This window comes from Peromyscus maniculatus, chromosome 18, assembly GCF_049852395.1.
Source record: "Peromyscus maniculatus bairdii isolate BWxNUB_F1_BW_parent chromosome 18, HU_Pman_BW_mat_3.1, whole genome shotgun sequence".
Classification (NCBI taxonomy): Eukaryota; Metazoa; Chordata; class Mammalia; order Rodentia; family Cricetidae; genus Peromyscus; species Peromyscus maniculatus.
The window spans coordinates 4,353,516-5,506,948 of record NC_134869.1 but is presented as its reverse complement, the minus strand read 5'-3'; the positions used below and the strand labels follow the sequence as shown (position 1 = coordinate 5,506,948).

The 1,153,433-nt window shown below is 43.8% G+C and overlaps 15 protein-coding genes, 3 long non-coding RNA genes, 2 other non-coding genes and 6 pseudogenes across 76 annotated transcripts; 20 read left to right on the top strand and 6 right to left on the bottom strand.

Moving 5' to 3' along the window:
- The first annotated feature begins 350,550 nt into the window (after positions 1-350,550).
- On the top strand, positions 350,551-353,405 carry LOC143269319 (uncharacterized). Its single transcript, XR_013045710.1, has 3 exons — positions 350,551-350,718; positions 351,884-351,999; positions 353,108-353,405. It is a non-coding gene; the product is annotated as an uncharacterized LOC143269319 (long non-coding RNA).
- A 14,568-nt stretch (positions 353,406-367,973) lies between these two features.
- On the top strand, positions 367,974-368,426 carry LOC143269229 (SIN3-HDAC complex-associated factor pseudogene; annotated as a pseudogene).
- A 2,690-nt stretch (positions 368,427-371,116) lies between these two features.
- LOC143269227 (disks large homolog 5-like) lies at positions 371,117-552,373 on the bottom strand. Of its 13 annotated transcripts, XM_076554285.1 has the most exons (9): positions 547,259-547,386; positions 537,839-538,021; positions 500,665-500,734; positions 499,206-499,279; positions 489,967-490,126; positions 488,700-488,831; positions 487,879-488,062; positions 479,043-479,158; positions 476,939-477,823 (listed from the first exon to the last, which is right to left on the bottom strand). In XM_076554285.1, exons 5-9 carry the CDS (start codon positions 490,071-490,073, stop codon positions 477,814-477,816), a joined length of 549 nt encoding a protein of 182 aa, XP_076410400.1. In that variant the 5' UTR covers positions 490,074-490,126; positions 499,206-499,279; positions 500,665-500,734; positions 537,839-538,021; positions 547,259-547,386; the 3' UTR covers positions 476,939-477,813. The 13 variants fall into 13 exon arrangements, with proteins under 13 accessions (XP_076410404.1, XP_076410396.1, XP_076410394.1 ...); XM_076554286.1 differs by lacking the exons at positions 537,839-538,021; positions 547,259-547,386 and adding an exon at positions 525,312-525,467; XM_076554287.1 differs by lacking the exons at positions 499,206-499,279; positions 500,665-500,734; positions 547,259-547,386 and adding an exon at positions 552,325-552,373.
- On the top strand, positions 402,859-413,962 carry LOC143269370 (disks large homolog 5-like). 2 transcript variants are annotated; one of them, XR_013045781.1, is made up of 6 exons: positions 402,859-403,052; positions 405,044-405,206; positions 406,696-406,827; positions 407,894-408,077; positions 413,000-413,094; positions 413,261-413,962. XR_013045781.1 is itself a non-coding variant. In XM_076554472.1 (5 exons), the coding sequence occupies exons 1-5, from the start codon at positions 402,920-402,922 to the stop codon at positions 412,048-412,050; spliced, it is 729 nt and encodes a 242-aa protein (XP_076410587.1). In that variant the 5' UTR covers positions 402,859-402,919; the 3' UTR covers positions 412,051-412,164. The 2 variants fall into 2 exon arrangements, 1 of the variants encoding a protein (XP_076410587.1); XM_076554472.1 differs by lacking the exons at positions 413,000-413,094; positions 413,261-413,962 and adding an exon at positions 411,934-412,164.
- Positions 450,083-463,382, bottom strand: LOC143269368 (uncharacterized). Of its 3 annotated transcripts, none has more exons than XM_076554470.1 (4): positions 463,099-463,382; positions 462,720-462,861; positions 462,484-462,635; positions 450,083-458,149 (listed from the first exon to the last, which is right to left on the bottom strand). In XM_076554470.1, the coding sequence occupies exons 1-4, from the start codon at positions 463,173-463,175 to the stop codon at positions 458,122-458,124; spliced, it is 399 nt and encodes a 132-aa protein (XP_076410585.1). In that variant the 5' UTR covers positions 463,176-463,382; the 3' UTR covers positions 450,083-458,121. The 3 variants fall into 3 exon arrangements, 2 of the variants coding, with proteins under 2 accessions (XP_076410585.1, XP_076410583.1); XM_076554468.1 differs by lacking the exon at positions 450,083-458,149 and adding an exon at positions 460,158-460,569; XR_013045780.1 differs by lacking the exons at positions 450,083-458,149; positions 462,720-462,861 and adding an exon at positions 460,158-460,569 and having other exon boundaries at positions 463,099-463,381.
- Positions 459,042-459,931, top strand: LOC143269369 (serine/threonine-protein kinase PLK1-like). Its single transcript, XM_076554471.1, has 3 exons — positions 459,042-459,287; positions 459,385-459,585; positions 459,724-459,931. The coding sequence occupies exons 1-3, from the start codon at positions 459,237-459,239 to the stop codon at positions 459,928-459,930; spliced, it is 459 nt and encodes a 152-aa protein (XP_076410586.1). The 5' UTR covers positions 459,042-459,236; the 3' UTR covers position 459,931.
- LOC143269318 (nitric oxide synthase-interacting protein pseudogene) lies at positions 468,404-469,834 on the top strand (annotated as a pseudogene).
- On the top strand, positions 473,603-474,343 carry LOC143269228 (SIN3-HDAC complex-associated factor pseudogene; annotated as a pseudogene).
- Positions 519,377-530,030, top strand: LOC143269226 (disks large homolog 5-like). 2 transcript variants are annotated; one of them, XM_076554274.1, is made up of 7 exons: positions 519,377-519,571; positions 522,056-522,218; positions 523,678-523,809; positions 524,878-525,061; positions 527,999-528,114; positions 529,070-529,164; positions 529,332-530,030. In XM_076554274.1, exons 1-7 carry the CDS (start codon positions 519,439-519,441, stop codon positions 529,478-529,480), a joined length of 972 nt encoding a protein of 323 aa, XP_076410389.1. In that variant the 5' UTR covers positions 519,377-519,438; the 3' UTR covers positions 529,481-530,030. The 2 variants fall into 2 exon arrangements, with proteins under 2 accessions (XP_076410389.1, XP_076410390.1); XM_076554275.1 differs by having other exon boundaries at positions 519,386-519,571; positions 529,346-530,030.
- A 21,830-nt stretch (positions 552,374-574,203) lies between the features above and the next one.
- On the top strand, positions 574,204-797,240 carry LOC143269222 (zinc finger protein 431-like). The gene is made up of 3 exons (XM_076554273.1): positions 574,204-574,302; positions 796,812-796,938; positions 797,142-797,240. Exons 1-3 carry the CDS (start codon positions 574,300-574,302, stop codon positions 797,201-797,203), a joined length of 192 nt encoding a protein of 63 aa, XP_076410388.1. The 5' UTR covers positions 574,204-574,299; the 3' UTR covers positions 797,204-797,240.
- On the top strand, positions 584,490-584,596 carry LOC143269449 (U6 spliceosomal RNA). The gene has a single exon (XR_013045872.1). It is a non-coding gene; the product is annotated as a U6 spliceosomal RNA (small nuclear RNA).
- Positions 632,181-748,081, bottom strand: LOC143269225 (uncharacterized). Its single transcript, XR_013045657.1, has 3 exons — positions 747,998-748,081; positions 735,575-735,757; positions 632,181-634,540 (listed from the first exon to the last, which is right to left on the bottom strand). It is a non-coding gene; the product is annotated as an uncharacterized LOC143269225 (long non-coding RNA).
- On the top strand, positions 661,506-672,074 carry LOC143269210 (disks large homolog 5-like). Its single transcript, XM_076554231.1, has 7 exons — positions 661,506-661,700; positions 663,688-663,850; positions 664,691-664,822; positions 665,878-666,061; positions 670,048-670,163; positions 671,108-671,202; positions 671,370-672,074. The coding sequence occupies exons 1-7, from the start codon at positions 661,568-661,570 to the stop codon at positions 671,516-671,518; spliced, it is 972 nt and encodes a 323-aa protein (XP_076410346.1). The 5' UTR covers positions 661,506-661,567; the 3' UTR covers positions 671,519-672,074.
- On the bottom strand, positions 675,212-686,661 carry LOC143269224 (uncharacterized). The gene is made up of 2 exons (XR_013045656.1): positions 686,528-686,661; positions 675,212-675,365 (listed from the first exon to the last, which is right to left on the bottom strand). It is a non-coding gene; the product is annotated as an uncharacterized LOC143269224 (long non-coding RNA).
- Positions 689,917-693,644, top strand: LOC121832542 (adiponectin receptor protein 1 pseudogene; annotated as a pseudogene). The gene has a single exon (XR_013045626.1). The product of XR_013045626.1 is annotated as an adiponectin receptor protein 1 pseudogene (transcript).
- LOC143269219 (disks large homolog 5-like) lies at positions 698,816-707,558 on the top strand. The gene is made up of 5 exons (XM_076554258.1): positions 698,816-699,023; positions 700,097-700,280; positions 705,539-705,654; positions 706,593-706,687; positions 706,855-707,558. Exons 1-4 carry the CDS (start codon positions 698,830-698,832, stop codon positions 706,618-706,620), a joined length of 522 nt encoding a protein of 173 aa, XP_076410373.1. The 5' UTR covers positions 698,816-698,829; the 3' UTR covers positions 706,621-706,687; positions 706,855-707,558.
- LOC143269441 (U6 spliceosomal RNA) lies at positions 784,826-784,932 on the top strand. Its single transcript, XR_013045864.1, has one exon. It is a non-coding gene; the product is annotated as a U6 spliceosomal RNA (small nuclear RNA).
- Positions 797,241-798,589: 1,349 nt separating the features above from the next.
- On the top strand, positions 798,590-802,111 carry LOC143269207 (uncharacterized). Its single transcript, XM_076554226.1, has 2 exons — positions 798,590-799,750; positions 799,836-802,111. The coding sequence occupies exons 1-2, from the start codon at positions 798,753-798,755 to the stop codon at positions 800,014-800,016; spliced, it is 1,179 nt and encodes a 392-aa protein (XP_076410341.1). The 5' UTR covers positions 798,590-798,752; the 3' UTR covers positions 800,017-802,111.
- Positions 802,112-807,105: 4,994 nt separating this feature from the next.
- LOC143269220 (uncharacterized) lies at positions 807,106-1,111,983 on the bottom strand. 31 transcript variants are annotated; one of them, XR_013045632.1, is made up of 13 exons: positions 1,086,036-1,086,108; positions 1,085,642-1,085,681; positions 1,081,197-1,081,293; positions 1,002,815-1,002,997; positions 992,862-993,016; positions 953,459-953,661; positions 942,929-943,217; positions 932,613-932,709; positions 923,397-923,579; positions 890,267-890,369; positions 809,018-809,133; positions 807,977-808,071; positions 807,106-807,813 (listed from the first exon to the last, which is right to left on the bottom strand). XR_013045632.1 is itself a non-coding variant. In XM_076554267.1 (11 exons), the coding sequence occupies exons 1-4, from the start codon at positions 1,111,476-1,111,478 to the stop codon at positions 1,002,949-1,002,951; spliced, it is 420 nt and encodes a 139-aa protein (XP_076410382.1). In that variant the 5' UTR covers positions 1,111,479-1,111,977; the 3' UTR covers positions 807,977-808,071; positions 809,018-809,133; positions 890,267-890,317; positions 899,810-899,965; positions 923,397-923,579; positions 932,613-932,709; positions 992,862-993,016; positions 1,002,815-1,002,948. The 31 variants fall into 31 exon arrangements, 7 of the variants coding, with proteins under 7 accessions (XP_076410382.1, XP_076410383.1, XP_076410384.1 ...); XR_013045633.1 differs by lacking the exons at positions 807,977-808,071; positions 1,085,642-1,085,681 and adding an exon at positions 899,810-899,965 and having other exon boundaries at positions 1,085,922-1,086,108; XR_013045634.1 differs by lacking the exons at positions 890,267-890,369; positions 953,459-953,661; positions 1,085,642-1,085,681 and adding an exon at positions 899,810-899,965 and having other exon boundaries at positions 1,085,922-1,086,108.
- On the top strand, positions 891,502-915,705 carry LOC121826614 (disks large homolog 5-like). Of its 2 annotated transcripts, none has more exons than XM_076554233.1 (7): positions 891,502-891,699; positions 893,681-893,843; positions 898,179-898,310; positions 899,377-899,560; positions 902,557-902,672; positions 914,723-914,834; positions 915,004-915,705. In XM_076554233.1, the coding sequence occupies exons 1-6, from the start codon at positions 891,567-891,569 to the stop codon at positions 914,811-914,813; spliced, it is 819 nt and encodes a 272-aa protein (XP_076410348.1). In that variant the 5' UTR covers positions 891,502-891,566; the 3' UTR covers positions 914,814-914,834; positions 915,004-915,705. The 2 variants fall into 2 exon arrangements, with proteins under 2 accessions (XP_076410348.1, XP_076410347.1); XM_076554232.1 differs by lacking the exons at positions 914,723-914,834; positions 915,004-915,705 and adding exons at positions 903,625-903,719; positions 903,888-904,593.
- LOC143269211 (disks large homolog 5-like) lies at positions 965,397-975,877 on the top strand. The gene is made up of 7 exons (XM_076554234.1): positions 965,397-965,601; positions 967,598-967,760; positions 968,601-968,729; positions 969,796-969,979; positions 973,831-973,946; positions 974,894-974,988; positions 975,156-975,877. The coding sequence occupies exons 1-7, from the start codon at positions 965,469-965,471 to the stop codon at positions 975,302-975,304; spliced, it is 969 nt and encodes a 322-aa protein (XP_076410349.1). The 5' UTR covers positions 965,397-965,468; the 3' UTR covers positions 975,305-975,877.
- On the top strand, positions 1,038,388-1,048,734 carry LOC143269217 (disks large homolog 5-like). The gene is made up of 6 exons (XM_076554255.1): positions 1,038,388-1,038,585; positions 1,040,582-1,040,666; positions 1,041,507-1,041,635; positions 1,042,702-1,042,885; positions 1,046,691-1,047,898; positions 1,048,015-1,048,734. Exons 1-5 carry the CDS (start codon positions 1,038,453-1,038,455, stop codon positions 1,046,808-1,046,810), a joined length of 651 nt encoding a protein of 216 aa, XP_076410370.1. The 5' UTR covers positions 1,038,388-1,038,452; the 3' UTR covers positions 1,046,811-1,047,898; positions 1,048,015-1,048,734.
- Positions 1,106,628-1,108,511, top strand: LOC143269216 (serine/threonine-protein kinase PLK1-like). 2 transcript variants are annotated; one of them, XM_076554254.1, is made up of 4 exons: positions 1,106,628-1,107,212; positions 1,107,437-1,107,591; positions 1,107,689-1,107,889; positions 1,108,028-1,108,511. In XM_076554254.1, the coding sequence occupies exons 1-4, from the start codon at positions 1,107,197-1,107,199 to the stop codon at positions 1,108,232-1,108,234; spliced, it is 579 nt and encodes a 192-aa protein (XP_076410369.1). In that variant the 5' UTR covers positions 1,106,628-1,107,196; the 3' UTR covers positions 1,108,235-1,108,511. The 2 variants fall into 2 exon arrangements, with proteins under 2 accessions (XP_076410369.1, XP_076410368.1); XM_076554253.1 differs by having other exon boundaries at positions 1,107,689-1,108,511.
- Positions 1,111,984-1,116,506: 4,523 nt separating the features above from the next.
- LOC143269212 (nitric oxide synthase-interacting protein pseudogene) lies at positions 1,116,507-1,118,147 on the top strand (annotated as a pseudogene).
- Positions 1,118,148-1,121,685: 3,538 nt separating this feature from the next.
- LOC143269218 (SIN3-HDAC complex-associated factor-like) lies at positions 1,121,686-1,122,366 on the top strand (annotated as a pseudogene).
- Positions 1,122,367-1,125,036: 2,670 nt separating this feature from the next.
- Positions 1,125,037-1,152,765, bottom strand: LOC143269215 (disks large homolog 5-like). 8 transcript variants are annotated; one of them, XM_076554239.1, is made up of 8 exons: positions 1,152,617-1,152,765; positions 1,149,546-1,149,615; positions 1,148,095-1,148,168; positions 1,136,148-1,136,307; positions 1,135,243-1,135,374; positions 1,134,409-1,134,592; positions 1,127,160-1,127,275; positions 1,126,390-1,126,880 (listed from the first exon to the last, which is right to left on the bottom strand). In XM_076554239.1, exons 4-8 carry the CDS (start codon positions 1,136,252-1,136,254, stop codon positions 1,126,799-1,126,801), a joined length of 621 nt encoding a protein of 206 aa, XP_076410354.1. In that variant the 5' UTR covers positions 1,136,255-1,136,307; positions 1,148,095-1,148,168; positions 1,149,546-1,149,615; positions 1,152,617-1,152,765; the 3' UTR covers positions 1,126,390-1,126,798. The 8 variants fall into 8 exon arrangements, 7 of the variants coding, with proteins under 7 accessions (XP_076410351.1, XP_076410352.1, XP_076410353.1 ...); XM_076554240.1 differs by lacking the exon at positions 1,152,617-1,152,765 and adding an exon at positions 1,151,246-1,151,322; XR_013045628.1 differs by lacking the exons at positions 1,126,390-1,126,880; positions 1,148,095-1,148,168; positions 1,149,546-1,149,615; positions 1,152,617-1,152,765 and adding exons at positions 1,125,037-1,125,919; positions 1,126,280-1,126,367; positions 1,138,285-1,138,469.
- Between the last annotated feature and the right edge of the window lie 668 nt (positions 1,152,766-1,153,433).

Genomic DNA, 1,153,433 nt, shown 5'->3' with positions numbered 1-1,153,433 from the left:
TTTAATTATTTTGGGACAAGGTGTTAGATTTATGAGCACAGAACATAAAGACAGAAGGCAGGAAAGAGTCCAGAGTCTACGCTCAGCAGATGAGGCTGTGTTTGTTAACACACTCAGCAAGAGAAGGGGCACCAACTCTCCCATGAGGGAGAGGAGTTGAGGTGATAAGGAACTTTTTGTTTGTTTTTCCAGATAGGGCTTCTTGGTATAACCCATCTGTCCTGGAGCTCACTCTGTAGACCCGGCTGTCCTGGAGCTCACTCTGTAGACCCGGCTGTCCTGGAGCTCACTCTGTAGACCCGGCTGTCCTGGAGCTCACTCTGTAGACCCGGCTGTCCTGGAGCTCACTCTGTAGACCCGGCTGTCCTGGAGCTCACTCTGTAGACCCGGCTGTCCTGGAGCTCACTCTGTAGACCCGGCTGTCCTGGAGCTCACTCTGTAGACCCGGCTGTCCTGGAGCTCACTCTGTAGACCTGGCTGTCCTGGAGCTCACTCTGTAGTCCTGGCTGTCCTGGAGCTCAGGCATCTGCCTGCTTCTGCCTCCTGCATGCTGGTGTGCACTACCACCACCTGGCAGCTTTGGCCTTTTATAGAGACAATAAAGGGACTGAGAATGAGGGAGCTGATGCAGCTTCAGGGGGCTCTGTGGGAGTCTGCAATCTCCATCCTGGTCTTGTCTGCTCAGGCAAGACAGGTTATCTTGGGAGCTGCTCTGTCCCAGCAAACAGTCCACTCTGCTCTGCTGCTGACTGATAAGGTTGAACTAGGTCAGCTGTAATCCCAAGGAATCCTGTTTTACAACTGACTCACCATTCCAAGCCCTGAAAACAGGGAAAATGGACAAGGGTGACTTGAACCAGCAGGAAGAAGGGCACCAAACAATGGAGTGTCAAGTGGGAGGACCAGGGATGAGACATGAAGTCAAAGGCAATAGCTAGGACCAGAGGTCTTGCATAAGCTGATGACTTATACCAAGTAAGTTTGATAAGAAGTACAGCACCTCATACACTATTCGCAGGAGGAAGAATGGGCAATGTGAGCGTGGAGCTTAGTCAGTCTTGGCAAAGAGAACACAGCTGCCTGAGGACTGATTACCACAACCCAGGGGCAAGAGGCAGGTCCCCAGACACCTCAGCCCTGACTCCTCTGTGGCACTAGCCCCAGTGTCAGACTGTCCATGATAATTCTGGCATGCACAAGGACACAGAACTAAAGTTCCCTCTGTCCTTTCATCAGGACCTCGAAGAATGTCTTGGGTCGATCTGGATTTCCACAGAACGGGGCATCAATTCTTTCTTAACTGCAACTAGCTGAGGAGGGCCATTGCCAGAGGGGGTTAGTTCTGGTCCTTTGACCTCGGTCCTCTGTTCATCTAGAAGGACAGGATTTTATCTTGGTCTGCTATGATGGATCATGAGAGAGGCCAGAATGGGGGTGGGGGGCAGAAGCCCATACATAGGAGGAGTCTTGTGGTTGACTTTTTTGTCTGGTCCTTGTGTCTTTGGGCCCCATCTCAAACCAGTTAGGATTTGTTGGTTTGGAAGCAGCACTGCTCATGGAGGAGGGACAAATTCCATTGTTAATAGATGTCAGATCTAGTATGCTTCATTTTGGAGTTCTGCCACAGCTAAAGAATCAAGTTAGTCTTGAAGGATGTGAAGCTAATCTGACATTTAGTTTTGAGTCCTGGAAAATGTCTAGAGTAGCAATAAAAGGGATGGATTGGATGGTCCAACAGTCCCTCTCAGAGGTCACCCAAAGTGTTTTCAAGGGGTTGGGGTTGGGGTTACCAACCTCTCTTAACTGCTCCAAACATAACCAAGGGGTGAGATAAACAGGGCAGCAGATGGAGTGCCTCAGAGAAGGCTTTGGACTTCTGACGCTCCTGCATTTGGAGAACTTACATTACAGGCATGTAGCACTATATCTAAAATTCTCAATCTTTTTCTTAAGACAGGTTCTAGCTCTGTAACCCTGGGTGGCCTCGAACTCTGTATGTAAAGGCTAGCTTTAGACTTGTGATAATCTTCCTCTAGTTACACACACACACACACACACACACATACACTGTGCTGGGATGACAGGTATACATCACCACACACAGTGTGGTTCACAGCAGAATTGAATAGAAAGTAGTTTCTACGTCTTTCTGTGACACTGGGAGCTGAAGTGCTGAAGAAGCTGCATCAGTGTTAAAGATCCCATGGACGGGTTGGCGTTGGCTGACTATGATCGGGGAGAAAGACTGTTGTGGGTCCAAAGACAAAGTCACCTTGGGCTGTCTTTAGCCTCTCCTTCCCCTGGCCTTGAACTTTTATACAGGTAAGTGTGAGCCTGGATTATTAATGGCTCTGTCTCCATCTCCGAAGTTCTGGGGTTACCACTTTCTGTGGTACTGGAGCTCAAACTCAAGGTGAACCCATGGTCTCTTGCATGCTGGACAAGCACTCTACCAATTGAATTACAGCCCTAGCCCTCATCAGCCCTTTTTGATAGACATCTACTATCACCCTTTGTTTCTCACTTAAAATTTTCTTGACCTTAATGTAAAACCCTTTATTCCAGATATCAGGAGCTGAAGGAAGGGTGAAATAGTAATCCAGGGCCCCCATCACAAACAATCAAGAAGCTCTTGGAATGTATTGATAAATTGGACACACTTCTAGCCTCCATCAGTCCTAAGCTAAGAATGTCAGAATGATAACTTCAGGGGCTGAAGAGATGGCTCAGAGGTTAAGAGTACTGTCTGTTCTTCCAGAGGTCAGGAGTTCAAATTCCAGCAACCAAATGGTAGCTCACAACCATCTGTAACAAGATCTGGTGCCCTTTTTTGGACTGCAATCATATATTGCATAATAAATACATTAATCTTAAAAAAAAAAGAAAGATATCCTCAGTCCAAGGCAATGGTTCTCAAACTTCGTAGTGCTGGGAAACTTTAATACAGTTCCGCATGTTGTGTGGAACCAAAAAATTATTTTTATAGCTGCTTTATAACTGTAATTTGGCAGGAGTACTCAGACAAGAATTGGATGGGTCCTGCCCGTGTCTTCTTCCATGGATAGTTTCTCAAAACTCCCTGGACGCTGGAGGTCCACTTCAGGGTTCCTTTCACAAAGGTGGCATGCTCTGCACCTGTGGAGATCCCAGGTGAACTCTTGGCACACCAATCGGGCTGAGGCCCCCTACTCAACCCCAAGCCCTGCCCAACCCTAGAGTTGCGATCCCAGGCTGCGCCAGGTACCAGGGATCAGGTTAATGGGCTGGGCTGTGAACAAGTCGATAAGTCCCACGGACCATACATGGAGGAACTCACTCAATGCTGGAGCTTTCCTCCTGAGCAGCCCTGCTTAGACTTGCCAGCGGCAGGAGAGTCCTGGCAAGGATACCTTGGCCAAATGGTAGATGGCAGAGCAATCTGGGGGACAGCAAGGGACCCTGGCATCCCGGCGCCAAAGGACTGTTTGGAAAGCCAAGCAGCAGGATGCCCTGCTGACAGCTTTTGCAAACAACCTTTACCCAAGCTTCAGGGCCAGACAGGCCCTGGTCAGGGAAACGAGGCTGCCTAAGTCCCACATCTGCATGTGGTTTCAGAACCGCCGAAATGGCATGAGGGAGGTGCGCTTAGGCAATGAGGGCTCAGTGGCACCAAGCAGACCAACATCCCCACAGCAACCCAAAGAGACTCTTGCCAGGGCATCAGATGCAAGAAGGCTCACTCAGGAGGGACACACCAGGCTTTGCACTCAACTCAGCATGGCACAGTTGTCCATCCTACTCCAAGCGATTGGAAGGACCCATGCCCGAAATATTCTTCCAGGATGAAGCTCGCCCAAGAGACCGTTTTGCATGAGAACGCCATCCACATCTAGTGCCAGAACCAGAGAGCATGCTACCCTGGCATGGCAGGGGCACAGTTCGAGTACAAGACTCACTGGTTTAGCTTCCACCTCGGGAGCCTTAGCCGCTTTCAACTGTGTCCAATGTAGAGACTGAAGGTCCACCGTTCTGCACAAGGGAGGTTGAGCAGCATGCTCTAGACAGACTTTTGTCACCAGGTGTTGCACTAGGCATGGGAAACAGACTTTGAGTCTGCGCTCCTTACCAGCCTCCTTCCCTGTATCCTCGCCTGCAGCGGCACAGCCCTCTGGACCATTCCAACAAGTCCACAGCGGCAACCCGCAACCCCACCCTGTTGCAAATAACAACTACACTCTGGAGGATGTCCAGCTCATGCTTGACCACCTGCTGACCCAACTCCAGGCTGACCAGCAGGCCCAGGACACTCTGGATCCCCATGTCCTCTAGAAGGACATTAATCCAACACTTGAGCTCCCTCTGGACCCAAAAGAATACCAGACCCTCCTGCTGGATCTCTTCTAAAATACAGCAAGGCTTCATTGAACCTCGTGCCCCATTCCTTTCATCACTTGACCTGTGTTCCAGCTGGCTTCACCAAGCACCTACTACCTATGTTCCCCAGTGGGAGGCCACGGTTGAGTGCCTGGCAAGAGAAGTGGCAGCACCCAAGCCAACAAAGGCCTTCTAAGGCCTGCATGCAACTCAGTAGAGGGGAAGTCTGTCTGTTACACAGTCACCACCATGTCAGAGCTTCGGAAACCACACACTCTTCCAGAAGCTCTGCTCCACAGCACAGTGTAAATTCCCAAAATCTCTGGAATCTTCAACACTCAGATCTAAAGACCTGATACCACAGACCTCCCCCTCCCACAGTCTATCCTATGCACACAAAACAAACAACCGATATTTGTGTTTTATGTTCCTTCCCCATTTCTCTTCTTTCTACCAATTACACCTGTCCTACCAACATTTTTTTTACTTTTTTTTGGAGGCAGTGTCCTGGAAATCCTTAGGTACACCCGTCCAACCACCATAGGGCAGGCAGTCACCTGCTTCTGCCTCCCTAAATCTTGGATGAAATGAAAGTGCACATAGGGCAAGCATGCCACCTATGTTCTCCACACATGGACCCAGTAGCTCCTGTGATCTCCACAGTCTCTAGAACCCTGATAGCTGCCATTTGGAGGTCATTCTTGTAACTTTTGAAAAACAACCACTTAGGGATCCGTCTCTCCCTCTCAACTCTTGGCCACCCCAGTCTCTCCACACTAACTCCCTCCTCTCTCTGGCCCTCCTCTTTTGGTGTACCTCTGAGACTGAGTATGTGCCTGTTTGCAGGGGTCTCTCTGTGTGCTTCTCGACTCCTCTTTACTGTGGAATTTTTCTCCAAGGATAGGTTCATTCTCTGGGAGGTTTCCAACTCCTCCAATGTCAGCCAGACTCAGAAAGCCACTGAAAGGATAGGGAATCCCGTCGCCAGTCTGAGGATGTGCTCTTTTCTGTGGAGCTCAAGATCGAGGAAGATATATCACCAGGGACCATTCTACACGTACTCTATCTAATACCCTACCTGTGGAAATCAACATGGCTTCCACCCTGCTACGAGGGCATGTAAGGAAATCTCATCAGACTAGCACCCTGCTCTGAACACTGGACACCGTCACTATGAACAGCTAGCTTGGACAAAACTGTGATTACTAACTCTTAGGGATTTCTTTGGCTTCCCAAGTCCCTCCTACAATCAACTCACCACTTAAAGCACAAGAGCTTTCAGTGGGTTCTCCTATGCTCCTGAAAAGCTCCAGGCTGGAGAAATGGAGACTACCAGGCATGCCTTAGGGTCCCACAGCCAAATGTCCACTCACCTACTCACCTTGATTTGACATGAGCCCCTACTTCACCAGTCCTTGCAAAAGTTTACCTTTTTCTTCCTGGAGTACTGGTGTGGGAGGTTTTTTTTTTTTTTTTTTTTTGTGTGTGTGTGTGTGTGTGTGTGTGTCTGTGTGTGTGTCTGTGTGTGTGTCTGTGTGCCTTCCTGCTAGCCTATCTGAAGCCTTGTTCTGGCTCCCTCCTGCTCCACCTCCTCCTCCTCTCCCTCCACCTCCTCCTTGCCATCCCACTTATTCATCTCCATCTAAGTCAATTTCCACCCAGGCAGAATCTGCATGGTTTGTTTCTCACGGCAGAGCAGGTCAACTTGGGCAGAGAAAGGCCACTGGTTTCATGCAAAGCAGCCTTAGGGTGGGGTTAATCTGCTATAGGGTGGGCTTTAACAAAATCGATAGGCAGGAGTGCTCAGGCAAGAATTGAATGGGTCCTTTCGGTGTCTTTTCCATGGAGCGTTTCTCAAAACTCCCTGACACTGGAGGTCCCCTTCAGGGTTCCTTTCACAAAGGTGGCGTGCTCTGCACCTGTGGAGAACCCAGGTGACCTCCTGATACACCAAGCGGACTGAGGACCCCTATTCAACCCTATCCCCTGCCCAACTCTGGAGGCTGCAATCCCAGACTGCACCAGGTGCCAGGGATCAGGTGAGTGGGCTGAGACATGACCAAGTCTATAAGCCCAAAGGACTATGCCTGGGGGCACTCACTCCATGCTGTAGCTTTCCTCCTTAGCGGACCTGGTAAGACTCGCCAGTAGACTGGCAGGAGTCCTGGCAAGGCTACCTTGGCGGAATGGAAGAGGGAAGCAGCAATCTGTGGGATGGCGCTGGGACCCTGGCATCCCGGTGCCAAAGGACTGTTTGGAAAGCCAGGCATCGGGACGACATGCTGACAGCTTTCGCCAAGAGCCTTTACCCAAACATCAGGGCCAGACAGGCCCTGGCCAGGGAAATGGGGTTGCCTGAGTCCCACATCCGCGTGTGGTTTCAGAACCACCGAAATCGCATGAGGGAGGTGCACTGAGGCAATGAAGGTTCAGTGGAACAAAGCAGACCAGCACCCACACAGCGACCCAAAGAGCCTGTTGCCAGGGCACCAGGTGCAAGAAGCCTCTACGAGGAAGGACACACCAGGCTTTGCACTCAACTCAGCTCGGCACAGTTGACCATCCTGCTCTAGGCGTTTGAGAAGGACCCATGCCCGAAATATGCTTCCAGGATGAAGCTCAACCAAGGGATCGGTTTGCCTGAGATCACCATCCACATCTGGTACGAGAACCGGAGAGCGTGTCACCCTGGCCATGGCAAGGCCAGAGTTCGAGTTCAAGACTCACTGGTTTAGCTTCCAACTCGGGAGCCTTAGCCGCTTTCACCTGTGTCCAAAGTAGAGCCTGAAGGACCACCATGCTGCAACGGGGAGGTTGAGCAGCATGTTCAAGACAGCCTTTTGTCACCAGCTGCTACACTGGGCATGGGCAGACAGACTTTGAGTCTGCCCTCCTTCCCAGTGTCCTCGCCTGCAGCAGAAGAGCCCTCTGGACCATACCACGAAGGTGACCCGGAACCCCACCCGGTCGCCAATAACAACTATACTGTGAACGATGTCGAGCTCATGCTCGACCAAATGCTGATACAACTGCAGGCTGACCAGCAGGCCCAGGACACTCTGGATCCACACGTCCTGTGGGAGGACATTAATCCAAACCTTGAGCTCCCTCTGGACCCACAAGAATACCGGACCCTCCTGCTGGATCTCTTCTAAAATACAGCAAGACTTCATTGAACCTCCTGCCCCATTCCTTTCATCACTTGACATGTGTTTAAGCACATGCTAACTTGTTTCCCAGTGGTAGGATACAGCTGAGAGCCTGGCAAGAAGAGCGGGCAGCACCCAAGCCAACAGAGGCCTTCTGAGCCCTGCATGCAAATCAGTAGAGGGGAAGTCTGTCTGTTACACAGTCACCACCATGTCAGAGCTTCGGAAACAACAAATTCTTCCAGAAGCTCTGCTTCACGGCCCAGTGTAACTTCCCGAAATTTCTGGACTCTTCAAGACTCAGCTCTGAAGACCTGAGACCACAGACCATCCCCTCACACATTGCACCCTATGCACAGAAAACAAACAACCGATATTTGTGTTTCATGTTCTTTCCTCTTTTCTTTCTCTCTCTTGCCACTGTCCTACCAACATTTTTTTTTTACTTTTTTTTTTTGAGGCAGTGTCCTGGAAATTCTTTTGAACACCCGACGAACCCCCATATGGCAGGCATGCAACTGCTTCTGCCTCTCTAAATCTTGGATGAAATGAAAGTGCACCTATGGCAACCATTTCACCTATGTTCCCCATACATGGACACAGTAGCTCCTGTGATCTCCACAGTTTCTAGAACCCTGATAGCTGCCATTTGGAGGCCATTCTTGTAGCTTCTGGAAAACAACCACTTAGGGATCCGTCTCTCCCTCTCACCTCTTGGCCACCCCAGTCTCTCTCCACACTAACTCCCTCCTCTCTCTGGCCCTCCTCTTTTGGTGTGCCTCTGAGACTGAGTATGTGCCTGTTTGCAAGGGTCTCTCTGTGTGCTTCTCGACTTCTCTTTACTGTGGAATTTTTCTCGAAGGATAGGTTCATCCTCTGGGAGTTTTCCTACTCCTCCAAAGTCAGCCAGACTCAGAAAGCCACTAAAAGGATAGGGAATCCCGTCGCCAGTCTGAGGAGGTGCTCCTTTCTGTGGAGCTCATGAGCAAGGTAGATACATCACCAGGGACCCTTCTCCACATACTCTATCTAAATCCCTACAAGTGGAAATCAACATGGCTTCCACCTGGCTACGAGGGCCTGTAAGGAAATCTCATCAGACTAGCACCCTTCTCTGAACCCTGGACACCTTCAATATGAACAGCTAGCTTGGAGAAAACTGTGCTTATTAACTCTTAGTGATTTCTTTGGCTTTCCAAGTCCCTCCTGCTATGAAGTCACGACTTAAAGCACAAGAGATCACGCAGCTTTCAGTGGGTTCTCCTGTCCTTCTGAAAGGCTCCAGGTTGCAGAAATGGAGACTACCAGGCATACCTTAGGGTCCCCCTGCCAATTGTCCAATCATCTACTCACCTTGACTTGACATGAGCCCCTACTTCACCAGTACTTTCAAATGTTTCCCTTTTTCTTCCTGGAGTACTGGGGAGGGAGTTTCTTTGTGTGTTTGTGTGTGTGTGTGTGTGTGCCTTCAAGCTAGCCTATCTGAATCCTTGGTCTGGCTCACTTTTGCTCCACCTCCTCCTTCTCCTCCTTCTCCTCCTCCTCCTTCTTCTCCTCCTCCTCCATCTCCTCCTTCTCCTCCTCCTCCAATTCTTCCTCCTCTTCCTCCAATTCCTCCTCCTCTTCTTCCTCCATATCCTCCTCCTCCTCCTTGCCATCCCACTCTTTCATCTCCATCTAAGTCAATTTCCGCCCAGGCAGAATCTGCATTGTTTCTCATGGCAGAGCAGGTCAACTTGGGCAGAGAAAGGCCATTGGTTTCATGCAAAGCAGACTTAGGGTGGGGTTAACCTGCTTTAGAGTGGGCTTTAACAAAATCGATAGGCAAGAATTGGATGGGTCCTGCCCGTGTCTTCTTCCATGGAGAGTTTCTCAACACTCTCTGGACGCTGGAGGTCCCCTTCAGGGTTCCTTTTAAAAAGTTGGCAGGCTCTGCACCTGTGGAGATCCCAGGTGACCTCTAGGCACACCAAGTGGGCTGAGGGCCCCCTACTCAAACCCATCCCCTGCCCAACCCTGGAGGCTGATATCCCAGGCTGCATCAGGTACCAGTGATCAGGTTAATGGGCTGAGCTATGACCAAGTCGATAAGTACCAGAGAGCCTGCCACCCTGGCCTTGGCAGGGGCAGAGATGGAGTTAAGGACTGAATGGTTCAGCTGCCACCTGGGCAGCCTTAGCCGCTTTCATCTGTGTCCAATATAGAGCCTGATGGACCACCGTTCTGCAGCAGGGAGGTTGAGAGGCATGCTCAAGACAACCTTTTGTCACCAGCTGCTGCACTAGGCATGGGCAGACAGACTTTGAGTCTGCGCTCCCCACCAGCCTCCTTCCCTGTATCCTCGCCTGCAGCTGCACAGCACTCTGGACCATGCCACCAAGCCCACTGCGGTGACCCGGAACCCCACCCTGTCCCAAATAACAGCTACACTCTGGGCGAAGTCTAGCTCATGCTTGACCAACTGCTGATACAACTCCAGGCTGACCAGCAGGCCCAGGACACTCTGGATCCCCATGTCCTCTGGGAGGACATTAATCCAACCCTTGAGCTCCCTCTGGACCCACAAGAATACCAGACCCTCCTGCTGGATCTCTTCTAAAATACAGCAAGGCTTCATTGAACCTCCTGCCCCATTCCTTTCATCACTTGACCTGTGTTCCAGCTGGCTTCACCAAGCACCTACTACCTATGTTCCCCAGTGGAAGGCCACAGCTGAGAGCCTGCAAGGCGAGCAGGTAGCACTCAAGCCAACAAAGGCCTTCTGAGGCCTGCATGCAACTCAGTAGAGGGGAAGTTTGTCTGTTACACAGTCAGCACCATGTCAGAGCTTCGGAAACCACACACTCTTCCAGACACTCTGCTCCACGGCACAGTGTAACTTCCTGAAATCTCTGGACTCCTCAAGACTCAGCTCTGAAGACCTGATACCACAGACCTCCCCATCCCACAGTCTATCCTATGCACACAAAACAAACAACCGATATTTGTGTTTCAGGTTCCTTCCTCTTTTCTCTTCTTTCTCCATCTTACCCCTGCCATACCATAATTTTTTTTACTTTTTTTTTTTTGAGGCAGTGTCCTGGCAATCCTTAGGTACACCCATCCAATCCCCATATGGCAGCCATGCACCTGCTTCTGCCTCCCAAATTCTTCGATGAAATGAATGTGCACCTAGGGCAAGCATGCCACCTATGTTCTCCACACATGGACCCAGTAGCTCCTGTGATCTTCACAGTCTCTACAACCCTGATAGCTGCCATTTGGAGGCCATTCTTGTAGCTTTTGGAAAACAACCATTTAGGGATCCATCTCTCCCTCTCACTTCTTGTCCACCCCAGTCTCTCTCCACCCTCTCTCCCTCTCTCTGGCCCTCCTCTTTTGATGTGCCTCTGAGACTGAGTATGTGCCTGTTTGCAGGGGTCACTCTGTGTGCTTCTCGACTCCTCTTTACTGTGGAATTTTTCTCCAAGGATAGGTTCATCCTCTGGGAGTTTACCTACACCTCCAAAGTCACCCAGACTCAGAAAGCCACTGAAAGGATAGGGAATCCCTTTGACAGTTGGAGCTGGTGCTCATTTCTGTGGGACTCAAAAGAGGAAGTGGACACATCACCAGAGTCCATTCTCCACAGAGTCTATCTAATGCCCAACCTGTGGAAATCAACATGTCTTCCACCAGCCTACAAGGGCCTGTAAGGAAATCTCATCAGACTAGCACCCTGCTTTGAACCCTGGACACCTTCACTATGAACAGGTACCTTGGAGAAAACTGATTATTAACTCTTGGGTATTTCTTTGGCTTCCTGGGTCATTGTGCTATAAAATCTTCACTTAAAGCACAAGAGCTCACGCTGCTTTCAGTGAGTTCTGCTATCCTCCTGAAAGGCTCCAGGCTGGAGAAATGGATACTACCAGGCAAGCCTTAGGGTCCCCCTGCCAGTTCTCCACTCACCTGCTCACATTTCATGAGGCCCTGCTTCACAGGTCCTTGCAAAATTTTCCCATTTTCTTCCTGGAGTACTGGGGTAGTAGTTGTGTATTTGTGTGTGTGTGTGTGTGTGTGTGTGTATGTGTGTGTGTGTGTGTATGTGTGTGTGTGTGTGTCTGTGTGTCTGTGTGTCTGTGTGTCTGTGTGTGCATGTGTGCACGCTCCATCCTGCTAGCCTATCTGAAGCCATGGTCATGCTTCCTTCTCCTCCTCTTCCTCCATCTCCTCCTCGCAATCCCACTGCTTCATCTCCATCTATGTCAATTTCCCCCCAGGCATAGTCTGCATGGTTTGTTTCTCATGGAAGAACAGGTCAACATGGGCAGAGAAAGGCCACTGGTTTCATGCAAAGCAGACTTAGGGTGAGTTTAACCTGCTTTAGGTTAGCAAAATCGATAGGCAGGAGTGCTCAGGCAAGAATTGGATGGGTCCTGCCCATGTCTTCTTCCATGGAGATTTTCTCAAAACTCTTTGGACGCTGGAGGTCCCCTTCAGGGTTCCTTTCACAAAGGTGGCATGCTCTGGACCTGTGGAGATCCCAGGTGACCTCCAGGCACACCAAGCGGGCTGAGGTCCCCCTACACAACCCCATCCCCTGCCCAACCCTGGAGGCTGATATCCCAGGCTGTACCAGGTACCAGTGATCAGGTTAATGGGCTGAGCTGTGACCAAGTTGATAATACCAGGGACCATGCCTGGAGGCACTCATTCCATGCTGGAGCATTCCTCCTGAGTGGCCCAGCTGAGACTTGCCAGTGGACTGGCAGGAGTCCTGGCAATGATACCTTGGCTAAATGGAAGATGGCAGCAGCAATCTGGGGGACAGCACTGAAACGCTTGCATCCCAACGCCAAAGGACTGTTTGGAAAGCCAGGCAGCAGGAAGACCTGCTGACAGCTTTTGCAAAAAACCTTTATCCAAGCTTCAGGGCCAGACAGGCCCTGGCCAGAGAAATGGGGTTGCCTGAGTCTCACATCCGTATGTGATTTCAGATCCACCGAAATTGCATGAGGGAGTTGTCCAGAGGCAATGATGGCTCAATGGAACCAAGGAGACCAGCACCCCCACAGCGACCCAAAGAGCCTGTTTTCAAGGCACCAGGTGCAAGAAGCCTCTACGAGGAAGGACACACCAGGCTTTGCACTCAACTCAGCTCGGCACAGTTAACCATCCTGCTCCAAGCGTTTGAGAAAGAACCATGCCCGAAATATACTTCCAGGATGAAGCTCGCCCAAGAGACCGGTTTGACTGAGAACGCCATCCACATCTGGTACCAGAACCAGAGAGCGAGCCACCCTGGCCGTGGCAGGGGCAGAGATGGAGTTCAGGACTCAATGGTTCAGCTGCCACCTTGGCAGCCTTAGCCGCTTTCACCTGTGTCCAATGGAGAGCCTGAAGGACCACCGTTCTGTAGCAGGGAGGTTGAGCAGAATGCTCAAGACAACCTTTTGTCACCAGCTGCTGCACTAGGCATGGGCAGCCAGAATTTGAGTCTGTGCTCCCCACCAGCCTCCTTCCCTGTATCCTCGCCTGCAGCTGCACAGCACTCTGGACCATGCCACCAAGCCCACAGCAGTGACCCGGAACCCCACTCTGTACCAAATAACAGCTACACTCTGGATGAAGTCGAGCTCACCCTTGACCAACTGCTGATACAACTCCAGGCTGACCAGCAGGCCCAGGACACTCTGGATCCCCATGTCCTCTGGGAGGACATTAATCCAACCCTTGAGCTCCCTCTGGATCCACAAGAATACCAGACCCTCCGGCTGGATCTCTTCTAAAATACAGCAAGGCTTCATTGAACTTCCTGCCCCATTCCTTTCATCATCTGACCTGTGTTCCAGCTGGCTTCACCAAGCACCTACTACCTATGTTCCCCAGTGGAAGGCCACAACTAAAAGCCTGCAAGGGGAGCGTGTAGCACTAAAGTCAACAAAGGCCTTCTGAGGCCTGCATGCAACTCAGTAGAGGGGAAGTCTGTCTGTTACACAGTCAGCACCATGCCAGAGCTTTGGAAAAGACACACTCTTCCAGAAACTCTGCTCCACGGGACAGTGTAACTTCCTGAAATCTCTTGAATCCTCAAGACTCAGATTTGAAGACCTGATACCACAGACGTCCCCCTCCCACAGTCTATCCTATGCACACAAAACAAACAACCGATATTTGTGTTTCATGTTCCTTCCTCTTTTCTCTTCTTTCTCCATCTTATCCCTGTCATACCACTGTTTTTTTTTTTTACTTTTTTTTTGAGGCACTGTCCTGGCAATCCTTAGGTACACCCATCCAATCCCCATATGGCAGCCATGCACCTGCTTCTGCCTCCCAAATTCTTCGATGAAATGAATGTGCACCTAGGGCAAGCATGCCACCTATGTTCTCCACACATGGACCCAGTAGCTCCTGTGATCTTCACAGTCTCTACAACCCTGATAGCTGCCATTTGGAGGCCATTCTTGTAGCTTCTGTAAAACAACCACTTAGGGATCTGTCTCTCCCTCTCATTTCTTGGCCACCCCAGTCTCTCTCCACCCTCTCTCCCTCTCTCTGGCCCTCCTCTTTTAGTGTGACTCTGAGACTGAGTATGTGCCTGTTTGCAGGGGTCTCTCTGTGTGCTTCTCGACTCCTCTTTACTGTGGAATTTTTCTCCAAGGATGGGTTCATCCTCTGGGAGTTTTCCTACTCCTCCAAAGTCAGCCAGACTCAGAAAGCCACTGAAAGGATAGGGAATCCCTTTGCCAGTTGGAGCTTGTGCTCATTTCTGTGGGGCTCAAAAGAGGAAGTGGACACATCACGAGGGACCATTCTCCACGGAGTCTATCTGATACCCTACCTGTGGAAATCAACATATCTTCCACCAGGATACAAGGGCCTGTAAGGAAATCCCATCAGACTAGCACCCTGCTTTGAACCCTGGACACCTTCACTATGAACAGGTACCTTGGAGAAAACTGATTATTAACTCTTGGGTATTTCTTTGGCTTCCTGGGTCCCTCGTGATATCAAGTCTCCACTTAAAGCACAAGAGCTCACGCTGCTTTCAGTGGGTTCTCCTATGCTCCTGAAAGGCTCCAGGCTGGAGAAATGGATACTGCCAGGCAAGCCTTAGGGACCTCTGCCAGTTCTCCACTCACCTGCTCACCTTGACATGAGGCCCTACTTCACAGGTCCTTGCAAAAGTTTCCCATTTTCTTCCTGGAGTACTGGGGTGGTAGTTGTGTATTTTTGTGTGTGTGTGTGTATATGTGTGTGTGTGTGTGTGTGTGTGTGTGTGTGTGTGTGTGCCCGTGTCCGCTTCTGCACGCCTTCCTGCTAGCCTATCTGAATCCTTGGTCTTGCTTCCTTTTCCTCCTCTTCCTCCTGCTCCTCTTACTCCATCTCCTCCTTGCCATCCCACTCCTTCATCTCCATCAATGTCAATTTCCCCCCAGGCAGAATCTGCATGGTTTGTTTCTCATGGCAGAGCAGGTCAACATGGGCAGAGAAAGGCGACTGGTTTCATGCAAAGCAGACGTAGGGTGAGTTTAACCTGCTTTAGGTTAGCAAAATCGATAGGCAGGAGTGCTCAGGCAAGAATTGGATGGGTCCTGCCCGTGTCTTCTTCCATGGAGAGTTTCTCAAACCTCCCCGGACGCTGGAGGTCCCCTTCAGGGTTCCTTTCACAAAGGTGGCATGCTCTGCACCTGTGGAGATCCCAGGTGACCTCCAGGCACACCAAGCGGGCTGAGGTCCCCCTACACAACCCCATCCCCTGCCCAACACTGGAGGCTGATATCCCAGGCTGTACCAGGTACCAGTGATCAGGTTAATAGGCTGAGCTGTGACCAAGTCGATAAGTACCAGGGATCATGCCTGGAGGCACTCATTCCATGCTGGAGCATTCCTCCTGAGTGGCCCTGCTGAGACTTGCCAGTGGACTGGCAGGTGTCCTGGCAAGGATACCTTGGCTAAATGGAAGATGGCAGCAGCAATCTGGGGGACAGCACTGAAACGCTGGCATCCAAGCACCAAAGGACTGTTTGGGAAGCCAGGCAGCAGGACGACCTGCTGACAGCTTTTGCAAACAACCTTTATCCAAGCTTCAGGGCCAGACAGGCCCTGGCCAGAGAAATGGGGTTGCCTGTGTCCCACATCCGCAAGTCGTTTCAGAACCACCGAAATTGCATGAGGGAGGTGCACTGAGCCAATGATGGCTCAGTGGAACCAAGGAGACCAGCATCCCCACAGTGACCCAAAGAACCTGTTTCCAGGGCACCAGGTGCAAGAAGCCTCTACGAGGAAGGACACACCAGGCTTTGCACTCAACTCAGCTTGGAACAGTTAACCATCCTGCTCCAAGCGTTTGAGAAGGACCCATGCCCGAAATATACTTCCAGGATGAAGCTCGCCCAAGAGACCGGTTTGCCTGAGAACGCCATCCACATCTGGTACCAGAACTCGAGTGTGTGCCACCCTGGCCGTTGCAGGGGCAGAGTTCGAGTTCAAGACTCACTGGTTCAGCTGCCACCTCGGCAACCTTAGCCGCTTTCACCTGTGTCCAATGGAGAGCCTGAAGGACCACCGTTCTGCAGCAGGGAGGTTGAGCAGCATGCACAAGACAACCTTTTGTCACCAGCTGCTGCACTAGGCATGGGCAGACAGACTTTGAGTCTGCGCTTCCCACCAGCCTCCTTCCCTGTATCCTCCGCTGCAGCAGCACAGCACTCTGGACCATGCCACCAAGCCCACTGCTGCGAAGCGGAACCCCACTCTGTCGCAAATAACAGCTACACTCTGGACAAAGTCGAGCTCACGCTTGACCAACTGCTGATACAACTCCAGGCTGACCAGCGTGCCCAGGACACTCTGGATCCCCATGTCCTCTGGGAGGACATTAATCCAACCCTTGAGCTCCCTCTGGACCCACAAGAATACCAGACCCTCCTGCTGGATCTCTTCTAAAATACAGCAAGGCTTCATTGAACCTCCTGCCCCATTCCTTTCACCACTTGACCTGTGTTCCAGCTGGCTTCACCAAGCACCTACTACCTATGTTCCCCAGTGCAAGGCCACAGCTGAGAGCCTGCAAGGGGAGCGTGTAGCACTCAAGCCAACAAAGGCCTTCTGAGGCCTGCATGCAAATCAGTAGAGGGGAAGTCTGTCTGTTACACAGTCAGCACCATGTCAGAGCTTCGGAAACCACACACTCTTCCAGAAACTCTGCTCCACGGCACAGTGTAACTTCCTGAAATCTCTGGACTCCTCAAGACTCAGCTCTGAAGACCTGATACCACAGACCTCCCCCTCCCACAGTCTATCCTATGCACACAAAACAAACAACCGATATTTGTGTTTCACGTTCCTTCCTCTTTTCTCTTCTTTCTCCATCTTACCCCTGTCATACCACCATTTTTTTTACTTTTTTTTTGAGGCAGTGTCCTGGCAATCCTTAGGTACACCCATCCAATCCCCATATGGCAGCCATGCACCTGCTTCTGCCTCCCAAATTCTTCGATGAAATGAATGTGCACCTAGGGCAAGCATGCCACCTATGTTTTCCACTCATGGACCCAGTAGCTCCTGTGATCTTCACAGTCTCTACAACCCTGATAGCTGCCATTTGGAGGCCATTCTTGTAGCTTCTGTAAAACAACCACTTAGGGATCCGTCTCTCCCTCTCACTTCTTGTCCACCCCAGTCTCTCTCCACCCTCTCTCCCTCTCTCTGGCCCTCCTCTTTTAGTGTGACTCTGAGACTGAGTATGTGCCTGATTGCAGGGGTCTCTCTGTGTGCTTCTCGACTCCTCTTTACTGTGGAATTTTTCTCCAAGGATAGGTTCATCCTCTGGGAGTTTTCCTACTCCTCCAAAGTCAGCCAGACTCAGAAAGCCACTGAAAGGATAGGGAATCCCTTTGACAGTTGGAGCTTGTGCTCATTTCTGTGGGGCTCAAATGAGGAAGTAAACATCACCAGGGACCATTCTCCTCGGAGTCTATCTGATACCCTACCTGTGGAAATCAACATGTCTTCCACCAGCCTACAAGGGCCTGTAAGGAAATCTCATCAGACTAGCACCCTGCTTTGAACCCTGGACACCTTCACTATGAACAGGTACCTTGGAGAAAACTGATTATTAACTCTTGGGTATTTCTGTGCCTTCCTGGGTCCCTCGTGCTATCAAGTCTCCACTTAAAGCACAAGAGCTCACGCTGCTTTCAGTGGGTTCTCCTATCCTCCTGAAAGGCTCCAGGCTGGAGAAATGGATACTGCCAGGCAAGCCTTAGGGTCCCCCTGCCAGTTCTCCACTCACCTGCTCACCTTCACATGAGGCCCTACTTCACAGGTCCTTGCAAAAGTTTCCCATTTTCTTCCTGGAGTACTGGGGTGGTAGTTGTGTATTTGTGTGTGTGTGTGTATATATGTGTGTGTGTGTGTGTGTGTGTGTGTGTATGAGTGTGTGTGTGTGTGTGTGTGTGTGTGTGTGTGTGTGTGTGTGTGCCCGTGTCTGCTTCTGTGCGCCTTCCTGCTAGCCTATCTGAAGCCTTGTTCTGGCTTCCTTTTCCTCCTCTTCCTCCTGCTCCTCTTACTCCATCTCCTCCTTGCCAATCCACTCCTTCATCTCCATCAATGTCAATTTCCCCCCAGGCAGAATCTGCATGGTTTGTTTCTCATGGCAGAGCAGGTCAACATGGGCAGAGAAAGGCGACTGGTTTCATGCAAAGCAGACTTAGGGTGAGTTTAACCTGCTTTAGGTTAGCAAAATCGATAGGCAGGAGTGCTCAGGCAAGAATTGGATGGGTCCTGCCGGTGTCTTCTTCCATGGAGAGTTTCTCAAACCTCCCCGGACGCTGGAGGTCCCCTTCAGGGTTCCTTTCACAAAGGTGGCATGCTCTGGACCTGTGGAGATCCCAGGTGACCTCCAGGCACACCAAGCGGGCTGAGGCCCCCCTACTCTACCCCATCCCCTGCCCAACCCTGGAGGCTGATATCCCAGGCTGTACCAGGTACCAGTGATCAGGTTAATGGGCTGAGCTTTGACCAAGTCGATAAGTACCAGGGATCATGCCTGGAGGCACTCATTCCATGCTGGAGCATTCCTCCTGAGTGGCCCTGCTGAGACTTGCCAGTGGACTGGCAGGAGTCCTGGCAATGATACCTTGGCTAAATGGAAGATGGCAGCAGCAATCTGGGGGACAGCACTGAAACGCTGGCAACCCAGCGCCAAAGGACTGTTTGGAAAGCCAGTCAGCAGGAAGACCTGCTGACAGCTTTTGCAAACAACCTTTATCCAAGCTTCAGGGCCACACAGGCCCTGGCCAGAGAAATGGGGTTGCCTGAGTCCCACATCCGTATGTGGTTTCAGAACCACCGAAATTGCATGAGGGAGTTGTCCAGAGGCAATGATGGCTCAATGGAACCAAGGAGACCAGCACCCCCACAGCGACCCAAAGAGCCTGTTTCCAGGGCACCAGGTGCAAGAAGCCTCTACGAGGAAGGACACACCAGGCTTTGCACTCAACTCAGCTCGGCACAGTTAACCATCCTTCTCCAAGCGTTTGAGAAAGAACCATGCGCGAAATATACTTCCAGGATGAAGCTCGCCCAAGAGACTGGTTTGACTGAGAACGCCATCCACATCTGGTACCAGAACTGGAGTGTGTGCCACACTGGCCGTGGCATGGGCAGAGTTCGATTTCAAGACTCCCTGGTTCAGCTGCCACCTCGGCATCCTTAGCCGCTTTCACCTGTGTCAAATGGAGAGCCTGAAGGACCACCGTTCTGCAGTAGGGAGGTTGAGCAGCATGCTCAAGACAACCTTTTGTCACCAGCTGCTGCACTAGGCATGGGCAGACAGACTTTGAGTCTGTGCTCCCCACCAGCCTCGTTCCCTGTATCCTCCGCTGCAGCAGCACAGCACTCTGGACCATGCAACCAAGCCCACTGCTGCGACGCGGAACCCCACTCTGTCGCAAATAACAGCTACACTCTGGACAAAGTCGAACTCACGCTTGACCAACTGCTGATACAACTCCAGGCTGACCAGCGGGCCCAGGACACTCTGGATCCCCATGTCCTCGGGGAGGACATTAATCCAACCCTTGAGCTCCCTCTGGACCCACAAGAATACCAGACCCTCCTGCTGGATCTCTTCTAAAATACAGCAAGGCTTCATTGAACCTCCTGCCCCATTCCTTTCACCACTTGACCTGTGTTCCAGCTGGCTTCACCAAGCACCTACTACCTATGTTCCCCAGTGCAAGGCCACAGCTGAGAGCCTGCAAGGGGAGCGTGTAGCACTCAAGCCAACAAAGGCCTTCTGAGGCCTGCATGCAAATCAGTAGAGGGGAAGTCTGTCTGTTACACAGTCAGCACCATGCCAGAGCTTCGGAAACCACACACTCTTCCAGAAACTCTGCTCCACGGCACAGTGTAACTTCCTGAAATCTCTGGACTCCTCAAGACTCAGCTCTGAAGACCTGATACCACAGACCTCCCCCTCCCACAGTCTATCCTATGCACACAAAACAAACAACCGATATTTGTGTTTCACGTTCCTTCCTCTTTTCTCTTCTTTCTCCATCTTACCCCTGTCATACCACCATTTTTTTTACTTTTTTTTTTGAGGCAGTGTCCTGGCAATCCTTAGGTACACCCATCCAATCCCCATATGGCAGCCATGCACCTGCTTCTGCCTCCCAAATTCTTCGATGAAATGAATGTGCACCTAGGGCAAGCATGCCACCTATGTTTTCCACTCATGGACCCAGTAGCTCCTGTGATCTTCACAGTCTCTACAACCCTGATAGCTGCCATTTGGAGGCCATTCTTGTAGCTTCTGTAAAACAACCACTTAGGGATCCGTCTCTCCCTCTCACTTCTTGTCCACCCCAGTCTCTCTCCACCCTCTCTCCCTCTCTCTGGCCCTCCTCTTTTAGTGTGACTCTGAGACTGAGTATGTGCCTGATTGCAGGGGTCTCTCTGTGTGCTTCTCGACTCCTCTTTACTGTGGAATTTTTCTCCAAGGATAGGTTCATCCTCTGGGAGTTTTCCTACTCCTCCAAAGTCAGCCAGACTCAGAAAGCCACTGAAAGGATAGGGAATCCCTTTGACAGTTGGAGCTTGTGCTCATTTCTGTGGGGCTCAAATGAGGAAGTAAACATCACCAGGGACCATTCTCCTCGGAGTCTATCTGATACCCTACCTGTGGAAATCAACATGTCTTCCACCAGCCTACAAGGGCCTGTAAGGAAATCTCATCAGACTAGCACCCTGCTTTGAACCCTGGACACCTTCACTATGAACAGGTACCTTGGAGAAAACTGATTATTAACTCTTGGGTATTTCTGTGCCTTCCTGGGTCCCTCGTGCTATCAAGTCTCCACTTAAAGCACAAGAGCTCACGCTGCTTTCAGTGGGTTCTCCTATCCTCCTGAAAGGCTCCAGGCTGGAGAAATGGATACTGCCAGGCAAGCCTTAGGGACCCCTGCCAGTTCTCCACTCACCTGCTCACCTTGACATGAGGCCCTACTTCACAGGTCCTTGCAAAAGTTTCCCATTTTCTTCCTGGAGTACTGGGGTGGTAGTTGTGTATTTGTGTGTGTGTGTGTATATGTGTGTGTGTGTGTGTGTGTGTGTGTGTGTGTGTGTGTATGAGTGTGTGTGTGTGTGTGTGTGTGTATGAGTGTGTGTGTGTGTGTGTGTGTGTGTGTGTGTGTGTGTGTGTGTGTGCCCGTGTCTGCTTCTGCGCGCCTTCCTGCTAGCCTATCTGAAGCCTTGTTCTGGCTTCCTTTTCCTCCTCTTCCTCCTGCTCCTCTTACTCCATCTCCTCCTTGCCAATCCACTCCTTCATCTCCATCAATGTCAATTTCCCCCCAGGCAGAATCTGCATGGTTTGTTTCTCATGGCAGAGCAGGTCAACATGGGCAGAGAAAGGCGACTGGTTTCATGCAAAGCAGACTTAGGGTGAGTTTAACCTGCTTTAGGTTAGCAAAATCGATAGGCAGGAGTGCTCAGGCAAGAATTGGATGGGTCCTGCCGGTGTCTTCTTCCATGGAGAGTTTCTCAAACCTCCCCGGACGCTGGAGGTCCCCTTCAGGGTTCCTTTCACAAAGGTGGCATGCTCTGGACCTGTGGAGATCCCAGGTGACCTCCAGGCACACCAAGCGGGCTGAGGCCCCCCTACTCTACCCCATCCCCTGCCCAACCCTGGAGGCTGATATCCCAGGCTGTACCAGGTACCAGTGATCAGGTTAATGGGCTGAGCTTTGACCAAGTCGATAAGTACCAGGGATCATGCCTGGAGGCACTCATTCCATGCTGGAGCATTCCTCCTGAGTGGCCCTGCTGAGACTTGCCAGTGGACTGGCAGGAGTCCTGGCAATGATACCTTGGCTAAATGGAAGATGGCAGCAGCAATCTGGGGGACAGCACTGAAACGCTGGCAACCCAGCGCCAAAGGACTGTTTGGAAAGCCAGTCAGCAGGAAGACCTGCTGACAGCTTTTGCAAACAACCTTTATCCAAGCTTCAGGGCCACACAGGCCCTGGCCAGAGAAATGGGGTTGCCTGAGTCCCACATCCGTATGTGGTTTCAGAACCACCGAAATTGCATGAGGGAGTTGTCCAGAGGCAATGATGGCTCAATGGAACCAAGGAGACCAGCACCCCCACAGCGACCCAAAGAGCCTGTTTCCAGGGCACCAGGTGCAAGAAGCCTCTACGAGGAAGGACACACCAGGCTTTGCACTCAACTCAGCTCGGCACAGTTAACCATCCTTCTCCAAGCGTTTGAGAAAGAACCATGCGCGAAATATACTTCCAGGATGAAGCTCGCCCAAGAGACTGGTTTGACTGAGAACGCCATCCACATCTGGTACCAGAACTGGAGTGTGTGCCACACTGGCCGTGGCATGGGCAGAGTTCGATTTCAAGACTCCCTGGTTCAGCTGCCACCTCGGCATCCTTAGCCGCTTTCACCTGTGTCAAATGGAGAGCCTGAAGGACCACCGTTCTGCAGTAGGGAGGTTGAGCAGCATGCTCAAGACAACCTTTTGTCACCAGCTGCTGCACTAGGCATGGGCAGACAGACTTTGAGTCTGTGCTCCCCACCAGCCTCGTTCCCTGTATCCTCCGCTGCAGCAGCACAGCACTCTGGACCATGCAACCAAGCCCACTGCTGCGACGCGGAACCCCACTCTGTCGCAAATAACAGCTACACTCTGGACAAAGTCGAACTCACGCTTGACCAACTGCTGATACAACTCCAGGCTGACCAGCGGGCCCAGGACACTCTGGATCCCCATGTCCTCGGGGAGGACATTAATCCAACCCTTGAGCTCCCTCTGGACCCACAAGAATACCAGACCCTCCTGCTGGATCTCTTCTAAAATACAGCAAGGCTTCATTGAACCTCCTGCCCCATTCCTTTCACCACTTGACCTGTGTTCCAGCTGGCTTCACCAAGCACCTACTACCTATGTTCCCCAGTGCAAGGCCACAGCTGAGAGCCTGCAAGGGGAGCGTGTAGCACTCAAGCCAACAAAGGCCTTCTGAGGCCTGCATGCAAATCAGTAGAGGGGAAGTCTGTCTGTTACACAGTCAGCACCATGTCAGAGCTTCGGAAACCACACACTCTTCCAGAAACTCTGCTCCACGGCACAGTGTAACTTCCTGAAATCTCTGGACTCCTCAAGACTCAGCTCTGAAGACCTGATACCACAGACCTCCCCCTCCCACAGTCTATCCTATGCACACAAAACAAACAACCGATATTTGTGTTTCACGTTCCTTCCTCTTTTCTCTTCTTTCTCCATCTTACCCCTGTCATACCACCATTTTTTTTACTTTTTTTTTTGAGGCAGTGTCCTGGCAATCCTTAGGTACACCCATCCAATCCCCATATGGCAGCCATGCACCTGCTTCTGCCTCCCAAATTCTTCGATGAAATGAATGTGCACCTAGGGCAAGCATGCCACCTATGTTTTCCACTCATGGACCCAGTAGCTCCTGTGATCTTCACAGTCTCTACAACCCTGATAGCTGCCATTTGGAGGCCATTCTTGTAGCTTCTGTAAAACAACCACTTAGGGATCCGTCTCTCCCTCTCACTTCTTGTCCACCCCAGTCTCTCTCCACCCTCTCTCCCTCTCTCTGGCCCTCCTCTTTTAGTGTGACTCTGAGACTGAGTATGTGCCTGATTGCAGGGGTCTCTCTGTGTGCTTCTCGACTCCTCTTTACTGTGGAATTTTTCTCCAAGGATAGGTTCATCCTCTGGGAGTTTTCCTACTCCTCCAAAGTCAGCCAGACTCAGAAAGCCACTGAAAGGATAGGGAATCCCTTTGACAGTTGGAGCTTGTGCTCATTTCTGTGGGGCTCAAATGAGGAAGTAAACATCACCAGGGACCATTCTCCTCGGAGTCTATCTGATACCCTACCTGTGGAAATCAACATGTCTTCCACCAGCCTACAAGGGCCTGTAAGGAAATCTCATCAGACTAGCACCCTGCTTTGAACCCTGGACACCTTCACTATGAACAGGTACCTTGGAGAAGACTGATTATTAACTCTTGGGTATTTCTGTGCCTTCCTGGGTCCCTCGTGCTATCAAGTCTCCACTTAAAGCACAAGAGCTCACGCTGCTTTCAGTGGGTTCTCCTATCCTCCTGAAAGGCTCCAGGCTGGAGAAATGGATACTGCCAGGCAAGCCTTAGGGACCCCTGCCAGTTCTCCACTCACCTGCTCACCTTCACATGAGGCCCTACTTCACAGGTCCTTGCAAAAGTTTCCCATTTTCTTCCTGGAGTACTGGGGTGGTAGTTGTGTATTTGTGTGTGTGTGTGTATATATGTGTGTGTGTGTGTGTGTGTGTGTGTGTGTGTGTGTGTATGAGTGTGTGTGTGTGTGTGTGTGTGTATGAGTGTGTGTGTGTGTGTGTGTGTGTGTGTGTGTGTGTGTGTGTGCCCGTGTCTGCTTCTGCGCGCCTTCCTGCTAGCCTATCTGAAGCCTTGTTCTGGCTTCCTTTTCCTCCTCTTCCTCCTGCTCCTCTTACTCCATCTCCTCCTTGCCAATCCACTCCTTCATCTCCATCAATGTCAATTTCCCCCCAGGCAGAATCTGCATGGTTTGTTTCTCATGGCAGAGCAGGTCAACATGGGCAGAGAAAGGCGACTGGTTTCATGCAAAGCAGACTTAGGGTGAGTTTAACCTGCTTTAGGTTAGCAAAATCGATAGGCAGGAGTGCTCAGGCAAGAATTGGATGGGTCCTGCCGGTGTCTTCTTCCATGGAGAGTTTCTCAAACCTCCCCGGACGCTGGAGGTCCCCTTCAGGGTTCCTTTCACAAAGGTGGCATGCTCTGGACCTGTGGAGATCCCAGGTGACCTCCAGGCACACCAAGCGGGCTGAGGCCCCCCTACTCTACCCCATCCCCTGCCCAACCCTGGAGGCTGATATCCCAGGCTGTACCAGGTACCAGTGATCAGGTTAATGGGCTGAGCTTTGACCAAGTCGATAAGTACCAGGGATCATGCCTGGAGGCACTCATTCCATGCTGGAGCATTCCTCCTGAGTGGCCCTGCTGAGACTTGCCAGTGGACTGGCAGGAGTCCTGGCAATGATACCTTGGCTAAATGGAAGATGGCAGCAGCAATCTGGGGGACAGCACTGAAACGCTGGCAACCCAGCGCCAAAGGACTGTTTGGAAAGCCAGTCAGCAGGAAGACCTGCTGACAGCTTTTGCAAACAACCTTTATCCAAGCTTCAGGGCCACACAGGCCCTGGCCAGAGAAATGGGGTTGCCTGAGTCCCACATCCGTATGTGGTTTCAGAACCACCGAAATTGCATGAGGGAGTTGTCCAGAGGCAATGATGGCTCAATGGAACCAAGGAGACCAGCACCCCCACAGCGACCCAAAGAGCCTGTTTCCAGGGCACCAGGTGCAAGAAGCCTCTACGAGGAAGGACACACCAGGCTTTGCACTCAACTCAGCTCGGCACAGTTAACCATCCTTCTCCAAGCGTTTGAGAAAGAACCATGCGCGAAATATACTTCCAGGATGAAGCTCGCCCAAGAGACTGGTTTGACTGAGAACGCCATCCACATCTGGTACCAGAACTGGAGTGTGTGCCACACTGGCCGTGGCAAGGGCAGAGTTCGATTTCAAGACTCCCTGGTTCAGCTGCCACCTCGGCATCCTTAGCCGCTTTCACCTGTGTCAAATGGAGAGCCTGAAGGACCACCGTTCTGCAGTAGGGAGGTTGAGCAGCATGCTCAAGACAACCTTTTGTCACCAGCTGCTGCACTAGGCATGGGCAGACAGACTTTGAGTCTGCGCTTCCCACCAGCCTCCTTCCCTGTATCCTCCGCTGCAGCAGCACAGCACTCTGGACCATGCAACCAAGCCCACTGCTGCGACGCGGAACCCCACTCTGTTGCAAATAACAGCTACACTCTGGACAAAGTCGAACTCACGCTTGACCAACTGCTGATACAACTCCAGGCTGACCAGCGGGCCCAGGACACTCTGGATCCCCATGTCCTCGGGGAGGACATTAATCCAACCCTTGAGCTCCCTCTGGACCCACAAGAATACCAGACCCTCCTGCTGGATCTCTTCTAAAATACAGCAAGGCTTCATTGAACCTCCTGCCCCATTCCTTTCATCACTTGACCTGTGTTCCAGCTTGCTTCACCAAGCACCTACTACCTATGTTCCCCAGTGGAAGGCCACAGCTGAGATCCTGCAAGGGGAGCGTGCAGCTCTCAAGCCAACAAAGGCCTTCTGAGGCCTGCATGCAACTCAGTAGAGGGGAAGTCTGTCTATTACACAGTCAGCACCATGTCAGAGCTTCGGAAACCACACACTCTTCCAGAAACTCTGCTCCACGGCACAGTGTAACTTCCTGAAATCTCTGGACTCCTCAAGACTCAGCTCTGAAGACCTGATACCACAGACCTCCCCCTCCCACAGTCTATCCTATGCACACAAAACAAACAACCGATATTTGTGTTTCATGTTCTTTCCTCTTTTCTCTTCTTTCTCCATGTTAGCCCTGTCATACCACCATTTTTTTTACTTTATTTTTGAGGCAGTGTCCTGGCAATCCTTAGGTACACCCATCCAATCCCCATATGGCAGCCATGCACCTGCTTCTGCCTCCCAAATTCTTCGATGAAATGAATGTGCACCTAGGGCAAGCATGCCACCTATGTTCTCCACACATGCACCCAGTAGCTCCTGTGACCTTCACAGTCTCTACAACCCTGATAGCTGCCATTTGGAGGCCATTCTTGTAGCTTCTGTAAAACAACCACTTAGGGATCCGCCTCTCCCTCTCACTTCTTGGCCACCCCAGTCTCTCTCCAACATCTCCCCTCTCTCTGGCCCTCCTCTTTTAGTGTGACTCTGAGACTGAGTATGTGCCTGTTTGCAGTGGTCTCTCTGTGTGCTTCTCGACTCCTCTTTACTGTGGAATTTTTCTCCAAGGATAGGTTCATCCTCTGGGAGTTTTCCTACTCCTCCAAAGTCAGCCAGACTCAGAAAGCCACTGAAAGGATAGGGAATCCCTTTGACAGTTGGAGCTTGTGCTCATTTCTGTGGGGCTCAAAAGAGGAAGTGGACACATCACCAGGGACCATTCTCCACGGAGTCTATCTGATACCCTACCTGTGGAAATCAACATGTCTTCCACCAGCCTACAAGTGCCTGTAAGGAAATCCCATCAGACTAGCACCCTGCTTTGAACCCTGGACACCTTCACTATGAACAGGTACCTTGGAGAAAACTGATTATTAACTCTTGGGTATTTCTTTGGCTTCCTGGGTCCCTCGTGCTATCAAGTCTCCACTTAAAGCACAAGAGCTCACGATGATTTCAGTGGGTTCTCCTATGCTCCTGAAAGGCTCCAGGCTGGAAATGGATACTGCCAGGCAAGCCTTAGTGACCCCTGCCAGTTCTCCACTCACCTGCTCAACTTGACATGAGGCCCTACTTCACAGTTCCTTGCAAAAGTTTCCCATTTTCTTCCTAGAGTACTGGGGTGGTAGTTCTGTATTTTTGTGTGTGTGTGTGTATATATGTGTGTGTGTGTGTGTGTGTGTGTGTGTGTGTGTGTGTGTGTGTGTGTGTGTGCCCGTGTCTGCTTCTGCGTGCCTTCCTGCTAGCCTATCTGAAGCCTTGGTCTTGCTTCCTTTTCCTCCTCTTCCTCCTGCTCCTCTTACTCCATCTCCTCCTTGCCATCCCACTCCTTCATCTCCATCAATGTCAATTTCCCCCCAGGCAGAATCTGCATGGTTTGTTTCTCATAGCAGAGCAGGTCAACATGGGCAGAGAAAGGCGACTGGTTTCATGCAAAGCAGTCGTAGGGTGAGTTTAACCTGCTTTAGGTTACCAAAATCGATAGGCAGGAGTGCTCAGGCAAGAATTGGATGGGTCCTGCCCGTGTCTTCTTCCATGGAGAGTTTCTCAAACCTCCCTGGACGCTGGAGGTCCCCTTCAGGGTTCCTTTCACAAAGGTGGCATGCTCTGCACCTGTGGAGATCCCAGGTGACCTCCAGGCACACCAAGCGGGCTGAGGCCCCCCTACTCAACCCCATCCCCTGCCCAACCCTGGAGGCTGATATCCCAGGCTGTACCAGGTACCAGTGATCAGGTTAATAGGCTGAGCTGTGACCAAGTCGATAAGTACCAGGGATCATGCCTGGAGGCACTCATTCCATGCTGGAGCATTCCTCCTGAGTGGCCCTGCTGAGACTTGCCAGTGGACTGGCAGGTGTCCTGGCAAGGATACCTTGGCTAAATGGAAGATGGCAGCAGCAATCTGGGGGACAGCACTGAAACGCTGGCATCCCAGCACCAAAGGACTGTTTGGGAAGCCAGGCAGCAGGACAACCTGCTGACAGCTTTTGCAAACAACCTTTATCCAAGCTTCAGGGACAGACAGGCCCTGGCCAGAGAAATGGGGTTGACTGTGTCCCACATCCCCAAGTCGTTTCAGAACCACCGAAATTGCATGAGGGAGGTGCACTGAGCCAATGATGGCTCAGTGGAACCAAGGAGACCAGCATCCCCACAGCGACCCAAAGAACCTGTTTCCAGGGCACCAGGTGCAAGAAGCCTCTACAAGGAAGGACACACCAGGCTTTGCACTCAACTCAGCTCGGCACAGTTAACCATCCTGCTCCAAGCGTTTGAGAAGGACCCATGCCCGAAATATACTTCCAGGATGAAGCTCGCCCAAGAGACCGGTTTGCCTGAGAACGCCATCCACATCTGGTACCAGAACTGGAGTGTGTGCCACCCTGGCCATTGCAGGGGCTGAGTTCGAGTTCAAGACTCACTGGTTCAGCTGCCACCTCGGCAACCTTAGCCGCTTTCACCTGTGTCCAATGGAGAGCCTGAAGGACCACCGTTCTGCAGCAGGGAGGTTGAGCAGCATGCTCAAGACAAACTTTTGTCACCAGCTGCTGCACTAGGCATGGGCAGACAGACTTTGAGTCTGCGCTTCCCACCAGCCTCCTTCCCTGTACCCTCCGCTGCAGCAGCACAGCACTCTGGACCATGCCACCAAGCCCACTGCTGCGACGCGGAACCCCACTCTGTCGCAAATAACAGCTACACTCTGGACAAAGTCGAGCTCACGCTTGACCAACTGCTGATACAACTCCAGGCTGACCAGCGTGCCCAGGACACTCTGGATCCCCATGTTCTCTGGGAGGACATTAATCCAACCCTTGAGCTCCCTCTGGACCCACAAGAATACCAGACCCTCCTGCTGGATCTCTTCTAAAATACAGCAAGGCTTCATTGAACCTCCTGCCCCATTCCTTTCACCACTTGACCTGTGTTCCAGCTGGCTTCACCAAGCACCTACTACCTATGTTCCCCAGTGCAAGGCCACAGCTGAGAGCCTGCAAGGGGAGCGTGTAGCACTCAAGCCAACAAAGGCCTTCTGAGGCCTGCATGCAAATCAGTAGAGGGGAAGTCTGTCTGTTACACAGTCAGCACCATGTCAGAGCTTCGGAAACCACACACTCTTCCAGAAACTCTGCTCCACGGCACAGTGTAACTTCCTGAAATCTCTGGACTCCTCAAGACTCAGCTCTGAAGACCTGATACCACAGACCTCCCCCTCCCACAGTCTATCCTATGCACACAAAACAAACAACCGATATTTGTGTTTCACGTTCCTTCCTCTTTTCTCTTCTTTCTCCATCTTACCCCTGTCATACCACCATTTTTTTTTACTTTTTTTTTTTGAGGCACTGTACTGGCAATCCTTAGGTACACCCATCCAATCCCCATATGGCAGCCATGCACCTGCTTCTGCCTCCCAAATTCTTCGATGAAATGAATGTGCACCTAGGGCAAGCATGCCACCTATGTTCTCCACACATGGACCCAGTAGCTCCTGTGATCTTCACAGTCTCTACAACCATGATAGCTCCTGATAGCTGCCATTTGGAGGCCATTCTTGTAGCTTCTGTAAAACAACCACTTAGGGATCCGTCTCTCCCTCTCACTTCTTGGCCACCCCAGTCTCTCTCCACCATCTCCCCTCTCTCTGGCCCTCCTCTTTTAGTGTGACTCTGAGACTGAGTATGTGCCTGTTTGCAGTGGTCTCTCTGTGTGCTTCTCGACTCCTCTTTACTGTGGAATTTTTCTCCAAGGATAGGTTCATCCTCTGGGAGTTTTCCTAGTCCTCCAAAGTCAGCCAGACTCAGAAAGCCACTGAAAGGATAGGGAATCCCTTTGCCAGTTGGAGCTTGTGCTCATTTCTGTGGGGCTCAAAAGAGGAAGTGGACACATCACCAGGGACCATTCTCCACGGAGTCTATCTGATACCCTACCTGTGGAAATCAACATGTCTTCCACCAGCCCACAAGTGCCTGTAAGGAAATCTCATCAGACTAGCACCCTGCTTTGAACCCTGGACACCTTCACTATGAACAGGTACCTTGGAGAAAACTGATTATTAACTCTTGGGTATTTCTGTGCCTTCCTGGGTCCCTCGTGCTATCAAGTCTCCACTTAAAGCACAAGAGCTCACGCTGCTTTCAGTGGGTTCTCCTATGCTCCTGAAAGGCTCCAGGCTGGAGAAATGGATACTACCAGGCAAGCCTTAGGGACCCCTGCCAGTTCTCCACTCACCTGCTCACCTTGACATGAGGCCCTACTTCACAGGTCCTTGCAAAAGTTTCCCATTTTCTTCCTGGAGTACTGGGGTGGAAGTTGTGTATTTGTGTGTGTGTGTGTGTATGTGTATGTGTGTGTGTGTGTGTGTGTGTGTGTGTGTGTGTGTGTGTGGCCGTGTCTGCTTCTGCGCGCCTTCCTGCTAGCCTATCAGAAGCCTTGGTCTGGCTTCCTTTTCCTCCTCTTCCTCCTGCTCCTCTTACTCCATCTCCTCCTTGCCATCCCACTCCTTCATCTCCATCTATGTCAATTTCCCCCCAGGCAGAATCTGCATGGTTTGTTTCTCATGGCAGAGCAGGTCAACATGGGCAGAGAAAGGCGACTGGTTTCATGTAAAGCAGACTTAGGGTGAGTTTAACCTGCTTTAGGTTAGCAAAATCGATAGGCAGGAGTGCTCAGGCAAGAATTGGATGGGTCCTGCCCGTGTCTTCTTCCATGGAGAGTTTCTCAAACCTCCCTGGACGCTGGAGGTCCCCTTCAGGGTTCCTTTCACAAAGGTGGCATGCGCTGCACCTGTGGAGATCCCAGGTGACCTCCAGGCACACCAAGTGGGCTGAGGCCCCCCTACTCAACCCCATCCCCTGCCCAACCCTGGAGGCTGATATCCCAGGCTGTACCAGGTACCAGTGATCAGGTTAATGGGCTGAGCTGTGACCAAGTCGATAAGTACCAGGGATCATGCCTGGAGGCACTCATTCCATGCTGGAGCATTCCTCCTGAGTGGCCCTGCTGAGACTTGCCATTGGACTGGCAGGTGTCCTGGCAAGGATACCTTGGCTAAATGGAAGATTGCAGCAGCAATCTTGGGGACAGCACTGAAACGCTGGCATCCCAGCACCAATGGACTGTTTGGAAAGCCAGGCAGCAGGACGACCTGCTGACAGCTTTTGCAAACAACCTTTATCCAAGCTTCAGGGCCACACAGGCCCTGGCCAGAGAAATGGGTTTGCCTGTGTCCCACATCCACAAGTCGTTTCAGAACCACCGAAATTGCATGAGGGAGGTGCACTGAGCCAATGATGGCTCAGTGGAACCAAGGAGACCAGCATCCCCACAGTGACCCAAAGAGCCTGTTTCCATGGCACCAGGTACAAGCAGCCTCTATGAGGAAGCACACACCAGGCTTTGCACTCAACTCAGCTCGGCACAGTTAACCATCCTGCTCCAAGCGATTGAGAAGGACCCATGCCTGAAATATACTTCCAGGATGAAGCTCGCCCAAGAGACCGGTTTGCCTGAGAACGCCATCCACATCTGGTACCAGAACTGGAGTGTGTGCCACCCTGGCCTTGGCAGGGGCAGAGTTCAATTTCAAGACTCTCTGGTTCAGCTGCCACCTCGGCAGCCTTAGCCGCTTTCACCTGTGTCCAATGGAGAGCCTGAAGGACCACCGTTCTGCAGCAGGGAGGTTGAGCAGCATGCTCAAGACAACCTTTTGTCACCAGCTGCTGCACTAGGCATGGGCAGACAGACTTTGAGTCTGTGCTCCCCACCAGCCTCCTTCCCTGTATCCTCCGCTGCAGCAGCACAGCACTCTGGACCATGCAACCAAGCCCACTGCAGTGACCCGGAACCCCACTCTGTCGCAAATAACAGCTACACTCTGGACGAAGTCGAGCTCACGCTTGACCAACTGCTGATACAACTCCAGGCTGACCAGCAGGCCCAGGACACTCTGGATCCCCATGTCCTCTAGGAGGACATTAATCCAACCCTTGAGCTCCCTCTGGACCCACAAGAATACCAGACCCTCCTGCTGGATCTCTTCTAAAATACAGCAAGGCTTCATTGAACCTCCTGCCCCATTCCTTTCACCACTTGACCTGTGTTCCAGCTGGCTTCACCAAGCACCTACTACCTATGTTCCCCAGTGCAAGGCCACAGCTGAGAGCTGGTAAGGGGAGCGTGTAGCACTCAAGCCAACAAAGGCCTTCTGAGGCCTGCATGCAACTCAGTAGAGGGGAAGTCTGTCTGTTACACAGTCAGCACCATGTCAGAGCTTCGGAAACCACACACTCTTCCAGAAACTCTGCTCCATGGCACAGTGTAACTTCCTGAAATCTCTGGACTCCTCAAGACTCAGCTCTGAAGACCTGATACCACAGACCTCCCCCTCCCACAGTCTATCCTATGCACACAAAACAAACAACCGATATTTGTGTTTCACGTTCCTTCCTCTTTTCTCTTCTTTCTCCATCTTACCCCTGTCATACCACCGTTTTTTTTTTTTTTTACTTTTTTTTTGAGGCACTGTCCTGGCAATCCTTAGGTACACCCATCCAATCCCCATATGGCAGCCATGTACCTGCTTCTGCCTCCCAAATTCTTCGATGAAATGAATGTGCCCCTAGGGCAAGCATGCCACCTATGTTCTCCACACATGGACCCAGTAGCTCCTGTGATCTTCACAGTCTCTACAACCCTGATAGCTGCCATTTGGAGGCCATTCTTGTAGCTTCTGTAAAACAACCACTTAGGGATCCGTCTCTCCCTCTCACTTCTTGGCCACCCCAGTCTCTCTCCACCCTCTCCCCTATCTCTGGCCCTCCTCTTTTAGTGTGACTCTGAGACTGAGTATGTGCCTGTTTTCAGGGGTCTCTCTGTGTGCTTCTCGACTCCTCTTTACTGTGGAATTTTTCTCCAAGGATAGGTTCATCCTCTGGGAGTTTTCCTACTCCTCCAAAGTCAGCCAGACTCAGAAAGCCACTGAAAGGATAGGGAATCCCTTTGCCAGTTGGAGCTTGTGCTCATTTCTGTGGGGCTCAAAAGAGGAAGTGGACACATCACCAGGCACCATTCTCCACGGAGTCTATCTGATACCCTACCTGTGGAAATCAACATGTCTTCCACCAGCCTACAAGTGCCTGTAAGGAAATCTCTTCAGACTAGCACCCTGATTTGAACCCTGGACACCTTCACTATGAACAGGTACCTTGGAGAAAACTGATTATTAACTCTTGGGTATTTCTTTGGCTTCCTGGGTCCCTCGTGCTATCAAGTCTCCACTTAAAGCACAAGAGCTCACGCTGCTTTCAGTGGGTTCTCCTATGCTCCTGAAAGGCTCCAGGCTGGAGAAATGGATACTACCAGGCAAGCCTTTGGGACCCCTGCCAGTTCTCCACTCACCTGCTCACCTGGACATGAGGCCCTACTTCACAGTTCCTTGCAAAAGTTTCCCATTTTCTTCCTAGAGTACTGGGGTGGTAGTTTTGTATTTGTGTGTGTGTGTGTGTGTGTGTGTGTGTGTGTGTGTGTGTGGCCGTGTCTGCTTCTGCACGCCTTCCTGCTAGCCTATCTGAAGCCTTGGTCTGGCTTCCTTTTCCTCCTCTTCCTCCTGCTCCTCTTACTCCATCTCCTCCTTGCCATCCCACTCCTTCATCTCCATCTATGTCAATTTCCCCCCAGGCAGAATCTGCATGGTTTGTTTCTCATGGCAGAGCAGGTCAACATGGGCAGAGAAAGGCGACTGGTTTCATGCAAAGCAGACTTAGGGTGAGTTTAACCTGCTTTAGGTTAGCAAAATCGATAGGCAGGAGTGCTCAGGCAAGAATTGGATGGGTCCTGCCCGTGTCTTCTTCCATGGAGAGTTTCTCAAACCTCCCTGGACGCTGGAGGTCCCCTTCAGGGTTCCTTTCACAAAGGTGGCATGCTCTGCACCTGTGGAGATCCCAGGTGACCTCCAGGCACACCAAGCGGGCTGAGGCCCCCCTACTCAACCCCATCACCTGCCCAACCCTGGAGGCTGATATCCCAGGCTGTACCAGGTACCAGTGATCAGGTTAATGGGCTGAGCTGTGACCAAGTCGATAAGTACCAGGGATCATGCCTGGAGGCACTCATTCCATGCTGGAGCATTCCTCCTGAGTGGCCCTGCTGAGACTTGCCATTGGACTGGCAGGTGTCCTGGCAAGGATACCTTGGCTAAATGGAAGATGGCAGCAGCAATCTTGGGGACAGCACTGAAACGCTGGCATCCCAGCACCAATGGACTGTTTGGAAAGCCAGGCAGCAGGACGACCTGCTGACAACTTTTGCAAACAACCTTTATCCAAGCTTCAGGGCCAGACAGGCCCTGGCCAGAGAAATGGGGTTGCCTGTGACCCACATGCGCATGTGGTTTCAGAACCACCGAAATTGCATGAGGGAGGTGCACTGAGCCAATGATGGCTCATCCCCACAGCGACCCAAAGAGCCTGTTGCCAGGGCACCAGGTGCAAGAAGCCTCTATGAGGAAGCACACACCAGGCTTTGCACTCAACTCAGCTCGGTACAGTTAACCATCCTGCTCCAAGCGTTTGAGAAGGACCCATGCCTGAAATATACTTCCAGGATGAAGCTCGCCCAAGAGACCGGTTTGCCTGAGAATGCCATCCACATCTGGTACCAGAACTGGAGTGTGTGCCACCCTGGCCGTGGCAGGGGCAGAGTTTGATTTCAAGACTCCCTGGTTCAGCTGCCACCTTGGCAGCCTTAGCCGCTTTCACCTGTGTCCAATGTAGAGCCTGAAGAACCACCGTTCTGCAGCAGGGAGGTTGAGCAGCATGCTCAAGACAACCTTTTGTCACCAGCTGCTGCACTAGGAATGGGCAGCCAAAATTTGAGTCTGCTATCCCACCAGCCTCCTTCCCTGTATCCTTGCCTGCAGCTGCACAGCACTCTGGACCATGCCACCAAGCCCACTGCAGTGACCCGGAACCCCACTTTGTCCCAAATAACAGCTACACTCTGGACAAAGTCGAGCTCACGCTTGACCAACTTCTGATACAACTCCAGGCTGACCAGCAGGCCCAGGACACTCTGGATCCCCATGTCCTCTGGGAGGACATTAATCCAACCCTTGAGCTCCATCTGTACCTACAAGAATACCAGACCCTCCTGCTGGATCTCTCCTAAAATACAGCAAGGCTTCATTGAACCTCCTGCCCCATTCCTTTCATTATCTGACCTGTGTTTCAGCTGGCTTCACCAAGCACCTTCTACTTATGTTCCCCAGTGGAAGGCCACAACTGAGAGCCTGCAAGGGGAGCAGGTAGCATTCAAGCCAACAAAGGCCTTCTGAGGCCTGCATGCAACTCAGTAGAGGGGAAGTCTGTCTGTTACACAGTCAGCACCATGTCAGAGCTTCGGAAACCACACACTCTTCCAGAAACTCTGCTCCACGGCACAGTGTAACTTCCTGAAATCTCTGGACTCCTCAAGACTCAGCTCTGAAGACCTGATACCACAGACCGCCCCCTCCCACAGTCTATCCTATGCAGACAAAACAAACGATATTTGTGTTTCACGTTCCTTCCTCTTATCTCTTCTTTCTCCATCTTACCCCTGTCATACCACCATTTTTTTTTTACTTTTTTTTTTGAGGCACTGTCCTGGCAATCCTTAGGTACACCCATCCAATCCCCATATGGCAGCCATGCACCTGCTTCTGCCTCCCAAATTCTTCGATGAAATGAAAGTGCACCTAGGGCAAGCATGCCACCTATGTTCTCCACACATGGACCCAGTAGCTCCTGTGATCTTCACAGTCTCTACAACCCTGACAGCTGCCATTTGGAGGCCATTCTTGTAGCTTCTGTAAAACAACCACTTAGGGATCCGTCTCTCCCTCTCACTTCTTGGCCACCCCAGTCTCTCTCCACCCTCTCCCCTATCTCTGGCCCTCCTCTTTTAGTGTGACTCTGAGACTGAGTATGTGCCTGTTTTCAGGGGTCTCTCTGTGTGCTTCTCGACTCCTCTTTACTGTGGAATTTTTCTCCAAGGATAGGTTCATCCTCTGGGAGTTTTCCTACTCCTCCAAAGTCAGCCAGACTCAGAAAGCCACTGAAAGGATAGGGAATCCCTTTGCCAGTTGGAGCTTGTGCTCATTTCTGTGGGGCTCAAAAGAGGAAGTGGACACATCACCAGGGACCATTCTCCACGGAGTCTATCTGATACCCTACCTGTGGAAATCAACATGTCTTCCACCAGCCTACAAGTGCCTGTAAGGAAATCTCATCAGACTAGCACCCTGATTTGAACCCTGGACACCTTCACTATGAACAGGTACCTTGGAGAAAACTGATTATTAACTCTTGGGTATTTCTTTGGCTTAATGGGTCCCTCGTGCTATCAAGTCTCCACTTAAAGCACAAGAGCTCACGCTGCTTTCAGTGGGTTCTCCTATGCTCCTGAAAGGCTCCAGGCTGGAGAAATGGATACTGCCAGGCAAGTCTTAGGGACCCCTGCCAGTTCTCCACTCACCTGCTCACCTTGACATGAGGCCCTACTTCACAGGTCCTTACAAAAGTTTCCCATTTTCTTCCTGGAGTACTGGGGTGGTAGTTGTGTATTTGTGTGTGTGTGTGTGTGTGTGTGTGTGTGTGTGTGTGTGTGTGCCCGTGTCTGCTTCTGCACGCCTTCCTGCTAGCCTATCTGAAGCCTTAGTCTTGCTTCCTTTTCCTCCTCTTCCTCCTGCTGCTTTAACTCCATCTCCTTCTTGCCATCCCACTCCTTCATCTCCATCTATGTCAATTTGCCCCCAGGCAGAATCTGCATGGTTTGTTTCCCAAGGCAGAGCAGGTCAACATGGGCAGAGAATGGCGAATGGTTTCTTGCAAAGCAGACTTAGGGTGAGTTTAACCAGCTTTAGGTTAGCAAAATCGATAGGCAGGAGTGCTCAGGCAAGAATTGGATGGGTCCTGCCCGTGTCTTCTTCCATGGAGAGTTTCTCAATCCTCCCTGGACGCTGGAGGTCCCCTTCAGGGTTCCTTTCACAAAGGTGGCATGCTCTGCACCTGTGGAGATCCCAGGTGACCTCCAGGCACACCAAGCGGGCTGAGGCTCCCCTACTCAACCCCATCCCCTGCCCAACCCTGGAGGATGATATCCCAGGCTGTACCAGGTACCAGTGATCAGGTTAATGGGATGAGCTGTGACCAAGTCGATAAGTACCAGGGATCATGCCTGGAGGCACTCATTCCATGCTGGACCATTCCTCCTGAGTGGCCCTGCTGAGACTTGCCAGTGGACTGGCAGGTGTCCTGGCAAGGATACCTTGGCTAAATGGAAGATGGCAGCAGCAATCTGGGGGACAGCACAGAAACGCTGGCATCCCAGCACCAAAGACTATTTGGAAAGCAAGGCAGCAGGACGACCTGCTGACAGCTTTTGCAAACAACCTTTATCCAAGCTTCTGGGCCAGACAGGCCCTGGCCAGAGAAATGGGGTTGCCTGTGTCCCACATGCCCATGTGGTTTCAGAACCACCGAAATTGCATGAGGGAGGTGCCCTGAGCCAATGATGGCTCAGTGGAACCAAGGAGACCAGCATCCCCACAGCGACCCAAAGAGCCTGTTTCCAGGGCACCAGGTGCAAGAAGCCTCTACGAGGAAGGACACACCAGGCTTTGCATTCAACTCAGATCGGCACAGTTAACCATCCTGCTCCAAGCGTTTGAGAAGGACCCATGCCCGAAATATACTTCCAGGATGAAGCTCGCCCAAGAGACTGGTTTGCCTGAGAATGCCATCCACATCTGGTACCAGAACTGGAGTGTGTGCCACTCTGGCCGGGGCAGGGGCAGAGTTCGATTTCAAGACTCCCTGGTTCAGCTGCCACCTCGGCAGCCTTAGCCGCTTTCACCTGTGTCCAATGGAGAGCCTGAAGGACCACCGTTCTGCAGCAGGGAGGTTGAGCAGCATGCTCAAGACAACCTTTTGTCACCAGCTGCTGCACTTGGCATGGGCAGACAGACTTTGAGTCTGCTTTCCCCACCAGCCTCCTTTCCTGTATCCTCCACTGCAGCAGCACAGCACTCTGGACCATGTCACCAAGCCCACTGCTGCGACTTGGAACCCCACTCTGTCGCAAATAACAGCTACACTCTGGACGAAGTCGAGCTCACACTTGACCAACTGCTGATACAACTCCAGGCTGACCAGCAGGCCCAGGACACTCTGGATCCCCATGTCCTCTGGGAGGACATTAATCCAACCCTTGAGCTCCCTCTGGACCCACAAGTATACCAGACCCTCCTGCTGGATCTCTTCTAAAATACAGCAAGGCTTCATTGAACCTACTGCCCCATTCCTTTCATCACTTGACCTGTGTTCCAGCTGGCTTCACCAAGCACCTACTACCTATGTTCCCCAGTGGAAGGCCACAGCTGAGAGCCTGCAAGGGGAGCATGTAGCACTCAAGCCAACAAAGGCCTTCTGAGGCCTGCATGCAACTCAGTAGAGGGGAAGTCTGTCTGTTACACAGTCAGCACCATGTCAGAGCTTCGGAAACCACACACTCTTCCAGAAACTCTGCTCCACGGCACAGTATAACTTCCTGAAATCTCTGGACTCCTCAAGACTCAGCTCTGAAGACCTGATACCACAGACCTCCCCCTCCCACAGTCTATCCTATGCACACAAAACTACAACCGATATTTGTGTTTCACGTTCCTTCTTCTTTTCTCTTCTTTCTCCACCTTTCCCCTGTCATACCACCATTTTTTTACTTTTTTTTTGAGGTACTGTCCTGGAAATCCTTAGGTACACCCATCCAATCCCCATATGGCAGCCATGCACCTGCTTCTGCCTCCCAAATTCTTCGATGAAATGAATGTGCACCTAGGGCAAGCATGCCACCTATGTTCTCCACACATGGACCCAGTAGCTCCTGTGATCTTCACAGTCTCTACAACCCTGATAGCTGCCATTTGGAGGCCATTCTTGTAGCTTCTGTAAAACAACCACTTAGGGATCCGACTCTCCTTCTCACTTCTTGGCCACCCCAGTCTCTCTCCACCCTCTCTCCCTCTCTCTGGCCCTCCTCTTTTAGTGTGACTCTGAGACTGAGTATGTGCCTGTTTGCAGGGGTCTCTCTGTGTGCTTCTCGACTCCTCTTTACTGTGGAATTTTTCTCCAAGGATAGGTTCATCCTCTGGGTGTTTTCCTACTCCTCCAAAGTCAGTCAGACTCAGAAAGCCACTGAAAGGATAGGGAATCCCTTTGACAGTTGGAGCTGGTGCTCATTTCTGTGGGGCTCAAAAGAGGAAGTGGACACATCACCAGGGACCATTCTCCACGGAGTCTGATACCCTACCTGTGGAAATCAACATGTCTTCCACCAGCCTACAAGGGCCTGTAAGGAAATCTCATCAGACTAGCACCCTGATTTGAACCCTGGACACCTTCACTATGAACAGGTACCTTGGAGAAAACTGATTATTAACTCTTGGGTATTTCTTTGGCTTCCTGGGTCCCTCGTGCTATCAAGTCTCCACTTAAAGCACAAGAGCTCACGATGCTTTCAGTGGGTTCTCCTATGCTCCTGAAAGGTTCCAGGCTGGAGAAATGGATACGGCCAGGCAAACCTCAGGGAACCCTGCCAGTTCTCCACTCACCTGCTCACCTTGACATGAGGCCCTACTTCACAGGTCCTTGCAAAAGTTTCCCATTTTATTCCTGGAGTACTGGGGTGGTAGTTGTGTATTTGTGTGTGTGTGTGTGTGTGTGTGTGTGTGTGTGTGTGTGTGTGTGTGAATGTGTGCCCGAGTCCGCTCCTGCGCACGTTCCTGCTAGCCTATCTGAAACCTTAGTCTTGCTTCCTTTTCCTCCTCTTCCTCCTGCTCCTTTAACTCCATCTCCTCCTTGCCATCCCACTGCTTCATCTCCATCTATGTCAATTTCCCCCCAGGCAGAATCTGCATGGTTTGTTTCCCAAGGCAGAGCAGGTCAACATGGGCAGAGAAAGGCAACTGGTTTCATGCAAAGCAGACTTAGGGTGAGTTTAACCTGCTTTAGGTTAGCAAAATCGATAGGCAGGAGTGCTCAGGCAAGAATTGGATGGGTCCTGCCGGTGTCTTCTTCCATGGAGAGTTTCTCAAAACTCCCTGGACGCTGGAGGTCCCCTTCAGGGTTCCTTTCACAAAGGTGGCATGCTCTGCACCTGTGGAGATCCCAGGTGACCTCCAGGCACACCAAGCGGGCTGAGGCTCCCCTACTCAACCCCATCCCCTGCCCAACCCTGGAGGCTGATATCCCAGGCTGTACCAGGTACCAGTGATCAGGTTAAAGGGCTGAGCTGTGACCAAGTTGATAAGTACCAGGGATCATGCCTGGAGGCACTCATTCCATGCTGGAGCATTCCTCCTGAGTGGCCCTGCTGAGACTTGCCAGTGGACTGGCAGGTGTCCTGGCAAGGATACCTTGGCTAAATGGAAGATGGCAGCAGCAATCTTGGGGGCAGCACTGAAACGCTGGCATCCCAGCACCAATGGACTGTTTGGAAAGCCAGGCAGCAGGACGACCTGCTGACAGCTTTTGCAAACAACCTTTATCCAAGCTTCTGGGCCAGACAGGCCCTGGCCAGAGAAATGGGGTTGCCTGTGACCCACATGCGCATGTGGTTTCAGAACCACCGAAATTGCATGAGGGAGGTGCACTGAGCCAATGATGGCTCATCCCCACAGCGACCCAAAGAGCCTGTTGCCAGGGCACCAGGTGCAAGAAGCCTCTATGAGGAAGCACACACCAGGCTTTGCACTTAGCTCAGCTCGGCACAGTTAACCATCCTGCTCCAAGCGTTTGAGAAGGACCCATGCCCGAAATACACTTCCAGGACGAAGCTCGCCCAAGAGACCGGTTTGCCTGAGAACGCCATCCACATCTGGTACCAGAACTGGAGTTTGTGCCACCCTGGCCATGGCAGGGGCAGAGTTCGATTTCAAGACTCCCTAGTTCAGCTGCCACCTTGGCAGCCTTAGCCGCTTTCACCTGTGTCCAATGTAGAGCCTGAAGGAACACCGTTCTGCAGCAGGGAGGTTGAGCAGCATCTCAAGACAACCTTTTGGCACCAGCTGCTGCACTAGGCATGGGCAGCCAGAATTTGAGTCTGCTTTCCCCACCAGCCTCCTTCCCTGTATCCTCCACTGCAGCAGCACAGCACTCTGGACCATGTCACCAAGCCCACTGCTGCGACTTGGAACCCCACTCTGTCGCAAATAACAGCTACACTCTGGACGAAGTCGAGCTCACACTTGACCAACTGCTGATACAACTCCAGGCTGACCAGCAGGCCCAGGACACTCTGGATCCCCATGTCCTCTGGGAGGACATTAATCCAACCCTTGAGCTCCCTCTGGACCCACAAGTATACCAGACCCTCCTGCTGGATCTCTTCTAAAATACAGCAAGGCTTCATTGAACCTACTGCCCCATTCCTTTCATCACTTGACCTGTGTTCCAGCTGGCTTCACCAAGCACCTACTACCTATGTTCCCCAGTGGAAGGCCACAGCTGAGATCCTGCAAGGGGAGCATGTAGCACTCAAGCCAACAAAGGCCTTCTGAGGCCTGCATGCAACTCAGTAGAGGGGAAGTCTGGCTGTTACACAGTCAGCACCATGTCAGAGCTTCGGAAACCACACACTCTTCCAGAAACTCTGCTCCACGGCACAGTATAACTTCCTGAAATCTCTGGACTCCTCAAGACTCAGCTCTGAAGACCTGATACCACAGACCTCCCCCTCCCACAGTCTATCCTATGCACACAAAACAACAACCGATATTTGTGTTTCACGTTCCTTCCTCTTTTCTCTTCTTTCTCCACCTTTCCCCTGTCATACCACCATTTTTTTACTTTTTTTTTGAGGTACTGTCCTGGCAATCCTTAGGTACACCCATCCAATCCCCATATGGCAGCCATGCACCTGCTTCTGCCTCCCAAATTCTTCGATGAAATGAATGTGCACCTAGGGCAAGCATGCCACCTATGTTCTCCACACATGGACCCAGTAGCTCCTGTGATCTTCACAGTCTCTACAACCCTGATAGCTGCCATTTGGAGGCCATTCTTGTAGCTTCTGTAAAACAAACACTTAGGGATCCGTCTCTCCCTCTCACTTCTTGGCCACCCCAGTCTCTCTCCACCCTCTCTCCCTCTCTCTGGCCCTCCTCTTTTAGTGTGACTCTGAGACTGAGTATGTGCCTGTTTGCAGGGGTCTCTCTGTGTGCTTCTCGACTCCTCTTTACTGTGGAATTTTTCTCCAAGGATAGGTTCATCCTCTGGGTGTTTTCCTACTTCTCCAAAGTCAGTCAGACTCAGAAAGCCACTGAAAGGATAGGGAATCCCTTTGACAGTTGGAGCTGGTGCTCATTTCTGTGGGGCTCAAAAGAGGAAGTGGACACATCACCAGGGACCATTCTCCACGGAGTCTGATACCCTACCTGTGGAAATCAACATGTCTTCCACCAGCCTACAAGGGCCTGTAAGGAAATCTCATCAGACTAGCACCCTGATTTGAACCCTGGACACCTTCACTATGAACAGGTACCTTGGAGAAAACTGATTATTAACTCTTGGGTATTTCTGTGCCTTCCTGGGTCCCTCTTGCTATCAAGTCTCCACTTAAAGCACAAGAGCTCACGCTGCTTTCAGTGGGTTCTCCTATCCTCCTGAAAGGCTGCAGGATGGAGAAATGGATACTGCCAGGCAAGCCTTAGGGACCCCTGCCAGTTCTCCACTCACCTGCTCAACTTGACATGAGGCCCTACTTCACAGGTCCTTGCAAAAGTTTCCCAATTTCTTCCTGGAGTACTGGGGTGGTAGTTGTGTATTTGTATGTGTGTGTGTGTGTGTATGTGTGTGTGTGTGTGTGTGTGTGTGTGTGTGTTTGTGTGCCCGTGTCCGCTTCTGCGCGCCTTCCTGCTAGCCTATCTGAATCCTTGGTCTTGCTTCCTTTTCCTCCTCTTCCTCCTGCTCCTCTTACTCCATCTCCTCCTTGCCATCCCACTGCTTCATCTCCATCAATGTCAATTTCCCCCCAGGCAGAATCTGTGTGGTTTGTTTCTCATGGCAGAGCAGGTCAACATGGGCAGAGAAAGGCGACTGGTTTCATGCAAAGCAGACTTAGGGTGAGTTTAACCTGCTTTAGGTTAGCAAAATCGATGGGCAGGAGTGCTCAGGCAAGAATTGGATGGGTCCTGCCCGTGTCTTCTTCCATGGAGAGTTTCTCAAACCTCCCTGGACGCTGGAGGTCCCCTTCAGGGTTCCTTTCACAAAGGTGGCATGCTGTGCACCTGTGGAGATCCCAGGTGACCTCCAGGCACACCAAGCGGGCTGAGGCCTCCCTACACAACCCCATCCCCTGCCCAACCCTGGAGGCTGATATCCCAGGCTGTACCAGGTACCAGTGATCAGGTTAATAGGCTGAGCTGTGACCAAGTCGATAAGTACCAGGGATCATGCCTGGAGGCACTCATTCCATGCTGGAGCATTCCTCCTGAGTGGCCCTGCTGAGACTTGCCAGTGGACTGGCAGGTGTCCTGGCAAGGATACCTTGGCTAAATGGAAGATGGCAGCAGCAATCTGGGGGACAGCACAGAAACGCTGGCATCCCAGCACCAAAGACTATTTGGAAAGCAAGGCAGCAGGACGACCTGCTGACAGCTTTTGCAAACAACCTTTATCCAAGCTTCTGGGCCAGACAGGCCCTGGCCAGAGAAATGGGGTTGCCTGTGACCCACATGCGCATGTGGTTTCAGAACCACCGAAATTGCATGAGGGAGGTGCACTGAGCCAATGATGGCTCATCCCCACAGCGACCCAAAGAGCCTGTTGCCAGGGCACCAGGTGCAAGAAGCCTCTATGAGGAAGCACACACCAGGCTTTGCACTTAACTCAGCTCGGCACAGTTAACCATCCTGCTCCAAGCGTTTGAGAAGGACCCATGCCCGAAATACACTTCCAGGACGAAGCTCGCCCAAGAGACCGGTTTGCCTGAGAACGCCATCCACATCTGGTACCAGAACTGGAGTTTGTGCCACCCTGGCCATGGCAGGGGCAGAGTTCGATTTCAAGACTCCCTAGTTCAGCTGCCACCTTGGCAGCCTTAGCCGCTTTCACCTGTGTCCAATGTAGAGCCTGAAGGAACACCGTTCTGCAGCAGGGAGGTTGAGCAGCATCTCAAGACAACCTTTTGGCACCAGCTGCTGCACTAGGCATGGGCAGCCAGAATTTGAGTCTGCTTTCCCCACCAGCCTCCTTCCCTGTATCCTCCACTGCAGCAGCACAGCACTCTGGACCATGTCACCAAGCCCACTGCTGCGACTTGGAACCCCACTCTGTCGCAAATAACAGCTACACTCTGGACGAAGTCGAGCTCACACTTGACCAACTGCTGATACAACTCCAGGCTGACCAGCAGGCCCAGGTCACTCTGGATCCCCATGTCCTCTGGGAGGACATTAATCCAACCCTTGAGCTCCCTCTGGACCCACAAGTATACCAGACCCTCCTGCTGGATCTCTTCTAAAATACAGCAAGGCTTCATTGAACCTCCTGCCCCATTCCTTTCATTATCTGACCTGTGTTTCAGCTGGCTTCACCAAGCACCTTCTACTTATGTTCACCAGTGGAAGGCCACAACTGAGAGCATGCAAGGGGAGCAGGTAGCACTCAAGCCAACAAAGGCCTTCTGAGGCCTGCATGCAACTCAGTAGAGGGGAAGTCTGTCTGTTACACAGTCAGCACCATGCCAGAGCTTCGGGAACCACACACTCTTCCAGAAACTCTGCTCCACGGCACAGTGTAACTTCCTGAAATCTCTGGACTCCTCAAGACTCAGCTCTGAAGACCTGATACCACAGACCTCCCCCTCCCACAGTCTATCCTATGCACACAAAACAAACAACCGATATTTGTGTTTCATGTTCCTTCCTCTTTTCTCTTCTTTCTCCATCTTACCCCTGTCATAACACTATTTTTATTTACTTTTTTTTTGAGGTACTGTCCTGGAAATCCTTAGGTACACCCATCCAATCCCCATATGGCAGACATGCACCTGCTTCTGCCTCCCAAATTCTTCGATGAAATGAAAGTGCACCTAGGGCAAGCATGCCACCTATGTTCTCCACACATGGACCCAGTAGCTCCTGTGATCTTCACAGTCTCTACAACCCTGATAGCTGCCATTTGGAGGCCATTCTTGTAGCTTCTGTAAAACAACCACTTAGGGATCCGTCTCTCCCTCTCACTTCTTGGCCACCCCAGTCTCTCTCCACCCTCTCCCCTATCTCTGGCCCTCCTCTTTTAGTGTGACTCTGAGACTGAGTATGTGCCTGTTTGCAGGGGTCTCTCTGTGTGCTTCTCGACTCCTCTTTACTGTGGAATTTTTCTCCAAGGATAGGTTCATCCTCTGGGAGTTTTCCTACTCCTCCAAAGTCAGCCAGACTCAGAAAGCCACTGAAAGGATAGGGAATCCCTTTGACAGTTGGAGCTTGTGCTCATTTCTGTGGGGCTCAAAAGAGGAAGTGGACACATCACCAGGGACCATTCTCCACGGAGTCTATCTGATACCCTACCTGTGGAAATCAACATGTCTTCCACCAGCCTACAAGGGCCTGTAAGGAAATCTCATCAGACTAGCACCCTGCTTTGAACCCTGGACACCTTCACTATGAACAGGTACCTTGGAGAAAACTGATTATTAACTCTTGGGTATTTCTGTGCCTTCCTGGGTCCCTCTTGCTATCAAGTCTCCACTTAAAGCACAAGAGCTCACGCTGCTTTCAGTGGGTTCTCCTATCCTCCTGAAAGGCTGCAGGATGGAGAAATGGATACTGCCAGGCAAGCCTTAGGGACCCCTGCCAGTTCTCCACTCACCTGCTCAACTTGACATGAGGCCCTACTTCACAGGTCCTTGCAAAAGTTTCCCAATTTCTTCCTGGAGTACTGGGGTGGTAGTTGTGTATTTGTATGTGTGTGTGTGTGTGTATGTGTGTGTGTGTGTGTGTGTGTGTGTGTGTGTTTGTGTGCCCGTGTCCGCTTCTGCGCGCCTTCCTGCTAGCCTATCTGAATCCTTGGTCTTGCTTCCTTTTCCTCCTCTTCCTCCTGCTCCTCTTACTCCATCTCCTCCTTGCCATCCCACTGCTTCATCTCCATCAATGTCAATTTCCCCCCAGGCAGAATCTGTGTGGTTTGTTTCTCATGGCAGAGCAGGTCAACATGGGCAGAGAAAGGCGACTGGTTTCATGCAAAGCAGACTTAGGGTGAGTTTAACCTGCTTTAGGTTAGCAAAATCGATGGGCAGGAGTGCTCAGGCAAGAATTGGATGGGTCCTGCCCGTGTCTTCTTCCATGGAGAGTTTCTCAAACCTCCCTGGACGCTGGAGGTCCCCTTCAGGGTTCCTTTCACAAAGGTGGCATGCTGTGCACCTGTGGAGATCCCAGGTGACCTCCAGGCACACCAAGCGGGCTGAGGCCTCCCTACACAACCCCATCCCCTGCCCAACCCTGGAGGCTGATATCCCAGGCTGTACCAGGTACCAGTGATCAGGTTAATAGGCTGAGCTGTGACCAAGTCGATAAGTACCAGGGATCATGCCTGGAGGCACTCATTCCATGCTGGAGCATTCCTCCTGAGTGGCCCTGCTGAGACTTGCCAGTGGACTGGCAGGTGTCCTGGCAAGGATACCTTGGCTAAATGGAAGATGGCAGCAGCAATCTGGGGGACAGCACAGAAACGCTGGCATCCCAGCACCAAAGACTATTTGGAAAGCAAGGCAGCAGGACGACCTGCTGACAGCTTTTGCAAACAACCTTTATCCAAGCTTCTGGGCCAGACAGGCCCTGGCCAGAGAAATGGGGTTGCCTGTGACCCACATGCGCATGTGGTTTCAGAACCACCGAAATTGCATGAGGGAGGTGCACTGAGCCAATGATGGCTCATCCCCACAGCGACCCAAAGAGCCTGTTGCCAGGGCACCAGGTGCAAGAAGCCTCTATGAGGAAGCACACACCAGGCTTTGCACTTAACTCAGCTCGGCACAGTTAACCATCCTGCTCCAAGCGTTTGAGAAGGACCCATGCCCGAAATACACTTCCAGGACGAAGCTCGCCCAAGAGACCGGTTTGCCTGAGAACGCCATCCACATCTGGTACCAGAACTGGAGTTTGTGCCACCCTGGCCATGGCAGGGGCAGAGTTCGATTTCAAGACTCCCTAGTTCAGCTGCCACCTTGGCAGCCTTAGCCGCTTTCACCTGTGTCCAATGTAGAGCCTGAAGGAACACCGTTCTGCAGCAGGGAGGTTGAGCAGCATCTCAAGACAACCTTTTGGCACCAGCTGCTGCACTAGGCATGGGCAGCCAGAATTTGAGTCTGCTTTCCCCACCAGCCTCCTTCCCTGTATCCTCCACTGCAGCAGCACAGCACTCTGGACCATGTCACCAAGCCCACTGCTGCGACTTGGAACCCCACTCTGTCGCAAATAACAGCTACACTCTGGACGAAGTCGAGCTCACACTTGACCAACTGCTGATACAACTCCAGGCTGACCAGCAGGCCCAGGTCACTCTGGATCCCCATGTCCTCTGGGAGGACATTAATCCAACCCTTGAGCTCCCTCTGGACCCACAAGTATACCAGACCCTCCTGCTGGATCTCTTCTAAAATACAGCAAGGCTTCATTGAACCTCCTGCCCCATTCCTTTCATTATCTGACCTGTGTTTCAGCTGGCTTCACCAAGCACCTTCTACTTATGTTCACCAGTGGAAGGCCACAACTGAGAGCATGCAAGGGGAGCAGGTAGCACTCAAGCCAACAAAGGCCTTCTGAGGCCTGCATGCAACTCAGTAGAGGGGAAGTCTGTCTGTTACACAGTCAGCACCATGCCAGAGCTTCGGGAACCACACACTCTTCCAGAAACTCTGCTCCACGGCACAGTGTAACTTCCTGAAATCTCTGGACTCCTCAAGACTCAGCTCTGAAGACCTGATACCACAGACCTCCCCCTCCCACAGTCTATCCTATGCACACAAAACAAACAACCGATATTTGTGTTTCATGTTCCTTCCTCTTTTCTCTTCTTTCTCCATCTTACCCCTGTCATAACACTATTTTTATTTACTTTTTTTTTGAGGTACTGTCCTGGAAATCCTTAGGTACACCCATCCAATCCCCATATGGCAGACATGCACCTGCTTCTGCCTCCCAAATTCTTCGATGAAATGAAAGTGCACCTAGGGCAAGCATGCCACCTATGTTCTCCACACATGGACCCAGTAGCTCCTGTGATCTTCACAGTCTCTACAACCCTGATAGCTGCCATTTGGAGGCCATTCTTGTAGCTTCTGTAAAACAACCACTTAGGGATCCGTCTCTCCCTCTCACTTCTTGGCCACCCCAGTCTCTCTCCACCCTCTCCCCTATCTCTGGCCCTCCTCTTTTAGTGTGACTCTGAGACTGAGTATGTGCCTGTTTGCAGGGGTCTCTCTGTGTGCTTCTCGACTCCTCTTTACTGTGGAATTTTTCTCCAAGGATAGGTTCATCCTCTGGGAGTTTTCCTACTCCTCCAAAGTCAGCCAGACTCAGAAAGCCACTGAAAGGATAGGGAATCCCTTTGACAGTTGGAGCTTGTGCTCATTTCTGTGGGGCTCAAAAGAGGAAGTGGACACATCACCAGGGACCATTCTCCACGGAGTCTATCTGATACCCTACCTGTGGAAATCAACATGTCTTCCACCAGCCTACAAGGGCCTGTAAGGAAATCTCATCAGACTAGCACCCTGCTTTGAACCCTGGACACCTTCACTATGAACAGGTACCTTGGAGAAAACTGATTATTAACTCTTGGGTATTTCTGTGCCTTCCTGGGTCCCTCTTGCTATCAAGTCTCCACTTAAAGCACAAGAGCTCACGCTGCTTTCAGTGGGTTCTCCTATCCTCCTGAAAGGCTGCAGGATGGAGAAATGGATACTGCCAGGCAAGCCTTAGGGACCCCTGCCAGTTCTCCACTCACCTGCTCAACTTGACATGAGGCCCTACTTCACAGGTCCTTGCAAAAGTTTCCCAATTTCTTCCTGGAGTACTGGGGTGGTAGTTGTGTATTTGTATGTGTGTGTGTGTGTGTATGTGTGTGTGTGTGTGTGTGTGTGTGTGTGTGTGTTTGTGTGCCCGTGTCCGCTTCTGCGCGCCTTCCTGCTAGCCTATCTGAATCCTTGGTCTTGCTTCCTTTTCCTCCTCTTCCTCCTGCTCCTCTTACTCCATCTCCTCCTTGCCATCCCACTGCTTCATCTCCATCAATGTCAATTTCCCCCCAGGCAGAATCTGTGTGGTTTGTTTCTCATGGCAGAGCAGGTCAACATGGGCAGAGAAAGGCGACTGGTTTCATGCAAAGCAGACTTAGGGTGAGTTTAACCTGCTTTAGGTTAGCAAAATCGATGGGCAGGAGTGCTCAGGCAAGAATTGGATGGGTCCTGCCCGTGTCTTCTTCCATGGAGAGTTTCTCAAACCTCCCTGGACGCTGGAGGTCCCCTTCAGGGTTCCTTTCACAAAGGTGGCATGCTGTGCACCTGTGGAGATCCCAGGTGACCTCCAGGCACACCAAGCGGGCTGAGGCCTCCCTACACAACCCCATCCCCTGCCCAACCCTGGAGGCTGATATCCCAGGCTGTACCAGGTACCAGTGATCAGGTTAATAGGCTGAGCTGTGACCAAGTCGATAAGTACCAGGGATCATGCCTGGAGGCACTCATTCCATGCTGGAGCATTCCTCCTGAGTGGCCCTGCTGAGACTTGCCAGTGGACTGGCAGGTGTCCTGGCAAGGATACCTTGGCTAAATGGAAGATGGCAGCAGCAATCTGGGGGACAGCACTGAAACGCTGGCATCCCAGCACCAAAGGACTGTTTGGAAAGCCAGGCAGCAGGACGACCTGCTGACAGCTTTTGCAAACAACCTTTATCCAAGCTTCAGGGCCAGACAGGCCCTGGCCAGAGTAATGGGGTTGCCTGTGTCCCACATCCGCAAGTCGTTTCAGAACCACCGAAATTGCATGAGGGAGGTGCACTGAGCCAATGATGGCTCAGTGGAACCAAGGAGACCAGCATCCTCACAGCGACCCAAAGAGCCTGTTTCCAGGGCTCCAGGTGCAAGAAGCCTCTACGAGGAAGGACACACCAGGCTTTGCACTCAACTCAGCTTGGAACAGTTAACCATCCTGCTCCAAGCGTTTGAGAAGGACCCATGCCCGAAATATACTTCCAGGATGAAGCTCGCCCAAGAGACCGGTTTGACTGAGAACGCCATCCACATCTGGTACCAGAACTGGAGTGTGTGCCACCCTGGCCGTGGCAGGGGCAGAGTTCGAGTTCAAGACTCACTGGTTCCGCTGCCACCTCCGCAACCTTAGCCGCTTTCACCTGTGTCCAATGGAGAGCCTGAAGGACCACCGTTCTGCAGCAGGGAGGTTGAGCAGCATGCTCAAGACAAACTTTTGTCACCAGCTGCTGCACTATGCATGGGCAGACAGACTTTGAGTCTGTGCTTCCCACCAGCCTCCTTCCCTGTATCCTCCGCTGCAGCAGCACAGCACTCTGGACCATGCCACCAAGCCCACTGCTGCGACTCGGAACCCCACTCTGTCGCAAATAACAGCTACACTCTGGACAAAGTCGAGCTCACGCTTGACCAACTGCTGATACAACTCCAGGCTGACCAGCGGGCCCAGGACACTCTGGATCCCCATGTCCTCTGGGAGGACATTAATCCAACCCTTGAGCTCCCTCTGGACCCACAAGAATACCAGACCCTCCTGCTGGATCTCTTCTAAAATACAGCAAGGCTTCATTGAACCTCCTGCCCCATTCCTTTCACCACTTGACCTGTGTTCCAGCTGGCTTCACCAAGCACCTACTACCTATATTCCCCAGTGCAAGGCCACAGCTGAGAGCCTGCAAGGGGAGCGTGTAGCACTCAAGCCAACAAAGGCCTTCTGAGGCCTGCATGCAAATCAGTAGAGGGGAAGTCTGTCTGTTACACAGTCAGCACCATGTCAGAGCTTCGGAAACCACACACTCTTCCAGAAACTCTGCTCCACGGCACAGTGTAACTTCCTGAAATCTCTGGACTCCTCAAGACTCAGCTCTGAAGACCTGATACTACAGACCTCCCCCTCCCACAGTCTATCCTATGCAGACAAAACAAACAACCGATATTTGTGTTTCACGTTCCTTCCACTTTTCTCTTCTTTCTCCATCTTACCCCTGGTCATACCACCATTTTTTTTTACTTTTTTTTTTTGAGGCACTGTACTGGCAATCCTTAGGTACACCCATCCAATCCCCATATGGCAGTCATGCACCTGCTTCTGCCTCCCAAATTCTTCGATGAAATGAATGTGCACCTAGGGCAAGCATGCCACCTATGTTCTCCACACATGGACCCAGTAGCTCCTGTGATCTTCACAGTCTCTACAACCATTATAGCTCCTGATAGCTGCCATTTGGAGGCCATTCTTGTAGCTTCTGTAAAACAACCACTTAGGGATCCGTCTCTCCCTCTCACTTCTTGGCCACCCCAGTCTCTCTCCAACATCTCCCCTCTCTCTGGCCCTACTCTTTTAGTGTGACTCTGAGACTGAGTATGTGCCTGTTTGCAGTGGTCTCTCTGTGTGCTTCTCGACTCCTCTTTACTGTGGAATTTTTCTCCAAGGATAGGTTCATCCTCTGGGAGTTTTCCTACTCCTCCAAAGTCAGCCAGACTCAGAAAGCCACTGAAAGGATAGGGAATCCCTTTGCCAGTTGGAGCTTGTGCTCATTTCTGTGGAGCTCAAAAGAGGAAGTGGACACATCACCAGGGACCATTCTCCACGGAGTCTATCTGATACCCTACCTGTGGAAATCAACATGTCTTCCACCAGCCCACAAGTGCCTGTAAGGAAATCTCATCAGACTAGCACCCTGCTTTGAACCCTGGACACCTTCACTATGAACAGGTACCTTGGAGAAAACTGATTATTAATCTTGGGTATTTCTGTGCATTCCTGGGTCCCTCGTGCTATCAAGTCTCCACTTAAAGCACAAGACCTCACGCTGCTTTCAGTGGGTTCTCCTATCCTCCTGAAAGGCTCCAGGCTGGAGAAATGGATACTGCCAGGCAAGCCTTAGGGAACCCTGCCAGTTCTCCACTCACCTGCTCACCTTGACATGAGGCCCTACTTCACAGTTCCTTGCAAAAGTTTCCCATTTTCTTCCTGGAGTACTGGGGTGTAGTTGTGTATTTGTGTGTGTGTGTGTGTGTGTGTGTGTGTGTGTGTGTGTGTGTGTGTGTGTGTGGCCTTGTCTGCTTCTGCACGCCTTCCTGCTAGCCTATCTGAAGCCTTGGTCTGGCTTCCTTTTCCTCCTCTTCCTCCTGCTCCTCTTACTCCATCTGCTCCTTGCCATCCACTCCTTCATCTCCATCTATGTCAATTTCCCCCCAGGCAGAATCTGCATGGTTTGGTTCTCATGGCAGAGCAGGTCAACATGGGCAGAGAAAGGCGACTGGTTTCATGCAAAGCAGACTTAGGGTGAGTTTAACCTGCTTTAGGTTAGCAAAATCGATAGGCAGGAGTGCTCAGGCAAGAATTGGATGGGTCCTGCCCGTGTCTTCTTCCATGGAGGGTTTCTCAAACCTCCCTGGACGCTGGAGGTCCCCTTCAGGGTGCCTTTCACAAAGGTGGCATGCTGTGCACCTGTGGAGATCCAAGGTGACCTCCAGGCACACCAAGCGGGCTGAGGCCTCCCTACTCAACCCCGTCCCCTGCCCAACTCTGGAGGCTGATATCCCAGGCTGTACCAGGTACCAGTGATCAGGTTAATGGGCTGAGCTGTGACCAAGTCGATAAGTACCAGGGATCATGCCTGGTGGCACTCATTCCATGCTGGAGCATTCCTCCTGAGTGGCCCTGCTGAGATTTGCCAGTGGACTGGCAGGTGTCCTGGCAAGGATACCTTGGCTAAATGGAAGATGGCAGCAGCAATCTGGGGGACAGCACTGCAACGCTGGCATCCCAGCGCCAAAGGACTGTTTGGAGAGCCAGGCAGCAGGAAAAACTCCTGACTGCTTTTGCAAAGAACCTTTATCCAAGCTTCAGGGCCAGACAGGCCCTGGCCAGAGAAATGGGGTTGCCTGAGTCCCACATCCGCATGTGGTTTCAGAACCACCGAAATTTCATGAGTGAGGTGCACTGAGACAATGATGGCTCAGTGGAACCAAGGAGACCAGCACCCCCACAGCTACCCAAAGAGCCTCTTGCCAGGGCACCAGGTGCAAGAAGCCTCTACGAGGAAGGACACACCAGGCTTTGCACTCAACTCAGCTCGGAACAGTTAACCATCCTGCTCCAAGCTTTTGAGAAGGACCCAGCCCGAAATATACTTCCAGGATGAAGCTCGCCCAAGAGACCGGTTTGACTGAGAACGCCATCCACATCTGGTACCAGAACTGGAGAGCGTGCCTCCCTGGCCGTGGCAGGGGCAGAGTTCGAGTTCAAGACTCACTGGTTCAGCTGCCACCTTGGCAGCCTTAGCCGCTTTCACCTGTGTCCAATGGAGAGCCTGAAGGACCACTGTTCTGCACCAGGGAGGTTGAACAGCATGCTCAAGACAAACTTTTGACACCAGCTGCTGCACTAGGCATGGGCAGACAGACTTTGAGTCTGTGCTCCCCACCAGCCTCCTTCCCTGTATCCTCCGCTGCAGCAGCACAGCACTCTGGACCATGCAACCAAGCCCACTGCTGCGACGCGGAACCCCACTCTGTCGCAAATAACAGCTACACTCTGGACGAAGTCGAGCTCACGCTTGACCAACTGCTGATACAACTCCAGGCTGACCAGCAGGCCCAGGACACTCTGGATCCCCATGTCCTCGGGGAGGACATTAATCCAACCCTTGAGCTCCCTCTGGACCCACAAGAATACCAGACCCTCCTGCTGGATCTCTTCTAAAATACAGCAAGGCTTCATTGAACCTCCTGCCCCATTCCTTTCATCACCTGACCTGTGTTCCAGCTTGCTTCACCAAGCACCTACTACCTATGTTCCCCAGTGGAAGGCCACAGCTGAGAGCCTGCAAGGGGAGCGTGTAGCACTCAAGCCAACAAAGGCCTTCTGAGGCCTGCATGCAACTCAGTAGAGGGGAAGTCTGTCTGTTACACAGTCAGCACCATGTCAGAGCTTAGGAAACCACACACTCTTCCAGAAACTCTGCTCCACAGCACAGTGTAACTTCCTGAAATCTCTGGACTCCTCAAGACTCAGCTCTGAAGACCTGATACCACAGACCTCCCCCTCCCACAGTCTATCCTATGCACACAAAACAAACAACCGATATTTGTGTTTCACGTTCCTTCCTCTTTTCTCTTCTTTCTCCATCATACCCCTGTCATGCCACCATTTTTTTTACTTTTGTTTTTGAGGTACTGTCCTGGCAATCCTTAGGTACACCCATCCAATCCCCATATGGCAGCCATGCACCTGCTTCTGCCTCCCAAATTCTTCGATGAAATGAATGTGCACCTAGGGCAAGCATGCCACCTATGTTCTCCACACATGGACCCAGTAGCTCCTGTGATCTTCACAGTCTCTACAACCCTGATAGCTGCCATTTGGAGGCCATTCTTGTAGCTTCTGTAAAACAACCACTTAGGGATCCCTCTCTCCCTCTCACTTCTTGGCCACCCCAGTCTCTCTCCACCCTCTCTCCCTCTCTCTGGCCCTCCTCTTTTAGTGTGACTCTGAGACTGAGTATGTGCCTGTTTGCAGGGGTCTCTCTGTGTGCTTCTCGACTCCTCTTTACTGTGGGATTTTTCTCCAAGGATAGGTTCATCCTCTGGGAGTTTTCCTACTCCTCCAAAGTCAGCCAGACTCAGAGAGCCACTGAAAGGATAGGGAATCCCTTTGAGATTTGGAGCTGGTGCTCATTTCTGTGGGGCTCAAAAGAGGAAGTGGACACATCACCAGGGACCATTCTCCACGGAGTCTATCTGATACCCTATCTGTGGAAATCAACATGTCTTCCACCAGCCTACAAGGGCCTGTAAGGAAATCTCATCAGACTAGCACCCTGATTTGAACCCTGGACACCTTCACTATGAACAGGTACCTGGGAGAAAACTGATTATTAACTCTTGGGTATTTCTTTGGCTTCCTGGGTCCCTTGTGCTATCAAGTCTCCACTTAAAGCACAAGACCTCACGCTGCTTTCAGTGGGTTCTCCTATCCTCCTGAAAGGCTCCAGGCTGGAGAAATGTATACTGCCAGGCAAGCCTTAGGGACCCCTGCCAGTTCTCCACTCACCTGCTCACCTTGACATGAAGCCCTACTTCACAGGTCCTTGCAAAAGTTTCCCATTTTCTTCCTGGAGTACTGGGGTGGTAGTTGTGTATTTGTGTGTGTGTGTGTGTGTGTGTGTGTGTGTGTGTGTGTGTGTATGTGTGTGTGTGCCCGAGTCCGCTGCTGTGCGCGTCCCTGCTAGCCTATCTGAAGCCTTAGTCTTGCTTCCTTTTCCTCTTCTTCCTCCTGCTCCTTTAACTCCATCTCCTCCTTGCCATCCCACTCCTTCATCTCCATCTATGTCAATTTCCCCCCAGGCAGAATCTGCATGGTTTGTTTCCCAAGGCAGAGCAGGTCAACAGGGGCAGAGAAAGGCGAATGGTTTCTTACAAAGCAGACTTAGGGTGAGTTTAACCTGCTTTAGGTTAGCAAAATCGATATGTAGGAGTGCTCAGGCAAGAATTGGATGGGTCCTGCCCGTGTCTTCTTCCATGGAGAGTTTCTCAAACCTCCCTGGATGCTGGAGGACACCTTCAGGGTTCCTTTCACAAAGGTGGCATGCTCTGCACCTGTGGAGATCCCAGGTGACCTCCAGGCACACCAAGTGGGCTGAGGCTCCCCTACTCAACCCCATCCCCTGCCCAACCCTGGAGGCTGATATCCCAGGCTGTACCAGGTACCAGTGATCAGGTTAATGGGCTGAGCTGTGACCAAGTCGATAAGTACCAGGGATCATGCCTGGAGGCACTCATTCCATGCTGGAGCATTCCTCCTGAGTGGCCCTGCTGTGACTTGCCAGTGGACTGGCAGGTGTCCTGGCAAGGATACCTTGGCTAAATGGAAGATGGCAGCAGCAATCTGGGGGACAGCACTGAAACGCTGGCATCCCAGCACCAAAGGACTGTTTGGAAAGCCAGGCAGCAGGACGACCTGCTGACAGCTTTTGCAAACAACCTTTATCCAAGCTTCTGGGCCAGACAGGCCCTGGCCAGAGAAATGGGGTTGCCTGTGTCCCACATGCGCATGTGGTTTCAGAACCACCGAAATTGCATGAGGGAGGTGCACTGAGCCAATGATGGCTCAGTGGAACCAAGGAGACCAGCATCCCCACAGCGACCCAAAGAGCCTGTTTCCAGGGCACCAGGTGCAAGAAGCCTCTACGAGGAAGGACACACCAGGCTTTGCACTCAACTCAGCTCGGAACAGTTAACCATCCTGCTCCAAGCGTTTGATAAGGACCCATGCCCGAAATATACTTCCAGGATGAAACTCGCCCAAGAGACCGGTTTGCCTGAGAATGCCATCCACATCTGGTACCAGAACTGGAGTGTGTGCCACCCTGGCCGTGGCAGGGGCAGAGTTCGAGTTCAAGACTCAATGGTTCAGCTGCCACCTCGGCAGCCTTAGCCGCTTTCACCTGTGTCCAATGGAGAGCCTGAAGGACCACCGTTCTGCAGCAGGGAGGTTGAGCAGCATGCTCAAGACAACCTTTTGTCACCAGCTGCTGCACTAGGCATGGGCAGACAGACTTTGAGTCTGCACTCCCCACCAGCGTCCTTCCCTGTATCCTCCGCTGCAGCAGCACAGCACTCTGGACCATGCCACCAAGCCCACTGCTGTGACTTGGAACCCCACTCTGTCGCAAATAACAGCTACACTCTGGACGAAGTCCAGCTCACGCTTGACCAACTGCTGATACAACTCCAGGCTGACCAGCAGGCCCAGGACACTCTGGATCCCCATGTCCTCTGGGAGGACATTAATCCAACCCTTGAGCTCCCTCTGTACCTACAAGAATACCAGACCCTCCTGCTGGATCTCTTCTAAAATACAGCAGGGCTTCATTGAACCTCCTGCCCCATTCCTTTCATTATCTGACCTGTGTTTCAGCTGGCTTCACCAAGCACCTTCTACTTATGTTCCCCTGTGGAAGGCCACAACTGAGAGCCTGCAAGGGGAGCAGGTAGCACTCAAGCCAACAAAGGCCTTCTGAGGCCTGCATGCAACTCAGTAGAGGGGAAGTCTGTCTGTTACACAGTCAGCACCATGCCAGAGCTTCGGAAACCACACACTCTTCCAGAAACTCTGCTCCATGGCACAGTGTAACTTCCTGAAATCTCTGGACTCCTCAAGACTCAGCTCTGAAGACCTGATACCACAGACCTCCCCCTCCCACAGTCTATCCTATGCACACAAAACAAACAACCGATATTTGTGTTTCATGTTCCTTCCTCTTTTCTCTTCTTTCTCCATCTTACACCTGTCATACCACCATTTTTTTTTTTTTACTTTTTTTTTTGAGGCAGTGTCCTGGCAATCCATAGGTACACCCATCCAATCCCCATATGGCAGCCATGCACCTGCTTCTGCCTCCCAAATTCTTCGATGAAATGAAAGTGCACCTAGGGCAAGCATGCCACCTATGTTCTCCACACATGGACCCAGTAGCTCCTGTGATCTTCACAGTCTCTACAACCCTGATAGCTGCCATTTGGAGGCCATTCTTGTAGCTTCTGTAAAACAACCACTTAGGGATCCGTCTCTCCCTCTCACTTCTTGTCCACCCCAGTCTCTCTCCACCCTCTCCCCTATCTCTGGCCCTCCTCTTTTAGTGTGACTCTGAGACTGAGTATGTGCCTGTTTGCAGGGGTCTCTCTGTGTGCTTCTCGACTCCTCTTTACTGTGGAATTTTTCTCCAAGGATAGGTTCATCCTCTGGGAGTTTTCCTACTCCTCCAAAGTCAGCCAGACTCAGAAAGCCACTGAAAGGATGGGGAATCCTGTCAACAGTCTGAGGAGGTGCTTCTTTCTGTGGAGCTCAAGATCGAATTAGATACATCACCAGCGACCCTTCTCCATGGAGTCTATCTGATACCCTACCTGTGGAATTCAACATGGCTTCCACATGGCTACCAGGACCTGTAAGGAAATCTCAGAACAATACCCTGCTCTGAACCCTGGACAACTTCACAATGAACAGCTGGATTGGAGAAAACTGTGATTATTAACTCTTAGGGATTTCTTACACTTCTGGAGCCCCTGGTGCTATCAAGTCAACACTTAAAGCACAAGAGCTCACGCTGCTTTCAGTGGGTTCTCCTATCCTCCTGAAAGGCTCCAGGCTGGAGAAATGGAGACTGCCAGGCCACCCTTAGGGTCCCACTGGCAATTATCCACTCACCTGCTCACCGTGACGTGACATTATCCCCATATTTCACCAGTCCTTGCCAAAGTTTCCCCATTTCTCCCTGGAGTAATGGGGTGGGAAGTGTGTGTGTGTGTGTGTGTGTGTGTGTGTGTGTGTGTGTGTGTGTGTTTGTGTTTGTGTGTGTGCCTTCCTGCTAGCCTATCTGAAGCCTTGGTCTGGCTCTCTTCTGCTCCTCCTCCTCCTCTTTCTCCAACTCCTCGCCATCCCACTCTTTCATCTCCATCTATGTCAATTTCCACCCAGGCAGGCTCTGCACCGTTTGTTTCTCATGGCATAGCAGGTAAACTTGGGCAGAGAAAGGCCACTGGTTTCATGCAAAGCAGCCTTATGCTGGGGTTAACCTGCTTTAGGGTGGGCTTTAGCAATATGGATAGGCATGAGTGCTCAGGCAAGAATTGGATGGATCCTGCCCGTGTCTTCTTTCATGGAGGGTTTCTCAAATCTCCCTGGACTCTGGAGGTCCCCTTCAGGTTCCCTTCACAATGGTGCCATGCTCTGCACCTTTGGAGATCCCAGGTGACCTCCTGGCACACCAAGGGGGCTGAGGCCCCTCTACTCAACCCCACACTGCTGCCCAACCCGGGGGGCTGCAATCCCAGGTTGCACCAGGTGCCAGGGATCAGGTTAGTGGGCTGGGCCAGGACCAAGTCTATAAATCCCAGGGACCATGCCTGGAGGCACTCACTCCGTGCTGGAGCTTTCCTCCTGAGCGGCCCTGCTTAGACTCGCCACTGGACTGGCAGGGTCTTGTGAATGCTACCTTGGCCGAATGGAAGATGGCAGCAGCAATCTGGGGGACAGCGCTGGGACCCTGGTATCCCGGCCTCAAAGGACTGTTTGGAAAGCCAGGCAGCAGGACGACCTGCTGACAGCTTTCACAAAGAACCTTTACCCAAGCTTCAGGGCCAAACAACCCTGGACAGGGAAATGGGGCTGCCTGAGTCCCAAATCTGCCTGTGGTTTCAGAACCGCCAAAATCGCATGAGGGAGGTGCGCAGAGGCAATGAGGGTTCAGGGGAACAAAGCAGACCAGCATGCCCACAGCGACCCAAAGAGCCTGTTGCCAGGGCACCAGGTGCAAGAAGCCTCCCTGAGGAGGGACACACCAGGCTTTGCACTCAACTCAGCTTGGCACAGTTGACCATCCTGCTCCAAGCGTTTGAGAAGGACCCATGCCCAAAATATACTTCCAGGATGAAGCTCGCCCAAGAGACCGGATTGTCTGAGATTGCCATCCACATCTGTTACCAGAACTGGAGAGCGTGCCTCCCTGGCCGTGGCAGGGGCAGAGTTCGAGTTCAAGACTCACTGGTTTAGCTGCCACCTGGGCAGCCTTAGCCGCTTTCACCTGTGTCCAATGGAGAGCCTGAAGGACCACCGTTCTACAGCAGGGAGGTTGAGCAGCATGCTCAAGACAACCTTTTGTCACCAGCTGCTGCACTAGGCATGGGCAGACAGACTTTGAGTCTGCGCTCCCCACCAGCCTCCTTCCCTGTATCCTCCGCTGCAGCAGCACAGCACTCTGGACCATGCCACGACGACCACGGCGGTGACCTGGAACCTCTCCCAGTCGCAAATAACAATACGTCTGGGTTTCCAGTTTTTGAAGACCCACAAACAACAGATATCATGAACCTGTACCTTATAAACAATTAAAAGACCTGGTAGAGGCTCCTCGAACCTATGGAGTAACAGCCAGTTATACCTTAGCATTGTTGAATAGGCTTACTACTCAGGCTATGATCCGAACTGATTGGTTTGAAGTAGCCAGAGCATGTTTAACTACAGGGCAGTTCTTTGCTTTTAAATCTGTAGTTACAGATAGAGCTCAGGTACAAGCTAGAATTAATCTTCAGAATAATCGACCCCAGTGGATGGCTTACATGCTACTGGGTCAAGGACAATGGACTATGAATCAGACTGCCCTCCTATTGAAGTTTATCAACAAATAAATGAGATTTATTGTAAAGCTTGGAAATCATTACCAAATAAAGGAGAAGTATCAGGGAATTTAACTAAGATCATTCAGGGACCGAACGAACCTTTTTCAGATTTCGTAGCTAGAATGATGGAGGCGGCAGGTAAAATATTTGGAGATGTAGAGACAGCCATGCCTCTGGTTCAACAATTAGTGTATGAGCAAAGCACAAAAGAATGTCGTAGGACCATTACCCCATGGAAAGGAAAGGTATTAGATGCTTGGCTAAAAGCCTCCTGAGAAATTGGGGAACCGCTAAGTAATGCTGACCTAGGGGCAGCAGTCCTTGGGGCCACATGAGCTGCACAAGGGAGAAAGAATGAAGGATGTTTTCACTGCGGGCAAAAGGGACACTTTAAGAGGCAGTGCCCTAAGTCCAGGAAACGCTTATCTATGCCTCAATTTCCCACAATGAGGCAGCCTGGCCTGTGTCCTAAGTGCAAAAAGGGGAAACATTGGGCAAATGAATGTAGGTCGGTCAAGGACATTAATGGTCAACCCATCCCTCAGTCTACTGACCAAGAGCCAAAAAACGGGGTGAGGAGCCCATGTCCCCAGGGCCCGAAAATTTTGGGGGCAATACAGGGTCCCAGCATGAGGCCCCCTCCTCAGCAAGGAGAGCAACCCCAGGCTCCGCAGGGCTGGACCTCTGTGCCACCACCGGATTGGTACTAATGCAGAAAATGGGAGTACAAGCAATTGAAACCGTTATGTCCGGACCACTAGAGAAGGGAACTGTAGGAATACTACTGGGATGGTCTTCCTCCACCATGAGAGGATTGTTTGTATTTCCTGGAGTTATAGACTCAGACTATACAGGAGTAATCAAAGTATTGTGACACTCCCCTCACGGTATTATATCCATAGCTCCGGGAGATAGAATTGCTCAATTGCTTATCTTACCTTCCATGCATGAGCGATTTCCAGCTAAGGACAAAGAGAGGAAAGATGGTGGTTTTGGTTCCACAGGTGTAGACTTGCCATGTTTATCCATGGATTTGGATCAAAGACCCATGTTGGAATTGAAAATAGAAGGAAAGGTATTTTCAGGACTGTTAGATTCAGGTGCAGACCGAAGTATTATCCAGTCCAATGCCTGGCCTAAGCATTGGCCTTTACAGAGCTCTTCTCAAACATTGCAAGGACTAGGTTATGCTCATACTCCCTCCATTAGTGCAAAAGAGTTAATCTGGAGGACAGAAGATCAACAAGGAACTGTTCAACCTTTTGTAGTAGATATCCCCATTAATTTGTGGGGCAGAGACATCCAGCAACAGCTACAATTAAGATTAACTAATGATTACTCAGAGGCAAGCAAAAATATTATGAAGCTTCAGGGATATGTCCCCTCAAAAGGTTTAGGAAAGCATTTACAAGGTAGACATGTTCCTGTAGAACCCGTGATCAAGCAAGTTAGGAAAGGATTGGGTTTTTCCTAGGGGCCACTGAGGATGCAATTTTAATACCATGGCTGACAGAAAAAGCAGTGTGGGTTCCTCAGTGGCCCTTATTACAAGAAATATTAACTGGGTTCGAGGATATTTGCATATCACTCGAGCAGAATTATTACCACTCTATGCAATTTTAGAAGGTAATCCTGATGTAAATTCTCTTGGGGAGTTAACCCCTGGGGCTAAGGCGGCCCTGGAAAAGGTTGAGAAGGCCATTATGAAAGCTCAATTGTGCAGGTTTGACCCTGCTCGGCCTTTGGTTCTGTGTATATTACAGACAAAGAATTATCCTACAGGTGTGTTGTGGCAAGATGGTCCTTTATGGTGGTTACATGGCAATTCCTTGGGTGCAAGGACTATCCAGCATTACCCCACTTTTGTTGAGCTCTCGTTGCTCGAGTGACTCGATGGATTCCAGTGCCAGTGGAAGTGCCCAGTACAATGACACTCTTAGGCCAAAGAGAGATTTTGGCATAACTGCAGCAATTCTAGTTGCCATTTCCATTGCTACAACCGCTGCCACTGTTGCTGGTATAGCCATGTCCACTGTGCAAACAGCTGCTACCTTAAATAATTTGTCTGCTGCAGTGGCCCAAGCCCTGGATACTCAAACTTCTTTAAATGCACAGTTGAAAGGCAGCCTTATGGTGCTTAACCAGCACATTGACTTGGTACAAGAACAAGTTGACATCCTTTGGCAGCTGGCCCAATTGGGCTGTGAGTGGAGAATGCCTGGTTTATGTGTCAGTAGTGTGCAGTTTCAGAATGGTTCCTGAGCAGCGAATTTGTCTAAACAACTGTCCAGTTATCTTATAGGAAATTGTTCTGGAGAATTTAAAGAGACGCTAGAAAAACTGAGAGTGGCAGTGGTGACCATCAACTCTACATGAGTGGATATCAGCCTGGTGGAGGGACTGTCCTCCTGGATTGCTTCTACCTTTTCCCTGTTTAAAGAATGGGTGGGGGTGGGCACATTTTTGGCATGCTACCTTGGGGGGGGGTGTATTTCGTCTGTGGTTGGTCTGCCGTTTGCGAGCACGCACTAAGATGGACAAGGTCATTATCACTCAAGCATTAGCTGCTCTGGAGTATGGTTCCTCCCCTCAGATTTGGCTCTCTGCCTTAAAGAGCACATAATGTCCACATAGCCTTTGCACCCATAGGACTGGTTGGTCCATTGCACATGGGAAGGTATGTGGACAGCTGTCATATTATCTGCATAGCCTTTGCACCCCTAGGACTGGTTAGTCCATTGCACATGGGAAGGTGTGTAGACAATTGTCACTTTAATTCATCTTCAATCGGTCAACACATCATGAGGTGGGGACCTGATTGGATGAAATACTTGTGTTTTGGCACAGTGCTATTGCCCAGTTATCATATTTTAATACATCTTCGATTGGTCAACACATCATGAGGTGGGGACCTGATTGGATGTAATAGTTGTTATGGGCATGAGATGCCATTGCTTAATCAATAAAAAAGGGGGAGATGAAGGGAGCCACCATTCTAAGATGGCTCTGACTTCCTGACAGCCTAGCTGTAAACAACTCCATATATGGCTATGCTCCTAGGACTACGTGTCCTAAGGTCTGCGCATGCGTGAGTATGGTAATTGACTTTATGTCCTCAGCCTATCCCGTGGCTCCCCGTGCTAGCATTATGGCAGGATCCAATCACAGAATGACCCGTCTGCTTGAAACCCCATATAAGCAGCTGCATTCTGGCTCTCAGGGCCCCTCACCTCCCGCTCTCCCTTAATCAAGAGGTGCTCTAATAAAGTGTGATCTGAGAAGAATCCTCGAAGGTGGTCGTTCTTCCTCACTGGCCGAGGAGATCGCCGCACAGCATAAATACCAAAATGTGCTAGTTCCAGAAGTAAACTTTTCCTACTAAATCACTCAAGGCCAAATAAAACTGTCTAGGTAACAATCATTGCTAAGCAACACTGGCAAATACAAGCATGCCCATTCTTTCCACACACATCATGGACAGCCCTTGTAACAAACAACATCAATGCACATATGCAGTGGAGGCCTGCCTGTCTCGCTTGGCCTTAGTTTGTTCTTATTTGCCAGTTCTTTTCAGTATTCTGTAGTTTCTGTCCCAACTCTCAAATACCTGGCAGCCACTTCCCAAATAGTTGACTCAGGGGCTTAATATTACTTATTAATGTTCAGCTGTTAGCTGAAGTTTATTAATAACTAGCTCTTATACTGAAATTAACCCATAATTCTTATCTGTGTTTAGCCATGTGGCTTGGTACCTTTTCTCAGTTGAGCATTCTCATCTTGTTTGTGTGTGTGTGTGTGTGTGTGTGTGTGTGTGTGTGTGTGTGTGTGTGTGTGTGTGTGTGTGTCTGGCTGGTGACTCCCCACTCTGCCCTTCCTCTTCCCAGAATTCTCCTGGTCTGGTCACCCCACCTATTCTTCCTGCCTGGCTACTGGCCAATCAGCATTTTATTAAACAAATTTGAGTGACAAATCTTTACAGTATACAAGAGCATTATCTCGCATCACTTTCCTTCTTCAAAATTGAAGAGGCCAGCCAGAGATTCACAGTGAGATTCCATCTCAATGGCCAGTGAAAGAACACTCTGGCCCTGAGCTCAGAGCCAAGGAGAAACACCCTGGTCCCCTCTAAGCTGAGGACTTGAAATCCCACCAGTCCCTATGCTTACCCCAAGATCAGGTCACAAATTCCCACCCATCCCTACACATGAATTCCAATCAATTCCTAAGTATGAAACCCAACAATTCCCTGAGCTTGGTCCAGAGTCTCACCACAGAATCCCACCAAGATTGGGACTTGAAATCCCACCAATCTCTGGCCTTGTCCAAGCTTAGAACTTGAGATCCCACTAGTCCCCATCTTGGAAAGCTCCATTCTGCCAGTAGCTGTGTATTAGTCCTATATACTGTTCAGTTTGCTGTTACTTCTCACTGTAGCTAAGGCAGCCACCCTCCTGGATTTTCCCTTCCCAATAACTCTTAAATTTTGTTATAAGGACTTCTACAAGAGCACGATTCTGAGTACTTTGCCACAGCAGAGCAGAGCTATTAACACTTCTGAAAGGGGAAGTTTCTCTTAGGGGAGCAGAGATGTAAGTTCACTAGAGCAGAGCAGCGCTGTAACTGTAGGGTGAAAAGGGCCAAGGAAAAACACCCCACCCCTTACTAGACCTGAGACCTAGGCCATGAGAAACACTCTGACCATTATTTGACCCCAAGACCAACGGTGGAAATTGTACCCTGAGGTCCCTGAAATCAAAATGCCACCAATCCCTGAGCACGAAATGCCACAAATCTGAGTTTGCCCCAGAATCAGAGCACAAAATCCACCAATCCCAAGCCACCCTGGAAAGCTCAGCCCTCCCCCAGGAAATCCTGTATAATGCCTGTACCCTGTTCAGTTTACTGTTTTCCCCCTGGGGCAACCATCCTCCTGGATTCTTCTTTCTCCATAAATCTCCAACTCAGAGCAGGGGAGAGCTGATCAGAGCAGAGCTCTAACAACTTTTGCCAGCGCAAAGCAGAGATGTAATGACTTTCTCCGGAGCATAGCAGAGCAGAACTATAAGGAGTTTACCCAGAGCAGCCATCTACTTTCCACTGAGAAGAGCAGAACTGTAACACTTTTGCTGTGGAAAGCCCCTCTTGCCAGAGTACAGTTGTTACACTTGCATTAGCGAAACCTTTCCTAGAGCAAGAGCTGTAACACTTTCCTGGGGAAAACCTCCCCACAGGAACACAGCTGAAACACGTCTGCTGAGAAAATTTTCCCTTCAGAGCAGCAGACATTCTTTGGCTCCTGACTGCAAGGATACCTTTCTCTTCAGAGCTGTAACACTTAAAATTCCTCCATTTCTTCTTTTCCAAGGAGAGATTGGACCATACGCCTGCAAGTATACTTTCTTAGCATGATCCAGTATCTTGTAATTAATGCAGTCTCATATGAAAAAATATCAATCTTAGGGGATTGGGGGCTGAATGGGGAGAAGGACTGGGAGTAGGAGGCTGCAGCTGGGATATAAAATAAATAGATGAATTAAAACAATTTAAAAAATAGCAATCTGTTTGGAAAATACAGTTGAGCCTGAAAAAACAAAATGTTTCACAAAGTTTCTTGTTGAAGAAGTAAAAAGAATGAAGTGAAATGGTATTGATTCAAGGACAATCCAGTTCAAACAATATAATTTATTTTGACATTCTAATATCCTGATACTATAAGGAGCCCTAAACTTCCTTGTTTTTGAACCGAGCTTCTCCTAGACTTCAAACTCTAAATTTCAGGATTTTACTACTTCAGTTCACCAGGTGACTATTAACATGTAGACAGAAAGTAAAACTGTACAATTTGCTTCTCAGTCTTGAAATGTTTAGAATCCCAAGAGAAAACCACTGTGTAATTCATCAATGGGGATAATTTATAATGCTGCAGATATCAGAAATTGTTACTACTGAACTAAAGAGTCAGCCCAGTTGACAACACTAATAAATTCTAAGGCATGTGTTGGTCTATTGCTGTTCTTCCTTTGCCCATCAATGAAACATTGATCTAGTTGAGTTTTTTCATGATGATTCTAGATTTGCAAGCTTATCACCAAGTGACATTGAAAAGAAGCATAGGCACACTGGTGAGATGGGATAGGATTTATCTATTAACTATAGTTAATATAAATTAAATTCAATGTCTTCCTGCTGAGGCAGAGTGGGAAAATACCATGAACTCTGAGGCACAGACACAAGTGTCTTGGGAAATGTTCCTTAATATGGTTCCTGGGACTTGAACTCAGGACCTCAGGAAAAGGAGCCAGTGCTCTTAATGTCTGAGCCATCTCTCCAGACCATTTTTAAAAAATATTTTATTTATTGTTTACTTATTTTTATTTCGTGTGCATTGATGTTTTGCTTGCATGTATATCTATGTGAGGATCTCAGATTCCCTGGAACTGGAGTTAACAGGCAGTGGTGAGCTGCCATGTGGGTGCTGGAATTAAACACAGGTCCTCTGGCAAGCGTTCAGTGCTCTTTACTGCTGAGCCATCTCGCCGGCCCAATGTTCCTTAATATGGAAGAAGCACTTGGTAGGCCAATCACTTCCTGACACCTTCCCTGAGTAAGGTGATAGAGATCTGTCCCAACCACAGATTGTGCTACAGAGAATGATGTACAGGAACCCTTGTCTCCTGGTTACTTTCAAACAGGGAATGCGTCCCTGACCTCTTTCTGCAAGTGTTTGGATCTATGTAATAATTTAGTGTATTCACAAACCCATTTGATGGCAGGAAAAAGCAACTCCTCCAAAGTAACATACTTAGGTTTGTTTTCATTAACATTTTAATGAGTACACTTACACATTACATTTTCCTTCTCTAGCATAGTACAATGTATTCCACCCAAATGTTTCACTTGGGAAGTGACCAATTCCCTCTTTCAAAAGAAGTTCAACGGTGACTTCAGAATCCCATTTAGTGGTATACATGAGTGTTGTTCTAGAATGACAGAAATGATCAAATGACAGGAAGAGATCAATTTTATGTTTTCAACTAGTTCCACAATCACTTCAGAATCATATTTTATTCCATATACAAGTGTTCTACAATGACAGAAATATGATCAACTGATTTAAACGGTTAATGGAATATATTTGAGCACTTAAATATCTTGTCTATTTGTGCATAATTGATCATTTATTAACAGACTTTAGTATCTTGACAGCACAAGTTCACACGTGTGTCTATAAATAAGGATGTATATATGCCTAATTTAATGCCCTCTTAATGGGGAATGAGTGTGCTCATGATATCATTTATTAGATGTACAAAAGGCTTACATGAAGATTCTATTTTCTTCTTGTCAAGTAACAAATAGCCATTGTAATAGTTTAATGGCAGAGTGTAACCTTGGCAGGTTGGACTCATGGAGCACCAGAAAGTCACACCATGAAACAGAGCTCACATGTGAGGTTTATAAGAGGGTGTTCACAGGTGGATGCTGAGCAAGAGTGGAAGGAAGAGAGAGGGGTGAGTATGGCATGCTTTTTATAAGGGAATATGGTGCATGTGCATGGGGAGGTTGCTCTACTCAGTGGCTACAGTAGTCACAATGTTACAACTTGGTTGCTGCTGCTGCTGCTGCTGCTGCTGCTGCTGTGTCCTGCTACATTCCCAAGTGCAGGCCCATGGAAAGAACTGAATGCTTACATTCCTTCCTTTGGTTTATTTTAAGTGATGAGAGAAAATAGGAAGGGGTGGTGAGGCAGGGATAGGGGCATCATGTTCTTTTAGACATCTTCCTGGTGTCTGGGGGTATAGATATCTCTGGGGTGTTTGTTGGTTCTCATCATCTGGGCAAATTTGGTGGTCATGCACCTTCAGCTCTGTGACTAGTGGTTGGTAGTCCTGTGACACTAGCTGATTAATTGTTCAATTAGATTTTTAAATACATCATTGGAGAAACATAGAAAAGAAATTGATAATGCAGGGTGTGATTGGTAGAGACAGGAGAATGGGAAGGAAAGAGGTCAGGAAGGGAAGTATCCACTTGTATATGGGTTCTCAATCCAGTAGAGTTGAGCATGGCTGCTGAGGTGAAGCCTTATTTTTCTGGAACCGGGGAGAGTTGATCTTGGTGTTTTTGAAAACTTAAAGGAGCAGGATCCTCTTTGGGTTGATGTGTAGGAAGATGGGGTATTGAGAAGGTAAGAAGGAAAGAGGTCACTTGGGTAGAGCCTATAGCCTGAGAAGAGCCAAAGGATGAAGCTTTACCCAATCAAGGTGAAGTGCTGTTAGCCATAAGAAGTTGAAGCAGGCATTCAGCTGACAATGGCAAAACCTAATACCTGGAAGAGCAGGGCTGTTCCAGAGGATAAAGCCAAGACTCAAGGAGTGTTGATAATATTGTCTTTTGAATATGCTAGCTGTCGCCTACAATGAATTTCTTGTGTGCTATTTTAGCTTTCCCATTTGACTGATCATTCATTGAGCACAATTTTTCCTTATACAGCTTGGGGTATTTGGATAACATCTCCCAACTGGGGGTCTTTCTCTAATTATCTCCATTAGCAAGTATCCAGCCAGGGTCGTCTCCAAACAATATTTTATCTGAGATACTCCTCAAACATCCAAGGACAACTGCAGATAGAGAAGCATTCAGACCCCCTGCGAGTTTCCCGAGACAAGGTAAATATATTACTGAGACAGCCACCAAAACCAGGCAGACATTAGGAGCAAAGCTTTGTTTCTTGTGCAAATTAGGCTCAAACCCTCCTTTCTCCCATAGCTCAAGTCCCCCTTTAAAAATTAACTCAGAACAAAGGGGGTTTTACATACCAGGCACATCAAGCTGTGACACACGCTATCCAGCTACCAAGTATTCCTCCCCATCCCTGCCAGAAAATGGCACAGACAAGATAGGCTGAGACAGATACAGCTCCAAGGGGGAAAAGGCAGTTTTATTTCACTCATGACTTATAGTGACATAAAACTTCCAACATTTTACCTAACCACTTCTAAGAATATAGTTTGAGCACATGAATTTCATTTTTTGATCTACTAATCAATTTTAGCCCTTGGTTGACCCCAACTCCTTTAATCACTCCCCTTTGGGGTTGTAAATGAAGCTGCCAATCACTGCTCCTTGTGTTGTTCTTATCACCTCTCCTTATGACCCTGAATTCCTCTAATTGCATTGTAAATGTATCACTGCTTCTAAGTATATATTATACCGGTACCCCACAGCACTGGGAGACTTGGACTTAGAGGAGGAGGAAGATGGAAAGAACTTAAAATGATGAGAGAGTTCCTCTCTGTCTCTTCTCCTGCTAAGTATGAGAACAGAATTGAAGCTGTATAGATAGATTTTTGACTTAGAACAAAGGGCAGAGACTAAAGACCTCTGTGTACTTAGGTTCATTCAAGACTCCGTGTATTAATTTCTTCACCACTGGTAGTGTCTCTTTTGGAACTCTGCTAATAGACTATAAGGGGCTAGACCCCTCAATATTTTTTGTTTGTGAAGTTCATATGATAGTTTGACAAGGGTGTTCTTTAATGAGCAGTTAGTTACTGGGGATGTTATGGGATATGAAAATGCCAAAGAATGCTGGAGGTTTTAGATTGGATTTGGGAAATCTGGGAGGTAAAATCAGGATCATTGTCTTACTAGAGGAAGGTGAGGATTCTAAATCAGAGAATGGTCTCCTAGAGGAGGAGTTCAGAGACCATCTAAGCCCTTTTGTTGGTGGTGCAGAAGTTATCCACCCACCTTGAGAAGGTGACCACCAAGACTAGGAGGTACCTAACTTGTTTGACTGTGGGCATGTGTTTAAAGTCAAGGTGCCAGGTGGTCCCTGAGAGGGAACCTCTGGTCTGGTGAGTAGGAAAAGGAGGGTTGTGGTATCTTGCGGGGTGTTTCCCCACCAACCCCACAGCTCCCCAGAGTTTTCTTGAGTGTGAGCAGCAGGAAATATTAGATAAAAGGATTTATATTGTGGAGATAAACAGAAAATAAAGGATAGCCTTGAGAGGGCCTAGAACCTTTTCCAACAGGCCCAGACTGTCTCTGCCCCAGGGTATTTATAGAGACACCAAGGGGTGGAGCAAAAGAACTCTCCCAGCACAGCCAAGTGCATACCATTTCAGACACCTGCACTCAGGCCCGTGGTCCTAATCATCCTCTCTATGCGGACATGCAGGGTAAAGCCATGAGGAACCTGAAAACAGGCTCCCACAGGTACCCCCTGCTTAATATATAAAAAATAACTCATGAATGGCTTACAGCAATCTCCATAGCTGTTACACATTCCACTATGGAGTACAGGATGATAAAGATGGCATTTCTCTTTTGAATTAGGTCCAAGGTGACTACAGCAGTCTTTAGCTGCATCACGCCCTTTCTAAACCAAAAACTTAATGCAATTGCAAAAAATCCCTTAGCTTCATCATTACCATTAACAGGTTAACAAATATTGCTATACATAGTCACAATTCTCCCAGTCTTACAACTCAAACTCTTAACAGAACCACTTGAATTAGCATATATGGTGCTATATATAGTGAATTTTCTCAGTCTTACAATTTAAACTCTTAATCATTTGAATGTTCTTGCTAACAGAACATAGGAAAAACTTCGATGTATTCACAAACTTAAATATTTCCTTAACTCCACAAAACCAGGGTACATTAATGCCAATAGGTTAAACATAATTTCTGCAAACATAATTCAACCTTAATTCACTCCTAACTCCTCCTTTTCTTTATAACTTTTTAAACAAAGTCTCAAACCTAGTTAGAAAAAACCCAAACTTAATTACTACAAACCCATATTGAAAAGCAATATTCTCAATCTAACCATTAATACTTTGAAAATTTTAAGCAAAACCTAAAAAGCAGTTACTTAATAAAACTCTTTACTCTTTAAAAGTAGTCTCTTGGTATACCCTATTTGCATTTCTTACTAACAAAACATGACATTAATCCACTCAAACAATTTTTGAAATTAGACTAAGGAATATTAACTCTCCCTTTTCTTTATAAGTTTTTAAGCAAAATCTCAAGCCTAGTTAGAAAACCCAAACTTTTCCATTTAAAGAGTTCCATTTGTAACACAAAACCAGTTCTGTATGTAATTCCATTTTTACATAAACAGTTCCACAAAACAATTGCATCTTTAACACAGAATACATGAATCACCAGCATATATGCATACACAAAACCATCTTGAGTCAAGGTAGAAACAATAAATTTCTTCATTTAAACAGTTCCATTTTTAACCCAATTCCAGAAAACAGTTCCTAGGTCATTACTAGAAGTAATCTCAAAATTGTCCCATTGCAATGAAATCTCTATTCATTTCATTTAAGTCCCAAAATTCAAATGATAAATTCTGGTACTAGCTTTCCAAATATGAAGAAATCCATAACCAAAATCTTTTTGTAGTTTTATCTCATTTTAAGTTCAAAAAGTTCAAACAAGAAATAAATTCTGGTATCAGGCTTTCACTTCCAAATATGAAGAGACATTTTACAACCAAAACTTTTTGCAGTTAACAATTTTAGTTCAAACAAGCATCTCTGCAACTTTTGTTCTCACAGACAGAGACCTTTTTAGGTAGAGTATTCTAAACCACACCGTTTTTGATGTTAGCTCAGGTTTTTCTATGTCGCATTGATTTACCATGGATCTCAGCTGCAGATGCCTTGTTGTGCTGGTTCTGGCGTCAGCAATTCTTAGCCTCTTAGCGGCTTCTGGAGCTTTTGAAACCATTTGGACTGCCTGCTTTGCCATCTGCTAGGACACTACACCTTCTGTGTCTCGGGTTCTTTTACCATATACATGAAGCATAGATTCAGACTCAATGTTTACACTTTCACAAACTCACATAACATGTGCTTAAGCATAAACTCACACTCAACACTTACATATTTTTACAAACTCACATATAACATTAACATCTACTTATTTATACTCTTTAAGGAAGCTATAGAACTACTTTAGCAAATATATTTCTTATTACTTCTTATATACTTATATTCATTCCATCTTATTTCTTATTTAAACTTACATTTACACCTAGCATCTTACAAGCTTATTACTTCATGTCTTAAGACTGCCTTGGATACTTCTTGCAAGTATATATTCTTAAAGAAACTCTATTGATCTATTTTACAAACTTATATAGGGCTACCATTAGCATATATTTACCTTAGCAAACACCCAAAGATTTCTCAACACAGATCTAATAGGAGAATTCTACAAACTCACATATCTTATTTTCATCTTTTTCTAGTTCTTACTCTTAATCATCATCACTATCTCTATTAGATTCTCTTAACTAGACAGGAAGTACGTACATCATTTCTAAAGTTTAGAGTTTATAGTCAGCTTTGCTATAAAACACAGATTTAGTGAGTGTTGTCTTTATAGAGTTGTGATACTTGGTGCTAGGGGACTAACATTCTCAGGGTGAAGCCACACCCCAAAGTTGCCAAGTTCTCTCAGCCATTCTGGAACTGGCAGAGATGCACTGTCAGCAGTAAACAGTTTTTAACTACAGGCTGGCCCTTCACCCAAATTCATAATAGCTCCCCTAAGTATTTCAATTCAGACAAATGTTTCTATTACAGCAGTACTATTGGTTCATTCTACCAAAAAAAATTAACGCTGAGCGAGAAATTACCCTATTTAGCTGCTGTAAAGCTCTTTGCCAAATATTGCACAGCTATTAGGTGATATAAAGTATTTTTCTAAAGGAACTAGTAAAGCCAAAAGCAGCAGGGCTCCGAACTCTATTTCCTCACTGTTTGCATTAACCAGTGACAAAACCTCAGAAACACTAATCAAGCCACTTTCATTCTGGTTCCTTTATAGGAACGTCATTGGAGCTGACCTTTCCTTAGTTCCACACTCCTTACCAAATGCTCCGGTAACCACAGAGCTTCATTCTCCTCTTGTGAAAAAACACAAACATGTTCTCGACCCCATATTAAAACAGGATGGAGACCCTTCCATAATCCCAAGCAGGGATCTTTCAATTTCACTTGAGCAAAAGTCGCTTGGATGCCACTGTGCCAAAATCTATCTGTGGCAGACTGCTCACAGACATCCACATTCTAAAAGTTCTGAACAAAAAGAGCATGATGATTTAATGTATTATGTGGTGATTGAGGGTAAATTTCTTCATTTTTATTTTTCAAAGTTGTATTTTAAGACTGCTATGAGCCCTTTCTACAATACCTTATCCCTGAGGATTATAAGGAATACCTGTCTTATGTATGATTTCCCATGTTGAAACGCCTTACTACTGTATCCAGAACCATTATCAGTTTTAATAATTTTTGTTATATCCATATACGAAAAGCACTTCAAGCAGTGCATAATTATATGTTTTATAGCTTCCCCAGGTTGTGCACTAGCCATTAAAAATCCTGAATAAGTGTCAATGGTCACATGTACATATTTTAATTTGACAAATTCTGCAATATGGGTAACATCCATTTACCATAGATGATTGGGAAGAAGACCTCGAGGGTTTACCCCTAAGTGAGGGATAGGAAAATATTTTGGACATATCCCACATCGTTTAACTGTTTGACGAGCTGCTTCTTTGGTGAGATTGAATTGCTTTCTTAAACTTTTGCTATTTTGATGAGGAGCATGTGACTGTTGAGCCATTTCCACTTGGGATAATGCTACTAATCTTTGTTAACTTATCAGCCATTGCATTATCCTTAGCTAAAGGACAAGGAAGATGAGACTGAGCTCTAATATGGCCCACAAAGCATGGCAGCTTTTTTTATGAATAGTGTCTTGAATTTGTTGAAGCAATTTGACTTGATTGTTGTTAATTCCAATATTTTCACCAAAACTGTTACTATTCAAAGGAGTCAAGAACATAGATGTTCTTTCATGAAACGTATCCTTCATTAGCTTACTTTGAGAAAAAGCGTTTTCAGCATTTAATATTTCCATTGCATTAGCTTTAACTCCTGATGTTGTTAGTAGCTGTAATATTTAGCATTGATTTTTTATAAGGAACTTTCAGGTGAAGCAACTATTTTTTAAGACAGATTTTCTGAAGTTTCTTTCCCATCTATAAAGCAGTCATTTCTTTTTGAATGCCTGTTTCCTTGTATCTTTATTAGATTCGCAAAGGAATTACTCATTGCAGGCAGTTTGTTCAAAAGGCAAAGAACTTTTTTAATTTCAACATGAGTTTCTTCATATCTAAGACAACATTTCAGTGTATAAACTGCTTTCTCTTGCTTTAAGGATTTTAAAGTGGCTTGATTGCTCTTAAAGGTAGCTTTTTGTCATCCAACTACAGGTATTAGGTTAAATAAGGCATTTTACCATGGGAGCCCCAAACTGCAAAGCACCTAGTTCCTTCCGTGTCTTTTCAATTTTTTCATTGGAATGGACACTTAAACTCTCAGACGATTTTCCTCCTTATTCTTTTAAAGCTGTATTTTAAGTTTACCATGAACGTATTTCAAGCTGACAAGTGTTTCAGGGCAATGTCACTATCTTTAGCGGAAAAACTACCTTTCCCAGAGTGCATTTCCCTTATATCAGTCCATAATAATATCAGTCTCTTATATCATTTCCTTTATATCAGTCATTTCCCACAGTTCTTTTTGGCTCTGAGCGTCAACTGGTTCTCTTATACCAGACTTGCTTACAAATTCTTCCCTGGGAGGTTTGAACAAAGTTTTTTGCTTTTGCAATGGGAGATTTGAACAAGCATTTTACATTTTCAGCTATGGCACATTGGGAGATTTCTATTCTCGCCTCAGCTGGCTTCAACAGGTGTCTCTCCTTCATTTGACACTGGCCCCCGAATCCAAACTGCACCTGCCTCATCAGCACGCATTGAGGCTGGCATTTCTGATACCAACTTTCCTTGGGGCTTGTGCTTGCCTTAGCCAGTCAGTGAAAAACAAACATTTACAACAGCTTTTCCATAGCTCCTTCAGAGAGATTTTCTTCCGCTGATTTATCTCATTTTGTTTGTCTCTCCCCCCCTCCCAGATGCAGAGCTTCAGGTATCTATCTGCGGCTCTGTACCTCTGCTAGCTGTTTTTGGAGGTAGGGGCTTTTTTCTCCCCCCAAATCTGCCTCAAATTCTAGCAGCTTTTTCAGGTCATATATTTTTCTGGGGAGGATTATGTCCCTTCTGTTTCTTCAGAGTCTTTCTTCCAGATAGTTCTCAGGTTGGTCTCAATTTATTCCTTCTACCCCAGAAACATTTCCGAACTACAGTGGTGACTTTTCCTGTTACTGAAGGTAGGGGCTTTTTGTCCGTTTCTATTTTCAGGGTCTGTGGAGTTTGTGTTCATAAATCAAGCTTCTGTTTTTCTAACAAGGGAGGTTTTTGCCATCGCTAAACTCCCATTAGGAAAGGTGCTTTGCCTCATCAGGTCTTCACCTGGCACAGAGTCCTGCAGTGGGTTGCATTTGCTTGTCTGGGTGCTCAAGGACAGAGCTTATGCCAGAGGTAATCACCCCTTAGGGCTAAACTCCCTCATCTTACTGGGAGTCAGTTGAAACAGTTTTTTTCAAAGAGATGCTTTCTCTGCCAAAAATAAAGCTTTACTCCTGGGTAGTTCTGTCCTGCCCTGGCTGGGCTTTTTCCCCAGACAGTGTTCTGACTCAGCAGCACAACTGCTTCAGACACAGTTCAGCTTTACTGTTTTCCCAGAAAGGTCCTTACTCTGATAGGAAACCTTTTTCTCAGATTTCTTTTTGCAGCTGTGGACCTATCAACCCAGGACTTGGAGGAAAGTGGGCAACTGTGCTGTTCTCACTGGCTTTAGTTTTGTTTGTTCATTGGCAATCTTCCCCTGGGTCCTGCAACTCCCTGCCTCAGCTGTGTGCTCCAGGAAGTTTACAACTACAGGAACCCTAGTATCCCCAAAATGCATTTCAACTCAAAGATGCTGGCCAGTCACCTCTGGGTTCTTGGTCAGAAGCGAGGACACAATGCTAACAGAGTTTCAGGGGATCTTTGCATTAGGATGATTAGGAGCACCTTTTCATAGCTCAGACAAAACCCTTGGTGCCTCAGCTCAGCTGTAACTGAAACACTTGGCTTTTTTGCTTTTCTCAGGTAAAGTTTCCTGCCCTTTTGGGATCTCTGTAGCTCTTTACCCACATTCTCCCAAGTGTTTCCCTCAGGGGACTTTGGCCCACTGTCTGTTACTAGCTTGAGGCAGAGCTTAGAAGAGAGGTTTTTAGGAACTCCATCCGGGTCTCCTTCATTGCAGGGAGGATTTTTTTAAATATGTTTGTAAATTTTATTACTGTTTAGCAATGGGAAAATGCAATTTATTTACACCAGCAGCCATATGGGCAGGAGAACACACAGAGTTAGCTATTTGTATAGGATGGATTGCTTATTAAAAAATAAGAATCTCCAAAAAAAGGACATAAATTTCACACTACCCTCCCCTAATGATCCCAGCATGCAATAATGCCAGGCAGTGGACCCTGGGGATGTGGTGGTGGGAATTAATTTATGGAAGAAAAAAAACCACAAACCACAGAAATGTTAAAGAACCCCTTTCCCCCATACACACTCAGATATGTAATAGGATTACAGAGTGGTCAATACAATTAATCGAAGAGGAAAGATAGGATTCTGCTGTTATAGGAAAAGCAGGGAAGGAAGAGTTCCTAACCACTGTCAACTATATGGTGGAGAACATTAGCTCCCCAGAAAGTAATTGTTCCCCAGGGCAATAATAGCTGAACTGAGCCCACGTATCTATACAGGGTGGGGAGCTATGGCCCTAATGGAAATGATGGAGACAGGAAAAAAAACAAAAATGCGAAGTCATATGAGCAAACCATTATCACACACTACCACCCACTTCTTATGTTCTATCCAGAACAGACAAGAAAGGAAATACTAAAGTCACATTGGAACTTCGTATCTGAAGGCAAGAGTGAGTGGGTCATGGCCGTCCTCCCTGTCATCATGTTTCCAAGTACTTTAATAGACAGGAACATTAAGACTGCTTTTTCTTGAATTTACTGAGAATGCTGAAAGAGCTCATGGAGCAAGCTATCTTTTAAAAGTATTTTTACTTCCTAGCCAAGGGTTCATTGTTTCCTAAGTTCTCACATTTCTTGGACTGAGGATCCATCAAACTGTAACTAGGCCCCAACCCTGAGAGAACTTAGAGAGACTTTGCTCTCTTAAGTAGTTTGTTGTTTTTCCTTAGAGCTAATCACAGGTGGTCCCCATACCAATATCTTCAGGGGATTCTAATTTTTGTCCTGAGAGAGTTCTGAAAGGCTTTAGTTTTTAAGTTTAAGAGAGCTTTTAGTTTGAGAAAGAAAAAAGCTTTTTAGAGAGATTTCTTTCCCCAAATTTTCCAAGAAAAGCTTTATAGTTTGAGAGATTCCCCGCCCCCCCCAAGAGAAAAAGACCAACTTTTCCCAAAACTTTTGAACTTTAAACTTTTTGACTTCTTACACCCACATTTTTGCCTCAGGGAGAAAACACTTTCTCCTGTGCTTGGACTTAGCATTTCAGCTGTCCGCAGGTCAAAAGCTTCCATGGGAAACTTTTTCTTCCCCATAAGCTCAAAGAAGAGCTTTTTTACTACCCGTAAAGCCCAAAGAAAGATTTTCCCCCCAGTTTGCATTCATAGTCCCCCCTTTTTTTTCTTTTTCTTTAGTCCCTGTTCATGGCCCCATTCCTTGGGATATTTACCCACCAACCCCACAGTTCCCCAGAGTTTTCTTGAGTGTGAGCAGCAGGATATATTAGATAGAAGGATTTATAGTGTGGAGATAAACAGATAGAAAATACAGGATAGCCTCAAGAGGGCCTGGAACCTTTTCCAACAGGCCCGGACTGTCTCTGCGCCAGGGTATTTATAGAGACTCCAAGGGGTGGAGCAAAAGACCTCCTCCCCCAGTACAGCCAAGTGCAGACTATCTCAGACACCTGCGCTCTGGCCTGTTATCCTAATCATCCTCTCTATGCGGACCTGCTGGGTAAAGCCATGAGGAACCTGAAAACAGGCTCCTACAGTATCTAAAGTTGAGGTAATGATTAGTCCCAAGTAGGTGACCTGAGGAGTGAACAGTTGGACAGAGGTGAGGCTGTATATCCCTGGCTGTACAAAAAATTTAGAAGAGCAGAGGTGTCAGTTTGGCTAATTTATAGGGACAGACTGCAGTGGAGAAGGTCATCTACATACTTTATGAGTTTAGATTGGGGGAGAAACAAAGAGAGTAGATCAGAGGCCAGGTTCTGGCCAAATAGTTGTGGGCTTTCCCAGAAACCCTGGGGTGGGACAGTACAGGTGAGTTAGGTAGAGAGGAGAGTGTCAGAATCAGTCCAGGTAAAAGCAAAAATGTTTCATGAGTTGGTGTTGAGAGAGATACAGAAGAAGGTGACCTTGAGGTTCAGGACTGAGAAATGGGGGGTCGCTGAGGGGTAGGGGAAAGCACTGTGTAAGGTTTGGCACAACAGAGTAGAGTGAGTCCACTCAAGTGTGTATCTATCTATGTCTGGGTTTCTTTCTCTCTCTCTCAATTTCTATCTATTAAACTTAGGGAAAATATAGGAATAGTAATATAATGTAGAAAAAACTTAGATTAAGGTAGAAAAACAACAAGACAGAGGAGCTGTGTTCTTGGGAAGAATCAGATTAATATAAAATACTGTGAGAATAATGGGCAGAAAAAGATTCCAGTGGAAACTTTTGGCCTTTGGACAGCTTAGATATGAGTCCTGAGTGGCAGGAAAACATTTTCCCTGAGGCATATGCATGTGAGACAAACCCTCTGCTCCAGTGCTGCTAGATAAAAACATTGTCTGATTACCTTGTTCCATCATGGTCAGTTCATTCTTGGCCATGAAGCAGAATTTAAGGGAACAGAAGTCTTGGGATAAGACAAAGGAGGAACTGAAGGGCTTGAAAAATGTTGTAATTTCTCTCACTCCAGAAAAAAAATCCTTGAAGCTCTATGGTGATATTTTTTTGTACTGAAATGTGATTTTATTTTTATGTTAATAAATAAAGTTGCCTGGGGGTCAGAGCTAATAGCAAGTCATCGCAGAAGCTGGGTGGTGGTGGTGCACTCCTTTAACCCCAGCACTTGGTAGGCAGAGCTAGGTAGATCTCTGTGTGTTCAAGGATACAGCCAGCATGGAGACACACGCCTTTAATCTCAATACCAACCATAGAAGACCTGGAGGTCTGTACAGACAGACAGTGACAACGCAGTCATGTGGTTGAGTTTACAATCAAGGAGAAGGCAGAACAGAAAGTCTTTATAAAGACAGACACACAGGAAATAGATCTCTTTTGGAGATGTAGGACCACCGCGAGAGGAAGGGTAAGGTTTTTAGCTCTTAGCTATTGCTCTGACCTCTTGGCTTTTATCTCTGTATTGGCTCTGCGTTTCTTATTTAATAAGACAGTTGGTTACATCTATAAAGCTCTTTAATTCTCATATTCTTTCTGTAAGGGCAGAACATCTATCAGAATGGGAAAGCTGCTCATAATTTCCCTAGCACAAAAATCCCCTAGAGCATTGTAAACCCTCAATGTTAGTGCTGTGTCTCCTCTTCTAACCTGCACTTGAGAAGCAACTAGTGGAACGCCAGATAGCAAGCACTTCTTTGAGTGTGTTCCAGGGATACTGGTTTCCTAGCAGTTTCCAGATAGCATCTCCAAGGGTAGAACCAGAGGAGAAGCAGTGTGGGACCTGAGGGAAAACTACTGTTGTGGAGAAAACAGTGGAGGCTGTGAAACTCTCCCTGCAATGAAAAAAGCAGGGTCTAAGTACCTAGCAGTAGCTGCAATCACAGCATGGGAAACGTTGAGGCAGAATTTGGCTATACAAATGAGGCAGAAACAGGGACTCAAGTCCCTACCCCTAGAAAAGAAAGTGGTCAGCAGAGAGCCTGAGCAGAAACAGTGGTGTCAACGACTCTATGTCTAGAGGGAGGAGACAAGCAGGGACAAGTAGGAGATCTGTTGGGAAAGGGGTCTTTCTGGAGAAGTCTCTTGTTTCAAGTGCTGTCATCATTTTTTCACTGACCTGGTGAGGCATGCAGGGGGCAATCCCTGAAGTTTTTTGCTTCTGGCACCAAGTGCTGGTCTGCGTGCACATGAGCAGATTGGCATGACCTACTCCGGGGACAGTGCCAGGTGAAAAGTCTGATTAGGGAGGTACATCTGTCAAACGGTAACAAAGGTGTTCTAATGTAAGCTTAGGGAAGACAAAAACCTACCATGGCAAAAAAGCTAAAGCTTAATCTTGACTTCAGTGTGAATACAGATCATGTGAATGGAACCGGGAGTGTAGTGGCCACAATTGGTTGCAGCTGGGTTTTCTCCAGAACCTGGAAGGGCTGCTTGTGACCTGTAGCTCATAAAAGTGAGGCTGCAAGATGGCCCAGAGGGAAGCACAAACAGGCAAGGACAAAAGTTTTCAAATGTTCCTGGTTATTGAGAAGCAAGATGCTCAGGAACGTATGCAAATGCTTATTCTAATTCCTTTTAAAGAGCTTAAGGAGTTAAAAACAGCTTACTGTCAATGTAGACCAAAAACTCTAAAATACTGTTGTTCCACAAGTCTTGTTATCCATACCTCCTGAAAAGGAGAAACAGATAATCAAAGGTTTCTTGTGAGGAGGCAATTAAAATACAAATGACATTTCTCAAGATGCCTTGAAACCCTTTAGAAAGCAAGGAAAAGCACTCCAAACACCAGTAAGTTGCTTTGGGTATGAAAAAAATACTTAGGAGCAAGTAAATAACTTGGGTTGTGCTTGAGAGGCAAAAGGGAAATATTGGACTAATAAAAAGACAAGACATAATTGAAAGAGTTCATGGCAATCTTAAAATTCAGCTTCAAAAATTAAGGGGGAAATTTTACCCTCAGCCACCAAATGAAGCTTGCTGACTACCTGAGTTTGGTACTATGTGTGGAACAGAGAAATGTCAGCTCTAATGATACCATATCTGCTGACATTCCTCCAGAAAAGCTAGAATGATATGGAACCTGGAGGCACACCACACTTAGTAGCAAATGAAAGTGTGGCCCCTTTAAAAAACAGTTTGAGGGGTTGTGGATTTAGCCCAGTGGTAGAGTGCTTGACTAGCAAGCTCAAGGCCCTGGGTATGGTCCTCAGCTCCAGAAAAAAAAAGACAAGAAAAAGTTTGAGTCTCACCAGTTGAACAGAAAAGCAGCTCAGTTACTATGGCAACCATTCCTGCCCTGAGGCAAGGCTTCCTGGAAAAGCTAACCAAAAGGGCAACTGTAACTGGATGAAGTTTCAGCAATGTTTGTTTGAATTGTGGCCCACAGGGGAGCTGCAATAAGTAAAGGGCCAGCCCCCTGGCTGGTGACCATCTGCTGCTGGATGCACTTTTGTTGCTTCTGGAACAGCTGAGAGGGTGCAGCAGGAAAGGTGGCTTTGGGGCAGTGGTGTCATCCTGAGTGCTACAGTACCCTAGCAATGGCACTCACTGAATTCTGGGGTTTAGGGAGCTGAATACAAAGACTCTAGAGCCACTGACTTCAATCTATCATGAAAACTTTCAAGATGATATCAAAGCTGAATGTAAAGTCTGAACTTCAGGAATGAAGCCATTTTGAGTTCACCTACAATTTTAACTGTGGTAACTCATGATTTGCATACTCTCAGTTTCATTGGGAGAAAAAATGTAAACCATTCTGTTAAGAGATCTTTTTTAGAGGCTTGCTAAAATTTGTAAAGTAGTCATATAGAGTTTGCTTTTAAATGTAAGTTTGTAAAAAGGGTAAATATGTATCATGATATTCATCCTGCTTGTAAATATATAAGGTTCACACTAGATTTATGTTAATTCTTTAATGAACCATGCTTTAGTGAAGCTAATGGAATCTTTTTTTTTCAGAGCTGAGGACCGAACCCAGAGCCTTGTGCTTGCTAGGCAAGTGCTCTACCACTGATCTAAATCTCCAACCCCACTAAGGGTATCTTTAAGTTGATAGTTTATTAGTATCAAGAGTTTTGATTTAGAAAAGGGATTGGCACAGCTAAGGCTGTTATATACCTCTTAGATCCATTCACAAAGAACATTCCATCTTCATTATCCTCTACTCCTTTCCTGGCATGTGTGTAGCAACTTAGGTATTGCTGTGGATGTTCCAGCTACATGCAAGCTCTTAGTAGGGACCTGAGTCAGAGCTGAATTGGGCTCTGTAGCCCCTCTTGCCAGAGGTTGGTAGTCAAAATAGGGAACTCTCTTCTTGCTAGCTTCCAACCTAAACCAACATATGCTTGATGGAAAGTGTATCCATGAAGGGTAAGGAAGATTAGTAAAGAACGACCTAAGACAGGCACAGCCTATATGTAGGGCCTAAGGAGTCCTTTATTATATAAAGAAGGGGGAACTGTGGAGGCCCACAAAAGTTTCCTAGTGAAATCAGAGCTTGCTTTACCCAGCAGGGCTACTTTAAGGGATGGCTTGACCAGGTGCATAGTTACCAAGTGTTTGGAAGTGTCTGCACTTGACTGTGCTAGGGAGAGGTTCTTTGCCCCACCCCTTGGCATTCCTATAAAAAGCTCCTTTAAAGAGACAGAAGGGACCAGGGGATATTGATTCATGTCCTCCTGAAGCTATTCTGTGTTTTTGTCTTTCTTCTCTTATCTTTTCTTATCTGAAACTTTCTTATCTCTCTCTTCTCAACAGTACCCTGGGAAAAAGTGGGAGCTGGCCTCCCACAGGAGAGAGGACCCTGAGGCATGAAAGCAGGAAAACCAGTTCTAACTTCTGCTCATTGCTGCAAGAGAAAACATACTGTGGGCAATGCTTCAGAGCTCACCTTGGTAATGAGGACAGGGAAGAAATGGCAGGCAGACCAATGAAGACCTGCCCGGGTCCAAAACAGGGTTGTAACTTGGCTCACCTAATATCCAACCCATCTATTATCTACTAGAACACCTGAAGAGACCTGACCCACAGACCCAAAGCTGCTGGATCTCCACAACACAGGGCTACAATAGGATATTCAAGAAGAGTCCTAGTGAGGGCCCAGCATCAATAGTGTAGTAGCAACCAGAGGCCTTGAACTACACCAATGACTCTTTGCAATGAACACTTGCAAGTAAAACTATATGGACAAAGGAAGTTACTGCATGATTCACTGTATCACACTGTAGCTTCTATGATGAGATTTTTAATTTTTACCCTTTACCTCCTTTTTTCTCTTAAATTTTGTTTTATTTTGGGGGTGTGCAGGAATGAAGGGCAGATGCAAAGTGATGGGGGAATGAATGGGATTAAGATGCATGATGTAAAAGATGAATAGAATAAGAAAGGACTGTGTCTGGGGGTTCCTCCAAGAATACCAGTGGCATAGCAGTTGTTCAGTGGTCAGTCTCATGTATCCAGGCAAGTGTTTACACTGACCAGGAGAAAGGGGACTTACCAATCACTGCCTGTGTTGAGTAAAGTGTCCTGTGATCAGTTAGTTGCAAGTAATCCTGTTGAAGGTGCACTGGGTACAGTGTGTGCCTCAGACTTCCTGTGGGCAGAAGAAGCCTCCATCAGGGCCTGACAGAGTCAGGACACCAATGTAATAGTTTAACATCAGAAGGTGACCTTGGTGGGTTGGAATCAAGAAGCACCACAAAGTCACTCCATGTAACAAAACTCATGTGGGAGCTTTACTGGGGTGTGTGCAGAGGCAGCCTCTGGGTGAGAATAGAGTAGGGCAAGGATGGCTTACATTTTATAAGCAGATACAGTGCATGTGCATAGGGAGAGTGCAGTACTCAGTGGCTACAGAAGTCACAGCATCACATCTTGGCTGCTGCTGCTGGTGCTGCTGGGCCCTGCTAGGTTCTCAAGGGCATGCAGCTAGAGCTTTCCTGCTTGGCCCACAGTCAGGACAAATCTCTCTCACCCTCCAAGCCCACAGCTGCTCAGACCCAACCAAGTAAACATACAGAGACTTACATTGCTATAAACTGTATGGCTGTGGCAGGCTTCTTTCTAACTGTTCTTACATCTTAAATTAACCCATTTCTATTAATCTATAAGTTGCCACATGGTTGTGGCTTACAGGTACTTTACATCTCACTTGTCATGGCAGTATCTGGCAGTGTCTCTCTGCCTCAGCCTTCCTTTTCCCAGAATTCTCTTCTCTGCTTGTCCAGCCTATACTTGCTGCCTGGCTACTGGCCAATCAGCATTTTATTTATACAGAGCGATATCCACAGCAAGGTCAGTGTAAATGCTGGAATAGTAACATATAATCCTGCCACATCTAGTACCCCTTCCTATTTCCTCACCTTTTCATAATAAACAAAAGGGAGGAATGCTACTTTCTGCCATGGCAGTAGCCTGCCTCTGCCTCCAGAGCAGGAAAATCATCACTTGTCACCAGGTGCTTTTCCACCATCAGCTATTCAGCATGTGACACCCTTAAAAGTGACCACCATGCACAGCTCTCTTGACTCTGCTTTTCTCTTACCTCTATTGCCTCTTCTTTCCTCTTTTGCCTCCTTCTCTTCTCTTGCCTCTCTTCTGCCTCTTTTTCTTCCATCTCTCAATCTGTGCTTGCCTGCCTCTCTCATGTCCCCATTCCTACATGGCTTTTCACTCACTCTCCCCTTCCCACTTCCCCCAATAAACCTCTTGCACTAACTCTATTGTGCATGGAGTGTTTGCTTAGTGGCAAACACCTGGGTGGGCCCATCAAAAAGTACCCACATCACCTTTGTTTTTCCTTCTTACAGTCATTTGTATGATTAAAGTGATATGAATGATTTTCAAAAAAAATAATGTTGGTTTAGAGAATCCATGGAAGTTTCAGCTATTGGCACTAATAGGCATTTGTTCAGCACTGAAGTGTGCTATATATAAGTAGTAAATTTACCACCATCCTTCTCTGCTATTAAAAAGCATACATGTTATTACATAATATTTATAAGGTTACACAACTAGAAAGTATGAACTTCAGAACTTATACCATCTGTCACTCTAAAGCTTCTCTGTCACTCACCTGTCATTCATCTTCACTAAAGTTTAGTCAAAAGTTTTTCTTTCAAATGAGTAATAAAACTCTTAAAAAGTTATTGGGGAAAAAAAAACAGAAAATCACCCTGAACAGCATCTGGTAAGAGTAGTAGTCACTTAAGGAAACATGACATCAGTATTCTTCAAGGAAAGCAATCTGAAGAGTCACCCAACAGCTTAAGATTTTAACTTCTACTCATGCTGAATATACTAAAATATGAAGAAACACTATTTAGTGACTCAAATTTTCTGATGAATCAATTATAAAATACTGCATAGTTTATAAAAACTCATATGAAACCTCTTAACTCATATAAGATTATATGACTATCAAAATGATATTCTAAATAACAAAAAACAGTTGTAATCCAAGGACACATAAACAGATTGTATCTCTCAACCTCCATGGAATACTTTTGGCTTCAGGTGCTCCATTGTAGCAGCTGTTTCCTATGATCTTGAGTCCGACTTGGTGTGTTACAGAGTACTGTGATTAGTTTTCAAGATTCCTTGTGATCTCAAAATCTTTAGAATGAGAGATTTTATACAGAAAAGAGGAATACTTGGCTCACAGAAATTGTAAAACACATGAAAAGACACACAAATAAAATAAAAAGTACAATAAATATTTCAAGAAGCCTAGTGTCATGGTAAACAAACACTCAATTAAATGCAAAATTTCCTGCACTCCAGTAGAGGTAGTTGGAAGAGAAAACAAAATGGAGAGTAAGTAAATTAATAATACCCTTCAAATATGCTGAAAGTGTTAGTGTAACACTATGTGCATGCACATGGTCTACAATTCATGTAAAAACAATTTCTCTCCAAGACTTCTCTCATCTTGCTCTTTTCAAAAGTATGATACCATGTACATTGTTAAGTGAAGTTTACTCTCTAATCTCTGATGGTAGTACCATGTAGCAATGTATTGACTAACAGCAGCTATCAAAAACCTTAACACAAACTGTTAAACTTAGCTATAAATCTCAAGAAAGCTCTAAGCCAGAGTTGACACATAGGAAAATTGGCTTTCAACATGGGACACTCTCAATGCAGTTAGAGGGGCAAAAGAATGTGCACGCTAACATTTTCGTCATGAGCTGGCTACTTGTTAACTATGGGAACATGGGATTAAATTCTCTGGATTGCAGTTGCTAAATTAGCAAGACACTGAGTTACAGTGCCATAAGCATTTGAAAACTGTAATGCTTCCTGTACTGTCTGGTTTTGTGTGTCCACTTGACACAAGCTGGAGTCATCAGAGAGGTAGCAGGCCCAGCTGAGGAAATGAATCCATGAAATCCAGCTGTAAGGCATTTACCCAATTAGTGATCAATGGTGGAGGGCACAGCCAATAGTGGGTGGTGCATCTATGGGCTGGTGGTCCTGTGTTCTAGAAGAAAGCAGACTGAGCAAGTCAGGGAGAGAAAACCAGTAAGCCACACATTCCATTACATCAGCTCCTGCCTCCAGGATCCTTCTCTGAGTTCTTGTCCTGACTTCCTTCAATAATGAACAGCAATATTGAAGTGCAAGCCAAATAAAACCCCTTCCCCCCCAACTTGCATTTTGGTCATGGTGTTTCATCACAGCAATAGAATCCTTAACTAAGACAAAATGTGCATTTAGGGAAGCATATGGATTCCAATTCAGATTAGAGCATTCAACAATCAGTAGCTTCCTTCCCTGGTTCAAACAATCAGTTAGCATTCATTTTGAAGAACTTTAAAATCCTATGCTGTCAGAGATATGTTTTCAGTATGACTTTCTGTTATTGAAGAACAAGTAAAACATATTTTATTAGATGACATTAATCTATAAAATATAATACATGTACCCAAAGAAGCTTTGGAAGTAAATAATAACTATGCTACTGATAAGTAATTAATACATTTAGAAAGCTTCACCTTCTTTGAGTTTGTTGAATGAAAACAATATAAGAAAATATCAGAAATTAATATATAAAATGAAGTATCAATTTGCAATGACTATTTCCTGACTGAAGAACAAGACTGGTAGAAAATTATGCCATTACCAGATTCGGTACCCATCACAACTAACAAGCAGGGAGCAATTTGTCTGGAATTATCACACTAGGAATGATTTGTAGATAGTATAAATACTTTGTTATGACACAACAAAGTTTTTGCAGTCATCCATATGCATCTATCCAATTAAGGATGAAACAGCCTATCACAAAGAACCAGAGTCAATGGGCATTGTGCTTTTCAATCTTCCACTAAATGATGGAAACTTAGCAGGACAATGTTACTCACAAATACTTAAAGGAATAGAGAAGAGAGCTAAGGTGGAATCAGTGTGGTTCACTCTCCCTGATATCCTCAGGTTAGGTGAGGATGAGCTCTTTTAGATCTGACTATAATTCTTCTTTTTCTTTTGATTTTTCTTTATTAAGAAATTTCTACTCACTCTACATCCCACCCACAGTTCCCCCTTCTCCCTCCTCCCACTCTCCATCCCTCCCCCCAAGCCACCCCCAAATCCCCACATCTTCCAAAATCAAGGTCTCCCATGGGGACTCAGCAGAGTCCAGCACACTGAGCCTAGGCAGGTCCAAGCCCCTCCCCACTGCACTAAGGTTGTGCAAGGCGTCACACCACAAGCACCAGGTTCCCAAAAGCCTGTCATGCACCAGGGACAGTTCCCGATCCCCCTGCCTGGGTGACCCCAAACAGTTCGAGCCAAATAATCTTCTTTCATATCCATAGGGCCTAGTTCAGTCCCATGGGGGCTCCACGGCCACTAGTCTACAGTTCATGGGCTTCCACTAGTGTGGCCGGTCATCACTGCACGTCTTCCCCTCATGATCTCGATGTCTCCTACCTGCAGAATCCCTCCTTTCTCTCATCAATTGGATTCAGCCTGGCAACTGGCCATCTACCTCTGCATCTGCCTCCATCTGTCACTGGACAAAGGCTCTATGATGACGGTTAGGGTATTCACTAAATGGGTCACTGGAACCTCAATTCAAAATCATTGTTTTTATGGCTAAACCCAACAGGGATGGAACATAAAATCATAGTAATGCAAAATCTACCAACTTATTGAAAACTGTTAAAGATAATTAAAAATACAAATTAATGGTTAGTCACATTATAAATGATCAGATTGCTAAGTATTAATATAATCGATTCCTTACTTCTGCCCCTGGCATTTAAAATGATTATGCTTCTCACAATAGACAAAACTGCCCATGCCTTGCTTGCTGCTAAGGCTCTTTTCAAACTATATACATTTTTGGGACAGTTACCCTGCTTTGCCTGGTCAAGTCAGGGTCAATTTCCCAAGTTGCTCCTTTACAGAAAAATCTCAGACTTGTTTCTGACAGCCAAAGGCCTATGATGCTCTGTATGACAGCTGAAGATCTGTAACCACTGTCCCCAACAAAACTATGGAGGCCATTGGAGCCTACGGTAACCTGTCTGGGTAATGGAGCTCTGTCATTTTAACTGATTATATTTCCAGTCATCATTTATCCTTTTCAGATCTCTAATGATATTGGCTGGCTATAGCTTTAAATATAACTTTAAATATAATTCCCGAGGCTTAAGCTACCTTCTCTGTTTTCTACATAAGGAAAATTCCTGACACTGGCATCACTTCCTAAGGTTAACACGATGTCTAAAAAGAATTTGCCTTACTACCAGATTCCAAATAAGAAATAAACTCGCTGGGCAGTGGTGGCCCACACCTTTAATCCCAGCACTCGGGAGGCAGAGCCAGGTGGATCTCTGTGAGTTCAAGGCCAGCCTGGTCTATAGACCGAGATCCAGGAAAGGCGCAAAGCTACAGAGAAACCCTGTCTCGAAAAACAAAAACAAAAACAAAAACAAAAACAAAAAAAAAGAAAAGAAAACAAAAGATAGAAATAAACTCAACCAGGCTTCATAGTAACTTTTTACTGTTCCTTTGTTTAAAGGATCTTGTTTTACAATGACTACTTCAGTAAATAACCACCTATATCTTCTGATAAATAACTGGATTAAAAGGCGGTATAAAGTATAAAGTTTAAGCTATAAGGATTCAAAAAGTACTTTAAGCTATAAAAAGGTGTTTTAAGATATATTAGTACAAGTTTATATAAGATCTGAGGAAATAAAAGCAAAGTTATGATAAAAATTATTTAAATACTGACTATTGTTATCATAGTCACTCATAGTTTTTTGTTTGTTTGTTTGTTTGTTTTTTGAGACAGGGTTTCTCAGTGTAGTTTTGGAGCCTGTTCTCAATCTTGCTCTGTAGACCAGGTTGGCCTCAAACTCACAGAGATCTGAGTGCCTCTGCCTCCCGAGTGCTGGGATTAAAGGCGTGCACCACCACCACCCGGCCAGCTCAAGGTTTTCATATGCATTTGGTTATTTTCTTAGGGTTAAAAATGTTTCTCATTGTGCTAAAAACATCTGCCTAATCTATATACACCTAATCTTCTGGATAAAGGAAAAAATGTTCATGCTCTTACCCAAAATAATTTTTAGGATTTCAAACTTTTACTATGACTCAAAGGCATGAGTCTACTGCCTCTTCTACAATATAGATTTCAGTGCAGACTTCAAAATACATTAATGCTAACATATTTGGAACTTTTGCCTCTTAAAAAGTTCTTATAAGCTTCAGGAAATCAACATGGAACTACCATCTCTCACAGGACAAAATGGAGTCCAGATAAGTACCACCCATCAACAGTCTGTTTCCCCACCTGCCTGCTATTTGGGGGTGAGACCTCTTCCCCTTTCCCTGATTTGGTGACACTCCTCTCCCATCTGCCATGGACCTAAAAATTTCAAATGTACATTGCTGTGGGATGTTAATGTATGTCCTGTGGGAGCCCTTCTTGGATTCCTTGTGGCGTTACTCAGTGGGTTTGCATAGAGGATGATTAGGACCATGGGCCTGAGTGCAGGTGTCTGAGATGGTCTGCACTTGGCTGTACTGGGGGATGGTTTGTATGTCAAGTTGCTCTGATTGGTCAATAAATAAAACCTGATTGGTCGTGGCTAGGCAGGAAGTATAGGCGGGACTAACAGAGGAGAAATAAAAGAACAGGAAGGCAGAAGGAGACGCTGCCAGCCACTGCCAGGATAAGCAGCATGTGAAGATGCTGGTAAGCCACGAGCCGCGTGGCAAGGTATAGATTTGTAGAAATGCGTTACTTTAAGATGTAAGAACAGTTAACAAGAAGCCTGCCACAGCCATACAGTTTGTAAGCAATATAAGTCTCTGTGTTTACTTGGTTGGGTCTGAGCGGCTGTGGGACTGGCGGGTGACAGAGATTTGTCCTGACTGTGGGCAAGGCAGGAAAACTCTAGCTACAGTACATCTAAGAGAAAAAATTCCCTTTTAAAATTCCTTAACTTCATTTTCTGCCCACTAATATATATTTGCTTCACCAAATTTCTAATTAATTAAAGGCTACAGACTGCTCCAACTGTGGTCTGAACTTCCCAAGGCCCAGATGGTCCTGCAGAGCCTTGACAACAAAAGAAATAATATGCTCTTCCTGACTTGGTCAATATTCCAGCCTTTCTGTGTTCCCTGCAATGCCCCGATATCAGTAGGAAGTAGTCATGGATGATTTCAGCACCCCCTGTCACTCATTGATTATAAAAAAAAAAGGCTGCGATGTTAAGTTTCAGACCTTGGACACATGACAGAGGTACCTATTCATCACATGAAAGCTGGACCTGGCTGCCAAGTTATTCCAACTTCCCTGAGACCCTACATGCTACAGTGTGTGGCTCACATACCTGTCCTCTACCCTGAACTCTCCAGCCCAAGGCCTGGACTTATTTTTTAAATATTTTGTTACTAATTGTATAAATTCTTCCCATGATCATGGTCTGTATATTGTAATCAGACAGTATCCCTATGTACTATTGCTAGTTAATCTGATAAGAAGATCTTGCTATGTATGCATTGAAACAGGTTGCTACTTCCCTCTCATAGCCAAAAGGGTTCATTAATTACTTTGATTGCAATGTTGAGATCTATCTCAGCTTCAAATACAGTTGTGGTTCAGCAAGTGCACACTGCTAATCATGTGAACTCTATATCTAGAAATGTTTCATTGGCATTAATTATTCAGGAAGGGATTGATCAAGGACTTACAGAGTCCTTTAGTGGAAGTTACTCTTTACATGGGAACTAAAATCCAAAATATTAAGACACATTTAAGCATTCCATAACATGCTAAATATACTTGATTTATGTACTCTTCTGCCTTACAATAGATCAGAGATGTCATGGGATCAAGTTCAGCTACACCTACAAGATGTCTGGAATAGTTCTCATCTTGCTATTAGTATAGATACTCTCCTTTCTCAGATTAGTGCCATTAGTCATTGTAGGCTACAGATAACCTCGGCAGAAGGGCTGGCTAGTTACTTCATCAATTCAGTTAAAATTTTTGTTCAAAATAGTTTTTTATGGAATTTTCTTATTAATTTGGGAATCATTGGAGGATTAAATATTTTTCTACTTCCAGTCATCTTTAAATGTTTAAGATCTAAAGTACAATCTGCCCAGAGGGAGGTTAACATGCTTAATTTAATTTAAATTTCTTTTAATTTAATTTAAAGTGAGGAGATTCTAGTAGCCGCGTCAGAGGAGCAGTAGGTGGCAATTGAAGTTCAAGGTGTCAGACCACCAGGAGGCAACTCCCTGATGGGTCAATCTGGGACAAGCAATGCCCAAGAGCACAGACACCAGAATATCTTTTGCTACTGTTGTGCCTGTACATGTTTGCTTCTGCCACCTTTCTCTGGTATCTGGCATGGTGTAAATGGGTTGGCAAGATCCCCACTGCCTGTAATGTAGTGTGTTTATCTCATGGAAACATCTCATTCTACTGGGCATTTTTATCTGTGGATTATTATGCAGGTAATTCCTTCCTAAACTGTACTGTCTAATTGATAATGATAATAATAATAAAGATTTTGATAAATAAAATATATACAAGGAAATGTTACACAGCTAGTATCTGTGAGTTTCACTTAAGGAGCTGCATATATCATAGCTCAAGTTAATGATTAAGAAAAACAATTGAGTCCCAGGAGCCAAGCTGGCTTGAATTCCTTTAATCTTAATGCTGAAAGATTCAGTCACAGATTTTGATGTGCATCAGCTCAAACAAAGCCTTGTAATAATTTCGGGTTAGATCAGATGTTTTGATAATTGCATTGAGGTGAAAAACCCAAGATGCAATCTAAAATTTTAGAAAGTCACATAGTTGAGTGAGGAACTCTTTAAGGTCAAGGAACAAGAGCAAAGCAACCCAATCATTACTAGTTGATGGACTTTTCTTGCTAGGATTGTTTGATGACCAAAGGTGAGGATTACTACCTTAGACCCATTTCTGTCCTCAATATCCTGATATAAAATCTATTGATGAGTGGGTATGGACCCTAATGGTTTAAAGGAGAAGTGACTGGTTCTTTTTTAAACATAAAAGTTTAATTTTGTGTTTCCTTTAAGTTTCCTTATAATTTCTTTCTTCAGGTACTTAAAGTTATTTTCATACAGGTCCTTCACTTGCTTAATTAGAGTTACCCCAAGGTATTTTATATCATTTGTGGCTATTGTAAAGGGTGATGTATCTCTGATTTCTTTCTCAGCCCATTTGCCATTTGTATATAGGAGGGCTATTTTTTTTAGTTAATCTTGTATCCTGCTACATCACTGAAGGTATTTACAAGATGTATGAGTCCCTTTGTCAAATTTTTAGGGTTACTTATGTATACTAGCATGTCATCTACAAATAGGGAAAGCTTGACTTCTTCCTTTCTATTTTGTATCACCTTGATCTTCTTATGTTGTCTTATTGCTCTGGCTAGAACTTCAAGTACTACATTGAATAAGTATGGGGAGAGCAGACAGCCTTGCCTTGTTCCTGATTTTAGGAGTTTGTCTCCATTTACTTTGATGTTGGCTGTTTGCTTGCTGTAAATTGCCTTTATCATGTTTAGGTATGTTCCTTGTATTCCTGATCGCTCCAAGACTTTTATCATGAAGGGTTATGAATTTTGTCAAATGCCGTTTCTGCATCTAGTGAGATGATCATGTGGTTTTTTCTTTGAGTTTGTTTATATGGTGTATTACATTGATGGACTTTCATATGTTGAACCACCCTTGCATTTCTGGGATAAAGCCTACTTGATCATGGTGGATAATTGTTTTGATGTGTTCTTGGAGTCTGTTTGCCAATATTTTATTGAGTATTTTGGCATCAATGTTCATGAGGGAGATTGTTATGTAGTTCTCTTTCTTTGTTGCATCTTTGTTTGGCTTGAGAATCAGCATAATTGTAACTTCATAGAAGGAGTTTGGGAACGTTCCCTCTCTTTCTATTGTGTGGAACAATTTAGAGAGTATTGGTATTATCTCTTCTTTGAAGATCTGGTAGAATTCTGAGCAAAAACCATCTGGTCCTTACTTTTTTTGCTTGGGAGACTTTTAATGACTGTTTCTGAGTGAGGTAACCCAGACTCAAAAAGACATACATGATATGTACTCACTCATAAGTGGATACTAGATGTAAAGCTAAGGATAACCAGACTGCAACTCACAACTTTAATATACTAGGTATAGTAAAGAGGACCCTGAGAAAGACACAGAGATCACCCAATGACAAAGAAATGGATGAGATCTACATGAGCAAACTGGGGGGGGGGTAATGTAGGGCAAGGGTCAGGGGAAAGAGAGCTTAGGGGAGCAGGAGGGCCCAGCTGGATCAGGAGCAGAGTGGGAAAATGGGGAGGGAGATTCTGTGATAAATGAAGACCCCAGGGGGATAGCAAGAAGCAGAGTGCTAGAGAGGTCCCCAGAAATCCACACAGATACCTCCACTGTAGACTATTGGCAATGGTCGAGAGAGCGCCTGAGCTGACCTGTTCTGGCTATCTGGTGACTGAACAACCTGGCTATCATGATAGAACTCTCATCCAGTGTCTGATGGAAGCAGATGCAGAGATCCACTGCCGAATCCCAGGCGGAGCTCCGGGAGCCCAATCAGTGCGAGATAGGAGGGATTGTATGAGCCAGAGACATTGAGACCATGACTGGAAAAAGCACAGGGACAAATAGCCAAACTAGTGGAAATGCATAAACTGTGAACAAATGGCTGAAGAGCCCTCATGGAAATGGACAGCACCCTCTGGATAAGTGGGACAGTTGATTAGCTTGAACTGTTTGGGAGGCCCCCAAGCAGTGGAGCTGTGACCTGTCCTTGGTGCATGGGCTGGCTTTTTGGAGCCTGGGGCCTATGCTGGGACACTTTGCTCAGCCTTGGTGTAGGGAGGAGGGGATAGGACCTGCCTAGGCTGAGTCTACCAGGCTGGGCTGGCTCCCCAGGGGAGACCTTGCCTTGGAGAAGGTGGGAATGGGGGGTGGATTGGGTGGCAGGGCTGGGGTAGGAGGAGGTAGGATGGGAGAATCAGTGGCTGATATGTGAAATTAAGTTAATTATAAATTTAAAATAAAAAACAAAAACAAAACAAGAAACAAAAACAAACAAACAAAAAAGATTCCTTATAAGATTACCTTTAAAGGTAAGTAATAAAGTAATTGAACCTTTTTTTGTAACTGCAAAATACAGTCTGCCAATAAAAGACCTGACAGAGAAGAATTATCTTGCTTGTCTACATGGGTAATCTATAACAAGTTGCTTGGGTATGAATGTATGTGGTTTCTTTGGATAATTTGATTTTCACCTTTAATATGTAAAATGTTTAATCATGTAAGTGATATGGAAAACATGTTGTTTTTTTTACTTGTATTCATTATAATCATTCACTTGAAAAACAGAATGTAACTATGTTGTAATTTTTTTTATTGCCTGAAAGATTTTGCTTGGGTATATAAGCTATAATGGAAAGAATAAAGATAGAGTTAAAATGGGTTAGGAAGAAAACATCAAGAAAAAGAGAGTTAGAAGGAAAACATCAAGAATGAGAAAATTAGGATGAGAACATCAAGAGAGTTTGAAAGAGAAGGAAAACAAAAGAGACAGAAGGGACATTTCTGGATGGAGATAAGAAAAGAGACCATAGAGCACAGAATGAAGGATACAGAGAATAGAGAATTAAAGAAGGAAACCGTCAAGAGTGTGTGTGTCTTTCCCCTAATCCCCTCATATACAAATGTCAAGTACATGATGACTCCATGGATTCACTTTGAGCCCTGGTGCTAATGGGGGCTCTCTACCCCTCAGGCAGCAAAAATACAGCTAATAACATTTGGATTCAAAAATTACACTCAATGTCTTCCTTCTGAGGTAGAGTTGGAAAATGCCCTCAACACTGAGGCACAGACTCAAGTGTCTTGGAAAATGTTCCTTAATATGGAAAGAGCACATAGCAGGCCAATCACTTCCTGACACCTTCCCTGAGAAAGGTGATAGAGATCTGTTCCAACCACAGATTGTGCTACAGAGGATGATCTACAGGAACCCTTGTCTCCTGGTTATTTTCAAAGAGGCAATGGGTCCCTGACCTCTTTCTGCAAGTGTTTGGATTCATGTGATAATTTAGTATATTCACAAACCCATTTGATGGCAGGAAGGAGAGACTCCTCCACAGTAACGAACTGTGATGATCTTCTAGGATACTTGATTGCTTTGAATACATGATAAGGTTCTGATGCCTAGCAATGACTGTGGAGAAATCTTAAGAGATTTGGTTGCCATAGAAGAGTACTATTATAATGGACTGATTCTGAATTCACAGACAGAAGGGCAAGTGGACTTCCAGCTTTCACAGCTCCATTAGTGCTATGATAGAGATCATAATCAGCCTGATAGTCATGATTAACCCACATTGGACTGAAGGACGGGCTTATTGGCACCAAATCACCATGAAAAATGCTAACTAGCTTTCTTCATGTCTGTCACATCCATCTGACATATGCAAGACATTTGACTTCTTTGGACTTAGAGGACCTCTTAAGTTCCTGGGTACTTAAGAAGTGGGATGGATGACATAATTCCAAGAGGAAAACAATAGTCGTTTCTGTGGAACTGTATATTTTGATACTCAAAAAATATTAGAAAAGTGGGAACACAACACCAATTTTATCCCATGCATGGGGCCTCCGGACTAGGGACAAGACAGTAGTTATGAGAGACCTGGTCATTGATGACAAAGACACCATTCAAGGCCTTGAGGAGACCCCAAGCTTGGAGCACATCTTGTTCACCTGCTCCCACAATCAGCACCTGGCCCTGCCACACACCAGGAGACAGCTGCTTTCCTGGAGTGATAACTGGAGGGGCATCATAGATAGCAAACAAACTGGCCTGTGAAGGACGCTGAGGTGTGTCAAGGGGGACCTGCATGCACAAGTAACTTTCTCCAAGCAGGGAGCTACTGTAACCTCCACTTGAACAAACTCTGCCATGTGGCCTTTCTCAAGATGGCTGCACCCAGAAGGAGCAGGACTGGCACAGAAATACGTTGGGAAAATCAGGATTTTTTTTAAATAAAAATAAAAACAAAAAAAAATGTTTTGGTTGGACAGCTTCTCCCAGTCATTGAACCTTTGAGCAGTTGGTACATTAAGTAGAAATGAAAAATTAAGTAAAAACACCTGCCACGGTGCAAGCATTGGCATTCTAGAGCTTTAAAAAGGTTGAATGAAGTTTCTGGTCAGACAAACATCCAAAAGGCCTGAGTTTCATGCATGGCTTTCTTGACCCCAGAAGTGGGCAGATCCAGCTGAGAGCTGCACAGGAGACCCTAAGTGTAGGTTAGAAGTTTAAAGGTTTGCTTGTGCAGTCCAAAAAAGACTAAGAGATATGCAGAAAAAGACATCCAGACAGAAAAACCTCTAAACAGGTTCCAGTATGTTTTACAATATGCATAGACTTAAGAAAGGGAAAAAAGGGGTATAGACAGTCATAGAAAGAAATAGTTTAAAAATATTAAAGTCTTTAAAGAGACAAGTACAATAATAAAAAATAAGCCAGGTAGAGATGGGAATTACACAGGGAGTTTGGATCCTGTATGTTGTGTGAATTTTGAATTTTTGAATGGTCGTAAGCAAACAAGAGCTGCTAAGAGACAAGAGGGACTGGTGGAATAAATCAGTCTATATACTTTAGGAATGCCTAAGCTTTTACAAAGTCAAAAAATATATTTCTCAAATGGAAGTAAAAAAATGCTTTGGAGTTTTGTTCCCTCAGGAGATGAGAGGCTGTGGATTACTCCAGGGTTAAAATGGATCAGGTTTGATCAGACGAGACCTCCTGAAACTTGATAGGTGATGCCTATTAGCAGAGATTAGTGATGGCCTTCCCAGGATTTTGCCAGTATCTCAAATATTCTCTCTATGACCTTGAAGATTCTTCATTCACAGACAGCAGGAAGAAGTATGGAGAAACTATACCAGCATTCCCAAGAATTGTGGTGTGTGGGTGGCTTTTGGTTATTTGGTGAGTTAGGAATGTTTGTTAACATTCAGGAGGATGTAGTATAGTGATACAAATGTAAAGTTAATTTTGTTTCACTGTATATATGTTTCTACTCTTGTTTAAATGATTTTTGTATATTGATAGAAATTTAAGGTTATTTTTATTACACCATATTGTATATATGTTTCTATTCTTGTTTAAGGTATTATACCTATGCAGTTTATTTAAAACTGTAGGGTGAAATTCTAGTTTTTGAGAGCTATTATAAACTATATAGGATAAGCAGGAAACATAGGTTAGTGGCCAGTCATTTATAACAATCAAATTTGTAGATATGTTAGGTATGCTTTCCAGATCATATAGAAATATATTTTAGATAGATATATGGTCTTCAAAACTTTCAAAGACATATAGAATATGGCATTTAAAATGTTTTCTTAACTTATGGATTTTCATGACAGTGAGACACATGTGCACCTGACAGCTCCAATTTACTTCAGAGAAGATGATGGGCATTAAAAAACTCCTTATGGAATTTGCTTTCATTGTGGCAAGGTTAGCCACAAAGGCAAAGAAACTGCTCTTGACTTTGATTGCTGATAATGTGCTGTGCAGACTGGACTTGCAGGACACAGAGGAAAGTAATTGTTGAGCTTTGCCAAAACAAGGCAGGACAATCTTTCAAAATTCTTATTTCACAGAAGAATCTGTCAGATATTCTTCAGGACACAGAGGAAAGGGACTGAAGAACTTTGTTAAAACAAGTCAGAACAGTCCAAAATTCCTGCTTCATAGAAAAGTCTGTCAGATATTCTTGGCTGGTAGGCTGAAGATGGATGCCCCAACATTGCAGAGGAACTTTGAATGACTCTCCAGGCAGCCATACGGGTCTGTTGTTAGATAATATTATATCCTTCCGGGTCGTTGAAGGAGTTTAAGACTAGATAGTTTTAGTAGCACTTTTTATTAGTTATGATACAAAGTAAGTTAGGTGTAAAACTTTGAATTCAATAAGATAGGATAGATAATGCATTATATATTTTCTCTGCATTATTTTCTCTGAATATGCTAAATATAATTAGACAAAAAATTCTGAATGTAATCCTTACTTGATAATCGTTAATGTATATAGTCTTATTATGTATAAGTTAAAACCCTTTCATTTTTATTTAGACAAAAGGGGGAAATGTAGTAGAATATTATTTTAAGGGCTGTTACTTTTGTTTATGTTGCATTTGTTTAACTCTGTAAAACTGTGTTTTTGTGCCTATGCAAAATACCTGATGGTCTAATAAAGAACTGGCAAATAATAAGGAAGGAGAAAGAATGGTAGGGCTGGCAGGCAGAGAGAAAATATATAGAGAGAATATGGAATGGAGATGAAGAAGGAGCCAGAGAAGGGGAGGACATCAGGGGCCAACCACCCAGCTACACAACCAGCAAGCCATGGAGTAAGAAGGGGAAGAATTACAGCAGTAAGAGAATGGGAAAAGCTCAGACGCAAAAGGTAGATGGGATAAGTTAAGATAAGGAAAGCTGGCTAGAAACTATGCCAAGCTAAGGCCTGCATACATAATTAAAAATAAGCCGAATGTGTGTGAATTATTTGGGAGTGGGGTGGTGGGCACCCTAAAAGAGCCAAAAAACCCTTCAACATGTTTATACATGTGTGGTGATACTTTATTTGTGCTCTAACAAATAAAGCTTGCCTAAAAATCAGAAGGAGCTCACTACTAGTTAACCATAGAGGTCTAGAGGTCTGTACAGACAGACAGAAAGTAATAGAGCTGGGCAGAGAGAGGAAGTGATAAGGTGGACTAGAGAGAAGCTTACTCTCTTGAAGCTGAGGGTTTTTTTAGAGGTAAGAACATGGCTGGCTTATTCTTTTTCTCTGATCTTTCAACCTTCACCTCATATCTGGCTCAGCAGTTTCCTTTTTATAATTAATAAGACCTTTCAAGATTTGTGTTACATCTGCTTACTCAATGTTTGTGGCACAAACTCACTAGAAAGCCGCTTGTGGCCTTGCAAGCCCCCAGCTCAGGCCTGAGCTGCGGGACTTGCAGGATTCTCCACCCCACATGGGTTGGAGTCTCTTTGGTTTCTTCTCTTCTAGTAGGTTGTGGGTTCTCTCTGTATCCCCATCTCAGACTCCCACCACACCAGGTAGCTGCCTTGAAACTTGTTCAGGCTTCCACTGCTCAATGCAGAAGCAGTCAGCCTCACATCTGAATCACTATTGTCATCAAATTTGTGAGTCAATTACGTTTTCTTAAAGGGAGGAATGAGTTAAAAGGGAATTTTTTCCCACACTAAAAAATGGGAAACATTTTTAATGGAGGGAGTTTGGTCTCTGTTTGATAACATATTAGGCAGTGTGAAAATGGAACAATTAAATGAGAGAATAATTAATGTTGATGGGATATATATAACATCAATTATAAATATTATTTGTTTGATCATTTTTGTTTTATCATTAAAAAGCTTAGTGCCAAGATAAGTTTTAGAAGAAATTGTTAAAATAGATCATAGACATATTCAGACCCAGACAGAGGAATTTAAAGGTAAACCTATCTCAGCATTGCATTATATAGTTACAGAGAAAGAGCCTAAGGCTTCGAAACAGCCAACCGTAATCTATCTGGTAACCTTACAGGAACTGCCAAATGCTCAAGGCTGTGTATGAGATGCTTGGACTCCTGCACAAATGTTAGATTTGAGGAGCTTCAAAGAAGCTATAGTGTCATATGATATGCATTCTCCATATGTGAAGTAAATGTTAAACTCATGGTCAACTTGTAATAGAATTATCCCTCAAGACTGGAAAGATTTGGTTACAGCTATTTTAGAGGCTGGCCCCCAGGTACAATGGAGGACCTGAGGGAAAGATGAGGCTCATACCATTGGACAATGATTAGGGCTAGAGGTATGGAAATTTCTCAAGATCAACTTCTTGGATAAAGTGATAAACAAAGACAATCATCATATGATGACCACACCCTAATTTTATGCCAAAGGTTAGCCTTGAATGTTTAAGGCACAGTTGAAGAAGGAAAAAACCTGAGACATTTACAGAAGTTATAAAAAGCCCAAAGAAACCTTCATAGATTTATTACACAGAATGTAAAAATTACATTAGCAGTAATTAGAATGATGATACCAAATTCAGAAGCTGGGCAGATAATAATTGAATGTCTGGCTTTTGAAAATTCTAATGTACAACGTTAAAGGATAATTAGGCCATTAAAGGCAAGATCAGAACCTTTGGAGGAATGGATCTGAGGTACAATTCATATTGAATCTCATGATCATGATGTTACTTGTATAGGAGAGGTGATTTACAGAGGTCTGAAGAAAAATAGTAATGTCAGGCCATCCAATCATGGCAAGCAAGGTCACCTAAAAAGGGACTGTAAACAGGACATTCCTATAAACAATGTTTTTTCAAGGAATAATCCCAAAAGAATACCCCTCCCTTCTGGAATATGCAGACATTTTGGTAAAGGCAAACAATGGACTAACAGATATAGATCAACAAGTGACAGACAAGGTACTCCTTCCCCTTTGCTGTCAGAAAACTCCCTGAGTGGCCTCTTGCCAGCCCCATGACAAAAAATTCAGGCCTTTCCTGCCACCATGGAAGAAACTCTGTCCCAGAGAAATTAAGTAACCTAATGTGTATTGTAAAAAAAATACAGCTCTCAATGACGAACAGCTATAGAAGAGAGAACAAAAAATCAAAATTGACGAAAGTTAGATTGGGAACCTCCCAAAGTTATGGTTGAGGAAGTGTTTTGATTTCATCTTTCAAGAGAATGAAGGCTTAGGAATCTGAAGAACACTGGACAAATGAGACATCCAAAGCAAAAGGACAAATCATTCAGAAAAAAAAAAAAAACGTCCCAAGAAAAAGAATAAATTGGCCTATTTGTATATCACATACCTAATGTGATAAAATTTCATAAGTCTTCCTAAATGTTTGTTTCTGCTGTTCTCTTCAGACACATAACACAAATGCTCTTTATGCAGTCCTAGTTCAATTAAAACTTAAAGCTGGCCTCCAATTCTTTGTTCTCCCTCTCTGTTCTTGATCCAGCTGGGATCTCCCACTCTCTTTCCCTCGACCCTCGCCCTTCATTGCTCCCACTCATGCCCAGGTTGTTCATGTAGATCTCAGCCATTTCTCCATCATTGGGCGAACCTCGTGTCTATCTTGGGGTTCTGTTTTCCAGGTAGCCTCACTGGTGATGTGATTAGCAGTCCATGGTAAATGAAGACCACTTGAGTAAAGGAAGAAACAAAGTGCTAAAGAGGCCCACAGAAATCCACAAAGATACCCGCACAGAATAATGCTGGCAATGGCTGAGAGACAGCCGGGACTGACCTACTCTGGTGATGGGATGGCCAAACACCCTAATAGTTGTGCCGGAAACCCCATCAAAGGACTGAGGAATCTGGACGTAGACATCCATGGCTAGGCCAGGGTTGAGCTCCGGGAGTCTAATTAGTGAGAAAGAGGAGGGTTTATATGAGTGAGAATTGTTGAAACGAAGGTTGGATAAAGCACAGGGACAAATAGCCAAAGGAATGGAAACACATGACCTATGAACCAAAGGATGAGGGGCCCACAACTGGATCAGGCCTTCTGAATAGATGAGACAGTTGATTGGCTTGATCTGTTTGGGAGGCATCTAGGCAGGGGTAATAGGTCCTGGGCTCATTGCATAAGTTAGCTGTTTGAAACCTGGGACTTATGCAGGGATGCTTGGCTCAACCTGGGAGAAGGGGGAGGGGACTGGACCTGCCTGGACTGAGTCTATCAGGTCGATCTCAGTCCTCGGGGGAGGCCTTGCTCTGGAGAAGGTGGGAATGGGGGGTGGGCTGGGGGCGAAGGGGAGGTGGGCAGGAAGGGGGAGATCAAGGGAATCTGTGGCTGTTATGTAGAACTGAAAAGTATTGTAAAATAAAATAATAAAAAAAATATTAAAGCTGGCTTTGGAATTGAAGCTTGGCCCTCTCCTTCTCTAAACCCAAGCATGCTTGTTAAAAGGAAAATCCAAAATCTCTGTATCATGTCAGAAAAGCCACCTGATATGGGACAGAAAAAAATTAAGGGACTATTTGATTGCCACTAATTTCATAATTCTTTGGTTTTATTATGACTCTTCAAAACTTTTCTTAAGGTATGAATTTTATATCAAAATTTATAAGATATATATAAAACTTTTGTCATGATATTAATGGTCATATAGAGTATTAACTAATCCTAGAAAAAAGGCTTCATCTAGCTGCGTGTACAGGATTTCGGGTTTGAGGCTCTATCAGTATTTTTTTCAGTGAAACATGATCATTCCTAACAGTGACTTTGAAGTCTCCAAAGAGATGGAGTCCCACATCAATGATTCTATCAGGACGATGATAATATGACTAAGGATGACAAACACCACCCAAAGATCGGCTTTGGACTACAAACTGCTCGGGACAATTTTGAGATGGCTAGCTGATATGATCCAGCCTCACAGACTACTCGAACAATGACTTGAGACAAGCCATGCCTTTTCCCATCATGCAGAGACTGGACAACAAATGATACAGCTACCACTCCCAGGACTTGACAATTAACCCAAAATTTTCTTTTCAGGATCCCCTAAAGATACTTCTGGGTGATTGCAGGTGAAAGTAATTTTAAGAACCCAACAGCCATACTCCCAAGAGGTGAGTTGGGTGGTTTGGGGGTTGTTCAGTGGGCTATGGATAATTGTTATTGTTTAGGGTGTTTGGTTATGAAGGAGATTAAATTCAGGGTTCTTATTTTGAAAAAAAAAGAAAAAGATGATATATTTAAGAGGTAGATTATTGAATCTACTCTGAAAAAAATATAGAAATGATAGGATAAAAGAGTAGATTACTGGATATACTCTAAAAATAAAAAAGACAGACTATGGATATGACAAGATAAAAAGGTAGATTATTGAATCTACTTTGAAAAAGCAATGACTAATTTTAAATATTTTACTTTGGATTAGATTGTTTTATATTGTATACAAATTATGTATATTGAAACAAATTTGAGATTGATTTTGTTAGAAAATACTGTACAAATTTTTCTAATTTTGTTTAAGGTATTGTACCTATACAGTTCATTTAACTATGTAATGTAATTTTATAGTCCCTGAAAGTTATTACTAAATATTTAGGATGATAAAGAAATGCAGGTTAGTAGTTTCTCACTACAATCAAACTTGTAGTCATATTAGGTATGTTTTTAAAGCCAAGCAGAAATATATTTTAGAAAGACAGGTATCTTCAAACACTTCAGATATCTACAAAATATGCATTTAAGATATTTTAACAACAGATATTTTTCAATTCTTATGACTATGAGATGTGTCTGCTTCTGGCAGCACCAATATACTTCAGGGAAGATGATGGGCATTGAAGAAACTCCATATGGAGTTTACTTTCTTTGTGGCAAAAGTTAGCCATTGGGCAAGCCATGTGCCCTTACATTGACTGCTGAGAGCATGCTATCCAAAATTGACAAGCAGGATACAAAAGAAAGCACTGTCGATCCATGCCAAGACAAGTAGGAAGGTCCTTTTGGAAATCCTGCTTCACACATGAGTCTGTCAGATATGGTAGGCTGTTGCTGGAGGGCATCTCTCCAGATTCCACCAAACCCCGGAGTCCCACAATCCACGTATAAAATAATCACTCAGACGCTTATAATACTAATAAACTGTATGGCATCACAGTCTTCTTGCTAACTGTTCTTATATCTTAAATTAACCCATTTTTATAAATCTATACCTTGCCACGTGGCTGGTGGCTTACTGGCGTCTTTACATGCTGCTTGTACTGGCTGTGGCTGCAGTGTCTCTCCTTCCTTCTTCCTGTTTTTCCAATTCTCCTCTCTCCTTGTCCCGCCTATACTTCCTGTCTGGTCACTGGCCATCAGTGTTTTATTTATATAAAATGATATCCACAGCACTTCCCCTTTTCTTTTTTTAAAAAGGAAGGTTTTAACTTTAACATGGTAAAAGTACATATAACAAAACAATAATGGAGCAAGAATTACAGTTACAATATTAAAGAAGATGTCCTATCTATCTTATATTTGTGAGTTTAAGTTTTTATATCTAACTTATATTTTATCATAACTGAGGAAATTACAACTATCTAGTCTTCAACCACCTCAAAGACCTGAGAAGGATCATAATGGTACCTGAGAAATGGTAGATGGATGCAAGCAACTTTCAGGAATCTTGCAAGAGTAGACCAAGACAGCTGGCAGCCTAGACAGTCACCTAATGTTTCTCAGAACTGTTGGTGCATTTAAAGTGGCTACAGGCCTAGTGTATATGACAGATCATGTTTAGAAGCAGGAATTCTGAAAGACCATCTTACCCTGTCTTGGCAGAGTACAGTGGTCACTTTCTTTGTGTGCCGCTTGGCAAGAATGGACAGCATTGCATTCGTACTGTTAGCCATCAAGGCAAGGGCAGTTCTTTGTCCGGCAGGCTATTTTGTGCCAAGAAGACAAACTTCCAAATGAAAATGTCTTAGAAGCCCAACATTCTCTCAGGAATAATTGGTGCAGCCAGGAGCAATTGTGTCTCACGTCAACAGAATTCTAAGTTATTTAAATGCCATATTCTCTAGGTCTATGAAGTGTTTGAAGATTACCTATCTATCTGAAATATATCTATGTATACCTAGAAGACTTAACTAACATGGCTACAAATATGATTATCATAGATGACTAATTATTAATCTATTTTTAATTATCCATTACAATTTTAAATGAGTTACATAAACATAATATCTCAAACAAGAATAGAAATATATATATATATATATATACAGTATAACAAAATTAACTTCAAGCTTGTATCAATAAACTAAAATTTATACCAATGTAAAACATATTAAATGTAAACTAAAATTTATACCAATGTAAAACATTTTAAACAAGTTGTTCTTTAAAAGTAGGTTCATTAATCTACCCTTTTATCTTATCATCTCTATATCCTCCTATATATCTGTATCATATCCCCTTTTCTTTTTCAGAAAGAGATCACATTTATAATCAACCTGTTTTAAATAAAAATATTGGTTTTTCTCAGTTCCACACCAGAGGGATCTTCTGATTTGGGACACACAAATCTCTTAACCATTTTTTAAAGCAATATGTCTGGGTTTAGATGGGGAGTGAGCCAATTCGACCTCTAAAGCCAGCTTGGTATATTTGGGAATTTGGGTGTAGCATCTCTTACTACTTCCTGCTGGAGGGGGGCGCTGTACCTTATGGGGACGCAAAGAAAATTTTAGGCCTATGGGGTAGTCTGTGAGGCTGTATTGTGTGAACCAGTTGCCTTGAAACCACTCTGGATGTTAGATCATCTGGACCATGGTGTCATCGAAGACCTTTCAGGGGGTCTTGGCTGGTGAAAACTGATGTATCTTAATCTGGAACAAATCCATAGCCTCTGGCTTTCTGTGGAAACAAAAGCAGAACCTATTTTCCAAAGCAACATATCCTTAAATCAAAATTTTGAAGTTAAGGTACCTTTAAAATATACATATTGGTTTAATTGAACATCTTTTTCGATCAAATATTTTTTTGCAGTTAAAAATCCCAAAGACAACACAATTCAGGTTGTCTGTGTAATATTCATCTTTACGTGGCTTTTTTATATTAATTTATCTTTTTTTTGTCTCTTTCAAGCCTACATATTGTGAATCTATTGCTTTAAACTGTAGTATTTTAAGACTGAAATGGCACTGTGGCTGCTGGATCTGCCCATTTCAGCTTACCAACGTGGCGTTTTCCGCCAGTTCTGTGAGTCATCAAGTCTCAGAAATAGTGAGTCAAAGCTTTTATCAAAGCAGCGTGTAGCCCAGAAACCTCTTTTTTTTTTTTACTAGTAAAGACTAAATCTACCACACAGCATAATGTGCCACTGGCAGACGCCTCATTCCCGCCATACTGCTGGTCAAACGCAAACGCCAGGAACCCGCCAGCGTTCAAACCCACGTTTTGTGGCGTCTACCTGCCGATATGAGACATGAAGCAGGAACCTGGTTTTGGCTCTGTTTAGAATTGGTTATTAAATATTCTCAGGTTTAAGGTGGAAACTCAAGCTGTTGGGTGCGATTTGTTGCTGGAGGGCTTCCCTCCAGGTTCCACCAAACCCCGGAGTCCCACAATCCACGTATAAAATAATCACTCAGACACTTATAATACTTATAAACTGTATGGTCATGGCAGGCTTCTTGCTAACTGTTCTTATATCTTAAATTAACCCATTTTTATAAATCTATACCTTGCCACGTGGCTGGTGGCTTACCGGATTCTTTACATGCTGCTTGTCCTGGCGGTGGCTGCAGTGTATCTCCTTCCTTCTTCCTGTTTTCCCAATTCTCCTCTCTCCTTGTCCCACCTATACTTCCTGTCTGGTCCTTGTCCATCAGTGTTTTATTTATTTAGAACGATATCCACAGCAGTAGGCCTATAGGCCAAAGATGGATAACCCAACATTGCAGATAAATCTTGGGTGACTGTCCAGGCAGCCACCTATTTCTGTCATTTCTCACATTTTTTGGAGGTCAAATGTTTGTACTTCCTGTTTACTCAGTTAATATTATTTTCTTCTTGGGTCTCTGAGGGAGTTGAAGATATTATAGTTATAGTTTTCCTTGTTAAGAAAGTCAGAAAAGTAACTCACTAAAGAGGTGTAAAGTATATAAGTTTGAAAGACATAAAAATATAGTTTTTGGTTGGTGATACAAATTAGGATGGAAAGTGAGTTGGGTACAACACTTTGGACGCACAAAACTAGAATACATAAAAGAGTATTTTCTGAATTTTTCAAATGTTCATGGACTAGACATTATTAATTCTTGACTATATATTGTATATTTTGAGGCGTTTACTCACCAACACCGCAGATCTTCAGCGTTTTCTTGAGTGTGAGCAGCAGGAAATGTAAGATAGAAGGATTTATATTGTGGAGATAAAGAGATAGAAAATAAAGGATAGCTTCAAGAGGGCCTGGAACCTTTTCCAATGGGTCCTGACTGTCTCTGCCTAAGGGTATTTATAGAGACACCAAGGGATGAAGCAAAAGTCCTCCCCCAGAACAGCCAAGTGCAGACCATCTCAGACACCTGCACTCAGGTCCGTGGTCCTAATCATCCTTCTCTATGGGGAACTGCTGGGTAAAACCATGAGGAACCTGAAAATGGGCTCCCAAAGATGCCCCTTTCTTTATATATATATATATATATATATATATATATATATATATATATATATATATATATATATATATATATACACATACATGTGTGTGTATGTATGTGTATGTATGTATATATATATGTATATATATGTATATATATATATATATATATATATATATATGCTCATTATTAATGGCTTACAGCAATCTCCATAGCTGTTACACCTCCCAGTATGGGAGCAGAGGATGATAAAGATGGCATTTCTCTTTTGAATTAGTTCCAAGGTGACTACAGCAGTTTTAGCTGCATCAAGCCCTTTCTAAACCTAAAACTTAATGCAATTGCAAACTTAAAGAATCCCTTAGCTTCATCATTACCATCAACAGATTAACATAAATATTGCTATACATAGTACAATTCTTCCAATCATACTACTCAAAGCAAACTCTTAACAGAACCATTTGAATTTACATATGGTGCTATATATAGTTACCAATTTTCTCAGTCTTACAACTTTACCTCTTAATCATTTGAATTTTCTTGCTAACAGAACACTAGAAAAAATTCAATGTATTCACATCAAACTTAAATATTTCCTTAACTTCACAAAACCAGGGTGCATTAATATCAATAGGTTAACATAATTTGGGCAAACATACTTCAAACTTAATTCACTCATAACTCCTCCTTTTCTTGATAATATTTTTAAACAACATCTTGAACCTAGTTAGAAAACCCAAACTTTTCTGTTTAAACAGTTCTATTTGTAACACAAAACCAGTTTGGTAAGTAATTCAATTTTTACATAAACATTTCCATAAAACAATTCATGAATCACCAGTTAATAAAGCATATATGCATATATAAAATTGCATCTTGATTCTAGGTAGAAATAAATTTTTTCATTTAAACAGTTCCATTTTTAACACAACTAACTCCAGAAAACAGTTCCTAGGTCATTACCATAAGTAAATTAAAAACTGTCCCATTGCAATGAAATCACTATTGTTCATTTCATTAAGTCCTAAAATTCAAATGATAAATTCTGGTACTAGCCATCCAAAGGTGAAGAAATCCATAACCAAAATCTTTTTGTAGTTTTATCTCTTTAAGTTCAAAAAATAAATTCTGGTATCAGGCTTCCACTTCCAAATATGAAGAGATGTTTTACAACCAAAACTTTTTGCAGTTAACAATTTTAGTTCAAACAAGCGTCTCTGCAACTTTCATTCTCAAGCCAGAGACCTTCTTAGTTACAGTAATATTTTAAACTGTACCGTTTTTGCTGTTAGCTCAGGTTTTTCTATGTTGCATTGATTTTCCACGGATCTCAGCTGCCTTGTTATTGTTCTGGTGTCTGCCATTCTTAGTTTCTTAGCGGCTTCTGGAACTTTTGAAAATCACTCAGACTGCCTGCTTTACAGTCTTCTAGGACACTAACTTCTGTATCTCAGGTTCTTTCACCATATACATTAAGCATAGTTTCACAATCAACATTTACACTTTTTTTTACAGACTCACATATAGCATGTGCTTAAGTATAAACTCACACTCAACATTTACACATTTTTACAAACTCACATATAGCATATTAACATCTACTTATTTATATTCCTTAAGGAAACTAGAGCTACTTTAGCAAATATATTCATTCTATCTTATTTAAACTTCTTAGGACTACCTTAGATTTACAACTAGCATCTTTACTACATGTCTTTTCAATTTTTTCTACTTCTTACTCTTGTCATCACTATCTCTATTAGATTCTCTTAACTAGACAGGAAGTATGTAATTCACTTCTAAAGTTTACAGTTTATAGTCAGCTTTGTTATACAACACTGGGATTTAGTGAGTGTTGTTGTTAAGAGTTGTGATACTTGCCTTCTTCTCCACGCACGTGTCTCTCCAACAGGCCTGAGCACTCTCTGTCCCTTTAACTCTAATAAACTCTTATAAGTGGATTCTGTCATGTTTCATGACATTTCCTGGCAGTGTAAGAACACAACACAGCTAAATAACTAACATTTTGGTTTGGTGCTGAAACCGAGCAGGCGCTTCTGGGCACCCTGCGCCTGGAAGCCCGCGAACCGGGTAATCTGCTCCATACGCGACAGACCGCTCTCCATTCACCTGAACTGCATCCAAATTGCATCCAACACCACTTTCTTTGATTGGTGAGTTCCCCCATTTTTCGGCCAGTGTAAACGGTTTCCTGAATCTGTGAGAATGACCGTTGATCGTCCGGCGCCTCACGCATATTCTTGAGACCCGGGGTACCCCCGACCACAGTCTTCATTGGCTATGGTTGGCCCCTGTCGCAGGCCTAACTTTTCTAGCCATCTCCCACATCTGCAGCCTGAGATATTTCTCGCATTGGGGCCACCGTCGGGGTGCATCCCTGGAGCCATGTGGGGTCAACAGGTTCCATCCTCCCGACGGGGAGGCAAACGCCGTCCGAAATCTCGGAGATACTTTTTCCTCACCGTGGAGGGGGCCACTGCTTCTAGCTGATGAGTGGAGAAGCAGGCCGTGCCCAGTATCCGCCCTGGACCCTGGGGATGCCTGAGGTCTTGGCTCCGGATCACGTTTACTTTTTATTTTTTTATTATTTTTCTGCCTCCGCTGCAGACATGGGAAACAAGGCTTCCAACCCTGTTAGTCCTTCCTCTCCGTTCGGCTGTCTTGTTGAAGTTTTAAAACCTCTCAGTTTAATGCCTTACATAAAGATTTCTAAGCTAACTCGTCTATGTTCAAAAAAGTGGCCAAAGTATGCTTTAGAGAATAACAAAAATGGCCACCTAGCGGCTCCTTGGATCCTGATATTTTGCAGGAGCTATTCAATTACTGTCAGCATCCAGGCAAATGGAAAGAGTTGCTTTCTTCCTTCTCAATGCTAAACTGTCTCTTCTTGTTTCCTTCTCTCCTGCTCATATGCTCCTAGCTATACGTAAACCAGAGGATTCTCTGTCTCCGGAATCTCTGACTCTAGATCTTGCCAAGGAACCAATAATTAAAATTCATGTTCCATCCTCTCTCTATCAGAACTCTCAGATAGAAAGTAAGCTGGGTTCTTATATGTCTAATTCTGCTTCCTTTATTAAACAGTTTCAATATATAACTCAATCTTATAGTCTCACCTTTCATGACTTCCTGAGGAGCTCAGGCGAGTATGGGAGCAGGCTAGGACTCATGCAGACGAAATTCATCAAATTAACCTTTCACATCCCCCAGGAGCTGGGGTGGTTCCTGACTGAGAGCCACACTGGGACTACAACACCCAGAGTGGCTGTCTAGCCAGAGATAGGTTTATTTCCTGTCTCCTGACAGGCCTCCGTAAGGCTGCCCTAAAACCAGTAAATAGTTCAGGATATATACAAAAATCCGTCTCTTGTTACCCAGACCTCCCCGACTAAAACTGAAGCATCTGGAGAGCAAGGCTCCTGACCCCACAGGCAAAAGAGTCATCTGTGGCACTTAAGGTGTGCCAGGGAAAAGATAAAAGCCTGAAAACAAAATTGCCAAGTGCTGGCACTCGCTGACTTCCAAAAGCTGTTGGGTCCCTGTTTTAAGTGAGGAAACAGCCACGGGCTAGCAAATGCCCTGCCAGGCCATTAACAGCCTTGTTAAAAGTGCTGCCTAGAAAGACAGAGTCAGCTGACTGCCCCCAGGCACCAAAATGCATGGGTACATCAAGCTAAGTCCTCCAACAGACCTAGGCTTGGCTACAGACATGGCAGGGAACCCAGAACGCAGCAGGAAAGTGATCCGTTTCTTTCCTTCTGGACACCAGAGCCATTGACTCAGTCCTGGGACTTTTGAGATGCCACCTCCTTTATTGTCAGGTACAGGGGACAGCCTTATCCACCTCAGCAGACACCGCCACTTAATTGTATTTTCAGAGGCATCCCTCTCACACACACATTCTTAGTGGTGCCAAGTTGCCCTGTACCTTTAATGGGGAGGGATCTCCTAGCTAAGGTGGAGCATACCAACCGGTCTGTAAAAACTATTCTTACTAAGATGTCACAGGAACATCATCTCGACTGGGTAAAATTATTGCCTCTAGCTCTCCTCAGGCTCAGGGCTCTTCCTAAAAAGCCTCTTTCAATCTCTCCATTTGAACTAATGTAGGGAAGGGCAGTTCTAACACCAGGTCTTTTTCCCAAACCTCCAATTGTTCCAGATAGCCTGTTAACTCCTCTTTTATGTCACCTAAGGTCTATTCTATGGAGCTATGCGGACTGTTCACTGCCTCAGCCTTGTGACAATCCTTGCCCATCTCCAATACACATTCGGGATCAGGTTCTTCTCTTTCCTCCAGGCCAGCGCCCTTCACCCCTTTCCCCTAAGTGGCAGGGACCCTTCAAAGTAATTCTTGTAACCCCCACAGCTGATAAACTCGAGGTTTTTCCTCACTGGGTCCACCTGTCTCACCTAAAACCTTTTATCTCACCTCCATCCCAGAAAAATCTCTCTTCATATACAGTGAAACAAACAGGGCCTCTCACTCTCAAGCTCCAGAGGACATCAGGATCCACCGCCTTGTCACCAATTCCAGAGGAATAAGGTATCACCCCTTCCTTTCCCAACCAGGGCCACACAGAGCCAGAGGCAAAAGGACCATCAAAAATATCCAGGCAGTAAGGAATAATGTAATGCAACAATTTATCATTGTTCAATACTCAGCAACTGATCACCTGTGTTTCCTAAGTGCTAACCTAATAAGGGAAACAGGTGCCTTAAATGAACTACCTCCAACAAGGCTTGCCTAAGGAAAACAGGTGCCTTAATGAACTACCTCTAATGAGGCTTGTCTCAGATAGAAATTAAGCAGAGTACTAAGACCAGATCTACCTCAGGTAAATGTCACGTGCCTCTATCTGGGCAGGCCAAATCTACCTCAGACAAATGCCAACTCCAAAATAAAATAATAATGACTCTTTCTCTCTAAGCTCTTTCTATGTCAACAGTATCTTGTTAAACAGAAGGTCCCCAGCAGCAGCACGGATGGACAGCCGCAGAACCAGGAGACGGCAGAACGTCATTCCAGGACCTCCACCATCATCCCCGGACTTCACAAGATACCCCTCATCCCCCCAAGAGCCAACCAACACCCACTATTCAGCTGGAAGCAGTCTTTGAGAGAAACGTCACCCCCGTACCCAGTCAACCACAATTTTTTCTTTTTTAAAAAAGAAAAGAGATGGGAATGAAGGGTTCACAACACGCCCCCATGGTCACATATACCGGGCGGACACTTCCACCTAGCCAATTCCAGGTCAGGATAGGCATTTCCAGGTCAGGGCGTCTCTCGTAACCAGAATACCTGGCGGACCCGGACACCTCTGCCTAGCAAGTTCCAGGTCAAGACATCTCGCGTAACCAGGATCCGTGATGTTACATGGCCACATAAGCACGAAACGAGACCATGTGTTCTACGCACATGCGTGGAGTAGTGACATGACCTGGCCATGCCCCCAGCCGGTTTTAAAGTGGAGCGTCATGATTCCCAGCCCCCCTTCTTCTCCACGCACGTATCTCTCCCACAGGCCTGAGCACTCTCTGTCCCTTTAACTCTAATGAACTCTTATAAGCGAGGGAAAAAAAGAGTTGTGATACTTGATGCTAGGGGACTGTAACATTTTCCGCATGAAGCCACACCCCAAAGTTGCCAAGTTCTCTCAGCCATTTGAGAAAAGGCAGAGATGCACTGTCAGCAGTAAATGGTTTTTTAACTAGAGGCTGTCCCTTCACCCAAATTCATAATAGCTCCCCTAAGTACTACAATTCAGACAAACATTTCTATTACAGCAGTACTTTTGGTTTGCTGTACCGAAAAATTTTACTTTACGCTGAGGGTGAAGTCACCATATTTAGCTGCTGTACAGCTCTTCACAAATTACTGTACAGCTATTAGGTGATATAAAGTATTTTTCTAAAGAAACTAGTAAAGCCAAAAGCAGCACAGCTCCAAACTCTATTTCCACAGTTTGCATTAACCAGTGACAAAACCTCAGAAACACTAATTGAGACACTTTCATTCTGTTTCCTTCATAGGAACATCATTGGAGCTGACCTTTCCTTAGTTCCATGCTCCTTAGCAAACACTCCTGTAACAACGGAGCTTCATTCTCCTTTTGGGAAAAAACACAAACATGTCCTTGACCCCATATTAAAACAGGATCGGGACCCTTCCATAATCCCGAGCAGGGATCATTCCATTTCACTTGAGCAAAAGTCATTTGGATGCTACTGTGCCAAAATCTATCTGTGGCAGACTGCTCAGGGACATCCACATTCAAAAAGTTCAGAACAAAAAGAGCATGATTTTTTTTTTCCGGTTTTTCGAGACAGGGTTTCTCTGTGTAGCTTTGCGCCTTTCCTGGGACTCACTTGGTAGTCCAGGCTGGCCTCGAACTCACAGAGATCCGCCTGCCTCTGCCTCCCGAGTGCTGGGATTAAAGGCGTGCGCCACCACCGCCCGGCTAAGAGCATGATTTAATGCATTCTGTGGCTATTAAGGGTAAATTTCTTCCTTTTATTTTTATTTTTTGAAGTTGTATTTTAAGCTGCTATGAACCCTTTCCACAGTGCCTTGTCCCTGAGGATGATAAGGAATACCTGTTTTATATATGATTTCCCATTGGGTACAAAAATTGTTGAAATGCCTTACTGTATCCAGAACCATTATTAGTTTTAATTTTTGGTATACCCATATACGAAGAACATTTCAAGCAGTGCATAATTTCATGTTTTGTAGCTTCCCTAGATTGTACAGTAGTCATTAAAATCCTGAATAAGTGTCATTGGTCACATGTACATATTTTAATTTGCCAAATTCTACAATATGAGTAACATCCATTTGCCACAGATGATTAGGAAGAAGACCTCGAGGGTTTACTTCTAAGTGAGAGACAGGAAAATATTTTGGACATACCCCACATCATTTTACTTTTTGACAAGCTGCTTCTTTGGTAAGATTGAATTGCTTTCTCTTAAAGCTTATGCTATTCTGACGAACATGTGACTGTTGAGCCATTTCCACTTGGGATAATGCTCAGCCATTGCATTACCCTCAGCTAAAGGACCAGGAAGATTGGAGTGAGCTCTAATATGGCCCACAAAGCATGGCAGCTTTCTTTTGTGAATAGCGTCTTGACTTTGTTGAAACATTTTGACTTGATTGTTGTTAGTTGCAATATTTCCAAAAGTTTTAGTATTCAAAAGAGTCGAGAACATAGATGTTCTTTCATGAAACATATCCTTCATTAGCTTACTTTGAGAAAAAACATTTTCAAGATTTAGTATTTTCACTTCATTAACTTTAACTCCTAATGTTATCATTAGCGGTATTAGTGATATTTAGCATTGATTTCTTATAAGGAACTTCTAGGTGAAGCAACACTTTTGTAAGACAGTTAGATTTTCTGAAGTTTGTTCCAGTCTATAAAGCAGTCATTTTTTTTGAATGCCTGTTTCCTTGTCTCCTTATTAGATTTGCAAAGGAATTACTCATTGCAGACTGTTCTTTCAAGGAAAAGAACTTTTTTAAATTTTAACATAAGTTTTTTTTTTTCATATCTAAGACAACGTTCAGTGTAAAAACTGCTTTCCTTTGTTTTAAGGATTTCAAAGTGGCTTGTTTGCTCTTAAAGGTAGCTTTTTGTCATCCAACTACTGTAAAAGCTTTGCACAACTATTAGGGTAGATAAGGCACTTTACCATAAGAGCCCCAAACCGCAAAGCACCTAGTTCCATATCCTCTAAATTTTTCATTGGAACGGACACATAAACTCTTAGACGATTTTCTTTCTCCTTTTTCCTTAAAAGCTGTATTTTGAGTTTACCATGCACGTATTTTCCAGCTGACAAAAGTATTTCAGGGCAATGTCGCCATCTTTAGCAGAAAAACTACCTTTCCCAGAATGCATTTCCCTTATATCAGTCCCTTATTGCAAGCCAGCTTTTGGACTTCATTTCCCATAGTTCTTTTCTGGTCTGAGAGTCAACTAGTTCTCTTTTACCAGACTTGCTTACAAATTTCTCCCCGGGAGGTTTGAACAAATTTTTTTGCTTTTGCAATGGGAGATTTGAACAAGCATTTTACATTTTCAGCTATGGCACATTGGGAGATTTCTATTCTGTCTTCAGCTGGCTTCAACAGGTGTCCCTTTCATTTGACACTCGCCCCCAAATCAGAACTGCACCTGCATCCTTAGAGTGCATTGAGGTGGGTAATTTCTGATAACAACTTTCCTCGGGGCTTGTGCTTGCCTTAGCCAGTCAGTGAAAAACAAATATTTACAACAGAGCTTTTCCATAGCTCCTTTAGAGATTTTCTCCCACTGATTTTATTCTCATTTTGCTTGTGTCTCCCCCTCCCCCCGCCCCGATGCTGAGCTTGGGGTATCTGTCTGCAGGCCTATACCTCTGCTAGCTGCCTTTGGAGGTGGGGTTTCTTTTTCTCCCCACTGCCGCTGCCACCCCCCCCCCCCCCCCCGCCGAATCTGCCTCAAATTCTAGCAGCTTTTTCGGATCATACATTTTCTGGGGAGGATTTTGTCCCTGCTGTTTCTTCAGTCTTTCTCCCGGACAGTTCCCAGTTTGTTCTCAATTTCTCCCCTCTACCCCAGAAACAGTTCAACACCACAGTGACAGCTTTTTTGCTTCTGAAGGTAGAGGCTTTAGTCTGTTTCTGTTTGGGGGGTCTGATGTTTGTGTTCATAAATCAAGCTTAGCCAGGGAGGTTTTTTGCCATATCTAAGCTTGCATTAGGACAGGTGTTTTTCCCTCAGGCCTTTCACCTGACCCAGTCCCCAGTGGGTTGTATTTGTTTGTCTGGGTACTCAAGGACAGAGCTTATGGCAGAGGCAATCACCCCTCAGGGATACACTCCCTCATCTCACTGGGAGTCAGTTGAAACAAAGCTTTTTCAAAGAGATGCTTTCTCTGACAGAAAAGAAAGCTTTACCCCTGGATAATTCTGTCCTGCCCTGGCTGGGCTTTTTCCCCAGACAGTGTTGCTGACTCGGCAGCACAAGTGCTTCAGACACAGTTCAGCTTTACTGTTTTCCAAGAAAGGTCCTTACTCTGATAGGAAAGCGTTTTTTCAGATTTCTTTTTGCAGCTGTGGACCTATCAACCCAGGACTTGGAGGAAAGTGGGCAACTGTGCTGTTCTCACTGGCTTTAGTTTTGTTTGTTCATTGGCAATCTTCCCCTGGGTCCTGCACCTCCCTGCCTCAGCTGTGTGCTCCAGGAAGTTTACAACTGCAGGGACCCTATTATCCCCAAAATGCATTTCAACTCAAAGATGCTGGCCAGTTGCATCTGGGTTTTTGGTCAGAAGCGAGGACACAATGCTAAAAGAGTTTCAGGGGATCTTTGCATTAGGATGATTAGGAGCACCTTTTCATAGCTCACACAAAACCCTTGGTGTCTCAGCTCAGCTGTAACTGAAAAGCTTGGCTTTTTTGCTTTTCTCAGGTAAAGTTTCCTACCCTTTTGGGCTCTCTGTAGCTCTTTACCCACACTCTCCCAAGTGTTTCCCTTAGGGGACTTTGACCCACTGTCTGTTACTAGCTTGAAACAGAGCTTAGAAGAGAGGTTTTTAGAAACTCCATCCGGGTCTCCTTCATTGCAGGGAGGATATTTTTTTTATATTTTTTTTTAAATTTTGTTATTACTGTTTAGCAATGGAAAAATGCAATTTATTTACACCAGCAGCCATATGGGCAGGAGAACACACAGAGTTAATTAGCTATTTGTATAGGATGGATTGCTTATTAAAAAATAAGAATCTCCAAAACAAAGGACAGTGGTAAATTTCACACTACCCTCCCCTAATGATCCCAGCATTCGATAATGCCGGGCAGTGGACCCTGGGGATGTGGTGGTGGGAACTAATTTATGGAAGAAAACACAAACCACAGAAATGTTAAAGAACCCCTTTCCCCCATACACACTCAGATACATAGTAGGATTACAGAGTGGTCAATACAATTAATCGAAGAAGAAGGATAGGATTCTGCTGTTACAGGAAAAGCAGGGAAGGGAGAGTTCCTAACCACTGTCAACTATATGGTGGAGAACATTAGCTCCCCAAAAAGTAGTTGTTCCCTAGGGCAATAATAGCTGAACTGAGCCCACTTTCTATCTACACAGGGTGGGGAGCTATGGCCCTAATGGAAATGATGGAGACAGGAACAAAAACAAAAATGCGAAGTCATATGAGCAAACCATTATCCCACACTACCACCCACTTCTTATGTTCTATCCAGAACAGACAAGAAAGGAAATACTAAAGTCACATTGGAGCTTCCTATCTGAAGGCAAGAGTGAGTGGGTCATGGCCTTCCTCCCTGTCATCATGTTTCCAAGTACTTTAATAGGCAGGAGCCTTAAGACTGTTTTTTCTGGAATTTACTGAGAATGCTGAAAGAACTCATGGAGCAAGCTATCTTTTAAAAGTATTTTTAGTTCCTAGCCAAGGGTTCATTGTTTGCTAAGTTCTCATATTTCTTGAACTGAGGATCCATCAAACTGTAACTAGGCCCCAACCCTGAGAGAACTTAGAGATTTTGCTCTCTTAAGTAGTTTGTTGTTTTTCCTTAGAGCTAATCACAGGTGGTCCCCATACCAATATCTTCAGGGGATTCTAATTTTTGTCCTTCTGAGAGAGTTCTGAAAGGCTTTAGTTTTTAAGTTTAAGAGAGCTTTTAGTTTGAGAAAGAAAAAAGCTTTTTAGAGAGATTTCTTTCCCCAAATTTTCTAAGAAAAGCTTTATAGTTTAAGAGAGATTCCCCCACCCCAGGAGAGAAAAAGACCAACTTTTGCCAAAACTTTTGAACTTTAACTATTTTGACTTCTTACATCCACATTTTTGCCTCAGGGAGAAAACACTTTCTCCTGAGCTTGGACTTAGCATTTCAGCTTATCCCCAGGTCAAAAGCTTCCATGGGAAACTTTTTCTTCCCCATAAGCTTAAAGAAGAGCTTTTTTATTACCCGAAAAGCCCAAATGTAGGGAGCCGCTATTCAAAGATGGCACTGGCTTCCCGGTAGCCTAGCTGTAAACAACGCCATATTTGGCTATGATGCACGAGTATGGTAATTGGCCTTATGTCCTCAGCCTATCCCGTGGCTCCCCGTGCTAGCATGCTGGCGGGACCCAATCACAGTACAGCACGTTTGCCTGATTCCCTATATAAGCAGCAGCAGTTTAGTCCTTGCCGCCCCTCACCTTCAGCTCTCCCTTAACCAAGAGGCGCTCCAATAAAGTGTGATCTGAGAAGAATCCTCGCGTGGTGGTCGTTCTTCCTCGCTGGCCGAGGAGCACGCCACACCCAAAGAAAGATTTCCCCCCAGTTTGCATTCATATAGCACCCCCTTTTTTTCTTTTTCTTTAGTCCTTGTTCATGGCGCCATTCGGTAGGGCATTTACCCAGCAACCCCACAGTTCCCCAGAGTTTTCTTGAGTGCGAGCAGCAGGAAATGTTAGATAGAAGGATTTATATTGCAGAGATAAACAAATAGAAAATAAAGGATAGCCTCAAGAGGGGCTGGAACCTTTTCCAATGGGCCCTGACTATCTCGGTCTCAGGGTATTTATAGAGACACCAAGGGGTGGAGCAAAAGACCTCCTCCCCCAGAACAGCCAAGTGCAGACCATCTCAGACACCTGCACTCAGTCCCGTGATCCTAATCATCCTCCTCTATGGGGACCTGCTGGGTAAAACCACGAGGAACATGAAAACGATCTCCCACAGTATATATGTTATAACCTTCTTTTATTATTTTAGACAAAAAAGGAGAAATGTGGTGTATTTTATTTCTGCTCTAACAAATAAAGCTTGCCTGAAAATCAGAAGGAGAAACTAGCCACTAGTTAACTATAGAGGATGGAGGTCTATACAGAAAAGAAAAAAGAGAGAATATGGATATGATAAGATAAAAAGGGAGATTATGGAATCTACTTTTAAAAAGGAACTACTTGTTTTAAATAAGATAAGTAATGAAAATTTTTTGGTCTGAGTTTATCAGATGTTACTGGACTGGACATTGTTAATATATATAATGGAGTTTTTTGTCTGGATCTGTCAAATGTTAATGGACTAGACATTGTTAATGTAATCTTGACTGTATATTGCATATAATTATTGAAGATAGTTTTTCTTGTATTATTTATAAGCTTTTTTTAATTTTAGACAAAAAGAGAGGAAATGTGGTGGTATTGTGTTCCCCAAAATATTGTGTACTCTAATAAATTTATCTGGGGATAGATAGAACTGGGAAGAGAGAGATATAAGGTAGGTTGGAGAGAAGAGCTTGCTCTCTTGAGGTTGAGGATTTCATAGAGGTAAGAACATGGCTGGCTTGTTCTCTTCCTCTGATCTTTCAGCTTTCACCCCAATATCTCGCTCCAGGTTTTTTTTTATTAATAAAACCTTTTAAGATTCATGTTACATACATGAAATAGCCTTATACTACAAAGGATCATTTATTGAATTGAGCAGTCATAAGGACCGTTTACTTATGTGATTAGACAGAGGGAACTACAGGATTGTTTGGGAAAAGGCAACTGAAGTTAGAGAATCTTGATGTAGACATCATACTGACCAGAGCCTCACAATATTTGATAAACCACTTGTTTGAGACCCTGTAACATGAGTTCCCATGTTCAAGGTCTGGGGTTCTGCATTTCTAGGAAGTTGTGCAGGACACTGATGTTGCAGGTTCTTCGTCCACCACTTTCATTAGAAAACACTTTCCATCAGCAAATACATTCATGTTGTAACCAAATCACGAAAGGATACACATACGTGACCTTTGGAGCATAACCATGAGTGAAATATTAATCACACCATTAGTGCGGCATATGTTCTTAACTTCCCTTCAGGGAATTTTATTAGGCTTCTGTCCTCACCAGTAAACTAATAAATGGTTATTTTGCAAGAAGATCATAGAAGTTTGTTTACATCCACAGCGTTCAAAAAATGTAGTTGTAGTCCTCTTTGTTCATAGGATTGTTTATATACTTTTCCCTTTTCATGTGGTCTGTGAAATGTGCACACTCAGAGGTAATTGCCTTTTAACTTTTATATTTGAAAATTACATATTGATTGCATAACAAAACACTGATTAGATAGATCCTATCAAAATTCATTCAGCACATGGATAATTCTCCTTAATATAATGCCCAGGATCCAAACAAACAGTATTTGAAGCAGAGAAAATTGGTGAGTAATAACCTCTGAATAAAGTACTTTAAATCATTTCACATGCTCGCAATCTTCCCCAGTGCTAGACATTTCTCCACAGTGATATTGGTAGGATATCACATGAGAATCATAATTTTCTTGAGAACATTCTTTTTTCCAAACAAACGCAGTAGAAGTAAATATAAAGTATTTTTAAATGCCAGCTCATCTTGGATGTTTTTACCTCCAGTTCCATTTCCTGAACATTTCCAAGGTGCCTGTGGAACCAGATTTGACTTATAGAATCTCTCTGATAGTGACTTGTTGAATGTGATTTATGTAGACCTGTGACTCAGAATGCAGACAAACTCAAAAATTATTGAAAGGCTGAAGCAAATATGGTGTTTGAGCTCAATGATTCTGCTCTAGCCTAGACATCCAGTGACATGCCACATCTCAAACAGAGAAAATGAAGTTTTCATTGAGGTTTAGTGAAAACAATATATCTGTCATCTCCATTTATAGTGCATTCTAAATTGTGTACTATGACAATCTGTCATATTCATTTATAAGTCTATAATCTTCCAAAGAAGCGGAATTAACCATTCAACAGTGGGGTCTACTTTGCAATTCTAGCCCCTTCTCATACCCACTTCCTGTTTGCTTTTACATCTTTTTATTTGTCTGCAATTTATTTGTATAAACTCATTCTCATTTTGTCAGAATAAGGATGACAGTAAGAAAGTCATATTTAGCATGAATTTTTTCACCATTGTTCTTATATTTTTGAGATCATAACTGCCTTGGTTCTCCATTCCCTTTCTTGCATTAATCCTGCCTATAGATCCCTCCTTGTTTTCTTCCAACTTCATACTTTCTCTGTCCAATAATTGGTCTTACCTTTAGATATGTAATGCACATATAATCCTAAATATTAACTTCTCAGTGTGTATAATAATTCTCATATATATATTTTTTCATGATGACCATTTGGTAACAGATAACAAATTCCTGTGCTCTTCCCTAGAGAGGACTCTTTCTCCTCCTTGCAGCATTTCTTACTTTTCCATAGTTCTTTGAGTAGGATTAAGGCCTCATGGGCTTTACCAATCCACTTTGGCATATCAACTCTTTTTGTACTTGTTGCTAAGACTTAATGGACACAGTGTCTGTCATTACCAGGAGACACAATCTGTGTAGTAAACTCCTCTGGCTTTTGTATTCTTTCCACCCCATATTCCACAATGTTCTCTGAGCCTTCATTGGTCACATGCCTTAGTTATTCCTTCTAAAACACAATCACAGGACCTATCAGGAATACAGAAGCTAATTAGTAGATATAACAAATGGGAACCGGTGTTTTAAGGATGATACAAAAATATATTTCACTTTTTCAAACAGAAAAATGGATACACCTGTAAAGAAATTAATTGAGGTCAAGTAATAATAAGGAAGAATTTAAAAGGTCACAAAGAAACACCAAAGAAAAAGATACCTGTTTTATATAGAAGTAGGCATATGCTCAAGAATGGCTTCTAAAGCTAGGATGAGCTATAAAAAGTCAATTTGTTAGAATGGGGGATGGTAGGGATGGTAGTTTTACAAATGTAATAAGAAGAATGTTCACAGATATATGTGTGATGTAGTGAGAATAATGTTTCTCAAATTATTAATGACTTCTCTAAAGGTTACCAACATTAAGCAGATAATAGTGCAAAGGATAAATATGCTCTTCTCCATGATATATTCAAATGTGGATCCTGAATGTATGCATGAAGTTCATGAATTTCTAGACAAATTATTCAATGTTTCATATGTCTCAAGCCTGGTAACACATAGGTTCTATACAAATAAAGTATAGATGTTTCTATAAGTTTTTCTAAGAATATAAATATATAGTGACTCTACATGTTTAGTTGAAATTGTGAATTGGAAAATAACACTTTGAAAAGCATTTGATTTTAAATTACTTATATGCATTGTAAAGTACCATGTTGTTATAAAATAAATTTTACAATAATTGATGTAGATCTATCAGCAGACCACAAGGAACTGGGAATGAATTTGAACAAGAAATGGAAAAAAGATGAGGTTTCTTTAATTTCTTTCTCATCCCTTTTATCATTTGTATATAGGAGGGCTACTGATTTTTTTTAGTTAGTCTTGTACCTGCTACCTTACTGAAGGAGTTTATGAGCTGAAGTAGTCCCCTGGTAGAATTTTGGGGGCCACCTATATATACTACCATATCGTTTGCAAATAAGGAAAGTTTGACTTCTTCCTTTCCAGTTTGTATCCTCTTGATCTCTCTCCTTTTGTTGTCTTATTGCTCTAGCTAGAACTTCAAATACTACATTGAATAAATGGGGGGGGTGTACAGCGTTGTTTTGTTTCTGATTTTAGTGGGATCTCTTTGAGTTTCTCTCCATGTAATTTGATGTTGGCTGTTGGCTTGTTGTAAATTGCCTTTATTAAGTTTAGGTATGTTCCTTGTATTCCTAATCTCTCTAGGACCTTTATTGTGAAGGGGTCCTGGATTTTGTCAAAGGGTTTTTAAGCATCTAATGAGAAGATCATGGGTTTTTTTCTTTCAGTTTGTTTATATGGTGTATTACATTGACAGATTTTCATATATTGAACCACCCTTGCATCCCTGGGATGAAGCCTAGTTGGTCATTGTGGATATATTTTTTGATGTCTTCTTGGATTCAGTTTTCCAGTATTTATTTACAAATGGTAAATGGTCTGAGAAAGAAATCAGAGAAACATCACCCTTTACAATAGCCACAAATAATATAAAATACCTTGGGGTAACTCTAACTAAGCAATTGAAGGATCTGTATGCAAAGAACTTTAATTCTCTGAAGAAAGAAATTGAAGAAGATATCAGAAAATGGAGAGCTCCCCCATACACATGGATAAGTAGGAATAACATAGTAAAAATTACAACCTTACCAAAAGCAATCTACAGATTCAATGCAATCCACATCAAAATCCCAACACAATTATTCACAGACTTGGAAAGATCAATACTCAACTTCATATGGAAAAACAAAAAACCCAGGATAGCTAAAAGAATCCTGTATAATAAAGCAACCTCTGGAGGCATCACGATCCCTGACTTCAAGCCCTACTATAGAGATATAGTAATAAAAACAGCCTGGTACTGGCATCAAAACCAACATGTGAACCAATGGAATTGAATTAAAGACCCTGACATTAATCCACACACCTATGAACACCTGATTTTTGACAAAGAAGCCAAAACTGTACAATGGAAAAAAAAGAAAGCATCTTCAACAAATGGTGGTGTCATAACTGTATGTCATGATGTAGAAAATCACAAATGGCTCCCTAACTGTCATGATGCACAAAACTCAAGTCCAAGTGGATCAAAGACCTCAACATAAATCCAATTACATTGAACCTTATAGAAGAGAAAGTAGGAAGTAGTCTTGAATGCATTGGCACTAGAGATCACATCCTAAATGTAACACCGGTATCACAGACTCTGAAAGCAACAATTAATAAATGGGACCTCTAGAAACTGAGAAGCTTTTGTAGGGCAAAACACATGGTCAATAAGACAAAATGACAGTCCACAGAATGGAAAAAGATCTTCACCAACCCCACATCTGACAGAGGGCTGATGTCCAGAATATATAAAGAACTCAAGAAACTAGACATCAAAATACCTAATAGTCCAATTAAAAAATGATCTATAGAGCTAAACAGAGAATTTTCAACAGAAGAATCTCAAATTACTGAAAGACATTTAAGAAATTGCTCAACATCCTTAGTCATCAGGTAAATGCAAACCAAAATGCAAGATACCAACTTACACCTGTCAGAATGGCTAAGATCAAAAACACTGAAAACAGCTTATGTTGGAGAGGATGTGGAACAAGGGGAAACTACTCCAATGTTGGTGGGAATGCATACTTGAACAGCCACTTTGGCAATCAGTATGGTGTTTTCTCAGAAAATTGGAAATCAATCTTCCTCAAGACACAGCTATATCACCCTTGGCCATATACCCAAGGAATGCTCAATCATACGACAAGGATACATGCTCAACTATGTTGATAACAACATTATTTATAAAAGCCAGTACCAGGAAACAACTTAGAGGCCCTTCAAACAAAGAATGGAGAAATAAAATGTGGCACATATACTCAATAGAGTACTATTCAGCAGTAAAAAACTGATATCATGAAATTTGCAGGCAAATGGATGGAACTAGAAAATATCATCCTGAGTGAGGATATCCAAACTACAACTCACAGCTCCAGAAGCTAGCTAACAAGGAGGCCTCTAAGAAGGACACATAGATTGCCCTGCAAATGAGAAATAGATGAGATCTACATGAGCAAACTGGGGGTGGAGAGGGATAATGGAGGACAAATAAAGGGGGTTGAGAACATAAGGAAATGGGAGGTTTGAGTGTGGGAGAGCAAGGAAAGAGATATCATGACAAATGAAGACATTTGTCTGGCAATAGTCAAGGGCTTGCCTGAAGTGGCCTACTCTGGTGATCAGATGGCTGAATACCCTAACTGTTATCATAGAGCCCTCATCCAATGACTGACAGAAGCAGACGCAGACAGATATCCATGGGCAGGCACAAGGTTGAGCTGCTGGAATCCAATTGATGGGAGAGAGGAGGGATTCTGTGGGCAGGGATGCTGAGATCATGATGGGAAAACGGGCAGAAACAAGCATCCACACCAGTGGAAACCCATGAACTTTGGACTAATAGCTGTGGAGTTCCCATAGGACTGGACAAGGCCCTCTAGATATGGGAGACAGTTGTTTAGCTTGAACTGTTTGGAGGGGCATGCAGTGAGATTGGGATTGATCCCTGGTATGTGAGTGGGCCTTTTGGAGTCCAGTGCTTAGAATGTGACACCATGCAGGCCTTGGTGCAGGGGAGAGGGACTTGGACCTACCTCAGCTAAGTGTGCCAGGATCTGCTGGTTCCCTATGGGAGACACTTACTTGGAAAATGTGGAGATGAGAGGTGGGTTGAGGGGTAGGCAGGGGGGCTGGTAAGAGGGAAGATATGGGGATCTGGCATTGGTATGTAAAATGAATAAAAATTCTTAATAAAAAAGGGAAAAAAATAACAGCTGCAAAGCTGGAAATAAAAAAGCAAGTATGTATGGAACTGAGAACCCATCACATTTGGACATCTTTATCAGGTGAGAGGCCTTTGCTTCCACCCTGTTCCAGAACCTCTAGAATCAGGTATAAGACCCTGTTGTCCCTGGCTTATGATCAATTAATTTGCTCATGAATTCATCCTGGTCCATGGACTTCTTCACCAACATATTGTCCCCGAAGTTGACTCTACAGAAAATCTAGTTAGAAGGAATTTTATAACAAGTAAACACTTCAGTTATAGTTTTTACTTAATTGAAATTATTACCTGGGAAATAAATATTATCTCATCTATAGTTTTCAACATTCTTTATCACTATAACAACAAATAGCTTTTTGTCTACATGTTAACTGTGGTTAAGTTAGTAAAATATGTAGACTTGTCAACAGAATCTGTGTTTGAAGGCCAAAACCAGACTTCAGAAGGAAAGCAGAAACAGCACCATGGTGGAAAAATTAAGTGGCTATTGGTAAGTAAAATTTAAATTTCAATTAGATATTGTGTGCTGTTTTCATAATAATGTTCAACATGTAAACATGATAAAATTTAACATTCTTTTTACCATTGATCACTGACATTACTCACCCATTTGAAAATAGTATTTTATTTATTCTTTGAAGTGTTCATACTAACATAAAATATTTTATTTAGCTTTGAAAATATATTTCATCTACTTCCCACATGACTTGGTACTCATCACCATGACTTCCTGGAATTTAATGTCCCTTTTAAAATCTATTAATAGCCCGATAGGTCCAATTAGTGCTGCCCATGTGAGAATGTTTATGAAGCCATCTCCTGGGACATGAGCTACTTGCTACCAGCCACAACCTCAGAGATAAATTAGTTCCCTCCTGTCATAGCCATCAGTTGCCAGTTGCTCCTCAGCTAGTGCTGAGGCCTTGGGAGGTCCATTCCCATTCACACTGAAACTTTCAATGGCAAGATCTGGTGCAAGTCTAGTGTAAAAATACAGTTTCTATGAGCTGATTGTGCTTCAGTTATGTCATGCCCCAAAGAACAGACCACAATCCTTCTCTCCAGATTCAGACTCACATTTTTTTCCAACCATGTTTCTTGAGCCAAACCTATGGATATAAATGTAAACAAAGTGCCAGTAGATTTTCGCCCACCAGCCTTCAACTTACACAAACAAGTTTTTTACACAGTTTGCATTATGAGACATTAAGTCTTACCCTCTTCCATTCTCACTTGTCCTCTTACCCTCATCAACACTTATACCTCCACCCAAGTATTCTTTCAGGGTTACTTTAATTTCTGTGTCCAAACTGCCCCTCCAATTATGTATACTCAGATTGTAAGGTCATTGATTTCTGTGTAGCGTTTCATAGCCGTTTGGGTTTCTTAAGCATCCTGCCCTTTTGTTCTCATCTCCTCAGTGATTCTTGTTAGGACCCTTCATCCCAGAGTCTTCCCCTATTTTATTTTACTCCCTCCCTCCCTAATGGTTCTGTCCACAATATTTCATTTCTAAGTGTGTCTTCTATATGTATTTCAAGTTAAATCTTCAAAAAAGTCGAAGTTAGAATCCACCGATGAGGAGACTATATGGTAATTGTTTTTCTGAGCGTAGTTGGCCTCAGTAAGTAGCATTTTTTAACAAGTGCTATCTATTTACTTGATATTGCCATTATTCCATTTTCATTATAGCTGAGTAATTTTCCAATGTATATGGACAACATATTCACCTCATCTGTTCATCAGCTGATGGATATTTAGGTTGAATCTATTATCTAGTGTTTATGAATGGATTTTTTCTTGGTTTCTTTTCCAGTGTGTTTGCCTTTAGTATATTAGGTAGCTATTGTCTTGTGTGTTTAGTATGCCATCTGATAATCTGATGAAGTGTTTATCATCACTAATATTTTTGGTGGAGTAATTACCATTTTTCTGGTGATAAAATCATATTATCTGTAAATAAAGACATTATGTTATCCTTTGCAATTTTATCCTTCAATTTCTTTCTTGTCTTATTGCACTAGCCAGGGCTTCAGCTCATTATTGAAAATTGACATGAAGTAAATACCCCTTTCTTTTTCTCATCACAACTGGAATAATTTGATTTTTGTTTCCATTTACTAACATGTTGGTGACTGGTGTGTTGTATATAGTTTTTGTAATGTTGTATGGTATGCCCTCACCATCCCTAGATTTATATTTATCTTATTGTGTCTTTCACTTTTAGCATGACTCCAATTAAGTTTTTTTTGGTGCTGAGGTAGATAAGCCTAGTGGATGCTAGTTGGTCACCTGGAGCAATGGTCCCAGGCAAAGTGAAGAGGACTAATCAGGGGATTGAGTCTGTCACCTGGTCTTAGAGCCTCCAAAGTGTCATAGGTGGGCCTAACCTGGAGACAACAGGTTCCTACACTTGGTGTAGGAATTCATGCTGCCTGGCTCCTGGAAGTATTGCCAGTTCTCTAGGGATTCCTACATGAAGCACAGATGACTGCATTCTGAGAGAGATTTCTGGGTCAAGTATGTAGGGTAAATGAGGAGGTTTTTAGACAGCCTCGGCAGCTGAAACCTGTGCAGCTGGGATTCCTCATTTGGTAGAGAAAACTGTGCTGGCAGGGGTTGTAGAGTCAAATTCTGGGGCAATGTGTTAGTGAAGAAGTCCATGGAACAGGGTGAGTTCATGAGTAAGTTAATTGACTCTAAGCAAGGGACAGCAGGATCTTATACCTGATTCTCGAGGTTCTAGATCAGGGTGGAAGTCAAGGCCCCTCACCTGATGAATGTGTCCAAGTTGGATGGGTTCTCAGTTCCATATATACTTGCTTTTAGTAATGTTGCAAGTTATTTTAAATTTGTGGATTTACATAAAATATCCAATAGTTCAGAGTTGTGCTTTTTACTTGATGAATGATTCAAAACTTCATATTATTATTTTAATATTAATTTTATAAATCCTGACTTCATACAATATCTTTCAGATAAATTCTGTAAGGGAATATTTCTGTATATGTCACACCAAAAATGTAGGTCTTCTCTTAGCCATAAATAATAAAAGAGAAAAACATAGAGAATGAAAGGTAGGTGTTACATTTCCATATGAATTTATTAGAAAGAGTTTTTATCTAAATTATATAACAGATATTCTTCTAAATCAGCAATATTAATATTTAAATACTCCATTAGGAAAAAATTAACTATTAAAAGGATATTTATTTTCATTAAAATGACTACATCAAAGTACTATATATGGCTATAGATAGATGAAAGCTAGATAGATGATAGATAGACAGGAACATGCATGGATAGGTGGATAGATAGATAGATAGATAGATTATAGATATGCATATAAATAAACCTTATGAGTTACATTTAAGCAGCTCATAAATATAAGGAAATAAGAATAAGAATAAGAAGGGAGGAGGGGACTGGACCTGCCTTGACTGAATCTACCAGGCTGAGCTGAATCCCCTGTGGAAACCTTGCCATGAAGGAGATCGGAATGGGGGATGGGATGAAGGGAGGGTAGGGGGAGCAGGAGGAGGGAGGACAGGGGAATCCATGGCTGATTTGTAAAATTAAATTATAAAACAAACAAAAAAACAAATAAGTAAGTAATTAAAACAAATGTGAGTGCCCTTGTATTTAGAGCATAAATGTTGAGAATTGCGACTTCATCTTGATGGAATTTCCCATGGCCTTCCTGATCACTTTCTATTGATTTTAGTTTGAAGTCTATTTTATTAGATAGTAGGATGGCTACACCAGCTTGCTTCTTATGTCCATTTGATTAGAAAGTTCTTTCCCAGCCTTTTACTCTGACATAGAGTCTGTCTTTGAAGTTGAGGTGTGTTTCTTGTATGCAGCAGAAGGATGAATCTTGTTTTCATATCCATTCTGTTAGGCTGTGTCTTTTTATAAGCAAATTGAGACCATTGATATTAATTGATATTAATGAGCAGTGATTGTTAATTCCTGTTATTTTTTGGTGGTAGGGTTGTGTGTTTCCCTTCTTTGGTATTTTTGGTGTGGTGTATGTTTTCGTGGGTGTATGTAACTTCCTTAGGTTGGATTTTTTCTTCAAGTGCTTTCTGTAGGGCTGGATTTGTGGAAATATATTATTTAAATATGGTTTTACCATGGAATATTTTATTTACTCCATCTACAGTGATTGAGAGTTTTGCTGGCTATAATAATCTGGGTTGGCATCCATGTTTCCTTGGTGTCTGCATAACATCTGTCCAGGATCTTCTGGCTTTTAGAGTCTCCAGAGATATCAGGTATTATTCTCATGTGTTTGCCTTTATATGTTACTTGGGCTTTCTCCTTTGTAGCTCTTAAGAGTTTTTCTTTATTCTGTATGTTTATTGGTTTGATTATTATGTGGCAAGGGAACTTTTTTTTTGTTCCAGTCTATTTGGTGTTCTGTAAATGTCTTGTATTCTTGTAGGCATTTCCTTCTTTAGGTTTGGAAAGTTTTCTTCTATGATTTTGTTGAATATATTTTCTGTGTCTTTGAGTTGGCATTCTTCTCCTTCTAACTCTATTTTTCTTAGGTTTGGTCTTTTCATGGTGTCCCAAATTTCCTGGACGTTTTGTGTTATGACTTTGTTGGCTTTAATGTTTTTTGTGACTGCCGAATCTATTTCCTCTATTATATCTTCAATGCCAGAGATTCTCTTCCATCTCTTGCATTCTGTTGACTATGCTTGCATCTGTAGTTTCTATTTGTTTACTCAGAATTTCCACTTCCAGAATTCCCTTAGTTTGTGTCTTCTTTATTGTGTTAATATCAGTTTTCAAATCTTGAACTGTTGATGTCACCTGTTTTAATGCTTTCTCTTGGCTTTCTTTAAGGAATTTACTGATTTCTTCCAACATTTTGTTTGTCACACAGACAAAAAGACAAGCACACAGGAAGTAGGTCTCTTTCTCAGGGGAAGGACGACAGTGACAGTGAGGGGTAAGAAGGCGGTTTTGGTCTTAGCTCTTGGGTGCTGCTCTGACCTCTTGGGGTTTTAACTCTACATTTGATGCCCACATGGCAAGAATTCATTATAAATTGCCTGGATCCCCAGCGCCCTGGCAGGCTGAAGGCTTGGCTTCCCAGTGGTCCAGTGGCCAGGCTTTCAGTCTTCCCAACTTCCCAGCTTGCACAGGAGATGGCTACAGCTGGAGCTGCTTACTGCCCATCACCAACTTACGTTGTCAAACTTAAGGAAGCTGGCAGCTCAGGCTAGATTTGGCTCAAGAGCATGTGGCTGGATTTCAGCTTTTAGTCAGAACACATGACTATGCTTTCTTTCACTCTCTCTCCTCTTTCTCTCTCTCTCTCTCTTTCTCTCTCTCTCTCTCTCTTTCTCTCTCTCTCTCTCTCTCTCTCTCTCTCTCTCTCTCTCTCTCTCCCTCCCCCCTCTGTCTCCTCTCTTTCTCTCTGGATTTGCATCTCAGACACTAGGTAGCTGTTTTGAAAATGCCTAGGATTTCTACTGTTCTATGAAGACTTGGTAAGTCAATTAAGACATCAGATATTTTAAAGGAAAAACCTACTTAAAAGAGAAAAATGTTTCCACATTAAAAATGGATATTATGTGTACAATAGAAGAGAATTGGACTTTGTTTGTTAAAATTTTAGGCAGTCTGAAAATGGAACAACTATATGATAAGATTAATGTTGATGGGTTGCACATTACACAAATTATGCCCATTATTACTTTCCTTATCCTTTATTTTACTATTTAAAAAAATAGTCAATTTAAGTGCCAGAATAAAAGCTTTAGAAAACCCTGTTAAAATGAATTATGGAGAAGTTCAGATTCAGACAGAAGAAATTGACAGTGAAATTGTTTCAGGATTGGATTATAAGGTTACAGAAAGAAAGCCTGTTTTCACACAATCACCCTTAATTTATCCAGTAACCCTACAGGAGCTACCTGGTCAGGTGAATGCACAAAATAATTTGACTCTATTTGAAATGTTAGATTTAAGAAGGTTTAAGGAGGCAATAGTATCTTATGTCATGCATTCCACATTTGTAAAGCAAATGTTAAAGTCCTGCTCAACTTATAATAAATTATATCACAGGACTGGTGAGAGCTGGTAAATGCTATCCTGGAACCTGGGACCCAGTTGCAGTGGCATATATGGTTCAAATATGAAGCTAAAAACATAGAAAGTCAGTGGAGGGCTAGAGGTGTGCAAATGTCCCAGGATGAGCTTGCTAGAGAAGGCCAATATGCTGAAATACAAACACAATGTTTATATGATAACCAAACCCTAATTCTATGTCAAATGGCAGCCTTGACTGCATGGGACAGAATTGAGAAAGCAGGAAAGAAAACTGAGTTATAAAAGTTATACAGGGCTCAAAATAATCCTTCACACATTTCTTACAAAGACTGGCTTCAGCAATAAATAGAATGGTCCTGAATTCAGAAGCTAGCCAGATAATAATTGAATCTTTGGCTTTTGAGAACTCGAATGCAGTATGCAAAAGAATAATCAGGCCCTTAAAGGCAAGATCTGCAATCTTGGAAGAATGGATTAGAGACATGTTTAATGTGTCATGGCCATGATGACATGTGTATAGGAGAAGTAATTTCAAGAGGTTTGAGGAATGTCAGATATTTTGCATGTGGAAAGCAAGGATATTTGAAAAGAAACTGTATTCAGGGCACTCCTAGAAACAATATTTCTTTAAGGAACAATGGCAACAGAATGCCCCTTCCTTCTGGAGTATGCAGATGGTGTGTTAAGGGTAAACATTGGACCAAGGGATGTAGATCAACAAGGGACAGACAAGGTAATCCTTTGCCATGGTCTTTGGGAAACTCCCAGAGGGGTCTCAGGCAGGCCCCCACAGCAAATCCAGTTAAGACCTTTTTTGCAGTTGTAGAAGAAACCCCTAAACAGAGCAATTAAATATCCAAATGCCTTATTGGAATAAACCAGGCTGCTCATGGTGCTGGAACAGCTGAGACAGAGAGAACAAAAATTGAGGAGAAACCATAAAGAAAAAAATTTGGCAAACTTCTATAAATGAACAAAGACCAAAATTAACAATAAGAATAAATGATGTTTTGTTGTCTGGTCTGGTAGATACAGATGCTGACATGACCATAATTGCACCAGAATTTTGGCATCCAACTTGGCCTCTTCGGGAGGTAAACGTTCAGCTGTTAGGAATTGGAACATTGTCTTAAGTGAAACAGAGTGAGAGTTGGCTCGAATGTATAGGTCCAGAAGGACAGAGAGGAAAATTAAAACCATATGTTGCTAACATAGCTATGAACCTATGGAGTCAAGACCTGTTGCAACAATGGAATGCTCAGATTAACATCCCTCCTACCTCAGAAACAAATCATAAACTGACACATGTTTCTGAGAGAAATATTAGAAGGTATTATTCTAATGAGTGGTCACCAGCCATCCATATTATACAAGAACAGGGCAAAACAACTGATGATCTCCCAAAGACACCAACAGCTCTCCATTTAAAATTGTTAACAGACAAGCCTATATGGGTCCAGCAATGGCCTTTAACAACAGAGAAACTCCAGGCTTTAGAAGAGTTGGTAGAAGAGCAGTTAAATGCTCAGCATATTGAAGAATCAACCAGCCCTTGGAATTCTCCTGTATTTATTATTAAAAAGAAATCTGGTAAATGGAGAATGGTAACAGATCTTAGAGCAATTAACAAAGTAATTCAGCCAATGGGCTCTCTACATTCTGGAATTCCTTTGCCTAATTTGTTACCAAAAGGATAGCCTCTTTAGTTAATGATTTAAAAGACTGTTTCTTTTCAATACCCTTACAAGAAAAAGACAGAGAAAGATTTGCCTTCATGGTGCCTACTTATACTCCTTCTCAACTGGTTAAGAAATATCAATGAAGGGTGTGCCACTATTTTGTACAACAGCCATTGGAACTGATATGTAAAAAAATTTATCATTAAATGGATATTTCACTAGCTGGCTCAAATGAAAGAACATTTGAAGAAGTAAAGAAAAAATTGCCTTGCTGGGGATTACAAATTGCTCCTCAAAAGATACTAAGTGGAGATTCTATTAATTATTTAGGATATAAAATGTCTACAAAAAATTAGACCCCAAATGTGCAAATTAGTAGAGATCAATTACGGACTCTTAATGATTTTACAAGATTATTTGGAGACATTTCTCATCTAAGAACTATTGTTCTGGTAAAAAAAAATGATGAACTGAATAATTTGTTCAAAATCTTAGAAGATGACAAGGACTTAAATAGTCCAAGAGAATTATCACTTGAAGCTGAGAAAGAATTGGCATTGGAAGAAAAGAAAGTGGATGAAGGGCACGTGGATTGTATTGATCCAAAGCTGGATTGCACTTTGGTTATTTTACCTTCTAGGCATTTTCCTACAGGAATGTTAATGCAGAGGGAAGATATTATATTGGAATGAGTATTTTTAGCAAATAAACCAAAAAGAAATTTTAACACTTATATGGAAAAAAAATTTCTGACTTTATTTTGAAAGGAAAATTGAGACTTTGTCAATTAGCAGGAATAGACCCAGAAGAAATTGTCATACCTTTAATTAAGGAGGACATTGAAAAATTGTGGGGAGAAAGTGAGCGTTGGCAAAGAACTCACAGTAATTTTTTTGGGAAAATTAATAGCAAATATCCTCAAAGTGATAGAATTGATCTTATAAAGAGAGCTGATTGGATTTTGCCTCAAATTGTATGGGAAACACCAATATCTGGAGTTCATAAATATTATTCAGATGCAAAGAAACAAGGAAAAGCAGGGTACAAATCAGAAAATTTAGGTAAAGTGGTTCAAAGTCCTTATAATTCAGTTCAAAAATCAGAATTGTATGCTATTCTGTTGGTAATAATGGATTTTTCAGAACATCTCAACATAGTTACTGACTCTCAGTATGATTTACTGAGTGGTATTATATATTGAGACTGCAGAATTTATCCATGATGAGTCAGAATTAACTTCACTATTTATTCAATTACAAGATATAATGAGGAAAAGGAGTCATCTTTATATATAACTTACATCTGATCCCATATGAGTTTGCCAGGTCCCCTAGCACAAGGCAATGGTGAGATTGATAAATTATTGATAGGAAAGGTGCTGGAAGTCTGTGAATTTCATTTAAAAAATCATGTCAAGAGTAAAGATTTGCAACAGGATTTTTCCATAACCTGGCAACAAGACAAGGAAATTGTAAGAAAATGTCCTACCTGTTTCTGTTACATACAGACAACAATACCAGCAGGATATTCCAAAGTGGGAGGCCTCCACCTAGAGCCTGGTAGCAGGCTCAGACCCCCACCATGTCAGAACTTCCAAGCCAGCAAGCAGCTAGCAGGCTAGCGGGCTGCGCCCCCAGCCCTCCCCAACCCCACCCCCAACCCCCCCTCTCCCCCTCACCCTCCCCCATCGGGTGGGCCTGCAATCCCAGGCTGCTGCCATGGCCAGGCGCCAGGGATCAGGGGCTTAGTGGGCAGGGCCGCCGGCGGGCAAGGAGACAGGTATAAAAGTCCCTGGGACCACGCCTGGAGGCACTCACTCCATGCTGGAGCTCTCCTCCTGAGCGGTCCTGCTTAGACTCGCCAGTGGCAGGAGAGTCCTGGCAAGGCTACCTTAGCCCGATGGAAGTGGAAGATGGCCGCAGCAGCAATCTGGGGAACAGCACTGGGGCCCTGGCGTCCAGGCGCCCAAGGCCTGTTTGGACAGCCAGGCAGCAGGCCGCCCTGCTGACAGCTTTCGCACGCGACCCTTACCCCAGCTTCAGGGTCAGGCAGGACCTGGCCAGGGAAATGGGGCTGCCTGAGTCCCGCATCCGCGTGTGGTTTCAGAACCGCAGAAACCGCACGAGGGAGGTGCCCCGCCGAGGCGCCCAGGGGTCGGCGCCGGCGGCGGGACCAAGCGGGCTAGCTTCCCCGCAGCGACCCAGAGAGCCTGGTGCCAGGGCACGAGCTGGAAGAAGCAGCCCCGAGGAGGGACGCACCAGGCCTCGCACTCGACTCAGCCCGGCACAGTTGATGATCCTGATCCAGGCGTTTGAGGTCGAACCAGAGCCGGGATATGATGCCAGGGTGAAGCTCGCCGAAGAGACCGCTTTGCCTCAGGACACCGTCCACATCTGGTTCCAAAACCGGAGATCGCGACACCCTGGCGGTGGCAGGGGCAGAGTTCCAGGTCAAGGCTCCCTGGCTTCGCAGCCACCACCGCCTATGCAGCCACCGCCGCCACCGCCACAGCCTTCACCTGCGCCCAATGGGGAGCCCAGTGGACCACCTTGCAACCCCAGGGAGAGTGAGCAGCATGCCCACGACGGCCTGTTGCCACCGGCCGCTGCTGCACTTGGCCTGGGCGTCCAGACTCTGAGTCTGCCCTCCCCACCGCCCTCCTCCCCAGTGTCCTCGCCTGCGGCGGCACAGCCCTCCGAGTCTGGACCATACCACGAAGGCGACCCGGAACCCCGCCCGGTCGCCAATCACTATACTGTGGACGATGTCGAGCTCACGCTCGACCACCTGCTGATGCAACTCCAGGCTGACCAGCAGGCCCTGGACACTCTGGATCCCCACGTGCCGTTGGAGGACATCAACCCAACCCTTGAGCTCCCTCTGGACCCACAAGAATACCGGACCCTCCTGCTGGATCTCTTCTAAAAGAGATACAGCAAGGCTTCAATGGACCTCGTGCCCCATTCCATTCAGCACTTTGACCTGTGTTCAAGTTGACTGCACCTGGCACCTGCTACCTATGTTCCCCAGTGGGAGGCCACGGCCGAGAGCCTGGCAGGAGGCTCGGACCACCACCATGTCAGAGCTTCCAAAACCACACACTCTGTCACAAGTTCTGCTCCAGAGCACACTGGAACCTCCCGAAATCTCTTGACTCTGCTTTCAAGACTCAGCTCTGAAGACCTGATACCACAGACCATCCCCTCACACAGTCCACCCTATGCACAGGAAACCAACAACCCAGAAATAAATATTTATTTATTTATTTATTTATTTATTTATTCATTTATTTATTTATTTATTTACTTTGTGTGTGGCAGTGTCCTGGAAATCCTAAGGTACACCTGTCCCGCCCCCAAATCACAGGGATGCACCTGCTTCTGCCTCCCTAGGTCTGGGATGAAATGAATACAAGTGCACCTAGGGCAAGCATTCCACTCATGTTCTCCCCACAGGGACCCAGTAGCTCCTCTGATCTTCACAGTCTCTAGAACCCTGACAGCTGCCATTTGCAGGCCATTCTGGTAGCTTTTGGAAAACAAGCACTTAGGGATCCATCTCTCCCTCTCACTCCTCGGCCACCCCAGTCTCTCTCCACCCTCTCTCCCTCTCTCTGGCCCTCCTCTTTGTGGTGTGCCTCTGAGTCTGAGGATGGGCCTGTTTGCAGGGATCTCTCTGCAGGGTGCTTCTCCACTCCTCTTTACTGTGGAATTTTGCTCCAAGGAACGGTGTGGTGTATTCATTCTCTGGGAGTTTTCCTACTCTCCCAAACTCAGCCAGACTCAGAACGCCAGCGAAAGGATAGGGAATCCCGTCGACAGACAGACAGACGGACAGACGGACAGATAGACGGAGGAGGTGCTTGTTTCTGTGGAGCTCCAATAGGAGGAGGCGGACATATCACCAGAGCCCCTTCTCCACGGAGTCTATCTAAATGCCTACGTGTGGCAATCAACATGGCTTCCTCACAGCTAGGCTCTGAGGACCTGGAAGGCAATCTCATCGGATTAGCGGCCTGCCTGCTCTGAACCCTGGACACCTTCAATGTGAACTGCTAGCTTGGAGATAACTGTGATTATTAGGTCTTAGGATTTTCTTTGGCTTCCCGAGTGCCTCGTGCCATCAGGATGCCACCACTCAAAGCACAAGAGCTCACGCTGCTTTCAGTGGGTTCTCCTAGCCTCCCTGAAGGCTCCAGGCTGGAGAAAAGGAGACTGCCAGGCATGCCTTAGGGTCGGTCGCCCTGCCCATTCTCCCTGCACTCGCCTGCTGACCCTGACTTGACCTGAGCCCCTCCTTCTACCAGTGCCTGGCAAAGGGTTTCCGTTTGCTTCCTGGAGGACTGGGGTGGGATGTCTGTGTTTGTGTGTGTGTGTGTGTGTGTGTGTGTGTGTGTGTGTGTGTGCTTGCGCGCGCGCGTGTGCTTCCCTGGCAGCCTGTCTGAAGCCTTGGTCTGGCTCCCTTCTCCTCCTCCTCGTTCTCCTAGTCCTCCTGGTCCTCCTCATCTTCGTCCTCATCCTCGTGCTCCTCCTCAGCGTTGTCGTTGTCGTCGTCTTCCTCCTCCTCCTCCTCCTCCTCCTCTTCCTCCTCCTCCTCGGCCCCCTCCTAGTCCTCCTCGCCCTCCTCGATGGTTTCAAGCAAAGCAGTCTTAGGGTGGGGTTAATCTGCTTTAGGGTGGGGTTAACCTGCTTTAGGGTGGGTTTTAGCCAAAATCCATAGGCAGGAAGGAGTTGCGCTTGGAGTCGGAGTGCTCAGGCAAGAAGTGGAGGGCAACTGCCTGTGTCTTGCACGGAGAGGTTCTCAACCCTCCCTGGAGCCTGGATGGAGGTCCCCTTCAGGGTCCCTTTGGCGAAGGTGGTGGCATGCTCTGCACCTGTGGAGATCCGGGCTGACCTCCTGGCAAGCGAGCAAGCTAGCGAGCAAGCTTGCTGGCGAGCAAGCAAGCGAGCGAGCGAGCGAGCGAGCAGCCAGCAGGCTAGCGGGCTGCGCCCCCGGCCCTCCCCAACCCCACCCCCAATCCCCCCTCTCCCCCTCCCCCTCCCCCATCGGGTGGGCCTGCAATCCCAGGCTGCTGCCAGGCCAGGCGCCAGGGATCAGGGGCTTAGTGGGTGGGGCCGCCGGCGGGAGAGGAGGCAGGTATAAAAGTCCCAGGGACCAAGCCTGGAGGCACTCACTCCATGCTGGAGCTCTCCTCCTGAGCGGTCCTGCTTAGACTCGCCAGTGGCAGGAGAGTCCTGGCAAGGCTACCTTAGCCCGATGGAAGTGGAAGATGGCCGCAGCAGCAATCTGGGGGACAGCACTGGGGCCCTGGCGTCCAGGCGCCCAAGGACTGTTTGGACAGCCGGGCAGCGGGCCGCCCTGCTGACAGCTTTCGCACGCGACCCTTACCCCAGCTTCAGGGTCAGGCAGGACCTGGCCAGGGAAATGGGGCTGCCTGAGTCCCGCATCCGCGTGTGGTTTCAGAACCGCAGAAACCGCACGAGGGAGGTGCCCCGCCGAGGCGCCCAGGGGTCGGCGGCGGCGGCCGGACCAAGCGGGCTAGCTTCCCCGCAGCGACCCAGAGAGCCTGGTGCCAGGGCACGAGCTGGAAGAAGCAGCCCCGAGGAGGGACGCACCAGGCCTCGCACTCGACTCAGCCCGGCACAGTTGATGATCCTGATCCAGGCGTTTGAGGTCGAACCAGAGCCGGGATATGATGCCAGGGTGAAGCTCGCCGAAGAGACCGCTTTGCCTCAGGACACCGTCCACATCTGGTTCCAAAACCGGAGATCGCGACACCCTGGCGGTGGCAGGGGCAGAGTTCCAGGTCAAGGCTCCCTGGCTTCGCAGCCACCACCGCCTATGCAGCCACCGCCGCCACCGCCACAGCCTTCACCTGCGCCCAATGGGGAGCCCAGTGGACCACCTTGCAACCCCAGGGAGAGTGAGCAGCATGCCCACGACGGCCTGTTGCCACCGGCCGCTGCTGCACTTGGCCTGGGCGTCCAGACTCTGAGTCTGCCCTCCCCACCGCCCTCCTCCCCAGTGTCCTCGCCTGCGGCGGCACAGCCCTCCGAGTCTGGACCATACCACGAAGGCGACCCGGAACCCCGCCCGGTCGCCAATCACTATACTGTGGACGATGTCGAGCTCACGCTCGACCACCTGCTGATGCAACTCCAGGCTGACCAGCAGGCCCAGGACACTCTGGATCCCCACGTGCCGTTGGAGGACATCAACCCAACCCTTGAGCTCCCTCTGGACCCACAAGAATACCGGACCCTCCTGCTGGATCTCTTCTAAAAGAGATACAGCAAGGCTTCAATGGACCTCGTGCCCCATTCCATTCAGCACTTTGACCTGTGTTCAAGTTGACTGCACCTGGCACCTGCTACCTATGTTCCCCAGTGGGAGGCCACGGCCGAGAGCCTGGCAGGAGGCTCGGACCACCACCATGTCAGAGCTTCCAAAACCACACACTCTGTCACAAGTTCTGCTCCAGAGCACACTGGAACCTCCCGAAATCTCTTGACTCTGCTTTCAAGACTCAGCTCTGAAGACCTGATACCACAGACCATCCCCTCACACAGTCCACCCTATGCACAGGAAACCAACAACCCAGAAATAAATATTTATTTATTTATTTATTTATTTATTTATTTATTTATTTATTTATTTATTCATTTATTCATTTATTCATTTATTTATTCATTCATTTATTTATTTATTTACTTTGTGTGTGGCAGTGTCCTGGAAATCCTAAGGTACACCTGTCCCGCCCCCAAATCACAGGGATGCACCTGCTTCTGCCTCCCTAGGTCTGGGATGAAATGAATACAAGTGCACCTAGGGCAAGCATTCCACTCATGTTCTCCCCACAGGGACCCAGTAGCTCCTCTGATCTTCACAGTCTCTAGAACCCTGACAGCTGCCATTTGCAGGCCATTCTGGTAGCTTTTGGAAAACAAGCACTTAGGGATCCATCTCTCCCTCTCACTCCTCGGCCACCCCAGTCTCTCTCCACCCTCTCTCCCTCTCTCTGGCCCTCCTCTTTGTGGTGTGCCTCTGAGTCTGAGGATGGGCCTGTTTGCAGGGATCTCTCTGCAGGGTGCTTCTCCACTCCTCTTTACTGTGGAATTTTGCTCCAAGGAACGGTGTGGTGTATTCATTCTCTGGGAGTTTTCCTACTCTCCCAAACTCAGCCAGACTCAGAACGCCAGCGAAAGGATAGGGAATCCCGTCGACAGACAGACAGACGGACAGACGGACAGATAGACGGAGGAGGTGCTTGTTTCTGTGGAGCTCCAATAGGAGGAGGCGGACATATCACCAGAGCCCCTTCTCCACGGAGTCTATCTAAATGCCTACGTGTGGCAATCAACATGGCTTCCTCACAGCTAGGCTCTGAGGACCTGGAAGGCAATCTCATCGGATTAGCGGCCTGCCTGCTCTGAACCCTGGACACCTTCAATGTGAACTGCTAGCTTGGAGATAACTGTGATTATTAGGTCTTAGGATTTTCTTTGGCTTCCCGAGTGCCTCGTGCCATCAGGATGCCACCACTCAAAGCACAAGAGCTCACGCTGCTTTCAGTGGGTTCTCCTAGCCTCCCTGAAGGCTCCAGGCTGGAGAAAAGGAGACTGCCAGGCATGCCTTAGGGTCGGTCGCCCTGCCCATTCTCCCTGCACTCGCCTGCTGACCCTGACTTGACCTGAGCCCCTCCTTCTACCAGTGCCTGGCAAAGGGTTTCCGTTTGCTTCCTGGAGGACTGGGGTGGGATGTCTGTGTTTGTGTGTGTGTGTGTGTGTGTGTGTGTGTGTGTGTGTGTGTGTGTGCTTGCGCGCGCGCGTGTGCTTCCCTGGCAGCCTGTCTGAAGCCTTGGTCTGGCTCCCTTCTCCTCCTCCTCGTTCTCCTAGTCCTCCTGGTCCTCCTCATCTTCGTCCTCATCCTCGTGCTCCTCCTCAGCGTTGTCGTTGTCGTCGTCTTCCTCCTCCTCCTCCTCCTCCTCCTCTTCCTCCTCCTCCTCGGCCCCCTCCTAGTCCTCCTCGCCCTCCTCGATGGTTTCAAGCAAAGCAGTCTTAGGGTGGGGTTAATCTGCTTTAGGGTGGGGTTAACCTGCTTTAGGGTGGGTTTTAGCCAAAATCCATAGGCAGGAAGGAGTTGCGCTTGGAGTCGGAGTGCTCAGGCAAGAAGTGGAGGGCAACTGCCTGTGTCTTGCACGGAGAGGTTCTCAACCCTCCCTGGAGCCTGGATGGAGGTCCCCTTCAGGGTCCCTTTGGCGAAGGTGGTGGCATGCTCTGCACCTGTGGAGATCCGGGCTGACCTCCTGGCAAGCGAGCAAGCTAGCGAGCAAGCTTGCTGGCGAGCAAGCAAGCGAGCGAGCGAGCGAGCGAGCAGCCAGCAGGCTAGCGGGCTGCGCCCCCGGCCCTCCCCAACCCCACCCCCAATCCCCCCTCTCCCCCTCCCCCTCCCCCATCGGGTGGGCCTGCAATCCCAGGCTGCTGCCAGGCCAGGCGCCAGGGATCAGGGGCTTAGTGGGTGGGGCCGCCGGCGGGAGAGGAGGCAGGTATAAAAGTCCCAGGGACCAAGCCTGGAGGCACTCACTCCATGCTGGAGCTCTCCTCCTGAGCGGTCCTGCTTAGACTCGCCAGTGGCAGGAGAGTCCTGGCAAGGCTACCTTAGCCCGATGGAAGTGGAAGATGGCCGCAGCAGCAATCTGGGGGACAGCACTGGGGCCCTGGCGTCCAGGCGCCCAAGGACTGTTTGGACAGCCGGGCAGCGGGCCGCCCTGCTGACAGCTTTCGCACGCGACCCTTACCCCAGCTTCAGGGTCAGGCAGGACCTGGCCAGGGAAATGGGGCTGCCTGAGTCCCGCATCCGCGTGTGGTTTCAGAACCGCAGAAACCGCACGAGGGAGGTGCCCCGCCGAGGCGCCCAGGGGTCGGCGGCGGCGGCCGGACCAAGCGGGCTAGCTTCCCCGCAGCGACCCAGAGAGCCTGGTGCCAGGGCACGAGCTGGAAGAAGCAGCCCCGAGGAGGGACGCACCAGGCCTCGCACTCGACTCAGCCCGGCACAGTTGATGATCCTGATCCAGGCGTTTGAGGTCGAACCAGAGCCGGGATATGATGCCAGGGTGAAGCTCGCCGAAGAGACCGCTTTGCCTCAGGACACCGTCCACATCTGGTTCCAAAACCGGAGATCGCGACACCCTGGCGGTGGCAGGGGCAGAGTTCCAGGTCAAGGCTCCCTGGCTTCGCAGCCACCACCGCCTATGCAGCCACCGCCGCCACCGCCACAGCCTTCACCTGCGCCCAATGGGGAGCCCAGTGGACCACCTTGCAACCCCAGGGAGAGTGAGCAGCATGCCCACGACGGCCTGTTGCCACCGGCCGCTGCTGCACTTGGCCTGGGCGTCCAGACTCTGAGTCTGCCCTCCCCACCGCCCTCCTCCCCAGTGTCCTCGCCTGCGGCGGCACAGCCCTCCGAGTCTGGACCATACCACGAAGGCGACCCGGAACCCCGCCCGGTCGCCAATCACTATACTGTGGACGATGTCGAGCTCACGCTCGACCACCTGCTGATGCAACTCCAGGCTGACCAGCAGGCCCAGGACACTCTGGATCCCCACGTGCCGTTGGAGGACATCAACCCAACCCTTGAGCTCCCTCTGGACCCACAAGAATACCGGACCCTCCTGCTGGATCTCTTCTAAAAGAGATACAGCAAGGCTTCAATGGACCTCGTGCCCCATTCCATTCAGCACTTTGACCTGTGTTCAAGTTGACTGCACCTGGCACCTGCTACCTATGTTCCCCAGTGGGAGGCCACGGCCGAGAGCCTGGCAGGAGGCTCGGACCACCACCATGTCAGAGCTTCCAAAACCACACACTCTGTCACAAGTTCTGCTCCAGAGCACACTGGAACCTCCCGAAATCTCTTGACTCTGCTTTCAAGACTCAGCTCTGAAGACCTGATACCACAGACCATCCCCTCACACAGTCCACCCTATGCACAGGAAACCAACAACCCAGAAATAAATATTTATTTATTTATTTATTTATTTATTTATTTATTTATTCATTTATTCATTTATTTATTCATTTATTTATTTATTTATTTATTTATTTATTTATTTACTTTGTGTGTGGCAGTGTCCTGGAAATCCTAAGGTACACCTGTCCCGCCCCCAAATCACAGGGATGCACCTGCTTCTGCCTCCCTAGGTCTGGGATGAAATGAATACAAGTGCACCTAGGGCAAGCATTCCACTCATGTTCTCCCCACAGGGACCCTGTAGCTCCTGTGATCTTCACAGTCTCTAGAACCCTGACAGCTGCCATTTGCAGGCCATTCTGGTAGCTTTTGGAAAACAAGCACTTAGGGATCCATCTCTCCCTCTCACTCCTCGGCCACCCCAGTCTCTCTCCACCCTCTCTCCCTCTCTCTGGCCCTCCTCTTTGTGGTGTGCCTCTGAGTCTGAGGATGGGCCTGTTTGCAGGGATCTCTCTGCAGGGTGCTTCTCCACTCCTCTTTACTGTGGAATTTTGCTCCAAGGAACGGTGTGGTGTATTCATTCTCTGGGAGTTTTCCTACTCTCCCAAACTCAGCCAGACTCAGAACGCCAGCGAAAGGATAGGGAATCCCGTCGACAGACAGACAGACGGACAGACGGACAGATAGACGGAGGAGGTGCTTGTTTCTGTGGAGCTCCAATAGGAGGAGGCGGACATATCACCAGAGCCCCTTCTCCACGGAGTCTATCTAAATGCCTACGTGTGGCAATCAACATGGCTTCCTCACAGCTAGGCTCTGAGGACCTGGAAGGCAATCTCATCGGATTAGCGGCCTGCCTGCTCTGAACCCTGGACACCTTCAATGTGAACTGCTAGCTTGGAGATAACTGTGATTATTAGGTCTTAGGATTTTCTTTGGCTTCCCGAGTGCCTCGTGCCATCAGGATGCCACCACTCAAAGCACAAGAGCTCACGCTGCTTTCAGTGGGTTCTCCTAGCCTCCCTGAAGGCTCCAGGCTGGAGAAAAGGAGACTGCCAGGCATGCCTTAGGGTCGGTCGCCCTGCCCATTCTCCCTGCACTCGCCTGCTGACCCTGACTTGACCTGAGCCCCTCCTTCTACCAGTGCCTGGCAAAGGGTTTCCGTTTGCTTCCTGGAGGACTGGGGTGGGATGTCTGTGTTTGTGTGTGTGTGTGTGTGTGTGTGTGTGTGTGTGTGTGTGTGTGTGTGCTTGCGCGCGCGCGTGTGCTTCCCTGGAAGCCTGTCTGAAGCCTTGGTCTGGCTCCCTTCTCCTCCTCCTCGTTCTCCTAGTCCTCCTGGTCCTCCTCATCTTCGTCCTCATCCTCGTGCTCCTCCTCAGCGTTGTCGTCGTCGTCTTCCTCCTCCTCCTCCTCCTCCTCCTCCTCCTCCTCCTCCTCCTCGGCCCCCTCCTAGTCCTCCTCACCCTCCTGGATGGTTTCAAGCAAAGCAGTCTTAGGGTGGGGTTAATCTGCTTTAGGGTGGGGTTAACCTGCTTTAGGGTGGGTTTTAGCCAAAATCCATAGGCAGGAAGGAGTTGCGCTTGGAGTCGGAGTGCTCAGGCAAGAAGTGGAGGGCAACTGCCTGTGTCTTGCACGGAGAGGTTCTCAACCCTCCCTGGAGCCTGGATGGAGGTCCCCTTCAGGGTACCTTTGGCGAAGGTGGTGGCATGCTCTGCACCTGTGGAGATCCGGGCTGACCTCCTGGCAAGCAAGCGAGCTAGCGAGCAAGCTTGCTGGCAAGCAAGCAAGCGAGCGAGCGAGCTAGCAGCCAGCAGGCTAGCGGGCTGCGCCCCCGGCCCTCCCCAACCCCACCCCCAACCCCCCCTCTCCCCCTCCCCCTCCCCCATCGGGGGGGCCTGCAATCCCAGGCTGCTGCCAGGCCAGGCGCCAGGGATCAAGGGCTTAGTGGGCGGGGCCGCCGGCGGGAGAGGAGGCAGGTATAAAAGTCCCAGGGACCAAGCCTGGAGGCACTCACTCCATGCTGGAGCTCTCCTCCTGAGCGGTCCTGCTTAGACTCGCCAGTGGCAGGAGAGTCCTGGCAAGGCTACCTTAGCCCGATGGAAGTGGAAGATGGCCGCAGCAGCAATCTGGGGGACAGCACTGGGGCCCTGGCGTCCAGGCGCCCAAGGACTGTTTGGACAGCCGGGCAGCGGGCCGCCCTGCTGACAGCTTTCGCACGCGACCCTTACCCCAGCTTCAGGGTCAGGCAGGACCTGGCCAGGGAAATGGGGCTGCCTGAGTCCCGCATCCGCGTATGGTTTCAGAACCGCAGAAACCGCACGAGGGAGGTGCCCCGCCGAGGCGCCCAGGGGTCGGCGGCGGCGGCGGCGGGACCAAGCAGGCTAGCTTCCCCGCAGCGACCCAGAGAGCCTGGTGCCAGGGCACGAGCTGGAAGAAGCAGCCCCGAGGAGGGACGCACCAGGCCTCGCACTCGACTCAGCCCGGCACAGTTGATGATCCTGATCCAGGCGTTTGAGGTCGAACCAGAGCCGGGATATGATGCCAGGGTGAAGCTCGCCGAAGAGACCGCTTTGCCTCAGGACACCGTCCACATCTGGTTCCAAAACCGGAGATCGCGACACCCTGGCGGTGGCAGGGGCAGAGTTCCAGGTCAAGGCTCCCTGGCTTCGCAGCCACCACCGCCTATGCAGCCACCGCCGCCACCGCCACAGCCTTCACCTGCGCCCAATGGGGAGCCCAGTGGACCACCTTGCAACCCCAGGGAGAGTGAGCAGCATGCCCACGACGGCCTGTTGCCACCGGCCGCTGCTGCACTTGGCCTGGGCGTCCAGACTCTGAGTCTGCCCTCCCCACCGCCCTCCTCCCCAGTGTCCTCGCCTGCGGCGGCACAGCCCTCCGAGTCTGGACCATACCACGAAGGCGACCCGGAACCCCGCCCGGTCGCCAATCACTATACTGTGGACGATGTCGAGCTCACGCTCGACCACCTGCTGATGCAACTCCAGGCTGACCAGCAGGCCCAGGACACTCTGGATCCCCACGTGCCGTTGGAGGACATCAACCCAACCCTTGAGCTCCCTCTGGACCCACAAGAATACCGGACCCTCCTGCTGGATCTCTTCTAAAAGAGATACAGCAAGGCTTCAATGGACCTCGTGCCCCATTCCATTCAGCACTTTGACCTGTGTTCAAGTTGACTGCACCTGGCACCTGCTACCTATGTTCCCCAGTGGGAGGCCACGGCCGAGAGCCTGGCAGGAGGCTCGGACCACCACCATGTCAGAGCTTCCAAAACCACACACTCTGTCACAAGTTCTGCTCCAGAGCACACTGGAACCTCCCGAAATCTCTTGACTCTGCTTTCAAGACTCAGCTCTGAAGACCTGATACCACAGACCATCCCCTCACACAGTCCACCCTATGCACAGGAAACCAACAACCCAGAAATAAATATTTATTTATTTATTTATTTATTTATTTATTTATTCATTTATTCATTTATTTATTCATTTATTTATTTATTTATTTATTTATTTATTTATTTATTTATTTATTTATTTACTTTGTGTGTGGCAGTGTCCTGGAAATCCTAAGGTACACCTGTCCCGCCCCCAAATCACAGGGATGCACCTGCTTCTGCCTCCCTAGGTCTGGGATGAAATGAATACAAGTGCACCTAGGGCAAGCATTCCACTCATGTTCTCCCCACAGGGACCCAGTAGCTCCTGTGATCTTCACAGTCTCTAGAACCCTGACAGCTGCCATTTGCAGGCCATTCTGGTAGCTTTTGGAAAACAAGCACTTAGGGATCCATCTCTCCCTCTCACTCCTCGGCCACCCCAGTCTCTCTCCACCCTCTCTCCCTCTCTCTGGCCCTCCTCTTTGTGGTGTGCCTCTGAGTCTGAGGATGGGCCTGTTTGCAGGGATCTCTCTGCAGGGTGCTTCTCCACTCCTCTTTACTGTGGAATTTTGCTCCAAGGAACGGTGTGGTGTATTCATTCTCTGGGAGTTTTCCTACTCTCCCAAACTCAGCCAGACTCAGAACGCCAGCGAAAGGATAGGGAATCCCGTCGACAGACAGACAGACGGACAGACGGACAGATAGACGGAGGAGGTGCTTGTTTCTGTGGAGCTCCAATAGGAGGAGGCGGACATATCACCAGAGCCCCTTCTCCACGGAGTCTATCTAAATGCCTACGTGTGGCAATCAACATGGCTTCCTCACAGCTAGGCTCTGAGGACCTGGAAGGCAATCTCATCGGATTAGCGGCCTGCCTGCTCTGAACCCTGGACACCTTCAATGTGAACTGCTAGCTTGGAGATAACTGTGATTATTAGGTCTTAGGATTTTCTTTGGCTTCCCGAGTGCCTCGTGCCATCAGGATGCCACCACTCAAAGCACAAGAGCTCACGCTGCTTTCAGTGGGTTCTCCTAGCCTCCCTGAAGGCTCCAGGCTGGAGAAAAGGAGACTGCCAGGCATGCCTTAGGGTCGGTAGCCCTGCCCATTCTCCCTGCACTCGCCTGCTGACCCTGACTTGACCTGAGCCCCTCCTTCTACCAGTGCCTGGCAAAGGGTTTCCGTTTGCTTCCTGGAGGACTGGGGTGGGATGTCTGTGTTTGTGTGTGTGTGTGTGTGTGTGTGTGTGTGTGTGTGTGTGTGTGTGCTTGCGCGCGCGCGTGTGCTTCCCTGGCAGCCTGTCTGAAGCCTTGGTCTGGCTCCCTTCTCCTCCTCCTCGTTCTCCTAGTCCTCCTGGTCCTCCTCATCTTCGTCCTCATCCTCGTGCTCCTCCTCAGCGTTGTCGTCGTCGTCTTCCTCCTCCTCCTCCTCCTCCTCCTCCTCCTCCTCCTCCTCGGCCCCCTCCTAGTCCTCCTCGCCCTCCTCGATGGTTTCAAGCAAAGCAGTCTTAGGGTGGGGTTAATCTGCTTTAGGGTGGGGTTAACCTGCTTTAGGGTGGGTTTTAGCCAAAATCCATAGGCAGGAAGGAGTTGCGCTTGGAGTCGGAGTGCTCAGGCAAGAAGTGGAGGGCAACTGCCTGTGTCTTGCACGGAGAGGTTCTCAACCCTCCCTGGAGCCTGGATGGAGGTCCCCTTCAGGGTCCCTTTGGCGAAGGTGGTGGCATGCTCTGCACCTGTGGAGATCCGGGCTGACCTCCTGGCAAGCGAGCAAGCTAGCGAGCAAGCTTGCTGGCGAGCAAGCAAGCGAGCGAGCGAGCGAGCGAGCAGCCAGCAGGCTAGCGGGCTGCGCCCCCGGCCCTCCCCAACCCCACCCCCAATCCCCCCTCTCCCCCTCCCCCTCCCCCATCGGGTGGGCCTGCAATCCCAGGCTGCTGCCAGGCCAGGCGCCAGGGATCAGGGGCTTAGTGGGTGGGGCCGCCGGCGGGAGAGGAGGCAGGTATAAAAGTCCCGGGGAGCACGCCTGGAGGCACTCACTCCATGCTGGAGCTCTCCTCCTGAGCGGTCCTGCTTAGACTCGCCAGTGGCAGGAGAGTCCTGGCAAGGCTACCTTAGCCCGATGGAAGTGGAAGATGGCCGCAGCAGCAATCTGGGGGACAGCACTGGGGCCCTGGCGTCCAGGCGCCCAAGGACTGTTTGGACAGCCGGGCAGCGGGCCGCCCTGCTGACAGCTTTCGCACGCGACCCTTACCCCAGCTTCAGGGTCAGGCAGGACCTGGCCAGGGAAATGGGGCTGCCTGAGTCCCGCATCCGCGTGTGGTTTCAGAACCGCAGAAACCGCACGAGGGAGGTGCCCCGCCGAGGCGCCCAGGGGTCGGCGGCGGCGGCCGGACCAAGCGGGCTAGCTTCCCCGCAGCGACCCAGAGAGCCTGGTGCCAGGGCACGAGCTGGAAGAAGCAGCCCCGAGGAGGGACGCACCAGGCCTCGCACTCGACTCAGCCCGGCACAGTTGATGATCCTGATCCAGGCGTTTGAGGTCGAACCAGAGCCGGGATATGATGCCAGGGTGAAGCTCGCCGAAGAGACCGCTTTGCCTCAGGACACCGTCCACATCTGGTTCCAAAACCGGAGATCGCGACACCCTGGCGGTGGCAGGGGCAGAGTTCCAGGTCAAGGCTCCCTGGCTTCGCAGCCACCACCGCCTATGCAGCCACCGCCGCCACCGCCACAGCCTTCACCTGCGCCCAATGGGGAGCCCAGTGGACCACCTTGCAACCCCAGGGAGAGTGAGCAGCATGCCCACGACGGCCTGTTGCCACCGGCCGCTGCTGCACTTGGCCTGGGCGTCCAGACTCTGAGTCTGCCCTCCCCACCGCCCTCCTCCCCAGTGTCCTCGCCTGCGGCGGCACAGCCCTCCGAGTCTGGACCATACCACGAAGGCGACCCGGAACCCCGCCCGGTCGCCAATCACTATACTGTGGACGATGTCGAGCTCACGCTCGACCACCTGCTGATGCAACTCCAGGCTGACCAGCAGGCCCAGGACACTCTGGATCCCCACGTGCCGTTGGAGGACATCAACCCAACCCTTGAGCTCCCTCTGGACCCACAAGAATACCGGACCCTCCTGCTGGATCTCTTCTAAAAGAGATACAGCAAGGCTTCAATGGACCTCGTGCCCCATTCCATTCAGCACTTTGACCTGTGTTCAAGTTGACTGCACCTGGCACCTGCTACCTATGTTCCCCAGTGGGAGGCCACGGCCGAGAGCCTGGCAGGAGGCTCGGACCACCACCATGTCAGAGCTTCCAAAACCACACACTCTGTCACAAGTTCTGCTCCAGAGCACACTGGAACCTCCCGAAATCTCTTGACTCTGCTTTCAAGACTCAGCTCTGAAGACCTGATACCACAGACCATCCCCTCACACAGTCCACCCTATGCACAGGAAACCAACAACCCAGAAATAAATATTTATTTATTTATTTATTTATTTATTTATTTATTTATTTATTTATTTATTCATTTATTCATTTATTTATTCATTTATTTATTTATTTATTTACTTTGTGTGTGGCAGTGTCCTGGAAATCCTAAGGTACACCTGTCCCGCCCCCAAATCACAGGGATGCACCTGCTTCTGCCTCCCTAGGTCTGGGATGAAATGAATACAAGTGCACCTAGGGCAAGCATTCCACTCATGTTCTCCCCACAGGGACCCTGTAGCTCCTCTGATCTTCACAGTCTCTAGAACCCTGACAGCTGCCATTTGCAGGCCATTCTGGTAGCTTTTGGAAAACAAGCACTTAGGGATCCATCTCTCCCTCTCACTCCTCGGCCACCCCAGTCTCTCTCCACCCTCTCTCCCTCTCTCTGGCCCTCCTCTTTGTGGTGTGCCTCTGAGTCTGAGGATGGGCCTGTTTGCAGGGATCTCTCTGCAGGGTGCTTCTCCACTCCTCTTTACTGTGGAATTTTGCTCCAAGGAACGGTGTGGTGTATTCATTCTCTGGGAGTTTTCCTACTCTCCCAAACTCAGCCAGACTCAGAACGCCAGCGAAAGGATAGGGAATCCCGTCGACAGACAGACAGACGGACAGACGGACAGATAGACGGAGGAGGTGCTTGTTTCTGTGGAGCTCCAATAGGAGGAGGCGGACATATCACCAGAGCCCCTTCTCCACGGAGTCTATCTAAATGCCTACGTGTGGCAATCAACATGGCTTCCTCACAGCTAGGCTCTGAGGACCTGGAAGGCAATCTCATCGGATTAGCGGCCTGCCTGCTCTGAACCCTGGACACCTTCAATGTGAACTGCTAGCTTGGAGATAACTGTGATTATTAGGTCTTAGGATTTTCTTTGGCTTCCCGAGTGCCTCGTGCCATCAGGATGCCACCACTCAAAGCACAAGAGCTCACGCTGCTTTCAGTGGGTTCTCCTAGCCTCCCTGAAGGCTCCAGGCTGGAGAAAAGGAGACTGCCAGGCATGCCTTAGGGTCGGTAGCCCTGCCCATTCTCCCTGCACTCGCCTGCTGACCCTGACTTGACCTGAGCCCCTCCTTCTACCAGTGCCTGGCAAAGGGTTTCCGTTTGCTTCCTGGAGGACTGGGGTGGGATGTCTGTGTTTGTGTGTGTGTGTGTGTGTGTGTGTGTGTGTGTGTGTGTGTGTGTGTGCTTGCGCGCGCGCGTGTGCTTCCCTGGCAGCCTGTCTGAAGCCTTGGTCTGGCTCCCTTCTCCTCCTCCTCGTTCTCCTAGTCCTCCTGGTCCTCCTCATCTTCGTCCTCATCCTCGTGCTCCTCCTCAGCGTTGTCGTTGTCGTCGTCTTCCTCCTCCTCCTCCTCCTCCTCCTCTTCCTCCTCCTCCTCGGCCCCCTCCTAGTCCTCCTCGCCCTCCTCGATGGTTTCAAGCAAAGCAGTCTTAGGGTGGGGTTAATCTGCTTTAGGGTGGGGTTAACCTGCTTTAGGGTGGGTTTTAGCCAAAATCCATAGGCAGGAAGGAGTTGCGCTTGGAGTCGGAGTGCTCAGGCAAGAAGTGGAGGGCAACTGCCTGTGTCTTGCACGGAGAGGTTCTCAACCCTCCCTGGAGCCTGGATGGAGGTCCCCTTCAGGGTCCCTTTGGCGAAGGTGGTGGCATGCTCTGCACCTGTGGAGATCCGGGCTGACCTCCTGGCAAGCGAGCAAGCTAGCGAGCAAGCTTGCTGGCGAGCAAGCAAGCGAGCGAGCGAGCGAGCGAGCAGCCAGCAGGCTAGCGGGCTGCGCCCCCGGCCCTCCCCAACCCCACCCCCAATCCCCCCTCTCCCCCTCCCCCTCCCCCATCGGGTGGGCCTGCAATCCCAGGCTGCTGCCAGGCCAGGCGCCAGGGATCAGGGGCTTAGTGGGTGGGGCCGCCGGCGGGAGAGGAGGCAGGTATAAAAGTCCCAGGGACCAAGCCTGGAGGCACTCACTCCATGCTGGAGCTCTCCTCCTGAGCGGTCCTGCTTAGACTCGCCAGTGGCAGGAGAGTCCTGGCAAGGCTACCTTAGCCCGATGGAAGTGGAAGATGGCCGCAGCAGCAATCTGGGGGACAGCACTGGGGCCCTGGCGTCCAGGCGCCCAAGGACTGTTTGGACAGCCGGGCAGCGGGCCGCCCTGCTGACAGCTTTCGCACGCGACCCTTACCCCAGCTTCAGGGTCAGGCAGGACCTGGCCAGGGAAATGGGGCTGCCTGAGTCCCGCATCCGCGTGTGGTTTCAGAACCGCAGAAACCGCACGAGGGAGGTGCCCCGCCGAGGCGCCCAGGGGTCGGCGGCGGCGGCCGGACCAAGCGGGCTAGCTTCCCCGCAGCGACCCAGAGAGCCTGGTGCCAGGGCACGAGCTGGAAGAAGCAGCCCCGAGGAGGGACGCACCAGGCCTCGCACTCGACTCAGCCCGGCACAGTTGATGATCCTGATCCAGGCGTTTGAGGTCGAACCAGAGCCGGGATATGATGCCAGGGTGAAGCTCGCCGAAGAGACCGCTTTGCCTCAGGACACCGTCCACATCTGGTTCCAAAACCGGAGATCGCGACACCCTGGCGGTGGCAGGGGCAGAGTTCCAGGTCAAGGCTCCCTGGCTTCGCAGCCACCACCGCCTATGCAGCCACCGCCGCCACCGCCACAGCCTTCACCTGCGCCCAATGGGGAGCCCAGTGGACCACCTTGCAACCCCAGGGAGAGTGAGCAGCATGCCCACGACGGCCTGTTGCCACCGGCCGCTGCTGCACTTGGCCTGGGCGTCCAGACTCTGAGTCTGCCCTCCCCACCGCCCTCCTCCCCAGTGTCCTCGCCTGCGGCGGCACAGCCCTCCGAGTCTGGACCATACCACGAAGGCGACCCGGAACCCCGCCCGGTCGCCAATCACTATACTGTGGACGATGTCGAGCTCACGCTCGACCACCTGCTGATGCAACTCCAGGCTGACCAGCAGGCCCAGGACACTCTGGATCCCCACGTGCCGTTGGAGGACATCAACCCAACCCTTGAGCTCCCTCTGGACCCACAAGAATACCGGACCCTCCTGCTGGATCTCTTCTAAAAGAGATACAGCAAGGCTTCAATGGACCTCGTGCCCCATTCCATTCAGCACTTTGACCTGTGTTCAAGTTGACTGCACCTGGCACCTGCTACCTATGTTCCCCAGTGGGAGGCCACGGCCGAGAGCCTGGCAGGAGGCTCGGACCACCACCATGTCAGAGCTTCCAAAACCACACACTCTGTCACAAGTTCTGCTCCAGAGCACACTGGAACCTCCCGAAATCTCTTGACTCTGCTTTCAAGACTCAGCTCTGAAGACCTGATACCACAGACCATCCCCTCACACAGTCCACCCTATGCACAGGAAACCAACAACCCAGAAATAAATATTTATTTATTTATTTATTTATTTATTTATTTATTCATTTATTCATTTATTTATTCATTTATTTATTTATTTATTTACTTTGTGTGTGGCAGTGTCCTGGAAATCCTAAGGTACACCTGTCCCGCCCCCAAATCACAGGGATGCACCTGCTTCTGCCTCCCTAGGTCTGGGATGAAATGAATACAAGTGCACCTAGGGCAAGCATTCCACTCATGTTCTCCCCACAGGGACCCTGTAGCTCCTCTGATCTTCACAGTCTCTAGAACCCTGACAGCTGCCATTTGCAGGCCATTCTGGTAGCTTTTGGAAAACAAGCACTTAGGGATCCATCTCTCCCTCTCACTCCTCGGCCACCCCAGTCTCTCTCCACCCTCTCTCCCTCTCTCTGGCCCTCCTCTTTGTGGTGTGCCTCTGAGTCTGAGGATGGGCCTGTTTGCAGGGATCTCTCTGCAGGGTGCTTCTCCACTCCTCTTTACTGTGGAATTTTGCTCCAAGGAACGGTGTGGTGTATTCATTCTCTGGGAGTTTTCCTACTCTCCCAAACTCAGCCAGACTCAGAACGCCAGCGAAAGGATAGGGAATCCCGTCGACAGACAGACAGACGGACAGACAGACAGATAGACGGAGGAGGTGCTTGTTTCTGTGGAGCTCCAATAGGAGGAGGCGGACATATCACCAGAGCCCCTTCTCCACGGAGTCTATCTAAATGCCTACGTGTGGCAATCAACATGGCTTCCTCACAGCTAGGCTCTGAGGACCTGGAAGGCAATCTCATCGGATTAGCGGCCTGCCTGCTCTGAACCCTGGACACCTTCAATGTGAACTGCTAGCTTGGAGATAACTGTGATTATTAGGTCTTAGGATTTTCTTTGGCTTCCCGAGTGCCTCGTGCCATCAGGATGCCACCACTCAAAGCACAAGAGCTCACGCTGCTTTCAGTGGGTTCTCCTAGCCTCCCTGAAGGCTCCAGGCTGGAGAAAAGGAGACTGCCAGGCATGCCTTAGGGTCGGTAGCCCTGCCCATTCTCCCTGCACTCGCCTGCTGACCCTGACTTGACCTGAGCCCCTCCTTCTACCAGTGCCTGGCAAAGGGTTTCCGTTTGCTTCCTGGAGGACTGGGGTGGGATGTCTGTGTTTGTGTGTGTGTGTGTGTGTGTGTGTGTGTGTGTGTGTGTGTGTGCTTGCGCGCGCGCGTGTGCTTCCCTGGCAGCCTGTCTGAAGCCTTGGTCTGGCTCCCTTCTCCTCCTCCTCGTTCTCCTAGTCCTCCTGGTCCTCCTCATCTTCGTCCTCATCCTCGTGCTCCTCCTCAGCGTTGTCGTCGTCGTCTTCCTCCTCCTCCTCCTCCTCCTCCTCCTCCTCCTCCTCCTCCTCCTCGGCCCCCTCCTAGTCCTCCTCGCCCTCCTCGATGGTTTCAAGCAAAGCAGTCTTAGGGTGGGGTTAATCTGCTTTAGGGTGGGGTTAACCTGCTTTAGGGTGGGTTTTAGCCAAAATCCATAGGCAGGAAGGAGTTGCGCTTGGAGTCGGAGTGCTCAGGCAAGAAGTGGAGGGCAACTGCCTGTGTCTTGCACGGAGAGGTTCTCAACCCTCCCTGGAGCCTGGATGGAGGTCCCCTTCAGGGTCCCTTTGGCGAAGGTGGTGGCATGCTCTGCACCTGTGGAGATCCGGGCTGACCTCCTGGCAAGCGAGCAAGCTAGCGAGCAAGCTTGCTGGCGAGCAAGCAAGCGAGCGAGCGAGCGAGCGAGCAGCCAGCAGGCTAGCGGGCTGCGCCCCCGGCCCTCCCCAACCCCACCCCCAATCCCCCCTCTCCCCCTCCCCCTCCCCCATCGGGTGGGCCTGCAATCCCAGGCTGCTGCCAGGCCAGGCGCCAGGGATCAGGGGCTTAGTGGGTGGGGCCGCCGGCGGGAGAGGAGGCAGGTATAAAAGTCCCGGGGAGCACGCCTGGAGGCACTCACTCCATGCTGGAGCTCTCCTCCTGAGCGGTCCTGCTTAGACTCGCCAGTGGCAGGAGAGTCCTGGCAAGGCTACCTTAGCCCGATGGAAGTGGAAGATGGCCGCAGCAGCAATCTGGGGGACAGCACTGGGGCCCTGGCGTCCAGGCGCCCAAGGACTGTTTGGACAGCCGGGCAGCGGGCCGCCCTGCTGACAGCTTTCGCACGCGACCCTTACCCCAGCTTCAGGGTCAGGCAGGACCTGGCCAGGGAAATGGGGCTGCCTGAGTCCCGCATCCGCGTGTGGTTTCAGAACCGCAGAAACCGCACGAGGGAGGTGCCCCGCCGAGGCGCCCAGGGGTCGGCGGCGGCGGCCGGACCAAGCGGGCTAGCTTCCCCGCAGCGACCCAGAGAGCCTGGTGCCAGGGCACGAGCTGGAAGAAGCAGCCCCGAGGAGGGACGCACCAGGCCTCGCACTCGACTCAGCCCGGCACAGTTGATGATCCTGATCCAGGCGTTTGAGGTCGAACCAGAGCCGGGATATGATGCCAGGGTGAAGCTCGCCGAAGAGACCGCTTTGCCTCAGGACACCGTCCACATCTGGTTCCAAAACCGGAGATCGCGACACCCTGGCGGTGGCAGGGGCAGAGTTCCAGGTCAAGGCTCCCTGGCTTCGCAGCCACCACCGCCTATGCAGCCACCGCCGCCACCGCCACAGCCTTCACCTGCGCCCAATGGGGAGCCCAGTGGACCACCTTGCAACCCCAGGGAGAGTGAGCAGCATGCCCACGACGGCCTGTTGCCACCGGCCGCTGCTGCACTTGGCCTGGGCGTCCAGACTCTGAGTCTGCCCTCCCCACCGCCCTCCTCCCCAGTGTCCTCGCCTGCGGCGGCACAGCCCTCCGAGTCTGGACCATACCACGAAGGCGACCCGGAACCCCGCCCGGTCGCCAATCACTATACTGTGGACGATGTCGAGCTCACGCTCGACCACCTGCTGATGCAACTCCAGGCTGACCAGCAGGCCCAGGACACTCTGGATCCCCACGTGCCGTTGGAGGACATCAACCCAACCCTTGAGCTCCCTCTGGACCCACAAGAATACCGGACCCTCCTGCTGGATCTCTTCTAAAAGAGATACAGCAAGGCTTCAATGGACCTCGTGCCCCATTCCATTCAGCACTTTGACCTGTGTTCAAGTTGACTGCACCTGGCACCTGCTACCTATGTTCCCCAGTGGGAGGCCACGGCCGAGAGCCTGGCAGGAGGCTCGGACCACCACCATGTCAGAGCTTCCAAAACCACACACTCTGTCACAAGTTCTGCTCCAGAGCACACTGGAACCTCCCGAAATCTCTTGACTCTGCTTTCAAGACTCAGCTCTGAAGACCTGATACCACAGACCATCCCCTCACACAGTCCACCCTATGCACAGGAAACCAACAACCCAGAAATAAATATTTATTTATTTATTTATTTATTTATTTATTTATTCATTTATTCATTTATTTATTCATTTATTTATTTATTTATTTACTTTGTGTGTGGCAGTGTCCTGGAAATCCTAAGGTACACCTGTCCCGCCCCCAAATCACAGGGATGCACCTGCTTCTGCCTCCCTAGGTCTGGGATGAAATGAATACAAGTGCACCTAGGGCAAGCATTCCACTCATGTTCTCCCCACAGGGACCCTGTAGCTCCTCTGATCTTCACAGTCTCTAGAACCCTGACAGCTGCCATTTGCAGGCCATTCTGGTAGCTTTTGGAAAACAAGCACTTAGGGATCCATCTCTCCCTCTCACTCCTCGGCCACCCCAGTCTCTCTCCACCCTCTCTCCCTCTCTCTGGCCCTCCTCTTTGTGGTGTGCCTCTGAGTCTGAGGATGGGCCTGTTTGCAGGGATCTCTCTGCAGGGTGCTTCTCCACTCCTCTTTACTGTGGAATTTTGCTCCAAGGAACGGTGTGGTGTATTCATTCTCTGGGAGTTTTCCTACTCTCCCAAACTCAGCCAGACTCAGAACGCCAGCGAAAGGATAGGGAATCCCGTCGACAGACAGACAGACGGACAGACGGACAGATAGACGGAGGAGGTGCTTGTTTCTGTGGAGCTCCAATAGGAGGAGGCGGACATATCACCAGAGCCCCTTCTCCACGGAGTCTATCTAAATGCCTACGTGTGGCAATCAACATGGCTTCCTCACAGCTAGGCTCTGAGGACCTGGAAGGCAATCTCATCGGATTAGCGGCCTGCCTGCTCTGAACCCTGGACACCTTCAATGTGAACTGCTAGCTTGGAGATAACTGTGATTATTAGGTCTTAGGATTTTCTTTGGCTTCCCGAGTGCCTCGTGCCATCAGGATGCCACCACTCAAAGCACAAGAGCTCACGCTGCTTTCAGTGGGTTCTCCTAGCCTCCCTGAAGGCTCCAGGCTGGAGAAAAGGAGACTGCCAGGCATGCCTTAGGGTCGGTAGCCCTGCCCATTCTCCCTGCACTCGCCTGCTGACCCTGACTTGACCTGAGCCCCTCCTTCTACCAGTGCCTGGCAAAGGGTTTCCGTTTGCTTCCTGGAGGACTGGGGTGGGATGTCTGTGTTTGTGTGTGTGTGTGTGTGTGTGTGTGTGTGTGTGTGTGTGTGTGTGTGCTTGCGCGCGCGCGTGTGCTTCCCTGGCAGCCTGTCTGAAGCCTTGGTCTGGCTCCCTTCTCCTCCTCCTCGTTCTCCTAGTCCTCCTGGTCCTCCTCATCTTCGTCCTCATCCTCGTGCTCCTCCTCAGCGTTGTCGTTGTCGTCGTCTTCCTCCTCCTCCTCCTCCTCCTCCTCTTCCTCCTCCTCCTCGGCCCCCTCCTAGTCCTCCTCGCCCTCCTCGATGGTTTCAAGCAAAGCAGTCTTAGGGTGGGGTTAATCTGCTTTAGGGTGGGGTTAACCTGCTTTAGGGTGGGTTTTAGCCAAAATCCATAGGCAGGAAGGAGTTGCGCTTGGAGTCGGAGTGCTCAGGCAAGAAGTGGAGGGCAACTGCCTGTGTCTTGCACGGAGAGGTTCTCAACCCTCCCTGGAGCCTGGATGGAGGTCCCCTTCAGGGTCCCTTTGGCGAAGGTGGTGGCATGCTCTGCACCTGTGGAGATCCGGGCTGACCTCCTGGCAAGCGAGCAAGCTAGCGAGCAAGCTTGCTGGCGAGCAAGCAAGCGAGCGAGCGAGCGAGCGAGCAGCCAGCAGGCTAGCGGGCTGCGCCCCCGGCCCTCCCCAACCCCACCCCCAATCCCCCCTCTCCCCCTCCCCCTCCCCCATCGGGTGGGCCTGCAATCCCAGGCTGCTGCCAGGCCAGGCGCCAGGGATCAGGGGCTTAGTGGGTGGGGCCGCCGGCTGGAGAGGAGGCAGGTATAAAAGTCCCAGGGACCAAGCCTGGAGGCACTCACTCCATGCTGGAGCTCTCCTCCTGAGCGGTCCTGCTTAGACTCGCCAGTGGCAGGAGAGTCCTGGCAAGGCTACCTTAGCCCGATGGAAGTGGAAGATGGCCGCAGCAGCAATCTGGGGGACAGCACTGGGGCCCTGGCGTCCAGGCGCCCAAGGACTGTTTGGACAGCCGGGCAGCGGGCCGCCCTGCTGACAGCTTTCGCACGCGACCCTTACCCCAGCTTCAGGGTCAGGCAGGACCTGGCCAGGGAAATGGGGCTGCCTGAGTCCCGCATCCGCGTGTGGTTTCAGAACCGCAGAAACCGCACGAGGGAGGTGCCCCGCCGAGGCGCCCAGGGGTCGGCGGCGGCGGCCGGACCAAGCGGGCTAGCTTCCCCGCAGCGACCCAGAGAGCCTGGTGCCAGGGCACGAGCTGGAAGAAGCAGCCCCGAGGAGGGACGCACCAGGCCTCGCACTCGACTCAGCCCGGCACAGTTGATGATCCTGATCCAGGCGTTTGAGGTCGAACCAGAGCCGGGATATGATGCCAGGGTGAAGCTCGCCGAAGAGACCGCTTTGCCTCAGGACACCGTCCACATCTGGTTCCAAAACCGGAGATCGCGACACCCTGGCGGTGGCAGGGGCAGAGTTCCAGGTCAAGGCTCCCTGGCTTCGCAGCCACCACCGCCTATGCAGCCACCGCCGCCACCGCCACAGCCTTCACCTGCGCCCAATGGGGAGCCCAGTGGACCACCTTGCAACCCCAGGGAGAGTGAGCAGCATGCCCACGACGGCCTGTTGCCACCGGCCGCTGCTGCACTTGGCCTGGGCGTCCAGACTCTGAGTCTGCCCTCCCCACCGCCCTCCTCCCCAGTGTCCTCGCCTGCGGCGGCACAGCCCTCCGAGTCTGGACCATACCACGAAGGCGACCCGGAACCCCGCCCGGTCGCCAATCACTATACTGTGGACGATGTCGAGCTCACGCTCGACCACCTGCTGATGCAACTCCAGGCTGACCAGCAGGCCCAGGACACTCTGGATCCCCACGTGCCGTTGGAGGACATCAACCCAACCCTTGAGCTCCCTCTGGACCCACAAGAATACCGGACCCTCCTGCTGGATCTCTTCTAAAAGAGATACAGCAAGGCTTCAATGGACCTCGTGCCCCATTCCATTCAGCACTTTGACCTGTGTTCAAGTTGACTGCACCTGGCACCTGCTACCTATGTTCCCCAGTGGGAGGCCACGGCCGAGAGCCTGGCAGGAGGCTCGGACCACCACCATGTCAGAGCTTCCAAAACCACACACTCTGTCACAAGTTCTGCTCCAGAGCACACTGGAACCTCCCGAAATCTCTTGACTCTGCTTTCAAGACTCAGCTCTGAAGACCTGATACCACAGACCATCCCCTCACACAGTCCACCCTATGCACAGGAAACCAACAACCCAGAAATAAATATTTATTTATTTATTTATTTATTTATTTATTTATTTATTTATTTATTCATTTATTCATTTATTTATTCATTTATTTATTTATTTATTTACTTTGTGTGTGGCAGTGTCCTGGAAATCCTAAGGTACACCTGTCCCGCCCCCAAATCACAGGGATGCACCTGCTTCTGCCTCCCTAGGTCTGGGATGAAATGAATACAAGTGCACCTAGGGCAAGCATTCCACTCATGTTCTCCCCACAGGGACCCTGTAGCTCCTCTGATCTTCACAGTCTCTAGAACCCTGACAGCTGCCATTTGCAGGCCATTCTGGTAGCTTTTGGAAAACAAGCACTTAGGGATCCATCTCTCCCTCTCACTCCTCGGCCACCCCAGTCTCTCTCCACCCTCTCTCCCTCTCTCTGGCCCTCCTCTTTGTGGTGTGCCTCTGAGTCTGAGGATGGGCCTGTTTGCAGGGATCTCTCTGCAGGGTGCTTCTCCACTCCTCTTTACTGTGGAATTTTGCTCCAAGGAACGGTGTGGTGTATTCATTCTCTGGGAGTTTTCCTACTCTCCCAAACTCAGCCAGACTCAGAACGCCAGCGAAAGGATAGGGAATCCCGTCGACAGACAGACAGACGGACAGACGGACAGATAGACGGAGGAGGTGCTTGTTTCTGTGGAGCTCCAATAGGAGGAGGCGGACATATCACCAGAGCCCCTTCTCCACGGAGTCTATCTAAATGCCTACGTGTGGCAATCAACATGGCTTCCTCACAGCTAGGCTCTGAGGACCTGGAAGGCAATCTCATCGGATTAGCGGCCTGCCTGCTCTGAACCCTGGACACCTTCAATGTGAACTGCTAGCTTGGAGATAACTGTGATTATTAGGTCTTAGGATTTTCTTTGGCTTCCCGAGTGCCTCGTGCCATCAGGATGCCACCACTCAAAGCACAAGAGCTCACGCTGCTTTCAGTGGGTTCTCCTAGCCTCCCTGAAGGCTCCAGGCTGGAGAAAAGGAGACTGCCAGGCATGCCTTAGGGTCGGTAGCCCTGCCCATTCTCCCTGCACTCGCCTGCTGACCCTGACTTGACCTGAGCCCCTCCTTCTACCAGTGCCTGGCAAAGGGTTTCCGTTTGCTTCCTGGAGGACTGGGGTGGGATGTCTGTGTTTGTGTGTGTGTGTGTGTGTGTGTGTGTGTGTGTGTGTGTGTGTGTGTGCTTGCGCGCGCGCGTGTGCTTCCCTGGCAGCCTGTCTGAAGCCTTGGTCTGGCTCCCTTCTCCTCCTCCTCGTTCTCCTAGTCCTCCTGGTCCTCCTCATCTTCGTCCTCATCCTCGTGCTCCTCCTCAGCGTTGTCGTCGTCGTCTTCCTCCTCCTCCTCCTCCTCCTCCTCCTCCTCCTCCTCCTCCTCCTCGGCCCCCTCCTAGTCCTCCTCGCCCTCCTCGATGGTTTCAAGCAAAGCAGTCTTAGGGTGGGGTTAATCTGCTTTAGGGTGGGGTTAACCTGCTTTAGGGTGGGTTTTAGCCAAAATCCATAGGCAGGAAGGAGTTGCGCTTGGAGTCGGAGTGCTCAGGCAAGAAGTGGAGGGCAACTGCCTGTGTCTTGCACGGAGAGGTTCTCAACCCTCCCTGGAGCCTGGATGGAGGTCCCCTTCAGGGTCCCTTTGGCGAAGGTGGTGGCATGCTCTGCACCTGTGGAGATCCGGGCTGACCTCCTGGCAAGCGAGCAAGCTAGCGAGCAAGCTTGCTGGCGAGCAAGCAAGCGAGCGAGCGAGCGAGCGAGCAGCCAGCAGGCTAGCGGGCTGCGCCCCCGGCCCTCCCCAACCCCACCCCCAATCCCCCCTCTCCCCCTCCCCCTCCCCCATCGGGTGGGCCTGCAATCCCAGGCTGCTGCCAGGCCAGGCGCCAGGGATCAGGGGCTTAGTGGGTGGGGCCGCCGGCGGGAGAGGAGGCAGGTATAAAAGTCCCGGGGAGCACGCCTGGAGGCACTCACTCCATGCTGGAGCTCTCCTCCTGAGCGGTCCTGCTTAGACTCGCCAGTGGCAGGAGAGTCCTGGCAAGGCTACCTTAGCCCGATGGAAGTGGAAGATGGCCGCAGCAGCAATCTGGGGGACAGCACTGGGGCCCTGGCGTCCAGGCGCCCAAGGACTGTTTGGACAGCCGGGCAGCGGGCCGCCCTGCTGACAGCTTTCGCACGCGACCCTTACCCCAGCTTCAGGGTCAGGCAGGACCTGGCCAGGGAAATGGGGCTGCCTGAGTCCCGCATCCGCGTGTGGTTTCAGAACCGCAGAAACCGCACGAGGGAGGTGCCCCGCCGAGGCGCCCAGGGGTCGGCGGCGGCGGCCGGACCAAGCGGGCTAGCTTCCCCGCAGCGACCCAGAGAGCCTGGTGCCAGGGCACGAGCTGGAAGAAGCAGCCCCGAGGAGGGACGCACCAGGCCTCGCACTCGACTCAGCCCGGCACAGTTGATGATCCTGATCCAGGCGTTTGAGGTCGAACCAGAGCCGGGATATGATGCCAGGGTGAAGCTCGCCGAAGAGACCGCTTTGCCTCAGGACACCGTCCACATCTGGTTCCAAAACCGGAGATCGCGACACCCTGGCGGTGGCAGGGGCAGAGTTCCAGGTCAAGGCTCCCTGGCTTCGCAGCCACCACCGCCTATGCAGCCACCGCCGCCACCGCCACAGCCTTCACCTGCGCCCAATGGGGAGCCCAGTGGACCACCTTGCAACCCCAGGGAGAGTGAGCAGCATGCCCACGACGGCCTGTTGCCACCGGCCGCTGCTGCACTTGGCCTGGGCGTCCAGACTCTGAGTCTGCCCTCCCCACCGCCCTCCTCCCCAGTGTCCTCGCCTGCGGCGGCACAGCCCTCCGAGTCTGGACCATACCACGAAGGCGACCCGGAACCCCGCCCGGTCGCCAATCACTATACTGTGGACGATGTCGAGCTCACGCTCGACCACCTGCTGATGCAACTCCAGGCTGACCAGCAGGCCCAGGACACTCTGGATCCCCACGTGCCGTTGGAGGACATCAACCCAACCCTTGAGCTCCCTCTGGACCCACAAGAATACCGGACCCTCCTGCTGGATCTCTTCTAAAAGAGATACAGCAAGGCTTCAATGGACCTCGTGCCCCATTCCATTCAGCACTTTGACCTGTGTTCAAGTTGACTGCACCTGGCACCTGCTACCTATGTTCCCCAGTGGGAGGCCACGGCCGAGAGCCTGGCAGGAGGCTCGGACCACCACCATGTCAGAGCTTCCAAAACCACACACTCTGTCACAAGTTCTGCTCCAGAGCACACTGGAACCTCCCGAAATCTCTTGACTCTGCTTTCAAGACTCAGCTCTGAAGACCTGATACCACAGACCATCCCCTCACACAGTCCACCCTATGCACAGGAAACCAACAACCCAGAAATAAATATTTATTTATTTATTTATTTATTTATTTATTTATTTATTTATTCATTTATTCATTTATTTATTCATTTATTTATTTATTTATTTACTTTGTGTGTGGCAGTGTCCTGGAAATCCTAAGGTACACCTGTCCCGCCCCCAAATCACAGGGATGCACCTGCTTCTGCCTCCCTAGGTCTGGGATGAAATGAATACAAGTGCACCTAGGGCAAGCATTCCACTCATGTTCTCCCCACAGGGACCCTGTAGCTCCTCTGATCTTCACAGTCTCTAGAACCCTGACAGCTGCCATTTGCAGGCCATTCTGGTAGCTTTTGGAAAACAAGCACTTAGGGATCCATCTCTCCCTCTCACTCCTCGGCCACCCCAGTCTCTCTCCACCCTCTCTCCCTCTCTCTGGCCCTCCTCTTTGTGGTGTGCCTCTGAGTCTGAGGATGGGCCTGTTTGCAGGGATCTCTCTGCAGGGTGCTTCTCCACTCCTCTTTACTGTGGAATTTTGCTCCAAGGAACGGTGTGGTGTATTCATTCTCTGGGAGTTTTCCTACTCTCCCAAACTCAGCCAGACTCAGAACGCCAGCGAAAGGATAGGGAATCCCGTCGACAGACAGACAGACGGACAGACGGACAGATAGACGGAGGAGGTGCTTGTTTCTGTGGAGCTCCAATAGGAGGAGGCGGACATATCACCAGAGCCCCTTCTCCACGGAGTCTATCTAAATGCCTACGTGTGGCAATCAACATGGCTTCCTCACAGCTAGGCTCTGAGGACCTGGAAGGCAATCTCATCGGATTAGCGGCCTGCCTGCTCTGAACCCTGGACACCTTCAATGTGAACTGCTAGCTTGGAGATAACTGTGATTATTAGGTCTTAGGATTTTCTTTGGCTTCCCGAGTGCCTCGTGCCATCAGGATGCCACCACTCAAAGCACAAGAGCTCACGCTGCTTTCAGTGGGTTCTCCTAGCCTCCCTGAAGGCTCCAGGCTGGAGAAAAGGAGACTGCCAGGCATGCCTTAGGGTCGGTAGCCCTGCCCATTCTCCCTGCACTCGCCTGCTGACCCTGACTTGACCTGAGCCCCTCCTTCTACCAGTGCCTGGCAAAGGGTTTCCGTTTGCTTCCTGGAGGACTGGGGTGGGATGTCTGTGTTTGTGTGTGTGTGTGTGTGTGTGTGTGTGTGTGTGTGTGTGTGTGTGCTTGCACGCGCGCGTGTGCTTCCCTGGCAGCCTGTCTGAAGCCTTGGTCTGGCTCCCTTCTCCTCCTCCTCGTTCTCCTAGTCCTCCTGGTCCTCCTCATCTTCGTCCTCATCCTCGTGCTCCTCCTCAGCGTTGTCGTTGTCGTCGTCTTCCTCCTCCTCCTCCTCCTCCTCCTCTTCCTCCTCCTCCTCGGCCCCCTCCTAGTCCTCCTCGCCCTCCTCGATGGTTTCAAGCAAAGCAGTCTTAGGGTGGGGTTAATCTGCTTTAGGGTGGGGTTAACCTGCTTTAGGGTGGGTTTTAGCCAAAATCCATAGGCAGGAAGGAGTTGCGCTTGGAGTCGGAGTGCTCAGGCAAGAAGTGGAGGGCAACTGCCTGTGTCTTGCACGGAGAGGTTCTCAACCCTCCCTGGAGCCTGGATGGAGGTCCCCTTCAGGGTCCCTTTGGCGAAGGTGGTGGCATGCTCTGCACCTGTGGAGATCCGGGCTGACCTCCTGGCAAGCGAGCAAGCTAGCGAGCAAGCTTGCTGGCGAGCAAGCAAGCGAGCGAGCGAGCGAGCGAGCAGCCAGCAGGCTAGCGGGCTGCGCCCCCGGCCCTCCCCAACCCCACCCCCCAATCCCCCCTCTCCCCCTCCCCCTCCCCCATCGGGTGGGCCTGCAATCCCAGGCTGCTGCCAGGCCAGGCGCCAGGGATCAGGGGCTTAGTGGGTGGGGCCGCCGGCTGGAGAGGAGGCAGGTATAAAAGTCCCAGGGACCAAGCCTGGAGGCACTCACTCCATGCTGGAGCTCTCCTCCTGAGCGGTCCTGCTTAGACTCGCCAGTGGCAGGAGAGTCCTGGCAAGGCTACCTTAGCCCGATGGAAGTGGAAGATGGCCGCAGCAGCAATCTGGGGGACAGCACTGGGGCCCTGGCGTCCAGGCGCCCAAGGACTGTTTGGACAGCCGGGCAGCGGGCCGCCCTGCTGACAGCTTTCGCACGCGACCCTTACCCCAGCTTCAGGGTCAGGCAGGACCTGGCCAGGGAAATGGGGCTGCCTGAGTCCCGCATCCGCGTGTGGTTTCAGAACCGCAGAAACCGCACGAGGGAGGTGCCCCGCCGAGGCGCCCAGGGGTCGGCGGCGGCGGCCGGACCAAGCGGGCTAGCTTCCCCGCAGCGACCCAGAGAGCCTGGTGCCAGGGCACGAGCTGGAAGAAGCAGCCCCGAGGAGGGACGCACCAGGCCTCGCACTCGACTCAGCCCGGCACAGTTGATGATCCTGATCCAGGCGTTTGAGGTCGAACCAGAGCCGGGATATGATGCCAGGGTGAAGCTCGCCGAAGAGACCGCTTTGCCTCAGGACACCGTCCACATCTGGTTCCAAAACCGGAGATCGCGACACCCTGGCGGTGGCAGGGGCAGAGTTCCAGGTCAAGGCTCCCTGGCTTCGCAGCCACCACCGCCTATGCAGCCACCGCCGCCACCGCCACAGCCTTCACCTGCGCCCAATGGGGAGCCCAGTGGACCACCTTGCAACCCCAGGGAGAGTGAGCAGCATGCCCACGACGGCCTGTTGCCACCGGCCGCTGCTGCACTTGGCCTGGGCGTCCAGACTCTGAGTCTGCCCTCCCCACCGCCCTCCTCCCCAGTGTCCTCGCCTGCGGCGGCACAGCCCTCCGAGTCTGGACCATACCACGAAGGCGACCCGGAACCCCGCCCGGTCGCCAATCACTATACTGTGGACGATGTCGAGCTCACGCTCGACCACCTGCTGATGCAACTCCAGGCTGACCAGCAGGCCCAGGACACTCTGGATCCCCACGTGCCGTTGGAGGACATCAACCCAACCCTTGAGCTCCCTCTGGACCCACAAGAATACCGGACCCTCCTGCTGGATCTCTTCTAAAAGAGATACAGCAAGGCTTCAATGGACCTCGTGCCCCATTCCATTCAGCACTTTGACCTGTGTTCAAGTTGACTGCACCTGGCACCTGCTACCTATGTTCCCCAGTGGGAGGCCACGGCCGAGAGCCTGGCAGGAGGCTCGGACCACCACCATGTCAGAGCTTCCAAAACCACACACTCTGTCACAAGTTCTGCTCCAGAGCACACTGGAACCTCCCGAAATCTCTTGACTCTGCTTTCAAGACTCAGCTCTGAAGACCTGATACCACAGACCATCCCCTCACACAGTCCACCCTATGCACAGGAAACCAACAACCCAGAAATAAATATTTATTTATTTATTTATTTATTTATTTATTTATTTATTTATTCATTTATTCATTTATTTATTCATTTATTTATTTATTTATTTACTTTGTGTGTGGCAGTGTCCTGGAAATCCTAAGGTACACCTGTCCCGCCCCCAAATCACAGGGATGCACCTGCTTCTGCCTCCCTAGGTCTGGGATGAAATGAATACAAGTGCACCTAGGGCAAGCATTCCACTCATGTTCTCCCCACAGGGACCCTGTAGCTCCTCTGATCTTCACAGTCTCTAGAACCCTGACAGCTGCCATTTGCAGGCCATTCTGGTAGCTTTTGGAAAACAAGCACTTAGGGATCCATCTCTCCCTCTCACTCCTCGGCCACCCCAGTCTCTCTCCACCCTCTCTCCCTCTCTCTGGCCCTCCTCTTTGTGGTGTGCCTCTGAGTCTGAGGATGGGCCTGTTTGCAGGGATCTCTCTGCAGGGTGCTTCTCCACTCCTCTTTACTGTGGAATTTTGCTCCAAGGAACGGTGTGGTGTATTCATTCTCTGGGAGTTTTCCTACTCTCCCAAACTCAGCCAGACTCAGAACGCCAGCGAAAGGATAGGGAATCCCGTCGACAGACAGACAGACGGACAGACGGACAGATAGACGGAGGAGGTGCTTGTTTCTGTGGAGCTCCAATAGGAGGAGGCGGACATATCACCAGAGCCCCTTCTCCACGGAGTCTATCTAAATGCCTACGTGTGGCAATCAACATGGCTTCCTCACAGCTAGGCTCTGAGGACCTGGAAGGCAATCTCATCGGATTAGCGGCCTGCCTGCTCTGAACCCTGGACACCTTCAATGTGAACTGCTAGCTTGGAGATAACTGTGATTATTAGGTCTTAGGATTTTCTTTGGCTTCCCGAGTGCCTCGTGCCATCAGGATGCCACCACTCAAAGCACAAGAGCTCACGCTGCTTTCAGTGGGTTCTCCTAGCCTCCCTGAAGGCTCCAGGCTGGAGAAAAGGAGACTGCCAGGCATGCCTTAGGGTCGGTAGCCCTGCCCATTCTCCCTGCACTCGCCTGCTGACCCTGACTTGACCTGAGCCCCTCCTTCTACCAGTGCCTGGCAAAGGGTTTCCGTTTGCTTCCTGGAGGACTGGGGTGGGATGTCTGTGTTTGTGTGTGTGTGTGTGTGTGTGTGTGTGTGTGTGTGTGTGTGTGTGCTTGCGCGCGCGCGTGTGCTTCCCTGGCAGCCTGTCTGAAGCCTTGGTCTGGCTCCCTTCTCCTCCTCCTCGTTCTCCTAGTCCTCCTGGTCCTCCTCATCTTCGTCCTCATCCTCGTGCTCCTCCTCAGCGTTGTCGTCGTCGTCTTCCTCCTCCTCCTCCTCCTCCTCCTCCTCCTCCTCCTCCTCCTCCTCGGCCCCCTCCTAGTCCTCCTCGCCCTCCTCGATGGTTTCAAGCAAAGCAGTCTTAGGGTGGGGTTAATCTGCTTTAGGGTGGGGTTAACCTGCTTTAGGGTGGGTTTTAGCCAAAATCCATAGGCAGGAAGGAGTTGCGCTTGGAGTCGGAGTGCTCAGGCAAGAAGTGGAGGGCAACTGCCTGTGTCTTGCACGGAGAGGTTCTCAACCCTCCCTGGAGCCTGGATGGAGGTCCCCTTCAGGGTCCCTTTGGCGAAGGTGGTGGCATGCTCTGCACCTGTGGAGATCCGGGCTGACCTCCTGGCAAGCGAGCAAGCTAGCGAGCAAGCTTGCTGGCGAGCAAGCAAGCGAGCGAGCGAGCGAGCGAGCAGCCAGCAGGCTAGCGGGCTGCGCCCCCGGCCCTCCCCAACCCCACCCCCAATCCCCCCTCTCCCCCTCCCCCTCCCCCATCGGGTGGGCCTGCAATCCCAGGCTGCTGCCAGGCCAGGCGCCAGGGATCAGGGGCTTAGTGGGTGGGGCCGCCGGCGGGAGAGGAGGCAGGTATAAAAGTCCCGGGGAGCACGCCTGGAGGCACTCACTCCATGCTGGAGCTCTCCTCCTGAGCGGTCCTGCTTAGACTCGCCAGTGGCAGGAGAGTCCTGGCAAGGCTACCTTAGCCCGATGGAAGTGGAAGATGGCCGCAGCAGCAATCTGGGGGACAGCACTGGGGCCCTGGCGTCCAGGCGCCCAAGGACTGTTTGGACAGCCGGGCAGCGGGCCGCCCTGCTGACAGCTTTCGCACGCGACCCTTACCCCAGCTTCAGGGTCAGGCAGGACCTGGCCAGGGAAATGGGGCTGCCTGAGTCCCGCATCCGCGTGTGGTTTCAGAACCGCAGAAACCGCACGAGGGAGGTGCCCCGCCGAGGCGCCCAGGGGTCGGCGGCGGCGGCCGGACCAAGCGGGCTAGCTTCCCCGCAGCGACCCAGAGAGCCTGGTGCCAGGGCACGAGCTGGAAGAAGCAGCCCCGAGGAGGGACGCACCAGGCCTCGCACTCGACTCAGCCCGGCACAGTTGATGATCCTGATCCAGGCGTTTGAGGTCGAACCAGAGCCGGGATATGATGCCAGGGTGAAGCTCGCCGAAGAGACCGCTTTGCCTCAGGACACCGTCCACATCTGGTTCCAAAACCGGAGATCGCGACACCCTGGCGGTGGCAGGGGCAGAGTTCCAGGTCAAGGCTCCCTGGCTTCGCAGCCACCACCGCCTATGCAGCCACCGCCGCCACCGCCACAGCCTTCACCTGCGCCCAATGGGGAGCCCAGTGGACCACCTTGCAACCCCAGGGAGAGTGAGCAGCATGCCCACGACGGCCTGTTGCCACCGGCCGCTGCTGCACTTGGCCTGGGCGTCCAGACTCTGAGTCTGCCCTCCCCACCGCCCTCCTCCCCAGTGTCCTCGCCTGCGGCGGCACAGCCCTCCGAGTCTGGACCATACCACGAAGGCGACCCGGAACCCCGCCCGGTCGCCAATCACTATACTGTGGACGATGTCGAGCTCACGCTCGACCACCTGCTGATGCAACTCCAGGCTGACCAGCAGGCCCAGGACACTCTGGATCCCCACGTGCCGTTGGAGGACATCAACCCAACCCTTGAGCTCCCTCTGGACCCACAAGAATACCGGACCCTCCTGCTGGATCTCTTCTAAAAGAGATACAGCAAGGCTTCAATGGACCTCGTGCCCCATTCCATTCAGCACTTTGACCTGTGTTCAAGTTGACTGCACCTGGCACCTGCTACCTATGTTCCCCAGTGGGAGGCCACGGCCGAGAGCCTGGCAGGAGGCTCGGACCACCACCATGTCAGAGCTTCCAAAACCACACACTCTGTCACAAGTTCTGCTCCAGAGCACACTGGAACCTCCCGAAATCTCTTGACTCTGCTTTCAAGACTCAGCTCTGAAGACCTGATACCACAGACCATCCCCTCACACAGTCCACCCTATGCACAGGAAACCAACAACCCAGAAATAAATATTTATTTATTTATTTATTTATTTATTTATTTATTTATTTATTTATTCATTTATTCATTTATTTATTCATTTATTTATTTATTTATTTACTTTGTGTGTGGCAGTGTCCTGGAAATCCTAAGGTACACCTGTCCCGCCCCCAAATCACAGGGATGCACCTGCTTCTGCCTCCCTAGGTCTGGGATGAAATGAATACAAGTGCACCTAGGGCAAGCATTCCACTCATGTTCTCCCCACAGGGACCCTGTAGCTCCTCTGATCTTCACAGTCTCTAGAACCCTGACAGCTGCCATTTGCAGGCCATTCTGGTAGCTTTTGGAAAACAAGCACTTAGGGATCCATCTCTCCCTCTCACTCCTCGGCCACCCCAGTCTCTCTCCACCCTCTCTCCCTCTCTCTGGCCCTCCTCTTTGTGGTGTGCCTCTGAGTCTGAGGATGGGCCTGTTTGCAGGGATCTCTCTGCAGGGTGCTTCTCCACTCCTCTTTACTGTGGAATTTTGCTCCAAGGAACGGTGTGGTGTATTCATTCTCTGGGAGTTTTCCTACTCTCCCAAACTCAGCCAGACTCAGAACGCCAGCGAAAGGATAGGGAATCCCGTCGACAGACAGACAGACGGACAGACGGACAGATAGACGGAGGAGGTGCTTGTTTCTGTGGAGCTCCAATAGGAGGAGGCGGACATATCACCAGAGCCCCTTCTCCACGGAGTCTATCTAAATGCCTACGTGTGGCAATCAACATGGCTTCCTCACAGCTAGGCTCTGAGGACCTGGAAGGCAATCTCATCGGATTAGCGGCCTGCCTGCTCTGAACCCTGGACACCTTCAATGTGAACTGCTAGCTTGGAGATAACTGTGATTATTAGGTCTTAGGATTTTCTTTGGCTTCCCGAGTGCCTCGTGCCATCAGGATGCCACCACTCAAAGCACAAGAGCTCACGCTGCTTTCAGTGGGTTCTCCTAGCCTCCCTGAAGGCTCCAGGCTGGAGAAAAGGAGACTGCCAGGCATGCCTTAGGGTCGGTAGCCCTGCCCATTCTCCCTGCACTCGCCTGCTGACCCTGACTTGACCTGAGCCCCTCCTTCTACCAGTGCCTGGCAAAGGGTTTCCGTTTGCTTCCTGGAGGACTGGGGTGGGATGTCTGTGTTTGTGTGTGTGTGTGTGTGTGTGTGTGTGTGTGTGTGTGTGTGTGTGTGCTTGCGCGCGCGCGTGTGCTTCCCTGGCAGCCTGTCTGAAGCCTTGGTCTGGCTCCCTTCTCCTCCTCCTCGTTCTCCTAGTCCTCCTGGTCCTCCTCATCTTCGTCCTCATCCTCGTGCTCCTCCTCAGCGTTGTCGTCGTCGTCTTCCTCCTCCTCCTCCTCCTCCTCCTCCTCCTCCTCCTCCTCCTCCTCGGCCCCCTCCTAGTCCTCCTCGCCCTCCTCGATGGTTTCAAGCAAAGCAGTCTTAGGGTGGGGTTAATCTGCTTTAGGGTGGGGTTAACCTGCTTTAGGGTGGGTTTTAGCCAAAATCCATAGGCAGGAAGGAGTTGCGCTTGGAGTCGGAGTGCTCAGGCAAGAAGTGGAGGGCAACTGCCTGTGTCTTGCACGGAGAGGTTCTCAACCCTCCCTGGAGCCTGGATGGAGGTCCCCTTCAGGGTCCCTTTGGCGAAGGTGGTGGCATGCTCTGCACCTGTGGAGATCCGGGCTGACCTCCTGGCAAGCGAGCAAGCTAGCGAGCAAGCTTGCTGGCGAGCAAGCAAGCGAGCGAGCGAGCGAGCGAGCAGCCAGCAGGCTAGCGGGCTGCGCCCCCGGCCCTCCCCAACCCCACCCCCAATCCCCCCTCTCCCCCTCCCCCTCCCCCATCGGGTGGGCCTGCAATCCCAGGCTGCTGCCAGGCCAGGCGCCAGGGATCAGGGGCTTAGTGGGTGGGGCCGCCGGCGGGAGAGGAGGCAGGTATAAAAGTCCCGGGGAGCACGCCTGGAGGCACTCACTCCATGCTGGAGCTCTCCTCCTGAGCGGTCCTGCTTAGACTCGCCAGTGGCAGGAGAGTCCTGGCAAGGCTACCTTAGCCCGATGGAAGTGGAAGATGGCCGCAGCAGCAATCTGGGGGACAGCACTGGGGCCCTGGCGTCCAGGCGCCCAAGGACTGTTTGGACAGCCGGGCAGCGGGCCGCCCTGCTGACAGCTTTCGCACGCGACCCTTACCCCAGCTTCAGGGTCAGGCAGGACCTGGCCAGGGAAATGGGGCTGCCTGAGTCCCGCATCCGCGTGTGGTTTCAGAACCGCAGAAACCGCACGAGGGAGGTGCCCCGCCGAGGCGCCCAGGGGTCGGCGGCGGCGGCCGGACCAAGCGGGCTAGCTTCCCCGCAGCGACCCAGAGAGCCTGGTGCCAGGGCACGAGCTGGAAGAAGCAGCCCCGAGGAGGGACGCACCAGGCCTCGCACTCGACTCAGCCCGGCACAGTTGATGATCCTGATCCAGGCGTTTGAGGTCGAACCAGAGCCGGGATATGATGCCAGGGTGAAGCTCGCCGAAGAGACCGCTTTGCCTCAGGACACCGTCCACATCTGGTTCCAAAACCGGAGATCGCGACACCCTGGCGGTGGCAGGGGCAGAGTTCCAGGTCAAGGCTCCCTGGCTTCGCAGCCACCACCGCCTATGCAGCCACCGCCGCCACCGCCACAGCCTTCACCTGCGCCCAATGGGGAGCCCAGTGGACCACCTTGCAACCCCAGGGAGAGTGAGCAGCATGCCCACGACGGCCTGTTGCCACCGGCCGCTGCTGCACTTGGCCTGGGCGTCCAGACTCTGAGTCTGCCCTCCCCACCGCCCTCCTCCCCAGTGTCCTCGCCTGCGGCGGCACAGCCCTCCGAGTCTGGACCATACCACGAAGGCGACCCGGAACCCCGCCCGGTCGCCAATCACTATACTGTGGACGATGTCGAGCTCACGCTCGACCACCTGCTGATGCAACTCCAGGCTGACCAGCAGGCCCAGGACACTCTGGATCCCCACGTGCCGTTGGAGGACATCAACCCAACCCTTGAGCTCCCTCTGGACCCACAAGAATACCGGACCCTCCTGCTGGATCTCTTCTAAAAGAGATACAGCAAGGCTTCAATGGACCTCGTGCCCCATTCCATTCAGCACTTTGACCTGTGTTCAAGTTGACTGCACCTGGCACCTGCTACCTATGTTCCCCAGTGGGAGGCCACGGCCGAGAGCCTGGCAGGAGGCTCGGACCACCACCATGTCAGAGCTTCCAAAACCACACACTCTGTCACAAGTTCTGCTCCAGAGCACACTGGAACCTCCCGAAATCTCTTGACTCTGCTTTCAAGACTCAGCTCTGAAGACCTGATACCACAGACCATCCCCTCACACAGTCCACCCTATGCACAGGAAACCAACAACCCAGAAATAAATATTTATTTATTTATTTATTTATTTATTTATTTATTCATTTATTCATTTATTTATTCATTTATTTATTTATTTATTTACTTTGTGTGTGGCAGTGTCCTGGAAATCCTAAGGTACACCTGTCCCGCCCCCAAATCACAGGGATGCACCTGCTTCTGCCTCCCTAGGTCTGGGATGAAATGAATACAAGTGCACCTAGGGCAAGCATTCCACTCATGTTCTCCCCACAGGGACCCTGTAGCTCCTCTGATCTTCACAGTCTCTAGAACCCTGACAGCTGCCATTTGCAGGCCATTCTGGTAGCTTTTGGAAAACAAGCACTTAGGGATCCATCTCTCCCTCTCACTCCTCGGCCACCCCAGTCTCTCTCCACCCTCTCTCCCTCTCTCTGGCCCTCCTCTTTGTGGTGTGCCTCTGAGTCTGAGGATGGGCCTGTTTGCAGGGATCTCTCTGCAGGGTGCTTCTCCACTCCTCTTTACTGTGGAATTTTGCTCCAAGGAACGGTGTGGTGTATTCATTCTCTGGGAGTTTTCCTACTCTCCCAAACTCAGCCAGACTCAGAACGCCAGCGAAAGGATAGGGAATCCCGTCGACAGACAGACAGACGGACAGACGGACAGATAGACGGAGGAGGTGCTTGTTTCTGTGGAGCTCCAATAGGAGGAGGCGGACATATCACCAGAGCCCCTTCTCCACGGAGTCTATCTAAATGCCTACGTGTGGCAATCAACATGGCTTCCTCACAGCTAGGCTCTGAGGACCTGGAAGGCAATCTCATCGGATTAGCGGCCTGCCTGCTCTGAACCCTGGACACCTTCAATGTGAACTGCTAGCTTGGAGATAACTGTGATTATTAGGTCTTAGGATTTTCTTTGGCTTCCCGAGTGCCTCGTGCCATCAGGATGCCACCACTCAAAGCACAAGAGCTCACGCTGCTTTCAGTGGGTTCTCCTAGCCTCCCTGAAGGCTCCAGGCTGGAGAAAAGGAGACTGCCAGGCATGCCTTAGGGTCGGTAGCCCTGCCCATTCTCCCTGCACTCGCCTGCTGACCCTGACTTGACCTGAGCCCCTCCTTCTACCAGTGCCTGGCAAAGGGTTTCCGTTTGCTTCCTGGAGGACTGGGGTGGGATGTCTGTGTTTGTGTGTGTGTGTGTGTGTGTGTGTGTGTGTGTGTGTGTGTGTGTGTGCTTGCGCGCGCGCGTGTGCTTCCCTGGCAGCCTGTCTGAAGCCTTGGTCTGGCTCCCTTCTCCTCCTCCTCGTTCTCCTAGTCCTCCTGGTCCTCCTCATCTTCGTCCTCATCCTCGTGCTCCTCCTCAGCGTTGTCGTTGTCGTCGTCTTCCTCCTCCTCCTCCTCCTCCTCCTCTTCCTCCTCCTCCTCGGCCCCCTCCTAGTCCTCCTCGCCCTCCTCGATGGTTTCAAGCAAAGCAGTCTTAGGGTGGGGTTAATCTGCTTTAGGGTGGGGTTAACCTGCTTTAGGGTGGGTTTTAGCCAAAATCCATAGGCAGGAAGGAGTTGCGCTTGGAGTCGGAGTGCTCAGGCAAGAAGTGGAGGGCAACTGCCTGTGTCTTGCACGGAGAGGTTCTCAACCCTCCCTGGAGCCTGGATGGAGGTCCCCTTCAGGGTCCCTTTGGCGAAGGTGGTGGCATGCTCTGCACCTGTGGAGATCCGGGCTGACCTCCTGGCAAGCGAGCAAGCTAGCGAGCAAGCTTGCTGGCGAGCAAGCAAGCGAGCGAGCGAGCGAGCGAGCAGCCAGCAGGCTAGCGGGCTGCGCCCCCGGCCCTCCCCAACCCCACCCCCAATCCCCCCTCTCCCCCTCCCCCTCCCCCATCGGGTGGGCCTGCAATCCCAGGCTGCTGCCAGGCCAGGCGCCAGGGATCAGGGGCTTAGTGGGTGGGGCCGCCGGCTGGAGAGGAGGCAGGTATAAAAGTCCCAGGGACCAAGCCTGGAGGCACTCACTCCATGCTGGAGCTCTCCTCCTGAGCGGTCCTGCTTAGACTCGCCAGTGGCAGGAGAGTCCTGGCAAGGCTACCTTAGCCCGATGGAAGTGGAAGATGGCCGCAGCAGCAATCTGGGGGACAGCACTGGGGCCCTGGCGTCCAGGCGCCCAAGGACTGTTTGGACAGCCGGGCAGCGGGCCGCCCTGCTGACAGCTTTCGCACGCGACCCTTACCCCAGCTTCAGGGTCAGGCAGGACCTGGCCAGGGAAATGGGGCTGCCTGAGTCCCGCATCCGCGTGTGGTTTCAGAACCGCAGAAACCGCACGAGGGAGGTGCCCCGCCGAGGCGCCCAGGGGTCGGCGGCGGCGGCCGGACCAAGCGGGCTAGCTTCCCCGCAGCGACCCAGAGAGCCTGGTGCCAGGGCACGAGCTGGAAGAAGCAGCCCCGAGGAGGGACGCACCAGGCCTCGCACTCGACTCAGCCCGGCACAGTTGATGATCCTGATCCAGGCGTTTGAGGTCGAACCAGAGCCGGGATATGATGCCAGGGTGAAGCTCGCCGAAGAGACCGCTTTGCCTCAGGACACCGTCCACATCTGGTTCCAAAACCGGAGATCGCGACACCCTGGCGGTGGCAGGGGCAGAGTTCCAGGTCAAGGCTCCCTGGCTTCGCAGCCACCACCGCCTATGCAGCCACCGCCGCCACCGCCACAGCCTTCACCTGCGCCCAATGGGGAGCCCAGTGGACCACCTTGCAACCCCAGGGAGAGTGAGCAGCATGCCCACGACGGCCTGTTGCCACCGGCCGCTGCTGCACTTGGCCTGGGCGTCCAGACTCTGAGTCTGCCCTCCCCACCGCCCTCCTCCCCAGTGTCCTCGCCTGCGGCGGCACAGCCCTCCGAGTCTGGACCATACCACGAAGGCGACCCGGAACCCCGCCCGGTCGCCAATCACTATACTGTGGACGATGTCGAGCTCACGCTCGACCACCTGCTGATGCAACTCCAGGCTGACCAGCAGGCCCAGGACACTCTGGATCCCCACGTGCCGTTGGAGGACATCAACCCAACCCTTGAGCTCCCTCTGGACCCACAAGAATACCGGACCCTCCTGCTGGATCTCTTCTAAAAGAGATACAGCAAGGCTTCAATGGACCTCGTGCCCCATTCCATTCAGCACTTTGACCTGTGTTCAAGTTGACTGCACCTGGCACCTGCTACCTATGTTCCCCAGTGGGAGGCCACGGCCGAGAGCCTGGCAGGAGGCTCGGACCACCACCATGTCAGAGCTTCCAAAACCACACACTCTGTCACAAGTTCTGCTCCAGAGCACACTGGAACCTCCCGAAATCTCTTGACTCTGCTTTCAAGACTCAGCTCTGAAGACCTGATACCACAGACCATCCCCTCACACAGTCCACCCTATGCACAGGAAACCAACAACCCAGAAATAAATAAATATTTATTTATTTATTTATTTATTTATTTATTCATTTATTCATTTATTCATTTATTTATTCATTTATTTATTTATTTATTTATTTACTTTGTGTGTGGCAGTGTCCTGGAAATCCTAAGGTACACCTGTCCCGCCCCCAAATCACAGGGATGCACCTGCTTCTGCCTCCCTAGGTCTGGGATGAAATGAATACAAGTGCACCTAGGGCAAGCATTCCACTCATGTTCTCCCCACAGGGACCCAGTAGCTCCTCTGATCTTCACAGTCTCTAGAACCCTGACAGCTGCCATTTGCAGGCCATTCTGGTAGCTTTTGGAAAACAAGCACTTAGGGATCCATCTCTCCCTCTCACTCCTCGGCCACCCCAGTCTCTCTCCACCCTCTCTCCCTCTCTCTGGCCCTCCTCTTTGTGGTGTGCCTCTGAGTCTGAGGATGGGCCTGTTTGCAGGGATCTCTCTGCAGGGTGCTTCTCCACTCCTCTTTACTGTGGAATTTTGCTCCAAGGAACGGTGTGGTGTATTCATTCTCTGGGAGTTTTCCTACTCTCCCAAACTCAGCCAGACTCAGAACGCCAGCGAAAGGATAGGGAATCCCGTCGACAGACAGACAGACGGACAGACGGACAGATAGACGGAGGAGGTGCTTGTTTCTGTGGAGCTCCAATAGGAGGAGGCGGACATATCACCAGAGCCCCTTCTCCACGGAGTCTATCTAAATGCCTACGTGTGGCAATCAACATGGCTTCCTCACAGCTAGGCTCTGAGGACCTGGAAGGCAATCTCATCGGATTAGCGGCCTGCCTGCTCTGAACCCTGGACACCTTCAATGTGAACTGCTAGCTTGGAGATAACTGTGATTATTAGGTCTTAGGATTTTCTTTGGCTTCCCGAGTGCCTCGTGCCATCAGGATGCCACCACTCAAAGCACAAGAGCTCACGCTGCTTTCAGTGGGTTCTCCTAGCCTCCCTGAAGGCTCCAGGCTGGAGAAAAGGAGACTGCCAGGCATGCCTTAGGGTCGGTCGCCCTGCCCATTCTCCCTGCACTCGCCTGCTGACCCTGACTTGACCTGAGCCCCTCCTTCTACCAGTGCCTGGCAAAGGGTTTCCGTTTGCTTCCTGGAGGACTGGGGTGGGATGTCTGTGTTTGTGTGTGTGTGTGTGTGTGTGTGTGTGTGTGTGTGTGTGTGTGCTTGCGCGCGCGCGTGTGCTTCCCTGGCAGCCTGTCTGAAGCCTTGGTCTGGCTCCCTTCTCCTCCTCCTCGTTCTCCTAGTCCTCCTGGTCCTCCTCATCTTCGTCCTCATCCTCGTGCTCCTCCTCAGCGTTGTCGTCGTCGTCTTCCTCCTCCTCCTCCTCCTCCTCCTCCTCCTCCTCCTCCTCGGCCCCCTCCTAGTCCTCCTCACCCTCCTGGATGGTTTCAAGCAAAGCAGTCTTAGGGTGGGGTTAATCTGCTTTAGGGTGGGGTTAACCTGCTTTAGGGTGGGTTTTAGCCAAAATCCATAGGCAGGAAGGAGTTGCGCTTGGAGTCGGAGTGCTCAGGCAAGAAGTGGAGGGCAACTGCCTGTGTCTTGCACAGAGAGGTTCTCAACCCTCCCTGGAGCCTGGATGGAGGTCCCCTTCAGGGTACCTTTGGCGAAGGTGGTGGCATGCTCTGCACCTGTGGAGATCCGGGCTGACCTCCTGGCAAGCAAGCGAGCTAGCGAGCAAGCTTGCTGGCAAGCAAGCAAGCGAGCGAGCGAGCTAGCAGCCAGCAGGCTAGCGGGCTGCGCCCCCGGCCCTCCCCAACCCCACCCCCAACCCCCCCTCTCCCCCTCCCCCTCCCCCATCGGGGGGGCCTGCAATCCCAGGCTGCTGCCAGGCCAGGCGCCAGGGATCAGGGGCTTAGTGGGTGGGGCCGCCGGCGGGAGAGGAGGCAGGTATAAAAGTCCCAGGGACCAAGCCTGGAGGCACTCACTCCATGCTGGAGCTCTCCTCCTGAGCGGTCCTGCTTAGACTCGCCAGTGGCAGGAGAGTCCTGGCAAGGCTACCTTAGCCCGATGGAAGTGGAAGATGGCCGCAGCAGCAATCTGGGGGACAGCACTGGGGCCCTGGCGTCCAGGCGCCCAAGGACTGTTTGGACAGCCGGGCAGCGGGCCGCCCTGCTGACAGCTTTCGCACGCGACCCTTACCCCAGCTTCAGGGTCAGGCAGGACCTGGCCAGGGAAATGGGGCTGCCTGAGTCCCGCATCCGCGTATGGTTTCAGAACCGCAGAAACCGCACGAGGGAGGTGCCCCGCCGAGGCGCCCAGGGGTCGGCGGCGGCGGCGGCGGGACCAAGCAGGCTAGCTTCCCCGCAGCGACCCAGAGAGCCTGGTGCCAGGGCACGAGCTGGAAGAAGCAGCCCCGAGGAGGGACGCACCAGGCCTCGCACTCGACTCAGCCCGGCACAGTTGATGATCCTGATCCAGGCGTTTGAGGTCGAACCAGAGCCGGGATATGATGCCAGGGTGAAGCTCGCCGAAGAGACCGCTTTGCCTCAGGACACCGTCCACATCTGGTTCCAAAACCGGAGATCGCGACACCCTGGCGGTGGCAGGGGCAGAGTTCCAGGTCAAGGCTCCCTGGCTTCGCAGCCACCACCGCCTATGCAGCCACCGCCGCCACCGCCACAGCCTTCACCTGCGCCCAATGGGGAGCCCAGTGGACCACCTTGCAACCCCAGGGAGAGTGAGCAGCATGCCCACGACGGCCTGTTGCCACCGGCCGCTGCTGCACTTGGCCTGGGCGTCCAGACTCTGAGTCTGCCCTCCCCACCGCCCTCCTCCCCAGTGTCCTCGCCTGCGGCGGCACAGCCCTCCGAGTCTGGACCATACCACGAAGGCGACCCGGAACCCCGCCCGGTCGCCAATCACTATACTGTGGACGATGTCGAGCTCACGCTCGACCACCTGCTGATGCAACTCCAGGCTGACCAGCAGGCCCAGGACACTCTGGATCCCCACGTGCCGTTGGAGGACATCAACCCAACCCTTGAGCTCCCTCTGGACCCACAAGAATACCGGACCCTCCTGCTGGATCTCTTCTAAAAGAGATACAGCAAGGCTTCAATGGACCTCGTGCCCCATTCCATTCAGCACTTTGACCTGTGTTCAAGTTGACTGCACCTGGCACCTGCTACCTATGTTCCCCAGTGGGAGGCCACGGCCGAGAGCCTGGCAGGAGGCTCGGACCACCACCATGTCAGAGCTTCCAAAACCACACACTCTGTCACAAGTTCTGCTCCAGAGCACACTGGAACCTCCCGAAATCTCTTGACTCTGCTTTCAAGACTCAGCTCTGAAGACCTGATACCACAGACCATCCCCTCACACAGTCCACCCTATGCACAGGAAACCAACAACCCAGAAATAAATAAATATTTATTTATTTATTTATTTATTTATTTATTCATTTATTCATTTATTCATTTATTTATTCATTTATTTATTTATTTATTTATTTACTTTGTGTGTGGCAGTGTCCTGGAAATCCTAAGGTACACCTGTCCCGCCCCCAAATCACAGGGATGCACCTGCTTCTGCCTCCCTAGGTCTGGGATGAAATGAATACAAGTGCACCTAGGGCAAGCATTCCACTCATGTTCTCCCCACAGGGACCCAGTAGCTCCTCTGATCTTCACAGTCTCTAGAACCCTGACAGCTGCCATTTGCAGGCCATTCTGGTAGCTTTTGGAAAACAAGCACTTAGGGATCCATCTCTCCCTCTCACTCCTCGGCCACCCCAGTCTCTCTCCACCCTCTCTCCCTCTCTCTGGCCCTCCTCTTTGTGGTGTGCCTCTGAGTCTGAGGATGGGCCTGTTTGCAGGGATCTCTCTGCAGGGTGCTTCTCCACTCCTCTTTACTGTGGAATTTTGCTCCAAGGAACGGTGTGGTGTATTCATTCTCTGGGAGTTTTCCTACTCTCCCAAACTCAGCCAGACTCAGAACGCCAGCGAAAGGATAGGGAATCCCGTCGACAGACAGACAGACGGACAGACGGACAGATAGACGGAGGAGGTGCTTGTTTCTGTGGAGCTCCAATAGGAGGAGGCGGACATATCACCAGAGCCCCTTCTCCACGGAGTCTATCTAAATGCCTACGTGTGGCAATCAACATGGCTTCCTCACAGCTAGGCTCTGAGGACCTGGAAGGCAATCTCATCGGATTAGCGGCCTGCCTGCTCTGAACCCTGGACACCTTCAATGTGAACTGCTAGCTTGGAGATAACTGTGATTATTAGGTCTTAGGATTTTCTTTGGCTTCCCGAGTGCCTCGTGCCATCAGGATGCCACCACTCAAAGCACAAGAGCTCACGCTGCTTTCAGTGGGTTCTCCTAGCCTCCCTGAAGGCTCCAGGCTGGAGAAAAGGAGACTGCCAGGCATGCCTTAGGGTCGGTCGCCCTGCCCATTCTCCCTGCACTCGCCTGCTGACCCTGACTTGACCTGAGCCCCTCCTTCTACCAGTGCCTGGCAAAGGGTTTCCGTTTGCTTCCTGGAGGACTGGGGTGGGATGTCTGTGTTTGTGTGTGTGTGTGTGTGTGTGTGTGTGTGTGTGTGTGTGTGTGTGCTTGCGCGCGCGCGTGTGCTTCCCTGGCAGCCTGTCTGAAGCCTTGGTCTGGCTCCCTTCTCCTCCTCCTCGTTCTCCTAGTCCTCCTGGTCCTCCTCATCTTCGTCCTCATCCTCGTGCTCCTCCTCAGCGTTGTCGTCGTCGTCTTCCTCCTCCTCCTCCTCCTCCTCCTCCTCCTCCTCCTCCTCCTCCTCCTCGGCCCCCTCCTAGTCCTCCTCACCCTCCTGGATGGTTTCAAGCAAAGCAGTCTTAGGGTGGGGTTAATCTGCTTTAGGGTGGGGTTAACCTGCTTTAGGGTGGGTTTTAGCCAAAATCCATAGGCAGGAAGGAGTTGCGCTTGGAGTCGGAGTGCTCAGGCAAGAAGTGGAGGGCAACTGCCTGTGTCTTGCACGGAGAGGTTCTCAACCCTCCCTGGAGCCTGGATGGAGGTCCCCTTCAGGGTACCTTTGGCGAAGGTGGTGGCATGCTCTGCACCTGTGGAGATCCGGGCTGACCTCCTGGCAAGCAAGCGAGCTAGCGAGCAAGCTTGCTGGCAAGCAAGCAAGCGAGCGAGCCAGCTAGCAGCCAGCAGGCTAGCGGGCTGCGCCCCCGGCCCTCCCCAACCCCACCCCCAACCCCCCCTCTCCCCCTCCCCCTCCCCCATCGGGGGGGCCTGCAATCCCAGGCTGCTGCCAGGCCAGGCGCCAGGGATCAGGGGCTTAGTGGGCGGGGCCGCCGGCGGGAGAGGAGGCAGGTATAAAAGTCCCAGGGACCAAGCCTGGAGGCACTCACTCCATGCTGGAGCTCTCCTCCTGAGCGGTCCTGCTTAGACTCGCCAGTGGCAGGAGAGTCCTGGCAAGGCTACCTTAGCCCGATGGAAGTGGAAGATGGCCGCAGCAGCAATCTGGGGGACAGCACTGGGGCCCTGGCGTCCAGGCGCCCAAGGACTGTTTGGACAGCCGGGCAGCGGGCCGCCCTGCTGACAGCTTTCGCACGCGACCCTTACCCCAGCTTCAGGGTCAGGCAGGACCTGGCCAGGGAAATGGGGCTGCCTGAGTCCCGCATCCGCGTATGGTTTCAGAACCGCACGAGGGAGGTGCCCCGCCGAGGCGCCCAGGGGTCGGCGGCGGCGGCGGCGGGACCAAGCAGGCTAGCTTCCCCGCAGCGACCCAGAGAGCCTGGTGCCAGGGCACGAGCTGGAAGAAGCAGCCCCGAGGAGGGACGCACCAGGCCTCGCACTCGACTCAGCCCGGCACAGTTGATGATCCTGATCCAGGCGTTTGAGGTCGAACCAGAGCCGGGATATGATGCCAGGGTGAAGCTCGCCGAAGAGACCGCTTTGCCTCAGGACACCGTCCACATCTGGTTCCAAAACCGGAGATCGCGACACCCTGGCGGTGGCAGGGGCAGAGTTCCAGGTCAAGGCTCCCTGGCTTCGCAGCCACCACCGCCTATGCAGCCACCGCCGCCACCGCCACAGCCTTCACCTGCGCCCAATGGGGAGCCCAGTGGACCACCTTGCAACCCCAGGGAGAGTGAGCAGCATGCCCACGACGGCCTGTTGCCACCGGCCGCTGCTGCACTTGGCCTGGGCGTCCAGACTCTGAGTCTGCCCTCCCCACCGCCCTCCTCCCCAGTGTCCTCGCCTGCGGCGGCACAGCCCTCCGAGTCTGGACCATACCACGAAGGCGACCCGGAACCCCGCCCGGTCGCCAATCACTATACTGTGGACGATGTCGAGCTCACGCTCGACCACCTGCTGATGCAACTCCAGGCTGACCAGCAGGCCCAGGACACTCTGGATCCCCACGTGCCGTTGGAGGACATCAACCCAACCCTTGAGCTCCCTCTGGACCCACAAGAATACCGGACCCTCCTGCTGGATCTCTTCTAAAAGAGATACAGCAAGGCTTCAATGGACCTCGTGCCCCATTCCATTCAGCACTTTGACCTGTGTTCAAGTTGACTGCACCTGGCACCTGCTACCTATGTTCCCCAGTGGGAGGCCACGGCCGAGAGCCTGGCAGGAGGCTCGGACCACCACCATGTCAGAGCTTCCAAAACCACACACTCTGTCACAAGTTCTGCTCCAGAGCACACTGGAACCTCCCGAAATCTCTTGACTCTGCTTTCAAGACTCAGCTCTGAAGACCTGATACCACAGACCATCCCCTCACACAGTCCACCCTATGCACAGGAAACCAACAACCCAGAAATAAATATTTATTTATTTATTTATTTATTTATTTATTTATTTATTTATTCATTTATTCATTTATTTATTCATTTATTTATTTATTTATTTACTTTGTGTGTGGCAGTGTCCTGGAAATCCTAAGGTACACCTGTCCCGCCCCCAAATCACAGGGATGCACCTGCTTCTGCCTCCCTAGGTCTGGGATGAAATGAATACAAGTGCACCTAGGGCAAGCATTCCACTCATGTTCTCCCCACAGGGACCCTGTAGCTCCTCTGATCTTCACAGTCTCTAGAACCCTGACAGCTGCCATTTGCAGGCCATTCTGGTAGCTTTTGGAAAACAAGCACTTAGGGATCCATCTCTCCCTCTCACTCCTCGGCCACCCCAGTCTCTCTCCACCCTCTCTCCCTCTCTCTGGCCCTCCTCTTTGTGGTGTGCCTCTGAGTCTGAGGATGGGCCTGTTTGCAGGGATCTCTCTGCAGGGTGCTTCTCCACTCCTCTTTACTGTGGAATTTTGCTCCAAGGAACGGTGTGGTGTATTCATTCTCTGGGAGTTTTCCTACTCTCCCAAACTCAGCCAGACTCAGAACGCCAGCGAAAGGATAGGGAATCCCGTCGACAGACAGACAGACGGACAGACGGACAGATAGACGGAGGAGGTGCTTGTTTCTGTGGAGCTCCAATAGGAGGAGGCGGACATATCACCAGAGCCCCTTCTCCACGGAGTCTATCTAAATGCCTACGTGTGGCAATCAACATGGCTTCCTCACAGCTAGGCTCTGAGGACCTGGAAGGCAATCTCATCGGATTAGCGGCCTGCCTGCTCTGAACCCTGGACACCTTCAATGTGAACTGCTAGCTTGGAGATAACTGTGATTATTAGGTCTTAGGATTTTCTTTGGCTTCCCGAGTGCCTCGTGCCATCAGGATGCCACCACTCAAAGCACAAGAGCTCACGCTGCTTTCAGTGGGTTCTCCTAGCCTCCCTGAAGGCTCCAGGCTGGAGAAAAGGAGACTGCCAGGCATGCCTTAGGGTCGGTAGCCCTGCCCATTCTCCCTGCACTCGCCTGCTGACCCTGACTTGACCTGAGCCCCTCCTTCTACCAGTGCCTGGCAAAGGGTTTCCGTTTGCTTCCTGGAGGACTGGGGTGGGATGTCTGTGTTTGTGTGTGTGTGTGTGTGTGTGTGTGTGTGTGTGTGTGTGTGTGTGTGTGTGCTTGCGCGCGCGCGTGTGCTTCCCTGGCAGCCTGTCTGAAGCCTTGGTCTGGCTCCCTTCTCCTCCTCCTCGTTCTCCTAGTCCTCCTGGTCCTCCTCATCTTCGTCCTCATCCTCGTGCTCCTCCTCAGCGTTGTCGTCGTCGTCTTCCTCCTCCTCCTCCTCCTCCTCCTCCTCCTCCTCCTCCTCCTCCTCGGCCCCCTCCTAGTCCTCCTCGCCCTCCTCGATGGTTTCAAGCAAAGCAGTCTTAGGGTGGGGTTAATCTGCTTTAGGGTGGGGTTAACCTGCTTTAGGGTGGGTTTTAGCCAAAATCCATAGGCAGGAAGGAGTTGCGCTTGGAGTCGGAGTGCTCAGGCAAGAAGTGGAGGGCAACTGCCTGTGTCTTGCACGGAGAGGTTCTCAACCCTCCCTGGAGCCTGGATGGAGGTCCCCTTCAGGGTCCCTTTGGCGAAGGTGGTGGCATGCTCTGCACCTGTGGAGATCCGGGCTGACCTCCTGGCAAGCGAGCAAGCTAGCGAGCAAGCTTGCTGGCGAGCAAGCAAGCGAGCGAGCGAGCGAGCGAGCAGCCAGCAGGCTAGCGGGCTGCGCCCCCGGCCCTCCCCAACCCCACCCCCAATCCCCCCTCTCCCCCTCCCCCTCCCCCATCGGGTGGGCCTGCAATCCCAGGCTGCTGCCAGGCCAGGCGCCAGGGATCAGGGGCTTAGTGGGTGGGGCCGCCGGCGGGAGAGGAGGCAGGTATAAAAGTCCCGGGGAGCACGCCTGGAGGCACTCACTCCATGCTGGAGCTCTCCTCCTGAGCGGTCCTGCTTAGACTCGCCAGTGGCAGGAGAGTCCTGGCAAGGCTACCTTAGCCCGATGGAAGTGGAAGATGGCCGCAGCAGCAATCTGGGGGACAGCACTGGGGCCCTGGCGTCCAGGCGCCCAAGGACTGTTTGGACAGCCGGGCAGCGGGCCGCCCTGCTGACAGCTTTCGCACGCGACCCTTACCCCAGCTTCAGGGTCAGGCAGGACCTGGCCAGGGAAATGGGGCTGCCTGAGTCCCGCATCCGCGTGTGGTTTCAGAACCGCAGAAACCGCACGAGGGAGGTGCCCCGCCGAGGCGCCCAGGGGTCGGCGGCGGCGGCCGGACCAAGCGGGCTAGCTTCCCCGCAGCGACCCAGAGAGCCTGGTGCCAGGGCACGAGCTGGAAGAAGCAGCCCCGAGGAGGGACGCACCAGGCCTCGCACTCGACTCAGCCCGGCACAGTTGATGATCCTGATCCAGGCGTTTGAGGTCGAACCAGAGCCGGGATATGATGCCAGGGTGAAGCTCGCCGAAGAGACCGCTTTGCCTCAGGACACCGTCCACATCTGGTTCCAAAACCGGAGATCGCGACACCCTGGCGGTGGCAGGGGCAGAGTTCCAGGTCAAGGCTCCCTGGCTTCGCAGCCACCACCGCCTATGCAGCCACCGCCGCCACCGCCACAGCCTTCACCTGCGCCCAATGGGGAGCCCAGTGGACCACCTTGCAACCCCAGGGAGAGTGAGCAGCATGCCCACGACGGCCTGTTGCCACCGGCCGCTGCTGCACTTGGCCTGGGCGTCCAGACTCTGAGTCTGCCCTCCCCACCGCCCTCCTCCCCAGTGTCCTCGCCTGCGGCGGCACAGCCCTCCGAGTCTGGACCATACCACGAAGGCGACCCGGAACCCCGCCCGGTCGCCAATCACTATACTGTGGACGATGTCGAGCTCACGCTCGACCACCTGCTGATGCAACTCCAGGCTGACCAGCAGGCCCAGGACACTCTGGATCCCCACGTGCCGTTGGAGGACATCAACCCAACCCTTGAGCTCCCTCTGGACCCACAAGAATACCGGACCCTCCTGCTGGATCTCTTCTAAAAGAGATACAGCAAGGCTTCAATGGACCTCGTGCCCCATTCCATTCAGCACTTTGACCTGTGTTCAAGTTGACTGCACCTGGCACCTGCTACCTATGTTCCCCAGTGGGAGGCCACGGCCGAGAGCCTGGCAGGAGGCTCGGACCACCACCATGTCAGAGCTTCCAAAACCACACACTCTGTCACAAGTTCTGCTCCAGAGCACACTGGAACCTCCCGAAATCTCTTGACTCTGCTTTCAAGACTCAGCTCTGAAGACCTGATACCACAGACCATCCCCTCACACAGTCCACCCTATGCACAGGAAACCAACAACCCAGAAATAAATATTTATTTATTTATTTATTTATTTATTTATTTATTTATTTATTTATTTATTCATTTATTCATTTATTTATTCATTTATTTATTTATTTATTTACTTTGTGTGTGGCAGTGTCCTGGAAATCCTAAGGTACACCTGTCCCGCCCCCAAATCACAGGGATGCACCTGCTTCTGCCTCCCTAGGTCTGGGATGAAATGAATACAAGTGCACCTAGGGCAAGCATTCCACTCATGTTCTCCCCACAGGGACCCTGTAGCTCCTCTGATCTTCACAGTCTCTAGAACCCTGACAGCTGCCATTTGCAGGCCATTCTGGTAGCTTTTGGAAAACAAGCACTTAGGGATCCATCTCTCCCTCTCACTCCTCGGCCACCCCAGTCTCTCTCCACCCTCTCTCCCTCTCTCTGGCCCTCCTCTTTGTGGTGTGCCTCTGAGTCTGAGGATGGGCCTGTTTGCAGGGATCTCTCTGCAGGGTGCTTCTCCACTCCTCTTTACTGTGGAATTTTGCTCCAAGGAACGGTGTGGTGTATTCATTCTCTGGGAGTTTTCCTACTCTCCCAAACTCAGCCAGACTCAGAACGCCAGCGAAAGGATAGGGAATCCCGTCGACAGACAGACAGACGGACAGACGGACAGATAGACGGAGGAGGTGCTTGTTTCTGTGGAGCTCCAATAGGAGGAGGCGGACATATCACCAGAGCCCCTTCTCCACGGAGTCTATCTAAATGCCTACGTGTGGCAATCAACATGGCTTCCTCACAGCTAGGCTCTGAGGACCTGGAAGGCAATCTCATCGGATTAGCGGCCTGCCTGCTCTGAACCCTGGACACCTTCAATGTGAACTGCTAGCTTGGAGATAACTGTGATTATTAGGTCTTAGGATTTTCTTTGGCTTCCCGAGTGCCTCGTGCCATCAGGATGCCACCACTCAAAGCACAAGAGCTCACGCTGCTTTCAGTGGGTTCTCCTAGCCTCCCTGAAGGCTCCAGGCTGGAGAAAAGGAGACTGCCAGGCATGCCTTAGGGTCGGTAGCCCTGCCCATTCTCCCTGCACTCGCCTGCTGACCCTGACTTGACCTGAGCCCCTCCTTCTACCAGTGCCTGGCAAAGGGTTTCCGTTTGCTTCCTGGAGGACTGGGGTGGGATGTCTGTGTTTGTGTGTGTGTGTGTGTGTGTGTGTGTGTGTGTGTGTGTGTGTGTGTGTGTGTGTGTGCTTGCGCGCGCGCGTGTGCTTCCCTGGCAGCCTGTCTGAAGCCTTGGTCTGGCTCCCTTCTCCTCCTCCTCGTTCTCCTAGTCCTCCTGGTCCTCCTCATCTTCGTCCTCATCCTCGTGCTCCTCCTCAGCGTTGTCGTCGTCGTCTTCCTCCTCCTCCTCCTCCTCCTCCTCCTCCTCCTCCTCCTCCTCGGCCCCCTCCTAGTCCTCCTCGCCCTCCTCGATGGTTTCAAGCAAAGCAGTCTTAGGGTGGGGTTAATCTGCTTTAGGGTGGGGTTAACCTGCTTTAGGGTGGGTTTTAGCCAAAATCCATAGGCAGGAAGGAGTTGCGCTTGGAGTCGGAGTGCTCAGGCAAGAAGTGGAGGGCAACTGCCTGTGTCTTGCACGGAGAGGTTCTCAACCCTCCCTGGAGCCTGGATGGAGGTCCCCTTCAGGGTCCCTTTGGCGAAGGTGGTGGCATGCTCTGCACCTGTGGAGATCCGGGCTGACCTCCTGGCAAGCGAGCAAGCTAGCGAGCAAGCTTGCTGGCGAGCAAGCAAGCGAGCGAGCGAGCGAGCGAGCAGCCAGCAGGCTAGCGGGCTGCGCCCCCGGCCCTCCCCAACCCCACCCCCAATCCCCCCTCTCCCCCTCCCCCTCCCCCATCGGGTGGGCCTGCAATCCCAGGCTGCTGCCAGGCCAGGCGCCAGGGATCAGGGGCTTAGTGGGTGGGGCCGCCGGCGGGAGAGGAGGCAGGTATAAAAGTCCCGGGGAGCACGCCTGGAGGCACTCACTCCATGCTGGAGCTCTCCTCCTGAGCGGTCCTGCTTAGACTCGCCAGTGGCAGGAGAGTCCTGGCAAGGCTACCTTAGCCCGATGGAAGTGGAAGATGGCCGCAGCAGCAATCTGGGGGACAGCACTGGGGCCCTGGCGTCCAGGCGCCCAAGGACTGTTTGGACAGCCGGGCAGCGGGCCGCCCTGCTGACAGCTTTCGCACGCGACCCTTACCCCAGCTTCAGGGTCAGGCAGGACCTGGCCAGGGAAATGGGGCTGCCTGAGTCCCGCATCCGCGTGTGGTTTCAGAACCGCAGAAACCGCACGAGGGAGGTGCCCCGCCGAGGCGCCCAGGGGTCGGCGGCGGCGGCCGGACCAAGCGGGCTAGCTTCCCCGCAGCGACCCAGAGAGCCTGGTGCCAGGGCACGAGCTGGAAGAAGCAGCCCCGAGGAGGGACGCACCAGGCCTCGCACTCGACTCAGCCCGGCACAGTTGATGATCCTGATCCAGGCGTTTGAGGTCGAACCAGAGCCGGGATATGATGCCAGGGTGAAGCTCGCCGAAGAGACCGCTTTGCCTCAGGACACCGTCCACATCTGGTTCCAAAACCGGAGATCGCGACACCCTGGCGGTGGCAGGGGCAGAGTTCCAGGTCAAGGCTCCCTGGCTTCGCAGCCACCACCGCCTATGCAGCCACCGCCGCCACCGCCACAGCCTTCACCTGCGCCCAATGGGGAGCCCAGTGGACCACCTTGCAACCCCAGGGAGAGTGAGCAGCATGCCCACGACGGCCTGTTGCCACCGGCCGCTGCTGCACTTGGCCTGGGCGTCCAGACTCTGAGTCTGCCCTCCCCACCGCCCTCCTCCCCAGTGTCCTCGCCTGCGGCGGCACAGCCCTCCGAGTCTGGACCATACCACGAAGGCGACCCGGAACCCCGCCCGGTCGCCAATCACTATACTGTGGACGATGTCGAGCTCACGCTCGACCACCTGCTGATGCAACTCCAGGCTGACCAGCAGGCCCAGGACACTCTGGATCCCCACGTGCCGTTGGAGGACATCAACCCAACCCTTGAGCTCCCTCTGGACCCACAAGAATACCGGACCCTCCTGCTGGATCTCTTCTAAAAGAGATACAGCAAGGCTTCAATGGACCTCGTGCCCCATTCCATTCAGCACTTTGACCTGTGTTCAAGTTGACTGCACCTGGCACCTGCTACCTATGTTCCCCAGTGGGAGGCCACGGCCGAGAGCCTGGCAGGAGGCTCGGACCACCACCATGTCAGAGCTTCCAAAACCACACACTCTGTCACAAGTTCTGCTCCAGAGCACACTGGAACCTCCCGAAATCTCTTGACTCTGCTTTCAAGACTCAGCTCTGAAGACCTGATACCACAGACCATCCCCTCACACAGTCCACCCTATGCACAGGAAACCAACAACCCAGAAATAAATATTTATTTATTTATTTATTTATTTATTTATTTATTCATTTATTCATTTATTTATTCATTTATTTATTTATTTATTTACTTTGTGTGTGGCAGTGTCCTGGAAATCCTAAGGTACACCTGTCCCGCCCCCAAATCACAGGGATGCACCTGCTTCTGCCTCCCTAGGTCTGGGATGAAATGAATACAAGTGCACCTAGGGCAAGCATTCCACTCATGTTCTCCCCACAGGGACCCTGTAGCTCCTCTGATCTTCACAGTCTCTAGAACCCTGACAGCTGCCATTTGCAGGCCATTCTGGTAGCTTTTGGAAAACAAGCACTTAGGGATCCATCTCTCCCTCTCACTCCTCGGCCACCCCAGTCTCTCTCCACCCTCTCTCCCTCTCTCTGGCCCTCCTCTTTGTGGTGTGCCTCTGAGTCTGAGGATGGGCCTGTTTGCAGGGATCTCTCTGCAGGGTGCTTCTCCACTCCTCTTTACTGTGGAATTTTGCTCCAAGGAACGGTGTGGTGTATTCATTCTCTGGGAGTTTTCCTACTCTCCCAAACTCAGCCAGACTCAGAACGCCAGCGAAAGGATAGGGAATCCCGTCGACAGACAGACAGACGGACAGACGGACAGATAGACGGAGGAGGTGCTTGTTTCTGTGGAGCTCCAATAGGAGGAGGCGGACATATCACCAGAGCCCCTTCTCCACGGAGTCTATCTAAATGCCTACGTGTGGCAATCAACATGGCTTCCTCACAGCTAGGCTCTGAGGACCTGGAAGGCAATCTCATCGGATTAGCGGCCTGCCTGCTCTGAACCCTGGACACCTTCAATGTGAACTGCTAGCTTGGAGATAACTGTGATTATTACGTCTTAGGATTTTCTTTGGCTTCCCGAGTGCCTCGTGCCATCAGGATGCCACCACTCAAAGCACAAGAGCTCACGCTGCTTTCAGTGGGTTCTCCTAGCCTCCCTGAAGGCTCCAGGCTGGAGAAAAGGAGACTGCCAGGCATGCCTTAGGGTCGGTAGCCCTGCCCATTCTCCCTGCACTCGCCTGCTGACCCTGACTTGACCTGAGCCCCTCCTTCTACCAGTGCCTGGCAAAGGGTTTCCGTTTGCTTCCTGGAGGACTGGGGTGGGATGTCTGTGTTTGTGTGTGTGTGTGTGTGTGTGTGTGTGTGTGTGTGTGTGTGTGTGTGTGTGTGCTTGCGCGCGCGCGTGTGCTTCCCTGGCAGCCTGTCTGAAGCCTTGGTCTGGCTCCCTTCTCCTCCTCCTCGTTCTCCTAGTCCTCCTGGTCCTCCTCATCTTCGTCCTCATCCTCGTGCTCCTCCTCAGCGTTGTCGTTGTCGTCGTCTTCCTCCTCCTCCTCCTCCTCCTCCTCCTCCTCCTCCTCCTCGGCCCCCTCCTAGTCCTCCTCGCCCTCCTCGATGGTTTCAAGCAAAGCAGTCTTAGGGTGGGGTTAATCTGCTTTAGGGTGGGGTTAACCTGCTTTAGGGTGGGTTTTAGCCAAAATCCATAGGCAGGAAGGAGTTGCGCTTGGAGTCGGAGTGCTCAGGCAAGAAGTGGAGGGCAACTGCCTGTGTCTTGCACGGAGAGGTTCTCAACCCTCCCTGGAGCCTGGATGGAGGTCCCCTTCAGGGTCCCTTTGGCGAAGGTGGTGGCATGCTCTGCACCTGTGGAGATCCGGGCTGACCTCCTGGCAAGCGAGCAAGCTAGCGAGCAAGCTTGCTGGCGAGCAAGCAAGCGAGCGAGCGAGCGAGCGAGCAGCCAGCAGGCTAGCGGGCTGCGCCCCCGGCCCTCCCCAACCCCACCCCCAATCCCCCCTCTCCCCCTCCCCCTCCCCCATCGGGTGGGCCTGCAATCCCAGGCTGCTGCCAGGCCAGGCGCCAGGGATCAGGGGCTTAGTGGGTGGGGCCGCCGGCGGGAGAGGAGGCAGGTATAAAAGTCCCAGGGACCAAGCCTGGAGGCACTCACTCCATGCTGGAGCTCTCCTCCTGAGCGGTCCTGCTTAGACTCGCCAGTGGCAGGAGAGTCCTGGCAAGGCTACCTTAGCCCGATGGAAGTGGAAGATGGCCGCAGCAGCAATCTGGGGGACAGCACTGGGGCCCTGGCGTCCAGGCGCCCAAGGACTGTTTGGACAGCCGGGCAGCGGGCCGCCCTGCTGACAGCTTTCGCACGCGACCCTTACCCCAGCTTCAGGGTCAGGCAGGACCTGGCCAGGGAAATGGGGCTGCCTGAGTCCCGCATCCGCGTGTGGTTTCAGAACCGCAGAAACCGCACGAGGGAGGTGCCCCGCCGAGGCGCCCAGGGGTCGGCGGCGGCGGCCGGACCAAGCGGGCTAGCTTCCCCGCAGCGACCCAGAGAGCCTGGTGCCAGGGCACGAGCTGGAAGAAGCAGCCCCGAGGAGGGACGCACCAGGCCTCGCACTCGACTCAGCCCGGCACAGTTGATGATCCTGATCCAGGCGTTTGAGGTCGAACCAGAGCCGGGATATGATGCCAGGGTGAAGCTCGCCGAAGAGACCGCTTTGCCTCAGGACACCGTCCACATCTGGTTCCAAAACCGGAGATCGCGACACCCTGGCGGTGGCAGGGGCAGAGTTCCAGGTCAAGGCTCCCTGGCTTCGCAGCCACCACCGCCTATGCAGCCACCGCCGCCACCGCCACAGCCTTCACCTGCGCCCAATGGGGAGCCCAGTGGACCACCTTGCAACCCCAGGGAGAGTGAGCAGCATGCCCACGACGGCCTGTTGCCACCGGCCGCTGCTGCACTTGGCCTGGGCGTCCAGACTCTGAGTCTGCCCTCCCCACCGCCCTCCTCCCCAGTGTCCTCGCCTGCGGCGGCACAGCCCTCCGAGTCTGGACCATACCACGAAGGCGACCCGGAACCCCGCCCGGTCGCCAATCACTATACTGTGGACGATGTCGAGCTCACGCTCGACCACCTGCTGATGCAACTCCAGGCTGACCAGCAGGCCCAGGACACTCTGGATCCCCACGTGCCGTTGGAGGACATCAACCCAACCCTTGAGCTCCCTCTGGACCCACAAGAATACCGGACCCTCCTGCTGGATCTCTTCTAAAAGAGATACAGCAAGGCTTCAATGGACCTCGTGCCCCATTCCATTCAGCACTTTGACCTGTGTTCAAGTTGACTGCACCTGGCACCTGCTACCTATGTTCCCCAGTGGGAGGCCACGGCCGAGAGCCTGGCAGGAGGCTCGGACCACCACCATGTCAGAGCTTCCAAAACCACACACTCTGTCACAAGTTCTGCTCCAGAGCACACTGGAACCTCCCGAAATCTCTTGACTCTGCTTTCAAGACTCAGCTCTGAAGACCTGATACCACAGACCATCCCCTCACACAGTCCACCCTATGCACAGGAAACCAACAACCCAGAAATAAATATTTATTTATTTATTTATTTATTTATTTATTTATTTATTCATTTATTCATTTATTTATTCATTTATTTATTTATTTATTTACTTTGTGTGTGGCAGTGTCCTGGAAATCCTAAGGTACACCTGTCCCGCCCCCAAATCACAGGGATGCACCTGCTTCTGCCTCCCTAGGTCTGGGATGAAATGAATACAAGTGCACCTAGGGCAAGCATTCCACTCATGTTCTCCCCACAGGGACCCTGTAGCTCCTCTGATCTTCACAGTCTCTAGAACCCTGACAGCTGCCATTTGCAGGCCATTCTGGTAGCTTTTGGAAAACAAGCACTTAGGGATCCATCTCTCCCTCTCACTCCTCGGCCACCCCAGTCTCTCTCCACCCTCTCTCCCTCTCTCTGGCCCTCCTCTTTGTGGTGTGCCTCTGAGTCTGAGGATGGGCCTGTTTGCAGGGATCTCTCTGCAGGGTGCTTCTCCACTCCTCTTTACTGTGGAATTTTGCTCCAAGGAACGGTGTGGTGTATTCATTCTCTGGGAGTTTTCCTACTCTCCCAAACTCAGCCAGACTCAGAACGCCAGCGAAAGGATAGGGAATCCCGTCGACAGACAGACAGACGGACAGACGGACAGATAGACGGAGGAGGTGCTTGTTTCTGTGGAGCTCCAATAGGAGGAGGCGGACATATCACCAGAGCCCCTTCTCCACGGAGTCTATCTAAATGCCTACGTGTGGCAATCAACATGGCTTCCTCACAGCTAGGCTCTGAGGACCTGGAAGGCAATCTCATCGGATTAGCGGCCTGCCTGCTCTGAACCCTGGACACCTTCAATGTGAACTGCTAGCTTGGAGATAACTGTGATTATTACGTCTTAGGATTTTCTTTGGCTTCCCGAGTGCCTCGTGCCATCAGGATGCCACCACTCAAAGCACAAGAGCTCACGCTGCTTTCAGTGGGTTCTCCTAGCCTCCCTGAAGGCTCCAGGCTGGAGAAAAGGAGACTGCCAGGCATGCCTTAGGGTCGGTAGCCCTGCCCATTCTCCCTGCACTCGCCTGCTGACCCTGACTTGACCTGAGCCCCTCCTTCTACCAGTGCCTGGCAAAGGGTTTCCGTTTGCTTCCTGGAGGACTGGGGTGGGATGTCTGTGTTTGTGTGTGTGTGTGTGTGTGTGTGTGTGTGTGTGTGTGTGTGTGTGTGTGCTTGCGCGCGCGCGTGTGCTTCCCTGGCAGCCTGTCTGAAGCCTTGGTCTGGCTCCCTTCTCCTCCTCCTCGTTCTCCTAGTCCTCCTGGTCCTCCTCATCTTCGTCCTCATCCTCGTGCTCCTCCTCAGCGTTGTCGTTGTCGTCGTCTTCCTCCTCCTCCTCCTCCTCCTCCTCTTCCTCCTCCTCCTCGGCCCCCTCCTAGTCCTCCTCGCCCTCCTCGATGGTTTCAAGCAAAGCAGTCTTAGGGTGGGGTTAATCTGCTTTAGGGTGGGGTTAACCTGCTTTAGGGTGGGTTTTAGCCAAAATCCATAGGCAGGAAGGAGTTGCGCTTGGAGTCGGAGTGCTCAGGCAAGAAGTGGAGGGCAACTGCCTGTGTCTTGCACGGAGAGGTTCTCAACCCTCCCTGGAGCCTGGATGGAGGTCCCCTTCAGGGTCCCTTTGGCGAAGGTGGTGGCATGCTCTGCACCTGTGGAGATCCGGGCTGACCTCCTGGCAAGCGAGCAAGCTAGCGAGCAAGCTTGCTGGCGAGCAAGCAAGCGAGCGAGCGAGCGAGCGAGCAGCCAGCAGGCTAGCGGGCTGCGCCCCCGGCCCTCCCCAACCCCACCCCCAATCCCCCCTCTCCCCCTCCCCCTCCCCCATCGGGTGGGCCTGCAATCCCAGGCTGCTGCCAGGCCAGGCGCCAGGGATCAGGGGCTTAGTGGGTGGGGCCGCCGGCGGGAGAGGAGGCAGGTATAAAAGTCCCAGGGACCAAGCCTGGAGGCACTCACTCCATGCTGGAGCTCTCCTCCTGAGCGGTCCTGCTTAGACTCGCCAGTGGCAGGAGAGTCCTGGCAAGGCTACCTTAGCCCGATGGAAGTGGAAGATGGCCGCAGCAGCAATCTGGGGGACAGCACTGGGGCCCTGGCGTCCAGGCGCCCAAGGACTGTTTGGACAGCCGGGCAGCGGGCCGCCCTGCTGACAGCTTTCGCACGCGACCCTTACCCCAGCTTCAGGGTCAGGCAGGACCTGGCCAGGGAAATGGGGCTGCCTGAGTCCCGCATCCGCGTGTGGTTTCAGAACCGCAGAAACCGCACGAGGGAGGTGCCCCGCCGAGGCGCCCAGGGGTCGGCGGCGGCGGCCGGACCAAGCGGGCTAGCTTCCCCGCAGCGACCCAGAGAGCCTGGTGCCAGGGCACGAGCTGGAAGAAGCAGCCCCGAGGAGGGACGCACCAGGCCTCGCACTCGACTCAGCCCGGCACAGTTGATGATCCTGATCCAGGCGTTTGAGGTCGAACCAGAGCCGGGATATGATGCCAGGGTGAAGCTCGCCGAAGAGACCGCTTTGCCTCAGGACACCGTCCACATCTGGTTCCAAAACCGGAGATCGCGACACCCTGGCGGTGGCAGGGGCAGAGTTCCAGGTCAAGGCTCCCTGGCTTCGCAGCCACCACCGCCTATGCAGCCACCGCCGCCACCGCCACAGCCTTCACCTGCGCCCAATGGGGAGCCCAGTGGACCACCTTGCAACCCCAGGGAGAGTGAGCAGCATGCCCACGACGGCCTGTTGCCACCGGCCGCTGCTGCACTTGGCCTGGGCGTCCAGACTCTGAGTCTGCCCTCCCCACCGCCCTCCTCCCCAGTGTCCTCGCCTGCGGCGGCACAGCCCTCCGAGTCTGGACCATACCACGAAGGCGACCCGGAACCCCGCCCGGTCGCCAATCACTATACTGTGGACGATGTCGAGCTCACGCTCGACCACCTGCTGATGCAACTCCAGGCTGACCAGCAGGCCCAGGACACTCTGGATCCCCACGTGCCGTTGGAGGACATCAACCCAACCCTTGAGCTCCCTCTGGACCCACAAGAATACCGGACCCTCCTGCTGGATCTCTTCTAAAAGAGATACAGCAAGGCTTCAATGGACCTCGTGCCCCATTCCATTCAGCACTTTGACCTGTGTTCAAGTTGACTGCACCTGGCACCTGCTACCTATGTTCCCCAGTGGGAGGCCACGGCCGAGAGCCTGGCAGGAGGCTCGGACCACCACCATGTCAGAGCTTCCAAAACCACACACTCTGTCACAAGTTCTGCTCCAGAGCACACTGGAACCTCCCGAAATCTCTTGACTCTGCTTTCAAGACTCAGCTCTGAAGACCTGATACCACAGACCATCCCCTCACACAGTCCACCCTATGCACAGGAAACCAACAACCCAGAAATAAATATTTATTTATTTATTTATTTATTTATTTATTTATTTATTTATTTATTCATTTATTCATTTATTTATTCATTTATTTATTTATTTATTTACTTTGTGTGTGGCAGTGTCCTGGAAATCCTAAGGTACACCTGTCCCGCCCCCAAATCACAGGGATGCACCTGCTTCTGCCTCCCTAGGTCTGGGATGAAATGAATACAAGTGCACCTAGGGCAAGCATTCCACTCATGTTCTCCCCACAGGGACCCTGTAGCTCCTCTGATCTTCACAGTCTCTAGAACCCTGACAGCTGCCATTTGCAGGCCATTCTGGTAGCTTTTGGAAAACAAGCACTTAGGGATCCATCTCTCCCTCTCACTCCTCGGCCACCCCAGTCTCTCTCCACCCTCTCTCCCTCTCTCTGGCCCTCCTCTTTGTGGTGTGCCTCTGAGTCTGAGGATGGGCCTGTTTGCAGGGATCTCTCTGCAGGGTGCTTCTCCACTCCTCTTTACTGTGGAATTTTGCTCCAAGGAACGGTGTGGTGTATTCATTCTCTGGGAGTTTTCCTACTCTCCCAAACTCAGCCAGACTCAGAACGCCAGCGAAAGGATAGGGAATCCCGTCGACAGACAGACAGACGGACAGACGGACAGATAGACGGAGGAGGTGCTTGTTTCTGTGGAGCTCCAATAGGAGGAGGCGGACATATCACCAGAGCCCCTTCTCCACGGAGTCTATCTAAATGCCTACGTGTGGCAATCAACATGGCTTCCTCACAGCTAGGCTCTGAGGACCTGGAAGGCAATCTCATCGGATTAGCGGCCTGCCTGCTCTGAACCCTGGACACCTTCAATGTGAACTGCTAGCTTGGAGATAACTGTGATTATTAGGTCTTAGGATTTTCTTTGGCTTCCCGAGTGCCTCGTGCCATCAGGATGCCACCACTCAAAGCACAAGAGCTCACGCTGCTTTCAGTGGGTTCTCCTAGCCTCCCTGAAGGCTCCAGGCTGGAGAAAAGGAGACTGCCAGGCATGCCTTAGGGTCGGTAGCCCTGCCCATTCTCCCTGCACTCGCCTGCTGACCCTGACTTGACCTGAGCCCCTCCTTCTACCAGTGCCTGGCAAAGGGTTTCCGTTTGCTTCCTGGAGGACTGGGGTGGGATGTCTGTGTTTGTGTGTGTGTGTGTGTGTGTGTGTGTGTGTGTGTGTGTGTGTGTGTGCTTGCGCGCGCGCGTGTGCTTCCCTGGCAGCCTGTCTGAAGCCTTGGTCTGGCTCCCTTCTCCTCCTCCTCGTTCTCCTAGTCCTCCTGGTCCTCCTCATCTTCGTCCTCATCCTCGTGCTCCTCCTCAGCGTTGTCGTCGTCGTCTTCCTCCTCCTCCTCCTCCTCCTCCTCCTCCTCCTCCTCGGCCCCCTCCTAGTCCTCCTCGCCCTCCTCGATGGTTTCAAGCAAAGCAGTCTTAGGGTGGGGTTAATCTGCTTTAGGGTGGGGTTAACCTGCTTTAGGGTGGGTTTTAGCCAAAATCCATAGGCAGGAAGGAGTTGCGCTTGGAGTCGGAGTGCTCAGGCAAGAAGTGGAGGGCAACTGCCTGTGTCTTGCACGGAGAGGTTCTCAACCCTCCCTGGAGCCTGGATGGAGGTCCCCTTCAGGGTCCCTTTGGCGAAGGTGGTGGCATGCTCTGCACCTGTGGAGATCCGGGCTGACCTCCTGGCAAGCGAGCAAGCTAGCGAGCAAGCTTGCTGGCGAGCAAGCAAGCGAGCGAGCGAGCGAGCGAGCAGCCAGCAGGCTAGCGGGCTGCGCCCCCGGCCCTCCCCAACCCCACCCCCAATCCCCCCTCTCCCCCTCCCCCTCCCCCATCGGGTGGGCCTGCAATCCCAGGCTGCTGCCAGGCCAGGCGCCAGGGATCAGGGGCTTAGTGGGTGGGGCCGCCGGCGGGAGAGGAGGCAGGTATAAAAGTCCCGGGGAGCACGCCTGGAGGCACTCACTCCATGCTGGAGCTCTCCTCCTGAGCGGTCCTGCTTAGACTCGCCAGTGGCAGGAGAGTCCTGGCAAGGCTACCTTAGCCCGATGGAAGTGGAAGATGGCCGCAGCAGCAATCTGGGGGACAGCACTGGGGCCCTGGCGTCCAGGCGCCCAAGGACTGTTTGGACAGCCGGGCAGCGGGCCGCCCTGCTGACAGCTTTCGCACGCGACCCTTACCCCAGCTTCAGGGTCAGGCAGGACCTGGCCAGGGAAATGGGGCTGCCTGAGTCCCGCATCCGCGTGTGGTTTCAGAACCGCAGAAACCGCACGAGGGAGGTGCCCCGCCGAGGCGCCCAGGGGTCGGCGGCGGCGGCCGGACCAAGCGGGCTAGCTTCCCCGCAGCGACCCAGAGAGCCTGGTGCCAGGGCACGAGCTGGAAGAAGCAGCCCCGAGGAGGGACGCACCAGGCCTCGCACTCGACTCAGCCCGGCACAGTTGATGATCCTGATCCAGGCGTTTGAGGTCGAACCAGAGCCGGGATATGATGCCAGGGTGAAGCTCGCCGAAGAGACCGCTTTGCCTCAGGACACCGTCCACATCTGGTTCCAAAACCGGAGATCGCGACACCCTGGCGGTGGCAGGGGCAGAGTTCCAGGTCAAGGCTCCCTGGCTTCGCAGCCACCACCGCCTATGCAGCCACCGCCGCCACCGCCACAGCCTTCACCTGCGCCCAATGGGGAGCCCAGTGGACCACCTTGCAACCCCAGGGAGAGTGAGCAGCATGCCCACGACGGCCTGTTGCCACCGGCCGCTGCTGCACTTGGCCTGGGCGTCCAGACTCTGAGTCTGCCCTCCCCACCGCCCTCCTCCCCAGTGTCCTCGCCTGCGGCGGCACAGCCCTCCGAGTCTGGACCATACCACGAAGGCGACCCGGAACCCCGCCCGGTCGCCAATCACTATACTGTGGACGATGTCGAGCTCACGCTCGACCACCTGCTGATGCAACTCCAGGCTGACCAGCAGGCCCAGGACACTCTGGATCCCCACGTGCCGTTGGAGGACATCAACCCAACCCTTGAGCTCCCTCTGGACCCACAAGAATACCGGACCCTCCTGCTGGATCTCTTCTAAAAGAGATACAGCAAGGCTTCAATGGACCTCGTGCCCCATTCCATTCAGCACTTTGACCTGTGTTCAAGTTGACTGCACCTGGCACCTGCTACCTATGTTCCCCAGTGGGAGGCCACGGCCGAGAGCCTGGCAGGAGGCTCGGACCACCACCATGTCAGAGCTTCCAAAACCACACACTCTGTCACAAGTTCTGCTCCAGAGCACACTGGAACCTCCCGAAATCTCTTGACTCTGCTTTCAAGACTCAGCTCTGAAGACCTGATACCACAGACCATCCCCTCACACAGTCCACCCTATGCACAGGAAACCAACAACCCAGAAATAAATATTTATTTATTTATTTATTTATTTATTTATTTATTCATTTATTCATTTATTTATTCATTTATTTATTTATTTATTTACTTTGTGTGTGGCAGTGTCCTGGAAATCCTAAGGTACACCTGTCCCGCCCCCAAATCACAGGGATGCACCTGCTTCTGCCTCCCTAGGTCTGGGATGAAATGAATACAAGTGCACCTAGGGCAAGCATTCCACTCATGTTCTCCCCACAGGGACCCTGTAGCTCCTCTGATCTTCACAGTCTCTAGAACCCTGACAGCTGCCATTTGCAGGCCATTCTGGTAGCTTTTGGAAAACAAGCACTTAGGGATCCATCTCTCCCTCTCACTCCTCGGCCACCCCAGTCTCTCTCCACCCTCTCTCCCTCTCTCTGGCCCTCCTCTTTGTGGTGTGCCTCTGAGTCTGAGGATGGGCCTGTTTGCAGGGATCTCTCTGCAGGGTGCTTCTCCACTCCTCTTTACTGTGGAATTTTGCTCCAAGGAACGGTGTGGTGTATTCATTCTCTGGGAGTTTTCCTACTCTCCCAAACTCAGCCAGACTCAGAACGCCAGCGAAAGGATAGGGAATCCCGTCGACAGACAGACAGACGGACAGACGGACAGATAGACGGAGGAGGTGCTTGTTTCTGTGGAGCTCCAATAGGAGGAGGCGGACATATCACCAGAGCCCCTTCTCCACGGAGTCTATCTAAATGCCTACGTGTGGCAATCAACATGGCTTCCTCACAGCTAGGCTCTGAGGACCTGGAAGGCAATCTCATCGGATTAGCGGCCTGCCTGCTCTGAACCCTGGACACCTTCAATGTGAACTGCTAGCTTGGAGATAACTGTGATTATTAGGTCTTAGGATTTTCTTTGGCTTCCCGAGTGCCTCGTGCCATCAGGATGCCACCACTCAAAGCACAAGAGCTCACGCTGCTTTCAGTGGGTTCTCCTAGCCTCCCTGAAGGCTCCAGGCTGGAGAAAAGGAGACTGCCAGGCATGCCTTAGGGTCGGTAGCCCTGCCCATTCTCCCTGCACTCGCCTGCTGACCCTGACTTGACCTGAGCCCCTCCTTCTACCAGTGCCTGGCAAAGGGTTTCCGTTTGCTTCCTGGAGGACTGGGGTGGGATGTCTGTGTTTGTGTGTGTGTGTGTGTGTGTGTGTGTGTGTGTGTGTGTGTGTGTGTGTGCTTGCGCGCGCGCGTGTGCTTCCCTGGCAGCCTGTCTGAAGCCTTGGTCTGGCTCCCTTCTCCTCCTCCTCGTTCTCCTAGTCCTCCTGGTCCTCCTCATCTTCGTCCTCATCCTCGTGCTCCTCCTCAGCGTTGTCGTTGTCGTCGTCTTCCTCCTCCTCCTCCTCCTCCTCCTCTTCCTCCTCCTCCTCGGCCCCCTCCTAGTCCTCCTCGCCCTCCTCGATGGTTTCAAGCAAAGCAGTCTTAGGGTGGGGTTAATCTGCTTTAGGGTGGGGTTAACCTGCTTTAGGGTGGGTTTTAGCCAAAATCCATAGGCAGGAAGGAGTTGCGCTTGGAGTCGGAGTGCTCAGGCAAGAAGTGGAGGGCAACTGCCTGTGTCTTGCACGGAGAGGTTCTCAACCCTCCCTGGAGCCTGGATGGAGGTCCCCTTCAGGGTCCCTTTGGCGAAGGTGGTGGCATGCTCTGCACCTGTGGAGATCCGGGCTGACCTCCTGGCAAGCGAGCAAGCTAGCGAGCAAGCTTGCTGGCGAGCAAGCAAGCGAGCGAGCGAGCGAGCGAGCAGCCAGCAGGCTAGCGGGCTGCGCCCCCGGCCCTCCCCAACCCCACCCCCAATCCCCCCTCTCCCCCTCCCCCTCCCCCATCGGGTGGGCCTGCAATCCCAGGCTGCTGCCAGGCCAGGCGCCAGGGATCAGGGGCTTAGTGGGTGGGGCCGCCGGCGGGAGAGGAGGCAGGTATAAAAGTCCCAGGGACCAAGCCTGGAGGCACTCACTCCATGCTGGAGCTCTCCTCCTGAGCGGTCCTGCTTAGACTCGCCAGTGGCAGGAGAGTCCTGGCAAGGCTACCTTAGCCCGATGGAAGTGGAAGATGGCCGCAGCAGCAATCTGGGGGACAGCACTGGGGCCCTGGCGTCCAGGCGCCCAAGGACTGTTTGGACAGCCGGGCAGCGGGCCGCCCTGCTGACAGCTTTCGCACGCGACCCTTACCCCAGCTTCAGGGTCAGGCAGGACCTGGCCAGGGAAATGGGGCTGCCTGAGTCCCGCATCCGCGTGTGGTTTCAGAACCGCAGAAACCGCACGAGGGAGGTGCCCCGCCGAGGCGCCCAGGGGTCGGCGGCGGCGGCCGGACCAAGCGGGCTAGCTTCCCCGCAGCGACCCAGAGAGCCTGGTGCCAGGGCACGAGCTGGAAGAAGCAGCCCCGAGGAGGGACGCACCAGGCCTCGCACTCGACTCAGCCCGGCACAGTTGATGATCCTGATCCAGGCGTTTGAGGTCGAACCAGAGCCGGGATATGATGCCAGGGTGAAGCTCGCCGAAGAGACCGCTTTGCCTCAGGACACCGTCCACATCTGGTTCCAAAACCGGAGATCGCGACACCCTGGCGGTGGCAGGGGCAGAGTTCCAGGTCAAGGCTCCCTGGCTTCGCAGCCACCACCGCCTATGCAGCCACCGCCGCCACCGCCACAGCCTTCACCTGCGCCCAATGGGGAGCCCAGTGGACCACCTTGCAACCCCAGGGAGAGTGAGCAGCATGCCCACGACGGCCTGTTGCCACCGGCCGCTGCTGCACTTGGCCTGGGCGTCCAGACTCTGAGTCTGCCCTCCCCACCGCCCTCCTCCCCAGTGTCCTCGCCTGCGGCGGCACAGCCCTCCGAGTCTGGACCATACCACGAAGGCGACCCGGAACCCCGCCCGGTCGCCAATCACTATACTGTGGACGATGTCGAGCTCACGCTCGACCACCTGCTGATGCAACTCCAGGCTGACCAGCAGGCCCAGGACACTCTGGATCCCCACGTGCCGTTGGAGGACATCAACCCAACCCTTGAGCTCCCTCTGGACCCACAAGAATACCGGACCCTCCTGCTGGATCTCTTCTAAAAGAGATACAGCAAGGCTTCAATGGACCTCGTGCCCCATTCCATTCAGCACTTTGACCTGTGTTCAAGTTGACTGCACCTGGCACCTGCTACCTATGTTCCCCAGTGGGAGGCCACGGCCGAGAGCCTGGCAGGAGGCTCGGACCACCACCATGTCAGAGCTTCCAAAACCACACACTCTGTCACAAGTTCTGCTCCAGAGCACACTGGAACCTCCCGAAATCTCTTGACTCTGCTTTCAAGACTCAGCTCTGAAGACCTGATACCACAGACCATCCCCTCACACAGTCCACCCTATGCACAGGAAACCAACAACCCAGAAATAAATATTTATTTATTTATTTATTTATTTATTTATTTATTCATTTATTCATTTATTTATTCATTTATTTATTTATTTATTTACTTTGTGTGTGGCAGTGTCCTGGAAATCCTAAGGTACACCTGTCCCGCCCCCAAATCACAGGGATGCACCTGCTTCTGCCTCCCTAGGTCTGGGATGAAATGAATACAAGTGCACCTAGGGCAAGCATTCCACTCATGTTCTCCCCACAGGGACCCTGTAGCTCCTCTGATCTTCACAGTCTCTAGAACCCTGACAGCTGCCATTTGCAGGCCATTCTGGTAGCTTTTGGAAAACAAGCACTTAGGGATCCATCTCTCCCTCTCACTCCTCGGCCACCCCAGTCTCTCTCCACCCTCTCTCCCTCTCTCTGGCCCTCCTCTTTGTGGTGTGCCTCTGAGTCTGAGGATGGGCCTGTTTGCAGGGATCTCTCTGCAGGGTGCTTCTCCACTCCTCTTTACTGTGGAATTTTGCTCCAAGGAACGGTGTGGTGTATTCATTCTCTGGGAGTTTTCCTACTCTCCCAAACTCAGCCAGACTCAGAACGCCAGCGAAAGGATAGGGAATCCCGTCGACAGACAGACAGACGGACAGACGGACAGATAGACGGAGGAGGTGCTTGTTTCTGTGGAGCTCCAATAGGAGGAGGCGGACATATCACCAGAGCCCCTTCTCCACGGAGTCTATCTAAATGCCTACGTGTGGCAATCAACATGGCTTCCTCACAGCTAGGCTCTGAGGACCTGGAAGGCAATCTCATCGGATTAGCGGCCTGCCTGCTCTGAACCCTGGACACCTTCAATGTGAACTGCTAGCTTGGAGATAACTGTGATTATTACGTCTTAGGATTTTCTTTGGCTTCCCGAGTGCCTCGTGCCATCAGGATGCCACCACTCAAAGCACAAGAGCTCACGCTGCTTTCAGTGGGTTCTCCTAGCCTCCCTGAAGGCTCCAGGCTGGAGAAAAGGAGACTGCCAGGCATGCCTTAGGGTCGGTAGCCCTGCCCATTCTCCCTGCACTCGCCTGCTGACCCTGACTTGACCTGAGCCCCTCCTTCTACCAGTGCCTGGCAAAGGGTTTCCGTTTGCTTCCTGGAGGACTGGGGTGGGATGTCTGTGTTTGTGTGTGTGTGTGTGTGTGTGTGTGTGTGTGTGTGTGTGTGTGTGTGCTTGCGCGCGCGCGTGTGCTTCCCTGGCAGCCTGTCTGAAGCCTTGGTCTGGCTCCCTTCTCCTCCTCCTCGTTCTCCTAGTCCTCCTGGTCCTCCTCATCTTCGTCCTCATCCTCGTGCTCCTCCTCAGCGTTGTCGTTGTCGTCGTCTTCCTCCTCCTCCTCCTCCTCCTCCTCTTCCTCCTCCTCCTCGGCCCCCTCCTAGTCCTCCTCGCCCTCCTCGATGGTTTCAAGCAAAGCAGTCTTAGGGTGGGGTTAATCTGCTTTAGGGTGGGGTTAACCTGCTTTAGGGTGGGTTTTAGCCAAAATCCATAGGCAGGAAGGAGTTGCGCTTGGAGTCGGAGTGCTCAGGCAAGAAGTGGAGGGCAACTGCCTGTGTCTTGCACGGAGAGGTTCTCAACCCTCCCTGGAGCCTGGATGGAGGTCCCCTTCAGGGTCCCTTTGGCGAAGGTGGTGGCATGCTCTGCACCTGTGGAGATCCGGGCTGACCTCCTGGCAAGCGAGCAAGCTAGCGAGCAAGCTTGCTGGCGAGCAAGCAAGCGAGCGAGCGAGCGAGCGAGCAGCCAGCAGGCTAGCGGGCTGCGCCCCCGGCCCTCCCCAACCCCACCCCCAATCCCCCCTCTCCCCCTCCCCCTCCCCCATCGGGTGGGCCTGCAATCCCAGGCTGCTGCCAGGCCAGGCGCCAGGGATCAGGGGCTTAGTGGGTGGGGCCGCCGGCGGGAGAGGAGGCAGGTATAAAAGTCCCAGGGACCAAGCCTGGAGGCACTCACTCCATGCTGGAGCTCTCCTCCTGAGCGGTCCTGCTTAGACTCGCCAGTGGCAGGAGAGTCCTGGCAAGGCTACCTTAGCCCGATGGAAGTGGAAGATGGCCGCAGCAGCAATCTGGGGGACAGCACTGGGGCCCTGGCGTCCAGGCGCCCAAGGACTGTTTGGACAGCCGGGCAGCGGGCCGCCCTGCTGACAGCTTTCGCACGCGACCCTTACCCCAGCTTCAGGGTCAGGCAGGACCTGGCCAGGGAAATGGGGCTGCCTGAGTCCCGCATCCGCGTGTGGTTTCAGAACCGCAGAAACCGCACGAGGGAGGTGCCCCGCCGAGGCGCCCAGGGGTCGGCGGCGGCGGCCGGACCAAGCGGGCTAGCTTCCCCGCAGCGACCCAGAGAGCCTGGTGCCAGGGCACGAGCTGGAAGAAGCAGCCCCGAGGAGGGACGCACCAGGCCTCGCACTCGACTCAGCCCGGCACAGTTGATGATCCTGATCCAGGCGTTTGAGGTCGAACCAGAGCCGGGATATGATGCCAGGGTGAAGCTCGCCGAAGAGACCGCTTTGCCTCAGGACACCGTCCACATCTGGTTCCAAAACCGGAGATCGCGACACCCTGGCGGTGGCAGGGGCAGAGTTCCAGGTCAAGGCTCCCTGGCTTCGCAGCCACCACCGCCTATGCAGCCACCGCCGCCACCGCCACAGCCTTCACCTGCGCCCAATGGGGAGCCCAGTGGACCACCTTGCAACCCCAGGGAGAGTGAGCAGCATGCCCACGACGGCCTGTTGCCACCGGCCGCTGCTGCACTTGGCCTGGGCGTCCAGACTCTGAGTCTGCCCTCCCCACCGCCCTCCTCCCCAGTGTCCTCGCCTGCGGCGGCACAGCCCTCCGAGTCTGGACCATACCACGAAGGCGACCCGGAACCCCGCCCGGTCGCCAATCACTATACTGTGGACGATGTCGAGCTCACGCTCGACCACCTGCTGATGCAACTCCAGGCTGACCAGCAGGCCCAGGACACTCTGGATCCCCACGTGCCGTTGGAGGACATCAACCCAACCCTTGAGCTCCCTCTGGACCCACAAGAATACCGGACCCTCCTGCTGGATCTCTTCTAAAAGAGATACAGCAAGGCTTCAATGGACCTCGTGCCCCATTCCATTCAGCACTTTGACCTGTGTTCAAGTTGACTGCACCTGGCACCTGCTACCTATGTTCCCCAGTGGGAGGCCACGGCCGAGAGCCTGGCAGGAGGCTCGGACCACCACCATGTCAGAGCTTCCAAAACCACACACTCTGTCACAAGTTCTGCTCCAGAGCACACTGGAACCTCCCGAAATCTCTTGACTCTGCTTTCAAGACTCAGCTCTGAAGACCTGATACCACAGACCATCCCCTCACACAGTCCACCCTATGCACAGGAAACCAACAACCCAGAAATAAATATTTATTTATTTATTTATTTATTTATTTATTTATTTATTTATTTATTTATTTATTCATTTATTCATTTATTTATTCATTTATTTATTTATTTATTTACTTTGTGTGTGGCAGTGTCCTGGAAATCCTAAGGTACACCTGTCCCGCCCCCAAATCACAGGGATGCACCTGCTTCTGCCTCCCTAGGTCTGGGATGAAATGAATACAAGTGCACCTAGGGCAAGCATTCCACTCATGTTCTCCCCACAGGGACCCTGTAGCTCCTCTGATCTTCACAGTCTCTAGAACCCTGACAGCTGCCATTTGCAGGCCATTCTGGTAGCTTTTGGAAAACAAGCACTTAGGGATCCATCTCTCCCTCTCACTCCTCGGCCACCCCAGTCTCTCTCCACCCTCTCTCCCTCTCTCTGGCCCTCCTCTTTGTGGTGTGCCTCTGAGTCTGAGGATGGGCCTGTTTGCAGGGATCTCTCTGCAGGGTGCTTCTCCACTCCTCTTTACTGTGGAATTTTGCTCCAAGGAACGGTGTGGTGTATTCATTCTCTGGGAGTTTTCCTACTCTCCCAAACTCAGCCAGACTCAGAACGCCAGCGAAAGGATAGGGAATCCCGTCGACAGACAGACAGACGGACAGACGGACAGATAGACGGAGGAGGTGCTTGTTTCTGTGGAGCTCCAATAGGAGGAGGCGGACATATCACCAGAGCCCCTTCTCCACGGAGTCTATCTAAATGCCTACGTGTGGCAATCAACATGGCTTCCTCACAGCTAGGCTCTGAGGACCTGGAAGGCAATCTCATCGGATTAGCGGCCTGCCTGCTCTGAACCCTGGACACCTTCAATGTGAACTGCTAGCTTGGAGATAACTGTGATTATTAGGTCTTAGGATTTTCTTTGGCTTCCCGAGTGCCTCGTGCCATCAGGATGCCACCACTCAAAGCACAAGAGCTCACGCTGCTTTCAGTGGGTTCTCCTAGCCTCCCTGAAGGCTCCAGGCTGGAGAAAAGGAGACTGCCAGGCATGCCTTAGGGTCGGTAGCCCTGCCCATTCTCCCTGCACTCGCCTGCTGACCCTGACTTGACCTGAGCCCCTCCTTCTACCAGTGCCTGGCAAAGGGTTTCCGTTTGCTTCCTGGAGGACTGGGGTGGGATGTCTGTGTTTGTGTGTGTGTGTGTGTGTGTGTGTGTGTGTGTGTGTGTGTGTGTGTGTGTGCTTGCGCGCGCGCGTGTGCTTCCCTGGCAGCCTGTCTGAAGCCTTGGTCTGGCTCCCTTCTCCTCCTCCTCGTTCTCCTAGTCCTCCTGGTCCTCCTCATCTTCGTCCTCATCCTCGTGCTCCTCCTCAGCGTTGTCGTCGTCGTCTTCCTCCTCCTCCTCCTCCTCCTCCTCCTCCTCCTCCTCCTCGGCCCCCTCCTAGTCCTCCTCGCCCTCCTCGATGGTTTCAAGCAAAGCAGTCTTAGGGTGGGGTTAATCTGCTTTAGGGTGGGGTTAACCTGCTTTAGGGTGGGTTTTAGCCAAAATCCATAGGCAGGAAGGAGTTGCGCTTGGAGTCGGAGTGCTCAGGCAAGAAGTGGAGGGCAACTGCCTGTGTCTTGCACGGAGAGGTTCTCAACCCTCCCTGGAGCCTGGATGGAGGTCCCCTTCAGGGTCCCTTTGGCGAAGGTGGTGGCATGCTCTGCACCTGTGGAGATCCGGGCTGACCTCCTGGCAAGCGAGCAAGCTAGCGAGCAAGCTTGCTGGCGAGCAAGCAAGCGAGCGAGCGAGCGAGCGAGCAGCCAGCAGGCTAGCGGGCTGCGCCCCCGGCCCTCCCCAACCCCACCCCCAATCCCCCCTCTCCCCCTCCCCCTCCCCCATCGGGTGGGCCTGCAATCCCAGGCTGCTGCCAGGCCAGGCGCCAGGGATCAGGGGCTTAGTGGGTGGGGCCGCCGGCGGGAGAGGAGGCAGGTATAAAAGTCCCGGGGAGCACGCCTGGAGGCACTCACTCCATGCTGGAGCTCTCCTCCTGAGCGGTCCTGCTTAGACTCGCCAGTGGCAGGAGAGTCCTGGCAAGGCTACCTTAGCCCGATGGAAGTGGAAGATGGCCGCAGCAGCAATCTGGGGGACAGCACTGGGGCCCTGGCGTCCAGGCGCCCAAGGACTGTTTGGACAGCCGGGCAGCGGGCCGCCCTGCTGACAGCTTTCGCACGCGACCCTTACCCCAGCTTCAGGGTCAGGCAGGACCTGGCCAGGGAAATGGGGCTGCCTGAGTCCCGCATCCGCGTGTGGTTTCAGAACCGCAGAAACCGCACGAGGGAGGTGCCCCGCCGAGGCGCCCAGGGGTCGGCGGCGGCGGCCGGACCAAGCGGGCTAGCTTCCCCGCAGCGACCCAGAGAGCCTGGTGCCAGGGCACGAGCTGGAAGAAGCAGCCCCGAGGAGGGACGCACCAGGCCTCGCACTCGACTCAGCCCGGCACAGTTGATGATCCTGATCCAGGCGTTTGAGGTCGAACCAGAGCCGGGATATGATGCCAGGGTGAAGCTCGCCGAAGAGACCGCTTTGCCTCAGGACACCGTCCACATCTGGTTCCAAAACCGGAGATCGCGACACCCTGGCGGTGGCAGGGGCAGAGTTCCAGGTCAAGGCTCCCTGGCTTCGCAGCCACCACCGCCTATGCAGCCACCGCCGCCACCGCCACAGCCTTCACCTGCGCCCAATGGGGAGCCCAGTGGACCACCTTGCAACCCCAGGGAGAGTGAGCAGCATGCCCACGACGGCCTGTTGCCACCGGCCGCTGCTGCACTTGGCCTGGGCGTCCAGACTCTGAGTCTGCCCTCCCCACCGCCCTCCTCCCCAGTGTCCTCGCCTGCGGCGGCACAGCCCTCCGAGTCTGGACCATACCACGAAGGCGACCCGGAACCCCGCCCGGTCGCCAATCACTATACTGTGGACGATGTCGAGCTCACGCTCGACCACCTGCTGATGCAACTCCAGGCTGACCAGCAGGCCCAGGACACTCTGGATCCCCACGTGCCGTTGGAGGACATCAACCCAACCCTTGAGCTCCCTCTGGACCCACAAGAATACCGGACCCTCCTGCTGGATCTCTTCTAAAAGAGATACAGCAAGGCTTCAATGGACCTCGTGCCCCATTCCATTCAGCACTTTGACCTGTGTTCAAGTTGACTGCACCTGGCACCTGCTACCTATGTTCCCCAGTGGGAGGCCACGGCCGAGAGCCTGGCAGGAGGCTCGGACCACCACCATGTCAGAGCTTCCAAAACCACACACTCTGTCACAAGTTCTGCTCCAGAGCACACTGGAACCTCCCGAAATCTCTTGACTCTGCTTTCAAGACTCAGCTCTGAAGACCTGATACCACAGACCATCCCCTCACACAGTCCACCCTATGCACAGGAAACCAACAACCCAGAAATAAATATTTATTTATTTATTTATTTATTTATTTATTTATTTATTCATTTATTCATTTATTTATTCATTTATTTATTTATTTATTTACTTTGTGTGTGGCAGTGTCCTGGAAATCCTAAGGTACACCTGTCCCGCCCCCAAATCACAGGGATGCACCTGCTTCTGCCTCCCTAGGTCTGGGATGAAATGAATACAAGTGCACCTAGGGCAAGCATTCCACTCATGTTCTCCCCACAGGGACCCTGTAGCTCCTCTGATCTTCACAGTCTCTAGAACCCTGACAGCTGCCATTTGCAGGCCATTCTGGTAGCTTTTGGAAAACAAGCACTTAGGGATCCATCTCTCCCTCTCACTCCTCGGCCACCCCAGTCTCTCTCCACCCTCTCTCCCTCTCTCTGGCCCTCCTCTTTGTGGTGTGCCTCTGAGTCTGAGGATGGGCCTGTTTGCAGGGATCTCTCTGCAGGGTGCTTCTCCACTCCTCTTTACTGTGGAATTTTGCTCCAAGGAACGGTGTGGTGTATTCATTCTCTGGGAGTTTTCCTACTCTCCCAAACTCAGCCAGACTCAGAACGCCAGCGAAAGGATAGGGAATCCCGTCGACAGACAGACAGACGGACAGACGGACAGATAGACGGAGGAGGTGCTTGTTTCTGTGGAGCTCCAATAGGAGGAGGCGGACATATCACCAGAGCCCCTTCTCCACGGAGTCTATCTAAATGCCTACGTGTGGCAATCAACATGGCTTCCTCACAGCTAGGCTCTGAGGACCTGGAAGGCAATCTCATCGGATTAGCGGCCTGCCTGCTCTGAACCCTGGACACCTTCAATGTGAACTGCTAGCTTGGAGATAACTGTGATTATTAGGTCTTAGGATTTTCTTTGGCTTCCCGAGTGCCTCGTGCCATCAGGATGCCACCACTCAAAGCACAAGAGCTCACGCTGCTTTCAGTGGGTTCTCCTAGCCTCCCTGAAGGCTCCAGGCTGGAGAAAAGGAGACTGCCAGGCATGCCTTAGGGTCGGTAGCCCTGCCCATTCTCCCTGCACTCGCCTGCTGACCCTGACTTGACCTGAGCCCCTCCTTCTACCAGTGCCTGGCAAAGGGTTTCCGTTTGCTTCCTGGAGGACTGGGGTGGGATGTCTGTGTTTGTGTGTGTGTGTGTGTGTGTGTGTGTGTGTGTGTGTGTGTGTGTGTGCTTGCGCGCGCGCGTGTGCTTCCCTGGCAGCCTGTCTGAAGCCTTGGTCTGGCTCCCTTCTCCTCCTCCTCGTTCTCCTAGTCCTCCTGGTCCTCCTCATCTTCGTCCTCATCCTCGTGCTCCTCCTCAGCGTTGTCGTTGTCGTCGTCTTCCTCCTCCTCCTCCTCCTCCTCCTCTTCCTCCTCCTCCTCGGCCCCCTCCTAGTCCTCCTCGCCCTCCTCGATGGTTTCAAGCAAAGCAGTCTTAGGGTGGGGTTAATCTGCTTTAGGGTGGGGTTAACCTGCTTTAGGGTGGGTTTTAGCCAAAATCCATAGGCAGGAAGGAGTTGCGCTTGGAGTCGGAGTGCTCAGGCAAGAAGTGGAGGGCAACTGCCTGTGTCTTGCACGGAGAGGTTCTCAACCCTCCCTGGAGCCTGGATGGAGGTCCCCTTCAGGGTCCCTTTGGCGAAGGTGGTGGCATGCTCTGCACCTGTGGAGATCCGGGCTGACCTCCTGGCAAGCGAGCAAGCTAGCGAGCAAGCTTGCTGGCGAGCAAGCAAGCGAGCGAGCGAGCGAGCGAGCAGCCAGCAGGCTAGCGGGCTGCGCCCCCGGCCCTCCCCAACCCCACCCCCAATCCCCCCTCTCCCCCTCCCCCTCCCCCATCGGGTGGGCCTGCAATCCCAGGCTGCTGCCAGGCCAGGCGCCAGGGATCAGGGGCTTAGTGGGTGGGGCCGCCGGCGGGAGAGGAGGCAGGTATAAAAGTCCCAGGGACCAAGCCTGGAGGCACTCACTCCATGCTGGAGCTCTCCTCCTGAGCGGTCCTGCTTAGACTCGCCAGTGGCAGGAGAGTCCTGGCAAGGCTACCTTAGCCCGATGGAAGTGGAAGATGGCCGCAGCAGCAATCTGGGGGACAGCACTGGGGCCCTGGCGTCCAGGCGCCCAAGGACTGTTTGGACAGCCGGGCAGCGGGCCGCCCTGCTGACAGCTTTCGCACGCGACCCTTACCCCAGCTTCAGGGTCAGGCAGGACCTGGCCAGGGAAATGGGGCTGCCTGAGTCCCGCATCCGCGTGTGGTTTCAGAACCGCAGAAACCGCACGAGGGAGGTGCCCCGCCGAGGCGCCCAGGGGTCGGCGGCGGCGGCCGGACCAAGCGGGCTAGCTTCCCCGCAGCGACCCAGAGAGCCTGGTGCCAGGGCACGAGCTGGAAGAAGCAGCCCCGAGGAGGGACGCACCAGGCCTCGCACTCGACTCAGCCCGGCACAGTTGATGATCCTGATCCAGGCGTTTGAGGTCGAACCAGAGCCGGGATATGATGCCAGGGTGAAGCTCGCCGAAGAGACCGCTTTGCCTCAGGACACCGTCCACATCTGGTTCCAAAACCGGAGATCGCGACACCCTGGCGGTGGCAGGGGCAGAGTTCCAGGTCAAGGCTCCCTGGCTTCGCAGCCACCACCGCCTATGCAGCCACCGCCGCCACCGCCACAGCCTTCACCTGCGCCCAATGGGGAGCCCAGTGGACCACCTTGCAACCCCAGGGAGAGTGAGCAGCATGCCCACGACGGCCTGTTGCCACCGGCCGCTGCTGCACTTGGCCTGGGCGTCCAGACTCTGAGTCTGCCCTCCCCACCGCCCTCCTCCCCAGTGTCCTCGCCTGCGGCGGCACAGCCCTCCGAGTCTGGACCATACCACGAAGGCGACCCGGAACCCCGCCCGGTCGCCAATCACTATACTGTGGACGATGTCGAGCTCACGCTCGACCACCTGCTGATGCAACTCCAGGCTGACCAGCAGGCCCAGGACACTCTGGATCCCCACGTGCCGTTGGAGGACATCAACCCAACCCTTGAGCTCCCTCTGGACCCACAAGAATACCGGACCCTCCTGCTGGATCTCTTCTAAAAGAGATACAGCAAGGCTTCAATGGACCTCGTGCCCCATTCCATTCAGCACTTTGACCTGTGTTCAAGTTGACTGCACCTGGCACCTGCTACCTATGTTCCCCAGTGGGAGGCCACGGCCGAGAGCCTGGCAGGAGGCTCGGACCACCACCATGTCAGAGCTTCCAAAACCACACACTCTGTCACAAGTTCTGCTCCAGAGCACACTGGAACCTCCCGAAATCTCTTGACTCTGCTTTCAAGACTCAGCTCTGAAGACCTGATACCACAGACCATCCCCTCACACAGTCCACCCTATGCACAGGAAACCAACAACCCAGAAATAAATATTTATTTATTTATTTATTTATTTATTTATTTATTTATTTATTTATTTATTTATTCATTTATTCATTTATTTATTCATTTATTTATTTATTTATTTACTTTGTGTGTGGCAGTGTCCTGGAAATCCTAAGGTACACCTGTCCCGCCCCCAAATCACAGGGATGCACCTGCTTCTGCCTCCCTAGGTCTGGGATGAAATGAATACAAGTGCACCTAGGGCAAGCATTCCACTCATGTTCTCCCCACAGGGACCCTGTAGCTCCTCTGATCTTCACAGTCTCTAGAACCCTGACAGCTGCCATTTGCAGGCCATTCTGGTAGCTTTTGGAAAACAAGCACTTAGGGATCCATCTCTCCCTCTCACTCCTCGGCCACCCCAGTCTCTCTCCACCCTCTCTCCCTCTCTCTGGCCCTCCTCTTTGTGGTGTGCCTCTGAGTCTGAGGATGGGCCTGTTTGCAGGGATCTCTCTGCAGGGTGCTTCTCCACTCCTCTTTACTGTGGAATTTTGCTCCAAGGAACGGTGTGGTGTATTCATTCTCTGGGAGTTTTCCTACTCTCCCAAACTCAGCCAGACTCAGAACGCCAGCGAAAGGATAGGGAATCCCGTCGACAGACAGACAGACGGACAGACGGACAGATAGACGGAGGAGGTGCTTGTTTCTGTGGAGCTCCAATAGGAGGAGGCGGACATATCACCAGAGCCCCTTCTCCACGGAGTCTATCTAAATGCCTACGTGTGGCAATCAACATGGCTTCCTCACAGCTAGGCTCTGAGGACCTGGAAGGCAATCTCATCGGATTAGCGGCCTGCCTGCTCTGAACCCTGGACACCTTCAATGTGAACTGCTAGCTTGGAGATAACTGTGATTATTAGGTCTTAGGATTTTCTTTGGCTTCCCGAGTGCCTCGTGCCATCAGGATGCCACCACTCAAAGCACAAGAGCTCACGCTGCTTTCAGTGGGTTCTCCTAGCCTCCCTGAAGGCTCCAGGCTGGAGAAAAGGAGACTGCCAGGCATGCCTTAGGGTCGGTAGCCCTGCCCATTCTCCCTGCACTCGCCTGCTGACCCTGACTTGACCTGAGCCCCTCCTTCTACCAGTGCCTGGCAAAGGGTTTCCGTTTGCTTCCTGGAGGACTGGGGTGGGATGTCTGTGTTTGTGTGTGTGTGTGTGTGTGTGTGTGTGTGTGTGTGTGTGTGTGTGTGCTTGCGCGCGCGCGTGTGCTTCCCTGGCAGCCTGTCTGAAGCCTTGGTCTGGCTCCCTTCTCCTCCTCCTCGTTCTCCTAGTCCTCCTGGTCCTCCTCATCTTCGTCCTCATCCTCGTGCTCCTCCTCAGCGTTGTCGTCGTCGTCTTCCTCCTCCTCCTCCTCCTCCTCCTCCTCCTCCTCCTCCTCGGCCCCCTCCTAGTCCTCCTCGCCCTCCTCGATGGTTTCAAGCAAAGCAGTCTTAGGGTGGGGTTAATCTGCTTTAGGGTGGGGTTAACCTGCTTTAGGGTGGGTTTTAGCCAAAATCCATAGGCAGGAAGGAGTTGCGCTTGGAGTCGGAGTGCTCAGGCAAGAAGTGGAGGGCAACTGCCTGTGTCTTGCACGGAGAGGTTCTCAACCCTCCCTGGAGCCTGGATGGAGGTCCCCTTCAGGGTCCCTTTGGCGAAGGTGGTGGCATGCTCTGCACCTGTGGAGATCCGGGCTGACCTCCTGGCAAGCGAGCAAGCTAGCGAGCAAGCTTGCTGGCGAGCAAGCAAGCGAGCGAGCGAGCGAGCGAGCAGCCAGCAGGCTAGCGGGCTGCGCCCCCGGCCCTCCCCAACCCCACCCCCAATCCCCCCTCTCCCCCTCCCCCTCCCCCATCGGGTGGGCCTGCAATCCCAGGCTGCTGCCAGGCCAGGCGCCAGGGATCAGGGGCTTAGTGGGTGGGGCCGCCGGCGGGAGAGGAGGCAGGTATAAAAGTCCCGGGGAGCACGCCTGGAGGCACTCACTCCATGCTGGAGCTCTCCTCCTGAGCGGTCCTGCTTAGACTCGCCAGTGGCAGGAGAGTCCTGGCAAGGCTACCTTAGCCCGATGGAAGTGGAAGATGGCCGCAGCAGCAATCTGGGGGACAGCACTGGGGCCCTGGCGTCCAGGCGCCCAAGGACTGTTTGGACAGCCGGGCAGCGGGCCGCCCTGCTGACAGCTTTCGCACGCGACCCTTACCCCAGCTTCAGGGTCAGGCAGGACCTGGCCAGGGAAATGGGGCTGCCTGAGTCCCGCATCCGCGTGTGGTTTCAGAACCGCAGAAACCGCACGAGGGAGGTGCCCCGCCGAGGCGCCCAGGGGTCGGCGGCGGCGGCCGGACCAAGCGGGCTAGCTTCCCCGCAGCGACCCAGAGAGCCTGGTGCCAGGGCACGAGCTGGAAGAAGCAGCCCCGAGGAGGGACGCACCAGGCCTCGCACTCGACTCAGCCCGGCACAGTTGATGATCCTGATCCAGGCGTTTGAGGTCGAACCAGAGCCGGGATATGATGCCAGGGTGAAGCTCGCCGAAGAGACCGCTTTGCCTCAGGACACCGTCCACATCTGGTTCCAAAACCGGAGATCGCGACACCCTGGCGGTGGCAGGGGCAGAGTTCCAGGTCAAGGCTCCCTGGCTTCGCAGCCACCACCGCCTATGCAGCCACCGCCGCCACCGCCACAGCCTTCACCTGCGCCCAATGGGGAGCCCAGTGGACCACCTTGCAACCCCAGGGAGAGTGAGCAGCATGCCCACGACGGCCTGTTGCCACCGGCCGCTGCTGCACTTGGCCTGGGCGTCCAGACTCTGAGTCTGCCCTCCCCACCGCCCTCCTCCCCAGTGTCCTCGCCTGCGGCGGCACAGCCCTCCGAGTCTGGACCATACCACGAAGGCGACCCGGAACCCCGCCCGGTCGCCAATCACTATACTGTGGACGATGTCGAGCTCACGCTCGACCACCTGCTGATGCAACTCCAGGCTGACCAGCAGGCCCAGGACACTCTGGATCCCCACGTGCCGTTGGAGGACATCAACCCAACCCTTGAGCTCCCTCTGGACCCACAAGAATACCGGACCCTCCTGCTGGATCTCTTCTAAAAGAGATACAGCAAGGCTTCAATGGACCTCGTGCCCCATTCCATTCAGCACTTTGACCTGTGTTCAAGTTGACTGCACCTGGCACCTGCTACCTATGTTCCCCAGTGGGAGGCCACGGCCGAGAGCCTGGCAGGAGGCTCGGACCACCACCATGTCAGAGCTTCCAAAACCACACACTCTGTCACAAGTTCTGCTCCAGAGCACACTGGAACCTCCCGAAATCTCTTGACTCTGCTTTCAAGACTCAGCTCTGAAGACCTGATACCACAGACCATCCCCTCACACAGTCCACCCTATGCACAGGAAACCAACAACCCAGAAATAAATATTTATTTATTTATTTATTTATTTATTTATTTATTTATTCATTTATTCATTTATTTATTCATTCATTTATTTATTTATTTACTTTGTGTGTGGCAGTGTCCTGGAAATCCTAAGGTACACCTGTCCCGCCCCCAAATCACAGGGATGCACCTGCTTCTGCCTCCCTAGGTCTGGGATGAAATGAATACAAGTGCACCTAGGGCAAGCATTCCACTCATGTTCTCCCCACAGGGACCCAGTAGCTCCTCTGATCTTCACAGTCTCTAGAACCCTGACAGCTGCCATTTGCAGGCCATTCTGGTAGCTTTTGGAAAACAAGCACTTAGGGATCCATCTCTCCCTCTCACTCCTCGGCCACCCCAGTCTCTCTCCACCCTCTCTCCCTCTCTCTGGCCCTCCTCTTTGTGGTGTGCCTCTGAGTCTGAGGATGGGCCTGTTTGCAGGGATCTCTCTGCAGGGTGCTTCTCCACTCCTCTTTACTGTGGAATTTTGCTCCAAGGAACGGTGTGGTGTATTCATTCTCTGGGAGTTTTCCTACTCTCCCAAACTCAGCCAGACTCAGAACGCCAGCGAAAGGATAGGGAATCCCGTCGACAGACAGACAGACGGACAGACGGACAGATAGACGGAGGAGGTGCTTGTTTCTGTGGAGCTCCAATAGGAGGAGGCGGACATATCACCAGAGCCCCTTCTCCACGGAGTCTATCTAAATGCCTACGTGTGGCAATCAACATGGCTTCCTCACAGCTAGGCTCTGAGGACCTGGAAGGCAATCTCATCGGATTAGCGGCCTGCCTGCTCTGAACCCTGGACACCTTCAATGTGAACTGCTAGCTTGGAGATAACTGTGATTATTAGGTCTTAGGATTTTCTTTGGCTTCCCGAGTGCCTCGTGCCATCAGGATGCCACCACTCAAAGCACAAGAGCTCACGCTGCTTTCAGTGGGTTCTCCTAGCCTCCCTGAAGGCTCCAGGCTGGAGAAAAGGAGACTGCCAGGCATGCCTTAGGGTCGGTCGCCCTGCCCATTCTCCCTGCACTCGCCTGCTGACCCTGACTTGACCTGAGCCCCTCCTTCTACCAGTGCCTGGCAAAGGGTTTCCGTTTGCTTCCTGGAGGACTGGGGTGGGATGTCTGTGTTTGTGTGTGTGTGTGTGTGTGTGTGCTTGCGCGCGCGCGTGTGCTTCCCTGGCAGCCTGTCTGAAGCCTTGGTCTGGCTCCCTTCTCCTCCTCCTCGTTCTCCTAGTCCTCCTGGTCCTCCTCATCTTCGTCCTCATCCTCGTGCTCCTCCTCAGCGTTGTCGTTGTCGTCGTCTTCCTCCTCCTCCTCCTCCTCCTCCTCTTCCTCCTCCTCCTCGGCCCCCTCCTAGTCCTCCTCGCCCTCCTCGATGGTTTCAAGCAAAGCAGTCTTAGGGTGGGGTTAATCTGCTTTAGGGTGGGGTTAACCTGCTTTAGGGTGGGTTTTAGCCAAAATCCATAGGCAGGAAGGAGTTGCGCTTGGAGTCGGAGTGCTCAGGCAAGAAGTGGAGGGCAACTGCCTGTGTCTTGCACGGAGAGGTTCTCAACCCTCCCTGGAGCCTGGATGGAGGTCCCCTTCAGGGTCCCTTTGGCGAAGGTGGTGGCATGCTCTGCACCTGTGGAGATCCGGGCTGACCTCCTGGCAAGCGAGCAAGCTAGCGAGCAAGCTTGCTGGCGAGCAAGCAAGCGAGCGAGCGAGCGAGCGAGCAGCCAGCAGGCTAGCGGGCTGCGCCCCCGGCCCTCCCCAACCCCACCCCCAATCCCCCCTCTCCCGCTCCCCCTCCCCCATCGGGTGGGCCTGCAATCCCAGGCTGCTGCCAGGCCAGGCGCCAGGGATCAGGGGCTTAGTGGGTGGGGCCGCCGGCGGGAGAGGAGGCAGGTATAAAAGTCCCAGGGACCAAGCCTGGAGGCACTCACTCCATGCTGGAGCTCTCCTCCTGAGCGGTCCTGCTTAGACTCGCCAGTGGCAGGAGAGTCCTGGCAAGGCTACCTTAGCCCGATGGAAGTGGAAGATGGCCGCAGCAGCAATCTGGGGGACAGCACTGGGGCCCTGGCGTCCAGGCGCCCAAGGACTGTTTGGACAGCCGGGCAGCGGGCCGCCCTGCTGACAGCTTTCGCACGCGACCCTTACCCCAGCTTCAGGGTCAGGCAGGACCTGGCCAGGGAAATGGGGCTGCCTGAGTCCCGCATCCGCGTGTGGTTTCAGAACCGCAGAAACCGCACGAGGGAGGTGCCCCGCCGAGGCGCCCAGGGGTCGGCGGCGGCGGCCGGACCAAGCGGGCTAGCTTCCCCGCAGCGACCCAGAGAGCCTGGTGCCAGGGCACGAGCTGGAAGAAGCAGCCCCGAGGAGGGACGCACCAGGCCTCGCACTCGACTCAGCCCGGCACAGTTGATGATCCTGATCCAGGCGTTTGAGGTCGAACCAGAGCCGGGATATGATGCCAGGGTGAAGCTCGCCGAAGAGACCGCTTTGCCTCAGGACACCGTCCACATCTGGTTCCAAAACCGGAGATCGCGACACCCTGGCGGTGGCAGGGGCAGAGTTCCAGGTCAAGGCTCCCTGGCTTCGCAGCCACCACCGCCTATGCAGCCACCGCCGCCACCGCCACAGCCTTCACCTGCGCCCAATGGGGAGCCCAGTGGACCACCTTGCAACCCCAGGGAGAGTGAGCAGCATGCCCACGACGGCCTGTTGCCACCGGCCGCTGCTGCACTTGGCCTGGGCGTCCAGACTCTGAGTCTGCCCTCCCCACCGCCCTCCTCCCCAGTGTCCTCGCCTGCGGCGGCACAGCCCTCCGAGTCTGGACCATACCACGAAGGCGACCCGGAACCCCGCCCGGTCGCCAATCACTATACTGTGGACGATGTCGAGCTCACGCTCGACCACCTGCTGATGCAACTCCAGGCTGACCAGCAGGCCCAGGACACTCTGGATCCCCACGTGCCGTTGGAGGACATCAACCCAACCCTTGAGCTCCCTCTGGACCCACAAGAATACCGGACCCTCCTGCTGGATCTCTTCTAAAAGAGATACAGCAAGGCTTCAATGGACCTCGTGCCCCATTCCATTCAGCACTTTGACCTGTGTTCAAGTTGACTGCACCTGGCACCTGCTACCTATGTTCCCCAGTGGGAGGCCACGGCCGAGAGCCTGGCAGGAGGCTCGGACCACCACCATGTCAGAGCTTCCAAAACCACACACTCTGTCACAAGTTCTGCTCCAGAGCACACTGGAACCTCCCGAAATCTCTTGACTCTGCTTTCAAGACTCAGCTCTGAAGACCTGATACCACAGACCATCCCCTCACACAGTCCACCCTATGCACAGGAAACCAACAACCCAGAAATAAATATTTATTTATTTATTTATTTATTTATTTATTTATTCATTTATTCATTTATTTATTCATTTATTTATTTATTTATTTACTTTGTGTGTGGCAGTGTCCTGGAAATCCTAAGGTACACCTGTCCCGCCCCCAAATCACAGGGATGCACCTGCTTCTGCCTCCCTAGGTCTGGGATGAAATGAATACAAGTGCACCTAGGGCAAGCATTCCACTCATGTTCTCCCCACAGGGACCCTGTAGCTCCTCTGATCTTCACAGTCTCTAGAACCCTGACAGCTGCCATTTGCAGGCCATTCTGGTAGCTTTTGGAAAACAAGCACTTAGGGATCCATCTCTCCCTCTCACTCCTCGGCCACCCCAGTCTCTCTCCACCCTCTCTCCCTCTCTCTGGCCCTCCTCTTTGTGGTGTGCCTCTGAGTCTGAGGATGGGCCTGTTTGCAGGGATCTCTCTGCAGGGTGCTTCTCCACTCCTCTTTACTGTGGAATTTTGCTCCAAGGAACGGTGTGGTGTATTCATTCTCTGGGAGTTTTCCTACTCTCCCAAACTCAGCCAGACTCAGAACGCCAGCGAAAGGATAGGGAATCCCGTCGACAGACAGACAGACGGACAGACGGACAGATAGACGGAGGAGGTGCTTGTTTCTGTGGAGCTCCAATAGGAGGAGGCGGACATATCACCAGAGCCCCTTCTCCACGGAGTCTATCTAAATGCCTACGTGTGGCAATCAACATGGCTTCCTCACAGCTAGGCTCTGAGGACCTGGAAGGCAATCTCATCGGATTAGCGGCCTGCCTGCTCTGAACCCTGGACACCTTCAATGTGAACTGCTAGCTTGGAGATAACTGTGATTATTAGGTCTTAGGATTTTCTTTGGCTTCCCGAGTGCCTCGTGCCATCAGGATGCCACCACTCAAAGCACAAGAGCTCACGCTGCTTTCAGTGGGTTCTCCTAGCCTCCCTGAAGGCTCCAGGCTGGAGAAAAGGAGACTGCCAGGCATGCCTTAGGGTCGGTCGCCCTGCCCATTCTCCCTGCACTCGCCTGCTGACCCTGACTTGACCTGAGCCCCTCCTTCTACCAGTGCCTGGCAAAGGGTTTCCGTTTGCTTCCTGGAGGACTGGGGTGGGATGTCTGTGTTTGTGTGTGTGTGTGTGTGTGTGTGTGTGTGTGTGTGTGTGTGTGTGCTTGCGCGCGCGCGTGTGCTTCCCTGGCAGCCTGTCTGAAGCCTTGGTCTGGCTCCCTTCTCCTCCTCCTCGTTCTCCTAGTCCTCCTGGTCCTCCTCATCTTCGTCCTCATCCTCGTGCTCCTCCTCAGCGTTGTCGTTGTCGTCGTCTTCCTCCTCCTCCTCCTCCTCCTCCTCTTCCTCCTCCTCCTCGGCCCCCTCCTAGTCCTCCTCGCCCTCCTCGATGGTTTCAAGCAAAGCAGTCTTAGGGTGGGGTTAATCTGCTTTAGGGTGGGGTTAACCTGCTTTAGGGTGGGTTTTAGCCAAAATCCATAGGCAGGAAGGAGTTGCGCTTGGAGTCGGAGTGCTCAGGCAAGAAGTGGAGGGCAACTGCCTGTGTCTTGCACGGAGAGGTTCTCAACCCTCCCTGGAGCCTGGATGGAGGTCCCCTTCAGGGTCCCTTTGGCGAAGGTGGTGGCATGCTCTGCACCTGTGGAGATCCGGGCTGACCTCCTGGCAAGCGAGCAAGCTAGCGAGCAAGCTTGCTGGCGAGCAAGCAAGCGAGCGAGCGAGCGAGCGAGCAGCCAGCAGGCTAGCGGGCTGCGCCCCCGGCCCTCCCCAACCCCACCCCCAATCCCCCCTCTCCCGCTCCCCCTCCCCCATCGGGTGGGCCTGCAATCCCAGGCTGCTGCCAGGCCAGGCGCCAGGGATCAGGGGCTTAGTGGGTGGGGCCGCCGGCGGGAGAGGAGGCAGGTATAAAAGTCCCAGGGACCAAGCCTGGAGGCACTCACTCCATGCTGGAGCTCTCCTCCTGAGCGGTCCTGCTTAGACTCGCCAGTGGCAGGAGAGTCCTGGCAAGGCTACCTTAGCCCGATGGAAGTGGAAGATGGCCGCAGCAGCAATCTGGGGGACAGCACTGGGGCCCTGGCGTCCAGGCGCCCAAGGACTGTTTGGACAGCCGGGCAGCGGGCCGCCCTGCTGACAGCTTTCGCACGCGACCCTTACCCCAGCTTCAGGGTCAGGCAGGACCTGGCCAGGGAAATGGGGCTGCCTGAGTCCCGCATCCGCGTGTGGTTTCAGAACCGCAGAAACCGCACGAGGGAGGTGCCCCGCCGAGGCGCCCAGGGGTCGTCGTCGTCGGCGGGACCAAGCGGGCTAGCTTCCCCGCAGCGACCCAGAGAGCCTGGTGCCAGGGCACGAGCTGGAAGAAGCAGCCCCGAGGAGGGACGCACCAGGCCTCGCACTCGACTCAGCCCGGCACAGTTGATGATCCTGATCCAGGCGTTTGAGGTCGAACCAGAGCCGGGATATGATGCCAGGGTGAAGCTCGCCGAAGAGACCGCTTTGCCTCAGGACACCGTCCACATCTGGTTCCAAAACCGGAGATCGCGACACCCTGGCGGTGGCAGGGGCAGAGTTCCAGGTCAAGGCTCCCTGGCTTCGCAGCCACCACCGCCTATGCAGCCACCGCCGCCACCGCCACAGCCTTCACCTGCGCCCAATGGGGAGCCCAGTGGACCACCTTGCAACCCCAGGGAGAGTGAGCAGCATGCCCACGACGGCCTGTTGCCACCGGCCGCTGCTGCACTTGGCCTGGGCGTCCAGACTCTGAGTCTGCCCTCCCCACCGCCCTCCTCCCCAGTGTCCTCGCCTGCGGCGGCACAGCCCTCCGAGTCTGGACCATACCACGAAGGCGACCCGGAACCCCGCCCGGTCGCCAATCACTATACTGTGGACGATGTCGAGCTCACGCTCGACCACCTGCTGATGCAACTCCAGGCTGACCAGCAGGCCCAGGACACTCTGGATCCCCACGTGCCGTTGGAGGACATCAACCCAACCCTTGAGCTCCCTCTGGACCCACAAGAATACCGGACCCTCCTGCTGGATCTCTTCTAAAAGAGATACAGCAAGGCTTCAATGGACCTCGTGCCCCATTCCATTCAGCACTTTGACCTGTGTTCAAGTTGACTGCACCTGGCACCTGCTACCTATGTTCCCCAGTGGGAGGCCACGGCCGAGAGCCTGGCAGGAGGCTCGGACCACCACCATGTCAGAGCTTCCAAAACCACACACTCTGTCACAAGTTCTGCTCCAGAGCACACTGGAACCTCCCGAAATCTCTTGACTCTGCTTTCAAGACTCAGCTCTGAAGACCTGATACCACAGACCATCCCCTCACACAGTCCACCCTATGCACAGGAAACCAACAACCCAGAAATAAATATTTATTTATTTATTTATTTATTTATTTATTTATTTATTTATTTATTTATTTATTCATTTATTCATTTATTCATTTATTCATTTATTTATTCATTCATTTATTTATTTATTTACTTTGTGTGTGGCAGTGTCCTGGAAATCCTAAGGTACACCTGTCCCGCCCCCAAATCACAGGGATGCACCTGCTTCTGCCTCCCTAGGTCTGGGATGAAATGAATACAAGTGCACCTAGGGCAAGCATTCCACTCATGTTCTCCCCACAGGGACCCAGTAGCTCCTCTGATCTTCACAGTCTCTAGAACCCTGACAGCTGCCATTTGCAGGCCATTCTGGTAGCTTTTGGAAAACAAGCACTTAGGGATCCATCTCTCCCTCTCACTCCTCGGCCACCCCAGTCTCTCTCCACCCTCTCTCCCTCTCTCTGGCCCTCCTCTTTGTGGTGTGCCTCTGAGTCTGAGGATGGGCCTGTTTGCAGGGATCTCTCTGCAGGGTGCTTCTCCACTCCTCTTTACTGTGGAATTTTGCTCCAAGGAACGGTGTGGTGTATTCATTCTCTGGGAGTTTTCCTACTCTCCCAAACTCAGCCAGACTCAGAACGCCAGCGAAAGGATAGGGAATCCCGTCGACAGACAGACAGACGGACAGACGGACAGATAGACGGAGGAGGTGCTTGTTTCTGTGGAGCTCCAATAGGAGGAGGCGGACATATCACCAGAGCCCCTTCTCCACGGAGTCTATCTAAATGCCTACGTGTGGCAATCAACATGGCTTCCTCACAGCTAGGCTCTGAGGACCTGGAAGGCAATCTCATCGGATTAGCGGCCTGCCTGCTCTGAACCCTGGACACCTTCAATGTGAACTGCTAGCTTGGAGATAACTGTGATTATTAGGTCTTAGGATTTTCTTTGGCTTCCCGAGTGCCTCGTGCCATCAGGATGCCACCACTCAAAGCACAAGAGCTCACGCTGCTTTCAGTGGGTTCTCCTAGCCTCCCTGAAGGCTCCAGGCTGGAGAAAAGGAGACTGCCAGGCATGCCTTAGGGTCGGTCGCCCTGCCCATTCTCCCTGCACTCGCCTGCTGACCCTGACTTGACCTGAGCCCCTCCTTCTACCAGTGCCTGGCAAAGGGTTTCCGTTTGCTTCCTGGAGGACTGGGGTGGGATGTCTGTGTTTGTGTGTGTGTGTGTGTGTGTGTGCTTGCGCGCGCGCGTGTGCTTCCCTGGCAGCCTGTCTGAAGCCTTGGTCTGGCTCCCTTCTCCTCCTCCTCGTTCTCCTAGTCCTCCTGGTCCTCCTCATCTTCGTCCTCATCCTCGTGCTCCTCCTCAGCGTTGTCGTTGTCGTCGTCTTCCTCCTCCTCCTCCTCCTCCTCCTCTTCCTCCTCCTCCTCGGCCCCCTCCTAGTCCTCCTCGCCCTCCTCGATGGTTTCAAGCAAAGCAGTCTTAGGGTGGGGTTAATCTGCTTTAGGGTGGGGTTAACCTGCTTTAGGGTGGGTTTTAGCCAAAATCCATAGGCAGGAAGGAGTTGCGCTTGGAGTCGGAGTGCTCAGGCAAGAAGTGGAGGGCAACTGCCTGTGTCTTGCACGGAGAGGTTCTCAACCCTCCCTGGAGCCTGGATGGAGGTCCCCTTCAGGGTCCCTTTGGCGAAGGTGGTGGCATGCTCTGCACCTGTGGAGATCCGGGCTGACCTCCTGGCAAGCGAGCAAGCTAGCGAGCAAGCTTGCTGGCGAGCAAGCAAGCGAGCGAGCGAGCGAGCGAGCAGCCAGCAGGCTAGCGGGCTGCGCCCCCGGCCCTCCCCAACCCCACCCCCAATCCCCCCTCTCCCGCTCCCCCTCCCCCATCGGGTGGGCCTGCAATCCCAGGCTGCTGCCAGGCCAGGCGCCAGGGATCAGGGGCTTAGTGGGTGGGGCCGCCGGCGGGAGAGGAGGCAGGTATAAAAGTCCCAGGGACCAAGCCTGGAGGCACTCACTCCATGCTGGAGCTCTCCTCCTGAGCGGTCCTGCTTAGACTCGCCAGTGGCAGGAGAGTCCTGGCAAGGCTACCTTAGCCCGATGGAAGTGGAAGATGGCCGCAGCAGCAATCTGGGGGACAGCACTGGGGCCCTGGCGTCCAGGCGCCCAAGGACTGTTTGGACAGCCGGGCAGCGGGCCGCCCTGCTGACAGCTTTCGCACGCGACCCTTACCCCAGCTTCAGGGTCAGGCAGGACCTGGCCAGGGAAATGGGGCTGCCTGAGTCCCGCATCCGCGTGTGGTTTCAGAACCGCAGAAACCGCACGAGGGAGGTGCCCCGCCGAGGCGCCCAGGGGTCGGCGGCGGCGGCCAGACCAAGCGGGCTAGCTTCCCCGCAGCGACCCAGAGAGCCTGGTGCCAGGGCACGAGCTGGAAGAAGCAGCCCCGAGGAGGGACGCACCAGGCCTCGCACTCGACTCAGCCCGGCACAGTTGATGATCCTGATCCAGGCGTTTGAGGTCGAACCAGAGCCGGGATATGATGCCAGGGTGAAGCTCGCCGAAGAGACCGCTTTGCCTCAGGACACCGTCCACATCTGGTTCCAAAACCGGAGATCGCGACACCCTGGCGGTGGCAGGGGCAGAGTTCCAGGTCAAGGCTCCCTGGCTTCGCAGCCACCACCGCCTATGCAGCCACCGCCGCCACCGCCACAGCCTTCACCTGCGCCCAATGGGGAGCCCAGTGGACCACCTTGCAACCCCAGGGAGAGTGAGCAGCATGCCCACGACGGCCTGTTGCCACCGGCCGCTGCTGCACTTGGCCTGGGCGTCCAGACTCTGAGTCTGCCCTCCCCACCGCCCTCCTCCCCAGTGTCCTCGCCTGCGGCGGCACAGCCCTCCGAGTCTGGACCATACCACGAAGGCGACCCGGAACCCCGCCCGGTCGCCAATCACTATACTGTGGACGATGTCGAGCTCACGCTCGACCACCTGCTGATGCAACTCCAGGCTGACCAGCAGGCCCAGGACACTCTGGATCCCCACGTGCCGTTGGAGGACATCAACCCAACCCTTGAGCTCCCTCTGGACCCACAAGAATACCGGACCCTCCTGCTGGATCTCTTCTAAAAGAGATACAGCAAGGCTTCAATGGACCTCGTGCCCCATTCCATTCAGCACTTTGACCTGTGTTCAAGTTGACTGCACCTGGCACCTGCTACCTATGTTCCCCAGTGGGAGGCCACGGCCGAGAGCCTGGCAGGAGGCTCGGACCACCACCATGTCAGAGCTTCCAAAACCACACACTCTGTCACAAGTTCTGCTCCAGAGCACACTGGAACCTCCCGAAATCTCTTGACTCTGCTTTCAAGACTCAGCTCTGAAGACCTGATACCACAGACCATCCCCTCACACAGTCCACCCTATGCACAGGAAACCAACAACCCAGAAATAAATATTTATTTATTTATTTATTTATTTATTTATTTATTTATTTATTTATTCATTTATTCATTTATTTATTCATTTATTTATTTATTTATTTACTTTGTGTGTGGCAGTGTCCTGGAAATCCTAAGGTACACCTGTCCCGCCCCCAAATCACAGGGATGCACCTGCTTCTGCCTCCCTAGGTCTGGGATGAAATGAATACAAGTGCACCTAGGGCAAGCATTCCACTCATGTTCTCCCCACAGGGACCCTGTAGCTCCTCTGATCTTCACAGTCTCTAGAACCCTGACAGCTGCCATTTGCAGGCCATTCTGGTAGCTTTTGGAAAACAAGCACTTAGGGATCCATCTCTCCCTCTCACTCCTCGGCCACCCCAGTCTCTCTCCACCCTCTCTCCCTCTCTCTGGCCCTCCTCTTTGTGGTGTGCCTCTGAGTCTGAGGATGGGCCTGTTTGCAGGGATCTCTCTGCAGGGTGCTTCTCCACTCCTCTTTACTGTGGAATTTTGCTCCAAGGAACGGTGTGGTGTATTCATTCTCTGGGAGTTTTCCTACTCTCCCAAACTCAGCCAGACTCAGAACGCCAGCGAAAGGATAGGGAATCCCGTCGACAGACAGACAGACGGACAGACGGACAGATAGACGGAGGAGGTGCTTGTTTCTGTGGAGCTCCAATAGGAGGAGGCGGACATATCACCAGAGCCCCTTCTCCACGGAGTCTATCTAAATGCCTACGTGTGGCAATCAACATGGCTTCCTCACAGCTAGGCTCTGAGGACCTGGAAGGCAATCTCATCGGATTAGCGGCCTGCCTGCTCTGAACCCTGGACACCTTCAATGTGAACTGCTAGCTTGGAGATAACTGTGATTATTAGGTCTTAGGATTTTCTTTGGCTTCCCGAGTGCCTCGTGCCATCAGGATGCCACCACTCAAAGCACAAGAGCTCACGCTGCTTTCAGTGGGTTCTCCTAGCCTCCCTGAAGGCTCCAGGCTGGAGAAAAGGAGACTGCCAGGCATGCCTTAGGGTCGGTCGCCCTGCCCATTCTCCCTGCACTCGCCTGCTGACCCTGACTTGACCTGAGCCCCTCCTTCTACCAGTGCCTGGCAAAGGGTTTCCGTTTGCTTCCTGGAGGACTGGGGTGGGATGTCTGTGTTTGTGTGTGTGTGTGTGTGTGTGTGTGTGTGTGTGTGTGTGTGTGTGCTTGCGCGCGCGCGTGTGCTTCCCTGGCAGCCTGTCTGAAGCCTTGGTCTGGCTCCCTTCTCCTCCTCCTCGTTCTCCTAGTCCTCCTGGTCCTCCTCATCTTCGTCCTCATCCTCGTGCTCCTCCTCAGCGTTGTCGTTGTCGTCGTCTTCCTCCTCCTCCTCCTCCTCCTCCTCTTCCTCCTCCTCCTCGGCCCCCTCCTAGTCCTCCTCGCCCTCCTCGATGGTTTCAAGCAAAGCAGTCTTAGGGTGGGGTTAATCTGCTTTAGGGTGGGGTTAACCTGCTTTAGGGTGGGTTTTAGCCAAAATCCATAGGCAGGAAGGAGTTGCGCTTGGAGTCGGAGTGCTCAGGCAAGAAGTGGAGGGCAACTGCCTGTGTCTTGCACGGAGAGGTTCTCAACCCTCCCTGGAGCCTGGATGGAGGTCCCCTTCAGGGTCCCTTTGGCGAAGGTGGTGGCATGCTCTGCACCTGTGGAGATCCGGGCTGACCTCCTGGCAAGCGAGCAAGCTAGCGAGCAAGCTTGCTGGCGAGCAAGCAAGCGAGCGAGCGAGCGAGCGAGCAGCCAGCAGGCTAGCGGGCTGCGCCCCCGGCCCTCCCCAACCCCACCCCCAATCCCCCCTCTCCCGCTCCCCCTCCCCCATCGGGTGGGCCTGCAATCCCAGGCTGCTGCCAGGCCAGGCGCCAGGGATCAGGGGCTTAGTGGGTGGGGCCGCCGGCGGGAGAGGAGGCAGGTATAAAAGTCCCAGGGACCAAGCCTGGAGGCACTCACTCCATGCTGGAGCTCTCCTCCTGAGCGGTCCTGCTTAGACTCGCCAGTGGCAGGAGAGTCCTGGCAAGGCTACCTTAGCCCGATGGAAGTGGAAGATGGCCGCAGCAGCAATCTGGGGGACAGCACTGGGGCCCTGGCGTCCAGGCGCCCAAGGACTGTTTGGACAGCCGGGCAGCGGGCCGCCCTGCTGACAGCTTTCGCACGCGACCCTTACCCCAGCTTCAGGGTCAGGCAGGACCTGGCCAGGGAAATGGGGCTGCCTGAGTCCCGCATCCGCGTGTGGTTTCAGAACCGCAGAAACCGCACGAGGGAGGTGCCCCGCCGAGGCGCCCAGGGGTCGTCGTCGTCGGCGGGACCAAGCGGGCTAGCTTCCCCGCAGCGACCCAGAGAGCCTGGTGCCAGGGCACGAGCTGGAAGAAGCAGCCCCGAGGAGGGACGCACCAGGCCTCGCACTCGACTCAGCCCGGCACAGTTGATGATCCTGATCCAGGCGTTTGAGGTCGAACCAGAGCCGGGATATGATGCCAGGGTGAAGCTCGCCGAAGAGACCGCTTTGCCTCAGGACACCGTCCACATCTGGTTCCAAAACCGGAGATCGCGACACCCTGGCGGTGGCAGGGGCAGAGTTCCAGGTCAAGGCTCCCTGGCTTCGCAGCCACCACCGCCTATGCAGCCACCGCCGCCACCGCCACAGCCTTCACCTGCGCCCAATGGGGAGCCCAGTGGACCACCTTGCAACCCCAGGGAGAGTGAGCAGCATGCCCACGACGGCCTGTTGCCACCGGCCGCTGCTGCACTTGGCCTGGGCGTCCAGACTCTGAGTCTGCCCTCCCCACCGCCCTCCTCCCCAGTGTCCTCGCCTGCGGCGGCACAGCCCTCCGAGTCTGGACCATACCACGAAGGCGACCCGGAACCCCGCCCGGTCGCCAATCACTATACTGTGGACGATGTCGAGCTCACGCTCGACCACCTGCTGATGCAACTCCAGGCTGACCAGCAGGCCCAGGACACTCTGGATCCCCACGTGCCGTTGGAGGACATCAACCCAACCCTTGAGCTCCCTCTGGACCCACAAGAATACCGGACCCTCCTGCTGGATCTCTTCTAAAAGAGATACAGCAAGGCTTCAATGGACCTCGTGCCCCATTCCATTCAGCACTTTGACCTGTGTTCAAGTTGACTGCACCTGGCACCTGCTACCTATGTTCCCCAGTGGGAGGCCACGGCCGAGAGCCTGGCAGGAGGCTCGGACCACCACCATGTCAGAGCTTCCAAAACCACACACTCTGTCACAAGTTCTGCTCCAGAGCACACTGGAACCTCCCGAAATCTCTTGACTCTGCTTTCAAGACTCAGCTCTGAAGACCTGATACCACAGACCATCCCCTCACACAGTCCACCCTATGCACAGGAAACCAACAACCCAGAAATAAATATTTATTTATTTATTTATTTATTTATTTATTTATTTATTCATTTATTCATTTATTCATTTATTTATTCATTCATTTATTTATTTATTTACTTTGTGTGTGGCAGTGTCCTGGAAATCCTAAGGTACACCTGTCCCGCCCCCAAATCACAGGGATGCACCTGCTTCTGCCTCCCTAGGTCTGGGATGAAATGAATACAAGTGCACCTAGGGCAAGCATTCCACTCATGTTCTCCCCACAGGGACCCTGTAGCTCCTCTGATCTTCACAGTCTCTAGAACCCTGACAGCTGCCATTTGCAGGCCATTCTGGTAGCTTTTGGAAAACAAGCACTTAGGGATCCATCTCTCCCTCTCACTCCTCGGCCACCCCAGTCTCTCTCCACCCTCTCTCCCTCTCTCTGGCCCTCCTCTTTGTGGTGTGCCTCTGAGTCTGAGGATGGGCCTGTTTGCAGGGATCTCTCTGCAGGGTGCTTCTCCACTCCTCTTTACTGTGGAATTTTGCTCCAAGGAACGGTGTGGTGTATTCATTCTCTGGGAGTTTTCCTACTCTCCCAAACTCAGCCAGACTCAGAACGCCAGCGAAAGGATAGGGAATCCCGTCGACAGACAGACAGACGGACAGACGGACAGATAGACGGAGGAGGTGCTTGTTTCTGTGGAGCTCCAATAGGAGGAGGCGGACATATCACCAGAGCCCCTTCTCCACGGAGTCTATCTAAATGCCTACGTGTGGCAATCAACATGGCTTCCTCACAGCTAGGCTCTGAGGACCTGGAAGGCAATCTCATCGGATTAGCGGCCTGCCTGCTCTGAACCCTGGACACCTTCAATGTGAACTGCTAGCTTGGAGATAACTGTGATTATTACGTCTTAGGATTTTCTTTGGCTTCCCGAGTGCCTCGTGCCATCAGGATGCCACCACTCAAAGCACAAGAGCTCACGCTGCTTTCAGTGGGTTCTCCTAGCCTCCCTGAAGGCTCCAGGCTGGAGAAAAGGAGACTGCCAGGCATGCCTTAGGGTCGGTCGCCCTGCCCATTCTCCCTGCACTCGCCTGCTGACCCTGACTTGACCTGAGCCCCTCCTTCTACCAGTGCCTGGCAAAGGGTTTCCGTTTGCTTCCTGGAGGACTGGGGTGGGATGTCTGTGTTTGTGTGTGTGTGTGTGTGTGTGTGTGTGTGTGTGTGTGCTTGCGCGCGCGCGTGTGCTTCCCTGGAAGCCTGTCTGAAGCCTTGGTCTGGCTCCCTTCTCCTCCTCCTCGTTCTCCTAGTCCTCCTGGTCCTCCTCATCTTCGTCCTCATCCTCGTGCTCCTCCTCAGCGTTGTCGTCGTCGTCTTCCTCCTCCTCCTCCTCCTCCTCCTCCTCCTCCTCCTCCTCCTCCTCGGCCCCCTCCTAGTCCTCCTCACCCTCCTGGATGGTTTCAAGCAAAGCAGTCTTAGGGTGGGGTTAATCTGCTTTAGGGTGGGGTTAACCTGCTTTAGGGTGGGTTTTAGCCAAAATCCATAGGCAGGAAGGAGTTGCGCTTGGAGTCGGAGTGCTCAGGCAAGAAGTGGAGGGCAACTGCCTGTGTCTTGCACGGAGAGGTTCTCAACCCTCCCTGGAGCCTGGATGGAGGTCCCCTTCAGGGTACCTTTGGCGAAGGTGGTGGCATGCTCTGCACCTGTGGAGATCCGGGCTGACCTCCTGGCAAGCAAGCGAGCTAGCGAGCAAGCTTGCTGGCAAGCAAGCAAGCGAGCGAGCGAGCTAGCAGCCAGCAGGCTAGCGGGCTGCGCCCCCGGCCCTCCCCAACCCCACCCCCAACCCCCCCTCTCCCCCTCCCCCTCCCCCATCGGGGGGGCCTGCAATCCCAGGCTGCTGCCAGGCCAGGCGCCAGGGATCAAGGGCTTAGTGGGCGGGGCCGCCGGCGGGAGAGGAGGCAGGTATAAAAGTCCCAGGGACCAAGCCTGGAGGCACTCACTCCATGCTGGAGCTCTCCTCCTGAGCGGTCCTGCTTAGACTCGCCAGTGGCAGGAGAGTCCTGGCAAGGCTACCTTAGCCCGATGGAAGTGGAAGATGGCCGCAGCAGCAATCTGGGGGACAGCACTGGGGCCCTGGCGTCCAGGCGCCCAAGGACTGTTTGGACAGCCGGGCAGCGGGCCGCCCTGCTGACAGCTTTCGCACGCGACCCTTACCCCAGCTTCAGGGTCAGGCAGGACCTGGCCAGGGAAATGGGGCTGCCTGAGTCCCGCATCCGCGTATGGTTTCAGAACCGCAGAAACCGCACGAGGGAGGTGCCCCGCCGAGGCGCCCAGGGGTCGGCGGCGGCGGCGGCGGGACCAAGCAGGCTAGCTTCCCCGCAGCGACCCAGAGAGCCTGGTGCCAGGGCACGAGCTGGAAGAAGCAGCCCCGAGGAGGGACGCACCAGGCCTCGCACTCGACTCAGCCCGGCACAGTTGATGATCCTGATCCAGGCGTTTGAGGTCGAACCAGAGCCGGGATATGATGCCAGGGTGAAGCTCGCCGAAGAGACCGCTTTGCCTCAGGACACCGTCCACATCTGGTTCCAAAACCGGAGATCGCGACACCCTGGCGGTGGCAGGGGCAGAGTTCCAGGTCAAGGCTCCCTGGCTTCGCAGCCACCACCGCCTATGCAGCCACCGCCGCCACCGCCACAGCCTTCACCTGCGCCCAATGGGGAGCCCAGTGGACCACCTTGCAACCCCAGGGAGAGTGAGCAGCATGCCCACGACGGCCTGTTGCCACCGGCCGCTGCTGCACTTGGCCTGGGCGTCCAGACTCTGAGTCTGCCCTCCCCACCGCCCTCCTCCCCAGTGTCCTCGCCTGCGGCGGCACAGCCCTCCGAGTCTGGACCATACCACGAAGGCGACCCGGAACCCCGCCCGGTCGCCAATCACTATACTGTGGACGATGTCGAGCTCACGCTCGACCACCTGCTGATGCAACTCCAGGCTGACCAGCAGGCCCAGGACACTCTGGATCCCCACGTGCCGTTGGAGGACATCAACCCAACCCTTGAGCTCCCTCTGGACCCACAAGAATACCGGACCCTCCTGCTGGATCTCTTCTAAAAGAGATACAGCAAGGCTTCAATGGACCTCGTGCCCCATTCCATTCAGCACTTTGACCTGTGTTCAAGTTGACTGCACCTGGCACCTGCTACCTATGTTCCCCAGTGGGAGGCCACGGCCGAGAGCCTGGCAGGAGGCTCGGACCACCACCATGTCAGAGCTTCCAAAACCACACACTCTGTCACAAGTTCTGCTCCAGAGCACACTGGAACCTCCCGAAATCTCTTGACTCTGCTTTCAAGACTCAGCTCTGAAGACCTGATACCACAGACCATCCCCTCACACAGTCCACCCTATGCACAGGAAACCAACAACCCAGAAATAAATATTTATTTATTTATTTATTTATTTATTTATTTATTTATTCATTTATTCATTTATTTATTCATTTATTTATTTATTTATTTACTTTGTGTGTGGCAGTGTCCTGGAAATCCTAAGGTACACCTGTCCCGCCCCCAAATCACAGGGATGCACCTGCTTCTGCCTCCCTAGGTCTGGGATGAAATGAATACAAGTGCACCTAGGGCAAGCATTCCACTCATGTTCTCCCCACAGGGACCCTGTAGCTCCTCTGATCTTCACAGTCTCTAGAACCCTGACAGCTGCCATTTGCAGGCCATTCTGGTAGCTTTTGGAAAACAAGCACTTAGGGATCCATCTCTCCCTCTCACTCCTCGGCCACCCCAGTCTCTCTCCACCCTCTCTCCCTCTCTCTGGCCCTCCTCTTTGTGGTGTGCCTCTGAGTCTGAGGATGGGCCTGTTTGCAGGGATCTCTCTGCAGGGTGCTTCTCCACTCCTCTTTACTGTGGAATTTTGCTCCAAGGAACGGTGTGGTGTATTCATTCTCTGGGAGTTTTCCTACTCTCCCAAACTCAGCCAGACTCAGAACGCCAGCGAAAGGATAGGGAATCCCGTCGACAGACAGACAGACGGACAGACGGACAGATAGACGGAGGAGGTGCTTGTTTCTGTGGAGCTCCAATAGGAGGAGGCGGACATATCACCAGAGCCCCTTCTCCACGGAGTCTATCTAAATGCCTACGTGTGGCAATCAACATGGCTTCCTCACAGCTAGGCTCTGAGGACCTGGAAGGCAATCTCATCGGATTAGCGGCCTGCCTGCTCTGAACCCTGGACACCTTCAATGTGAACTGCTAGCTTGGAGATAACTGTGATTATTAGGTCTTAGGATTTTCTTTGGCTTCCCGAGTGCCTCGTGCCATCAGGATGCCACCACTCAAAGCACAAGAGCTCACGCTGCTTTCAGTGGGTTCTCCTAGCCTCCCTGAAGGCTCCAGGCTGGAGAAAAGGAGACTGCCAGGCATGCCTTAGGGTCGGTCGCCCTGCCCATTCTCCCTGCACTCGCCTGCTGACCCTGACTTGACCTGAGCCCCTCCTTCTACCAGTGCCTGGCAAAGGGTTTCCGTTTGCTTCCTGGAGGACTGGGGTGGGATGTCTGTGTTTGTGTGTGTGTGTGTGTGTGTGTGTGTGTGTGTGTGTGTGTGTGTGCTTGCGCGCGCGCGTGTGCTTCCCTGGAAGCCTGTCTGAAGCCTTGGTCTGGCTCCCTTCTCCTCCTCCTCGTTCTCCTAGTCCTCCTGGTCCTCCTCATCTTCGTCCTCATCCTCGTGCTCCTCCTCAGCGTTGTCGTCGTCGTCTTCCTCCTCCTCCTCCTCCTCCTCCTCCTCCTCCTCCTCCTCCTCGGCCCCCTCCTAGTCCTCCTCACCCTCCTGGATGGTTTCAAGCAAAGCAGTCTTAGGGTGGGGTTAATCTGCTTTAGGGTGGGGTTAACCTGCTTTAGGGTGGGTTTTAGCCAAAATCCATAGGCAGGAAGGAGTTGCGCTTGGAGTCGGAGTGCTCAGGCAAGAAGTGGAGGGCAACTGCCTGTGTCTTGCACGGAGAGGTTCTCAACCCTCCCTGGAGCCTGGATGGAGGTCCCCTTCAGGGTACCTTTGGCGAAGGTGGTGGCATGCTCTGCACCTGTGGAGATCCGGGCTGACCTCCTGGCAAGCAAGCGAGCTAGCGAGCAAGCTTGCTGGCAAGCAAGCAAGCGAGCGAGCGAGCTAGCAGCCAGCAGGCTAGCGGGCTGCGCCCCCGGCCCTCCCCAACCCCACCCCCAACCCCCCCTCTCCCCCTCCCCCTCCCCCATCGGGGGGGCCTGCAATCCCAGGCTGCTGCCAGGCCAGGCGCCAGGGATCAAGGGCTTAGTGGGCGGGGCCGCCGGCGGGAGAGGAGGCAGGTATAAAAGTCCCAGGGACCAAGCCTGGAGGCACTCACTCCATGCTGGAGCTCTCCTCCTGAGCGGTCCTGCTTAGACTCGCCAGTGGCAGGAGAGTCCTGGCAAGGCTACCTTAGCCCGATGGAAGTGGAAGATGGCCGCAGCAGCAATCTGGGGGACAGCACTGGGGCCCTGGCGTCCAGGCGCCCAAGGACTGTTTGGACAGCCGGGCAGCGGGCCGCCCTGCTGACAGCTTTCGCACGCGACCCTTACCCCAGCTTCAGGGTCAGGCAGGACCTGGCCAGGGAAATGGGGCTGCCTGAGTCCCGCATCCGCGTATGGTTTCAGAACCGCAGAAACCGCACGAGGGAGGTGCCCCGCCGAGGCGCCCAGGGGTCGGCGGCGGCGGCGGCGGGACCAAGCAGGCTAGCTTCCCCGCAGCGACCCAGAGAGCCTGGTGCCAGGGCACGAGCTGGAAGAAGCAGCCCCGAGGAGGGACGCACCAGGCCTCGCACTCGACTCAGCCCGGCACAGTTGATGATCCTGATCCAGGCGTTTGAGGTCGAACCAGAGCCGGGATATGATGCCAGGGTGAAGCTCGCCGAAGAGACCGCTTTGCCTCAGGACACCGTCCACATCTGGTTCCAAAACCGGAGATCGCGACACCCTGGCGGTGGCAGGGGCAGAGTTCCAGGTCAAGGCTCCCTGGCTTCGCAGCCACCACCGCCTATGCAGCCACCGCCGCCACCGCCACAGCCTTCACCTGCGCCCAATGGGGAGCCCAGTGGACCACCTTGCAACCCCAGGGAGAGTGAGCAGCATGCCCACGACGGCCTGTTGCCACCGGCCGCTGCTGCACTTGGCCTGGGCGTCCAGACTCTGAGTCTGCCCTCCCCACCGCCCTCCTCCCCAGTGTCCTCGCCTGCGGCGGCACAGCCCTCCGAGTCTGGACCATACCACGAAGGCGACCCGGAACCCCGCCCGGTCGCCAATCACTATACTGTGGACGATGTCGAGCTCACGCTCGACCACCTGCTGATGCAACTCCAGGCTGACCAGCAGGCCCAGGACACTCTGGATCCCCACGTGCCGTTGGAGGACATCAACCCAACCCTTGAGCTCCCTCTGGACCCACAAGAATACCGGACCCTCCTGCTGGATCTCTTCTAAAAGAGATACAGCAAGGCTTCAATGGACCTCGTGCCCCATTCCATTCAGCACTTTGACCTGTGTTCAAGTTGACTGCACCTGGCACCTGCTACCTATGTTCCCCAGTGGGAGGCCACGGCCGAGAGCCTGGCAGGAGGCTCGGACCACCACCATGTCAGAGCTTCCAAAACCACACACTCTGTCACAAGTTCTGCTCCAGAGCACACTGGAACCTCCCGAAATCTCTTGACTCTGCTTTCAAGACTCAGCTCTGAAGACCTGATACCACAGACCATCCCCTCACACAGTCCACCCTATGCACAGGAAACCAACAACCCAGAAATAAATATTTATTTATTTATTTATTTATTTATTTATTTATTTATTCATTTATTCATTTATTTATTCATTTATTTATTTATTTATTTACTTTGTGTGTGGCAGTGTCCTGGAAATCCTAAGGTACACCTGTCCCGCCCCCAAATCACAGGGATGCACCTGCTTCTGCCTCCCTAGGTCTGGGATGAAATGAATACAAGTGCACCTAGGGCAAGCATTCCACTCATGTTCTCCCCACAGGGACCCTGTAGCTCCTCTGATCTTCACAGTCTCTAGAACCCTGACAGCTGCCATTTGCAGGCCATTCTGGTAGCTTTTGGAAAACAAGCACTTAGGGATCCATCTCTCCCTCTCACTCCTCGGCCACCCCAGTCTCTCTCCACCCTCTCTCCCTCTCTCTGGCCCTCCTCTTTGTGGTGTGCCTCTGAGTCTGAGGATGGGCCTGTTTGCAGGGATCTCTCTGCAGGGTGCTTCTCCACTCCTCTTTACTGTGGAATTTTGCTCCAAGGAACGGTGTGGTGTATTCATTCTCTGGGAGTTTTCCTACTCTCCCAAACTCAGCCAGACTCAGAACGCCAGCGAAAGGATAGGGAATCCCGTCGACAGACAGACAGACGGACAGACGGACAGATAGACGGAGGAGGTGCTTGTTTCTGTGGAGCTCCAATAGGAGGAGGCGGACATATCACCAGAGCCCCTTCTCCACGGAGTCTATCTAAATGCCTACGTGTGGCAATCAACATGGCTTCCTCACAGCTAGGCTCTGAGGACCTGGAAGGCAATCTCATCGGATTAGCGGCCTGCCTGCTCTGAACCCTGGACACCTTCAATGTGAACTGCTAGCTTGGAGATAACTGTGATTATTAGGTCTTAGGATTTTCTTTGGCTTCCCGAGTGCCTCGTGCCATCAGGATGCCACCACTCAAAGCACAAGAGCTCACGCTGCTTTCAGTGGGTTCTCCTAGCCTCCCTGAAGGCTCCAGGCTGGAGAAAAGGAGACTGCCAGGCATGCCTTAGGGTCGGTCGCCCTGCCCATTCTCCCTGCACTCGCCTGCTGACCCTGACTTGACCTGAGCCCCTCCTTCTACCAGTGCCTGGCAAAGGGTTTCCGTTTGCTTCCTGGAGGACTGGGGTGGGATGTCTGTGTTTGTGTGTGTGTGTGTGTGTGTGTGTGTGTGTGTGTGTGTGTGTGTGTGCTTGCGCGCGCGCGTGTGCTTCCCTGGCAGCCTGTCTGAAGCCTTGGTCTGGCTCCCTTCTCCTCCTCCTCATTCTCCTAGTCCTCCTGGTCCTCCTCATCTTCGTCCTCATCCTCGTGCTCCTCCTCAGCGTTGTCGTCGTCGTCTTCCTCCTCCTCCTCCTCCTCCTCCTCCTCCTCCTCCTCCTCCTCCTCGGCCCCCTCCTAGTCCTCCTCACCCTCCTGGATGGTTTCAAGCAAAGCAGTCTTAGGGTGGGGTTAATCTGCTTTAGGGTGGGGTTAACCTGCTTTAGGGTGGGTTTTAGCCAAAATCCATAGGCAGGAAGGAGTTGCGCTTGGAGTCGGAGTGCTCAGGCAAGAAGTGGAGGGCAACTGCCTGTGTCTTGCACGGAGAGGTTCTCAACCCTCCCTGGAGCCTGGATGGAGGTCCCCTTCAGGGTACCTTTGGCGAAGGTGGTGGCATGCTCTGCACCTGTGGAGATCCGGGCTGACCTCCTGGCAAGCAAGCGAGCTAGCGAGCAAGCTTGCTGGCAAGCAAGCAAGCGAGCGAGCGAGCTAGCAGCCAGCAGGCTAGCGGGCTGCGCCCCCGGCCCTCCCCAACCCCACCCCCAACCCCCCCTCTCCCCCTCCCCCTCCCCCATCGGGGGGGCCTGCAATCCCAGGCTGCTGCCAGGCCAGGCGCCAGGGATCAGGGGCTTAGTGGGCGGGGCCGCCGGCGGGAGAGGAGGCAGGTATAAAAGTCCCAGGGACCAAGCCTGGAGGCACTCACTCCATGCTGGAGCTCTCCTCCTGAGCGGTCCTGCTTAGACTCGCCAGTGGCAGGAGAGTCCTGGCAAGGCTACCTTAGCCCGATGGAAGTGGAAGATGGCCGCAGCAGCAATCTGGGGGACAGCACTGGGGCCCTGGCGTCCAGGCGCCCAAGGACTGTTTGGACAGCCGGGCAGCGGGCCGCCCTGCTGACAGCTTTCGCACGCGACCCTTACCCCAGCTTCAGGGTCAGGCAGGACCTGGCCAGGGAAATGGGGCTGCCTGAGTCCCGCATCCGCGTATGGTTTCAGAACCGCAGAAACCGCACGAGGGAGGTGCCCCGCCGAGGCGCCCAGGGGTCGGCGGCGGCGGCGGCGGGACCAAGCAGGCTAGCTTCCCCGCAGCGACCCAGAGAGCCTGGTGCCAGGGCACGAGCTGGAAGAAGCAGCCCCGAGGAGGGACGCACCAGGCCTCGCACTCGACTCAGCCCGGCACAGTTGATGATCCTGATCCAGGCGTTTGAGGTCGAACCAGAGCCGGGATATGATGCCAGGGTGAAGCTCGCCGAAGAGACCGCTTTGCCTCAGGACACCGTCCACATCTGGTTCCAAAACCGGAGATCGCGACACCCTGGCGGTGGCAGGGGCAGAGTTCCAGGTCAAGGCTCCCTGGCTTCGCAGCCACCACCGCCTATGCAGCCACCGCCGCCACCGCCACAGCCTTCACCTGCGCCCAATGGGGAGCCCAGTGGACCACCTTGCAACCCCAGGGAGAGTGAGCAGCATGCCCACGACGGCCTGTTGCCACCGGCCGCTGCTGCACTTGGCCTGGGCGTCCAGACTCTGAGTCTGCCCTCCCCACCGCCCTCCTCCCCAGTGTCCTCGCCTGCGGCGGCACAGCCCTCCGAGTCTGGACCATACCACGAAGGCGACCCGGAACCCCGCCCGGTCGCCAATCACTATACTGTGGACGATGTCGAGCTCACGCTCGACCACCTGCTGATGCAACTCCAGGCTGACCAGCAGGCCCAGGACACTCTGGATCCCCACGTGCCGTTGGAGGACATCAACCCAACCCTTGAGCTCCCTCTGGACCCACAAGAATACCGGACCCTCCTGCTGGATCTCTTCTAAAAGAGATACAGCAAGGCTTCAATGGACCTCGTGCCCCATTCCATTCAGCACTTTGACCTGTGTTCAAGTTGACTGCACCTGGCACCTGCTACCTATGTTCCCCAGTGGGAGGCCACGGCCGAGAGCCTGGCAGGAGGCTCGGACCACCACCATGTCAGAGCTTCCAAAACCACACACTCTGTCACAAGTTCTGCTCCAGAGCACACTGGAACCTCCCGAAATCTCTTGACTCTGCTTTCAAGACTCAGCTCTGAAGACCTGATACCACAGACCATCCCCTCACACAGTCCACCCTATGCACAGGAAACCAACAACCCAGAAATAAATAAATATTTATTTATTTATTTATTTATTTATTTATTCATTTATTCATTTATTCATTTATTTATTCATTTATTTATTTATTTATTTATTTACTTTGTGTGTGGCAGTGTCCTGGAAATCCTAAGGTACACCTGTCCCGCCCCCAAATCACAGGGATGCACCTGCTTCTGCCTCCCTAGGTCTGGGATGAAATGAATACAAGTGCACCTAGGGCAAGCATTCCACTCATGTTCTCCCCACAGGGACCCAGTAGCTCCTCTGATCTTCACAGTCTCTAGAACCCTGACAGCTGCCATTTGCAGGCCATTCTGGTAGCTTTTGGAAAACAAGCACTTAGGGATCCATCTCTCCCTCTCACTCCTCGGCCACCCCAGTCTCTCTCCACCCTCTCTCCCTCTCTCTGGCCCTCCTCTTTGTGGTGTGCCTCTGAGTCTGAGGATGGGCCTGTTTGCAGGGATCTCTCTGCAGGGTGCTTCTCCACTCCTCTTTACTGTGGAATTTTGCTCCAAGGAACGGTGTGGTGTATTCATTCTCTGGGAGTTTTCCTACTCTCCCAAACTCAGCCAGACTCAGAACGCCAGCGAAAGGATAGGGAATCCCGTCGACAGACAGACAGACGGACAGACGGACAGATAGACGGAGGAGGTGCTTGTTTCTGTGGAGCTCCAATAGGAGGAGGCGGACATATCACCAGAGCCCCTTCTCCACGGAGTCTATCTAAATGCCTACGTGTGGCAATCAACATGGCTTCCTCACAGCTAGGCTCTGAGGACCTGGAAGGCAATCTCATCGGATTAGCGGCCTGCCTGCTCTGAACCCTGGACACCTTCAATGTGAACTGCTAGCTTGGAGATAACTGTGATTATTAGGTCTTAGGATTTTCTTTGGCTTCCCGAGTGCCTCGTGCCATCAGGATGCCACCACTCAAAGCACAAGAGCTCACGCTGCTTTCAGTGGGTTCTCCTAGCCTCCCTGAAGGCTCCAGGCTGGAGAAAAGGAGACTGCCAGGCATGCCTTAGGGTCGGTCGCCCTGCCCATTCTCCCTGCACTCGCCTGCTGACCCTGACTTGACCTGAGCCCCTCCTTCTACCAGTGCCTGGCAAAGGGTTTCCCTTTGCTTCCTGGAGGACTGGGGTGGGATGTCTGTGTTTGTGTGTGTGTGTGTGTGTGTGTGTGTGTGTGTGTGTGTGTGTGCTTGCGCGCGCGCGTGTGCTTCCCTGGCAGCCTGTCTGAAGCCTTGGTCTGGCTCCCTTCTCCTCCTCCTCGTTCTCCTAGTCCTCCTGGTCCTCCTCATCTTCGTCCTCATCCTCGTGCTCCTCCTCAGCGTTGTCGTCGTCGTCGTCTTCCTCCTCCTCCTCCTCCTCCTCCTCTTCCTCCTCCTCCTCGGCCCCCTCCTAGTCCTCCTCGCCCTCCTCGATGGTTTCAAGCAAAGCAGTCTTAGGGTGGGGTTAATCTGCTTTAGGGTGGGGTTAACCTGCTTTAGGGTGGGTTTTAGCCAAAATCCATAGGCAGGAAGGAGTTGCGCTTGGAGTCGGAGTGCTCAGGCAAGAAGTGGAGGGCAACTGCCTGTGTCTTGCACGGAGAGGTTCTCAACCCTCCCTGGAGCCTGGATGGAGGTCCCCTTCAGGGTCCCTTTGGCGAAGGTGGTGGCATGCTCTGCACCTGTGGAGATCCGGGCTGACCTCCTGGCAAGCGAGCAAGCTAGCGAGCAAGCTTGCTGGCGAGCAAGCAAGCGAGCGAGCGAGCGAGCGAGCAGCCAGCAGGCTAGCGGGCTGCGCCCCCGGCCCTCCCCAACCCCACCCCCAATCCCCCCTCTCCCGCTCCCCCTCCCCCATCGGGTGGGCCTGCAATCCCAGGCTGCTGCCAGGCCAGGCGCCAGGGATCAGGGGCTTAGTGGGTGGGGCCGCCGGCGGGAGAGGAGGCAGGTATAAAAGTCCCGGGGAGCACGCCTGGAGGCACTCACTCCATGCTGGAGCTCTCCTCCTGAGCGGTCCTGCTTAGACTCGCCAGTGGCAGGAGAGTCCTGGCAAGGCTACCTTAGCCCGATGGAAGTGGAAGATGGCCGCAGCAGCAATCTGGGGGACAGCACTGGGGCCCTGGCGTCCAGGCGCCCAAGGACTGTTTGGACAGCCGGGCAGCGGGCCGCCCTGCTGACAGCTTTCGCACGCGACCCTTACCCCAGCTTCAGGGTCAGGCAGGACCTGGCCAGGGAAATGGGGCTGCCTGAGTCCCGCATCCGCGTGTGGTTTCAGAACCGCAGAAACCGCACGAGGGAGGTGCCCCGCCGAGGCGCCCAGGGGTCGGCGGCGGCGGCCGGACCAAGCGGGCTAGCTTCCCCGCAGCGACCCAGAGAGCCTGGTGCCAGGGCACGAGCTGGAAGAAGCAGCCCCGAGGAGGGACGCACCAGGCCTCGCACTCGACTCAGCCCGGCACAGTTGATGATCCTGATCCAGGCGTTTGAGGTCGAACCAGAGCCGGGATATGATGCCAGGGTGAAGCTCGCCGAAGAGACCGCTTTGCCTCAGGACACCGTCCACATCTGGTTCCAAAACCGGAGATCGCGACACCCTGGCGGTGGCAGGGGCAGAGTTCCAGGTCAAGGCTCCCTGGCTTCGCAGCCACCACCGCCTATGCAGCCACCGCCGCCACCGCCACAGCCTTCACCTGCGCCCAATGGGGAGCCCAGTGGACCACCTTGCAACCCCAGGGAGAGTGAGCAGCATGCCCACGACGGCCTGTTGCCACCGGCCGCTGCTGCACTTGGCCTGGGCGTCCAGACTCTGAGTCTGCCCTCCCCACCGCCCTCCTCCCCAGTGTCCTCGCCTGCGGCGGCACAGCCCTCCGAGTCTGGACCATACCACGAAGGCGACCCGGAACCCCGCCCGGTCGCCAATCACTATACTGTGGACGATGTCGAGCTCACGCTCGACCACCTGCTGATGCAACTCCAGGCTGACCAGCAGGCCCAGGACACTCTGGATCCCCACGTGCCGTTGGAGGACATCAACCCAACCCTTGAGCTCCCTCTGGACCCACAAGAATACCGGACCCTCCTGCTGGATCTCTTCTAAAAGAGATACAGCAAGGCTTCAATGGACCTCGTGCCCCATTCCATTCAGCACTTTGACCTGTGTTCAAGTTGACTGCACCTGGCACCTGCTACCTATGTTCCCCAGTGGGAGGCCACGGCCGAGAGCCTGGCAGGAGGCTCGGACCACCACCATGTCAGAGCTTCCAAAACCACACACTCTGTCACAAGTTCTGCTCCAGAGCACACTGGAACCTCCCGAAATCTCTTGACTCTGCTTTCAAGACTCAGCTCTGAAGACCTGATACCACAGACCATCCCCTCACACAGTCCACCCTATGCACAGGAAACCAACAACCCAGAAATAAATAAATATTTATTTATTTATTTATTTATTTATTTATTTATTTATTTATTTATTTATTTATTTATTTATTCATTTATTTATTTATTCATTTATTCATTTATTCATTTATTTATTCATTCATTTATTTATTTATTTATTTACTTTGTGTGTGGCAGTGTCCTGGAAATTCTAAGGTACACCTGTCCCGCCCCCAAATCACGGGGATGCACCTGCTTCTGCCTCCCTAGGTCTGGGATGTAATGAATACAAGTGCACCTAGGGCAAGCATTCCACTCATGTTCTCCCCACAGGGACCCAGTAGCTCCTGTGATCTTCACAGTCTCTAGAACCCTGACAGCTGCCATTTGCAGGCCATTCTGGTAGCTTTTGGAAAACAAGCACTTAGGGATCCATCTCTCCCTCTCACTCCTCGGCCACCCCAGTCTCTCTCCACCCTCTCTCCCTCTCTCTGGCCCTCCTCTTTGTGGTGTGCCTCTGAGTCTGAGGATGGGCCTGTTTGCAGGGATCTCTCTGCAGGGTGCTTCTCCACTCCTCTTTACTGTGGAATTTTGCTCCAAGGAACGGTGTGGTGTATTCATTCTCTGGGAGTTTTCCTACTCTCCCAAACTCAGCCAGACTCAGAACGCCAGCGAAAGGATAGGGAATCCCGTCGACAGACAGACAGACGGACAGACGGACAGATAGACGGAGGAGGTGCTTGTTTCTGTGGAGCTCCAATAGGAGGAGGCGGACATATCACCAGAGCCCCTTCTCCACGGAGTCTATCTAAATGCCTACGTGTGGCAATCAACATGGCTTCCTCACAGCTAGGCTCTGAGGACCTGGAAGGCAATCTCATCGGATTAGCGGCCTGCCTGCTCTGAACCCTGGACACCTTCAATGTGAACTGCTAGCTTGGAGATAACTGTGATTATTAGGTCTTAGGATTTTCTTTGGCTTCCCGAGTGCCTCGTGCCATCAGGATGCCACCACTCAAAGCACAAGAGCTCACGCTGCTTTCAGTGGGTTCTCCTAGCCTCCCTGAAGGCTCCAGGCTGGAGAAAAGGAGACTGCCAGGCATGCCTTAGGGTCGGTCGCCCTGCCCATTCTCCCTGCACTCGCCTGCTGACCCTGACTTGACCTGAGCCCCTCCTTCTACCAGTGCCTGGCAAAGGGTTTCCGTTTGCTTCCTGGAGGACTGGGGTGGGATGTCTGTGTTTGTGTGTGTGTGTGTGTGTGTGTGTGTGTGTGTGTGTGTGTGTGCTTGCGCGCGCGCGTGTGCTTCCCTGGAAGCCTGTCTGAAGCCTTGGTCTGGCTCCCTTCTCCTCCTCCTCGTTCTCCTAGTCCTCCTGGTCCTCCTCATCTTCGTCCTCATCCTCGTGCTCCTCCTCAGCGTTGTCGTCGTCGTCTTCCTCCTCCTCCTCCTCCTCCTCCTCCTCCTCCTCCTCCTCCTCGGCCCCCTCCTAGTCCTCCTCACCCTCCTGGATGGTTTCAAGCAAAGCAGTCTTAGGGTGGGGTTAATCTGCTTTAGGGTGGGGTTAACCTGCTTTAGGGTGGGTTTTAGCCAAAATCCATAGGCAGGAAGGAGTTGCGCTTGGAGTCGGAGTGCTCAGGCAAGAAGTGGAGGGCAACTGCCTGTGTCTTGCACGGAGAGGTTCTCAACCCTCCCTGGAGCCTGGATGGAGGTCCCCTTCAGGGTACCTTTGGCGAAGGTGGTGGCATGCTCTGCACCTGTGGAGATCCGGGCTGACCTCCTGGCAAGCAAGCGAGCTAGCGAGCAAGCTTGCTGGCAAGCAAGCAAGCGAGCGAGCGAGCTAGCAGCCAGCAGGCTAGCGGGCTGCGCCCCCGGCCCTCCCCAACCCCACCCCCAACCCCCCCTCTCCCCCTCCCCCTCCCCCATCGGGGGGGCCTGCAATCCCAGGCTGCTGCCAGGCCAGGCGCCAGGGATCAAGGGCTTAGTGGGCGGGGCCGCCGGCGGGAGAGGAGGCAGGTATAAAAGTCCCAGGGACCAAGCCTGGAGGCACTCACTCCATGCTGGAGCTCTCCTCCTGAGCGGTCCTGCTTAGACTCGCCAGTGGCAGGAGAGTCCTGGCAAGGCTACCTTAGCCCGATGGAAGTGGAAGATGGCCGCAGCAGCAATCTGGGGGACAGCACTGGGGCCCTGGCGTCCAGGCGCCCAAGGACTGTTTGGACAGCCGGGCAGCGGGCCGCCCTGCTGACAGCTTTCGCACGCGACCCTTACCCCAGCTTCAGGGTCAGGCAGGACCTGGCCAGGGAAATGGGGCTGCCTGAGTCCCGCATCCGCGTATGGTTTCAGAACCGCAGAAACCGCACGAGGGAGGTGCCCCGCCGAGGCGCCCAGGGGTCGGCGGCGGCGGCGGCGGGACCAAGCAGGCTAGCTTCCCCGCAGCGACCCAGAGAGCCTGGTGCCAGGGCACGAGCTGGAAGAAGCAGCCCCGAGGAGGGACGCACCAGGCCTCGCACTCGACTCAGCCCGGCACAGTTGATGATCCTGATCCAGGCGTTTGAGGTCGAACCAGAGCCGGGATATGATGCCAGGGTGAAGCTCGCCGAAGAGACCGCTTTGCCTCAGGACACCGTCCACATCTGGTTCCAAAACCGGAGATCGCGACACCCTGGCGGTGGCAGGGGCAGAGTTCCAGGTCAAGGCTCCCTGGCTTCGCAGCCACCACCGCCTATGCAGCCACCGCCGCCACCGCCACAGCCTTCACCTGCGCCCAATGGGGAGCCCAGTGGACCACCTTGCAACCCCAGGGAGAGTGAGCAGCATGCCCACGACGGCCTGTTGCCACCGGCCGCTGCTGCACTTGGCCTGGGCGTCCAGACTCTGAGTCTGCCCTCCCCACCGCCCTCCTCCCCAGTGTCCTCGCCTGCGGCGGCACAGCCCTCCGAGTCTGGACCATACCACGAAGGCGACCCGGAACCCCGCCCGGTCGCCAATCACTATACTGTGGACGATGTCGAGCTCACGCTCGACCACCTGCTGATGCAACTCCAGGCTGACCAGCAGGCCCAGGACACTCTGGATCCCCACGTGCCGTTGGAGGACATCAACCCAACCCTTGAGCTCCCTCTGGACCCACAAGAATACCGGACCCTCCTGCTGGATCTCTTCTAAAAGAGATACAGCAAGGCTTCAATGGACCTCGTGCCCCATTCCATTCAGCACTTTGACCTGTGTTCAAGTTGACTGCACCTGGCACCTGCTACCTATGTTCCCCAGTGGGAGGCCACGGCCGAGAGCCTGGCAGGAGGCTCGGACCACCACCATGTCAGAGCTTCCAAAACCACACACTCTGTCACAAGTTCTGCTCCAGAGCACACTGGAACCTCCCGAAATCTCTTGACTCTGCTTTCAAGACTCAGCTCTGAAGACCTGATACCACAGACCATCCCCTCACACAGTCCACCCTATGCACAGGAAACCAACAACCCAGAAATAAATATTTATTTATTTATTTATTTATTTATTTATTTATTTATTCATTTATTCATTTATTTATTCATTTATTTATTTATTTATTTACTTTGTGTGTGGCAGTGTCCTGGAAATCCTAAGGTACACCTGTCCCGCCCCCAAATCACAGGGATGCACCTGCTTCTGCCTCCCTAGGTCTGGGATGAAATGAATACAAGTGCACCTAGGGCAAGCATTCCACTCATGTTCTCCCCACAGGGACCCTGTAGCTCCTCTGATCTTCACAGTCTCTAGAACCCTGACAGCTGCCATTTGCAGGCCATTCTGGTAGCTTTTGGAAAACAAGCACTTAGGGATCCATCTCTCCCTCTCACTCCTCGGCCACCCCAGTCTCTCTCCACCCTCTCTCCCTCTCTCTGGCCCTCCTCTTTGTGGTGTGCCTCTGAGTCTGAGGATGGGCCTGTTTGCAGGGATCTCTCTGCAGGGTGCTTCTCCACTCCTCTTTACTGTGGAATTTTGCTCCAAGGAACGGTGTGGTGTATTCATTCTCTGGGAGTTTTCCTACTCTCCCAAACTCAGCCAGACTCAGAACGCCAGCGAAAGGATAGGGAATCCCGTCGACAGACAGACAGACGGACAGACGGACAGATAGACGGAGGAGGTGCTTGTTTCTGTGGAGCTCCAATAGGAGGAGGCGGACATATCACCAGAGCCCCTTCTCCACGGAGTCTATCTAAATGCCTACGTGTGGCAATCAACATGGCTTCCTCACAGCTAGGCTCTGAGGACCTGGAAGGCAATCTCATCGGATTAGCGGCCTGCCTGCTCTGAACCCTGGACACCTTCAATGTGAACTGCTAGCTTGGAGATAACTGTGATTATTAGGTCTTAGGATTTTCTTTGGCTTCCCGAGTGCCTCGTGCCATCAGGATGCCACCACTCAAAGCACAAGAGCTCACGCTGCTTTCAGTGGGTTCTCCTAGCCTCCCTGAAGGCTCCAGGCTGGAGAAAAGGAGACTGCCAGGCATGCCTTAGGGTCGGTCGCCCTGCCCATTCTCCCTGCACTCGCCTGCTGACCCTGACTTGACCTGAGCCCCTCCTTCTACCAGTGCCTGGCAAAGGGTTTCCGTTTGCTTCCTGGAGGACTGGGGTGGGATGTCTGTGTTTGTGTGTGTGTGTGTGTGTGTGTGTGTGTGTGTGTGTGTGTGTGTGCTTGCGCGCGCGCGTGTGCTTCCCTGGCAGCCTGTCTGAAGCCTTGGTCTGGCTCCCTTCTCCTCCTCCTCGTTCTCCTAGTCCTCCTGGTCCTCCTCATCTTCGTCCTCATCCTCGTGCTCCTCCTCAGCGTTGTCGTCGTCGTCTTCCTCCTCCTCCTCCTCCTCCTCCTCCTCCTCCTCCTCCTCCTCCTCGGCCCCCTCCTAGTCCTCCTCACCCTCCTGGATGGTTTCAAGCAAAGCAGTCTTAGGGTGGGGTTAATCTGCTTTAGGGTGGGGTTAACCTGCTTTAGGGTGGGTTTTAGCCAAAATCCATAGGCAGGAAGGAGTTGCGCTTGGAGTCGGAGTGCTCAGGCAAGAAGTGGAGGGCAACTGCCTGTGTCTTGCACGGAGAGGTTCTCAACCCTCCCTGGAGCCTGGATGGAGGTCCCCTTCAGGGTACCTTTGGCGAAGGTGGTGGCATGCTCTGCACCTGTGGAGATCCGGGCTGACCTCCTGGCAAGCAAGCGAGCTAGCGAGCAAGCTTGCTGGCAAGCAAGCAAGCGAGCGAGCGAGCTAGCAGCCAGCAGGCTAGCGGGCTGCGCCCCCGGCCCTCCCCAACCCCACCCCCAACCCCCCCTCTCCCCCTCCCCCTCCCCCATCGGGGGGGCCTGCAATCCCAGGCTGCTGCCAGGCCAGGCGCCAGGGATCAGGGGCTTAGTGGGCGGGGCCGCCGGCGGGAGAGGAGGCAGGTATAAAAGTCCCAGGGACCAAGCCTGGAGGCACTCACTCCATGCTGGAGCTCTCCTCCTGAGCGGTCCTGCTTAGACTCGCCAGTGGCAGGAGAGTCCTGGCAAGGCTACCTTAGCCCGATGGAAGTGGAAGATGGCCGCAGCAGCAATCTGGGGGACAGCACTGGGGCCCTGGCGTCCAGGCGCCCAAGGACTGTTTGGACAGCCGGGCAGCGGGCCGCCCTGCTGACAGCTTTCGCACGCGACCCTTACCCCAGCTTCAGGGTCAGGCAGGACCTGGCCAGGGAAATGGGGCTGCCTGAGTCCCGCATCCGCGTATGGTTTCAGAACCGCACGAGGGAGGTGCCCCGCCGAGGCGCCCAGGGGTCGGCGGCGGCGGCGGCGGGACCAAGCAGGCTAGCTTCCCCGCAGCGACCCAGAGAGCCTGGTGCCAGGGCACGAGCTGGAAGAAGCAGCCCCGAGGAGGGACGCACCAGGCCTCGCACTCGACTCAGCCCGGCACAGTTGATGATCCTGATCCAGGCGTTTGAGGTCGAACCAGAGCCGGGATATGATGCCAGGGTGAAGCTCGCCGAAGAGACCGCTTTGCCTCAGGACACCGTCCACATCTGGTTCCAAAACCGGAGATCGCGACACCCTGGCGGTGGCAGGGGCAGAGTTCCAGGTCAAGGCTCCCTGGCTTCGCAGCCACCACCGCCTATGCAGCCACCGCCGCCACCGCCACAGCCTTCACCTGCGCCCAATGGGGAGCCCAGTGGACCACCTTGCAACCCCAGGGAGAGTGAGCAGCATGCCCACGACGGCCTGTTGCCACCGGCCGCTGCTGCACTTGGCCTGGGCGTCCAGACTCTGAGTCTGCCCTCCCCACCGCCCTCCTCCCCAGTGTCCTCGCCTGCGGCGGCACAGCCCTCCGAGTCTGGACCATACCACGAAGGCGACCCGGAACCCCGCCCGGTCGCCAATCACTATACTGTGGACGATGTCGAGCTCACGCTCGACCACCTGCTGATGCAACTCCAGGCTGACCAGCAGGCCCAGGACACTCTGGATCCCCACGTGCCGTTGGAGGACATCAACCCAACCCTTGAGCTCCCTCTGGACCCACAAGAATACCGGACCCTCCTGCTGGATCTCTTCTAAAAGAGATACAGCAAGGCTTCAATGGACCTCGTGCCCCATTCCATTCAGCACTTTGACCTGTGTTCAAGTTGACTGCACCTGGCACCTGCTACCTATGTTCCCCAGTGGGAGGCCACGGCCGAGAGCCTGGCAGGAGGCTCGGACCACCACCATGTCAGAGCTTCCAAAACCACACACTCTGTCACAAGTTCTGCTCCAGAGCACACTGGAACCTCCCGAAATCTCTTGACTCTGCTTTCAAGACTCAGCTCTGAAGACCTGATACCACAGACCATCCCCTCACACAGTCCACCCTATGCACAGGAAACCAACAACCCAGAAATAAATAAATATTTATTTATTTATTTATTTATTTATTTATTCATTTATTCATTTATTCATTTATTTATTCATTTATTTATTTATTTATTTATTTACTTTGTGTGTGGCAGTGTCCTGGAAATCCTAAGGTACACCTGTCCCGCCCCCAAATCACAGGGATGCACCTGCTTCTGCCTCCCTAGGTCTGGGATGAAATGAATACAAGTGCACCTAGGGCAAGCATTCCACTCATGTTCTCCCCACAGGGACCCAGTAGCTCCTCTGATCTTCACAGTCTCTAGAACCCTGACAGCTGCCATTTGCAGGCCATTCTGGTAGCTTTTGGAAAACAAGCACTTAGGGATCCATCTCTCCCTCTCACTCCTCGGCCACCCCAGTCTCTCTCCACCCTCTCTCCCTCTCTCTGGCCCTCCTCTTTGTGGTGTGCCTCTGAGTCTGAGGATGGGCCTGTTTGCAGGGATCTCTCTGCAGGGTGCTTCTCCACTCCTCTTTACTGTGGAATTTTGCTCCAAGGAACGGTGTGGTGTATTCATTCTCTGGGAGTTTTCCTACTCTCCCAAACTCAGCCAGACTCAGAACGCCAGCGAAAGGATAGGGAATCCCGTCGACAGACAGACAGACGGACAGACGGACAGATAGACGGAGGAGGTGCTTGTTTCTGTGGAGCTCCAATAGGAGGAGGCGGACATATCACCAGAGCCCCTTCTCCACGGAGTCTATCTAAATGCCTACGTGTGGCAATCAACATGGCTTCCTCACAGCTAGGCTCTGAGGACCTGGAAGGCAATCTCATCGGATTAGCGGCCTGCCTGCTCTGAACCCTGGACACCTTCAATGTGAACTGCTAGCTTGGAGATAACTGTGATTATTAGGTCTTAGGATTTTCTTTGGCTTCCCGAGTGCCTCGTGCCATCAGGATGCCACCACTCAAAGCACAAGAGCTCACGCTGCTTTCAGTGGGTTCTCCTAGCCTCCCTGAAGGCTCCAGGCTGGAGAAAAGGAGACTGCCAGGCATGCCTTAGGGTCGGTCGCCCTGCCCATTCTCCCTGCACTCGCCTGCTGACCCTGACTTGACCTGAGCCCCTCCTTCTACCAGTGCCTGGCAAAGGGTTTCCGTTTGCTTCCTGGAGGACTGGGGTGGGATGTCTGTGTTTGTGTGTGTGTGTGTGTGTGTGTGTGTGTGTGTGTGTGTGTGTGCTTGCGCGCGCGCGTGTGCTTCCCTGGCAGCCTGTCTGAAGCCTTGGTCTGGCTCCCTTCTCCTCCTCCTCGTTCTCCTAGTCCTCCTGGTCCTCCTCATCTTCGTCCTCATCCTCGTGCTCCTCCTCAGCGTTGTCGTCGTCGTCTTCCTCCTCCTCCTCCTCCTCCTCCTCCTCCTCCTCCTCCTCGGCCCCCTCCTAGTCCTCCTCACCCTCCTGGATGGTTTCAAGCAAAGCAGTCTTAGGGTGGGGTTAATCTGCTTTAGGGTGGGGTTAACCTGCTTTAGGGTGGGTTTTAGCCAAAATCCATAGGCAGGAAGGAGTTGCGCTTGGAGTCGGAGTGCTCAGGCAAGAAGTGGAGGGCAACTGCCTGTGTCTTGCACAGAGAGGTTCTCAACCCTCCCTGGAGCCTGGATGGAGGTCCCCTTCAGGGTACCTTTGGCGAAGGTGGTGGCATGCTCTGCACCTGTGGAGATCCAGGCTGACCTCCTGGCAAGCAAGCGAGCTAGCGAGCAAGCTTGCTGGCAAGCAAGCAAGCGAGCGAGCGAGCTAGCAGCCAGCAGGCTAGCGGGCTGCGCCCCCGGCCCTCCCCAACCCCACCCCCAACCCCCCCTCTCCCCCTCCCCCTCCCCCATCGGGGGGGCCTGCAATCCCAGGCTGCTGCCAGGCCAGGCGCCAGGGATCAGGGGCTTAGTGGGTGGGGCCGCCGGCGGGAGAGGAGGCAGGTATAAAAGTCCCAGGGACCAAGCCTGGAGGCACTCACTCCATGCTGGAGCTCTCCTCCTGAGCGGTCCTGCTTAGACTCGCCAGTGGCAGGAGAGTCCTGGCAAGGCTACCTTAGCCCGATGGAAGTGGAAGATGGCCGCAGCAGCAATCTGGGGGACAGCACTGGGGCCCTGGCGTCCAGGCGCCCAAGGACTGTTTGGACAGCCGGGCAGCGGGCCGCCCTGCTGACAGCTTTCGCACGCGACCCTTACCCCAGCTTCAGGGTCAGGCAGGACCTGGCCAGGGAAATGGGGCTGCCTGAGTCCCGCATCCGCGTATGGTTTCAGAACCGCAGAAACCGCACGAGGGAGGTGCCCCGCCGAGGCGCCCAGGGGTCGGCGGCGGCGGCGGCGGGACCAAGCAGGCTAGCTTCCCCGCAGCGACCCAGAGAGCCTGGTGCCAGGGCACGAGCTGGAAGAAGCAGCCCCGAGGAGGGACGCACCAGGCCTCGCACTCGACTCAGCCCGGCACAGTTGATGATCCTGATCCAGGCGTTTGAGGTCGAACCAGAGCCGGGATATGATGCCAGGGTGAAGCTCGCCGAAGAGACCGCTTTGCCTCAGGACACCGTCCACATCTGGTTCCAAAACCGGAGATCGCGACACCCTGGCGGTGGCAGGGGCAGAGTTCCAGGTCAAGGCTCCCTGGCTTCGCAGCCACCACCGCCTATGCAGCCACCGCCGCCACCGCCACAGCCTTCACCTGCGCCCAATGGGGAGCCCAGTGGACCACCTTGCAACCCCAGGGAGAGTGAGCAGCATGCCCACGACGGCCTGTTGCCACCGGCCGCTGCTGCACTTGGCCTGGGCGTCCAGACTCTGAGTCTGCCCTCCCCACCGCCCTCCTCCCCAGTGTCCTCGCCTGCGGCGGCACAGCCCTCCGAGTCTGGACCATACCACGAAGGCGACCCGGAACCCCGCCCGGTCGCCAATCACTATACTGTGGACGATGTCGAGCTCACGCTCGACCACCTGCTGATGCAACTCCAGGCTGACCAGCAGGCCCAGGACACTCTGGATCCCCACGTGCCGTTGGAGGACATCAACCCAACCCTTGAGCTCCCTCTGGACCCACAAGAATACCGGACCCTCCTGCTGGATCTCTTCTAAAAGAGATACAGCAAGGCTTCAATGGACCTCGTGCCCCATTCCATTCAGCACTTTGACCTGTGTTCAAGTTGACTGCACCTGGCACCTGCTACCTATGTTCCCCAGTGGGAGGCCACGGCCGAGAGCCTGGCAGGAGGCTCGGACCACCACCATGTCAGAGCTTCCAAAACCACACACTCTGTCACAAGTTCTGCTCCAGAGCACACTGGAACCTCCCGAAATCTCTTGACTCTGCTTTCAAGACTCAGCTCTGAAGACCTGATACCACAGACCATCCCCTCACACAGTCCACCCTATGCACAGGAAACCAACAACCCAGAAATAAATAAATATTTATTTATTTATTTATTTATTTATTTATTCATTTATTCATTTATTCATTTATTTATTCATTTATTTATTTATTTATTTATTTACTTTGTGTGTGGCAGTGTCCTGGAAATCCTAAGGTACACCTGTCCCGCCCCCAAATCACAGGGATGCACCTGCTTCTGCCTCCCTAGGTCTGGGATGAAATGAATACAAGTGCACCTAGGGCAAGCATTCCACTCATGTTCTCCCCACAGGGACCCAGTAGCTCCTCTGATCTTCACAGTCTCTAGAACCCTGACAGCTGCCATTTGCAGGCCATTCTGGTAGCTTTTGGAAAACAAGCACTTAGGGATCCATCTCTCCCTCTCACTCCTCGGCCACCCCAGTCTCTCTCCACCCTCTCTCCCTCTCTCTGGCCCTCCTCTTTGTGGTGTGCCTCTGAGTCTGAGGATGGGCCTGTTTGCAGGGATCTCTCTGCAGGGTGCTTCTCCACTCCTCTTTACTGTGGAATTTTGCTCCAAGGAACGGTGTGGTGTATTCATTCTCTGGGAGTTTTCCTACTCTCCCAAACTCAGCCAGACTCAGAACGCCAGCGAAAGGATAGGGAATCCCGTCGACAGACAGACAGACGGACAGACGGACAGATAGACGGAGGAGGTGCTTGTTTCTGTGGAGCTCCAATAGGAGGAGGCGGACATATCACCAGAGCCCCTTCTCCACGGAGTCTATCTAAATGCCTACGTGTGGCAATCAACATGGCTTCCTCACAGCTAGGCTCTGAGGACCTGGAAGGCAATCTCATCGGATTAGCGGCCTGCCTGCTCTGAACCCTGGACACCTTCAATGTGAACTGCTAGCTTGGAGATAACTGTGATTATTAGGTCTTAGGATTTTCTTTGGCTTCCCGAGTGCCTCGTGCCATCAGGATGCCACCACTCAAAGCACAAGAGCTCACGCTGCTTTCAGTGGGTTCTCCTAGCCTCCCTGAAGGCTCCAGGCTGGAGAAAAGGAGACTGCCAGGCATGCCTTAGGGTCGGTCGCCCTGCCCATTCTCCCTGCACTCGCCTGCTGACCCTGACTTGACCTGAGCCCCTCCTTCTACCAGTGCCTGGCAAAGGGTTTCCGTTTGCTTCCTGGAGGACTGGGGTGGGATGTCTGTGTTTGTGTGTGTGTGTGTGTGTGTGTGTGTGTGTGTGTGTGTGTGTGTGCTTGCGCGCGCGCGTGTGCTTCCCTGGCAGCCTGTCTGAAGCCTTGGTCTGGCTCCCTTCTCCTCCTCCTCGTTCTCCTAGTCCTCCTGGTCCTCCTCATCTTCGTCCTCATCCTCGTGCTCCTCCTCAGCGTTGTCGTCGTCGTCTTCCTCCTCCTCCTCCTCCTCCTCCTCCTCCTCCTCCTCCTCCTCCTCCTCGGCCCCCTCCTAGTCCTCCTCACCCTCCTGGATGGTTTCAAGCAAAGCAGTCTTAGGGTGGGGTTAATCTGCTTTAGGGTGGGGTTAACCTGCTTTAGGGTGGGTTTTAGCCAAAATCCATAGGCAGGAAGGAGTTGCGCTTGGAGTCGGAGTGCTCAGGCAAGAAGTGGAGGGCAACTGCCTGTGTCTTGCACGGAGAGGTTCTCAACCCTCCCTGGAGCCTGGATGGAGGTCCCCTTCAGGGTACCTTTGGCGAAGGTGGTGGCATGCTCTGCACCTGTGGAGATCCGGGCTGACCTCCTGGCAAGCAAGCGAGCTAGCGAGCAAGCTTGCTGGCAAGCAAGCAAGCGAGCGAGCGAGCTAGCAGCCAGCAGGCTAGCGGGCTGCGCCCCCGGCCCTCCCCAACCCCACCCCCAACCCCCCCTCTCCCCCTCCCCCTCCCCCATCGGGGGGGCCTGCAATCCCAGGCTGCTGCCAGGCCAGGCGCCAGGGATCAGGGGCTTAGTGGGCGGGGCCGCCGGCGGGAGAGGAGGCAGGTATAAAAGTCCCAGGGACCAAGCCTGGAGGCACTCACTCCATGCTGGAGCTCTCCTCCTGAGCGGTCCTGCTTAGACTCGCCAGTGGCAGGAGAGTCCTGGCAAGGCTACCTTAGCCCGATGGAAGTGGAAGATGGCCGCAGCAGCAATCTGGGGGACAGCACTGGGGCCCTGGCGTCCAGGCGCCCAAGGACTGTTTGGACAGCCGGGCAGCGGGCCGCCCTGCTGACAGCTTTCGCACGCGACCCTTACCCCAGCTTCAGGGTCAGGCAGGACCTGGCCAGGGAAATGGGGCTGCCTGAGTCCCGCATCCGCGTATGGTTTCAGAACCGCACGAGGGAGGTGCCCCGCCGAGGCGCCCAGGGGTCGGCGGCGGCGGCGGCGGGACCAAGCAGGCTAGCTTCCCCGCAGCGACCCAGAGAGCCTGGTGCCAGGGCACGAGCTGGAAGAAGCAGCCCCGAGGAGGGACGCACCAGGCCTCGCACTCGACTCAGCCCGGCACAGTTGATGATCCTGATCCAGGCGTTTGAGGTCGAACCAGAGCCGGGATATGATGCCAGGGTGAAGCTCGCCGAAGAGACCGCTTTGCCTCAGGACACCGTCCACATCTGGTTCCAAAACCGGAGATCGCGACACCCTGGCGGTGGCAGGGGCAGAGTTCCAGGTCAAGGCTCCCTGGCTTCGCAGCCACCACCGCCTATGCAGCCACCGCCGCCACCGCCACAGCCTTCACCTGCGCCCAATGGGGAGCCCAGTGGACCACCTTGCAACCCCAGGGAGAGTGAGCAGCATGCCCACGACGGCCTGTTGCCACCGGCCGCTGCTGCACTTGGCCTGGGCGTCCAGACTCTGAGTCTGCCCTCCCCACCGCCCTCCTCCCCAGTGTCCTCGCCTGCGGCGGCACAGCCCTCCGAGTCTGGACCATACCACGAAGGCGACCCGGAACCCCGCCCGGTCGCCAATCACTATACTGTGGACGATGTCGAGCTCACGCTCGACCACCTGCTGATGCAACTCCAGGCTGACCAGCAGGCCCAGGACACTCTGGATCCCCACGTGCCGTTGGAGGACATCAACCCAACCCTTGAGCTCCCTCTGGACCCACAAGAATACCGGACCCTCCTGCTGGATCTCTTCTAAAAGAGATACAGCAAGGCTTCAATGGACCTCGTGCCCCATTCCATTCAGCACTTTGACCTGTGTTCAAGTTGACTGCACCTGGCACCTGCTACCTATGTTCCCCAGTGGGAGGCCACGGCCGAGAGCCTGGCAGGAGGCTCGGACCACCACCATGTCAGAGCTTCCAAAACCACACACTCTGTCACAAGTTCTGCTCCAGAGCACACTGGAACCTCCCGAAATCTCTTGACTCTGCTTTCAAGACTCAGCTCTGAAGACCTGATACCACAGACCATCCCCTCACACAGTCCACCCTATGCACAGGAAACCAACAACCCAGAAATAAATAAATATTTATTTATTTATTTATTTATTTATTTATTCATTTATTCATTTATTCATTTATTTATTCATTTATTTATTTATTTATTTATTTACTTTGTGTGTGGCAGTGTCCTGGAAATCCTAAGGTACACCTGTCCCGCCCCCAAATCACAGGGATGCACCTGCTTCTGCCTCCCTAGGTCTGGGATGAAATGAATACAAGTGCACCTAGGGCAAGCATTCCACTCATGTTCTCCCCACAGGGACCCAGTAGCTCCTCTGATCTTCACAGTCTCTAGAACCCTGACAGCTGCCATTTGCAGGCCATTCTGGTAGCTTTTGGAAAACAAGCACTTAGGGATCCATCTCTCCCTCTCACTCCTCGGCCACCCCAGTCTCTCTCCACCCTCTCTCCCTCTCTCTGGCCCTCCTCTTTGTGGTGTGCCTCTGAGTCTGAGGATGGGCCTGTTTGCAGGGATCTCTCTGCAGGGTGCTTCTCCACTCCTCTTTACTGTGGAATTTTGCTCCAAGGAACGGTGTGGTGTATTCATTCTCTGGGAGTTTTCCTACTCTCCCAAACTCAGCCAGACTCAGAACGCCAGCGAAAGGATAGGGAATCCCGTCGACAGACAGACAGACGGACAGACGGACAGATAGACGGAGGAGGTGCTTGTTTCTGTGGAGCTCCAATAGGAGGAGGCGGACATATCACCAGAGCCCCTTCTCCACGGAGTCTATCTAAATGCCTACGTGTGGCAATCAACATGGCTTCCTCACAGCTAGGCTCTGAGGACCTGGAAGGCAATCTCATCGGATTAGCGGCCTGCCTGCTCTGAACCCTGGACACCTTCAATGTGAACTGCTAGCTTGGAGATAACTGTGATTATTAGGTCTTAGGATTTTCTTTGGCTTCCCGAGTGCCTCGTGCCATCAGGATGCCACCACTCAAAGCACAAGAGCTCACGCTGCTTTCAGTGGGTTCTCCTAGCCTCCCTGAAGGCTCCAGGCTGGAGAAAAGGAGACTGCCAGGCATGCCTTAGGGTCGGTCGCCCTGCCCATTCTCCCTGCACTCGCCTGCTGACCCTGACTTGACCTGAGCCCCTCCTTCTACCAGTGCCTGGCAAAGGGTTTCCGTTTGCTTCCTGGAGGACTGGGGTGGGATGTCTGTGTTTGTGTGTGTGTGTGTGTGTGTGTGTGTGTGTGTGTGTGTGTGTGCTTGCGCGCGCGCGTGTGCTTCCCTGGCAGCCTGTCTGAAGCCTTGGTCTGGCTCCCTTCTCCTCCTCCTCGTTCTCCTAGTCCTCCTGGTCCTCCTCATCTTCGTCCTCATCCTCGTGCTCCTCCTCAGCGTTGTCGTCGTCGTCTTCCTCCTCCTCCTCCTCCTCCTCCTCCTCCTCCTCCTCCTCGGCCCCCTCCTAGTCCTCCTCACCCTCCTGGATGGTTTCAAGCAAAGCAGTCTTAGGGTGGGGTTAATCTGCTTTAGGGTGGGGTTAACCTGCTTTAGGGTGGGTTTTAGCCAAAATCCATAGGCAGGAAGGAGTTGCGCTTGGAGTCGGAGTGCTCAGGCAAGAAGTGGAGGGCAACTGCCTGTGTCTTGCACAGAGAGGTTCTCAACCCTCCCTGGAGCCTGGATGGAGGTCCCCTTCAGGGTACCTTTGGCGAAGGTGGTGGCATGCTCTGCACCTGTGGAGATCCGGGCTGACCTCCTGGCAAGCAAGCGAGCTAGCGAGCAAGCTTGCTGGCAAGCAAGCAAGCGAGCGAGCGAGCTAGCAGCCAGCAGGCTAGCGGGCTGCGCCCCCGGCCCTCCCCAACCCCACCCCCAACCCCCCCTCTCCCCCTCCCCCTCCCCCATCGGGGGGGCCTGCAATCCCAGGCTGCTGCCAGGCCAGGCGCCAGGGATCAGGGGCTTAGTGGGTGGGGCCGCCGGCGGGAGAGGAGGCAGGTATAAAAGTCCCAGGGACCAAGCCTGGAGGCACTCACTCCATGCTGGAGCTCTCCTCCTGAGCGGTCCTGCTTAGACTCGCCAGTGGCAGGAGAGTCCTGGCAAGGCTACCTTAGCCCGATGGAAGTGGAAGATGGCCGCAGCAGCAATCTGGGGGACAGCACTGGGGCCCTGGCGTCCAGGCGCCCAAGGACTGTTTGGACAGCCGGGCAGCGGGCCGCCCTGCTGACAGCTTTCGCACGCGACCCTTACCCCAGCTTCAGGGTCAGGCAGGACCTGGCCAGGGAAATGGGGCTGCCTGAGTCCCGCATCCGCGTATGGTTTCAGAACCGCAGAAACCGCACGAGGGAGGTGCCCCGCCGAGGCGCCCAGGGGTCGGCGGCGGCGGCCGGACCAAGCGGGCTAGCTTCCCCGCAGCGACCCAGAGAGCCTGGTGCCAGGGCACGAGCTGGAAGAAGCAGCCCCGAGGAGGGACGCACCAGGCCTCGCACTCGACTCAGCCCGGCACAGTTGATGATCCTGATCCAGGCGTTTGAGGTCGAACCAGAGCCGGGATATGATGCCAGGGTGAAGCTCGCCGAAGAGACCGCTTTGCCTCAGGACACCGTCCACATCTGGTTCCAAAACCGGAGATCGCGACACCCTGGCGGTGGCAGGGGCAGAGTTCCAGGTCAAGGCTCCCTGGCTTCGCAGCCACCACCGCCTATGCAGCCACCGCCGCCACCGCCACAGCCTTCACCTGCGCCCAATGGGGAGCCCAGTGGACCACCTTGCAACCCCAGGGAGAGTGAGCAGCATGCCCACGACGGCCTGTTGCCACCGGCCGCTGCTGCACTTGGCCTGGGCGTCCAGACTCTGAGTCTGCCCTCCCCACCGCCCTCCTCCCCAGTGTCCTCGCCTGCGGCGGCACAGCCCTCCGAGTCTGGACCATACCACGAAGGCGACCCGGAACCCCGCCCGGTCGCCAATCACTATACTGTGGACGATGTCGAGCTCACGCTCGACCACCTGCTGATGCAACTCCAGGCTGACCAGCAGGCCCAGGACACTCTGGATCCCCACGTGCCGTTGGAGGACATCAACCCAACCCTTGAGCTCCCTCTGGACCCACAAGAATACCGGACCCTCCTGCTGGATCTCTTCTAAAAGAGATACAGCAAGGCTTCAATGGACCTCGTGCCCCATTCCATTCAGCACTTTGACCTGTGTTCAAGTTGACTGCACCTGGCACCTGCTACCTATGTTCCCCAGTGGGAGGCCACGGCCGAGAGCCTGGCAGGAGGCTCGGACCACCACCATGTCAGAGCTTCCAAAACCACACACTCTGTCACAAGTTCTGCTCCAGAGCACACTGGAACCTCCCGAAATCTCTTGACTCTGCTTTCAAGACTCAGCTCTGAAGACCTGATACCACAGACCATCCCCTCACACAGTCCACCCTATGCACAGGAAACCAACAACCCAGAAATAAATAAATATTTATTTATTTATTTATTTATTTATTTATTCATTTATTCATTTATTCATTTATTTATTCATTTATTTATTTATTTATTTATTTACTTTGTGTGTGGCAGTGTCCTGGAAATCCTAAGGTACACCTGTCCCGCCCCCAAATCACAGGGATGCACCTGCTTCTGCCTCCCTAGGTCTGGGATGAAATGAATACAAGTGCACCTAGGGCAAGCATTCCACTCATGTTCTCCCCACAGGGACCCAGTAGCTCCTCTGATCTTCACAGTCTCTAGAACCCTGACAGCTGCCATTTGCAGGCCATTCTGGTAGCTTTTGGAAAACAAGCACTTAGGGATCCATCTCTCCCTCTCACTCCTCGGCCACCCCAGTCTCTCTCCACCCTCTCTCCCTCTCTCTGGCCCTCCTCTTTGTGGTGTGCCTCTGAGTCTGAGGATGGGCCTGTTTGCAGGGATCTCTCTGCAGGGTGCTTCTCCACTCCTCTTTACTGTGGAATTTTGCTCCAAGGAACGGTGTGGTGTATTCATTCTCTGGGAGTTTTCCTACTCTCCCAAACTCAGCCAGACTCAGAACGCCAGCGAAAGGATAGGGAATCCCGTCGACAGACAGACAGACGGACAGACGGACAGATAGACGGAGGAGGTGCTTGTTTCTGTGGAGCTCCAATAGGAGGAGGCGGACATATCACCAGAGCCCCTTCTCCACGGAGTCTATCTAAATGCCTACGTGTGGCAATCAACATGGCTTCCTCACAGCTAGGCTCTGAGGACCTGGAAGGCAATCTCATCGGATTAGCGGCCTGCCTGCTCTGAACCCTGGACACCTTCAATGTGAACTGCTAGCTTGGAGATAACTGTGATTATTAGGTCTTAGGATTTTCTTTGGCTTCCCGAGTGCCTCGTGCCATCAGGATGCCACCACTCAAAGCACAAGAGCTCACGCTGCTTTCAGTGGGTTCTCCTAGCCTCCCTGAAGGCTCCAGGCTGGAGAAAAGGAGACTGCCAGGCATGCCTTAGGGTCGGTCGCCCTGCCCATTCTCCCTGCACTCGCCTGCTGACCCTGACTTGACCTGAGCCCCTCCTTCTACCAGTGCCTGGCAAAGGGTTTCCGTTTGCTTCCTGGAGGACTGGGGTGGGATGTCTGTGTTTGTGTGTGTGTGTGTGTGTGTGTGTGTGTGTGTGTGTGTGTGTGTGCTTGCGCGCGCGCGTGTGCTTCCCTGGCAGCCTGTCTGAAGCCTTGGTCTGGCTCCCTTCTCCTCCTCCTCGTTCTCCTAGTCCTCCTGGTCCTCCTCATCTTCGTCCTCATCCTCGTGCTCCTCCTCAGCGTTGTCGTCGTCGTCGTCTTCCTCCTCCTCCTCCTCCTCCTCCTCTTCCTCCTCCTCCTCGGCCCCCTCCTAGTCCTCCTCGCCCTCCTCGATGGTTTCAAGCAAAGCAGTCTTAGGGTGGGGTTAATCTGCTTTAGGGTGGGGTTAACCTGCTTTAGGGTGGGTTTTAGCCAAAATCCATAGGCAGGAAGGAGTTGCGCTTGGAGTCGGAGTGCTCAGGCAAGAAGTGGAGGGCAACTGCCTGTGTCTTGCACGGAGAGGTTCTCAACCCTCCCTGGAGCCTGGATGGAGGTCCCCTTCAGGGTCCCTTTGGCGAAGGTGGTGGCATGCTCTGCACCTGTGGAGATCCGGGCTGACCTCCTGGCAAGCGAGCAAGCTAGCGAGCAAGCTTGCTGGCGAGCAAGCAAGCGAGCGAGCGAGCGAGCAGCCAGCAGGCTAGCGGGCTGCGCCCCCGGCCCTCCCCAACCCCACCCCCAACCCCCCCTCTCCCCCTCCCCCTCCCCCATCGGGGGGGCCTGCAATCCCAGGCTGCTGCCAGGCCAGGCGCCAGGGATCAGGGGCTTAGTGGGCGGGGCCGCCGGCGGGAGAGGAGGCAGGTATAAAAGTCCCAGGGACCAAGCCTGGAGGCACTCACTCCATGCTGGAGCTCTCCTCCTGAGCGGTCCTGCTTAGACTCGCCAGTGGCAGGAGAGTCCTGGCAAGGCTACCTTAGCCCGATGGAAGTGGAAGATGGCCGCAGCAGCAATCTGGGGGACAGCACTGGGGCCCTGGCGTCCAGGCGCCCAAGGACTGTTTGGACAGCCGGGCAGCGGGCCGCCCTGCTGACAGCTTTCGCACGCGACCCTTACCCCAGCTTCAGGGTCAGGCAGGACCTGGCCAGGGAAATGGGGCTGCCTGAGTCCCGCATCCGCGTGTGGTTTCAGAACCGCAGAAACCGCACGAGGGAGGTGCCCCGCCGAGGCGCCCAGGGGTCGGCGGCGGCGGCCGGACCAAGCGGGCTAGCTTCCCCGCAGCGACCCAGAGAGCCTGGTGCCAGGGCACGAGCTGGAAGAAGCAGCCCCGAGGAGGGACGCACCAGGCCTCGCACTCGACTCAGCCCGGCACAGTTGATGATCCTGATCCAGGCGTTTGAGGTCGAACCAGAGCCGGGATATGATGCCAGGGTGAAGCTCGCCGAAGAGACCGCTTTGCCTCAGGACACCGTCCACATCTGGTTCCAAAACCGGAGATCGCGACACCCTGGCGGTGGCAGGGGCAGAGTTCCAGGTCAAGGCTCCCTGGCTTCGCAGCCACCACCGCCTATGCAGCCACCGCCGCCACCGCCACAGCCTTCACCTGCGCCCAATGGGGAGCCCAGTGGACCACCTTGCAACCCCAGGGAGAGTGAGCAGCATGCCCACGACGGCCTGTTGCCACCGGCCGCTGCTGCACTTGGCCTGGGCGTCCAGACTCTGAGTCTGCCCTCCCCACCGCCCTCCTCCCCAGTGTCCTCGCCTGCGGCGGCACAGCCCTCCGAGTCTGGACCATACCACGAAGGCGACCCGGAACCCCGCCCGGTCGCCAATCACTATACTGTGGACGATGTCGAGCTCACGCTCGACCACCTGCTGATGCAACTCCAGGCTGACCAGCAGGCCCAGGACACTCTGGATCCCCACGTGCCGTTGGAGGACATCAACCCAACCCTTGAGCTCCCTCTGGACCCACAAGAATACCGGACCCTCCTGCTGGATCTCTTCTAAAAGAGATACAGCAAGGCTTCAATGGACCTCGTGCCCCATTCCATTCAGCACTTTGACCTGTGTTCAAGTTGACTGCACCTGGCACCTGCTACCTATGTTCCCCAGTGGGAGGCCACGGCCGAGAGCCTGGCAGGAGGCTCGGACCACCACCATGTCAGAGCTTCCAAAACCACACACTCTGTCACAAGTTCTGCTCCAGAGCACACTGGAACCTCCCGAAATCTCTTGACTCTGCTTTCAAGACTCAGCTCTGAAGACCTGATACCACAGACCATCCCCTCACACAGTCCACCCTATGCACAGGAAACCAACAACCCAGAAATAAATAAATATTTATTTATTTATTTATTTATTTATTTATTTATTTATTTATTCATTTATTTATTTATTCATTTATTCATTTATTCATTTATTTATTCATTCATTTATTTATTTATTTATTTACTTTGTGTGTGGCAGTGTCCTGGAAATCCTAAGGTACACCTGTCCCGCCCCCAAATCACGGGGATGCACCTGCTTCTGCCTCCCTAGGTCTGGGATGTAATGAATACAAGTGCACCTAGGGCAAGCATTCCACTCATGTTCTCCCCACAGGGACCCAGTAGCTCCTGTGATCTTCACAGTCTCTAGAACCCTGACAGCTGCCATTTGCAGGCCATTCTGGTAGCTTTTGGAAAACAAGCACTTAGGGATCCATCTCTCCCTCTCACTCCTCGGCCACCCCAGTCTCTCTCCACCCTCTCTCCCTCTCTCTGGCCCTCCTCTTTGTGGTGTGCCTCTGAGTCTGAGGATGGGCCTGTTTGCAGGGATCTCTCTGCAGGGTGCTTCTCCACTCCTCTTTACTGTGGAATTTTGCTCCAAGGAACGGTGTGGTGTATTCATTCTCTGGGAGTTTTCCTACTCTCCCAAACTCAGCCAGACTCAGAACGCCAGCGAAAGGATAGGGAATCCCGTCGACAGACAGACAGACGGACAGACGGACAGATAGACGGAGGAGGTGCTTGTTTCTGTGGAGCTCCAATAGGAGGAGGCGGACATATCACCAGAGCCCCTTCTCCACGGAGTCTATCTAAATGCCTACGTGTGGCAATCAACATGGCTTCCTCACAGCTAGGCTCTGAGGACCTGGAAGGCAATCTCATCGGATTAGCGGCCTGCCTGCTCTGAACCCTGGACACCTTCAATGTGAACTGCTAGCTTGGAGATAACTGTGATTATTAGGTCTTAGGATTTTCTTTGGCTTCCCGAGTGCCTCGTGCCATCAGGATGCCACCACTCAAAGCACAAGAGCTCACGCTGCTTTCAGTGGGTTCTCCTAGCCTCCCTGAAGGCTCCAGGCTGGAGAAAAGGAGACTGCCAGGCATGCCTTAGGGTCGGTCGCCCTGCCCATTCTCCCTGCACTCGCCTGCTGACCCTGACTTGACCTGAGCCCCTCCTTCTACCAGTGCCTGGCAAAGGGTTTCCGTTTGCTTCCTGGAGGACTGGGGTGGGATGTCTGTGTTTGTGTGTGTGTGTGTGTGTGTGTGTGTGTGTGTGTGTGTGTGTGCTTGCGCGCGCGCGTGTGCTTCCCTGGCAGCCTGTCTGAAGCCTTGGTCTGGCTCCCTTCTCCTCCTCCTCGTTCTCCTAGTCCTCCTGGTCCTCCTCATCTTCGTCCTCATCCTCGTGCTCCTCCTCAGCGTTGTCGTCGTCGTCTTCCTCCTCCTCCTCCTCCTCCTCCTCCTCCTCCTCCTCCTCCTCCTCCTCCTCGGCCCCCTCCTAGTCCTCCTCGCCCTCCTCGATGGTTTCAAGCAAAGCAGTCTTAGGGTGGGGTTAATCTGCTTTAGGGTGGGGTTAACCTGCTTTAGGGTGGGTTTTAGCCAAAATCCATAGGCAGGAAGGAGTTGCGCTTGGAGTCGGAGTGCTCAGGCAAGAAGTGGAGGGCAACTGCCTGTGTCTTGCACGGAGAGGTTCTCAACCCTCCCTGGAGCCTGGATGGAGGTCCCCTTCAGGGTCCCTTTGGCGAAGGTGGTGGCATGCTCTGCACCTGTGGAGATCCGGGCTGACCTCCTGGCAAGCGAGCAAGCTAGCGAGCAAGCTTGCTGGCGAGCAAGCAAGCGAGCGAGCGAGCGAGCGAGCAGCCAGCAGGCTAGCGGGCTGCGCCCCCGGCCCTCCCCAACCCCACCCCCAATCCCCCCTCTCCCCCTCCCCCTCCCCCATCGGGTGGGCCTGCAATCCCAGGCTGCTGCCAGGCCAGGCGCCAGGGATCAGGGGCTTAGTGGGTGGGGCCGCCGGCGGGAGAGGAGGCAGGTATAAAAGTCCCGGGGAGCACGCCTGGAGGCACTCACTCCATGCTGGAGCTCTCCTCCTGAGCGGTCCTGCTTAGACTCGCCAGTGGCAGGAGAGTCCTGGCAAGGCTACCTTAGCCCGATGGAAGTGGAAGATGGCCGCAGCAGCAATCTGGGGGACAGCACTGGGGCCCTGGCGTCCAGGCGCCCAAGGACTGTTTGGACAGCCGGGCAGCGGGCCGCCCTGCTGACAGCTTTCGCACGCGACCCTTACCCCAGCTTCAGGGTCAGGCAGGACCTGGCCAGGGAAATGGGGCTGCCTGAGTCCCGCATCCGCGTGTGGTTTCAGAACCGCAGAAACCGCACGAGGGAGGTGCCCCGCCGAGGCGCCCAGGGGTCGGCGGCGGCGGCCGGACCAAGCGGGCTAGCTTCCCCGCAGCGACCCAGAGAGCCTGGTGCCAGGGCACGAGCTGGAAGAAGCAGCCCCGAGGAGGGACGCACCAGGCCTCGCACTCGACTCAGCCCGGCACAGTTGATGATCCTGATCCAGGCGTTTGAGGTCGAACCAGAGCCGGGATATGATGCCAGGGTGAAGCTCGCCGAAGAGACCGCTTTGCCTCAGGACACCGTCCACATCTGGTTCCAAAACCGGAGATCGCGACACCCTGGCGGTGGCAGGGGCAGAGTTCCAGGTCAAGGCTCCCTGGCTTCGCAGCCACCACCGCCTATGCAGCCACCGCCGCCACCGCCACAGCCTTCACCTGCGCCCAATGGGGAGCCCAGTGGACCACCTTGCAACCCCAGGGAGAGTGAGCAGCATGCCCACGACGGCCTGTTGCCACCGGCCGCTGCTGCACTTGGCCTGGGCGTCCAGACTCTGAGTCTGCCCTCCCCACCGCCCTCCTCCCCAGTGTCCTCGCCTGCGGCGGCACAGCCCTCCGAGTCTGGACCATACCACGAAGGCGACCCGGAACCCCGCCCGGTCGCCAATCACTATACTGTGGACGATGTCGAGCTCACGCTCGACCACCTGCTGATGCAACTCCAGGCTGACCAGCAGGCCCAGGACACTCTGGATCCCCACGTGCCGTTGGAGGACATCAACCCAACCCTTGAGCTCCCTCTGGACCCACAAGAATACCGGACCCTCCTGCTGGATCTCTTCTAAAAGAGATACAGCAAGGCTTCAATGGACCTCGTGCCCCATTCCATTCAGCACTTTGACCTGTGTTCAAGTTGACTGCACCTGGCACCTGCTACCTATGTTCCCCAGTGGGAGGCCACGGCCGAGAGCCTGGCAGGAGGCTCGGACCACCACCATGTCAGAGCTTCCAAAACCACACACTCTGTCACAAGTTCTGCTCCAGAGCACACTGGAACCTCCCGAAATCTCTTGACTCTGCTTTCAAGACTCAGCTCTGAAGACCTGATACCACAGACCATCCCCTCACACAGTCCACCCTATGCACAGGAAACCAACAACCCAGAAATAAATAAATATTTATTTATTTATTTATTTATTTATTTATTTATTTATTTATTTATTTATTCATTTATTTATTTATTCATTTATTCATTTATTCATTTATTTATTCATTCATTTATTTATTTATTTATTTACTTTGTGTGTGGCAGTGTCCTGGAAATCCTAAGGTACACCTGTCCCGCCCCCAAATCACGGGGATGCACCTGCTTCTGCCTCCCTAGGTCTGGGATGTAATGAATACAAGTGCACCTAGGGCAAGCATTCCACTCATGTTCTCCCCACAGGGACCCAGTAGCTCCTGTGATCTTCACAGTCTCTAGAACCCTGACAGCTGCCATTTGCAGGCCATTCTGGTAGCTTTTGGAAAACAAGCACTTAGGGATCCATCTCTCCCTCTCACTCCTCGGCCACCCCAGTCTCTCTCCACCCTCTCTCCCTCTCTCTGGCCCTCCTCTTTGTGGTGTGCCTCTGAGTCTGAGGATGGGCCTGTTTGCAGGGATCTCTCTGCAGGGTGCTTCTCCACTCCTCTTTACTGTGGAATTTTGCTCCAAGGAACGGTGTGGTGTATTCATTCTCTGGGAGTTTTCCTACTCTCCCAAACTCAGCCAGACTCAGAACGCCAGCGAAAGGATAGGGAATCCCGTCGACAGACAGACAGACGGACAGACGGACAGATAGACGGAGGAGGTGCTTGTTTCTGTGGAGCTCCAATAGGAGGAGGCGGACATATCACCAGAGCCCCTTCTCCACGGAGTCTATCTAAATGCCTACGTGTGGCAATCAACATGGCTTCCTCACAGCTAGGCTCTGAGGACCTGGAAGGCAATCTCATCGGATTAGCGGCCTGCCTGCTCTGAACCCTGGACACCTTCAATGTGAACTGCTAGCTTGGAGATAACTGTGATTATTAGGTCTTAGGATTTTCTTTGGCTTCCCGAGTGCCTCGTGCCATCAGGATGCCACCACTCAAAGCACAAGAGCTCACGCTGCTTTCAGTGGGTTCTCCTAGCCTCCCTGAAGGCTCCAGGCTGGAGAAAAGGAGACTGCCAGGCATGCCTTAGGGTCGGTCGCCCTGCCCATTCTCCCTGCACTCGCCTGCTGACCCTGACTTGACCTGAGCCCCTCCTTCTACCAGTGCCTGGCAAAGGGTTTCCGTTTGCTTCCTGGAGGACTGGGGTGGGATGTCTGTGTTTGTGTGTGTGTGTGTGTGTGTGTGTGTGTGTGTGTGTGTGTGTGCTTGCGCGCGCGCGTGTGCTTCCCTGGCAGCCTGTCTGAAGCCTTGGTCTGGCTCCCTTCTCCTCCTCCTCGTTCTCCTAGTCCTCCTGGTCCTCCTCATCTTCGTCCTCATCCTCGTGCTCCTCCTCAGCGTTGTCGTCGTCGTCTTCCTCCTCCTCCTCCTCCTCCTCCTCCTCCTCCTCCTCCTCCTCCTCGGCCCCCTCCTAGTCCTCCTCGCCCTCCTCGATGGTTTCAAGCAAAGCAGTCTTAGGGTGGGGTTAATCTGCTTTAGGGTGGGGTTAACCTGCTTTAGGGTGGGTTTTAGCCAAAATCCATAGGCAGGAAGGAGTTGCGCTTGGAGTCGGAGTGCTCAGGCAAGAAGTGGAGGGCAACTGCCTGTGTCTTGCACGGAGAGGTTCTCAACCCTCCCTGGAGCCTGGATGGAGGTCCCCTTCAGGGTCCCTTTGGCGAAGGTGGTGGCATGCTCTGCACCTGTGGAGATCCGGGCTGACCTCCTGGCAAGCGAGCAAGCTAGCGAGCAAGCTTGCTGGCGAGCAAGCAAGCGAGCGAGCGAGCGAGCGAGCAGCCAGCAGGCTAGCGGGCTGCGCCCCCGGCCCTCCCCAACCCCACCCCCAATCCCCCCTCTCCCCCTCCCCCTCCCCCATCGGGTGGGCCTGCAATCCCAGGCTGCTGCCAGGCCAGGCGCCAGGGATCAGGGGCTTAGTGGGTGGGGCCGCCGGCGGGAGAGGAGGCAGGTATAAAAGTCCCGGGGAGCACGCCTGGAGGCACTCACTCCATGCTGGAGCTCTCCTCCTGAGCGGTCCTGCTTAGACTCGCCAGTGGCAGGAGAGTCCTGGCAAGGCTACCTTAGCCCGATGGAAGTGGAAGATGGCCGCAGCAGCAATCTGGGGGACAGCACTGGGGCCCTGGCGTCCAGGCGCCCAAGGACTGTTTGGACAGCCGGGCAGCGGGCCGCCCTGCTGACAGCTTTCGCACGCGACCCTTACCCCAGCTTCAGGGTCAGGCAGGACCTGGCCAGGGAAATGGGGCTGCCTGAGTCCCGCATCCGCGTGTGGTTTCAGAACCGCAGAAACCGCACGAGGGAGGTGCCCCGCCGAGGCGCCCAGGGGTCGGCGGCGGCGGCCGGACCAAGCGGGCTAGCTTCCCCGCAGCGACCCAGAGAGCCTGGTGCCAGGGCACGAGCTGGAAGAAGCAGCCCCGAGGAGGGACGCACCAGGCCTCGCACTCGACTCAGCCCGGCACAGTTGATGATCCTGATCCAGGCGTTTGAGGTCGAACCAGAGCCGGGATATGATGCCAGGGTGAAGCTCGCCGAAGAGACCGCTTTGCCTCAGGACACCGTCCACATCTGGTTCCAAAACCGGAGATCGCGACACCCTGGCGGTGGCAGGGGCAGAGTTCCAGGTCAAGGCTCCCTGGCTTCGCAGCCACCACCGCCTATGCAGCCACCGCCGCCACCGCCACAGCCTTCACCTGCGCCCAATGGGGAGCCCAGTGGACCACCTTGCAACCCCAGGGAGAGTGAGCAGCATGCCCACGACGGCCTGTTGCCACCGGCCGCTGCTGCACTTGGCCTGGGCGTCCAGACTCTGAGTCTGCCCTCCCCACCGCCCTCCTCCCCAGTGTCCTCGCCTGCGGCGGCACAGCCCTCCGAGTCTGGACCATACCACGAAGGCGACCCGGAACCCCGCCCGGTCGCCAATCACTATACTGTGGACGATGTCGAGCTCACGCTCGACCACCTGCTGATGCAACTCCAGGCTGACCAGCAGGCCCAGGACACTCTGGATCCCCACGTGCCGTTGGAGGACATCAACCCAACCCTTGAGCTCCCTCTGGACCCACAAGAATACCGGACCCTCCTGCTGGATCTCTTCTAAAAGAGATACAGCAAGGCTTCAATGGACCTCGTGCCCCATTCCATTCAGCACTTTGACCTGTGTTCAAGTTGACTGCACCTGGCACCTGCTACCTATGTTCCCCAGTGGGAGGCCACGGCCGAGAGCCTGGCAGGAGGCTCGGACCACCACCATGTCAGAGCTTCCAAAACCACACACTCTGTCACAAGTTCTGCTCCAGAGCACACTGGAACCTCCCGAAATCTCTTGACTCTGCTTTCAAGACTCAGCTCTGAAGACCTGATACCACAGACCATCCCCTCACACAGTCCACCCTATGCACAGGAAACCAACAACCCAGAAATAAATAAATATTTATTTATTTATTTATTTATTTATTTATTTATTTATTTATTTATTTATTTATTCATTTATTTATTTATTCATTTATTCATTTATTCATTTATTTATTCATTCATTTATTTATTTATTTATTTACTTTGTGTGTGGCAGTGTCCTGGAAATCCTAAGGTACACCTGTCCCGCCCCCAAATCACGGGGATGCACCTGCTTCTGCCTCCCTAGGTCTGGGATGTAATGAATACAAGTGCACCTAGGGCAAGCATTCCACTCATGTTCTCCCCACAGGGACCCAGTAGCTCCTGTGATCTTCACAGTCTCTAGAACCCTGACAGCTGCCATTTGCAGGCCATTCTGGTAGCTTTTGGAAAACAAGCACTTAGGGATCCATCTCTCCCTCTCACTCCTCGGCCACCCCAGTCTCTCTCCACCCTCTCTCCCTCTCTCTGGCCCTCCTCTTTGTGGTGTGCCTCTGAGTCTGAGGATGGGCCTGTTTGCAGGGATCTCTCTGCAGGGTGCTTCTCCACTCCTCTTTACTGTGGAATTTTGCTCCAAGGAACGGTGTGGTGTATTCATTCTCTGGGAGTTTTCCTACTCTCCCAAACTCAGCCAGACTCAGAACGCCAGCGAAAGGATAGGGAATCCCGTCGACAGACAGACAGACGGACAGACGGACAGATAGACGGAGGAGGTGCTTGTTTCTGTGGAGCTCCAATAGGAGGAGGCGGACATATCACCAGAGCCCCTTCTCCACGGAGTCTATCTAAATGCCTACGTGTGGCAATCAACATGGCTTCCTCACAGCTAGGCTCTGAGGACCTGGAAGGCAATCTCATCGGATTAGCGGCCTGCCTGCTCTGAACCCTGGACACCTTCAATGTGAACTGCTAGCTTGGAGATAACTGTGATTATTAGGTCTTAGGATTTTCTTTGGCTTCCCGAGTGCCTCGTGCCATCAGGATGCCACCACTCAAAGCACAAGAGCTCACGCTGCTTTCAGTGGGTTCTCCTAGCCTCCCTGAAGGCTCCAGGCTGGAGAAAAGGAGACTGCCAGGCATGCCTTAGGGTCGGTCGCCCTGCCCATTCTCCCTGCACTCGCCTGCTGACCCTGACTTGACCTGAGCCCCTCCTTCTACCAGTGCCTGGCAAAGGGTTTCCGTTTGCTTCCTGGAGGACTGGGGTGGGATGTCTGTGTTTGTGTGTGTGTGTGTGTGTGTGTGTGTGTGTGTGTGTGTGTGTGTGTGCTTGCGCGCGCGCGTGTGCTTCCCTGGCAGCCTGTCTGAAGCCTTGGTCTGGCTCCCTTCTCCTCCTCCTCGTTCTCCTAGTCCTCCTGGTCCTCCTCATCTTCGTCCTCATCCTCGTGCTCCTCCTCAGCGTTGTCGTTGTCGTCGTCTTCCTCCTCCTCCTCCTCCTCCTCCTCCTCTTCCTCCTCCTCCTCGGCCCCCTCCTAGTCCTCCTCGCCCTCCTCGATGGTTTCAAGCAAAGCAGTCTTAGGGTGGGGTTAATCTGCTTTAGGGTGGGGTTAACCTGCTTTAGGGTGGGTTTTAGCCAAAATCCATAGGCAGGAAGGAGTTGCGCTTGGAGTCGGAGTGCTCAGGCAAGAAGTGGAGGGCAACTGCCTGTGTCTTGCACGGAGAGGTTCTCAACCCTCCCTGGAGCCTGGATGGAGGTCCCCTTCAGGGTCCCTTTGGCGAAGGTGGTGGCATGCTCTGCACCTGTGGAGATCCGGGCTGACCTCCTGGCAAGCGAGCAAGCTAGCGAGCAAGCTTGCTGGCGAGCAAGCAAGCGAGCGAGCGAGCGAGCGAGCAGCCAGCAGGCTAGCGGGCTGCGCCCCTGGCCCTCCCCAACCCCACCCCCAATCCCCCCTCTCCCCCTCCCCCTCCCCCATCGGGTGGGCCTGCAATCCCAGGCTGCTGCCAGGCCAGGCGCCAGGGATCAGGGGCTTAGTGGGTGGGGCCGCCGGCGGGAGAGGAGGCAGGTATAAAAGTCCCAGGGACCAAGCCTGGAGGCACTCACTCCATGCTGGAGCTCTCCTCCTGAGCGGTCCTGCTTAGACTCGCCAGTGGCAGGAGAGTCCTGGCAAGGCTACCTTAGCCCGATGGAAGTGGAAGATGGCCGCAGCAGCAATCTGGGGGACAGCACTGGGGCCCTGGCGTCCAGGCGCCCAAGGACTGTTTGGACAGCCGGGCAGCGGGCCGCCCTGCTGACAGCTTTCGCACGCGACCCTTACCCCAGCTTCAGGGTCAGGCAGGACCTGGCCAGGGAAATGGGGCTGCCTGAGTCCCGCATCCGCGTGTGGTTTCAGAACCGCAGAAACCGCACGAGGGAGGTGCCCCGCCGAGGCGCCCAGGGGTCGGCGGCGGCGGCCGGACCAAGCGGGCTAGCTTCCCCGCAGCGACCCAGAGAGCCTGGTGCCAGGGCACGAGCTGGAAGAAGCAGCCCCGAGGAGGGACGCACCAGGCCTCGCACTCGACTCAGCCCGGCACAGTTGATGATCCTGATCCAGGCGTTTGAGGTCGAACCAGAGCCGGGATATGATGCCAGGGTGAAGCTCGCCGAAGAGACCGCTTTGCCTCAGGACACCGTCCACATCTGGTACATTAGTACATTTAGTACAACTCAGTATTGGAAACTAAGTAAAACAGGAGCTTCTCTTCAGTCCAGTACACTGTAATTGCTGGAAACAGACGAGAATGCTATTTGCACTGTGTATGGCCAGAATAGCACGAGAGTGGTATTCTTACCCTGAATTAACACTTGCTGCTAGCACTTGATACTGAAGGTGATTCAACTCCGATTAGGAAGTTTAATTGAAGCCTAGTTTGCCATACAAGAAAAACACTCTGCTTTTGAGAAAAGGGCTTTCTTGCACTCTACTTGTTTCCTATAGGGCCAGTAGAGTGAGCTAGCTGAAAACAAATGAAGTGTGCTTCGTACACAAACAGGGCATACCTAGTTCAACTCAGTATTGTTAACTAAGTAAAACAGGATCTTCTCTTCAGTCCAATACAGTGTACTGACTGGCAACAGACGTAAATGCTATTTGAACTGTGTATGGCCAGAATAGCACAAGTGGTGTTCTTACCCTGAATTAACACTTGATGCTAGCACTTGAAATGAATGTGATTCAACTCTGTTTGGAAGTTTATTTGAACCCTAGTTTGCCATACAAGAAAAACACTCTGCTTTTGAGAAAATGGCATTCTTGCACTCTAATGTGTTTTGTATAAGGCAAGTACAATGAGCTAACTCAAAACAAAGAACTGTGCTTCCTACAAAAACGGGGCATATCTAGGTCCATTCACTTTTGGAATCTAAGTAAAACAGGAGCTTCTCTTAAGTCCTATACACTGTTGTTGCTGCTAACACACGCGAATGCTATTTGCACTGTGTATGGCCAGAATAGCACAAGAGTGGTGTACTTACCCTGAATTAACACTTGCTGCTAGCACTTGATAATGAATGTGATTCAACTCCGTTTAGGAAGGTTAATTGATCCGTACTTTGCCATACAAGAAAGACACTCTGCTTTTGAGAAAAGGGCATTCTTGCACTGTTCTCTGTTTCCTATAGAACCAGTACAGTGAGATACTTCAAAACAAAGAACTGTGCTTCCTACACAAACGTGGAATATCTAGTTCAACTCAGTAATGGAAACTAAGTAAAACAGAATCTTCTCTTCAGTCCAATACACTGTACTTTCTGGGAAAGACGCAAATGCTATTTGTACTGTGTATGGCCAGAATAAGACAAGAGTGGTGTACTAACCTTGAAATAACACTTGCTGCTAGAAATTGAAACTGAATGTGATTCAACTCCGTTAAGAAGTTTAATTGAACCCTAGTTTGCCATACAAGAAAAACACCCTGATTTTCAGAAAAGGGTATTCTTGCACTCTAATGTGTTTTCTATAGGGCCAGTACAGTGAGCTAGGTCAAAACAAAAGAACAGTGCTTCCTACACAAACGGGGTATATCTAGTTCAACTGACTATTGGAAACTAAGTAAAACAGGAGCTTCTCTTCAGTCCAATACACTGTACTTGCTGGGAACAGACGCGAATGCTATTTGCACTGTGTATGGCCAGAATAGCACAAGAGTGGTGTAATTACCCTGAACTAACACTTGTTGCTAGCACTTGAAACTGAGTGTGATTCAACTCCATTTAGGAAGTTTAATTGAACCCTAGATTGCCATACAAGAAAAACACTCTGCCTTTGAGAAAAGGGCATTCTTGCACTCTACTGTGTTTCCTAAGGACCAATACAGTGAGGTAGCTCAAAACCACAGAACTGTGCTTCCTACAGAAACGGGGCATATTTAGTACAACTCAGTATTGGAAACTAAGTAAAACAGGAGCTTCTCTTCAGTCCAGTACACTGTAATTGCTGGAAACAGACGAGAATGCTATTTGCACTGTTTATGGCCAGAATAGCACAACAGTAGTGTACTTACCCTGAATTAACACTTGCTGCTAGCACTTGATACTGAATGTGATTCAACTCCGTTTAGGGAGTTTAATTGATTCCTAGTTTGCCATACAAGAAAACACTCTGCTTTTAAGAAAAGGGAATTCTTGCACTCTACTCTGTTTTCTATAGGGCAAGTACAGTAATCTAGGTCAAAACAAAAGAACTGTGCTTCCTATACAAACGGGGCATATTTAATTCAACTCAGTTTTGGAAACTAAGTAACACAGGAGCTTTTCTTCTGTTCAATACACTGTACTTGCTGTGAATAGGCACGAATGCTCTTTGCACTGTTTATGGCCAGAATAGCACAAGACTGGTGTTCTTACCCTGAATTAACACTTGCTGCTAGCACTTGAAACTGAATGTAATTCAACTCCATTTAGGAAGTTTAATTGAACCCTAGATTGCCATACAAGAAAAACACTCTGCTTATGAGTAAAGGGAATTCTTGAACTCTAATGTGTTTCCTCTAGGGCCAGTACAGTGAGCTAGCTCAGAACAAAAGAACTGTGCTTCCTACACAAACGGGGCATATCTAGTTCAACTCAGTATTGGAAACTAAGTAAAACGAGAGCTTCTCTTCAGTCCAATACACTGTACTTTCTTGGAACACACGCAAATGCTATTTGCACTATGTATGGCCAGAATAGCACATTCGTGGTATACTTACCCTGAATTAACACTTGCTGCTAGCACTGATTCTGAATGTGATTCAACTCCTTTTAGGAAGTTTAATTGATCCCTAGTTTGCCATACAAGAAAACACTCTGCTCTTGAGAAAAGGGCATTCTTGCAGTTTAATTTGTTTCCAATAGTGCCAGTACTGTGAGCTAGCTAAAACCAAAAGAACTGTGCTTTCTACACAAACGGGGCATATCTAGTTCAACTCAGTATTGGAAACTAAGTAAAACAGGAGCTTCTCTTCAGTCCAATACACTGTACTTGCTGGGAACACCCACGAATGCTATTTGCACTGTGTATGGCCAGAATAGCACAAGAGCGGTGTACTTACCCTCAATTAACACTTGCTGCTGGCACATGAAACTGAATGTGATTCAATTCCGTTTAGGAAGTTTAATTGATCCATAGTTTGCCATACAAGAAAAACACTCAGCTTTTGAGAAAAGGGTATTCTTGCAGTTATATGTGTTTCCTATAGGTGAAACAGAGAGCTAGCTCAAAACAAAAGAAATGTGCTTCCTACACAAACGGAGCATATGTAGCTCAACTCAGTATTGGAAACTAAGTGAAACAGGAGCTTCTCTTCAGTCCAATACACTGTACTTGCTGGGAACAGGAGTGAATGCTTTTTGCACTGTGTATGGCCAAATAGCACAAGAGTGGTGTTCTTAACCTGAATTAACACTTGTTGCTAGCACTTGAAACTGAATGTGATTCAACTCCGTTTAGGATTTTATTGAACCCTAGATTGCCATACAAGAAAAACACTCTGCTTTTGAGAAAAGGGCATTCTTGCACTCTACTCTCTTTCATCTAGGGCCAATACAGTGAGCTAGCTCAAAACAAAAGAACTGTGCGTTCCTACAAAAACGGGGCATAACTAGTTCAACTCAGTTTGGACACTAAGTAAAACAGGAGCTTCTCTTCAGTCCAATGCACTGCACATGCTTTGAACAGACATGAATGCTATTTGCACTATGTATGGCCAGAATAGCACATGAGTGGTATTCTTACCCTGATATAACACTTGCTGCTAGCACTTGAAACTGAGTGCGATTCAACTCCGTTTAGGAAGTTTAATTGAACCCTAGATTGTCATACAAGAAAAACCCTCTGCTTTTGAGAAAAGGGCATTCTTGCACTCTGTTGTGTTTCCTATAGGGCCAGTACAGTAAGCTATCTCAAATCAAAGAACTGTGCTTCCTACACAAATGGGGCATATCTAGATCAACTCAATATTTGAAACTAAGTAAAACAGGACCTTCTCTTCAGTCCAATACACTGTACTTGCTGGGAAGAAACGCGAATGCTATTTGAACTGTATATGGCCAGAATAGCACAACATTGGTTTACTTACACTGAATTAACACTTGCTGCTGGCACTTCAAAACTGAATGCGATTCAACTCCATTTAGGAAGTTTAATTGAACCCTAGTTTGCCATACACGAAAAACACTCTGCTTTTGAGAAAAGGGCATTCATGCATTATAATGTGTATTCTTTTTTTTTTTTTTTTTTTTTTTTGATTTTTCGAGACAGGGTTTCTCTGTGTAGCTTTTGCGCCTTTCCTGGAACTCACTTGGTAGCCAAGGCTGGCCTCGAACTCACAGAGATCCGCCTGGCTCTGCCTCCCGAGTGCTGGGATTGAAGGCCTGCGCCACCACCGCCCGGCACTATAATGTGTATTCTATAGGGCCAGTACAGTGAGCTAGCTCAAAACAAATGAACTGTGCTTCCTACACAAACGGGGCATATCTAGTTGAACTCAGTTTTGGAAACTAAGGAAAACAGGAGCTTCTCTTCTGTCAAATACACTGTACTTGCTGGGAAGAGGCACGAATGCTATTGGCACTGTATATGGCCAGAATAGCACAAAAATAGTCTTCTTACCCTGACTTAACACTTGCTGCTAGCACTTGAAACTGGATGTGATTCAACTCCGATCAGCAAGTTTAAATCAACCCTAGTTTGCCATACAAGAAAAACACTCTGCTTTTGAGAAAAGGGCATTGTTGCACTGTACTGTGTTATTTATAGGGCCAGTACAGGGAGGTAGCTCAAAAAAAAAAAAAAGAACTGTGATTCCTACACAAACGGGGCATGTCTAGTTCAACTCAATATTGGGAACTAAGTAAAACAGGAGCTTCTCTCAGTCCAATACACTGTACTTGCTTTGAACAGACGCAGATGCTATTTGCACTGTTTATGGCCAGAATACCACAAGAGTGGTGTTCTTACCCTGAATTAACACTTGCTGTTAGAACTTGAAACTTAATGTGATTCAACTCAATTTAGGATGTGTAATTGAACCCTAGATTGCCATAAAAAAAAAAAAACATTCTGCTTTTGAGAAAAGGGCATCCTTGCACTCTACTGTGTTTCATATAGGACCAATACAGTGAGCTAGCTCAAAACAAAAGATCTGTGCTTCCTACACAAACGGGGCATATCGAGTACAACTCAGTATTGGAAACTAAGTAAAACAGGAGCTTCTCTTCAGTCCAATACACAGTAATTGCTGCGAACAGACGCGGATGCTATTGGCACTGTGTATGACCAGAATAGCACAAGAGTGGTATTCCTACCCTGAATTAACACTTGCTGCTAGAATTTGAAACTGAATGTGATTCAACTCCGATGAGGAAGTTTAATTCATCCCTAGTTTGCCATACAAAAAAAAAAATAACCTCTGCTTTTGATAAAAGGGCATTCTTACACTCTAATCTGTTTCCTCTAGGGCCGGTACAGTGAGCTAGCTCAAAACAAAGAACTTTGCTTCCTACACAAACGGGGCATATCTAGTTCAACTCACTATTGGAAACTAAGTAAAATAGGAGCTTTTCTTCAGTCCAATACACTATACTTGCTGGGAACAGAGACGAATGCTATTTGTACTGTTTATGGCCAGAAAAACACAAGCGTGGTTTACTTACCCTGAATTAACACTTACTGCGTGAATTTGAAAATGAATGTGATTCAACTCCGTTTAGGAAGTTTAATTGATCCCTAGTTTGCCATGCAAGAAAAACACTCTGCTTTTGAGAAAAGGGCATTCTTGCACTCTCCTGTGTTTCCTATAGGGCCAGTAGAGTGAGCTAGCTCAAAACAAAAGACCTGTGCTTCCAACACAAACGGGGAATATCTAGTTCAAATCAGTATTGGAAGCTAAGTAAAACAGGAACTTCTCTTCAATCCAATACACTGTACTTTCTGGGAACATACGCTAATGCTATTTGCACTGCAGATGGCCAGTATGCCACAACAGTTGTGTTCTTACCCTGAATTAACACTTGCTGCTAGCACTTGAAACTGAATGTGATTCAAATCCGATTAGGAAGCTTAATTGATCCCTAGTTTGCCATAATAGAAAAACACTCTGCTTTTGAGAAAATTGTATTCATGCACTATAATGTGTATTCTTTTTTTTTTTTTTTTTTTTTGATTTTTCGAGACAGGGTTTCTCTGTGTAGCTTTTGCGCCTTTCCTGGAACTCACTTGGTAGCCAAGGCTGGCCTCGAACTCACAGAGATCCGCCTGGCTCTGCCTCCCGAGTGCTGGGATTAAAGGCCAGCGACACCACCGCCCGGCACTATAATGTGTATTCTATAGGGCCAGTACAGTGAGCTAGCTCAAAACTAAAGAACTGTGCTTCGTACACAAACGGGGCATATCTAGTTCAACTCAGTTTTGGAAACTAAGGAAAACAGGAGCTTCTCTTCTGTCCAATACACTGTACTTGCTGGGAACAGGCGCGAATGCTATTTGCACTGTTTATGGCCAGAATAGCACAAGAGTGGTGTTCTTTCCCTGAATTAACACTGCTGCTAAAACTTGAAACTGAATGTGATTCAACTCGGTTTAGGAAGTTTAATTGAACCCTAGATTGCCATACAAGAATAACACTCTGCTTTTGAGAAAAGCGCATTCTTGCAGTTTAATGTGTTTCCTATAGGGCCAGTACAGTGAGCTAGCTCAAAACAAAAGAACTGTGCTTCCTACACAAATAGGGCATATCTAGTTCAACTTAGTATTGGAAACTAAGTAAAATACGAGCTTTTCTTCAGTCCAATACACTGTACTTCCTGGGAACAGAGACGAATGCTATTTGCACTGTTTAAGGCGAGATAAACACAAGCGTGGATTACTTACCCTGAATTAACACTTACTGCGAGAACTTGAAACTGAATGTGATTCAACTCCATTTAGGAAGTTTAATTGATCCCTAGTTTGCCATACAAGAAAAAAACTCTGCTTTTGAGAAAAGAGCATTCTTGCACTCTACTGTGTTTACTATAGGGCCAGTAGAGTGAGCTAGCTCAAAAAAAAAGACCTGTGCTTCCAACACAAACGGGAATATCTAGTTCAACTCACTATTGGAAATTAAGTAAAACAGGAACTTCTCTTCAGTCCAATACACTGTACTTTCTGGGATCAGACGCTAATGCTATTTGCATTGCGTATGGCCAGTAAGGCACAACAGTGGTGTTCTTACCCAGAATTAACACTTGATGCTAGCACTTGAATCTGAATGTGATTCAACTCCGTTTAGGAAGCTTAATTGCTCCCTAGTGTGCCATACAATAAAAACACTCTGCTTTTGAGAAAAGGGCATTCTTGCACTCTACTGTGTTTATAATAGGACCAGTACAGTGAGCTAGCTCAAAAAAAAACTGTGCTTCCTACACCAACGGGGACTATCTAGTTCAACTCAGCATTGGAAACAAAGTAAAACAGGAGCTTCTCTTCAGTCCAATACACTGTACTTGCTGGGAACAGGCGTGAATGCTTTTTGCACTGTGTATGGCCAAATAGCACAAGAGTGGTGTTCTTAACCTGAATTAACACTTATTGCTAGCACTTGAAACTGAATGGGATTCAACTCCCTTTAGGATTTTATTGAACCCTAGATTGCCATACAAGAAAAACACTCTGCTTTTGAGAAAAGGGCATTCTTTCACTCTACTCTGTTTCCTCTAGGGCCAGTACAGTGAGCTAGCACAAAACAAAAGAACTGTGCTTCCTACACAAACGGGGCATACCTAGTTCAACTTAGTTATTGAAATTAAGTAAAACAGGAGCTTCTCTTAAATCCAATACACTATACTTGCTGGGAACACACGCGAATGCTATTTGCACAGTATATGGCCAGAATAGCACAAGAGTGGTTTACTTATCCTGAACTAATACTTGATGCTAGCACTTGAAACTGAATGTGATTTAACTCCGTTTAGGAAATTTAAATGATCCGTAGTTTGCCATACAAGAAAAACACTCAGCTTTTGAGAAACGGGCATTCTTGCACTCTAATGTGTTGCCTACAGGGCCAGCACAGTGAGCTAGCTCAAAACAAAAGAACTGTGCTTCCTACACAAACCAGAATAGCACTACAGTAGTGTACTTACCCTGAATTAACACTTGCTGCTAGCACATGATACTGAATGTGATTCAACTCCGTTCAGGGAGTTTAATTGATTCCTATTTTGCCATACAAGAAAAACACTCTGCTTTTGAGAAAAGGGAATTCTTGCACTCTACTCTATTTTCTATAGGGCAAGTACAGTAATCTAGCTCAAAACAAAAGAACTGTGCTTCCTACACAAACGGGGCATATCTAATTCAACTCAGTTTTGGAAACTAAATAAAACAGGGGCTTTTCTTCTGCTCAATACACTGTACTTGCTGGGAACAGGCACGAATGCTCTTTGCACTGTTTATGGCCAGAATAGCACAAGAGGGGTGTTCTTACCCTGAATTAACACTTGCTGTTAGCACTTGAAACTGAATGTGATTCAACTCCGTTTCGGAAGTTTAATTGAACCCTAGATTTCCATACAAGAAAAACACTCTGCTTTTGAGAAAAGGGCATTCTTGCAATTTATTGTGTTTCCTACAAGCCAACAGTGAGGTAGCTCAAAACCAAAGAACTGTGCTTCCTACACAAACGGGGCATATCTAGTACAACTCAGTATTGGAAACTAAGTAAAACAGGAGCTTCTCTTCAGGCCAATACACTGTACGTTCTGGGAACACACACGAATGCAATTTGCACTATGTATGGCCAGAATAGCACATTCGTGGTATACTTACCCTGAATTAACACTTGCTGCTAGCACATGATACTGAATGTGATTCAACTTCGTTTAGGAATTTTAATTGAACCCTAGTTTTCCATACAAGAAAAACACTCTGCTTTTGAGAAAAGGGCATTCTTGCACTCTAATGTGTTTTCTACAGGGCCAGTACAGTGAGCTAGGTCAAAACAAAAGAACTGTGCTTCCTACACAAACGGGGCATATCTAGTTCAACTCAGTTTTGGAAACTAAGGAAAACAGGAGCTTCTCTTCTGTCCAATACACTGTACTTGCTGGGAACAGGCACGAATGCTCTTTGCACTGTGTATGGCCAGAATAGCACAAGAGTGGTGATCTTACCCTGAATTAACACTTGCTGCTAGAACTTGAAACTGAATGTGATTCAACTCCGTTTAGGAAGTTTAATTGATCCCTAGTTTGCCATACAAGAAAAACTCTCTGCTTTTGAGAAAAGGGCATTCTTGCACTCTACTGTGTTTCCTATAGGGCCAGTACAGTGACCTAGCTCAAAACAGAAGAACTGTGCTTCCTACACAAACGGGGCATATCTAGTTCAACTCAGTATTGGAAAATAAGTAAAACAGGAGCTTCTATTCAGTCCAATACACTGTACTTGCTCGGAACAGACGCGAAAGATGTATGCACTGTGTATGCCCAGAATAGCACAACAGTGGTGTACTTACACTGAATTAACACTTGCTGCTAGCACTTGATACTGAATGTGATTCCACTCTGTTTAGGGAGTTTAATTGAAGCCTACTTTGCCATAGAAGAAAAACACACTGCTTTTGAGAAAAGGGGATTCTTGCACTCTACTGTGTTTACTATAATGCCAGTAGAGTGAGCTAGCTCAAAACAAAAGAACTGTGCTTCCTACACAAACGGGGCATATCTAGTTCAATTCACTATTGGAAACTAAGTAAAACAGGAGCTTCTCTTCAGTCCAATACACTGTACTTGCTGGGAATAGACGCGAATTCTATTTGCACTGTGTATGGCCAGAATAGCACAAGAGTGGTGTACTTACCCTGAATTAACACTGGCTGCTAGCACTTGAAACTGAATGTGATTCAACTCCGTTTAGGAAGTTTAATTGATACGTAGTTTGCCATAGAATAAAAACACTCTGCTTTGAGAAAAGGGCATTCTTGCACTCTACTGTGTTTCCTACAGGGACAGTACACTGATCTAGCTCAAAACAAAATAACTGTGCTTCCTACACAAACGGGGCATATCTAATTCAACTCAGTTTTGGAAACTAAGTAAAACAGGAGCTTTTCTTCTGTTCAATACACTGTACTTGCTGGGAACAGGCACGAATGCTATTTGCACTGTGTATGGCCAGAATAGCACAAGACTGGTGTTCTTACCCTGAATTTTCACTTGCTGCTAGCACTTGAAACTTAATGTGATTCAACTCCGTTTTGGAAGTTTAATTGAATCCTAGAATGCCACACAAGGAAAACACTATTCTTTTGAGAAAAGGCATTCTTGCAGTTTAGTGTGTTTCCTAGAGGGCCAACAGTGAGATAGCTCAAAACAAAAGAACTGTGCTTCCTACACAAACGGAGCATATCTAGTTCAACTCAGTATTGGAAACTAAGTAAAACAAGAGCTTCTCTTCAGTCCAATACACTGTACTTTCTGGGAACACATGCAAATGCTATTTGCACTATGTATGGCCAGAATAGCACATTCGTGGTATACTTACACTGAATTAACACTTGCTGCTAGCACTTGATACTGAATGTGATTCAACTCCGTTTAGGAAGTTTAATTCATCCCTAGTTTTCCATACAAGAAAAACACTCTGCTTTTGAGAAAATGGCATTCTTGCAGTTTATTGTGTTTCCAATTGTGCCAGTACAGTGAGCTAGCTAAAACCAAAAGAACTGTGCTTCCTACACAAACGTGGCATATCTAGTTCAACTCAGTATTGGCAACTAAGTAAAACAAGAGTTTCTCTTCACTCCAATACACTGTACTTGCTGGGACAGACGTGAAGTCTATTTGCACTGTGAATGGCCAGAATAGCACAAGAGTGGGATTCTTACCGGAAATAACACTTACTGCTAGAATTTGAAGCTGAATGTGATTAAACTCCGTTTAGGAAGTTTAATTGATCCCTAGTTTGCCATACAAGAAAAAAAAAACTCTACTTTTGAGAAAAGGGCATTCTTGCACTCTACTGTTTTTCATTTAGGGCCAGTACAGTGAGGTAGCTCAAAACAAATGAACTGTGATTCCTACACAAACGGGGCATATCTAGTTCAAATCAGTATTGGAAACTAAGTGAAACAAGAGCTTCTCTTCAGTCCAATACACTGTACTTGCTGGAAACAGACGTGAATGCTATTTGCACTATGTATGTCCAGAATAGCACATGAGTGGTATTCTTACCCTGAATTAACACTTGCTGCTAGCACTTGAAACTGAGTGTGATTCAACTCCGTTTAGGAAGTTAAATTGAACCCTAGTTTGCCATACAAGAAAAACACTCTGCTTTTGAGAAAAGGGCATTCTTGCACTCTACTGTGTTTCCTATAGGGCCAGTACAGTGAGCTGGCTCAAAACAAGGAACTGTGCTTCCTACACAAACGGAGCATATCTAGTTCAACTCAGTTTTGAAAACTATGGAAAACAGGAGCTTCTCTTCTGTCAAATACACTGTACTTGCTGGGAAGAGGCACGAATGCTATTGGCACTGTGTATGGCAAGAATAGCACAAGAATGGTGTTCTTACCCTGACTTAACACTTGCTGCTAGCACTTGAAACTGGATGTGATTCAACTCCGATCAGGAAGTTTATGTAAACCCTAGTTTGCCATACAAGAAGAACACTCTGCTTTTGAGAAAAGGGCATTGTTGCACTCCATTGTGTTATTTATAGGGCCAGTACAGTGAGGTAGCTCAAAAAAAAAAAAAAGAACTGTGATTCCTACACAAACTGGGCATAACTAGTTCAACTCAATATTGGGAACTAAGTAAAACAGGAGCTTCTCTCAGTCCAATACTCTGTACTTGCTGGGAACAGACGCGGATGCTATTTGCACTGTTTATGGCCAGAATAGCACAAGAGTGGTGTTCTTACCCTGAATTAACACTTGCTGGTAGAACTTGAAACTGAATGTGATTCAACTCAATTTAGGATGTTTAATTGAACCCTAGAATGCCATAAAAAAAAAACACTCTGCTTTTGAAAAAAGGGCATCCTTGCACTCTACTGTGGTTCATATAGGACCACTTGCTGCTAGAATTTGAAACTGAATGTGATTCAACTCCGTTGCGGAAGTTTAATTGAACCCTAGTTTGCCACACAAAAAAAAAAAAAAACCTCTACTTTTGATAAAAGGGCATTCTTGCACTATAATCTGTTTCCTATAGGGCCGGTACAGTGAGCTAACTCAAAACAAAGAACTTTGCTTCCTACACAAACGGGGCATATCTAGTTCACTCACTATTGGAAACTAAGTAAAACAGGAACTTCTCTTCAGTCCAATACACTGTACTTGCTGGGATCAGACGTGAATGCTATTTGAACTGTGTATGGCCAGAATAGCACAAGAGTGGTGTACTTACCCTGAATTAACACTTGCTGCTAGCACTTGAAACTGAATGTGATTCAACTCCCTCTAGGAAGTTTAATTAAACCCTAGTTTTCCATACAAGAGAAACACTCTGCTTTTGAGAAATGACATTCTTGCACTCTACTGTGTTTCCTATAGGGCCAGTACAGTGAGCTAGCTCAAAACAAAAGAACTGTGTTTCCTATCAAACGGGGCATATCTAGTTCAACTCAGTATTGGAAACTAAGTAAAACAGGATCTCCTCTTCAGTCCAATACAGTGTAGTTGCTGGGAACAGACGCGTATGTAATTTGCACTGTGTATGACCAGAATAGCACAAGAGTGGTGTTCTTACCCTGAGTTACAACTTGCTGCTAGAACTTGAAACTGAATGTGATTCAACTCTGTTTAGGAAGTTTAATTGAAACCTAGTTTAACATACAAGAAAAACACTCTGCTTTTGAGAAACGCACATTCATGTACTCTACTCTGTTTCCAATAGGGCTAGTACAGTGAGCTAGCTCAAAACAAAAGAACTGTGCTTCCTCCACAAACGGGGCATATCTATTTCAACTCTGTATTGGAAACTAAGTAAAACAGGAGCTTCTATTCAGTCCAATACACTGTACTTGCTCGGAACAGACGCGAAAGATTTATGCACTGTGTATGCCCAGAATAGCACAACAGTGGTGTACTAACACTGAATTAACACTTGCTGATAGCACTTGATACTGAATGTGATTCCACTCTGTTTAGGGAGTTTAATTGAAGCCTACTTTGCCATAGAAGAAGAACACACTGCTTTTGAGAAAAGGGGATTCTTGCACTCTACTGTGTTTACTATAGGGCCAGTAAAGTGAGCTAGCTGAAAACAAAAGAACTGTGCTTCCTACACAAACGGGGCATATCTAGTTCAATTCACTATTGGAAACTAAGTAAAACAGGAGCTTCTCTTCAGTCCAATACACTGTACTTGCTGGGAACACACGCGAATGCTATTTGCACTGTGTATGGCCAGAATAGCACAAGAGTGGTGTACTTACCCTGAATTAACACTGGCTGCTAGCACTTGAAACTGAATGTGATTCAACTCAGTTTAGGAAGTTTAATTGATCCGTAGTTTGTCATAGAAGAAAAACACTCTGCTTTGAGAAAAGGGCATTCTTGCACTCTACTGTGTTTCCTATAGGGACAGTACAGTGATCTAGCTCAAAACAAAATAACTGTGCTTCCTACACAAACGGGGCATATCTAATTCAACTCAGTTTTGGAAACTAAGTAAAACAGGAGCTTTTCTTCTGTTCAATACACTGTACTTGCTTGGAACAGGCACGAATGCTATTTGCACTGTGTATGGCCAGAATAGCACAAGAGTGGTGTTCTTACCCTGAATTAACACTTGCTGCTAGCACTTGAAACTGAATGTGATTCAACTCCGTTTAGGAAGTTTAATTGAACCCTAGAATGCCACACAAGGAAAACACTCTGCTTTTGATAAAAGGGCATTCTTGCAGTTTAGTGTGTTTCCTAGAGGGCCAACAGTGAGATAGCTCAAAACAAAAGAACTGTGCTTCCTACACAAACGGGGCATATCTAGTTCAACTCAGTATTGGAAACTAAGTAAAACAGGAGCATCTCTGCAGTCCAATACACTGTATTTTTTGGGAACACATGCAAATGCTGTTTGCACTATGTATGGCCAGAATAGCACATTCGTGGTATACTTACCCTAAATTAACACTTGCTGCTAGCACTTGATACTGAATGTGATTCAACTCGGTTTAGGATGTTTAATTGATCCGTAGTTTTCCATACAAGAAAAACACTCTGCTTTTGAGAAAATGGCATTCTTGAAGTTTAATGTGTTTCCAATAGTGCCAGTACAGTGAGCTAGCTAAAACCAAAAGAACTGTGCTTCCTACACCAACGTGGCATATCAAGTTCAACTCAGTATTGACAACTAAGTAAAACAAGAGTTTCTCTTCACTCCAATACACTGTACTTGCTGGGACAGACATGAAGTCTATTTGCACTGTGTATGGCCAGAATAGCACAAGAGTGGTGTTCTTAGCCTGAATGAACACTTGCTGCTAGAATTTGAAACTGAATGTGATTAAACTCCGTTGAGGAAGTTTAATTGAACCCTAGTTTGCCATACAAAAAAAAAAAAAAAAAAAAAACCTCTGCTTTTGATAAAAGGGCATTCTTGCACTCTAATCTGTTTCCTATAGGGCCGGTACAGTGAGCTAGCTCAAAACAAAGAACTTTGCTTCCTACACAAACGGGGCATATCTAGTTCAACTCACTATTGGAAACTAAGTAAAACAGGAACTTCTCTTCAGTCCAATACACTGTACTTGCTGGGATCAGACGTGAATGCTATTTGAACTGTGTATGGCCAGAATAGCACAAGAGTGGTGTACTTACCCTGAATTAACACTTGCTGCTAGCACTTGAAACTGAATGTGATTCAACTCCCTTTAGGAAGTTTAATTAAACCCTAGTTTTCCATACAAGAGAAACACTCTGCTTTTGAGAAAAGGGCATTCTTGCACTCTTCTGGGTTTTCTATAGGGCCAGTCAGTGAGCTACCTCAAAACAAAAGAACTGTGCGTCCTACACAAACGCGGTATATCTAGTTCAACTCAGTATTGGAAACTAAGTAAAACAGGAGCTTTTCTTCAGTCCAATACACTGTACTTGCTGGGAACAGACACGAATGCTCTTTGCACTGTTTATGGCCAGAATAGCACAAGTGTGGTATTCTTAACCTGAATTAACACTTGCTGATAGAACATGAAACTGAATGTGATTCAACTCACTTTAGAAATTTTATTTGAACCCTAGTTTGCCATACAAGAAAAACAGTCTGCTTTTTAGAAAATGGCATTCTTGCACTCTACACTGTTTCCTATAGTAGCAGTACAGTGAGCTAGGTCAAAACAAAAGAACTGTGTTTCCTATCAAACGGGGCATATCTAGTTCAACTCAGTATTGGAAACTAAGTAAAACAGGATCTCCTCTTCAGTCCAATACAGTGTAGTTGCTAGGAACAGACGCGAATATAATTTGCACTGTGTTTGACCAGAATACCACAAGAGTGGTGTTCTTATCCATTGTTACAACTTTCTGCTATAACTTGAAACTGAATGTGATTCAACTCTGTTTAGGAAGTTTAATTGAAACCTAGTTTAACACACAAGAAAAACACTCAGCTTTTGAGAAACGCGCATTCATGTACTCTACTCGGTTTCTAATAGGGCTAGTACAGTGAGCTAGCTCAAAACAAAAGAACTGTGCTTCCTCCACAAACGGGGCATATCTAGTTCAACTCTGTATTGGAAACTAAGTCAAACAGGAGTTTCTCTTCGGTCCAATCGACTATACTTGAGGGAATAGACATGAATGCTATTTATACTGTGTAGGGCAAAATTAGCACAAGAGTGCTAGTCTTACCTTGAATTAACATTTGCTGCTAGCACTTGAAACTGAATGTGATTCAACTCCGTTTAATAAGTTTAATTGAACCCTATTTTGCAATACAAGAAAAACACTCTGCTTTTGAGAAACGCGCATTCATGTACTCTACTCGGTTTCCAATAGGGCTAGTACAGTGAGCTAGCTCAAAACAAAGGAACTGTGCTTCCTCGACAAACGGGGCATATCTAGTTCGACTCAGTATTGGAAACTAAGTCAAACACTCGCTTCTCTTCAGTCCAATACACTGTACTTGCTTTGAACAGACGCGAATGCTATTTGCACTGTGTAAGGCCAGAATAGCACAAGAGTGGTGTTCTTACAATGCACTAACACTTGCTGCTAGAACATGAAACTGAATGTGATTCAACTCCCTTTAGGAAGTTTATTTGAACCCTAGTTTGCTACCAAGAAAAACAGTCTGCTTTTTAGAAAATGGCATTCTTGCACTCTACTGTGTTTCCGATAGGGCCAGTATAGTGAGCTAGCTCAAAACAAAAGAACAGTGCTTCCTACACAAACGGGGCATATCTAGTTCAACTCAGTATTGGAAAATAAGTCAAACAGGAGCTTCTGAATAGCACAAGAGTGGTGTTCTTTCCCTTAATTAACACTTGCTATTAGCACTTGAAACTGAATGAGAATCAACTCTGTTTAGGAAGTTTAATGGAACCCTAGTTTGCCATACAAAAAAAGCACTCTCTTTTTGAGAAAAGGGCATTCTTTCACTCTACTCTGTTTCCTACAGTAGCAGTACAGTGAACTAGCTAAAAACAAAAGAACTGTGCTTCCTATTAAACGGGACATATCTACTTCAACTCAGTATTGGAAACTAAGTAAAACAGGAGCTTCTCTTCAGTCCAATACACTGTACTTGCTGGGGACAGGAACGAATGCTATTTGCACTGAGTATGGCCAGAATAGCACAAGAGTGGAGTTCTTACCTGAATTACAACTTGCTGCTAGAACTTGAAACTGAATGTGATTCAACTCTGTTTAGGAAGTTTTAATAAACCCTAGTTTAGCATACAAGAAAAACACTGTGTTTTTGAGAAACTGGCATTCTTGTACTCTACTATGTTTCCAATAGGGCCAGTACAGTGAGCTAGCTCAAAACAAAAGAACTGTGCTTCCTTCACAAACGGGGCATATCTAGTTCAACTCAGTAATGAAAAGTAAGGCAAACCAGAGCTTCTCTTCAGTCCAATACACATACTTGCTGGGAAGAGAGGCAAATGCTATTTGCACTGTGTATGGCCAGAATAGCACAAGAGTGGTGTTCTTACCCTGAATTACACTTGCTACTTGAAATTAAAACTCAATGTGATTCAACTACGTTTAGAAAGTTTAATTGAACCCTAGTTTGCCATACAAGAAAAACACTCTGCTTTTGAGAAATGGGAATTCTTGCACTCTACTCTGTTTCCTATAGTAGCAGTACAGTGAGCTAGCTCAAAACAAAATAACTGTGCTTCCTATCAAACAGGGCATATCAAGTTCAACTCAGTATTGAAAAACTAATTAAAACAGGAGCTTCTCTTCAGTCCAATACACTGTACTTGCTGGGAACAGGAACGAATGCTATTTGCACTGTGTATGGCCAGAATAGCACAAGAGTGGAGTTCTTACCTGAATTACAACTTGCTGCTAGAACTTGAAACTGAATGTGATTCAACTCTGTTTAGGAAGTGTTATTAAACCGTAGTTTAGCATACAAGAAAAACACTCTGTTTTTGAGAAACTGGCATTCTTGTACTCTACTATGTTTCCAATAGGGCCAGTACAGTGAGCTAGCTCAAAACAAAAGAACTGTGCTTCCTGCACAAATGGGGCATATCTAGTTCAACTCAGTATTGGAAACTAATTAAAACAGGAGCTTCTCTTCAGTCCAATACACTGTACTTGCTGGGAACACAGGCGAATGCTCTTTGCACTGTGTATGGCCAGAATAGCACAACAGTTGTGTTCTTTCCCTGAATTAACACTTGCTACTAGAAATTAAAACTCAATGTGATTCAACTCCGTTTAGGAAGTTGAATTGAACCCTAGTTTGTCATACAAGAAAAACACTCTGCTTTTGAGAAAAGGGTATTCTTGTAGTCTAATGTGTTTCCTGTAGGGCCAGTACAGTGAGGTAGCTAAAAACAAAAGAACAGTGCTTCCTACACAAACATGGCATCTAGTTCAACTCAGTATTGGAAAATAAGTCAAACAGGAGCTTCTCTTCGATCCAAATCGACTGTACTTGAGGGAATAGACATGAATGCTATTTGTACTGTGTAGGGCCAAATTAGCACAAGAGTGGTAGTCTTACCTTGAATTAACATTTGCTGCTAGCACTTGAAACTGAATGTGATTCAACTCCGTTTATTAAGTTTAATTGAACCCTATTTTGCAATACAAGAAAAACACTCTGCTTTTGAGAAAAGGGCTTTCTAGCACTATACTGTGTTTCCTATGGGGCCAGTATACTGAGGTAGCTCAAAACAAAAGAACTGTGCTTCCTACACATTCGGGGCCTATCTATTTCAACTCAGTATTGGAAAATAAGTAAAACAGGAGCTTCTCTTCAGTCCAATACACTGTACTTGCTGGGAACGGACGAGAATGCTACTTGCACTGTATATGGCCAGGAGAACACAACAGTGGTGTACTTACCCTAAATAATACTTGCTGCTAGCACGTGACACTGAATGTGATTCAACTCCGTTTAGGAAGTTTATTTGAACCCTAGATTGCCATACAAAAAAAACACTCTGCTTTTGAGAAAAGGGCATTGTTGCAGTTTAATTTGATTCCTATAGAGCCAGTACAGTAAGCTAGATCAAAACAAAATAACTGTGCTTCCTACACAAACGGGGCATACCTAGTTCAACCTAGTTTTGGAAAATAAGTAAAACAGGAGCTTCTCTTCAGTCTAATACACTGTACTTGCTGGGAACAGGTGCGACAGCTATTTTACTGTGTAGGGCCTGAATAGCACAAGAGTGGTGTTCTTACCCTGAATGAACACTGGCTGCTAGACTTGAAACTTAAAGTGATTCAACTCCGTTTAGGAAGTTAAAGTGAACCCTAGTTTGCCATACAAGAAAAACACTCTGCTTTTGAGAAAAGGGAATTCTTGCAGTCTAATGTGTTTCCTATAGGTCCAGTACAGTGAAATAGCTCAAAACAAAAGAACTGTGCTTCCTACACAAACAGGGCATATCTACTTCAACTCAGAATTGGAAACTAATTAAAACAGGAGCTTCTCTTCAGTCCAATACACTGTACTTGCTGTGAACACAGGCGAAAGCTATTTGCACTGTGTATGGCCAGAATAGCACAACAGTGGTGTACTTACCCTGAATTAACACTTGCAGCTAGCACTTAAAACTTAATGTGATTCAACACCGTTTAGGAAGTTTAATTGAACCCTAGATTGCCATACAACAAATGCACTCTGCTTATGAGAAAAGGGCATTCTTGCACTCTACTGTGTTTCCTATAGGGCCAGTACAGTGAGCTAGCTCAAAACAAAAGAACTGTGCTTCCAACACAAACGGGGCATATCTAGTTCAACTCAGTATTGGAAACTAAGTAAAACAGGAGCTACTCTTCAGTACAAAACACTGTACTTGCTGGGAACAGACGTGAATGTTATTTGCACTGTGTATGGCCAGAATAGCACAAGAGTGGTGTTCTTACCCTGAATTAACACTTACTGCTAGCACTTGAAACTGAATGTGATTCAACTCCGTTTAGGAAGTTTAATGGAACCAAAGATTGCCATAAAAGAAAAACACTTTGCTTTTTAGAAAAGGGCATTTTGCAGTTTAATGTGTTTCCTATAGGACCAGTACACTGAGCTAGCTCTAAACAAAAGAACTGTGCTTCCTACAGAAACGGGGCATATCTAGTTCATCTCAATATTGGAAACTAAGTAAAACAGGAGCTTCTGTTCAGTCCAATACACTGTACTTGCTGGGAACAGGCGCGAAGGCTATTTGCATTGTGTATGGCCAGAATAGCAAAGAGTTTTGTACTTACCCTGAATGGACACTTGCTGGTAGCACTTGAAACTGAATGTGATTCAACTCCGTTTAGGAAGTTTAATTGAACCCTAGATTGCCGTATAAGAAAAACACTCTGCTTTTGAGAAAAGGGCATTCTTGCAGTTTAATGTGTTTCCTAAAGGGCCAGTACAGTGAGCTAGCTCAAAACAAAAGAACTGTGCATTTTACACAAACGGGGCATATCTAGTTCAACTCAGTATTGGAAACAAAGTAAAACAGGAGCTTCTCTTCAGTCCAATACACTGTACTTGCTGGGAACAAAGGCGGATGCTCTTGGCACTGTGTATGGCCAGATTAGCACAACAGTGGTGTACTTGCCCTAAATTAACACTTGCTGCTAGCACTTGAAACTTAATGTGATTCAACTCCGTTTATGAAGTTTAATTGAACCCTAGATTGCCATACAAGAAAAACACTCTGTTTTTGAGAAAAGCGCATTCTTGTAGTTTAATGTTTGTCCTATAGGACCAGTACAGTGAGATAGCTCAAAACAAATGAACTGTAATTCCTATAGAAACGGGGCATATTATAGTTCAACTCAGTATTGGAAACTAAGTGAAACAGGAGCTTCTCTTCAGTCCAATACACTGTACTTGCTGAGAACAGACGCGAAATCTATTTGCACTGTGTATGGCCAGAATAGCACAAGAGTGATATTCTTATGCTGAATTAACACTAGCTGCTATTACTTGAAACTGGATGTGATTCAACTCCGTTTAGGAAGTTTAATTGAACCCTAGCTTGCCATACAAGAAAAACACTCTGTTTTTTAGAAAAGGGCAATCTTGCACTCTACTGTGTTTCCTATAGGGCCAGTACAGTGAGCTAGCTCAAAACAAAAGAAATGTGCTTCCTACACAAACGAGGCATATCTAGTTCAACTCAGTATTTGAAACTAAGTAAAACAGGAGCTTCTCTTCAGTCCAATACACTTTACTTGCTGGGAACAGGCGCGAATGCTATTTGCACTGTGTTTTGCCAGAATAGCACAAGAGTAGTGTTCTTACCCTGAATTAACACTTGCTGCTAGCACTTGAAACTAAAGTGATTCAACTCCGTTTAGGAAGTTTAAGTGAAACCTAATTTGCCATACAAGAAAAACACTCTGCTTTTGAGAAAAGAGAATTCTTGCAGTCTAATGAGTTTCCTATAGGGCCAGAAAAGTTAGGTAGCTCAAAACAAAAGAACTGTTCTTCCTCCACAAACGAGGCATATCTAGTTCAACTCAGTATTGGAAACTAAGTAATAAAGGTGCTTCTCTTCAGTCCAATACACTGTACTTGCTGGGAAGAGGCGCGAATGCTATTTGCACTGTATGGCTGGAAAGCAGAGGAGTGGTGTTCTTTCACTGATATAACACTTGCTGCTAGCACTTGAAACTGAATGTGATTCAACTACGTTTAGGAAGTTTAATTGAACCCTAGATTGCCATACAAGAAAAACACTCTGCTTTTGAGAAAAGGGCATTCTTGCACAATATTGTGTTTCCTATAGAGCCACTACAGTGAGCTAGCTCAAAACAAAAGAACTGTACTTCCTACACAAACGGGGACTATCTAGTTCAACTCAGTATTGGAAACTAAGTAAAACAGTAGCTTCTCTTTAGTCCAATACACTGTACGTGCTGGCAATTGACACGAAATCTATTTGCACTGTGTATGGCCAGAATAGCACAAAAGTGGTATTCTTACCCTGAATTCACACTTGCTGCTAGAACTTGAAACTGAATGTGATTCAACTCCGTTTAGGAAGTTTAATTGAACCCTAGATAGCCATACAAGAAAAAACTCTTTTGAGAAAAGGTCATTCGTGCACTCTACTGTGTTTCCTATAGGGCCAGTACAGTGAGCTCTCTCAAAAAAAAAGAACTGTGCTTCCTACACAAACGGGACATATCTAGTTCAACTCAGTATTGGAAACTAAGTAAAACAGGAACTTCTCTTCAGTCCAATACACTGTACTTGCTGGGAACAGGCGATTATGCTATTTGCACTGTGTGTGGCCAGAATAGCCAAGAGTGGTATTCTTACCCTGAAATAACACTTGCTGCTAGCACTTGAAACTGAATGTGATCAACTACGTTTAGGAAGTTTAATTCCACCCTAGATTGCCATACAAGAAAAACACTCTGCTTTTGAGAAAAGGGCATTCTTTCAGTTTAATGTGTTTCCTATAGGGCCAGTACAGTGATTTAACTCAAAACAAAATATCTGTGCTTCCTACACCAACGGGGCATATCTAGTTCAACTCAGTATTGGAATCTAAGTAAAACAGGAACTTCTCTTCAGTCCAATACACTGTACTTGCTGGGAACAGGCACGAATGCTATTTGCACTATTTTGGCCAGAATACCACAAGAGTGGTGTTCTTACCCTGAAATAATAATTGCTGCTAGCATTTGAAACTGAATGTGATTCATATCCGTTTAGGAAGTTTAATTCAACCCTAGATTGCCATACAAGAAAAACACTCTGCTTTTGAGGAAAGGGCATTCTGGCACAATATTGTGTTTCCTATAGAGCCAGTACAGTGAGCTAGCTCAAAACAAAAGAACTGTGCTTCCTACACAAACGGGGCGTATCTATTTCAACTCAGTATTAGAAACTGAGTAAAACAGGAGCTTCTCTTCTGTCCAATGCACTGTACTTGCTGGGAAAGACTCGAAAGCTATTTTACTGTGTAGGGCCTGAATAGCACAAGAGTGGTGTTCTCATCCTGAATTAACACTTGCTGCTAGCACTTGAAACTGAATGTGATTCAACTCAGTTTAGGAAGTTTAATTCAACCCTAGATTGCCATACAAGACAAACACTCTGGTTTTGAGAAAAGGTTATTCTAACACTCTACTGGGTTTAATATAGTTCCAGTACAGTGAACTAGCTAAAAACAAAAGAATGGTGCTTCCTACACAAACGGTGCATATCTTGGTCAACTCAGTATTCGAAAGTAAGTTAAACAGGAGCTTCTCTCCATTCCAAGACACTGTACTTCATGGGAACAGACTCGAATGCTATTTTTACTGTGTATGGCCAGAATAGCATATGAGTTGTGTTCCTACCCTGAATTAACACTTGCTGCTAGCACTTGAAACTGAATGTGATTCAACTCCGTTTAGGAAGTTTAATTGAACCCTAGTATGTCATACAAGAAAAACACTCTGCTTTTGTGAAAAGGGTAATCTTGCACTCTTCTGTGTTTCCTATAAGAAAGTACAGTTAGCTAGCTCAAAACAAAAGAACTGTGCTTCCTACCCAAATGGGGCATATCTAGTTCAACTCAGTATTGGAAACTATGTAAAACAGGAGCTTCTCTTCAGTCCAATAAAATGTACTTGCTGGAAACAGCCGCGATTGCTATTGGCACTGTGTATGGCCAGAAAGCACAACAGTGGTGTACTTACCCTGAATTAACACTTGCTGCCAGCACTTGAAACTGAATGTGATTCAACTCCATTTAGGAAGTTTAATTAAACCCTAATTTGCCATATTAAAAAAAAACACTATGGTTTTTCGATAAGGGCATTCTTGCACTGTACTGTGTTTCTTATAGGGCCAGTACAGTCATTTAGCTCAAAACAAAAGATCTGTGCTTCCTACACCAACGGGGCATATTTAGTTCAACTAAGTATGGGAAACTAAGTAAAACAGGAGCTTCTCTTCAGTCCAATACACTGTACTTGCTGGGAACAGGCACGAATGGTATTTGCACTATTTTGGCCAGAATACCACAAGAGTGGTGTTCTTACCCTGAAATAACACTTGCTGCTAGCATTTGAAACTGAATGTGATTCATATCCGTTTAGGAAGTTTAATTCAACCCTAGATTGCCATACAAGAAAAACACTCTGCTTTTGAGAAAAGGGCATTCTTGCACAATATTGTGTTTCCTATAGAGCCTGTACAGTGAGCTAGCTCAAAACAAAAGAACTGTGCTTCCTACACAAACGGGTACTATCTAGTTCAACTCAGTTTTGGAAACTAAGTAAAACAGTAGCTTCTCTTTAGTCCAATACACTGTACCTGCTGGCAATTGACACGAAATCTATTTGCACTGGGTATGGCCAGAATAGCACAAAAGTGGTATTCTTACCGTAAATTCACACTTGCTGCTAGAACTTGAAACTGAATGTTATTCAACTACGTTTAGGAAGATTAATTGAACCATAGTTTGCCATACAAGAAAAACACTCTGCTTTTGAGAAAAGGGCATTCTTGCACTCTACTGTGTTTCCTATAGGGCCAGTACAGTGAGCTATCTAAAAAAAAAAAAAGAACTGTGCTTCCTACACAAACGGGACATATCTAGTTCAACTCAGTATTGGAAACTAAGTAAAACAGGAACTTCTCTTCAGTCCAATACACTGTACTTGCTGGGAACACGCGATTATGCTATTTGCACTGTGTGTGGCCAGAATAGCAAAGAGTGGTATTCTTACCCTGACATAACACTTGCTGCTAGCACTTGCAACTGAATGTGATTCAACTACGTTTAGGAAGTTTAATTCCACCCTAGATTGCCATACAAGAAATACACTCTGCTTTTGAGAAAAGGGCATTCTTGCAGTTTAATGTGTTTCCTATAGGGCCAGTATAGTGAACTAGATCAAAACAAAAGAAATATGCTTCCTACACAAACAGGGCTTATCTAGTTCAACTCAGTATTGGAAACTAAGTAAAGCAGGAGCTTCTCTTCTGTCCAATACACTGTAATTTCTGGGAAAGACTCGATTGCTATTTGTACTGTGTATGGCAAGAATAGCACAAGAGTGGTGTTCTTACCCTGAATTAACACTTGCTGCTAGTACTTGAAACTGAATGTGATTCAACTCCATTTAGAAAGTTTAATTGAACCCTGGATAGCAATACAGAAAAAACTCTGCTTTGAGAAAAGGGCATTCGTGCACTCTACTGTGTTTCCTATAGGGCCAGTATAGTGAACTAGCTCAAAACAAAAGAACTGTGCTTCCTACACAAACGGGGCACATCTAGTTCAACTCAGTATTGGAAACTAAGTAAAACAGGAGCTTCTCTTCTATCCAATACACTGTACCTCTGGGAACAGGCGCGAATGCTATTGGCACTGCGTATGGCCAAAAGAGCACAAGAGTGGTATTCTTACCCTGAATTAAAACTTGGTGCTAGCACTTGAAACTGAATGTGATTCGTCTCCGTTTAGGAAGTTTAATTGAACCCTAGATCGCCATACAAGAAAAACACTCTGCTTTTGTGAAAAGGGAATTCTTGCAGTTTAATGTGTTTCCTATAGGGTCAGTACAGTGAGCCAGCTCAAAACAAATGAACTGTGCTTCCTATACAAACAGGGCATATATAGTTACACTCAGTATTGGAATCTAAGTAAAACATTAGCTGCTCTTCAGTCCAATACACTGTACTTGCTGGGAACAGGCACGAATGCTATTTGCACTGTGTATGGCCAGAATAGCACAAGAATGGTGTTCTTACCCTGAATTAACCCTTCCTGCTAGCACTAGAAACTGAATGTGATTCAACTCCGTTTAGGAAGATTAATTGAACCATTGTTTGCCCTACAAGAAAAACACTCTGCTTTTGTGAAAAGGGCATTCGTGCAGTTTAATTGAACCCTAGTGTCTCATGCAAGAAAAACACTCTGTTTTTGAGAAAGGGGCATTCTTGCACTCTACTGTGTTTCCTATAGGGCCAGTACAGTGAGCTAGTCAGAACAAAAGACCTGTGCTTCCTACACAAACGGGGCTTTTCTTGTTCAACTCAGTATTGGAAACGAAGTAAAACAGGAGCTTCTCTTCATCCAATACACTGTACGTGCTGGGAAATGACGCGAAATCTATTTGCACTGTGTATGACCAGAATAGCACAAGAGTGGTATTCTTACCCGGAACTCACACTTGCTGCAAGCACTTGAAACTGAATGTGAATCAACTCCGTTTAGAAAGTTTAATTGAACCCTAGATAGCAATACAAGAAAAACACTCTGCTTTGAGAAAAGGGCATTCGTGCACTCTACTGTGTTTCCTATAGGGCCAATACAGTGAGCTAGCTCAAAACAAAAGAATTGTGCTTCCTACACATACGGGGCATATCTAGCTCAAGTCAGTATTGGAAACTAAGTAATTTCCCCGTTTTTGTAGGAAGCACAGTTCTTTTGTTCTGACCTACCTCACTGTACTGGCCCTGTAATAAACAAAGTAGAGTGCAAGAATGCCCGTTTCTCAAAAGCAGAGTCTTTTTCTTACAAGGCACACTAGGGTTCAATTAAACCTCCTAAAGGGAGTTGAATCACGTTCAGTTTCAAGTTCTAGCAGCAAGTGTTCATTCAGTCTAAGAACACCACTCTTCTGCTATTCTGGCCATACTCAGTGCAAATAGCATTCGCCGATGTTCCCAGCCACTACAGTGTATTGGACTGAAGAGAAGCTCCTGTTTTACTTTGTTTCCAATACTTAGTTGAACTAGATATGCCCAGTTTGTGTAGGAAGCACAGTTCTTTTTTTCTGAGATAGCTCACTCTACTGGCCCTATAGGAAACACAGTAGAGTGCAAGAATGCCCCTTTCTCAAAAGCAGAGTGTTTTTCTTGCAGTACACACTAGGGTTCAATTAAACGTCCTAAACGGAGTTGAATCACGTTCAGTTTCAAGTTCTAGCAGCAAGTGTTCATTCAGGATAAGAACACGACTCTTGTGCTATTCCGGCAATACAAACTGCAATAACATCCGCGTCTGTTCCCAGACACTACAGTGTATTGGACTGAAGACAAGCTCCTGTTTTACTTAGTTTCCAATATGGAGTTGAACTAGATATGCCCCGTTTGTGTAGGAAGCACAGTTCTTTTGTTCTGAGCTAGCTCACTGTACTGGCCCTATAGGAAACACAGTAGAGTTCAAGAATGCCCGTTTCTCAAAAGCAGAGTGTTTTTCTTGCAATACACACTAGGGTTCAAATAAACATCCTAAGCGGAGTTGAATCCCGTTCAGTTTCAAGTTCTAGCAGAAAGTGTTCATTCAGGCTAAGAACACCACTCTTGTGCTATTCTGGTCATACACAGTGCAAATAGTATTCGCGTATGTTCCCAGCCACTACAGTGTATTGGACTGAAGAGAAGCTCCTGTTTTACTTAGTTTCCAAAACTGAGTTGAACTAGATATGCCCCGTTTTTTAGGAAGCACAGTTCTTTTGTTCTCAGCTAGCTCACTGTACTGGCCCTATAGTAAACACAGTAGAGTGCAAGAATGCCCCTTTCTCAAAAGCAGAGTGTTTTTCTTGCATGGCACACTAGGGTTCAATTAAACTTCCTAAAAGGAGTTGAATCACGTTCAGTTTCAAGTTCTAGCAGCAAGTGTTCATTCAGGTTAAGAACACCACTCTTGTGATATTCTGGCCATATACAGTGCAAAAAGCATTCGCATCTGTTTCCAGCCACTACACTGTATTGGACTGATGAGAAGAGCCTGTTTTACTTAGTTTCCAATACTGAGTTGAACTAGATATGCCCCGTTTGTGTAGGAAGCACAGTTCTTTTGTTCTGAGCTAGCTCACTCTACTGGCAATATAGGAAACACAGTAGAATGCAAGAATGCCCGTTTCTCAAAAGCAGAGTGTTTTTCTTGCATGGCACACTAGGGTTGAATTAAAATTCCTAAACGGAGTTGAATCACCTTCAATTCCAAGTTCTAGCAGCAAGTGTTCATTCAGGCTAAGAATACCACTCTTGTGCTATTCTGGCCGTACACAGTGCAAATATCTTTCCTTTCCGTTCCCAGCCACTACAGTGTATTGGACTGAAGAGAAGCTCCCTTTTTACTTAGATTCCAATAATGAGTTGAACTAGATATGCCACGTTTGTGTAGGAAGCACAGTTCTTTTGTTCTGGGCTAGCTCACTGTACTGGCCCTATAGGAAACACAGTAGAGTGCAAGAATGCCCCTTTCTCAAAAGCAGAGTGTTTTTCTTGCAGTACACACTAGGGTTCAATTAAACGTCCTAAACGGAGTTGAATCACGTTCAGTTTCAAGTTCTAGCAGCAAGTGTTCATTCAGGATAAGAACACGACTCTTGTGCTATTCCGGCAATACAAACTGCAATAACATCCGCGTCTGTTCCCAGACACTACAGTGTATTGGACTGAAGACAAGCTCCTGTTTTACTTAGTTTCCAATATGGAGTTGAACTAGATATGCCCCGTTTGTGTAGGAAGCACAGTTCTTTTGTTCTGAGCTAGCTCACTGTACTGGCCCTATAGGAAACACAGTAGAGTTCAAGAATGCCCGTTTCTCAAAAGCAGAGTGTTTTTCTTGCAATACACACTAGGGTTCAAATAAACATCCTAAGCGGAGTTGAATCCCGTTCAGTTTCAAGTTCTAGCAGAAAGTGTTCATTCAGGCTAAGAACACCACTCTTGTGCTATTCTGGTCATACACAGTGCAAATAGTATTCGCGTATGTTCCCAGCCACTACAGTGTATTGGACTGAAGAGAAGCTCCTGTTTTACTTAGTTTCCAAAACTGAGTTGAACTAGATATGCCCCGTTTTTTAGGAAGCACAGTTCTTTTGTTCTCCGCTAGCTCACTGTACTGGCCCTATAGTAAACACAGTAGAGTGCAAGAATGCCCCTTTCTCAAAAGCAGAGTGTTTTTCTTGCATGGCACACTAGGGTTCAATTAAACTTCCTAAAAGGAGTTGAATCACGTTCAGTTTCAAGTTCTAGCAGCAAGTGTTCATTCAGGTTAAGAACACCACTCTTGTGATATTCTGGCCATATACAGTGCAAAAAGCATTCGCATCTGTTTCCAGCCACTACACTGTATTGGACTGATGAGAAGAGCCTGTTTTACTTAGTTTCCAATACTGAGTTGAACTAGATATGCCCCGTTTGTGTAGGAAGCACAGTTCTTTTGTTCTGAGCTAGCTCACTCTACTGGCAATATAGGAAACACAGTAGAATGCAAGAATGCCCGTTTCTCAAAAGCAGAGTGTTTTTCTTGCATGGCACACTAGGGTTGAATTAAAATTCCTAAACGGAGTTGAATCACCTTCAATTCCAAGTTCTAGCAGCAAGTGTTCATTCAGGCTAAGAATACCACTCTTGTGCTATTCTGGCCGTACACAGTGCAAATATCTTTCCTTTCCGTTCCCAGCCACTACAGTGTATTGGACTGAAGAGAAGCTCCCTTTTTACTTAGATTCCAATAATGAGTTGAACTAGATATGCCACGTTTGTGTAGGAAGCACAGTTCTTTTGTTCTGGGCTAGCTCACTGTACTGGCCCTATAGGAAACACAGTAGAGTGCAAGAATGTCCGTTTCTCAAAAGCAGAGTGCTTTTCTTACATGACACACTAGGGTTCAATTAAACTTCCTAAACGGAGTTGAATCACGTTCAGTTTCAATTTCTAGCAGTAAGTGTTCATTCAGGCTAAGAACACCGCTCTTGTACTATTCTGGCCATACACACTACAAATAGCATTCGCTTCTGTTCCCAGCCAATACAGTGCATTAGACTGAGGAGAAGCTCCTGTTTTACTTAGTTTCCAGTACTGAGTTGAACTAGATATGTCCCGTTTGTGTAGGAAGCACAGTTCTTTTGTTCTGAGCTAGCTCATTGTACTGGCCCTATAGGAAACATATGAGAGTGCAAGAATGCCCGTTTCTCAAAAGCAGAGTGTTTTTCTTGCATGGCTCACTAGGGTTCAATTAAACATCCTAAACGGAGTTGAATCACGAACAGTTTCAAGTTCTTGCAGCTGGTGTTCGTTCAGGCTAAGGACTCCACTCTTGTGCTATTCTGGCCGAACACAGTGCAAATAGCATTTGCGTCTGTTCTATGCCACTACAGTGTATTGGACTGAGGAGAAGCTCCTGTTTTACTTAGATTACAATACTAAGTTAAATTAGATATGCTCAGTTTGTGTAGGAAGCACAGTTCATTTGTTCTGCGCTAGTTCAGTGTACTGGCCATATAGGAAACACAGTAGAGTGTAAGAATGCCCGTTTCTCAAAAGCAGAGTGTTTTTCTTGCATGGCACCCTAGGGTTCAATGAAACTTCCTAAGCTGATTTGAATCCCGTTCAGTTTCAAGTTCTAGCAGCAAGTGATCATTCAGGCTAGGAACACCACTCTTGTGCTATTCTGGCCATACACAGTGCAAATAGCATTCGCGTCTGTTCCCAGCCACTACAGTGTATTGGACTGAAGAGAAGCTCCTTTTTTACTTACTTTCTAATACTAAATTGAACTAGATATGCCCCGTTTGTGTAGGAAGCACAGTTCTTTTGTTTTGAGCTACCTCACTGTACTGGCCCTATAGGAAACACAGTAGAGTGCAAGAATGCCCGTTTCTCAAAAGCAGTGTATTTTTCTTGCATGGCACACTAGGGTTCAATTAAACTTCCGAAAAGGAGATGAATCACGTTCAGTTTCAAGTTCTAGCAGCAAGTGTTCATTCAGGCTAGGAACACCACTCTTGGGCTATTCTGGCCATACACAGTACAAATAGCATTCGCGTCTGTTCCCAGCCTATACAGTGTATTAGACTGAGGAGAAGCTCCTGTTTTACTTAGTTTCCAGTACTGAGTTGAACTAGATATGTCCCGTTTGTATAGGAAGCACAGTTCTTTTGTTCTGAGCTAGCTCACTGTACTGGCCATATAGGAAACACAGTAGAGTGCAAGAATGCCCATTTCTCAAAGGCAGAGTGTTTTTCTTGCATGGCACACTAGGGTTCAATTAAACATCCTAAACGCAGTGGAATTATGCTCAGTTTCAAGTTCTAGCAGCAAGTTTCATTCAGGTTAAGAACACCATTCTTGTGCTATTCTGGCCATACACAGTGCAAATAGCATTTGCGTCTGTTCCCAGCCACTACAGTGTAATGGACTGAAGAGAAGCTCCCTTTTTACTTAGATTCTAATACTGAGTTGAAATAGATATGCCACATTTGTGTGGGAAGCACAGTTCTTTTATTCGGGGCTAGCTCACTGTACTGGCCCTATAGGTAACACAGTAGAGTGTAAGAATGCCCGTTTCTCAAAAGCAGAGTGTTTTACCTGCATGGCACACTGGGATTCTATTAAACTTCGTAAAAGGAGTTGAATCACATTCAGTTTCAAGTTCTAGCAGCAAGTGTTCTTTCAGGCTAAGAACAGAAATCTTGTGCTATTATGGCAATACACAATGCAAATAGCATTCGAGTCTGTTCCGAGCGAGTACAGTGTATTGGACTGAAGAGAAGCTCCTGTTTTACTTAGTTTCTAATACTGAGTTGAACTACGTATGCCCCGTTTGTGTAGGAAGCACAGTTCTTTTTATCTGAGCTAGCTCTCTGTACTGGCCCTATTGGAAATACAGTAGAGTGAAGAATGCCCGTTTCTCAAAAGCAGAGTGTTTTTCTTGCATGGCTCACTAGGGTTCAATTAAACTTCCTAAACGGAGTTGAATCACGTTCAGTTTCAAGTTTTAGCAGCATGTGTTCATTCAGGCAAAGAACACCACTCTTGTGCTATTCTGGCCATACACAGTGCAAATAGCATTCGCGTCTGTTCCCAGCCACTACAGTCTATTGGACTGAAGAGAAGCTCCTGTTTTACTTACTTTCTAATACTGAATTGAACTAGATATGCCCCGTTTGTGTAGGAAGCACAGTTCTTTTGTTTTGAGCTAGCTCACTCTACTGGCCCTATAGGAAACACAGTAGAGTGCAAGAATGCCCATTTCTCAAAGGCAGAGTGTTTTTCTTGCATGGCACACTAGGGTTCAATTAAACATCCTAAACGCAGTGGAATTATGCTCAGTTTCAAGTTCTAGCAGCAAGTTTCATTCAGGTTAAGAACACCATTCTTGTGCTATTCTGGCCATACACAGTGCAAATAGCATTTGCGTCTGTTCCCAGCCACTACAGTGTAATGGACTGAAGAGAAGCTCCCTTTTTACTTAGATTCTAATACTGAGTTGAAATAGATATGCCACATTTGTGTGGGAAGCACAGTTCTTTTATTCGGGGCTAGCTCACTGTACTGGCCCTATAGGTAACACAGTAGAGTGTAAGAATGCCCGTTTCTCAAAAGCAGAGTGTTTTACCTGCATGGCACACTGGGATTCTATTAAACTTCGTAAAAGGAGTTGAATCACATTCAGTTTCAAGTTCTAGCAGCAAGTGTTCTTTCAGGCTAAGAACAGAAATCTTGTGCTATTATGGCAATACACAATGCAAATAGCATTCGAGTCTGTTCCGAGCGAGTACAGTGTATTGGACTGAAGAGAAGCTCCTGTTTTACTTAGTTTCTAATACTGAGTTGAACTACGTATGCCCCGTTTGTGTAGGAAGCACAGTTCTTTTTATCTGAGCTAGCTCTCTGTACTGGCCCTATTGGAAATACAGTAGAGTGAAGAATGCCCGTTTCTCAAAAGCAGAGTGTTTTTCTTGCATGGCTCACTAGGGTTCAATTAAACTTCCTAAACGGAGTTGAATCACGTTCAGTTTCAAGTTTTAGCAGCATGTGTTCATTCAGGCAAAGAACACCACTCTTGTGCTATTCTGGCCATACACAGTGCAAATAGCATTCGCGTCTGTTCCCAGCCACTACAGTCTATTGGACTGAAGAGAAGCTCCTGTTTTACTTACTTTCTAATACTGAATTGAACTAGATATGCCCCGTTTGTGTAGGAAGCACAGTTCTTTTGTTTTGAGCTAGCTCACTCTACTGGCCCTATAGGAAACACAGAAGAGTGCGAGAATGCCCGTTTCTCAAAAGCAGTGTATTTTTCTTGCATGGCACACTAGGGTTCAATTAAACTTCCTAAAAGGAGTTGAATCACGTTCAGTTTCAAGTTCTAGCAGCAAGTGTTCATTCAGGCTAAGAACACCACTCTTGGGCTATTCTGGCCATACACAGTGCAAATAGTATTCGTGTCTGTTCCCAGGCACTACAGTGTATTGGACTTTAGAGAAGCTCCTGTTTTACTTAGTTTCCAATACTGAGTTGAACTAGATATGCCCCGTTTGTGTAGGAAGCACAGTTCTTTTGTTCTGACCTACCTCACTGTACTGGCCCTAAGGGAAACAAAGTAGAGTGCAAGAATGCCCGTTTCTCAAAAGCAGAGTGTTTTTCTTGCACGGCACAATACGTTTCAATTAAACTTCCTAAATGGAGTTGAGTCATGATCAGTTTCCAGTTCTAGCAGTAAGTGTTCATTCAGGCTAAGAACACCACTCTTGTGCTATTCTGGCCATACACACTGCAAATAGCATTCGCTTCTATTCCCAGCCACTACAGTGTATTGGACAGAAGAGTAGCTCCTTTTTTCCTTAGTTTCCTATACTGAGTTGAACTAGATATGCCCCGTTTGTGTAGGAAGCACAGTTCTTTTGTTCTGAGCTAGCTCACTGTACTGGCCCTAGAGGAAACACAGTAGAGTTCAAGAATTCCCTTTACTCATAAGCAGAGTGTTTTTCTTGTATGGCAAACTAGGGTTCAATTAAACTTCCTAAACGGAGATGAATCACGTTCAGTTTCATGTTCTAGCAGCAAGTGTTCATTCAGGCTAAGAACACCACTCTTGTGCTATTCTGGCCATACACAGTGCAAATAGCATTTGCGTCTGTTCCGGCTACTACAGTGTATTGGACTGAAGAGAAGCTCCTTTTTTACGTAGTTTCCAATAATGCGTTGAACTAGATATGCCCAGTTTGTGTAGGAAGCACAGTTCTTTTTTTCTGAGATAGCTCACTCTACTGGCCCTATAAGAAACACAGTAGAGTGCAAGAATGCCCCTTTCTCAAAAGCAGAGTGTTTTTCTTGAAATACACACTAGGGTTCACTTAAACTTCCTAAACGGAGTTGAATCACGTTCAGTTTCAAGTTCTAGCTGCAAGTGTTCATTCAGGATAAGAACACGACTCTTGTGCTATTCCGGCAATACACACTGCAATAACATCCGCGTCTGTTCCCAGACAATACAGTGTATTGGTCTGAAGACAAGCTCCTGTTTTACTTAGTTTCCAATACGGAGTTGAACTAGATATGCCCCGTTTGCGTAGGAAGCACAGTTCTTTTGTTCTGAGCTAGCTCACTGTACTGGCCCTATAGGAAACACAGTAGAGTTCAAGAATGCCCGTTTCTCAAAAGCAGAGTGTTTTTCTTGCAATACACACTAGGGTTCAATTAAACATCCTAAGCGGAGTTGAATCACGTTCAGTTTCAAGTTCTAGCAGAAAGTGTTCATTCAGGCTAAGAACACCACTCTTGTGCTATTCTGGTCATACACAGTGCAAATAGTATTCGCGTATGTTCCCAGCCACTACAGTGTATTGGACTGAAGAGAAGCTCCTGTTTTACTTAGTTTCCAAAACTGAGTTGAACTAGATATGCCCCGTTTTTTAGGAAGCACAGTTCATTTGTTCTGAGCTAGCTCACTGTACTGGCCCTATAGTAAACACAGTAGAGTGCAAGAATGCCCGTTTCTCAAAAGCAGAGTGTTTTTCTTGCATGGCACACTAGGGTTCAATTAAACTTCCTAAACGGAGTTGAATCACGTTCAGTTTCAAGTTCTAGCAGCAAGTGTTCATTCAGGTTAAGAACACCACTCTTGTGATATTCTGGCCATACACAGTTCAAAAAGCATTCACATCTGTTTCCAGCCACTACACTGTATTGGACTGATGAGAAGAGCCTGTTTTACTTAGTTTCCAATACTGAGTTGAACTAGATATGCCCCGTTTGTGTAGGAAGCACAGTTCTTTTGTTCTGAGCTAGCTCACTCTACTGGCACTATAGGAAACACAGTAGAATGCAAGAATGACCGTTTCTCAAAAGCAGAGTGTTTATCTTGCATGGCACACTAGGGTTCAATTAAAATTCCTAAACGGAGTTGAATCACCTTCAGTTCCAAGTTCTAGCAGCAAGTGTTCATTCAGGCTAAGAATACCACTCTTGTGCTATTCTGGCCGTACACAGTGCAAATAACTTTCCCGACCATTCCCAGCCACTACAGTGTATTGGACTGAAGACAAGCTCCTGTTTTACTTAGTTTCCAATACTGAGTTGAAGTAGATATGACCCTTTTGTGTAGGAAGCATAGTTCTTTTGTTCTGAGCTAGCTCACTTTACTGGCCCTATAGGAAACACAGTAGAGTTCAAGAATGCCCATTTCTCAAAATCAGAGTGTTTTTCTTGCATGGCACACTAGGGTTCAATTAAACATCCTAAACGGAGTGGAATTATGCTCACTTTCAAGTTCTAGCAGCAAGTGTTCATTCAGGCTAAGAACACCGCTCTTGTGCTATTCTGGCCATACACAGTGCAAATGGCATTCACTTCTGTTCCCAGCCACTACAGTGTATTGGACTGAAGAGAAGCTCCCATTTTACTTAGATTCCAATAATGAGTTGAACTAGATATGCCACGTTTGTGTAAGAAGCACAGTTCTTTTGTTCGGGGCTAGCTCACTGTACTGGCCCTATTGGAAACACAGTAGAGTGCAAAAATGCACGTTTCTCAAAAGCAGAGTGCTTTTCTTACATGGCACACTAGGGTTCAATTAAACTTCCTAAACGGAGTTGAATCACGTTCAGTTTGAATTTCTAGCAGTAAGTGTTCATTCAGGCTAAGAACACCACTCTTGTACTATTCTGGCCATACACACTACAAATAGCATTCGCTTCTGTTCCCAGCCAATACAGTGCATTAGACTGAGGAGAAGCTCCTGTTTTACTTAGTTTCCAGTACTGAGTTGAACTAGATATGTCCCGTTTGTGTAGGAAGCACAGTTCTTTTGTTCTGAGCTAGCTCATTGTACTGGCCCTATAGGAAACATATGAGAGTGCAAGAATGCCCGTTTCACAAAAGCAGAGTGTTTTTCTTGCATGGCACACTAGGGTTCAATTAAACATCCTAAACGGAGTGGAATTATGCTCAGTTTCAAGTTCTAGCAGCAAGTTTCATTCAGGTTAAGAACACCACTCTTGTGCTATTCTGGCCATACACAGTGCAAATAGCATTTGTGTCTGTTCCCAGCCACTACAGTGTATTGGACTGAAGAGAAGCTCCCTTTTTACGTAGATTCCAATACTGAGTTGAAATAGATATGCCATGTTTGTGTGGGAAGCACAGTTCTTTTGTTCGGGGCTAGCTCACTGTACTGGCCCTATAGGAAACACAGTAGAGTGCAAGAATGCCCGTTTTTCAAAAGCAGAGTGTTTTACCTGCATGGCACACTGGGGTTCTATTAAACTTCGTAAAAGGAGTTGAATCACGTTCAGTTTCAAGTTCTAGCAGCAAGTGTTCATTCAGGCTAAGAACAGAAATCATGTGCTATTATGGCAATACACAATGCAAATAGCATTCGAGTCTGTTCCGAGCGAGTACAGTGTATTGGACTGAAGAGAAGCTCCTGTTTTACTTAGTTTCTAATACTGAGTTGAACTACGTATGCCCCGTTTGTGTAGGAAGCACAGTTCTTTTTATCTGAGCTAGCTCTCTGTACTGGCCCTATTGGAAATACAGTAGAGTGAAGAATGCCCGTTTCCAAAAGCAGAGTGTTTTTCTTGCATGGCTCACTAGGGTTCAATTAAAATTCCTAAACGGAGTTGAATCACGTTCAGTTTCAAGTTCTAGCAGCAAGTGATCATTCAGGCTAAGAACACCACTCTTGTGCTATTCTGGCCTTACACAGGGCAAATAGCATTTGTGTCTGTTCCCAGCAACTACAGTGTATTGGACTGAAGAGAAGCTCCTGTTTTACTTAGTTTCCAATACTGAGTTGAACTAGATATGCCCCGTTTGTGTAGGAAGCACAGTTCTTTTGTTCTGAGCTACCTCACTGTACTGGCCCTATAAGAAACACAGAAGAGTGCAAGAATGCCTGTTTCTCAAAAGCAGAGTGTTTTTCTTGCATGGCACACTAGGGTTCAATTAAACTTCCTAAACGGAGTTGAATCACGTTCAGTTTCAAGTTTTAGCAGCATGTGTTCATTCAGGCAAAGAACACCACTCTTGTGCTATTCTGGCCATACACAGTGCAAATAGCATTCGCGTCTGTTCCCAGCCACTACAGTGTATTGGACTGAAGAGAAGCTCCTGTTTTACTTAGTTTCCAATAGTGAATTGAACTAGATATGCCCCGTTTGTGTAGGAAGCACATTTCTTTTGTTCTGAGCTAGCTCACTGTACTGGCCCTATAGGAAACACAGTAGAGTTCAAGAATGCCCGTTTCTCAAAAGCAGAGTGTTTTTCTTGCATGGCACACTAGGGTTCAATGAAACTTCCTAAGCTGAGTTGAATCTCGTTCAGTTTCAAGTTCTAGCAGCAAGTGATCATTCAGGCTAGGAACACCACTCTTGTGCTATTCTGGCCATACACAGTGCAAATAGCATTCGCGTCTGTTCCCAGCCACTACAGTGGATTGGAGTGAAGAGAAGCTCCTGTTTTACTTACTTTCTAATACTGAATTGAACTAGATATGCCCCGTTTGTGTAGGAAGCACAGTTCTTTTGTTTTGAGCTAGCTCACTCTACTGGCCCTATAGGAAACACAGAAGAGTGCAAGAATGCCCGTTTCTCAAAAGCAGTGTATTTTTCTTGCATGGCACACTAGGGTTCAATTAAACTTCCTAAAAGGAGTTGAATCACGTTCAGTTTCAAGTTCTAGCAGCAAGTGTTCATTCAGGCTAAGAACACCACTCTTGGGCTATTCTGGCCATACACAGTGCAAATAGTATTCGTGTCTGTTCCCAGGCACTACAGTGTATTGGACTTTAGAGAAGCTCCTGTTTTACTTAGTTTCCAATACTGAGTTGAACTAGATATGCCCCGTTTGTGTAGGAAGCACAGTTCTTTTGTTCTGAGCTAGCTCACTACTGGCCCTAGAGGAAACACACTAGAGGGTAAGAATGCCTGCTTGTCAAAAGCAGAGTGTTTTTCTTGCATGGCCCACTAGGGTTCAATTAAACTTCCTAAACGGGGTTGAAACACATTCAGTTTCAAGTTCTAGCAGCATGTGTTCATTCAGGAAAAGAACACCACTCTTGTGCTATTCTGGCCATACACAGTGCAAATAGCATTCGCGTCTGTTCCCAGCCAATACAGTGTATTAGACTGAGGAGAAGCTCCTGTTTTACTTAGTTTCCAGTACTGAGTTGAACTAGATATGTCCCGTTTGTATAAGAAGCACAGTTCTTTTGTTCTGAGCTAGCTCACTGTACTGGCCCTATAGGAAACATATGAGAGTGCAAGAATGCCCGTTTCACAAAAGCAGAGTGTTTTTCTTGCATGGCCCACTACGTTCAATTAAACATCGTAAACGGAGTTGAATCACGTTCAGTTTCAAGTTTTAGCAGCTGGTGTTCATTCAGGCTAAGAACTCCACTCTTGTGCTATTCTGGCCATACACAGTGCAAATAGCATTTGCGTCTGTTCCCAGTCACTACAGTGTATTGGACTGAAGAGAAGCTCCTGTTTTACTCAGTTTCCAATACTGTGTTGAACTAGAAGAGGCCCGTTTGTGTAGGAAGCACAGTTCTTTTGTTCTGAGCTAGCTCACTGTACTGGCCCTAAGGGAAACAAAGTAGAGTGCAAGAATGCCCGTTTCTCAAAAGCAGAGTGTTTTTCTTGCACGGCACACTACGTTTCAATTAAACTTCCTAAACGGAGTTGAGTCATGATCAGTTTCCAGTTCTAGCAGTAAGTGTTCATTCAGGCTAAGAACACCACTCTTGTGCTATTCTGGCCATACACACTGCAAATAGCATTCGCTTCTATTCCCAGCCACTACAGTGTATTGGACAGAAGAGAAGTTCCTTTTTTCCTTAGTTTCCTATACTGAGTTGAACTAGATATGCCACGTTTGTGTAGGAAGCACAGTTCTTTTGTTCTGAGCTAGCTCACTGTACTGGCCCTAGAGGAAACACAGTAGAGTTCAAGAATTCCCTTTACTCATAAGCAGAGTGTTTTTCTTGTATGGTAAACTAGGGTTCAATTAAACTTCCTAAACGGAGATGAATCACGTTCAGTTTCCAGTTCTAGCAGCAAGTGTTCATTCAGGCTAAGAACACCACTCTTGTGCTATTCTGGCCATACACAGTGCAAATAGCATTCGCGTCTGTTTCCAGCTACTAAAGTTTATTGGACTGAAGAGAAGCCCCAGTTTTACGTAGTTTCCAATACTGAGTTGAACTAGATATGCCCCGTTTTGTAGGAAGCACAGTTCTTTTGTTCTGAGCTAGCTCACTGTACTGGCCTAATAGGAAACACAGTAGAGTGCAAGAATGCCCTTTTCTCAAAAGCAGAGTGTTTTTCTTGCATGGCACACTAGGGTTCAATTAAACTTCCTAAACAGAGTTGAATCATGTTCAGTTTCAAATTCTAGCAGCAAGTGTTCATTTAGGCAAAGAACACCACTCTTGTGCTATTCTGGCCATACACAGTGCAATTAGCATTCGTGTCTGTTTTCAGGCACTACAGTGTATTGGACTAAAGAGAAGCTCCTGTTTTACTTTGTTTCCAATACTGAGTTGAACTAGATATGCCCCGTTTGTGTAGGAAGCACAGTTCTTTTGTTCTGAGCTAGCTCACTGTACTGGCCCTATAGGAAACACAGTAGAGTGCAAGAATGCCCGTTTCTCAAAGCAGAGTGTTTTTCTTGCATGGCACACTAGGGTTCAGTTAAACTTCCTAAGTGGAGTTGAATCACGTTCAGTTTCAAGTTCTAGCAGCAAGTGTTCATTCAGGCTAAGAACACCACTCTTGGGCTATTCTGGCCATACACAGTGCAAATAGTATTCCTGTCTGTTCCCAGGCACTACAATGTATTGGACTTTAGAGAAGCTCCTGTTTTACTTATTTTCCAATACTGAGTTGAACTAGATGTGCCCGGTTTGTGTAGGAAGCACAGTTCTTTTGGTTTGAGCTAGATCACTGTACTGGCACTATAGGAAACACAGTAGTTTCCAAGAATGAGCTTTTCTAATAAGTAGAGTGTTTTTCTTGTATGGCAAAATAGGGTTCAATTAAACTTCCTAACGGGAGTTGAAATACATTCAGTTTCAAGTTATAGCAGCAAGTGTTAATTTATGGTAAGAATACCACTCTTGTGCTATTCAGGCAATACACAGTACAAATAGCATTCGCATCTGTTAGAGCAAGTAGAGTGTATTGGACTGAAGAGAAGCTCCTTTTTTGCTTAGTTTCCAATACTGAGTTCAACTAGATATGCCCCATTCGTGTAGGAAGCACAGTTCTTTTGTTTTGAGCTAGCTCACTGTACTGGCCCTATAGGAAACACAGTCGAGTGCAAGAATGCCCTTTTCTCAAAAGTAGAGTGTTTTTCTGGTATGGCAAACTAGGGTTGAATTATACTTCCTAAACGGAGTTGAATCACATTCTATTTCAAGTTCTCGCAGCAAGTGTTAATTCATGGTAAGAATACCACTCTTGTGCTATTCTGGCAATACACAGTACAAATAGCATTCGCATCTGTTAGAGCAAGTAGAGTGTATTGGACTGAAGAGAAGCTCCTGTTTGACTTAGTTTACAATACTGAGTTGAACTAGATATGCCCTGTTTGTGTAGGATGCACAATTCTTTTGTTTTGAGCTAGCTCACTGTACTGGCCCTGTAATAAACACAGTAGTGTGCAAGAATGGCCTTTTCTCAAAAGCAGAGTGTTTTTCTTGTATGGCAAACTAGGGTTCAATTAAACTTTCAAAACGGAGTTGAATCACATTCATTTTCAAGTTGTAGCAGCAAGTGTTCATTCAGGATAAGAATACCACTCTTGTGCTATTATAGCCATACACAGTGCAAATATCTTTCCTGTCTGTTCCCAGGAAGAACAGTGCATTGGACTGAAGAGAAGCTCCTGTTTGACTTAGACTCCAATACTGAGTAGAACTACATATGCTCCGTATGTATAGGAATCACAGTTCTTTTTTTCTGAGCTTGCTCACTATACTGGCCCTATAGGAAATAAAGAAGAGTAAAAGAACACCGGTTTATCAAAAGCAGAGTATGTTTCATGTATGGCAAACTAGGATTCAATTAAACTTCCTAAACGGAGTTGAATCACATTCAGTTTCCAGTTCTAGCAGGAAGTGTTCTTTCAGTCTAAGAACACCACTCTTGTGCTATTCTGGCGATACACAGTGCAAATAGCATTTGTGTCTGTTGCCAGCAGTACAGTATATTGGACTGAAGAGAAGCTCCTGTTTTACTTAGTTTCCAATACTGAGCTGAACTACATATGCCCCGTTTTTGTAGGAAGCACAGTTCTTTTGTTTGGAGCTAGTTAACTCTACAGTCCCTAGGAAACACAGTAGAGTGCAAGAATGCTGTTTTCTCAAAAGCAAAGTGCTTTCTTGTATGGCATGCAAGGGTTCGTTTAAACTTCCTAAATGGAGTTAAATCACATTCAGGTTCAACTTCTAGCAGCAAGTGTTAATTCAGGGTAAGAACACCACTCTTGTGGTATTCTGGACATAAACAGTGCTGATAGCATTCGAGTCTGTTCCCGGCAAGTACAGTGTGTTGGACTGAAGAGAAGCTCCTGTTTTAATTAGTTTCCAATACTGAGTTGAACTAGATATGTCGCGTTTGTGTAGGAAACACAGTTCTTTTGTTTTGAGCTAGCTGACTTTACTGGCCCAATAGGAAACAGAGTAGAGTGCAAGAATACCCTCTTCTCAAAAGCAGAGTGTTTTTCTCGTATGGCAAACTAGGGTTCAATTAAACTTCCTAAACGGAGTTGAATTACATTCAGTTTCAAGCTCTAGCAGGAAGTGTTAACTCAGGGCAAGAACACCACTCTTGTGCTATTGTGGCCATACACAGTGCAAATAGCTTTGGCGTCTTTTCCCTGCAAGAACAGTGCATTGGACTGAAGAGAAGCTCCTGTTTGACTTAGACTCCAATACTGAGTAGAACTACATATGCCCCGTATGTGTCGGAAGCACAGTTCTTTTTTTTCTGAGCTTGCTCACTACACTGGCCCTATAGGAAATAAAGGAGAGTGCAAGAACACCGGTTTATCAAAAGGAGACTAACTATTTTTAATGTATGGCAAACTAGGATTCAATTAAACTTCCTAAACGGAGTTGAATCATATTCAGTTTCAAGTTCTAGCAGCAAGTGTTTATTCAGTCTATGAAGACCACTCTTGTGCTATTCTGGCCATACAGAGTGCAAATAGCATTCGTGTCTGTTGCCAGCAAGTACAGTGTTTTGCACTGAAGAGAAGCTCCTGTTTGACGTAGTTTCTAATACTGAGTTGAACAAGATATGCCCCGTTTGTGTAGGTTGCACAGTTCTTTTGTTTTGAGCTAGCTCATTGTACTGGACATATAGGAAACACAGTAGAGTGCAAGAATGCCCTTTTCTCAAAAGCAGAGTGTTTATCTTGTATGGCAAACTAGGGTTCAATTAAACTTCCTAAACGGAGTTGAATCACATTCAGTTTCAAGTGCTAGCATCAAGTGTTAATTCAGCGTAAGAACAACACTCTTGTGCTATTCTGGCTATGCACAGTGCAAATAGAATTCTCGTCTGTTGCCAGCAAGTACAGTATATTGGACTGAAGAGAAGCTACTGTTTTACATAGTCTCCAATACTGAGTTGAACTACATATGCCCCCTTTGTGTAGGAAGCACAGTTCTTTTTTTCTGAGCTAGCTATATGTTCTGGTCCTAAGGGAAATACAGGGGAGTACATGAATGCCGGTTTCTCAAAAGCAGAGTGTTTATCTTGTGTGGCAAACTAGGCTTTAATTAAAATTTCTAAACGGAGTTCAATCACATTCAGTTTCAAGTTCTAGCAGCAAGTGTTCATTCAGGATAAGAACACCACTCTTGTGGAATTCTGGCCATACACAGTGGAAATTGCATTTACGCCTGTTGCCAGCAAGTACAGAATATTGGACTGAACAGAAGCTCCTTTTATACTTAGTTTCCAGTACTGAGCTGAACTACATATGTCTCATTTTTTGTAGGAAGCACAGTTCTTTTGTTTTGAGATAGCTCATTGTACTGACCCTATAGGAAACACAGTAGTATGCAAGAATGCCCTTTTCTCAAAAGCAGAGTGTTTTTCTTTTATATCAAACTAGGGTTCAATTAAACTTTTAAAGGGAGTTGAATCACATTCTTTTCAAGTTCTCGCAGCAAGTGTTAATTCAGGGTAAGAACAGCACTCTTGTGCTATTCTGGCCATACACAGTGCATATAGCATTCACGTCTATTCCCAGCAAATACAGTGTATTGGACTGAAGAGAAGCTCCTGTTTGACTTAGTTTCCAATACTGAGTTGAACTAGATATGCCCCGTTTGTGTAGGAAGCACAGTTCTTTTGTTTTGAGATAGCTCACTGTACCGGCCCTTTAGGAAACACAGGAGAGTCCAAGAATGCACTTTTCTCAAAAGCAGAGTGTTTTCCTTGTGTGGCAAACTAGGGATCAATTAAACTTCCTAAGCGGGTTTGAATCACATTCATTTTCAAGTTCTAGAAGCAAGTGTTCATTCAGGATAAGAACGCCACTCTTGTGCTATTATGGCCATACACAGTGCAAATAGCTTTCGCGTCTGTTCCCAGCGTGTACAGTGTATTGGACTGAAGACAATCTCCTATTCCAGTCAGTTTCCAGTGCTTAGTTGAACTAGATATGCCTGGTGTGTGTTGGAAGCACAGTTATTTTGTTCTGAGCAGGCTCACTCTTCTGTCCCTATAGGAAACAAAGTAGAGTACAAAAGTGCCCTTATCTTAAAAGCAGAGTGTTTTCCTTGTAAGGCAAGCTAGGGTTCAATTAACTTTCCTAAACGGAGTTGAATTACATTCAGTTTCATGTTTTAGCAGTAAGTGTTAATGTAGGGTAAGAACAGCCACTCTTTTGCTCTTCTGGGCATACACATTGCAAATAGCACTCACGGCCGTTCCCAGCAACTAAAAGAGTACCCGTTTCTCAAAAGCAGAGTGTTTTTCTTGAAAGGCAAGCTAGGGTTCAATTAACCTTCCTAAATGGAGTTGAATTACATTCTCTTTCACATTCTAGCAGAAAGTCTTTATATAATTTAAGAAAATCCACTGTTGTGCTTCTCTGGGCATACACAGTGCAAATAGCACTCCCGTCTCTTCCCAGCAAGTACAGTGTATTAGTCTGAAGAGATGCTCCAATTCTAGGCACTTTCCAATGCTGAGTTGAACTAATATGCCTCATGTGTGTTGGAAGCACAGTTCTTTTGTTATGAGCCAGCTCACTGTTCTAGCCCTATTGGAAACACAGTAGAGTACAAGCGTGCCCGTTTCTGAAAAGCAGATTATTTTCCTTCTAAGGCAAAATAGGGTTCAATTAACCTTCCTAAAGAGTGTTGAATTACATTGAGTTTCATGTCCTAGCAGCATGTGTTAATATAGTGTTAGAACAGCCACTCTTGTGCTCTTCTAGGCATACACATTGCAAATAGCACTCATATCGGTTGCCAGCAAGTACATTGTATTGGACTGAAGAGAAGCACTTATGCTAGTCAGTTTCCAATGCTGAGATGAACTAGGTATAGGCCTCCTGTGTGTTGGAATCACAGTTCTTTTGTTCTGAGCCTGCTCACTCTTCTGGCCCTTTAGGAAACACAGTAGCGAACAAGAGTGTCCATTTCTCAAATCAGAGTGGTTTTTTTGTAAGACAAGCTTGGGTTCAATTAACGTTCCTAAACGGAGCTGAATTACATTCAGTTTCACGTTCTAGCTGCAAGTGTTAATGTAGGGTAAGATCAGCCACTCTTGTGCTCTTCTGGGCATTCAGAGTGTAAATAGCACTCCTGTCTGTTCCCAGCAAGTACAGTGTATTGGACTAAAGTGAAGCTCCAATTCTAGTCAGTTTCCAATGCTGAGTTGAACTAATATGCCTCGTGTGTGTTGGAAGCACAGTTCTTTTATTCTGAGCCAGCTCATTGTTCTGGCCCTATAGGAAACACAGTAGAGACCAAGAGTGTCTGTTTCTCAAAGGCATAGTGTTTTTCTTGTAAGGCAAGCTAGGGTTCAATAACCTTCCTAAACAGAGTTGAATTACATTCAGTTTCACACTCTAGCAGCAGGTGTTAATATAAGGTAAGAAAAGCCACTGTTGTGTTCCTCTGGGCATATCCAGTGCAAATAGCACTAACATCCTTTCCAAGCAAGTACAGTGTATTGGACTGAAGAGAAGCTCTTATTCTAGTCACTTTCCAATGCTGAGTTGAACTAGGCATGCCTAGTGTTTGTTGGAATCACAGTTCTATTGTTATGAGCCAGCTGACTCTTCTGGATCTATCTGAAACACAAAAGAGTACTAGAGTGCACATTTCTGAAAATCAGAGTGTTTTTCTTGTAAGGCAATCTAGGGTTCAATTAACGTTCCTAAATAGAGTTGATTTACATTCAGTTTCACGTTCTAGCAGGAAGTGTAAATTTAGGGTAAGAACAGCCACTCTTGTGCTCTCTGGACATACATACTGCAAATAGCACTTGTGTCTTTTCACAGCAAGTACAGTGTTTTCGACTGAAGAGAAGCTCCAATTCTAGTCAGTTTCCAATGCTAAGTTGAACTAGGTATGCCTCATGGGTGTTGGAAGCACAGTTCTTTTTTTGTAAACCAGCTCACCCTTCTGGCCCTAATGAAAACACAGTAGAGTACAAGAGTGCCAGTTTCTCAAAATAGAGTGTTTTTCTTGTAAGGCAAGCTAGGGTTCAATTAACATTCCTAAACGGAGTTGAATTACATTCAGTTTCACGTTCTAGCAGCAAGTGTTAATTTAGCGTAAGAACAGCCACACTTGGGCTCTTCTGGGCATGCACAGTGCCAATAGCACTCAAGACTGTTCCCAGCAAGTTCAGTGTATTGGGCTGAACAGGACCTCCTATTCTATTCAGTTTCAAAAGCTGGGTTGAACTAGGTATGCCTCGTGGGTGTTGGAAGTACAGTTCTTTTGTTCTGAGCCAGCTCACTGTTCTGGCACTATAGGAAACACAGTAGAGTCCAAGAGTGCCCATTTCTCAAAAGCAGAGTGTTTTCTTGTAAGGCAAGCTAGGGTTCAACCAACTTTCCAAAACGGAGTTGCATTACATTCAGTTTCACTTTCTAGCAGCAAGTGTAAATTTAGGGTGAGAACAGCCACTCTTGTGCTCTTCTTGGCATACACAGTGCAAATAGCACTCTCATCTGTTCCCAGCAAGTGCAGTGAATTAAACTCAAGAAAAGCTCCTATTTAGTCAGTTTGCAATGCTGAGTTGAACTAGGTATGCCGCGTAGATGTTTTAATCACAGTTCTTTTGTTCTGAGCCAGCTCACTCTTCTGGCCCTTTAGATAACACAGTAGAGTACAAGAGTGCCCATTTCTCAAAAGCAGAGTGTTTTTCCTGTAAGGCAAGCTAGGGATCAATTAACGTTCCTAAACGGAGTTGAATTACATTCAGTTTCACTTTCTAGCAGCAAGTGTTAATTTAGGGTAAGAACAGCCACTCTTGTGCTCCTGTGGGCATACACAGTGCCAAGAGCACTCGCGTCCATTCCCAGCAAGTACAGTGTATTGGACTGAAGAGAAGCTCCTGTTCTAGTCAGTTTCCAGTGCTGAGTTGAACTAGGTTTGCCTCTTGTGTGTTGGAAGCACAGTTCTTTTGTTCTGAGCCAGATCACTCTTTTGGCCCTATTGGAAACAAGGTAGAATACTAGAGTGCCCGTTTCTCAAAATAGAGTGGTTTTCTTGTAAGGCAAGCTAAGGTTCAATTAACTTTCCTAAACGGAGTTCAATTACATTCAGTTTCGCGTTGTAACAGCAATTGTTAATTCAGGGTAAGAACAGCCACTCTTGTGCTCTTCTGGACATGCACAGTGCAAATAGCACTCGATTCTGTTCCCAGAAAAGTACAGTGTATTGGACTGAAGAGAAGCTCCTATTCTAGTCAGTTTCCAATTCTGAGTTGATCTAGGTTTGCCTCGTGTGTGTTGGAAGCACAGTTCTTTTTTTCTGATCCAGATCACTCTTCTGGCCCTTTAGGAAGACAGTAGAGTCCAAGAGTGCCCGTTTCTCAAAAGCAGAGTGTTTTTCTTGTAAGGCAAACTAGGGTTCAATTAACTTTCTAAAATGGAGTTGAAATACATTCAGTTTCAGGTTCTAGCAGCAAGTTTTATTATAGGGTCAGAACAGCCACTCTTGTGCTCTTCTGGGCATATAGTGTACAAAAATCACTCACATCTATTCCCAGCAATTACAGTGTATTGGACTGAAGACAAGCTCCTATTCAAGTCAGTTTCCAATGCGGAGTTGAACTAGGTATGCCTCGTGTGTTTTGGAAACACAGTTATTTTGTTCTGAGCCAGCTTACTGTTCCTGCCTTATATGAAAGACAGTAGAGGACAAGAGTGGCAGTTTCTCAAAAGCAGACTGTTTTTCTTGTAATGCATGCTATGTTTAAATTTTCCTTCCTAAATAGAGTTGAGTCCCCTTCAGTTTCAAATTCTAGCAGTTAGAGTTAGTATGGGGTAAGTACAGCCACTCTTGTGCTCTCCTGGCCATACACAGTGCAAATAGCACTCACGACTGTTCCTAGAAAGTCCAGTGTATTGGACTTACGAGAAGCTCCTATTCTAGTCAGTTACCAATGCTGAGTTGAACTAGGTATTCCCCGTGTGTGTTGGAAGCACAGTTCTTTTGTTCAGAGCCAGATCACTCTTCTGGCCCTATAAGAAACACAGAAGAGTACAAGAGTGCCCGTTTCGCAAAAGCAGAGTGTTTTTCTTGTAAGGCAAACTAGGGTTCAATTCCCATTTCTAAACAGAGTTGAATCCCATTGAATTTCAAGTTCTAGCAGATGTCTTAATTTGGGGTAAGTGCAGCCACTCTTCTGCTCTCCTGGCCATACAGACTGAAAATAGCACTAGAGACTTTCCCAGCAAGTCCAGTGTATTGGACAGAAGAATAGCTCCTGTTTTTCTTTGTTTCCAATACTGAGTTGAACTAGATATGCCATGTTTGTGTAGGAAGCACAGTTCTTTTGTTCTGAGCCAGCTGTCTGTTCTGGCAGTATAGGAAACACAGTAGAGTACAAGAGTGCCCCTTTCTCAAAAGCAGAGTGTTTTTCATGTAAGACAATCTATGGTTCAATTTTCCTTCCTAACCAGAGTTGAATCCCATTCAGTTTCAAATTCTAGCAGCAAGAGTTAGTATGGGGAAAGTACAGCCACTCTTGTGCTCTACTGGCCATACATAGGACAAATAGCACTCGCGACTGTTCCCAGAAGTCCAGTGTATGGGACTGAAGAAAAGCTACTAATCTAGTCAGTGTCCAATGCTGAGTTTAACTAGGTATGCCCCGTGTGTGTTAGAAGCACAGTTCTTTTTTTCTGAGCCAGCTCACTGTTCTGACCTTATAGTAAACACAGTAGAGTACAAGAGTGCCCCTTTCTCAAAAGCAGAGTGTTTTTCTGTAAGCCAAGCTAGCATTCAATTCCCACTCCTAAACAGAGTTGAATCCCATTCAATTTCAAGTTTTATCGCAAATCTTAATTTAGGGTAAGAACAGCCACTCTTTTGTACCTCTGGCCATACACAGTTCAAATAGCACTCGCGATTGTTCCAAGGAAATACAGTGTATTGGACTGAAGAGGACCTCCTGTTTTACTTAGTTTCCAGTAATGAGTTGAACTGGATATGCCCCATTTGTGTAGGAAGCACAGATCTTTTGTTCTGATCCAGCTGTCTGTTCTGGACCTATAGTAAACACAGTTGAGTACAAGAGTGCCCCTTTCTCAAAAGCAGAGTGTTTTTCTTGTAAGACCAGTTAGGGTTCAATTCCCATTCTTAAATACAGTTGAATCCCTTACAATTTTGAGTTCTAGCAGCAAGTCTTAAGTTGGGGTAAGAACAGCCTCGGTTGTGCTCTCCTAGCCATACACAGAGCAAATAGCACTCGAGTCTGTTCCGAGGAAGTCCATATTTTGGAATGAAGAGAAGCTCCTATTCTAGTTATTATTCAATGCTGAGTTGAACTAGGTATGCCATTTGTGTGTTGGAAGCACATATCTTTTGTTCTCTGCCAGCTCACTGCTCTGGCCCTTTAGGAAACACAGTAGAGTACAAGAGTGCCCCTTTCTCAAAAGCAGAGTGTTTTTCTTGTGAGTCAATCTAGGTTTCAATCCCCCTTACTAAATGCAGTTGAATCACATTTCGTTTCAAGTTCTAGCAGCAAGTGTTAATTCGGGGTAAGAAACGCCACTCTTGTGCTCTCCTGGCCATACACAGTGCAAATAGCACTCTCGACTGTTCCCAGTATGTACAGTGTATTGGACTGAAGAGGACATCCTGTTTTAGTTAGTTTCCTATCCTGAGATGACCTAGATATGCCCCATGTGTGTACGAAGCACAGATTTTTGTTCTGAGCCAGCTCACTTTTCTGGCAGTATAGGAAATATATTAGGGTACCATTGTGCCCTTTTCTCAAAATCAGGGTGTTTTTCTTGTAAGGCAAGCTAGGGTTCAATTCCCCTTCCTAAACGGAGTTGAATCATATTCAGTTTTGAGGTCTAGCAGCAAGTGTTAATTTGGGGTAAGAATAGCCACTCTTGTGCTCCCCTGGCCATAATATTTGCACTGTGTATGGCCAGGAGAACACAAGAGTGGCTGTACTTAACCCATTCTAACTCTTGCTGCTAGACATTGAAACTTAAAGGGATACAACTCCGTTTAGGAAGGAAAATTGAACCATTGCTTGCCTTACAATAAAAACACTCTGCTTTTGAGAAACGGGCACTCTTGTACTCTACTGTGTTTCCGATAGGGCCAGAACAGTGAGCTGGCTCAGAACAAAGGAACTGAGCTAACTATACACACTGGGCATATCTAGTTCATCTCAATATTGGAAACTAAGTAATCAGAAGCTCCTCTTCAGTCTAATACACTGTTCTTGCAGGGTACAGACTCCAGTGCTTTTAGCACTGTGTTTGATTAGGGGAGCACAAGAGTGGCTGTTCTTACCCCAAATTCACACTTGCTTCTAGAACTTGAAACTGTATGTGATTCAAATCCATATAGGAATGGAAATTAAACCATAGCTTGTCTTACAAGAAAAAAAAACTCTCCTTTTGGAAAAGGGGCACTCTTCTACTCTACTGTGTTTCCTAAATGGCCAAAACAGTGAGCTGGAACTGAACAAAAGATCTGTGTTTCCTACACACATGGGGCATATCTCGGTCATTTCAGCATCTGAAACTGACTAGAATAGGAGCTTCTCTTCAGTCCAATACACTGTATATGCTGGGATCAGTTGCGAGTGCTATTTGCTTGTGTATGGACAGGAGAGTACAAGAGTGGCTGTTTTTACCGCTAATTAAAACTTGCTGCTAAAAAGTGAAACCAAATGGGATTCAACTCCATTTAGGAAGGGCAATTGAACCGTAACTTGCCTTACAAGAAAAACACTCTACTTTTGAGAAAAGGGCACTCTTGTATTCTACTGTGTTTCCTACAGGGCAAGAACAGTAAGCTGGCTCAGATCAAAAGAACTGTGCTTCTTACACACACCGGGCATACCTAGTTCTACTCAACATTGGAAACTGACTAGAATAGGAGCTTCTCTTCAGTCTAATATACTGTACTTACTGGGAACAGACTCGAGTGCTATTTGCAGTCTGTATGGACAGGAGAGCACAAGAGTGGCTGTACTTACTCCATACTAACTCTTGCTGCTAGAACTTTAAAATGAATGAGATTCAACTCCGTTTCAGAATGGGAATTGAACCGTACCTTGCCTTACAAGAAAAACACTCTGCAGATGAGATAAGGGAAGTCTTGTACTCCTCTGTGTTTCCTATAGGGCCAGAACACTGAGCTGGCTCAGAAAAAAAGAACTGTGCTTCCTACACAAACGGGACATATCTACTTCAACTCCACATTGGAAACTGCCTAGAATAGGAGCTATTCTTCAATCCAATACCCTCGACTTGCTGGTTACAGACGCAAGGGCTATTTGCACTGTGTATTGCCAGGAGAGCACAAGAGTGGCTATACTTACCCCTGATTAACACTTGCTGCTAGAACTTGAAATTGAATGTGATTCCACTCCATTCAGGAATTGGAATTGAACCCTAGCTTGCCTTACAAGGAAAATACTCTGCTTTTGAAATGGGACACTCTTGTACTCTACTGTGTATAGGGCCTATAGGGCCAGAACTGTAAGCTGGCTCAGAACAAAAGAACTGTGCTTCCTACACACACGGGGCATATCTAGTTCCTCTCCAGATTGCAGACAGAGTAGAATAGGAGCTTCTCTTCAGCCTAATACACTGTACTTGCTGGGCACAGACGCTATTGCTATTTGCACTGTATATGGACAAGAGAGCACAAAAGTGTCTGTTCTTAACCCAAATTAAGGCTTGTTGCTAGCACTTGTAATTGAATAGGATTCAACTCCATTTAGGAAGGTGAAGTGAACCCTAGATTACCTTACGAGAAAAACTCTATGCTTTGAGAATGGGGCACTCTTGTACTCTACTGTGTTTCCTATAAGGCCAGAATAGTGAGCTGGCGCAGAACAAAAGAATTGTGCTTCCTACACACACCGGGCATACCTAGTTCAATTTCCCATTGGAAACTGACTAGAATAGGAGCTTCTCTTCAGTCTAATACACTGTATATGCCTGGAACAGACTCGAGTGCTATTTGCACTGTGTATGGCCAGGAGAGCACAAGAGTGGCTATATTTACCCCAATTTAACACTTGCTGCTAGAACTTGAAACTGAATGTGATTCAACTATGTTTAGGATGGGGAATTGAACCCTAGCTTGCCCTACAAGAAAAACACTCTGCTTTTGAAATTGGGCACTCTTGAACTCTACTGTGTTTACTATAGGGCCAGAACAGTGTCCTGACTCAGAACAAAAGAACTGTGCAGGTAGACAGGCCCGGTGGCGGAAACAAGCAGACACAGGGAGGCCTGTGGCAGTGGCCTGCGGAGGTAGATGGTCCCGATGGCAGCAGCCGACAGGGACATTCATGCCTGGTGGCAGCTGGCAGAGACATTCAGGCCCAATGGCGGCACAGGGAGGTAGACAGGCCCAGGGACGGAGATGAGCAGATGCAGCTTGGAACAGGGATGCCCCTAACCCCAACACCTGGGGAAGAAGCTATCTCCATGGGTTGGAACCAGAACAAATCTAAACACTCCGTCTGAGGACAACCCAGGGCCCAGCTGCTGATCCTGTGAAACCCAACAACTTGGAGGTGTTGGTGAGACTACCCTGCTCAGCTGAAACCCATCTGGGAGAGGATTCAAATGCCTACAGTTTGCAGTCTGAAGAAACAAGATCAGCTGAGGAGTTGACAAATGAACAAAATGTGACCTGGGAACACAGAAGAAGGCACTACCCAGATACCAAACCAGATCACCAAAATCATAAGCATATAATTCACCGATCGAAATCAGCTGTCCCTGAAAAACAGCCCAACAGCACCAATTTAACCAAGAACCCCTACTAAACCAAGACTAAAAATTAGAACAAGAGAGGCACTCTCAGACACAGACACCACCTGCACCGCACAGAGGAAGAGATGAGCAGACACCAGTGCAAAAAATACAGGCAACAACATAAAGACCTATATGGCAACATCAGAACCTAGTGATTCTTCATCTGCAAGACCTAAACATACCAGGACAAAAGAAACAGAAGAAATCAACCCTAAAAATGACTTTAAGAACATGATAGAGGCCCTTAGAGAAGAAATAAAACATTCCCTCAAAGAGGAAATAAAAACTTTCCTTAAAGAGGAAATGAAAAACTACCTTAAAGAGGTAATAAAAACTTTCCTTAAAGAGGAAATGAAAAACTCCCTTAAAGGGGAAATAAAAACTTCCCTTAAAGAGGAAATGAAAAACTCCATTAAAGAGGAAATTAAAAACTCCCTTAAAGAAATGGAAGAAAAAACGAACAAAAAATGGGAAGAAATCAAATCAAGCCAAGAAAAAGCAATTAAACAGATGAAAGAAACATTCCAAGATCTGAAAAATGAATTTGAGACAATAAAGAAATCACATGCTGAGGGAATGCTGGAAATAGAAATCCTGACTAAACGAACAGGAACTACAGAAACAAGCATAACCAACCGATTGCAAGAGATGGAACAGAGAATCTCTGACACTGAAGACACGATAGAGAAAATAGATTCGTCAGTCAAAGAAAACAATAAAGACAAAAAAGTCGTAACACAAAACGTCCAGGAAATTTGGGACACCATGTAAAGACCAAACCTAAGAATAATAGGGCTAGAAGAAGGAGAAGAATACCAACTCAAAGGCACAGAAAATATATTCAACAAAATCATAGAAAAAAAAACTTTTCCAACCTAAAGAAAGAAATACCTATGAAGATACAAGAAGCTTACAGAACACCAAATAGGCTGGATCCAAAAAAAAGTCCCCTTGCCTCATAATAATCAAAACACTAAACGCACAGAACAAAGAAAAAATATTAAGAGCCGCAAAGGAAAAAGACCAAGTAACATATAAAGGCAAACCCATCAGAATAACACCAGACTACTCAATAGAGACTATGAAAGCTAGAAGATCATGGACAAATCTCATGCAGACACTAAGAGACCATGGATGCCAACCCAGACTATTATACCCAGCAAAACTCTCAATCACCATAGGTGGAGTAAACAAAATATTCCAGGATAAAACCAGATTTAATCAATACCTGTCCACAAACCCAGCCCTACAGAAAGCACTAGAAGGGAAAATTCAACTCAAAAAAGCTAAACACATCCATGAAAAATCAAGCAATCGATAATCCCACACCAACATACACCACAGAAGGACAACACAACACAACCACAAAAAAATAACAGGAATTAACAATCACTTGTAACTAATATCCATCAATATCAATAGTCTCAACTCACCTATAAAAAGACACAGGCTAACAGAATGGATAAGAAAACAGAACCCATCCATCTGCTGCATACAAGAAACACACCTTAACTTCAAAGACAGACACTACCACCGAGTAAAGGGCTTGGAAAAGGCTTTCCAAGCAAATGAACCTAAGAAACAAGCTGGTGTAGCTATCCTAATATGTAGAGGAAAAGGATGTTTCAAAAAAGAAGAAGTCTTGTGGCAATGCCTCACTGGTCCAGGTAACTACCAGAACTCGGAAATCCGAGACAGAGACTAAGGCAGCAGAGATGAAACACATAGATGTACATACTGGAAATAATAAAGAAAAAGTCAGTAAAGCCAAGAAGAACAAAAGAAAGGTGGATGCTGGAGCCCATCCATCAGATGAGCCTGTGAACGAGGAACCAGTGACAAAAAAGAAAAAAAAGATGGAAAGCAAATCCAAAAATAGTACCGAGGTGCCAAAGGATGACAGCAAGACAGAGGAGACTAACGGGGACAATAAAAAGCAAATTACTTCCAATAAAAAAGGTGCAAAGAAGAAACCTCAAAAAGGTAAATCAAGTAAGAAAGGCAGCAGACCTGCTCAGGAGACGCAGAAGGAGATGGCTCCGGCAGAGCTTCCTTCCATGGAGCTGGCTCAGGAGGATGTCTCTTCCGCTACTGCGCTCACTCAGGTGGTGGTCACCCCTATAGGCTCTACTCAGCCCGGGCTTCCTTCTCCCATGGATATTGCTCAGATTGGGCCTGCTCAGATGGAGCTGCCTTCTCCCATGGAGCCTGATCAGATGGAGCCACCTCCTCCCATGGAGCCTGATCAGATGGAGCCACCTCCTCCCATGGAGTCTCAGCAGGGACATTGTCAGAAGAGGCTGCTTTGTCCTTTGGACCATGCTCATGTGGAGGTTGCTCAGACAGGGCCTCCTCACATGGGATCTGTTCAGAAAGAGCCTCCTGCTGTCATGGAGCCACCTCTTCAAGTGAAACCAGTCACCAAAAGGTCTTCTCCCTGAAAAGAGAGTACCAAGGAGAAGTCAGGCATGCGGAGTGAGGTGGTGCGGCAGGAGCAAGTCCTTAATGAACTTGGCTTAGTGCCTGTTAGAGATAACCAGCTTCTGAAGGGAAGCAGGCATGCACAGGATCTGCCAAAGGGAAACTCAAGAAGAGATGAGACACCTAAGGACCAAGAAATTGGCTCTGATGGGGAAGGAAATAAAATGGCCCCTCTCAAGAAATTGGGAACAGAGGAAGCTGGCAAGAGTCTAGCTACGCTTGCTGCTCCCAAGGAATCCACCAGTGTCTTATCCTCGGAACAAAACTCAAATGGGTCAGGTGGTGAAACGTTACAAGCTAAGTGTCAGACTGGCTCAGCTGGGCTTTGTAAATGGAAGTGGACACTGAGCAGAACCCAGACAGTGTCCCTGTGAAAGCCTCAGCACCTGAACCGGCATCACCATTGCCTCCTGTCCCATCACCAACCGTAACAGCCTCGCCTCCTATCACTTTGGCTGAAAACGAATCACCGGACATTGATGAAGACGAAGGCATCCACAGCCATGATGGAAGTGACCTGAGTGATAATATGTCCAAGGGAAGTGATGATTCTGGGCTGCATGGGGCTCGGCCAGTGCCACAAGAAACAAGTTTAAAAAGTGGGAAGGAGGAGTTGGCAGTTAAAATAACTGAGGGAGAGTTTGTTTGTATTTTCTGTGATCGGTCTTTCAGAAAGGAAAAGGATTACAGCAAGCACCTCAATCGCCATCTGGTTAATGTATATACTTCCTTGAAAAAGCAGCCGAGGGGCAGGAGTAGTGAGGCGGCCGGTGGAGGGCGGTTTGTCACAGTTTGTAAGCAATGCCTCACTTTTAGTTTAAGGCAGTAGACACACAAGCTCGCTTTAATTAGTGTCCAGTGCTGATTTTTAAGTGACATTATTTCCTTAGGACTGTATGTGTTGCCTAGTAACTTGCAAAGGCCTTGGCAGGTCCTAGGGAGTTAATGTGGGAAAACAGATACTTGGTCTGTTGGCTTGTGCAGTGCGGTGAGGAGGGGTGGGATGGTGGGTGGCATTCTCCGGGGTGTCTACCTGTGTGGAACCGGTCGGGTGTTCTGCCCTTTTCACTTCACTTGCTATTTTTAGTTCCTTGTTTAGGCTGATAAAAATTGGCGTAGCAAATTACTTGAAGAATTTGCCTGCTTTATATAAGTAAAGTTAGCACTTTAAGGTTTCTTTAGAGATGAGAAAAGAAATTTAAATTGAAGAAAAATTCTTTCAACAGTGGACATTGTATCTGTCCAGGTAATTGCTTCCTGATTTATGGTCAATATTTTGTGCTTCTGTTAATCATTATGAAAAGTGATTTTTGGTGGGTTTTTAATTCTTTTTTATTTTGGTGCTTTACTGGCTTAAGATGTTGCACATGGTTTTTTGTTTTTCTTTTTTAACCTATGCAGTTAATTCCCCCCTAGAGTTAGCATTGTGTTTAATAGTAACACTTTATACATATATGCATGTTATTTTTTTTTCTTTTTGGGGGTTACTTTTAGGCTTGTTTGCAAAAGGACCTTTTTTCTTTGCTGCAGTTGTCTTTTTTGCAGAACAATAGTGTGTGCAAGTTTATGAGCAATGGAACATGCAGGTTCAATCCATTGTTTTTATTTTTTTAATCTTAACCTCTTGATCTATGCCAGAAGCAGTTTCATAGAAGTTATTTTGATGGTGAGCATATGTGTAATTCTACAGCTCTCCGGGTCTGGTTTTTGCAGTAAGCCACTAGATCCCATATTGAACACAATTTAATCTCAGTATCAGCCATTAGAGTTTTTTTACTTTGCTGTTTATAGCTTATTTCTTACAGAGTGAGAAGTCATTCTTTGAAGAGTTTCTTTTTTCAATAGATGGTTGATGTTGGGATGGTTACTCAAATCAAATGATGAGTGATGAACTCCAAGTCATCCTTGGAAATAGCAAATCTGTTGCCCAACATAATTATCCTTTAAACTAGAGAATATCACTTGTGAGAAAACCATCATGGCCACATGGCTGATCTAGAGTGGAGTGCTGAGTTCTGGCAAACAGCTGCATCTTTCTTCCAGTGAGTACCTGAACAGGGCTGATGTGAATTATGTACAGTCCAGATTTTAAGAATCATACTTTCTCAGGGATCTCCACAAACTAGTGGGTGTCCTCGATGCCCCTGTGAGACAGCCTCTGTATGGGAGAGGCCTCACGTGACTTTGCCCCTGGTGTTCCTCTGGGGACACCTGTGTGAGAAACTGCATGCTCCAGAACCAGCTCTCATGTCCTTTGGCCAATGCCGGAGTGTGAAATAGTCCAACGTGGGATTTTTCTTACTAGTAGTAAACAAAGGATGATCCCAATCGGGAATCGTGACATTTTTTTTTTTTTTGATGATGGTCATGTTCTGTTTTGAAATAACCTCTGTGTATTTCATTTATTTTCTTTTACTTGGCGATCTCTGAGTAAGCTTCAGATTTTGACAGTTGATGAACGATACGACAAGTATTAATGTGTGGGTGAAAGGCTTGGTGAAATTCTGAGTGAAGTTTTAGTTAAAGTTGGTTGACCTTGGGATTGACAGGGAGGCCAAATATTTAAAAATCAGAAGATTCTCTCAAGACACAAGTTGTGTGATAATAGTGTGTTTTGTGTGTGTGAATGAGAATTTGTAAATGTTGAATTCTAGGCTCCGACAATCATTGTCAGTGCAGATCAAGCTGCAAGTATTTATGTTTTAAAACTTAAATTATAAAGCTAGTTACGTCTTTCTAACAACTAGTTTTAATGTTTATGAGCATATTTTACCTACATTACCTTTTCAGGATGTTGAGAAAGATGCATCACAAGCACAGGCTGGAGGCTGGGGGCTAGATGGTTTTGAGGAAGAGGTCTTGGTGGACTCTTTCATAGAGCAAAGGGAAGCAATGCCTTCTGGGAAATGAGCTAAGTTTGAATCTAGTCTTTAAGATTAGAAGTCAAAAACAAAAATATTAAGGAAAGGAAAACCTAATTGATCTTTGAAGTATTGTTATGTGGAACTGAGTGGGACTTTTGAGGCCTTTCTTCCAGAAAACAAGGACTTGGTTGTCAGGCCTATATTAGGCCTAAACCTTGGTGCCATGTATTTGTACTTAAATCATTTCAACGGAAAGTGTCTTAGTGATTGGAACTTCTAGTGCAGTTTGGAGTTCTTCCAAATGTGATATTTGCATGGGATTGTTTGAATCTTGTTTTCTAGTCCCTCCCCATCACCACCCTCATAGTCTGAAGGTAGATTTTTCTCTTGATAAAGGAACAAAAAAAGTGAACATCTTGTTTGTAAATAGGATCTAGTAACTAGTGGTAAACTTGAAATGGTAGAATTCTTTTTTTAATTTATTTTATTTATATTTTTTTTATTTATTTATTATGTATACAGTATTCTGCCTGCCTATATGCTTGGACGCCAGAAGAGAGCACCAGATCTCATTACAGATGGTTGTGGGCCACCATGTGGTTACTGGGAATTGAACTCAGGACCTCTGGAAGAGCAGTCAGTGCTCTTAACCGCTGAGCCATCTCTCCAGCCCCCGAAATGGTAGAATTCTTTAAAGCCTAATTCTAGGTAGCCTTAGGAAAATGTATCTTAATTATTTTTGAACCTGTATCCACCTTGTTTTTTTCAAATATCTTAAGTTATATTTTCTTTTTCAGAGCTTCTTCTTATTTGGGGCTACTTTTTTTTTTTTTAATTGAGGCGTAATTCATAAAAGGGTACATTGTTTTGATGAGACTTTTTACAACTGTGGCTGGATGTCTTTTTTTAGTCTTCCAAGAAGGGCCATTTTACTTTTTTAGAGTTACTTTTTAAAGTCATGAGGTCAACAACTTGGACTACTATGCATGTAAGTGCTAATGCAAATTAAAGCCCAAGTTGACCTCCAGCAGCAGTTCATTCTATGTTGACAGTGAGAGAACACTTTGCCTGTTAGGATACTGTTACTCGTAGACTGAAATGCTGAAGGAACCCCTCCCCCTATTTTGTTTTTTGCAAAAATCAAGGTATATTCTAGGGTTTCCTGGTTGACCTCAACAGATAAACTGAGATGATAGTCTTAGTTGAGAAATGATCTGAATGTAGATTTACAGTCTACGTGTACAGCTGGCTAAGTGAGATTGCTTTCACAGTTCTGCATGTATCCCATTAGCTCCCCATTAGTCACTGAAGTCTTAAAACTGGTATTGTAACATTATCACAATGTTTTGCACCAATTTTATAAACTTTAGTGCAATATGTGTTCCTTTTCTGAGGCAAACCAAAGGTATATTTCTCAAGGTTCTGCTGCTATCAGCAGCGTTAATGGAGGATTTTTTTATACATTTGTAATAGATAGAAATAAACCAGAAAAAAAGAAGAAAAAAAGTGGTGGAGGAAAAAGTGAACACTGCAAGAATACTCAAAAGGGCTGAGAGTTGCAAACACCAAGAATGGCTTTGCATAGTAAAAGGAATAGAACAGCTCTGAACTATAGCTTACTTTTCCTGGTTTGGTCTGACAGAATGATTGAATGCTTTTGTACAAAATCAGAGCCTTAAAAACAAGGATTTGGTGAGATTGTAAAATGGTGTGCCACTTTGGCAAAACAGTTTGGTGGTTGGTCAAAATGCAAAACATTGTTACTCTGTTACTCAACAATTCTACCCTTAGGAATATATCCTCAAACTACTGAAAATGTGTACCTATAAAACATGTACATGAAGGTTTACAGCAGTGTGTTGCTAATAGTAAAAAAGTTAAAACAACTCAAATAGCTATCAAATACTGGAGAGAAATAAAATGTGGCTTATTCATACAATAGAATATTATTAAGACATAAAAATGAATGAGAAACTGACAGATTAAATGACTTTGGTGAACCTTCATAATTTCATTTGTAGATCTTTCCATTTCTAATTTATAAATACATTTGGGGTTATAAATTATAAATGTACTGTCTCCTGTCAACGTTGTATACTTCTATTTGATGATTTCTGTGTCAAACATTATATGGAAATGTTTCCAAGTTAAAAAAAAAAAGTCTGTTATTTGATCTAGGGATGGGCCTAGTGGCTGGTTGTAAATCAGGGGTTTCTCTCCATCATGGTTTGGATCCAAGTGTTGGGAAATCCTGGTGAATAAATATATATCATAGCATCTTAACCTCTAGCAGTTTACATTAACATACTACTTATCTTTGGGGTGTTTCAGAGGCAGCTTTCACTCACCTAAAATATAATTTATGAGACTTATCATCCCCTAAGCATTGGAAACTCCTCTATATCACCAAATCTACTCTTCTATATCACAGCTTAGTAGTGAAGTGCTACCCAACACATGATATTTTTTTTACAACCTTCACAAAATTAACTATAAATATGTTTTACACACAAAGGTCAAATGCCTAATATCTAAAAGATACTGGAGAAACTAGAACTCTCCAAATTTGGCAACCTGCCTTCCATGGATGTGTCAAAAGCATGTTGACCTTGAGTACAAAGATGTTTCTACATACAGGTCCCTGATCCCAATGTTCTTTATAGATGTATCCCACATAGTATTCAGGGGCAGGCACCTGCACTCCGGGAGGTGCAATGACCATGTGGGACCTCACAAAACACTGAATCTGGCCACAGGGTTCCACTAAGACCCAGGGAAGACCACATACTTACCACTAAGCTCACCAGTTCACCTTCCCCATCTGGGGACAGAAGCTCCTCACTCTCCATGTAGTGGCTTCCCAGTAAATCTAGGCTCCCTTTACACTTAACTGTAGCAGTGCTCACAGAACAGTACATAATACCGCTGGTGCCTGTTCTACTACAAAGCCAAGGCTGCTGCATGATACCCAAAAGAGTCCTGCAACACTTCTCACTGGCAGGTCAGACTGGAGTCCCTAACTGACTACTGAGGTCTAAGTGACAAGAGCACATCCCTGAGGGTTACAGTGTGCTTACAGAACCTGTTATCTTCCTGCACTCCATAGGCACTTCCCCTTCTTCCTCTGAGAAACAATGTGGTTAGCTTACACAGCACATTGCACAATGTGGAGTAGAATGAGTCCCCCTCTCCCAGGTAGAAGAGTGTCCAAAATATTAACAATTAAGAGAGATTTTGGACACAACATAAGGTGTTTGTTTTGTGGCTTCACATTGAGGAGTGGTGAACTGAAGGTACTTTTAACCTAGTTGTCACAGGGACTTCAGAAAACCAGGAGAGAAAAGCAGAAACCAGATCATAAACAAAATAATCAGTCCTTCTCCTGCCAGAAGGCTGGATCATGGCTCCATTGCTTTAGGGATTTTCTCAGGAAATTCAATTCTTTTGCAATTTAATAATAAGAATAAGTGAAATCTTCAGAGTAAGTTAAATACTTACAGAGAAGCGGAGCAAGAAATAATGCATCTGTGAACACTATTGTTAACTAGTACAATTCCTACAGTGGACAGGTGAAAAACAACAAAACACAGCAGTACTAGTCAAGGGATATTATTACCTCAAAGTCATACAGGTACAAATATAAATTATAAAATGATGGAAAGTGCTGGGCAGTGGTGGTGCACACCTTTAATTCCAGCACTCAGGAGGCAGAGGCAGGCGGATCTTTGTGAGTTCAAGGCCAGCCTGGTCTACAGAGTGAGATCCCGGAAAGGCACAAAGCTACACAGAGAAACCCTGTCTCAAAAAAACCAAAAAAAAAAAAAAAAAAAACCCAAAAAAAAAAAAAACGATGGAAAGAAATGCCTCTGGCATGTTCATCTTGTACCAAAAAGGCCTTAGCTGAAATTTGAGGAAATGACACTGTGAAAGTACACTTTTTTGGAGCATATGATGCCTGTTAATCTTGGTATTTGATCTAAAAGATTACTGTACCAATGTAACAATTCTCACAGACAGAAAAGCCAGAGAACACAAATACAGAAAAGTTCAAGGAAAAGTCACCTATCAGCACTGTGGTCACTGCTCTTAGTTGGATGGCTCTGCTGAGCTATTTCAGCTCAGAGCAAGGCTGCTTTTGCTTTGTGGAGGCTGGCTCTGAAGAAGACCACAGCTCCTTCCATTCAAGACAAAAAGGAGTTCATTCTAACTATCTCTGTCTGCTGTCTGTCTTGGGACTGTGACACCACTGAAGAGAAATCCATTCTTTTCTCTTTTTTTGTTGCTGTTTTTTACTTTAGTTAAGTGGGAGTTTTGCCTACATGTGTCTATGCACAGTACCTACAGAGTCCAGAAAGCAGGAGATGCCCAGGACTGGAATTAGAGCAAATGGTTAGCTACCATGTCGATTCTGGCAATAGAACCTGGGTCCTCCCTGACAACCCCCAGTGCTACTAATTGCTCAGCCATCTCTCTAGCCCCTCTTTTTATTTAAAATGTATTGATATACATTTTATTTAAAAGTTATTAAACCACTTTCCCCTTTTTTCTCTTCATTCATTCCCTTCTCTAATACTTCATTCCAACATCTTCCTTGTAAATTATATGTGAATCAGTATGCTGATATATATGAAGACAATCTACTAAGTCTGTTTTTTGGAGCTTTTATGTACATGGTTGCAGGGATGAGAGCAATAAGGAATTATACATTAGTGACACAGAAAAAGACTCAAACTTGTATGTCAAGGACAACAATTAAAAATGTGTTTCAAGTTGGAGGCCTGGTAGATGTCCATGAATTGTCAATCTGGGTTCTTTTCATTTTGAGCAGCAAACAGAGTAGTTGAGTAGTCTCATTTCTATTAAATGGATAAGATAACCTGACCCAAAGTAACTTTATGGGAAAATATTTAATTGACTCATATTTTACAGTACATCCCAATCAAGCAAAATATTTTTATCCATGGTTCAAAGTGTCTCATGTTAATCATAACATTAAACACTTCCAAATTTTTAAATCCCATAGTCTTTAAAAACTCCAACATATAAACAGTCTACAGTCTCCTAAATATATATTCTGTGAAAAAAAATGAGTCACTGCCCACTGTTTTCAAAATGGGAAAAACAGGAGCATAGTAAATAATTTATCACATTTAAGGAAATCAAAACAGGAAGCAATGTTCCTGTTCTTCCTTTTTTGAATAGCTTCCTGTATCACACTGTGCAAATTCTGAGACTGTTATGATATTCTGGGATCTCAGGGACAAGGGAAGCTCCATGTTTCAGGCTTTGCCATCCATGACACATACAACTTTCCTACAATGCCAATACTATTCCACACCTGCACCTCTCCTTAGTTATTCTATGTTTCTAGAATCTATCACAGCTTCGGGTGTCTGCTGTAAGCAGTGTCCTCTCAGATCTCTCTGTAGGTGTTTCAAATCTGTGACATGGTCATCAGCTTTCCACGATCCCTCTTAGATTAGCAATACAGACACCAAGATTCTCAGCAAACTCCCAAAATCTGTGTTCTTTCCAAATAGCAAGCAAGGGTAGTTTTTATTTCTTCAATCTTCTGTATGTTAATTATACTATTATCCTGAGCATAGTGTATCCACAATCAGAAGCCAGAGAATGATAAATGTTGGTTCTTATTATGTAATCCAATACCAAGAACATGGAATGGAATGGTGTTATCACTTCTGGAATGGAGAAATGTCTTCTCATCTCAATGAATTTCATATACAAGATAATCAGTCAAAAGCACAGCCCAGAGAATAACATAATCCAGATAAGCCCGCACAGATTTGCATGGAGAAGTGTCCCTTGGCTGATTCTAGATCTTATCAAATTGAAAATCAATATTAACCATCACAGAAAATTAATAAAATTTGCTGTGTTGACCGAAAACTTTCTTTTTTTAATGATATCTCAAATACAAATGAGCCATGTTTGAGGCCAAAGTATATAAAACCTTCTTAAATATGGACTTACTCCTTTCCTAGATGTAAGCAACAATTGTCTGAGTATTGCAGGGCAGAATTATGAACCTCATGTAGAGTAAGACACAGTGCAGAAATCTTCTGATCTTTGCTTTTACCTTATTAAATCACAATCCCACCCAGACTTCCTTAGGAACTGACCTATGATCTTGTTTCCAAAGAAAAGGAAAGAGAGAGAGAGAGAGAGAGAGAGAGAGAGAGAGAGAGAGAGGGAGAGGGAGAGAGAGAGATGCTGAGAAGACAGATACACAGAGAGAGGCTCCCTAAGAACCAATTAAAATCGATCTTACAAAGGCACCAAAACTGTAACATGGCTTTCTATCAATTAAATATGGCTCTCCCTCACAAGACCACACTTCTCCAAACTTCTTTCTTTCTACAAATTTCTGTGCTAAATCCATGATAAACAAATCTTTTTATTCAGGTGTGGTCATGTGAGGCAGAGGCAGGCAGATCTCTTCAAGTTCCAAGCCTAGCCTATCTACTATATAGTGAGTTCCATGCCAGACAGGATTACAAAGTAAGACTGTCTCAAAATAGAATCAGTGCAAAATTCTCTACTGAGTAAACCTTAGGGCTGTGAAAATGGTTTAACAGATAAAATACTCACATTGAAACTATCCCTTTACTTCCGTATTATAGACACAAAAGAGTGCATGCCTATAATCCAGTGTTTTTAAGGCAAGAGAAAATGCAGACAGGAGAAATTTTTCAAGCCTATTTACATGTAATAGCAAATGAGAGACCCTGTCTCAAACATGCTGAAGGGAAAGAATGATACTGACAGTTAAACTTTGACTTTTACACACAAACCATGACACACACATACATTTCCACACATAAGTGAACACATGCATACAAACATTTTATACAAAATTTTACACAGATCTATGTTAATTGAACTACTGTAACTATAGCAATTCAGTATCAAGAGGTCAGTTCATTATCCAGATTCTTGATTGCCCTGGTCTGTGGAGCCCCAAAAATGGGTAATCAGGACATTTATGAAGCATCTCAAATTGATTACCTAATTCCACATTGCTAATCTCAACTACTGTTGAAGTAGCAATGCTGTCAATGACCATCCTCCCTCTCCTTTTATGCACCTTGACTCGCCTAGCTTCAAAGTTGGTCTATAAACTCAACTCGTGCATAGCTTCCTCTCCATTATAAGTCCCAACTAAAAGCCTGAGAGATTGGATGTCACTGATTAACTGGTTTATTTTTTCTTCTCACTGACCAGTCAAGGCCCAGACTGGTAGGAGTTTCAGGACTGTCTACTTAGCACTTGGCAACAGAGGCAAGATTAGGTGTTAAGCAACTTTCCATTATAGAAATAAAGTAGTGATATTACATGCACATAGTCTCCCATGCCAGAATGACAGAGCCTCCCTCTCTGCAAGGAATCTACAATCAATAAAGCTTAGAGGCCAAGACCCACTACACAGGATACCACAGGATAAACAGACCCACCATATGGCTCATGATCCATCACAATGAAACAGCTCTAACAGTTCAGCAGACCTACTCTTCTTGGTCTGGGGACAGTGACCCCCACACTCATCATGGCACAGGTCCGTTTTTCCTTCCCACCGACCTGTCAAGTCCAGCCTGGAAGGAATTGCAGGACTGTCTTTCTAGCACTGGGCAGCAGAGACAGGATTAGATTTTCAAAGCAATTCTCAATTTTATAGTGTGAGGCAAGCCTGAGCTACAGGAGACACTGATCTAAAACAGTGGTCTCAAACTTCCTAATACTGTGACCTTTTTATACAGTTCCTCATGATGTAGTGACCCCCCCCCCAGTATAAAATTATTTTCACTGACACTTTATAACTACTTTTGGTACTGTTATGAACAATAATATAAATATCTGTGCTTCCCGATGGTCTTAGGGGAGCCTTTGATAGGGTCATTTGATCCTCCAAAGGGAGCCTTCACCCCCAAGGTTGAGAACCTGCTCCAAACTGATATAAGTAAATAAACAGCACTTAAGAAAAAATGGAGTGGAATTCTTAAACTGACAAACACTGAAAGATAGGAAAAACTAGTAGTAATTCATTTACAGAAAATGTATTTTAAAAATGTTACCAATAATAAGCACAGTCCCAATCCCAATGCTCTGCACAGATGCAGCCAGCAGAGTGAAGTAACACAGAGGCTGCAAGTCAGCCCTGAGAATTGCAAAGACAACACAGGACCACAGAGAACCACACTGGAGCACGCAGGACCAGGCAGGAACTTGCCAAACTCTGCCTCTGGCCACTGGCTTCCACCCAGCCAGGGAAGGACCCACCACACTGGCTCCCATGGCTCAATTGGCCATTTCTCCCAGTGTGGGAGCCTTTTGCTTACCATGTTGTGGTTTTCTAGCTCACCCATGCTCTCTGCTCAGCCTTCTGCAACAGCACTTGCAGCACCACACACAAAACCACTGGCGCCAGATGCTTCTCAAACCCAAGCCTAAAGCTGGCGGCAGGAAGGACCCTGCACATCTTCTGACTGGCAGGGCGCCTAGTGGGCCTGATTGGCTAGTGAGGCCTGAGTGACAAGAGCAAGTCCAATAAGATTACATTGTGCTTAAAGGCACAGTACAATGGTCCCTGATCCTGTCTTTCACCTCAGACAAAGACCTTCTCTAGGTCAGCAGAGTTATGCATATCAATAGCACTTGCCTTGGCTCCAATAGCAGACCCTGCTATCTTCCTGCTCCCCATAGGCACTTCCCATTCTTCCTCCTGGACCTGGATGGAGTGTGGCTAGCATGTACAATATGGGGTAGACTGATTCCCTATCATACAGGTGGAAGGTTGCCCAGAATATTAACAACTGAAAAGAGACGTAAAGAAACAAAAGGAGAGATTTGTTCTGTGGCTTTACACTGAGGTCAAGTGAACTGAAGGTACTTTTTAACCTGGTTGTCACAAAGACTTCAGACAACCAGCAAAGAAAAGCAGAAACAAAATCTCAAACAAGATGATAGATCTTTGTCCCATCACAAAGCTGGATGTTGGCTCTGTTTCTTTAGGAGTTTTATTCCTGAAATTCAGAACAACCTGTTGGCAAATGAATAATAATAAAAAGAGTAGGCTTTACAGTAAGTTGAATGCATAGAGAGAACTGGAGCTAGGAAGAATGTGTTTATGAGCACTATTGTTAGTCAGCACATTCTTCTCCATGGGCAGATTGAAAAATAATAATAATTGAATTATTCAAGCTTCTCTACATGAACAAGACTGGTAGAATGACTCTCTCCATGTGTGTAGAAAGCAGATTTATTACAGTGTCTCACAAGCTGTGGTTGAGCTAACCCAAGAATGGCGGTCTACTAATGGAAATTTTAAGAATCCAATATTCAGTCCATGAGACTGAATATGTGTCAGCTTCTCTTCAGTATTCACCAAAATTCCAAAGAAGTGGGCTCTAGTGTTAGTAAAGGAAAGAACTTGGTAACCAGAACTAGGGGAAGCAGACAAAGACAGAGCTTCCTCCTTCAGTGTCTTTTATTGTGTAGGCTGCTACCAAAAGGTACAATCCAAATTAAAGGTGGATTTTATTCTTTGTTTGATTTTGTAGTTGGGGAATGTTTTCGAGACAATGTTTATCTCTATAGCCCTGATACTCATTTTGTAGACCACACTGGCCTCAAACTCAGAAAATATAACTGCTTCTGCCTCCTGAGTGCGGGGGTTAAAGGTGTTCACTGACACCAAGCAGCTAAAGGTGGATCCTATCACCTCAAATGATCCAGAGTAAAGATGGATATTTAACTTTAAATCCTTTAAGAAAAATCCCTCACAGGTGTTGTGCCCAGATCGTAACCCCCAGAGAGACCACCAAGGACGAGCATACCAGAATGCAAAAGCAAGGTTTATCTGTTACAAGTCATGACAGGGAACTCATCTCAAGCCATATCAAGTGAGGCAGGGAAGAGTTACTCTTTCTTGGAGAAGTTAGTTTTTATAGGCAAAACCCATAAAATTTCTTAGAGGGGAGGGGTTAGTAAGGGTCCATCCTTGATTGGTCCAGTTTTTCCCAGGCCTGGACTTTATCTTATTCTAGCTTATCTGTTTGCCCTGTCAGGAGTTTTACAACTCATCTCCGGGGTCTGGTCATGTTATCTCCAGAGAGGGGCATTTTGTGGTTAATTGGTTACCATCAGACATCCTGACTCTGTTCTTTTGTTCCTGGGGCTGGTGCCATCATTTCTGGGGACTTGAAACTGGCCTGGGTCTATCTATATTGAGATATCTTTGTCTAAGGCCCCCTTTTTGAGACAATAGAGTGAGGGTCTTGTTGTGCCTAGATCGCGTCCCCAAAACCACCACTGGAGACTTTAGGTATAGAATGCAAAAATAAAGTGTATTCTAAGTTTACAAGCCTCCAGGGAGGCTCTTCCAAATCTCTCACTCACAGCAGGGAGGTTGGAAGGAGCGGAGCGCTCCCCTTTCTTTGTGAGGCTAGTTCTTAAAGGCACAGACCATATAATTTATTTTAACCCACCTCCTTTTTTTTAAGTCTTTTGGTACAATATCCTGACTCTGTGTTTTCCAAAGTCCCTGTAGCAGATACAGCCACCTGGGGAAAAGGGGTCTAAGTTCTTATCTACACTTAGGAATCCTGGTTTAAGCTTCTCTTTGTCTGTAGGGGATAGAGTGGGGGGTTTTATTGAGGTATCACAGTGTCTTGTCTGTCTTGAGCATGTCCATGGTGCTTGTGGGAACTGTTGGTGTCCCCTTCTCATGGGGAGCTTCTTTCAGTCTTGTTCCTCTTGCTACTTCATGGCTCAGGATCCCAGAGCTGATGTCATCCTTTGGCTGCTAGACTTTTAGGTGTATAGTGCTGAGTCACATTTCTGCAAAGTCAGAAGCCAGCAAATGTCTGGAAGTGACTGTGAGGTAAATACCATAGCCTTGTTAGCTCTTGGTCTCTGGCTGGACACCCCAGCCCTCAAGAGCTAACAAGGCTATGGTATTTACCTCACAGTCACTTCCAGACATTTGCTGGGCCATGACCTTACAGAAGTGTGACTGGGCCCCACAAGCCTACAGGGTTTCAACAGCCAGTATTTCAAAACGGGAGGAAACAAACAGTCAAAACCCAGCCCCCTATCCAGATCCACAAAGATCAGAAGAAAAATTCACACATGAAAATCCCACATAGACACTTTTTTCTTTACTCCCTGAGTCCACACACAACCCTAACACTGCTTTTGGTATTTAGGACAGTTAGAGTTGGAGGCCACAGAGCTGGCTCAGCAGCTAAGAACACTGGCTGCTCTTCCTTCCAGAGGATCCAGATTCAGTTCCCAGCACTACATGGTGGTTCTCAACCATCTGCCACCCCAGTTCCAGGGGACCAGCATCCTCTTGTGGCCTGCTTGGGCACTAAGCATGCATGTGGTGCACAGCTCAGACACATATACAGGCAAAATACCCATACACGTAAAATAAATCAAAAAATTAAAAAATGAAAGCATCTAGACATGGCTTACTGTCGTCAAGACAAACAGCTGATAACCCTGAGGGTAGAAGTGCCTGCCAACACCTGACAACTGGGTTGGACCTTTGGAACCCACAGAGAACCAGGTATGTTGGACACTCGTAGTTCAGAGTCCCATAGGAAGATAAAAGCCACAAAGAAGCAGAAGTTCCAGTGCTGCAGAAAGGGAGACAGTGCCTCAGAAAAAAAGGTAGAGGAGGGTAGGGGTGACACACGCTTGTCATCCTGGCATCTATAAGGATAGAGAAGCAGGAGGATCAGAGTCCAAAGCCAGCCCCAGATACATAGCAAGTTGGAGGCAAGCCTGGGCTACATGAAACCCTGTCTCAAGGAAATCAAAGCAAAAAAAAAAGAGGAAGGAGAGAAAACTGACTCCCCAAAAGCCCTCTGATCTCTGACTGTGCACCATGGCAAGAGTGAGCACAAGTACACACACACACACACACACACACACACACACACACACACACACACAGAGAGAGAGAGAGAGGCACATGATGTACTGTGTTACTGGCTGACTCCAGGGCACACACTTTTGTGGTTGCTGCTTTGGCCTTGTCTTTTCAGACAGGGTCTCACTATGGGGCCCTGGGTGCCCTTGTACCTGCTATGTACACCAGGCTGGCTCAATTCACAGGCCTGCCTCTTCCTCCTGTGTGCTGGGATCACAGTGGTGTATCTTTTCCTACTGTGTGTGCACCTGTGCCATGTGCACATGTGGAGGTCAGAGGACCTCCTGCAGTAATCAGCTCTTACCCTCCTCTATGTGTGTCCTGGGGATGGAACTCAGGTCATCAGGTTTAACTACCAGCATCTTTACCTGCTGAGCCATTTCACTGGCCCCTGTAAGTCTGTGTAAATGTTAACCATTACTCCAGCAGACCCCAGGCATTCCCACTCCCATAAATCTCTCTGGAGAGACAAAGTAGAGGCAGGTGCATGTCACAGCACCATGGTCCTCAGGACCCTGAACTAGAGATCACAGCCACAGAGGAACAACTGCAACATGGCACAACCTCAAAAATGAGCCATCCTCTGCCACTTACTAAGACAGAGCCACTGAACTGTAAAAAACCTGCCCCAAGTGTACACACTGACATGGCAATTATGCTCTTGGTTCTAGCCCCAAAAGCACTGAACAAAGCAACTCAAATCCCAGTACACAAATGCATACAGTATGGTTGGCATTGCAAGCCAGAAACCACCAAATGTTCACCAATGGATAAAGACTAAGTTAAATGTGGAAAACCACTCAACCATGAAAAGGAAGTCGGCATTGGGACAGAACACAACATGGGTGAAGCCAGGAAACATGATGGGGCATTGCTGAGTTGGCAGGTCCTGGGTTTCATCCCCTAAAGTGTAACCTGGAGGTGGTTGTACCTGTCATCCGAACACTGGGGCAGTGCAAGCAGGAAGACCAAGACTATCCTCGGGAATGTAGGAAGTTTGAAGCCAGCCTGGTCTGCATGGCAAAAACAAAGATGTAGACAACACCGATACTCAGTAGTGGCCCCACTGAAAAGAAATGTCTGGAACAAGCCAATCACGATGGCACGAAGCAGAGCAGAGGCTGCCAGGGGCAGGAGTGCTGGGTCTTCCAGAGCAATGGACAGGTTCCAGAACGGACAGCTGGGAGGATTGCACGACACTGAACCACTACCCACCGAGGAACTGTCCGCTTTCAGGTGGTGAATTTTACATGACTTCACTTCAATAAAATGGAAGGTCTCAGGCCACATACTCTGCATAGAGAGCATTCTCTAAAATGTAGCTTGTCTGACAGGAAGCTGGCTACCTCAGGATGTGGTGATAAGGAGGGTCAAGAGATTCACAGCATCAGGCTCAGACCACAACCATTCAAATGTCACACATGACTTCCTGGGAAGCAATCACACCTTTATAGACTGTTTGAGAATTAGGTGATGTGAGTTTGAAGATGGCCTGTGTTCTGCAGATGAAGGTGCTTACTAACAAGCCTGACAAATGGACTAAGTCTGCAGGACCCATGCCTGGTTGAAGCAGAGAACTTATTCCCAGAGGATCCACAAGTTGTCCTGTGACCTCCACAAGATACCAACACACACAACAAATACAATGGAAAACTAAACAGAAACTCACAGAAGAATAAAAAAACAGACTTGCCAATGCACACCCATCATCCCAGCACTTTTGAGGCTGAGGCAAGAGGATACTGAGTTCCAGGCCAGCCTGGAATACAGCTAGAGACCCTGTTTCATGCAGCATGGACAGGTTGGGAGGCTGTGAGCACAACAGGGGCTCTGGGTAAGGCCTGCAGCCATGCTCACCTGGCACTGTAGGTCACTCTCACTGTCAATCATAGAATGTTCTAGATGGTGCCACCAGGGGGACAGTATGTAATTTTGTCAAGACTTACTACTTTGACACAACATGAATTTTGAATTTCATCCAAGTTCTAGAATCAATCTGCCATTAGTTCATTTTCATCACTGCTGAATTCAAACTTCTAAGGGGACAGAAGAAAGCAATCAAACTATCAACTAATATTTAATTACAGTGCTAAATCTACCTAAAGAGTCAGGTAAAGATACATCATGTGATTTATAGACAACTCAAACAATACCACACCTAGATTTTCTTTAGGGAGCCATATAAGCTCATGTTTTAGTTTGTGGAAAATGAACATTATCAGATCATCTCAAGAGCACCTCATAGCCTCACTTCGTATCTCTAATTTATCCTTAACTAATCTAGTTGGCAACAGGAGATGCCACTGATTGTTTCTTTCCACCTATCCTTTTCACACAAAGTGGATGAGAGGCTCTATAAACCCCATGCTCCTTTTAAGCAAACTGTAACCTTTGGCAACATCCTCACCCTCACTGGTACTGCCACCGCCTTTGTGACAAGTCAAAGACAAGCCCTCAGCTTAGACCTGGCACCTGTTTCCTCTGCCCTATCCCTCAGGACATCATTCTGGCCCTCACCACCTGTGGTCAGTTTCAGCCCTGCCCTCTTGAGAGGGAATCACTAAGGTTAGCTGAATCTACTTAATGCTGCCAGTGGGCTGAGCGAGGACTCTTAAGGGGAAGGCTGGAGAGCACAGAGCCAAGGCTGCTCAGCTCTAGCAGGTAAGAGGTAAACTGTTGTCTTTATTTTCCCAGTATCCTTTCTTTTCCCCCAAGAGGCACAATCTCACTGTAACTCAGAGATGCCTGTGACTACTCCAGTTTTGGTATCTTTGGTGCAGAGTGGGGAGCACCACACTCAGTCTGAGGGCTTTTTCTCATGGTAGATCCACTCTTTCAGTTTCCTGAGCCAGTGGATCATCAGACTTGTGCCAGCACCTTGATGGCTACATTCTCTATCTGCTAAAAACTCCTGGGGCAACTTTCTAAAGCTAAGCACATGGCTTCCATGACTGTATCCTTTTGCTAACGCCGACACTGTAACCAGCCCTGCTGGTTCTTCCTGTGTGCTTTCAAACACTTGAGGAAAGTGATCTTTCCTCATCTAAATTCACCCTAACATGGCTTCTCAGTAATATTTAATTGCTCATATTGATGGAGAGAGAGAGACTTTGAGGAAGGAATAATGCATTCTTGGGCAATGTTTGGAAAGTATAGCTCAGTTCTCAACCTGGAAAGAACTATGGGGCTTCCAATCAAGCTAAGGGAACTCTGGCTTTGGAAGGAGAAGGTGTTGATATGGCCTCCCCTATGTTCCAAGAGAGACCCCTGGAAATGGAACCTGGGCTTCTGGTCAGTTCAGGGGAAACCAATTAGCAGGGTGGCAAAGGCTATTCCCCATGACATCAGCAGTCTCTTCTCCAGGCATTCTCTTGTATCCTGGAGAGATCTTGGCATCCCCTGTGATGTCACCAGTTTTTGAGCAACACCAACAGCCCTTAAGGCACTCCTTAAATGCCTATAGGGTACAACATTAGGCATGTTGTCAAGACTGAGGGGTGTCCTTGAGAGAGAATGGAGAATGTCTAGAGACTAGAGACAGGCAGATGAAAGCTGGCATTCAGTCTCAGAGTAAAACCAGGATCAAAAAGATGGTTCTGGCCTAGGCAAAAGAGTGCTAGGCAGCACATGGGCAGCTTCCTAGAGGAGGTGGGCTTGAGTTTGGCCCTCTCTCTGTGTCTCTATATCTCCCCTCTCCCCCCCCCCCCGTATGTGCGTGTGTGCGCATGTATGCACGCGCACATGCAAGCACATGCAAGCACATACAAGCTTTTGCAGGTTTGTGTGTCCCTGCAGACTCTAGAAGCCAGGAATCTGTGGTGGGGCTTGAGGCTTTGCCTGTCTCAGTTTGCAGGTGATGCCAGTGCTGAGGTATGGGAGCCCCACTTTAAGCAACACTGCTCTTGTCCTATGTGCTCACCTTGGTGGCACCTAGGAATCACTTGGGGGAATTTATATAGCTATCTTGATGTTGGGTCTCAACCCCAGAAATAAGTGCTCTATCTAACCTTTAGTAATAGTCACCTAGGACCTAGAATCACTGTTCTGAAAAGGGAGAAATGTCCTTGCATTTTCTGATGTGCCAAGACCTGTGGCATAGACTCTTGGTAACACGTGGTGACATAGAGAGCTATGTTGACCCTCCAAACCTACTGGGTGAGCTCATACAACCAGGGCACCCTCCACCTCACCCAGCCTCTGCTGACCGGGGACTAGGATAAAAACTTTATAAGCCTCTAGATAAGCGTTTTGCACCGTGAGGGGAATGCCAGGCAGCCCTGGGAGTCTGGAGCTCAGACCCAGGCTTTACATGTCTGGTTGCTGTGGAACCTGTATATAGAATATACAAATGTTGGTTCGCCTGTCCTCCCTCAGAGGATATTTGCCCACCTCTTGCTGTTGTTTCCCCATTCCCAGGACAGTTAAGGACAGTTTGGGGACTCTTCCTTTTATTGAAGGTAAATGGACCTCTTTTGGTGTAGGGGTTTTCCATGGTATTTTGATTCTTTCTTCCATAAGCTGTTGTCTCATTTTGGCCTTCTGAGTACAGTTGTCATGGCTGTGTGGAACTCTAGGCTATATTTTCCTGGACACCTGGGGCCTTTTGGGTTCTTGTTCCTAGAGGCTCCGATGGCAGGAGGAAACTGCCAGGACCTTATTATTCAGTGTATCTCTACTGCTCTGCACAGCAGGCTCCTGATGGAACAGACTCAGCTGGAGAAGAAGGTGGACATGCAGAGGCAGGAAACAAAGGAACTGCTAGATGAATGGGACCAGCTGATACACGTGTTTGAGCAAATGAAAGTTTTCTGTAAGGACCTGAAGGAAGAGATCAATTACCAACAAACCCAGATACAACAGGTAGGGATAGGCAGGTGGGTCAGGCTGAGGTCTGGCACCATTTGTCCATTTGACTGCCTGTCTGCTCAAACAGCCATCTGTGCATCCACCCATCCCTTTACTCATGCATGCTCCCATCCAGCCACCTACCTCCTGCCACCAGGGTGCTCACTTCAGTGTTCATGCACAAGTACTTCTGGGAAGAAGTTATCCTCCTCTGAGAAACTGAATTATTGGCAGGCCATCCCTTCTACTCTGCTTGAAGCTGCAGTCCAGTGTAGGAGATGGGCTGATTATCTATCATACACCTGCATGTCATCATGATAGCTAGGGTTCTATGCCCAAAGCCCTGAGTGAGTGAGTTCTGGGTCCTGGGACTCATTTGCCTGGCAGGTCTCACATGAGATCACAAGTGGGAAGCAATTTCCAAGGAGGAGATCCCTGTGCAAGTGCCAAATGGGTGCTTCTCATAGTCATGGACTTGGGTGGCCTGTGGCCTTCTTTCTTTCTGCATCCCAATGTTTTCTCTTCACTTTCCCAGCACTTTGTTCACAGTGACAGAAGCCTGAGTAGCAGCTTATCCAGCTCTGTTTTCTGTGCATGATACTGGGCAGTTCTCCCATCTAGGAGAATATAGTCTGGAGTTCTTTATATGATCTGCTGGAGGCTTTTGACAAGATGGTATTGGAAGGTTGGAGATTTGGGGCTACAGGGGCAAAATATCATTAGCCAGCTTAACATAGTATTAGTCCTCAAGGAATGATGGCTGAGCTGTGAGATTCTTCTGAAAGAGCTAGTATGGTTAGTCTAACCTCAAGAGTTCCTCTGCCATGATGATTTGTTCTCTCTCTCTCTCTCTCTCTCTCTCTCTCTCTCTCTCTCTCTCTCCATTTCTCTCCTCTCACTCTCATCTGTGTGTGTGTGTGTGTGTGTGTGTGTGTGTGTGTGTGTGTGTGTGTGTATTTAAAGCATGTGGGTGTTATGGTGTATCATGCATGTGTGCATTTAGAGGAGACCACTGGGTTTCTTTTCAGTCTCTACCTTGAATCAGGGTTTGTTCCTTTTCTGGATGCTTATTATTTTGCCTACCTGGCTGACCAACAAGCTATTGGGATCCTTTGTAACTGCCTGCATTTGTATGACAGTGTGTAACCCTCTACTAAGAACACAATCTTCTAATGAACAGGGGATCCAAAGATTGGATGAAAGTCGTCAGTTGCTGCTGAAGCAGAGAAAGATACTCATGCAGGAAAAGGACTTGGCAGAAAAGCTGCACCATTAATTTGAAGGCTCCCAGATGAGGTAGGAGCCCAAGCTGAAGGGAGGAGGTACAGGCAAATGGGTCCCCTGTACCTGGGATCTCTGTCTTCTATGGGCTTCTGCTCAAGTGCATGGGGCTCAGCTATAACCAGGAAAGGACATGCTGGTCTGGTCAATAAAAACTTCTGTCCAGAAAACAATGTGATTGATACTCAGTATGTCTGAAGAATTGAGTCTGCCTTCCTCCCTTTTTAACTCTTTCTGTACTGAGAAGGATTTTCTTGAACTGATAGAGATCTGCCTGCCTCAGCCTCCCACGTAATGGGATTTAAAGGTGCGTACCACCATACCTGGCTGAAATTACATTTTTATTTAGGAGCATCCCCCATGGAAAAGAGATTCCTACCTTTGAACACTGCTCTCTTCAAAATTTACCCATTTCCTGTGCAAAGTGTTCTCTGGATAGAATAAGTTAAGGACTTTTCAGGATGAACCCAGGCAGATGCCTCAGCTGCATGGAAGATCAGAACCTTCTTGAGAGCCTTCTATAACAGACTCCTAAAGAGCCAGGATGCAGATTCCCAGCTCTGGTCCTAATGAGTTTCTGTTTGGTCCCAGACAACAAGTTTCTGTTTGGTCCCAGAGCCCAGACAGGGCCAGTGTTCTCAGTCACACATCTCATGAAATGCAGTTCTAGCATGACAGAATCTATATTGTATGTTTCTCATGTTTAAGGTGCCTCCTGGGCATGAGGGCCGATTTAGTCTCATCACCTTGTTCAGGTGCCCATATGGCAGTGCTGTATTATGACTATCAATAAAATGATGTGGTTGATCAGTAAGTCATCATTAATAACAAGTGTATTGCTCTTATACTGTTGGATATGGCATTAATATGCTGTTGCTATTTACAAAATGTTGTCACTGAACTGTAGAAGAATGTCCTATTCTTTCTAGTAGAAAGGACATCATACAGTGTTCAGCTTAAGTTATGACAGGAACTCTGATTTTTATTCCTTGGGAATTCAAACAATGACATCAGTCACAATATCAATGTTGTCTGTCCAGCACACATACCTGAGGGAAGAAGTAGCTAGACAATAGACATGGCAGGTCCTCTTCTGACTGTCTTAACTGATTTCCTCTCTTAGGTCCAAGAGCAAGGTCTATGAGCAAGATGTATCAAGATCATGATGCAGAAACCTACAAAGCTATTCAAACCAAACTTATGGGAATTCATTACCTTTATCAACAGCTGTGGAGCCTGTCTGGGACTGGGCTAGGCCCTCTGCATATTGAGACAGTTGTTTAGCATAATTTGTTGAATGGAATACCTAGCACAGCCTTGAGGTAGGAGGAGGAGCTTAGACCTGCCTCTATTAAATGTACCTCTCTATAAGGTAATGGGGAGTGGGTTGGGAGGAGGAGGCTGGAGAGGCAGAAGGAAAGAGGTGGTTCTTTGGTATGTAAAATGAATAAAAAATCTTAATAAAAAATAAGGTACTCTATAGACACACTTTCATGAATTTGTCATAAATACCAAAATATTGAGAAACACAACTTTATTGCTCTATAGACTCTCAAGCAATAAAAATATTCATTATGGGAAGTATAAAAGAAATCAGGAAACCCAGAGCTATCTGCCTCAGTTTTTCTTGCAATGCAACAACAGTGATAACCACACAACAGAGAAAAGGACCCTTTATGTCACTTTGGGAAACAGCTTTTTAGAAAGGCTGTTGAACTAGATCTAGCATTAGTCCCACATGCGTGCAGTTCCCGTGGAGGCCAGAAGAGGGAAATGGATTTTCTCTGTCCTAGATGGTTGTTAGGTGCCATGTGAGAGAGCACCAAATGGTCTTAACCTATGAGCCATCTCTCCAGCTTCTGCTCATGGTTTTGGACATTCAAGCCCTTTGTGCTGTATTAGAGACATGATAACCTCTACCAAAGAGAGATGTTTCTCAAGACATGTAGTAACAGCGACATGAGGTAAGTATGCTAATTGTCTTAGTCTGCCAGGCTTCTATGCCAGGCTCTGGTGTCCGCACTGATGTCTCTGGGTTCAGCATTGTACCCCAGCATCACTTATTGTCAGGTTGGAGCAGATCTGTCATCTCTCATCTAGGACAGCAAGGTAGATTAGGCACACATGATGAAAGGCAGAATTGAGATGTCCCTCCTTGGGGCTGGATGTGGGGTAAGGAATCTTTAATAGCAAGAAAGATCTCCAGCTAAGCAGTGTTGAGAGGAAGCTCAAGAGCAGGCACAGAGCATGGAACCTGCAGCAGACGGCACATGCTTCTGGTGGAAAGCATGCCCTTTCAAGCCTGGGACATGAGAGGGGCAGTTGAAGCTGCCTTTGGCCTTGGCAGATCTCAGCATACTGAAGGAGGATCTTCCAGGTAACTGTTTTATAAATGTAGAGGTCCTGGGAGCGGATTTGACTTCTTAGACTAAAGATGAGTCAGAGAGTTCAAGTGTGGAGGAAGCAATCCTGTGGGTCCCCAGACAGGTACCGACCAACCTGGGCTTTTACAAGCTCTGTAGCCAGAAAATTATGGTAGAATGTGGGGCATTTACTCACCAACCCCACAGTTCCCCAGAGTTTTCTTGAGTGTGAGCAGCAGGAAATATTAGATAGAAGGATTTATTGCAGAGAATATCGTGGAGATAAACAGATAGAAAATAAAGGATAGCCTCAAGAAGGCATGGAACCTTTTCCAATGGGCCCCACTGTCTCTGCCCCAGGGTATTTATAGAGATGCCAAGGGGTGGAGCAAAAGACCTCCTCCCCCAGCACAGCCAAGTGCAGACCATCTCAGACACCTGCACTCAGGCCCGTGGCCCTAATCATCCTCTATGGAGACATGCTGGGTAAAGCCATGAGAAACCTGAAAACGGGCTCCCACAGGTCCCCCTTTCTTAATATATAAAAAATAACTATTAACGGCTTACAACAATCTCCATAGCTGTTACACGTCCCAGTATTGGAGTAGAGGATGATAAAAATGGCATTTCTCTTTTGAATTAGGTCCAAGGTGACTACAGCAGTCTTAGCTGCCTCAAGCCCTTTCTAAATCAAAAACTCTTAAGGTAACTACAAACTTAAAGAATACCTTAGCTTCATCATTACCATTAACAGGTTAACATAAATATTGCTCTACATAGTCACAATTCTCCCAATCTTACAACACAAAGCAAACTCTTAACAGAACCATTTGAATTAGCATATATGGTGCTATATATAGTTAACAATTTTCTCCGTCTTACAACTTTAACTCAATCATTTGAATTTTCTTGCTAACAGAACATAGGAAAAAATTTGATGCATTCACATCAAACTTAAACATTTCCTTAACTCCACAAAACCAGCATGTATTAATATCAATAGGTTAAACATTTCTGCAAACACACATTCATCCTTAACTCACTCATAACTCCTCCTTTTCTTTATAATTTTTTAAACAAAATCTCAAACCTTGTTAGAGGAACCCAAACTTCCAGTTCCTACAAACCCATACTGAAATGCAGTATTCTCAATCTAACCATTAACACTTTGAAAACTTTTAGCGAAACATCCATCCAAAAGCAGTTTCATAATAAAACTCTTTACACTTTAAAAGTAGTCTTAGTATACTCCATTTGCATTTATTACTAACAAAACATGTCATTAATCCACTCAAACAATTTTTTAAATTAAGTAGACTAAGGAATATTAACTCTCCCTTTTCTTTATAATTTTTTAAACAAAATCTGAAGCCTAGTTAGAAAACCCAAACTTTTCCATTTAAACAGTTCCATTTGTAACACAAAATGTTCTGTACATAATTCCATTTTTACATAAACAGTTCCACAAAACAATTGCATTTTTAACACAGAACAATACATGAATCACCAGCATAGATGCATACACAAAACTGCATCTTGAGTCAAGGTAGAAACAATAAATTTCTTCATTTCAACAGTTCCATTTTTAACCCAATTCCAGAAAATAGTTCCTAGGTCATTAGTATAAGTAAACTCAAAATTGTCCCATTGCAATGAAATCTATTGTTCAGTTCATTAAGTCCTAAAATTCAAATGATAAATTCTGGTACTAACCTTCCAAATTTGAAGAAATCCATAACCAAAATCTTTTTGTAGTTTTATCTCATTTTAAGTTCAAAAACTTCAAAAAAGTAAATTCTGGTATCAGGCTTTCACTTCCAAATATGAAGAGACATTTTACAACCAAAACTTTTTGCAGTTAACAATTTTAGTTCAAACAAGCATCTCTGCAACTTTTATTCTCAAGTCAGAGACCTTTTTAGTTATAGTAATATTTTAAACTGCACCATTTTTTGCTGTTAGCTCAGGTTTTTCTGTGTTGGGTCAATTTTCCATGGATCCCAGCTGCGGATGCCTTGTGCTGGTTCTGGTGTCCACCATTCTTAGCTTCTTAGCACATTCTGAAGCTTTTGAAACCATTCAGACTGCCTACTTTGCAGTCTACTAGGACACTATCTTCTGTGTCTCAGATTCTTTTACCATATACATTAAGCATAGATTCACACTCAATATTTACACTTTCACAAACTCACATATAATATGTGCTCAAGCATAAACTCACTCAACATTTACACATTTTTACAAACTGATATATAACATATTAACATCTACTTATTTATATACTAATCTTATTTCTTATTTAAACTTACATTTACAACTAGTATCTTTTCTTACAAGCTTATTACCACATGTCTTAAGACTACATTAGATATTTCTTGCAAGCTTATATTCAAGGAACTCTATAGATCTATTTTTAGCATATATTTAACTTAGCAAACACCTAAAGATTTCTTAACATAGAGATCTAACAAGACAGTAATTTCTAGAAACTCACATCACTTATTTTCATCTTTTTCTACTTCTTACTTTTAAATATTATCACTATCTCTATTAGATTCTCTTATCTAGACAGGAAGTACATACATCATTTCTAAAGTTTAGAGTTTATAGTCAGCTTTGCTATACAACACTGGGATTTAGTGAATGTTGTCATCATAGTTGTGATACTTGTTGCTAGAGGACTGTAACCTTTCCAGGATGAAGCCACACTCCAAAGTTGCTGAGTTCTCTCAGTCTTTCCGGAACCAGCAGAGATGCACTGTCAGTGGTAGACAGTTTTTAACTAGAGGCTGTCCCTTTACCCAAATTCATAATAGCTCCCCTAAGTGCTTCAATTCAGACAAATGTTTCTATTACAGTAGTACTCTCGGTTTGCTCTACCGAAAAACACTTAATGTTGAGGGTGAAATTACCGTATTTAGCTGCCATAAAGCTCTTCACCAAATACTGCACAGCTATTAGGTGATATAAAGTATTTTTCTAAAGGAGCTAGTAAAGCCAAAAGCAGCACAGCTCCGAACTCTATTTCCTCACTGTTTGCATTAACCAGTGATAAAACCTCAGAAATACTAATTGGGCCACTTTCATTCTGGTTCCTTTATAGGAACGTCATTGAAGCTGAACTTCCTTAGTTCCATGCTCCTTATCAGATGCTCCAGTAACCACTGAGCTTCATTCTCCTCTTGTGAAAAAACACAAACATGTCCTCGACCCCATATTAAAACAGGATCAGGACCCTTCCATAATCCCGAGCAGGGATCTTTCCACTTGAGCAGAAGTGGCTTGGGTGCCACTATGTCAAAATCTATCTGTGGCAGACTGCTCATGGACATCCATATTCAAAAAGTTCAGAACAAAAAGAACATGTTTTAATACATTATGTGGTGATTGAGGATAAAGTTCTTTTTTATTTTTATTTTTTGAAGTTGTATTTTAAGATTGCTATGAGTCCTTTCCACAATACCTTGTCCCTGAGGGTTATAAGGAATACCTGTTTTATGTATGATTTCCCATTGGGTATAAAATTGTTGAAATGCCTTACTGCTATATCTAGAACAATTATCAGTTTTAATAATTTTTGGTATACCCATATACTAAAAACACTTCAAGCAGTGCATAATTACTACTTCCACACATAGCTTATGGCTTATCACTACTCCATTCATGGTTTCCTTACATCATTCTATTGCTTATCACTCCTGACCAGGGTTGTTTACCCTAGGCCTTACATGTGTTCCTTACATTTTCCATAACACTGGCACGCCTTTCCACTGGCAGGGCTGACCCACACTTTCACCAAAAACTCTGTAATAAAACTATTATTTTCCTTTATCTTTGGTCTCTATTACTTTCTTTAGTCCCTGTTCATTTGTCTTTAGTCCCCCCTTTTTTTAGTCTTTAGTTCCCCCCACACACTATTTTCTTTAGTCCCCTTTTTTCTTTAGTCCCTGTTCATGGCACCATTCTGTGGGGCATTTACCCACAAAGCCCACAGTTCCCCAGAGTTTTGAGTGTGGGCAGCAGGAAATATTAGATAGAAGGATTTATTGCAGAGAATCTTGCGGAGATAAACAGATAGAAAATAAAGAATAGCCTCGAGAGGTCCTGGAACCTTTTTCAGCCCCGAATGTCTCTGCCACAGGGTATTTATAGAGACACCAAGGGGTGGAGCAAAAGACCTCCCCCCCCCAGCACAGCCAAGTGCAGACCATCTCAGACACCTGCACTCAGGTCGGTGGTCCTAATCATCCTCTATGTGGAACTGCTGGGTAAAGCCACAAGGAACCTGAAAACGGGCTCCCACAGACCTGTACCATTCAAACTCTGTACACTTAGGGGTAACCATGCTGAAGGTGTAATAGTGAGGTGCAGATTGCTTTGGGAACCTTGGCCTACTGTGTTTACTAGTTCATGCCCTATGGAGCTAGGTGTTATCATAGAAGCCAGTAGGGCTAAGTTGTCAGGAAGGCAGGTCTTCAGGAGAGAGAAGTGATAACCAAAGCCACTGAGACAGAAATCCCTGAATTATAGATCTCTTAGCCCCATATTTTTATTTACTTAATGTGTCCAAGTGTTTTACCTAATGTGTGTCTGTGCACCATGTGCATGCTCGGTGCCTATGAAGTCCAGAACAATGCTCCTGGAACTGGAGTTAGAGGCAGTTATGAGCCATCAGGAACTGAACCTGGGTCTTCTGCAGAGCAGCCAGCGCTTTTAGCCACTGAGCCATCTCTTCAGCCCCCCATTAGCTCTGTTATAATTGATATTTAATTATTTTTGCCTTCTGTAGTTGATATAACACTGATCTAACAAATGTTAGTGTGATGGTGTGTATACCCACATGACCTGTCCAGCAGGCCAGGTTTTTAGGTGTGACTCAAGGAGGCACCTCCTGAAAGACCAATGGGGGCAAGAGAGAGAAAGGAGACCAAGTGCGTAAAAAGGACAGAGTCAGTCTGAGTTGCATCAAGGTCTCCTTGGTCCAAAGCTTGTGCAACCGACCAACCTGAACATGTTCAAGGAAGTTATTCTAAAGTATATTAATCTAAAGGTACATTTTGTGGTTTTTTCCGGGAGTTATTGTTTTTTGTAACTTAGTAACAGTTGTCAAGGGTGTAGTTATGTCAGATCATCTAAGCAAGAAAGGTCAGAGCGCAGTCATCCATTTTTTGGCTCCCAACATCCACATGCAGGCAATACTTTGTACACATAAAATAAATCTTTTTCCTTTTTTTTTTTTTTTAAGAAAAATGTGATCCAACATGGTGGCATGACTCTAGTCCTAGCACATGCTACGCCCACAGCTGTGACACCTGTGTAGCTGTAGCAAAGCATGCCGCTGTGCTGGAGTCCGGCAGCTGAAGGGCTGAGGTGGAAGCTTCCTGGAGCGGGGCCTCAGGCAGTTTCCCCGCAATCAACGGTCGTCATGCAGCCTGAGGATCTCAGGGCAACAGTCCTTGTTTGCACTAATCATGCTTTTTCTCTGTGTGTCTTTTCTGTGTCGGGGGGTGTTGGTGGACAGCCTCTAGGTGGACCCCTGAGAGTGGAAATTACCTAGAGTCGCTCCCATATACAGGAAGCTATGATGAGGTTGGGAATAGATGGGTGAATCATTAAGGAAAAAAACAACTTTGGAGTGATTTGTCTTTTATGGAAAGGCTAGCCAGGACTAGAAAGCCTTGGTGCCTTTATAGTAAGGAAGAAAGACAGCAGATCATAGAAAATATGAAGCCAGCCCTAAGGTATTGGTATAGAAGTGTATATGACAACTGGAAGGATAAGTGGATATATAGGAGTGAGGAAGAAATAAATAAAATTATACAAAAAGTATATAGAGGGTGAGTTAAACCTTGGCTGGTAAAAATCTGGTTCCCACAGATGTGGTCTTTGGCGTGAGACAGATTTCACAAAATTCTGAGATCATGCCCTTAAGCAACAACCGCAATGAACTCCAAGCTGCGGAAGTGATACACAGAAATAGATACTGATGTACTTTGTTATTGTCTCTTGCACTACACAGAAATAGATACTGATGTATTTTGCTATTGTTTTTTGCTGATTCTGAGTAATTGTAAAAGTTAACAGTCTGATGTAACCCCCTGCCAAGTTCCTTGATTGTAAAAGAATATAAGCACTGATTTTGCAGAAGTAAATCTGCAGCAGCACATCAACACATTGTGTGTCTGTCTGTCATTTTCCTCGTGGATTCCTGACTTCTCCTCGAGCCTTCTCCCTGGTTCTCCCGCAGTGGTGGTCTCCCTCTGGGTGGTCTGCGGCAAGCACAGACCTTTTCCCAGACCTCAGGGAGCTCTATGGTTGCTTGGGTGGTTTCTGCAAGGAGTAGGTTTTAGTTTTAGTTTCTTCTTTTACCCTGCTGTCCCTTTATTTCCTAGGGAGGGTCCCCTGCTCCAGTGGTGAATGAGAAGGGCATGGACCACAACATCGCCCCACCGTGCTCCTTCTTGCTTTACCTGGGGTCACTGGCAGCCTGGCACCCACTGTTGCTGTTTGTAGGCTTTGAAGACTTACGCCAGTGTACAAATTTGGTGTCCTCTTAAGTCTAAAGCAACAGGTATAGAAAACAAGCACATCTTGAGAATGCCATAGGAAGTTAGTTGCCAGCACCTCCACAGCACGCAGGAGCACAGGCCCATCGAGATGGCTGGGTGTTGAAGGCAGTCCAGCAGATGTGCCATTAATTTCCCATGTCTGATGACTGTCCCTGTTACACAAATCCTGCTTGTCCTGTATACACAGTTTCAAGACTCCTGCATCTCTCTCTGACCTCTAAGCAAGTACATCAAAGGTCAAGTGGCCTGACCTCTGACTGTTCCATAATAGGTTTCTGTACCGGTTGCTGGGAAGCCACCTGAAGGAAGGACCAGTGCATTGCCAAGGACCAATAGCAGGGCCTGGCTGGGGCTTGGGGGTTGGCATTCTGGCATCAGGGAAGGAGCTGCCAGGCCTCCCCCAGAGCAATCAAGACAACCTCTCACAGACATGCCCACAGTCCAGCCTGATCCAGACAACCCCTCACTTCCCAGGTGATCCTAGATTGTGTCAGGTGGGCAGTGAAAACTGACCACCAAGGGGTCTCTGTCAGAAAGGATATGATTCAAGTGTTTATGATGGGAGCATGGGGCAGTTTGTCTGAGGGCACAGCCATATGTCCAAGGAACTGCTTGCAGATCCAGGGAGCAGGTGGGGATTGGCTACTGCATTCTGTTGGTTTAGGGGCTCTGTAGAAATTAGAGCCCACTGGGTGCCTGGCATCTGGGCACTTAGGAGCTGGAGATAGGAAGATCAGGAGTTCAAAGTCATCCTTGGCCACACTGGGGAGATTGAAGCCAGTCTGGGCTACATGAGACCCTACCTCAAAAGGAAAAAAAGGCAACAAAAAATTCTTCAGGTGGGGATGAGAGCAGCACACGAGTCTGGCTAGAATTTTCTCATGTCACTGAGTGAGGGCTGTGATTAAAGCTGGGCCAGTCAGGGGCCAGGACCTGCCTGGATTAAACAGAGTGCTCATCTAACAGTGATGATGACTGGTTAGGGATGTATGCAAACATTTTATTTGGATTTTTGTCATTGGTGGATGGAACTACAGCTGCTTGTTGAGCCCTTGGTGCACACAGTAACCCTAGATAGGACCTGACTAGCCCAGAGGTCAGCAGTATCAAAGCTGAGGAACTATTTTTATTTTATTTCATTTTGTCTTCATTGGTAGTTGTTCCTGGCACCTTGGCACATGTGGCATCAGAGGAAGTTCTGTGGAGTTCTTTTTTCCTTCTAGCTTCCTGTGCATTCCCCAGATTGAGTCCATCACCAGGCTTACCAGGCAAAGAAGGGCCTTTATGGGCTGAGTCAGCCAACCCATTCCAGTGTTTTTTGTTTTTTGTTTTCATACAGAGTCTCATGTAGCCCAGACTGGCCCAGAAGTTGCCTTGCATCTGAGGGCAGCTCTGAATTCCTGAGTGCTGGGTTGGGTCTTGAGCACAGGACCTACTAACTTCATAGCTCCAGAAGTCAGTAGCTCCTGTGGTGCTGTGAAGTTTCTTAACTGTTTCCCTGCACACCACTGTTGTTAAAGCAGTAAAATAGAGCCCCTCCCTACCTCTCTTATAGGTCACCACTTTGAACAGATTTATGTTTATCTCTAGGAATTACTTATTGTGGTTTGTGGATTATGATAATCCCAAGACTTGCTCAGCAGGGCTCCATCTTCAGCACCACAAAGAAGAAACACTAAGCCTAATGGCACCCATGGTCCTGTTAGTCTATTTAGAATGCCTGGGGATTTGTCAACATGGGGAGTTGACAGGGTTTCTTTGTTTTTGAGACAAGGTCTCACTGTGTGGCCCTGGCTTTCCTGTAACCCATAGAGATCCAACTGCCTTTGCCTTCTGAGTCCTCTAAAAGTAAAGGTGTGGGCCACTAAATTATCCTTGGCGGTAATTTGCTCTTCTGAGAAAGAATTTGGTGGGGCTAGAGAGAAGGCTCAGCAAGATACTGAGATTAGACAGATTACTTCACCATCTCCTCCATCTTTAAAAGATGAAAGAGTTATACAGAGAATAGTAAGTACTTTTCATTAGAAAAAAATGGTAGATGAAGCTTGGAGATAGGGCATGTTTCTGTTTTCTTTGTTAAGACAGGGTCTCATGTCTTCCAAACTGTCCTCACACTGGCTTTGCAGGTTCACCTTGAGCTTAGAGCACCATGCTTCTACATCACAAGTGCTACTATAACAGATGGGACTACCTGGGTGGTGAGGACAGCAGTAGGCATTGAACCCAGGACTTTCTACATGCTAAGCAGTCACTCTGCCAACAGAGGTATGTCTATAGCTGTTGTCTATATTTTTCCAGTATTCTTTCTTTTTCCCTTAAGAGGCAGAATCTCACTGTAACTCAGAGATGCCTATAACTACTCACGTTTTGATGTCTTTGGTGCAGAATGGGGAGCACCACACTCAGTCTGAGGACTTTTTTTCATGGTGGGTCCACTATTTCAGTTTCCTGTGCCAATGGATCATCAGACTTGTGCCAGCACTCTAATGGCTGCATTCTCTGCTAAACTCCTGGGGTGATTTTCTAAAGCTAAGCACATGGCTTCCACGACTCTACTATTAACCAAACTACCACACTGTATCCAGCCCTACAGGTTCTTCCTGAATGTGCTTTCAAACACTTCTACTTGAGGAAGGTGATCTTTCCTCATCTACATTCACCCTAACATAGCTTCTCGGTAGTATTTTATTGCTCATATTGATGAATAAAGGGATTTTAAGGAAGGAATGAGACATTCTTGGGCAATCTTGTTATCCTGGGAATAAAGACTTGGGCAAACACCACCCAGATTCAGTTCAAGTCTTAAAAGCTCTAAGGCTCTGTACTAGGACTCTGATTCTACAGGAAGGAAGCAAGAGGTGGATGAATTCTATGTTGATGCCAAAGACAAATGAGCAGAGCACCAAACAGCCAAACTAACCCCAACACACAGTGAGAGCTAATATTTGGCTAAAGTGTTCCTCTTTAGAAATGGGCATCATTTCCATGTAGGGTGGGGGACAGAGACGGTGCCAAGGCTGCAAAGGTTAGTGTTGGAAGCTAGGTTTCTGTCCTGATGTGTGACTTCTATACTCTGGCTTGTGCATGGGCTTCTCTCATTCTAACACTCCTCACTCTCTTTTACTCACCTTGATGTCATTTTTGTAACGAATGTTTTCTCTGGTCCTGCTCAGCCTCACGGACCCCACAGCCACTTATAAAATAATCACTCAAAAGCTTATAGTAATTAAAACCACTCAGCCATTAGCTCAGGCCTACCACTGACTAGCTCTTACATTTAAACTCAGCCCATTTCTGTTAATCTATATGTTGCCATGTGTTCTGTGGCTTTACCTCTGTGCTGTTACATGCTGCTACCTGGATGGCAGACTGGTGTCTGCTCACTCTGCCTTCCTGTTCCTAGAATTCTCCTTGTCTGTTTATCCTGCCTGTACTTCCTGCCTGGCTACTGGCCAATCAGCATTTTTATTAAACCAGTGTACAAAAGCATTATTTCTGTTTAATTAAAAAGGAAGGTTTTATCTTTAACATAGTAAAATTACATATAACAAACTAGAGTTACAATTACAATATCTAGTCTATTTGTATTTTGTAAAATTAAAGAAAATATTCTATCTATCCTATGTTTGTGAGTCTAAAGTTTCATATCTAATTTATCTTTTATCATAATGAAGGAAAATTATAAATATCTAGAAGGACACAATATTACCTAAGTAAACAGGAATAGCATTGTAAGCAACTTCCAAAAATCTGGAATGACAGCAACAGCTGGCAGCCTGGACAGTCATCCAAAGTTCCTCTGCAATGTTGGGGCATCCATCTTCAGCATATAGGCCTTGAGTGATTGAGAGCAATCACTTTTCCCTGTGTCCTGTAGAATATCTGGCAGTTTCTTCTGTGAAGCAGGAACCTGAAGGACCATCTTGCCTTGCAAAGTTCAGTGGTTACCTTCCTGTGGGTCTTGCATGTCCAGTCGATACAACATTTTGTCAAGCAGTCCAGGCAAAAACAGTTTCTTGCCCAAATGGCTATTTTTTTCCAAGAAGAAGATAAACTCCATATGGAGTATCTTCAACACCCATCTTTCTCTCTGAAGTAAATTGGTGCTGCCAGGAGCAGACATGTCTGATTATCCAGAAAGTCTAACTCTTTGAAACATTTTAAATGCCATATTCTGTAGGTCTTTGAAGTGTTTGAAGATTACCTACCTAACTGAATTATATCTATGTATACCTAGAAAACTTAACAAGACTATAAGATTGATTATCATAGAAGATTAATTATTAATCTGTATTTCTTAATTATAAGTTACAATTTCAAATGAGCTGCACAAACATAATATCTTAAACAAGAGTAGAAATATACATACAGCATAACAAAATTAACTTTAAATTTGTATCAATAAACTAAAATCCATAGCAATGTAAAACATTTCAAACAAGTTGTTGCTCTATAGATGTAGGTTCAAAAATCCATTCTTTCAACCTATCATATCTATATCCTATCCCTCATTCTTTTTAAAAAAGATTATACTTATAATCAACCCTCTTTAAATAAAAATAAACATTTATAAACAATATTGTGGGAATTTGGGTGTAGCTTCTCATACTACTTCCTGCTGGATGAGAGTGCTGGCAATCTTATGGGGACCCTGAGAAAATTAAGAATTATGGTCAAGTCCTGACTAGAATAGTTTGTGAGGCTGCATGTCTGAACCAGTTGCCTTGAAACCATTCTGGATGTTGGATCATCTAGGCCATGGTGTCATCAGAGACCTTTCAGGGGGTCTTAGCTGGTCAAACTTGATGTATCTTAATCTGGAACAAATCCATAGCCCCGTGCTTTCTGGAGAAACAAAAGCAGAGCCTCCTTTCCAAAGCAACATATCATTAGATCCAAATTTTGAAGTCAAAATACCTTTAAAATATACATATTGGTTTAACTAAGCATTCTTTACAATCAAATGTCTTTCTGCAGTTAAAAATCCCAAAGGCAACACAATCCAGATTCTCTGTGTGATATTCATCTTTACATGGCTTATTTTTTTTGTATTACTTTTAATTTTTTAAAAGACTTTATTTTTTAAAACTTTCTATTTCTTTAATATAACTCTATATTCCTTTCTCTCTTTCAAGCCTACATACATTTTTACACACATTGTAAACCATTTATAGTCTTGTTCCATCTGTATCCGTCTTATTGTGAAACTATTGCTTTAAACTGCAATGGCTAGTACTGAAGCAGAAACCTTGGCTGCTGGCTCTGCCCAACTCAGCTTCCCAACATGGCAGTGGTATGTTTACTGCCAGCTCTGGGTCTGGAAGCCATGTGTACCTTTTTTTGTACTAGTAAATGCTAAAGTTGTCACAGTGCTCTGTGCTGCTTGGATACTCCTCATTCCCACCACACTACAGGTCCAGTGCATACGCCACAAACCCACCATAGAGTAACTCAAGCCCAAAGGCTAACTTGAGAGAGACAACTAGGAAGCTGTTTTTAGCTCCATTTTAGAATCTTTTTTTCTCAGGTTTTAGGTGGAAAATCCTGCCTAATGTTGGGTGCCAATAAGAGGAATTTCTACACCACCTTATTAAATAAGAAACACAGAGCCAAATACAGAGGTAATAGTCAAAGAGATCAGAGAACTATCGGAGAGCCATGACTACCTTATCTTACCACCTCACTGCCATTACTTCCCCAGAGAGATTCTTCCTGTCTGACTTGTGTTTTTATTTCCTTTCTGTTCTGCCTTGTCACTGGCTCTAAGTCCAGCCACATGACTTCCTCTTCATTGCCTGTCTATACACACCTCCAGGTCTCTATAGTTGGTACTGGGATTAAAGGCTCATGTCGCCATGCTTGGCTGTGTCCTTGACCACACAGAGACTCTGCCTGCCATGTGATTGGATTAAGGGCATGTGCTACCACCACCTGACTTGTTTATGGCTCGCTGACCTCTGATCCTCAGGCAAACTTTATTTATTAACATACAAATAAAATCACAATTCAGCACAATTAAAATATTACCACATATATGTGATGTAGCTGAGGGTGGAAAGAACCTGATGACAAGTGATGATGTAACTGCTGTGGTGGCAGCAGCAGATGCAAGCTGCTGCGGCATGGCAGAAACTAACAATTGGGGTGTGTGACAAACACTGCCTCCTGCCTCTACCTCCCTAGTGCTAGGATTAAAGACAGGCACCACCACACCTCATGATATGGATTGTTTTTGATGTCTAAATAGGAGCTGATGAAAACATTTTCATATCTTTGTTCCTCAATCATCTTCATTGTTTCTATTTTCCACATGGTCCATATCATGGTAAAGTAACCATTGGTCTCTACCATAGGACATTCTGACTATAACATGGAGGGAGATAATAAAAGTGTTATAAACATGAGGGGTTGTTTTTGTTCTCTTAAATTAAATTGTATAATGAGGAGCAAACAATGAATGAGAACAATGAAATATATCTAAGGTTAACAATTTCCCCATCAATCTCATTTTTTTCCATGTGGTTTGACTCTATCTCTTTTGCTACAACCATTAAAATAGCTCCACACTACCACTTTAAGAACTTTTGACAAGTATATACAATTTTACATTTTTTGATTATTAATCTGCCTTAACATTTTTGTTTCATTACCACTCTAGGCTATACCATTTGGGTAGGTTTTAGAATTTTTTTTAACTTAGGCAGCATATAAAATCAGCAAACTTACTGGATTCACTGTGTGCACAGTGAGTGCTTGCAGGGATTATCTTTGTGCAGCCTGCCCTGTGTGGATGCTGCTGCACATGGAAGCTATTGCCCAGAAGGAAATATGTTTTGGTTCACAAGCCAAAGATGCACTGAAGAACAGAGGACTGCTGTATATGCAGAGCCAAGTCTTCCAGCTCTTGGTTCATGGACAGTAAACATTACAAAAAGGATTTTCAGAGCTATTTTGGATTGCACAAGACATCTGCAGTGTCTGTGTGCTTCTTGTGAAAAGATGGAAGAAGTTGCCAGCAGATCCAGAAAAACAAAGCAAAACAAAAACAAAATAACAACAAACAACAAAACTGGAATCATGTGGTAGACGCAAGGGCAGGACCCAGTCTAAAGACAACATTTTTTTTAAAAAAAAGTGAGAAATCTATCTGGAAACAGGATGAAAAGCAACCAGATCAGTAAACTGCAGAAGGAATTTCAACGCCACAATCCTGATGCTCATAGCACTTCAAGTGCCTCTCCAGCCCAGTCTCTCTGCTTCAGTAACCATCAGATCAAGGCTCAGATATAGAGATGGCTTCCAGCTCTAAGAGGACTCCAGTTTTTCCTTTTTAGATGTTACCTACTGGAAAAGACAGTAAATACATTGTGGGATCATCTCTAAGGGCAGTTTTGGCCAAGTCCTCATTGACACCCATCTCTTCCAGCCTTGCTGCAGCAGAAAGAAAGCAGGTGCTGAGAAGCCTGAGGAGGAGGGGCTGACACCTCTCCCTGTCTCCACTCAGGAGTAGTGACTAAGGTTCAGTAGAAGGGATTTAAATCAAAGATTGATTTAAACTTTGAAAAGACCACAAAGCAACAAACTGACCCTCCTATTTTTAACTTGGGTACCTATTATTCTTCCAAAAGACATTTTATATAAAAGTTTTAATGTGTTACCCATTCCACATCCAACAAACTCAGAAGCCAGTGTCTAGCTTACTACAAGAAAAAAAGGTGTACATAATATTTAAGATGCTGAGTATTTCATTGGAAAGCTGAGTGCTGTTGTAAAGTACTATTTAAGTGGTTTTGCTTATTACCCCCTGAATGAATGAAATTAGGGGATTTCAGGGGCTAGAGGGGCCATTGTTCTATGATAAACCATATGTAGTTTAGTCTTTCTGTGGAAAGGTTGTGGTTGAGGCATTTTAAAATGTCTGGCTACACTTATTTTTCCTCATGATAATTTGTCATAATTCAGTAGCATGATCTGCCTCTAGAGACAGTTAAGAATTTTGGAATGTTTCAGCATTGCCAAACTTCTGATGATTCAGACCTGTACTACTTACTGACTATTAAGCAGGTGAGACTGAGATTTCTCCAAATAGCTTGGAATAGGAAGCAATTTCTGAACATACAGGTAGCATTGTGCAACCTCCCTTCATCTTAATATTTGATAAGAAGACTTTATGTGAATCTTCTAAAACAGAACCGGAGCTCCTTCTGGGGAAGGCAAGCCTGTAGGGTGGGCCAGGTTCTATATGGATAGTATCAAAACATCACCATACAGTAGAGAACACATGGTTAGAAGCACTTATTAATATGTGTAAGTCCTGGGGATGCACTGGGCATAGATGATGCTGCTTGAGGCACATTTCTTAGAGAACTTGCAGTGTGTAAATAATTGACATTGCTGCTACATGGCTGTCTGGGACTCACTGAAATCCATATGAATCAGTTCTAGCTCTGGATTTCCTCAGTTGACCTTTGTGGAGGTTTTATCTATAGAGTAGCCCTTTGCCTTGTTTTGACCTTATTAGGATTTGGGCTTTTGTTGCTTTTCTCCCACTGTTTATAGTAGGCTAAAGAGAAGAGTTGTATATTGAGATTAAGTTGGTTAGCTGAGTTGGTTTCTTGGAGTTGGGCTTCTGAACACCCAGGTAGCTGAATGGAATGCCTCACATTAAGATCTCAGAGAGGGTTTCTCCTTAGAATGCTCCTGAAGCTGTCCATTGGCTTCTTCTCAAAATTCAGGAAAAAACAATACTACCATGTCAGACATCTCTTAGAGGGAAGGGTACATGCTGCCTTAGTATTCTGTCACTTGTGATTATTTTGAAAACTGGATTTTTAAAGTCTGTTAGTGTTTCACAACAAGGAGAGCCACAGTTTATGACAACCTGTAGTTTTATAGTTTTACCTTGTGTGCTTCTTCCTTTTGTGAAAAGCCTACCTAGTACAAGCCAACATATGCACAGAGTGCCCAATGGCTGATCATCTCTATTTCTGCATCTACATATTTATTATTAGACCTCAATTGCAGTCTCCTCCCATTCAACCCTCTGCCTGTAAACAAATTGTATTTAGGCATGCACTTTGTATTAATATGCTATAAATCTACAAATATGTCTTATACTTTTTATACTCTTGGATAGTTATTATCAAAACCATTACTCTAGGGTATTGAATAAATTTAGTTTTATTAGAAAAAAAAATTTTAAAAACTTGGTATCTGATGCCAAAGTAGGATACTGAATTCTGATATAGCCTGAGAAAAATCTGGAGATAATATTTAAAAGAAGTAGATGAAGCTTTTCACCTGCCAAGTAGCATTAAGTTAGTTGGTAATACTCACCTATTTTACTTTTATACTTGTGTGTGAATGTTTTGCTTGCATGTATATCTGAGTACCAGAGGCATGCTTGGTACATAGGTCAGAAGAAGTCATTGGGTCCTCTAGAATTAGAATTTCAGATGGATATCAGCCCCCTTATGTGTGCTGGGAAACAAACCCAAGTGCTCTTAACTACTGAACCATCTCCCCAAGCCCCAAACTCATACTTCTTAAATTTAGCAGATGGAATTGGTATTCTGAGTAACCTATCTGAGACAGCCTTATGGAATTTTATCAAATGTTTTGTGTCATAAACCAACGGGAAACACCATTTCAGAGATTTGAATGAATCCTTCAGGCTTTGCTCACAGTATTCCTAATGGAAGCAGATGACAGCGCCAGAGCAGGTCATTACTCTACATCTCCCCAATGTAACAGTCATGCTTAAGGAGTGAGAGGTCAGAAGGCATCTCCAGTATTCACACTTGCAGCTCAGCAGCTCCCCTCTGCTGTGGGTAGTGGTAAACTTTGTTCATGCATTTCAAGGCCATTTTCACTGTTTTGCTATCCCAGAACCACAATGGGCAGTTGTGAAAGGGCATGGGGAAAGGACTAATGTAGTGCAGAAGGGAGATTCCTTTCTTTCCAGAAGCTCATCATTGTTACATTCTCTAAATCTGGCTGTTAACATAACGGCTAGGTCATGAAGACTGGAGGTGACCATGCCATCCACATTCAAGGTGTCAACCCCCTATGTGGCCCTGGTTAGATGGGAATTCACTTTGTAGCCAAGGCTCCTGGAACTTGCAGAGATTCATCTCTGCCTCTGAGTTCTGAAGTTACAGGAGTGCAACACCATGCCTGAGTAAAGAAGAGTTGGAAAAGTGAAGAGTTGAAAATTGCTTTTTTATTCATAAAAAGTCTTCAGTGGGGACTTTTAAAAGGCAGTCAGTAAATGCAGTGTATATATTTAGCCAACTATTGAAACACTGACAAGAATAAAAGAATTAAGAAAAAATAACAAAATTTCTAACTAAACTAAACAAAAAAACACCAAGCAAACAAAACCCCAGCAAAGAAAAGACCTCTCCAAAAAACTTAAGCTACAAATCTTCTTCTACTCTAGACCCAACGAATCAATGGAGCACATTTGGCTTTCCAAAGCACAAAGATGACTCAGACCTCCTCCTCTATAAGTGCGTTCTCAGGACCAGTCATGCCAGTCCAGGCTGTGAAGCTGAAGAATCCCTAGTCCTTTTCTTTATGGAAGACCCGATAACTGACTCACATAGGTGTGAGGGAGTGCTGTAGTCTCTGCAGTGCATCATCTTCAGCAACACTTTCACGTGACATGGAGTTGGCTTCAGCATTGCCCTGGGGAGGGAATCCTATTCTTCTCCATGTGGTATGTATAGATAACAGCAGGCCAGCCATGCCGGCTTTCTTGTCAGATTTCTCACCACATGTGGAGGACACAGACAGCTTACTAAAGACATGGAGAGTACACGGACAGAGTAACTGGCTCACCAACATACCCTCCCCATGCTGCTGTGCCCCATTTGAGGACCACTTGTTAATAGATGTCTGGGTTCTGAATAATCTTGGCAGGTCCTCTGTAGCTCAAGCTTCTTTCTGATGATTTATCTTCTCCTGGAATAAGGCACCAACAGACCCATGGATCCCCTGCTGGTAGGTTGGGATTTTCCTCACTGGTTAGTTCACAGCTACAAGATGTCTTTTGTTGAGGAGGTGTTGTTGCTAGAGTGGAGTTCTCTTAAATGGTGCTGTCAGAGAAAGAATGGCAATTATTCCCATAAGCATCCTAACTCTGCTATGGCCTAGACAAAACCAGGGCCCATTCACTCACAGGACACCAATGTGAAGGAAGAAAGACCACCCCATGAATGCCATGGTTGCAGGGGATAGGAGTCAATGGTGGCTCTTTTGCCTGGCACACTTAGTGTCCCTGCTGAAGTAGGTTTGTCTGCAGCAGGCTCTGACCCTGGACTGTGGCCTGTTCTAGATCATGATTTTTAGACCTGGGAGAGGAAGGCAGCTGAAACACAGGCCTGGTGGAGACCTGCCATGCCAGCATTTGAGTCCCCACTGGCTCCATTCAGCTGGACAATCAGCATTACCTTTCAGCTGAGCTTATTCCTTTCTTCCTCAAGAGAGAAGGGCCAGAGAGCAGCTGGCCCTGGATTTTTTCTCAGCCTTTAAAAATTGCTAGAGATTGAACTGAGAAATACACATTGGTGAACAAAAAACACACACACACACACACACACACACACACACACACACACAACACCAACAAATTTCTCCAATAGTCCAGATACATTATTTTGAGGAAAAAAAAAAGGCAGCATAGCAATGTCAGAGTCACAGTTCAGGAGAGCTATGCATGGCCTTGAACAGATGCCAGGCAACTCAGAGACCTTGGAACCTAACTAGTGGTGTCTACACAACACTGCAGTGTGCAGGCTCTGTTTACTCCTGCAGTACAGAAACTTCCTTGGCTTCAACCTGTCAAACTCTAAACCTGCTTATTTCCAGAGAAACTTTCTCACAGCAAACAGATGCACACTGCAGAAAGCCTGTAATCAGTAAGAAGGGGCTCCATGCAAATCTGCACCTTACCTCTAAGGGTGCCATCCTGAAGGAAAATGAAGAGGCAGGAGGGCACACTGTCTTCCATCTAACACTCTCCCTGTTAGGTTTGGGGCTGCCATAGGAACATGTGTGGGGAGACATAAAGATCAATGAACTCAGGACATATGAGAGCTCAGAAACGAAGAAGGGGACACAATCTCTAGCAAGATTAAGGATAATACGTATTTTTCCCGGACAGACATTTCTGTTGACTGAACCAGCTCATACACTCAGATGTTCTTTCCCTGGCTGTGACTGAAAGGCCATGCAGATGGGAAGAAATCCAAATAGGACAGAGATTCAGGTAGAGGGGAACTACTGAGTGCCACTCCCTCCTGGCCTGGGGTCCTACCTCATCTGGGAGACAGTGAAGTAATGCTGCAGCTTTTCTGCCAAGACCTTGTGCTTGGTGACCAGATCTCTCTGCTTCAGCAGGTATTGCAGTCTCTCCTCCAATCTTTCCTGCTTCTGTTTAGTAGAAGATTATGTTCTTAGTGCAGGGTTGAACACTCAAACGCACACAGACACACACACACTCCTAAACACACACACTCTTGAACACACACGTACAAGTGTGTACACATACAAGCATACTACATTGCATTCACATGTTTAGTTTCCCAGATAATGCTAATATAAGAAAAGATCACCCAGGACATTTAAGAAGAAACTGAACATTCCTTCGATGGAAGAACACAGTGGGCAGGACAGATGGACAGACCAGTCAATGAAGTGCACAAACCTTGTAAACCCAGTGCACAAAAAAATGGACTTGTGGGGTGTTTGGCCTATAAGCCGTGCCTGTTCATCAAGTTCCCCATCCATGCACTAAAGGCTTGGATCCCCAGCACTGGACAACAGGATGGTGGTGAAGCAGCCAATAGCTTCACCCAGTGCTTCCCAGTGTCTCCAAGGTAAACAGCTTCCTCCAAAAGGAGCTCTCTAAACCACAGGCTGCCTCACTTCAGACACAAAGCAATGAGCCCAGGAAACTAGAAAATCCTCAACCAGGTGCCAACATAATCCTTTCCTCCCTGTAAGGTGATTGTGTCAGGGATTTGTTTGTATAAGAGAAGGTTGACTAAGTCACAAATGATCGCATGTGTTATTTCTTACTGAACAAGATTCCATGGACAGCCCGGACCACATTGTACTTTTACACTCACAGATGATGGGTATCTGAAGAGTTCTGACTTCAGGGCTGCTCTGAAGATGACTGCTACAACCCTGGTGTCAGCTAGTTTCTCTGTGAACAATTGATTTCCTATTCCAGAATCACTGGGTTACTTGGGGACTGCAGTTCAACTTTCTGAAAAATTATACATAGCTTCTCATGGGGCTACACCATTTTACAACACCAGCAATGTCTGAGACTCTTTATTTCTCCTAACCCTCCATAAGGCCCATTTTAACTCAGACTTAACAACTTTGGAATAAAATCAGTTATTGAATACTGCAGACACAGCAGAGGGTGAATGCCTTAGACTGCAATGAGCGTGGGATGCACTGAGACAGCCCTATTTTCAAACCTCAGCATGGCTATGGAACTTCTGCTCAGCTGAGATAAAACCACAAAACCCCTACAATTCAGAATCTCTCAGGGAATAAAATTCAGGCCAAGCTTCAAGGCCAAGGTCAACTCAGCAATGGTGAGGCCAAGGTGGAAAGAAAATGGTAGTAGGCCATGAGACTGAGAATAAAGCAGGGTGAGGGACGGCACCTGGCCATCCAGTGGGCAGTCACCATTCACTAAGAACAGAGAAGGGACACAAACCCTCATCCAGCCTTTCCTACCTCTCAGGCACCGTGATATGCCTCACCACTCTTTCCTCAACATCATCTACTGTAGAGAGCAAAAAGCCTTGTGCACACAGGTAAGTACTGGAGAAGTCAGGAAACTTAAACACACAGCTTACATCTTCAATGGAATGAGGAGCACAGCTGCTCTTCCTGGAATGCTAGGAATGATGTCATTTTATAACCTGGTGACCCTTTGCTGTCTGTTGAGACAGGCTCTGCCATATCTCACAGAATCAATGTTATTACTAATCCAAGACCTAGTCCCCTGAATATTGAGCTTTTAGACCATAAACCTACCCTTATGACTGAAGTCACTTGTGCATTACAGCAGCTTAAGTGACTTCTATGTTATCTTACTGGTGGCTAATCCTGATGCCCATAGGTATTATGTTTACCTCAGTCATGCTCCCTACAGCCTAAATTGTGGGCACCATCTATGTGTCAACTGTACCCATTCTTGTGAAAGAAGTCCAATATACTTTGTAAGGAATCTCAATGTAAACTTACCTTAAATTGTTGTGGACTTGGGACTGAGTTAATTGTTATCTGAATACTTTTTTCAAAAATTGAGCTGTGCTTACATATGGCTAAAGTTAAATGATCTGGTCCAGACTCTTGGAGTCCTGTTCCAGCACTGGTCGCAATAAAATTGGGCTGAGCCAAGTTTCATTATTGTCTTTTCATGGATCATTTTCCCCTCCCTGTTGTAAAGCCTGCAAGGGAATCACCACAATGTACCCCATTCCTTTGGTTTTCTCCAAAGGATTTCTTTTCTGACTTTTTAAATTTTTTGTTTTTAATATTTATAAATATTTGTGACTCTGAGAACATTTGAAAGACTTTTAATTACAGCAGTTTTTATGTGTTTGTTCTAGGGTGCTGTGTGGACATGCAGAAAGATGGGCAGCTCCATGTGATGTTTGATTACATGGTTTCCAACAAAGCTGGCACAGGATTTTCTCATTAAAGTTAGTCTTTATCAGTGTTAAAGATGTTCCATGAGCAGGTGAACGTACACATAGAGGTGCACACACATTCTAAAGTGCACAAATATATACACAAACTCAACATGAATATAAACAACACACACACACACACACCCCACCACCACTGCCACCACCACCACCAACAACAACAACATAACAGGAATTAATCATGTGATATCTCTCTGTATCAGTGGTCTCATTTCCCAAATAAAAAGACAAACACTAACAGAATGGATTAAAAAAAAAACAGGAATCAGTTTTTTTTTTGCTTCATACAAGAGACAAACTTCACCATCAAGTATAGACATTATGTCAGAGGATAGGATTGGAAAAAGATATTTCAAGCATATGGACCTAAAAGGCAAGCTGGTGTAGCCATTTTAATATTTAACAAAAAGGACTTCAATTCAAAATTAATCAAAAGAGATCGGGAAGTATACACCACCAAGATGACATTTTAATTCTTAAAGGCTTGCCCTAAGCACAAGGGCACCCACTTTTGTAAAAGAAACACTACCACAGCTTAAAGCACACACTGACCCTCACACACTGATATTAGGGAACTTAAATACTCCAATCTCACCAATGTTCATGTAACCAGTGTGCAGGTCATATAGACAAAATTAATAGAGAAATGTTGGAGTAACTGAAGTTATAAATCAAATAAACCTAACAGGTATCTACAGAACATTCTACCCAAACACAAAAGAGTATACCTTCTGAACAGCACCTCATGGAACTTCTTCCAAAACTGACCACATATGCAAACATAAAGCAAGTCTCATCAGACACAAGAAAATTGAAATAACTCCCTGTATCCCAGCAGACCACCATGATTAAAGCTGGATATCAACAACAGAAAGAACAGAAAGCGTATAAGCTCATGGAAACTGAAGAACTCTATACTGAATGAAAAGTGGGAAAACAGAAATGAATAAGAAATTAAACACTTTCTAGAATTCAATGAAAATGAATACATAACATACCCAAACTTATAGGACACAATGAAAGTGGTGCTAAGAGGAAAGTTCATAGCACAAAGTGCCTACATTAAAAAATTAGAGAGATTTCTTACTAGCAACTTAATAGCACACCTCAAAGCTATAGAACAAAAAGAAGTACATCCAAGAAGAGTAGACTGCAAGAAATAATCAAACTCATAGCTGAAATCAGTAAAATAGACACAAAGAGAACAACACAAGAAAATCAATAAAACAAAGAATTGGTTCTTTGAGAAAATCAACAAGATAGATAAATCCTTATCCAAACTAAATAAAGATGGACAGAGGATATCCAAATTGATAAAATCAGAAACAAAAATGGGAACATAACAAGAGACACTGAGGAAACCCAGAGAATCACAAGGACATACTTTAAATCCTGTACTTCATCAAATTGGAAAATCTAAAAGAAATGGATAATTTTCTCAATAGGTACCACTTACCAAAGTTAAAGCAAGATCAGATAAACAATTTAAATAGACCTATAGCACCTAGTGAAATAGAAGCAGTCATTAAAACTCTCCCATCCAGAAAAAGAAGAGATAATGCCAATATCCTCAAATTAGTTCACAAAATAAACATAGAAGGAACATTACCCAATTCATTTTATGAGGCCACAGTTACCTTGAACGCCAAACCGCAGAAAGACTCAACATAGAGAATTACAGACCATTTTCCGTCACAAACATAGATGCAAAAGTACTCAATAAAAATACTTGCAAACCAAATCCAAGAACATATCAAAGAGATCATCTATCATGACCAAGTAGGCTTCAACCCAGAGATGTAAGAACAGTACAACATGAAAATTAGTCAATGTAATCCACCATATAAATAAACTGAAAGAAAAAAATGATCATTTTAATTAATGCCAAAAAAAAAGCCTTTGACAAAATCCAATACCCTTTCATGATAAAAGTCCTGGAGATATGTTACATGAATCTGAAAAGGTCTTATAATAAATAAAAAGCCTGGAGCCAGAATGATCAGAGAGACAGAACAAGCCATAGCCAACCTCACCTCGCCAACTACTGAGCTGATCCTGTTTCCTCAGATTGAAAGCTTCTGAGTCCTCACTCAAAAGAGTCTTAGCTGAACTGCTTAAAAGTGTCTAGTTCCTGGTCCTCATGCCTTATATACCTTTCTTCTTCCTGCCTTCACTTCCTGGGATTAAAGGCGAGTGTCCTTCCGAAGTAAAGACATGAGATCTCAAGCCTTGGGTTTAAAGGTGTGTGCCACCACTGCCTAGCTGTTTCCAGTGTGGCATTGAACTCACACAGATCCAGACAAATCTCTACCTCCTAAGTGATAGAATTAAAGTAAGGAGTGTGTGCCACCATAGTCTGGCCTCTATGTCTAATCCAGTGGCTGTCTTGTTCTCTGATTTCCTGGAAAGTTTTATTAGGGTATACCACAGAGATATTATAGACACAAGGGATATACCCGAATATAACAAAGATAATTTACAGCAAGCATATAACCTACTTCAAATTAAATGGAGAGAAATTCAAAGCAATTTTACTAAAATGAGGAACAAGGCAAGGCTGTCCACTTTATCCATATCTATTCAATAGAGAACTTGAAGATATAGCTAGAGCAATAACACAAATGAAGGAGATCATGAGGATACAAATTGGAAAGGATGAATACAAATATCATTATTTACAGATGATATGATAGTATATATAAGTGCCCTAAAAAATCTACCAGGGAACTCCTACAGTTGAAAAACATTTTCAGCAAAGTGGCTGGATACAAGATTATCTTTAAAAATTCATTAGCACAAATACATACAAATAATAAACATACTGAAAAAAAATCAGTGAAACAACACTCTTTACAACAGCCAAAAATACTATAACATGTTTTGTGGTCACTCTAACCAAGTAAGTAAAAGACTCGTATGTTTAAAAACTCTAGGTCTTTGAAGAAAGAAAATGAAGATATCAAAAAGTGGAAAGCTCTCTGATGCTCGTGGATCAGAAGGATCAATATAGTAAAAATGGCCATTCTAGCAAAAGAAATTTCAGATTGAACACAATCCCCATCAAAATTCCAACTATTCTTTAAAGACCTTGAAAAGACAATTCTCAACTTCATGTGGAAAAACAAAATAACTAGGATACTCCTAAAAGTAGGAGTGGGTTTGTCTCTGACTCTTCTGCCTCCTCTCTGGACATCTTTCCTCCTATTGGATTGCTTTGTCCAGTCTATATGATGGCTTTTGTCTTGTCTTATTTTTGTTTGGTCTTATCTTGTTTTGTCATGTTTGGCTGTTGTCTCTTGGAGGCCTGTTCTTTTCTGGAAAGAAGCCAAGGGGGAGCAGATCTGAAGAGGAGGGGAGGTTTGTGGGCACTGGGAGGAGTGGAGGGAGGGGAAACTACTGTTGGGAACTATTGTATGAGAGAATGATCAATTTTCAGTAAAAAAGAGAATATTCACTCAATAAAAATAAAAATAAATTGTTTAATAGTTATAACACTCTAAAATAGTTATTAACTATGTAGTATCTACCCAAGGGAAAGCTTAAAATTTCCTTCCACTAAAATATTAACAAGGAGCCGAAATTCCTATGATTTGATGGCATATAATCATTTTCATATGTAGCAGTGAGTTGCAGGCTGTGAATAATGGGCAGGAGGTAAGATTGCCATTCCTGTGGAGACTGAATTTCATGGACAAATCAACAGGAGGGTTTGGATGCTGCCTCCTGCAGGAAAATCCTCTTCTATTAGAGGTCTCAGACACAAGAAGAGCCGGAGGATTGGTTGCTCAGAGCAAAAAGCAGCTGGAATGTACGAGATGGATAAAAGGTAATAACTTCCTCAGTTCCTTCAGGACAGACATCTTATCTGTTTGTTCCAAGTATAGCTTACTTCCTGGCATTTATGTGACTCCCAAGAAATATTCCTGAAAAGCAACCATTATGTTATTTTTTTAAAGCTACCTGTCTACTAATGATGACACATCTAAATTATATTTTCACTGATGTTTTTGAGATTACTAATAATTTAGCACCTATGTCTTAAAAACACGTATTTGTAATCCATTGACCTTTGACATTTGGTTTAACTATTAATTTTAATTGAAGTATTTAGACTAGGTTTGAGTTTGTGATGCACACCCGTCATCCTAGCTACTCAGAGGCTGAGACAGAAGAACTGAATATTAAAGGCGAGTCTGAACTCTACTGTGAGTTCAAAGTTAATCTGTGCAACTTGGTGTGACCATTAATCAAGATTTTAAAAGACGGGGGATATAGCTCATTGTTAGAATATGTAACAAGCATTTGCAAAGCCTGGGGTTCAATGTTATTTTAATAATTAAATAAAATCATGGGAGGCCTGCAACTTTTTGAAGGGAAATTAAGGAGGAGTGGACCTGGGTTAGGAGGGATCTGGGGGTGAAGGAGTGGGAGGAGGGGTGGAGGGGGAACTGATGTTGAGATGTAACAGATGAGAGAAGACAAAAAGGGTGACAATGAGAACCACTCCTTTGGCATTTTCACAGGGCACTGCTCCTTCAAAGCTGTTTCCAACCTGTGATCTCACAAGAGGCTAACTCTCCAGAAAGACTTAGGAACGATCACAGAAACCAACAATTGGATGAGATGTTGGTGATCTGATGGATAAGTGGGTAGATGGTCCCATGAATGTGTGTGTGTGTGTGTGTGTGTGTGTGTGTGTGTGTGTGTGTGTGTGTTTGCGTGTGAATGCACATCTGTATGATTAAAAATGGTGGGCAGCCTGCACACAATACCTCAGCCTACCTGCTTTTCCTTGGCCCAGAGGTCATAGATCTTCTCATGGGCCTCCCCACAGAGCCTCCTCATCTCCTCACAGGACTCTTGTAGTGAAATCTGCTCCCCCCTCAGCTTTCGGTTCTCCTCTCTCAAGATGCTCACTTTTTCCTTCAGATGAGTCCACTCACTCAGGAGCTGGCTGTGAAGGATGCTGAACCACCACAAAGAACAAGGTGAGCCCCATCCAGCCTCCATATGCCACTCCCACATCATCCATGCAAGGTCCCATGCCCAGACTAGAGTCCTCTGTAGCCATGCCAGCATAACCTAGTAGCTGGCAAAGCCAGAGAAGAGCCAAATTCCAGAGAGACTCAGACTGTTTCTGAAAACCCTGAAACTGAAAGGGATCCATGTACTTCTGAGAGCATGGTTTGCCTCCCCCAACATGTGCTTAACTGTTCATGGTATTGGGAAAACAACAGCAGGTAGAGGGTAAACATTCTTGATGGAGAACAGAAGATCCAATGGGAATAGATTCCACCTGTGGGTCCCATGGGAACCAGCTCTGTAAGCCCTGCCAGAGCCCCAGAGACACACAAATGCCTGGTACCCCATCATGGTGCTAATAGTTTTTCTATCTAGAGGCCTCTGAGGCTGGCAGGACAATGATGGGAGTGGCTCACAGACACTTCACTCTTAGCAAAACTGGTCCAAGAGGCCCAAGTCAAGAGCACCAGGCAGACTGCTTGCTATGGGGCTCACAGGCGAGAACAAAAGGCCTCACTTTGGTTCAAAGACAAAACATGGTAAAAAGCAGTCACTCCCAAGTAATTGGGTTGCAGTGAAGTCAGTTACTCACCTGCGGGAGACAGTTTCCTCTGTCAACTCCTTGCACTTGTTCAAGGCCTCACTTATCTCATTAGGGAATTTCTCCAGGTCCACCATCACTTTTTTATGTTCCATATTCAGCATCTCCAGCTCGAAATTGAGCCTGTGGTAGGGCATGGCCCAGGAACAAAGAACCCCATGAACACAGGACCCAATGACCATATGAATTCAGGTGGTGCCCTCAACTACCCCAGCACAGTTAATGTCACATTATAGAACCTATAAATTAAGACAATGTGGTGCTTATTAAACTCGCTGTCCTGGCCTTAGACCAGCAGTCAGGTGGTGCTAAGAGAGTGAGCCAGGGCTGCATGAGTGCCATCACTGGGTCTGGAGGAAATGATTAGCTCTCCAAGAAGTCCTCAGGGGTCTGTGTCACAAGTCTGGGCCCACCAGAAATGTATGATAATGTTGTTTGTGTCTTCAGAATGGGGATTTTTGATCCCAGGTTCCTATTGCTATATGGATGCCCAGATCACATAATCAATATTTTCAGGGAGTAGACCCAACTTAAGGATAAATTTATAAGTCTCCAGTGGATTCCAATGGGCTGCCAACATGAGCACACAGGCCAAGAACACTGTTGCTCACAGTGAGTTATTGACATTGCCTGGAAACTTCCTGACACAGGAAGAACCACATGTCCTGCCAGAGACCTCCAACTGCCAGGATTGGGTACACATGAACACACACACACACACACACACACACACACACACACACACACACACACGGTGCCAAATAAATGTAGGGAGGTAGCATTGTCTCAGAGTATAAGGATCAAGACCAGAGAGGAGCAGTGAAGAAGTTCAGCCTTCAAGCACACACTGAGATGGCACCTGGCCCCTCCTGCTGCTTCCAACAGCCACCAGCACCCAAGCACCTGCTGGTCAGAACAAAGAGTCACCATAAACTCACAGCACATAGCATCTCCCATAAGCCAACACCTGTCAAAGACTCTTGAAATGCATGTAAGAGCTCACACACTACTGCCCTTATCCCCAGACTGTGATTCAGGCCACAAGCTCTGCTTTTCATTTGGAGAAAGTAGGGCAGCCTGTATCCCCATCTCACTCCCAACTAGGCTTCTGTTCTGCCTCTCAGATGCACTCAGAAAAATTAGCCTGGGCATGAGGATACCCTGAAGGCACAGCCTCCAATGACCTGAGGATTGCTGGAGTGGACTCAGTAAGATCAAGATAGTCACCATAGAACTGGACATAATGACTACCTGTTGTTCAAATCATTGTTGGTGAAATTGGCCAGGATTATAGAGAGTTCATTCCTTTCATTGGTCATCATCTGTAGCTGACGGGTCAGTTTATCCACCTTGTTCATCTGCTGTTCTTGCTCAGTGAGGGAGGTTGGAGTCGATGCCTTTCCAGTAGTCTCTGTATAAAGATGAACATAAGTGAATTTGTATGGCTGTATGGCACAGGTCCAGGAGAGATCATGTTGAGTCCCAAGAAGAGGCCTGAGAAAGAGGGAATGCATGGAACCCAGTGAAGACCCAAAGAGCAGGACAGCTGTCCTCAAGTTGGGGCTCATAAGCCATGTCTCTGTCCCCAGTCACTTTGGCTAGATATGTGCACCAGCCCCTACTGCAGCTCCACTGTCCCTGGAAGGCATATGTTACCCAGCCATGCAGCTCTGAAAATATCAGCTCATATCTGACGTGAGACAGGAAAGTCCTGAAGTCCCTAGTGCTTAGCACCACCAATCCCTTTTCACCTGTGTCCAGGACTAAAAGTAACTGAATGTCTAAGACCTTAGTGCATGCATAGGGAGTTTCCCTCCTTGGTACCCACATCAGATACCCATGGAACCTAAAGGAATCCACTGACAATGAACTGTAGGAACACCCTACCCTGACACCTCCTTAGTCTGTGACTCCTGCTGGCCTTCTTTGCCACTCAAAATGAAATTAAGGAACTCCCAGAACAGCAGCTGCAGCCTTGACAACTCCTGGCTCTCTGCCAACTAACCATCAAGAATCCTTGACTCTGAGTCTACCCTTTCAGGAATCTAGAGAAACAGCATAGACCTATCTCTTTTTAAGACCCCAGCTACTAAACCCTATTTTTGGAAGGTCCACCTCAAGCCTCACTTCCTCCTTAGAAAGCCAGATCTCCCTGCCAACCACTGTGTTCAGTCTTGCCAACATGTCTTCTGGTGAGCCCTATAAGCACTTAATGTATGCCCCAAGGACGGATGGTGTTACCACAACCATGGTGAATTCACAGATCTTGTCAAGTGCTCTCCAGGAGACAATAGAATGTTTGAGGAGGGACTGTTAGAGTCACTGCCAACTGTCATCACTTATTTGATAACTATCTCTTCCTCAATTCACTAAAAGCCAAGCTTCCCTTTCCAGTAGCCTTCCTTGAGACACAGGGGAAGGCCTTCAGCACCTTCAGCATCAAGAGATCTCTGATTCATTAGAAACTTTTCACTAGGTCAACCAGTGGAGGTGAAGACTCACTTTCCAAACACTCTCCAGGAATGGGCTCGTCCCTTCCTTAAGATCTCTAATCAATAAGATGAGAAGTAAAGGATACTAAGAAATCAGCTCAGGATGATGAGGGAGGAAGATAAGTTCCATGAAGTGAATGAAGATATCAGGAAAGATGATCAGGGATGTTACACTGTGGGTGAGTGGTGGGAGATTATGAGTGTCCTGTCAGACCAAAAATAAGTCACATAGGTAATGATGAAAATTTCTCCAAAACTTCAGCAGAGTACAGTCCATCCATCATGATGTTAGAAAAGGTGTGATCACCTAGTGACAGGACAGACTGGAGATACCTAAGGACTGGGCATCTTCAGGTGAGCCCTCAGACACCAAGAACAAACACCTGCAGGAAGAGTGATGGCCCATTCCTGCACCCAAGTTAGAGAAAAGTTGACTGGCTAGTGAGCGGGCAGGAACTCAGGATCCTTAGGGGTCACTGAAATGCAACAATGCTTGGTGGCTCCTGCCCTGCAAGTGGCTATGAGGTAAAATGAGAACCTCCAACTCTGGCCAAGGGACTTTACTCTGCCTGTTATTAGCATCACACAACCAAACAATGTCCACTGAGGGTGAAGTTCAGTGCTGTAACTGAAGCCTCATTCTCCCTCCTATGCTTCTTCCCACTCGGAGTGAAAGCAGAGGCCCTGAGCAGAGCAGCTGCAGGCTTGACCATTCCTGGATCTCTGCCAAACTAACCACCAGAAATCCTCAACTCCAGGTCAGCTTTTTAGGAACTCAGAGAAACATAATAGGTCCATTACTTCCAAACAGCTCCAAGATCCTGAGTCCCATTGTGAAAAACCCAGCTGAAGCCTTTCCTCCTTCAGGAAGCTCCCCATCCCTTGTTCAGGACTCACTGTACTTTCCCCAGAACGATTTATTTCTTGATGTGTGGCTCTGATAATGAAGGCCAGCTTCCTTCCTCCTCTCTCTAGTCTCGTTATGTTCTGCCTTCCGTCTCCCAAGGAGCCTGCTCAGTCTTGCCAGCATGGCTGCAAGTGAAACATTTAGGCAATGAACAGATGCCCCAATGGCAGTTGGTGTTGCCACAACACTGGTGACATCACATGGAATGCCAGGGCTCTCCAGGATACAGGAGAATGTCCAGGGAGGAGTTGGCTGATGTCCACAGTACAGCCTTTATCTCCCTGATAACTACTTCACTCCAAAATGATCTGAAACCAAGGTGCCATATCAGAAGTCCCTCGGGGGGGGGGGTCACACAGAAACTTCTTTGGCACACTCTCCTTCCAAAGTCAGAGATCTAGCTCTCTGCTTCATTAGAAACTATCTACGGGGAGTTGAAGGCTCACTTTCAAAACACTGTACAGGAATGGCTCTTCCCCTGCTTCAGATCCATACTCAGAATGATGAGAAATATATGATGCTAAGAAATTGTGTCAGGATGATGGGGAGTAGGAGTGATGAGTCCTCTGAAGTAAACATCATGGGGGAAGATCTTCAGACTTTTAGAGATTCGTGAGTTCAAAACAAAGATAAGTCACATAGATAGTAATAAAAATTTCCGACGGGCGGTGGTGGCTCACGCCTTTAATCCCAGCACTCAGGAGGCAGAGCCAGGCGGATCTCTGTGAGTTCAAGGCCAGCCTGGGCTACCAAGTGAGTCCCAGGAAAGGCGCAAAGCTACACAGAGAAACCCTGTCTCGAAAAAAAAAAAATTTCCCCTTGAGAGTAAACAGCTCACTCAAGCTATGAGGCTGTGAGTGAAGATGTGATTAGCTGGCTAAGTCATATCTGAATGGAATGGCAGAAGTTATAAAGTCAGCTGTGTGACAAAGATCCGGCAAAACTGAGCCATATCATGGCTGCCATGCCACCTTTGGTTTTCATCTCCACCTGTTACATACTTGGGCACTTTTAATATTTGTACAATTTGAGGATATTGGGTTGATGGAAAATTCCGTATGAATCATTTATACCTTCTCCCAGGAATGCTGCTTCTGAGCTCACCCAGGAAAGTCCTGAACATACTATTTCAGCCCCTGCTTTTAGGGAGATATCCTTATCTACTTGAAGGTCTTCCTTACACCTTGTAGGCTGTGACATATAAAGAAGCCAGAGGTTTCTTCATGAGGCTATGAGACACTCTTGAAACATGTGTCCCTATACTTACACTGGAACAAGATATTCAAAACAAAGTAAATTCAAAAAGTCAAAAGGATTTGGCCACAGTTCATATTACAAGGCTCTTTCCACTGTACACTCATCAATTATGTGGCATACAACTCTGCCCTACACAGAGACATACTGATGAGCAAAGTACAGAGTGGAAAGATGATAAAAGTATGAGGACATCCCTCTCTTAGACGTTAGCTCATGTAGAGCCACTATAATGTCATACGACCAAGGAACAACAGAATGCCAGGATTAGACATATAGACAAATTCTATAAAGTTATAAATGTGAACATTGATTGTATTATGCCAGAATTTGAATAATAACTGCAGCAGCTTTATAGCCTGAGGATTTTTCCTGGGCACTCTGACCAGTGAGAGTTAATAATGCACTGCTTGAGACATAGCAAAATGCCCAGAGTGGCATTTTGTTTTGTTTTGGTCTAGTGTCCTTGAAGCAACCAAAGCAACCAGCCTGAGAACAGGCTGTCAAATGCCTCTAGATTCTCAAAAAATTGGGCTATGGGGTTAATGAGTAAGAATGATAACTCTGTTTATTAATGATGTCAAAACTTGAGGGAAAATGATTTGAAATAATAACTCTATTCTGTCATAGTTTATTAATGATGACTAAAAGATGAGCAAAAGGAAGTGAAAAAATGAGTTCAAAACAAAAAATGATATGTTCTAGTTCCTGATAACTAAATTCTGTATAAATAAAGAAACACTCTGGCTGCTAGTCAGTCAGGCTGCAAGATTCTCTCGACCACCATGGCCTGGCTCACTTCCTTCCCCTCTGATGCCTTACATCCTCTGTTGGACCCATCCACCACCGGGGATGACTCCTGGCAATTAGCTCTTTACAGGTCTGGCTGTAGACACATGCGCCCAGTTAAGCCCTCAGATCTTTAGAACAAACAGTCCTAGGAAGTATATGATGGTCCAAATCTTGAATCAATAGACAAAGGAAAGGTCAGTGGCAAGGCAATGCTCAGTCTAGGCTATGTAGAGGCACCTTGAGTGGGAAACACACATGCACATGCATATGCACTCACACTCTCTCTCTCACACACACACACACACACACACACACACACACACACACACACACACACACCAGGCATTCAATAATCATGGGATAGAACATGATGTACATCATTATTATGGTGTTTCAACCAGCAAACAAAAGTTAAATTCCTTGGTCTGGAGCCACCTGCTACACTCTACATGCTTGGGAATGGTTGGTACAGCTATCTTTGGGTCTAATACACATAGGAGATCATGAGAAGGACCGGCAAGGGGAGAGATTCAGGGTTGTTGAATCAAAGAGCTTTGTTATAGCCTAACCTCACCTCTCTTCTTTTGACAGTCCCTGTAAAGAGGAGCCACCCCACTGTCAGCCTGGAATGCACGTTCTCCAAATCTCTGGACTTTCTCCACCAAAGCATGGAACCAAGGGCTGTAAATGTGATTATTAACGTTATTTCTAAATAGGTCTTGTACAGACCAAGTCGAGGACCTATTGAAATTTAAGAGCAAAGCATGTGCCAAAACTGGTATGAAAATTTTTATGAACACGCAGAGCAGTGCTGGGGTAAAGAAACAGAGGAGAGAAGCGAGATAGAGAGAAAATGTGAGAGATATGACTTTGCAAATCAATCTGAGATGTGAAAAGATCTAGAAAGCAAGGTATAATGGATTGCCTGCAAATTCCAGCAACTAAGGAGGAGGCCTGGTGCAGCAGAATTGTTAGAAGGTCTTATTAATAAAATCAAACCTGGGAGCCAGGTATTGGGGTGAATGCTGGAAGGTCAGAGAGACAGAACAAGCCACAGCTACCTCATCTTGCCAATTCCTCAGCTGATCCTGTTTCCTGAGACTGGAAGCTTCTGAGTCCTCATCCAAATGGATCTCTGCTGAACTGCTGCTCAAAAGCCTAAAAGCTTAACCAGCCAAATGCTTCTAGTTCTCTAGGGTCTCATTGGTCAGATAGCTTTTTTCCTTCCTTTTACATCTTCCAGGTAACCAGGGGACAGCCTCCTCAAGCTCATTTAGAGTGGCACAGGATACAGCTTAGTTTCACAACCCTCAAGTCTGACCTCAGAAGCCAAGAGAAAATTGGCACAGTTCACAAACACTCATGTGAATGGAGATGCCCAGGTCATCTGCCTGATCACTCTAGAACCTTGCTGATGCTGGAAGTGAGATGCAGGGACAGCACATGGTCATCATACTAAGCAAGCCATCTTCTCTAATATCATCCCAGGACACTCAAAGCTTGCAGGAATGACCCAGTTCTGTTTTTGTCCACTGCCTCTTAAAGCCCTTAATATTGTGAGGTATGTAAATGTATTATTTTGGCTTAGACATTTGCCTAGAAAAGAAAACTGATGTACCCAAAACATAATGACTTCTGATCTCTCTGGATCCAAGAGAGTGTTTTTCTAAGTGTGTACTCTTTAGTAAAATGCAACTTGTGTCTTCTATTGCTTAACTCTGGTGAACATGTAGGCTGTAGCCCACTCCAAGGACAAGGACCATAATGAAATCTAGAGTAAGGGCCCATCAGTTCTGGGGCCATGTGCACCTCTGTCCCTACACATTGTAGCATTTGGGGACAGAAACCTGATATGAGATCAGAGGAGTGTTTGGAAGACTCCCTTTCTTTGGTAGCCTTGTTCAGGTCTCTAGCTGCCTGCAGGGTCAGTAATTCCTCTTGAGATGATCTCCACAGAAGGATTGATGCCCATTCTCCATCTCCATGTGCTCCATGGGTCATTCTGACCTGCGCCTGGGATGGTACCCCACACTAAACTAAGGAGTGTTTTGGGGCTGCTGGGTGTCACTTGGGACAGTTTTTTGGCAGGAGTCTGTGAAGCTTGTGGTGATATTCATTTCTAGATACTGATAGCAAAGAATATTTCTCATATTTCTGTTTTTTGAAAGTTACATTTTGCATATTTTCTTATAAGGCAAATGCAGTTTCGCTGTTGTGAATTAAAAAGTTATGCCTTTCAAAAAAAACATAACAGCCACTCAGAGTTGAAGGCAGAAAACAGCTAACACAGCAAGCTGGCCACTCAGAAAGTTCTGCTGCCTCCTTGGCTGCTGTCTGGGAGTTGGGATTTCAGTATATCTTTATATTTATATACACATGAATATGCAGTTAGATATGGTTGTCCATATTATCTATACCATATAGATACTTACAAAAACATGCACATAACTATACCCATAGTTCTGCATATAAGATGCTTACCATAGCCGGGCAGTGGTGGCGCATGCCTTTAATCCCAGCACTCGGTAGGCAGAGCCAGGCGGATCTCTGTGAGTTAGAGGCCAGCCTGGGCTACCAAGTGAGCTCCAGGAAAGGCGCAAAGCTACACAGAGAAACCCTGTCTCAAAAAACCAAAAAAAAAAAAAAAAGATGCTTACCATATACATGCCTACCAATACTCAAAGGTTATTTGTTTCTATTTAATTTCTTGATATGCCAATTTATTGTACATCAAATTTAATTTCAAATTAGATTGCTATGAGTGTATGTGTGTGTGCATGCAAAGATGTAGAAAAATACGTGTTTTTAAATATATGAATGTGGGCACATGTATGTGGGTATTGTGTAGGAACAAGCATGTGTGTATTTTGGCACAACAATGATGGTGCCCTGATCCTTTATGATGGGCTAGTGGCAGTATTACTTTGGGTGGGGCATGCTTGATCATGCTGCATTCTGTGCATGGAACTTCCATGCTTCTAGAGCACTGATGTTGTCTACGATGTTGTTAACAATGTGTAGATGTTTCAGGATCTTTCTTAAATGGATATCTACAATCTTTGTCATGTGTTAAATCCCTAGATACCATTTGACAACAAGCACATGTGAGTTTTCAGTTTTTCCTTCCTCTTCCACTACACTTACAGATTAGTAAATCACTACCATCAAGTAAGCCCAAGAACACTTACTGGTTAACCAGAACTTGGTGAAAAGCAGAAAATTTTGGGTGCCTAAAATACAATGATTTCGACTGGAAGACTTCCAGATGGGGTGTTCCTACTGCAACTGTTACCACAGGCCTCTAGGCTGAGACAGCAAAAAGTCATCCCTGCTGGGCAACTGTATAACTTTTCTTCTTCTAGATTCTGATGCTGCACACAGGAAAAGTACTTCAAGGTCTGTGATTAGATAGCTGCTTTAATTGAGGCCATCTTCCCCAAATCCTGTTTGGGTTGAGGATAGCACAATGCTTACACTTCATTTAGAAATAACAGGAAGAAATTCTGCACAGTTTTTCTTTTATAACTGAGATAGCACATCAGTGAGTGGACATGACAAGGAGCTTTCTTGAAAGGGATCACTAAGGCATGGTTCATTGTTCCAAAGGTTTTCAAGGTAGAAGACAAATGACATTTTGAGAAGTGTTTCCATAGCAAGGACCAAAGGAACAGCCTCATAGTGCATGCCATGAATGACATACAGGAGGGGACACTATGCCCACACTGCATAAGAGGCCCCATGAAGATCTGCACAACCCTCATGTGCCCAACAAGGCAGCCACTAGATCAATGGAGGACCATCCTCTGCTGTTATATTAACTGCCTGTGATATGCCTTCATGGGAGCAGATCACAGAAGAAAGGAAATGCAGCAGAGACCTTGTTGGGACTCTATTTTGGTATCTTTAATGAGAAGCAAAAATTTTCCATGTGAGCTCATGGTGCCTCTTTACCATGGGCACAGTCACCAATACAGCAGCAAGGAGTCTCCCAAGCACCACTGTGTCCTCCCTACTTCACCTTCCTATTTTTGTAATATGTAGTTCATTTCTTCTGGAGTCTGGGCTGTGTGTGTTGGTGTCTGTGCCCATTTCCCTTGGAAAGAGCCAATGTTCCTCAGAATATACTTGAGATGTAAGAGAAGGGCTGTAAATGCTGTCCTCTATCAATATCCACATGTTATTTTTTTTTCAGAATGACGAACATAATCCAAGGCTAATTACAAATTACAAACTAGCTTCAGAGAAACCTGGACTCAAAAGTATCTACTGCTTCAATCCTAAAAGAGAAAAATGTACCACACAGTCCCAGAATTTCAATGTAACCAGGCTGAATTCTAACACAAAAACTGCCTGGATAGAGCCATACCCTGAAAGTAGCCCAGGCCAACATGGTCCCTGAAAAAGCCCATGCTAAGCCCCTAAAATGAAAGTAGACCAGGATTCAACATTAAACAAAAGACGTCAAGACAGAGTATTCCAAGGCCTAAGGATGGACCCGATGATGACCAGGAATAAAGCCTAAATTAACAATGGCTTTCACTCACCCAGAAAATCAGGGACCAACCTTAATGAAAAGGCCAAACCATGGCCTAAAAGAGGCCTGCACCAAAACCTGAAGCTGAGTAAGCTCTGACCCAGAGAAAAAACAGAGGTATCCCTGGGCCAGTCCATTAAATGGATAAGCTAAGGGCAAAGGAGAAGAAGGAAAAGTAACAAAATTAAATGCAACAAAAAGAAAAGAAAAGAATGCCCATGCCTAACCTTGACCATGAAGGAGACTGGCCCAACCAAGAGGGGAATGAGTCCTTCCCTATCTCTCAGAAGAAAAATACCTGGCTAGAAGAAAGAAAAGGAGAATAGCCATGTATAAACTCTACCTGGACTGAAGCCAGGGCCCTCACCAAGATGAGAAGTTGGCCTCAGCATAACTCTGACCCTGAAGAAGACTGGGCCAAAACTAAGAAAGGAAGTGGGCCCAGACTAATCCCTCAAATGAAAGAGGCCAGGGCAAAGCAGGAAAACGAGAACACAGGGGCCTAATACTTACCCTGAAAAAAGCCTGAGAAAAAACAAGGAGAGAAGAAGACCTGGGACATTCTCTTAAATGAAAGAGCCCAAGGACAAAGCAAAAAAAAATTGTTTGCCTATAATCCTTACCCTGATGAAATATGGACCTAAGGAAGAAGAGATGTGGGCCATATCATAACTTTAATGACCAGGCCAAAACCAAGAAAATTAGTGGGCCTGAGTCCAGTCCTAAGTATGAATATGCCTAGGCCCTAATTAAGAAGAAAGGTGGGACTAGGCCATCCCCTTAAAGAAAGAACAACCAGAGAAAACCAAGAAAACATCTATGCCCAGCTCTAGTCCTTAATCTGAATACACCAAGGACCCAATGAAGAAGGAGGACTGGGGCGAATATTGACAGGGAAGAATTAAGAGCTAATACAAAGCTCATTGAACAAACCAGGCAAAATCAAAAGTGGAAATGTTACAGGCCAACCATAGACCTTGATGAAGATTAACCACAAACACTAAAATCAAGGGAGCTCCTGCCAACCCAATGAGAGATACATGACCACAATAAATGTTGATGGTAAGAAGTCCAGTTTCAAGAGACAATTCAAATGGAGCCTGATCCAATCACAATGAAGAACTCTTCCTAGACCAAACACTGATCAAGTAGCCAAGGATTAAGTCCTATGTGAAAAGAGTTCAGGCAATCTAAGAAGAGAAACATGCCTGACCATAAACTGCTATCAGTGGAGACCTGCAGCCTACTGAGCAAGAATTAAACCCAGAAGCCCTGAACTTTAGGATGTGTGGGCAGAATATTTTCTTCTTCATCCAACTCTAACCAAAAGGGATCCAGAAATACCATGTTCTCAATGGAGCCAATGGCTCCCTTACAGATGAAAGCAAATGGACATCATTAACATATTTGGTAGTTAGAGGGAACCTTGAGACACTCTGATCCCAGACCTGGATTTCACTTGATATTTTACAGTCAATCAGGGCCTCAAAAAAGACACAAAGAAGAATCTTTGTTGAAAATCTTAGACTTGCCGGCGGTGGTGGTGCACGCCTTTAGTCCCAGCACTTGGGAGGTTGGGGCATGCAGATCTCTGTGAGTTCGAGGCCAGCCTGGGCTACCAAGTGAGTTCCAGGAAAGGCTCAAAGCTACACAGAGAAACCCTGTCTTGAAAAACCAAAAAAAAAAAAAAAAAAAAAAAAGAAAGAAAGAGAAAGAAAATCTTAGACTCAAAGACTTCATCTACAGATATAAGTTGACCTCCTGAGTACCAACAACTGTGTGGATCACATACATTTCATTTATAATACGAACTATCCTCAATACATGCATGCCAGGATGTGCCACTCACCATATGATCCAAGCTCTCATCTGAGTAACCAATGAATATGGACATAGTATAATATAAATGGCGTTATAATGCATCTTGTTGTGGCGTGATATAACTTCAAATCTTGACTTGGGCTGATATTTTTAGGAAAAAACAAGTCTCAAAATTAACACAGGAGTAACCCTTCCTACCAAGGAGCTTGGACTAACCCAAAATCTGCTTTAGTAATTCTTTTCTACTTCTTTTAACAGAAACATGGTCCATAATGTTTGTTTTCCTTACAAGATTTCAGAGAGTTGAACTTAATAGAAAATATTACATCAAGTGTGGAAATGATTTCTCAAAGAAGGATCCCATTGTATTATATTTTAAATTTCAAGGATGATGTGTAATGCCAATCACTCAAGCATTAACAAGTAAAGACTTTTCTCACACATTGTCAGACTTCCTCCTATATTTAATTTTCCTTATTCTGACTTTTCAGATTACCATTCTAGAATGAACCATCTCATCCTGACCTTTCAACTACAGGCACTTCTACATTTCATTTCATCAACTTGCTGCATCTCCACTTTACTTAAAAGATTCCAGACTAGTTATTTAATGGGGTATCCTTGTGCTGCTGAGCTCAATGCTAGGAACCCCCTACTAAGTTTGCTGTCTTGATAAAAATAACATCCCCAAAGACAAACTCAATCATTCCACCAGATTCTAAAAAGTCTATGAGATGGCATCAGGCATTGGTAGTCTTAAGTCCTCCCTTTCCCTTTGATTTTTCTCTAAAATATGTGCTTAAAAATTAGGCAATGATGATTTAGCTCAGTGGTAGAGTGCTTGTCTAGTAAACACAAGGCCTTGGGCTTGGTCCTCAGCTCTGAGAAAAAGGTGGTCTAAATGTAATTTTCAGAGTATCTAGCCTGTTACATATTTCTGAACCAGAAACTCTTGCCTCTCCATCACAATAATCCATATCATCATTCTAGAACTTAACCTGTTTTGTCACAACATCTCTGTATCATTTACTGTATCCAGGATTCCTTGTTCCTTTTCTAGAGTTCTACAAAAAGCCTAGAGCATTTATTTAAAAAGGTTCTTGGGGGACTAGAATGCCAGGTCTCCCCAGATTACCAGGATTTGTCCCACATCATCTCACACATCAGCATAAAGAAAAAGTGGGACCGCTGTGATACAATTGTGATACAATCGAAATTTGAGAGCTATTTCTGGGTAACAAAAGTCATAGAATTGTCCAGATTCAAAGAGCTATAGATGCTGAAAGAAAAAATTCTGAGTTCTTCACCCAGATCTAGTTCTTTGATCAATATCGAAAAAAGGACAAATGTTCTGAGTCCATTCTCTCTTTGGTGGACTCAGTAACTACTGTATTGCATAGACTGAAAAACTGTATATACTCCTGTCTATGTACGTATGTAGATACGTACATATGGATCTATCTATCTGTCTGTCTGTCTGCCTGTCTGTCTAACTTTCCAACACCTATCTCTATCTATCAATCCATCCATCTATCTACCCCTATCCATCCATCCAACCTTGGATCCATCTTCTACAACTACTACTCTTCCTCTTCTATTTCTCCTTCTTCTTGTTCTTCCTTTATTCATCCAGGATATTATAACCACTTTGCCTCCCTGAGTTTGTACAGTGCCTTAGTAAATATTAATTACATCATAACAAATAAAAACTTTTCTCTGTGGGTTTCTTTCTCCATATTTCTCCACCCCAAGTCTTTGTAATCCCTGTCTTCCACAACACTTGCTAAAATGTGACATTCCTTAGATCTCTGACACTGTGACACTAAAAATCTTGTGTAAAAGAATGTTTGTTTAAAAATGCGAGTTGTGCTTAAAACAAGCCCAAAACCAACATCTAACAACTTTATACTTTAGTAACTTGAAAACAAACCATCTAAGTTTGTTTCTTTATATGACAAATGCAATTTACATATAATGAATTCAATGAGTTGAGATATTCAATGTATATTAGTACTCTGTCATGAAGTTCACAAAAATGTTTTCTAACTAAATAAATTTTTGTTAAGAGGTAAAATCCATAGAATTTTCTAAATGGAAATGGAAAGATGTAAAAAATAAAGCTAGAAAATAGAGTTAATCATAAGTTAGAAGTTTTATGGAAGATAAAAAATCAAGGTCATATATGAAACTGCTGTATTCATTAAAATTCCTTAGGTCAAAATTCAGTACACTTGTATACAATTAGAATGTAATTCTCTGTTGGGAATAACAGTGACAGAAGATGCCACTTAGATTCAACCCTTTATACAGAGAAAAGGAAAATCCATGCTAGAACTCTCTTTTGGGAGCCTTAAAATGGCCTGCAAAAAGAGCCTGTCTTAGTCAGGGAGTATTGTGTCTCTCAACTACTTGAATTAGAAAAGACTTTCAAAAGATCAATGAAACATCCTGTCAAAGCTTGCCTCATGGGATTGTAGGCTATGAGAATAGATGAGATCAATCTGAGTGCAATAGAAGTGGGAAAGTAGGTCATGCACTTACTTAAACCTCCTTGAAATACAGACTATGTAATCTACTGATATCTGAAAGAAATTATTTCCTGATGTACTAGCTCACAGGAAGCATTGGTGATGCTTGGTTATCACAAGCAGAGGTCTCACACACATACTGGAAAATGATGAAGGAAGGATGGGTTTTTTCCTGATAAAATATACATGAGAGAAGTAGTGCTTTGCAGCCAATTCACTGGGCATGATAAAGCACTGGGCTGTGCTTACAGAAGAGGTCAAACATAAAATGGTTGATTCACCAGGAACTTCAGGACTGGTGTTTGCCTTCAGTGCCTTTGCAGAGCTCTAAGGGAGAATGTGAACTTGTAGAAACAAGTAACATTTTTAATGAAAGGGTGAAATGTTGTCTAACAATTTTCCTTTTTATGAAATACTTTTCTATCATTTTTGAGATTATAACTGCATTATTTTCCCTTCTTTTTCATCCTTCCAAGCCCTCACTACACTACTTCTTGCTGTGCTTCTAATTTATGACCTCTATTTTCATTAATTGTTGCTACATGCATATACATATATGTGTATTAAGATATATATATATACATATATATATACATATTTGTATATTTCCTAAATGTAAACCAATCATTCTGTATACCTAGCATGTTTTCAGGACTGACCATTTGATAGTGAGTATCCAACTGGTGTGTTCTTCCCTGGGTAGGACTATTTCCTTAAGTCTCAGGAAGTTCTGTGGAAAGAGACAGGAGGTTCATAATACTTAGCAATTAAACCATGGCTGGGAAAGCTGAAACTTACAGGATTAACAAGGCCCTTCTGCTCCCAAGGTTAAATAGGCAGTAACTAAGGAGAACTGAAGAAATGAGACCCTCTGTCTCATTCAGCTGGAAACAAGTCATGTAGACACATTCAGAGTTCAAGTCTTCATGAGTCACCCATTCTAATGTAAGCCTTTGTGATGTCACACATTAGAGTTATTCATATTCCTATAAGTAATCCCATACCTATACTCCTGTATTAACCTCAAAAAACTGATTAATTTGAGGGAAAAGGAATTACACAGTCTTCCCTGAGAGGCAGATACATAAAGGGGAACTGATAAGTAATACAAATGGCCAACTTCTGGCTTCCTTTTTATTTTCTGTACTGAGACAAAGGTTTAGTAGGCTTTGTCTTCCACCAACAGGCTGCCTCTTCCAGCTGTCTGGTTCAGGACAGATAGGTATGTTCACAGTCAGTCCTGAACATGGTCACTTGAAGCTGCAGATGATCACCCAGAGTCAGATATTGGGGCAAAACCTGAAAAATCAGAGATGCAGAGTAGGAAGCCAATTATTCTATCTATCTATGTATCTATCTATCTATGTATCTATCTATGTATCTATCTATCTATCTATCTATCTATATCTATCTATCTATCTATCAATCTTCCTTCCTTCCTTCCTCTCTCCCTCCCTCCCTCCCTCCCTCCCTCCCTCCCTCCCTCCCTTCTTTCTTTTCTTTCTTTGGTTTTTTCTAGACAGTGTTTCTGTGTGTAGCTTTGCGCCTTTCCTGGAAATTGCTTTGCAGACCACGCTGGCCTCGAAGTCACAGAGATCCGCCTGCCTCTGCCTCCTGAGTGCTCAGGCTGGCCTCGAACTCACAGACATCTGACTGCCTCTGCCTCCTGGGTGCTGGGATTAAAGATGTGCACCACCACCGCCCAGCTCTTTCTTTCTATTTATTTTATGTACATTGGTGTTTTGCCTGTGTGTGTCTGTGCAAAGGTCCCCTGGAACTAGAGTTACAAACAGTTGTCAGCTGCCATGTGGGTGCTGGGAATTGAACCTGGGTCCTCTGGAAGAGCAGTCACTGTTCTTCACTCCTGAGTCATCTGTCCAGCCCCAGCCAATAATTCTTAACCCTATGAAATACTCCACCAAAAGAGAGTAAGTATCTCTCTCACCCCACCTTATCACACTCTCTATTCGCCCAGCTCTATCACTTCCTTTCTGTCTGTACAGACCTCCAGACCTCTATGGTTAACTAATGGCTAGCTCCTCCTTCTGATTTTCAGGCAAGCTTTGTTAGAGCACAATAAAATATCACCACATTTCCCCTTTTTTTGTCTAAAGTAAAAAAGTGTTATAACTAATATAAGAAAAACTACATACAATAAATTCAATAACTACATAAATATATACAGGCAATAAATACATTAAGTACAATAACTATATACAATATACACAGGCAGTAAATGCATCAACAATGTCTAGTCCATTTGGACATGACAAAATCAGAAAAATACTCCATTATCTATCCTATCTTTGTGAATCCAAAGGGCTGTGTCTAATTATCCTTCTATCCAAATTTGTATTACCAACCAAAAACTATCTTTTGATGTCTTTCAATCTTATACACTTTACACCTCTTTAGTGAGTTTCTTTTCCAAATTTCTTCAACAAGGAAAACTATAACTATCTAATGTTCAACTCCTTCAGAGACCTGAGAAGGAAATAATATTAACTGAGTAAACAGGAACTATAACTAAGTGACTTCCACAAAATGTGAGAAATAACAGAAACAGCTGGTTGCCTGGATAGTCACTCAAGATTTCTCCGCACCATTGGGACATCCATCTTTGGCCTACAGGCCTAGCATATCTGTCAGACTCATTGCGAAGCAGGATTTTCTGAAGGGCCTTTCTACTTTGTCTTTGCAAGGTGCAGCAGTCCTTTTTTTGTGTCCTGCTTGTCCATTTTGGACAGCATACTGTCAGCAGTTGATGTAAGGTCACTTTCTTACCCAGTGGCTAACTTTGCCACAAATAAAGTAAACACTATATTGACTTTCATCAATGCCCATTGTCTTCTTGAAGAAGATTGATACTGTGAGGAGCAGACATGTCTCTTAGTCAAAAAAAAAAAGCTTTCTCTCTCCTCTCCCCTCCCCTCCCCTCCCCCCCCTCCCCTCTCCTCCTCCTCCTCCTCCTCCTCCTCCTCTTCTTCTTCTTCTTCTCTCTCTCTCTCTCTCTCTCTCTCTCTCTCTCTCTCTCTCTCTGCTGGCAGATCAGGATGAAGCTCTCAGTTACTGCTCCAGCATCATGCGTACCACCATGCTCCCCATCATGATGGAATGGACTAAACCTCTGAAACTGTTTAGGTATTACATTAAGGTCTAGTAGGAGTTGATCTTTGAACCAAGTGAGAGGGAAGAATGGGACAGAGTCAGCAGAAGACTGTCGTACAATGGGACGAGGCACGCAGGAGGCTAACCAAGCCTTTTGCACAAGGGGAACACAGGCCATTTCAAGAGCACCGTTTACGGAGCACACAACAGCCTTGAGACTGATAAGTCCAGCCTCTTCAGGAGAAAAAGCCAAGTTCTTAGGAACCAAAACCTTAACCCCTTCAAGGCCCTGGCCACCAGCCCTAGACTGGCCTTGCCAAGTCTGACCCTGGGTGAAGACACAGAACAATGTTCCTTTTGTACTTTCATCAGGGCCTCTGCAGTCTTGGATGAGTCAAGCTTTCAACAGGAAGTAAAAAATTTCTGCACACCAAAGGAAACAGTCAGATAGAATAAAATCTGAAGAGCTAAATATCTGACAAAGCACTAATTTCTAAAAACATAAAGAACTAAAAAAATGAAAAGAAATCCTAAATAAGTCAAGTAACCTAATGAATGGGCTAATAAAATGAACAGACAGTCCCCATAAGATAAAACAAAAATGACCAATAAACACATGAAGATGGCATTTAACCTCACTAACCATGGAGAAGTGCAAATTACAACTACATTCAAGGATTGGAGGTATGTCTCAGTGGGTAGAGTGCTTGGCTAGCATGGACAAAGCTCTGAATTCAATCCCCAGCACCACATAAATCAAGTGTCATGGCACATGCCTATAATCCCCAAAATTGGGATGTTAGAGGCAAGAATTTAAGAAGTTCAAGGTCATGGATATAGAGAGAGTCCAGCCTTGCATGCGTGAGACCTTGTTGTCTCAAAAACAACAACAACAAAATATTATGTTTTATCTCACTCTGATCAGAGTGGCAATTATTAGCAAAGTGATAAATAAAATAATAATGAATATTGATGAGGCTATGGACAAAGGGAACCTTATTTACTGCAGGTGGGAATGTAAACTAGTCCAACCACTATGGAAACTGGTATGGAAGTTCGCCAAAACATTTGAAATCTACCACATGCACTGACTGTATCATTCCTAGGTATTTACCTAAAATTCTCCAAGTCAGCAGATTACAGAGATACTTGTATGGTAATGTTTATTGCAGCATCATTCCCAATAGCTGAGTTATAGACAAACATAGATGTCCAACAGCAGAGGACTGGGTAAAGAAAATGTGGCATGGATACATAGTCAATTTTTTTTTCAGGCATAAAGAGGAAAAATGTTATGTCATTTGCAATAAAATGGATATAGCTGGACATGACCATATAAGTGAATTAAGCCAGTCCCAAATATGTAGTTCAGATATTTTATATAGAAAAATAAAATCATGTATGTATATATGGCGTGAAAATAGAAGCAAAACCATCTAGGAGAGTAACGGGGTCTAGTGGGAGGGGAGGGGTGAAGAAATGGAAGGGAGGGAGAATGCACTCGGTACAACAATGTGCAGTATAGACTTGGGTGAAAATGTCCTTATGTAAGCAGTACCATGTACAATGAATATACACAATGAAAATATTTTAAACAGAATTAAATTGTTAATCTTTAAAAAAAGAAAAAAATCTATGTTATCATTTTCAATGCCATATTCTGAAGATCTGTGAAGTGCTTTTAAGATGACCTGTCTATCTAAAATATATTTCTGCTTGACCTTGAGAACAGACCTAATATGACTACAGGTTTGATTGTAATGACTAAGTACTAACCTGCATTTCTTTATTATCCTAAATAGTTGGCAATAACTTTTAAGGACTGAAAACTGCACTGCATTGTGAAATGAACTGTATAGGAATGATACATTGGACAAGACTAGAAATATATATAGAAGTATTTTCTAACAAAATCAATCTCAAATTTGTATCAATATACATAATTTATATACAATATACAAAAATCCAATCCAATGTGTAATATTTAAAACTAGTAGTTCCATTCTAAAAGTAGATTCAAAAATCTAACTTTCTGTATTACCATATCTATATCCTCTCTTTTTTCTTTTCAGAGTAGATTCAATACTCCACCCTTTCACCTACCTTTTCTATATCCCTTTCAACATATGAAAGTCTGTAAATGGAATCCACCATAAATATAACTGAAAGAAAAAATACCCACATGATCATCTCATTAAATGCTGAAAAGGCCTTGGACAAAATTCAACATCCCTTCACGATACAAGTCTTGGAGTGATCAGAGATACAACAAACATACCTAAACGAAAAAAAGGCAAAATACAGCAAGCCTACAGCCAACATCAAACTAAATGAAGAGAAACTCAAAGGGATTCTACTAAATCCAGAAATAACACAAGGCTGCTCACTCTCTCTATATCTATCAACATTGGACTTGAAGTTCTAGCTAGAGCAATAAGACAACAAAAGGCGAACAAGGTGGTACAAATTGGAAAGGAATAAGTCAAACATTCACTGTTTTCAGATGATATGATAGTATACATAAGTGACCCCAAAAATTCCACCAGGGAACTCCTTCAGCTGATAAACACTTTCAGTAATGTGACAGGATACAAGATTAACACACTCAAAAAAATCAGTAGCCCTCCTATATACAAATGATAAATGGGCTGAGAATAAAATCAGAGAAACATCCACCTTTACAATAGCCAAAGACAACAAAAATTCATTGGGGCAACCTATCTGATAAGAACTTTAAGTTTTAAAAAAAGAAATTGAAGAAGATATCAGAAAATAGAAAGCTCTCATATGCTCTTGTATAGGTAGAATCAACATAGTAAAAATGGCAATCTTACCAAAGGCAATCTTCAGATTCAATTTAATCCCCATCAAAATCCCAACAAAAGTCTTCACAGACCTTCTAAGAACAATTTTCAACTTCATATGAAAACCAAAACCCAGGATAGACAAAACAATCCTGTACAATGAAGGAATGCCTTGCAATATCATCCCTGACCTCATGGACCCCTATAGAGCTATATTTAACAACAACTTGGTATTGGCATAAAAATAGACACATAGATCAATGGAATTGAATCAAAGACCATGACTTTAATCTAAAGACATATGAACACCTGATTTTTGACAAAGAAGCTAAAATTATACAATGAAAAAAAGAAAGCGTTTTTGACAAATGGTGCTGGCATTCACACATGCTAGAATGCAAATTGATCCATTATCTGTGCCCATGCACAAAACTCAAGTCCAAATGGATCAAACACCTGAACATAAATCCAATTACACTGAACCTGATAGAAGAGAAGTACCACAGACTCTGAGAGCAACACCTAATACATGGGACCTCCTGCAACTGAGAAGCTTCTGTAAGGCAAAGAACAGGGTCAACAGGACACAATGACAGCCTACAGAATGGGAAAATATCTTCACCAACCCACATCTGACAGAGGGCTGATCTCCAAAATATATATAGAACTCAAGAAACTAGACATCAAATTATGAAATAATTCAACTTAAAAAATGCGGTACAGATCTAAACAGAATTCACAACAGAAGAATATTAAATGGCCAAAAGACATTTAAGGAATTGCTTAAAATCCTTAGCCAAGAGGGAAATGCAAATCAAATGGCACTAAGATACCATCTCACTAACAACCTCATAGCTTGATGAGCTCTACTGACCCTGGGGGAATCTTCATAACTAACTATGTAACTTTTTTTGAGCCCACCAATCTCTAAAATTCTGAGGATCTTCCCTGGGTGAATATTCACTTCAGAGGTCTCATCCCTACTACTTCCCTTTATCCTGACCTCATTTCTAAGCATCCTTTCTTTCTCAAATTATTAATTATTAATCTTAAGGAGGGGAAAATCTAACTGTGGACAGTGCATGGGAAGTGAGCTTTCAACTTCACTTAGATAAAGTTTCTAATGAAGCAGAGGCCTAGATTTCTGGCTTTGGGAGGAGGATCTACCTAAAGGCTTCCATTGTGAATCCAGAGCCTCCTGAAAATGGCACCTTGGTTTCAAGTCACTTTTGGGTGAGGTATGTAACAGGGATGAAATAGCTATACCAGGTGACATCAGCACATGGACATTCTACTGTATCCTGGAGAGCCCTGGCATTCCATGTGATGTCACCAGTGTTGTGGCAACACCAACTGTCATTGGGGCATTTGTGCAGTGTTGTGTGTTTCACATACAGACATGCTGTCTAGACTGAACAGGATTGTTGGGGGACAGGATGGAGAGCACAGGGAAACCAAAGGGAGGCAGAAGGAAGATGGCCTTCAGTCTCCATGTCACACATCAAGAAATAAATGGTTCTGGGGAAAGCACAGTGAGTCCTGGGAAAGGGATGGGGAGCTTCCTGAAGGAGGAAGGCTTGAGCTGCTCCTTCCAGGAGTGGGGCTAAGCAGGTAAGAGTTTCTGAGAAGCAATGGGCCTACCTGCTCCTCTGAGTTCTTCCAGAGCAGAACAAAGTTGAGGATTTTCAAGGTTAGTTGGGCAGAGAGCCAGGAATATTCATGGCTGCAGCTGTTCTGTTGAGGGCCCTCTGCTTTCACTCTGAGTGGGAAGAAAGCACATGGGGACTAAAGAGGTTTCAGTACCAGCCCAGCAACTCACACACACTGGATGTCTTTTGGTGTGTGTCACTAATAACAGAGAGAGTAATGTCCCCTGGCCAGAGCTAGAGGCTCTCACATTTTAAATAACAACCACTAGCAGGGCAGTAACCATCAAGTATTGCTTCATGTCAGTGATCCCTAAGGTTTCTGAGTTCCTGCCCTCTCACTAGCCAGTCATCTTCCCTCTACATTGAGTGTAGGACTGGGATATCACTCTTCCTGTAAGTATTTGTTCTTGGTGTCAGAGGGCTCACCTGTGGATGCCCAGTTCATAGGTATTTTCAGTCACACCTTTCAATGGTTGATAACATCTTTGCTAACATCATTATGGATGGAATGTATTCTCCTGAAGCATTTGGCAAAAGTTTCATCTTTACCTATGTGACTTATCATTGCTCTGACAGGACCCACATAATCCTCCACCATCCTCATACATTGTAACTGCCCTGTGGATCTTCTCTGATGTGCTTATTCACCTCGTGGAACTGATCTTCCTTCCCCATTATACTGAGATAATTTCTTAGCAATCTTTATTTCTCATCTTGCTAGAGATCATCAGGAAGAGAAGAGTCATTCCTGGGCACAGTTTGGAAAATGAGTCTTGCCCTCCATACATGATGAACTATTGAATTAGAATGAACTAGATTCTAATGAATCAGAGAGATCTCTGGATTGGAAGGAGAAGGTGCTGAAGGCCTCCCCTGTGTCTCAGGGAAGACTCCTGGACAGGGCAGCTTGGCTTTTGGTGAATTGGGGAAGAGTTTGTTATAAGATAGGTGAACGCTGTTGGCAGTGACCCTAACAGTCCCTTCTCTGGAAATTCTATTTTATCCTGGAGAGCCCTTGGCATCTTTTGTGAAATCACCAGTGTTGTGGCAATGCCGAATGCCCTTGAGGCATTCATTAAGTGCATATAGGGTTCACCAATCAACATGTTGACTAGATTGAGCATAATGACTGGAACAGAGATCTCTGGTTTTTTAGGGAGGAGTTGAGGCCAGAACTGGACCTTCTAGTAATGGGGTTCAGTAGCGATAATCATCTGAAGCCATGCACCTATGCTGCTTCTCTGGGTCCCTAATGAGCAGATCCAAAGTGGAGGTTTCTGATGGTTAGGTGGCAGAGGGCCAGGAATGGTCAAGGATGCAGTGCTGTGCTAGGACCTTTTTCAGTTCATTCTGACTGTCAAAGAATGCCAAAGGAGGCACAGAACCCTAATGAGGTATCAGGGTAGCATGTTGCTGCACTTTATTCTCAGTGGTTTCTGTAGATTTCATGGATATCTGATATAAATACCAGAGAGCAAAACTTTCCATCCATGTACCCAGGTCTGAGACATTCAGTGTCTTTTAGTCCTGCACACAGGTTATCGGGCAGGGAGGTACAAATCACCAGGCAGTCCAGGACTTTCTTGGATCATAACAGGTATCTGGAGACAACTCCAAGCCAACATGACTGGCCTTGCTTATGCCTTTCAGGGACAGTGGGGCTGCAGTAGGGCCTGAGGCATATATCTATCCTCAGAGATTGGAGACAGACACATCGCTTATGGTCCCCAGTTTAAGGATATCTGCTCTGAATTTTGGGCCTTCTTTGGGTTCCATGCATTTCCTCTCCCTCAGGCCTCCTCTTGGGACTCCACATGATCTCTTGGCTCTATGCCATTCGTCTGTACAAATTCACTGTGTTTATGTACCTACAGGGACTACTAGGAAGGCATCATCCACACCTGTCTTCCTCACTGAGCAGGAGCAGCAGCTGAACCAGGTGGATAAACTGACCCTCCAGCTACAGATGATGACCAATGAGAGGAATGAACTGCTGGAACTCCTGGCCCTTTATAACAACAATGAGTTGAACAACAGGTATTCATCATGCCCTTTTCTCTGGTAACTGTCTTGACCCTACTGTGTCCTGAGTGCATTTGAGAGGCAGAACTGAAACCTGTAGGAGTGAGATTTGACACAGGCTGTTCTGATTCCTCCAAATGAGAAAGCAGAGCCTGTGGCCTGAATCACTATCTACAGATGGGCAGGAAGGTGTAAGATCACAACATGCATTTCAAGAGGCCTTGACAGACATCGGCTTTTAGGAGATGCTTGGTGTTCTGGGTTGAGTGTTTATATTTATTTTTGCTTTTTGCTCTGGGAATAGGCTGAAAGGCCTTGTGGTCCTACTCGTCCATCTGTGTGTCTGGAAGGCTTGGAGTTCATCCCTGCTCCTCTCTGGTCTTGTTCCTTATACTCTGAGGCAATACTCCCTACCTGCATTTCTTTGACATCCTGTGTGTGGGTTCATGTGTGTGAAGTGCTCTCTAAGGGGCCCAAACATTGCAAACAAAGCAGTGGCCGGTTTGGCCCTTTTCACTTCCTTCTCCCTTGATAAACCATTAGAATACATTACTAAATTTAGTCCCCAAAGTCCATTCCCTTTTGTGGACACTGACTCATTCTTGAAACTAAACACCAAAGTTCAACAATCAAAATTCATTACTTGGTTAAACTGGCTATCCTGTCCCATCAGAGCTCAACAATTTACCCAGCACAGACTTAAACTATTCTACTTAAAAACCCACTATTAAAAAAGCCTGCTGCTTGCTGTGTGCCTTCGCCTGCTCAAGAGACAGGCTCCCAAGCTATGCTTGCACTGCTAGGTTAATAAATCTCCTTGTGCTGAGGATTGTGTGTCTGAGTGTGTTCTGTACTGTCTCTGAGAGGCTCACTTACAGTGTGAGTGTGTGTGTGTGTGTGTGTGTGTGTGTGTGTGTGTGTGTGTGTGTCCTTTCAGATCCCGAGAGTCAGAGATTGATAGTAGGTCTGAATATTCACATGTCTCAAAGATTTCTGGTGATGGAAGTGCTGAGGCCAGGGAGCCCCACATTGAACATCACTGCTCTCAGCCTTTGTGCTCATCCTGGTCCCTCATTGGAATCCCCTTGGGTGTTTATAAAGCCATCTGAATGTAGTGCCTCCCCATGGCAATACAGATCATGAGTTCTGGGTATCCTTGTAAGGAGAAAGAATCTCTGTTCTCAAGACAGTGGGAATGTCATTGCAGATTTCAGATACACCCCCATCTGTGGCACAGACTGCTCAGACCTTCATAGCCAGCTAGTCTGCTCCCAGAGGTCTACTGAGGGAGCTCATGTAGCCCTGTCTCCTTCCCTATTAACACCCAGCCTTTCCTGGCCATGGGACAGTAAGGCAAGTCTAATGCACATCAGGAGGTCCAGTATAGAATTCAGGGTGTGACATCCAATGGGCTATGGTAGTATAAAACAGAACCTTAATTCATGTGGTCCCTGAGGCCTGTATTCATGGGGTTCTTTGCTCCTGGGGCCATGCCCTACCACAGGCTGAAATCTGAGCTGGAGATGCTGAAAACACAGCATAAAAAGGAGATGTCAGATATAAAGAAATTCCCCAAGGAGATTTGTGAGGCTTCGTACAAGTGCAAGGAGCTGAGTGAGCAGACCAACTCCTACCGGTGAGTGCCTAATTTAGATGGGACCCCTGAAATTGTTAATGACTGCTTCAGGTAGTCTGACGTTTGTCCAGTCCTGCCTGACCCAGCTGTCAGGAGGAATCTGTCCCACCTCCTGCATCCAAATGGTCCCAAAGAAACACACAGAGGCTTATATTACTTACAAACTGTATGGCCAATGGCTAACGTTTCTGGCTAGCTAGCTCTATCATCTTAAATTAAACCATTTCTATTAGTCTATGTTTGCCACATGGCTGCTGCATGGCCAAGCTGCTGGCATGTTGCTCCTTGGGTGGCAGCTGGCATCTCCTCCACCTCTGACTTTCTTCTCTGTCTTTTCTGGATTTTTCTGCCTGGCTCCATGCTGCCTTGTCATAGGCCAAAGCAGCTTCCTTATTAATCAATGGGAGCAACACATATTCACAGCATACAGAAAGACATCCCACAGCAGCTTCTCCCCTTCTTCACCTTTGAACAAAGTTGGGCTGTGGTTCTAGCCTGTTTACCTTTTAGCAAGCCGCCTGTCTGATAGCTCTTGGACTTGTGCCTCCTAGACTGAGTTCTCCTAAGAGTGAAAAGTCTGACAGCCCCTCCCAACATTTTCCCGTCAGCTTCTGGAACTTCTAGACATAAAACACAGTTTTCACCATGAAAGTTTCTGTGGCTCTGGAAGGAGCTTACAGAGCTGGTTTCTATGGAAAACATGAAATGCATTCCCACTGGGTCTTCTGCCCCACCCCACCCCCTGAGCATGGTTTCCCTCTTCCTGCTCATGTTTGCTCAATACTGTGAACAGTTAAACACCAGGGTGTGTGGTGGAGAGGTAGGGGATCTAGGTTTGAGAGTTACATGGATCTCTTTTGCTGTCAGGATATTCAGAAATAGTTTGAATCTTTCTGGAATTTGGCTATTCTCTGTCTTTTGTCTGCACCTCAGTCATGCTGGCATGGCTAATGTGGCTTCATCCCAGGGATCTGGGGTTGGGGAGATGACACCTTGCAGGAATGATGGTATTGGGAGGCAGGAGTGCAGACGGAGGTGGAGCTCATCATTTTTGCTGATATTTCAGCACCCTCTACAGTCAGCTACTGAGTGAATGGACTCGGCTGATGGAAAAAGTGAGCATGTTGAAAGAGGACAACAGAAAGCTGCAGGGGGAGCAGATTTTACTACAAGAGTCCTGTGAGGAGGCCAGGAGGCTCTGGGAGGAGGCTCATGAGAAGATCTATGACCTCTGGACAAAGCAGCAGCAGGTAGGTTGAAGTAGCAGGGCCAAGCTGCCCACCTGTCTAACCATACACATACATATACACACACCCATGTAACCCTCAACTCACTTATCCAACTGACCCATCCCATCCAATAGTTCATTTCTGTGATCATTCACAAGTCTTTCTGGGGAGTTAGCCTCTTGGAAGGCACTGCATGACTGCCAAGGAAAGCCTACTGCTCTGCTAGATGCTGCAGTCCATCTAGGGAGACGGGTCAATCACTTGTCACTTACTGATATGTTAGCACGGAAGGAGCGGTGTTATGATGGGAGCCACATGGGGATTAGCACAGAGATCTGATTGATTGAGTTCAAGAATCAGGATCTCATTTGCTTGCAGAGGTCATATGAGATCAGAGGGAGAAACAGTATGGAAGGAGGAACGTCCCCTACAAACGCCAAATGACTGGGTCTTGTGGACATCTTTTTGGGTGTCATATGGCATTTTACCCTCTTGTCCCAGACTGCCATGGCGTTCTCTTTACCTGGTTAACCTCTTGGTTCACACTGACAGAAACTAAGTAACAGCTTGTCAATACTGTTTCCTGTGACTGGCATTGGCCAGTTCTACCATCCTGGATCTTACACTCGGAAGCTCACTGGATGACCAGGGATGTGGCCAGGGCTTATGACAGGCAGTGGTGAGGGTGGCAGATTTGAGATTTTAAGAGAATAATTTCTCCAACTACACCGACATAGCCTGCAGAAGCACAGCATGTTTGCCCAGGCATGTTTAGTCTCAAAATGATGGAAAGCAGAACTGTGGGTCTCACTTGAAACAGCTAGCGTGAGGAGTCTAAATTCAACTGGTAATGCCATCCTCATTCAGTTGATGTCCTCCTCATTGCGTTCTGTTCACTTATGATTTGTGGTGAGTGTGTGTGTGTGTGTGTGTGTGTGTGTGTGTGTGTGTGTGTGTGTGTGTATGTGTGTGTGTGTGTGTGTGGTGTATGCATGTGTGAGGGTGCACACATTTGTTTGTTTGTTGGAAGGCCACATCAAGTGACCTCTGTTGCTTTCTCCCTTATTCCCCTTAGCCCAGGTCTCTCACTGAACCTGAAATTTTCTCTTCTGGCTAAGCTGGACAGCCACAGATCTTTGGATCTCCCGACTCCTCACAGTAGAGCTTCCTGTCTTTTTCTGTCTCATCTCATTACTAAATGATTCATTTGGTCAGAAAAAGAACTGACTTGTTGGTTTCTCTTAATGTTTACACACTTTTATTACTTTGGAATTCATTCATTTTGTAATAAATAGCAAAAATCAAACAATGGAGCTCTTTGAAAAATCAACATAGACTTTTCTTTCACAGCATAGAGGTAACATCCCAGGGTATTTCTAGTTTGTCTTACTGGCTACACAATACGGAACCTGACATTTTGATGCTCACTCTATCATGTATAGGACTGTGTCTTAGGACAGATTCCTCCTCATAGTTGTATAGAGTGCGCATTTCAGAAAAGTGCTGTAGGTGACCTAAGTAGCCTCCTAGTGACTTCCTTGGGGCTGTTTTCATATAATATGCACTGTAATCTGGTCAAAAGTTATTGGGTAATGACAATGGGTGACTTCCATTCTCTGGTCTATCACTGTCTTCTGTGGAAAAGTCTGGGCAGGTTTAGTGAGGAGTCCATGATGGGTCAACTTGGATCTGTCGGGAGGCTTCATGTCCAGCCCTCTTCCATGGGTACTTGGTCTTGTGTAGTCAAACTCAGTTGTGCAGAGGTTGTTACTTTTCTGTACAACAGTGATTCTGGTGATAAAAAACTTTCCTAGGAGGGGAAATAAGTTCAGACCAGGGCAGAAGAGCCTGGATGGGTCTGAGTCTTTTAGATAGCGGGGAGGACCCACTACCTCCCCCTAGAGTAGAAAAGATGCTGCAACATTCTAGTCTTTTGCCTTGCTCTTCTGGGTACAAGAAAGGTGTGTGTGTTTGTGTGTGTGTGTGTGTGTGTGTGTGTGTGTGTGTGTGTGTGTGTGTGTTGTATGTGTGTGTGTGTGTGTTGTCTTTATGTGCATCTTTGTGTGTATGGGAATATGGGTTTGAGCCTCTATGTGTATCTTCACTCACTCACGGAGCAATGGAACATCTTTAAGAATGACGGAGACAGACTTCAATGAGAAAGTACTATGCCTAACCTGGTTAGTACCACTTTGCATCAATCAAAGAACTAATGGAGCTGCCCATAATTCTGCGTGTCCATAAAGCTAACAACAACAAAAGACAGAAAATTGATGCAAGGTAAAAGTTTTTCAGGTATTTGTAGAGGCAGAATTATTTATCTGCAAAGAAATCCTTGGGAGAAAAACAAAGTAGTGGGGTCAATGAAGGTGAGAAAGAGGCTACTGAGAGGCAGGAAAGGTGCCTGAGAGTTTGTGTCCTCTGTTCTGGGTGAATGGTGGCTGACCACTGATGACTTCCCTGCATCCTGTTTTGTTTTTCTCCTCATTGTCTGCTGCCATTTTCCTTGCACCTTTCCCTAACCTTGGTTCAGCTAACCTTGTCCTTGGAGCTTGGCCTGGATTTTATTCCCTGAGAAATTCTGCACAGCAGAGGTGCTTGCGACTGCATCTCAGCCCAGCAGAAGTCCCACAGCTATGCTGAGGTGTGAGAAGAGGCTGTCTCAGTGCACCCCTTAGGCTCATCACACTCTAAAGCACTTACTCCATGTTGGTCTGCAGCACTCAGAAACTGCTTTTATTTTGAACTTCTTCACACTGAGTTAAAATTCATCCTGATGGAGGGTTCGCAGAAATGAGAATTCTCAGATATTGCTAGTAGTGAAAAATGGTGTAGCCCTGTGAGAAGCTATGTACAATTATTCAGAAAGTTGAACTGCAGACTCTAGGTGGACCATTGATTCTAGAATGGAAAGTAGGTGTCCACAGAGAATAGGGGACAATAGGGTTACAGCAGGACTCATCACAGCACTCCCAACTAGAAACTATTCAGATGCCCATCACTGATGAGTGAAAACATGCAATCTGGTCCACGGAATATTGTGAACCTTGAAATAATACATGCAATCATTTGGCTGAGTTAGTCAACCTTCTGTTACTCAAAGAAATCCCTGACACAATCATGTTACTTGGAGGAAAGGTTAATATAAACTCCTGATTTTAGAAGTTTTCTAGTTTTCTGAGCTCATTGCTTTGGGCCTAAGGCAACCTGTGGTTTAGAGAGCTTCTTTGGGAGAAAGATGCCCTTGAGGAAGCATTGTGTGAGAGCAAGTGGCTGGTCCACTGCCATCCAGTGGTCTTGTGCTGGGAAACTAACCCTTCAGTGCACAGACTGGGAACTTGCTAGGAGAGCTTGGATTACCGGTCAAAAAAGCCTGGGGTTCACCTCTCTGTGTACAGGTTTATAAAGTAAGTACTACACTGACTGATCCCAGGTCACCAGGCATGCATGTGTTATACAGACACACAGGCAGGCAGAACACCCGCACATATAAAGTAAAATGAAATGAAAAAATATCAAAACAGGGTAAAAGTACACAATCTTCTCCACATCCCTGTGTTCTGAGCATCCTCTCTTTTCCTGCCTCTGGGATGGACGATCGGTAAAGAGGATGTGGGTTAATGAAAGGTAACTTTCTTCTCCATGCTATCACACATGATCTCTTCATACAATAGTGTTATCTGGGAAACTAAACATGGATGCAATGTAGTGTACTTGTATGTGTGCATCCATTCACATGTTCAAGAGTGTGTACGTGCATGCATGCATATGTTCGTGCGTATGTGTGTGTGTGTGTGTGTGTGTGTGTGCTTTCATGTGTGTGTATTTAAATGGTGCACACAATCCTTTCCTAAAAACACAATCTTCTAATGAACAGGAACATCAAAGACTTGAGGAAAATCTTCAGCACCTGTTGAAGCAGGAGCTGCTCATCCGGCAAAGGGACTTGGCAGCAAAGCTGCAGTATCACTTCACTGTGTCCCAGATGAGGTAGGAGCCCAGGATTCCAGAAGCAGATGGATCCAAGTGGGTCCACTGTACCTGGATCTCTGTCCTCCTTGAGTTTGTGTTCAATTGGCAAAGCTCCCAGGCACAGCCAGGAAAAGAACACCTCAGAGTGTCATTGCTGACTCAGTCAATAGGAACTTATGTCCAGGAAGCAATATGCTTTCTCCTTGGTCTTATGGAGATTGTGTCCTCTTCTTCCCTTCTGAGACCTCTAGTATCCTCTGAGTATCTCATCTCTAACATTATATCTCCTCACACATATTCACACGGCAGCCAGAAACCTAGAGGGGATCATCAATCATGAAGGAAAGTATGTCCTCCTGCAACTTTATTTTCCATCATGAATGTTATGTTTAGAGATAAGTGTCTACACGTTGGCAGATTTGCATACAGCAGCCCAGTGCTGATTGCAGGCTCTCTGCACTATTTATCAGTTTCTCATGAGAAGATTTACTCTGGTCATAAACAGACTTGGAGTTGACAAGTTAAGCCCATGCAGGGTTCTGAGATGTGGGAATAATCAGAGCCTTCTCTGCATTGCTGTGTAGGCTCCACTAGAGGGCAGGCATAGAGTTTTCCAGGAGGTTCACATTCACCTGGTATCTAATGAAGGCCAGGTACATCTTCCCTGACCTGTGCCTCAGACCTTCTCATACTGATATTTCTCCAAAATGATGTCTTTGGACTGTTGGAGAAACATGCTGTTTTTCTAATCCAGCACAGTGTGTATTTTCCAGTTCAATGTCTACTAGTTTTTAAAAGTTGAGAAAAAAATCCTGCCCAGGACCTCTCTGACCCTTTTGCCTTGGGGAAGCAGAGATGAACTCAGCTGAAAGGTAATGCTCGATTGTCTAGCTGAGTAGATCTGATGAGGGCTCAAAAGCTGACATGCAGGTCCTCACCAGGCTTGTGCCCCAGCTGTCTTCTTCCCCTAGGTTTGAAAACCTCCAGCAGGAACTGGAGCAGACCACAGCCCAGGATGAGAGCCTCCTGCAGATGAAGCTGCTGAAGCAGAAACACTATGTCCCAGGCAAGTCAGCCACCATTGAGCCCCATCCACAGCAGTCAGGGATCATGGGGTGTGTTTCCTTCCTTAACTTTTGTCTACTAGGGATGAATAGGCCCTGATTTTTCATGCCACTGGCAGAGCAAAACTGTTTCTAAATCATAATTTCTTTACTGATTTTCCCTGACAGCACCTGATAAGAAAACTGAGAAGGCTGGAAGAAGCCAGAGACACCTGAAGGCATGAAATTCTACACTCCAGGTTCAAGGCCTCCTCAGAAAATGCTACCTCTTTTCAGCTTTGAACTCAATAGTGAGGCAAATATCAACCTACCATCACGCAATACAGCCACAATATCATCTACATCTGTTGGCTCACTATCCCCAGAAAAAAGTTTGTGTCAGAAATAAGTCTAAGATACAGAGAACACACAACAAGTTACTAAAAGCCCTGACTCCATATGTGATGGGAAATCTGACAAGGAAGACTGTGTTTATGTCACACTGCCATCTAGACAGACCATACCAAAATCACAAGATTCTCTCTACTGCAGTGCTAAAGCTGACGCCATGTCATGGGCAAGTGTAGCTGAAGATAATTCACTACAGAGAATAAGCCAGTTCCTCACCTCATTTGCGCTTCCATAGTGAAATTACAAAGAAAACTGTAATTTCCTTAATATTTTTGTTTTATATCTTGGGATATTTATGCATTGGTTTTTGGTTTTCTTCATTTTCATTTAAGGTTTTTTAACTTTTGTTATTACTCTTATTCTTGTCATTGTTTTAATAGTTTGCTAAGGCTATACACTGTATATAATGATACTGTTTTGAAGGCCCCATTGAGTAAAATGAATGTATTTTATGAATAAAATACAATTTCAAACTTTTTACTCTGAGATTCTTCTTTAGTCAGGTGAGGTTTCACACTCCTGTAAACCTAGAACTCACAGGCTTGGATGTATCTCAGTAAGATCCAGGAAGCTCGGGCTGCACAAGGATTTTCCATTCATGGGTCTCAGGGCTACACAGGGGGGTGGCACCTTGGATGTGGATGGCATAGCCTACTCCATGGATACCAACTACATACGAAAAGAACTAGACATATTGTATCTTTGAGGTCATATATTTAGCTACCAGTAAAATGTGGTACACTGCACACACATGTTCACAAAATCATCATTTAGACGAAATTAAGGGAAACAAAAATATATTGCTCCAGCCCTCTCAGGAAATAAAAATGTTCATTAAAATTGTATAAAAGAAATCAGGAAATGAAAAGGAATATGCCTCTGGGTTTCTTGAAATATATCATGAGTGATAACAGATCAGTAGAGATAATTTCCTGCAAGACATGTTGGGATATTTTGTGGTGTTTTCTTTATACTTAGGGGTGTTTTACCACCACATACATGCAATTCCCACAGAGGCCAGGTGAGGGCAGAGTCCACGTGGAATTTAAGTTAAAGAGGTTTGTTAGCTGTCCTGTGGGTCTTCTGAGACAGCAATAAATGCTCTTAATGGATGAGCCATCTCCCTAGTCCCTGCATTGACTCTTGTCCTCCCAGCCATGTGTGCTGTATTAGGTGGATTGGATCACTCCCAACCAAAGACTGAAGTTTATTGAAAACTGTAGGGACAGGCATGCTAATTGTCTTAGACTGCCACACATCCATTCAGGGCTCTCATAGGTTCAGGATCCTGCCCCAGTCACTGACTGTGAGAATGGAACAGATTTGCTAGATCTCTTCTAGGTTGACAACACCTATTAAGCCTGACTGATGAAATGCAGAATTGAGAAGACCCTCCTGGGGGTGGAGGTAGGATGAGGAATCCCTCTTGATGGTCCAGAAAAGCAATGATGGGAGGAAACTCATGACTAGAGGGAGTGGATAGAGTTTGCGTCAGGGCCACATGTCTCTGGTGCAGAGTGATTCTGGGCAAAGCTAAAAAAGGAGAGAAGTGGTTGAAGCTGCTCTTTTACCACAGCAGATCTCAGATTCTATTGAGAAAGTTCTTCCAGAGACTGATTTACTCTGGTGAAGCTCCTCTGGAATAGATCTGACTCCTGAGACTGACAGTGAGGCAGAGATTTAATGTGTAAAGAAATTTATCCCCTGGGTCTCCAGACTGGAGCTGTCACAACAAGGGTAAAAAGAACTTACTGTCCTCTGATCTTCCTGTGTGTGTGGCGGAGGGGGTGCCAGGTCTTACCCCACTGAAGCTAAGACATCTGGTTTTTTTTTTGGGTTTTTCGAGACAGGGTTTCTCTGTGTAGCTTTGCACCTTTCCTGGAACTCACTTGGTAGCCCAGGCTGGCCTCGAACTGACAGAGATCTGCCTGCCTCTGCCTCCCGAGTGCTGGGATTAAAGGCGTGCGCCACCACCGCCCGGCTGACATCTGGCTTTTAATTCTCACTTAAGCTAGAATCTCTCCATCTCATATAATTACTCGTTTAATTAGATTACTGTGTGTTCCGTTTGAGAAATTTCAGACTTGTGTTATTTTACTTTCTTGCCCAGAAGGTATAGAAACCTAATAAGCCAGCATCAAATCATCACCTAAAACACTGGTTAAGGGAATGTGACCGTGTGGATTTATAACTGAGATAAGGCTGTTGTGAGACCCAAACTACTCTAAAAGTTCTCTACCTGGCTGGTGCATTGGTCATGGTTCCATTGGGATAACAACTTATTGAATGAATTTCTATATATACAGAAGACTATTTTTTAGAATGACTTAGAGGCTGTGCTCCAGCTATTTGAACATTGGCCGGCTATGATGACAAAGTCCAAGAATCCAGCAGTTTCTCAGTCCACTACACTTGATGTCTCACCCATCAGTAGTATAGTCTGGAATCCCAAAGAAGTTGGCTCCAATACCAGTGACGGAATGAACTTGCTAGCAAGGTGAGACCAAGCAGCTAAAGAGCAAAAGCTCCCTTCTTCCATTTCTTTATATGGGCTTTCAGCACAAGGCCTGGCTGATTACAGATGAGGTTTTTGGGCTCAAAACATCTGAGGTAAAGGTGTTTCTTTCTCCATCAATATCTAGATTAAGGGAATGTCTTCCTTATGCAAAGATCTGATTACGTGTGTATCTTCTCTCTTCAAATTAAGCAAAAATACCTCACAGGTGTGCCCCTCAATATTTGGGTTTTGCTTAATTGCAGATGTAGTAAATTTCACAACCAAAAAGAGCCATCACAACTTCACCCCATGTCAACTTGACACATAATTATATCTTTCTATGTCACGATTAATTTCCAAATGTAAAACAATAACCTGGTCATAATAATGCCTAAACATGATAATATTATTCCAAGTACAAGGCAAACATATTATGTATTAGACCAGCTCAAAATTATGCCTAGCATGATTTAACTATCCCTGTACAACTGCAAGCACATTATAAAGTTAGAGTAAGTAGCAATGTCAATATTCTCCCTTCTTTTGTAATAAATGTTTTTATTTACTTGTTTATTTTTATTTTTACATCCTAACCAAAATTTCACCTCCATCCTCTCCTCTCAACCCTCCACCCACCTCCACTCATCCTGATCCACATCCATTCCTCCTTCTCTTTTTTCTCTTCAGAAATGGGCAGGCCTCCTATGAATATCTGTCTGCCATGTTATATCAAGTTGTGGTGGGACTAGGCATGACCTCTTCTATTAAGGCTGGATGTAGCAATTCAGTAGGAGGAATGGGGTCCAAAAGCAGGAATTAGAGACAAGCTGTGCTCCCACTGTTAGGAGTCTCACAAGAAAACCAAGTTATACACCTGTAAAATATCTGCAGAATGCCTAGGTCAGTCCCAAGCAAGCTACGTGGTTGGTGGTTCACTATGAGCCTAGGTTAGTTAGTTCTGTGGGATGCTTCTGGGGCTCCTGACACCACTATCAAATACAAATTTTAATTGTTTATTCACTAATGTACATGCATTGGTGTTTTTTCTTCATGTATGCCTGTGTGAGGGTGTTGATTCCTCTAGAAATGGAGTTACAAACAGTTATGAGCTGCATCGATTTTTTCATTATTTTAAAAATTAATTATTTCATATGATGAGTGTATGGAAATCTACCAATCAAATATAAAATAATAACATCTATCATTTACTTATTTTGAGAGGGAGAAATACATACATACATATGATAGAGAATGAACATACACAACACATCATACCATTCTGTCATTCTGTTTATATAGAGGTAAATGAACTAATTAGGAGGAGTAAGCTCTTTCCTTCCACCCAACTGGGCATCTCATTGGCCCTTCCCTGGTACTTTCCATGATCAACTCGTGGCTTTCTGCCTTAGAGGGTTTTCTAGAGGTTCTGAAACTTAGAGAATATTATTATTAAAGTGCATTGTGAAAAATTTGAGCTGAATTTTGTTTAAAATGAATGACACTCTTAATAAAAGCTCACTGTAGTGGGAAGAATTCTTGATGGGAAGAGGGTTGCTGTGTGTCTAGCTTGAAGAAACTGCTTGTCCAGAGTAATTCATGGGAAAAGGCAAAAGTGAAGTTACTCTGACATGCAGGTGAGTGAGTTCACTGGAAATAACCAGTGAAAAAGCACCAAGGAAGATTCCGGGGTGAGTCATTGAAATGCCATGTTTCTTCTTGGCATTGTGCCTTTGAGAGTCTGTCCTTTGTGCCCTGTACACTTCCCTGGTCTAAGGCTATTGGTCATTTGTGCTGTGCAGGCCCCTGTGGACAGTTCAGGTTTCAGCATTTAACCAGGTACAGCAATAATTACATACTTATCTCAATATAACATTCTTACAAAAGTCAAAATTTCCAAGGCACTTCAGAAGTTAAATAGCATGTTTTAGGATACGAATGTCTCAGCCAGGCGGTGGTGGCACACGCATTCAATCCCAGCACTCGGGAGGCAGAGGTAAGTGGATCTCTGTGAGTTCGAGGCCAGCCTGGACTACCAAGTGAGTTCAAGGAAAGGCGCAACGCTGCACAGAGAAACCCTGTCTCAGAAAAAAAAAAAAAAAAGACTAATGTTTCAAAGACTTAGTGAAAAAATATTCCAGGTAAATGAAGTACCTTGTATATTTCAATCTCTAGATACTTTTAAAACAAGAATTACTGAAAAGATGATGCAAAATTACATGAACAGAACAAGATATACATAGGTTCACCTTTAAATTTATATAATTGCTGCACTTCAGGATCAAATATGAACACATTTCATTAATTACAGCCAGACAAATGACATTTTGAGAAGTGTTTCCATAGCAAGGACCAAAGGAACAGCCTCATAGTGCATGCCATGAATGACATACAGGAGGGGACACCATGCCCACACTGCATAAGAGGCCCCATGAAGATCTGCACAACCCTCATGTGCCTAACAAGGCAGCCACTAGATCAATGGAGGACCATCCTCTGCTGTTATATTAACTGCCTGTGATATGCCTTCATGGGAGTAGATCACAGAAGAAAGGAAAGGCAGCAGGGACCTTGTTGGGACTCTAGTTTGTTATCTTTACTGAGAAGCAACAATTTTCCACATGAGCTCAGGGTGCCTCTTTACCATGACCACAGTCACCAATGCAGCAGCAAGGACTCTCCCAAGCACCACTGTCTCCTCCCTACTTCACCTTTCTGTTTGTGTAATATGTAGTTTATTTCATCTGGAGTCTGTGCTGTGTGTGTTGGTGTCTGTGCCAACTTCCCTTGGAAAGAGCCAATGTTCCTCAGAATATACATGAGATATAAGAGAAGGGCTGTAAATACTGTCCTCTATCAATATCCACATGTTAATTTTTTCAGAAAGGCTGAGCATAATCCAAGGCTAATTACAAATTACAAAGTAGCTTCAGACAAACCTGGACTCAAATGTATCCACTGCTTCAAACCTAAAGAGAAACAGGTACTACACAGTCCCAGAATATCAATGTAAACAGGCTTAACTCTAACACAAAAACTGCCTGGATAGAGCCATACCCTGAAAATAGCTCATGCCAATATTGTCCCTGAAAAAGCCCATGCTAAGTACCTAAAGTGAAAGTAGACCAGGATTCAACATTAACCAAGATGTCAAGACAAAAGTATTCCAAGACCTGAGGATGAACCTGATGAAGACCAGGAATAAAGCCTAAATTAACAAAGTCTTTCCCTCACCCAGAAAAGCCAGAGACCAACCCTAAGAATAAAATTTCCAAACCCTGACCTAAAAGAGGCCTGCACCAAAACCTGAAGCTGAATAAGCTCTGACCCAAAGGAAAAACAGAGGTATCCCTGGGCCAGTCCATTAAATGGAAGAGCCAAGGCCAAAGGAGAAGGAAAAGTAACACAATGAAATGCAACAAAAAGAAAAGAAAAGAATGGCCATGCCTAACCTTGACCCTGAAGGAGGCTGGCCCCAACCAAAAGGAAAATGAGTACTACCATATCCCTCAGAAGAAAAAGACTTGGCTGGAAGAAAGAAAAGGAGAATATCCATGCCTCAAATTTACCTGGACTGAAGCCAGGGCCCTCACCAAGATGAGAAGTTGGCTTCAGCATAACTCTGACCCTGAAGAAGACTGGGCCAAACTAAGAAAGGACATGGGCCCAGACCAATCCCTCAAATGAAAGAGGCCGGGACAAAGCAGGAAAAGGGAACACAGGGGCCTAACACTAACCCTGACAAAAGCCTGAGAAAAAACAAGGAGAGAAGAAGACCTGGGACATTCTCTTAAATGAAAGAGGCCAAGAAAAAAAAACTGTCTGTCTACAATCCTTACCCTGATGAAGTATGGGCCTAAGCAAGAAGAGATGTGGGCCACTTCATAAGCTTAAGGCTGAAAAAGACCAGGCCAAAACCAAGAAAATTAGTGGGCCTGAGTCCAGTCCTCACTATGAATATGTCTGGGCCCTAATAAAGAAGAGAAGTGGGACTGGGCCATCCCCTTAAAGAAAGAACACCCAGAGAAAACCAGGAAAACATCTATGCCCAGGTCTAATCCTTATTCTGAAAACACCAAGGACCAAATGAAGAAGGAGGTCTGGGGCAAATATTGACTGGGAAGAATTCAGAACTCATACAAAGCTCATAGAACAAACTAGGCAAAATCAAATGTTACAAGCCAACCACAGACCTTGATGAAGAGAAACCACAAACCCTAAAGTCAAGGGAGCTCCTGCCAACCCAATGAGAGATATGTGGCAAGACTTAATGTTGACCCTAGGAAGTCCAGTTTGAAGAAATAATTTAAATGGAGCCTGATCCAATCACAATGGAGAACTCTTCCTAGAACAAACACTGATCAAGTAGCCAAAAACCAAGACCTGTGTGAAAGGAGTCCAGGCAATGCAAGAAGAGAAACATGCCTGACCATAAACTGCTTTCAGTGGAGACCTGCAGCCTACTGAGCAAGAACTAAGCCCAAAAGCCCTGAACTTGAAGGATGTGTGAGCAGAATATTTTCTTCTTCATCCAACGCCCTAATCAAATGGGAGCCAGAAATACCATGTTCTCAATAGAGCCAATGGTTCCATTACAGATGAAAGCAAATGGACATCATTAACATATTTGGTAGTTAGAGGGAACTCTGATCCCAGACCTTGATATTTTATAGTCAATCAAGGCCTCAAAAGAGACACACTGAAGAATGTTTATTGAAAATCTTAGACACTCAAACTTCATATACAGATATAAGTTGATATCCTGAGTACCACTGTGTGGAACACATACATTTCATTTACAAGACATACCATCCTCAACACATGCGTGCCAGGATGTGCTACTCACCATATGATCCAAGCTCTCATCTGGGTAACCAATGAATATGAACATAGCATAATACAAATGGTGTTATACTGCACGCTGTTGTAGCCTGATAAAACTCCAAATCTTGATTTCAACTGATATTTTTAGGAACAATCAAGTCTCAAAAGTAACACCCCTTCATGATAAAGGTCTTGGAGAGATCAGAAATACAAGGAACATACTTAAAACTAATAGAGGCAGTTTACAACAAGCCAACAGCCAACATATAATTAAATGAAGAGAAACTCTAAGTGATTCCACTGAAATCAAGGACAAGACAAGGCTATCCACTCTCCCCATATCTATTCAATATGTACTCAAAGTCCTAGCTAGAGCAAAAAGACAACAAAAGGAGAGCAAGGGGATACAAATTGGAAAGAAAGAAGTCAAACTTTTTCTATTTCCAGATGATATGATAGTCTACATAAGTAACCCCCAAAACTGTATCAGGGAATGCCTGCAGCTGATAAACCCCTTCAGTAATGTGGCAGGATACAAGATAACTAAAAAAAAAAAAAAAAAAAAAAAAAAAAAAAAAAAAAAACAAAAAAAAAAAAAAAAAAAAAAGTAGCTCTCCTATATACAAATGATAAATGGGCTGAAAAAGAAATCAGAAAAACATCACCTTTACAATAGCCACAAATAATATAAAACACCTTGGGGTAACTCTAACTAAGCAAGTGAAAGAGCTGTATGATGAGAATTTTAAGTATCTGTAGAAAGGAAATGAAGAAGATATCACAAAATGGACAAATCTCCCATGCTCATGGATAGGTAATATTAACATAGTAAAATGGCAATCTTACCAAAAGCAAACTACAGATTCAATGTGTTCCCCATCAAAATCCCAACACAATTCTTCACAGACCTGGAAAGAACAATACTCAACTTCATATAAAAAAACAAATAACCCAGAATAGCTTAAACAATCCTGTACAATAAAGCAACCACTGGAGGTAACGCCATCCCTGACCTCAAGTTTTGCTATAGAGCTACAGTAATAAAAACAACTTAGTATTGGCATAAAATTGACATGTGGACCAATCAATTGAATTGAAGACCCTGACATTGATCTGCATACCTATGAACACCTGATTTTTGACAAAGAAGCCAAACCTATACAATGGAAAAAAAGAAATCGTGCCGGCATAACTGGATGTCAATATGTAGAAGGCTGCAAATAGATCTATATCTGTCACCTTGCACAAAATGCAAGTCCAAGTGGATGAAAGACCTCAACATAAATCCAGTTACATTGAACCTAATAGAAGAGAAAGTAGAAGTAGCCTTGAATGCATTAGCACAGGAATCCACTTCCTAAATCTAACACCAGTAGCACAGACACTGAGAGCAACAATTAATAAATGGGACCTCCTGAAACTGAGATGCTTCTGTAAGGCAAAGGACACGGTAAATAAGACAAAATGAGACCCTACAGAATCGGAAAAAATCTTCACCAACCCCACATCTGACAGAGGGATGATCTAAAAAATATGTAAAGAACCCAGGAAACTAGACATCAAAATACTGAACAATCAAAATAAAAATGAGGTGCAGATCAAAACAGAATTCTCAACAGAAGAATCTCAAGTGGCCAAAAGACTATTAAGGAAATGTTCACCATCCTTAGCCATCATGAAAATACAAATCAAAATAACCCTGAGATATCATCTTATACCTGTCAGAATGGCTAAGCTAAAAACACTGATATAAGCTTATGTTGGAGAGAATGCGGAGCAAGGGCAACACTCTTCGAATGTTGGTGGGAATGCAAACTTGTACAGCCACTTTGGAAATCAGTATGGAGGTTTCTCAGAAAATTGGGAATCAATCCACCTCAAGAAGCAGCTATACCACTCTTGGGCATACACCCAAGTAATGCTCAGTCATACTACAAGGATACATGCTCAAGTATGTTCACATCAGCATTATTTGTAATAGCAAGAACCTGGAAACAACCTAGAAGACCCTCAACTGAAGAGAAAATGTGGTACATATACACAATGGAATAATATGCAACAGTAACAAACAATGACATCATGAAGTTTTCAGGCAAATGGATAAAACTAGAAAATGTCATCCTGAGTGACGTAACCCAGACTCAGAAGGACAAACATGATATGTACTCACTCATAAGTGGATACTAGATGTAAAGCAAAGGATAACCAGACTACAACCCACAGCTCCAGAGAAGCTAGGTAACAAGGTAGACCCTAAGAGGGACACATGGATCACCCTGGGAGGGGAAATAGATGAGATCTCCATGAGTAAACTGGGGAGGAGGGGGGTGATGGAGGGTAGGGGGTTGGGGATGAGAAAATAAGGGAACAGGATGGTCGATCTGGAACAGGGACATAGTGGAAGAGCAATGAGATACCATGATAGAGGGAGAAATCATGGGGATAGGGTATAACTGGGTGCTAGGGAAGTTCCCAGGACTCCATCAGGATGACCTAAGCTTAGATGACTAGCAATAGTGGAGAGAGTGTCTGAACTGTCTTAGTCCAGTAATCAGATTGGTGAATACCCTGTCATCATAGAGCCTTCATCCAGTAACTGATGGAAGCAGATCCAGAGATTCACTGCAGAACACCAGGCTAAACTCTGGGAGTCCAGTCAAAGAGAGAGAAGAGGATTCTGTGAGCAAGGAGGCATCAAGATCATGATGGGGAAACCTACAAAACAACCAAATCAAACTACAGGGAACTCATGAACTTTAGACCAACAGCTATGGAGCCTCTGTGGGACTGGACTAGGCACTCTGCATAATCAAGACAGTTGTTTAGCTTGATCTGCTTAAGGAGCCCTCTGGCAGTAGTATCAGAATCCATCCCTGGTGCACAGGCTGGTTTTTGGAGCTCACTACCTATGGTGGTACACCTTGCACAGCCTTGATGCAGAGGGAGGGGCTTGGACCTGCCTCGACTGAATGGACCAGTCTCTGCTGACTCCCCATGAGAGGCCTTACCTTGTTGGAGGAGGGAGTACGGGGTGGGTTGAAGGGGGAAATGCTGGAAAAGCAGGAGGAGGGAAGAGAGGGGTATCTGTGCTTGTTATATAAAATGAAAAAATTCTTAATGAAAAAAAGAAAGAAAAATATATGTATGAGAGAAGCAGTACATTATGGCCAATTCACTGGGCATGATGGAGCTGTGTTTACAGAAGAGATGAAAATTAAATGGTTGCTTCATCAGGGACTTCAGGACCTGTGTGTGGCTCTCCAGCCTTTGCAGAGCCCAATGGAAGAAAGTGATCTTGTGGAAACAATTAACAGTTTAAGGAAAGGATGAAGTGTTGTATAACAATTTTCCTTATTATGACATGATATTCTTTACTGTTATTTTTGAGATTATAATCACATTATTTTCTCTTTTCATTCATCCTTCTAAACCTTCCCTATACTCTTCCTTGCTCTCTTTCTAATTTATGACCTGCCTTTTCATTAATTGCTGTTATAAGCTTGTGTGTGTGTGTATGTGTGTGTGTGTGTGTGTGTGTGTGTGTATGTATGCATGTAGTTATATATTCTTAAATGTAAACCAATCATTTTGTATAGCTAGAATATATGTTTTCACGACTGACCATTTGATATTGAGTATCCAAGTAGTGTGCTCTTCCCTGGGTAGGGCTATTTCCTTAAGTCTCAGAAAGTTCTATGAAGTTCATAATACCCAGCAATTAAACTATGGCTGGGAAAGCTGAAACTTACAGGATTAACAAGGCCCTTCCACTCCCAAGGTTAAATAGGTGGTAACTAAGGAGAACTGAAGAAATGAGACCCTCTGTCTCATTCAGCTGCAAACAAGTCATGCAGACACATTCAGAATTCTAGTCTTCATGAGTCACCCATTCTAATATGAGACTTTGTGATGCCACACATTACAGATATTCATATTCTTATAATTATTTCCGTACCTATTCTCCTGTATTAACCTCAATAAATGCATTCATTTGAGGGAATAGGAATTACACAGTCTTCTCTGGGAGGCAGACAGATAAAGGGGAACTGATAAGTAATACAAATAGCCAACTTCTGGCTTCCTTTTTATTTTCTGTACTGAGATTCAAAGGCTTAGTAAGCTTTGTCTTCCACCAGCAGACTGCCTCTTCCAGCTGTCTGGTTCAGGACAGATTGGTATGTTCACAGTCAGTCCTGAACATGGTCACCTGAAGCTGCAGGTGATCACAGTTCTTGTGAGTGAGCTATGGCTTATGTCATGTCCAAAAGACAGCATGTCACAGCATTTCCCCTCACGCTCAGTCAGGACACTCGGGGCCCATTTCCATGAGGTTTCCTATGTCTAACAGAAGCGGTTAATCTACAGGTTCCATTTAGCAATGAGCATTCATGGTCACTTCAACATTCTAATGTTATGAGGCTGTGCATTCACTGATGCCTGCTACCGAAAGAAGGACCTCTGATCAAGACTGAGAGCTGAAGAGATCTAGATGTAGAAACAGAAATATTTACAAAGCAGTTGCTATTACACAAAGTAACAATAGTAGCATCATCGTAAAGGTTATGATCTGTGAAGCCAGTGACTTTTGACCAGGTACACAGTACTAGGTATTAATTCCTTCCTATAGTGCAGGCCTCACGAGATCAGAAGGAAGTTAATTAAACAGTGACTCCCATGTCACTATTGCACCAGTGATTTTCTCATATTCTGTGGGCCACCACTTCAATTATATTTGCTTATGCTAAAATAAAAACTCATAATTTCATAAGATCCTATTTGTGGATTTTTGGTCTCATTTACTATTGGATGAGAGTCCTACTCAGAAATCCCTTACCTGTTCGTGGAAGTGGGACTATTTTCTCTACTGTGACCTTTGACAATTTCAGGGTATCAGGTCTTATTTTGACATCTATGATGCATTTGGTGCAGAGCTTGTGTACGGTAGAAGATAAAGAGCAGAGTTTCATTTTCTGCATGCTGAAAACAATTTTTCATAATGACCATATCTGAGACAGTATCTCAAATGCCAACATATATGTGAGATACAAATATGTGTGCAAAGTTATACTAGGTACTCACAAGTGCATTCTGCTTACCAAGTGGACCACTTTGAGGGAACCAACCATGCAGTAATATGAGGTCAAGCTCTGACCACTCAGAGTAAGAAAGGCATGGCAATCACTTGCATTAAAATAAATTTGCAGCAGGACTTACAGCCTGGCTCAAACACTACAAATTATGTGGTCATTTTCTTGGGCCCCCAAACCCATTCTCACACTAGTAAAATATAAACAACGTAAATACAGAAGAGGACAAATGATCCTTTGGTGATGAGTAATATTTAGATTGCCCCATAATTCCAGCTTTAAGTGTCTTTTTAATGATTACAATTTTTACCAAATCTAATTTTTTAATGCTGCACAGGGAGTGTAAAAAAGAGCATATATGCTGTGTTTATTGTAAAATAAAACATGCTGGGTACTGTGGATGCTATAATGATGGTTATGAATGAAAATTTAACATAGACATACCAGCTGAGTCACTCCTGGGTGTGCCTACTTCTAAAAGTGCACTCACTATACTGAATCATGTATATGTGTGTATGTGAGTTTGTGTGTAATTTTTATCATTGTGCTACCTACAACACAGATGATTTATGGAATGAGCTTAGAAGACCACCAATATACTAATGGATAAACAAAGTATGATATACATAAATAATGCAAGATAATTCAATAAAGAAAGAAAACCTATAGAAAAAAATTAATTATATAATTATCAAGAAAAATGCTGCAACTACGTATCATCAAAATTAAAAAAATAGACAGTTCTCCAAAATACAAATATCCCATATGGATCTAGAAAAAATATCAAAGTAGGAGGAAAATTTTTGAGGAAGCATGAAGGCACATATTTTAGATGGAGGGAGTATAACAGGGTAGTGAGGGGATGTATATGAGCAAATTAGTGACTCTGTATAATTAATATGTACAGAATAACAAGATTAATTTTAGAAGTAACAAAACAAAAAAGAATTACTTATATGCATAAGGGCTTATAGATTTTAATAAAACTAAACAAAATGACTACATTTTTACTATCCTCTAAACTTCTCTTAAAATGTTTGAATGATGGGGCTAGAGTTGGCCTCACAGAAAAACACACACTGTACTCTTTCAAAGAACCTGAGTTCAGTTTCCATCACCCATCACAGTGATTCATAATCAAACACCAATGTCCCTAGTTCCAGGAAATCTGGAGCCTCTCCTTATCTCTGTGGGAACTGCTCTCCTATGCACATACCTCCCCCTATAAACACATATGTGGAATTTTAAAAGTATTCTCTCCAAATTTCCCTATTGAGTTTTCTGGAACCAGAGAGGCAGAGAGGGTTGCATGGATGCTGTACATGACGTCAGTTCATTCTCACACTCTCAGTTGTAAGAATAAAGGAGTGTAATTAATAAATTATAAGTACTATAAGGTCATTCTGGAACCCAGAATCCTAAAAGATTTACACCAGTATATAAAATTATTGGACCACGTAAGAAATCTGAGTTGGATAAAGTTGATGCAAATAAATCTGCATAAAAATTAAACATTATAGCTTGGCAGTGGTGGTGCATGCCTTTAGTGCCAGCACTCGGGAGGCAGAGCCAGGCGGATCTCTGTGAGTTCAAGGCCAGCCTGGTCTACAAACTGAGTTTTAGGACAGCCAGGACCACACAGAGAAACCCTGTCTCAAAAAAAATAAAAAAAGAATTTGCCGGGCAGAGGAGGCGCAAGCCTTTAATCCCAGCACTTGGGAGGCAGAGGCAGGTGGATCTCTGTGAGTTGGAGGCCAGTCTGGTCTACAGAGCGAGATCCACGGAAGACTCAAAGCTACACAAAGAAACACTGTTTCAAAAAAAAAAAAAAAGTAATGCATATCCCTGCCCTTCCACCTTTCAAGTGAAGATGCAGAGGATTGAAAAGGGTTAAAAAAAATTTAAATATTATAAGGGCTTTCTTGGCATTTCATTACTTCTAGTCAATGAAAGTTACAGTGTGCTTAAATTCCATCACCATATTGTCATACATCATGTTTATTTAATTAAGAAGGATTACAAAAGCTTTGAAGTCCACCATAACAAAAGACAGAAATTTTGGCATCAATAATCTGTAAACTATAAACTACTATTTGATCTGGCTGACACAACACACAATGGATGAGCTCCAAAGGTCTGGCAGCTTCTAACATAAGTCACCAAGGAACGAGCTCTGAGTTTAGTAGCCCATGGGCCTTCAGTGCCTGAAAAATAGCTATTAATTTTTTTAAAAAGACTTCTGAATAAGAAACTAGGTGAGGGGATAAATAGAAAAAAAACCCAAAAGCAGACACAGAAAGACATTTTGGACAGAACCCATGAAGTTAAAACTATCAAGATAGAAGACTCAAACTAACCATGTAATTGCATTAAACATACAAGTCTAGATGGGAGAAATTGCCAGACTAGATAAACATACACAAAGGATTTCACTCTATGATGAATAGAAAACAAATGTATGGGCAGAGTGTCAGAGTAAGGAGGCAGGAAAAGGCAGAGTTCTTTAAAATGTCCTAGTACCCATGTTACTACCAAAGTAAACTGCTGAACAATAAATTTTACTAGGGAAAGTATCTATTATGAATAACACAAATATTATAATATACATGTGTGTGGTGAAAAGGGATCAATTTTCCAGGCAGACAGAACACTCTACTTAAAAAGAATTTAACTACGAATCCTCCAACCTGGTTGAGAAAGTGGATGGAAACTGAAAAATCCACAATTAAAGTTGGAGATGGGAGTTGACAGAACAAAAGGAGGGAAAGTCCAACGCCTTTACTTGCAAATGTTCATTGTGTAAAGCGATGTTGGTCAGATTCAAGGCCCGTGGCTTAGGTACACCATCAATACTAGACCTGAATGATACACAGCAGCTCCTAATGCCACTAAGATGATGGAGAGATGATGGAGAGGTGGGAAAGATGGGGGTCGGGGGAGTGAAGTGCTTTACTTTTTCTTCTTTTTAATTATTGTTTATTTTGTCTCATTTATATTCCCCTTTTCTTTCCTTTGTGTGGGGACTCTAAAAGAGTGAGAGGCAGATATGGAGGGACTGGGAGATGGGTACGATTGGGGTACATGGTATGAAATTCCCAAAGAATCAATAAAAAAAGAAAAATGCATAGGTTAAAAAAATCAAATTTCACTTTCTACCATTTGTTAATATGAACTAAACAATAAGAATTCAAATGAATGAGGTTTTTGACTTTTAAAAAATATGAACATATGGAGTAATTCAGGGCAATTTTGACATAGGAACAAAAGTTCCTATCTAAAAAGGGTTAAAGATGATGCATTTAGAACAGAAAATTCCATTTTACTCTTGATATATCCACAGGATAAGATTGGGTAATAAGAAAAAATTAAAATTATAACTAAGTTCTTATACTATAAAAAGAGAAAATAAGAAAGAAGCAGGCAAGGAGAACATGAACACTGCTGTCAATCAATTTCACCTAACAGACATTTACAGAACACCTCCTCAAACGACAGCTTAAGACAACGTTTCCAGAACACACAAGTCACTTTTCAACACACTCCGTGTTACAAGATACTAAACAGGTTTAAATAAACATAAAGTGATGTGTGCAATGTGACTACAGGGAAATTAAAATATAAGTTAATAACAGAATAGTATCTTAATAATCCCCAGTAAATGAAAATTAAACATTTCATTCTTAAAATAATCAATAGATTAAAAGAGAAAGTCATAGTAAGAGTAAAAGTATCAAAGTGGAAATAAAAGATAACAAAATTTATGGAATAAAGCTAAACCATAATTAGAAAAAAACTAAAACATTAAATGATTTTATATGAATGTGAATACATTTGGATTTTGTGATCTCACTCTGTAGCATAGCCCCAGTGTAGAGCTCTGTGTGGAGCCCAGTCTGTTCTCCAACTAATGGAATCCTGTTTCCCAAGGGCTTTGATTATAGGTATGAAATACTTAACACCTGACTTAAGTAATTTATAATCTGTGACATAAATTTTATATAAATACTAAAAAGAAAGTAAGAAGCCCCTAATCAATTTTTAAAATTCAATAAATTGAAAATAAATATGACAAGAAGTAAGAGAAAGATACCTATCTACATAACACTGATAAATCTCTAGGCACACTAGCGAAGAAAAATGAAAGAATACAAGTTACTCACATAAGGAGTGAGAAAAGGGATATCGCAGATCCCACAGGCACTAAGATGCAGTAAAGAAATACAGAAAAGGTTAATCCTATAGCAATTTGGATGAAAGCCTATAATCATTCTTTCAGAACTGCATCCTGCCATCCTGGATGTTCACAGCAGGCATCGCGGCCTCAGGAGAACTGGGCTGTGAGGAGTCTCCAGGCTCTGAGAAGACTGCCCCAGCCCTCACTACACCTGGCCTAAGAGGAGACTGCTGCCAAGAAGGCCTTTGCCTTCACCTCAGCCTCACCAGAACCGGGGCTGTGAGGAATTCCAGACTCTGAGGAGATGGTGGTCTCCCACCCGTGTGGTCCACCCCTCAGAGACCCTGAGCCTGGCCACCCTGGCCTGGGACGGCCTTCACCAGAATGATCTCCACAGACCTCCTCCACAACGGTTCAGCAGCTCCTCAGTAGTTCCTTCACCTCCTCAAGTCTGAGCATGCTCAATGCACCAGGCCGGAAGAACAAGGTGGAATGGGGGAGGTTTAGAGTCTCTGTCCAGATGCTCATTGGGCCAGAGTGCTTCAGGGGTGGGCTTAAGCCTCACATGCCATTTATGATTGGATGTGTTGCATGTGGCTCTATTTGGAGGCTGGCCTTTACTGGTGGGATGTGGCTTTGGTGGGAATGGTCTGCAGTGTCTCAAGAGACAAAGGTTGTGGAGCCTCTCAACACTGGGGGTCTGCACATCGCAGGCTTCCAGCTCAGCACAGGACAAGTGGGTGCTCAGGCCTCCATGGTCTGCTCATAAGTTACAGAGGGAGGCCTTGTGGCCAGAGCTGCACACCTACCATCCCACAGTTCTTGTTCTGTCTCACCTTGCCTCATCTTATCTGACCTAGCCTCACATCCTCTTACCTGGAGCAGAAGACCCATTTGGCCATCTGGGAGGCCACCAGATAGGGCTGCTTTATTGGAAACAGGAGAAAATTAAAATGACAACCAGAGAGTCACTTTCACAAAATCACACAGCTGCTTGTATGTGACAGGGACCCTAGTCAAGTCAATTCCACAGATGGCTAGATTAGAGTTGACTTCTATTCCGCAGAAGTGGCTGTGTTTAGTCCCAGTGAGGAAGTGGTATCTAACAATGTTGACATTGTATCAGGTCATCAGCTTGGCGTTCCTGTGACTCAGCATGGACAGGGAGCTTGCATCAGTCGGACTATGCTCTTATCATTCACCTCTCCAAGTGATTTGGTAAATTTTCGGCATGTCAAATGACTTAGTGGCTCATGGCTGAGAAATGACAAAAGCATAAGTTTGAGTGATTTCATGATCTTTAAGATGAGAGCTGTCATGCAGAAGGGAAAGGAGGAAAACAGTTTGTGTCCCGGGAAACAGATTTTGTTTTAGTGTCACTGTGGGGCTTCTCAAGTTGTGCCTCCTTCCAACAGGGTCACTTTGGGGAATGCAAGTGTTGTTGAATCAGTTGGCAAGATAGAGAAATATTTTGGGGCTGGAGATAATGTTGAAAGGAGGCAGAAATTTCCACCTTCATCAAAGTATCTCATCCAGAGCTTTGTTCTTGCCAACTTCCACTCAATATTGGTAGGACCGTGTGAAAGACACAAGTGCAAGGTTTGAGACAGGAAACTGGAAAATAGACTATGTTACATTTTGAGCTCTGCAGATGCTTTTAGAGAGAGCAACCTGGCAGTAGCTATATAAACTCCAATTTCATATGCCTTATACAAGCAAATACATAGATCTCACTTCCCAGTTTGAGAAATACATTTTATCAGGGAATAGTGGTGCATGTTTCTAAACCTAGCAACTTGGGAAGCTGAGGCAGGAGGATCATGAATCTGAGACTGGCCCTAGAGAGTGCCCTTCAGCTTTAAAAAATATAAAATTATTATATTCAACATAAATGGTCTTTTTCTATTTGTTAATAAAATAAGTATGCCTACATTAAAGAGACTTTATTGTTTTCTTATTTCTATTTATAATTTAATTCAATATTGAATGAGATACTATTATCAGTCAAATGTTATGAATCCATATTATCAAAGATAAGTTATGAGACACTAAAACAATTATTCTCCAAAGAAATTTGCTAGACAGTCTATTTCTGAGTTCATAATATTACATTCCAAATTCATTAGAACACCAGGTTTTGAGTTTTTTCTGCTGGATGTCTTGTAGCTTGGTTTGATTGCCTATTTGCTATGGCATTTATTTTTTCAGGATTGGAATTATAATAGACACTATTAACATAATGTGCTAGATGTATGTACACAGTTTCTTTATTGCTGCAAGCCACAAAAATATACAAAGTAGGATTTCACCTGATTATGACAAAGTTAACACCTGCAAGAAGCCAAAGGCCTTCCAGAGGTCAAGCTGAGGCTCAGGGAGCCTTGGTGATATTTGGCTTTTGATTATCAGTTGTTTTCTGCTATGAGTTTCTTGTGTGCTATTGTAGATTTTCTATCATTTGTGGGCACCATTTCCCCTCTACTAAAGGAATATTTATATAACCTTCTGTGCTGACAGCTATGCACAGCCAGAACCCTAGCTCAAGCCTCCCTGTAATTATCGTAATTGGCAGCATCTGGCCAGGTCCATCCCCAGATGGAGGAAAGTAGCTTATCAGAGATACCTCTGTACTCTCTAAGAACAGACTTAAGTGTCCAGACTACCTGTTTGAGAAGACCTGGTGGATGTGCCAATTAAGCTTAACTACCTCCTTTCCCAAATCTTACCTATCTCCCTTTTACTGTCACCAGAGGCATCTAGCTGTACACAGGTTGCCTAGTGACCGAGCACACTATCCCTTACCCTCCAGAAAAAATGGCAGGTAACTTGAATAGATAAGTACCACAGGAAAAAAGAAGACAGTTTTATTTTCTCCCATTGACCTAGCAACTTATAGAGTCTTAACATTTTCCACCAATCACGTTTAAGACTATAGTGGAGCACATAAAATTTCTCTTCTTAGATACTACCCAAATTTAGCCTTTAGTTAATTCATTTCCCCATTAGTCACTTCCCTTTTGGGTTGCAAATGATAATTAAGTACTACTGCCTCTCTATGTGATTCTTATCACCCCTCCATTTGAGCCTGGAAACCTGGCTTTCCTCTGCCAAGGGATTACTGCTTGTAAGTGTATATTTACTGGGACTTCCAGGGCACAGGGGGATGGAGAAGAGAAAAGAGAATGGAAGAACTAGATGGGTAAGAGCTTGAGAGGAACAAACTGAGATAGGGAAGAACTAGATTGAAGGGCTAGAAGAGAGTACTAGAGGAACGAGATGGAAGAGCCAGATGGGAAAGAACAAGATGAGGAAGAAACAGATGAGAGAAGATGAGATGGGAGAGGAGATGTTATGGGAAAGAACCAGATGAATGAGAACCTACAAGGAACAGAACTAAGATGAAGATAGAACCTAGAGGGGACAGCAGATAAATGTAGAGAGAAATCAGGCAAGAAAGGAGCTAAAATGAGAGCAGAATATAAGCTGTGTAGAGAGAGAACTGACCCAGAATAATAAAGTGTATGGACTAAGGAGTTTCATGTACATAGATTCATTTATTTTCATCAAAGATTAATTATCAGCTGGTTGTAGATTCTTCCCAAACCCTGGGAGGGGACCATCGAGGGGCTGGACCCCCTTAGTCCCTGATACTTCATATGAGACTTTTAAAGGATTTGAATTTGGATTTTTAGGATATTAGAATATAGGACATCTAAAAGAGGATTGTATTATACTGTGAACTAAATATGAGGCTTGAGGGATAAAAGATTATATTGTATTTACAATTTAATTTGAATATCATTTTCTAAATATATCCTTTTTTTCTTCCTGTTTTTTTGTTTCCTTGCTGTGATGTGTGTATGTTTATGTCTGCATAAGCATATGGATTTTAAGGTGGCCAGTGAGCAATGGTAGAATGTGAAGATTGGTTTTAATGTCAATTTGCCACAAATTAGAATTGCCTCAGTAGGGAACCGAACTAAAAACTTGACCTGGTTGCCTTAATTTATGTGGAAAGAACCCACCCCATAAGTGTGGGTGAAACCTTCTGTTAGCAGCCTAGATTAAAAAGGGCAGAGTAGGATGCAGGCTGTTAACCTTGTGCCTGCCTGGCCGTTCCTCTTGCTGATGAATTGATTTAACCTGCTGCTGTTGCAGAGGATTGCTCTGCTGATACCAGAAACATCTTTGCAGTATCTGTCCATTGACTAGAGACTATCACCTCTCCAGGAAACTTCTAAAGTTCTAGTACCACATTCAGACTGCTCAGGTAGACAGATTCATGCTCTGAGCAACCACTGGGTTGTGGGTCTCTCCGATGTGAGACAGCCACTGTGGGACTACTCTATCTGCTGAGGTGCCCAGCCTCAACTTACCAGAATCTCAGGCTATCAGATAACTATTGTTACTATTCTAACATAACCTGATTTGATACATTCTTTTAAAGAAGTAAGCTATGCTCGACAATCATATCCAGAATTGAGTGAACATCTAGCATTACTAAACCCTTCAGGAGACTGCAATCTGGTTTCATAATGAAAACAATCTGTATTTTCAGATGTGAACTGCTGTTTTCAACTGCTTCTTTCCCAGAAACAGTTTGGAGCACGGTACTTCTCATTAAGATAAAGATGTTGAAACCAATCCTTTCATCAACAAATACTTAGTGATAGCATAAAATATTTTTAAGGTTTGTAATTTTTACATATCTTATGGGTGATGGGAGAGTAGGAGAGTTTAGAAACTATGTGGAAGAATAATGATTCTAGGCACAAATATAAATCTAGCCCAATAGAAATATTGGTTATAATTAGGAATTTTTTTCATTTTACATACCAATCAAAGATTCCCCTCTTCCCTTTTCCTGCCCCTTCCAACCCTATACATATTCTTATCTACATGTATGTACTTGTATAAAACACAATTTGAGGGGACGTGACCTACATGAGTGGCACTTCCTCTTTCTTTGTGGATAGATTTCCACAACCTATCAAATGAAAGGGCCAGTGAAAGGCATGGCTTACTTCTTTTTGAGTATGTGGGCTTCCCACTGAATTGCCCCCATAGGCTCATTCATTTGACCGCTTTTCTCTTAGTAGGTGGTCTCTTTAGGAAAGAATTAGAAGTTTTGCCTTCATAAAGGACGTTGTTCAACTTGGATGAGTTTTGAGCTATGAAGGACTCATTTCAGGCATGAGTAAGCAACACAAATGTAAAGGCATAGAACTTAGGCCTGCTTCAGCATCTCTGCCTTTAACAGCTATAGTGCGTGTACAGAATGTTGGAACATTCCTCCTGTGTCACAGGGAGTAAAGATGATACCTGAAGAGAAACTTCAGTTTCTACATTAATTCTGATTAAATTTTCACATTCCTCTGTAAATTTCCTCAGAGCTGTCACTAGTGCTAAAGAGAAGACAGTGAAGTCTAAGTGATGAAGGCAAATGTGACTCTGCTCAACCAGGGCAAGAAAATCAGCCTCAGCCCCTGTGGGAGAGATTGGTAGCAGGTGTCAGTACAACTGAAGGGGAGTGCAGGTTGACAAGGAGGTGAGTAGCTAACAAAAAGAAATGGTGGAATAGATTCTTTAATTCTAGTCAAAAACAGAAAAGTAAAAAGAACAAAAGACTCTTGTTAGGATAATTTCCCACCACCTTATGACTGACAAATTCCATTTGGAAGTTTGTATCACATTTAAATACTTCATCTTAGTATATGACACAGTATGTCTTTTATAGCAATTCCACTTTAAACATTAATTTTTCAGGGCATACATTCCTTCCTGTTTCTTTTTGCCTCTTTCTTTGATTTTTATATAATGAGCAATTGATTCCTGCTTGGAAGGGTCATATAACATGTCTCCTTCCTAACTGATTTAAATGACCCAATTACATTCTAAGGAGGAAGTGAGTATCCATGTTTGTGTGTAATATAAAAAAAATACATTATGTATTAATTGAGAGAATTTATCTAGAAAATCTAAAACAGTGAGAGAACTGTGAAAAGTGGGGAAACACATATAGGTGACATGTGTTCAAAAGTGTTTACTTCCACAGCCACTTGAGAAAAAGAAAAAGAAAGCCATGTCAAAAGTAAGGGGGATATTAAACATTCAGGGCTCCAGCATATGAAGCATTTCTGTAACAACAGTCTACACATGTCATCTCCATTTATATGTTTACCAGAGACTATGTCATCTCTCTTTCCCTTATATGTGGATCCTCTCAGGAAACTTTATTTTAAAATTTCATCTTCCTGATAATATTTCAGATTCCCAAACACCAATAACCCCCTATGCTTGCTACCACACACAGAGACTGGATGCCAAGGATCACAAACCGCATTCCCTGTTGTATAGCAGAGCCAAGATAAAGAGCACTATTGGCTCTCAGAGGCAGAACAAACTGAAGCTTCTCTTCCCATGCATTCATTAAGAGCAGCATCATGAAGGACTTTAGTATAGATATGGGAATGTGATTGAATTAACCTGCTACACCCAGCAGAGCCAGCTGGGTATTTCAAATGGAGGTTCAGCACAGGGGTTATTCGGAAGCCTTAAGGACCCTCACATTCTCTTTCTCTTTGGTGGTTGACTAAAACAACATAGATGCTTCCATTGAGGATGACAAATTCTGTGGAGTAGATGCAGAAGAAAGTATTTCAACAGAGAGAAAAACCTAGGTGTTTGGGGCCAAGAAGCATGAGGGCAAGCCATGCCTCTCTAAGGTCTTCAGTGATTTTTTTCCCATGGTCTCCCATGACCTAGTTTATTATAATTACTTAAGTAGTATAATTAATATTATTTTTTTCTTTTAGTTTTTAAAGACAGGGTTTTTCTGTGTGATCAACTTGGCTGTCCTGGAACTCACTGTATATAACATAGTGTTCTCAAACTGACAGAGAGTGTACCACAAGGTCTTAGCTGAAAATTGCAGAAAAGACACTATGAAAGTAGATTGCTTTGGAGCCTATGACATCTGTTAATCTTGATGTTTGAACTCAAAGATATCTGTACCTGTGAAACTGAAAGACCCTAGCCCTTCAGGCTTACACCCCCAAGCCTCAGGAAAGGAGAAACTTGAAGCACCAGGAAATGAGAAACTAAAAGAACTAGTTTTGAGGACCACCTGACTCAGCCATTATTCAACCACCCTTACAATGTAACAATGTAAAGAGATTTCTGTTAAGAGATGTGCTCAACTGGGACCTGGATAGTTGCAAGTGTTCCAGGAGGATCACTGTGACCTTTTTGTAAACTCCACTCCCGCCCTGTTACCCCCTTGAGGTTTCAGGAAAAAATGTACCTGTTGACGTAACTGTCCCCCCGCTGTGATCACTCTGTAACCAGACCTTGTAAAACAAAACTATATGGGAATTGTAATCTTGTGAGGTTTCTGTGTTTTTCCCAGACCACGGCTCCTTCCATTCAGGACAAAAAGGAGTTCATTCTAACTATCTCTGTCTGCTGTCTGTCTTGGGACTTTGAAACCACTGAAGAGAATTTTATTTTTTTATTTTTTTCTGTTTTTAACTTTTTTTTCAAGATAAGGTTTCTCTGTGTAGCTTTGTGCCTCTCTGGGAACTCATGATGTAGCCCGGGCTGGTCTTGAACTCACAGAGATCCTCCTGGCTCTGCCTCCTGAGTGCTGGGAGGCACCACCACCCGGCTTTAACTGGTTTTTAAATTTAGTTATGTGAGAGTTTTGCCTACATGTGTCTGTGAACAATATCTACAGAGTCCAGAAAAAAACAAAAAACAAGAAACAGGAGGTGCCCAGGATTGGAGTTACAGCAAATGGTTAGCTACCATGTGGGTTCTGGGAATAGAACTTTGGTCTTCTGTAATAACCCCCAATACTACTAATTGCTGAACCATCTCTCTACCCCACTTTTTATTTAAAATATATTGCTATACATTTTATTTAAAAGATATTACACCACTTTCCCCTGTTCTCTCTTCATTCCATCACTTTCCTTTCCACTCCATTCTTCCTTGTAAACTAAGTATGAATTTCCATTCCAACTTCTTCCTTGTAAACTATGTCTGAATCAGTATGCTGATATATGTGAAGACAATCTACTAAGTCCACTTTTTGGAGCTTTTATGTAAATGGTTGCAGGGATGAAAGCACTAAGGAATTATACATTAGTGACACAGAAAAAGACTCAAAGTTGTGTCTCATAGATCACCATTAAAAATGTATTTCAAGTTAAAGGTCTGGTAGATGTCCATGAATTGTCAATCTGGATTCTTTTCATTTTGAGCAGCAAACAGGGTGGTAGAGTAGTCTCTGTTCTGTTAAGTGGATAAAATAACCTGACCCAAAGTAACTTTGGGGGGGAATATTCATTTGACTCATAATTTTTTTTTGTGTGTGTGATATATATTTTTTATTTTACAATACCATTCAGCTCTACATATCAGCCATGGGTTCCCCTATTCTCCCCCCTCCCACGCCCTCCCCTTACCCCCAGCCCACCCTCCATTCCCACCTCCTCCAGGACAAGTCCTCCCCCGAGGACTGTGATCGACTTGGTAGACTCAGTCCAGGGAGGTCCAGTCCCTTCCTCCCAGACTGAGCCAAGTGTCCCTGCATAAGTTCCTGGTTTCAAACAGCCAACTCATGGAATGAGCACAGGACTTGGTCCCACTGCCTAGATGCCTCCCAAACTGATCAAGCCAATCAACTGTCTCACCTATTCAGAGGGCCTGATCCAGCTGGGAGCCCCTCAGTCTTTGGTTCATAGTTCATGTGTTTCCATTCATTTGGCTATTTTTTTTCAATAATTGAGTAAAACTGAAATTTATTATATGCCACAGTCGTCCTAGGGACCTCCATGCTATATATATAGCCTCTATGGTTCTATGGGTTGTGGTCTGATTGTTCTTTATTTTATATCTAGAATCCACCAATGAGTGAGTACATACCGTAACTGTCTTTCTGGGTTTGGGTTACCTCACTCAGGATGATTTTTTCTAGTTCCATCCATTTGCCTGCAAATTTCATGCTTTCATTGTTTTTCTCTGCTGAGTAGTATTCCATTGTGTATATGTACCACATTTTTTTCATCCATTCTTCCGTTGATGGGCATCTAGGTTGTTTCCAGGTTCTGGCTATTACAAATAGTGCTGCTATGAACATAGCTGAGCATGTATCTTTATGGTATGTATCAGCATTCTTTGGGTATATGCCCAAGAGTGGGATGGCTGGGTCTTGAGGTAGTTTGATTCCTAATTTTCTGAGAAACAGCCATACTGATTTCCATAGTGGTTGTACAAGTTTACATTCCCACCAACAGTGGAGGAGTGTTCCCTTTGCTCCACATCCTCTCCAACATTGGTTGTCATTGGTGTTTTTGATCTTAGCCATTCTAACAGGTGTAAGGTGGTATCTCAGAGTCGTTTTGATTTGCATTTCTCTGATGATTAAGGATGTTGAGCATTTCTTTAAATGTCTTTCAGCCATTTGTAGTTCTTGTTTTGTGAATTCTCTGTTTAGCTCTTTAGCCCATTTTTTAATTGGACTGTTCAGTGCTTTAATGTCTAGTTTCTTGAGTTCTTTATATATTGTGGAGATCAAACCTCTGTCAGATGTGGGGTTGGTGAAGATCTTTTCCCAATCTGTTGGCTGTCTTTTTGTCTTATTGACTGTGTCTTTTGCCCTGCAAAAGCTTCTCAGTTTTGAGAGGTCCCATTTATTAATGGTTGTGCTCAGGGTCTGTGCTGTCGGTGTTTTATTTAGGAAATGGTCTCCAGTGCCAATGCGTTCAAGAGTGCTTCCTATCTTCTTTTCTATTAAGTTTAGTGTAACTGGATTTATGTTTAGGTCTTTGATCCACTTGGACTTGAGTTTTGTGCATGGTGACAGATATGGATCTATTTGTAATCTTTTACATATTGACATCCAGTTATGCCAGCACCATTTGTTAAAGATACTTTCTTTGTTCCATTGTATAGTTTTGGCTCCTTTGTCAAAAACCAGGTGTTCATATGTGCATGGATTAATGTCAGGGTCTTCAATTCGATTCCATTGGTCCGTATGTCGGTTTTTATACCAGTACCAAGCTGTTTTTATTACTATAGCTCTATAGTAGAGTTTGAGGTCCGGGATGGTGATGCCTCCAAGGGTTGCTTTATCGTATAGGATTCTTTTAGCTATCCTGGGTCTTTTGTTTTTCCATATAAAGTTGAGTATTTTTCTTTCCAAGTCTGTGAAGAATTGTGTTGGGATTTTGATGGGGATTGCATTGAATCTGTAGATTGCTTTTGGTAAGATTGTCATTTTTACTATGTTAATCCTACCTATCCATGAGCATGGGAGATCCTTCCATTTTCTGATATCTTCTTCAATTTCTTTCTTTAGAGATTTAAAGTTCTTATCAAAAAGGTCTTTCACTTGTTTAGTTAGTGTTATCCCAAGGTATTTTATATTATTTGTGGCTATTGTAAAGGGTGATGTTTCTCTGACTTCTTTCTCAGCCCTTTTATCATTTGTGTATAGGAGGGCTACTGATTTTTTTGAGTTGATCTTGTATCCTGCCACTTTACTGAAGGAGTTTATCAGCTGTAGAAGTTCCCTGGTAGAGTTTTTGGGGTCACTTATGTATACTATCATATCATCTGCAAATAGTGAAAGTTTGACTTCTTCCTTGCCAATTTGTATCCCTTTGATCTCCTTTTGTCGTCTTATTGCTCTAGCTAGAACTTCTAGTACTATATTGAATAAATATGGGGAGAGTGGACAGCCTTGTCTTGTTCCTGAATTTAGTGGTATCGCTTTGAGTTTCTCTCCATTTAATTTGATGTTTGCTGTTGGCTTGCTATAAATTGCTTTTATTATGTTTAGAAATGTTCCTTGTATTCCTATTCTTTCTAAGACCTTTATCATGAAGGGGTGTTGGATTTTGTCAAAGGCTTTTTCAGCATCTAGGGAGATGATCATGTGGTTTTTTTCTTTCAGTTTGTTTATATGGTGTATTACATTGACTGATTTCCGTATGTTGAACCATCCTTGCATCCCTGGGATGAATCCTACTTGGTCGTGATGGATGATTGTTTTGATGTATTCTTGGATTCGGTTTGCCAATATTTTGTTGAGTATTTTTGCATCAATGTTCATGAGGGAGATTGGTCTGTAGTTCTCTTTCTTTGTTGCATCTTTGTGTGGTTTGGGTATCAGGGTAATTGTAGCCTCATAAAAAGAGTTTGGTAGTGTTCCTTCTGTTTCTATTGTGTGGAACACTTTGAAGAGGATTGGTATTAGTTCTTCTTTGAAAGTCAGGTAGAATTCTGCACTGAAACCATCTGGTCCTGGGCTTTTTTTAGTTGGGAGACTTTTGATGACTGTTTCTATTTCTTTAGGGGTTATTGGTCTATTTAAATGGTTTATCTGGTCTTGATTTAATTTTGGTATTTGGTATTTATCCAGAAAATTGTCCATTTCTTCCTGGTTTTCCATTTTTGTGGAGTACAGGTTTTTGAAGTATGATCTGATGATTCTCTGGATTTCATCATTGTCTGTTGTTATGTCTCCCTTTTCATTTCTGATTTTGTGAATTTGGGTGTTCTCTCTTTGCCTTTTGGTTAATTTGGCTAGTGGTTTGTCTATCTTGTTGATTTTTTCAAAGAACCAACTCTTTGTTTCATTGATTTTTTGTATTGTTCTCTTGTTTTCTATTTCATTGATTTCAGCCTTCAATTTGATTATTTCCTGGCGTCTATTTCTCCTGGGTGAGTTTGTTTCTTTTTGTTCTAGAGCTTTCAGTTGTGCTGTTAATTCATTGGTATGGGATTGCTCCATCTTCTTTATGTGTGCATTTAGAGCTATGAATTTTCCTCTTAGCACTGCTTTCATAGTGTCCCATAAGTTTGGGTATGTTGTACTTTCATTTTCATTGAATTCTAGGAACTCTTTAATTTCTGTCTTTATTTCTTCCTTGACCCATTGATGTTTCAGGTGGGTATTATTCAGTTTCCATGAGTTTGTGGGTTTTCTATAATTTTTGTTGTTATTGAGTTCTAACTTTAAGGCATGGTGGTCTGATAAAATACAGGAGGTTATTCCAATTTTTTTGTATCTGTTGAGATTTGTTTTGTGTCCAAGCATGTGGTCAATTTTTGAGAAGGTTCCATGGGGTGCTGAGAAGAAGGTATATTCTTTTGTGTTAGGATGGAATATTCTGTAGATATCTATTAGGTCCATTTGAGTCATAACATCTGTTAGGTCCTTTATTTCTTTGTTAAGTTTCAGTCTGGTAGATCTATCTTTTGCTGAGAGTGGTGTGTTAAAATCTCCCACTACTAATGTGTGGGGTTTGATGTGCGTTTTAAACTTTAGTAGTGTTTCTTTTATGAATGTGGGTGCTTTTGTATTTGGAGCATAAATGTTTAGAATCGAGACTTCATCTTGGTGGATTTTTCCTGTGATGAATATGTAATGTCCATCCTGGTCTCTTTTGATTGATTTTAGTTTGAAGTCTATTTTATTAGATATTAGGATAGCTACACCAGCTTGTTTCTTAGGTCCATTTGCTTGGAAAACCTTTTCCCAGCCCTTTACTCGGAGGTAGTGTCTGTCTTTGGAGTTAAGGTGTGTTTCTTGTATGCAGCATATGGATGGGTCCTGTTTTCTAATCCATTCTGTTAGCCTGTGTCTTTTTATAGGTGAGTTGAGACCATTGATATTGATGGATATTAATGACCAGTGATTGTTAATTCCTGTTATTTTTTTGGTTGTGTTGTGTTGTCCTTCTGTGGTGTATGTTGGTGTAGGATTATCTATTGCTTGATTTTTCATGGATGTGTTTAGCTTCTTTGGGTTGAATTTTCCCTTCTAGTGCTTTCTGTAGGGCTGGGTTTGTGGACAGGTATTGATTAAATCTGGTTTTATCCTGGAATATTTTGTTTACTCCGCCTATGGTGATTAAGAGTTTTGCTGGGTATAATAGTCTGGGTTGGCATCCATGGTCTCTTAGTGTCTGCATGAGGTTTGTCCATGATCTTCTATCTTTCATAGTCTCTATTGAGTAGTCTGGTGTTATTCTGATGGGTTTGCCTTTATATGTTACTTGGTCCTTTTCCTTTGCAGCTCTTAATATTTTTTCTTTATTCTGTGTGTTTAGTGTTTTGATTATTATGTGGCGAGGGGACTTTTTTTTTGGATCCAGCCTATTCGGTGTTCTGTAAGCTTCTTGTATCTTCATAGGTATTTCTTTCTTTAGATTAGGAAAGTTTTCTTCTATGATTTTGTTGAATATATTTTCTGTGCCTTTGAGTTGGTATTCTTCTCCTTCTTCTATCCCTATTATTCTTAGGTTTGGTCTTTTCATGGTGTCCCAAATTTCCTGGACGTTTTGTGTTAGGACTTTTTTGTCTTTAGTGTTTTCTTTGACTGACGAATCTATTTTCTCTATCGTGTCTTCAGTGTCAGAGATTCTCTGTTCCATCTCTTGCAATCGGTTAGTTATGCTTGTTTCTGTAGTTCCTGTTCGTTTTGTCAGGATTTCTATTTCCAGCATTCCCTCAGCATGTGTTTTCTTTATTGTCTCAAATTCATTTTTCAGATGTTGGAATGTTTCTTTCATCTGTTTAATTGCTTTTTCTTGGCTTTCTTTGATTTCTTCCCTTTTTTTGTTCGTTTTTTCTTCCATTTCTTTAAGGGAGTTTTTTATTTCCTCTTTAATGGAGTTTTTCATTTCCTCTTTAAGGGAAGTTTTTATTTCCTCTTTAAGGGAGTTTTTTATTTCCTCTTTAAGGAAAGTTTTTATTTCCTCTTTAAGGTAGTTTTTCAATTCCTCTTTAAGGAAAGTTTTTATTTCCTCATTGAGGGAATGTTTTATTTCTTCTTTAAGGGCCTCTATCATCTTCTTAATGTCATTTTTAGGGTTGATTTCTTCTGTTTCTTCTGTCATGGTATGTTTAGGTCTTGCAGGTGTAGAATCACTAGGTTCTGATGTTGCCATATAGGTCTTTATGTTGTTGCCTGTATTTTTGCACTGGCGCCTGCTCATCTCTTCCTCTGTGAGGTGCAGGTGGTGTCTGTGTCTGAGAGTGCCTCTCTTGTTCTAATTTTTAGTCTTGGTTTAGTAGGGGTTCTTGGTTAAATTGGTGCTTTTGGACTATTTCTTCAGGGGCAGCTGATTTCGATCGGTGAATTATATACTTATGATTCTGGTGATCTGGTTTGGTGTCTGTCTGGGTAGCGCCTTCTTCTGTGTTCTCAGGTCACTTTTTGTTCATTTGTCAACTCCTCAGCTGATCTTGTTTCTTCAGACTTTAAACTGTAGGCATCTGAATCCTCTCCCAGATGGGTTTCAGCTGAGCAGGGTAGTCTCACCAACACCTCCAAGTTGTTGGGTTTCACAGGATCAGCAGCTGGGCCCTGGGTTGTCCTCAGACGGAGTGTTCAGATTTGTTCTGGTTCTGACCCACGGAGATAGCTTCTTCCCCAGATGTTGGGGTTAGGGGCGTCCCTGTTCCAAGCTGTGTCTGCTTGTCTCCGTCCCTGGGCCTGTTTACCTCTGCGGTCCACCGCCGGGCCTGTATGTCCCTGTCAGCTGCCGCTGGGTCTGTCTGCCTCTGGGGGCCACCACCGGGCCTGAATGTCCCTGTCGGCCGCTGCACGTCTACCTCAGCGGGCTGCCGCTGGGCCCGTCTTCCTCCACAGGCCGCCGCCACAGTCCTAACTGCGTCTGCTTGTCTTCGCCGCCGGGCCTGTCTACCTCTGTGGACCGCCGCTGGGCCTGAATGTCTCTGCCGGCTGCCGCCGGGCCTGAATATCTCTGTCAGCTGCCGCCGCTGGGCCCGTCTACCTCAGCGGGCTGCTGCTGGGCCCGTCTACCTCCGCGGGCCGCCGCCGCAGGCCTACCTGCGTCTGCTTGTCTCTGCCGCCGGGCCTGTCTACCTCTGTGGGCCGCCGCTGGGCCTGAATGTCTCTGCCGGCTGCTGCCGGGCCTGAATGTCCCTGTCGGCCACTGCCGCCGGGCCCGTTTACCTCAGCGGGCCGCCGCTGGGCCCGTCTACTTCTGTGGGCCGCCGCTGGGCCTGAATGTCTCTGCCGGCTGCCGCTGGGTCTGAATATCCCTGTCGGCTGCCGCTGCTGGGCCTGTCTACCTCCACCGGCCCCCGCCGCAGGCTTACCTGCGTCTGCTTGTCTCTGCCGCCGGGCCTGTCTACCTCTGTGGGCCGCCGCTGGGACTGAATGTCTCTGCCGGCTGCCTCCGGGCCTGAATATCCCTGTAGGCTGTCGCTGCTGGGCACGTCTACCTCAGCGGGCTGTTGCTGGGCCCTTCTACCTCCGCGGGCCGCCGCTGCAGGCCTACCTGCATCTGCTTGTCTCTGCCGCCGGGCCTGTCTACCTCTATGGACTGCCGCTGGGCCTGAATGTCTCTGCCGGCTGCCGCCGGGGCTGAATGTCCCTGTCGGCCGCTGCCGCCGGCCCGTTTACCTCAGCGGGCCGCCGCTGGGCCCGTCTACTTCTGTGGGCCGCCGCTGGGCCTGAATGTCTCTGCCGGCTGCCGCTGGGTCTGAATATCCCTGTCGGCTGCCGCCGCTGGGCCCGTCTACCTCCACCGGCCCCCGCCGCAGGCCTACCTGCGTCTCTGACTCATAATTTTATAATACATCCCTATCAAACAAAATGTTTCTATCCATGTTCCCCAGAGTCTCATGTTAATCATAACATAAACACTTTCAAATTCTTAAATCCCATAGCCTTTAAAAATTCCAACATTTAAAAAGTCTACAGTCTCTTAAATGTATATTCTGTGAAAAAATAAATAACATCCCACTGTTTTCAAAGAGGGAAGAACAGGAGCATAGCAAATAATCAATCACATTTAAGGAAAACAAATTAGGAAGCAATACTTCTGTTCTTTCCTTTTTGAACAGCTTCCTGTATCACATTGTGCAAATTCTGAGCCTGTTAATGATATTCTGGGATCTCATGGACTAGGGAAGCTCCGTGTTTTAGATTTTGCCATCCCTAGTACACACAACTTTCCTTCAGTGCCAATACTATTCCACACTGGCAAGTCTCCTTATTTATCCTATGGTTCTAGAATCTACCACAGGTTCGGGTGTCTGCTGTAAGCAGTGTCCTCTCGGGCCCTTTCTGCAGGTGTTTTGAATCTCGACATGGTCATCAGCTCTCCATGAGCCCTTCAATCTTGGATTGGCAGTCAAGACACCAAGGTAGAAAAATCTCAGCAAACTCCCAAATAAATGGGCTCTAGCCAGATAGCAAGCAAGGGTAGTTTCTATTCCTTCAACCTATTGTATGTTAATTCTCCTATTAACCTGATCACCTTGTATCCATAGTCAGGAGTCAGAGAATGGTAAATGTTGGTTCTTATTACATAATCCAGTAACAAGACAATGGGATGAAATGGTACTATCACTCCTGGAAGGGACAAAAGATTTCTCATCTCAATGAACTTCCTATACAAGATAATCTCTCATAACCACACCCCAGAGAAAAACATGATCTAGATAAGTCCTCAAATATGGGCCTGGAGGAGTCTCCCTTGGCTGATTTTAGATCTTATCAAATTGAAAAATCAATATTAACTGTCACACAAAATTAATAAAATTTGCTGTGTAGATAGAAAATTTTCCTTTTTAAAGTGATATCTCAAATACAAATGAGCCATATTTAAGGCCAAAGTATGTAAAACCTTTTGAATAAGGACTTACTCCTTTCCCAGATGTGAGCAGCAATTGTCTGAGGATTGCAGGGCAGAATTATGAACCTCATGTAGCGTAAGGCACAGTGCAGAACTCTTCTGACCCATGTTTTTACCTCATTAAAACAGAATCACACGCAAACATCCTCAGGAACAGAACTATGATCTTGTTTCCAAAGAGAAGGAGACAGAAAGACACCGAGAAGAGAGACACACAGAGAGAAACTCCCTAAGAACCCATTGAAATGGATCTTAGAAAGGCACACACTGTCACATGGCTTTCTATCAATTAAGTGTGGCTCTCCCTCACAAGACTACACTTTCCCAAACTTATTTCTACTAATATCTGTGCTAAATCCATAAGAAAAATTTCTTTTTACCCAGGTATCATCACATGAGGCAGAGGCAGGTGGACCTCTTCAAGTTCCAGGCCTAGCCCATCTACTACATAGTGAATTCCAGGCCAGACAAGGTTAGAATGTGAGACTGTCTCAAAACAGACTCACTCCAAAATTCTCTGTTTCATAAACTTTAGGGCTGTGAAAATGGTTCAACACATGAAGTGCTCACTTTGCAACCATCCCTTTACTTGTGTATTACAAATACAGTTTCAAGAGTGCATGCCTATAATCCAGTGTTTTTAAGGCAAGAGAAAAGGCAGACAAGAGAAATCCTGCAAGCCTATTTACATGAGATAGCAAACTAGAGACCCCATCTCAAACATGCTGAGGGGAAGGGACCAGCACTCCAAATTGTTCTCTGACTATAACACCCAAACCATGACACATATGCACACCTTTCCACAAATAAATGAGCACATACATACAAACAATCATAAGTAAATAGATAATAAAATTAAAATTGGACAATGTGGCAAATAACTTTTATTCCAATACCTGTACAGCAGAGGCAGGCAGAGTTCTGTGAGTTTTGGGCCAATCTTGCCTACATTCTGAATTCAGTAACAGCTAGAGATACATAGAGAAACCCTGTCTCAAAATAAAATTCCAACTCTGATTTGTTTTGACTCACCCTGAAAACATTTTCCAATATGCACTCAAGGGTCCCAGCTTAACCACTGCAGAGGTCCTCAGGTTAAGGACAATATATGAAATTCATTTTAGGTGTGAGCCATTGATCCCTGAAAAATCATTTTCATAAATGAATATATTTGAGTATGTTAGCAGAGTCAGGTAGATCTCCTTGAATATGGTCTACATAGTGCTCACGTGTGCATGAGCACACACACACACACACACACACACACACACACACACACACACACATAGTTGAATATAATCTTACTTTGTTGTTTGAGACAAGGTCCCATTAGAAAATTCCAGCTAGTCTAAAACTCACACTGTATAGTTTAATGAATAATACGTATTGAAAATATGGAATATATAAAACAGATATAAAATAATATATATTGAACATTAGACAAATTTGCCATGTGGTGATGATACATGTCTTTAATCCAGGCACTCAGGAGGCAGAGGCAGGCAGATCTCTGTGAGTTCAAGGCCAGCCTGGTCTAGAGTGAGTTCCAGGATATCCAGGACTGTTTCACAGAGAAACCCTCTCAAAAAACAAACAAACCAAAAATTCCAATAAACATTTTATTCTATATCATTGACTCATTATTCAAAATATGACAGTTTCCTATATAAGAGGGAGCTTCCAAACAATTGTCTAACGCTGACTTGTCAATCTATAGGAAGAGCAGCAATTTATAATATCAACAAGCTCCATAATTTTGATAATAGCAAATATAACTAGATTTTTAAATACAAAATTAATAATGCTTCAAAATATAGTTATGAGTGTGTTTAGCTTATAACATTTCCAGTTTTACCAAGTAGCTTACCTATGAATATCACCCATGCTGTCTCTGGAACATTCCAAGACTCTTGCAGTACCTGAAGTCTCAGAAGGCATTGGGGCCACCCTGGAAGGCTCTGTAAAGCGGCTGGGCACCAGGAAGTATTTGGAATGGTTTTGGACTCAAAGAAAGGTCTGTAGAGTGCTTTGGGACTAAAGAATCAGAAGGTAACCTGGTGGCAAGAAGGTCCTGAATAAGACTAGTTGTATACCTGCCTCACTTTTCCTCCATCAGGTTCTCACCTATATGACCATGGCCAGCTATTCCTGTGATGTTTTCAGCTTCCTGCTATCCCAAACAGATACAGTAGCAGCACTATGACCTCCACCTATCTGGGTTTCATCAGAAGCTTTGGTTGGACTCCTTTTTCAGCTAGATCCAGTTTCCTGGAGTTTCCAGGGACTAGTTCGAGGGCTGCAAATGATCAGGGCAGGTGACACTCCATGAACACCCCACTCAGCTTCACAGATATTTGAGATAGGCAAGGCAAGAACTGGGTTGGTGCACAGGGCCTGTGAGCTTGTGCATCCCTGCCTCCCTGCCTCCCTGCCTCCCTGCCTCCCTGCCTCCCTGCCTCCCTGCCTCCCTGCCTCCCTGCCTCCCTGCCTCCCTGCCTCCCTGGGCCAAGCCTGCCAATCACTTGGGAAAAACATCTTCTCCCTGAGGCAAACCCAACAGCAATCATCAAATGCACCTCCAGGCAAGTCCTTCACAGACACACCCATAAAACATGCTCACAAATATTCACTATCTCTGGAAATGCCCTTCCAGACATCATTTTTAGCCTGACTTGGAGAACCTGGGAATCCTGTGGTGACCTCAGATTTGAGGAAAGAGGTCCAGTGTGGAGTGATTGGAAGCTAAACTGGAGAGCTCCTTTAAGATCAAGGCCTGAGGAGACAGCATGGCAGCCCATCCACTACAACCACAGAGCTCTGGAAGAGGAGACCTGGACCTCCAGAGCTACATTCATACAGGAGCTGGGAAGCCAAAGACACTGCTAACAAAATAGACAGGCCCTGAACCATGCAAGAAGATATCATGTGGAAGAGAAAACATGGCCAGTACACATACTAACACAGAAGGTGTGAGGGGATCTAATGAGACCCTCTCCCTAGATCAAATACTACAGGAAACTACAGACTATTGAGGGGGATGAGTCCCCTAGTTGGTTATTCAAAACAAAGTTGTCTGCCCTATAATCATATAAATAGAAGAAACAGCAAATGGCCAGTAGCTCATATTTATTTATGTGTACAGACATATAAAGATATATGCCATAGTAATAGCAAAAGATAACAACCAGTTTCAGATGTAGTAAGTGTGGACATGTAGCAAGCTTTCTTTTGAGCCACTTTTCAGAATTCTCTTCTCTGCTTATCCTTCCTATACTTCCTGCCTGGCTACTGGACAATCAGCATTTTATTTGTACAGAGTGATATTCACAGCACTTCCCATTTTCTTTTTTTTTTAAAAGGAAGGTTTCAACTTTCACATAGTAAAATTACAGATAACAAAACAATTATCAAGCAAGAATTACAGTTCTAATATCTAGTCTGTTTATAATAACTAGTCTATTTGTGTTTGGCAAAATTTAGAAGATATCCTATCTATCTTATATTTGTGAGTTCAAGGTTTTATATCTAACTTATCTCTTATCATAACTAAATAAAATTATAACTATCTAGTTTTCAACTCCATCAAAGACCTCAGAAGGATATAAAATTACCTGAGAAACGGGAGAAGGATCCAAGCAACTTTCAAGAGTCTTGCAGTGTAGACAGAGATAGCGGGCAGCCTGGACAGTCACCCAAAGTTCCCCTTTAAAGTCGGTGCATCTGTCTTCAGCCCACAGGCCTTGAGTCTCTCAGCCACTTCTCTCTGTGTCCTGTAAAATGTCTGGCAGTTTCCTCTGTGAAGCAGGAACCTGAAGGACCATTTTGCCAAGCAAAGTTCAGTGGTCACCTTGCTACGGGAACTGCATATCCAGTCAATCAAGCAGTCCAGGTACAACAGTTTCTTTCCCAAATGGCTATTTTTGCCAAGGTGAAGATAAACTCCATATAGAGTGTCTTTGATGACCATCTTCGTCTCTGAAGTAAATCGGTGCTACCAAGAGCTGACATGTCTCATTGTCCAGAAAGTCTACATTTTTAAAAACATTTTAAATGCCATATTCTGCAGGTCTTTGAAGTATTTGAAAATTATCTATCTATTTGAATCATATCTATGTATACCTAGAAAACTTAAAATGACTATAAGTTTGACTATCATGGAAGATTAATTATTAATCTATTTCTTAATTATCCATTACAATTTTAAATGAGCTGTACAAACATACCTTAAACAAGAGTAAAAATATACACACAGTATAACAAAATTAACTTTAAATTTGTATCAATAAACTAAAATCCATAGCAATGTAAAACATTTTTAAACAAGTTGTTGCTCTTTAAAAGGAGGGTCAACAATATAACCTTTTATCCTATCGTGTATATATATCATATATATCTGTATCAGCTGGTTAATCCTGGGAACAAACATTTATATCTTATCATACTAATTTCTAACTGACATGGTTAGCATATTACTTATCTTTCAGGTATTTGTGATGCAGTCCTCTCTTACCTAAATTTTACTTTGTGAATTAATGTCTCCTAAGGACTGTAAAGACCTTGTACCATCAATTCTGTTACCATTGATTCTACTCTTCTCCATCACAGTTTAACATGGGAGTGCAAATCTACAAAGAAAATACTGTATACAAGGTGCTAGAAGTAATTCCAGTTGGATCCTAAACCTTAATGTTAAATGTTCAAAGTGTAGAACTTCTGGAAGAAAAGGGAGGGACCAGGCCTCTTTGAATTTGGCAAATATGTGTTCCATAGAAACAACACAAGCATGGTGGTGCCAGTACTTCACAGTGATGTCACCGAGGACATTTCAAAGCACAGTCCCACTCCCAATGCTCTGCAGCAGCAGACTGAAGTTATTCAGAAGCTGCCAGCCAGCCCCAAGAATTGCAAAGACTATGCAGGACCATGCAGGACCACAAAGATCCACACTGTCGCATGCAGGATGAGCGGGATCATGCTGGACAATGCAGAATCATGCAGGAACATGCAGAACTCTGCATCTGACCACTTCCTTCCACCCAGCAAGTGGAGGACCCACCACACTGTCTCCCATGACTCAACAGCATGTCCCTCACTCACCATATCTTGCTTTTCAGCTCAGCCTTGCCCTCTGCTCAGCTCCCTGCAGCAATACTACCAGCACAGCAAACAAAACTACTGGTGACAGAGTCTCTCAAAGACAATTCTGAAGCTGGCAGATGGAAGGACCCTGCACACCTTCTGACTAGCAGGGCACCTGGAGGCCTGATTGGCTAGTGAGACCTGAGTGACAAGAGCACCCCCATATGGTTAAACTGTGCTTAAAGACATAGCACAATGATTCCTGATCCTACTTTCCATTGCAGACCCAGAACTTTTGTGAACCAGCAGAGATTTGCATTTCAATAGCATGTGCCCCTGGCTCTAATAACAGACCATGTGATCTTCCTGATCTCCACAGGCACTTCCCCTTCATCCTCCTGGAAACAATGTGGCTAACATGTGTACTAGTCCCACATAGTATAGTATTATTCCTAAAATTCAGAGCAAACTGTTGGCAAAAGAATAATAATAAAGAGTAGTCTTCATGGATAGGTGAATATTTAGAGAATAATGGAGCTAGGGAGAATGTGTTTATGAACACTATTGTTAGTCAGCACATATCCCTCAGTGGGCAGGTGAAAAAAACTGCATTATTCAAGGTTCTTTACATTATCAGAACTGGTAGAATGAATCTCTCCCTGTAGGAAGAAAGTGGAACTATTAGAATGTTGTACAAGCTGTGTCCATCTTTAATCTGAAGTGCTCTTAACTAGTAAGGTGTTTTTCTACCCTAAGTTTTCTATTCTTGATCATGTTTCCTATCCAAGGCAGCCTAGTCAGGGGCACAAACCTGGTGCTGACAAAAAAGTAGAATTTTCTTCCATTTGAGAGAATAAGGCAGAGATGAGCTCCCTAATTATTTGTCCAATACAACATGATCAGCCAACTATCCATATAGGTACAACCAAAAAACCTGGATGCAACAAGTTGTGTTCATGTATTTCAGCATACTTATTCACCCATAATTAAAAAGGAAGAATTTAGAAGGGGTTTGGGAAGGGATGGAATGAAGAGATAAAAGGGAAAAGGAATGTAATATCTTTTAATTAACAATTTAGGAAAATAAACTTTAAATAAAAAGAGGGGCTGGAGAGATGGCTCAGCAATTAAGAGCACTGGGTGTTGTTACAGAGGACCTGTGTTCCATTTCTAGAACCCATGTGGTAGCTAACCCTTTTCTGTAACTCCAGTTCCAGACATCTCCTGCCTTCTTCTGACCCCTGTAAGCACTGTGCAATGATGCATGCATGCAAAATACTCACATAATTTAATTTTTTTTAATGTGAGAAAGAGGGAAGAATGAAATTTTCTACAGTGATATCACAGCCCAGAGACAGACAGCAGCCAGGATATCCCTATGTTCTTGCATGGAAGGAGCTTTTCACTTCCACCGAGTCAGCCTGTTAAGAGGCAAAAGCTGCTTCATTCTGAGGTTAATATAGTTCATGGTAACCACTCATCTAAGAGCAGAGTGTACAGTGATGTAAAATGTCTTTTCCTTGAAGTCCTCTGTATTTTTGTTCTCTCTTTTTTCCATCTGTGGCAATGGCATTGGTACAGTTATCCTTTAGACTGAACAACAAGATTGACAGGTTGCATAGTTTCCAAAGCAATATTTTTTCCACTGTGTCATTTATCAATTTTCAGCTAAGACCTTGTGGTACAAAATGAACCTGCCAAGGGATTTCTTTCCATCATTTTTATAATTTACATAAGTTTCTGCATGACATTGCACTAAGAATATCCCTAAATATCTCTGCTTTTACATTCTGATTATGATCAGAAGTGGTTTTCTTTACCTGCCTGTTTAGGAATAGGGAGAATTCTACATGAACATGTTCAGACTTCCTAAGTAAAATCCACATACTTCCTTTGTTTAGGAAAAGCATGCTTTCCCTGCCTCCTGCAGGTAAGAAATTTTTCTCATTTCTTCTTTGTTGGCTATTGTGATGGCTATTGTTGGTAGTCAAACTGACTACTTCTGAAATTAACTAAAACCCAAAGAGTTGATATACCTGTGAGAGATTATTTTTCTGTTTTGAAATTAAAGACCCATCTTTAATTTGGGTCATTTGAGGGGAAATCCAAAATTAGCTGCTTGCTGGTTGTGTACACCTTTAACTCAAGCACTCAGGAGGCAGAAACAGTTGGACTTTCCTGAGTTTGAGGCTCTCCTGGTCTACAGAATGAATTCCAGGGTCACACAGATAAACCCTGTCTTGAAAACACACACACACACAAAAAAAAAAAAATCAAAGGTTAAGATCCACCTTTAATCTGGATTGTACCTCTGGAAGCTGCCTACATATATAAAGTATACTGAAGGAGGAAGCTCTGTCTCTCTCTTTGGCTCCTTGCCCTAGCACCAAGTTCATTCCTTTACTAGCATTAGAGCCTACTTCCTTGGTATTTTGGTGTATAGTTAAGACCAGCTAAAATATTTAGCCTCATGAACTGAACAAGTACTGTACTCTTCAAATTTTCATTGGTAGGCAGCCATTGTTAGACTTCCTGGAACACAGCTTGTAAGACATTCTATGAAATCAACTTTCTACATACATGGAGAGATTCATTTTCCCAGTCCTGATCATGTAAAGAACCTTGAATAATACAGTTGATTTTTTTTTCATCTGCCCACTGAGTAAGATGTTCTGGTTAACAATGGTGCTCATAACCACATTCTTCCTAGCTCCATTAGTCTCTAAGTATTCAACTTTCCATGAAGACTACTCTTTATTAGTATTTAATTTGCCTACAGTTTGCTCTGAATTTCAGAAATTAAACTCCTGAAGCAATAGAGCCCTCATTCAGTTTTCTGATGGGAGAAAGAGCTATTATCAAGTTTGTGGTCTAGCCATTTTATACTTAAACAAAAGTACATCTGTGAGTTCGAGGCCCGCATGGTCTATAAAGCGAGTACCAGGACAGCCAGAGCTGTTAGAGAAACTGTCTGAAAAAGAAAACAAAGGATTAAATAGATAGAAGAATGAACAAGAAGCATCTGACCCTCTTTTCCCAGTCTGTTTACATTTCTTTTGATGTTTTCATCATCAATCCTCTATGCGTTTCTCTTAACTGATTGAGAGCAAACTTTTTTTTTTTTTTTTAAAGATTTATTTATTTATTATGAGGACACCAGATCTCATTACAGGTGGCTATGAGCCACCATGTGGTTGTTGGGAATTGAACTCAGACCCTCTGGAAGAGCAGTCAGTGTTCTTAATCACTGAGTCATCTCTCCTGCCCTAAGAGCAAACTTTTTTCTGTTAATGCTTCTGTGTATACTTCTTGAAAACAGACATGACAGACACCAGCACAACCTTCAGGACTGTGAGCATTAATCTAATCCCATTTTGTCTTCACAGTTTCTTTTTCTTGTTTGTTTGTTTGTTTGTTTGTTTCTCTTTCTTTCTTTCTTTCTTTCTTTCTTTCTTTCTTTCTTTCTTTCTTTCTTTCTTTCTTTCTTTCTTTCTTTCTTTCTTCTTTTCTTTCTTTCTCTCTTTCTCTCACTCCCTTTCTCTCTCTCTTTCCTTCCTTCCCTTCCTTCCTTCCTTCCTTCCTTCCTTCCTTCCTTCCTTCCTTCCTTCCTTCCTTCCTTCTTTTTTGAGACAAGATCTCACTATGTAGCTCAAGCTGGCCTCCAACTCACAGACATCCACCTGTTTCTGCCTTCCAAGTGCTAGGATCAAAGGCATGAGACACCTCACCTGGTAGCATTCCTTTTTTTTTTTTTTTGACTCCCTCCCTTCCTCTTTCCTTCAATTTATTTATTTGTTTGTTTATTTATTTATTTATTTATTGAAACAGACTATGAAGCCAAGACTGGCCTCAGGTTTGAAATCTCTGGCCTCACTACCCCCTCTCCTCCCAGATGCTGGGCTTATAGGAATGTGCCACTGTATTTAGAATTACTAATTTTTTCTTGCAGCTTTGTTTGACCTTAATATATTTCATTAAGGGTTGTAGTCTTTGAGAAGTAGCTTGAAGGACTTTGTTTCTCTGTGTGGATATACCTCCAATTTAATACAGAGTTCTCAGTTAGTTCAATTAGATTTACATTTTTAGGCAAATGACTTGCGATGATTTAGTTTTGGTTTTGGTGCTTTGAGACAGAGTCTCATGTTGTTCAGGCTAGCTTTGAACTGCCAAAATGCTGGCATTACCAATGTGTGCCTCACCCCTGACTCAATGACTTTGGTTTTTTGGAATAATTTTAGGGCTATACAAAGTGTTATAAACAAAACAGAGCTGACTTCCTATGTGCCCTTCCCCCAGCGTCCTCCATTATCAGCATCTCTCTACTATAGAATAATTACCAAAACTAAAAAGTTAACCACAAGATAATCCTGTCAACAAACTCCAGTCCTCATGTCAATCAAACAGATCCCCCATTAACATCACCTTGTTCTGTACCAGGGTGCAAGTCAGTACTGCACATGGCATTTAGAGACCTCAGCTTCTTAGTTCCTCCAGCCTGTGACAGTCTCTGGGTTTTTCCTTGTGTCTTGTGACCTTGACACTTTCAGAGGGTGCTGATGAGTGTCTTTCCTGTTGGGTTTGTTGCTTCCTCGTGATTTAGGGAAGATTCTACATTCTGAGCAGGAATGCTGCAGAGGGAATGTGCTCTTTTCAATGTGTCGGGGAGACAAGGCTGTCTCTGCTACAGATACTGTTTTTTTCGGTCATTGGTAAGTATCTTGCAGGAAGTTGTTTGAAAAACTGCTGCCCATCAAATTTGGCACCCACATGTGGGTCTTGGTGCAGTAATTATTGCTGTAATTTTTATTTTCCCTTTTAAATTTTTGAGAGAGTGTCTCATGTGGCCCAGTCTGCTTAGAATTCCCAGTAGCCAAGGATGACCTTGAGCTTCTGTTCCTTCTGCCTCTGTCTCCCAAGTGCTAGGATTACAGGCGTGGACCACCACGGCCAGTTTATAAGGAGCTGAGAATGTTAATTCAGGGCTTCACACTAGACAAGCACTCTGTTAATTGAGCTATTGCTGAGCTCCCTTTTCTGTTTCCCTTTCCTGTAGTGCTGGACTTGTGGATCCTATCTTATGGGGAGGTATTAAAATACTGCTCCTTTAGGAGTCTTTTTTTCTTAGTAAAGTAGCAATAAATGAAAATGTTTTATAGACATTTTCCAGATTATCCAAAGGTAGAGGATTGTATCATGTGTTATGTGATCCTGGAGTAGTCGTCCTCCATTTTCAATAGTTTTATTTGGACAAGTTTGATTTTACATATTCTGCAAACCGTCTCATTTTGTTTTTCCTGTGAATGGGTGTTTTACATGCATATACGAATGTGTAGCACATGAATGCCTGGTGACCACAAAGGCCAGAAGACGGTCTTGGATCCCCTGGAACTGGAGTTACAGGTAGTTGTGAGCCTCCATAAGAATGCTGGGAACCAAAGCCAGGTTCTTGACAAGAATAGCCAGTGCTCTTAGTGGCTGAGCCATCTCTCCACCCCTTTTTGTCTAGTTTTAAAATCAGAGCTTAGATATTTTATTTTACACTTAAGTTCTTAATACAGCATGGTGGGATTGTTGTTGCTGTTTTTAATTGAAAATTTAGGGAATGTCCTGTTTCACGGGAGAACTGACACGTGCTGGTTTGGGGAAGTGAATTTGTTCAAGCATAAAGACAGCAACAGTGACCAATGCAGCCCCATCAACATAGGCCAACTAATGTTTCAGTGTGGATTTCATTAGACTCAGTTATGTTTAGGCAAACAATGCATAAGGATTACACTGAGCTTCATCCATCCTTCCGCCTTCCTGGATGCACAAGGTGCCCTTCGTTCTTTGCTTCACTCAGTCCCTTCAGGCTCCCTCCCTGAGGGACAGCAACAGCAAGGTGTCCTGGAAGGGCAGCCTGGAGCAGAGGCCTGAGCTCTTAAAGCTTTGTGGCCTCTCAGTAAGCACCATATACCTGACACACCAACCGAGTCCTGACTCAGTTCCCAACAGCAGTGAGAGCCAATGGTACTGTGGGAAGAGTGCTAGCTGTGGCAGGCCGGCCTGTGCTCCCTCCAGTGGTTTTGTGCCTGGCTAATGACCATGTCACCTTCTTAGGTGTAGAGAGACCCTTACCTGACCATCCCTGGGAAAAGGAGGAACCAGTGGTTTGGGGGACAAGTGAGGCCATCAAGTGCCACCTCAGTGACATGCTGTAGCAGCTGACCAGGGTCAATGCCTCCAAGCCCTCAGAGCGAAGGCTGGTGCGGCAAGGTGAGTCCTGTAGGGAGCTTCCCATCTGGAGAAGGCAGGGTATCTCAGTCAGCAAGCAGAGCCCCCCATTTCCTGGAGATCAAAATCCAGATGAGTTAGCCTGACACCCAAGGCCCTCCTGGTGTGCCTTCTGCCTGCTTCTGCCCCATCTCACTCTGTAGGTGACTGATAGGTCACCTCTGCACAGCTGCATCTTCTGTCTCCTTTCTGCCAGGGAATTAATCCCTTGGTTCTCAAGAGACTCAGGTCAGCTCCAGCCTCAGGGTTTTGTGCCCACTGTCACCACCCTGACTCCCACTGCCAGCACTTCCTAACCTGACTTAATTCTCCATAACATTTCTTCCCGACACGTTCATGTATCTGCAGTTGGGACTCGTGTGCACTGAGGTGGTTCCAGCATTGCAGGAATGGTTGGGTCTGCTCAGTTTCTTCAGCACTTTAATCTGAGGCACTAGGCTTTCCACCAGCCCTGATGTTAATGACTTTGATTACTCTTCATCCCTCTGGTCAGTATGTGGGTCCTTCTAGAAGCCTAGGGTTTTCTTTTCCTATCCACACCTACCACAGTTCCTGAGACACAGTAAAGGGGCCCACTTAACGAATTGGGACTTAACGTCCTGGGCTGCAATTTGGGTGTCTGGGTTTGTGCTGTCACAGCCCTCCACAGGCTTCGTGGGGTGCCCCCCCCCAGCTCTGGGCAGGATTATCTGAGAAGACAGAAGAAGGGACTGGCCTAACAAGTCCTCTGTTTCTATCCCAGAGGAGGCTGAGGATCCTGCATGTATCCCCATCTTCTGGGTCAGCCAGTGGGTAGATCAATCAATGAAGTATGGACTTGGTAGGTGTCTCCAGAATGTGCGATGGGCAGGGGATGGTGCTGCCATAGTAGCCTTTGAGTGAACAAGTGAGTGATGTCCGTAATTGTGTGGCTGTGTTACCAAGAATTGTTAAGGCCTAATACATTCAAGCACTCTACTACTGAGCTATTTCCAGCCTTTGTCCACCTCCTCCTGCCTTTCTAAGACAGCCCTCCCCCCCCCCCCCCCCGCCATTAGGGTATCAGCTCTGTGACAACAGCACAGGGGCACTCTTTAATGACTCAACATGCCTTGTCCTCTACAATGATGGTGACAGCCTCCAGTACATAGACCATGATGGAATGGAGTCTTACCCCACCATGAGCTCCCACCCTGACTCCTTGATGAAGAAGGTGGGAACTGGCTGCTGTAAGAGGGTGTGGCAGGGTATGAGGTCTGCCTCAGGGTCAGGCTCTCATTCTGCAATCCCTGCCTCAACTTTCCAACCAGATCACTCTCCTCCAGCATTTCCGAAGTTACGTGAATGAACACCTGCAGAAGGCAGGGGCCACCATGACGGCAGGGGCCAACACCACAGCCCGGGAAGGTGATGAGCTGGCCTGGCTGCCCTACCTGAAAAAATGGCTCCACACAAGCTGCGCCATCGTCCTGCACCTCAGCAATGGCACTATACAGATTAATTTCTTCCAGGTGTGCAGGGGCCTGTACTTGAGGTGGCTGGGTGGGGTGGAAGTGCTGTCCCTTTCACCAGGTGGGGGGCCTTCCTCCCCTTTGCCTCAAACTCAGGCCCCAGCTGAGCTTTTCACTCACTCCCTTCTTCCCTCCAAGGACCACACCAAATTTATCCTGTGCCCCATGATGGCAGCTGGGACCTCCATCAACAAGAACCGGGACTTCCACACATACAGCCTGAGCCTTCTGGAGGAATATGGCTGCTGCGAGGAACTGGGCAGACAGCTATGCTATGCCCACACCATGGTAGACAGGATGCTGAGCTCAAAGTCTCCCAGCAGCAGACTGGAGGACAACACCTAGGCCTCTGTCCTTTGGGCTGGTGTCCTTTCACTCTGCAAGCTCTGCCTGGGACTGCGTTGCTCGGGTTCCGGGACTGCTGTTCAGTGCCCGTGGCCTTGGGGCTGGGTGGGGAAGGGGTTGCTGTGTGAGTTATTTCTGTATATGTTTGGATCTGAGTTTATAACCTCTTCCCCTGCCTTCAGTCTAATGTGTAACTTGTATAGATATATTTCTATTGGATTTGACTGTTCTTTCCTTGGCTTTATATTTATTCAATATATGTGCATATCTTTTCTTATCCTGTGTTTTTGTGAGTACCCAGAACCCAGAGTATTCCTCTGTTCCAACAGCCTCAGGCTGCTAAACTGCTGTTCAATATTTTGATGCTCCCTAGACAAGGTTGAGCCATAGCCTTAACTCCTTGGTCCACCTTTGGGGCACCTGGTTGTCTCAGATCTTTGACATCTGGCAGGACCTCCCAGCATCCAAAGTTGGTGACTAGTAGGGCAGGAAGAAGCTCTCAGAAGCACAGGTTCTCAGGGCATGGTGAGTGTGTAGCAGCAGCCTTGGGAAGCGGTGTGTGAAGTAAGGGATGTAGCCAGCAGGGACTTGGCCCAGAGCCTGGTGTACTTCAGTTGGGAGCTTCCTGTAGTGGTGCTTCTGGCGATGGACAGGACAAGAACACTGACTCAGTTATGGCAGGCCATCCCTGATCTATGTCCCACCCAGGCTCTAGAACACAATTTATTCTTCATGACATGGAGCAGGTCTTACACTGATAATCCTTTTAGGACTGGAACATCTTCAGAGATGTGAATGGAGAAATGGGCTGTAGGGATAACCCTCTGTGTCCCTTCTCTCAGGAAGAGGCCCCTCCAAGCCTGCTCATCTATTCCCAGGGGATAAACCACTCCCTCTTCCCCAAGGCAGTCTCCATCAGGGCTGATCTGCAGCTGAGAGGACATTAGACAATGTCTGGAGGCATTTTGGCTGGCTTGCCTTGGGAAGAAAGTACCTCTATCAACCTGTGAGGCCAGGGATGCTGCTAAGCATGCCACAGTATAACATGGCATAGGATACAGGGCACCACCCACCCTTTCCCTGACAGTTTTCTCTTCTGAATCAGTACTGCCAAGGTTGAGAAACCATGACTTAGAAAAGGATTTTGTTGACATGGGGTCTTACTCCCTAGTTTAGGCCGGCCTTGAATTCTCTCCTTCCCACTTCCTGAGGGCCAGGGTTACAAGCATCATGCCGGGTTTAGAAAAGGACTCATTAACCTTCACTATGCTTCACATGATTGTAACTGAATAGGTAGCCTGTAATTGTGGCACTCAAGAAGGTGAGGCAGGAGGATCCTGTGTTCAAGCTACACAGAAAAAAAAGGTGCTGGTTCTCATCTGTTCTGACCTAATGAGCTAGGTAGGATACAGTGTCAGTGTTTACCTAAAGTTAAGAATGTGGGGAAGTGAACTAACATCACAGCAGTACAAAGGACAAAGCAGCACCTTCTGATCCTCCTGCCTCTGCTTCTCATGTTCTGAAGTACAGACATGCACCACCATGTGAGGTTCTGTGCAGTGCTGGGAATAAACCCAGGGCATCATTTACACTAGGCAAGAACACTACCAAGAGGATTACTTTCCCAGTCGGGCTGTGGCACACCCATTTAATACCAGTGCTTAGGAAGCAGAGGCAGGGGTATCTCTGGATTTGAGGCCAGCCTGGTCTATAGAGTGAATTCCATGGCAACCAAGACTAGAGAGAAGCCCTTTTTCAAAAAACCAAATGTCTCAGAAAATGATTACGAAATACAAAGAAAACTTCAGAACTAAGCTTCTACACTGAAGTCACTCAATTCCAACAAGTTTATGTATAATTTCACTAGATTTTTATAAAACTTGAGAGAAAATTGTCAGATATTCATGCATACAAGCACTTGCAGATTGGAAATACTCAGTTTGCGACCCATAGGCTTCACATCCCTGAAAGACACCCAGTCATCAAACACTCTAAAATTGCTCTGTAGGCTGGGCTAACAATCTGAATACAGGTTCTCACATGTTTTGGAGGGAGGCTATTGCCAAGTGGTAGTGACACATGCCTTTAATCCGACATTCAGAAAATGGAGATGGTTACACTGGCATTTGTGTTAAGGGTACAGTCATGGAAGCTATGTGCTTAGCTTTAGAAAATTGCCCCAGGATTCCCTAGCAGATTGAGAATGCAGCCAACAGGGTGTTGGCAGCCTCCAGCCTCAGGTTTCCTGGCTATAGGAAAGTCACAAGGTTGGAGGCTGACTTAGCCATCTCATCCAGGAAACAGGAACCCCTCTTATCTGCCCTTGATAGGATACTGTTGCTGTGCTAGACACCAGGGTGGGATGGCAGCTGACATTGCTGCCATCAGCTGGCAGGTGCCAAGGATTCTGCATGTCTTGTGGCAGACACAGGTGTCCATACCCAGTCTATGCTAACATCAGGAGCCTAAGCAGAGTGGGCAGAATGCAAGAGGTGACACCCTGACCCTTGTTCCCTCATGCATCCCTGTCCTCAGGAGCATTCTCAGACCCACCTGGGCATCCAGGATGGCATTCTGCTCCTGGTCTTTCTGCTGGAGCAGCAGCTGGTGCTGCATCTCTGGCACCCGTCCTGTAGCCTCTCCTCACAGCACATGACTGCCAATTCCTTCTCATCCTTCTCCAGCAGAATCATGTTCTCTTCCACCTGTGGGTGCAAGACCAACTCAGGTCGGGTGGGGAGATGACAGAAGACACACTGGTGCTCATGAGGTCCAGCTAAGCTACCCACACAGACAGCAGGGTCAGCAGCATCTGCTACTCCATCATGTCCATGGTCTGCTGCAGATCTTGCAGTGTCCAGCGGTTCAGTTCTCAGTAAACCACGTTCACCTGGTTCTTCTGGGTATGGCAGAACCCCCAACCTCTGTGTACTTCATAGGTTCAAATGGAAATAGTGTCAGAGGGGCTGGGGGTGGAGCCAGGACTATACTTGCCTGGAAATTGTATGGGTGTCCCCTACCCCACTCAGTATATGAACACTCACCTGAGCAGCTCTCATGGGCAGCACAGTCCTGGCCTCTGTCCTAGAGGAGGACTGAATGCCTCTGACCTGAAGCCTTAGGTGCTGGGAGTCAGAACTACCCACCACCCAATACCTCTGTACTTACCTGTCTCTTCTTGTGAAGGACTTGGAGTTGGCTTTCTTTGACATTGTCCTGTCTAGCTGGGGAGCCTCCCTGAACATGCTTTTGTCTAAAATAGACCATTTTATTTATTTAAAAAAGAGTCTTTCACTTGGTTTTTGGAGATGTAGTCCAGGTTGGCCTAAGACTTAATAATCCTCCTCCTGCCCCAGCTTGGGGGTTCAGGCTTGTGCCACCATAAGTGACCAAGAACATAACAGGTGCCTCTTGACTCATGACTCAGACTGTCACAAGAGGAAGACGTCACCCTCAACCGCAGCACCCAGGCCCTCATGCCCTTTATGACAGAGGCACTGTCTAGGACCTGTACCTGCTGCTGTCACTCTGCCTGGGACCTGTGCTTGCTACCTCCATCCTGCCTGGGACCTGCACCTGCTGATGCCACCTCATCTGAGACTCACACCTGCTGCTTTCATCCCACCTGGGACCCACACCTGTTACCACCACCCAGTCTGTGACTGCACAGTGAGATCTTGTCTCAAAAACAAACAACAACAAACCCTGTCAACTCCCCAAGCACAGGCATTCTAGACAGACTAAAGTGACCATGGGTGCCATTAGGCTAAGTGTTTCTTCTTTGTGGTGCTGAAGATGGAGCCCTGCTGAGCAAGTCTTGGGATGATCATAACCCACAAACCACAATAAGTAATTCTTTTTTTTTTTTTTTTTTGGTTTTTCGAGACAGGGTTTCTCTGTGTAGCTTTGCGCCTTTCCTGGGACTCACTTGGTAGTCCAGGCTGGCCTCGAACTCACAGAGATCCACCTGGCTCTGCCTCCCGAGTGCTGGGATTAAAGGCGTGAGCCACCACCGCCCGGCTACAATAAGTAATTCTTAGAGATAAACATAAATCTGTTCAAAGTGGTGACCTATAAGAGAGGTAGGGAGGGGCTCTATTTTCCTGCTTTAACAACCGTGCTATGCAGGGAAACAGTTAAGAAACTTCACAGCACCACAGGAGCTACTGACTTCTGGAGCTATGGAGTTAGTAGGTCCTGTGCTCAAGACCCAACCCAGCCCTCAGGAATTCAGAGCTGTCCCTCAGATGCAAGGCAACTTCTGGGCCAGTCTGGGCTACATGAGACCCTGTATCAAACAACAACAACAAACCCAAAAACAAACAAAAAACCCCAAACAACAAAGACAAAACAAATAAACAAACAACCCCCCCCCCAAAAAAAAAGAAAAAAGAAAAAACACTGGAATGGGTTGGCTGGCTCAGCCCATAAAGGCTCTTCCTTGCATAGTAAGCCTGATGATGGACTCAATCTGGGGAATGCACAGGAAGCTAGAAGGAGAGAAGAACTCCACAGAGCTGTCCTCTGATGCCACATGTGCCAAGGTGCCAGGCACAACTACCTATGATGACAAAATGAAATAAAATAAAAGTAGTTCCTCAGCTTTGATACTGCTGACCTCTGGGCTAGTCAGGGCCTATCTAGGGTTACTGTGTGCATCAAGGGCTCAACCAGCAGCTGTAGTTCCATCCACCAATGACAAAAATCCAAATAAAATGTCTGCATACATCCCTAACCAGTCATCATCACTGTTAGATGAGCACTCTGTTTAATCCAGGCAGGTCCTGGACCCTGACTGGCCCAGCTTTAATCACAGCCTTCACTCAGTCACATGAGAAAACCCTAGCCAGACTCGTGAGCTGCTCTCATCCCCACCTGGAGAATGTTTTGTTGCTTTTTTTTTTTTTTTCTGAAGTAGGGTCTCATGTAGCCCAGACTGGCTTCAATCTCCCCAGTGTGGCCAAGGTGACTTTGAACTCCTGATCTTCCTATCTCCAGCTCCTAAGTGCCCAGATGTCAGGCACCCAGTGGGGTCTAATTCTGCAGAGCCCCTAAACCAACAGCAAACAGTAGCTCCTGGCGAATCCCCACATGGTCCCTGGATCTGCAAGCAGTTCCTTGGACATATGGCTGTGCCCTCAGACACACTGCCCCATGCTCCCATCACAAACTCTTGAATCATATCCTTTCTGACAGAGACCCCTTGGTGGTCAGTTTTCATTGCCAACCTGACACAATCTAGGATCACCTGGGAAGTGAGGGGTTGTCTGGATCAGGCTGGACTGCGGGCATGTCTGTGAGAGGTTGTCTTGATTGCTCTGGGGGAGGCCTGGCAGCTCCTTCCCTGATGCCAGAATGCCAACCCCCAAGCCCCAGCCAGGCCCTGCTTTTGGTCCTTGGCAATGCATTGGTCCTTCCTTCAGGTGGCTTCCCAGCAGCCGGTACAGAACCCTGTTATGGAACAGTCAGAGGTCAGGCCACTTGACCTTTGATGTACTTGCTTAGAGGTCAGAGAGAGATGCAGGAGTCTTGAAACTGTGTATACAGGACAAGCAGGATTTGTTTAACAGGGACATTCATCAGACATGGGAAATTAATGGCACATCTTCTGGACTGCCTTCAACACCCAGCCATCTCGATGGGCCTGTGCTCCTGCGTGCTGTGGAGGTGCTGGCAACTGACTTCCTATGGCATTCTCAAGATGTGCTTGTTTTCTATACCTGTTGCTTTAGACTTAAGAAGACACCAAATTTCTACACTGGCGTAAGTCTTCAAAGCTTACAAACAGCAACAGTGGGTGCCAGGCTGCCAGTGACCCCAGGTAAAGCAAGAAGGAGCACGGTGGGGCAATGTGTGGTCCATGCCCTTCTCATTCACCACTGGAGCCAGGGACCCTCCCTAGGAAATAAAGGGACAGCAGGGTGTATCGATGTAACGGTCTTATTAAATAAGAATCACAGAGCCAAATGCAGAGTTAAAAGCCCAAGAGGTCAGAGCAGTAGCTAAGAGCTGAGACTAAAACAGTCTTCTTACCCCTTGCTGCCACTGCATCCTTCTCCTGAGAAAGAGACCTACTTCCTGTCTGTCTGTCTACTTCTGTTCTGCCTTCTCATTGGTTGTAAACCCAACCACATGACCTTCTCGTCACTACCTGTCTGTACAGACCTCCAGGTCTTCTATGGTTGGTATTGAAATTAAAGGTGTGTGTCTCCATGCTGGTAGTGTCCTTGAACACTCAGAGATCTGCCTGTCATGTGATCGGGGATTAAGGGCGTGTGCTACCACTGCCAGACTTCTGCCATGGCTTGCTATTTGCTCTGACCCCCAGGCAACTTTATTTATTAACATACAAATAAAATCACATTTCAGCACAAATAAAATATCACCATAAGGATGGAAGAGGAAAATGTAAACCTATTCCTTGCAGAAGCTACCCAAGCAACCATAGAACTCCCTGAGGTCTGGGAAAAGGTCTGTGCTAGGACTAAAGTCATGTCACCATGTTGGATCGTGTTTTTCTTTAAAAAAAAAAAAAAAAAAGAAGGAAAAAGATTTATGTGTACAAAGTGTTGCCTGCATGTGTATCTACACACCATCACACTAACATTAGTTAGATCAGGGTTACATCGAATGCAGAAGACAAAAATAATTAAATCTCAATTATAATAGAGTTAATGGGGGGACTGAAGAGATGGCTTAGTGGCTAAAAGCACTGGCTGCTCTTGCAGAAGACCCAGGTTCAGTTCCTGATGGCTCATAACTGCCTCTAACTCCAGTTCCGGGGGCATTGCTCTGGACTTCATAGGCACCAAGCATGCACATGGCGCACAGACACACATAAGGTAAAACACTAGTAAATAAATAAATAAAAGTAAATAAAAATATGGGGCTAACAGATCTATAATTTAGGGATTTCTGTCTCAGTGGCTTTGGTTATCACTTCTCTCTCCTGAAGACCTGCTTTCCTGACAATTCAGCCCTACTGGCTTCTACGATAACACCTACCTGCATAGGGCATGAACTAGTAAACAGTAGGCCAAGGTTTCCAAAGCAATCTGCACCTCACTATTACACCTTCAGTATGGTCGTCCCTAAGTGTACAGAGTTGGAAGGGTACAGGTCCAAAGCCATAGTCAAATCTATTACTGTCCTCAGTATACAACATGAGGGATTCTGTTTTGTTTTTCTGAGACAGTGTTTCTCTGTGTAACAGCCTGGTTGTCCTGGAACTCTATCTGTAATCCAGGCTGGCCTCAAACTCAGAGATCTGCCTGCCTCTGCCTCCTGAGTGCTTGGGGCTGTAACTCCGTGGTGTCTGCCCAGTGCTGAGGTCCTGGGTTCCATTCCCAGTGCTGAAAAGAAAACAAAAACAAATCCCCAAAACTCTAGTGCTGTGTACACAGGAGTATGCCACCATGCTAGTCTTGTATCTTCTAAGAGTGGCAGACATTGCATTTAGGGCTTGTTCTAATTTCCTACGATATGTGCTCTACTCTCAGTTTCTCTCAAAACCCTCATCCCAAGAAACCAAGGCTCTCAGTGGGTGCGGATGCCAGCAAGCAGCCCAGACAACTTCCTGCCTGGCTAATGGTGCCCTCTATGTGGGCTCACATTGAGAGTTCTGGCTAGAAGTTTCAGACTCCTGCTTTGCTCCTAGCCTTGTGGCACTTCAGCATTCTGGAATGTAGCCCTTCAGCAGTGTGTGGGCCTCTAGACACCCACAGTTCTCTTGGTTTTCCACGTTAGACTTTGGCTGGAGTCCAGTCAACCCATGATGCATTCCTGGGGCCACCTACACTGTTGTTGTTATTTTCTTTATTATTTTCAGTGCTGGGAATGGAAGCCAGGGCCTTCTGCAAGGTAGCCAAGTGCTATAGCACTAAGCCAGGCCTGCAGGCCCCTGCTGGGGGATTCTAGGCAAGGGCCCCACTAGTGAACCATACTGGCACCCAGCCACTCACTGTGAGGTTTTAGGCAGGGACTCCACCCATAAGCCACATTACTTCCACTTGGGAGAGGGAGTTCTGTGGTTGATATATTTGTACCTTAATAAACTTATCTGAGGGCCAGAGAATAGAACAGCCAATAGATTAGACATAGAGGCCAGAAAATGGAGATACACACACCTTTAATCCTATCACTTGGGAGGCAGAGATCCATCTGGATCTCTGTGAGTTCAAGGCCACACTGGAAACAGCCAGGCATGGTGACACACCCCTTTAATTCCAGCACTTGAGATCTCAAGTCTTGCTTGGGAAAGACACACGCCTTTAACCCAGGAAGTGATGGCAGGAAACAGAAAGGTATATAAGGTGTGAGGACCAGGAACTAGTGCCTTTTCAGCTTTAAGACCTTTAGCAGCAGTTTAGCTGAGATCCATTCCGGCGAGGACTCACTAGCTTCAGTATGAAGATTCGTGGAAACAGGATCTGATCAGGAGTTGTAGAGGAAACAATTACTCTTTAATACAGTAGAAGCAGCGACGGGTCGGATAACCGTTTGTGAGGATGACGCGGCACAGTAAGAACTGTACCACAGGGGCTGTCTACACCTACCATGAGAAGAAGAAGGATGCATCGGCCTCAGGCTATGGGACCCGGAACATCCGACTGAGCTGGGACGCTGTGAAGGACTTTGACTGCTGCTGTCTCTCACTGCAGCCCTGCCATGATCCTGTGGTCACCCCAGATGGCTACCTGTACGAACGGGAGGCGATCCTGGAGTACATCCTACACCAGAAGAAAGAGATTGCCCGGCAGATGAAGGCCTATGAGAAGCAGCGAGCAGCCCGGAGGGAAGAGCAGAAACAGCTTCAGGGAGCTGCAGCCCAGGACCAAGTTCGAGGCTTCCTGGAAAAGGAGGCAGCCATCGTAAGCCGGCCCCTCAACCCCTTCATGCCCAAAGCTGCCACCTCACCCAACACAGATGGTGAGCAGCCAGGGGCCAGTGCGGTTGCCCCAGGAAAGGACAAGAACAAAGCGCTGCCCAGCTTTTGGATTCCCTCACTGACGCCTGAGGCAAAGGCCACCAAGCTGGAAAAACCATCTCGCACTGTGACCTGCCCCATGTCTGGGAAGCCTCTACGCATATCGGACCTGACGCCAGTGCGCTTCATGCAGCTGGACGACTCTGGAGACCGCGTGGGACTCATCACATGCAGTGAGCGCTACGTGTGTGCTGTGACCCGAGACAGCCTGAGCAATGCCACACCATGTGCAGTGCTGCGGCCCTCTGGGGCTGTAGTCACTCTGGAGTGTGTAGAGAAACTGATCCGGAAGGACATGGTGGACCCGGTGAACGGGGATCCGCTGACAGAACGTGATATCATCATGCTGCAGCGCGGCGGTACAGGTTTCGCAGGCTCAGGAGTGAAGCTACAGGCAGAGCTGTCCCGGCCAGTGATGCAAGCTTGAGCTGAGACCTAATAAACCTGCCTGTGAATGGAAAAAAAAAAAGAAATACAATTTAATGCCAGGTGGTGGGAAAGCATGCCCCTAATCTCAGCACTTGTGCGGACAGGCAGATCTCTGTGAGTTCAAGGCCAGCCTGGGCTACAGAGCGAGTTCCAGGAAAACTAGAGCTGTTGTTACACATAAGTTAAAGTTCATCAACACAGTAATGTCATTAAGAACCAGGAATGGAAGTAGTCGTAAGAAGATCCTGGCTTCTTCTGGGCATTTGAGTTGTTCTTCTCCTCAGGAAGGGCATCCTTCAAAACCTAAGGATTTCATAAGAATCTATTGGATAGGTCTTAGGACTCTCCAAGATTTTCACTGCCAAAGGGCAAATACTGGAATTATCTGGAAATATAAGCTCCAGAGAACAGCAAGGACCCCATTGGTAAATAATTATCAGGAATAGAAGTGGCCAAGATGAGAAGATTTTAATCTTTCATTTTATCTATCATCTATCTATCTATCTATCATCTATCTATCATCTATCTATCTATCTATCTATCTATCTATCTATCTATCTATCTATCTATCTATCTATCTATATCTATCTATCTATGTGTCTATCTCGTCCTCTTTCTTTTTCTTTTAAGTCTAGCTACCCAGGCTGATCTCAAACTTGAGTATTTCTTTTTTTCATGTGTGCTACTGTGCTTGGCAAAGAAGATTCCATACCCTGAAGCATGTCTGAAACCTGTTAAATAAATCTCGTCAAAAATGAGTACTGACATAATTCAATACACTCTATATATATATAATTATATTTACCACCACCACAACCACTACCACCACCACCACCACCCCGTGTACCCCATGCTTACCTTGCACTGGTTGATTGGGCATTTCACATCTAAAAACATCTGAAATACAAAATGCTATGAAATCTGAAACTGTTGATCCCAAGCATTTCATATAAGGGACATTCAGCCTGCATTTAGCATGTAATTAAGAATTAACAATGGCGGTCATTTGCTGTTAGAACTCTTAATGCTCTTCACAATCACAAAGAAGGAAGGTGGCCAACTCCAGTAGTTCTCATCTCACCATCTGAAATGAAAGCTGGGAGGTTGAGTGAATGTCTGAGAACAAGGCTAGCAAAGCCCTGGCTCTGGAGACCCTGTCTTGCCTCCAGGCTCTGAGTTCTGTGCCATCAATCACGCTGTGCTGCCTTCATAAGACCCAGTGACCTTGACCTCACCTTGAGTTCAAAGCATTTTTGTATACTTGCTCTAGTTAGCTCCTGGGCCTTAATGGATTCTTTGGAAAGATGCTGGATTTTTGTTTGGCCTTAGTTTCTGACTGCACCCTGCAAGTCATCTGATAAAAACATGTTTGTTTTAGAGACAAGTGTTAGTACTGCATTATAATCTCTGTAAGTAAAGTCTGGTGCTCTTTTTCATGTTTAGACATAGGCAGCTAATAACAGAGCACAACTGAGTTAAATAAATTTAGAAACATATTTGTTATTTTTAATCTTAATACAAAGTTAACACAGATTTTGGGTTTATAAAATATAGAAATCAACATAATTTTTATTGACATACAGCTCCAGTAAAACTTAAAATTCTGTGAGATAGGCATAACAATATTCTCCATCAATTTTAAATTAGATTTATTATTGCTACTATTATTTCTGTGCACTTGTGTGACATGCATGCACAGTACATGTATTGAGGTCAGAAACTAATGTAAGGGATTGGTAATCTGCCCCCCAATATGTGGGTCCGAGATCATCAGTCTTGGTGGCAAGTGCCTAATTTACCAGCTGAACCATCTTGTCAGCTCCACTACCAAGTCTGAAATTTAACAGTAAGGCAGAAAAACTTTACTTGGAATTTAAATAAAATTGGGGGGGTTCTTCTTCAAGAAACTGAGGACTAGCAATGCTCATTGGGAAGAGGCATTTCCAATCAGACCAGAGAATTTATGTTCAACCCTAAAATCCCACAAGGTAGCAGGATGGAACATATTGTACCCGAGTCCCCCAAAGACCTCCAAGAGACCAAATTCTGCAAAGTCTATTTATTGCTGCCAGTTAACTTGGGCATCTCCATCCATCTGATGCAGCAGAGCAGGAGAGACCCTGAGTAGCACTCAAGCAGGGTTTTTCTAATGGTTTGGGTAGAAGATCTAGGGGAATTCCAACTCTATATTATTACAAGCTCAAGACTGGTGCTTACGTCAGGTTAGAGATGCTTGGTTTGAACTGATTAGAGAGTTGCAACTGAAAGGAAATCGCCCTATCCTCTAGCAATCTATGTTATTGTATCCATTTTACCAGCAGATCCATTTCCTCTGATAGCTAGGCATCCCATTTTTATCTGCAGGAAACTCATTCCCTATGACAGCTATGGTATACAATCTATAACAAAGAAAACATCTCAGAGGACATATCTGGTGCTTTATTATTCCAGTTATGTTATAGCATATCCTTTAGGTTATGGCAGGAAATGCCTGGTGTGCAGCTCCTAATTGTCTAGGGGTGATGGGGCAGCAGATCATCTGGTGGGCTTTTTAAGAACAATTTATCCAAGGGCCTGTTGTCCCCTGTCTGACCCTTCTCTAACCCTGGCATCCTCTCAAAAAGACTTCCAAAGAGTTGTCCTCTTAACTCCACATGCATACCTCTCCCTATCCCACACCCCAAAGCACATAAATTAAATTAAATTAAGTAATTGGTGAAATGATAAATAAAAAAGAAAGCGAGGTGATACTGAGTACCTTTCAGCAGGTCCTGCCAAGGTATGCCACTAAGCAACACACACCACCAGCAACAGTTAGTGCAAAGAGGTTCATTGGGGAAAGGTGAGTGGAAGTGTGAAGGGCTGTGTTGGAGTGGAGACTTAGAGAAACAGAATGACAAGAGGAAGAAGAGATGCAAGAGAGAAAAGAAGAGGCAAGAGAGAGGAGAAGCAAAGAGATGTGAAAAAGGCAGAGGGATGGAAAGGGAGTGAGCTGTGTCTGGCGGGCATTTTTAAGGCTGCACATGTGGCAGAGCTGAGGGTGGACAGAACCTGATGACAAGTGATGATGTAACTGCTGTGGTGGCAGCAGCAGATGCAGGCTGCTGCGGCATGGCAGAAACTAACAATTGGGGTGTGTGTCAAACACTGCATCCTGCCTCTACCTCCCTAGTGCTAGGATTAAAGACAGGCATCACCACACCTCATGATATGGATTATTTTTGATGTCTAAATAGGAGTTGATGAAAACATGTTCATATCTTTGTTCCTCAATCACCTTCATTTTATTTTCCACATGGTCCATATCATGGTAAAGTAACCATAGGTATATACCATAGGACCTTCTGACTACAAAACAGAGGGAGATAATAAAAGTTCTATAAACATGGGGGGTTGTTTTCGTTCTCTTAAAATAAATTGCATAATGAGGGGCAAACAATGAATGAGAACAATGAAGTATATCTAAGGTTGACAAATTTCCCATCAAACTCATTTTTTTTTTCATATGGTTCAATTCCATCTCTTTTGCTACAACCATTAAAATAGCTCCACACTACCACTTTAAGAACTTTTGACAAGTATATACACATTTACTTTTTTTTTTTTTGTTTTTTTTGAGACAGGGTTTCTCTGTGTAGCTTTGCACCTTTCCTGGGACTCACTTGGTAGCCCAGCTGGCCTCGAACTCACAGAGATCCGCCTGGCTCTGCCTCCCACATTTACATTTTTTTTAATCATTAATCTGCCTCAACATTTTGTTTCATTACCCCTCTAGCCTATACTATTTGGGTAGGTTTTAGAATTTTTTTTAACTTAGGTAGCATATAAAATCAGCAAACTTGCTGGATTCACTGTGGGCACCGTATAAATAAACACTGATTGGCTGGTAGCCAGACAGGAAGTATAGGCAGGACTTACAGAGTGAAGAATTGAGGGAACAGGAAGGCAGAGGGAGATACTGCCTGGAGCCACCACCAGGACAAGCAAGATGTAAGGTACAGTAAGCCACGAGCCACATGGCAAAGTATAGATTAATAGAAATGGGCTAAAGTAAGAGCTAGATAAATGATAGGCCTGAGCTAATGGCCAAGCAGTTTAAATAATGTAAGTGTCTGTGTGTTTATTTTATAAGTGGGCTCCGGGACTGGTGAGACTTGGTGGGACCCGGAGAGAAAAGCTCTCCAGCTACAGTTGGCTTGGTGCAGCCTGCCCTGTGTGGATGCTGATGCACACGGAAGCTATTGCCCAGAAGGAAATATGTCTGGTTTTCACAAGCCAAAGATATGCTGAAGAACAGAGGAATGCTGTATCTGCAGAGCCAAGTCCTCTAGCTCTTGGTTCATGGACAGGAAACATTACAAAAAGGATTTTTAGAGCTATTTTTGGTTGCACAAGACATCTGCAGTGTGTGTGTGCTTCTTGTGAAAAGATGGAAGAAGTTGCCAGCAGATCCAGAAAAACAAAGCAAAAACAACAACAACAAAACTGGAATCATGTTGTAGACACAAGGGCAGGACCCAGTCTAAAGACATTTAAATTAAAAAAGTGAGAACTCTATCTGGAAACAGGATGAAAAGCAATCACATCAGTAAACTGCAGAAGGAATTTAAACACCACAATCCTGATGCTCATAGCACCTCAAGTGCCTTTCCGGCCCAGTCTCTCTGCTTCAGTAACCATCAGATCAAGGCTCTAAGAGGACTCCAGTTTTTCCTTTTCATATATTACCTACTGGAAAAGGCAGAAAATACGTTGTGGGATCATCTCTAAGGGCAGTTTTGGCCAAGTCCTCACTGACACCCATCTCTTCCAGCCTTGCTGCAGCACAAAGCAAGCAGCTGCCGAGAAGCCTGAGGAGGAGGGACTGGCACCTCGCCCCATCTCCCCTCAGGAGTAGTGACTGAGGTTCATGTAGAAGGGAACAAAGATTGATTTAAACTTTGAAAAGAACATAAAGCAACAAACTGACCCTCCTATTTTTAACTTGGATACCTATTATTCTGCCAAAAGACATTTTATATAACAGTTTTAATGTGTTACCCATTCCCCATCCAACAAACTCAGAAGCCAGTGTCTAGCTTACTGCAAGAAAAAAAAGTGTACATAAAATTTAAGATGCTGAGTATTTCATAGGAAAGCTGGATGCTGTTGTAAAGTACTCTTCAAGTGTTTTTTTTTTTTTGCTTGTTTAATAACCCCAAATCAATGAAATAAGGGGATTTCAGGGGCTAGAGGTGCGATTGTTCTATGATAAACCATATGTAGTTTAGTCTTTCTGTGGAAAGATTGTGGTTGAGGCATTTTTAAATGTGTGGCTACACTTATTTTCCTCATTATAATTTGTCATAATTCAGTAGCATGATCTGCCTCTAGAGACAGTTAAAAATTTTGGAATGCTTCAGCATTACCAAACTTCTAATGATTCAGGCCTGTATCACTGACTATTAAGCAGAGGAGACTGAGATTTCTCCAAATAGCTTGGAAGAGGAAGCAATTTCTGAACATACAGGTAGCATTGTGTCACCTCCCTTCATCTTAATATTTGAGAAGAAGACTTTATGTGAATCTTCTAAAACAGAACCGGAGCTCCTTCTGGGCAAGGCAAGCCTGTAGGATGGGCAAGGTCCTATATGGATAGTATCAAAACATCACCATACAGTAGAGAACACATGGTTAGAAACATTTATTAATATGTGTAAGTCCTGGGGATGCACTGGGCATAGCTGATGCTGCTTGAGGCACATTTCTTAGAGAACTTGCAGTGTGTAAATAATTGACATTGCTGTTAAATGACTATCTGGGACTCACTGAAATCTATATGATTCAGTTCTAGCTCTGGATTTCCTCAGTTGACCTTTGTGGAGGTTTTATCTATAGAGTAGCCCTTTGCCTTGTCTTGACCTTATTACGATTTGGGCTTTTGTTGCTTTTCTCCCACTATTTAAAGTAGACTTAAGAGAAGAGTTGTATATTGAGATTAAGTTGGCTAGTTGAGTTGGTTTCTTGGTGTTGGGCTTCTGAACATCCAGGTAGCTGAATTGAATGCCTCACATTAAGATCTCAGAGAGGGTTTCTCCACAGAACGCTCCTGAAGCTGTTCAATGGCTTCTTCTCAAAATTCAGGAAAAAACAACACTGCCATGTCAGACATCTCTTAGAGGGAAGGGTACATGCTGCCTTAGTATTCTGTCACTCATGATTATTTTGAAAACTGGAATTTTAAAGTCTGTTAGTGTTTCACAACAAGGAGAGCCACGGTTTATGACAACCTGTAGTTTTATAGTTTTACCTTGTGTGCTTCTTCCTTTTGTGAAAAACCTACCTAGTACAAGCCACCATATGCAGACTGCCTAATGATTGATCATCTTTATTTCTGCATTTATATATTTATTATTAGACCTCAACTCCGTCTTCTCCCACTCAACTCTGCCTGTAAGCATACTTTATCTAGGCATGCACTTTGTATTAATACACTAGAAATCTACAAATATGTCATACTTTTTATACTCTTGGATAGTTATTATCAAAACCATTACTCTAGAGTATTGAATAAATTTAGTTTTATTAGAAAAAATAAAATAAACAACCTTGGTATTTGATGCCAAAGTAGGATAGTGAATTCTGATGTAGCCTGAGAAAAATCTGGAGATAATATTTAAAAGTAAAAGTAGATGAAGCTTTTCATCTGCTAAGTAGCATTAAGTTAGTTGGTAATACTCACCTATTTTACTTTTATGTATACTTGTGTGTGAATGTTTTGCTTGCATGTATATCTGAGTACCAGAGGCATGCTTGGTACGGAGGTCAGAAGAAGTCATTGGGTCCTCTGGAATTAGAATTTCAGATGGATATGAGCCCCCTTATGTGTGCTGGGAACCAAACCCAAGTGCTCTTAACTACTGAACCATCTCCCCAAGCCCCAAACTCATACTTCTTAAATTTAGCAGATGGAATTGGTATTCTGAGTTACCTATCTGAGACAGCCTTATGGAATTTTATCAAATGTTTTGTGTCATAAACCAACGGGAAACACCATTTCAGAGCTTTGAATGAATCCTTCAGGCTTTGTTCACAGTATTCCTAATGGAAGCAGATGACAGTGCCAGAGCAGGTCATTACTCTACATCTCCCCAATGTAACAGTCATGCTAAAGGAGTGAGAGGTCAGAAGGCATCTCCAGTATTCACACTTGCAGTTCAGCAGCTCCCCTCTGCTGTGGGTAGTAGTAAACTTTGTTCATGCGTTTCAAGGGCACTTTCACTGTTTTGCTATCCCAGAACCACAATGGGCAATTGTGAAAGGGCATGGGGAAAGGACTAATGTAGTGCAGAAGGGAGATTCCTTTCTTTCCAGAAGCTCATCATTGTTACATTCTCTAAATCTGGCTGTTAACATAAAGGCTAGGTCATGAAGACTGGAGGTGACCATGCTATCCACATTCAAGGTGTCAACCCCCTATGTAGCCCTGGTTAGATGGGAATTCACTTTGTAGCCAAGGCTCCTGGAACTTGCAGAGATTCGTCTCTGCCTCTGAGTTCTGAAGTTACAGGAGTGCAACGCCATGCCTGAGTAAAGAAGAGTTGTAAAAGTGAAGAGTTGGAAATTGCTTTTTTATTCATAAAAAGTCTTCAGTGGGGACTTTTAAAAGGCAGTCAGTAAATGCAGTGTATATATTTAGCCAACTATTAAAACACTGACAAGAATAAAATAATTAACAAAAAGTAACAAAATTTCTAACTAAAGTAAACACCAAGCAAACAAAACCCCAGCAAAGAAAAGACCTCTCCAAAAATTTAAGCTACAAATCTTCTTCCACTCTAGACCCAACAAATCAATGGAGCACGTTTGGCTTTCCAAAGCACAAAGATGACTCAGACCTCCTCTATAAGTTCTTTCTCAGGACCAGTCATGCCAGTCCAGGCTGTGAAGCTGGATAATCCCTAGTCATTTTCTTTATGGAAGACCCGATGACTGACTCACATAGGTGTGAGGGAGTGCTGTAGTCTCTGCGGTACGTCATCTTCAGCAACACTTTCGCGTGACATGGAGTTGGCTTCAGCATTGCCCTGGGGAGGGAATCCTATTCTTCTCCATGTGGTATGTATAGATAACAGCATGACAGCCATGCAGGCTTTCTTGTCAGGTTTCTCACCACATGTGGAGGACTCAGACAGCTTACTAAAGACATGGAGAGTACACTGACAGAGTAACTCTGGCTCACCAACATACCCTCCCCATGCTGCTGTGCCCCGTTTGAGGACCACTTGTTAATAGATGGCTGGGTTCTGAGTAATCTTGGCAGGTCCTCTGTCGCTCAAGCTTCTTTCTGATGATTTATCTTCTCCTGGAATAATGCACCAACAGACACATGGATCCCCTGCTTGTAGGTTGGGATTTTTCTCACTGGTTAGTTCACAGCTACAAGATGTCTTTTGTTGAGGAGGTGTTGATGCTAGAGTGGAGTTCTCTTAAGTGGTGCTGTCAGAGAGAGAATGGCAATTATTCCCATAAGCATCCTAACTCTGCTATGGCCTAGACAAAACCAGGGCCTATTCACTCACGGGACACCAATGTGAAGGAAGAAAGACCATCCCACGGATGCCATGGTTGCAGGGGACGGAGTCAATTGTGGCTCCTATGCCTGGCACACTTAGTGTCCCTGCTGAAGCAGGTTTGTCTGCAGCAGGCTCTGACCCTGGGCTGTGGCCTGTTCTAGATCATGCTGGAGTGTTTTAGACCTAGGAGAGGAAGGCAGCTGGAACACAGGCCTGGTGGGGACCTGCCATGCCAGCATTTGAGTCCCCACCGGCTCCATTCAGCTGGACAATCAGCATTACCTTTCAGCTGAGCTTATTCCTTTCTTCCTCAAGAGAGAAGGGCCAGAGAGTAGCTGGCCCTGGATTTTTTCTCAGCCTTTAAAAATTGCTAGAGATTGAACTGAGAAATACACACCTAAACTAAAAACAAAAACAAACAAACAAAAAGAAACCATCACATTTCTCCAATAGTTCAGATGCATTATTTTGAAAAAAAAAAAAAAAAGCAGCATAGCAATGTCAGAGTCACAGTTCAGGAGAGATATGCATGGCCTTGAACAGATGCCAGGCAACTCAGCAACCTTGGAACCTAACTGTATGAGGCCCTCTAGTGGTGTCTACACAACACTGCAGTGTGCAGGCTCTGTTTACTCCTGCAGTACAGAAACTTCCTTGGCTTCAACCTGTCAAACTCTAAACCTGCTTATTTCCAGAGAAACTTTCTCACAGCAAACAGATGCACACTGCAGAAAGCCTGTAATCAGTAAGAAGGGGCTCCATGCAAATCTGCACCTTACCTCTAAAGGTGCCATCCTGAAGGAAAATGAAGAGGCAGGAGGGCACACTGTCTTCCATCTAACACTCTCCCTGTTAGGTTTGGGCTGCCATAGGAACATGTGTGGGGAGACATAAAGATCAATGAACTCAGGACATATGAGAGCTCAGAAACGAAGAAGGGGACACAATCTCTAGCAAGATTAAGGATAATACGTATTTTTCCCGGACAGACATTTCTGTTGACTGAACCAGCTCATACACTCAGATGTTCTTTCCCTGGCTGTGCCTGAAAGGCCATGCAGATGGGCAGAAATCCAAATAGGACAGAGATTCAGGTAGAGGGGAACTACTGAGTGCCACTCCCTCCTGGCCTGGGGTCCTACCTCATCTGGGAGACAGTGAAGTAATGCTGCAGCTTTTCTGCCAAGACCTTGTGCTTGGTGACCAGATCTCTCTGTTTCAGCAGGTATTGCAGTCTCTCCTCCAATCTTTCCTGCTTCTGTTTAGTAGAAGATTATGTTCTTAGTGCAGGGTTGAACACTCATATGCACACAGACACACACACTCCTAAACACACACACTCTTGAACACACACGTACAAGTGTGTACACATACAAGCATACTACATTGCATTCACATGTTTAGTTTCCCAGATAATGCTAATATAAGAAAAGATCACCCAGGACATTTAAGAAGAAACTGAACATTCCTTAGATGGAAGAACACAGTGGGCAGGACGGATGGACAGACCAGTCAATGAAGTACACAAACCTTGTAAACCCAGTGCACAAAAAAATGGACTTGTGGGGTGTTTGGCCTATAAGCCGTGCCTGTTCATCAAGTTCCCCAGTCCATGCACTAAAGGCTTGGATCCCCAGCACTGGACAACAGGATGGTGGTGAAGCAGCCAATAGCTTCACCCAGTGCTTCCCAGTGTCTCCAAGGTAAACAGCTTCCTCCAAAAGGAGCTCTCTAAACCACAGGCTGCCTCACTTCAGACACAAAGCAATGAGCCCAGGAAACTAGAAAATCCTCAACCAGGTGCCAATATAATCCTTTCCTCCCTGTAAGGTGATTGTGTCAGGGATTTGTTTGAATAAGAGAAGGTTGACTAAGTCACAAATGATCGCATGTATTATTTCTTACTGAACAAGATTCCATGGAAAGCCCGGACCACATTGTACGTTTACACTCACAGATGATGGGTATCGGAATAGTTGTGACTTCAGGGCTGCTCTGAAGATGACTGCTACAACCCTGGTGTCAGCTAGTTTCTCTGTGAACAATTGATTTCCTATTCCAGAATCACTGGGTTACTTGCGGACTGCAGTTCAACTTTCTGAAAAATTGTACATAGCTTCTCATGGGGCTACACCATTTTACAACACCAGCAATGTCTGAGACTCTTTATTTCTCCTAACCCTCCATAAGGCCCATTTTAACTCAGACTTAACAATTTTGGAATAAAATCAGTTATTGAATGCTGCAGACACAGCAGAGGGTGAGTGCTTTAGACTATAATGAGCGTAAGTGGGATGCACTGAGACAGCCCTATTTTCAAATCTCAGCATGGCTATGGAACTTCTGCTCAGCTGAGATAAAACCACAAGCACCCCTGCAAATTCAGAATCTCTCAGGGAATAAAATTCAGGCCAAGCTTCAAGGCCAAGGTCAACTCAGCAATGGTGAGGCCAAGGTGGAAAGAAAATGGTAGTAGGCCATGAGACTGAGAATAAAGCAGGGTGAGGGACGGCACCTGGCCATCCAGTGGGCAGTCACCATTCACTAAGAACAGAGAAGGGACACAAACCCTCATCCAGCCTTTCCTACCTCTCAGGCACCGTGATATGCCTCACCAGCTCTTTCCTCACCATCATCTACTGTAGAGAGCAAAAAGCCTTGTGCACACAGGTAAGTACTGGAGAAGCCAGGAAACTTAAACACACAGCTTACATCTTCAATGGAATGAGGAGCACAGCTGCTCTTCCTGGAATGCTAGGAATGATGTCATTTTATAACCTGGTGACCCTTTGCTGTCTATTGAGACACAGCTGGCACAGGATTTTCTCATTAAAGTTAGTCTCTATCAGTGTTAAAGATGTTCCATGAGCAGGTGAACGTACACATAGAGGTTCACACACATTCTAAAGTGCACAAATATATACACAAACTCAACATGAATATAAACAACACACACACACACACACACACACACACACACACCACCACCACCACCACCACCACCACTACCACCACCACCACCACCACCACCACCAACAACAACAACAACAACAACAACATAACAAAAATTAATCATGTGATATCTCTCTGTATCAATGGTCTCATTTCCCAAATAAAAAGAGAAACACTAACAGAATGGATTAAAAAAAAACAGGAATCATTTTTTTTTTGCTGCATACAAGAGACAAACTTCAACATCAAGTATAGACATTATGTCAGAGGAAAGGATTGGAAAAAGATATTTCAAGCATATGGACCTAAAAGGCAAGCTGGTGTAGCCATTTTAATATTTAACAAAAAGGACTTCAATTCAAAATTAATCAAAAGAGATGGGAAAGTATACACCACCAAGATGACATTTTAATTCTTAAAGGCTTGCCCTAAGCACAAGGGCACCCACTTTTGTAAAAGAAACACTACCGCAGCTTAAAGCACACACTGACACTCACACACTGATATTAGGGAACTTAAATACTCCAATCTCAACAATGTTCATGTAACCAGTGTGCAGGTCATATAGACAAAATTAATAGAGAAATGTTGGAGTAACTGAAGTTATAAACCAAATAAACCTAACAGGTATCTACAGAACATTCTACCCAAACACAAAAGAGTATACCTTCTGAACAGCACCTCATGGAACTTCTTCCAAAACTGACCACATATTCAAACATAAAGCAAGTCTCATCAGACACAAGAAAATTGAAATAACTCCCTGCATTCCAGCAGACCACCATGATTAAAGTTGGATATCAACAACAGAAAGAACAGAAAGCGTATAAGCTGAAGAACTCTATACTGAATGAAAAGTGGGAAAACAGAAATGAATAAGAAATTAAACACTTTCTAGAATTCAATGAAAATGAATACATAACATACCCAAACTTATAGGACACAATGAAAGTGGTGCTAAGAGGAAAGTTCATAGCACTAAGTGCCTACATTAAAAAATTAGAGAGATTTCTTACTAGCAACTTAATAGCACACCTCAAAGCTATAGAACAAAAAGAAGTACATCCAAGAAGAGTAGACTGCAAGAAATAATCAAACTCATAGCTGAAATCAGTAAAATAGACACAAAGAGAACAACACAAGAAAATCAATAAAACAAAGAAGTGGTTCTTTGAGAAAATCAACAAGATAGATAAATCCTTATCCAAACTAAATAAAGATGGACAGAGGATATCCAAATTGATAAAATCAGAAACAAAAATGGGAACATAACAAGAGACACTGAGGAAACCCAGAGAATCACAAGGACATACTTTAAATCCTGTACTTCATCAAATTGGAAAATCCAAAAGAAATGGATAATTTTCTCAATAGGTACCACTTACCAAAGTTAAAGCAAGATCAGATAAACAATTTAAATAGACCTATAGCACCTAGTGAAATAGAAGCAGTCATTAAAACTCTCCCATCCAGAAAAAGAAGAGTTAATGCCAATATCCTCAAATTAGTTCACAAAATAAACATAGAAGGAACATTACCCAATTCATTTTATGAGGCCACAGTTACCTTGAACGCCAAACCACAGAAAGACTCAACAGAGAATTACAGACCATTTTCCCTCACAGACATAGATGCAAAAGTACTCAATAAAAATACTTGCAAACCAAATCCAAGAACATATCAAAGAGATCATCTATCATGACCAAGTAGGCTTCAACCCAGAGATGTAAGAACAGTACAACATGAAAATTAGTCAATGTAATCCACCATATAAATAAACTGAAAGAAAAAAATGATCATTTTAATTAATGCCAAAAAAAAGCCTTTGACAAAATCCAATACCCTTTCATGATAAAAGTCCTGGAGATATGTTACATGAATCTGAAAAGGTCTTATAATAAATAAAAAGCCTGGAGCCAGAATGATCAGAGAGACAGAACAAGCCATAGCCAACCTCACCTCGCCAACTCCTGAGCTGATCCTGTTTCCTCAGATTGAAAGTCTCTGAGTCCTCACTCAAAAGAGTCTTAGCTGAACTGCTTAAATCTTCTAGTTCCTGGTCCTCATGCCTTATATACCTTTCTTCTTCCTGCCTTCACTTCCTGGGATTAAAGGCGAGTGTCCTTCCCAAGCAAAGACATGAGATCTCAAGCCTTGGGTTTAAAGGTATGTGCCACCACTGCCTAGCTGTTTCCAGTGTGGCCTTGAACTCACACAGATCCAGACAAATCTCTACCTCCTAAGTGATAGAATTAAAGGTAAGGAGTGTGTGCCACCACAGTCTGGCCTCTATGTCTAATCCAGTGGCTGTCTTGTTCTCTGATTTCCGGAAAGTTTTATTAGGGTATACCACAGGGATATTATAGACACAAGGGATATACCCGAATATAACAAAGATAATTTACAGCAAGCATATAACCTACTTCAAATTAAATGGAGAGAAATTCAAAGCAATTTTACTAAAATGAGGAACAAGGCAAGGCTGTCCACTTTATCCATATCTATTCAATAGAGAACTTGAAGATATAGCTAGAGCAATAAGACAACCGAAGGAGATCATGAGGATACAAATTGGAAAGGATGAATACAAATATCATTATTTACAGATGATATGATAGTATATATAAGTGCCCTAAAAAATCTACCAGGGAACTCCTACAGTTGAAAAACATTTTCAGCAAAGTGGCTGGATACAAAATTATCTTAAAAAATTCATTAGCACAAATGCATACAAATAATAAACATACTGAAAAAAAAATCAGTGGAACAACACTCTTTACAACAGCCAAAAATACTATAACATGTTTTGTGGTCACTCTAACCAAGTAAGTAAAAGACTCGTATGTTTAAAAACTCCAGGTCTTTGAAGAAAGAAAATGAAGATATCAAAAAGTGGAAAGCTCTCTGATGCTCGTGGATCAGAAAGATCAACATAGTAAAAATGGCCATTCTAGCAAAAGAAATTTCAGATTCAACACAATCCCCATCAAAATTCCAACAATTCTTTAAAGACCTTGAAAAGACAATTCTCAACTTCATGTGGAAAAACAAAATAACTAGGATACCTAAAACAATCCTCAACAGTAACAGAACTGCTGTAGGTATCACCATCCCTGATTTCAAGCTGCACTACAGAGCTATAGTAATAAAACCACATGGTGTTGGCATAAAACAGATACATTGATCAATGGAATCTAATCAAAGACCCAGACATAAATACACATACCTACAGACATCTGATTTTTGATAAAGAATCCAGAAAGAAAGAATGGAAAAAAAGAAAGCATCTTCAAAAAATGGTGCTGGTCAAACTGGATGTCTGCATGTTGAAGACTGCAAATAGATTGATATTCTCTGTATTGTACAAAACCCAAGTCCAAGTAGATGAAAGACCTCAGCATTAAACCAGATACACTGAGCCTGGTAGAAGAGAATATAGGGAATAGCCCTGAACACTGGCACAGGAGCTAAGATCAATTAAAAATAACCTCATGAAACTGAGAAACTTCTTATGGCAAAGGACACCATCAATAGGACAAAATGGCAGCCTATAGAATGGGAAAAGATTTTCATCAACTCCACATCTGACAGAGGGAAAATATCCAAAATATATAAAGAATTCAATAGACTAGACATCAGCAAACAAAAACATCCAATTAAAAAATGGGGTACAGATGTAAACAGAGAATTCTCAAAAGAAGAATCTGAAATAACTGAGAAACACTGGAACATTCTACAACCTTAGCCATCAGAGAAATGTGAATCAAAACTACTTTGAAATTCCATCTTACACCTGTGAGAATATCTAGGATTAATGACAGGAGTGACGGCTCATGCTGGTGTGGATTTGTCGCAAGGGGAACACTCCTCCATTTCTGGTGGGACTACAAACTTGTACAGCCTCTGTGGAATCAATATGGTATTTCCTCAGAAAATTGGGAATTGATCTACCTCAAGACCCAGGTAAACCATTCTTGGACATGTAACCAAAGGATGCTCTATCCTACCACAGGGACATTTGCTCAAATATGTTCATTGTGGCTTTATTCATAACCTCAAACAGGAAACAACCTAGATGTCCCTCAATGGACGAATGAATAAAGAACAAGTAGTTCATTTACACAAGGGAGTATAAAATGATATCCAACTGGTATTGCAAGCAAACGTATGGAACTAGAAAAAAACATCCTGTGAGAGATAACCTAGACCCTGAAAGACAAGTATAATTTGTATTCACTTGTAAGTATATTATTAGTTGTTAGGTAAAGGATAATCAAGCTACATTCCACAGATACAAAGTAGTTAGATGAAGCGAAGTCTCTAGAGGAAACACATGGGTCTCCCTGGGAAGGAAAAATAGAATATATTTTTCAGGGGGATTTGGGGTTAGTGGGAGCAGGATTAGAAGGGATCATGTATTAGGGGGAAGGGATAGAGGGAGAGAGTATGGGGAGAGACAGCTGGAGTTGGGGGCCTTTAGAGCATGTTGTGGAAAGCTAGTGCAGAGAAAACTTCCTGAAACCTATATGGGTGATCCTAGTGAGTATTCCTAGTAGTGGAGTGTACAGAGTCTGAACTGACCATCTTCTGTAGCCAGGCAAGGCTTCCAGTGGTGAGACTGGATTGCAGTCAGTTGAACTGTTGGTAAGGGAATTCTCTGGATCTCCCTAACAACCCAGATTGATGCTAGGACAAAGTGTTCGTCTCTGAAAACTGACAGTGGGGTACCATTGTTGTGGGCAATATCTACACAGTTCATTGAACATAGAGAGATCAAGATGTTGCCTTCATGGAGCTCTCACCCCTATCTTCTATTCTGTTTGGCCTGGAAAGGTACTCTGCAGGCTATAGAAAGAGAAACATGGACACCAACCAAGCTGCAAAAACCTCAACATATAGTCTGTCCTCCGGGCAAGATGTGCTGGGGCTATGTTGGCACACAACTTGAGAGAGTGGCCATACAATGTCTGGTTTAACTTGAGGCCCATGGAAGGAAAAGCAGTCCATGCCCTACACTGCCAGGATAGCCAGGAACTGGAGACCAAATAGCCCACAGACCTAGGGTAGAACCAAATGTAACTACAAAAAAAATCAATAAAATAATTGCTAATATTCTTGACAATATTCTGCTATCCTCATAGATTGGTGTCTTGCCAGTTGTCATCAAAGAAGTTTCTTCTAGCAGCAGATGGGTGCAGAGACCCACAGCCAGTCATTGTGTGGAAGTGGGAGTCTAAATTGAAACTCTCTATCAGGTCACATGGCCCAGTGAATCACCTAAGCAGAGCTCACATGAACTCACACAGACTGATGCAGCAAACATGGAGCATGCATGTATCTGCACCAGCTTCTCTGCGTACATGTTGGAGTTTTGATGGGACTCCTAAAAGTAGGAGTGGGTTTGTCTCTGACTCTTTTGCCTCCTCTCTGGACATCTTTCCTCCTATTGGATTGCTTTGTCCAGTCTATATGATGGCTTTTGTCTTGTCTTATTTTTGTTTGGTCTTATCTTGTTTTGTCATGTTTGGCTGTTGTCTCTTGGAGGCCTGTTCTTTTCTGAAAAGAAGCCAAGGGGGAGCAGATCTGAGGAAGAGGGGAGGTTTGTGGGCACTGGGAGGAGTGGAGGGAGGGGAAACTACTGTTGGGAACTATTGTATGAGAGAATGATCTATTTTCAGTAAAAAAGAGAATATTCACTCAATAAAAATAAAAATAAATTGTTTAATAGTTATAACACTCTAAAATAGTTATTAACTATGTAGTATCTACCCAAGGGAAAGCTTAAAATTTCCTTCCACTAAAATATTAACAAGGAGCCGAAATTCCTATGATTTGATGGCATATAATCATTTTCATATATAGCAGTGAGTTGCAGGCTGTGAATAATGGGCAGGAGGTAAGATTGCCATTCCTGTGGAGACTGAATTTCATGGACAAATCAACAGGAGGGTTTGGATGCTGCCTCCTGCAGGAAAATCCTCTATTAGAGGTCTCAGACACAAGAAGAGCTGGAGGGTTGGTTGCTCAGAGCAAAAAGCAGCTGGAATGTACGAGATGGATAAAAGGTAATAACTTCCTCAGTTCCTTCAGGACAGACATCTTATCTCTTTGTTCCAAGTATAGCTTACTTCCTGGCATTTATGTGACTCCCAAGAAATATTCTTGAAAAGCAACCATTATGTTATTTTTTTAAAGCTACCTGTCTACTAACGATGACACATCTAAATTATATTTTCACTGATGTTTTTGAGATCACTAATAATTTAGCACCTATGTCTTAAAAACACATATTTGTAATCCATTGACCTTTGACATTTGGTTTAACTATTAATTTTAATTGAAGTATTTAGACTAGGTTTGAGTTTGTGATGCACACCCCTCATCCTAGCTACTCAGAGGCTGAGACAGAAGAACTGAATATTAAAGGCTAGTCTGAACTCTACTGTGAGTTCAAAGTTAATCTGTGCAATTTGGTGTGACCATTAATCAAGATTTTAAAAGATGGGGTATATAGCTCATTGTTAGAATATGTAACAAGCATTTGCAAAGCCCGGGGTTCAATGTTATTTTAATAATTAAATAAAATCATGGGAGGCCTGCAACTTTTTGAAGGGAAATTAAGGAGGAGTGGACCTGGGGTAGGAGGGATCTGGGGGTGAAGGAGTGGGAGGAGGGGTGGAGGGGGAGCTGATGTTGAGATGTAACATATGAGAGAAGACAAAAAGGGTGACAATGAGAACCACTCCTTTGGCATTTTCACAGGGCACTGCTCCTCAAAGCTGTTTCCAACCTGTGATCTCATAAGAGGCTAACTCTCCAGAAAGACTTAGGAACGATCACAGAAACCAACAATTGGATGAGATGTTGGTGATCTGATGGATAAGTGGGTGGATGGTCCCATGAGTGTGTGTGTGTGTGTGTGTGTGTGTGTGTGTGTGTGTGTGTGTGTGTGTGTGTGTTTGCGTGTGAATGCACATCTGTATGATTAAAGATGGTGGGCAGCCTGCACACAATACCTCAGCCTACCTGCTTTTCCTTGGCCCAGAGGTCATAGATCTTCTCATGGGCCTCCCCACAGAGCCTCCTCATCTCCTCACAGGACTCTTGTAGTGAAATCTGCTCCCCCCTCAGCTTTCGGTTCTTCTCTCTCAAGATGCTCACTTTTTCCTTTAGATGAGTCCTCTCACTCAGGAGCTGGCTGTGAAGGATGCTGAACCACCACAAAGAACAAGGTGAGCCCCATCCAGCCTCCATATGCCACTCCCACATCATCCATGCAAGATCCCATGCCCAGACTAGAGTCCACTGTAGCCATGCCAGCATAACCTAGTAGCTGGCAAAGCCAGAGAAGAGCCAAATTTCAGAGAGACTCAGACTGTCTCTGAAAACCCTGAAACTGAAAGGGATCCATGTACTTCTGAGAGCACGGTTTGCCTCCCCCAACATGTGCTTAACTGTTCATGATATTGGGAAAACAACAGCAGGTAGAGGGTAAACATTCTTGATGGAGAACAGAAGATCCAATGGGAATAGATTCCACCTGTGGGTCCCATGGGAACCAGCTCTGTAAGCCCTGCCAAAGTCCCAGAGACACACAAATGCCTGGTACCCCATCATGGTGCTAATAGTTTTTCTATCTAGAGGCCTCTGAGGCTGGCAGGACAATGATGGGACACTTCACTCTTAGCAAAACTGGTCCAAGAGGCCCAAGTCAAGAGCACAAGGCAGACTGCTTGCTATGGGGCAGACAGGCGAGAACAAAAGGCCTCACTTTGGTTCAAAGACAAAAACATGGTAAAAAGCAGTCACTCCCAAGTAATGGGGTTGCAGTGAAGTCAGTTACTCACCTGCAGGAGACAGTTTCCTCGGTCAACTCCTTGCACTTGTTCAAGGCCTCACTTATCTCATTAGGGAATTTCTCCAGGTCCACCATCACTTTTTTATGTTCCATATTCAGCATCTCCAGCTCGAAATTGAGCCTGTGGTAGGGCATGGCCCAGGAACAAAGAACCCCATGAACACAGGACCCAATGACCATATAAATTCAGGTGGTGCCCTCAACTACCCCAGCACAGTTGATGTCATATTATAGAACCTATAAAGTAAGACAATGTGGTGCTTATTTAACTCGCTGTCCTGGCCTCAGACCAGCAGTCAGGTGGTGCTAGGGGAGTGAGCCAGGGCTGCATGGGTGCCATCACTGGGTCTGGAGGAAATGATTAGCTTTCCAAGAAGTCCTCAGGGGTCTGTGTCACAAGTCTGGGCCCAACAGAAATGTATGATAATGTTGTTTGTGTCTTCAGAATGGGGATTTTTGATCCCAGGTTCCTATTGCTATATGGATGCCCAGATCACATAATCAGTATTTTCAGGGAGTAGACCCAACTTAAGGATAAATTTATAAATCTCCAGTGGATTCCAATGGGCTGCCAACATGAGCACACAGGCCAAGAACACTGTTGCTCACAGTGAGTTATTGACATTGCCTGGAAACTTCCTGACACAGGAAGAACCACGTCCTGCCAGAGACCTCCAACTGCCAGGACTGGGTACACATGCACACACACACACACACACACACACACGCACACACACACACACACACACACACACACACGGTGCCAAATAAATGTAGGGAGGTAGCATTGTCTTAGAGAATAAGGATCAAGACCAGAGAGGAGCAGTGAAGAAGTTCAGCCTTCAAGCACACACTGAGATGGCACCTGGCCCCTCCTGCTGCTTCCAACAGCTACCAGCACCCAAGCTCCTGCTGGTCAGAACAAAGAGTCACCATAAACTCACAGCACATAGCATCTCCCATAAGCCAACACCTGTCAAAGACTCTTGAATGCATGTAAGAGCTCACACACTACTGCCCTTATCCCCAGACTGTGATTCAGGCCACAAGCTCTGCTTTTCATTTGGAGCAAGCAGGGCAGCCTGTATCCCCATCTCACTCCCAACTAGGCTTCTGTTCTGCCTCTCAGATGCACTCAGAAAAATTAGCCTGGGCATGAGGATACTCTGAAGGTACAGCCTCCAATGACCTGAGGATTGCTGGGGTTCACTCAGTAGGATCAAGATAGTCACCATAGAACTGGACATAATGACTACCTGTTGTTCAAATCATTGTTGGTGAAATTGGCCAGGATTATAGAGAGTTCATTCCTTTCATTGGTCATCATCTGTAGCTGACAAGTCAGTCTATCCACCTTGTTCATCTGCTGCTCTTGCTCAGTGAGGGAGGTTGGAGTCGATGCCTTTCTAGTAGTCCCTGTATAAAGATGAACATAAGTGAATTTGTACGGCTATATGGCACAGGGCCAGGAAAGATCATGTTGAGTCCCAAGAAGAGGCCTGAGAAAGAGGGAATGCATGGAACCCAGTGAAGACCCAAAGAGCAGGACAGCTGTCCTCAAGTTGGGGCTCATAAGCCATGTCTCTGTCCCCAGTCACTTTGCACCAGCCCCTACTGCAGCTCCACTGTCCCTGGAAGGCATATGTTACCCACCCATGCAGCTCTGGAAATATCAGCTCATATCTGACGTGAGACAGCAAAGTCCTGAAGTCCCTAGTGCTTAGCACCATCAATCCCTTTTCACCTGTGTCCAGGACTAAAAGTAACTGAATGTCTAAGACCTTGGTGCATGGATAGGGAGTTTTCCTCCTTGGTACTCACATCAGATACCCATGGAACCTAAAGGAATCCACTGACAATGAACTGTAGGAACACCCTACCCTGACACTCCTTGTCTGTGACTCCTGCTGGCCTTCTTTGCCACTCAAAATGAAATAAAGGAACTCCCAGAACAGCAGCTGCAGCCTTGACAACTCCTGGTTCTCTGCCAACTAACCATCAGGAATCCTTGACTCTGAGTCTGCCCTTTCAGGAATCCAGAGAAGCAGCATAGACCTATCTCTTTTTAAGACCCCAGCTACTGAACCCTATTTTTGGAAGGTCCACCTCAAGCCTCACTTCCTCCTTAGAAAGCCAAATCTCTCTGCCAACCACTGTGTTTAATCTTGCCAACATGTCTTCTGGTGAGCCCTATAAGCACTTAAGGTATGCCCCAAGGACAGATGGCATTACCACAACCATGGTGAATTCACAGATCTTGTCAAGTGCTCTCCAGGAGACAATAGAATGTTCAGAGGAGGAACTGTTAGAGTCACTGCCAACTGTCATCACTTATTTGATAACTATCTCTTCCTCAATTCACTAAAAGCCAAGCTTCCCTTTCCAGTAGCCTTCCTTGACACACAGGGGAAGGCCTTCAGTACCTTCAGCATCAAGAGATCTCTGATTCATAAGAAACTTTTCACTAGGTCAACCTGTGGAGGTGAAGACTCACTTTCCAAACACTCTCCAGGAATGGGCTCATCCCTTCCTTAAGATCTCTAATCAATAAGATGAGAAGTAAAGGATACTAAGAAATCAGATCAGGATGATGGAGGAGGAAGATAAGTTCCAGGAAGTGAATGAAGATATCAGGAAAGATGAACAGGGAGGGATGTTACACTGTGGGTGAGTGGGGGGAGATTATGAGTGTCCTGTCAGACCAAAAATAAGTTACATAGGTAATGATGAAAATTTCTCCAAAACTTCAGCAGAGTACAGTCCATCCATCATGATGTTAGCAAAGGTGTGATCACCTAGTGACAGGACAGACTGGAGATACCTAAGGACTGGGCATCCTCAGGTGAGCCCTCAGACACCAAGAACAAACACCTGCAGGAAGAGTGATGGCCCATTCCTGCACCCAAGTTAGAGAAAAGATGACTGGCTAGTGAGCGGGCAGGAACTCAGGAACCTTAGGGGTCACTGAAATGCAACAATGCTTGGTGGCTCCTGCCCTGCAAGTGGCTATGAGGTAAAATGAGAACCTCCAACTCTGGCCAAGGGACTTTACTCTGCCTGTTATTAGCATCACACGACCAAACAATGTCCACTGAGGGTGAAGTTCAGTGCTGTAACTGAAGCCTCATTCTCCCTCCTATGCTTCTTCCCACTTGGAGTGAAAGCAGAGGCCCTGAGCAGAGCAGCTGCAGGCTTGACCATTCCTGGATCTCTGCCAAACTAACCACCAGAAACCCTCAACTCCAGGTCTGCTTTTTAGGAACTCAGAGAAGCATAATAGGTCCATTACTTCCAAACAGCTCCAAGATCCTGAGTGCCATTGTGAAAAACCCAGCTGAAGCCTTTCCTCCTTCAGGAAGCTCCCCATCCCTTGTTCAGGACTCACTGCGCTTTCCCCAGAACCATTTATTTCTTGATGTGTGGCACTGAGAATGAAGGCCAGCTTCCTTCCTCCTCTCTCTAGTCTCGTTATGTTCTGCCTTCCGTCTCCCAAGGAGCCTGCTCAGTCTTGCCAGCATGGCTGCAAGTGAAACCTTTAGGCAATGAACAGATGCCCCAATGGCAGTTGGTGTTACCACAACACTGGTGACATCACATGGAATGCCAGGGCTCTCCAGGATACAGGAGAATGTCCAGGGAGGAGTTGGCTGATGTCCACAGTACAGCCTTTATCTCCCTGATAACTACTTCACTCCAAAATGATCTGAAACCAAGGTGCCATATCAGAAGTCCCTCTGGGGGGTCACACAGAAACTTCTTTGGCACACTCTCCTTCCAAAGTCAGAGATCTAGCTCTCTGCTTCATTAGGAACTATCTATGGGGAGTTGAAGGCTCACTTTCAAAACACTGTACAGGAATGGCTCTTCCCCTGCTTCAGATGCATACTCAAAATGATGAGAAATAAATGATGCTAAGAAATTGTGTCAGGATGATGGGGAGTAGGAGTGATGAGTCCTCTGAAGTAAACATCATGGGGGAAGATCTTCAGACTTTTAGAGATTCGGGAGTTCAAAACAAAGATAAGTCACATAGATAGTAATAAAAATTTCCAATGGGCGGTGGTGGCGAATGTCTTTAATCCCAGCACTTGGAAGGCAGAGGCAGGCAGATCTCTGTGAGTTCGAGGCCAGCCTGGGCTACCAAGTGAGTCCCAGGAAAGGCGCAAAGCTACACAGAGAAACCCTGTCTCAAAAAAAAAATTTTCCCCTTGAGAGTAAACAGAGCTCACTCAAGCTATGAGGCTGTGAGTGAAGATGTGATTAGCTGGCACAGTCATATCTGAATGGAATGGCAGAAGTTAGAAAGCCAGCTGTGTGACAAAGATCCAGCAAAACTGAGCCACATCATGGCTGCCATGCCACCTTTGGTTTTCATCTCCACCTGTTACATACTTGGGCACTTTTAATATTTGTACAATTTGAGGATATTGGGTTGATGGAAAATTCCTTATGAATCATTTATACCTTCTCCCAGGAATGCTGCTTCTGAGCTTACCCAGGAAAGTCCTGAACATGCTATTTCTGCCCTGCTTTTAGGGAGATATCCTTATCTACTTGAAGGTCTTCCTTACACCTTGTAGGCTGTGACATATAAAGAAGCCAGAGGTCTCTTCATGAGGCTATGAGACACTCTTGAAACATGTGTCCCTATACTTACACTGGAACAAGATATTCAAAACAAAGTAAATTCAAAAAGGTCAAGAGGAGTTGGCCACAGTTCATATTACAAGGCTCTTCCCACTGTACACTCAGACAATTATGTGGCATACAACTCTGCCCTACACAGAGACATACTGATGAGCAAAGTATGGAGTGGAAAGATGATAAAAGTATGAGGACCTCCCTCTCTTAGACGTTAGCTCATGTAGAGCCACTATAATGTCATTTGACCAAGGAACAACAGAATGCCAGGATTAGACTTATAGACAAATTCTATAAAGTTATAAATGTGAACATTGATTGTATTATGCCAGAATTTGAATAATAACTGCAGCAGCTTTAGCCTGAGGATTTTTCCTGGGCACTCTGACCACTGAGAGTTAATAATACATTGCTTGAGACATAGCAAAATGCCCAGAGTGGCTGAAGATTTGTTTTGGTCTAGTGTCCTTGAAGCACCCAAAGCAACCAGCCTGAGCACAGGCTGTCAAATGCCTCTAGGTTCTCAAAAAATTAGGCTATGGGGTTAATGAGTAAGAATGATAACTCTGTTTATTAATGATGTCAAAACCTGAGGGAAAATGATTTGAAATAATAACTCTATTCTGTCATAGTTTATTAATGATGACTAAAAGATGAGCAAAAGGAAGTGAAACATGCGTTTAAAACAAAAACTGATATGTTCTAGTTCCTGATAACTAAATTCTGTATAAATAAAGAAACACTCTGGCTGCTAGTCAGTCAGGCTGCAAGATTCTCTCGACCACCATGGCCTTGCTCACTTCCTTCCCCTCTGATGCCTTACATCCTCTGCTGGACCCATCCACCGCCGGGGATGAGTCCCAGCAATTAGCTCTTTACAGGTCTGGCTGTAGACACATGCGCCCAGTTAAGCCCTCAGATCTTTAGAACAAACAGTTCTAGGAAGTGTATGATGGTCCAAATCTTGAATCAATAGACAAAGGAAAGGTCAGTGGCAAGGCAGTGCTCAGTCTAGACTATGTAGAGGCACCTTGAGTGGGAAACACACATGCACATGCATATGCACTCACACACACACACACACACACACACACACACACACACACACACACACACCAGACATTCAATAATCATGGGATAGAACATGATGTACATCACTATTATGGTGTTTCAACCGGCAAACAAAAGTTAAATTCCTTGGTCTGGAGCCACCTGTTACACTCTACATGCTTGGGAATGGTTGGTACTGCTATCTTTGGGTCCAATACACATAGGAGATCATGAGAAGGACCGGCAAGGGGAGAGGCTCAGGGTTGTTGAATCAAAGAACTTTGTTATAGCCTAAACTCACTCTTCTACTTTTGACAGTCCCTGTAAAGAGGAGCCCCCTGTCAGCCTGGAATGCACATCTCTGGACTTTCTCCACCAAAGCATGGAACCAAGGGCTGTAAATGTGATTATTAACTTTATTTCTAAATAGGTCTTGTAGAGACCAAGTCGAGGACCTATTGAAATTTAAGAGCAATGCATGTGCCAAAACTGGTATGAAAATTTTTATGAACACGCAGAGCAGTGCTGGGGTAAAGAAGCAGAGGAGAGAAGTGAGATAGAGAGAAAATGTGAGAGATATGACTTTGTAAATCAATCTGAGATGTGAAAAGATCTAGAAAGCAAGGTATAATGGATTGCCTGCAAATTCCAGCAACTAAGAAGGAGGCCTGGTGCAGCAGAATCGTTAGAAGGTCTTATTTATAAAATCAAACCTGGGAGCCAGTATTGGGGTGAATGCTGGAAGGTCAGAGAGACAGAACAAGCCACAGCTACCTCATCTTGCCAATTCCTCAGCTGATCCTGTTTCCTGAGTTCTCATCCAAATGGATCTCTGCTGAACTGCTGCTCAAAAGCCTAAAAGCTTAACCAGCCAAATGCTTCTAGTTCTCTAGGGTCTCATTGGTCAGCTAGCTTTTTTCCTTCATTTTACATCCTTCAGGTAACCAGGGGACAGCCTCCTCAAGCTCATTTAGAGTGGCACAGGATACAGCTTAGTTTCACAACCCTCAAGTCTGACCTCAGAAGCCAAGAGAAAATTGGCACAGTTCACATACACTCATGTGGATGGAGATGCCCAGGTCATCTGCCTGATACTCTAGAACCTTGCTGATGCTGATGCTGAAAGTGAGATGCAGGGACAGCACATAGTCACCATACTAAGCAAGCCATCTTCTCTAATATCATCCCAGGACACTCAAAGCTTGCAGGAATGACCCAGTTCTGTTTTTGTCCACTGCCTCTTAAAGCCCTTAATATTGTGAGGTACGTAAATATATTATTTCTGCTTAGACATTTGCCTAGAAAAGAAAATCGATGTACCCAAAACATAATGACTTCTGATCTCTCTGGCTCCAAGAGAGCGTTTTTCTAAGTGTGTACTCCTTAGTAAAATGCAACTTGTGTCTTCTATTGCTTAACATTTCCCTTCTTTGCATAGTACACATCATTGGGAGTTTGGCTAAATCATCAGAGAATGGGCTAATGCAGCCATCATCCCTTTGCTTTAACATTAGTGAGTGATGTGTCCTAACAACTACAGCCCTTTATGTTACCTTCACATTTATTTTCTAAAAAGATTTCAGAGAACTTACTTACAGATATCCTAACAGATGGGTCCTTAAGGGATCTATGACTATTTACCATTAAGTCTGTGCAAATTCTTCATGCTTGATGCTTGCAGCCCTTGCCTTGGGCTGAACTTAGGACACACTTCCAGGAATAGAACTGTCTCAAAGAACTTAAAATATAAATATGAATATAAAACTAAATTAACATAATATTTAAAGTAAAAATATTAGCCTTGTATTAATGATGGAACATAGACATCAGCATCTTTCCACATAGGTAGGAACCAGAATAACTGGAAAGTGCATGTTCACCAAGTGTACATGTTAACTTATCAAGTAGTTACTGAATGCACTGCTCCCATTAGAAATGGTAACCTCTGCTGAATGTACAGAGCAACAAATAGTGACCTTGAAATATTCTGCAAATTGTAATTCAAAGTATGAATTACTAGGACCTACTACTCAGATGCATTAATACAAATTTCACTGTATGATTGCTCTTGTAGAGTACCCAGGTTGCAGTCCACTCACCAAAAGGTAGCTCACAGCCCTCTCTAACTCCAGTTCCAGAAGACATTTTGCCCTCTTCCAACCTCTTTGGGCAGTGCATTGATGTGTTGCAGAGACATACATTCAGGCAAAACACCCATACACATAAAATGAAAATGAAGTGAGATTTTTAGTGTTCTGGATATTAGATCCTTACTGAAACATTCACAAACTATTCTCATGTGTAGGTTTATGTGTTATTCAGTTTCTTTTTGTTATTCTTATTGTTGATGATGTTTGAGACAGGGTCTCTGTATGTAGTCCTGAAACTCATCATGTAGCCTGTGCTGGCCTACAGACATCCAAATGCCTCTGCATCTATTGTGTTGGGATTACAAGTGTACATCACTATGCCCCACCTTTTTTGGGGGTAACTTCTTTTTATTGTTTTTGTTTTGTTTTTTGAGACAGGATCTCACTCTACAGCCAAGACTATCCTAAATTTCACTCTGTAGACTAGGCTGACTTTGAACTCACAGAGGTCTACTTGTCTATGCTTTCTGAGTCCTGGAATGTAAGGCACGAACTATCATGTAGGGCATGATTTTTGATGTGTTTTTAATATATGGAGGAGAAAGAATATATTCATAGGAAAGAATTTCAGTACTATGGACTTAATGTAGTCAACCCTTCTATTTTCATATGAACTGTTATGTGGATTCCAGTTCCCAATTCAGACTCTCAGAGTGACATGGAAGTAATCCCTCATTTCCACAAGTATCCCAGAGATTCCTGTACATTAACCTAAGTTCATACTTGGTTTTCTATCTTGCCAGGTAGAATAGAAGTATATTTTATATTCTTCTGCTTTGATTGTGTTCAGCACTATCAGGCAGTCTGTTCAGTATACTCAAGAAGTAGTGATGTCCAGGAGGAGGTCATGTTTCTCACAGAGACACTTCTGTGTGGACTCTGTGAGCATGGTTGCTGCTGGGAACCTCAACTTCCTCTAATACTGAAATGGCAGAGCCTTAAACACTTAGGAAGTGAATTAAAAAACAAATCAGGAGCAAAAGCTTGGGCTGGAACTCTACACTGTCAGTATGCTGCTGAAATGAAAAGCCCCACATCCTTCCTTGTTCATTGACAGGACAGGAACTCAACAAAAATGTAAACTTGCCTTTGTGAGACATCAAGTAATTAACGAAAATCACAATGTACCACAGGTTACACCCAAACCTCCTCACCTCTCTAGGCATAGAAACTGCTCTATGATTAAAAGAAATATCCTGGCTGAACAAACTCTGAACTCTCCAGTCCCTCCTGTGTGGACTAAAGAAGTGGGAACTTGTTGAGTGTGGGTGGTAATTGAACCCCAAGCTTCCTACATGGTAGGAATCATTCTGCCAACTGAGCCACGTCCACAGCTATTGTCTTTTCCCCCTTTGCCTTTTCTTTTCTTTTTTTGATTTTTGATTTTTTTTTTTTTTTGAGACAGAGTTTCTCTGTGTAACAGCTATGGCTGTTCTGGAACTTGCTTTGTAGACCAAGCTAACCTCGAACTTACAGAAATCCACCTGCCTCTGCCTCCCACATGCTGGGATTAATGGCATGCACCACCACTGCCTGGCTGCCTTTTCTTTTTTCAACAGTTAATCTCAATGTGTATCCCACAGAGGCATGCAATCTATCTCGTTTTGGTCTCTTAAGTGCAGAATGGAGGGAACCACACTCAACCTGAGGGATTTTTCTCCTGGGGGCTGCACTGTTCAAGTTACCTCTGCCAGCCGTTCATCACAGCATCCTGACAGGTATATTGTCTATCTGCTGAGGCACTTCTGAGGCAGTTTTCGACAGCTAGGCATGTGGCTTCTCTGAGTGTACCCCCAACCCAATTCCAACATTGTAACCAGCCCTGCAGGATCTTCCCGGGTGTGTTTCCATGCTCCTGTATTTGAGGCAGGTGACCCTCCCTCCTTCCCAAATTCAAACGATGTTATTTCCCAGTAGTATTTTATTTCTCAATATGAAAAGGGGTATTTTAATGAAGGAATGAGACTTCCTGTGCAGTGTTTAGAAAACAAGCACTCAGTTCCCCACATATGAAATATTTCCAAGAGGCCTACTTTTTTCTTGGTGTACTGAATGTCCCAAGCTGATACCAGAAATAAAATGACTGAGGATAGCATTCTGGATATTAATCCCAATGGCAGTAATAGGGTTGAGAGAGGATCTCAGCTGCAGAAACCCTTGAATCCTTCAAGAACAGCAAAGGCAGAAGAAGGTGGCAGCCATCAGAAATGGAAAGAAATGAACAAAAAACAGAGGTAAGACTAAAGAAAAAGAAGTCTATGAGCAGCCAGAGAAGGGGACCTAAAAGCTCTGGGTATCATAAGAGTTCAAATGCATGATCATGTCTCCTAGAAAAAGAGTCTCACAGTCCAGGATGAAATCAGTAATGCTGGGAATGGGCACATGTGTGTGATAAATCCCATGAAGTTCCTGATCCATTGGGCTTCAGGAGAAATATAACACTAGAAGAAACCACTTGTCACTGTCCTTGCCTAGTCACTGTCCCTACCAGTGCTCCCTATCAGGTAAAACAGCAGAAGTTGCCAAAGAACAGCATTTGAAGAGTTTCTCCTTGTCTACCTATGGTTTTGGTCTGTTATAGAAAATGGGTCCTTGGCCATCTGAACCTTCATAGAACCATGATTTACTCAACTTTTTAGAATCCTGTACATTACCTTCCAATAAAGAGACACATCATTGTAGTACTCATCAGGTGGATGACCTCAGATAGGAAACTTCAAATTTAGACCTGTGAGGACATAGGAAAGACAAATTGCATACTGAAGAGGGAATGCTACTTCTTTACTAAGTAGTTAAATCACTGTGATGAAAACATCTCTTTTAGCCGATGCCATTGACTAACACATGCTTAGCATGTCTTGGCATTGACCAATGAGCGTGTGTATATAATCATCTCTTGTGCTGAGAAAATGGAGTAATGAGGGACAGGTAAGGGTTCCATCAACTCAAGATACTTCTTCCCTTGCTTCCATAGCTCTGGGTTTGCAGGTATGCCTACCGAGATTGATAGGATTGGTGTAAGCATTGGGAAACTGTCCTACCCAATAAGACAACACCACTTTTATTTCTCCAGAAACAGAAGACAAACCAAGTAGGAGGAAGGGATATGAAAATTTGCCACTTTTCTCACATTAGTTCCCTCCTCCCTCTCTATTTACAACAATTTTGAGCCTGGAGTGATTTTCCATTTAAGTTAAATTGTCAACATCTTTATGACACGAATACAAACACTAGCCTCACACCACAGTGCTATCTTCTTCACACAGGCACAGCTGATTCAAACCACTGGCACAAAGCCAATGGTTCTACCAAACTAATAGATGGACTTGAGAAAATTAAATGATAGGTCCTTTAAAACAAAGTAGAAATTCACACTTTTATGAGGGAAGGATTGAGAGTTTCATTGCCACAAAGTTAAGGGGCAGATTCTCTTTTGGCTATGGTTAAAAACTATTATCTCCTAGCAAAGGTGATTTTCCCATGATTTTAAACAGTATTTGTTTATTCAGTCATTATAAAAATAAACATTCATACGATTAATATATGGAAATCTACTGATGGGCACTTTAAAAACAATATATTTATTTAGAGAGAAGGGGAAGATGATAGATAGATAGATGATAGATAGATAGACAGACAGACAGACAGATGACAAACAATACATGCCATACTATTCTGTCATTCTGCTCATGTGAAGACAAAGAAACCAATTGGGAGGCAGAAACTCTCTTTTCACCTAAGTAGCCATCTCAGTGTCCCTTCCCTAGTACTTTTCATGATCAACTTGGGGATTTGCCTTAGAGGGGTTTTGATGGTTCTGAAATTTAGAGAACAATGGATATTAAAGTGCACTGTGAATGATTTGTGTAGACATTTATTTCAAATTATGGCTGCTCTTAATTAAAGCTAACCCTGGGAGTAAAATTCTTGATGGAAGGACTGTTATCTGTCTAGCTGGAAGAAATCTCGTCTGAAAAAAAAAACAACAACAAAACTTAAGTAACGGAGTCACACGACTTCCTATTTGTTCATGTTTCAGTTAGGTTCCAGGGTGCTTCATAGTCAAATATTTATTCACCAAAGAAAGAAAAATGAAATGCCACTTAAGATTACCTTTTCCTGAACATGATGTAAACATTTGTGGAAATGCTCAATAATAATCACAGGCATTATGAAATTCTTCCTAAGGATGGTAAAAAGAAGATAGTTAAAAGCATAAGTGAATGAACTGAGCCATACTGACCATCTGTGTCTGCAGAAAAAAAATCTTCTAGTCCCAAGTCAAAAATCTGAATTGTGGTGACAGTGACTGTCTCACACTTTTCTTTAAGAAGATAAAAGTGATCCTGCCCAGAGCTCCCATCTGGAGCAGAGGTGAGTGTCTGGGATCATACCCAGGGAGGCCTGCCCCTAGGTCCCATCCCTGGGCCCAGCCATTCCTGGGGAAGACCCTCCTAGGTGGGCCCCAGTTGATGGCCAGCAAGCAGGGCTCCCCTGGGAAGGTTCCCCTTCTCTACGACTCCCCAGTGGACCCTGCAATCTACTCGCCCTGCCCCCACACCCATCCACCCGAGACCCCAACCACTTCCTGCTAGAAGAGAAAGTAGGAAGTAGTCTTGAACGCATTGGCACAGGAGATCACTACCTAAATATAACACCAGTAGCACATAAACCGAGAGAAACAATTAATCAATGGGACCTCTTGAAACTTAGAAGCTTTTGTAGAGCAAAGGACATGGTCATCAAGACAAGCGACAGCCTACAGAATGGGAAAAGTTCTTCACCAACCCCACATCTGACAGAGGGCTGATATCTAGAATATATAAAAAACACAAGAAATTAGACATCAAAATGCCCAGCAGTTCAATTATGAAATGGGCTATAGAGCTAAACAGAGAATTCTCAACAGAGGAAGCTCAAATGGCTGAAAGACATTGAAGGAATTGCTCAACATCCCTAATCATCAGGGAAATGCAAATCAAAATGACTCTCAGATACCACCTTACACCTGTCAGAATGGCTAAGATAAAAAATGCTGAAGACAGCTTATGCTGGAGAGGATGTGGAGCAAGGGGAACTCTCCTCCACTGTTGGTGGGAATGCAAGCTTGTACAGCCACTTTGGAAATCAATATGGAGCTTTCTTAGAAAATTGGGAATCGATCTCCCAGAATATCCAGCTATACCACTCTTGGGCATATACGCAAAAAATGCTCAATCATACCACAAGAGAACTTTGTGGTAGTCAGAACCTGGAAACAACCTAGATGATCTTTAACTGAAGAATGGATAAATAAAATGTGGTACATATACACAATGGAGTACTACTCAGCAGAGAAAAACAATGACATCATGAGATTTGCAGGCAAATGAATGGATCTAGAAAAAAAATCATCCTGAGTGAGGTAATCCAGACTTAGAAAGACAAACATGGTATGTACTAACTTATAGGTGGATACTAGATGTAAAACATAGGATGAATAGACTGCTACTCACAACTCCAGGGAGGCTACCTAGTAAGGAGGACCCTAAAAAAAGACACAGGGATCGCCCAGTGACAGAGAAATGGATGATATACATGAGCAAAGTGGACATGGGGTGGTAATAAAGCGCAAGGGTCAGGGGAAAGAGAGTGTAGGTGAGTGGGAGATACCAGCAGGATCAAGAACAGAGAGGCAGAACAAAGAACGAGACCATGACAAATGAAGACCCCATGGGAATAGGAAGAAGCAAAGTGCTAGAATGGTCCCCAGAAATCCATAAATATACCTCTACAATAGACTACTCACAATGGTGGAGAGAAAGCCTGAACTGACCTACTCTGGTGATTGGATGGCCAAACACCCTAACTGTCATGGTAGAACTCTCATCCAATGACTGATGGAAGCAGATGCAGAGATCCACGGCCAAACCCCAGGTGGAGCTCTGGGAGTCCAATCAGCGAGAAAGAGGAGGGATTGTATGAGCGAGAGATGTTGAGACCATGGTTGGAAAAAGCACAGGGACAAATAGCTAAACTAGGGGAAACACATGAACTATGAACCAATAGCTGAGGAAACCCCAACTGGATCAGGCCCTCTGGACAAGTGAGACAGTCAATTAGCTTGAACTGTTTGGGAGGCATCCAGGCAGTGGGACCTGGACCTGTCCTTAGTGCATGAGCTGGATTTTTGTAGCCTGGGGCCTATGCTGGGACACTTTGCTCAGCCTGGGTGAAGGGAGGAGGGGAATGGACCTTTCTGGACCGAATCTACCAGGCTGAGCTGAATCCCCAGGGGAGTCCTTACCCTGGAGAAGATGGGAATGGGGGGTGAATTGGAGGAAGGGTGGGTCGGAGGGTGGGAGGAATCTGTAGCTGATATGTAAAATTAAATTAAATTATAAAGTAAAAAATTATAAAGTAAAAAAGATAAGTTTGTATTAGATTTTTAATGCTATTGAACTGCAAACATTTAAATAATACAGTTTTAAAATTCTTTGAGAATTTCATCTATGCATACAGTGTATTTTGATCATATTACCCCACATTCCTCTCAAATGGTTCCTGATCCACTCTGCTAACCCCAACATTACTAAATCAATGCCTTTTGTTTTGTTTTAAATCATCTACCTAGGGCAACACTGCATGACCATATGCTCATGTGTTAGAGCCATCGCTGAGTTTGTTCAAACCACCTGGCATCAGCACCCTAAAGTAAACTGACTCTTCTTCCTCCGAAAGCCACCAACTACCACCAGCTTCTCAGTTAGGGGTGGGGGCAGTGAGCCCCTTTCTCTTCCATACTAGAATGTTGACCGCTTGACCTTGGAGTTCATGAGTGCAGTAGTCCTGTCATGCCCAGAAGATACTGTGTTATTTCAAGTGTTGTAATATGCTACAAGCATTTCAGAGTTATCAGGTTTTATATAAAATATGATTATGTGTTGGGAGGAATTGTGAAGAAAGTGTTAGTGTTCTTATTTGACTGATTATATTCCCATGTGAGTTATAATTAAATTAATCAAGGCAGTACTGTGTCATGAATCTGACTGTTGCTTTTTATACGTGAAAATTACTGAGGTGATTTCTTCTGTCTACATAATTTCTAAAACGCAGAGCCAGAAGCTGATGGTGACAAAAGACCACTGGAAACTGCACTGAGGCTATATTCATACTCTTGATATTTCAGATAACCATGATTTGCATTTGGTGCTTGAAAGCTGGTCTGCCTGCTATTTGGGACATGACTGTCAGTTTGCCTCAGTTCTTCTCTTACACATTAACATAGAGAATTACAGTAGGTTTGGTGATGTAAACAGTGTGTTCACTCCAATGCTGAATGCTGCCATCTACAGCCCCATGAATAAGGGCAGAAAGGGAGCCCTGATGTCTTCCTCATCAGAAGAGCATTGTCCTTGTTGACAGCCTGAATTTAGAATTAAGTGGATAGTGCAGGCATCAAGATAATTGTGTCTATCAATATTCAGACCCTATTGGACTCCTGTCTGGATTGTTTTACTGATTTTCTTTCTCATGATTTTGTATGTCATATATATGTTTAACATATTTCCAACCAAAATCTGCTTCAGTAATTCTTCTCTATTTCTTTTTCCAGAAACATGGTCCATGATGTGCCATTTTTTCTTACAAGATTTCAGAGACTTGAACTTAATATACAATATCATATCAAATGTGGACATGTTTTCTCAAAGAAGGATCCCATTGTACTATTTTTATACTCCGAGGATGATGTGTAATACCAATCACCAAAGCAATAGCAAATAAAGACTTTTCCCACACATTGTCAGACTTCCTCCTATATTTAATTTTCCTTATTCTGACTTTTCTTGATTAACATTCTGGAGTGACCCATCTCATCCTGACCTTTCAATTGCAGGCACTTCTACATTTCATTTTATCAGCTTGCTGCATCTCCACTTTACTTAAAGGATTCCAGACTAGTCATTGAGTGGGGAGTCCTTGTGCTGCTGAGCTCAATGCTAGGAAACCCCCTACTAAGTGTGTTGTCTTTATAAAAATAACATCCCCAAAGAAAAACACGATCAGTCCATCACATTCTGTTTCACATCTTGAGATAGCATCAGACATTGGTAGTCTTAAATCCTCCATTTCCTTTTGACTTTTCTCTAAAATATGTCCTTAAAAATTTGGCAATGGAACCCCACATCTGACAGAGGACTGATATCCAGAATATATAAGGAACTCAAGAAATTAGACATCAAAAGGACCAACAGTCCAATTGAGAAATGGGCTTTAGAACTAAACAGAGAATTCTCAACAGAGGAATCCCAAATGGCTGAAAGACATTTAAGGAATTGCTCAACTTCCCTAATCATCAGGGAAATGCAAATCAAGACAACTCTGAGATACCACCTTACGCCTGTCAGAGTGGCTAAGATCAAAAACACTGAAGACACTTTATGCTGGAGAGGATGTGGAACTAGGGGAACTCTCCTCCACTGCTGGTGGGAATGCAAGCTTGTACAACCACTTTGGAAATCAATATGGCGCTTTCTTAGAAAATTGGGAATCAATCTCCCCCAAGATCCAGCTATACCACTCCTGGGCATATACCCAAGAAATGCTCAATCATACCACAAGAGCACTTGCTCAGCTATGTTCATATCAGCATTGTTTGTAATAGCCAAAACCTGGAAACAACCTAGATGCCCTTCAACTGAAGAATGGATAAATAAATTGTGGCACATATACACAATGGAATACTACTCAGCAGAGAAAAACAACGACATCACACGGTTTGCAGGCAAATGGATGGATCTAGAAAAAATCATCCTGAGTGAGGTAACCCAGACTCAGAAAGACAAATATGGTATGTACTCACTCATAGGAAGATGCTAGATGTGGAACAAGGATGACTAGACTGCTACTCACATCACCAGTGAGGCTACCTGGAAAACGGGACCCCAAAAAAAGACACGGAGAAATGGACAAGAGCTACATGAATAGCCTGGTCATGAGTGGGAACAATGAAGGGCGACAGTCGAGGGAAAGAGTGGGAGATCCTAGCTGGATCAAGAAAAGAGAGGGAGAACAAGGAATAGGAGACCATGGTAAATGAAGACCACATGAGAAGGTGAGAAGGGGAGGAAGCAGAGAGCTAGGGAGGCCCACGGAGATCCACAAAGATACCCCCTCAAAAGACTGCTGGCAATGGTCGCGAGACGGCAGGAACTGACCTACTCTGGTGATGGGATGGCCAGACACCCAAATAGTGGTGCCATAAACCCCATCCAAGGACTGAGGAATCTGAAGGCAGACATCCACGGCTGGGCCCCTGGTGGAGCACTGAGAGTCTAATTAGTGAGTAAGAAGAGGATTTATATGAGCGAGAATTGTTGAAGCCAAGGTTGGATAAAGCACCGGGACAAATAACCAAATGAATGGAAGCACAGGATCTATGAACCAAAGGCTGAGGGGCCCCCAACTGGATCAGGCCACCTGAACGGGTGAGACAGTCATTTGGCTTGATCTGTTTGGGAGGCAGCTGTGCATTGGTGCCAGGTCCTGGACTCGTTGCATGAGTTGGCTGTTTGAATCCTGGGACTTATGCAGGGACACTTGGCTCGGTCTGGGAGGGGGGAATGGACCTGCCTGGACTGAGTCTACCAGGTCAACCCCGGTCCTCGGGGGAGACCTTGATCTGGAGGAGGTGGGAATGGGGGGTGGGCTGGGGGGAGGGGTGGGCGAGAGGGGGAGAACAGGGGATTCTGTGGCTATTATGTTGAACTGAATGGTGTTGTAAAATAATAATAATAATAATAATAATAAAACCAAAAAAAAAAAAAAAAAAAAAAAAAAAAAAAAAAAATTTGGCAATGGGAAACACATGAACTATGAACCAATGGCTGAGGCGCCCCCAACTGGATCAGGCCCTCTGAATAGGTGAGACAGTTGATGGCTTGATCTGTTTGGGAGGCATCCAGGCAGTGGTACCGGGTCCTGTGCTCATTGCATGACTTGGCTGTTTGAAACCTGGGGCTTATGCAGGGTCCCTTGACTCGGCCTGGGAGGAGGGGACTAGACCTGCCACGATGGAGTCTACCAGGTTGATCTCAGTCCTTGGGGGAGGCTTTGCTGTGGAGGAGGTGGGAATATGAGGGTAGCCTGGGGGGAAGGGGAGGGAGGCGGGAGTGGGGAGAACAAGGGAATCCATGGCTGATATGTAGAACTGAATTGTATTGTAAAATAAAATTAAATTAAAAAAATTTGGCAATGGGGATTTAGCTCAGTGGTAGAGTACTTCCCTAGCAAGCACAAGGCTTTGGGCTTGGTCCTCAGCTCTGAGAAAAAAGTAATCTAAATGTAATCTTCAGAGTATCTAGTCTGTTAATATTTCTGGACCAGAAACTCTTGCCTCTCCATTAGAATAATCCATATCACCATGCTAGAACCCAATCTGTTCTTTCTCAACTTCTCTGTATCATCTGCTGCAACAAGGATTCCTTATTCCTTTTCTAGAATTCTATACAAAACCTGGATCATTCATTTAGAACGATTCTTGGGGGCCTAGAATGCCAGAGCCCCCCTGGATAACTAGTATTTGTCCCGCCTCACCTTGTAGATGTAACCAACTGTCTTATTAAATATGAAACACAGAACCAATGCAAAGAAGAAAGCCAAGAGGTCAGAGCTAAGAGCTAAAATCTTACCCTTCCACCTGCAGTGGTCCTACCTCTCTGAACCAGAGCTACTTCCTATGTGTCTGTCTTTTTATAGTGTTTCTGTTCTGCCTTCTCATTGGTTGTAAACCCAACCACATGACCGCCTTGTCACGGCCTGTCTGTATAGACCTCCAGGTTTTCTATGATTGGTATTGAGATTAAAGGCATGTGTATCCAATACTGGCTGTATCACTGAACACACAGAGACTTACCTAGCCTTGCCTACCAAGTGCTGGGATCACAAGAATACGCCACCACTGCCCTGCTTTACTATGGCTTGCTAATAGCTCTGACCCCCAGGCAACTTTATTTATTAACATACAAATAACATTTTAATACAAATAAAATATCACCATATTTCCCCTTATCTATTTTAATAAAAAGAAAAAAGGTAAAAGCTTATAACTAACATAAGAAAAACGATATACAAATGTACAATAACTATATACAATATATACAAATAATACCTAAACAATGTCTAGTTCATTTGTATTTGACAAATTCAGAGAAAATAATTCCATTATCTAGCCTATTGTATCTAATTCACTTTCTATCCTATAACTAACTAATCTTCGACACCCTCAGAGACCCAAGAAGGAAATAATATTAGCTAACAAAAATAAAAACAGGAAGTACAAGCAAGCAACTTCCAAGAAATTTTGAGTTGACAGAAACAGCCAGCTGCTTGGACAATCATCTGAGGTTTCTCCGCGGTGTTCGGGCATCATCTTCAGCCTATAGGCTTAGTGTATCTGACAGACTCATTTGTGAAGTAGGATGTACACAAGGTCAACCAACAGTTCAACCTCACATTGGGTGAGAGCAGTCTATATTCCAGAAACACCTGAATTCCACTAGTGTCATGTCATGATTCAGGATTTTAAATTCTGGAAATTGTTGATGTTTTTTGAATTCAGCTGTCCATTCTTCTTGGCTATGTGTGTATGTGGCTTCATCTCAGCATCCCCTTCTTCTCCACATCCCTCTATTAAATGCCAGTCTACTATTGAGAGGCGTGAGCTTAATTACTCTTCAAGAATAACTGTTTCTGCTGCTGTTCCATTGCACAACAGAAGTCATCGGCCCACTGTCTGTTCAGCTGCCTTCGAAGAAAAGGGCACTGTACCTTTTCCAGATTGTGAAGACCACTTTAGGAATGGTGTCATACTGTCCTGGCCTCAGAAGATGCCTTTTGATAAAGCCATAACCACACTTGTTTTGGCAAGAATCAGGAGTCCTTTGTTTCGTGTCCTGTCTGTCCTGTTTGTCAGCAGTTGATTCGAGGATACTTTGTTGTCCAGTGGCTAACTTTTGCCACAATGAAAGTTAACTCCAACTGCCGTTTTTTCAATGCCCATATTTTCTCTGAAGTAGATTGGTACTGCCAGGAGCCGACATGTCTCATAGTCATAAAAAAAATTTTTTTTCTAAGTTATTAAAACATTTTAAATGCCATATTCTGTAGATCTCTGAAGGGTTTGAAGATAACCTGTCTATCTAAAATATATCTTCTCAATCTTGAAAACATACCTAATATGACTACAAGTTCTATTATAATGTCTAACTACTAACTTTCACTTCTTTATATCCTAATAATTGGTAATAACAACATTCCAGGATCAGAAAATCGCATGACATTGTTAAATGAACAGTATAAGTACAATTAGAAATATACATATAGCATTTTCTAACAATATCAATTTCAATATATATATATATAATTTATATACAATATAAAACAATGCAACCCAATGTAAAGTATTTACATTTTTCTTCCTTTTTTTTAAACAAGAACCTTAAATCTAATCTCCTTTGCTTAGCCCTTTTCCTAACCTTTGACAACTTGTAACCAACTCCCCTAATCCATGAAAATTATCCCAGACCCAAAACCCATTAAAAGACAAAAACAAAAAACAAAAAACAAAAAACACCTTCCCCACACCAACTCTTTGGGAATGTGGGCGTTGTATTCTTGAAATTGCTTCCTGCTGGGTATGGCCGGAATAACCATGAGCTACTTGCTTAAAGCCTGTGCTACAAACAACTCAGCCTGCCCTGCCGAACAGGGCCCCTGTCTGTGAAGTCAACGCACATGGTCAGAGCTTAAGGAAGCCAGAGCCAAGCCCTGACTCGGCTCAAGAGGGAACACATGGCTGGATTTAAGCTTTAGCCGGCTACGCTTTCTCTCTCTCTCTCTTTCTCTCTCTTTCTCTCTCTCTCTCTCTCTCTCTCTCTCTCTCTCTCTCTCTCTCTCTCTCTTCACACCTCAGACACTAGGTGGCTGTTTTGAAATTGGCCTGGATTTCTACTGTTCTATGCAGATTTGGTAAGTCATAACATATCAGATATTTTAAAGGAAACTATTTAAAAGAGAAATTTTTCCACATTAAAAAAAATGGGTTTTATATGTACATTGCAAGAAAATTGGGTTTTGTTTGAAATTTTAGGCAGTCTGACAATGGAACAACTATATGAGAAGATTAGTATTGTTGGAATTATGCAGTTTATCACTATGCTTATCCTCATTTTACTATTTAAAAAGATAGTCAATTCAAGTGCCAGGATGACAGCTTTAGAAAAATTTGTTAAACCTGTAAAAATTCAGACAGAAGAAATTCAAAGTGAAGTTGTTTCAAGTTTGGATCATAAGGTTACAGAAAGAAAGCCTGTTTTCACACAGTCACCCTTAATTTATCCTGTAACAATACAGCAGTTGCCTGATCAAATGACAACACAAAATATTTGGGCTCCAATTGAAATGTTGGCTTTATGAAAGTTTAAGGAGGCAATAGTATCTTATGACATGCATTCCCCATCTGTAAAGCAAATGTTAAACTCTTGGTCAACATATAATAGGGTTGTACCACAGGACTGGCAGAAGCTGGCACAAGCTGTTCTGGAACCCAGCCAGAGGTTAACAGTGGCTAACTTGGTTCAAGGATGAAGCTAAAAACATATAAAAACAATGGAGGGTCAAAGGAATACAAGTTTACCAGGGTCAGCTTATTGGAAAAGGCCAATACGCTTCGGTACAAACACAATGTTTATACGATGTCCAAACCCTAATTTTATGTCGAACAGCAGCCTTGAATGCATGGGACAGAGTTGAGGAACCAGGGGAAAAAATGAGTCATTTACAAAGGTTATGCAAGGCCCAAAAGAATCTTTCACAGATTTTTTTACAAAGAATGGCTTCAGCAGTAAAGAGGATGGTCTCAGATTCAGAAGCTAGTAAGATAGTAATTGAATCTTTGGCCTTTGAGAATGCAAATGCAGCATGTAAAAGAATAATCAGGCTGTTAAAGGCAAGATCTGTACCTTGGAAGATTGGATTAGAGACACAGTTAATGTTGAGGCTCATGAGCATGATGATAGGTAGGTAGGAGAAGCAATTTCAAAAGGTTTGAGGAATTTTAGATGTTTTAGATGTGGAAAGCAAGGACATTTAAAAGGGGACTGTAAACAGGTCATTCCTAGAAACAATGTTTCTTCAAGCAACAATGGCAACAGAATGTCCCTTCCTTCTGGAGTATGCAGAAGGTGTGGTAAGGGAAAACACTGGACCAATGAATGTAGATGAACAAAGGACAGACAGGTTAGTCCTTTGCCTCAGTCTTTGGGAAACTCCCAGAGGGGCCTCATGCAGGGCTCCATAGCAAATCCAGTTCAAACCTTTTCTGCAGCCGTAGAGGAAACCCCTGCTCAGAGCAATTAAATAACCAAATGCCTATTGGAATAAATCATGCTGGTCAGGATGATGAAACAGAGAGAATTGGAAATTCAGGAGAAAACATAAAGAAAAATTTTTGGCAAACTTCTATTAATGAACAAAGACCAAAATTAACGATAAAAATAAATGGTGTTTTGTTGTCTGGTCTGGTAGACACAGGTGCGGACGTTACCATAATTGCACAAGAATTTTGGCATCCAACTTGGCCTCTTCAGGAGGTAAACGTTCAACTGTTAGGAATTGGGATATTATCTCATGTGAAACAGAGTGCAAGATGGCTCGAATGTAGAGGTCCAGAAGGACAGAGAGGAAAATTAAAACCATATGTGGTTAACATAGCTATGAACCTGTGGGGTCGAGACTTATTGCAACAATGGAATACTCAGATTAATATCTCTCCAATCTCAGAAACAAATCATCAACTAGCACATGTTTCTGAGAGAAATATTAGAAGATATTGTTCTAATGAGTGGTCACCAGCCATCCATATTATACAAGAACAGGGCACAACAACTGATGATCTTCCAAAGACACCAACAGCTCTACCTTTAAAATGGTTAATAGACAAGTCTGTATGGGTCCAGCAATGGCCTTTAACAACAGAGAAACTCCAGGCTTTAGAAGAGCTGGTAGAAGAACAGTTAAATGCTCAGCATATTAAAGAATCAACCAGCCCTTGGAATTCTCCTGTATTTGTTATTAAAAAGAAATCTGGTAAATGGAGAATGGTAACAGACCTTAGAGCAATTAACAAAGTAATTCAGCCTATGGGCTCTCTACAATCTGGGATGCCTTTGCCTACTCTGTTACCAAAAGGATTGCCTCTTATAGTTATTGATTTAAAAGACTGTTTCTTTTCAATACCTTTACAAGAAAAAGACAGAGAAAGATTTGCTTTCACAGTGCCTACTTATAATAATTCTCAACCGGTTAAAAGATTTCAATGGAGGGTCCACCCACAAGGAATGTTGAATAGCCCAACTCTGTGCCAATATTTTTTGTACAACAGCCATTGGAAGTGATACATAAAAAATTTCCTAAATCTATAATTTATCATTATATGGATGACATTTTACTAGCTGACTCAAATGCAGATACTTTAGAAAGAATGTTTGAAGAAGTAAAGAAAAATTTGCCTTGCTGGGGATTACAAATTGCTCCTGAAAAGATACAAAGAAGAGATTCTATTAATTATTTAGGATATAAAATAGAGCTACAAAAAATTAGACCCCAAAAGGTGCAAATTAGGAGAGATAGACTACATACTCTTAATGACTTTCAAATATTATTTGGAGATATTTCTCATCTATGAACTATTGTTGAGGTAAAATATGATGAACTGAATAATTTGTTCAAAACCTTAGAAGGTGACAAGAACTTAAATAGTCCAAGAGAATTATCACCTGAAGCTATTCTGTTGGTATTAATGGATTTTTTAGAACCTCTCAACATAGTAACTGACTCTCAGTATGCTGAAAGAGTGGTATTACATATTGAGACTGCAGAATTTATCCCTGATGCTTCAGAATTAACTTCACTATTTATTCAATTACAAGATACAATCAGGAAAAGGAGTCATCCTTTATATATAACTCACATTCGATCCCATACTGGTCCGCCAGGCCCTCTAGCACAAGGCAATAATGAGATTGATAAATTATTGATAGGAAATGTGCTGGAGGCCTCAGAATTTCATAAAAAACATCATGTCAATAGTAAAGGTTTAAAAAAGGATTTTTCTACAACCTGGCAACAAGCCAAAGAAATAGTAGAGAAATGTCCTACTTGTTCCTTCTGCAATTAAACACCATTACCAGCAGGATGTAACCCAAAGGGTACTCAGAGGAAAGAAATCTGGCAGATGGACATGTTTCACTTTGCAGAATAATGAAAACTGAAATATGTACACCACACCATCGATACATATTCAGGATTTCAATGAGCAACTGCTTTGAGTTCTGAAAAAGCTGATTCTGTAATCACTCATTTGCTAGAAGTTATGGCCATCATGGATATACCTGCACAAATCAAAACTGACAATGCTCCATCATATGTCTCTGTTAAAATGAAACAGTTTTTTGCTTATTATAATATAAAGCATATTACAGGTATACCACATAATCCTACAGGTCAAGCAGTTATAGAAAGATCAAACAGAACTCTAAAGGATATGCTAAATAAACAGAAAGTGGTAACAAAAACCCCCAGAAATAGATTGCATAATGCTCTATTAACTTTGAATTTTCTGAATGCCAATGAGAAAGGAACAACAGTTGCAGAGAGACATTGGATAATAGAAAAAACTACAGAATTATATCAGCCTATATACTTTAAGGATATGCTGACCTCAGAATGGAAACTAGTGTATGTATTATGTTGGGGACAAGGTTTTGCTTTTGTTTCTACAGGAGAAGATAAGCTGTGAGTACCATCAAAATTGATGAAGGTTCTATTTGAACAGGAGAGACCTCTTAATTAGAGAAGGTGATAGTTCATCAACCAGCATGAACATCCAATTTAAACTAACTTGTACCAGTAACACATGCCTTTTCATTTAATCAGATAATAACTTGCCAAAAAGGAACATCCCCAAAATTAGTCTTGGGGAAAGGTTTTTGTTTTTGTCTTTTAGGAGAATGAAGGTTAAGGAATCTGAAGAACACTGGACAAATGAGACAACTGAAGAAAAGGAACAAATCATCTATCCCAGGAAACAGAGTGAAACGGCGTATGGGTATATATTATCTAAAAAATTTTATGTCTTCCTAAATATTTGTTTCTGCTTTTCTCTAAAGATTTAACACTATTGGTCTTCTAATAGTCCCAGTTCCATTAAAATTTAAAGCTGACTTTGGAGTTGGAGAATAGCTCTCTCCTTCTTTAAACTCAAGCATGTTGTTAAAAGGAAAATGCAAACTCCTTGTATCATGCCAGAATAAAAGAGCCATCTTCTGCTATGGGACAGGACAAAAGCCAAATTAATTAAGAGACTATTCTATTACTAATCTCAACTCTTTGATTCTATTCTGATTCTTTAAACTTTTCTTAAAGTATGAATTTGATATATAATTTACAAGATTAATATATATATATATATATATATATATATATATATACATTTTAAACTTTGTTAAGATATGGTCATATAGAGTATTAACTAATTCTAGAAAAAAGGCATCAATTAGCTGCATATATATGTCTTTGTGTTCAGTCTCATCAGTTTTCTGCAGGAAATCACGGCCAGGCCTAACATCAACTGAAGTTTCCAGGAAGAAGATGGGGCCCCACAACAACAACAATTCCACTTGGACAATAATAATATCATTAAGTTGACAAACAGCATCTACAGATCAACTTTGAAATACAAGGTGCTCAGAGTAATTTTGAGAGGACTAGCTGAGATGATTCAGTCTCAAAGACTACTTGAATAAGGACTTGAGATAAACCCTGAACTTTGGCATTATACACAGACTGGATAATGAAGGATATAGTTACCTTTCCTAGAATTTGAGAATTAACCTAAAATTTTTTTTTCAGGATAAAGATAACTTCACCCATACACAGCAGGAAGCAATTTTAAGAATACGACACCCACATTCCCAAAGAGGTGGTGTGGGGTGGGTGGTTTTTTGGGCTTTTTAATGGGTTTTGGGTCTGGGATAATTTTCATTGTTTAGGGTGGTTGGTTACAAGTTGTTGTGAAGGGTTAGGAAAGAGGCTAAGCAAAGGAGATTAGATTTAGGGTTCTTCTTTAAAAAGACAAGACAAGAAAAGAAAAGAAAAGAAAAGAAAAGAAAAGAAAAAAAGAAAAGAAAAGAAAAGAAAAGAAAAGAAAAGAAAAGAAAAGAAAAAGACAATTACTAGTTTTAAATACTTTACATTGGATTGGATTGTTTTATATTGTATACAAATTTAAAATTGATATTGTTAGAAAGTGCTATATTTATATTTCTAATTGTAGTTATACAATTCATTTAACAATATAATGCAATTTTCTGATCTTTGAACGTTATTATTACCAACTATTAGGATATAAAGAAATGAAAGTTAGTAGTTAGACATTACAATAGAACTTGTAGTCATATTAGATATGTTTTAAAAATTGAGCAGATATATTTTAGACAGGTCATCTTCAAACCCTTCAGAGATCTACAGAATATGGCATTTAAAATGTTTGATAACTTAGAAATTTTTCTTTTTTGAGACATGTTGGCTCCTGGCAGTACCAATCTACTTCAGAGAAAATATGGGCATTGATGAAACTGCATATGGAGTTAACTTTCATTGTGGCAAAAGTTGGCCACTGGACAACAAAGTATCCTCGAATCAACAGGACAAAATGAACAGACAGGACATGAAACAAAGGACTACTGATTCTTGCCAAAACAAGTGTAGTTATAGCTTTATCAAAAGGCAACTTCTGAGGCCAGGACAATATGGCACCATCCCTGAAGTAGCCTTCACAATCCAGAAAAGGTACAGTGCCCTTTTCTTCGAATGCAGCTGAACACGCAGTGGGCCGATGGCTTCTATTGTGCAATGGAACAGCAGCTGAAACAGTTATTCTTGAAGAGTAATTAAGCTCACACCTCTCAATAGTAGACTGGCATTTAATAGAGGGATGTGGAGAAGAAAGGGATGCTGAGATGAAGCCATATATACACAGCCAAGAAGAATGGACAGCTGAATTAAAAAACCGTCAACAATTTCCAGAATTTAAAATCTTGAATCATGACATGACACTAGTGGAATTCACGTGTTTCTGGTACATGGACTGCTCTCACCCAATGTGAGGTTGAACTGTTGACCTTGTGTACATCCTACTTCACAAATGAGTCTGCCAGATACGCTAAGCCTATAGGCTGAAGATGATACCCCAACACTGCGGAGAAACCTCAGGTGACCATCCAGGCAGCTGGCTGTTTCTGTCAACTCACATTTTTTTTAGAATTTGCTTGCATGAGCTTCCTGTTTTTATTTTTTGTTAGCTAATATTATTTCCTTCTTGGGTCTCTGAGGGAGTTGAAGATTAGTTAGTTATAGTTGAAGATTAGTTAGTTATAATTGAAGATTAATTAGGATAGAAAGTGAATTAGATACATTTTGGACTTACCAAAATAGTATAGGAAATGGAATTATTTTCTCTGATTTGTTTTATAAAAATGGACTAAATATTGTTTAGGTATTTATTACTTGTATATATTGTATATAGTTATTGTACTTTTGTATATAGTTTTTCTTTTGTTAGTTATAACCTTTTGCTTTTTTCTTTTTATTAAAATAGAAAAGAGGAAATATGGTGGTATTTTATTTGTACTGAAATGTGATTTTAATTGTATGTTAATAAATAAAGTTGCCCGGGAGTCAGAGCTATTAGAGCCATAGCAAGATCGTGGAAGTGGTGGCGCACGCGTTTAATCCCAGCGCTTGGTAGACAGAGCTAGGTAGATCTCTGGGTGTTCAGGTATACAGCCAGCATTGGAGACATATGCCTTTAAGACCTGGAGGGCTGTACTTACGGGCAGTGACGAGGCAGTCATGTGTTTGGGTTTACAACCAATGAGAAGGCAGAAAAGAAAGACTATGTAAAGACATACACACAGGAAGTAGCTCTCTTTCAGAGAAGTAGGAACACCGCAGGAGGAAGGGTAAGATTTTAGCTCTGAGCTCTGACCTCTTGGCTTTCTCTTTTACATTGGTTCTGTGTTTCTTATTTAATAAGACAGTTGGTTACATCTACACTGAAGAAATAAGACCCTCTGTCTCATTCAGCTGCAAACAAGTCATGCAGACACATGCAGAATTCGAGTCTTCATGAGTCACCCATTATAATGTAAGACTTTGTGATGCCACACATTAGAGTTATTCATATTACTATAAGTAATCCCATACCTATACTCCTGTATTAACCTCAATAAACTCATTAATTTGAGGGAAAAGGAATTACACAGTCTTCCCTGAGAGGCAGATACATAAAGGGGAACTGATAAGTAATACAAATGGCCAACTTCTGGCTTCCTTTTTATTTTCTGTACTGAGACAAAGGCTTAGTAGGCTGTGTCTTCCACCAGCAGGCTGCCTCTTCCAGTTGTCTGGCTCAGGACAGATAGGTATGTTCACAGTCAGTCCTGAACATGGTCACCTGAAGCTTCATGTGATCACCCAGACTGTCACCCACAGTCAGAGTACCTAGTTTGGTCCTGTGCTTGTTCCAGCCAGAGTCCAAGAGTTTCCGGCTTAGGTAAGCTATCTCTGTGGTTTTCCCCATCATGATCTTGACCTCACTCTGGTTGTTTATGGATGTTTGAACATTTAGAAATAGAAAAAAGGAGCTGGGCATAGTGATGCATGCCTTGATCTCAACCAATTGGGAAATGAGGAGGAGAACTGAAGAATGACTGCAGTGCAAGTTCCAGGAGAGCCTGTGTCTCAAAAAAGTCAAGTTAACTGCGCCACAATTCTCATGGCTGCTGAGGCCAGATTTGGGGAATCTGAAGCCAGGATGTATCCTGAGCAGCTGTGAATAAGCTTGAGGAGGCTCTCCCTTGGGTCACCTGAACCATGTAAAAAGGAGAAGACCCCTGACACACTCCCCTGCCTGTAGAAGACAGGAAAATTGACATTCACAGAGAGGGAGTCTCAAGCCTGAACTTTGAGAACCAGCTAGGCACAGTCTTATCCCCCAGTTCATTTCCTGAACATGATCCAACTACCAAGAGTGGGCTGAGATGAATATTGTAGAAGGCAGATACTGTCCCCTGTCAGCTTGATCTCAAGGCATTTGGAAGAACATGAACCCTCCTCTGGATGGGACATCAGTGAGATAAGAAGCAGGACCATGCAGAAGGGATTTCTGTCTTTGCTGGGTAAATAACAATATATCCTGGGCAGGGTATCTATTCATGGAAGTGTGATGTTCCACAACTGATTTTTAGAAAGACCAAGCTGTCTGAGGCCTCAACTATACAGCTGACTCCAGGCCTCTTTCTAATTACTGGGATTTGCAGGCAATCCTTTATACTTTTCCATCTAGATCTACTGCCTCATCTCTGGATTCATGTGAGCAATCACATTCTCTGAGTATCTTCCCACTCTCTCTATACCACCTCTCTCCTCTGATTTCTTTACCCCCAATACTGTCATCTATGTTCTTAAAATAGTTTATACATCAGTTTAGGGGACATGCCTTGCTCCCAAATTCCAGTATATCCACAACGTTTTTGGTCTTCAATAGACTCTATTTAGAAATAAAGTTGAAAATCACATTTATTTGCTTAAAGCTTCAAAATCTGAAATGACACAGAACACCCAAAAGTTTCATCAGTCCTAGGTTGCAAGGATCATGCTTAGGTCCAGAGATTTGGTTGGAGAACATGCATTCCATGCTGACCATGTGACCTGGATTCTCTTTATAGCAATATCATGATAAGAAATGTAATGTTTTGATATAACAAAGCTGTATGATGCAACAACTCTTGAGTCTCTCCCCTTGCCTGTCATGTCCTCCTAATGGATCTTGTACCCAAAGCTAGCAGTGCCACCTCTTCAAGAGCATGTGGATTGGAACAGGTGGTTCCAAAACTAGGCGTTTGGTTTTGTTTACTGGTTGAAGCACCATAGCAGTGATCTACATCATGTTCTATTCCATGATTGTATGCCTGGTTTGTGTGTATGTGTGAGTATGTGTGTGTGTGTGTGTGTGTGTGTGTGTGTGTGTGTGTGTGTGTGTTTATGTTTCATTCATGATGCCTCTCCATATCAATATTGAACTCTGACTTGCCACTACATTTTCCTCAGTCTATGTTTCAAGGATTGGGTCATCATACTCTTTCCATGAATTGCTTGCTTTCAATATCTGAGAGCTTACCTGGTCTTAGTGGCTCCAACCAGACCTGTCCAGAGCTAGGCACATCTTCACTAACAACCTCATAGCTTGAGTTAGCTCTACTGCCACTCTGGGGGAATCTTCATAACTAACTATGTGACTTAGAGCCCACCAATGTCTACAAGTCTGAGGATTTCCCTGGGGGATTGTTCACTTCAGAGGTCTCATCCCTACTTCTCCCCATTGTCCTAACCTCATTTCTAAGCATTCTTTCTTTCTCAAATTATTGATTATGAATTTTAAGGAGGGGAAAATCCAACCCTGGACAGTGCATGCAAAGTGAGCTTTCAACTTCACTTAGATAAAGTTTCTAATGAAGCAGAGGCCTAGATTTCTGGCTTTGGAAGGAGGATTATTACTAATGGCTTCCATTGTGAACCCAGAGGCTCCTGAAAATGGCAACTTGGATTCAAGTCAGTTTTTGGTAAGGTATGTAGAAGGGATGAAATAGGTATACCAGTTGACATCAGCACATGGACATTCTACTGTATCCTAGAGAGCCCTGGCATTCCATGTGATGTCACCAGTGTTGTAACAACACCAACTGTCCTTGGGGCATTTGTGCAGTGTCTCGTGTTTCACCTACAGACATGGTGACTAGACTGAACAGGATTCTTGGAAGACAGGATGGAGAGCACAGGGAGACCAAAGGGAGGCAGAAGGAAGATGGCCTTCAGTCTCCATGTCACACATCAAGAAATAAATGGTTCTGGGGAAAGCGCAGTGAGTCCTGGGAAAGGGATGGGGAGCTTCCTGAAGGAGGATGGCTTGAGCTGATCCTTCCAGGAGTGGGGCTAAGCAGGTGAAAATTTCTGAGAAGCAATGGGCCTATTTTAGTCCTCAGAGTTCTTCAAGAGCAGAACAAAGTTGAGGATTTTCAAGGTTAGTTTGGCAGAGAGCCATAGATGGTCAAGGCTGCAGCTGTTCTGTTGAGGGCCCTCTGCTTTCACTCTGAGTGGGAAGGAAGCACAGAGGGACTAAAGAGGTTTCAGTACCAGCCCTGCACTTCACCCACACTGGATGTCTTTTGGTGTGTCACTAGTAACAGGAAGAGTAAAGTCCCTTGGACACAGCTAGAGGTTCTCACATTTTAAATTACAACCACTAGCAGGGCAGGAACCACCAAGTATTGCTGCATGTCAGTGACCCCTAAGGTTTCTGAGTTCCTTTCCTCTCACTAGCCAGTCATCTTCCTTCTACCTTGAGTGCAAAATGGAACATCACTCTTCCTCTAAGTATTTATTCTTGGTGTCAGACGGCTCACCTGTGGATGCCCAGTCCTTAGGTATTTTCAGTCATACCATTCAATAGTTGATAACACCTTTGCTAACATCATGATGGTTAGAATGCATTCTGCTGAAGCTTTTGGCAAAAGTTTCATCATTACCTATATGACATCATTTTTTCTGACAGGACCCACATAATCCTCCACCATCCTCATATATTGTAACTGCCACATGCATCTTCTCTAATGTGTTTGTTCACCTTGTGGGACTGATCTTCCTTTCCCATTATCCTGAGCTAATTTCTTAGCATCCTTTATTTCTCATCTTATTAGTTAGCATTCTTCAGAATGAGAAGAGTCATTCCTGGACAGTGTTTGGAAATTGAGTCTTGCCCTCCACACACGATGAACTATTGAATTAGAATGAACTAGAATGAATCAGTGAGATCTCTGGATTGGAATGACGAGGTACTGAAGGCCCTACTCTGTCCCAGGGAAGGTGCTGGAAAGGGCAGCTTGGCTTTTGGTGAATTGGAGAAGAGTTTGTTATCAGATAGGTGACGACATTAGCAGTGACCTAACAGTCTCTTCTCTGGAAATTCTATTGCATCCTGGTGAGTCATTGGCATCTTTTGTGAAATCACCAATGTTGTGGCAATGCCAACTGCCCTTGAGGCATTCATTAAGTACTTACAGGGTTCACCAATTGACATGTAGGCAAAACTGAGCACACTGATTGGCATGGAAAGCACTAGTTTTCTAAGCAGGAGTTGATGTCAGAATTGGTTCTTCTCTTAATGGGGTTCTGTGGTGATAATCTAATTGTACTGAATTATTATTTTGATTGTATGTTAATAAATAAAGTTGTCTGGGATTCAGAGCTATTAGAGCCATAGCAAGAGTGTGGCGGTGGTGGCACACGCCTTTAATCCCATAGATATCTGTGTGTTCAGGGTCAGAGCTATTAGAGCCATAGCAAGAGTGTGGCGGTGGCGGCACACGCCTTTAATCCCATAAGATCTCTGTGTGTTCAGGGATACAGCCAGCATTGGAGACATATGCCTTTAAGACCTAGGGGGCTGTACATTCAGACAGTGACGAGGCAGTCATGTGTTTGGGTTTACAACCAATGAGAAGGCAGAACAACATACTTTAAAAATACGAACCGACAGGAAGTAGGTCTCTTTTCGCGAAGCTGGGACAGCAGGAAGAAGGGTGAGATTTTAACTCTGAGCTCTGACTTCTCGGCTTTCTCTTTTACATTGTTTCTGTGTTTCTTATTTAATAAGACGGTTGGTTACATCAACAGGGTTCAGTAGCTGTGATCATCTGAAGCAATGGGCCTATGCAGGTTATCTGGGTTCCAAAAGAGCAGATCCAAAGTGGAGGATTTCTGAGGGCAGAGGGCCAGGAAATGTCAGGGATGCTGCTGCTGTGCTGGGACCTTTTTCAGTTCATTATGATTGGCAAAGAATGCTAACGGAGGCCCAGAACCACTAATGAGGTATCAGGGTAGCATGTTGCTGCACTTTATTCTCAGTGGATTTCTGTAGGTTTCATGGATATCTGATATAAATACCAGGAAAGGAAACTCTCCATCCATGTACTTAGGTCTGAGACATTCAGTTGCTTTAAGTCCTGCACACAGGTTATCAGGGAAGAGAGCTGCAAAGCGCCAGGCAGTCCAGGACTTTCTTGCATCACATCGGCTGACAATTCCAAATCAACATGGCTAGCCTTGCTTATGCCTTTCAGGGACAGTGGGGCTGCAGTAGGGCCTAAGGCATATATCTATCCTCAGAGATTGGAGACAGACACATCGCTTATGGACCCCAGTTTAAGGATAGCTGCTCTGATATTTGAGGGTTTCACTGGGTGCCATGCATTTCCTCTCCCTCAGGCCTCCTCTTGGGACTCCACATGATCTCTCTTGGCCCTATGCCATTCTTCTGTACAAATTCACTGTGTTTATGTACCTACAGGGACTACTAGGAAGGCATCATCCACACCCTTCTTCCTCACTGCACAGGAGGAGCAGCTGAACCAGGTGGATAAACTGACCCTTCAGCTACAGATGATGACCAATGAGAAGAATGAACTGCTGGAACTCCTGGCCCTTTATAACAACAATGAGTTGAACAACAGGTACTCATCATGCCCTTTTCCCTGGTGACTGTCTTGACCCTACTGTGTCCTGAGTACATCTGAGAGGCAGAGCAGAAGCTTGTATAAGTGAGATAGGACATAGGCTGTTCTGATTCCTCCAGATGAAACCCAGAGCTTGTGGCCTGAATCACAATCTACAGAGAGGGGCAGTAGGGTGTAAGATCACAACATGCATTTCAAGAGGCCCTGAAAGGCATTGGCTTTTAGGAGATGCTCAGTGCTCTGAATTGATATTTAGTTTTGCTTTTTGCTATGGGAGCAGCTTGAATGGCCTGGTGGGCCTACTCAGTCCTTCTGTGTGTGACCAGAAGGCCTGGAATTCATCGCTGCTCCTCTCAGCTTGTTTCTTATACTATGAGACAGTGCCACCTACCTGCATTTCTCTGACATCCTAACTGTGTGTGGGTTTATGTATATGAAGTGCTCTCTAAGGGGCCCAAATGTTGCAAACATGGCAGTGGCAGGTCTTGCCCTTTTCAATTCCCTCTCCCTTGATAAACCATTAGATTACATTCCTAAGTTTAGTCCTCAAAGTCCATTCCCTTTAGCGGACACTGACTCATTCTTGAAACTAAACACCAAAGTCCAATAACCAAAATTTATTACTTGAATACACTGAGATCTCAACAACTCACCCTAGCACAGATTAACCTTTTCTACCTAAAAACCCACTGCTGAAAAAAGCCTGCTGCTTGCTGCCTGCCTTTGCGTGATCCAGAGGCAGGCTCCCAATGCCATGCTTGCCCTGCTGGGGTAATAAATCTCCTTGTGCTGAGGATTGTGTGTCTGAGTGTGTTGTGTACTGTCTAAAAGGCTTCCTTACAGTGTGTGTGTGTGTGTGTGTGTGTGTGTGTGTGTGTCCTTCCAGATCCTTCGAGTCAGAGCTTGATAGTAGTTCTGAATATTCACATGTCTCAAAGATTTCAGGTGATGTAAGTGCTGAGGCCAGGGAGCCCCACATTGAGCAACACTGCTCTCAGCTTTGTGCTCATCCTGGTGCCTCATTGGAATCCCCTTGGGAGTTTATAAATCCATCTGAATGTAGTGCCTCCTCTTTGGAAACACTGATTATGAGTTCTGGGTATCCTTGTAAAGAAAAGAATCTCTGTTCCCAAGGCAGTGGAAATGTCATTGCAGATTTCAGATAGACCTGAATCTGTGGCACAGACTCCTTAGACCTTCTTAGAGAGCTAGTGTACCCCCTCCAGGCCTACACAGGGAGCTGATGTAGTCCTGTCTCCTTCCCAATTGACACCCAGCCTTTCCTGGCCATGGGACAGTAAGGCAAAGTCTAATACACATCAGGAGGTCCAGTACATAGAATTCAGGGTGTGACATCCAGTGGACTAGGGTAGTATAAAACAGAACCTTAATGCATGTGATCCCTGCCGCCTTTGTTCATGGGGTTCTTTGCTCCTGGGGTCATGCCCTACCACAGGCTGAAATCTGAGCTGGAGATGCTGAAAACACAGCATAAGAAGGAGATGTCAGATGTAAAGAAATTCCCCAAGGAAATTTGTGAGGCTTCTTACAATTGCAAGGAGCTGAGTAAGCACACCAACTCCTACCGGTGAGTGCCTAATTTAGATGGGACCCCTGAAATTGTTAAGGACTGCTTCTGGTAGTCTGAAGTTTTTCCAGTCCTGCCTGACCCAGCTGTCAGGAGGAATCTGTCCCACCTACCTCCTGAAGCCAAATGGTCCCAAAGACACACACAGAGGCTTATATTACTTACAAACTGTATGGCCAATGGCTTACGTTTCTGGCTAGCTATCTCTATCATCTTAAGTTAACCCATTTCTATTAATCTGTTTGCCACATGGCTGCTGCATGGCCAGGCTGCTGGCATGTTTCTCCTTGGGTGGCAGCTGGCATCTCCTCCACCTCTGACTTTCTTTTCTGTCTCTCCTGGATTTTTCTGCCTGGTTCCATCCTGCCTTGCCATAGGCCAAAGCAGCTTACTTATTAACCAATGGGAGTAACACTTATTCACAGCATACAGAAGACATCCCACAGCAGCTTCTTCCCTTCTTCACCTGTGAACAAAACCTGGGCTGTGGTTCTAGCCTGTTTACCTCTTAGCAAGCAGCCTGCCTTATAGCTCTTAGACTTTTGCCTCCTAAACTGAGTTCTCCTAAGAGTGAAGAGTCTGAGAGCCCCTCCCAACATTTTCCTGTCAACTTCTGGAGCTTCTAGAGAGAAAACATTGTTTGCACCACGAATGTTTTCTGTGGCTCTGGCAGGAGCTTACAGAGCTGGTTTCTATGGGAAACATGGATGGAATGTATTCCCATTGGGTCCTCTGTCCCCCTTAGGGCATGGTTTTCCTCTACCTTCTCATGTTTACCCAATACTGTGAACAGTTAAGCACCAGGGTGTGTGTGGAGGAAGTGGGGGATCCAGTTTTCATAGGTACATGGATACCTTTTGCTGTCAGCGTATTCAGAAGTAGTTTGAATCTTTCTGCAATTTGGCTATTCTATGGTTTGGCCTGCACCTGAGTGATGCTGCGATGGCTAATGTGGGTTCCTGCCCAGGGTTCATGGGGATGGGGACATGGGACCTTGCAGGAAGGATGGTATTGGGAGGCAGGAGGGGCAGATGGAGGTAGAGCTCATCATTTTTGGTGACATTTCAGCACCCTCTACTGTCAGCTCCTGAGTGAATCGACTCAGCTAAAGGAAAAAGTGAGCATGTTGAAAAAGAACAACAGAAAGCTGCAGGGGGAGCAAATTTCACTACAAGAGTCCTGCAAGGAGGCAAGGAGGCTCTGTGAGGAGGCCCATGAGAAGATCTATGACCTCTGCAAAAAGCAGCAGCAGGTAGGTTGAAGCAGCAGGGCCAAGATGCCCACCTGTCTAACCATACACACACATATACACACACCCATGTAACCATCTACTCACTTATCCAACTGACCCATCCCATCCAATAGTTCATTTCTGTGATCATTCACAAGTCTTTCTGGGGAGTTAACCTCTTAGAAGGCACTGCATGACTGCCAAGGAATCCTACTGCTCTGCTAGAAGCTGCAGTCCATTGAGGGAGAAGAGTAAATCACATGTCACTCACCTATGTGTCAGTATGGTAGGAGCGGTGTTATGATGGGAGTCACTTAGGGAGTAGCACAGCGATCCGAGTGAGTGAGGTCAAGGGTCTTGGTCTCATTTGCTTGGCATGGGTGTTATGAGATCGGAGGTAGAAACAGCATGGAAGGAGGAATGTCCTCTACAAAAATCAAGCAATGGATCTATTTTAAAATTAATAAGTAGACTTCTTTTCTTTCACAGCATAGAAGTAACTTTCCAGGAAATGTCTGGTTTGTCTTACTGGCTTCACACATAGAACCTGACATTTTGATGCCCACTCTAACATGTATATGGCTGAGTCCTTAGAAAAGATTCCTCCTCATAGTTGTATAGAGTGCGCATTTCAGGAAAGTGCTGTGGGTGACCCAAGTAGCCTCCGACTGACTGACCTGGGGCTGTTTTCACATAATATGCACTGTAATCCAGTCAAAAGTTGTTGGGTAATGACAATGGAGATTTCCATTTTCAAGTGCAATCAATGTCTTTTGTGTCAGAATCTGGGCAGGTTTAGTGAGGAGACTATGATGGGTCAACTTGGATCTATCAGGAGGCTTCATGTCCAGCCCTCTTCCATGGGCACTTGGTCTTGTGTGGTCAAACTCAGTTGAGCAGAGGTTGTTACTTATATGTACAATCATTGAGTCTGTGATAAAAACTGTCCTAGGAGGGGAAATAATTTCAGGTCAGGGCAGAAAAGCCTGGCTGTGTCTAAAAAGCTTGTAGACAGCAGGGAGGACCCACTACCTCTCCCTGTAGTACAAAAGGAGTTGCAACATTCCAGCCTCCTCCCTTCCCCTTCTGGGTTCAAGACAGGTGTGTGTATTTGTGTGTTTTCTTATGTGTAATCTTGTGGGAATGAAAATATGTGTTTGAGCCTCTATGTGTATGTTTACTCACTCACGGAACAATGGAACATCTTTAAGAATGGTGCAGACAGATTTGAATGAGAAAGTACTGTGCCTAATCTGGTTAGTACCACTTTGCATCAGTCAAAGAACAGATGGTGTTGTCCATCATTCTGCATGTCCACACAGTTAACTACAACAAAAGACATAAAACTGATGAAGGCTAAAAGTTCTTCAGGTATTTTCAGGTTGAGGCAGAATTATTTATCTGCAAAGAAATCCTCTGGATAAAAATAAAGTAATAGGGTCTATAAAGGTGAGAAAGAAGCTACTGAGAGGCAGGAAAGGCTGCCTGAGAGTTTGTGTCCTTCTCTGTTCTGGGTGAATGGTGGCTGACCACTGATGACTTCCCTGCATCCTGTTTTGTTTTTCTCCTCATTGTCTGCTGCCATTTTCCTTTCACCTTTCCCTAACCTTGGTTCAGCTAACCTTGCCCTTGGAGCTTGGCCTGGATTTTATTCCCTGAGAAATTCTGCACAGCAGAGGTGCTTGCGACTGCATCTCAGCCCAGCAGAAGTCCCACAGCTATGCTGAGGTGTGAGAAGAGGCTGTCTCAGTGCACCCCTTAGGCTCCTCACACTCTAAAGTACCCACTCCATGTTGTCTCTGCAGCACTCAGAAACTGCTTTTATTCCAAACTTCTTCATACTGAGTTAAAATCGGCCTGATGGAAGGTTGGGAGAAATGAGAACTATCAGATATTGGTAGGAGTGTAAGATGTTGTAGCGCTGTGAGAAGCTCTTTAAAATAATTCAGAATATTGAATGCAGATTCCAAGTGGACCATTGATTCCAGAGTGGAAAGTAGGTGTCCACAGAGAAGAGAGGACAACAGGGCTACAGCAGGACTCATCAGAACACCCCCAACTAGAAACTACTCAGATGCACATCCTTGATGAGTGCAAACATACAATGTGGTCCATGGAATATAGTTAAACATGGAATAGTACATGCAATCCTTTCGCTGAGTTAGTCAACCTTCTGTTACTCAAAGAAATCCCTGACACAGTCATCTTACTTGGAGGAAAGGATAATATAGACTTCTGAGTTTAGAGATTTTCTTGTTTCTGAGCATGTTGCTTTGGGCCTAATTTGAGACAACCTGTGCTTTAGAGAGCTTCTTTAGGAGGAAGCTGCCCTCCCTGGAGGCACTGGGAAGCATTGAGTGAGAGCAAGGGGCTGGCCCATTGCCATCCAGTGGTCCTGTGCTGGGGAACTAAGCCTTCAATTCACAGACTGGAGAACTTGCTAGGAGAGCTTGGATTACTGGTAAATGATCCCTGGGGTTCACCTGTCTGTGTACAGGTTTACAAGGCAAGCATTACATTGACTTATCTGCATACTGAATTCTTCTCCCAGATCACCAGGGATGCATGTGTTATACAGACACACAGGCAGGCAACACCTGCACATATAACATAAAAATAAAATGAAAAATTATCTAAACAGAGTAAAAGTTCACAATCTTCTCCACATCACTGTGTTCAGAGGACCTTGCGTTTTCCTTTCTCTCTACTGGAATATGGGTAGAGAGGCTGTGGGTTAATGAAAGGTCACTTTCTTCTTCATAGTATCCCAGGTGATCTCATATTACATCAGTGTTTTCTGGTAAAGCAAACATGGAGACAATGTAGTGTGCTTGTATGTGTGCATCCATAGTACATGTGTGTGTTCAAGAGTGTGTGTGTGTGTGTGTATGTGCATGTGTCTATATGTACAGTGGTGCAGGAAACCCTCTCCTAAAAACACAATGTTCTAATGAACAGGAACATCAAAGACTTGAGGAAAATCTTCAGTTCCTGATGAAGCAGAAGGAGCTGCTCACCTGGCAAAGGGACTTGGCAGCAAAGCTGCAGCATCACTTCACTGTGTCCCAGATGAGGTAGGAGCTCAGGCTTCCAGAAGCAGGGGGATCTAAGTGGGTCCACTGTACCTAGATCTCTGTCCTCTGAGTTTCCGTTCAATTGGTAAAGCTCCTAACCACAGCCTGTGAAGGAACACCTCAGAGTGTAATTGCTGTCTCAGTCAACAGGAACTTCCGGCTAGGAAGCAATATGCTTTCTCCTTGGTCTTATGGGGATTGTGTCCCCTTCTTCCCTTCTGAAAACTCTAGTATGCTATGAGTATCTCAAATCTAACATTAGATCTCCTCCCCAATATTCCCATGGCATCCAGAAACCTACAGAGGGAATCATCAATCATGAAGGAAAGTGTGTCCTCCTGCAACTTTATTTTCCATCAGGAACATCACGTTTAGAGATAAGTGTCTATCCTTCGGCAGATTTGAATACAGCACATTTCTGCTGATTGCAGGCTCTCTGCAGTGTTTATCAGTTTCTCATGGGAAGATTTACTCTGGTCACAAACAGAGTAGGAGTTGACAAGCTAATCCCATGCAGGGATATGGGCTGTAGGATTAATCAGTGCCTTCTCTGCATTGCTGTGTAGGCTCCACTAGAGGACAGGCATAGAGTTGTCCAAGAGGTTCTCATTCACCTGGTATCTAATCAAGGACAGCAACATTTCTCCTGACCTGTTCCTCAGACCTTGTCAAACTGATATTTCTCAAAAATGATGTCTTTGGATTGCTGGAGAAATATGCTGTTTCTTCTAATCCAGCACAGTGTGTATTTTCCAGTTCAACTTCTAGGAGTTTTTAAAAGTTGAGGAAAAAAATCCTGCCCGGGTTCTCTCTGACCCTTTTGCCTTGGGGAAGCAGGGAATGAACTCAGCTGAAAGGTAAAGCTCGATTGTCTAGCTGAGTAGATCTGATGAGGGCTCAAAAGCTGATATGGCAGGTCCCCCAGGCTTGTGTCCCAGCTGCCTTTCTCCCCTAGGTTTGAAAATCTCCAGCAGGAACTGAAGCAGACCACAGCCCAGGATGAGAGCCTCCTGCAGATGGAGCTGCTGAAGCAGAAACACTATGTCCCAGGCAAGTAAGCCACCACTGAGCCCCATCCCCAGCAGCCAGGGTGTTCATGGGGTGTGTTTCCTTCCTTAAGTTTTGTTTACTAGGAGTATATAGACCCTGATTTTCTTGCCATGTGCACAGCAAAACTGTTTCTGAATCATATTTTCTTTTCTGATTTTCCCTGACAGTACCTGTTAAGGAGACTGAGAAGGCTGGAAGAAGCCAAAGACACCTTGAAGGCATGACATTCTACACTCCAGGTTCAAGGCCTCCTCAGAAAATGCCACCTCTTTTCAGCTTTGAACTCACTCGTGAGGCAAATATCAACCTACCATGAGGCGGTCCAGCCATAATCGGATCCACATCTGTTGGCTCACTATCCCCAGATAAAAGTTTGTGTAAAAACAAGTCTAATATACAGAGAACACAACACAAATTACTAAGAACCCTGACTCCATATGTGATGGAAATCTGACAAGGAATACGGTGTTAATGTCACACTGCCATCCAGACAGACCACACCAAAAGCATAAGATTCTCTCTAGTGCAGTGCTAAAGCTGAAGCCATGTCATGGGCACGTGCAGCTGAAGATAATTCACTACAGAGTATACGCCAGTTCCTCACCTCTTTTGCTCTTCCATAATGAAATTCCAAAGGAAACTGAAATTTTCCTTTTTTTTGGTTTATATCTTAGGATATTTATGCTTAGGTTTTTTGGTTTTATTCATTTTCGTTTAAGGTTGTGTTAAATTTTGTTATACTTTTCTTCTTGTCATTGCTTTAATAGTTTGCTAAGGCTATATACTGTATATAATGACTGCTGTTTTGAAAACTCCCATTGAGTAAAATGAATGTATTTTATGAATAAAATAAATTTCAAACTTTTCATTGTAAGACTCTTCCTTTTTATTTCCTGATTTCCTTTATACAAGTTTAATGAGCGTTCTCATTTCCTGAGAGACCTGGATTTTAAATTAAATTCCATCTGCATTTTAAATTAAAAAGGTTTGTTAGCTGTCTGTCCTGTGAGTCTTCTGAGACAGGAATAAATGCTCTTAGATGAGGTTTCACATGCCTGCAAACCCAGAAATCACAGGCTTGGATGTATCTCAGTAAGTTCCTGGAATCTTGGGCTGCACACAGATTTCCCAGCCATGGGCCTCGGGGCTACACAAGTGGGTGGCGACTTGGATGTTGGTTTATAGCCTACCTCATGTATACCCACTACATAATAGAAAAATTAGACATATTGTATCCTTGAGGTCATATATTTAGCTAAGAGTAAAATGTTGTACACTGTACACACATGTTCACGGAACTTCATGTAGACCAAATTAAAGGGAAACACAAGTATATTGTTCCAGGCCTCTCAGGAAATGAGAACGCTCATTAAACTTGTATAAAGGAAATCAGGAAATAAAAAGAAATCTTCCTCTGGTTTTCTTGAAATATATCATGAGTGATAAGTGAACAGCAGAGCTGATTTCCTGCAAGACAATTTAGGATATTTTGTGGCACTTTTGTTTATACTTATGGGTGTTTTGCCACTACATACATGCAATTCCCACAAAGGCCAGGTGAGGGCAGAATCTACCTGCATTTTAAATTAAAAAGGTTTGTTAGCTGTCTGTCCTGTGAGTCTTCTGAGACAGGAATAAATGCTCTTAATGGATGAGCCATCTCCACAGTCCTGTAATAGACCCTTGTCCTCCCAGTCCTGTGTGCTGTATTAGGTGGATTGGATCACTCCCCACCAAAGACTGAAGTTTATTGAAAACTGTAGGGACAGGCATGCTAATTGTCTTAGGCTACCACACATTCATTCAGGGCTCTCATAGGATCAGGATCCTGCCCCAGTCACTGACTGTCAGTTTGGAACAGATTTGCTAGATCTCTTCTAGGTTGACAACACTTATTAAGCCTGTCTGATGTAATAAATATTGAGAAGACCCTCCTGGGTGTGGAGGTAGGATGAGGAATCCCTCTTGATGGTCTGATAAGCAATGTTGGGAGGAACCTCATGACTAGGTGGAGTGGATGGAGCCTGCATCAGGGGCCACATGTCTCTGGTGCAGAGTGATTCTGTGGAAAACTAAAAAAGGAGAGAAGTGGTTGAAGCTGTTCTTTTACCACAGCAGATCTCAGATTATATTGAGAAAGTTCTTCCAGAGACTGATTTACTCTGGTGAAGCTCCTCTGGAATAGATCTGACTCCTGAGACTAACAGTGAGGCAGAGATTTAATGTGTAAAGAAAGTTATCCCCTGGGTCTCCGGACTGGAGCTGTCACAACAAGGGTAAAAAGAATCTACTGTCCTCTGATCTTCCTGTGTGTGTGGCAGAGGGGGTGCCAGGTCTTACCCCACTGAAGCTAAGACATCTGGTTTTTAATTCTCACTTAAGCTAGAATCTCTCCATCTCATATAATTACTCATTTAATTAGATTACTGTGTGTTCCGTTTGAGAAATTTCAGACTTGTGTTATTTTACTTTCTTGCCCAGAAGGTATAGAAACCTAATAAGCCAGCATCAAATCATCACCTAAAACACAGGTTAAGGGAATGTGACCATGTGGAATTTATAACTGAGATAAGGCTGTTGTGAGACCCAAACTACTCTAAAAGTTCTCTACCTGGCTGGTGCATTGGTCATGGTTCCATTGGTCTAACACCTTATTGGATGAATTTCTATATATACAGAAGGCTATTTTTTAGAATGACTTAGAGGCTGTGCTCCAGATATTTGAACATTGGCCGGCTATGATGACAAAGTCCAAGAATCCAGCAGTTTCTCAGTCCACTACACTTGATGTCTCACCCATCAGTAGTATGATCTGGAATCCCAAAGAAGTTGGCTCCAATACCGTGACGGAATGAACTTGCTAGCAAGGTGAGACCAAGCAGCTAAAGAGCAAAAGCTCCCTTCTTCCATTTCTTTATATGGGCTTCCAGCACAAGGCCTGGCTGATTACAGATGAGGTTTTTGGGCTCAAAACATCTGAGGTAAAGGTGTTTCCTTCTCCATCAATATCTAGATTAAGGGAATGTCTTCCTTACGCAAAGATCTGATTACGTGTGTATCTTCTCTCTTCAAATTAAGCAAAAATACCTCACAGGTGTGCCCCTCCATATTTGGGTTTTGCTTAATTGCAGATGTAGTAAATTTCACAACCAAAAAGAGCCATCACAACTTCACCCCATGTCAACTTGACACATAATTATATCTTTTTATGTCACGATTAATTTCCAAATGTAAAACAATAACCAGGTCATAATAATGCCTAAACATGATATAATTATTCCAAGTACAAGGCAAACACATTATGTATTAGACCAGCTCAAAATTATGCCTAGCATGATTTAACTATCCCTGTACAACTGCAAGCACATTATAAAGTTAGAGTAAGTGGCAATGTCTCTTGAGGGGCCTATTTTTAGTATCTCAAATTTAAATATGATAAACATCAATATTCTCCCTTCTTTTGTAATGAATGTTTTATTTATTTATTTTTGTTTTTACATCCTAACCAAAATTTCACCTCCATCCTCTCCTCTCAACCCTCCACCCACCTCCACTCTTCCTGACCTCCATCCATTCCTCCTTCTCTTTTTTCTCTTCAGAAATGGGCAGGCCTTCTATGAATATCTGTCTGCCATGTTATATCTAGTTGTGGTGGGACTAGGCATGACTTCTTCTATTAAGGCTGGATGTAGCAATTCAGTAGGAGGAATGGGGTCCAAAAGCAGGAATTAGAGACAAGCTGTGCTCCCACTGTTAGGAGTCTCACCAGAAGACCAAGTTATACACCTGTAAAATATCTGCAGAATGCCTAGGTCAGTCCCATGCAAGCTACGTGGTTGGTGGTTCACTATGAGCCTAGGTTAGTTAGTTCTGTGGGATGCTTCTGGGGCTCCTGACAACACTATCAAATACAAAAATTCAATTGTTTATTCACTAATTTACATGCATTGGTATTTTTCCTTCATGTATGCCTGTGCGAGGGTGTTGATTCCTCTAGAACTGGAGTTACAATCAGTTATGAGCTGCATTGATTTTTTCATTATTTTAAAAATTAATTATTTCATATGATGAGTGTATGAAAATCTACCAATCAAATTTAAAATAGTAAAATAGATCCATTTTCTTATTTTGAGAGGGGAAATACATACATACATATGACAGAGAATGAACATACACAACACATCATGCCATTCTGTCATTCTGTTCACATGGAGGTCAATGAACAAATTAGGAGGAGTAAGCTCTTTCCTTCCACCCAACTGGACATCTCATTGTCCCTTCCCTGGTACTTTCTATGATCAACTCATGGATTTCTGCCTTAGAGGGTTTTCTTGTGGTTCTGAAACTTAGAGAATATTTTAATATTAAAGGGCACTGGGAAAATTTGTGCAGAATTTTGTTTCAAATGTATGATACTCTTAATAAAAGCTCACCCTAGAGGTAAGAATTCTTGATGGGAGGAGGGTTGCTGTGTGTCTAGCGTGAAGAAACTGCTGGTCCAGAGTAATTCATGGGAAAAGGCAAAAGTGAAGTTACTCTGCCATGCAGGTAAGTGAGTTCACTGGAAATAACCAGTGAAAAAGCACCAAGGAAGGTTCCAGGGTGAGTCATTGAAATGCCATGTTCCTTCTTGGCATTGTGCCTTTGAGAATCTGTCATTTGTGCCCCGTGTACTTCTCAGGTCTAAGGCTATTTGTCATTAGTGCTCTGCAGGCTCCTGTGGACAGTTCAGGTTTCAGTATTTAACCAGTTTCAGCAATCATCACATACTTCTCCCAATATAACATTCCTACAAGGATCAAAATTTCCAAGATACTTCAGAACTTAAAAAGCCTTTGTGGTTACTGCATGTTTTAGAATACTAAGGTCTCAAAGACTAGTGAAAAACATCCAACTTAGATGAAGTACCTTGTACATTTCAATCTCTAGATACTTTTAAAACAAGAATCACTGAAAAGTTGATGCAAAATGACATGCACAGAACGTGATATACTGAGATGCATCTTTAAATTTATATAAATGTTGCACTTCAGAATCAATTATGAGCACAGTCATTCATTATACCCAGACTTTTGCTTTATTTCATACTTGTTGGCATTCAGAATATGCTATATCAAAACATGGGGCTTGACATAGGAAGTTTTTTGAGTGGATGAATGAATGTGAGGAAGGACTCATATCTTCCCCTGAAACTGCTCATAAAACCTAGAAAGGACTTCCTGACAATTTCCTGAAGCCGGTCAGAAGCACCACATGTCTCTCCATGGAGGAAAGGTGCAGCTTCACATCTGAAGACTGATGAAGGCACACAGAGAGGACATGATTCAAAAGCCCTCACTATTTGCCATTCATCTGCTTGATTCCTATTGCTTTCATTTTGACACACATTTCATTACATTCCACTTTCCATCAACTCTAGAATAAACTCTCAGGTCTACTACATCCTCTAAGAGGCACAGTGCTGGCCCTGAGCAATGGTGAATGCTCGTGGATCAATGTCATGCTACATGGGTGAAATGACTGGGCCCACCATGAGTTGAGTATCAGGAAAGGCCTCCAAGGTGAGAAGGGTAAGGGTATTGGGAAACATACGAGATACATAAAGGCATCATTTTGTGGTAGGGAAGGGACTCTGGTGAACATGAAGGCTGTAGGCCACTCCAAGGATCAGGACCATAATAAAATCTACAGTAAGGGCCCATAATTTTGGGGCCATGGGCACCTCTGTCCCTACACGTTGGAGAATTTGGGGACAGAAGCCTAATATGAGACCAGATGAGTGTTTGGAAGACTCCCTTTCTTTGGTAGCCTTGTTTAGGTCTCTAACTGCCTGCAGGGTCCGTAATTCCTCTTGTGATGATCTCCACAGCAGGACTGATGCCCTTTCACCATCTCCATGTGCTCCATGGGTCATTCTGACCTGCGCCTGGGATGTTACCCCACACTAAACTAAGGAGTGTTCTGGGGCTGCTGGGTGTCACTTGGGACAGATTTTGGCAGGAGTTTGTGAAGCTTGTGGTGACTGCCCTTTGAATGAGGCTTGGGGACTCTTGGGGATGGATTAATCCTGTTTGCTTGGTCTTCCTGTTGAGACTTTAGGCACAAGTGAGATGTTGGTGTCAAGGGCTTTGTTCTTGTCTTTCACACTTGGAAGCCTGACTAGGGGTGGCATAGACCAGAGAATGAGACCTGTTCAAAAACAGTGCTTTGCTCACTCAATGGCTGGGCATCAATATTATATGCTTTTATATTTAATTAATTTGATTATGATTAAGTGAAGTCAAAATGTTGCTATTAATGTACATTTAAAGTACCTGACTCTTTCAATTGTAAATTAGAATATTTACTTAATATTATGTGAAAATATGCACATTTAAAGATTACTTCTTAAGCACAGGATATTCTATGTAATGAACATTCTGGATGAAAGCAATCTTAAAAAAATTATCATATGTCTAAGCAGTTTTTGGGTTTTTTTTTTTACCTTAGGAAGACTGTGAAAGTTTGCACTAAGTAAGTGAATATGCTTTTCTTTTGTTGTGGAGTCCCTAACAAGGAACCTAAGATGGGTAGAAACAAATGATAAGACTCTCCTCTTTTTAAAAAAAAGTGCTCTCCTCTCAATAACATCTTCTATTAGCCCCACCATAATGTGTTTTATTATGCCTTCTCAGTATATCTTGGAGGTTTGTTAATTTGAAAGTAAGAAGCCCCTATAATCTCATAGGGACTGGCACAATTAGGGGGTGTGGCTTTGTTGCAGGGAGTGTGGCCTTGTTGGAGGATTATGTTACAGTGGGGGAGGGTTGAGATCTCTTATGCTCAAGCCATGCCTAGTGTCTCAGAACACTTTTTTCTGCATGTGGATGAAGATGTAGCTTCATCTCCACATTTTTCTCCTCCAGCACCATATCTGCCTGCATGCCTCATTGTCCTGCCATGATCATAATGAACTAAACCTCTGAAACTGTAAGCCACCTGATTAAATGTTTTCCTTTGTAATTGTTGCAATGGTCATGGTGTCCCTTCACAGCAATGAAACCCTAACTAAGACAGTAGGTATCCAACATAATCACAGAGAACAATGGACTCAGGAAAGAATTCTACTTCTGGACAACCCTTTGAGCATGGACTTTGGTATAAACCAGCTCTGATGCAGAATACCTTGTAAGGGTTTGTACATTGAGGTGTATTTGTTACAAATGCTTTTAGACCTGTATCATCTTTATAGACACCACTGTAGAGCAAGCCAAGGACAATCATTTCACCATGCTACGTAGAAATCTGGGACAGCCATGTGTCAGGCAGTGGGTAAGAACTGATCTGTTGTTCTACACTGAGTAGCAGCGTGCAGTCAGAAATACCTTTCCCTTGTTCTGCCTTTTTGCCTCCTATTACTTCAGAAATGACCTTTCACCCATTGAACTAGAACTTTCCCAACACATGCAGTCAGCCCACCCAAGCCATCTCCTTCCCATGCTACTCACCCTAGTTACCTCCATGTCTTCAAAGCCTAGTGTAGTAAATGTTTCCTAAGTCTACACAGAAACATAAACTAGTCCATGCAGGAATTAACAACTCAACTTCTAGGCAACTAGAAGATGTTTTAGATAGAGACAGTGGTGGCCACTACCATCACGGAGAATGATACCTCAGGACTTATATATATTGAAGACTGCATTATTTAGAGGAGAAAAAATTTAAAATTTAAAAAATAAGTATTGAAATGATATACAGTTATAGAAAAAAGTGTTGAAGGAAGTTTTTATATTCATTTCTAGATACTGAGAGCAAAGATTGTATCTCATGTTTCTGTTTTTTGAAAGTTACATTTTACATATTTTCTGGTAAGACAAAACAGTGTCTCTGTTTTGAATTAAAAAGTTATGCCTTTCAAACAAACATAACAGGTACTCAGAGTTGAAGGTAGAAAAGAGCTAACACAGCAAGGTTGCCATTTGGAAAGTTCTGCTGCCTCCTTGGCTGGTGTCTGGGAGTTGAGATTTCAGTTTATCTTTATATTTATATACACATGTATATGCAATTAGATATGGTTATACATATTATGTATACCATATAGATACTAATAAAAATATGCACATAACTATACCCATAGTTCTGCATACAACATGCATACCATACATATACGTACCAATACCACAAGGATTGTTTGTTTCTTTTAATTTTTTGTTATGCCAAATTATTGTACATCTAATTAATTTAATGAATATTTCTATGTGTCTGCATATGGGTGTGTGTGGGTGTGCATGTAGACAAATACATGTTTCTAAATGTATGAATGTGGGCACATATATATGAGTATAGTGTGTGAAAAAGCATGTGAGTATTGTGGCACAACAATGATGGTGCCCTGATCCTTTATGATGGGCTAATGGCACTATTACTTTTGGGTGGGGCATGCTTGATCATGCTGCATTCTGTGCATGGAATTTCCATGCTTCTAGAATACTGATGTTGTCTAAGATGTTGATAACAATGTGTAGATGTTTCAGGATCTTTCTTAGATGGATATCTACAATCTATGTCACATGTTAAGCACTTCAGATAACATTTGACACCAAGCATATGTAAGTTTTCAGTTTCTCCTTCCTCTTCTACTGAACTTTCAGATTATAGTAAATCATCACCATCAAGTAAAATTAAAAACACTTACTGGCTATCCAGAACTTGGTGAAGACCAGGAAATTGTGGGTTCCCAGGATACAATGATGTTGACTGGAAGACTTCCAGGTGGGGCGTTCCTACTGCAACTGTTACCACAGGCATCCAGGCTGAGACAGCAAAGAGGCATCCCTGCTGGGCAACCATGTAAGTTCTCTTCTTCCCAATTCTGCTGCTGCAGACAGGAAAAAGCATATCAAGCTCTGTGATTAGATAGCTAGTTTTATTGAGGCCACCCTCCCTAAATCCTGTTTGGCTTTGAGGATAGCATAATGCTTACAGTAACTGCATCTAGAGATAACAGGAAGAAATTCCCAAGAGGTTTTCTTTTATAACTGAGATTTTATTGATTGAGGACCAGTAGAAAAAATGTTAGTTCAGTTTTGTTTTCTTCCTTTTTGCATGCCACAATTCTTAAGTGTAGGTTTCCATCTTCATAAGATAGAGGAATTGAACACTGTGATACCTTGACTAACTCTTCAGATCTCTAAGATGCCCCCTTCCCACTACCCTTAAATGTCATATTAGGGCAAGAAAAAAGCATCCATGGTAAAAAGTAAATAAATAAATAAATAAAAAAGGAAATCCAACACTAAGGAGACTGAGTTAGAAGATTGCTGGAAATCTGAGACCAGCCTTGAGAGATAAACTGTCAGGGAAGGAGAGAGGCATGAAGGCAAAGGACAATGGGAGATTGGGAAGGGTTTTCTCAAAGTGGGATATGTCCATTGTTTTCTACTACTAATCTCCACTAGCATTTGTTAGAAAGGGTGACAACAGCTGAGGCAGAGTCAGCACCTGTCCCAGGACTCCACTTTCCAAAATGGGACAGGATGAACTGTTGTTACACTGCTACCCAGTGAGTGACAGCCTCAGAAGTCATCAACTACCATGAGGAGAGGAGGTAGGGACAGCCTCATGGCTTTCTGCTTTCTGGTCAATCCCACTTCAAGTTGTGTTTAATGTTGGTGAAGGGACAGCTTGGAGGGCAAATTTCAAACAGCTCTGTTCCCCAAGCCCCAGGTACTGCAGATGGCACAATACCAGCCTCATGATAAGAGAATCTTGATGATAAACTGAGGATCAGAAATGATAGACCAGTATTTGAACTGTGTACATATGGCCTGAGTCTGCCCCATCCCCACTGACCTTCCTCTTCTCAGCAGTGAACTTCTGTAGTAGGAGAAGATGATTGGATGGGAAGCTGTCCCCACTCCAAAAATATCTACACAGCTTGACCACCTTTGTGCTCCCCTGAGCAGAGTTTGGCCTGGCCTCTGTGACTTTCCATAAGGAATCATTGTCATGGTTACATGTGTGCCATTGACAGGTTGGCAGCTCACTCTATTAAAGTGGCCTGTGATTCACAACTATAATAATGTGAGCAGGAATCAATTTCTGGTGAGTCAGTGCAGACATTCTTTGTGAGAAGACCTGATCGCACATCAGTGAGTGGACACGACAAGGAGCTTTCTTGAAAGGGATCACTAAGGCATGGTTCATTGTTCCAGGGGTTTTCAAGGCAGAAAACAAATGACATTTTGAGAAGTGTTTCCATAGCAAGGACCAAAGGAGCACCCTCATAGTGCATGCCTTGAATGACATACAGGAGGGGACACACTATGCCACACTGCATAAGAGGCCCCATGAAGATCTGCACAACCCTCATGTGCCTAACAAGGCAGCCTCTAAATCAATGGAGGACCATCCTCTGCTGTTATATTAACTGCCTGTGATATGCCTTCATGGGAGTAGATCACAGAAGAAAGGAAAGGCAGCAGGGACCTTGTTGGGACTCTAGTTTGTTATCTTCACTGAGAAGCAACAATTTTCCACATGAGCTCAGGGGCCTCTTTACCATGACCACAGTCACCAATGCAGCAGCAAGAAGTCTCCCAAGCACCACAACACCTCCCTACTTCACCTTTCTGTTTGTGTAATATATAGTTTATTTCATCTGGAGTCTGTGCTGTGTGTGTTGGTGTCTGTGCCAACTTCCCTTGGAAAGAGCCAATGTTCCTCAGAATATACATGAGATATAAGAGAAGGGCTGTAGATACAGTCCTCTACCAATATCCACATGTTATTTTTTTCAGAAAGGCTGAGCATAATCCAAGGCTAATTACAAATTACAAAGTAGCTTCAGACAAACCTGGACTCAAATGTATCCACTGCTTCAAACCTAAAGAGAAACAGGTACTACACAGTCCCAGAATATCAATGTAAGCAGGCTTAACTCTAATACAAAAACTGCCTGGATAGAGCCATACCCTGAAAATAGCTCATGCCAACATGGTCCCTGAAAAAGCCCATGCTAAGTACCTAAAGTGAAAGTAGACAAGGATTCAACATTAACCAAGATGTCAAGACAAAAGTATTCCAAGGCCTGAGGATGAACCTGATGAAGACCAGGAATAAAGCCTAAATTAACAAAGTCTTTCCCTCACCCAGAAAAGCCAGAGACCAACCCTAATAATAAAATTTCCAAACCCTGACCTAAAAGAGGCATGCACCAAAACCTGAAGCTGAATAAGCTCTTACCCAGAGGAAAAACAGAGGTATCCCTGGGCCAGTCCATTAAATGGAAGAGCCAAGGCCAAAGGAGAAGGAAAAGTAACACAATGAAATGCAACAAAAAGAAAAGAAAAGAATGGCCATGCCTAACCTTGACCTTAAAGGAGGCTGGCCCCAACCAAAAGGGAAATGAGTACTACCATATCCCTCAGAAGAAAAAGACTTGGCTGGAAGAAAGAAAAGGAGAATATCCATGCCTCAAATTTACCTGGACTGAAGCCAGGGCCCTCACCAAGATGAGAAGTTGGCCTCAGCATAACTCTGACCCTGAAGAAGACTGGGCCAAACTAAGAAAGAACATGAGCCCAGACCAATCCCTCAAATGAAAGAGGCCGGGACAAAGCAGGAAAAGGGAACACAGGGGCCTAACACTAACCCTGACAAAAGCCTGAGAAAAAACAAGGAGAGAAGAAGACCTGTGACATTCTCTTAAATGAAAGAGACCAAGAAAAAAAAACTGTCTGTCTATAATCCTTACCCTGATGAAGTATGGGCCTAAGCAAGAAGAGTTGTGGGCCACTTCATAAGCTTAAGGCTGAAAAAGACCAGGCCAAAACCAAGAAAATTAGTGGGCCTGAGTCCAGTCCTCACTATGAATATGTCTGGGCCCTAATAAAGAAGAGAAGTGGGACTGGGCCATCCCCTTAAAGAAAGAACACCCAGAGAAAACCAGGAAAACATCTATGCCCAGGTCTAATCCTTATTCTGAAAACACCAAGCACCAAATGAAAAAGGAGGTCTGGGGCAAATATTGACTGGGAAGAATTCAGAACTCATACAAAGCTCATAGAACAAACTAGGCAAAATCAAATGTTACAAGCCAACCACAGACCTTGATGAAGAGAAACCACAAACCCTAAAGTCAAGGAAGCTCCTGCCAACCCAATGAGAGATATGTGGCAAGACTTAATGTTGACCCTAGGAAGTCCAGTTTGAAGAGATAATTTAAATGGTGCCTGCCCCAACCACAATGGAGAAATCTTCCTAGACCAAACACTGATCAAGTAGCCAAGGACCAAGACCTGTGTGAAAGGAGTCCAGGCAATGCAAGAAGAGAAACATGCCTGACCATAAACTGCTTTCAGTGGAGACCTGCAGCCTACTGAGCAAGAACTAAGCCCAGAATCCCTGACCGTGAAGGATGTGTGAGCAGAATATTTTCTTCTTCATCCAATGCCCTAACCAAAAGGGAGCCAGAAATACCATGTTCTCAATGGAGCCAATGGTTCCCTTACAGATGAAAGCAAATGGACATCATTAACATATTTGGTAGTTAGAGGGAACTCTGATCCCAGACCCTGATATTTTATCGTCAATCAAGGCCTCAAAAGAGACACACGGAAGAATGTTTGTTGAAAATCTTAGACACTCAAACTTCAGATACAGATATAAGTTGATATCCTGAGTACCACTGTGTGGAACACATACATTTCATTTACAAGACATACCATCCTCAACACATGCACACCAGGATGTGCTACTCAGCATATGATCCAAGCTTTCATCTGGGTAACCAATGAATATGGACATAGCATAATACAAATGGTGTTATATGCACACTGTTATAGCCTGATAAAACTCCAAATCTTGATTTCAACTGATATTTTTAGGAACAAACAAGTCTCAAAAGTAACACCCCTTCATGATAAAGGTCTTGGAGAGATCAGGAATGAAAGGAACATACCTAAAACTAATAAAGGCAGTTTACAACAAGCCAACAGCCAACATATAATTAAATGAAGAGAAACTCTAAGTGATTCCACTGAAATCAAGGACAAGACAAGGCTATCCACTCTCCCCATATCTATTCAATATGTACTCAAAGTTCTAGCTAGAGCAAAAAGACAACAAAAGGAGAGCAAGGGGATACAAATTGGAAAGGAAAAAGTCAAACTTTTTCTATTTCCAGATGATATGATAGTCTACATAAGTAACCCCCAAAACTCTAACAGGGAATGCCTGCAGCTGATAAACTCCTTCAGTAATGTGGCAGGATACAAGATAACTAAAAAAAAAAAACCAGTAACTCTACTATATACAAATGATAAATGGGCTGAAAAAGAAATCAGAAAAACATCACCTTTACAGTAGCCACAAATAATATAAAACACCTTGGGGTGACTCTAACTCAGCAAGTGAAAGAGCTGTATGATAAGAATTTTAAGTATCTGTAGAAAGAAAATGAAGAAGATATCACAAAATGGACAAATCTCCCATGCTCATGGATAGGTAATATTAACATAGTAAAATGGCAATCTTACCAAAAGCATTCTACAGATTCAATGCGTCCCCCATCAAAATCCCAACACAATTCTTCACAGACCTGGAAAGAACAATACTCAACTTCATATAGAAAAACAAATAACACAGAATAGCTTAAACAATCCTGTACAATAAAGCAACCACTGGAGACAACACCATCCCTGACCTCAAGTTTTGCTATAGAGCTACAGTAATAAAAACAACTTAGTATTGGCATAAAACTCACATGTGGACTAATCAATTGAATTGAAGATCCTGACATTAATCTGCATACCTATGAACACCTGATTTTTGACAAAGAAGCCAAACCTATACAATGGAAAAAAAGAAATTGTGCTGGCATAACTGGGTGTCAATATGTAGAAGGCTGCGAATAGATCCATATCTGTCACCTTGCACAAAACGCAAGTCCAAGTGCATCAAAGACCTCAACATAAATCCAGTTACATTGAACCTGATAGAAGAGAAAGCAGAAGTAGCCTTGAATGCATTAGCACAGGAAACCACTTCCTAAATCTAACACCAGTAGCACAGACACAGAGAGCAGCAATTAATAAATGGGACCTCCTGAAACTGAGATGCTTCTATAAGGCAAAGGACATGGTAAATAAGACAAAATGAGAGCCTACAGAATGGGAAAAGATCTTCACCAACCCCATATCTGACAGAGGGATGATCTAAAAAATATGTAAAGAACTCAGGAAACTAGACATCAAAATACTGAACAATCAAAATAAAAATGGGGTGCAGATCTAAACAGAATTCTCAACAGAAGAATCTCAAGTGGCCAAAAGACAGTTAAGGAAATGTTCACCATCGTTAGCCATCATGAAAATACAAATCAAAATAACCCTGAGATATCATCTTATACCTGTCAGAATGGCTAAGCTAAAAACACTGATAAAAGCTTATGTTGGAGAGAATGCAGAGCAAGGGCAACACTCTTCGAACGTTGGTGGGAATGCAAACTTGTACAGCCACTTTGGAAATCAGTATGGAGGTTTCTCAGAAAATTGGGAATCAATCCACTTCAAGAAGCAGCTATACCACTCTTGGGCATACACTCAAGGAATGCTCAGTCATACTACAAGGATACATGCTCAACTATGTTCACAGCAGCATTATTTGTAATAGTAAGAACCTGGAAACAACCTAGAAGACCGTCAACTGAAGAGAAAATGTAGTACATATACACAATGGAATAATATGCAGCAGTAACAAACAATAACATCATGAAGTTTTCAGGCAAATGGATAGAACTAGAAAATGTCATCCTGAGTGAGGTAACCCAGACTCAGAAGGACAAACATGATATGTACTCACTCATAAGTGGATACTAGATGTAAAGCAAAGGATAACCAGACTACAACCCACAGCTCCAGAGAAGCTAGGTAACAAGGTGGACCCTAAGAGGAACACATGGATCACCCTGGGAAGGGAAATATATGAGATCTCCATGAATAAACTGGGGAGGAGGGGGGTGATGGATGGTAGGGGGTTGGGGATGAGAAAATAAGGGAACAGAATGGTTGATCTGGAACAGGGACATAGTGGAAGAGCAATGAGATACCATGATAGAGGGAGAAATCATGGGGATAGGGTATAATTGGGTGCTAGGGAAGTTCCCAGGACTCCATCAGGATGACCTAAGCTTAGATGACTAGCAATAGTGAAGAGAGTGTCTGAACCATCTTAGTCCAGTAATCAGATTGGTGAATACCCTGTCATCATAGAGCCCTCATCCAGTAACTGATGGAAGCAGATCCAGAGATCCACTGCAGAACACCAGGCCAAACTCTGGGAGTCCAGTCAAAGAGAGAGAAGAGGATTCTATGAGCAAGGAGGCATCAAGATCATGATGGGGAAACCTACAGAGACAACCAAATCAAACTAGAGGGAACTCATGAACTTTAGACCAACAGCTATGGAACCTCTGTGGGACTGGACTAGGCCCTCTGCATAATCAAGACATTTGTTTAGCTTGATCTGCGTAAGGAGCCCTCTGGCAGTAGTATCAGAATCCATCCCTGGAGCATGGATGGGTTTTTGGAGCTCACTACCTATGGTGGTACACCTTGCACAGCCTTGATGCAGAGGGAGGGACTTGGACCTGCCTCTACTAATGGACCAGTCTCTGCTGACTCCCCATGAGAGGCCTTACCTTGTTGGAGGAGGGACTACGGGGTGGATTGAAGGGGGAAATGCTGGAAAAGCAGGAGGAGGGAAGAGAGGGGTATCTGTGCTTGTTATATAAAATGAAAAAAATTCTTAATGAAAAAAGAGAGAAAAATATATGTATGAGAGAAGCAGTACATTATGGCCAATTCACTGGGCATGATGGAGCTGTGTTTACAGAAGAGATGAAAATTAAATGGTTGCTTCATCAGGGACTTCAGGACCTGTGTGTGGCTCTCCAGCCTTTGCAGAGCCCAATGAAAGAAAGTGATCTTGTGGAAACAATTAACAGTTTAAGGAAAGGATGAATTGTTGTATAACAATTTTCCTTATTATGACATGGTATTCTTTACTATTATTTTTGAGATTATAATGACATTATTTTCTCTTTTCATTCATCCCTCTAAATCTTCCCTATACTCTTCCTTGCTCTCTTTCTCATTTATGACCTGCCTTTTCATTAATTGCTCTTATAAGCTTGTGTGTGTGTGTGTGTGTGTGTGTGTGTGTGTGTGTGTGTGTGTGTGCATGTCGTTATATATTCCTAAATGTAAACCAAGCATTCTGTATAGCTAGAATATATGTTTTCAGGACTGACCATTTGATATTGAGTATCCAAGTAGTGTGCTCTTCCCTGGGTGGGGCTATTTCCTTAAGTCTCAGAAAGTTCTATGAAGTTCATAATACCCAGCAATTAAACTATAGCTGGAGGCGGAATGAAACATCACCCCTACACTGTCCTTGTTCTTTGAATTTGCTCTAAACACAGGCCAAAGAAGAGACTTCAGAGGAAGATCTCCAGACACGGCATCGGATGAAAACGGAAATGCAGCATGTCAACACCGTGGGTCACATAAAAAAGACGGTGATAGGGAAACTGGTAACGTTCCTAACAAACATGCATGTTATCAATCAGCTGGGTATGGTGGATCACACCTGTGATGCCTGGACTTAGGAGGCTGAGGCAGGAGGATAGCTGTGGGTTTGAGGCCACCTGGGCTACATAGGACAGTCCTGAGTTCCAGAACAGTCAAAACTGTATACAGAGTGAGACTTTGTCTAAAAGATCCAAAATAAATAGATAGATAGATAGATAGATAGATAGATAGATAGATAGATAGATGTATTATTAAAGAATAATCTTCAGTAGCTAATGTAGACTCCTACCCCAAGCGCCTAGAAGAAGACTGAAATAAACTCAACGCCATCCATAGAAATAAATGATAAAGATATGATCGGGAATCAATTAAACTGAAAACAAAAAGCATAAAAAAAAAAAAAAAAAAAAAAAACTATAGCTGGAAAAGCTGAAACTTACAGGATTAACAAGGCCCTTCCACTCCCAAAGTTAAATAGGTGGTAACTAAGGAGAACTGAAGAAATGAGACACTCTGTCTCATTCAGCTGCAAACAAGTCATGCAGACACATTCAGAATTCTAGTCTTCATGAGTCACCCATTCTAATATGAGACTTTGTGATGCCACACATTACAGTTATTCATATTCTTATAATTATTTCCATACCTATTCTCCTGTATTAACCTCAATAAACGCATTAATTTGAGGGAATAGGAATTAAACAGTCTTCCCTGGGAGGCAGACAGATAAAGGGGAACTGATAAGTAATACAAATAGCCAACTTCTGGCTTCCTTTTTATTTTCCATACTGAGACAAAGGTTTAGTAGGCTTTGCCTTCCACCAGCAGACTGCCTCTTCCAGCTGTCTGGTTCAGGACAGATAGGTATGTTCACAGTCAGTCCCGAACATGGTCACCTGAAGCTGCAGGTGATCACAGTTCTTGTGAGTGAGCAATAGCTTATGTCATATCCAAAAGACAGCATGTCACAGCAGTTCCCCTCACGCTCAGTCAGGACACTTGGGGCCCATTTCCACGATATTTCCTATGTCTAACAGAAGTGGTTAATCTACAGGTTTCATTTAGCAATGAGCATTCATGGTCACTTCAACATTCTAATGTTATGTGGCTGTGCATTCACTGATGCCTGCTACCAAAAGAAGGACCTCTGACCAAGACTGAGAGATGAAGAGATCTAGATGTAGAAACAGAAATATTTACAAAGCAGTTGCTATTACACAAAGTAACAATAGTAGCATCATCTTAAGGGTTATGACCTGTCAAGCCAGTGACTTTTGACCAGGTACACAGTACTAGGTATTAATTCCTTCCTATAGTGCAGGCCTCACAAGATCAGAAGGAAGTTAATTAAACAGTGACACCCATGTCACTATTGCACCAGTGATTTTCACATATTCTGTAGGCCACCACTTCAATTATATTTGCTTATGCTGAAATAAAAAGTCATAATTTCATAAGATCCTATTTGTGGATTTTTGGTTTCATTTACTATTGGATGAGAGTCCTACTCAGAAATCCCTTACCTGTTCTTGGAAGTGGGACTATTTTCTCTACTGTGACCTTTGACAATTTCAGGGTATCAGGTCTTATTTTGACATCTATGATGCATTTGGTGCAGAGCTTGTGTACAGTAGAAGATAAAGAGCAGAGTTTCATTTTCTGCATGCTGAAAACAATTTTTCATAATGACCATATCTGAGACAGTATCTCAAATGACAACATATACGTGAGATACAAATGTGTGTGCAAAGTTATACTAGGTACTCACAAGTGCATTCTGCTTACCAAGTGGACCACTTTGAGGGAACCAGCCATGCAGTAATATGAGGTCAAGCTCTGACCACTCAGAGTAAGGAAGGCATGGCAATCACTTGCATTAAAATAAATTTGCAGCAGGACTTACAGCCTGGCTCAAACACTACAAATTAGGTGGTCATTTTCTTGGGCCCCCAAACCCATTCTCACACTAGTAAAATAAAAACAACATAAATACAGAAGAGGACAAATGATCCTTTGGTGATGAATAATATTTAGATTGCCCCATATTTCCAGCTTTAAGTGTCTTTTTAATGATTACAATTTTCACCAAATCAAATTTTTTAATGCTGCACAGGAAGTGTAAAAAAGAGCATATATGCTGTGTTTATTGTAAAATAAAACATGCTGGGTACTGTGGATGCTATAATGATGGTTATGAATGAAAATTGAACATAGACATACCAGCTGTGTCACGCCTGGGTGTGCCTACTTCTAAAAGTGAGCTCACTATACTGGATCATGTATATGTGTGTATGTGAGTTTGTGTGTAATTTTTTCATTGTGGTACCTACAACACAGATGATTTATGGAATGAGCTTAGAAGACCACCAATATACTAATGGATAAAGAAAGTATGATATACATAAATAATGCAAGATAATTCAATAAAGAAAGAAACCTATAGAAAAAATTAATTATATAATTCTCAAGAAAAATGCTGCAACTATGTATCATCAAACTTAAAAAAATAGACAGGTCTCCAAAATACAAATATCCCATATGGATCTAGAAAAAATATCAAAGTAGGAGGAAAATTTTTGAGGAAGCATGAGGGCACATATTTTAGATGGAGGGAGTATAACAGGGTAATGAGGGGATGTATATGAGCAAATTAGTGACTTTGTATAATTAATATGTACAGAATAACAAGATTAATTTTAGAAGTAACAAAACAAAAAAGAATTACTTATATGCATAAGGGCTTATAGATTTTAATAAAACTAAACAAAATGACTACATTTTTACTATCTTCTAAACTTCTCTTAAAATGTTTGAATGATGGGGCTAGAGTTGGCCTCACAGAAAAACACACACTGTACTCTTTCAAAGAACCTGAGTTCAGTTTCCATCACCCATCGCAGTGATTCATAATCAAACACCAATGTCCCTAGTTCCAGGAAATCTGGAGCCTCTCCTTATCTCTGTGGGAACTGCTCTCCTATGCACATACCTCCCCCTATAAACACATATGTGGAATTTTAAAAGCATTCTCTCCAAATTTCCCTATTGAGTTTTCTGGAACCAGAGAGGCAGAGAGGGTTGCATGGATGCTGTACATGACGTCAGTTCATTCTCACACTCTCAGTTGTAAGAATAAAGGAGTGTAATTAATAAATTATAAGTACTATAAGGTCATTCTGGAACCCAGAATCCTAAAAGATTTACACCAGTATATAAAATTATTGGACCACGTAAGAAATCTGAGTTGTATAAAGTTGATGCAAATAAATTTGCATAAAAATTAAACATTATAGCTTGGCAGTGGTGGTGCACGCTTTTAGTCCCAGCACTCGGGAGGCAGAGCCAGGCGAATCTCTGTGAGTTCAAGGCCAGCCTGGTCTACAAACTTAGTTTTAGGACAGCCAGGACCACACAGAGAAACCCTGTCTCAAAAAAATAAAAAAAGAATTTGCCGGGCGGTGGTGGTGGTGGCGGTGGCAGCGGCGGCGGCGGCGGCGGCGGCGGCGGCGGCGGCGGCGGCGGCAGCAGCAGCAGCAGCAGCGGAGCACGCCTTTAATCCCAGCACTTGGGAGGCAGAGGCAGGCGGGTCTCTGTGAGTTCGAGGCCAGTCTGGTCTACAGAGGGAGATCCAGGGAAGGCTCAAAGCTACAAAAAGAAACACTGTTTCAAAAAAAAAAAAAAAAAAAGTAATGTATAGCCCTGCCCTGCCGCCTTTCAAGTGAAGATGCAGAGGATTGAAAAGTGTAAAAAAAATTTAAATATTATAAGGGCTTTCTTGGCATTTCATTAGTTCTAGTCACTGAAAGTTACAGTGTACTTAAATTCCATCACCATATTGTCATACATCATGTATATTTAATTAAGGAGGATTACAAAAGCTTTGAAGTCCACCATAACAAAAGACAGAAATTTTGGCATGAATAATCTGTAAACTATAAACTACTATTTGATCTGGCTGACACAACACTCGATAGACGAGCTCCAAAGGTCTGGCAGCTTCTGACATAAGTCACCAAGGAAAGAGCTCTGAGTTTAGTAGCCCATGGGCCTTCAGTGCCTGAAAAACAGCTATTAATTTTTTTTAAAAAGATGTCTGCCGGGCGTGGTGGCGCACGCCTTTAATCCCAGCACTCGGGAGGCAGAGCCAGGCGGATCTTTGTAAGTTCGAGGCCAGCCTGGGCTACCAAGTGAGCTCCAGGAAAGGCGCAAAGCTACACAGAGAAACCCTGTCTCGAAAAAACCAAAAAAAAAAAAAAAAGATGTCTGAATAACAAACTAGGTGAGGGGATAAATAAAATAAAAGCCCAAAAGCAGACACAGAAAGACATTTTGGACAGAACCCATGAAGTTAAAACTATCAAGATAGAAGACTCAAACTAACCATGTAATTGCATTAAACATACAAGTCTAGATGGGAGAAATTGCCAGACTAGATAAACATACACAAAGGATTTCACTCTATGATGAATAGAAAACAAATGTATGGGCAGAGTGTCAGAGTAAGGAGGCAGGAAAAGGCAGAGTTCTTTAAAATGTCCTAGTACCCATGTTACTACCAAAGTAAACTGCTGAACAATAAATTTTACTAGGGAAAGTATCTATTATGAATAACACAAATATTATAATATACATGTGTGTGGTGAAAAGGGATCAATTTTCCAGGCAGACGGAACACTCTACTTAAAAAGATTTTAACTACGAATCCTCCAACCTGGTTAAGAAAGTAGATGGAAACTGACAAATCCACAATTAAAGTTGGAGATGGGAGTCCACAGAACAAAAGGAGGAAAATTCCAACAGCTTCACTTGCAAATGTTCGTGGTGTAATGAGATGTTGGTCAGGTTCAAGGCCCGTGGCTTAGGTACACCATCAATACTAGACCTGCATGAGACACAGCAGCTCCTAATGCCACTAAGATGATGGAGAGATGATGGAGAGGTGAGAAAGATGGGGGTCGGGGGAGTGAAGTGCTTTACTTTTTCTTCTTTTTAATTATTATTTATTTTGTCTCATTTATATTCCCCTTTTCTTTCCTTTGTGGGGGGACTCTAAAAGAGTGAGGGGCAGATATGGAGGGACTGGGAGATGGGTGGAATTGGGGTACATGGTATGAAATTCCCAAAGAATCAATAAAAAGAGAAAAATGCATAGGTTAAAAAAAATCAAATTTCACTTTCTACCATTTGTTAACATGAACTAAACAATAAGAATTCAAATGAATGAGGTTTTTGACTTTTAAAAAATATGAACATATGGAATAATTCAGTGCAATTTTGACATAGGAACAAAAGTTCCTATCTAAAAAGGGTTAAAGATGATGCATTTGGAACAGAAAATTCCATTTTACTCTTGATATATCCACAGGATAAGATTGAGTAATAAGAAAAAATTAAAATTATAATTAAGTTCTTGTACTAAAAAAGAGAAAATAAGAAAGAAGCAGACAAGGAGAACATGAACACTGCTGTCCAATCAATTTCACCTAACAGACATTTACAGAACACCTCCTCAAATGACAGCTTAAGACAACATTTCCAGAACACACAAGTCACTTTTCAACACACTCCGTGTTACAAGATACTAAACAAGTTTAAATAAACATAAAAGAGCCGATATAAAGTGATGTGTGCAATGTGACTACAGGGAAATTAAAATATAAGTCAATAGCAGAAGAGTATCTTATAATCCCCAATAAATGAAAATTAAACATTTCATTCTTAAAATAATCAATGGATTAAAAGAGAAAGTCATAGTAAGAGTAAAAGTATCGAAGTGGAAATAAAAGATAACAAAATTTATGGAATAAAGCTAAATCATAATTAGAAAAAAACTAAAACATTAAATGATTTTATATGAATCTGAATACATTTGGATTTTGTGATCTCACTCTGTAGCATAGCCCCAGTGTAGAGCTCTGTGTGGAGCCCAGTCTGTTCTCCAACTAATAGAATCCTGTTTCCCAAGGGCTTTGATTATAGGTATGAAATACTTAACACCTGACTTAAGTAATTTGTAATCTGTGACATAAATTTTATATAAATACTAAAAAGAAAGTAAGAAGCCCCTAATCAATTTTTAAAATTCAATAAATTGAAAATAAATATGACAAGAAGTAAGAGAAAGATACCTATCTAACACTGATAAATCTCTAGGCACACTAGCGAAGAAAAATGAAAGAATACTAAAGTTACTCACATAAGGAATGAGAAAAGGGATATCGCTGATCCCACAGGCACTAAGATGCAGTAAAGAAATACAGAAAAGGTTAATCCTATAACAATTTGGATGCAGAACTGCATCCTGCCATCCTGGATCTTCACAGCAGGCATCGCAGCCTCAGGAGAACTGGGCTGTGAGTAGTCTCCAGGCTCTGAGAAGACTGCCCCAGCCCTCACTAGACCTGGCCTAAGAGGAGACTACTGCCAAGAAGGCCTTTGCCTTCACCTCAGCCTCACCAGAACTGGGGCTGTGAGGAAGTCCAGACTCTGAGGAGATGGCGGTCTCCCACCCGTGTGGTCCACCCCTCAGAGACCCTGAGCCTGGCCACGGTGGCCTGGGGCGGCCTTCACCAGAATGAACTCCACAGACCTCCTCCACAACGGTTCAGCAGCTCCTCAGCAGTTCCTTCACCTCCTCAAGTCTGAGCATGCTCAATGTACCAGGCCGGAAGAACAAGGTGGAATGGGGGAGGTTTAGAGTCTCTGTCCGGATGCTCATTGGGCCAGAGTGCTTCAGAGGCGGGCTTAAGCCTCACATGCCATTTATGATTGGATGTGTTGCATGTGGCTCTATTTGGAGGCTGGCCTTTACTGGTGGGATGTGGCTTTGGTGGGAATGGTCTGCAGTGTCTCAAAAGGGACAAAGGTTGTGGAGCCTCTCAACACTGGGGGTCTGCACATCGCAGTCTTCCAGCTCAGCACAGGACCAATGGTTGCTCAGGCCTCCATGGTCTGCTCATAAGTGACAGAGGGAGGCCTGTGGCCAGATCTGCACACCTACCATCCCATAGTTCTTGTTCTGTCTCACCTTGCCTCATCTTATCTGACCTAGCCTCACATCCTCTTGCCTGGAGCAGAAAACCCATTTGGCCATCTGGGAGGCCACCAGATAGCGCTGCTTATGGCAAAGAGGAGAAAATTAAAATGACAACCAGAGAGTCACTTTCTCAAAATCACACAGCTGCTTGTATGTGACAGGGACGCTAGTCAAGACAATTCCACAGACAGCTAGATTAGAGTTTACTTCTATTCCGCAGAACTGGCTTTGTTTAGTCCCAGTGAGGACATAGTGTCTAACAATGTTGACATTGTATCAGGTCATCAGCTTGGCTTTCCTGTGACTCAGCATGGACAGGGAGCTTGCATCAGTTGGACTGCGCTCTTATCATTCACCTCTCCAAGTGATTTGGTAAATATTCGGCATGTCAAATGACTTAGTGGCTCATGGCTGAGAAATGACAAAAGCATACGTTTGAGTGATTTCATGATCTTTAAGATAAGAGCTGTCATGCAGAAGGGAAAGGAGGAAAACAGTTTGTGTCCAGGGAAACAGATTTTGTTTTAGTGTCACTGTGGGGCTTCTCAAGTTGTGCCTCCTCTGTCTTCCATCATGGTCACTTTGGGGAATGCAAGTGTTGTTGAATCAGTAGGCAAGATAGAGAAAAATTTTGAGTCTGGGGATAATGTTGAAAGGAGGCCGAAAGTTCCACCTTCATCAAAGTATCTCATCCAGAGCTTTGTTCTTGCCAACTTCCACTCAATATCATTAGAACCATGTGAAAGACACAATTGCAAGGTTTGAGACAGGAAACTGGAAAATAGAACTATGTTACATTTTGAGCTCTGCAGATGCTTCTAGAGAGAGCAACCTGGTAGTAGCTATATAAACTCCAATTTCATATGCCTTATACAAGCAAATACATAGATCTCACCTCCCAGTTTGAGAAATACATTTTATCAGGGAATAGTGGTGCATGTTTCTAAACCTAGCAACTTGGGAAGTTGAGGCAGGATGATCATGAATCTGAGACTGGCCTAGAGTGAGTGCCCTTCAGCTTTAAGAAAATATAAAATTATTATATTCAACATAAATGGTCTTTTTCTATTTGTTAATAAAGTAAGTATGCATACATTAAAGAGAGAGTATTGTTTTCTTATTTCTTTTTATAATTTAATCCAATATTGAATGAGATACTATATCAGTCAAATGTTATGAATCCATATTATCAAAGATAAGTTAGGAGACACTAAAACAATTATTCTCCAAAGAAATTTACTACCCAGTCTATTTCTGAGTTCATAATATTACATTCCAAATTCATTAGAACACCAGGTTTTGAGTTTTTTCTGCTGGATGTCTTTTTAGCTTGGTTTGATTGCCTATTTGCTATGGCATTTATTTTTTTTCAGGATTGGAATTATAGTAGACACTATTAACATAATGTGCTGGATGTATGTACACAGTTTCTTTACTGCTGCAAGCCAGAAAAATATACAAAGTAGGATTTCAGCTGATTATGACAAAGTTAACACCTGCAAGAAGCCAAGGGCCTTCCAGAGTTCAAGCTGAGGCTCAGGGAGCCTTGGTGGTATTTTGCTTTTGATTATCAGTTGTTTTCTGCTATGAGTTTCTTGTGTGCTATTGTAGATTTTCTATCATTTGTGGGCACCATTTCCCCTCTACTAAAGGAATATTTAGATAACCTTCTGTGCTGACAGCTATGCACAGCCAGAACCCTAGCTCAAGCCTCCCTGTAATTATCATAATTGGCAGCATCTGGCCAGGTCCATCCCCAGATGGAGGAAAGTAGCTTATCAGAGATACCTCTGTACTCTCTAAAAACAGACTTAAGTGTCCACACTACCTGTTTGAGAAGACCTGGTGGATGTGCCAATTATGCTTAACTACCTCCTTTCCCAAATCTTACCTATCTCCCTTTTACAATCACCAGAGGCATCTAGCTGTACACAAGTTGCCTAGCGACCAAGCACACTTTCCCTCACCCTCCAGAAAAAACAGCAGGTAACTTGAATAGATAAGAAGCACAGGAAAAAAGAAGACAGTTTTATTTTCTCCCATTGACCTAGCAACTTATAGAGTCTTAACATTATCCACCAATCACGTTTAAGACTATAGTGGAGCACATAAACTTTCTCTTCATAGATATTACCTGAATTTAGCCTTTAGTTAATTCATTTCCCCATTAGTCACTTCCCTTTTGGGTTGCAAATGATAATTAAGTATTACTGCCTCTCTATGTGATTCTTATCACCCCTCCATTTGACCCTGGAAGCCTGGCTTTGCTCTGCCAAGGGATTACTGCTTGTAAGTGTATATTTACTGGGACTTCCAGGGCACAGGGGGATGGAGAAGAGAAAAGAGAATGGAAGAACTAGATGGGTAAGAGCTTGAGAGGAACAAACTGAGATGGGGAAGAACTAGACTGAAGGGCTAGAAGAGAGTACTAGAGGAACGAGATGGAAGAGCCAGATGGGAAAGAACAAGATGCGGGAAAAACAGATGAGAGAAGAGGAGATGGGAAAGGAGATGGTATGGGAAAGAACCAGATGGATGAGAACCTAGAAGGGACAGAACTAAGATGAAGGAATTAAGATCAAACCTAGAGGGGACAGCAGATAAATGTAGAGAGAAATCAGGCAAGAAAGGAGCTAAAATGAGAGCAGAGTATAAGCTGTGCAGAGAGAGAACTGACCCAGAATAATAAAGTGTATGGACTAAGGAGTTTCATGTACATAGATTCATTTCTTTTCATCAAAGATTAATTATCAGCTGGATGTAGATTCTTCCCAAACCCTGGGAGGGGACTATCGAGGGGCTGGACCTGCATAGACCCCGATACTTTATATGAGACTTTCAAAGGATTTGGATTTGGATTTTTAGGATATTGGAATATAGGACATTTAAAAGAGGATTGTATTGTACTGTGAACTAAATATGAGGCTTGAGGGACAAAAGATTATATTGTATTTACAATTTAATTTGAATATAATTTTCTAAATATTTTTTTCTTCCTTTTTTTTTTGTTTCCTTGCTGTGATGTGTGTATGTTTATGTCTGCATAAGCATATGGATTTTAAGTGAGCAATGGTGGAATGTGAAGATTGGTTTTAATGTCAATTTGCCACAAATTAGAATTGCCTCAGTAGGGAACTGAACTAAAAACTTGTCCTAATTGCCTTAATTTATGTGGAAAGAACTACCCCATAAGTATGGGTGAAACCTATTAGCAGCCTAGATTAAAAAGGGCAGAGTAGGATGCAAGCTGTTAATCTTGTGCCTGCCTGGCCATTCCTCTTGTCCATGAAATGATTTAACCTGTTGCTGCTGCAGAGGATTGCTCTTCTGATACCAGTAACATCTTTGCAGTATCTGTCCATTGACTAGAGTCTATCTCCTCTCCAGGAAACTTCTCAAGTTCTAGTACCACATTGAGACTGCTCGGGTAGCCAGATTCATGTTCTGAGCAACCACTGGGTTGTGGGCCTCTCCAATGTGAGACAGCCACTGTGGGACTACTCTGTCTGCTGAGGTGCCCAGCCTCAACTTACCAGAATCTCAGGCTTTCAGATAACTACTGTTACTATTCTAACATAACCTGATTTGATACATTCTTTAAAGGAGTAAGCTATGCTCCACATTCATATCCAGAATCGAGTGAACATCTAACATTACTGAACCCTTCATGAGACTGCAAACTGGTTTCATAATGAAAACAATCTGAATTTTCCGATGTGAAGTGCTGTTTTCAACTGCTTCTTTCCCAGAAACAGTTTGGAGCATGGTACTTCACAGAAAGATAAAGCTGTTGAAACCAATTCCTTCATCAACAAATACTTAGTGATAGCATAGTATATTTTTAAGTTTTGTAATTTTTACATATCTTATGGGTGATGGGAGAGTAGGAAAGTTCAGAAATTATATGGAAGAATAATGATTCTAGGCACAAATATAAATCTAGCACAATAGAAATATTGGTTTTAATTAGGAATTTTTTTCATTTTACATACCAGTCAAAGATCCCCCTCTTCCCTCCTCCTGCCCCTCCCGACCCTAGAAATATTCTTATCTACATGTATGTACTTGTATAAAACACAGTTTGAGTTGACATGACCTACATGAGTGGCACTTTCTCTTTCTTTGTGGATAGAATTCCACAATCTATAAAATGAAAGGGCCAGTGAAAGGCATGGCTTACTTCTTTTTGAGTGTGTGGGCTTCCCACTGAATTGCCCCCATAGGCTCATTTATTTGACCGCTTTTCTCTTAGTAGGTGGGTCTCTTTAGGAAAGAATTAGAAGTTGTGCCTTCATAAAGGACGATGTTCATCTTGGATGAGTTTTGAGCTATGAAGGACTCATTTCAGGCATGAGTAAGCAACACAAATGTAAAGGCATAGAACTTAGGCCTGCTTCAGCATCCTCTGTCTTTAACAGCTAGAGTGCATGTACAGAATGTTGGAACATTACTCCTGTGTCACAGGGAGTAAAGATGATACCTGAAGAGAAACTTCAGTTTCTACATTAATTCTGATTAAATTTTCACATTCCTCTGTAAATTTCCTCAGAGCTGTTCCTAGTGCTAAAGAGAAGACAGTGAAGTCTAAGTGATGAAGGAAAATGTAACTCTGCCCAGCCAGGGCAAGAAAATCAGCATCAGCCCCTGTGGGAGAGATTGGTAGCAGGTGTCAGCACAACTGAAGGGGAGTGCAGGTTGACAAGGAGGTTAGTAGCTAACAAAGAGAAACGATGGAATAGATTCTTTATATCTAGTCAAAAAACAGAAAAGTAAAAAGAACAAAAGACTCTTGTTAGGATAATTTCCCACCACCTTATGACTGACAAATTCCATTTGTATCATAAGTTTGTATCACATTTAAATACTTCATCTTAGTATATGACACAGTATGTCTTTTATAGCAATTCTACTTTAAACATTAATTTTTTCTAGGCATACATTCCTTCCTGTTTCTTTGTGCCTCTTTCTTTGATTTTTATATAATGAGCAATTGATTCCTGGGCAGAAGGGTCATATAACATGTCTCCTTCCTAACTGATTTAAATGACCCAATTACATTCTAAGTAGGAAGTGAGTATCCATGTAATATAAAAAAATACATTATGTATTAATTGAGAGAATTTATCTAGAACATCTAAAATGGTGAGAGAACTATGAAAAGTGGGGAAACACATATAGGTGACATACGTTCAAAAGTGTTTACTTCCACAGCCACTTGAGAAAAAGAAAAAGAAAGTCATGTCAAAACTAAGGGGTAAATTTAACATTCGGGGCTACTGCAAATGAAGCATTTCTGTAACAACAGTCAACACATCTCATCTCCATTTATATATTTTCCTGAGACTATGTCATCTCTCTTTCCCTTATATGTGGATCCTCTCAGGAAACTTTATTTTAAAATTTCATCTTCCTGATAATATTTCAGATTCCCAAACACCAACAACCCCCTATGCTTGCTACCGCACACAGAGACTGGATGCCAAGTATCACAAACCACATTCCCTGTTGTATAGCAGAGCCAAGATATAGAGCACTATTGGCTCTCAGAGGCAGAACAAACCAAAGGTTCTCTTCCCATCCATTCAGACCAGCATCATGAAGGACTTTAGTATAGATATGGGAATGTGATTGAATTAACCTGCTACACCCAGCAGAGCCAGCTGGGCATTTCAAATGGAGGTTCAGCACAGGGGTTATTCAGAAGCCTTAAGGACCCTTGAGGACCCTCACATTCTCTTTCTCTTTGGTGGTTGACTAAAACAACATAGATGCTTCCATTGAGAATGACAAATTCTGTGGAGTAGATGCAGATGAAAGTATTTCAACAGAGAGAAAAACCTAGGTGTTTGGGGCCAAGAAGCATGAGGGCAAGCCATGCCTCTCTAAGGTCTTCAGTGATTTTTTTTCCCATGGTCTCCCATGACCTAGTTTATTATAATTACTTAAGTAGTATAATTAATATTTTTTTCTTTTAGTTTTTAAAGACAGGATTTTTCTGTGTGATCAACTTGGCTATCCTGGAACTCACTGTATACAATAGAGTATTCTCAAACTGACAGAGAGTGTACCACAAGGTCTTAGCTGAAAATTGCAGAAAAGACACTATGAAAGTAGATTGCTTTGGAGCCTATGATATCTGTTAATCTTGATGTGAACTTAAAGATATCTGTACCTGTGAAACCTCAGTAAAACCCCCCCACTCTATGCCCTACAGACAAAGAAAAGCTTAAACCAGGATTCCTAAGTATAGATAAGAACTTAGATCCCTTTCAAGTTCCCAGGTGTTGAGATCAGCTACAGGGACTTAAAAACACAGAGTCAGGATATTCGGCCAACTGGTAGGGGCTAATTGGACATAAATTTCCCAAACTTTTCAAACCCCGGAGACAGCTCAGAAAACTCCTAACTCGGTTGCTGAACAAAAGAAAGATAAAGATAACATGAAAGACTGAAAAAAGGAAACTGATACTAACCAAGGAGAGGGAAGCTGGTTGTGGGGAATCAATTATGTGGTCTGTGCCTTTAAGAACTAGCCTCACAAAGAAAGGGCAAGCTCCTCCAGGCCTCACTGCTATGAGTGAGTGCATTGGAAGGAGCTTCCCTGCCACAGCTGGTAAACTTAAACAGAATAAACCTTGCTTTTGCATTCTGGTATGCTTGTCCTCGGTGGTCTCTCTGGGGGTCACGATCTGGGCACAACACACCATGTAACAATTCTCACAGACAGAAAAGATAGAGAACACAAATACAGAAAACTTCAAGGAAAAGTCACCTATCAGCACTGTGGTCACTGCTCTTAATTGGATGGCTCTGCTGAGCTATTTTCAGCTCAGAACAAGGCTGCTTTTGCTTTGTGGAAGCTGGCTCTGAAGAAGACCACAGCTCCTTCCATTCAGGACAAAAACCAGTTCATTCTAATTACCTCTGTTTGCTATCTGTCTCGGGCCTTTGAAACCACTGAAGAGAAATTTATTTTTATTTTTTCTGTTTTTAACTTTTTTTTTCAAGATAAGGTTTCTCTGTGTAGCTTTGTGCCTCTCTGGGAACTCACTCTGTAGCCCAGGCTGGCCTCGAACTCACAGAGATCTGCCTGGCTCTGCTTCCTGAGTGCTGGGAGGCACCACCACCTGGCTTTAACTGGTTTTTAATTTTAGCTATGTGAGAGTTTTGCCTACATGTGTCTGTGAACAGTATCTACAGAGTCCAGGAAAAAAAAACAGGAGATGCCCAGGATTGGAGTTACAGAAATGGTTAGCTACCATGTGGGTTCTGGGAATAGAACTTTGGTCTTCTGCAACAACTCCCAATACTACTAATTGCTGAACCATGTCTCTAGCCCCACTTTTTATTTAAAATATATTGCTATACATTTTATTCAAAAGATATTACACCACTTTTCCCTCTTTTCTCTTCATTCCATCACTTTCCTTTCCACTCCATTCTTCCTTGTAAACTAAGTATGAATTTCCATTCTAACTTCATCCTTGTAAACTAAGTATGAATCAGTATGCTGATATATATGAAGACAATCTACTAAGTCCACTTTTTGGAGCTTTTATGTACATGGTTACAGGGATGAAAACACTAAGGAATTATACATTAGTGACACAGAAAAAGACTCAAACTTGTGTCTCATAGATCACGATTAAAAATGTATTTCAAGTTAAAGGTCTGGTAGATCCATGAATTGTCAATCTGGGTTCTTTTAATTTTGAGCAGCAAACAGGGTTGTGGAATAGTCTCTTTTCTATTAAGTGGATAAAATAACCTGACCCAAAGTAACTTTTGGGGGAAATATTCATTTGACTCATAATTTTATAATGCATCCCTATCAAACAAAAGGTTTCCATCCATGTTCCCCAGATTCTCATATTAATCACAACATAAACACTTTCAAATTCTTAAATCCCATAGCCTTTAAAAATTCCAACATTTAAAAAGTCTACAGTCTCTTAAATGTATATTCTGTGAAAAAATAAATAACATCCCACTGTTTTCAAAAAGGGAAGAACAGGAGCATTACGAATAATCAATCACATTTAAGGAAAGCAAATCAGGAAGCAATACTTCTGTTCTTTCCTTTTTGAACAGCTTCCTGTATCACATTGTGCAAATTCTGAGCCTGTTAATGATATTCTGGGATCTCATGTACTAGGGAAGCTCCGTGTTTTAGACTTTGCCATCCCTAGTACACACAACTTTCCTACAGTGCCAATACTATTCCACAATGGCAACTCTCCTTATTTATCCTATGGTTCTAGAATCTACCACAGGTTCAGGTGTCTGCTGTAAGCAGTGTCCTCTCAGACCCTTTCTGCAGGTGTTTTGAATCTCTGACATGGTCATCAGCTCTCCATGAGCCCTTCAATTTTGGATTGGCAGTCAAGACACCAAGGCAGAAAAATCTCAGCAAACTCCTAAATATCTGGCCTCTAGCCAGATAGCAAACAAGGGTAATTTCTATTTCTTCAATCTACTGTATGTTAATTCTCCTATTAATCTGATCACCTTGTATCCATAGTCAGGAGTCAGAGAATGGTAAATGTTGGTTCTTATTACATAATCCAGTAACAAGACAATGGGATGAAATGGTGCTATCACTCCTGGAAGGGACAAAAGATTTCTCATCTCAATAAACTTCATATACAAGATAATCTCTCATAACCACACCCCAGAGAAAAACATGATCTAGATAAGTCCTCAAATGTGGGCCTGGAGGAGTCTTCCTTGGCTGATTTTAGATCTTATCAAATTGAAAATCAATATTAACTGTCACACAAAATTAATAAAATTTGCTGTGTAGATAGAAAATTTTCCTTTTTAAGTGATATCTCAAATACAAATAAGCCATATTTAGAGCCAAAGTATGTAAAACCTTTTGAATAAGGACTTACTCCTTTCCCAGATGTGAGCAGCAATTGTCTGAGGATTGCAGGGCAGAAATATGATCCTCATGCAGAGTAAGGCACAGTGCAGAACTCTTCTGACCCATGCTTTTACCTCATTAAAACAGAATCACACCCAAGCATCCTCAGGAACAGAACTATGATCTTGTTTCCAAAGAGAAGGAGACAGAAAGACACCGAGAAGAGATACACACAGAGAGAAACTCCCTAAGAACCCATTGAAATGGATCTTAGAAAGGTACACACTGTCACATGGCTTTCTATCAATTAAGTGTGGCTCTCCCTCACAAGACTACACTTTTCCAAACTTATTTCTACTAATATCTGTGCTAAATACATAAAAAAATTTCTTTTTACTCAGGTATCATCACATGAGGCAGAGGCAGGTGGACCTCTTCAAGTTCCAGGCCTAGCCCATCTACTACATAGTGAGTTCCAGGCCAGACAAGGTTAGAATGTGAGACTCTGTCTCAAAACAGACTCACTCCAAAATTCTCTGTTTCATAAACTTTAGAGCTGTGAATATGTTTCAACACATGAAGTGCTCACTTTGCAACCATCCCTTTACTTGTGCATTACAAATACAGTTTCAAGAGTGCATGCCTATAATCCAGTGTTTTTAAGGCAAGAGAAAAGGCAGACAAGAGAAATCCTGCAAGCCTATTTACATGTGATAGCAAACTAGAGACCCCATCTCAAACATGCTGAGGAGAAAGGACCAGCACTACAAATTGCTCTCTGACTTTAACACCCAAACCATAATGCATATGCACACTTTTCCACAAATAAATGAGCACATACATACAAACAATCATAAGTAAATAGATAATAGAATTAAAATTGGACGATGTGGCAAATAACTTTTATTCCAATACCTGTACAGCAAAGGCAGACAGAGTTCTTCGAGTCTGGGGCCAATCTTGCCTACATTCTGAATTCAGTAACAGCTAGAGATACATAGAGAAACTCTGTCTCAAAATAAAATTCCAACTCTTATTTGTATTGACTCACCCTGAAAACATTTTTCAATATGCACTCAAGGGTCCCAGCTTAAACACTGCAGAGGTCCTTAGGTTAAGGACAATATCTCAAATTCATTTTAGGTGTGAGCCATTGATCCCTGAAAAATCATTTTCATAAATGAATATATTTGAGTATGTTAGCAGAGTCAGGTAGATCTCTTTGAATATGCCTACATAGTGCTCACGTGCGCACAAGCACACACACACACACACACACACACACACACACACACACACACACACACACAAATATAGTTGAATATAATCTTACTTTGTTGTTTGAGACAAGGTCCCGTTAGAAAATTCCAGCTAGTCTAAAACGCACACTGTATAGTTTAATGAATAATACATATTGAAAATATGGAATATATAAAACAAATATAAAATAATATATATTGAACATTAGACAAATTTGCCATGTGGTGATGGTACATGTCTTTAATCCAGGCACTCAGGAGGTAGAGGCAGGCAGATCTCTGTGAGTTCAAGGCCAGCCTGGTCTACAGAGTGAGTTCCAGGATATTGAAGACTGTTTCACAGAGAAACCCTCTCAAAAAACAAACAAAAAATTCCAATAAACATTTTATTCTACATCATTGACTCATTCAAAACATGACAGTTTCCCATATAAGAGGGAGCTTCCAAACAATTGTCTAACCCTGACTTGTTTAACCACAATCTATAGGAAGAGCAGCAATTTATAATATCAGCAAGCTCCATAATTTTGATAATAGCAAATATAACTAGATTTTTAAATACAAAATTAATAATGCTTCAAAATATAGTTATGAGTTTGTTTAGCTTATAACATTTCCAGTTTTACCAAGGAGCTTACCTATGAATATCACCCATGCTGTCTCTGGAACATTCCAAGACTCTTGCAGTACCTGAAGTCTCAGAAGGGATTGGGGCCACCCTGGAAAGCTCTGTAAAGCAGCTGGGCACCAGGAAGTATTTGGAAGGCTTTTGGACTCAAAGAAGGGTCTGTAGAGTGCTTTGGGACTAAAGAATCAGAAGGTAACCTGGTGGCAGGAAGGTCCTGAATAAGACTAGTTGGATGCCTGCCTCACTTTTCCTTCATCAGGTTCTCACCTATATGACCATGACCAGCTGTTCCTGTGATGTTTTCAGCTTCTTGCTATCCCTAACAGATACAGCAGCAGCACTATGACCTCCACCTATCTGGGTTTCAACAGAAGCTTTGGTTGGACTCCTTTTTCAGCTAGATCCAGTTTCCGGGAGTTTCCAGGGAATAGTTCGAGGGCTGCAAATGATCAGGGCAGGTGACACTCCATGAACACCCCATTCAGCTTCATAGATATTTGAGATAGGCAAGGCAAGAACTGGGTTGGTGCACAGGGCCTGTGAGCTTGTGCATCCCTGCCTCCCTGCCTCCCTTCCTCCCTGGGCCAAGCCTGCCAATCACTTGGGAAAAACATCCTCTCCCTGAGGCAAACCCAACAGCAATCATCAGATGCACCTCCAGGCAAGTCCTTCACAGACACACCCATAAAACATGCTCACAAATTTTCACTATTTCTGGAAATGCCCTTCCAGACATTATTTTTAGCCTGACTTGGAGAACCTGGGAATCCTTTGGTGACGTCAGATTTGAGGAAAGAGGTCGAGTGTGAAGTGATTGGAAGCTAAACTGGAGAGCTGCTTTAAGATCAAGGTCTGAGGAGACAGCATGGCAGCCCATCCACTACAACCACAGGGCGCTGGAAGAGGAGACCTGAACCTCCAGAACTGCATTCATACAGGAGCTGGGAAGCCAAAGACACAACTGACAAAGTAGACAGACCCTGGACCCTGCAAGAAGATCTCATGTGGAAGAGAAAACACGGCCAGTACACATACTAACACAGAAGGTGTGAGGGGATCTAATGAGACCCTCTCCCTAGACCAAGCACTACAGGAAACTAATGACTATTGAGGAGGAGAATTTTTTTCCCCAGGGATGAATCCCCTAGTTGGTTATTCAAAACAAAGTGGTCTGCCCTATAAACATATAAATAGAAGAAATAGCAAATGGACTCAGAGCTCATATTTATTTATGTGCAAAGACATATAAATATATATGCCATAGTAATAGCAAAAGATAATGACCAGTTTCAGATGGAGTAAGTGTGGGCATGTAGCAAGCTTTCTTTTGAGCCACCAACCAGCTCCCAAATTATGACACAGAGACTTCTTATTAGTTATAAGTGCTTCCTATCACATGGATTATGGCACAAGATGTGGATTCTGCCCTATGCATCTACCTAACACCATGCACTCCTGAGAAATATCTGCAGATAAGAAACTCCCTTTGTCCCTCAGAACTAAATCACATCATTGTGGCTGAAGGCAGCAGAAAGCTAGAAGCATTCTAATCATGTATTGCTGAAATTGAAATTCTACCAGTTTCTAAATTATTTGTAAAATTTATAAGAGAAACCTGAAAATTGAATGCAATGTTTAGAACTTCTGGAAATCAGACATTCAGTTTTCCAAACTGTCTTCTAACTGCACACCAAAAGCGTGTCCATGTGTGCACATTGAACAATGATAATACAAGCATTGTATCTTTCCATGCCAGGGCTGCAGAGTCTCCACATACCCAGGAAATCCATACACAGGGAGGCTCAAAGAACAAGGACTACTGGCCAGGTCACCACATGGACCAACAAAACCACACTCTGGCTAATGGTCCATCCATTTCCCAGCATAAATGACAGCTCAGCAGACCTGCTCTGAGCACTCAACATTCACCAAAACATAGCTTGTGGACTTCCTCACAACTCACTACAGCAGAAGCAGAGGAGAATCCTGGAAAGAAACTGTAAGCTACCTCCTGCTGGTGCTCCTGATTGCTAAGCCTTCCCAGAGCCCCTTATCAGCTGGAACACTCAGCTAGGCTTCAGGACATTAGCAGTTACCCTACTGGGTGTGCAGACATCAAAAGACTCAGAGAGAAAAAACTCTCCCAGGTGGGTCCTTCCACACTAGACACAAATCTAGAAAATTTGTAGTTTATTAAAATCCTCCAATCTCAGCACTTCCTGTTCCTCTTTCAAGGCACAGGATCCTATGGTTGCACAGTTCATAACACACTCAATGTTCAGTGCAGCCAACCCTTTGCTTCATAGTTGGGAGGTCCTGCAACCCAACACAGGTCACATTCAAGCAGTAACTGTTGTTAAACCAAAAGAGGTCATGGATGAGTACACAATGAAGGGTCTATTGGAGGGCATGGAGGCAGGGAAGAGATAGTGATAATAATGTAAATATAATCTGTGGGAGCCCGTTCTCGTGTTCCTCGTGGCTTTACCCAGCAGGTCCGAATAGAGGATGATTAGGACCACGGGCCTGAGTGCAGGTGTCTGAGATGGTCTGCACTTGGCTATGCTGGGGGAGGAGGTCTTTTGCTCCACCCCTTGGCCTCTCTATAAAAACCCTGGGCCAGAGACAGTCGGGGCCCATTGGAATAGGTTCTAGGCCCTCTGGAGGCTATCCTTTATTTTCTATCTGTTTATCTCCACGATATTCTCCGCAATAAATCCTTCTATCTAATATTTCCTGCTGATTGCACTCAAGAAAACTCTGGGGAACTGTGGGGGTGGTAGTTAAACGCCCCACAATAATCCCAAATAATTCTGATAAAAAGTTGAAATAGACTTTATGGACATGTGCTCCAGAGACTAGTGATTTGTATTATATCACAACAAGTACTACTCACATCATTTCTCTTGGGGTACATATCTTAAACCGGGAAAACACAGTCATTTTAGGCAGGGCCACACCATTCTATCCAGTCCCACTGCTTAGGTTCAACTGGTGTAACTACTATAATTTGATTTCATGAAAATTCAGTTCTTATCCAGATACTTGATTGCCTGTTATGTGGCCCGAAGAAATGACCAGTCAGAACATTTATTGATCCTGTAACACTGACTACCTCACTACTCATTGCTAAGGTCAACTACTATCACAGCAGGAAAGCTTTCTTGCTCATGCCTCTCTCTGCTGTGACTATACCTGCTTTACAGTTGGTCAGTGAACTCAATTCTTACACAAGTTCTACTTTATTTCTAAATTCACAATAAAATCTAGAGAAGTTGGAGGACATTCATTCACTGCTCTATTTTTCCTTCCCACAGACCAGTCAAGGCCCAGCCTGGAAGGAGTTGCAGGACTGTCTTTCCAGCACTGGGAGGCAGAGGCAGGATTAGGTGTTTAAAGCAATTCTCAATTATATTGTGTGAGTCAAGCCTGAGCTACAGGACACGTTGATCTGAATCAACGGTTCACAACCTTCCTAATGCTATGACTTTTTAATACAGTTTCTCATAATGTTGTGACACCCCAACTGTAAAATTGTTTTCACATTTACTTCTTAACTATATTTTTGTTTCCGTTATGAATTATAATATACATATCTGCACCTACTTAGGCCAGTCCTGTGATAGGGTCATTTGATCCCCCAAAGGTAGCCATGTCCTCCAAAATTGAAAAGCACTGCTATAAACTTATATAAATAAATACATAAACAAACAGCAGTTAAGAAAAAAAGGAATAAACTTCCTAAACTGGGAAACATAGAAAAATAGAAAAAGCTTTCAATAATGCATTAAAAGAACCTGAATGTTAATAAAACATACCAATATTTGATGTTTTAAAATGATAAAAATAATTGAAATTATATGTAGCTATACTGAATTTGAAATGGAGATGGCACCTCCATGGTAGAGTGAATACCATTAATAAAAGACTGTATGACTTTGTCCCATGTAAAATATTAGCCAGTATAAGCTAACACATGGAGCTACAGCCAGTGGCCTGTATCTCAAACCTCTCAGCTGACTTCTCTATGTCAACCAGGATTGCACATATCTGCACAGGAGAGTTTGCTAATTAGAAACTGAATACTTAGTACTTCAAGCTATTCTTCCTAAACTGTACACCAGCCAATAGTGTCTGTCTTCATTAACATAGAAGGAATTAATACATGCAGAGAAATTATAGAGAAAGTCACTCACCATGCCCCATCAGTCCTTCTTTCTAATGGAGACCCATACAGCTCATTGCCTTTAACTGCAGTCTGTGATCAAGATATTGCCTGGTCTAATGCCCCCTGCAGTGTACACAGTGGCCCTGCCCCCTGTCTACAGGATCTGCCCCCATCTTCAGGCCGCTTTCCCTGGCTGCAGGCCCTTTCCTCTGTCTGCAGGCCCAACCCTACCAGGCTGAGGAGATAGAAGGAGGGACAGAGGTGGCCCCACCCCTTCCTGTAGGCCCTGTTCTCCCAGGTAGAAGGGAAAGATGGAAGGTCACAGGTGACCTCACCCCCTGTCTATTGGCCTCGCCCCTGCCTGCAGGCCAAGGGCACTCTTCCTCCTCCTTTGGTCTGCAGGAAGAATCCATGCTCCACACACAAATCCTTTCCCTGTTGTGTAGTAGACAGTCCACTATGTGACTCAAACTGGTAATTTTAGAACTCTGTGGTGGTACAGATATGTAATCCAAACATTTAGGGTGATTAGTCAGGGGATAATAAAGGCAATGCTCTCCGGGGCTACAGACAGGGTTCAAGTACACCTCAACATACAAGTCCTTTACTCAAAACTGCTTTTCAAAAAGACTGGAGACACCCCTGTTCTAGAATTAATATACCTCCATGGCATACCAAGACATAAAGTTGGTTGTGAACCTGTAATGGTCTCTTGAGCAGCATAGTAGAGGACAGTTTTTTAATGGAAGGATGGGCCTTTCTACTGGTTTGTAAATCAGGGAAGTCTCTCATGTTATGGAATGTAGCTGGTTGTAGCTGGAGTTTTCCTGGTCCTGCCTGGCCTAAGGTCAGGACAAACAAGTAAACACACAGAGACTTGAATTGCTTACAAAATGTATGACTGTAGTAGACTTCTTGTTATTTAGTTCTTCTATCTTAAATTAACCCATTTCTATTAGTTTATACTTTGCCACGTGGCTTGTGGCTTACCAGTACCTTATATCTCACTTCTTATGGTGGCAGCTGGCAGCATCTCTCTGCCTTTGCCTTCCACTTCCCAGAATTCTTTTCTCTGCTTGTCCTGCCTATTCTTCCTGCTTGGCTACTGTCCAATCAGCATTTTATTTATACAGCGTGATATCCATAGCACTTCCCATTTTCTTTTTTCTTTTTTAAAGGAAGGTTTTAACTTTCACAGAGTAAAATTGCAGATAACAAAACAATTATCAAGCAAGAATTACAGTTACAATATCTAGTCTGTTTATAATAACTAGTCTATTTGTATTTGGCAAAATTTAGAAGATGTCCTATCTATCTTATATTTGTGAGTTCAAGGATTTATATCTAACTTATCTCTTATCATAACTAAGTAAAATTATAACTATCTAGTCTTCAACTCCATCAATGACCTCAGAAGGATATAAAATTACCTGAGAAATGAGAGAAGGATGTAGGCAACTTTCAAGAGTCTTGCAGTGTAGACAGAGATAGCTGGCAGCCTGGACAGTCACCCAAAGTTCCCCTGTAAAGTTGGGGCATATGTCTTCAGCCCAGAGGCCAGGAGTCTCTCAGCCACTTCTCTCTGTGTCCTGTAAAATGTCTGGCTGTTTTCTCTGTGAAGCAGGAACCTGAAGGACTATTTTCCAAGCAAACTTCAGTGGTCACCTTCCTATGGGTCCTGAATGTCCAGTCAATCAAGCAGTCCAGGTACAACAGTTCCTTTCTCAAATGGCAATTTTTGCCAAGGTGAAGATAAACTCCATATAGAGTGTCTTTGATGCACATCCTCCTCTCTGAAGTAAAACATTGCTGCCAGGAGCTGACATGTCACATTGTCCAGAAAGTCTAAATTTTAAAAAACATTTTAAATGCCATATTCTGCAGGTCTTTGAAGTATTTGAAGACTATCTATCTATCTGAAATATATCTATGTATACCTAGAAAACTTAACATGACTATAAGTTTGACTAACATAGAAGATTAATTATTAATCTATTTCTTAATTATCCATTACAATTTTAAATGAGCTGTACAAACATACCTTAAACAAGAGTAAAAAGGTACACACAGTATAACAAAATTAACTTTAAATTTGTATCAATAAACTAAAATCCATAGCAATGTAAAATATTTTTAAACAAGTTGTTGCTCTTTAAAAGGAGGGTCAACAATATAACCTTTTATCCTATCATATCTGTATCCTATATATCTGTATCAGCTGGTTAATCCTGGGGAACAAACATTTATATCTTATCATACTAATTTCTAACCGGCATTGTTAGCATATGACTTATCTTTCAGGTATTTTTGATGCAGCCCTCTCTTACCTAAATTCTACTTTGTGAATTAATGTCTCCTAAGGACTGTAAAGACCTTGTACCATCAATTCTGTTACCATTGATTCTACTCTTCTACATCACAGTTTAACATTGGAGTGCAACTCTACAAAGAAAATACTGTATACAAGCTGCTAGGAGTAATTCCAGTTGGATCCTAAACTTTAATGTTAAAGGTTCAAAGTGTAGAACTTCTGGAAGATAAGGGAGGGACCAGGCCTCTTTGAATTTGGCAAATCTGTGTTCCATAGAAACAACACAAGCATGCTGCCAGTACTTCACAGTGATGTCAACAAGGACATTTCAAAGCATAGTCCCACTCCCAATGCTCTGCAGGAGCAGACTGAAGTTATTCAGAAGCTGCCAGCCAGCCCCAAGAATTGTAAAGACTATGCAGGACCATGCAGGACCACAAAGATCCATACTGGAGCATGCAGGATGAGCGGGATCATGCTGGACAATGCAGAATCATGCAGGAACATGTGTAACTCTGCATCTGACCCCTTGCTTCCACCCAGCAAGGGGAGGACCCACCCCACTGTCTCCCATGACTCAACAGCATGCCCCTCACTCACCATATCTTACTTTTCCAGCTCAGCCATGTTCTCTGCTCAGCTCCCTGCAGCAACACTCCCAAGGACAGCAAACAAAACTACTGGTGACAGAGTCTCTCAAAGACAATTCTGAAGCTGACAGCTGGAAGGACCCTGCACACCTTCTTTCTAGCAGGGCACCTGGAGGGCCTGATTGGCTAGTGAGACCTGAGTGACAAGAGCACCCCCCTATGGTTAAACTGTTCTTAAAGACATAGCACAATGATTCCTGATCCTGCTTTCCATTGCAGACACAGAACTTTTCTGAACCAGCCAGAGATTTGCATTTCAATAGCATGTGCCCCTGGTTCTAATAATAGACCATGTGATCTTCCTGATCTCCATAGGCACTTCCTCTTCATCCTCCTGGACACAATGTGGCTAGCATGTACAGCCCACTATACTATGTGGGACTGAGTGAGTCCCTGTCACACAGGTAGAAGGGTGCCCAGTATATTAACAACTAAAGAGAGATTTAAAGACACACAAGGAGAGTATTTGTTAAGTGACTTAACACTGACATCAGGTGAACTGAAGGTACTTTTCACCTGGTTGTCACAGGGACTTAAGACAACCAGCTAAGAAAAGTAGGAGATACATCACTACCCAGATAATAGATTCATTGCTTTAGGAGTATTATTCCTAAAATTCAGAGCAAACTGTTGGCAATGAAAAATAATAAAGAGTAGTCTTCATGGGTAGCTGAATATTTAGAGAATAATGGAGCTAGGGAGAATGTGTTTATGAACACTATTGTTAGTCAGCACATATTCCTCAGTGGGCAGGTGAAAAAACTGCATTATTCAAGGTTCTTTACATTATCAGAACTGGTAGAATGAATCTCTCCCTGTAGGAAGAAAGTGGAAGTATTAGAATGTTGTACAAGCTGTGTCCATCTTTAATCTGGAGTGCTCTTAACTAGTAAGGCGTTTTTCTACCCTAAGTTTTCTATTCTTGATCATGTTTCCTGTCCAAGGCAGCCTAGTCAGGGTTATAAACCTGGTGCTGATTAAAAAGTAGAATTTTCTTCTATTTGAGAGAATAAGGCAGAGATGAGCTCCCTAATTGTTTGTCCAATACAACATGATCAGCCAACTATCCATATAGGTACAACCAACAATCCTGGATGCAGCAGGTTGTGTTCATGTATTTCAGCATACTTATTCACCCATAATTAAAAAGGAAGAATTTAGATGGGACTTGGGAAGGGATGGAATGAAGAGATAAAAGGGAAAAGGAATGTAATATACTTTAATTAACAATTTAGGAAAATAAACTTTAAATAAAAATAGGGGCTGGAGAGATGGCTCAGCAATTAAGAGCACTGGGTGTTGTTATAGAGGACCTATGTTCCATTTCTAGAACCCACATGGTAGCTAACCATTTTCTGTAACTTCAGTTCCAGGCATTTCCTGCCTTCTTCTGACCTCTGTAAGCACTGTGCACTGATGCATGCATGCAAAACACTCACATAATTCATTTTTTTTTGATAAAATGGTAAGAATGAAACTTTCTACAGTGATGTCACAGCCCTGAGACAGACAGCACCCAGGGCTAGTTAAAAGGATATCCCTATGTTCTTGCATGGAAGGAGCTTTTCACTTCCCCCGAGTCAGCCTGTTAAGAGGCAAAAGCTGCTTCATTATGAGGTTAATATAGTTCATCGTAACCACTCATCTAAGAGCACAGTGTACAGTGATATAAAATGTCTTTTCCTTGAGGTCCTGTGTATTTTTGTTCTCTATCATTTCCATTTGTGGCAATGGCATTGATATAGTTATCCTTTAGACTGAACATCAAGATTGAAAGTTTGCATAGTTTCCAAAGCAATATTTTTTTCCAATGTGTCATTTATTGATTTTCAGCTAAGACCTTGTGGTACAAGATGAACCTGCCAAGGGATTTCTTTCCATCATTTTTAGAATTTACATAAGTTACTGCATGACATTGCAGTAAGAATACCCCTAAATAGCTCTGCTTTTACATTCTGATTATGATCAGATGTGGTTTTATTTACCTGCCTGTTTAGGAATAGGAGGAATTCTACATGAATATGTTCAGACTTCCTAAGTAATATCCACATACTTCCTTTGTTTAGGAAAAGCATGCTTTCCCTGCCTCCTGCAGGTAAGAAATTTTTCTCAATTCTTCTTTGTTGGCTATTGTGATGGCTATTTTGGGTAGTCAAACTGACTACTTCTGGAATTAACTAAAACCCAAAGAGTTGATATACCTGTGAGAGATTTTTTTTAATGTTTTGAAATCAATGACCAATCTTTAATTTGGATCATTTGAGGCAAATTCCAAAATTAGCTGCTTGGAGGCTGTGTACACCTTTAACTCAAACACTCAGGAGGCAGAAACAGTTGGACTTTCCTGAATTTGAGGCTCTCCTGGTCTACAGACTAAGTTCCAGGGCCACACATATAAATCCTGTCTTAAAAACACACACAGAAAAAAAAATCAAAATCAAAGTTTAAGATCTACCTTTAATATGGATTGTACCTCTGCAGGCAGCCTACATATATAAAGTATATTGAAGGAGGAAGCTCTGTCTCTCTCTTTGCCTCCTTGCTCTAGCACCAAGTTCAGTCCTTTACTAGCATTAGAGCCTACTTCCTTGGTATTTTGGTGTATAGTTAAGACCAGGTAAAATATTTAGCTTCATGAACTGAACAAGTACTGTACTCTTCAAATTTCCATTGGTAGGCAGCCATTGTTAGACTACCTGGAGCACAGCTTGTAAGACATTCTATGAAATCAACTTTCTACATACATGAATAGATTCATTCTACCAGTCCTGATCATGTAGAGAACCTTGAATAATACAGTTGCATTTTTTTCCACCTGCCCACTGTGTAAGATGTTTTGGTTAACAATGGTGCTCACAACCACATTCTTCCTAGCTCCATTATTCTCTAAGTATTCAACTTTACATGAAGACTATTATTATTATTTCATTTTCTTACAGTTTGCTCTGAATTTCAGAAATTAAACTCCTGAAGCAATAGAGTCCCCGTTCAGTTTTCAGATGGGAGAAAGAGCTGTTATCACGTTTGTGGTCTAGTTCCTGCCTTTCTTTCCTGGTTGTCTGAAGTATCTGTGAAAAGCAGGTAAAAAGTCCATTCAGTTCACCTGACCTCAGTGTGTAGCCACCTAACAAAATCTCCTTTTGTGTGCTTAAATATCTCTTTAGTTGTTAATATTCTGGGCATTCTTCTACCTGTGTCACATGGAATCTCTCCACCCCACATAGTTATAGTGGGCTGTACAAGGTAGCTAGCCACATTGTGTCCAGGAAGAGGAAGGGGAAGTGCCTATGGAGGACAGGAGCTAGCAGAATCTGCTATTAGAGCCAGGGACAGGTGCTATTGAAATATAAATCTCTCCCAGTTCCGAAACTGTCTTGGTCTGAGGTGGAACGCAGAGTCAGGAACCATTGTGCTGTGTCTTTAAGCACACTGTAACCCTATAGGAGGTGCTCTTTTTACTCATGCCTCACTAACCAATCAGGCCCTCCAGGCAACCAGTCAGTCAGAAGAGGTGCAGGGCCCTTCCTGTCACAAGCTTCAGGCTTGGCTTTGAAGAGGAGCTGTGGCCAGTGGTTTTGTGTGCTGTGCTGTGTGTGCTGCTGCAGGAAGCTGAGCAGAGAGGTTGGGCAATCTGGAAAACCACAACATGGTGAGTGAAGGGCTGCTGTCCACAGAATGGGAGGAGTGGTCTTTTCAGTCATGCGAGCCAGTTTGGTGTCTGGATGTAGAGTTCCACATGTTCTTGCATGGTACTTCATGGTCCAGCGTGGTTCTGCTCGTCCTCCCTGCTCCAGTGTGTTTCTGTGTGGTCCTGCGCTGTCTTTGCAATTCCTGGGCTGGCAGGCAGCCTGTGTCACTTCACTCTCTAGGCTGCTTGTGTACAGATCATTGGCAGTGGGACTAAGATTTGAAAGAACCTTGTTGACATCACTGTGTAATGCTGGCACCCTTAGTGCATAAGCATTTTTGCTATGGAACACAAATTTGCTGAACTCAGAGAGACCTGGCCCTGTATCTAATATATCTGCCAGAAGTACTGCACTTTGAACTTTTCACATTTAGGCTTGGGGTCCATCTGGAGTTATTTCTGTGGACCTTGTAAACAGTATCTCCTGTGCAAAATAGCACTCCTCTGCTATACTGTGGTGGAGAAAAGTAGAATTAACGGTAGTAAAATTCATGGTATAAGGGCTTACCAATACTTAAGAGACATTAATTTACAAAGTAGAATTTAGGAAAGGAAGTGCTGGGTCACAAATATCCCAAAGATAAGTATATGCTAACCATGCCAGTTAGAGATTAGTATGATAAGATGTAAATATTTGTTTTGCAAGATTAACCAGCTACATTCCCATAACAAAGGAGAAAACCCTGATTTACAACAAGCAGAAAAGCCCATCCTTCCATTAAAAAGCCAGCCTCTAAATGATGCTCAAGGAACCATTACAGGGTCAGAACCAATATTAAGTAATGGTGTGCCATGAAGTTATACTAATTCTAGAATAGGGGCATCTCAAGTCTTTTTGCAAATTGTTTTTGAGTCAAGAACTTCTATTTTGATTGAGGTGGACTTAAACCCTGTCTGTAGTCCCACAGGACATTGCCCTTGTTACCCTCCTGATTAGCCACCCTAAATTCCTGGATGACACATCTGTAGCATCACAGAGTTCTAAAATTACCTGTTTGAGTCACATAGTGGACTGTGCATTGCAGAACAGGGAAAGGATTTGTGAGTGGAGCATGGCTTCTCCCTTCAGACCAAAGGAGGAGGAACAGTATACTGTGTACACTGCAGGGGGAAACAAACAACTATGTCATGATTGATATAGAGTGTTCAGACAAGGACTGTTTATCTGTCATTTCTTATGGAATTTAGATGAAATGTGAGCCAGACTATGGTTCTGTTGATCCATATGCTGACTGTGGGAGTTGTCCTTGTCCTCTGAGCTTCTCTGTGGATGGATTTCCTTGGGAGGGGAAAACTCTGCAGCCCTGGCATTGGAGAATATGATGCTTGTGGCATCATTGTTCAGTGTGCACACACAGGCAAGCTTTTGGTGTGCAGTGAGAAGACAGATTGGAAAACCGAAGGTCTGGTTTCTAGAAGTTCTGAACATTGCACTCCTCTTTCACGTTTATCTTATAAATGCTGTAAATAATTTAGAAACTGGTAGAGTGATGGTGGTGTGAATCATCTTTCAGCAATACATGATTAGAATCTCCTAACTATCTGCTACCACCAGCTGAAATGGTGTTTTCTAGTAAAATTTCATCCCAGGACACAAGAGGTTTATCAGGTGTGCATGGTGTTGGGTGGGTGGATAGGGCAGAATCAACATCTTGTGCCATAATCCATGTGACAGGAAGCATTCAAAATGGCTAAGACATCTTTGTTTCATGATTTGAGAGCTGATTGGTGGCTCAAAAGAAAACCTGCTACATGTCCTCAAATACTCTGTCTCAAAATGGTTGTTTCACTTTTCTTATTTATGTGTCTATGCCCAGAAATAAATAGGAGCTGCTGAGTCCATGGTATTTCTTCTATTTATATGATTTCAGTGCAGGCCACTTCATTTCAGATAACCCATGATTTTCCCTCTCAATAGTCCCTAGTTTCCTATAGCACTTTTCCTAAGGAGAGGGTCTCATTAGATCCTTTTCCTGAACCTTGTAAGTTAGTATGTGTACTGGCCATATTTTCTCCTTCACCTGAGTTCTTCTTGCAGGGCTCAGGGTCATTCTACCTTGCCAGACATGACTCTGGGTTCCTAACTCCTTTATGATTCCAGCTCTGGAGGTCCAGTTTTTCTTTCCAGGGCCCTGTGGGTACAGTGGATGGGCTGCCTTGTTGTCTTCACTGTCCCTGATCTTAAAGCAGCTCTCAAATGTAGCTGCCAAGCACTCCCCATTCTGACACTTTCTCCCAAACTGAGGTCCTCACAGAATTCCAAGGTCCTCTTAGTCAGGCTGAAAATGTTTGGAAGGGTATTTCCAAGGAGGGAGAATGTCTGTGATCTTGTTGTGTGGGTGTGTCTGTGAGGTTCTTGCCTGGGGGTGCATCTGGAGAGTGCTGTGCTTGTGAGGAGAGGACTGGAGGAATTTCTGTTGAGTTTGCCTCAGGGAGAGGGTGTGTTTAGTAGGTGATTTGCAGGCTTGGCCCAAGGAGGCAGGTAGGTGGGCCTGCAAAAGCTCATGGGCCCTGTGCACCAACCCAGCTGTTGTCTTGCCTATCTCAAATACCTGTGGAGCTGAAGGAGCTGTTCCTGGAGTCATCTGGCCTGATCACTTATAGCCCTGGAACTAGTTCCTGGAAACCTCCAGGACCTGCATCTAGCTGGACAAGGAGTCAATCAATGCTGATGATTTAACTCAGAGACTTGGAGGTTATAGTGCTGCTGTTGTAGTTGTTAGGAGTTGCAGGATGCTTGGAATAGTGCAAGGAAGAGCTTGCAATGGTCATATACATGAGAACCCGATACAGGGAAAGTGAGACAACAATTCACCTACCCTTTTTTTTTTCATTTTGACCTTAATATATTCGTATCACTTTGAAGAGCATTATTTTGTGTACAAATATAAGGGTCACATTGATATGATAAAAAAAAAGTCAAGTAATTACAGTTTCAAAAATCATCTGAAGTGGTTTGCCCCTAATTACAGTCCATCGACCATAAGAAACATCTGTCTTGTTTAGAAATAAATGAATTCTCAGAGGTAAATGCAGGGGAAATTTAAAAAGAATAGAAAAACAATGAATGGTTTTCAATGCTACTTGTTGACGTACTAATAGTATAGTTTAACTATCTTAATTATGATACTTAATTATGATACATTATGTTACTACTAATAGCTGTGACTCATCATGCTAATTATTGTTTTTTTATTATCATTATTTCTCTGTTTAGTTTTGGTGCCTGTCCTGGACTGTGTATCTTTCTTTTTTTTATTATTATTATTATTTTACAACACCATTCAGTTCAACATAATAGCCACAGATTCCCCTGTTCTCCCCCCTCGCCCACCCCTCCCCCCAGCCCACACCCCATTCCCACCTCCTCCAGACCAAGGTCTCCCCCGAGGACCGGGGTTGACCTGGTAGACTCAGTCCAGGCAGGTCCATTCCCCCCTCCCAGACTGAGCCAAGTGTCCCTGCATAAGTCCCAGGATTCAAACAGCCAACTCATGCAACGAGCCCAGGACCTTGCACCAATGCACAGCTGCCTCCCAAACAGGTCAAGCCAAATGACTGTCTCACCCGTTCAGGGGGCCTGATCCAGTTGGGGGCCCCTCAGCCTTTGGTTCATAGATCCTGTGCTTCCATTCATTTGGTTATTTGTCCCGGTGCTTTATCCATCCTTGGCTTCAACAATTCTCGCTCATATAAACCATCTTCTTTCTCACTAATTAGACTCCCAGTGCTCCACCAGGGGCCCAGCCGTGGATGTCTGCATTCAGATTCCTCAGTCCTTGGATGGGGTTTATGGCACCACTATCTGGGTGTCTGGCCATCCCATCACCAGAGTAGGTCAGTTCCTGCCGTCTCGCAACCATTGCCAGCAGTCTTTTGCGGGTGTGTCTTTGTGGATCTCCGTGGGCCTCCCTAGCTCTCTGCTTCCTCCCTTTCTCACCTTCTCATGTGGTCTTCATTTACCATGGTCTCCTATTCCTTGTTCTCCCTCTCTTTTCTTGATCCAGTTAGGATCTCCCACTCTCTTTCCCTCGTCTGTCGCCCTTCATTGTTCCCACTCATGACCAGGCTGTTCATGTAGATCTCGTCCATTTCTCCGTGTCTTTTTTTGGGGTCCCGTTTTCCAGGTAGCCTCACTGGTGATGTGAGTAGCAGTCCAGTCATCCTTGTTCCACATCTAGCATCTTCCTATGAGTGAGTACATACCATATTTGTCTTTCTAAGTCTGGGTTACCTCACTCAGGATGATTTTTTCTAGATCCATCCATTTGCCTGCCAACCGTGTGATGTCATTTTTTTTCTCTGCTGAGTAGTATTCCATTGTGTATATGTGCCACAATTTATTTATCCATTCTTCAGTTGAAGGGCATCTAGGTTGTTTCCAGGTTTTGGCTATTACAAACAATGCTGATATGAACATAGCTGAGCAAGTGCTCTTGTGGTATGATTGAGCATTTCTTGGGTATATGCCCAGGAGTGGTATAGCTGGATCTTGGGGGAGATTGATTCCCAATTTTCTAAGAAAGCGCCATATTGATTTCCAAAGTGGTTGTACCAGCTTGCATTCCCACCAGCAGTGGAGGAGAGTTCCCCTAGTTCCACATCCTCTCCAGCATAAAGTGTCTTCAGTGTTTTTGATCTTAGCCACTCTGACAGGCGTAAGGTGGTATCTCAGAGTTGTCTTGATTTGCATTTCCCTGATGATTAGGGAAGTTGAGCAATTCCTTAAATGTCTTTCAGCCATTTGGGTTTCCTCTGTTGAGAATACTCTGTTTAGTTCTAAAGCCCATTTCTCAATTGGACTGTTGGTCGTTTTGATGTCTAATTTCTTGAGTTCCTTATATATTCTGGATATCAGTCCTCTGTCAGATGTGGGGTTGGTGAAGATCTTTTCCCATTCTGTAGGCTGTCGCTTTACCTTGTTGACCGTATCCTTTGCTCTACAAAAGCTTCTCAGTTTCAAGAGGTCCCATTGATTGATTGTTTCTCTCAGTGTCTGTGCTACTGGTGTTATATTTAGGAAGTGATCTCCTATGCCAAGGCGTTCAAGACTATTTCCTACTTTCTCTTCTAGCAGGTTCAGAGTAGCTGGATTTATGTTGAGGTCTTTGATCCACTTGGACTTAAGTTTTGTGCACGGTGACAGATATGGATCTATTTGCAGCCTTCTACACGCTGATATCCAGTTATGCCAGCACCATTTGCTGAAGATGCTTTCTTTTTTCCATTGTACACTTTTGGCTTCTTGGTCAAAAATTATATGTCCATAGGTGTGTGGGTTAATGTCAGGGTCTTCAATTCGATTCCATTGGTCCACATGTCGGTTTTTATGCCAATACCAGGCTGCTTTTATTACTGTAACTCTATAGTAGAGCTTGAAGTCTGGGATTGTGATGCCTCCAGAAGTTGTTTTATTGTACAGGTTTCTTTTAGCTATCCTGGGTTTTTTGTTTTTCCATATGAAGTTGAGTATTGTTCTTTCCAGGTCTGTGAAGAATTGTGTTGGTATTTTGATGGGGATTGCATTGAATCTGTAAATTGCTTTTGGTAAGATTGCCATTTTTACTATGTTAACCCTGCCTATCCATGAGCATGGGAGATCTTTCCATTTTCTGAGATCTTCTTCAATTTCTTTTTTCAGGGACTTAAAGTTCTTGTCATATAGGTCCTTCACTTGCTTGGTTAGTGTTACCTCAAGGTATTTTATGTCATTTTTGGCTATTGTAAAGGGTGATGTATCTCTAATTGCCTTCTCAGCTTCTTTGTCCATTGTATATAGGAGGGCTACTGATTTTTTTGAGTTGATCTTGTATCCTGCTATGTTGCTGAAGGTGTTTATAAGCTTTATCAATTCCTGGGTGGAATCTTTGGGGTCACTCAAGTATACTATCATGTCGTCTGCAAATAGGGAAAGCTTGACTTCTTCCTTTCCAATTTGAATCCCCTTAATCTCCTTATGTTGTCTTATTGCTCTGGCTAGAACTTCAAGTACTATATTGAATAAGTATGGGGAATATGGACAGTTTTGCCTCGTTCCTGATTTTAGTGGAATCACTTTGATTTTTTCTCCATTTAATTTGATGTTGGCTGTTGGTTTGCTATATATTGCCTTTATTATGTTTAGGTATGTTCCCTGTATTCCTGATCGCTCCAACACTTTTATCATGAAGGGGTGTTGGATTTTGTCAAACGCCTTTTCTATATCTAGTGAAATGATCATGTGGTTTTTCCTTTGAGTTTGTTTATATGATGTATTACATTGATGGACTTTTTTATGTTGAACCACCCTTGCATTCTTACTTGATCATGGTGGATAATTGTTTTGATGTGTTCTTGGAGTCTGTTTGCCAGTATTTTATTGAGTATTTTTACATCAATGTTCATGAGGGAGATCGGTCTGTAGTTCTCTTTCTTTATTGTATCCTTGTTTGGTTTAGGAATCAGGGTAATTGTAGCCTCATAGAAGGAGTTGGGAAATGATCCTTCTGTTTCTATTGTGTGGAACAACTTAAAGACTATTGGTATTAACTCTTCTTTTAAGATCTGGTAGAATTCTGTGCTGAGATCATCTGGTCCTGACCTTTTTTTGATTGGGAGACTTTTAATGATTGTTTCTATTTCCTTAGGGGTTATTGGACTATTTAAATTGTTTATCTGGTCTTGATTTAACTTAGGTATGTGGTACCTATCCAGAAAATTGTCCATTTCTTTTAGATTTTCCAGTTTTATGGAGTAGAGGTTTTTGAAGTATGACCTGATGATTCTCTGGATTTCCTCATTGTCTGTTGTTATGTCCCCCTTTTCACTTCTGATTTTGTTAATGGATGCTCTCTCTCTGTCTTTTGGTTAGTTTGGATAAGGGCTTGACTATCTTGTTGATTTTCTCAAAGAACCAACTCTTTGTTTCATTGATTCTTTGTATTGTTCTCTTTGTTTCTATGTAATTGATTTCAGCTCTCAGTTGGATGATTTCCTGATGTCTATTCTTCCTGGGAGACTTTGCTTCTTCTTGTTCTAGAGCTTTCAGGTGTGCTGTTAAGTCACCAGTGTGAGATTTCTCCAACTTTTTTATGTGAGCATTTAATGCTATGAATTTCCCTCTTAGCACTGCTTTCATAATGTTCCATAAGTTTGGGTATGTGGTATATATATTTTCATTGATCTCTAGGAAGTCTTTCATTTCTTTCTCTTTCTTCCTTAACCCATTGATTATGTTTTTAATTTTTTATTTTTTTATTTTTTTATTTTTTATTTTTTTTAGGTGGCTGGAGAGACAGCCGTGGGTGCTGGGAACCGAACTCCTATATTTTTGGTTGTGAGCCTAACCTTTAACGGCTGAGCCATCTCTCCAGCCCAACCCATTGATTATTTAGTTGAGCATTATTCACTTTCCATGAGGTTGTAGGTTTTCTGTAGTTTTTGTTTTTGTTGAAATCTAACTTTAAACCCTGGTGGTCTGATAGAATGCAGGAGAGTTTTCCAATTGTTTTGTATCTTTTGAGATCTGCTTTGTGGCCAAGTATGTGTTTGAGAAGGTTCCCTGGGGTGCTGAGAAGAAGGTATATTCTTTTTTGTTAAGATGGAATGTTCTGTAGATATCAATTAATCCATTTGAGTCATAACATCAGTTAAGTTCTTTATTTCTCTGTTAAGTTTCATTTTGGGAGATTTTTCCAGTTTTGAAAGTGGGGTGTTGAAGTCTCCCACTGTTAATGTGTGGGTTTTTATGTGTGGTTTAAGCTTTAGTAATGTTTCTTTTACATATGTGGGTGCCCTTGTGTTTGGCCATAAATGTTCAGAATTGAAACTTCATCTTGGTGGATCTTTCCTGTGATGAGTATGTAATGCCCTTCTTGATCGCTTTTGATGGATTTTTTTGAAGTCTATTTTGCATATTAGGATGGCTACACCCACTTGCTTCTTAAGACCATTTGATTGGAAAGTCTTTTCCCAGACTTTTATTCTTAGGTAATGTCTATCTTTGAATTTGAGGAGTGTTTCTTGTATGCAGCAGAAATATGGGTCCATATTCTGTAAGCCTGTGCCTTTTTATGGTGAATTAAGTCCATTGATATTAAGGAATATTAATGACCAGTGATTTTTCATTCCTGTTATTTTTGGTGCTAGTGTGTGTGTGTGTACTTCTCTTCTTTGGGGTTTACTGCTGTGACATTATCTATTGCTTTTGTTTTTGAGGGTGTATCTGACTTCCTTAGGTTGGAATTGTCTTTCTAGTGCTTTCTATGGGGCTGGGTTTGTGGATAAATATTGTTTAAATCTGGCTTTGTCTTGGAATGTCTTGTTTACTCTGTCTAAGATGATTGAAAGTTTTGCTGGGTATATTAGTCTAGGCTGTCATCCATGGTCTCTTAGTGTCTGCATTACATCTATCTAGGTCCTTCTGGCATTCAAAGTCTCCATTGAGAAATCAGGTGTTATTCTGATGGGTTTGCCTTTATAAGTCACTTGTCCTTTTTCCTTTGCTGTTCTTAATATTCTTTCTTGATTCTGGACATTTAATTGTTTAATTATTATGTGGCAAGGGGACTTTTTTTGGGGGGGGTCTAGTCTGTTGGTATTCTATAGGCTTCTTGTATCTTCATTTCCTTCTTTAAGTTGGGAAACTTTTCTTCTATGATCTTGTTGAATATATTTTCTGTGCCTTTGAGTTAGTATTCTTCTCCTTCTTCTACCCCTATTAGTAGGTTTGGTCTTTTTATGGTGTCCCAAATTTTTTGGACATTTTGGTTCATGACTTTGTTGGCTTTAGTGTTTTCTTTGACTGATGAATCTATTTCTTCTACTGTATCTTCAACATCAGAGATCCTCTCTTCCATTCTGTTGGTAATACTTCCATTTGAAGTTCCTGTTTGTTTACTCAGATTTTCTATTTCCAGCTATTGTAGTTTTTTTTGTTTTTACATATAAAATTGAGTATTGTTCTTTCCAAGTCGGTGAAGAATGGTGTTGGGATTTTGATGGGGATTGCATTGAATCTCCATATTCCTTTTGGTAAGATTGCCATTTTTACTATGTTGATTCTACCTATCCATGAGCATTCAAGATCTTTCCTTTCGAATACCTTCTTCAATTTCTTTTTCAGAGACTTAAAGTTCTTATCATAGAGGTCTTTCACTTGCTTAGTTACCCCAAGGTATTTTATATTATTTGTGGCTATTGTAAGGGGTGATGTTTGTGTGATGTTTTTGTCAGCCCCTTTTTCATTTGTATATGTTTTGATGAACCATAATAATTCTTGACATTCTATAATAATAATTTAAAGTAGAAAATAATTTCATATGTCCTCAATAATTGGGTTAACGTCTTTCCTTTTTTATTTCATCAATTTAAAAATGTTTACACTGTGTTTATGTGTATATCTTTTTTCCATGATGTGTATGTGGCAGTGAGAGGACAGCTTATACATATACTATATAGCTACATATATCTGTTATCTACTTATCCTATGAAAATTCTAGAGATGAAATCCAGGGAATCATTTGGAATCCAGTGACCTCAATGGCAATTGATTAGGTACTAAAATTATTTATGCATGTACTGGTATGTGAGTGTGCATATGCCATACCACTGGTGTAGAGAAAGGAGAAAAATTTGTAGTAGTGATGTGGGTTTCTTTGAGATTGAACTCAGTACATCAGGATTAGCAGCAACCATGTTTACTCACAAAAACTATTCTCTGACATTCATTTGTTGTTCTGAGAAAGTGTTATGAACAGATGTTAAGTCCTGATAATGAACTAACTCATTCCACCTGCAATAAAAACAAAAACAAAAACAAAGAGAGCAGTTTATCATTTTTATATGCAAATAAGATTTATTATTCAATTACTCCTATATTCCAATAAAAACCTATTTACAACATGAAAAGACAATATTTTACTGATTTAGTGTATCAACTAATCTTATTTGAGCGTCAATGAGACTGCTCTGTTAGAAATGTTTATTTTGCACAAAGCTGTGACCTAATCTTGAACACTATATGAAGATGGACAAGTAGACTCCATAAAATTGTCTTCTATTCTCCACATTTCCATTGTGGCTCACATTACACACACACACACACACACACACACACACACACACACACAAACACAAGCATGCACATACACCAGAAAAAAATTAATGTAGTGCTTGCTTCGGCAGCATGTATACTAAAATTGGAACGATACAGAGAAGATTAGCATGGTGCCTGTGCAAGGATAACAAGCATATTCATGAAGCATTCCATAATTTACAGACATTATGCAGATATTAAGACATCATGGATGCTAACTCAGGCTACTATACCCAGAAAAATTCACTATCAACAAAGATGGAGTAAACAAAATATTGCATGATAAAACCAAATTTAAACAATATCTTTCCACAAATCCAGCCCTATAAAAAACATTTGAAGAAAAAAATTCAACCTATGGAAGTTAGATACACCCATGAAAACTCAGGCAATGGATAGTCCCATACCAACAAATAACAAAGAAGGAAAACCTACAACACTACCACCAAAAAAATAACAGGAATTAACAATGACTAGTCATTGATATTCAACAATATCAATGGTCTCAATTCTCCTATAAAAAGACACACACTAACAGAATGGATACAAAAACAAGATCCATCCATTTGCTGCATACAAGAAACACACATAAACTTCAAAGTCAGACACTAACTCAGAATAAAAGAGTGGGAAAAGACTTTCCAATCAAATGGATATAAGAAGCAAGGTGGTATAGCTATCCTAATATCTAATAAAATAGACTTCAAACTGAAATCAATTGAAAGAGATCAGGAAGGACACTACATATTTATCACAGGGAAAATCTGACAAGATGAAGAAGTCTCAATTCTGAATATTTATGCCCCAAATACAAGGCCATCGACATTCATAAAAGAAACATTACTAAAGCTTAAATAGCACATCAAGCCCCATACACTAGTAGTTGGAGACTTCAACACTCCACTCTCACCAATGGACAGGTCTGCCAGACAGAAACCTAACAGACAAATAAGGGAACTAACAAACATTACGACTCAAATAGACTTAATAAATATTTACAGCATATTCCATCCTAACACAAAAGAATATACCTTCTTTTCAGCACTCCATGGAACCTTCTCCAAAATTGACCACATGCTTGGTCACAAAAGCAAATCTCAACAAATACAAAAAAAATTGAAATAACCTCCTGTTTTCTATCATACCACCATGCCTTAATGTTAGATTTCAACAACAACAAAAACTACAGAAAGCCTACAATCTCATGGAAACTGAATAATGTCCAATTGAATCACCAATGGGTCAAGGAAGAAATAAAGAAAGAAATTAAAGATTTCCTAGAATTCAATGAAAACGAATGTACAACATACCGAAACTTATGGGACACTATGAAAGCAATGCTTAGAGGAGAAAATTTATAGCTCTAAATGCCCACATAAAGAAGTTGGAAAAATCTCACAGTAGTGACTTAACAACACACCTGAAATCTCTAGAACAAGAAGAAGCAAACTCACCCAGGAGAACAGATGCCAGGAAATAATGAAATTGAGAGCTGAAATCAATAAAAGAGAAACAAAGAGAACAATACAAGGAATCAATGAAACAAAGAGTTTGTTCTTTGAGAAAATCAACAAGGTAATCCTGATCCAATTTAACCAAAAAGCAGAGAGAGAGAGAGCATTCAAATTAAAAAAATCAGAAGTGACAAGGGGGACATAACAACAGACAATAGGAAATCCAGAGAATCATCAGATCTCACTTCACAAACCTGTACTCCACAGTATTAGAAAATCTGAAAGAAATGGATGATTTCTGCATAGGTACCCCATACCAAAGTTAAATCAAGACAAGAAAAACTATTTAAATACACCAATATCCCCTAAGGAAATAGAAACAGTCATTAAAAGTCTCCCAACCAAAAAAAAGCCCAGGACTAGATGGTTTCAGCAGAGAATTCTACCAGATTTTCAAAGAATAGTTAATACCAATACACTTAAAATTTTTCCACACCATTAAAAACAGAAGGAACATTACCAAAATCCTTTTATGAGGCTACAGTTATCCTGATACCCAAACCACACAAAGATGCAACAAAAAAGATTGTTACAGACAAATCTCCCCCATGAACATTGATGCAAAAATACTCAATAAAATACTGGCTAACCAAATCCAGGAACACATTAAAAGAGTTATCCACCATGACCAAGTAGGCTTCATCCTAGGGATGCAAGGATGATTCAACATAAAAAAATCTGTCATTGTAATATACCATATAAACAAACTGAAAGAAAAAAGCCACATGATCATCTCAATGGATGTTGAAAATGCCTTTGAAAAAATCCAACACCCTTTCATGTTAAAGGTTCTGGAGAGATCAGCAATATCAGAAACATCTCTAAACATAATAAAGGCAATTTACAGCAAGTTGACAGCCAACATCAAGGTAAATGGAGAGAAACTCAAAATGATTCCACTAAAATCAGGAACAAGACAAGGCTGTCCACTTGCCCTATATTTATTCAATATGGTACTTGAAGATCTAGCTAGAGCAATAAGACAACAAAAGGAGATCAAGGGTGTAGCTGGCATTTTCTCAAGTCCTGCCTGGTCCATAGTCAGGATAAATCTCTCTCACCTGACAGTCCCACAACCACTGAGACCCAACCGAGTAAACACATAAAGACTTTTATTGTTTAAACTGTTTGGCCTAATGGCTCAGGCTTCTAGTTATCCAATTCTTAAATCTTAAATTAATCCATAAATCTATACCTTGCCTTGTGGTTTGTGGCTTACCGGCATCTTCATATGCTGCTTGTCATGGCGGCGGCTGGCAGTGTCTCCTCCCTCCTTCCTGTTCTCTCAATTCTCCTATCTGTTAGTCCCGCCTATAATTCCTGAATGGCCACTGACCAATCAGTGTTTTATTTATTGACCAATCAGAGCATTTGACATACAGCTATCCCACAGCACTCCTCCCCCGCCCCTTCTTTTTAAGGGAAGGTTTTAACTTTTCCACATCTCCAAAGCCAGCTTGGTATATTTGGGAATTTGGGCGTAGCTTCTCTTACTACTTCCTGCTGGAGGGGGGCACTGTATCTTATGGGGACACAAAGAAAATTTTAGGATTATAGAGTAGTCCATGAGGGTGTATCGTCTGAGCCAGTTGCCTTGAATCTTAACTGGATGTTGGATTATCTGAGCCATGGTGTCATCGGAGACCTTTCAGGGGGTCTTGGCTGGTCAAACCTGATGTATCTTAATCTGGAACAAATCCATAGCCTCTGGATTTCTGTGGAAACAAAAGAAGAGCCTTCTTTCCAAAATAGCATATCCCTACATCCAAATTTTGAAGTCAAGGACCTTTAAAATATACATTTTGACATAACTCATCAGTTTTTGTAATCAAATGTTTTTCTTGAGTTACAAATATCAAAGAGAACATAATCCAGATTCTCTGGGTGGTAGCCATCTTTATGTGGCTTATTTTTTATATTATCTTGAGTCCATTGCTTTAACTTGTAGCATTCTAAAACTGAAATGGTGCTGTGGCTGCTGGCTCCACCCACTTCAGCTTCTCAACATGGCAGTGGTACATTTTCGGCCAGTTCTGGGAGCCATCAACTCTCAGAAATAGTGGGTCTATGCTTCTATCAAAGCAGTGTGTAGCCCAGAAACCTCTTTTTGTTTTGTACTAGCAAAGGCTAAATCCACCACACAGCTTAATGTGCCACTTGCAGAGGCCTCATTCCCACCATTCTTCAAGTTGAGCACACACACCAGGAACTCACCATAGTAGCTCAAACACACAGGCTGCCACTAATTTGAGAGAAACAGCTAGGAACTGATTTTGCTTTGTTTTAGAATCTTTATTCTCAGGTTGTAGGTGGAAACTCTTGGCAACACATTGGGCACCATTTGTAGCTGGAGTTTTTTCCAGTCCTACCTAGTCCACAGTCATGACAAATCTCTCTCACCCGACAGTGCCACAGCCAATCGAGTAAACACATGAAAATTCATGTTGTTTAAACTGTTTGGCCTAATGGCTCAGGCTTCTACCTATCCAGTACTTACATCTTAAATTAATCCATTTCTATAAATCTATACCTTGACACGTGGCTCATGGCTAATCCGCATCTTCACATGCTGCTTGTCATGGCGGTGGCTGGCAATGTCTCCTACCACCTTCCTGCTCTCTCAATTCTGTTCTCTGTTAGTCCCGCCTATACTTCCTGCCTGGCCACTGACCAATCAGTGTTTTATTTATTGACCAATGAGAGCATTTGATATACAGACCATCCCACAGCACAAGGGGATACAAATTGGAAAGGAAGAAGTCAAACTTTCATTGTTTGCAGACAATATGATAGTATACATAAGTGACTCCAAAAATTCTACCAGGGAACTCCTACAGCTGATAAACTCCTTCAGTAAGGTGGCAGGATACAAGATTAACTCAAAACGATCAGTAGCCTTCCTATACACAAGAAATTTTTATATTTGACATTTACTTTGATATATCCATTTCTTCTCTTTTATCCCCAGTGCCTGAGATTCTTTATTCCAACTCTCTATTCTATTGGTGAACCTTGGCTCTCTGCTTCCTGTTTGTAGTCCTAAATTTTTCATTTCTGAAATTCCTCAGTTTCTGTTTTCCCTATTGTTTTAGTTTTCATTTTCAGGTCTTAAACAATTTTGTTTTCCTTAATGATTAGTTTGTTTTATTTTGGCATAATATACATTGTTTATTGGTTTACTCCAATTATTTGTTTTCCTAGCTTTCTTGGAGGAATTTGTTGATTTCCTCCAATTGTTTGTTTGTTTATACTTTCATGAATTTATTTAAGGTATTTATTCATTTTCATTTTCAGGGCCTCTATCATCTCCATGTATTTGGATTTAAGGCTTTCCCCCTGTATTTCAACGATGTTAGATTATTCAGGGCCTGCTGTGGTAGGATAGCTAGGCTATGGTGGTAACATATTTCCCTGGCTGTTATTAATTATGTCCTTATGTTAGGCATCAGATTTGGGCTGATTATAGATCAAGATGGTGGTTTCTGACTTTATCTCGGTTAGATGGGTCTTTTGTTCCAGGGTTTCTTTTTCTTTTCTTGAGTTTCAGAGTATATGTTTTCTGAGTATTTCCTTTTTTCCTGGACTTATTGAATCGTGTGTTCAAGGGAGAATGCTTGCTGGTGTTGGAAAATAGGGGAAGGGGAGATGAGGGGGAGATTATCTTTAGGATCTATAGGAGACATGGAGAGTGGAGAGGGGGAGCTGCCTCTGGTGGTCTACTGCAGTAATAGGGGCAAATATTAAAATCAGGTCTGGCATGAGAGATAATGTGGTAGATCTGTGGACAGCCTTCTGGGAGATATAACAATTAGTAGATCAAGGGTGCTGCCCCAGTTGGGTGCTTTGACATAGATATGAGGTGGGAAGGAAAGATCAGGTGAGGATAGTCTTTCACAGGAATTATGAACAGGTGGAGGAGAAGCTGCAGCTGAAGTTCTGTTGCTGCCATAGGGACAAAACTGAGTATTGGATCTTGGGTAATAGAGATTGGGGAAGGTCTATGGGTAGCCTACCTGGTCTCATACCCAACATCTTTATATTGATTTATCAAGTTCCTAGGGTTCATGTATTTACTTCTTTCTTTATTTTTGTTTCTGTTGTTATTTAATCTGTAAAAGACTTAGCTTATTGGATAAAAAGTACTCTGTGGGCTGGGCATGACACTCAGCAAATATTCTTCTTAGAGTTGACCTGAGTTCATAAACCAACACTCAAGTTGAGAGGCTCATAAGCACCTGATATTACAGATCCAGTGATCCAACACACTCTTTGGTGTATCACTTGTACACACATAGGAAACCTCTGTCATACATAAAACATATAAATAAAAATGAGGATATACTTGTTTTCAAAAATGCTTATGACTTATAAAACAATTTGAGGAAAACAGGTTGCTTTAGGTATACGATACAAATCATACAACATTGATTTAAAAATCTCTTATCAAGTACTTGATTTGAAAATTTTTCATTTTCCCATTCTGATGCAGACTTACATCCAGTCATCAATCATAGGAAACAAAAGGGTTTTGAAATGATCCTCACGGACATTCTTTTCTTTATTAAAAGATAGTGAGATAATTTCAGTACTTAAAACCTTTTTCTACAATGTACAACTATCAGACTTCAAGTGAATCCATTCAATTTTGCTAGAACAGCCCTCATTCAACCTATTTTCTATTATTGGCTAAGGAGAGCACTGAGATGAAGAAAGTAAGTGGTGGTCAGTGATTTTTTTTATTTTGATTTTCATTATAATCTTAAGTTCTTGTTCAAGAGACCATGTTAACTATGTAGGTCTCTCTTTGTGTCTCCTTTATTCAGTTGTACCATCTAGGTTTTGTCAATTTTTTATTTGTTATAATTTGGTTATGTTTTTTTTTTTGCAAAATGATGGACCTCCACCTATTTTTATTTTCTGAAAAATTACTATATTATGTTATGAGTGCCTTGAGTTTATTGGTTTGGAGACTTTCTGAGGAGAAACAGCATTAGTTTATTCTTTTTGATCTCAGAAGCTTGTTTCTCCTCACTTCTTGGCATACATGTGTTTTCCAGTTGTTAATATCATCAATGTTTGCATTGTTGCTATTTAAGTTATTGACATTGTTGATAAATTGGCTTTTGGTTTTTAAACCTTCTCATATATTATTGTGTCTGTGTCCTAGTTACTTCTAGCTTTCAACATACAAAGCCAGTCGTCAGCTGTGGGAACTTCAGTTGAGGATGTGACCCATCAGAATGGCTGGGTGCTATGTCTTTGAGAGATTTTGTTGATTTCTGATTGATGTATGAAGGCCTTCCCAGTGAGGGTACAATATCCATAAGAAAGTTGGCCTGGGCTGGATAAGAGAACTAGCTGAGCATGACACAATGACTAAGTAACAGAGAAAGCTACTAAACAATAGTTTAGTTAAATTATTTTTGTCTCTACTTGCTAGCTTGAACTTCTATTCTAAGTTCGCAAAATGATGGATTGTGACCTGGCAGAACCGTCCAAATAAACCCATTCATTACCTGTGTAGCTTTTGGGTAGATAACTCAGCCACAACAAGAAACAAGATAGAACATAATGTGGTACACCAAAAGTGATTTTGTTCCTGCGAAGGACAAGGGAATGATGACTTTTGGCAAAAGGTTAAATATATCCATCCAGATTTACATGCCTCAGACTCTCCCATGTAAGTACTTGCAATTGGGCCCACTTATATGGAAGATCAACAAGAGCTCTTAACTTCTGAGCTGTCTCTCTTGTACTGTGTTGATTATTTATGATCAACATTTATGTTGCTAATGGTTTCATCTGTCTAGTTGTAGCTGTTTAAATGCATAGTTCCTTTTGGTAAGATTTATTAAGGTTACTATTTAAACTGAAGGAATTCAGGTATCTAGAAAATGAATGCAGAACTCAAGTGATTATGTATTTCTTTGTAGAAACTGCATTTCAAAAACCTCTGAGTTCTTCCTATCATTTTTGTTTGTTTGATTGGTTTTCACAGAGGAGACAGGTTGTTAATTTTTACTTCTTGTTCTCCTAGAACTGATTGCACAGTATAGATTAGCTTTCAACTCAGATGCTGATATACTGGCCTCTTTTATCTTCATGCTGGTATTAAAGGCATGAGTCAATACACTCAGATTGCTCATCTTTTTTGTAGCTAGTAACTATTCATACAGTTTCTCTAACATGTAGTCAGTACTGATGATGGGTTATCTTGTCACTCTATCTGGTAATATGTATTCTCTTACAAGGTAATACCTCCATTCAAAACATTCAGAAATGATAGAGATAAATTCCCTATTCAGTCTCCTTCTAAAGTGGCTAAATGATAATATTATTATATTTGTATCATAGAATAAATGTTTGAAACACCAAAATTTATGACTATAATGTTAAAGAAGCCTGGATTTATAATGATGTCAGTATCATATGTCTTGTTGTATGCATGGGCATGACACATTTACGTATGGCAAATTTTAGGATGCAGTGACCTATAATGATATGCATGTCAACTTCACTCAGGAAAAGTGGGCTTTGCTGGATTCTTCCCAGAATAATCTCTACAAAGATGTGATGGTGGAAAATTACAGAAACCTCACTGTTATAGGTAACACTGTAAATTTTCCTTCATATTTTAAAATAAGGGGACAACTAGTTCCTGGTTATAGATACTTTTCTGTAATTTGATTGAGTCTGAGGAAGAATGAGGTGAAGATATTAAGAATGGTTTTAAGGATAATTGAAGGGAGTTACTTTAATTTTGCACAATTTCCAATAATATTTCATATATTTCCTTGTATAATATTCTAGGCTACAAGTGGGAAGATAATATTGAAGAGCACTGTCAAAGTTTTCGAAGACATGGAAGGTAATTTTCATGTGCAACCTGATATATATGATCTTCTGTATATATTTTAAAGTATCTGTAACTTTTAAATAATAGCATCGGTATAAATAATTGCAGTATAAAGTACATTGATGATATCAAATGATTTCAATACTATATACCTCAATGGCAAGTGAATTGTGTTTTCATGTCATTCTTTCAAGAATGAAAACAAGGAGTCAATGCCTTAACAGATATCACCATTTGAATCATAGCTCCATCAGAGTAATGATGTAGAACTATCCATTTAGTTTCTTACTATTTATATTACAAAAGTTATGCTCATTAAATATGTAATAAGATTATATTCAAAACCTTCTAATAAGCAAACAGTTCATAGTAAAATATTGTTATTCATATATTTGTTCTTTGCTAAATTTAGTGAGAAGTGTAGTTAGAGTAAAGTGTTAAGAGTAAAGGTTGTTGTGGAGGAAACTTAATACCCATACCACACGTTGATGAAGAACAGAAAGTCCAACTGTAAATGAAATGTAGAAATCTTTTAGTTCTTATTTTTACATTAATAGGTATATCATATGTCATTTTGAAAATATGAACACAGGGACATAGAAAGAAGCAATATACATTTCTCTATCTCAGAACAATTAGAATATATGTAACAATCCCCATGTTGAGTAGACTTCATGAATGTGATGCAAGTTTACAAAAAATGATTTTTAGCTTCATTGGTAATCCAGCAACAACCACACTGCAGTGAGAACCAGGACTGTGTAAGTGCTTGTGTTTATCCTGGTTCACTTTGGAAATATAGCAGAACTCACAGTTTAGGGAAATTTGTTAATGGAAGAAGTGACATAAAGGTCTGACTTCATCCAGTTCTCTTCGATGGTGTGAAATCTCATTGAGAAAACAGATGCCATCAATATGAGCCAGGTAATAAAGGATCTTACCATCACAGGATCTTCAAATATGCAAAATAAACCTTAACGAAGGGGAAAAACATCAGTGTAAATAATGGACTAAAATCTTAAGATCTTCTTCCTCTTTACATTTAGACCAAATTGAAAAATAAATACATATAGTTATACAGATTCAACATTGTAATGAATGTAGTAAATCTTTTACATACACTAATTTTCCATGCAGGTATGAAAGAAGTCATACTACAGAGAAACCTTCTGAATGTACTCAATGTGTTAAAGCCTTTGAATGTCAGAGTCTTCTCCTAAAGCATGAAAAAACAGACACTGGACATACACCATATGAATATAATCAATATGTTAAAGCCTTTGAATGTCCCAGTCATCCACAAATGCAGGAAAGAAGACATACTGGAGATAAACCCTATAAATGTAATCTTTGTAGTAAAGCCTTTTTATGTCATAGTTGTCTTAAGTGGAATAAAAGAACACATACTGGAGAAAAACCCTATGAATGTAATCAGTGTGGTAAAGCCTTTGCAGAAGACAGTTATCTTCAAGTACATGAAAGAACATATGCTGGAGAGAAAACTTATGAATGTAATCAGAGCAGTAAAGCCTTTATGCATCACAGTCATCTTCAAAGGCACAAAAGAACACATAATGGAGAGAAACCCTATGAATGTAATCAGTATGGCACAGCCTTTTCATGTCAGTGTTATCTTCAGAGTCATAAAAGAACACATACTCAGGAGAAAGCATATGAATGTACTAAGTGTGGAAAAGCCTTTTTATGTCACAATGATCTTCAAAGGCATAACAGCACACATACTGGAGAAAAACCCTATGAATGTAATGAGTGTTGTAAAGCTTTTTTTATGTCACAATTATCTTCAAAGTCATAAAAGAACACATACTGGAGATAAACCCTGTGAATGTAATAATTCTGGTAAAGCCTTTTTATGTCATGGTTAGCTTCAAAGGCATAAAAGAACACATACGGGAGAAAAACCCTGTGAGTGTAATCAGTGTGGGAAAAACTTTGCTGAAGACATTTATCTTCAAGTACATGAAAGAACACATACTAGAGAGAAACTCTATGAATGCTATGAATGCAATCAATGTCTTAAAATCCTTGTATGACACAGTAAACTTTGCAGACATGCAATTATACAAACTGGAGAGAAACCCACGAAAACACAGGCAATAGATAACACCACAACAGTAAACCCCAAAGAAAAGAAGCACATACACTAGCACCAAAAAATAACAGGAATAAGCAAGGACTGGTCATTAATATTCCTTAATATCAATGGGCTTAATTTACCTATAAAAAGACACAGGCATACAGAAGATGGATACGAAAGCAGTACCCATCATTCTGCTGCATACAAGATACACCTCAAATTCAAAGATAGACACTATGTAAGAATAAAAGGCTGGGAAAAATCTCTCCAATAAAATGGTCTTAAGAAGCAAGTGGGTGTAGCCATCCTAATATCCAGCAAAATAGACTTCAAACTAAAATCAATCAAAAGAGATCAAGAAGGGCATTACATACTCATCACTGGAAAGGTCCACCAAGATGAAGTTTCAATTCTGAACATTTATGTCCCAAACACAAGGGCACCCACGAATGTGAAAGAAACATTACTAAAGCTTAAATCACATATAAAACCCCACACATTATTAGTGGGGTACTTCTACACCCCATTCTCACCACTGGACAGGTCTGCCAAATCAAAACTTAACAGAGAAATAATGAACTTAACTGATGTTATAACTCAAATTGACTTAATCAATATCCACAGAACATTTCATCCTCACAAAAAAGAATATACCTTCTCAGCACCCCCTGGAACCTTCTCTAAAATCGATCACATACTTGGCCACAAAGCACATCTCACAGATATAAGAAATTGGAATAACCTCCTGTGTACTATCAGACCACCGCGATTTAAAGTTAGATTTCAACAACAACAAAAACTACAGAAAGCCTACAATCTCATGGAAACTGAAAATGCTCAACTGAATCACCAATGGGTCAAGGAAGAAATAAAGAAATGAAAGACTTCCTAGAGATCAATAAAAATAAATAAACCACATACCCAAACTTATGGGACACTATTAAAGCAGTGCTAGGAGGGAAATTTATAGCACTAAATGCCCACATTAAAAAAATTGGAGAAATCTCACACTAGTGACTTAACAGCACACCTGAAAGCACAAGAACAAGAAGAAGCAAAGTCACCAAAGAAGAATAGATGCCAGAAAATAGTCAAATTGAGAGCTGAAATCAATAAAATAGAAACAAAGAAAGCAATACAAAGAATTAATGAAAGAAAGAGTTGGTTCTTTGAGAAAATCAACAAAATAAACAAGCCCTTATCTAAACTAACACAAAACGCATAGAGGGAGCATCCAAATTAACAAAATCAGAAATGAAAAGGTAGACATAACAACTAACACAGAGGAAATCCTGAAAATCATCAGGTCATACTTCAAAAACCTCTACTCCACAAAACTGGAAGATATAAAAGAAATGGATAATTGCCTAAATGGATAGGTACCACATACCTAAGTTAAATCAAGACCAGATACACTATTTAAATTGTCCAATAATCCCAAAGGAAATAGAGTCAGTCATGAAAACTCTCCCAACTAAAACCATCCCAGGACCAGATGGTTTCAGGGCAGAATACCACGAGATCTTCAAAGAATAATTAATACTCTTTAAATTGTTCCACACAATAGAAACAGAAGGAACATTACTAAACTCCTTCTATGAGGTTACAATTACCCTGATTCCCAAGCCCAACAAAGATGCAACAGAAAAACAGAACTACAGACCAATCTCCTTATGAACATTGATGGAAAAATACTAAAATACTGGCAAACAGACTCCAAGAACACATCAAAACAAGTATCCACCATGATCAAGTAGGCTTCATCCCAGGGATGCAAGGGTGGTTCAACATATGAAAGTCTGTCAATGTAATACACCATATAAACAGACTGAAAAAAAACCACATGATCATCTCACTAGATGCAGAAAAGGCATTTGACAAAATCCAACACCCTTCATGATAAAGGTCTTGGAGAGATCAGGAATACAGGAAACATACCTACAAACATAATAAAGGCAATTTTCAGCAAGCCAATATCAACATCAAATTAAATGGAAAGAAACTCAAAGCAATGCAACTAAAATCAGGAATGAGGCAAGGCTGTTTATTCTCCCCATACTTATTCAATATTGTACTTGAAGTTCAATCAGAGCAATGAGAACATAAGGAGATCCAAGGGATACATATTGGAAAGGAAGAAATCTAGCTTTCCCTAATTGCAGATGACATGATAGTATACATGAGTGACCCTAAAAATTTGACCAAGGAACTCATACAGCTTATAAACACCTTCATCAATGTAGCAGGATACAAGATTCACTCAAAAAATTAGTAGCCCTCCTATATACAATTGACAAACAGGTTGAGAAAGAAATCAGAGTTACATCACCATTTACAACAGCCACAAATGATATAAAATACCTTGGGATAACACTAACCAAGCAAGTGAAGGACCTATATGACAAGAACTTTAAGTCCCTGAAAATAGAAATTGAAAAAGAAGTCAGAAAATAGAAAGATCTCTGCTCATGGATAGGCAGGATTAACATAGTAAAAATGGCAATCTTACAAAAGGCAATCTACAGATTCAATGCAATCCCCATTAAAGTACCAACACAATTCTTCAGAGACCTTGAAAGAACAATATTCAACTTCATATGGAAAAACAAAAAACCCAGGATAGCCAAAAGAATCCTGTACAATAAAACTACCTATGGAGGCATCACGATTCCTGACCTCAAGTTCTGCTATAGAGCTACAGTAATAAAAAAACAGATTGGTACTGGTATAAAAACAGACATGTGGATCAATGGAATTGAATTGAAGACCCTGACATTAACCCATACACTTATGAACATAAAATTTTTGATAAAGAATCCAAAACTGTACAAAGGTAAAAAGAAAGCATCTTCAACAAATGGTGCTGCCATAACTGGATGTCAACATGTACAAGGCTGCAAATAGATCCATATCATTCACCGTGTACAAAACTTAAGTCCAAATGGATGTAAGACCTCAACAAAAATCCAGTTACTCTGATCCTGATAGAAGAGAAAATAGGAAGTAGTTTTGAACGCATTGGCACAGGAGATCTCTTCTTAAATATTACACAAGTAGCATAGACACTGTGAGAAACAATCAATGGGAATTCTTGAAACTGAGAAGCTTTTATAGAGCCAAGGATATGGTCAACAAGACAAAGCAGCTGCCTACAGAATGGGAAAAGATCTTCACCAACCCCACATCTCAGAGATGGCTGATATCCAGAACATATAAAGAACTATGAAATTAGACATCAAAATGCCCAACAGTCCAATCAAGAAATGGGCTACAGAGCTAAAAAAATTCTCAACAGAAGCTCAAATGGTTGAAAGGCATTTAAGAATTGCTCAATATTACTAATCATCATGGAAATGCAAATCAAAATGACTCTGAGATACCATGTTACACCTGTCAGAAAGGCGAAGATCAAAAACACTGAAGACACCTTATGCTGGAGAGGATGTGGAGCAAGGGGAACTCTCCTCCACTGTTGGTGACAATGCAATCATGTACAGCTACTTTGGAAATCAATATAGTGCTGTTTTAGAAAATTGGGAATCAATCTCTCCAAAGACCCAGCTATACTACTCTTGGGCATATACCTAAGGAATGCTCAATTATACCACATGCTCAGCTATGTTCATAGCAGCATTATTTGTCATAGCCAGAACCTGAAAACGACCTAGATGCCCTTCTACTGAAGAATGTATAGTTGTACATATAAACAAAGGTGTACTACACAGCAGAAAACAATGACATCATGAGCTTTGCAGGCAAATGGATGGATCTAGAAAAAATCATCCTGAATGATGTAACCCAGGCTCAGAAAGACAAACATGATATGTAATCACTCAGAGGTGGATACTAGATGTAAAGCAAAGGATGACTAAACTGCTACTTACAACTCCAGGGAGGCTACCTAGTAAAGAAGACCCTAAGAAAGACACAGAGATCACCCAATGACAGAGAAATGAATGAGATCTACATGAGCAAACTGGACACGAGGGAGGGAAATGAAGGCCAAGGGTTGGGGGAAAGACAACTTGGGGAATGGAAGATTCCAGCTAGATCAGAAACAGAGAGGGACAATAAGGAAAGAGAGACTGTGATAGATGAAGACCCCAAGGGAAATGGAAAAAGCAAAGTGCTAGAGAGGTCCCCAGAAATCCACAATGATACCTCTACAATAGACTTCTGGCAATGGTTGAGAGAAAGCCCAAAGTGACCTACTCTGGTGATCGGGTGGCCAAACACCCTAACTGTTTTGGTAGAACTATCATATATTGACTGATGGAAGCATGGCCATGCCCCAGGTGGAGCTTCAGGAGTACAATAGGCAAAAAAGAGGAGGGCTTGTATGAGTGAGAGATGTTGAGACCATGATTAGAAAAAGCACAGGGACAAACAGCCAAACTAGTGGAAACACATGAACTATGAATTTATAGCTGAGGAGTCCACATTGGATCAGGCACTCTGGTGAAGTGAAACAGTCCACTGTTTGGAACACCCCCAGGCAATGGGAACAGGACTTCCCTTAGTGCATGAATCTGGGGCCTACACAAAGACACTTTGCTCAGTCTGAGTGAAGGGAGGAGAGGACTGCAAAATAAATTGTGCAGCTAGAACTAAACTGAATATGATTCAACTCCATTTAGGAAGGGGAAATGAACCTTAGCTTGCCTTACAAGAAAAACACTCTGCTTTTGAAAAAGGGGCACTCGGGCACTCTCCTGGGTTTCCTATAGGGGTAGAACTGCGAGCTGGTTCAAAATAAATGAACTGTGCTTCATATACACACGGGCCATATCCAGTTCAACTAAGCATAGGAAACTGAGTAAAACAGTAGCTCCTCTTAAGTCCAATACACTGTACTTGCTGGGAACAGACGCGAGTGCTATTTGCACTGCTTATGCCTAGGGGAGCACAAGAGTGCCTGCCCTTACCCAAAATCAATTGCTGATGCTGGAACTTCAAACTGAATGGGATTCAACTCCATTTGGGAAGGGGAATGGAATCCTAGCTTGGCTTACAAGAAAAACAATCTGCTTTTGAAAAAGGGGCACTCTGGTACTCTATTGTGTTTCTGATAGAGCCAGACAGTGAGCTGGCTCAGAACAAAAGAAATGTGCTTCCTACACGCGGGCCATATCCACTTCAACTCAGCATAGAAAACATACTAAACAGGAGCTACTCTTCAGTCCAAATTACTGCAAGTGCTGGTACAGACCGGAGTGCAATTTACACTGTGTATGGCAAGGGTAGCACAAGAGTGGCTGTCCTTACACCAAACTAACTCTTGGAGCTAGAACTTGAAACTGAATAGGATTCAACTCCATTTAGGAAGTTTAATTGAACCCTAGCTTGCCTTATAAGAAAAACACTCTGCTTTTGAGAAAGGGGGCACTCTGGCACTCTCCTGTGTTTCCTATAGGGCCAGAACAGTGAGCTGGCTCAGAAAAAAAGAACTGTGCTTCCTACACACAGAAGCCTTATCCACTTCAACTCAGCACAGGAAACTGACTAGAAACAGAGCTCCCCTTCAGTCCAATACACTGTACTTGCTGGGAACAGACACGAATGCTATTTGCACTGTGTAAGGCAAGGGGAGTACAAGAGTGGCTGTCCTTACACCAAAATAACTCTTGCTGTGAGATCTTGAAACTTCATGTGATTCAACTCAGTTTAGGAAGGGGAATTGAACGCTAGATTGCCTTACAAGAAAAACATTCTGCTTTTGAGAAAGGGGCACTCTGGCACTCTCCTGTGTTTTTTATAGGGTCAGAACAGTGAGCTGGCTCAGAACAAAAGTACTGTGCTTCCTACACACACGGGACATATCCAGTTCACCTCAGCATAGAAAACTGACTAAAACAAGAGCTCCTCTTCAGTCCAATACACTGTATTGCTGGGAATTGAAAGGAGTGCTATTTGTACTGTGTATGGCTAGAGGAGCTCAAGAATGTTTGTCCTTAGCCCAAACTAACTCTTGCAGCAAGATCTGCAAACTGAATGGGATTCAACTACGTTATGGAAGGGGAATGGAACCCTAGACTGCCTTACAAGAAAAACACTCTGCTTATGAAAGAGGGGCACTCTGGTTCTCTACTGTGTTTCCTTAGGGCCAGAACAGTGTGCTGGCTCAGAACAAAAGAACTGTGATTTCTATACACACAGGCCCTATCCAGTTCAACTCAACATAGGAAACTTGCCAAAACAAGAGCTAATCTTCTCTCCAATACATTGTACTTGCTGGGAATAGACACGAGTGATACTTGCACTGTGTATGGCAAGAGGAGCACAAGAGTGGTTTTCATTGCCACAAAATAACTCTTGCAGCTAGAACTGCAAACTGAATGGGATTCAACACCGTTTAGGAAGTGGAATGGAACCCTAGCTTGCCTTACAAGAAAAACACTCTTATTTTGAGAAAGGGGCACTCTGGTTCTATACTTTGTTTCCTATAGGGCCAGAAGAGTGAGGTGGCTCTGAACAAAAGAAATGTGGTTCCTATACACACGGGTCATATTCAGTTCAACTCAGCATAGGACACTGCCTAAAACAGGAGGGACTCTTCAGTCCAATACACTGTACTTGCTGGGAAGAGATGCCAGTGTTATTTGTACTGTGTATGGCAATGGGAGAACAAGAGTTGTTGTCTTTATTCCAAACTAACTATTGCTCTTAGAACTTCAAACTGGATGGGATTCAACACCGTTTAGGAAGGGGAATGGAACCCTAGCTTGCCTTACAAGAAAAACACTCTTCTTTTGAGAAAGGGGCACTCTGGTACTCTACTGTATTTCCTATAGGGCCAGGAGAATGACATGGCTCAGAACAAAAGAACTGTGATTCCTAAACACGGGCCATATCCAGTTGAACTCAGCATAGGAAACTGGCCAAAACAACAGCTCCTCTTCAGTCCAATACAGTGTACTTGCTTGGAACAGATTTGAGTGCTATTTGCACTCTGTATGGCAAGAGGAACACAAGACTGGTTGTCATAAGCCCAAATTAACACTTGGTGCTATAACTTGAAACTGAATGGGATTCAACTCAGTTTATAAAGGGGAAAGGAACCCTAGCTTGCCTTACAAGAAAAACTCTCTGCTTTTGAGAAAGGGGCACTCGTGTACTCTACTGTGTTTATTATTGGGCTATAACATTGAGAATGCACAGAACAAAAGACCTCTGCTTCCTGAACACATGGAGCATATCTAGTTGAACTCAGAATAGGAAACTAAGTAAAATTGGAGCTCCACTTCAGTTCAATACACTGTACTTGCTTGTAACAGTCGCAAGTGCTTTTTGACTGTGTATGGCCAGGGAAGCACAAGAGTGGTTACCACAAATTAACACTTGCTGCTAGAAGTTCAAACTGAATGGGATTCAACTCTTTTAAGATGGGAAATGGAACCCTAGCTTGCCTTACCAGAAAAACACTGCTTTTGAGAAAGGGTCACTCTGGTAGTCTACTATGTTTCCTATAGGGCCAGAAAAGTGAGCTGGCTCAGAACAAAAGAAATGTGCTTCCTACACACACGGGCCATATCTAGTTCAACTCAGCATAGCAAACTGACTAAAACAGGAGATCCGCTTCAGTCCAATACACTGTCCTTGCTGGAAACAGACCCGAGTGCTATTTGCACTCTGTGTGGCAAGAGGAGCTCAAGAGTGGTTGTACTTACACCAAACTAACACTTGCAGCTAGAACATCAACTTGGAAGGAATTCAACTCCATGTAGGAAGGGGAGTGGAACACTAGCTTGTCTTACAAGAAAAACACTCTGCTTTAGAGATAGGGGCACTCTGGTACCATACTGTTTTTCCTATAGGGCCAGACCAGTGAGCTGTCTCAGAACAAAAGAACTGTGATTCCTCTACACACAGGCCATATTCAGTTCAACTCAGCATAATAAACTGTACAAAATAGGAGCTCCTATTCAGTCCAATACACTGTACTTGCTGGTAACAGATGTGAGTGCTATTTGCACTGTTAATGGCAAGGAGAGCACAAGAGTGGCTGTTCTTACACTATATTAACACTTGCTGCTAGAACGTGAAACTGAATGTGATTCAACTCCATTTAGAAAGGTTAATTGAACCCTAGCTTGCCTTATAAGAATGACACTCATCTCTTTAAAACAGGCACTCTTGTACTCTACTGTCTTTCCTATAGGGCCAGAACAGTGAGCTGGCTCATAACAATGGAACTGTGCTTCTAAAACACACGAGGCATACCAACATAAACTCAGCATTGGACACTGACAAGGTAGGAGCTTCTCTTCAGTACAATACACTGTACTTGCTGAGAACAGATGTGAGTGCTATTTGCTTTTTGTATGGCCAGGAGAGCACAACAGTGGCTGTTCTTACCCTATATTAACACTTGCTGCTAGAACTTGAATCTGAAGGTGATTAAACACTGCTTAAAGTGGGAATGAACCCTAGTTGGCCTTACAAGAAAAACACTCTGCTTTTGAGAAAGGGGCACTCTTGTACTCTCCTGTGTTTCCTGTATGGCCAGAACAGTGAGCTGGCTCAGAACAAAAGAACTTTGCTTCCAACATGCACAAGGCATACCTAGTTTAACCCAGCATTGGAAACTGAGTAGAATATGAGCTTCTCTTCAGTCAAATACACTTTACTTTTGGTAACAGACGTGAGTGCTATTTGCACTGTGTATGGCCAAGAGAGAACAAGAGTGGCTATTCTTACCCTATATTAAAACTTGCTGCTAGAACGTGAAACTGAATGTGATTCAACTCCATTTAGAACGGTTAATTGAACCCTAGCTTGCCTTACAAGACAAACTCTGCTTTTGAGAAACAAGCACTCTTGTACTCTATTGTGTTTCCTATAGGGCCAGAACAAAAGAACTGTGATCCCCACACAAACGGGGCATATCTAGTTCAAATCAGTATTGGAAACTAAGTAAAACAGGATCTCTTCTTCAGTCCAATACACTGTACCTGCTGGGAACTGACACGAGTTCTATTTGCACTGTGTATGTCCAGGAGAGAACAAGAGTGACTGTTCATAAACTATATTAATACTAGCTGCTAGAACTTGAAACTGGATGTGATTGAACTACATTTAGGAAAGTTAATTGAACCCTAGCTTGCCTAACAAGAAAAACACTCTGCTTTTGAGAAAGGGGCATTGTTGTACTCTACTGTGTTTCCTATAGGGCCAGAACCGTGAGCTATCTCAGAAAAACAAAAACAAAAAAAAAAAAACAAACAAACAAAAAAAAAAAAAAACTTTGCTTCCTACACAAACGGGGGATATTTCGTTCAACTCAGCATTGGAACCTGACTAGAATAAGAGCTTCTCTTCATTCCAATACACTATACTTGCTGGGAACAGACGTGAGTGCTATTTGCACTGTGTGGCCAGGAGAGCACAAGAGTGGCTGTTCTAACCATAAATTAACACTTGCTGCTAGAACGTGAAACTGAATGTGATTCAACTCCGTTTTTAAATGGCAGTTGAATCCTAGCTTCCCTTAGAAGAAAAACATTCTGCTTTTGAGAAACAGGCACTCTTGTACTGTCCTGTGTTTCCTATAGGGCCAGAACAGTTGTCTGGCTCAGAACAAAAGAACTGTGCTTCCAACACACACGAGAAATACCTAGTTCAACTCAGCATTGGAAACTGACTAGAATAGGAGCTTCTACTCATTCCAATACACTGAACTTGCTGGGAACAGTCGTGAGTGAAATTTGAACTCTTTATGGCCAGGTTAGCTCAAGAGTGTCTGTTCTTACACCAAATTAACACTTGCTGCTAGAACTTGAAACTGAATAGGTTTCCACTCCATTTAGGAAGTGTAATTGAACCATACCTTGCCTTAAAAGAAAAACACTCTGTTTTTGAGAAAGGGTCAATTTTGTACTCTACTATGATTCTTTTAGGGCCAGTACAGGGAATTGATTAGAACAAAAGAATTGTGCTTCCAAAACACTCAGGGCATATATATTTCATCTCAGCATAGGAAACTAACTAAAACAGGAGGTCCTCTTCATTCCAATACACTGTACATGCTGGGAACATTCAGGAGTGCTATTTGCACTGTGTATGGTGAGGGGAGCAAAAGAGTACTTGTTCTTACACCAAATTGACTGTTGCTTTTAGAACCTGAAACTGAATGTAATTCAACACTGTTTAGGAAGGGGAATTGGACCCTAGCTTGTCTTACATGAAAAATACTCTGCTTTTGAGAAAGCAGAACTCATGAACTCTACTGTGTTCTATAGGGCCAGAACAGTGACCTAGCTCAGAAAAAAAAAGAACAGTGCTTTCAACACACGGGGCACACCTAGTTCAACTCTTAATTGGAAACTGACTAGAATAGGAACTTCTCTTCATTCCTGTACATTGTACTGCTTTTGAAATGATGCATTCTTGTACTCTACTGTGTTTCCTATTGGGCCAGAACAGTGAGCTGTTTCAGAATAAAAGAACTGTTCTTCCTACACACACGGGGCATATCTAGTTCAACTCAAAATAAGAAACTAATTAAACAGGAGCTAGTCTTCAGTCCAATACCCTGTACTAGCTGGGAGCAGTCGCGAGTGCTATTTGCAATGTGTTGGTCAGGGGAGCACAAGAGTGTCTGTTGTTAACCCAAAATAAGACTTTAATGTAGAACTTGAAATTAAATGTGATTCAACTCCGTTTAGGAAGGGGAATTGAACACTAGCTTGCATTACAAGAAAAACACTCTGCTTTTAAGAAAAGGGCACTCTTGTACCCTACAGTGTTTCCTATAGGGCCAAAAGACTGAGCTGGCTCTGACAAAGAACTGTGCTTCCAACACACACGGGGCATACCAAGTACAACTTAGCATTGGAAACACTACAATGGAAGCTTTTCTTCAGTCTAATACACTGTACTTGCTGGGAACAGACGCAAGTGCTATTTGCACTGTGTATGACCAGGAGAGCACAAGAGTGGCTGTACTTACCCAATACTATCTCTTGCTGCTAGAACGTGAAACTGAATGGGATTCAACTCCATTTAGGAAGTGGAATTGAACCATAGCTTTCCTTACAAGAAAAACACTCTGCTTTTGAGAAAAGGGCACTCTTGTAATCTATGTCTTCCTATAGGGCCAGTACAGTGAGCTTGCTCAGAAAAAAAGAACTGTGTTTCCTACATACACGGGGCATATCTAGTTCAACTCAGCATAGGGAACGAACTAAAACAGGTATGCCTTATTCCTATACACTGTTCTTGTTGTGAGCCATCATGAGTGCTATTTGCCTTGTGTTTGGCCAGGGCAGCACAAGACTGGCTGTTCTTACCCAAAATAAAGACTTTATGCTAGAACTTCATACTGAATGGGATTCAACTCCGTTTAGAAAGGGGAATAGAACACTAGTTTCCAAGAAAAACCCTCTGTTTTTGAGAAAGGGACACTCTTGTACTCTTTTGTGTTTCCTATAGGGCCAGAACAGTGAGCAGGCTCAGAACAATAGTACTGTTTTTCCTACACACAGAGGGAATATCTAGTTCAACTCAGCATTGGAAACTGACTTGAATAGGAGCTTTCCTTCAGTCCAATACACTGTACTTGCTGGGAAGAGTTGCGAGTGCCTTTTGCACTGTCTATGTCCAGGGGAGCACAAGAGAGCCTGTTTTACAACAAATTAATACTTGCTGCTAAAACTTGAAACTGAATGGGATTCAACTCCGTTTAAAAAGGGGAACAGAACCTTAGTTTCCCTTACAAGAAAAACACTCTGTTTTTGAGAAAGTGGCACTCTTGGACTCTTTTGTGTTTCCTATATGGCCAGAACAGTGAGCTGGCTCATAAAAAAAGAACTATGCTTCCTACACACATGGGTCATATCTAGTTAAACTCAGGATACAAAACTAAGTAAAACAGGAGCTTCTCTTCAGTCTGATACACTGTACTTGCTGGGAACATGTGTCAGTGCTATCTGTACTATGTATGGACAGGAGAGCACATGAGTGGCTGTACTTACCCCATACTAAGTCTTGTTGCTAGTATTTGAAACAGAATGGGATTCAACTCCATTTAGTCAGGGGAATTGAAACCCAGCTTGCCTTAAAAGAACAACACTCTGCTTTTGAAATGGGGCGCTCTTGTACTCTACTGTGTTTCCTCTAGGGCCATAACAGTGAGCTGGCTCAGAACAAAATAAGTGTATTAGACTGTGTTCACTCCTGTGTTCTCCTGGCAATACACAGTGCAAAGAGCACTGCTCCCAGCAAGTACAGTAATTGGACTGAAGAGGAGCTCCTGTTATACTTAGTTGTAAGGCAAGCTGGCATTCAATCCCCCTTCCTAAACGTAGTTGAATCACATTCAATTTCATGTTCTAGCATCAATTGTTATTTTGGGGTAAGAACAGCCACTCTTTTGCTTCCCTGGCCATACACCATGCTAAGAGCACTTGTGACTATTCCCAGCATGTACAGTGTATTGGACTGAAGAGGAGCTCCTGTTTTACTTAGTTTCCAATAGTGAGTTGAACTAGATATGCCCCGTGTATGTAGGAAGCAGAGTTCTTTTGTTCTGAGCCAGGTTACTGTTCTGGCCCTATAGGAAAAACAGTAGAGTATAAGAGTGCCCGTTTCTCAAAAGCAGAGTGTTTTTCTTGTAAGGCCAGCTAGGGTTTTATTACCCTTCTTAAAAGGAGTTGAATCCTATTCAGTTTCAATTTCTAGCCACAAGTGTTAATTTAGGGTAAGAACAGCCACTCTTGTGCTCCCCTGGCCATACACAGTGCAAATAGCATTCACGATGGCTCCCAGTAAAAACAGTGTATTGGACTAAAGAGGAGCTCCTGTTTTACTTAGTTTCCTATGCTGAGTTTAACTAGATATGCCTCGTGTGTGTAGGAAGCACACTTCTTTTGTTCTTCGCTAGCTCACTGTTCTGGCCCTACAGCAAACTGAGTACAGTAGAAGAGTTCCCCTTTCTCAAAAGCAGAGTGTTTTTCTTCTAAGGTAAGCTAGGGTTCAATTTCACTTCCAGAACAGAGTTGAATCCTGTTCATTTTCAAGTTCTAGCAGCAAGTGTTAATTTGGGGTAAGAATAGCCACTCTTGTGCTCCCCTGGCCATACACAGTGAAATAGCACTCGTGTCTGTTCCTAGCATGTACAGTGTATTGGACTGAATAGGACCTCCTGTTTTAGTTAATTTCCTATGCTGAGATGAACTAGATATGCCCCGTGTATATAGGAACCACAGTTCTTTGGTTCTGAGCCAGCTCACTGTTCTGGCCCTATAGGAAATAAAGTAAAGTACAAGAATGCCTCTTTCTCAAAAGCAGAGTGTTTTTCTTGTAAGGCAAACTTGGGTTCATTTCCCCTTCCTAAATGGAGTTGAATCACATTCAGTTTCAAGTTCTAGCAGCAAGTCTTAATTTGGGATAATAACAGCCACTCTTGTGCTCTCCTAGCCATACACAGTGAAATAGCACTCGCGACTGTTCCCAGCAAGTACAGTGTATGGGACTGAAGAGGAGCTCCTTTTTTACTTAGTTTCTAATATTGAGTTGAACTAGATTTGCCCCGTGTGTTTAGGAAGCACGGTTCTTTTGTTCTTAGCCAACTCACTGCTGTGGCCCTGTAGGATACACAGTAGAGTACAAGGGTTGTCCTTTCTCAAAATCTAAGTGTTTTTCTCATAAGGAAGCTAGGCTTCAGTTCCACTTCAGGAACAGAGTTGAATCACATTCAGTTTCAAGTTCTAGCACCAAGTGTTAATTTGGGGTAAGTACAGCCACTCTTGTGCTCTCCTGGCCATACACAGTGCAAATAGCACTCGAGTCTGTTCCCATCATGTACAGTGTATTAGACTGAAGAGGACCTCCTGTTTTACTTAGTTTCCAATACTGAGTTGAACTAGATATGCCCCGTGTGTGTATCAAGCACAGTTCTTTTGCTCTGAGCCAACTAACTCTTCTGGCCCTATAGGAAACACAAAAGTGTACAACAGTGCCCCTTTCTCAAAAGCAGAGTGTTTTTCTTGTAAGGCAAACTGTGGCTCAATTGCCCTTCCTAAACGCAGTTGAATTCTTTTAAGTTTCAAGTTATAGAAGCAAGAGTTAGTATGGGGTAAGTACAGCTACTCTTGTGCTCTCCTGGCCATACACAGTGCAAATAGCTCTGGTGTCTGTTCCCATCAAGTACAGTGTATTGGACTGAGGAGAATTCCTATTCTAGTCAGTTTCCAATGCTGTGTTTTACTAGGTATGCTCCATGTGTTGGAAGCACAGTTCTTTTGTTCTGAGCCAGCTCACTGTTCTGGCCCTAAAGGAAACAAAGTAGAGTACAAGAGTGCCTCTTTCTCAAAAGCAGAGTGTTTTTCTTTTAAGGCAAGCTAGGGTTCAATTCCCCTTCCTAAATGGAGTTGAATCCCATTCAGTTTCAATTTCTAGCAGCAAGTGTTAATTTGGGGTAAGAATAGCTGCTTTTGTGCTTTCCTGGCCATACACTGTGCAAATAGCACGCATGACTGTTCCCAGCAAGTCCAGTTTATTGGACTGAAGAGGAGCTCCTGTTTTACTTAGTTTCCAATACTGAGTTGAACTAGATATGCCCTGTGTATGTAGGAATAACAGTTCTTTTTTTCTGAGCTAGCTCACTGATATGGCCCTATAGCAAACACAGTAGCCTACAAGAGTGACCCTCTCTCAGAGCAGAGTGTTTTTTTTCATTACCAAATTTTGTTAATTCATTTATTTCAGCAGGTCCTAAGTTGCAAACATTTCTAACCATGATTTCATTTCCATGAACTTTCTTAGCATAAATCCTTCAGTACCCATAGGTCATCTTCCTGTTAAGGAATAGCTCACAGAAGAAAGCTGTGCATGCCCATTTAAGACTTGTTGAGTGTGATGGTGATTTCCTGTCAACCTGACACAAACTAGAGTCATCTAATGAGCTAGTTAGGGTTGTCATTGCTGTGATGAAGCACCATGACCAAAAGCAAATTGGGGAGGAAAGAGTTTATTTTGCTTACACTTCCATATTGTAGTCCATCATTGAAGGGAGTCGAGGTAAGAACTCAAACAGTGCAGGAACTTGGAGGCAGTAGCTGATGCAGATGCCCTGGGGAGGCTCTGTTTTTTTGCTTGTTCTTCATGGCTTGCTCAGCCTGTTTCCTTCCTTCCTTCCTTCCTTCCTTCCTTCCTTCCTTCCTTCCTTCCTTCCTTCCTTCCTTCCTTCCTTTCTTCCTTCCTTCCTTTTTGTTTTTGTTTTGTTTTGTTTTTTGAGACAGGGTTTCTCTGTGTACTTTGCACCTTTCCTGGATCTTGCTTTGTAGATCAGGCTGGCCTCGAACTCACAGAGATCCACCTGCCTCTGCCTCCTGAGTGCTGGGATTAAAGGTGTGCACCACCACCGCCCAGCCTATTTTCTTATAGAACCCAGGACCAGCAGCCCAGGGATGGCACCCCTCACAATGGGCTGGACCCTCCTCTATCCATCACTAATTAAGAAGATGCTCTAAAGGCTTGCTTACTGTATTAGTTGGGGTTCTCTAGAGTAACAGAACTATATATATTAAGGGGATTTGTTAGAATGACTTACAGGCTGTGATCCAGCTAATCCAACAATGTTGACCTATGTATGAAAGGTCCAAGAATCCAGTAATTGTTCAGTCAATAAGGCTGAATGTCTCACTGGTCTTTAGTATACACCAGAATTCTGAAAAAGTAGGCTCTAATACCAGTGAAGGAACAGACTTGCTAGCAAGGTGAAGACAAGCAAGCAAAGAGCAAAAACTTCCTTCTTTCATATCCTTACATAAACTTGAAGCAGAAGGCATGGCTGAGATTAGAGGTGGGAACCCACCCCAAAAGATTTGGATTAGCTGTAGTACTCAGGAGGCAGAGGCAAATGGATTTCTGTGAGTTCAAGGCCAGCCTGGTCTACAGAGTGAGTTCTAGAACAGCCAGGGCTACACAGAGAAACCTTGTCTCAGGGAAAAAAAATCCCCCAAAACATTAACATCAAAAGATCTGGATTAAAGGTTGTCTTCCTGCCTTAAAGATCTAGATTAGAAGTGAATCTTCCTGCTTCAAATTAAGCAAAAATCCTTAGCAGGTATACCCCTCCAATTTTGGGTTTTAGTTAATTCCAGATGTGGTCAAAGTTGACAATCAAGAATAGTCATCACAAATTCAGCCCGATCTTATGCAGATATTTTCTCAATGGGAGTTCCCTCTCCTCTGATGACTCTAGCTTGTGTCAAGTTGACATACAACCAGCCTGGGGAAAAGTAACCTCAGCTGAGAAAATTCTTCTTTCAGATTGGCCTGTAGGGACATCTGTTGGGCATTTCTTGATTAATTATTGATGTATGAGGGCCCCACACACTATAGGTGATCTGTTCCTTGGCAGGTGGTCCTGAACTTAGGGCATTTTCTTAATGAGGGATTGATGAGGGCCCAGCACATTGTGTGTGGTGCCACCCCTGAACTGGTGGTCCTGGGTCCTGTAAGAGAGTAGACTGAATAAGCCATGAAGAGCAAGCCAGTAGGCAGCACCTCTTCATGGCCTCTGCATCATCTCCTGCCTCCAGGTTCCTGCCTTGAGTTCCTGCCCTGACTTCCCTCAGTAATGGAGTATTACCTGAGAGTTTTTTTAAATATTCATCAAATACCTTATTTATTAATCACATGTAGGCATCTATTTAAATTCTCTTGAAGTTTGCTGTTGAACACTTGGAAAAGACAAAAGTACTTAGGTGTAAATCTCCAAGTTAGTTTTGTTAACCTGAACAGAGCCTTATAACCTTTAGCAAAAGATGGATGCCAGCCACATGGCTGCCTATGAGGTCACCAGCCAAGATGGAGGAAAGCCACATAGTTGCTGTTTAAAACATGTTTATTTTATTTTATTTTATTTTATTTTACAATACCATTCAGTTCTACATATCAGCCACGGGTTCCCCTATTCTCCCCCCTCCCACACCCTCCCCAACCTACTCCCCCATTCCCACCTCCTCCAGGGCAAATCCTCCCCAAAGGACTGCAATCAACCTGGTAGACTCAGTCCAGGCAGGTCCAGTCCCTTCTTCCCAGACTGAGCCAAGTGTCCCTGCATAAGCTCCAGGTTTCAAACACCCAACTCATTAAATGAGCACAGGACTTGGTCCCACTGCCTAGTTGCCTCCCAAACTGATCAAGCCAATCAGCTGTTTCACCTATTCAGAGGGCCCTATCCAGCTGGGGTTCCCTAAGCCTTTGGTTCATTGTTCATGTGTTTCCATTCATTTGGCTATTTTTTTTCAATAATTGAGTAGAACCGAAATTTATTATCAGCCACAGTCATCCTAGGGACCTCTCCATACTATATATATAGCCTCTATGTTTCTATGGGCTGTGGTCTAATTTTTCTTTATTTTATATCTAGAATCCACTTATGAGTGAGTACATACAATGACTGTCTTTCTGGGATTGGGTTACCTCACTCAGGATGATTTTTTCTAGTTCCATCCATTTGCCTGCAATTTTCATGCTTTCATTGTTTTTCTATGCTGAGTAGTACTCCATTGTGTATATGTATTTTTTCCATCGATTCTTCCATTGACGGGCATCTAGGATGTTTCCAGGTATTGCCTATTACAAATAGTGCTGCTATGAACATAGCTGGGCATGTATCTTTATGGTATGAATAAGCATTCCTTGGGTATATGCCCAAGAGTGGGATGGCTGGGTCTTGAGGTAGTTCGATTCCTAATTTTCTGAGAAACCACCATACTGATTTCCACAGTGGTTGTACAAGTTTACATTCCCACCAACAGTGGAGGAGTGTTCCCTTTGCTCCACATCCTCTCCAACATTGGCTGTCATTGGTGTTTTTGATCATAGCCATTCTGACAGGTGTAATGTGGTATCTCAGAGTCGTTTTGATTTGCATTTCTCTGATGATTAAGGATGTTGAGCATTTCTTTAAATTTCTTTCAGCCATTTGTAGTTCATGTTTTGTGAATTCTCTGTTTAGATCTTTAGCCCATTTTTAATCGGACTGTTCAGTATTTTGATGTCTAGTTTCTTGTGTTCTTTATATACTGTGGAGATCAATGCTCTGTCAGATGTGGGGTTGGTGAAGATATTTTCCCATTTTGTTGGCTGTCTGTTTGTCTTATTGACTGTGTCTTTTGCCCTGCAAAAGCTTCTCAATTTTGAGAGGTCCCATATTTTAACTGTTGTGCTCAGGGTCTGTGCTGATGGTGTTTTATTTAGGAAATGGTCTCTGGTGCCAATGCATTCAAGAGTGTTTCCTACATTCTTTTCTATTAAGTTTAGTGTAACTGGATTTATGTTCAGGTCTTTGATCCACTTGGACTTGAGTTTTGTGCATGGTGACAGATATGGATCTATTTGTAATCTTTTACATATTGACATCCAGTTATGCCAGCACCATTTGTTGAAGATACTTTCTTTGTTCCATTGTATAGTTTTGGCTCCTTTGTCAAAAACCAGGTGTTCATATGTGCATGGATTAATGTCAGGGTCTTCAATTCGATTCCATTGGTTCGTATATCGGTTTTTATACCAGGACCAAGCTGTTTTTATTTCTATAGCTCTATAGTAGAGTTTGGGGTCAGGGTTGGTGATGCCTCCAAAGGTTGCTTTATCGTATAGGATTCTTTTAGCTATCCTAGGTCTTTTGTTTTTCCATATGAAGTTGAGTATTTTTCTTTCCAAGTCTGTGAAGAATTGTGTTGGCATTTTGATGGGGATTGCATTGAATTTGGTAAGATTGCCATTTTTACTATGTTAAACGTACCTATCCATGGGATATCCTTCCATTTTCTGATATCTTCTTCAATTTCTTTTTTAGAGATTTAAAGTTCTTGTCAAAAAGGTCCTTCACTTGTTTAGTTAGTGTTATCCCAAGGTATTTTATATTATTTGTGGCTATTGTAAAGGGTGATGTTTTTCTGGCTTTTTTCTCAGCCCTTTTATCATTTGTGTATAGGAGGGCTACTAACTTTTTTGAGTTGATCTTGTATCCTGCCACTTTACTAAAGGAGTTTATCAGCTGCAGGAGTTCCCTGGTAGAGTTTTTGGGGTCACCTATGTATACTATCATATCATCTGCAAATAGTGAAAGTTTGATTTCTTCCTTGCCAATTTGTATCCCCTTGATCTCCTTTTGTTGTCTTATTGCTCTACCTAGAACTTCTAGTACTATATTGAATAAATATGGGGAAAGTGGACAGCCATGTCTTGTTCCTGAATTTAGTGGTGCTGCTTTGAGTTTCTGTCCATTTAATTTGATGTTTGCTGTTGGCTTGCTATAAATTGCTTTTATTATGTTTAGAAATGTTCCTTGTATTCCTGATCTCTAATACCTTTATTATGAAGGGGTGTTGGATTTTGTCAAAGGCTTTTTCAGCATCTAGGGAGATGATCATGTGGTTTTTTTCTTTCAGTTTGTTTATATGGTGTATTACATTGACTGATTTCCATATGTTGAACCATCCTTGCATCCCTGGGATGAATCCTACTTGGTCGTGATGGATGATGTTTTGATGTATTCTTGGATTCGGTTTGCCAATATTTTGTTGAGTATTTTTGCATCAATGTTCATGAGGGAGATTTGTCTGTAGTTCTCTTTCTTGATTGCATCTTTGTGTGGTTTGGGTATGAGGGTAATTATAGCCTCATAAAAAGAGTTTGGTAGTGTTCCTTCTGTTTCTATTGTGTGGAACACTTTGAAGAGGATTGGTATTAGTTCTTCCTTGAAAGTCTGGTAGAATTCTGCACTGAAACTCGGCTTTTTTTCGTTGGGAGACTTTTGATGACTATTTCTATTTCTTTAAGGGTTATTGGTCTATTTAAATGGTTTATCTGGTCTCGATTTAATTTTGGTATGTGGTATTTATCCAAAAAATTGTCCATTTCTTCCTGGTTTTCCATTTTTGTGGAGTACAGGTTTTTGAAGTATGATCTGATGATTCTCTGGATTTCCTCGCTGTCTGTTGTTATGCCTCACTTTTCATTTCTGATTTTGTGAATTTGGGTGCTCTCTCTTTGCCTTTTGGTAAATTTGGCTAGGGGTTTGTCTATCTTGTTGATTTTTTCAAAGAACCAACTCTTTGTTTCATTGATTTTTTGTATTGTTTTCTTGTTTTCTATTTCGTTGATTTCAGCCCTCAATTTGATTATTTCCTGGTGTCTATTTTTCCTGTGTGAGTTTGTTTCTTTTTGTTCTAGAGCTTTCAGTTGTGCTGTTAATTCATTGGTATGGGATTGCTCCATCTTCTTTATGTGTGCATTTAGAGCTATTAATTTTCCTCTTAGCACTGCTTTCATAGTGTCCCATAAGTTTGGGTATGTTGTACTTTCATTTTCATTGAATTCTAGGAAATCTTTAATTTCTTTCTTTATTTCTGTTTTGACCCATTGATGTTTCAGGTGGGCATTATTCAGTTTCCATGAGTTTGTGGGTTTTCTATAATTTTTGTTGTTGTTGAGGTCTAACTTTAAGGCATGGTGGTCTGATAAGATACAGGAGGTTATTCCAATTTTTTTGTATCTGTTGAGATTTGTTTTGTTGCCAAGCATGTGGTCAAATTTTGAGAAGGTTCCATGGGGTGCTGAGAAGAAGGTATATTCTTTTGTGTTAGAATGGAATGTTCTGTAGATATCTATTAATTCCATTTGAGTCACAACATCTGTTAGGTCCTTTGTTTCCTTGCTAAGTTTCAGTCTGGTAGATCTGTCTTTTGGTGAGAGTGGTGTGTTAAAATCACCCACTACTAATGTGTGGGGTTTGATGTGCGTTTTAAACTTTAGTATTGTTTCTTTTATGGATGTGGGTGCTTTTGTATTTGGAGCATAATTGTTTAGAATCGAGACTTCACCTTGGTGGATTTTTCCCGTGATAAATATGTAATGTCCATCCTGATATCTTCTGATTGATTTTAGTTTCAAGTCTATTTTATTAGATATTAGGATAGCTACACCAGCTTGTTTCTTAGGTCCATTTGCTTGGAAAGCCTTTTCCCAGCCCTTTACTCAGAGGTAGTGTCTGTCTTTAAAGTTAAGGTGTGTTTCTTGTATGCAGCAGATGGATGGGTCCTGTTTCCTTATCCATTCTGTTAGCCTGTGTCTTTTTATAGGTGAGTTGAGACCGTTGATATTGATGGATATTAATGACCAGTGATTGTTAATTCCTGTTATTTTTTGTGGTTGTGTTGTGTTGTCCTTCTGTGGTGTATGTTGGTTTGGGATTATCTATTGCTTGATTTATCATGGATGTGTTTAGCTTCTTTGAGTTGGATTTTCCCTTCTAGTGCTTTCTGTAGGGTTTGTGGACAGGAATTGATTAAATCTGGTTTTATCCTGGAATATTTTGTTTACTCCGCCTATGGTGATTGAGAGTTTTGCTGGGTATAATAGTCTGGGTTGGCATCCGTGGTCTCTTAGTGTCTGCATGAGATTTGTCCATGATCTTCTAGCTTTCATAGTCTCTATTGCACAGTCTGGTGTTATTCTGATGGGTTTGCCTTTATATGTTACTTGGTCTTTTTCCTTTGCGGCTCTTAATATTTTTTCTTTGTTCTGTGTGTTTAGTGTTTTGATTATTATGTGGCAAGGGGACTTTTTTTTTTTGATCCAGCCTATTTGTTGTTCTGTAAGAGTCTTGTATCTTCATAGCTATTTCTTTCTTTAGGTTAGGAAAGTTTTCTTCTATGATTTTGTTGAATATATTTTCTGTGCCTTTGAGTTGGTATTCTTCCCCTTCTTCTATCCCTATTATTCTTAGGTTTGGTCTTTTCATGGTGTCCCAAATTTCCTGAATGTTTTGTGTTATGACTTTTTTGTCTTTAGTGTTTTCTTTGACTGACGAATCTATTTTCTCTATTGTGTCTTCAGTGTCAGAGATTCTCTGTTCCATCTCTTGCAATCGGTTGGTTATGCTTGTTTCTGTAGTTCCTGTTTGTTTAGTCAGGATTTCTATTTCCAGCATTCCCTCAGCATGTGTTTTCTTTATTGTCTCAAATTCATTTTTCAGATGTTGGAATGTTTCTTTCATCTGTTTAATTGCTTTTTCTTGGCTTTCTTTGATTTCTTCCCATTTTTTTGTTCGTTTTTTCTTCCATTTCTTTAACGGATTTTTTTTATTTCCTCTTTATTGGAGTTTTTCATTTCCTCTTTAAGGAAAGTTTTTATTTCCTCTTTGAGGGAATGTTTTATTTCTTCTTTAAGGGCCTCTATCATCTTCTTAAAGTCATTTTTAGGGTTGATTTCTTCTGTTTCTTCTGTCTTGGTATGTTCAGGTCTTGCAGGTGTAGAATCACTAAGTCCTGATGTTGCCATATAGGTCTTTATATTGTTGCCTGTATTTTTGCAATGGTGTCTACTCATCTCTTCCTCTGTGTGGTGCAGGTGGTGTCTGTGTCTGAGAGTGCCTCTCTTGTTCTAATGTTTAGTCTTGGTTTAGTAGGAGTTCTTGGTTAAATTGGTACTATTGGGCTATTTCTTCAGGGGCAGCTAATCTCAGTCGGTGAAGTATATACTTATGATTCTGGTGATCTGCTTTTGTGGCTGGGCAGCGCCTTCTTCTGTGTTCCCAGGTCACAATTTGTTCATTTGTCAACTCCTCAGCTGATCTTGTTTCTTCAGACTTCCAACTGTAGGCATATGAATCCTCTCCCAGATGGGATTCAGGTGAGCGGGGTAGTCTCACCAACACCTCCAAGTTGTTGGGTTTTGCACATCAGCAGCTGGACCCTGGATTGTCCTCAGATGGAGTGTTCAGATTCGTTGTAGTTCCGTCCCATGGAGGTAGCCTCTTCCCCGGGTGTTGGGGTTAGGGGCGTCCCTCTTCCACGATGTGTCTGCGTGTCTCCGTCGCCTGTCTACCTCTGCAGTCCACTGCCAGGCAAGTATGTCCCTGTCAGTTGCCACTGGGTCTGTCTGCCTCTGTGAGCCGTCGCTGGGCCTATATGTCTCTGCCAGCTGTCCGGGGCCTGTATGTCTCTGTTGACTGCCACCACAGGCCTACCTACCTGTGCTTGTCACTGCTGCCAGGCCCGTCTACCTCTGCGGGCCACCACCGGGCCGATATGTGTCTGCCCGCTGCCGCCGGGCCTGTATGTCCCTGTTGGCCACCACCGCTGGGCCTGTCTACCTCTGTTGGCTGCCGCCGTGGGCCTACCTGCGTATGCTTGTCTCCGCCACCGGGCCTGTCTACCTCTGTGGGCTGCAACTGGGCCTGTATGTCTCTGCCGGCTGTCGCCGTGCCTGAATGTCCCTGTCAGCAACCGCCCTGCCAATCTAACTCCACAGGCCGCCCCTGGGCTCATCTACCTTTGTGGGCCGATGCGCTGCCACAGGCCTACCTACGTATGCTTGTCTCGGCTGCCTGACCTGTCTACCTCTGTGGGCTGCCATTGGGCTGCCATTGGGCCGCCATTGGACCTGTATGTCTCTGCCGGCTCCCACCGGACCTGAATGTCCCAATCGGGCCCATCTCAAGTGTTTTTCTTGTAAGGCAAGCTAGGGTACAATTCCCCATCCTAAACGGAGTTGAATCATATTCAGTTTCAAGTTCTAGCAGCAAGTGTTAATTTGGGGTAAGAACAGCCACACTTGTGCTCCCCTGGCTATGGCTAAAAGCACTCACGACTGTTCCCTTTAAGTATAGTGTATTGGACGAAAGAGGAGCTCCTGTTTTACTTAGTTTCCTATCCTGAGTGGAACTAGATATGCCCCATGTGTGTAGGAAGGACAGTTCATTTGTTCTGAGCAGCTCACTGTTCTGGCCCTATGGGAAACACATAAGAGTACTAAAGTGCCCCTTTTCAAAATCAGAGTGTTTTTCTTATAAGGCAAGCTAGGGTACAATTCCCCTTCCTAAACGGAGTTGAATCACATTCAGTTTCAAGTTCTAGCAGCAAGTGTTAATTTGGGGTAAGAACAGCCACTCTTGTGCTCCCCTGGACATATACAGTGCTAAAAGCACTCGTGATTGTTCCCATTATGTACAGTATATTGGACTGAAGAGGAGCTCCTGTTCTACTTAGTTTCTTATCCTGAGTTGAAATAAATATGCCCCGTGTGTGTTCGAAGCACAGTTATTTTGTTCTGAGTAAGCTCACTGCTCTGACACTATAGGAAACACAGTAGGGTACAAAAGTGCCCCTTTCTCAAAAGCAGAGAGTATTTCTTATAAGGCATGGTATGGATCGATTGCCCTTCCTAAACGGAGTTGAATCCCATTCAATTTCAAGTTCTAGCAGCAAGTGTTAATTTGGGGTAAGAACAGACACTCTTGTGCTCCCCTGGCCATACACAGTACAAATAGCACTTGCGACTGTTCCCAGCAAGTACAGTGAATTGGACTGAAGAGGAGCTCCTGTTTTACTTAGTTTCCAATACTGATTTGGACTAGATATGCCCTGTAGCTAGAGTTTTCCTGCCTTGCCCACACTTAGGACAAATGTCTGTCACCTGCCAGTCCCACAGCTGCCCAGACCCAACCAAGTAAACACAGATACGTATATTGCATACAAACTGTATGGCCGTGGCAGGATTCTTGCTAACTGTTTTTATAGCTTAAATTAATTCATTTCCATAAATCTATACCTTGCCATGTGGATGGTGCTTATTGGTTTCTTCACATGCAGTTGGTCATGGAGGAGGTTGGAAGTGTCTCTCTGCCTCAGCCTTCTGCTTCCTGAATTCTCCTCTCTCCTTGTCCCACCTACTTCCTGCCTGGATACTGGCCAATCAGAGAAACAGATTTGACACACAGACTATCCCACAGCATGCCCCGTGTGTGTAGGAAGCACAGTTCTTTTGTTCTGAGCCAGCTCATTGTTCTGTCCCTATAGGAAACACAGTAGAGTACAACATTGTCCCTTTCTCAAAAGTAGAAAGTTTTTCTTGTAGGGCAAGCTATGGCTCAATTGCCTTCCTAAACGGATTTGAATCACATTCAGTTCCAAGTTATAGCAGCAATTGATATTTTGGGGTAAGAACAGGTACTCTTGTGACTCCCCTGGTCACACAGTGCAAAAAGCACTCAAGACTCTTCCCAGCAAGTACAATAAATTGGACTGAAGAGGAGCTCCTCTTTTACTTAGTTTCCAATACTGAGTTGAACTAGATATGTCACGGGTGTGTAGGAAGCAGAGTTCTTTCGTTCTGAGCCAGCTCACTGTTCTGACCATATAGGAAACACAGTAGAGTGCAAGAGTGCCCCTTTCTCAAAAGCAGAGTGTTTTTCTTGTAAGGAAAGCTAGAGTTCAATTCCCCTTTCTAAACAGTGTTGAGTCACATTCAGTTTTAATTTCTATCAGTAAGGCTTAATTTGGGGTAAGAACAGCCACTCTGCTGCCTCCCTGGCCATACACAATGCAAATAGTACTCATGACTGTTCCCAGCAAGTACAGTGTTTTGGACTGAAAAGGAGCTCCTGTTTTACTTAGTTTCCTATCCTGAGTTGAACTATATATGCCCCGTGTGTGTAGGAAGCACAGTTCTTTTGTTCATGGACAGCTAACTGTTCTGGCCTTATAGGAAACACAGTAGAGTACAAGAGTGCTCCTTTCTCAAAGGCAGAGTGTTTTTCTTGTAAGGCAAGCTAGGGTTCAATTCCCCTTCCTAAATGGAGTTTAATGACATTCTGTTTCAAGTTCTAGCTGCAAGAGTTAGTTTGGGGTAAGAATCGCCACTCTTGTGTTCTCCTGGCCATGCGCAGTGCAAATAGCACTCGCTTCTCTTCCCAGCAGGTACAGTGTATTGGACATAAGAGAAGCTCCTCTTCTAGTCAGTTTCCAGTGCTGAATTGAACTAGGTATGCCCTGTGTGTGTTGGAAGCACAGTTCTTTTGTTCTGAGCCAGCTCACTGTTCTGGCCCTTTAGGAAACACAGTAGAGTACAAGAGTGCCCGTTGTTCAAAAGCAGAGTGTTTTTCCTGTAAGGCAAGCTAGGGTTCAAATCCCGTTCTTAAATGGAGTTGAATCATATTCATTTTCAAGTTCTCGTATCAAGAGTTAATTTGGGGTATGGACAACAATTTTTGTGCTCTTGCATGTACAGTGCAAATACCACTCGCATCTATTCCCTGTATGTACAGTGTATTAGACTGAAGAGGATCTCTTGTTTTACTAAGTTTTCTATGCTGAGTTGAACTAGATATGCCCCGTGTGTGAGGAAGCACAGTTCTTTTGTGCTTAGTCAGCTCACTTTTCTGGCCCCTTAGGAAACACAGTAGAGTACAAGAGTGCCCCTTTCTCAAAAGCAGAGTGTTTTTCTTGTAAGGCAAGCTTGGGTTCAATTCCCTTTCCTAATCAGAGTTGAACTAACTTCAGTTTCAAGTTCTAGCAACAAGAGTTAGTTTGGTGTTAGAATAGTCACTCTTGTGCTTCCCTGGTCTCACACAGTGCAAATAGCACTCGCTACTGCTTCCAGTAAGAACAGTGTATTCGACTGAAGAGGAGGTCCTGTGTTAGTTAGTTTCCTATACTGAGTTGAAGTAGATATGCCCCATGTATGTAGGAATCACAGTTCTTTTATTCTGAGTCAGCTCACTGTTTTGACCCTATAGGAAACACAGTAGAGTACAAGAGTGCCCCATTTCAAAAGCAGAGTCTTTTTCTTGTAAGGCAACCTAGGGTTCATTGACATTTTAAATGGAGATGAATCCCACTAAGATTCAAGATCTAGCAGCAAGGGTTAGTTTGGGGTAAGAACAGCCACTCTTGTGTTCCCCTGGCCATACACAGTACAAATAGTACTCCCATCTGTTCCCAGCATGTACAGTGTATTGGACTGAAAAGGCCCTACTGTTTTACTTAGTTTTTTATGCTGAGATGAACTAGACATGTCCCGTGTATGTAGAAAGCAATGTTCTTTGGTTCTGAGCCCGTTCACTATACTGGCCCCATAGGAAATACAGTAGAGTACAAGAGTGGATCATTTCAAAAGCAGTTTGTTTTTCTTGTAAGGCAAACTAGAGTTCAATAGCCCTTCCTAAATGCAGTTGAATCCAATTCAGTTTCAAGTCAAGCAGCAAGAGTAAGTATGGGGTAAGTATAGCCACTCATATGCTCTCCTGGCAATACATAGTGCAAATAGCACACTTGTCTGTTCCCAGCAATTACAGTGTATTGGACTGAAGAGGAGCTCATGTTTTATTTAGTTTCCTACCCTGAGTTCAACTAGATATGCCCCGTGAGTTTAAGAAACACAGTTCTCTTGTTCTGAGACAGCTAACAGTTTTGGCCATATAGGAAACACAGTAGAATACAAGAGTTCCCCTTTCTCAAAAGGAGAGAGTTTTTTTTCTAAGGCAAGCTATGGTTCATTCATCTACCTGAACCGAGTTGAATCCCATTAAATTTCAAGTTCTAGACGCAAGTATTAATTTTGTGTAAGAACAGCCATTCTTGTGCTCCCTGGCCATACACAGTGCAAAAACACTCGTGACAGTTCCCAGCAAGTATAGTGATTTAGACTGATGAGGAGCTCCTGTTTTACTTCCTCCTATCCTGAATTGAACTAGATATTCCCCATTTGTGTAGGAAGCACAGTTCTTTTGTTCTGAGCTAGCTCACTGTACTGGCCCTATAGGAAACACAGTATAGTACAAGAATGCCCGTTTCTCAAAAGCAGAGTGCATTTCTTGTAATGCAAGCTAGGGTTCAAATAACCTTCCTAAACGGTGTGGAATCACATTCAATTTCAAGTTCTAGCAGCAAGTTTTAATTCTTGGTAAGAACACCACTCTTGTGCTATTCTGGCCATATACAGTGCAAATAACACTCGCGTCTGTACATGTACACAGTATTGGACTGAAGAGAAGCTCCTGTTTTACTTTGTTTCCAATAATGAGTTGAACTAGATATGCACCGTTTGTGTAGGAAGCACAGTTCTTTTGTTCTGAGCTAGCTCACTGTACTGGCCCTATAGGAAACACAGTCGAGTACAAGAGTGCCCGTTTCTCAAAAGCAGAGTGTTTTTCTTGTAAGGCAAGCTAGGGTTCAATTCCCATTCCAAAAAAGAGTTGAATCCCATTCAATTTCAAGTTCTAGCAACAAGTCTTAATTTGGAGTGTGAACAGCCACTCTTGTGCTCCTCTGGCAATACACAGTACAAATAGCAATCACAACTGTTCCCAGCAAGTCCATTGTATTGGAGTGAAGAATAGCGACTATTCTTGTAAGTTTCCAATGCTGAGTTGAACTAGGTATGCCCCGTGTGTGTTGGAAGCACAGTTCTTTTTTTCTGAGCCAGTTGTCTGTTCTGGCCCTGTAGGAAACACAGTCGAGTTGGTAAGATTGCCATTTATACGATGTTAACCCTGCCTATCCATGAGCATGGGAGATCTTTCCATTTTCTGAGATCTTCTTCAATTTCTTTTTTCGGGGACTTAAAGTTCTTGTCATATAGGTCCTTCACTTGCTTGGTTAGTGTTACCCCAAGGTATTTTATGTCATTTTTGGCTATTGTAAAGGGTGATGTATCTCTAATTGCCTTCTTAGCTTCTTTTTCCATTGTATATAGGAGGGCTACTGATTTTTTTGAGTTGATCTTGTATCCTGCTATGTTGCTGAAGGTGTTTATAAGCTTTATCAATTCCTGGGTGGAATCTTTGGGGTCACTCAAGTATACTATCATGTCGTCTGCAAATAGGGAAAGCTTGACTTCTTCCTTTCCAATTTGAATCCCCTTAATCTCCTTATGTTGTCTTATTGCTCTGGCTAGAACTTCAAGTACTATATTGAATAAGTATGGGGAGAGTGGACAGCCTTGTCTCGTTCCTGATTTGAGTGGAATTGCTTTGAGTTTCTCTCCATTTAATTTGATGTTGGCTGTTGGTTTGCTATATATTGCCTTTATTATGTTTAGGTATGTTCCCTGTATTCCTGATCGCTCCAAGACTTTTATCATGAAGGGGTGTTGGATTTTGTCAAATGCCTTTTCTGCATCTAGTGAGATGATCATGTGGTTTTTTTTCTTTGAGTTTGTTTATATGGTGTATTACATTGATGGACTTTCGTATGTTGAACCACCCTTGCATCCCTGGGATGAAGCCTACTTGATCATGGTGGATAATTGTTCTGATGTGTTCTTGGAGTCTGTTTGCCAGTATTTTATTGAGTATTTTTGCATCAATGTTCATGAGGGAGATCGGTCTGTAGTTCTCTTTCTTTGTTGCATCCTTGTTTGGTTTAGGAATCAGGGTAATTGTAGCCTCATAGAAGGAGTTTGGTAATGTTCCTTCTGTTTCTATTATGTGGAACAATTTAGAGAGTATTGGTATTAACTCTTCTTTGAAGATCTGGTAGAATTCTGCGCTGAAACCATCTGGTCCTGGGCTTTTTTTGGTTGGGAGACCTTTAATGACTGTTTCTATTTCCTTAGGGGTTATTGGACTATTTAAATAGTTTATCTGGTCTTGATTGAACTTAGGTATGTGGTATCTATCCAGAAAAATGTCCATTTCTTTTAGGTTTTCCAGTTTTGTGGAGTAGAGGTTTTTGAAATATGACCTTATAATTCTCTGGATTTCCTCAATGTCTGTTGTTATGTCCCCCTTTTCATTTCTGATTTTGTTGATTTGGATTCTCTCTCTCTGTCTTTTGGTTAGTTTGGATAAGGGCTTGTCTATCTTGTTGATTTTCTCAAAGAACCAACTCTTTGTTTCATTAATTTTTTGTATTATTCTCTTAGTTTCTAATTTATTAATTTCACCTCTCACTTTGATAATTTCCTGGCATCTATTCTTCCTGGGAGACTTTGCTTCTTCTTGTTCTAGAGCTTTCAGATGTGCTGTTAATTCACTAGTGTGCGATTTCTCCAACTTCTTTATGTGGGCATTTAGTGCTATGAATTTCCCTCTTAACACTGCTTTCATAGTGTCCCATAAGTTTGGGTATGTGGTGTCTTCATTTTCATTGATCTCTAGGAAGTCTTTAATTTCTTTCTTTATTTCTTCCTTAACCCATTGGTGATTCAGTTGAGCATTATTCAGTTTCCATGAGGTTGTAGGTTTTCTGTAGTTTTTGTTGTTGTTGAAATCTAGCTTTAAACCATGGTGATCTGATAGAACACAGGAGGTTATTCTGATTGTTTTGTATCTGTTGAGATTTGCTTTGTGGCCAAGTATATGGTCGATTTTAGAGAAAGTTCCATGGGGTGCTGAGAAGAAAGTATATTCTTTCTTGTTAGGATGGAATGTTCTGTAGATATCTATTAGGTCCAATTGGGTCATGACATCAGTTAAGTCCTTTATTTCTCTGTTAAGTTTCGATTTGGGAGATCTGTCCAGTGGTGAAAGTGGGGTGTTGAGATCTCCCACTATTAATGTGTGGGGTTTTATATGTGGTTTAAGCTTTAGTAATGTTTCTTTTACATATGTGGGTGCCCTTGTGTTTGGGGCATATATGTTCAGAATTGAAACTTCATCTTGGTCGATCTTTCCTGTGACGAGGATGTAATGTCCTTCTTGATCTCTTTTGATTGATTTTAGTTTGAAGTCTATTTTGTTGGATATCAGGATGGCTACCCCTGCTTGTTTCTTAAGACCATTTGATTGAAAAGTCTTTTCCCAGCCTTTTATTCTTAGGCAGTGTCTATCTTTGAATTTGAGATGTGTTTCTTGTATGCAGCAGAAAGATGGGTCCTGCTTTCGTATCCATTCTGTAAGTCTATGTCTTTTTATAGGTGAATTAAGTCCGTTGATATTAAGGGATATTAATGACCAGTGATTCTTCATCCCTGTTATTTTTGGTGGTAGAGTGTGTGTACTTCTCTTCTTTGGGGTTTACTGTTGTGGCTTTATCTATTGCCTGTGTTTTCAAGTGTGTATCTGACTTCCCTCGGTTGGAATTTTCCTTCTAGTGCTTTCTGTAGGGCTGGGTTTGTGGATAGGTATTGTTTAAATCTGGCTTTGTCTTCGAATGTCTTGTTCTTTCCGTCTATGATGATTGAAAGTTTTGCTGGGTATATTAGTCTGGGCTGACATCCATGGTCTCTTAGTGTCTGCATTACATCTGTCCAGGTCCTTCTGGCTTTCAAAGTCTCCATTGAGAAATCGGGTGTTATTCTGATGGGTTTACCTTTATAGGTCACTTGGCCTTTTTCCTTGGCTGCTCTTAATATTCTTTCTTTATTCTGTACATTTAGTTGTTTAATTATTATGTGTCGAGGTGACTTTTTTTGGGGGTCTAGTCTGTTTGGTGTTCTATAGGCTTCTTGTATCTTCATAGGCATTTCCTTCTTTAAGTTGGGAAAGTTTTCTTCTATAATTTTGTTGAATATATTTTCTGTGCCTTTGAGTTGGTATTCTTCACCTTCTTCTATCCCTATAATTCGTAAGTTTGGTCTTTTTATGGTGTCCCAGATTTCTTGGACATTTTGGTTCATGACTTTGTTGGCTTTAGTGTTTCCTTCGACTGATGGAACTATTTCTTCTACTGTATCTTCAATGCCAGAAATCCTCTCTTCCATCTCTTGTATTCTGTTGGTTATACTTGCATCCGAAGTTCCTGATCTTTTACTCAGGTTTTCTATTTCCAGCATTCCCTCTGTTTGTGTCTTTTTTATTTTTTCAATTTCCCTTTTCAGTTCTTGGACTGTTTCCTTTGTTTGTTTCATTGCTTTTTCATGATTTTCTTTCAGTGCTTTATTGTTTTCTTCCAGGACTTTAATGTTTTCTTCCAGGACTTTATTGTTTTCTTGGAGGGCTTTATTGTTTTCTTCTAATTTGTTTGCCCTTTCCTCTAGTTGTTTACAGCGTTCTTCCAATTTTCTTGTCTTTTCCTCTACACAAGCCTCTACCTTCTTCATGAAGTTACTCATAAGGCTACTTTCTTCTGCTTCTTCCAATTTTTGGTGTTCAGGTCTAGATGTTGGAGGCGAGCTAGGTTCTGGTGATGCTGTATTGCTCTTCATTTTGCTGTATGTACTTCTGCCTTGACGTCTGCCCATCTCCTTGTGGTTCCTTCTTGGTCTTATCAGTGTACTTGTTTCACAAAGAGCTGACAGACTCAGGAAGACTCTCTTGTCCAAAAGGGAGTTCTCTTGTCCAACTCTTTGGTCCAGAAGGGAAGTCAGGGGCAAGCTCTGGTCCAGAATGGCAGTCGGGGACAGGCTGGGAGCTGGGGGCCGGTCTCTAAGTCTCAGGAAGTGGCTGGGGTCTTGGGCAGATGGGCGTGGGAGCAGGGCGCAGAGATTGGAGGGGCTTCCGGGGGGGGCTGGAAAAGGGGATCCCTCCCGGTGGGGCTAGAAGGGGAGCTGCCCAGTGGCCAGAACCCGGCGCCAAGCTGTGCAGGCCTCCCCGGAGTGGCTGGTGCCCAGGGATGGGGTCCGGGCTGGACCCGGGGACTCACCTCTGGTCCAGAAGGGAAGTCCGGGGCAGGCTGGGAGTTGGGGGCCGGTCTCTAAGTCTCAGGAAGTGGCTGGGGTCTCGGGCAGATGGGCGTGGGGGCAGGGCGCGGAGACTGCAGGGGCTGCTGGGGGCTTGGAAAAGGGGATCCCTCCCGGTGGGGCTAGAAGGGGAGCTGTCCGGTGGCCAGAACCCGGCGCCAAGCTGTGCAGGCCTCCCCGGAGTGGCTGGTGCCCAGGGATGGGGTCCGGGCTGGACCCGGGGACTCACCTCTGGTCGAGAAGGGAAGTCGGGGGCAGGCTGGGAGCTGGGGGCCGGTCTCTAAGTCTCAGGAAGTGGCTGGAGTCTTGGGCAGATGGGCGTGGGGGCAGGGCGCGGAGACTGCAGGGGCTGTCGGGGGGCTTGGAAAAGGGGATCCCTCCCGGTGGGTCTAGAAGGGGAGCTGTCCGGTGGCCAGAACCCAGCGCCAAGCTGTGCAGGCCTCCCCGCGGTGGCTGGTGCCCAGGGATGGGGTCCGGGCTGGACCCGGGGACTCACCTCTGGTCCAGAAGGGAAGTCGGGGGCAGGCTGGGAGCTGGGGGCCGGGTCTCTAAATCTCAGGAAGTGCCCGGAGTCTCGGGCAGATGGGCGTGGGGGCAGGGCGCGGAGACTGCAGGGGCTGTCGGGGGGGCTTGGCAAAGGGGATCCCTCCCGGTGGGGATAGAAGGGGAGCTGTCCGGTGGCCAGAACCCAGCGCCAAGCTGTGCAGGCCTCCCCGCGGTGGCTGGTGCCCAGGGATGGGGTCCGGGCTGGACCCGGGGACTCACCTCTGGTCCAGAAGGGAAGTCGGGGGCAGGCTGGGAGCTGGGGGCCGGGTCTCTAAATCTCAGGAAGTACCCGGAGTCTCGGGCAGATGGGCGTGGGGGCAGGGCGCGGAGACTGCAGGGGCTGTCGGGGGAGCTTGGAAAAGGCGATCCCTCCCGGTGGGGCCAGAAGGGGAGCTGTCCGGTGGCCAGAACCCAGCACCAAGCTGTGCAGGCCTCCTCGCAGTGGCTGGTGCCCAGGGATGGGGTCCGGGCTGGACCCAGGGACTCTAGAATGCATTTCTATATATACAAAAGCCTATTTTTAGAATGACTTAGAGGCTGTGGTCCAGCTAATTGAACCTTTGCTGGCTATGATGTCAAAGTCCAAGAATCCAGTAGTTGCTCAGTCCACAATGCTTGATATCTCAGCCCATCAGTAGCATAGTCTGGAATCCCAAAGAAGTTGGCTCCAGTACCAGTGAAGGAATGGACTTGCTAGCAAGGTGAGATCAAGCAGCTAAAGAGCAAAAGCTCCCTTCCTCCATTTCTGTATATGGGCTTCCAGCACAAGGCCTGGCTAAGGTTACAGATGAGGTTTTGGCTCAAAACATCTGAGTTAAAGTTGTTACTTTCCTCATTAACATCCAGATTAATGTCTTCCAACCACAAAGAGCAGGATTCTGTGTGGATCTTCTGTCTTCAAATTAAGCAAATATACTCACAGGTGTGCCCATCCATATTGAGGTCTTAGTTAATCCAGATGTAATAAAATTGACAACTAAAAATAGCTATCACAACTTCACCCCATGTCAATTTGGCACACAATTATATGTTTTTATATCATGATTAATTTCTAAATGTAAAACAATAACCAGGTCCTAATAATGCCTAAACATGATATAATTATTCCAAGTACAAAGCAAACACATTACGTATTAGACCAGCTCAAAATTATGCCTAGCATTATTTAACTATCCCTGTACAACTACAAACACAATAAAAAGTTAGAATAAGTGGTAATGTCACTTGAGGGACATTTTTTAGTATCCCAAATTTAAATATGATAAACATCAATATTCTCCCTTCTTTTAGAATGAATGATTTTATTTATTTATTTTTGTTTTTACATCCTAACCAAAATTTCACCTCCATCCTCTCTTCTCAACCCTCCACCCACCTCCACTCTTCCTGATCAACATCCATTCCTCCTTCTCTTTCTTCTCTTCAGAAATGTGCAGGTCTCCTATGGATATCTGCCTGACATGTCATATCAAGTTGTGGTAGGACTAGGCATGACTTCTTCTATTAAGGCTGGATATAGCAATTCAGAAGGAGGATGGGTCCCAAAAGCAGTCAATAGAGACAAGCCCTGCTCCCACTGTTAGGAGTCTCACAAGAAGACCAAGTTATACAACTGAAAAATATCTGCAGAGTGCCTAGGTCAGTCCCATGATGCTCCCTGGTTGGTGGTTCAGGCTCTGAGTCACTATGAACCTAGGTTATTTAGTTCTGTGGCATGCTTGTGGGGCTCCTGAACCCACTAGCTCCTACAAAAATTTAATTTTTTATTCACTAATTTAAATGCACTGGTGTTTTGGTTTCATGTATGTCTGTGTGAGGGTGTCAAATCCTCTGGAACTGGAGTTACAAACAGTTGTGAGCTGCATTGATTTTTTTCATTATTTTAAAAATTATTTCATATGAATAGTGTATGGAAATCTGATCAGAATTTAAAATAACATGTATCTATTTACTTATTTACAATAAGGTAAACACTTATATACATACATATGATAGAGCGAGAATGAACACACAACACACACCATGCCATTTTGACATTCTGTTCATATGGAGGTCAATGAACAAATTAGGAGGAGTAAGCTCTTTCCTTCCACCCAACTAGGCATCTCAGTGGCCCTTCCCTGGTACTTTTCATGATCAACTTGTGGCTTTCTGCCTTAGAGGATTTTCTTGTGGTTCTGAAACTTAGAGAATATTTTAATATTAATGGGCATTGGGAAAATTTGTGCAGAATTTTGTTTCAAATGAATGATACTCTTAATAAAAGCTCATGCTACGGGTAAGAATTCTTGATGGGAAGAGAGTTGCTGTGTGTCTAGCTTGAAGAAACTGCTGATTCAGAGTAATTCATGGGAAAAGGCAAAAGTGACATTACTCTGCCATGCAGGTAAGGGAGTTCACTGGAAATAACCAGTGAAAAATCACCAAGGAAGGTTCCAGGGTGAGTCATTGAAATGCCATGATCATTCCTGGCATTTTGCCTTTGAGAGTCTGTCCTATGTGCCCCATGCACTTCTCAGGTCTAAGGCTATTAGTCATTCGTGCTGTGCAGGCTCCTGTGGACAGTTCAGGTTTCAGCATTTAACCAGTTACAGCAATCATCACATACTTCTCCCAATATAACATTCTTACAAGGATCAAAATTTCTAAGATACTTCAGAACTTAAATAGCCTTTGTGGTTGCTGCATGTTTTAGAATACTATTGTCTCAAAGACTTAGTGAAAAACATTCCACTTAAATGGAGTACCTTGTACATTTCAATCTCTAGATACCTTTAAAACAAGAATCACTGAAAAGTTGATGCAAAATGACATGCAGAGAATGTGATATACTGAGATGCATCTTTAAATTTATATATATGTTACACTTCAGTATCAAATATGAGCACAGTCATTAATTATACCCAGACTTTTGCTTTATTTCATACTTGTTGGCATTCAGAATATGCTATATCAAAACATGGGGCTTGGCATAGGAAGTTCTTTGAGTGGATGAATGAATGTGAGGAAGGACTAATATCTTCCCCTGAAACTGCTCATAAAACCTAGAAAGGTCTTCCTGACAATTTCCTGAAGCAGGTCAGAAGCACCACATGTCTCTCCATGGAGGAAAGGTGCAGCATCACATCTGAAGACTGATGAAGGCACACAGAGAGGACATGACCCAAAAGCCCTCACTATTTGCCATTCATCTGCTTGATTCCTATTGCTTTCATTTTGACACACGTTTCATTACATTCCACTTTCCATCAACTCTAGAATAAACTCTCTGGTCTACTGCATGCTCTAAGAGGCACAGTGCTGGCCCTGAGACATTGTGCACATTGTGGCCCTGAGTCCACGGCTCAATGTCATGCCCCATGAGTGAAATGACTGGGCCCAAAAGGAGTTGAGTATCAGGAAAGGCCTCCAAGGTGAGAAGGGTACGGGTATTGGGAAACATGGGAGATGCATAAAGGCATCATTTTGTGGTATGGAAGGAACTCTGGTGAACATGAAGGCTGTAGGCCACTCCAAGGATCAGAACCATAAAAAAATCTACAATAAGGGCCGATAATTCTGGGGCCATGGGCACCTCTGTCCCTACACATTGGAGAATTTGGGGACAGAAGCCTAATATGAGACCAGATGAGTGTTTGGAAGACTCCCTTTCTTTGGTAGCCTTGTTCAGGTCTCTAGCTGCCTGCAGGGTCTGTAATCCTCTTGAGATGATCTCCACAGCAGGACTGATGCCCTTTCACCATCTCCATGTTCTCCATGGGTCATTCTGACCTGTGCCTGGGATGTTACCCCACACTAAACTAAGGAGTGTTCTGGGGCTGCTGGGTGTCACTTGGGACAGTTTTTGGCAGGAGTTTGTGAAGCTTGTGGTGACTGTCATTTGAATGAGGCATGGGGACTCTTGGGGATGGATTAATTCTGTTTGCTTGCTCTTCCTGTTGAGACTTTAGGCACAAATGAGATGTTGGTGTCAAAGGATTTGCTCTTGTCTTTCACACTTGGAAGCCTGACTAGAGGTGGCATAGACCAGAGAATGAGACCTGTTCAAAGACAGTGCTTTGCTTACTCAATGGCTGGGCATCAGTACTATGTACTTTTATATTTAATTAATTTGATAATGATTAAGTGAAGTCAAAATGTTGCTATTAATGTACATTTAAAGTACCTGACTCTTTCCATTGTAAATTAGAATATGTACTTAATATTATGTGAAAATATGCACATTTAAAGATTACTTCTTAAGCACAGGATATTCTATGTAATGAACATTCTGGATGAAAGCAATCTTGAAGAAATTATCACATGTCTAAGCAATTTTTGGTTTTTTTTTTCTACTTTAGGAAGACTTGTGCTGTGAAAGTTTGCACTAGGTAAGTGAATATGCTTTTCTTTTGGTAATCTCTGTTTTGTTGTGGAGTCCCTAACAAGGAATAAGATGGGTAGAAACAAATGATAAGACTCTCCTCTTTTTAAAAAAAGTACTCTCCTCTCAAAAACATCTTCTATTAGCCCCACCATAATGTGTTTTATTATGCCTTCTCAGTATATCTTGGAGGTTTGTTAATTTGAAAGTAAGAAGCCTCCATAATCTCATAGGGATTGGCACTATTAGGGGGTGTGGCTTTGTTGGAGGGAGTGTGGCCTTGTTGGAGGTTTATGTTACAGTGGGGGAGGGTTGAGATCTCTTATGCTCATGCCATGTCTAGTGTCTCAGAGCACATTTGCTGCCTGTGGATCAAGATGTAGCTTCATCTCCACATTTTTCTCCTTCTCCAGCACCATGTCTGCCTGCATGCCTCCTTGTCCTGCCATGATCATAATGAACTAAACCTCTGAAACTGTAAGCCACCTGATTAAATGTTTTCCTTTGTAATTGTTGCTATGGTCATGGTGTCCCTTCACAGCAATGAAACCCTAACTAAGACAGTAGGTATCCAACATAATCACAGAAAACAATGGACTCAGGAAAGAATTCTATTTCTGGAAGACCCTTTGAGCATGGACTTTGGTATAAACCAGCTCTGATGCAAAATACCTTGTAAGGGTTTGTACATTTAGGTGTATTTGTTACAAATGCTTTTAGACCTGTATCATCTTTATAGACACCACCGTAGAGCAAGCCAAGGACAATCATTTCCCCATGCTAAGTAGAAATCTGGGACAGCCATGTGTCATGCAGTGGGTAAGAGCTGATCTGTTGTTCTACACTGAGTAGCAGCGTGCAATCAGAAATACCTTTCTCTTGTGCTCTGCCTTTTTGCCTCCTATTACTTCAGACATGACCTTTCACCCATTGAACTAGAACTTTCCCAACACATGCAGTCAGCTCACCCAAGCCATCTCCTTCCCATGCTACTCACCCTAGTTACCTCCGTGTCTTCAAAGCCTAGTGTAATAAATGTTTCCTAAGTCTACACAGAAACATAAACTAGTCCATGCAGGAATTAACAACTCAACTTCTAGGCAACTAGAAGATGTTTTAGATAGAGACAGTGGTGGCCACTATCATCATGGAGAATGATACCTCAGGATTTATATATATATTGAAGACTGCATTATTCAGGGGATAAAAAATTTAAAATTTAAAAAATAAGTATTGAAATGATATACAGTTATAGAAAAAAGCGTTGAAGGAAGTTTTGATATTCATTTCTAGATACTGAAAGCAAAGATTATTTCTCATGTTTCTTTTTTTTGAAAGTTACATTTTACATATTTTCTGGTAAGGCAAAACAGTGTCTCTGTTGTGAATTAAAAAGTTATGCCTTTCAAACAAACATAACAGGTACTCAGAGTTGAAGGTAGAAAAGAGCTAACACAGCAAGGTGGCCACTCAGAAAGTTCTGCTGCCTCCTTGGCTGGTGTCTGGGAGTTGAGACTTCAGTTTATCTTTATATTTATATGCACATGTATATGCAATTAGATATGGTTGTACATATTATGTATACCATATAGATACTTATAAAAATATGCACATAACTATACCCATAGTTCTGTATCCAACATGCATACCATACACATGCGTACCAATACCACAAGGATTGTTTGTTTCTTTTTATTTTTGTCATGCCAAATTATTGTACATCTAATTAATTTAATGAATATTTCTATGTGTCTGCATATGGGTGTGTGTGGGTGCATGTGGGTGTGCATGCAAAGTTGTAGACAAATACATGTTTCTAAATGTATGAATGTGGGCACATATATCTGAGTATAGTGTGTGAAAAATCATGTGTGTATTGTGGCACAACACTGATGGTGCCCTGATCCTTTATGATGGGCTAGTGGCACTATTACTTTTGGGTGGGGCATGCTTGATCATGCTGCATTCTGTGCATGGAATTTCCATGCTTCTAGAATACTGATGTTGTCTAAGATGTTGCTAACAATGTGTACATGTTTCAGGATCTTTCTTAGATGGATATCTACAATCTATGTCACATGTTAAGCCCTTCAGATAACATTTGACACCAAGCATATGTAAGTTTTCTGATTCTCTTTCCTCTTCTACTGCACTTTCAGATTATAGTAAATCATCACCATCAAGTAAAACTAAAAACACTTACTGGCTATCCAGAACTTGGTGAAGACCAGGAAATTGTGGGTTCCCAGGATACAATGATGTCGACTGGAAGACTTCCAGGTGGGGCGTTCCTACTGTAACTGTTACCACAGGCATCCAGGCTGAGACAGCAAAGAGGCATCCCTGCTGGGCAACCCTGTAAATTCTCTTCTTCCGGATTCACCTGCTGCAGACAGGAAAAGCATTTCAAGCTCTGTGATTAGACAGCTGGTTTTATTGAGGCCACCCTCCCTAAATCCTTTTTGGCTTTGAGGATAGCATAATGCTTACATAACTTCATCTAGAGATAACAGGAAGAGATTTTCTTTTATAACTGAGATTTTATTGGTTGAGGACCAGTAGAAAAACATGTTAATTCAATTTTGTTTTCTTTCTTTTTGCATGCCACAATTCTTAAGTGTAGGTTTCCATCCTCATAAGATAGAATGGAACACTGTGATGCTTTGACTAATTCTTCAGATCTCTAAGATGTTTCCTTCCCACTACCCTTAAATGTCATATTAGGGCAAGAAAAAAGCATCCATGGTAATAAATAAATAAATAAATAAATAAATAAATAAATAAATAAATAAATATATAAATGAATAAATAAAAGGGAAACCCAACATTAAGGAGACTGAGTTAGAAGTATTGCAGAAAATCTGAGACCAGCCTTGAGAGATAAACTGTCAGGGAAGGAGAGAGGCATGAAGGCAAAGGACAATGGGAGATTGGGAAGGGGTTTTCTCAAAGTGAGATATGTCCATTGTTTTCTACTACTAATCTCCACTAGCATTTGTTAGAAAGGGTGACAACAGCTGAGGCAGAGTCAGCACCTGTCCCAGGACTCCACTTTCCAAAATGGGACAGGATGAACTGCTGTTACACTGCTACCCAGTGAGTGACAGCCTCAGAAGTCATCAACTACCATGAGGAGAGGAGGTAGGGACAGCCTCATGGCTTTCTGCTTTCTGGTCAATCCCACTTCAAGTCGTGTTTAATGTTGGTGAAGGGACAGCCTGGAGGGCAAATTTCAAACAGCTCTGTTCCCCAAGCCCCAGGTACTGCAAATGGCACAATACCAGCCTCATGATCAGAGAATCTTGATGATAGAATGAGCATCAGAAATGATAGACCAGTATTTGAACTGTGTACATATGGCCTGAGTCTGCCCCATCCCCACTGACCTTCCTCTTCTCAGCAGTGAACTCCTGTAGTAGGAAAGGATGATTGGATAGAAAGCTGTCCCCAAGCAATGACGATAGCAGTAGCCTTCGGGCACCTTCCCTAATTAACAGTCCAAAAACATATGCATAGCTTGACCACCTTTGTGCTCCCCTGAGCAGAGTGAGGCCTGGCCTCTGTGACACTCCATAAGGAATCATTGTCATGGTTACATGTGTGCCCTTGATAGGTTGGCAGCTCACTCTATTAAAGTGGCCTGTGATTCACAACAATAATAATGTGAGTAGGAATCAATTTCTGGTAAGTCAGTGCAGACATTCTTTGTGGGAAGACCTGATCGAACATCATTGAGTGGACACGACAAGGAGCTTTCTTGAAAGGGATCACTAAGGCATGGTTCATTGTTCCAGGGGTTTTCAAGGCAGAAAAGAAATGACATTTTGATAAGTGTTTCCATAGCAAGGACCAAAGGAGCACCCTCATAGTGCATGCCATGAATGACATACAGTAGGGGACACCATGCCCACACTGCATAAGAGGCCCCATGAAGATCTGCACAACCCTCATGTGCCTAACAAGGAAGCCTCTAAATCAATGGAGGACCATCCTCTGCTGTTATATTAACTGCCTGTGATATGCCTTCATGGGAGTAGATCAAAGAATGAAGGAAATGCAGAAGGGACCTTGTTGGGACTCTAGTTTGTTATCTTTACTGAGAAGCAACAATTTTCCACATGAGCTCCGGGTGCCTCTTTACCATGACCACAGTCACCAATGCAGCAGGAAGGACTCTCCCAAGCACCACTGTCTCCCCCCTACTTCACCTTTCTGTTTGTGTAATATGTAGTTTATTTTATCTGGAGTCTGTGCTGTGTGTGTTGGTGTCTGTGCCAACTTCCCTTGGAAAGTGCCAATGTTCCTCAGAATATACATGAGATATAAGAGAAGGGCTGTAGATACAGTCCTCTACCAATATCCACATGTTATTTTTTTTCAGAAAGGCTGAGCATAATCCAAGGCTAATTACAAATTACAAAGTAGCTTCAGGCAAACCTGGACTCAAATGTATTCACTGCTTCAATCCTAAAGAGAAACGGGTACTAGAGAGTTCCAGAATATCAATGTAAGCAGGCTTAACTCTAACACAAAAACTGCCTGGATAGAGCCATACCCTGAAAATAGCCCAGGCTAACATGGTCCCTGAAGAAGCCCATGCTAAGTACCTAAAGTGAAAGTAGTCCAGGATTAACCATTAAACCAAGATGTCAAGACAAAAGTATTCCAAGGCCTAAGGATGAACCTGATGAAGACCAGGAATAAAGCCTAAATTAGCAATGGCTTTCCCTTATCCAGAAAAGCCAGAGACCAACCCTAAGAATAAAATTTCCAAACCCTGACCTAAAAGAGGCCTGCACCAAAACCTGAAGCTGAATAAGCTCTGACCCAGAGGAAAAACAGAGGTATCCCTGGGCCAGTCCATTAAATGGAAGAGCCAAGGCCAAAGGAGAAGGAAAAGTAACAAAATATAATGCAACAAAAAGAAAAGAAAAGGATGGCCATGCCTAACCTGGATCCTGAAGGGAGCTGGCCCCAACCAAACGGCAAATGAGTACTACCATATCCCTCAGAAGAAAAAGATCTGGCTCCAAGAAAGAAAAGGAGAATATCCATGCCTCAAATTTACCTGGACTAAAGCCAGGACCCTCACCAAGATGAGAAGTTGGCCTCAGCATAACTCTGACCCTGAAGACTGGGCCAAATGAAGAAAGGTCATAGGCCCAGGCCAATCCCTGACATGAGAGGCCAGGACAAAGCAAGAAAAGGAAACACAGGGGCCTAACACTTACCCTGACAAAAGCCTGAGAAAAAACAAGGAGAGAAGATTGGGAGCTGGAGAGATGGCTCAGTGGTTAAGAATACTGACTGCTCTTCCATAGGTGCTGAGTTCAATTTCCAGCAACCACATGGTGGCTCACAACCACTTGTAATGAGATCTGGTGCCCTCTTCTGGCCTGCAGGGACACATGCAGACAGAATACTGTACACATAATAATAAATAAATAAATCTTAAAAAAAAATAATAACTTAAGACTAGATTGAGATGTTTAAAAAACAAAACAAGGAGAGAAGAATACCAGGGACATTCTCTTAAATGAAAGAGGCCAAGAAAAAAAAAACTGTCTGTCTATAATCCTTACCCTGATGAAGTATGGGCCTAAGCAAGAAGAGATGCGGGACACTTCATAACCTTAAGGCTGAAAAAGACCAGGCCAAAACCAAGAAAATTAGTGGGCTTGATTCCAGTCCTCGCTATGAATATATCTGGGGCCTAATAAAGAAGAGAAGTGGGACTGGGCCATCCCCTTAAAGAAAGAACACCCAGAGAAAACCAGGAAAACATCTATGCCCAGGCCTAATCCTTATTCTGAAAACACCAAGCACCAAATGAAGGAGGTCTGAGGCAAAATCAAATGTTACAAGCCAACCACAGACCTTGATGAAGAGAAACCACAAACCCTAAAATCAAGGGAGCTCCTGACAACCCAATGTGAAATATGTGGCCAGACTTAATGTTGACCCTAGGAAGTCCAGTTTGAAGAGATAATTTAAATGGAGCCTGCTCCAACCGCAATGAACTCTTCCTAGACCAAACACTGATCAAGTAGCCAAGGACCAAGACCTGTGTGAAAGAAGTCCAGGCAATGCAAGAAGAGAAACATGCCTGACCATAAACTGCTGTCAGTGGAGACCTGCAGCCTACTGAGCAAGAATTAAACTCAGAAGCCCTGAACTTTAGGATGTGTGGGCAGAATATTTTCTTCTTCATCTAACACTCTAATCAAAAGGGATCCAGAAATACCATGTTCTCAATGGAGCCAATGGCTCCCTTACAGATGAAAGCAAATGGACATCATTAACATATTTGGTAGTTAGAGGGAACTCTGATCCCAGACCTTGATATTTTATAGTCAATCAAGGCCTCAAAAGAGACACACGGAAGAATGTTTGTTGAAAATCTTAGCCACTCAAACTTAATATACAGATATAAGTTGATATCCTGAGTGCCAACTGTGTGGAACACATACATTTCATTTACAAGACATACCATCCTCAATACATGCACACCAGGATGTGCTACTCACCATATGATCCAAGCTCCCATCTGGGTAACCAATGAATATGAACATAGCATAATACAAATGGTGTTATACTGCACGATGTTGTAGCCTGATAAAATTCCAAATCTTGATTCCAACTGATATTTTTAGGAACAAAGAAGTCTCAAAAGTAACACCCCTTCATGATAAAGGTCTTGGAGAGATCAGGAATACAAGGAACATACCTAAAACTAATAAAGGCAGTTTACAACAAGCCAACAGCCAACATATAATTAAATGAAGAGAAACTCTAAGCAATTCCACTAAAATCAAGAACAAGGCAAGGCTGTCCACTCTCCCCATATCTATTCAATATGTACTCAAAGTCCTAGCTAGAGCAATAAGACAACAAAAGGAGAGCAAGGGGATACAAATTGGAAAGGAAGAAGTCAAACTTTTTCTATTGCCAGATGATATGATAGTCTACATAAGTGACCCCCAAAACTCTAACAGGGAATGCCTGCAGCTGATAAACCCCTTCAGTAATGCAGCAGGATACAAGACTAACTCAAAAAGAAAACAGTAACTCTCCTATATACAAGTGATAAATGGGCTGAAAAGAAATCAGAAAAACATCACCTTCACAATAGCCACAAATAATATAAAACACCTTGGGGTAACTCTAGCTAAGCAAGTAAAAGATCTGTATGATAAGAATTTTAAGTATCTGTAGAAAGAAAATGAAGAAGTTATTACAAAATGGACAAATCTCCCATGCTCATGGATAGGTAATATTAACATAGTAAAATGGCAATCTTACCGAAAGCATTCGACAGATTCAATGCGTTCCCAATCAAAATCCCAACACAATTCTTCACAGACCTGGAAAGAACAATACTCAACTTCATATAGAAAAACAAATAACCCAGAATAGCTTAAACAATCCTGTACAATAAAGCAACCACTGGAGACAACACCATCCCTGACCTCAAGTTTTGCTATAGAGCTACAGTAATAAAAACAACTTAGTATTGGCATAAAACTGACATGTGGACCAATCAATTGAATTTAAGATACTGACATTAATCTGCATACCTAGGAACACCTGATTTTTGACAAAGAAGCCAAACCTACACAATGGAAAAAAGAAATCGTGCTGGTATAACTGGATGTCAACATGCAGAAGGCTGCAAATAGATCCATATCTGTCACCGTGCACAAAACTCAAGTCCAAGTGCATCAAAGACTTCAACATAAATCCAGTTACATTGAACCTGATACAAGAGAAAGTAGAAGTAGTCTTGAATGCACTGGCACAGGAGACCACTTCCTAAATCTAACACCAGTAGCATAGACACTGAGAGCAACAATTAATAAATGGGACCTTTCGAAACTGAGATGCTTCTGTAAGGCAAAGGACACAGTAAATAAGTCAAAATGAGAGCCTACAGAATGGGAAAAGATCTTCACCAACCCCACATCTGACAGAGGGATGACCTAAAAAATATGTAAAGAACTCAGGAAACTAGATATCAAAATACTGAACAATCAAATTAAAAATGGGGTGCAGATCTAAACAGAATTCTCAACAGAAGAATCTCAAATGACCAAAAGACAGTCAAGGAAATTTTCAACATCCTTAGTCATCAGGAAAATACAAATCAAAATGACCCTGAGATATCATCTTATACCTGTCAGAATGGCTAAGTTAAAAACACTGATAAAAGCTTATGTTGGAGAGAATGCAGAGCAATGGGAACACTCTTCGACTGTTGGTGGGAATGCAAACTTGTACAGCCACTTTTGAAATCAGTATGGAGGTTTCTCAGAAAATTTGGAATGAATCTACCTCAAGAACCAGCTATACCACTCTTGGGCATACACCCAAGGAATGCTCAGTCATACTACGAGGATACATGCTCAACTACATTCATAGCAGCATTATTTGTAATAGCAAGAACCTGGAAACAACCTTGAAGACCCTCAACTGAAGAGAAAATGTGGTACATATACATAATGGAATAATATGCAGCAGTAACAGACAATGACATCATGAAATTTTTAGGCAAATGGATAGAACTAGAAAATGTTATCCTGAGTGAGGTAACCCAGACTCAGAAGGACAAACATGATATGTACTCACTCATAAGTGGATACTAGATGTAAAGCAAAGGATAACCAGACTACAACCCACAGCTCCAGAGAAGCTAGGTAACAAGTTGGACCCTAAGAGGGACACATGGATCACCCTGGGAGGGAAAATAGATGAGATCTCCATGAGGAAACTGGGGAGGAGGGGGGTGATGGAGGGTAGGGGGTTGGGGATGAGACAATAAGGGAACAGGATGGTCTATCTGGAACAGGGACATAGTGAAAGAGCAATGAGATACCATGATAGAGGGAGAAATCATGGGGATAGGGTGTAACTGGGTGCTAGGGAAGTTCCCAGGACTCCATCAGGATGACCTAAGCTTAGATGACTAGCAATAGTGGAGAGAGTGTCTGAACTGTCTTAGTCCAGTAATCAGATTGGTGAATACCCTGTCATCATAGAGAAATTAATCCAGTAAGTGATGGAAGCAGATCCAGAGATCCACAGCCGAACACCAGGCCAAACTCTGGGAGTCTAGTCAAAGAGAGAGAAGAGGATTCTATGAGCAAAGAGGCATCAAGATCATGATGGGGAAACCTACAGAGACAACCAAATCAAACTAGAAGGAACTCATGAACTTTAGACCAACAGCTATGGAGCCTCTGTGGGACTGGACTAGGCCCTCTGCATAATCAAGACAGTTGTTTAGCTTGATCTGCTTAAGGAGTCCCCTGGCAGTAGTATCAGGATCCATCCCTGGTGCATGGGCTAGTTTTTGGAGCTCACTACCTATGGTGGTACACCTTGCACAGCCTGGATGAAGAGGGAGGGTCTTGGACCTGCCTCTACTGAATGGACCAGTCTCTGCTGACTCCCCATGAGAGGCCTTACCTTGTTGGAGGAGGGAGTACGGGGTGGGTTGAAGGGGGAAATACTGGAAAAGCAGGAGGAGGGAAGAGAGGGGTATCTGTGCTTGTTATATAAAATGAAAAAAATTCTTAATGAAAAAAAGAAAGAAAAATATATGTATGCGAGAAGCAGTACATTATAGCCAATTCACTGGGCATGATGGAGCTGTGCTTAAAGAAGAGATGAAAATTAAATGGTTGCTTCATCAGGGACTTCAGGACTGGTTTGTGGCTCTCCAGCCTTTGCAGAGCCCAATGGAAGAAAGTGATCTTGTGGAAACAATTAACAGTTTAAGGAAAGGGTGAAGTGTTGTATAACAATTTTCCTTATTATGATATGATATTCTTTTCTGTTATTTTTGAGATTATAATCACAGTATTTTCTCTTCTCACTTATCCTTCTAAATCTTCCCTATACTCTTCCTTGCTCTCTTTCTAATTTATGACCTGCCTTTTCATTAATTGCTGTTATAAGCTTATACATATATACATATATGTGTATATGTGTGTAGTTATATATTCCTAAATGTAAACCAATCATTCTGTATAGCTAGAATATATGTTGTTAGGATTGATCATTTGATATTGAGTATCCAACTAGTGTGCTCTTCCCTGGGTAGGGCTCTTTCCTTAAGTCTCCGAAAGTTCTATGGAGGTACATAATACTCTGGGAAAGCTGAAACTTACAGGATTAACAAGATCCTTCTATTCCCAAGGTTAAATAGGTGGTAACTAAGGACAACTGAAGAAATGAGACCCTCTGTCTCATTCAGCTGCAAACAAGTCATGCAGACACATTCAGAATTCTAGTCTTCATGAGTCACCCATTTTAATGTGAGACATTGTGATGCCTCACATTACAGATATTCATGTTCTTATAATTAATTCCATACTTATTCTCCTGTATTAATCTCAATAAACTCATTAATTTGAGGAAATAGGAATTCCACAGTCTTCCCTGGGAAGCAGACAGATAAAGGGGAACTGATAAGTAATACAAATGGCCAACTTCTGGCATCCTTTTTATTTTCTGTACTGAGACAAAGGCTTAGTAGGCTTTGTCTTCCACCAACAGGCTGCCTCTTCCAGCTGTCTGGTTCAGGACAGATAGGTATGTTCATAGTCAGTCTTGAACATAGTCACTTGAAGCTGCAGGTGATCACCCAGAGTCAGATATTGGGGTAAAAGCTGAAAAATCAGAGATGCAGAGTAGGAAGCCAATTATTCTATGTATCATCTATCTATCTATCTATCTATCTATCTATCTATCTATCTATCTATCTATCTATCTATCTATCTATCTATCTATCGATCTATCTCCCTTCCTTCCTTCCTTCCTTCCTTCCTTCCTTCCTTCCTTCCTTCCTTCCTTCTTTCTTTCTTTGGTTTTTCGAGATAGTGTTTCTGTGTGTAGCTTTGCGCCTTTCCTGGAACTCGCTTTGGAGACCAGGCTGGCCTCGAACTCACAGAGATCCGCCTGCCTCTGCCTCCCGAGTGCTCAGGCTGGCCTTGAACTCACAGACATCTGTCTGCCTCTGCCTCCTGGGTTCTGGGATTAAAGATGTGCACCACCACCGCCCAGCTCATTCTATTTATTTTATGTACATTGGTGTTTTGCCTGTGTGTGTCTGTGCAAAGGTCCCCTGGAACTAGAACTACAGACAGTTGGGAGCTGCCATGTGGGTGCTGGGAATTGAACCTGAGTCCTCTAGAAGAGCAGTCACTGTTCGTCACACCTGAGTCATCTCTCCAGCCCCAGCCAATACTTCTTAACCCTATGAAATACTCCACCAAAAGAGAGTAAGTACCTCTCTCACCCCACCTTATCACACTCTCTATTTGCCCAATGATTTTCTCATATTCTGTAGGCCACCACTTAAATTATATTTTCTTATGCTGAAATAAAAAGTCATATTTCATAAGATCCTATTTGTTGAATTTGGTCTCATTTACTATTGGATAAGAGTCCTACTCAGAAATCGCTTACCTGTTCTTGGAAGTGGGAGTATTATCGCTACTGTGACCTTTGACAATTTCAGGGTATCAGGTCTCATTTTGACATCTATGATGCATTTGGTGCAGAGCTTGCATATGGTAAAAGATAAAGAACAGAGTTTCATTTTCTTGCATGCTGAAAACAATTTTTCATAATGACCGTATCTGAGACAGTATCTCAAATGCCAACATATATGTGAGATACAAATATGTGTGCAAAGTTATACTAGGTACTCACAAGTGCATTCTGCTTACCAAGTGGACCACTTTGAGGGAACCAGCCATGCAGTAATATGAGGTCAAGCTCTAACCACTCAGAGTAAGGAAGGCATGGCAATCACTTGCATTAAAATAAATTTGCAGCAGGACATATAGCCTGGCTCAAACACTACAGATTATGTGGTCATTTTCTTGGGTCCCCAGACCCATTCTCACACTAGTAAAATATAAAAAATGTAAACACAGAAGAGGACAAATGATCCTGTGGTGATGAATAATATTTAGATTGCCCCATAATTCCAGCTCTAAGTGTCTTTTTAATGATTACAATTTTCACCAAATCTAATTGTTTAATGCTGCACAGGAAGTGTAAAAAAAGAGCATATATGCGGTGTTTATTGTAAAATAAACATCCTGGGTACTGTGGATGCTATAATGATGGTTATGAATGAAAATTTAACATAGACATACCAGCTGTGTCACTTCTGGGTGTGCCTACTTCTAAAAGTGAACTCACTGTACTGAATCATGTATATGTGTGTATGTGAGTTTGTGTGTAATTTTTATCATTGTGCTACCTACAACACAGATGATTTATGGAATGAGCTTAGAAGACCACCAATATACTAATGGATAAAGAAAGCATGATATACACAAATAATGCAAGATAATTCAATAAAGAAAAACTATAGAAAAAAATTAATCACATAATCCTCAAGAAAATTACTATAACTATTTATCATCAAACTTAAGAAATAGACAATTATCCAAATACAAATATCCCATATCTTCTCTCATAAATGGAATCTAGAAAAAATATCAAAGTAGGAGGAAAATTTTTGAGGAAGCGTGAGGGCACATATTTTAGATGGAGGGAGTATAACAGGTAGTGAGGGGATGTATATGAACAAATTAGTGACTTTGTATAATTAATATGTACAGAATAACAAGATTAATTTTAGAAGTAACAAAACAAAAAAGAATTACTTATATGCATAAGGGCTTATAGATTTTAATAAAACTAAACAAAATGACTACATTTTTACTATCTTCTAAACTTCTCTTAAAATGTTTGAATGATGGGGCTAGAGTTGGCCTCACAGAAAAACACACACTGTATTCTTTCAAAGAACCTGAGTTCAGTTTCCATCACCCATCGCAGTGATTCATAATCAAACACCAATATCTCTAGTTCCAGGAAATCTGGAGCCTCTCCTTATCTCTGTGGGAACTGCTCTCCTATGCACATACCTCCCCCTATAAACACATATGTGGAATTTTAATAGTATTCTCTCCAAATTTCCCTATTGAGTTTTCTGGAACCAGAGAGGCAGAGAGGGTTGCATGGATGCTGTACATGATGTCAGTTCATTCTCACACTCTCAGTTGTAAGAATAAAGGAGTGTAATTAATAAATTATAAGTACTATAAGGTCATTCTGGAACCCAGAATCCTAAAAGATTTACAGTAGTATATAAAATAATTGGACCACGTAAGAAATCTGAGTTGTATAAAATTGATGCAAATAAATCTGCATAAAATTTAAACATTATAAGGGCTTTCTTAGCATTTCATTAGTTTTAGTCACTGAAAGTTACAGTGTGCATAAATTCCATCACCACATTGTCATACGTCATGTATATTTAATTAAGAAGGATTACAAAAGCTTTGAAGTTCACCATAACAAAAGACAGAATAATCTGTTTTGGCATGAATAATCTATAAACTACAAACTATTACTTGGTCTGGCTGACACAACACATAATAGACGAGCTCCAGAGGTCTGGCAGCTTGTGACATAAGTCACCAAGGAAGGAGCTCTGAGTCTAGTAGCCCATGGGCCTCCAGTGCCTAAAAAAACCTATTCATTTTTTTTTAAAAGATGTCTAAATAACAAGCTAGGTGAGGGGATAAATAGAATAAAAACCCAAAAGCAGACACAGAAAGACATTCTGGACAGAATGTGTAAAGTTAAAACTATCAAGACAGAAGACTCAAACTAACCATGTAATTGCATTAAACATAAAGGTCTAGATGAGAGAGAAATTGCCAGACTAGATAAACAACCACAAAAGATTTCACTCTATGATGAATAGAAAACAAATGTATGGGCAGAGTATCAGAGTAAGGAGTCAGGAAAAGGTAGAGTTCTTTAAAATGTCCTAGTACCCATGTTACCACCAAAGTAAACTGCTGAACAATAAGTTTTACTAGGGAAAGTATCTATTATGAATAACACAAATATTATAATACACATGTGTGTGGTGAAAAGGGGTCAATTTTCCAGGCAGACAGAACACTCCACTTGAAAAGTATTTAACTACGAATCCTCCAACCTGGATGAGAAAGTGGATGGAAACTGACAAATCCACAATTAAAGTTGGAGATGTGAGTCGACAGAACAAAAGGAGGGAAAGTCCAACAGCTTCAATTGCAAATGTTCGTGGTGTAATGAGATGTTGGTCAGGTTCAAGGCCCCTGGCTTCAGTACACCATCAATGCTAGACCTGCATGAGATACAGCAGCTCCTAATGCCACTAAGATGATGGAGAGATGATGGAGAGGTGGGAAAGATGGGGGTTGGGGGAGTGAAGTGCTTTACTTTTTCTTCTTTTTAATTATTGTTTATATTGTCTCATTTATATTCCCCTTTTCTTTCCTTTGTGGGGGGACTCTAAAAGAGTGAGAGGCAGATATGGAACCTCATGACTAGGTGGAGTATAGTGAGGATTCAGAAGGATGAAAAAGAGGAGAATAATGTAATTATAATCTCAAAAATAATGGAAAAGTATTTCATGTCATAAAAAGGAAAATTGCTACACAACACTTGACCCGTTCCTTAAAATGTTAGTTGTTTCTACAAGTTCACATTCTCCCTTGGAGCTCTGCAAAGGCACTGAAGGCAAACACCAGTCCTGAAGTCCCTGGGGAATCAACCATTTTATGTTGGACCTCTTCTGTGAGCACAGCTCAGTGCTCTATCATGCCCAGTGAATTGGCCGTAAAGCACTGCTTCTCTCATATTTTATCAGAAAAACACCATCCTTCCTTCATCATCTTCCAGTGGGTGTGTGATACCTCTGCTTGTGATAACCAAGCATCCACAATGCTTCCTGTGAGCCAGTCCATCAGGAAATAATTTCTTTCAGGTATCAGTAGATTACATAGCCTGTATTTCAAGGAGGTTTAAGTAAGTGCATGACCTACTTTCCCACTTCTATTGCACTCAGATTGATCTCATCTGTTCTCATAGCCTACAATGCCATGAGCCAAGCTTTGCCAGGAGGTTTCATTGATCTTTTGAAAGTCTTTTCTAATTCAAGTAGTTGAGAGAAAGAATACTTACTCCCTGACTAAGACAAGCTCTTTTTGCAGTCCATTTTAAGGCTATCAAATGAATGTTCTAGCATGGGTTTTCCTTTTCTTTGTATAAAGGGTTGAACCTTAGTGGCCTCTTCTGTCACCGTTATTCCAAACAGAGAATTACATTCTAATTGTATACAAGTGTACTGAATTTTGGCCTAAGGAATTTTAATAAATACAGCAGTTTCATATCTGATCTTGATTTTTTTATCTTCCATAAAACTTCTAACTTATGATTAACTCTATTTTTTGGCTTTCTGTATATCTTTCCATTTCCATTTAGAAATCTCTACTTATTTTATTTTTTAACAAAAATTTATTTAGTCAGAAAACGTATTTGTGAACTTCATGGCAGAGAACTAATATACATTGAATATATCAACTCATTGAATTCATTATATGTAAATTGCATTTGGCATATAAAGAAAAAAACTCAGATGGTGTGTTTGCAAGTTCCTAAAGTATAAAGTTGTTAGATGTTTGTTTGGGGCTGGTTTTAAGCACAACTCACATTTTTTAACAAATGCACTTTTACACAAGATTTTTAGTTTCACAGTGTCAGAGATCTGAGGAATGTCACATTTTAGCAAGTTCTGGGGAAGACAGGGATTACAAAGACTTGGGGTGGGGAAATATGGAGAATGAAACCCACAGAGAAAAGTTTTTTGTTATGATGTAATTAATATTTTCTAAGGCCCTGTAAAAACTCAGGGAGGCAAAAGTGGTTATAATATCCTGGATGAATAAGGGAAGATCAAGAAAAAGGAGGAATAGAAGAGGAAGAGTAATAGTAGGAGAAGATGGATGGATAGGGGTAAATAGAGGATGGATTGATAGAGATAGGTGATGGAAAGTTAGATAGATAGATAGATAGATAGATAGATAGATAGATAGATAGATAGATAGATAGATAGATAGATAGATAGACAGACAGGAATACATACAATTTTTCAGTCTATACACTACAGTGGTTATTGAGTCCTCCAAAGGGAGAATGGACTTGGAACATTTGTCCTTTTTTTCACATTGGTCAGAGAACTAGATCTGGGTGAAGAACTCAGAATTTTTTCTTTCAGCATCTGTGGACCTTTGAATCTGGACAATTCTATGACTTCTGGTTCCCAGATATAGCCTTCACATTTAGTTCCATTCCAATTGTCTCTGTGGTCCCACTTTTTCTTTATGCTGATATGTGAGGTGATGTGGGACATATCCTGGTCATCCAGGGAGCCTTGGCATTCTAGTCTCCCAAGAACCTTTCTAAATAAATGTTCCAGGTATTGTATAGAACTCTAGAAGAGGAACAAGGAAACCTGAATACAGCAGATGATACAGAAAGGTTGTGGCAAAACAGATTGAGTTCTAGCATGGTGATATGGATTATTATAATGGAGAGGCAAGAGTTTCTGGTCCAGAAATATTAACAGGCTAGATACACTGAAGATTACATTTATACCATTTTTTCTCAGAGCTGAGGACCAAGCCCAAGGCCTTGTACTTGCTAGGCAAGCACTCTACCACTGAGCTAAATCCCCATAGCCAAATTTTTAAGGACATATTTTAGAGAAAAATCAGAAGGAAATGGAGGATTTAAAACTACCAATGTCTGATGCCACGTCATAGGCTTTTCTAGAATGTGATAGACTGATCGAGTTTGCCTCTGGGGATGTTATTTTTATAAAGACAGCAAACTTAATAGGTGGTTCCCTCGCATTGGGCTCAGCATCACAAGGACACCCCATTAAATAACTTGTCTGGAATCCTTTAATTAAAGTGGAGATGCAGCAAGTTGATGAAATGAAATGTAGAAGTGCCTGCAGTTGAAAGGTCAGGATGGGATGTTTCACTCCAGAATGTTAATCAAGAAAAATCAGAATAAAGAAAATTAAATATAGGAGGAAGTCTGACAATGTGTGAGAAAAGTCTTTATTTGTTAATGCTTTGGTGATTGGTATTACACATCATCCTGGGACTGTAAAAAAATAATACAATGGGATCCTTCTTTGAGAAATCATTTCCACACTTGATATAATATTTTATATTAAGTTCAACTCTCTGAAATCTTGTAAGAAAAAAAGAAACTATGGAACATGTTTCTTTTAAACATCTTTTTCTGTTAAAGAAGTCAAAAAGAATTATTGAAGCAGATTTTGGGTTAGTCCAAGCTTCATGGGAGGAAGGGTTACTCCTATGTTATTTTTGAGACTTGTTTATTCCTAAAATTATCGGCTGAAGTCAAGATTTGAAGTTTTATCAGGCCACAACAGCATGCAGTAGTATAACACCATTTGTATTATACTATGTCCGTATTCATTGGTTATTCTAATGAGAGCTTGGATCATATGGGTGAGTAGCACATCCTGGCTTGCATGTATTGAGGATGGTATGTGTTATAAGTGAAATGTTTCTGATCCTCACAGTTGGTACTGAGGATGTCAACTTATATCTGTAGATGAAGTCTGTCAGTCTAAGATTTTCAACAAACATTCTTCTGTGTGTCTCTTTTGAGGCTTTGATTGACTGTAAAATATCAATTGAAATCAAGATCTGGGATCAGAGTGCCTCAAGGTTCCCTCTAACTACCAAATATGTTAATGATGTCCATTCGGTTTCATCTGTAAGGGAGCCATTGGCTCCATTGGAACATGGTGTTCCAGGCTCCCTTTTGGTTAGAGTGTTGGATGAAGAAGAGAGTATTCTGCCCAAACACCCTTAAAGTTCAGGGCTTCTGAGTTTAATTCTTCCTCAGTAGGCTGCAGGTCTCCACTGATAGCAGTCAATGGACAGGCATGCTTCCCTTCTTGGATTGCCTGGACTCATTTCACACAGAGATTGGTCCCTGGCTACTTGATATTAGTGTTTGGCCTAGGAAGAGTTTTCCATTGTGGTTGGAGCAGGCTCCATTTAAATTGTCTCTTCAAACTGCACTTCCTAGGGTCAACATTAAGTCTGACCACATATCTCTAATTGGGTTGGCACGAGCTAACTTGATTTTTGGGTTTGTGTTTAATCTTCATCAAGGTCAATGGTTGGCCTGTAACATTTCCACTTTTGGTTTTGCCTGGTTTGTTCTATGAGCTTTGTATGAGCTCTGAATTCTTCCCAGTCATTACTTACCCCAGACCTACTTCTTCATTTGGTCCTTGGTGTTTTCAGAATAAGGATTAGAGCTGGGTATGGCTGTTTTCTTGGTTTTCTCTGGGTGTTATTTTAGGGGTAGCTCAGCCCCATATCTCTTCTTGATTAGGACCCAGGCATTTCAAAGCTAGAATGGGACTCTGTCCCACTACTTTGCTTGGTTTTGGCCTGGCCTTTGTCAGCATTAAGGTTATGATGTGGCCCAAATCTCTTCTTGTTTAGGTCCATACTTTGTCAGGGTAAGGATTTTAAGCAGCCAATTTTTTTTCTTGATTTGTCTTTGGCCTCTTTCATTTATGAGAATGTCCCAGGTCTTCTTCTCTCCTTGTTTTGTCTCTGGCTCTTGTCAGGGTAAGTGTTAGGTCCTTGTGTTCTCCATTTCCTGCTTTGCCCTGGCCTCTTTCTTTTTGTTGGGGGGGGGGGAGGAAAGGATTTATTTGGCCTACATTTCCACATCATAGTAGACCATTGAAGGAAGTCAGTACAGGAACTCCAACAGGGCCAGAACCTGAAGGTAGGAGCTAATGCAGAGGGCATGGAGATGTGCTGTTTACTGACTTGTTCCTCATGGTTTGCTCAGCAAGCTTTCTTCTAGAACCCAAGACCACCAGCCCAGGGGTCCTCACAATTCCTCGGGCCTTTTCCTATCAATCACTAAGAGAATGCCCTACAGGTTTGTCTGCAGCCTGATCTTCTGGAGGCAGTTTCTTAATTGAGGTTCCCACCTCTCAGATGATTTTGGCTTCTGTCAGGTTGACATAAAACTATCCAGCAAATGTAATTATATCAAAAAATTGAACATTTAAAAAAATCTTCAATACATGCCTTCTGTAGAGTGCAAAAGACATTGTACGTTTGGTCTTGTAGCTTTGTAGGTTTGAACTTCCACAAACTAAAAATATTAAGAAAAAATATTGGAACTGGGCATATGTTGTCTTTTGTTTTTATCATTTCCTAACAGTTTTACATAATAACTACTTACATAGCATAACACGATATTCTACATTTTTTTCCTTTTATTTTACAATACCATTCAGTTCTACATATCAGCCACAGATTCCCTTGTTCTCCCCTCTCCACCAGGGCAAAGCCTCCACCGAGGACTGAGATCGACCTGGTAGACTCAGTCCAGGCAGGTCCAGTCCTCTCCTCCCAGACTGAGCAAAGGGTCCCTGCATAAGCCCCAGGTTTCAAACAGCCAACTCATGCAATGAGCACAGGACCCCGTCCCACTGCCTAAATGCCTCCCAAACAAATCAAGCCAATCAACTGTCTCACCTATTCAGAGGGCCTGATTCAGTTGGGGGCCGCTCAGCCTTTGGTTCATAGTTCATGTGTTTCCATTCGTTTGGCTATTTGTCCCTGTGCTTTATCCAACCTTGGTTTCAACAATTCCTACTCCTATAAACCCTCCTCTTTCTCATTAATTAGACTCCCGGCGCTCCACTCAGAGCCTAGCCGTGGATGTCTGCATCCAGATTCCTCAGTCCTTGTATGGGGTTTCTGGATAGGGTGTTTGGCCATCCCATCACCAGAATAGGTCAGTTCTAGCTGTCTCTCGACCATTGCCAGCAGTTTATTGTGCGGGTATCTTTGTGGATTTCTGTGGGCCTCTCTAGCACTTTGTTTCTTCCTTTTCTCATGTGGTCTTCATTTACCATGGTCTCCTATTCCTTGTTCTCCCTCTCTGTTTTTGATCCAGCTGGTATCTCCCGCTCCCACAGGCTCTCTTTCCCTCGACCCTCGCCCTTCATTACTCCCACTCATGCCCAAGTTGTTCATGTAGATCTCAGCCATTTCTCCGTCATTGGGCGATCCTCGTGTCTTTCTTGGGGTCCTGTTTTCCAGGTAGCCTCCCTGGTGATGGGAGTAGCAGTGCAGTCATCCTTGTTCCACCTCTAGTATCCTCCTATGAGTGAGTACATACCATATTTATCTTTCTGAGTCTGGGTTACCTTACTCAGGATGATTTTTTCTAGATCCATCCATTTGCCTGCAAACCTCATGATGTCAATTGTTTTTCTCTGCTGAGTAGTATTCCATTGTGTATGTGTGCCACAATTTATTTATCCATTCTTCAGTTGAAGGGCATCTAGGTTGTTTCCAGGTTCTGGTTATTAAAAACAATGCTGATATGATCATAGCTGAGCAAGTGTTCTTGTGGTATGATTGAGCATTTCTTGGGTATATGCCCAAGAGTGGTATAGCTGGGTCTTGGGGGAAATTGATTCCCAATTTTCTAAGAAAGCACCATATTGATTTCCAAAGTGGTTGTACAAGCTTGCATTCCCACCAGTAGTGGAGGAGAGTTCCCCTACTTTCACATCCTCTCCAGCATAAAGTGTCTTCAGTGTTTTTGATCTTAGCCATTCTGACAGGCATAAGGTGGTATCTCAGAGTCAATTTGATTTGAATTTCCCTGATGATTAGGGATGTTGAGCAATTCCTTAAATGTCTTTCAGCCATTTGAGTTTCCTCTGTTGAGAATTCTCTGTTTAGTTCTATAGCCCATTTCTTAATTGAACTGTTGGGCATTTTGATGTCTAATTTCTTGAGTTCTTTATATATTCTGTATATCAGTCCTCTGTCAGATGTGGGGGTAGTGAGCACCCATCCTGCCCTGGACTTCCTGTCTGGACAAAAGCTCCCATCCTGCCCCGGACTTCCCATCCAGGTAAGAGCTTCCATCCTGTCCCGGAGTTCCCATTTGGACAAGAGAGCTCCCATCGGGACAAGAGAGAGAGACTTCCTGAATCTGTCAGCTCTGTCTGAACCAAGTGTGCTGATAAGACCAAGAACGAACCACAGGGAGATGGACAGACATCAAGGCAGAAGTACATACAACAAAATGAAGAGCAATACAGCACCACCAGAACCTAGCCTGCCTCCAACATCTAGACCTGAACATCAAAAATTGGAAGAAGCAGAAGAAAACAGCCTTATGAATAACAACATGAAGAAGGTAGAGGCTTGTGTAGAGGAAAAGACAAAAAAAAATGGAAGGAATGCCCTGGCCTCTTTCATTTGAAGGATTGGTCTGGGCACACATCCTTTCTTAGTTTTGGCACAGGCTTCAGGGTCAGAGTTATGCTGAAGCCAACTTCTCATCTTGGTGAGGGCCCTGGCATCAGTCCAGGTAAAGTTGAAGCATGGATATTCTCCTTTGCATTCTTTAGGCCAGATATTTTTCTTCTGAGTGATAGGGTAGGACACATTTCCCTCTTGGATGGGGCCAGCTCTCTTTATAGTCAAGGTTAGGCATGGATATTCTTTTCTTTTCTCTTTGTTTCATTTCATTTTGTTACTTTTCCTTCTCTTCTGGCCTTGGCTCTTCTGCTTAATGGACTGGCCCAGGGATACCTCTGTTTTTATTCTGGGCCAGAGTTTATTCAGCTTCAGATTTTGGTGCAAGCTTCTTTTAGGTCAGGGTTTGGCACTTTAATCTTAGGGTTGGTTGCTGGCCTTTCTGGGTAAGGGAAAGCCTTTGTTAATTTAGGCTTTATTCCTGGTCATCATCAGGTTCATCCTTAGGCCTTGGAATACTTCTCTCTTGACATCTTTGGTTTAATGTTTAATCCTGGTCTACTTACACTTTAGGTACTTAGCATGGATTTTTTCAGGGCCCATGTTGGCCTGGGCTACTTTTGAGGGTATAGCAGTATCTAGGCAGTTTTTGTGTTAGAGTTAAGCCTGGTTACATTGATATTCTGGGACTGTGTGGTACCTGTTTCTCTTTAGGGTTGAAGCAATGGATACTCTGGACTCCAGGTTTATCTGAAGCTATTTTGTAATGTATAATTAGCCTTAGATTATGCTCAGCCATTCTGAAAAAAATGTGCATATTGATGTAGGACTGTATTTATTTCCCTTCCCTTACATCTCAAGTATATTCTGAGGAACATTGGCTCTTTCCAAGGGAAATAGGTGCAGACACCAATACACACAGCACAGAGTCCAGATGAAATAAACTACATATTACACAGATAGAAAAGTGAAGTAAGGAGGAGACAGTGGTACTTGGGAGAGTCCTTGCTGCTGCATTGGTGACTGTAGGCATGGTAAAGAGGTACCCTGAGCTCATGTGGAATATTGTTGCTTCTCAGTAAAGATAACATAATAAACTCTCAACAAGGTTTCTGCTGCCTTTCTTTTCCTTCTGTGGTCTACTCCCATGAAGGCATATCACAGGCAGTTAATATAACAGCAGAGACTGGTCCTCTATTGATCTAGTGACTGCCTTGATAGGCACATGAGGGTTGTGGAGATCTTCATGTGGCCTCTTATGCAGTGTGGGCATGGTGTCCTCCCCTGTGTGGCATTCATGGCATGCACTGTGAAGGTGTTCCTCTGGTCTTTGCTATGGAAACATTTCTCAAAATCTTATTTGTCTTGAAAACCCTTGGAACAATGAACCATGCCTTTGTGATCACTTTCAAGAAAGCTCCCTGTCATCTCCACACACTGTTGTGTGATCAGGTCTTTCCACAAAGAATGTCTCCACTGACTTACCAGAAATTGATTCCTGCTCACATTATTATTATTGTGAATCACAGGCCACTTTAATAGTGTGAGCTGCCAACTTGTCAAGGACACACATGTAACCATGACAATGATTCCTTATGGAGTGTCACAGAGGCCAGGCTTCACTCTGCTCAGAGAAACACGAAGGTGGTCAAGCTGTGCAGATATCTTTGGACTGGTAATTAGAAAAGGTGCCTTGAAGGATTCAAGATTTCCAGCAGTCCTTCTAACTCAGTCTCCTTAGTGTTGGGTTTCCTTTTTATTCTTTTTACCATGGATGCTTTTTTCTTGCCCTAACATGACATTTGAAGGGTAGTGGGAAGGAGGCATCTTAATGATCTGAGGAGTTAGTCAAGGTATCACAGTGTTCCATTCCTCTATCTTATTGAGGATGGAAACCTACACTTAAGAATTGTGGCATGCCAGACTGCAACCCACAATTCCAGAGAGCCTAGCTAACAGGGAACAATCCTAGGAGAGACACATGGATGACCCTGCAAAAGAGAAGTGGATGAGATCTACATGAGCAGAGTGGGTGGGAAAGGGTGGCAGTGGGCGAGGGTGGGGGATGAGAACATAAAAAAATGGGAGGGTCAAGCTGGAACAGGGACAGAGTGGGAGGGCAGGGAGGAAGATACCATGATAGATGAGGACATCATGGGAATAGAAAGATGCAAAGTGCTGGGGAGGCTCTCAGTAATCCACAAAGATCACCGCACCAAACTCCTGTTTGCTCTGTTTCTAATTTATGACCTCTATTTTCATTAACTGTTGCAATGACTGTGTCTAATTCACCAACCGAAAAATAGCTTTTGATGTCTTTCAAACTTATATACTTTACACCTCTTTAGTGAGTATATTTTCTGAATATCTTAACAAGAAAAACTATAACTATCTAATATTCAACTCCTTCAGAGACCCGAGAAGGAAATAATATTGAGTATATAGGAAATATAACTAAGCAACTTCCAAAATATGTGAGAAATGACACAAACATTTTGTTGCCTAGACTGTCACTCAAGATTTCTCTGCAACATTGGGGCATCCATCTTTGGCCTACAGGCCTAGCATATTTTACAGACTCATCTGTGAAGCAAGATTTTCTGAAGGGCATTCCTACCTTGTCTTTGCAAGGTGCAACAGTCTTTTTTTGTGTGTGTCCCACTTGTCCATTTTGGAAAGCATACTGTCAGCAGTTGATATAAGGTCACGTTCTTACCCAGTGGCTAACATTTGATACAAATAAAGTAAACACTATATAGAGTTTCTTCACTTATCATCATCTTCTTTGAAGTAGATTGATGCTCCCAGGAACAGACATGTCTCATAGTCATAAAAAAAGAAAAAAATATATATGTTATCATTTTAAATGTCATATTCTGCAGATCTCTGAAGTACTTTAAGATGACCTGTCTATCTAAAATATATTTCTGCTTGACCTTGAGGACAGAGCTAATATGACTACAGGTTTCATTGTAATGACAAAATGCTAACCTGCATTTCTTTATTATCCTAAATAGTTGGCAATAACTTTCAAGGACTGAAAATTGCATTGCATTGTGAAATGAACTGTATAGGAATGATACACTGAACAAGATAGAAGTATATGTGCAGTATTTTCTAACAAAATCAATCTCAAATCTGTATCAATATACATAATTTATATATAATATATAAAAATCCAATCCATTCTGAAATATTTAAAACTAGTAGTTCCATTTTAAAAGTAGATTCAATAATCTACCTTTCTATCTTTGAAGACTAGCAGTTATATTTAATATATATATGTGTGTGTGTGTGTGTGTGTGTGTGTGTGTATATTAGATAGAACATATTATTAATATTAGATTCAGGTTCTTTATGATAGGACACCTTTTGGAATGATCACTGTAACATGCTATTTACCTACACTCTAGACTTCTCTGAATTTTAGTATGTGTTTCTTGCTTGATATTGTTCGTATTGGTTGAAGTTCCATCTTATCTAGGTCACTATGCCTCATTACTCCTTCACAATATTTGATTATCAATCCTTTGTATATAGTCTTGTATTAGGTTAGAACTTTCTTATTTAGACAAAAAAGGGGAGATGTAGTGGGTAGCCATTGCATCTTTGATCTGGAAGTTCCAAACCCCACTGAGGCTTTGGTAACTGTCACATCTACAAGGCAGGGCTGAGAGAGGACCATGAAGAACCGAGATCCAGATGGGTCAGTTCTCTTGGTTCCTGGACCCTGGACGCTGGAGGCAGACTGAGCAGAGTTCTCCAGAGAACACTACCAGACTGCAAAACACCTTTCCCAGACACTGGTACCTATCCCTTCACTTGTATTAAAATTAACCTCCCTTTTAACTATGTGGAGTGGCCTTAATAATTTCACCAATAGCTGACATTCCTACAGCTGAGAAGCTTATGTAAGGCAAATGAGAGGGTAAACAAGATGAAATGGCAGCCTACAGAATGGGAAAAGATTTTCACCAAATCCACATCTGACAGAGGGCTGATCTCCAAAATATATAAACAGCTCAAGAAACTAGACATCAAAATACCACATAATCCAACTTAAAGAACGGGATACACATTTAAACAGAGAATTCACAACAGAAGAATATTAAATGGCCAAAAGACATTTAAGGAATTGCTCAAAATGCTTAGCCATCAGGGAAATGCAAATCAAAATGACACTAAGATACCATCTTACATATGTCAGAATGAATAAGATCCAAACCATTAATGACAGGTTATGTTGGAGAGGATGCAGTGCAAGGGGAACAAGCCTCCACTGTTGGTGAAGTTCAAACTTGTACAGCCACTCTGGAATCAGTATGGCAGTATCTCAGAAAATTGGGACTCAACCTGCCTCAAGACCCAATATTACCACTACTGGGCATATACTCAAAAGATGCTCTATCATACCACAAGTTCACTCGTTCAACCACATTTATAGCAGCATTATTCGTAATAGCAAGAACCTGGAAACAACCGAGATGGCTCTCACCTGAAGAATGAATAATGAAAATTTGGTACCTTTACACAAAGGAATATTACTCAGTGCTAAAAAATAGTAATACCATGAAATATGTAGACAAATGGATGAAACTAGATCCTGAGAGAGGTTACCCAGACCCAGAAAGACAAACATGGTATGTGCTCTCTCTTAAATGGATATTAGATGCAAAGCAAAGTGTAAGCTGGGTACTATCCACAACCCCAGAGAAGCTATGTAAAAAGGAGGACCCTAAGAGTGTCATACATGGAGGGCCCTAGAAAGGAAAAATAGTTAAGATCTCCTGGGTAAAGTGGGAGAGGGTAGAAATGAGGGGATGGGTGATGGGAACAGAAGAGAATGAGATGGCCCAGTGGAGGGAGGGATACAGAGGGAGAGTAATGAAACAGATGCCTTGATAGAGGAAACCATTAGGTTGTTAGGGAGAAACATGGTGCTAGGAGAATCCCCAGTAATCCACAAGGATGACCACAGCTAAGACTTCAAGTAATAATGGAGAGTGTGCCTGAACATACCTTCGCTATAATTATATTAGTGACTACCTTAATTGTCAAAATAGAACCTGCATCCAGTAACTGATGGAAGCAGATGCAGTGATCCACAACCAACACTGGGCTGAGCTCCTAGATTTCACTTAAAGAGTGGCAGGAGGAACCACAGGAGCAAGTGAGGTCAAGACCATGATGGGGAAAACCACAGAGATAGCTTACCCAAGCTGGAAACTCATGGACTCTGGCCGGAACTAGCACAGGACCAAACTAGGTCCTCTGAATGTGGGTGACAGATATGTGGCTAGATTTGTTTGGGCAGCCCCTGGCAATGGAACCAGAACTTATACCAGGTGCACAAAATGCCTTTTTGAAACACATTGACACAGAAGGGAGCTGCTTGGTCCTGCCTCAATTTAGTATGCCAGACATTGTTGACTACCCAAGGGAGACCGGACCCTCTCTGAAGAGTGGATGGGAGGTGGGCTGGGGAGTGATGAGGCATGAGAAAAGTGAAGGAAGGGAAAACAGGAACTGGTATGTAAAATTGAAAAAAAAACTTTTTTATAAATAAATAAAACAAAAACACATCAAACAGCATCTCCCTATAGAGCATAAACTGGCTTTAGGGCCCCAACTTTCCTGCATCAAAGTGTCTAGGCCTCCGCAACTGCACTGAAGGGCAGTGGACTTACAGACTAGGAGGAACGATCAGATTAAGGCCCTGAGGTACGAGCCATCTAAGGACCAGGGAATGGTAGAATTATCAGGTACCTATTGTCAGGCTCAAAGTCACTTTTACCAGCCTCACAATGCAGCCTGAGTCAGCTCTGCTCTGTGGGAACTCCCCCAGTGACATCACACCATGGAAAACTCCATCTCACACAGCCTGCCTTTGTAGATCTGGGCCTCAGGCTGGGAATGAAGTAGCCACTCAAACAACACTGGCTCCTGGATTTCCAAAGGTCAAGAATGGCCTGTGGGAAAGGTCTGAGAACACAATCATTTTAGAGTTTGGATCTTTCTGGATGTTTGAACATTTAGAAATAGAAAAAAGGAGCTTGGAATAGTGATGCATGCCTTGACCTCAACCAACTGGGAAATGAGGAGGAGACTTGAAGACTGACTGCAGTGCAAGTGCCAGGAGAGCCTGTGTCTCAAAAAAGTCATGTTGACTGTGCCACCATTCTCATGGCTGCTGAGGCCAGATTTGGGGAGTCTGAAGCCAGGCTGTATCCTGAGCAGCTGTGAATAAGCTTGAGGAGGCTCTCCTTTGGGTCACCTGAACCATGTAAAAAGGAGAAGAAACCAGCAGACCCCTGCATGTAGAAGACAGGAGAGTTGACATTCACAGAGGGGGAGTCTCAAGGCTGAACTTTGAGAACCGGCTAGGCACAGTCTTATCCCCCAGTTCATTTCCTGAACATGATCCAACTACCAAGAGTGGGCTGAGATGAATATTGTAGAAGGCAGGTACTGTCCCCTGTCAGCTTGATCTCAGGGCATTTGGAAGAACATGAACCCTCCTCTGGATGGGACATCAGTGAGATAAGAGGCAGGACCATGCAGAAGGGGTTTCTGTCTTTGCTGGGTGAATAACTATATATCCTGGGCAGGGTATCTGTTCATGGAAGTGTGATGTTCCACAACTGATTGTTAGAAAGACCAAGCTGTCTGAGGTCTCAACTATACAGCTGACTCGGGACTCTTTCTAATTACTGGGATTTGCAGGCAATCCTTTATACTTTTCCATCTAGATCTACTGCCTCATCTCTGGATTCATGTGAGCAATCACTCTCTCAGTATCTCCCCCCTCTCTCTATACCACCTCTCTCCTCTGATTTCCTTTCCCCCATACTGTCATCTGTGTTCTTAAAATAGTTTATATGTCAGTTTAGGAGACATGCCTTGCTCCCAAATTCCAATATGTCCTCAACTTTTTGGTCTTCACAAGAATCTATTTAGAAATAAAGTTGACAATCACATTTATTTGCTTAAAGCTTCAAAATCTGAAATGACACAGATCACCTAAAAGTTTCATCAGTCCTAGGTTGCAAGGGTTATGCTTAGGTCCAGAGATTTGGTTGGAGAACATGCATTCCATGCTGACCATGTGACCTGGATTCTCTTTATAGCGATGTCACGATAAGAAATGTGAGGTTTGCATATAACAAAGCTGTATGATGCAACATCTCTTGAGTCTCTCCCCTTACCTGCCCTTCTCATGTTCTCCTAATGGATCTTCAACCCAAAGATAGCAGTGCCACCTATTCAAGAGCATGTGGATTAGAACACATGGCTAGAAAAATAGGCATTTGGCCATTTTTTACTGGTTGAAGCACCATAGCAGTGATCTACATCATGTTCCACTCCATGATTGAATGCCTAGTTTGTGTGTGTGTGTGAGTGTGTGTGTGTGTGTGTGTGTGTATTTATGTTTCATTCATGATGCCTCTCCATCGCCCACACTGAAATCTGACTTGCCACTACATTTTCCACAGTCTATGAATTCAAGGTTTGTGTCATCATACTCTTTCCATGAATTGCTTGCTTTCAATATCTGAGAGCTAACCTGGTCTCAGTGGCTCCAACCAGACCTGTCCAGAGCTAGTCACATCTTCACTCACAACCTCATAGCTTGAGTGAGCTCTACTGCCACTCTGGGGGAATATTCATAACTAACTATGTAACATTTTTGAGCCCACTAATCTCTAAAATTCTGAAATTTTAAATTCTAAAATTAGGTTTTCCCTGGGGATTGTTAACTTCAGAGTTCTCATCCCTACTACTCCCCATTGTACTGACCAAATTTCTGAGCATCCTTTTTTTCTCAAAATATTGATTATGAATCTTAAGGAGGGGAAAATCCAACCCTGGACAGTGCATGCAAAGTGAGCTTTCAACTTCACTTAGATAAATTTTTAATGAAGCAGAGGCCTAGATTTCTAGCTTTGGAAGGAGGATCTACCTAAAGGCTTCCATTGTGAATCCAGAGGCTCCTGAAAATGGCACCTTGGTTTCAAGTCACTTTTGGGTGAGGTATGTAGTAGGGATGAAATAGGTATACCAGTTGACATCAGCACATGGACATTCTACTGTATCCTGGAGAGCCCAGGCATTCCATGTGATGTCACCAGTGTTGTGGCAACGCCAACTGTCACTGTGGCATTTGTGCAGTGCCTCGTGTTTCACCTACAGACATGCTGTCTAGACTGAACAGGATTGTTGGGAGACAGGATGGAGAGCACAGGGAGACCAAAGGGAGGCAGAAGGAAGATGGCCTTCAGTCTCCATGTCACACATCAAGAAATAAATGGTTCTGGGGAAAGCGCAGTGAGTCCTGGGAAAGGGATGGGGGGGCTTCCTGAAGGAGGAAAGCTTCAGCTGATCCTTCCAGGAGTGAGGCTAAGCAGGTGAGAGTTTCTGAGAAGCAATGGGACTATTTTAGTCCTCTGAATTCTTCAAGAGCAGAACAAAGTTGAGTTTGGTTAGTTTGGCAGAGAGCCAGGGATGGTCAAGGCTGCAGCTGCTCTGTTGAGGGCCCTCTGCTTTCACTCTGAGTGGGAAGGAAGCCCAGAGGGACTAAAGAGGTTTCAGTGCCTGCCCTGCACTTCACCCACACTGGATGTCTTTTGGTGTGTGTCACTAATAACAAAGAGAGTAAAGTCCCCTGACCAATGCTAGAGATTCTCATATTTTACATAACAACCACTGGCAAGGCAGGAGCCACCAAGAATTGCTGCATGTCAGTGGTCCCTAAGGTTTCTTAGTTCCTGCCCTCTCACTAGCCAGTCATCTTCCCTCTATCTTGAGTGCATTACTGGGACATCACTCTTCCTGTAAGTATTTGTTCTTGGTGTCAGAGGGCTCACCTGTGGAAGCCCAGTCTTTAGGTATTTTCAGTCACATCTTTTAATAGTTGATAACACCTTGGCTAACATCATGATGGATGGAATGTATTCTGGTGAAGCTTTTGGCAAAAGTTTCATCATTACCTATGTGACTTATCATTGTTCTTACAGGACCCACATAATCCTCCACCATCCCCATACATTATAACTGCCCCGTGGATCTTCTCTAATTTGGTTGTTCACCTTGTGGAACTGATCTTCCTTTCCCATTATCCTGAGCTAATTTCTTAGCATCCTTTATTTCTCATCTCATTAGTTAGCATTCTTCGGGATGAGAAGAGCCTTTCCTGGGCAGTGTTTGGACCAGTCTTCCCCTCCACACATGATGAACTATTGAATTAGAATGAAGTAGATTCTAATGAATCAGTGAGATCACTGGATTAGAATGACGTGATGCAGAAGGCCCTCCCCTGTCTCAGGGAAGGTGCTGGAAAGGGCAGCTTGGCTTTTGGTGAATTGGAGAAGAGTTTGTTATCAGATAGGTGATGATACTAGCAGTGACCCTAACTGTCCCTTCTCTGGAAATTCTATTGTATCCTGAGTGTCACTGGCATCTTTTGTGGAATCACCAGTGTTGTGGCAATGCCATTTGTCATTGAGGCATTCATTAAGTGTTTAAAGGTTCACCAATCAACATGTTGGCAAAACTGAACACACTAATTGGCATAGAAAGCCCTGGATTTCTAAGCAGCAGTTGATGCAAGACATGATCATTCTCTTAATGGGTTTCAGTAGCTGTGATCATTTGAAGCAATGGGCCTATGCAGCTTACATGGGATTCTAAAGAGCGGATTGAAAGTGGAGGACATCTGATGATTAGTTGGCAGAGGGCCAGGAAATGTCAGGGAAGCAGCTGCTTTGCTGGGACCTTTTTCAGTTCATTATGATTGTCAACAAATGCTAAAGGAGGCACAGAACCACTAATGAGATATCAGGGTAGGATGTTGCTGCACTTTATTCTCAGTAGATTTCTGTAGATTTCATGGATATCTGATATAAATACCAGGAAGGGAAACTTACTATCCATGTACCAAGGTCTGAGACATTGGGTGCCTTTAGTCCTGCACACAGGTTATCAGGGATGGGAGATTCAAAGCACCAGGCAATCCAGGACTTTTTGCACCGTATCAGGTATCGGCTGACAATTCCAAATCAACATGGCTGGCCTTCCTTATGCCTTTCAGGGACAGTGGGGCTGCAGTAGGTCAAAAGGCATATATTTAGCCTTAGAGATTGGAGACAGACACATGGCTTATGGGACCCAGTTTAAGGATATCTGCTCTGATATTTGAGGGCTTCACCGGGTGCCATGCATTTCCTCTTCCTCAGGCCTCCTCTTGGGACTCCACATGATCTCTTGGCCCTATGCCATTCGTCTGTACAAATTCACTGTGTTTATGTACCTACAGGGACTACTAGGAAGGCATCATCCACACCCTTCTTCCTCACTGAGCAGGAACACCAGCTGAACCAGGTGGATAAATTGACCCTTCAGCTACAGATGATGACCAATGAGAGGAATGAACTGCTGGAACTCCTGGCCCTTTATAACAACAATGAGTTGAACAACAGGTATTCATCATGCCCATTTCTCTGGTAACTGTCTTGACCCTACAGTGTCCTGAGTGCATTTGAGAGGCAGAACTGAAGCCTGTAGGAGTGAGATAGGACATAGGCTGTTCTGATTCCTCCAAATGAAAACCAGAGCCTGTGGCCTGAATCACAATCTACAGAGTAGGGCATTAGGGAGTAAGATCACAACATGCATTTCAAGAGGCCTTGACAGGCATTGGCTTTTAGGAGATGCTCAGTGCTCTGAATTGATATTTACTTTTGCTTTTTGCTATGGGAGCAGCTTGAAGGGCCTGGTGGTCCTACTCAGTCCATCTGTGTGTGACCAGAAGGCCTGGAATTCAATTCTGCTCCTCTCAGCTTGTTCCTTACACTATGAGACAATGCCCCCTATCTGCATTTCTGTGACATTCTATCTGTGTAAAGGAGTTTATACAGCCATCCTCATGTAGTGCCTCCTCCGCGGCAATACTGATTATGAGTTCTGGGTATCCTTATAAGGAGAAAGAAACTGTTTTCTCAATACAGTAGGAATGCCATTGCAGATTTCAGATAGACCCGGATCTGTGCCATAGGCTCCAAGACCTTCTTAGAGAGCTAGTCTACCCGTCCAGGGCTACTGAGGGAGCTCCTGTAGTCCTGTCTCCTTCCCTATTGACCCCCAGCCTTTCCTGGCCATGGGACAGTGAGGCAAGTCTAATGCACACCAGGAGATCCAGTATAGAATGCAGGGTGTGACATCCAGTGGGCTAGTGTAGTACAAAACAGAACCTTAATTCATGTGGTCCCTGACACCCGTGTTCATGGGTTTCTTTTGTCCTGGGCCATGCCCTACCACAGGCTGAAATCTGAGATTGACATGCTCAAAACTCAGCATAAGAAGGAGATGTCAGATGTAAAGAAATTCCCTAAGGATGTTTGTGAGGCCTCGTACAAGTGCAAGAAGCTGAGTGAGCAGACCAACTCCTACCAGTGAGTGCCTAATTTAGTAATTTAGTAAAAATTGGTAAGGACTGCTTCTGATAGTCTGAAGTTTTTCCAGTCCTGCCTGATGCAGCTATCAGGAGAAATCTGTCAGAGCTAACTCCTACATTAAATGGTCCCAAATAAACACACTGAGGCTTATATTACCTACAAACTGTATGGTTGATGGCTTAAGTTTCTTGCTAGTTAGCTCTATCATCTTAACTTAACCCATTCTGTTAATCTATATTTTGCCACATGCCTTCTGCATGGCCAGGCTGCTGGCATGTTTCTCCTTGGGTGGCAGCTGGCATATGCTCTACCTCTGACTTTCTTCTTTGTCTCGTCTGGATTTTTCTACCTGGCTCCATCCTGCCTTGCCATAGGCTAAAGCAGCTTATTTATTAACCAATGGGAGCAACACATATTCACAGTATACAGTAAAACATCCCTCAGTAACTTCTTCACCTTAGAACAAAGTTGGGCTGTGTTTCTAGTCTGTTTACCTCTTAGCAAGCAGCCTGCCTTATATCTCTTGGACTTGTGCCTCCTAAACTGAGTTCTCCAAAGAGTGAAGAGTCTGAGAGCCCCTCTCAACATTTTCCTGTCAACTTCTGGAGCTTCTAGACAGAAAACATGGTTTGCACCATGAATGGTTTCTGCGGCTCTGGCAGGAGCTCACAGAATGGTTTCTATGGGACACAAAGATGGAATGTATTCCTGCTGGATCTTCTGTCCTGCTCAGAGCATGGATTCCTTCTACCTGCTCATGTTTTCCCAATACTGTGAACAATTAAACACCAGGGTGTGTGTGTGGGAAGTGGGGGATCCAGTTTTCAGAGGAACATGGATCCTTTACTGTCAGGGTCTTCAGAAGTTGTTGGAATTTTTCAGGAATTTGGCTATTCTCTGGCTTTGGCCTGCACCTAAGTGATGCTACCATAGCTAATTTGAGTTCGCAAGGGCTGTTGGGAAAGGGGACAAGGGATCTTGCAGGAATCATGGTATTAGGAAGTAGGAGTGGGAGATGGAGGTGGAGCTCATCATTTTTGGTGACATTTCAGCACCCTCTACAGTCAGCTCCTGAGTGAATGGACTCAGCTAAGGGAAAAATTGAGCATGTTGAAAGAGGACAACAGAAAGCTGCATGGGGAGCAGATTTCACTACAAGAGTCCTGTGAGGAGGCCAGAAGGCTCTGTGAGGAGGCCCATGAGAAGATGTATGACCTCTGGACAAAGCAGCAGCAGGTAGGATGAAGCAGCAGGGCCAAGCACCCACTTGTCTACCCATACACACACATATACACACGCCCATGTAACCATCTACTCACTTATCCACCTGACCCATCCCACCCAATAGTTCATTTCTGTGATCATTCACAGTCTTTCTGGGGAGTTAGCCTCTTGGAAGACAGTGCATGACTGGCAAGGAACCCTACTGCTCTGCTAGAAGCTGCAGTCCATTGAGGGAGATGGGTCAATCACATGTCACTCACCAATATGCTAGTATGGGGCAGCAGTACTGTGATGGGAGCCACTTAGGGAGTAGCACAGAGATCTGTGTGAATGAGTTCAAGGGTCTGGGTCTCATTTGCTTGGCATAGGTCATATGAGATCAGAGGCAGAAACAGCATGGAAGGAGGAATGTCCCCTACAAAAGCCAAATGACTGGGTCTTGTGGACATCTTTTTGGGTGTCATATACTATTTTACCCTCTTCTTCTGAGACTGCCATGGTGTTCTCTTTACCAATCCAAGCTCTTGGTTCACACTAACAGAAACTTAAGTAACAGCTTGTCAGTACTGTTTGCTCTGAGTGGCAAGGCAAGTTCTCCCATCCTGGATCTTACACTCGGAAGCTCACTGGATGACCAGGGATGTGGCCAGGGCTTATGACAGACAAGGGTCAGGGTGGCAGATTTGAGATTTTAAGAGAACAATTTCTCCAAGTGCACTAACATAGCCTGCAGAAGCACAGCAAGTTTCCCCAGGCATGTTTAGTCTCAAAATGATGGAAAGCAGAACTGTGGGTATCACTTGAAACAGCTAGTGTGAGGAGTCTCAATTCAACTGGTAATGCCATCCTCGTTCAGTTGATGTCCTCCTCATTGCATTCTGTTCACTTATGGTTTGTGGTGAGTGTGAGTGTGTGTGTGTGTGTGTGTGTGTGTGTGTGTGTGTGTGTGTGTGTGTGGTGTGTACATGCCTGAGGATGCTTACATTTGTGGGTTTGTTGGAAGGCCAGATGATCACATCAAGAGACCTCTGTTGCTTTCTCCCTTATTCCCTTTAGCCCGGGTCTCTCACTGAACCTGAAAATTTCTCTTCTGGCTAAGTGGATAGCCACAGGTCTTTGGATCCCTGTCTCCTCACACTAGAGCTTCCTGTCTTTTACTGTCTCATCTCATTGATAAATGATTCATTTGGTCAGAAAGTAAACTCACTTGTTGGTTTCTCTTCATTTCTGCACTTTTTTATTGGTTTGGAACAAATGCATTTTTTTTTCCAGACAGGGTTTCTTTGTGTAGCTTTGCACCTTTCCTGGAACTCACTTGGTAGACCAGGCTGGCCTCAAACTCACAGAGATCCACCTGCCTCTGCCTCCCGAGTGCTGGGATTAAAGGCGTGCACCACCACCGCCCGGTTCACAAATGCATTTTGTAATAAATAAAAAAATCAAACAATGGAGATATTTTAAAAATCAACGTAGACTTTTCTTTCACTGAATAGGGATAACGTCCCATGAAATGTCTGGTTTATCTTACTGCCTACACAACATGGAACCTGACATTTTGATGCTCACTCTATCATATTTATAGCTGTGTCTTAGAAAGACTCCTCCTACTAGATGTATAGAATATTGCATTTCAAAAAAGTGCTGTGGGTGACCTAAGTAGCCTCCTACTGACTTAACTGGGGCTGTTTTCACATAATATGCACTGTAATCCAGTCAAAGGTTGTTGGGTAATGACAATGGTGATTTCCATTTTCAAGTGCAATCAATGTCTTTTGTGTCAGAATCTGGGCAGGTTTAGTGAGGAGACTATGATGGGTCAACTTGGATCTATCAGGAGGCTTCATGTCCAGCCCTCTTCCATGGGTACTTGGTATTGTGTGGTCAAACTCATTTGTGCAGAGGTTGTTATTTATCTGTACAATCATTGAGTCTGTGATAAAAAATGTCCTAGGAGGGGAAATAATTTCAGGACAGGGCAGAAAAGCCTGGCTGTGTCTAAGAGGCTTGTAGACAACAAGGAGGACCCACTACCTCTCCCTGTAGTACAAAAGGAGTTGCAACATTCCAGCCTCCTCCCTTCCCCTTCTGGGTTCAAGAGACGTAGGTGTGTGTGTGTGTGTGTGTGTGTGTGTGTGTGTGTGTGTGTGTGTATTTGTGTGTTTTCCTATGTGTAATTTTGTGGGTATGAAAATATGTGTTTGAGCCTCTCTTTGTATGTTCACTCACTCACGGAACAATGGAACATCTTTAAGAATGGTGGAGACAGATTTGAATGAGAAAGTACTGTGCCTAATCTGGTTAGTACCACTTTGCATCAGTCAAAGAACAGATGATGTTGTCCATCATTCTGCATGTCCACACAGCTAACTACAACAAAAGACAGAAAACTGATGAAGGCTAAAATTTTCAGGTTTTTTAGATAGAGGCAGAATTATATATCTGCAAAGAAATCCTCGGGATAAAAACAAAGTAATAGGGTCCATAAGGTGAGAAAGAGGCTACTGAGAGGAGGAAAGGCTGCCTGAGGTTTTGTGTCCTTCTCTGCTCTGGGTGAATGGTGGCTGACCACTGATGACTTCCCTGCATCCTGTTTTGTTCTTCTCCTCATTGTCTGCTGCCATTTTCCTTTCACCTTTGCCTAACCTTGGTTCAGCTAACCTTGTCCTTGGAGCTTGGCCTGGATTTTATTCCCTGAGAAATTCTGAACTGCAGAGATGCTTGTGACTGCATCTCAGCCCAGCAGAAGTCGCACAGCTATGCTGAGGTGTGAGAAGAGGCTGTCTCAGTGCACCCCTTAGGCTCATCGCACTCTAAAGCACCCACTCCATGTTGTGTCTGCAGCACTCAGAAACTGCTTTTATTCCAAACTTCTTCATACTGAGTTAAAATCGGCCTGATGGAGGGTTGGGAGAAATGAGAACTATCAGATATTGGTAGGAGTGTAAGATGTTGTAGGCCTGTGAGAAGCTCTTTAAAATTATTCAGAATGTTGAATGCACACTCAAAGTGGACCACTGATTCCAGAATGTAAAGTAGGTGTCCACAGAGAAGAGAGGACAACAGGGTTACAGCAGGACTCATCAGAAACCCCCAACTAGAAACTACTCAGATGCACATCCTTGATGAGTGCAAACATACAATGTGGTCCATGGAATATAGTTAAACATGGAATAATACATGCAATCCTTTCGCTGAGTTAGTCAACCTTCTGTTACTCAAAGAAATACCTGACATAGTCATCTTACTTGGAGGAAAGGTTAATATAGACTCCTGAGTTTAGAGATTTTCTAGTTTCTGAGCATGTTGCTTTGGGCCTAAATTGAGGCAACCTGTGCTTTAGAGAGCTTCTTTAGGAGGAAGCTGCTCCTCCTGGAGGCACTGGGAAGCATTGAGTGAGAGCGAGGGGCTGGCCCATTGCCATACAGTGGTCCTGTGCTGGGGAATTAAGCCTTCAATTCACAGACTGGAGAACTTGCTAGGAGAGCTTGGATTACTGGTAAAGGATCCCTGGGGTTCACCTGTCTGTGTACAGGTTTATAAGGCAAGCACTACATTGACTTATCTGCATACTGAATTCTTCTCCCAGATCACCAGGCATGCATGTGTTATACAGACACACAGGCAGGCAACACCTGCACATATAAAGTAAAAATAAAATGAAAAATTATCTAAACAGAGTAAAAGTTCACAATCTTCTCCACATCACTGTGTTCAGAGCATCTTGTGTTTTCCTTTCTCTTTACTGGAATATGGGTAGAGAGGCTGTGGGTTAATGAGAGGTCACTTTCTTCTTCATAGTATCCCAGGTGATCTCATATTACATCAGTGTTTTCTGGTAAAGCAAACATGGAGACAATGTAGTGTGCTTGTATGTGTGCATCCATGTACATGTAGGTGTTCAAGTGTGTGTGTGTGTGTGTTTGTGTGTGTGTACATACGTCTATATGTACAGGGGTGCAGACAACCCTCTCCTAAAAACACAATGTTCTAATGAACAGGAACATCAAAGACTTGAGGAAGATCTTCAGTCCATGATGAAGCAGAAGGAGCTGCTCACCAGGCAAAGGGACTTGGCAGCAAAGCTGCAGCATCACTTCACTGTGTCCCAGATGAGGTAGGAGTCCAGGATTCCAGAAGCAGGTGGATCAAGTGGGTCCACTGTACCTGGATCTCTGTCCTCTTTGAGTTTCTGTTCAATTGGCAAAGCTTCCAGCCACAGCCAGGAAAAGAACACCTCAGAGTGTTATTTCTGAATCAGTCAATAGGAACTTCTGTCCAGGAAGCAATATGCTTTCTCCTTGGTCTTAAGGGGATTGTGTCCCCTTCTTCCCTTCTGAGAACTCTAGTATGCTCCGAGTATCTCAAATCTAACATTAGATCTCCCCACAAATATTCCCATGGCATCCAGAAACCTACAAGGGGAATCATCAATCATGAAGGAAAGTGTGTCCTCCTGCAACTTTATTTTCCATCAGGAACATCACGTTTAGATATAAGTGTCTACCCTTCGGCAGATTTGAATACAGCACACTCCTGCTGATTGCAGGCTCTCTGCGGTGTTTATCAGTTTCTCATGAGAAGATTTACTCTGGTCATAAACAGAGTAGGAGTTGACAAGTTAAGTCCATGCAGGGGTCTGGGCTGTAGGATTAATCAGAGCCTTCTCTGCATTGCTGTGTAGGCTCCACTAGAGGGCAGGCATAGAGTTTTCCAGGAGGTTCTCATTCACCTGGTATCTAATCAAGGCCAGGTACATCTTCCCTGACCTGTGCCTCAGACCTTCTCATACTGATATTTCTCTGGACTGTTGGAGAAATATGCTGTTTCTTCTAATCCAGCACAGTGTGTATTTTCCAGTTCAACTTCTAGCAGTTTTTTAAAGTTGAGAAAAACAAATCTTGCCAGGGTGCTCTCTGACCCTTTTCCCTTGGGGAAGCAGGGAATGAGCTCATCTGAGAGGTAATGCTCGATTGTCTAGCTGAGTAGATCTGGTGGGGGCTCAAAAGCTGACATGCAGGTCCCCACCAGGCTTGTGTCCCAGCTGTCTTCCTCCCCTAGGTTTGAAAACCTCCAGCAGGAACTGGAGCAGACCACAGCCCAGGATGAGAGCCTCCTGCAGATGGAGCTGCTGAAGCAGAAACACTATGTCTCAGGCAAGTCAGCCACCATTGAGCCCCATCCCCAGCAGCCAGGGTGTTCATGGGGTGTGTTCCCTTCCTTAACTATTGTTTACTAGGGGTGAATAGGCCCTGATTTTCTTGCCATGTGCACAGCAAAACTGTTTCTGAATCATATTTTCTTTTCTGATTTTCCCTGACAGTACCTGTTAAGGAGACTGGGAAGGCTGGAAGAAGCCAAAGACACCTTGAAGGCATGACATTCTACACTCCAGGTTCAAGGCCTCCTCAGAAAATGCCACCTCTTTTCAGCTTTGAACTCACTAGTGAGGCAAATATCAACCTACCATGAGTCGATCCAGCCACAATCGGATCCACATCTGTTGGCTCACTATCCCCAGATAAAAGTTTGTGTAAAAACAAGTCTAATATACAGAGAACACAACACAAATTACTAAAATCCCTGACTCCATATGTGATGGAAATCTGACAAGGAATACGGTGTTAATGTCACACTGCCATCCAGACAGACCACATCAAAAGCATAAGATTCTCTGTAGTGCAGTTTTCAAGCTGACACCATGTCATGGGCAAGTGTAGCTGAAGATAATTCACTACAGAGAATATGCCAGTTCCTCACCTCTTTTGCTCTTCCATAATGAAATTCCAAAAAAAACCTGAAATTTTCCTTTTTTTGGGGGGGGGGGTTTATATCTTAGGATATTTATGCTTTGGTTTTTGGTTTTATTCATTTTCGTTTAAGGTTGTGTTAATTTTTGTTATACATTTATTCTTGTCATTGTTTTAATAGTTTGCTAAGGCTATATACTGTATATAATGACTGCTGTTTTGAAAACTCCCATTGAGTAAAATGAATGTATTTTATGAATAAAATAAATTTCAAACTTTTCACTCTAAGATCTTCTTTAGTCAGATGAGGTTTCACATGCCTGCAAACCCAGAAATCACAGGCTTGGATGTATCTCAGTAAGCTCCTGGAATCTTGGGCTATACACAGATTTCCCAGCCATGGGCCTCGGGACTACACAGCGGGGTGGCGACTTGGATGTTGGTGTATAGCCTACCTCATGTATACCCACTACATAATAGAAAAATTAGACATATTGTATCCTTGAGGTCATATATTTAGCTACCAGTAAAATGTTGTACACTGTACACACATGTTCAGGGAACTTCATGTAGACCAAATTAAAGGGAAACACAAGTATATTGTTCCAGGCCTCTCAGGAAATGAGAACGCTCATTAAACTTGTATAAAGGATTGAAATATATCATGAGTGATAAGTGAACAGCAGAGCTGATTTCCTGCAAGACAATTTATGATATTTTGTGGCGCTTTTGTTTATACTTATGGGTGTTTTGCCACCACATACATGCAGTTCCCACAAAGGCCAGGTGAGGGCAGATTCCACCTGCATTTTAAGTTAAAAAGGATTGTTAGCTGTCTGTCCTGTGAGTCTTCTCAGACAAGAATAAATGTTCTTAATGGGTGAGCCATCTCCACAGTCCCTGTAATAGACCCTTGTCCTCCCAGCCCTGTGTGCTGTATTCGGTGGATTGGATCACTCCCCACCAAAGACTGAAGTTTATTGAAAACTGTAGGGACAGGCATGCTAATTGTCTTAGGCTGCCACACATCCATTCAGGGCTCTCACAGGTTCAGGATCCTGCCCCAGTCACTGACTGTCAGATTAGAACAGATTTGCTAGATCTCTTCTAGGTTGACAACACCTATTAAGCCAGTCTGTTGTAATAAAAATTGAGAAGACCCTCCTGGGGGCGGAGGTAGGATGAGGAATCCCTCTTGATGGTCTGATAAGCAATGTTGGGAGGAACCTCATGACTAGGTGGAGTGGATGGAGGCTGCATCAGGGGCCACATGTCTCTGGTGCAGAGTGATTCTTTGCAAAACTAAAAAAGGAGAGAAGTGGTTGAAGCTGCTCTTTTACCACGCAGATCTCAGATTATATTGAGAAAGTTCTTCCAGAGACTGATTTACTCTGGTGAAGCTCCTCTGGAATAGATCTGACTCCTGAGACTGACAGTGAGGCAGAGATTTAATGTGTAAAGAAAGTTATCCCCTCGGTCTCCAGACTGGAGCTGTCACATCAAGGGTAAGAAGAACCTACTGTCCTCTGATCTTCCTGTGTGTGTGGGAGGGGGTGCCAGGTCTTACCCCACTGAAGCTAAGACATCTGGTTTTTAATTCCTCACTTAAACTAGAATCTCTCCATCTCATATAATTACTCATTTAATTAGATTACTGTGTGTTCCGTTTGAGAAATATCAGACTTGTGTTATTTTACTTTCTTGCCCAGAAGGTATAGAAACCTAATAAGCCAGCATCAAATCATCACCTAAAACACTGGTTAAGGGAATGTGAACATGTGGATTTATAACTGAGATAAGGCTGTTGTGAGACCCAAACTACTCTAAAAGTTCTCTACCTGGCTGGTGCATTGGTCATGGTTCCATTGGGATAACAACTTATTGAATGAATTTCTATATATACAGAAGGCTATTTTTTAGAATGACTTAGAAGCTGTGCTCCAGCTATTTGAACATTGGCTGGCTATGATGACAAAGTCCAAGAATCCAGCAGTTTCTCAGTCCACTACACTTGATGTCTCACCCATCAGTAGTATAGTCTGGAATCCCAAAGAAGTTGGCTCCAATACCACTGACGGAATGAACTTGCTAGCAAGGTGAGACCAAGCAGCTAAAGAGCAAAAGCTCCCTTCTTCCATTTCTTTATATGGGCTTCCAGCACAAGGCCTGGCTGATTACAGGTGGGGTTTTGGGGCTCAAAACATCTGAGGTAAAGGTGTTTCTTTCTCCATCAATATCTAGATTAAGGGAATGTCTTCCTTATGCAAAGATCTGATTACATGTGTATCTTCTGTCTTCAAATTAAGCAAAAATACCTTGCAGGTATACCCCTCCATATTTGGGTTTTGCTTAATTGCAGATTTCAATTTCACAACCAAAAAGAGTCATCACAACTTCACCCCATGTCAACTTGACACATAATTATATCTTTTTATGTCATGATTAATTTCCAAATGTAAAACAATAACCAGGTCATAATAATGCCTAAACATGATATAATTATTCCAAGTACAAGGCAAACATATTATGTATTAGACCAGCTCAAAATTATGCCTAGCATGATTTAACTATCCCTGTACAACTACAAGCACATTATAAAGTTAGAGTAAGTGGCAATGTCCCTTGAGGGCCTTTTTTTAATATCTCAAATTTAAATATGAGAAACATCAATATTCCGCCTTCTTTTGTAATGAATGTTTTTATTTATTTGTTTATTTTTATTTTTATATCCTAATCAAAATTTCACCTCCATCTCTCCTCTCAACCCTCCACCCAGCTCCACTCTTCCTGACCTCCATCCATTCCTCCTTCTCTTTTTTCTCTTCAGAAATGGGCAGGCCTCCTGTGAATATCTGTCTGCCATGTTATATCAAGTTGTGGTGGGACTAGGCATGACCTCTTCTGTTAAGGCTGGATGTAGCAATTCAGTAGGAGGAATGGGGTCCAAAAGCAGAAATTAGAGACAAGCTCTGCTCCCACTGTTAGGAGTCTCACCAGAAGACCAAGTTATACACCTGTAAAATATCTGCAGAGTGCCTAGGTCAGTCCCATGCAAGCTACCTGGTTGGTGGTTCACTATGAGCCTAGGTTAGTTAGTTCTCTGGGATGCTTCTGGGGCTCCTGACACCACTATCAAATACAAAAATTTAATTGTTTATTCACTAATTTACATGCATTGGTGTTTTTTCTTCATGTATGCCTGTGTGAGGGTGTTGATTCCTCTAGAACTGGAGTTACAAACAGTTATGAGCTGCATCGATTTTTTTCATTATTTTAAAAATTAATTATTTTATATGATGAGTGTATGGAAATCTACCGATCAAATTTAAAATAATAATATCTATCCATTTACTTATTTTGAGAGGGGGAAATACATACATACATATGATAGAGAATGAACATACACAACACATCATGCCATTCTGTCATTCTGTTTATATAGAGGTCAATGAAAAAATTAGGAGGAGTAAGCTCTTTCCTTCCACCCAACTGGGCATCTCAGTGGCCCTTCCCTGGTACTTTTCATGATCAACTTGTGGCTTTCTGCCTTAGAGGATTTTCTTGTGGTTCTGAAAGTTAGAGAATATTATTATTAAAGTGCATTGTGAAAAATTTGAGCTGAATTTTGTTTCAAATGAATGACACTCTTAATAAAAGCTCACTGTAGTGGGAAGAATTCTTGATGGAAGCTGTGTGTCTAGCTTGAAGAAACTGCTTGTCCAGAGTAATTCATGGGAAAAGGCAAAAGTGAAGTTACTCTGCCATGCAGGTGAGTGAGTTCACTGGAAATAACCAGTGAAAAAGCACCAAGGAAGATTCCAGGGTGAGTCATTGAAATGCCATGTTTCTTCTTGGCATTGTGCCTTTGAGAGTCTGTCCTGTGTGGCCTGTACACTTCCCTGGTCTAAGGCTATTGGTCATTTGTTCTGTGCAGGCCCCTGTGGACAGTTCAGGTTTCAGCATTTAACCAGTTACAGCAATAATCACATACTTATCCCAATATAACATTCTTACAAAAGTCAAAATTTCCAAGGCACTTCAGAAGTTAAATAGCCTTTGTGGTTATTGCATGTTTTAGAATACTAATGTCTCAGCCGGGCGGTGGTGGCACACGCATTTAATCCCAGCACTTGGGAGGCAGAGGTAGGTGGGTCTCTGTGAGTTCGAGGCCAGCCTGGACTACCAAGTGAGTTCAAGGAAAGGCGCAACGCTACACAGAGAAACCCTGTCGGGGTGGGGGGAGAAGAAGACTAATGTCTCAAAGACTTAGTGAAAAAATATTCCAGGTAAATGAAGTACCTTGTATATTTCAATCTCTAGATACTTTTAAAACAATAATTACTGAAAGTGGATGCAAAATTACATGAACAGAACAAGATATACATAGGTCACCTTTAAATTTATATAAATGCTGCACTTCAGGATCAAATATGAACACATTTCATTAATTATAGCCAGACTTTAGGCTTTATTTCATACTTGATGGTATTCAGAATATGCTGTCTCAAAACATGGGGCTTGACATAGGACGTTATTTGAGTGCATGTATTAATGTGAGGAAAGACTCAGATCTCCCCTGAAAACCTAGAAAGGACTTCCTGACAATTTCCTGAAGCAGGTCAGAAGCACCACATGTCTCTCCATGGAGGAAAGGTGCAGCCTCATATCTGAAGACTGATGAAGGCACACAGAGAGGACATGATCCAAAAGCCCTCACTATTTGCCATTCATCTGCTTGACTCCTATTGCTTTCATTTTGACAGAGGTTTCATTACATTCCACTTTCCATCAACTCTAGAATAAACTCTCAGGTCTACTACATGCTCTAATAGGCACAGTGCTGGCCCTGAGCCATGGTGCAAGTCCATGGCTCAATGTTATGCCGCATGGGTGAAATGACTGTGCCCACCAGGAGTTGAGTATCAGGGAAGCACCCCCCCCACCAGGTGGGAAGTGTAGGGGTATTGGGAAATATGGGTGATACATAAAGGCATCATTTTGTGAGGAACTCTGGTGAACATGTAGGCTGTAGCCCACTCCAAGGACCAGGACCATAATGAAATCTAGAGTAAGGGTCCATCAGTTCTGGGGTGATGTGCACCTCTGTCCCTACACGTTGTAGAATTTGGGGACAGAAACCTGATATGAGACCAGAGGAGTGTTTGGAAGACTCCCTTTCTTTGGTAGCCTTGTTCAGGTCTCTAGCTGCCTGCAGGGTCTGTAATCCTCTTGAGATGATCTCCACAGAAGGACTGATGCCCGTTCACCATCTCCATGTGCTCCATGGGTCATTCTGACCTGCGCCTGGGATGGTACCCCACACTAAAGTAAGGAGTGTTCTGGGGCTGCTGGGTGTCACTTGGGACAGTTTTTTGCAGGAGTCTGTGAAGCTTATGGTGATATTCATTTCTAGATACTGATAGCAAAGAATATTTCTTATATTTCTGCTTTTTGAAAGGTACGTTTTGCATATTTTCTTATAAGGCAAATGCAGTTTCCCTGTTGTGAATTAAAAAGTTATGCCTTTCAAAAAAAACATAACAGCCACTCAGAGTCGAAGGCAGAAAAGAGCTAACACAACAAGTTGGCCACTCAGAAAGTTCTGCTGCCTCCTTTGCTGCTGTCTGGGAGTTGGGATTTCAGTATATTTTTATATTTATATACACATGAATATGCAGTTAGATATGGTTGTACATATTATCTATACCATATAGATACTTACAAAAAGGTGCACATAACTATACCCATAGTTCTGCACATAAGATGCTTACCATAGCCGGGCAGTGGTGGTGCACGCCTTTAATCCCAGCACTTGGGAGGCAGAGCCAGGCGGATCTCTGTGAGTTCGAGGCCAGCCTGGGCTACCAAGTGAGCTCCAGGAAAGGCGCAAAGCTACACAGAGAAACCCTGTCTCGAAAAACCAAAAAAAAAAAAAAAAAAAAGATGCTTACCATATACATGCCTACCAATACTCAAAGGTTATTTGTTTTTTTTTAATTTCTTGATATGCCAATTTATTGTACATCAAATTTAATTTCAAATTAGATTTCTATGTGTGTATGTGTGTGTGCATGCAAAGATGTAGAAAAATACGTGTTTTTAAATATATGAATGTGGGCACATGTATGTGGTATTGTGTAGGAACAAGCATGTGTGTATTGTGGCACAACAATGATGGTGCCCTGATCCTTTATGATGGGCTAGTGGCACTATTACTTTTGGGTGGGGCATGCTTGATCATGCTGCATTCTGTGCATGGAACTTCCATGTTTCTAGAGCATGATGTTGTCTAAGATGTTGCTAACAATGTGTAGATGTTTCAGGATCTTTCTTAAATGGATATCTACAATCTTTGTCACGTGTTAAATCCCTAGATACCATTTGACACCAAGTACATGTGAGTTTTCAGTTTTTCCTTCCTCTTCCACTGCACTTACAGATTAGTAAATCACCACCATCAAGTAAGCCCCAAAACACTTAGTGGTTAAACAGAACTTGGTGAAAAGCAGAAAAATTTGGGTTCCTAAAATACAATGATTTTGACTGGAAGACTTCCAGGTGGGGTGTTCCTACTGTAACTGTTACCACAGGCATCCAGGCTGAGACAGCAAAGAGGCATCCCTGCTGGGCAACTGTATAACTTCTCTTCTTCTAGATTCTGATGCTGCACACAGAAAAAGTACTTCAAGGTCTGTGATTAGATAGCTGCTTTAATTGAGGCCACCTTCCCCAAATCCTGTTTGGGTTGAGGATAGCACAATGCTTACACTTCATTTAGAAATAACAGGAAGAAATTCCCCACAGTTTTTCTTTTATAACTGAGATTTTATTGGTTGAGGACCAGTAGAAGAACATGTTAATTCAGTTTTGTTTTGTTTCTTTGAATGACACAATTTTTTTTTTTTTTTTTGGTTTTTCGAGACAGGGTTTCTCTGTGTAGCTTTGCGCCTTTCCTGGATCTCACTTGGTAGCCCAGGCTGGCCTCGAACTCACAGAGATCCGCCTGGCTCTGCCTCCCGAGTGCTGGGATTAAAGGCGTGCGCCACCAACGCCCGGCTGAATGACACAATTCTTAAGTGTAAGTTTCTATCTCAAATAAGATCTACCATACAGGAAATGAACACTGTGATACCTTGACTAACTCCTCAGATCTCTAAGAAGCCTCCTTCCCACTACCCTTCAAATGTCATGTTAAAAAAAAAGCATCCATGGTAATAAAGAATATAAAGGAAACCTGACACTAAGGAGACTGAGTTAGAAGGATTGCTGGAAATCTGAGACCAGCCTTGAGACCTTGACTTTCAGGGAGGTAGAGAGGCATGAAGGCAAAAGACAATGGGAGACTGGGAAGCGGTTTTCTCAAAGTGAGATATGTCCATTATCTTCTACTACTAATCTCCACTAGCATTTGTTAGAAAAGGTGACAACAGCTGAGGCAGAGTCAGCACCTGTCCCAGGACTCCACTTTCCAAAATGGGACAGGATGAACTGCTGTTACACTGCTACCCAGTGAGTGACAGCCTCAGAAGTCATCAACTACCATGAGGAGAGGAGGTAGGGACAGCCTCATGGCTTTCTGCTTTCTGGTCAATCCCACTTCAAGTTGTGTTTAATGTTGGTGAAGGGACAGCCTGGAGGGCAAATTTCAAACAGCTCTGTTCCCCAAGCCCCAGGTACTGAAGATGGAACAATACAAGCCTCATGATAAGAGAATCTTAAAGATAAACTGAGTCTTAGAAATGATAGACCAGTATGTGAACTGTGTACATATGGCCTGAGTCTGCTCCATCCTCATTGACCTTCCTCTTCTCAGCAGTGAACATCTGTAGTAGGAGAGGATGATTGGATGGAAAGCTGTCCCCAGCAATGATGATAACTGTAGCCTTCGGGCACCTTCCCAAATTACCAGTCCAAAAACATCTGCAAAGCTTGACCACCTTTGTGCTCCCCTGAGCAGAGTGAGGCCTGGCCTCTGTGACTTTCCATAAGGAATCATTGTCATGGTTACATGTGTGCCCTTGATAGGTTGGCAACTCACTCTATTAAAGTGGCCTGTGATTCACAACAATAATAATGTGAGCAGGAATCAATTTCTGGTAAGTCACTGCAGACATTCTTTGTGGGAAGACCTGGTCGCACATCAGTGAGTGGACATGACAAGGAGCTTTCTTGAAAGGGATCACTAAGGCATGGTTCATTGTTCCAAGGGTTTTCAAGGTAGAAGACAAATGACATTTTGAGAAGTGTTTCCATAGCAAGGACCAAAGGAACAGCCTCATAGTGCATGCATGAATGACATACAGGAGGGGACACCATGCCCACACTGCATAAGAGGCCCCATGAAGATCTGCACAACCCTCATGTGCCTAACAAGGCAGCCATTAGATCAATGGAGGAACATCCTTTGCTGTTATATTAACTGCCTGTGATATGCCTTCATGGGAGTAGATCACAGAAGAAAGGAAATGCAGCAGGGACCTTGTTGGGACTGTATTTTGGTATCTTTAATGAGAAGCAACAATTTTCCATGTGAGCTCATGGTGCCTCTTTACCATGGGCACAGTCACCAATACAGCAGCAAGGAGTCTCCCAAGCACCACTGTGTCCTCCCTACTTCACCTTCCTATTTTTGTAATATGTAGTTCATTTCTTCTGGAGTCTGTGCTGTGTGTGTTGGTGTCTGTGCCCATTTCCCTTGGAAAGAGCCAATGTTCCTCAGAATATACTTGAGATGTAAGAGAAGGGCTGTAAATACTGTCCTCTATCAATATCCACATGTTATTTTTTTTTCAGAATGGCTGAACATAATCCAAGGCTAATTACAAATTACAAACTAGCTCCAGAGAAACCTGGACTCAAAAGTATCCACTGCTTCAATCCTAAAAGAGAAAAATGTACCACACAGTCCCAGAATTTCAATGTAACCAGGCTTAATTCTAACACAAAAACTGCCTGGATAGAGCCATACCCTGAAAGTAGCCCAGGCAAACATGGTCCCTGAAAAAGCCCATGCTAAGCACCTAAAATGAAAGTAGACCAGGATTCAACATTAAACAAAAGACATCAAGACAGAGTATTCCAAGGCCTAAGGATGGACCCGATGATGACCAGGAATAAAGCCTAAATTAACAATGGCATTCACTCACCCAGAAAATCAGGGACCAAACCTAAGAATGAAAAGGCCAAACCATGGCCTAAAAGAGTCCTGCACCAAAACCTGAAGCTGAGTAAGCTCTGACCCAGAGGAAAAACAGAGGTATCCTTGGGCCAGTCCATTAAATGGAAGAGCCAAGGGCAATGGAGAAGAAGGAAAAGTAACAAAATTAAATGCAACAAAAAGAAAAGAAAAGAATGCCCATGCCTAATCTTGACCATGAAGAAGGCTGGCCCAACCAAGAGGGGAATGAGTCCTACCCTATCTCTCAGAAGAAAAATACCTGCTAGAAGAAAGGAAAGGAGAATGCCATGTATAAACTCTACCTGGACTGAGGCCAGGGCCCTCACCAAGATGAGAAGTTGGTCTCAGCACAACTCTGACCCTGAAGAAGACTTGGCCAAAACTAAGAAAGGAAGTGGGCCCAGACTAATCCCTCAAATGAAAGAGGCCAGGGCAAAGCAGGAAAAGGAGAACACAGGGGCCTAATACTTACCCTGACAAAAGCCTGAGGAAAAAACAAGGAGAGAAGAAGACCTGGGACATTCTCTTAAATGAAAGAGCCCAAGGACAAAGCAAAAAAAAAATTGTTTGCCTATAATCCTTACCCTGATGAAATATGGACCTAAGGAAGAAGAGATGTGGGCCATATCATAACCTTAATGACCAGGCCAAAACCAAGAAAATTAGCGGGCCTGAGTCCAGTCCTAAGTATGAATATGCCTGGGACCCAATTAAGAAGAAAGGTGGGACTAGGCCATCCCCTTAAAGAAAGAACAACCAGAGAAAACCAAGAAAACATCTATGCCCAGCTCTAGTCCTTAATCTGAATACACCAAGGACCCAATGAAGAAGGAGGACTGGGGCGAATATTGACTGGGAAGAATTCAGAGCTCATACAAAGCTCATTGAACAAACCAGGCAAAATCAAAAGTGGAAATGTTACAGGCCAACCATAGACCTTGATGAAGATTAACCACAAACACTAAAATCAAGGGAGCTCCTGCCAACCCAATGAGAAATATATGACCACAATAAATGTTGATGGTAAGAAGTCCAGTTTCAAGAGACAATTCAAATGGAGCCTGATCCAATCACAATGGAAAACTCTTCCTAGACCAAACACTGATCAAGTAGCCAAGGACTAAGTCCTATGTGAAAGGAGTTCAGGCAATCTAAGAAGAGAAACATGCCTGACCATAAACTGCTATCAGTGGAGACCTGCAGCCTACTGAGCAAGAATTAAACCCAGAAGCCCTGAACTTTAGGATGTGTGGGCAGAATATTTTCTTCTTCATCCAACTCAAATCAAAAGGGATCCAGAAATACCATGTTCTCAATGGAGACAATGGCTCCCTTAGAGATGAAAGCAAATGGACATCATTAACATATTTGGTAGTTAGAGGGAACCTTGAGGCACTCTGATCCCAGACCTGGCTTTCACTTGATATTTTACAGTCAATCAGGGCCTCAAAAAAGACACAAAGAAGAATGTTTGTTGAAAATCTTAGACTTGCCGGGCAGTGGTGGTGCACGCCTTTAATCCCAGCACTTGGGAGGCTGGGGCAGGCGGATCTCTGTGAGTTCGAGGCCAGCCTTGGCTACCAAGTGAGTTCCAGGAAAGGCTCAAAGCTACACAGAGAAACCCTGTCTTGAAAAACAAAAAAGAATGAAAGAAAGAAAGATAGAAGGAAAGAAAGAAAATCTTAGACTCACAGACTTCATCTACAGATATAAGTTGACCTCCTGAGTACCAACTGTGTGGATCACATACATTTCATTTACAATACGAACTATCCTCAATACATGCATGCCAGGATGTGCCACTCACCATATGATCCAAGCTCTCATCTGAGTAACCAATGAATATGGACATAGCATAATATAAATGGCGTTATAATGCATCTTGTTTTGGCCTGATATAACTTCAAATCTTGACTTGGGCTGATATTTTTAGGAAAAAACAAGTCTCAAAAATAACACAGGAGTAACCCTTCCTACCAAGGAGCTTGGACTAAACCAAAATCTGCTTCAGTAATTCTTTTCTACTTCTTTTAACAGAAACATGGTCCATAATGTTTGTTTTTCTTACAAGATTTCAGAGAGTTGAACTTAATAGAAAATATTACATCAAGTGTGGAAATGATTTCTCAAAGAAGGATCCCATTGTATTATATTTTAAATTTCAAGGATGATGTGTAATGCCAATCACTCAAGCATTAACAAATAAAGACTTCTCACACATTGTCAGACTTCCTCCTATATTTAATTTTCCTTATTCTGACTTTTCTTGATTAACATTCTGGAATGAACCATCTCATCCTGATCTTTCAGCTGCAGGCACTTCTACATTTCATTTCATCAACTTGCTGCATCTCCACTTTACTTAAAGGATTCCAGACTAGTTATTTAATGGGGTGTCCTTGCGCTGCTGAGCTCAATGCTAGGAACCCCCTACTAAGTTTGCTGTCTTGATAAAAATAACATCCCCAAAGACAAACTCGATCATTCCACCACATTCTAAAAAGTGTATGAGATGGCATCAGGCATTGGTAGTCTGAAGTCCTCCCTTTCCCTTTGATTTTTCTCTAAAATATGTGCTTAAAAATTAGTCAATGATGATTTAGCTCAGTGGTAGAGTGCTTGTCTAGTAAGCACAAGGCCTTGGGCTTGGTCCTCAGCTCTGAGAAAAAGGTGGTCTAAATGTAATTTTCAGAGTATCTAGCCTGTTACATATTTCTGAACCAGAAATTCTTGCCTCTCCATCACAATAATCCATATCATCATTCTAGAACTTAACCTGTTTTGTCACAACATCTCTGTATCATTTGCTGTATCCAGGATTCCTTGTTCCTTTTCTAGAGTTCTACAAAAAGCCTAGAGCATTTATTTAAAAAGGTTCTTGGGGGACTAGAATGCCAGGTCTCCCCAGATTACCAGGATTTGTCCCACATCATCTCACACATCAGCATAAAGAAAAAGTGGGACTGCTATGATACAATTGTGATACCATCAAAATTTGACAGCTATTTCTGGGTAACAGAAGTCATAGAATTGTCCAGATTCAAAGAGCTATAGATGCTGAAAGAAAAAATTCTGAGTTCTTCACCCAGATCTAGTTCTTTGACCAATATCGAAAAAAGGACAAATGTTCTGAGTCCATTCTCTCTTTGGTGGACTCAGTAATTACTGTATTGCATAGACTGAAAAACTGTATATACTCCTGTCCTATCTACATATGTACATACGGATCTATCTATCTATCTATCTATCTATCTATCTATCTATCTATCTATCTATCTATCTATCTGTCTATAGATGTAACCAACCGTCTTATTAAATAAGAAACACAGAAACAATGTAAAAGAGAAAGCCGAGAGGTCAGAGCTCAGAGCTAAAATCTCACCCTTCCTTCTGCTGTCCCAGCTTCGCGAAAGAGAGCTACTTCCTGTCTGTAAGTTGATTTTCCAGTCATTCTGCCTTCTCATTGGTTGTAAACCCAAACACGTGACTGCCTCGTCACTGTCTGAATGTACAGCCCCCTAGGTCTTAAAGACATATGTCTCCAATGCTGGCTGTATCCCTGAACACATAGAGATCTATGGGATTAAAGGCATGTGCCACCACCGCCACACTCTGTCTATGGCTCTAATAGCTCTGACCCCCAGACAAGTTTATTTATTAACATACAATCAAAATCACATTTCAGTACAATTAGATTACCACCACAGTCTGTCTGTCTGTCTGTCTGTCTGTCTGTCTGTCTGCCTGTCTGTCTAACTTTCCAACACCTATCTCTATCTATCAATCCATCCATCTATCTACCCCTATCCATCCATCCAACCTTGGATCCATCTTCTACAACTACTACTCTTCCTCTTCTATTTGCCTTCTTCTTGCTCTTCCCTTATTCATCCAGGATATTATAACCACTTTTGCCTCCCTGAGTTTGTACAGTGCCTTAGTAAATATTAATTACATCATAACAAATAAAAACTTTTCTCTGTGGGTTTCTTTCTCCATATTTCTCCACCCCAAGTCTTTGTAATCTCTGTCTTCCACAACACTTGCTAAAATGTGACATTCCTTAGATATCTGACACTGTGACACTAAAAATCTTGTGTAAAAGAATGTTTGTTTTAAAATGCGAGTTGTGCTTAAAACAAGCCCAAAACCAACATCTAACAACTTTATACTTTAGTAACTTGCAAACACACCATCTAAGTTTGTTTCTTTATATGACAAATGCAATTTACATATAATGAATTCAATGAGTTGAGAGAGTCAATGTATATTAGTTCTCTGCCATGAAGTTCAAAAAATGTTTTCTGACTAAATAAATTTTTGTTAAGAGGTAAAATCCATAGGATTTTCTAAATGGAAATGGAAAGATATAAAAAAAAGCTAGAAAATAGAGTCAATCATAAGTTAGAAGTTTTATGGAAGATAAAAAATCAAGGTCATATATGAAACTGCTGTATTCATTAAAATTCCTTAGGCCAAAATTCAGTATACTTGTATACAATTAGAATGTAATTCTCTGTTGGGAATAACAGTGACAGAAGATGCCACTTAGATTCAACCCTTTATACAGAGAAAAGGAAAATCCATGCTAGAACTCTCTTTTGGGAGCCTTAAAATGGCCTGCAAAAAGAGCCTGTCTTCGTCAGGGAGTATTCTGTTTCTCAACTACTTGAATTAGAAAAGACTTTCAAAAGATCAATGAAACATCCTGTCAAAGCTTGCCTCATGGGATTGTAGGCTATGAGAACAGATGAGATCAATCTGAGTGCAACAGAAGTGGAAAAGTAGGTCATGCACTTACTTAAACCTCCTTGAAATACAGGCTATGTAATCTACTGATACCTGAAAGAAATTATTTCCTGATGGACTGGCTCACAGGAAGCATTGGGGATGCTTGGTTATCACAAGCAGAGGTCTCACACACACACTGGAAGATGATGAAGGAAGGATGGGGTTCTCCTGATAAAATATACATGAGAGAAGTAGTGCTTTGCAGCCAATTCACTGGGCATGATAAAGCACGGGGCTGTGCTTACAGAAGAGGTCCAACATAAAATGGTTGATTCATCAGGAACTTCAGGACTGGTGTTTGCCTTCAGTGCCTTTGCAGAGCTCTAAGGGAGAATGTGAACTTGTAGAAACAACTAACATTTTTAAGGAAAGGATGAAATGTTGTCTAACAATTTTCCTTTTTATGAAATACTTTTCTATCAATTTTGAGATTATAACTGCATTATTTTCCCTTCTTTTTCATCCTTCCAAGCCCTCACTACACTATTTCTTGCTGTGCTTCTAATTTATGACCTCTATTTTCATTAATTGTTGCTACATGCATATACATATATGTGTATTTTTATATTTCCTAAATGTAAACCAATCATTCTGTATAGCTTGCATATGTTTGCAAGACTGACCATTTGATAGTGAGTATCCAACTGGTGTGTTCTTCCCTGGGTAGGACTATTTCCTTAAGTCTCAGGAAGTTCTATGGAAAGAGACAGTAGGTTCATAATACTCAGCAATTAAACCATGGCTGGGAAAGCTGAAACTTACAGGATTACAAGGTCCTTCTGCTCCCAAGGTTAAATAGGTGGTAACTAAGGAGAACTGAAGAAATGAGACTCTCTGTCTCCTTCAGCTGCAAACAAGTCATGTAGACACATTCAGAGTTCCATTCTTCATGAGTCTCCCATTCTAACGTAAATCTTTGTGATGTCACACATTAGAGTTATTCATATTCCTATAAGTAATCCCATACCTATACTCCTGTATTAACCTCAATAAACTCATTAATTTGAGGGAAAAGGAATTACACAGTCTTCCCTGAGAGGCAGATACATAGAGGGGAACTGATAAGTAATACAAATGGCCAACTTCTGGCTTCCTTTTTATTTTCTGTACTGAGACAAAGGCTTAGAAGGCTTTGTCTTCCACCAACAGGCTGCCTCTACCAGCTGTCTGGTTAAGGACAGAGAGGCATGTTCACAGTCAGTCCTGAACATGGTCACTTGAAGCTGCAAGTAATCACCCAGAGTCAGATACTGGGGCAAAAGCTGAAAAATCAGAGGTACAGAGTAGGAAGCCAATCTATCTATCTATCTATCTATCTATCTATCTATCTATCTATCATCTATCTTCCTTCCTTCCTTCCTTCCTTCCTTCCTTCCTTCCTTCCTTCCTTCCTTCCTTCCTTCGATTTTTTCCAGTGTTTCTGTGTGTAGCTTTGCGCCTTTCCTGGAAATCGCTTTGCAGACCACGCTGGCCTGGAAGTCACAGAGATCCGCCTGCCTCTGCCTCCCGAGTGCTCAGGCTGGCCTCGAACTCACAGAGATCTGTCTGCCTCTGCCTCCTGGGTGCTGGGATTAAAGATGTGCACCACCACCGCCCAGCTCTTTCTTTCTACTTATTTTATGTACATTGGTGTTTTGCCTGTGTGTGTCTGTGCAAAGGCACCCTGGAACTAGAGTTACAGACAGTTGTGAGGTGCCATGTGGGTGTGGGGAATTGAACCTGAGTCCTCTGGAAGAGCAGTCACTGTTCTTCACTCCTGAGTCATCTCTCCAGCCCCAGCCAATACTTATTAACCCTATGAAATACTCCACCAAAAGAGAGTAAGTACCTCTCTCACCCCACCTTATCACACTCTCTATTCACCCAGCTCTATAACTTTCTTTCTGTCTGTACAGACCTCCAGACCTCTATAGTTAACTAATGGCTAGCTCCTCCTTCTGATTTTCAGGCAAGCTTTGTTAGAGCACAATAAAATATCACATTCCCCCCCGCCTTTTTTTTTGGTCTAAAGTAAAAAAGTGTTATAACTAATATAAGAAAAACTACATACAATAAATTCAATAACTATATAAATATATACAGGCAATAAATACACTAAGTACAATAACTAGATACAATATACACAGGCAATAAATACATCAACAATGTCTAGTCCATTTGGACATGACAAAATCAGAATACTCCATTAGCTATCCTATCTTTGTGAATCCAAAGGACTGTGTCTAATTCTTCTTCTATCCTAATTCGTATTACCAACCAAAAACTATCTTTTGATGTCTTTCAATCTTATACACTTCACACCTCTTTAGTGAGTTTCTTTTCCAAATTTCTTCAACAAGGAAAACTATATCTAATGTTCAACTTCTTCAGAGACCTGAGAAGGAAATAATATTAACTGAGTAAACAGGAACTATAACTAAGTGACTTCCACAAATTGTGACAAATAACAGAAACAGCTGGTTGCCTGGATAGTCACTCAAGATTTCTCTGCACCACTGGGACATCCATCTTTGGCCTACAGGCCTAACATATCTGTCAGACTCATTGCGAAGCAGGATTTTCTGGAGGGCCTTTCTACTTTGTCTTTGCAAGGAGCATTAGTCCTTTTTTGTGTCCTGCTTGTCCATTTTGGACAGCATACTGTCAGCAGTTGATGTAAGGTCACTTTCTTACCCAGTGGCTAACTTTGCCACAAATAAAGTAAACACTATATTGACTTTCTTCAATGCCCATTGTCTTCTTGAAGAAGATTGATACTGTGAGGAGCAGACATGTCTCTTAGTCAAAAAAAAAAAGAAAGAAAGAAAAAAGCTTTCTCTCTTCTCTCTCTTCCCTCCTCTCCTCTCCCCTCCCCTCCCCTCCCCTCCTCTTCCTCTCTCTCTCTCTCTCTCTCTCTCTCTCTCTCTCTCTCTCTCTCTCTCTCTCTCTCTGCTGGCAGATCAGGATGAAGCTCTCAGCTACTGCTCCAGCAACATGCTCCCCATCATGATGGAATGGACTAAACCTCTGAAACTGTTTAGGTATTACATTACATTAAGGTCTAGTAGGAGTTGATCTTTGAACCAAGTGAGAGGGAAAAATGGGACAGAGTCAGCAGAAGACTGTCGTACAATGGGACGAGGCAAGCAGGAGGCTAACCAAGCCTTTTGCACAAGGGGAACACAGGCCATTTCAAGAGCACCATTTACAGAGCACACAACAGCCTTGAGACTGATAAATCCAGCCTCTTCAGGAGAAAAACCCAAGTTTTTAGGAACCAAAACCTTAAGCCCTTCAAGGCCCTGGCCACCAGCCCTAAACTGGCCTTGCCAAGTCTGACCCTGGGTGAAGACACAGAACAATGTTCCTTTTGTACTTTCATCAGGGCCTCTGCAGTCTTGGATGAATCAAGCTTTCAACAGGAAGTAAAAAATTTCTGCACACCAAAGGAAACAGTCAGATGAGGAAACAGCTTAGGATGGAATAAAATCTGAAGAGCTAAATATCTGACAAAGCACTAATTTCTAAAAACATAAAGAACTAAAAAAACGAAAAGAAATACTAAATAAGTCAAGTGACCTAATGAATGGGCTAATAAAATGAACAGTCCCCATAAGATAAAACAAAAATGACCAATAAACACATGAAGATGGCATTTAACCTCACTAACCATGGAGAAGTGCAAATTACAACTACATTCAAGGATTGGAGGTGTGTCTCAGTGGGTAGAGTGCTTGGCTAGCATGGACAAAGCTCTGAATTCAATCCCCAGCACTGCATAAATCAAGTGTCATGGCACAAGCCTATAATCCCCAAAATTGGGAGGTTAGAGGCAAGAATTTAGAAGTTCAAGGTCATGGATATAAAGAGAGTCCAGCCTTGCATGTGTGAGACCTTGTTGTCTCAAAAACAACAACAACAAAATATTATGTTTTATCTCACTATGATCAGAGTGGCAATTATTAGCAAAGTGATAAATAAAATAATAATGAATATTGATGAGGCTATGGACAAAGGGAACCTTATTTACTGCAGGTGGGAATGTAAACTAGTCCAACCACTATGGAAAGTGGTATGGAAGTTCTCCAAAACATTTGAAATCTACCACATGCACTGACTATATTATTCCTAGGTATTTACCTAAAATTATCCAAGTCAACAGATTACAGAGACACTTGTATGGTAATGTTTATTGCAGCATCATTCCCAATAGCTGAGTTATAGACAAACATAGATGTCCAACAGCAGAGGACTGGGTAAAGAAAATGTGGCATGGATACATAGTCAATTTTTTTTTCAGGCATAAAGAGGAAAAATGTTATGTCATTTGCAATAAAATGGATATAGCTGGACATGACCATATAAGTGAATTAAACCAGTCCCCAATATGTAGTTCAGATATTTTATATAGAAAAATAAAATCATGTATGTATATATATGGAGTGAAAATAGAAGCAAAACCATCTAGGAGAGTAACGGGGTCTAGTGGGAGGGGAGGGGTGAAGAAATGGAAGGGAGGGAGAATGCACTCGGTACAACAATGTGCAATATAGACTTGGGTGAAAATGTCCTTATGTAACGCAGTACCATGTACAATGAATATACACAATGAAAATATTTTAAACAGAAATAAATTGTTAATCTTTAAAAAAAGAAAAAAAATCTATGTTATCATTTTCAATGCCATATTCTGAAGATCTCTGAAGTGCTTTTAAGATGACCTGTCTATCTAAAATTTATTTCTGCTTGACCTTGAGGACAGACCTAATATGACTACAGGTTTGATTGTAATGACAAACTACTAACCTGCATTTCTTTATTATCCTAAATAGTTGGCAATAACTTTTAAGGACTGAAAACTGCACTGCATTGTGAAATGAACTGTATAGGAATGATTCATTGGACAAGACTAGAAATATATATAGAAGTATTTTCTAACAAAATCAATCTCAAATTTGTATCAATATACATAATTTATATACAATATACAAAAATCCAATCCAATGTGTAATATTTAAAACTAGTAGTTCCATTCTAAAAGTAGATTCAAAAATCTAACTTTCTATATTACCATATCTATATCCTCTCTTTTTTCTTTTCAGAGTAGATTCAATAATCTACCCTTTCACCTACCTTTTCTATATCCCTTTCAACATATGAAAGTCTGTAAATGGAATACACCATAAATATAACTAAAAGAAAAAATACCCACATGATCATCTCATTAAATGCTGAAAAGGCCTTTGACAAAATTCAACATCCCTTCACGATAAAAGTCTTGGAGTGGAGCGCCGGGAAGGTGACGCGGCTGCGGAGGTGACTCCCTGCGGTCGCGCGGCCCTTCCGGCGCGGGCAGGGCGCTGAGGATCGGGCGCCCCTCGGCCTCAGGCCACCTCCAGCGCCGCGGGATGTAGCGCCCGGGCCCGCGGCCCCCAGCAGAGGCAGCCTGCCCGGCCTGTCCACCATCACAGGAAGATCTCTGCCCCCTGGGGCTGAGAGACCCCAACCTTTCCTCAAGCTGAAGCCTGAGGGTATTGAGGTACCAGCCAGATGTCTTCCCACAAAGGGCCTGCGGTGGCACAGGGCGATGGGGCTCCTTCTGGGAACAGAGAAACTGACACGGTGGAACTGGCGGAACTGGGACCCCTGCTGGAGGAGAAGGGCAAACGGGCAACCACCAGCCCAGCCAAGGCTGAAGAAGCACAGACATGCCCGGTGCCTCAGGAAGAGGAGGAGGAGGTGCGGGTGCTGACGCTTCCTCTGCAGGCCCACCATGCCATGGAGAAGATGGAGGAGTTCGTGTATAAGTTCTGGGAGGGACGCTGGAGAGTCATCCCATATGATGTTCTTCCGGACTGGCTGAAAGACAACGACTACCTGTTACACGGCCATAGACCACCTATGCCCTCCTTTCGGGCTTGCTTCAAGAGCATCTTCCGCATCCACACAGAAACTGGCAACATCTGGACCCATCTGCTTGGTTTTGTTCTGTTCCTCTTTTTGGGAATCTTGACCATGCTCAGACCAAATATGTACTTCATGGCTCCCCTCCAGGAGAAGGTGGTTTTCCGGATGTTCTTTCTGGGCGCGGTGCTCTGCCTCAGCTTCTCCTGGCTCTTCCACACCGTCTATTGTCATTCAGAGAAAGTCTCTCGGACTTTTTCCAAACTGGACTATTCAGGGATTGCTCTGCTGATTATGGGAAGCTTCGTCCCCTGGCTCTATTACTCCTTCTACTGCTCCCCACAGCCACGGCTCATCTACCTCTCCATCGTCTGTGTCCTGGGCATTTCTGCCATCATTGTGGCACAGTGGGATCGGTTTGCCACTCCTAAGCACCGGCAGACACGAGCAGGAGTGTTCCTGGGACTTGGCTTGAATGGTGTTGTACCCACCATGCACTTTACAATCGCTGAGGGCTTTGTCAAGGCCACCACAGTGGGCCAGATGGGCTGGTTCTTCCTCATGGCTGTGATGTACATCACCGGAGCTGGCCTGTATGCTGCTCGGATTCCAGAGCGCTTCTTTCCCGGAAAATTTGACATATGGTTCCAGTCCCATCAGATCTTCCACGTCCTGGTGGTGGCTGCAGCTTTCGTCCACTTCTATGGGGTCTCCAACCTTCAGGAATTCCGTTACGGCCTAGAAGGTGGCTGTACCGACGACTCCCTTCTCTGAGCCTTCCCACCTGAGGGTGGAGGAGGAACTTCCCAAGTGCTTTTAAAAATAACTTCTTTGCTGAAGTAAGAGGGAGAGTCTGAGTTGTCTGTTTCTAGAAGAAACCTCTTAGAGAATTGAGTACCAGTCAGCCTCAGCTCACTGTCACAGCCACCGGGCAATAAACCTCCCCCTTTCCATTCCCTGGCTGGGAGCCACTCCTCAGCAGGTCCCTCAGCAAGGACTGCTGGTCCTTCCAGGATAGGACTTTGAAGCTCATGTTGAGATTTCATCCATTCCTCCAGCCATTTTGGGGAAAAAAAAATTATGAACTGGGATTCTTCAGAAATTATGTTTGGTTTTTTTCTTGAAGAAAATATCCCTCCCTCACCCCCATCCTTACTTTGTTACCTGGCTGATAACAGGCCACCCATTTTTGTAGCTCACTTTTCAAAAACAATTATAACCTGGTCCTGTCTTTCTAGGGCCTAGACCTGCTTATATGGCAGGACAGACGAAGTCACCGCCTTGATGTAGCCCGGCTAATCATGGAAGTATGTCCAGGCTTCAAGTAACTTGAGTTTAAAACCTTTTTTTTCTTGGCAGAGTAATGTAAAATTAAAATGGGGAAGATATTTAATATTTAATACTAAGCTTTAAAAAGAAACCTGCTATTATTGCTGTGTACCTTGATGCAAAGACTATTATGATAACAAAAGAAAGTACAGACAACGCTTGGCATTCAAAGAAAAAAAAAGTCTTGGAGTGATCAGAGATACAAGAAACATACCTAAACGAAATAAAGGCAACATACAGCAAGCCTACAGCCAACATCAAACTAAATGAAGAGAAACTCAAAGGGATTCTACTAAAATCAGAATAACACAAGGCTGCTCACTCTCTCTACATCTATCAACATTGGACTTGAAGTTCTAGCTAGAGCAACAAGACAACAAAAGGCGAACAAGGTGGTACAAATTGGAAAAGAATAAGTCAAACATTCACTGTTTTCAGATGATATGATAGTACACATAAGTGACCCCAAAAATTCCACCAGGGAACTCCTTCAGCTTTGACAAACACTTTCAGTAATGTGGCAGGATACAAGATTAACACACTCAAAAAAATCAGTAGCCCTCCTATATAAAATTATAAATGGGCTGAGAATAAAATCAGAGAAACATCCACCTTTACAATAGCCAAAGACAACAAAAATTCATTGGGGCAACCTATCTGATAAGAACTTTAAGTTTTAAAAAAAGAAATTGAAGAAGATATCAGAAAATAGAAAGCTCTCATATGCTTAGATAGGTAGAATCAACATAGTAAAAATAACGATCTTACCAAAGGCAATCTTCAGATTCAATTTAATCCCCATCAAAATCCCAACAAAAGTCTTCACAGACCTTCTAAGAACAATTTTCAACTTCATATGAAAACCAAAACCCAGGATAGCCAAAACAATCCTGTACAATGAAGGAATGTCTCGCAATATCACCCTGACCTCATGGACCCCTATAGAGCTATATTTAACAACAACTTGGTATTGGCATAAAAATAGACACATAGATCAATGGAAATGAATCAAAGACCATGACTTTAATCTAAAGACATATGAACACCTGATTTTTGACAAAGAAGCTAAAATTATATAATGAAAAAAAAGAAAGCATTTTTGACAAATGGTGCTGGCATTCACACATGCTAGAATGCAAATTGATCCATTATCTGTGCCCATGCACAAAACTCGTCCAAATGGATCAAACACCTGAACATAAATCCAATTACACTGAACCTGATAGAAGAGAAGTAGCACAGACACTGAGAGCAACAACTAATACGTGGGACCTCCTGCAACTGAGAAGCTTCTGTAAGGAAAAGGACAGGGTCAACAGGACACAATGACAGCCTACAGAATGGGAAAAGATCTTCACCAACCCACATCTGACAAAGGGATGATCTCCAAAATATATATAGAACTCAAGAAACTAGACATCAAATTATGAAATAATCCAACTTAAAAAATGGGGTATAGATCTAAACAGAATTCACAACAGAAGAATATTAAATGGCCAAAAGACATTTAAGGAATTGCTAAAAATCCTTAGCCAAGAGGGAAATGCAAATCAAATGGCACTAAGATACCGTCTCACTAACAACCTCATAGCTTGAGTGAGCTCTACTGACACTGGGGGAATCTTCATAACTAACTATGTAACTTTTTTTGATCCCACCAATCTCTAAAATTCTGAAGATCTTCCCTGGGTGAATATTCACTTCAGAGGTCTCATCCCTACTATTCCCCTTTATCCTGACCTCATTTCTAAGCATCCTTTCTTTCTGAAATTATTGATTATTAATCTTAAGGAGGGGAAAATCTAACCGTGGACAGTGCATGTGAAGGGAGCTTTCAACTTCACTTAGATAAAGTTTCTAATGAAGCAGAGGCCTAGATTTCTGGCTTTGGAAGGAGGATATACCTAAAGGCTTCCATTGTGAATCCAGAGGCTCCTGAAAATGGCACCTTGGCTTCAAGTCACTTTTGGATGAGGTATGTAACAGGGATGAAATAGCTATTACCAGGTGACATCAGCACATGGACATTCTACTGTATCCTGGAGAGCCCTGGCATTCCATGTGATGTCACCAGTGTTGTGGCAACACCAACTGTCATTGGGGCATTTGTGCAGTGTCTTGTGTTTCACCTACAGACATGCTGTCTAGACTGAACAGGATTGTTGGGAGACAGGATGGAGAGCACAGGGAGACCAAAGGGAGGCAGAAGAAAGATGGCCTTCAGTCTCCATGTCACACATCAAGAAATACATGGTCCTGGGAAAAGTGCAGTGAGTCCTGGGAAAGGGATGGGGAGCTTCAAAAAGGAGGAAGGCTTGATCTGATCCTTCCAGGAGTGGGGCTAAGCAGGTGAGAGTTTCTGAGAAGCAATGGGCCTACCTGTTCCTCTGAGTTCTTCAAGAGCAGAACAAAGTTGAGGATTTTCAAGGTTAGTTTGGCAGAGAGTCAGGAATATTCATGGCTGCAGCTGTTCTGTTGAGGGCCCTCTACTTTCACTCTGAGTGGGAAGGAAGCACATGGGGACTAAAGAGGTTTCAGTACCAGCCAAGCAACTCACCCACACTGGATGTCTTTTGGTGTGTGTCACTAATAACAGAGAGAGTAAAGTCCCCTGAACAGAGCTAGAGGCTCTCACATTTTAAATAACAACCACTAGCAGGGCAGGAGCTACCAAGTATTGCTTCATGTCAGTGATCCCTAAGGTTTCTGAGTTCCTGCCCTCTCACTAGCCAGTCATCTTCCCTCTACCTTGAGTGTAGGACTGGGACATCACTCTTCCTGTAAGTATCTGTTCTTGGTGTCAGAGGGCTCACCTGTGGATGCCCAGTTCATAGGTATTTTCAGTCACACCTTTCAATGGTTGATAACATCTTTGCTAACATCATGATGGATGGTATGTATTCTCCTGAAGCTTTTGGCAAAAGTTTCATCTTTACCTATGTGACTTATCATTGCTCTGACAGGACCCACATAATCCTCCACCATCCTCATACATTGTAACTGCCCTGTGGATCTTCTCTGATGTGCTTATTCACATCATGGAACTGATCTTCCTTCCCCATTATACTGAGCTAATTTCTTAGCATCCTTTATTTCTCATCTTGTTAGAGATCATCAGGAAGAGAAGAGCCCTTCCTGGGCACAGTTTGGAAAATGAGTCTTGCCCTCCATACATGATGAACTATTGAATTAGAATGAAATAGATTCTAATGAATCAGAGAGATCTCTGGATTGGAAGGAGGAGGTGTTGAAGGCCTTCCCCTGTGTCTCAGGGAAGACTCCTGGAAAGGGCAGCTTGGCTTTTGGTGAATTGGGCAAGAGTTTGTTATCAGATAGATGAAAGCTGTTGGCAGTGACCCTAACAGTCCCTTCTCTGGAAATTCTATTGTATCCTGGAGAACCCTTGGCATCTTTTGTGAAATCACCAGTGTTGTAGCAATGCCGAATGCCCTTGAGGCATTCATTAAGTGCATATAGGGTTCACCAATCAACATGTTGACTAGATTGAGCATACTGACTGGAAGAGAGATCTCTGGTTTTTTAGGGAGGAGTTGAGACCAGAACTGGACCTTCTAGTAATGGGGTTCAGTAGCTATAATCATCTGAAGTCATAGGCCTATGCTGCTTCTCTGGGTCCCTAAAGAGCAGATCCAAAGTGGAGGTTTCTGACGGTTAGTTGGCAGAGGGCCAGGAATGGTCAAGGATGCAGTGCTGTGCTAGGACCTTTTTCAGTTCATTCTGACTGTCAAAGAATGCCAAAAGAGGCACAGAACCACTAATGAGGTATCAGGGTAGCATGTTGCTGCACTTTATTCTCAGTGGATTTCTGTAGGTTTCATGGATATCTGATATAAATACCAGAGAACAAAACTTTCCATCCATGTACCCAAGTCTGAGACATTCAGTGTCTTTTAGTCCTGCACACAGGTTATCAGGCAGGGAGGTAAAAATCACCAGGCAGTCCAGGACTTTCTTGCATCATAGCAGGTATCTGGTGACAATTCCAAGCCAACATGACTGGCCTTGATTATGCCTTTCAGGGACAGTGGGGCTGCAGTAGGGCCTGAGGCATATATCTATCCTCAGAGATTGGAGACAGACACATCGCTTATGGACCCCAGTTTAAGGATATCTGCTCTGAATTTTGGGCCTTCGTTGGGTTCCATGCATTTCCTCTCACTCAGGCCTCCTCTTGGGACTCCAAATGATCTCTCTTGGCCCTTTGCCATTCATCTGTACAAATTCACTGTGTTTATGTACCTATAGGGACTACTAGGAAGGCATCATCCACACCTGTCTTCCTCACTGAGCAGGAGCAGCAGCTGAACCAGGTTGATAAACTGACCCTTCAGCTACAGATGCTGACCAATGAGAGGAATGAACTGCTGGAACTCATGGCCCTTTATAACAACAATGAGTTGAACAACAGATATTCATCATGCCCTTTTCCCTGGTAACTGTCTTGACTCGACTGTGTCCTGAGTGCATCTGAGAGGCAGAACTGAAACCTGTAGGAGTGAGATTTGACACAGGCTGTTCTAATTCCTCCAAATGAAAAAGCAGAGCCTGTGGCCTGAATCATGATCTACAGACAGGCAGAAAGGTGTAAGATCACAACATGCATTTCAAGAGGCCTTGGCAGACATCGGCTTTTAGGAGATGCTTGGTACTCTGGGTTGAGTGTTTATATTTATTTTTGCTTTTTGCTCTGGGAATAGGCTGAAAGGCCTTGTGGTCCTACTTGTCCATCTGTGTGTCTGGAAGGCTTGGAGTTCATCCCTGCTCCTCTCTGGTCTTGTTCCTTATACTTTGAGGCAATACTCCCTACCTGCATTTCTTTGACATCCTGTGTGTGGGTTCATGTGTGTGAAGTGCTCTCTAAGGGGCCCAAACATTGCAAACAAAGCAGTGGCCGGTTTTGCCCTTTTCACTTCTCTCTCCCTTGATAAACCATTAGATTACATTCCTAAATTTAGTCCCCAAAGTTAATTCCCTTTTGTGGACACTGACTCATTCTTGAAAATAAACACCAAAGTTCAACAATCAAAATTCATTACTTGGTTACACTGGCTAACCTGTCCCATCAGAGCTCAACAATTTACCCAGCACAGACTTAAACTTCTCTACTTAAAAACCCACTGTTAAAAAAGCCTGCTGCTTGCTGTGTGCCTTCGCCTGCTCAAGAGACAGGCTCCCAAGCTATGCTTGCACTGCTAGGTTAATAAATCTCCTTGTGCTGAGGATTGTGTGTCTGAGTGTGTTCTGTACTGTCTCTGAGAGGCTCACTTACTGTGTGTGTGTGTGTGTGTGTGTGTGTGTGTGTGTGTGTGTGTGTCCGTCCTTTCAGATCCTGAGAGTCAGAGATTGATAGTAGGTCTGAATATTCACATGTCTCAAAGATTTCTGGTGATGGAAGTGCTGAGGCCAGGGAGCCCCACATTGAGCATCACTGCTCTCAGCCTTTGTGCTCATCCTGGTCCGTCATTGGATTCCCCTTGGGTGTTTATAAAGCTATCTGAATGTAGTGCCTCCCCATGGCAATACATATCATGAGTTCTGGGTATCCTTGTAAGGAGAAAGAATCTCTGTTCTCAAGACAGTGGGAATGTCATTGCAGATTTCAGATACACCCCCATCTGTGGCACAGACTGCTCAGACCTTCATAGCCAACTAGTCTGTTCCTAGAGGTCTACTGAGGGAGCTCATGTAGCCCTGTCTCCTTCCCTATTCACACCCAGCCTTTCCTGGCCATGGGACAGTAAGGCAAGTCTAATGCACATCAGGAGGTCCAGTATAGAATTCAGGGTGTGACATCCAGTGGGCTAGGGTAGTATAAAACAGAATCTTAATTTATGTGTTTCCTGAGGCCTGTATTCATGGGGTTCTTTGCTCCTGGGGCCATGCCCTACCACAGGCTGAAATCTGAGCTGGAGATGCTGAAAACACAGCATAAGAAGGAGATGTCAGATGTAAAGAAATTCCCCAAGGAAATTTGTGAGGCTTCGTACAAGTGCAAGGAGCTGAGTGAGCACACCAACTCCTACCGGTGAGTGCCTAATTTAGATGGGACCCCTCAAATTGTTAAGGACTGCTTCAGGTATTCTGATGTTTTTCCAGTCCTGCCTGACCCAGCTGTCAGGAGGAATCTGTCCCATCCACCTCCTGCAGCCAAATGGTCCCAAAGACACACACAGAGGCTTATATTACTTACAAACTGTATGGCCAATGGCTTAAGTTTCTGGCTAGCTAGCTCTATCATCTTAAATTAACCAATTTCTATTAATCTATGTTTCCCACATGGCTGCTGCATGGCCAGGCTGCTGGCATGTTGCTCCTTGGGTGGCAGCTGGCACCTCCTCTACTTCTGACTTTCCTCTCTGTCTCTCCTGGATTTTTCTGTCTTGTTCCATCCTGCCTTGCCATAGGCCAAAGCAGCTTATTTATTAACCAATGGGAGTAACACATATTCACAGCATGTAGAAGACATCCCACAGCAGCTTCTTCCCTTCTTCACCTTTGAACAAAGTTGGGCTGTGGTTCCAGACTGTTTACCTCTTAGCAAGCAGCCTGCCTTATATCTATCTCTTGGACTTGTGCCTCCTAAACTGGGTTCTCCTAAGAGTGAAGAGTCTGAGAGCCCCTCCCAACATTTTCCTGTCAACTTCTGGAGCTTCTAGAGAGAAAACATGGTTTGCACCATGAATGTTTTCTGTGGCTCTGGCAGGAGCTTACAGAGCTGGTTTCTATGGGAAACATGGATGGAACATATTCCCACTGGGTCCTCTGTCCGCCTTAGGGCATGGTTTTCCTCTACCTGCTCACATTTCCCCAATACTGTGAACAGTTAAGCACCAGGGTGTGTGTGGAGGAAGTGGGGGATCCAGTTTTCACAGGTACATGGATCCCTTTTGCTGTCAGGGTATTCAGAAGTAGTTTGAATCTTTCTGTAATTTGCCTATTCTCTGGCTTTGGCCTGCACCTGAGTGATGCTGCCATGGCTAATGTGGGTTCCTGCCCAGGGTTCATGGGGATGGGGACATGGGACCTTGCAGGAAGATGGTATTAGGAGGCAGGAGGGGCAGATGGAGGTAGAGCTCATCATTTTTGGTGACATTTCAGCACCCTCTACTGTCAGCTCCTGAGTGAATGGACTCAGCTAAAGGAAAAAGTGAGCACGTTGAAAAAGAACAACAGAAAGCTGCATGGGGAGCAGATTTTACTACAAGAGTCCTGCAAGGAGTCCAGGAGGCTCTGTGAGGAGGCTCTTGAGAAGATCTATGACCTCTGCACAAAGCAGCAGCAGGTAGGTTGAAGCAGCAGGGCCAATATGCCCACTTGTCTAACCATACACACACATATACATACACCCATGTAACCATCTACTCACTTTTCCAAGTGACCCATCCCATCCAATAGTTCATTTCTGTGATCATTCACAAGTCTTTCTGGTGAGTTAGACTCTTGGAAGGCACTGCATGACTGCCAAGGAATCCTACAGCTCTGCTAGAAGCTGCAGTGCATTAAGGGAGATTAGTAAATCACATACCACTCACCTATGTGTCAGTATGGTAGGAGCAGTGTTATGATGGGAGCCATTTAGGGAGTAGCACAGAGATCTGAGTGAGTGAGGTCAAGGGTCTTGGTCTGATTTGCTTGGCATGGGTGTTATGAGATCAGAGGCAGAAACAGCATGGAAGGAGGAACGTCCTAGCAAGACTAATACTCAACTTCATATGGAAAAACAAAAAACCCAGGATAGTCAAAAGAATTCTGTACAATAAAACAACCTCTGGAGGCATCACAATCCCTGACTTCAAGCTCTACTATAGTGCTACAGTAATAAAAACAGCTTGGTATTGGCATAAAAACCAGCATGTGGACCAATGGAATTGAACTGAAGACCCTGACATTAACCCACACACCTATTAACATATAATTTTTGACAAAGAAGCCAAAAGGGTACAATGGAAAAAAGAAAGCATCTTCAACAAGTGGTGCTGGCATAACTGGATATCAACGTGTAGAAGGCTGCAAATAGATCCATATCTGTCACTGTGCACAAAACTTAAGTCCAAGTGGATCAAGGACCTCAACATAAATCCAGCTACTCTGAACCTGCTAGAAGAGAAAGTAGAAAGGAGTCCTGAATGCATTGGCATAGGAGATAACTTCCTAAATATAACACCAGTAGCACAGACACTGAGAGAAACAATCAATCAATGGGACCTCTTGAAACTGAGAAGCTTTTGTAGAGCAAAGGATACGGTCAACAAGGCAAAGCAACAGCCTACAGAATGGGAAAAGACCTTCACCAACCCCACATGTGACAGAGGACTGATATCCAGAATATATAAGGAACTCAAGAAATTAGACATCAAAACGACCAACAGTTCAATTGAGAAATGGGCTTTAGAATTAAACAGAGAATTCTCAACAGAGGAAACCCAAATGGCTGAAAGACATTTAAGGAATTGCTCAACATCCCTAATCATCAGGGAAATGCAAATCAAAACAACTCTGAGATACCACCTTACGCCTGTCAGAGTGGCTAAGATCAAAAACACTGAAGACACTTTATGCTGGAGAGGATGTGGAACTAGGGGAACTCTCCTCCACTGCTGGTGGGAATGCAAGCTTGTACAACCACTTTGGAAATCAATATGGCACTTTCTTAGAAAATTGGGAATCAATCTCCCCCAAGATCCAGCTATACCACTCCTGGGCATATACCCAAGAAATGCTCAATCATACCACAAGAGCACTTGCTCAGCTATGTTCATATCAGCATTGTTTGTAATAGCCAAAACCTGGAAACAACCTAGATGCCCTTCAACTGAAGAATGTATAAATATATTGTGGCACATATACACAATGGAATACTACTCAGCAGAGAAAAACAATGACATCATGAGGTTTGCAGGCAAATGGATGGATCTAGAAAAAAATCATCCTGAGTGAGGTAACCCAGACTCAGAAAGACAAATATGGTATGTACTCACTCATAGGAGGATGCTAGATGTGGAACAAGGATGACTGGACTGCTACTCACATCACCAGTGAGGCTACCTGGAAAATGGGACCCCAAGAAAGACACAGAGAAATGGATGAGATCTACATGAACAGCCTGGACATGAGTGGGAGCAATGAAGGGTGAGGGTCAAGGGAAAGAGAGCGGGAGATCCTAGCTAGATCAAGAAAAGAGAGGGAGAACAAGGAATAGGAGACCATGGTAAATGAAGACCACATGAGAAAAGAAAGAAACAAAGCGCTAAAGAGGCCCACAGAAATCCACAAAGATACCCCCACAAAAGACTGCTGACAGTGGTCGAGAGACAGCTGGGACTGACCTACTCTGGTGATGGGATGGCCAAACACCCTAATAGTTGTGCCATAAACCCACCGAAGGACTGAGGAATCTGGATGCAGACATACACGGTTAGGCCCTGGGTGGAGCTCTGGGAGTCTAATTAGTGAGAAAGAGGAGAGTTTATATGAGCGAGAATTGTAGAAACCAAGGTTGGATAAAGCACAGAGACAAATAACCAAATGAATGGAAACACATCAACTATGAACCAAAGGATGAGGGGCCCCCAACTGGATCAGGCCCTCTAAATAGGTGAGACAGTCGATTGGCTTGATCTGTTTGGGAAGCATCTAGGCAGTGGTACCAGGTCCTCGGCTCATTGCATGAGTTAGCTGTTTGAAACCTAGGACTTATGCAGGGATGCTTGGCTCAATCTTGGAGGAGGGGACTGGACCTGCCTGGACTGAGTCTATCAGGTCGATCCCAGTCCTTGGGGGAGACCTTGATCTGGAGGAGGTGGGAATGAGGGTTGTGGTGGGGGGAAGGGGAGGGGGGCAGGAAGGGAGAGAACAAGGGAATCTGTGGCTATTATGTAGAACTGAATAGTATGGTAAAATAAAAAAAAAACTAAATAAAAAAAATGAAGCAATGGATCTATTTTAAAATTAATAAGTAGACTTCTTTTCTTTCACAGCATAGAAGTAACTTTCCAGGAAATGTCTGGTTTGTCTTACTGGCTTCACACATAGAACCTGACATTTTGATGCCCACTCTAACAAATATTTGGCTGAGTTCTTAGGAAAGATTCCTCCTCATAGTTGTATAGAGTGCGCATTTCAGGAAAGTGCTGTGGGTGACCTAAGTAGCCTCCTACTGACTAACTGGGGCTGTTTTCACATAATATGCACTGTAATCCAGTAAAAAGTTGTTGGGTAATGACAATGGTGATTTCCATTCTCAAGTGCAATCAATGTCTTTTGTGTTAGAATCTGGGCAGGTTTAGTGAGGAGACTATGATGGGTCAACTTGGATCTATCAGGAGGCTTCATGTCCAGCCCTCTTCCATGGGCACTTGGTATTGTGTGGTCAAACTCAGTTGTGCAGAGGTTGTTACTTATATGTACAATCATTGAGTCTGTGAAAAAAAACTGTCCTAGGAGGGGAAATAATTTCAGGCCAGGGCAGAAAAGCCTGGCTGTGTCTAAGAGGCTTGTAGACAACAGGGAGGACCCACTACCTCTCCCTGTAGTACAAAAGGAGTTGCAACATTCCAGCCTCCTCCCTTCCCCTTCTGGGTTCAAGAGAGGTAGGTGTGTGTGTGTGTGTGTGTGTGTGTGTGTGTGTGTGTGTGTGTGTGTGTGTGTGTGTGTGTGTGTATTTGTGTGTTTTCCTATGTGTAATTTTGTGGGTATGAAAATATGTGTTTGAGCCTCTATGTGTATGTTCACTCACTCACGGAACAATGGAACATCTTTACGAATGGTGGAGACAGATTTGAATGAGAAAGTACTGTGCCTAATCTGGTTAGTACCACTTTGCATCAGTCAAAGAACAGATGATGTTGTCCATCATTCTGCATGTACACACAGCTCACTACAACAAAAGACAGAAAACTGATGAAGGCTAAAAGTTCTTTAGGTATTTTCTGGTTTTTCAGGTAGAGGCAGAATTATTTATCTGCAAAAAAATCCTCTCGAGAAAAACAAAGTAATGGGGTCCATGAAGGTGAGAAAGAGGCTACTGAGAAGAGGAAAGGCTGCCTGAGGGTTTGTGTCCTTCTCTGCTCTGGGTAAATGGTGGCTGACAACTGATGACTTCCCTGAATTCTGTTTTGTTTTTCTCCTCATTGCCTGCTGCCATTTTCCTTTCACCTTTGCCTAACCTTGGTTCAGCTAACCTTGTCCTTGGAGCTTGGCCTGGACTCTATTCCCTGAGAAATTCTGAACTGCAGAGATGCTTGTGACTGCATCTCAGCCCAGCAGAAGTCGCACAGCTATGCTGAGGTATGAGAAGAGGCTGTCTCAGTGCACCCCTTAGGCTCCTCATACTCTAAAGCACCCACTCCATGTTGTGTCTGCAGCACTCAGAAACTGCTTTTATTCCAAACTTCTTCATACTGAGTTAAAATTGGCCTGATGGAAGGTTGGGAGAAATGAGAACTATCAGATATTGGTAGGATTATAAGATGTTGTAGGCCTGTGAGAAGCTCTTTAAAATTATTCAGAATGTTGAATGCACACTCCAAGTGGACCATTGATTCCAGAATGTAAAGTAGGTGTCCACAGAGAAGAGAGGACAACAGGGTTACAGCAGGACTCATCAGAACACCCCCAACTAGAAACTACTCAAATGCACATCCTTGATGAGTGCAACATACAATGTGGTCCATGGAATATAGTTAAACATGGAATAATACATGCAATCCTTTCGCTGAGTTAGTCAACCTTCTGTTACTCAAAGAAATACCTGACACAGTCATCTTACTTGGAGGAAAGGTTAATATAGACTCCTGAGTTTAGAGATTTTCTAGTTTCTGAGCATGTTGCTTTGGGCCTAAATTGAGGCAACCTATGCTTTAGAGAGCTTCTTTAGGAGGAAGCTGCCCTCCCTGGAGGCACTGGGAAGCATTGAGTGAGAGCAAGGGGCTGGCCCATTACCATCCAGTGGTCCTGTGCTGGGGAACTAAGCCTTCAATTCGCAGACTGGAGAACTTGGTAGGAGAGCTTGGATTACTGGTAAAGGATCCCTGGGGTTCAGCTGTCTGTGTACAGGTTTATAAGGCAAGCATTACATTGACTTATCTGCATACTGAATTCTTCTCCCAGATCACCAGGCATGCATGTGTTATACAGACACACAGGCAGGCAACACCTGCACATATAAAGTAAAAATAAAATGAAAAATTATCTAAACAGAGTAAAAGTACACAATCTTCTCCACATCACTGTGTTCAGAGCATCTTGTGTTTTCCTTTCTCTCTACTGGAATCTGGGTAGAGAGGCTGTGGGTTAATGAAAGGTCACTTTCTTCTTCATAGTATCCCAGGTGATCTCATATTACATCAGTGTTTTCTGGTAAAGCAAACATGGAGACAATGTAGTGTGCTTGAATGTGTGCATCCATGTACATGAATGTGTTCAAGTGTGTGTGTGTGTGTGTGTGTGTGTGTGTGTGTGTGTGTGTGTGTGTGTGCATGCGTCTATATGTACAGGGGTGCAGGAAACCCTCTCCTAAAAACACAATGTTCTAATGAACAGGAACATCAAAGACTTGAGGAAGATCTTCAGTCCCTGATGAAGCAGAAGGATATGCTCACCCAGCAAAGGGACTTGGCAGCAAAGCTGCAGCATCACTTCACTGTGTCCCAGATGAGGTAAGAGCCCAGGCTTCCAGAAGCAGGGGGATCTAAGTGGGTCCACTGTACGTGGATCTCTGTCCTCTTGAGTTTCTGTTCAATTGGCAAAGCTTACAGCCACAGCCAGGAAGAGAACACCTCAGAGTGTCATTGCTGACTCAGTCAATAGGAACTTATGTCCAAGAAGCAATATGCTTTCTCCTTGGTCTTATGGGGATTGTGTTCCCTCCTTCCCTTCTGAGAACTCTAGTATGCTCCGAGTATATCAAATATAGATCTCCTCACAAATATTCCCATGGCATCCAGAAACCTACAAGGGGAATCATCAATCATGAAGGAAAGTGTGTCCTCCTACAAATTTATTTTCCATCAGGAACATCACATTTAGAGATAAGTGTCTACCCTTTGGCAGATTTGAATACAGCAGTCTCCTGCTGATTGCAGGCTCTCTGCAGTGTTTATCAGTTTCTCATGAGAAGATTTACTCTGGTCATGAACAGAGTAGGAGTTGACAAGTTAAACCCATGCAGGGGTCTGGGCTGTAGGATTAATCAGAGCGTTCTCTGCATTGCTGTGTAGGCTCCACTAGAGGGCAGGCATAGAGTTTTCCAGGAGGTTCTCATTCACCTGGTATCTAATCAAGGCCAGCTGCATCTTCCCTGACCTGACCCTCAGACCTTGTCATAGTGATATTTCTCCAAAATTATGTCTTTGGACTGTTGGAGAAATATGCTGTTTTTTCTAATCCAGCACAGTGTGTATTTTCCACTTCAACTTCTAGCAGTTTTTAAAAGTTGAGAAAAAAATCCTGCCCAGGGTCTCTCTGACCCTTTTGCCTTGGGGAAGCAGGGAATGAACTCAGCTGAAAGGTAATGCTCGATTGTCTAGTATGTCTGAGTATATCTGAGGGGAGGTGGCTCCCCCAGGCTTGTGCCCCAGCTGCCTTTCTCCCCTAGGTTTGAAAACCTCCAGCAGGAACTTTAGCAGACCACAGCCCAGGATGAGAGCCTCCTGCAGATGGAGCTGCTGAAGCAGAAACACTATGTCTCAGGCAAGTAAGCCACCATTGAGCCCCATCCCCAGCAGCCAGGGTGTTCATGGGGTGTGTTTCCTTCCTTAACTTTTGTTTACTAGGGGTGAATAGGCCCTGATTTTCTTGCCATGTGCACAGCAAAACTGTTTCTGAATCATATTTTCTTTTCTGATTTTCCCTGACAGTACCTGTTAAGGAGACTGGGAAGGCTGGAAGAAGCCAAAGACACCTTGAAGGCATGACATTCTACACTCCAGGTTCAAGGCCTCCTCAGAAAATGCCACCTCTTTTCAGCTTTGAACTCACTCTTGAGGCAAATATCAACCTACCATGAGGCGGTCCAGCCACAATCGGATCCACATCTGTTGGCTCACTATCCCCAGATAAAAGTTTGTGTAAAAACAAGTCTAATATACAGAGAACACAACACAAATTACTAAGAACCCTGACTCCATATGTGATGGAAATCTGACAAGGAATACGGTGTTAATGTCACACTGCCATCCAGACAGACCTCACCAAAAGCATAAGATTCTCTCTAGTGCAGTTTTCAAGCTGAAGCCATGCCATGGGCAAGTGTAGCTGAAGATAATTCACTACAGAGAATACGCCAGTTCCTCACCTCTTTTGCTCTTCCATAATGAAATTCCAAAGGAAACTGAAATTTTCCTTCTTTTTTTTTTTTTGGTTTATATCTTAGGATATTTATGCTTTGGTTTTTGGTTTTCTTCATTTTTGTTTAAGGTTGTGTTAAATTTTGTTATACTTTTCTTCTTGTCATTGCTTTAATAGTTTGCTAAGTCTATATACTGTATAAAATGACTGCTGTGTTGAAAACTCCCATTGAGTAAAATAATGTATTTTATGAATAAAATAAATTTCAAACTTTTCACTCTAAGACTCTTCTTTAGTCAGATGAGGTTTCACACGCCTGCAAACCCAGAAATCACAGGCTTGGATGTATCTCAGTAAGTTCCTGGAATCTTGGGCGGCACACTGATTTCCCAGCCATGGGCCTCTGGGATACACACGGGGTGGCGACTTGGATGTTGGTGTATAGCCTACCTCATGGATACCAACTACATAATAGAAAAGTTAGACATATGGTATCCTTGAGGTCATATATTTAGCTACCAGTAAAATGTGGTACACTGTACACACATGTTCACCGAATCTTCATGTAGACCAAATTAAAGTGAAACACAAGTATATTGTTCCAGGCCACTCAGGAAATGAGAACGCTCATTAAACTTGTATAAAGGAAATCAGGAAGTGAAAAGCAATGTGCCTCTGGTTTTCTTGAAATATATCATGAGTGATAAGTGAACAGCAGAGCTGATTTCCTGCAAGACAATTTAGGATATTTTGTGGCGCTTTTGTTTATGCTTATGGGTGTTTTGCCACCACATACATGCAATTCCCACAAAGGCCAGGTGAGGGCAGATTCCACCTGCATTTTAAGTTAAAAAGATTTGTTAGCTGTCCTGTGAGTCTTCTGAGACAGGAATAAATGCTCTTAATGGATGAGCCATCTCCACAGTCCTGTAATAGGCCCTTGTCCTCCCAGCCCTGTGTGCTGTATTAGGTGGATTGGATCACTCCCCACCAAAGACTGAAGTTTATTGAAAACTGTAGGGACAGGCATGCTAATTGTCTTAGGCTGCCACACATCCATTCAGGGCTCTCATAGGTTCAGGATCCTGCCCCAGTCACTGACTGTCAGATTGGAACAGATTTGCTAGATCTCTTCTAGGCTGACAACACCTATTAAGCCAGTCTGATGTAATAAAAATTGAGAAGACCCTCCTGGGGGTAGAGGTAGGATGAGGAATCCCTCTTGATGGTCCTGATAAGCAATGTTGGGAGGAACCCAGAACTAGGTAGAGTGGATGGAGTCTGTGTCAGGAGCCACATGTCTCTGATGCAGAGTGATTCTGTGCAAAACTAAAAAAGGAGAGAAGTGGTTGAAGCTGCTCTTTTACCACAGCAGATCTCAGATCATATTGAGAAAGTTCTTCCAGAGACTGATTTACTCTGGTGAAGCTCCTCTGGAATAGATCTGACTCCTGAGACTGACAGTGAGGCAGAGATTTAATGTGTAAAGAAAGTTATCCCCTGGGTCTCCAGACTGGAGCTCTCACATCAAGGGTAAAAAGAACCTACTGTCCTCTGATCTTCCTGTGTGTGTGGGAGGGGGGTGCCAGGTCTTACCCCACTGAAGCTAAGACATCTGGTCTTTAATTCCTCACTTAAACTAGAATCTCTCCATCTCATATAATTACTCATTTAATTAGATTATTGTGTGTTGCGTTTGAGAAATTTCAGACTTGTGTTATTTTACTTTCTCGCCCAGAAGGTATAGAAACCTAGTAGGCCAGCATCAAATCATCACCTAAAACACAGGTTAAGGGATCGTGACCATGTGGATTTATAACTGAGATAAGGCTGTTGTGAGACCCAAACTACTCTAAAAGTTCTCTACCTGGCTGGTGCATTGGTCATGGTTCCATTGGTCTAACACCTTATTGGATGAATTTCTATATATACAGAAGGCTATTTTTTAGAATGACTTAGAGGCTGTGCTCCAGCTATTTGAACATTGGCTGGCTATGATGACAACGTCCAAGAATCCAGCAGTTTCTCAGTCCACTACACTTGATGTCTCACCCATCAGTAGTATAGTCTGGAATGCCAGAGAAGTTGGCTCCAATGCCAGTGACGGAATGAACTTGCTAGCAAGGTGAGACCAAGCAGCTAAAGAGCAAAAGCTCCCTTCTTCCATTTCTTTATATGGGCTTCCAGCACAAGGCCTGGCTGATTACAGGTGGGCTTTTTGGGCTCAAAACATCTGAGGTAAAGGTGTTTCTTTCTCCATCAATATCTAGATGAAAGGAATGTCTTCCTTATGAAAAGATCTGATTACATGTGTATCTTCTCTTTTCAAATTAAGCAAAAATACCTCACAGGTGTGCTCCTCAATATTTGGGTTTTGCTTAATTGCAGATGTAGTAAATTTCACAACCAAAAAGAGCCATCACAACTTCACCCCATGTCAACTTGACACACAATTATATCTTTTTATATCATGATTAATTTCCAAATAGAAAATAACCAGGTCATAATAATCCCTAAACATGATATAATTATTCTAAGTACAAGACAAACACATTATGTATTAGACCAGCTCAAAATTATGCCTAGCATGATTTAACTATCCCTGTACAACTACAAGCACATTATAAAGTTAGAGTAAGTGGCAATGTCCCTTGAGGGACATTTTTTAGTATCCCAAATTTAAATATGATTAACATCAATATTCTTCCTTCTTTTGTAATGAATGTTTGTATTTATTTATTTTTATTTTTACATCCTAACCAAAATTTCACCTCCATCCTCTCCTCTCAACCCTCCACCCACCTCCACTCTTCCTGATCCACACCCATTCCTCCTCTTTTTTCTCTTCAGAAATGGGCAGGCCTCCTATGAATATCTGTCTGCCATGTTATATCAAGTTGTGGTGGGACTAGGCATGACCTCTTCTATTAAGGCTGGATGTAGCAATTCAGTAGGAGGAATGGTGTCCAAAAGCAGGAATTAGAGACAAGCCCTGCTCCCACTGTTAGGAGTCTCACCAGAAGACCAAGTTATACAACAGTAAAATATATGCAGAGTGCCTAGGTCAGTCCCATGATGCTCCCTGGTTGGTGGTTCACTATGAGCCTAGGTTAGTTAGTTCTGTGGGATGCTTCTGGGGCTCCTGACAACACTATCAAATACAAAAATTTAATTGTTTATTCACTAATTTACATGCATTGGTGTTTTTCCTTCATGAATGCCTGTGTGAGGGTGTCGATTCCTCTAGAACTGGAGTTACAAACATTTGTGAGCTGCATCGATTTTTTCATTATTTTAAAAATTAATTATTTCATATGACGAGTGTATGGAAATTTACCGATCAAATTTAAAATAGTAAAATATATCCATTTACTTATTTTGAGAGGGGGAAATACATACATACATATGACAGAGAATGAACATACACAACACATCATGCCATTCTGTCATTCTGTTTATATAGAGGTCAATGAACAAATTAGGAGGAGTAAACTCTTTCCTTCCACCCAACTAGGCATCTCAGTGGCCCTTCCCTGGTACTTTCTATGATCAACTCATGGATTTCTGCCTTAGAGGGTTTTCTTGTGGTTCTGAAAGTTGAAAATATTATTATTATTAAAGTGCATTGTGAAAAATTTGAGCTGAATTTTGTTTCAAATGAATGACACTCTTAATAAAAGCTCACTGTAGTGGGAAGAATTCTTGATGGGAAGAGGGTTGCTGTGTGTCCAGCTTGAAGAAACTGCTTGTCCAGAGTAATTCATGGGAAAAGGCAAAAGTGAAGTTACTCTGCCATGCAGGTAAGTGAGTTCACTGGAAATAACCAGTGAAAAAGCACCAAGGAAGGTTCCAGGGTGAGTCATTGAAATGCCATGTTTCTTCTTGGCATTGTGCCTTTGAGAGTCTGTCCTATGTGCCCCGTGCACTTCCCTGGTCTAAGGCTATTGGTCATTTGTGCTGTGCAGGCCCCTGTGGACAGTTCAGGTTTCAGCATTTAACCAGTTACAGCAATAATCACATACTTATCCCAATATAACATTCTTACAAAAGTCAAAATTTCCAAGGCACTTCAGAAGTTAAATAGCCTTTGTGGTTATTGCATGTTTTAGAATACTAATGTCTCAGCCGGGCTGGGTGGTGGTGTTGCAGGCCTTTAATCCCAGCACTCGGGAGGCAGACCCAGGCGGATGTCTGTAAGTTTGAGGCCAGCCTGGACTACCAAGTGAGTTCCAGGATAGGCGCAATGCTACACAGAGAAACCCTGTCTCGAAAAACCAAAAAAAAAAAAAAGAAAGAAAGAAAGAAAAGAAAATCTTAGATTCACAGACTTCATCTACAGATATAAGTTGACCTCCTGAGTACCAACTGTGTGGATCACATACATTTCATTTAAAACACGAACTATGCTGAATACATGCATGCCAGCATGTGCCACTCACCATATGATCCAAGCTCTCATCTGAGTAACCAATGAATATGGACATAGCATAATATAAATGGCGTTATAATGCATGGGGCTGATATTTTTAGGAAAAAACAAGTCTCAAAATTAACACAGGAGTAACACTTCCTACCAAGAAGCTTGGACTAACCCAAAATCTGCTTCGGTAATTCTTTTCTACTTTTTTTAACAGAAACATGATCCATAATGTTTGTTTTTCTTACAAGATTTCAGAGAGTTGAACTTAATAGAAAATATTACATCAAGTGTGGAAATTATTTCTCAAAGAAGGATCCCATAGTAAATTTCAAGGATGATGTGTAATGCCAATCACTCAAGCATTAACAAATAAAGACTTTTCTCACACATTGTCAGACTTCCTCCTATATTTAATTTTCCTTATTCTGACTTTTCTTGATTAACATTCTAGAATGAACCATCTCATTCGGATCTTTCAATTGCAGGCACTTCTACATCTCATTACATCAACTTGCTGCATCTCCACTGTACTTTAAAGATTCCAGACTAGTTATTTAATGGGGTGTCCTTGTGCTGCTGAGCCCAATGCTCTGAGCTCTTCACCCAGATCTAGTTCTTTGACCAATATAGAAAAAAGGACAAATGTTCTGGGGACACTCTCTCTTTGGTGGACTCAGTAAGTACTGTATTGTGTAGGTTGAAAAACTGTATATACTCCTGTCTACGTATGTATGTAGGTACGTATGTACACATCTATCTATCTATCTATCTATCTATCTATCTATCTATCTATCTATCTATCATCTATCTATCTATCATCTATCTATTTAACTTTCCATCACCTATCTCTATCAATCCATCCATCTATCTACCCCTATCAATCCAGCCAACCTTGGATCTATCTTCTACAACTACTACTCTTCCTCTTCTATTTCTCCTTCTTCTTGCTCTTCCCTTATTCATCCAGGATATTATAACCACTTTTGCCTCCCTGAGTTTGTACACTGCCTTAGTAAATATTAATTACATCATACAAATAAAAACTTTTCTCTGTGGGTTTCATTCTCCATATTTCGCCACCCCAAGTCTTTGTAATCCCTTCTTCCACAACACTTGCTAAAATGTGACATTCCTTAGATCTCTGACACTGTGACACTAAAAATCTTTTGTAAAAGAATGTTTGTTTAAAAATGCAATTTGTGCTTAAAACAAGCCCAAAACCAACATCTAACAACTTTATACTTTAGTAACTTGCAAACACACCATCTAAGTTTGTTTCTTTATATGACAAATGCAATTTACATATAATGAATTCAATGAGTTGAGATATTCAATGTATATTAGTTCTCTGCCATGAAGTACACAAAAAGGTTTTCTGACTAAATGAATTTTTGTTAAGAGGTAAAATCCATAGGATTTTCTAAATGGAAATGGAAAGATGTAAAAAAAAAAAAAGCTAGAAAATAGAGTTAATCATAAGTTAGAAGTTTTATGGAAGATAAAAAATCAAGGTCATTCGCCTTTAATCCCAGCACTCGGGAGGCAGAGCCAGGCGGATCTTTGTGAGTTCGAGGCCAGCCTGGGCTACCAAGTGAGTTCCAGGAAAGGTGCAAAGCTACACAGAGAAACCCTGTCTGGAAAAAACCAAAAAAAAAAAAAAAATCAAGGTCATATATGAAACTGCTGTATTCATTAAAATTCCTTAGGCCAAAATTCAGTATACTTGTATACAATTAGAATGTAATTCTCTGTTGGGAATAATGGTGACAGAAGATGCCACTTAGATTCAACCCTTTATACAGAGAAAAGGAAAATCCATGCTAGAACTTTCTTTGGAGAGCCTTAAAATGGCCTGCAAAAAGAGCCTGTCTTCGTCAAGGAGTATTCTGTCTCTCAACTACCTGAATTAGAAAAGACTTTCAAAAGATCAATGAAACCTCCTGTCAAAGCTTGGCTCATGGCATTGTAGGCTATGAGAAAAGATGAGATCAATATGAGTGCAATAGAAGTGGGAAAGTAGATGAGGCACTTAAACCTCCTTGAAATACAGGCTATGTAATCTACTGATATCTGAAAGAAATTATTTCCTGATGGACTGTCTCACAGGAAGCATTGGGGATGCTTGGTTATCACAAGCAGAGGTATCACACACCCACTGGAAGATGATGAAGGAAGGATGGGTTTTCCTGATAAAAATATATATGAGAGAAGCAGTGCTTTACGGCCAATTCACTGGGCATGATAAAGCACTGGGCTGTGCTTACAGAAGAGGTCCAACATAAAATGGTTGATTCGCCAGGAACTTCAGGACTGGTGTTTGCCTTCAGTGCCTTTGCAGAGCTCCATGGGAGAATGTGAACTTGTAGAAACAACTAACATTTTTAAGGAAAGGGTGAAATGTTGTGTAACAATTTTCCTTTTTATGAAATACTTTTCTATTATTTTTGAGACTATTACTGCATTATTTTCTCATCCTTCCAGGCCCTCAGTACACTATTCTTTGCTGTGCTTCTAATTTATGACATCTATTTTCATTAATTGTTGCTACATGCATATACATATATATATATATATATATATATGCATTAAGATATATATATATATATGTATGTATATCCATATTTTTATATTTCCTAAATTTAAACCAATCATTCTGTATAGCTAGCATATGTTTGCAGGACTGACCATTTGATATTGAGTATCCAACTGGTGTGTTCTTCCCTGGGTAGGGCTATTTCCTTAAGTCTCAAAAAGTTCTATGAAAAGAGACAGGAGGTTCATAATACTTAGCAATTAAACCATGGCTGGGAAAGCTGAAACTTACAGGATTAACAAGGCCCTTCCACTCCCAAGGATAAATAGGTGGTAACTAAGGAGAACTGAAGAAATGAGACCCTCTGTTTCATTCAGCTGCAAACAAGTCATGTCGACACATTCAGAGTTCCAGTCTTCATGAGTCACCCATTCTAATGTAAGCCTTTGTGATGTCACACATTAGAGTTATTCATATTCCTATAAGTAATCCCATACCTATACTCCTGTATTAACCTCAATAAACTCATTAATTTGAGGGAAAAGGGATTACACAGTCTTCCCTGAGAGGCAGATACATAAAGGGGAACTGATAAGTAATACAAATGGCCAACTTCTGGCTTCCTTTTTATTTTCTGTACCGAGACAAAGGCTTAGTAGGCTTTGTCTTCCACCAAAGGCTGCCTCTACCAACTGTCTGGTTCAGGACAGATAGGTATGTTCACAGTCAGTCCTGAACATGGTCACTTGAAGCTGCAGGCGATCACCCAAAGTCAGATATTGGGGCAAAAGCTGAAAAATCAGAGATGCAGAGTAGGAAGCCAATAGTTCTACCTTTCTTCCTTTCTTTTTCTTTCTTTCTTTCTTTCTTTCTTTCTTTCTTTCTTTCTTTCTTTCTTTCTTTCTTTCTTTCTTTCTTTCTTTCATCCTTTCTTTCTTTCTCTCTCTCTCTCTCTTTCTTTCTCCCTCTTTCCTTCTTTTTTTTCTTTCTTTCTTTCTTTCTTTCTTTCTTTCTTTCTTTCCTTCTCTCTCTCTCTCTCTCTCTCTCTCTCTCTCTCTCTCTCTCTCTCTCTCTCTTTCTTTGTTTTTTCAAGACAGTGTTTCTGTGTGTAGCTTTGTGCCTTTCCTGGAACTCGCTTTGGAGACCAGGCTGGCCTTGAACTCACAGAGATCCGCCTGCCTCTGCCTCTTGAGTGCTCAGGCTGGCCTCAAACTCACAGACATCTGTCTGCCTCTGCCTCCTGGGTTCTGGGATTAAAGATGTGCACCACCACCACCCGGCTCTTTCTTTCTATTTATTTTATGTACATTGGTGTTTTGCCTGTGTGTGTTTGTGCAAAGGTCCGCTGGAACTAGAGTTACAGACAGTTGTTAGCTGCCATGTGGGTGCTGGGAATTGAACCTGGGTCCTCTGGAAGAGCAGTCACTGTTCTTCACTCCTGAGTTATCTCTCCACCCCCAGCCAATACTTCTTAATCCTATGAAATACTCCACCAAAAGAGAGTAAGTACCTCTCTCACCCCACCTTATCACACTCTCTATTTGCCCAGCTCTATCACTTCTTTTCTGTCTGTCCAGATATCCAGACCTCTATGGTTAACTAATGGCTAGCTCCTCCTTCTGATTTTCAGGCAAGATTTGTTAAAGCACAATAAAATATCAGCACATTTCCCCTTTTTTTTGTCTAAAGCAAAAAAGGGTTATCACTAATATAAGAAAAACTACATGTAATAAGTTCAATAACTATATACAATATATAAGGCAATAAATACACTAAGTACAATAACTATATACAATATATAAAGGCAATAAATAATTCAACAATGTCTAGTCCATTTGGACGTGACAAAATCAGAATACTCCATTAGCTATCCTATCTTTGTGAATCCAAAGGACTGTGTCTAATTCTCCTTCTATCCTAATTTGTATTACCAACCAAAAACTATCATTTGATGTCTTTCAAACTTATACACTTTACACGTCTTTAGTGAGTTTCTGTTCCAAATTTCTTCAACAAGGAAAACTATAACTATCTAATGTTCAACTCCTTCAGAGACCTGAGAAGGAAATAATATTAACTGAGTAAACAGGAACTATAATTAAGTGACTTCCACAAAATGTGAGAAATAACAGAAACAGCCGGTTGCCTGGATAGTCACTAAAGATTTATCTGCACCATTGGGGCATCCATGTTTGGCCTACAGGCCTAGCATATCTGTCAGACTCATTGCGAAGCAGGATTTTCTGAAGGGCCTTTCTACTTTGTCTTTGCAAGGTGCAGCAGTCCTTTTTTGTGTCCTGCTTGTCCATTTTGGACAGCATACTGTCAGCAGTTGATGTAAGGTCACTTTTTTACCCAGTGGCTAACTTTGCCACAAATAAAGTAAACACTATATTGACTTTCTTCAATGCCCATTGTCTTCGTGAAGAAGATGAATACTGTGAGGAGCAGACATGTTTCTGAGTCATAAAAAAAGAAGAAAAAATCTATGTTATCATTTTTCAATGCCATATTCTGAAGATCTCTGAAGTGCTTTAAGATGACCTGTCTATCTAAAATATATTTCTGCTTGACCTTGAGAACAGACCTAATATGACTACAGGTTTGATTGTAATGAGTATCTACTAAACTGCATTTCTTTATTATCCTAAATAGTTGGCAATAACTTTCAAGGACTGAAAACTGCATTGCACTGTGAAATGAACTGAATAGGCATGATACATTGGACAAGACTAGAAATATATGTAGAAGTATTTTCTAACAAAATCAATCTCAAATTTGTATCAATATACATAATTTATATACAATATACAAAAATCCAATCCAATGTGTAATATTTAAAACTAGTAGTTCCATTCTAAAAGTAGATTCAAAAATCTAACTTTCTATATTACCATATCTATATCCTCTCTTTTTTCTTTTCAGAGTAGATTCAATAATCTACCCTTTGTCCTACCTTTTCTATATCCCTTTCAACACATGAAAGTCTGTAAATGGAATTTACCATATATATAACTAAAAGAAAAATACCCACATGATCATCTCATTAAATACTGAAAAGTCCTTTGACAAATTCAACATCCCTTCATGATAAAAGTCTTGGAGTGATCAGAGATACAAGAAACATACCTAAATGAAATAAAGGCAACATACAGCAAGCCTACAGCCAACATCAAACTAAATGAAGAGAAACTCAAAGGGATTCTACTAAAATCAGAAATAACACAAGGCTGCTCACTGTCTCTATATCTATCAACACTGGACTTGAAGTTCTAGCTAGAGCAATAAGACAACAAAAGGTGAACAAGGTGGTACAGATTGGAAAGGAATAAGTCAAACATTCACTGTTTTCAGATGATATGATAGTATACATAAGTGACCCCAAAAATTCCACCAGGGAACTCCTTCAGCTGATAAACACTTTCAGTAATGTGGCAGGATACAAGATTAACACACTCAAAAAAAAATCAGTAGCCCTCCTATATACAAATGATAAATGGGCTGAGAATGAAATCAGAGAAACATCCACCTTTACAATAGCCAAAGACAACAAAAATTCATTGGGGCAACCTATCTGATAAGAACTTTAAGTTTTTAAAAAAGAAATTGAAGTAGATATCAGAAAATGGAAAGCTCTCATATGCTCTTGGATAGGTAGAATCAACATAGTAAAAATGGCAATCTTACCAAAGGCAATCTTCAGATTCAATTTAATCCCCATCAAAATCCAAACAAAAGTCTTCACAGACCTTCAAAGAACAATTTTCAACTTCAAATGGAAAACCAAAACCCAGGATAGCTAAAAAAAATCGTGTACAATGAAGGAATGTCTGGCATCACCATCCCTGACCTCAAGGACTCCTATAGAGCTATATTTGAAAACAACTTGGTATTGGCATAAAAATAGACACATAGATCAATGGAAATGAATCAAAGACCCTGACTTTAATCTACAGATATATGAACACCTAATTTTTGACAAAGAAGCTAAAATTATACAATGAAAAAAAGAAAGCGTTTTTGACAAATGGTGCTGGCATTCACACATGCTAGAATGCAAATTGATCCTTTATCTGTGCCCATGCACAAAACTCAAGTCCAAATGGATCAAACACCTGAACATAAATCCAATTACACTGAACCTGATAGAAGAGAAGTAGCACAGACACTGAGAGCAACAACTAATACATGGGACCTCCTGCAACTGAGAAGCTTCTGTAAGGCAAAGGAGACGGTTAACAAGACAAGATGACAGCCTACAGAATGGGAAAAGATTTTTACCAAACCCACATCTGACAGAGGGCTGATCTCCAAAATATATAAAGAACTCAAGAAACTAGACATCAAAATACCAAATAATCCAACTTAAAAAATGCGGTACAGATCTAAACAGAATTCACAACAGAAGAATATTAAATGGCCAAAAGACATTTAAGGAATTGTTAAAAATCCTTAGCCAAAAGGGAAATGCAAATCAAATGACACTAAGATACCATCTCACTAACAACCTCATAGCTTGAGTGAGCTCTATTGACACTGGGATAATCTTCATAACTAACTATGTAACTTTTTTTGAGCCCACCAATCTCTAAAATTCTGAGGATCTTCCGTGGGTGAATATTCACTTCAGAGGTCTCATCCCTACAACTCCCCTTTATCCTGACCTCATTTCTAAGCATCCTTTCTCTCTCAAATTATTGATTATTAATCTTAAAGAGGGGAAAATCCAAGCCTGGACAGTGCATGCAAAGTGAGCTTTCAACTTCACTTAGATAAAGTTTCTAATGAAGCAGAGGCCTAGATTTCTGGCTTTAGAAGGAGGATCTACCTAAAAGCTTCCATTGTGAATCCAGAGGCTCCTGAAAATGGCACCTTGGTTTCAAGTCACTTTTGGGTGAGGTATGTAACAGGGATGAAATAGCTATTACCAGGTAACATCAGCACATGGACATTCTACTGTATCCTGGAGAGCCCTGGCATTCCATGTAATGTCACCAGTGTTGTGGCAACACCAACTGTCATTGGGGCATTTGTGCAGTGTCTTGTGTTTCACCTACAGACATGCTGTCTAGACTGAACAGGATTGTTGGGAGACAGGATGGAGAGCACAGGGAGACCAAAGGGAGGCAGAAGGAAGATGGCCTTCAGTCTGCATGTCACACATCAAGAAATACATGGTCCTGGGGAAAGCACAGTGAGTACTGGGAAAGGGATGGGGGGCTTCCTGAAGGAGGAAGGCCTGAGCTGCTCCTTCCAGGAGTGGGGCTAAGCAGGTGAGAGTTTCTGAGAAGCAATGGCCCTACCTGCTCCTCTGAGTTCTTCAAGGGCAGAACAAAGTTGAGGATTTTCAAGGTTAGTTTGGTAGAGAGCCAGGGATGGTCAAGGCTGCATCTGCTCTGTTGAGGGCCCTCTGCTTTCACTCTGAGTGGGAAGGAAGCACATGGGGACTAAAGAGGTTTCAGTACCAGCCCTGCACTTCACCCACACTGGATGTCTTTTGGTGTGTGTCAATAATAACAAGGAGAGTAAAGTCCCCTGACCAATGCTCGAGATTCTCACATTTTAAATAACAACCACTGGCAAGGCAGGAGTCACCAAGTATTTCTGCATGTCAGTGATCCCTAAGGTTTCTGAGTTCATGCCTTCTCACTAGACAGTCATCTTCCCTCTATCTTGAGTGCAGGACTGACACATCACTCTTCCTGTAAGTATTTGTTCTTGGTGTCAGAGGGCTCACCTGTGGAAGCCCAGTCTTTAGGTATTTTCAGTCACATCTTTTAATAGTTGATAACACCTTGGCTAACATCATGATGGATGGAATATATTCTGGTGAAGCTTTTGGCAAAAGTTTCATCATTACCTATGTGACTTATCATTGTTCTTACAGGACCCACATAATCCTCCACCATCCCCATACATTGTAACTGCCCCGTGGATGTTCTCTAATGTGCTTGTTCACCTTGTGGAACTGATATTCCTTTCCCATTATCCTGAACTAATTTCTTAGCATCCTTTATTTCTCATCTTATTAGTTTGCATTCTTCAGGATGAGAAGAGCCATTCCTGGGCAGTGTTTGGACCAGTCTTGCCCTCCACACATGATGAACTATTGAATTAGAATGAAGTAGATTCTAATGAATCAGTGAGATCACTGGATTAGAATGACGTGATGCAGAAGGCCCTCCCCTGTCCCAGGGAAGGTGCTGGAAAGGGCAGCTTGGCTTTTGGGTGAATTGGAGAAGAGTTTGTTATCAGATAGGTGACGACATTAGCAGTGACCCTAACTGTCCCTTCTCTGGAAATTCTATTGTATCCTGAATGTCATTGGCATCTTTTGTGAAATCACCAGTGTTGTGGCAATGCCAAATGCCATTGAGGCATTCATTAAGTGTTTAAGGGTTCTCCAATCAACATGTTGGCAAAACCGAGAACACTAATTGGCATAGAAAGCCCTGGATTTCTAAGCAGCAGTTGATGCAAGACATGATCATTCTCTTAATGGGGTTCAGTAGCTGTGATCATTTGAAGCAATGGGCCTATGCAGCTTACCTGGGTTCCTAAAGAGCAGAACGAAAGTGGAGGATATCTGATGATTAGTTGGCAGAGGGCCAGGAAATGTCAGGGAAGCAGCTGCTTTGCTGGAACCCTTTTCAGTTCATTATGATTGTCAACGAATGCTAAAGGAGGCACAGAACCACTAATGAGATATCAGGGTAGGATGTTGCTGCACTTTATTTTCAGTGGATTTCTATGGATCTCATGGATATTTGATATAAATACCAGGAAGGGAAACTTACTATCCATGTACCAAGGTCTGAGACATTGAGTTGCCTTTAGTCCTGCACACAGGTTATCAGGGATGGGAGATTCAAAGCACCAGGCAATCCAGGACTTTTTTGCATCGTATCAGGTATTGGCTGACAATTCCAAACCAACATGGCTAGCCTTGCTTATGACTTTCAGGGACAGTGGGGCTGCAGTAGGTCATAAGGCATATATCTATCCTTAGAGATTGGAGACAGACACATGACTTATGCACCCCAGTTTAAGGATATCTGCTCTGATATTTGAGGGCTTCACTGGGTGCCATGCATTTCCTCTTCCTCAGGACTCCTCTTGGGACTCCACATGATATCTCATGGCCCTATGCCATTCATCTATACAAATTCACTGTGTTTATGTACCTACAGGGACTACTAGGAAGGCATCATCCACACCCTTCTTCCTCACTGAGCAGGAGCAGCAGCTGAACCAGGTATATAAATTGACCCTTCAGCTACAGATGCTGACCAATGAGAGGAATGAACTGCGGGAACTCCTGGCCCTTTATAACAACAATGAGTTGAACAACAGTTATTCATCATGCCCATTTCTCTGGTAACTGTCTTGACCCTAGTGTGTCCTGAGTGCATTTGAGAGGCAGAACTGAAGCCTGTAGGAGTGAGATAGGACATAGGCTGTTCTGATTCCTCCAAAAGAAAACGAGAATGTGTGGCCTGAATCACAATCTACAGAGAAGGGCAGTAGGGAGTAAGATCACAACATGCATTTCAAGAGGCCTTGACAGGCATTGGCTTTTAGGAGATGCTCAGTGCTCTGAATTGATATTTATTTTTGCTTTTTGCTATGGGAGCAGCTTGAAGGGTCTGGTGGTCCTACTCAGTCCATCTGTGTGTGACCAGAAGGCCTGGAATTCAATTCTGCTCCTCTCAGCTTGTTCCTTACACTATGAGACAATGCCCCCTGTCTGCATTTCTGTGACATTCTATCTGTGTATGGGAGTTTATACAGCCTTACTCATGTAGTGCCTCCTCCAATGGCTATACTGATTATGAGTTCTGGGTATCTTTATAAGGAGAAAGAATCTGTGTTCTCAAGACCGTAGGAATGCCATTGCAGATTTCAGATAGGCCTGGATCTGTGTAGTGACTCCAAGACCTTCTCAGAGAGCTAGTCTACCCGTCCAGGGCTACTGAGGGAGCTCCTGTAGTCCTGTCTCCTTCCCTATTGACACCCAGCCTTTCCTGGCCATGGCACAGTGAGGCAAGTCTAATGCACACCAGGAGATCCAGTATAGAATTCAGGGTGTGACATCCAGTGCGCTAGTGTAGTACAAAACAGAACCTTAATTCATGTGGTCCCTGACACCTGTGTTCATGGGGTTCTTTTCTCCTGGGCCATGCCCTACCATAGGCTGAAATCTGAGATTGACATGCTGAAAACACAGCATAAGGAGATGTCGGATGTAAAGAAATTCCCCAAGGAGGTTTGTGAGGCCTCGTACAAGTGCAAGAAGCTGAGTGAGCAGACCAACTCCTACCAGTGAGTGCCTAATTTAGTAATTTACTAATTTAGTAAAAATTGGTAAGGACTGCTTCTGATAGTCTGAAGTTTTTCTAGTCCTGCCTGATGCAGCTATCAGGAGGAATCTGTCCAATCTAACTCCTGCATCAAATGGTCCCAAATAAACACACTGAGGCTTATATTACCTACAAACTGTATGGTTGATGGCTTAAGTTTCTTGCTAGTTGGCTCTATCATCTTAGCTTAACCCATTCTGTTAATCTATATTTTGCCACAAGCCTTCTGCATGGCCAGGCTGCTGGCATGTTTCTCCTTGGGTGGCACCTGGCATATGCTCCACCTCTGACTTTCTTCTTTGTCTCGTCTGGATTTTTCTACCTGACTCCATGCTGCCTTGCCATAGGCTAAAGCAGCTTTTTTATTAACCAATGGGATCAACACATATTCACAGTATACAGTAAAACATCCCTCAGCACCTTCTTCACCTTAGAACAAAGTTGGGCTGTGTTTCTAGTCTGTTTACCTCTTAGCAAGCAGCCTGCCTCATATCTCTTGGACTTGTGCTCCTAAACTGAGTTCTCCAAAGAGTGAAGAGTCTGAGAGCCCCTCTCAACATTTTCCTGTCAACTTCTGGAGCTTCTTGACAGAAAACATGGTTTGCACCATGAATGGTTTCTGCGGCTCTGGCAGGAGCTCACAGAATGGTTTCTATGGGACACAAAGATGGAATGTATTCCTGCTGGATCTTCTGTCCTGCTCAGAGCATGGATTCCTTCTACCTGCTCATGTTTTCCCAATACTGTGAACAATTAAACACCAGGGTGTGTATGGGGGAAGCGGGGGATCCAGTTTTCAGAGGAACATGGATCCTTTACAGTCAGGGTCTTCAGAAGTTGTTGGAATTTTTCGGGAATTTGGCTATTCTCTGGCATTGGCCTGCACGTAGGTGATGCTGCCATGGCTAATCTGGGTCCAACCAAGGGCTGTTGGGAAAGGGGACAAGGGATCTTGCAGGAATCATGGTATTAGGAAGTAGGAGTGGGAGATGGAGGTGGAGCTCATCATTTTTGGTGACATTTCAGCACCCTCTACAGTCAGCTCCTGAGTAAATGGACTCAGCTAGGGAAAAAGTGAGCATGTTGAAAGAGTCCTGTGAGGAGGCAAGGAGGCTTTGTGAGGAGGCCCATGAGAAGATCTATGACCTCTGGACAAAGCATCAGCAGGTAGGTTGAAGCAGCAGGCCCAAGCCCCCACCTGTCTACCCATACACACACATATACACACGCCCATGTAACCATCTACTCACTTATCCACCTGACCCATCCCACCCAATAGTTCATTTCTGTGATCATTCACAAGTCTTTCTGGGGAGTTAGCCTCTTGGAAGGCACTGCATGACTGGAAAGCAAACCCTACTGCTCTGCTAGAAGCTGCAGTCCATTGAGGGAGATGGGTCAATCACATGTCACTCACCAATATGCTAGTATGAGGCAGCAGTACTGTGATGGGAGCCACTTAGGGAGTAGCACAGAGATGTGTGTGAATGAGTTCAAGGGTCTGGGTCTCATTTGCTCGGCAGGGGTCATATGAGATCAGAGGCAGAAACAGCATGGAAGGAGGAACGTCCCCTACAAAAGCCAAATGACTGGGTCTTGTGGTCATATTTTTGGGTGTCATATACTATTTTACCCTCTCCTTCTGAGACTGCCATGGTGTTCTCTTTACCAGGCCAAGCTCTTGGTTCACACTGACAGAAACTTAAGTAACAGCTTGTGAGTACTGTTTGCTCTGAGTAGCAAGGCAAGTTCTCCCATCCTGGATCTTACACTCGGAAGCTCACTGGATGACCAGGGATGTGGCCAGGGCTTATGACAGACAAGGGTCAGGGTGGAAGATTTGAGATTTTAAGAGAACAATTACTCCAAGTGCACCAACATAGCCTGCAGAAGCACAGCATGTTTCCCCAGACATGTTTAGTCTCAAAATGATGGAAAGCAGAACTGTGGGTCTAACTAGAAACAGCTAGTGTGAGGAGTCTCAATTCAACTGGTAATGCCATCCTCGTTCAGTTGATGTCCTCCTCATTGCGTTCTGTTCACTTATGATTTGTGGTGAGTGTGAGTGTGTGTGTGTGTGTGTGTGTGTGTGTGTGTGTGTGTGTGTGTGGTGTTGTGTGGTGTATACATGCCTGAGGATGCTTACATTTGTGGGGTTGTTGGAACGCCAGATGATGACATCAAGTGACCTCTGTTGCTTTCTCCCTTATTCCCTTTAGCCTGGGCCTCTCACTGAACCTGAAATTTTCTCTTCTGGCTAAGTGGATAGCCACAGGTCTTTGGATCCCTGTCTCCTCACAGTAGAGCTTCCTGTCTTTTACTGTCTCATCTCATTGATAAATGATTCATTTGGTCAGAAAGTAAATTCACTTGTTGGTTTCTCTTAATTTCTGCACTTTTTTATTGGTTTGGAACAAATGCATTTTGTAATAAATAAAAAATCAAACAATGGAGCTATTTTAAAAATCAATGTAGACTTTTCTTTCACTGAGTAGAGATAACACCCCATAAATGTCTGGTTTATCTTACTGGCTTCACAACATGGAACCTGACATTTTGATGCTCACTCTATCATATTTATAGCTGTGTCTTAGAAAGACTCCTCCTAATAGTTGTATAGAATACTGCATTTCAAGAAAGTGCTATGGGTGACCTAAGTAGCCTCCTACTGACTTAACTGGGGCTGTTTTCACATCATATGCACTGTAATCCAGTCAAAGTTTGTTGGGTAATGACAATGGTGATTTCCATTCTCAAGTGCAATGTCTTTTGTGTCAGAATCTGGGAAGGTTTAGTGAGGAGACTATGATGGGTCAACTTGGATCTATCAGGAGGCTTCATGTCCAGCCCTCTTCCATGAGCACTTGGTCTTGTGTGGTCAAACTCATTTGTGTAGAGGTTGTTATTTATCTGTACAATCATTGAGTCTGTGATAAAAACTGTCCTAGGAGGAGAAATAATTTCAGGACAGGGCAGAAAAGCCTGGCTGTGTCTAAGAGGCTTGTAGACAGCAGGGAGGAACCACTACCTCTCCCTGTAGTACAAAAGGAGTTGCAACATTCTAGCCTCATCCCTTGCCCTTCTGGGTTCAAGAGAGTTGTGTGTGTGTGTTTGTGTGTTTTTTTATGTGTAATTTTGTGGATATGAAAATATGTCTTTGAGCCTCTATGTGTATGTTCACTCACTCACGGAACAATGGAACATCTTTAAGAATGATGGAGACAGATTTGAATGAGAAAGTACTGTGCCTAATCTGGTAGTACCACTTTGCATCAGTCAAAGAACAGATGATGTTGTCCATCATTCTGCATGTCCACACAGCTAACTACAACAAAACACAGAAAACTGATAAAGGCTAAAATTTTTCAGGTATTTGTAGAGGCAGAATTATTTATCTGCAAAGAAATCCTCAGGATAAAAACAAAGTAATGGGGTACATGAAGGTGAGAAAGAAGCTACTGAGAAGAGGAAAGGTGCCTGAGGGTTTGTGTCCTCTGTTCTGGGTGAATGGTGGCTGACCACTGATGACTTCCCTGCATCCTGTTTTGTTCTTCTCCTCATTGTCTGCTGCCATTTTCCTTTCACCTTTGCCTAACCTTGACTGGGCCCACCAGGAGTTGAGTATCAGGAAAGGCCTCTGAGGTGAGAAGGGTAAGGGTATTGGGAAACATGGGAGATACATAAAGGCATCATTTTGTGGTATGGAAGGAACTCTGGTGAACATGAAGGCTGTAGCCCACTCCAAGGATCAGGACCATAATAAAATCTACAGTAAGGGCCCATAATTTTGGGGCAATGGGCACCTCTGTCCCTACTTATTGAAGAATTTGGGGACAGAAGCCTAATATGAGACCAGATGAGTGTTTGGAAGACTCCCTTTCTTTGGTAGCCTTTTTCAGGTCTCTAGCTGCCTGCAGGGTCAGTAATTCCTCTTGAGATGATCACCACAGCAGGACTGATGCCCGTTCACCATCTCCATGTTCTCCATGGGTCATTCTGACCTGTGCCTGGGATGTTACCCACACTAAACTAAGGAGTGTTCTGGGGCTGCTGAGTGTCACTTGGGACAGTTTTTGGCAGGAGATTGTGAAGCTTGTGGTGACTGCCATTTGAATGAGGCATGGGGACTCTTGGGGATGGATTAATCTTGTTTGCTTGTTCTTCCTGTTGAGACTTTAGGCACAAGTGAGATGTTGGTGTCAAAGGCTGTGTTCTTGTCTTTCACACTTGGAAGCCTGACTAGGGGTGGCATAGACCAGAGAATGAGACCTGTTCAAAGACAGTGCTTTGCTCACTCAATGGCTGGGCATCAATACTATGTGCTTTTATATTTAATTAATAATGATAATGATTTAGTGAAGTCAAAATGTTGCTATTAATGTACATTTAAAGTACCTGACTCTTTCAATTGTAAATTAGAATATTTACTTATTATTATGTGAAAATATGCACATTTAAAGATTACTTCTTAAGCACAGGATATTCTATGTAGTGACAATTCTGGATGAAAACAATCTTGAAAAAATTTATCTCATGTCTAAGCAATTTTTGGGTTTTTTTTTTCTACCTTAGGAAGATTTGTGCTGTGAAAGTTTGCACTACGTAAGTGAATATGCTTTTTTTTGGTAATCTCTGTTTTGTTGTGGAGTCCCTAACAAGGAACTAAGATGGGTAGAAACAAATGATAAGACTATCCTCTTTTAAAAAAAAAAAAGTACTCTCCTCTCAAAAACATCTTCTATTAGCCCCACCATAATGTGTTTTATTATGCCTTCTCAGTATATCTTGGAGGTTTGATAATTTGAAAGTAAGAAGCCTCCATAATCTCATGGGGATTGGCACTATTAGGGGGTGTGGCTTTGTTGGAGGGAGTGTGGCCTTGTTGGAGGATTATGTTACAGTGGGGGAGGGTTGAGATCTCTTATGCTCATGCCATGCCTAGTGTCTCAGAGGACTTTTTGCTGCCTTTGGATCAAGATGTAGCTTCATCTCCACATTTTTCTCCTTCTCCAGCACCATGTCTGCCTGCACACCTCCTTGTCCTGCCATGATCATAATGAACTAAACCTCTGAAACTGTAAGCCACCTGATTAAATGTTTTCCTTTGTAATTGTTGCTATGGTCATGGTGTCCCTTCACAGCAATGAAACCCTAACTAAGACAGTAGGTATCCAACATAATCACAGAGAACAATGGACTCAGGAAAGAATTCTACTTCTGGATGACCCTTTGAGCATGGACTTTGGTATAAACCAGCTCTGATGCAGAATACCTTGTAAGGGTTTGTACATTGAGATGTATTTGTTACAAATGCTTTTAGACCTGTATCATCTTTATAGACACCACTGTAGAGCAAGCCAAGGACAATCATTTCACCATGCAAAGTAGAAATCTGGGACAGCCATGTGTCATGCAGTGGGTAAAACCTGATCTGTTGTTCTACACTGAGTAGCAGAGTGCAGTCAGAAATATCTTTCTCTTTTTTTTCAAGGGATCTTATTTTCAGTTTATTTACTTATTGGCACTTTGGTCTTCTGAGCCCTTGAGAGAACTGCCCATCAATTTCTGCTTATTGTAATATGAATCTTTTTTTAAATTTTTATTTATTTTATTTTACAATACCATTCAGTTCTACATATCAGCCACAGGTTCCCCTATTCTCCCCCCTTCCACCCATTACCCTTACCCCCAGCACACCCCCTATTCCCACCTCCCCAAGGGCAAATCCTCCCCCGAGGACTGTGATCAACCTGGTAGACTCAGTCCAGGCAGGTCCAGTCCCTTCCTCCCAGCCTCAGCCAAGTGTCCCTGCATAAGCTCCAGGTTTCAAACAGCCAACTCATGCAATGAGCACAGGACTTGTTCCCACTGTCTAGTTGCCTCCCAAACTGATCAAGCCAATCAACTGTCACACCTATTCAGAGGGCCTGATCCAGCTGGGGGCCCTCAGCCTTTGGTTCATAGTTCATGTGTTTCTATTCATTTGGCTATTTTTTTCAATTGAGTAAAACCAAAATTTATTATAAGCCACAGTCGTCCTAGGGACCTCCATGCTATATATATATAGCCTTCATGGTTCTATGGGTTGTGGTCTGATTGTTCTTTATTTTATATCTAGAATCCACTTATGAGTGAGTACATACAATGACTGTCTTTCTGGGTTTGGGTTACCTCACTCAGGATGATTTTTTTCTAGTTCCATCCATTTGCCTGCAAATTTCATGCTTTCATTGTTTTTCTCTGCTGAGTAGTACTCCAGTGTGTATATGTACCACATTTTTTTCATCCATTCTTCCATTGACGGGCATCTAGGTTGTTTCCAGGTTCTGGCTATTACAAATAGTGGTGCTATGAACATAGCTGAGCATGTATCTTTATGGTATGAATCAGCATTCCTTGGGTATATGCCCAAGAGTGGGATGGCTGGGTCTTGAGGTAGTTCGATTCCTATTTTCTGAGAAACCAACATACTGATTTCCACAGTGGTTGTACAAGTTTACATTCCCACCAACAGTGGAGGAGTGTTCCCTTTGCTCCACATCCTCTCCAACATTGACTGTCATTGGTGTTTTTGATCATAGCCATTCTGACAGATGTAAGGTGGTATCTCAGAGTCGTTTTGATTTGCATTTCTCTGATGATTAAGGATGTTGAGCATTTCTTTAAATGTCTTTCAGCCATTTGTGATCCTTGTTTTGTGAATTTTCTGTTTAGCTCTTTAGCCCATTTTTTAATTGGACTGTTCAGTATTTTGATGTCTAGTTTCTTGAGTTCTTTATATACTGTGGAGATCAATCCTCTGTCAGATGTGGGGTTGGTGAAGAATCTTTTCCCATTCTGTTGGCTGTCTTTTTGTCTTATTGACTGTGTCTCTTGCCCTGCAAAAGCTTCTCAATTTTGAGAGGTCCCATTTATTAATTGTTGTGCTCAGGGTCTGTGCTGTTGGCGTTTTATTTAGGAAATGGTCTCCGGTGCCAATGCGTTCAAGAGTGCTTCCTATTTTCTTTTCTATTAAGTTTAGTGTAACTGGATTTATGTTCAGGTCTTTGATCTACTTGGACTTGAGTTTTGTGCATGGTGACAGATATGGATCTATTTGTAATCTTTTACATATTGACATCCAGTTATGCCAGCACCATTTGTTGAAGATACTTTCTTTTTTCCATTGTATAGTTTTGGCTCCTTTGTCAAAAACCAGGTGTTCATATGTGCATGGGTTAATGTCAGGGTCTTCAATTCGATTCCATTAGTCCATGTGTCGGTTTTTATACCAGTACTAAGCTGTTTTTATTACTATAGTAGAGTTTGAGGTCAGGGATGGTGATGCTTCCAAAGGTTGCTTTATTGTATAGGATTCTTTTAGCTATCCTGGGTCTTTTGTTTTTCCATATGAAGTTGAGTATTTTTCTTTCCAAGTCTGTGAAGAATTGTGTTGGGATTTTGATGGGGATTGCATTGAATCTGTAGATTGTTTTTGGTAAGATTGCCGTTTTTACTATGTTAATCCTAACTATCCATGAGCATGGGAGATCCTTCCATTTTCTGATATCTTCTTCAATTTCTTTCTTTAGAGATATAAAGTTCTTGTCAAAAAGGCCCTTCACTTGTTTTGTTAGTGTTATCCCAAGATATTTTATATTATTTGTGGCTATTGTAAAGGGTGATGTTTCTTTGACTTCTTTCTCAGCCCTTTTATCATTTGTGTATAGGAGGGCTACTGATTTTTTTGAGTTGATCTTGTATCCTGCCACTTTACTGAAGGAGTTTATCAGCTGTAGGAGTTCCCTGATAGAGTTTTTAGGGTCACTTATGTATACTATCATATCATCTGCAAATAGTGAAAGTTTGACTTCTTTCTTGCCAATTTGTATCCCTTTGATCGCCTTTTGTTGTCTTATTGCTCTAGCTAGAACTTCTAGTACTATATTGAATAAATATGGGCAGAGTGGACAGCCTTGTCTTGTTCCTAAATTTAGTGGTATTGCTTTGAGTTTCTCTCCATTTAATTTGATGTTTGCTGTTGGCTTGCTATAAATTGCTTTTATTATGTTTAGAAATGTTCCTTGTATTCCTGATCTTTCTAAGACCTTTATTATGAAGGGGTGTTGGATTTTGTCAAAGGCTTTTTCAGCATCTAATGAGATGATCATGTCGTTTTTTTCTTTCAGTTTGTTTATATGGTGTACTACATTGACTGATTTTCAAATGTTGATCCATCCTTGCATCCCTGGGATGAATCCTACTTGGTCGTGATGGATAATTGTTTTGATGTATTCTTGGATTCGGTTTGCCAATATTTTGTTGAGTATTTTTGCATCAATGTTCATGAGAGAGATTGGTCTGAAGCTCTCTTTCTTTGTTGCATCTTTGTGTGGTTTGGGTATCAGGGTAATTGTGGCCTCATAAAAAGAGTTTGGTAGTGTTCCTTCTGTTTCTATTGTGTGGAACACTTTGAAGAGTATTGGTATTAGTTCTTCTTTGCAAGTCTGGTAGAATTCTGCACTGAAACCATCTGGTCCTGGGGTTTTTTTTGGTTGGGAGACTTTTGATGACTGTTTCTATTTCTTTAGGGGTTATTGGTCTATTTAAATGGTTTATCTGGTCTTGATTTAATTTTGGTATGTGGTATTTATCCAAAAAATTGTCCATTTCTTCCTGGTTTTCCATTTTTGTGGAGTACAGGTTTTTGAAGTATGATCTGATGATTCTCTAGATTTCCTTGTTGTCTGTTGTTATGTCTCCCTTTTCAGTTCTGATTTTGTTAATTTGGGTGCTCTCTCTTTGCCTTTTGGCTAATTTGGCTAGGGGTTTGTCTATCTTGTTGATTTTTTCAAAGAACCAACTCTTTGTTTCATTGATTTTTTGTATTGTTCTCTTGTTTGCTATTTCATTGATTTCAGGCCTCAATTTGATTATTTCCTAGCGTCTATTTCTCCTGGGTGAGTTTGTTTCTTTTTGTTCTAGAGCTTTCAGTTGTGCTGTTAATTCATTGGTATGGGATTGCTCCATCTTCTTTATGTGTGCATTTAGAGCTATGAATGTTCCTCTTAGCACTGCTTTCATAGTGTCCCATAAGCTTGGGTATGTTGTACTTTCATTTTCACTGAATTCTAGGAAATCTTTAATTTCTTTATTTCTTCCTTGACCCATTGATGTTTCAGGTGGGCATTATTCAGTTTCCATGAGTTTGTGGGTTTTCTATAATTTTTGTTATTGTTGAGGTCTAACTTTAAGGCATGGGGGTCTGATAAGATACAGGAGGTTATTCCAATTTTTTGTATCTGTTGTGATTTGTTTTGTGTCCAAGCACGTGGTCAATTTTTGAGAAGGTTCCATGGGGTGCTGAGAAGAAGGTATATTCTTTTGTGTTAGGATGAAATGTTGTGTAGATATCTATTAAGTCCATTTGAGTCATAACATCTGTTAGCTCCTTAATTTCTTTGTTAAGTTTCAGTCTGGTAGATCTGTCTTTTGGTGAGAGTGGTGTGTTAATAAAATCTCCCACTACTAATGTGTGGGGTTTGATGTGGGTTTTAAACTTTAGTAGTGTTACTTTTATGGATGTGGGTGCTTTTGTATTTGGAGCATAAATGTTTAGAATCGAGACTTCATCTTGGTGGATTTTTCCCGTGATAAATATGTAATGTCCATCCTGATCTCTTTTGATTGATTTTAGTTTGAAGTCTATTTTATTAGATATTAGGATAGCTACACCAGCTTGTTTCTTAGGTCCATTTGCTTGGAAAGCCTTTTCCCAGCCCTTTACTCAGAGGTAGTGTCTGTCTTTGAAGTTAAGGTGTTTTTCTTGTATGCAGCAGATGAATGGGTCCTGTTTTCCTATCCATTCTGTTAGCCTGTGACTTTTTATAGGTGAGTTGTGACCATTGATATTGATGGATATTAATGACCAGTGATTGTTAATTCCTGTTATTTTTTGTGGTTGTGTTGTGTTGTCCTTCTTTGGTGTATGTTGCTGTGGGATTATCTATTGCTTGATTTATCATGGATGTATTTAGCTTCTTTGGGTTGGACTTTCCCTTCTAATGCTTTCTGTAGGGCTGGGTTTGTGGACAGGTATGATTAAATCTGGTTTTATCCTGGAATATTTTGTTTACTCTGCCTATGGTGATTGAGAGTTTTGCTGGGTATAATAGTCTGGGTTGGCATCCATGGTCTCTTAGTGTCTGCATAAGATTTGTCCATGATCTTCTAGCTTTCATAGTCTCCATTGAGAAGTCTGGTGTTATTCTGATGGGTTTGCCTTTATATGTTACTTGGTATTTTTCCTTTGCGGCTCTTAATATTTTTTATTTGTTCTGTGTGTTTAGTGTTTTGATTATTATGCTGCGAGGGGACTTTTTTTTTTTTTGGATCCAGCCTATTCAGTGTTCTGTAAGCTTCTTGTATCTTCATAGGTATTTCTTTCTTTAGATTAGGAAAGTTTTCTTCTATGATTTTGTTGAATATATTTTCTGTGCCTTTGTGTTGGTATTCTTCTCCTTCTTCTATCCCTATTATTCTTAGGTTTGGTCTTTTCATGGTGTCCCAAATTTCCTGGACGTTTTGTGTTACGACTTTTTTGTCTTTAGTGTTTTCTTTGACTGATGAATCTATTTTCTCTATTTGGTCTTCAGTGTCAGAGATTCTCTGTTCCATCTCTTGCAATCAGTTGGTTATGCTTGTTTCTGTAGTTCCTGTTCATTTAGTCAGGATTTCTATTTTCAGCATTCCCTCAGCATGTGCTTTCTTTATTGTCTCAAATTCATTTTTCAGATCTTGGAATGTTTCTTTCATCTGTTTAATTGCTTTTTCTTGGCTTTCTTTGATTTCTTCCCATTTTTTGTTCATTTTTTCTTCCATTTCTTTAAGAAAGTTTTTTATTTCCTCTTTAATGGAGTTTTTCATTACCTCTTTAAGGGAAGTTTTTATTTCCTCTTTAAGGGATTGTTTTATTTCTTCTTTAAGGGCCTCTATCATCTTCTTAAAGTCGTTTTTTAGGGTTGATTTCTTCTGTTTCTTCTGTCTTGGTATGTGCAGGTCTTGCAGGTGTAGAATCACTAGGTTCTGATGTTGCCATATAGGTCTTTATGTTGTTGCCTGTATTTTTGCACTGGCATCTACTCATCTCTTCCTCTGCTTGGTGCACGTGATGTATATGTCTGAGAGTCCCTCCCTTGTTCTAATTTTTAGTCTTGGTTCAGTAGGAGTTCTTGGTTAAATTGGTGCTATTGTGCTGTTTCTTCAGGGGCAGCTAATCTCAGTCGGTGAAGTATATACTTATGATTCTGGTGATCTGGTTTGGTGGCTGGGCAGCGCCTTCCTCTGTGTTCTCAGGTCACGTTTTGTTCATTCGTCAACTCCTCAGCTGATCTTGTTTCTTTAGACTTCAAACAGTAGGAATCTGAATCCTCTCCCGGGTGGATTTCAGCTGAGTGGGTTAGTCTCACCAACACCTCCAAGTTGTTGGGTTTTGCAGGATCAGCAGCTGGGCTCTGGGTTGTCCTCAGACGGAGTGTTCAGATTGGTTCTGGTTCCGTCCTACGGAGATAGCTTCTTCCCCCGGTGTTGGGGTTATAGGCATCCCTACCTCTGCTTGTTGCTACTGCTGGACTCCTCTACCTCTGTGGGCCGCTGCCGGGCCTGTATATCAATACCTTTTTCTTGTGTTCTGCCTTTTTCCTCCCATTACTTCAGACATGACCTTTCACCCATTGAACTAGAACTTTCTCAACACATGCAGTCAGCCCACCCAAGCCATCTCCTTCCCATGCTACTCACCCTAGTTACCTCTGTGTCTTCAAAGCCTAGTGTAATAAATGTTTCCTAAGTCTACACAGAAACATAAACTAGTCCATGCAGGAATTAACAATTCGACTTCTAGGCAACTAAAAGATGTTTTAGAGAGAGACAGTAGTGGCCACTACCATCATGGAGAATGATACCTCATGACTTATATATATTGAAGACTGCATTGTTCAAGTGAGAAAAAATTTAAAAAATAAGATTAATATTAAAGTATTGAAATGATAAACAGTTATAGAAAAAGTGTTGAAGGAAGTTTTGATATTCATTTCTACATACTGAAATCAAAGATTATTTCTCATGTTTCTGTTTTTTGAAAGTTACATTTTACATATTTTCTAGTAAGGCAAAACAGTGTCTCTGTTGTGAATTAAAAAGTTATGCCTTTCAAACAAACATAACAGGTACTCAGAGTTGAAGGTAGAAAAGAGGTAACATAGCAAGGTGGCCACTCGGAAAGTTCTGCTGCCTCCTTGGCTGGTGTCTGGGAGTTGGGATTTCAGTTTATCTTTATATTTATATACAAATGTATATGCAATTAGATATGGTTGTACATATTATGTACACCATATAGATACTTATAAAAAATATGCATATAACTATACCCATAGTTCTGCATACAACATGCATACCATACACATGCATACCAATACCACAAAGGTTGTTTGTTTCTTTTTATTTTTTGTTATGCCAAAGTATTGTACATCTAATTAATTTAATGAACATTTCTATGTGTCTGCACATAGGTGTGTGGGTGTGCATGCAAAGTTGTAGACAAATACATGTTTCTAAATGTATGAATGTGGGCACATATATGTGAGTATAGTGTGTGAAAAAGCATGTGTGTGTTGTGGCACAACAATGATGGTGCCCTGATCCTTTATGATGGGCTGGTGGCACTATTACAGTGGGGTGGGGCATGCTTGATCATGCTGCATTCTGTGCATGGAATTTCCATGCTTCTAGAATACTGATGTCGTCTAAGATGTTGCTAACAATGTGTACATGTTTCAGGATCTTTCTTAGATGGATATCTACAATCCATGTCACATGTTAAGCCCTTCAGATAACATTTGACACCAAGCATATGTAAGTTTTCAGTTTCTCCTTCCTCTTCTACTGCACTTTCAGATTATAGTAAATCATCACCATCAAGTAAAACTAAAAACACTTACTGGCTATCCAGAACTTGGTGAAGACCAGGAAATTGTGGGTTCCCAGGATACAATGATGTCGACTGGAAGACTTCCAGGTGGGGCATTCCTACTGTAACTGTTACCACAGGCATCTAGGCTGAGACAGCAAAGAGGCATCTCTGCGGGGCAACCGTGTAAGTTCTCTTCTTCCGGATTCACCTGCTGCAGACAGGAAAAGCATTTCAAGCTCTGTGATAAGATAGCTTGTTTTATTGAGGCTACCCTCCCTAAATCCTGTTTGGCTTTGAAGATAGCATAATGCTTACACAGCATCTAGAGATAACAGGAAGAAATTCCCAAGAGTTTTTTTTTTTTATAACTGAGATTTTATTGGTTGAGGACCAGTAGAAAAATCTGTTAATTCAATTTTGTTTTCTTTCTTTTTGCATGCCACAATTCTTAACTGTAGGTTTCCATCCTCATAAGATAGAGGAATTGAACACTGTGGTACCTTGACAAACTCCTGAGATTTCTAAGATGCCTCCTTTCCACTACCCTTAAATATTATATTAGGGCAAGAAAAAAGCATGTATGGTAATAAATAAATAAATAAATAAATAAATAAATAAATAAATAAATAGGAAACCCCACACTAAAGAGACTGAGTTAGAAGTATTGCTGGAAATCTGAGACCAGCCTTGAGAGATAAACTGTCAGGGAAGGAGAGAGGCATGAAGGCAAAGGACAATGGGAGATTGGGAAGGGTTTTCTCAAGTGAGATATGTTCATTGTTTTCTACTACTAATCTCCACTCACATTTGTTAGAAAGGGTGACAACAGCTGAGTCAGAGTCAGCACCTGTCCCAGGATTCCACCTTCCAAAATGGGACAGGATGAACTGCTGTTACACTGCTACCCAGTGAGTGACAGCCTCAGAAGTCATCAACTACCATGATGAGAGGAGGCAGGGAAAGCCTCATGGCTTTCTGCTTTCTGGTCAATGCCACTCAAGTGGTGTTTAATATTGGTGAAGGGACAGACTAGAGGGCAAATTAAAATACAGCTGTTTTCCCCAAGCTCCAGGTATTGCAGATGGCACAATACCAGCCTCATGATCAGAGAATCTTGAAGATAAACTGAGGATCAGAAATGATAGACCAGTATTTGAATTGCGTACATATGGCCTGAGTCTGCCCCATCCCTACTGACCTTCCTCTTCTCAGCAGTGAACTTCTGTAGTAGGAAAGGATGATTGGATGGGAAACTGTCCCCAAGCAATGATGATAGCTGTAGCCTTTGGGCACCTTCCCTAGTTATCAGTCCAAAAACATCTACATAGCTTGACCACCTTTGTGCTCCCCTGAGCAGAGTGAAACCTGGCCTCTGTGACTTTCCATAAGGAATCATTGTCAGGGTTACATGTGTGCCCTTGACAGGTTGGCAGCTCACTTTATTAAAGTGGCCTGTAATTCACAACAATAATAATGTGAGCAGGAATCAATTTCTGGTAAGTCAGTGCAGACATTCTTTGTGGGAAGACCTGATTGCACATCAGTGAGTGAACACGACAAGGAGCTTTCTTGAAAGGGATCACTAAGGCATGGTTCATTGTTCCAGGGGTTATCAAGGCAGAAAACAAATGATATTTTGAGAAGTATTTCCATAGCAAGGATCAAAGGAACAGCCTCATAGTGCATGCCATGAATGACATACAGGAGGGGACACCATGCCCACACTGCATAAGAGGCCCCATGAAGATCTGCACAACCTTCATGTGCCTAACAAGGCATCCTTAAATCAATGGAGGACCAGCCTCTGCAGTTATATTAACTGCCGGTGATATGCCTTCATGGGAGCAGATCACAGAAGGAAGGAAAGGCAGCAGGGACCTTGTTGGAACTCTAGTTTGTTATCTTTACTGAGAAGCAACAATTTTCCACATGAGCTCATGGTGCCTCTTTACCATGACCACAGTCACCAATGCAGCAGCAAGCACCACTGTCTCCTCCCTACTTCACCTTTCTGTTTGTGTAATATGTAGTTTATTTCATCTGGAGTCTGTGCTGTGTGTGTTGGTGTATATGCCAACTACCCTTGGAAAGTGCCAATGTTCCTCAGAATATACATGAGATATAAGAGAAGGGCTGTAGCTACAGTCCTCTATCAATGTCCACATGTTATTTTTTTCAGAAAGGCTGAGCATAATCCAAGGCTAATTACAAATTGCAAAGTAGCTTCAGACAAACCTGGACTCAAATGTATCCACTGCTTCAAACCTAAAGAGAAACAGGTACTACACAGTCCCAGAATATCAATGTAAGCAGGCTGACCTAAGCTTAGATGACTAGCAATAGTGAAGAGAGTGTCTGAATTGTCTTAGTCCAGTAATCAGATTGGTGAATACCCTGTCATCATAGAGCCCTCATCCAGTAACTGATGGAAGCAGATCCAGAGATCCACATCCGAACTCCAGGCCAAACTCTGGGAGTCCAGTCAAAGAGAGAGAAGAGGATTCTATGAGTAAGAAGGCATCAAGATCATGATGGGGAAATCTACAGAGACAACCAAATCAAACTAGAGGGGACTCATGAACTTAGACCAACAGCTATGGAACCTCTGTGTGACTGGACTAGGCCCTCTGCATAACCAAGACAGTTGTTTAGCTTGATCTGCTTAAGGAGCCCTCTGGCAGTAGTATCGGGATCCATCCCTGGTGCACAGGCTGGTTTTTGGAGCTCACTACCTATGGTGGTACACCTTGCACAGCCTTGATGCAGAGGAAGGGGTTTGGACCTGCCTCTACTGAATGGACCAGTCTCTGCTGACTCCCCATGAGAGGCCTTACCTTGGTGGAGGAGGGAGTATGGGGTGGGTTGAAGGGGAAAATGCTGGAAAAGCAGGAGGAGGGAAGAGAGGGGTATCTGTGGTTGTTATATAAATTGAAAAAAATTCTTACTAAAAAAAAGAAAGAAAAATATATGTATGAGAGAAACAGTACATTATGGCCAATTCACTGGGCATGATGGAGCTGTGCTTACAGAAGAGATGAAAATTAAATGGTTGCTTCATCAGGGACTTCAGGACTGGTGTGTGGCTCTCCAGCCTTTGCAGAGCCCAATGGAAGAAAGTGATCTTGTGGAAACAATTAACAGTTTAAGGAAAGTGTGAAGTATTGTATAACAGTTTTCCTTATTATGACATGATATTCTTTTCTGTTATATTTGAGATTATAATCACCTTATTTTCTCTTCTCATTCATCCTTCTAAACCTTCCCTATACTCTTCCTTGCTCTCTTTCTAATTTATGACCTGCCTTTTCATTAATTGCTGTTATAAGCTTATACGTGTGTGTGTGTGTGTGTATGCATGTAGTTATATATTCCTAAATGTAAATAAATCATTCTGTATAGCTAGAATATATGTTTTCAGGATTTATCATTTAATATTGAGTATCCAACTGGTGTGCTCTTCCCTGGGTAGGGCTATTTCCTTAAGTCTCAGAAAGTTCTATGAAGTTCATAATACCAAGCAATTAAACTATGGCTGGGAAAGCTGAAACTTACAGGATTAACAAGCCCTTCCACTCCCAAGGTTAAATAGGTGGTAACTAAGGAGAACTGAAGAAATGAAACCCTCTGTCTCATTCAGCTGCAAACAAGTCATGCAAACACATTCAGAGTTCCAGTCTTCATTGGTCACCCATTCTAATGTGAGACTTTGTGATGCCACACATTACAGTTATTCATATTCTTATAATTAATTCCATACTTATTCTCCTGTATTAACCTCAATAAACTCATTAATTTGAGGGAATAGGAATTACACAGTCTTCCTTGGGAGACAGACAGATAAAGAGGAACTGATAAGTAATACAAAAAGCCAACTTCTGGCTTCCTTTTTATTTTCCGTACTGAGACAAAGGCTTAGTAAGCTTTGTCTTCCACCAGCAGGCTGCCTCTTCCAGCTGTCTGGTTCAGGACAGATAGGTATGTTCACAGTCAGTCCCAAACTTGTTCACCTTAAGCTGTAGGTGATCACATCTCTTGTGAGTGAGCAATGGCTTATGTCATGTCCAAAAGACAGCATGTCACAGCATTTCCCCTCACGCTCTCTTGACACTCAGGGCCCATTTCCACGGTGTTTCCTATGTCTAACAGAAGTGGTTAATCTACAGGTTCCATTTAGCAATGAGCATTCATGGTCACTTCAACATTCTAATGTTATGAGGCTGTGCATTCACTGATGTCTGCTACCAAAAGAAGGACCTCTGACCAAGACTGAGAGCTGAAGAGATCTAGTTGTAGAAACAGAAATATTTACAAAGCAGTTGCTATTACACAAAGTAACAATAGCAGCATCATCTTAAAGGTTATGACCTGTAAAGCCAGTGACTTTTGACCAGGTACACAGTACTAGGTATTAATTCCTTCCTATAGTGCAGGCCTCACGAGATCAGAAGGAAGTTAATTAAACAGTGACTCCCATGTCACTATTGCACCAGTGATTTTCTCATATTCTGTAGGCCACCACTTCAATTATATTTGTTTATGCTGAAATAAAAAGTCATAATTTCATAAGATCCTATTTGTGGATTTTGGGTCTCATTTACTATTGGATGAGAGTCCTACTCAGAAATCCCTTACCTGTTCTTGGAAGTGGGAGTATTTTCTCTACTGTGACCTTTGACAATTTCAGGGTATCAGGTCTTATTTTGACTTCTATGATGCATTTGGTGCAGAGCTTGTGTACGGTAGAAGATAAAGAGCAGAGTTTCATTTTCTGCATGTGAAAACAATTTTTCATAATGACCATATCTGAGACAGTATCTCAAATGCCAATATATATGTGAGATACAAATATGTGTGCAAAGTTATACTAGGTACTCACAAGTGCATTCTGCTTACCAAGTGGACCACTTTGAGGGAACCAGCCATGCAGTAATATGAGGTCAAGCTCTGACCACTCAGAGTAAGAAAGGCATGGCAATCACTTGCATTAAAATAAATTTGCAGCAGGACTTACAGTCTGGTTCAAACACTACAGATTAGGTGGTCATTTTCTTGGGTCCCCAGACCCATTCTCACACTAGTAAAATAAAAACAACGTAAACACAGAAGAGGACAAATGATCCTTTGATGATGAATAATATTTAGATTACCCCATAATTCCAGCTTTAAGTGTCTTTTTAATGATTACAATTTTCACCAAATCTAATTGTTTAATGCTGCACAGGAAGTGTAAAAAAGAGCATATATGCTGTGTTTATTGTAAAATAAAACATCCTGGGTACTCTGGATGCTATAATGATGGCTATGAATGAAAATATAACATAGACATACCAGCTGTGTCACACCTGGGTATGCCTACTTCTAAAAGTGAACTCACTATTCTGATCATGTATATGTGTATATGTGAGTTTTGTGTGTAATTTTTATCATTGTGCTACCTACAACACAGATGATTTATGGAATGAACTTAGATGACCACCAGTACACTAATGGATAAAGAAAGCATGAAATACATAAATAATCCAAGATATTTCAATAAAGAAGAACTATATAAAAATTAGTTATATAATTCTCAAGAAAATTGCTGCAACTATGTATCATCAACCTTAAGAAATAGACAATTCTCCAAAATACAAATATCCCATATCTTCTCTCATAAATGGAATCTACAAAAAATATCAAAGTAGGAGGAAAATTTTTGAGGAAGCGTGAGGGCACATATTTTAAATGGAGGGAGTATAACAGGTAGTGAGGGGATGTATATGAACAAATTAGTGACTTTGTATAATTAATATGTACAGAATAATAAGATTAATTTCAAAAGTAACAAAACAGAAAAAGAATTACTTATATGCATAAGGTCTTATAGATTTTAATAAAACTAAACATAATGACTACATTTTTACTATCTTCTAAACTTCTCTTAAAATGTTTGAATGATGGGGCTAGAGTTGGCCTCACAGAAAAACACACACTGTACTGTGCTGGTAATCTAATTGTACTGAAATATTATTTTCATTGTATGTTAATAAATAAAGTTGTCCTGGGGTCAGAGCTATTAGAGCCATAGCAAGTGTGTGTCGGTGGTGGCACACGCCTTTAATCCCATGGATCTCTGTGTGTTTGGGGATATAGCCAGCATTGGAGACATATGCCTTTAAGACTTAGGGGGCTGTACATTCAGAGAGTGACGAGGCAGTCATGTGTTTGGGTTTACAACCAATGAGAAGGCAGAACAACATACTATAAAAAAAAACGAACAGACAGGAAGTAGGTCTCTTTTTCTAATGAGTGGTCACCAGCCATCCATATTATACAAGAACAGGGCACAATAACTGATGATCTTCCAAAGACACCAACAGCTCTACCTTTAAAATGGTTAATAGACAAGCCTGTATGGGTCCAACAATGGCCTTTAACAACAGAGAAACTCCAGGCTTTAGAGGAGCTGGTAGAAGAACAGTTAAATGCTCAGCATATTGAAGAATCAACCAGCCCTTGGAATTATCCTGTATTTGTTATTAAAAAGAAATCTGGTAAATGGAGAATGGTAACAGACCTTAGAGCAATTAACAAAGTAATTCAGCCAATGGGCTCTCTACAATCTGGGATGCCTTTGCCTACTCTGTTACCAAAAGGATGGCCTCTCATAGTTATTGATTTAAAAGACTGTTTCTTTTCAATACCCTTACAAGAAAAAGACAAAGAAAGATTTGCTTTTACAGTGCCTACTTATAATAATTCTCAACCGGTTAAAAGATTTCAATGGAGGGTCCTCCCACAGGGAATGTTGAATAGCCCAACTCTGTGCCAATATTTTGTACAACAGCCATTGGAAGTGATACGTAAAAAATTTCCTAAATCTATAATTTATCATTATATGGACGATATTTTACTAGCTGACTCAAATGCAGATACTTTAGAAATAATGTTTGAAGAAGTAAAGAAAATTTTGCCTTGCTGGGGATTACAAATTGCTCCTGAAAAGATACAAAGAGGAGATTCTATTAATTATTTAGGATATAAAATAGAGCTACAAAAAATTAGACCCCAAAAGGTGCAAATTCGGAGAGATAGACTATAGACTCTTAATGACTTTCAAAGATTATTTGGAGATATTTCTCATCTACGAACTATTGTTGGGGTAAAAAATGATGAACTGACTAATTTGTTCAAAATCTTAGAAGGTGACAAGGACTTAAATAGTCCAAGAGAATTATCACCTGAAGCTGAGAAAGAATTGGCCTTGGTAGAAAAGAAAGAGCATGAAGGACACGTGGATCGTATTGATCCAAAGCTGGATTGCATTTTAGTTATTTTACCTTTAGGCATTCTCCTACTGGAATATTAATGCAGTGGGAAGATATTATATTGGAATGGATATTTTTACCAAATAAACCAAATAAAAAATTAAAAACTTATGTGGAAAAAATCTCTGACTTGATTTACAAAGGAAAATTGAGACTTCGTCAATTAGCAGGCATAGACCCAGCAGAAATTGTCATACCATTAACTAAGGAGGACATTGAAAAATTATGGACAGAAAGTGAACCTTGGCAAAGAGCTTGCGGTAATTTTTTGGGAGAAATTAACAGCAAATATCCCAAAAGCAATGGAGTTGATCTTATAAAGAGAGCTGATTGGATCTTGCCTCAAATTGTATGGCAAAAACCCATATCTGGAGTTCGTACATTTTATACACATGCCAACAAAGAAGGAAAGACAGGTTACAAATCAGAAAATTTAAGTAAAGTGGTTCAAAGTCCGTATAATTCAGTTCAAAAATCAGAACTGTATGCTATTTTGTTGGTATTAATGGATTTTTCAGAACCTCTCAACATAGTAACTGACTCTCAGTATGCTGAAAGAGTGGTGTTACATATTGAGACTGCAGAATTTATCCCTGATGCTTCAGAATTAACTTCACTATTTATTCAATTACAAGATAGAATCAGGAAAAGGAATCATCCTTTATATATAACTCACATTCGATCCCATACTGGTCTGCCAGGCCCTCTAGCACAAGGCAATGATGAGATTGATAAATTATAGATAGGAAATGTGCTGGAGGCCTCAGAATTTCATAAAAAGCATAACGTCAATAGTAAAGGTTTAAAAAAGGATTTTTCCATAACCTGGCAACAAGCCAAAGAAATAGTAAAGAAATGTCCTACTTGTTCCTTCTACAATCAAACGCCATTACCAGCAGGATGTAACCCAAAGGGTACTCAGAGAAATGAAATCTGGCAGATGGACGTGTTTCACTTTGCAGAATTTGGAAAATTGAAATATGTACACCACACTATAGATAATTATTCAGGATTTCAATGGGCAACTGCTTTGAGTTCTGAAAAAGCTGATTCTGTAATCACTCATTTGCTAGAAGTTATGGCCATCATGGGGATACCTGCACAAATCAAAACTGACAATGCTCCATCATATGTCTCTGTTAAAATGAAACAGTTTTTTTGCTTATTACAATATAAAGCATATTACAGGCATACCACATAATCCTACAGGTCAAGCAGTTGTAGAAAGATCAAACAGAACTCTAAAGGATATGCTAAATAAACAGAAATGGGTAACAAAAACCCCCAGAAATAGACTGCATAATGCTCTTCTAACTTTGAATTTTCTGAATGCCAATGAGAAAGGAACAACAGCTGCAGAGAGACATTGGATAATAGAAAAAAACTACAGAATTAAATCAGCCTATATACTTTAAGGATGTGCTGACCTCAGAATGGAAACCAGGGTATGTATTACATTGGGGACGAGGTTTTGCTTTTGTTTCTACAGGAGAAGATAAGCTGTGGGTACCATCAAAATTGATAAAGGTTCAATTTGAACAAGAGAGACCTCTTAATTAGAGGAGGTGATAGTTCATCAACCAGCATGAACATCCAATTTAATCTAACTTGTATCAATAACACATGCCTTTTCATTTAATCAGATAATAACTTGTCAAAAGGAAACATCCCCAAAATTAGTCTTGGGGAAAGGTTTTTGTTTTTGTCTTTTAGGAGAATGAAGGTTAAGGAATCTGAAGAACACTGGACAAATGAGACAACTGAAGAAAAGGGACAAATCATCTATCCCAAGAAACAGAGTGAAACGGTGTATGGGTATATTTTATCTAAAAAATTTTTATGTCTTCCTAAATGTTTGTTTCTGCTTTTCTCTAAAGATTTAACACTATTGGTTTTCTAATAGTACTTATATGCATAAGGTCTTATAGATTTTAATAAAACTAAACATAATGACTACATTTTTACTATCTTCTAAACTTCTCTTAAAATGTTTGAATGATGGGGCTAGAGTTGGCCTCACAGAAAAACACACACTGTACTCTTTCAAAGAACCTGAGTTCAGTTTCCATCACCCATCACAGTGATTCATAATCAAACACCAATATCTCTAGTTCCAGGAAATCTGGAGCCTCTCCTTATCTCTGTGGGAACTGCTCTCCTGTGCACATACCTCCCACTATAAATACATATGTGGAATTTTAAAAGTATTCTCTCCAAATTTCCCTATTGAGTTTTCTGGAACAAGAGAGGCAGAGAGGGTTGCATAGATGTTGTACATGATGTCAGTTCATTCTCACACTCTCAGTTGTAAGAATAAAGGAGTGTAATTAATAAATTATGAGTACTATAAGCTCATTCTGGAACCCAGAATCACAAAAGATTAACACCAGTATATAAAATAATTGGACCACGTAAGAAATCTGAGTTGTATAAAGTTGATGCAAATAAATCTGCATAAAGTTTAAACATGATAAGGGCTTTCTTAGCATTTCATTAGTTTTAGTCACTGAAAGTTACAGTGTGCCTAAATTCCATCACCATATTGTCATTCATCATGTATATTTAATTAAGAAGGATTACAAAAGCTTTGAAGTCCACCATAACAAAAGACAGAAATTTTGGCATGAATAATCTGTAAACTATAAACTATTATTTGGTCTGGCTGACATAACACACAGTGGATGAGTTCCAGAGTTCTGGCAGCTTCTGATATAAATCACCAAGGAAGGAGCTCTGAGTTTAGTAGCCCATTGGCTTCCAGTGCCTAAAAAAAGCCATTAATTTTTTTAAAAGATGTCTAAATAACAAGCTAGGTGAGGGGATAAATAGAATAAAAACCCAAAAGCAGACACAGAAAGACATTCTGGACAGAACGTGTAAAGTTAAAACTATCAAGACAGAAGACTCAAACTAACCATGTAATTGCATTAAACATAAAGGTCCAAATGAGAGCGAAATTGCCAGACTAGATAAACAACCACGAAAGATTTCACTCTATGATGAATAGAAAACAAATGTATGGGCAGAGTATCAGAGTAAGGAGGCAGGAAAAGGCAGAGTTCTTTAAAATGTCCTAGTACCCATGTTACCACCAAAGTAAACGGCTGAACAATAAGCTTTACTAGGGAAAGTATCTATTATGAATAACACAAATATTATAATATACATGTGTGTGGTGAAAAGGGATCAATTTTACCAGGCAGACAGAACACTCCACTTGAAAAGTATTTAACTACGAATCCTCCAACCTGGATGAGAAAGTGGATGGAAACTGAACAATCCACAATTAAAGTTGGTGATGGGAGTCGACAGAACAAAAGGAGGGAAAGTCCAACAGCTCCAATTGCAAATGTTCATTGTATAACGAGATGTTGGTCAGGTTCAAGGCTCCTGGCTTCAGTACACCATCAATGCTTGACCTGCATGAGATACAGCAGCTCCTAATGCCACTAAGATGATGGAGAGATGATGGAGAGGTGAGAAAGATGGGGGTCGGGGGAGTGAAGTGCTTTACTTTTTCTTCTTTTTAATTATTGTTTATTTTGTCTCATTTATATTCCCCTTTTCTTTCCTTTGTGGGGGGACTCTAAAAGAGTGAGGGGCAGATATGGAGGGACTGGGAGATGGGTGGGATTGGGGTACATGGTATGAAATTCCCAAAGAATCAATAAAAAAAAGAAAAAATGCATAGGTTAAAAAAAATCAAATTTCACTTTCTACCATTTGTTAACATGAACTAAACAATAAGAATTCAAATGAATGAGGTTTTTGACTTTTAAAAAATATGAACATATGGAGTGCAATTTTGACATAGGAACAAAAGTTCCTATATAACAAGGGTTAAAGATGATGCACTTGGAACAGAAAATTTCATTTTTCAAAGGATAAGATTGGATAATAAGAAAAAATTAAAATTATAATTAAGTTCTTGTACTATAAAAAGAGAAAATAAGAAAGAAGCAGACAAGGAGAACATGAACACCGCTGTCAATCAATTTCACCTAACAGACATTTACAGAACACCTCCTCAAACGACAACTTAAGACAACATTTCCAGAACACACAAGTCACTTTTCAACACACTCCGTGTTACAAGATACTAAACAGGTTTAAATAAACATAAAAGACCTGATATAAAGTGATGTATACAATGTGACTACAGGGAAATTAAAGTATAAGTTAATAGCAGAAGAGTATCTTAATAATCCCCAATAAACGAAAATTAAACATTTCATTCTTAAAATAATCATAGATTAAAAGAGAAAGTCATAGTGAGAGTAAAAGTATCGAAGTGTAAATAAAAGATAACAAAATTTATGGAATAAAGCTAAACCATAATTAGAAAAAAAATAAACATTAAATGATTTTATATGAATGTGAATACATTTGGATTTTGCGTGTATGTTCTACAATAAGATCTCACTCGGCAGCACAGCCCAGTGTAGCCAGAGCTCTGTGTGGAGCCCAGTCTGTTCTCAAACTAATGGAATCTGGTTTCCCAAGGGCTTGGATTATAGGTATGAAATACTTAACACCTGACTTATGTAATTTGTAACCTGTGACATAAATTTTATATAAATACTAAAAAGAAAGTGAATAAGAAGCCCCTAATCAATTTTTAAAATTCAGTAAATTGAAAATAAATATGACAAGAAGTAAGAGAAAGACACCTATCTATATAACACTGATAAATCTCTAGGCACACTAGCGAAGAAAAATGAAAGAATACAAGTTACTCACATAAAGAATGAGAAAAGGGATATTGCAGATCACACAGGCACTAAGATGCAGTAAAGAAATAGAGAAAATGTTAAGCCTATAACAATTTGGAGGAAAGCCTATAATCATTCTTTCAGAACTGCATCCTCCCATCCTGGATCTTCACAGCAGGCATCGCAGCCTCAGGAGAACTGGGCTGTGAGGAGTCTCCAGGCTCTGAGAAGACTGCCCCAGCCCTCACTAGACCTGGCCTAAGAGGAGAATGCTGCCAAGAAGGCCTTTGCCTTCACCTCAGCCTCACCAGAACTGGGGCTGGGAGGAAGTCCAGACTCTGAGGAGATGGTGGTCTCCCACCCGTGTGGTCCACCCCTCAGAGACCCTGAGCCTGACCACCCTGGCCTGGGACCAGAATAAACTCCACAGACCTCCACAACGGTTCAACAGCTCCTCAGCGGTCAAGTCTGAGCATGCTCAATGTCCCAGGCCGGAAGACCATGGTGGAATGGGGGAGGTTTAGAGTCTCTGTCCGGATGCTCATTGGGCCAGAGTGCTTCAGGGGCGGGCTTAAGCCTCACATGCCATTTATGATTGGATGTGTTGCATGTGGCTCTATTTGGAGGCTGACCTTTTCTGGTGGGATGTGGCTTTGGTGGGAATGGTCTGCAGTGTCTCAAGAGGGACAAAGGTTGTGGAGCCTCTCAACACTGGAGGTCTGCACATCGCAGGCTTCCAGCTCAGCACAGGACAAGTGGGTGCTCAGGCCTCCATGGTCTGCTCATAAGTTACAGAGGGAGGCCTTGTGGCCAGAGTTGCACACATACCATCCCATAGTTCTTGTTCTGTCTCACCTTGCCTCATGTTATCTGACCTAGCCTCACATCCTCTTACCTAGAGCAGAAAACCCATTTGGCCATCTGGGAGGCCACCAGATAGCGATGCTTTGTTGCAAAGAGGAGAAAATTAAAATGACAACGAGAGAGTCACTTTCTCAAAATCACACAGCTGTTTTTATGTGACAGGGACCCTAGTCAAGTCAATTCCACAGACAGCCAGATTAGAGTTGACTTCTATTCCGCAGAAGTGGCTGTGTTTAGTCCCAGTGAGGAAGTGGTATCTAACAATGTTGACATTGTATCAGGTCATCAGCTTGGCTTTCCTGTGACTCAGCATGGACAGGGAGCTTGCATCAGTCGGACTGTGCTCTTATGATTCACCTCTCCAAGTGATTTGGTAAATTTTCGGCATGTAAAATGACTTAGTGGCTCATGGCTGAGAAATGACAAAAGCATAAGTTTGTGTGATTTCATGATCTTTAAGATAAGAGCTGTCATGCAGAAGGGAAAGGAGGAAAACAGTTTGTGTCCAGGGAAACAGATTTTGTTTTAGTGTCACTGTGGGGCTGCTCTAGCTGTGCCTCCTCTGTCTTCCATCAGGGTCACTTTGGGGAATGCAAGAGTTGTTGAATCAGTTGGCAAGATAGAGAAATATTTTGGGTCTGGGGATAATGTTGAAAGGAGGCAGAAAGTTCCACCTTCATCAAAGTATCTCATCCAGAGCTTTGTTCTTGCCAACTTCCAATCAATATCAGTAGGACCGTGTGAAAGACACAAGTGCAAGGTTTGAGACAGGAAACTGGAAAATAGAACTATGTTACATTTTGAGCTCTGCAGATGCTTCTAGAGAGAGCAACCTGGAAGTAGCTATATAAACTCCAATTTCATATAACTTATACAAGCAAATACATAGATCTCACCTCCCAGTTTGAGAAATACATTTTATCGGGGAATAATGGTGCATGTTTCTAAACCTAGCAACTTGGGAAGCTGAGGCAGGAGGATCATGAATCTGAGATTGGCCCTAGAGAGAGTGCCCTTCAACTTTAAAAAATATAAAATTATTATATTCAACATAAATGGTCTTTTTCTATTTGTTAATAAAATAAGTATGCCTACATTAAAGAGACTTTATTGTTTTCTTATTTCTATTTATAATTTAATCCAATATTGAATGAGATACTATTATCAGTCAAATGTTATGAATCCATATTATCAAAGATAAGTTATGAGACACTAAATCAATTTTTCTCCAAAGAAATTTACTAGCCGGTCTATTTCTGAGTTCATAATATTACATTCCAAATTCATTAGAACACCAGGTTTTGAGGTTTTTCTGCTGGATGTCTTTTTACCTTGGTTTGATTCCCTATTTGCTATGGCATTTATTTTTTCAGGATTGGAATTATAATAGACACTATTAACATAATGTTCTGGATGTATGTACACTGTTTCTTTATTGCTGCAAGCCACAAAAATATACAAAGTAGGATTTCACCTGATTATGACAAAGTTAACACCTGCAAGAAGCCAAAGGCCTTCCAGAGGTCAAGCTTAGGCTCAGGGAGCCTTGGTGATATTTGGCTTTTGACTATCAGTTGTTTTCTGCTATGAGTTTCTTGTGTGCTATTGTAGATTTTCTATCATTTGTGGGCACCAATTCCCCTCTATTAAAGGAATATTTAGATAACCTTCTGTACTGACAGCTATGCACAGCCAGAACCCTAGTTCAAGCCTCCCTGTAATAATCATAATTGGCAGCATCTGGGCAGGTCCATTCCCAGATGGAGGAAAGTAGCTTATCAGAGATACCTCTGTACTCTCTAAGAACAGACTTAAGTGTCCAGACTACCTGTTTGAGAAGACCTGGTGGATGTGCCAATTAAGCTTAACTACCTCCTTTCCCAAATCTTACCTATCTCCCTTTTACTATCACCAGAGGCATCTAGCTGTACACAGGTTGCCTAGCGACCGAGCACACTTTCCCTTACCCTCCAGAAAAACACGGCAGTTAACTTGAATAGATAAGAACCACAGGAAAAAAGAAGACAGTTTTATTTTCTCCCATAGACCTAGCAACTTATAGAGTCTTAACATTTTCCACCAATCACGTTTAAGACTATAGTGGAGCTCGTAAAATTTCTCTTCTTAGATACTACCTTAATTTAGCCTTTAGTTAATTAATTTCCCCATTAGTCACTTCCCTTTTGGGTTGCAAATGATAATTAAGTATTACTGCCTCTCTATGTGATTATCACTCCTCCCTTTGACCCTGGAAGCCTGACTTTGCTCTGCCAAGGGATTACTGCTTGTAAGTGTATATTTACTGGGACTTCCAGGACACAGGGGTGATGGAGAAGAGAAAAGAGAATGGAAGAACTAGATGGGTAAGAGCTTGAGAGGAACAAACTGAGTTGGGGAAGAACTAGATTGAAGGGCTAGAAGAGAGTACTAGAGGAATGAGATGGAAGAGCCAGATGGGAAAGAACAAGATGAGGAAAAACAGATGAGAGAAGAAGAGATTGGGAGAACATATGGTATGGGAAAGAACCAGATGGATGAGAACCTAGAAGGGGCAGAACTAAGATGAAGGAATTAAGATAGAACCTAGAGGGGACAGCAGATAAATGTAGAGAGAAATTAGGCTAGAAAGGAGCTAAAATGAGAGCAGAGTATAAGCTGTGTAGAGAGAGAACTGATACAGAATAATAAAGTGTATGGAGTAAGGAGTTTCATGTACATAGATTCATTTCTTTTCATCAAAGATTAATTATCAGCTGGTTGTAGATTCTTCCCAAACCCTGGGAGGGGCCTATCGAGGGGCTGGAACCCCATAGTTCCTGATACTTTATATGAGACTTTTAAAGGATTTGGTATTGGATTTTTAGGATATTGGAATATAGGACATTTAAAAGAGGATTGTATTATACAGTGAACTAAATATGAGGCTTGAGGGACAAAAGATTATATTGTATTTACAATTTAATTTGAATGTAATTTTCTGAATATATTTTTTTCTTCCTTTTGTTGTTTCCTTGCTGTGATGTGTGTATGTTTATGTCTGCATAAGCATATGGATTTTAAGGTGGCCAGTGAGCAATGGTGGAATGTGAAGATTGGTTTTAATGTCAATTTGCCACAAATTAGAATTGCCTCAGTAGGGAACTGAACTAAAAACTTGTCCTGATTGCCTTAATTTATGTGGAAAGAACCCACCCCATAAGTGTGGGTGAAACGTTCTGTGAGCAGCCTAGATTAAAAAGAGCAGAGTAGGATGCAGGCTGTTAACATTGTGCCTGCCTGGCAGTTCCTCTTGCTGATGAATTGATTTAACCTGTTGCTGCTGCAGAGGATTGCTCTGCTGATACCAGAAACATCTTTGCAGTATCTGTCCATTGACTAGAGACTATCACCTCTCCAGGAAACTTCTAAAGTTCTAGTACCACATTGAGACTGCTCAGGTAGACAGATTCATGCCCTGAGCAACCATTAGGTTGTGGATCTCTCCAATGTGAGACAGCCACTGTGGGACTACTCTATCTGCTGAGATGCCCAGCCTCAACTTACCAGAATCTCAGGCTTTCAGATAACTACTGTTACTATTCTAACATAACCTGATTTGATACATTCTTTTAAAGGAGTAAGGTATGCTCCACAGTCATATCCAGAATCGAGTAAACATCTAACATTACTAAACCCTTCAGGAGACTGCAAACTGGTTTCATAATGAAAACAATCTGTATTTTCAGATGTGAACTGCTGTTTTCAACTGCTTCTTTCCTAGAAACAGTTTGGAGCATGGTACTTCACAGAAAGATAAAGCTGTTGAAACCAATCCTTTCATCAACAATAACTTAGTGATAGCATAGTATATTTTCAAGGTTTGTAATTTTTACATATCTTATGGGAGATGGGAGAGTAGGAGAGTTCAGAAACTATATGGAAGAATAATGATTCTAGGCACAAATATAAATCTAGCACAATAGAAATATTGGCTTTAATTAGGAATTTTTTTCATTTTACATACCAATCAAAGATCCTCCTCTTCCCTTCACATGCCCCTCCCAACCCTAGAAATATTCTTATCTACATGTATGTACTTGTATAAAACACTATTTGAGGGGATGTTACCTACATTGGTGGCATTTCCTCTTTCTTTGTGGATAGATTTCCACAATCTATCAAATGAAAGGGCCAGTGAAAGGCATGGCTTACTTCTTTTTGAGTGTGTGGGCTTCCCACTGAATTGCCCCCATAAGCTCATTTATTTGACCGCTTTTCTCTTAGTAGGTGGTCTCTTTAGGAAAGAATTAGAAGTTGTGCCTTCATAAAGTACGTTGTTCAACTGGGATGAGTTTTGAGCTATGAAGGACTCATTTCAGGCATGAGTAAGCAACACAAATGTAAAGGCATAGAACTTAGGCCTGCTTCAGCATCTCTGTCTTTAACAGCTAGAGTGCATGTACAGAATGTTGGAACATTCCTCCTTTGTCACAGGGAGTAAAGATGATACCTGAAGAGAAACTTCAGTTTCTACATTAATTCTGATTAAATTTTCACATTCCTCTGTAAATTTCCTCAGAGCTGTTCCTAGTGCTAAGGAGAAGACAGTGAAGTCTAAGTGATGAAGGCAAATGTGACTCTGCTCAACCAGGGCAAGAAAATCAGCCTCAGCCCCTATGGGAGAGGTTGGTAGCAGGTGTCAGCACAACTGAAGGGGAGTGCAGGTTGACAAGGAGGTGAGTAGCTAACAAAGAGAAACGGTGGAATAGATTCTTTAAATCTAGTCAAAAACAGAAAAGTAAAAAGAACAAAAGACTCTTGTTAGGATAATTCCCCTCCACCTTATGACTGACAAATTCCATTTGGAAGTTTGTATCACATTTAAATACTTCATCTTAGTATATGACACAGTATGTCTTTTATAGCAATTCTACTTTAAACATTAATTTTTTCAGGGCATACATTCCTTCCTGTTTCTTTATGCCTCTTTCTTTGATTTTTATATAATGAGCAATTGATTCCTGGGCAGAAGGGTCATATAACATGCCTCCTTCCTAACTGATTTAAATGACCCAATTACATTCTAAGGAGGAGGTGAGTATCCATGTTTGTGTGTAATATAAAAAAAATATACATTATGTATTGAGAGAATTTATCTAGAAAATCTAAAATGGTGAGAGAACTGTGAAAAGTGGGCAAACACATATAGGTGACATGCATTCAAAAGTATTTACTTCCACAGCCACTTGAGAAAAAGAAAAAGAAAGCCATGTCAAAACTATGGGGTAAATTAAACATTCAGGGCTCCTGCAAATGAAGCATTTCTGTAACAACAGTCAACACATCTCATCTCCATTGATATGTTTACCTGAGACTATGTCATCTCTCTTTCCCTTATATGTGGATCCTCTCAGGAAACTTTATTTTAAAATTTCATCTTCCTGATAATATTTCAGATTCCCAAACACCAACAACCCCCTATGCTTGCTACCGCACACAGAGACTGGATGCCAAGGATCACAAACCACGTTCCGTGTTGTATAGCAGAGCCAAGATAAAGAGCACTATTGGCTCTCAGAGGCAGAGCAAACTGAAGCTTCTCTTCCCATGCATTCAGAGCAGCATCATGAAGGACTTTAGTATAGATATGGGAATGTGATTGAATTAACCTGCTACACACAGCAGAGCCAGCTGGGCATTTCAAATGGAGGTTCAGCACAGGGGTTTTTCAGAAGCCTTAAGGACACTCACATTCTCTTTCTCTTTGGTGGTTGACTAAAACAACATAGATGCTTCCATTGAGAATGACAAATTCTGTGGAGTAGTTGCAGATGAAAGTATTTCAACAGAGAGAAAAACCTAGGTGTTTGGGGCCAAGAAGCATGAGGGCAAGCCATGCCTCTCTAAGGTCTTCAGTGATTTTTTTCCCATGGTCTCCCATGACCTAGTTTATTATAATTACTTAAGTAATATAATTAATATTATTTTTTTCTTTTAGTTTTTAAAGACAGGGTTTATCTGTGTGATCAATTTGGCTGTCCTCAAACTCACTGTATGCAACATAGTGTTCTCAAACTCACAGAGAGTGTACCACAAGGTCTTAGGTGAAAATCACAGAAAAGACACTATGAAAGTAGATTGCTTTGGAGCCTATGATATCTGTTAATCTTGATGTTTGAACTCAAAGATATCTGTACCTGTGAAACCTCAGTAAAAAAAACCCCACTCTATGCCCTACAGACAAAGAGAAGCTTAAACCAGGATTGCTAAGTATAGATAAGAACTTAGACCCCTTTCAAGTTCCCAGGTGGCAAGATCAGCTACAGGGACTTAAAAACACAGAGTCAGGATATTTGGCCAACTGGTAGGGGCTAATTAGGCATAAAACATCCCAAATTTCTCAAACCCAGGAGACAGCTCATCAAACTCCTAACATGGTTGCTGAACAAATGAAAGATAAAGATAACATGAAAGACTGAAAAAAGGAAACTGATACTAACCAAGGAGAGGGAGGTGGATTGTGGGGGATGAATTACATGGTCTGTGCCTTTAAGAACTAGCCTCACAAAGAAAGGGCAAGCTCCTCCAGGCCTCACTGCTATGAGTGAGTGCATTGCAAGGAGCTTCCCTACCACAGCTTGTAAACTTAAACAGAATAAACCTTGCTTTTGCATTCCGGTATGCTTGTCCTCGGTGGTCTCTCTGGGGGTCACGATCTGGGCACAACACACCATGTAACAATTCTCACAGATAGAAAAGACAGAGAACACAAAAACAGAAAACTTCAAGGAAAAGTCACCTATCAGCACTGTGGTCACTGCTCTTAATTGGATGGCTCTGCTGAGCTATTTTCAGCTCAGAACAAGGCTGCTTTTGTGTTGTGGAGGCTGGCTCTGAAGAAGACCATGACTCCTTCCATTCAGGACAAAAAGGAGTTCATTCTAACTATCTCTGGCTGCTGTCTGTCTTGGGACTTTGAAACCACTGAAGAGAAATTTATTTTTATTTTTTCTGTTTTTTAACTTTTTTTATTTTTTTATTTTTTTGGTTTTTCAAGACAGGGTTTCTCTGTGTAGCTTTGTGCCTCTCCTGGAACTCACTCTGTAGCCCGGGCTGGCCTCAAACTCACAGAGATCTGCCTGGCTCTGCCTCCTGAGTGCTGGGATTAAAGGCATGCGCCACCACTGCCCAGCTTTAACTGGTTTTTAACTTTAGTTATGTGAGAGTTTTGCCTACATGTGTCTGTGAACAATATCTACAGAGTCCAGAAAAAAAAAAAAAAAAAAAAAAAAAAAAAAAAAAAAAACAGGAGATGCCCAGGATTGGAGTTACAGCAAATGGTTAGCTACCATGTGGGTTCTGGGAATAGAACTTTGGTCTTCTGTAACAACCCCCAATACCACTAATTGCTGAACCATCTCTCTAGCCCCACTTTTTATTCAAAATATATTGCTATACATTTTATTTAAAAGATATTACACCACTTTCCCTTCTTTTCTCTTCATTCCATCACTTCTCAAATATTTCCATTCCAACTTCTTCCTTGTAAACTATGTCTGAATCAGTATGCTGATATATATGAAGACAATCTACTAAGTCCACTTTTTGGAGCTTTTATGTACATGGTTGCAGGGATGAAAGCACTAAGGAATTATACATTAGTGACACAGAAAAAGACTCAAAGTTGTGTCTCATAGATCACGATTAAAAATGTATTTCAAGTTAAAGGTCTGGTAGATGTCCATGAATTTTCAATCTGGTTTCTTTTCATTTTGAGCAGCAAACAGGGTGGTGGAGTAGTCTCTTTTCTGTTAAGTGGATAAAATAACCTGACCGAAAGTAACTGAGGGAAATTATTCATTTGACTCATAATTTTAAAATACATCCCTATCAAACAAAATGTTTCCATCCATGTTCCCCAGAGTCTCATGTTAATCATAACATAAATACTTTCAAATTCTTAAATCCCATAGCCTTTAAAAATTCCAACTTTTAAAAAGTCTACAGTCTCTTAAATGTATATTCTGTGAAAAAATAAGTAACATCCCACTGTTTTCAAAAAGGGAAGTACAGGAGCATAGCAAATAATCAATCACATTTAAGGAAAACAAATTAGGAAGCAATACTTCTGTTCTTTCCTTTTTGAACAGCTTCCTGTATCACATTGTGCAAATTCTGAGCCTGTTAATGATATTCTGGACTAGGGAAGCTCCATGTTTTAGACTTTGCCATCCCTAGTAGACACAACTTTCCTGCAGTGCCAATACTATTCCACACTGGCAACTCTCCTTATTTACCCTATGGTTCTAGGATCTACCACAGCTTCGGGTCTCTGCTTTAAGCAGTGTCCTCTCAGGCCCTTTCTGCAGGTGTTTTGAATCTCTGACATGGTCATCAGCTCTCCATGAGCCCTTCAATCTTGGATTGGCAGTCAAGACACCAAGGCAGAAAAATCTCAGCAAAATCCCAAATATCTGGGCTCTAGCCAGATAGCAAGCAAGGGTAATTTCTATTTCTTCAACCTATTGTATGTTAATTCTCCTATTAACCTGATCACTTTGTATCCACAGTCAGGAGTCAGAGAATGGGAAATATTGGTTCTTATTACATAATCCAGTAACAAGACAATGGGATGAAATGGTGCTATCACTCCTGGAAGGGACAAAAGTTTTCTCATCTCAATGAACTTCATATTCCAGATAATCTCTCATAACCACACCCCAGAGAAAAACATGATCTAGATGAGTCCTCAAACATGGGCCTGGAGGAGTCTCCCTTGGCTGATTTTAGATCTTATCAAATTGAAAATCAATATTAACTGTCACACAAAATTAATAAAATTTGCTGTGTAGATAGAAAATTTTCCTTTTTTAAGTGATATCTCAAATACAAATGAGCCATATTTAAGGCCAAAGTATGTAAAACCTTTTGAATAAGGACTTACTCCTTTCCCAGATGTGAGCAGCAATTGTCTGAGGATTAATAATGCTTCAAAATATAGTTATGGGTTTGTTTAGCTTATAACATTTCCAGTTTTACCAAGGAGCTTACCTATGAGTATCACCCATGCTGTCTCTGGAACATTCCAAGACTCTTGAAGTACCTGAAGTCTCAGAAGGCATTGGGGCCACCCTGGAAAGCTCTGTAAAGCAGCTGGGCACCAGGAAGTATTTGGAAGGCTTTTGGACTCAAAGAAGGGTCTGTAGAGTGGCTTAGAGACTAACGAATCAGAAGGCAACCTGGTGGCAGGAAGGTCCTGAATAAGACTAGTTGGATGCCTGCCTCACTTTTCCTCCATCAGGTTCTCACCTATATGACCATGGCCAGCTGTTCCTGTGCTGTTTTCAGCATCCTGCTATCCCAAACAGATACAGCAGCAGCACTATGACCTCCACCTATCTGGGTTTCATCAGAAGCTTTGGTTGGACTCCTTTTTCAGCTAGATCCAGTTCCCGGGAGTTTCCAGGGACTAGTTCAAGGGCTTCAAATGATCCGGGCAGGTGACACTCCATGAACACCCCACTCAGCTTCGTAGATATTTGAGATAGGCAAGGCAAGAAGTGGGTTGGTGCACAGGGCCTGTGAGCTTGTGCATCCCTGCCTCCCTGCCTCCCTGGGCCAAGCCTGCCAATCACTTTGTGAAACCTCAGTAACCCCCCCCTCCACTTCATCCCCTACAGACAAAGAGAAGCTAAAACCAGGATTCTTAAATGTAGATAAGAACTTCGACGCCTTTTTTCCAGGTGGCTTTATCAACTACAGAAACTTAAGAAAACACAGAGTTAGGATATACGACCATCTGGCAGAGACTAAGTGGTCATAAAACATCCCAAACTCCCCAAACCCCGGAGACAGCTCATAAAACTCCTAAACACAGTGGCTGAACAAACGAGAAATAAAGATAACATGAAAAACTACTGATATGAACCTAAAAGAGGGATGCGGGTGGTCGGAGATGAATTATGTGGTCTGTGCTTTTAAAAACTAGCCTCACAAAGAAAGGGGTGTGCTCCTTCCAACCTCCCTGCTGTGTGTGAGAGGTTTGGAACTAGCCCCCCTGCTGAGGCTTGTAAACTTCATTTGAATAAACCTTGCTTTTGCATTCTGTACCTGAGGTCTCAGGTGGCTTCTTTGGGGACGCGATCTGGGCATAACATTTGGTTCCCTGACCGGGAATCCCCAGAGACCCCACCGAGGCCCTCAAGGGTCCAGAGTTTTATTGACATCTACCAGTAAGAACACTCTCTGTCTTGTCTCTGTTTTGTCTCGTTATGTTTTGCGCTGGTCGACTGATTTGTACTTTGTAGGATTTTGCAGGCTCAATTTGTACTTTGCAGGCTTTCACTGGGACAGATGTGTCCGGGCAGTGAACCTGGCGGCGAAGGGAGACGTCCCAGAGCCAATTGGGGCCACCTCAGAGGTGACCGTTTGGTTTCATCAGACTCCTCCTGGAAATGACCAGGATCCTCTCCTGTTCATTAGACGACCCGTTAGGAGTGTTTTTGGGTATCTTCCCCCGCTGAAGGAGGAAGAGCCAACTTGTACTTGGACCCGGGAACTTGTCAGAGCCTTCTTGTGTCAATTGTGTCTTATTGTGGTCGTTATCACTTTCTTTTCTCTCTCTTTCAGCTACTATCTTCGACTTCCCTCTTCTACTATGGGGAACACTGCGTCCTCACCCCTAGACTTAACCCTTGCTCACTGGCAGGATGTCAAGGAGATCGCTAGCAACAAGGGCATGATTATTAAGAAAAAGAGATGGGCCACCTTCTGTTCAGCTGAATGGCCGTCTTTCAATGTCAGGTGGCCAGAAGGGGGATCCTTTGATGCTGCAACCATCCACCGAGTAGAGGAGATTGTTTCTCGCCCTTGCTCCAGCCACCCTGACCAAGTCCCTTATATAGTCACCTGGAGGGGCCTGATAGATAAAAAAGATGGACCCCTTCCCTGGGTAAAGCCATTTCTACCCCCACAGCAGGTCCCAGGCACTCAGGTTTTGGCAGCCAAGTCCAAGAGTTCCTCAGTGAAGCAGACGGAAGGAACGAAGAAGCCTGCTGCTGTACTCCAGGGAGGAACTCCTGAAATGGAGCTTTTTCCACCCCCCTACACCCCTCAAACTCGCCCCACTGTGCCACCTGCGCCGCCTGTGGAGCAGGCCCCAGAGCCCCAACCCTTAGGGGAAGAGGGAGGGGGGCCAGCTCTATCCATCCGCAGCAGGAGGGGTGTAGGGGCCCCTTCCATGGGAGTCTCTCAACCAGATTCCACAGTAGCTCTTCTCCTTAGGCCTGCTGGCCCTCTGGATGATTTGGGGAACCAGCCCTTCCACTATTGGCCGTTCACCACTAGCAACTTGTATAATTGGAAAGCCCAAAATGCACCGTTTTCTAGGGACACCAAAGATTTAACTAACCCATTAAAGACAGTTTTATTTACACATACCCCCACTTGGGACGACGTGGGCCAATTATTGGGGGTCCTCTTCACCACCGAGGAAAGGAACCGGATCCTGGAGAATGCTCGAAAGCTAGTTCCAGGACCCACAGGCACTCCCCTGACAGATCCTGCTCTGATTGCTGCTGCTTTTCCATCTACCCGCCCCAACTGGGACTATAATAAGGCAGAAGGTAAGGAGAATCTCCGAGTCTACCGCCAGGCTCTGTTGGCAGATCTCAAGGCTGCAGCACAAAAGCCTACTAATATGGCTAAAATTTATGATATAAGACAGGGAAATAAAAAAAGTCCAGCCGCATACTTCGAGAGGTTGATGGGGGCTTTCAAACAGTACTCCCCCTATAACCCGGAATCTGAAGAAACACAACAGGCAGTTATCCTAGCATATGTTAATCAGGCAGCACCAGATATTTAAAAAAAATTAGGGGCCAAGTGGAAACTACACTGCTCTCATAGGCCCCAAAGTTCTGGACAAGTTAAGAGTTAATCGAACCCTAAAAGAGACCCTAACCAAATTAGCCCTAGAGACTGGCGGTGACTGGGTAACTCTCCTGCCCTTTGCCTTGTTCCCCATTAGGAACTCCCCTTATCAACTGGGGATGACACCCTTTGAAATAATGTATGGTCTACCTCCACCTCTTGTACCTAGCCTCCAGACTGAATTGATTCTGCCATTGGAAGAAGTCGACCTCCTTGAAAGTCTAAAAGCTCTGTCCAGAGTGCAGGAGGACATTTGGCCTTGACTAAGGGCCCTCCCTATACTCACCCTCCTCTCTCCCTGAGCCTCACAGTTAGGAGCCTAGAGACTGGGTTCTGATCCGGAGACATCAGTGCAGATCCCTGGAGCCACGGTGGAAAGGACCCTACCTCGTCATCTTGACCACCCCAACGGCCCTCAAAGTGGACAGCATCTCCACCTGGATCCACCACACCCATGCCCGACCTGTGGTGCCTGCGGCTGAGGAACAGCCAGACGAAACCTGGAGAGTGTCCAAACATCCTACTGACCCCTTGAAACTCAAGCTCCAACGCCATGATACCAATCCTGTTACTATGTCTGGCGGGGACCTTCCAGGCAGGAAGCAGAACAATGCTCAATCCTCACCAACCCCAGAAGGTGACGTGGGCAGTGGTCAATGCTGGTAATGGGGAGGTCCTTAACAGCACCACCCACGAGACAGTTCCTGGAATATGGTGGCCCGAGCTTTACTTCGACCTCTGTGACTTGGCTAGAGGCTCCTGGGACATAGGAGACTGGACACCAGCCCACAACGGACGACCAGAATGCAGTGGAACTAAGGGATGCACTCTCTCTTTGACTGGTGACCCAAAAAGCCCAGGATGCTCTCATGTATTAAAGAGAGCTGTGTTACGGGACACCCCTTTTTACGTATGCCCTGGAAACAACAGAACTGCAAAGGAAGTAACTAAGTGTGGGGGTGCAGATGAGTATTGTGCTAACTGCGGATGTGAGCAAACGGGGATGGGACACTGGATAATACAAAAGGGTAATATCAGGGTTCAACGAGTCGCTCAGACTCGTCTTGCAGCCAACCCCCTGTATGGCCGGTGCTCCAAATATAGATGCAACCCAATTCAGGTGACCATTACAGAGACAAAAAAAAAAAAAAAGGCTGTCAACTGGGATATGGGAGGTATGTGGGGCCTCCGGTTATATCAGGGGGGACGAGACCAGGGGTTGCTTTTCTCAATAACAAGGAGTGTGCAACCTTCCCAGGAGCCCCAAGTTATTGGACCTATGTAATCTGTTCCCCAAACTAAAATCACAGCACCCTCAACGAAACTGGTCCCAGAAGAGCGGGCCACTTATTCCATTACTTACAAGGATAGGGCACCACCCCCCAGCTCTAACAATTGCCTGAGGATGAAGGGCTTGCCCTGTCAGCAGTACATATGGCGTTTCTGTTTCTAGCCCTAAATTACTCCCAACCAGACTTAACCACCTCCTGTTGGATGTGTTTGCACAGACGGCCCCCTTACCTCGAAGCCATAGGGGTAAAAGGGCGTTTCAATACAGAAAACAGCCCTTCAAAATGCAAATGGGGTGACCCAACTATAGAGGATCCCACTGGGCTCTCCTTCCCGTTGGTGGCCACTAATATGACCTGTGTTACCTCCAAAAATTATCAGGGCGAATATTGATCTGGGTGCCAAAAGATTAATTCCACCACTCCTTTATGGCTCCGACCCACTGATGCAGGTGTGTACTGGCTCTGTTGATAGACCGGACTATCTCCTTGTGTGGCTACTGAGCTTTTGTTTTTATGGAATGATTCTTGTGCCCTAATGTTGATGCTTCCTCATGTGCTATATCATAGTAATGAGGAGGTAGTGGCCCGACTAGCCCCACGATCTAAAAGAGAACCCCTGACAGCCCTAGCGGTGACTACACTCCTCGGCTTAGGGGCCACCGGAGCCGGACTAGGAGCCGCCTCCATGGCTTTACAGCAAAATAAGTTTCAAGAATTAAGACATTTAGTAAACGTAAACCTCGATAAGCTAGAAACTTCTGTTAGGTTTCTTCAAAAGTCTCTTGACTCACTGACACAATTTGTCCTGCAGAATCGAAGAGGCCTGGAATTGTTATTCTTACAGCAGGGGGGATTGTGCAAGGCTTTAGAAGAAGAATGCTGTTTCTATGTTGATCACTCTGGAGTGGTTACTAGGAATTTAGATGAGATCCATAAAGGGATAAAGGATAGACAAAAAGATCAACAGAGTTCCTGGTATCAGGGGTTATTCAATTGGTCCCCCTGGTTAACTACCTTAATTTCTAGTCTAATAGGGCCCGTTGCGATTCTTCTTATCTTACTCATCTTCGGGCCCTGTATCCTTAATAGAGTAGTACAATTTATGAAACAGGCTGGGCACCATACAACTCACGGTACAGCAGAGTTATACACAAGTCAGGACCACCGAATATGAGTCATATGTAGACCCCGAAGTGAGAACATGGGAATCTCTTGAATAAGAGCAAGTTAGGGGCCCATGATTGAGCCCCTCTAGGAACAAAGAGAGGGGGAAATGTGAAACCTTAGTAAACCCCCCCACTTCATCCCCTACAGACAAAGAGAAGCTAAAACCAGGATTCTTAAATGTAGATAAGAACTTCGACGCCTTTTTCCAGGTGGCTTTATCAACTACAGAAACTTAAGAAAACACAGAGTTAGGATATACAACCATCTGGCAGAGACTAAGTGGTCATAAAACATCCCAAACTCCCCAAACCCCAGAGACAGCTCATAAAACTCCTAAACACGGTTGCTGAACAAACAAGAAATAAAGATAACATGAAAAACTACTGATATGAACCTAAAAGAGGGATGCGGGTGGTGGAAGATGAATTATGTGGTCTGTGCTTTTAAAAACTAGCCTCACAAAGAAAGGGGCGTGCTCCTTCCAACCTCCCTGCTGTGTGTGAGAGGTTTGGAACTAGCCCCCCTGCCAAGGCTTGTAAACTTCTTTTGAATAAACCTTGCTTTTGCATTCTGTACCTGAGGTCTCTGGTGGCTTCTTTGGGGATACGATCTGGGCATAACAACTTGGGAAAAACATCCTCTCCCTGAGGCAAACCCAACAGCAATCATCAGATGCACCTCCAGGCAAGTCCTTCACAGACACACCCATAAAACATGCTTACAGATGTTCACTTTCTCTGGAAATGCCCTTCCAGGCATTATTTTTAGCCTGACTTTGAGAACCTGGGAACCCCGTGGTGACCTCATTTTGAGGAAAGAGGTCCAGTGTGGAGTGATTGGAAGCTAACCTGCAGAGCTGCTTTAAGATCAGGGTCTGGGTAGACAGCATGGCAGCCCATCCACTACAACCACAGGGCTCTGGAAGAGGAGACCTTGACCTCCAGAGCTGCACTCATACAGGAGCTGGGAAGCCAAAGACACAACTGACAAAGTAGACAGACCCTGGACCCTGCAAGATCTCATGTGGAAGAGAAAACATGGCCAGTACACATACTAACACAGAAGGATTAAGGGGATCTAATGAGACCCTCTCCATAGACCAAGTACTATAGGAAACTAATGACTATTGAGGGGGAGAATTGTTTTGCCCAGAGATGAGTCCCCTAGTTGGTTATTCAAAACAAAGCATTCTGCCTTGTAATCATAGAAATAGAAGAAATAGCAAATGGACTCAGTAGCTCATGTTTATTTATGTGCACAGACATATAAATATATATGCAATAGTAATAGCAAAAGATAACAACCAGTTTCAAATGGAGTAAGTGCGGCCATGTAGCAAGCTTTCTTTTGAGCCACCAACCAGCTCCCAAATTATGACACAGAGACTTCTTATTAGTTATAAATGCTTCCTAATCACATGGATTATGGCACAAGATGTGGTTTCTTCCATATGCATCTACCCAACAACATGCACTCCTGAGAAATCCCTGCAGATAAGAAACTCCCTTTGTCCTTTAGAACAAAATCACACCATTGTGGCTGAATGCAGCAGAAAGCTAGAAGCATTCTAATCATGTATTGCTGAAACTGAAATTCTACCAGTTTCTAAATTATTTGTAAAATTTATAAGACAAACCTGAAAGTGGATTGCAATGTTTAGAACTTCTAGAAATCAGACCTTCAGTTTTCCAATCTGTCTTCTCACTGCACATCAAAAGCATGTCCATGTGTGCACACTGAACAGTGATAATACAAGCATTGTATCTTTCCATGCCAGGGCTGCAGAGTCTTGACATACCCAGGAAATCCATACACAGGGAGGCTCAAACAACAAGGACTACTGCCCAGGTCACCAAATGGACCAAAAAAACCCAAACTCTGGCCAATGATCCATCCAAGTCCCAGCATAAATGACAGTTCAGCAGACCTGCTCTGAGCACTCAACATTCACCAAGACATAGCTTGTGGACTTCCTCACAACTCACTACAGCAGAAGCAGAGGAGAATCCTGGAAAGACACTGTAAGCTACCTCCTGCTGGTGCTCCAGATTGCTAAGCCTTCCCAGAGCCCCTCATTAGCTGGACCACTCAGCTAGGTTTCAGGACATTAGCAGTTACCCTACTGGCTGTGCAGCCATCAAAGGACGCAGAGAGGAAAAAACCTTCCCAGGTGGGTCCTTCCACACTATGGCCAGAAAGGACCCAAATCTAGAAAATTTGTAGTTTATCAATATCCTCCAATCTCCCACAGCACTTCCTGTTCCTCTTTCAAGGCACAGGATCCTATGGTTGCACAGCTCATGACACACTCAATGTCCATTGCAGCCAAATCTTTGCTTCATAGTTGGGAAGTCCTGCAACCCAACACAGGTAACATTCAAGCAGTAACTGTTGTTAAACAAAAAGAGGCCATGGATGAGTACACAATGAAGGGTCTATGGGAGGGCTTGGAGGGAGGGAAGAGATAGTGATAATAATGTAAATATAATCCCAAATAATTCTGTTAAAAAGATGAAATAGGCTTTATGGCTATGTTCCCCAGAGACTAGTGATTTATATTAGATCACACCAAGTACTACTCACATTATTTCTCTTGGGGTACATATCTTAAACCTGGAAAACACAGTCATTTTAGGTAGGACCACACCATTTTATCCAGTCCCACTGCTTAGGTTCAACTACTATAATTTGATTTCATGAAAATTCAGTTCTTATCCAGATTCTTGATTGCCTGGTATGTGGCCCCAAGAAATGACCAGTCAAGACATTCATTGATCCTGTAACATTGACTACCTCACTACTCATTGCTAAGGTCAACTACTATCACAGCAGGAAAGCTTTCACCCTTTCTTTTTTCTTTTTTTTTTTTTTTTTTGGTTTTTCGAGACAGGGTTTCTCTGTGTAGCTTTGCGCCTTTCCTGGAACTCACTTGGTAGCCCAGGCTGGCCTCGAACTCACAAAGATCCGCCTGCCTCTGCCTCCCGAGTGCTGGGATTAAAGGCGTGCGCCACCACCGCCCGGCTACTTTCACCCTTTCTTGCTCATGCCTCTCTCTGCGGTGACTATACCTGCTTTACAGTTGGTCAGTGAACTCAATTCTTACACAAGTTCTACTTTATTTCTAAATTCACAATAAAATCTAGAGAAGTTGGAGGACATTCATTCACTGCTCTATTTTTCCTTCCCACAGACCAGTCAAGGCCCAGCCTGGAAGGATTTGCAGGACTGTCTTTCCAGCACTGGGAGGGAGAGGCAGGATTAGGTGTTTAAAGCAATTCTCAATTATATTGTGTGAGTCAAGCCTGAGCTACAGGACATGTTGACCTGAATCAATGGTTTACAACCTTCCTAATGCTGTGACTCTTTACTACAGTTTCTCATGATGTTGTGACACCCCAACCATAAAATTGTTTTCACTCTTACTTCTTAACTATATTTTTGTTTCTGTTATGAATTATAATATATATATCTGTACCTTCTTAGGCCAGTCCTGTGATACGGTCATTTAATCCCTCAAAGGGAGCCATGACCTCCAAAATTGAAAAGCACTTCTATAAACTTATATAAATAAATATATAAACAAAGAGCAGTAAAGAATAAAATTCCTAAAGTGGGAAACATAGAAAAATCTTTCCATAATGCATTAAAAGAAACTGAATGTTAATGATACCAATATTTGATGTTTTAAAATGATAAAACTAATTGAAATTATATGTAGCTATACTGACTTTGAAATGGAGAGAGCACTTCCATGGAAGAGTGAATATCATTAATAAGAGACTGTATGACTTTATCCCATGTAAAATGTTAGCCATTACAAGCTAACACATGGAGTTACAGCCAGTGGCCTGTATCTCAAACCTCTCAGCTGACTTCTCTGTATCAACCAGGATTGCATATATCTGCACAGGAAAGTTTGCTAATTGGAAACTAAATACTTAGTAGTTCAAGCTATCCTTCCTAAACTGTACACCCGTCAATAGTGTCTGACTTCATTCACATGGAAAGAATTAATACATGCAGAGAAATTACAGAGAAAGTCACTCACCATGCCCCATCAGTCCTTCTTTCTAATGGAGACCCATACAGCTTATTGCCTTTAACTGCAGTCTGTGGTCAAGATATTGCCTGGTCTAATGCCCCCTGCAGTGTACACAGTGGCCCTGCCAACTGTCTACAGCATCTGCCCCCATTTGCAGGCTCCTCCCCCTGGCTTCATGCCCTGCCCTCTGTCTGCAGGCCCTACCTTACCAGGCAGAGGAGAGAGGAGGAAGGACACAGGTGTCCCCACCCCTTCCTGTAGGCCCTGTTCTCCCAGGCAGAGGGGAAAGATGGAAGGTCACAGGTGACCTCACCCCCTGACTATTGGCCCAGCCCCTGCCTGCAGGCCAAGAACACTCTTCCTCCTCCTTTGGTCTGCAGGAAGAAGCCATGCTCCACACACAAATCCTTTCCCTGTTTTGTAGTAGACAGTCCACTATGTGACTCAAACTGGTAATTTTAGAACTCTGTGGTGGTACAGATACGTAATCCAAAAATTTAGGGTGTTAATCGGGGATAATAAAGGCAATGCTCTCTGGGGCTACAGACAGGGTTCAAGTCCACCTCAGCATACAAGTCCTTGACTCAAAAGTGCTTTTCAAAAAGACTAGAGATGCCCCTGTTCTAGAATTAGTATACCTCCATGGCATACCAGGACCTAAAGTTGGTTGTGAACCTGTAATGGTCTCTTGAGCAGCATAGTAGAGGCCAGTTTTTTAATTGAAGGATGGGCCTTTCTATAGGTTGTAAATCAGGGTTGTCTGCCATGTTATGGAATGTAGCTGGTTGTAGCTGGAATTTACCTGGTCCTACCTGGCCTACGGTCAGGGCAAACAAGTAAACACACAGAGACTTGAATTGCTTGCAAAATGTATGGCTGTGGCAGGCTTCTTCTTATCTAGTTCTTCTATCTTAAATCAACCCATTTCTATTAGTCTATAATTTGCCACTTGGCTTGTGGTTTACCAGTACCTTACATCTCACTTCTTATGGCGGTGGCTGGCAGCATCTCTCTGCCTCTGCCTTCCACTTCCCAGAATTCTCTTCTCTGCTTGTCCTGCCTATACTTCCTGCCTGGCTACTGTCCAATCAGCATGTTATTTATACAGAGTTATATCCAGAGAACGTCCCCTTTTCTTTTTTTAAAAAAAGGAAGGTTTTAACTTTCACATAGTAAAATTACAGATAACGAAACAATTATCAAGCAAGAATTACAGTTACAATATCTTGTCTGTTTATAACTAGTCTATTTGTATTTGGCAAAATTTAGAAGATATCCTATCTATCTTATATTTGTGAGTTCAAGGATTTATATCTAACTTTTCTCTTATAATAACTAAGTAAAATTATAACTATCTAGTCTTCAACTCCATCAAAGACCTCAGAAGGATATAAAATTACCTGAGAAATGGGAGAAGGATGCAAGCAACTTTCAAGAGTCTTACAGGACAGACAGAGATTGCTGGCAGCCTGGAGAGTCATCCAAAGTTCCCCTGTAAAGTTGGGGCATCTGTCTTCAGCCCACAGGCCTAGAGTCTCTCAGTCACTTTTATCTATGTCCTATAAAATGTCTGGCAGTTTCCTCTATGAAGCAGGAACCTGAAGGACCATTTTGCCAAGCAAAGTTCAGTGGTCATCTTCCTATGGGTCCTGCATGTCCAGTCAATCAAGCAGTCCAAGTACAACAGTTTCTTTCCCAAATGGCTATTTTTGCCAAGGTGAAGATAAACTCCATATAGAGTGTCTTTGATGCCCATCCTCCTCTCTGAAGAAAATTGGTGCTGCCAGGAGCTGACATGTCTCGTTGTCCAGAAAGTCTACATTTTTAAAAACATTTTAAATGCCATATTCTGTAGGTCTTTGAAGTATTTGAAGATTGTCTATCTATCTGAAATATATCTATGTATACCAAGAAAACTTAACATGACTATAAGTTTGACTATCATAGAAGATTAATTATTAATCTATTTCTTAATTATCCAATACAATTTTAAATGAGCTGTACAAACATACCTTAAACAAGAGTAAAAATATACACACAGTATAACAAAATTAACTTTAAATTTGTATCAATAAACTAAAATCCATAGCAATGTAAAACATTTTTAAATAAATTGTTGCTCTTTAAAATAAGATTCAACAAGCTAACCTTTTATTCTATCATATGCATATCCTATATATATGAATCACCTGGTTAATCCTGGGGATCAAGCATTTATATCTTATTATACTAATTTCTAATCAGTATGGTTAGCATACTACTTACCTTTTGGGTATTTGTGATGTAGCCCTCTCTTACCTAAATTCTACTTTGTGAATTAATGTCTCCTAAGCACTGTAAAGACCTTGTACCATCAATTCTGTTGCCATTGATTCTACTCTTCTACATCACAGTTTAAATTTGGAGTGCATGTCTACAAAGAAAATACTGTATACAAGGTGCTAGAAGTAATTCCAGTTGGATCCTAAACCTTAATGTTAAATGTTCAAAGTGTAGAACTTCTGGAAGATAAGGGAGGGACCAGGCCTCTTTGAATTTGGCAAATCTGTGTTCCATAGAAACAACACAAGCGTGGTGCTGCCAGTACTTCACAGTGATGTCACCAAGGACATTTCAAAGCACAGTCCCACTCCCAATACTCTGCAGCAGCAGACTGAAGGTATTCAGAAGTTGCCAGCCAGCCCCAAGAATTGCAAAGACTATGCAGGACCATGCAGGACCACAAAGATCCACACTGGAGCATGCAGGATGAACGGGATCATGCTGGACAATGCAGAATCATGCAGGAACATGCAGAAATCTGCATCTGACCACTTGCTTCCACCCAGCAAGGGGAGGACCCACCACACTGTCTCCCATGACTCAACAGCATGCCCCTCACTCACCATATCTTGCTTTTCCAGCTCAGCCATGCTCTCTGCTCAGCTCCCTGCAGCAATACTACCAGGACAGCAAACAAAACTACTGGAGTCAGATTCTCTCAAAGACAGTTCTGAAGCTGGCAGATGGAAGGACCCTGCACACATTCTGACTAGCAGGGCACCTGGAGGCCTGATTGGCTAGTGAGACCTGAGTGACAAGAGCACCCCCATATGGCTAAACTGTGCTTAAAGACATGGCACAATGATTCCTGATGCTACTTTCCATTGCAGACCCAGAACTTTTCTGAACCAGCAGAGATTTGCATTTCAATAGCATGTGCCCCTGCCTCTAATAACAGACCATGTGATCTTCCTGATCTCCATAGGCACTTCCCCTTCATCCTCCTGGACACAATGTGGCTAGCATGTACAGCCCACTATACTATGTGGGACTGAGTGAGTCCCTGTCACACAGGTAGAAGGGTGCCCAGTATATTAACAACTAAAGAGAGATTTAAAGACACACAAGGAGAGTGTTTGTTAAGGGACTTAACACTGACATCAGGTGAACTGAAGGTACTTTTCACCTGGTTGTCACAGGGACTTCAGATAACCAGCAAAGAAAAGTAATAGTAGGAGATATATCACTACCCAGATAATAGGTTCATTTCTTTAGGAATATTATTCCTAAAATTCAGAGCAAAGTGTTGGCAAATGAATAATAATAAAGAGTAGTCTTCATGGATAGCTGAATATTTAGAGAATAATGGAGCTAGGGAGAATGTGTTTATGAACACTATTGTTAGTCAGCACATATCCCTCTGTGGGCAGGTGAAAAAAACCTGCATTGTTCAAGGTTCTTTACATTATCAGAACTGGTAGAATGAATCTCTCCCTGTAGGAAGTAAGTGGAACTATTAGAATGTTGTACAAGCTGTGTCCATCTTTAATCTGGAGTGCTCTTAACTAGTAAGGTATTTTTCTACCCTAAGTTTTCTCTTTTTTTTTTTTTGTTTGTTTTTCGAGACAGGGTTTCCCCATTTAGCTTTGTGCCTGTCCTGGATCTCAAACTCTGTAGTCCAGGCTGGCCTCAAACTCACAGAGATCTGCCTGCCTATGCCTCCCGAGTGTTGGGATTAAAGGTGTGTGCCACCACCACCCGGCCAAGTTTTCTATTCTTGATCATGTTTCCTGTCCAAGGCAGCCTAGTCAGGGGCATAAACCTGGTGCTGACTAAAAAGTAGAATTTTCTTCCATTTGAGAGAATAAGGCAGAGATGAGCTCCCTAATTATTTGTCCAATACAACATGATCAGCCAACTATCCATATAGGTATAACCAACAAACCTGGATGCAACAGGTTGTGTTCATGTATTTCAGCATACTTATTCACCCATAATTAAAAAGGAAGAATTTAAAAGGGATTTGGGAAGGGATGGAATGAAGAGATAAAAGGGAAAAGGAATGTAATATCTTTTAATTAACAATTTAGGAAAATAAACTTTAAATAAAAAGAGGGGCTGGAGAGATGGCTCAGCAATTAAGAGCACTGGGTGTTGTTACAGAGGACCTATGTTCCATTTCTAGAACCCACGTGGTAGCTAACCCTTTTCTGTAACTTCAGTTCCAGACATCTCCTGCCTTCTTCTGACCTCTGTAAGTACTGTGCACTGAGGCATGCATGGAAAACACTCACATAATTTAATGTTTTTTAATGTGAGAAAAAGGTAAGAATGAAATTTTCTACATTGATGTCACAGCCCTGAGACAGACAGCAGCCAGGGCTAGTTAAAAGGATATCCCTATGTTCTTGCATGGAAGGAGCTTTTCACTTCCACCGAGTCAGCCTGTTAAGAGGTAAAAGCTGCTTCATTCTGAGGTTAATATAGTTCATTGTACTCTTTATGTGTCAGTTTTTATGGAATTTAGATGAAATGTGAGCCAGACTATGGTTCTGTTGGTCCATATGCTGACTGTGGAAGTTGTCCTTGTCCTCTGAGCTTCTCTGTGGATGGATTTCCTTGGGAGGGGAAAACTCTGCAGCCCTGGCATTGGAGAATATGATGCTTGTGGCATCATTGTTCAGTGTGCACACACAGGCAAGCTTTTGGTGTGCAGTGAGAAGACAGATTGGAAAACTGAAGGTCTGGTTTCTAGAAGTTCTGAACATTGCACTCCTCTTTCACATTTTTCTTATAAATGCTACAAATAATTTAGAAACTGGTAGAATGATGGTGGTATGGATCATCTCTCAGCAATACATGATTAGAATCTCCTACCTATCTGCTACCACCAGCTGAAATGGTGTTTTCTAGTGAAATTTCATCCCAGGACACAAAAGGACTTTCTGAGCTGCATGGTGTTGTATGGGTGGATAGGGCAGAATCAACATCTTGTGACATAATCCATGTGACAGGAAGCATTCAAAATGGCTAAGACATCTTTGTTTCATGATTTGAGAGCTGGTTGGTGGTGGTTCAAAAGAAAACCTGCTACATGCCCTCAAGTACTCTGTCTCAAACTGGTTGTTTCACTTTTCTTATTTATGTGTCTATGCCCAGAAATAAATATGAGCTGCTGAGTCCATGGTATTTCTACTGTTTATGATTTCAGTGCAGGCCACTTCATTTTGGATAACCCACAATTTTCCCTCTCAATAGTCCTTAGTTTCCTGTAGCACGTTTCCTAAGGAGAGGGTCTCACTAGATACTTCCCCTGAACCTTGTAAGTTAGTATGTGTACTGGCCATATTTTCTCCTTCACCTGAGATCTTCTTGCAGGGCTCAGGGTCATTCTACCTTGCCAGCCGTGACTCTGGGTTCCCAGCTCCTGTATGATTCCAGCTCTGGAGGTCCAGTTCTTCTTTCCAGGGCCCTGTGGGTACAGTGGATGGGCTGCCCTGTTGTCTTCACTGTCTCTGATCTTAAAGCAGCTTTCAAATGTAGCTGCCAAGTACTCCCCATTCTGACACTTTCTCCCAAACTGAGGTCCTCGCAGAATTCCAAGGTCCTCTGAGTCAGACTAAAAATAATGTTTGGAAGGGTATTTCCAAGAAGGGAAACTGTCTTTGATCTTGTTGTGTGGTTGTGTCTGTGAGGTTCTTGCCTGGGGGTGCATCTGGAGAGTGCTGTGCTTGTGAGGAGAGTACTGGAGGAATATCTGTTGAGCTTGTCTCAGGGACAAGGTGTGTTTAGTAGGTGATTTGCAGGCTTGGCCCAGGGAGGCAGGTTGGTGGGGCTGCAAAAACTCACAGGCCCTGTGCACTTGTCTTGCCTATCTCAAATACCTGTGGAGCTGGAGGAGCTATTCCTGGAATCACCTGGCCTGATCAGTAATAGCCCTGGGACTAGTCCCTGGAACCCCCCAGGACCTGGATCTAGCTGGACAAGGAGTCAACTTAGGCTGATGATTTAACCCATAGACTTGGAGGTCATAGTGCTGCTGTTGTAGTTGTTAGGAATAAGAGGATGCTGGGAACAGTGCAGTGAAGAGCTTGCAATGGTCATATACCTGATACAGGGAAAGTGAGACAACAATCCACCTACCCCTTTTCAGAACCTTCCTGCCACCAAATGGCCTTCTGATTCATTAGTCTTTATGCCTCTCTCCAGATCCTTCTTTGAGTCCAAATGCCTTCCTTATTTTTCCTGGTGCTCTGCTGCTTTACTGAGCATTCTAGGCGCTGTCCCCCTTGCTTTCTGAAACTTCAGATAACTGCTAGAGTCTTGAATGTTCCTGAGACAGCATGGATGATCCTCATAGGTAAGCTCCTTGGTAAAACTCATAATTGTTGTTTTGAGGCATTTACTATTTTATATTTAAAAATCTTATTATATTTTTTATTATCAGAACTATAGAGTTTGTTGAAATTAAAAATTACTGCTGTTCCTATAGATTTTGGTTAGATGAGTCAGGATTGGACTATTGTTTTGAAACTCCCTCTTGTATAGAAAACTGTCATGTTTTCAAATAATGAGCCAATGGTGTAGAATGAAAAGTTTCCTGGAATTTGTTTTATATATTCAATGTAAATTATTTTATATTTGTTTTATCTATTCCATATATTCAATATATATTATTCATTAAACTATACAATGTGAGTGTTAGGCTAGCTGGATCATTATAATGAGATCTTGTTTCAAACAACAGAGCAAAATTATATTCAACTTTATTTATGAGTGTGTTTGTGTGTGTGTGTGTGTGTGTTTGTGTGTTTGTGTGTTTGTGTATGTATTATTGATAAAGGTCTTTCTATCGTATTTGCTATGAAGACCAAATTCAAGGAGATCTGACTAGCTCTGCTATCATACTTGGTATATTCATATCTGTGAATAATTTGACGTGGACCTGTGGCTGACACCAAAAATGACTTTAAGAGATATTGTCAGCTGGGTGGTGGTGGTGCATGCCTTTAACCCAGCACTCAGGAGGCAGAGCCTGGTGATCTCTGTGTGTTTAAGGCCAGCCTGGGCTAAAGAGTGAGTTCTAAGACAGGCACAAAGCTACACAGAGAAACCCTGTGTGGAAAAACAACAACAACAAAAAGACATATTGTCCTGAACCTGAGTACCTCTGCAGAGGTTATGCCGGGACACTTCAGTACGTTTTGGGAAACATTTTCAGGATGAATCAATACAAATCAGAGTTGGACATGGTGGTGGTTGCACACGCCTTTAATCCTAGAACTTGGGAGGCTGATTCAGGCAGATCTCTGTGAGTTTGAGGCCAGCCTTGTTTACAGAGTGAGATACAGGACAGGTACCAACACTGCACAGAGAAACCCTGTCTCAAAAAACCACCACCAACAACAAAAATTTCCAGTTGTGTCTACATTTGGGATTACCAATATGTAATCAGTGAATGAGGTATAGGTGATTTCTTATTGTCCCAAGTAGCCATTTCTTAATAATCAAAAATTAATTAAGATAAATTTTCTCTCAGGTAGTTTGGATAAGTGTTTGTCTGTCTTACTGATTTCCTCAAAAAACTGACTGTGTTTCATTGACTCCTTGTCTTTTTCTTTGTTTCTATTTACTGAATTTTAGCCCTTATTTGATACTTTCTTCCTGTCTATTCCTCTTGGGTATACCTATTGTTTTTGTTCTACTGCTTTTATGTGTGCTGTTAAGTTGCAAATATGAAGTCTTTTCCTTTTTTTACATAGACACTCAGTTCTATATACAGTTTCCTCATATCACCACTTTCATTGTGTCCTCCATGTTTGGATATCTTGTATAATCATTTTCATTGAATTCTAGAAATTCTTTAATTTTCTTCTTTGTTTCTGTCTTGACCCATTTTCTTTAGTAGAGTGCTGTTCAGTTTTCATGAGTTTTTAAGTTTTTTTTTTATATCCAGCTGTAATCCATTGTGGTCTGATAGGATGCAAGGAGTTATTTTAATTTTCTTATATCTATTGAGACTTGAATTATGTCCCAGTATGACATCAACTTTGGAAAAAATTCCATATGGTGCTGAGAAGAAAGTATATTCTTTTTCTTTGGGTGGAATGTTCTGTAGTATGTTGGTTCATGTGATTTATAAAATCCATTAGCTCCAATATTTCTCCATTTGGTTTCTGTCTGGATGACCTGTCCATTGTTGAGGGTGGGGTATTGAAATCTACCCCTACCAAACACTGTGTGAGAGTCAGTGTGCCATTTAACCTGTAGAAGTATTTCTTTTACAAAAGTGGGTGACCTTGTGTTTGGGGCATAGATATTAATAATTGAAATGTCATATTGGAGTTTTCCTTTGATGACTGAGGAGTATTCTCCATTGCTTTTGATTAATTTTTGTTTGAATTCTATTTTGGTAGATAATAAAATAGCTACACAAGACTGCTTTTTAGTTTCAGTTGTTTTAAATATGTCTTTCCTAGCAGTCATCTTTTGGTAATCTCTGTCCTTGATGTTGAAGTGTGTTTCTTGTATGCAGTGGAAGGATGGATATTTTTTCTGAATCCATACTGTTAATTTGTGTCTTCATTGGGGAATTGATGCCATTGATATTGAGAGATACCAGGAATAATGTTCATTGCCTTTATTTTGTTGTTGTTATTGGTGGTGATGATGGTATGTGTATGAGAGTATGTTAGTTTCTCTCTCTCTCTCTCTCTCTCTCTCTCTCTCTGTGTGTGTGTGTGTGTGTGTGTGTGTGTGTGTGTGTGTGTGTGTGTGTGCGTTTGTTTCTCTTCTTTTGGTTTTGCTGATGTTATATTATTCATTTACTGTGTTTTCACGTTTGTAGTTAGCTTCCTTGGATTGGATTTTTTCTTCTAGTACCTTATGGAGGGCTGGATTTGTACATAGATTTTGTAAATTGTATCTTATTTTCTCCATTTATAGTGATGAAAATTTTCTGAATGTAATAATCTGGGATGGCATCTGTGGTTTCATAGAGCCTGCATCATGTGTGCCTAAGCCTTTATGCCTTTTAGAATCTCCATTGAGAAGTGAGGTATAATTCTCATAGGTCTGCCTTCAAATGTTACTTGGTCTTTTTCCTTTGCAGCTTTTACTATTCTTTCCTTGTTTTGTATGCTTACTCATTTGGTTATTGTGTGACAAGGGGACTTTCTTTGTTCTGTATGTTTACTGATTTGATTATTATGTGACAAGGGGACTTTCTTTTATGACCCAATTTCTTGGGTGTTTTGCATGCTTCTTTGTAGCTTTATCAGCACCTCCATTAACTAAGAAAAATTTGTTATATGGTTTTATTGAAAATATTTTCTGGATATTTAAGCTGGGTTTTTTTTTTCTTTTTTTTTCTATTCCTGTCATTTATAGGTTTGGTCTCTGCATAATGTCCAAGAATTCCTGGTTGTTTTTCATCGAGAAATTCATTCTTATTTTTATTTTTTTAATTTTATTTTATCATTTAATTTTACATATCAGCCATGGATTCCCTTGTTCTCCCCCCTCCTACCTTCCACCCCTACCTCCCACCCCCTCCATTCCCATCGCCTCCATGGCAAAGACTCTCCTGAGGATTGAGTTGAGCTTGGTAGATTCAGTCCAGGCAGGTCCAGTCCCCTCCTCCCAGGCTGAGCCAAGTGTCCCTGTATAAGCCCCAGGTTCCAAACAACCAGCACATGCACTGAGGACAGGTCCCATTCCCACTGCCTGGATGCCTCCTAAACAGATCAAATTAATCAACTGTCTCATTTATCCAGAGGGCCTGATCCAGGTGGGGGCTCCTCAGCCATTGTTTAATAGTTCATGTGTTTCCATTCATTTGGCTATTTGTCCCTGTGCTTTTTCCAATCTCGGTCTCAACAATTCTCGCTCATACAAACCCTCCTCTTTCTCACCAATTGGACTCCCAGAGCTCCACCTGGGGCCTGACTCTGGATCTCTACATCCGGTTCCCTCAGTCATTGGATGAGATTTCTAGCAAAATTAGGGTGTTTGGCCATCCTATCACCAGAGTAGGTCATTTCGGGATGTCTCTCGACCATTGCCAGTAGTCTATTGTCAGGTATTCTTGTGGACTTCTGTGGACCTCTCTAGCACCCTGCTTCTTCCTATTCTCATGTGGTCTCCATTTACCATGGTCTCTTATTCCTTGTTCTCCCCCTCCGTTCTTGATCCAGCTGGGATCTCCTGCTCTCTCAAGCTCTCTTTCCCTTGACCCTTGCCTTCATTACCCCCACTCACGTCCAGGCTGTCCATGTAGATCTCATCCATTTCTCTGTCATTGGGAGATCCCTGTGTCTTTCCGGGGGTCCTGCTCTCTATGTGGTCTCCCCGAGTTGTGTCCTCCTATGAGTGAGTACATATCATGTTTGTCTTTCTGAGTCTGGGCTACCTCACTCAGGATGAATTTTTCTAGATCCACCCATTTTCCTGCAATCCTCATGGTGTCATTGTTTTTCTCTGCTGAGTAGTATTCCATTGTGTATATGTACCACATTTTATTTATCCATTCTTCAGTTGAAGGGCATCTAGGTTGTTTCCAGGTTCTGGCTATTACAAACAATGTTGATGTGAACATAGGTGAGCAAGTTCTATTGTGGTATAATTGAGCATTCCTTGAGAATATGCCCAAGAATGGTATAGCTGGATCTTGGGGAGATTGATTCCCAATATTCTAAGAAAGCTCCATATTGATTTCCAAAGTGGTTTTGCATTCCCACCACAATGGAGGAGAGTTCCCCTAGCTCCACATCCTCTCCAGCATAAGCTGTCTTCAGTGTTTTTGATCTTATCCATTCTGACAGGTGTAAGGTGGTATCTGAGAGTCGTTTTGATTTGCATTTCCCTGATGATGATTAGGGATGTTGAGCAATTCCTTAAGTGTCTTTCAGCTATCTGAGTTTCTTCTGTTGAGAATTCTCTGTTTAGCTCTATAGCCCATTTCTTAATTCGACTGTTAGGCATTTGATGCCTAATTTCTTGAGTTCTTTACATATTCTGGATATCAGTGCTCTGTCAGGTGTGGGGTTGGTGAAGACCTTTTCCCATTCTGTAGGCTGTCACTTTGCCTTGTTGACCATGTCCTTTGCTCTACAAAAGCTTCTCAGTTTCAAGAGATCCCATTGATTGATTGTTTCTCTCAGTGTCAGTGCTACTGGAGTTATATTTAGGAAGTGATGTCCTATGCCAATGCATTCAAGACTACTTCCTACTTTTTCTACTATTAGGTTCAGAGTAGCTGGATTTGTGTTGATGTCTTTGATCCACTTGGACTTAAGTTTTGTGCACGGTGACAGATATGGATCTATTTGAAGCCTTCTACATGTTGATATCAGGTTATGCCAGCACCATTTGTTGAAGATGCTTTCTTTTCACCATTGTTTAGTTTTGGCTTCTTTGTCAAAAAGTATATGTTCATAGGTGTGCGGATTAATGTCAGGGTCTTCAATTCAATTCCATTGTTTCACATGTTGGTTTTTATGCCAATACCAAGGTGTTTTTATTACTGTAGCTCTATAGTAGAGCTTGAGGTCAGGGATTGTGATGCCTCCAAAGGTTGTTTTATCATACAGGATTCTTTTGGATATCCTGTTTTTTTTGTTTTTCCATATGAAGTTGAGTATTAATCCTTCCATGTCTGTGAAGAATTGCATTGGTATTTTGATGGGGGTTGCATTAAATCTGTAGATTGCTTTTGGTAAGTTTGCCAATTTTTTATGTTAATCCTGCCTATCCATGAGCATGGGAGATCTTTCCATTTTCTGACTTCTTCAATTTCTATTTTCAGGGACTTAAAGTTCTTGTCATTCATGTCCTTCTCTTGCCTGGTTAGTGTTACCCCAAGGTATTTTATATCATTTGTGGCTATTGTAAAGGGTGATGTATCTCTGATTTCCTTCTCAGCCTGTTTGTCAATTGTATATAGAAGGGCTACTGGCTTTTTTTTAGTTAATCTTGTATCCTGCCATGTGGCTGAAGGTGTTTATAAGCTGTATCAGTTCCTTGGTTGAATCTTTGGGGTCACTCAAGTAAACTATCATGTCATCTGCAAATAGGGAAAGCTTGACTTCTTTCTTTCCAATTTGTATCCCTTTGATCTCTTTATGTTGTCTTATTTCTCTGGCTAGAACTTCAAGTACTATATTGAATAAGTATGGGGAGAATGGACAGTCTTGCCTCGTTCCTGATTTTAGTGGAATCACTTTGGGTTTCTCTCCATTTAATTTGATGTTGGCTGTTGGCTTGCTGTAAATCGCCTTTATTATCTTTAGGTATGTTCCCTGTATTACTGATCGCTCCAAGACCTTTATCATGAAGGGGTGTTGGATTTTGTCAAATGCCTTTTTTGCATCTAGTGAGATGATCATGTGTTTTTTTCTTTGAGTTTTTTATATGGTGTATTACATTGGTATACTTTTGTATGTTGAACCACCCTTGCATTTCTACTTGATCATGGTGGATAAACACATGTTCTTGGAGTCTGTTTGCCAGTATTTTATTGAGTATTTTTGCATCAATGTTCATGAGGGCGATCAGTCTGTAGTTCTCTTTCTTTGTTGTATCCTTGTTTGGTTTAGGAATCAGGGTTATTGTAGCCTCATAGAAGGAGTTGAGGAATGTTCCTTCTGTTTCTATTGTGTGGAACAACTTAAAGACTATTGGTATTAAGTCTTCTTTGAAGATCTCGTAGAATTCTCTGCTGTTATCATCTGGTCCTGGGCTTTTTTTTTTTGTTGGGAGACTTTTAATGACACTTTCTATTTCCCTTGGGGTTATTGAACTATTTAAATCTGGTCTTGATTTAACTTAGGTATGTGGTACCTATCCAGAAAATTGTCCATTTCTTTTAGATTTTCCAATTTTGTGGAGTAGAGGTTTTTGAAATATGACCTGTTGATTCTCTGGATTTCCTCATTGTCTGTTGATCTGTCCCCCCTTTTATTTGTGATATTGTTAATGTGGATGCTCTCTCTGTCTTTTGGTTAATTTGAATAAGGGCTTGACTATCTTGTTGATTTTCTCAAAGAACCAACTCTTTGTTTCACTGATTCTTTGTATTGTTCTCTTTGTTTCTATTTAATTGATTTCAGCTCTCAATTAGATGATTTCCTGGAATCTATTCTTCCTGGGAGACTTTGCTTCTTCTTGTTCTAGCGCTTTCAGGTGTGCTGTTAAGTCACTAGTGTGAGATTTCTCCAACTTTTTTATGTGGTCATTTAGTGCTATGAATTTCCTTCTTAGCACTGCTTTCATAGTGTCCCATAAGTTTGCGTATGTGGTATATTCATTTTCATTGATCTCTAAGAAGTCTGTAATTTCTTTCTTTCTTTCTTTCTTTCTTTCTTTCTTTCTTTCTTTCTTTCTTTCTTTCTTTCTTTCTTTCTTCCTTCCTTCCTTCCTTCCTTCCTTCCTTCCTTCCTTCCTTTCCTTCCTTCCTTCCTCCTTCCTTCCTTCCTTCCTTCCTTCCCTCCCTCCCTCTCCCTCCTTCCCTTCCTTCCTTCCTTCCTTCCTTCCTTCCTTCCTTCCTTCCTTCCTTTCTTCCTCCCTTCTTTCGTTCTTTCATTCTTTCTTAACCCATTGGTGATTCAGATGAGCATTATTCACTTTCCATGAGTTTGTAGGTTTTCTGTACTTTTTGTTTTTGTTGAAATCTAATTTTAAACCATGGTGGTCTGATAGAACTCAGGGGGGTTTTTTTAAATTGTTTTGTATCTTTTGAGATCTGCTTTGTTGCCAAGTATGTCGTCGATTTTAGAGAAGTTTTCCTGGGGTGCTGAGAAGAAGGTATATTCTTTTTTGTTAGGATGGAATGTTCTGTAGATATCATTTAAGTCCATTTGAGTCATAACATCAGTTAAGTTCTTTATTTCTCTGTTAAGTTTCATTTTGGGAGATCTGTCCAGTGGTGAAAGTGGAGTGTTGAACTCTCTCACTATTAATGTGTGGGGTTTTATATGTGGTTTAAGCTTTAGTAATGTTTCTTTTACATATGTGGGTACCCTTGTGTTTGGGGCATAAATGTTCAGAATTGAAACTTCATCTTGGTCTATCTTTCCTGTGATGAGTAATGCCCTTCTTGATCGCTTTTGATGGATTTTTTTGAAGTCTATTTTGCTGGATATTAGGATGGCTACACCCGCTTGCTTCTTAAGACCATTTGATTGGAAAGTCTCTTCCCAGCCTTTTATTCTTAGGTAGTGTCTATCTTTGAATTTGAGGTGTGTTTCTTGTATGCAGCAGAAAGATGGGTCCTGTTTTCATATCCATATTCTGTAAGCCTGTGTCTTTTTATAGGTGAATTAAGTCCATTGATATTAAGGAATATTAATGATTGTTCATTCCTGTTATTTTTTGGTGGTAGTGTGTGTGTACTTCTCTTCTTTGGAGTTTACTCCTGTGATATTATCTATTGTCTGTGTTTTCAAGGGTGTATCTGACTTCTTTAGGTTGGAATTTTCCTTCTAGTGCTTTCTGTAAGGCTGGGTTTGTGGATAAGTATTGTTTAAAATGGCTTTGTCTTGAAATGTCTTGTTTACTCTGTCTATGATGATTGAAAGTTTTGCTGGGTATATTAGTCTAGGCTGACATCCATGGTCTCTTAGTGTTTGCAGTCACTGGACAAAGGCTCTATGATGACAGCTAGGTTATTTGCTAGGTTGGTCACCAGAGTAGACTGGTCCAGGTACCTCTGGACCATTGCCAGCAGACCAAGGCAGGGTCAACCTTGTGGATTCCTGAGAGCCTCCCAAGCAACCTGCCTCTTCCTATTTCCATGATGTCCTCATCTATCATGGTATCTTCCTCCCTGCCCTCTCACTCTGTCCCTGTTCCAGCTTTACCCTCCCATTTCGCTATGTTCTCATCCCCCACTCCTCACCCTCTGTCACCCCTCTACACCCTGTCCACTCATGTAGATCTCATCCACTTCTCCTTCACAGGGTCATCCATGTGTCCCTCCTAGGGTCTTTACATGTTAGCTAGGCTCTCTGGAGTTGTGGGTTGCAGTCTGGCCATCCCTTCCTTCACATTTAGTATTCACTTATGCGTGTGTACATACTGTGTTTGTCTTTCTGAGTCTGGGTTACCTCGCTCAAGATGATATTTTCTAGTTCCATCCATTTGCCTGCAAATTTCATGATATCATTGTTTTTTTACTGCTGATTAGTACTCCATTGTGTATATGTGCCATATTTTCTTTATCCATTCTTCAGTTGAGGGGCATCTAGGTTGTTTCCAGGTTCTTGCTATTACAAATAATACTGATATGAACATAGCTGAGCATGTGTCTCTGTGGTAAGATTGAGCATTCCTTGGGTATATGCCCAAGAGTGGTATAACTGGGTCTTGAGGAAGACTTATTCCCAATTTTCTGTGAAACTACCATACTGATTTCCAGAGTGGCTGTACAAGTTTGCATTTGCCCCAACAGTTGGGGAATGTTCCACTTGCTCCACATCCTCTCTAAAATAAGCTGTCTTCAGTGTTTTTGATCTTAGCCATTTTGACAGTGTAAGATGGTATCTCAGAGTTGTTTTGATTTGCATTTCCCTGAAGACTAAGGATGTTGAGCAATTCCTTAAATGCCTTTTAGCCGTTTGAGATTCTTCTGTTGAGAATTCTGTTACACTCTGTAGCTTATTTTTTTAATTGGATTGTTCAGTACTTTGAAGTCTAGCTTTTTGAGTTCTTTATATATTTTGGAGATCAGCCGTCTGTCAGATGTGGGGTTGGTGAAGATCTTTTCCCATTCTGTAGGCTGTTGTTTGGTCTTATTGACCATGTCCTTTGCTCTACAAAAGCTTTTCAGTTTCAGGAGGTCTCATTTAATAACTGTTGCTCTTAGTGTCTGTGCTACTGGTATTATATTTAGGAAGTGGTCTCCTCTGCCAGTTTGTTCCAGACTACTTCCTACTTTCTCTTGTATCAAGTTCAGTGACCTCAACTGAATTTGAGTTGAGGTCTTTGATCCATTTGGACTTGAGTTTTGTGCATGGCGACAGATAGGGATCTATTTGCAATCTTCTGCATGTTGACATCCAGTTATGCCAGCCCCATTTGTTGAAGATGATTTCTTTTTTCCATGTTACTGTTTTGGCTTCTTTGTCGAAAATCATATGTTCATAGCTGTGTGGATTAGGGTCAGGGTCTTCAATTCTATTCCATTGGTCCACATGTCAGTTTTTATGCCAGTACCAAGCTGTTTTTAATACTATATCTCTATAGTAGAGCTTGACGTCAGGGGTCATGATGCCTCCAGAGGTTGCTTTATTATACAGGATTTTTTTTAGCTATTCTAGGTTTTTTGTTTTTATATATAAAATTAAGTATTGGTCTTTCCAAGTCTGTTAAGAATGGTGTTGGGATTTTGATGGGGATTGCATTGAATCTTTATATTGCTTTTGGTAAGATTGCCATCTTTACTATGTCGATTCTACCTATCCATAAGCATTTGAGATCTTTCCTTTCTAATATCCTCTTCTATTTCTTTCTTCAGAGACTTAAAGTTCTTATCATACAGGTCTTTCACTTGCTTAGTTAGTTACTCCAAGGTATTTTATATTATTTATGGTTATTATAAAGGGTGATGTTTCTGTGATTTCTTTATCAGCCCCTTTTTCATTTGTATATGTTTTGATGAACCATAATAATTCTTGAAATTCTATAATAATAATTTAAACTAGGAAATCATTTCATATGTCCTCAATAATTGGGTTAACTTCTTTTTTTTTTTTTTCTTTTTTCGAGACAGGGTTTCCCTGTGTAGCTTTGGGCCTTTCCTGGAACTCACTTGGTAGCCCAGGCTGGCCTCGAACTCACAGAGATCCACCTGGCTCTGCCTCCCCGAGTGCTAGGATTAAAGGCGTGCGCCACCACTGCCCGGCTTCTTTGCTTTTTTGATTTCATCAATTTAAAAATGTTTGAACTGTGTTTATGTGTATATCCTTTTTCCATGATATGTATGTGGCAGTGAGAGGACAGCTTATACATGTCTGTTATCTACTTATCCTATGAAAGTTCAAGAGATGAAATCCAGGGAATCATTTGGAATCCAGTGAGCTCAATGACAATTGATTGGGTATTAAAATTATTTATGTATGTGCTGGTATGTGAGTGTGCATATGCCATACCACTAGTGTAGAAAAAGGAAAAAATTTGTAGTAGTGATATGGGTTTCTTAGAGATTGAACTCAGGACATCAGGATTAGCAGCAACCATATTTACTCACAAAACTATTCTCTGACATTCATTTGTTGTTCTGAGAAAGTGTTATGAACAGATGTTTAGTCCTGATAATGAACTAACTCATTCCACCTGCAATAAAAACAAAAACAAAAACAAGGACAGCTGTATATCATTTGCATATGCAAATAAAATTTATTATTCAATTTCTCCTATATTCCAATGAAAACCAATTTACAAAATAAAAAGACAATATTTTATTGATTTAGTGTATCAACTAATCTTATTTGAGCATCAATGAGACTGCTCTGTTAGAAATGTCTATATTGTGCAAAGCTGTTACCTAATCTTGAACACCATATGAAGATGGATAAAAGTAGACTCCATAAAATGGTCTTCTATTCTCCACATTTCCATTGTGGCTCATATTACACAAACACACACACACACACACACACACACACACACACACACACACACACACACACAAAAGCATGCACATACACCAGAAAAAAAATTAATGTGGTGCTTGCTTCGGCAGCATGTATACTAAAATTGGAATCATGCAGAGAAGATTAGCATGGCCCCTGTGCAAGGATAACAAGCATATTCATGAAATATTCCATGTTTTTACAGACATTATGCAGATATTAAGAGACCATGGATGCCAACCCAGGCTACTATACCCAGCAAAACTCCTTATCAACAAAGACGGAGTAAACAAAATATTGCATGATAAAACAAAATTTAAACAATATCTCTCTATAAATCCAGCCCTATAGAAAGCACTTGAAGAAAAAATTCAACCTATGGAAGTTAGATACACCCATGAAAACACAGGCAATAGATAGTCCCATACCAACAAATAACAAAGAAGGAAAATCTACAACACTACCACAAAAAATAACAGGAACTAACAATGACTAGTCATTAATATTCAACAATACCAATGGTCTCAATTCTCCTATAAAAAGACACAGGCTAACAGAATGGATACAAAAACAAGATGCATCCATTTGCTGCATACAAGAAACACACATCAACTTCAAAGTCAGACACTACCTCAGAATAAAAGACTGGGAAAAGACTTTCCAATCAAATGGATATAAGAAGCAAGCTGGTATAGCTATCCTAATATCTAATAAAATAGACTTCAAACTAAAATCAATTGAAAGAGATCAGGAAGGACACTACATATTTATCACAGAAAAAATCTGACAAGATGAAGATGTCTCAATTCTGAATATTTATGCCCCAAATACAAGGGCATTGACATTCATAAAAGAATCATTACTAAAGCTTAAATTGCACATCAAGCCCCATACACTAGTAGTTGGAGACTTCAACACTCCACTCTCACCAATGGACAGGTCTACCAGACAGAAACGTAATAGACAAATAAGGGAACTAACAAACATTATGACTCAAATAGACTTAATAGATATTTACAGAATATTCCACCCTAACACAAAAGAATATACCTTCCTTTGCTATGAAGACCATATTTAAGGAGATCTGACTGGCTCTGCTATCATACTTGGTATATTCATTTCTGTGAATAATTTGACGTGGACCTGTGGCTGACACCAAAAATGACTTTAAGAGATATTGTCAGCTGGGTGGTGGTGGTGTACGCCTTTAATTCCAGCACTCAGGAGGCAGCACCAGGTGATCTCTGTGTGTTTAAGGCCAGCCTGGACTACAGAGTGAGTTCTAGGACAGGCACAAAGCTACACAGAGAAACCCTGTGTCGAAAAACAACAACAACAACAACAAAAAGACATATTGTCCTGAACCTGAGTACCTCTGCAGAGGTTAAGCCGGGACACTTCTGTACATTTTGGAAAACAATTTCAGGATGAATCAATACAAATCAGAGTTGGACATGGTGGTGGTTGCACACGCCTTTAATCCTAGAACTCAGGAGGCTGATTCAGGCAGATCTCTGTGAGTTTGAGGCCAGCCTTGTTTACAAAGCGAGATCCAGGACAGGCACCAACACTGCACAAAGAAACCCTGTCTCAAAAAACCACCACCAACAACAAAAATTTTCCAGTTGTGTCTGCATTTGGGATTACCAATATGTAATCAGTGAATCGGGTATAGGTGATTTCTTATTGTCCCAAGTAGCCATTTCTTAATAATCAAAAATTTCTTAGGATTAATTTTCTCTCAGGTAGTTTGGATAAGTGTTTGTCTGTCTTACTGATTTCCTCAAAAAAACTGACTGTGTTTCATTGACTCCTTGTCTTTTTCTTTGTTTCTATTTACTGAATTTTAGCCCTTATTTGATACTTGCTTCCTGTCTATTCCTCTTGGGTATACCTATTGTTTTTGTTCTACTGCTTTTATGTGTGCTGTTAAGTTGCAAATATGAAGTCTTTTCCTTTTTTTACATAGACACTCAGTTCTATATACATTTTCCTCATATCACCACTTTCATTGTGTCCTCCATGTTTGGATATCTTGTATAATCATTTTCATTGAATTCTAGAAACTTTAATTTCCTTCTTTATTTCTGTCTTGACCCATTTTCTTTAGTAGAGTGCTGTTCAGTTTTCATGAGTTTTTAAGTTTTTTTTTTTTTATATCCAGCTGTAATCCATTGTGGTCTGATAGGATGCAAGGAGTTATTTTAATTTTCTTATATCTGTTGAGACTTGAATTATGTCCCAGTGTGTCATCAACTTTGGAAGAAATTCCATATGGTGCTGAGAAGGTGTATTCTTTTTCTTTGGGTGGAATGTTCTGTAGTATGTTGGTTCATGTGATTTATAAAATCCATTAGCTCCAATATTTCTCCATTTGGTTTCTGTCTGGATGACCTGTCCATTGTTGAGGGTGGGGTATTGAAATCTACCCCTACCAAACACTGTGTGAGAGTCAGTGTGTCATTTAACCTTTAGAAAGTATTTTACAAAAGTGAATGACCTTGTGTTTGGGGCATAGATATTAATAATTGAAATGTCATATTGGAGTTTTCCTTTGATGACTAAGGAGCATTCTTCCCCATTGCTTTTGATTAATTTTTGTTTGAAGTCTATTTTGGTTAGATAATAAAACATCTACAGAAGACTGCTTTTAAGTTTCAGTTGCTTTAAATGTCTTTCCCAGCATTCACCTTTTGGTAATCTCTATCCTTGATGTTGAAGTGTGTTTCTTGTATGCAGTGGAAGGATGGATATTTTTTTCTGAATCCATACTGATAATTTGTGTCTTCATTGGAAAACTGAAACCGTTGATATTGAGAGATATCAGGAATAATGATTATTAATGCCTTTATTTTGTTATTGTTATTGTTGTTATTGGTGGTGATGATGGTATGTGTATGAGAGTATGTTAGTTTGTGTTTGTGTGTGTGTGTTTCTCTTCTTTTGTTTTTGCTGATGTAATATTATTCATTTACTATGTTTTCATGTTTGTAGTTAGCTTCCTTGGATTGGATTTTTTCTTCTAGTACCTTATGGAGGACTGGATTTGTACATAGATATTGTATAAATTGTATCTTATTTTCTCCATTTATAGCGAAGAAAATTTTCTGAATGTAATAATCTGGGATGGCATCTGTGGTTTCTTAGAGCCTGTATCAGGTGTGCCCAAGCCCTTATGGCTTTTAGAATCTCCATTGAGAAGTGACGTATAATTCTCATAGGTCTGCCTTCAAATGTTACTTGGTCTTTTTCCTTTGCAGCTTTTACTATTCTTTCCTTGTTTTGTATGCTTACTCATTTGGTTATTGTGTGACAAGGGGACTTTCTTTGTTCTGTATGTTTACTGATTTGATTAGTATGTGACAAGGGGACTTTCTTTTCTGACCCAATTTCTTGAGTGTTTTTGCATCTTTGTACCTTCATCAGCACCTACATTAACTAAGGAAATGTTCTGTAGATATCTATTAAATCCATTTGAGTCATAACATCTGTTAGGTCCTTTATTTTTTTGTTAAGTTTCAGTCTGCTAGACCTGTCTTTTGCTGAGAGTGGTGTGTTAAAATCTCCCACTCCTTATGTGTGGGGTTTGATGTACATTTCAAACTTTAGTAGTGTTTCTTTTATGAATGTGGTGCTTTTGTATTTGGAGCATAAATGTTTAGTATCGAGACTTCATCTTGGTGGATTTTTCCCGTGATAAATATGTAATGTCCATCCTGATCTCTTTTGATTGATTTTAGTTTGAAGTCTATTTTATTAGATATTGGGATAGCTACACCAGCTTGTTTCTTAGGTCCATTTGCTTGGAAAGCCTTTTCCCAGCTCTTTACTCGGAGGTAGTGTCTGTCTTTGAAGTTAAGGTGTGTTTCTTGTATGCAGCAGATGAATGGGTCCTGTTTTCTTATCCAGTCTGTTAGCTTGTGTCTTTTTATAGGTGAGTTGAGACCGTTGATATTGATGGATATTAATGACCAGTGATTGTTAATTCCTGTTATTTTTTGTGGTTGTGTTGTGTTGTCCTTCTTTGGTCTATGTTGGTGTGAAATTATCTATTGCTTGATTTTTCATGGATGTGTTTAGCTTCTTGGGGTTGGATTTTCCCTTCTAGTGCTTTCTGCAGGGCTGGGTTTGTGGACAGGTATTGATTAAATCTGGTTTTATCCTGAAATATTTTGTTTACTTTGCCTATGGTGATTGAGAGTTTTGCTGGGTATAATAGTCTGGGTTGGCATCTGTGGTCTCTTAGTGTCTGCATAAGATTTGTCCACGATCTTCTAGCTTTCATAGTCTCTATTAAGAAGTCTGGTGTTATTCTGATGGGTTTGCCTTTATATGTTACTTGGTCTTTTTCCTTTGTGGCTCTTAATATTTTTTCTTTGTTCTGTGTGTTTAGTGTTTTGATTATTATGGGGCAAGGGGACTTTTTTTTGGATCCAGCCTATTCGGTGTTCTGTAAGCTTCTTGTATCTTCATAGGTATTTCTTTCTTTAGGTTAGGAAAGTTTTCTTCTATGATTTTGTTGAATATATATTTTCTGTGCCTTTGAGTTGGTATTCTTCTCCTTCTTCTATCCCTATTATTCTTAGGTTTGGTCTTTTCATGGTGTCCCAAATTTCCTGGACGTTTTGTGTTACGACTTTTTTTGTCTTTAGTGTTTTCTTTGACTGACGAATCTATTTTCTCTATTGTGTCTTCAGTGTCAGAGAGTCTCTGTTCCATTTCTTGCAATCGGTTGGTTATGCTTGTTTCTGTAGTCCCTGTTCATTTAGTCAGGATTTCTATTTCCAGCATTCCCTCAGCATGTGCTTTCTTTGTTGTCTCAAATTCATTTTTCAGATCTTGGAATGTTTCTTTCATCTGTTTAATTGCTTTTTCTTGGCTTTCTTTGATTTCTTCCCATTTTTTTGTTCATTTTTTCTTCCATTTCTTTAAGGGAGTTTTTTATTACCTGTTTTATGGAGTTTTTCATTTCCTCTTTAAGGGACGTTTTTATTTCCTCTTTAATGGAGTTTTTCATTTCCTCTTTAAGGGAAGTTTTTATTTTCTGTTTAAGGGAATGTTTTTTTTTTGTTTTGTTTTTTTGTTTTTTTGTTTTTTTCAAGACAGGGTTTCTTTGTGTAGCTTTGAGCCTTTCCTGGAACTCACTTGGTAGACCAGGCTGGCCTCGATCTCACAGAGATCTGCCTGCCTCTGCCTTCCGAGTGCTGGGATTAAAGGCGTGCGCTACCACTGGCCGGCTTAAGGGAATGTTTTATTTCTTCTTTAAGGGCCTCCATCATCTTCTTAAAGTCATTTTTAGGGTTGATTTCTTCTGTTTCTTCTGTCTTGTTATGTTCAGGTCTTGCAGGTGTAGAATAACTACATTCTGATGTTGTCATATTGGTCTTTATGTTGCTGCCTGTATTTTTGCACTGGCGTCTACTCATCTCTTCCTCTGCTCAGTGAAGGTGGTGTCTGTGTCTGAGAGTGCCTCTCTTGTTCTAATTTTTAGTCTTGGTTTAATAGGAGTTCTTGGTTAAATTGGTGCTATTGGGCATGGGAGATCTTTCCATTTTCTGACTTCTTCAATTTCTATTTTCAGGGACTTAAATATTCTTGTTCTTGTCATATTGGTCCTTCTCTTGCTTGATTAGTGTTACTCCAAGGTATTTTATATCATTTGTGGCTGTTGTAAAGGGTGATGTATCTGATTTCCTTCTCAGCCTGTTTGTCAATTGTATATAGGAGGGCTACTGATTTTTTTGAGTTAATCTTGTATCCTGCTACATTGATGGTGTTTATAAGCTGTATGAGTTCCTTGGTCGAATTTTTGGGGTCACTCATGTATATTACCATGTCATCTGCAAATAGGGAAAGCTTGACTTTTTCCTTTCCAATTTGTATCCCTTTGATCTCCTTATGTTGTCTTATTGCTCTGGCTAGAACTTCAAGTACTATATTGAATAAGTATGGGGAATATGGACAGTCTTGCCTCATTCCTGATTTTAGTGGGATCGTTTTGAGTTTTTCTCCATTTAATTTGATGTTGACTGTTGGCTTTCTGTAAATTGACTTTATTATGTTTAGGTATGTTTCCTGTATTCCTGATCGCTCCAAGACCTTTATCATGAAGGAGTGTTGGATTTTGTCAAATGCCTTTTCTGCATCTAGTGAGATGATCATGTGGTTTTTCCTTTGAGTTTGTTTATATGATATGGACTTTTGAATGTTGAACCACCCTTGCATTCCTACTTGATCATGGTGGATAATTGTTTTGATGTGTTCTTGGAGTCTGTTTGCCAGTATTTTATTGAGTATTTTTGCATCAATGTTCATGAGGGAGATCGGTCTGTAGTTCTCTTTCTTTGTTGTATCCTTGTTTGGTTTAGGAATCAGGGTAATTGTAGCCTCATAGAAGGAGTTGGGAAATGATCCTTCTGTTTCTATTGTGTGGAACAACTTAAAGACTATTGGTATTAACTCTTCTTTGAAGATCTCGTAGAATTCTGTGCTGAGATCATCTGGTCCTAGCCTTTTTTTGGTTGGGAGACTTTTAATGACTGTTTCTATTTCCTTATGGGTTACTGGACTATTTAAATAGTTTATCTGGTCTTGATTTAACTAGGTATGTGGTACCTATCCAGAAAATTGTCCACTTCTTTTAGATTTTCCAGTTTTTTGGAGTAGAGGTTTTTGAAGTATGACCTGTTGATTCTCTGGATTTCCTCATTGTCTGTTGTTATGTCCCCCTTTTCACTTCTGATTTTGTTAATTTGGATGCTCCCTCTCTCTGTCTTTTGGTTAGTTTGGATAAGGGCTTGACTATCTTGTTGATTTTCTCAAAGAACCAACTCTTTGTTTCATTGATTCTTTGTATTGTTCTCTTTGTTTCTATTTAATTGATTTCAGCTCTCAATTAGATGATTTTCTGGCATCTGTTCTTCCTGGGAGTCTTTGTTTCTTCTTGTTCTAGAGCTCTCAGGTGTGCTGTTAAGTCACTAGTGTGAGATTTCTCCAACTTTTTTATGTGGGCATTTAGTGCTATGAATTTCCCTCTTAATACTGCTTTCATAGTGTGCTGTGGATATTGGATGCGGGGCTTGGGGAACCTGGAGAGAAGCCCTCCAGCAACACTAGTGTCCCATGAGTTTGGGTATGTGGTATATTCATTTTCATTGATCTCTATGAAGTCTTTCATTTCTTTCTTTCTTTCTTTCTTTCTTTCTTTCTTTCTTTCTTTCTTTCTTTCTTTCTTTCTTCCTTTCCTTCTTTCTTTCTTGATCTCTAGGAAGTCTTTCATTTCTTTCTTTCTTTTTTTCCTTCCTTCCTTCCTTCCTTCCTTCCTTCCTTCCTTCCTTCCTTCCTTCTTTCTTTCTTTCTTGGAAGTCTTTTCTTTCTTTCTTCCTTTCTTCCTTTCTTCCTTTCTTTCTTTCTTTCTTTCTTTCTTTCTTTCTTTCTTTCTTTCTTTCTTTCTTTCTTTCTTCCTTTCTTTCTTAACCCATTGGTGATTCAGTTGAGCATTATTCACTTTCCATGTGATTGTAGCTTTTCTGTAGTTTTTGTTTTTATTAAAATCTAACTTTAAACCATGGTGGTCGGATAGAACTCAGGAGGTTTTTCCAATTGTTTTGTATCTTTTGAGATCTGCTTTGTGGCCAAGTATGTGGTCAATTTTAGAGAAGGTTACCTGGGGTGCTGAGAAGAAGGTATATTCTTTTCTGTTAGGATGGAATGTTCTGTAGATATCAATTAATCCATTTGAGTCATAACACCAGTTAAGTTCTTTATTTCTCCATTAATTTTCATTTTGGGAGATCTGTCCAGTTTTGAAAGTGGGGTGTTGAAGTCTCCCACTATTAATGTGTGGGCTTTTATGTGTGGTTGAAGCTTTAGTAATGTTTCTTTTACATATGTGGTGCTCTTGTGTTTGGGGCATAAAAGTTCAGAATTGAAACTTCATCTTGGTGGATCTTTCCTGTGATGAGTATGTAATGCCCTTCTTGATCACTTTTGATGGATTTTTTTGAAGTCTATTTCGCTGGATATTAGGATGGCTACACCCACTTGATTCTTAAGACCATTTGATTGGAAAGTCTTTTCCCAGCCTTTTATTATTATGTAGTGTTTATCTTTGAATTTGAGGTGTGTTTCTTGTATGCAGCAGAAATATGGGTCCATATTCTTTAAGCCTTTGTCTTTTTATAGGTGAATTAAGTTCATTGATATTAAGGAATATTAATGACCAGTGCTTGTTCATTCCTGTCATTTTTGGTTGTAGTGTGTGTGTACTTCTCTTCTTTGGAGTTTACTGCTGTGACATTATCTATTGCCTGTGTTTTCGAGGGTGTATGTGACTTCTGTAGGTTGGAATTGTCCTTCTAGTGCTTTCTGTGTTACTGGGTTTGTGGATAAATATTGTTTAAATCTGGCTTTGTTTTGTAATGTCTTGTTCACTCTGTCTAAGATGATTGAAAGTTTTGCTGGGTATATTAGTCTAGGCTGTCATCCATAGTCTCTTAGTGTCTGCATTACATCTGTCCAGGTCCTTCTGGCTTTCAAAGTCTCCATTGAGAAATCGGGTGTTATTCTGATGGTTTTGCCTTTATAAGTCACTTGGCATTTGTCCTTTGCTGTTCTTAATATTCTTTCTTTATTCTGTACATTTAATTGTTTAGTTATTAAGTGGCAAGGGGACTTTTTGGGGGTCTAGTCTGTTGGTGTTCTATAGGCTTCTAGTATCTTCATAGACATTTCCTTATTTAAGTTGGGAAAGTTTTCTTCTATGATCTTGTTGAACATATTTTCTGTGCCTTTGAGTTGGTATTCTTCTCCTTCCTCTACCCCTATTATTCATAAGTTTGGTCTTTTCATGGTGTCCCAAATTTCTTGGACATTTGGGGTCATGACTTTGTTGGCTTTAGTGTTTTCTTTGACTGATGAATCTATTTCTTCTACTGTATCTTCAACATCAGAGATCCTCTCTTCCATTCTGTTGGTAATACTTGAAGTTCCCATTCGTTTATTCAGATTTTCTATTTCCAGCATTCCCTCTGTTTGTATCTTCCTCATTTTTCTATTTCCCTTTTCAGGTCTTGGACTGTTTCCTTCATCTGTTTCATAGCTTTTTCATCATTTTCTCTCGGGGATTTATTGTTTTATTCTGCTTTATTTGTCCTTTCCTCTAGTTTGTTTTTTTTTATAGTGTTCTTCCCATTTTTTGTTTGTCTTTTCCTCAATTTCATTTGTGATTTCTTCTATATAAGCCTCTACCGTCTTCATCATGTTATTCATATGGTTGCTTTCTTGTGCTTCTTCCATTTTGTGATGTTCAGGTCTAGCTGTTGGAGGAGGGCTAGGTTCTGGTGATGCTGTACTGCTCTTCATTTTGTTGTATGTACTTCTGCCTTGACATCTGCCCATCTCCTTGTGGATTGGTTCTTGTTCTTATCAGTGCTCTTGGTCCAGACAGAGCTGACAGATTCAGGAAGGCTCTCTCTTGTCCAGATGGGAGCTCTAGGGCGGGATGGGAGCTCTTGTCCAGATGGGAGGTCAGGGGCAGGATGGGAGCTGGAGGTTGGTCTTTAAGTCTCAGGAAGTGGCTGGGATCTCGGGTAGATGGGTATGGGGACAGGGCATGGAGATTGCAGGGTCTGTCAGGTTTCTTGGAGAAGGGGGGCCTTCCCAGTGGAGGTGGAGGAGATCCTGCTTGATGACCAGAACCTGGGGCCAAGTTGGGCAGGTCTTACCTGGAATGACTGGTGCCCAGCGATGGGATCTAGGGGCTGACCTCTCTGGGTCTGAGCCCAGGCACTCACCTCCTGTCCAGATGGGAGGTCGGGGCAGGATGGGAGCTGGGGTCTCAGGGAATGGGCACAGGGTCATGGCATGGAGATTGCAGGGTCTGCCAGGGGTCTTGGAGAAGGGGAACTTTCCCAGTGGAGGTAGTGCTAGGTTGGTCACCAGAGTAGACTGGTCCAGGTACCCTCTGGACCACTGCCAGCAGACTAAGGCAGGATCAACCTTGTAAATTCCTGAGAGCCTCCCAAGCACCCTGCCTCTTCCTATTTCCACGATGTCCTCATCTATCATGGTATCTTCCTCCCTGCCCTCTCACTCTGTACCTGTTCCAGCTTGACCCTACCATTTCCCTATGTTCTTTTCCCCCACTTCTCACCCTCAGCCACCCCTCCACATCCAGTCCACTCATGTAGATCTCATCCAGTTCTCCTTCACAGGGTCATCCATGTGTCCCTCCTAGCGTCTTTCCCTGTTATTTAGCCTGTCTGGAGTTGTAGGTTGCAGTCTGGCCATCCCTTCCTTTACATTTAGTATCCACTTATGAGTGACTACATACTATATTTGTCTTTCTGAGTCTGGGTTACCTCACTCAAGATGATACTTTCTAGTTCCATCCATTTGCCTGCAAATTTCATGATATCATTGTTTTTTACTTCTGATTAGTACTCCATTGTGTATATGTGCCATATTTTCTCTATCCATTCTTTAGTTGAGGGGCATCTAGGGTGTTTCCAGGTTCTTCTGAAAAATTACTATATTATGTTATGAGTTCCTTGAGTTTATTGGTTTGGAGACTTTCTGAGGAGAAACAGCATTAGTTTACTATTTTTGATCTTAGAAGCTTGTTTCTCCTCACTTCTTGGCATACATGTGTTTTCCAGTTGTTACTATCATCAATGTTTGCATTGTTGGTATTTAAGTTATTGACATTGTTGATACATTGGCTTTTAGTTTTTAAACCTTCTCATATATTATTTTGTCTGTGTCCTAGTTACTTCCAGCTGTCAACATACAAAGTCTATCGTCATCTGTGGGAACTTCAGTTGAGGATGTGACCCATCAGAATGGCTGGGTGCTATGTCTTTGAGAGATTTTGTTGATTGCTGATTGATGTATGAAGGCCCTCCCAGTGATGGCACAATATCCATAAGAAAGTTGGCCTGGGCTGGATAAGAGAGGTAGCTGAGCATGACACAATGACCAAGTAACAGAGAAAGCTACTAAACAATAGTTTAGTTAAATGATTTTTGTCTCTATTTGCTAGCTTGAACTTCTATTCTAAGTTCCCGAAATGATGGATTGTGACCTGGCAGAATCAGCCAAATAAACCCATTCATTACCTGTGGTGCTTTTGGGTAGATAACTCAATCACAACAAGAAACAAGATAGAACATAATGTGGTACACCAAAAGTGATTTTGTTCCTGCAAAGGACAAGGGCATGATGACTTTTGGCAAAAGGTTAAATATATCCATCCAGATTTACATGCTTCAGATGCTCCCATGTAAGTACTGGCAATTGGCCCCACTTATATGCAAGATCAACAAGAACTCTTAACTTCTGAGCTGTCTCTCTTGTACTGTGTTGATTATTTATGATCAACATTTATGTTGCTAATGGTTTCATCTGTCTATGTGTAGCTGTTTAAATGCATAGTTCCTTTTGGTAAGATTTATTAAGGTTACCATTTAAACTGTAGGAATTCAGGGTCTAGAAAATGAATGCAGAACTCAAGAGATTATGTATTTTTTTGTAGAAACTTCATTTAAAAAACCTCTGAGTTCTTCCTATCATTTTTGTTTGTCTGATTGGTTTTCACAGAGGAGACAGGTTTTTAATTTTTACTTCTTGCTCTCCTAGAACTGATTGTATAGTATAGGTTAGCTTTCAACTCAGATGCTGTTATACCTGCCTCTTTCATCTTCATGCTGGTATTAAAGGCATGAGTCAATACATTCAGCTTGCTCATCTTTTTTGTAATTAGTAACTATTCATACAGTTTCTATAACATGTAGTCAGTAATGATAATGGGTTATCTTGTCACTCTATCCAGTAATATGTATCCTATTACAAGGTGATATCCCATTCAAAGCATTCAGAAATGATAGAGGTAAATTCCCAATTCAATTTCCTTCTAAGATAACTAAATGATAATATTATTATATTTCTATCATAGAATAAGTGTTTGAAACACCAGAATTATTATGACTATATTTTTAAAGAAGCCTGCATTTACAATTATGTCAGTATCATATGTCTTGTTGTATGCATGGGCATGACACATTTATGTATGCAAATTTTAGGATGCAGTAACCTATAATGATGTGCATGTCAACTTCACTCAGGAAGAGTGGGCTTTGCTGGATCCTTCCCAGAAGAATCTCTACAAAGATGTGATGGTGGAAACTTACAGAAACCTCACTGTTATAGGTAATACTGTAAATTTTCCTTCATATTTTAAAATAAGGGGACAACAAGTTCCTGGTTATAGATATTCTTCTGTAATTTGATTGAGTCTGAGGAAGAATGAGGTGAAGATATTAAGCATGGTTTTAAGGATAATTGAAGAGAGTTACTTTAATTTTGCACAATTTCCAATAATGTTTCATATATTTCCTGGTAAAATATTCTAGGGTACAAGTGGGAAGATAATATTGAAGAGCACTGTCAAAGTTTTCGAAGACATGGAAGGTAATTTTCATGTGCAACCTGATACAAATGTTCCTCTGGAGATACTTTAATGTATCTGTAACTTTTAAATAATTGCATCAGTATAAATAATTACAGTTTAAAGTACATTGATCATCATTAAATGATTTCAATACCATATACCTGTAGCTCCATCACAGCTATGATGTAGAACTGACTATCCATTTAGTTTCCTACCATTTATATTAAAAAAGTTATGCTCATTAAAGATGTAATAAGATTATGTCCAAAACCTTCTAATAAGCAAACAGTTCATAGCAAAATATTGTTACTTGTATATTTGTTCTGACTTTGCTAAATTTAATGAGAAGAGTAGTTAAGAGTAAAGCGTTAAGAGGTGGTTGTTGTGGAGGAAACTTAATCCCCATACCACATGTTGATGAAGAACAGAAAGTCCACCTGTAAATGAAATGTGGAAATCTTTTAGTTGTTATTCTTCCTTTAATAGCTATATCATATGTCACTTTGTAAATGAAATGTGGAAATCTTTTAGTTGTTATTCTTCCTTTAATAGCTATATCATATGTCACTTTAAAAATATGAACATATGGACACGGAAAAAAGCAATATACATTTCTCTATCTGAGAACAATCAGAATATATGTGGTAATCCCCATGTTGAGTAGACTTGTTGAATGTGATACAAGTTTACAAAAGAATGATTTTTCAGCTTCATTGGTTAATCCAGTAGCAAACACACTGCAGTGAGTGCCAGGATTGTGTAATGTTTGTGTTTGTTCACTTTGGAAATATAGCAGGACTCACAGTATAGGAAAATTTGTTAAGGGAAGAATTGAGATAAACGCCTGAATTCATCCAGTTCTCTTCAATGGTGTGAAAAATCTCATAAAGAAAACAGATGCCATCAATATGAGCCAGGTAATGAAGGATCTTACTATCACAGGAATCTTCAAATATGTAAAACAATCCTTAATGAAGGGGAAAAACATAAGTGTAAATAATGGGCTAAAATCTTAAGATCTTATTGCTCTTTACATTTAGACCAAATTGTAAAATAAATGCATATAGATATACAGATTCAACATTGTAATGAATGTGGTAAATCTTTTACATGCACTAAATTTCCTTTCAGGCATAAAAGAAATCATACTACAGAGAAACCTTCTGAATATTCTCAATGTGTTAAAGCCTTTGAATGTCAGAGTCTTCTCCCAAAGCATGAAAGAACACATACTGGAAATATACCATATGAATGTAATCAATATTTTAAAACCTTTACATGTTCCAGTCATCCTCAAAGGCAGGAAAGAAGACATACATACTATAAATGTAATCTTTGTGGTAAAGCCTTTTTATGTCATAGTTGTCTTAAATGGCATAAAAGAACACATACTGGAGAAAAACCCTATGAATGTAATCAGTGTGGTAAAGCCTTTTCATATCACAGTAGTCTTCACAGTCATAAAAGAACACATACTGGAGAGAAATCCTATGAATGTAATCAGTGTGGTAAAGCCTTTTTATGTCATAGTTATCTTCAAAGCATAAAACAACACATACTGGAGAGAAACTCTATGAATGTAATCAGTGTGGTAAAGCCTTTTCATGTCACAGTAATCTTCAAAGGCATAAAAGAACACATACTGGAGAGAAACCCTATGAATGTAATCAGTGTGGTAAAGCCTTTACACGTCACAGTCATCTTCAAACACATAAAAGAACACATACAGGAGAGAAACCCTATGAATGTAATCAGTGTGGTAAAGCCTTTTTATGTCAGAGTTATCTTCAAACACATAAAAGAACACATACTGCAGAGAAACTCTATGAATGTAAAAAGCTTAGTAAAGTCTTTTCATGTCAGAGTTATCTTCAAACACATAAAAGAACACATACTGGAGAGAAATCCTATGATTGTAATCAGTGTGGCAAAGCCTTTTCATATCACTGTGACCTTCAAAGGCATAAAAGAACACATACTGGAGAGAAACCCGATGAATGTAATCAGTGTGGTAAAGCCTTTTTATGTCACGGTCATCTTCGAAGGCATAAAAGAACACATACTGGAGGGAAACCCTATGATTGTAATCAGTGTGGTAAAGCCTTTACATGTCACAGTCATCTTCAAAGGCATAAAAGAACACATACTGGAGAGAAGCCCTATGGATGTAATCAGTGTGGTAAAGCCTTTATATGTCACAGTCATCTTCAAAGGCATAAAAGAACACATACTGGAGAGAAACCCTATGAATGTAATCAGTGTGGTAAAGCCTTTTCATGTCACAGTAATCTTCAAAGGCATAAAAGAACACATACTGGAGAGAAACCCTATGAATGTAATCAGTGTGGTAATGCTTTTTCATATCACTGTCATCTTCAAACGCATAAAAGAACACATACTGGAGAGAAACCCTATGTATGTAATCAGTGTGGTAAAGCCTTTTTATGTCAGCGTTATCTTCAAAGGCATAAAAGAATACATACTGGAGAAAAACCCTATGATTGTAAACAGTGTGGCAAAGCCTTTTCATATCACTGTGATCTTCAAAGGCATAAAAGAACACATACTGGAGGGAAACCTTATGAATGTAATCAGTGTGGCAAAGCTTTTTCATATCACTGTCATCTTCAAAGGCATAAAAGAACACATACTGGAGAAAAAACCCTATGAATGTAATCAGTGTGGTAAAGCCTTTGCAGAAGACAGTTATCTCCAAGTTCATGAAAGAACACTTACTGGAGAGAAACTCTATGAATGCAATCAATGTGGTAAAGTCTTTGTTTGACCCAGTCAACTTCACAGGCATCCAATTATACATACTGCAAAGAAACCTATGAAAACACAGGCTATAGATAACAGCACAGCAGTAAACCCCAAAGAAGAGAAGCACACAAACTACCACCAAATAATATCAGGAATGAACAAGCACTAGTAGTTAATATTCCTTAATATCAATGGAATTATTCACATATAAGAAGACACAGGGTAACAGAATGGATACAAAAGCAAGACCCCTGTTTCTGCTCCATACAAGAATCACACCTCAAATTCAAAGATAGACACTATCTAAGAATAGAAGGCTGGGAAAAGTATTTCCAGTCAAATGGTCTTATGAAGCAAGCAGGTATAGCCATCCTTGTATCTAGCAAAGTAGACTCAAGCTAAAATCAATGAAAAGAGATCAAGAATGGCATTAAATACTCATCACAGGAAAGACCCACCAAGATGAAGTTTCAATTCTGAACATTATGTCATAAACACAAGGGCACCCACAAATGTGAAAGAAACATAACTAAAGCTTAAACCACATATAAAACCCCACACATTAATAGTGGGAGATTTCAATACCCCACTCTAACCACTGGACAGATCTCAAAAATCAAAATTTAACAGAAATAAAGGACTTAACTGATGTTATGACTCAAATGAACTAAATCCATATCTACAGAACATTCCATCCTAACAAAAAAGAATATATCTTCTTCTCAGCATCCCATGAAACCGTCTCTAAAATCGACCACATACTTGGCCATAATGCAGATCTCAACAGATACAAAAAAAATTGGAATAACCTCCTGTGTTCTATCAGACCACCATCATGTAAAGTTAGATTTCAACAACAAAAACTACAGAAAACCTATTATCTATTGGAAACTGAATAATGCTCAACTGAATCACCAATGGGTCAAGGAATAAATAAAGAAAAAAATTAAAGACTCCCTAGAGATCAATGAAAATGTATATACCACATACCCAAACTTATGGGACACTATGAAAGCAGTTCTAGGAGGGAAATTCATAGAACTGAATCCCCACATAAAGAAATTGGAGAAATCTCACACTAGTGGCTTAACAGCACACTTGGAAACTCTAGAACAAGAAGAAGCAAAGTCACCAAAGAAGAATAGATGCCAGAAAATAATCAAGTTGAGAGCTGAAATCAATAAAATAGAAACAAAGGGAACAATACAAAGAATTAATGAAAGAAAGTGTTGGTTCTTTGAGAAAATCAACAAGATTGACAAGCCCTCATCTAAACTAAACAAAAAGCAGAGAGAGAGAGAGAGAGAGAGAGAGAGAGAGAGAGAGAGAGAGAGCAAACAAATTAACAAAATCAGAAATGGAACGGTAGATATAACAACTAACACTGAGAAAATCCAGAAAATCATCAGGTCATACTTCAAAAACCTCTACTCAACAACACTGGAAAATCTAAAAGAAATAGATAATTATCTGTACACCACATACCTAAGTTAAATTAAGACCAGATACACTATTTAAATAGTCCAATAATCCAAAAGGAAATAGAGTCAGTCATTAAAAATCTCCCAACCAAAACCAGTCCAGGAACAGATAGTTTCAGGGCAGAATTCCACCAGATCTTCAAAGAGTTAATACCAATACTCTTTAAATTATTCCACACAATAGAAGCAAAAGGAACATTACCCAACTCCTTCTATGAGGCTACAATTAACCTGATTCCCAAGCCAAACAAAGATGCAACAAAGAAAAAAAACTACAGACCAACCTCCCTCATGAACATTGATGGAAAAATACTCAATAAAATACTGGCAAAGAGACTCCAAGAACACATCAAACAATTATCCACCATGATCAAGTAGGCGTCATACCAGGGATGCAGGACTTGTTCAACATACAAAAGTCTGTCAAAGTAATACACCATATAAACAGACTGAAAGAAAAAAACACATGATCATCTAACTAGATGCTGAAAAGCCATTTAACAAAATCCAACACCCCTTCATGATAAAGAGAATTTATAGCAAGCCAATGTCAATATCAAATTAAAGGGAGAGAAACACAAAGCGATTCCACTAAAATCAGGAATGAGGCAAGGCTGTCTGCATTTCCCATACTTATTCAATATAGTACTTGAAGTTCTAGCCAGAGTAATAAGACAACATAAGGAGATCAAGGGGATGCAAATTGGAAAGGAAGAAGTCAAGATTTCCCTATTTGCAGATGACATGATAGTATACATAAGTGACCCCAAAAAAATTCTACTAAGGAACTGATACAGCTTATAAACACCTTTAGCAATGTAGCAGGATACAAGATTAACTAAAAAAAATCAGTAACCCTCCTATATACAATTGAAATACAGGCTGAGAAGGAAATCAGAGATATATCACCCTTTACAATAGCCTCAAATAATATAAAATACCTTGGTGTAATTCTAACTAAGCAAGCGAAGGACCTGTATGACAAGAACTTTGGTCCCTGAAAAAAGAAATTGAAGAAGTCAGAAAATGGAAATATCTCCCATGCTTATGGATAGGCAGGATTAACATAGTAAAAATGGCAATCTTACCAAAAGCAATATAGCCAATCAATGCAATCCTTATCAAAATACCAACACCATTCTAAACAGAACTGGAAAGAACAATACTCAACTTAATATGGAAAAACAAAAAAACCCAGGAGAGCCAAAAGAATCCTGTACAATAAAACAGCCCCTAGAGGTATCACGATTCCTGACTTCAATCTCTACAATAGAGCTACAGTAATAAAACAGAATGGTACTGGTATAAAAACAGACATGTGGACCAATGGTATTGAATTGAAGACCCTGATATTAACCCACACACTTACAAACATATAATTTTTGACAAAGAAGACAAAACTGTACAATGGAACAAAGAAAGCATCTTCAACCAATGGTGCTGGCATAACCTGATATCAACATGTAGAAGGCTGCAAATAGATCCATATCTTTTACTGTGTACAAAACTTAAGTCCAAATGGATCAAAGACATCAACATAAATCCAGTTACTCTGAACCTGATAGAAGAGAAAGTAGGATGTAGTCTTGAACGCATTGGCACAGGAGGTCTCTTCTTAAATGTAACACCAGTAGCATAGACATCGAGAGAAACAATTAATTAATGGGACCTCTTGAAAGTGAGAATCTTTTGTAGAGCAAAGGACACATTCAACAAGACAAGTAACAGCCTACAGAATGGGAAAAAATCTTAACCAACCCCACATCTGAGAGAGGACTGATATCCAGAATATATAAAGAACTCAAGAAATTAGACATCAAAATGCCCAACAGTCCAAATAAGAAATGGGCTATAGAGCTAAACAGAGAATTCTCAACAGAGGAAGCTCAAATGGCTGAAAGTCATTTAAGGAATCGCTCAACATCCCTAATCATCGGGAAAACTCAAATAAAATTGACTCTGAGATATACCACCTTATACCTGTCAGAATGGCTAAGATCAAAAACACTGAAGACAGCTTATGCTGGAGAGAATGTGGAGCAAGGGGAACTCTCCTCTACTGTGGGTGAGAATGCAAGCTTGTACAGCCACTTTGGAAATCAATATGGCGCTGTCTTACAAAAGTGGGAATCAATCTCTCCAAAGACCCAGCTGTACCACTCTTGGGCATATACCCAATGAATGCTCAATCATACCACAAGGGAAAATTCTCAGCTATGTTCATAGCAGCATTATTTGTCATAGCCAGAACCTGAAAACAACCTAGATGCCCTTCTACTGAAGAATGTATAAATAAAATATTGTATATATATATATACAATGGTGTACTACTCACCAGAAAAATAAAAGACATCATGAGGTTTGCAGGCAAATGGATGGATCTAGAAAAAAAATCATCCTGAGTGATGTACCAGACTCAGAAAGACAAACATGGTACGTAATCACTCATAGGTGGATACTATATGTAAAGCAAAGGATGATTAGACTGCTAATTACAACTCCAGGGAGGCTACCTAGTAAAGAGGACCCTAAGAAAGACACAGAGATCACCCAATGACAAAGTAATGGATGAGATCTACATGAGCAAACTAGACATGAGGGAGGGAAATGAAGGCCAAGGGTTGGGGGAAAGAGAACTTGGGGAACGGGAGATCCCAGCTGGATCAAAAACAGAGAGAGAGAGAGAGAGAGAGAGAGAGAGAGAGAGAGAGAGAGAGAGAGAGAGAGAGAGAGAGAACAAGAGAGACTGTGATAAATCAGGACCCCATGGGAATAGGAAAAAGCAAAGTGCTAGAGAGGTCCCCAGAAATCCACAAAGATAACTCCACAATAGACTACTGGCAATGGTTGAGAGATAGCCAGAACTGACCTAAACTGGTTCTCGGATGGCCAAACACCCTAACTGTTGTGGTAGAACTCTCATCCAATGAATGATGGAAGCATGGCCAGGCCCCAGGTGGAGCTCCGGAAGTGCAATCGGCAAGAAAGAGGAGGGATTTTATGAGCAAGAGATGTTGAGACCATGATTGGAAAAAGCACAGGGCAAATAGCCAAACTAGTGGAAACACATGAACAATGAATTAATAGCTGAGAAGCCCCCAATTGGATCAGGCCCTCTGGATAAGTGAGACAGTCGACTGTTTGGGAGACCCCCAGGCAGTGAGTCCAGGACCTGTCTTAGTGCATGTGCTGGCTTTTTGAAGCCTGGGGCCTATACAGGGACACTTTGCTCAGCCTGAGTGAAAGGAGGAGAGGACTGGACCTGCCTCGACTGAATCTACCAAGCTGAGCTGAATCCCCAGGGGAGTCCTTGTCCTGTAAGATATGGGAATGGGGGGTGAATTGGGGGAAGCACGGGGTGGGATGGGAGAAGGGAGGACAGGGGACTCTGTGGCTGATGTGTAAAATTAAATTCAATTATAAAATTAAAATAACAATAAAAGATATAATTGTGTATCAAGTTGAGAATGGGTATAGGTGTGATAGTTATTTTTGTTTGCCAAATTTAATACACCTGGAATTAACTAAAACTCAAAATTTTTTGGGCATGCCTGTGAGGTATTTTTGCTTAATTTGAAGAGAAAAGATCCACGCATAATCCTGATCATTGAGTTAAGAAGACATTCTTTAATCTGGATATTAATGAGGGAAAAAAACACCTTTAACTCAGACATCTTGAGCCCCAAAACCCCACCTGTAATCTCAGCCAGGCCTTGTGCTGGAAGCCCATATACAGAGATGGAAGAAGGGAGTTTTTGATCTTCAGCTGCTTGCTCTCACCTTGCTAGCAAGTCCATTCTTTCACTGGCATTTGAGCCGACTTCTTTGGGATTCCAGACTATAATACTCATGGGCTGAGACTTCAAGCATAGTGGACTCAGCAACTACTGGATTCTTGGACTTTGTCATCATAGCCAGCCAAGGTTCAATTAGCCAGACTACAGCCTGTAACTCATTCTAAAAAGTAGCCTCTAGTATATGTAGAAATTCATTCTATATGTTGTTACCCCAAAGAGCCCTCACCAGTGTACCAAAGAGGTATATGACTTTTAGATTAGTTTGGGCCTCACAACAGCCATATCTCAGTTAAAAATTCCACATAGTCACATTCTCTTAACCTGTTTTTCAGGTGATGCTTTGATGCTGGCCTACAAGGTGTCTATAGCTTCTGGGCAAGAAAGTAAAATAACACAAGCCTGAAATTTCTCAAATGGAACACACAGTTACTAATTAAATGAGTGATTATATGAGATGGAGAGGTTCTAGCTTAAGTGAGGAATGAAAAACAAGATGTCTTAGCTTCTGTGGGCCAAGACCTGGCACACATATACAAACACACATACACACACACACACACACACACACACACACACACAAACACACAAACACACACCCTACCATCCACATGTAGATCAGAGGATAGTAGGTTCTTTTTACTTCTGCTATGACAGCTCCAGTTTAGAGACTCACAGGATATCTTCCTTTATACATCAAATCTCTGCCTGACTCTCAGTCTCAGAAGTCAGATCTATTCCAGAGGAGCTTCACCAGAGTAAATCAATCTCTGGAATAACTTTCTCAATATAATCTGAGATCTGCTGTGGTAACAGAGCAGGATCAACCACTTCTCTCCTTTTTTAGTTTTGCCCAGAATCACTCTGTACCAGAGACATGTGCCCCTGATGCAGGCTCCATCCACTCCATCTAGTCATGAGGTTCCTTCCATCATTGCTTATCTGGACCATCAAGTGGGATTCCTCACCTATCTCTACCCCCAGGAGGGTCTTCTCAATTCTGCATTTCATCAGAGACGCTTAATAGGTGTCAACCTAGAAGAGATCTAGCAAATCTGTTCCATTCTGACAGTCAGTGAGACTTAGGCATGATCCGGAACCTATGAGATCCCTGAATGGATGTGTGGCAGACTAAGATATTTAGCATGCCTGTCCCTAAAGTTTTCAATAAATTTCAGTCTTTGGTTGGGAGTGATCCAATGGAAATAATATAGCACACATGGCTTGAAAGACAAAGGTCAATTGCAGGGACTGGAGAGATGGCTCATCCATTAAGAGCATTTATTGGAAGAGCATTTATTTATTAAGAAGACCCACAGGACAGCTAACAAACTTCTTTAAGTTAAATTCCAGGTGGACTCTGTCCTCACCTGGCCTCTATGGGAATTGCATGTATGTGTTAGCAAAACACCCATAAGTATAAACAAAAGCACCACAAAATATCCTAAATTGTCTTGCAGGAAATCAGCTCTGCTGTTCAGTTATCACTCATGTTGTATTTCAAAAAAACCAGAGGCAGATTTTTTTTACTTCTTGATTTCCTTTATACAAATTTAATGAATGTTCTCATTTCCTGTGTTTCCCTTTAATTTGTTATACATGGAGATTTTTTGAACATGTGTGTACAGTGTACCATATTTTACTGTTAGCTAAATATATGACCTCAAGGATACAATATGTCTAATTTTTCTATTATGTAGTGGGTATCCATGAGGTAGGCTATACCACCAACATCCAAGTTGCCATCCCCCTGTGTATCCCTGAGGCCCATGGCTGGGAAGTCTTTGTGCAGCCTGAGCTTCCTGAAACTTACTGAGATACATCCAAGCCTGTGATTTCTGGGTTTACAAGAGTGTGAAACCTCATGTACTAAAGAAGACTCTCAGAGTGAAAAGTTTGAAATTTATTTTATTCATAAAAATACATTCATTTTATTTAATGGGGGTTTTCAAAACAGCAGTCATTATATACAGTGTATAGCCTTAGCAAACTATTAAACCAATGACAAGAATAAAAGTATAACAAAAATTAACACAACCTTAAACAACAATGAAGAAAACCAAAACGCAAAGAATAAACATCCCAAGATATAACACCAAAAATGAAGGAAATTTCAGTTTCCTTTGGAATTTCATTATGGAAGAGCAAAAGAAGTAAGGAACTGGCTTATTCTCTATAGTAAATTATCTTCAGCAACACTTGCCCATGACATGGCGTCAGCTTCTGCACTGCATGACAGAGAATCTTATGCTTATGGTGTGGTATGTCTGGATGGCAGTGTGACATTAACACAGTCTTCCCTGTCAGATTTCCCATCACATATGGAGTCAGGGTTCTTAGTAATTTGTGTTGTGTTCTCTGTATATTAGACTTGTTTCTGACACAAACTTTTCTCCAAAGATAGTGAGCCAACAGATGTGGATCAGATTGTGCCTGCATCGCCTGATGGTAGGTTAATATTTGCCTCACTAGTGAGTTCACAGCTGAAAAGTGGTGGCATTTTCTGAGGAGGCCTTGAACCTGGAGTTTAGAATGTCATGCCTTTAAGGTGTCTCTTGCTTCTTCCAGCCTTCTCAGTTTTCTTAACAGGTGCTCTCTGGGAAAATCAGTAAAGAAAATATGATTCAGAAACAGTTTGGCTGTGCACATGGCAAGAAAATCAGGGTCTATTCATCCCTAGGAAACAAAAGTTAAGGAAGAAAACACACCCCATGAACACCCTGGCTGCTGGGGATGGGGCTTAATGGTGGCTGACTTGCCTGAGACATAGTGTTTCTGCTTCAGCAGCTCCATCTGCAGGAGGCTCTCATCCTGGGCTGTGGTCTGCTCCAGTTCCTGCTGCAGGTTTTCAAACCTAGGGGAGGAAGACAGCTGGGACACAAGCCTGGGGGGACCTGCCATGTCAGCTTTTGAGCCCCCACCAGATCTGCTCAGCTAGACAATCGAACATTACCTTTCATCTGAGTTCATTCCCTGCTTCCCCAAGGGAAAAGGGTCAGAGTGCACCTAGGCAGGATTTTTTTTCCTCATCTTTTAAAAACTGCTAGAAGTTGAACTGGAAAATACACACTGTGCTGGATTAGTAGCATATTTCTCCAACAGTCCAAAGATATCATTTTGGAGAAATATCAGTATTAGAAGGTCTGAGGCACACAGGTCAGGGAAGATATACCTGGTCTTGATTAGATACCAGGTGAATGTGAACCTCCTAGAAAACTCTACGCCTGCCCTCTAGTGGAGCCTACACAGCAATGCAGAGAAAGCTCTGATTAATCCTACAGCCCAGACACCTGAATGGGTTTAACTTGTCAACTCCTACTCATGACCAGAGTAAATCTTCTTGTGAGAAACTGATAAATAGTGCCGAGAGTCTACAATCAACAGGAGACTGCTGTATGCAAATCTGCCAAAGGGTAGACAGTTATCTCTAAATGTGATGTTCCTGATGGAAAATAAAGTTGCAGGAGGACACTCTTTCCTTCACGATTGATGATCCTGTAGATTTCTGGCTAATATGGGCATATTTGTGGGGAGATCTAATCTAGGAGATGAGATACTCAGAGCATATTAGAGGACTCAGTATGGAAGAAGAGGACACAGTCTCCATAAGACCAAGGAGAAAGCATATTGCTTCCTGGACAGAAGTTCCTATTGACTGAGTCAGCAATGACACTCTGAGGTGTTCTGTTCCTGTCTGTGGCTGGAAGCTTTGCCAATTGAACAGAAACTCAAAGAGGACAGAAATCCTGGTACAGCCGCACCACTTGCATCCACCTGCTTCTGGAAGCCTGGGCTCCTACCTCATCTGGGACACAGTGAAGTGATGCTGCAGCTTTGCTGCCAAGTCCCTTTGCCGGGTGAGCAGCTCCTTCTGCTTCATCAGGGACTGAAGATCTTCCTCAAGTCTTTGATGTTCCTGTTCATTAGAAGATTGTGTTTTTAGGAGAGGGTTGTCTGCACCCCTGTACATATAGACACACACACACACACACACACACACACACACACACACACACACAATTGAACACACACATGTACATGGATGCACACATACAAGCACACACATTGCATACATGTTTAGTTTCCCAGATAACACTATTGTAAAACAAGATCACCTGGGATGCTATGGAGAAGAAAGTGACCTATCATTAACCCACATATTTTCTACCCTTATTTCATCCCAGAGGATGCTCTGAACACCGGGATGTGGAGAAGGTTGTGTACTTTTACTTTGTTTTAATATTTTTTTCATTTCATTTTACTTTATATGTGCGGGTGCTCTGCTTGCCTGTGTGTCTGTATAACACAAGCATGCCTGGAGACCTGGGAGAAGAACTCAGTGGGCAGATCAGTCAGTGTAGTGCTTACTTTGTAAACCTGTACACAGACAGGTGAACCCCAGGGTTCCTGACCAGTAATCCAAGCTCTCCCAGCAAATTCCCCAGTCTGTGCATTGAAGGCTTAGTTCCCAGCACTGGACCCCTGGAGGGCAGTGGACCAGCCCCTTGCTCTCTCTCTCAGTTCTTTTCATTCCTCCAAGGAGGGCAGCTTCCTCCTAAAGAAGCTCTCCAAACCACAGGTTGCCTCAATTTAGTCTCAAAGCAAATAGTCAGAAAACTAGAAAATCTCTAAAATCAGGAGTCTATATTAACCTATCCTCCAAGTAAGATGAATTTGTCAGGATTTCTTTGAGTAACAGATGGTTGACTAACTCATGGCCAAATAATTGCATATAATATCCATGCTTCACAATATTCCAAGGACCACATTGTACATTTTCCCTCATCAATGAAAGGCATCTGAAGAGTTTCTAGCTGGGGGTGTTCTGATGATTCTTGCTGTAGCCCTGTTGTCCCCAATATTCTCTGTGGACACCTACTTTACATTCTGAATCAATGGTCCATCCGGAGTCTGCAGTTCAACTTTCTGAATAATTGTACATAGCTTCTCACAGGGCGGCACCATTTTACACTACTAGCAATGTCTGAGAGTTCTCATTTCTCCCAACCCTCCATCAGGAAGTTTTTGAATCAGTATGAGGATGTTTGGAATAAAAGCAGTTTCTGAGTGCTTCAGACACAACATGGAGTGGGTGCTTTAGAGTATTTTGAGTCTAAGGGGTGCACTGAGACAGCCTCTTCTCACACCTCAGCATAGCTGTGCGACTTCTGCTGGGCTGAGATGTAGTCACAAGCACCTTTGCAGTTCAGAATTCCTCAGGGAACAAAGTCCAGGCCAAGCTCCATGGACAAGGTTAGCTGAACCAAGGTTAGGCAAAGGTGAAAGGAAAATGGCAGCAGGCAATGAGGAGAAAAACAAAACAGGATGCAGGGAAGTCATCAGTGGTCAGCCACCATTCACCCAGAACAGAGAAGGACACAAACTCTCAGGCAGCCTTTCCTCTTCTCAGTAGCCTCTTTCTCACCTTCATGGACCCCATTACTGTGTTTTTCTCTCAAGGATTTCTTTGCAGATAAATAATTCTGCCCTTACAAATGCCTGGAAAACATTTTAGCTTGCATTAGTTTTTTTGTCTTTTGTTGTAGTTAGCTATGTGGACATGCAGAGTAATGGGCAGCTCCATCTCTTCTTTGACTGATGCAAAGTGTTACTAACCAGATTAGGCACAGTACCTTCTCATTTAAATCTGTCTCCATCAGTCTTAAAGATGATCCCCAAACAAAGACCTGGGACTACTCCAAAGACATAAGAACACCTGATTTTTGACAAAGAAGCTAAAAGTATACAAAGAAAAAAAGAAAGCACCTTCAACAAATGGTGGTGGCATAACTGTATGTTGACACATGCAAGAATGTAAATTGATCCATTACCTATGCCCACGCACAAAACTTAAGTCCAAATGGATTAAAGACCTCAACATAAATCCACTTATACTAAAACTGATAGAAGAGAATTAGCACAGACACTGAGAGCCACAATAAAGAAATGAGACCTCTTGCAACTGAGAAGTTTCTGTAAGGCAAAGGACAGGGTCAACAAGACACAATGACAGCCTAGAGAATGGGAAAATATCTTCACCAACCCACATCTGACAGAGAGCTGATCTCAAAAATATATAAAGAACTCAAGAAACTAGATATCAAAATACCAAATAATCCAACTTAACAGATCTAAACAGAGAATTCACAACAGAAGAATATTAAATGGCCAAAAGACATTTAAGGAACTGCTCAAAATCCTTAGCCATCAGGGAAATGCCAATCAAAATGACACTGGGATACCATCTTACATATATCAGAATAAAAAACATCAAAACCATTAATGACAACTTCTGTTGGTGAGAATGTGGAGCAAGGGGGAAAAGCCTCCACTGTTTGGTGGAGTACAAACTTGTACAGCCGCTGTGGAATCAGTATGGCAGTATCTCAGAAAATTGGAAATCAACCATTCTAAAGACCCAGTATTACCACTATTGGGCATATATCCAAAAGATGCTCAATCATACCACAAAGTCAATTGCACGACCACTGTTATAGCAGCATTATTCGTAAGAGCCAGAACCTGGAAACAACGTAGGTGGCTCTTAACTGAAGAATGGATAAAGCAAATGTGGTACCTTTACACAAAGGAATATTACTCAGTGGTAAAAAATATTGACACCATGAAATTTGTGGACAAATGGATGGAACCAAATCCTGAGGGAGGTAACCCAGACCCAGAAAGACAAACATGGTATGTGCTCACTCTTAAATGGATATTAGATGCAAAGCAAAGGGTAACATGGCTACTATCCTCAGAGAAGCTAGGTAAAAAGGAGGACCCTAAGAGGGATGGACACACATGAGGAGCCCCAGAAAGGAAGAATACTTAAGATTTCCTGGATAAAGTAGGAGAGGTACAAGTGAGGGACTGGGGGATGGGAACAGGAGAGAATGAGACGGCCCAGTCGAGGGAGGAATAAAGAGGGGGAGTAATGAAACAGATGCCCTGATAGAGGGAACCATTAGGTTGTTAGGGAGAAACACAGTGTTAGGGAAATCCCCAGTAATCCACAAGGATGACCACAGCTAAGACTTCAAGCAATAATGGAGAGTGAGCCTGAACATACCTTCCTTATAATTACATTAGGGACTACCCTAATCATCAAAATAGAACCTGCATCCAGTAACTGATGGAAGCAGATGCAGTGATCCACAACCAAGCACTGGGCTGAGCTCCTAGATTTCCATTGAAGAGTGGCAAGAGGAACCACAGGAGCAAGTGAGGTCAAGATCATGATGGGGAAAACCACAGAGACAGCTTAGCCAAGATGGAAACTCTTGGACTGTGGCTGGAACAAGCACAGGACCAAACTAGGTCCTCTGAATGTGGGTGACAGATATGTGGCTAGATTTGTTTGGGTAGGCCCTGGCAGTGGAACCAGGACTTATCCCAGGTGCATGAAATGGCTTTTTGTAACACATTTCCTATAGTAGGATATCTTGTTCAACGTCGACACAGAGGGGAGTAGCTTGATTCTGCCTCAATTTAGTATGCCAGACTTTGTTGACTACCCAAGGGAGACCTGACCCTCTCTGAAGAGTAGATGGGAGGTGGGCTGGGGAGTGATGATGCTTGAGAAAAGTGGAGGAACTGAAAACTGGAACTGGTATGTAAAATGAAAAAAAAAAAGCTTTTTCATAAATAAAACAAAACAAAAACCAAACAGCATCTCCCTATAGAGCCCAAACTGGCCTTAAGCCCCCAACTTTCCTGCCTCAGAGTGTCTAGGCCTCTCCATCTGCCCTGAAGGGCAGTGGACTTACAGACTAGGAGGAATGATCAGATTAAGGGCCTGAGGTAGGAGCCATCTAAGGACCAGGTTATCCTGGGGTTAATAGGCCCCTAGTGTCAGGCTCAGAGTCACTTTTGCCAACCTAACAGATTAGCCTGAGTAAGGTCTGCTGTGTGGGAACTCCCCCAGTGACATCACACCATGGAAAACTCCATCTCACACAGCCTGCCTTTGTAGATCTGGGCCTCGGGCTGGGAATGAAGTAGCCACTCAAACAACACTGGCTTCTGGATTTCCAAAGGTCAAGAATGCCCTGTGGGAAAGGTCTGAGAACACAATCATTTTAGAGTTTGGATCTTTCTGGATGTTTGAACATTTAGAAATAGAAAAAACAATCTGGGCATAGTGATGCATGCCTTGATCTCAAACATTTGGGGAATGAGGAGGAGAATTGAAGACAGACGGCAGTTCAAGTTCCAGGAGAGCCTGTGTCTCACTCAATAAAGACATGTTGAACTGTGCCACCATTCTCATGGCTTCTGAGGCCAGAATTGGAGAGTCAGAAGCTGGGCTGTATCCTGAGCAGCTATGAATAAGATTGAGGAGGCTGTCCCTTGGGTCACCTGAAGCATGTGAAAAGGAGAAGAAACCAGCAGACCCCTGAAACACTCCCCTGCCTGTAGAAGACAGGAAAGTTGACGCACAAATTCCCAAATATACCAAGCTGGTTTTAGAGGTGGAATTGGCTCACTCCCCATCTAAACCCAGATATATTCCTTTAAAAAAATGGTTAAGAGATTCTTGTGTCTCAAATCAAAAGAGCCCTCTGGTGTGGGACAGAAAAAAAAAACGATATTGTTATTTAAAACAGGTTGATTATAAATGCGATCTCTTTCTAAAAAAATGGGATATGATATAGATGTATAGGATATAGAAATGATAAGATAAAAGGGTAGATTAATGTACCTACTTTTAAAGAACAACTTGTTTAAAATGTTTTACATTGGTATAGATTTTAGTTTATGTTTAAAATGCTTTACATTGGTATAAATTTTAGTTTATTGATACAAACTTAAAGTTAGTTTTGTTATACTGTATATATATTTCTATTCTTGTTTGAGGTATTATGTTTATGTAACTCATTTAAAATTGTAATGGATAATTAATAAATAGATAAATAATTAGTCATCTATGATAATCATATTTATAGCCATGTTAGATAAGTCTTCTAGGTATACATAGATATATTTCAGATAGATAGGTAGTTTTCAAACACTTCAAAGACCTACAGAATATGGCATTTAAAATGTTTTAAAAATTTAGAGGTTCTGGACAGTGAGACATGTCTGCTCCTGACAGCACTGGATTTACTTCACAGAGGAGAATGGGGATCAAAAACACTCCATATGGAGTTTATCTTCACCTTGGCAAAGATAGCCATTTGGGCAAGAAACTGTTCTTGCCTGGACTGCTTGATCGACTGGACATGCAAGACACATGGAAAGATGACCACTAAACTTTGCTTGACAAGATGGTCCTTCAGGTTCCTGCTTCACAGAGAAAACTGCCAGACATTCTACAGGACACTGAAAAAAATGACAGAGAGACTCTAGGCCTATGAGCTAAAGACAGATGCCCCGACTTTACAAAGGAACATTAGGTGACTGGCCAGATTGTCAGCTGTCTGTCTATCCTGTAAGACTCCCGAAAGTTGCTTATATCCTTCTCACATTTCTCAGGTAATATTATATCCTTCTGAGGTCTTTGATGTCGTTGAAGACTAGATAGTTACAATTTCCTCAGTTATGATAAAAGATAAGTTAGAAATAAAACCTTAAACTCACAAATGTAAGATAGATAGGACATCTTCTTTAATATTGTAACTGTAATTCTTGAATGATAATTGTTTTGTTATATGTAATTTTCCTTCCCCATTATACTGAGCTAATTTCTTAGCATCTTTATTTCCCATGTTATTAGTTAGCAATCTTCAGGATGAGAAGAGCCATTCTTCGGCAGGATTTGGACAAGTCTTTCCCTCCACACATGATGAACTATTGAATTAGAATGAACTAGATTCTAATGAATCAGTGAGATCACTTGATTAGAATGACGTGATGCAGAAGGTCCTCCCCTGTCTCAGGGAAGGTGCTGGAAAGGGCAGCTTGGCTTTTGGTGAATTGGAGAAGAGTTTGTTATCAGATAGGTGACGACATTAGCAGTGACCCTAACAGTCTCTTCTCTGGAAATTCTATTGTATTTTGGAGAGTCAATGGCATCTTTTGTGAAATCACCAGTGTTGTGGCAATGCTAACTGCTCTTGAGGCATTCATTAAGTACTTACTGGGTTCACCAATCGACATGTTGGCAAAACTGAGCACAATGATTGGCATAGAAAGCCCTGGTTTTCTAAGCAGGAGTTGATGCCAGAATTGGTCCTTCTCTTAATGAGGTTCAGTAGCTGTGATGATCTGAAGCAATGGGTCTATGCAGCTTACCTGGGTTTCTAAAGGGCAGATCCAAATTGGAGGATCTCTGATGATTAGTTGGTAGAGGGCCAGGAAACATCAGGGATGCTGCTGCTGTGCTAGGACCCAGTTCATTATGATAGGCAAAGAATACTAAAGGAGGCCCAGAACCACTAATGAGGTATCAGTGTAAGATGTTGCTGCACTTTATTCTCAGTGGATTTCTGTAGATTTCATGGATATCTGATATAAATACCAGGAAGGGAAACTTTCCATCCATGTACCCAGGTTTGAGACATTCAGTTGCTGTCATGCACACAGGTTATCAGGGCTGAGAGATTCAAAGCACCAGGCAGTCCAGGACTTTCTTGCATCACATCAGGTATTGGCTGACAATTCCAAACCAACATGACTGGCCTTGGTCATGTCTTTCAGGGATAGGGGGGCCGAAGTAGGGCCTGAGGCATATATCTATCCTTAGAGATTAGAGACAGACACATGGCTTATGGTCCCCAGTTTAAGGATACCTGCTCTGATTTTTGAGGGCTTCACTGAGAGCCATGCAATTCCTCTTCCTCAGGACTCCTCTTGGGACTCCACATGATCTCTCTTGGCCCTATGCCATTCATCTGTACAAATTCACTGTGTTTATGTACCTACAGGGACTACTAGGAAGGCATCATCCACACCCTTCTTCCTCACTGAGCAGGAGAAGCAGCTGAACCAGGTGGATAAATTGACCCTTCAGCTACAGATGATGACCAATGAGAGGAATGAACTGCTTGAATTCCTGGCCCTTTATAACAACAATGAGTTGAACAACAGGTATTCATCATGCCCTTTTCTCTGGTGACTATATTGACCCTACTGTGTCCTGACTGTGTCCTGAGAGGTAGAACTGAAGCCTGCATGATTGATAGGACATAGGCTGTTCTGATTCCTGCAAATGAAAACCAGAGCCTGTGGCCTGAATCACAATCTACAGAGAAGAGCAGCAGGATGTAAGATCACAATATGCATTTCAAGAGGCCTTGACAGGCATTGGCTTTTAGGAGATGCTTGGTGCTCTGAATTGAGTTTATATATTTCAATAGATATTTATTTTTGCTTTTTGCTATGGGAGCAGCCTTGTGGTTTTACTTGGTCCATCTGTGTGTGATCAGAAGGCCTGGAGTTCATCCTTGTTCCTCTCTGGTCTTGTTTCGTATACTATGACACAATGCCCCCTACCTGCATTTCTCTGACATCCTAACTGTGTGTGGGTTTATATGTGTGAAGTGCTCTCTAAGGGGTCCAAACTTTGCAAACATGGCAGTGGCAGGTCTTGCCCTTTTCACTTCCCTCTCCCTTGATAAACCATTAGATTACATTCCTATATTTAGACTCCAGAGTTCATTCCCTTTAGTGGACACTGACTCATTCTTGAAACTAAACACCAAAGACAAACAATCAAAATACATTACTTAGCTACACTGGCTAACCTGTCCAATCAGATCTCAACAACTCACCCTAGCACAGACTTAACCTTTTCTACCTAAAAACCCAGTGCTTAAAAAAGCCTGCTGCTTACTGTCTGCCTTCACCTGATGGCAGAGGTTCCCAATGCCATGCTTGCCCTTCTGGGGTAAGAAATCTCTTTATGCAGAGGATTTAGTGTCTGAGTGTGTTCTCTACTGTCTCTGAGAGGCTCCCTTACAGTTGTGTGTGTGTGTGTGTGTGTGTGTGTGTGTGTGTGTGTGTGTGTTCTTCCAGACCAAGTGAGTCAAAGATTGATAGCAGTTATGAGTATGCGCATTTCTCACATTTCAGGTGATATAAATACTCAGGCCTTGAGCCCTACTTTGAGCATCACTGCTCTCAGCTTTGTGGCCACCCTGTTCCTCACTGGAATCCCCTTGGGAGTTTATTAAGACATCCTAATGTAGTTCCTCCTCCATGGGACTACTGATTATGAGTTCTGGTGATCCTTTTAAGGATAAAGAATCTCTGTTCTCAAGACAGTGGAAATGTCATTGCAGATTTCAGATACACCCGGATCTGTGGCACAGCCTCCTCAGCCCTTTTTACAGAGCTAGTCTACTCCTCTAGGCCTACTGAGGGAGCACATGTAGCCCTATCTCCTTCCCTAGTGACACCCAGACATTCCTGGCCATGGGGCTGTGAGAAAAGTCTAATGCACTTCAGTAGGTCCAGTACATAGGATTCAGGGTGTGACATCCAGTGGACTAGGGTAGTATAAAACAGAACTTTAATTCATGTGGTCTCTGAGGCCTGGGTTCATGGGGTTCTTTGCTCCTGGGGCCATGCCCTACTACAGGATGAATTCTGAGCTTGAGATGCTGAAAACATAGCATAAGAAGAACATGTTAGATGTAAAGAAATTCTCCAAGGAGGACTGTGAGGCCTCATACAAGTAGAAGGAGCTAAGTGAGAAGACCAACTCCTACAGGTGAGTGCCTAATTTAGATGAGACCCCTGAAATTGTTAAGGACTCCTTCTGGTAGTCCGAAGTTTTTCGAGTCCTGCCTGACCCAGCTGTCAGGAGGAATCTGTCCCACCTACCTCCTGAAGCCAAATGGTCCCAAATAAACACACAGAGGCTTATAGTACTTACAAACTGTATGGCCAATGACTTAAGTTTCTTGCTAGTTAGCTCTATCACCTTAAATTAACCCACTTCTATTAATCTATGTTTGCCACATGGCTGCTGCATTGCCAGGCTGCTGGCATGTTTCTCCTTGGGTGGCAGCTGGCATCTCCTCCACCTCTGACTTTCTTCTTTGTCTCTCTTGGATATTTCTGCCTGGCTCCATCCTGCTTTGCCATAGACCAAAGCAGCTTATCTATTAACCAATGGGAGTACCATGTATTCACAGTATAGGAAAAGACATCCTGCAGTAGCTTCTACCCTTCTTCACCTCTGAACAAAGTTGGGCTGTGGTTCTAGCCTGTTTACCTCTTAGCAAGGAGCCTGTCTGATAGCTCTTGGACTTGTGCCTCCTAGACTGAGTTCTCCTAAGAGTGAAAAGTCTGAGAGCCCCTCCCAACATTTTCCTGTCAGCTTCTGGAAATTCTAGACAGAAAACACGGTTTTCACCATGAATGGTTTCTGTGGCTCTGGCAGGAGCTCACAGAGCTGGTTTCTATGGGACATATAGATGGAATGTATTCCCATTGGGCCTTCTGTCCCATCAGAGCATGTTTTCCCTCTACCTGCTCATGTTTCCCAATACTGTGAATAGTTAAGCACCAGAGTGTGTGTCGGGGACGTGGGGGATCCAGTTTGCAAAGATTCATAAATAACTTTTGCTGTCAGGATCTTCAGAATTAGTTGGAATCTTTCTGGAATTTTGCTAATCTCTGGCTTTGGCCTGCATCTGAGTGATGCTGGCATGGCTAATGTGGGTTCCAGCCCAGGGCTATTGGGAATGCGGACATGAACCTTGCAGGAATGTAGGTATTATGAGGAAAGAGTGGCAGATGGAGGTGGAGCTCATCATTTTTGGTGACATTTCAGTACCCTCTACAGTCAGCTCCTGAGTGAATGGACTCAGCTGAAGGAAAAAGTGAGCATGTTGAAAGAGAACCACAGAAAGCTGCAGGGAAAACAGATTTTACTATAAGAGTTCTGTGAGGAGGCAAAAAGGCTCTGTGAGGAGGCCCATGAGAAGATGTATGACCTCTGGACAATGCAGCAGCAGGCAGGTTGAAGCAGCAGGGCCAAGCTGCCCGCCTGTCTAACCACACACACACACACACACACACACACACACACACACACACACACACACACACATATATACACACACCCATGTAACCATCTACTCACTTATCCAACTGACTCATCCCATCCAATAGTTCATTTCTGTGATTATTCACAAGTCTTTCTGAGGAGTTAGCCTCTTGGAAGGCACTGCATGACTGCCAAGGAAATCCTACTGCTCTGCTAGAAGCTGCAGTCTTGAGGGAGACGGGTCAATCACATATCACTCACCTACATGTCAGTATGGTAGAGCCATTTTTATGATGGAAGCTACTTAGGGATCTAAGTGCAGCAAAGAGATCTGAGTGAGTGAAGTCAAGTGTCTGGGTCTCATTTGCTTGGCAGGGGTCATATCAGATCAGAGGCAGAAACAGTATGGAAGGAGAAATGCCCCCTACAAAACCAAATGACTGGGTCTTGTGGACATATTTTTGAGTGTTATATGGCATTTTACTGCCTTGTTTCCAGATGGCCATGCTGTTCTCTTCACCTGGTCAACCTCTTGGTTCACACTGACAGAAACTTAAGTAACAGCTTTTCAATACTGTTTGCTGTGAGTCACATTAGCCAGTTCTCCCATCCTGGATCTTACCCTCAGAAGCTCACTGGATGACCAGGGATGTGGCCAGGGCTTATGACAGGCGGGGGTGAAGGTGGCAGATTTGAGATTTTAAGAGAATAATTTCTCCAACTACACCAACATAGGCTGCAGAAGCACAGCATGTTTCCCCAGGCATGTTTAGTCTCAAAATGATGGAAAGCAGAACTGTGGGTCTCACTTGAAACAGCTAGTGTGAGGAGTCTAAATTCAACTGGTAATGCCATCCTCATTCAGTTGATGTCCTCCTCATTGCGTTCTGTTCCCACTCAATTCCAGGGAGGACCCACCACACTGGATCCTACACCTTACCATCTGCTCCAGCCCACTGGAGACAGCAGCCCCTCACTCACCATGTCAGGATTTCCCAGCTCAACCATGATATCTGCTTAGCTCCCTGAAGCAGCACTCACATCACAGCACACAAAACCAATAGCACCAGCTCCTGTTGAAAGCTAAGTCTGAAGGGGGTTGCAACAGGATCTGTACCACTTATGACTGGCAGGTCACCTGGGGGACCTGATTGGCTAGTGAGACTTGAGTGACAAGAGCACCTCTCATAGGGTTACAATGTGTTAAAATCACAGTACAATGGTTCTTGTCCCTCCCTTCTACCCCAGACAAAGATGTTTTGTACATCAGCAGAAATATGCATATCAATAGCACTTGCCCCTGATTGCAAAAGCAGACCCTGCTCTCTTCCTACTCTCCATAGGCCCTTCCCCTTCTTCCTCCAGGACACAATGTGGCTAGCTAACTTGTAAAGACCACTATACTATGTGGGATGGGGTGATTCCCTGTCACAGAGGTAGAAGGGTACCCGGAATGTTAACAACTAAAGAGATATTTAAAGACACACAAGGAGAGCGTTTGTTGTGTGATTTAACACTAACATCAGGTAAACTAAAGGTGTTTTTTACCTGGTTGTAACAGGGACTTCAGACAACCAGCAAAGAAAAGCAGGAACTTAGATCACAAACAAGTTGATTTCATAGATTGTCTTACAGTTATGCAGGATAGGAAGGAGATCATTTTAACTAGCCCTACCTGCTGTCTGTCTCAGGGCTGTGACAACATTGCAGAGAATTTTATTTATTTATTTTGTTTATTTATTTTTTATTTTTTTTAACATTTTTTATTTATTTATTTTTTTTTATTTTATTTTACAATACTATTCAGTTCTACATAACAGCCACAGATTCCCTTGTTCTCTCCCTTCCTGCCCCCCTCCCGTTCCCCCCAGCATACCCCCCATTCCCACCTCCTCCAGATCAAGGTCTCCCCCAAAAACTGAGATCAACCTGATAGACTCAGTCCAGGCAGGTCCAGTCCCCTCCTCTCAGATTGAGCCAAGCTTCCCTGCATAAGCCCCAGGTTTCAAACAGCCAACTCATGCAGCGAGCCCAGGACCTGGTACCACTGCCTAGATGCCTCCCAAACAGATCAAGCCAATCGACTGTCTCACCTATTCAGAGGGCCTGATCCAGTTGGGGGCCCCTCAGCCTCAACAATTCTCGCTCATATAAACCCTCCTCTTTCTCACTAATTAGACTCCCAGCGCTCCACCCAGGGCCTACCCATGGATGTCTGCATCCAGATTCCTCAGTCCTTGGGATGGGGTTTCTAGCACGAGTATTAGGGTTTAATATGTATTAAGTCAATGTCCCCCTTCCTTGTCCTCTTTTCATCCATTCTCAAACTCTTCCCTTCCAATTTCTTCCTTGTTAAGCATGTAAGCATATGTATACACAAGTATATGAATAAAATCTGCTGAGTCCATTTCTGTTGGTTGTGTTTATAGGGATTCAAGGATGAATACATTGTAATGGATATGCAAATAGGGAGCTCATTCCTGCCTGAGGCTAATTCTCCTACCTGCAGGAGAACTCCACTATTTAATGAGCAATAAGAGTCTTATCCCCAAGTGATCTAGGTGCCTTGGACAGGAAACATTTTCAAGAATAGAAAATATTATCAAGAATAGTAAATTTGAAAGGTGGGCGGTGGTGGCGCATGCCTTTAATCTCAGCACTCAAGAGGCAGAGGCAGGTAGATTTCTGTGAGTTCGAGGCCGGCCTGGGCTACAGAGTGAGAGCTAATGAGTGAGTTCCAGGAAAGGCACAAAGCTACACAGAGAAACACTGTCTCGGAAAACAAAATGAGACAAAAGAATAGTAAACTTGAGGTAGTAAGTACCTCAGCTAGCAATTGTTGGGGCCATGGCCCTGAATTTCTGGAGCTGCAGGGAAGGCTATGGACATTGTCCTGAGACAATTACAGTTGCCCATGGTTCTGTGGTTCTCTCCCCATACTCCAATAACTATTCTTATTTTGCATTACTTTGAAATCCAGAAATTCCTACCTCCACATTCTAAGTACCATGATTACAGGCCTGTGCCACCATGCCTGGGTTAGGTGGCTTCAACTGCATTTAGTGAGAAATTAGAATGACGGATGAGTAACCAGAGCAGTTACATTTAACTATATTCAAAAACTACTTATCTCTGTGAGCCTGAGTTTCACCATCTGCAAAATAAGGAAAGAACTCTTCCTAGGTCATTGATGAGTTATAACAGACTCAATAATAAAGAAAAATAAAATTTCTCATAGTTGGAGGACAGTGGACATTAAGCCAGGAAGGCTACATTTGATTAGAACCTTCTTCTGTTCTGGAGATAGGACCAGAACCTGTGCCCTGGCTACTCTAACTAGGCAGGCTCAGCCACTCATTCTCAGTAAGCAAAATAAATGACGCAAGATATCCAGTGAATGACATGCCAAGCTATAATGCAGGCACTCTGGAGGAAAGGTGAACAGATCTTCTGATGTGCTATGACAGCCTAGTCTGTTGTGTTTGAGTTCCAGGCCAGCCAAAGAGACATAGTAATACTATTCTTTACGAGAGAGAGAGAGAGAGAGAGAGAGAGAGAGAGAGAGAGAGAGAGAGAGAGAGAGAGAGAGAAGGGAAAAAAGCAAATAATTAACGAAAATTTAAAACATGATATTTATTTCAATTGACTAATTTGGAACAATAAAGTAAATATAAGATAACTAATCCATCCTTGGTGTCCTAAGAGGTTTAGATAGAAGGTAAAAGATTTGCAAAACTAAGTAATCTAATGAAGACATGTCATTAATTTTCCCCATCTATAAAACCCTCCTGCATTCTCATCTGGAGGATTCAAGTCTTTTCCCACAATGAGATGCCCAGTGAAATTAGAATTGCATGGGGTCTGCAGTTCCACTAGTTGTTAGCCAAAGGGAGAGATGTAAGTGTCTCTTTATAATATCCTTATTCCTACCAGGAATGGAGGTTACAGGGATTGACAGGGTGGGGACTGAGGAGCTTTAAGGCCCAAGTGAGGACCACAAAGCAGGGAGGGGGGGCTGCAGGAAATTGTCACTGAGAGCTACATGTGGTTGTCAGAAACAGGAGAGAGCTAAAGACCTGGAGTGCACTGATTCACCCCAGCTGAGTAGATACAGAAAGACAATAGAAGCCAGCTGGTCCTCAGGTACACCCCAAGCATTCCTCTCTTGTCATTTGATCCTGGGCTTTCATGATGGAAGCTCCCTCCCTAACACTTCCTCCATACTCTACAGCTCTTTGTAAATGCCTGATTGCCCTACCTTCCAGTGACTTCTGTTTAAGTCTCAGGATCTCCTGATAAGCCAGATGTCATCTGGACTCACCACCATTCAGGGCTCCTAACTGAAAGTTTTACAATCATCAAATAAGCAGAATATCATCCCATTCAGACAAGTCAGTCTTCGCGCCTGCTATTTCCTCTCCTCTCCTTACAGGATGTATAAACTAAAGCATGGGTATATCTGACAATTGTCCTTGTGGGCTCACATTGCTCCTCATTTTTTGGCATTGGAGATGTTATTCCATAGATCGTGACCCCCAGAGAGACCACCAAAGACGAACATGCCGGAATGCAAAAGCAAGATTTAATTTGGAATATCCAAAAGCAATACAAGCCTAGGCAGGGACTTCATCCAATACATACAACACAGTGGAGGCTGGAAGAAGTACCCTACCTCTTGGAAGCTCAGTTTTTAAAGGCAAAACCCACAAGGTTACATCATTTAGGGATACTAGGATGTGTAAAATTCTGATTGGCTCGCTTCTAGGGGCTTTCTAAAAATCATGGCTTCTAAGGGGGTGGTTGCCTGCCACCATTTCTCATTGGCTGCACTCAGGTGGTCAGTTACCCTGGAAACCAGGGAGAGGACATTCCGTAGTCAGGCAGTCATTACCTCTGTCTGTACCATTACACTTCCTGGTTTCTGGAATCTGGACTGACTGGTTTCAGTAACTCATGGCCTATTCTAGTAACTCATGGCCTTTACCTAAAAGGAGAAATCTTAGGCCTTAGTTTTAGGGTGAAAGCATTTTGGTCTTATTTCTAAGATGGCTCATTTTGGTCTCACAGGAGACAAACTCAAGTCTTGTGGCTTTGGTCCAGCAATCAAACACTTCTTAAGGCTTGTATTGTCAATTACACTCCTCATCATTTTTTGTATTCTTCCCTCATTTTCTGAAGATTTGGGCTGGGAAACTTCTTTAAGAACCATGTCTAAGTTAGTTTTAGAAGCCATCAATTTTGTATTTTTTTGGGTGTTCAAAGCAGAGGTAAAGATGAAATCAGGATCATCCATTCACACCTTACTGCTATAATGACATGTTCATGGGGCAAAATCAATGGATCAACACCTAGAGCACTGACTATATATTCACAGGCCCTGACTTTGATTCCCAGCTCACAACTGTTGTGCCTGGGACAAGAGACCCCCAAAGAGACCACCAGAGACACACAATGCAAAAGCAAGGTTTACTGAAGCAGTTCAAGCCCCGCAGCAGGGACCTTGTCGAGCACCCCAATACAGTGGAGGCTAGAGGAGATCCCCACCACCCTGCAAACTCAGTTTTTAAAGGCAGAAATCACAAGGTTACATCAGTTAGGGTTGCTAGTATGGGTACAATTCTGATTGACTCACATTTCAGGGGCTTCCCAGAATTTCTGTGTTATTTTACTTTGCAGTTTTGACCGTTTGTTTGTCAAACTTTATAGACTATCACCAGCATTGGGACATTCTATGGTTAATCAATTGCTACTAGATAGTCCTTCAAACATCCTGACTTTGTACTTTTGAGTTCCTGGGACCTATGGCAGCAGCTCTGAGAATTTCAAAACTCAGTCCTATTTCAAGATGGGGTGAGGGTCTTGCTTGAAATGGGGGTGCTTTGGTTCTTCAACAACAATCTCTAACTACAGGCGCTAGGGATCAGACCCTCTCTTATGAACTCCATTGGTACCTGGCAACTTCTTGATATTCACACTGGCAAAACTTACATATCTAAATTAAACTTCATTCCTTTTGAAAATAACATATACATGAAGAAAATATTTAAGTTATGGTATCATATATGTGTGTGTGTATATGTGAATATATGTATATATTCATCATTTGTATATCTGGTACCATTGCAGGCTCAAAGAATACATCAGATCTCCTGGACCTAGAAATTAAATTAAATTTCCGCCTTGTTGAAAAGCTGAAATCCACCTGTGCTCAGTATTGTCCTACAGCTCCTTTTACACTGGCCTTAGTGGAAAACCAGAGCGAACATTGGTTAACTCCTAATGATTGGTATTTCCTTGCCAGTGCGGCTCTTTCTGGGGGTGACTTTTTCCTCTGGAAAACAGAATTTACAGAAAATTGTCGAGAAGTTGCTCAAAAAAAATATTGAACAGCCGTCCTCAAAAACTTGGACGCTAAAGAAACTCCTCGGCAACCCCCCCTTATGATACAAATGCAGCACAGGCAAAATTCCCTCCTGGCCTCCTGGCCCAGATTCAAAACGCGGGGGTCCAGGACTGGAAATGCCTGCCCCAAAAGGGTTCGTCTACCACCTCATTAGCAAAGATTCGTCAGGGCCCTGATGAACCTTTTAGTGACTTTGTTGCTTGCTTAAATGATGCAGCTGAGAGACTTTTTGGGCCTAACGAACATGAGAGCACCTTTGTTAAACACTTGGCCTTTGAAAACGCAAATCCTGCCTGCCAGGAAGTCCTAAACCCTCATAAAAACAGAGCGGACCTGTCTGAATATGTAAGACTCTGTTCAGGTGTTGGCGCTGTCCATGCCATGGGATTAGCCATAGGGGCTGCCCTGAGGTCTTCACAACAGCCTGGGGCCCGCACCTGTTATTTCTATTAACAACCGGGACATTTCCGCTAGGGAATGTCCCCAGAAAGGTCACAGCCTTGTGCCCTTAGCCCAGCAGGCTCAGGAGGCCACCTCTATGAGGCCCCTGCCTCCCACTCTCTGCCCCCACTGCTACAAAGGCTGCCACTAGGTTACAGAATGCAGGTCAAAAAGCAATTATCTCGGCCAGCCCCTTCCTCTGCGGGTGCCAGGAAACTTCTAAAGGGGCCAGCCCCTGGCCCCAATGCCTCCAAGAGTGCACCCTGGGGCCTTGAGGTCCTCTCACCTCCTGCCTCCCCAGCCTCAACAAATTCTCCCGCCCCAGTTCCATTCTCCTCCCTCCAGAGAGCAACTCCAGGGAGTGCCGGATTGGACTTGTGTGCCACCGCCGCCGCCACCGAAACAGTATTAAACTCCCTTGAAGGGGCTCAGGTCATCCCTACAGGGGTGACAGGGCCCTTGCCTCCTAAGGTTTGTGCGCTTGTCCTTGGCTGTGCTTCTGCAGCCCTCCGAGGGGTCCAGGTTTACCCTGGCATAATGGATAGTGATTTCACAGGTGAAATTAAGATTCTGGCCACTGCTGTAAACGGCATGGTCACGATTCCTCAAGGTACGTGCCTGGCACAGCTGGTTCCTCTACCCTCGTCTGTCTGTGATAATCCCTAAATTACAAACACCCCTCAGGGGTCAGCTGGATTGGGCTCCTCGGATGCCTACTGGGTCCAGCCTGTTACTCAGGATCACCCTACTCTCACCCTTACTATAGAGGGAAAGAAGTTTCAGGGGATCTTGGATACAGGGGCAGATACCACAGTCATTTCTCAGTCTCACTGGCCATCTGCCTGGCCACTGGTTCCATCCCTCACCGATTTAAAAGGAATCGGTCAGTCTAATAATCCTTTAATTAGTTCAAGGACACTTTCCTGGAAGGATGAGGAAGGAAACCAGGGGACTGTCACTCCTTTTGTGGTTCCGGGCCTGCCTGTTAATCTTTGGGGAAGGGACATACTTTCACAATCTTATATAGCCCAAACTCTACAGTCACACAACAAATGCAAAGGATGGATTATATCCCTGGCACAGGCTTGGGCAAGGCAGCTCAGGGGCGAGTCCAACCAATTCAGCTCGTTCCCAAGGAGGATAGACATGGGCTGGGATATTCAGGTTTTTAGTAGTGGCCACTGACCCTCCTGTACCCCATGCAGACAAAATTACCTGGATGACCGAGACCCCTGTCTGGGTTGATCAGTGGCCCCTTACTCAAGAAAAGCTACAGGCCGCCACTATGCTTGTACAGGAGCAGCTTATGGCTGGCCACATTGAGCCCTCCAACTCCCCTTGGAATACACTTATATTTGTTATCAAAAAGAAGTCGGGAAAATGGAGGCTCCTTCAAGACTTAAGGGCAGTAAATAAGGTAATGAGGCCTATGGGGGCACTTCAGCCTGGATTGCCTTCGCCTGTGGCCATTCCTGCTAAATTTTACAAGATGGTCATTGACCTTAAAGATTGTTTCTTTACCCTTGCACCCTGAGGATAGAGCCTATTTTGCATTCAGCCTTCCCCACCACAATTTTTAGGGACCCATGCTTCGATATCAATGGAAGAAGGTATTACCCCAGGGCATGGCCAACAGCCCTACTCTCAGCCAGAAATTCGTGGCTCAGGCTGTGGACCCTGTTAAACTTAATTGGCCCCAGATATATATCTTACATTATATGGATGACCTTCTCCTCCCTGCACCTGACCCCATCTCCCCTGAGCGATGTTTTTCAGAACTCAGTAGAGCCCTTAATAAATTGGGACTACAGATTGCTCCAGATAAGGTCCAAACCCAGGACCCTTTCAATTACCTGGGGTTGGAACTCCATTCAAACCGGGTCCTCGTTCCTCGCGTCCAGTTACGCACTGACCATCTCCATACTCTAAATGATTTCCAACAATTGCTCGGTTATATCCAATGGCTTAGGCCTTATCTTAAACTTCCTATGGACTCTCTCCTTCCCCTCTACGAGATCCTCCAGGGCGACCCTGACCCCACATCACCCCATGTGCTTTCCCCTGCAGCCAACGAGGCTTTGATTCAGATAGCCATTGCCATTAACCAACAGTCTTGTTTTCAGATTTCCTATGCCATACCACTATATTTTATAGTTCTGCCCACACCACACACCCCCACAGGAGTCTTTTGGCAACATGCTCAGGAACCAAAACTTAAAGGCAAGATATTCCTCTGGGTCCACATGCCCGCTGACTTTTCAAGAGTCATTTCCGTCTACCCTGAACACGTGGCCTCACTCATTATGAAAGGACGACAGACCTCTCGCCAATATTTTGGTAAGGATCCTGATATCATACTCACACCCTATCCCAAGGATCAAACCCAGTTTTTGTTCCAATCCTTAGATAAGTGGGGGGTTGCCTTGGCAGGGTTTATGGGGACCTTGGATAATCACCTCCCAGATGACCCCTTGCTCCATTTTGCCCGGCTACATCCCTTCATCTTTCCAAAAATTACAAAAACCGGTCCGATTTCTCGTGCACTTACAGTCTTTACTGATGGTTCCGCTAATGGTGTTGCAGCCTTCGTGGTCCAAGGCCGCCCTACCTCCTTCCTAACGCCTTTCCGGTCAGTGCAGTTGGTTGAACTTTCAGCAATTTTAAAGGTTTTTCAGACCTATTCTGATCAACCTATTAATATCTGTACAGATAGTGCCTATATTACCTTTTCCATCCCCTTGTTAGAAACCTTTCCAGCCATAAGGCCTACCTCCAACGCCACCCCACTTTTCTCCCAGATTCAACAGCTTGTCCTGATTCACCAACATCCATTTTTTATAGGCCATATTAGAGCCCATAGTGATCTTCCTGGACCGTTAACCGATGGCAATGCACAGGCCGATGCTGTCACCAGGTTAATTTTCCCTGTCATGGTCGGCTCAGTCCTACAGGCCCAAGCTGCCCATAAGATCCACCATTTAAATTCTCAGACCCTCCATCTTCTTTTTAAGATCTCTAAACAACAGGCCCGAGAAATTGTCAAACAATGTCCCTGTTGTGTTGTTTCTCACCCTGCCCCACACTTGGGAGTCAACCCTCGAGGCCTCCTTCCCAACCAAATTTGGCAGACGGATGTTACTCATTGCCCTGAATTTGGCAGACAAAAATTTATCCATGTCTCTACAGACACCTTTAGTGGCTTTATCTTTGCCTCTCCTCATGCTGGGGAAGCAATAAAGGATGTTCTTTCTCACCTGATTCTTGCTTTTTCTGCCTTGGGAAAACCAGCTAAGATAAAGACAATGATCCTGCTTATACCAGCACAGGCTTCAAAATTTTTTGTGATAGTCTACAAATTATTCATACCACAGGGATACCTTACAATCCCCAGGGACAGGGCATAATAGAACGAGCCCATCAGACCCTAAAGACCTGTTTGGCTCGTCTCAAGTCTTCTAACCTTCATTTTACCTCCCCCAGAGATCAATTGAGCCATGCTCTGTTTGTTCTCAACTTCCTCACCTTAGATGCTGCAGGGCACTCTGCCGCTGACAGGCACTGGCACCCTTCTCCAGATGTCACCCGGCCTCTAGCCATGTGGCGAGATCCCCTCATGGGGCGTTGGAAAGGCCCTGACCCGGTCCTTATTTGGGGACGAGGTTCGGCCTGCATTCTTGACCAGATACACTCTGCTCCCAGATGGTTACCAGAACACCTGGTTGGAGCTGTAAATATACCTGATCTGCCCAGGAGAGATAGCCCCTCTCCTGAGGAAACGTCTTCTGTTTTAAATGCTGTCCCTCCGGCAAGCAATCCAGGCTGTGGTTCTCACCCACAGCAAACCCCACCAGCCCTTTAGCTCTGTTATCACTCTGCTCAGAGTTCCTGTGGGGGGACAGCGGGAACTTTACAGCAAACTGTGTTTGAGACCTTTCACACAGTATACAAGTCCCATAGTCAGTCACGTTCTGGGCTGAGCAGGGACACTGCTTGTCCAGTCCAGTCTGATAGCAGGGGTCATGTTTCCAAGGGCAGTGCTGAATTTTTCAATCCAAAGTGTCAGAAAGGCTTGTTGGACTTCCTGGCCCTGACGTCACATGTGGTCATAGCCATGTTGGGCCAGCTTGACACATCCTGTGCCTGGCAGGTAGCACAGCAAACAGGGTAGCACCAGAGAAGCCACTCAGGACACTTAGGTCCCTTCCACCTAGACTAACCTATTATTCCTCAGATCAATTCCTAGATCCATTCTCTCTAGGAAGAGAAGCCGCGCTGAGACGACTGCCTTGACAGGAGGCTGTTACTGCCATCACCTTAGCAGTCCTTCTGGGGGTTGGAGCAGTGGAAATAGGCACAGAAATTGCCTCTCTGGTCCTGTCCAACCAACATTACTCTGAGCTTCACCTGTCCATAGATGAGGATATTGCCCAATTTGAACAGGGAATTTCTGCCCTCAAGTCATCCCTTTCCTCCCTAGCTAAGATAGTTTTACAGAACAGGAGAGGCCTGGATCTCCTCTTTTCACAACAGGGTGGCCTTTGCACTGTGCTCAAAGAGAAATGTTGCTTCTTTGCAGACTACACCGGGGTAGTCAGAGATAGTATAGTAAAGGTTAAAAAAGGACTAGAAAAAGAGAAAAAGAAAAGGAGAACAAGAGCTTGGGTGGTTCTAGAGTTAGTTTTCAAACTCCCCTTGGCTAACGACCCTTCTTTCCTCCCTCCTAGGACCTGTTTGTAGGCATGTTCCTGGTCCTTGCCTTTGGGCACTTTCCTGGCTCACTTGGTTCATCCGAAGCCAAATAACAGACCTGCCAGCCAGGCAGATCCAGGTTCATTACCACTGCTTTGATATGCAGGACTCCAGGGTTGAAATTTCCCCTGAGGAGATGCCCCGCACAGACCCCTTCACTCGGGGGAGGCTGCACCTGTGTGTGGGAAAAGGGCTCACTTAAGGCATGATTGGAGTGCAGCTGGGACTGCACAGGCTGGGAACCATGGTACCTCAAAATCCGAGAGCCTGGATTATTTGCCCTGTTGCATAGCGGTTGTGCAGTAGCAGCCTTGCGCTTATCCATTTCCACTCCCTCAAAAAACTGCAAGGTCCATTGATTCCCACACTATGGGGACACCTGTGGTGCTTGACCTTTTCACAACCTTTAGAGGGATAGGGCCTCTGTAATCCTCCATGCAAAGCCTCTTTCAGAGCCCTCCTTTTAGACCATTCGAACCTGGTTTATGTTGGCCCTTAGATTATTACTAAGAAGGGGGAGATGTCAGGGACAAGGACAGAATCTCTAGTTAGTGGAAAAATACAGACCCCCAATAAGATGGGGAACTAGATCATCTTACAGTCAGGTTGCCTAGCAACAGGACATTGAGTCAGAGCCCTTGACCCTCTCACCCTGTAAACATCCTATACAAACATCCTGTTAGCTTGCCCCACCTTATGCAGATGACCTCTTCTTGCTCCCCCCACCCTGCTGAACTATATAAACCTTTGTGGAAGAAAAATAAAGTGCACCTTGGTCAGAATCCAGACTTGGTGTCTTTCCTTTGTATCTCCTGTCCCTACATTCCCTCCTTAGGGTGGTCGAGAACCCATTGAAGCCCTGCAGGCGGGGCAAGGATCTCGAAGTTGAATGGCTCAGAGAATTAGGGTAGAACCAAATACAATCAACCCAAAAGGAAAAAGTCAATGAAATGATTCCTAACTATATTCCACTATAATCAGAGAATGATGCCTACCCAATGGTCATCAGAGGGGCTTCTTCCAGCAGCTGATTGGTGGAGATGCAAAGATCCTAATAAAACACCAGCTGGAGTGCTGGGAACCCTGCTGAAGACGGGAGAAGGAGGGATTGTAGGAGCCAGAAGGGTCAAGGACACAAGGAGAACACAGCCCACAGAATCAACTAAGCAGGGATCACAGCAATCATGGTGCCTCCATGGATCTGTGGCCAGTCCTATCCATATATGTTATGGTTGCTTAGCTTGGAGCTTTTGAAGAACTCCTAACTGTATATTAGGGGTGTCTCTGACTCTTTTGCTTGCTCTTAGGACACTTCTCCTACTGGGTTGCTTAATCCAGCCTTCACATGAGGGATTGTTCCAAGTCTTATTGAATCCTGTTATGATGTGTTCAGTTGATATCCCTGGGATACCTACTCTTTTCTGAAGGGAAACAGAGGATCAGTGGATCTGGGTGAGTGGGATAGTGGGGGGTAGAAACTGGGAGGAGTAGAGAGGGGGAGTCTCAGATCAGAATGTATTATATAAGAGAAGAATAAATAAAAAGAAAACATAAATAAAAATGCATTTAGACTAACTTCAATGATACTCATAGTCTGTAACAGTCACAACACTGTACAAATGTCTTCTGATACTCAAATCTCTTGACTGTGACATCTTTTATAATCAAGAAAAGAAATTAAATCTTTCCAACATATGTACCCATTCAAAATGAGAGGAATGTGGCATTGTTACAGCCTCCAATTTGGACAGACATCCCATGCTCATGAGCAGGCCACAACAGCCAGAACTACAGGTAAGCTACTGACCCGTGGAACTTCCCCATTCCTTCAGCTCCCACAGACAAAATACTTTACCAACCTTCTAGCCAACACCCCTGTAGTCATGTGCCTACCCCCTACTCAGTGGACATCCTCTGCTCAAGTGCAGGATATGCCAGCCCAAAAAACAGGACAGTAAGCTCAGTTGAATATACACTACTGAACCAGAGGCCATGACAGCCCTCAGAAATCCAGGTAGGCTGTCCAGCCATGGAACTCCTCCACTCTTTCAGTATTCCCCAACACTATACCCAACCCCACTTCCTTCCTTGTCACTGTGTCCCAGACCCCAGTTCGGGCAGAAATGCCCTGCTGGATCAAAGGACACAACAGCTGCCAGAAGTCCATATAAGTCACCTGCCCACAAATGTTCCCCACTCTTGCAGTACCCCCATCACACTACCCCCAGTTCCCTTTAACCTCTTTGCCTCATTGTTGCCCCCAACTTGAATGGAAACTCCCTGAGGGAACAGAAGCCAAGCCTGCCACCAGATTTCAGGTGCCCATTTGCGGCTCAGAGAACCTCTATTCAACCATAGGACATATAGACCAGAAGCGAAGAGTAAATATACACTAAATTCAAAGCACCGACACAACCAAGACAAACTGAGAAATAGGCACCTAGACCCATCCTCACCCCAAACCCAGATTTATACCTAGACTTTACCTTCAGAACACAATCAACAACAGCCAGGGCAACATGTCACCACCAAAGCCCAGATACCCTACTACAGAAGCCCTGGATATTCCAACACAGCTGAAGGAAAGCAAAATACCTAAAGACCATCTTTAGGAAAATAATAGAGCAATTCCTTCACTCCTCTCTTCACAAGCACAGCAATCTACTGATGCACCACCAGGCAAGACCCTCACAGACACACCCACACAACATGCTCACAGACATTCCCCCTCCCTCGAAATGCCCTGCCAGACATTATTTTTAGCCTGACTCAGAGGGCCTGGCACTCCTATGGTGACCTCAGTTTTGAGGAAAGACAAAGAATGGGAAGTGCTTGGCAGCTAAATTGGAGAGCTGCTCTAAGATCAAGACCAGTGGAGATAGAGATAGCAGGACAATCAATCTATTGCACACACATGGCTCTGAAAGAAGAGACATGGACCTCCAGAGCTGGAATCATACAGGAGCTGGGAACCCAGAGTCACAGCTGAGCTCTGCAAGTAGATCCCAGGTGAAGGAGAAAATATGGCCAAATACACATACTAACATACAAGGTTCGGGGTGGGGGGGAGGATCTAATGAGACCCTCTCCCTAGACAAAGTACTACAGGAAACTAATGACTATTGAGAGGGAAAATTGTTTTTCCCAGGGATGAGCCTCCTAGTTGATTATCCAAAACAAAGTGGCCTGCACTGAAATCATGTAACTAGAAGAAATACCAAATGGACTCAGCAGCTCATATTCATTTCTGTGTATGGACATATAAATTAGAAAAGTGAATCAACCAGTTGGACAGAGTAAGTGGGGGCACATAGCAGGCCTTCTTTTGGGCCACCAATCAGCTCCCAAATCATGAAACAAAGACTTCTTAGTACTTATGAATGCTTCCTGTCACATGAATTATGGCCTGAGATGTTGATTCTGCTCTAGCCACCCACCCAACACCATGCACACCTGATAAACCGCTGCAGCTCAGAAACCCCTTTTATCCTCTAGAATGAAATTTCACTGAAAAACACCATTGTGGCTGGTGGTGGCAGAAAGTTAGAAGCATTTTAATCATGTCTTGGTGAAAGATGGTCCACATCTTCATCTTTCTACCAGATTCTAAATTATTGATATCACTTATAAGACAAACATGAAAGAGAAGTGCAATGGTCAGAACTTCTAGATACCAGACCTGCAGTTTTCCAATATCTTATCACAGCACACCAAAAGCATGCCCATGTGTGCACACTGGACAGTGATACTACAAGCATCATATCCCCCCACTCCAGCGCTGCTGAGTCTCCCCGTCCCAAGGAAATCCATCCACAAGCAGGCTCAGAGGACAAGGACAACTGCCACAGGCACCGTATGGTCCACCAGAAGCACAGTCTGCCTCATGGTCCATGCGAATTCCAGCAGAAATGACAGCTCAGCAGACCTGCTCTGAACACCCTACACTGACCATGGCATAGCTTGTGGTCTTCCTTACAACTCCCTATAGCAGAAGCAGAGGAGAATCCTGGAAAGAATCTGCAAGCTACCTGCCACTAGGACTCCTGATTGCTAAGCCTTCCCAGAGTCCCTTATTTGCTAGAGCTACCCAGCTGGGCCTCAAAATATTAACAGCTTCCCTACTGGGTAATCAGAGATCAAACAATTCAGAAAGCATAGTTCTTCCAGCTCTGCCCTTCCAGCCCAGCAGACAGGGCCCTAGTCAAGAAAGTATGCATTTTAGTAGACATTCTTCTATTCTCTTAGAGCACAGCCTGTTCCTCATTCAAAGCACAGGGTCCTTTTTGTGCACATTCTATTATTCAAACTGGTAAGGTTTGCAGGACTATGTACCTAGAACTAAGCAGCAGAGGCAGGATTAGGTATTCAAAGCTATCCTCAATTACATAGTATGATGTGGTGATATTACAAGCTGTAGTCTCCCATGCCAGGATGGCAGAGCCTCCCCTCCCCAGGGAACCCATACTCAACAAAGCTCAGAGGACAAGGGCCACTACCCAGGTTACCAGAGAAGCAACAGACTTCAGTCTGGCTCATGGTCCATCCCAGTCCAAGAAGCTCTGACAGCTCAGCCAACCTACTCTTTCTGGTCTGGGGACAGTGGTCCTCACACTCACCAAGTCATGGCTTGTGGACTTCCTTACCACTCACTCCCTACAGCAGAAAAAGAGGAGAATCCTGGAAAGAACCTGTAAGCTACCTCCTACTGGTGCTCCTGACTGCTAAGACTTCCCAGAGTCCCTCATTAGCTAGGACTACTCAGTTGCATTTCAGAACATTCAAAGTTACTCTACTGGGTGAGCAGAGATCAAATGACTTAGAGAGCAAATCCTTCTCAGGTTTGTCCTTCCACACTATGGTCAGACCGGACCCTAATCTGGGGATTTGGTAGTGTAAAATCCACCCATCTCCCAGAGCACTTCCTGTTTCTCTTCCAAGGCACAGCACCCTCCAAGTTGGGCAAATCTGGTGATATTTCTCCACATTTGACAATATAAGTATTAAAGGCACTAGAATTTCACAGTAAAGATAAAAACAAGGATAGTTCTCAGTACAGATCTGCTCCCAATGCTCTGTGCAGATACAGCTCAGGCAGTACAGTTATTCAGAAGCTGACAACCCCACCCAGTGATTTAAAGGACAACATAGGACCATGCTGGACTAGGCAGAACCAGGCAAGAACATGCTGAACTCTGTGTCTAGAAGCTTGCTCCATCCTAGCCAGGGAAGGATCCACCAAACCAGTTCAGCAGCCTCAGTTGGCTGCTTCACCTAGTCTGGGGACAGCAGCAAGGCACTCACCAATACTAGGCACTCCTCACTGCACGGGGACAGCATCCCCTCACTCACCATGGCTGGCCACTCTTTCCCACCTGGGGACAGTGGCCCCTCACTCATCTTGGCCCAGTGCTCCTCCCCATCTGTGGAGAGCAGCCCCTCACTCACCATGGTGCTGCTGTTGAGCTGACTCACTCCACAATGGAGCTCAAGACTCAGCATACATGACAACTTCCGACTTCCTAAGGAAATGAGCTGAACCAGATGCCTGGCTCCTGGAAGAACACACCCATCTGACTGGCAGGTCTGCTGGAAGCTCTGATTGGCTAGTGAGGACTGAGTGACAGGACCAGGTAAGCAGAAGGGACACAGCACAGTGGTTCCCAGACCGGGCTCCCAATCTAAGGACAGACATTTTCCAAATCGCTGGAGATTTGTACCAAATTCAACAGCAAGTCTCTTGTTAATGGAAATCAATGGGTTCCGTTTTAAAATGAAGTATACAAATTCAAAAGGAGGCTAATCAGACAACATTGCAAAAGAGGAACGGGGGTAACTCAAGAACATTATACAGAAAGTCCACAGTGGTGTTGGGACTGATAACCACAGTGTCTTGTGTGGAAAATGTTGGGTTCTGAGGACCTGAAGAAACCATTTCCAAAGTCCCAGGCCCCCGATCTCCAAAGTCTGTTCCTAGTATTAGAGGTGGAGATGTTTTTGCTCTATACACCAGGTTCTTAGACAAACCTCCCAAAGCCTATGCAGGTTGCCAAACTCAGAGAGGCCTAGTTTCAAGTACCTTCAAAGTTCTGTATATTGCTTTTGACATTTTGGTGTAAGACCCATTTGGAGTTGATTTTAGGAGGTTGTAAATGGCATCTCATATACTGGGTAGCACTCCACCTAGTAGCTCCAATGCCGAAGATTATAATTGGTGATATAAAGGATTTACCAATGCTTAAAAAAATAGTAATTTACACAAAGTACAATTTAGCTAAAAGAGGACTGCCTCTAAAATTACCCAAAGATGAATAGTATGTTAACCAGGGTTGTTAGAGATTTAGAGGATAAAGAGACCCTCTGTGTAAAAATCTATCTACAGTAAGGCAGAGCATCATACTTTTAAGAGAGCCATCTTAGTTGTATTGTACTGGAAGCATCGTGGCATGCAGGAAGACATGGTGCTAGAGGAAGAGCTGAGAGTTCTACATGCAGACCAGCAGGCAACAGAAATGACTGTGACATACTTCCCTCCAGCAAGGCCACAACTACTCAAACAAGGCCTCACCTCTTTAGTGCCACTCCCTATAGGACTTTGGGGGCCATTTTGATTAAAACCACCACAGTATCAAAACCTTTGTAAGTATCTTTTCATTCATGTTCAGTAAGTAAGCTCAATCAATTCATTGATTCCCTAGGATGGACTTCAGTGACATTGTACTCTGCATCATCATTGGGAATTATGTGGATGGGACAGACATTGCTTCTTCTCCTCCCACCTGGGGAAAAATCATAACATATTATAAACACATCTTTTAATGTTCCTATGTCTCATGGTATTATTAAAAAGGAAGCAATACTTAAAAGAAAACGTTAGAAGAATATAAATGACCTTAGTAAAGAAGGACTTAGTTATGTGAAGATTATGATTCATGGAAGGTTCCATCATAAAGAAGAATGGAGAGGTTTTGCAAGTTATGACAGTTTGAGTATGTTGTTTAAGGTACATAAAGGATGAGATTTAGAGATTATGTATTTATTAAAGTTGGCAAGATTATATATCAACTATTTCAAGGACTGATTAAACATGTAAAACAAACTTTATTGTGTTATATCTGGTTATTAAAATATCATACAGTAGTTAAAAGTAGCAAACTGGTATAAAACTTATATTCTTAGTGTTTATTAATCATTCTTGGAGGCTATTCTAATGTGGTTAGATGGACAGAAAGGGAGAATATTTCTCCCTTTCCATACAAGCTCAGCAAGTCCCCTGGGAACAAAAGCTGTTGATCATTTGTTGTATTGTTTGTGGAGTTCATAGAGATACCACTCAATGAATTTAAAACCTTATCAAGTCTACAAACAGAGGGTCAATGTGGGAAGAAGTTCCTCAAGGTTTCAAAGGAAGCTACAACATACAAAGAGAACACTTTGATTTATCTTCACATTGATGGACAACTGGTAAAAGACAGACTAGAAGACTCTGTGGTTCCTTTCACACCCAAGTGACCCCTGAAGACTAGTTGCTTAACTGGCCTTGATAGGACATAAAGAAAGACTCATTTTGACCACCCACATAGTCTTGAACACTAGGAAGAGTGTTTAACCAAAGGTTAAGAAAATTGGTAACATCTCAAGAGATCACACTCCACAGCCATTAGATGTAAGTCCATATGAAATGTTATTTAGACAACAAACCTCACTAATATATTCTTCTTGATAAATGATGTTGCCAAGATGTGACACTTAAGACCTTGGCTCCCTAAGCACTGGCTCATATCAAGGAAGACAGGCTAATGATTGTTTTAACCTCCTAATTAATTGATGCTAAATACATTTTCTCTCCCTATCCAGAAGCAACTGGGGAGGGCTTCATTGTGACTTTTGGCTGATGAAACAGCTATGAAAGGATGTCAATGCTGTTTGTGGGTTCGTGACTCTGGAAACAAACTGTAGAATATAAAGTGAAATGTCTAATAGATGGAGGCTATTGCAAGCCCATCTAGAATGTCTTATAGACTTTGGACATTTTAGTCCTTCCCAAACACCAGTAAAGCAATTCCTTTCCTGTCTGCAATGGAGAGTTTTGTCTTGACAAGTGGCCCTCTGGAAGGGTATCCTAACACTTCCACCTGATAACTCAAATTCAGTTGGAAGACAAACCTGTCACTGCCTCTATCCCATAATGGCAGTTAGGGTTAAACCTTCAGATGGAGGAAGGATAAGAACTGGAGGTAGAAATCATCCAGAAAATTTAGGGTAAAAAGAAACCACAAAGAAAAGTAAGCAGTTGCTTTCTTAACTAACAGTCAGAAGTATCACTGGGACTCTGAGAAGTTTCATCCTTGACAGAAGCCAAATATGCCAAAAGCATTTTGGGAACTCTCATCTCTGATGATGAGTGATTCTTGGTGCCTTAGGAAGGAGGAAAGTTAAAAGTAGTTATGAAGGCCTGTTAAAAGGGCCCCTGCACAGGAGAATAGAATCTCTGTTCTGGGTGTAGATGTAAGTTTGAATAGGGATGGGTCAATTACTTGGCCAAGGATCCTAGTCTGTGGAGCCCAAGAAATGGCCACTCAGGACACTTAATGATCACCTATAATTGATTAATTGATTGCACATTGGCAACCCAAACTGCAGAGAAAACTGGAAAATTTTATGGCTCCTTCCCACCACTCCTTTTCTGTACTGTGACCATCACTGGTTGTAACATGTGGACAATGAATTCCCGTTCTTATACAAGTACCTCTGCAATGCCAGTCCACATTAAAAACCCTAGGCTGAGCTAGAACATTCATTGCCCTATTTCTTTTGCCTTCTCACTGAGCAGGCAAGGTCCAGCCTGGGATGCCTGACACATCTGTGCTTAGAGGCCGGAAATAGGTGGTGGAGATGATGTTGATAGTCCCCAAAATTACATTAAGAAACTGAAACAAAGACCAGCCACCAGCTCCCATCTGGTCCAGAGCTCCCATCCAGCCTAAAGGTGAGTGTTTGGGGTCATACACAGGGAAGCCTGCCCCTAGGTCTTATCCCTAGGCACTAACCATTCCTGGGGAAGACCCGCCCAACTTGGCCCCAGTTGCTGGCCATCCAGTGGGGCTTCTGAGGGAAGTTTCTCCTTCTCCAAGACCTGCCTGCAGACCCTGCAATCTACATGCCCTGCCCCCACACCCATCTGCCCAAGACACCTTCCCCCTACCACTTCCTGACTTAGAGACTGTGGGAGCCTGTTTTCAGGTTCCTCATGGCTTTACCCAGCATGCCTGCATAGAGAGGATGGTTGGACTACTGGTCAAGTGCAAGCTTCTGAGATGGTCCACACTTGGCTGTGCTCGGAGCGGGAGGTCTTTTGCTCCACCCCTTGGTGTATCTGTAAATACCTTAGGGCAGAGACAGTCAGGGTTCTTTGGAATAGGTTCCAGGCATTCTCGAGCTATCCTATATTTTCTATCTGTTTATCTCCACAATCTAAATCCTTCTATCTAATATTTTATGCTGCTCACATTCAAGAAAACTCTGAGGAGCTGTGGGGTTGGTGGGTAAATGTCCTGCAAGAGACCAGGCCCCAACTCACATTCCACACAGAGCTCCCATCCCAACTAGAGACACCCCAGCGGACCCTACATCTATATACCCTGCTCCCACACCCATATACCTGAGACCCTCCCCCACTTCCTGGTAATTGGAGATGAGTCCCCAGCTCCCATCCGGACCAGAGGTGAGTGTCTGGGGTCATACCTAGGGAGACTGCTCCTAGGTTCCATCCCTAGGCACAAGGCGTTCCCAGAGAAGACCTGCCCAACTCGACCCCAGTTGCAGGCCAGCAGGCAGGGCCCCCTTGGCAAGGTTCTCCTTCTCCAAGATGCCCCCAGTAGACCCTGAAATCTACATGCCCTGGCCCCACACCCATCAGCCTGAGACTCCTGCTACTTCCTGAGACTTAGAGACCAGACCCAAGTTTCCATCTTGCCCAGAGCTCCCATCTGGCCCAGAGAGCTCCCATCCAGCCCAGAGAGATCCCATCTGAACCAGAGAGCTCCCATCTGACCTAGAGAGCTCCGATTTGGCCCAGGGAGATCCCATCTAGCCCAGAAAGCTCCCATCTAGCCCTGAGAGCTCCCATCCAGCCCAGAGAAAGAGACAGCTCTCATTGGACAGAGAGCCATCATTGGACCTAGAATAAACTCAGGAGACAGGGAATCTGCCAGCCCTGATTAGACAAAGAGTGGCTTTCTGAGAAGTAGAATCTGCCACCTCTTATTGGACCAAGAGAGGCTTCCTGAAAAGCAGAATCTATCATCTCTGACTGGACCAAGAGAGCTGATAAGACCAAGAATGACTCCACGAGGAGATGGGAAGATATCAAGGCAGAAATACAAACAACAAAATGAAGAGCAATACAGCATCACCAGTACCTAGCCCTCCTCCAACAGCTAGACCTGAACATCACAAAGTGGAAGAAGCAGAAGAAAGCAACCTTAAGAATAACATCATGAAGATGCTATAGGCTTTTAAAGAAAAAAATCAAAAATGAAATTGAGGAAAAGATAAACAAAAATGTGGAGGATATCAATAAAGAAAATGAAAAGTCAAACAAAAAAAGGGAAGAATGCTATAAAAAAGAAACTAGAGGAAAAGACAAAACAGAAGAAAACAATAAATCCCTTAAAAGAAAACCATGAAAAAACAATGAAACAGGTAAGGGGAACAGTCCAAGACCTGAAAAGGGAAATAAACAATAAAGACACAAACAGAGGGAATGTTGGAAATAGAAAATCTAAGTAAATGAATGGGAACTTCAGATGTAAGCATAACCAACAAAATACAAGAGATGGAAGAGAGGATCTCTGGTGTAGAGGATACAATAGAGGAAATGGATTTGTCAGTGAAAGAAAATACTAATGCCAAAAATATTATAAAACAAAATGTCCAAGAAATCTGGGATACCATGAAAAGACCATACCTATGAATAATAGGGATAGAGGAAGGAGAAGAATACCAACTCAAAGGCACAGAAAATATATTCAACAAAATCATGGAAGAAAACTTTCCCAACTTAAAGAAGGTAATGCCTATGAAGATACAAGAAACCTATAGAACCCCAAACAGACCATACACACCCAAAAAGTCTTCTCGCCACATAATAATTAAATAACTAAATGTACAGAATAAAGAAAGATTATTAAGAGCGACAAAAGGAAAAAGGCCAAGTGAGTAATAAAGACAAATCCATCAGAATAACACCCAATTTCTCAATGGAGACTTTGAAAGCCAGAAGGATCTGGACAGATATAATGCAGATGCTAAGAGACCATGAATGCCAGCCTAGACTAATATACCCAGCAGTACTTTCAATCATAATGGAGTGATTGGAGTGAACAAGACATTCCAAGACAAAGCCAGATTTAAACAATACTTATCCACAAACCCAACCCTACAGAAAGCACTAGAAGGAAAATTCCAATCTAAGAAAGTCAGATACACCCTCGAAAACACAGACAATAGATAACACCACAGCAATAAACCCCAAAGAAGAGAAGTATACACACACTACCACCAAAAAATAACAGGAGTGAACAATCACTGGCCATTAATATCCCTTAATAAGGTGGACTTAATTCACCTATAAAAAGACACAGGCTAACAGAATGGATACGAAAGCAGGACCAATCTTTCTGCTGCATACAAGAAACACACCTCAAATTCAAACATAGACACTACCACAGAATAAAAGGCTGGGAAAAGTCTTTCCAATCAAATGGTCTTAAGAAGCAAGCAGCTGTAGCCATCCTAATATCCAGCAAAATAGACTTCAAACTAAAATCAATCAAAAGAGATCAAGAAGGGCATTAAATATTCATCACAGGAAAGATCCTCCAAGATGAATTTGCAATTCTGAATATTTAAACCCCAAACACAAGGGCACCCACATATGTAAAAGAAAAATTACTAAAGCTTAATCACATATGAAATCCCACATATTAATAGTGGGAGACTTCAACACCCCACTCTCACCAATGGACAGATCTGCCAAATCAAATCTTAACAGAAAAATAAAGGACTTAACTGATGTTATGACTCAAATGAACTTATTCAATATCTACAGAACATTCCATCCTAACAAAAAAGAATATACCTTCTTCTCAGCACCCCATGGAACCTTCTCTAACATCGACCACATACTTAGCCACAAAGGAAATCTCAACAGATACAAAAACAATTGGAATAATCTCCTGTGTTCTATCAGACCACCATGGTTTAAAGTTAGATTTCAACAACAAAAGCTACAGAAAGCCTCCAATCTCATTGAAACTGAATAATGCTCAACTGAATCATCAGTGGGTCAAGGAAAAAATAAAGAAAGAAATTAAAGACTTCCTAGAGATCAATGAAAATGAATACACCACATACCCAAACTTATGGGACACTATGAAAGCAGTGCTAAGAGGGAAATTCATAGCACTAAATGCCCATATAAAGAAGTTGGAGAAATCTCACACTAGTGACTTAACAGCACACCTGAAAGCTCTAGAACAAGAAGAAGCAAAGTCTCCCAGGAAGAATAGATGTCATGAAATAATCAAATTGAGAGCTGAAATCAATAAAATAGAAACAAAGAGAACAATACAAACAATTAATGAAACAAAGAGTTGGTTCTTTGAGAATATCAACAAGATACACAAGCCCTTATCCAAACCAACCAAAAGACAGAGAGAGTGCATCCAAATTAACAAAATCAGAAATGAAAAGAGACATATAACAACTAACACTGAGGAAATCCAGAAAATCATCAGGTCATACTTCAAAAACCTCTACTCCAGAGAACTGGAAAATCTAAAAGAAATGGATAATTTTCTGGATAGGTACCACATACCTAAGTTAAATCAAGACCAGATAAACTATTTAAATAGTCCAATAACCCCTAAGGAAATAGAATCAGTCATTAAAAGTCTCCCAACCAAAAAAAAAAAAAAGCCCAGGACCAGAGGGTTTCAGCACAGAATTCTACGAGATCTTCAAGGAAGATTTAATACCAATACTCTTTAAATTGTTCCCCACAATAGAAACAGAAGGAACATTATCAAACTGCTTCTATGAGGCTACAATTACCCAGATTCCTAAGCCAAACAAAGATGCAACAAAGAAATAGAACTGCAGACCAATCTCCCTAATGAACATTGATGCAAAAATACTCAATAAAATACTGGCAAACAGACTACAAGAACACATCAAAAAATTATCCACCATGATCAAGTAGGCTTCATCCCAGGGACGAAAGTGTGGTTCAATATAGGAAAGTTCATCAAAGTATACACCATATAAACAAACTGAAAGAAAAAAAAAAAACACATGATCATCTAACTAGATGCTGAAAAGGCATTTGACAAAATCCAACACCCATTCATGATAAAGGTCTTGGAGAAATCAAGAATATAGGGAACATACATAAACATAATAAAGGCAATTTACAGCAAGGAAACAGCCAACATCAAATTAAATGGAGAGAAACTCAAAGCGCTTCCACTAAAATCAGGAACAAGGCAAAGTGGTCCTCTCTCCTCATACTTATTCAATATAGTACTTGAAATTCTAGCCAGAGTATAAGACATCATAAAAAGATCAAGGGGATACAAATTGGAAAGGAAGAAGTCAAACTTACCCTATTTGCAGATGACATGATAATATACATAAGTGACCCCCAAAATTCAACCAAGGAACTCATACAGCTTATAAACACCTTTAGCTATGTAGCAGGATACAAGATTAACTAAAAAAAAAATCAGTAGCCCTCCTATATACAATTGACAAATAGTCTGGGAAGAAAATCAGGGATGCATCACCCTTTACAATGGCCACAAATGATATAAAATACCTTGAGGTAACTCTAACTAAGCAAGTGGAGGACCTGTATGACAAGAACTTTAAGTCCCTGAAAAAAGAAATTGAAGATGTCAGAAAATGAAAAGATCTCCCATGCTCATGGATAGGCAGGATTAACATAGTAAAAATGGCAATCTTACCAAAAGCAATCTACAGATTCAATGCAATCCCCATCAAAATACCAACACAATTCTTCATAGACTTGTAAGAACAATCCTCAAATTCATATGGGAAAACAAAAAACCCAAAGAATCCTGTACAATAAAACAACCTCTGGAGGCATCACGATTCCTGACCTCAAGCTTTACTATAGAGATACAGTAATAAAAACAGCTTGGTACTGGCTTAAAAACTGACATGTGGACCAATGGAATGGAATTGAAGACCCTGACATTAATCTGCACACCTATGAACATATACTTTTTGACAAAGAAGCCAAAACTGTACAATGGAAAGAAGAAAGCATCTTCAATAAATGGTGCTGGCATAACTGGATGTCAACATGTAGAAGGCTGCAAATAGGTCCATATCTGTCACCATGCACAAAACTTAAGTCCAAGTGGATCAAAGACCTCAACATAAATCCAGCTACTCTGAATCTGATAAAAGAGAAAGTAGGAACTAGTCTTGAACACATTGCACTGGAGATTACTTCCTAAATATAACAGCAGTAGCACAGACACTGAGAGAAACAATTAATCAATGGGACCTCTTGAAACTGAGAAGCTTTTGTAGAGAAAAGGGCATAGTCAACAAGACAAAGTCACAACCTACAGAATAGGAAAAGATCTTCACCAACCCCACATCTGACAGAGGGCTAATATTCAGAATATATAAAGAACTCAAGAAATTAGACATCAAAATGCCCACCAGTCCAATTAAGAAATAGGCTATAGAGCTAAACAGAGAATTCTGAACAGAAGAAGCTCAAATGGCTGAAAGACATTTAAGGAATTGTTCAACATCTCTAATCATCAGGGAAATGCAAATAAAAATGACTCTGAGATACCACCTTAACCTGTTAGAATTGCTAAGGTCAAAAACACTAATGACAACTTATGCTGGAGAGGATGTGGAGCAAGGGTAACTCTCCTCCACTTTTTGTGGGAATGCAAGCTTTTACAGCCACTTTGGAAATCAATACGGCACTTTCTTACAAAATTGAGAATCAATCTCCCCCAACAACCAGCTATACCACTCTTAGGCATATACTCAAGGAATGCTCAATTATACTACAAGGCACATGCTCAGCTATGTTCATAGCAGCATTATTTGTAATAGCCAGAACCTAGAAACAACCTAGATGACTCTCAACTGAAGAATAGAGAAATAAAAGGTGGTACATATACACAATGGAGTACTACTAAACAGAGAAAAACAATGAAATCATGAGGTTTGCAGGCAAATGGATGGATCTAGAAAAAAATCATCCTGAGTGAGGTAACCCAGACTCAGAAAGACAAGCATGGTATTTACTCACTCATAGGTGGATCCTAGATGTAAAACAAAGGATGACTAGACTGTTACAACTCCAGGGGGGCTCCTTAGAAAAGAGGACCTTAAGAAAGACAGGGATCGCCTAATGACAGAGAAATGGATGAGATCTACATGAGCAAACTGGATGTGAGAGGCAGTAATGAAGGGCAAGGGTTCGGGGAAAGAGAGCTTAGGGGAGCAGGAGATCTCAGCTGGATCAAGAACAGAGAGGGAGAACAAGGAAAGAGAGACCATGATAAATGAAGACCCCATGGGAATAGGGAGAAGCAAAGTTCTAGAGCAGTCCCCAGAAATCCACAAAGATACCTCCACAAAAGACTACTGGCCGGAACTGACCTACTCTGGTAGGCCAAACACCCTAACAATCGTGGTAGAACTCTCATCCAATGACTGATGGAAGTGGATGCACAGATCCATGGCCAGGCCCCAGAAAGAGGAGTGATTGTATGAATGAAAGCTGTTGAGACCATGGTTGGAAAAATCACAGGGACAAATAGCCAAACTAGTGGAAACACATGAACTATGAACCAATAGCTGAGGAGCCCCCATGGAACTGGATTAGGCACTCTGGATAAGTGAGAGAGTCGATTAGCTTGAACTGTATGGGAGGCCCACAGGCAGTGGGACCAGGACCTGTCCTTAGTGCATGATCAGGCTTTTTGGAGCCTGGGGCCTATGCTGGGACACTTTGCTCAGCCTGGGTGAAGGGAGGAGGGGACTGGACCTGCCTGGACTGAATATACCAGGCTGAGCTGAATCCCCAGGGGAGTCCTTGCCCCAGAGGAGATGGGAATAGGGGGTCGATTGGAGTGGGGGCTGGGAGGAGGGAGGACAGAGGAATCCATGACAGATATGTAAAATTAAATTAAATTATAAAATAAAAAGATAAAAGTTTGTATCAGATTTTTAATGCTATTGAACTGTAAACTTTTAAATAATTCAGTTTTAAAATTCTTTGAGAATTTCATCTATGCATACAGTGTATTTTGATCATGTTACCCCTTATTCCTCTGAACTGGGCCCTGATCCACTCTGCTAATCCCAACATTACTAAATCCATGCCTCTTGTTTTGTTTTTGTTTTTGTTTTTGGTTTTTTTTTTGGGGGGGGGGTTTCGAGACAGGGTTTCTCTGTGTAGCTTTGCGCCTTTCCTGGAACTCACTTGGTAGCCCAGGCTGGCCTTGAACTGACAGAGATCCGCCTGCCTCTGCCTCCCGAGTGCTGGGATTAAAGGCGTGTGCCACCACCGCCCGGCTATCTTGTTTTGTTTTAAATCATCTATCTAGGGCAACACTGCATGCCCATATGCTCATGTGTTAGAGCCATCGCTGAGTTTGTTCAAACCACCTGGCATCAGCACCCTAAAGTAAACTGGCTCTTCCTCCTCCAAAAGCCACCAACTGCCACCCGCTTCTCAGTTAGGGGTGGGGGCAGTGAGCCCCTTTCTCTTCCATACTAGAATGTTGACCGCTTGACCTTGGAGCTCATGAGTGCAGTAGTCCTGTCCTGCCTAGAAGATACTGTTTTATTTCAAGTGTTGTAATATGCTACAAGCATTTCAGAGCTATCAGGTTTTATATAAAATATGATTATGTGTTGGGAGGAATTGTGAAGAAAGTGTTAGTGTTCTTATTTGACTGATTATATTCCCATATGAAATATAATTAAATGAATCTAGGCAGTACTGCCTCATGAATCTGATTGTTGCTTTTTATACATGAAAATTATTGAGGTAATTTCTTTTGTCTACATAATTTCTAAAACACAGAGCCAGAAAGCTGATGGTGACAAAAGACCATTGGAAACTGCGCTGAGGCTATATTCATACTCTTGATATTTCAGATAACCATGATTTGCATTTGGTGCTTGAAAGCTGGTCTGCCTGCTATTTGGGACATGACTGTCAGTTTGCTTCAGTTCTTCTCTTACACATTAACATAGGGAATTACAGTAGGTTTGGTGATGTAAACAGTGTGTTCACTCCAATGCTGAATGCTGCCATCTACAGCCCAATGAATAAGGGTAGAAAGGGAGCCCTGATGTCATCCTCATCAGAAGAGCATTGTCCTTGTTGACAGCCTGAATTTAGAATTAAGTGGATAGTGCAGGCATCAAGATAATTGTGTCTATCAATATTCAGACCCTATTGGACTCCTGTCTGGATTGTTTTACTGATTTTCTTTCTCATGATTTTGTATGTCATATATATGTTTAACATATTTCCAACCAAAATCTGCTTCAGTAATTCTTCTCTATTTCTTTTTCCAGAAACATGGTCCATGATGTGCCATTTTTTCTTACAAGATTTCAGAGACTTGAACTTAATATACAATATCATATCAAATGTGGACATGTTTTCTCAAAGAAGGATCCCATTGTACTATTTTTATACTCTGAGGATGATGTGTAATACCAATCATCAAAGCAATAGCAAATAAAGACTTTTCCCACACATTGTCAGACTTCCTCCTATATTTAATTTTCCTTTTCTGACTTTTCTTGATTAACATTCTGGAGTGACCCATCTCATCCTGACCTTTCAACTGCAGGCACTTCTACATTTCATTTCATCAGCTTGCTGCATCTCCACTTTAATTAAAGGATTCCAGACTAGTTATTCAATGGGGTGTCCTTGTGCTGCTGAGCTCAATGCTAGGAAACCCTCTACTAAGTGTGTTGTCTTTATAAAAATAACATCCCCAAAGACAAACACAATCAGTCCATCACATTCTGGAAAGTCTTGAGATGGCATTAGACATTGGTAGTCTTAAATCCTCCATTTCCTTCTGACTTTTCTCTAAAATATGTCCTTAAATATTTGGCAATGGGAAACACATGAACTATGAACCAATGGCTGAGGCAGCCCCAACTGGATCAGGCCCTCTGAATGGGTGAGACAGTTGATGGCTTGATCTGTTTGGGAGGCATCCAGGCAGTGGGACCAGGTCCTGTGCTCATTGCATGACTTGGCTGTTTGAAACCTGGGGCTTATGCAGGGTCCCTTGACTCGGCCTGGGAGGAGGGGACTAGACCTGCCACGACGGAGTCTACCAGGTTGATCTCAGTCCTTGGGGGAGGCTTTGCCATGGAGGAGGTGGGAATAGGGGGTAGCCTGGGAGGAAGGGGAGGGAGGCGGGAGGGGGGAGAACAAGGGAATCCATGGCTGATATGTAGAACTGAATTGTATTGTAAAATAAAATTAAATTAAAAAAATTTGGCAATGGGGATTTAGCTCAGTGGTAGAGTGCTTGCCTAGCAAGCACAAAGCTTTGGGCTTGGTCCTCAGCTCTGAGAAAAAAGTAATCTAAATGTAATCTTCAGAGTATCTAGCCCATTAATATTTCTGGACCAGAAACTCTTGCCTCTCCATTAGAATAATCCATATCACCATGCTAGAACCCAATCTGTTTTTTTCTCAACTTCTCTGTATCATCTCCTGCAACAAGGATTCCTTATTCCTTTTCTAGAGTTCTATACAAAACCTGGATCATTCATTTAGAAAGATTTTTGGGGGCCTAGAATGCCAGAGCCCCCCTGGATAACTAGTATTTGTCCCACCTCACTTGTAGATGTAACCAACTGTCTTATTAAATAAGAAACACAGAACCAATGCAAAGAAGAAAGCCAAGAGGTCAGAGCTTAGAGCTAAAATCTTACCCTTCCTCCTGCAGTGGTACTACCTCTCTGAACCAGAGCTACTTCCTATGTGTCTGTCTTTTTATAGTGTTTCTGTTCTGCTTTCTCATTGGTTGTAAACCCAACCACATGACCGCCTTGTCACGGCCTGTCTGTCTAGACCTCCAGGTTTTCTATGATTGGTATTGAGATTAAAGGAATGTGTATCCAATACTGGCTGTATCACTGAACACACAGAGACTTACCTAGCTTTGCCTACCAAGTGCTGGGATCACAAGAATACACCACCACTGCCCTGCTTTACTATGGCTTGCTAATAGCTCTGACCCCCAGGCAACTTTATTTATTAACATACAAATAACATTTTAATACAAATAAAATATCACCATATTTCCCCTTATCTATTTTAATAAAAAGAAAAAAGGAAAAAGCTTATAACTAACATAAGAAAAATGATATACAAAAGTACAATAACTGTATACGATATATACAAATAATACCTAAACAATGTCTAGTTCATTTGTATTTGACAAATTCAGAGAAAATAATTCCATTATCTAGCCTATTGTATCTAATTCACTTTCTATCCTATAACTAACTAATCTTCAACACCCTCAGAGACCCAAGAAGGAAATAATATTAGCTAACAAAAATAAAAACAGGAAGTACAAGCAAGCAACTTCCAAGAAATTTTGAGTTGACAGAAACAGCCAGCTGCTTGGACAGTCATCTGAGGTTTCTCCGCGGTGTTCAGGCATCATCTTCAGCCTATAGGCTTAGCGTATCTGACAGACTCATTTGTGAAGTAGGATGTACACAAGGTCAACAGTTCAACCTCACATTGGGTGAGAGCAGTCTATATTCCAGAAACACCTGAATTCCACTAGTGTCATGTCATGATTCAGGATTTTAAATTCTGGAAATTGTTGATGTTTTTTGAATTCAGCTGTCCATTCTTCTTGGCTATGTGTGTATGTGGCTTCATCTCAGCATCACCTTCTTCTCCACATCCCTCTATTAAATGCCATTCTACTATTGAGAGGCGTGAGCTTAATTACTCTTCAAGAATAACTGTTTCTGCTGCTGTTCCATTGCACAACAGAAGCCATTGGCCCACTGTCTGTTCAGCTGCCTTCGAAGAAAAGGGCACTGTACCTTTTCCGGATTGTGAAGACCACTTTAAGGATGGTGTCATACTGTCCTGGCCTCAGAAGATGCCTTTTGATAAAGCCATAACCACACTTGTTTTGGCAAGAATCAGTAGTCCTTTGTTTCGTGTCCTGTCTGTCCTGTTTGTCAGCAGTTGATTTGAGGATACTTTGTTGTCCAGTGGCTAACTTTTGCCACAATGAAAGTTAACTCCAACTGCTGTTTTTTCAATGCCCATATTTTCTCTGAAGTAGATTGGTACTGCCAGGAGCCGACATGTCTCATAGTCATAAAAAAAAAGAAAAAAGAAAAATTTTCTAAGTTATTAAAACATTTTAAATGCCATATTCTGTAGATCTCTGAAGGGTTTGAAGATAACCTGTCTATCTAAAATATATCTTCTCAATCTTGAAAACATTCTAATATGACTACAAGTTCTATTGTAATGTCTAACTACTAACTTTCATTTCTTTATATCCTAATAGTTGGTAATAACAACATTCCAGGATCAGAAAATCACATTACATTGTTAAATGAACAGTATAAGTACAATTAGAAATATACATATAGCATTTTCTAACAATATCAATTTCAATATATATATAATTTATATACAATATAAAACAAAGCAACCCAATGTAAAGTATTTACATTTTTCCTCCTTTTTTTTAAAACAAGAACCTTAAATCTAATCTCCTTTGCTTAGCCCTTTTCCTAACCTTTGTCAACAACTTGTAACCAACTCCCCTAATCCATGAAAATTATCCCAGACCCAAAACCCATTAAAAGACAAAAACAAAAAACAAAAAACAAAAAACACCTTCCCCACACCACCTCTTTGGGAATGTGGGCGTTGTATTCTTGAAATTGATTCCTGCTGGGTATGGCCGGACTAACCATGAGCTACTTGCTTAAAGCCTGTGCTACAAACAACTCAGCCTGCCCTGCCGAACAGCGCCCCTGTCTGTGAAGTCAACACACGTGGTCAGAGCTTAAGGAAGCCAGAGCCAAGCCCTGACTTGGCTCAAGAAGGAACACATGGCTGGATTTAAGCTTTAGCCGGCTACGCTTTCTCTCTCTCTCTCTCTCTCTCTCTCTCTCCTGGGCTACCAAGTGAGTCCCAGGAAAGGCGCAAAGCTACACAGAGAAACCCTGTCTCGAAAAAACAAAAAACAAACAAAAAAAAAAAAAAAAAAAAAAAAAAAAAAACAAACTCAAAGGAAAAACCACATGATCATCTCACTAGATGCAGAAAAGGCATTTGACAAAATCCAACACCTTTTCATGATAAAGGTCTTGGAGCGATAAGGAATACAGGGAACATACCTAAACATAATAAAGTCAATTTACAGCAAGCCAACAGCCGACATCAAATTAAATGGAGAAAAACTCAAAACGATTCCACTAAAATCAGGAACGAGGCAAGACTGTCCATATTCCCCATACTTATTCAATATAGTACTTGAAGTTCTAGCCAGAGCAATAAGACAACATAGGAGATCAACGGGATACAAATTGGAAAGGAAGAAGTCAAGCTTTCCCTATTTGCAGATGACATGATAGTATACATGAGTGACCCCAAAAATTCGACCAAGGAACTCATACAGCTTATAAACACCTTCATCAATGTAGCAATGTAGCAGGATACAAGATTAACTCAAAAAAATCAGTAGCCCTACTATATACAATTGACAAACAGGCTGAGAAGGAAATCAGAGATACATCACCCTTTACAACAGCCACAAATGATATAAAATACCTTGGGGTAACACTAACCAAATAAAAGAAGGACCTATATGACAAGAACTTTAAGTCCCTGAAAATAGAAATTGAAGAAGTCAGAAAATGGAAAGATCACCCATACTCATGGATAGGCAGGATTAACATAGTAAAAATGACAATCTTACCAAAAGCAATCTGCAGATTCAATCAATCCACATCAAAATACCAACACAATTCTTCACAAATGTGGAAGGAATAATACTCAACTTCATATGGAAAAACAAAAAAAACCCAGGATAGCTAAAAGAATCCTGTATGATAAAACAATCTTTAGGGGCATCGAGAACCATGATCTCAAGCTCTACTATAGAGCTACAGTAATAAAAACATCATGATACTGGCAAACAAACAAACAAAAAATGATGTGTGGACCAATCGAATTAGAAACCCTGATATTAACCCGCACACTTACAAAGGTATAATTTATGACAAAGAAGCCAAAACTGTACAATGGAACAAAGAAAGCATCTTCAACAAATGGTGTTGGCTTAACTGGATATCAATGTGTAGAAGGCTGCAAATAGATCAATATCTGTCACCATGTAAAAAAACTTAAGTCCAAGTGGATCAAAGACTTCAACACAAATCCAGCTACTCTGAACCTGATAGTAGAGAAACTAGGAAGTAGTCTTGAATGCATTGACTTAGGACATCACTTCCTAATATAACACCAGTAGCACAGACCCTGAGAGAAACAATCAATCAATGGGACCTCTTGAATCTCAGAAGCTTTTGTAGACCAAAGGACATAGTCAACAAGGCAAAGTGACAGCCTACAGAATGGGAAAAATGTCTTCACCAACCCCACATCTGACAGAGAACTGATATCCAGAATATATAAAGAACTCAAGAAATTAGACATCAAAATGCCCAACAGTCGAATTAAGAAATGGGCTACAGAGCTAAACAGAGAATTCTCAACAGAAGAAACTCATATGGCTGAAAGAAATTTAAGGAATTGCTCAACATCCCTAATCATCATCAGGGAAATGCAAATCAAAACAACTCTCAGATACCACCTTACACCTGTCAGAATGGCTAAGATAAAAAACACTGAAGACAGCCGGTGGTGGCGCACGCCTTTAATCCCAGCCCTTGGGAGGCAGAGGCTGGTGGATCTTTGTGAGTTCGAGGCCAGCCTGGTCTACAGAGAGAGATCCAGGAAAAGCACAAAGCTCCACAGAGAAACCCTGTCTCAAAAAAACGAACAAACAAACAAACAAAAAACCACTGAAGACAGCTTATGCTGGAGAGGATGTGGAGCTAAGGGAACTCTCCTCCATTGCTGGTCGGAATGCAAGCTTGTAAAACCACTTTGGAAATCAATATGACACTTTCTTAGAAAATTGGGACTCAATCTACCCAAGATCCAGCTATACCATTCTTGAGCATATTCCCAAGGAATGATCAATCATACCACAAGGGCACTTGCTCAACTATGTTCATATCAGCCTTGTTTGTAATAGCCAGAACATGGAAACAACCTAGATGCCATTCAACTGAAGAATAGATAAATAAAATGTGGCACATATACACAACGGAGTACTACTAAGCAAAGAAAAACTATGACATCATGAGGTTTGCAGAAAAATGGGTGGATCTAGAAAAAAATCATCCTGAGTGAGGTAGCCCAAACTCAGAAAGACAAACATGATATGTACTCACTCATAGGAGGACACAACTCCGGGGAGACTACATAGAGAGCAGGACCCTGGGAGAGACACATGGATTGCCCAATGACAGAGAAATGGATGAGATCTACATGGGCAACCTGGACATGAGTGGAGGTAATGAAGGGCAAGGGTCAAGGGAAAGAGAGCTTGGGGGAGCAGGAGATCCCAGCTGGATCAAGAACAGAGGGGGAGAACAAGAAATAAGAGATCATAGTAAATGGAGACCACATGAGAATAGAAAGAAGCAGGGTGCTAGAGAGGTCCACAGAAATCCACAAGGATACCTCCACAATAGACTACTGGCAATGGTCGAGAGACATCCCGAAATGACCTACCCTGGTGATAGGATGGCCAAACATCCTAATTGTGCTAGAAACCTCATCCAATGACTGAGGGAACCGGATGCAGAGATCCATGGCCAGGCCCCAGGTGGAGCTCCTGGAGTCCAATTGGCGAGAAGAGAAGGGTTTGTATGAGCGAGAATTGTTGAGACCGAGATTGGAAAAACACAGGACAAAGAGCCAAATGAATGGAAACACGTGCACTATGAAACAATGGCTGAGGGGCCCCCAACTGGATCAGGCCCTCTGGATAAATGAGACAATTGATTAACTTGATCTGTTTAGGAGGCATCCAGGCAGTGGGACCGGGACCTATCCTCAGTGCATGTGCTGGTTGTTTGTAACCTCGGGCTTATACAGGGACACTTGGCTCAGCCTGGGAGGAGGGGACTGGACCTGCCTGGACTGAATCTACCAGGTTGAACTCAATCCTCAGGGGAGTCTTTGCCATGGAGGAGATGGGAATGGAGGGGGAGGGAGGCGGGGGCGGGGGCAACGGAAGGAGGGGGGAGAACAAGGGAATCCATGGCTGATATGTAAAATTAAATTATAAAATAAAATTAAAAAATAAAAAAAATATTCGATGTAAAACAACCAGGAATTCTTGGACATTATGCAAAGACCAACCTGTGAATGACAGGAATAGAAAAAAAGAAGAAAAGAAAAGAAAAAACACCCAGCTCAAATATCCAGAAAATATTTTCAATAAAACCATATAACAAATTTTTCTTAGTTAATGGAGGTGCTGATAAAGCTACAAAGAACCATGCAAAACACCCAAGAAATTGGGTCATAAAAGAAAGTCCCCTTGTCACATAATAATCAAATCATTAAACATACAGAACAAAGGAAGTCCCCTTGTCACACAATAACCAAATGAGTAAGCGTACAAAACAAGGAAAGAACAGTAAAAGCTGCAAAGGGGAAAGACCAAGTAACATTTGAAGGCAGACCTATGAGAATTATACCTCACTTCTCAATGGAGATTCTAAAAGCCATAAAGGCTTAGGCACACGTGATGCAGGCTCTAGAAATCACAGATGCCATCCCAGATTATTACATTCAGAAAATTTTCATCACTATAAATGGAGAAAATAAGATACAATTTATACAACATCTATGTACAAATCCAGTCCTCCATAAGGTACTAGAAGAAAAAAATCCAATCCAAGGAAGCTACCTACAAACATGAAAACACAGTAAATGAATAATATAACATCAGCAAAACCAAAAGAGAAACACACACACACACACACACACAGACAAACTAACATACTGTCATACACATACTATCATCACCACCAATAACAACAATAACAACAACAAAATAAAGGCATTAAAAATCATTATTCCTGATATCTCTCAATATCAATGGCCTCAATTCCCCAATGAAGACACAAATTAACAGTATGGATTCAGAAAAAATATCCATCCTTCCACTGCATACAAGAAACACACTTCAACATCAAGGATAGAGATTACCAAAAGGTGACTGCTGGGAAAAGCATATTTAAAGAAACTGAAACTGAAAAGCAGTTTTGTGTAGATATTTTATTATTTAACCAAAATAGGCTTCAAACAAAAATTAATCAAAAGCAATGGGGAAGAATACTCCTTAGTCATCAAAGGAAAACTCCAATATGACATTTCAATTATTAATATCTATGCCCCAAACACAAGGTCACCCACTTTTGTAAAAGAAATACCTCTACAGGTTAAATGACACACTGACTCTCACACAGTGTTTGATAGGGGTAGATTTCAATACCCCACCCTCAACAATGGACAGGTCATCCAGACAGAAACCAAATGGAGAAATATTGGAGCTAATGGATTTTTTTTTTTTTTTTTTGGTTTTTCAAGACAGGGTTTCCCCCTGCAGTGTACACAGTAGACTGTTCCTCCTCTTTTGGTCTGAAGGGAGAAGCCATGCTCCACACACAAATCCTTTCCCTGTTCTGCAATGCACAGTCCACTATGTGACTCAAACAGGTAATTTTAGAACTCTGCGATGCTACAGATGTGTCATCCAGGAATTTAGGGTGGCTAATCAGGAGGGTAACAAGGGCAATGTCCTGTGGTACTACAAACAGGGTTTAAGTCCACCTCAATCAACATAGAAGTTCTTGACTCAAAAACAATTTGCAAAAAGACTTGAGATGCCCCTATTCTAGAATTAGTATAACTTCATGGCATACCATTACTTAATGTTGGTTCTGACCCTGTGATCATTCCTTGAGCAGCATTTAGAGGCTTGTTTTTTAATGTAAGGATGGGCTTTTCTGCTTGTTGTAAATCAGGGTTGTCTCCTTTGTTATGGGAATGTAGCTGGTTAACCCTGCAGAACAAATATTTACATCTTATCATACTAATCTCTAACTGGCATGGTTAGCATGTACTTATCTTTGGAATATTTGTGATGCAGCCCTTCCTTTCCTAAATTCTACTTTGTAAATTAATGTCTCTTGTTTTGTTTTGTTTTTTTCGATACAGGGTTTCTTTGTGTAGCTTTGCGCCTTTCCTGGAACTCACTTGGTAGACCAGGCTGGCCTTGAACTCACAGAGATCCGCCTGCCTCTGCCTCCCGAGTGCTGGGATTAAAGGCGTGCGCCACCACCGCCCGGCTCAAATTAATGTCTCTTAAGTATTGGTAAGCCCTTACACCATCAATTTTAATACTGTCAATTCTATTTTTCTCCACCACAGTATAGCAGAGGAGTGCTATTTTGCACAGGAGATACTGTTTACAAGGTCCACACAAATAACTCCAGATGGATCCCAAGCTTAAATGTGAAAAGTTCAAAGAGCAGTACTTCTGGGAGATATATTAGATACGGGGCCAGGTCTCTCTGAGTTAAGCAAATTTGTGTTCCATAGCAAAAATGCTTATGCACTAAGGGTGCCAGCATTACACAGTGATGTCAACAAGGTTCTTTCAAAGCTCAGTCCCACTGCCAATGATCTGCACACAAGAAGCCTAGAGAGTGAAGTGACACAGGTTGCCAGCCGGCCCAGGAATTGCAAAGAGAGCGCAGGACCACACAGAAACACACTGGAGCAGGCAGGACGAGCAGAACCACGCTGGACCATGAAGTACCATGCAAGAACATGTGGAACTCTACATCCGGACACTGGCTCCCACCCAGTCAGGGGAGGACCCACCAAACTGGCTCGCATGACTGAAAAGACCACTCCTCCCAGTCTGGGGACAGCAGCCCTTCACTCACCATGTTGTGGTTTTCCAGATTGCCGAACCTCTCTGCTCAGCTTCCTGCAGCAGCACACACAGCACAGCACACAAAACCACTGGCCCCAGCTCCTCTTCAAAGCCAAGCCGGAAGCTTGTGACAGGAAGGACCCTGCACCTCTTCTGACTGACTGCTTGACTGGAGAGTCTGATTGGCTAGTGAGGCCTGAGTGACAAGCGCACCTCCTATAGGGTTACACTGTGCTTAAAGACACAGCACAATGGTTCCTGACCTTGCCTTCCACCTCAGACCAAGACCTTTTCAAAACTGGGAGAGATTAACATTTCAATAGCACCTGTCCCTGGCTCTAATAGCAGACACTGCAAGCTTCCTGTCCTCCATAGGCACTTCTCCTTCCTCTTCCTGGATACAATGTCTCTAGCTACCTTGTACAGCCTACTATAACTGTGTGGGGTGGAGTGATTCCTTGTCACACAGGTAGAAGAATGCCCCGAATATTAGCAACTAAAGAGATATTTAAGCACACAAAAGGAGATTTTTGTTAGGTGGCTTCACACTGAGGTCAGGTGAATTGAATGGACTTTTAACCTGCTTTTCACAGGGACTTCAGACAACTAGGAAAGAAAGGCAGGAACATGATAACACAACATGATAACAGCTCTTTCTCCCATCAGAAAACTGAACGGGGGCTCTATTGCTTCAGGAGTTTAATTTCTGAAATTCAGAACAAACTGTAAGAAAATTATATAATAATAAAGAATAGTCTTCATGGAAAGTTGAATATTAGAGAATAATGGAGCTAGGAAGAATGTGGTTATGAGCACCATTGTTAACCAGAACATCTTACACAGTGGGCAGGTGGAAAAAAAAATGCAACTGTATTATTCAAGGTTCTCTACATGATCAGGACTGGTAGAATGAATCTCTCCATGTATGTAGAAAGTTGATTTCATAGAATGTCTTACAAGCTGTGTTCCAGGTAGTCTAACAATGGCTGCCTACCAATGGAAATTTGAAGAGTACAGTACTTGTTCAGTTCATGAGGCTAAATATTTTAGCTGGTCTTAACTATACACCAAAATACCAAGGAAGTAGGCTCTAATGCTAGTAAAGGAATGAACTTGGTGCTAGAGCAAGGAGGCAAAGAGAGAGACAGAGCTTCCTCCTTCAATATACTTTATATATGTAGGCTGCCTGCAGAGGTACAATCCAGATTAAAGGTGGATCGTAACCTTTGATTTTTGTGTGTGTGTGTTTTCAAGACAGGGTTTATCTGTGTGGCCCTGGAACTTAGTCTGTAGACCAGGAGAGCCTCAAACTCAGGAAAGTCCAACTGTTTCTGCCTCCTGAGTGCTTGAGTTAAAGGTGTACACAGCCACCAAGCAGCTAATTTTGGAATTTGCCTCAAATGATCCAAATTAAAGATGGGTCTTTGATTTCAAAACATTAAAAAAAAATCTCTTACAGGTATATCAAATCTTTGGGTTTTAGTTAATTACAGAAGTAGTCAGTTTGACTACCCAAAATAGCCATCACAATAGCCAACAAAGAAGAAATGAGAAAAATTTCTTACCTGCAGGAGGCAGGGAAATCATGCTTTTCCTAAACAAAGGAAGTATGTGGATTTTATTTAGGAAGTCTGAACATGTTCATGTAGAATTCTCCCTATTCCTAAACAGGCAGATAAAGAAAACCACATCTAATCATAATCAGAATATAAATGCAGAGATATTTAGGGGTATTCTTATTGCAGTGTTATGCAGAGACTTATGTAAATTATAAAAATGATGGAAAGAAATCCCTTGGCAGGTTCATCTTGTACCACAAGGTCTTAGCTGAAAATCAATAAATGACACAGTGGAAAAAAATATTGCTTTGGAAACTATGCAACCTGTCAATCTTGATGTTCAGTCTAAAGGATAACTGTACCAATGCCATTGCCACAGATGGAAAAGAGAGAGAACAAAAATATAGAGGACTTCAAGGAAAAGACATTTTATATCACTGTACACTCTGCTCTTAGATGAGTGGTTATGATGAACTATATTAACCTCAGAATGAAGCAGCTTTTGCCTCTTAACAGGCTGACTCGGGGGAAGTGAAAAGCTCCTTCCATGCAAGAACATAGGGATATCCTTTTAACTAGCCCTGGCTGTTGTCTGCCTCAGGGCTGTGACATCACTGTAGGAAATTTCATTCTTACCTTTTTCTCAGAAAAAAATTAAATTATGAGTGTTTTCCATGCATGCATCAGTGCACAGTGCTTACAGAGGTCAGAAGAAGGCAGGAGATGCCTGGAACTGAAGTTACAGAAAATGGTTAGCTACCATGTGGTTTCTAGAAATAGAACATAGGTCCTCTGTAACAACACCCAGTGCTCTTAATTGCTGAGCCATCTCTCCAGCCCCTCTTTTTATTTGAAGTTTATTTTCCTAAATTGTTAATTAAGAGATATTACATTCCTTTTCCCTTTTATCTCTTCATTCCATCCCTTCCCAAGTCCCTTCTAAATTCTTCCTTTTTAATTATGGGTGAATAAGTATGCTGAAATACTTGAACACAACCTGTTGCATCCAGGTTTGTTGGTCGTACCTATATGGATAGTTGGCTGATCATGTTGTATTGGACAAATAATTAGGGGACTCATCTCTGCCTTATTCTCTCAAATGGAAGAAAATTCTACTTTTTAATCAGCACCAGGTTTATGCCCCTGACTAGGCTGCCTTGGACAGGAAACATGATCAAGAATAAAAAACTTAAGGTAGAAAAATACCTTACTAGTTAAGAGCACTCCAGATTAAAGATGGACACAGCTTGTACAACATTAATACTTCCACTTTCTTCCTACTGGGAGAGATTCATTCTACCAGTTCTGATAATGTAAAGGGACCTTGAATAATGCAGGTTTTTTTTCACCTGCCCACTGAGGAATATGTGCTGACTAACAATAGTGTTCATAAACACATTCTCCCTAGCTCCATTATTCTCTAAATATTCAGCTATCCATGAAGACAACTCTTTATTATTATTCATTTGCCAACAGTTTGCTCTGAATTTTAGGATTAATACTCCTAAAGCAATGAACCTATTATCTGGGTAGTGATCTATCTCCTACTTTTCTTTGCTGGTTGTCTGAAGTCCCTGTGACAACCAGGTGAAAAGTACCTTCAGTTCACCTGGTGTCAGTGTTAAGTCACTTAACAAACACTCTCCTTGAGTGTCTTTAAATCTGTCTTTACTTGTTAATATACTGGGCACCATTCTACCTGTGTGACAGGGACTCACTCAGTCCCACATAGTATAGTGGGCTGTACATGCTAGCCACATTGTGTCCAGGAGGATGAAGGGGAAGTGCCTATGGAGATCAGGAAGATCACATGGTCTGTTATTAGAACCAGGGGCACATGCTATTGAAATGCAAATCTCTGCTGGTTCAGAAAAGTTCTGGGTCTGCAATGGAAAGTAGCATCAGGAATTATTGTGCTATGTCTTTAAGCACAGTTTAACCATATGGGGGTGCTCTTGTCACTCAGGTCTCACTAGCCAATCAGGCCTCCAGGTGCCCTGCTAGTCAGAAGGTGTGCAGGGTCCTTCCATCTGCCAGCTTCAGAATTGTCTTTGAGAGACTCTGTCACTAGTAGTTTTTTTTTTTTTTTTTTTTTTTTTTTGCTGTCCTGGGAGTGTTGTTGCAGGGAGCTGAGCAGAGAGCATGGCTGAGCTGGAAAAGCAAGATATGGTGAGTGAGGGGCATGCTGTTGAGTCATGGGAGACAGTGTGGTGGGTCCTCCACTTGCTGAAGCAAGTGGTCAGATGCAGAGTTCCACATGTTCCTGCATGATTCTCCATTGTGCAGCATGATCCCGCTCATCCTGCATGCGACAGTGTGGATCTTTGTGGTCCTGCATGGTCCTGCATAGTCTTTGCAATTCTTGGGGCTGGCTGGCAGCTTCTGAATAACTTCAGTCTGCTGCTGCAGAGCATTGGGAGTGGGACTGTGCTTTGAAATGTCCTCGGTGCCATCACTGTGAAGTACTGGCACCACGCTTGTGTTGTTTCTATGGAACACAGATTTGCCAAATTCAAAGAGGCCTGGTCCCTCCCTTATCTCCCAGAAGTTCTACACTTTGAACATTTAACATTAAGTTTTAGGATGCAACTGGAATTACTTCTAGCAGCTTGTATACAGTATTTTCTTTGTAGAGTTGCACTCCAATGTTAAACTGTGATGTAGACGAGTAGAATCAATGGTAACAGAATTGATGGTACAAGGTCTTTACAGTCCTTAGGAGACATTAATTCACAAAGTAAAATTTAGGTAAGAGAGGGCTGCATCACAAATACCTGAAAGATAAGTAATATGCTAACCATGCCAGTTAGAAATTAGTATGATAAGATATAAATGTTTGTTTACCAGGATTAACCAGCTGATACAGATATGTAGGATATAGATATGATAGGATAAAAGGTTATATTGTTGACCCTCCTTTTAAAGAGCAACAACTTGTTTAAAAATGTTTTACATTGCTATGGATTTTAGTTTATTGATACAAATTTAAAGTTAATTTTGTTATACTGTGTGTATATTTTTACTCTTGTTTAAGGTATGTTTGTACAGCTCATTTAAAATTGTATTGGATAATTAAGAAATAGATTAATAATTAATCTTCTATGATAGTCAAACTTATAGTCATGTTAAGTTTTCTAGGTATACATAGATATATTTCAGATAGATAGATAGTCTTCAAGTACTTCAAAGACCTGCAGAATATGGCATTTAAAATGTTTTTAAAAATTTAGACTTTCTCGACAATGAGACATGTTGGCTCCTAGCAGCACCAATTTACTTCAGAGAGGAGGATGGGCATCAAAGACACTCTATATGGAGTTTATCTTCACCTTGGCAAAAATAGCCATTTGGGAAAGAAACTGTTGTACCTGGACTGCTTGATTGACTGGACATGCAGGACCCGTAGGAAGGTGACCACTGAACTTTGCTTGGCAAAATAGTCCTTCAGGTTCCTGCTTCACAGAGAAAACAGCCAGACATTTTACAGGACACAGAGAGAAGTGGCTGAGAGACTCCTGGCCTCTGGGCTGAAGACATATGCCCCAACTTTACAGGGGAACTTTGGGTGACTGTCCAGGCTGCCAGCTATCTCTGTCTACCTTGTAAGACTCTTGAAAGTTGCTTGCATCCTTCTCTCATTTCTCAGGTAATTTTATAACCTTCTGAGGTCTTTGATGGAGTTGAAGACTAGATAGTTATAATTTTACTTAGTTATGATAAGAGGTAAGTTAGATATAAATCCTTGAACTCACAAATATAAGATAGATAGGATATGTTCTAAATTTTGCCAAATACAAATAGACTAGTTTTTATAAACAGACTAGATATTGTAACTGTAATTCTTTTTTGATAATTGTTTTGTTATCTGCAATTTTATTGTGTGAAAGTTAAAACCTTCCTTTTTAAAAAAAAAAGAAAAGGGAAAGTGCTATGGAAATCACTCTGTATAAGTAAAATGCTGATTGGACAGTAGCCAGGCAGGAAGTATAGGCAGGACAAGCAGAGAAGAGAATTCTGTGAATTCGAAGGCAAAGGCAGGGAGATGCTGCCAGCCGCCGCCATAAGAAGTGAGATGTAAGGTACTGGTAAGCCACAAGCCACGTGGCAAAGTATACACTAATAGAAATAAGATAGAAGAGCTAGATAACAAGAAGCCTGCTACAGCCATACATTTTGTAAGCAATACAAGTCTCTGTGTGTTTACTTGTTTGTCCTGAACTTAGGCCAGTCAGGACCAGGAAAACTCCAAATACAACCAGCTACATTCCATAACATGAGAGACAACCCTGATTTACAAACCAGTAGAAAGGCCCATCCTTTCATTAAAAAACTGGCCTCTACTATGCTGCTCAAGAGACCATTACAGGGTCACAACCAACTTTATGTCCTGGTATGCCATGGAGGTATATTAATTCTAGAACAGGGGCATCTCCAGTCCTTTTGAAAAGCAGTTTTGAGTAAAGGACTTGTATGCTGAGGTGGAATTGAACCCTGTCTGTAGCCCTGGAGAGCATTGCCTTTATTATCCCCCGACTAATCACCCTAAATTTTTGGATTACATATCTGTACCACCACAGAGTTCTAAAATTACCAGTTTGAGTCACTTAGTGGACTGTCTACTACACAACAGGGAAAGGATTTGTGTGTGGAGCATGGCTTCTTCCTGCAGACCAAAGGAGGAGGAAGAGTGCCCTTGGCCTGCAGGCAAGGGCGAGGCCAATAGACAGGGGGTGAGGTCACCTGTGACCTTCCATCTTTCCCTTCTACCTGGGAGAACAGGGCCTACAGGAAGGGGTGGGGCCACCTGTGTCCTTCCTTCTCTCTCCTCAGCCTGGTAGGGTTGGGCCTGCAGACAGAGGGCAGGGCATGAAGCCAGGGGGAGGGGCCTGCAGATGGGGGCAGATCCTGTAGACAGTTGGCAGGGCCACTGTGTACACTGCAGGGGGCACTAGACCAGGCAATATCTTGATCACAGACTGCAGTTAAAGGCAATGAGCTGTATGGGTCTCCAATAGAAAGAAGGACTGATGGTGCATGGTGAGTGACTTTCTCTGTAATTTCTCTGCATGTATTAATTTCTTTCATGTGAATGAAGTCAGACACTATTGACTGGTGTACAGTTTAGGAAGGATAGCTCGAAGTACTAAGTATTCAGTTTCCAATTAGCAAACTCTCCTGTGCAGATATGTGCAATCCTGGTTGATACAGAGAAGTCAGCTGAGAAGTTTGAGATACAGGCCACTGGCTGTAACTCCATGTATTAGCTTATACTGGCTAATATTTTACATGGGACAAAGTCATACAGTCTCTTATTAATGGTATTCACTCTACCATGGAGGTGCCATCTCCATTTCAAAGTCAGTGTAGCTACATATAATTTCAATTATTTTTATCATTTTAAAACATCAAATATTGGTATGTTTTATTAACATTCAGGTTCTTTTAATGCATTATTGAAAGATTTTTCTATTTTTCTGTGTTTCCCAGTTTAGGAAGTTTATTCCTTTTTTTTCTTAACTGCTGTTTGTTTGTGTATTTATTTATATAAGTTTATAGCAGTGCTTTTCAATTTTGGAGGGCATGGCTACCTTTGGGGTATCAAATGACCCTATCACAGGACTGGCCTAAGGAGGTGCAGATATGTATATTATAATTCGTAATGGAAACAAAAATATAGTTAAGAAGTAAGAGTGAAAACAATTTTATAGTTGGGGTGTCACAACATCATGAGAAACTGTAGTAAAGAGTCACAGCATTAGGAAGGTTGTGAACCATTGATTCAGGTCAACATGTCCTGTAGCTCAGGCTTGACTCACACAATATAATTGAGAATTACTTTAAACACCTAATCCTGCCTCGGCCTCCCAGTGCTGGAGAGACAGTCCTGCAACTCCTTCCAGGCTGGGCCTTGACTGGTCTGTGGGAAGGAAAAATAGAGCAGTGAATGAATGTCCTCCAACTTCTCTAGATTTTATTGTGAATTTAGAAATAAAGTAGAACTTGTGTAAGAATTGAGTTCACTGACCAACTGTAAAGCAGGTATAGTCACCGCAGAGAGAGGCATGAGCAAGAAAAGGTGAAAGCTTTCCTGCTGTGATAGTAGTTGACCTTAGCAGTGAGTAGTGAGGTAGTCAATGTTACAGGATCAATGAATGTTCTGACTGGTCATTTCTTGGGGCCACATACCAGGCAATCAAGAATCTGGATAAGAACTGAATTTTCATGAAATCAAATTGTAGTAGTTACACCAGTTGAACCTAAGCAGTAGGACTGGATAGAATGGTGTGGCCCTGCCTAAAATGACTGAGTTTTCCAGGTTTAAGTTATATACCCCAAGAGAAATGATGTGAGTAGTACTTGGTGTGATCTAATACAAGTCACTAGTCTCTGGGGAACATGGCCATAAAGCCTATTTCAACTTTTTAACAGAATTATTTGGGATTATATTTACATTATTATCACTATCTCTTCCCTGCCTCCAAGCCCTCCCATAAACCCTTCATTCTGTACTCTTCCATGGCCTCTTTTTGTTTAACAACAGTTACTGCTTGAATGTTACCTGTGTTGGGTTGCAGGACTTCCCAACTATGAAGCAAAGATTTGGCTGCACTGGACATTGAGTATGTCATGAGCTGTGCAACCATAGGATCCTGTGCCTTGAAAGAGGAACAGGAAGTGCTGTGGGAGACTGGAGGATTTTAATAAACTACAACTTTTCTAGATTTGTGTCTAGTGTGGAAGGACCCACTTGGGAGGGTTTTTTCTCTCTGAGTCTTTTGATGTCTGCACACCCAGTAGGGTAACTGCTAATGTCCTGAAGCCTAGCTGAGTGTTCCAGCTGATAAGGGGCTCTGGGAAGGCTTAGCAATCTGGAGCACCAGCAGGAGGTAGCTTACAGGTTCTTTCCAGGATTCTCCTCTGCTTCTGCTGTAGTGAGTTGTGAGAAAGTCCACAAGCTATGTCTTGTAAGTGTTGAGTGCTCAGAGCAGGTCTGCTGAGCTGTCATTTATGCTGGGACTTGGGTGGACCATTAGCCAGAGTGTGGTTTTGTTGGTCCATGTGGTGACCTGGCCAGTAGTCCTTGTTCTTTGAGCCTCCCTGTGTATGGATTTCCTGGGTATGTGGAGACTCTGAAGCCCTGGCATGGAAACATACAATGCTTGTATTATCATTGGACATGCTTTTGGTGTGCAGTGAGAAGACAGATTGGAAAATTGAAGGTCTGATTTCTAGAAGTTCTAAACATTGCATTCCATTTTCAGGTTTGTCTTATAAATTTTACAAATAATTTAGAAACTGGTAGAATTTCAGTTTCAGCAATACATGATTAGAATGCTTCTAGCTTTCTGCTGCCTTCAGCCACAATGATGTGATTTAGTTCGAGGGACAAAGGGAGTTTCTTATCTGCAGAGATTTCTCAGGAGTGCATGGTGTTGGGTAGATACATAGGGCAGAATCCACATTTTGTGCCATAATCCATGTGATAGGAAGCATTTATAACTTATAAGAGGTCTCTGTGTCATAATTTGGGAGCTGGTTGGTGGCTCAAAAGAAAGCTTGCTACATGCCCGCACTTACTACATCTGAAACTGGTTGTTATCTTTTGCTATTACTATGGCATATATATTTATAGTCTGGGCACATAAATAAATATGAGCTCTGAGTCCATTTGCTATTTCTTCTATTTATATGATTACAGGGCAGACCACTTTGTTTTGAATAACCAACTAGGGCACTCATTCCTGGGAAAAACAATTCTCCCCCTCAATAGTCATTAGTTTTCTGAAGTACTTGGTCTGGGAGAGGGTCTCATTAGATCCCTTCAAACCTTCTGTGTTAGTATGTGTACTGGCCATGTTTTCTCTTCCACATGAGATCTTCTTGCAGGGTTCAGGTCTGTCTACTTTGTCAGCTTTGGCATTGGCTTCCCACCTCCTGTATGAATGCAGCTCTGTAGGTCCAGGTCTCCTCTTCCAGAGCCCTGTGATTCTAGTGGATGGGCTGCCATGCTGTCTCCTCAGGCCTTGATCTTAAAGCAGCTCTGCAGTTTAGCTTCTAATCACTCCACACTGGACCTCTTTCCTCAAATCTGAGGTCACCACAGGATTCCCAGATTCTCCAAGTCAGGCTAAAAATAATGTCTGGAAGGGCATTTCCAGAAATAGTGAAAATTTGTGAGCATGTTTTATGGGTGTGTCTGTGAAGGACTTGCCTGGAGGTGCATCTGATGATTGCTGTTGGGTTTGCCTCAGGGAGAGGATCTTTTTCCCAAGTGATTGGCAGGCTTGGCCCAGGGAGGCAGGGAGGCAGGGAGGCAGGGATGCACAAGCTCACAGGCCCTGTGCACCAACCCAGTTCTTGCCTTGCCTATCTCAAATATCTGTGAAGCTGAATGGGGTGTTCATGGAGTGTCACCTGCCCTGATCATTTGCAGCCCTCGAACTAGTCCCTGGAAACTCCAGGAAACTGGATCTAGCTGAAAAAGGAGTCCAACCAAAGCTTCTGATGAAACCCAGATAGGTGGAGGTCATAGTGCTGCTGCTGTATCTGTTTGGGACAGCAGGATGCTGAAAACAGCACAGGAACAGCTGGCCATGGTCATATATGTGAGATCCTAATGGAGGAAATGTGAGGCAGGCATCCAAGTAGTCTTATTCAGGACCTTTTTGCCACCAGGTTACCTTCTGATTCTTTAGTCCCAAAGCACTCTACAGACCTTTCTTTGAGTCCAAAACCATTCCAAATACTTCCTGGTGCCCAGCCGCTTTACAGAGCCTTCCAGGGTGGCCCCAATGCCTTCTGAGACTTCAGGTACTGCAAGAGTCTTGGAATGTTTCAGAGACAGCATGGGTGATACTCATAGGTAAGCTCCTTGGTAAAACTGAAAATGTTATAAGCTAAAGAAACACATAACTATATTTTGAAGCATTATTAATTTTGTATTTAAAAATCTAGTTATATTTGCTATTATCAAAATTATGGAGCTTGCTGATATTATAAATTGCTGCTCTTCCTATAGATTGTGGTTAGACAAGTCAGGGTTAGACAATTGTTTGGAAGCTCCCTCTTATATGTGAAACTGTCATGTTTTGAATAATGAGTCAATGATATAGAATAAAATGTTTACTGGAATTTTTTTGTTTGTTTCTTTGTTTTTTTCAGAGGGTTTCTCTGTGAAACAGTCCTCAATATCCTGGAACTCACTCTGTAGACCAGGCTGGCCTTGAACTCACAGAGATCTGCCTGCCTCTACCTCCTGAGTGCCTGGATTAAAGACATGTACCATCACCATATGGCAAATTTGTCTAATGTTCAATATATATTATTTTATATTTGTTTTATATATTCCATATTTTCAATAAGTATTATTCATTAAACTATACAGTGTGAGTTTTAGACTAGCTGGAATTTTCTAATGGGACCTTGTCTCAAACAACAAAGTAAGATTATATTCAACTATATTTGTGTGTGTGCGTGCTCATGCTCACGTGAGCACTATGTAGGCCATATTCAAAAAGATCTACCTACTCTGCTAACATACTCAAATATATTCATTTATGAAAATGATTTTTCAGGGATCAATGGCTCACACCTAAAATGCATTTGAGATATTGTCCTTAACCTGAGGATCTCTGCAGTGGTTAAGCTGGGACCCTTAAGTGCATATTGGAAAATGTTTTCAGGGTGAGTCAAAACAAATCAGAGTTGGAATTTTATTTTGAGACAGGGTTTCTCTATGTATCCCTAGCTGTTACTGAATTCAGAATGTAGGCAAGATTGGCCCCAAACTCAAAGAACTCTGCCTGCCTCTGCTGTACAGGTATTGGAATAAAAGTTATTTGCCACATCGTCCAATTTTAATTTTATTATCTGTTTACTTATGATTGTTTGTATGTATGTGCTCATTTATTTGTGGAAAGGTGTGCATATGTGTCATGGTTTGGGTGTTAAAGTCAGAGAACAATTTGCAGTGCTGGTCCCTTCCCCTCAGCATGTTTGAGATGGGGTCTCTAGTTTGCTATCACATGTAAATAGGCTTACAGGATTTCTCTTTTCTGCCTTTTCTCTTGCCTTAAAAACACTGGAGTATAGGCATGCACTCTTGAAACTGTATTTGTAATACACAAGTAAAGGGATGGTTGCAAAGTGAGCAAGCACTTCATGTGTTGAACCATTTTCACAGCCCTAAAGTTTATGAAACAGAGAATTTTGGAGTGAGTCTGTTTTGAGACAGTCTCACATTCTAACCCTGTCTGACCTGGAATTCACTATGTAGTAGATGGGCTAGGCCTGGAACTTGAAGAGGTCCACCTGCCTCTGCCTCATGTGATGATACCTGGGTAAAAAGAAATTTTTATTATGAATTTAGCACAGATATTAGTAGAAATAAGTTTGGGAAAGTGTAGTCTTGTGACGGAGAGCCACACTTAATTGATAGAAAGCCATGTGACAGTGTGTGCCTTTCTAAGATCCATTTCAATGGGTTCTTAGGGAGTTTCTCTCTGTGTGTCTCTCTTCTTGGTGTCTTTCTGTCTCCTTCTCTTTGGAAACAAGATCATAGTTCTGTTCCTGAGGATTCTTGGGTGTGATTCTGTTTTAATGAGGTAAAAGCATGGGTCAGAAGAGTTCTGCACTGTGCCTTGCTCTACATGAGGTTCATATTTCTGCCCTGCAATCCTCAGACAATTGCTGCTCACATCTGGGAAAGGAGTAAGTCCTGATTCAAAAGGTTTTTACATACTTTGGCCTTAAATATGGCTCATTTATTAGAGATATCACTTAAAAAAGGAAAATTTTCTATCTACACAGCAAATTTTATTAATTTTGTGTGACAGTTAATATTGATTTTCAATTTGATAAGATCTAAAATCAGCCAAGGGAGACTCCTCCAGGCCCACATTTGAGGACTTATCTAGATCATGTTTTTCTCTGGGGTGTGTTATGAGAGATTATCTTGTATATGAAGTTCATTGAGATGAGAAAACTTTTGTCCCTTCCAGGAGTGACAGCACCATTTCATCCCATTGTCTTGTTACTGGATTATGTAATAAGAACCAACATTTACCATTCTCTGACTCCTCACTATGGATACAAGGTGATCAGGTTAATAGGAGAATTAACATACAATAGGTTGAAGGAATAGAAACTACCCTTGCTTGCTATCTGGCTAGAGCCCATTTATTTGGGATTTTGCTGAGATTTTTCTACCTTGGTGTCTTGATTGCCAATCCAAGATTGAAGGGCTCATGGAGAGCTGATGACCATGTCAGAGATTCAAAACACCTGCAGAAAGGGCCTGAGAGGACACTGCTTACAGCAGACACCCGAAGCTGTGGTAGATTCTAGAAGCATAGGATAAATAAGGAGAGTTGCCAGTGTGGAATAGTATTGGCACTGAAGGAAAGTTGTGTGTACTAGGGATAGCAAAGTCTAAAACACGGAGCTTCCCTAGTCCATGATATCCCAGAATATCATTAACAGGCTCAGAATTTGCACAACGTGATACAGGAAGCTGTTCAAAGAGGAAAGAACAGAAGTATTGGAGATGAGTTGTGTTGACTGTTGTTCCAGAAATGCTTCATTTGCAGGAGCCCTGAATGTTTAATTTACCCCTTAGTTTTGACATGACTTTCTTTTTCTCAAGTGGCTGTGGAAGTAAACACTTTTGAACACATGTCACCTATATATGTTTCTCCACTTTTCATAGTTCTCTCACCATTTTAGATGTTCTAGATAAATTCTCTCAATTAATACATAATATATTTTTTATATATTACATAGATACTCACTTCCTACTTAGAATGTAATTGGGTCATTTAAATCAGTAAGGAAGGAGACATGTTATATGACCCTTCTGCCCAGGAATCAATTGCTCATTATATAAAAATCAAAGAAAGAGGCAAAAAGAAACAGGAAGGAATGTATGCCCTGAAAAAATTAATGTTTAAAGTAGAATTGCTATAAAAGACATACTGTGTCATATACTAAGATGAAGTATTTAAATGTGATACAAACTTCCAAATGGAATTTGTCAGTCATAAGGTGGTGGGGAATTATCCTAACAAGAGTCTTTTGTTGTTTTTACTTTTCTGTTTTTGACTAGATTTAAAGAATCTATTCCATTGTTTCTCTTTGTTAACTACTCACCTCCTTTTCAACCTGCACTCCCCTTCAGTTGTGCTGACACCTGCTACCAATCTCTCCCACAGGGGCTGAGGCTGATTTTCTTGCCCTGGCTGAGCAGAGTCACATTTGCCTTCATCACTTAGACTTCACTGTCTTCTCTTTAGCACTAGGAACAGCTCTGAGGAAATTTACAGAGGAATGTGAAAACTTAATCAGAATTAATGTAGAAACTGAAGTTTCTCTTCAGGTATCATCTTTACTCCCTGTGACACAGGAGGAATGTTCCAACATTCTGTACATGCACTCTAGCTATTAAAGGCAGAGATGCTGAAGCAGGCCTAAGTTCTATGCCTTTACATTTGTGTTGCTTACTCATGCCTGAAATGAGTCCTTCATAGCTCAAAACTCATCCAAGATGAACAATGTCCTTTATGAAGGCAAAACTTCTAATTCTTTCCTAAAGAGACAACCTACTAAGAGAAAAGCGTTCAAATGAATGAGCCTATGGGGCAATTCAGTGGGAAGCCCACACACTCAAAAAGAAGTAAGCCATGCCTTTCACTGGCCCTTTCATTTGATAGGTTGTGGAAATCTATCCACAAAGAAAGAGGACGTGCCACTCATGTAGGTCACGTCCCCTCAAACTGTGTTTTATACAAGTACATACATGTAGATAAGAATATTTCTAGGGTTGGGAGGGGAAGGAGGAGGGAAGAGGAGGATCTTTGATTGGTACGTAGAATGAAAAAAGTTCCTAATTAAAGCCAATATTTCTATTGTGCTAGATTTATATTTGTGCCTAGAATCATTATTCTTCTGTATAGTTTCTGAACTCTCCTCCTCTCCCATCACCCATAAGATATGTAAAAATTACAAACCTTAAAAATATACTATGCTCTCACTAAGTGTTTGTTGATGAATGGATTGGTTTTAACAGCTTTATCTTTCTGTGAAGTACCATGCTCCAAACTGTTTCTGGGAAAGAAGCAGTTGAAAACAGCAGTTCACATCTGAAAATACAGATTGTTTTCATTATGAAACCAGTTTGCAGTCTCCTGAAGGGTTTAGTAATGTTAGATGTTTTCTGGATTCTGAATATGACTATCGAGCATAGCTTACTCCTTTAAAAGAATGTATCAAATCAGGTTATGTTAGAATAGTAACAATAGTTATCTGAAAGCCTGAGATTCTGGTAAATTGAGGCTGGGCACCTCAGCAGATAGAGTAGTCCCACAGTGGCTGTCTCACATTGGAGAGACCCACAACCCAGTGGTTGCTCAGAGCATGAATCTGGCTACCTGAGCGGTCTCAATGTGGTACTAGAACTTTAGAAGTTTCCCGGAGAGGTGATAGTCTCTAGTCAATGGACAGATACTGCAAAGATGTTTCTGGTATCAGCAGAGCAATCCTCTGCAGCAGCAACAGGTTAAATCAATTCATGGGCAAGAGGAACGGCCAGGCAGGCACAAGGTTAACAGCCTGCATCTTACTCTGCCCTTTTTAATCTAGGCTGCTAACAGAAGGTTTCACCCACACTTATGGGGTGGGTTCTTTCCACATAAATTAAGGCAATCAGGACAAGTTTTTAGTTCGGTTCCCTACTGAGGCAATTCTAATTTGTGGCAAATTGACATTAAAACCAATCTTCACATTCCACCATTGCTCACTGGCCACCTTAAAATCCATATGCTTATGCAGACATAAACATACATACATCATAGCAAGGAAACAAAAAAAGTAAGAAAAAAGAATATATTCAGAAACTGACATTCAAATTAAATTGTAAATTCAATATTATCTTTTGTCCCTCAAGCCTCATATTTAGTTCACAGTATAATACAGTCCTCTTTTAAATGTCCTATATTCCAATATCCTAAAAATCCAAATCCAAATCCTTTAAAAGTCTCATATAAAGTATCGGGGACTATGGGGGTTTAGCCCCTCGATATTCACCTGCCAGGGTTTGGGAAGAATCTACAATCAGCTAATAATTAATCTTTGATTAAGAGAAATGAATCTATGTACATGAAACTCCTTAGTCCATACACTTTATTATTCTGTGTCAGTTCTCTCTCTACACAGCGTATACTCTGCTGTCATTTTAGCTCCTTTCTTGCCTGATTTCTCTCTACATTTATCTGCTGTCCCCTCTAGGTTCTATCTTAATTCCTTCATCTTAGTTCTGTCCCTTCTAGGTTCTTATCCATCTGGTTCTTTCCCATACCATCTCCTCTCCCATCTCATCTTCTTTCATCTGTTTTTCCTCATCTTGTTCTTTTCCATCTGGCTCTTCCATCTTGCTCATCTAGTGCTGTCTTCTAGCCCTTCAATCTAGTTCTTCCCCATCTTAGTTTGTTCCTCTCAAGCTCTTACCCATCTAGTTCTTCCATTCTCTTTTCTCTTCTCCATCCCCCTGTGCCCTGGAAGTCCCAGTAAATATACACTTACAAGCAGTAATCCCTTGGCAGAGCAAAGCCAGGTTTCCAGGCTCAAATGGAGGGGTGATAAGAATCACATAGAGAGGCAGTAATACTTAATTATCATTTGCAACCCAAAAGGGAAGTGACTAATGGGGAAATGAATTAACTAAAGGCTAAATTCGGGTAGTATCTAAGAAGAGAAATTTTATGTGCTCCACTATAGTCTTAAACGTGATTGGTGGAAAATGTTAAGACTCTATAAGTTGCTAGGTCAATGGGAGAAAATAAAACTGTCTTCTTTTTTCCTGTGGTACTTATCTATTATGCCGTTTTTTCTGGAGGGTAAGGGAAAGTGTGCTCGGTCACTAGGCAACCTGTGTACAGCTAGATGCCTCTGGTGATAGTAAAAGGGAGATAGGTAAGATTTGGGAAAGGAGGTAGTTAAGCTTAATTGGCACATCCACCAGGTCTTCTCAAACAGGTAATCTGGAGACTTAAGTCTGTTCTTAGAGAATACAGAGGTATCTCTGATAAGCTACTTTCCTCCATCTGGGGATGGACCTGGCCAGATGCTGCCAATTACGATAATTACAGGGAGCCTTGAGCTAGGGTTCTGGCTGTGCATAGCTGTCAGCACAGAAGGTTATCTAAATATTCCTTTAGGAGAAGGGAAATGGTGCCCACAAATGATAGAAAATCTACAATAGCACACAAGAAACTCATAGCAGAAAACAACTGATAATCAAAAGCCAAATATCACCAAGGCTCCCTGAGCCTAAGCTTGACCTCTGGAAGGCCTTTGGCTTCTTGCAGGTGTTAACTTTGTCATAATCAGGTGAAATCCTACTTTGTATATTTTTGTGGCTTGCAGCAATAAAGAAACTGTGTACATACATCTAGCACATTATGTTAATAGTGTCTATTATAATTCCAATCCTGAAAAAATAAATGCCATAGCAAATAGGCAATCAAACCAAGCTACAAGACATCCAGCAGAAAAAACTCAAAACCTGGTGTTCTAATGAATTTGGAATATAATATTATAAACTCAGAAATAGACTGGGTAGTAAATTTCTTTGGAGAATAATTGTTTTAGTGTCTCATAACTTATCTTTGATAATATGGATTCATAACATTTGACTGATAATAGTATCTCATTCAATATTGAATTAAATTATAAATAGAAATAAGAAAACAATAAAGTCTCTTTAATGTAGGCATACCTTATTTTATTAACAAATAGAAAAGGACCATTTATGTTGAATATAATAATTTTATATATTTTAAAGCTGAAGGGCACTCTCTAAGGCCAATCTCAGATTCATGATCCTCCTGCCTCAGCTTCCCAAGTTGCTAGGTTTAGAATCATGCACCACTATTCCCCGATAAAAAGTATTTCTCAAACTGGGAAGTGAGATCTATGTATTTGCTTGTATAAGGCATATGAAATTGGAGTTTATATAGCTACTGCCAGGTTGCTCTCTCTAGAAGCATCTGCAGAGCTCAAAATGTAACATAGGTCTATTTTCCAGTTTCCTGTCTCAAACCTTGCACTTGTGTCTTTCACACGGTCCCACTGATATTGAGTGGAAGTTGGCAAGAACAAAGCTCTGGATGAGATACTTTGATGAAGGTGGAACTTTCTGCCTCCTTTCAACATTATCCCCAGACCCAAAATATTTCTCTATCTTGCCAACTGATTCAACAACACCTGCATTCCCCAAAGTGACCCTGATGGAAGACAGAGGAGTCACAGCTTGAGAAGCCCCACAGTGACACTAAAACAAAATCTGTTTCCCTGGACACAAACTGTTTTCCTCCTTTCCCTTCTGCATGACAGCTCTCATCTTAAAGATCATGAAATCACTCAAACTTATGCTTTTGTCATTTCTCAGCCATGAGCCACTAAGTCATTTGACATGCCGAAAATTTACCAAATCACTTGGAGAGGTGAATGATAGGAGCGCAGTCCGACTGATGCAAGCTCCCTGTCCATGCTGAGTCACAGGAACGCCAAGCTGATGACCTGATACAATGTCAACATTGTTAGATACCACTTCCTCACTGGGACTAAACACAGCCAGTTCTGCGGAATAGAAGTCAACTCTAATCTAGCCATCTGTGGAATTGACTTGACTAGGGTCCCTGTCACATACAAGCAGCTGTGTGATTTTGTGAAAGTGACTCTCTGGTTGTCATTTTAATTTTCTCCTGTTTCCAATAAAGCAGCCCTATCTGGTGGCCTCCCAGATGGCCAAATGGGTCTTCTGCTCCAGGTAAGAGGATGTGAGGCTAGGTCAGATAAGATGAGGCAAGGTGAGACAGAACAAGAACTGTGGGATGGTAGGTGTGCAGGTCTGGCCACAAGGCCTCCCTCTGTAACTTATGAGCAGACCATGGAGGTCTGAGCACCCACTTGTCCTGTGCTGAGCTGGAAGCCTGCGATGTGCAGACCCCCTTGTTGAGAGGCTCCACAACCTTTGTCTCTTGAGACACTGCAGACCATTCCCACCAAAGCCACATCCCACCAGTAAAGGCCAGCTTCCAAATAGAGCCACATGCAACACATCCAATCATAAATGGCATGTGAGGCTTAAGCCCGCCCCTGAAGCACTCTGGCCCAATGAGCATCCGGACAGAGACTCTAAACCTCCCCCATTCCACCTTGTTCTTCCGGCCTGGTACCACAGTACCAGCATGTTTTATTTTACAATAAACACAGCATATATGCTCTTTTTTACACTTCCTGTGCAGCATTAAAAAATTAGATTTGGTAAAAATTGTAATCATTAAAAAGACACTTAAAGCTGGAATTATGGGGCAATCTAAATATTATTCATCACCAAAGGATCATTTGTCCTCTTCTGTATTTACGTTGTTTATATTTTACTAGTGTGAGAATGGGTTTGGGGGCCCAAGAAAATGGCCACCTAATCTGTAGTGTTTGAGCCAGGCTGTAAGTCCTGCTGCAAATTTATTTTAATGCAAGTGATTGCCATGCCGTCCTTACTCTGAGTGATCAGAGCTTGACCTCATATTACTGCATGGCTGGTTCCCTCAAAGTGGTCCACTTGGTAAGCAGAATGCACTTGTGAGTACCTAGTATAACTTTGCACACATATTTGTATCTCACATATATGTTGGCATTTGAGATACTGTCTCAGATATGGTCATTATGAAAAATTGTTTTCAGCATGCAGAAAATGAAACTCTGCTCTTTATCTTCTACCGTACACAAGCTCTGCACCAAATGCATCATAGATGTCAAAATAAGACCTGATACCCTGAAATTGTCAAAGGTCACAGTAGAGAAAATACTCCCACTTCCAAGAACAGGTAAGGGATTTCTGAGTAGGACTCTCATCCAATAGTAAATGAGACCAAAAATCCACAAATAGGATATTATGAAATTATGAGTTTTTATTTTAGCATAAGCAAATATAATTGAAGTGGTGGCCCACAGAATATGAGAAAATCACTGGTGCAATAGTGACATGGGAGTCACTGTTTAATTAACTTCCTTCTGATCTCGTGAGGCCTGCACTATAGGAAGGAATTAATACCTAGTACTGTGTACCTGGTCAAAAGTCACTGGCTTGACAGATCATAACCTTTAAGATGATGCTACTATTGTTACTTTGTGTAGTAGCAACTGCTTTGGAAATATTTCTGCTTCTACATCTAGATCTCTTCAGCTCTCAGTCTTGGTCAGAGGTCCTTCTTTCGGTAGCAGGCATCAGTGAATGCACAGCCTCATAACATTAGAATGTTGAAGTGACCATGAATGCTCATTGGTAAATGGGACCTGTAGATTAACCACTTCTGTTAGACATAGGAAACATCGTGGAAATGGGCCTCGAGTGTCCTGACTGAGCGTGAGGGGAAATGCTGTGACATGCTGTCTTTTGGACATGACATAAGCCATAGCTCACTCACAAGAACTGTGATCACCTGCAGCTTCAGGTGACCATGTTCAGAACTGACTGTGAACATACCAATCTGTACTGAACCAGACAGCTGGAAGAGGCAGTCTGCTGGTGGAAGACAAAGCTTACTAAGCCTTTGAATCTCAGTACAGAAAATAAAAAGGAAGCCAGAAGTTGGCTATTTGTATTACTTATCAGTTCCCCTTTATCTGTCTGCCTCCCAGAGAAGACTGTGTAATTCCTATTCCCTCAAATTAATGCATTTATTGAGGTTAATACAGGAGAATAGGTATGGAAATAATTATAAGAATATGAATAACTATAATGTGTGGATCACAAAGTCTCATATTAGAATGGGTGACTCATGAAGACTAGAATTCTGAATGTGTCTGCATGACTTGTTTGCAGCTGAATGAGACAGAGGGTCTCATTTCTTCAGTTCTCCTTAGTTACCACCTATTTAACCTTGGGAGTGGAAGGGCCTTGTTAATCCTGTAAGTTTCAGCTTTCCCAGCCATAGTTTAATTGCTGGGTATTATGAACTTCATAGAACTTTCTGAGACTTAACGAAATAGCCCTACCCAGGGAAGAGCACACTACTTGGATACTCAATATCAAATGGTCAGTCATGAAAACATATATTCTAGCTATACAAAATGATTGGTTTACATTTAAGAATATATAACTACATGCATACACACACACACACACATACACACACACAAGCTTATAACAGCAATTAATGAAAAGGCAGGTCATAAATTAGAAAGAGAGCAAGGCAGAGTATAGGGAAGGTTTAGAAGGATGAATGAAAAGAGAAAATAATGTGATTATAATCTCAAAAATAACAGTAAAGAATATCATGTCATAATAAGGAAAATTGTTATACAACACTTCATCCTTTCCTTAAACTGTTAATTGTTTCCACAAGATCACTTTCTTCCATTGGGCTCTGAAAAGGCTGGAGAGCTACACACAGGTCCTGAAGTCCCTGATGAAGCAACCATTTAATTTTCATCTCTTCTGTAAACACAGCTCCATCATGCCCAGTGAATTGGCCATAATGTACTGCTTCTCTCATACATATATTTTTCTTTCTTTTTTTCATTAAGAATTTTTTTTCATTTTATATAACAAGCACAGATACCACTCTCTTCCCTCCTCCTGCTTTTCCAGCATTTCCCCCTTCAACCCACCCCGTATTCCCTCCTCCAACAAGGTAAGGCTTCTCATGGGGAGTCAGCAGAGACTGGTCCATTCAGTAGAGGCAGGTCCAAGCCCCTTCCTCTGCATCAAGGCTGTGCAAGGTGTACCACCATAGGTAGTGAGTTCCAAAAACCAGCCTGTGCACCAGGGATGGATTCTGATACTACTGCCAGAGGGCTCCTTAAGCAGATCAAGCTAAACAACTGTCTTGATTATGCAGAGGGCCTAGTCCAGTCCCACAGAGGCTCCATAGCTGTTGGTCTAAAGTTCATGAGTTCCCTGTAGTTTGATTTGGTTGTCTCTGTAGGTTTCCCCATCATGATCTTGATGCCTCTTTGCTCAAAGAATCCTCTTCTCTCTCTTTGACTGGACTCCCAGAGTTTAGCCTGGTGTTCTGCAGTGGATCTCTGGATCTGCTTCCATCAGTTACTGGATGAAGGCTCTATGATGACAGAGTATTCACCAATCTGATTACTGGACTAAGATGGTTCAGACACTCTCTCCACTATTGCTAGTCATCTAAGCTTAGGTCATCCTGATGGAGTCCTGGGAACTTCCCTAGCACCCAGTTATACCCTATCCCCATGATTTCTCCCTCTATCATGGTATCTCATTGCTCTTCCACTATGTCCCTGTTCCAGATCCACCATCCTGTTCCCTTATTTTCTCATCCCCAACCCCCTACCCTCCATCACCCCCCTCCTCCCCAGTTTACTCATGGAGATCTCATCTATTTCCCCTCCCAGGGTGATCCATGTGTCCCTCTTAGGGTCTACCTTGTTACCTAGCTTCTCTGGAGCTGTGGGTTGTACTCTGGTTATCCTTTGCTTTACATCTAGTATCCACTTATGAGTGAGTACATATCATGTTTGTCCTTCTGGGTCTGGGTTACCTCACTCAGGATGACATTTTCTAGTTCTATCCATTTGCCTGAAAACTTCATGATGTCATTGTTTGTTACTGTTACATATTATTCCATTGTGTATATGTACCACATTTTCTCTTCAGTTGAGGGTCTTCTAGGTTGTTTCCAGGTTCTTGCTATTACAAATAATGCTGCTGTGAACATACTTGAGCATGTATCCTTGTAGTATGACTGAGCATTCCTTGGGTGTATGCCCAAGAGTGGTATAGCTGCTTCTTGAGGTGGATTGATTCCCAATTTTCTGAGAAACCTCCATACTGATTTCCAAAGTAGCTGTACAAGTTTGCATTCCCACCAACATTCGAAGAGTGTTGCCCTTGCTCCGCATTCTCTCCAACATAAGCTTTTATCAGTGTTTTTAGCTTAGCCATTCTGACAGGTATAAGATGATATCTCAGGGTTATTTTGATTTGTATTTTCATGATGGCTAAGGATGGTGAACATTTCCTTAATAGTCTTTTGGCCACTTGAGATTCTTCTGTTGAGAATTCTGTTTAGATCTGCACCACATTTTTATTTTGATTGTTCAGTATTTTGATGTCTATTTTCCTGGGTTCTTTACATATTTTTTAGATCATCCCTCTGTCAGATGTGGGGTTGGTGAAGATCTTTTCCCATTCTGTAGGCTCTCATTTTGTCTTCTTTACTGTGTCCTTTGCCTTACAGAAGCATCTCAGTTTCAGGAGGTCCCATTTATTAATTGTTGCTCTCAGTGTCTGTGCTACTGGTGTTAGATTTAGGAAGTGGTTTCCTGTGCTAATGCATTCAAGGCTACTTCTACTTTCTCTTCTATTAGGTTCAATGTAACTGGATTTATGTTGAGGTCTTTGATCTATGGTGATATTTTATTTGTACTGAAATGTGATTTTAATTTTATGTTAATAAATAAAGTTGCCCTGGGGTCAGAGCTATTAGAGCCATAGCAAGAGCGTGGTGGTTAGAAGAGCTAGGTAGATTTCTGTGTGTTCAGGGATACAGCCAGTATTGGAGACATACGCCTTTAAGACCTGGAGGGCAGTACTTACAGGCAGTGATGAGGCAGTCATGTGGTTGGGTTTACAACCAATGAGAAGGCAGAATAGAAAGACTATTTAAACACAGACAAACAGGAAGTATCTCTGGCAGGGAAGTTAGGAGCACTGCAGGAGGTAAGATTTTGTCTCTGAGCTCTGACCTCTCGGCTTTCTCTTTTACATTGGCTCTGTGTTTCTTATTTTAATAAGACGATTGGTTACATCTACATCTGGCGCCCAACGTGACAAGAATCCATTAAAAACTGCTTGGGGCCGGCTCCCTAGCCGGAGCAGCCGGCTCCCTAGCCCTGGCCCAGGTCTGCTTGGGCTCAGGCCGGACTGTGAGCTGCTTGCTTAAAGCCAGTGCTACAAACAACTCAGGCCTGCCCTGCTAAACAGGGCCCCTGCCTGTAAAGCCAAGTCTTGACTCGGCTCAAGAGGGAACAAGTGGCTGGATTTAAGCTTTAGCCAGCTACGCTTTCACTTTCACTTTCACTTTCACTTTTGCTTTCTCTCTGTCTCTCTGTTTCTCTCTCTGTGTTTCTCTCTCTCTCTCTCTCTCTCTCTCTCTCTCTCTCTCTCTCTCTCTCTGGATTCACAACTAGGACACTAGGTGGCTCTTTTGAAATTCACTCGGATTTCTGCTCTTCTACGCAGATTTGGTAAGTCATAAAGGAAACTATTTAAAAGACAAATTTTTTTCCACATTTAAAAAAAATGGGTTTCCTGTGTATATTGGAAGAATGGGTTTTGTTTGAAATTTTAGGCAGTCTGACAATGGAACAACTATATGAAAAGATTAGTATTATGGGAATTATGCAGTTTATCACCATGCTTATTCTCATTTTAGTATTTAAAAAGATAGTTGATTTAAGTGCCAGGATAACAGCTTTAGAAAAACCTGTTAAACCTGTAAAAATTCAGACAGGAGAAATTAACAGTGAAGTTGGTTCAAGTTTGGATCATAAGGTTACAGAAAGAAAGCCTGTTTTCACACAGTCACCCTTAATTTATCCTGTAACCATACAACAGTTGCCTGATCAAATGATGACACAAAATATTTGGGCTCCAATTGAAATGTTGGCTTTACGAAAGTTTAAGGAGGCAATAGTATCTTATGACATGCATTCCCCATCTGTAAAGCAAATGTTAAACTATTGGTCAACATATAATGGGATTGTACCACAGGACTGGCAGAAGCTGGCACAAGCTGTTCTGGAACCCAGCCAGAGGTTACAGTGGCTAACGTGGTTCAAGGATGAAGCTAAAAACATAGAAAAACAATGGATGGTCAAAGCAATACAAGTTTGCCAGGATCAGCTTATTGGAGAAGGCTTCAGTACAAACACAATGTTTATATGATGTCCAAACCCTAATTTTATGTTGAACGGCAGCCTTGAATGCATGGGACACAGTTGAGGAACCAGGGGAAAAAATGAGTCATTTACAAAGATTATGCAAGGCCCAAAAGAATCTTTCACAGATTTTTTTTTTTACAAAGAATGGCTTCAGCAGTAAAGAGGATGGTCTCAGATTCAGAAGCTAGTAAGATAGTAATTGAATCTTTGGCCTTTGAGAATGTGAATGCAGCATGTAAAAGAATAATCAGGCTGTTAAAGGCAAGATCTGTACCTTGGAAGATTGGATTAGAGAGACAGTTAATGTTGAGGCTCATGAGCATGATGATAAGTGGGTAGGAGAAGCAATTTCAAAAGGTTTGAGGAATTTTAGATGTTTTAGATGTGGAAAGCAAGGACATTTAAAAGGGGACTGTAAACAGGTTATTACTAGAAACAATGTTTCTTCAAGGAACAATGGCAACAGAATGCCCCTTCCTTCTGGAGTATGCAGAAGGTGTGGTAAGGGAAAACACTGGACCAATGGATGTAGATCAACAAAGGACAGACAGGGTAGTCCTTTGCCTCAGTCTTTGGGAAACTCCCAGAGGGGCCTCATGCAGGGCCCCATAGCAAATCAAGTTCAAACGTTTTCTGCAGCCGTAGAGGAAACCCCTGCTTAGAGCAATTAAATAACCAAATGCCTATTGGAATAAATCATGCTGGTCAGGATGATGAAACAGAGAGAATAGAAAATTCAGGAGAAAATATAAAGAAAAATTTTTGGCAAACTTCTATTAATGAACAAAGACCAAAATTAACGATAAAAATAAATGGTGTTTTGTTGTCTGGTCTGGTAGACACAGGTGCAGACGTTACCATAATTGCACCAGAATTTTGGCATCCAACTTGGCCTCTTCAGGAGGTAAACGTTCAACTGTTAGGAATTGGGACATTATCTCAGGTGAAACAGAGTGCAAGATGGCTCAAATGTATAGGTCCAGAAGGACAGAGAGGAAAATTAAAACCATATGTGGTTAACATAGCTATGAACCTGTGGGGTCGAGACTTGTTGCAACAATGGAATACTCAGATTAACATCTCCCCAATCTCAGAAACAAATCATAAACTAGCACATGTTTCTGAGAGAAATATTAGAAGATATTGTTCTAATGAGTGGTCACCAGCCATCCATATTATACAAGAACAGGGCACAACAACTGATGATCTTCCAAAGACACCAACAGCTCTACCTTTAAAATGGTTAATAGACAAGTCTGTATGGGTCCAGCAATGGCCTTTAACAACAGAGAAACTCCAGGCTTTAGACGAGCTGGTAGAAGAACAGTTAAATGCTCAGCATATTAAAGAATCAACCAGCCCTTGGAATTCTCCTGTATTTGTTATTAAAAAGAAATCTGGTAAATGGAGAATGGTAACAGACCTTAGAGCAATTAACAAAGTAATTCAGCCTATGGGCTCTCTACAATCTGGGATTCCTTTGCCTACTCTGTTACCAAAAGGATGGCCTCTTATAGTTATTGATTGAAAAGACTGTTTCTTTTCAATACCCTTACAAGAAAAAGACAGAGAAAGATTTGCTTTCACAGTGCCTACTTATAATAATTCTCAACCGGTTAAAAGATTTCAATGGAGGGTCCACCCACAAGGAATGTTGAATAGCCCAACTCTGTGCCAATATTTTTTGTACAACAGCCATTGGAAGTGATACATAAAAATTTCCTAAATCTATAATTTATCATTATATGGATGACATTTTACTAGCTGACTCAAATGCAGATACTTTAGAAAGAATGTTTGAAGAAGTAAAGAAAAATTTGCCTTGCTGGGGATTACAAATTGCTCCTGAAAAGATACAAAGAAGAGATTCTATTAATTATTTAGGATATAAAATAGAGCTACAAAAAATTAGACCCCAAAAGGTGCAAATTAGGAGAGATAGACTACAGACTCTTAATGACTTTCAAATATTATTTGGAGATATTTCTCATCTATGAACTATTGTTGAGGTAAAAAATGATGAACTGAATAATTTGTTCAAAACCTTAGAAGGTGACAAGAACTTAAATAGTCCAAGAGAATTATCACCTGAAGCTATTCTGTTGGTATTAATGGATTTTTTAGAACCTCTCAACATAGTAACTGACTCTCAGTATGCTGAAAGAGTGGTATTACATATTGAGACTGCAGAATTTATCCCTGATGCTTCAGAATTAACTTCACTATTTATTCAATTACAAGATACAATCAGGAAAAGGAGTCATCCTTTATATATAACTCACATTCGATCCCATACGGTTCTGCCAGGCCCTCTAGCACAAGGCAATGATGAGATTGATAAATTATTGATAGGAAATGTGCTGGAGGCCTCAGAATTTCATAAAAAACATCATGTCAATAGTAAAGGTTTAAAAAAGGGTTTTTCTACAACCTGGCAAGAAGCCAAAGAAATAGTAGAGAAATGTCCTACTTGTTCCTTCTGCAATCAAACGCCATTACCAGCAGGATGTAACCCAAAGGGTACTCAGTGGAAAGAAATCTGGCAGATGGACATGTTTCACTTTGCAGAATTTGGAAAATTGAAATATGTACACCACACCATCAATCCGTATTCAGGATTTCAATGAGCAACTGCTTTGAGTTCTGAAAAAGCTGATTCTGTAATCACTCATTTGCTAGAAGTTATGGCCATCATGGGTATACCTGCACAAATCAAAACTGACAATGCTCCATTATATGTCTCTGTTAAAATGAAACAGTTTTTTGCTCTTTATAATATAAAGCACATTACATATATACCACAAAATCCTACAGGTCAAGCAGTTATAGAAAGATCAAACAGAACTCTAAAGGATATGCTAAATAAAGAGAAAGGGGTAACAAAACCCCCCAGAAATAGATTGCATAATGCTCTATTAACTTTGAATTTTCTCAATGCCAATGAGAAAGGAACAACAGTTGCAGAGAGACATTGGATAATAGAAAAAACTACAGAATTATATCAGCCTATATACTTTAAGGATATGCTGACCTCAGAATGGAAACTAGTGTATGTATTACGTTGGGGACAAGGTTTTGCTTTTGTTTCTACAGGAGAAGATAAGCAGTAAGTACCATCAAAATTGATAAAGGTTCTATTTGAACAGGAGAGACCTCTTAATTAGAGGAGGTGATAGTTCATCAACCAGCATGAACATCCAATTTAAACTAACTTGTACCAGTAACACATGCCTTTTCATTAAATCAGATAATAATAACTTGCCAAAAAGGAACATCCCCAAAATTAGTCTTGGGGAAAGGTTTTTGTTTTTGTCTTTTAGGAGAATGAAGGTTAAGGAATCTGAAGAACACTGGACAAATGAGACAACTGAAGAAAAGGAACAAATCATCTATCCCAGGAAACAGAGTGAAACGGCGTAGGGGTATATATTATCTAAAAAATTTTATGTCTTCCTAAATGTTTGTTTCTGCTTTTCTCTAAAAATTCAACACTATTGGTCTTCTAATAGTCCAAGTTCCATTAAAATTTAAAGCTGACTTTGGAGTTGGAGAATGGCTCTCTCCTTCTTTAAACTCAAGCATGTTGTTAAAAGGAAAATGCAAACTCCCTGTATCATGCCAGAATAAAAGAACCATCTTCTGCTATGGGACAGGACAAAAGCCAAATTAATTAAGAGACTATTCTATTACTAATCTCAACTCTTTGATTCTATTCTGATTCTTTAATCTTTTCTTAAAGTATGAATTTAATATATAATTTACAAGATTAATATATATATGTATATATACATACATACATAACATACATTTTAAACTTTGTTAAGATATGGTTATATAGAGTATTAACTAATTCTAGAAAAAAGGCTTCAATTAGCTGCATATTATGTCTTTGTGTTCAGTCTCTTATCAGTTTTCTGCAGGAAATCATGGCCAAGCCTAACATCAACTGAAGTTTCCAGGAAGAAGATGGGGCCCCACAACAATAACAATTCCACTTGGACAATAATAATATCATTAAGTTGACAAACAGCATCTACAGATCAACTTTGAAATACAAGGTGCTCAGAGCAATTTTGAGATGACTAGCTGAGATGATCCAGTCTCAAAGACTACTTGAATAAGGACTTGAGATAAACCCTGAATTTGGCATTATACACAGACTGGATAATGAAGGATATAGTTACCTTTCCTAGAATTTGAGAATTAACCTAAAATTTTTTTTGAGGATAAAGATAACTTCACCCATACCCAGCAGGAAGCAATTTTAAGAATACGACACCCACATTCCCAAAGAGGTAGTGTGGGGTGGGTGGTTTTTTGGTCCTTTTAATGGGTTTGGGGTCTGGGATAATTTTCATTGTTTAGGGAGGTTGGTTACAAGTTGTTGTCAAGGTTTAGGAAAAAGGCTAAGCAAAGGAGATTAGATTTAGGGTTCTTCTTTAAAAAGACAAGAAAAGAAAAGAAAAAGACAATTACTAGTTTTAAATACTTTACATTGGATTGGATTGTTTTATATTGTATACAAATTTAAAATTGATATTGTTAGAAAATGCTATATTTTTTCTAATTGTATTTATACAATTCATTTAACAATGTAATGCAATTTTCTGATCTTTGAACATTATTATTACCAACTATTAGGATATAAAGAAATGAAAGTTAGTAGTTAGACATTACAATAGAACTTGTAGTCATATTAGATATGTTTTAAAAATTGAGCAGATATATTTTAGACAGGTCATCTTCAAACCCTTCAGAGATCTACAGAATATGGCATTTAAAATGTTTGATAACTTAAAAATTTTTCTTTTTTGAGACATGTTGGCTCCTGGCAGTACCAATCTACTTCAGAGAAAATATGGGCATTGATGAAACTGCATATGGAGTTAACATTCATTGTGGCAAAAGTTGGCCACTGGACAACAAAGTATCCTCGAATCAACAGGACAAAATGAACAGACAGAACATGAAACAAAGGACTACTGATTCTTGCCAAAACAAGTGTAGTTATAGCTTTATCAAAAGGCAACTTCTGAGGCTATGACAATATGGCACCATCCCTGAAGTAGCCTTCACAATCCAGAAAAGGTACAGTGCCCTTTTCTTCGAACGCAGCTGAACAGACAGTGGGCCGATGGCTTCTGTTGTGCAATGGAACAGCAGCAGAAACAGTTATTCTTGAAGAGTAATTAAGCTCATGCCTCTCAATAGTAGAATGGCATTTAATAGAGGGATGTGGAGAAGAAGGTGATGCTGAGATGAAGCCATATATACACAGCCAAGAAGAATGGACAGCTGAATTCAAAAACCGTCAACAATTTCTAGAATTTAAAATCCTGAATCATGACATGACACTAGTGGAATTCACGTGTTTCTGGAACATGGACTGCTCTCACCCAATGTGAGGTTGAATTGTTGACCTTGTGTACATCCTACTTCACAAATGAGTCTGTCAGATACGCTAAGCCTATAGGCTGAAGATGATGCCCCAACACTGTGGAGAAACCTCAGGTGACCGTCCAGGCAGCTGGCTGTTTCTGTCAACTCACAAATTTTTTAGAAGTTGCTTGCATGCACTTCCTGTTTTTATTTTTTGTTAGCTAATATTATTTCCTTCTTGGGTCTCTGAGGGAGTTGAAGATTAGTTAGTTATAGTTGAAGATTAGTTAGTTATAATTGAAGATTAATTAGGATAGAAAGTGAATTAGATACATTTTGGACTTACCAAAATAGTATAGGAAATGGAATTATTTTCTCTGATTTGTCGAATAAAAATGGACTAAATATTGTTTAGGTATTTATTACTTGTATATATTGTATATAGTTATTGTACTTTTGTATATAGTTTTTCTTTTGTTAGTTATAACCTTTTGCTTTTTTCTTTTTATTAAAATAGAAAAGAGGAAATATGGTGGTATTTTATTTGTACTGAAATGTGATTTTAATTGTATGTTAATAAATAAAGTTGCCCGGAAGTCAGAGCTATTAGAGCCATAGCAAGATCGTGGCAGTGGTGGCGCACGCGTTTAATCCCAGCGCTTGGTAGACAGAGCTAGGTAGTTCTCTGGGTGTTCAGGTATACAGCCAGCATTGGAGACATATGCCTTTAAGACCTGGAGGGCTGTAGTTACAGGCAGTGACGAGGCAGTCATGTGTTTGGGTTTACAACCAATGAGAAGGCAGAACAGAAAGACTGTGTAAAGACATACACACAGGAAGTAGCTCTCTTTCGGAGAAGTAGGAACACCGCAGGAGGAAGGGTAAGATTTTAGCTCTGAGCTCTGACCTCTTGGCTTTCTCTTTTACATTGGTTCTGTGTTTCTTATTTAATAAGACAGTTGGTTACATCTACACTGAAGAAATGAGACCCTCTGTCTCATTCAGCTGCAAACAAGTCATGCAGACACATGCAGAATTCGAGTCTTCATGAGACACCCATTATAATGTAAGACTTTGTGATGCCACACATTAGAGTTATTCATATTACTATAAGTAATCCCATACCTATACTCCTGTATTAACCTCAATAAACTCATTAATTTGAGGGAAAAGGAATTACACAGTCTTCCCTGAGAGGCAGATACATAAAGGGGAACTGATAAGTAATACAAATGGCCAACTTCTGGCTTCCTTTTTATTTTCTGTACTGAGACAAAGGCTTAGTAGGCTGTGTCTTCCACCAGCAGGCTGCCTCTTCCAGTTGTCTGGCTCAGGACAGATAGGTATGTTCACAGTCAGTCCTGAACATGGTCACCTGAAGCTTCATGTGATCACCCAGACTGTCACCCACAGTCAGAGTACCTAGTTTGGTCCTGTGCTTGTTCCAGCCAGAGTCCAAGAGTTTCCAGCTTGGGTAAGCTATCTCTGTGGTTTTCCCCATCATGATCTTGACCTCACTCTGGTTGTTTATGGATGTTTGAACATTTAGAAATAGAAAAAAGGAGCTGGGCATAGTGATGCATGCCTTGATCTCAACCAGTTGGGAAATGAGGAGGAGAATTGAAGACTGACTGCAGTGCAAGTGCCAGGAGAGCCTGTGTCTCAAAAAAGTCAAGTTAACTGCGCCACCATTCTCATGGCTGCTGAGGCCAGATTTGGGGAGTCTGAAGCCAGGCTGTATCCTGAGCAGCTGTGAATAAGCTTGAGGAGGCTCTCCCTTGGGTCATCTGAACCATGTAAAAAGGAGAAGAAACCAGCAGACCTCTGAGACACTCCCCTGCCTGTAGAAGACAGGAAAATTGACATTCACAGAGGGGGAGTCTCAAGCCTGAACATTGACAACCGGCTAGGCAAAGTCTTATCCCCCAGTTCATTTCCTGAACATGATCCAACTACCAAGAGTGGGCTGAGATGAATATTGTAGAAGGCAGATACTGTCCCCTGTCAGCTTGATCTCAGGGCATTTGGAAGAACATGAACCCTCCTCTGGATGGGACATCAGTGAGATAAGAGGCAGGACCATGCAGAAGGGATTTCTGTCTTTGCTGGGTAAATAACAATATATCCTGGGCAGGGTATCTATTCATGGAAGTGTGATGTTCCACAACTGATTGTTAGAAAGACCAAGCTGTCTGAGGTCTCAACTATACAGCTGACTCCAGGCCTCTTTCTAATTACTGGGATTTGCAGGCAATCCTTTATACTTTTCCATCTAGATCTACTGCCTCATCTCTGGATTCATGTGAGCAATCACATTCTCTGAGTATCTTCCCACTCTCTCTATACCACCTCTCTCCTCTGATTTCTTTACCCCCAATACTGTCATCTATGTTCTTAAAATAGTTTATACATCAGTTTAGGGGACATACCTTGCTCCCAAATTCCAGTATATCCACAACGTTTTTGGTCTTCAATAGACTCTATTTAGAAATAAAGTTGAAAATCACATTTATTTGCTTAAAGCTTCAAAATCTGAAATGACACAGAACACCCAAAAGTTTCATCAGTCCTAGGTTGCAAGGATCATGCTTAGGTCCAGAGATTTGGTTGGAGAACATGCATTCCATGCTGATCATGTGACCTGGATTCTCTTTATAGCAATATCATGATAAGAAATATAATGTTTTGATATAACAAAGCTGTATGATGCAACAGCTCTTGAGTCTCTCCCCTTGCCTGCCCTTCTCATGTCCTCCTAATGGATCTTGTACCCAAAGCTAGCAGTGCCACCTCTGCAAGAGCATGTGGATTCAAACAGGTGGCTCCAAAACTAGGCGTTTGGTTTTTTTTACTGGTTGAAGCTCCATAGCAGTGATCTACATCATGTTCTACTCCATGATTGTATGCCTGGTTTGTGTGTATGTGTGAGTGTGTGTGTGTGTGTGTGTGTGTGTGTGTGTGTGTGTGTGTGTGTGTGTTTATGTTTCATTCATGATGCCTCTCCATACCAATATTGAACTCTGACTTGCCACTACATTTTCCTCAGTCTATGTTTCAAGGATTGGGTCATCATACTCTTTCCATGAATTGTTTGCTTTCAATATCTGAGAGCTTACCTGGTCTTAGTGGCTCCAACCAGACCTGTCCAGAGCTAGGCACATCTTCACTAACAACCTCATAGCTTGAGTTAGCTCTACTGCCACTCTGGGGGAATCTTCATAACTAACTATGTGACTTTTCTTAGAGCCCACCAATGTCTACAAGTCTGAGGATTTCCCTAGGGGATTGTTCACTTCAGAGGTCTCATCCCTACTACTCCCCATTGTCCTAACCTCATTTCTAAGCATTCTTTCTTTCTCAAATTATTGATTATTAATTTTAAGGAGGGGAAAATCCAACCCTGGATAGTGCATGCAAAGTGAGCTTTCAACTTCATTTAGATAAAGTTTCTAATGAAGCAGAGGCCTAGATTTCTGGCTTTGGAAGGAGGATTATTACTAATGGCTTCTATTGTGAACCCAGAGGCTCCTGAAAATGGCAACTTGGATTCAAGTCAGTTTTTGGTAAGGTATGTAGAAGGGATGAAATAGGTATACCAGTTGACATCAGCACATGGACATTCTACTGTATCCTGGAGAGCCCTGACATTCCATGTGATGTCACCAGTGTTGTGGCAACACCAACTGTCATTGGGGCATTTGTGCAGTGTCTTGTGTTTCACCTACAGACATGCTGTCTAGACTGAACAGGATTGTTGGGAGACAGGATGGAGAGCACAGGGAGACCAAAGGGAAGCAGAAGGAAGATGGCCTTCAGTTTCCATGTCACACATCAAGAAACAAATGGTTCTGGGGAAAGCGCAGTGAGTCCTGGGAAAGGGATGGGGAGCTTCCTGAAGGAGGATGGCTTGAGCTGATCCTTCCAGGAGTGGGGCTAAGCAGGTGAAAATTTCTGAGAAGCAATGGGCCTATTTTAGTCCTCAGAGTTCTTCAAGAGCAGAACAAAGTTGAGGATTTTCAAGGTTAGTTTGGCAGAGAGCCAGGGATGGTCAAGGCTGCAGCTGCTCTGTTGAGGGCCCTCTGCTTTCACTGGGAAGGAAGCCCAGAGGGACTAAAGAGGTTTCAGTACCAGCCCAGCAACTCACCCACACTGGATGTCTTTTGGTGTGTGTCACTAATAACAGAGAGAGTAATGTCCCCTGGCCAGAGCTAGAGGCTCTCACATTTTAAATAACAACCACTAGCAGGGCAGGAACCACCAAGTATTGCTGCATGTCAGTGACCCGTAAGGTTTCTGAGTTCCTTTCCTCTCACTAGCCAGTCATCTTCCTTCTACCTTGAGTGCAAAATGGGACATCACTCTTCCTGTAAGTATTTATTCTTGGTGTCAGAGGGCTCACCTGTGGATGCCCAGTCCTTAGGTATTTTCAGTCATACCTTTCAATAGTTGATAACACCTTTGCTAACATCATGATAGTTAGAATGTATTCTGCTGAAGCTTTTGGCAAAAGTTTCATCATTACCTATATGACTTATCATTTTTTCTGACAGGACCCACATAATCCTCCACCATCCTCATACATTGTAACTGCCTCATGGATATTCTCTAATGCGTTTGCTCACCTTGTGGAACTGATCTTCCTTCCCCATTATCCTGAGCTAATTTCTTAGCATCCTTTATTTCTCATCTTATTAGTTAGCATTCTTCAGGATGAGAAGAGCCATTCCTGGGCAGTGTTTGGAAATTGAGTCATACCCTCCACACACGATGAACTATTGAATTAGAATGAACTAGAATGAATCAGTGAGATCTCTGGATTGGAATGATGAGGTACTGAAGGCCCTGCTCTGTCCCAGGGAAGGCTGCTGGAAAGGGCAGCTTGGCTTTTGGTGAATTGGAGAAGAGTTTGTTATCAGATAGGTGATGACATTAGCAGTGACCCTAACAGTCTCTTCTCTGGAAATTCTATTGCATCCTGGTGAGTCATTGGCATCTTTTGTGAAATCACCAATGTTGTGGCAATGCCAACTGCCCTTGAGGCATTCATTAAGTACTTACAGGGTTCTGCAATTGACATGTTGGCAAAACTGAGCACACTGATTGGCATTGAAAGCCCTGGTTTTCTAAGCAGGAGTTGATGCCAGAATTGGTCCTTCTCTTAATGGGGTTCAGTAGCTGTGATCATCTGAAGCAATGGGCCTATGCAGCTTATCTGGGTTCCAAAAGAGCAGATCCAAAGTGGAGGATTTCTGAGGGCAGAGGGCCAGGAAATGTCAGGGATGCAGCTGCTGTGGTGGGACTTTTTCAGTTCATTATGATAGGCAAAGAATGCTAAAGGAGGCCCAGAAACAATAATGAGGTATCAGGGTAGGATGTTGCTGCACTTTATTTTCAGTGGATTTCTGTAGGTTTCATGGATATCTGATATAAATACCAGGAAGGGAAACTTTCCATCCATGTACTTAGGTCTGAGACATTCAGTTGCTTTAAGTCCTGCACACAGGTTATCAGGGAAGAGCTGCAAAGCACCAGGCAGTCCAGGACTTTCTTGCATCACATCAGGTATCGGCTGACAATTCCAAACCAACATGGTTAGCCTTACTTATGCCTTTCAGGGACAGTGGGGCTGCAGTAGGGCCTGAGGCATATATCTATCCTCAGAGATTGGAGACAGACACATCGCTTATGGACCCCAGTTTAAGGATATCTGTTCTGATATTTGAGGGCTTCACTGGGTGCCATGAATTTTCCTCTCCCTTAGGCCTCCTCTTGGGACTCCACATGATCTCTCTTGGCCCTATGCCATTCATCTGTACAAATTCACTGTGTTTATGTACCTACAGGGACTACTAGGAAGGCATCATCCACACCCTTCTTCCTCACTGCGCAGGAGCAGCAGCTGAACCAGGAGGATAAACTGACCCTTCAGCTACAGATGATGACCAATGAGAGGAATGAACTGCTGGAACTCCTGGCCCTTTATAACAACAATGAGTTGAACAACAGGTATTCATCATGCCCTTTTCCCTGGTGACTGTCTTGACCCTACTGTGTCCTGAGTACATCTGAGAGGCAGAGCCGAAGCTTGTATAAGTGAGATAGGACATAGGCTGTTCTGATTCCTCCAGATGAAACCCAGAGCTTGTGGCCTGAATCACAATCTACAGAGAGGGGCAGTAGGGTGTAAGATCACAACATGCATTTTAAGAGGCCCTGACAGGCATTGGCTTTTAGGAGATGCTCAGTGCTCTGAATTGATATTTAGTTTTGTTTTTTGCTATGGGAGCAGCTTGAAGGGCCTGGTGGGCCTACTCAGTCCTTGTGTGTGTGTGACCAGAAGGCCTGGAATTCATCTCTGCTCCTCTTAGCTTGTTTCTTATACTATGAGACAATGCCACCTGCTGTGGATATTGTTCTATATAAATAAAACACTGGTGGCCAGTGACGAGGCAGGAAGTAGGTGGGACAAGGAGAGAGGAGAATTCTGGGAAGCGGAAGGCTGAGGGGAGAGACACTGCAGCCACCGCCAGGAGAAGCAGCATGTAGAGACTCTGGTAAGCCACCAGCCACGTGGCAAGGTATAGATTTATAGAAATGGGTTAATTTAAGATAAAAGAACAGTTAGCCAGAAGCCTGCCACGGCCATACAGTTTATAAGTGATATAAGCGTCTGAGTGATTATTTTATAAGTGGATTGTGGGACTGCGGGGCTTGGGGAACCTGGAGAGAAGCCTTCCAGCTACAAATGGCGCCCAACGGCTCGAGCTTCCACCTTAAACCTGAGAATATTTAATAACCAATTCTAAACAGAGCCAAAACCAGGTTCCTGCTTCTTGTCTCATATGAGCAGCTAGACGGCGCAAAACGCGGGTTTGAACACTGGCGGGTTCCTGGCGTGTGCGTCTGACCGGCAGTATGGCGGGAATGAGGCATCTGCCAGCGGCACATTAAGCTGTGTGGTAGATTTAGTCTTTACTATTATTAAAAAAAAAAAAAAAAAAAAAAAAAGAGGTTTCTGGGCTACACGCTGCTTTGATAAAAGCTTAGACCCACTATTTCTGAGACTTGATGACTCCCAGAGCTGGCGGAAAATGTACCACTGCCATGTTGGGCAGCTAAAGTGGGTGGAGCCAGCAGCCACAGCGCAGTTTCAGTCTTAGAATGGTACAGTTTAAAGCAATAGGCTCAAGGCTCAAGGTAATATAAAAAATAAGCCACGTAACGATGGCTACCACACAGAGAATCTGGATTATGTTGTCTTTGATATTTGTAACTGAAGAAAAACATTTGATTACAAAAGCTGTTGAGTTATGCCAAAATGTATATTTTAAAGGTACCTTGACTTCAAAATTTGGATGTAAGGATATGTTGCTTTGGAAAAGAGGTTCTGCTTTTGTTTCCACAGAAAGCCAGAGGCTATGGATTTGTTCCAGATTAAGATACATCAGGTTTCAACAGCCAAGACCCCCTGAAAGGTCTCCGATGACACCATGGCCCAGATGATCCAGCATCCAGAGCGGTTTCAAGGCAATTGGTTCAAAGAATACAGCCTCACGGACTACCCCATAGGTCTAAAATTTTCTTTGCATCCCCATAAGATACAGCGCCCCCCTCCAGCAGGAAGTAGTAAGAGATGCTACGCCCAAATTCCCAAATATACCAAGCTGGCTTTAGAGGTGGAATTGGCTCACTCCCCCTCTAAACCCAGACATATTGCTTTTAAAAAAAAAATGGTTAGGCAATTCTTGTGTCCCAAATCAGAAGAGCCCTCTGGTGTGGGACAGAGAAAACCAATATTTTTATTTAAAACAGATTGATTATAAATGTGATCTCTTTCTAAAAAAGAAAAGGGGATATAATATAGATATATAGGAGGATATAGAGATGATAAGATAAAAGGATAGATTAATTAACCTACTTTTAAAGAACAACTTGTTTAAAATGTTTTACATTGGTATAGATTTTAGTTTATGTTTAAAATGTTTTACATTGGTATGGATTTTAGTTTATTGATACAAACTTGAAGTTAATATTGTTATACTGTGTATATATATATTTCTATTCTTGTTTGAGGTATTATGTTTATGTAACTCATTTAAAATTGTAATGGATAATTAAAAAATAGATTAATAATTAGTCATCTATGATAATCATATCTGTAGCCATGTTAGTTAAGTTTTCTAGGTATACATAGATATATTTCAGATAGATAGGTAATCTTCAAACACTTCATAGACCTAGAGAATATGGCATTTAAATAACTTAAAATTCTGTTGATGTGAGACACAATTGCTCCTGGCTGCACCAATTGATCCCAAGAGAATGTTGGGCTTCTAAGACATTTCCATTTGGAAGTTTGTCTTTTTGGCACAAAATGGCCTACTGGGCAAAGAACTGCCCTTGCCTTGATGGCTGACAGTACAAATGCAATGCTGTCCTTTCTGGACAAGCGGGACACAAGGAAAGTGACCACTGTACTCTGCCAAGACAGGGTAAGATGGTCTCTCAAAATTCCTGCTTCTGAAAATGGTCTGTCAGATATTCTAGGCCTGTAGCCAATCTGAATGCACCAACAATGCTGAGAAACATTAGGTGACTGTCCAGGCTGCCAGCTGTCTTGGTCTATTTTTGCAAGATTCCCGAAAGTTGCTTGCATCCATCTACCATTTCTCAGGTACCATTATGTTCCTTCTCAGGTCTTTGATGTGGTTGAAAACTAGATAGTTGTAATTTCCTCAGTTATGATAAAAGATAAGTTAGATATAAAACCTTAAACTCACAAATATAAGATAGATAGGACATCTTCTTTAATATTGTAACTGTAATTCTTGCTCGATAATTGTTTTGTTATATGTAATTTTGCCATGTTAAAGTTAAAACCTTCCTTTTTAAAAAAAAAGAAGAAAAGGGGAAGTGCTGTGGATATTGTTCTATATAAATAAAACACTGGTGGCCAGTGACGAGGCAGGAAGTAGGTGGGACAAGGAGAGAGGAGAATTCTGGGAAGCGGAAGGCTGAGGGGAGAGACACTGCAGCCACCGCCAGGAGAAGCAGCATGTAGAGACTCTGGTAAGCCACCAGCCACGTGGCAAGGTATAGATTTATAGAAATGGGTTAATTTAAGATAAAAGAACAGTTAGCCAGAAGCCTGCCACGGCCATACAGTTTATAAGTGATATAAGCGTCTGAGTGATTATTTTATAAGTGGATTGTGGGACTGCGGGGCTTGGGGAACCTGGAGAGAAGCCTTCCAGCTACAGCCACCTACCTGCATTTCTCTGACATCCTAACTGTGTGTGGGTTCATGTGTGTGAAGTGCTCTCTAAGGGGTCCAAATGTTGCAAACATGGCAGTGGCAGGTCTTGCCCTTTTCACTTCCCTCTCCCTTGATAAGCCATTAGATTACATTCCTAAATTTAATCCCCAAAGTCCATTCCCTTTAGGGGACACTGACTCATTCTTGAAACTAAGCACCAAAGTCCAATAATCAAAATTTATTACTTGGCTACACTGAGATCCAATCAAATCTCAACAACTCACCCTAGCACAGATTAACCTTTTCTACCTAAAAACCCACTGCTGTGCTGCTTGCTGTCTGCCTTTTCGTGATCCAGAGACAGGCTCCCAACGCCATGCTTACCCTGCTGGGGTAATAAATCTCCTTGTGCTGAGGATTGTGTGTCTGAGTGTGTTGTGTACTGTCTAAGAGGCTCCCTTACAGTGTGTGTGTGTGTGTGTGTGTGTGTGTGTGTGTGTGTGTGTCCTTTCAGATCCTGAGAGTCAGAGATTGATAGTAGGTCTGAATATTCACATGTCTCAAAGATTTCTGGTGATGTAAGTGCTGAGGCCAGGGAGCCCCACATTGAACATCACTGCTCTCAGCCTTTGTGCTCATCCTGGTCCCTCATTGGAATCCCCTTGGGTGTTTATAAAGCCATCTGAATGTAGTGCCTCCCCCATGGCAATACAGATCATGAGTTCTGGGTATCCTTGTAAGGAGAAAGAATCTCTGTTCTCAAGACAGTGGGAATGTCGTTGCAGATTTCAGATACACCCCCATCTGTGGCACAGACTGCTCAGACCTTCTTAGCCAACTAGTCTGCTCCTAGAGGTCTACTGAGGGAGCTCATGTAGCCCTGTCTCCTTCCCTATTGACACCCAACCTTTCCTGGCCCTGGGACAGTAAGGCATAGTCTAATACACATCAGGAGGTCCAGTATATAGAATTCAGGGTGTGACATCCAGTGGACTAGGGTAGTATAAAACAGAACCTTAATGCATGTGGTCCCTGCCGCCTGTTTTCATGGGGTTCTTTGCTCCTGGGGCCATGCCCTACCACAGGCTGAAATCTGAGCTGGAGATGCTGAAAACACAGCATAAGAAGGAGATATCAGATGTAAAGAAATTCCGCAAGGAGATTTATGAGGCTTCGTACAAGTGCAAGGAGCTGAGTGAGCAGACCAACTCCTACCGGTGAGTGCCTAATTTAGATGGGACCCCTAAAATTGTTAAGGACTGCTTCTGGTAGTCTGAAGTTTTTCCAGACCTGCCTGACCCAGCTGTCAGGAGGAATCTGTCCCACCTACCTCCTGAAGCCAAATGCTCCCAAAGACATACACAGAGGCTTATAGTACTTATAAACTATATGGCCAATGGCTTAAGTTTCTGGCTAGCTAGCTCTATCATCTTAAATTAACCCACTTCTATTAATCTATGTTTGCCACATGGCTGCTGCATAGCCAGGCTGGCATGTTGCTCCTTGGGTGGCAGCTGGCATCTCCTCTACCTCTGACTTTCTTCTCTGTCTCTCCTGGATTTTTCTGCCTGTCTCCGTACTGCCTTGCCATAGGCCAAAGCAGCTTACTTATTAACCAATGGGAGCAACACATATTCACAGCATACAGAAGACATCCCACAGCATCTTCTTCCCTTCTTCACCTTTGAACAAAGGTGGGCTGTGGTTCTAGACTGTTTACCTCTTAGCGGGAGCCTGCCTTATAGCTCTTAGACTTCTGCCTCCTAAACTGAGTTCTCCTAAGAGTGAAGAGTCTGAGAGCCCCTCCCAACATTTTCCTGTCAACTTCTGGAGCTTCTAGAGAGAAAACATGGTTTGCACCATGAATGTTTTCTGTGGCTCTGGCAGGAGCTTACAGAGCTGGTTTCTATGGGAAACATGGATGGAATGTATTCCCATTGGGTCCTCTGTCCCCCTTAGGGCATGGTTTTCCTCTACCTACTCATGTTTCCCCAATATGGTGAACAGTTAAGCACCAGGGTGTGTGTGGAGGAAGTGGGGGATCCAGTTTTCATAGGTACATGGATGCCTTTTGCTGGCAGAGTATTCAGAAGTAGTTTGAATCTTTCTGTAATTTGCCTATTCTCTGGCTTTGGCCTGCACTTGAGTGATGCTGCCATGGCTAATGCCGGTTCCTGCCCAGGGTTCATGGGGATGGGGACATGGGACCTTGCAGGAAGGATGGTATTAGGAGGCAGGAGGGGAGGATGGAGGTAGAGCTCATCATTTTTGGTGACATTTCAGCACCCTCTACAGTCAGCTCCTGAGTGAATGGACTCAGCTCAAGGAAAAAGTGAGCATGTTGAAAAAGAACAACAGAAAGCTGCATGGGGAGCAGATTTTACTACAAGAGTCCTGCAAGGAGGCAAGGAGGCTCTGTGAGGAGGCCCATGAGAAGATCTATGACCTCTGCACAAAGCGGCAGCAGGTAGGTTGAAGCAGCAGGGCCAAGATGCCCACCTGTCTAACCATACACACACATGCACACACTCATGTAACCCTCTACTCACTTATCCAAGTGACCCATCCCATCCAATAGTTCATTTCTGTGATCATTCACAAGTCTTTCTGAGGAGTTAGCCTCTTGGAAGGCACTGCATGACTCCCAAGGAAACCCTATTGCTCTGCTAGAAGCTGCAGTCCATTGAGGAAGATGGGTCAATCACATGTCACTCACCTATGTGTCAGTATGGTAGGAGCGGTGTTATGATGGGAGTCACTTAGGGAGTAGCACAGCGATCCAAGTGAGTGAGGTCAAGGGTCTGGGTCTCATTTGCTTGGCAGGGGTCATATGAGATCAGAGGCAGGAACAGCATGGAAGGAGGAACGTCCCCTACAAAAATCAAGCAATGGATCTATTTTAAAATTAATAAGTAAAATTCTTTTCTTTCACGGCATAGAAGTAACTTCCCAGGAAATGTCTGGTTTGTCTTACTGGCCTCACACATGGAACCTGACATTTTGATGTTCACTCTATCATATTTATAGCTGTGTCTTAGGAAAGACTCCTCCTAATAGTTGTATAGAATATTGCATTTCAGGAAAGTGCTATGGGTGAACTAAGTAGCCTCCTACTGACTAACTGGGGCTGTTTTCACATCATATGCACTGTAATCCAGTCAAAAGTTGTTGGGTAATGACAATGGTGATTTCCATTCTCAAGTGCAATCAATGTCTTTTGTGTCAGAATCTGGGCAGGTTTAGTGAGGAGACTATGATGGGTCAACTTGGATCTATCAGGAGGCTTCATGTCCAGCCCTCTTCCATGAGCACTTGGTCTTGTGTGGTCAAACTCACTTGTGCAGCGGTTGCTATTTATCTGTACAATCAGTGAGTCTGCTATAAAAACTTCCCTAGGAGGGGAAACAAGTTCAGGCCAGGGCAGAAAAGCCTGGCTGTGTCTAAGAAGCTTGTAGACAACAGGGAGGACCCACTACCTCTCCCTGTAGTACAAAAGGAGTTGCAACATTCCAGCCTCCTCCCTTCCCCTTCTGGGTTCAAGAGGTGTGTGTGTGTGTGTGTGTGTGTGTGTGTGTGTGTGTGTGTGTGTGTGTGTGTGTTTTCTTATGTGTAATTTTGTGGGTATGAAAATATGTGTTTGAGCCTCTATGTGTATGTTCACTCACTGACGGAACAATGGAACATCTTTAAGAATGGTGGAGACAGATTTGAATGAGAAAGTACTGTGCCTAATCTGGTTAGTACCACTTTGCATCAGTCAAAGAACAGATGGTGTTGTCCATTACTCTGCATGTCCACACAGCTAACTGCAACAAAACACAGAAAACTGATGAAGGCTAAAACTTTTCAGGTATTTTTAGGTTTTTCAGGAAGAGGCAGAATTATTTATCTGCAAAGAAATCCTCTCGAGAAAAACAATAGGGTCCATAAAGGTGAGAAAGAAGCTACTGAGAAGAGGAAAGGCTGCCTGAGGGTTTGTATCCTTCTCTGCTCTGGGCGAGTGGTGGCTGACCACTGATGACTTCCCTGCATCCTGTTTTGTTTTTCTCCTCATTGTCTGCTGCCATTTTCCTTGCACCTTTCCCTAACCTTGGTACAGCTAACCTTGTCCTTGGAGCTTGGCCTGGATTTTATTCTCTGAGGAATTCTGAACTGCAGAGGTGCTTGTGGCTGCATCTCAGCCCAGCAAAAGTCGCACAGCTACGCTGAGGTGTGAGAAGAGGCTGTCTCAGTGCACCCCTTAGGCTCATCACACTCTAAAGCACCCACTCAATGTTGTCTCTGCAGCACTCAGAAACTGCTTTTATTCCAAACTTCTTCATACTGAGTTAAAATTGGCCTGATGGAAGGTTGGAAGAAATGAGAAATATCATATATTGGTAGGAGTATAAGATGTTGTAGGCCTGTGAGAAGCTCTTTAAAATTATTCAGAATGTTGAATGCAAACTCCAAGTGGACCATTGATTCCAGAGTGGAAAGTAGGTGTCCACAGAGAAGAGAGGACAACAGGGTTACAGCAGGACTCATCAGAACACCCCCAACTAGAAACTACTCAGATGCCCATCCTTGATGAGTGCAAACATACAATGTGGTCCATGGAATATAGTTAAACATGGAATAATACATGCAATCCTTTCGCTGAGTTAGTCAACCTTCTGTTACTCAAAGAAATCCCTGACACAGTCATCTTACTTGGAGGAAAGGTTAATATAGACTCCTGAGTTTAGAGATTTTCTAGTTTCTGAGCATGTTGCTTTGGGCCTAAATTGAGGCAACCTGTGCTTTAGAGAGCTTCTTTAGGAGGAAGCTGCCCTCCCTGGAGGCACTGGGAAGCGTTGAGTGAGAGCGAGGGGCTGGCCCATTGCCATCCAATGGTCCTGTGCTGGGGAACTAAGCCTTCAATTCACAGACTGGAGAACTTGCTAGGAGAGCTTGGGTTACTGGTAAATGATCCCTGGGGTTCACCTGTCTGTGTACAGGTTTACAAGGCAAGCATTACATTGACTGATCTGCACATTGAATTCTTCTCCCAGATCACCAGGCATGCATGTGTTATACAGACACACAGGCAGGCAACACCTACACATATAAAGTAAAAATAAAATGAAAAATTATCTAAACAGAGTAAAAGTACACAATCTTCTCCACATCACTGTGTTCAGAGCATCTTGCGTTTTCCTTTCTCTCTACTACAATATGGGTAGAGAGGCTGTGGGTTAATGAGAGGTCACTTTCTTCTACATAGTATCCCAGGTGATCTCATATTACATCAGTGTTATCTGGTAAAGCAAACATGGAGACAATGTAGTGTGCTTGTATGTGTGCATCCATGTACATGTGTGTGTTCAACTGTGTGTGTGTGTGTGTGTGTGTGTGTGTGTGTGTGTGTGTGTGTGTGCATGCTTCTATATGTACAGGGGTGCAGACAACCCTCTCCTAAAAACACAATCTTCTAATGAACAGGAACATCAAAGACTTGAGGAAGATCTTCAGTCCCTGATGAAGCAGAAGGAGCTGCTCACCAGGCAAAGGGACTTGGCAGCAAAGCTGCAGCATCCCTTCCCTGTGTCCCAGATGAGGTAGGAGCCCAGGATTCCAGAAGCAGGTGGATCAAGTGGGTCCACTGTACCTGGATCTGTGTCCTCTTTGAGTTTCTGTTCAATTGGCAAAGCTTCCAGCCACAGCCAGGAAGAGAACACCTCAGAGTGTCATTGCTGACTCAGTCAATAGGAACTTATATCCAGGAAGCAATATGCTTCCTCCTTGGTCTTATGGGGATTGTGTCCCCTTCTTCCCGTCTGAGAACTCTAGTATGCTCCGAGTATCTCAAATCTAACATTAGATCTCCCAAATATTCCCATGGCATCCAGAAACCTAGAAGGGGAATCATCAATCATGAAGGAAAGTGTGTTCTCCTGCAACTTTATTTTCCATCAGGAACATCACATTTAGAGATAAGTGTCTACCCTTTGGCAGATTTGAATACAGCACACTTCTGCTGATTGCAGGCTCTCTGCAGTGTTTATCAGTTTCTCATGAGAAGATTTACTCTGGTCATGAGTAGGAGTTGACAAGCTAATCCCATGCAGGGGGATGGGCTGTAGGATTAATCAGAGCCTTCTCTGCATTGCTGTGTAGGCTCCACTAGAGGGCAGGCATAGAATTTTTCAGGAGGTTCTCATTCACCTGCTATCTAATCAAGGCCAGCAACATTTGTCCTGACCTATCGCTCAGACCTTCTCATACTGATATTTCTCCAAAATAATGTCTTTGAACTGTTGGAGAAATATGCTGTTTCTTCTAAACCAGCACAGTGTGTATTTTCCAGTTCAACTTCTAGCAGTTTTTGAAAGTTGAGAAAAAAAAAATCCTGCCCAGGTGCTCTCTGACCCTTTTCCCTTGGGGAAGCAGGGAATGAGCTCAGCTGAGAGGTAATGCTCGATTGTCTAGCTGAGTAGATCTGGTGGGGGCTCAAAAGCTGACATGGCAGGTCCTCTCCAGGCTTGTGTCCCAGCTGCCTTTCTTCCCTAGGTTTGAAAACCTCCAGCAGGAACTGGAGCAGACCACAGCCCAGGATGAGAGCCTCCTGCAGATGGAGCTGCTGAAGCAGAAACACTATGTCTCAGGCAAGTCAGCCACCATTGAGCCCCATCCCCAGCAGCCAGGGTGTTCATGGGTTGTGTTTCCTTCCTTAACTTTTGTTTACTAGGAATGAATAGGCCCTGATTTTCTTGCCATGAGCAAAGCAAAACTGTTTCTGAATCATATTTTCTTTTCTGATTTTTCCCTGACAGTACCTGTTAAGGAGACTGGGAAGGGTGGAAGAAGCCAAAGACACCTTGAAGGCATGACATTCTACACTCCAGGTTCAAAGCCTCTTCAGAAAATTCCACCTCTTTTCAGCTGTGAACTCACTAGTGAGGCAAATATCAACCTACCATGAGTCGGTCCAGCCACAATCGGATCCACATCTGTTGGCTCACTATCCCCAGATAAAAGTTTGTGTAAAAACAAGTCTAATATACTTAGAGAACACAACACAAATTACTAAGAACCCTGACTCCATATGTGATGGAAATCTGACAAGGAATATGGTGTTAATGTCACACCGCCATCCAGACAGACCACACCAAAAGCATAAGATTCTCTCTAGTACAATCTTCAAGCTGATGCCATGTCATGGGCAAGTGTTGCTGAAGATAATTCACTACAGAGAATATGCCAGTTCCTCACCTCTTTTGCTCTTCCATAATGAAATTCCAAAGGAAACTGAAATTTCCTGGTTTTTTTTTTGGTTTATATCTTAGGATATTTATGCTTTGGTTTTTGGTTTTCTTCATTTTTGTTTAAGGTTGTGTTAATTTTTGTTATACTTTTATTCTTGTCATTGGTTTAATAGTTTGCTAAGGCTATATACTATGTATAATGACTCCTGTTTTGAAAACTCTCATTGAGTAAAATGAATGTATTTTATGAATAAAATAAATTTCAAACTTTTCACTCTAAGACTCTTCTTTACTCAGATGAGGTTTCACACGCCTGCAAACCCAGAAATCACAGGCTTGGATGTATCTCAGTAAGTTCCAGGAAACTTGGGCTGCACACAGATTTCCCAGCCATGGGCCTCAGGGCTACACAGGGGGATGGCGACTTGGATGTTGGTGTATAGCATACCTCATGGATACCCACTGCATAATAGAAAAATTAGACATATTGTATCCTTGAGGTCATATATTTAGCTATGAGTAAAATGTTGTACACTGTACACACATGTTCACGGAACTTCATGTAGACCAAATTAAAGCGAAACACAAGTATATTGTTCCAGGCCTCTCAGGAAATGAGAACGCTCATTAAACTTGTATAAAGGAAATCAGGAAGTAAAAAGAAATCTTCCTCTGGTTTTCTTGAAATATATCATGAGTGATAAGTGAACAGCAGCGCTGATTTCCTGCAAGACAATTTAGGATATTTTGTGGCGCTTTTGTTTATACTTATGGGTGTTTTGCCACCACATACATGCAATTCCCACAAAGGCCAGGTGAGGGCAGATTCCACCTGCACTTTAAGTTAAAAAGGTTCGTTAGCTGTCTGTCCTGTGATTCTTCTGAGACAGGAATAAATGTTCTTAATGGATGAGCCATCTCCACAGTCCCTGCATTGACTCTTGTTCTCCCAGCCCTGTGTGCTGTATTAGGTGGATTGGATCACTCCCAACCAAAGACTGAAGTTTATTGAAAACTATAGGGACAGGCATGCTAATTGTCTTAGGCTGCCACACATCCATTCAGGGCTCTCATAGGTTCAGGATCCTGCCCCAGTCACTGACTGTGAGAATGGAACAAATTTGCTAGATCTCTTCTAGGCTGACAACACCTATTAAGCCTGTCTGTTGTAATAAAAGTTGAGAAGACCCTCCTGGGGGCGGAGGTAGGATGAGGAATCCCTCTTGATGGTCTTGATAAGCAATGTTGGGAGGAGCCTCATGACTAGGTGGAGTGGATGGAGTCTGTGTCAGGGGCCACATGTCTCTGGTGCAGAGTGATTCTGTGCAAAACTAAAAAAGGAGAGAAGTGGTTGAAGCTGCTCTTTTACCACAGCAGATCTCAGATCATATTGAGAAAGTTCTTCCAGAGACTGATTTACTCTGGTGAAGCTCCTCTGGAATAGATCTGACTCCTGTGACTGACAGTGAGGCAGAGATTTAATGTGTAAAGAAAGTTATCCCCTGGGTCTCCAGACTGGAGCTCTCACATCAAGGGTAAGAAGAACCTACTGTCCTCTGATCTTCCTGTGTGTGTGGGAGGGGGTGCCAGGTCTTACCCCAATGAAGCTAAGACATCTGGTTTTTAATTCCTCACGTAAGCTAGAATCTCTCCATCTCATATAATTACTCATTTAATTAGATTACTGTGTGTTCCGTTTGAGAAATTTCAGACTTGTGTTATTTTACTTTCTCGCCCAGAAGGTATAGAAACCTAGTAGGCCAGCATCAAATCATCACCTAAAACACAGGTTAAGGGAATGTGACCATGTGGATTTATAACTGAGATAAGGCTGTTGTGAGACCCCAACCACTCTAAAAGTTCTCTACCTGGCTGGTGCATTGGTCATGGTTCCATTGGGATAACAACTTATTGAATGAATTTCTATATATACAGAGGCTATTTTTTAGAATGACTTAGAGTCTGTGCTCCAGCTATTTGAACATTGGCTGGCTATGATGACAAAGTCCAAGAATCCAGCAGTTTCTCAGTCCACTACACTTGATGTCTCACCCATCAGTAGTATAGTCTGGAATCCCAAAGAAGTTGGCTCCAATGCCAGTGACGGAATGAACTTGCTAGCAAGGTGAGACCAAGCAGCTAAAGAGCAAAAACTCCCTTCTTCCATTTCTTTATATAGGCTTCCAGCACAAGGCCTGGCTGATTACAGGTGGGGTTTTTGGGCTTTAAAACATCTGAGGTAAAGATGTTTCTTTCTCCATCAATATCTAGATTAAGGGAATGTCTTCCTTATGAAAAGATCTGATTACATGTATATCTTCTGTCTTCAAATTAAGCAAGAATACCTCACACGTGTGCCCCTTCATATTTGGGTTTTGCTTAATTGCAGATGTAGTAAATTTCACAACCAAAAGGAGCCATCACAACTTCACCCCATGTCAACTTGACACACAATTATATCTTTTTATGTCATGATTAATTTCCAAATGGAAAATAACCAGGTCATAATAATGCCTAAACATGATATCATTATTCCAAGTACAAGGCAAATACATTATGTAATAGACCAGCTCAAAATTATGCCTAGCATGATTTAACTATCCCTGTATAACTGCAAGCACATTATAAAGTTAGAGTAAGTGGCAATGTCCCTTGAGGGACAATTTTTAGTATCTCAAATTTAAATATGATAAACATCAATATTCTTCCTTCTTTTGTAATGAATGTTTGTATTTATTTATTTTTGTTTTTACATCCTAACCAAAATTTCACCTCCATCCTCTCCTCTCAACCCTCCACCCACCTCTACTCTTCCTGATCCACACCCATTCCTCCTTCTCTTTCTTCTCTTCAGACATGGGCAGGCCTCCTGTGAATATCTGTCTGCCATGTTATATCAAGTTGTGGTGGGACTAGGCATGACCTCTTCTATTAAGGCTGGATGTAGCAATTCAGTAGGAGAAATGGGGTCCAAAAGCAGGAATTAGAGACAAGCCTTGCTCTCACTGTTAGGAGTCTCACCAGAAGACCAAGTTATACACCTGTAAAATATCTGCAGAGTGCCTAAGTCAGTCCCATGCAAGCTACCTGGTTGGTGGTTCACTATGAGCCTAGGTTAGTTAGTTCTGTGGGATGCTTCTGGGGCTCCTGATACCACTATCAAATACAAAAAATTAATTGTTTATTCACTAATTTACATGCATTGGTATTTTTCCTTCATGTATGTGTGAGGGTGTCGATTCCTCTAGAACTAGAGTTACAAACATTTGTGAGCTGCATAGATTTTTTCATTATTTTAAAAATTAATTATTTCATATGACGGGTGTATAGAAATCTACCGATCAAATTTAAAATAGTAAAATATATCCATTTACTTATTTTGAGAGGGGGAAATACATACATACATATGACAGAGAATGAACATACACAACACATCATGCCATTTTGACATTCTGTTCACATGGAGGTCAATGAACAAATTAGGAGGAGTAAGCTCTTTCCTTCCACCCAACTGGGCATCTCAGTGGCCCCTTCCCTGGTACTTTCCATGATCAACTCATGGATTTCTGCCTTAGAGGGTTTTCTTGTGGTTCTAAAAGTTAGAAAATATTATTATTAAAGTGCATTGTGAAAAATTTGAGCTGAATTTTGTTTCAAATGAATGACACTCTTAATAAAAGCTCACTGTAGTGGGAAGAATTCTTGATGGGATTAGGGTTGCTGTGTGTCTAGCTTGAAGAAACTGCTGATTCAGAGTAATTCATGGGAAAAGGCAAAAGTGAAGTTACTCTGCCATGCAGGTGAGTGAGTTCACTGGAAATAACCAGTGAAAAAGCACCAAGGAAGGTTCCAGGGTGAGTCATCGAAATGCCATGTTCCTTCTTGGCATTGTGCCTTTGAGAGTCTATCCTATGTGCCCCGTGAACTTCCCTGGTCTAAGGCTATTGGTCATTTGTGCTCTGAGACCACTGTGGACAGTTCAGGTTTCAGCATTTAACCAGTTTCAGCAATCATCACATACTTCTCTCAATACAACATTCCTACATGGATCAAAATCTGCAAGGCACTTCAGAACTTAAATAGTCTTTGTGGTTACTTCATGTTTTAGAATACTAATGTCTCAAAGACTTAGTGAAAAACATTCCACTTAGATGAAGTACCTTGTACATTTCAATCTCTAAATACATTTAAAACAAGAATCACTGAAAAGTTGATGCAAAATGACATGCACAGATCATGATATACTGAGATGCATCTTTAAATTTATATAAATGTTATACTTCAGTATCAAATATGAGCACAGTCATTAATTATACCCAGACTTTTGCTTTATTTCATACTTGTTGGCATTCAGAATATGCTATATCAAAACATGGGGCTTGACATAGGAAGTTCTTTGATTGGATGAATGAATGTGAGGAAGGACTCATATCTTCCCCTGAAACTGCTCATAAAACCTAGAAAGGACTTCCTGACAATTTCCTGAAGCTGGTCAGAAGCACCACATGTCTCTCCATGGAGGAAAGGTGCAGGCTCATATCTGAAGACTGATAAAGGCACACAGAGAGGACATGATCCAAAAGCCTTCACTATTTGCCATTCATCTGCTTGACTCCTATTGCTTTCATTTTGACACACGTTTCATTACATTCCACTTTCCATCAACTCTAGAATAAACTCTCTGGTCTACTACATGCTCTAAGAGGCACAGTGCTGGCCTTGAGCAATGGTGAATGCCCATAGCTCAATGTCATGCCACATGGGTGAAATGACTGGGACCACCAGGAGTTGAGTATCAGGAAAGGCCTCCGAGGTGAGAAGGGTAAGGGTATTGGGAAACATGGGAGATACATAAAGGCATCATTTTTGTGGTATGGAAGGAACTCTAGTGAACATGAAGGCTGTAGCCCACTCCAAGGACCATAATAAAATCTACAGTAAGGGCCCATAATTTTGGGGCCATGGGTACCTCTGTTCCTACACATTGAAGAATTTGGGGACAGAAGCCTAATATGAGACCAGATGAGTGTTTGGAAGACTCCCTTTCTTTGGTAGCCTTGTTCAGGTCTCTAGCTGGACTGATGCCCGTTCACCATCTCCATGTTCTCCATGGGTCATTCTGACCTGCGCCTGGGATGGCACCCCACACTAAACTAAGGAGTGTTCTGGGGTAGCGGGGTGTCACTTGGGACAGTTTTTGGCAGGAGTTTGTGAAGCTCGTGGTGACTGCCATTTGAATGAGGCATGGGGACTCTTGGAGATGGATTAATCCTGTTTGCTTGCTCTTCCTGTTGAGACTTTAGGCACAAGTGAGATGTTGGTGTCAAAGGCTTTGTTCTTGTCTTTCACACTTGGAAGCCTGACTAGGGGTGGCATAGACCAGAGAATGAGACCTGTTCAAAGACAGTGCTTTGCTCACTCAATGGCTGGGCATCAATACTATGTGCTTTTATATTTAATTAATTTGATAATGATTAAGTGAAGTCAAAATGTTGCTATTAATGTACATTTAAAGTACCTGACTCTTTAAGTTGTAAATTAGAATATTCACTTTATATTATGTGAAAATATGCACATTTAAAGATCACTTCTTAAGCACAGGATATTCTATGTAATGACAATTAATTCTGGATAAAAGCAATCTTAAAAAAAGTTATTATATGTCTAAGCAATTTTTGGGTTTTTTTCTACCTTAGGAAGACTAATCACTTGTCACTTACTGATATGTTAGCATGGAAGGAGCAGTGTTATGATGGGAGCCACATGGGAGTAGCACAGAGATCTGATTGACTGAGTTCAAGAATCAGGATCTCATTTGCTTGCAGAGGTCATATGAGATCAGAGGCAGAAACAGTATGGAAGGAGGACCGTCCCCTACAAACGCCAAATGACTGGGTCTTGTGGACATCTTTTTGGGTGTCATATGGCATTTTACCCTCTTGTTCCCAGACTGCCATGGCGTTCTCTTTACCTGGTTAACCTCTTGGTTCACAATGACAGAAACTAAGTAACAGCTTGTCAATACTGTTTCCTGTGACTGGCATTGGCCAGTTCTCCCATCCTGGATCTTACACTCAGAAGCTCACTGGATGACCAGGGATGTGGCCAGGGCTTATGACAGGCAGGAGTGAGGGTGGCAGATTTGAGATTTTAAGAGAATAATTTCTCCAACTACACCAACATAGCCTGCAGAAGCACAGCATGTTTCCCCAGGCATGTTTAGTCTCAAAATGATGGAAATCAGAACTGTGGGTCTCACTTGAAACAGCTAGTGTGAGGAGTCTAAATTCAACTGGTAATGCCATCCTCGTTCAGTTGATGTCCTCCTCATTGCATTCTGTTCACTTATGATTTGATGTGTGTGTGTGTGTGTGTGTGTGTGTGTGTGTGTGTGTGTGTGGTGTATGCATGCGTGAGGGTGCACACATTTGTTTGTTTGTTGGAAGGCCACATCAAGTGACCTCTGTTGCTTTCTCCCTTATTCCCTTTAGCCCAGGTCTCTCACTGAACCTGAAATTTTCTCTTCTGGCTAAGCTGGACAGCCACAGATCTTTGGAGGATCTCCCGACTCCTCACAGTAGAGCTTCCTGTCTTTTTCTGTCTCATCTCATTACTAAATGATACATTTGGTCAGAAAAAGAACTGACTTGCTGGTTTCTCTTAATTTTTACACACTTTTAATACTTTGGAATTCATTCATTTTGTAATAAATAGCAAAAATCAAACAATGGAGCTATTTGAAAAATCAACATAGACTTTTCTTTCACAGCATAGAGGTAACATCCCAGGATATTTCTAGTTTGTCTTACTGGCTACACAATACGGAACCTGACATTTTGATGCTCACTCTATCATGCATATGACTGTGTCTTAGGACAGATTCCTCCTCATAGTTGTATAGAGTGCGCATTTCAGAAAAGTGCTGTAGGTGACCTAAGTAGCCTCCTAGTGACTTCCTTGGGGCTGTTTTCATATAATATGCACTGTAATCTGGTCAAAAGTTATTGGGTAATGACAATGGGTGACTTCCATTCTCTGGTCTATCACTGTCTTCTGTGGAAAAGTCTGGGCAGGTTTAGTGAGGAGTCTATGATGGGTCAACTTGGATCTGTCGGGAGGCTTCATGTCCAGCCCTCTTCCATGGGCACTTGGTCTTGTGTAGTCAAACTCAGTTGTGCAGAGGTTGTTACTTTTCTGTACAATCAGTGAGTCTGGTGATAAAAACTTTCCTAGGAGGGGAAATAAGTTCAGGCCAGGGCAGAAGAGACTGGATGGGTCTGAGTCTTTTAGATAGCGGGGAGGACTCACTACCTCACCCTAGAGTAGAAAAGGTGCTGCAACATTCTAGTCTTCTGCCTTGCTCTCCTGGGTACAAGAAAGGTATGTGTGTGTGTGTGTGTGTGTGTGTGTGTGTGTGTGTGTCTGTGTGTGTGTCTTTGTGTGTGTGTATCTGTGTGTGTCTGTGTGTGTGTGTGTTGTATGTGTGTGTCTGTGAGTTGTCCTTAAGTGCATCTTTGTGTGTATGGGAATATGTGTTTGAGCCTCTATGTGTATCTTCACTCACTAAAGGAGCAATGGAACATTTTTAAGAATGATGGAGACAGACTTCAATGAGAAAGTACTATGCCTAACCTGGTTAGTACCCCTTTGCATCAGTCAAAGAACTGATGGAGCTGCCCATAATTCTGCATGTCCATAAAGCTAACAACAACAAAAGACAGAAAATTGATGCAAGGTAAAAGTTTTTCAGGTAATTGTAGAGGCAGAATTATTTATCTGCAAAGAAATCCTTGGGAGAAAAACAAAGTAGTGGGGTCAATGAAGGTGAGAAAGAGGCTACTGTGAGGCAGGAAAGGTGCCTGAGAGTTTGTGTCCTCTGTTCTGGGTGAATGGTGGCTGACCACTGATGACTTCCCTGCATCCTGTTTTGTTTTTCTCCTCATTGTCTGCTGCCATTTTCCTTGCACCTTTCCCTAACCTTGGTTCAGCTAACCTTGTCCTTGGAGCTTGGCCTAGATTTTATTCTCTGAGAAATTCTGAACTGCAGAGGGTCTTGTGGCTGCATCTCAGCCCAGCAGAAGTTCCACAGCTATGCTGAGGTGTGAGAAGAGGCTATCTCAGTGCACCCCTTAGGCTCATCACACTCTAAAGCACCCACTCCATGTTGTGTCTGCAGCACTCAAAAACTGCTTTTATTTTGAACTTCTTCATACTGAGTTAAAATTCATCCTGATGGAGGTTTCGCAGAAATGAGAATTCTCAGATATTGCTAGTAGTGTAAAATGGTGCAGCCCTGTGAGAAGCTATGTACAATTATTCAGAAAGTTGAACTGCAGACTCTAGGTGGACCATTGATTCTAGAATGTAAAGTAGGTATCCTAGAGAATAGGGGACAATAGGGGTACAGCAGGACTCATCACAGCACTCCCAACTAGAAACTATTCAGATGCCCATCACTGATGAGTGAAAACATGCAATCTGGTACACGGAATATTGTGAACCTTGAAATAATACATGCAATCATTTGGCTGAGTTAGTCAACCTTCTGTTACTCAAAGAAATCCCTGACACAATCATGATACTTGGAGGAAAGGTTAATATAAACTCCTGATTTTAGAAGTTTTCTAGTTTTCTGAGCTCATTGCTTTGGGCCTAAGGCAACCTGTGGTTTAGAGAGCTTCTTTGGGAGAAAGATGCCCTTGAGGAAGCATTGTGTGAGAGCAAGTGGCTGGTCCACTGCCATCCAGTGGTCTTGTGCTGGGGAACTAACCCTTCAGTGCACAGACTGGGAACTTGCTAGGAGAGCTTGGATTACTGGTCAAAAAACCCTGGGGTTCACCTGTCTGTGTACAGGTTTATAAAGTAAGTACTACACTGACTGATCTGTCCACTGAGTTCTTCTCCCAGGTCACCAGGCATGCATGTGTTATACAGACACACAGGCAGACAAAACACCCGCACATATAAAGTAAAATGAAATGAAAAAATATCAAAACAGAGTAAAAGTACACAATCTTCTCCCCATCTCTGTGTTCAGAGCATCCTCTGTTTTCCTGCCTCTGGGATGGAGGATGGGTAGAGAGGGTGTGGGTTAATGAAAGGTAACTTTCTTCTCCATGCTATCACAGGTGATCTCTTCTTACAATAGTGTTATCTGGGAAACTAATCATGGATGCAATGTAGTGTGCTTTTATGTGTGCATCCATTCACATGTTCAAGAGTGTATACGTGCATGCATGCATGCATGTGTGCGTGTGTGTGTGTGTGTGTGTGTGTGTGTGTGCTTGCACGTGTGTGTATTTAAATGGTGCACACAATCCTCTCCTAAAAACACAATCTTCTAATGAACAGGAACATCAAAGACTTAAGGAAGATCTTCAGCACCTGTTGAAGCAGGAGCTGCTCACCCGGCAAAGGGACTTGGCAGCAAAGCTGCAGCATCACTTCACTGTGTCCCAGATGAGGTAGGAGCCCAGGATTCCAGAAGCAGATGGATACAAGTGCGTCCACTGTACCTGGATTTCTGTCCTCCTTGAGTTTGTATTCAATTGGCAAAGCTCCCAGCCACAGCCAGGGAAAGAACATCTCAGAGTGTCATTGCTGACTCAGTCAATAGGAACTTCTGTCCAGGAAGCAATATGCTTTCTCCTTGGTCTTATGGAGATTGTGTCCTCTTCTTCCCTTCTGAGACCTCTAATATGCACTGAGTATCTCATCTCTTAGATTAGATCTCCCCACAAATATGCCTGTATTAGCCAGGAACCTAGAGGGGATAATCAATCATGAGGAAAGTGTGTCGTTCTGCAACTTTTTTTTCCATCAGGAATAAGACGTTTAGAGATAAGTGTCTACCCTTTGGCAGATTTGTATCCAGCAGTCTCCTGCTGATTGCAGGCTCTCTGCACTATTTATCAGTTTCTCATGAGAAGATTTACTCTGGTCATAAACAGAGTAGGAGTTGACAAGTTAATCCCATGCAGGGTTCTGAGCTGTAGGAATAAGCAAAGCCTTCTCTGCATTGCTGTGTAGGCTCCACTAGGGGGCAGGCATAGAGTTTTCCAGGAGGTTCACATTCACCTGGTATCTAATCAAGGCCAGGTACATCTTCCCTGACCTGTGCCTCAGACCTTTGTCATAATGATATTTCTCCAAAATGATATCTTTGGACTGTTGGAGAAATGTGCTGTTTTATCTAATCCAGCACAGTGTGTATTTTCCAGTTCAAGTCTACTAGTTTTTAAAAGATGAGAAAAAAAATCCTGCCCAGTAGCTCTCTGACCATTTTCCCTTGGGGAAGCAGGGAATGAGCTCAGCTGAGAGGTAATGCTCGATTGTCTAGCTGAGTAGATCTGGTGGGGTCTCAAAAGCTGACATGGCACGTCCTCACCAGGCTTGTGCCCCAGCTGTCTTCCTCCCCTAGGTTTGAAAACATCCAGCAGAAACTGGAGCCGACCACAGCCCAGGATGAGAGCCTCCTGCAGATGGAGCTGCTGAAGCAGAAACACTATGTCTCAGGCAAGTAAGCCACCATTGAGCCCCATCCCCAGCAGCCAGGGTGTTCATGGGTTGTGTTTCCTTCCTTAACTTTTGTTTACTAGGGATGAACAGGCCCTGATCTTTCATGCCAGTGGCACAGCAAAACTGTTTCTAAATCATATTTTCTTTACTGATTTTTCCCTGACAGCACCTGATAAGAAAACTGAGAAGGCTGGAAGAAGCCAGAGACACCTTAAGGCATGATATTCTACACTCCAGGTTCAAGGCCTCCTCAGAAAATGCTACCTCTTTTCAGCTTTGAACTCAACAGTGAGGCAAACATCAACCTACCATCAGGCGATCCAGCCACAATATCATCCACATCTTTTGGCTCACTATCCCCTGAGAAAAGTTTGTGTCAGAAATAAGTCTAAGATACAGAGAACACACAACAAATTATTAAAAGCCCTGACTCCATATGTGCTGGGAAATCTGACAAGGAAGACTGTGTTTATGTCACACTGCCATCTAGACAGACCACACCAAAAGCACAAGAGTCTCTTTACTGCAGCGCTGAAGCTGACGCCATGTCATAGGCAAGTGTAGCTGAAGATAATTCACTACAGAGAATAAGGCAGTTCCTCACCTCATTTGTGCTTTCATAGTGAAATTACAAAGAAAACTGTAATTTCCTTAATATTTTTGTTTTATATCTTGGGATATTTATGCATTGGTTTTGGTTTTCTTCATTTTCATTTAAGATTTTGTTAATTTTTGTTATTACTCTTATTCTTGTCATTGTTTTAATAGTTTGCTAAGGCTATACACTGTATATAATGATACTGTTTTGAAGGCCCCATTGAGTAAAATGAATGTATTTTATGAATAAAATACAATTTCAAACTTTTTATTCTGAGACTCTTCTTTAGTCAGGTGAGGTTTCACACTCCTGTAAACCTAGAACTCACAGGCTTGGATGTATCTCAGTAAGATCCAGGAAGCTCAGGCTGCACAAGGACTTTCCATTCATGGCTCTCAGGGCTACACAGGGGGGTGGCACCTTGGATATGGATGGCATAGCCCACTCCATGGATACCAACTACATAAGAAAAGAACTAGACATATTGTATCTTTGAGGTCATATATGTAGCTACCAGTAAAATGTGGTACACTGTACACACATGTTCACAAAATCATCCTTTAGTCGAAATTAAGGGAAACAAAAATATATTGCTCCAGGCCTCTCAGGAAAAAAATGTTCATTAAAATTGTATAAAAGAAATCAGGAAATGAAAAGGAATATGCCTCTGGTTTTCTTGAAATATATCATGACTGATAACAGATCAGTAGAGATAATTTCCTGCAAGACATGTTGGGATATTTTGTGGTGTTTTCTTTATACTTAGGGGTGTTTTACTACCACATACATGCAATTCCCACAGAGGCCAGGTGAGGGCAGAGTCCACGTGGAATTTAAGTTAAAGAGGTTTTTTAGCTGTCCTGTGGGTCTTCTGAGACAGCAATAAATGCTCTTAATGGATGAGCCATCTCCCCAGTCCCTGCATTGACTCTTGTCCTCCCAGCCATGTGTGCTTTATTATGTGGATTGGATCACTCCCAACCAAAGACTGAAGTTTACTGAAAACTGTAGGGACAGGCATACTAATTGTCTTAGACTGCCACACATCCATTCAGGGCTCTCATAGGTTCAGGATCCTGCCCAAGTCTCACTGACTGTAAGAATGGAACAGATTTGGTAGATCTCTTCTAGGTTGACAACACCTATTAAGCCTGTCTGATGAAATGCAGAATTGAGAAGACCCTCCTGGGGGCGGAGGTAGGATGAGGAATCCCTCTTGATGGTCCAGAAAAGCAATGATGGGAGGGAACCTCATGAATAGAGGGAGTGGATAGAGTTTGCGTCAGGGCCACATGTCTCTGGTGCAGAGTGATTCTGGGCAAAACTAAAAAAGGAGAGAAGTGGTTGAAGCTGCTCTTTTACTACAGCAGATCACGATTATATCGAGAAAATTCTTCAAGATGACTGATTTACTCTTGTGAAGCTACTCTGGGATAGATCTGACTTCTGAGACTAGAGTGAGGGACAGATTTAATGTGTAAAGGAAGTAATTCCGTATGCCTCCAAGCTAGAACTATCATAATCAAGAGCAAAAAGTACCTACTGTCTACTGATCTTAATGTGTGCAGGTGTGTGTGTGTGTGTGTGTGTGTGTGTGTGTGTGTGTGTGTGTGTGTGTGTGTGTTGCCATGTCTTGGCCCACATAAGCTAAGACATCTGGTTTTTCATTCCTCACTTAAGCTCGAATCTCTCTATCTCATATAATTACTCATTTAATTAGATTAGTGTGTGTTCCATTGGAGAAATTTCAGACTTGTGTTATTTTACTTTCTTGCCCAGTGATTCTGTACAATTCATAACTGACATAATGCTGCTGTGAGGACCAAACTACTCTAAAAGTTTTATCCCTGTCTGGTGTATTGGTCAGGGTTCTATGGGGTAACAACTTATAGAATGCATTTCTATATATACAAAAGCCTATTTTTAGAATGACTTAGAGGCTGTGGTCCAGCTAATTGAACCTTGGCTGGCTATGATGGCAAAGTCCAAGAATCCAGTAGTTGCTCAGTCCACAATGCTTGATATCTCAGCCCATCAGTAGTATAGTCTGGAATCCCAAAGAAGTTGGCTCCAATGCCAGTGAAGGAATGGACTTGCTAGCAAGGTGAGATCAAGCAGCTAAAGAGCAAAAGCTCCCTTCCTCCATTTCTGATTATGGGCTTCCAGCACAAGGCCTGGCTAAGGTTACAGATGAGGTTTTGGCTCAAAACATCTGAGTTAAAGTTGTTACTTTCCTCATTAACATCCAGATTAATGTCTTCCAACCTCAAAGAGCAGGATTCTGTGTGGATCTTCTGTCTTCAAATTAAGCAAATATACTCACAGGTGTGCCCCTCCATATTGAGGTCTTAGTTAATCCAGATGTAATAAAATTGACAACTAAAAATAGCTATCACAACTTCACTCCATGTCAATTTGGCACACAATTATATCATGATTAATTTCTAAATATAAAACAATAACCAGGTCCTAATAATGCCTAAACATAATATAATTATTCCAAGTACAAAGCAAACACATTACGTATTAGACCAGCTCAAAATTATGCCTAGCATTATTTAACTATCCCTGTACAACTACAAACACAATAAAAAGTTAGAATAAGTGGTAATGTCACTTGAGGGACATTTTTTAGTATCCCAAATTTAAATATGATAAACATCAATATTCTCCCTTCTTTTAGAATGAATGATTTTATTTATTTATTTTTGTTTTTACATCCTAACCAAAATTTCACCTCCATCCTCTCTTCTCAACCCTCCACCCACCTCCACTCTTCCTGATCCACATCCATTCCTCCTTCTCTTTCTTCTCTTCAGAAATGTGCAGGCCTCCTATGGATATCTGCCTGCCATGTCATATCAAGTTGTGGTAGGACTAGGCATGACTTCTTCTATTAAGGCTGGATATAGCAATTCAGAAGGAGGATGGGTCCCAAAAGCAGTCAATAGAGACAAGCCCTGCTCCCACTGTTAGGAGTCTCACAAGAAGACCAAGTTATACAACTGAAAAATATCTGCAGAGTGCCTAGGTCAGTCCCATGATGCTCCCTGGTTGGTGGTTCAGGCTCTGAGTCACTATGAACCTATGTTATTTAGTTCTGTGGCATGCTTGTGGGGCTCCTGACCCCACTAGCTCCTACAAAAATTTATTTTTTTATTCACTAATTTAAATGCACTGGTGTTTTGGTTTCATGTATGTCTGTGTGAGGGTGTCAAATCCTCTGGAACTGGAGTTACAAACAGTTGTGAGCTGCATTGATTTTTTTCATTATTTTAAAAATTATTTCATATGAATAGTGTATGGAAATCTGATCAGAATTTAAAATAACATGTATCTATTTACTTATTTACAATAAGGGAAACACTTATATACATACATATGATAGAGAGAGAATGAACACACAACACACACCATGCCATTTTGACATTCTGTTCATATGGAGGTCAATGAACAAATTAGGAGGAGTAAGCTCTTTCCTTCCACCCAACTAGGCATCTCAGTGGCCCTTCCCTGGTACTTTTCATGATCAACTTGTGGCTTTCTGCCTTAGAGGATTTTTTTGTGGTTCTGAAACTTAGAGAATATTTTAATATTAATGGGCATTGGGAAAATTTGTGCAGAATTTTGTTTCAAATGAATGATACTCTTAATAAAAGCTCATGCTACGGGTAAGAATTCTTGATGGGAAGAGAGTTGCTGTGTGTCTAGCTTGAAGAAACTGCTGATTCAGAGTAATTCATGGGAAAAGGCAAAAGTGACATTACTCTGCCATGCAGGTAAGGGAGTTCACTGGAAATAACCAGTGAAAAATCACCAAGGAAGGTTCCAGGGTGAGTCATTGAAATGCCATGATCATTCCTGGCATTTTGCCTTTGAGAGTCTGCCCTATGTGCCCCATGCACTTCTCAGGTCTAAGGCTATTAGTCATTAGTGCTGTGCAGGCTCCTGTGGACAGTTCAGGTTTCAGCATTTAACCAGTTACAGCAATCATCACATATTTCTCCCAATATAACATTCTTACAAGGATCAAAATTTCTAAGATACTTCAGAACTTAAATAGCCTTTGTGGTTGCTGCATGTTTTAGAATACTAATGTCTCAAAGACTTAGTGAAAAACATTCCACTTAAATGGAGTACCTTGTACATTTCAATCTCTAGATACATTTAAAACAAGAATCACTGAAAAGTTGATGCAAAATGACATGCACAGAATGTGATATACTGAGATGCATCTTTAAATTTATATATATGTTACACTTCAGTATCAAATATGAGCACAGTCATTAATTATACCCAGACTTTTTCTTTATTTCATACTTGTTGGCATTCAGAATATGCTATATCAAAACATGGGGCTTGGCATAGGAAGTTCTTTGAGTGGATGAATGAATGTGAGGAAGGACTCATATCTTCCCCTGAAACTGCTCATACAACCTAGAAAGGTCTTCCTGACAATTTCCTGAAGCTGGTCAGAAGCACCACATGTCTCTCCATGGAGGAAAGGTGCAGCATCACATCTGAAGACTGATGAAGGCACACAGAGAGGACATGACCCAAAAGCCCTCACTATTTGCCATTCATCTGATTGACTCCTATTGCTTTCATTTTGACACACGTTTCATTACATTCCACTTTCCATCAACTCTAGAATAAACTCTCTGGTCTACTACATGCTCTAAGAGGCACAGTGCTGGCCCTGAGACATTGTGCACATTGTGGCCCTGAGTCCACGGCTCAATGTCATGCCACATGGGTGAAATGACTGGGCTCACCAGGAGTTGAGTATCAGGAAAGGCCTCCAAGGTGAGAAGGGTACGGGTATTGGGAAACATGGGAGATACATAAAGGCATCATTCTGTGGTATGGAAGGAACTCTGGTGAACATGAAGGCTGTTTGCCACTCCAAGGATCAGAACCATAAAAAAATCTACAGTAAGGGCCGATAATTCTGGGGCCATGGGCACCTCTGTCCCTACACATTGGAGAATTTGGGGACGGAAGCCTAATATGAGACCAGATGAGTGTTTGGAAGACTCCCTTTCTTTGGTAGCCTTGTTCATGTCTCTAGCTGCCTGCAGGGTCAGTAATTCCTCTTGAGATGATCTCCACAGCAGGACTGATGCCCTTTCACCATCTCCATGTTCTCCATGGGTCATTCTGACCTGTGCCTGGGATGTTACCCCACACTAAACTAAGGAGTGTTCTGGGGCTGCTGGGTGTCACTTGGGACAGTTTTTGGCAGGAGTTTGTGAAGCTTGTGGTGACTGCCATTTGAATGAGGCATGGGGACTCTTGGGGATGGATTAATTCTGTTTGCTTGCTCTTCCTGTTGAGACTTTAGGCACAAGTGAGATGTTGGTGTCAAAGGATTTGCTCTTGTCTTTCACACTTGGAAGCCTGACTAGAGGTGGCATAGACCAGAGAATGAGACCTGTTCAAAGACAGTGCTTTGCTTACTCAATGGCTGGGCATCAGTACTATGTGCTTTTATATTTAATTAATTTGATAATGATTAAGTGAAGTCAAAATGTTGCTATTAATGTACATTTAAAGTACCTGACTCTTTCAATTGTAAATTAGAATATTTACTTAATATTATGTGAAAATATGCACATTTAAAGATTACTTCTTAAGCACAGGATATTCTATGTAATGAACATTCTGGATGAAAGCAATCTTGAAGAAATTATCACATGTCTAAGCAATTTTTGGTTTTTTTTTTCTACCTTAGGAAGACTTGTGCTGTGAAAGTTTGCACTAGGTAAGTGAATATGCTTTTCTTTTGGTAATCTCTGTTTTGTTGTGGAGTCCCTAACAAGGAACTAAGATGGGTAGAAACAAATGATAAGACTCTCCTCTTTTTAAAAGAAGTACTCTCCTCTCAAAAACATCTTCTATTAGCCCCACCATAATGTGTTTTATTATGCCTTCTCAGTATATCTTGGAGGTTTGTTAATTTGAAAGTAAGAAGCCCCCATAATCTCATAGGGATTGGCACTATTAGGGGGTGTGGCTTTGTTGGAGGGAGTGTGGCCTTGTTGGAGGATTATGTTACAGTGCGGGAGGGTTGAGATCTCTTATGCTCATGCCATGTCTAGTGTCTCAGAGCACATTTGCTGCCTGTGGATCAAGATGTAGCTTCATCTCCACATTTTTCTCCTTCTCCAGCACCATGTCTGCCTGCATGCCTCCTTGTTCTGCCATGATCATAATGAACTAAACCTCTGAAACTGTAAGCCACCTGATTAAATGTTTTCCTTTGTAATTGTTGCTATGGTCATGGTGTCCCTTCACAGCAATGAAACCCTAACTAAGACAGTAGGTATCCAACATAATCACAGAAAACAATGGACTCAGGAAAGAATTCTACTTCTGGACGACCCTTTGAGCATGGACTTTGGTATAAACCAGCTCTGATGCAAAATACCTTGTAAGGGTTTGTACATTTAGGTGTATTTGTTACAAATGCTTTTAGACCTGTATCATCTTTATAGACACCACCGTAGAGCAAGCCAAGGACAATCATTTCCCCATGCTACGTAGAAATCTGGGACAGCCATGTGTCAGGCAGTGGGTAAGAGCTGATCTGTTGTTCTACACTGAGTAGCAGCATGCAATCAGAAATACCTTTCTCTTGTGCTCTGCCTTTTTGCCTCCTATTACTTCAGACATGACCTTTCACCCATTGAACTAGAACTTTCCCAACACATGCAGTCAGCTCACCCAAGCCATCTCCTTCCCATGCTACTCACCCTAGTTACCTCTGTGTCTTCAAAGCCTAGTGTAATAAATGTTTCCTAAGTCTACACAGAAACATAAACTAGTCCATGCAGGAATTAACAACTCAACTTCTAGGTAACTAAAAGATGTTTTATATAGAGACAGTGGTGGCCACTATCATCATGGAGAATGATACCTCAGGATTTATATATATATTGAAGACTGCATTATTCAGGGGAGAAAAAATTTAAAATTTAAAAAATAAGTATTGAAATGATATACAGTTATAGAAAAAAGCGTTGATGGATGTTTTGATATTCATTTCTAGATACTGAAAGCAAAGATTATTTCTCATGTTTCTTTTTTTTGAAAGTTACATTTTACATATTTTCTGGTAAGGCAAAACAGTGTCTCTGTTGTGAATTAAAAAGTTATGCCTTTCAAACAAACATAACAGGTACTCAGAGTTGAAGGTAGAAAAGAGCTAACACAGCAAGGTGGCCACTCAGAAAGTTCTGCTGCCTCCTTGGCTGGTGTCTGGGAGTTGAGATTTCAGTTTATCTTTATATTTATATGCACATGTATATGCAATTAGATATGGTTGTACATATTATGTATACCATATAGATACTTATAAAAATATGCACATAACTATACCCATAGTTCTGTATCCAACATGCATACCATACACATGTGTACCAATACCACAAGGATTGTTTGTTTCTTTTTATTTTTGTCATGCCAAATTATTGTACATCTAATTAATTTAATGAATATTTCTATGTGTCTGCATATGGGTGTGTGTGGGTGCATGTGGGTGTGCATGCAAAGTTGTAGACAAATACATGTTTCTAAATGTATGAATGTGGGCACATATATCTGAGTCTAGTGTGTGAAAAATCATGTGTGTATTGTGGCACAACACTGATGGTGCCCTGATCCTTTATGATGGGCTAGTGGCACTATTACTTTTAGGTGGGGCATGCTTGATCATGCTGCATTCTGTGCATGGAATTTCCATGCTTCTAGAATACTGATGTTGTCTAAGATGTTGCTAACAATGTGTACATGTTTCAGGATCTTTCTTAGATGGATATCTACAATCTATGTCACATGTTAAGCCCTTCAGATAACATTTGACACCAAGCATATGTAAGTTTTCTGATTCTCTTTCCTCTTCTACTGCACTTTCAGATTATAGTAAATCATCACCATCAAGTAAAACTAAAAACACTTACTGGCTATCCAGAACTTGGTGAAGACCAGGAAATTGTGGGTTCCCAGGATACAATGATGTCGACTGGAAGACTTCCAGGTGGGGCATTCCTACTGTAACTGTTACCACAGGCATCCAGGCTGAGACAGCAAAGAGGCATCTCTGCTGGGCAACCGTGTAAGTTCTCTTCTTCCGGATTCACCTGCTCCAGACAGGAAAAGCATTTCAAGCTCTGTGATTAGATAGCTGGTTTTATTGAGGCCACCCTCCCTAAATCCTTTTTGGCTTTGAGGATAGCATAATGCTTACATAACTGCATCTAGAGATAACAGGAAGAGATTTTCTTTTATAACTGAGATTTTATTGGTTGAGGACCAGTAGAAAAACATGTTAATTCAATTTTGTTTTCTTTCTTTTTGCATGCCACAATTCTTAAGTGTAGGTTTCCATCCTCATAAGATAGAGGAATGGAACACTGTGATGCTTTGACTAATTCTTCAGATCTCTAAGATGTTTCCTTCCCACTACCCTTAAATGTCATATTAGGGCAAGAAAAAAGCATCCATGGTAATAAATAAATAAATAAATAAATAAATAAATAAATAAATAAATAAATGAATAAATAAAAGGGAAACCCAACATTAAGGAGACTGAGTTAGAAGTATTGCAGAAAATCTGAGACCAGCCTTGAGAGATAAACTGTCAGGGAAGGAGAGAGGCATGAAGGCAAAGGACAATGGGAGATTGGGAAGGGGTTTTCTCAAAGTGAGATATGTCCATTGTTTTCTACTACTAATCTCCACTAGCATTTGTTAGAAAGGGTGACAACAGCTGAGGCAGAGTCAGCACCTGTCCCAGGACTCCACTTTCCAAAATGGGACAGGATGAACTGCTGTTACACTGCTACCCAGTGAGTGACAGCCTCAGAAGTCATCAACTACCATAAGGAGAGGAGGTAGGGACAGCCTCATGGCTTTCTGCTTTCTGGTCAATCCCATTTCAAGTCGTGTTTAATGTTGGTGAAGGGACAGCCTGGAGGGCAAATTTCAAACAGCTCTGTTCCCCAAGCCCCAGGTACTGCAAATGGCACAATACCAGCCTCATGATCAGAGAATCTTGATGATAGAATGAGCATCAGAAATGATAGACCAGTATTTGAACTGTGTACATACGGCCTGAGTCTGCCCCATCCCCATTGACCTTCCTCTTCTCAGCAGTGAACTCCTGTAGTAGGAGAGGATGATTGGATAGAAAGCTGTCCCCAAGCAATGACGATAGCAGTAGCCTTCGGGCACCTTCCCTAATTAACAGTCCAAAAACATATGCATAGCTTGACCACCTTTGTGCTCCCCTGAGCAGAGTGAGGCCTGGCCTCTGTGACACTCCATAAGGAATCATTGTCATGGTTACATGTGTGCCCTTAATAGGTTGGCAGCTCACTCTATTAAAGTGGCCTGTGATTCACAACTATAATAATGTGAGCAGGAATCAATTTCTGGTAAGTCAGTGCAGACATTCTTTGTGGGAAGACCTGATCGAACATCATTGAGTGGACACGACAAGGAGCTTTCTTGAAAGGGATCACTAAGGCATGGTTCATTGTTCCAGGGGTTTTCAAGGCAGAAAAGAAATGACATTTTGAGAAGTGTTTCCATAGCAAGGACCAAAGGAGCACCCTCATAGTGCATGCCATGAATGACATACAGTAGGGGACACCATGCCCACACTGCATAAGAGGCCCCATGAAGATCTGCACAACCCTCATGTGCCTAACAAGGAAGCCTCTAAATCAATGGAGGACCATCCTCTGCTGTTATATTAACTGCCTGTGATATGCCTTCATGGGAGTAGATCACAGAAGGAAGGAAATGCAGCAGGGACCTTGTTGGGACTCTAGTTTGTTATCTTTACTGAGAAGCAGCAATTTTCCACATGAGCTCAGGGTGCCTCTTTACCATGACCACAGTCACCAATGCAGCAGCAAGGACTCTCCCAAGCACCACTGTCTCCCCCCTACTTCACCTTTCTGTTTGTGTAATATGTAGTTTATTTCATCTGGAGTCTGTGCTGTGTGTGTTGGTGTCTGTGCCAACTTCCCTTGGAAAGTGCCAATGTTCCTCAGAATATACATGAGATATAAGAGAAGGGCTATAGATACAGTCCTCTACCAATATCCACATGTTATTTTTTTTCAGAAAGGCTGAGCATAATCCAAGGCTAATTACAAATTACAAAGTAGCTTCAGGCAAACCTGGACTCAAATGTATCCACTGCTTCAATCCTAAAGAGAAACGGGTACTAGAGAGTTCCAGAATATCAATGTAAGCAGGCTTAATTCTAACACAAAAACTGCCTGGATATCACCATACCCTGAAAATAGCCCAGGCTAACATGGTCCCTGAAAAAGCCCATGCTTAGTACCTAAAGTGAAAGTAGACGAGGATTAACCATTAAACCAAGATTTCAAGACAAAAGTATTCCAAGGCCTAAGGATGAACCTGATGAAGACCAGGAATAAAGCCTAAATTAGCAATGGCTTTCCCTTATCCAGAAAAGCCAGAGACCAACCCTAAGAATAAAATTGCCAAACCCTGACCTAAAAGAGCCCTGCACCAAAACCTGAAGCTGAATAAGCTTGACCCAGAGGAAAAACAGAGGTATCCCTGGGCCAGTCCATTAAATGGAAGAGCCACGGCCAAAGGAGAAGGAAAAGTAACAAAATATAATGCAACAAAAAGAAAAGAAAAGAATGGCCATGCCTAACCAGGATCCTGAATGGGGCTGGCCCCAACCAAAAGGGAAATTAGTACTACCCTATCACTCAGAGGAAAAAGACCTGGCTCGAAGAAAGAAAAGGAGAATATCCATGCCTCAAATTTACCTGGACTAAAGCCAGGACCCTCACCAAGATGAGAAGTTGGCCTCAGCATAACTCTGACCCTGAAGACTGGGCCAAATGAAGAAAGGACATGGGCCCAGACCAATCCCTCACATGAGAGGCCAGGACAAAGCAAGAAAAGGGAACACAGGGGCCTAACACTTACCCTGACAAAAGCCTGAGAAAAAACAAGGAGAGAAGATTGGGAGCTGGAGAGATGGCTCAGTGGTTAAGAATACTGACTGCTCTTCCATAGGTGCTGAGTTCAATTTCCAGCAACCACATGGTGGCTCACAACCACTTGTAATGAGATCTGGTGGCCTCTTCTGGCCTGCAGGGACACATGCAGACAGAATACTGTACACATAATAATAAATAAATAAATCTTAAAAAAAATAATAACTAAGACTAGATTGAGATGTTTAAAAAACAAAACAAGGAGAGAAAAATACCAGGGACATTCTCTTAAATGAAAGAGGCCAAGAAAAAAAAACTGTCTGTCTATAATCCTTACCCTGATGAAGTATGGGCCTAAGCAAGAAGAGATGCAGGCCACTTCATAACCTTAAGGCTGAAAAAGACCAGGCCAAAACCAAGAAAATTAGTGGGCTTGATTCCAGTCCTCGCTATGAATATATCTGGGGCCTAATAAAGAAGAGAAGTGGGACTGGGCCATCCCCTTAAAGAAAGAACACCCAGAGAAAACCAGGAAAACATCTATGCCCAGGCCTAATCCTTATTCTGAAAACACCAAGCACCAAATGAAGGAGGTCTGAGGCAAATATTGACTGGGAAGAATTCAGAACTCATACAAAGCTCATAGAACAAACTAGGCAAAATCAAATGTTACAAGCCAACCACAGACCTTGATGAAGAGAAACCACAAACCCTAAAATCAAGGGAGCTCCTGACAACCCAATGTGAGATATGTGGCCAGACTTAATGTTGACCCTAGGAAGTCCAGTTTGAAGAGATAATTTAAATGGAGCCTGCTCCAACCGCAATGAACTCTTCCTATACCAAACACTGATCAAGTAGCCAAGGACCAAGACCTGTGTGAAAGAAGTCCAGGCAATGCAAGAAGAGAAACATGCCTGACGATAAACTGCTGTCAGTGGAGACCTGCAGCCTACTGAGCAAGAATTAAACTCAGAAGCCCTGAACTTTAGGATGTGTGGGCAGAATATTTTCTTCTTCATCCAACACTCTAATCAAAAGGGATCCAGAAATACCATGTTCTCAATGGAGCCAATGGCTCCCTTACAGATGAAAGTAAATGGACATCATTAACATATTTGGTAGTTAGAGGGAACTCTGATCCCAGACCTTGATATTTTATAGTCAATCAAGGCCTCAAAAGAGACACACAGAAGAATGTTTGTTGAAAATCTTAGCCACTCAAACTTCATATACAGATATAAGTTGATATCCTGAGTGCCAACTGTGTGGAACACATACATTTCATTTACAAGACATACCATCCTCAATACATGCACACCAGGATGTGCTACTCACCATATGATCCAAGCTCCCATCTGGGTAACCAATGAATATGGACATAGCATAATACAAATGGTGTTATACTGCACGCTGTTGTAGCCTGATAAAATTCCAAATCTTGATTCCAACTGATATTTTTAGGAACAAAGAAGTCTCAACAGTAATACCCCTTCATGATAAAGGTCTTGGAGAGATCAGGAATACAAGGAACATACCTAAAACTAATAAAGGCAGTTTACAACAAGCCAACAGCCAACATATAATTAAATGAAGAGAAACTCTAAGCAATTCCACTAAAATCAAGAACAAGGCAAGGCTGTCCACTCTCCCCATATCTATTCAATATGTACTCAAAGTCCTAGCTAGAGCAATAAGACAACAAAAGGAGAGCAAGGGGATACAAATTAGAAAGGAAGAAGTCAAACTTTTTCTATTTCCAGATGATATGATAGTCTACATAAGTGACCCCCAAAACTCTAACAGGGAATGCCTGCAGCTGATAAACCCCTTCAGTAATGCAGCAGGATACAAGATTAACTCAAAAAAAACCAGTAGCTCTCCTATATACAAGTGATAAATGGGCTGAAAAGAAATCAGAAAAACATCACCTTTACAATAGCCACAAATAATATAAAACACCTTGGGGTAACTCTAGCTAAGCAAGTAAAAGATCTGTATGATAAGAATTTTAAGTATCTGTAGAAAGAAAATGAAGGGGATATCACAAAATGGACAAATCTCCCATTCTCACGGACAGGTAATATTAACATAGTAAAATGGCAATCTTACCGAAAGCATTCGACAGATTCAATGCGTTCCCAATCAAAATCCCAACACAATTCTTCACAGACCTGGAAAGAATAATACTCAACTTCATATAGAAAAACAAATAACCCAGAATAGCTTAAACAATCCTGTACAATAAAGCAACCACTGGAGACAACACCATCCCTGACCTCAAGTTTTGCTATAGAGCTACAGTAATAAAAACAACTTAGTATTGGCATAAAACTGACATGTGGACCAATCAATTGAATTTAAGATCCTGACATTAATCTGCATACCTATGAACACCTAATTTTTGACAAAGAAGCCAAACCTACACAATGGAAAAAAGAAATCGTGCTGGTATAACTGGATGTCAACATGCAGAAGGCTGCAAATAGATCCATATCAGTCACCGTGCACAAAACTCAAGTCCAAGTGCATCAAAGACCTCAACATAAATCCAGTTACATTGAACCTGATAGAAGAGAAAGTAGAAGTAGTCTAGAATGCACTGGCACAGGTGACCACTTCCTAAATCTAACACCAGTAGCATAGACACAAAGAGCAACAATTAATAAATGGGACCTTTCGAAACTGAGATGCTTCTGTAAGGCAAAGGACACAGTAAATAAGACAAAATGAGAGCCTACAGAATGGGAAAAGATCTTCACCAACCCCACATCTGACAGAGGGATGATCTAAAAAATATGTAAAGAACTCAAGAAATGAGATATCAAAATACTGAACAATCAAATTAAAAATGGGGTGCAGATCTAAACAGAATTCTCAACAGAAGAATCTCAAATGACCAAAAGACAGTTAAGGAAATGTTCAACATCCTTAGTCATCAGGAAAATACAAATCAAAATGACCCTGAGATATCATCTTATACCTGTCAGAATGGCTAAGTTAAAAACACTGATAAAAGCTTATGTTGGAGAGAATGCAGAGCAATGGGAACACTCTTCGACTGTTGGTGGGATGCAAACTTGTACAGCCACTTTGGAAATCAGTATGGAGGTTTCTCATAAAATTTGGAATCAATCTACCTCAAGAACCAGCTATACCACTCTTGGGCATACACCCAAGGAATGTTCAGTCATACTTCAAGGATACATGCTCAACTACATTCATAGCAGCATTAATTGTAATAGCAAGAACCTGGAAACAACCTTGAAGACCCTCAACTGAAGAGAAAATGTGGTACATATACATAATGGAATAATATGCAGCAGTAACAGACAATGACATCATGAAATTTTCAGGCAAATGGATAGAACTAGAAAATGTTATCCTGAGTGAGGTAACCCAGACTCAGAAGGACAAACATGATATGTACTCACTCATAAGTGGATACTAGATGTAAAGCAAAGGATAACCAGACTACAACCCACAGCTCCAGAGAAGCTAGGTAACAAGGTGGACCCTAAGAGGGACACATGGATCACCCCGGGAGGGAAAATAGATGAGATCTCCATGAGGAAACTGGGGAGGAGGGGGGTGATGGAGGGTAGGGGGTTGGGGATGAGACAATAAGGGAACAGGATGGTCTATCTGGAACAGGGACATAGTGAAAGAGCAATGAGATACCATGATAGAGGGAGAAATCATGGGGATAGGGTGTAACTGGGTGCTAGGGAAGTTCCCAGGACTCCATCAGGATGACCTAAGCTTAGATGACTAGCAATAGTGGAGAGAGTGTCTGAACTGTCTTAGTCCAGTAATCAGATTGGTGAATACCCTGTCATCATAGAGAAATTAATCCAGTAAGTGATGGAAGCAGATCCAGAGATCCACAGCCGAACACCAGGCCAAACTCTGGGAGTCTAGTCAAAGAGAGAGAAGAGGATTCTATGAGCAAAGAGGCATCAAGATCATGATGGGGAAACCTACAGAGACAACCAAATCAAACTAGAAGGAACTCATGAACTTTAGACCAACAGCTATGGAGCCTCTGTGGGACTGGACTAGGCCCTCTGCATAATCAAGACAGTTGTTTAGCTTGATCTGCTTAAGGAGCCCTCTGGCAGTAGTATCAGGATCCATCCCTGGTGCATGGGCTGGTTTTTGGAGCTCACTACCTATGGTGGTACACCTTGCACAGCCTTGATGCAGAGGGAGGGTCTTGGACCTGCCTCTACTAATGGACCAGTCTCTGCTGACTCCCCATGAGAGGCCTTACCTTGTTGGAGGAGGGAGTACGGGGTGGGTTGAAGGGGGAAATGCTGGAAAAGCAGGAGGAGGGAAGAGAGGGGTATCTGTGCTTGTTATATAAAATGAAAAAAATTCTTAATGAAAAAAAGAAAGAAAAATATATGTATGCGAGAAGCAGTACATTATAGCCAATTCACTGGGCATGATGGAGCTGTGCTTAAAGAAGAGATGAAAATTAAATGGTTGCTTCATCAGGGACTTCAGGACTGGTTTGTGGCTCTCCAGCATTTGCAGAGCCCAATGGAAGAAAGTGATCTTGTGGAAACAATTAACAGTTTAAGGAAAGGGTGAAGTGTTGTATAACAATTTTCCTTACTATGATATGATATTCTTTTCTGTTATTTTTGAGATTATAATCACAGTATTTTCTCTTCTCACTTATCCTTCTAAATCTGTATAGCTAGAATATATGTTGTCAGGATTGATCATTTGATATTGAGTATCCAACTAGTGTGCTCTTCCCTGGGTAGGGCTATTTCCTTAAGTCTCAGAAAGTTCTATGGAGGTTCATAATACTCTGGGAAAGCTGAAACTTACAGGATTAACAAGATCCTTCTATTTGAAGGTTAAATAGGTGGTAACTAAGGACAACTGAAGAAATGAGACCCTCTGTCTCATTCAGCTGCAAACAAGTCATGCAGACACATTCAGAATTCTAGTCTTCATGAGTCACCCATTTTAATGTGAGACATTGTGATGCCTCACATTACAGATATTCATGTTCTTATAATTAATTCCATACTTATTCTCCTGTATTAATCTCAATAAACTCATTAATTTGAGGAAATAGGAATTCCACAGTCTTCCCTGGGAAGCAGACAGATAAAGGGTAACTGATAAGTAATACAAATGGCCAACTTCTGGCTTCCTTTTTATTTTCTATACTGAGACAAAGGCTTAGTAGGCTTTGTCTTCCACCAACAGGCTGCCTCTTCCAGCTGTCTGGTTCAGGACAGATAGGTATGTTCACAGTCAGTCTTGAACATAGTCACTTGAAGCTGCAGGTAATCACCCAGAGTCAGATATTGGGGTAAAAGCTGAAAAATCAGAGATGCAGAGTAGGAAGCCAATTATTCTATCTATCTATCTATCATCTATCTATCTATCTATCTATCTATCTATCTATCTATCTATCTATCTATCTATCTATCTATCTCCCTTCCCTCCTTCCTTCCTTCCTTCCTTCCTTCCTTCCTTCCTTCCTTCCTTCCTTCCTTCCTTCCTTCCTTCCTTCCTTCCTTTCTTCCTTCCTTCCTTCTTTCTTTCTTTGGTTTTTCGAGATAGTGTTTCTGTGTGTAGCTTTGCGCCTTTCCTGGAACTCACTTTGGAGACCAGGCTGGCCTCGAACTCACAGAGATCCGCCTGCCTCTGCCTCTGCCTCCCGAGTGCTCAGGCTGGCCTTGAACTCACAGACATCTGTCTGCCTCTGCCTCCTGGGTTCTGAGATTAAAGATGTGCACCACCACCGCCCAGCTCATTCTATTTATTTTATGTACATTGGTGTTTTGCCTGTGTGTGTCTGTGCAAAGGTCCCCTGGAACTAGAGCTACAGACAGTTGGGAGCTGCCATGTGGGTGCTGGGAATTGAACCTGAGTCCTCTAGAAGAGCAGTCACTGTTCTTCACACCTGAGTCATCTCTCCAGCCCCAGCCAATACTTCTTAACCCTATGAAATACTCCACCAAAAGAGAGTACGTACCTCTCTCACCCCACCTTATCACACTCTCTATTTGCCCAGTGATTTTCTCATATTCTGTAGGCCACCACTTCAATTATATTTGCTTATGCTGAAATAAAAATTCATATTTCATAAGATCCTATTTGTTGAATTTGGTCTCATTTACTATTGGATGAGAGTCCTACTCAGAAATCCCTTACCTGTTCTTGGAAGTGGGAGTATTATCGCTACTGTGACCTTTGACAATTTCAGGGTATCAGGTCTCATTTTGACATCTATGATGCATTTGGTGCAGAGCTTGCATATGGTAAAAGATAAAGAACAGAGTTTCATTTTCTTGCATGCTGAAAACAATTTTTCATAATGACCGTATCTGAGACAGTATCTCAAATGCCAACATATATGTGAGATACAAATATGTGTGCAAAGTTATACTAGGTACTCACAAGTGCATTCTGCTTACCAAGTGGACCACTTTGAGGGAACCAGCCATGCAGTAATATGAGGTCAAGCTCTAACCACTCAGAGTAAGGAAGGCATGGCAATCACTTGCATTAAAATAAATTTGCAGCAGGACATATAGCCTGGCTCAAACACTACAGATTATGTGGTCATTTTCTTGGGTCCCCAGACCCATTCTCACACTAGTAAAATATAAAAAATGTAAACACAGAAGAGGACAAATGATCCTGTGGTGATGAATAATATTTAGATTGCCCCATAATTCCAGCTCTAAGTGTCTTTTTAATGATTACAATTTTCACCAAATCTAATTGTTTAATGCTGCACAGGAAGTGTAAAAAAGAGCATATATGCTGTGTTTATTGTAAAATAAAACATGCTGGGTACTGTGGATGCTATAATGATGGTTATGAATGAAAATTTAACATAGACATACCAGCTGTGTCACTTCTGGGTGTGCCTACTTCTAAAAGTGAACTCACTGTACTGAATCATGTATATGTGTGTATGTGAGTTTGTGTGTAATTTTTATCATTGTGCTACCTACAACACAGATGATTTATGGAATGAGCTTAGAAGACCACCAATATACTAATGGATAAAGAAAGCATGATATACACAAATAATGCAAGATAATTCAATAAAGAAAAACTATAGAAAAAATTAATCACATAATCCTCAAGAAAATTACTATAACTATTTATCATCAAACTTAAGAAATAGACAATTATCCAAATACAAATATCCCATATCTTCTCTCATAAATGGAATCTAGAAAAAATATCAAAGTAGGAGGAAAATTTTTGAGGAAGCGTGAGGGCACATATTTTAAATGGAGGGAGTATAACAGGTAGTGAGGGGATGTATATGAACAAATTAGTGACTTTGTATAATTAATATGTACAGAATAATAAGATTAATTTCAAAAGTAACAAAACAGAAAAAGAATTACTTATATGCATAAGGGCTTATAGATTTTAATAAAACTAAACAAAATGACTACATTTTTACTATCTTCTAAACTTCTCTTAAAATGTTTGAATGATGGGGCTAGAGTTGGCCTCACAGAAAAACACACACTGTACTCTTTCAAAGAACCTGAGTTCAGTTTCCATCACCCATCGCAGTGATTCATAATCAAACACCAATATCTCTAGTTCCAGGAAATCTGGAGCCTCTCCTTATCTCTGTGGGAACTGCTCTCCTGTGCACATACCTCCCCCTATAAACACATATGTGGAATTTTAAAAGTATTCTCTCCAAATTTCCCTATTGAGTTTTCTGGAACCAGAGAGGCAGAGAGGGTTGCATGGATGCTGTACATGATGTCAGTTCATTCTCACACTCTCAGTTGTAAGAATAAAGGAGTGTAATTAATAAATTATAAGTACTATAAGGTCATTCTGGAACCCAGAATCCTAAAAGATTTACAGTAGTATATAAAATAATTGGACCACGTAAGAAATCTGAGTTGTATAAAATTGATGCAAATAAATCTGCATAAAATTTAAACATTATAAGGGCTTTCTTAGCATTTCATTAGTTTTAGTCACTGAAAGTTACAGTGTGCCTAAATTCCATCACCACATTGTCATACGTCATGTATATTTAATTAAGAAGGATTACAAAAGCTTTGAAGTTCACCATAACAAAAGACAGAGTAATCTGTTTTGGCATGAATAATCTATAAACTACAAACTATTACTTGGTCTGGCTGACACAACACATAATAGACGAGCTCCAGAGGTCTGGCAGCTTCTGACATAAGTCACCAAGGAAGGAGCTCTGAGTCTAGTAGCCCATGGGCCTCCAGTGCCTAAAAAAAGCTATTAATTTTTTTTAAAAGATGTCTAAATAACAAGCTAGGTGAGGGGATAAATAGAATAAAAACCCAAAAGCAGACACAGAAAGACATTCTGGACAGAATGTGTGAAGTTAAAACTATCAAGACAGAAGACTCAAACTAACCATGTAATTGCATTAAACATAAAGGTCTAGATGAGAGAGAAATTGCCAGACTAGATAAACAACCACAAAAGATTTCACTCTATGATGAATAGAAAACAAATGTATGGGCAGAGTATCAGAGTAAGGAGTCAGGAAAAGGTAGAGTTCTTTAAAATGTCCTAGTACCCATGTTACCACCAAAGTAAACTGCTGAACAATAAGTTTTACTAGGGAAAGTATCTATTATGAATAACACAAATATTATAATATATATGTGTTTGGTGGAAAGGGATCAATTTACCAGGCAGACAGAACACTCCACTTGAAAAGTATTTAACTACGAATCCTCCAACCTGGATGAGAAAGTGGATGGAAACTGACAAATCCACAATTAAAGTTGGAGATGGGAGTTGACAGAACAAAAGGAGGGAAAGTCCAACAGCTTCAATTGCAAATGTTCGTGGTGTAATGAGATGTTGGTCAGGTTCAAGGCCCCTGGCTTCAGTACACCATCAATGCTAGACCTGCATGAGATACAGCAGCTCCTAATGCCACTAAGATGATGGAGAGATGATGGAGAGGTGGGAAAGATGGGGGTTGGGGGAGTGAAGTGCTTTACTTTTTCTTCTTTTTAATTATTGTTTATATTGTCTCATTTATATTCCCCTTTTCTTTCCTTTGTGGGGGGACTCTAAAAGAGTGAGGGGCAGATATGGAACCTCATGACTAGGTGGAGTGGATGGAGCCTGTGTCAGGGGCCACATGTCTCTGGTGCAGAGTGATTCTGTGCAAGACTGAAAAAGGGGAGAGGTGGTTGATGCTTCTCTTTTACCACAGCAGATCTCAGATTATATTGAGAAAGTTCTTCCAGATGACTGATTTACTCTGGTGAAGCTCCTCTGGAATAGATCTGACTCCTGAGACTGACAGTGAGGCAGAGATTTAATGTGTAAAGAAAGTTATCCCAAATGTCTCCAGACTGGAGCTGTCACATCAAGGGTAAAAAGAACCTACTGTCCTCTGATCTTCCTGTGTGTGTGGGAGGGGGTGCCAGGTCTTACCCCACTGAAGCTAAGACATCTGGTTTTTCATTTCTGACTTAAACTAGAATCTCTCCATTTCATATAATTACTCATTCAATTAGATTACTGTGTGTTCCGTTTGAGAAATTTCAGACTTGTGTTAGTTTACTTTCTTGCCCAGTGATTCTGTGGAATTCATAACTGAGATAACGCTGTTGTGAGTCCCAAACTACTCTAAAAGGTCTATCCCTGTCTGGTGCATTGCTCAGGGTTCTATTGGGTAACACCTTAAAGAATGCATTTCTATATATACAGAAGGCTATTTTTTAGTATGACTTAGAGGCTGTGGTTCAGATAATTGAACATGGCTGGCTTGAAGGCAAAGTCCAAGAATCCAGTAGTTGTTCAGTTCACTATGCTTGATCTCACCCCATCAGTAGTATATAGTCTGGAATCCCAAAGAAGTTGGCTCCAATGCCAGTGAAGGAATGGACTTGCTGGCAAGGTGAGAGCAAGCAGCTAAAGAGCAAAAGCTCCCTTCTTCCATTTCTGCACATGGGCTTCCAGCACAAGGCCTGCCTGAGATTACAGGTCAGTTTTGGGGGCTCACAACACCTGATTTAAAGGTGTTTCTTTCCTCATCAAAATCCAGTTAAAAGAATGTCTTCCAACTGCAAAAACCTGGCTTCCATGTGGATCTTTTCTCTTCAAATTAAGCAAAAATATCTCATAGGTCTGCCCCTCCATTTTTGGGTCTTAGTTAATTCCAGATGTAATAAATTTGACAACTAAAAATAGCTATCACAACTGCACCCCATGCGAACTTGACTTACACAATTATATCTTTTTATGTCATGATTAATTTCCAAATGTAAAACAATAACCAGGTCAAAATAATGCCTAAACATGATATAATTATTCCAAGTACAAGGCAAACACATTGTGTATTAGACCAGCTCAAAATTATTCCTAGCATGATTTAACTGTTCCTGTACAACTGCAAACACATTATAAAGTCAGAATAAGGGGTAATGTCCCTTGAGGGACATTCTTTTAGTATCTCAAATTTAAATATAACACCAATATTCTCCCTTCATTGGAATGAATGCTTTTATTTATTTGTTTATTTTTGTTTTTACATCCTACCCAATGTTTCGCCTCTGTCCTCTCCTCTCATCCCCTCCCCCACCTCCTCTCTTCCTGCTCCACATCCATTCTTCTTTCTCTTTTTTCCCTTCAGAAATGGGCAGGCCTACTATGGACATCTGCCTGTCGTGTTATATCAAGGTGTGGTGAGACTAGGCATGACCTCTTCTATTAAGGCTGGATGTATGGGGTTGGGAATTTAGCTCAGTGGTAGAGTGCTTGCCTAGCAAGATCAAGGCCCTGGGTTCAGTCCTCAGCTCAAACAATCAAACAAAAGAAAGAAAGAAAGAAAGAAAGAAAGAAAGAAAGAAAGAAAGAAAGAAAGAAAGAAAGAGAGAAAGAGAGAAAGAGAGAAAGAGAGAAAGAGAGAAAGAGAGAAAGAGAGAAAGAGAGAAAGAGAGAAAGAGAGAGAGAAGGAGAGGAGAGAAAGAGAGAAAGAAAGAGGAAGGAAGGAAGAAAGAAAGGAAGGAAGAAAGAAAGGCTGGATGTAGCAATTCAGTAGGAGGACTAGGTCCCCAAAGCAGGAGTTAGAGACAAGCCCTGCTCCCACTGTTAAAATCTCATAAGAAGACCAAGTTCTACAACTGTAAAATATATGCAGAGGGCCTAGGTAAGACCCATGCATGCTCCGTGATTTGTGGTTCAGTCTCTGAGTCACTATGAGCCTAGGTTAGTTAGTTCTGTAGTATGCTTGTGAGGCTCCTGACCCCACTAGCTCCTACAAAAATTTAATCGTTTATTCATTATTTTATGTGCATTGGTGTTTTGCCTTCATATATGCCTGTGTGACGGTGTTGAATCCTCTGGAACTGGAATTACAAACAGTTGTGAGTTGCATTCAATTTTTTCATTATTTTAAAAATCAATTATTTCATATGACGAGTGTATGGAAATCTACTGATCAGAATTTAAAATAATAACAAATATCCATTTACTTATTTAGAGTGGGGGGAGTACATACATACATACATACATACATACATACGATAGGGAGAGAATGAACACACAATACACGCCATGCCATTTTCTCATTCTGTTCATATGGAGGTCAATGAACAAATTAGGAGGAGTAAGCTCTTTCCTTCCACCCAACTGGGCATCTCCTTGGCCGTTCCCTGGTACTTTTCATGATCAACTTGTGGCTTTCTGCCTTAGAGGATTTTCTTGTGGTTCTGAAACTTAGAGAATACCTTAATATAAAAGGGCATTGTGAAAATTTGTGCAGAATTTTATTTCAAGTGAATGATACTCTTAATAAAAGGTCACGGTAGTGGTAAGAATTTTTGATGGGAGGAGGGTTACTGTGTGTTTAGCTTGAAGAAACTGCTGGTCCAGAGTAATTAATAGGAAAAGGCAAATGTGAAGTTACTCTGCCATGCAGGTGAGTGAGTTCACTGGAAATAACCAGTGAAAAAGCACCAAGGAAGGTTCCAGGGTGAGTCATTGAAATGCCATGTTCCTTCTTGGCATTGTGCCTTTGAGAGTCTGTCCTTTGTGCCCCGTGCACTTCTCAGGTCTAAGGCTATTTGTCATTAGTGCTCTGAGACCACTGTGAACAGTTCAGTTTTCAGCATTTAACCAGTTTCAGCAATAATCACATACTTCTCCCAATATAACTTTCCTACATGGATCAAAATTTGCAAGATACTTCAGAACTGAAGTAACCTTTGTGGTTACTACATGTTTTAGAATACTAATGTCTCAAAGACTTAGTGAAAAAACATTCCAATTAGATGAATTACCTTGTATATTTCAATCTCTAGATAATCTTAAAACAAGAATTACTGAAAAGTTGATGCAAAATGACATGCACAGAACATGATATACTGAGATTCATCTTTAAATTTATATAAATGTTGCACTTCAGGATCAAATATGAACACATTCATTAATTATGCCCAGACTTTTGGCTTTATTTCATACTTGATGGCACTCAGAATATGCTATCTTAAAACATAGGGCTTGACATAGGAAGTTCTTTGAGTGGATGTATGAATGTGAGAAAGGACTCAGATCTTCCCCTGAAACTGCTTATACAACCTAGAAAGGACTTCCTGACAATTTCCTGAAGCAGGTCAGAAGCACCACATGTCTCTCCATGGAGGAAAGGTACAGCGTCACATCTGAAGACTGATGAAGGCACACAGAGAGGACATGATCCAAAAGCCCTCACTATTTGCCATTCATCTGCTTGACTCCTATTGCTTTCATTTTGACACACGTTTCATTACATTCCACTTTCCATCAACTCTAGAATAAACTCTCAGGTCTACTTCATGCTCTAAGAGGCACAGTGCTGGCCCTGAGCAATGGTGAATGCCCATGGCATGGGAGAAATGACTGGGCCCACCAGGAGTTGAGTATCAGGAAAGGCCACCGAGCAGGGAAGGGTAGAAGTATTGAAAAATATGGGGGATATATAAAGGCATTATTTTGTGGTATGTAAGGAACTCTGGTAACCATGAAGGCTATAGCCAACTCCAAGGATCAGGACCATAATGAAATCTACAGTAAGGGCCCATAATTTTGGGGCCATGAGCACCTCTGTCTCTACACATTGTAGAATTTGGGGACAGAAACCTGATATGAGACCAGATGAGTGTTTGGAAGACTCCCTTTCTTTGGTAGCCTTGTTCAGGTCTCTAGCTGCCTGCTGGGTCAGTAATTCCTCTTGACATGATCACCACAGCAGGACTGATGCGCTTTCCCCATCTCCATGTGCTCCATGGGTCACTCTGAACTGTCCTGAGATGTTACCCCACACAAAACTAAGGAGTGTTCTGGGGCTGCTGGGTGTCACTTGGGTCAGCTTTTGGCAGGAGTCTGTGAACCTTGTGGTGACTGCTATTTGGTGGAGGCATGGGGACTCTTGGGGATGGACTATTCCTGTTTGTTTGTTCATCTTGTGGAGACTTTAGGCACAAGTGAGATGGTGTCAAAGGCTTTGTTCTTGTCTTTCACACTTGGTAGTCTGGCTAGGGTTGGCATAGACCAGGGAATGAGACCTGTTCAAAGACAGTGCAGGCATGTACAGGAGTAACAGTTGCTCTTATACTTTCATACATATCAAACAGTTTCAGTGAGAGATACCTCTTTCCATCCTTTCCCCTGATAGCTGGAAGCTCATTAAGTTGGGTCCAAGAGGGACCTCTCCAAATAAGAGTGGTGTCTGGCTGCGTACAGAGGCTTCTGAGATTCGGGGTTAGAGGCCCTCCAGGGCAAATGACAGTGAGGTGTTGAAGGATCGCAACTGATGATACATTTAATGTACCTGACTTTTTAAATTGTAAATTACAATATTTGCTTAATATTATTTGAAAATATGCACGTTTAAGGATTACTTCTTAAGCACAGGATATTCTATGCAATGACAATTAATTCTGGATGAAAAGAATCTTGAAAAAATTATCTCATGTCTAAGCGCTTGTCGGGTTTTTTTCTACCTTAGGAAGACTTGTGATGTGAAAGTTTGCACTAGGAAAGTGAATATGCTTTTCTCTTGGTAATCTCTGTTTTGTTGTGGAGTCCCTAACAAGGAACCTAAGATGGGTAGAACCAATGATTAGACTCTCCTTTAAAAAAAAAAGTGCTCTCCTCTCAAAAATATCTTCTATTAGCCCCACCATAATCTGTTCTATTATGCCTTCTAAGCATATCTTGGAGGTTTGTTAATTTGAAAGTAAGAAGCCCCCATAATCTCATAGGGATTGGCACTATTAGGGGGTGTGGCTTTGTTGGAGGGAGTGTGGCCTTGTTGGAGGATTATGTTACAGTGGGGGAGGGTTGAGTTCTCTTATGCTCATGCCATGCCTAGTGTCTCAGAGCACGTTTGCCTGTGGGATCAAGATGTAGCTTCTTCTCCACATTTTTCTCCTTCTCCAGCACCATGTCTGCCTGCACACCTCCTTGTCCTGCCATGATCATAATGAACTAAATCCCTGAAACTGTAAGCCACCTGATTAAATGTTTTCCTTATAGTTGTTGCTGTGGTCATGGTGTGTCTTCACAGCTCTTGAAACCCTAACTAAGACAGTAGGTATCCAACATAATCACAGAGAACAATGGACTCAGGAAAGAATTCTACTTCTGGACAACCCTTTGAGCATGGACTTTGGTATAAACCAGTTCAGATGCAGAATATCTGGTAAAGGGTTGTACATTTATCTGTATTTGTTACAAATGCTTTTAGACCTGTATTATCTTTAAAGACACCACTGCAGAGCAAGCCAAGGACAATCATTTCACCATGCTAAGTAGAAATCTGGGACAGCCATATGTCATGCAGTGGGTAAGAGCTGATCTGTTGTTCTACACTGAGTAGCAGCGTGCAGTCAGAAATACCTTTCTCTTGTGTTCTGCCTTTTTGCCTCCTATTACTTCAGACATGACCTTTCACCCATTGAACTAGAACTTTCCCATACATGCAGTCAGCCCACCAAAGCCATCTCCTTCCCATGCCTCTCACCCTAGTTACCTCCGTGTCTTCAAAGCCTAGTGTACTAAATGTTTCCTAAGTCTACACAGAAACATAAACTCGTCCATGCAGGAATTAACAACTCGACTTCTAGGCAACTAGAAGATGTTTTAGATGGAGACAGTAGTGGCCACTACCATCACGGAGAATGATACCTCCGGACTTATATATATTGAAGGCTGCATTATTCAGGGGAGGAAAAATTAAGATTAGTATTAATATTAAACTACTGAAATCATATGCAGTTATAAAAAAAGGGTTGAAGGAAGTTTTAATATTCATTTCTAGATAATGAAAGCAAAGCTTATTTCTCATATTTCTGCTTTTTGAAAGTTACATTTTACATATTTTCTAATAGGGCAAATGCGGTGTCTCTGTTGTGAATTAAAAAGTTATGCCTTTCCAGTGGGACCAGGTCCTGTGCTCAGTGCATGAGTTGTTGGTTTGAAACTTGAGGCTTATGCAGGGATGCTTGGCTCAGCTTGGGAGGAGGGGACTGGACCTGCCTGAACTGCGTTTACCGGGTTGATCTCAATCCTCAAGGGAATCTTTGCCCTGGAGGAGATAGGAATGGAGGGTGGGCTGGGGGGAAGGAGAGGGGTGCCGGAGGGGAGAGAAAAAGGGGATCTGTGGTTGATATGTAGAATTATTATTATTTACTGTAAAATAAAATAAAAAGTATACACAAAAGAAAATGTTATAAAAAAAAGTTATGCCTTTCAAAAAACATAACAGGCACTCAGAGTTGAAGGCAGAAAAGAGCTAACACAGCAAGCTGGCCACTCAGAAAGTTCTGCCGCCTCCTTGGCTGGTGTTTGGGAGTTGGGATTTCAGTTTATTTTTATATTTATATGTACATATGTATATGCAGTTAGATATGGGTGTACACATTATGTATACCATATAGATACATATAAAAACATAAACATAATTATACTCATAGCTCTGCATACAACATGCATACCATATACATGTATACAAATACCACAAAGTTTGTTTCTTTTTAATTTCTTGATATGTCAATTTATTGTATGTCTAATTTAATTTCAAAGTATATTTCTATGTGTGTGTATGTATGTGTGTGCATGCAAAGGTGTAAACAAATACATGTTGTTAAATGTATAAATGTGGGCACATGTATATGTGTATTGTATAGAAACAAGCATCTGTGTATTGTGGCACAACATTGATGGTGTCTTCATCCTTTATGATGGGGTGGGTCATGCTTGATCATGCTTCATTCTGTACATGGAACTTCCATGCTTCTAGAGCAATGATGCTGTCCAAGATGTTACTAACAATGTGTAGATGTTTCAGGATCTTCCTTAGATGGATATCTACTATTAAGTCCCTCAGATACGATTTGACACCAAGCACATGGAAGTTTTCAGTTTCTCCTTCCTCTTCCTCTGCACTTTCAGATTATAGTAAATCACCATCATCAAGTAAGTCTAAAAACACTTACTGGCTATCCAGAACTTGGTGAAGACCAGGAAATTTTGGATTCCCAAGATACAGTGATGTGACTGGAAGACTCCCAGAGGGGGCTTTCCTACTGTAACTCTTACCACAGGCCTCCAGGCTGAGACAGCAAAGAGGAATCCCTGCTGGGCAACTGTATAACTTCTCTTCTTCCAGATTTTGCTCAGACAGGAAAAGCATTTCAAGCTCTGTGATTATATAGCTGGTTTAATTGAGGCCATCTTCCCCAAATCCTGTTTGGCTTTGAGGGTAGCAAAATGCTTACTCTTCATCTAGAAATAACGAGAAGAATTTCCCAACAGTTTTTCTTCTATAACTGAGATTTTATTGGTTGAGAACCAATAGAACATGATAATTCAGGTTTGCTTTCTTTCTTTTTGCATGCCACAATTCTTTTTTTGATTGCTACTGATTTTAATGATTTTTTTCATTATTCTTTATTAAGAAATTTTCTACTCACTCTACATATCACCCACTGTTCCCCCCTCTTCCTTCCTCCCACCCCCAGCACTCTTTTCCAAGACACCCCTCATCCGCACATCCCCCAAATCAAGGTCCCTATGGGGAGTCAGCAGAGCCTGGCACACTGAGCCTAGGCAGGACCAAGCCCCTTCCCACTGCACCAAGGCTGTGTAAGGCATCACACCACAGGTACCAGCTTCCCAGAAGGCTCCCCATGCACCAGGGACAGATCTTGATCCCACTACTGGGTGCTCCCCAAACAGTTTGAGCCAAACGACCATCTTCTGTATCCAGAGGGCCTAGTCCAGGTCCATGGGGGCTCCACAGCCACCAGTCCACAGTTCATGGGCTTCCAATAGTGTGGACGGTCATCTCTGCACATCCTCCCATCATGATCTTGACACCCTCACCTTCAGAATCCCTCCTCTCTCTCATCAATTGGATTCCGTGAGCTCAGCCTGGTACCTGGCCTTGGATTTCTGCATCTATCTCCATCAGTCACTGGACAAAGGCTCTATGATGGCAGCTAGGTTATTCGCTAGACTGGTCACCAGAAGTAGACCAGTCCAGGCACCCTCTGGACCACTGCCAGCAGACAAAGGTGGGGTGATTTTTGTGGATTACTGAGAGCCTCCCCAGCACTTTGCATCTTTCTATTCCCATGATGTCCTTATCTATCATGGTATCTTCCTCCCTGCCCTCCCACTCTGTCCCTGTTCCAGCTTGACCCTCCCATTTTTTTATGTTCTCATCCCCCACCCTCGCCCACTGCCACTCTTTCCCACCCACTCTGCTCATGTAGATCTCATCCACTTCTCTTTTGCAGGGTCATCCATGTGTCTCTCCTAGGATTGTTCCCTGTTAGCTAGGCTCTCTGGAATTGTGGGTTGCAGTCTGGCATGCCACAATTCTTAAGTGTAGGTTTCCATCCTCAATAAGATAGAGGAATGGAACACTGTGATACCTTGACTAACTCCTCAGATCATTAAGATGCCTCCTTCCGACTACCCTTCAAATGTCATGTTAGGGCAAGAAAAAAGCATCCATGGTAAAAAGAATAAAAAGGAAACCCAACACTAAGGAGACTGAGTTAGAAGGACTGCTGGAAATCTTGAATCCTTCAAGGCACCTTTTCTAATTACCAGTCCAAAGATATCTGCACAGCTTGACCACCTTTGTGTTTCTCTGAGCAGAGTGAAGCCTGGCCTCTGTGACACTCCATAAGGAATCATTGACATAGTTACATGTGTGCCCTTGACAAGTTGGCAGCTCACACTATTAAAGTGGCCTGTGATTCACAATAATAATAATGTGAGCAGTAATCAATTTCTGGTAAGTCAGTGGAGACATTCTTTGTGGAAAGACCTGATTGCACAACAGTGTGTGGAGATGACAGGGAGCTTTCTTGAAAGTGATCACAAAGGCATGGTTCATTGTTCCAAGGGTTTTCAAGACAAATAAGATTTTGAGAAATGTTTCCATAGCAAAGACCAGAGGAACACCTTCACAGTGAATGCCATGAATGCCACACAGGGGAGGACACCATGCCCACACTGCATAAGAGGCCACATGAAGATCTCCACAACCCTCATGTGCCTATCAAGGCAGTCACTAGATCAATAGAGGACCAGTCTCTGCTGTTATATTAACTGCCTGTGATATGCCTTCATGGGAGTAGACCACAGAAGGAAAGAAAGGCAGCAGAAACCTTGTTGAGAGTCTATTATGTTATCTTTACTGAGAAGCAACAATATTCCACATGAGCTCAGGGTACCTCTTTACCATGCCTACAGTCACCAATGCAGCAGCAAGGACTCTCCCAAGTACCACTGTCTCCTCCTCACTTCACTTTTCTATTTGTGTAATATGTAGTTTATTTCATCTGGACTCTGTGCTGTGTGTATTGGTGTCTGCACCTATTTCCCTTGGAAAGAGCCAATGTTCCTCAGAATATACTTGAGATGTAAGGGAAGGGAAATAAATACAGTCCTACATCAATATGCACATTTTTTTCAGAATGGCTGAGCATAATCTAAGGCTAATTATACATTACAAAATAGCTTCAGATAAACCTGGAGTCCAGAGTATCCATTGCTTCAACCCTAAAGAGAAACAGGTACCACACAGTCCCAGAATATCAATGTAACCAGGCTTAACTCTAACACAAAAACTGCCTAGATACTGCTATACCCTCAAAAGTAGCCCAGGCCAACATGGTCCCTGAAAAAATCCATGCTAAGCACCTAAAGTGTAAGTAGACCAGGATTAAACATTAAACCAAAGATGTCAAGAGACAAGTATTCCAAGGCCTAAGGATGAACCTGATGATGACCAGGAATAAAGCCTAAATTAACAAAGGCTTTCCCTTACCCAGAAAGGCCAGCAACCAACCCTAAGATTAAAGTGCCAAACCCTGACCTAAAAGAAGCTTGCACCAAATTCTGAAGCTGAATAAACACTGGCCCAGAATAAAAACAGAGGTATCCCTGGGCCAGTCCATTAAGCAGAAGAGCCAAGGCCAGAAGAGAAGGAAAAGTAACAAAATGAAATGAAACAAAGAGAAAAGAAAAGAATATCCATGCCTAACCTTGACTATAAAGAGAGCTGGCCCCATCCAAGAGGGAAATGTGTCCTACCCTATCACTCAGAAGAAAAATATCTGGCCTAAAGAATGCAAAGGAGAATATCCATGCTTCAACTTTACCTGGACTGATGCCAGGGCCCTCACCAAGATGAGAAGTTGGCTTCAGCATAACTCTGACCCTGAAGCCTGTGCCAAAACTAAGAAAGGATGTGTGCCCAGACCAATCCTTCAAATGAAAGAGGCCAGGGCATTCCTCCCATTTTTTTTTGTCTTTTCCTCTACACAAGCCTCTACCTTCTTCATGTTGTTATTCATAAGGCTGTTTTCTTCTGCTTCTTCCAATTTTTGATGTTCAGGTCTAGATGTTGGAGGCAGGCTAGGTTCTGGTGGTGCTGTATTGCTCTTCATTTTGTTGTATGTACTTCTGCCTTGATGTCTGCCCATCTCCCTGTGGTTCGTTCTTGGTCTTATCAACACACTTGGTTCAGACAGAGCTGACAGATTCAGGAAGTCTCTCTCTCTTGTCCCGATGGGAGCTCTCTTGTCCAAATGGGAACTCCGGGACAGGATGGAAGCTCTTACCTGGATGGGAAGTCCGGGGCAGGGTGGGAGCTTTTGTCCAGACAGGAAGTCCAGGGCAGGATGGGTGCTCACTACCCCCACATCTGACAGAGGACTGATATACAGAATATATAAAGAACTCAAGAAATTAGACATCAAAATGCCCAACAGTTCAATTAAGAAATGGGCTATAGAACTAAACAGAGAATTCTCAACAGAGGAAACTCAAATGGCTGAAAGACATTTAAGGAATTGCTCAACATCCCTAATCATCAGGGAAATTCAAATCAAATTGACTCTGAGATACCACCTTATGCCTGTCAGAATGGCTAAGATCAAAAACACTGAAGACACTTTATGCTGGAGAGGATGTGAAAGTAGGGGAACTCTCCTCCACTGCTGGTGGGAATGCAAGCTTGTACACCCACTTTGGAAATCAATATGGTGCTTTCTTAGAAAATTGGGAATCAATTTCCCCCAAGACCCAGCTATACCACTCTTGGGCATATACCCAAGAAATGCTCAATCATACCACAAGAGCACTTGCTCAGCTATGTTCATATCAGCATTGTTTGTAATAACCAGAACCTGGAAACAACCTAGATGCCCTTCAACTGAAGAATGGATAAATAAATTGTGGCACACATACACAATGGAATATTACTCAGCAGAGAAAAACAATGACATCATGAGGTTTGCAGGCAAATGGATGGATCTAGAAAAAATCATCCTGAGTAAGGTAACCCAGACTCAGAAAGAAAAATATGGTATGTACTCACTCATAGGAGGATACTAGAGGTGGAACAAGGATGACTGCACTGCTACTCACTTCACCAGGGAGGCTACCTGGAAAACAGGACCCCAAGAAAGACACGAGGATCGCCCAATGATGGAGAAATGGCTGAGATCTACATGAACAACTTGGGCATGAGTGGGAGTAATGAAGGGCGAGGGTCGAGGGAAAGAGAGCCTGTGGGAGCGGGAGATCCCAGCTGGATCAAAAACAGAGAGGGAGAACAAGGAATAGGAGACCATGGTAAATGAAGACCACATGAAAAAAGGAAGAAACAAAGTGCTAGAGAGGCCCACAGAAATCCACAAAGATACCTCCTCAATAGACTGCTAGCAATGGTCGAGAGACAGCTAAAACTGACCTACTCTGGTGATGGGATGGCCAAACACCCTAATAGTTGTGCCAGAAACCCCATCCAAGGACTGAGGAATCTGGATGCAGACATCCACGGCTAGGCTCCGAGTGGAGCGCCGGGAGTCTAATTAATGAGAAAGAGGAGGGTTTATAGGAGTAGGAATTGTTGAAACCAAGGTTGGATAAAGCACAGGGACAAATAGCCAAACGAATGGAAACACATGAACTATGAACCAAAGGCTGAGGGGCCCCCAACTGGATCAGGCCCTCTGAATAGGTGAGACAGTTGATTGGCTTGATTTGTTTGGGAGGCATTTAGGAGTGGGACCGGGTCCTGTGCTCATTGCATGAGTTGGCTGTTTGAAACCTGGGGCTTATGCAGGGACCCTTTGCTCAGTCTTGGCGGAGAGGACTGGACCTGCCTGGACTGAGTCTACCAGGTCGATCTCAGTCCTCGGTGGAGGCTTTGCCCTGGAGGAGAGGGGAGAACAAGGGAATCTGTGGCTGATATGTAGAACTGAATGGTATTGTAAAATAAAAGGAAAAAAATGTAGAATATCGGGTTATGCTATGTAAGTAGTTATTATGTAAAACTGTTAGGAAATGATAAAAACAAAAGACAATATATGCCCAGTTCCAATATTTTTTCTTAATATTTTTAGTTTGTGGAAGTTCAAACCTACAAAGCTACAAGACCAAACGTACAATGTCTTTTGCACTCTACAGAAGGCATGTATTGAGGATTTTTTTAAATGTTCAATTTTTTGATATAATTACATTTGCTGGATAGTTTTATGTCAACCTGACAGAAGCCAAAATCATCGGAGAGGTGGGAACCTCAATTAAGAAACTGCCTCCAGAAGATCAGACTGCAGACAAACCTGTAGGGCATTCTCTTAGTGATTGATAGGAAAAGGCCCGAGGAATTGTGAGGACCCCTGGGCTGGTGGTCTTGGGTTCTAGAAGAAAAAGCTTGCTGAGCAAACCATGAGAAACAAGTCAGTAAACAGCACCTCTCCATGCCCTCTGCATTAGCTCCTACCTTCAGGTTCTGGCCCTGTTGGAGTTCCTGTACTGACTTCCTTCAATGGTCTACTATGATGTGGAAATGTAGGCCAAATAAATCCTTTCCTTCCCCCACCCCCAACAAAAAGAAAGAGGCCAGGGCAAAACAGGAAATGGAGAACACAAGGACCTAACACTTACCCTGACAAGAGCCAGAGACAAAACAAGGAGAGAAGAAGACCTGGGATATTCTCATAAATGAAAGAGGCCAAAGACAAATCAAGAAAAAAAATTGGCTGCTTAAAATCCTTACCCTGACAAAGTATGGACCTAAACAAGAAGAGATTTGGGCCACATCATAACCTTAATGCTGACAAAGACCAGGCCAAAACCAAGCAAAGTAGTGGGACAGAGTCCCATTCTAGCTTTGAAATGCCTGGGTCCTAATCAAGAAGAGATATGGGGCTGAGCTACCCCTAAAATAACACCCAGAGAAAACCAAGAAAACAGCCATACCCAGCACTAATCCTCATTCTGAAAACACCAAGGACCAAATGAAGAAGTAGGTCTGGGGCAAGTAATGACTGGGAAGAATTCAGAGCTCATACAAAGCTCATAGAACAAACCAGGCAAAACCAAAAGTGGAAATGTTACAGGCCAACCATTGACCTTGATGAAGATTAAACACAAACCCAAAAATCAAGTTAGCTCGTGCTAACCCAATTAAAGATATGTGGTCAGACTTAATGTTGACCCTAGGAAGTGCAGTTTGAAGAGACAATTTAAATGGAGCCTGCTCCAACCACAATGGAAAACTCTTCCTAGGCCAAACACTAATATCAAGTAGCCAGGGACCAATCTCTGTGTGAAATGAGTCCAGGCAATCCAAGAAGGGAAGCATGCCTGACCATTGACTGCTATCAGTGGAGACCTGCAGCCTACTGAGGAAGAATTAAACTCAGAAGCCCTGAACTTTAAGGGTGTTTGGGCAGAATACTCTCTTCTTCATCCAACACTCTAACCAAAAGGGAGCCTGAAACACCATGTTCCAAAGGAGCCAATGGCTCCCTTACAGATGAAAGCGAATGGACATCATTAACATATTTGGTAGTTAGAGGGAACCTTGAGGCACTCTGATCCCAGATCTTGATTTCGCTTGATATTTTACAGTCAATCAAAGCCTCAAAAGAGACACACAGAAGAATGTTTGTTGAAAATCTTAGACTGACAGACTTCATCTACAGATATAAGTTGACATCCTCAGTACCAACTGTGAGGATCAGAAACATTTCACTTATAACACATACAATCCTCAATACATGCAAGCCAGGATGTGCTACTCACCCATATGATCCAAGCTCTCATTAGAATAACCAATGAATACGGACATAGTATAATACAAATGGTGTTATACTACTGCATGCTGTTGTGGCCTGATAAAACTTCAAATCTTGACTTCAGCCGATAATTTTAGGAATAAACAAGTCTCAAAAATAACATAGGAGTAACCCTTCCTCCCATGAAGCTTGGACTAACCCAAAATCTGCTTCAATAATTCTTTTTGACTTCTTTAACAGAAGAAGATGTTTAAAAGAAACATGTTCCATAGTTTCTTTTTTTCTTACAAGATTTCAGAGAGTTGAACTTAATATAAAATATTATATCAAGTGTGGAAATGATTTCTCAAAGAAGGATCCCATTGTATTATTTTTTTACAGTCCTAAGATGATGTGTAATACCAATCACCAAAGCATTAACAAATAAAGACTTTTCTCACACATTGTCAGACTTCCTCCTATATTTAATTTTCTTTATTCTGATTTTTCTTGATTAACATTCTGGAGTGAAACATCCCATCCTGACCTTTCAACTGCAGGACTTCTACATTTCACTTCATCAACTTGCTGCATCTCCACTTTAATTAAAGGATTCCAGACAAGTTATTTAGTGGGGTGTCCTTGTGATGCTGAGCCCAATGCTAGGGAACCACCTACTAAGTTTGCTGTCTTTATAAAAATAACATCCCCAGAGGCAAACTCGATCAGTCCATCACATTCTAGAAAAGCCTATGACGTGGCATCAGACATTGGTAGTTTTAAATCCTCCATTTCCTTCTGATTTTTCTCTAAAATATGTCCTTAAAAATTTGGCTATGGGGATTTAGCTCAGTGGTAGAGTGCTTGCCTAGCAAGTACAAGGCCTTGGGCTTGGTCCTCAGCTCTGAGAAAAAATGGTATAAATGTAATCTTCAGTGTATCTAGCCTGTTAATATTTCTGGACCAGAAAATGTTGCCTCTCCATTATAATAATCCATATCACCATGCTAGAACTCAATCTGTCTTGCCACAACCTTTCTGTATCATCTGCTGTATTCAGGTTTCCTTGTTCCTCTTCTAGAGTTCTATACAATACCTGGAACATTTATTTAGAAAGGTTCTTGGGAGACTAGAATGCCAAGGCTCCCTGGATGACCAGGATTTGTCCCACATCACCTCACATATCAGCATAAAGAAAAAGTGGGACCACAGAGACAATTGGAATGGAACTAAATTTGAGGGCTATATCTGGGAACCAGAAGTCATAGAATTGTCCAGATTCAAAGGTCCACAGATGCTGAAAGAAAAAATTCTGAGTTCTTCACCCAGATCTAGTTCTCTGACCAATGTGAAAAAAAGGACAAATGTTCCAAGTCCATTCTCCCTTTGGAGGACTCAATAACCACTGTAGTGTATAGACTGAAAAACTGTATGTATTCCTGTCTGTCTATCTATCTATCTATCTATCTATCTATCTATCTATCTATCTATCTATCTATCTATCTATCTATCTATCTAACTTTCCATCACCTATCTCTATCAATCCATCCATCTATTTACCCCTATCCATCCATCTTCTCCTACTATTACTCTTCCTCTTCTATTCCTCCTTTTTCTTGATCTTCCCTTATTCATCCAGGATATTATAACCACTTTTGCCTCCCTGAGTTTTTACAGGGCCTTAGAAAATATTAATTACATCATAACAAAAAACTTTTCTCTGTGGGTTTCATTCTTCATATTTCCCCACCCCAAGTCTTTGTAATCCCTGTCTTCCCCAGAACTTGCTAAAATGTGACATTCCTCAGATATCTGACACTGTGAAACTAAAAATCTTGTGTAAAAGCGCATTTGTTAAAAAATGTGAGTTGTGCTTAAAACCAGCCCCAAACAAACATCTAACAACTTTATACTTTAGGAACTTGCAAACATACCATCTGAGTTTGTTTCTTTATATGCCAAATGCAATTTACATATAATGAATTCAATGAGTTGATATATTCAATGTATATTAGTTCTCTGCCATGAAGTTCACAAATACGTTTTCTGACTAAATAAATTTTTGTTAAAAAAATAAAATAAGTAGAGATTTCTAAATGGAAATGGAAAGATATACAGAAAGCCAAAAAATAGAGTTAATCATAAGTTAGAAGTTTTATGGAACATAAAAAAATCAAGATCAGATATGAAACTGCTGTATTCATTAAAATTCCTTAGGCCAAAATTCAGTACACTTGTATACAATTAGAATGTAATTCTCTCTTTGGAATAATGGTGACAGAAGAGGCCACTAAGGTTCAACCCTTTATACAAAGAAAAGGAAAACCCATGCTAGAACATTCATTTGATAGCCTTAAAATGGACTGCAAAAAGAGCCTGTCTTAGTCAGGGAGTAAGTATTCTGTCTCTCAACTACTTGAATTAGAAAAGACTTTCAAAAGATCAATGAAACCTCCTGGCAAAGCTTGGCTCATGGCATTGTAGGCTATGAGAACAGATGAGATCAATCTGAGTGCAATAGAAGTGGGAAAGTAAGTCATGCACTTACTTAAACCTCCTTGAAATACAGGCTATGTAATCTACTGATATCTGAAAGAAATTATTTCCTGATGGACTGGCTCACAGGAAGCATTGTGGATGCTTGGTTATCACAAGCAGAGGTATCACACACCCACTGGAAGATGATGAAGGAAGGATGGTGTTTTTCTGATAAAATATGAGAGAAGCAGTGCTTTACGGCCAATTCACTGGGCATGATAGAGCACTGAGCTGTGCTCACAGAAGAGGTCCAACATAAAATGGTTGATTCACCAGGGACTTCAGGACTGGTGTTTGCCTTCAGTGCCTTTGCAGAGCTCCGAGGGAGAATGTGAACTTGTAGAAACAACTAACATTTTAAGGAACGGGTCAAGTGTTGTGTAGCAATTTTCCTTTTTATGACATGAAATACTTTTCCATTATTTTTGAGATTATAATTACATTATTCTCTTCTTTTTCATCCTTCTGAATCCTCACTATACTCCTCTTTGCTCTGTTTCTAATTTATGACCTCTATTTTCATTAACTGTTGCAACGACTGCGTCTAATTCACCTTCTATCCTAATTTGCATTACCAACCGAAAAATAGCTTTTGATGTCTTTCAAACTTATATACTTTACACCTCTTTAGTGAGTATATTTTCTGAATATCTTAACAAGAAAAACTATAACTATCTAATATTCAACTCCTTCAGAGACCCGAGAAGGAAATAATATTGAGTATATAGGAAATATAACTAAGCAACTTCCAAAATATGTGAGAAATGACACAAACATTTTGTTGCCTAGACTGTCACTCAAGATTTCTCTGCAACATTGGGGCATCCATCTTTGGCCTACAGGCCTAGCATATTTTACAGACTCATCTGTGAAGCAAGATTTTTTGAAGGGCATTCCTACCTTGTCTTTGCAAGGTGCAACAGTCTTTTTTTGTGTGTGTCCCGCTTGTCCATTTTGGAAAGCATACTGTCAGCAGTTGATATAAGGTCACGTTCTTACCCAGTGGCTAACATTTGATACAAATAAAGTAAACACTATATAGAGTTTCTTCACTTCCCATCATCTTCTTTGAAGTACATTGATGCTCCCAGGAACAGACATGTCTCATAGTCATAAAAAAAGAAAAAAAATATATGTTATCATTTTAAATGTCATATTCTGCAGATCTCTGAAGTGCTTTAAGATGACCTGTCTATCTAAAATATATTTCTGCTTGACCTTGAGGACAGAGCTAATATGACTACAGGTTTCATTGTAATGACAAAATGCTAACCTGCATTTCTTTATTATCCTAAATAGTTGGCAATAACTTTCAAGGACTGAAAATTGCATTGCATTGTGAAATGAACTGTATAGGAATGATACACTGAACAAGATAGAAGTATATGTGCAGTATTTTCTAACAAAATCAATCTCAAATCTGTATCAATATACATAATTTATATATAGTATATAAAAATCCAATCCATTCTGAAATATTTAAAACTAGTAGTTCCATTTTAAAAGTAGATTCAATAATCTACCTTTCTATCTTTGAAGACTAGCAGTTATATTTACTATATATATATATATATATATATGTGTGTGTGTGTGTGTGTGTGTGTGTGTGTGTGTGTGTATTAGATAGAACATATTATTAATATTAGATTCAGGTTCTTTATGATAGGACACCTTTTGGAATGATGACTGTAACATGCTATTTACCTACACTCTAGACTTCTCTGAATTTTAGTATGTGTTTCTTCCTTGATATTGTTCGTATTGGTTGAAGTTCCATCTTATCTAGGTCACTATGCCTCATTACTCCTTCACAATATTTGATTACCAATCCTTTGTATATAGTCTTGTATTAGGTTAGAACTTTCTTATTTAGACAAAAAAGGGGAGATGTAGTGGGTAGCCATTCCATCTTTGATCTGGAAGTTCCAAACCCCACTGAGGTTTTGGTAACTGTCACATCTACAAGGCAGGGCTGAGAGAGGACCATGAAGATCCGAGATCCAGATGGGTCAGTTCTCTTGGTTCCTGGACCCTGGACGCTGGAGGCAGACTGAGCAGAGTTCTCCAGAGAACACTGCTGGACTGCAAAACACCTTTCCCAGACACTGGTACCTATCCCTTCACTTGTAATAAAATTAACCTCCCTTTTAACTATGTGGAGTGGCCTTAATAATTTCACCAATAGCTGACATTCCTACAGCTGAGAAGCTTATGTAAGGCAAATGAGAGGGTAAACAAGATGAAATGGCAGCCTACAGAATGGGAAAAGATTTTCACCAAACCCACATCTGACAGAGGGCTGATCTCCAAAATATATAAACAGCTCAAGAAACTAGACATCAAAATACCACATAATCCAACTTAAAAAACGGGATACACATTTAAACAGAGAATTCACAACAGAAGAATATTAAATGCCCAAAAGACATTTAAGGAATTGCTCAAAATGCTTAGCCATCAGGGAAATGCAAATCAAAATGACACTAAGATACCATCTTACATATGTCAGAATGAATAAGATCCAAACCATTGGACGACTTCCCTTCTGGACCAGAGGTGAGTGCCTGGGTCCAGCCCGGACCCCATCCCTGGCCACCAGCCACCCCGGGAGGACCTTCCCAACTTGGCACCAGGTTCTGGCCACCGGGCAGTTCCCCTTCTAGCCCCACCGGGAGGGATCCCCTTTTCCAAGCCCCCGGCAGCCCCTGCAGTCTCCGCGCCCTGCCCCCACGCCCATCTGCCCAAGACCCCAGCCACTTCCTGAGACTTAGAGACCGGCCCCCAGCTCCCAGCCTGTCCCCGACTGCCATTCTGGACCAGAGCTTGCCCCTGACTTCCCTTCTGGACCAAAGAGTTGGACAAGAGAACTCCCTTTTGGACAAGAGAGAGAGTCTTCCTGAGTCTGTCAGCTCTTTGTGAAACAAGTACACTGATAAGACCAAGAAGGAACCACAAGGAGATGGGCAGATGTCAAAGCAGAAGTACATACAGCAAAATGAAGAGCAATACAGCATCACCAGAACCTAGCTCGCCTCCAACATCTAGACCTGAACACCAAAAATTGGAAGAAGCAGAAGAAAGTAGCCTTATGAGTAACTTCATGAAGAAGGTAGAGGCTTGTGTAGAGGAAAAGACAAGAAAATTGGAAGAACGCTGTAAACAACTAGAGGAAAGGGCAAACAAATTAGAAGAAAACAATAAAGCCCTCCAAGAAAACAATAAAGTCCTGGAAGAAAACATTAAAATCCTGGAAGAAAACAATAAAGCACTGAAAGAAAATCATGAAAAAGCAATGAAACAAACAAAGGAAACAGTCCAAGAACTAAAAAGGGAAATTGAAAAAATAAAAAAGACACAAACAGAGGGAATGCTGGAAATAGAAAACCTGAGTAAAAGATCAGGAACTTTGGATGCAAGTATAACCAACAGAATGCAAGAGATGGAAGAGAGGATTTCTGGCATTGAAGATACAGTAGAAGAAATAGTTCCATCAGTCGAAGGAAACACTAAAGCCAACAAAGTCATGAACCAAAATGTCCAAGAAATCTGGGACACCATAAAAAGACCAAACCTACGAATTATAGGGATAGAAGAAGGTGAAGAATACCAACTCAAAGGCACAGAAAATATATTCAACAAAATTATAGAAGAAAACTTTCCCAACTTAAAGAAGGAAATGCCTATGAAGATACAAGAAGCCTATAGAACACCAAACAGACTAGACCCCCCAAAAAAGTCCCCTCGACACATAATAATTAAACAACTAAATGTACAGAATAAAGAAAGAATATTAAGAGCAGCCAAGGAAAAAGGCCAAGTGACCTATAAAGGTAAACCCATCAGAATAACACCCGATTTCTCAATGGAGACTTTGAAAGCCAGAAGGACCTGGACAGATGTAATGCAGACACTAAGAGACCATGGATGTCAGCCCAGACTAATATACCCAGCAAAACTTTCAATCATCATAGACGGAAGGAACAAGACATTCGAAGACAAAGCCAGATTTAAACAATACCTATCCACAAACCCAGCCCTACAGAAAGCACTAGAAGGAAAATTCCAACCGAGGGAAGTCAGATACACACTTGAAAACACAGGCAATAGATAAAGCCACAACAGTAAACCCCAAAGAAGAGAAGTACACACACACTACCACCAAAAATAACAGGGATGAAAAATCACTGGTCACTAATATCCCTTAATATCAACGGACTTAATTCACCTATAAAAAGACATAGACTTACAGAATGGATACGAAAGCAGGACCCATCTTTCTGCTGCATACAAGAAACACATCTCAAATTCAAAGATAGACACTACCTAAGAATAAAAGGCTGGGAAAAGACTTTTCAATCAAATGGTCTTAAGAAACAAGCAGGGGTAGCCATCCTGATATCCAACAAAATAGACTTCAAACTAAAATCAATCAAAAGAGATCAAGAAGGACATTACATCCTCGTCACAGGAAAGATCGACCAAGATGAAGTTTCAATTCTCAACATATATGCCCCAAACACAAGGGCACCCACATATGTAAAAGAAACATTACTAAAGCTTAAACCACATATAAAACCCCACACATTAATAGTGGGAGATCTCAACACCCCACTTTCACCACTGGACAGATCTCCCAAATCAAAACTTAACAGAGAAATAAAGGACTTAACCGATGTCATGACCCAATTGGACCTAATAGATATCTACAGAACATTTCATCCTAACAAGAAAGAATATACTTTCTTCTCAGCACCCCATGGAACTTTCTCTAAAATCGACCACATACTTGGCCACAAAGCAAATCTCAACAGATACAAAACAATCAGAATAACCTCCTGTGTTCTATCAGATCACCATGGTTTAAAGCTAGATTTCAACAACAACAAAAACTACAGAAAACCTACAACCTCATGGAAACTGAATAATGCTCAACTGAATCACCAATGGGTTAAGGAAGAAATAAAGAAAGAAATTAAAGACTTCCTAGAGATCAATGAAAATGAAGACACCACATACCCAAACTTATGGGACACTATGAAAGCAGTGTTAAGAGGGAAATTCATGGCACTAAATGCCCACATAAAGAAGTTGGAGAAATCGCACACTAGTGAATTAACAGCACATCTGAAAGCTCTAGAACAAGAAGAAGCAAAGTCTCCCAGGAAGAATAGACGCCAGGAAATTATCAAAGTGAGAGGTGAAATTAATAAATTAGAAACTAAGAGAATAATACAAAAAATTAATGAAACAAAGAGTTGGTTCTTTGAGAAAATCAACAAGATAGACAAGCCCTTATCCAAACTAACCAAAAGACAGAGAGAGAGAATCCAAATCAACAAAATCAGAAATGAAAAGGGGGACATAACAACAGACATTGAGGAAATCCAGAGAATTATAAGGTCATATTTCAAAAACCTCTACTCCACAAAACTGGAAAACCTAAAAGAAATGGACATTTTTCTGGATAGATACCACATACCTAAGTTTAATCAAGACCAGATAAACTATTTAAATAGTCCAATAACCCCTAAGGAAATAGAAACAGTCATTAAAGGTCTCCCAACCAAAAAAAGCCCAGGACCAGATGGTTTCAGCGCAGAATTCTACCAGATCTTCAAAGAAGAGTTAATACCAATACTCTCTAAATTGTTCCACAAAATAGAAACAGAAGGAACATTACCAAACTCCTTCTATGAGGCTACAATTACCCTGATTCCTAAACCAAACAAGGATGCAACAAAGAAAGAGAACTACAGACCGATCTCCCTCATGAACATTGATGCAAAAATACTCAATAAAATACTGGCAAACAGACTCCAAAAACACATCAGAACAATTATCCACCATGATCAAGTAGGCTTCATCCCAGGGATGCAAGGGTGGTTCAACATACGAAAGTCCATCAATGTAATACACCATATAAACAAACTCAAAGAAAAAAACCACATGATCATTTCACTAGATGCAGAAAAGGCATTTGACAAAATCCAACACCCCTTCATGATAAAAGTCTTGGAGCGATCAGGAATACAGGGAACATACCTAAACATAATAAAGGCAATATATAGCAAACCAACAGCCAACATCAAATTAAATGGAGAGAAACTCAAAGCAATTCCACTAAAATCAGGAACGAGACAAGGCTGTCCACTCTCCCCATACTTATTCAATATAGTACTTGAAGTTCTAGCCAGAGCAATAAGACAACATAAGGAGATTAAGGGGATTCAAATTGGAAAGGAAGAAGTCAAGCTTTCCCTATTTGCAGACGACATGATAGTATACTTGAGTGACCCCAAAGATTCCACCCAGGAATTGATAAAGCTTATAAACACCTTCAGCAACATAGCAGGATACAAGATCAACTCAAAAAAATCAGTAGCCCTCCTATATACAATGGACAAAGAAGCTGAGAAGGCAATTAGAGATACATCACCCTTTACAATAGCCAAAAATGACATAAAATACCTTGGGGTAACACTAACCAAGCAAGTGAAGGACCTATATGACAAGAACTTTAAGTCCCTGAAAAAAGAAATTGAAGAAGATCTCAGAAAATGGAAAGATCTCCCATGCTCATGGATAGGCAGGGTTAACATAGTAAAAATGGCAATCTTACCAAAAGCAATTTACAGATTCAATGCAATCCCCATCAAAATACCAACACAATTCTTTACAGATCTGGAAAGAACAATACTCAACTTCATATAGAAAAACAAAAAACCCAGGATAGCTAAAAGAAACCTGTACAATAAAACAACTTCTGGAGGCATCACAATCCCCGACTTCAAGCTCTACTATAGAGCTACAGTAATAAAAACAGCCTGGTATTGGCATAAAAACCGACATGTGGACCAATGGAATCGAATTGAAGACCCTGACATTAACCCACACACCTATGGACATATAATTTTTGACAAAGAAGCCAAAAGTATACAATGGAAAAAAGAAAGCATCTTCAACAAATGGTGCTGGCATAACTGGATATCAGCGTGTAGAAGGCTGCAAATAGATCCATATCTGTCACCGTGCACAAAACTTAAGTCCAAGTGGATCAAAGACCTCAACATAAATCCAGCTACTCTGAACCTCTTAGAAGAGAAAGTAGGAAATAGTCTTGAACGCCTTGGCATAGGAGATCACTTCCTAAATATAACACCAGTAGCGCAGACACTGAGACAAACAATCAATCAATGGGACCTCTTGAAACTGAGAAGCTTTTGTAGAGCAAAGGATACGGTCAACAAGGCAAAGCGACAGCCTACAGAATGGGAAAAGATCTTCACCAACCCCACATCTGACAGAGGACTGATATCCAGAATATATAAGGAACTCAAGAAATTAGACATCAAAACGACCAACAGTCCAATTGAGAAATGGGCTTTAGAACTAAACAGAGAATTCTCAACAGAGGAATCCCAAATGGCTGAAAGACATTTAAGGAATTGCTCAACTTCCCTAATCATCAGGGAAATGCAAATCAAGACAACTCTGAGATACCACCTTACACCTGTCAGAGTGGCTAAGATCAAAAACACTGAAGACACTTTATGCTGGAGAGGATGTGGAACTAGGGGAACTCTCCTCCACTGCTGGTGGGAATGCAAGCTTGTACAACCACTTTGGAAATCAATATGGCGCTTTCTTAGAAAATTGGGAATCAATCTCCCCCAAGATCCAGCTATACCACTCCTGGGCATATACCCAAGAAATGCTCAATCATACCACAAGAGCACTTGCTCAGCTATGTTCATATCAGCATTGTTTGTAATAGCCAAAACCTGGAAACAACCTAGATGCCCTTCAACTGAAGAATGGATAAATAAATTGTGGCACATATACACAATGGAATACTACTCAGCAGAGAAAAAAATGATATCACACGGTTTGCAGGCAAATGGATGGATCTAGAAAAAATCATCCTGAGTGAGGTAACCCAGACTCAGAAAGACAAATATGGTATGTACTCACTCATAGGAAGATGCTAGATGTGGAACAAGGATGACTAGACTGCTACTCACATCACCAGTGAGGCTACCTGGAAAACGGGACCCCAAAAAAAGACACGGAGAAATGGACGAGATCTACATGAATAGCCTGGTCATGAGTGGGAACAATGAAGGGCGACAGTCGAGGGAAAGAGTGGGAGATCCTAGCTGGATCAAGAAAAGAGAGGGAGAACAAGGAATAGGAGACCATGGTAAATGAAGACCACATGAGAAGGTGAGAAGGGGAGGAAGCAGAGAGCTAGGGAGGCCCACGGAGATCCACAAAGATACCCCCTCAAAAGACTGCTGGCAATGGTCGCGAGACGGCAGGAACTGACCTACTCTGGTGATGGGATGGCCAGACACCCAGATAGTGGTGCCATAAACCCCATCCAAGGACTGAGGAATCTGAAGGCAGACATCCACGGCTGGGCCCCTGGTGGAGCACTGGGAGTCTAATTAGTGAGTAAGAAGAGGGTTTATATGAGCGAGAATTGTTGAAGCCAAGGTTGGATAAAGCACCGGGACAAATAACCAAATGAATGGAAGCACAGGATCTATGAACCAAAGGCTGAGGGGCCCCCAACTGGATCAGGCCACCTGAACGGGTGAGACAGTCATTTGGCTTGATCTGTTTGGGAGGCAGCTGTGCATTGGTGCCAGGTCCTGGGCTCATTGCATGAGTTGGCTGTTTGAATCCTGGGACTTATGCAGGGACACTTGGCTCGGTCTGGGAGGGGGGAATGGACCTGCCTGGACTGAGTCTACCAGGTCAACCCCGGTCCTCGGGGGAGACCTTGATCTGGAGGAGGTGGGAATGGGGGGTGGGCTGGGGGGAGGGGTGGGCGAGAGGGGGAGAACAGGGGATTCTGTGGCTATTATGTTGAACTGAATGGTGTTGTAAAATAATAATAATAAAACAAAAAAAAAGATCCAAACCATTAATGACAGGTTATGTTGGAGAGGATGCAGTGCAAGGGGAAGAAGCCTCCACTGTTGGTGAAGTTCAAACTTGTACAGCCACTCTGGAATCAGTATGGCAGTATCTCAGAAAATTGGGACTCAACCTGCCTCAAGACCCAATATTACCACTACTGGGCATATACCCAAAAGATGCTCTTTCATACCACAAGTTCACTCGCTCAAACACATTTATAGCAGCATTATTCGTAATAGCAAGAACCTGGAAACAACCGAGATGGCTCTCACCTGAAGAATGAATAATGAAAATTTGGTACCTTTACACAAAGGAATATTACTCAGTGCTAAAAAATAGTAATACCATGAAATATGTAGACAAATGGATGAAACTAGATCCTGAGAGAGGTTACCCAGACCCAGAAAGACAAACATGGTATGTGCTCTCTCTTAAATGGATATTAGATGCAAAGCAAAGTGTAAGCTGGGTACTATCCACAACCCCAGAGAAGCTATGTAAAAAGGAGGACCCTAAGAGTGACATACATGGAGGGCCCTAGAAAGGAAAAATAGTTAAGATCTCATGGGTAAAGTGGGAGAGGGTAGAAATGAGGGGATGGGTGATGGGAACAGAAGAGAATGAGATGGCCCAGTGGAGGGAGGGATACAGAGGGAGAGTAATGAAACAGATGCCTTGATAGAGGAAACCATTAGGTTGTTAGGGAGAAACATGGTGCTAGGAGAATCCCCAGTAATCCACAAGGATGACCACAGCTAAGACTTCAAGTAATAATGGAGAGGGTGCCTGAACATACCTTCGCTATAATTATATTAGTGACTACCTTAATTGTCAAAATAGAACCTGAACCAGTAACTGATGGAAGAAGATGCAGTGATCCATAACCAACACTGGGCTGAGCTCCTAGATTTCACTTAAAGAGTGGCAGGAGGAACCACAGGAGCAAGTGAGGTCAAGACCATGATGGGGAAAACCACAGAGATAGCTTACCCAAGCTGGAAACTCATGGACTCTGGCCGGAACTAGCACAGGACCAAACTAGGTCCTCTGAATGTGGGTGACAGATATGTGGCTAGATTTGTTTGGGCAGCCCCTGGCAATGGAACCAGAACTTATACCAGGTGCATGAAATGCCTTTTTGAAACACATTTCCTATAGTGGGATACCTTACTCAGCATTGACACAGAGGGGTGCTGCTTGGTCCTGCCTCAATTTAGTATGCCAGACATTGTTGACTACCCAAGGGAGACCGGACCCTCTCTGAAGAGTGTGGATGGGAGGTGGGCTGGGGAGTGATGAGGCATGAGAAAAGTGAAGGAAGGGAAAACAGGAACTGGTATGTAAAATTGAAAAAAAAACTTTTTTATAAATAAATAAAACAAAAACACATCAAACAGCATCCCCCTATAGAGCATAAACTGGCTTTAGGGCCCCAACTTTCCTGCATCAGAGTGTCTAGGCCTCCGCAACTGCACTGAAGGGCAGTGGATTTACAGACTAGGAGGAACGATCAGATTAAGGCCCTGAGGTAGGAGCCATCTAAGGACCAGGGAATGGTAGAATTATCAGGTACCTATTGTCAGGCTCAAAGTCACTTTTACCAGCCTCACAATGCAGCCTGAGTCAGCTCTGCTCTGTGGGAACTCCCCCAGTGACATCACACCATGGAAAACTCCATCTCACACAGCCTGCCTTTGTAGATCTGGGTCTCAGGCTGGGAATGAAGTAGCCACTCAAACAACACTGGCTCCTGGATTTCCAAAGGTCAAGAATGGCCTGTGGGAAAGGTCTGAGAACACAATCATTTTAGAGTTTGGATTTTCTGGATGTTTGAACATTTAGAAATAGAAAAAAGGAGCTTGGAATAGTGATGCATGCCTTGACCTCAACCAACTGGGAAATGAGGAGGAGAATTGAAGACTGACTGCAGTGCAAGTGCCAGGAGAGCCTGTGTCTCAAAAAAGTCATGTTGACTGTGGCACCATTCTCATGGCTGTTGAGGCCAGATTTGGGGAGTCTGAAGCCAGGCTGTATCCTGAGCAGCTGTGAATAAGCTTGAGGAGGCTCTCCTTTGGGTCACCTGAACCATGTAAAAAGGAGAAGAAACCAGCAGACCCCTGCCTGTAGAAGACAGGAGAGTTGACATTCACAGAGGGGGAGTCTCAAGGCTGAACTTTGAGAACCGGCTAGGCACAGTCTTATCCCCCAGTTCATTTCCTGAACATGATCCAACTACCAAGAGTGGGCTGAGATGAATATTGTAGAAGGCAGGTACTGTCCCCTGTCAGCTTGATCTCAGGGCATTTGGAAGAACATGAACCCTCCTCTGGATGGGACATCAGTGAGATAAGAGGCAGGACCATGCAGAAGGTGTTTCTGTCTTTGCTGGGTGAATAACTATATATCCTGGGCAGGGTATCTGTTCATGGAAGTGTGATATTCCACAACTGATTTTTAGAAAGACCAAGCTGTCTGAGGTCTCAACTATACAGCTGACTCGGGACTCTTTCTAATTACTGGGATTTGCAGGCAATCCTTTATACTTTTCCATCTAGATCTACTGCCTCATCTCTGGATTCATGTGAGCAATCACTCTCTCAGTATCTCCCCCCTCTCTCTATACCACCTCTCTCCTCTGATTTCCTTTCCCCCATACTGTCATCTGTGTTCTTAAAATAGTTTATATGTCAGTTTAGGAGACATGCCTTGCTCCCAAATTCCAATATGTCCTCAACTTTTTGGTCTTCACAAGAATCTATTTAGAAATAAAGTTGACAATCACATTTATTTGCTTAAAGCTTCAAAATCTGAAATGACACAGATCACCTAAAAGTTTCATCAGTCCTAGGTTGCAAGGGTTATGCTTAGGTCCAGAGATTTGGTTGGAGAACATGCATTCCATGCTGACCATGTGACCTGGATTCTCTTTATAGCGATGTCACGATAAGAAATGTGAGGTTTGCATATAACAAAGCTGTATGATGCAACAACTCTTGAGTCTCTCCCCTTACCTGCCCTTCTCATGTTCTCCTAATGGATCTTCAACCCAAAGATAGCAGTGCCACCTATTCAAGAGCATGTGGATTAGAACACATGGCTAGAAAAATAGGCATTTGGCCATTTTTTACTGGTTGAAGCACCATAGCAGTGATCTACATCATGTTCCACTCCATGATTGAATGCCTAGTTTGTGTGTGTGTGTGAGTGTGTGAGTGTGTGTGTGTGTGTGTGTGTATTTATGTTTCACTCATGATGCCTCTCCATCACCCACACTGAAATCTGCCTTGCCACTACATTTTCCACAGTCTATGAATTCAAGGTTTGTGTCATCATACTCTTTCCATGAATTGCTTGCTTTCAATATCTGAGAGCTAACCTGGTCTCAGTGGCTCCAACCAGACCTGTCCAGAGCTAGTCACATCTTCACTCACAACCTCATAGCTTGAGTGAGCTCTACTGCCACTCTGGGGGAATATTCATAACTAACTATGTAACATTTTTGAGCCCACCAATCTCTAAAATTCTGAGTATTTTCCCTGGGGATTCTTAACTTCAGAGTTCTCATCCCTACTACTCCCCATTGTCCTGACCGAATTTCTGAGCATCCTTTTTTCTCAAAATATTGATTATGAATCTTAAGGAGGGGAAAATCCAACCCTGGACAGTGCATGCAAAGTGAGCTTTCAACTTCACTTAGATAAATTTTCTAATGAAGCAGAGGCCTAGATTTCTGGCTTTGGAAGGAGGATCTACCTAAAGGCTTCCATTGTGAATCCAGAGGCTCCTGAAAATGGCACCTTGGTTTCAAGTCACTTTTGGGTGAGGTATGTAACAGGGATGAAATAGCTATACCAGGTGACATCAGCACATGGACATTCTACTGTATCCTGGAGAGCCCTGGCATTCCATGTGATGTCACCAGTGTTGTGGCAACGCCAACTGTCATTGGGGCATTTGTGCAGTGCCTCGTGTTTCACCTATAGACATGCTTCCTAGACTGAACAGGATTGTTGGGAGACAGTATGGCGAGCACAGGGACACCAAAGGGAAGCAGAAGGAAGATGGCCTTCAGTCTCCATGTCACACATCAAGAAATAAGTGGTTCTGGGGAAAGCACAGTGAGTCCTGGGAAAGGGATGGGGAGCTTCCTGAAGGAGAAAGGCTTCAGCTGATCCTTCCAGGAGTGAGGCTAAGCAGGTGAGAGTTTCTGAGAAGCAATGGGACTATTTTAGTCCTCTGAATTCTTCAAGAGCCGAACAAAGTTGAGGATTTTCAAGGTTAGTTTGGCAGAGAGCCAGGGATGGTCAAGGCTGCAGCTGCTCTGTTGAGGGCCCTCTGCTTTCACTCTGAGTGGGAAGGAAGCACAGAGGGACTAATGAGGTTTCAGTGCCTGCCCTGCACTTCACCCACACTGGATGTCTTTTGGTGTGTGTCACTAATAACAGAGAGAGTAAAGTCCCCTGACCAATGCTAGAGATTCTCACATTTTAAATAACAACTACTAGCAGGGCAGGAGCCACCAAGAATTGCTGCATGTCAGTGGTCCCTAAGGTTTCTGAGTTCATGCCCTCTCACTAGCCAGTCATCTTCCCTCTATCTTGAGTGCAGGACTGGGACATCACTCTTCCTGTAAGTATTTCTTCTTGGTGTCAGAGGGCTCACCTGTGGAAGCCCAGTCTTTAGGTATTTTCAGTCACATCTTTTAATAGTTGATAACACCTTTGCTAACATCATGATGGTTAGAATGTATTCTGCTGAAGCTTTTGGCAAAAGTTTAATCATTACCTATGTGACTTATCATTGTTCTTACAGGACCTATATAATCCTCGACCATCCCCATACATTATAAGTGCCTCGTGGATCTTCTCTAATGTGCTTGTTCACCTTGTGGAACTGATCTTCCTTTCCCATTATCCTGAGCTAATTTCTTAGCATCCTTTATTTCTCATCTTATTAGTTAGCATTCTTCAGGATGAGAAGAGCCATTCTTCGGCAGGGTTTGGACAACAAGTCTTTCCTTCCACATATGATGAACTATTGAATTAGAATGAACTAGATTCTAATGAATCAGTGAGATCACTGGATTGGAATGACAAGGTGCTGAAGGCCCTCCCCTGTCTCAGGGAAGGTGCTGGAAAGGGCAGCTTGGCTTTTGGTGAATTGGAGAAGAGTTTGTTATCAGATAGGTGATGACATTAGCAGTGACCCTAACTGTCCCTTCTCTGGAAATTCTATTGTATCCTGAGTGTCATTGGCATCTTTTGTGAAATTACCAGTGTTGTGGCAATGCCATTTGTCATTAAGGCATTCATTAAGTGTTTAAGGGTTCACCAATCAACATGTTGGCAAAACTGAGAACACTAATTGACATAGAAAGCCCTGGATTTCTAAGCAGCAGTTGATGCCAGACATGATCATTCTCTTAATGGGGTTCAGTAGCTGTGATCATTTGAAGCAATGGACCTATGCAGCTTACCTGGGTTCCTAAAGAACAGATCAAAAGTGGAGGATGTCTGATGATTAGTTGGCAGAGGGCCAGGAAATGTCAGGGAAGCAGCTGCTTTGGTGGGACCTTTTTCAGTTCATTATGATTGTCAACAAATGCTAAAGGAGGCACAGAACCACTAATGAGATATCAGGGTAGGATTTTGCTGCACTTTATTCTCAGTGGATTTCTATAGATCTCATGGATATCTGATATAAATACGAGGAAGGGAAACTTACTATCCATGTACCAAGGTCTGAGACATTGAGTTGCCTTTAGTCCTGGACACAGGTTATCAGGGATGGGAGATTCAAAGCACCAGGCAATCCAGGACTTTGTTGCATCGCATCAGGTATCGGCTGACAATTCTAAACCAACATGGCTGGCCTTCCTTATGCCTTTCAGGGACAGTGGGGCTGCAGTAGGTCATAAGGCATATATCTAGCCTTAGAGATTGGAGACAGACACATGGCTTATGGGACCCAGTTTAAGGATATCTGCTCTGATATTTGAGGGCTTCACCGGGTGCCATGCATTTCTTCTTCCTCAGGCCTCCTGTGGGATTCCACATGATCTCTTGGCCCTATGCCATTCATCTGTAAAAATTCACTGTGTTTATGTACCTACAGGGACTACTAGGAAGGCATCATCCACACCCTTCTTCCTCACTGAGCAGGAGAAGCAGCTGAACCAGGTGGATAAACTGACCCTTCAGCTACAGATGATGACCAATGAGAGGAATGAACTGCTGGAACTCCTGGCCCTTTATAACAACAATGAATTGAACAACAGGTATTCATCATGCCCTTTTCTCTGGCGACTGTCTTGACCCTACTGTGTCCTGAGTGCATTTGAGAGGCAGAACTGAAGCCTGCAGGAGTGAGATTGGACATAGGCTGTTCCGATTCCTCCAAATGAAAACCAGAGCCTGTGGCCTGAATCACAGTCTACAGAGTAGGGCATTAGGGAGTAAGATCACAACATGCATTTCAAGAGGCCTTGACAGGCATTGGCTTTTAGGAGATGCTCAGTGCTCTGAATTGATATTTACTTTTGCTTTTTGCTATGGGAGCAGCTTGAAGGGCCTGGTGGTCCTACTCAGTCCATCTGTGTGTGACCAGAAGGCCTGGAATTCAATTCTGCTCCTCTCAGCTTGTTCCTTACACTATGAGACAATGCCCCCTATCTGCATTTCTGTGACATTCTATCTCTGTATGGGAGTTTATACAGCCATCCTCATGTAGTGCCTCCTCCATGGCAATACTGATTATGAGTTCTGGGTATCCTTATAAGGAGAAAGAATCTGTTTTCTCAAGACAGTAGGAATGCCATTGCAGATTTCAGATAGACCTGGATCTGTGCCATAGACTCCAAGACCTTCTTAGAGAGCTAGTCTACCCGTCCAGAGCTACTGAGAGAGCTCATGTAATCCTGTATCCTTCCCTATTGACACTCAGCCTTTCCTGGCCATGAGACAGTGAGGCAAGTCTAATGCACACCAGGAGATCCAGGATAGAATTCAGGGTGTGACATCCAGTGGGCTAGTGTAGTACAAAACAGAACCTTAATTCATGTGGTCCCTGACACCCGTGTTCATGGGGTTCTTTTCTCCTGGGCCATGCCCTACCACAGGCTGAAATCTGAGATTGACATGCTGAAAACACAGCATAAGGAGATGTCAGATGTAAAGAAATTCCCCAAGGAGGTTTGTGAGGCCTCGTACAGGTGCAAGAAGCTGAGTGAGCAGACCAACTCCTACCAGTGAGTGCCTAATTTAGTAATTTACTAATTTAGTAAAAATTGGTAAGGACTGCTTCTGATAGTCTGAAGTTTTTTCCAGTCCTGCCTGATGCAGCTATCAGGAGGAACCTGTCTGACCTAACTCCTGCATCAAATGGTGCAAATAAACACACTGAGGCTTATATTACTTACAAACTGTATGATTGATGACTTAAGTTTCTTGCTAGTTAGCTCTATCATCTTAACGTAACCCATTCTGTTAATCTATATTTTGCCACATGGCTTCTGCATGGCCAGGCTGCTGGCATGTTTCTCCTTGGGTGGCAGCTGGCATATGCTCTACCTCTGACTTTCTTCTTTGTTTCGTCTGGATTTTTCTACCTGGCTCCATCCTGCCTTGCCATAGGCTAAAGCAGTTTATTTATTAACCAATGGGAGCAACACATATTCACAGTATACAGTAAAACATTCCTCAGCACCTTCTTCACCTTAGAACAAAGTTGGGCTGTGGTTCTAGTCTGTTTACCTCTTAGCAAGCAGCCTGCCTTATATCTCTTGGACTTGTGCCTCCTAAACTGAGTTCTCCAAAGAGTGAAGAGTCTGAGAGCCCCTCTCAACATTTTCCTGTCAACTTCTGGAGCTTCTCGACAGAAAACATCATTTGAACCATGAGTGGTTTCTGTGGCTCTGGCAGGAGCTCACAGAATGGTTTCTATGGGACACAAAGATGGAATGTATTCCTGCTGGATCTTCTGTCCTGCTCAAAGCATGGATTCCTTCTACCTGCTCATGTTTTCCCAATACTGTGAACAATTAAACACCAGGGTGTGTATGGGGGAAGTGGGGGACCCAGTTTTCAGAGGAACATGGGTCCTTTACAGTCAGGGTCTTCAGAAGTTGTTGGAATTTTTCGGGAATTTGGCTATTCTCTGGCTTTAGCCTGCACCTAAGTGATGCTGCCATGGCTAATCTGCGTTCCAACCAAGGGCTGTTGGGAATGGGGACAAGGGATCTTGCAGGAATCATGGTATTAGGGAGCAGGAGTGGGAGATGGAGGTGGAACTCATCATTTTTGGTGACATTTCAGCACCCTCTACAGTCAGCTTCTGAGTGAATGGACTGAGCTAAGGGAAAAAGTGAGCACGTTGAAAGAGAACAACAGAAAGCTGCATGGGGAGCAGATTTTACTACAAGAGTCCTGTGAGGAGGCAAGGAGGCTCTGTGAGGAGACACATGAGAAGATGTATGACCTCTGGACAAAGCAGCAGCAGGTAGGTTGAAGCAGCAGGGCCAAGTCCCCACCTGTCTACCCATACACACACATACACACACGCACATATACACACACCCATGTAACCCTCTACTCACTTATCCACCTGACCCATCCCACCCAATAGTACATTTCTGTGATCATTCACAAGTCTTTCAGGGGAGTTAGCCTCTTGGAAGGCACTTCATGACTGGAAAGCAAACCCTACTGCTCTGCTAGAAGCTGCAGTCCATTGAGGGAGATGGGTAAATCACATGTCACTCACCAATATGCTAGTATGGGGCAGCAGTACTGTGATGGGAGCCACTTAGGAAGTAGCACAGAGATGTGTGTGAATGAGTTCAAGGGTCTGGGTCTCATTTGCTTGGCACAGGTCATATGAGATCAGAGGCAGAAACAGCATGGAAGGAGGAATGTCCCCTACAAAAGCCAAATGACTGGGTCTTGTGGACATCTTTTTGGGTGTCATACACTATTTTACCCTCTTCTTCTGAGACTGCCATGGCGTTCTCTTTACCAGGCCAAGCTCTTGGTTCACACTGACAGAAACTTAAGTAACAGCTTGTCAGTACTGTTTGCTTTGAGTGGCAAGGCAAGTTCTCCCATCCTGGATCTTACACTCGAAAGCTCACTGGATGACCAGGGATGTGGCCAGGGCTTATGACAGACAAGGGGCAGGGTGGCAGATTTGAGATTTTAAGAGAACAATTTCTCCAAGTGCACCAACATAGCCTGCAGAAGCACAGCATGTTTCCCCAGACGTGTTTAGTCTCAAAATGATGGAAAGCAGAACTGTGGGTCTCACTTGAAACAGCTAGTGTGAGGAGTCTAAATTCAACTGGTAATGCCATCCTCGTTCAGTTGATGTCCTCCTCATTGCGTTCTGTTCACTTATGATTTGTGGTGAGTGTGTGTATGTGTGAGTGTGTGTGTGTGTGTGTGTGTGTGTGTGTGTGTGTGTGTGTGTGTGTATGTGTGGTGTATACATGCCTGAGGATGCTTACATTTGTGGGGTTGTTGGAAGGCCAGACGATCACATCAAGTGATCTCTGTTGCTTTCTCCCTTATTCCCTTTAGCCTGGGCCTCTCACTGAACCTCAGAATTTCTCTTCTGGCTAAGTGGATAGCTACAGGTCATTGGATCCCTGTCTCCTCACACTAGAGCTTCCTGTCTTTTACTGTCTCATCTCAATGATAAATGATTCATTTGGTCAGAAAGTAAACTGACTTGTTGGTTTCTCTTAATTTCTGCACTTTTTTATTGGTTTGGAACAAATGCATTTTGTAATTAATAAAAAAATCAAACAATGGAGCTATTTTAAAAATCAACGTAGACTTTTCTTTCACTGAATAGAGATAACATCCCATGAAATGTCTGGTTTATCTTACTGCCTACACAACATGGAACCTGACATTTTGATGCTCACTCTATCATATTTATAGCTGTGTCTTAGGAAAGACTCCTCCTAATAGTTGAATACTGCATTTCAAGAAAGTGCTATGGGTGACCTAAGTAGCCTCCTACTGACTTAACTGGGGCTGTTTTCACATCATATACACTATAATCCAGTCAAAAGTTGTTGGGTAATGACAATGGTGATTTCCATTCGCAAGTGCAATCAATGTCTTTTGTGTCAGAATCTGGGCAGGTTTAGTGAGGAGACTATGATGGGTCAACTTGGATCTATCAGGAGGCTTCATGTCCAGCCCTCTTCCATGAGCACTTGGTCTTGTGTGGTCAAACTCATTTGTGCAGAGGTTGTTATTTATCTGTACAATCATTGAGTCTGTGATAAAAACTGTCCTAGGAGGGGAAATAATTTCAGGACAGGGCAGAAAAGCCTGGCTGTGTCTAAGAGGCTTGTAGACAGCAGGGAGGACCCACTACCTCTGCCTGTAGTACAAAAGGAGTTGCAACATTCCAGCCTCGTCCCTTTCCCTTCTGGGTTCAAGAGAGGTGTGTGTGTGTATGTGTGTGTGTGTGTGTGTGTGTGTGTGTGTGTGTGTGTGTGTGTTTTCTTATGTGTAATTTTGTGGGTATGAAAATATGTGTTTGAGCCTCTATGTGTATGTTCACTCACTCACGGAACAATGGAACATCTTTAAGAATGGTGGAGACAGATTTGAATGAGAAAGTACTGTGTCTAATCTGGTTAGTACCACTTTGCATCAGTCAAAAAACAGATGATGTTGTCCATCATTCTCCATGTCCACACAGCTAACTAAAACAAAAGACAGAAAACTGATGAAGGCTAAAAGTTTTTCAGGTATTTGGAGAGGCAGAATTATTTATCTGCAAAGAAATCCTTGGGATAAAAACAAAGTAATAAGGTTCATAAAGGTGAGAACAAGGCTACTGAGAGGCAGGAAAGGCTGCCTGAGTGTTTCTGTCCTTCTCTGCTCTGGGCGAATGGTGGCTGACCACTGATGACTTCCCTGCATTCTGTTTTGTTCTTTGCATCGACTGCTGCCATTTTCCTTTCACCTTTGTTTAACCTTGGTTCAGCTAACCTTGTCCTTGGAGTTTGGCCTGGACTTTATTCCTTGAGAAATTCTGAACTACAGAGGGTCTTGTGGATGCATCTCAGCCCAGCAGAAGTCGCACAGCTATGCTGAGGTGTGAGAAGAGGCTGTCTCAGTGCACCCCTTAGGCTCATCACACTCTAAAGCACCCACTCCATGTTGTGTCTGCAGCACTCAGAAACTGCTTTTATTTTGAACTTCTTCATACTGAGTTAAAATCGGCCTGATGGAGGGTTGGGAGAAATGAGAACTATCAGATATTGGTAGGAGTGTAAGATGTTGTAGCCCTCTGAGAAGCTCTTTAAAATTATTCAGAATGTTGAATGCAGACTCCAAGTGGACCATTGATTCCAGAGTGGAAAGCAGGTGTCCACAGAGAAGAGAGGACAACAGGGTTACAGCAGGACTCATCAGAACACCCCCAACTACTCAGATGCACATCCTTGATGAGTGAAAACATACAATGTGGTCCATGGAATATAGTTAAACATGGAATAATACATGCAATCCTTTCGCTGAGTTAGTCAACCTTCTGTTACTCAAAGAAATACCTGACACGGTCATCTTACTTGGAGGAAAGGTTAATATAGACTCCTGAGTTTAGAGATTTTCTAGTTTCTGAGCATGTTGCTTTGGACCTAAATTGAGGCAACCTGTGCTTTAGAGAGCTTCTTTAGGAGGAAGCTGCTCTCCCTGGAGGCACTGGGAAGCATTGAGTGAGAGCGAGGGGCTGGCCCATTGCCATCCAGTGGTCCTGTGCTGGGGAACTAAGCCTTCAATTCACAGACTGGAGAACTTGCTAGGAGAGCTTGGATTACTGGTAAAGGATCCCTGGGGTTCACCTGTCTGTGTACAGGTTTACAAGGCAAGCATTACATTGAATTATCTGCATACTGAATTCTTCTCCCAGATCCCCAGGCATGCATGTGTTATACAGACACACAGGCAGGCAACACCTGCACATATAAAAATAAAATGAAAAATTATCTAAACAGAGTAAAAGTACACAATCTTCTCCACATCACTGTGTTCAGAGCATCTTGCGTTTTCCTTTCTCTCTGCTGGAATATGGGTAGAGAGGCTGTGGGTTAATGAAAGGTCACTTTCTTCTTCATAGTATCCCAGGTGATCTCATATTACATCAGTGTTATCTGGTAAAGCAAACATGGAGACAATGTAGTGTGCTTGTATGTGTGCATCCATGTACATGAATGTGTTCAAGTGTGTGTGTGTGTGTGTGTGTGTGTGTGTGTGTGTGTGTGTGCATGTGTCTATATGTACAGGTGTGCAGACAAGCCTCTCCTAAAAACACAATGTTCTAATGAACAGGAACATCAAAGACTTGAGGAAAATCTTCAGTCCCTGATGAAGCAGAAGGAGCTGCTCACCCGGCAAAGGGACTTGGCAGCAAAGCTGCAGCATCACTTCACTGTGTCCCAGATGAGGTAGGAGCTCAGGCTTTCAGAAGCAGGGGGATCTAAGTGGGTCCACTGTACCTGGATCTTTGTCCTCTTGAGGTTCCGTTCAATTGGTAAAGCTCCTAACCACAGCCAGTGAATGAACACCTCAGAGTGTCATTGCTGGCTCAGTCAATAAGAACTTTCGTCCAGGAAGCAATATGCTTTCTCCTTGGTCTTATGGGGATTGTGTCCCCTTCTTCCCTTCTGAGAACTCTAGTATGCTCCGAGTATCTCAAATATAATGTTTGATCTCCCCACAAATATTCCATGGTAGCCAGAAACCTAGAAGGGGAATCATCAATCATGAAGATAAGTACAATCTCCTGCAACTTTATTTTCCATCAGGAACATCACATTTAGAGATAAGTGTCTACCCTTCGGCAGATTTGAATACAGCACACTCCTGCTCATTGCAGGCTCTCTGCAGTGTTTATCAGTTTCTTATGAAAAGATTTACTCTGGTTATAAACAGAGTAGGAGTTGACAAATTAATCCCATTCAGGGGTCTGCGCTGTAGGATTAATCAGAGCCTTCTCTGCATTGCTGTGTAGGCTCCACTAGAGGGCAGGCATAGAGTTTTCCAGGAGGTTCTCATTCACCTGCTATCTAATCAAGGCCAGCTGCATCTTTCCTGACCTGTGCCTCAGACCTTCTCATACTGATATTTCTCCAAAATGATGTCTTTGGACTGTTGGAGAAATATGCTGTTTTTTTCTAATCCAGCACAGTGTGCATTTTCCAGTTCAACTTCTAGCAGTTTTTAAAAGTTGAGAAAAAAAAAATCCTGCCCAGGTGCTCTCTGACCCTTTTCTCCTGGGGAAGCAGGGAATGAACTCAGCTGAAAGGTAATTCTCGATTGTCTAGTATGTCTGAGTATATCTGGGGGGAAGTGGCTCCCCCAGGCTTATGCCCCAGCTGCCTTTCTCCCCTAGGTTTGAAAACCTCCAGCAGGAACTGGAGCAGACCACAGCCCAGGATGAGAGCCTCCTGCAGATGGAGCTGCTGAAGCAGAAACACTATGTCTCAGGCAAGTCAGCCACCATTGAGCCCCATCCCCAGCAGCCAGGGTGTTCATGGGGTGTGTTTCCTTCCTTAACTTTTGTTTACTAGGAATGAATAGGCCCTGATTTTCTTGCCATGTGCACAGCAAAACTGTTTCTGAATCATATTTTCTTTTCTGATTTTCCCTGACAGTACCTGTTAAGGAGACTGGGAAGGCTGGAAGAAGCCAAAGACACCTTGAAGGCATGACATTCTACACTCCAGGTTCAAGGCCTCCTCAGAAAATGCCACCTCTTTTCAGCTTTGAACTCACTAGTGAGGCAAATATCAACCTACCATGAGGGGGTCCAGCCACAATCGGATCCACATCTGTTGGCTCACTATCCCCAGATAAAAGTTTGTGTAAAAACAAGTCTAATATACAGAGAACGCAACACAAATTACTAAGAACCCTGACTCCATATGTGATGGAAATCTGACAAGGAATATGGTGTTAATTTCACACTGCCATCCAGACAGACCTCACCAAAAGCATAAGATTCTCTCTGGTGCAGTTTTCAAACTGAAGGCATGTCATGGGCAAGTGTAGCTGAAGATAATTCACTACAGAGAATACGCCAGTTCCTCACCTCTTTTGCTCTTCCATAATGAAATTCCAGAGGAAACTGAAATTTCCTTTTGTTTTTTTTTTTGTTTTTTTGGGGGGTTTTTTTTGTTTTATATCTTAGGGTATTTATGCTTTGGTTTTATTCATTTTTGTTTAAGATTGTGTTAATTTTTGTTATACTTTTATTCTTGTCATTGGTTTAATAGTTTGCTAAGGCTATATACTGTATATAATGACTGCTGTTTTGAAAACTCTCATTGAGTAAAATGAATGTATTTTATGAATAAAATAAATTTCAAACTTTTCACTCTAAGACTCTTCTTTAGTCAGATGAGGTTTCACATGCCTGCAAACCCAGAAATCACAGGCTTGGATGTATCTCAGTAAGTTCCAGGAATCTTAGGCTGCACACAGATTTTTCAGCCATGGGCCTCGGGGCTACACAGGGGGATGGCGACTTGGATGTTGGTGTATAGCCTACCTCATGGATACCCACTACATAATAGAAAAATTAGACATATTGTATCCTTGAGGTCATATATTTAGCTATGAGTAAAATGTTGTACACTGTACACACATGTTCACGGAACTTCATGTAGACCAAATTAAAGGGAAACACAAGTATATTGTTCCAGGCCACTCAGGAAATGAGAACGCTCATTAAACTTGTATATAGGAAATCAGGAAGTAAAAAGCAATCTGCCTCTGGTTTTCTTAAATTTATCATGAGTGATAAGTGAACAGCAGAGCTGATTTCCTGCAAGACAATTTAGGATATTTTGTGGCGCTTTTGTTTATACTTATGGGTGTTTTGCCACTACATACATGCAATTCCCACAAAGGCCAGGTGAGGGCAGATTCCACCTGCATTTTAAGTTAAAAAGGATTGTTAGCTGTCTGTCCTGTGAGTCTTCTGAGACAGGAATAAATGTTCTTAATGGATGAGCCATCTCCACAGTCCCTATAATAGACCCTTGTCCTCCCAGCCCTGTGTGCTGTATTAGGTGGATTGGATCACTCCCCAACAAAGACTGAAGTTTATTGAAAACTGTAAGGACAGGCATGCTTATTGTTTTAGGCTAACACACATCCATTTCAGGGCTCTCATAGGTTCAGGATCCTGCCCCAGTCACTGACTGTCAGATTAGAACAGATTTGCTAGATCTCTTCTAGGCTGACAACACCTATTAAGCCAGTCTGATGTAATAAAAATTGAGAAGACCCTCCTGGGGGTGGAGGTAGGATGAGGAATCCCTCTTGATGGTCCTGATAAGCAATGTTGGGAGGAACCTCATGACTAGGTGGAGTGGATGGAGTCTGTGTCAGGGACCACATGTCTCTGGTGCAGAGTGATTCTGTGCAAAACTAAAAAAGGAGAGAAGTGGTTGAAGCTGCTCTTTTACCACAGCAGATCTCAGATTCTATTGAGAAAGTTCTTCCAGAGACTGATTTACTTTGGTGAAGCTCCTCTGGAATAGATCTGAATCCTGAGACTGACAGTGAGGCAGAGATTTAATGTGTAAAGAAAGTTATCCCCTGGGTCTCCAGACTGGAGCTCTCACATCAAGGGTAAAAAGAACCTACTGTCCTCTGATCTTCCTGTGTGTGTGGGAGAGGTGCCAGGTCTTACCCCACTGAAGTTAAGACATCTGGTTTTTCATTTCTCACTTAAACTAGAATCTCTCCATCTCATATAATTACTCATTTAATTAGATTACTGTGTGTTCCGTTTGAGAAATTTCAGACTTGTGTTATTTTACTTTCTCGCCCAGAAGGTATAGAAACCTAGTAGGCCAGCATCAAATCATCACCTAAAACACAGATTAAGGGAATGTGACCGTGTGGATTTATAACTGAGATAAAGCTGTTGTGAGACCCAAACTACTCTAAAAGTTCTCTACCTGGCTGGTGCATTGGTCATGGTTCCATTGGGATAACAACTTATTGAATGAATTTCTATATATACAGAGGCTATTGTTTAGAATGACTTAGAGGCTGTGCTCCAGCTATTTGAACATTGGCTGGCTATGATGACAAAGTCCAAGAATCCAGCAGTTTCTCAGTCCACTACACTTGATGTCTCACCCATCAGTAGTATAGTCTGGAATCCCAAAGAAGTTGGCTCCAATGCCAGTGACGGAATGAACTTGCTAGCAAGGTGAGACCAAGCAGCTAAAGAGCAAAAACTCCCTTCTTCCATTTCTTTATATGGGCTTCCAGCACAAGGCCTGGCTGATTACAGGTGGGGTTTTTGGGCTTTAAAACATCTGAGGTGAAGGCGTTTCTTTCTCCATCAATATCTAGATTAAAGGAATGTCTTCCTTATGCAAAGATCTGATTACATGTGTATCTTCTCTCTTCAAATTAAGCAAAAATACCTCACAGGTGTGCCCCTCAATATTTGGGTTTTGCTTAATTGCAGATGCAGTAAATTTCACAACCAAAAAGAGCCATCACAACTTCACCCCATGTCAACTTGACACACAATTATATCTTTTTATATCATAATTAATTTCCAAATGGAAAATAACCAGGTCATAATAATCCCTAAACATGATATAATTATTCCAAGTACAAGACAAACACATTATGTATTAGACCAGCTCAAAATTATGCCTAGCATGATTTAACTATCCCTGTAAAACTACAAGCACATTATAAAGTTAGAGTAAGTGGTAATGTCCCTTGAGGGACATTTTTTAGTATCTCAAATTTAAATATGATAAACATCAATATTCTTCCTTCTTTTGTAATGAATGTTTTTATTTATTTGTTTATTTTTGTTTTTACATCCTAACCAAAATTTCACCTCCATCCTCTCCTCTCAATCCTCCACCCACCTCCACTCTTCCTGATCCAGACCCATTCCTCCTCTTTCTTCTCTTCAGAAATGGGCAGGCCTCCTGTGAATATCTGTCTGCCATGTTATATCAAGTTGTGGTGGGACTAGGCATGACCTCTTCTATTAAGGCTGGATGTAGCAATTCAGTAGGAGGAATGGGGTCCAAAAGCAGGAATTAGAGACAAGCTGTGCTCCCACTGTTAGGAGTCTCACCAGAAGACCAAGTTATACAACAGTGAAATATATGCAGAGTGCCTAGGTCAGTCCCATGTAAGCTACCTGGTTGGTGGTTCACTATGAGCCTAGGTTAGTTAGTTCTGTGGGATGCTTCTGGGGCTCCTGACAACACTATCAAATACAAAAATTTAATTGTATATTCACTAATTTACATGCATTGGTATTTTTCCTTAATGCATGCCTGTGTGAGGGTGTCGATTCCTCTAGAACTGGAGTTACAAACATTTGTGAGCTGCATTGATTTTTTCATTATTTTAAAAATTAATTATTTCATATGACGAGTGTATGGAAATCTACCGATCAAATTTAAAACAGTAAAATATATCCATTTGCTTATTTTGAGAGGGAGAAATACATACATACATATGACAGAGAATGAACATACACAACACATCATGCCATTCTGTCATTCTGTTTATATAGAGGTCAATGAACAAATTAGGAGGAGTAAACTCTTTCCTTCCACCCAACTGGGCATCTCATTGTCCCTTCCCTGGTACTTTCCATGATCAACTCATGGATTTCTACCTTAGAGGGTTTTCTTGTGGTTCTGAAAGTTAGAAAATATTATTATTAAAGTGCATTGTGAAAAATTTGAGCTGAATTTTGTTTCAAATGAATGACACTCTTAATAAAAGCTCACTGTAGTGGAAAGAATTCTTGATGGGAAGAGGGTTGCTGTGTGTCCAGCTTGAAGAAACTGCTTGTCCAGAGTAATTCATGGGAAAAGGCAAAATTGAAGTTACTCTGCCATGCAGGTGAGTGAGTTCACTGGAAATAACCAGTGAAAAAGCACCAAGGAAGGTTCCAGGGTGAGTCATTGAAATGCCATGTTTCTTCTTGGCATTGTGCCTTTGAGAGTCTGTCCTTTGTGCCCCGTGCACTTCCCTGGTCTAAGGCTATTGGTCATTTGTGCTGTGCAGGCCCCTGTGGACAGTTCAGGTTTCAGCATTAAACCAGTTTCAGCAATCATCACATACTTTTCCCAATATAACATTCCTACAAGGATCAAAATTTCCAAGGCACTTCAGAAGTTAAATAGCCTTTGTGGTTATTGCATGTTTTAGAATACTAATGTCTCAGCCAGGCCGGGCAGTGGTGTTGCAGGCTTTAATCCCAGCACTCGGGAGGCAGTCCAAGGTGGATGTCTGTAAGTTTGAGGCCAGCCTGGACTACCAAGTGAATTCCAGGAATGGCTCAACGCTACACAGAGAAACCCTGTCTCGAAAAACCAAAAAAAAAAAAAAAAAAAAAAAAAAAGAAAAAAAGAAAGAAAGAAAGAAAGAAAGAAAGAAAGAAAGAAAGAAAGAAAGAAAGAAAGAAAGAAAGAAAGAAAGAAAGAAAGAAAAGAAAAGAAAATCTTGGACTCACAGACTTAATCTACAGATATAAGTTGACCTCCTGAGTACCAACTGTGTGGATTATATACATTTCATTTAAAACACGAACTATGCTCAATACATGCACGCCAGGATGTGCCATTCACCATATGATCCAAGCTCTCATCTGAGTAACCAATGAATATGGACATAGCATAATATAAATGGCGTTATAATGCATCTTGTTGTGGCCTGATATAACTTCAAATCTTGACTTGGGCTGATATTTTTAGGAAAAATCAAGTCTCAAAAATAACATAGGAGTAACACTTCCTACCAAGAAGCTTGGACTAACCCAAAATCTGCTTCGGTAATTCTTTCCTACTTCTTTTAACAGAAACATGATCCATAATGTTTGTTTTTCTTACAAGATTTCAGAGAGTTGAACTTAATAGAAAATATTACATCAAGTGTGGAAATGATTTCTCAAAGAATGATCCCATTGTATTATATTTTAAATTTCAAGGATGATGTGTAATGCCAATCACTCAAGCATTAACAAATAAAGACTTTTCTCACACATTGTCAGACTTCCTCCTATATTTAATTTTCCTTATTCTGACTTTTCTTGATTAACATTCTAGAATGAACCATCTCATTCTGATCTTTCAATTGCAGGCACTTCTACATTTCATTACATCAAGTTGCTGCATCTCCACTTTACTTAAAAGATTCCAGACTAATTATTTAATGGGGTGTCCTTGTGCTGCTGAGCCCAATGCTCTGAGTTCTTCACCCAGATCTAGTTCTTTGACCAATATAGAAAAAAGGACAAATGTTCTGGGGACACTCTCTCTTTGGTGGACTCAGTAAGTACTGTATTGTATAGACTGAAAAACTGTATATAAGTATGTAGGTACGTATGTACACATCTATCTATCTATCTATCTATCTATCAATCTATCTATCTATCATCTATTTAACTTTCCATCACCTATCTCTATCTATCAATCCATCCATCTATCTACCCCTATCAATCCAGCCAACCTTGGATCTATCTTCTACAACTACTACTCTTCCTCTTCTATTTCTCCTTCTTCTTGCTCTTCCCTTATTCATCCAGGATATTATAACCACTTTTGCCTCCCTGAGTTTGTACAGTGCCTTAGTAAATATTAATTACATCATACAAATAAAAACTTTTCTCTGTGGGTTTCATTCTCCATATTTCCCCACCCCAAGTCTTTGTAATCCCTTCTTCCACAACACTTGATAAAATGTGACATTCCTTAGATCTCTGACACTGTGACACTAAAAATCTTTTGTAAAAGAATGTTTGTTTAAAAATGCGATTTGTGCTTAAAACAAGCCCAAAATCAACATCTAACAAATTTATACTTTAGTAACTTGCAAACACACCATCTAAGTTTGTTTCTTTATATGACAAATGCAATTTACACATAATGAATTCAATGAGTTGAGATATTCAATGTATATTAGTTCTCTCCCATGAAGTACACAAAAAGGTTTTCTGACTAAATGAATTTTTGTTAAGAGGTAAAATCCATAGAATTTTCTAAATGGAAGTGCAAAGATGTAAAAAAAAAAGGCTAGAAAATAGAGTTAATCATAAGTTAGAAGTTTTATGGAACATAAAAAAATCAAGATCATATAAGAAACTGCTGCATTTGTTAAAATTCCTTAGGCCAAAATTCAGTACACTTGTATACAATTAGAATGTAATTCTCTGTTGGGAATAATGGTGACAGAAGATGCCACTTAGATTCAACCTTTTATACAGAGAAAAGGAAAATCCATGCTAGAACTTTCTTTTGAGAGCCTTAAAATTGCCTGCAAAAAGAGCCTGTCTTTGTCAGGGAGTATTCCGTCTCTCAACTACTTGAATTAGAAAAGACTTTCAAAAGATCAATGAAACCTCCTGTCAAAGCTTGGCTCATGGCATTGTAGGCTATGAGAACAGATAAGATCAATCTGAGTGCAATAGAAGTGGGAAAGTAGGTCATGCACTTACTTAAACCTCCTTGAAATACAGGCTATGTAATCTACTGATACCTGAAAGAAATTATTTCCTGATGTACTGGCTCACAGGAAGCATTGTGGATGCTTGGTTATCACAAGCAGAGGTCTCACACACCCACTGGAAGATGATGAAGGAAGGATGGGTTTTTCCTGATAAAATATACATGAGAGAAGTAGTGCTTGGCAGCCAATTCACTGGGCATGATAGAGCACTGGGCTGTGCTTACAGAAGAGGTCCAACATAAAATGGTTGATTCGCCAGGAACTTCAGGACTGGTGTTTGCCTTCAGTGCCTTTGCAGAGCTCTAAGGGAGAATGTGAACTTGTAGAAACAACTAACATTTTTAAGGAAAGGATGAAATGTTGTCTAACAATTTTCCTTTTTATGCAATAATTTTCTATTATTTTTGAGACTATAACTGCATTATTTTCTCTTCTTTCTCATCCTTCCAGGCCCTCACTACACTATTCTTTGCTGTGCTTCTAATTTATGACATCTATTTTCATTAATTGTTGCTACATGCATATACATATATATGTGCATTAAGATATATATATATATATATATATCCATATTTTTATATTTCCTAAATGTAAACCAATCATTCTGTATAGCTAGCATATGTTTTCAGGACTGACCATTTGATAGTGAGTATCCAACTGGTGTGTTCTTCCCTGGGTAGGACTATTTCCTTAAGTCTCAGAAAGTTCTATGAAGGTTCATAATACTCAGCAATTAAACCATGGCTGGGAAGGCTGAAACTTACAGGATTAACAAGGCCCTTCCACTCCCAAGGTTAAATAGGTGGTAACTAAGGAGAACTGAAGAAATGAGACCCTCTGTCTCATTCAGCTGCAAACAAGTCATGCCGACACATTCAGAGTTCCAGTCTTTATGAGTCACCCATTCTAATGTAAGCCTTTGTGATGCCACACATTAGAGTTATTCATATTCCCATAAGTAATCCCATACCTATACTCCTGTATTAACCTCAATAAACTCATTAATTTGAGGGAAAAAGGATTACACAGTCTTCCCTGAGAGGCAGATACATAAAGGGGAACTGATAAGTAATACAAATGGCCAACTTCTGGCTTCCTTTTTATTTTCTGTACTGAGACAAAGGCTTAGTAGGCTTTGTCTTCCACCAAAGGCTGCCTCTACCAACTGTCTGGTTCAGGACAGATAGGTATGTTCACAGTCAGTCCTGAACATGGTCACTTGAAGCTGCAGGCGATCACCCAAAGTCAGATATTGGGGCAAAAGCTGAAAAATCAAAGATGCAGAGTAGGAAGCCAATAGTTCTACCTTTCTTTCTTTCTTTCTTTCTTTCTTTCTTTCTTTCTTTCTTTCTTTCTTTCTTTCTTTCTTTCTTTCTTTCTTTCTTTCTTTCTCTCTCTCTCTCTTTCCTTCTTTCTTTCTTTCTTTCTTTCTTTCTTTCTTCTCTCTCTCTCTCTCTCTCTCTCTCTCTCTCTCTCTCTCTCTCTCTCTCTCTCTCTCTCTGTTTTTCAAGACAGTGTTTCTGTGTGTAGCTTTGCGCCTTTCCTGGACCTCGCTTTGGAGACCAGGCTAGCCTCGAACTCACAGAGATCCACCTGCCTCTGTCTCCTGAATGCTCAGGCTGGCCTCAAACTCACAGACATCTGTCTGCCTCTGCCTCCTGGGTTCTGGGATTAAAGATGTGCACCACCACCGCCCAGCTCTTTCTTTCTATTTATTTTATGTACATTGGTGTTTTGCCTGTGTGTGTCTGTGCAAAGGTCTCCTGGAACTAGAGCTACAGACAGTTGTCAGCTGCCAGGTGGGTGCTGGGAATTGAACCTGGGTCCTCTGGAAGAGCAGTCACTGTTCTTCACTCCTGAGTCATCTCTCCACCCCCAGCCAATACTTCTTAACCCTATGAAATACTCCACCAAAAGAGAGTAAGTACCTCTCTCACCCCACCTTATCACACTCTCTATTTGCCCAGCTCTATCACTTCTTTTCTGTCTGTCCAGATATCCAGACCTCTATAGTTAACTAATGGCTAGCTCCTCCTTCTGATTTTCAGGCAAGCTTTGTTAGAGCACAATAAAATATCACCACATTTCCCCTTTTTTTGTCTAAAGCAAAAAAGGGTTATCACTAATATAAGAAAAACTACATGTAATAAGTTCAATAACTATATACAATATATAAGGCAATAAATACACTAAGTACAATAACTATATACAATATATAAAGGCAATAAATAATTCAACAATGTCTAGTCCATTTGGACGTGACAAAATCAGAAAAAATACTCCATTATCTATCCTATCTTCGTGAATCCAAAGGACTGTGTCTAATTCTCCTTCTATCCTAATTTGTATTACCAACCAAAAACTATCTTTTGATGTCTTTCAAACTTATACACTTTACACCTCTTTAGTGAGTTTCTTTTCCAAACTTCTTCAACAAGGAAAACTATAACTATCTAATGTTCAACTCCTTCAGAGACCTGAGAAGGAAATAATATTAACTGAGTAAACAGGAACTATAACTAAGTGACTTCCACAAAATGTGAGAAATAACAGAAACAGCTGGTTGCCTGGATAGTCACTCAAGATTTCTCTGCACCGTTGGGACATCCATCTTTGGCCTACAGGCCTAGCATATCTGTCAGACTCATTGCAAAGCAGGATTTTCTGAAGGGCCTTTCTACTTTGTCTTTGCAAGGTGCATCAGTCCTTTTTTTTGTGTCCTGCTTGTCCATTTTGGACAGCATACTGTCAGCATTGATGTAAGGTCACTTTCTTACCCAGTGGCTAACTTTGCCACAAATAAAGTAAACACTATATTGACTTTCTTCAATGCCCATTGTCTTCTTGAAGAAGATGGATACTGTGAGGAGCCTACATGTTTCTGACTCATAAAAAAGAAGAAAAAATCTATGTTATCATTTTTCAATGCCATATTCTGAAGATCTCTGAAGTGCTTTAAGATGACCTGTCTATCTAAAATATATTTCTGCTTGACCTTGAGAACAGACCTAATATGACTACAGGTTTGATTGTAATGACTATCTACTAAACTGCATTTCTTTATTATCCTAAATAGTTGGCAATAACTTTCAAGGACTGAAAACTGCATTGCACTGTGAAATGAACTGTATAGGCATGATACATTGGACAAGACTAGAAATATATGTGGAAGTATTTTCTAACAAAATCAATCTCAAATTTCTATCAATATACATAATTTATATACAATATACAAAAATCCATTCCAATGTGAAATATTTAAAACTAGTAGTTCCATTCTGAAAGAAGATTCAAAAATATAACTTTCTATATTACCATATCTATATCCTCTCTTTTTTCTTTTCAGAGTAGATTCAATAATCTACCCTTTGACCTACCTTTTCTATATCCTTTTCAACACATGAAAGTCTGTAAATGGAATTTACTATATATATAACTACAAGAAAAAATACCCACATGATCATCTCATTAAATATTGAAAAGTCCTTTGACAAAATTCAACATCCCTTCACGATAAAAGTCTTGGAGTGATCAGAGATACAAGAAACATACCTAAATGAAATAAAGGCAACATACAGCAAGCCTACAGCCAACATCTAACTAAATGAAGAGAAACTCAAAGGGATTCTACTAAAATTAGAAATAACACAAGGCTGCTCACTGTCTCTATATCTATCAACATTGGACTTGAAGTTCTAGCTAGAGCAATAAGACAACAAAAGGAGAACAAGGTGGTACAAATGGGAAAGGAATAAGTCAAACATTCACTGTTTTCAGATGATATGACAGTATACATATGTGACCCCAAAAATTCCACCAGGGAACTCCATCAGCTGATAAACACTTTCAGTAATGTGGCAGGATACAAGATTAACACACTCAAAAAAATCAGTAGCCCTCCTATATACAAATGATAAATGGCCTGAGAATGAAATCAGAGAAACATCCACCTTTACAATAGCCAAAGACAACAAAAATTCATTGGGGCAACCTATCTGATAAGAACTTTAAGTTTTTAAAAAAGAAATTGAAGTAGATATCAGAAAATAGAAAGCTCTCATATGCTCTTGGATAGGTAGAATCAACATAGTAAAAATGGCGATCTTACCAAAGGCAATCTTCAGATTCAATTTAATTCCCATCAAAATCCCAACAAAAGTCTTCACAGACCTTCAAAGAACAATTTTCAACTTCAAATGGAAAACCAAAACCCAGGATAGCTAAAAAAAATCGTGTACAATGAAGGAATGTCTGGCATCACCATCCCTGACCTCAAGGACTCCTATAGAGCTATATTTAAAAACAACTTGGTATTGACATAAAAATAGACACATAGATCAATGGAACTGAATCAAAGACCCTGACTTTAATCTAAAGACATATGAACACCTGATTTTTGACAAAGAAGCTAAAATTATACAATGAAAAAAAGAAAGCATTTTTGACAAATGGTGCTGGCATTCACACATGCTAGAATGCAAATTGATCCTTTATCTGTGCCCATGCACAAAACTCAAGTCCAAATGGATCAAACACCTGAATATAAATCCAATTACACTGAACCTGATAGAAGAGAAGTAGCACAGACACTGAGAGCAACAACTAATACATGGGACCTCCTGCAACTGAGAAGCTTCTGTAAGGCAAAAGAGACAGTTAACAAGACAAGATGACAGCCTACAGAATGGGAAAAGATTTTTACCAAACCCACATCTGACAGAGGGATGATCTCCAAAATATAAAAAAAACTCAAGAAACTAGACATCAAAATACCAAATAATCCAACTTAAAAAATGGGGTACAGATCTAAACAGAGAATTCAAAATAGAAGAATATTAAATGGCCAAAACATTTAAGGAATTGCTTAAAATCCTTAGCCAAGAGGGAAATGCAAATCAAATGACACTAAGATACCATCTAACTAACAACCTCATAGCTTGATGAGCTCTACTAACACTGGGGGAATCTTCATAACTAACTATGTAACTTTTTTTGAGCCCCAAATCTCTAAAATTCTGAGGATCTTCCCTGGGTGAATATTCACTTCAGAGGTCTCATCCCTACTACTCCCCTTTATCCTGACCTCATTTCTAAGCATCCTTTCTTTCTCAAATTGTTGATTATTAATCTTAAGGAGGGGAAAATCTAACCGTGGACAGTGCATGCAAAGTGAGTTTTCAACTTCACTTAGATAAAGTTTCTAATGAAACAGAAGCCTAGATTTCTGGCTTTGGAAGGAGGCTTCCATTGTGAATCCAGAGGATCCTGAAAATGGCACCTTGGTTTCAAGTCACTTTTGGGTGAGGTATGTAACAGGGATGAAATAGCTATACCAGGTGACATCAGCACATGGACATTCTACTGTATCCTGGAGAGCCCTGGCATTCCATGTGATGTCACCAGTGTTGTGGCAACGCCAACTGTCATTGGGGCATTTGTGCAGTGTCTCGTGTTTCACCTACAGACATGCTGTCTAGACTGAACAGGATTCTTGGGAGACAGGATGGAGAGCACAGGGAGACCAAAGGGAGGCAGAAGGAAGATGACCTTCAGTCTCCATGTCACACATCAAGAAATAAATGGTTCTGGGGAAAGCTCAGTGAGTCCTGGGAAAGGGATGGGGAGCTTCTTGAAGGAGGAAGGCTTGAGCTGTTCCTTCCAGGAGTGGGGCTAAGCAGGTGAGAGTTTCTGAGAAGCAATGGGCCTACCTGCTCGTCTGAGTTCTTCAAGAGCAGAACAAAGTTGAGGATTTTCAAGGTTAGTTTGGCAGAAAGCCAGGGATGGTCAAGGCTGCAGCTGTTCTGTTGAGGGCCCTCTGCTTTCACTCTGAGTGGGAAGGAAGCACATGGGAACTAAAGAGGTTTCAGTACCAGCCGAGCAACTCACACACACTGGATGTCTTTTGGTGTGTGTCACTAATAACAGAGAGAGTAATGTCCCCTGGCCAGAGCTAGAGGTTCTCACATTTTAAATAACAACCACTAGCAGGGCAGGAGCTACCAAGTATTGCTGCATGTCAGTGACCCCTAAGGTTTCTGAGTTCATGCCCTCTCACTAGCCAGTCATCTTTCCTCTACCTTGAGTGCAGGACTGGGACATCACTCTTCCTGTAAGTATTTGTTCTTGATGTCAGAGGGCTCACCTGTGGATGCCCAGTTCATAGGTATTTTCAGTCACACCTTTCAGTGGCTGATAACAAGTTCGCTAACCTCATGATGGATGGAATGTATTCTCCTGAAGCTTTTGGTAAAACTTTCATCTTTACCTATGTGACTTATCATTGCTCTGACAGGACCCACATAATCCTCCACTATCCTCATACATTGTAACTGCCCCGTGGATCTTCTCTGATGTGCTTATTCACCTCGTGCAACTGATCTTCCTTCCCCATTATACTGAGCTAATTTCTTAGCATCCTTTATTTCTCATCTTGTTAGAGATCATCAGGAAGAGAAAAGCCATTCCTGGGCACAGTTTGGAAAATGAGTCTTGCCCTCCATACATGATGAACTATTGAATTAGAATGAAATAGATTCTAATCAATCAGAGAGATCTCGGGATTGGAAGGAGGAGGTGCTGAAGGATTTCCCCTGTGTCTCAGGGAAGGCTCCTGGAAAGGGCAGCTTGGCTTTTGGTGAATTGGGGAAGAGTTTGTTATCAAATAGATAAAGGTGTTGGCAGTGACCCTATAGTCCCTTCTCTGGAAGTTCTATTATATCCTGGAGAACCCATGGCATCTTTTGTGAAATCACCAGTGTTGTGGCAATGCCAAATGCCCTTGAGGCATTCATTAAGTGTGTATACGGTTCACCAATCAACATGTTGGCAAGACTGAGCATACTGACTGGAAGAGAGATCTCTGGTTTTTTAGGGAGGAGTTAGGCCAGAACTGGACCTTCTAGTAATGGGGTTCAGTAGCTGTAATCATCTGAAGCCATGCGCCTATGCTGCTTCTCTGGGTCCCTAAAGAGCAGATCCAAAGTGGAGGTTTCTGACGGTTAGTTGGCAGAGGGCCAGGAATGGTCAAGGATGCAGTGCTGTGCTAGGACCTTTTTCAGTTCATTCTGACTGTCAAAGAATGCCAAAGGAGGCACAGAACCACTAATGAGGTACCAGGGTAGCATGTTGCTGCACTTTATTCTCAGTGGATTTCTGTAGGTTTCATGGATATCTGATATAAATACCAGAGAGCAAAACTTTCCATCCATGTACCCAGGTCTGAGACATTCAGTGTCTTTTAGTCCTGCACACAGGTTATCGGGCAGGGAGGTACAAAGCACCAGGCAATCCAGGACTTTCTTGCATCACATCAGGTATCACCTGACAATTCCAAACCAACATGACCTGCCTTGCTTATGCCTTTCAGGGACAGTGGGGCTGCAGGAAGGCCTGAGGCATATATCTATCCTCAGAGATTGGAGACAGACACATGACTTATGGTCCCCAGTTTAAGGATAGATGCTCTGATTTTTGAGGGCTTCACTGGGTGCCATGCATTTCCTCTTCTTCAGGACTCCTCTTGGGACTCCACATGGTCTCTTGGCCCTATGCCATTCGTCTGTACAAATTCACTGTGTTTATGTACCTACAGGGACTACTAGGAAGGCATCATCCACACCCTTCTTCCTTACTGAGCAGGAGAAGCAGCTGAACCAGGTGGATAAACTGACCCTTCAGCTACAGATGATGACCAATGAGAGGAATGAACTGCTGGAACTCCTGGCCCTTTATAACAACAATGAGTTGAACAACAGGTATTCATCATGCCCTTTTCTCTGGTAACTGTCTTGACCCTACTGTGTCCTGAGTGCATTTGAGAGGCAGAACTGAAGCCTGTGGGAGTGAGATAGGACACAGGCTGTTCTGATTCCTCCAAATGAAAAAGCAGAGCCTGTGGCCTGAATCACAATCTACAGAGGGGCAGTAGGGTGTAAGATCACAACATGCATTTCAAGAGGCCTTGATAGACATCGGCTTTTAGGAGATGCTTGGTGCTCTGGTTTGAGTGTTTATATTTGACTATCTATTTATTTTTGCTTTTTGCTCTGGGAACAGGCTGAAAGGCCTTGTCGTCCATCTGTGTGTCTGGAAGGCTTGGAGTTCATCCCTGCTACTCTCTGGTCTTGTTCCTTATACTTTGAGGCAATGCTCCCTACGTGCATTTCTTTGACATCCTGTGTGTGGGTTCATGTATGTGAAGTACTCTCTAAGGGGCCCAAACATTGCAAACATGGCAGTGGCAGGTTTTGCCCTTTTCACTTCCCTTTCCCTTGATAAACCACTAGATTATATTCCTAAATTTAGTCCCCAAAGTCCATTCCCTTTTGTGGACACTGACTCATTCTTGAAACTAAACACCAAAGTTCAACAATCAAAATTCATTACTTGGTTACACTGGCTAACCTGTCCCATCAGAGCTCAACAATTTACCCAGCACAGACTTAAACTTCTCTACTTAAAAACCCACTGTTAAAAAAGCCTGCTGCTTGCTGTGAGCCTTCGCCTGCTCAAGAGACAGGCTCCCAAGCTATGCTTGCACGGCTAGGTTAATAAATCTCCTTGTGCTGAGGATTGTGTGTCTGAGTGTGTTCTGTACTGGCTCTGAGAGACTCCCTTACAGTGTGTGTGTGTGTGTGTCCGTCCTTTCAGATCGTGAGAGTCAGAGATTCATAGTAGGTCTGAATATTCACATGTCTCAAAGATTTCTGGTGATGTAAGTGCTGAGGCCAGGGAGCCTCACATTGAACATCACTGCTCTCAGCCTTTGTGCTCATCCTGGTCCCTCATTGGAATCCTCTTGGGTGTTTATAAAGACATCTGAATGTAGTGCCTCCCCATGGCAATACAGATCATGAGTTCTGGGTATCCTTGTAAGGAGAAAAATCTCTGTTCTCAAGACAGTGGGAATGTCATTGCAGATTTAAGATACACCCCCATCTGTGGCACAGACTGCTCAGACCTTCTTAGCCAGCTAGTCTGCTCCTAGAGGTCTACTGAGGGAGCTCATGTAGCCCTGACTCCTTCCCTATTGACACCCAGCCTTTCCTGGCCATGGGACAGTAAGGCAAGTCTAATGCACATCAGGAGGTCCAGTATAGAATTCATGGTGTGACATCCAGTGGGCTAGGGTAGTATAAAACAGAATCTTGAGTTATGTGGTTCCTGAGACCTGTATTCATGGGGTTCTTTGCTCCCGGGGCCATGCCCTACCACAGGCTGAAATATGAGCTGGAGATGCTGAAAACACAGCATAAGAAGGAGATGTCAGATGTAAAGAAATTCCCCAAGGAAATTTGTGAGGCTTCGTACAAGTGCAAGGAGCTAAGTGAGCACACCAACTCCTACCGGTGAGTGCCTAATTTAGATGGGACCCCTGAAATTGTTAAGGACTCCTTCTGGTAGTCTGAAGTTTTTCCAGTCCTGCCTGATGCATCTGTCAGGAGGAATCTGTCCCATTCACCTCCTGCAGCCAAATGGTCCCAAAGACACACACAGAGGTTTATAGTACTTACAAACTGTATGGCCAATGGCTTAAGTTTCTGGCTAGCTAGCTCTATCATCTTAAAGTAACCCATTTCTATTAATCTATGTATGCCACATGGCTGCTGCATGGCCAAGCTGCTGGCATGTTTCTCCTTGGGTGGCAGCTGGCATCTCCTCCACCTCTGACTTTCTTTTCTGTCTCTTCTGGATTTTTCTGCCTGGTTCCATCCTGCCTTGCCATAGGCCAAAGCAGCTTATTTATTAACCAATGGGAGTAACACTTATTCACAGTATACAGAAGATATCCCACAGCAGCTTCTTCCCTTCTTCACCTTTGAACAAAGCTGGGCTGTGGTTCTAGACTGTTTACCTCTTAGCAAGCAGCCTGCCTTATAGCTCTTAGACTTCTGCCTCCTAAACTGAGTTCTCCTAAGAGTGAAGAGTCTGAGAGCCCCTCCCAACATTTTCCTGTCAACTTCTGGAGCTTCTAGAGAGAAAACATGGTTTGCACCATGAATGTTTTCTGTGGCTCTGGCAGGAGCTTACAGAGCTGGTTTCTATGGGAAACATGGATGGAATGTATTCCCATTGGGTCCTCTGTCCCCCTTAGGGCATGGCTTTCCTCTACCTGCTCATGTTTCCCCAATATGGTGAACAGTTAAGCACCAGGGTGTGTGTGGAGGAAGTGGGGGATCCAGTTTTCATAGGTACATGGATCTCTTTTGCTGTCAGCGTGTTCAGAAGTAGTTTGAATCTTTCTGTAATTTGCCTATTCTCTGGCTTTGGCCTGCACCTGAGTGATGCTGCCATGGCTAATGCCGGTTCCTGCCCAGGGTTCATGGGGATGGGGACATGGGACCTTGCAGGAAGGATGGTATTAGGAGGCAGGAGGGGCAGATGGAGGTAGAGCTCATCATTTTTGGTGACATTTCAGCACCCTCTACTGTCAGCTCCTGAGTGAATGGACTCAGCTAAAGGAAAAAGTGAGCATGTTGAAAAAGAACAACAGAAAGCTGCATGGGGAGCAGATTTTACTACAAGAATCCTGCAAGGAGGCAAGGAGGCTCTGTGAGGAGGCTCATGAGAAGATCTATGACCTCTGCACAAAGCAGCAGCAGGTAGGTTGAAGCAGCAGGGCCAAGATGCCCACTTATCTAACCATACACACACATACACACACCCATGTAACTCTCTACTCACTTATTCAAGAGACCCATCCCATCCAATAGTTCATTTCTGTAATCATTCACAAGTCTTTCTGAGGAGTTAGCCTCTTGGAAGGCACTGCATGACTGCCAAGGAAACCCTACTGCTCTGCTAGAAGCTGCAGTCCATTGAGGGAGAAGAGTAAATCACATGTCACTCACCTATGTGTCAGTATGGTAGGAGCGGTGTTATGATGGGAGTCACTTAGGGAGTAGCACAGCGATCCAAGTGAGTGAGGTCAAGGGTCTGGGTCTCATTTGCTTGGCAGGGGTCATATAGATCAGAGGCAGGAACTGCATGGAAGGAGGAACGTCCCCTACAAAAATCAAGCAATGGATCTATTTTAAAATTAATAAGTAGAATTCTTTTCTTTCACGGCATAGAAGTAACTTCCCAGGAAATGTCTGGTTTGTCTTACTGGCCTCACACATGGAACCTGACATTTTGATGCTCACTCTATCATATTTATAGCTGTGTCTTAGGAAAGACTCCTCCTAATAGTTGTATAGAATATTGCATTTCAGGAAAGTGCTATGGGTGACCTAAGTAGCCTCCTACTGACATAAGTGGGGCGGTTTTCACATCATATGCACTGTAATCCAGTCAAAAGTTGTTGGGTAATGACAATGGTGATTTCCATTCGCAAGTGCAATCAATGTCTTTTGTGTCAGAATCTGGGCAGGTTTAGTGAGGAGACTATGATGGGTCAACTTGGATCTATCAGGAGGCTTCATGTCCAGCCCTCTTCCATGAGCACTTGGTCTTGTGTGGTCAAACTCATTTGTGCAGCGGTTGCTATTTATCTGTACAATCAGTGAGTCTGCTATAAAAACTGCCCTAGGAGGGGAAACAAGTTCAGGCCAGGGCAGAAAAGCCTGGCTGTGTCTAAGAAGCTGGTAGACAGCAGGGAGGACCCACTACCTCTCCCTGTAGTACAAAAAGAGTTGCAACATTCCAGCCTCGTCCCTTCCCTTTCTGGGTTCAAGAGAGGTGTGTGTGTGTGTGTGTGCGTGTGTGTGTGTGTGTGTGTGTGTGTGTGTTTATTTGTGTGTTTTCTTATGTGTAATTTTGTGGGTATGAAAATATGTGCTTGAGCCTCTATGTGTATGTTCACTCACTCACGGAACAATGGGACATCTTTAAGAATGGTGGAGACAGATTTGAATGAGAAAGTACTGTGCCTAATCTGGTTAGTACCACTTTGCATCAGTCAAAGAACAGATGGTGTTGTCCATCATTCTGCATGTCCACACAGTTAACTACAACAAAAGACAGAAAACTGATGAAGGCTAAAAGTTCTTCAGGTATTTTCAGGTTTTTCAGGTTGAGGCAGAATTATTTATCTGCAAAGAAATCCTCGGGATAAAAACAAAGTAATAGGGTCTATAAAGGTGAGAAAGAAGCTACTGAGAGGCAGGAAAGGCTGCCTGAGAGTTTGTGTCCTTCTCTGTTCTGGGTGAATGGTGGCTGACCACTGATGACTTCCCTGCATCCTGTTTTGTTTTTCTCCTCATTGTCTGCTGCCATTTTCCTTTCACCTTTCCCTAACCTTGGTTCAGCTAACCTTGTCCTTGGAGCTTGGCCTGGATTTTATTCCCTGAGAAATTCTGCACAGCAGAGGTGCTTGTGACTGCATCTCCGCCCAGCAGAAGTCCCACAGCTATGCTGAGGTGTGAGAAGAGGCTGTCTCAGTGCACCCCTTAGGCTCCTCACACTCTAAAGCACCCACTCCATGTTGTGTCTGCAGCACTCAGAAACTGCTTTTATTCCAAACTTCTTCATACTGAGTTAAAATCGGCCTGATGGAAGGTTGGGAGAAATGAGAACTATCAGATATTGGTAGGAGTGTAAGATGTTGTAGCCCTGTGAGAAGCTCTTTAAAATAATTCAGAATATTGAATGCAGATTCCAAGTGGACCATTGATTCCAGAGTGGAAAGTAGGTGTCCACAGAGAAGAGAGGACAACAGGGTTACAGCAGGACTCATCAGAACACCCCCAACTAGAAACTACTCAGATGCACATCCTTGATGAGTGCAAACATACAATGTGGTCCATGGAATATAGTTAAACATGGAATAATACATGCAATCCTTTCGCTGAGTTAGTCAACCTTCTGTTACACAAAGAAATCCCTGACACAGTCATCTTACTTGGAGGAAAGGTTAATATAAACTCCTGAGTTTAGAGATTTTCTAGCTTCTGAGCATGTTGCTTTGGGCCTAATTTGAGACAACCTGTGCTTTAGAGAGCTTCTTTAGGAGGAAGCTGCCCTCCCTGGAGGCACTGGGAAGCATTGAGTGAGAGCAAGGGGCTAGCCCATTGCCATCCAGTGGTCCTGTGCTGGGGAACTAAGCCTTCAATTCACAGACTGGAGAACTTGCTAGGAGAGTTTGGATTACTGGTAAATGATCCCTGGGGTTCACCTGTCTGTGTACAGGTTTACAAGGCAAGCGTTACATTGACTTATCTGCATACTGAATTCTTCTCCCAGATCCCCAGGCATGCATGTGTTATACAGACACACAGGCAGGCAACACCTGCACATATAACATAAAAATAAAATGAAAAATTATCTAAACAGAGTAAAAGTACACAATCTTCTCCACATCACTGTGTTCAGAGGACCTTGCGTTTTCCTTTCTCTCTACTGGAATATGGGTAGAGAGGCTGTGGGTTAATGAGAGGTCACTTTCTTCTTCATAGTATCCCAGGTGATCTCATATTACATCAGTGTTATCTGGTAAAGCAAATATGGAGACAATGTAGTGTGCTTGTATGTGTGCATCCATGTACATGTGTGTGTTCAAGAGTGTGTGTGTGTGTGTGTGTGTGTGTGTGTGTATGTGCATGTGTCTATATGTACAGGGGTGCAGGAAACCCTCTCCTAAAAACACAATCTTCTAATGAACAGGAACATCAAAGACTTGAGGAAGATCTTCAGTCCCTGATAAAGCAGAAGGAGCTGCTCACCCGGCAAAGGGACTTGGCAGCAAAGATGCAGCATCAATTCACTGTGTCCCAGATGAGGTAAGAGCTCAGGCTTCCAGAAGCAGGGGGATCTAAGTGGGTCCGCTGTACCTGGATCTCTGTCCTCTTTGAGTTTCTGTTCAATTGGTAAAGCTCCTAACCACAGCCAGTGAATGAACACCTCAGAGTGTAATTGCTGTCTCAGTCAACAGGAACTTATGTTCAGGAAGCAATATGCTTTCTCCTTGGTCTTATGGGGATTGTGTCCCCTTCTTCCCTTCTGAGAACTCTAGTATGCTCCGAGTATCTCAAATCTAACATTAGATCTCCTCCTCCAAATATTCCATGGCATCCAGAAACCTACAAGTGGAATCATCAATCATGAAGGAAAGTGTGTCCTCCTGCAACTTTATTTTCCATCAGGAACATCACGTTTCGAGATAATTGTCTACCCTTTGGCAGATTTGAACACAGCACACTCCTGCTGATTGCAGGCTCTCTGCAGTGCTTATCAGTTTCTCATGCGAAGATTTACTCTGGTCACAAACAGAGTAGGAGTTGACAAGCTAATCCCATGCAGGGGTATGGGCTGTAGGATTAATCAGTGCCTTCTCTGCATTGCTGTGTAGGCTCCACTAGAGGACAGGCATAGAGTTGTCCAAGAGGTTCTCATTCACCTGGTATCTAATCAAGGACAGCAACATTTCTCCTGACCTGTTCCTCAGACCTTGTCAAACTGATATTTCTCAAAAATGATGTCTTTGGATTGCTGGAGAAATATGCTGTTTCTTCTAATCCAGCACAGTGTGTATTTTCCAGTTCAACTCCTAGCAGTTTTTAAAAGTTGAGGAAAAAAATCCTGCCCAGGTTCTCTCTGACCCTTTTGCCTTGGGGAAGCAGGGAATGAACTCAGATGAAAGGTAATGCTCGATTGTCTAGCTGAGTAGATCTGGTGAGGGCTCAAAAGCTGACATGCAGGTCCCCACCAGGCTTGTGTCCCAGCTGTCTTTCTCTCCTAGGTTTGAAAACCTCCAGCAGGAACTGGAGCAGACCACAGCCCAGGATGAGAGCCTCCTGCAGATGGAGCTGCTGTAGCAGAAACACTATGTCCCAGGCAAGTAAGCCACCACTGAGCCCCATCCCCAGCAGCCAGGGTGTTCATGGGGTGTGTTTCCTTCCTTAACTTTTGTTTACTAGGAATGAATAGGCCCTGATTTTCTTGCCATGTGCACAGCAAAACTGTTTCTGAATCATATTTTCTTTTCTGATTTTCCCTGACAGTACCTGTTAAGGAGACTGGGAAGGCTGGAAGAAGCCAAAGACACCTTGAAGGCATGACATTCTACACTCCAGGTTCAAGGCCTCCTCAGAAAATGCCACCTCTTTTCAGCTTTGAACTCACTAGTGAGGCAAATATCAACCTACCATGAGGCGGTACAGCCACAATCAGATCCACATCTGTTGGCTCACTATCCCCAGATAAAAGTTTGTGTAAAAACAAGTCTAATATACAGAGAACACAACACAAATTACTAAGAACCCTGACTCCATATTTGATAGAAATCTGACAAGGAATACTGTGTTAATGTTACACTGCCATCCTGACAGACCACACCAAAAGCATAAGATTCTCTCTAGTGCAGTGCTAAAGCTGAAGCCATGTCATGGGCAAGTGTAGCTGAAGATAACTCACTACAGAGAATACGCCAGTTCCTCACCTCTTTTGCTCTTCCATAATGAAATTCCAAAGGAAACTGAAATTTTCCTTTTTTTTGGTTTATATCTTAGGATATTTATGCTTAGGTTTTTTGGTTTTATTCATTTTCGTTTAAGGTTGTGTTAAATTTTGTTATACTTTTCTTCTTGTCATTGGTTTAATAGTTTGCTAAGGCTATATACTGTATATAATGACTGCTGTTTTGAAAACTCCCATTGAGTAAAATGAATGTATTTTATGAATAAAATAAATTTCAAACTTTTCATTCTAAGACTCTTCTTTTTATTTCCTGATTTCCTTTATACAAGTTTAATGAGCGTTCTCATTTCCTGAGAGGCCTGGATTTTAAATTAAATTCCACCTGCATTTTAAATTAAAAAGGTTTGTTAGCTGTCTGTCCTGTGAGTCTTCTGAGACAGGAATAAATGCTCTTAGATGAGGTTTCACATGCCTGCAAACCCAGAAATCACAGGCTTGGATGTATCTCAGTAAGTTCCTGGAATCTTGGGCTGCACAAGTTATACACCTGTAAAATATCTGCAGAATGCCTAGGTCAGTCCCATGCAAGCTACGTGGTTGGTGGTTCACTATGAGCCTAGGTTAGTTAGTTCTGTGGGATGCTTCTGGGGCTCCTGACACCACTATCAAATACAAAAATTCAATTGTTTATTCACTAATTTACATGCATTGGTATTTTTCCTTCATGTAGGCCTGTGCGAGGGTGTTGATTCCTCTAGAACTGGAGTTACAATCAGTTATGAGCTGCATCGATTTTTTCATTATTTTAAAAATTATTTCATATGATGAGTGTATGAAAATCTACCAATCAAATTTAAAATAGTAAAATATATCCATTTTCTTATTTTGAGAGGGGAAATACATACATACATATGACAGAGAATGAACATACACAACACATCATGCCATTCTGTCATTCTGTTCACATGGAGGTCAAGGAACAAATTAGGAGGAGTAAACTCTTTCCTTCCACCCAACTGGGCATCTCATTGTCCCTTCCCTGGTACTTTCTATGATCAACTCATGGATTTCTGCCTTAGAGGGTTTTCTTGTGGTTCTGAAACTTAGAGAATATTTTAATATTAAAGGGCACTGGGAAAATTTGTGTAGAATTTTGTTTCAAATGAATGATACTCTTAATAAAAGCTCACCCTAGGGGTAAGAATTCTTGATGAGAGGAGGGTTGCTGTGTGTCTAGCGTGAAGAAACTGCTGGTCCAGAGTAATTCATGGGAAAAGGCAAAAGTGAAGTTACTCTGCCATGCAGGTAAGTGAGTTCACTGGAAATAACAAGTGAAAAAGCACCAAGGAAGGTTCCAGGGTGAGTCATTGAAATGCCATGTTCCTTCTTGGCATTGTGCCTTTGAGAGTCTGTCCTTTGTGCCCCGTGTACTTCTCAGGTCTAAGGCTATTTGTCATTAGTGCTCTGCAGGCTCCTGTGGACAGTTCAGGTTTCAGTATTTAACCAGTTTCAGCAATCATCACATACTTCTCCCAATATAACATTCCTACAAGGATCAAAATTTCCAAGATATTTCAGAACTTAAAAAGCCTTTGTGGTTACTGCATGTTTTAGAATACTAAGGTCTCAAAGACTAGTGAAAAACATCCAACTTAGATGAAGTACCTTGTACATTTCAATCTCTAGATACTTTTAAAACAAGAATCACTGAAAAGTTGATGCAAAATGACATGCACTGAACGTGATATACTGAGATGCATCTTTAAATTTATATAAATGTTGCACTTCAGAATCAATTATGAGCACAGTCATTCATTATACCCAGACTTTTGCTTTATTTCATACTTGTTGGCATTCAGAATATGCTATATCAAAACATGGGGCTTGACATAGGAAGTTCTTTGAGTGGATGAATGAATGTGAGGAAGGACTCATATCTTCCCCTGAAACTGCTCATAAAACCTAGAAAGGACTTCCTGACAATTTCCTGAAGCAGGTCAGAAGCACCACATGTCTCTCCATGGAGGAAAGGTGCAGCTTCACATCTGAAGACTGATGAAGGCACACAGAGAGGACATGATCCAAAAGCCCTCACTATTTGCCATTCATCTGCTTGACTCCTATTGCTTTCATTTTGACACACATTTCATTACATTCCACTTTCCATCAACTCTAGAATAAACTCTCAGGTCTACTACATGCTCTAAGAGGCACAGTGCTGGCCCTGAGCAATGGTGAATGCTCGTGGATCAATGTCATGCTGCATGGGTGAAATGACTGGGCCCACCAGGAGTTGAGTATCAGGAAAGGCCTCCAAGGTGAGAACGGTAAGGGTATTGGGAAACATACGAGATACATAAAGGCATCATTTTGTGGTAGGGAAGGGACTCTGGTGAACATGAAGGCTGTAGCCCACTCCAAGGATCAGGACCATAATAAAATCTACAGTAAGGGCCCATAATTTTGGGGCCATGGGCACCTCTGTCCCTACAGGTTGGAGAATTTGGGGACAGAAGCCTAATATGAGACCAGATGAGTGTTTGGAAGACTCCCTTTCTTTGGTAGCCTTGTTTAGGTCTCTAGCTGCCTGCAGGGTCCATAATTCCTCTTGAGATGATCTCCACAGCAGGACTGATGCCCTTTCACCATCTCCATGTTCTCCATAGGTCATTCTGACCTGCGCCTGGGATGTTACCCCACACTAAACTATGGAGTGTTCTGGGGCTGCTGGGTGTCACTTGGGACAGTTTTTGGCAGGAGTTTGTGAAGCTTGTGTTGACTGCCATTTAAATGAGGCATGGGGACTCTTGGGGATGGATTAATCCTGTTTGCTTGCTCTTCCTGTTGAGACTTTAGACACAAGTGAGACGTTGGTGTCAAAGGCTTTGTTCTTGTCTTTCACACTTGGAAGCCTGACTAGGGGTGGCATAGACCAGAGAAAGAGACCTGTTCAAAGACAGTGCTTTGCTCACTCAATGGCTGGGCATCAATATTATATGCTTTTATATTTAATTAATTTGATTATGATTAAGTGAAGTCAAAATGTTGCTATTAATGTACATTTAAAGTACCTGACTCTTTCAATTGTAAATTAGAATATTTACTTAATATTATGTGAAAATATGCACATTTAAAGATTACTTCTTAAGCACAGGATATTCTATGTAATGAACATTCTGGATGAAAGCAATCTTAAAAAAAATTATCATATGTCTAAGCAGTTTTTGGGTTTTTTTTTTACCTTAGGAAGACTTGTGCTGTGAAAGTTTGCACTAGGTAAGTGAATATGCTTTTCTCTTGGTAATCTCTGTTTTGTTGTGGAGTCCCTAACAAGGAACTAAGATGGGTAGAACCAATGATAAGACTCTCCTCTTTTTAAAAAAAGTGCTCTCCTCTCAAAAACATCTTCTATTAGCCCCACCATAATGTGTTTTATTATGCCTTCTCAGTATATCTTGGAGGTTTGTTAATTTGAAAGTAAGAAGCCCCTATAATCTGATAGGGATTGGCACTATTAGGGGGTGTGGCTTTGTTGAAGGGAGTGTGGCCTTGTTGGAGGATTATGTTACAGTGGGGGAGGTTTGAGATCTCTTATGCTCAAGCCATGCCTAGTGTCTCAGAGCACTTTTTTCTGCATGTGGATGAAGATGTAGCTTCATCTCCACATTTTTCTCCTCCAGCACCATATCTGCCTGCATGCCTCATTGTCCTGCCATGATCATAATGAACTAAACCTCTGAAACTGTAAGCCACCTGATTAAATGTTTTCCTTTGTAATTGTTGCAATGGTCATGGTGTCCCTTCACAGCAATGAAACCCTAACTAAGACAGTAGGTATCCAACATAATCACAGAGAACAATGGACTCAGGAAAGAATTCTACTTCTGGACAACCCTTTGAGCATGGACTTTGGTATAAACCAGCTCTGATGCAGAATACCTTGTAAGGGTTTGTACATTGAGGTGTATTTGTTACAAATGCTTTTAGACCTGTATCATCTTTACAGACACCACTGTAGAGCAAGCCAAGGACAATCATTTCACCATGCTAAGTAGAAATCTGGGACAGCCATGTGTCAGGCAGTGGGTAAGAACTGATCTGTTGTTCTACACTGAGTAGCAGCGTGCAGTCAGAAATACCTTTCCCTTGTTCTGCCTTTTTGCCTCCTATTACTTCAGACATGACCTTTCACCCACTGAACTAGAACTTTCCCAACACATGCAGTCAGCCTGCCCAAGCCATCTCCTTCCCATGCTACTCACCCTAGTTACCTCCATGTCTTCAAAGCCTAGTGTAATAAATGTTTCCTAAGTCTACACAGAAACATAAACTAGTCCATGCAGGAATTAACAACTCGACTTCTAGGCAACTAGAAGATGTTTTAGATAGAGACAGTGGTGGCCACTACCATCACGGAGAATGATACCTCAGGACTTATATATATTGAAGACTGCATTATTCAGAGGAGAAAAAATTTAAAATTTAAAAAATATGTATTGAAATGATATACAGTTATAGAAAAAAGTGTTGAAGGAAGTTTTTATATTCATTTCTAGATACTGAGAGCAAAGATTGTTTCTCATGTTTCTGTTTTTTGAAAGTTACATTTTACATATTTTCTGGTAAGACAAAACAGTGTCTCTGTTGTGAATTAAAAAGTTATGCCTTTCAAACAAACATAACAGGTACTCATAGTTGAAGGTAGAAAAGAGCTAACACAGCAAGGTGGCCATTTGGAAAGTTCTGCCGCCTCCTTGGCTGGTGTCTGGGAGTTGAGATTTCAGTTTATCTTTATATTTATATACACATGTATATGCAATTAGATATGGTTATACATATTATGTATACCATATAGATACTTATAAAAATATGCACATAACTATACCCATAGTTCTGCATACAACATGCATACCATACATATACGTACCAATACCACAAGGATTGTTTGTTTCTTTTAATTTTTTGTTATGCCAAATTATTGTACATCTAATTAATTTAATGAATATTTCTATGTGTCTGCATATGGGTGTGTGTGGGTGTGCATGTAGACAAATACATGTTTCTAAATGTATGAATGTGGGCACATATATATGAGTATAGTGTGTGAAAAAGCATGTGTGTATTGTGGCACAACAATGATGGTGCCCTGATCCTTTATGATGGGCTAATGGCACTATTACTTTTGGGTGGGGCATGCTTGATCATGCTGCATTCTGTGCATGGAATTTCCATGCTTCTAGAATACTGATGTTGTCTAAGATGTTGATAACAATGTGTACATGTTTCAGGATCTTTCTTAGATGGATATCTACAATCTATGTCACATGTTAAGCACTTCAGATAACATTTGACACCAAGCATATGTAAGTTTTCAGTTTCTCCTTCCTCTTCTACTGAACTTTCAGATTATAGTAAATCATCATCATCAAGTAAAATTAAAAACACTTACTGGCTATCCAGAACTTGGTGAAGACCAGGAAATTGTGGGTTCCCAGGATACAATGATGTTGACTGGAAGACTTCCAGGTGGGGCGTTCCTACTGCAACTGTTACCACAGGCATCCAGGCTGAGACAGCAAAGAGTCATCCCTGCTGGGCAACCATGTAAGTTCTCTTCTTCCCGATTCTGCTGCTGCAGACAGGAAAAAGCATATCAAGCTCTGTGATTAGATAGCTGGTTTTATTGAGGCCACCCTCCCTAAATCCTGTTTGGGTTTGATGATAGCATAATGCTTACAGTAACTGCATCTAGAGATAACAGGAAGAAATTGCCAAGAGTTTTTCTTTTATAGCTGAGATTTTATTGATTGAGGACCAGTAGAAAAATATGTTAGTTCAGTTTTGTTTTCTTCCTTTTTGCATGCCACAATTCTTAAGTGTAGGTTTCCATCTTCATAAGATAGAGGAATTGAACACTGTGATACCTTGACTAAATCTTCAGATCTCTAAGACGCCTCCTTCCCACTACCCTTAAATGTCATATTAGGGCAAGAAAAAAGCATCCATGGTAGAAAGTAAATAAATAAATAAATAAATAAATAAATAAATAAATAAATAAATAAATAAATAAGGAAATCCAACACAAAGGAGACTGAGTTAGAAGATTGCAGGAAATCTGAGACCAGCCTTGAGAGATAAACTGTGAGGGAAGCAGAGAGGCATGAAGGCAAAGGACAATGGGAGATTGGGAAGGGTTTTCTCAAAGTGGGATATGTCCATTGTTTTCTACTACTAATCTCCACTAGCATTTGTTAGAAAGGGTGACAACAGCTGAGGCAGAGTCAGCACCTGTCCCAGGACTCCACTTTCCAAAATGGGACAGGATGAACTGCTGTTACACTGCTACCCAGTGAGTGACAGCCTCAGAAGTCATCAACTACCATGAGGAGAGGAGGTAGGGACAGCCTCAAGACTTTCTGCTTTCTGGTCAATACCACTTCAAGTTGTATTTAATGTTGGTGAAGGGACAGCCTGGAGGGCAAATTAAAAAACAGCTCTTTTCCCCAAGCCCTAGGTACTGCAGATGGAGCAATACCAGCCTCATGATAAGGGAATCTTGAAGATAAAGTGAGCATCAGAAATGATAGACCAGTATTTGAACTGTGTACATATGGCCTGAGTCTGCCCCATCCCCACTGACCTTCCTCTTCTCAGCAGTGAACTTCTGTAGTAGGAGAGGATGATTGGATAGAAAGCTATCCCCAAGCAATGATGATACCTGTAGCCTTCGGGCACCTTCCCTAATTACCACTCCAAAAATATCTACATAGCTTGACCACCTTTGTACTCCCCTGAGCAGAGTGAGGCCTGGCCTCTGTGACTTTCCATAAGGAATCATTGTCATGGTTACTTATGTGCCCTTAACAGGTTGGCAGTTTACTCTATTAAAGTGGCCTGTGGTTCACAACTATAATAATGTGAGCAGGAATCAATTTATGGTAAATCAGTGCAGACATTCTTTGTGGAAAGACCTGATCGCACATGAGTGAGTGGACAAGACAAGGAGCTTTCCTGAAAGGGATCACTAAGGCACACGGTTCATTGTTCCAGGGGTTTTCAAGGTAGAAGACAAATGACATTTTGAGAAATGTTTCCATAGCAAGGACCAAAGAAGCACCCTCATAGTGCATGCCATGAATGACCTACAGGAGGGGACACCATGCCCACCCTGCATAAGAGGCCCCATAGAGATCTGCACAACCCTCATGTGCCTATCAATGGATGACCATCCTCTGCTGTTATATTAACTGCCTGTGATATGCCTTCATGGGAGCAGATCACAGAAGGAAGGAAAGGCAGCAAGGACCTTGTTGGGACTCTAGTTTGTTATCTCTACTCAGAAGCAACAATTTCCCACATGAGCTCAGGGTGCCTCTTTACCATGACCACAGTCACCAATTCAACTGCAAGGACTCTCCCAAGCACCACAACGCCTCCCTACTTCACCTTTCTGTTTGTGTAATATGTAGTTTATTTCATCTGGAGTCTCTGCTGTGTGTGTTGGTGTCTATGCCCACTTCCCTTGGAAAGAGCCAATGTTCCTCAGAATAGACTTGAGATATAAGAGAAGGGCTGTAATTACAGTCCTCTATCAATATCCACGTTAATTTTTTTCAGAAAGGCTGAGCATAATCCAAGGCTAATTACAAATTACAAAGTAGCTTCAGGCAAACCTGGACTCAAAAGTATCCACTGCTTCAATCCTAAAAAGAAATGGGTACTAGAGAGTTCCAGAATATCAATGTAAGCAGGTTTAATTCTAACACAAAAACTGCCTGGATACCACCATACCCTGAAAATAGCCCAGGCCAACATGGTCCCTGAAAAAGCCCATGCTTAGTACCTAAAGTGAAAGTAGACCAGGATTAACCATTAAACCAAGATGTCAAGCAAAAGTATTCCAAGGCCTGAGGATGAACCTGATGAAGACCAGGAATAAAGCCTAAATTAACAATGGCTTTCCCTTATCCAGAAAGGCCAGAGACCAACCCTAAGAATAAAATTGCCAAACCCTGACATAAAAGAGGCCTGCAACAAAACCTGAAGCTGAATAAGCTCTGACCCAGAGGAAAAACAGAGGTATCCCTGGGCCAGTCCATTAAATGGAAGAGCCAAGGCCAAAGGAGAAGGAAAAGTAACAAGATGAAATGCAACAAAAAGAAAAGAAAAGAATGGCCATGCCTAACTTTGACCCTGAAGGAGGCTGGCCCCAACCAAAAGGGAAATGTGTCCTACCCTATCCCTCAGAAGAAAAAGATCTGGCTCCAAGAAAGAAAAGGAGAATATCCATGCCTCAAATTTACCTGGATTAAGCCAGGACCCTCACCAAGATGAGAAGTTGGCCTCAGCATAACTCCGACCCTGAAAACTAGGCCAAATGAAGAAAGGTCGTCGGCCCAGACCAATCCCTCAAATGAGAGGCCAGGACAAAGCAAGAAAAGGGAACACAGGGGCCTAACACTTACCCTGACAAAAGCCTGAGATAAAACAAGGAGAGAAGAATACCTGGGACATTCTCTTAAATGAAAGAGGCCAAGAAAAAAAAACTGTCTGTCTATAATCCTTACCCTGATGAAGTATGGGCCTAAGCAAGAAGAGATGAGGGGCCACTTCATAACCTTAAGGCTGAAAAAGACCAGGCCAAAACCAAGAAAATTAGTGCGCCTAATTCCAGTCCTCGCTATGAATATATCTGGGGCCTAATAAAGAAGAGAAGTGGGACTGGGCCATCCCCTTAAAGAAAGAACACCCATAGAAAACCAGGAAAACATCTATGCCCAGGTCTAATCCTTATTCTGAAAACACCAAGCACCAAATGAAGGAGGTCTGGGGTAAATATTGACTGGGAAGAATTCAGAGCTCATACAAAGCTCATAGAACAAACTAGGCAAAATCAAATGTTCCAAGCCAACCACAGACCTTGATGAAGAGAAACCACAAACACTAAAATCAAGAGAGCTCCTGCCAACCCAATGAGAGATATGTGGCCAGATTTAATGTTGACCCTAGGAAGTCCAGTTTGAAGAGATAATTTAAATGGAGCCTGTCCCAACCACAATGAACTCATCCTAGACCAAACACTGATCAAGTAGCCAAGGACCAAGACCTGTGTGAAAGAAGTCCAGGCAATCCAAGAAGAGAAACATGCCTGACCATAAACTGCTATCAGTGGAGACCTGCAGCCTACTGAGCAAAAATTAAACTCAGAAACCCTGAACTTTAGGATGTGTGGGCAGAATATTTTCTTCTTCATCCAACACTCTAATCAAAAGGGATCCAGAAATACCATGTTCTCAGTGGAGCCAATGGTTCCCTTACAGATGAAACCAAATGGACATCATTAACATATTTGGTAGTTAGAGGGAACTCTGATCCCAGACCTTGATATTTTATAGTCAATCAAGGCCTCAAAAGAGACACACAGAAGAATGTTTGTTGAAAATCTTAGCCACTCAAACTTCATATACAGATATAACTTGATATCCTGAGTACCAACTGTGTGGAACACATACATTTCATTTACAAGACATACCATCCTCAATACATGCACACCAGGATGTGCTACTCACCATATGATCCAAGCTCTCATCTGGGTAACCAATGAATATGGACATAGCATAATACAAATGTTGTTATACTGCACGCTGTTGTAGCCTGATAAAATTCCAAATCTTGATTCCAAATGACGTTTTTAGGAACAAACAAGTCTCAAAAGTAACACCCCTTCATGATAAAGGTCTTGGAGAGATCAGGAATACAAGGAACATACCTAAAACTAATAAAGGCAGTTTACAACAAGCCCACAGCCAACATATAATTAAATGAAGAGAAACTCTAAACAATGCCACTAAAATCAAGGACAAGACAAGGCTATCCACTCTCCCCATATCTATTCAATATGTACTCAAAGTCCTAGCTAGAGCAAAAAGACAACAAAAGGAGAGCAAGGGGATACAAAATGGAAAGGAAGAAGTCAAGCTTTTTCTATTTCCAGATGATATGATAGTCTACATAAGTGACCCCCAAAACTCTAACAGGGAATGCCTGCAGCTAATAAACCCCTTCAGTAATGCAGCAGGATACAAGATTAACTCAAAAAAAAAACAGTAGCTCTCCTATATACAAGGGATAAATGGGCTGAAAAGAAATCAGAAAGACATCACCTTTACAATAGCCACAAATAATATAAAACACCTTGGGGTAACTCTAACTAAGCAAGTGAAAGAGCTGTATGATAAGAATTTTAAGTATCTGTAGAAAGAAAATGAAGAAGATATCACAAAATGGACAAATCTCCCATGCTCATGGATAGGTAATATTAACATAGTAAAATGGCAATCTTACCAAAAGCAATCTACAGATTCAATGCGTTCCCCATCAAAATCCCAACACAATTCTTCACAGACCTGGAAAGAACAATACTCAACTTCATATAGAAAAAAAATGACCCAGAATAGCTTAAACAATCCTGTACAATAAAGCAACCACTGGAGACAACACCATCCCTGACCTCAAGTTTTGCTATAGAGCTACAGTAATAAAAACAACTTAGTATTGGCATAAAACTGACATGTGGACCAATCAATTGAATTGAAGATCCTGACATTAATCTGCATACCTATGAACACCTGATTTTTGACAAAGAAGCCAAACCTACACAATGGAAAAAAGAAATCGTGCTGGCATAACTGGATGTCAACATGCAGAAGGCTGCAAATAGATCCATATCTGTCACCGTGCACAAAACTCAAGTCCAAGTGCATCAAAGACCTCAACATAAATCCAGTTACATTGAACCTGATAGAAGAGAAAGTAGAAGTAGTCTTGAATGCACTGGCACAGGAAACCACTTCCTAAATCTAACACCAGTAGCATAGACACTGAGAGCAACAATTAATAAATGGGATCTTCTGAAACTGAGATGCTTCTGTAAGGCAAAGGACACAGTAAATAAGACAAAATGAGAGCCTACAGAATGGATAAAGATCTTCACCAACCCCACATCTGACAGAGGGATGATCTAAAAAATATGTAAAGAACTCAGGAAACTAGATATCAAAATACTGAACAATCAAATTAAAAATGGGGTGCAGATCTAAACAGAATTCTCAACAGAAGAATCTCAAATGACCAAAAGACAGTTAAGGAAATGTTCACCATCCTTAGCCATCAGGAAAATACAAATCAAAATGACCCTGAGATATCATCTTATACCTGTCAGAATGGCTAAGCTAAAAACACTGATAAAAGCTTATGCTGGACAGAATGCAGAGCAAGGGCAACACTCTTCGAATGTTGGTGGGAATGCAAACTTGTACAGCCACTTTGGAAATCAGTATGGAGGTTTCTCATAAAATTTGGAATCATTCTACCTCAAGAACCAGCTATACCACTCTTGGGCATATACCCAAGGAATGCTCAGTCATACTACAAGGATAAATGCTCAACTACGTTCACAGCAGCATTATTTGCAATAGCAAGAACCTGGAAACAACCTAGAAGATCCTCAACTGAAGAGAAAATGTGGTACATATACACAATGGAATAATATGCAGCAGTAACAAACAATGACATTATGAAGTTTTCAGGCAAATGGATAGAACTAGAAAATGTTATCCTGAGTGAGGTAACCCAGACTCAGAAGGACAAACATGATATGTACTCACTCATAAGTGGATACTAGATGTAAAGCAAAGGATAACCAGACTACAACCCACAGCTCCAGAGAAGCTAGGTAACAAGGTAGACCCTAAGAGGGACACATGGATCACCCTGGGAGGGGAAATAGATGAGATCTCCATGAGTAAACTGGGGAGGAGGGGGGTGATTGAGGGTAGGGGGTTGGGGATGAGAAAATAAGGGAACAGGATGGTGGGTCTGGAACAGGGACATAGTGGAAGAGCAATGAGATACCATGATAGAGGGAGAAATCATGGGGATAGGGTGTAACTGGGTGCTAGGGAAGTTCCCAGGACTCCATCAGGATGACCTAAGCTTAGATGACTAGCAATAGTGGAGAGAGTGTCTGAACCATCTTAGTCCAGTAATCAGATTGGTGAATACCCTGTTATCATAGAGCCTTCATCCAGTAACTGATGGAAGCAGATCCAGAGATCCACAGCCAAACACCAGGCTAAACTCTGGGAGTCCGGTCAAAGAGAGAGAAGAGGATTCTATGACCAAGGAGGCATCAAGATCATGATGGGGAAACCTACAGAGACAACCAAATCAAACTAGAGGGAACTCATGAACTTTAGACCAACAGCTATGGAGCCTCTGTGGGACTGCCTAGGCCCTCTGCATAATCAAGACAGTTGTTTAGCTTGATCTGCATAAGGAGCCCTCTGGCAGTAGTATCGGGATCCATCCCTGGAGCATGGATGGGTTTTTGGAGCTCACTACCTATGGTGGTACACCTTGCAGAGCCATGATGCAGAGGGAGGGGCTTGGACCTGCCGCTACTAATGGACCAGTCTCTGCTGACTCTCCATGAGAGGCCTTACCTTGTTGGAGGAGGGAGTACGGGGTGGGTTGAAGGGGGAAATGCTGGAAAAGCAGGAGGAGGGAAGAGAGGGGTATCTGTGCTTGTTATATAAAATGAAAAAAATTCTTAATGAAAAAAGAGAGAAAAATATATGTATGAGAGAAGCAGTACATTATGGCCAATTCACTGGGCATGATCGAGCTGTGCTTACAGAAGAGATGAAAATTAAATGGTTGCTTCATCAGGGACTTCAGGACTGGTGTGTGGCTCTCCAGCCTTTGCAGAGCCCAATGGAAGAAAGTGATCTTGTGGAAACAATTAACAGTTTAAGGAAAGGGTGAAATGTTGTATAACAATTTTCCTTATTATGACATGATATTCTTTTCTGATATATTTGGGATTATAATCACATTATTTTCTCTTCTCATTCATCCTTCTAAACCTTCCCTATAGTCTTCCTTGCTCTCTTTCTAATTTATGACCTGCCTTTTCATTAATTGCTGTTATAAGCTTATACATATGTGTGTGTATGCATGTAGTTATATATTCCTAAATGTAAATAAATCATTCTGTATAGCTAGAATATATATTTTCAAGACTTATCATTTGATATTGAGTATCCAACTGGTGTGCTCTTCCCTGGGTAGGGCTATTTCCTTAAGTCTCAGAAAGTTCTATGGAGGTTCATAATACCCAGCAATTAAACTATGGCTGGGAAAACTGAAACTTACAGGATTAACAAGGTCCTTCCACTCCCAAGGTTAAATAGGTGGTAACTAAGGAGAACTGAAGAAATGAGACCCTCTGTCTCATTCAGCTGCAAACAAGTTATGCAGACACATTCAGAATTCTACTCTTCATGAGTCACCCATTCTAATGTGAGACATTGTGATGCCACACATTACAGATATTCATATTCTTATAATTAATTCCAGACCTATTCTCCTGTATTAATCTCAATAAACTCATTAATTTGAGGGAATGGGAATTACACAGTCTTCCCTGGGAGGCAGACAGATAAAGGGGAACTGATAAGTAATACAAAAAGCCAACTTCTGGCTTCCTTTTTATTTTCCGTACTGAGACAAAGGCTTAGTAAGCTTTGTCTTCCACCAGCAGACTGCCTCTTCCAGCTGTCTGGTTCAGGACAGATAGGTATGTTCACAGTCAGTCGCGAACATGGTCACCTGAAGCTGCAGGTGATCACAGCTCTTGTGAGTGAGCAGTGGCTTATGTCATGTCCAAAAGACACTCAGGGCCCATTTCCACGAAGTTTCCTATGGCTAACAGAAGTGGTTAATCTACAGGTCCCATTTAGCAATGAGCATTCATGGTCACTTCAACATTCTAATGTTATGAGGCTGTGCATTCACTGATGCCTACTATCGAAAGAAGGACCTCTGACCAAGACTGAGAGCTGAAGAGATCTAGATGTAGAAACAGAAATATTTACAAAGCAGTTGCTATTACACAAAGTAACAATAGTAGCATCATCTTAAGAGTTATGACCTGTCAAGCCAGTGACTTTTGACCAGGTACACAGTACTAGGTATTAATTCCTTCCTATAGTGCAGGCCTCACGAGATCAGAAGGAAGTTAATTAAACAGTAACTCCCATGTCACTATTGCACCAGTGATTTTCTCATATTCTGTAGGCCACCACTTCAATTATATTTGCTTATGCTGAAATAAAAAGTCATAATTTCATAAGATCCTATTTGTGGATTTTTGGTCTCATTTACTATTGGATGAGAGTCCTACTCAGAAATCCCTTACCTGTTCTTGGAAGTGGGACTATTTTCTCTACTGTGACCTTTGACAATTTCAGGGTATCAGGTCTTATTTTGACTTCTATGATACATTTAGTGCAGAGCTTGCTTATGGTAGAAGATAAGGAGCAGAGTTTCATTTTCTGCATGCTGAAAACAATTTTTCATAATGGCCATATCTGAGACAGTATTTCAAATGCCAACATATATGTGAGATACAAATATGTGTGCAAAGTTATACTAGGTACTCACAAGTGCATTCTGCTTACCAAGTGGACCACTTTGAGGGAACCAGCCATGCAGTAATATGAGGTCAAGCTCTGACCACTCAGAGTAAGGAAGGCATGGCAATCACTTGCATTAAAATAAATTTGCAGCAGCACTTACAGCCTGGCTCAAACACTACAGATTTTGTGGTCATTTTTGGGTCCCCTAACCCATTCTCACACTAGTAAAATAAAATAACGAAAACACAGAAGAAGACAAATGATCCTTTGGTGATGAATAATATTTAGATTGCCCCATAATTCCAGCTTTAAGTGTCTTTTTAATGATTACAATTTTCACCAAATCTAATTGTTTAATGCTGCACAGGAAGTGTAAAAAGAGCATATATGCTATGTTTATTGTAAAATAAACATCCTGAGTACTGTGGATGCTATAATGATGGCTATGAATGAAAATTTAACATAGACATACCAGCTGTGTCACTCCTGGGTGTGCCTACTTCTAAAAGTGAACTCACTATTCTGATCATGTATATGTGTGTATGTGAGTTTGTGTGTAATTTTTATCGTTGTGCTACCTACAACACAGATGATTTATGGAATGAACTTAGATGACCACCAATACACTAATGGATAAAGAAAGCATGAAATACATAAATAATCCAAGATAATTCAATAAAGAAAAACTATAGAAAAAATTAATTATATAATTCTCGAGAAAATTGCTGCAACTATGTATCATCAAACTTAAGAAATAGACAATTCTCCAAAATACAAATATCCCATATCTACTCTCATAAATGGAATCTAGAAAAAATACCAAAGTAGAAGGAAAATTTTTGAGGAAGCGTGAGGGCACATATTTTAGATGGAGGGAGTATAACAGGGTAGTGAGGGGATGTATATGAACAAATTACTGACTTTGTATAATTAATATGTACAGAATAATAAGATTAATTTCAAAAGTAACAAAACAGAAAAAGAATTACTTATATGCATAAGGGCTTATAGATTTTAATAAAACGAAACATAATGACTACATTTTTACTATCTTCTAAACTTCTCTTAAAATGTTTGAATGATGGGGCTAGAGTTGGCCTCACAGAAAAACACACACTGTACTCTTTCAAAGAACCTGAGTTCAGTTTCCATCACCCATCGCAGTGATTCATAATCAAACACCAATGTCCCTAGTTCCAGGAAATCTGGAGCCTCTCCTTTTCTCTGTGGGAACTGCTCTCCTGTGCACATACCTCCCCCTATAAACACATATGTGGAATTTTAAAAGTATTCTCTCCAAATTTCCCTATTGAGTTTTCTGGAACCAGTGAGGCAGAGAGGGTTGCATGGATGCTGTACATGATGTCAGTTCATTCTCACACTCTCAGTTGTAAGAATAAAGGAGTGTAATTAATAAATTATAAGTACTATAAGGTCATTCTGGAACCCAGAATCCTAAAAGATTTACAGTACTATATAAAATAATTGGACCATGTAAGAAATCTGAGTTGTATAAAGCTGATGCAAATAAATCTGCATAAAATTTAAACATTATAAGGGCTTTCTTAGCATTTCATTAGTTTTAGTCACTGAAAGTTACAGTGTGCCTAAATTCCATTACCACATTGTCATACGTCATGTATATTTAATTAAGAAGGATTACAAAAGCTTTGAAGTCCACCATAACAAAAGACAGAAATTTTGGCATGAATAATCTGTAAACTACAAACTATTACTTGATCTGGCTGACACAACACATAATGGATGAGCTCCAGAGGTCTGGCAGCTTCTGACATAAGTCACCAAGGAAGGAGCTCTGAGTCTAGTAGCCCATGGGCCTCCAGTGCCTAAAAAAAAGCTATTAATTTTTTTTAAAAGATGTCTAAATAACAAGCTAGGTGAGGGGATAAATAGAATAAAAACCCAAAAGCAGACACAGAAAGACATTCTGGACAGAATGTGTGAAGTTAAAACTATCAAGACAGAAGACTCAAACTAACCATGTAATTGCATTAAACATAAAGGTCTAGATGAGAGAGAAATTGCCAGACTAGATAAACAACCACAAAAGATTTCACTCTATGATGAATAGAAAACAAATGTATGGGCAGAGTATCAGAGTAAGGAGTCAGGAAAAGGTAGAGTTCTTTAAAATGTCCTAGTACCCATGTTACCACCAAAGTAAACTGCTGAACAATAAGTTTTACTAGGGAAAGTATCTATTATGAATAACACAAATATTATAATACACATGTGTGTGGTGAAAAGGGGTCAATTTTCCAGGCAGACAGAACACTCCACTTGAAAAGTATTTAACTACGAATCCCCCAACCTGGATTAGAAAGTGAATGGAAACTGGCAAATCCACAATTAAAGTTGGAGATGGGAGTCGACAGAACAAAAGGAGGGAAAGTCCAACAGCTTCACTTGCAAATGTTTGTTGTATAACGAGATGTTGGTCAGGTTCAAGGCCCCTGGCTTCAGTACACCATCAATGTTAGACCCGCATGAGACACAGCAGCTCCTAATGCCACTAAGATGATGGAGAGATGATGGAGAGTTGGAAAAGATGGGGGTCGGGGGAGTGAAGTGCTTTACTTTTTCTTCTTTTTAATTATTGTTCATTTTGTCTCATTTATATTCCCCTTTTCTTTCCTTTGTGGGGGGACTCTAAAAGAGTGAGAGGCAGATATGGAACCTCATGACTAGGTGGAATGGATGGAGCCTGTGTCAGGGGCCACATGTCTCTGGTGCAGAGTGATTCTGTGCAAAACTAAAAAAGGAGAGAAGTGGTTGAAGCTGCTCTTTTACCACAGCAGATCTCAGATTCTATTGAGAAAGTTCTTCCAGAGACTGATTTACTCTGCTGAAGCTCCTCTGGAATAGATCTGACTCCTGAGACTAACAGTGAGGCAGAGATTTGATGTGTAATGAAAGTTATCCCATATGTCTCCAGACTGGAGCTGTCACATCAAGGGTAAAAAGAACCTACTGTCCTCTGACCTTCCTGTGTGTGGGGGAGGGGGTGCCAGGTCTTACCCCACTGAAGCTAAGACATCTGGTTTTTCATTTCTCACTTAAACTAGAATCTCTCCATCTCATATAATTACTCATTTAATTAGATTACTGTGTGTTCCATTTGAGAAATTTCAGACTTGTGTTAGTTTACTTTCTTGCCCAGTGATTCTGTACAATTCATAACTGAGATAACGCTGTTGTGAGTCCCAAACTACTCTAAAGGGTCTATCTCTTTCTGGTGCATTGCTCAGGGTTCTATTGGGTAACACCTTAAAGAATGCATTTCTATATATACAGAAGGCTATTTTTTAGTATGACTTAGAGGCTGTGGTTCAGATAATTGAACATTGGCTGGCTTGAAGGCAAAGTCCAAGAATCCAGTAGTTGTTCAGTTCACTATGCTTGATCTCACCCCATCAGTAGTATAGTCTGGAATCCCAAAGAAGTTGGCTCCAATGCCAGTGAAGGAATGGACTTGCTGGCAAGGTGAGAGCAAGCAGCTAAAGAGCAAAAGCTCCCTTCTTCCATTTCTGCACATGGGCTTCCAGCACAAGGCCTGCCTGAGATTACAGGTCAGGTTTGGGGGCTCACAACACCTGATTTAAAGGTGTTTCTTTCCTTATCAAAATCCAGTTAAAAGAATGTCTTCCAACTGCAAAAACCTGGCCTCCATGTGGATCTTTTCTCTTCAAATTAAGCAAAAATATCTCACAGGTCTGCCCCTCCATTTTTGGGTCTTAGTTAATTCCAGATGTAATAAATTTGACAACTAAAATACCTATCACAACTGCACCCCATGTGATCTTGACATACAAAATTATATCTTTTTATGTCATGATTAATTTCCAAATGTAAAACAATAACCAGGTCAAAATAAAGCCTAAATATGATATAATTATTCCAAGTACAAAGCAAACACATTGTGTATTAGACCAGCTCAAAATTATTCCTAACATGATTTAACTGTTCCTGTACAACTGCAAACACATTATAAAGTCAGAATAAGTGGTAATATCCCTTGAAGGACATTCTTTTAGTATCTCAAATTTAAATATGATAACACCAATATTCTCCTTTCATTGGAATGAATGTTTTTATTTATTTGTTTATTTTTGTTTTTACATCATAACCAAAGTTTCACCTCTGTCCTCTCCTCTCATCCCCTCCCCCCACCTCCTCTCTTCCTGCTCCACATCCATTCTTCTTTCTCTTTTTTCCCTTCAGAAATGGGCAGGCCTACTATGGACATCTGCCTATCGTGTTATATCAAGGTGTGGTGAGACTAGGCATGACCTCTTCTATTAAGGCTGGATGTATGGGATTGTGAATTTAGCTCAGTGGTAAAGTGCTTGCCTAGCAAGATCAAGGCCCTGGGTTCAGTCCTCAGCTCAAACAATCAAACAAAAGAAAGAAAGAAAGAAAGAAAGAAAGAAAGAAAGAAAGAAAGGAAGGAAGGAAGGAAGGAAGGAAGGAAGGAAGGAAGGAAGGAAGGAAGGAAGGAAGGAAGGAAGGAAGGAAGGAAGGAAGGGAGAAAGAAAGAAAGAAAGGAAGGAAGGAAGGAAGGAAGGAAGGAAGGAAGGAAGGAAGGAAGGAAGGAAGGAAGGAAGAAAGGAAGAAAGAAAGAAAGGAAGAAAGGCTGGATGTAGCAATTCTATAGGAGGACTAGGTCCCCAAAGCAGAAGTTAGAGACAATCCCTGCTCCCACTGTTAAAAGTCTCATAAGAAGACCAAGTTCTACAACTGTAAAATATATGCAGAGGGCCTAGGTAAGACCCATGCATGCTCCGTGATTTGTGGTTCAGTCTCTGAGTCACTCTGAGCCTAGGTTAGTTAGTTCTGTGGTATGCTTGTGAGGCTCCTGACCCCACTAGCTCCTACAAAAATTTAATCGTTTATTCATTATTTTATGTGCATTGGTGTTTTGCCTTCATATATGCCTGTGTGATGGTGTTGAATCCTCTGGAACTGGAATTACAAACAGTTGTGAGTTGCATTCAATTTTTTCATTATTTTAAAAATCAATTATTTCATATGATGAGTGTATGGAAATTTACTGATCAGAATTTAAAATAATAACAAATATCCATTTATTTATTTAGAGTGGGGGGGAATACATACATACATACATACATACATACATACATACGATAGGGAGAGAATGAACACACAATACACGCCATGCCATTTTCTCATTCTGTTCACATGGAGGTCAATGAACAAATTAGGAGGAGTAAGCTCTTTCCTTCCACCCAACTAGGCATCTCATTGTCCCTTCCCTGGTACTTTTCATGATCAACACATGGCTTTTTGCCTTAGAGGGTTTTCCAGTGGTTCTGAAACTTAGAGAATATTTTAATATTAATGGGCATTGTGAAAATTTGTGCAGAATTTTATTTCAAGTGAATGATACTCTTAATAAAATCTCACTGTAGTGGTAAGAATTCTTGATGGGAGGAGGGTTACTGTGTGCTTAGCTTGAAGAAACTGCTGGTCCAGAGTAATTCATGGGAAAAGGCAAAAGTGAAGTTACTCTGCGATGCAGGTAAGTGAGTTCACTGGAAATAACCAGTGAAAAAGCACCAAGGAAGGTTCCAGGATGAGTCATTGAAATGCCATGTTCCTTCTTGGCATTGTGCCTTTGAGAGTCTGTCCTATGTGCCCCGTGCACTTCTCAGGTCTAAGGCTATTTGTCATTAGTGCTCTGCAGGCTCCTGTGGACAGTTCAGGTTTCAGTATTTAACCAGTTTCAGCAATCATCACATATTTCTCCCAATATAACATTACCACATGGATCAAAATTTGCAAGATACTTCAGAACTTAAGTAACCTTTGTGGTTACTACATGTTTTAGAATACTAATGTCTAAAAGACTTAGTGAAAAACATTCCACTTAGATGAATTACCTTGTATATTTCAATCTCTAGATAATCTTTTTTTGTTTTTTGTTTTTTGTTTTTTGTTTTTCGAGACAGGGTTTCTCTGTGTAGCTTTGCGCCTTTCCTGGAGCTCACTTGGTAGCCCAGGCTGGCCTCGAATTCACAGAGATCCACCTGCCTCTGCCTCCCGAGTGCTGGGATTAAAGGCGTGCGACACCACAGCCCGGCAATCTCTAGATAATCTTAAAACAAGAATTACTGAAAAGTTGATGCAAAATGACATGCACAGAACATGATATACTGAGATTCATCTTTAAATTTATATAAATGTTGCACTTCAGGATCAAATATTAACACAGTCATTAATTATGGCCAGACTTTTGGCTTTATGTCATACTTGATGGCATTCAGAATATGCTATCTCAAAACATAGGGCTTGACATAGGAAGTTCTTAGAGTGGATGAATGAATGTGAGGAAGAACTCATATCTTCCCCTGAAACTGCTCATAAAACCTAGAAAGGACTTCCTGACAATTTCCTGAAGCAGGTCAGAAGCACCACATGTCCCTTCATGGAGGAAAGGTGCAGCCTCATATCTGAAGACTGATGAAGGCACACAGAGAGGACATGATCCAAAAGCCATCACTATTTGCCATTCATCTGCTTGACTCCTATTGCTTTCATTTTGACACATGTTTTATTACATTCCACTTTCCATCAACTCTAGAATAAAACCTCAGGTCTACTACATGCTCTAAGAGGCAGAGTGCTGGCCCCGAGCCATGGTGCATGTCTATGGCATGGTTGAAATGACTGGGCCCACCAGGAGTTGAGTATCAGGAAAGGCCACCGAGTAGGGAAGGGTAGAAGTATTGAAAAATATGGGGGATATATAAAGGCATTATTTTGTGGTATGTATGGAACTCTGGTAACCATGAAGGCTATAGCCAACTCCAAGGATCAGGACCATAATGAAATCTAGAGGAAGGCCCCATCTCTTCTGGAGCCATGTGCACCTCTGTCCCTACACATTGTAGAATTTGGGGACAGAAACCTGATATGAGACCAGATGAGTGTTTGGAAGACTCTCTTTCTTTGGTAGCCTTGTTCAGGTCTCTAGCTGCCTGCTGGGTCAGTAATTCCTCTTGACATGATCACCACAGCAGGACTGATGCGCTTTCCCCATCTCCATGTGCTCCATGGGTCACTCTGAACTGTCCTGGGATGTTACCCCACACAAAACTAAGGAGTGTTCTGGGGCTACTGTGTGTCACTTGGGACAGCTTTTGGCAGGAGTCTGTGAACCTTGTGGTGACTGCTATTTGGTGGAGGCATGAGGACTCTTGGGGATGGACAATTCCTGTTTGTTTGTTCATCTTGTGGAGACTTTAGGCACAAGTGAGATGTTGGTGTCAAAGGCTTTGTTCTTGTCTTTCACACTTGGTAGTCTGGCTAGGGTTGGCATAGACCAGGGAATGAGACCTGTTCAAAGACAGTGCAGGCATGTACAGGAGTAACAGCTGCTCTTATACTTTCATACATATCAAACAGTTTCAGTGAGAGATACCTCTTTCCATCCTTTCCCCTGATAGCTGGAAGCTCATTAAGTTGGGTCCAAGAGGGACCTCTCCAAATAAGAGTGGTGTCTGGCTGCGTACAGAGGCTTCTGAGATTCAGGGTTAGAGGCTCCCCAGGGCAAATGACAGTGAGGTGTTGAAGGATCGCAACTGATGATGCTGTGCTCATCTTCTCCTATCTGCCTTGTTCATTCAGTGCCTGGGCATCAATACTATATGATGTTATATTTCAGTAATTTGATACTGGACTTAAGTGAACTCCAAAATTTTGCTATTAATGTACATTTAATGCACCTGACTTTTTAAATTGTAAATTACAATATTTGCTTAATATTATTTGAAAATATTCACGTTTAAGGATTACTTCTTAAGCACAGGATATTCTATGCAATGACAATTAATTCTGGATGAAAACAATCTTGAAAAAATTATCTCATGTCTAAGCGCTTGTCGGGTTTTTTTCTACCTTAGGAAAAGTTGTGCTGTGAAAGTTTGCACTAGGTAAGTGAATATGCTTTTCTCTTGGTAATCTCTGTTTTGTTGTGGAGTCCCTAACAAGGAACCTAAGATGGGTAGAACCAATGATTAGACTCTCCTTTTAAAAAAAAAAAGTGCTCTCCTCTCAAAAACATCTTCTACTAGCCCCACCATAATCTGTTCTATTATGCCTTCTAAGTATATCTTGGAGGTTTGTTAATTTGAAAGTAAGAAGCCCCTATAATCTCATAGGGATTGGCACTATTAGGGGGTGTGGCTTTGTTGGAGGGAGTGTGGCCTTGTTGGAGGATTATGTTACAGTGGGGGAGGGTTGAGATCTCTTATGCTCATGCCATGCCTAGTGTCTCAGAGCACTTTTTGCTGCCTGTGGATCAAGATGTAGCTTCTTCTCCACATTTTTCTCCTCCAGCACCATGTCTGCCTGCACACCTCCTTGTCCTGCCATGATCATAATGAACTAAATCCCTGAAACTGTAAGCCACCTGATTAAATGTTTTCCTTATAGTTGTTGCTGTGGTCATGGTGTGTCTTCACAGCTCTAGAAACCCTAACTAAGACAGTAGGTATCCAACATAATTACACAGAACAATGGAATCAAAAAAGAATTTTACTTTTGGACCACCCTTTGAGCATGGACTTTGGTATAAACCAGTTCAGATGCAGAATATCTGGTAAAGGGTTGTACATTTATCTGTATTTGTTACAAATGCTTTTAGACCTGTATCATCTTTATAGATACCATTGCAGAGCAAGCAAGCCAAGGACAATCATTTCACCATGCTAAGTAGAAATCTGGGACAGCCATGTGTCATGCAGTGGGTAAGAGCTGATCTGTTGTTCTACACTGAGTAGCAGCGTGCAGTCAGAAATACTTTTCTCTTGTGTTCTGCCTTTTTGCCTCCAATTACTTCAGACTTGACCTTTCACCCATTGAACTAGAACTTTCCCAACACATGCAGTCAGCCTGCCCAAGCCATCTCCTTCCCACGCTACTCACCCTAGTTACCTCCATGTCTTCAAAGACTAGTGAAATAAATGTTTCCTAAGTCTACACAGAAACATAAACTAGTCCATGCAGGAATTAACAACTCGACTTCTAGGCAACCAGAAGATGTTTTAGATAGAGACAGTAGTGGCCACTACCATCACGGAGAATGATACCTCAGGACTTATATATATTGAAGGCTGCATTATTCAGGGGAGAAAAATTAAGATTAGTATCAATATTAAACTACTGAAATCATATGCAGTTATAGAAAAAAGTGTTGAAGGAAGTTTTAATATTCATTTCTAGATAATGAAAGCAAAGCTTATTTCTCATATTTCTGCTTTTTGAAAGTTACATTTTACATATTTTCTAATAGGGCAAATGCGGTGTCTCTGTTGTGAATTAAAAAGTTATGCCTTTCCAGTGGGACCAGGTCCTGTGCTCAGTGCATGAGTTGTTGGTTTGAAACTTGGGGCTTATGCAGGGACGCTTGGCTCAGCCTGGGAGGAGGGGACTGGACCTGCCTGAACTGCATTTACCGGGTTGATCTCAATCCTCAAGGGAATCTTTGCCCTGGAGGAGATAGGAATGGAGGGTGGGCTGAGGGGAAGGAGAGGGAGGCAGGAGGAGGGAGAACAAGGGGATCTGTGGTTGATATGTAGAATTATTATTATTTATTGTAAAATAAAATAAAAAAGTATACACAAAAGAAATTGTTATAAAAAAAGTTATGCCTTTCAAAAAACACAACAGGCACTCAGAGTTGAAGGCAAAAAAGGGCTAAGACAGCGAGCTGGCCACTCAGAAAGTTCTGCCGCCTCCTTGGCTGGTGTTTGGGAGTTGGGATTTCAGTTTATTTTTATATTTATATGTACACATGTATATGCAGTTAGATATGGGTGTACACATTATGTATACCATATAGATACATATAAAAACATAAACATAATTATACTCATAGCTCTGCATACAACATGCATACCATATACATGTATACAAATACCACAAAGTTTGTTTCTTTTTAATTTCTTGATATGTCAATTTATTGTATGTCTAATTTAATTTCAAAGTATATTTCTATGTGTGTGTATGTATGTATGTGCATGCAAAGGTGTAAACAAATACATGTTGTTAAATGTATAAATGTGGGCACATGTATATGTGTATTGTATAGAAACAAGCATCTGTGTATTGTGGCACAACATTAATGGTGTCTTCATCCTTTATGATGGGGTAGTAGCACTATTACAATGGGGTGGGTCATGCTTGATCATGCTTCATTCTGTACATGGAACTTCCATGCTTCTAGAGCAGTGATGTTGTCCAAGATGTTACTAACAATGTGTAGATGTTTCAGGATCTTCCTTAGATGGATATCTACTATTAAGTCCCTCAGATACCATTTGACACCAAGCACATGGAAGTTTTCAGTTTCTCCTTCCTCTTCCTCTGCACTTTCAGATTATAGTAAATCACCATCATCAAGTAAGTCTAAAAACACTTACTGGCTATCCAGAACTTGGTGAAGACCAGGAAATTTTAGATTCCCAAGATACAGTGATGTGACTGGAAGACTCCCAGAGGGGGCTTTCCTACTGCAACTGTTACCACAGGCCTCCAGGCTGAGACAGCAAAGAGGAATCCCTGCTGGGCAACTGTATAACTTCTTTTCTTCCAGATTTTGCTCAGACAGGAAAAGCATTTCAAGCTCTGTGATTATATAGCTGGTTTAATTGAGGCCATCTTCCCAAAATCCTGTTTGGCTTTGAGGGTAGCACAATGCTTACTCTTCATCTAGAAATAACGAGAAGAATTTCCCAACAGTTTTTCTTCTATAACTGAGATTTTATTGGTTGAGAACCAATAGAACATGTTAATTCAGGTTTGCTTTCTTTCTTTTTGCATGCCACAATTCCTTTTTTGATTGCTACTGATTTTAATGATTTTTCTCATTATTCTTTATTAAGAAATTTTCTACTCACTCCACATATCACCCACTGTTTCCCCCCTCTTCCTTCCTCCCACCCCCAGCACTCTTTTCCAAGACACCCCACATCCGCACATCCTCCAAATCAAGGTCCCTATGGGGAGTCAGCAGAGCCTGGCACACTGAGCCTAGGCAGGTCCAAGCCCCTTCCCACTGCACCAAGGCTGTGCAAGGCATCACACCACAGGTACCAGCTTCCCAGAAGGCTCCCCATGCACCAGGGACAGATCTTGATCCCCCTCCTGGGTGCTCCCCAAACAGTTTGAGCCAAACGACCATCTTCCGTATCCAGAGGGCCTAGTCCAGGTCCATGGGGTCTCCACAGCCACCACTCGACAGTTCATGGGCTTCCACTAGTGTGGACGGTCATCTCTGCACATCCTCCCATCATGATCTTGACACCCTCACCTTCAGAATCCCTCCTCTCTCTCATCAATTGGATTCCCTGAGCTCAGCCTGGTACCTGGCCTTGGATTTCTGCATCTATCTCCATCAGTCACTGGACAAAGGCTCTATGATGGCAGCTAGGTTATTCGCTAGACTGGTCACCAGAAGTAGACCAGTCCAGGCACCCTCTGGACCACTGCCAGCAGACAAAGGTGGGGTGATCTTTGTGGATTACTGAGAGCCTCCCCAGTACCTTGCATCTTCCTATTCCCATGATGTCCTCATCTATCATGGTATCTTCCTCCCTGCCCTCCCACTCTGTCCCTGTTCCAGCTTGACCCTCCCATTTTTTTATGTTCTCATCCCCCACCCTCGCCCACTGCCACCCTTTCCCACCCACTCTGCTCATGTAGATCTCATCCACTTCTCTTTTGCAGGGTCATCCATGTGTCTCCCCTAGGATTGTTCCCTGTTAGCTAGGCTCTCTGGAATTGTGGGTTGCAGTCTGGCATGCCACAATTCTTAAGTGTAGGTTTCCATCCTCAATAAGATAGAGGAATGGAACACTGTGACACCTTGACTAACTCCTCAGATCATTAAGATGCCTCCTTCCCACTACCTTTCAAATGTCATGTTAGGGCAAGAAAAGAGCATCCATGGTAAAAAGAATAAAAAGGAAACCCAACACTAAGGAGACTGAGTTAGAAGGACTGCTGGAAATCTTGAATCCTTCAAGGCACCTTTTCTAATTACCAGTCCAAAGATATCTGCACAGCTTGATCACCTTTGTGTTTCTCTGAGCAGAGTGAAGCCTGGCCTCTGTGACACTCCATAAGGAATCATTGTCATGGTTACATGTGTGTCCTTGACAAGTTGGCAGCTCACACTATTAAAGTGGCCTGTGATTCACAATAATAATAATGTGAGCAGTAATCAATTTCTGGTAAGTCAGTGGAGACATTCTTTGTGGAAAGACCTGATCACACAACAGTGTGTAGAGATGACAAGGAGCTTTCTTGAAAGTGATCACAAAGGCATGGTTCATTGTTCCAAGGGTTTTCAAGACAAATAAGATTTTGAGAAATGTTTCCATAGCAAAGACCAGAGGAACACCTTCACAGTGCATGCCATGAATGCCACACAGGGGAGGACACCATGCCCACACTGCATAAGAGGCCACATGAAGATCTCCACAACCCTCATGTGCCTATCAAGGCAGTCACTAGATCAATAGAGGACCAGTCTCTGCTGTTATATTAACTGCCTGTGATATGCCTTCATGGGAGTAGACCACAGAAGGAAAGAAAGGCAGCAGAAACCTTGTTGAGAGTCTATTATGTTATCTTTACTGAGAAGCAACAATATTCCACATGAGCTCAGGGTACCTCTTTACCATGCCTACAGTCACCAATGCAGCAGCAAGGACTCTCCCAAGTACCACTGTCTCCTCCCTACTTCACTTTTCTATTTGTGTAATATGTAGTTTATTTCATCTGGACTCTGTGCTGTGTGTATTGGTGTCTGCACCCATTTCCCTTGGAAAGAGCCAATGTTCCTCAGAATATACTTGAGATGTAAGGGAAGGGAAATAAATACAGTCCTATATCAATATGCACATTTTTTGAGAATGGCTGAGCATAATCTAAGGCTAATTATACATTACAAAATAGTTTCAGATAAACCTGGAGTCCAGAGTATCCATTGCTTCAACCCTAAAGAGAAACAGGTACCACACAGTCCCAGAATATCAATGTAACCAGGCTTAACTCTAACACAAAAACTGCCTAGATACTGCTATACCCTCAAAAGTAGCCCAGGCCAACATGGTCCCTGAAAAAAATCCATGCTAAGCACCTAAAGTGTAAGTAGACCAGGATTAAACATTAAACCAAAGATGTCAAGAGAGAAGTATTCCAAGGCCTAAGGATGAACCTGATGATGACCAGGAATAAAGCCTAAATTAACAAAGGCTTTCCCTTACCCAGAAAGGCCAGCAACCAACCCTAAGATTAAAGTGCCAAACCCTGACCTAAAAGAAGCTTGCACCAAAATCTGAAGCTGAATAAACTCTGGCCCAGAATAAAAACAGAGGTATCCCTAGGCCAGTCCATTAAGCAGAAGAGCCAAGGCCAGAGGAGAAGTAGGAAAAGTAACAAAATGAAATGAAACAAAGAGAAAAGAAAAGAACGTCCATGCCTAACTTTGACTATAAAGAGAGCTGGCCCCATCCAAGAGGGAAATGTGTCCTATCCTATCACTCAGAAGAAAAATATCTGGCCCGAAGAATGCAAAGGAGAATATCCATGCTTCAACTTTACCTGGACTGATGCCAGGGCCCTCACCAAGATGAGAAGTTGGCTTCAGCATAACTCTGACCCTGAAGCCTGTGCCAAAACTAAGAAAGCATGTGTGCCCAGACGAATCCTTCAAATGAAAGAGGCCAGGGCATTCCTCCCATTTTTTTTTGTCTTTTCCTCTACACAAGCCTCTACCTTCTTCATGTTGTTATTCATAAGGCTGTTTTCTTCTGCTTCTTCCAATTTTTGATGTTCAGGTCTAGATGTTGGAGGCAGGCTAGGTTCTGGTGATGCTGTATTGCTCTTCATTTTGTTGTATGTACTTCTGCCTTGACGTCTGCCCATCTCCCTGTGGTTCGTTCTTGGTCTTATCAGCACACTTGGTTCAGACAGAGCTGACAGATTCAGGAAGTCTCTTTCTCTTGTCCCGATGGGAGCTCTCTTGTCCAAATGGGAACTCCGGGACAGGATGGAAGATCTTATCTGGACGGGAAGTCCGGGGCAGGATAGGAGCTTTTGTCCAGACAGGAAGTCCAGGCCAGGATGGGCGCTCACTACCCCCACATCTGACAGAGGACTGATATCCAGAATATATAAAGAACTCAAGAAATTAGACATCAAAATGCCCAGCAGTTCAATTAAGAAATGGGCTATAGAACTAAACAGAGAATTCTCAACAGAGGAAACTCAGATGGCTGAAAATTCAATTTAAGGAATTGCTCAACATCCCTAATCATCAGGGAAATTCAAATCAAATTGACTCTGAGATACCACCTTACGCCTGTCAGAATGGCTAAGATCAAAAACACTGAAGACACTTTATGCTGGAGAGGATGTGAAAGTAGGGGAACTCTCCTCCACTGCTGGTGGGAATGCAAGCTTGTACACCCACTTTGGAAATCAATATGGTGCTTTCTTAGAAAATTGGGAATCAATTTCCCCCAAGACCCAGCTATACCACTCTTGGGCATATACCCAAGAAATGCTCAATCATACCACAAGAGCACTTGCTCAGCTATGTTCATATCAGCACTGTTTGTAATAGCCAAAACCTGGAAACAACCTAGATGCCCTTCAACTGAAGAATGGATAAATAAATTGTGGCACATATACACAATGGAATACTACTCAGCAGAGAAAAACAATGACATCATAAGGTTTGCAGGCAAATGGATAGATCTAGAAAAAATCATCCTGAGTAAGGTAACCCAGACTCAGAAAGACAAATACGGTATGTACTCACTCATAGGAGGATACTAGAGGTGGAACAAGGATGACTGCACTGCTACTCACATCACCAGGGAGGCTACCTGAAAAACAGGACCCCAAGAAAGACACGAGGATCACCCAATGATGGAGAAATGGCTGAGATCTACATGAACAACTTGGGCATGAGTGGGAGTAATGAAGGGCGAGGGTCGAGGGAAAGAGAGCCTGTGGGAGCGGGAGATCCCAGCTGGATCAAAAACAGAGAGGGAGAACAAGGAATAGGAGACCATGGTAAATGAAGACCACATGAGAAAAGGAAGAAACAAAGTGCTAGAGAGGCCCACAGAAATCCACAAAGATACCTCCTCAATAGACTGCTAGCAATGGTCGAGAGACAGCTAAAACTGACCTACTCTGGTGATGGGATGGCCAAACACCCTAATAGTTGTGCCAGAAACCCCATCCAAGGACTGAGGAATCTGGATGCAGACATCCACGGCTAGGCTCCAAGTGGAGCACCGGGAGTCTAATTAATGAGAAAGAGGAGGGTTTATAGGAGTAGGAATTGTTGAAACCAAGGTTGGATAAAGCACAGGGACAAATAGCCAAACGAATGGAAACACATGAACTATGAACCAAAGGCTGAGGGGCCCCCAACTGGATCAGGCCCTCTGAATAGGTGAGACAGTTGATTGGCTTGATTTGTTTGGGAGGCATTTGGGCAGTGGGACTGGGTCCTGTGCTCATTGCATGAGTTGGCTGTTTGAAACCTGAGGCTTATGCAGGGACCCTTGGCTCAGTCTGGGAGGAGAGGACTGGACCTGCCTGGACTGAGTCTACCAGGTCGATCTCAGTCCTCAGTGGAGGCTTTGCCCTGGAGGAGAGGGGAGAACAAGGGAATCTGTGGCTGATATGTAGAACTGAATGGTATTGTAAAATAAAAGGAAAAAAATGTAGATTATAGTGTTATGCTATGTAAGTAGTTATTATGTAAAACTGTTAGGAAATGATAAAAACAAAAGACAATATATGCCCAGTTCCAATATTTTTTCTTAATATTTTTAGTTTGTGGAAGTTAAAACCTACAAAGCTACAAGACCAAACGTACAATGTCTTTTGCACTCTACAGAAGGCATGTATTGAAGATTTTTTAAATTTTCATTTTTTGATATAATTACATTTGCTGGATAGTTTTATGTCAACCTGACAGAAGCCAAAATCATCTGAGAGGTGGGAACCTCAATTAAGAAACTGCCTCCAGAAGATCAGGCTGCAGACAAACCTGTAGGGCATTCTCTTAGTGATTGATAGGAAAAGGCCCGAGGAATTGTGAGGACCCCTGGGCTGGTGGTCTTGGGTTCTAGAAGAAAAAGCTTGCTGAGCAAACCATGAGGAACAAGTCAGTAAACAGCACCTCTCCATGCCCTCTGCATTAGCTCCTACCTTCAGGTTCTGGCCCTGTTGGAGTTCCTGTACTGACTTCCTTCAATGGTCTACTATGATGTGGAAATGTAGGCCAAATAAATCCTTTCCTTCCCCTCCCCCCCCCCCCCCCCCCCGCCCAACAAAAAGAAAGAGGCCAGGGCAAAGCAGGAAATGGAGAACACAAGGACCTATCACTTACCCTGAAAAGAGCCAGAGACAAAACAAGGAGAGAAGAAGACCTGGGACATTCTCATAAATGAAAGAGGCCAAAAACAAATCAAGAAAAAAAATTGTCTGCTTAAATTCCTTACCCTGACGAAGTATGGACCTAAACAAGAAGAGATTTGGGCCACATCATAACCTTAATGCTGACAAAGACCAGGCCAAAACCAAGCAAAGTAGTGGGACAGAGTCCCATTCTAGCTTTGAAATGCCTGGGTCCTAATCAAGAAGAGATATGGAGCTGAGCTACCCCTAAAATAAAGAACACCCAGAGAAAACCAAGAAAACAGCCATACCCAGCTCTAATCCTTATTCTGAAAACACCAAGGACCAAATGAAGAAGTAGGTCTGGGGCAAGTAATGACTGGGAAGAATTCAGAGCTCATACAAAGCTCATAGAACAAACCAGGCAAAATCAAAAGTGGAAATGTTACAGGCCAACCATTGACCTTGATGAAGATTAAACACAAACCCAAAAATCAAGTTAGCTCGTGCCAACCCAATTAGAGATATGTGGTCAGATTTAATGTTGACCCTAGGAAGTGCAGTTTGAAGAGACAATTTAAATGGAGCCTGCTCCAACCACAATGGAAAACTCTTCCTAGGCCAAACACTAATATCAAGTAGCCAGGGACCAATCTCTGTGTGAAATGAGTCCAGGCAATCCAAGAAGGGAAGCACGCCTGACCACAGACTGCTATCAGTGGAGACCTGCAGCCTACTGAGGAAGAATTAAACTCAGAAGCCCTGAACTTTAAGGGTGTTTGGGCAGAATACTCTCTTCTTCATCCAACACTCTAACCAAAAGGGAGCCTGAAACACCATGTTCCAATGGAGCCAATGGCTCCCTTACAGATGAAAGCAAATGGACATCATTAACATATTTGGTAGTTGGAGGGAACCTTGAGGTACTCTGATCCCAGATCTTGATTTTACTTGATATTTTACAGTCAATCAAAGCCTCAAAAGAGACACACAGAAGAATGTTTGCTGAAAATCTTAGACTCACAGACTTCATCTACAGATATAAGTTGACATCCTCAGTACCAACTGTGAGAATCAGATACATTTCATTTATAACACATACCATCCTCAATACATGCAAGCCAGGATGTGCTACTCACCATATGATCCAAGCTCTCATTAGAATAACCAATGAATACGGACATAGTATAATACAAATGGTGTTATACTACATGCTGTTGTGTCCTGATAAAACTTCAGATCTTGACTTCAGCTGATAATTTTAGGAATAAACAAGTCTCAAAAATAAAATAGGAGTAACCCTTCCTCCCATGAAGCTTGGACTAACCCAAAATCTGCTTCAATAATTCTTTTTGACTTCTTTAACAGAAGAAGATGTTTAAAAGAAACATGTTCCATAGTTTCTCTTTTTCTTACAAGATTTCAGAGAGTTGAACTTAATATAAAATATTATATCAAGTGTGGAAATGATTTCTCAAAGAAGGATCCCATTGTATTATTTTTTTACAGTCCTAAGATGATGTGTAATACCAATCACCAAAGCATTAACAAATAAAGACTTTTCTCACACATTGTCAGACTTCCTCCTATATTTAATTTTCTTTATTCTGATTTTTCTTGATTAACATTCTGGAGTGAAACATCTCATCCTGACCTTTCAACTGCAGGCACTTCTACATTTAATTTCATCAACTTGCTGCATCTCCACTTTAATTAAAGGATTCCAGACAAGTTATTTAATGGGGTGTCCTTGTGCTGCTGAGCCCAATGCTAGGGAACCACCTACTAAGTTTGCTGTCTTTATAAAAATAACATCCCCAAGGCAAACTCGATCAGTCCATCACATTCTAGAAAAGCCTATGACATGGCATCACACATTGGTAGTTTTAAAACCTCCATTTCCTTCTGACTTTTCTCTAAAATATGTCCTTAAAAATTTGGCTATGGGGATTTAGCTCAGTGGTAGAGTACTTGCCTAGCAAGCACAAGGCCTTGGGCTTGGTCCTCAGCTCTGAGAAAAAATGGTATAAATGTAATCTTCAGCGTATCTAGCCTGTGAATATTTCTGGACCAGAAACTCTTGCCTCTCCATTATAATAATCCATATCACCATGCTAGAACTCAATCTGTCTTGCCACAACCTTTCTGTATCATCTGCTGTATTCAGGTTTCCTTGTTCCTCTTCTAGAGTTCTATACAATACCTGGAACATTTATTTAGAAAGGTTCTTGGGAGACTAGAATGCCAAGGCTCCCTGGATGACCAGGATTTGTCCCACATCACCTCACATATCAGCATAAAGAAAAAGTGGGACCACTGAGAGACAATTGGAATGGAACTAAATTTGAGGGCTATGTCTGGGAACCAGAAGTCATAGAATTGTCTACAGATGCTGAAAGAAAAAATTCTGAGTTCTTCACCCAGATCTAGCTCTCTGACCAATGTGAAAAAAAGGACAAAAGTTCCAAGTCCATTCTCCCTTTGGAGAACTCAATAACGACTGTAGTGTATAGACTGAAAAACTATATGTATTCCTGTCTGTCTATCTATCTATCTATCTATCTATCTATCTATCTATCTATCTATCTATCTATCTATCTATCTAACATGTATCTATCTATCTATCTATCTATCTATCTATCTATCTATCTAACTTTCCATCACCTATCTCTATCAATCCATCCATCTATTTACCCCTATCCATCCATCTTCTCCTACTATTACTCTTCCTCTTCTATTCTTCCTTTTTCTTGATCTTCCCCTGTTCATCCAGGATATTATAACCACTTTTGCCTCCCTGAGTTTTTACAGGGACTTAGAAAATATTAATTACATCATAACAAAAAAACTTTTCTCTGTGGGTTTCATTCTCCATATTTCCCCACCCCAAGTCTTTGTAATCCCTGTCTTCCCCAGAACTTGCTAAAATGTGACATTCCTCAGATCTCTGACACTGTGAAACTAAAAATCTTGTGTAAAAGCACATTTGTTAAAAAATGTGAGTTGTGCTTAAAACCAGTCCCAAACCAACATCTAACAACTTTATACTTTAGTAACTTGCAAACAAACCATCTGAGTTTGTTTCTTTATATGCTAAATGCAATTCACATATAATGAATTCAATGAGTTGATATATTCAATGTATATTAGTTCTCTGCCATGAAGTTCGCAAATACGTTTTCTGACTAAATAAATTTTTGTTAAAAAAATAAAATAAGTAGAGATTTCTAAATGGAAATGGAAAGATATACAGAAAGCCAAAAAATAGAGTTAATCATAAGTTAGAAGTTTTATGGAACATAAAAAAATCAAGATCAGATATGAAACTGCTGTATTCATTAAAATTCCTTAGGCCAAAATTCAGTACACTTGTATACAATTAGAATGTAATTCTCTGTTTGGAATAATGGTGACAGAAGAGGCCACTTAGGTTCAACCCTTTATACAGAGAAAAGGAAAACCCATGCTAGAACATTCATTTGATAGCCTTAAAATGGACTGCAAAAAGAGCTTGTCTTAGTCAGGGAGTAAGTATTCTTTCTCTCAACTACTTGAATTAGAAAAGACTTTCAAAAGATCAATGAAACCTCCTGTCAAAGCTTGGCTCATGGCATTGTAGGCTATGAGAAAAGATGAGATCAATCTGAGTGCAATAGAAGTGGGAAAGTAGGTGAGGCACTTAAACCTCCTTGAAATAACAGGCTATGTAATCTAATGATATCTGAAAGAAATTATTTCCTGATGGACTGTCTCACAGGAAGCATTGTGGATGCTTGGTTATCACAAGCAGAGGTCTCACACACCCACTGGAAGATGATGAAGGAAGGATGGGTTTTCCTGATAAAAATATATATGAGAGAAGTAGTGCTTTACGGCCCATTCACTGGGCATGATAGAGCACTGGGCTGTGCTTACAGAAGAGGTCAAACATAAAATGGTTGATTCACCAGGGACTTCATGACTGGTGTTTGCCTTCAGTGCCTTTGCAGAGCTCCGTGGGAGAATGTGAACTTGTAGAAACAACTAACATTTTAAGGAACGGGTCAAGTGTTGTGTAACAATTTTCCTTTTTATGACATGAAATACTTTTCCATTACTTTTGAGATTATAATTACATTATTCTCTTCTTTTTCATCCTTCCAAATCCTCACTATACTCCTCTTTGCTCTGTTTCTAATTTATGTCCTCTATTTTCATTAACTGTTGCAACGACTGTGTCTAATTCACCTTCTATCCTAATTTGCATTACCAACCGAAAAATAGCTTTTGATGTCCTTCAAACTTATATACTTTACACCTCTTTAGTGAGTTTATTTTCTGAATTTCTTAACAAGAAAAACTATAACTATCTAATATTCAACTCCTTCAGAGACCCGAGAAGGAAATAATATTGAGTATATAGGAAATATAATTAAGCAACTTCCAAAATATGTGAGAAATGACACAAACATTTTGTTGCCTAGACTGTCACTCAAGATTTCTCTGCAACATTGGGGCATCCATCTTTGGCCTACAGGCCTAGCATATTTTACAGACTCATCTGTGAAGCAAGATTTTTTGAAGGGCATTCCTACCTTGTCTTTGCAAGGTGCAACAGTCTTTTTTTGTGTGTGTCCCGCTTGTCCATTTTGGAAAGCATACTGTCAGCAGTTGATATAAGGTCACTTTCTTACCCAGTGGCCAACATTTGCTACAAATAAAGTAAACACTATATAGAGTTTCTTCACTTCCCATCATCTTCTTTGAAGTAGATTGATGCTCCCCCGAACAGACATGTCTCATAGTCATAAAAAAAGGAAAAAAAATATGTTATCATTTTAAATGCCATATTCTGCAGATCTCTGAAGTGCTTTAAGATGACCTGTCTATCTAAAATATATTTCTACTTGAACTTGAGGACAGAGCTAATATGACTACAGGTTTCATTGTAATGACAAAATACTAACCTGCATTTCTTTATTATCCTAAATAGTTGGCAATAACTTTCAAGGACTGAAAATTGCATTGCATTGTGAAATGAACTGTATAGGAATGATACACTGAACAAGATAGAAGTATATGTGCAGTATTTTCTAACAAAATCAATCTCAAATCTGTATCAATATACATAATTTATATATAATATACAAAAATCCAATCCATTCTGAAATATTTAAAACTAGCAGTTCCATTTTAAAAGTAGATTCAATAATCTACCTTTCTATCTTAGAAGACTAGCAGTTATATTTACAACATATATATTAGATAGAACATATTATTAAGTATTAGATTCAGGTTCTTTATGATAGGACACCTTTTGGAATGATCACTGTAACATGCTATTTACCTACGCTCTAGACTTCTCTGAATTTTAGTATGTGTTTCTTGCTTGATATTGTTCGTATTGGTTGAAGTTCCATCTTATCTAGGTCACTATGCCTCATTACTCCTTCACAATATTTGATAACCAATCCCTTGTATATAGTCTTGTATTAGGTTAGAACTTTCTTATTTAGACAAAAAAAAAAGGGGGGGGGAGATGTAGTGGGTAGCCATTCCATCTTTGATCTGGAAGTTCCAAACCCCACTGAGGCTTTGGTAACTGTCACATCTACAAGGCAGGGCTGAGAGAGGACCATGAAGAACCGAGATCCAGATGGGTCAGTTCTCTTGGTTCCTGGACCCTGGACGCTGGAGGTAGACTGAGCAGAGTTCTCCAGAGAACACTGCCGGACTGCAAAACACCTTTCCCAGACACTGGTACCTATCCTTTCACTTGTAATAAAATTAACCTCCCTTTTAACTATGTGGAGTGGCCTTAATAATTTCACCAATAGCTGAAATTCCTACAGCTGAGAAGCTTATGTAAGGCAAATGAGAGGGTAAACAAGATGAAATGGCAGCCTACAGAATGGGAAAAGATTTTCACCAAACCCACACATCTAACAGAGGGCTGATCTCCAAAATATATAAACAGCTCAAGAAACTAGACATCAAAATACCACATAATCCAACTTAAAAAACGGGATACACATTTAAACAGAGAATTCACAACAGAAGAATATTAAATGCCCAAAAGACATTTAAGGAATTGCTCAAAATGCTTAGCCATCAGGGAAATGCAAATCAAAATGACACTAAGATACCATCTTACATATGTCAGAATGAATAAGATCCAAACCATTAATGACAGGTTATGTTGGAGAGGATGCAGAGCAAGGGGAACAAGCCTCCACTGTTGGTGGAGTTCAAACTTGTACAGCCACTCTGGAATCAGTATGGCAGTATCTCAGAAAATTGGGACTCAACCTGCCTCAAGACCCAATATTACCACTTCTGGGCATATACCCAAAAGACGCTCTATCATACCACAAGTTCACTCGCTCAACCACGTTTATAGCAGCATTATTCATGATAGCAAGAACCTGGAAACAACTGAGATGGCTCTCACCTGAAGAATGAATAAAGAAAATTTGGTACCTTTACACAAAGGAATATTACTCAGTACTAAAAAATAGTAATACCATGAAATATGTAGACAAATGGGTGAAACTAGATCCTGAGGGAGGTTACCCAGACCCAGGAAGACAAATATGGTATGTGCTCTCTCTTAAATGGATATTAGATGCAAAGCAAAGTGTAAGCTGGGTACTATCCACAACCCCAGAGAAGCTATGTAAAAAGGAGGACCCTAAGAGTGACATACATGGAGGGCCCTAGAAAGGAAAAATAGTTAAGATCTCATGGGTAAAGTGTGAGAGGGTAGAAATGAGGGGATGGGGGATGGGAACAGAAGAGAATGAGATGGCCCAGTGGAGGGAGGGATACAGAGGGAGAGTAATGAAACAGATGCCTTGATAGAGGGAACCATTAGGTTGTTAGGGAGAAACATGGTGCTAAGAGAATCCCCAGTAATCCACAAGGATGACCACAGCTAAGACTTCAAGTAATAATGGAGAGGGTGCCTGAACACACCTTCGCTATAATTATATTACTGACTACCTTAATTGTCAAAATAGAACCTGCATCCAGTAACTGATGGAAGCAGATGCAGTGATCCACAACCAACACTGGGCTGAGCTCCTAGATTTCACTTAAAGAGTGGCAGGAGGAACCACAGGAGCAAGTGAGGTCAAGATCATGATGGGGAAAACCACAGAGATAGCTTACCCAAGCTGGAAACTCATGGACTCTGGCCGGAACTAGCACAGGACCAAACTAGGTCCTCTGAATGTGGGTGACAGATATGTGGCTAGATTTGTTTGGGCAGCCCCTGGCAATGGAACCAGAACTTATACCAGGTGCATGAAATGCCTTTTTGAAAACCATTTCCTATAGTGGGATACCTTGCTCAGCATTGACACAGAGGGGAGCTGCTTGATACTGCCTCAATTTAGTATGCCAGACATTGTTGACTACCCAAGGGAGACCGGACCCTCTCTGAAGAGTGGATGGGAGGTGGGCTGGGGAGTGATGAGGCATGAGAAAAGTGAAGGAAGGGAAAACAGGAACTGGTATGTAAAATTGAAGTAAAAAACTTTTTTATAAATAAAACAAAAACACATCAAACAGCATCTCCCTATAGAGCATAAACTGGCTTTAGGGCCCCAACTTTCCTGCATCAGAGTGTCTAGGCCTCCGCAGCTGCACGTAAGGATAGTGGACTTACAGACTAGGAGGAACGATCAGATTAAGGCCCTGAGGTAGAAGCCATCTAAGGACCAGGGAATGGTGGAATTATCAGGTACCTATTGTCAGGCTCAAAGTCACTTTTACCAGCCTCACAATGCAGCCTGAGTCAGCTCTGCTCTGTGGGAACTCCCCCAGTGACATCACACCATGGAAAACTCCATCTCACACAGCCTGCCTTTGTAGATCTGGGCCTCAGGCTGGGAATGAAGTAGCCACTCAAACAACACTGGCTCCTGGATTTCCAAAGGTCAAGAATGCCCTGTGGGAAAGGTCTGAGAACACAATCATTTTAGAGTTTGGATCTTTCTGGATGTTTCAACATTTAGAAATAGAAAAAAGGAGCTTGGAATAGTGATGCATGCCTTGATCTCAACCAATTGGGAAATGAGGAGGAGAATTGAAGACTGACTACAGTGCAAGTGCCAGGAGAGCCTGTGTCTCAAAAAAGTCATGTTGACTGTGGCACCATTCTCATGGCTGTTGAGGCCAGATTTGGGGAATCTGAAGCCGGGCTGTATCCTGAGCAGCTGTGAATAAGCTTGAGGAGGCTGTCCCTTGGGTCACCTGAACCATGTAAAAAGGAGAAGAAACCAGCAGACCCCTGCATGTAGAAGACAGGAGAGTTGACATTCACAGAGGGGGAGTCTCAAGGCTGAACTTTGAGAACCGGCTAGGCACAGTCTTATCCCCCAGTTCATTTCCTGAACATGATCCAACTACCAAGAGTGGGCTGCGATGAATATTGTAGAAGGCAGGTACTGTCCCCTGTCAGCTTGACCTCAGGGCATTTGGAAGAACATGAACGCTCCTCTGGATAGGACATCAGTGGGATAAGAGGCAGGACCATGCAGAAGGGGTTTCTGTCTTTGCTGGGTGAATAACTATATATCCTGGATATCTGTTCATGGAAGTGTGATGTTCCACAATTGATTGTTAGAAAGACCAAGCTGTCTGAGGTCTCAACTATACAGCTGACTCGGGACTCTTTCTAATTACTGGGATTTGTGGGCAATCCTTTATACTTTTCCATCTAGATCTACTGCCTCATCTCTGGATTCATGTGAGCATTCACACTCTCTGAGTATCTCCCCCCTCTCTCTATACCACCTCTCTCCTCTGATTTCCTTTCCCCCATACTGTCATCTGTGTTCTTAAAATAGTTTATATGTCAGTTTAGGAGACATGCCTTGCTCCCAAATTCCAATATGTCCTCAACTTTTTGGTCTTCACAAGAATCTATTTAGAAATAAAGTTGACAATCACATTTATTTGCTTAAAGCTTCAAAATCTGAAATGACACAGATCACCTAAAAGTTTCATCAGTCCTAGGTTGCAAGGGTTATGCTTAGGTCCAGAGATTTGGTTGGAGAACATGCATTCCATGCTGACCATGTGACCTGGATTCTCTTTATAGCGATGTCACGATAAGAAATGTGAGGTTTGCATATAACAAAGCTGTATGATGCAACAACTCTTGAGTCTCTCCCCTTACCTGCCCTTCTCATGTTCTCCTAATGGATCTTCAACCCAAAGATAGCAGTGCCACCTATTCAAGAGCATGTGGATTAGAACACATGGCTAGAAAAATAGGCATTTGGCCATTTTTTACTGGTTGAAGCACCATAGCAGTGATCTACATCATGTTCCACTCCATGATTGAATGCCTAGTTTGTGTGTGTGTATGAGTGTGAGTGTGTGTGTGTGTGTGTGTGTGTATTTATGTTTCATTCATGATGCCTCTCCATCACCCACACTGAAATCTGCCTTGCCACTACATTTTCCACAGTCTATGAATTCAAGGTTTGTGTCATCATACTCTTTCCATGAATTGCTTGCTTTCAATATCTGAGAGCTAACCTGGTCTCAGTGGCTCCAACCAGACCTGTCCAGAGCTAGTCACATCTTCACTCACAACCTCATAGCTTGAGTGAGCTCTACTGCCACTCTGGGGGAATATTCATAACTAACTATGTAACATTTTTGAGCCCACCAATCTCTAAAATTCTGAGGATTTTCCCTGGGGATTCTTAACTTCAGAGTTCTCATCCCTACTACTCCCCATTGTCCTGACCGAATTTCTGAGCATCCTTTTTTCTCAAAATATTGATTATGAATCTTAAGGAGGGGAAAATCCAACCCTGGACAGTGCATGCAAAGTGAGCTTTCAACTTCACTTAGATAAATTTTCTAATGAAGCAGAGGCCTAGATTTCTGGCTTTGGAAGGAGGATCTACCTAAAGGCTTCCATTGTGAATCCAGAGGCTCCTGAAAATGGCACCTTGGTTTCAAGTCACTTTTGGGTGAGGTATGTAACAGGGATGAAATAGCTATACCAGGTGACATCAGCACATGGACATTCTACTGTATCCTGGAGAGCCCTGGCATTCCATGTGATGTCACCAGTGTTGTGGCAACGCCAACTGTCATTGGGGCATTTGTGCAGTGCCTCGTGTTTCACCTACAGACATGCTGTCTAGACTGAACAGGATTGTTGGGAGACAGGATGGAGAGCACAGGGAGACCAAAGGGAGGCAGAAGGAAGATGGCCTTCAGTCTCCATGTCACACATCAAGAAATAAATGGTTCTGGGGAAAGCACAGTGAGTCCTGGGAAAGGGATGGGGAGCTTCCTGAAGGAGAAAGGCTTCAGCTGATCCTTCCAGGAGTGAGGCTAAGCAGGTGAGAGTTTCTGAGAAGCAATGGGACTATTTTAGTCCTCTGAATTCTTCAAGAGCCGAACAAAGTTGAGGATTTTCAAGGTTAGTTTGGCAGAGAGCCAGGGATGGTCAAGGCTGCAGCTGCTCTGTTGAGGGCCCTCTGCTTTCACTCTGAGTGGGAAGGAAGCCCAGAGGGACTAAAGAGGTTTCAGTGCCTGCCCTGCACTTCACCCACACTGGATGTCTTTTGGTGTGTGTCACTAATAACAGAGAGAGTAAAGTCCCCTGACCAATGCTAGAGATTCTCACATTTTAAATAACAACTACTAGCAGGGCAGGAGCCACCAAGAATTGCTGCATGTCAGTGGTCCCTAAGGTTTCTGAGTTCATGCCCTCTCACTAGCCAGTCATCTTCCCTCTATCTTGAGTGCAGGACTGGGACACCACTCTTCCTGTAAGTATTTGTTCTTGGTGTCAGAGGGCTCACCTATGGAAGCCCAGTCTTCAGGTATTTTCAGTCACATCTTTTAATAGTTGATAACACCTTTGCTAACATCATGATGGATGGAATATATTCTGCTGAAGCTTTTGGCAAAAGTTTAATCATTACCTATGTGACTTATCATTGTTCTTACAGGACCTATATAATCCTCGACCATCCCCATACATTATAAGTGCCTCGTGGATCTTCTCTAATGTGCTTGTTCACCTTGTGGAACTGATCTTCCTTTCCCATTATCCTGAGCTAATTTCTTAGCATCCTTTATTTCTCATCTTATTAGTTAGCATTCTTCAGGATGAGAAGAGCCATTCTTCGGCAGGGTTTGGACAACAAGTCTTTCCTTCCACATATGATGAACTATTGAATTAGAATGAACTAGATTCTAATGAATCAGTGAGATCACTGGATTGGAATGACAAGGTGCTGAAGGCCCTCCCCTGTCTCAGGGAAGGTACTGGAAAGGGCAGCTTGGCTTTTGGTGAATTGGAGAAGAGTTTGTTATCAGATAGGTGATGACATTAGCAGTGACCCTAACTGTCCCTTCTCTGGAAATTCTATTGTATCCTGAGTGTCATTGGCATCTTTTGTGGAATCACCAGTGTTGTGGCAATGTCATTTGTCATTAAGGCATTCATTAAGTGTTTAAGGGTTCACCAATCAACATGTTGGCAAAACTGAGAACACTAATTGACATAGAAAGCCCTGGATTTCTAAGCAGCAGTTGATGCCAGACATGATCATTCTCTTAATGGGGTTCAGTAGCTGTGATCATTTGAAGCACTGGGCCTATGCAGCTTACCTGGGTTCCTAAAGAACAGATCAAAAGTGGAGGATATCTGATGATTAGTTGGCAGAGGGCCAGGAAATGTCAGGGAAGCAGCTGCTTTGCTGGGACCTTTTTCAGTTCATTATGATTGTCAACAAATGCTAAAGGAGGCACAGAACCACTAATGAGATATCAGGGTAGGATTTTGCTGCACTTTATTCTCAGTGGATTTCTATAGATCTCATGGATATCTGATATAAATACCAGGAAGGGAAACTTACTATCCATGTACCAAGGTCTGAGACATTGAGTTGCCTTTAGTCCTGCACACAGGTTATCAGGGATGGGAGATTCCAAGCACCAGGCAATCCAGGACTTTGTTGCATCGCATCAGGTATCGGCTGACAATTCTAAACCAACATGGCTGGCCTTCCTTATGCCTTTCAGGGACAGTGGGGCTGCAGTAGGTCATAAGGCATATATCTAGCCTTAGAGATTGGAGACAGACACATGGCTTATGGGACCCAGTTTAAGGATATCAGCTCTGATATTTGAGGGCTTCACCGGGTGCCATGCATTTCTTCTTCCTCAGGCCTCCTCTGGGATTCCACATGATCTCTTGGCCCTATGCCATTCATCTGTACAAATTCACTGTGTTTATGTACCTACAGGGACTACTAGGAAGGCATCATCCAATGAGAGGAATGAATTGCTGGAACTCCTGGCCCTTTATAACAACAATGAGTTGAACAACAGGTACTCATCATGCCCTTTTCTCTGGCGACTGTCTTGACCCTACTGTGTCCTGAGTGCATTTGAGAGGCAGAACTGAAGCCTGTAGGAGTGAGATAGGACATAGGCTGTTCCGATTCCTCCAAATGAAAACCAGAGCCTGTGGCCTGAATCACAATCTACAGAGTAGGGCATTAGGGAGTAAGATCACAACATGCATTTCAAGAGGCCTTGACAGGCATTGGCTTTTAGGAGATGCTCAGTGCTCTGAATTGATATTTACTTTTGCTTTTTGCTATGGGAGCAGCTTGAAGGGCCTGGTGGTCCTACTCAGTCCATCTGTGTGTGACCAGAAGGCCTGGAATTCAATTCTGCTCCTCTCAGCTTGTTCCTTACACTATGAGACAATGCCCTCTATCTGCATTTCTGTGACATTCTATCTGTGTATGGGAGTTTATACAGCCATCCTCATGTAGTGCCTCCTCCATGGCTATACTGATTATGAGTTCTGGGTATCCTTATAAGGAGAAAGAATCTGTTTTCTCAAGACAGTAGGAATGCCGTTGCAGATTTCAGATAGACCTGGATCTGTGCCATAGACTCCAAGACCTTCTTAGAGAGCTAGTCTACCCGTCCAGAGCTACTGAGAGAGCTCATGTAATCCTGTATCCTTCCCTATTGACACCCAGCCTTTCCTGGCCATGAGACAGTGAGGCAAGTCTAATGCACACCAGGAGATCCAGTATAGAATTCAGGGTGTGACATCCAGTGGGCTAGTGTAGTACAAAACAGAACCTTAATTCATGTGGTCCCTGACACCCGTGTTCATGGGGTTCTTTTCTCCTGGGCCATGCCCTACCACAGGCTGAAATCTGAGATTGACATGCTGAAAACACAGCATAAGGAGATGTCAGATGTAAAGAAATTCCCCAAGGAGGTTTGTGAGGCCTCGTACAGGTGCAAGAAGCTGAGTGAGCAGACCAACTCCTACCAGTGAGTGCCTAATTTAGTAATTTACTAATTTAGTAAAAATTGGTAAGGACTGCTTCTGATAGTCTGAAGTTTTTTCCAGTCCTGCCTGATGCAGCTATCAGGAGGAACCTGTCTGACCTAACTCCTGCATCAAATGGTGCAAATAAACACACTGAGGCTTATATTAATTACAAACTCTATGGTTGATGACTTAAGTTTCTTGCTAGTTAGCTCTATCATCTTAACGTAACCCATTCTGTTAATCTATATTTTGCCACATGGCTTCTGCATGGCCAGGCTGCTGGCATGTTTCTCCTTGGGTGGCAGCTGGCATATGCTCTACCTCTGACTTTCTTCTTTGTTTCGTCTGGATTTTTCTACCTGGCTCCATCCTGCCTTGCCATAGGCTAAAGCAGTTTATTTATTAACCAATGGGAGCAACACATATTCACAGTATACAGTAAAACATTCCTCAGCACCTTCTTCACCTTAGAACAAAGTTGGGCTGTGGTTCTAGTCTGTTTACCTCTTAGCAAGCAGCCTGCCTTATATCTCTTGGACTTGTGCCTCCTAAACTGAGTTCTCCAAAGAGTGAAGAGTCTGAGAGCCCCTCATAACATTTTCCTGTCAACTTCTGGAGCTTCTCGACAGAAAACATCGTTTGAACCATGAGTGGTTTCTGTGGCTCTGGCAGGAGCTCACAGAATGGTTTCTATGGGACACAAAGATGGAATGTATTCCTGCTGGATCTTCTGTCCTGCTCAAAGCATGGATTCCTTCTACCTGCTCATGTTTTCCCAATACTGTGAACAATTAAACACCAGGGTGTGTATGGGGGAAGTGGAGGATCCAGTTTTCAGAGGTACATGGATCCTTTACAGTCAGGGTCTTCAGAAGTTGTTGGAATTTTTCGGGAATTTGGCTATTCTCTGGCTTTAGCCTGCACCTAAGTGATGCTGCCATGGCTAATATGGGTTCCAACCAAGGGCTGTTGGGAATGGGGACAAGGGATCTTACAGGAATCATGGTATTAGGGAGCAGGAGTGGGAGATGGAGGTGGAACTCATCATTTTTGGTGACATTTCAGCACCCTCTACAGTCAGCTCCTGAGTGAATGGACTCAGCTAAGGGAAAAAGTGAGCACGTTGAAAGAGAACAACAGAAAGCTGCATGGGGAGCAGATTTTACTACAAGAGTCCTGTGAGGAGGCAAGGAGGCTCTGTGAGGAGACACATGAGAAGATGTATGACCTCTGGACAAAGCAGCAGCAGGTAGTTTGAACCAGCAGGGCCAAGCCCCCACCTGTCTACCCATACACACACATACACACACGCACATATACACACACCCATGTAACCATCTACTCACTTATCCACCTGACCCATGCCATCCAATAGTTCATTTCTGTGATCATTCACAAGTCTTTCAGGGGAGTTAGCCTCTTGGAAGGCACTGCATGACTGCCAAGGAAACCCTACTGCTCTGCTAGAAGCTGCAGTCCATTGAGGGAGATGGGTAAATCACATGTCACTCACCAATATGCTAGTATGGGGCAGCAGTACTGTGATGGGAGCCACTTAGGGAGTAGCACAGAGATCTGTGTGAATGAGTTCAAGGGTCTGGGTCTCATTTGCTTGGCACAGGTCATATGAGATCAGAGGCAGAAACAGCATGGAAGGAGGAACGTCCCCTACAAAAGCCAAATGACTGGGTCTTGTGGACATCTTTTTGGGTGTCATACACTATTTTACCCTCTTCTTCTGAGACTGCCATGGTGTTCTCTTTACCAGGCCAAGCTCTTGGTTCACACTGACAGAAACTTAAGTAACAGCTTCTCAGTACTGTTTGCTCTGAGTGGCAAGGCAAGTTCTCCCATCCTGGATCTTACACTCGGAAGCTCACTGGATGACCAGGGGTGTGGCCAGGGCTTATGACAGACAAGGGGCAGGGTGGCAGATTTGAGATTTTAAGAGAACAATTTCTCCACGTGCACCAACATAGCCTGCAGAAGCACAGCATGTTTCCCCAGACGTGTTTAGTCTCAAAATGATGGAAAGCAGAACTGTGGGTCTCACTTGAAACAGCTAGTGTGAGGAGTCTCAATTCAACTGGTAATGCCATCCTCGTTCAGTTGATGTCCTCCTCATTGCGTTCTGTTCACTTACGATTTGTGGTGAGTGTGTGTGTGTGTGTGTGTGTGTGTGTGTGTGTGTGTGTGTGTATGTGTGGTGTATACATGCCTGAGGATGCTTACATTTGTGGGGTTGTTGGAAGGCCAGATGATCACATCAAGTGACCTCTGTTGCTTTCTCCCTTATTCCCTTTAGCCTGGGCCTCTCACTGAACCTCAGAATTTCTCTTCTGGCTAAGTGGATAGCCACAGGTCTTTGGATCCCTGTCTCCTCACACTAGAGCTTCCTGTCCTTTACTGTCTCATCTCATTGATAAATGACTCATTTGGTCAGAAAGTAAACTGACTTGTTGGTTTCTCTTAATTTCTGCACTTTTTTATTGGTTTGGAACAAATGCATTTTTGTAATAAATAAAAAAATCAAACAATGGAGCTATTTTAAAAATCAACGTAGGCTTTTCTTTCACTGAATAGGGATAACGTCCCATGAAATGTCTGGTTTATCTTACTGCCTACACAACATGGAACCTGACATTTTGATGCTCACTCTATCATATGTATAGCTGTGTCTTAGGAAAGACTCCTCCTAATAGTTGTATAGAATATTGCATTTCAGGAAAGTGCTATGGGTGACCTAATTAGCCTCCTACTGACTAACTGGGGCTGTTTTCACATCATATGCACTATAATCCAGTCAAAAGTTGTTGGGTAATGACAATGGTGATTTCCATTCGCAAGTGCAATCAATGTCTTCTGTGTCAGAATCTGGGCAGGTTTAGTGAGGAGACTATGATGGGTCAACTTGGATCTATCAGGAGGCTTCATGTCCAGCCCTCTTCCATGGGCAATTGGTATTGTGTGGTCAAACTCATTTGTGCAGAGGTTTTTATTTCTCTGTACAATCATTGAGTCTGTGATAAAAACTGTCCTAGGAGGGGAAATAATTTCAGGACAGGGCAGAAAAGCCTGGCTGTGTCTAAGAGGCTTGTAGACAGCAGGGAGGACCCACTACCTCTCCCTGTAGTACAAAAAGAGTTGCAACATTCCAGCCCCATCCCTTGCCCTTCTGGGTTCAAGAGAGTTGTGTGTGTGTATTTGTGTTTTCTTATGTGTAATTTTGTGGGTAAGAAAATATGTGTTTGAGCCTCTATGTGTATGTTCACTCACTCACGGAACAATGGAACATCTTTAAGAATGGTGGAGACAGATTTGAATGAGAAAGTACTGTACCTAATCTAGTTAGTACCACTTTGCATCAGTCAAAGAACAGATGATGTTGTCCATCATTCTCCATGTCCACACAGCTAACTACAACAAAAGACAGAAAACTGATGAAGGCTAAAAGATTTTCAGGTATTTGTAGAGGCAGAATTATTTATCTGCAAAGAAATCCTTGGGATAAAAACAAAGTAATAGGGTTCATAAAGGTGAGAACAAGGCTACTGGGAGGCAGGAAAGGCTGCCTGAGGGTTTGTGTCCTTCTCTGCTCTGGGCGAATGGTGGCTGACCACTGATGACTTCCCTGCATCCTGTTTTGTTCTTCTGCCTGCTGCCATTTTCCTTTCACCTTTGTTTAACCTTGGTTCAGCTAACCTTGTCCTTGGATCTTGGCCTGGACTTTATTCCTTGAGAAATTCTGAACTGCAGAGGGTCTTGTGGATTCATCTCAGCCCAGCAGAAGTCGCACAGCTATGCTGAGGTGTGAGAAGAGGCTGTCTCAGTGCACCCCTTAGGCTCATCACACTCTAAAGCACCCACTCCATGTTGTGTCTGCAGCACTCAGAAACTGCTTTTATTCCAAACTTCTTCATACTGAGTTAAAATCGGCCTGATGGAGGGTTGGGAGAAATGAAAACTATCAGATATTGGTAGGAATGTAAGATGTTGTAGCCTGTGAGAAGCTCTTTAAAATTATTCAGAATGTTGAATGCAGACTCCAAGTGGACCATTGATTCCAGAATGTAAAGTAGGTGTCCACAGAGAAGAGAGGACAACAGGGTTACAGCAGGACTCATCAGAACACCCCCAACTAGAAACTACTGAAATGCACATCCTTGATGATTACAAACATACAATGTGGTCCATGGAATATAGTTAAACATGGAATAATACATGCAATCCTTTCGCTGAGTTAGTCAACCTTCTGTTACTCAAAGAAACCCCTGACACAGTCATCTTACTTGGAGGAAAGGTTAATATAGACTCCTGAGTTTAGAGATTTTCTAGTTTCTGAGCATGTTGCTTTGGGCCTAAATTGAGGCAACCTGTGCTTTAGAGAGCTTCTTTAGGAGGAAGCTGCCCTCCCTGGAGGCACTGGGAAGCATTGAGTGAGAGCGAGGGGCTGGCCCATTGCCATCCAGTGGTCCTGTGCTGGGGAACTAAGCCTTCAATTCACAGACTGGAGAACTTGCTAGGAGAGCTTGGATTACTGGTAAATGATCCCTGGGGTTCACCTGTCTGTGTACAGGTTTACAAGGCAAGCATTACATTGACTTATCTGCATACTGAATTCTTCTCCCAGATCACCAGGCATGCATGTGTTATACAGACACGCAGGCAGGCAACACCTGAACATATAAAGTAAAAATAAAATGAAAAATTATCTAAACAGAGCAAAAGTACACAATCTTCTCCACATCACTGTGTTCAGAGGACCTTGTGTTTTCCTTTCTCTCTGTTGGAATATGGGTAGAGAGGCTGTGGGTTAAAGAAAGGTCAATTTCTTCTTCATAGTATCCCAGGTGATCTCATATTACATCAGTGTTATCTGGTAAAGCAAACATGGAGACAATGTAGTGTGCTTGTATGTGTGCATCCATGTACATGAATGTGTTCAAGTGTGTGTGTGTGTGTGTGTGTGTGTGTGTGTGTGTGTGTGTGCATGCGTCTATATGTACAGGGGTGCAGACAAGCCTCTCCTAAAAACACAATGTTCTAATGAACAGGAACATCAAAGACTTGAGGAAAATCTTCAGTCCCTGATGAAGCAGAAGGAGCTGCTCACCCGGCAAAGGGACTTGGCAGCAAAGCTGCAGCATCACTTCACTGTGTCCCAGATGAGGTAGGAGCCCAGGCTTCCAGAAGCAGGGGGATATAAGTGGGTCCACTATACCTGGATCTCTGTCCTCTGAGTTTCTGTTCAATTGGTAAAGCTCCTAACCACAGCCAGTGAATGAACACCTCAGACTGTCATTGCTGGCTCAGTCAACAGGAACTTCCGTCCAGGAAGCAATATGCTTCCTCCTTGGTCTTATGGGGATTGTGTCCCCTTCTTCCCTTCTGAGAACTCTAGTATGCTCCGAGTATCTCAAATCTAACATTAGATCTCCCCACAAATATTCCCATGGCATCCAGAAACCTAGAAGGGGAATCATCAATCATGAAGATAAGTGCAATCTCCTGCAACTTTATTTTCCATCAGGAACATCACGTTTAGAGATAATTGTCTACCCTTCGGCAGATTTGAATACAGCACACTCCTGCTCATTGCAGGCTCTCTGCAGTGTTTATCAGTTTCTTATGAAAAGATTTACTCTGGTTATAAACAGAGTAGGAGTTGACAAATTAATCCCATTCAGGGGTCTGCGCTGTAGGATTAATCAGAGCCTTCTCTGCATTGCTGTGTAGGCTCCACTAGAGGGCAGGCATAGAGTTTTCCAGGAGGTTCTCATTCACCTGGTAGCTAATCAAGGCCAGCTGCAACTTTCCTGACCTGTGCCTCAGACCTTCTCATACTGATATTTCTCCAAAATGATGTCTTTGGACTGTTGGAGAAATATGTTGTTTTTTTCTAATCCAGCACAGTGTGTATTTTCCAGTTCAACTTCTAGCAGTTTTTAAAAGTTGAGAAAAAAAAATCCTGCCCAGGTGCTCTCTGACCCTTTTCTCCTGGGGAAGCAGGGAATGAACTCAGCTGAAAGGTAATGCTCGATTGTCTAGTATGTCTGAGTATATCTGGGGGGAGGTGGCTCCCCCAGGCCTGTGCCCCAGCTGCCTTTCTCCCCTAGGTTTGAAAACCTCCAGCAGGAACTGGAGCAGACCACAGCCCAGGATGAGAGCCTCCTGCAGATGGAGCTGCTGAAGCAGAAACACAATGTCTCAGACAAGTCAGCCACCATTGAGCCCCATCCCCAGCAGCCAGAGTGTTCATGGGGTGTGTTTCCTTCCTTAACTTTTGTTTACTAGGGGTGAATAGGCCCTGATTTTCTTGCCATGTGCACAGCAAAACTGTTTCTGAATCATATTTTCTTTTCTGATTTTCCCTGACAGTACCTGTTAAGGAGACTGGGAAGGCTGGAAGAAGCCAAAGACACCTTGAAGGCATGACATTCTACACTCCAGGTTCAAGGCCTCCTCAGAAAATGCCACCTCTTTTCAGCTTTGAACTCACTAGTGAGGCAAATATCAACCTACCATGAGGGGGTCCAGCCACAATTGGATCCACATCTGTTGGCTCACTATCCCCAGATAAAAGTTTGTGTAAAAACAAGTATAATATACAGAGAACACAACACAAATTACTAAGAACCCTGACTCCATATGTGATGGAAATCTGACAAGGAATATGGTGTTAATGTCACACTGCCATCCAGACAGACCTCATCAAAAGCATAAGATTCTCTCTAGTGCAGTTTTCAAGCTGAAGGCATGTCATGGGCAAGTGTAGCTAAAGATAATTCACTACAGAGAATACGCCAGTTCCTCACCTCTTTTGCTCTTCCATAATGAAATTCCAAAGGAAACTGAAATTTCCTTTTGTTTTTTTTTTTGGTTTTTTTTTTGTTGTTGTTGTTTATATCTTAGGGTATTTATGCTTTGGTTTTATTCATTTTTGTTTAAGGTTTTGTTAATTTTTGTTATACTTTTATTCTTGTCATTGGTTTAATAGTTTGCTAAGGCTATATACTGTATATAATGACTGCTGTTTTGAAAACTCTCATTGAGTAAAATGAATGTATTTTATGAATAAAATAAATTTCAAACTTTTCACTCTAAGACTCTTCTTTAGTCAGATTAGGTTTCACATGCCTGCAAACCCAGAAATCACAGGCTTGGATGTATCTCAGTAAGTTCCAGGAATCTTAGGCTGCACACAGATTTTTCAGCCATGGGCCTCAGGGCTACACAGGGGGATGGCGACTTAGATGTTGGTGTATAGCCTACCTCATGGATACCCACTACATAATAGAAAAATTAGAAATATTGTATCCTTGAGGTCATATATTTAGCTACGAGTAAAATGTTGTACACTGTACACACATGTTCAGGGAACTTCATGTAGACCAAATTAAAGGGAAACACAAGTATATTGTTCCAGGCCACTCAGGAAATGAGAATGCTCATTAAACTTGTATAAAGGAAATCAGGAAGTAAAAAGCAATCTGCCTCTGGTTTTCTTAAATTTATCATGAGTGATAAGTGAACAGCAGAGCTGATTTCCTCCAAGACAATTTAGGATATTTTGTGGCGCTTTTGTTTATACTTATGGGTGTTTTGCCACTACATACATGCAATTCCCACAAAGGCCAGGTGAGGGCAGATTCCACCTGCATTTTAAGTTAAAAAGGATTGTTAGCTGTCTGTCCTGTGAGTCTTCTGAGACAGGAATAAATGTTCTTAATGGGTGAGCCATCTCCACAGTCCCTATAATAGACCCTTGTCTTCCCAGCCCTGTGTGCTGTATTAGGTGGATTGGATCACTCCCCACCAAAGACTGAAGTTTATTGAAAACTGTAGGGACAAGCATGCTTATGGTCTTAGGCTACCACACATCCATTTCAGGGCTCTCATAGGTTCAGGATCCTGCCCCAGTCACTGACTGTCAGATTGGAACAAATTTGCTAGATCTCTTCTAGGCTGACAACACCTATTAAGCCAGTCTGATGTAATAAAAATTGAGAAGACCCTCCTGGGGGTGGAGGTAGGATGAGGAATCCCTCTTGATGGTCTGATAAGCAATGTTGGGAGGAACCTCATGACTAGGTGGAGTGGATGGAGCCTGCAACAGGGGCACATGTCTCTGGTGCAGAGTAATTCTGTGCAAAACTAAAAAAGGAGAGATGTGGTTGAAGCTGCTCTTTTACCACAGCAGATCTCAGATCATATTGAGAAAGTTCTTCCAGAGACTGATTTACTCTGGTGAAGCTCCTCTGGAATAGATCTGACTCCTGAGACTGACAGTGAGGCAGAGATTTAATGTGTAAAGAAAGTTATCCCCTGGGTCTCCAGACTGGAGCTCTCACATCAAGGGTAAAAAGAACCTACTGTCCTCTGATCTTCCTGTGTGTGTGGGAGGGGGTGCCAGGTCTTACCCCACTGAAGCTAAGATATCTGGTTTTTCATTTCTCACTTAAACTAGAATCTCTCCATCTCATATAATTACTCATTTAATTAGATTACTGTGTGTTCCGTTTGAGAAATTTCAGATTTGTGTTATTTTACTTTCTTGCCCAGAAGGTATAGAAACCTAGTAGGCCAGCATCAAATCATCACCTAAAACACAGGTTAAGGGAATGTGACCGTGTGGATTTATAACTGAGATAAGGCTGTTGTGAGACCCAAACTACTCTAAAAGTTCTCTACCTGGCTGGTGCATTGGTCATGGTTCCATTGGTCTAACACCTTATTGAATGAATTTCTATATATACAGAAGCCTATTTTTTTAGAATGACTTAGAGGCTGTGCTCCAGCTATTTAAACATTGGCTGGCTATGATGACAAAGTCCAAGAATCCAGCAGTTTCTCAGTCCACTACACTTGATGTCTCACCCATCAGTAGTATAGACTGGAATGCCAGAGAAGTTGTCTCCAATGCCAGTGACGGAATGAACTTGCTAGCAAGGTGAGACCAAGCAGCTAAAGAGCAAAAGCTCCCTTCTTCCATTTCTTTATATGGGCTTCCAGCACAAGGCCTGGCTGATTACAGGTGGGGTTTTGGGGCTTTAAAACATCTGAGGTGAAGGTGTTTCTTTCTCCATCAATATCTAGATTAAAGGAATGTCTTCCTTATGCAAAGATCTGATTACATGTGTATCTTCTCTCTTCAAATTAAGCAAAAATACCTCACAGGTGTGCCCCTCAATATTTGGGTTTTGCTTAATTGCAGATGTAGTAAATTTCACAACCAAAAAGAGCCATCACAACTTCACCCCATGTCAACTTGACACACAATTATATCTTTTTATATCATAATTAATTTCCAAATGGAAAATAACCAGGTCATAATAATCCCTAAACATGATATAATTATCCCAAGTACAAGACAAACACATTATGTATTAGACCAGCTCAAAATTATGCCTAGCATGATTTAACTATCCCTGTACAAATACAAGCACATTATAAAGTTAGAGTAAGTGGTAATGTCCCTTGAGGGACATTTTTTAGTATCTCAAATTTAAATATGATAAACATCAATATTCTTCCTTCTTTTGTAATGAATGTTTTTATTTATTTGTTTATTTTTGTTTTTACATCCTAACCAAAATTTCACCTCCATCCTCTCCTCTCAACCCTCCACCCACCTCCACTCTTCCTGATCCACATCCATTCCTCCTCTTTCTTCTCTTCAGAAATGGGCAGGCCTCCTATGAATATCTGTCTGCCATGTTATATCTAGTTGTGGTGGGACTAGGCATGACCTCTTCTATTAAGGCTGGATGTAGCAATTCAGTAGGAGGAATGGGGTCCAAAAGCAGGAATTAGACACAAGCTGTGCTCCCACTGTTAGGAGTCTCACCAGAAGACCAAGTTATACAACAGTGAAATATATGCAGAGTGCCTAGGTCAGTCCCATATAAGCTACCTGGTTGGTGGTTCACTATGAACCTAGGTTAGTTAGTTCTGTGGGATGCTTCTGGGGCTCCTGACATCACTATCAAATACAAAAATTTAATTGTTTATTCACTAATTTACATGCATTGGTATTTTTCCTTAATGAATGCCTGTGTGAGGGTGTGGATTCCTCTAGAACTGGAGTTACAAACATTTGTGAGCTGCATTGATTTTTTCATTATTTTAAAAATTAATTATTTCATATGATGAGTGTATGGAAATCTACCGATCAAATTTAAAATAGTAAAATATATCCATTTACTTATTTTGAGAGGGGGAAATACATACATACATATGACAGAGAATGAACATACACAACACATCATGCCATTCTGTCATTCTGTTTATATAGAGGTAAATGAACTAATTAGGAGGAGTAAGCTCTTTCCTTCCACCCAGCTGGGCATCTCATTGGCCCTTCCCTGGTACTTTCCATGATCAACTCATGGATTTCTACCTTAGAGGGTTTTCTTGTGGTTCTGAAAGTTAGAAAATATTATTACTAAAGTGCATTGTGAAAAATTTGAGCTGAATTTTGTTTCAAATAAATGACACTCTTAATAAAAGCTCACTGTAGTGGAAAGAATTCTTGATGGGAGGAGGGTTGCTGTGTGTCCAGCTTGAAGAAACTGCTTGTCCAGAGTAATTCATGGGAAAAGGCAAAAGTGAAGTTACTCTGACATGCAGGTAAGGGAATTCACTGGAAATAACCAGTGAAAAAGCACCAAGGAAGGTTCCAGGGTGAGTCATTGAAATGCCATGTTTCTTCTTGGCATTGTGCCTTTGAGAGTCTGTCCTTTGTGCCCCGTGCACTTCCCTGGTCTAAGGCTATTGGTCATTTGTGCTGTGCAGGCCCCTGTGGACAGTTCAGGTTTCAGCATTAAACCAGTTTCAGCAATCATCACATACTTTTCCCAATATAACATTCCTACAAGGATCAAAATTTCCAAGGCACTTCAGAAGTTAAATAGCCTTTGTGGTTATTGCATGTTTTAGAATACTAATGTCTCAGCCAGGCCGGGCAGTGGTGTTGCAGGCCTTTAATCCCAGCACTCGGGAGGCAGACCCAGGCGGATGTCTGTAAGTTTGAGGCCAGCCTGGACTACCAAGTGAATTCCAGGAATGGCTCAACGCTACACAGAGAAACCCTGTCTCGAAAAACCAAAAAAAAAAAAAAAAAAAAAAAAAAAAAAAAAAAAAAAAAAAAAAAAAGAAAGAAAGAAAGAAAGAAAGAAAGAAAGAAAAGAAAATCTTGGACTCACAGACTTAATCTACAGATATAAGTTGACCTCCTGAGTACCAACTGTGTGGATTATATACATTTCATTTAAAACACGAACTATGCTCAATACATGCACGCCAGGATGTGCCATTCACCATATGATCCAAGCTCTCATCTGAGTAACCAATGAATATGGACATAGCATAATATAAATGGCGTTATAATGCATCTTGTTGTGGCCTGATATAACTTCAAATCTTGACTTGGGCTGATATTTTTAGGAAAAATCAAGTCTCAAAAATAACATAGGAGTAACACTTCCTACCAAGAAGCTTGGACTAACCCAAAATCTGCTTCGGTAATTCTTTCCTACTTCTTTTAACAGAAACATGATCCATAATGTTTGTTTTTCTTACAAGATTTCAGAGAGTTGAACTTAATAGAAAATATTACATCAAGTGTGGAAATGATTTCTCAAAGAATGATCCCATTGTATTATATTTTAAATTTCAAGGATGATGTGTAATGCCAATCACTCAAGCATTAACAAATAAAGACTTTTCTCACACATTGTCAGACTTCCTCCTATATTTAATTTTCCTTATTCTGACTTTTCTTGATTAACATTCTAGAATGAACCATCTCATTCTGATCTTTCAATTGCAGGCACTTCTACATTTCATTACATCAAGTTGCTGCATCTCCACTTTACTTAAAAGATTCCAGACTAATTATTTAATGGGGTGTCCTTGTGCTGCTGAGCCCAATGCTCTGAGTTCTTCACCCAGATCTAGTTCTTTGACCAATATAGAAAAAAGGACAAATGTTCTGGGGACACTCTCTCTTTGGTGGACTCAGTAAGTACTGTATTGTATAGACTGAAAAACTGTATATAAGTATGTAGGTACGTATGTACACATCTATCTATCTATCTATCTATCTATCTATCTATCTATCTATCAATCTATCTATCTATCATCTATTTAACTTTCCATCACCTATCTCTATCTATCAATCCATCCATCTATCTACCCCTATCAATCCAGCCAACCTTGGATCTATCTTCTACAACTACTACTCTTCCTCTTCTATTTCTCCTTCTTCTTGCTCTTCCCTTATTCATCCAGGATATTATAACCACTTTTGCCTCCCTGAGTTTGTACAGTGCCTTAGTAAATATTAATTACATCATACAAATAAAAACTTTTCTCTGTGGGTTTCATTCTCCATATTTCCCCACCCCAAGTCTTTGTAATCCCTTCTTCCACAACACTTGATAAAATGTGACATTCCTTAGATCTCTGACACTGTGACACTAAAAATCTTTTGTAAAAGAATGTTTGTTTAAAAATGCGATTTGTGCTTAAAACAAGCCCAAAATCAACATCTAACAAATTTATACTTTAGTAACTTGCAAACACACCATCTATGTTTGTTTCTTTATATGACAAATGCAATTTACACATAATGAATTCAATGAGTTGAGATATTCAATGTATATTAGTTCTCTCCCATGAAGTACACAAAAAGGTTTTCTGACTAAATGAATTTTTGTTAAGAGGTAAAATCCATAGAATTTTCTAAATGGAAGTGCAAAGATGTAAAAAAAAAAAAAGGCTAGAAAATAGAGTTAATCATAAGTTAGAAGTTTTATGGAACATAAAAAAATCAAGATCATATAAGAAACTGCTGCATTTGTTAAAATTCCTTAGGCCAAAATTCAGTACACTTGTATACAATTAGAATGTAATTCTCTGTTGGGAATAATGGTGACAGAAGATGCCACTTAGATTCAACCTTTTATACAGAGAAAAGGAAAATCCATGCTAGAACTTTCTTTTGAGAGCCTTAAAATTGCCTGCAAAAAGAGCCTGTCTTTGTCAGGGAGTATTCCGTCTCTCAACTACTTGAATTAGAAAAGACTTTCAAAAGATCAATGAAACCTCCTGTCAAAGCTTGGCTCATGGCATTGTAGGCTATGAGAACAGATAAGATCAATCTGAGTGCAATAGAAGTGGGAAAGTAGGTCATGCACTTACTTAAACCTCCTTGAAATACAGGCTATGTAATCTACTGATACCTGAAAGAAATTATTTCCTGATGTACTGGCTCACAGGAAGCATTGGGGATGCTTGGTTATCACAAGCAGAGGTCTCACACACACATTGGAAGATGATGAAGGAAGGATGGGTTTTTCCTGATAAAATATACATGAGAGAAGTAGTGCTTGGCAGCCAATTCACTGGGCATGATAGAGCACTGGGCTGTGCTTACAGAAGAGGTCCAACATAAAATGGTTGATTCGCCAGGAACTTCAGGACTGGTGTTTGCCTTCAGTGCCTTTGCAGAGCTCTAAGGGAGAATGTGAACTTGTAGAAACAACTAACATTTTTAAGGAAAGGATGAAATGTTGTCTAACAATTTTCCTTTTTATGCAATAATTTTCTATTATTTTTGAGACTATAACTGCATTATTTTCTCTTCTTTCTCATCCTTCCAGGCCCTCACTACACTATTCTTTGCTGTGCTTCTAATTTATGACATCTATTTTCATTAATTGTTGCTACATGCATATACATATATATGTGCATTAAGATATATATATATATATCCATATTTTTATATTTCCTAAATGTAAACCAATCATTCTGTATAGCTAGCATATGTTTTCAGGACTGACCATTTGATAGTGAGTATCCAACTGGTGTGTTCTTCCCTGGGTAGGACTATTTCCTTAAGTCTCAGAAAGTTCTATGAAGGTTCATAATACTCAGCAATTAAACCATGGCTGGGAAGGCTGAAACTTACAGGATTAACAAGGCCCTTCCACTCCCAAGGTTAAATAGGTGGTAACTAAGGAGAACTGAAGAAATGAGACCCTCTGTCTCATTCAGCTGCAAACAAGTCATGCCGACACATTCAGAGTTCCAGTCTTTATGAGTCACCCATTCTAATGTAAGCCTTTGTGATGCCACACATTAGAGTTATTCATATTCCCATAAGTAATCCCATACCTATACTCCTGTATTAACCTCAATAAACTCATTAATTTGAGGGAAAAAGGATTACACAGTCTTCCCTGAGAGGCAGATACATAAAGGGGAACTGATAAGTAATACAAATGGCCAACTTCTGGCTTCCTTTTTATTTTCTGTACTGAGACAAAGGCTTAGTAGGCTTTGTCTTCCACCAAAGGCTGCCTCTACCAACTGTCTGGTTCAGGACAGATAGGTATGTTCACAGTCAGTCCTGAACATGGTCACTTGAAGCTGCAGGCGATCACCCAAAGTCAGATATTGGGGCAAAAGCTGAAAAATCAAAGATGCAGAGTAGGAAGCCAATAGTTCTACCTTTCTTTCTTTCTTTCTTTCTTTCTTTCTTTCTTTCTTTCTTTCTTTCTTTCTTTCTTTCTTTCTTTCTTTCTTTCTTTCTTTCTCTCTCTCTCTCTTTCCTTCTTTCTTTCTTTCTTTCTTTCTTCTCTCTCTCTCTCTCTCTCTCTCTCTCTCTCTCTCTCTCTCTCTCTCTCTCTCTCTCTGGTTTTTCAAGACAGTGTTTCTGTGTGTAGCTTTGCGCCTTTCCTGGACCTCGCTTTGGAGACCAGGCTAGCCTCGAACTCACAGAGATCCACCTGCCTCTGTCTCCTGAATGCTCAGGCTGGCCTCAAACTCACAGACATCTGTCTGCCTCTGCCTCCTGGGTTCTGGGATTAAAGATGTGCACCACCACCGCCCAGCTCTTTCTTTCTATTTATTTTATGTACATTGGTGTTTTGCCTGTGTGTGTCTGTGCAAAGGTCTCCTGGAACTAGAGCTACAGACAGTTGTCAGCTGCCAGGTGGGTGCTGGGAATTGAACCTGGGTCCTCTGGAAGAGCAGTCACTGTTCTTCACTCCTGAGTCATCTCTCCACCCCCAGCCAATACTTCTTAACCCTATGAAATACTCCACCAAAAGAGAGTAAGTACCTCTCTCACCCCACCTTATCACACTCTCTATTTGCCCAGCTCTATCACTTCTTTTCTGTCTGTCCAGATATCCAGACCTCTATAGTTAACTAATGGCTAGCTCCTCCTTCTGATTTTCAGGCAAGCTTTGTTAGAGCACAATAAAATATCACCACATTTCCCCTTTTTTTGTCTAAAGCAAAAAAGGGTTATCACTAATATAAGAAAAACTACATGTAATAAGTTCAATAACTATATACAATATATAAGGCAATAAATACACTAAGTACAATAACTATATACAATATATAAAGGCAATAAATAATTCAACAATGTCTAGTCCATTTGGACGTGACAAAATCAGAAAAAATACTCCATTATCTATCCTATCTTCGTGAATCCAAAGGACTGTGTCTAATTCTCCTTCTATCCTAATTTGTATTACCAACCAAAAACTATCTTTTGATGTCTTTCAAACTTATACACTTTACACTTCTTTAGTGAGTTTCTTTTCCAAATTTCTTCAACAAGGAAAACTATAACTATCTAATGTTCAACTCCTTCAGAGACCTGAGAAGGAAATAATATTAACTGAGTAAACAGGAACTATAACTAAGTGACTTCCACAAAATGTGAGAAATAACAGAAACAGCTGGTTGCCTGGATAGTCACTCAAGATTTCTCTGCACCATTGGGACATCCATCTTTGGCCTACAGGCCTAGCATATCTGTCAGACTCATTGCAAAGCAGGATTTTCTGAAGGGCCTTTCTACTTTGTCTTTGCAAGGTGCATCAGTCCTTTTTTTTGTGTCCTGCTTGTCCATTTTGGACAGCATACTGTCAGCATTGATGTAAGGTCACTTTCTTACCCAGTGGCTAACTTTGCCACAAATAAAGTAAACACTATATTGACTTTCTTCAATGCCCATTGTCTTCTTGAAGAAGATGGATACTGTGAGGAGCCTACATGTTTCTGACTCATAAAAAAGAAGAAAAAATCTATGTTATCATTTTTAATGCCATATTCTGAAGATCTCTGAAGTGCTTTAAGATGACCTGTCTATCTAAAATATATTTCTGCTTGACCTTGAGAACAGACCTAATATGACTACAGGTTTGATTGTAATGACTATCTACTAAACTGCATTTCTTTATTATCCTAAATAGTTGGCAATAACTTTCAAGGACTGAAAACTGCATTGCACTGTGAAATGAACTGTATAGGCATGATACATTGGACAAGACTAGAAATATATGTGGAAGTATTTTCTAACAAAATCAATCTCAAATTTGTATCAATATACATAATTTATATACAATATACAAAAATCCATTCCAATGTGAAATATTTAAAACTAGTAGTTCCATTCTAAAAGAAGATTCAAAAATCTAACTTTCTATGTTACCATATCTATATCCTCTCTTTTTTCTTTTCAGTGTAGATTCAATAATCTACCCTTTGACCTACCTTTTCTATATCCTTTTCAACACATGAAAGTCTGTAAATGGAATTTACTATATATATAACTACAAGAAAAAATACCCACATAATCATCTCATTAAATACTGAAAAGTCCTTTGACAAAATTCAACATCCCTTCACGATAAAAGTCTTGGAGTGATCAGAGATACAAGAAACATACCTAAATGGAATAAAGGCAACATACAGCAAGCCTACAGCCAACATCTAACTAAATGAAGAGAAACTCAAAGGGATTCTACTAAAATCAGAAATAACACAAGGCTGCTCACTGTCTCTATATCTATCAACATTGGACTTGAAGTTCTAGCTAGAGCAATAAGACAACAAAAGGAGAACAAGGTGGTACAAATGGGAAAGGAATAAGTCAAACATTCACTGTTTTCAGATGATATGACAGTATACATATGTGACCCCAAAAATTCCACCAGGGAACTCCATCAGCTGATAAACACTTTCAGTAATGTGGCAGGATACAAGATTAACACACTCAAAAAAATCAGTAGCCCTCCTATATACAAATGATAAATGGCCTGAGAATGAAATCAGAGAAACATCCACCTTTACAATAGCCAAAGACAACAAAAATTCATTGGGGCAACCTATCTGATAAGAACTTTAAGTTTTTAAAAAAGAAATTGAAGTAGATATCAGAAAATGGAAAGCTCTCATATGCTCTTGGATAGGTAGAATCAACATAGTAAAAATGGCGATCTTACCAAAGGCAATCTTCAGATTCAATTTAATTCCCATCAAAATCCCAACAAAAGTCTTCACAGACCTTCAAAGAACAATTTTCAACTTCAAATGGAAAACCAAAACCCAGGATAGCTAAAAAAAATCGTGTACAATGAAGGAATGTCTGGCATCACCATCCCTGACCTCAAGGACTCCTATAGAGCTATATTTAAAAACAACTTGGTATTGACATAAAAATAGACACATAGATCAATGGAACTGAATCAAAGACCCTGACTTTAATCTAAAGACATATGAACACCTGATTTTTGACAAAGAAGCTAAAATTATACAATGAAAAAAAGAAAGCATTTTTGACAAATGGTGCTGGCATTCACACATGCTAGAATGCAAATTGATCCTTTATCTGTGCCCATGCACAAAACTCAAGTCCAAATGGATCAAACACCTGAACATAAATCCAATTACACTGAACCTGATAGAAGAGAAGTAGCACAGACACTGAGAGCAACAACTAATACATGGGACCTCCTGCAACTGAGAAGCTTCTGTAAGGCAAAAGAGACAGTTAACAAGACAAGATGACAGCCTACAGAATGGGAAAAGATTTTTACCAAACCCACATCTGACATAGGGATGATCTCCAAAATATAAAAAAAACTCAAGAAACTAGACATCAAAATACCAAATAATCCAACTTAAAAAATGGGGTACAGATCTAAACAGAGAATTCACAATAGAAGAATATTAAATGGCCAAAAGACATTTAAGGAATTGCTAAAAATCCTTAGCCAAGAGGGAAATGCAAATCAAATGACACTAAGATACCATCTCACTAACAACCTCATAGCTTGAGTGAGCTCTACTAACACTGGGGGAATCTTCATAACTAACTATGTAACTTTTTTTGAGCCCAAAATCTCTAAAATTCTAAGGATCTTCCCTGGGTGAATATTCACTTCAGAGGTCTCATCCCTACTACTCCCCTTTATCCTGACCTCATTTCTAAGCATCCTTTCTTTCTCAAATTGTTGATTATTAATCTTAAGGAGGGGAAAATCCAACCCTGGACAGTGCATGCAAAGTGAGTTTTCAACTTCACTTAGATAAAGTTTCTAATGAAACAGAAGCCTAGATTTGTGGCTTTGGAAGGAGGATCTACCTAAAGGCTTCCATTGTGAATCCAGAGGATCCTGAAAATGGCACCTTGGGTTCAAGTCTCTTTTGGGTGAGGTATGTAACAGGGATGAAATAGCTATACCAGGTGACATCAGCACATGGACATTCTACTGTATCCTGGAGAGCCCTGGCATTCCATGTGATGTCACCAGTGTTGTGGCAACGCCAACTGTCATTGGGGCATTTGTGCAGTGTCTCGTGTTTCACCTACAGACATGCTGTCTAGACTGAACAGGATTGTTGGGAGACAGGATGGAGAGCACAGGGAGACCAAAGGGAGGCAGAAGGAAGATGGCCTTCAGTCTCCATGTCACACATCAAGAAATAAATGGTTCTGGGGAAAGCTCAGTGAGTCCTGGGAAAGGGATGGGGAGCTTCTTGAAGGAGGAAGGCTTGAGCTGTTCCTTCCAGGAGTGGGGCTAAGCAGGTGAGAGTTTCTGAGAAGCAATGGGCCTACCTGCTCGTCTGAGTTCTTCAAGAGCAGAACAAAGTTGAGGATTTTCAAGGTTAGTTTGGCAGAAAGCCAGGGATGGTCAAGGCTGCAGCTGTTCTGTTGAGGGCCCTCTGCTTTCACTCTGAGTGGGAAGGAAGCACATGGGAACTAAAGAGGTTTCAATAACAGCCGAGCAACTCACACACACTGGATGTCTTTTGGTGTGTGTCACTAATAACAGAGAGAGTAATGTCCCCTGGCCAGAGCTAGAGGTTCTCACATTTTAAATAACAACCACTAGCAGGGCAGGAGCTACCAAGTATTGCTGCATGTCAGTGACCCCTAAGGTTTCTGAGTTCCTGCCCTCTCACTAGCCAGTCATCTTTCCTCTACCTTGAGTGCAGGACTGGGACATCACTCTTCCTGTAAGTATTTGTTCTTGATGTCAGAGGGCTCACCTGTGGATGCCCAGTTCATAGGTATTTTCAGTCACACCTTTCAGTGGTTGATAACAAGTTCGCTAACCTCATGATGGATGGAATGTATTCTCCTGAAGCTTTTGGTAAAACTTTCATCTTTACCTATGTGACTTATCATTGCTCTGACAGGACCCACATAATCCTCCACTATCCTCATACATTGTAACTGCCCCGTGGATCTTCTCTGATGTGCTTATTCACCTCGTGCAACTGATCTTCCTTCCCCATTATACTGAGCTAATTTCTTAGCATCCTTTATTTCTCATCTTGTTAGAGATCATCAGGAAGAGAAAAGCCATTCCTGGGCACAGTTTGGAAAATGAGTCTTGCCCTCCATACATGATGAACTATTGAATTAGAATGAAATAGATTCTAATCAATCAGAGAGATCTCGGGATTGGAAGGAGGAGGTGCTGAAGGATTTCCCCTGTGTCTCAGGGAAGGCTCCTGGAAAGGGCAGCTTGGCGTTTGGTGAATTGGGGAAGAGTTTGTTATCAAATAGATAAAGGTGTTGGCAGTGACCCTACAGTCTCTTCTCTGGAAATTCTATTGTATCCTGGAGAACCCATGGCATCTTTTGTGAAATCACCAGTGTTGTTACAATTCCAAATGCCCTTGAGGCATTCATTAAGTGTGTATAGGGTTCACCAATCAACATGTTGGCAAGACTGAGCATACTGACTGGAAGAGAGATCTCTGCTTTTTTAGGGAGGAGTTGAAGCCAGAACTGGACCTTCTAGTAATGGGGTTCAGTAGCTGTAATCATCTGAAGCCATGCGCCTATGCTGCTTCTCTGGGTCCCTAAAAAGCAGATCCAAAGTGGAGGTTTCTGACGGTTAGTTGGCAGAGGGCCAGGAATGGTCAAGGATGCAGTGCTATGCTAGGACCTTTTTCAGTTCATTCTGACTGTCAAAGAATGCCAAAGGAGGCACAGAACCACTAATGAGGTATCAGGGTAGCATGTTGCTGCACTTTATTCTCAGTGGATTTCTGTAGGTTTCATGGATATCTGATATAAATACCAGAGAGCAAAACTTTCCATCCATGTACCCAGGTCTGAGACATTCAGTGTCTTTTAGTCCTGCACACAGTTATCGGGCAGGGAGGTACAAAGCACCAGGCAATCCAGGACTTTCTTGCATCACATCAGGTATCACCTGACAATTCCAAACCAACATGACCTGCCTTGCTTATGCCTTTCAGGGACAGTGGGGCTGCAGGAGGGCCTGAGGCATATATCTGTCCTCAGAGATTGGAGACAGACACATGACTTATGGTCCCCAGTTTAAGGATAGATGCTCTGATTTTTGAGGGCTTCACTGGGTGCCATGCATTTCCTCTTCCTCAGGCCTCCTCTTGGGACTCCACATGGTCTCTTGGCCCTATGCCATTCGTCTGTACAAATTCACTGTGTTTATGTACCTACAGGGACTACTAGGAAGGCATCATCCACACCCTTCTTCCTCACTGAGCAGGAGAAGCAGCTGAACCAGGTGGATAAACTGACCCTTCAGCTACAGATGATGACCAATGAGAGGAATGAACTGCTGGAACTCCTGGCCCTTTATAACAACAATGAGTTGAACAACAGGTATTCATCATGCCCTTTTCTCTGGTAACTGTCTTGACCCTACTGTGTCCTGAGTGCATTTGAGAGGCAGAACTGAAGCCTGTAGGAGTGAGATAGGACATAGGCTGTTCTGATTCCTCCAAATGAAAAAGCAGAGCCTGTGGCCTGAATCACAATCTACAGAGGGGCAGTAGGGTGTAAGATCACAACATGCATTTCAAGAGGCCTTGACAGACATCGGCTTTTAGGAGATGCTTGGTGCTCTGGGTTGAGTGTTTATATTTGACTATCTATTTATTTTTGCTTTTTGCTCTGGGAACAGGCTGAAAGGCCTTGTCGTCCATCTGTGTGTCTGGAAGGCTTGGAGTTCATCCCTGCTCCTCTCTGATCTTGTTCCTTATACTTTGAGGCAATGCCCCCTACGTGCATTTCTTTGACATCCTGTGTGTGGGCTTATGTGTGTGAAGTGCTCTCTAAGGGGCCCAAACATTGCAAACATGGCAATGGCAGGTTTTGCCCTTTTCACTTCCCTTTCCCTTGATAAACCATTAGATAACATTCCTAAATTTAGTCCCCAAAGTCCATTCCCTTTTGTGGACACTGACTCATTCTTGAAACTAAACACCAAAGTTCAACAATCAAAATTCATTACTTGGTTACACTGGCTAACCTGTCCCATCAGAGCTCAACAATTTACCCAGCACAGACTTAAACTTCTCTACTTAAAAACCCACTGTTAAAAAAGCCTGCTGCTTGCTGTGTGCCTTCGCCTGCTCAAGAGACAGGCTCCCAAGCTATGCTTGCACTGCTAGGTTAATAAATCTCCTTGTGCTGAGGATTGTGTGTCTGAGTGTGTTCTGTACTGGCTCTGAGAGGCTCACTTACTGTGTGTGTGTGTGTGTGTGTGTGTGTGTGTGTGTGTGTGTGTGTCCTTTCAGATCCTGAGAGTCAGAGATTCATAGTAGGTCTGAATATTCACATGTCTCAAGGATTTCTGGTGATGGAAGTGCTGAGGCCAGGGAGCCCCACATTGAGCATCACTGCTCTCAGCCTTTGTGCTCATCCTGGTCCCTCATTGGAATCCCCTTGGGTGTTTATAAAGCCATCTGAATGTAGTGCCTCCCCATGGCAATACAGATCATGAGTTCTGGGTATCCTTGTAAGGAGAAAAATCTCTGTTCTCAAGACAGTGGGAATGTCATTGCAGATTTCAGATACCCCCCCCATCTGTGGCACAGACTGCTCAGACCTTCTTAGTCAGCTAGTCTGCTCCTAGAGGTCTACTGAGGGAGCTCATGTAGCCCTGTATCCTTCCCTATTGACACCCAGCCTTTCCTGGCCATGGGACAGTGAGGCAAGTCTAATGCACATCAGGAGGTCCAGTATAGAATTCATGGTGTGACATCCAGTGGGCTAGGGTAGTATAAAACAGAATCTTGATTTATGTGGTTCCTGAGACCTGTATTCATGGGGTTCTTTGCTCCTGGGGCCATGCCCTACCACAGGCTGAAATATGAGCTGAAGATGCTGAAAACACAGCATAAGAAGGAGATGTCAGATGTAAAGAAATTCCCCAAGGAAATTTGTGAGGCTTCGTACAAGTGCAAGGAGCTGAGTGAGCACACCAACTCCTACCGGTGAGTGCCTAATTTAGATGGGACCCCTGAAATTGTTAAGGACTCCTTCTGGTAGTCTGAAGTTTTTCCAGTCCTGCCTGATGCATCTGTCAGGAGGAATCTGTCCCATCCACCTCCTGCAGCCAAATGGTCCCAAAGACACACACAGAGGCTTATAGTACTTACAAACTGTATGGCCAATGGCTTAAGTTTCTGGCTAGCTAGCTCTATCATCTTAAAGTAACCCATTTCTATTAATCTATGTTTGCCACATGGCTGCTGCATGGCCAAGCTGCTGGCATGTTTCTCCTTGGGTGGCAGCTGGCATCTCCTCCACCTCTGACTTTCTTTTCTGTCTCTTCTGGATTTTTCTGCCTGGTTCCATCCTGCCTTGCCATAAGCCAAAGCAGCTTATTTATTAACCAATGGGAGTAACACTTATTCTCAGTATACAGAAGATATCCCACAGCAGCTTCTTCCCTTCTTCACCTTTGAACAAAGTTGGGCTGTGGTTCTAGACTGTTTACCTCTTAGCAAGCAGCCTGCCTTATAGCTCTTAGACTTCTGCCTCCTAAACTGAGTTCTCCTAAGAGTGAAGAGTCTGAGAGCCCCTCCCAACATTTTCCTGTCAACTTCTGGAGCTTCTAGAGAGAAAACATGGTTTGCACCATGAATGTTTTCTGTGGCTCTGGCAGGAGCTTACAGAGCTGGTTTCTATGGGAAACATGGATGGAATATATTCCCATTGGGTCCTCTGTCCCCCTTAGGGCATGGTTTTCCTCTACCTGCTCATGTTTCCCCAATATGGTGAACAGTTAAGCACCAGGGTGTGTGTGGAGGAAGTGGGGGATCCAGTTTTCATAGGTACATGGATCTCTTTTGCTGTCAGCGTGTTCAGAAGTAGTTTGAATCTTTCTGTAATTTGCCTATTCTCTGGCTTTGGCCTGCACCTGAGTGATGCTGCCATGGCTAATGCCGGTTCCTGCCCAGGGTTCATGGGGATGGGGACATGGGACCTTGCAGGAAGGATGGTATTAGGAGGCAGGAGTGGCAGATGGAGGTAGAGCTCATTATTTTTGATGACATTTCAGCACCCTCTACTGTCAGCTCCTGAGTGAATGGACTCAGCTAAAGGAAAAAGTGAGCACGTTGAAAGAGAACAACAGAAAGCTGCATGGGGAGCAGATTTTACTACAAGAATCCTGCAAGGAGGCAAGGAGGCTCTGTGAGGAGGCTCTTGAGAAGATGTATGACCTCTGGACAAAGCAGCAGCAGGTAGGTTGAAGCAGCAGGGCCAAGATGCCCACCTGTCTAACCACACACACACATACACACACCCATGTAACTCTCTACTCACTTATCCACCTGACCCATGCCATCCAATAGTTCATTTCTGTGATCATTCACAAGTCTTTCTGAGGAGTTAGCCTCTTGGAAGGCACTGCATGACTGCCAAGGAAACCCTACTGCTCTGCTAGAAGCTGCAGTCCATTGAGGGAGAAGAGTAAATCACATATCACTCACCTATGTGTCACTATGGTAGGAGCGGTGTTATGATGGGAGTCACTTAGGGAGTAGCACAGCGATCCAAGTGAGTGAGGTCAAGGGTCTGGGTCTCATTTGCTTGGCAGGGGTCATATGAGATCAGAGGCACGAACAGCATGGAAGGAGGAACGTCCCCTACAAAAATCAAGCAATGGATCTATTTTAAAATTAATAAGCAGAATTCTTTTCTTTCACGGCATAGAAGTAACTTCCCAGGAAATGTCTGGTTTGTTTTACTGGCTTCACACATGGAACCTGACATTTTGATGCTCACTCTATCATATTTATAGCTGTGTCTTAGGAAAGACTCCTCCTAATAGTTGTATAGAATATTGAATTTCAGGAAAGTGCTATGGGTGACCTAAGTAGCCTCCTACTGACTTAACTGGGGCGGTTTTCACATCATATACACTGTAATCCAGTCAAAAGTTGTTGGGTAATGACAATGGTGATTTCCATTTGCAACTGCAATCAATGTCTTTTGTGTCAGAATCTGGGCAGGTTTAGTGAGGAGACTATGATGGGTCAACTTGGATCTATCAGGAGGCTTCATGTCCAGCCCTCTTCCATGAGCACTTGGTCTTGTGTGGTCAAACTCATTTGTGCAGAGGTTGTTATTTATCTGTACAATCAGTGAGTCTGCTATAAAAACTGCCCTAGGAGGGGAAACAAGTTCAGGCCAGGGCAGAAAAGCCTGGCTGTGTCTAAGAGCTTGTAGACAGCAGGGCGGACCCACTACCTCTCCCTGTAGTACAAAAAGAGTTGCAACATTCCAGCCTCGTCCCTTCCCCTTCTGGGTTCAAGAGAGGTGTGTGTGTGTGTGTGTGTGTGTGTATTTGTGTGTTTTCTTATGTGTAATTTTGTGGGTATGAAAATATGTGCTTGAGCCTCTATGTGTATGTTCACTCACTCACGGAACAATGGGACATCTTTAAGAATGGTGGAGACAGATTTGAATGAGAAAGTACTGTGCCTAATCTGGTTAGTACCACTTTGCATCAGTCAAAGAACAGATGGTGTTGTCCATCATTCTGCATGTCCACACAGTTAACTACAACAAAAGACAGAAAACTGATGAAGGCTAAAAGGTTTTCAGGTATTTTCAGGTTTTTCAGGTTGAGGCAGAATTATTTATCTGCAAAGAAATCCTCTGGATAAAAACAAAGTAATAGGGTCTATAAAGGTGAGAAAGAAGCTACTGAGAGGCAGGAAAGGCTGCCTGAGAGTTTGTGTCCTCTGTTCTGGGTGAATGGTGGCTGACCACTGATGACTTCCCTGCATCCTGTTTTGTTTTTCTCCTCATTGTCTGCTGCCATTTTCCTTTCACCTTTGTTTAACCTTGGTTCAGCTAACCTTGTCCTTGGAGCTTGGCCTGGACTTTATTCCCTGAGAAATTCTGCACAGCAGAGGTGCTTGCGACTGCATCTCAGCCCAGCAGAAGTCCCACAGCTATGCTGAGGTGTGAGAAGAGGCTGTCTCAGTGCACCCCTTAGGCTCCTCACACTCTAAAGCACCCACTCCATGTTGTGTCTGCAGCACTCAGAAACTGCTTTTATTCCAAACTTCTTCATACTGAGTTAAAATCGGCCTGATGGAAGGTTGGGAGAAATGAGAACTATCAGATATTGGTAGGAGTGTAAGATGTTGTAGCCCTGTGAGAAGCTCTTTAAAATAATTCAGAATATTGAATGCAGATTCCAAGTGGACCATTGATTCCAGAGTGGAAAGTAGGTGTCCACAGAGAAGAGAGGACAACAGGGTTACAGCAGGACTCATCAGAACACCCCCAACTAGAAACTACTCAGATGCACATCCTTGATGAGTGCAAACATACAATGTGGTCCATGGAATATAGTTAAACATGGAATAATACATGCAATCCTTTCACTGAGCTAGTCAACCTTCTGTTACTCAAAGAAATACCTGACACAGTCATCTTACTTGGAGGAAAGGTTAATATAGACTTCTGAGTTTAGAGATTTTCTTGTTTCTGAGCATGTTGCTTTGGGCCTAATTTGAGGCAACCTGTGCTTTAGAGAGCTTCTTTAGGAGGAAGCTGCCCTCCCTGGAGGCACTGGGAAGCATTGAGTGAGAGCAAGGGGCTGGCCCATTGCCATCCAGTGGTCCAGTGCTGGGGAACTAAGCCTTCAATTCTCAGACTGGAGAACTTGCTAGGAGAGCTTGGATTACTGGTAAATGATCCCTGGGGTTCACCTGTCTGTGTACAGGTTTACAAGGCAAGCATTACATTGACTTATCTGCATACTGAATTCTTCTCCCAGATCACCAGGCATGCATGTGCTATACAGACACGCAGGCAGGCAACACGTGCACATATAACATAAAAATAAAATGAAAAATTATCTAAACAGAGTAAAAGTTCACAATCTTCTCCACATCACTGTGTTCAGAGGACCTTGCGTTTTCCTTTCTCTCTACTGGAATATGGGTAGAGAGGCTGTGGGTTAATGAAAGGTCACTTTCTTCTTCATAGTATCCCAGGTGATCTCATATTACATCAGTGTTTTCTGGTAAAGCAAACATGGAGACAATGTAGTGTGCTTCTATGTGTGCATCCATGTACATGTGTGTGTTCAAGAGTGTGTGTGTGTGTATGTGCATGTGTCTATATGTACAGGGGTGCAGACAACCCTCTCCTAAAAACACAATGTTCTAATGAACAGGAACATCAAAGACTTGAGGAAGATCTTCAGTCCCTGATGAAGCAGAAGGAGCTGCTCACCCGGCAAAGGGACTTGGCAGCAAAGCTGCAGCATCACTTCACTGTGTCCCAGATGAGGTAGGAGCTCAGGCTTCCAGAAGCAGGGGGATCTAAGTGGATCCACTGTACCTAGATCTCTGTCCTCTGAGTTTCTGTTCAATTGGTAAAGCTCCTAACCACAGCCAGTGAATGAACACCTCAGAGTGCAATTGCTGTCTCAGTCAACAGGAACTTCCGGCTAGGAAGCAATATGCTTTCTCCTTGGTCTTATGGGGATTGTGTCCCCTTCTTCCCGTCTGAAAACTCTAGTATGCTATGAGTATCTCAAATCTAACATTAGATCTCCTCCCAAATATTCCCATGGCATCCAGAAACCTACAGGGGGAATCATCAATCATGAAGGAAAGTGTGTCCTCCTGCAACTTTATTTTCCATCAGGAACATCACATTTAGAGATAATTGTCTACCCTTCGGCAGATTTGAATACAGCACATTTCTGCTGATTGCAGGCTCTCTGCAGTGTTTATCAGTTTCTCATGCGAAGATTTACTCTGGTCACAAACAGAGTAGGAGTTGACAAGCTAATCCCATGCAGGGGTATGGGCTGTAGGATTAATCAGAGCCTTCTCTGCATTGCTGTGTAGGCTCCACTAGAGGACAGGCATAGAGTTGTCCAAGAGGTTCTCATTCACCTGGTATCTAATCAAGGACAGCAACATTTCTCCTGACCTGTTCCTCAGACCTTGTCAAACTGATATTTCTCAAAAATGATGTCTTTGGATTGCTGGAGAAATATGCTGTTTTTTTCTAATCCAGCACAGTGTGTATTTTCCAGTTCAACTTCTTGGAGTTTTTAAAAGTTGAGGAAAAAATCCTGCCCGGGTTCTCTCTGACCCTTTTGCCTTGGGGAAGCAGGGAATGAACTCAGCTGAAAGGTAAAGCTCGATTGTCTAGCTGAGTAGATCTGATGAGGGCTCAAAAGTTGACATGGCAGGTCCCCCAGGCTTGTGTCCCAGCTGCCTTTCTCCCCTAGGTTTGAAAACCTCCAGCAGGAACTGAAGCAGACCACAGCCCAGGATGAGAGCCTCCTGCAGATGGAGCTGCTCAAGCAGAAACACTATGTCCCAGGCAAGTAAGTCACCACTGAGCCCCATCCCCAGCAGCCAGGGTGTTCATGGGGTGTGTTTCCTTCCTTAACTTTTGTTTACTAGGGGTGAATAGGCCCTGATTTTCTTGCCATGTGCACAGCAAAACTGTTTCTGAATCATATTTTCTTTTCTGATTTTCCCTGACAGTACCTGTTAAGGAGACTGGGAAGGCTGGAAGAAGCCAAAGACACCTTGAAGGCATGACATTCTACACTCCAGGTTCAAGGCCTCCTCAGAAAATGCCACCTCTTTTCAGCTTTGAACTCACTAGTGAGGCAAATATCAACCTACCATGAGGCGGTCCAGCCATAATCGGATCCACATCTGTTGGCTCACTATCCCCAGATAAAAGTTTGTGTAAAAACAAGTCTAATATACAGAGAACACAACACAAATTGCTACGAACCCTGACTCCATATGTGATGGAAATCTGACAAGGAATACTGTGTTAATGTCACACTGCCATCCAGGCAGACCACACCAAAAGCATAAGATTCTCTCTAGTGCAGTGCTAAAGCTGAAGCCATGTCATGGGCACGTGTAGCTGAAGATAATTCACTACAGAGAATACGCCAGTTCCTCACCTCTTTTGCTCTTCCATAATGAAATTCCAAAGGAAACTGAAATTTTCCTTTTTTTTTTTGGTTTATATCTTAGGATATTTATGCTTAGGTTTTTTGGTTTTATTCATTTTCGTTTAAGGTTGTGTTAAATTTTGTTATACTTTTCTTCTTGTCATTGCTTTAATAGTTTGCTAAGGCTATATACTGTATATAATGACTGCTGTTTTGAAAACTCCCATTGAGTAAAATGAATGTATTTTATGAATAAAATAAATTTCAAACTTTTCATTCTAAGACTCTTCTTTTTATTTCCTGATTTCCTTTATACAAGTTTAATGAGCGTTCTCATTTCCTGAGAGACCTGGATTTTAAATTAAATTCCACCTGCATTTTAAATTAAAAAGGCTTGTTAGCTGTCTGTCCTGTGAGTCTTCTGAGACAGGAATAAATGCTCTTAGATGAGGTTTCACATGCCTGCAAACCCAGAAATCACAGGCTTGGGTGTATCTCAGTAAGTTCCTGGAATCTTGGGCTGCACACAGATTTCCCAGCCATGGGCCTCGGGGCTACACAAGTGGGTGGCGACTTGGATGTTGGTTTATAGCCTACCTCATGTATACCCACTAGATAATAGAAAAATTAGACATATTGTATCCTTGAGGTCATATATTTAGCTAAGAGTAAAATGTTGTACACTGTACACACATGTTCACGGAACTTCATGTAGACCAAATTAAAGGGAAACACAAATATACTGTTCCAGGCCACTCAGGAAATGAGAACGCTCATTAAACTTGTATAAAGGAAATCAGGAAATAAAAAGAAATCTGCCTCTGGTTTTCTTGAAATATATCATGAGTGATAAGTGAACAGCAGAGCTGATTTCCTCCAAGACAATTTAGGATATTTTGTGGCGCTTTTGTTTATACTTATGGGTGTTTTGCCACTACATACATGCAATTCCCACAAAGGCCAGGTGAGGGCAGAATCCACCTGCATTTTAAGTTAAAAAGGATTGTTAGCTGTCTGTCCTGTGAGTCTTCTGAGACAGGAATAAATGTTCTTAATGGGTGAGCCATCTCCACAGTCCCTGTAATAGACCCTTGTCCTCCCGGCCCTAAGTGCTGTATTAGGTGGATTGGATCACTCCCCACCAAAGACTGAAGTTTATTGAAAACTGTAGGGACAGGCATGCTAATTGTCTTAGGCTACCACACATTCATTCAGGGCTCTCATAGGTTCAGGATCCTGCCCTAGTCACTGACTGTCAGATTGGAACAGATTTGCTAGATCTCTTCTAGGCTGACAACACCTATGAAGCCTGTCTGTTGTAATAAATATTGAGAAGACCGTCCTGGGGGTGGAGGCAGGATGAGGAATCCCTCTTGATGGTCTGATAAGCAAAGTTGGGAGGAACCTCATGACTAGGTGGAGTGGATGGAGCCTGCATCAGGGGCCACATGTCTCTGGTGCAGAGAGATTCTGTGCAAAACTAAAGAAGGAGAGAAGTGGTTGAAGCTGCTCTTTTACCACAGCAGATCTCAGATCATATTGAGAAAGTTCTTCCAGAGACTGATTTACTCTGCTGAAGCTCCTCTGGAATAGATCTGACTCCTGAGACTGACAGTGAGGCAGAGATTTAATGTGTAAAGAAAGTTATCCCATATGTCTCCAGACTGGAGCTCTCACATCAAGGGTAAAAAGAACCTACTGTCCTCTGATCTTCCTGTGTGTGTGGGAGGGGGTGCCAGGTCTTACCCCACTGAAGCTAAGACATCTGTTTTTTTTTTTTTTTTTTGGTTTTTCGAGACAGGGTTTCTCTGTGTAGCTTTGCGCCTTTCCTGGAGCTCACTTGGTAGCCCAGGCTGGCCTCGAACTCACAGAGATCCGCCTGGCTCTGCCTCCTGAGTGCTGGGATTAAAGGCGTGCGCCACCACCGCCCGGCTACTTGTTTATTTTTATTTTTACATGCTAACCAAAATTTCACCTCCATCCTCTCCTCTCAACCCTCCACCCACCTCCACTCTTCCTGATCCACATCCATTCCTCCTTCTCTTTTTTCTCTTCAGAAATGGGCAGGCCTCCTATGAATATCTGTCTGCCATGTTATATCAAGTTGTGGTGGGACTAGGCATGACCTCTTCTATTAAGGCTGGATGTAGCAATTCAGTAGGAGGAATGGGGTCCAAAAGCAGGAATTAGACACAAGCTGTGCTCCCACTGTTAGGAGTCTCACCAGAAGACCAAGTTATACACCTGTAAAATATCTGCAGAATGCCTAGGTCAGTCCCATGCAAGCTACGTGGTTGGTGGTTCACTATGAGCCTAGGTTAGTTAGTTCTGTGGGATGCTTCTGGGGCTCCTGACACCACTATCAAATACAAATTTTAATTGTTTATTCACTAATGTACATGCATTGGTGTTTTTTCTTCATGTATGCCTGTGTGAGGGTCTTGATTCCTCTAGAAATGGAGTTACAAACAGTTATGAGCTGCATCGATTTTTTCATTATTTTAAAAATTAATTATTTCATATGATGAGTGTATGGAAATCTACCAATCAAATATAAAATAATAACATCTATCATTTACTTATTTTGAGAGGGGGAAATACATACATACATATGATAGAGAATGAACATACACAATACATCATACCATTCTGTCATTCTGTTTATATAGAGGTCAATGAACAAATTAGGAGGAGTAAGCTCTTTCCTTCCACCCAACTGGGCATCTCATTGGCCCTTCCCTGGTACTTTCCATGATCAACTCGTGGCTTTCTGCCTTAGAGGGTTTTCTAGAGGTTCTGAAACTTAGAGAATATTATTATTAAAGTGCATTGTGAAAAATTTGAGCTGAATTTTGTTTCAAATAAATGACACTCTTAATAAAAGCTCACTGTAGTGGTAAGAATTCTTGATGGGAGGAGGGTTGCTGTTTGTCTAGCTTGAAGAAACTGCTTGTCCAGAGTAATTCATGGGAAAAGGCAAAAGTGAAGTTACTCTGACATGCAGGTGAGTGAGTTCACTGGAAATAACCAGTGAAAAAGCACCAAGGAAGATTCTGGGGTGAGTCATTGAAATGCCATGTTTCTTCTTGGCATTGTGCCTTTGAGAGTCTGTCTTTTGTGTCCTGTACACTTCCCTGGTCTAAGGCTATTGGTCATTTGTGCTGTGCAGGCCCCTGTGGACAGTTCAGGTTTCAGCATTTAACCAGGTATAGCAATAATTACATACTTATCCCAATATAACATTCTTACAAAAGTCAAAATTTCCAAGGCACTTCAGAAGTTAAATAGCCTTTGTGGTTATTGCATGTTTTAGAATACGAATGTCTCAGCCAGGCGGTGGTGGCACACGCATTCAATCCCAGCACTCGGGAGGCAGAGGTAGGTGGATCTCTGTGAGTTCGAGGCCAGCCTGGACTACCAAGTGAGTTCAAGGAAAGGTGCAACGCTACACAGAGAAACCCTGTCTCAGAAAAAAAAAAAAAAGACTAATGTTTCAAAGACTTAGTGAAAAAATATTCCAGGTAAATGAAGTACCTTGTATATTTCAATCTCTAGATACTTTTAAAACAAAAATTACTGAAAAGATGATGCAAAATTACATGAACAGAACAAGATATACATAGGTTCACCTTTAAATTTATATAATTGCTGCACTTCAGGATCAAATATGAACACATTTCATTAATTACAGCCAGACAAATGACATTTTGAGAAGTGTTTCCATAGCAAGGACCAAAGGAACAGCCTCATAGTGCATGCCATGAATGACATACAGGAGGGGACACCATGCCCACACTGCATAAGAGGTCCCATGAAGATCTGCACAACCCTCATGTGCCTAACAAGGAAGCCACTAGATCAATGGAGGACCATCCTCTGCTGTTATATTAACTGCCTGTGATATGCCTTCATGGGAGTAGATCACAGAAGAAAGGAAATGCAGCAGGGACCTTGTTGGGACTCTAGTTTGTTATCTTTACTGAGAAGCAACAATTTTCCACATGAGCTCATGGTGCCTCTTTACCATGCCCACAGTCACCAATGCAGCAGCAAGGACTCTCCCAAGCACCACTGTCTCCTCCCTACTTCACCTTTCTGTTTGTGTAATATGTAGTTTATTTCATCTGGAGTCTGTGCTGTGTGTGTTGGTGTCTGTGCCAACTTACCTTGGAAAGAGCCAATGTTCCTCAGAATATACATGAGATATAAGAGAAGGGCTGTAAATACTGTCCTCTATCAATATACACATGTTAATTTTTTCAGAAAGGCTGAGCATAATCCAAGGCTAATTACAAATTACAAAGTAGCTTCAGACAAACCTGGACTCAAATGTATCCACTGCTTCAAACCTAAAGAGAACCAGGTACTACACAGTCCCAGAATATCAATGTAAACAGGCTTAACTCTAACACAAAAACTGCCTGGATAGAGCCATACCCTGAAAATAGCTCATGCCAACATCGTCCCTGAAAAAGCCCATGCTAAGTACCTAAAGTGAAAGTAGACCAGGATTCAACATTAACCAAGATGTCAAGACAAAAGAATTCCAAGGCCTGAGGATGAACCTGATGAAGACCAGGAATAAAGCCTAAATTAACAAAGTCTTTCCCTCACCCAGAAAAGCCAGAGACCAACCCTAAGAATAAAATTTCCAAACCCTGACCTAAAAGAGGCCTGCACCAAAACCTGAAGCTGAATAAGCTCTGACCCAGAGGAAAAACAGAGGTATCCCTGGGCCAGTCCATTAAATGGAAGAGCCAAGGCCAAAGGCGAAGGAAAAGTAACACAATGAAATGCAACAAAAAGAAAAGAAAAGAATGGCCATGCCTAACCTTGACCCTGAAGGAGGCTGGCCGCAACCAAAAGGGAAATGAGTACTACCATATCCCTCAGAAGAAAAAGACTTGGCTGGAAGAAAGAAAAGGAGAATATCCATGCCTCAAATTTACCTGGACTGAAGCCAGGGCCCTCACCAAGATGAGAAGTTGGCTTCAGCATAACTCTGACCCTGAAGAAGACTGGGCCAAACTAAGAAAGGACATGGGCCCAGACCAATCCCTCAAATGAAAGAGGCCGGGACAAAGCAGGAAAAGGGAACACAGGGGCCTAACACTAACCCTGACAAAAGCCTGAGAAAAAACAAGGAGAGAAGAAGACCTGGGACATTCTCTTAAATGAAAGAGGCCAAGAAAAAAAAAACTGTCTATAATCCTTACCCTGATGAAGTATGGGCCTAAGCAAGAAGAGATGTGGGCCACTTCATAAGCTTAAGGCTGAAAAAGACCAAGCCAAAACCAAGAAAATTAGTGGGCCTGAGTCCAGTCCTCACTATGAATATGTCTGGGCCCTAATAAAGAAGAGAAGTGGGACTGGGCCATCCCCTTAAAGGAAGAACACCCAGAGAAAACCAGGAAAACATCTATGCCCAGGTCTAATCCTTATTCTGAAAACACCAAGGACCAAATGAAGAAGGAGGTCTGGGGCAAATATTGACTGGGAAGAATTCAGAACTCATACAAAGCTCATAGAACAAACTAGGCAAAATCAAATGTTACAAGCCAACCACAGACCTTGATGAAGAGAAATCACAAACCCTAAAGTCAAGGGAGCTCCTGCCAACCCAATGAGAGATAAGTGGCAAGACTTAATGTTGACCCTAGGAAGTCCAGTTTGAAGAAATAATTTAAATGGAGCCTGATCCAATCACAATGGAGAACTCTTCCTAGAACAAACACTGATCAAGGAGCCAAAAACTAAGACCTGTGTGAAAGGAGTCCAGGCAATGCAAGAAGAGAAACATGCCTGACCATAAACTGCTTTCAGTGGAGACCTGCAGCCTACTGAGCAAGAACTAAGCCCAAAAGCCCTGAACTTGAAGGATGTGTGAGCAGAATATTTTCTTCTTCATCCAACGCCCTAATCAAATGGGAGCCAGAAATACCATGTTCTCAATAGAGCCAATGGTTCCATTACAGATGAAAGCAAATGGACACTATTAACATATTTGGTAGTTAGAGGGAACTCTGATCCCAGACCTTGATATTTTATAGTCAATCAAGGCCTCAAAAGAGACACACTGAAGAATGTTTGTTGAAAATCTTAGACACTCAAACTTCATATACAGATATAAGTTGATATCCTGAGTACCACTGTGTGGAACACATACATTTCATTTACAAGACATACCATCCTCAACACATGCGTGCCAGGATGTGCTACTCACCATATGATCCAAGCTCTCATCTGGGTAACCAATGAATATGAACATAGCATAATACAAATGGTGTTATACTGCACGCTGTTGTAGCCTGATAAAACTCCAAATCTTGATTTCAACTGATATTTTTAGGAACAATCAAGTCTCAAAAGTAACACCCCTTCATGATAAAGGTCTTGGAGAGATCAGAAATACAAGGAACATACTTAAAACTAATAGAGGCAGTTTACAACAAGCCAACAGCCAACATATAATTAAATGAAGAGAAACTCTAAGTGATTCCACTGAAATCAAGGACAAGACAAGGCTATCCACTCTCCCCATATCTATTCAATATGTACTCAAAGTCCTAGCTAGAGCAAAAAGACAACAAAAGGAGAGCAAGGGGATACAAATTGGAAAGAAAGAAGTCAAACTTTTTCTATTTTCAGATGATATGATAGTCTACATAAGTAACCCCCAAAACTGTATCAGGGAATGCCTGCAGCTGATAAACCCCTTCAGTAATGTGGCAGGATACAAGATAACTAAAAAAAAAAAAACAAAAAACAAAAAAAAAAACCAGTAGCTCTCCTATATACAAATGATAAATGGGCTGAAAAAGAAATCAGAAAAACATCACCTTTACAATAGCCACAAATAATATAAAACACCTTGGGGTAACTCTAGCTAAGCAAGTGAAAGAGCTGTATGATAAGAATTTTAAGTATCTGTAGAAAGAAAATGAAGAAGATATCACAAAATGGACAAATCTCCCATGCTCATGGATAGGTAATATTAACAGAGTAAAATGGCAATCTTACCAAAAGCAAACTACAGATTCAATGTGTTCCCCATCAAAATCCCAACACAATTCTTCACAGACCTGGAAAGAACAATACTCAACTTCATATAGAAAAACAAATAACCCAGAATAGCTTAAACAATCCTGTACAATAAAGCAACCACTGGAGGCAACGCCATCCCTGACCTCAAGTTTTGCTATAGAGCTACAGTAATAAAAACAACTTAGTATTGGCATAAAACTGACATGTGGACCAATCAATTGAATTGAAGACCCTGACATTGATCTGCATACCTATGAACACCTGATTTTTGACAAAGAAGCCAAACCTATACAATGGAAAAAAAGAAATCGTGCCGGCATAACTGGATGTCAACATGTAGAAGGCTGCAAATAGATCTATATCTGTCACCTTGCACAAAATGCAAGTCCAAGTGGATCAAAGACCTCAACATAAATCCAGTTACATTGAACCTAATAGAAGAGAAAGTAGAAGTAGCCTTGAATGCATTAGCACAGGAAACCACTTCCTAAATCTAACACCAGTAGCACAGACACTGAGAGCAACAATTAATAAATGGGACCTCCTGAAACTGAGATGCTTCTGTAAGGCAAAGGACACGGTAAATAAGACAAAATGAGACCCTACAGAATGGGAAAAAATCTTCACCAACCCCACATCTGACAGAGGGATGATCTAAAAAATATGTAAAGAACCCAGGAAACTAGACATCAAAATACTGAACAATCAAATTAAAAATGGGGTGCAGATCTAAACAGAATTCTCAACAGAAGAATCTCAAGTGGCCAAAAGACTATTAAGGAAATGTTCACCATCCTTAGCCATCATGAAAATACAAATCAAAATAACCCTGAGATATCATCTTATACCTATCAGAATGGCTAAGCTAAAAACACTGATATAAGCTTATGTTGGAGAGAATGCGGAGCAAGGGCAACACTCTTCGAATGTTGGTGGGAATGCAAACTTGTACAGCCACTTTGGAAATCAGTATGGAGGTTTCTCAGAAAATTGGGAATCAATCCACCTCAAGAAGCAGCTATACCACTCTTGGGCACACACCCAAGGAATGCTCAGTCATACTACAAGGATACATACTCAAGTACGTTCACAGCAGCATTATTTGTAATAGCAAGAACCTGGAAACAACCTAGAAGACCCTCAACTGAAGAGAAAATGTGGTACATATACACAATGGAATAATATGTAACAGTAACAAACAATGACATCATGAAGTTTTCAAGCAAATGGATAAAACTAGAAAATGTCATCCTGAGTGACGGAACCCAGACTCAGAAGGACAAACATGATATGTACTCACTCATAAGTGGATACTAGATGTAAAGCAAAGGATAACCAGACTACAACCCACAGCTCCAGAGAAGCTAGGTAACAAGGTAGACCCTAAGAGGGACACATGGATCACCCTGGGAGGGGAAATAGATGAGATCTCCATGAGTAAACTGGGGAGGAGGGGGGTGATGGAGGGTAGGGGGTTGGGGATGAGAAAATAAGGGAACAGGATGGTGGATCTGGAACAGGGACATAGTGGAAGAGCAATGAGATACCATGATAGAGGGAGAAATCATGGAGATAGGGTATAACTGGGTGCTAGGGAAGTTCCCAGGACTCCATCAGGATGACCTAAGCTTAGATGACTAGCAATAGTGGAGAGAGTGTCTGAACTGTCTTAGTCCAGTAATCAGATTGGTGAATACCCTGTCATCATAGAGCCTTCATCCAGTAACTGAGGGAAGCAGATCCAGAGATCCACTGCAGAACACCAGGCTAAACTCTGGGAGTCCAGTCAAAGAGAGAGAAGAGGATTCTGTGAGCAAGGAGGCATCAAGATCATGATGGGGAAACCTACAAAGCAACCAAATCAAACTAGAGGGAACTCATGAACTTTAGACCAACAGCTATGGAGCCTCTGTGGGACTGGACTAGGCCCTCTGCATAATCAAGACAGTTGTTTAGCTTGATCTGCTTAAGGAGCCCTCTGGCAGTAGTATCAGGATCCATCCCTGGTGCACAGGCTGGTTTTTGGAGCTCACTACCTATGGTGGTACACCTTGCACAGCCTTGATGCAGAGGGAGGGGCTTGGACTTGCCTCTACTGAATGGACCAGTCTCTGCTGACTCCCCATGAGAGGCCTTACCTTGTTGGAGGAGGGAGTACGGGGTGGGTTGAAGGGGGAAATGCTGGAAAAGCAGGAGGAGGGAAGAGAGGGGTATCTGTGCTTGTTATATAAAATGAAAAAAATTCTTAATGAAAAAAAGAAAGAAAAATATATGTATGAGAGAAGCAGTACATTATGGCCAATTCACTGGGCATGATGGAGCTGTGTTTACAGAAGAGATGAAAATTAAATGGTTGCTTCATCAGGGACTTCAGGACCTGTGTGTGGCTCTCCAGCCTTTGCAGAGCCCAATGGAAGAAAGTGATCTTGTGGAAACAATTAACAGTTTAAGGAAAGGATGAAGTGTTGTATAACAATTTTCCTTATTATGACATGATATTCTTTACTGTTATTTTTGAGATTATAATCACATTATTTTCTCTTTTCATTCATCCTTCTAAACCTTCCCTATACTCTTCCTTGCTCTCTTTCTAATTTATGACCTGCCTTTTCATTAATTGCTGTTATAAGCTTGTGTGTGTGTGTGTGTGTGTGTGTGTGTGTGTGTGTGTGTGTGTGTATGCATGTAGTTATATATTCTTAAATGTAAACCAATCATTTTGTATAGCTAGAATATATGTTTTCACGACTGACCATTTGATATTGAGTATCCAAGTAGTGTGCTCTTCCCTGGGTAGGGCTATTTCCTTAAGTCTCAGAAAGTTCTATGAAGTTCATAATACCCAGCAATTAAACTATGGCTGGGAAAGCTGAAACTTACAGGATTAACAAGGCCCTTCCACTCCCAAGGTTAAATAGGTGGTAACTAAGGAGAACTGAAGAAATGAGACCCTCTGTCTCATTCAGCTGCAAACAAGTCATGCAGACACATTCAGAATTCTAGTCTTCATGAGTCACCCATTCTAATATGAGACTTTGTGATGCCACACATTACAGATATTCATATTCTTATAATTATTTCCATACCTATTCTCCTGTATTAACCTCAATAAATGCATTCATTTGAGGGAATAGGAATTACACAGTCTTCTCTGGGAGGCAGACAGATAAAGGGGAACTGATAAGTAATACAAATGGCCAACTTCTGGCTTCCTTTTTATTTTCCGTACTGAGACAAAGGTTTAGTAAGCTTTGTCTTCCACCAGCAGACTGCCTCTTCCAGCTGTCTGGTTCAGGACAGATTGGTATGTTCACAGTCAGTCCTGAACATGGTCACCTGAAGCTGCAGGTGATCACAGTTCTTGTGAGTGAGCTATGGCTTATGTCATGTCCAAAAGACAGCACGTCACAGCAGTTCCCCTCACGCTCAGTCAGGACACTCGGGGCCCATTTCCATGATGTTTCCTGTGTCTAACAGAAGTGGTTAATCTACAGGTCCCATTTAGCAATGAGCATTCATGGTCACTTCAACATTCTAATGTTATGAGGCTGTGCATTCACTGATGCCTGCTACCGAAAGAAGGACCTCTGACCAAGACTGAGAGCTGAAGAGATCTAGATGTAGAAACAGAAATATTTACAAAGCAGTTGCTACTACACAAAGTAACAATAGTAGCATCATCGTAAAGGTTATGATCTGTGAAGCCAGTGACTTTTGACCAGGTACACAGTACTAGGTATTAATTCCTTCCTATAGTGCAGGCCTCACGAGATCAGAAGTAAGTTAATTAAACAGTGACTCCCATGTCACTATTGCACCAGTGATTTTCACATATTCTGTAGGCCACCACTTCAATTATATTTGCTTATGCTAAAATAAAAACTCATAATTTCATAAGATCCTATTTGTGGATTTTTGGTCTCATTTACTATTGGATGAGAGTCCTACTCAGAAATCCCTTACCTGTTCTTGGAAGTGGGACTATTTTCTCTACTGTGACCTTTGACAATTTCAGGGTATCAGGTCTTATTTTGACATCTATGATGCATTTGGTGCAGAGCTTGTGTACGGTAGAAGATAAAGAGCAGAGTTTCATTTTCTGCATGCTGAAAACAATTTTTCATAATGACCATATCTGAGACAGTATCTCAAATGACAACATATATGTGAGATACAAATATGTGTGCAAAGTTATACTAGGTACTCACAAGTGCATTCTGCTTACCAAGTGGACCACTTTGAGGGAACCAGCCATGCAGTAATATGAGGTCAAGCTCTGACCACTCAGAGTAAGGAAGGCATGGCAACCACTTGCATTAAAATAAATTTGCAGCAGGACTTACAGCCTGGCTCAAACACTACAGATTAGGTGGCCATTTTCTTGGGCCCCCAAACCCATTCTCACACTAGTAAAATATAAACAACGTAAATACAGAAGAGGACAAATGATCCTTTGGTGATGAGTAATATTTAGATTGCCCCATAATTCCAGCTTTAAGTGTCTTTTTAATGATTACAATTTTTACCAAATCTAATTTTTTAATGCTGCACAGGAAGTGTAAAAAAGAGCATATATGCTGTGTTTATTGTAAAATAAAACATGCTGGGTACTGTGGATGCTATAATGATGGTTATGAATGAAAATTTAAGATAGACATACCAGCTGAGTCACTCCTGGGTGTGCCTACTTCTAAAAGTGCACTCACTATACTGAATCATGTATATGTGTGTATGTGAGTTTGTGTGTAATTTTTATCATTGTGCTACCTACAACACAGATGATTTATGGAATGAGCTTAGAAGACCACCAATATACTAATGGATAAACAAAGTATGATATACATAAATAATGCAAGATAATTCAATAAAAAAAGAAAACCTATAGAAAAAATTAATTATATAATTATCAAGAAAAATGCTGCAACTATGTATCATCAAAATTTAAAAAATAGACAGGTCTCCAAAATACAAATATCCCATATGGATTTAGAAAAAATATCAAAGTAGGAGGAAAGTTTTTGAGGAAGCATGAGGGCACATATTTTAGATGGAGGGAGTATAACAGGGTAGTGAGGGGATGTATATGAGCAAATTAGTGACTTTGTATAATTAATATGTACAGAATAACAAGATTAATTTTAGAAGTAACAAAACAAAAAAGAATTACTTATATGCATAAGGGCTTATAGATTTTAATAAAACTAAACAAAATGACTACATTTTTACTATCCTCTAAACTTCTCTTAAAATGTTTGAATGATGGGGCTAGAGTTGGCCTCACAGAAAAACAAACACTGTACTCTTTCAAAGAACCTGAGTTCAGTTTCCATCACCCATCACAGTGATTCATAATCAAACACCAATGTCCCTAGTTCCAGGAAATCTGGAGCCTCTCCTTATCTCTGTGGGAACTGCTCTCCTATGCACATACCTCCCCCTATAAACACATATGTGGAATTTTAAAAGTATTCTCTCCAAATTTCCCTATTGAGTTTTCTGGAACCAGAGAGGCAGAGAGGGTTGCGTGGATGCTGTACATGACGTCAGTTCATTCTCACACTCTCAGTTGTAAGAATAAAGGAGTGTAATTAATAAATTATAAGTACTATAAGGTCATTCTGGAACCCAGAATCCTAAAAGATTTACACCAGTATATAAAATTATTGGACCACGTAAGAAATCTGAGTTGTATAAAGTTGATGCAAATAAATCTGCATAAAAATTAAACATTATAGCTTGGCAGTGGTGGTGCATGCCTTTAGTGCCAGCACTCGGGAGGCAGAGCCAGGCGGATCTCTGTGAGTTCAAGGCCAGCCTGGTCTACAAACTGAATTTTAGGACAGCCAGGACCACACAGAGAAACCCTGTCTCAAAAAAAAATAAAAAAAAGAATTTGCCGGGCAGTGGTGGCGCAAGCCTTTAATCCCAGCACTTGGGAGGCAGAGGCAGGTGGATCTCTGTGAGTTGGAGGCCAGTCTGGTCTACAGAGCGAGATCCAGGGAAGGCTCAAAGCTACACAAAGAAACACTGTTTCAAAAAAAAAAAAAAGTAATGCATATCCCTGCCCTTCCACCTTTCAAGTGAAGATGCAGAGGATTGAAAAGGGTTAAAAAAATTTAAATATTATAAGGGCTTTCTTGGCATTTCATTACTTCTAGTCAATGAAAGTTACAGTGTGCTTAAATTCCATCACCATATTATCATACATCATGTTTATTTAATTAAGAAGGATTACAAAAGCTTTGAAGTCCACCATAACAAAAGACAGAAATTTTGGCATCAATAATCTGTAAACTATAAACTACTATTTGATCTGGCTGACACAACACACAATGGATGAGCTCCAAAGGTCTGGCAGCTTCTAACATAAGTCACCAAGGAAAGAGCTCTGAGTTTAGTAGCCCATGGGCCTTCAGTGCCTGAAAAATAGCTATTAATTTTTTTAAAAAGACATCTGAATAACAAACTAGGTGAGGGGATAAATAGAATAAAAACCCAAAAGCAGACACAGAAAGACATTTTGGACAGAACCCATGAAGTTAAAACTATCAAGATAGAAGACTCAAACTAACCATGTAATTGCATTAAACATACAAGTCTAGATGGGAGAAATTGCCAGACTAGATAAACATACACAAAGGATTTCACTCTATGATGAATAGAAAACAAATGTATGGGCAGAGTGTCAGAGTAAGGAGGCAGGAAAAGGCAGAGTTCTTTAAAATGTCCTAGTACCCATGTTACTACCAAAGTAAACTGCTGAACAATAAATTTTACTAGGGAAAGTTTCTATTATGAATAACACAAATATTATAATATACATGTGTGTGATGAAAAGGGATCAATTTTCCAGGCAGACGGAACACTCTACTTAAAAAGAATTTAACTACGAATCCTCCAACCTGGTTGAGAAAGTGGATGGAAACTGACAAATCCACAATTAAAGTTGGAGATGGGAGTTGACAGAACAAAAGGAGGGAAAGTCCAACGCCTTTACTTGCAAATGTTCATTGTGTAAAGCGATGTTGGTCAGGTTCAAGGCCCGTGGCTTAGGTACACCATCAATACTAGACCTGAATGATACACAGCAGCTCCTAATGCCACTAAGATGATGGAGAGATGATGGAGAGGTGGGAAAGATGGGGGTCGGGGGAGTGAAGTGCTTTACTTTTTCTTCTTTTTAATTATTGTTTATTTTGTCTCATTTATATTCCCCTTTTCTTTCCTTTGTGGGGGGACTCTAAAAGAGTGAGAGGCAGATATGGAGGGACTGGCAGATGGGTAGGATTGGGGTACATGGTATGAAATTCCCAAAGAATCAATAAAAAAAGGAAAATGCATAGGTTAAAAAAATAAAATTTCACTTTCTACCATTTGTTAACATGAACTAAACAATAAGAATTCAAATGAATGAGGTTTTTGACTTTTAAAAAATATGAACATATGGAGTAATTCAGGGCAATTTTGACATAGGAACAAAAGTTCCTATCTAAAAAGGGTTAAAGATGATGCATTTAGAACAGAAAATTCCATTTTACTCTTGATATATCCACAGGATAAGATTGGGTAATAAGAAAAAATTAAAATTATAATTAAGTTCTCGTACTATAAAAAGAGAAAATAAGAAAGAAGCAGACAAGGAGAACATGAACACTGCTGTCAATCAATTTCACCTAACAGACATTTACAGAACACCTCCTCAAACGACAGCTTAAGACAACATTTCTAGAACACACAGGTCACTCTTCAACACACTCCGTGTTACAAGATACTAAACAGGTTTAAATAAACATAAAAGAGCCGATATAAAGTGATGTGTGCAATGTGACTACAGGGAAATTAAAATATAAGTTAATAGCAGAATAGTATCTTATTGTCACCAATAAATGAAAATTAAACATTTCATTCTTAAAATAATCAATAGATTAAAAGAGAAGTCATAGTAAGAGTAAAAGTATCGAAGTGGAAATAAAAGATAACAAAATTTATGGAATAAAGCTAAACCATAATTCGAAAAAAACTAAAACATTAAATGATTTTATATGAATGTGAATACATTTGGATTTTGCGTGTATGTTCTACAATAAGATCTCACTCGGCAGCACAGCCCAGTGTAGCCAGAGCTCTGTGTGGAGCCCAGTCTGTTCTCCAACTAATGGAATCCTGTTTCCCAAGGGCTTTGATTATAGGTATGAAATACTTAACACCTGACTTAAGTAATTTATAATCTGTGACATAAATTTTATATAAATACTAAAAAGAAAGTAAGAAGCCCCTAATCAATTTTTAAAATTCAATAAATTGAAAATAAATATGACAAGAAGTAAGAGAAAGATACCTATCTACATAACACTGATAAATCTCTAGGCACACTAGCGAAGAAAAATGAAAGAATACAAGTTACTCACATAAGGAATGAGAAAAGGGATATCGCAGATCCCACGGGCACTAAGATGCAGTAAAGAAATACAGAAAAGGTTAATCCTATAGCAATTTGGATGAAAGCCTATAATCATTCTTTCAGAACTGCATCCTGCCATCCTGGATCTTCACAGCAGGCATCGCGGCCTCAGGAGAACTGGGCTGTGAGGAGTCTCCAGGCTCTGAGAAGACTGCCCCAGCCCTCACTAGACCTGGCCTAAGAGGAGACTGCTGCCAAGAAGGCCTTTGCCTTCACCTCAGCCTCACCAGAACCGGGGCTGTGAGGAAGTCCAGACTCTGAGGAGATGGTGGTCTCCCACCCGTGTGGTCCACCCCTCAGAGACCCTGAGCCTGGCCACGGTGGCCTGGGGCGGCCTTCACCAGAATGAACTCCACAGACCTCCTCCACAACGGTTCAGCAGCTCCTCAGCAGTTCCTTCACCTCCTCAAGTCTGAGCATGCTCAATGCACCAGGCCGGAAGAACAAGGTGGAATGGGAGAGGTTTAGAGTCTCTGTCCAGATGCTCATTGGGCCAGAGTGCTTCAGGGGTGGGCTTAAGCCTCACATGCCATTTATGATTGGATGTGTTGCATGTGGCTCTATTTGGAGGCTGGCCTTTACTGGTGGGATGTGGCTTTGGTGGGAATGGTCTGCAGTGTCTCAAGAGACAAAGGCTGTGGAGCCTCTCAACACTGGGGGTCTGCACATCGCAGGCTTCCAGCTCAGCACAGGACAAGTGGGTACTCAGGCCTCCATGGTCTGCTCATAAGTTACAGAGGGAGGCCTTGTGGCCAGACCTGCACACCTACCATCCCACAGTTCTTGTTCTGTCTCACCTTGCCTCATCTTATCTGACCTAGCCTCACATCCTCTTACCTGGAGCAGAAGACCCATTTGGCCATCTGGGAGGCCACCAGATAGGGCTGCTTTATTGGAAACAGGAGAAAATTAAAATGACAACCAGAGAGTCACTTTCACAAAATCACACAGCTGCTTGTATGTGACAGGGACCCTAGTCAAGTCAATTCCACAGATGGCTAGATTAGAGTTGACTTCTATTCCGCAGAAGTGGCTGTGTTTAGTCCCAGTGAGGAAGTGGTATCTAACAATGTTGACATTGTATCAGGTCATCAGCTTGGCGTTCCTGTGACTCAGCATGGACAGGGAGCTTGCATCAGTCGGACTACGCTCTTATCATTCACCTCTCCAAGTGATTTGGTAAATTTTCGGCATGTCAAATGACTTAGTGGCTCATGGCTGAGAAATGACAAAAGCATACGTTTGAGTGATTTCATGATCTTTAAGATGAGAGCTGTCATGCAGAAGGGAAAGGAGGAAAACAGTTTGTGTCCAGGGAAACAGATTTTGTTTTAGTGTCACTGTGGGGCTTCTCAAGTTGTGCCTTCCATCAGGGTCACTTTGGGGAATGCAAGTGTTGTTGAATCAGTTGGCAAGATAGAGAAATATTTTGGGGCTGGAGATAATGTTGAAAGGAGGCAGAAAGTTCCACCTTCATCAAAGTATCTCATCCAGAGCTTTGTTCTTGCCAACTTCCACTCAATATTGGTAGGACTGTGTGAAAGACACAAGTGCAAGGTTTGAGACAGGAAACTGGAAAATAGAACTATGTTACTTTTGAGCTCTGCAGATGCTTTTAGAGAGAGCAACCTGGCAGTAGCTATATAAACTCCAATTTCATATGCCTTATACAAGCAAATACATAGATCTCACCTCCCAGTTTGAGAAATACATTTTATCAGGGAATAGTGGTGCATGTTTCTAAACCTAGCAACTTGGGAAGCTGAGGCAGGAGGATCATGAATCTGAGACTGGCCCTAGAGAGTGCCCTTCAGCTTTAAAAAATATAAAATTATTATATTCAACATAAATGGTCTTTTTCTATTTGTTAATAAAATAAGTATGCCTACATTAAAGAGACTTTATTGTTTTCTTATTTCTATTTATAATTTAATTCAATATTGAATGAGATACTATTATCAGTCAAATGTTATGAATCCATATTATCAAAGATAAGTTATGAGACACTAAAACAATTATTCTCCAAAGAAATTTGCTAGACAGTCTATTTCTGAGTTCATAATATTACATTCCAAATTCATTAGAACACCAGGTTTTGAGATATTTCTGCTGGATGTCTTTTTACCTTGGTTTGATTCCCTATTTGCTATGGCATTTATTTTTTCAGGATTGGAATTATGATAGACACTATTAACATTATGTGCTAGATGTATGTACACAGTTTCTTTATTGCTGCAAGCCACAAAAATATACAAAGTAGGATTTCACCTGATTATGACAAAGTTAACACCTGCAAGAAGCCAAAGGCCTTCCAGAGGTCAAGCTTAGGCTCAGGGAGCCTTGGTGATATTTGGCTTTTGATTATCAGTTGTTTTCTGCTATGAGTTTCTTGTGTGCTATTGTAGATTTTCTATCATTTGTGGGCACCATTTCCCCTCTACTAAAGGAATATTTAGATAACCTTCTGTGCTGACAGCTATGCACAGCCAGAAACCTAGCTCAAGCCTTCCTGTAATTATCATAATTGGCAGCATCTGGCCAGGTCCATCCCCAGATGGAGGAAAGTACCTTATAAGAGATACCTCTGTACTCTCTACGAACAGACATAAGTGTCCAGACTTCCTGTTTGAGAAGGCATGGCAGATGTGCCAATTAAGCTTAACTACCTCCTTTCCCAAATCCTACCTATCTCCCTTTTACTGTCACCAGAGGCATCTAGCTGTACACAGGTTGCCTAGTGACCGAGCACACTTTCCCTAACCCTCCAGAAAAAAAAGTTGTTAACTTGAATAGATAAAAACCACAGGAAAAAAGAAGACAGTTTTATTTTCTCCCATTGACCTAGCAACTTATAGAGTCTTAACATTTTCCACCAATCACGTTTAAGACTGTAGTGGAGCACATAAAATTTCTCTTCTTAAATATTACCTGAATTTAGCCTTTAGTTAATTCATTTCCCCATTAGTCACTTCTCTTTTGAGCTGCAAATGATAATTAAGTATTACTGCCTCTCTAAGTGATTCTTCTCATCCCTCCATTTGACCCTGGAAGCCTAGCTTTGCTCTGCCAAGGGATTACTGCTTGTAAGTGTATATTTACTGGGACTTCCAGGACACAGAGGGGACGGACAAGGGAAAAGAGAATGGAAGAACTAGATGGGTAAGAGCTTGAGAGGAACAAACTGAGATGGGGAAGAACTAGATTGAAGGGCTACAAGAGAGTACTAGAGGAACGAGACGGAAGAGCCAGATGGGAAAGAACAAGATGAGGAAGAAACAGATGAGAGAAGATGAGATGGGAGAGGAGATGGTATGGGAAAGAACCAGATGAATGAGAACCTACAAGGAACAGAACTAAGATGAAGAACTAAGATGAAGATAGAACCTAGAGGGGACAGCAGATAAATGTAGAGAGAAATCAGGCAAGAAAGGAGCTAAAATGAGAGCAGAATATAAGCTGTGTAGAGAGAGAACTGACCCAGAATAATAAAGTGTATGGACTAAGGAGTTTCATGTACATAGATTCATTTCTTTTCATCAAAGATTAATTATCAGCTGGTTGTAGATTCTTCCCAAACCCTGGGAGGGGACCATCGAGGGGCTGGACCCCCTTAGTCCCTGATACTTCATATGAGACTTTTAAAGGATTTGAATTTGGATTTTTAGGATATTAGAATATAGGACATCTAAAAGAGGATTGTATTATACTGTGAACTAAATATGAGGCTTGAGGGATAAAAGATTATATTGTATTTACAATTTAATTTGAATATCATTTTCTAAATATATCCTTTTTTTCTTCCTTTTTTTGTTTCCTTGCTGTGATGTGTGTATGTTTATGTCTGCATAAGCATATGGATTTTAAGGTGGCCAGTGAGCAATGGTGGAATGTGAAGATTGGTTTTAATGTCAATTTGCCACAAATTAGAATTGCCTCAGTAGGGAACCGAACTAAAAACTTGACCTGGTTGCCTTAATTTATGTGGAAAGAACCCACCCCATAAGTGTGGGTGAAACCTTCTGTTAGCAGCCTAGATTAAAAAGGGCAGAGTAGGATGCAGGCTGTTAACCTTGTGCCTGCCTGGCCGTTCCTCTTGCTGATGAATTGATTTAACCTGCTGCTGCTGCAGAGGATTGCTCTGCTGATACCAGAAACATCTTTGCAGTATCTGTCCATTGACTAGAGACTATCACCTCTCCAGGAAACTTCTAAAGTTCTAGTACCACATTCAGACTGCTCAGGTAGACAGATTCATGCTCTGAGCAACCACTGGGTTGTGGGTCTCTCTGATGTGAGACAGCCACTGTGGGACTACTCTATCTGCTGAGGTGCCCAGCCTCAACTTACCAGAATCTCAGGCTTTCAGATAACTATTGTTACTATTCTAACATAACCTGATTTGATACATTCTTTTAAAGAAGTAAGCTATGCTCGACAATCATATCCAGAATTGAGTGAACATCTAGCATTACTAAACCCTTCAGGAGACTGCAATCTGGTTTCATAATGAAAACAATCTGTATTTTCAGATGTGAACTGCTGTTTTCAACCGCTTCTTTCCCAGAAACAGTTTGGAGCACGGTACTTCTCATTAAGATAAAGATGTTGAAACCAATCCTTTCATCAACAAATACTTAGTGATAGCATAAAATATTTTTAAGGTTTGTAATTTTTACATATCTTATGGGTGATGGGAGAGTAGGAGAGTTTAGAAACTATGTGGAAGAATAATGATTCTAGGCACAAATATAAATCTAGCACAATAGAAATATTGGTTATAATTAGGAATTTTTTTCATTTTACATACCAATCAAAGATTCCCCTCTTCCCTTTTCCTGCCCCTCCCAACCCTATACATATTCTTATCTACAAGTATGTACTTGTATAAAACACAATTTGAGGGGACGTGACCTACATGAGTGGCACTTCCTCTTTCTTTGTGGATTGATTTCCACAACCTATCAAATGAAAGGGCCAGTGAAAGGCATGGCTTACTTCTTTTTGAGTGTGTGGGCTTCCCACTGAATTGCCCCCATAAGCTCATTCATTTGACCGCTTTTCTCTTAGTAGGTGGTCTCTTTAGGAAAGAATTAGAAGTTGTGCCTTCATAAAGGACGTTGTTCAACTTGGATGAGTTTTGAGCTATGAAGGACTCATTTCAGGCATGAGTAAGCAACAAAAATGTAAAGGCATAGAACTTAGGCCTGCTTCAGCATCTCTGCCTTTAACAGCTAGAGTGCATGTACAGAATGTTGGAACATTCCTCCTGTGTCACAGGGAGTAAAGATGATACCTGAAGAGATACTTCAGTTTCTACATTAATTCTGATTAAATTTTCACATTCCTCTGTAAATTTCCTCAGAGCTGTCACTAGTGCTAAAGAGAAGACAGTGAAGTCTAAGTGATGAAGGCAAATGTGACTCTGCTCAACCAGGGCAAGAAAATCAGCCTCAGCCCCTGTGGGAGAGATTGGTAGCAGGTGTCAGCACAACTGAAGGGGAGTGCAACTTGACAAGGAGGTGAGTAGCTAACAAAAAGAAATGGTGGAATAGATTCTTTAATTCTAGTCAAAAACAGAAAAGTAAAAAGAACAAAAGACTCTTGTTAGGATAATTCCCCACCACCTTATGACTGACAAATTCCATTTGGAAGTTTGTATCACATTTAAATACTTCATCTTAGTATATGACACAGTATGTCTTTTATAGCAATTGCACTTTAAACATTAATTTTTCAGGGCATACATTCCTTCCTGTTTCTTTTTGCCTCTTTCTTTGATTTTTATATAATGAGCAATTGATTCCTGCTTGGAAGGGTCATATAACATGTCTCCTTCCTAACTGATTTAAATGACCCAATTACATTCTAAGGAGGAAGTGAGTATCCATGTTTGTGTGTAATATAAAAAAAATTAAACATTATGTATTAATTGAGAGAATTTATCTAGAAAATCTAAAACAGTGAGAGAACTGTGAAAAGTGGGGAAACACATATAGGTGACATGTGTTCAAAAGTGTTTACTTCCACAGCCACTTGAGACAAAGAAAAAGAAAGCCATGTCAAAAGTAAGGGGGAAATTAAACATTCAGGGCTCCTGCAAATGAAGCATTTCTGTAACAACAGTCAACACATCTCATCTCCATTGATATGTTTACCAGAGACTATGTCATCTCTCTTTCCCTTATATGTGGATCCTCTCAGGAAACTTTATTTTAAAATTTCATCTTCCTGATAATATTTCAGATTCCCAAACACCAATAGCCCCCTATGCTTGCTACCACACACAGAGACTGGATGCCAAGGATCACAAACCGCATTCCCTGTTGTATAGCAGAGCCAAGATAAAGAGCACTATTGGCTCTCAGAGGCAGAACAAACTGAAGCTTCTCTTCCCATGCATTCAGACCAGCATCATGAAGGACTTTAGTATAGATATGGGAATGTGATTGAATTAACCTGCTACACACAGCAGAGCCAGCTGGGTATTTCAAATGGAGGTTCAGCACAGGGGTTATTCAGAAGCCTTAAGGACCCTCACATTCTCTTTCTCTTTGGTGGTTGACTAAAACAACATAGATGCTTCCATTGAGGATGACAAATTCTGTGGAGTAGATGCAGCTGAAAGTATTTCAACAGAGAGAAAAACCTAGGTGTTTGGGGCCAAGAAGCATGAGGGCAAGCCATGCCTCTCTAAGGTCTTCAGTGATTTTTTTCCCATGGTCTCCCATGACCTAGTTTATTATAATTACTTAAGTAGTATAATTAATATTATTTTTTTCTTTTAGTTTTTAAAGACAGGGTTTTTCTGTGTGATCAACTTGGCTGTCCTGGAACTCACTGTATATAACATAGTGTTCTCAAACTCACAGAGAGTGTACCACAAGGTCTTAGCTGAAAATTGCAGAAAAGACACTATAAAAGTAGATTGCTTTGGAGCCTATGACACCTGTTAATCTTGATGTTTGAACTCAAAGATATCTGTACTTGTGAAACTGAAAGACCCTAGCCCTTCAGGCTTACACCCCCAAGCCTCAGGAAAGGAGAAACTTGAAGCACCAGGAAATGAGAAACTAAAAGAACTAGTTTTGAGGGCCACCTGACTCAGCCATTATTCAACCACCCCTACAATGTAACAATGTAAAGAGATTTCTGTTAAGAGATGTGCTCAACTGGGACCTGGATAGTTGCAAGTGTTCCAGGAGGATCACTGTGACCTTTTTGTAAACTCCACTCCCGCCCTGTTACCCCCTTGAGGTTTCAGGGAAAAATGTACCTGTTGACGTAACTGTCCCCCCGCTGTGATCACTCTGTAACCAGACCTTGTAAAACAAAACTATATGGGAATTGTAATCTTGTGAGGTTTCTGTGTTTTTCCCAGACCACGGCTCCTTCCATTCAGGACAAAAAGGAGTTCATTCTAACTATCTCTGTCTGCTGTCTGTCTTGGGACTTTGAAACCACTGAAGAGAATTTTATTTTTTTATTTTTTTCTGTTTTTAACTTTTTTTTTCAAGATAAGGTTTCTCTGTGTAGCTTTGTGCCTCTCTGGGAACTCATGATGTAGCCCGGGCTGGTCTTGAACTCACAGAGATCCTCCTGGCTCTGCCTCCTGAGTGCTGGGAGGCACCACCACCCGGCTTTAACTGGTTTTTAAATTTAGTTATGTGAGAGTTTTGCCTACATGTGTCTGTGAACAGTATCTACAGAGTCCAGAAAAAAACAAAAAACAAGAAACAGGAGGTGCCCAGGATTGGAGTTACAGCAAATGGTTAGCTACCATGTGGGTTCTGGGAATAGAACTTTGGTCTTCTGTAACAACCCCCAATACTACTAATTGCTGAACCATCTCTCTACCCCACTTTTTATTTAAAATATATTGCTATACATTTTATTTAAAAGATATTACACCACTTTCCCCTGTTCTCTCTTCATTCCATCACTTTCCTTTCCACTCCATTCTTCCTTGTAAACTAAGTATGAATTTCCATTCCAACTTCTTCCTTGTAAACTAAGTATGAATCAGTATGCTGATATATGTGAAGACAATCTACTAAGTCCACTTTTTGGAGCTTTTATGTAAATGGTTGCAGGGATGAAAGCACTAAGGAATTATACATTAGTGACACAGAAAAAGGCTCAAAGTTGTGTCTCATAGATCACGATTAAAAATGTATTTCAAGTTAAAGGTCTGGTAGATGTCCATGAATTGTCAATCTGGGTTCTTTTCATTTTGAGCAGCAAACAGGGTGGTAGAGTAGTCTCTGTTCTGTTAAGTGGATAAAATAACCTGACCCAAAGTAACTTTGGGGGGAAATATTCATTTGACTCATAATTTTATAATACATCACTATCAAACAAAATGTTTCTATCCATGTTCCCCAGAGTCTCATGTTAATCATAACATAAACACTTTCAAATTCTTAAATCCCATAGCCTTTAAAAATTCCAACATTTAAAAAGTCTACAGTCTCTTAAATGTATATTCTGTGAAAAAATAAATAACATCCCACTGTTTTCAAAGAGGGAAGAACAGGAGCATAGCAAATAATCAATCACATTTAAGGAAAACAAATTAGGAAGCAATACTTCTGTTCTTTCCTTTTTGAACAGCTTCCTGTATCACATTGTGCAAATTCTGAGCCTGTTAATGATATTCTGGGATCTCATGGACTAGGGAAGCTCCGTGTTTTAGATTTTGCCATCCCTAGTACACACAACTTTCCTTCAGTGCCAATACTATTCCACACTGGCAAGTCTCCTTATTTATCCTATGCTTCTAGAATCTACCACAGCTTCGGGTGTCTGCTGTAAGCAGTGTCCTCTCGGGCCCTTTCTGCAGGTGTTTTGAATCTCTGACATGGTCATCAGCACTCCATGAGCCCTTCAATCTTGGATTGGCAGTCAAGACACCAAGGTAGAAAAATCTCAGCAAACTCCAAAATAAATGGGCTCTAGCCAGATAGCAAGCAAGGGTAGTTTCTATTCCTTCAACCTATTGTATGTTAATTCTCCTATTAACCTGATCACCTTGTATCCATAGTGAGGAGTCAGAGAATGGTAAATGTTGGTTCTTATTACATAATCCAGTAACAAGACAATGGGATGAAATGGTACTATCACTCCTGGAAGGGACAAAAGATTTCTCATCTCAATGAACTTCCTATACAAGATAATCTCTCATAACCACACCCTAGAGAAAAACATGATCTAGATAAGTCCTCAAATATGGGCCTGGAGGAGTCTCCCTTGGCTGATTTTAGATCTTATCAAATTGAAAAATCAATATTAACTGTCACACAAAATTAATAAAATTTGCTGTGTAGATAGAAAATTTTCCTTTTTAAAGTGATATCTCAAATACAAATGAGCCATATTTAAGGCCAAAGTATGTAAAACCTTTTGAAAAAGGACTTACTCCTTTCCCAGATGTGAGCAGCAATTGTCTGAGGATTGCAGGGCAGAATTATGAACCTCATGTAGCGTAAGGCACAGTGCAGAACTCTTCTGACCCATGTTTTTACCTCATTAAAACAGAATCACACCCAAACATCCTCAGGAACAGAACTATGATCTTGTTTCCAAAGAGAAGGAGACAGAAAGACACCGAGAAGAGAGACACACAGAGAGAAACTCCCTAAGAACCCATTGAAATGGATCTTAGAAAGGCACACACTGTCACATGGCTTTCTATCAATTAAGTGTGGCTCTCCGTCACAAGACTACACTTTCCCAAACTTATTTCTACTAATATCTGTGCTAAATCCATAAGAAAAATTTCTTTTTACCCAGGTATCATCACATGAGGCAGAGGCAGGTGGACCTCTTCAAGTTCCAGGCCTAGCCCATCTACTACATAGTGAATTCCAGGCCAGACAGGGTTAGAATGTGAGACTGTCTCAAAACAGACTCACTCCAAAATTCTCTGTTTCATAAACTTTAGGGCTGTGAAAATGGTTCAACACATGAAGTGCTCACTTTGCAACCATCCCTTTACTTGTGTATTACAAATACAGTTTCAAGAGTGCATGCCTATAATCCAGTGTTTTTAAGGCAAGAGAAAAGGCAGACAAGAGAAATCCTGCAAGCCTATTTACATGAGATAGCAAACTAGAGACCCCATCTCAAACATGCTGAGGGGAAGGGACCAGCACTCCAAATTGTTCTCTGACTTTAACACCCAAACCATGACACATATGCACACCTTTCCACAAATAAATGAGCACATACATACAAACAATCATAAGTAAATAGATAATAAAATTAAAATTGGACAATGTGGCAAATAACTTTTATTCCAATACCTGTACAGCAGAGGCAGAGTTCTTTGAGTTTGGGGCCAATCTTGCCTACATTCTGAATTCAGTAACAGCTAGAGATACATAGAGAAACCCTGTCTCAAAATAAAATTCCAACTCTGATTTGTATTGACTCACCCTGAAAACATTTTCCAATATGCACTCAAGGGTCCCAGCTTAACCACTGCAGAGGTCCTCAGGTTAAGGACAATATCTCAAATTCATTTTAGGTGTGAGCCATTGATCCCTGAAAAATCATTTTCATAAATGAATATATTTGAGTATGTTAGCAGAGTCAGGTAGATCTCTTTGAATATGGCCTATATAGTGCTCACGTGAGCATGAGCACACACACACACACACACACACACACACACACACACACACACACACACACACATAGTTGAATATAATCTTACTTTGTTGTTTGAGACAAGGTCCCATTAGAAAATTCCAGCTAGTCTAAAACTCACACTGTATAGTTTAATGAATAATACATATTGAAAATATGGAATATATAAAACAGATATAAAATAATATATATTGAACATTAGACAAATTTGCTATGTGGTGATGATACATGTCTTTAATCCAGGCACTCAGGAGGCAGAGGCAGGCAGATCTCTGTGAGTTCAAGGCCAGCCTGGTCTAGAGTGAGTTCCAGGATATCCAGGACTGTTTCACAGAGAAACCCTCTCAAAAAACAAACAAACAAAAAATTCCAATAAACATTTTATTCTATATCATTGACTCATTATTCAAAATATGACAGTTTCCTATATAAGAGGGAGCTTCCAAACAATTGTCTAACACTGACTTGTCAATCTATAGGAAGAGCAGCAATTTATAATATCAACAAGCTCCATAATTTTGATAATAGCAAATATAACTAGATTTTTAAATACAAAATTAATAATGCTTCAAAATATAGTTATGAGTGTGTTTAGCTTATAACATTTCCAGTTTTACCAAGGAGCTTACCTATGAATATCACCCATGCTGTCTCTGGAACATTCCAAGACTCTTGCAGTACCTGAAGTCTCAGAAGGCATTGGGGCCACCCTGGAAGGCTCTGTAAAGTGGCTGGGCACCAGGAAGTATTTGGAATGGTTTTGGACTCAAAGAAAGGTCTGTAGAGTGCTTTGGGACTAAAGAATCAGAAGGTAACCTGGTGGCAAGAAGGTCCTGAATAAGACTAGTTGTATACCTGCCTCACTTTTCCTCCATCAGGTTCTCACCTATATGACCATGGCCAGCTATTCCTGTGATGTTTTCAGTTTCCTGCTATCCCAAACAGATACAGTAGCAGCACTATGACCTCCACCTATCTGGGTTTCATCAGAAGCTTTGGTTGGACTCCTTTTTCAGCTAGATCCAGTTTCCTGGAGTTTCCAGGGACTAGTTCGAGGGCTGCAAATGATCAGGGCAGGTGACACTCCATGAACACCCCACTCAGCTTCACAGACATTTGAGATAGGCAAGGCAAGAACTGGGTTGGTGCACAGGGCCTGTGAGCTTGTGCATCCCTGCCTCCCTGCCTCCCTGCCTCCCTGCCTCCCTGCCTCCCTGCCTCCCTGCCTCCCTGCCTCCCTGCCTCCCTGCCTCCCTGGGCCAAGCCTGCCAATCACTTGGGAAAAACATCTTCTCCCTGAGGCAAACCCAACAGCAATCATCAAATGCAACTCCAGGCAAGTCCTTCACAGACACACCCATAAAACATGCTCACAAATATTCACTATCTCTGGAAATGCCCTTTCAGACATCATTTTTAGCCTGACTTGGAGAACCTGGGAATCCTGTGGTGACCTCAGATTTGAGGAAAGAGGTCCAGTGTGGAGTGATTGGAAGCTAAACTGGAGAGCTCCTTTAAGATCAAGGCCTGAGGAGACAGCATGGCAGCCCATCCACTACAACCACAGGGCTCTGGAAGAGGAGACCTGGACCTCCAGAGCTACATTCATACAGGAGCTGGGAAGCCAAAGACACTGCTAACAAAATAGACAGGCCCTGAACCATGCAAGAAGATATCATGTGGAAGAGAAAACATGGCCAGTACACATACTAACACAGAAGGTGTGAGGGGATCTAATGAGACCCTCTCCCTAGATCAAATACTACAGGAAACTACAGACTATTGAGGGGGAGAATTGTTTTTCCCAGGGATGAGTCCCCTAGTTGGTTATTCAAAACAAAGTGGTCTGCCCTGTAATCATATAAATAGAAGAAACAGCAAATGGACCCAGTAGCTCATATTTATTTATGTGCACAGACATATAAAGATATATGCCATAGTAATAGCAAAAGATAACAACCAGTTTCAGATGTAGTAAGTGTGGACATGTAGCAAGCTTTCTTTTGAGCCACTTTTCAGAATTCTCTTCTCTGCTTATCCTTCCTATACTTCCTGCCTGGCTACTGGACAATCAGCATTTTATTTGTACAGAGTGATATTCACAGCACTTCCCATTTTCTTTTTTTTTAAAAAAGGAAGGTTTTAACTTTCACATAGTAAAATTACAGATAACAAAACAATTATCAAGCAAGAATTACAGTTCTAATATCTAGTCTGTTTATAATAACTAGTCTATTTGTGTTTGGCAAAATTTAGAAGATATCCTATCTATCTTATATTTGTGAGTTCAAGGTTTTATATCTAACTTATCTCTTATCATAACTAAATGAAATTATAACTATCTAGTTTTCAACTCCATCAAAGACCTCAGAAGGATATAAAATTACCTGAGAAACAAGAGAAGGATGCAAGCAACTTTCAAGAGTCTTACAGGGCAGACAGAGATTGCTGGCAGCCTGGACAGTCATCCAAAGTTCCCCTGTAAAGTCGGTGCATCTGTCTTCAGCTCACAGGCCTAGAGTCTCTCAGCCACTTCTCTCTGTGTCCTGTAAAATGTCTGGCAGTTTCCTCTGTGAAGCAGGAACCTGAAGGACCATTTTGCCAAGCAAAGTTCAGTGGTCACCTTGCTACGGGAACTGCATATCCAGTCAATCAAGCAGTCCAGGTACAACAGTTTCTTTCCCAAATGGCTATTTTTGCCAAGGTGAAGATAAACTCCATATAGAGTGTCTTTGATGCCCATCTTCGTCTCTGAAGTAAATCGGTGCTACCAAGAGCTGACATGTCTCATTGTCCAGAAAGTCTACATTTTTAAAAACATTTTAAATGCCATATTCTGAAGGTCTTTGAAGTATTTGAAAATTATCTATCTATTTGAATCATATCTATGTATACCTAGAAAACTTAAAATGACTATAAGTTTGACTATCATGGAAGATTAATTATTAATCTATTTCTTAATTATCCATTACAATTTTAAATGAGCTGTACAAACATACCTTAAACAAGAGTAAAAATATACACACAGTATAACAAAATTAACTTTATATTTGTATCAATAAACTAAAATCCATAGCAATGTAAAACATTTTTAAACAAGTTGTTGCTCTTTAAAAGGAGGGTCAACAATATAACCTTTTATCCTATCGTGTATATATATCATATATATCTGTATCAGCTGGTTAATCCTGGGAACAAACATTTATATCTTATCATACTAATTTCTAACTGGCATGGTTAGCATATTACTTATCTTTCAGGTATTTGTGATGCAGTCCTCTCTTACCTAAATTTTACTTTGTGAATTAATGTCTCCTAAGGACTGTAAAGACCTTGTACCATCAATTCTGTTACCATTGATTCTACTCTTCTACATCACAGTTTAACATGGGAGTGCAACTCTACAAAGAAAATACTGTATACAAGGTTCTAGAAGTAATTCCAGTTGGATCCTAAACCTTAATGTTAAATGTTCAAAGTGTAGAACTTCTGGAAGATAAGGGAGGGACCAGGCCTCTTTGAATTTGGCAAATATGTGTTCCATAGAAACAACACAAGCATGGTGGTGCCAGTACTTCACAGTGATGGCACTGAGGACATTTCAAAGCACAGTCCCACTCCCAATGCTCTGCAGCAGCAGACTGAAGTTATTCAGAAGCTGCCAGCCAGCCCCAAGAATTGCAAAGACTATGCAGGACCATGCAGGACCACAAAGATCCACACTGTCGCATGCAGGATGAGCGGGATCATGCTGGACAATGCAGAATCATGCAGGAACATGCAGAACTCTGCATCTGACCACTTCCTTCCACCCAGCAAGTGGAGGACCCACCACACTGTCTCCCATGACTCAACAGCATGTCCCTCACTCACCATATCTTGCTTTTCAGCTCAGCCTTGCCCTCTGCTCAGCTCCCTGCAGCAATACTACCAGCACAGCAAACAAAACTACTGGTGACAGAGTCTCTCAAAGACAATTCTGAAGCTGGCAGCTGGAAGGACCCTACACACCTTCTGACTAGCAGGTCACCTGTAGGCCTGATTGGCTAGTGAGACCTGAATGACAAGAGCACCCCTATATGGTTAAACTGTGCTTAAAGACATAGCACAATGATTCCTGATCCTACTTTCCATTGCAGACCCAGAACTTTTGTGAACCAGCAGAGATTTGCATTTCAATATGATGTGCCCCTGGCTCTAATAACAGACCATGTGAACTTCCTGATCTCCACAGGCACTTCCCCTTCATCCTCCTGGACACAATGTGGCTAACATGTGTACTAGTCCCACATAGTATAGTATTATTCCTAAAATTCAGAGGAAACTGTTGGCAAAAGAATAATAATAAAGAGTAGTCTTCATGGATAGGTGAATATTTAGAGAATAATGGAGCTAGGGAGAATGTGTTTATGAACACTATTGTTAGTTAGCACATATCCCTCAGTGGGCAGGTGAAAAAAACTGCATTATTCAAGGTTCTTTACATTATCAGAACTGGTAGAATGAATCTCTCCCTGTAGGAAGAAAGTGGAACTATTAGAATGTTGTACAAGCTGTGTCCATCTTTAATCTGGAGTGCTCTTAACTAGTAAGGTGTTTTTCTACCCTAAGTTTTCTATTCTTGATCATGTTTCCTATCCAAGGCAGCCTAGTCAGGGGCACAAACCTGGTGCTGACAAAAAAGTAGAATTTTCTTCCATTTGAGAGAATAAGGCAGAGATGAGCTCCCTAATTATTTGTCCAATACAACATGATCAGCCAACTATCCATATAGGTACAACCAACAAACCTGGATGCAACAAGTTGTGTTCATGTATTTCAGCATACTTATTCACCCATAATTAAAAAGGAAGAATTTAGAAGGGGTTTGGGAAGAGGGGCTGGAGAGATGGCTCAGCAATTAAGAGCACTGGGTGTTGTTACAGAGGACCTGTGTTCCATTTCTAGAACCCATGTGGTAGCTAACCCTTTTCTGTAACTCCAGTTCCAGACATCTCCTGCCTTCTTCTGACCCCTGTAAGCACTGTGCAATGATGCATGCATGCAAAACACTCACATAATTTAATTTTTTTTAATGTGAGAAAGAGGGAAGAATGAAATTTTCTACAGTGATATCACAGCCCAGAGACAGACATCAGCCAGGATATCCCTATGTTCTTGCATGGAAGGAGCTTTTCACTTCCACCGAGTCAGCCTGTTAAGAGGCAAAAGCTGCTTCATTCTGAGGTTAATATAGTTCATCATAACCACTCATCTAAGAGCAGAGTATACAGTGATGTAAAATGTCTTTTCCTTGAAGTCCTCTGTATTTTTGTTCTCTCTCTTTTCCATCTGTGGCAATGGCATTGGTACAGTTATCCTTTAGACTGAACAACAAGATTGACAGGTTGCATAGTTTCCAAAGCAATATTTTTTCCACTGTGTCATTTATCAATTTTCAGCTAAGACCTTGTGGTACAAAATGAACCTGCCAAGGGATTTCTTTCCATCATTTTTATAATTTACATAAGTTTCTGCATGACATTGCACTAAGAATATCCCTAAATATCTCTGCTTTTACATTCTGATTATGATCAGAAGTGGTTTTCTTTACCTGCCTGTTTAGGAATAGGGAGAATTCTACATGAACATGTTCAGACTTCCTAAGTAAAACCCACATACTTCCTTTGTTTAGGAAAAGCATGCTTTCCCTGCCTCCTGCAGGTAAGAAATTTTTCTCATTTCTTCTTTGTTGGCTATTGTGATGGCTATTCTTGGTAGTCAAACTGACTACTTCTGAAATTAACTAAAACCCAAAGAGTTGATATACCTGTGAGAGATTATTTTTACTGTTTTGAAATTAAAGACCCATCTTTAATTTGGGTCATTTGAGGGGAAATCCAAAATTAGCTGCTTGCTGGTTGTGTACACCTTTAACTCAAGCACTCAGGAGGCAGAAACAGTTGGACTTTCCTGAGTTTGAGGCTCTCCTGGTCTACAGAATGAATTCCAGGGTCACACAGATAAACCCTGTCTTGAAAACACACACACACAAAAAAAAATCAAAGGTTAAGATCCACCTTTAATCTGGATTGTACCTCTGGAAGCTGCCTACATATATAAAGTATACTGAAGGAGGAAGCTCTGTCTCTCTCTTTGGCTCCTTGCCCTAGCACCAAGTTCATTCCTTTACTAGCATTAGAGCCTACTTCCTTGGTATTTTGGTGTATAGTTAAGACCAGCTAAAATATTTAGCCTCATGAACTGAACAAGTACTGTACTCTTCAAATTTTCATTGGTAGGCAGCCATTGTTAGACTTCCTGGAACACAGCTTGTAAGACATTCTATGAAATCAACTTTCTACATAGATGGAGAGATTCATTTTCCCAGTCCTGATCATGTAAAGAACCTTGAATAATACAGTTGATTTTTTTTCATCTGCCCACTGAGTAAGATGTTCTGGCTAACAATGGTGCTCATAACCACATTCTTCCTAGCTCCATTAGTCTCTAAGTATTCAACTTTCCATGAAGACTACTCTTTATTAGTATTTAATTTGCCTACAGTTTGCTCTGAATTTCAGAAATTAAACTCCTGAAGCAATAGAGCCCTCATTCAGTTTTCTGATGGGAGAAAGAGCTATTATCAAGTTTGTGGTCTAGCCATTTTATACTTAAACTAAAGTACATCTGTGAGTTCGAGGCCCGCCTGGTCTATAAAGCGAGTACCAGGACAGCCAGAGCTGTTAGAGAAACTGTCTGAAAAAGAAAACAAAGGATTAAATAGGTAGAAGAATGAACAAGAAGCATCTGACCCTCTTTTCCCAGTCTGTTTACATTTCTTTTGATGTTTTCATCATCAATCCTCTATGCGTTTCTCTTAACTGATTGAGAGCAAACTTTGTTTTTTTTTTTAAAGATTTATTTATTTATTATGAGGACACCAGATCTCATTACAGGTGGCTATGAGCCACCATGTGGTTGTTGGGAATTGAACTCAGACCCTCTGGAAGAGCAGTCAGTGTTCTTAATCACTGAGTCATCTCTCCTGCCCTAAGAGCAAACTTTCTTCTGTTAATGCTTCTGTGTATACTTCTTGAAAACAGACATGACAGACACCAGCACAACCTTCAGGACTGTGGGCATTAATCTAATCCCATTTTGTCTTCACAGTTTCTTTTTCTTGTTTCTTTCTTTCTTTCTTTCTTTCTTTCTTTCTTTCTTTCTTTCTTTCTTTCTTTCTTTCTTTCTTTCTTCTTTCTTTCATTCTTTCTTTCTTTTCTTTCTTTCTCTCTTTCTCTCACTCCCTTTCTCTCTCTCTTTCCTTCCTTCCCTTCCTTCCTTCCTTCCTTCCTTCCTTCCTTCCTTCCTTCCTTCCTTCCTTCCTTCCTTCCTTCCTTCCTTTTTGAGACAAGATCTCAATATGTAGCTCAAGCTGGCCTCCAACTCACAGACATCCACCTGTTTCTGCCTTCCAAGTGCTAGGATCAAAGGCAGGAGACACCTCACCTGGTAGCATTCCTTTTTTTTTTTTTGACTCCCTCCCTTCCTCTTTCCTTCAATTTATTTGTTTGTTTGTTTGTTTATTTATTTATTTATTTATTTATTTATTTATTTATTTATTTATTTATTTATTGAAACAGACTATGAAGCCAAGACTGGCCTCAGGTTTGAAATCTCTGGCCTCACTACCTCCTCTCCTCCCAGATGCTGGGCTTATAGGAATGTGCCACTGTATTTAGAATTACTAATTTTTTCTTGCAGTTTTGTTTGACCTTAATATATTTCATTAAGGGTTGTAGTCTTTGAGAAGTAGCTTGAAGGACTTTGTTTCTCTGTGTGGATATACCTCCAATTTAATACAGAGTTCTCAGTTAGTTCAATTAGATTTACATTTTTAGGCAAATGACTTGCGATGATTTAGTTTTGGTTTTGGTGCTTTGAGACAGAGTCTCATGTTGTTCAGGCTAGCCTTGAACTGCCAAAATGCTGGCATTACCAATGTGTGCCTCACCCCTGACTCAATGACTTGGGTTTTTTGGAATAATTTTAGGGCTATACAAAGTGTTATAAACAAAACAGAGCTGAATTCCTATGTGCCCTTCCCCCAGCGTCCTCCATTATCAGCATCTCTCGACTATAGAATAATTACCAAAACTAAAAAGTTAACTACAAGATAATCCTGTCAACAAACTCCAGTCCTCATGTCAATCAAACAGATTCCCCATTAACATCACCTTGTTCTGTACCAGGGTGCAAGTCAGTACTGCACATGGCATTTAGAGACCTCAGCTTCTTAGTTCCTCCAGCCTGTGACAGTCTCTGGGTTTTTCCTTGTGTCTTGTGACCTTGACACTTTCAGAGGGTGCTGATGAGTGTCTTTCCTGTTGGGTTTGTTGCTTCCTCGCGATTTAGGGAAGATTCTACATTCTGAGCAGGAATGCTGCAGAGGGAATGTGCTCTTTTCAATGTGTCGGGGAGACAAGGCTGTCTCTGCTACAGATACTGTTTTTTTCGGTCATTGGTAAGTATCTTGCAGGAAGTTGTTTGAAAAACTGCTGCCCATCAAATTTAGCACCCACATGTGGGTCTTGGTGCAGTAATTATTGCTGTAATTTTTATTTTCCCTTTTAAATTTTTGAGAGAGTGTCTCATGGGGCCCAGTCTGCTTAGAATTCCCAGTAGCCAAGGATGACCTTGAGCTTCTGTTCCTTCTGCCTCTGTCTCCCAAGTGCTAGGATTACAGGCGTGGACCACCACGGCCAGTTTATAAGGAGCTGAGAATGTTAATTCAGGGCTTCACACTAGACAAGCACTCTGTTAATTGAGCTATTGCTGAGCCCCCTTTTCTGTTTCCCTTTCCTGTAGTGCTGGACTTGTGGATCCTATCTTATGGGGAGGTATTAAAATACTGCTCCTTTAGGAGTCTTTTTTTCTTAGTAAAGTAGCAATAAATGAAAATGTTTTATAGACATTTTCCAGATTATCCAAAGGTAGAAGATTGTATCATGTGTTATGTGATCCTGGAGTAGTCGTCCTCCATTTTCAATAGTTTTATTTGGACAAGTTTGATTTTACATATTCTGCAAACCGTCTCATTTTGTTTTTCCTGTGAATGGGTGTTTTACATGCATATATGAATGTGTAGCACATGAATGCCTGGTGACCACAGAGGCCAGAAGATGGTCTTGGATCCCCTGGAACTGGAGTTACAGGTAGTTGTGAGCCTCCATAGGAATGCTGGGAACCAAAGCCAGGTTCTTGACAAGAATAGTGGCTGAGCCATCTCTCCACCCCTTTTTGTCTAGTTTTAAATTCAGAGCTTAGATATTTTATTTTACACTTAAGTTCTTAATACAGCATGGTGGGATTGTTGTTGCTGTTTTTAATTGAAAATTTAGGGAATGTCCTGTTTCACGGGAGAACTGACACGTGCTGGTTTGGGGAAGTGAATTGTTCAAGAATAAAGACAGCAACAGTGACCAATGCAGCCCCATCAACATAGGCCAACTAATGTTTCAGTGTGGATTTCATTAGACTCAGTTATGTGTAGGCAAACAATGCATAAGGATTACACTGAGCTTCATCCATCCTTCCGCCTTCCTGAATGCACAAGGTGCCCTTCGTTCTTTGCTTCACTCAGTCCATTCAGGCTCCATCCCTGAGGGACAGCAACAGCAGGTGTCCTGGAAGGGCAGCCTGGAGCAGAGGCCTGAGCTCTTAAAGCTTTGTGGCCTCTCAGTAAGCACCATATACCTGACACACCAACCGAGTCCTAACTCAGTTCCCAACAGCAGTGAGAGCCAATGGTACTGTGGGAAGAGTGCTAGCTGTGGCAGGCCGGCCTGTGCTCCCTCCAGTGGTTTTGTGCCTGGCTAATGACCATGTCACCTTCTTAGGTGTAGAGAGACCCTTGCCTGACCATCCCTGGGAAAAGGAGGAACCAGTGGTTTGAGGGACAAGTGAGGCCATCAAGTGCCACCTCAGTGACATGCTGCAGCAGCTTACCAGGGTCAATGCCTCCAAGCCCTCAGAGCGAAGGCTGGTGCGGCAAGGTGAGTCCTGTAGGGAGCTTCCCATCTGGAGAAGGCAGGGTATCTCAGTCAGCAAGCAGAGCCCCCCATTTCCTGGAGATCAAAATCCAGATGAGTTAGCCTGACACCCAAGGCCCTCCTGGTGTGCCTTCTGCCTGCTTCTGCCCCATCTCACTCTGTAGGTGACTGATAGGTCACCTCTGCACAGCTGCATCTTCTGTCTCCTTTCTGCCAGGGAATTAATCCCTTGGTTCTCAAGAGACTCTGGTCAGCTCCAGCCTCAGGGTTTTGTGCCCACTGTCACCACCCTGACTCCCACTGCCAGCACTTCCTAACCTGACTTAATTCTCCATAACATTTCTTCCTGACACGTTCATGTATCTGCAGTTGGGACTCGTGTGCACTGAGGTGGTTCCAGCGTTGCAGGAATGGTTGGGTCTGCTCAGTTTCTTCAGCACTTTAATCTGGGGCACTAGGCTTTCCACCAGCCCTGATGTTAATGACTTTGATTACTCTTCATCCCTCTAGTCGGTATGTGGGTCCTTCTAGAAGCCTAGGGTTTTCTTTTCCTATCCACACCTACCACAGTTTCTGAGACACAGTAAAGGGGCCCACTTAACGAATTGGGACTTGACGTCCTGGGCTGCAATTTGGGTGTCTGGGTTTGTGCTGTCACAGCCCTCCACAGGCTTCATGGGGTGCCCCCCCCAGCTCTGGGCAGGATTATCTGAGAAGACAGAAGAAGGGACTGGCCTAACAAGTGCTCTGTTTCTATCCCAGAGGAGGCTGAGGATCCTGCATGTATCCCCATCTTCTGGGTCAGCCAGTGGGTAGACCAATCAATGAAGTATGGACTTGGTAGGTGTCTCCAGAATGTGCGATGGGCAGGGGATGGTGCTGCCATAGTAGCCTTTGAGTAAACAAGTGAGTGATGTCCGTAATTGTGTGGCTGTGTTACCAAGAATTGTTAGGGCCTAATACATTCAAGCACTCTACTACTGAGCTATTTCCAGCCTTTGTCCACCTCCTCCTGCCTTTCTAAGACAGCCCTCCCCCCCCCCCCCCCCCCCCCCCGCCATTAGGGTATCAGCTCTGTGACAACAGCACAGGGGCACTCTTTAATGACTCAACATGCCTCGTCCTCTACAATGATGGTGACAGCCTCCAGTACATAGACCATGATGGAATGGAGTCTTACCCCACCATGAGCTCCCACCCTGACTCCTTGATGAAGAAGGTGGGAACTGGCTGCTGTAAGAGGGTGTGGCAGGGTATGAGGTCTGCCTCAGGGTCAGGCTCTCATTCTGCAATCCCTGCCTCAACTTTCCAACCAGATCACTCTCCTCCAGCATTTCCGAAGTTACGTGAATGAACACCTGCAGAAGGCAGGGGCCACCATGACGGCAGGGGCCAACACCACAGCCCGGGAAGGTGATGAGCTGGCCTGGCTGCCCTACCTGAAAAAATGGCTCTGCACAAGCTGCGCCATCGTCCTGCACCTCAGCAATGGCACTATACAGATTAATTTCTTCCAGGTGTGCAGGGGCCTGTACTTGAGGTGGCTGGGTGGGGTGGAAGTGCTGTCCCTTTCACCAGGTGGGGGGCCTTCCTCCCCTTTGCCTCAACCTCAGGCCCCAGCTGAGCTTTTCACTCACTCCCTTCTTCCCTCCAAGGACCACACCAAATTTATCCTGTGCCCCATGATGGCAGCTGTGACCTGCATCAACAAGAACCGGGACTTCCACACATACAGCCTGAGCCTTCTGGAGGAATATGGCTGCTGCGAGGAACTGGGCAGACAGCTATGCTATGCCCACACCATGGTAGAAAGGATGCTGAGCTCAAAGTCTCCCAGCAGCAGACTGGAGGACAACACCTAGGCCTCTGTCCTTTGGGCTGGTGCCCCTTCACTCTGCAAACTCTGCCTGGGACTGCGTTGCTCGGCTTCCGGGACTGCTGTTCAGTGCCCGTGGCCTTGGGGCTGGGTGGGGAAGGGGTTGCTGTGTGAGTTATTTCTGTATATGTTTGGATCTGAGTTTATAACCTCTTCCCCTGCCCTCAGTCTAATGTGTAACTTGTATAGATATATTTCTATTGGATTTGACTGTTCTTTCCTTGGCTTTATATTTATTCAATATATGTGCATATCTTTTCTTATCCTGTGTTTTTGTGAGTACCCGGAACCCAGAGTATTCCTCTGTTCCAACAGCCTCAGGCTGCTAAACTGCTGTTCAATATTTTGATGCTCCCTAGACAAGGTTGAGCCATAGCCTTAACTCCTTGGTCCACCTTTGGGGCACCTGGTTGTCTCAGATCTTTGACATCTGGCAGGACCTCCCAGCATCCAAAGTTGGTGACTAGTAGGGCAGGAAGAAGCTCTCAGAAGCACAGGTTCTCAGGGCATGGTGAGTGTGTAGCAGCAGCCTTGGGAAGTGGTGTGTGAAGTAAGGGATGTAGCCAGCAGGGACTTGGCCCAGAGCCTGGTGTACTTCAGTTGGGAGCTTCCTGTAGTGGTGCTTCTGGCGATGGACAGGACAAGAACACTGACTCAGTTATGGCAGGCCATCCCTGATCTATGTCCCACCCAGGCTCTAGAACACAATTTATTCTTCATGACATGGAGCAGGTCTTACACTGATAATCCTTTTAGGACTGGAACATCTTCAGAGATGTGGGTGGAGAAATGGGCTGTAGGGATAACCCTCTGTGTCCCTTCTCTCAGGAAGAGGCCCCTCCAAGCCTGCTCATCTATTCCCAGGGGATAAACCACTCCCTCTTCCCCAAGGCAGTCTCCATCAGGGCTGATCTGCAGCTGAGAGGACATTAGACAATGTCTGGAGGCATTTTGGCTGGCTTGCCTTGGGAAGAAAGTACCTCTATCAACCTGTGAGGCCAGGGATGCTGCTAAGCATGCCACAGTATAACATGGCATAGGATACAGGGCACCACCCACCCTTTCCCTGACAGTTTTCTCTTCTGAATCAGTACTCCAAGGTTGAGAAACCATGACTTAGAAAAGGATTTTGTTGACATGGGGTCTTACTCCCTAGTTTAGGCCGACCTTGAATTCTCTCCTTCCCACTTCCTGAGGGCCAGGGTTACAAGCATCATGCCAGGTTTAGAAAAGGACTCATTAACCTTCACTATGTTTCACATGATTGTAACTGGATAGGTAGCCTGTAATTGTGGCACTCAAGAAGGTGAGGCAGGAGGATCCTGTGTTCAAGCTACACAGTAAAAAAAGGTGCTGGTTCTCATCTGTTCTGACCTAATGAGCTAGGTAGGATACAGTGTCAGTGTTTACCTAAAGTTAAGAATGTGGGGAAGTGAACTAACATCACAGCAGTACAAAGGACAAAGCAGCACCTTCTGATCCTCCTGCCTCTGCTTCTCATGTTCTGAAGTACAGAAATGCACCACCACGTGAGGTTCTGTGCAGTGCTGGGAATAAACCCAGGGCATCATTTACACTAGGCAAGAACACTACCAAGAGGATTACTTTCCCAGTCGGGCTGTGGCACACCCATTTAATACCAGTACTTAGGAAGCAGAGGCAGGGGTATCTCTGGATTTGAGGCCAGCCTGGTCTATAGAGTGAATTCCATGGCAACCAAGACTATAGAGAAGCCCTTTTTCAAAAAACCAAATATCTCAGAAAATGATTATGAAATACAAAGAAAACTTCAGAACTAAGCTTCTACACTGAAGTCACTCAATTCCAACAAGTTTATGTATAATTTCACTAGATTTTTATAAAACTTGAGAGAAAATTGTCAGATATTCATACATACAAGCACTTGCAGATTGGAAATACTCAGTTTGCGACCCATAGGCTTCACATCCCTGAAAGACACCCAGTCATCAAACACTCTAAAATTGCTCTGTAGGCTAGGCTAACAATCTGAATACAGGTTCTCACATGTTTTGGAGGGAGGCTATTGCCAAGTGGTAGTGACAAATGCCTTTAATCCGACATTCAGAAAATGGAGATGGTTACACTGGCATTTGTGTTAAGGGTACAGTCATGGAAGCTATGTGCTTAGCTTTAGAAAATTGCCCCAGGATTCCCTAGCAGATTGAGAATGCAGCCAACAGGGTGTTGGCAGCCTCCAGACTCAGGTTTCCTCGCTATAGGAAAGTCACAAGGTTGGAGGCTGACTTAGCCATCTCATCCAGGAAACAGGAACCCCTCTTATCTGCCCTTGATAGGATACTGTTGCTGTGCTAGACACCAGGGTGGGATGGCAGCTGACATTGCTGCCATCAGCTGGCAGGTGCCAAGGATTCTGCACGTCTTGTGGCAGACATAGGTGTCCATACCCAGTCTATGCTAACATCAGGAGCCTAAGCAGAGTGGGCAGAATGCAAGAGGTGACACCCTGACCCTTGCTCCCTCATGCATCCCTGTCCTCAGGAGCATTCTCAGACCCACCTGGGCATCCAGGATGGCATTCTGCTCCTGGTCTTTCTGCTGGAGCAGCAGCTGGTGCTGCATCTCTGGCACCCGTCCTGTAGCCTCTCCTCACAGCACATGACTGCCGATTCCTTCTCATCCTTCTCCAGCAGAATCATGTTCTCTTCCACCTGTGGGTGCAAGACCAACTCAGGTGGGGTGGGGAGATGACAGAAGACACACTGGTGCTCATGAGATCCAGCTAAGCTACCCACACAAACAGCAGGGTTAGCAGCATCTGCTACTCCATCATGTCCATGGTCTGCTGCAGATCTTGCAGTGTCCAGCGGTTCAGTTCTCAGTAAACCACGTTCACCTGGTTCTTCTGGGTATGGCAGAACCCCCAACCTCTGTGTACTTCATAGGTTCAAATGGAAATAGTGTCAGAGGGGTTGGGGGTGGAGCCAGGACTATACTTGCCTGGAAATTGTATGGGTGTCCCCTACCCCACTCAGTATATGAACACTCACCTGAGCAGGTCTCATGGGCAGCACAGTCCTGGCCTCTGTCCTACAGGAGGACTGAATGCCTCTGACCTGAAGCCTTAGGTGCTGGGAGTCAGAACTACCCACCGCCCAATACCTCTGTACTTACCTGTCTCTTCTTGTGAAGGACTTGGAGTTGGCTTTCTTTGACATTGTCCTGTCTAGCTGGGGAGCCTCCCTGAACATGCTTTTGTCTAAAATAGACCATTTTATTTATTTAAAAAAGAGTCTTTCACTTGGTTTTTGGAGATGTAGTCCAGGTTGGCCTAAGACTTAATAATCCTCCTCCTGCCCCAGCTTGGGGGTTCAGGCTTGTGCCACCATAAGTGACCAAGAACATAACAGGTGCCTCTTGACTCATGACTCAGACTGTCACAAGAGGAAGATGTCACCCTCAACCCCAGCACCCAGGCCCTCATGCCCTTTATGACAGAGGCACTGTCTAGGACCTGTACCTGCTGCTGTCACTCTGCCTGGGACCTGTGCTTGCTACCTCCATCCTGCCTGGGACCTGCACCTGCTGATGCCACCTCATCTGAGACTCACACCTGCTGCTTTCATCCCACCTGGGACCCACACCTGTTACCACCACCCAGTCTGTGACTGCACAGTGAGATCTTGTCTCAAAAACAAACAACAACAAACCCTGTCAACTCCCCAAGCACAGGCATTCTAGACAGACTAAAGTGACCATGGGTGCCATTAGACTAAGTGTTTCTTCTTTGTGGTGCTGAAGATGGAGCCCTGCTGAGCAAGTCTTGGGATGATCATAACCCACAAACCACAATAAGTAATTCTTAGAGATAAACATAAATCTGTTCAAAGTGGTGACCTATAAGAGAGGTAGGGAGGGGCTCTATTTTCCTGCTTTAACAACCGTGCTTTGCAGGGAAACAGTTAAGAAACTTCACAGCACCACAGGAGCTACTGACTTCTGGAGCTATGAAGTTAGAAGTTCCTGTGCTCAAGGCCCAACCCAGCACTCAGGAATTCAGAGCTGCCCTCAGATGCAAGGCAACTTCTGGGCCAGTCTGGGCTACATGAGACCCTGTAACAAACAACAACAACAAACCCAAAAACAAACAAAAAACCCCAAACAACAAAGACAAAACAAATAAACAAACAACCCCCCCCAAAAAAAAGAAAAAACACTGGAATGGGTTGGCTGGCTCAGCCCATAAAGGCTCTTCCTTGCATAGTAAGCCTGATGATGGACTCAATCTGGGGAATGCACAGGAAGCTAGAAGGAGAGAAGAACTCCACAGAGCTGTCCTCTGATGCCACATGTGCCAAGGTTCCAGGCACAACTACCTATGATGACAAAATGAAATAAAATAAAAGTAGTTCCTCAGCTTTGATACTGCTGACCTCTGGGCTAGTCAGGGCCTATCTAGGGTTACTGTGTGCATCAAGGGCTCAACCAGCAGCTGTAGTTCCATCCACCAATGACAAAAATCCAAATAAAATGTCTGCATACATCCCTAACCAGTCATCATCACTGTTAGATGAGCACTCTGTTTAATCCAGGCAGGTCCTGGACCCTGACTAGCCCAGCTTTAATCACAGCCTTCACTCAGTCACATGAGAAAACCCTAGCCAGACTCGTGAGCTGCTCTCATCCCCACCTGGAGAATGTTTTGTTGCTTTTTTTTTTTTTCTGAAGTAGGGTCTCATGTAGCCCAGACTGGCTTCAATCTCCCCAGTGTGGCCAAGGATGACTTTGAACTCCTGATCTTCCTATCTCCAGCTCCTAAGTGCCCAGATGTCAGGCACCCAGTGGGGTCTAATTCTGCAGAGCCCCTAAACCAACAGCAAACAGTAGCTCCTGGCCAATCCCCACATGGTCCCTGGATCTGCAAGCAGTTCCTTGGACATATGGCTGTGCCCTCAGACACACTGCCCCATGCTCCCATCACAAACTCTTGAATCATATCCTTTCTGACAGAGACCCCTTGGTGGTCAGTTTTCATTGCCCACCTGACACAATCTAGGATCACCTGGGAAGTGAGGGGTTGTCTGGATCAGGCTGGACTGTGGGCATGTCTGTGAGAGGTTGTCTTGATTGCTCTGGGGGAGGCCTGGCAGCTCCTTCCCTGATGCCAGAATGCCAACCCCCAAGCCCCAGCCAGGCCCTGCTTTTGGTCCTTGGCAATGCGTTGGTCCTTCCTTCAGGTGGCTTCCCAGCAGCCGGTACAGAACCCTGTTATGGAACAGTCAGAGGTCAGGCCACTTGACCTTTGATGTACTTGCTTAGAGGTCAGAGAGAGATGCAGGAGTCTTGAAACTGTGTATACAGGACAAGCAGGATTTGTTTAACAGGGACATTCATCAGACATGGGAAATTAATGGCACATCTGCTGGACTGCCTTCAACACCCAGCCATCTCGATGGGCCTGTGCTCCTGCGTGCTATGGAGGTGCTGGCAACTGACTTCCTATGGCATTCTCAAGATGTGTTTGTTTTCTATACCTGTTGCTTTGGACTTAAGAGGACACCAAATTTCTACACTGGCGTAAGTCTTCAAAGCCTACAAACAGCAACAGTGGGTGCCAGGCTGCCAGTGACCCCAGGTAAAGCAAGAAGGAGCACGGTGGGGCGATGTTGTGGTCCATGCCCTTCTCATTCACCACTGGAGCCGGGGACCCTCCCTAGGAAATAAAGGGACAGCAGGGTGTGTCGATGTAACGGTCTTATTAAATAAGAATCACAGAGCCAAATGCAGAGTTAAAAGCCCAAGAGGTCAGAGCAGTAGCTAAGAGCTGAGACTAAAACAGTCTTCTTACCCCTTGCTGCCACTGCATCCTTCTCCTGAGAAAGAGACCTACTTCCTGTCTGTCTACTTCTGTTCTGCCTTCTCATTGGTTGTAAACCCAACCACATGACCTTCTCGTCACTACCTGTCTGTACAGACCTCCAGGTCTTCTATGGTTGGTATTGAAAGTAAAGGTGTGTGTCTCCATGCTGGTAGTGTCCTTGAACACTCAGAGATCTGCCTGTCATGTGATCGGGGATTAAGGGCGTGTGCTACCACTGCCAGACTTCTGCTATGGCTTGCTATTAGCTCTGACCCCCAGGCAACTTTATTTATTAACATACAAATAAAATCACATTTCAGCACAAATAAAATATCACCATAAGGGTGGAAGAGGAAAACTTAAACCTATTCCTTGCAGAAACTACCCAAGCAACCATAGAACTCCCTGAGGTCTGGGAAAAGGTCTGTGCTAGGACTAAAGTCATGTCACCATGTTGGATCGTGTTTTTCTTTAAAAAAAAAAAAAGAAGGAAAAATATTTATGTGTACAAAGTGTTGCCTGCATGTGTATCTACACACCATCACACTAACATTAGTTAGATCAGGGTTACATCGAATGCAGAAGACAAAAATAATTAAATCTCAATTATAATAGAGTTAATGGGGGGACTGAAGAGATGGCTTAGTGGCTAAAAGCACTGGCTGCTCTTGCAGAAGACCCAGGTTCAGTTCCTGATGGCTCATAACTGCCTCTAACTCCAGTTCCGGGGGCATTGCTCTGGACTTCATAGGCACCAAGCATGCACATGGCGCACAGACACACATAAGGTAAAACACTAGTAAATAAATAAATAAAGGTAAATAAAAATATGGGGCTAACAGATCTATAATTTAGGGATTTCTGTCTCAGTGGTTTTGGTTATCACTTCTCTCTCCTCTAGACCTGCTTTCCTGACAATTCAGCCCTACTGGCTTCTATGATAACACCTACCTCCATAGGGCATGAACTAGTAAACAGTAGGCCAAGGTTTCCAAAGCAATCTGCACCTCACTATTACACCTTCAGTATGGTTGTCCCTAAGTGTACAGAGTTGGAAGGGTACAGGTCCAAAGCCATAGTCAAATCTATTACTGTCCTCAGTATACAACATGAGGGATTTTGTTTTGTTTTTCTGAGACAGTGTTTCTCTGTGTAACAGCTTGGTTGTCCTGGAACTCTGTCTGTAATCCAGGCTGGCCTCAAACTCAGAGATCTGCCTGCCTCTGCCTCCTGAGTGCTTGGGGCTGTAACTCCGTGGTGTCTGCCCAGTGCTGAGGTCCTGGCTTCCATTCCCAGTGCTGAAAAGAAAACAAAAACAAATCCCCAAAACTCTAGTGCTGTGTACACAGGAGTATGCCACCATGCCAGTCTTGTGTCTTCTAAGAGTGGCAGACATTGCATTTAGTGCTTGTTCTTACTTCCTACGATATGTGCTCTACTCTCAGTTTCTGTCAAGACCCTCATCCCAAGAAACCAAGGCTCTCAGTGGGTGCGGATGCCAGCAAGCAGCCCAGACAACTTCCTGCCTGGCTAATGGTGCCCTCTATGCAGGCTCACATTGAGAGTTCTAGCTAGAAGTTTCAGACTCCTGCTTTGCTCCTAGCCTTGTGGCATATCAGCATTCTGAAATGTAGCCCTTCAGCAGTGTGTGGGCCTCTAGACACCCACAGTTCTCTTGGTTTTCCACGTTAGACTTTGGCTGGAGTCCAGTCAACCCATGATGCATTCCTGGGGCCACCTACACTGTTGTTGTTATTTTCTTTATTATTTTCAGTGCTGGGAATGGAAGCCAGGGCCTTCTGCAAGGTAGCCAAGTGCTGTAGCACTAAGCCAGGCCTGCAGCCCCCTGCTGGGGGATTCTAGGCAAGGGCTCCACTAGTGAACCATACTGGCACCCAGCCACTCACTGTGAGGTTTTAGGCAGGGACTCCACCCATAAGCCACATTACTTCCACTTGGGAGAGGGAGTTCTGTGGTTGATATATTTGTACCTTAATAAACTTATCTGAAGGCCAGAGAATAGAACAGCCAATAGATTAGACATAGAGGCCAGAAAATGGAGATACACACACCTTTAATCCTATCACTTGGGAGGCAGAGATCCATCTGGATCTCTGTGAGTTCAAGGCCACACTGGAAACAGCCAGGCATGGTGACACACCCCTTTAATTCCAGCACTTGAGATCTCAAGTCTTGCTTGGGAAAGACACACGCCTTTAACCCAGGAAGTGATGGCAGGAAACAGAAAGGTATATAAGGTGTGAGGACCAGGAACTAGTGCCTTTTCAGCTTTAAGACCTTTAGCAGCAGTTTAGCTGAGATCCATTCCGGCGAGGACTCACTAGCTTCAGTATGAAGATTCGTGGAAACAGGATCTGATCAGGAGTTGTAGAGGAAACAATTACTCTTTAATACAGTAGAAGCAGCGACGGGTCGGATAACCGTTTGTGAGGATGACGCGGCACAGTAAGAACTGTACCACAGGGGCTGTCTACACCTACCATGAGAAGAAGAAGGACGCAGGGGCCTCAGGCTATGGGACCCGGAACATCCGACTGAGCTGGGACGCTGTGAAGGACTTTGACTGCTGCTGTCTCTCACTGCAGCCCTGCCATGATCCTGTGGTCACCCCAGATGGCTACCTGTACGAACGGGAGGCGATCCTGGAGTACATCCTACACCAGAAGAAAGAGATTGCCCGGCAGATGAAGGCCTATGAGAAGCAGCGAGCAGCCCGGAGGGAAGAGCAGAAACAGCTTCAGGGAGCTGCAGCCCAGGACCAAGTTCGAGGCTTCCTGGAGAAGGAGGCAGCCATCGTGAGCCGGCCCCTCAACCCCTTCATGCCCAAAGCTGCCACCTCACCCAACACAGATGGTGAGCAGCCAGGGGCCAGTGCGGTTGCCCCAGGCAAGGACAAGAACAAAGCGCTGCCCAGCTTTTGGATTCCCTCACTGACGCCTGAGGCAAAGGCCACCAAGCTGGAAAAACCATCTCGCACTGTGACCTGCCCCATGTCTGGGAAGCCTCTACGCATATCGGACCTGACGCCAGTGCGCTTCATGCAGCTGGACGACTCTGGAGACCGCGTGGGACTCATCACATGCAGTGAGCGCTACGTGTGTGCTGTGACCCGAGACAGCCTGAGCAATGCCACACCATGTGCAGTGCTGCGGCCCTCTGGGGCTGTGGTCACCCTGGAGTGTGTCGAGAAACTGATCCGGAAGGACATGGTGGACCCGGTGAACGGGGATCCGCTGACAGAACGTGATATCATCATGCTGCAGCGCGGTGGTACAGGCTTCGCAGGCTCAGGAGTGAAGCTACAGGCAGAGCTGTCCCGGCCAGTGATGCAAGCCTGAGCTGAGAACTAATAAACCTGCCTGTGAATGGAAAAAAGAAAAAAGAAATACAATTTAATGCCAGGTGGTGGGAAAGCATGCCCCTAATCTCAGCACTTGTGCGGACAGGCAGATCTCTGTGAGTTCAAGGCCAGCCTGGGCTACAGAGCGAGTTCCAGGAAAACTAGAGCTGTTGTTACACATAAGTTAAAGTTCATCAACACAGTAATGTCATTAAGAACCAGGAATGGAAGTAGTCGTAAGAAGATCCTGGCTTCTTCTGGGCATTTGAGTTGTTCTTCTCCTCAGGAAGGGCATCCTTCAAAACCTAAGGATTTCATAAGAATCTATTGGATAGGTCTTAGGACTCTCCAAGATTTTCACTGCCAAAGGGCAAATACTGGAATTATCTGGAAATATAAGCTCCAGAGAACAGCAAGGACCCCATTGGTAAATAATTATCAGGAATAGAAGTGGCCAAGATGAGAAGATTTTAATCTTTCATTTTATCTATCTATCTATCTATCTATCTATCTATCTATCTATCTATATCTATCTATGTGTCTATCTCGTCCTCTTTCTTTTTCTTTTAAGTCTAGCTACCCAGGCTGATCTCAAACTTGAGTATTTCTTTTTTTCATGTGTGCTACTGTGCTTGGCAAAGAAGATTCCATACCCTGAAGCATGTCTGAAACCTGTTAAATAAATCTCATCCAAAGTGAGTACTGACATAATTCAATTCACTCTCTCTATATATAACTAAATTTACCACCACCACCACCACCACCACCACCACCACCCCGTGCACCCCATGCTTACCTTGCACTGGTTGATTGGGCATTTCACATCTAAAAACATCTGAAATACAAAATGCTATGAAATCTGAAACTGTTGATCCCAAGCATTTCATATAAGGGACATTCAGCCTGCAATTAGCATGTAATTAATAATTAACAATAGTGGTCATTTGCTGTTAGGACTCTTAATGCTCTTCACAATCACAAAGAAGGAAGGTGGCCAACTCCAGTAGTTCTCATCTCACCATCTGAAATGAAAGCTGGGAGGTTGAGTGAATGTCTGAGAACAAGGCTAGCAAAGCCCTGGCTCTGGAGACCCTGCCTTGCCTCCAGGCTCTGAGTTCTGTGCCATCAATCACCTTGTGCTGCTTTCATAAGACCCAGTGACCTTGACCTCACCTTGAGTTCAAAGCATTTTTGCATACTTGCTCTAGTTAGCTCCTGGGCCTTAATGGATTCTTTGGAAAGATGCTGGAATTTTGTTTGGCCTTAGTTTCTGGCTGCACCCTGCAAGTCATCTGATAAAAACATGTTTGTTTTAGAGACAAGTGTTAGTACTGCATTATAATCTCTGTAAGTAAAGTCTGGTGCTCTTTTTCATGTTTAGACATAGGCAGCTAATAACAGAGCACAACTGAGTTAAATAAATTTAGAAACATATTTGTTATTTTTAATCTTAATACAAAGTTAACACAGATTTTGGGTTTATAAAATATAGAAATCAACATAATTTTTATTGACATACAGCTCCAGTAAAACTTAAAATTCTGTGAGATAGGCATAACAATATTCTCCATCAATTTTAAATTAGATTTATTATTGCTACTATTATTTCTGTGCACTTGTGTGACATGCATGCACAGTACATGTATTGAGGTCAGAAACTAATGTAAGGGATTGGTAATCTGCCCCCCAATATGTGGGTCCGAGATCATCAGTCTTGGTGGCAAGTGCCTAATTTACCAGCTGAACCATCTTGTCAGCTCCACTACCAAGTCTGAAATTTAACAGTAAGGCAGAAAAACTTTACTTGGAATTTAAATAAAATTGGGGGGGGTTCTTCTTCAAGAAACTGAGGACTAGCAATGCTCATTGGGAAGAGGCATTTCCAATCAGACCAGAGAATTTATGTTCAACCCTAAAATCCCACAAGGTAGCAGGATGGAACATATTGTACCCGAGTCCCCCAAAGACCTCCAAGAGACCAAATTCTGCAAAGTCTATTTATTGCTGCCAGTTAACTTGGGCATCTCCATCCATCTGATGCAGCAGAGCAGGAGAGACCCTGAGTAGCACTCAAGCAGGGTTTTTCTAATGGTTTGGGTAGAAGATCTAGGGGAATTCCAACTCTATATTATTACAAGCTCAAGACTGGTGCTTACGTCAGGTTAGAGATGCTTGGTTTGAACTGATTAGAGAGTTGCAACTGAAAGGAAATTGCCCTATCCTCTAGCAATCTATGTTATTGTATCCATTTTACCAGCAGATCCATTTCCTCTGATAGCTAGGCATCCCATTTTTATCTGCAGGAAACTCATTCCCTATGACAGCTATGGTATACAATCTATAACAGAGAAAACATCTCAGAGGACATATCTGGTGCTTTATTATTCCAGTTATGTTATAGCATATCCTTTAGGTTATGGCAGGAAATGCCTGGTGTGCAGCTCCTAATTGTCTAGGGGTGATGGGGCAGCAGATCATCTGGTGGGCTTTTTAAGAACAATTTATCCAAGGGCCTGTTGTCCCCTGTCTGACCCTTCTCTAACCCTGGCATCCTCTCAAAAAGACTTCCAGGCCGGGCAGTGGTGGCGCACGCCTTTAATCCCAGCACTCGGGAGGCAGAGCCAGGCGGATCTCTGTGAGTTCGAGGCCAGCCTGGGCTACCAAGTGAGTCCCAGGAAAGGCGCAAAGCTACACAGAGAAACCCTGTCTCGAAAAACCAAAAAAAAAAAAAAAAGACTTCCAAAGAGTTGTCCTCTTAACTCCACATGCATACCTCTCCCTATCCCACACCCCAAAGCACATAAATTAAATTAAATTAAGTAATTGGTGAAATGATAAATAAAAAAGAAAGCGAGGTGATACTGAGTACCTTTCAGCAGGTCCTGCCAAGGTATGCCACTAAGCAACACACACCACCAGCAACAGTTAGTGCAAAGAGGTTCATTGGGGAATGGTGAGTGGAAGTGTGAAGGGCTGTGTTGGAGTGGAGACTTAGAGAAACAGAATGACAAGAGGAAGAAGAGATGCAAGAGAGAAAAGAAGAGGCAAGAGAGAGGAGAAGCAAAGAGATGTGAAAAAGGCAGAGGGATGGAAAGGGAGTGAGCTGTGTCTGGCGGGCATTTTTAAGGCTGCACATGTGGCAGAGCTGAGGGTGGACAGAACCTGATGACAAGTGATGATGTAACTGCTGTGGTGGCAGCAGCAGATGCAGGCTGCTGAGGCGTGGCAAAAACTAACAATTGGGGTGTGTGTCAAACACTGCATCCTGCCTCTGCCTCCCTAGTGCTAGGATTAAAGACAGGCACCACCACACCTCATGATATGGATTATTTTTGATGTCTAAATAGGAGTTGATGAAAACATTTTCATATCTTTGTTCCTCAATCATCTTCATTGTTTCTATTTTCCACATGGTTTATATCATGGTAAAGTAACCATACATATATACCATAGGACCTTCTGACTACAAAACAGAGGGAGATAATAAAAGTTCTATAAACATGGGGGGTTGTTTTCGTTCTCTTAAAATAAATTGCATAATGAGGGGCAAACAATGAATGAGAGCAATGAAGTATATCTAAGGTTGACAAATTTCCATCAAACTCATTTTTTTTATATGGTTCAATTCTATCTCTTTTGCTACAACCATTAAAATAGCTCCACACTACCACTTTAAGAACTTTTGACAAGTATATACACATTTACATTTTTTTTATCATTAATCTGCCTCAACATTTTGTTTCATTACCCCTCTAGCCTATATTATTTGGGTAGGTTTTAGAATTTTTTTTAACTTAGGTAGCATATAAAATCAGCAAACTTGCTGGATTCACTGTGGGCACTGTATAAATAAACACTGATTGGCTGTTAGCCAGACAGGAAGTATAGGCGGGACTTACAGAGAGGAGAATTGAGGGAACAGGAAGGCAGAGGGAGAGACTGCCTGAAGCCACCGCCAGGACAAGCAAGATGTAAGGTACAGTAAGCCATGAGCCACATGGCAAAGTATAGATTAATAGAAATGGGCTAAAGTAAGAGCTAGATAATGATAGGCCTAAGCTAATGGCCAAGCAGTTTAAATAATGTAAGTGTCTGTGTGTTTATTTTATAAGTGGGCTCCGGGACTGGTGAGACTTGGTGGGACCCGGAGAGAAAAGCTCTCCAGCTACAGTTGGCTTGGTGCAGCCTGCCCTGTGTGGATGCTGATGCACATGGAAGCTATTGCCCAGAAGGAAATATGTCTGGTTTTCACAAGCCAAAGATGTGCTGAAGAACAGAGGACTGCTGTATCTGCAGAGCCAAGTCCTCTAGCTCTTGGTTCATGGACAGTAAACATTACAAAAAGGATTTTCAGGGCTATTTTGGGTTGCACAAGACATCTGCAGTGTCTGTGTGCTTCTTGTGAAAAGATGGAAGAAGTTGCCAGCAAATCCAGAAAAACAAAGCAAAACAAAACAAAATAAAAAAAAAAAACCAACAAACCTGGAATCATGTTGTAGACACAAGGGCAGGACCCAGTCTAAAGACATTTAAATCAAAAAAGTGAGAACTCTATCTGGAAACAAGATGAAAAGCAATCACATCAGTAAACTGTGGCAGGAATTTAAATGCCACAATCCTGACGCTCATAGCACCTCAAGTGCCTCTCCGGCCCAGTCTCTCTGCTTCAGGAACCATCAGATCAAGGCTCAGATACAGAGATGGCTTCCAGCTCTAAGAGGACTCCAGTTTTTCCTTTTTAGATATTACCTACTGGAAAAGGCAGAAAATACGTTGCGGGATCATCTCTAAGAGCAGTTTTGGCCAAGTCCTCACTGACACCCATCTCTTCCAGCCTTGCTGCAGCACAAAGCAAGCAGCTGCTGAGAAGCCTGAGGAGGAGGGGCTGGCACCTTGCCCCATCTCCCCTCAGGAGTAGTGACTGAGGTTCATGTAGAAGGGAACAAAGATTGATTTAAACTTTGAAAAGAACATAAAGCAACAAACTGACCCTCCTATTTTTAACTTGGATACCTATTATTCTGCCAAAAGACATTTTATATAACAGTTTTAATGTGTTACCCATTCCTCATCCAACAAACTCAGAAGCCAGTGTCTAGCTTACTGCAAGAAAAAAGGTGTACATAATATTTAAGATGCTGAGTATTTCATAGGAAAGCTGAATGCTGTTGTAAAGTACTCTTTAAGTGTTTTTTTTTGCTTGTTTAATAACCCCAAATGAATGAAATAAGGGGATTTCAGGGGCTAGAGGTGCGATTGTTCTATGATAAACCATGTGTAGTTTAGTCTTTCTGTGGAAAGGTTGTGGTTGAGGCATTTTTAAATGTGTGGCTACACTTATTTTTCCTCATGATAATTTGTCATAATTCAGTAGCATGACCTGCCTCTAGAGACAGTTAAAAATTTTGGAATGCTTCAGCATGACCAAACTTCTGATGATTCAGACCTGTACTACTGACTATTAAGCAGAGGAGACTGAGATTTCTCCAAATAGCTTGGAAGAAGAAGCAATTTCTGAACACACAGGTAGCATCGTGCCACCTCCCTTCATCTTAATATTTGAAAAGAAGACTTTATGTGAATCTTCTAAAACAGAACCGGAGCTCCTTCTGGGCAAGGCAAGCCTGTAGGATGGGCAAGGTCCTATACGGATAGTATCAAAACATCACCATACAGTAGAAAACACATGGTTAGAAACACTTATTAATATGTGTAAGTCCTGGGGATGCACTAGGCATAGATGATGCTGCTTGAGGCACATTTCTTAGAGAACTTACAGTGTGTAAATAATTGACATTGCTGTTAAATGACTATCTGGGACTCACTGAAATCTGTATGATTCAGTTCTAGTTCTGGATTTCCTCAGTTGACCTTTGTGGAGGTTTTATCTATAGAGTAGCCCTTTGCCTTGTCTTGACCTTATTACAATTTGGGCTTTTGTTGCTTTTCTCGCACTATTTAAAGTAGACTTAAGAGAAGAGTTGTATATTTGAGATTAAGTTGGCTAGTTGAGTTGGTTTCTTGGTGTTGGGCTTCTGAACATCCAGGTAGCTGAATGGAATGCCTCACATTAAGATCTCAGTGAGGGTTTCTCCATAGAACGCTCCTGAAGTTGTCCAATGGCTTCTTCTCAAAATTCAGGAAAAAACAACACTGCCATGTCAGTACATGCTGCCTTAGTGTTCTGTCACTCATGATTATTTTGAAAACTGGATTTTTAAAGTCTAATAGTGTTTCACAACAAGGAGAGCCACGGTTTATGACAACCTGTAGTTTTACAGTTTTACCTTGTGTGCTTCTTCCTTTTGTGAAAAACCTACCTAGTACAAGCCACCATATGCAGAGTGCCCAATGATTGATCATCTCTATTTCTACATTTATATATTTATTACTAGACCTCAACTCAGTCTTCTCCCACTCAACTCTGCCTGTAAGCATACTTTATCTAGGCATGCACTTTGTATTAATACACTAGAAATCTACAAATATGTCATACTTTTTATACTCTTGGATAGTTATTATCAAAACCATTACTCTAGGGTATTGAATAAATTTAGTTTTATTAGAAATAAAATGAAATAAACAACCTTGGTATTTGATGCCAAAGTAGGATAGTGAATTCTGATGTAGCCTGAGAAAAATCTGGAGATAATATTTAAAAGTAAAAGTAGATGAAGCTTTTCATCTGCTAAGTAGCATTAAGTTAGTTGGTAATACTCACCTATTTTACTTTTATGTATACTTGTGTGTGAATGTTTTGCTTGCATGTATATCTGAGTACCAGAGGCATGCTTGGTATGGAGGTCAGAAGAAGTCATTGGATCCTCTGGAATTAGAATTTCAGATGGATATGAGCCCCCTTATGTGTGCTGGGAACCAAACCCAAGTGCTCTTAACTACTGAACCATCTCCCCAAGCCCCAAACTCATACTTCTTAAATTTAGCAGATGGAATTGGTATTCTGAGTTACCTATCTGAGACAGCCTTATGGAATTTTATCAAATGTTTTGTGTCATAAGCCAACGGAAACACCATTTCAGAGATTTGAATGAATCCTTCAGGCTTTGTTCCCAGTATTCCTAATGGAAGCAGATGTCAGTGCCAGAGCAGGTCATTACTCTACTTCTCCCCAATGTAACAGTCATGCTTAAGGAGTGAGAGGTCAGAAGGCATTTCCAGTATTCACACTTGCAGCTCAGCAGTTCCCCTCTGCTGTGGGTAGTGGTAAACTTTGTTCATGCATTTCAAGGCCATTTTCACTGTTTTGCTATCCCAGAACCACAATGGGCAATTGTGAAAGGGCGTGGGGAAAGGACTAATGTAGTGCAGAAGGGAGATTCCTTTCTTTCCAGAAGCTCATCATTGTTACATTCTCTAAATCTGGCTGTTAACATAAAGGCTAGGTCATGAAGACTGGAGGTGACCATGCCATCCACATTCAAGGTGTCAACCCCCTATGTAGCCCTGGTTAGATGGGAATTCACTTTGTAGCCAAGGCTCCTGGAACTTGCAGAGATTCATCTCTGCCTCTGAGTTCTGAAGTTACAGGAGTGCAACACCATGCCTGAGTAAAGAAGAGTTGTAAAAGTGAAGAGTTGGAAATTGCTTTTTTATTCATAAAAAGTCTTCAGTGGGGACTTTTAAAAGGCAGTCAGTAAATGCAGTGTATATATTTAGCCAACTATTAAAACACTGACAAGAATAGAATTAACAAAAAGTAACAAAATTTTTAACTAAAGTAAACACCAAGCAAACAAAACCCCAGCAAAGAGAAGACCTCTCCAAAAATTTAAGCTACAAATCTTCCACTCTAGACCCAACAAATCAATGGAGTACATTTGGCTTTCCAAAGCACAAAGATGACTCAGACCTCCTCTATAAGTTCTTTCTCAGGACCAGTCATGCCAGTCCAGGCTGTGAAGCTGGAGAATCCCTAGTCCTTTTCTTTATGGAAGACCCGATAACTGACTCACATAGGTGTGAGGGAGTGCTGTAGTCTCTGCAGTGCGTCATCTTCAGCAACACTTTCGCGAGACATGGAGTTGGCTTCAGCATTGCTCTGGGGAGGGAATCCTATTCTTCTCCATGTGGTATGTATAGATAACAGCATGACAGCCATGCAGGCTTTCTTGTCAGGTTTCTCACCACATGTGGAGGACTCAGACAGCTTACTAAAGACATGGAGAGTACACTGACAGAGTAACTCTGGCTCACCAACATACCCTCCCCATGCTGCTGTGCCCTGTTTGGGGACCACTTGTTAATAGATGGCTGGGTTCTGAGTAATCTTGGCAGGTCCTCTGTAGCTCAAGCTTCTTTCTGATGATTTATCTTCTCCTGGAATAATGCACCAACAGACACATGGATCCCTTGCTGGCAGGTTGGGATTTTCCTCACTGGTTAGTTCACAGCTATAAGATGTCTTTTCTTGAGGAGGTGTTGATGCTAGAGTGGAGTTGTCTTAAGTGGTGCTGTCAGAGAAAGAATGGCAATTATTCCCATAAGCATCCTAACTCTGCTATGGCCTAGACAAAACCAGGGCCTATTCATTCACAGGACACCAATGTGAAGGAAGAAAGACCACCCCACAAATGCCATGGTTGCAGGGGACAGGAGTCAATGGTGGCGCTTTTGCCTGGCACACTTGGTGTCCCTACTGAAGCAGGTTTGTCTGCAGCAGGCTCTGACCCTGAACTGTGGCCTGTTCTAGATCATGCTGGAGTGTTTTAGACCTAGGAGAGGAAGGCAGCTGGAACACAGGCCTGGTGGGGACCTGCCATGCCAACATTTGAGTCCCCACTGGCTCCATTCAGCTGGACAATCAGCATTACCTTTCAGCTGAGCTTATTCCTTTCTTCCTCAAGAGAGAAGGGCCAGAGAGCAGCTGGCCCTGGATTTTTTCTCAGCCTTTAAAAATTGCTAGAGATTGAACTGAGAAATACACATTGGTGAACAAAAAACAAACACACACACACACACACACACACACACACACACACACACAACACCAACACATTTCTCCAATAGTCCAGATACATTATTTTGAGAAAAAAAAAGCAGCATAGCAATGTCAGAGTCACAGTTCAGGAGAGATATGCATGGCCTTGAACAGATGCCAGGCAACTCAGAGACCTTGGAACCTAACTGTGTGAGGTCCTCTAGTGGTGTCTACACAACACTGCAGTGTGCAGGCTCTGTTTACTCCTGCAGCACAGAAACTTCCTTGGCTTCAACCTGTCAAACTCTAAACCTGCTTATTTCCAGAGAAACTTTCCCACAGCAAACAGATGCACACTGCAGAAAGCCTGTAATCAGTAAGAAGGGGCTCCATGCAAATCTGCACCTTACCTCTAAAGGTGCCATCCTGAAGGAAAATGAAGAGGCAGGAGGGCACACTGTCTTCCATCTAACACTCTCCCTGTTAGGTTTGGGCTGCCATAGGAACATGTGTGGGGAGACATAAAGATCAATGAACTCAGGACATATGAGAGCTCAGAAACGAAGAAGGGGACACAATCTCTAGCAAGATTAAGGATAATACGTATTTTTCCCGGACAGACATTTCTGTTGACTGAACCAGCTCATACACTCAGATGTTCTTTCCCTGGCTGTGAGTGAAAGGCTATGCAGATGGGCAGAAATCCAAATAGGACAGAGATTCAGGTAGAGGGGAACTACTGAGTGCCACTCCCTCCTGGCCTGGGGTCCTACCTCATCTGGGAGACAGTGAAGTAATGCTGCAGCTTTTCTGCCAAGACCTTGTGCTTGGTGACCAGATCTCTCTGCTTTAGCAGGTATTGCAGTCTCTCCTCCAATCTTTCCTGTTTCTGTTTAGTAGAAGATTATGTTCTTAGTGCAGGGTTGAACACTCATATGCACACACACACACACACACACACACACACACTCCTGAACACACACACTCTTGAACACAAACGTACAAGTGTGTATGCATATAAGCATACTACATTGCATTCACATGTTTAGTTTCCCAGATAATGCTAATATAAGAAAAGATCACCCAGGACATTTAAGAAGAAACTGAACAATCCTTAGATGGAAGAACACAGTGGGCAGGACAGATGGACAGATCAGTCAATGAAGTGCACAAACCTTGTAAACACAGTGCACAAACAAATGGACTTGTGAGGTGCTTGGCCTATAAGCCGTGCCTGTTCATCAAATTCCCCAGTCCATGCACTAAAGGCTTGGATCCCCAGCACTGGACGACAGGATGGTGGTGAAGCAGCCAATAGCTTCACCCAGTGCTTCCCAGTGTCTCCAAGGTAAACAGCTTCCTCCAAAAGGAGCTCTCTAAACCACAGGCTGCCTTACTTCAGACACAAAGCAATGAGCCCAGGAAACTAGAAAATCCTCAACCAGGTGCCAATATAATCCTTTCCTCCCTGTAAGGTGATTGTGTCAGGGATTTGTTTGTATAAGAGAAGGTTGACTAAGTCACAGACAAATTATTGCATGTATTATTTCTTACTAAACAAGATTCCATGGAAAGCCCGGACCACATTGTACTTTTACACTCACAGATGATGGGTATCTGAATAGTTGTGACTTCAGGGCTGCTCTGAAGATGACTGCTCCAACCCTGGTGTCAGCTAGTTTCTCTGTGAACAACTAATTTCCCATTCCAGAATCACTGGGTTACTTGGGGACTGCAGTTCAACTTTCTGAAAAATTGTACATAGCTTCTCATGGGGCTACACAATTTTACAACACCAGCAATGTCTGAGACTCTTTATTTCTTTCTTTATTTCTTTATCTCTTTATTTCTTTATTTCTCCTAACCCTCCATAAGGCCCATTTTAACTCAGACTTAACAACTTTGGAATAAAATCAGTTATTGAATGCTGCAGACACAGCAGAGGGTGAGTGCTTTAGACTGCAATGAGCGTAAGTGGGATGCACTGAGACAGCCCTATCTTCAAACTTCAGCATGGCTATGGAACTTCTGCTCAGCTGAGATACAACCACAAGCACCCCTGCAATTCAGAATCTCTCAGGGAATAAAATTCAGGCCAAGCTTCAAGGCCAAGGTCAACTCAGCAATGGTGAGGCCAAGGTGGAAAGAAAATGGTAGTAGGCCATGAGACTGAGAATAAAGCAGGGTGAGGGATGACACCTGACCATCCAGTGGGCAGTCACCATTCACTAAGAACAGAGAAGGGACACAAACCCTCATCCAGCCTTTCCTACCTCTCAGGCACCGTGATATGCCTCACCAGCTCTTTCCTCACCATCATCTACTGTAGAGAGCAAAAAGCCTTGTGCACACAGGTAAGTACTGGAGAAGCCAGGAAACTTAAACACACAGCTTACATCTTCAATGGAATGAGGAGCACAGCTGCTCTTCCTGGAATGCTAGGAATGATGTCATTTTATAACCTGGTGACCCTTTGCTGTCTGTTGAGACAGGCTCTGCCATATCTCACAGAATCAATGTTATTACTAATCCAAGCCCTAGTCCCCTGAATATTGAGCAATGCTTTTAGACCGTAAACCTACCCTTATGACTGAAGTCACTTGAGTTTTACAGCAGCCTAAGTGACTTCTATGTTATCTTACTAGTGGCTAATCCTGATGTATTATGTTTACCTCAGTCAAGCTCTCTACAGCCTAAATTGTGAGCACTATCTATGAGTCAACTGGATTTTGTCAAAGGCCTTTTTTTTTGGCATTAAGTAAAATGATCATATATTTTTTCTTTCAGTTTATTTATATGGTGGATTACATTGACTAATTTTCATATGTTGTACTGTTCTTACATCTCTGGGTTGAAAGCCTACTTGGTCATGATAGATGATCTCTTTGATATGTTTTTGGATTTGGTTTACAAGTATATTTATTGAGTACTTATGCATCTATGTTCGCTTGCACTAAGCACAAGGGCATCCACTTTTGTAAAAGAAACACTACCATAGCTTAAAGCACACACTGACTCTCACACCCTGATATTAGGGAACTTAAATACTCCAATCTCACCAATGTTCATGTAACCAGTGTGCAGGTCATATAGACAAAATTAACAGAAATGTTGGAGTAACTGAAGTTATAAACCAAATAAACCTAACAGGTATCTACAGAACATTCTACCCAAACACAAAAGAGTATACCTTCTGAACAGCACCTCATGGAACTTCTTCCAAAACTGACCACATATTCAAACATAAAGCAAGTCTCATCAGACACAAGAAAATTGAAATAACTCCCTGTATCCCAGCAGACCACCATGATTAAAGCTGGATATCAACAACAGAAAGAACAGAAAGCTTATAAACTCGTGGAAACTGAAGAACTCTGTACTGAATGAAAAGCGGGCCAAAACAGAAATGAATAAGAAATTAAACACTTTCTAGAATTCAATGAAAATGAATAAATAACATGCCCAAACTTATAGGACACAATGAAAGTGGTGCTAAGAGGAAAGTTCATAGCACTAAGTGCCTACATTAAAAAAAAGAGAGATCTCTTATTAGCAACTTAATAGCACACCTCAAACCTATAGAACAAAAAGAAGTAAGTACATCCAAGAAGAGTAGACTGCAAGAAATAATCAAACTCATAGCTGAAATCAGTAAAATAGACACAAAGAGAACAACACAAGAAAATCAATAAAACAAAGAATTGGTTCTTTGAGAAAATCAACAAGATAGATAAATCCTTACCCAAACTAAATAAAGATGGACAGAGAATATCCAAATTGATAAAATCAAAAACAAAAATGGGGACAAAACAAGAGACACTGAGGAAACCCAGAGAATCACAGGGATATACTCGTATGATTAAAAACTCCAGGTCTTTGATGAAAGGAAATGAAGATATCAAAAAGTGGAAAGCTCTCTGATGCTCATGATCAGAAGGATCAACATAGTAAAAATGGCCATTTTACCAAAAGAAAATTCAGATTCAACACAATCCCCATCAAAATTCCAACAATTCTTTAAAGACCTTGAAAAGACAATTCTCAACTTCATGTGGAAAAACAAAATAACTAGGATACCTAAAACAATCCTCAACAGTAACAGAACTGCTGGAGGTATCACCATCCCTGATTTCAAGCTGCACTACAGAGCTATAGTAATAAAACCACATGGTATTGGCATAAAACAGATACATTGATCAATGGAATCTAATCAAAGACCCAGACATAAATCCACATACCTACAGACACCTGATTTTTGATAAAGAATCCAGAAAGAAAGAATGGAAAAAAGGAAGCATCTTCAAAAAATGGTGCTGGTCGAACTGGATGTCTGCATGTTGAAGACTACAAATAGATTGATATTCTCTGTATTGTACAATACTCAAGTCCAAGTAGATGAAAGACCTCAGCATTAAACCAGATACACTGAACCTGGTAGAAGAGAATATAGGGAATATCCCTGAACACTGGCACAGGAGCTAAGATCAATTAATAATAACCCCATGAAACTGAGAAACTTCTTATGGCACAGGACACCATCAATAGGACAAAATGGCAGCCTATAGAATGGGAAAAGCTTTTCATCAATTCCACATCTGACAGAGGGAAAATATCCAAAATATATAAAGAATTCAATAGACTAGATATCAGCAAACAACACCATCCAATTAAAAAATGGGGTACAGACCTAAACAGAGAATTCTCAAAAGAAGAATCTCAAATAACTGAGAAACACCGCAACATTCTACAACCTTAGCTATCAGGGAAATGTGAATTAAAACTACTTTGAGTTTCCATTTTACACCTGTGAGAATGGCTAGGATTAATGACAGGAGTGACAGTTCATGCTGGTGTGGATTTGTCGCAAAGGGAATATTTCTCCATTTCTGGTGGGACTACAAACTTGTACAACCTCTGTGGAATCAATATGGTGGTTCCTCAGAAAATAGGGAATTGATCTACCTCAAGACCCAGGTATACCATTCTTGGACATGTAACCAAAGGATGCTCTATCCTACCACAAGGACACTTGCTCAAATATGTTCATTGTGGCTTTATTCATAATAACCTCAAACTGGAAACAACCTAGATGTCCCTCAATGGACGAATGAATAAAGAACATGTAGTACATTTACACAAGGGAGTATTACCCAGGTGTTTAAAAAAAATGACATCCAACTGGCATTGCAAGCAAATATGTGGAACTAGAAAAAAAAAAACCTCCTGTGGGAGATAACCTAGACCCAGAAAGACAAGTATAATTTGTATTCACTTGTAAGTATATTATTAGTTGTTAGGTAAAGGACAATCAAGCTACATTCCACAGATACAAAGTAGTTAGATGAAGAGAGGTCTCTAGAGGAAACACATGGGTCTCCCTGGGAAGGAAAACTAGAATATATTTTTCAGGGGGACTTGGGGTTAGTGGGGGCAGGATTAGAAGGGATCATGTATTAGGGGGAAGGGATGGAGGGAGAGAGTATGGGGAGAGACAGCTGGAGTTGGGGGGCCTTTAGAGTGTGTTGTGGAAAGCTAGTGCAGAGAAAACTTCCTGAAACCTACAGGGGTGATGCTAGTGAATATTCCTAGTAATGGCGTGTACAGAGTCTGAACTGACTGTCTTCTGTAGCCAGGCAAGGCTTCCAGTGGTGAGACTGGATTGCAGTCAGTTGAACTGTTGGGAAGGGAATTTAGATCCCTAAACAACCCAGATTGATGCTAGGACAAAGTGTTCCTCTCTGAAAACTGACAGTGGGGTACCATTGTTGTGGGCAACATCTACACAGTTCATTGAACATAGAGATATCAAGCTGTTTCCATCATGGAGCTCTCACCCCTATCTCCTATTCTGTTTGGCCTGGAAAGGTACTCTGCAGGCTATAGAAAGAGAAACATGGACACCAACCAAGCACAAAAACCTCACCATATAGTCTGTCCTCCCAGCAAGATGTGCCGGGGCTATGTTGGCACACAACTTGAGAGAGTGGCCATACAATGTCTGGTTTAACTTGAGGCCCATGGAAGGAAAAGCAGTCCATGCCCTACACTGCCAGGATGGCCAGGAACTGGAGACCAAATAGCCCACAGACCTAGGGTAGAACCAAATGTAACTACAAAAAAAATCAATAAAATAATTGCTAATATTCTTGACAATATTCTGCTATACTCATAGATTGGTGTCTTGCCAGTTGTCATCAAAGAAGTTTCTTCTAGCAACAGATGGGTGCAGAGACCCACAGTCAGTCATTGTGTGGAAGTGGGAGTCTAAATTGAAGCTCTCTATCAGGTCACATGACCCAGTGAATCACCTAAGCAGAGCTCACATGAACTCACACAGACTGATGCAACAAACATGGAGCATGCATGTGTCTGCACCAACTTCTCTGCGTACATGTTGGAATTTTAATGGGACTCCTAATAGTAGGAGTGGGTTTGTCTCTGACTCTTTTGCCTCCTCTCTGGACATCTTTCCTCCTATTGGATTGCTTTGTCCAGTCTATATGATGGCTTTTGTCTTGTCTTATTTTTGTTTGGTCTTATCTTGTTTTGTCATGTGTGGCTGTTGTCTCTTGGAGGCCTGTTCTTTTCTGAAAAGAAGCCAAGGGGGAGCAGATCTGAAGAGGAGGGGAGGTTTGTGGGCACTGGGAGGAGTGGAGGGAGGGGAAACTACTGTTGGGAACTATTGTATGAGAGAATGATCTATTTTCAGTAAAAAAGAGAATATTCACTCAATAAAAATAAATATAAATTGTTTAATAGTTATAACACTCTAAAATAGTTATTAACTATGTAGTATCTTCCCAAAGAAAAGCTTAAAATTTCCTTCCACTAAAATATTAACAAGGAGCCCAAATTCCTATGATTTGATGGCATATAATCATTTTCATATATAGCAGTAAGTTGCAGGCTGTGAATAATGGGCAGGAGGTAAGATTGCCTTTCCTGTGGAGACTGAATTTCATGGACAAATCAACAGGAGGGTTTGGATGCTGCCTCCTGCAGGAAAATCCTCTTCTATTGGAGGTCTCAGACACAAGAGCTGGAGGGTTGGTTGCCCAGAGCAAAAAGCAGCTGGAATGTATGAGATGGATAAAAGGTAATAACTTCCTCAGTTCCTTTAGCACAGACATCTTATCTGTTTGTTCCAAGTATAGATTACTTCCTGGCATTTGTGTGACTCCCAAGAAATATTCTTGAAAAGCAACCTTTATGTTATTCTTTTTAAAGCTACCTGTCTACTGATGATGACACATCTAAATTATATTTTCACTGATGTTTCTGAGATCACTAATAATTTAGCACCTATGTCTTAAAAATACATATTTGTAATCCATTGACCTTTGACATTTGGTTTAACTATTAATTACCCATCATCCTAGCTACTCAGAGGCTGAGACAGAAGAACTGAATATTAAAGGCTAGTCTGGACTCTACTGTGAGTTCAAAGTTAATCTGTGCAACTTGGTGTGACCATTAATCAAGATTTTAAAAGATGGGGGATATAGCTCATTGTTAGAATATGTAACAAGCATTTGCAAAGCCAGGGGTTCAATATTATTTTAATAATTAAATAAAAGCATGGGAGGCCTGCTATTTCTTGAAGGGAAATTAAAGAGGAGTGGACCTGGGGTAGGAGGGATCTGGGGGTGAAGGAGTGGGAGGAGGGGTGGAGGGGGAACTGATGTTGAGATGTAACATATGAGAGAAGACAAAAAGGGTGACAATGAGAACCACTCCTTTGGCATTTTCACAGGGCACTGCTCCTTCAAAGCTGTTTCCAACCTGTGATCTCACAAGAGGCTAACTCTCCAGAAAGACTTAGGAATGATCACAGAAACCAACAATTGGATGAGATGTTGGTGATCTGATGGATAAGTGGGTGGACGGTCCCATGAGTGTGTGAGTGTGTGTGTGTGTGTGTGTGTGTGTGTGTGTGTGTGTGTGTGTGTGTGTGTTTGCGTGTGAATGCACATCTGTATGATTAAAGATGGTGGGCAGCCTGCACACAATACCTCAGCCTACCTGCTTTTCCTTGGCCCAGAGGTCATAGATCTTCTCATGGGCTTCCCCACAGAGCCTCCTCATCTCCTCACAGGACTCTTGTAGTGAAATCTGCTCCCCCCTCAGCTTTCGGTTCTCCTCTCTCAAGATGCTCACTTTTTCCTTCAGATGAGTCCACTCACTCAGGAGCTGGCTGTGAAGGATGCTGAACCACCACAAAGAACAAGGTGAGCCCCATCCAGCCTCCATATGCCACTCCCACATCATCCATGCAAGGTCCCATGCCCAGACTAGAGTCCACTGTAGCCATGCCAGCATAATCTAGTAGCTGGCAAAGCCAGAGAAGAGCCAAATTTCAGAGAGACTCAGACTGTCTCTGAAAACCCTGAAACTGAAAGGGATCCATGTACTTCTGAGAGCACGGTTTGCCTCCCCCAACATGTGCTTAACTGTTCATGGTATTGGGAAAACAACAGCAGGTAGAGGGTAAACATTCTTGATGGAGGACAGAAGATCCAATGGGAATAGATTCCATCTGTGGGTCCCATGGGAACCAGCTCTGTAAGCCCCTGTCAGAGTCCCAGAGACACACGAATGCCTGATACCCCATCATGGTGCTAATAGTTTTTCTATCTAGAGGCCTCTGAGGCTGGCAGGACAATGATGGGAGTGGCTCACAGACACTTCACTCTTAGCAAAACTGGTCCAAGAGGCCCAAGTCAAGAGCACAAGGCAGACTGCTTGCTATGGGGCTCACAGGCGAGAACAAAAGGCCTCACTTTGGTTCAAAGACAAAAACATGGTAAAAAGCAGTCACTCCCAAGTAATGGGGTTGCAGTGAAGTCAGTTACTCACCTGCAGGAGACAGTTTCCTCGGTCAACTCCTTGCACTTGTTCAAGGCCTCACTTATCTCATTAGGGAATTTCTCCAGGTCCACCATCACTTTTTTATGTTCCATATTCAGCATCTCCAGCTCGAAATTGAGCCTGTGGTAGGGCATGGCCCAGGAACAAAGAACCCCATGAACACAGGACCCAATGACCATATGAATTCAGGTGGTGCCCTCAACTACCCCAGCACAGTTAATGTCACATTATGGTACCTATGAAGTAGGACAATGGGGTGCTTATTAAACTCGCTGTCCTGGCCTCAGACCAGCAGTCAGGTGGTGCTAAGAGAGTGAGCCAGGGCTGCAGGGGTGCCATCACTGGGTCTGGAGGAATTGATTAGCTCTCCAAGAAGTCCTCAGGGGTCTGTGCCACAAGTCTGGGCCCACCAGAAATGTATGATAATGTTGTTCGTGTCTTCAGAATGGGGATTTTTGATCCCAGGTTCCTATTGCTATATGGATGCCCAGATCACATAATCAGTATTTTCAGGGAGTAGACCCAACTTAAGGGTACATTTATAAGTCTCCAGTTGGTTCCAATAGGCTGCCAACATGAGCACACAGGCCAAGAACACTGTTGCTCACAGTGAGTTCCCTGACCTTAGTACTGACATCACCTGGAAACTGTGACACAGGAAGAACCAAATGCCCTGCCAGAGATCTCCAACTGCCAGGACTGGGTGGAAGCAGGGCAGCCTGTATCCCCATCTTACTCCCAACTAGGCTTCTGTTCTGCCTCTCAGATGCACCCAGAAAAATTAGCCTGGGCATGAGGATACCCTGAAGGCACAGCCTCCAATGACCTGAGGATTGCTGGAGTTGACTCAGTAGGATCAAGATAGTCACCATAGAACTGGACATAATGACTACCTGTTGTTCAAATCATTGTCAGTGAAATTGGCTAGGATTATAGAGAGTTCATTCCTCTCATTGGTCATCATCTGTAGCTGACGGGTCAGTCTATCCACCTTGTTCATCTGCTGTTCTTGCTCAGTGAGGGAGGTTGGAGTTGAAGCCTTTCCAGTAGTCCCTGTATAAAGATAAACATAAGTGAATTTGTATGGTTGCATGGCACAGTGCCAGGAGAGATCATGTTGAGTCCCAAGAAGAGGCCTGAGAAAGAGGGAATACATGGAACCCAGTGAAGACCCAAAGAGCAGGACAGCTGTCCTCAAGTTGGGGCTCAGAAGCCATGTCTCTGTCCCCAGTCACTTTGGCTAGATATGTGCACCAGCCCCTACTGCAGTTCCACTGTCCCTGGAAGGCATATGTTACCCAGCCATGCAGCTCTGGAAATATCAGCTCATATCTGACGTGAGACAGGAAAGTCCTGAAGTCCCTAGTGCTTAGCACCACCAATCCCTTTTCACCTGTGTCCAGGACTAAAAGTAACTGAATGTCTAACCTTGGTGCATGGATAGGGAGTTTCCCTCCTTGGTACTCACATCAGATACCCATGGAACTTAAAGGAATCCACTGACAATGAACTGTAGGAACACCCTACCCTGACACCTCCTTAGTCTGTGACTCCTGCTGGCCTTCTTCACTACTCAAAATGAAATTAAGGAACTCCCAGAACAGCAGCTGCAGCCTTGACAACTCCTGGCTCTCTGCCAACTAACCATCAGGAATCCTTGACTCTGAGTCTACCCTTTCAGGAATCCAGAGAAGCAGCATAGACCTATCTCTTTTTAAGACCCCAGCTACTGAACCCTATTTTTGGAAGGTCCATCTCAAGCCTCACCTCCTCCTTAGAAAGCCAGATTTCTCTGCCAATCAGTGTGTTCACTCTTGCCAACATGTCTTCTGGTGAGCCCTATAAGCACTTAAGGTATGCCCCAAGGACAGATGGTATTACCACAACCATGGTGAATTCACAGATCTTGTCAAGTGCTCTCCAGGAGATAATAGAATGTTCAGAGGAGGAACTGTTAGAGTCACTGCCAACTGTCATCACTTATTTGATAACTATCTCTTTCTCAATTCACTAAAAGCCAATCTTCCCTTTCCAGTAGCCTTCCTTGAGACACAGGGGAAGGCCTTCAGCACCTTCAGCATCGAGAGATCTCTGATTCATTAGAAACTTTTCACTAGGTCAACCTGTGGAGGTGAAGACTCACTTTCCAAACACTCTCCAGGAATGGGCTCGTCCCTTCCTTAAGATCTCTAATCAATAAGATGAGAAGTAAAGGATACTAAGAAATCAGCTCAGGATGATGGGGGAGGAAGATAAGTTCCATGAAGTGAATGAAGATATCAGGAAAGATGAACAGGGATGTTACACTGTGGGTGAGTGGGGGGAGATTATGAGTGTCCTGTCAGACCAAAAATAAGTCACATAGGTAATGATGAAAATTTTTCCAAAACTTCAGCAGAGTACAGTCCATCCATCATGATGTTAGCAAAGGTGTGATCACCTAGTGACAGGACAGACAGGAGATACCTAAGGACTGGGCATCCTCAGGTGAGCCCTCAGACACCAAGAACAAACACCTGCAGGAAGAGTGATGGCCCATTCCTGCACCCAAGTTAGAAAAAAGATGACTGGCTAGTGAGCGGGCAGGAACTCAGGAACCTTAGGGGTCACTGAAATGCAACAATGCTTGGTGGCTCCTGCCCTGCAAGTGGCTATGAGGTAAAATGAGAACCTCCCACTCTGGTCAAGGGACTTTACTCTGCCTGTTATTAGCATCACACAACCAAACAATGTCCACTGAGGGTGAAGTTCAGTGCTGTAACTGAAGCCTCGTTCTCCCTCCTATGCTTCTTCCCACTCGGAGTGAAAGCAGAGGCCCTGAGCAGAGCAGCTGCAGGCTTGACCATTCCTGGATCTCTGCCAAACTAACCACCAGAAACCCTCAACTCCAGGTCTGCTTTTTAGGAACTCAGAGAAGCTTAATAGGTCCATTACTTCTAAACAGCTCCAAGATCCTGAGTCCCATTGTGAAAAACCCAGCTGAAGCCTTTCCTCCTTCAGGAAGTTCCCTATCCCTTGTTCAGGACTCACTGCGCTTTCCCTGGAACCATTTATTTCTTGATGTGTGGCACTGAGAATGAAGGCCAGCTTCCTTCCTCCTCTCTCTAGTCTCGTTATGTTCTGCCTTCCGTCTCCCAAGGAGCCTGCTCAGTCTTGCCAGCATGGCTGCAAGTGAAACCTTTAGGCAATGAACAGATGCCCCAGTGGCAGTTGGTGTTACCATAACACTGGTGACATCACATGGAATGCCAGGGCTCTCCAGGATACAGGAGAATGTCCAGGAAGGAGTTGACTGATGTCCGCAGTACAGCCTTTATCTCCCTGATAACTACTTCACTCCAAAATGATCTGAAACCAAGGTGCCATATCAGAAGTCCCTCTGGGGGGTCACACAGAAACTTCTTTGGCACACTCTCCTTCCAAAGTCAGAGATCTAGCTCTCTGCTTCATTAGAAACTATCTATGGGGAGTTGAAGGCTCACTTTCAAAACACTGTACAGAAATGGCTCTTCCCCTGCTTCAGAGCCATACTCAGAATGATGAGAAATAAATGATGCTAAGGTATTGGGTCAGGATGATGGGGAGTAGGAGTGATGAGTCCTGTGAAGTAAACATCATGGGGGAAGATCCTCAGACTTTTAGAGGTTCATGAGTTCAAAACAAAGAGAAGTCACATAGGTAGTGATAAAAATTTCCCCTTGAGAGTAAACAGAGCTCACTCAAGCTATGAGGCTGTGAGTGAAGATGTGATTAGCTGGCACATCCATATCTGAATGGAATGGCAGAAGTTATAAAGCCAGCTGCGTGACAAAGATTCAGCAAAACTGAGCCACATCATGGCTGCCATGCCACCTTTGGTTTTCATCTCCACCTGTTACATACTTGGGGCACTTTTCATATTTGTACAATTTGAGGATATTGGGTTGATGGAAAATTCCTTATGAATCATTTATACCTTCTCCCAGGAATGCTGCTTCTAAGCTTACCCAGGAAAGTCCTGAACATACTATTCCTGGCCCACTTTTAGGGAGATATGCTTATCTATTGAAGGTCTTCCTTACACCTTGTAGGTTGTGACATATAAAGAAGCCAGAGGTCTCTTCATGAGGCTATGAGACACTCTTGAAACATCTGTCACTATACTTACACTGGAACAAGATATTCAAAACAAAGTAAATTCAAAAAGGTCAACACGATCCCATGGGCTACAGGAGTTGGCCACAGTTCAGATTACAAGGCTCTTCCCACTGTACACTCAGACAATTATGTGACATACAACTCTACCCTACACAGAGACATATTGATGAGCAAAGTATGGAGTGGAAAGATGATAAAAGTATGAGGACCTCCCTCTCTTAGAAGTTAGCTCATGTAGAGCCACTATTATGTCATATGACCAAGGAGCAACAGAATGCCAGGATTAAACATATAGACAAATTCTATAAAGATATAAATGTGAACATTGATTGTATTATGCCAGAGTTTGAATAATAACTTCAGCAGCTTTTGTCTGAGGATTTTTCCTGGGCACTCTGACCACTGAGAGTTAATAATACATTGCTTGAGATATGGCAAAATGCCCAGAATGGTTGAAGATTTTGTTTTGGTCTAGTGTCCTTGAAGCAACCAAAGCAACCAGCCTGAGCACAGGCTGTCAAATGCCTCTAGATTCTCCAAAAATTGGGCTATGGGGTTAATGAGTAAGAATGACAACTGTTTATTAATGATGTCAAAACTTGATGGAAAATTATTGGAAATAATAACTCTGCTCTGTCATGGTTTATTAATGATCACTAAAAGATGAGTGAAAGGAAGTGAAACATGAGTCCAAAACCAAAAATGATATGTTCTATGTTTCGGAACATCATGAATGTATCCATGATAACTAAATTCTGTATAAATAAACACTGGCTGCTAGTCAGTCAGGCTGCAAGGTTCTCCCGACAACCATGGCCTGGCTCACTTCCTCCCCTCCCCATGCCTTACATCCTCTGCAGGACCCATTTACCACCAGGGATGGCTCCCTGAAATTAGCTCTTTACAGGTCTGGCTATAGACACATGAACCCAGTTAAGCCCTCAGATCTTTAGAACAAACAGTCCTAGGAAGTGTATGATGGTCCAAATCTTGAATCAATAGACAAAGGAAAGGTCAGTGGCAAGTCAGTGCTCAGTCTAGGCTATGTAGAGGCACCTTGAGTGGGAAACACACATGCACATGCACACACACACACACACACCAGGCATACAATAATCATGGGATAGAACAAGATGTACATCACTATTATGGTGTTCCAACCAGCAAACAAAAGTTAAATTCCTTGGTCTGGATCCACCTGTTACACTCTACATGCTTGGGAATGGTTGGTACTGCTATCTTTGGGTCAAATACACATAGGAGATCATGAGAAGGACAGGCAAGGAGAGAGCCTCAGGGTTGTTGAATCAAAGAGCTTTGTTATAACCTAACCTCACCCTTCTAATTTTGACAGTCCCTGTAAAGAGGAGCCACCCCATTGTCAGCCTAGAATGCATGTTCTCCAGATCTCTGGACTTTCTCCACCACAGCACGTTCCTTGGAACCAAGGGCTGATGAAGTCTATCAGGTGATCTCTGTTATTTCTGATGCTGAAGCCCCAATCCTGTAAATGTGATTATTAACTTTATTTCTAAATAGGTCATGTAGAGACCATGTTGAGGACCTATTGAAATTTAAGAGCAAAGCATGTGCCAAAACTGGTATGAAAATTTTTATGAACATGCAGAGCAGTGCTGGGGTAAAGAAGCAGAGGAGAGAAGCGAGATAGAGAGAAAATGTGAGAGATATGACTTTGCAAATCAATCTGAGATGTGAAAAGATCTAGAAAGCAAGGTATAATGGATTGCCTGCAAATTCCAGCAACTAAGAAGGAGGCCTGGAGCCAGTTGTACCCTTAGGAATTCAGACAGCTTGGCCTTTTCAATACTTAATTGTGAGACATCATACTTCCACGAACACATTTCCCCAGCCCAGAAGATATACCTATCCACTCTAGCCAAATATACACAAAACCATTCTGTATGTGCCTACCTCTTATCTCACTGATGTTTCATACCAAAAGAGGATTCATTGTCTTCCAAATGCCCTGAGATTCAGCTGACAGGGGCCAGCACCTGACCTTCACAATGCTTTCCCCCAGCTTACCCTTGGCTCATGGAAGGTGTTCAGAAAATGAACTGATAGATAAGACTTTGCCTAGCAGATTCTCAAAATGTAGTCTTGAGATTATCAGTCTCTGGATAACAACCCTAACCCATCACTCTACAGAAAAGAGGATCTCATTGGTCAGCTAGCTTTTTTCCTTCACTTTATATCCTTCAGGTAACCAGGGGACAGTCTCCTGAAGCTCATTTAGAGTCCACAGGATGCAGCTTAGTTTCACAACCCTCAAGTCTGACCTCAGAAGCCAAGAGAAAATTGGCACAGTTCACAAACACTCATGTGGATGGAGATGCCCAGGTTATCTGCCTAATCACTCTAGAACCTTGCTGATGCTGGAAGTGAGATGCAGGGACAGCATATAGTCACCATACTAAGCAAGCCATCTTCTCTAATATCATCCCAGGACACTCAAAGCTTGCAGGAAAGACCCAGTTCTGTTTTTGTCCACTGCCTCTTAAAGCCCTTAATATTGTGAGGAATGTAAATGTATTATTTCTGCTTAGATATTTGCCTAGAAAAGAAAACTGATGTACCCAAAACATAATGACTTCTGATCTCTCTGGCTCTAAGAGAGTGTTTTTCTAAGTGTGTACTCCTTAGTAAAATGCAACTTGTGTCTTCTATTGCTTAACATTTCCCTTCTTTGCATAGTACACACCATCGGGAGTTTGGCTAAATCATCAGAGAATGGGCTAATGCAGCCATCATCCCTTTGCTTTAACATTAGTGAGTGATATGCCCCAACAACTACAGCCCTTTATGTTACCTTCACATTTATTTTCTAAAAAGATTTCAGAGAACTTACTTACAGATATCCTAACAGATGGGTCCTTAAGGGATCTATGACTATTTACCATTAAGTCTGTGCAAATTCTTCATGCTTGATGCTTGCAGCCCTTGTCTTGGGCTGAACTTAGGATACTCTTCCAGGAATAGAATTGTCTCAGAGAACTTAAAATAAAAATATGAACATAAAACTAAATTAACCCAATATTTAAAATAAAAATGTTAGCCTTGTATTAATGATGGTACATAGACATCAGCACCTTTCCACATAGGTAGGAACCAGAAATACCTGGAAAGTGCATGTGCACCAAGTGTACATGTTATTTTATCAAGTAGTTACTGAATGCACTGCTCCCATTAGAAATGGTAACCTCTGCTGAATGTACAAAGCAACAAATACTGACCTTGGAATATTCTGCAAGTTGTAATTCAAAGTATGAATTACTGGGACCTACTACTCAGATGTATTAATAAAAATTTCACTGTATGATTGCTCTGCAGAGTACCCAGGTTGCAGTTCACTCACCAAAAGGTAGTTCACAGCCCTCTCTAACTCCAATTCCAGAAGACATTTTGCCCTCTTCCAACCTCTTTGGGCAGTGCAATGATGTGCTGCAGAGACATACATTCAGGCAAAACACCCATACACACAAAATGAAAATGAAGTGAGATTTTTAGTGTTCTGGATATTAGATCCTTACTGAAACATTCACAAACTATTCTCATGTGTAGGTTCATGTGTTATTCAGTTTCTTTTTGTTATTCTTATTGTTGATGATGTTTGAGACAGGGTCTCTGTATGTAGTACTGAAACTCATCATGTAGCCTGTGCTGGCCTACAGACATCCAAATGCCTCTGCATCCATTGTGTTGGGATTACAAGTGTACATCACTATGCCTCACCTTTTTTTGGGTAACTTCTTTTTATTGTTTTCGTTTTGTCTTTTGAGACAGGATCTCACTCTACAGCCAAGACTATCCTAAATTTCACTCTGTAGACTAGGCTGACTTTGAACTCACAGACACTACCTGTCTATGCTTTCTGTGTGGTAGTATTGTGTTCCCCAAAATATTGTGTACCCTAATAAACTTATCTGGGGTCAGAGACAGAACAGCCACAATATTAAACATAGAAGTTAAGCAGTGGTAGCACATGCCTTTAATCCTACCATCCCAGAAGCAGAAATCCATGTGTTCAAGGATACAGCTAAGCATGGTGATTCACGCCTTTAATCCCAGAAAGTGAGCCTTTGATCTCAGGGAGTGATGGTAGAAAGCAGAAAGGTATATAAGGCGTGAGGACCAGAAACTAGAAGCATTTGGCTGGTTAAGCGTTTCGCTGGTTAAGCTTTTAGGTTTTGAGCAGCAGTTCAGCTGAGAGCCATTCAGATATGAGGAACAGAGGCTTACAGTCTGAGGAAACAAGATCAGCTGAGAAGTTGGCCAGGTGAGGTTAGCTGTGGCTTGTTCCATCTCGCTGATCTTCCAGTGTTTGCCCGGGCCAGCAGGGTCTCAACGGGGGCGACCCACCTGTGGGAGAGAATGAAAGGGACGGGAGACACAAAGAAAGACAGCAAGACAGGGTTCTGATCAAGCTGCAAATTTTGTTTTCCTTAGCAAGGCTTATATAGCATGGGAGGGGGGAGAGGGCAGGAAGGAGGAAAGGGGTGCAGGATATGCAGTTGAGGGGGGACTGCAGGTGAAGGGGGATGTGCAGGTCATGAGGCTGCAGGATTTTGTGCTAGGTGATAAGGTCACTGGTCAGGGCCCATTGTTCTGTTGCTATGCTACCTGACCACAGGATGTTCTTTTTCTTTGGGGGCATCTGGTTTAGGGCCTGTGGCTTATTCTCTGGCCCAGCTAGTACTTTTCCATGGTTCATGTTTGGTCCCTGACAAGTGTTCACCCCAATATCTGGTTCAGGTTTGATTTTATTAATAAGACTCTTTAAGATTCCTGCTACATCTCTTAGTCCTGGAATTTAAGGCATGAACCATCATGTATGGCATGATGTTTGATGTGTTTTTAATAGATGGAGGAGAAAGAATATATTCATAGGAAAGAATTTCTGTACTATGAACTTAACGTAGTTAATCCTTCTATTTTCATATGAACTGTTATATGGATTCCAGTTCCCAATTAGGAGTGACAGGGAAGTAATCCCTCATTTCCACAAGTATCCCAGAGATTCCTGTACATTAACCTAAGTTCAGACTTGGTTTTCTATCTTGCCAGGTGGAATAGAAGTATATTTTATATTCTTCTGCTTTGATTGTGTTCAGCACTATCAGGCAGTCTGTTCAGTATACTCAAGAAGTAGTGATGTCCAGGAGGAGGTCACGTTTCTCACAGAGACACTTCTGTGTGGACTCTGTGAGCATGGCTGCTGCTGGGAACCTCAACTTCCTCTAATACTGAAATGGCAGAGCCTTAAACACTTAGGAAGTGAATTCAAAAACAATGAGGAGCAAAAGCTTGGGATGGAACTCTAGACTGTCCGTATGCTGGTGAAATGAAAAGCCCCACATCCTTCCTTGTTCATTGACAGGGACAGGAACTCAACAAAAATGTAAACTTGCCTTTGTGAGACATCAAGTAATTAATGAAAATCACAATATACCACAGGTTGCACCCAAACCTCCTCACCTCTCTAGGCATAGAAACTGCTCTATGATTAAAAGAAATATCCTGGCTGAACAAACTCTGAACTCTCCAGTCCCTCCTGTGTGGACTAAAGAAGTGGGAACTTGTTGAGTGTGGGTGGTGATTGAACCCCAAGCTTCCTACATGGTAGGACTCATTCTGCCAACTGAGCCATGTCCACAGCTATTGTCTTTTCCCCCTTTGCCTTTTCTTTTCTTTTTTTGATTTTTGATTTTTTTTTTGAGACAAAGTTTCTCTGTGTCACATCTATGGCTGTTCTAGAACTTGCTTTGTAGACCAAGCTAACCTCGAACTTACAGAAATCCACCTGCCTCTGCCTCCCGCATGCTGGGATTAATGGCATGCACCACCACTGCCTGGCTGCCTTTTCTTTTTTCAACAGTTAATCTCAATGTGTATCCCACAGAGGCATGCAATCTATCTCGTTTTGGTCTCTTAAGTGCAGAATGGAGGGAACCACACTCAACCTGAGGGATTTTTCCCCTGGGGGCTGCACTGTTCAAGTTACCTCTGCCAGCCGTTCATCACAGCATCTTCACAGGTATATTGTCTATCTGCTGAGGCACCTCTGAGGCAGTTTTCAACTAGGCATGTGGCTTCTCTGAGTGTACCCCCAACCCAATTCCAACATTGTAACCAGCCCTGCAGGATCTTCCCGGGTGTGTTTCCATGCTCCTGTATTTGAGGCAGGTGACCCTCCCTCCTTCCCATTCAAACGATGTCATTTCCCAGTAGTATATTATTTCTCAATATGATGAAAAGGGGGATTTTAATGAAGGAATGAGACTTCCTGTGCAGTGCTTGGAAAACAAGCACTCAGTTCCCTACATATGAAATACTTCCAAGAGGCCTATGCTGTGGGACGGTCTGTATGTCAAATTGCTCTGATTGGTCAATAAATAAAACACTGGTTGGCCAGTGGCCAGGCAGGAAGTAGGTGGGACAAGGAGAGAGGAGAATTCTGGGAAGTGGAAGGCTGATGCGGAGAGACACTGCCAGCTGCCGCCATGACCAGCAGCATGTGAAGATGCCGGTAAGCCACCAGCCACGTGTCAAGGTATAGATTTATGGAAATGGATTAATTTAAGCTATAAGAACAGTTAGCAAGAAGCCTGCCACAGCCATACAGTTTGTAAGCAATATAAGTCTCTGTGTTTACTTGGTTGAGTCTGAGCGGCTGTGGGACTGGCGGGTGACAAAGATTTGTCCTGACTGTGGACAAGGCAGGAAAACTCTAGCAACAAATGGCGCCCAACGTGTTGGCAAGAGTTTCCACCTAAAACCTGAGAAAAAAGATTCTAAAACGGAGCTAAAAACAGTTCCTAATTGTCTCTCTCAAATGAGCAGCAGCTGCCGGTTTGAGTTACTGGCGGGTTCCTGGTGTGTGCGCTTAACCTGCAGTATGGCGGGAATGAGGCCTCTGCAAGTGGCACATTAAGCTGCATGGTGGATTTAGCCTTTGCTAGTACAAAACAAAAAGAGGTTTCTGGGCTACACGCTGCTTGGATAAAAGCATAGACCCAGGATGGCTCCCAGAGCTGGCGGAAAAGGTACCACCGCCATGTTGGGAAGCTGAATTGGGCGGAGCCAGCCGCCACAGCGCCGTTTCAGGCTTAAAAGCCTGCAGTTTAAAGCAACAGGCTCAAGGTAATATAAAAAATAAGCCACATAGAGATGGCTACCACACAGAGAATCTGGATTATGTTCTCTTTGATATTCGGAACTGAAGAAAAACATTTGATTGCAAAAGCTGTTGAGTTATGCCAAAATGTGTATTTTAAAGGTACCTTGACTTCAAAATTTGGATATAAGGATATGTTGCTTTGGAAAAGAGGCTCTGGTTTTGTTTCCACAGAAAGCCAGAGGCTACGGATTTGTTCCAGATTAAGATACATCAGGTTTGACCAGCCAAGACCACCTGAAAGGTCTCCGATGACACCATGGCTCAGATAATCCAACATCCAGAATTGTTTCAAGGCAACTGGCTCAGACGATACAGCCTCATGGACTACTCCATGATCCTAAAATTTTCTTTGTGTCCCCTTAAGATACAGCGCCCCCCTCCAGCAGGAAGTAGTAAGAGAAGCTACGCCCAAACTCCCAAATATACCAAGCTGACTTTGGAAATGTGTAAAAGTTAAAACCTTCCTTTTAAAAAAAAGAAAGGGGAAGTGCTGTGGGACGGTCTGTATGTCAAATTGCTCTGATTGGTCAATAAATAAAACACTGGTTGGCCAGTGGCCAGGCAGGAAGTAGGTGGGACAAGGAGAGAGGAGAATTCTGGGAAGTGGAAGGCTGATGCGGAGAGACACTGCCAGCTGCCGCCATGACCAGCAGCATGTGAAGATGCCGGTAAGCCACCAGCCACGTGTCAAGGTATAGATTTATGGAAATGGATTAATTTAAGCTATAAGAACAGTTAGCAAGAAGCCTGCCACAGCCATACAGTTTGTAAGCAATATAAGTCTCTGTGTTTACTTGGTTGAGTCTGAGCGGCTGTGGGACTGGCGGGTGACAAAGATTTGTCCTGACTGTGGACAAGGCAGGAAAACTCTAGCAACAGGCCTACTTTGTTCTTGGTGTACTGAATGTCCCAAGCAGATACCAGAAATAAAATGACTGAGGATAGCACTCTGGGTATTACTCCCAATGACAGTAATAGGGTTGAGAGAGGATCTCAGCTGCAGAAACCCTTGAATCCTTCAAGAACAGCAAAGGCAGAAGAAGGTGGCAGCCATCAGAAATGGAAAGAAATGAACAAAAAACAGAGGTAAGACTAAAGAAAAAGAAGTCTATGAGCAGCCAGAGAAGGGGACCTAAATCTCTGGGTATCATAAGAGTTCAAATGCATGATCATGTCTCCTAGAACAAGAGTCTCACAGTCCAGGATGAAATCAGTAATGCTGGGAATGGGCACATGTGTGTGATAAATCCCATAAAGTTCCTGATCCATTGGGCTTCAGGAGAAATATAACACTAGAAGAAACCACTTGTCATTGTCCTTGCCTAGTCACTGTCCCTACCAGTGCTCCCCATCAGGTAAAACAGCAGAAGTTGCCAAAGAACAGCATTTGAAGAGTTTCTCCTTGTCTACCTATGGTTTTGGTCTGTTATAGAAAACGGGTCCTTGACCATCTGAACCTTCATAGAACCGTGATTTACTCCACTTTTTAGAATCCTATACATTACCTTCCAATAAAGAGACTCATCATTGCAGTACTCATCAGGTGGATGACCTCAGATAGGAAACTTCGAATTTAGACCTGTGAGGATATAGGAAAGACAAATTGCATAACGAAGAGGGAATGCTACTTCTTTACTAAGTAGTTAAATCACTGTGATGAAAACATCTCTTTTAGCCGATGCCATTGACTAACACATGCTTAACATATCTTGGCATTGACCAATGAGCGTGTGTATATAATCATCTCTTGTGCTGAGAAAATGGAGTAATGAGGGACAGGTAAGGGTTCCATCAACTCAAGATACTTCTTCCCTTGCTTCCATAGCTCTGGGTTTGCAGGTGTGCCTACCGAGGTTGATAGGATTGGTGTAAGCATTGGGAAACTGTCCTACCCAATAAGACAACACCACTTTTATTTCTCCAGAAACAGAAGACAAACAAAGTAGGAGGAAGGGATATGAAAATTTGCCACTTTTCTTACATTAGTTCCCTCCTCCCTCTCTATTTACAACAAATTTGAGCCTGGAGTGATTTTCCATTTAAGTTAAATTGTCAACATCTTTATGACATGAATACAAACACTAGCCTCACAGCACAGTGCTATCTTCTTCACACAGGCACAGCTGATTCAAACCACTGGCACAAAGCCAATGGTTCTACCAAACTAACAGATGGACTTGAGAAAATTAAATGATAGGTCCTTTAAAACAAAGTAGAAATTCACACTTTTATGAGGGAAGGATTGAGAGTTTCATAGCTACAAAGTTAAGGGGGAGATTCTCTTTTGGCTATGGTTAAAAACTATTATCTCCTAGCAAAGTTGTTTTTCCCATGATTTTAAACAGTTTTTGTTTATTCAGTCATTATAAAAATAAACATTCATACGATGAATATATGGAAATCTACTGATGGGTACTTTAAAAACAATATATTTATTTAGAGAGAAGGCGAAGATGATAGATAGATGATAGATAGATAGACAGACAGACAGACAGATGACAAACAATACATGCCATACTATTCTGTCATTCTGCTCATGTGAAGACAAAGAAACAAATTGGGAGGAGGAAACTCTCTCTTTTCACCTAAGTAGCCATCTCAGTGTCCCTTCCCTGGTACCTTTCATGATCAACTTGAGGATTTGCCTTAGAGGGGTTTTGATGGTTCTGAAATTTAGAGAACAATGTATATTAAAAGGCACTGTGAATGATTGTGTAGACATTTATTTATTTCAAATTATGGATGCTCTTAATTAAAGCTAACCCTGGGGGTAAGATTCTTGATGGAAGGACTGTTATCTGTCTAGCTGGAAGAAATCTCGTCTGAAAAAAAAAAAAACTTAAGTAACGGAGTCACACGACTTCCTGTTTGTTCATGTTTCAGTTAGGTTCCAGGGTACTTCATAATCAAATATTTATTCACTAAAGAAAGAAAATGAAATGCCACTTAAGATTACCTTTTCTTGAACATGATGTAAACATTTGTGGAAATGCTCAATAATAATCACAGGCATTATGAAATTCTTCCTAAGGAAGGTAAAAAGAAGATAGTTAAAAGCATAAGTGAATGAACTGAGCCATGCTGACCATCTGTGTCTGCAGAAAAAAATCTTCTAGTCCCAAGTCAAAAATCTGAATTGTGGTGACAGTGACTGTCTCATACTTTTCTTTAAGAAGATAAAAGTGATCCTGCCCAGAACTCCCATCTGGACCAGAGGTGAGTGTCTGGGATCATACCCAAGGAGGCCTGCCCCTAGGTCCCATCCCTGGGCCCAGCCATTCCTGGGGAAGACCCGCCCAACTGGGCCCCAGTTGATGGCCAGCAGGCAGGGCTCCCCTGGGAAGGTTCCCCTTCTCTAAGACTCCCCACTGGACCCTGCAATCTACACACCCTGCCCCCACACCCATCCACCTGAGACCCCAAGCACTTCCTGATAGAAGAGAAAGTAGGAAGTAGTCTTGAATGCATTGGCATAGGAGATCACTACCTAAATATAACACCAGTAGCACATACACTGAGAGAAACAATTAATCAATGGGACCTCTTGAAACTTAAAAGCTTTTGTAGAGCAAAGGACATGGTCATCAAGACAAGCAACAGCCTACAGAATGGGAAAGGCTCTTCACCAACCCCACATCTGACAGAGGGCTGATATCTAGAATATATCAAGAACTCAAGAAATTAGACATCAAAATGCCCAACAGTTCAATTCAGAAATGGGCTATAGAGCCCATTCTTACAGAGATCAACAGAGGAAGCTCAAATGGCTGAAAGACATTTAAGGAATTGCTCAACATCCCTAATCATCAGGGAAATGCAAATCAAAACGACTCTCAGATACCACCTTACACCTGTCAGAATGGCTAAGATAAAAAACGCTGAAGACAGCTTATGCTGGAGAAGATGTGGAGCAAGGGGAACTCTCCTCCACTGCTGGTGGGAATGCAAGCTTGTACAGCCACTTTGGAAATAAATATGGAGCTTTCTTAGAAAATTGGGAATCAATCTCCCCGAATATCCAGCTATACCACTCTTGGGCATATACCCAAGAAATGCTCAATCATACCACAAGAGCACTTTGTGGTAGTCAGAACCTGGAAACAACCTAGATGATCTTTAACTGAAGATGGATAAATAAAATGTGGTACATATACACAATGGAGTACTACTCAGCAGAGAAAAACAATGACATCATGAGGTTTGCAGGCAAATGAATGGATCTAGAAAAAAACCATCCTGAGTGAGGTAATCCAGACTTAGAAAGACAAACATGGTATGTACTAACTTATAGGTGGATACTAGATGTAAAACATAGGATGAACAGACTGCTACTCACAACTCCAGGGAGGCTACCTAGTAAGGAGGACCCTAAAAAAAGATACAGGGATCACCCAATGACAGAGAAATGGATGATATACATGAGCAAAGTGGACATGGGGTGGTAATGAAGGGCAAGGGTCGGGGGAAAGAGAGTGTAGGGGAGTGGGAGATACCAGCTGAATCAAGAAGAGAGAGGCAGAACAAAGAAAGAGACCATGACAAATAAAGACCCCATGGGAATAGGAAGAAGCAAAGTGCTAGAATGGTCCCCGGAAATCCATAAAGATACCTCCACAATAGACTACTGGCAATGGTCGAAAGAAAGCCCGAACTGACCTACTCTGGTGATCGGATGGCCAAACACCCTAACTGTCATGGTAGAACTCTCATCCAATGACTGATGGAAGCAGATGCAGAGATCCACGGCCAAACCCCAGGTGGAGCTCTGGGAGTCCAATCAGTGAGAAAGAGGAGGGATTGTATGAGCGAGAGATGTTGAGACCATGGTTGGAAAAAGCACAGGGACAAATAGTTAAACAAGGGGAAACACATGAACTATGAACCAATAGCTGAGGAGACCCCAACTGGATCAGGCCCTCTGGACAAGTGAGACAGTCAATTAGCTTGAACTGTTTGGGAGGCATCCAGGCGGTGGGACCTGGACCTGTCCTTAATGCATGAGCTGGCTTTTTGTAGCCTGGGGCCTGTGCTGGGACACTTTGCTCAGCCTGGGTGAAGGGAGGAGGGGAATGGAACTTTCTTGACTGAATCTACCAGGCTGAGCTAAATCCCCAGGGGAGTCCTTACCCTGGAGGAGATGGGAATGGGGGGTGAATTGGAGGAACGGGGGCTGGGGGGGCGGGAGGGAGGACAGGGGAATCTGTAGCTGATATGTAAAATTAAATTAAATTATAAAATAAAAAACATAAAAGTTTGTATTAGATTTTTAATGCTATTGAACTGTAAACTTTTAAATAATAGAGTTTTAAAATTCTTTGAGAATTTCATCTATGCATACAGTGCATTTTGATCATATTACCCCTCATTCCTCTCAAATGGTTCCTGATCCACTCTGCTAACCCCAACATTACTAAATCCATACCTTTTTTTTTTTTTTACAGTTTTTGGTTGTTGTTTACTTTTTTTTCTTTTTTTTGTGATATATATTTTTTATTTTACAATACCATTCAGTTCGACATATCAGCCATGGGTTCCCCTATTCTCCCCCCTCCCACCCCCTCCCCTTACCCCCAGCCCACCCTCCATTCCCACCTCTTCCAGGACAAGTCCTCCCCCGAGGACTGTGATCAACTTGGTAGACTCAGTCCAGGGAGGTCCAGTCCCTTCCTCCCAGACTGAGCCAAGTGTCCCTGCATAAGTTCCAGGTTTCAAACAGCCAACTCATGCCATGAGCACAGGACTTGGTCCCACTGCCTAGTTGCCTCCCAAACTGATCAAGCCAATCAACTGTCTCACCTATTCAGAGGGCCTGATCCAGCTGGGGGCCCCTCAGCCTTTGGTTCATAGTTCATGTGTTTCCATTCATTTGGCTATTTTTTTTAATAATTGAGTAAAACTGAAATTTATTATATGCCACAGTCGTCCTAGGGACCTCCATGCTATATATATAGCCTCTATGGTTCTATGGGTTGTGGTCTGATTGTTCTTTATTTTATATCTAGAGTCCACCAATGAGTGAGTACATACCATAACTGTCTTTCTGGGTTTGGGTTACTTCACTCAGGATGATTTTTTCTAGTTCCATCCATTTGCCTGCAAATTTCATGCTTTCATTGTTTTTCTCTGCTGAGTAGTACTCCATTGTGTATATGTACCACATTTTTTTCATCCATTCTTCCGTTGAGGGGCATCTAGGTTGTTTCCAGGTCCTGGCTATTACAAATAGTGCTGCTATGAACATAGCTGAGCATGTATCTTTATGGTATGAATCAGCATTCCTTGGGTATATGCCCAAGAGTGGGATGGCTGGGTCTTGAGGTAGTTCGATTCCTAATTTTCTGAGAAACCGCCATACTGATTTCCACAGTGGTTGTACAAGTTTACATTCCCACCAACAGTGGAGGAGTGTTCCCTTTGCTCCACATCCTCTCCAACATTGGTTGTCATTGGTGTTTTTGATCGTAGCCATTCTAACAGGTGTAAGGTGGTATCTCAGAGTCGTTTTGACTTGCATTTCTCTGATGATTAAGGATGTTGAGCATTTCTTTAAATGTCTTTCAGCCATTTGTAGTTCTTGTTTTGTGAATTCTCTGTTTAGCTCTTAAGCCCATTTTTTAATTGGACTGTTCAGTGCTTTGATGTCTAGTTTCTTGAGTTCTTTATATATTGTGGAGATCAACCTCTGTCAGATGTGGGGTTGGTGAAGAGCTTTTCCCAATCTGTTGGCTGTCTTTTTGTCTTATTGACTGTGTCTTTTGCCCTGCAAAAGCTTCTCAGTTTCGAGAGGTCCCATTTATTAATGGTTGTGCTCAGGGTCTGTGCTGTCGGTGTTTTATTTAGGAAA

Coding starts and splice junctions, on each gene's coding strand:
- LOC143269227 (XM_076554276.1), bottom strand. CDS start 492,228: ATGCTGGCAAGACTGAGCAGGCTCCTTGGGAGACGGAAGGCAGAACAT. Junction 490,127..492,095: donor ATGGTTCTGGGGAAAGCGCA/GTGAGTCCTGAA, acceptor ATCTTTATACAG/GGACTACTAGAAAGGCATCG. Junction 479,159..487,878: donor TCTGGGCCAAGGAAAAGCAG/GTAGGCTGAGGT, acceptor TCTACTAAACAG/AAGCAGGAAAGATTGGAGGA.
- LOC143269207 (XM_076554226.1), top strand. CDS start 798,753: ATGAATGTAATCAGTGTGGTAAAGCCTTTTCATGTCACAGTAATCTTC. Junction 799,751..799,835: donor ATAAAAGAACACATACTGGA/GGGAAACCTTAT, acceptor CACATACTGGAG/AAAAAACCCTATGAATGTAA.
- LOC143269222 (XM_076554273.1), top strand. Junction 796,939..797,141: donor CAGAAACCTCACTGTTATAG/GTAATACTGTAA, acceptor AAAATATTCTAG/GGTACAAGTGGGAAGATAAT.
- LOC143269220 (XM_076554265.1), bottom strand. CDS start 1,111,478: ATGTTCAGGGAGGCTCCCCAGCTAGACAGGACAATGTCAAAGAAAGCC. Junction 1,110,939..1,111,022: donor CTGCTAACCCTGCTGTTTGT/GTGGGTAGCTTA, acceptor TTGCACCCACAG/GTGGAAGAGAACATGATTCT. Junction 1,108,874..1,110,786: donor ATGCCATCCTGGATGCCCAG/GTGGGTCTGAGA, acceptor GTCCATCGCCAG/AAGCACCACTACAGGAAGCT.
- LOC143269211 (XM_076554234.1), top strand. CDS start 965,469: ATGCTTCCTAGACTGAACAGGATTGTTGGGAGACAGTATGGCGAGCAC. Junction 965,602..967,597: donor GTGGTTCTGGGGAAAGCACA/GTGAGTCCTGGG, acceptor ATGTACCTACAG/GGACTACTAGGAAGGCATCA. Junction 973,947..974,893: donor TTCACTGTGTCCCAGATGAG/GTAGGAGCTCAG, acceptor TTTCTCCCCTAG/GTTTGAAAACCTCCAGCAGG.
- LOC143269216 (XM_076554253.1), top strand. Junction 1,107,592..1,107,688: donor CTGACTCCTTGATGAAGAAG/GTGGGAACTGGC, acceptor CTTTCCAACCAG/ATCACTCTCCTCCAGCATTT.
- LOC121826614 (XM_076554232.1), top strand. CDS start 891,567: ATGCTGTCTAGACTGAACAGGATTGTTGGGAGACAGGATGGAGAGCAC. Junction 898,311..899,376: donor GAGCAGACCAACTCCTACCG/GTGAGTGCCTAA, acceptor GTGACATTTCAG/CACCCTCTACAGTCAGCTCC. Junction 899,561..902,556: donor TCTGCACAAAGCGGCAGCAG/GTAGGTTGAAGC, acceptor TCTAATGAACAG/GAACATCAAAGACTTGAGGA.
- LOC143269226 (XM_076554274.1), top strand. CDS start 519,439: ATGGTGACTAGACTGAACAGGATTCTTGGAAGACAGGATGGAGAGCAC. Junction 525,062..527,998: donor TCTGCAAAAAGCAGCAGCAG/GTAGGTTGAAGC, acceptor TCTAATGAACAG/GAACATCAAAGACTTGAGGA. Junction 528,115..529,069: donor TTCACTGTGTCCCAGATGAG/GTAGGAGCTCAG, acceptor TTTCTCCCCTAG/GTTTGAAAATCTCCAGCAGG.
- LOC143269210 (XM_076554231.1), top strand. CDS start 661,568: ATGCTGTCTAGACTGAACAGGATTGTTGGGAGACAGGATGGAGAGCAC. Junction 664,823..665,877: donor GAGCAGACCAACTCCTACCA/GTGAGTGCCTAA, acceptor GTGACATTTCAG/CACCCTCTACAGTCAGCTCC. Junction 666,062..670,047: donor TCTGGACAAAGCAGCAGCAG/GTAGGATGAAGC, acceptor TCTAATGAACAG/GAACATCAAAGACTTGAGGA.
- LOC143269369 (XM_076554471.1), top strand. CDS start 459,237: ATGGAGTCTTACCCCACCATGAGCTCCCACCCTGACTCCTTGATGAAG. Junction 459,288..459,384: donor CTGACTCCTTGATGAAGAAG/GTGGGAACTGGC, acceptor CTTTCCAACCAG/ATCACTCTCCTCCAGCATTT. Junction 459,586..459,723: donor TACAGATTAATTTCTTCCAG/GTGTGCAGGGGC, acceptor CTTCCCTCCAAG/GACCACACCAAATTTATCCT.
- LOC143269217 (XM_076554255.1), top strand. CDS start 1,038,453: ATGCTGTCTAGACTGAACAGGATTGTTGGGAGACAGGATGGAGAGCAC. Junction 1,041,636..1,042,701: donor GAGCAGACCAACTCCTACCA/GTGAGTGCCTAA, acceptor GTGACATTTCAG/CACCCTCTACAGTCAGCTCC. Junction 1,042,886..1,046,690: donor TCTGGACAAAGCAGCAGCAG/GTAGTTTGAACC, acceptor TCTAATGAACAG/GAACATCAAAGACTTGAGGA.
- LOC143269368 (XM_076554468.1), bottom strand. CDS start 463,175: ATGTTCAGGGAGGCTCCCCAGCTAGACAGGACAATGTCAAAGAAAGCC. Junction 462,862..463,098: donor TCCTTCACAAGAAGAGACAG/GTAAGTACAGAG, acceptor GAACCTATGAAG/TACACAGAGGTTGGGGGTTC. Junction 460,570..462,483: donor ATGCCATCCTGGATGCCCAG/GTGGGTCTGAGA, acceptor GTCCATCGCCAG/AAGCACCACTACAGGAAGCT.
- LOC143269215 (XM_076554236.1), bottom strand. CDS start 1,138,417: ATGCTGGCAAGACTGAGCAGGCTCCTTGGGAGACGGAAGGCAGAACAT. Junction 1,134,593..1,135,242: donor GAGGAAACTGTCTCCTGCAG/GTGAGTAACTGA, acceptor GTGGTGGTTCAG/CATCCTTCACAGCCAGCTCC. Junction 1,127,276..1,134,408: donor TCTGGGCCAAGGAAAAGCAG/GTAGGCTGAGGT, acceptor TCTACTAAACAG/AAACAGGAAAGATTGGAGGA.
- LOC143269219 (XM_076554258.1), top strand. CDS start 698,830: ATGTGTTTCCTGAGGCCTGTATTCATGGGGTTCTTTGCTCCTGGGGCC. Junction 699,024..700,096: donor GAGCACACCAACTCCTACCG/GTGAGTGCCTAA, acceptor GTGACATTTCAG/CACCCTCTACTGTCAGCTCC. Junction 705,655..706,592: donor TTCACTGTGTCCCAGATGAG/GTAAGAGCCCAG, acceptor TTTCTCCCCTAG/GTTTGAAAACCTCCAGCAGG.
- LOC143269370 (XM_076554472.1), top strand. CDS start 402,920: ATGCTGTCTAGACTGAACAGGATTGTTGGGGGACAGGATGGAGAGCAC. Junction 403,053..405,043: donor ATGGTTCTGGGGAAAGCACA/GTGAGTCCTGGG, acceptor ATGTACCTACAG/GGACTACTAGGAAGGCATCA. Junction 408,078..411,933: donor TCTGGACAAAGCAGCAGCAG/GTAGGTTGAAGT, acceptor TCTAATGAACAG/GAACATCAAAGACTTGAGGA.